Source organism: Schistocerca nitens, chromosome 5 (assembly GCF_023898315.1).
Source record: "Schistocerca nitens isolate TAMUIC-IGC-003100 chromosome 5, iqSchNite1.1, whole genome shotgun sequence".
NCBI lineage: Eukaryota > Metazoa > Arthropoda > Insecta > Orthoptera > Acrididae > Schistocerca > Schistocerca nitens.
In genome coordinates this window covers 599,779,827-600,933,259 of record NC_064618.1, presented here as the reverse complement: position 1 = coordinate 600,933,259, position 1,153,433 = coordinate 599,779,827, and the positions used below count along the sequence as shown (strand labels likewise).

The 1,153,433-nt window shown below is 42.7% G+C and overlaps 1 protein-coding gene, 1 non-coding gene and 2 pseudogenes across 2 annotated transcripts; 1 reads left to right on the top strand and 3 right to left on the bottom strand.

Annotated features, from left to right (window-relative positions):
- Window positions 1-56,491: 56,491 nt before the first annotated feature.
- LOC126261228 (5S ribosomal RNA) lies at window positions 56,492-56,610 on the bottom strand (annotated as a pseudogene).
- Window positions 56,611-157,242: 100,632 nt separating this feature from the next.
- On the bottom strand, window positions 157,243-157,317 carry Trnat-ugu (transfer RNA threonine (anticodon UGU)). The gene has a single exon. It is a non-coding gene; the product is annotated as a tRNA-Thr (tRNA).
- Window positions 157,318-352,499: 195,182 nt separating this feature from the next.
- On the top strand, window positions 352,500-1,122,220 carry LOC126260602 (nephrin-like). Its single transcript, XM_049957938.1, has 15 exons — window positions 352,500-353,307; window positions 818,092-818,224; window positions 832,436-832,641; window positions 852,476-852,589; window positions 854,558-854,761; window positions 971,144-971,295; window positions 984,558-984,702; window positions 1,033,249-1,033,379; window positions 1,044,366-1,044,525; window positions 1,053,771-1,054,067; window positions 1,066,518-1,066,814; window positions 1,075,321-1,075,614; window positions 1,086,089-1,086,219; window positions 1,109,565-1,109,858; window positions 1,121,878-1,122,220. Exons 1-15 carry the CDS (start codon window positions 353,082-353,084, stop codon window positions 1,121,956-1,121,958), a joined length of 2,865 nt encoding a protein of 954 aa, XP_049813895.1. The 5' UTR covers window positions 352,500-353,081; the 3' UTR covers window positions 1,121,959-1,122,220.
- Window positions 602,448-602,565, bottom strand: LOC126261340 (5S ribosomal RNA; annotated as a pseudogene).
- Window positions 1,122,221-1,153,433: the final 31,213 nt, after the last annotated feature.

The following is a 1,153,433-nucleotide window of genomic DNA, read 5'->3' as shown; positions in this document are numbered from 1 at the left end:
TCAATGGACATTAAACAGACATAAAAATCTACTGTCATTGTAGTGCTAAGCTTAAGGTACGATATATGTTTTAGTTATAATAAATATTTGTTTTGGGAATACTGAATCATTTAGCAGTGCTCATTCCTATTATCTCCTCAGTATTATTTTCATTTTAATTATGCATTTTGCTAATGTTACAGACACCAAGATCAGCAGTCCAATGTGCGTGTTACATTGATAAAAAGAAAACTGTTTTATCGTCTTCTTGCATCAGCTTTAATATTGAATTTCCCTTTTGTGTGATGTTACAGTTGTTTTTGCGCCCTTAAGAACTTTCTGGTCCCTTAGGAAATTGTTTTGTCATAACAATAACTTCACAACCGGGTATGATCGTATCTACGATCATGAAGTAATTAGAAAGACGATAATGCGATTTCTTAGTCAATAGCACGCTAGTTGTGACTGCCTCAAGCCACGCGAAACTGCAAGTAAAAACTATTCACATCTCATAATGCAATATTTTATGACAATGGTCAATCCATGATTCTCACGCCAATTGTGATTGATAAACCAGTAAGCTAAATCTCAATTTCCAACTTTCCACTGAATAACAACATCACTTTTATTTTGTAACACCACAGGTTTTACCCAAGATATGCCCAGTCAATGTTGCTCCCGTAAAACAATTATCTAGAGTAAATGTTTCTGGCTTTACCAGCAATATTGACTGCAAAGGTCTTCGCCGAATTTTTTCTGGGGTGGACTCGTCTGGGTCTCTTAATTTGTACACAATCAAATCAATGGCATAACTAGTTTCAGTTTCGCATATACAGAGTAAATATCACACTTTCCAGGGTTGCTTGGTACTTATAGCACAAATCCCCAACTGCAACCGACTGGAACTAGTTGTTCACCCACCGTAAAACTAATTTTAAGTATCATTATTTTCATGCATTGTCCTATGAACACTTCCGTGCGTAGAATATAGCAATAGCCTTATCAGTTTGCAACTAGCCTTTCTTATTCTTTTGTCATAATAAATCATCTAATTGCCTCGAATCGACTCACAGACATTGTAGATATGTATCATGGGTCGGAAAACTATTCCAGGAAAAGTTCCCCAGCTTTTATGTGGTTCAATACGATGCAAAATTCCATAGAATGCGAACATTTTGTGTCTAGTAGCCTTTAGTAGCCTCACACTAGTTGCTTAGTACACAAACTCTTCTTGCCTCTGTGTTTGTGCATCTCATAATTTCATCCACGATGGCTAGAGGAATAAATGAATACCAAGCATAATTAGGGTTGTAAGTGATTATGCCCCTTGGCAGTCCTGCTATAAATTTTCCCAAGTTGTGTACATGCTTTTTAATTTGCACAATGGGAGTTTACTCCATAGAATATTTGGAGTAATAAATAAGTTAGCAGTTTTATTGCTTATTTATCCTGAGGCATTATTGCGGTACATTGATAACCTTTACTTTTGGACCGTCTGAATACAACTGAATGAAACACAATTTTCGTGCCACAGGCGCTCCGCCTTTATCCTCTACAAGGCATTTTCAATGGCCTGGAATATGTACATATTTTTACTATTTTGTTTATGTTTTGGGGAAATATACCTATAGATTATAAACAGTTCTGGTGGTTGCTTTTTGCTATGATGTAGTAATATTTTAAATTCTACTAAAAAATTGCATGCACGCTTTTCTACGTATTATGTCCGCCCAACCTGTCAGTAGAATCTAAAATATTACTACATCATAGCAAAAACCAACCACCAGAACTGTTTATAACCTATAGGTAAATTGCCCCAGAATTGAAACTAATAGGGAATATATGTACATGTAGCGGGCTGTTGCAGATGCCTTGCGGAGAATAAAGGCGAGAAGCGTATGACACGAAAACTGTGTTTCATTCAGTTTTAGTCAGACGGTCCAAAAAGTAAAAATTATCGGAATACCGTAATATTACGTGCAGCTGAGGAAGACAGGACCTCAAAGGTGAAAATTAGGCATCATTACCTACATCACCATGATCGTCATCATCATCACCACCACCACCACCACCACTATTACGTTGTTCTTCAAGCAACGAGCTGCATGCTGCTGCCTGAAGAACAATTTCATGGCTTTCATCCGAAGCACTTATATCAGAAAACAAATAGCATTCAACAGTTTACCCTTAAGTAACAACTGATTCAATATTTGAGCCTGAGAATCATATGCTATTTTAGTTACTAATCCTTTTTTTAGATTTAGATTCTGACAACCTGTCTGGAAAAGAACAATATGAAGAAAAACCTAAGTACTGTCTTCTTCTATGGGCTTTAGGAATATAACTGCTGTTCATGATTGTTCCCATTACGAACAAAATTACTTTAGAACGAAATTTTGTTTTATATTGTCTTTAGACACAAAGGTCCTAAATTAGTGTAGTCCACACTATACGTATCCCTCTTTTACAACCTTAGCATTTCTTAGTATAACACCTTACAATGCTCCACGTTAATATCTAGACACTTTCTAGTGGACATTAATATTGGATGTCTCTTCTAGTCGAAGCGCAGATCGTAATAAAAAAAATCGCTATTGCCAAGGCTCGGACGTGTACGCAGGATTTTAGAGCGTGTGTTCGATCATATATGTATGCATCTACACTGTAAATCCAGGTCCCATCGAAGAGGAAATACATAAGGCTCGTGAAACTCTGCTAGGTAATTTTAGGTCACATGTGTTTGAGGTAGGCTGCATGATAAAGCTATCCCGGCATCGTATATCCCACACAAAAGCCCTGGGAGTGAGATAACAGAGATCTATAGACCGAAAACTAGATATAAAAATTGGAGGTCTCTAGTGATTAACAGTATTACATGTAGATCAGCTGGGTATGTAAAGATTTTGCGCATTGTTCGTTTTTCTCTCATGCTATTTGACAATAAATGACTTCGATATTGTATTTGGGGTGGAACATGTATCTCTTCTATCTGCAGCGGTAATCTCGAAGCAATTTCCTTAATAGCAATCTGCCTATCACCACATTTAGTTAAAACTTATGGAATAACAAATTGCACATCGACAGACACTGTAAATATTTTCTCTTTATGATACACAAACAGGCCTCTCGTAATATTATCAATAGAATATCTATAAGAAGTACTCGCTGTCCTATTGAACAATTGTCATATCAATTGTGACATAACAGTTGCAGGAACAGAACTGCTGACGACAATAATGTAGCCCGCATCTCGTGGTCGTGCGGTAGCATTCTCGCTTCCCACGCCCGGGTTCCCGGGTTCGATTCCCGGCGGGGTCAGGGATTTTCTCTGCCTCGTGATGGCTGGGTGTTGTGTGCTGTCCTTAGGTTAGTTAGGTTTAAGTAGTTCTAAGTTTTAGGGGACTGATGACCAATGATGTTAAGTCCCATAGTGCTCAGAGCCATTTTATTTGACAATAATGTAACTGAATTTCGAAATCAGAAAGACGCAATTTGCTATGTATTTCGAAGAGAATAGTTTCTGATTTGTGATAATATAAGCAGAGGTAGATTTTTCTGTTCTCCAGAACAGTGATCAGAGAAACTATTAATTTTAATTATATCACTCTTAGCGTAGTACCTGCATGGTATAAAATTTCGACTATAGCAGGAAATATCCAACTCCCACACGGACACTACACGAACTCATCCATTTTAACTCTCTAACAGTGCGCTGTGTGATTAATATGCCTTAGGAAACTACAGAGATTTAAAAAAAACAACTGCTTTCTGAGATGATCTTAGCGTCTGTACGGCGCTATCGAGAAAGCAGTTCGCAACACCTGCATACCCCCTTATGGTGTGTAGCAGATAGTGCATTAACACCTGTCCTGCTCCACTGGCATGGAAATAATGATTGTCAGCAAACATGTCATTCCTCGAAGTCATTTCGTTGGAGTTGCGTTGCGAGGAGGTAATATATCGCTGTACTATAATACCCAGGATATTTTCACAGCAGTTAACCTCTCAGTTATACACACTGCTTGTGACTCAACGTCCACCCCTCAGGTAGGATATTTAGAGGTACCAAAGCGTCGCTAAAATTGTAGTTTGACAGTTAAATTGGATCCTTTCAGAGTAAAATGATACATACTGCAAAAGCAAAATCCATACAAAATGTTCTCGACGACTGTGAGCCGACACAGGAATTATTGACTACATGGCAAAGTGTTTCGATGGCTGTTTAAAGAAGCATGCCCCAACCTAATCCACACTTCACAAAGAGCAGTTTCAGATAGGTCACTAGTTGTCCCTACATCTTCCCATGCTTGTGATGCATATAGCATACCAATATGGCTACCGTCCGAAAATGCCTTTTGTTCGTGACGATTGACCAAATCAGTGGCAGAAACCTCTGGGAAGGTGGAGCTGTTGTCAGTCCTAGTTGCAAGTACGTCACCGGAAATAAACATCATCCCAGTATCATCATCTTACCCAATCAATCAATATTTCGAACATTATTTCCATCTGTTATACATACGTTGTATCTTTAAAGTACATACGAAGGTTGGACTGGCATTATTGGACGGTATTCTTCGTTATTAATACACGAACAAATAGAAATGGATGGTATCATTATTGGAGTGATATTTTGTAAGATTCAGTATGCATAAAGATGTATAAATAGCTAACAGCACTCTACCTCCAGTGCAATCCTTGTGAGTTTTTGCGTTTATAAGGGTTGCTGTTGACAGTTAGTTTCGTGTATTGACAAATAGTTTCTTTCTCGGTTGATATTTGTAAGATGAAGGGGAACAAGTGATCTTGCAGACACTTCGTACATTCTCTCTGGCTTGGGCAATGAATCCATATCACAGTTATATGCTTAAGAAGGGTAGGATAAGAAATAAGATCACAAGTATTCTTGTACATTTACACACAAAATCCGAAAAAAAGTAAAAAAAAAATTGGAAAAATGGAAGGAAAACATAAATATGTAAGATGTGAAAAAATTCTGAAAAATGAGAATACAGGAAACTATATTACGAAGTGTTAATAATTGTAATTTGTGGGAAAAGCACTAGATATGTAGGGGAGGAATGACACCTCATATTTATGTGGTTTCGTAATGGAAAGAGAAAACCGTCACGTTCACCAACGCATTAGCAGTACTGCATCAGCAACAGACGTATCAAACAAATTTAGCAGAAAACGCTGGAAACCATTTCAAGAAATATAATAAAACTATAGCTATGAAATATGAAATGGGTTTGACCAAGGCGATATACACCTTCTAATGGATCCGGTGCCTAGACCATTGCAACACCTTTGTGGATATAAAGCAAGACTTTGCTGTGATTTTTAACAAAATGTAGATGTGCGAGTACCTAAACTCAAATCACGATTTCTGTGAGCAAGAGATGTGTAGAACTTACATCTCGGCTGGTACAGTACTAGATCACAAAGCAGGTTATCATCCTGGTAACCGGCTACATTGTAATAACCATTCATATTTAGTCTGCATGACTTACATTAGCAACTGTACTAGTACTTGGCCTTTGCCTGATTGTAAGTCAATTATCACAATTTTATTCTCTGTTCCCGGTATCAGTATATGCAAATTAACTTGATGGATACTTCAGAGATGAGGCACACAGATGACAACTTGATGTTTTGAATCTTCTGCCTAGTTTACATTGCATTAGCGATACACATTGGGAGATCCTCTGAGATGACCAAAGAGGTGTTCTGTGCAAATACCGTCCATTTACAACACTATGTGGTAGGCCACAGATGCTGCCGCTAAGTCGTCAGGGATGCTGTGTATCTGACAGTTTGTCTGCATCTTATGGTTTTAATGTTTAACAATCAGCCCACTCGCAACAAGTACAGTCTTGCTACAAAGTATAACTGGCCGAGGATTAGCTCCTTTGAGTACAAAAGACGTGTAGTTCTACTATTATTCTGTGGTGATAAGAGAACACGAAATTTGACTGGTGTAGAAATACAGACCTTCCAGACAATCATGACTGAGCAAAGGTTATAAACTATTGGCTGACTGCCTGTAGCTTTTAGTCATTTGCATGTAAACTACACGTGGAAATCTAGGTTACCCATCGAGTTCTGTTACTCGTCTGTACTTCTGGTTATTCTTCCCAAGCAATTTGTATTTCAAAATCAGGAAGTGGTGCATACAACTTAGAAGACTATAGTTATAATGGAACATTCGGTATTTTTTTCGGGGGAGGGGGGGGGGAGGGGAGTGGATAACACACAGAAATACTCCATTGAAAAGAGGGGCTTGTAGGGGAAATTTTGACTATCTCCTGATGGAATTCTATGTTATGTATTCGAGTCCATAGCTTTGCTGGTGTCAAGTTATTCTTCATACCTGTGAGTAAGCTGCATTTCAAAATCTGAATGAAGTATATATACCATAGAAGGCCAGTTTTAACGGAACATTTGGTAATGGTGGAAGGTCGTACCAAACAGTGATTATTAAGAGAAAGGACTGACAGGTGAACTGTAACTATTTCTTGATGGAATTCTATGTTATGCATACAGTTCCGTAGCTCTGCTGAAGTACAAGTTATTCTTTGTGAACAAATTGCATTTCAAAATCAGTATGGGACGTATATGTTGTAGTTCTAACCAAACTTTTGGTAATGATGCGAGGCAGAACCAAATGGTGGTACTTTACCACCGAAGAGGTAAACAATCGCTATTAACATAGTATCCAAGACTGAAGACATAGGTATTGTACTGCAGCTGGGGAAACATATTTTTTTCTCTGTCCAGGACTTTATTAAAGCTATCTTTAGACTAGTAATACCTAAATAAACCAATGTGTCTAGTGGATTTTAACTCTTCCCTTTCTGGCATAAAGTATGTATGCGATACCACAGTTGTTGCGAAATTTTGTGTACTTGGGAATTCTCTGTCTGCTCATAGTTATTGATTATATACATACAAACTGGGAGGTGCAGATTTTTAAGAAAGAGGAGATGGGTAACATATACTTATATGTGCTATACTAAATCTGGTAAACATATTTTTCTCAACCTAGGACTTTCTTCTCCATAAAACTGTGAACTACATCCAAGATTCACTCGTCATGGTGTACGATCCAATTAAGATGCAGGCGAACTATCAGGCTTTCTTTTTCACATGACAAAGTATTGCCAGATTGCTAGACAGCGGGAGATTACTTTAGGAGAATGTGGGGACGCAACTATTTGCTGACACACACACACACACACACTCACTCACACACACACACACACACACACATATATATATATATATATATATATATATATATATATATATATATATACAGGGTGAGTCACCTAACGTTACCGCTGGATATATTTCGTAAACCACAACAAATACTGACGAACCGATTCCACAGACCGAACGTGAGGAGAGGGGGTAGTGTAATTGTTTAATATAAACCATACAAAAATGCACGGAAGTATGTTTTTTAACACGAACCTACGTTTTTTTAAATGGACCCAAGTTACTTTTGTTAGCACATCTGAACATATAAACAAATACGTAATCCGTGCCGTTTGTTGCATTGTAAAATGTTAATTACATCCGGAGGTATTGTAACCTAAAGTTGACGCTTGAAACCTCCGACGTTCAGTTGCGTGTTGTAACAAACAGCTGCAACATAAATCGCGTTTCTACAGAATGACCTGCCAACGTTGCTCGAGAAATGTACCACTGGAAACGCGTCGACGTATGTGGTATCAGCATAATGGTGCACCTGCACATTCCACAATTAACACTAGGCTGACCCTTGACAGGATGTTCGATGGGCGTTTCATAGGACGTGGAATACGCATAAATTGGCCAGCCCGTTCTCCTGATCTTATACCTCTGGACTTCTTACTGTGGGGTACGTTAAAGGAGAATGTGTACCGTGATGTGCCTACAACCCCAGAGGATATGAAACAACGTATTTTGGCAGCCTGCGGCGACATTACACCAGATGTACTGCGGCGTGTACGACATTCATTACGCCAGAGATTGCAATTGTGTGCAGCAAATGATGGCCACCACATTGAAAATCTATTGGCCTGACATGTCGGGACACACTCTATTCCACTCCGTAATTGAAAACGGAAACCACGTGTGTACGTGTACCTCACCCCTCATGGTAATGTAGATGTGCGTCAGTGAAAAAGACCAATAAAAAGGTGTTAGCATGTGGACGTAATGTGCTGTTTCAGTCTCTTCTGTACCTAAGGTCCATCACCGTTCCCTTTGGATCCCTACGTAATTCGGTGCTCTCCGATACACACGATAGAACAGCAGAGGAGTGGTACTCAAGCGTCAACTTTAGGTTACAATATCTCCGGATGTAGCTAACATTTTACAATGCAACAAACGGCACTGATTACGTATTTGTTTATATGTTCAGATGTGCTAACAGAACTAACGGGGTTCCATTTTAAAAAAAACGTAGGTTTGTGTTAAAAAACATACTTCCCTGCATTTTTTTATGGTTTGTACTAACCAATTACACTAGCCCCTCTCCTAACGTTCGATCTGTGGAATCGATTCGTCAGTTTTTGATGTGGTTTACGAAATATATCCAGCGGTAATGTTAAGTGACTCACCCTATATATATATATATATATATATATATATATATATATATATATATATATATATATATATATATATATTTGAGTAGTAGTGGTACAGTGTTTAAGACTACTGCGAGATAGTTAAGTGACTTTCTTAGTAGTAATTTTATTTCATGTTAGAGCAAGTAGTTTATTCCAGGAAAACATAACTGCAAACTGAGTTATGGAACCCTGAAACTCTGAAAGTAAATCTCTGTCAGTGCTATCCCATCAGCTTGCTGTTACATAAAGTAAAAGTGCTGTATCGATAGAGAGGGGCGGCTATTTTTCTCAGCTCAGGGTCAGGACAAGGTAATAAATTATTTTGGAGTATTACGAGAATCGTAGGTAGCTGACACTATTGCTTGGCCATTGACAGCTTAATTCTTTATCTACTTGCAAAATCTTCCTTATAAATCGCTCACATCCGCCGCGTTACACTGCCTACCGATTCACTCCTTTCTCTAGATCGATGTTCTCCTGCGCTTTCGCCATCTCTTTCTTTCCACTTATGGATTTTCAGTCGGTCATAACAACAATAATTTGATCTCCATCAACAATCCGAATAATTTCATTAATATCATCAAACATTCCTTCAATGTATTCGTCATCTACGTAGCTAGTAGACATATAAAATTGTAGTATTGCTGTATGTGTTAACTCTGTATCGTCTTGACATCGATAGAGCGTTCACAATGCTTTTCATAGTGGCTCAGCTACTATTTTTTATTCATTATTAGATTTACTCCTACATCATCCTTACTTGATTTTGCACTGATAATGCAGTACCTAATGATAAAAACCGATATTATATTTTAACGAAAAAATGTAGTCGGAATGTGGTTCTTGCATCAGTAAGCATGAGACTAATTCCTGGCGATACACATTTGCCAGTACCAGGCGGTCTTTATAATTAGTGATTTTTTTTAGTCGCTGTCTGTGATGCATTCTCCTTCATTCTATAGGCAGAGCATGTTATTACTACGTATTATTGTCCTTGCTAGTTCTAATGTCCCATACACTCTGAAACATAATCTCATAAAACGTATTGCCTATCCAGACAAAGCGTTCAATTAGTTGATGCTTTTGGTTGTGTCTGTGTCACTATAGGACGGTTGTTGAACCATTAGAGATGACTGTAATGGATTAGCCGTAAAAAGGCACTTGATCCTGCACGCTCCTTGCCGACAGTTACTTCACAGAAACGACAGCTCTCGGAAAAATGCAATCGCGGGCGCAAGAGGCCGCCTAAAATTGGCCCTGTGTCCCCAGGCGCCCCGAGGACCTCACCTGAGCGCTCGACGGACGCTGCTTTACGCTCTGAGGATGCTCGTCGACTTGTTATTCTTTCACAAAGACGAGGGCCCTCCAGAATAAGGCTGGCGCTTTCATCTGGGGCAGTCATTTCTCCCTTCTTCCCACTCCTACCTCCACTCGTAGTCTCGGAAATTACTACGTCGTTTCTGAAAAACTTAACAGAAGAATTCATTGCTTTGTTCACGGGGATACTATAATTGTCTCCGGATTACACTGTAGCAGAAATGCTGTACTTGTCTACTTAAATACGTCTTACTTTTCCTTGAGTGTTAGTATCCCTCTACACCCAGACATCACAGGGCAACGAAACCTGGATTCGTTTGCGATGCGACAGCAACTAAACGCTTATGGACAAAAGTGAAAAACAGATAAACCACTAATGCTAATGTTAATATCTGTCTGATTTTTCCATATTTATTTTTCATTTAATGATAGTAGTTAAAAGTCACAGTTACGTTAGATAGTAAAAAAATTAAATGCAAAATGAAGATAATGAACTAATCATTAATAGCTGAAGCTTTCTACAAGAATGTTAATCTCACCACCGATCGTCTTGTCGCACATGAGAAACGTTAAAATAGTAGCATATCGCAACATCCTTCAAAACAGGGATCCTAATACAGGATGTATCAAAAAAGATCCAACGGGTTTCACAACACCTTATTGCACATGAATCAAGATAGAATTTTTTGTATCAGATTTAACTTGTGCACTGAGCTGCAACACCGTATTTTCGAAACCACTGTCCCATTTCAGAAGGATATGTCTGACGTGTGACGTCACAAGTACATACACCGTGACCCAGAAGTTCCGTACATAAATTACTGAGTGTGGATACGGTGCTCATTTGAATTGTGTTCTCTTATTTCCAACACGTCTTGTCTCTACTTATGTCGTGATTACTCAGGATTCCGGAGTTAACTGGACGGACATTAGGAAATCAAAGCTGATGCGTAGCTCATGGCCAGGATAGGACAGCTGCCAGGTTGGTTCCCAGTTTAGCAGGGCCTCACACCATAGCGTTCAGAACAGTGGGGTTTAGTGACCAAGGCGAACCCCAGTTTGGTAAAGTGGTGTATTTTCGCTGTTCGAAACAGCAAGAAATGTCACCTCACATCTAGTCTTAAAGTCCAATAGCCAATATGACAGCTAAAGCAGTACTAGACATGCAATGGGAGTAAAGAGTTGCGTGAGTTCGTTTGATAAGCTACCATTTTTACTACGTCGTCATGTAAAGAATCATTCACATAAGCTACATAAAGGCTTAGCTTTATGTACCGCCTGCTCTATTGCTGGCTGTCTCATGTAACCATAAAGAGATGCCCATAGGTTCGACTCCGCCACAGACGGCTACCAACGGAAACTTGTGACAGAGAGAATCTTCTCGATCGTCACGAAAAGAAACTCCTAGATATACGTCCCTGTACCCGTGGTCTAGGGGTAAGCCGGCACGGTAGCTCAGCGTGTGCGGTCAGAGGGTTAGCTGCCCTCTGTAATAAAAAAAAACTGAGTGAATGGATCAATAACTAACTTCAACGGGCGTCAGGTGACAATTGAAATGAACAATAACGAACAAAATGAGATTAAAAAAAAAGGGGGGTGGATCTTCGATTCATAATCAAAACGTCTTCGGTCCCTGGTTCGATCCCCGCCACTGCCTAAATTTTGATAAATAACCAGCACAGGCGGCCGAAGACTTGCGGCATAAGAAGTCAGCCTCATTCTGCCAACGGCCTTGTCAAAGAGGGCGGAGGAGCGGATAGAGGTTCAGGGCACTCTCTTGTCCTAGGGGTGGGAAATCGCCTCTAAAGGCGGAAGAATCAGCAATGATCAACGACATGAGGATGCAGAAGGCAATGGAAACCACTGCATTAAAGACACGTAACGTGTATCCACAGGACATGTCGCCTGTAATTGAAGAAGTGTCATGATGGTCTCTCCATTGGCAAAAGATTCCGGAATAGTCCCCCATTCGGATCTCCGGGAGGGGACTGCCAAGGGGGTGGTTACCATGAGAAAAAGATTGAATAATCAACGAAAGGATAACGTTCTACGAGTCGGGGCGTGGAATGTCAGAAGCTTGAACGTGGTAGGGAAACTAGAAAATCTGAAAAGGGAAATGCAAAGGCTCAATCTAGATATAGTAGGGGTCAGTGAAGTGAAGTGGAAGGAAGACAAGGATTTCTGGTCAGATGAGTATCGGGTACTATCAACAGCAGCAGAAAATGGTATAACAGGTGTAGGATTCGTTATGAATAGGAAGGTAGGGCAGAGGGTGTGTTACTGTGAACAGTTCAGTGACCGGGTTGTTCTAATCAGAATCCACAGCAGAACAACACCGACAATGATAGTTCAGGTATACATTCCGACGTCGCAAGCTGAAGATGAACAGATAGAGAAAGTGTGTGAGGATATTGAAAGGGTAATGCAGTATGTAAAGGGGGACGAAAATCTAATAGTCATGGGCGACTGGAATGCAGTTGTAGGGGAAGGAGTAGAAGGAAAGGTTACAGGAGAATATGGGCTTGGGACAAGGAATGAAAGAGGAGAGAGACTAATTGAGTTCTGTAACAAGTTTCAGCTAGTAATAGCGAATACCCTTTTCAAGAATCACAAGAGGAGGAGGTATACTTGGAAAAGGCCGGGAGATACGGGAAGATTTCAATTAGATTACATCATGGTCAGACAGAGATTCCGAAATCAGATACTGGACTGTAAGGCATATCCAGGAGCAGATATAGACTCAGATCACAATATAGTAGTGATGAAGAGTAGGCTGAAGTGCAAGACATTAGTCAGGAAGAATCAATACGCAAAGAAGTGGGATACGGAAGTACTAAGGAATGACGAGATACGTTTGAAGTTCTCTATCGCTATAGATACAGCAATAAGGAATAGCGCAGTAGGCAGTACAGTTGAAGAGGAATGGACATCTCTAAAAAGGGCCATCACAGAAGTTGGGAAGGAAAACATAGGTACAAAGAAGGTAGCTGCGAAGAAACCATGGGTAACAGAAGAAATACTTCAGTCGATTGATGAAAGGAGGAAGTACAAACATGTTCCGGGAAAATCAGGAATACAGAAATACAAGTCGCTGAGGAATGAAATAAATAGGAAGTGCAGGGAAGCTAAGACGAAATGGCTGCAGGAAAAATGTGAAGACATCGAAAAAGATATGATTGTCGGAAGGACAGACTCAGCATACAGGAAAGTGAAAACAACCTTTCGTGACATTAAAAGCAACGGTGGTAACATTAAGAGTGCAACGGGAATTCCACTGTTAAATGCAGAGGAGAGAGCAGATAGATGGAAAGAATACATTGAAAGTCTGTATGAGGGTGAAGATTTGTCTGATGTGATAGAAGAAGAAACAGGGGTCGATTTAGAAGAGATAGGGGATCCAGTATTAGAATCGGAATTTAAAAGAGCTCTGGAGGACTTACGGTCAAATAAGGCAGAAGGGATAGATAACATTCCATCAGAATTTCTAAAATCATTGGGGGAAGTGGCAACAAAACGACTATTCACGCTGATGTATATGAGTCTGGCGACATACCATCTGAATTTCGGAAAAGCATCATCCACACAATTCCGAAGACGGCAAGAGCTGACAAGTGCGAGAATTATCGCACAATCAGCTTAACAGCTCATGCATCGAAGCTGCTTACAAGAATAATATACAGAAGAATGGAAAAGAAAATTGAGAATGCGCTAGGTGACGATCAGTTTGGCTTTAGGAAAATTAAGGGACGAGAGAGGCAATTCTGACGTTACGGCTAATAATGGAAGCAAGGCTAAAGAAAAATCAAGACACTTTCATAGGATTTGTCGAACTGGAAAAAGTGTTCGACAGTATAAAATGGTGCAAGCTGTTCGAGATTCTGAAAAAAGTAGGGGTAAGCTATAGGGAGAGACGGGTCATATACAATATGTACAACAACCAAGAGGGAATAATAAGAGTGGACGATCAAGAACGAAGTGCTCGTATTAAGAAGGGTGTAAGACAAGGCTGTAGCCTTTCGCCCCTAATCTTCAATCTGTACATCGAGGAAGCAATGATGGAAATAAAAGAACGGTTCTGGAGTGGAATTAAAGTACAAGGTGAAAGGATATCAATGGTACGATTCGCTGATGACATTGCTATCCTGAGTGAAAGTGAAAAAGTATTAAATGATCTGCTGAACGGAATGAGCAGTCCAATGAGTACGCAGTATGGTTTGAGAGTAAATCGGAGAAAGACGAAGGTAATGAGAAGTAGTAGAAATGAGAACAGCGAGAAACTTAACATCAGGATTGATGGTCACGAAGTCAATGAAGTTAAGGAATTCTGCTACCTAGGCAGTAAAATAACCAATGACGGACGGAGCAAGGAGGACATCAAAAGCAGATTCGCTATGGCAAAAAAGGCATTTCTGGCCAAGAGAAGTCTACTAATATCAAATACCGGCCTTAATTTGAGGAAGAAAATTCTAAAGATGTACGTCGGGAGTACAGCATTGTATGGTAGTGAAACATGGACTGTGGGAAAACCGGAACAGAAGAGAATCGAAGCATTTGAGATGTGGTGCTATAGACGAATGCTGAAAATTAGGTGGACTGATAAGGTAAGGAATGAGGAGGTTCTATGCAGAATCGGAGAGGAAAGGAATATGTGGAAAACACTGATAAGGAGAAGGGACAGGATGATAGGACATCTGCTAAGAGATGAGGGAATGACTTCCATGGTACTAGAGGGAGCTGTAGAGGGCAAAAACTGTAGAGGAAGACAGAGATTGGAATACGTCAAGCAAATAATTGGGGACGTAGGTTGCAAGTGCTACTCTGAGATGAAGACGTTAGCACAGGAAAGGAATTCGTGACGAATTCGTGGCGAATCAGTAGACTGATGACCAAAAAAAAAAAAAAAAATGGAAAATATTTCAGGATAGTGGGGAGAAGATCAAATATGGGCTAAGAAACGACGACATATCTAAGATAACAACGGGTGAGTAACGACAAAGAAAAGGCGATCATCAATGATGTCACCTGCAGGAAACGATCAAATTCCCAAAGCGCTACAGTAGTACAGTGATTATATATTGATTTTGGAACTTAAGAAGATTTTAAGTCAGTAAATGAGAACAAAACCAACTGCAAATGGAAAATGTTCCGGCAACATTAACAATACTGTGACGACAGTGTAGATGTACGGGTTTGTGTATCTTCGGTGGCGTTAAATAAGCATCTCATCATACTGTGACCAAAAACAATTGTGCAGCTATTTTAAAACAACGCTGAAATCAAGTTGCTCAGAAATATGTCTCGATAGATTTTTCGATAACTTCCTGTGATTGATTAAGGTTGTCAGTTTTCCAAACTGTTCACATGATCGTCATTGATTTCCTCTCCAAGCCATTCTCTTCAACTTGCAGTAACTTACCGTAGCTTTTATTTTATTTGTGTCGTGTTGAGACAGGTGCTGATGTTCAGTGATAATGCAATGCACTATTTTTTCGATTTGTAAATAAAATTAAATGATACTTTGTTCGTCACGATAGAATTCATAATTTACATTAAATGTAACTAGTGCAGTACTATTAGATTTACACTTGAAGAATTTGGTAGCCCTCTGTGGCAGAGTCGAATGTATGGGCATCTCTTTATGGGTACATGAGACAGCCAGCGATAGAGCAGGCGGTACATGAAACTAAGCTTTTATGTAGCTTCTGTGACTGATCTATTACGTGACGACGTTGTAACCATGGTAGCTTATCAAACGAGCTCATGCAACTCTTTACTCCCATTGCATGTCTGGTACTGCTTTAGCAGTCATATTGGCTCTTCTCTCAGTTCTCCTATCTACTGCTCACTGTAGTGAAACGACTGCAGTTTCCAGAAATTTATACATCTTATACAGTGAGGTCAAAAAGGTCATGGAACAGCGATATGCATGTATACAGATGTCGGTAGTATCGCCTACACAAGGTATAAAAAGGCGGAGCTGCCATTTGCACTGAAGTGATTCACGACGAGTTTCACACGTCATTACGGCCGGACGACGGGAATTAACAGACTCTGAACGCGGAATGGTAGTTGCAGCTAGGGCATTACATTTCAGAAATCGTTAGGGAGTTCAATAGTCTGAGACCTACAGCGCCAACAGGTATTACCTCTCAGCACGAACAACGTAGTGGCCGACGGCCTTTACTTAACAACCGAGAGAATTGTCAGTGCTAATAGACAAGCAACGCTGCGTGAAATAATCTCAGAAATCAACGTGGACCGCACGATGCACGTATCAGTTCGGACAGTGCTGCGAAATTTTTGTGCTAACGGGCTATGGCAGCCGACGACAGACGCGAATGCCTTTTCTAACAGCACGATATCACCTGCAAGACCTCTCCTGGGCCCATGACCATATCGGCTGGACCCTGTAATATTGGAAAACCGTGGCCTGATCAGAAGATTCCCTATTCAGACCAGTGTTGTCAACAAGACATTGTGCAAGCTGGTGATGGCTCCACAATGATGTGGCCTGTGTTTACATGGAATGGACTGGGTCTTTTCGTCAAAGTGAATGAATCATTGACTCAAAATAGTTTTGTTCGGCTACTTGGAGACCGTTTCGTGGATTTCACGTTCCCAGACAATGAGGTAATTTTTATGGACGACAATGTACCGTGTCACCGAGCCACAATTGTTCCAGCTCGGTTTGAAGAACATTCTGGACAGTTCGAGCAAATGATTTGGCCACTCAGATCGCCCGGCGTGAAATTCGTCCAATATTTATGGGACATAATAGAAAGATCAGTTCGTGCACGAAATCCTGCACCGTAACGCTTTCGGCTATAGAGGCAGCGTGGCTCAATATTCCTGCAGGGCACTTCCCACGCCTTTGCTGAGTCCACGCCATGTCGAGAAGCTGCACTACGTCGAGCAAAAGGAAGTTCGACGCGATGTTAGGAGGTACCTCACGGCTTTTGTCACCTGAGTGAATTATCTTGTCCGTTCGTTTTGTTAATGTTCTCCAAATGTTCCTCTCATCGCAAAATCTGAGGAGGACTTCCTCAAGTCTTATTTTATCAGTGCGCTCAGTTCTCAGCAAACTACCATACCACCACATGTTAAAAGCTTCGACTCTCTTATTTTCCAGACGTCCCACACAATTCTGCGCTTCAGGAACATTTATAGAAATTTATTTCTCAGATATGTAGACATCACTTTGCGAGGAATGCTCTATGTGAATTTTCAAGCCTACATCATGCGCTTCATCCATCCAGCATTATTTTGCTTATGTGTAGCATTCCTGCTTCAATTCTTCTGCTTCGTGGCCCTAATTTTAACATTTTGTTCTTAATCTCATTTCTCCTTTCACTAAATTTTCTATTATTATTATTATTGCTTTCCTTTCTCAGACGTTATGTCTGGTCAAAAATGGAAAGTGACGCGGACCTTGATCAAGCGTGACTTCCTTTTAACTGTACGGTATATGTTACATTGCATTTAGGAACTTTCGGGTAATTGAACATATCAATAATTACGGATATCTGTAGTTGTATATATAAGTTTGGATGTAGCTCTATTGCATTGATGTACTGGTGGATATTGTGTGGTATGACTCCTGTAGTTGATAGTATAATTGGTATAATGTCAACTTTATCCTGATGCCACATGTCCTTGACTTCCTCAGCCAGTTGGATGTATTTTTCAATTTTTTTCTCCTGTTTTCTTTTGTATATTTGTTACATTGGGTATGGATATTTCGATTAGTTGTGTTAATTTCTTGTTTTTATTGGTGAGTATGATGTCAGGTTTGTTATGTGGTGTTGTTTTATCTGTTATAATGGATCTGTTCCAGAATAATTTGTATTCATCATTCTCCAGTACGTTTTTTGGTGCATACTTGTATGTGGGAACGTGTTGTTTTATAAGTTTATGTTGTAAGGCAAGCTACTGATGTATTATTTTTGCTACATTGTCATTTCTTCTGGGGTATTCTGTATTTGCTAGTATTCTACATCCGCTTGTGATGTGATCTACTGTTTCTATTTGTTGTTTGCAAAGTCTGCATTTAACTGTTGTGGTATTGGGATCTTTAATAATATGCTTGCTGTAATATCTGGTGTTTATTGTTTGATCCTGTATTGCAATCATGAATCCTTCCGTCTTACTGTATATATTGCCTTTTCTTAACCATGTGTTGGATGCGTCTTGATCGATGTGTGGCTGTGTTAGATGATACGGGTGCTTGCCATGTAGTGTTTGTTCTCTTTTTTCCACTTTACTTTCTTCGTATCTGTTGATGTTATGTGATGTAAAGGGTTGTAGAAGTGGTTATGAAATTGCAGTGGTTTAGCCGATGTATTGAGGGATTGCTTTGTGTATTTTGCTAGTTTCTGCTCGTTCTAGAAAGAATTTTCTTAAATTGTCTACCTGTCCATAATGTAGGTTTTTTTATATCGATAAATCCCCTTCCTCCTTCCTTTCTGCTTAATGTGAATCTTTCTGTTGCTGAATGTATGTGATGTATTCTATATTTGTGGCATTGTGATCGTGTAAGTGTATTGAGTGCTTCTAGGTTTGTGTTACTCCATTTCACTACTCCAAATGAGTAGGTCAATATTGGTATAGCATAAGTATTTATAGCTTTTGTCTTGTTTCTTGCTGTCAATTCTGTTTTCAGTATTTTTGTTAGTCTTTGTCTATATTTTTCTTTTAGTTCATCTTTAATATTTGTATTATCTATTCCTATTTTTTGTCTGTATCCTAGATATTTATAGGCATCTGCTTTTTCCATCGCTTCTGTGCAGTCACTGTGGTTATCCAATATTTAATGTTCTTGTTTAGTGTGTTTTCCCTTGACTATGCTATTTTTTCTTACATTTGTCTGTTCCTAAATCCATATTTATATCATTGCTGAATACTTCTTTTATCTTTAGTAATTGGTTGAGTTGTTGATTTGTTTCTGCCAGTAGTTTTAGATCATCCACGTATAGCAAATGTGTGATTTTGTGTTGGTATGTTCCAGTAACATTATATCCATAATTTGTATTACTTAGCATGTTGGATAGTTTGTTCAGAGCAAGGCAGAACCAGAAAGGACTTAATGAATCTCCTTGGTATATTCCACGCTTAATCTGTATTGGCTGTGATGTGATATTATTTGAATTTGTTTGGATATTAAGTGTGGTTTTCCAATTTTTCATTACTATGTTTACGAACTGTATCAATTTAGGATCTACTTTGTATATCTCCAGTATTTGTAGTAACCATGAATGGGGTACACTATCAAAAGTTTTTGGTAATCAATGTATGCGTAGTGTAGCAACCTTTGTTTAGTTTTAGCTTGATATGTCACCTCTGCATCAATTATCAGTTGCTCTTTACATCCTCGTGCTCCTTTGCAACAATCTTTTTGTTCTTCATTTATAATTTTGTTCTGTGTTGTATGTGTCATTAATTTCTGTGTAATTACTGAAGTTAATATTTTGTATATTGTTGGTAGGCATGTTATGGGGCGATATTTAGCTGCGTTTGCTGTGTCTGCTTGATCTTTAGGTTGAAGATCACTTATTCCATGTATAAGTGTATCAGGGAATGTGTATGGGTCTGCAGTGTAACTGTTAAATCATTTAGTTAGATGTGAATGTGTTGAGCTGAACTGCTTTAGCCAGAAATTTGCTATTTTATCTTTTCCAGTGGCTTTCCAATTGTGAGTAGAATTAATTGCTTGGGTGACTTCACGTTGCAAAATTATCTTCAGGTATTTGCGGTATCATCTTGTATGTGTCTGTTTCCGCTGGATAGGTCAGGAGTCCACTACACACAACAAGCGGCTACACGGGTAGCAGGGGTTGTGTGGCGTGGGCTGGGCGGTTTTTTAGGTTAGATGGCCTTGGGCAAGTACAGAAAGGGCAACAGCCTCAACGGGTGCGGGGCAAAGTCAGGACATGCGGGGACCAAGCAGCAATCGGTATTGTAATTGTAAACTGTCGAAGCTGCGTTGGTAAAGTACCGGAACTTCAGGCGCTGATAGAAAGCACCGAAGCTGAAATCGTTATAGGTACAGAAAGCTGGCTGAAGCCAGAGATAAATTCTGCCGGAATTTTTACAAAGGTACAGACGGTGTTTAGAAAGGATAGATTGCATGCAACCGGTGGTGGAGTGTTCGTCGCTGTTAGTAGTAGTTTATCCTGTAGTGAAGTAGAAGTAAATAGTTCCTGTGAATTATTATGGGTGGAGGTTACACTCAACAACCGAGCTAGGTTAATAATTGGCTCCTTTTACCGACCTCCCGACTCAGCAGCATTAGTGGCAGAACAGCTGAGAGAAAATTTGGAATACATTTCACATAAATTTTCGCAGCATGTTATAGTCTTAAGTGGAGATTTCAATTTACCAGATATAGACTGGGACACAGATATTTAGGACGGGTGGTAGTGACAGAGCATCGCGTGAAATTATACTGAGTGCACTATCCGAAAATTACCTCGAGCAATTAAACAGAGAACCGACTCGTGGAGATAACATCTTGGACCTACTGATAACAAACAGACCCGAACTTTTCGACTCTGTATGTGCAGAACAGGGAATCAGTGATCATAAGGCCGTTGCAGCATCCCTGAATATGGAAGTTAATAGGAATATAAAAAAAGGAAGGAAGTTTTATCTGTTTAGCAAGAATAATAGAAGGCAGATTTCAGACTACCTAACAGATCAAAACGAAAATTTCTGTTCCGACACTGACAATGTTGAGTGTTTATGGAAAAAGTTCAAGGCAATCTAAAATGCGTTTTAGATAGGTACGTGCCGAGTAAAACTGTGAGGGACGGGAAAAACCCACCGTGGTACAACAACAAAGTGAGGAAACTACTGCGAAAGCAAAGAGAGCTTCACTCCAAGTTTAAACGCAGCCAAAACCTCTCAGACAAACAGAAGCTAAACGATGTCAAAGTTAGCGTAAGGAGGGCTATGCGTGAAGCGTTCAGTGTATTCGAAAGTAATATTCTATGTACCGACTTGACAGAAAATCCTAGGAAGTTCTGGTCTTATGTTAAATCAGTAAGTGGCTCGAAACAGCATATCCAGACACTCCGGGATGATGATGGCATTGAAACAGAGGATGACACGCGTAAAGCTGAAATACTAAACACCTTTTTCCAAAGCTGTTTCACAGAGGAAGACCGCACTGCAGTTCCTTCTCTAAATCCTTGCACAAACGAAAAAATGGCTGACATCGAAATAAGTGTCCAAGGAATAGAAAAGCAACTAGAATCACTCAACAGAGGAAAGTCCACTGGACCTGACGGGATACCAATTCGATTCTACACAGAGTAAGCGAAAGAACTTGCCCTCCTTCTAACAGCCGTGTACCGCAAGTCTCTAGAGGAACGGAAGGTTCTAAATGATTGGAAAAGAGCACAGGTAGTCCCAGTCTTCAAGAATGGTCGTCGATCTGTTGTAGAATTTTAGAACATGTTTTTTCTCGAGTATCATGTCGTTTTTGGAAACCCAGAATCTACTATGTAGGAATCAACATGGATTCTGGAAACAGCGATCGTGTGAGACCCAACTCGCTTTATTTGTTCATGAGACCCAGAAAATATTAGATACAGGCTCCCAGGTAGATGCTATTTTTCTTGACTTCTGGAAGGCGTTCGATACAGTTCTGCACTGTCACCTGATAAACAAAGTAAGAGCCTACGGAATATCAGACCAGCTGTGTGACTGGATTGAAGAGTTTTTAGCAAACAGAACACAGCATGTTGTTATCAATGGAGAGACGTCTACAGACGTTACAGTAACCTCTGGCGTGCCACAGGGGAGTGTTATGGGACCATTGCTTTTCACAATATATATAAATGACCTAGTAGATAGTATCGGAAGTTCCATGCGGCTTTTCGCGGATGATGCTATAGTATACAGAGAAGTTGCAGCATTAGAAAATTGTAGCGAAATGCAGGAAGATCTGCAGCGGATAGGCACTTGGCGCAGGGAGTGGCAACTGACCCTTAACATAGACAAATGTAATGTATTGCGAATACATAGAAAGAAGGATCCTTTATTGTATGATTATATGATAGCGGAACAAACACTGGTAGCAGTTACTTCTGTAAAATACCTGGGAGTATGCGTGCGGAACGATTTGAAGTGGAATGATCATATAAAATTAATTGTTGGTAAGGTGGGTACCAGATTGAGATTCATTGGGAGAGTCCTTAGAAAATGTAGTCCATCAACAAAGGAGGTGGCTTACAAAACACTCGTTCGACCTATACTTGAGTATTGCTCATCAGTGTGGGATCCGTACCAGATCGGGTTGACGGAGGAGATAGAGAAGATCGGAAGAAGAGCGGCGCGTTTCGTCACAGGGTTATTTGGTAACCGTGATAGCGTTACGGAGATGTTTAACAAACTCAAGTGGCAGACTCTGCAAGAGAGGCGCTCTGCATCGCGGTGTAGCTTGCTCGCCAGGTTTCGAGAGGGTGCGTTTCTTGATGAGGTATCGAATATATTGCTTCCCCCTACTTATACCTCCCGAGGAGATCACGAATGTAAAATTAGAGAGATTAGAGCGCGCACGGAGGCTTTCAGACAGTCGTTCTTCCCGCGAACCATACGCGACTGGAACAGGAAAGGGAGGTAATGACAGTGGCACGTAAAGTGCCCTCCGCCACACACCGTTGGGTGGCTTGCGGAGTATAAATGTAGATGTAGATGTAGATGTATCCACGGTGCATGCCTGTTATTTTGTACCAGGTTTGACCATATGTTGCTCCAGAAGTGTTCCATGTCTGTTATGTTTGGTGGATTGTCTATTTTAATGTGTGTGTTATCTATTGTCTGGTAAAATTTCTTTTGGTTTGTGTTGAATGTTTGGTTTTGTTTCCTTCTATTTTCACTTTTTTTGTATCTTCTAAGTCGTTTGGCCAATGCTTGTAATTTCTGCTTCTTTTCATCTAATTGCTCTATCGCTCCTTGTTGTGAGATTTCTCCTAGCCTTTTTTTTTTTTTCTGACATTTCATTTCTTATAAATTGTGTTAGCTGTCCGATGTCTTTTCTCAGTTTCTCTATTCTGATCTGTAGCCTGTGTTGCCATGCTGGTTTTGTGGTTTCTTCTGTGTGTTGGTTGGTTCTGATCTCTTATTATTATTATTATTATTATTATTATTATTTGCTTTACTCTGAATCCATACTCTTCCATAATTTCATCCAATAAGTTCTGCAAACATTGCTCTGTTTCACACAGCATAGGAATGGCAGCAGAAAACTGTCTCATATTCTTTTACACTGAATTTTAATAATTGTTCATACCCTTTCTTTTATTTTCGTCATCGCTTCTTAAATATGTAGGTTGGACAACAAGGGGGAGAATTTTATCCCTGTCTCACACTCTTCACAAGCCGAGCGCTTACCTCTCGACCTTCCATTCTAATTACACCTTCTTCATTCTTCAACATATTGTATATTACCCTTCATTATCTGGAGCACATACCAAATTTTCTTAGCATTTCAGTCATGTAACAAACACCATTTTAAAAACTTGAAAACTTGTTTCTATGTAGAAACATTCTGTGAATGTATCTTCTTCCCGTTTCAAACGCAAAGTCAGAACTACTTGCTTAGTGGCAATGTCGTTCCTAAGGCCTAACTCATCATTTTGTAGCAGATTCTCTATTTGATTTTCATTAACTTCATGCATTATTATGAACGAGTAAGCTGATTCTATGGGATTTGTTGCATTTATCTCCGCTATTATCTATATGCTTGTGTGAGTGGTATTCTTACGAAAGCCCAATGGGATGTCTGCTGTCTCATAATTCCAGACACACTAACTTCAATAGTCATTGACCTGCCATACCCCCCCCCCCCCCCCCCAGTGATTTTAGGTATTCCGAACAAATTTTGCCTTGTTTCACAGGAGTCTTCCAACCCTCTGCCACCCATACTACTAAACGGCTTATTGAGATACACAGTTCTACTGGCAGGTCCCCTCTCTAAACGCTTCGACGGACAAAAAATTTTATTTACAGTATTTCATACAGTTATTGACCGAATTAAAAAAATGTAGACTGCCAATACTGAATCTTTTCTGAAGAATATATTAGTATTTTATTGAAAATTTAATACAAAATTCAAGTTGGAAACAGAGTATATGTCTTGAGGCAATGCAACTCACGGCATGCAGATTACCAAGAATATATTCATCTCTTATTTGAGAATGAAAGCACTTATCGACTTTCCGCTGACTTAACACATAGTGTCAAAACTTTATGAAACTTTTTTCGCTGATACCTCCCATAAAGTGATGAAACGAAAAAAAGGTTATCGGTTACTAGATTTTTATTTTTTATGCAGTTAAACTCTAATGTGAAGCATGTCTTGTTAATTTATTGCTTCTTTACTACTAACTCTATTCGCAACACACGTTTCCGACAATATCCACATATACCACTGAATGCACTAACAAAACTGTAAGACATATAGTTCCGGAGACATGGCGTTCTATTCATGGGAGTTCAATTATTCAAATAATCGGGGTGGAGAATTATTATTTTCTTCTAAAACGTTAGCAGGTAGATCATCACCCACTCTCCCCTACCCCAACCCCCATAAAGACCATTACAAACACTGTCCCTTTAATCGCTCTCTCCTCTACGTAGCATAGTGGATTCTCGTTTATGACCTTTTGCGTGTCTTTGTTTCTGAACTCTCTTAAAGTTATTTTGCACTCTCCCCTTCCCCAACCCCCATACAGACCATTATACACACTGTCCCTTTAATCGCTCTCTCCTCTACGTAGCATAGTGGATTCTCGTTTATGACCTTTTGCGTGTCTTTGTTTCTGAACTCTCTTAAAGTTATTTTGCACTCTCCCCTTCCCCAACCCCCATACAGACCATTATACACACTGTCCCTTTAATCGCTCTCTCCTCTACGTAGCATAGTGGATTCTCGTTTATGACCTTTTGCGTGTCTTTGTTTCTGAACTCTCTTAAAGTTATTTTGCACTCTCCCCTTCCCCAACCCCCATACAGACCATTATACACACTGTCCCTTTAATCGCTCTCTCCTCTACGTAGCATAGTGGATTCTCGTTTATGACCTTTTGCGTGTCTTTGTTTCTGAACTCTCTTAAAGTTATTTTGCACTCTCCCCTTCCCCAACCCCCATACAGACCATTATACACACTGTCCCTTTAATCGCTCTCTCCTCAGCATAGTGGATTCTCGTTTAAGACCTTTTGCGTGTCTTTGTTTCTGAACTCTCTTAAAGTTATTTTGCACTCTCCCCTTCCCCAACCCCCATACAGACCATTATACACACTGTCCCTTTAATCGCTCTCTCCTCTACGTAGCATAGTGGATTCTCGTTTATGACCTTTTGCGTGTCTTTGTTTCTGAACTCTCTTAAAGTTATTTTGCACTCTCCCCTTCCCCAACCCCCATACAGACCATTATAAACACTGTCACTTTAATCGCTCTCTCCTCTACGTAGCATAGTGGATTCTCGTTTATGACCTTTTGCGTGTCTTTGTTTCTGAACTCTCTTAAAGTTATTTTGCACTCTCCCCTTCCCCAACCCCCATACAGACCATTATACACACTGTCCCTTTAATCGCTCTCTCCTCTACGTAGCATAGTGGATTCTCGTTTATGACCTTTTGCGTGTCTTTGTTTCTGAACTCTCTTAAAGTTATTTTGCACTCTCCCCTTCCCCAACCCCCATACAGACCATTATAAACACTGTCACTTTAATCGCTCTCTCCTCTACGTAGCATAGTAAATTCTCGTTTATGACCTTTTGCGTGTCTTTGTTTCTGAACTCTCTTAAAGTTATTTTGCACTCTCCCCTTCCCCAACCCCCATACAGACCATTATACACACTGTCCCTTTAATCGCTCTCTCCTCTACGTAGCATAGTGGATTCTCGTTTATGACCTTTTGCGTGTCTTTGTTTCTGAACTCTCTTAAAGTTATTTTGCACTCTCCCCTTCCCCAACCCCCATACAGACCATTATACACACTGTCCCTTTAATCGCTCTCTCCTCTACGTAGCATAGTGGATTCTCGTTTATGACCTTTTGCGTGTCTTTGTTTCTGAACTCTCTTAAAGTTATTTTGCACTCTCCCCTTCCCCAACCCCCATACAGACCATTATAAACACTGTCCCTTTAATCGCTCTCTCCTCTACGTAGCATAGTGGATTCTCGTTTATGACCTTTTGCGTGTCTTTGGTTCTGAACTCTCTTAAAGTTATTTTGCACTCTCCCCTTCCCCAACCCCCATACAGACCATTATACACACTGTCCCTTTAATCGCTCTCTCCTCTACGTAGCATAGTGGATTCTCGTTTATGACCTTTTGCGTGTCTTTGTTTCTGAACTCTCTTAAAGTTATTTTGCACTCTCCCCTTCCCCAACCCCCATACAGACCATTATACACACTGTCCCTTTAATCACTCTCCCCTCTACGTAGCATAGTGGATTCTCTTTTATGACCTTTTACGTGTCTTTGTTTTTGAACTCTCTTAAAGTTATTTTGCACATCCTACTGAATTCGTTTCTGTGTTACATTTATTGCTTTATACCTTTCGGCAAGATAAAGATCGAAACATAAGGGGGCGTAGATAATTACAATTTTCCATTTTCATAAAGTTGTAGAAGAATTTCAGGTAATATTTCAATCCAGATGAGAACTGTATACGAACCATGGACACTAGGCGGAACAGTGTAAATTGCAAAAAGAAAGGTAGTGTAAATGGAGTTGGCTGATAATTGGTAACACTGAGTTCTGTGTTGAGTAACACCAGAATGTACATAAACAGATTTGACGTTGAGGCTAGTTAGATATTTCCCTTTTGTAATGTTTCTAAGATTTGTTAATACAAGTATACGTAATTTGATGATTTGTCTTTATGCTTTTTTCAGTGATGTTAGACAACACTTGATGTATAAATCTCATTGTTTGTGAATCAATTAGTAAGAAGCATATAGTTTTTCTCAGTAATATAATTTCAGTTCTCAGATGTTTTGAAAAGCCAAACTTAACTTCGAACACAGTTTCACTACTGAAAAGCCGGTGTTGGTAATTCACCCAAATTATTACCGCCTCCCTGTCCAGGTTATATGTTTCTCAGACACATAGAATTTTCCTTTAATATTTTCATTTATCAGCCAAAAGAATTTCATGTATACTTCAAAGTATTACGGCCAGCATTGCGCACCGCTGAGCCTGTAGCTAGTATATTCTATTCTTCCTCATGAGAGACCAGAATGTGTTGCGATCCACCGTTGCTGCCTTAGAGGTAAGACAATTTTATTCATTTGTTATGAGTACAGCGACCAAAGTTATCAGTTTTGAACAGGGCCAGAGGATTCAGTGCCTAAGGGGCTGACTGTATTATGCAGGGAGTGTATTTCTTTATTGGTATTGGAAGTTGCATAGCCCAAATAAGTTCTTATAATGTTTTTGCTAACAATAACACAGAGTAAGCACCCTACTTGCAGTTATAACACGTTACACGATAACTAAAGTTTTGTATGCATTCCCAGTTCAGGCATTCATTAAATGTATTCCAAAAGAAAATTTAGAAAGGAAGTTACAATTTTTTTCAGTAGTTAAGTTGTATTCGAAGTTAAGTTTGGCTTTTCAAAACATACGACAATTCAAAATACATTACTCAGAGAAATTATATCCTTTTCAATAATTGAGCCACAAACCATGAGATTATACAGGTAGTATTGTCTAACCTCACTAAAAATCATAAAGACAAATCATCAAATACGTATACCCGTCTAACAAATCTTAGCAACATTACAAAATGAAAATATCTGACTAGCCTATACATAAAACCTGCTTACATACATTCTGGAGTTACTCAACATAGAATTCACAGTTGCCAATTATCAGCCAACTGATTAACACTAACGCGCTGGCAAAACGAAAGTCATAAAAATTTAACTTCTTTACCTAATTTGCAAGAAGACTTCTGCTTCCACATTTACATTACCAATAATACATGTACTCTTAGTCCCTAAATCATAACCGAACACTTGGTGGCTTTACAGAGCACACCACAAAAACCGCCTACTCCATCGTGTTTCGCTCACAGACAGCTACCCACTGCTGCGCGCCATGAGCTCTCTTACTCTCATCACTGCCATATTTGGCTCTGCGGTCGAGTATAGTCTTCTATCGGCTTTATAGAGCCTATCAGAGACATACATCGTTTATATTATAATAGTTTCATTTTTTTTACATTAGTATCATTCCAATATTCGGGTGCCACATATAAGTGTACCCCAACAGAATCCATCCAATATAACATATTCAGTCTATACATCTTCCAGACTGCAACTTGCTTTGGTGTAGTCTGCGTCACGTTCTGCAAGAAATCATAATCGTAATCATCATGTAAGTCGTGTCAGTGTTAAGGATGTCTTTGGTTGAATTATGTGCTACGATCCTCGATATCTTAGCTTTCGAATCTACTAGAACAGTGATACCAGTACTCGTTAGAGTCCTTGTTCTGCAACTAACATTGACACTTTTCAATTTCTTTCTTAAATACTATGTGGGCGAAATAGACTTGCCGACATACACACACAAAAGTAACGCCTCAGTGCCTTATTTATACCGGTAATGGTTCATTTTCATAGTCACCGTCTTTACTTGATGGAAAACAGCCACGTCACTGAATCGTTATAGACGCGATGTCACGGCAGTCTGATTAACAACTGAGCCGCTCCTTCTCACCACCACCTTCCACAGGCTCGTGAAATGTTAAATTAATCATAGTGACGTATTCTGAAACGAGTTTTCAGTGGTCCTGCTGAATGATTAAGCTAAATACTTATCACAGCAAAGATTAACTTGTTAGTAATCGCACCACTGGATGATATCATGCCGATGCCATCCTTATTGTAGTAACAGAGGTCCAGTGTATCTTTTCCTTACACTGCTGCCGACGTTTTTCAAGAGCGCTTGGTCCAAAGAACGTCTCGCTGTATCTCTTTGATTAAACAGGCGGATTTAAAACGAAACCTGCACCTCAAAACTCCTCACAGAAAAATGTATTTACTTAAAACAAGCCTGCAGCGATTCCTTTTCAAGTTATTCAGATTAAAGGTTTACGTCCAGAATGTTATTAACTTGCCTATATGGAATTGAAAGTTGTTATGTTTGTTCCCGGTTTACAGTGAAACCAAATACGTTTGTGGTTGAGACATAGTATTAAGAAAGCAAAAGGCAGCGACAGAATTTTTTGTGACACATCTCATAATCAATATCTCTGCTGGAGAAACAAGAAAGTTACCGGAGATAGGCTTCGCCGAGAGTAGCATTATATGTTGTGACTGTGCACATACAACGATAGAGCTGCGATACTACTGCTTCGATGACATTAAAACACCTCTGTAGTATAAACTGTACTTTTTAATGTCTGCCTTCTGAAAAATATAATTTAAGCATTTTTTTCAGTTGTGCACTCAAACATGTTTCGATTACTATGAGATAATTTCAATAGCCTCCTTTTATTTCTACAGATATTATACAATGTCCATAGTTGGCTTACTGTCCATTCTGTTTTGATTGCTCACTTGAACTACATTAATTGTGAAGATGAAATTGGAAGATGTTGGTAGTTTCTGTCCCATGTTTAGGTCCCTCTACCTCAGTTTCATGCCAACTTCTCGCTTACCTCCCTCTTTATCTACCCCTCTCCCTCCTCGAATACAGCATTATCATATTTATAGCAAAAGAAGCAGAACATGACGGATCTAACCCGAATGTGCCACTTAAAATTCAAGACTGTGAATCAAGATAGCTGGTGTAAAAATCCAAGGTGTCAGATATAAGAGAATCAGCGTTTACACATAGATTGCTATAGAACGTTCTGGCAGATTACAATTATGTGCCAGATTGGGACTCAAAGTTGGTATATTTGCTTTCCCTGACGAAGTGCTCTACCACATGAGTTACCTGACTCGCAATCCATCCTCACAGCTTTACTCCATCCAGCACCTCACCTGTCACTATGCTGGGGACAGACCACTGTTGGTACTTAAGGATTCCAATAATTCCCCAGCTTTACTCCCTCCCCCGCTTCCCCCCCCTCCCTCTACCCAGTGACCATCTATTTAATCTCAACTCTTCCATCTCTGTCCTTGTGTACCTCAGGGTTTTAATTAAACGATATTGGCATTCTTCAGCTGTGCGCCCAGTTGTTATTATTTATTTATATAGAATTATGATGAAGCAGGCAGTTCTGTGAACAATGAAGCGATGCATGAGTGGTGGAGCAAGCAGCCCCTGACTACACAGAGACCACTATGAGAGATGGCTGTCAACTGTACCTGTGCTCAGGGCAAGTAAAGCCACCAACTGGGTGGCGGGGTGCAGAATTTTGCCACATGGGTGTGTCAGCTGGCTGGTTTAACCAGGCTCCCTGCATGTTTCAGCTTGTTCATTGTTCCCACAACTCCTCTACTGGCTGGTATGAACAAGCTTCCTGCAAGTTTCTACTTATTGTCTCCTTCCCAACACAACCACTATAGTCACTCGTCTAATGGCTAGTTGGAAAAAACCTCCCCGGAAGTTTCCATTTGTTAATCCCACCCCACCATCATCACTCCTCACATCAAGATGCAGTGTATGCATACACACACACACACACACACACACACACACACACACACACATATATATATATATATATATATATATATATATATATATATATATATATATATATATATATATATAGGCACGCACGCATACAATCATTCCACTGGAAGAAGAGATTTTGGTCGACCCGCGATGAGATAATGGCAGGGAAACTAAGTCTAATTGTAGGAGAGGATATATACAAGGCGTCTCTCTTAAGAATTTTTAGATGCATTTGATGTGATATTTCGGCAGATATTTACAATTTAGTTTTACATTTTGTAGGTGGAGTCAGTCCAAACAATTACTGCTCATCACATCTTCGATCCAACACCCGTGTCAACAGAAAGCGCTGGATTTGTTCCCCCTTACAAAAGAAATAATTTTTAAATCGGAATTTTTGGTGCCAGTTCGACAGAGCGCTCCCAAATTACTCTACTTCGAAAGTCGTTATATGAGAAACAGTGAAACACGAAATATAAGCAAAAATCCAGGAGCGACTCAGTCGCACTACATACTTGGCAGTAGCAGGCTGCACGGGGTCAGGGCAGTGCTGTCACTATTGGCGTATTGGTTATGCTTAGAATTTTACTGTGACTGACATAAAAATTTTCTTAATTCCGTACTGTGTCGTAATGTAAAAAAGCTATAATGGAGAAACTAACATTTCGGCCACTGTTACAGTGGCCTTCCTCTGGATCTGCTGATGTGCTGTAGGTGTGTGGAGTCGCTTTTATACAGGAAACATCAGATCCCCACTCCATCCACAGCAACTGTTATAAGAAAAGTTTCCACGCACTTCACGTCAAGTGACCAACCATAAAAACGACCTATTTAAAACTGTGATGTAAGTCATACTCTGTGAGCATCAGTGTGAGCATCTGTGACTCCACACAGCTAAAACAACTAGTCGACCAGAAGAAGGCTACTGTCACCGTGTACTATACGCTAGTTCCTCTGGTACAGTTGTTTCTCACATTGTGACTTGATATCAGAAAACTTTTCTATTGACTGTCTCTGGCCGCTGAAGCAGACATATTGTATTTGATTTCGCTGGTAATACGTTTTGATAAAACATATCGGGCTAGACGAATCTGGTACCAATCTATCGAATGAGCACCTAAAATTTCGTTTTAAAAATAATTTTTTGGTAACTGGTGACAAATCGACGCTTTCTGCCCACACCAGACATCGCTGACTTCGGCTACATCGTGCGAAAATGTCATTGCAAATACCTTCGGAAACACCAGAGAATATAAGCCTGACGCGTCTTAGGAGAAACACCTGGTATGTGTCTATGTATATGCCTATTTTCACCTGGGTTACAGTATCAACCACGTGTTCCTTAGGTGAAAAATAATCTGATGCACCACATTTGTGCAATCTTTACACCGCCATGCAAACATTCCCAGTAATCATCAACGGTAAGAGTGTGTGCACTGGCATGTTGAAACCTTTAGCTTGTCTAAAAGTGTCATTGGTTTCCATTGATTTTGGATTGCAAACCTGCAAGCTGTATAATCTGCTACTCACTCCCCTCATCTTTCAATAAACTGATAACCTTATTTTTGGCTCGTTTTTTGTACCCAGTTTTGTTGAACGTGGCAGATAGGCAGCCTGTCATCTCATACTGATCAGTCTTTCATCCAATAAGTTAAGCAGTCTGTATCCATATAAAGCTACTCTGGATCTTCATAATGAGTTTTTGTGAACTAATAATAAATACGATATGTGCAGATGTTTCATTGGTCTGCTACACACGTACCAGTATAATCCGATTTACGAATTGTATTGCAACCTCCACCATCTCCTGATTCCCAGTTTCTCTGTGTAAGATCGTAGCACACTTAAAATTTGGCTTGGCGATCAGGTGTGTCACCGCTCATGCCTTCCCAGTGATTGACCAATATGATGTCACGATGTTTTCGAATATTTTACTCTTTCTTTCTAAAAGTCGCGTTGTTTCTTAATTTATAAAAATCTTCCTTAAAGTCGCACAATGTGGATGAACTCTCAGCGGTGCCTAGATCAATGTATTCCTTCGACCAGGTGATCATGGTGAAATGGATAATGTTGGTGACTAATAACTTACATAACCAAACTGAGAATATGCCAGATGTTTCTATAATGTGATATACCTTTTTTCGTCCCCCAGGATTGTTATCGGCTTGGGGAGCAGAGCATGTCATGGAAATCGGTGCTGTGAACACAACAAATAGCTGTGCTCATCATATAAACTACTCGGGTATGCCAAGTCTACTTCCAATTCATATGCTACACCAGAACTACCTGCTACTGTTGAAAAGTCCATTCCATTGATTTCAGCACGAGTTAGCCACAGGATGTAACTTATATCGACAGAGTTGCTAAACAGTTTACATTTTCATGGGTTACTTGAGTTGGAGTGTCTATGAATTTGTTAGCGAAGTGTCCCAGAATTCCCAAGATCAAAGTAAAACAATACAGCCGTATGGGATTAGCCGAGCGGTCTAAGGCGCTGCAGTCATGGACTGTACGGCTGGTCCCGGTGGAGGTTCGAGTCCTCCCTCGGGCATGGGTGTGTGTGTGTTTGTCCTTAGGATAATTTAGGTTAAGTAGTGTGTAAGCTTAGGCACTGACGACCTTAGCAGTTAAGTCCCATAAAATTTCACACACATTTGAATATTTTGGAGATTTTTGAAAACAACACATCAACATTGGTTGGAGTTACATTCGACACATGTGGGAGTGAGCATTGCGTCCCACAATGGTGGTAAATCCACTGAATCCAGACATCCGTATTTGAGTTTCCATTTATTCATAAGAATGTCCTTTTCTAGAATGAAATTTTCACTCTGCATTGGTGTGTGCGCTGATATGTAACTTCATGTCAGATTATTTACCTTTCGCTGGCAAGTGTTCTGCTGCTCACACACACACACACACGTGTGTACATCCAACATCTTTCTGTACTTACGTGGACAGCAGTTTCCTGTCTTTGTCTCAGCAGCTGCAGTTGCAGGGGCGGCTGGATGTGGAGACCAACAGTGCCGCATCAACCTCTTTGTTCGTCATCCCTGCTGCAGCTTTTTCACTTCTTGACAGGGAACTATTGCTGAAATGGCTGTGAAATCCACCCTCTATATTAGCTCGACTGCAAATGGTTTTCATGGGAATTGAGGGCTGCGTTGTGGGATGTGAATGAACTGTGGTCACATTGGAGCTATCTCTAGTGATGTACATGCTGCACTGTCAGAGGAAAGATTATACAATACATTGTATTTTTAAGAAAATTAGTCACTTATTTTTCATTCTACTGCACAGGAGTTTTACTATGTCGCCCATACTCATTATGTATGAATCATAACCATTATCATTCTTCTTCTTCAGAAGGTGGAATGAGTGATGCTCATACTCCAACAAATTCCATATTGCGGTGTATTTGTAAATAACATGTAGCCACAAAACTTTTTCACGAACTTTTGTACAATTGTGACCATATGGACAAAGGTTCTCACCAATGTCATCATTCGCGCGTCAGACATCCCCAGGAAATTTCCAAGTATTCCATGACAAGTGTTAGCCGTAACATCATTATTTGCAATTTTCTGCCTTTCACATTTCTGAATGGTTTCTGTGATGGAACATTTATGACTGCAACAACTGTTACATCCTTAAATATGAACTGTCTGTGTTCATTGTTGAAAACTTGAGTATCAATAACAACGTCCGCAGTTAGGAGATAACATCGTGAAATGCTTTGTAAGTGTCACTAAATCTAAATGTTTACATAAGTCTTTGTACGGTTCCTGTGAGTGGTGTGTAATTCATTACACAGTCATGTAGCATTAAAACATATGTTGCTGTGTTTGCTGGGAGGTTTTCTGGAGCTGCAAGGTCTACAGAAACATCAATAGTATCTTACTTTACAGATTCATTCTGTTTTGAGCAATCTATAACGAAAATTGGTGAAAATTCCTTGATTTATTGTGGGCTGAGCATGCATCTGAATTCTTGCTTCATTTCCTCATAGTAAGAAAAGTGAAACAGCAAGCTGTAAAAATTATTACTCCTGTCCTGTTGAAAATAATCTTTTGTGTAGCACTCTGAATTAGGATAAGCTTTGGCGTTAATTTACGTTTACCAGATTCGCTCAAATCACATGTCTGTTTGCAGTGCGAATATCCATCCAGAGAGAGTACTCATCACACACACGCAAACCCACATAAACCACACACCACTAACACCAAATACAATTCAAACTCGCGCGCCTCACCCAGCAGAACACGCTACGAAACAAATGAACGCCACACAGCCACAACAACACGTAATGGCAGCGAAAACTCCGCCTATGTTTTGAGTAATCGAAAAACTGCATTGCCACGCGAACACAGGCAAAGAAGTAAGCCTATTTACTTCCCCAACAAAACAGGAAAACGTACCACAACTTCAAAACTGTAAGTTACAGAAAGAAAACGTGATACAGTCTTATTTCCGTTCGTATATACATAAAAAATAGAAAATAAATTACGTTGTGCTGTTTGCAGATGACATGTTGTATATTGTGTAGCATAACAGCTACCAAAACAAGAGGACAATAACATAATGTAAGGTATGTTACTTTTCGCCAATTAAGTTATAAATGCAACTTTTACATAATGTTGTAAACGACGCAAATGTTAATATGTTAACAACAAATTTACAGTTAAAAATAAAAATGGAACCCACTGATGATAGCACAAAAGTGCTGAAACATGTATGGGTGAAACAAAAGAAAAAAGGTGTCTTGCATAAGGCGGAACTTCTCATCCCATATGTGCATATAGCCTCAGTATCCAGACTATGCATCGTAAGAGCCGTTAGACGCATTTTAAATGGTATTTCGGGAGATATAATGCAACTTAGTTTTATGCGACATGTAGATGAAGTAAGCCAAAGCGAAAAGTATTCATCTGGTCTTTCATGTGACGCCCGGTTCGATGCAAAATGTCTAACTGTTTCCCATTACAGAGAAAATGATTTGTAAAGTAGAAACTTACGTGCACATTTGATATAGCAGTCCGAAATCAATGTAGTGCGGCACTCATTACATCGACGTGTGTTCACAGGGACAGCAGCAATAGCACAGTCCTGGCTTGCGCCGACTGCTACCGCCATGCCGGAGCGCTGCTAGTTCGCTGCCCGAGTGTTGATTACTTCTTGTGTTTTACTGTTCCTGTTAATGCATATCGATAAAAAGAATAATGCGCTGGATTAATCTGGGACAGCGCTGTCGAATAGATACGAAAATTTACGATTTGGAATTAATTTTATTGGTAACTGGAAACAAACTGAAGCTTTTCGTCGACACCGAGCGTCGCATGAAAGACGCGATGAGCAGTGCTGACCCCAGCAACATGTCGCACAGACTAAATCGCAAATATTTGCCGAAACGCCAGAGAAAATGCTCCTGACGAACTAAAGGCCAGACACAAGGACTGAGAGGGTCCGTGATGTTACACTCCTGGAAATGGAAAAAAGAACACATTGACACCGGTGTGTCAGACCCACCATACTTGCTCAGGACACTGCGAGAGGGCTGTACAAGCAATGATCACATGCACGGCACAGCGGACACACCAGGAACCGCGGTGTTGGCCGTCGAATGGCGCTAGCTGCGCAGCATTTGTGCACCGCCGCCGTCAGTGTCAGCCAGTTTGCCGTGGCATACGGAGCTCCATCGCAGTCTTTAACACGGGTAGCATGCCGCGACAGCGTGGACGTGAACCGTATGAGCAGTTGACGGACTCTGAGCGAGGGCGTATAGTGGGCATGCGGGAGGCCGGGTGGACGTACCGCCGAATTGCTCAACACGTGGGGCGTGAGGTCTCCACAGTACATCGATGTTGTCGCCAGTGGTCGGCGGAAGGTGCACGTGCCCGTCGACCTGGGACCGGACCGCAGCGACGCACGGATGCACGCCAAGACCATAGGATCCTACGCAGTGCCGTAGGGGACCGCACCGCCACTTCCCAGCAAATTAGGGACACTGTTGCTCCTGGGGTATCGGCGAGGACCATTCGCAACCGTCTCCATGAAGCTGGGCTACGGTCCCGCACACCGTTAGGCCGTCTTCCGCTCACGCCCCAACATCGTGCAGCCCGCCTCCAGTGGTGTCGCGACAGGCGTGAATGGAGGGACGAATGGAGACGTGTCGTCTTCAGCGATGAGAGTCGCTTCTGCCTTGGTGCCAATGATGGTCGTATGCGTGTTTGGCGCCGTGCAGGTGAGCGCCACAATCAGGACTGCATACGACCGAGGCACACAGGGCCAACACCCGGCATCATGGTGTGGGGAGCGATCTCCTACACTGGCCGTACACCACTGGTGATCGTCGAGGGGACACTGAATAGTGCACGGTACATCCAAACCGTCATCGAACCCATCGTTCTACCATTCCTAGACCGGCAAGAGAACTTGCTGTTCCAACAGGACAATGCACGTCCGCATGTATCCCGTGCCACCCAACGTGCTCTAGAAGGTGTAAGTCAGCTACCCTGGCCAGCAACATCTCCGGATCTGTTCCCCATTGAGCATGTTTGGGACTGGATGAAGCGTCGTCTCACGCGGTCTGCACGTCCAGCACGAACGCTGGTCCAACTGAGGCGCCAGGTGGAAATGGCATGGCAAGCCGTTCCACAGGACTACATCCAGCATCTCTACGATCGTCTCCATGGGCGAATAGCAGCCTGCATTGCTGCGAAAAGTGGATATACACTGTACTAGTGCCGACATTGTGCATGCTCTGTTGCCTGTGTCTATGTGCCTGTGGTTCTGTCAGTGTGATCATGTGATGTATCTGACCCTAAGAATGTGTCAATAAAGTTTCCCCTTCCTGGGACAATGAATTCACGGTGTTCTTATTTCAATTTCCAGGAGTTTATTTATATGGCCATAGGACCAGTCTTCTGAGTGATTCGCTTTCCTTGTCATTGTATTTACAGTCTACAAAAACATAAGGAAAAAAAACGATGCTACATGAAGGAATAATCCTGATGCGACGGAAATCGGTAGATGTGATCCACATTTACAGAGAAACTAATAATCACAATTTCATAAAATTGGATGGTTTATTCTAAAGAAAAATCTCCACAAAATGAGCAAGTCAATAACCCACTGATCTACCTCATGCCTTTGCGCGGTGGCGCGGATGACAACCAAAGGGGTTCTGCTATGAAATGAAATGAGGCTCCAGATCTTCACTCCTGGTAATCGGCCCGTATAGTTGGAGACACTCATATCCTACTGCTGTCCCGTGGGCCTCCCGATAAATGTTCGCACATCACTAGGGCTCAGTTCGAAATGGGGCTCATCACTGAAGACAAACTCCATTCAAAGAGACTGCAGTCCGATGACGTGTCTGGAGACGCCCCAGACACCGCTGGGATACCTACCTGACTGTCGCCCACCATACTGCCGACATCTAGGAGTGATGGTTTGAGGCGTCACTTCAGTTCATAGCAGAGTCCCTATGGTTGTCATCCGTGACACCCTTAAAGTACAGTGGTACGTCAGCGACGTTCTACTCTTCGCTTTTCTACCCTTCATGGCAAGCCACCCTGGGCTCACATTTCAGTAAGATAATGCCCGCCCGCACAAGGTGGGCGTTTCTTCTGATTGTTTTCGTGCATGCCACACCCCACGTTGCCCACCAATTCGTCGGATCTCTCCACAATTGAGACCGTTAGGAGCATTATAGGCAGGGCTCTACAACCATGTCAGGAAATGACGATCTAATGCGACAACTGGACAGAATTTGGGTAGATATACCTCAGGAGGCATCAATCAATGCAAGGCGTAATAACTGCATAAGTGCCAATATTGGACCAATGCATTATTGACTTGGTCAAATTAAGAAGCTTCTTCTGTTCAATAATTCATCCAATTTTTGTGAAATTATAATCATTTGGTTGTCTGTAGATGTACATCACATCCACAGATTCCCGTCCTCTTCTAATAATTCCTTCGTGCGAAGCTTCTTTTCCCCTTGGACTGTATATACTCTTCCTAACAAGGAAAGTGAAGTACTCAGAAGACAAGTATGGTTGGGACAGCACATTACTGTCCACCCCAATAGCACGATCGGGCTCACTAGATATCTCATAATTATGCACCCTGTACTGACGCTTCCAACGTGGTGAATATTAATTTCAGCTCTGGCAGGTGCACTTTGGTCATGACACAGTAATCATTTTTTGAATCATCAGTCTCCTGCCTGAGTTGCTGCAGCCCGCCATGAATTCTTCTCTTGCGCCTGCCTCCCCATCTCAAAGCAGCACTTGCCCGCTATGTCCTCAATTGCTTACTGGAAGTATTCCAATCTCAGTATTTCTGTACAGTTTTTGGCCTCTACAGATATTCCCTATAGCACCAAGCATCCCATGACGTCTTATCACATGTCATATAATTATGTCCCTTCCCCTTGTCAGTGTTTTCTTCACCGTTTCTGAGGAGAACTTCCTCAGTCCTTTCCAGCCCATCAGATTTTCAATATTCGTCTGTAGCACTACATCTCAAACGATTCATTTCCTTCTGTTCAGGTTTTCCCATTGTTCATGAGCCATCAACGTACAAAACTGTGCCCCAAACGTAGATTCTTAGAAATTTTTTCATCGAAGTGACGGCTATTTTTGATTCCCTAAGACTTCCCTTCACCAGGAAAGCGTTGTTTGTTTATAGTAGTCTGCTTTTCACGTGTTCCTTGGTTCGTCTGTCATGGGCTATTTTCAGTGTAGCAGAATTCGTTAACTTTGCGTAGTGCCTGTAAACATTCTGACTAGTTTTGTCTTCTTTCGGTTTACTTTCAGTCGATGATCAGTTCTCATTACACAGTTCGTTATATTTAATAGATCATGTGTCCACCACCGTAGCTGAGTGGACAGCTGGCCGGCTTTTCATGTTTGGGGGCAAAGGGTTCCATTGCGGGCTGGATTGGAAAGTTTCTCCGCTCAGGAACTGGGTGTTTGTGTCGTCCTTACCATTGTAATTTCGTCCTTACCAAGGCGCATGTCACCGAAGTGGCGTCACCTCAAAAGAATTGAAGCAGGTGATCACGTCTAGTCGACAGGAGGAACTCGCCACACCACATTTCATTGTCATCAGATCATGTAATTCTCCATTTTCACTGATGGTAGGAATATCATTGTGAAACTTATCACTGATATCATTTCCCATTCTTGAACCCATGTCTTTTTTCCACCGTGGCTTCATCGGTGTATAGATTGACCATTAGGGGGTGAAGACACCGTCCCCGTCTTAAACCCATTTTAATCAGAGCACCTTCTTCTTGGACTGTCGTTCATATTGCTCTCTCTTGCGCGTTGCTCATATTGTGTATCAGCCGTCTTTCCTATTGTGTACTCCTATTTTCTCAGAATTTCGAAGATCCATCATTATTTTATATTGTCAAAAGCTTTTTCGATAAATCTTATTATAGTGTTAGCAGTGTGCACTGTATGTTGTCGCAGAATGTGCTGACGCAGAAAGCATCAGCACCTTTTAATCTGTGGTGTCTAATTACAGCACGTGCCATATTTCACTGACAGCAGCATCAGTATCTCCTCATATCCAAGAGAATTCCAGAAATCATGACATCCAGACACATAGCACGGCTATGGAGGGGAGGAGAGGGGAGCAATCGGGCCCCCACACTTTCCCCTCACCCCCCCCCCTTTCCGCAGCTCTTCATTCGGGACATGACACCTGGATCTCTAGGTTCAAATCTATGGCTCAAGGGGTGTCCTGAATGCCTGACACCTAACATACGACACCTGACAAGTAACACGTGATGGCCGATGCCGGACGCCTGATGCCTGATGCCCGGTGCGTGATGTCTCATACCCTACGTCTGACGGCTTTGTGAAAAACTGGCAGACGCACACACACACACACACACACACACACACACACACACACACACACACACACACTAGAGCATTTGAGCTTGGGGTTGACAATTAGAATGGAAGAACCATCAAATGTAGAACGGACGAGCTGTAGATCAAGTGATAAGAGACTTGATAGTCTCAACCGAGTTCTCTTCTGTGGAAGTGGAAAATATCAACATGTTTTCCTCCAATTTGCTCAGCTATCAGGGAGGTAGACGAGAGAAACTGACGAAAGATTTGGTTTGTGGTTGTTATTGAAGAATCTGTAGAATCTTTTCACTAATATTGGTAATATAAGTTAAATCTAAAATGGTATGCTCCTTAGCAGGAAGAGATTAAGCTAGCTTACACCCATCACAGAACAGTTTCACGATAATATAATGGTTGTTAACATCTATGATGAAGTGCACTGAGATAAGCAGTTAGAAAAGCGACGGTCAGCAACTTTAAAGAAGGTGATGTGTTACATTGTACAAGTTCACCACTGTGAGACATGGTATCAAAGCGATGCTACCTTTTCTCCTACACGGGAACTACACTATGGTAACAACAGGAATACTAGGAAAAATTGCCAAGGAAGCACTGGAACCCAGATCGAGAAAATACAATGTCAAGTTCCTGTGAATATGACATGTAATGTGGAGTTGAACTGGATGTTGTAATGGCGGAGATACCTGGAGTATTGCAGCAGCTTTGTGTAGACGATTGTTACCTTTTGGCTCTAGACATAACGCAGGATTTTGCCGGAATTTTTAATGAAATGTAGACCTGAGACTACTTAACATCAAGCTACGACTTCTGCGTTGAAAGAGGCTGCCATGGAAACTTTGTGGACAATGACAAAAAGATTATGATTGACTGTTTAACGTGGATGACCTTCTATTGTTAAAATCTATAATAAACTAATGTGTCATATCAGAAACGCATAAGTGAATAAATTTATGGATAACTGCCTTGCAGATTTTATAACGTGTTCAGACATGTGACTACGAGAAATTTATACGTCGTCCTTGGCATGGTATCATCAGGCTGCAGGACACAATGTAGAACTACAGTATAAATCGTGTGTCTGACCCTGTATGAGTGTCTTAAAATGTAACAAACCGTATTTACGATGTGCTCCACTGTACTCTGTGCCAGTCTTGTCCATGTGTTGTCAGTTAACATATAACCTGCAAAACACCTGCTTTGTTGTGCTTAAAACGTTCTGCCGTTTGTCTGCTGGCATAATAAGAAAACATGAAAACTGTCATTTGTACAGATAACGCTTCCTGACACTAAAACAGAAAAAAAGCTTATAAATGATATTCTGTCTGCGTATTGTTCTAATTATCTGCCTGCAAACTAGATGGACATTCCTAACAATGATCCAACAATTACGACGTAAGTATTCAACAGAAGTAGTATATTACACCAAGAAAAACATACTTCTCTCTACGCAGGGCATTGTTCTCCACATTACCGTGAGACATAGATCCCGCCGAATTACGTGTGGTACCCGCAAACGATGTTTTCCCACAAGTCCTAAGAAACAGGAAAAACGTATCGCAGACTTCCCCATTCCACATCACAGGAATTACACCTTCAAGTGCAGTTACCGTGGTGTGTGTACAAAAAAGAGAACTAGAAATGAAAGAGACTGAAGCCAAAAATGAAAAATGGAGTATATTATGAAGACAACTGCCATAAACGAATAATACAGACGGCAGTTAGAATAAGAAGAAGTTACTGCACATGTACTGGCGAGGCTTGCATATTGCTTTACACACAGTGTATAGCGAATTCTGGTTACGACTTCACAATATAAAACATCTGCATTTACTTTTTATAGCGTTGCTAAGTAGTGTCATGTTGGAGTCCTAGACGAGAATGGTGGATTCGAAAACATTTACTAGAGTAAAGAACACACAAAAAATCTGTTTATAAAGCTGGATTCACACTTGTGTCCGCTTAAAAAGAGTGGTTACATTGTATCTAAATGTGATATTGTGCATTTAGCATCTCCAACCATTTGCAGAGCTCAAAACGAACGGAATAACAACAACTAATGAGCACTCATTTGCAAAAAATGTAATCATAAATATCTGTATGGACGTTCCACGAGAATGTGCAGCAGACACGCCCGCAGCATACGCCCAAGATGATGTAGCGTGCCGGCCGCGGTGGTCTCGCGGTTCTAGGCGCGCAGTCCGGAACCGTGCGACTGCTACGGTCGCAGGTTCGAATCCTGCCTCGGGCATGGCTGTGTGTGATGTCCTTAGGTTAGTTAGGTTTAAGTAGTTCTAAGTTCTAGGGGGCTGATGACCACAGCAGTTGAGTCCCATAGTGCTCAGAGCCATTTGAACCATTTTTTTGATGTAGCGTGTTACAACGGTAGTACTATGCAGGTAATAAGAGATAAAATTAAAATAGCACAATGCTCTTGCCTAGAAAAGCTCCTGAAAGGAATAGAGATAAGTATCAAAAAGTCACGAGATAGTCTACAGGAAAAAATTATATATGTATTATAATTCGAGAACATACCTTTTTTGTACCTGTCAAATTACTGTCTAAAGAAGGAACTAGAAAGGTCCACTGTAAGTTTAAATTATAAGATAAAAATTAAGCCATATGTTATTAAGATTGGACGACACGAAAATAAAGAAAGAGTTGTCTTCAGTGTGTGAATGTACATGCAACAATTAATTAAGTTTGAGAATATATTAAGCTTTTTTATTCGCTATCCTTTCAAATATACTAGAACGTCTGGAATTCACAACGATCAACGTGTCTGGGAGAGTGGTAATTGTACGATCCTGAAAAGTTGCTGAAACTAGGTAGGAGACGGCGTAGCGACTCTCTATGTGACTTCAAGTCCTACTTTTCCGGTTTTCTTTCCTTTCTTATAAGTAACACGCTAACGATACATAGAGGCTTATTACACCAGTATACAAACTGTAGCCCACTGCACATAGATTGACTTTATTTTTGTATGCAAAGAGGTTCACCATTGGAACACAACACCAGGCTGCAATGAAGTGCCGGCGGGGGCGGCCGAGCGGTTCTAGGCACTACAGTCTGGAACCACGCGACCGCTACGGTCGCAGGTTCGAATCCTGCCTCGGGCATGGATGTGTGTGATGTCCTTAGGTTAGTCAGGTTTAAGTAGTTCTAAGTTATATACGACTGATGACCTTAGAAGTTAAGTCCCATAGTGCTCAGAGCCATTTTGCAATGAAGTACTTTCAAATTACCATAGCAACCGGGTATTCCATCAGCCTTAAACTTTGTCGACAGTTACTATGTTATTATCACCATAAGTTTACTTGCAGCCCTTCTCTATTGGAAAAGAAACCACTGCATTCGAAATCCAAAGGGTAAAGTGAAGTCTTATAACTGGGATGGATTTTGTGCTTTCACCCTGTGTAAAAACCTACAGGAGTCTATTAAACACCATGCAACAGTATTTACCGTGAGCGTAAGTCTTCTCTGTTCCCAATGCTTCTGTGTGGGGTCAGTGAAACAGACGTTGTGTGGTGTTTAACAATGATTCTGCCGTTTGTCTGCCAGCGTACAGGTAGTAAATTCTGTCTCTATGATGCTATAATAAGCTAATCAGACTCTGAAAGCAATACTGTATTAAAACACAGGAAAACATTCTTCTCCACAATACTGTCATAAGCACAGTCCGTCTTCGAAATTTGGCTCTCTGTCACACAGACGTCGTGGAGCGTAAATTACCCCATTATCTTATTATTCAGTGCCTCTTCTTGTGGAATATGCCATGTTGTTGATGTTATTGTGGTCTTCAGTGTAGAGACTAGTTTGATGCACCTCTCCTTGCTACTCCATCCTGTGCAAGCTTCTTCATCTCTGAGTAACTACTGCAACCTACATCCTTCTGAATCTGGATAGTGTATTCATCTCTTGGCCTCCCTATACGATTTTTACTCTCCACGCTGCCCTCCAATACTAAACTGGTGATCCCTTGATGCCTCAGAACATGTCCTCTCAACCGATCCCTTCTTCTAGTCAAATTGTGCCGTAAATTTCTCTTCTCACCAATTCCATTCAGTACGTCCTCATTGGTTACGTGATCTATCCATGTAAGCTTTAGAATTCTTCTGTAGCACCACATTTCTAAAGCTTCTATTCTCTTCTTGTCTATACGTCTTTATGGTCAATGTTTCACATCCATGGGTGGCTACACTCCACACAAATACTTTCAGAAAAGACTAGTTGACACCTAAACCTATATTTCAAATTAACAAATTTCTCTTCTTAAGAAATGCTCTCCTTGCCATTGCCAGTCTACCGTTTATATCCTCTCTACTTCGGCCAACATCATTTATTTTACTCCCGAAATAGCAAAATCATCTACTACTTTAAGTGTCTCATTTAATAATCTAATTCCTTCAGCATCACCCGATTTAATTTGACTACATTCCATTATGCTCGTTTTGCTTCTGTTGGTGTTCATCTTATACCCTCTTTTCAAGACACTGTCAATTCCGTTCAACTGCTCTTCCAGGCCCTTTGCTGTCTCTGACAGAATCACAATGTCATCGGTGAACCTCAAAGTATCCACAAATATTATAAAAATGTATATATGTATGTTACACATCTCCTCCTAAACGACTGGACTGATTTCAACCAAACTTAGTACGCTTATGCATGACTATCAGGCAACAATCTCTGTGGCGTAAGAACGACCTACCTACGTTAGTTCAGGAGACATGACGGCATAAAAGATGAGATACGAGAAAAACTGCCAGATCATGCATAACGTTTAAATACACTGCTGACCACCGTAAATGCAACACCAAGAAAGACAAGAGGTAGCACAACAAGATTTATTTTGTAGATAACATGTTGACCAAGTATCAAATGATTACGTTTACAGACGTCTGTGACATGTGGTTCCTGCCAGAATCAGTAGCCAGAGTAGCCGCCATTGTTGGAGATCACCGCTGCCACACGTCTCGACATTGAGTCAAAGAGACGTTGGATGTGTTCCTGGGGTACAGCAGCCCAAGCAGCTTCCACACGTTGCCAAAGATCATCTGGTGTGGCAGCTGGGGATGTAATCTGGGTCACTCGTTGAGCAACCATGAACCACATGTTTTCTATCGGCGAAAGATCCGGAGAGCGAGCCGGCCAGGGAAGCAATTCAATCTGGTTATTGACGAAGAACCTTTGGACAATGCGTGCCACGTGTGGTCGCGCATTATCCTGTTGAAATATGGCTGTGGCCGAGCCCTGAAGGTAAGGAAGGACAACTGGCTCCAGCACCTCGGATATGTAGCGCCGGCTATTTAAAGTACCGGCCATGCGTACTAGAGGCGTGCGAGAGTAATATCCAATACCGCCCCATACCATAATACCCGGTGCAAGACCAGTATGGCGGTGCATAATGCAGCTGTCCAGCATCCTCCCTCCACGGTGTCTCCACATTCGAATCCGACCATCGTGGTGCTGCAGACAGAAGCGTGCCTCGTCAGTAAAGACAACGTCATTCCATTCTGCCGTCCACATCCGTCTGTCATCACACCATTGGCGACGGAGACGTCTGTGGTTCTGCGTCAATGGTAGACGAAGCAATGGACGTCTTGCGGACAGACCACTCTGCTGTAAACGGCGTCGAATGGTACGCGCAGACACTGGATGATGCGTTACAGACGCAATGTGCTGTGCTATGGTTCGGGATGTCACTGAGCGATCCGTCACTGCCATGCGCACAATTTGCCTATCAGCACGTGCAGTGGTGCACCGAGGTGAATGCGATCGACCACGTCGGTCCGTCGTACCCTCCTGCATCCAACGGTCACATATCCGCATTACAGTTGTTTGGTTTCGTCCAACACGACTAGCGATTTCTCTGTATGATAATCCACAATCTCGGTAAGCCACTATCCTTCCTCTGTCGAACTCGGATACTTGATCAAAAGATGTTCGCTGTTGTCTACGAGGCATAACTGATCGTCTTGTGAAACAACCACAAGGTAAACACACGTGCCGAACGTACACTCGTCGAAATCGCCAAGCCTTAAATGGCGCTATGAGGTGGCGCCACAGGCGCGCGTGATGTGCGTCTGCGCTGAAATTCTAATCAGTTGCATATCTCATCGCTGCAAACCCATGGTGTAAATTTCACTTGATTCGGATGCTTCCTTCAAGGTGTTGCATTTACGGTGGCCAGCAGTGTATATTCCATTACTGCTGATAGCTGTAGTCGCAATAAATTACGCAGGTAGTACCCACATATGCCGTTAAATGCATCTAAAAAGTATATCACGGTACGCCATAAACACAGAGATGAGTGAAAAACTGCAGCATTGTTAATGACGTTTAAATTTATTACTTCTTTTCTACTAACTCTATTCACAAAAAAATTGCAGACAGTATCCTCGTATGCCACCGAATGTACTTACGAAATTATATCAATGCACGACACACAGACCAAGAGATGTGACGTCGTAAACACTAAGATTCTAAAACTGCCGCATCATGCATGAAGTTTTAGTACTAAGATACTCCAGCTGTCGAGTCAACTTAACGAATACCTGACACCTGGCAGCGCTTTTCACAGCTTCCAACCTGGAAACTGTGTATAGACATATAAAGAAACGTTCCTATAAAGACATTTAGAAAATTGCGATGTAGAGATGCAAAAAAGCTGCACCCAGCGTTCAGAAACTGTCCGAGATCATGTGTCTTAATTTGGATGCTGCACTAATGCATTCGTATATTATATATTTCTTTGTACAACTGTTTCGCACTATCGAAGGTATTTTCAAAAATACGTGGAAATGATTTTTTTTTTGATACTTCACTACAAACACAGTCCTTTTCTTGTTTTAGTTTCTAATAGACAATTGCCAAAATGAATGCCCAGGCAATGCCGGTTTTTTCAGCTAGTGCAAATCTCCGGGCCGATTTGACCGGCACAGAAACGACTCAGTAATTGGTCAAGTATGGGGTAATGAAATGTCTTATCTCACCACTCGACAAACTCATTTTTGTATGAAGGCGTGTGCGGCAGATGTGAGATCGGTGTGAAGTAACGATAACCCCCCGTTGTTTATGTGAATGCAGGTTGACAGCCGGCAGTTTCATCTTACGTGTTTTGTGGCTTTGTGATGACGCCCTGGGCGGCTTTTCTACCACGCCGACTTAGTGCCTCAGGTATAGCCCGACCTAGGCCGCCGTCGTGGTGTTTGCGCTCGCGGCGAGTCCTGTGTGCGGTAATCATCTCGTAGTCGGCCGCGGTTCTAGGCGCTTCAGTCCGGAAACGCGCGACTGCTACGGTCTCAGGTTCGAATCCTGCCTCGGACATGGATGTGTTTGATGTACTTAGGTTAGTTAGGTTTAAATAGTCCTAATTTCTAGGGGACTAATGACCTCGATTGTTGTCCCATAGTACTGAGAGCCATTTGAACCAATCATCTCGCAGACGTAGCGTTAGCGTAGTGTTTGGAGGCCGGTGTCAGACGAGGAAATGCTATGGGATGCTTAAAAATTCCAGCACAATGGATATCCACACAAAACGGAGTGGAAACGAGTATACACAAAGTGGATTAACATCGGTTAACAGCGCTATTCTTTCTCCTAGTACCAACATCCTTATCAAACTTGTGTCTTTTTATTCCCCAGTACTTCAATGTTCTACTTCCTTACTAACTGGTTCTTCCGGACATTTCTCTTAAACATTAAACTACTCTTCAATAATGAGTTGCGATCCAAGTCTAAATCTGCTCCTGGGTATGCTTTACAATTCAATATCTGATTTCGATATCCGGTGTAATCTAGTTGAAATCTTCTCGCGTCTCTCGGTTTTTCAAGTATACTTTCTCCTGTTGTTATTCTAGAACAGAGTATTTGCTGGTTCCATTTGAAACGTACTGAAGAGTTCAATTAATCTTTCTCCTCTCTCTCATTCCTACTGCCAAGGCCTTATTCTCCCACAACCATTTATTCTACTGTTTTTCCTACAATAGCGTTTCAGTTCGTCACGATTACTAAATTTATATGTCCCTTTACGCACTAAATTGCCCTTTCAGTATCCTCATACACTTTTTCAATCTCTTCCCCGTTCGCTTGCGTCGTTGGCATCCCTCTTGAACTACAGAACCCACCGTTGGCATGCTTTCGAATCTGATGAGCAACCTTATCACGAACAGCTCGCAGTAGCTCATTCTCTGCCCAAAAATCTCTATATAAGGTAAACCTCCCCCCCCCCATGAACCATGGACCTTGCCGTTGGTGGGGAGGCTTGCGTGCCTCAGCGATACAGATGGCCGTGCCGTAGGTGCAACCACAACTGAGGGGTATCTGTTGAGAGGCCAGACAAACATGTGGTTCCTGAAGAGGGGCAGCAGCCTTTTCAGTAGTTGCAGGGGCAACAGTCTGGATGATGGACTGATCTGGACTTGTAACATTAACCAAAACGGCCTTGCTGTGCTGATATTGCGAACGGCTGAAAGCAAGGGAAACTACAGCCGTAATTTTTCCCAAGGACATGCAGCTTTACTGTATGATTAAATGATGATGGCGTCCTCTTAGGTAAAATATTCCGGAGGTAAAATAGTCCCCCATTCGGATCTCCGGGCGAGGACTACGTAAGAGGACGTCGTTATCAGGAGAAAGAAAACTGGCGTTCTACGGATCGGAGCGTGGAATGTCAGATCCCTTGATCGGGCAGGTAGGTTAGAAAATTTAAAAAGGGAAATGGATAGGTTAAAGTTAGATATAGTGGGAATTAGTGAAGTTCGGTGGCAGGAGGAACAAGACTTTTGGTCAGGTGAATACAGGGTTATAAATACAAAATCAAATAGGGGTAATGCACGAGTAGGTTTAATAATGAATAAAAAAATAGGAGTGCGGGTTAGCTACAACAAACAGCATAGTGAACGCATTATTGTGGCCAAGATAGACACAAAGCCCATGCCTACTACAGTAGTACAAGTTTATATGCCAACTAGCTCTGCAGATGATGAAGAAATAGATGAAACGTATGACGAGATAAAAGAAATTATTCAGGTAGTGAAGGGAGACGAAAATTTAATAGTCATGGGTGACTGGAATTCGTCAGTAGGAAAAGGGAGAGAAGGAAACATAGTAGGAGAATATGGATTCGGCGGAAGAAATGAAAGAGGGAGCCGCCTTGTACAATTCTGCACAGAGCATGACTTAATCATAGCTAACAAAAAAATGGTTCAAATGGCTCGGAGCACTATGGGACTCAACTGCTGTGGTCATAAGTCCCCTAGAACTTAGAACTACTTAAACCTAACTAACCTAAGGACAGCACACAACACCCAGCCATCACGAGGCAGAGAAAATCCCTGACCCCGCCGGGAATCGAACCCGGGAATCCGGGCGTGGGAAGCGAGAACGCTACCGCACTACCACGAGATGCGGGCCATAGCTAACACTTGGTTCAAGAATCATAAAAGAAGGTTGTATACCTGGAAGAATCCTGGAGATACTAAAAGGTATCAGATAGATTATATAGTGGTAAGACAGAGATTTAGGAACCAGGTTTTAAATTGTAAGACATTTCCAGGGGCAGATGTGGATTCTGACCACAATCTATTGGTTATGAACTGCAGATTGAAACTGAAGAAACTGCAAAAAGGTGGGAATTTAAGGAGTTGGGACCCGGATAAACTGAAAGAACCAGAGGTTGTAGAGAGTTTCAGGGAGAGCATAAGGGAACAATTTACAGGAATGGGGGAAAGAAATACAGTAGAAGAAGAATGGGTGGCTTTGAGGGATGAAGTAGTGAAGGCAGCACACGATCAAGTTGATGAAAAGACGAGGGCTAATAGAAATCCTTGGGTAACAGAAAAAATATTGAATTTAATTGATGAGAGGAGAAAATATAAAAATGCAGTAAATGAAGCAGGCAAAAAGGAATACAAACGTCTCAAAAATGAGATCGACAGGAAGTGCAAAATGGCTAAGCAGGGATGGCTAGAGGACAGGTGTAAGGATGTAGAGGCTTGTCTCACTAGGGGTAAGATAGATACTGCCTACAGGAAAATTAAAGAGACCTTTGGAGAGAAGAGAACCACTTGTATGAATATCAAGAACTCAGATGGAAACCCAGTTCGAAGCAAAGAAGGGAAGGCAGAAAGGTGGAAAGAGTATATAGAGGGTTTATACAAGGGCGATGTGCTTGAGGACAATATTATGGAAATGGAAGAGGATGTAGATGAAGACGAAATGGGAGATAAGATACTGCGTGAAGAGTTTGGCAGAGCACTGAAAGACCTGAATCGAAACAAGGCCCCGGGAGTAGACAACATTCCATTAGAACTATTGACGGCCTTGGGAGAGCCAGTCATGACAAAACTCTACCATCTGGTAAGCAAGATGTATGAGACAGGCGAAATACCCTCAGACTTCAAGAAGAATATAATAATTCCAATCCCAAACAAAGCAGGTGTTGACAGATGTGAAAATTACCGAACTGTCAGTTTAATAAGTCACAGCTGCAAAATACTAACGCGAATTCTTTACAGACGAATGGAATGACTGGTAGAAGCGGACCTCGGGGAAGATCAGTTTGGATTCCGTAGAAATGTTGGAACACGTGAGGCAATACTAACCTTACGACTTATCTTAGAAGAAAGATTAAGAAAAGGCAAACCTACGTTTCTAGCATTTGTAGACTTAGAGAAAGCTTTTTACAACGTTAACTGGAATACTCTCTTTCAAATTCTGAAGGTGGTAGAGGTAAAATACAGAGAGCGAAAGGCTATTTACAATTTGTACAGAAACCAGATGGCAGTTATAAGAGTCGAGGGGCATGAAAGGGAAGCAGTGGTTGGGAAAGGAGTGAGACAGGGTTGTAGCCTCTCCCCGATGTTATTCAATCTGTATATTGAGCAAGCAGTAAAGGAAGCAAAAGAAAAATTCCGAGTAGGTATTAAAATTCATGGAGAAGAAGTAAAAACTTTGAGGTTCGCCGATGACATTGTAATTCTGTCAGAGACAGCAAAGGACTTGGAAGAGCAGTTCAACGGAATGCACAGTGTCTTGAAAGGAGGATATAAGATGAACATCAACAAAAGCAAAACGAGGGTAATGGAATGTAGTCAAATTAAATCGGGTGATGCTGAGGGAAGTAGATTAGGAAATGAGACACTTAAAGTAGTAAAGGAGTGTTGCTATTTAGGGAGTAAAATAACTGATGATGGTCGAAGTAGAGAGGACATAAAATGTAGACTGGAATTGGCAAGGAAATCGTTTCTGAAGAAGAGAAATTTGTTAACGTCGAGTGTAGACTTAAGTGTCAGGAAGTCGTTTCTGAAAGTATTTGTGTGGAGTGTAGCCCTGTATGGAAGTGAAACATGGACGATAAATAGTTTGGACAAGAAGAGAATAGAAGCTTTCGAAATGTGGTGCTACAGAAGAATGCTGAAGATTAGATGGGTAGATCACATAACTAATGAGGAGGTGTTGAATACGATTGGGGAGAAGAGAAGTTTGTGGCACAACTTGACTAGAAGAAGGGATCGGTTGGTAGGACATGTTTTGAGGCATCAAGGGATCACAAATTTAGCCTTGGAGGGCAGCGTGGAGGGTAAAAATCGTAGAGGGAGACCAAGAGATGAATACACTAAGCAGATTCAGAAGGATGTAGGTTGCAGTAGGTACTGGGAGATGAAGAAGCTTGCACAGGGTAGAGTAGCATGGAGAGCTTCATCAAACCAGTCTCAGGACTGAAGACCACAACAACAACAACAAGGTAACCCTTCCCCGTAGTATCACTTTACGCTGCTGTCAACATTACTCTATATTTTTCTGGCCATAAATCCTTTTTTCTTTCCATTTCACTTCACTGATCCCCCGTATACCCAAATTGAGCCCTTGCGTTTCCCTTTCCCAGATTTTCTAGCTTTCCTACTGTATTCAAACTTCCTACATCTATTTTATTTGAAAAAGGGCCTCCAGTGTGTCGTTTCCGTTATTGAGAGATGCTGGAATAATTTTAATACTATCTGTTGGCGGTTTTCATACTCCCAATCCCGCGCACGCTGTCTTACCTACCCTAACTCAAGTGAAACTTCTGTAACAAGGTCCTTACATGAAAACTCCCAGAATTTGCTCCGCAGATAGTAAACTGAAATTGTCATATACTGGGCCCGGTGTTTGCATCTGGCAGCATGTTAAAATCACTTCTTGCCTATGCGAACCTAAAATTCTACTTCTGACTTGAAAGAATAGATATACATTTACAATTATGACGTTGTCTGCTAATTATTATCCAGTGCTAGTAGTTTGCCTGGAAGTTCGTCACGTATATTATAGAGAATTTAAGCACTCTCAATAAAATTATCTCATTTGTTCAAATTTCCGTTCATCGTTCGAGCACATTAAAACAGTTTATTCTTGTACCCAGCATTACTCAAGAAGAATGTGAAGAACAGGGAGAGTAATACAACAGCATTCAAGAAACGTGTAATATCTCATGGACGTCCTCTTAACGAAGTCAAAAAGCGTACACCTTGCTGTGTACTAGAAACGAAGTCAAAAAGCGTACACCTTGCTGTGTACTAGAAACCATAAATACATTTGCGGCAGGGAGCTGTCGGCGGCAAACTCCGCATGTTGCCGCAGTTTGCGTAGCTGCAGGAAACTGTGGTCTGCTGGACGCATATGCACGTGACAGCAACGTCATAGCACAGCGAATGATAGACTGCAGAGCAATAAATACACTTCTAAGTGACATAAGTAGCCATTACTCCACATGAAAAAGTGGTAGCAAAAGCTACATTACATACACAGTGTGAGGTAATGGAAGAATTTTTAATTTATCCCAGTTTTCAGTTAATCAAAATTTATTTTGCTTAATTTTGAGAAGAAGAATATAGTTCTGTTGTGACATTACGTGTTTTAGTTATCTGTTCGTGCCTCGCTTGGAGAAAATTGTAATTCCTTCGCAACTCAATAATCGCTGTTTTACCGTGTACTGCTGGAGAAATCATTTATTAACTGCTCTAGTTTAGTGGTACTCAATGTTTTTGAGACGATTCCCCTGAACGAGATGAGATGCCACCCAGAACCTCAGCTTTAGGTAAGTAGCAAACACAACTTTCGAACAAACAATGAAAAATCCAGGACGGAATATGTGACAATATTAGGAAAAGGAAAGCTTTTACTCACCATATAGCGGAAATGCTGAGTCGATGATAGGCACAACAAAACGACTGTTGCAAATAAAGCTTTCGGCCATTAAGGCAGCCGGCCAGTGTGGCCAAGCGGTTCTAGGCGCTTCAGTCTGTAACCGCGCGATCGCTACGGTCGCAGGTTCAAATCCTGCCTCGGGCATGGATGTGTGTGATGTCCTTAGGTTAGTTAGGTTTAACTTGTTCTAAGTTCTAGGGGACTAATGACGTCAGATGTTAAGTCCCATAGTGCTCAGAGCCATTGGAACCAATCATTAAGGCATTCGTCAACAGTAGACGTACACACACACACACACACACACACACACACACACACACATACATACACACACACGCAAACCCAAATCACACACACAATTGCAGTCTCAGGCAACTGAAACCACACTGCGAGCAGCAGCACCAATGCATGATGAGAGTGGTGACTGGGTGGGGGAAAGGAGGAGGCTGGGCTGTGGATGGGGAGGGATATTGTGGTGGGGGTGGCAGACAGTGAAGTGCTGCAGATTGCACAGAGGGCAGGAGAGACTTGGGGAGGGGGGTGAAGTAGCAGCAAAGAACAGAAGTAGAAGACAAGAGTGTGACGGCGGAATGACGGCTGTGCAGTGGTGGAATGGGAACAGGGAAGGGACTGGGTGAGTCAGGAGAGTGACTAACGAAGATTGAGGCCAGGAGGGTTACAGGAATGTAGGATGTGTTGCAGGGAGAGTTCCCACCTGCACAATTCGGAAAAGCTGGTGTTGGTGGGAAGGATCCATGTGGCACAGGCTGTGAAGCAGGCATTGAAATGAAGGATGTCATGTTTGGCAGCTTGTTCAGCAAAAGGATGGTCCACTTGTTTCTTGGCCACAGTTTATCAGTGGTGAATTATGCAGACAGACAGCTTCTAGGTTGTCATGCCCACAAAGAATGCAGTGCCGGGTTGCAGCTTAGCTTGTAGATCACATGACTGGTTTCACAGGTAGCCCTGCCTTTCATGGGATAGGTGATGTTCATGACCGGACCGGAGTAGGTGGTGGAGGGAGGATATATGGGACAGGTGTTCCATATAGGTATGTTACAGGGGTATGACCTATGAGGTAAGGGGTTGGAAGCAAGGGTTGTGCAAGGATGGGCGAGTATACTGTGTGGTTTGGTAGATGGCGGAAAACCACTGTGGGAGGCATGGGTAGGATAGTGGACAAGACATTTCTCATCTCAGGGCATGATGAAAGGTAGTCGAAACCCTAGTGGAGAATGTAATTCAGTTGCTCCAGTCCTGGATGGTACTGAGTTATGAGAGGAATGCTCCTCTGTCGCCACAGACTCCCACCATCTCCCAAAGTCCCACCATCCGGCCACAGATTCATATGAATCCTTCCCACTAACAACAGCTTTTCTGAATTGTGCAGGTGGGAACTCTCTGTGCAACACATCCCACAATCCTGTAACCCTCCTGGCCTCAACCTTCATTAGTCAGTGTCCTCGCCCATCCAGCCCCTTCCCTCTTCCCATTCCAACACTACACAACCATCATTCCACCTTCATACTCAGTTTATACTTCTTTTTCACACCATACACCCACTCCTCCCCCCATCTTACCTCTCCCCTGCTCTCTGCCTGACCAGCAGCGCTTCACTATCCACCACCCCTATCATACTATCCCTCCCTCTCCCCCGACCCAGCCTCCTCCTTACCCCCACCCCGTCGTCACTCCCATCAAGTAGTGTTGCTGCTGTGCTTGCAGTGTGGTTTCAGTTGCCTGAGACTGCAGTCGTGTGTGTGAGTTGTGTTTGAATGTGTATGTGTGTGTGTGTGTGTGTGTGTGTGTGTGTGTGTTTGTGTGTGTGTGTGTGCCTACATCTATTGTTGACGAAGGACTTAATGGCGGAAAGCTTTATTTGTGACAAGTTTCGATTCTACGCATTTTATTGTAAGCTCTCTTGTTGGTACTTTCCAAGAATGATTACCTATCGAATCCACGCACCCATAAGTCGTACGTGCCATTCGATTTCGACCACACGATTCAGATGGCGCGAATTATGACAAATGTGTAGTGTGTTGCCAGGAGAACATAATTTATCGTTTCTGGTTGTGAATAGCAATGAGCGAAAGCGTTATAGTTGCGAGTTCCAGTAGACTCACATGAGGAAATCTAGTTCCTCACTTATGTAGTGCGGAAAGTTGTTTGAAATTGTTGGGACTTCGATTTGCTTTCAAATGGGGACAGCAGGAATTGCATAGAATGCTATGGCCTCACCTTCGTGAAACTTCGTAAGAAAACTGCGGATGCTAATTTCCTTTGCAAGTGTACTGCGCTCAGTGTTACAAGAGAACATCTATAAGAAAGAAATCATCGTTTGGCAGCTCCAGGTTATCCACTGAGAAAAGCACCAATTTAATTTGTTATTGGATAAGGGACTATACGCTACAAGCGGCAGCTTCTGAAACACAACTGTCCACGAACACCATGTGCGATTGATACGGTTTCTGCCGAGACATCTATTACGTAATATTCCTGAACGACAGTATTCCAATCGGTGGATAGAACGAGGTTGCCGAAATAGAAGAATCAAGTATAGCTGTTAGGAAATACCCGGAAGGACGGCCGTTGAAAAATGAAGTTGGACGTATTTGGGTATCTGCCGCCACTGAAAGAGAATCTCGTAAGTGTTATTTAGTTCGAGTTTATGCAAGAAAAGGCTTTAAGTCATGCAACACCTTAAAGAAACAAGAACTTGTGAATCTAAAAACCAAAAAAAAACATCGTCCGAACACGCCTTGAAGGCCTAACGATACCGGCCGACCGCCTTGTGCTGCTACTTCTCAGTGAAGTAGCTCCACAATTGACCTCGCAATGTCTGAAGCGCACTCCGCTTGCCAACAGCACTCGGCAGTCCTCGGCAGTGACCCATCCAAGTGCTAGTCAAGCCCGACAGCGCTCAACTTCGGTGATCTGACGGGAACCGGTGTTATCACCGTGGCAAGGGCGTTGGCGAATCTGTGAGTTATTCTGTTGAATTGGTGTGATTGGACGATCCATATGTTCCCACAGGAGCCGGCCGCGGTGGTCGTGCGGTTCTAGGCGCTCCAGTCCGGAGCCGCGCTGCTGCTACGGTCGCAGGTTCGAATCCTGCCTCGGGCATGGATGTGTGTGATGTCCTTAGGTTAGTTAGGTTTAAGTAGTTCTAAGTTCTAGGGGACTGATGACCACAGCAGTTGAGTCCCATAGTGCTCAGAGCCATTTGAACCATTTTTTGTCACCACAGGGAATATCTAACGCTTGTGGGAATTTCTAAAATAGTCTATAAAAAGAAAAGGGCGTCCAGGAGATAAGGATGATCTCTGCCTCTACCAATACCCATGTTTCCCCACCTTGAGGTACTTTGGAAAAATTAACCCACCCTGATATTCTCCCGATATTTCCGACTGACAAAGCAAGAGTGTGCCCGAGTTATTGGAAAAAAGGATTCTTCAACATGAGGAATATTGTCTGACCAGTAAAGTAAATAAAGTTACTACTTTCATTAGTAATTAATTATAACTTAATAAACGTTCGACTTTTGTCTTTGCTCTAGTGAACGCTGTGAACAGTATCCATTATTCGCGCCATCAGAGTGGTCGACATAGAGATGCGCTTTCGATTTATGTCGTTAGGGACCCACTCGTTCGATAGCCAATCATTCTTGGAAATTACCCTCCTGTCCCTAAAATGATGGATAAATAATATTTAGTTAATGTTAGAATAAATAATAAATAATAATCTCACATTCTTAATGTGACCGTTCGTGCTGCTTATTTACTCAATTCTTGCTCAGCTACTGCCCGAGTACTTGTTTTCTTCATGTTTACTGTCCCTCTTAATACATATCGATAAAACAAATACGCACTTTACTAAACTAAGATCGCTCTATCAAATGGACAGGAAAAATTTCGGTTTAAAAAATCGTTTCATTTTCAATGGAAAATAGACTGACGCTTTCCGTCGATACTGGAGGTCGCATAAAGGACGTGATGATCAGCATTTATTTTTGCTGTCTCTAGCTACTCACTGCAAAAATTAAAGTGCACATAGCTGCAGAAACACCAAAGGAAATGGATCAGGCATTTCTTGGGAGGAACACGCTGTATTCCACAATTGGTGTTAGACTTGTAGGCGTTTTAGAGGGATTTAATATAGTTGTGATGAGAAACCAAGGTCCGGAAGTTTACGATTTGGATGTGAAGTAAGTTTGATTGTCGGATCATTTTCAAATCTACTCTTTCACTAATCCTCACACAGTGGAGATAATAAGCTCTGACCTTCGTGTTCTGCAGGAGCAAGTTCACGTGGTAACATAATTTGCGCACAATGTGTATCTGCGGCGCATGCTTTCATACATACAGGTAAACTTTCATACATACAGGTCATAAACTTCGCAGCGTGCCGGTGGAGCCACAGTCAACATTCCTAGTTGCGAGCGTGCCAGTTTCTCGCAGGCCTCGATATAGTTAGATGACAGTTACATGTGATGGACTGTAATCGTACTGTTGCGTTTCTAAACGCAGAGTCGGAGTTATGTCGAAGATATGACTGCTCCGTTCCTCAAATCCTTTTAAAAATGAAGCAAAATATTGTCGGACATTGGCGTTATATTGTCGGGCATGGGCGTCTTAACAAACGTTTGTGTGTGATGTTCATCCTGTGAGTAGTAAAACATATAATAGGAATTATGAAACACTCTATACATAAGAGGGGTGAAAACCATATACACAAAATTCACTTCCTGTGTCAAAATGTTTACAGTGCACTGCTCTCCCGCCAAAGGCCCATCAAGGTTTTGGCGCTATGGATGTTTAGAGACGGTGTTCAGGCTGCTGTGTGGCTAATATTGCTTCAGAGATGTTGCTAACATTCAAATTAATGCACATCTGTCACCTACGTGTTAATGTCGGGTTAAGAGGTTTAGAACATGCTGATGTCTCACGAATAATGGCTGCAGCTTTAGTGGAATAGGGAACCCTCTTCTCTGGTGTTCTATCAGTGTCTCGTACAGCAAACGCTTCATCTCCTCATAAAAATTGAAATTCATACGACAAAATTTTCACCAACATCTCTAAAATGGCATTAATCGCACCATACTTTGAACACTTTCCTTCAACATCGCTACCGTCAAAATCCTCACAAAACATAAATAGGATGTAACGGGTATAGGTGCCGGTATTTTTATATGTGGTGCCCTAATCTGTACACACATAAGTGTGGTGCTTGTCTTTGCGCTGTCTCGAACAGTCTTCCCACAAACACGTCACAAACCTACGCCTGTCAGTATAGAGTAACTGCTTGTGTTAACTTGTCCTCACATAAACACCTGACCTATTGCCTATGGGAAAATAAGCATTACTGACTTGCTCTTGCCACACATATTTTGAGATACAGGGCGTGCATACACTTTGTTCAACATGTAAACGTCAATACAGATATCTAGAGTTAGGTTATGACATGTTCGATGTGCCTGCCATCATTGGCGATGACGTAGCGGAGGCGAATAGCGAAATTCTGCATTACCCGCTGATGTGTCGGTACCTCGATGGTGTCGATGACCTCCTGAATGGCTGTCTTCAGCTCAGAAATAGTTTTGGGGTTATTGTTGTACACCTTGTCTTTAATATAGCCCCACAAGAAGGAGTCACATGTGTTCAGATCCGGAGAATACGGCGATCAATCAAGGCCCGTGCCAGTGGCCTCTGGGTACCCCAGAACCAGAATATGGTTCCCAAAGTGCTCTTCCAGGACAAAAAACACTCTCCTGCTTCGATGGAGTCAACTCTGTCTTGCATGCACAACGTCTTGTCGAAATCAGGATCATTTTGTATAATAGGGATAAAATCATCTTCCGAAACCTTCACATACCATTAGGTAGTCAACGTGCCATCAAGGCATATCGCATCGATTATTCCATGACTGGACATTGCACACCACCCAGTCACCCGCTGAGGGAGACAAGACTTCTTGATCGCGAAATGCGGATTCTCAGTCCCCTAAATGCGTCAATTTTGCTTACTGACGAACCCATCCAAATGAAAGTGGGCTTCGTCGCCAAACTAAACTATGCGCATGCGCGTACTAATTCCCATCATGACCTGCGGCCAACCGTGCAGTTTGAACGTCCTAAACCAAACCATTCAGAAGTTATGAAAATTTTGTTTCATATAGTCAATAATTATCACCCTGTACTAAAGAAACTAAAAAAAATTCAACTTGTTAACAGCTGTAATTATCACTCTGCAAATGGCGTAAATACTAATGTTACTAATATAATGTTGTTCATTGTACTTGCAAATGGCATAAATTCTAATGTTATGTTATTCAGTGCACCGTCCTCAATCATCAGTAGAAATATCTGCACTTATACCCGTTACGCCCTGTATATATCGTTAAGGTAAATATGTAACACTGTGCAACAATGAAAATGTAAATCGAATGAAAATAGCCAATTCCTATCGGTTCTAATGTGCTGATTGCGTATATCACAAAGACAATTCAAAAGTAGCTCTAGTTTTCATTTTACATTGTTTTATTACGGTGAGATAATTATATACGGATTTTTATGTTAAGTTTAAAATGAAATATTATAATCGTTTGTCAAAGTCATAATAGCTAGTAATAATGGATTATATTATTGTCCCTGGTCTTACTTGTGTGCAATATTTAGGATATCAACGTTTTGATACCAATGTTAGTTAGCTGATATTTTTGTCTCCCTCCACTTCAACTTCAGTGCATGTAATGCATGTAATAACTTTTGCACATTTGTTTCCAGATTAACTAGCAGTTGTTCAAGTTGACTGCTATTGAAGTGAATAAAAATGATACGAGTTTGTGTTAACATTGCTGACACATTTTGCTATGTGTGTGGAGAAGTGACATTTGCTTTACAAAAACAGGAAATAACTGTATTGATTAAAAAAGCTTACAGTTGTTATTTTGGGTGCAATGTAGGTGATCAGGGTAAACCCTGGGCTCCACATGTGATCTGAAACACTTGTGCTAGCAACCTCAGGAATTGGATGCATGGGAAAGAGCGTTCAATGCCCTTAGCAGTGCCCACGATCTGGCGTGAGCCAACTAACCATGTCAGTGACTGCTACTTTTGTATGGTTCCTCCTATCGCGACGGTAATATCTAAGAAGAAGCGGGCAGTGATCCATCCTAGCATTCGATCTGCCATACGTCGAGTTCTACATGGGGAAGGATTTCCAATACCCGAACCATTGACAGAGTACGAGATTACTTCTGATGATTCTGAATGTCCTAAACCGTGTACATCACAAGATCCAGAGTTTCTCTCTAAAGCCAAGGCTGAGATTTTCGCATTAAGATTGCAGCAGCGCAATTTTCTGGAAAGCATTGTGAATGTTTCAGTTTACTACAGAAGAGAGCAACAATTCACTCCTTTTTTTAACGTGCAAGTTAGCCTTGTGGCATGTGTAGACATAAATGGTCTAATTAAGGCTCTCAGAATTAATTACAACCCTTATGAGTGGAGACTCTTCACTGATTCGTCAGAGTTGAGCTTAAAAGCAGTGCTTTTACATATTGGTAATGAGCTTCCTTCTATTCCAGTTGGGCATAGTGTGTGTATGAAAGAGACATACCAAAACATGAAAATTTTACTAGAAGCCATCAAGTATAATGACTCTCAATGGCAGATGTGTGGTGATTTGATAGTGGTTGCACTGCTATTAGGTATGCAGTTAGGATGTACTAAATATTGCTGCTTTCTCTGTGAATGGGGTAGCTGTGCTCGTGCATCTCATTACAGTAAACATGAATGGCCAACCAGAAAATCTCTTCAGCCAGGTACAAAGAACATTAAGAGTGAAACTCTAGTAGACCATAAAAAGATTCTGTTAGCGCCCTTGCGCATCAAGTAGTGTCTCATGAAAAACTTTCTTAAAGGAATGAACAAAGATGGTGACGCGTTAAAAGTACCTAAGGCAAAAATTCCCTTACTGAAATAATGCCAAAGTAAAGGAGGGCATCTTTGTAGGCCCACAGATTCGTGAGCTTTTTGGAGACTATACATTTGATGAAATCATACAAGGTGATGGAAAGCTTGCATGGGAATGTTTTTAGACAGTCTGTTTACGGTTCTTAGGGACCCAACGAGCAATAAGTTACAAGGAGATCGTAGATAACATGTTGTCATCTTATCAATAACTTGGTTGCAACATGTCACTGAAAATGCATTTCTTACAAAGTCATCTTGACTTCTTCCCCGAAGATTGTGTTGCAATAAGTGATGAACACGGGGAGCGATTTCATCAAGATATTGGCACATTTGAGAAGACGTATGCAACTATTTTAGCATTTTACTGCTGGACTGTCATAAGGGATGTTCGCGTGTATGTGTATAAACGTCAAGCCAAGCGAAAACGGTCAACTTCCGAATTTATCTCTGAACAAAATATGTAATTGTATATATTGTACATATGGACATTTAAGATTTGTAATCCTTAATGTGGATTTGTGACCTGTTAATTTAAATATTTTCTTTTCTGCTTTACATAGTTCTGGGACAAAGTAAACTTACAATGTATTTCCATTCATCTAATATTATCTTCATTTTTTCTGAATATTTTACTTTTGTACTTCGAGAACGGCACTGAAATTTATCAGTGCATAACACATAAGTCAAGTAATTATTCACTTAAAATCTGTTATGCTGAATCTTGGAAAATGAATGCATATTTAATTAGCGAGTTATTCATACAAAAAGGTAGATTACTTTTTCAAATAAAAGTAGAGCTAAATATTTTGAAGATCGTGATTTTGCATCATTTTGTACTGAAATAAACATAACTAACACAAAATCATGCAATTTACACACTTTCACATCAAATTTGTTGTTCAGTGTCATCGGTGTTCTTCAGGCTTTTTCCGATTTTCTGATAATGGTGATTATTAATCACTAGACTACCGTCGAAATGTTGCCAGCTGTGTAGAAACCGATTTTCGTTAGATTGTCTTCGCGGTGTCTAAGAAATAGTACTTTTACCCAAATTCCCATGCCTGAAAATGTTTCATCAAACACTAAAAATTTTATATGAACTCTGGCAAATTGATGTCACTTTTCCGAATGAGAAAAATTGTGGCTAATATATTTTTACATGTGAATGAAGATGATTAAATTATTTAAAGTTTCCGTTATTATTATCAGATCTGGGTGAATTGAAACGTTAGCAACTTAGTCCCTGCACTGGCAAATAACCAAATTTGCAAGGAAAGTTATTATCCTTATATCTTTTTTATTTGAGTCGTCAGTATTCCGAATGGTTTGATGAGGTGCGCCAGAAATTCTTCTCTTGTGCCTATCTTTCATCTCACAGAGGCACTTGCAACCTACGTCCACAGTTATTTGCTGGATGTATCCCAATCCCCTTTTCACCTTCTACAGCTCCCTTTAGTACGATGTCGTACCATCCTGTCCATTTCTTCTTGCCAGTATTTTCCATATACTCCTATCCTCGCCGATTGACCGGAAAAGTTCCTCGTTTCTTACCTTAACAGTCCGTCTAATTTGCAACATTCTTCTGTAGCACATAATCTCAGATCCCTCCCTGTTCAGGTTTTCCCATAGTTCATGTTTCACTACCATACAACGCCGTGCAGTCTCAGAAATTTCTTCCTCACACTAAGGCCTACGTTTCATACTAGCTGACTTCTCGTGGGGAGGACTGCCATTTTGCTAGTCCTAGTCTGCTTTTTAAGTCTCCTTGTTCCGTCCGTATCGGCTATTTTGCTAACTAGGTAACAGAATTCCATAACTCCATCAATTTGATCACCAACCCTGATGTTAAATTGCTCTCTATTCTCAGTTCTGCTACTTCTCATTACTCTCTTCTTTCTTCGCTTTATTCTCAAATCATACCCTTTACTAATTAGGATGTTCATTCCATTCAGCATATCGTGTAATTCTTCTTCGCTTTCACTGAGGATAGCAATCAGCGGATCTCATAATTGATATCCTATCCCTTTGAATTCTAATTCCACTCTTGAACCTTCCTTTTATTTCCGTCATTACTTCTTGGAGGTATAGTAAGGAGGAAAGACTACATCCCTGTCTTACTGTCTTTTTAATCCGAGCGCTTCGTTCTTGATCTTCCACTTTTATGTTCGCTCTTTGTTGTTGTGTTTACTGTGTAATACCGTTATTTTCCTAAAGCTTGCCCCTGTTTTGCTCAGAATTTCGAACATCTCGCTTCATTTTACGTTGTCGAAGGCTATTTCTAGGTCTATAAATCATATGAACGTATTCTCAGTTTCCTTTTCCATTCTTCTGTTTACTATTCTTGTCAGAAACTTAGATTCATGAGCTGTTAAGCTGACTGTGCGATAATTCTAGTATTTTTTGTCTCATACAATTTTCGGAATTGTGTAGACGATGTTTCTCCAAAAGTCAGATGGTATATCTGCAGGCTCATACATTCTACACTCCAACGTGAACGGTCGTTTCGTTGCCCCTTCCCCAATAATTATAGAAATTCTGGTGGAGTGTTATCTATCCCTACTACGTTATCCGATCTTAAGTCTTCCAAAGCCCTTTTTAAATTCTAACACTGAATCCCCTTTCTCTTCTATATTAGCTCCTGTTTCTTCTTGCCTCACGTCTTCAGACAAGTCTTCGCTCCCATAAAGCCCTTCAATGTAGTCTCTCCTCCTCTCTGCTTTTTCCTCTGCAATTAACAATGAAATCCCCATTGTACTCTTAACGTTATCACCCTTGCTTTTAATTTCACCAAAGGTTCCTTTGATTTATCTATACCCTGAGTCATTCCTTTCGACAATCATTTCATTTTAGATACCTACACACCTGACGTGTAGCCATTTCGCTTTAGTTTCCCTGCAGTTCCTATTTATTTTATTCCTAAGTGAATTGTATTTCTGTATTCCCGAAGTTCCTGGAACATTTCTGTACTTCCTTCTTTCGTCGATCAACTGAAGTGTTTCTTGTTATTCAAACGTTCTTCGTAGTTACCTTCCTTGCACCTAGTTCTATTCTTTCCAACTTCTGTGATTGCCCTTGTTAGAAATAACCGTTTCTTTTCAACCGAAATACCCACTGAGCTGCTTATTATCGCAGTATCTACAGCTTCAGAGAAGCGCAACTCCTTGTTTTTCCGTATTCCACTTCTTCGCGTATTGATTCTTTCTGACTAATCTCTTAAACTTCAGCCTACTCTTCATCACTACTAAATTGTGATCTGATTCTGTATCCGCTCCAGAATACGCCTTACAATCCAGTACCTGATTTCCGGAATCTCTGCCTGACCATGATGTAATCTAACTGAAATCTTCCCGTGTTTTCCGGCCTTTTCCAAGTATACCTCCTCTTTCTGTGATACTTGAACAGAGTATACGCTGTTACCAACTGAAATTTATTGTAAAACTCAGTTAGTCTTTCCACTCTCTCATTCCTAGTACAAAGCCCATATTCTCCCGTAACCCTTTCTTCTTCTCCTTCACCTCCAACCGCATTCAAATCCCCCGCAACTATTAGATTTGCATCTCCCTTTACGTACTGAACTACTCGTTCAGTAACGTTATGTACTTTATCTCTTCATCTTCGGGTCGTGACGTCGGCATGTAAATCTGAACTGTCGTTGTCGGTGTTGGTATGCAAATTTTTGTGGTTAGTCCCTGTGGTACCAAACTGCTGAGGTCGTCAGTCCCTAGGCTTACACATTACTTAATCAAACTTAAACTAACTAACGCTAAGGACAGCAAATACACACACATGCCCGAGGGAGGACACGAACCTCCGACGGGGAAAGCCGCGCGAACCGTGGCAAGGCGCCCCAGACCGCGCGGCTACTCTACGCGGCAGGTGTTGGTTTAATTTTGATGAGAACAATCCTATCACTGAACTGCTCACAGTTAGCAAAAATCTCTGTCTTCTTTCCATTTCACTTCACTGATCCCCACCATATCTAGATTGAGCCTTAGCATTTCTCTTTTTTCGGATTTTCTAGCTTTCCTATGACATCCAAACTTCTGACGTTCCACACTCCGACTCGTAGAACGTTATCCTTCCGTTGATTATTCAGTATTTTTCTCGTGGTCTTCCCCACTGGCGGTCTCCTCCCTCACATCCGATTGGGGGATAGTGCAAAATCTTTAGCCAATGGGGAGATCATTATGACACTTCTTCAATTAAAGGCCACACGTCCTGTGGGTTCACATTATGTGCCTTTAATGGAGTTGTTTCCAATGCCTTGTGCATCCTCATACCGTTGATCATTGCTGATTCTTTCGCTTTTATAGAAAGTTTCCCACTCCACGTGCAAGAGAGTGCCCTGAACATTTGTCCGCTCCTCAACAACAACGTTGATTGGATGATAATCTTCTTCCGCTACTGCTGGTGATTTTTGTTCAAAACTGTATACTTGGCGGGATTCGACAGTGGGACCGAGGACGTTCTAGTTACTAATCAAAGATGCTATACCTAGACTATGGGTGCATACTTCATTCAGTGCACTCGAAAATATTCACTACTTCCTTACAAGGCGAAATGAAGTACGTGTCTTTTTCCAAAGAATTGCACAAGGCATGTCAGTTTGGAGATAAATATACTATTTACAATTTTTACTCATCTTCAGGCGAGCTCGTGACAAGTGAAACAATGAAGGAAAGTGAGGTGAGAACTAAACCACTGAGCACCCCGAGCGAGCAGTTTACCAGTTGTGGTCACTGCTGACTCAGCGCGAATTTCAAAGAACGGCCATCAATACCCCTTCCAGTTATTGATGGCGGGGACTGGCCGTAAATACTTACAAGTGATTCATTAAACGCAATGTGTTTCATAAATCAATGTGGTGGGTGCCCTCACACTTACATGTACCCCCAGTAAGAGATCGTCAATCTTATTTATGTTCCCGTCGGAGGTTCGAGTCCTCCCTCGGGCATGGGTGTGTGTGTGTTTGTCCTTAGGATAATTTAGGTTAAGTAGTGTGTAAACTTAGGGACTGATGACCTTAGCAGTTAAGTCCCATAAGATTTCACACACATTTGAACATTTTTTGAATCTTATTTATATTAATCTAGCAAATTGCTTAAGGTTTGCCTGACCGTAGAATTCACTTGCAGATAATTAATTATTCAGGATATGCAGACAAGTAACATATCCCATTCAAACTGACTCAACAGTTATATTAAATCCGATATATAAAACACAAGTTAATTAAATGATCAGGATAAATTAATACCTACGAAAGCGCAAACGGAGTAATCTTCTTCACACCTATATAAGACTGAACTCATAGATAATGAAATCACTGACATAATATTCTCAGAAATAATATATAGTACACATTTAACCTGTACTGATATCGGTTCTTCACGCCTTAGCTCTGCCCTGTTTAATGCACGCGATCTGTTAATACACACGGAATGACTGACATCACCACTGTGCGAAATATCAGTGCAATGCAATGAAACACGCAATCTTAAATCTCAGTGCAGAAAGAACAGTGCTTGTGATCTGAGCAATTTATCGTTAAGTCACAGCACTGCACTACTTGTCCATGTCAATCACACAGATGATCGAATAACGAATAGAACCTATCTGATGTGTCCTTGTAGTCATTTAACTGAGTAATACTGGTGGGAAGGGCTCCTTGTAAGGTGTATACATTCGTTTCGCATTATGTTGTTTCCACCACACTTCATCGCGCCTTGATGATGTATTTGAAATTTACGTTGTTATTGGTTTTTTATCTCATTAATTAATATTTATTACAGAAGTAACCAACAAATATACCAAAAGGGTAGTGATAAAATATAATTTTTAAAAAGAAGCGTTATTAATTATGGAACCATAATATAATTCTTTTTGTTTTGTTGCTTCTGAGCCGTGGCGGCTCTAGTTTCGGCGGCATGACATTTCGCTGCCGCCACTAACTACTTGTACTTAGGCTGCTGATATCGATTCGACCGCGTGTTGCGAGCTACGGTCTTTGGTCGAGGTGTGTGTGTGTGTGTGTGTGTGTGTGTGTGTGTGTGTGTGTGTGTGTGTGCGTGCGTGTGCGTGTGCGTGTGCGTGTGTGTGTGTGTGTGTGTGTGTGTTTTGTGGTTGGGAGAGCAGTTGGCCGGAGAACACGTGGGTGGCAAGTTGTTGCTTTTGGGGGACTCCGGATGTCCGGCGCCGGTTTCGAGAAATCCCGAAAGGTTAAATCTTCTGGGCAATACAGAGTGGCTCCCTTAAGGAATGGTAGCGCATCGGCGGACTGTGCGAAGATCTACGGATGTCGCGTGCAACCTGGTCGGCAGGTTCCTGACTTACTCTGCAAGCTGGAATCTTACGTCACCTCGGCGATCGCATGTAAGGACTAGAGGCAATGACATCCTGGCTGGAATCCTGCAAGTCACGGATCCTTCACACCTGAATGGTGTTAAGTGTTGTTTTCTTATTTTTGTGTACTTGATATTGTATGGCCTTATCTGTGTTATATGGAAGTGGACCTGTTAAATTATCGCGCCTACGAGTGATTTAGCGCATGATCCTCGGTCAGTGTGACTAGTTGCAATTGGTGTTCCAGGTCATATGTCGTACAAGTGTAAGAGTATTCCTTGTTGTAAGTCCCGTGAAGCGAATCAATTGTAACATGATTTGGGTGGGAGGCAAAATAATCTTGGTACATATGTATGCTTGAGCTATTGCATCAGCAGGCGCTGATATTTTCACTTCTGTATAATAGTAATTTTAACCTGTACCGGCAGCCGATTATGTCATTAGTTCACATTCTCTACTCCTTGGCCATTTGGTATGAAGCATTACTTGTTCAGATTCTGTTCCCTTTTGATGTGTGTTGGCAGGGTAGCTTTGGCGGCAAAGGACGCGCTCCTGTTTCCTGGGCCCTGAGGAGGGGAGTGTTTGCTTTTTGCAACGGTGGCACTGCCCTCTTCGCACGGCGTCTGGGTTGTCCTGAAGTGCGGTGCCTCTACCAGCCGCGTAGTGGTGGCTCAAGTTAAGTACAGGTGATCTTTTGATGAATGAACGGCGGAGTGCTGCCGTTTAAGTGGGAAACAGTGGTTTCCTGCCTTTGATGAATTTAATGAGCTCAAGACGTTAAAGCGTGTTTAACAAACCAGTGGATCTTCCTCATTATACCTCTGTAACTACTCGTTTAAACCTCGCACTCGTATTACTACTTCTCAGCGCGTGTTACTTATTAACGTAAACTGTCGAGCCTTACCTTGGTCCACAACCATTAGCCTACTCCACTTCTTGTAAAATTTGCTTACTCATTCCTTGCTGGCTGTGATCTCCGTCTCCTGTAGCTCTCAGATTATTTTGAATTTTGGGCAATTGTATATTTATTAAAGATTATGTCAACGTTTCTGCTGGTTTGCACTAGTTGTAAGTACATTTCAGTTGCATGTACGTCCATCTTCTTTTGAATTTTGGGCAACTGTATATTTATTAAAGACTGTTGTCCACGTTTCTGCTGGTTGATACCACTTGGAATTGCATTTAAATTGCATGTACTTCCACCCGATCTCGAATTTTTTACCAATAGTACATCTATTAAAGGTCACTTTTAACGTTTGTTTTGGAATATATCGGTTGAGATTTAAACTTAACTTTGATACCTTCCCAGTTTGTCTGTTTTGAGAGACTGTGTATTCTGTTGCTTAAGGGATATTTTGGTAAGTGTTATACATCGCGAAGGGGCCTTCCGGCAGCTACAGTCAGTGGGATAACTTTGGATCCTTCCTGTATTTGGGTGGCGAGGCCACTGTGGCCGAGCGGTTCTAGGCGCTTCAGTCCGGAACCGCGCTGCTGCTACGTTCGCAAGTTCGAATCCTGCCTCGGGCATGGATGTGTGTGATGTCCTTAGGTTAGTTAGGTATAAGTAGCTCTAACTCTAGGGGACTGATGACCTCAGATGTTAAGTCCTATAGTTCTTAGAGCCATTTGAATTTATTTTGTATTTGGATGAATGTTATCCAGTTGTGTGTAACGGTTACCTAGGCTAGCAAATTTTTATTACATTTCACGGTTGTCACTCCAGTCCATTTGGTTGATAAAATTGCTTGTTGAACCTGCTTGCAACCATACCCAGTTTGTGTGACCTTTCCTTTTTTTTTTTAGAAAAACTCTGAACTTCCGATTTCATGCCTTGCTCTTAATGGTACAATTGTTAAAATTTATTTTTAATGAGTTGAACCTGTTCAAGTTTTTATTGTAAGAATTATGAATCTTATAATAAGTGTTTAAATTGTAATGATAATATTGTTGTTAAGTAATAAAGTGTATTACATGAAACAACAAATGACGAAATATGTGGGTACACCGTGCATGTGTTTTCTTCAAAGTTATCCGAACCCTAGTTGTGAGGTATAAGCTTCAGAAAACTTCATTTTATCCATTAGGGTAGACACAGCTCTCCAAGGAGCACAGTAGTATTATTAAGTAGTATCACTGTAGATGCTATGCCTGTAAATCTTACAGAAGTTATATGTAAACTGAAGGAATGATTACGATTAAAACCTACACATGTCAAAAGAAAGACTATCATTTAAATTTATTTATCATTCAACGTATTTCTGTTTTAGAGCAACGGAAGTTTGTTCACCAGACGTTCAGTGAGTGGATTACTTCTCAGACCGCTGTTCTGGAATGTTTGCTGAATACCCATCTATGGCTGCCACAGTGCTTTTAGCCAGATATTTTTTTAGAAGTCGGAATTGAATACTAGATCTGGTGGGGTGAATTTTTCAACTGATCATTCTTTAAGTCCGTCAGTTTTCCCGTGGCCAAAACACTTTCATGGACAGTTACACTATACTCATGAAATATTTTTATTTTTCAATCCAGGTGTTTTATTTTTTATTTTTACAGACGGTTAGTACAGAGTACAGAATTATTGTTTCACCGTTTCCAAGGTAACTGCTGAGAACCATCGCCACTACGTCCTACCTTTCCGGTAGATGGTTCGAGTCCGCTTTTTTTTCGGTGCGGGTCAAAAATTTTCGATTACAACGGAACGTAAGCAATTAGCGGACTATAAAGTCGTGTTCTCTTCTTCATAAGTTCAGATCCCGTGCAAACAAATGAATTCTCAGCGACTGGTTGTCGGGCTCAGTGCTTATCCATTGGGTGTTGTAGCATCACAATAAACCGGCTGTACTCATATCCAGGACGTACCACTACCTTGTGAGGTCTCAATTTTAGTTTTTGGATGGCTCTGTAAATATAATTATCCTGCAGACTCATCAGTCTGACGTGATACATGATTTTCTCGAACTTCTTTCCGAGGCCAGTTGTAACTCGTCCGGTTTACTTCGAATCGTTACGCCACCTTAAAATTTCGTGCATGAGGCTGTAGTTAATGCGGCGAATAGCGCCCGCCTCCTCTGGCATCAATGCACACATAACACCGTCACAGCCCCTCCTGAGTGACATAGTGTAGACCACAGCACTATCTACTTCAGATCATCCATCGCAGTTGGTGTATGCCATCTTCAGATCTAAAAACTGGTCACAGCAATTGTTGGTGGTAACTGTTGCTGTGACTAATTTTAAGATCTGAAGAAATTTCTATATCTGAAGAAGGGCCATCTTGGCCGAAACCTGGTCATTGGAAATAAACAATATTGTGGTCTAGATTATGTTACTCAAACAATTTGATTAGGAAGATCACTTCAGTGTCCCCTCGACTCCACAACAGGGTCTTTGAGTAGCTTCCATCGTACTTGAAACATCCTGATTTCTAGTGGAAACCAAATACTGAGGTATGTTAAAGCACTAAACTTCTACAGCATTTTTAACCCATGTAGGTCTTGTTCAAACTCTGACTGAAAAATTGTTGTACACTGTCGTGGGAATTTGCCTTGACATTTGTGTACACTGTGAAAATGTTGAGCCCCTCCACTACAAAACGATTTTCAAATATTTTATTATATCTGTACATTACTTTTTGTAAATCGTATGCAATTTATACTTGGCACTGAATAGCGCCATTATCGCTGCATCAACGCCCTCTAGTGTTGAAAATGTATATTTCAGTATAGTTTATCAGTCCGCTTATGATCGTTACCACTACAGCATGTAACGTTTGTATCTGTGAGCAAGGCGATGTTCCGTGTTACGTATCTCTTAATGATTTATAATGATTTTGTGTATCCGATTATCCTGATTTTGTAACTAATTTTTTCTTTACATATAACCAAGTATTTTTATCTTGCTTTCTACAGATCTGTGACCACGTCAGTATCCGAAACGAGTAATAGTGGAGTGATAAAATCAGCTTGCTTCCAGTCAATGACTTTTTCCTCAGCGATCTATTTAGCATTTGGCAGACTGCACACGTCTTTCAGCTCTCTCAAATTTCAACCGCTGGCAAGATGCAGACACCTATGCACACATTTCCTGTGATACGAATAACACAGCCTTTGGCTGCATAAATAAGGTACTTTGGACCAATCCGCTGTCAGTCCAACAGAGTTTTCTGCAGCATTCCCAAGTAGAATGCAAGGCAAGACCCACTTGTATTTCTGGGTTTATTGAGGCATGTATGCGTTATCACGACACTGGCCACTCTTTACTACTTCTTTGATTTTGACGGTCATTTATATGCCACAGCTTACATGAATTTATGGTGACATTGCTACGTGCAAGCTGCATTGGCATAGTATTTCAATCGCACTTTTCAGCTTTCTTATTCATGAGGTTAAATCCACTATTCAAAGCGAGAGGTTTTATTTCTTGTTCCGTGACTGATATCAGTATTTTATCTATTTGTCCTTGAAAGTATGTCATAGCGTATGTTACTGTCTCACTTATTAAATATTATTACCGGAATTTATAAATATGGGGTTCCTTTTCGTTCTAGTTCAAATGTTTTGCAGAACTGTATTCGACGTAGCGCGTTAAAGGAGAAGAACCTTGTTACTCCAATTTCTCAATTTATGTGGAATAATAATACGAAGTCGTCTGTAGTTTTCTTTAACTTATATTTTTCTCCAGGTTACCTTCCATTAGAAAAGTGGGTGCACTCAGCGACTGTTACGTGATTTATCAATTATAGAGCGCAGCAGTCAGTCGTCTTTTTTTGCAGGTTTTATTATGCAAATTCAGATTTTTGCTAGATCCTAGCCGTTATCAGTGCACTATTTTCTAGTCTCTATGCATGTCAGTTCCCTGTTGTACGGAAGTCAGTCACAGTTCTTTGAATACTCATTCAACTGACATGTATAGAGACTAGAAAATAGTGCATTGATAATGGCTAGGCACTGGCCAAAATCTGGATTTGCATAATGAAACCTTCAAAGAAAGGACGACTGACTGCTGCGCTCTGTCGTTTTATCTGTTTTGTTACCATGTGCTCACTTCCGCTTGGCTCTGAGCACTATGGGACTTAACATCTGTGGTCATCAGTCCCCTAGAACTTAGAACTACTTAAACCTAACTAACCTAAGGACATCACACACATCCATGCCCGAGGCAGGATTCGAACCTGCGACCGGAGCGGTCACGCGGTTCCAGACTGAAGCGCCTTTAACCGCACGGCCACACCGGCCGGCGCTTCCGCTTGCTTTAATCAATAATTGATGCGAGATAAATTTACTAAGGTGTTCTTCCTTAAGCGAAATCGTTATTCACAGAAACTGCCAACTGCAAGGTTGTTGTTGTTGTGGTCTTCAGTCCTGAAACTGGTTTGATGCAGCTCTCCACGCTACTCTATCCTGTGCAAGCTTCTTCATCTCCCAGTACCTACTGCAACCTACATCCTTCTGAATCTGCTTAGTGTATTCATCTCTTGGTATCCCTCTACGATTTTTACCCTCCTCGCTTCCTCCAGTACTAAATTGGTGATCCCTTGATGCCTCAGAACATGTCCTACCAACCGATCCCTTCTTCTAGTCAATTGTTGTGCCACAAACTTCCTTTCTCCCCAATGCTATTCAATACCTCCTCATTAGTAATATGATCTACTCATCCAATCTTCAGAATTCTTCTGTAGCACCACATTTCGAAAGCTTCTATTCCCTTCTTGTCCAAACTACACTCCTGGAAATGGAAAAAAGAACACATTGACACCGGTGTGTCAGACCCACCATACTTGCTCCGGACACTGCGAGAGGGCTGTACAAGCAATGATCACACGCACGGCACAGCGGACACACCAGGACCCGCGGTGTTGGCCGTCGAATGGCGCTAGCTGCGCAGCATTTGTGCACCGCCGCCGTCAGTGTCAGCCAGTTTGCCGTGGCATACGGAGCTCCATCGCAGTCTTTAACACTGGTAGCATGCCGCGACAGCGTCGACGTGAACCGTATGTGCAGTTGACGGACTTTGAGCGAGGGCGTATAGTGGGCATGCGGGAGGCCGGGTGGACGTACCGCCGAATTGCTCAACACGTGGGGCGTGAGGTCTCCACAGTACATCGATGTTGTCGCCAGTGGTCGGCGGAAGGTGCACGTGCCCGTCGACCTGGAACCGGACCGCAGCGACGCACGGATGCACGCCAAGACCGTAGGATCCTACGCAGTGCCGTAGGGGACCGCACCGCCACTTCCCAGCAAATTAGGGACACTGTTGCTCCTGGGGTATCGGCGAGGACCATTCGCAACCGTCTCCATGAAGCTGGGCTACGGTCCCGCACACCGTTAGGCCGTCTTCCGCTCACGCCCCAACATCGTGCAGCCCGCCTCCAGTGGTGTCGCGACAGGCGTGAATGGAGGGACGAATGGAGACGTGTCGTCTTCAGCGATGAGAGTCGCTTCTGCCTTGGTGCCAATGATGGTCGTATGCGTGTTTGGCGCCGTGCAGGTGAGCGCCACAATCAGGACTGCATACGACCGAGGCACACAGAGCCAACACCCGCCATCATGGTGTGGGGAGCGATCTCCTTCACTGGCCGTACACCACTAGTGATCGTCGAGGGGACACTGAATAGTGCACGGTACATCCAAACCGTCATCGAACCCATCGTTCTACCATTCCTAGACCGGCAAGGGAACTTGCTGTTCCAACAGGACAATGCACGTCCGCATGTATCCCGTGCCACCCAACGTGCTCTAGAAGGTGTAAGTCAACTACCCTGGCCAGCAAGATCTCCGGATCTGTCCCCCATTGAGCATGTTTGGGACTGGATGAAGCGTCGTCTCACGCGGTCTGCACGTCCAGCACGAACGCTGGTCCAACTGAGGCGCCAGGTGGAAATGGCATGGCAAGCCGTTCCACAGGACTACATCCAGCATCTCTAGGATCGTCTCCATGGGAGAATAGCAGCCTGCATTGCTGCGAAAGGTGGATATACACTGTACTAGTGCCGACATTGTGCATGCTCTGTTGCCTGTGTCTATGTGCCTGTGGTTCTGTCAGTGTGATCATGTGATGTATCTGACCCCAGGAATGTGTCAATAAAGTTTCCCCTTCCTGGGACAATGAATTCACGGTGTTCTTATTTCAATTTCCAGGAGTGTATTTATCGTCCATGTTTCACTTCCATACACTCGATACAAATATCCTCCTTTCAAGACATTATCCATTCCGTTCAACTGTTCTTCCAGTCCTTTGCTGTCTCTGACAGAATTACGTCATCGGCGAACCTCAAAGTTTTTATTTCTTCTCCATGGATTGTAGTACCTACTCCGAATTTTTCTTTTTTCTTTCCTTCACTTCTTGCACAATATACAGATCGAATAACATCGGGGAGAGGCTACAATCCCGTCTCACTCCCTTCCCAACCACTGCTTCCCTTTCATGTCCCTCGACTCTTATAACTGCCATCTACTTTCTGTACAAATTGTAAATAGCCTTTCTCTCCCTGTATTTTACCCTTGCCACCTTCGGAATTTGAAAGAGAGTATTCCAGTCAACATTGTCAAAAGCTTTCTCTAAGTCTACAAATGCTAGAAACGTAGGTTTGCCTTTCCATAATCTATTTTCTAAGACAAGTCGTAGGGTCAGTATTGCCTCACATGTCCCAACATTTCTACGAAATCCAAACTGATCTTCCCCAAGGTCGGCTTCTACCAGTTTTTCCATCGTCTGTGAAGAATTCGCGTTAGTATTTTGCATCCGTGACTTATTAAACTGATAGTTCGGTAATTTTCACATCTGTCAACACCTGCTTTGTTTGGGATTGGAATTATTATATTCTTCTTGAAGTCTGTCTTCCTTCGTCTGTCTCATACATCTTGCTCACAAAATGGTAGAGTTTTGTCAGCACTGGCTCTCCCAAGGCCGTCAGCAGTTCTAATGGAATGTTGTCAACTCCCGGGGCTTTGTTTCGACTCCGGTCTCTCAGTGCTCTGTCAAACTCTTCGCGCAGTATCGTATCTCCCATTTTATCTTCATCTACATCCTCTTCCATTCCCATAATATTTTCCTCAAGTACGTCGCCCTTATATAGACCCACTATATACCCCTTCCACCTTTCTGCTTTCCCTTCTTTGCTTAGAACTGGGTTTCCATCAAAGCTCTTGATATTCATGCAAGTGGTTCTCTTTTCTCCAAAGGTCTCTTTAATTTTCCTGTAGGCAGTATCTATTTTACCCCTAGTGATATAAGCCTCTACATCTTTACATTTGTCTAGCCATCCCTGCTTAGCCATTTTGCACTTCCTGTCAATCTCATTTTTGAGACGTTTGTACTCCTTTTTGGCTGCTTCATTTACTGCATTTTTATATTTTCTCCTTTCATCAATTAAATTCAATATTTCTTCTGTTACCCAAGGAGTTCTATTAGCCCTCGTCTTTTTACCTACTTGATCCTCTGCTGCCTTCACTACTTCATCCCTCAGAGCTACCCATTCTTCTTCTACTGTACTTCTTTCCCCCATTCCTGTAAATTGTTCCCTTATGCTCTCGCTGAAACTCTGTACAACCTCTGGTTTAGTCAGTTTATCCAGGTCCCATCTCCTTATATTCCCACCTTTCTGCAGTTTCTTCAGTTTTAATCTACAGTTCATAACCAATAGATTGTGGTCAGAGTCCACATCTGCTGTCTTACAATTTAAAACCTGGTTCCTAAATCTCTGTCTTACCATTATATAATCTATCTGATACCTTCTAGTATCACCAGGATTCTTCCATGTATACAACCTTCTTTCATGATTCTTGAACCAAGAGTTAGCAATGATTATGTTATGCCTTGTGCAAACCTCTACGAGGCGGCTTCCTCTTTCATTTCTTAGCCCCAATCCTTATTCACCTACTATGTTTCCTTTTATCCCTTTTCCTACTCTCGAATGACAGTCACCCATGACTATTAAATTTTCGTCTCCCTTCACTACCTGAATAATTTCTTTTATCTCATTATACATTTCTTTAATTTCTTCATCATCTGCAGAGCTAGTTTGCATATAAACTTTTACTACTGTAGTAGGCGTGGGCTTCGTGTCTATCTTGGCCACAATAATGCGTTCACTATGCTGTTTGTAGTAGCTTACCCGCACTCCTATTTTGTTATTCATTATTAAACGGACTCCTGCATTACCCCTATTTGACTTTGTATTTATAACCCTATATTCACCTGATCAAAAGTCTTGTTCCTCCTGCCAGCGAACTTCACTAATTCCTACTATGTCTAACTTTAACTTATCCATTTCCCTTTTTAAATTTTCTAACCTACCTGCTCGATTAAGGGATCTGACATTCCACGCTCCGTTCCGTAGAACGCCAGTTTTCTTTCTCCTGATAACGACGTCCTCATGAGTAGTCCCCGCCCGGAGATCCGAATGGGGGACTATTTTACCTCCGGAATATTTTACCCAAGAGGACGCCATCATCATTCAACCATACAGTAAAGCTTCGTGCCCGCGGGAAAAATTACGGCTGTAGTTTCCCCTTGCTTTCAGCCGTTCGCAGTACCAGCACAGCAAGGCCGTTTTGGTTAGTGTTACAAGGCCAGATCAGTCAGTCATCCAGACTGTTGCCATTGCAACTACTGAAAAGGCTGCCCCTCTTCAGAACCACACGTTTGTCTGGCCTCTCAACGGATACCCCTCTGTTGTGGAAGCACCTACGGTACGGCTATTTGTATCGCTGAGGCACGCAAGCCTTCCCACCAACGGCAATGTCCATGGTTCTTTGGGGTGGGTGGGTGGGGGTGGGGGGGTGGGGGGTGCTATTTCATAACATAAAAAAAAATCAAACTCGGATCGCTGACTCGCTACTTCAGCTTTCGAACATAATCTGCGACATCACGCTACGATAATAAAACACGGGTAAAAGATTAACCGTGTCCTTATTTCACAGTTTAATCAAGGTCCATTCCTCAATTAATCTAGTTCTGCTTTTAAGACTGTGTGATATTTGCGTATTTAAGCGACGACTGCCAGTGCACGAGAGGTATTGTGTATTTTGTGAATCTATTTATGTGTTAATTCTAGTATTCTAGCTGACATTCGTAGATTGCAGACCTACATGTGTAGTAAAGGAAATAAAGTAATAAAAGAAATCCAAACAAAAAGCATATCATTAAAATATTTACTCGTTTTTTGTTGGTCGCCAGTTCCATTTAAATTATTAGAATATATATTTGTTCGAGGCATCATGTCGTTATAATATTTACTCATTTTTTATTCGTCAGCCCGTCCTGTTTAAATAATTAGATTATTTATTTATTAGAGGCATCAGATCATATTTACGTGGACGTTGACATCTGTTGACGCTGTTGGGATAGTATCATGTTGTATATGCAGCTTAATTCTCGTCTCGCACTTAACCAACGACTAATGGGATGGACAGTGCAGTTGCCAGAGAGGTGTTGTGCGAACGCCGAGGCTGGAGCACAAACATAGCCTAACAACCCCACGCGACTGTACGCGACAGTGCGTGATTTGCATTTTGTGGGAAGAAGAATGCAACGACATGGCAACAAAAACGGACACCATATCACAATGTTCAATTCCATCTTAACCTCCCCCGCAACTACACTACTGGCCATTAAAATTGCTACACCAAGAAGAAATGCAGATGATAAACGGGTATTCATTGGACTAGAACTGACATGTGATTACATTTTCACGAAATTTTGGTGCACAGATCCTGAGAAATCAGTACCCAGAACAATCACCTCTGGCCATAATAAAGGCCTTGATGCGCCTGGGCATTGAGTCAGAGCTTGGATGGCGTGTACAGGTACAGATGCCCATGCAGCTTCAACGCGACACCACAGTTCATCAAGAGTAGTGACTGGCGTATTTTGACGAGCCAGTTGCTCGGCCACCATTGACCAGATGTTTTCAATTGGTGAGAGATCTGGAGAATGAGCTGACCAGGGCAGCAATTGAACATATTCTGTATCCAGAAAGGCCCGTACAGGACCTACAACATGCGGTCGTACATTATCCTGCTGAAATGTAAGGTTTCGCAGGGATCGAATGAAGGACAGAGCCACGGGTCGTAACACATCTGAAATGTAACGTCCACCGTTCAAAGTGCCGTCAATGCGAACAAGAGGTGACGGAGACGTTAACCAATTGCACCCCTTACCATCACGCCGGGTGATATGCCAGTATGGCGATGACGAATACACGCTTCCATTGTGCGTTCACCGCGATGTCGCCAAACACGGATGCGGCCATCATGATGCTGTAAACAGAACCTGCATTCATCCGAAAAAATGACGTTTTGCCATTCGTGCAACCAGGTTCGTCGTTGAGTACACCATTGCAGGCGCTCCTGTCTGTGACGCAGCGTCAAGGGTAACCACAGCCATGGTCTCCTAGCTGATAGTCCATGCTGCTGCAAACGTCGTCGAACTGTTCGTGCAGATGGTTGTTGTCTTACAAACGTCCCCATCTGTTGACTCAGGGATCGGGACGTGGCTGCACGATCCGTTACAGCCATGCGGATAAGATGGCTGTCATCTCGACTGCTAGTGATACGAGGCCGTTCGGATCCAGAACGGCGTTCCGTATTACCCTCCTGAACCCACCGATTCCATATTCTGCTAACAGTCATTGGATCTCGACCAACGAGAGCAGCAATGTCGCGATACGATAAACCGCAATCGCGATAGGCTACAATCCGACCTTTATCAAAGTCGGAAACGTGATGGTACGCATTTCTCCTCGTTACACGAGGCATCACAACAACGTTTCACCATGCAACGCCGGTCAGCTGCTGTTTGTGTATGAGAAATCGGTTGGAAACTTTCCATTATGTCAGCAAGTTATAGGTGTCGCAACAGCATCTTCTTCCTGTCGGTTAAATCTCGCGTCTGCAGCAAGTCTTCTTCGTGGTGTAGCAATTTTAATGGCCAGTAGTGTAGATCAAAGTTCCTACAGAGTGCACGAGTCGCTTGTGAAGCTAGGGGAGAGGACCTGCTATGGGTATAAAGTCACTCAAGAATTAGTGATAATGAACAACTTGGTAGGCTGGCCAGGAGAAGAGCGACGACTCCAATTTTTGCAGCTGAACCTGTCTTAACCATCACCAAGACGATGGTAGAATTTAAATACGTACAATATAGAACTCAGATCAAAAAACAAAAATAGGGAAACTAACGAAGCCGAACTAACGTTTTAAGGAATATACTGCAATCCTGGGTTTGAAAAGGAGGCCGACTGAACTCGCAGTAGGGTCACGACTGGCCATAGGCACTTCAGGAAAGAAAGGCCTGCATACGACTTGTATGGAGAAATAAGCCGTTAACTGCAGAATCTGTGATTGTGTGGTGAAACTGTCCCAGTGCGTCACATTTGCGTTATTATAGGGTCTCCTGCTACTCTTCAGAGGTACTGGCTGGATTTACTAGAAATTGCGTAGTAAATTTCGTTTCAGTGTGGGCAGGAGAATGTTAAGGCCACTGCTGTTTTGTCTCCTTTGTTAATTCAAATCAAAACAAAATCTAATCGGTGTTAACCATACGATGAACAGATTATAGCACTTGATAAACTTTGACACCACAAATAAGCAAAATTTCATTGACGCGAATGCCATGTCATTGATGGCATAGAATTTCTAATCTTGCTTTCTCATAAAGATGTGAGACAAAGTCACATAGGAGGCTAGCGACCATTCTAGTGAATATGCGAAGAGTTGCAGTTAAGCCGGCTAGGTCGCACCAAAAGTCACACAGCAGATGGAGAATGACTTTATTGGTCATAAAGTATACGAGAAGCGTTTCAAAATCATTTCCATTTTCAGAACTATAAACTAGAACTGTAATAAACGAATTTGATAAGTGGTGGCGTTGACACCAGTCGCTTCTCTGTATTCAGTTAAGATCTCTGTGATCGACTCTGTACCGCATGGCCGCGGTTTCCCTCAGTGGTCGCTTTTCGGCTGTTTAAGTGCACGATACTGTGGGGAGACGACTGGTTTTGGTTTGTTGGTTGGCACTCCGGTGTGCAGTTTGATTGTCGGCGGTCGCTATTTGCACATGCTCTGCCTCTTCCTGTCACGTGGGCAGTGGGGCTGCGGACGGAGACTTGCGCGCTGCGTCTAGTGAGAGGGCGATGGTCTCGTCTGTGCTGCCACCAGTCTTACTGTTACCAGAAGAAGATAATCGTGGATTTGTATTGTGTTTCAATTAGCGACTCTTCTTCCTGATTAATTTCTGGTCCGTCAGTGATGGTATGGTGTGTCTGTTTCGTCGCATTGTTAAATAATGGCCATCGGAATTTCCTTCAGAAATAATGCTTATTCTCTCTTGGCAGTAGTTGTACATAGAGGAGGGACAGAATCAGTGGCATAATTATAAACATCACTATTTGCAAGCCGCGCGGGATTAGCCGAGCGGTCTGAGGCGCTGCAGTCATGGACTGTGCGGCTGATCCCGGCGGAGGTTGGAGTCCTCCCACGGCCATGGGTGTGTGTGTTTGTCCTTAGGATAATTTAGGTTAAGTAGTGTGGAAGCTTAGGAACTGATGACCTTAGCAGTTAAGTCCCATAAGATTTCACACACATTTGAACATTTTGAACTATTTGCAAAGTGATTATATTGTCAACATCTTAATTATTAATTGATAAAAGCGAATAGCGACGTGTTATGGAAAAATTTTGTGGATGTAATTTGTGTATATCACTATTTCTTGTTAGTAGGAAGTGCTGAATGTGAATGGCTTGTGGGTCCCTGGTGGCCATATTCCTATTTTGAAATGTTTCAAATGTTTTAAGGATTGTGTTACTCTGGATAATGCCCCGTTGCTGTGTGGTTTTATGTTGTTGTTTCAGTGGTACAATAAGTGGTGCGAGTCGTCCCATGTAGTTGTTCGTTTAACTGGGGACGATGCCTTGCCGGCGGCCAGTTTGAATTGTAACGGATAGCGCGGTCGCTGTGTTTATCAGTAGACTCAAGTTCTCCGGCAAATTTGAGTATTTTATTATTTGTTCCTGGCGACGCCGAGGCGTCCGTCTTTCCTTCTTCACCGTTCCTTTCAGCTTTAATTCAGGCTCGATCTGAGATTAGTTTCCTCGCACCCCTGAAGTGCCATTACTTCTCACTGGAATTGTGTAATACCTGAAAGATGCCTTTCATTGTACTGGATTTTTAATACTTATTCAGAAAGAGAAACTGTGAGTTGTTTCTGTTTAAAAGGGATCCTGCTTCTGGCGGACTTTTCTCAGTAAACCATTTATTGTTTGTGTGATTCTTAAGATTTGTATAAAGAGGGATTTAAACCGACCAAAGGGATTTATACCGACGAAAACTACCCCTCTCCCCACAGCGTCGTGCGCTTGAATAGCCGAAAAGCGACCAAAGAGGGAAACCGTGGCCACGCGATACAGAGTCGATCGCAGAGATCTTAAATAAATGCAGAGAGGCGATTGGTGCCAACACAGCCCCGTATCATCCTCTACCTCTCAATGGAGGTCACAACCTCCATCAAAACGGGCCCCAAGCTTACCCCTGCTCTCACCCGGGCTTCACTTGACTAAGATGAAGCTGGAATCGTCTGCCGGGGGACACCTCCTTAACCTCCAGATTAACCCGGCTAAGTATCTTAATGATACGATAGGGACCCCGGTAATGCGGCCTCATCTTTCTCTTAATATCCTGGCCCTTACGTGCGGAAATTTTTGTTATAAAGATGTGGTCACCAATTTTTCCATCAAAGAACGCCTTCCTCGATTATACCTGTCAGCCAGTCGATTGTGGGCCAAGCTGATATTTCGCCTTGCCGGCTCCCAGTTTTCCCGGAGGCTTGCCGGGGTAACTGTGGCAATTGCCGTACGAGTACCAAAACTGGCAGCATTAATGCCCAGAGTATGGGATGCATGATTTCCATGCGTCACAGCGCCACCGTCCAGTTCAAACTATGGCCACCAGGTGCTGTGGTCAGTCATCGTGAGTCATAGTCTCACACACTTGACCAGTCGCGGTGCACTTGTTGACGTGTTAACATGTGCTTGGACAAAAGGGAAAGGGCAATATTAATGAAGCTCTATTATCAAACCAGATGCATTTCTAGAATATAGCCGGATGAAAGGATCAGGAAACAGCCCTCTTTCTCCACCTACTGTTTGGAGCATGACGAAGAAATTCGAATCAACTAGAAAACTGGACGTCGCTCCGGGAAGAGGCGGACGACTGATTTCACCACAGGTGATTGATGAAATCGCTGTTGCTGTGGCAGGCAACTCTGCGCGCAATTCCCGATAGTCATGCATTGCGCGTGCTGTGTCTCAAATGGTATTCGTACAAAATCCATATCGTACAGCAGATTACACCACTGGACGCCCAGCGAAGTGTTGACTTCGCTCTTCACTTTCTCGCAAGGACTGAAGTTGACGAGGGCAGACGAAGCTCATTTTTCTCTGATGGATAAGGTGAACACATACAACTGCCGAGTGTGAGGATCTTCACCTCCAGTCACGGTGCATGAAGTTCCTCTGTATGATGAACGTATGTTCATCATTGTTCCATTCTTTTTTGAACAAGCTGGCGCTCAAGGACCAAAGACGTGCAGTGTGACTAGCCAGCGGGTATGACATGCTAGTGAAGCATGTCGTACCCGCCGTACAGGAGAGAGATGCATTGAACTCGACATCTTTCATGCAAGATGGGGCACCACCAAACAGCGCTTGGAAGTTCACCCGCGTCTCCGAAACACATGTAGAATCGATCGAATTATCAGCCGATAGTTTCCAAATGCTTGGAAGGTACAATCACCTGAATTCGCTCCCTGTGATTTCTGGTTGTGGAACTATCTGAACGGCAAGGTTAACCAGGGGAAACATTCAGACATGTGTTGATCTGAAGCGCAGCATATCAACAGACGTAGCCAGCATACCCACAGACATCCTTCTTTCTGCTGTGCAGAATGCAATCCTGGGCTTTCAGACTCTTCTGGACACTGATGGGCGCCATATTGAGCCTCTTTTGTAACAGTAATGGTACCGGTATGTAATGGTATGATGTACAATAGCAGCACATTAAAAGTGTTTCAGCTGAATTGATTCTGCATTATTTCTCTTCCCCATTTTCTTGACATTAATGCTACCAAGTTTGGTCCTCATACGATAGTCAGTTTCCATGTTATAACGTGTAAAATAGGGTAAAATTATTATAACCACCCGGTAATAAATTACATAAAATGAGTAAGTTAAAAATGTTAAAATACACATGGAAATAATACAATGTAATTAGCTACTTTAATAACATAATAAAGGAAACATTTAAAAACGTTTCATACAAATCATATGATCCAAGTACGTGGGTCTATGCGTCCAGACGTAGCTAGCTGATTGATCACTTCAAAAATGGTTCAAATGGCTCTGAGCACTATGGGACTCAACTGCTGTGGTTATCAGTCCCCTAGAACTTAGAACTACTTAAACCTAACTAAGGACATCACACACATCGATGCCCGCGGCAGGATTCGAACCTGCGACCGTTGCGGTCGCGCGGTTCCGGACTGAAGCGCCTAGAACCGCTCGGCCACACCGGCCGGTCAAGCCGTTTTGGTTCAACGTGCAACACAGTAAGAAAAGTGTCAATCGATTCTAAAACATGTTTATTTTCTGTAAGTTGACAACACATGGCTGTCGAATGTTTTGTTGGAATGTGCTTTAAAGCTACGTTGTGCAAGACGCGACAGTTGGCTGCGACTGCGACGCTGCCCCCTCCTCTTTTCCCACCCTGGCAGACGGCGATAAGGCCGCAACACGACAGGAGTCGTCGCTGTTGCCCAAGCTCTGGTCGGTGGCGGCGGATTCAAATACAAAAGAAAAATAAGAATTCCGATTTTCTTGCTGTAAAAAATACTGTATGTTAATGGAACAAAGTTACATCGGCTCCCAGAGTTAGTTTTTCGATACAGATTCTCCTTTTACTTTAAAAAACTGAAAAGTATCTCTTCCGGTTTTGCGTGTTTTTTTTTTCGCTGTATATTACTTCTCTATCGATTGTGAGGAAAGTAAAAGGTGCCGGCCGCTAGTGGCCGAGCGGTTCTGGCGCTACAGTCTGGAACCGCGCGACCGCTACGGTCGCAGGTTCGAATCCTGCCTCGGGCATGGATGTGTGTGTTGTCCTTAGGTTAGTTAGGTTTAAGTAGTTCTAAGTTCTAGGGGACTTATGACCTCAGCAGTTGAGTCCCATAGTACTCAGAGCCATTTGAAAGTAAAAGGCACAAAAAATTGATATTTTCGTATCTTACAGTTTCACATCACAGCTTGATAATGAGGTGTCTATTTTTCCGATATTCGTCACAGTTATTCCGATACTTAATTTACAAGTAACCTCCTGCATAAAATTTGAATTGTTTACAGTGAAAAATGTGGTCGCTGGCTACTTTGCGTATGGTTCACGTTAGGTCATACATCGTTGCCGATGAAACGAAGCTAACATATCGAAATTATTTTTAAAGTTGAGATCAGAATGATATCGATCTCCGTTTCCGAGATTTGGACTCATATATCTCCGGGAGGGTCGCGACTAGTCGCCAGTTCTGTCGCCGCGCAACGTGAATCATGTGGTCATCACACGATAGAGAATGCATTTGTTTTGTTTCGCTGACATATTTGGACCTAATGAAACCATTTTATGTCATATATTTCTCCGGTATGAGTTACTAATATTTCTCCATATGCTCTTGACAATTTAATTTAAAATGCCACGAAATGTAGGTTTCTTAAAAGTAAAGACATGCTGCCTTCAATATATTTTCTTCTCATTCTTGGGAAGATGATAAATTACTCACCTCTAGTATTTTCTTCTGAACCTGGACGAGGATACCCAAGTAGAAGTAGACGTCCTAACAAAACCAACAAATGTCAAAAATTTACGTTTTTCAACAGAGCGAAATTGATTGCAGAAAGCTGTACAACAATCTGCTGGTGGTTTTTCACAACTGGAAAGTATCATCAAGACACCAATCTACCGATTACTCTCAAAGTGAAGGTATTGTAAAATGTAACTTTCTCGTTGTACTTTAGATTGTTCATTTTATAATGTACTTGCCGTTTTCAATTTTTATCGTCAAAAAAAAAAAAGAGTAATGCGAAAATTGATCTGCAAGTTCATTTTCATCATTCTAATTCTACATCTGCATGAATTATACTGATTTTCATAACAGGACTGAAAAATTTTTGCCAGTTTCAACTGTGCACCAATTTCTTCCCAAATTCTGTCTTTGAACAAAGCGTCCCTATATTTGGGGTTCTTCAAATCGTAAAGGCAAGGATGTTGCGAGACCAGCTCACAGATCATCACATCCTGTGAGTGGCTCATTTCAGTTTTCCTTGACTGACTCGACATCTTTCTGGCAGCCGTACGTCTTTGTGTCCTCCGACTTCCGTCGCAACACTGCTCACTGGTGCAGTGCTGCGGCAGCTGCCGCAACAGTCGCGAGTCGCATCCCAAACTCGAACTGCGCATGCACCAGCAGGCAACTTCTGACGTCACGTAGCGACCCATCGCAGTCGCTAGTGTGCATCGCGTCTTGGACAACGTACCTTAAATCTGGTAGCAGGCACGTATCCTGCTTGTTCTATGCAAAAGCTGCCATATTGTGCACATCTGATTTGATAAACATCTGACTTTAAACATGTATTGAGTTTACCATCAACCGAAGTAAGTTAAGCAAATTTAAGTTTTATACGTGTACATTAGCGTTTTTAAAGGCATTAGCTGTCTGCTCGCTTAGTAATCTGTCATCTCATACTACGTACATAACTGATAACACTCTTGTCCTTGTGCCTCCTTTGCACTTGGTTGGGTAGTAATGTTTAGTGTTATTTAGTTATTACTATGTGAAAAGTTATTGTAACGTATTTCTGTATACCACTTCCTTTGTTATATTCCAGTTCTAGGTTACTGAAGATGGAATAAATTAAGAAGTGCCTCATGGATACTTTGAGATCAGAAAAGTCATTCTCCACCTGCTGTGTTACTTTATGTGACTACAGATCTACTCATATTTGCTCTCTTACGTGAAAGTTTCAAAATGTTTCTCATGGAGTTGGTCTGCATTCCTAGTGCAGCTGCAAGGGCAGCGCGGACAGGCAACCTGTAAGTGACACTGGCTGTCGGTGTTTGGGGAGGGATGTCGGTGTGTGTGGATCGGGTAGCAGACACAGGCGCCCCTGCCCTCAGAGGCAGGGGCGGTGGGCCACACACGGCCGGGCTTTTACCAAAGTTACTACTCGAGACGCTCGCGTCACGCAGCCGACTGCCGATCAAGCAAAGTGGCGCTGCTGCTGACTGCAACCCCTCCGCGCCGCGCCGAGCCGAGCCGCGACCCAATCTGATATAGGCGAGTGTTTTCCGCTGTCGCCGGCACGCGCGCCGCCTCGCGATGTCACCCGACTTCAGCGCTGCGTCCACCGCCCCGTACAGTGTGCGACGCGTCTTGTAGAATTGAGAAACCCCGGCAACGTGCACTTGTAAACAGAAGACACGAAGCCTCTGCCGTAGAGCAGTATCGCAAACCGGCTGTTCTCTTCACAGTATACTGTAATGCTTGTTCATGTTCCTCGTCTATTGCAGTACCTTAATCTGTCGGAACTGCTATTAACGATGTACTAAATACTAGATGACAAAGCTTGAACTTCCAGATATTCATTTTCCCAGTCTTGTATTAGAAACGAAACATTACATGTACTCATGCTGTAGACTCATTGAAAGATGATCCGGGACAGTTTCTGAACGTTAGTCATAGCTTCTTCGCCTATCTACAACCCTATTTGTAAACAATTCTATGGCAATGCCTATTCGTACTCTATAGACGGCTACTGTCTTTGCCTACAGCCGTTTGCGCTTCGCAGTTGAAAGCCCTCAAAGAGCTGCCGGCTGTCTCCGACTAAAGTGCTTTTTTTTTCTTTTTTTTTTTTGTTTCATGCGGCCCGCCACGAATTTCTCTCCTGTGACACCTACATCATCTCGAAGCAGCAGTTACAACCTACGTCCTCAATTATTTGCTGGATGTATTCCAACCTGTGCCTTCCTCTACGGTTTTTGCCCTGTACAGCTTCCTGTCATTCCCTGATATCTTAACAGATGTCGTATAAGCCTATCCGTTACCTTTTTCAATGTTTTCCACATATTCTTTTCCTCTCCGATTCTTCTCAGAACCTCCTCATTCCATAACTTACCAGTCCACCTACATTTTAACATTCGTCTGTAACACCACATCTCAAATGCTTCGATTCTCTTCTGTTCAGGTTTTCCCACAGTCCATGTTTCAGTACCATACAATGCAGTTTTCCAAACGTATATTCCCAGAAATTACTTCATCAAATTAAGGCCTATGTTTGATACTAGTAGACTTTTCTTTGCCAGGAATGCTCTTTTAGACTGTGCTAGTCTGCTTTTTATGTACACCTTGATCTATCGGTCACTGGTTATTTTGTTGACTAGGTAGCGGAATTCCTTAGCTTTATCTACATCGTGACCATCAGTCCTGATGTTAAATTTCTCGCTGCTCTCATTTCTGCCACTTCTTATTACTTTCGTTTTTCTCCAATTTACTCTCAGTCCATATTCTGTACTCATTAGATTGTTCATTCCTTTCAGTAGACCCTTTAATTCTTCTTCGCCTTCATTGAGGTTAACAATGTCAACAGCGAATCGTACCATTGATATCCTTTCACCTTCAATTTTAATTCCTCTCGTGAACCGTTCTTTTATTTCCATCATTGCTTCCTCGATGTACAAATTGAATATTAGGGGCGAAAGACTAATCACTGTCTTACACAATTTTTAACCCGAGCACTTGGTTCTTGGTCTGCCACTTTTATTCCTTCTTGTTTTTTGTGCATATTGTATATAATCCGTCTCTCCCTACAGATTCCCCTAGTTTTCTTGGAGTTTTGAACGTTCTTCACCATTTAACATTGTCCAGGTCGACCAATCCTATAAACGTTTCTTGGTTTTTCTTTATTCTTGTTTTCATTATCAACCGCAGCGTCAGAATTGCCTCTATCGTGCCTTTACCTTTCCTAGAGCCAAAGTGATCGTCATCTACCACATCCTCAATTTTCTTTACCATTCTTCTGCATATTATTCTTTTTAGCCACTTGGATGCATGAGCTGTTAAGCTTATTGTGCCATAATTCTCCCACTTGTCTTCGGAATTGTGTGGATGATATTTTTTCGTAGGTGAGATGGTACGTAGCCAGACTCATCCATCCTGCACACCAATGTGAATAACCTTTTGTTGCCACTTCCCCCGATGGTTTTAGAAATTATGATGGAAAGTTATCCATCAGTTCCGCATTATTTGATCTTAAATCCTCCAAAACTCTTTTAATTTCTGATTCTAATACTGTATTCAATATCTCTTCTAAATCGACTCCTGTTTCTTCTTCTATTACATCAGACTAATCTTCCCGGTCATAGAGGCCTACAAGGTAGTCTGTCCACCTATCCGCTCTCTCCTCTGCATTTAACAGTGGAATTCCGTGTGCACTCTTAATGTTACCACCCTTTCATTTAATTTCACCCAATGATGTTTTGACTTTCCTCTATGCTGAACCAGTCCTTCCGACAAACAGTTCTCTTTTGATTTCTTCACATTTTTCATGCAGGCATTTCGCCTTAGCTTCCCTGCATTTCCTATTTATTTCATTCCTTAGCGACTTGTATTTCGGTATTCCTGAATTTCCCTGAACATTTTTTTACTTCATTCATCGATTAGCTGACATATTTCATTTGTTGCCAATGGTTTCCACGCAGTTACCATCTTTGTACCTATGCTTTTCTTTGCAGCTTCTGTGTTTGCTGTATTTAGAGATGCCATTCCTCTTCAACTGTACTGCCTACTGAGCTATTCCTTATTGCTGTATCTACAACCTTAGAGAGCGTCAAGCGTATCTTGTCATTCCTTTGTACTTCAGCATCCCACCGCTTTGTGTATTGATTCTTCCTGACTAACTTAAACCTTAAACTTCACCATACTCTTCATCACTAATACATTGTGATCTGAGCCTGTATGTGTTTCTGGGTAATCTTCATAGCCCAGTATCTGATTCCGGAATCTCTCTGATCATGATGTAATCTAACTGAAACCTTCCCGTATCATCTTGCCTTCTACAAGTGTATCTCCTTCTCTTGTGATTCTTCAATCATGTATTCGCTATTACTAACTAAAATTTATTACAGAATTCAATTAGTCTTTCTCCTCCCTCATTCCTTGTCCCAAGCCCATATTCTCTTACAACCTCTTCTTCTACTCCTTCCCCTACAGCTGCATTCCAGCCTCCGTGACTATTAGATTTTTATCTCCCCTTACGTACTGTATTACCCTTTCAGTATTCTCGTATACTTTTCCTACCTCTTCATCTTCAGCTTGCGAAGTCGTCATGTATACCTGCACTACCGTTGTCGGTGTTGGTCTTCTGTCGATTCTGACAAGAACAACCCTGTCACTGAACTGTTCAGTCACACACTCTCTGCCCTAACTTCCTATTCATAACGAATCCTACGCCCGTTGTGCGATTTTTTCTACTGCTGATATTACCCTATACTCATCTGACTAGAAATCCTTGTGTTCTTTCCATTTCACTTCACTGACCCCTATTGTATCTATATTGAGCCTTTGAATTTCCCTTTTCAGATTTTCTAGCTTCCCTACCAGGTTCAAACTTCTGGCATTCCACACCCCGAGCCGTAGAACGTCTTACTTCCATTGGTTATTCAATCTTTTTCTCATCGTCATCTCCCCCTTGGCAGTTCCCTCCCGGATAGCCGAATGGGTGACTTTTGCCAATGGAGAGGTCATCATGACACTTTTCAATTACAGGCCACATGTACCGTGGATACACTTTACGTGTCTTTAATGCAGTGGTTTCCATTGCCTTGTGCATCCTCATGTCGTTGATCATTGCTGATTTCTCCGCCTTTAGGGGCAGTTCCCATCCCAGGGGCCAGAGAATGCCCTGAAACTCTTTCCGCTCCTCCGCCGTCTTTGACAACGCCGTTGGCAGAATGAGGGTGACTTCCCTAGTAGTAAAGAATAAATGTATTAAAACTTCATATGCGCGGCATTTTTTCACGTACCCCAGTGTTTATGATGTAATATCTCGAAATATCTGTGAAACCACGATATAATTGTGTAATTGCATATGTCATTGTTTATAACATGGTTATTAGATGGTTCTTACTCCCATGGTAATTGACAGTGAGGGATATGTGGACCATGTTTTGTTGAAACAAGTCCAGTTTTTTAGAAGGACATGTGGATCACAATTAGACATATACACCGATCATTTTTATAATATGTACAGATATAGTGGCGATCATAGGTGTCCGTTTCAGGGCTTTGATTCGACATATTTGCAACATAGCTCGAATTTGACGCGAGTATATAAGCACTGATGTGTAGGCAAGCGATTATTGTGGCATTCGTATCTTTCCGACGTGCGTACGGTAAATGTGGAAGCGTGACCTGCGGAGAAGTTATTACCAAATACGTCGAAACAGGACGAACGTGCTTTAATTTCTTTCTTGGCTGCTGTAGGACAAACATTGGTAGAAGAGAATGAAGAATCTGCATGGGGCAGCATGTCTGTCTAAAATCACCATTGCTAAATGGTGCGCCAGGGGGTGTTGGTGCTTCACGATCACCCACTTCCCCATATCGCAAATGTTGTAACGCAGGAGCTGCCCCAACTCAAGTGGGAGGCACTCGAGCATAGGGCCTATACTTCTGATCTGTCCCTATGATATTATCAAACCTTTGCTCCATTAAAATTGCCTTGAAGGTTCGACGATTCCCTTCGGACGAGGATGTGCAGCTGGCAGTTACGGACTTCTTCACGCAGAAGGACACCGTGTTTTACCAAACGGGTATCTTCACCAAGGTGCGTAGGTGGAATGATTGCCTCAATGTTCACGGTGAATTTGCCTCATTGGATGATCGACTGTGGACAGTACAGCTTTCGAACCGAGAAGAGAAGATGAGAGCATTTGATACATGGCACATCTCGGCTTAGAGAAGAAAGGGTGTATCACCTCTTCTGGTGACAGTGGCCAACTGCAGACAATGGAATTTTTAAGGAGCTTGTCCCAAAAAGTGGGCAATGTTATCACGCTTCTGGGATTTAAATTAATATCCTGTTCTGTTTTGACCGTGGAAGACATCGGCTTCTTACCCACTTGTTGGGTGTACCTGATTAATTATGAGGATGAGGGATGTAGATAGGGGGTACAACACGAATTGCTCCGAATGACCGTAACTGAAATACAATTTCGGATTTCAGCTCCTAAGCACTTCTAGCCCCTATTTCTGACTTCTTGTTGTTATGATTTTTACTAAGCGGTTATTCGCAACTGAAATATTAGAAACTCGGAAATAAATTTAATAACTCCAAAAAGAATTCACCCATTCGTTTTTCATTAGAAAAGGTCCCAAAGGTTCACGACGGATTATCATTACTGCATGATGACATACTGTTCTGTCTCGCCTTTTGGATCAAGTTCTACATGACCTTACGTTCAACTGCGTCTATAAATACCTCGATGATGTTTTCGTTCACAGCCGTTTATTTAACCAACATTTGTGTCATTTTGGGGACGTGTTGTTAGGCGTCGGGTGTCTGAAGCAACCGTTATGAAGTTGGCCTCCTTCAAGGAATCAGAAGCGGGTAACTAGAGATATTGGTATCAATTAATAGTATGCGTAAAAAGGCAGAGACCATTGTGTAACGGACAGCTAGCAGGCCGCTTTTGAGGTAAGTAAAACCGCCCTAAGTTATCCCTCAGTCTTAGCCACACCGGACTTCGAAAAAGGAATCATTGTCCAGACTGAGGCGCCTAATACTGACGTCGCGGCCGTGCTCTTGCAGCAATGTTCCATCGCTTACGCCTAGAGGAATTTAACTGCTGCTGAATTAAAGTATTCCGTTTAAGACTGTGAGGCCTTGGCCGTTCTCTTCGCTCTTGAGAAATTTAAATTCTATCGCGAGCACAGGGGGTTTGATTTGGAGACAGACAACTTAGCCTTAAGCTGAGTCTTAGTGCGACCTAGAAAGACAGGAAAGATCTTGAGATGGGCGGTACGGATATCCGCATTCCGCATCAGAGCTGGGCACATTGAAAGGTTTGAAATTAGTTGGCCGACGCACTTAGTTACATATTCGAGGAAGGCGCCGAGAAAGTAGGAAGGTCTCACTCTTCGTCCGTGAATCTTGTTTGTGGTGTCTTGCCCCATATACCGGAGCCGTTTACCAAACGTAGGTCTAAACAGCGCCAGGATCCCCTTTTGGAACCCATTAAACAACGCCTTTTAGCCGGAGAACATGTAACCGGTTAAAAATTGGTGGTGGTGAGATTTGCTGATGGTAGGGTTTGTTTGCCTGTGGAGCTCGTGTTTTCCATTTTTTAATACTTTCATGATCCTTTGCTTAAGGTGCGTTTGGGACTTCACGAGATCATCACTAAGGAGTTCCAAGGACATTTGCCGTCTAGTGGGGAAGTGCGAGCTATGTAAGATATGAAGACCTAATCACAACTCACGCAAGGGACTTTTGCAGTCTGAGAGAGAGGATCACCTAATTGATAAGTTGTTTATTGATTACCTGGAGCCTCTTCCTCGTACAAATTTTCAAATGTGTGTGAATTCCTAAGGGATCAAACTGCTGAGGTTATCGGTCTCTAGACTCACACACTACTTTAACTTATGCTAAGAACAACACACACTCCCATGCCCGAGGGAGGACTCGAACCTCCGGCGGGAGGAGCCGCACAATCTGTGACATGACGGCGTAGCTCCTCGCACAAAGGGTGGGGGTGAATCATTATGTGCTCGTTGTGGTAGATGCCTTTTACCATTTTGTTTGCGGAGGGGAGCTTTACTGCGGCGGTTACCACCCACCATCTCTCCGAGATATTTTCGTGTTAGGACCACCTAAAGCGCTGGTTAGTTGCAAGGTCCTTGCGTTTGTGTCGAAATGGTTTAAGCGTATATGCTCTGGCAACACCATCAACAATGTTACTACTAGCCCGTAATACCCTCAGCCCTCTTTCGTGTAAAGGATGAATAGAAACGTCAAGGCCACTCTAATCATCTACCATGACAGGTCACGGACCAAGTGCGACGACTCGTTCCCATGGATTGATTTCGCTTTTAAGTCTGCTCAACATGAAGCGGAGAAGGCAACCCCGGCGTGTCCATGATATTAATTGTCGATCATCACGAAGCATTTTGCAAACTTCAATGCAATCCCTTACTCCAAACTATGATTCCATTTCCCTCCAAAAAACTGATGGTGGTATTGAAGGATGTAATCTTTTCGAAATTAATTGCATTTTTATAGAAGTCCGTTTGGCCATTAACAAACACGCATCCACCATCAACAATGGTCATTTTCTCCAGATAATTTTAACTGCTTTCATTCCAGTGATTAATTTCTATTTATGTTTAAACTCAAATTATCATTCATTTTAGTACTCTTGTCTAAGCAGAAGCGTCAGATCCTGAGCGCAGTTAATAGTTGGGTCCTCTATTTTGCCACCGGTAGGGCTCCTTGTCTTCCCTTAACCCGTCCCCATGTTACCCATGCTATTGACATTAAAATGTGTGTGTTTGTGGGAGGGGGGGGGGGTGTTCTGGTTTCAGTGACGCAGGCTGTGTTGGCTTGTATCGATTGCGGTTTGTAGATCGTATCCTTGGTACATTTTCCCTCTGGTCACTGGGCGTCGCTCTTGCGCCACGTCTTCCGATGTGAAACTTTCTGAGAGGCTGGCGAGTTGTGGAAGTGGACGCAAGATTTAAAGCAGTCCTGACAGATTTAAAGCAAAATGTGACAACGACTAACACACATTTAGTAACAAGTAAAATGTTTAGAAAAATATAAATATTCCAAAGTAACAGAAAAACTTTCATTACAGACCATATTCTTCGAACGTCAAATGTAACAACGAAAAGCAGGAATTTAATAATAGATATAATGTTTAAATAGTTTAAATGTCCTAAGGTAGTAGAATGGTTTAAATTACAGACCAAAGCTTTTGGAGGTCAAATGCAACAACAAAAATCACAGATTTAGTAATAAGTAAAATTTTTAAACATTATAAACGTCTGAAGCTAACAGAATGGTTTTAAACTAAAAATTAAAACTTTGATCTGTAATTTAAAAAGATTTTGTTAGCTTGGGACGTTTGAAATGTTTAAATCTCTTACTTCTTAGTAAATTTCTGTTAGTCTTTGTTACTTCAAAAATTTTGCCTTCAATTTTTCAGGAGTGCTTTTAAATCTTGGGTCTGTAATTTAAGACCATTGTTAGCCTGGTGTCATTTGCTAATTTTAAAGGATTAATTCCTTTTGTTTTATTATTATTGCCTTTTTAAGAAAGAAAATTGTTTAATAAATTTGATTCACTTGGCAAAAAATGAATGATATTTTAACCTGGGACCTACCTATTCCATGAATTCCAGTTAACCGATTCGCTGGAGCACAATGGTCTTTGTGTCTGAGTTTTAGCTTCTTTGTAAGGTGAAAAGCATTCCTTTTGCACTGGCAGTTCGTCCATTGCCAATAACGGTGATAGCATTAAACGGGTTCTCTAAAATTGTTGTTCTCTTTTCCTCTCAATTTTAATTCTGCTTACTGCTCCACCCCGGAAACATAGAATCGTGACAACTGAATGTGCAGCAAAAAAATCTCGTTTGGGTTTTGTGTGTGGCCAGGAGGGGGCATTTTGCTAAAAGACCCAAGCCTCAAAGTATTAGTTGAGTAGTTGTTATCACAGCTTCAGGTAACAACTGCATCTGCATTTATATGTTTCTCCACTGACGGTTGTCTTTCGAAACTCACGCCACTAAGCAGAGCGACTCCGGAAGTTGTGCTGTATTGTCTGCAGAGAGTTTAAGGAGAAACACTGCCCACACTACTCTTCAAATTTTCTTTACTGGATGCAATATTTCTCTTGATGGCCAAACCATAGTAACAATACTATTGTACTATTTACCCAGCACCCACGATCTATTACTATCAGATACTTCATTTTCATGTTGTCCTTTAGTTTCGGTAGCCTTTCATTTTTTCAGTGATATTCACATTTCGAAGTTTATGTGTCTCTATGCGCTTTAGATTATTTTATTTTCATAAAAAATTCTGATTTTCCTTATGCAAGGTAAATGAAGTAGCTACTAAAATACCTGAGACTCCTGGAAAATTTGGAGCAGACCGTCCCCTACCATTCCACCACTGTAACACTCATGACTTGCCATGTTTAAAAGGTCGAACAAAGGCATTTAAAAGTTCAAGTTACGAAAAAGTAAACATGCATAGTTGAACGAAACATCTGATTCAAAAAGAATTTTAAAAAAAAATCGATCTTCTCAATCTTGTGCCCTAACTAATATAGTAAGTATTCGTAAATAAATCCATTTGTTTATTCGCCGTAGAAGCTCTCAATTGTTTGTTTTCTTTTCACTCCCTGAGATGAATGTATAGTGTTGTAGCACAATTTTGTATGGCGTTAATAACCTGTTTGCAGTTGAGCAGGTGTTCCACAGATTTTGATATTTCACCCCCACGTAATTTAAGAACATACATACGATGTTGTAAATGGACTTGTGAATTTCAGACTTTGTAATGTAAATACACTGTAGCAGGCAAGCTATTATAGTAAGTGTTATTGGCGGTTTAGACTACTTATATTTCCAAAGTTATAGACGGATTCGGTTTCACCGAATACTTTTCAGCTCTGAGTATGTCGGTTACAAGAACATCTCGTCAGTTTCAATAAGCAATGAGCATACCACATCGATCGTGTATTAATTGCTGTTGTAATAAAGTTTACTGCACCAAGAATGGATGAAACCCATTCTACGAGGTAGCTTACGTTTTGGTTACATAATTTAATGAGTTACTCTTGTAGCTGATATACCCATATCTGAAGATGGTTCGGCGCAACAGGGTCCATCCATTGCTTTACTGATATTTGCAATCTAGAGGGACAATAAAAGTTGTTGTACGATCATTGGTTCAGATTTTTCTCCAAAAAAGGCAAAATGTAAATTTTTTTGTAGCCAAGATTTTTCTTCAAAGACTCCACTATTTTTCGTTACATTGATATATGTTCTTCATAGTCAACTGTCAGTGAAATAGTTTTATATCTGTGGCTGTTTAAACTAGTCGTGTGGTTTTATGACAGACGTATAGAGAAACAGCTACACAATTGAAAGAATGAATACAAGAACTTTCCGAAAATAGCTCCTCAGTTCCTTGCAATTCCACATAAATTGTAACTTATTTGCCATATTAGACACGCGTTACCACGTCCAGGTTTCGTACCGAGCTGTTGTGCGCGCTAGACTGCAGCCCCTAACTGCTCGCTGCGTAAATACCTGAGTGTGCTTCAGGCTGAGCACCCCTCCAACCGCTTCCGCCCATTCACCCATTGACGGCGGTCGCCCCAGCCGACTTTCACTGGGGTTCAACGACACGGAACACAGTCAAAGGCCGCTGCACCGCGCAGAGGCGTTGTTATTAGCGGAATGTATTCACATATCGTGATTAAAAGATCGATCTGCCGTGCCACGTCGCGCCACCGCCGCCGCCACCGCCGGAAACAGGACTGCGCAAACAAAACGGGTCCGTTATTAATGGAAGTAATACTTCGACATGCTGCACAGGGCGCCTGAATATTAGGAATCATAATTAACAGGACTTCATTACACGCATTCTGAGCATGCGCGCTTCCACGTTAATTTGTTCGGAGCTCTTCGCTGTGACAGTGATGAGTTACTCTCTTTCTCTCACATTTAGTAGCTCGTACCAAGCGGTGAGCTCTTTTTGTGTTGCGTGGTTGCAAAGTACAGAAAAGATTTATTTTCTTCGAGAGCTCTACAGTTTCCTTAGCTAAGACATATGTTGTAATAATTACCTGACAGTAATTGTCAGGCTACAATCAATACGATATCCACTTATTTTCCACAAAATTAGCTAAACAGTAATAATAGAGTACATTCATCATTAGACATGATACGCGGCAGAAGCTGAAATATATCTAATAGTGAACTAAATGAGCAGTGACGTCGTTGACGGAACTATCTCGATTTGTAATTCAGGAAAATTGTGAAAAGCTCAAACCGCGATTCTGAAAGGTGATTTATGCCCTTTATGCCCCTGTTATGAATTGCTTTAAGCATCCCATTACTTCGCTTAGGAGCAAAATATTTACTGTGAAGTACGTTCATGATCATTCGTTTATTGTAAACTAATTAAGCAATTTGTTTAACATTTCAGACTGTCTTAATGATGAAACTACAGTGTTGTGAAACGCTAACTCCATTTTTTAAACCAAATTTGCCACGTTTTATTCCCATTTTATCCTACACTGAATACACTAATAAAAAGACAGCGCACATTAATACGTACATGATTTGGCACTACCATTGTACCGTAGTAGTCGTGCTAAGTCTCTGACATTCTGTCGTATATAATCGTGGAGCATTTTAGGTCTTCTCAGTTGTGACGAGGCAGAGCAGCTGATCCTGGTGGTAACAAAAGTCCTGCATTTTAGGTAACCTGGAGCATTAACGTATTTATATCTTTTACATATTATCATAAATGATGTAGAAGATAGGGATAACTAATATCATAATGTAAGTTTCAATCTGAATCTAGTGTATATCAGATGAAAGAGTCCACTACAGTTACACAAAACGTGATCTAGACTGCAGTTGAAGTGATAATATCAGGGTAAATTAAGCATAGTATGTGGTGACCATCATTCAACCTTCACCTATATCTGCACTCCACTAGTCACTGAATGGTACCTGGCAGAGGGCATTACCAATTGTCCGTCCTAGTTCATTTACTTATCGATAGTAGTAATTACAGACGTCTACATTCTGCGTTACATGCTCTAATTTCTCTTTTTATACTTTCGTTAGCCCTACGACATATAAACGACGGGACATCAGAGTTATCAGGCAGTCTTCTTCTCATATCTCGCTCTTTAAATGTAGCCAATGGAGTTTCGTCTTTATTCCAAAAATTCCAATTTATCTTCGCCAAACATCTCTGTTATAATTTTGTGTGAGTTACACCGACCTGTTACTATCTAAGAGAGCGATTCTAAACTAGTTGCATTTCTCCTGTCATGATTACTTGAAACGGAATCGTAGCACTGGAAAATTACTCTAGACTTGCTCACACTGGATTCCTGTGTGCGGTTTCCTTTAGAAATGCACTCTACCTTCCCGGAACCACGTCCAACTTGCCTTCCCATATTAGTCTTTAAAATAACTCCTACTACGTGTTTTAGATATTTACACAGTCGTTTATTCATCCATAGATAATTTCAAAATGTCAGTCATTTCATCTTAATTGAAAAAAAGATTAGTTTAAAAAGTAATTTTTATTAATTTTTGCATATGGCGATATTATTGAAGGCCCGCGTTCTGTCAGCCTGTAAACCCCTAACAATTCATCAGGACGCGGACCGAGGACCTATGCGATATATTTAGACGCAGTAAAAAAATATTCAAAATTATGGCACTTATTACTGAAAATACGTAAAAGTCGTTGCTGCTTCTTTTTTGCCGCCGAGTAGCTACGTAATCAAGTGAAGTACCCGCTGAATCCAGTAGTGGACTCACTGCTGCCGAGGGCGTTGCATCAGCTTAGACTGGAAGTTGATGACTGCCTGTTGTGGTAGTTTTTCCGTTCGCTGGCGAGAGAGACACACCCCTTCGGTAGCTCTGCTTTTGAAGATGGCAGTGACCACGACGTGTGTGCTTTCATTCACACGCCGTTTCCGGGCCTTCTCGATCCCTCATAGATCACTACCCGCATTGACCTCTCAAGTGGACGGAAATGTTGGATGCCGTGTAGTCGTGCTGAATGCTGGGCCTGACCTGCCGATACGATAGACCTTCAGACTCGGACGATGCTGGGGTTAATGACAGCTTGTGTTGGTACACCCTCGGTCGCTGTTCCGACGTCAGAACTGGATGCTGGACTCCATAAGCAGCGGCTTCGGATCGCTGATCATCTCGTAGGGCAGCAAGTGCAAGATCAAGACTAGAGGATGTTACCATACCATAAACAGAGAATCGAGTGTGAACGACATGAAGGCAATCGATCCTTTTGATCGACTGCCAACAGCCAGTGGTGGTAAAGTACTAACGTCACCAAGCGGAGACTCTGCTCTACAGCGTTAGTTTAATAGTTTGGTTTAGTTATGTCATGTTCCGTAGATCATTTTCACGATTATTTTGTAGATATGATGTGGAACAAGTCCGATTACAAGAAACATATACATATATGAATCGAGCTAACATTATTATTACTGAAATGCAGCTACATTTAGAGGTACATTTCTTTTTATATTTTTTACCAGTTCTGAAATTCGTAACAACGCAGTTGATTGTGCCCTTCCCAAATCGTCAGCAGTCGTAATTTCTGCTGTGTTAGCTTAACGACTTTGTTACAGAGTCTTTATTGCTTAGTCAACGTCTCGCTAGTCGTTTTTGCGTCCTACCAAAAGTCTCCTGTGTAACGTAACTGGAGCAACGAAGGCTGTTCGGTTTGCGCTGTCTCTAACCGTTTTGTTCTGAGTTGCTCGCAGTCTCTTTTCAGAGTGGGGAGGTGGCTGTTTTGCCTAACCTAGTAACGGCGTTGAAACGATCACGCTTCTTGCCTGCTGCCGGCGACACTTCCACATGACCGAGAAACGCCGGCTGTTTAATACGTTCCCTTACTAGATTTGTTACGTAATATTATCTTATCAGAGACCAATTTAACAAATTCGTTTGCCTCACGCCCCTGCTCACTGTGCACACTACATTGCAGCTACACTACACTCCACACACACACACACACACACACACACACACACACACACATACACTGCGCCGTGCGGTTACATTGCGGTATTTTACAAATCGTAGCCAGGACTACAATAAAACCAATTACTTATAATTATTAGCGTAACATGAGGTATCAATTAATCGCTGAATCTCCCGGCTAAAGATAGTTATTCTGTTAAGGAAATATCCGCCTGGGATCGTGTAGCAATGTTGTCTGTCAAGCAGTGTAAATGGCACTAAGTTCATGCACAAGAATCATCTCATACAATTTAGCGAACTGTTATTCAAGGTGGCAACTCTTGTCCTTAAGCAGAATGAAGAGATTTTACACACAATACCACACGCGCACCACACTAATGTATTCTTTCACGTCAAAAATCTTTCATAAAAGTTCTTACGAACTAATCAGAAATCGTAAATTAGCAGATAACAATTTTATCACGTAAAATGCTGTTTGCGCTATATTTAAAGATTATTCACAATCTATGTCAAATTTATTATTTCTGAGTGGGTTTTGCGCCACCAATACACAATTATCGTAAAAATTGACCATCAAGATTTTGGTCTGTTTAAAAGTTTCATTTAAAACTGCCGCTGCAATATTTCTCTAAGATGGCGGCTAACATAAGAGAATCGCTTACGAATCTGGTTCAGGCATTGTTTTACTACCTTTTCTGTACCTTTACTATATGCATTAACATTTAAAAGTATTTCTCCATCTTAATCACTTATTATTCAGCATTTACCAGTCATCCGCGCTGTAGATCAATAGCGCTAATTGCTGCGCTCCTTTGTAGCTGATCAGAAAACTTAACATTTATATCTGACGAGAATCACATTAGAAATAACGCTCAAACAAAGTAGATTATTTTTAGTGACACAAACTGTTTCTCAAACACTAAATTACCAATAAAATACAGTTTTTTACCCGCCTCAGTGCTACAAGCCATCAATCACGTCCGATCATTACAACAGTTCGAGCAAGAAGAAGGATTATTCTAGAAGAAACATACATAACAAAAGATGGAGATTTTCACTATCTTTTTTTTCATAGGTATTGTCTGTTATCACAAAATATTAAATTGTACTACTGACAATAATTATTTATAATTTTAGTAACGATGAAGTCCTTTTTTATTAATATCACGAGCATGCGCATTCATATTCCACACAATGATTTCGTATTTTCTGAATAAATACTGTATATGAGTGGATATTACAACACACACACACACACACACACACACACACACACACACACACACACACATGTCTGGGATCAGGTTCTTGACGAGATTTCCTACACACACACACACACACACATGTCTGGGATCAGGTTCTTGACGAGATTTCCTATATTCTCATGATTTCCTCGTGTTGAAAAGCTGTGTCAACATTCATCCGATGAGATGCTGAGCTGCAGGATATGGAAAAAGGTTATAATCGTCCTTTGCAGATCATAGGTATAGAATTTTACAGTAGGAGTAATTTTACTATCGTAGTTTACTGTAGAATGTTGTTCATTAATAAATAATATTTTTTATGAAACCTTTGTCTAAATAATCCTTAGCTTCGCAGTATGGAATATTTAAGGTTCTGTTTTCACTGACTTCGCAAACAAAAAAAGGATTGCTTTCATTGAAGCGTGTGCTCCCTCTGCATTTTGTACACCATTTTTCATATATGATTGGAACCACTCATTGGCAATTCTTCTCATTCTTAAGGATTCTAATTTTTCTAGTATGATACTGCATTAAAGGCCTTTGATAGATGTAAAAGTATACTTGTGACACATTCAGCCAAGTCAGATACATCAAATACCACTTTTGTAAACCTTGTCATGGATGATTTTGTACTTATTCTGCTCCAGCAACCGAAATGTGATTCATAGAGGAGGCTATATTTATTCAAGTAAATCGGAACGTACTCGATTATTTTGGAGAATGATGCAGCAAATAAAAGGTCCTATATTATGTATCTTCGGCATCATCTTTCGTTAATAGAGACACAACTGCAGCCTCTTTCAAATACTCCGGAAAGTTACTTGAGAAGACTCATTTATTATGTCAGTTGCTGGGGCTCGCAAACTGTCTATACATTCTTTGAGTATACAGATTGGCACTTCATCTACATTGCTGTCTTACTATTTTTTGAATTTGTTGTACCGTTTTCTTGACTTTATACTCTATGGTGAACAAGAACATCATAGTATTCGCCACATAATTTTTTACTATTTTTACTTATTCAGCTGTGAGTTCTTGCTGAAACGTATACTGTACTAACTGACCGAAGAACCTTTTTACCCTTGTTTCAAAAACTTATTATTACTGTAAAACCTAAGTTTCGGGTTATAAGCCCATTTTCAAGTATATAATGGCTCCCAAAGATGAGATCGAAGTTTAGACCTACGAATTCTAGCCACTAATGCGGTAACTGAATGCTACTCCGTTATTTTTCCTTACTGAGGATTTGCTTTAGCCTTTGTCCAAATTTAAAGAGACCTGCCACTTTTTACAGCAAATAGAATTTATTTGAAGTTTGTCAGTAGCTCCCTACAATTCTGCTTTCATGTAGACGACAGTCAGCGAACTAGTCCACAATGTTGCTGAGTGTGGCAAATGTTTTATGTATACGGAAAACGTTAGAAGTGCTATTATGCTTCTTAAGGGCTCTTGCAATGTTAATTTGGATTCTGTTGTTTGCTTTCCAGTTCAACTAACACCACTAATAGTCAAAAATTCTCAGATCCAATAATAGAATGTCTTTGAATATATTCGGTGGTATAGTATTGTGGTTATTAATCAACGACATGATTCTGCGTGGAACACGTACGGGAAAATGGAACAGATCTGGTCACTTTCATCTACTATTTACAATATACTGTGCATGAATAAAGTAACAACCTAACGTTTTAAGCTAATAAAACACTTAACAGTATGCCTTCACCAATCTGTCTGACATCCTTTACCTCAGTAACGCTGTGTGTACAGCTCCAGTGGGATTTGTGTCGAAAGATGAGTCGAGTCGCACTGGGAAGTTCCAAATCTGTCTCTAAGACGCGCTGGTATGGCTCCGTAGTAACATCACTGTCAGTGGAATTCAATTTTTCGTGTCCTAGTGCTATACTGGCACACATCTTTAACTTGTAACGTACCTTCAGTCCTCAGTTCCTTACATACAAACACATTCTCAAGAATGGGCAAAGGAGGCACTCACCCAACCCCCCCCCCCCAACCCCAGAAATCTGGAGCACAATTTTTTTTATTAAATACTGTATTCCCTAGAATCAGTCGATAAACATATAGTCTCTTGGATGTAATATGTTTTTTTTGTGTCACTTACAAAATTTAGTTCTTCTGGTACGTCGAAACTGACCAATTGATCTACGTGAAAACTAACAATTATTTTACAGCTTGCCCCCCACTGGCTGTATAAATTTCTGCGAGTGCCCATGCTTATTTAGAACTATATTTTTCATTACTTTGTCAACAGTCCGTTACTACATAAAAGTATGACCACATGAGGTATTTGTAACTTGTCCAGTTCTTTCACTGCGATTTTTAGGCGAGTTGTTTACTCTTTTTGGTCTCATACCATATGGTGATATACAACGTAAAGATATTTTCTGTAACAGTGGGCGCCTTATGTTAACAGCCACCGTTCTACACATTTCCCTCACTCTTATTCCGTCCTTTTCTGTAGAAAACAGTGTAGAAATTGTAGGTTAATGGTGTAGTACCACGTTATTCAGCTAACAATGGGATCAATAAAATTCTACGATAGTGACGTACAAAATTTCCTCTTGTATTTTGGGTAGCAAATAGACTCTAAAAAGCAGAAGAATCAGCAGCTGTTAGTAGCAAGAGGATGCAAACGGCAATAGAAACCACAGCGTTAAAGAAACATATGGTGTATTCACAGGACATGTTGCCAGTAAGTGAGAGCGTATCATCGCGATCTCTCTATTGGCAAAAGATTCCCGACTTGTTTGTCGCTTATTCGGATCTCCGGCCGGGGACTGAAAGTGAGGAGGTAACGATGAAACGATGAGAAAAAGACTGAATAACCGGTGGTAAAGTAACATTCTATGAGTCTGAGCGTGGAGCGTCAGAAGTCTGAATGTGTTAGTGGAGTTAGGAAATCTGAAAAAATGGAATGGTAAGAAGGCTCTCTCTTGATACAGTGCGGAATCGGTGGTGGGGGGGGGGGGACAAGTGCCTGCTCTTGCCCACTCTTGTGGATGTTTATTGACGAGACTCAAGGTACAAGTTAAAGGTAAGTATTCCTATAAGATGAACATAGCGTTATATAAGCACCAGCAGAGAATTATATTACGGGAGTGGGATTCGTCATCAATACAAAGGCAGTGGACAGAATGAATTAGTGTGAAAAATTTATTGATGAGCTTGTTCTCATCGGAATCAGCAGTAAACTAACGGTAGCAATAATAGCTCAGATATACATGCTAATTTAACAAGCAGAAGATACATAGATAGATAAAGTAAGGATTATGAACGGATAATTCAGTATATAATGGGTGTAAACAATGTAGTAATCATGGGGGACTTGAAGGCGGGGGAAGGGGAAGGAACAGAAGACAGAGTTAAGGAAGGATATAAGCTTGGAAGTAAGAATGATAAGGGTTAAAGACTAATTGAATTTCGCAGTAAATTTCAGATGGTAATAGCGAACACACTGTTCAGAAACCACTAAAGGAGCAGATATACTTCAAAAAGGCCTGAAGACACATGGTGGTCAGACAGAGACTCCGAAATCATATATTGGGCATACCGAATGACAACTATAGCCTCAGACCACAATTTAGTAATGATGAATAAAAGGCTAAGGTTTAAGGGGCTGAGCCAGTAGAATCAGTGGGGTGGGAAGTGGGTTGAAATTTTCTAAAGCTCCAGACAGTGTGATAATGAATACCGCAGTAGGCGACTAATTTGAAGAGGAATGAAAAAATTGCCCAGGTGCGAGGGCCTCGCGCTATGAGGGTTCTGTACAATCATAATTTTGTATACAGACAGATCATCCATCACGGAATGCACAATTTCGACTGTTTTTGCCTATTACCGATACTGATACTGGCATGACATCGGTAGCGGGAATTCAAAGATTTGCGAGAAAATTTTAATTTTAGTACATTTACGGTTTCTGTTCTTTCGAACTTGTGCGAAAGAAAGGAGAGCATTTTGATCCAGCAACAACAATGAATTAAGTCGCAAAGGAATTACAGATATTGGCTACGAGTCGGCCTGTAGATAATTCTTCAGAGCGGATGCATACCAGGCTCCAACTCTTCCGGGAATCAGCAAAATGTAGCGAGTAATGAGGATAATGGGGGGGGGGGGGCACTTCATTAGCAATTGTTCAAATGGTTCAAATGGGTCTGAGCAGTATGGGACTTAACATCTGAGGTCATCAGTCGCCTAGAAGTTAGAACTACTTAAACCTAACTAACCTAAGGCCATCACACACATCCATGCCCAAGGCAGGACTCGAACCTGCGACCGTAGCGGTCGCGCGGTTTCACACCGTAGCGCCTAGAACCGCTCGGCCACTGCGGCCGGCCATTAGCAATGTATGGGTAAGTTGAGAATATGGGTTCGACGGGAGGCGTGCTAGGGTAGTACGCGCAGTAGCGCTTAGTGCTGCGTGCAGATGGATGAAGTTGAACGGGTGTCATGTGACGTCCGCCTAGACCAAAGGCAACGAAATATAACGAAAAAATGGGAAAAAGTGGTCAGAGCATCTGCCTAGCAAGCAGGATACCCGGCGCGAATGCCGGACCAGCACAAATTTTCAACTTTCCCAGTTGACAGTTGATTTCATTCAATCCTCGCTCGCAGCCATTGTCTGTATTTTAATTTTGGTTTTGACTTCTGGTGAGAAAAGACAAGAATTAGAAATTACCACTTAAAAATTTCCTGTTTTTTTTTTCTTTCACTTATACTTATTCAATCTGTACATAGAGCAAGCAGTAAAGGAAACAAGACAAAAATTCGGAGCAGGAATTAAAATCCATGGAGAAGAAATAAAAACTTTGAGGTTCGCCGATGACATTGTAATTCTGTCAGAGACAGCGAGGGACCTGGAAGAGCAGCTGAACGGAATGAACAGTGTCTTGAAATGGGGATATAAGATGAACATCAACAAAAGCAAAACGAGGATAATGGAATGTAGTCGAATTAAATCAGGAATTAGATTAGGAAGTGAGACGCTTAAAGTAGTAAATGAGTTTTGCTATTTGGGGAGCAAAATACTGATGATGGTCGAAGTAGAGAGGACGTAAAATGTAGACTAGCAATGGCAAGGAAAGCGTTTCTGACGAAGAGAAATTTGTTAACATCGGGTATAGATTTAAGTGTTAGGAAGTCGTTTCTCGAAGTCTTTGTAGCCATGTATGGAAGTGAAACGTGGACGATAAATAGCTTAGACAAGAAGAGAATAGAAGCTTTCGAAATGTGGTCCTACAGAAGAATGCTGAAGATTAGATGGGTAGATCACATAACTGATGAGGAGGTATTGAATAGAATTGGAGAGAAGAGAAATTTGTGGCACAACTTGACTAGAAGAAGGGATCGGTTGGTAGGGCATATTCTGAGGCATCAATGGATCACTAATTTAGCATTGGAGGGCAGTGTGGAAGGTAAAAATCGTAGAGGGAGACTAAGAGATGAATACACTAAGCAGATTCAGAAGGATGTAGGTTGCAGGAGGTACTGGGAGATGAAGAAGCTTGCATAGGATAGAGTAGCATGGAGAGCTGCATCAAACCAGTCTCTGGACTGAAGACCACACACACACACACATACTTCGAAACCTTGCTTCCTGGGAACTATCATGATTCTTGGCAACGATAGGTACTCTGTAGGTTACAATGAGTAAGTTTGTGAGTATCAAGACATGTGATTAAATGGTCGTACCTTTTGATTGCATTGACTAAGAAGCAACAAGTTTTTACATTAACAAGTAACCATAGACAAACTTCAACTTGATACGATTATCTTTCGTGAGAAAAGGGTTCTTAATAGAGTGGCTGATAGACAGGTAGACAAAAAGACAAAAAGACAAAAAATAATTTTTTTGGGGCGAGTGGCAGGGAGGTATTACCACATATTAACAATTTTCGGATTTTTTTTCTTCAGTTTTACTGTGAAACCGCGTTTCTTGCAAAATTTCGTGATTCCAAGTTTCCTAGACGTTATGATTGTGGTGTCACCGCTAGACACCACACTTGCTAGGTGGTAACTTAAATCGGCCGCGGTCCTGTAGTACATGTCGGACCCGCGTGTCGCCACTGTGGGATCGCAAACCTAGCGCCACCACAAGGCAGGTCTAGAGAGACTGAGGAGACCTCGTCCCCAGTTGTACGGACAACATAGCTAGCGATTGGACGTGCTAAGCCTTGCTCTCATTTGCCGAGAGATAGACAGTAGAATAGCCCTCTGCTAAGTTAACTGGCGACCACCTAGCAAGGCGCCATTTGTATCAGTGCCTATAGCTTACTAATATTCAAGAGAGATGTATTCCAAGGACTAATTAAAAGTTAAGTAACAAGCATCTACGTACTTTTCTTCTTATTCATTTATAAGTTTCATGTTCCAGACTTCACGCCCGTCTGCGTTAGCATTGCGTGCCCTATGGGCTACAGCATTGTGTCTAGGCTGTATGGTCTAGACACAACATTATTGGCGACGAGAAAAAGAGTTTGTATTAATTCGTTTGTGTCATGGCTTCGCCACATTCTCCGGATGTACTGTCCGAATTTTATCGCTTGCAGAATCAGCAGACGCAGGCGTTATTGGATGCACTTGGACAGCTCGTCCAGGGTCAACGTGCGCTGCAACCCGATGCGGCAGCCGCCGCTTCATCGCTACCGCTGCCACAAAACGCTGTTGCACCGCAATTTAGACCGTTCGTGGCCTCCGATGAAACATGGCAAGAATGGTCCCGCCAGTTCCAGTTTCATCTAACAGCCTACAGAATTCAAGGTAACGAGCGGCAGCCGTTTTTGCTTTCTTGTGTCGGTGTGTCTACCTACCGTGTGATAGTGAAGTTGTTTCCCCGACGCGACGTAGCAACTCTGACCTACGAAGAAATTTTGTCTGCTTTAGATGCCTATTTCAAAGAAACAGTGAATGTCGTTGCAAAACGGTATACGTTCTTTCGTACAAAACGTACGGCCGGTCAGACTAATAGGGAGTGGGTTGCAACTTTGCAAGGACTTACTAGGGAGTGTGCATTTGAATGTGACTGTGGACTTCCTTACCAGATACAATGGTGCGTGATGCAATAGCACAGAACGTTTCTGATGTTCGCATAAGGGAACAGATTTTGAAACTCGTTAATCCCTCCCTTCAACAAGTGATAGACATATTGGATAGGCAAGACACACTTGACTTTGCTCAGGACTCATTTGAAACTTCGCCAGCAGTGTGTCACATTAACCGGCCCGCCGGGCCCGCTGCACGGGACGCTAAGCAGCCCTCGCGCCCGTTACCGCAGCGGCAGCCTACCTTGCAAACACGTGCGCCGCGTAAGCAAGCAACTGCAGTGAAATCATGCCCGCGGTGTGCCACTAGACATTCGCGTGAAAATTGCCCATCACGCCAAGCTATTTGCTTTTACTGTCAAAAGAAAGGACATGATCAAAGTGTTTGCCAGAAAAGGCTTAGATCAGACAATCACAATAATTCCAGGCCCTTTGCTTCGCGCCGGAATCGAACCCAGGACAATCAGGCTCGTGGACCTTCGCCCATGGACATTCATGTAGTTCATTCCCACCCGTCCAGTGACACTTTAGCTAACGGTGACTCTGTTCGTCCCACAAACAGTGTGCGTCGACGTCGCCGAAAATCCCGTGAAGTCGCAAGTGCTTCTGTATCTGTATCAGTTCAAATTGCACGTGACAGTCGCTCTTGTCGTCGGCAGGACAATAAACTTTTTGTGGACTTAGACTTTGAAGGCAAAGTGATACCATTCCAGCTCGATACCGGAGCTGCAGTTTCATTGCTCAATCATGACACGTACAAACAACTGGGCAAACCGCCATTGTGTGCCGCAAATGTTAAGTTACATAGTTACTCTGGACAGCATATACCTGTGTTAGGACAGTGCAGCCTTCTTGCCACATACAAGGGACAGACAAAACTTGTATCATTTTACGTTCTTCGTTCTACTTCTGCAGTGAACTTGTTTGGTTTAGATTTATTTCAGTTGTTTAATTTGTATATAGTAAATCAGGTCCTATCAGTGAATCAGACTGTGCCTTCCGCCGGTGTTTCTAGTCTTTGTGAAGAATTTGCAGACATTTTTGCACCGGGCCTTGGTTGCGCTAAGGACTATGAAGCGCATTTGGAACTGAAAGAAAACGCACAACCGAAATTTATCAGAGCGCGCAATGTTCCCCACGCATTGCGTGATGAGGTCGCAAGAACATTACACGATTTAGTATCACAAGGTGTAATTGAACGTGTGCAGGCTTCTCTCTGGGCCTCACCCTTAGAAATTTTACCAAAACCTTCCGGAAAATTGAGACTTTGTGTGGACTTCAAGGCAACTGTGAATCCTCAACTTGTGACTGCTCCTTTTCCTTTGCCCCGCCCGGAAGATCTTTTTGACAAACTGTGCCCGGGAAAATATTTTTCCAAATTGGACCTAGCAGATGCGTACTTGCAAATACCTGTGGACGAAGAATCCCAGCGCGTCTTAGTGGTTAACACGCATCTTGGCTTGTATTGCTTCAAAAGACTACCGTTCGGGTGTGCATCCGCCCCTGCTTTGTTTCAGCAATATTTACAAACTGTTTGTGCGTCGGTCCCTACTGCTGCGAACTATCTGGACGATATTGTGATCTCAGGAAAGACAGAAGCCGAACATTTGCAAAATCTCCGAACATTATTTCAGGTCTTGCGTCAGAATGGTCTTCGCTTGAGGAAGGACAAATGTGTGTTTTTTGCTCGGGACTTACCCTACCTGGCGCATGTCATAAATGCCCAAGGTATACATCCGAGTCCAGAGCACCTCCGTGCCATACAGGATTTACCGGCACTGCAGACCTTGAAACAGCTACAGAGTGTGTTGTGTAAAATTAATTATTATGCAAAGTTTGTGCGCAATGCTTCTTCCATTTCAGCTCCGCTTCATCGCTTACGCCGTCAAGGTGTTCCGTTCGTCTGGACGACGGAATGCGAACGCGCCTTTCGCCAGTTGAAGTCGGCGTTACTTTCAAATACTTGCCTTACTCCATTCGATCCCCGAAAACCCCTTTTGTTGATGGTAGATGCATCGGATTTCGGGATCGGTGCTGTGCTTGCGCACAAAGACGGCTCGCATGATCGCCCTATTGCCTTTGCGTCAAAATTGCTCTCATCTGCGCAAAGAAATTATTCACAGATCGAGAAAGAAGCTTTAGCTCTCGTGTTTGGTGTTACAAAGTTTCACGATTTCTTGTATGGTCGTCACTTTACCATCATCACGGACCACAAACCTTTGACATCGCTTTTTCATCCGACCAAGCCTGTACCTCCACGTACAGCGCGGAAATTCATTCGCTGGTCACTTTTTCTCTCGCAGTACCGCTACGATATCTTGTATCGGTCCACTGCTAAGCACGGAAACGCTGATGCGTTGTCCCGTTTGCCTGTTGCTGAGGATAAAGCATTCGATTCTTCCGACCTTGCTTGCATGTTCATTGATTCGGAAACCGATGACGTGGTCGAATCGTTTCCGATTGATTTTCGTCGTGTAGCTACAGCCACAGCTGCTGACCCTGTCCTTGCTACTGTTTTGTTGCTACGCAATGGCCCTTGTCAAAGTCACGGATCGAGGATCCTTTTGGTTCGCCGTTTTTTTGCTCACAAGGAGAGACTTTTTGTACGACGTGGTGTTTTGTTGTTGCGTTCCGATAATGATCAATCCAGAGTCGTGGTCCCACGTTCGTTACAGTCCTCTGTCTTAAAGCTTCTTCACCAAGGACATTGGGGTATAGTGCGTACGAAACAACTTGCTCGTCAGCACTGTACTTGGTTCGGAATCGATGCTGCGATTACGAATCTGTGCTCCTCTTGCGTGGCGTGTGCCGAACAGCAATCCGCACCGCCGCGGCAATTCTTTGCATGGCCGAAAGCCACTTCCCCTTGGCAACGCTTGCACATCGATTTTGCTGGTCCATTCTGGAATGCTCGATGGTTGGTTGTGGTCGATGCTTTCAGTAATTTTCCTTTTGTTGTCCGGATGTCTTCCACGACGTCTTCTGCCACAATCCAAGCCTTGTCTGCTATCTTTTGCATTGAAGGTCTTCCGCAGACTATTGTTTCCGACAATGGCCCGCAATTCATGTCCGCAGAATTTCAGTCCTTCTGCGAGGCCAATGGTATTCAACATCTGACATCCGCGCCGTTTTCGCCTCAGTCAAACGGTGCCGCTGAACGATTGGTCCGGACTTTCAAGTCACAGATGTTGAAATTGAAAGAGTCGCATTCTCGGGAGGACGCTTTGTTGCTCTTTTTGTCTTCGTATCGCTCTCAGCCCCGCGATGGTCGCTCGCCGGCTGAATTGCTCCATGGTCGTTCTCATCGCACCTTGATGTCTTTGCTGCATCCGCCACGTCAGGTTCCTGTGCAGCGGCAGACTCCTGCTTTTGCTCCTGGCGACGTTGTCTATTATCGCAACTATCGCGGTTCACAGCGTTGGCTCGCAGGGCGCATTCTTCGCTGCCTCGGCCGCGCGATGTATTTGGTTTTGGGGGCCTCTGGTGAGATGCGTCGGCATCTCAATCAGCTGCGCCTCTGTCGTCGCCTGAGTTCTGCCGCTCCCCGTCTGCTTTCAGCGACGGGGCCGTCCGGTCAGCGCCTTTGGGACCCATCTACTGGCTCGTCTCATCCCCAGGTGTTACCGACGCTGCCTTCCCTTTTGCCTCATGGCGTCGCGCCGCCGCCGCAGCCGCCGCCGGCGCCGCCCGCAGTGGACGCTTCGCTGCAACCGCCCGGCGCCTCCCAGGGTCACGCGCCGCCGCTCGCTTCCCGTGACCAGCCGTCCTCCGCCATGGACCTCTTGCCCGCTCCGGACCAGATGTCGTCATCGCGCGTCGGATTCCCCGACGCAATGGAGGTCGACCCTTCGGCCCCTCCTGTCTCATTACGTGCGCATACACCGCATGTTGACGTGCACCCTGGACTAGGTTTTCAGGCGTTTCCTAGCTCCCCTCGGACCGAATGGCCGGGTGCGGGTGGCACAGCCTCGCCTGTTGTTAGGCTCCCCACCTCATCGCATACGTCAACATGCGGTCCTCCCCACGGCGGGCGGAAGCCTTATCTCACGACCGTTCGCCGATTTGCGGGGGAGGAATGTGGTGTCACCGCTAGACACCACACTTGCTAGGTGGTAACTTAAATCGGCCGCGGTCCTGTAGTACATGTCGGACCCGCGTGTCGCCACTGTGGGATCGCAAACCTAGCGCCACCACAAGGCAGGTCTCGAGAGACTGAGGAGACCTCGTCCCCAGTTGTACGGACAACATAGCTAGCGATTGGACGTGCTAAGCCTTGCTCTCATAGACAGTAGAATAGCCCTCTGCTAAGTTAACTGGCGACCACCTAGCAAGGCGCCATTTGTATCAGTGCCTATAGCTTACTAATATTCAAGAGAGATGTATTCCAAGGACTAATTAAAAGTTAAGTAACAAGCATCTACGTACTTTTCTTCTTATTCATTTATAAGTTTCATGTTCCAGACTTCACGCCCGTCTGCGTTAGCATTGCGTGCCCTATCGGCTACAGCATTGTGTCTAGGCTGTATGGTCTAGACACAACAATGATGAATGTGTTTTCGTATATCTAAGTACGTGACATACAAGGCCGTATAATTTGACTGCACTAGCTTAGAAGCTTAAAATTATTTGCACTGGCAAGAAACCGTAGACTATAGTATTGGGCATAAATTTCAACTTGATACGTCTACCCGTGCTTGACAAAAGTGTTTTCTAACATTCTGACAAACAGTCAGACAGACAGACACGCGGACAAGAAAGTGATCCGACTGAGATAAGGAAGCCTAAAAAGAGCAGTCATGGAAGCTGGACAGTCAAATATAAGCACAAGGAAGGTAACTGCGAGTATACCTGGGGTAACGGCTGAAGTACTTTAATTGAACGACGAATGCACGAGGTACAAATATATTCAAGGAGGGACAGGAATGCTACAGTATATGTCACATAGGAATGAGATAAACAGGAAGTGCAGTGGCGTCAAGGCGACATGTTGCAGGGAATATGTGAAGAAAAAGAAAATAAATTCTTGTCGGGAGTTCCATGTTTGAAAGAAGTTAAAGTAGAAGGCGGAGATTGGCTCAAATGGCTCTGAGCACTATGGGACTTAACTACTGAGGTCATCAGTCCCCTAGAACTTAGAACTACTTAAACCTAACTAACCTAAGGACATCACACACATCCATGCCCGAGGCAGGATTCGAACCTGCAGCAGTCGCGTAGCAGTCGCGCGGTTCCGGACTGAGCACCTAGAACCGCTAGACCACCGCGGCCGGAGAAGGCGGAGATATTTTGAGTGCAACGACAATTCTACTTTAATGCGCAGGCAAGATAACAGATATTTGGAAAGAGTAAGAGAGAAGATATTTGGAAACAGTAAAGCTTCTAGGAGATGGGGGATGGACAGTTTGAAGGTGTAGCAGCACTTACGACACAAATCCTCAGTTATTCCCTGTATGTATGGTAATTTCTGTCTTCCCCTATAGTTTTTGAACTCTGTAGGTCCTTTTACTACCAAAGCTGTTATTCCCTGATGTCGTGAAGCACCTAATAATCATCTTCTCCTTTTTTGATTACAGAGCTTCCCAGAGGTCCCTTTCTCTGCCCTCCACAGAATCTACTTATTCCTTTTCTTATCACTCCATCAGATGTTCCACATTCTTCTGTAACACCACACCTCAATCGCTGCGATTCTCTTCTGTTTCGGTTTTCTTACTGTCCACAATTTCACTACCATACAATGCCATGCTCCGAACGTACATTCACAGAAATTTCTTCGTTTCAGTAATGCCTACTGTTTGATAACAGTAGAGTTCTCATTTCCAGAAATGGACCCTTTGCCGGTGCTAATCCCCTTTTTAAGTATTCCTTGCTTCGTCCGTCGTGGTTTGGTTTGCTTGGAAGGTAGCACACTTTACTAATTTTTGCCTACCAATTTTGGTGTTAAGTTTCTCGCTACTCTCATTTCTGTTACATATTGTTATCTTAGTCTTTTCCAGATTTACACTCAATCTATAGTCTGTATTCATTAGACCGACCATGCCGTTCAATAGATCGTGTAATTCTTCTTCACTTTCACTGAGAGGCACCCACTTGCCTTTCTCATACTGTGGCATCAAGCAGTCAGGCCTGCAAGATGAGTGGTTTGTCAAGCGAGTGGATTCTTCCTTAATTTATCGAGCAACATGAATTCTCGTATCTTACTATTTAGTTACAAATTATCCTCCTGCATGAATAATACGCAACGGAAACACGCATCTGACTATCAGTGATTTATAGAACTCTGACTGCACACTACGCACTGGCAATACCACATTTACTTTTTGTCTTTGATTTAACGGCTTTTATATAAATTCGGGACATTACGATAACATACAATTTAATGAAAAACGCCACCAATCTCTTTCTTTTCACTATTTGATTTATTCCTAAACACACAAATTCTACAACCTACAACAAAATCAAATGAGAAATTCCGCCCAGTGGGCATGGCTTTACGTTAGTGAATCTATATACTATGGTCTCGTAATCTATTTACCGCAACAGTGCACTCCCTGGATCGGATGGTGGATCTTTTATTATACCTCACACTTCGCCTCTCACAATCATCCTCACGAAACTTTCCTCCAGATCGAGCGATACAGAAGGAACAGGCATACCCACAAATCTTTCGAAACTACCTTGCTACCCCCATGCAAAACACACATACCCAAATTACATGACATATACAACACAACAATATGAAATACAACACCAAGAACTGTTACAACATCATCACTTTCCGCTTTCCCACTTCAATCAATATCTATCCCAGTTTCACACGCCACTGCCCCACTTTGTAATTCTACTTTCCTACTGTGAACTCTGGAGATAAACGCACGTCTTCCTGTGCAATGCAAGCCAAGTGGCGTTGCTGGAAAAACGGCCGACTCACCTTGATTCTCTCTCAGAGTTTAAATTTAGCGTCACACGGAATGATATTTCTTAAATACTTCAACTTATGATACACACGCTATTTCTTAAATATTTCAGCTTATTGTACACACGCTATTAATTCTTAAATATTTCAGCTTATTGTACACACGCTAGTATCTCAACTTATAACTACACGTGGGCTCATTGTGACCGTTGGTTTACTACAATCCCCTTAAAATTACCTGCCTCACTTTGTAATTTTCCCCACAAAAGTTCCTGGGAAAGAGAAATGATTAGTTCTAACTACTCTTAAATATTCCACATCCATACCATGCCTCCACACTTTCATTACGGAGCACAACAAAAAAACAGGTCTTTACAGCAGAAGGTTCAGCGCCAGAGTGCCGAAACATGGCCGTATTCCGGTTCTCTCGCACCTCTGTCGAAGTGGGAGAAGCACCTTGCTACCTTATTGGTCAGCCACCTTTCAGACGCTCAAAGCTCTGGTAACTTCCGTCTCTTTGGTCTCACCAAAGGTAGCCAAAGGATCGACTCAAAGATGATCATATATTCCGATTCACTATCTGTGGTTAGCAGACGACCATACATTCATTCATTTCACAGGTCTCACCAAACTGGATGTAGGGATTTATTTTGAGGGAGTGCACATGTGGTCAATTAAATAAATAGTCATTCTTTCACACACTGGTATCCGGCTTCGCTGTATTAATTGAAATTGAGTTACTTTTACACAAAAAATGTGTTGTTCTGACAAGAATTTCGTACCTATTTTCAATGTTGGGCGGTACTGTACCCTTTCATCACTAAGGACAGTAATGCCATTAGCGAATCTTATCATTCATATCCTTGCACCCAGACTATTAATCGCACTGTTGAACCTTCCCTCCCTTCCGTTATTGCTTCTTCGATGTATAGGTTGACCAGTAGGGACAAGAGATTTCATACCCGTCTCACACACATTTTAACTCCAGCACTTTGTTCTTGGGCATTCAGTCCTATCTTTCCCTCTTGGTTCTTGTAGATATTGCATATTACCCGGCTTTCCCTATTGCTTATTCCTATTTCCCTCAGAACTTCCAACATCTTGTACCATTTTATATTATCGAACGCGTTTTTTAGGTCGACAAATGTTTTCGACGTTTCTTGGTTTTTCTGAAGCCTTGCTTTCATTATCAAATGTAACGTCAGAACTGTCTCTCTGGTGCGTTTACCTTTCCGGAATCCAAACTGATCGTCATCTAACTCATCCTCAGTTTTCTATTTGTTTCTTCTGTATATTATTCTAATTAGCAGCTTGGATGCATGAGCTCTTACGCTGGTTGTGCTATAATTTTCAGTCTGATTTGCCATTGCTATCACGGGAATTGTGTGGTTGATTTTCCGGAAGTCTGATGGTACGTCACTAGTATCATAGATTCTAATTACCAACTTGAATAGTCATTTGGTTCCTACTTCCCCCAATGATTTTTGCAATTCTGATGAAACGTTATATATGCCTTCTGTCTTATTTGCTCGTAAGTCATACAGTGCCCATAGAAATTCTGACTCTAGTACCGGATCCCATATGTCATCCATAGCGATTCTTCTGTCACATCGTCAAACAAGTCCTCCCCCTCATAGCGACCTTCAGTATACTCTTTCCGCTAATTCGGTCTCTCCTCTGTGGTTAACAGTGAAATTACCATTGCACTCTTGATGCTACTACCATTGTTTTTAATTTTGTCTAAGATTGTTCTGATTTCTTTATATGCTGAGTTGGTCCTCCCGACTATCATTTCCTTTTCGTTACCTTCACATCATTCGAGCACCCATTTCGCCGTGACTGTCCTGCATTTCTTTTTTATTTCGTTCGTAAGTAATTTACACTCATATATGTCTTTGCCTTAATATTTTTGTATTTCCTTCTTTCTCAATCAATTGAAGTCCCTCCTCTGTTACCAAAGGTTTCTTCGCAGTTACCTTCCCTGTGAGACATGTCCATTCCTCTTCCTCTGAGCTGCCTACTCTCTTATTCTTTGTATCAGTAACCACACCCTTAATGAACTTCAAACGCGTCTCGTCATTGCTAAGTACTTCAGTATCCAACTTCCATCCACATTGATTCTTTCGGAAAATTCTCTAAATTTCATTCTACTCCTCATCATTACTAAATTGTGATCTGAGTCTACATTCTCACGTCGGTATGCCCTACAATCCAATATCTGATTTCGGAATCTCTTCTGGCCATGATATAATCTAGCTGGAAACTCACTGTGTCCCCAGGTCTTTTCCAACAACAGTGTACCTCCTCTTCTTATTATTCCTAAAGATAGTATTCGCTGTTACCATCTGAAATTTACTACAGAACTCAATTAGTATTTCTCTCCGCTCATTCGTACTACCTAGCCCATATCCTCTGCAATGCTTTCTTCTATTCCTTCCTCTAAAGGCTCTTTCAAATCTCCTGTGACTACTAGATTTTCATCTCCCTTGACGTAATGAATTACCCATTCAATACCCCATATAATTTCTCTCTCTCTTCATCTGCTGCTTGTGGCGTCAGAATATATTTCTGAACTATTTTCTTCCGTGTTGCATTGCTGTCGAATTTGTTAAGAAGAACCCTATAACTAAACTGTTGACGGTAACTCACTCTCTGCCCTACTTCCCTATTCAGAATGAATCCTGCTCTCGTTGTAAGACTCTCTGCTGCTGTTTATATCACCCTCTATTCATATGACCAGGCACCGTGATCTTTTTTCAGTTTCGCTTCTCTGACCCTACTACATCTATATGTTTAAACTTTCTTACTACGTTCACGCTTCTGACATTCCAAGCTCCATGTTATCCCGTCGTTGGCTGCGCCTTCTTTTTCTCGTGGTTACCTATCTCTTGGCAGCCCCATCCCTGAGTTCCGAACAGTTGCTAATCCGGAATTTTTTTCATTGAAGAGATCATCAAGACACTTTTTCAACTACAGTCCATATGTCTTTTGGTAACACGTTACGTACTTTTAAAGCAGTGGTTTCCGTTGCCTTCTGTATCCTCAAGGCGCTGATCATTGCGGATTCTTCCGTATTGTAGGGCACTTTCCCACCCCAAGGGCCAAAGAGCGCCCTGAGACTCCATCCCCTTCTCCGCCCTCTTTTACAGGGCCGTTGGCAGGAAGACGGTGACTTCTTATGCCGGAAGTCTTTTGATAAGTACAGAAAGACGAGACCCTTAGACATAGGGTGCGTACGACAAAAGGAAGTGAGAGATGATATGAAAGGTGTATGGGGTTCCGTACTAGAATCAGAATTCAACAGAATATAAGAAGCGATCAGCTAAGTCCGAAAGGACTGATAACTTTGTCTTGAAAGTCCTAAAATCGTAGGGGCAACCAAACGACTTTTTCAGTTAGTTTGTAAAATCTATTGACTGTAGTCATACCATCAGACATTCCCAAAAATATCATTCACACAGTCGCGATAGAATGGAAAAGTAAGTGCTTCAACTGTTGCATATCATCTCATGCATCCTAATTGCTGACAAATTACAACAGAAAAGCAAAGAAATTTGTGGATCTGTTGGATGTCGATCATTTTGGTATTCGAAGAGATAAAGTCACCAGAGGCAGCCCTCACGTTGTGATAGTGAAAGCAAGACAAGAGAAACCAAGACACCTTATAGGACCTGCTGAGTGAAATGAACAGTCTAATGAGTACCTTATATGGACTGGGAGTAAACTGAACAAAATCGCCTGTAATGGGGATTATTAGAAACGAGAGCAGCGATGAGCTTAATATCAGAATTTCTGCTATCAAGTAAAAAATCTAAGGAAGTCTATCTTGGAAGCAAAATGACACATGAAAACGAAGGTAGGAGGACATAGAAATCTGACTAACCTAGACGTAACGAAGAGGAAGCCTCCTATATTATGTCTTATTTATTTATTTATTTATTGTTCCGTAGGACCAAATTAAGGAGATGTCTTCATGGTCATGGAACGGGTCAATACATGAAATTATAACACGATAGTAGAAACAGATAAAATGAAATATAAAAAACATATTCAGGCGACAAGTCGTAATTAATTAAAGAAAATCAACAATGTAACACTGGAATTTGCTTAATCTTTTAGCTCTTCCAGGAGCTCCTCGACAGAATAGAAGGAGTGAGCCATGAGGAAACATTTCAGTTTAGATTTAAAAGAGTTTGGGCTACTGCTAAGATTTTTGAGTTCTTGTGATAGCTTATTGAAATTGGATGCAGCAGAATACTGCATTCCTTTCTGCACAAGAGTCAAGGAAATGCATTCCACATGCAGATTTGATTTCTGCCTAGTATTAACTGAGTGAAAGCTGCTAACTCTTGGGAATAGGCTAATATTGCTAACAACAAACGACATTAAAGAAAATATATACTGTGAGGGCAATGTCAGAATTCCCAGATTATTGAATAGGGGTCGACAAGAGGTTCTCGAACTCACACCACATATAGCGCGAACAGCCCGTTTTTGAGCCAATAATACCCTTTTTGAATCAGAAGAATTACCCCAAAAAATAATACCATATGACATAAGCGAATGAAAATATGCGAAGTAGACTACTTTTCGTGTTGAACTGTCACTTATTTCAGATACTGTTCTAACGGTAAATAGAGCAGCATTTAGTTTCTGAACAAGATCCTGGACATGGGCTTTCCATAACAGCTTACTATCTATCCGAACGCCTAGGAACTTGAACTGTTCCGTCTCGATTACAATATGCCCATTCTGTCTGATCAAAATATCGGTTCTCGTTGAATTGTGAGGTAGAAACTGTAAAAACTGAGTCGTACTGTGGTTTAGCATCAAATTATTTTCCACAAGCCATGAACTTATTTCATGAACTACATTATTTGATACTGTTTCAATATTACACACAAGATCCTTCACTACCGAGCTGGTGTCATCAGCAAACAGAAATATTTTTGGATCACCTGTAATACTAGAAAGCATATCATTTATATAAATAAGAAACAGCAGTGGCCCCAGCACCGATCCTTGGGGAACGCCCCACTTAACAGTGCCCCATTGGGACTGAACATCACTACCACTCTCAATATTGCGGAGAATTACCTTCTGCTTTCTGTTCTTAAAGTAAGAGGCGAACCAATTGAATCTACCAGAAATGATCGTGTTGATATAAAAACTTGCAAATTGAAATTGAATTTCACCCAAAAATAGTACAAGTAGAGAAAATCTGATACGTTTATAGTGAAAGAAATGTAAGATTCTGGTATATCATATTGAGAAAACTAAAACCATAAAATATTGACTGTTTCCAGAATTTATTTAATATTTCTCTCACTTTGGCTAAAATAATTACTAACGTTCACCGAAAAAGTATGCAAATTCCCACAATGGCTGTTGAATACTATAATACGACGTATTCTAAGACGTAAATTCAGGTACTGTTTTCTGATTGGTCGTGGGTAACTGACTGGCGGGCAAAATACGGCGCGCCTTTCTTACGTACATTTTATAAAACATCGCGTAAGTCGACAGGCGATTTGGATAAACATACTAAGGGAATGAGTAATACAAACGCTGCAAATAGGCATTTACATGGAGTAAAAAATGAAGAAAATAGTACATGACAAATTTTGCGTCATTTCAGATGAATGCACTAGGCAAACGCGAATGCTACGAGAATGAAAACAATGTTAAACGAGAAAGTAGCCGCAAATATACAGTATTTTTCCATGGAGAGACAGTTATTGAAATAGTTTCAGCTTGAACTTATCTGCGGCAGATGGAGTCTCTCTCAGATACGGATTGAGACGGGACTGATGCAGCCACGGTAGCATAACAGGGATCATCGCAAAGGAAAACCAAGGAAAGACAGGAAGGGAAGCTCAACCGGCTTTCACAAAACAGCATGAGGCATTACATAAAAAAATAGAACGCAGTTTTTTAAACATAAGAACGAGAAATATCGACGCGGGTGTGATGTCGGCTCTTAAGAAGGGTTTTAACATTGCAGCAACTCCAAGCAGTACCCATTTCGATGATATCGTAAGTGATGCGGAACAGGTAGTTCGCAAGATTCCCAATGAAATTGCAAACGGAATTCTTTGAGAAACCGGCCGCATTCTTTCAAAATCCAAGGCGCCAACATCGAATAAGACAAAAACTTATCGTAATGGTCTTCGAGAACTCTGAAACAATCATTGTATCGTAGTTTTGCCAGCAGACAATGGCAAAGCGGCTTTTATTATGGAAAGAGCTGACTATGACGCGATGATCCGGTTAACGCTGGAGGAGGAGACGTATAAAAAACTCTCAATGGAACCAACATCTATAATAATGAGAAAGAAGTCGGAGCTTCTCAACTGGTCTTACTGGAAGAGAATGCCGCTGAAAGAGTTCCTCCCTCAGGCAGCTCGACCACTGTACGGCCTTCGAAAGTTTAATAAGAGCACATCTCTATGACCCATCGTGAGCACCTATGGATCACCAGCTCGTAGACTTAAAAACACCTGTCCAGCCTCTTTACACGTTAGTCATTGTGTGCACCATATCAAGAATACGCTCAACTTCAAGGGTCCAATTAAATAATTTTCCTTGGAGATGTTGATATGATGGTTAGCTTTGATGTACTGTAATTATTCACGCGCGTTCCCGTCAAAGATCCTATAGATCTACTCTCACTGTTATTTAACGATATTGTTGTGGATTTATTTAAGCACATTCTGATGTTACCGATTTTTTTTTTTATGATGGAAAATATTTTAACCAGATGGACTGCATCGCGATGGGGGGCCCATTAGCTCCACTTACAGCCAACCTGTTTATGGAGTAATTTGTGACATCGCCCTGGACACTGCCCTGCAAGGCGCAGTCTCACTGTCGTGAAAAACTGGGAGATTCTTGGACCACTTAAACACCATCCATGAAAAGGTAGAGCCAGATGACGCCTTGCCTTTACTTGACGTCCTCATTCGTCGTAAAGAAAATGGGTGTCCCAGCCGAAGTGCTTACCAGAAACTCACCCACACCGATATATGCATGATATCAGGTATCAGAACCCTTCGCAGAAAAGTTCTATGCAGAGGACCTTGGCGAATGGACTGAAGCCGTTTCAGACGCTGAAATTGCTCCGAAGGAAATGAGACACTTAAGGAAAGCATTCAACGAAAACGGCTATAACAACTTCCTAATTTCACAAACCATCTTGCTGAAGAAGCGTAAGCTGAAAACCCTCGAAGAGGACACGAAGAAGCTTGTGCTTTCGCTATTCTGTGGCTCAATAACAGGGAAGATCAACTGGCTCTCAAAGTGACATAAAATCGATTCGGTCTTCAGAGCCTCCGAATGGCGATGCTGGTATCGGAGCACCAGGAGTAAATAAAGTACTGTGTGAATGTGGACAGTTTTATATCGAACAGACTGTACGTATTAATGAAGGGCGCCGTGTAGGACACAAGAAATGTTTTCGCCTACGATACACCGAGAAATCAGCGTTAGTGGAACATGCTGTAGAAAATGGACACCAAATTGCATTTGCCGAGCTCTTTGGGACAGCGACATAAAAAAGCGATCGAGATAAACATTTCTGGCAACACCCTCAGTTAGCTTCCAGCTAATAAATGCTTGGGACCCGGCCATCGAAAGTTGAAGTGGGCGCAACAAGCGCGCAACGAAATCATTACCATGTAAGGTGCTGTGGCGAGAACCAGTGACGTCATAGAAGGTAGCGCTGCTGTACTGCATAAGGACGGCAACGGCTTCTCTGTTTAAATATCGCAACTTCCAAATTACGTTTGGAGACGACAGTCAATTACAGCTAGCACTTTAATGTACTGTATGTATACGCACATTAATTTCACATTCTGTTACGTGCATCAAAAACAATTTGTGTTGTACACATAAAAACTGTCTAAAGCTGCTGCTATAAAGGTCCTCACTCACACACAACACTATTGTCGCCACTTCTTTCCAGACTCATTTATTACTGCTCCATATAGAGACCTATCAATTACGTTTCAAACCACATCTCACTCAGAGCATATTATGGAATTTTAGGTTACTACACAAGTTTACACACATAGACATTTTTAACAACACATTTATAAATTTTTAAGCGCGTAGGAGGAGAAAATGAAAAATTACAGTTCCGTTGACGGAAGTTACTGAGTACGTACAGAACCAAAAATAAAACTAGCATTAGTGAAATTCTTTTTTTGATGTGACAAAGAAATAAAAGGAATGAAAAAGAAAAAAATATGTATCTCAATAATTTAATAACATTATACTGCTGAAAGACGTCTATTAGTACCGAACATAGTCTACCTAACATAGTCCTTAATTTAAGGAAGAAGTTTCTAAGGACGTAAGTTTGGACAATGAAACTGTATGATAGAAAAGAAGAAAGTCACAATTTGTTATGGTCCTTTACAAGAATGTTAAAAATTAGGTGAACTGATTAGCAATGTGCGTTTGTCATCTCTTTGGTCAAGTTTAGTGGTATCTAAAGCATTCTCGGTTTTCTTGTCCCGTCAATTCGGAATAAAATCTCGAACTTTCGAAGATAACCTCCATCGTCATCGTCAGGAGCAACTCTCTGAGCAGACAGTTGCAGAAATTTCCTTTTCTTGTGTATTTCTTTTTTTTTTTTTTTTTTTGCATGCATAGTCTGTTTATTGCATTTGCCTCTACCAAAACGAGCAAACCGCATCACCCACTCCCTGATCAGGCGCCTCAGTTGCAAGTGAGAGATGCAGCGCAGCTAACATGGATGTTTCAGATCCAGCAGATATCCACTTCTATAAACACAGTACAGCAACTACTCGCCAATCAAACCACCAATACAGTACAACAGGCAGCACCTGTAGCTCCGAGTGCCATACTGCCTTTTCGCCAGTTTACCAAAAGGAAGAGAAATGCATCGAGTGGTTGTAACAGTATGAAGTCCACATCATTGCTCACAGTATACCAGGTACTGTGAAACTACATTGCTTTTGTCAACCGTAGGAGGTGCAGTTTTACGCCTCATTCTGAAATTATTCCCTTACGCCACGCTTAGTTAACTTTCCTATGATCACGTTGTAGATTCTCTATTATGACCAACAAGTGAATGTGGTGGCAACTAGTTTCATTGTAAGAAAAGTTCAAAACAAACTTATCGTGAGTGGGTAACAGATTTGCAGGGTATGACTAGAAAATGCTAATGTGGTTAAAAAATAGCTCCAAGCACCATGGGACTTAGCTTCTGAGGTCATCAACCCCTAGAGCTTAGAACTACTTAAACCTAACCAACCCAAGGACATCACACACATCCATGCCCGAGGCCGGATTGGAACCTACGACCGTAGCAGCAGCGCGGTTCCAGACTGTAGCGCCCAGAACCGCTCGGCCACCACGGTCGGCTGCTAATGTGATGCTTTATATTCAGACGTCATGTTGCTTGATGCGATCGTGTACAATGTAACTAATGACAAACTAAGAGAACAGGCTTAGAACCAGTGAGATCCGTCATTTCAACACATAGCGCAAATTTTCGATCAGTATCATTCAGGTTCCGTAGCGGGCGATAAATTTGAGCAGCCACCAATTTGTCGGGCTGATTCGCCCTTGCTTACAAGCGGCCCAATAGGCAAGAAAAGCCCGCGTATGCCACACCACGTTAACAGTCCTCTAAACAGGTGAACAGAATTAAGTCATGCTCTCAGTGCTCTTCACGGCACAAAAGCCAAGACTGCTGTCCTCACAAGCAGTGTTACGCGTGTGGGAAGAAAAGTCACGTACAATGCATATGTATGCATCGGAACAACCGTAAGAATACTGCCCACTCACAAAACTCTAGTCACAAGGCCCATGGAATCAATGCAATGTATTCAAAGCCTGCTACAAGCATTAGCAAATCTAGCAAGGGAACAGTTCCTTCAGTGCTATGCCAATCAAACAAACTTTTTGTTCATTTGTATCTTAGTGGAAAACGTGTGAAATTTCAATTGGACACGGGTGCCTCTGTCCGTTGCTGAATCGTAACACATATGAATTGTTAGGCTCCACACGCCTATCTAAAACTATCAAGCACCTGACGACTTATAATGGACAAGACTTTCCCGTTCTTGTAAAATGTACTTTGCCTGCCACGTATCACTCACATACACGAACTGTGACTTTCACTGTGCTACAATCACTCAATTGTGATAACATATTTGGCCCTGAATCGTTTGACTTGTTTGGCTTTCAAATTCAGGACAATGTGTTGTCAGTGACCGCATTCAATGCCGAAGACAGTGTAGCTAGCTTGCTGAAAGAATTTCTTGAACTCTTTTCTGAAGGTTGAGGCAAGGCTAACAAATTTGTGTGCATATTATTATGAAAGACAATACTCAGCCGAAAATTTCCCGGGCCAGAACTGCTCCCATGGCATTACTGCACAAAGTCATTATTGAATTTAAAGAACTGCAAGATAGCGGAGCTATTACACAAGTTAGTCAGTGGGCAAGTCCACAGGTTTTGCTCCCCAAACCTTCATGATGCATTCGCCTCTGTGTTGACTTTACGTCTACAGTCAACCCACAAACTGTTATTGATACTTATCCATTGTCACGCCCAGAGTATCTCATGGACAGATTAGGCACTGGTCACTAATTTTCAAAAATTGATTTGCGCAACGCATATCTTCAACTACCGCTCAATGAAGAATCTCAAAAAGTGTATGTTGTGAACACTCATTTGGGCTTTTTTAAATATTTGTGTTTGCCTTTTGGAAGTGCTTCCGCACTCGCCAATTTCCAGCGGTATTTGGAATAGCTGACTGCTCAAGTAACAAACTGTTCAAACTATTTGGACGGTATTGCTGTAGAAGGTCGTATACCTGAAGAACGCATTTCAAATCAGCGTGCTTTGTTTCGTGTGTTATCTGATGCAGGACTAAATTGTAGGCAGGACAAATGTGATTTTTTTTTATTGAGCTGCAGTATCTTGGTCATGTCGTAAACAGTCAAGGTGTACATCCTCTTCAGTCGCATTTGTTAGCAATACTATAATTGCCAGTTCCTCGCAATGTTACAAAATTTGCAGCCCATTTTAGGGAAAATGAACTATTATATTCAATTGATACCGAATGCTGCACAAATCACAGATCCACTGCATCGTTTGCGTCGCTATAACGTCCCCTTTGCTTGGACAGATGAGTGCCAAGAAGCTTTATAAAAATCTTAAAGACGCATTGCTCAGTGATTGATGCTTGGTTCACTTAGAGCCTGACAAACCAGTTTAGTTGGAACTTGAGGTTTCTAGTTAAGGGATCGGTGCAGCATTTTCGCACAGAGTTCGTGCCAGAGGCAGGCCTATTGCCTTCACATCGAAAGTGTTGTCTTAAGTTCAGTGTAACTATTGACAAACAGTGAAACAGGCCTTGGCTATTGTGTATGGTGTCACCAAATTCGACGACTATTTATATGGCAGAAAATTCTACTTAATAACGTATCACAAACCACTGCAGTCCCCGTTTCATCCGATGAAGCCGGTTCATCTACGAACTGCCCAAAAATTGGAAAGATGGGCTTTGTTATTCCCTCAATACCAATAAGAGATAGTGCATCGTCCGGCAGCTCAACATGGTAATGCGGACGCACTTTCAGGTCTTCCGAATGGCTCTGAAACAGACTGCACCTTTTTGTCTCATCGATGCCCAGAATTCTAACTTACTTCAATCCTTTCCTCTGAACTATAGGAAAACTGCACAGGCCACGGAAGCTGATTCAGATTTGAACATTTTGCTAATATACATTCGCACATCTTGGCCTCGCTCATTGGAAATTGGAAATTGGAAATTGTGGTAAGTACTATGGGACCAAACTGCTGAGGTCATCCGTCCCTAAGCTTGCACACTACTTAATTTAACTTAAACTACTTACAACTAAGGACAACACACACACACACACACACACACACACACACACACACACACACACGCCCATGCCCGAGGCAGGACTCGAACCTCTGACGGGAGGAGCCACGCGAACCGTGACAAGACGCCTGAGACCACGTGGCTACACCACGCGGTGCCTCGCTCATTGCATAGCATAAAGAGAAGTGTTGCAGTTACTTCACCAGGGACACTGGGGAATGTAAGTAAGAAACAGTTAGCGCGTCGGCACTGTACGTGGCAGGGTATGGATGCCCAAATAGAACAGATGACGTCACAGTGTCACGCATGTGCGGAACATCAGTCGCTCTGCCACAAAAATTATCTGCTTGCCCACAATCGTAATGACCATGGCAAATTATGCACATAGCCTTTGCGGGACCTTTTTGGAACACTCGTTGGTTGATTGTGGTAGACTCTTCTTGCAAGTTTCCTTTTGCTGTAACAATCAACTCGACAACGTCAAGGAAACCAGTTCACGCATTGTCCTCTATTTTTTGACTCGAAGGTTGGCCTGAAGTCATAATGTCGGGCCGGCCGCTGTGGCTGAGTGGTTCTAGGCGCTTCAGTCCGGAACCGCGCTGCAGCTACGGCCGCAGGTTCGAATCCTGCTTCGGGCATGGATGTGTGTCATGTCCTTCGTTACTTTTAAGTAGTTCTAGGTCTAGGGGACTGAAGATCTCGATGTTTAAGTCCCACAGTTCTTAGAACCATTTGAACCATAATGTCGGATAACGGCCCTGAGTTTATGTCAAATGTATTTGCAACATTCTGTGAACGCAATGGCATACAGCATCTATCTAGTGCGCCATTCCATCCACAGTCAAACGGCGAAGCAGAACTTTTTGTCAGAACTTTCAAGCAGCAGAAGGCCGCACACACCATGGATCAAGCACTGCAACTGTTTCTCGCCTCATATCATTCGCACCCGCGAGATGGACCATCGTCGGCGGAACTGCTTCACGGCCGCCACCATGGGGCACTGCTCCACCTGTTCCACCCTCCTCAGCGCCCGTCGCCGAAGCAAGGCTCGAAGGATCGCAAGTATTGTGTGTGTCAGTTTTTAGCGGCAGCAAACGGTGGCGCGAAGCGAGATCCTTCTTCGACTCTGCGCATACATGTATCTCATTTCACACCCAGACGCATAGCAGCGCCGACATCACAATCAAATTCGCCACTGTCATGTGCATGGTGGTCCTTCTGTATCTCTTCCCCTAGGTTCACGGATTCCAAGGACAGCTCGGCCACAGCAGCTGCCAGAGGATGTCATCACGACACCGTGGGACGACCCCATGGAGACGGAGCATTCGACTCCTCCGCCTCCTCTTGTCCTACCGATGGATGAGGACCCGCCCACACCGCGGCAACCGACGCCAGTCACATCTTCGTATGGCCTCACGAAATGGACACGTGCCCGCCGGTGTGGCCGTGCGGTTATAGGCGCTACAGTCTGGAACCGCGGGACCGCTACAGTCGCAGGTTCGAATCCTGCCTCGGGTATGGATGTGTGTGATGTCCTTAGGTTAGTTAGGTTCAAGTAGTTCTAAGTTCTAGGGGATTGATGACCACAGATGTTAAGTCCCGTATTGCTCACAGCCATTTGAATCATTTTTTGAACTGGTCGTGTACCCTTCTGGGCGTTTTCCGAGGGTCGTTTCGAAGGGAGCGAAGGCTGGATGGAAGTCTGACGTCCCCTGCAGCCACAGCTTCCAGTCTACGCTCCTGCTTCCCCCTCCATTGTCGCACTTCATAAAGGATGACGGTCCACTGCTTCGTGGGGTGGGATGGGGGTGGGAGGAGGAATGTTACGGTGTAAAAACAAGCGCCAGCACGCCAGTCGGGAATGATAGACAAGAGATGGCTGTGAGAAGACGTTAGCCAATCGTACAATGACCGACCCCTCTCCAGGATGACAGCAGCGGCCCCTATGCAAAGAGGACGTAAGTGCCGCTACTGACGACGCCCTAGTTGAACAGCAACTTCAATATTAGCCACTTGTATAGCAGCGACTTAAGATTGTCTATACTGAAGAAGATTGCTTATCTGGTGTGTCGCCCTTTCCTTGCGAGACATCTGTGTAATTGCGAAGGTAAGTATTGTATTTTTTCCTTTTGTAACAAAACTGATTAATACGATTTATTTGAGGGTTGCCTAGCGTTCCGAGAAAGCGGGTTCCCTAGAAAACCCATATTTGACAACGAGAATGGAGACATAGTAATTTCTATTGTTTCCATGGTTGGAATGGATGTGTGTATGTTTTTAACGTCAAATAATACCTTTCATGCTGATTGTGGTATCTCTATATTTTGTATGATTTCCATCAGGTCTCCTGTATTCTTCAGTATTGTACAATTGTCGCCTGCGTAATAATTTATAAGTACTTTCTGGGCATGCTTAGCCTTATGGTTTGCTGGTTTCATTGGTATATTGTGTTTGTTATTTTTTGTTGGTAGCAGAGTGAGCTTTTCCTATGTTCAAGGCTCTCTTGTATTTCTGTCTCTAAGCAGAAGTTCAGTGTTTTTAGGTATTGCTTCCATTTTTTCTGAACTCGAGCAGTGGGATCTGATTTCAGTGTCTGAACGGTGTTAGCAAATATGTGTTTCTTCCATTTTTATATACCTTTCCTTGTCTATGATAACTGTTTTGTTGACATTGGGCACTTTTGTTACAATAATCTTATTCCATTCTATGTTTCTTTTCAGTTCTTCATGGTGGCAGCTGCTTCTTGGTTGTTCTTATCAGATCCCTGGTGTGCCTGTTTTATTGTGTCTCTTATTTCTTTATTTATTAGTATTTGTCGTGCCCATTATTTTCTTTATTTCTTTCTTTTCTTCTTCTTGTGTTCGTTTCCTACTACTAGGTTTCTCTGTATAAATGAAGGTGAAACATGCCTCGAGAAACAAATATATCCTTTATTCAATAACATGCATGTTTTGACACTTCAATGCACAGTCAAAGTAAGGGTCGAGTAGGAATTAATAAGTAATCAATCAGATGACAGATGCAGACCCTTTGGTAATGAGCAACACACCACTGTATCCATAATTTCTCTGTCAATTTTATTTCAAGTTTCTTAAATATTCTGTAGCAATTTAAACAGGTAAGGAAACTTGTGAGAGAAAAAAAAACAATGGTTATAGTTTCTAATAAACCATGGAAACGAAATGTGGAAACAGATTTCTGTTGCTATCACTTTGATAGGAGTAGTTTTAATTGGTTGTTCTGGTTCCTCATGAAGATGTAGGGATACAGTAAGAACTGCATTTTCTACGCTTGTAACTTAGGCGGAATGAGAAACCTTTGTTGGTAAAACGACGTGGTCAGCTGCTGCATCGTAGGTAGGGCTTTGCACCTGCCCTCTAATGTGGCTGGAAATAGCTCTATTTTTCAGAGTTGGAGGAGTATAGTAGTGTGGCACTGTCAGTCATAAAAGTCTGCCCGTGACCGTGTCCTGTTCATACAGTTTGAGATTCGAGACAAACCAGCAGCAGCAGCTTCGTAACTACTGCAGAAGCATCTTGCTACAAACGTTCGTGGTCATGCAATCACTTGTAATTTAGCTGTTCATCTACCTGAAATGAGCACAACAATGTTGCTCGTGTACGCACGAGATTTCATTTGCTTAGTGAGGGCAAGTACCTTGAGTTACGACTGCAAGCAATGGCGCCTGCCATGTGCTAAAATTCACCAGGGTCTCTCCATACATCATCCTGATCTGTTCTCTGGCTTCTCTTCCTTCTCTCTCTCTCTCTCTCTCTCTCTCTCTCTCTCTCTTTATCTCTCACTGCCTCTGTCTCTCTCCCGAGATTAAACATTGTTCTTTGTACCTGGCTATTGTTTCAATACATGTGTTCTGCGTCTACTGTCGTTGTGTTGTAACATCAGTGAAGATTGCCGTTAGCTATATGTCGCGTTTTGTTTAATACTGATTTCTGGATCTATTGAAATTTCTGTTACTCCTGATTTCTTTCTTGTCAGGTTGATATTATCCCACCTTTTCAAGATCCAACAAAACAGATGGTCCTAACTTGTAAATCATTAATATAATATTACAAACAACTCAGAATTTACCGATCAGAAACATTAAGCATATTAGCAATAACATTAATATGAAGGAAAAGAAAAACCGTGGAAACCTACGTACAATCACGAAACAATGCGAAAACATGTTTGCCTAAAATTTATTAAAAATTTCTGAATTTAAATCGGAATTCTTCGATAGCATACATTTCAAATACTTTCAGTCTCTTCTATTCAGCGTTTCCGAAGGTGCGCTTTACACTTCCACATAACGCTCTGGCCCAGATATATACATTTATGGACATCTTCCGCATTTCCAAACTAATATTTCATAACAGTAGTGCTCTTTGCCTCAAGATAGCTATCTTTGCCTGTACCAGTCTACTTCTGACGTCCTTTTTGTCTTACCAAATTGTGTAATTTTGCTTACTAGATAGAATTCTTCCACTGTTTCATTAATATGACGTTCCCAATATTGCTGTTCAACAATTAGTTCTCTGATTTCTTATCTTTATCATCTTCCTATTTGCTTTGTCTACTGTTTAGCCATATTCTAGTTTAAGGTATTCTGTGCATTCAGCATGAAAAACTCGGTAAGAAGATCAAGGCGTCTGAGAACTATGGAAATTAATGTCTTCTCTTTTTATTTTTATTCACCTTGAGAATTTGTTCTTTTTTTTCTTCGATGTACTAGTTGAACAACAGTGGTGATACAGCGTGACCCTGCCTTACATCCTTCTTAATACGAATTTGTCTTCTCTTTCAGTTTTATTGCTTCTACTTAAGGAATACGAAAAGTGTATTACAAATACGGAATGTTCTACTGAACCTTTTTCGACAGGAAGTACGTGCCGAAAAAAGTCTGCCAGAAATACAAATTGTCCGCCACTGCCTTTCATTTATCTACATTTTTTTCCTTTCAGTCATTCACTAACTGCATCGACTCGTTGCGTATTGTGTACCCGTAATTACATTACGGCACACATTCCTGTGTGCAGTTGTATATTAATATTTGTTCAGTCTTTTGTCCTCTAAAGCAATATCTTGTTTCCTTGATTTTAATGAAAATATACTGTGTTATGATCGATAGTCTTCAAATTCTCTCTGCTCTCCGAATATGGTTTCCGGAAATAATGTGTCAGTGAATGTTACAGTCATAGCACTGTCAGCATAATTTATCACGTAGCGAAATTAATGACACGCACATCTATCGGGCAGACATTCCGCAAAATTTATTATTATTAGAAGTTCTGTTTTTTCTGCATAACAAAGGTTACTTCACGAGATTGTAATAATATGTATCTCCCGAATACTATCAGTCACAATCAATGTATCAGTGAGACAGAGTATTCGACACAGTGATTACAAGAAGCGTATGGCACTTCTGAACGAAACTGGTGTGGAGTGTCTGAATGCTAGGAACGGAAGACGAGAGTGCAGTGTGGTAGATCAGAGAGAAAGAAAATGAGAAGAAATGTTCAGATACTGTTCGCAGGGGGCGGGGGGGGGGGGGGGTGAAGACTTAAGATGTCAGTTTTCAATTTACTTTTTACTTATTAGTAGCAGTTATAGACAATAAATTTCCAGTGTTTCAAAGATAACATCACGTCCGGAGTGCCTGAAAAATGAGTGATAAGACCTCCTGCCACACCAACTTTGGTGTTACGTTTCTCGCTACTCTCGTTTCTGTTACATCTCGTTATCTTAGACTTTTACTGGTTTACTCTCAGCAATCCGGAACCACGGGGCAGCTACTGTCGCAGGTTCGAGTCCTGCCTTGGGCATGAATATGTGTGATGTCCTTAGGTTAGTTACGTTTAAGTAGTTCCAAGTCTATGGGGCTGATGACCTCAAATGTTAAGCCCCATAGTGCTTGGAGCCATTTGAATAATTTTTTCACTGAAGATAGTAATACCATAAGCGAATCTTATCAAATGGTTCAAATGACTCTGAGCACTATAGGACTAAACTTGTGAGGTCATCAGTCCCCTAGAACTTAGAACTACTTAAACCTAACTAAGGACATCAGACACATCCATGCCCGAGGCAGGATTCGAACCTGCGACCGTAGCGGTCGCGCGGTTCCTGACTGTAGCGCGTAGAACCGCTCGGCCACCCTGTCCGGCCAAATCTTATCGCTGATATCCTTTTACCCAGAATGTTAATCACATTCTTCAACGTTTCATGTCTTCATTTACTACCTGTTCGATGCATAGGTTGAACAGTAGGGATGAAAGAGTGTATTCATTTCTCACACCTATTTTAACTCGAGAACTTGGTTCTTGGTCTCCCAGTCCTATCATTCCCTCTTGGTTCTTATAGATATTGCACTTACACATCTTTCCCTATAGATTACTCCTGTTCTTCTCTCAGAACTTCGAACACATTGCACCATTTTACACTGTCGAACGCTGTTTCTAGGTCGACATATCAACGAGTCTTCAGTTTTCTTCAGTCTTGCTTTCATTATCAAATGCGTCAGGCCTGCCTCCCTAGTACCTTTACCTACCCCAAATCAAAACTGTTCCTCATGTAACTCATTCGCAGTTTTCTATTAATTTCTTCTGTATATTATTCTTGTAAGCAGCTTGTATGCAAGAGTTGCTACGCTGATTGTGCGATAAATTTCAGTCTGGTTTACCATTGGTATCACCGGAATTGTGTGGATGATATTTTTCCGAAAGTCTGATGGTACGTCGCTAGTCTCGTAGATTCTACATACTAACGTGAATAGTCGTTTGGTTACTACTCCCCCCAATGATTTTATCAATTCCTGTGGAACGTTATCTGCACATTCTGTCTTATTTGATCTTAAGTCACCTAGTGCTCTTTGAAATTCTGACTCTGATACTAGATGCTCCAAGTCAGCGACTCCGGTATCTTCTTCTGTCACGTCGTCAGACAAGTCCTCCCCCTCATGGCGGCCTTTAATGTACTCTCCCCACCTACTCGCTCTCTCATCTGTTTAAACAGTGGAATTACTGTTGCACTCTTCATGCTGCCACCATTGCTTTTAACTTTCGCTTCGTGGGGTAGCCGTGCGGTCTAGGGCGCCTTGCCACGGTACGCGCGGCTCCCTCCGTCGGAGTTTCGAGTCCTCTCTAGGGCATGGGTGTATGTGTGTTGTCCTTAGCGTAGGTTAGTTTAAGTTGGATTAAGTAGTGCGTAAGCTTACGCACCGATGACCTCAGCAGTTTCGTCCCATAAGACCTTACCACAATTTTTTTAACTTTCCCGAAGATTATTTAAAAAATGGCTCTAAGTACTAAGGGACTTAACATCTGAGGTCATCAGTCCCCTAGATTTAGAACTACTTAAAACTAACTAACCTAAGGATATGACACACATCCATTCCCAAGGAAGGATTCGAACCTCCGACCGTAGCAGCCGCCTGGTTCCGGACTGAACCACCTAGAACCGCTCGGCCACAGCAGCCGGCGAAGATTCTTTAGCTTTTTCTATGTATTTGGCTGGTTAATTTGGTTGATTTAGTGCATCCTTTTCACGTTGATTGCCCTGCACTTCCTATTTGTTTCATTCCTAAGTGATTTATACTGATGTATGTCTGTTCATGGACATTTCTGAATTTCCTACTTTCGTAAATCAACTGAAGTATTTCCTTGTTATCCAAGGTTAGGTTAGGTTATGTTAGGAGGTTTCTTCCCTGTACCTATGTTTGCCCGTCAACATCTGTGATGGACCTTCTGAGAGACGTCCACTCCTATTTACCTGAACTGCCTACTTTATTACTCATTGTCGCAGTAAGCATACACGTAACGAATTTCAAACGTGTCTCTTAATTTTCCAGTACTTCAGTATCTAGATTCCGACCACATTGATCCCTTCCGACGATTCTCTTAAACTTCATTCAACTCTTCATCATTACTGAGTCTATATTCTGACGTCTGTATGCCTAAGAATCCAACAATTGATTTCTGAATTCTGTCTGACCATGTTGTACGCAGCTAGAGTCTTCCCGTGTCTCCCGGTCTTTTCCAGGGACAGTACACGTCCTTTTCTTTTCATTCCTGAAGACAGTATCCGCTGTTACCATCTGAAATTTACTACAGAACTCTATTACTCTTTCTCCTCTATCGTTCCTACTAGGAAGCCCATATTCCAACGTAATCCTTTCTTCTACTTAACCTACAATTGTAAGATGGCTATAATTTGCACCTTACAAGAACCCACCCACATATTGTGCCGTGATCTACAAACACAATTAGGTATCATGTGATAGTTGTACATCGTATATATGAATATATAAAGGAGACTGACATTGTCACATACGCCTTGCCGTCCGATGTGGCGGAGCAGTTCTAGGTGCTTTATTCTGGAACCGCGTGACTGCTACAGTCGCAGGTTCGAATCCTGCCTCGGGCATGGATGTGTGTGATGTCCTTAGGTTAGTTAGGTTTTAGTAGTTCTAAGTTCTAGGGATTCCCCATGAACCATGGACCTTGCCGTTGGTGGGGAGGCTTGCGTGCCTCAGCGATACAGATGGCCGTACCGTAGGTGCAACCACAACGGAGGGGTATCTGTTGAGAGGCCAGACAAACGTGTGGTTCCTGAAGAGGGGCAGCAGCCTTTTCAGTAGTTGCAGGGGCAACTGACCTGGCATTGCAACATTAACCAAAACGGCCTTGCTGTGCTGGTACTGCGAACGGCTGAAAGCAAGGGGAAACTACGGCCGTAATTATTCCGGAGGGCATGCAGCTTTACTGTATGATTAAATGATGATGGCGTCCTATTGGGTAATATGTTCCGGAGGTAAAATAGTCCCCTATTCGGAGCTCCGGGCGGGGACTACTCAAGAGGACGTCGTTATCAGGAAAAAGAAAACTGGCGTTCTACGGATCGGAGCGTGGAATGTCAGATCCCTTAACAGGGCAGGTAGATTAGAAAATTTAAAAAGGGAAATGGATAGGTTAAAGTTAGATATAGTGGGAATTAGTGAAGTTCGGTGGCAGGAGGAACAAGACTTTTGGTCAGGTGAATACAGGATTATAAACACAAAATCAAATAGGGGTAATGCAGGAGTAGGTTTAATAATGAATAAAAAAATACGAGTGCGGGTAAGCTACTACAAACAGCATAGTGAACGCATTATTGTGGCCAAGATGGACACGAAGCCCACACCTACTACAGTAGTACAAGTTTATATGCCAACTAGCTCTACAGATGATGAAGAAATTGAAGAAATGTATAATGAGATTAAAGAAATTATTCAGGTAGTGAAGGGAGACGAAAATTTAATAGTCATGGGTGACTGTAATTCGAGAGTAGGAAAAGGGAGAAAAGGAAACATAGGTGGATATGGATTGGGGCTAAGAAATGAAAGAGGAAATCGCCTGGTAGAGTTTTGCACAGAGCATAACTTAATCATTGCTAACACTTGGTTCAAGAGTCATGAAAGAAGGTTGTATACATGGAAAAATCCTGGAGATAGTAGAAGGTATCAGATAGATTATATAATGGTAAGACAGAGAGTTAGCAACCAGGTTTTAAATTGTAAGACATTTCCAGGGGCAGATGCGGACTCTGACCACAATCTATTGGTTATGAGCTGTAGATTAAAACTGAAGAAACTGCAGAAAGGTGGGAATTTAAGGAGATGGGACCTGGATAAACTGACTAAACCAGAGGTTGTCCAGAGTTTCAGGGAGAGCATAAGGGAACAATTGACAGGAATGGGGGAAAGAAGTACAGTAGAGGAAGAATGGGTAGCTCTGAGGGATGAAGTAGTGAAGGCAGCAGAGGATCAAGTAGGTAAAAAGACGACGGCTAGTAGAAATCCTTGGGTAACAGAAGAAATATTGAACTTAATTGATGAAAGGAGAAAATATAAAAACGCAGTAAATGAATCAGGCAAAAGGAATACAGACGTCTCAAAAATGAGATCAACAGGAAGTGCAAAATGGCTAAGCAGGGATGGCTAGAGGACAAAAGTAAGGATGTAGAGGCTTATCTCACTATGGGTAAGATAGATACTGCCTACAGGAAAATTAAAGAGACCTTTGGAGAGAAGAGAACCACTTGTATGAATATCAAGAGCTTAGATGGAAACCCAGTTCTAAGCAAAGAAGGGAAAGCAGAAAGGTGGAAGGAGTATATAGAGGGTCTATACACGGGCGATGTACTTCAGGAGAATATTATGGAAACTGAAGAGGATGTAGATGCAGATGAAATGGGAGATATGATACTGCGTGAAGAGTTTGACAGAGCACTGAAAGACCTGAGTCGAAACAAGGACCTGGGGGTAGACAACATTCTATTAGAACTACTGATGGCCTTGGGAGAGCCAGTCCTGACAAAACACTACCATCTGGTGAGCAAGATGTATGAGACAGGCGAAATACCCTCAGACTTCAAGAAGAATATAATAATTCCAATACCAAAGAAAGCAGGTGTTGGACAGATGTGAAAGTTAGCGAACTATCACTTTAATAAGTCACAGCTGCAAAATACTAAAGCGAATTCTTTAGAGACGAATGGAAAAAGTAGTAGAAGCCGATCTCAAGGGAAGATCAGTTTGGATTCCGTAGAAATATTGGAACACGTGAGGCAATACTGACCTTACGACTTATCTTAGAAGAAAGATTAAGGAAAGGCAAACCTACGTTTCTAGCATTTGTAGACGTAGAGAAAGCTTTTGACAATGTTGACAGGAATACTCTCTTTCAAATTCTAAAGGTGGCAGGGGTAAAATACAGGGAGCGAAAGGCTATTTACAATTTGTACAGAAACCAGATGGCAGTCATAAGAGTCGAGGGTCATGAAAGGGAAGCAGCGGTAGGGAAGGGAGAGAGACAGGGTTGTAGCCTGTCCCCGATGTTATTCAATCTGTATATTGAGCATGCAGTAAAGGAAACGAAGGAAAAATTCGGAGTAGGTATTAAAGTCCATGGAGAAGAAATAAAAACGTTGAGGTTCGCCGATGACATTGTAATTCTGTCAGAGACAGCAAAGGACTTGCAAGAGCAGTTGAACGGAATGGACATTGTCTTGAAAGGAGGATATAAGATGAACATAACAAAAGCAAAACGATGATAATGGAATGTAGTCGAATTAAGTCGGGTGATGCTGAGGGAATTAGATTAGGAAATGAGACATTTAAAGTAGTAAAGGAGTTTTGCTATTTGGGGAACAAAATAACTGATGATGGTCGAAGTAGGGAAGATATAAAATGTAGACTGGCAATGGCAAGGAAAGCGTTTCTGAAGAAGAGAATTTTGTTAACATCGAGTTTAGATTTAAGTGTCAGGAAGTCGTTTCTGAAAGTATTTGTATGGAGTGTAGCCATGTATGGAAGTGAAACATGGACGATAAATAGTTTGGTCAAGAAGAGAATAGAAGCTTTCGAAATGTGGTGCTACAGAAGAATGCTGAAGATTAGATAGGTAGATCACATAACTAATGATGAAGTATTGAATAGAATTGGGGAGGAGTATGTGTCACAACTTCACAAAAAGCAGGGACCGGTTGGTAGGACATGTTCTGAGGCATCAAGGGATCACAAATTTAGCATTGGAGGGCAGCGTGGAGGGTAAAAATCGTAGAGGGAGACCAAGAGATGAATAGACTAAGCAGATTCAGAAGGATGTGGGTTGCAGTAAGTACTGAGAGATGAAGAAGCTTGCACAGGATAGCGTAGCATGGAGAGCTGCATCAAACCAGTCTCAGGTCTAACAACAAGTTCTAGGGGACTGATGACATCGGGGGGGGGGGGGGGGATGTTAAGTCCCATAGTGCTCAGAGCCATTTGAACAACTTTTTCATATACGCCTTCTAAATAATTGTTAATGCTTATTGCATGAAAGGTGACTGAGTGTCTTTATTATCATACTAGTAGAGCTTGGAACGACAGTGGAAATGAAACGTCTGGCAAAACTCAAGCCCTAGGGGGAAGGCCCACAAAGGTGTGTTCGTCCTGCTTAAACGCAGGAAGTAGCAAGACGGACATTGGTTGGTTGGCTGGTTTGGGGGATTAAAGGGACCAGACTGCGATGGTCATCGGTCCCTTTTTCCAAAAAATCTAAAATCACTCAAAGAGGTGAAAAACCGGACAACAGGAAAGACGGCAGACAACACAGGACGAGAAATACTTCGACAAAGAACATGCAAAACAAATTAAAATCACACCGAATGTGACGGTGGTTGACAGACCATAGAGAAAAAAGGGAAAAGCCAACCACCGAGAAACGCATTAAAAAAGCAGACGGACGTAGAGACACCTGAGCGCTGGGGCACAGCAGAGTCGCGACCGGCCAGTATTGTAAGAGGGTCCAGAAGGATAACCAGACAATACTTCAGCACGTTGGAAGTCTTGGACGCAGGTGAGAGGAACGAAGAAGCGGCTCCTTGAAAACCACGCAAGCTGAGTTATTTCCTAGGATTTTTACTCTAAAGTGTACCATTGTACGAGTATAGGTTTTTCCTCGAAAACTTTCCGCGCTGGACGATAAAAGACTAAAATATGGTTGTTCGGCGTTTGGAAGATTCTGTAAAGAGGGAGAATATTCCGTGGCTTCGGGAATATGATTCGTTTTCGGAATTACGATGGTGGAGAGCTGAGCGTTGCTGGGAGGCCAGCAGTGGAGACATGAGGTCTTCCGTTGTGAACGGTCGTGTGTGACGGTCGCTCGAAATCAGCTTTGTTGTTATAGACGGACTTGTTGTCTCTTCTCTCAGGAGAGGTTTTAGTTAGAACAGCTACACACAATATAACTTCCCAACAGATAAAATTCCGTAACCTCCCAATAAAAATGAGACTAATATGTAACCTTTCAAAGAAATCTGGTAATGTAAACTTTCAATAATTATCTGACTGTGAATCTAAACTGGTAAATCTGGACGTCTGAATAAACTGAAAATTCTTACCTCAATGATGTCGCCGGATAACGCATATATATCTGCTCCAACAGGAAATTTTTCTGGCACAGCCCAATGCAATACTGGCCACTAGATTTTGTTATGTATGAAAAGGAACTAATTTTCTTTACGGTAACCGGCATGACTATGGATAGGAGAAATTAATAAAATCTTTAAATTCAAATGAATGACTGTTAAAAGTTATCTTTATAAGAAAGATTATTATTGAAAGATTTTTCTGAAAAACATTTACATAGCACTTTGATATAAAAATAGTAGAAAAATCAGTCGTAGCATTTCACATATGTGTGCGTCAATAAATAACAATTTTTGCTGCTACTTCTATTGCTGAGGCACCGCCATCGTTCTCCACGACTACCCTACCCAACCACCCAACTGCGAGCTACTACTACTAGTACTACTACTACTGCTGCTGCCGACACTGCACTCTGGTCTGCGATTCTATTGTAGCTTAAATATAGCAGGCAGCACGTGAGCAATCCATCAAAGTTATATCTGCTCGACTGTGATATTAATAAATTCCTTAGTCATGGACATCTTACATAACCCTCCACTAGGGGGTAAAAATTCGGCAGCGATGGTGAGTCAATTGGACTTGCCATGAGCAACAAACTTTTCTATAACTTCTTTGGTTAAGTAAGTCTAGTCGGAAACGTGATGGTACGCATCTCTCCTCCTTACATGAGGCATCACAACAACGTTTCACCAGGCAACGCCGGTTAACTGCTGTTTGTGCATGAGAAACCATTGGAAACTTTCCTCAAGTCAGCATGTTGTAGGTGTCGTCACTGGCGCCAACCTTGTGTGAATGCTCTGAAAAGCTAATCATTTGCATATCACAGCATCTTCTTCCTGTCGGTTAAGTTTTGCGTCTGTAGCACGTCATCTTCGTGGTGTAGCAATTTTAATGGCCAGTAGTGTACATTTCAGTGTCTTGACTACACTGATAAATACTTCAGGGAAAAGAACTTCAGATTATCAAACTTGGTTTTGTGTTTCTGTGAAATGATGTGGACTTTTGTGCAGCGATGTGCAACCCACTGTGCTACAACCATGGTGCTATTCTTCCCATTCCTTTCCTAATTCTTGTAAAATTGGCAAAGACTGATATAATGCGTATGCACTCTATTTCATTTCTTAATATGTTTTGTACACAGTGCATATATATATATATATATATATATATATATATATATATATATATATATGAAACATTATGGATAAATAATATAAGTGCACATGCGTGTATTCGTCATCGCCATACTGGCGTATCACACGGCGTGATGGTATGGGGTGCCATTGGTTACACGTCTCGGTCATCTCTTGTTCGCATTGACGGCACTTTGAACAGTGGACGTTACATTTCAGATGTGTTACGATCCGTGGCTCTACCCTTCATTCGATCCATGCGAAACCCTACACTTCAGCAGGAGAATGCACAACCACATGTTGCAGGTCCTGTATAGGCCTTTCTGAATACAGAAAATGTTCGACTGTTGCCCTGGCCAGCACATTCTCCAGATCTCTCATCAATTGAAAACGTCTGGTCAATGGTGGCTGAGCAACTGGCTCGTCACCATATTTCAGTCACTACTCTTTATGAACTGTGGTATCGTGTTGAAGCTGCATCGGCAGCTGTACCTGTGCACGCCATCCAAGCCCTGTTTCACTTAATGCCCAGGCGTATCATGGCCGTTATTACGGCCAGAGGTGGTTGTTCAGGGTACTGATTTCTCAGGATCTATGCACCCAAATTGCGAGAAAATGTAATCATATGTCAGTTCTAGTATAATATATTTGTCCAATGAATACCCGTTTATCATCTGCATGTTTTCTTGGTGTAGCAATTTTAATTACTAGTAGTGTAGCATTAAGACTGCATGTTGTCCTTTTCGTAGTACAGTAGGTACGCCAAACAGTAGGACAATAACGACATCTCCGTCGGTCAGGGTGGTGGACAGCTTGATATGACAACACCACATTCTTGTGGAATCCATAATCTTAAATCAATGAAGCATTAGTGCAAAAACCAAATAGAGTGCTCCATGACCATGAACATGGACAGGAAATACTGATATCGCAGTAGGTGGTAAGTAGGTCAGAAGGTGAAGGATGCATTAAGTCTTATTCTAGTCATCATTCAGAACTACACTAGTGTATCATCCGATTTGAATAATTGTTCGTTCTCACTGGCCAGTTACAAATCATTTATGTAGTATTACAAAACATTATTCAGATGTCATCTCATTTCAATTATTATTGGCACTCGTTGACCAGTTACAAAGCATTTGTGTAATATCACAAAACATTATTTAGAAGTCACCCGATTTCAATAATTATTGGCACTCACTGGCAAGTTAAAAACCATTTATGTAGCATTACAGAACATTATTTAGATGTCATCTCATTGCAGTAATTATTGGCACTCTTTGGTCAGTTACAACGCATTTATGTAGCATTGCAGAACATTATTAAGCCTTAAAAATGACATAGAGGTCATTATTCAAAACAGGAGTTATTACATGTAGCAACAAGCTGCTAGTGAGTATATTTCGTATCATTAAAGTGACATAAGACGTAAGGACTAGCAATATATCTTGCGTTGGGATCAATAGTCAATTGCTGGCGCATCAAAATATTTGGTTTTGACTTATTGCTGGAAATAAGGATTACTAACTTCATTCGTCGTGAGTCAGCTGTATCAAGGTTATCAAACAAGTAGAGTATATGTGATCGCATTCATGAATGATAGAGACAACTGGGTAAAAAGTATGCAAGTAGTAGAACTGGTTTAATAACAAAGTGCTTGTAGCATATAACATAACGACATATTTCAGAAAGCATTTTAAAGTCATGAAAAGCTTCTCCTGGAAAAAATACAAAGTGGGTTATTGAGCTGAACGAAGAAATGTATATTATGCTGAAAGGTGGTAAACTTTTAATTAACAGGTAATGATACATCTGATTAACATGCATGTACTCTAATTGTCTCTTTCCAAAACATTCAATCATTATACTACGCGATATACGACTTACTATCAAATAGAACTACAACAAATACTTAAATAACTACATAATCATCATTATCCTCATCTGTAAAAAAGAAAAAAACTTCACTATTCATTACCATTTTCCTCATATAACTAGACACACTCATTTATTATCCTCTCCAAAAATAGTTCACTATTCATTATCTTATTTATCAGCATCATTCCTCAGCGACATCATTTCATATATTACTAATATTTCTAGCATGCGTCATCACTAAAATTAACATGCATAGCTCTGTTCGACGGTCTGCCGCAATTGCGTCATACTCTGAAAGAAAAGTAATGAGTCAAGGTTGCTATCATATGGTGCATATACTATATTTTGGTAATCTTTGTTAATTCTGATCCATTTACTCTTCATAACAAGGTATTGCATTTTCTTTCGTTCATTCCGATGGTGAAATTTCCATTTCATAGTAAACCACTGTGGTTTTTTAATTTATTTCTTTTACACGGTATTGCTTTCTGGAAACGATGAATATGGATTAATATCTTGCATTTAAATCATATACCCATTAAATGAAAATTTGTTTCTAGTGAAATGACTAAGCATACAGCATAGCGTGACAGAAAACCTATTAGGTCAAAACCATCGAGAATTTTCAAGTGCAGAAATGTACACACAATATTATAATGTAGCAACAAAAAAAATGTAGAATAGTCAGGATATTGGACTATCATAAGGCAAAATGTCAAAATCAACTGGTGTTTGCTGTATCTTAAAGATTTCATAGTGCATACAGAGAAAATTGTATTTTCAATAGGAAAACCATCATACATACATAAAAGAAATGGGAAATGTCCACGGTCTGATATGTAATGACAGGAAAAGCGACCTGCTAATCTTACCTTGCCGGACACTTGCCAAGAAAAAATATGATCATCATCAATAAGTGGTCATTTAAATATCTGGAAATAGCGTTACAGTGTGATAAATCATAAAGTATGTTCATTCAATAGTGGGTTTAATATTGGAAATATGGTGATTGCCCTTGGCTTTTCGACATGTATTACACTGGGGTGAGAAATGCTGCGAATTGTATATGGATTCTCATATAGAAGCTCGAATTTATTGTGCGTACTAATGTCTTCTGTCCTAAGTGAAATTCACGGCGTGTGCAAACCTGTTTTTGATGTCTTCTGCGGCGCTCTGCAGCACGTTTGATGTTGTTGAGCGCAATGTCAATTATTTCATGGTGGAGTAGTCGACGAGATGTAGGAAAAGATACTAATTCTGTAATTTTGTTGGATGGTTCAAGATTTTTCATTGCAACAGTTGGAGATAGCATAGTAGATTCATTTGGTACGGAGTTAATTACATCCTGGAATGAGAGTATGTGTCTGTTCCAATCAATATGACTTATGGCAGTATATTTACACAGTTTACCAATTTCTTTCATCAATCGTTCAGAAGGGTTCGAAGAAGCTTGATACCTGGATATATAGATCATTGAAAGGTTTCTAGCTCGTAACATACGTGCCCATATCGCAGATCGAAATTGTGGTCCATTGTCGGAAATTACTTCCAATACATGCCCTACATGAGATAGAAAATGCTTTAAAAATTCATTCGAAATAGATTTAGCAGTAGCTTTGCGTAACGGAGTGAAGGTAACAATACTCTGAGTTCAACAGCGACAAAGATGGAACAAAAACCTCTATTAGATCTGGGAATCGGTACAAAAATGTCTACAGCGGCCATATGTCTTAATTTAATGGGTACAATTGGATGTAACGGAGGAATATGTGAAGTCGTGTCTGATTTAGCTTTCTGGCAGATATTACACGACGCTAAATCTCGTCGAAACCGTTTCTCCATGTTGGCAAAATAACAGTTCTGTCTCAGTATAAGGAAACTTTTTCTAGCTCCATAATGTGCGTAACTTAAATGAGTACACCAAATTAATATGTCAACAAGCTTGTCAGGAATGCTTAATAACCGGTCGTTGCTGTCAGGGTGAGAGCGGCGGAACAGAATGTTGTTGCATACAGTATAATTGTTTCTAATCGTAACGTTATTCCTATCTTGTCAAAGGAGTTCAGTTTCTTTCCATTCATTGTCCTTGCTCTGTTCTTGTGCTACGTCTCGCAATAACGACGAAATGAAATTTTCAGATGCAACTTGTTGAATATACATGAGGCTAAAATTTGCTTGGCAGAAGTCGGTTGCGATGTCTTGCTGATTGTTGCTGAGAGAACGGGATAATGCGTCTGCTACAATATTTTGTGTACCGGGAATGTGAACAACTGTAAAAATTAAATTCCTGTAAATAAAGCTTCCATCTGCTTAACCTGTCATGTGTAAATTTAGCGGAAAGTAAATACTGAATAGCGCTATGATTGTATGAACAATAATACGAGTATGTCTTCCATAAAGAAAATGCCTAAATCTGGTAAATGCTCATACTACATATAATGTTTCAAGCTCTGTAACAGAATAATTGCGTTCAGCAGGTGACAGAATGCGACTTGCAAAGGCGATGTTTTTAATTACTGTAGTATCGTCTTCTTCAATTTCCTGAAGAATGTGTATGCCTAGAGCGGTGTTAGAAATATCAGTAGCAATGGAAAAATTACTGGTAGGATCTGGGTGGGATAAAAATCGTGCGTTCAAGGCCTGTTTCAGATTAACAAACTCAGACTGTGCTTGGCTATCCCAGGACCAAATAGCGTTTTTATCTGTCAACTGGCATAATCTAGGGGTGTCTAAAGCAGAGTAATGAATAAATTTACGGAAAAGTTAATAAATCCCAGAGAGCTGTATATTTGTTTGTAGGTCATTGGAACAATAATGTCACGTACAGCTTGAAGTTTGTCGGCGTCAGGCGCAATTCCTTCTGCTGAAATCACATGTCCAAGAAATTTTATGGAAGTTTTGCCAAAGTGCGATTTTGCTAAGATTAACTGTGAGTGCTTGTGTACAAAAAGACTGCAACAGTTGTTAAAGAATCAAACTGTGTTTAGAGCAGTTAGCTTCTGCGATAAGGATGTCGTCTACATACGTTGTGATTCTGTCTTTAAGTTCTGTCGAAAGTATAGTATTCAGACCGCGAATTAATGCTGCTGAAGAAATTGTTAGATCGAACGGTAATTTGAAAAATTGATAACTATCAACAAAACAGAGAAATTCTGTGTACTTTCTCCAGTTCGATGGAGCTGAATTTGCAAAATCCCGATTTTAAATCTAGTGTGGAATAAATAGCAGTACCATGAAGTTTCTGTAAAAGTTCTTCTAGTGTCTGTGGGCGATCTGTTTCATTAATAATGTCATTGACGTGAGGCGAATCAAGTACGAGGCCAAGTGAACCATCCTTTCTCGTAACAACATGGACAGGGTTTATCTACGGACTAACTGCCGGTTCAGTAATGTTGTGGATTGGCAGGAGCCAACCCACGGAGTTTGGAGGAAGCCGAAAGGCACGCGTTTAAGCTCCCGAAGGCTGGCATGAGGTCTGGAACAGGACAAGGAATGTAAACTAGAAAAAAAGGATGTAGCTGGTGGAATACTTAACTTTAATCCATTAATGTTGAACGTAGCTCTTGTATGTACATTCTTTACAATAACAATAGCAACTGATAATGCGCCTTGCTAGGTCGTAGCAAATGACGTAGCTGAAGGCTATGCTAACTATCGTCTCGACAAACGAGAGCGTATTTTGTCAGTGAACCATCCCTAGCAAAGTCGGTTGTACAACTGGGGCGAGTGCTAGGAAGTCTCTCTAGACCTGCCGTGTAGCGGCGCTCGGTCTGCAATCTCATAGTGGCGACACGTGGGTTCGACGTATACTAACGGACCGCGGCCGACTTAAAGGCTACCACCTAGCAAGTGTGGTGTCTGGCGGTCACACCACATTCCTCCCCCGCAAATCGGCGTACGGTTGTGTTATAAGGCTTCCGCCCGCCGTGGGGAGGACCCCATGTTGACGTATGCGACGAGGTGGGGAGCCTAACAACAGGCGAGGCTGTGCCACTCGCACCCTGCCATTAGGTCCGAGGGGAGCTAGGAAACGCCTGAAAACCTGCTCCAGGGTGCACGCCAACATGCGGTGTATGCGCCCGCAGAGAGACAGGAGGGGCCGAAGGGTCGACCTCCATAGGGCCGGGGCACCCGACGGGCGAAGACGACATCTGGTCCGGAACGGGCAAGAGTTCCATGGTTGAGGACAGCCGGTCACGGGAAGCGAGCGGCGGCGCGTGACCCAGGGAGGCGCCAGGCGGTTGCAGCGACGCGTCCACTGCGGGCGTCGCCGGCGGGAGAACAGGCGGCGGCGGCGACGTGTCACCATGGTGCAAAATTGAAGGCAGCGTCGGGAACACCTGAGGCTGAGGCGAGCCAGTAGATGGGTCCTCAGGGCACTGACCGGACGGCACCGTCGCTGAAAGCAGACGGCGAGCGGCAGATCCCATGCGACTACAGAGGCGCAGCTGGTTGAGATGCCGGCGCACCTCACCAGAGGCCCCCAAAACCAGATACATAGCGCGGCCGAGGCAGCGAAGGATGCGCCCTTCGAGCCAACGCCGTGAACCTCGATAGTGACGGTAGTAGACAACGTCGCCTGGGGCAAAAGCAGGCGTCTGCCGCTGCACAGGAACCTGATGCGGCGGATGTAGCAAAGACATCAAGGTTCGATGAGGATGACCGTGAAGCAACTCAGCCGGCGAGCGACCATCTCGGGGCTGAGAGCGATACGAGGACAAAAAGAGCAATAACGCGTCCTCCTGAGAATGCGACTCTTTTAACTTCAACGTCTGTGACTTGAAAGTCCGGACCAATCGTTCAGCGGCACCGTTTGAGTGTGGCGGAAACGGCGCGAACGTCAGATGTTGAATACCATTGGCCTTGCAGAATGACTGAAATTCTGCGGACATGAATTGTGGGCCATTGTCGGAAACAATAGTCAGTGGCAGACCTTCAATGCAAAAGATAGCAGATAACGCTTGGATGGTGGCAGATGTCGTGGAAGATATCCGGTCAACAAAAGGAAAATTACTGAATGAATCTACCACAACCAACCATCGAGCATTCCAGAATGGACCAGCAAAATCGATGTGCAAGCGTTGCCAAGGGGAAGTGGCTTTCGGCCATGCAAAGAATTTCCGCGGTGGTGCGGATTGTTGTTCGGCACACGCCATGCAAGAAGAGCACATATTCGTAATAGCAGCATCGATTCCGAACCAAGTACAGTGCTGACGAGCAAGTTGTTTCGTTCGCACTATAACCCAATGTCCTTGGTGGAGAAGCCGTAAGGCAGAGGACTGTAACGAACGTGGGACCACGACCCTGTACTGATCATTATCTGAACGCAACAGCAAAACACCAAGTCGTACGAAAAGTTTCTCCTTGTGTGCAAAAAATCGGCGAACCAACGGATCCTCGATCCGTGACTTTGACAAGGGCCATTGCGTGGCAACAAAACGCAGAACGGTAGCAAGGACAGGGTCGGCAGCTGTGGCTGTAGCTACACGACGAAAATCAATCGGAAACGATTCGACCACGTCATCGGTTTCCGCATCAATGAACACGAAAACAAGTTCGGAGGAATCGAATGCGCTATCCTCAGCAACAGGCAAACGGGACAACGCATCGGCGTTTCCGTGCTTAGCAGTGGACCGATACAAGATATCGTAGCGGTACTGCGAGAGGAAAATAGACCAGCGAATGAATTTCTGCGCTGTACGCGGAGGTACAGGCTTGTTCGGATGAAAAAGCGATGTCAAAGGTTTGTGGTCCGTGATGATGGTAAAGTGACGACCATACAAGAAATCATGAAACTTAGTAACACCAAATACGAGAGCCAATGCTTCTTTCTCGATCTGTGAATAATTTCTTTGCGCAGATGAGAGCAATTTGGACGCAAATGCAATAGCGCGATCGTGCGATCCATCTTTGTGCGCAAGCACAGCACCGATCCCGAAATCCGATGCATCCACCGTCAACAAAAGGGGTTTCTGGGGATCGAATGGCGTAAGGCAAGTATAGGGAAGCAACGCCGATTTCAACTGGCGAAAGGCGCGTTCGCATTCCGTCGTCCAGACGAACGGGACACCTTTACTGCGTAAGCGATGAAGCGGAGCTGAAATGGAAGAGGCGTGCGGCACATATTTGTTATAATAATTAATTTTTCCCAGCACACTCTGTAGCTGCTTCAAATTCTGCGGCGAAGGCAAGTCTTGTATGGCACGGAGGTGCTCGGGACTGGGATGTATGCCTTGGGCATTGAGTACATGTCCCAGGTAGGGTAAGTCACGAGCAAAAAACACACATTTGTCTTTCCGAAAGCGAAGACCATTTTGTCGCAAGACCTGAAATAATGTTCTGAGATTGGCTAAATGTTCTTCCACCGTCTTTCCGGAGATCACAATATCGTCCAGATAGTTTGCTGCAGTAGGGACCGACGCACAAACAGTTTGCAGATATTGCTGAAACAATGCAGGGGCGGAGGCACACCCGAATGGCAGTCGTTTGAATCGATACAAACCAAGATGCATGTTAACCACCAAAACGCGCTGGGATTCTTCGTCCACCGGTATTTGCAAGTACGCATCTGCTGGGTCCAACTTCGAAAAATATTTACCCGGGCACAGTTTGTCAAAAAGATCTTCCGGGCGGGGTAAAGGAAAAGTTGCAATCACTAGTTATGGATTCACTGTTGCCTTGAAGTCCACACAAAGTCTCAATTTTCCGGAAGGTTTTGGCAAAATTACTAACGGTGATGCCCAGAGAGAAGCCTGCACACGTTCAATCACACCTTGTGATTCCAAATCGTTTAATGTTCTTGCGACCTCATCACGCAGTGCGTGGGGAACATTGCGCGCTCTGAAAAATTTAGGTTGCACGTTTACTTTCAGTTCCAAATGTGCTTCATAGTTCTTAGCGCAACCATTGCCCGGTGCAAAAATGTCTGCAAACTCTTCACATAGACGAGAAACACTGTCTGAAGGCACAGTCTGGTTCACTGATAGGACCTGATTTACTGTAGACAAGTTAAACAACTGAAATAAATCGAAACCAAACAAGTTCACTGCAGAAGAAGAACGAAGGACGTACAATGACACAAGTTTTGTTTGTCCTTTGTATGTTGCAAGAAGGCTGCACTGTCCTAACACAGGGAGCCCGTGACCTGAATATGCAGTTAGCTTAACATTTGCGGCACGCAACGGAGGTGTGCCCAGCTGTTTGTACGTGTCTTGATTGATCAGTGAAACTGCAGCTCTGGTATCGAGCTGGAATGGTATCACTTTGCTGGTAATGTCCAAGTCTACAAAAAGTTTATTGTCCTGTTGACTAGAGCGACTGTCTTGTGCAACGCGAACTGACACTGATACAGAATCACTTGCGACTTGACGGGATTTCCGGCGATGTCGACGCACACTATTTGTGGGACGAACACAGTCACTGTTAGAGTGGCACTGGGCGGAATTGAATGAATTACATGAATTTCCATGGGCGGAGTTTCACAAGCCGGAGTATCCTTGGTTCGAATTCGGCGCGAAGCAAAGGGCCTGGAATGGTTGTGAGTGTCCGATCTGAGCTGTTTCTGGCAAACACTCTGAACATGTCCTTTTTTATAACAGAAAAAGCAAATAGCCTGGCGTGACAGGCAATTCTCACGCGAATGTCTAGTAGCACACCGCGGGCTTGATTTTAGCACTGCATTTGCCTGCCTGCGCTGCACACGTGGCTGAGAGCCTGGCGGCCGTTGCGCGGCCGGGGGCGGGGGCTGTTTACTGCTCTGTGCAGCTCGCCCGGCGGGCCTGTTAACCTGACACATGGGTGTCGAACTTACAAATGATTCCTGAGCAAAGTCAAGTGTGTCCTGCCGATCCAATATGTCCACCACTTGTAGAAGGGAGGGATTGACTAGTTTCAAAATCTGTTCCCTTATACGAACATCAGAAACGTTCTGTGCAATTGCATCATGTACCATAGTATCTGAATAAGGGAGTCCACATTGACACTCAAAAGCACAATCCCTAATAAGGCTTTGCAAGGTTGCAACCCATTCCCGATTAGTGTGACCGGCCGTACGTTTTGTACGAAAGAAGGTATACCTTTTTGTAACTACATTGACTGATTCTTTGAAATATGCATCTAATGCAGACAAAATTTCGTCGTAGGACAGAGTTGCTATTTCGCGTCGGCGAAATAATTTCACTATCACACGGTACGTTTGGACGCCTACGGAGGAAAGGAGAAAAGGCTGCCGCTCATTACCTTGAATTCTGTAGGCGGTGAGATGGAATCCAAATTGGCGTGACCACTATGTCCAGCTTTCCAGTGCAGCATCAAAAGGACGAAAAGTTGGTGCAACAGCGTGTTGTGGCTGCGGTAGCGGTGGAGCAGAGCTGCCGCATCGTTTTGCATTGCATGTTGACCCTGGACGAGCTGTCCAAGGACATCCAGTAAGGCCTGCGTTTGCTGATTCTGCAAGCGATAAAATTCGGACAGTACATCTGGAGATTGTGGCGCAGCCATTACACAAGTAAATCAGGGCAATATCGTTAAGAACGCAGAAAACCGCGTCGCCAAAATGTTGTGGATTGGCATGAGAGCCAACCCACTAATGGTAGAGGAAGCCGAAAGGCATGCGTTTAAGCTCCCGAAGGCTGGCGTGAGGTCTGGAACAGAACAAGGAATGTAGACTAGAAAAAAAGGATGTAGCTGGTGGAATACTTAACTTTAATCCATTAATGTTGAACGTAGCTCTTGTATGTACATTCTTTACAATAACAATAGCAACTGATAATGGCGCCTTGCTAGGTCGTAGCAAATGACGTAGCTGAAGGCTATGCTAACTATCGTCTCGGCAAATGAGAGCGTATTTTGTAAGTGAACCATCGCTAGCAAAGTCGGTTGTACAACTGGGGCGAGTGCTAGGAAGTCTCTTTAGACCTGCCGTGTGGCGGCGCTCGGTCTGCAATCTCTGATAGTGGCGACACGCGGGTCCGACGTATACTAACGGACCGCGGCCGATTTAAAGGCTACCACCTAGCAAGTGTGGTGTCTGGCGGTTACACCACAAATAATACCTTGGTCAAGCATAGCTTGCAATTCTTTCTTGACTTGTTCTCTGTGGATATATGGAATAGGATAATGTTTGGCTTTAAATGTGTCATATTGTATAACGTGAAATTCATACATAAAACCGGACATAGTACCAGGGATGTTGTCAAAAAGTGAAGCCTGCGTAGTTGAGTACGTTCGTCATCTGTATTTGCACTGCTCTGTTTTACTTTCTCAGAAATCATATGCACAACGTCATGTCGGCTTTCTCTTTGTTACATTCGTTGAAAGTTTCTTCATTTATAACTGACATAGGTGATCCAGAATCGATTACTGCTGAAAATATCGATGATCCACTCTTAACTTCTATAACAGGATGGGAAATGGTTTTTTTGTATAACTGGTTTTTCATGTAAAAGTGTGTCTTGGATGTCGCCAAAACTATTAACATTTTCGGGAACAACATTCTGTGTATCAAAAGTATTTCTTACGTTGCTGGAAGATGCAACCTCTACTGTAGTTTGTAAAATTCTTTCTGACGTGCTGTTATTTGCGGGGTGATGCTGTGGCGTTTCAATTATCTGTACTGGTCTGTTACTTCGTCCTGACGTATTATGTTGGGGATGATATCGACTGTCTGGTTCTTTCACGATAATCTGTGGTTGTGGATGATTCTGCTGCTGACAAAACCTGCTGTTATTAAATGTGCACTGAAAACTGTGCTCATTATTTTTACGTCTGTCATGATAGTCATTACTATACAGCACGTTGCTATAAGAGTTGAAATGATGTGTTTTCTGTACGTAGTGATTTCCTTGTTGCTGTGCGTTACTATTTGGCGGAGCCGACGCTATACAAGTAGGCGGCGAAACATTAAAGCTTGATTGACCTTGCACATTGCATTGTAGGTTAGGTATGCTAACCGGCTGGTTTTGTTGTTGTTGTGGGGAAAAGCCTCTATTGTTGCCAAAATGTGTTTTCTGTTGCTGATAATTTTGACGATACTGACGATTAAAATTTTGTCTCGTATTCTGATTTCTTGAGCGTCTAATGAAAACTGTCACTATCAGGAAATACTTGTCATATCAGGTTTTCTTTACTCATTCCTAATCCTACATAGATCGATAGCTGAAGAGTTGTTTTGATAGATATAAAGGATAGTAAAAGAGTAGGCAGCAGTGCAGAAAACTAAAGAAGAAATAGCACTACTACGGGTCGGGGCCCTGCACACGCTACGGCACATATTCATTGGAGTGTAATGAATACCCTGAGGTCAAAAGCTGCAAATAAATTTTAGTTTCTTCGTCACAGGCCAAGCCAGCGTAAATGCAAAAGCAAACTGTTGTATCCAGTCCCAAGGGTGTATTTGTGTTCTGTCATTTTTAAATACCTTAAATTTCCTAACCGATAGAACGTGCTTGTAATCAAAATTATCGTGTCTGAATGTCTGAGCAGGTGCAGCCTTGTATGAGAATCTGTTTGTCTGTGTCTGTTCGGAATCTAAGTCACGTACTCTCTGTAAATTACGTAAGTTATGCTGGCTGTGTGAGGGTGACAAATGTTCAGAATGTGGCGTATGCTGTGACGTGTTAAAGGCTGAAACATTTTTCATTTCTGTAACTTCTTGCTGTAAACATGACAATTTTCTACGTAACGTATTATTCGACATACCTATCTCACTGATTGTCTGCAGTATATTACGGAATTCGGGTGTTTGATTGAACGAATCTGGTGACGTATCGTCTGATTTGGTGTCATTGTTATTTTCGACGACGTCAATACGACTGGCCGATTCATCAAATTTTTCAGTCAGTGCTTTTACCTGATCGCCATTTTTTGTGTCACAGGTATAAATTTGTTTTTGCATTTTACGTGAGGTGTTGTTTAATTTCTTAATGTCTACTTTAATGGCATCGGGATCCTGTATTATTTCCAACTGTTCAAATCTGCTGGTCACTGTGCAAAAGGCTACTGTGTATTTATTTTCTTAGGTCTGAATATTAGTGCGTTTTTGTTTTTAGATCGGAGATGTCACCATGCAATTCAGTGTTCAACTGTTAGATAGTATTGATTTCGTCTGATACTGTAGCAACGTTAGTGTCTACGTATATTTCAGCTTTTGTAAACAACTTACGCTTGTCTTCCTGTCCCTGTGTAGTAATTGTTTCCATGGCTTGTTTCTTTACTTTGTTCTGTTCCTGTATGGATTTATGGTAACGCGTTTCACTCTTTTGTAGGTGGTGATTAAGACTTTCGTCAATTTGGCTGTTCTGTTGTTCAAATTTCTTGTTGACTTTCGCATCCAGAGTGCGTGAAAGTTCTGTGGACATTAATTTAAACTCGTCACGTAATTGTGTTGCATTTTCTGAACATTGTCTAGTGACTGCACTGATTTCATCTCTAAGTACTTTTGCTGTCGCTGCATGTATATTACGTATTTATTGTGCAACGGATCTAATTTCTTCACTACTGTTCCTAGCACAAGCCCTAATTTCCTCACGTAACTGTTCTTTAGTATCACGACATTGCAAGGCAACAGCTCTCATCTGTTCACTAAGTTGTCTAAAATAGTTGTCTTTAGAACAGTTAGGCACTGTACTGTTGCGAACCTATACAATTCTCAACTTCACCTCCAGGTTGGAAGTCGTTGTTGAGTACGCAGCGGTCTGTAATTGAGAGCACTTCCTCTGCCTATACTTACGTTGAGACGTATCTGAACTCCGTCCTTGTGGCTCGGAGTTCGCGTTTCTCGTCTGTAGAACACAGAGAGGAGAAAACAGTGTTAGAGTATAATAGTCAGAGGACCGCCTTCTGCTTCCTAGTGATTGAAAGAATTTATTTGTGGCTGTAGTTCTTCCATCGTCGCAGTCGAGTAGGAGAACCATCATTACGATGCACGGGACGCAGTACATACAGTGATATTGCAAATTGCTTCGGTTATTAGGGCTATAAACGCTAAACAGCTGTGATCACGTTAGTTTATATCCACTGAGGTTCTACACCACTGCAGATCACCTTTGAAAGTAGTGTCTTCTAGTGTTTGGTATGCAGATGATGGCAATCATTTCACGTTATTGATATTAGACAGCGCAGTCACAATAAGGGGCAGAGTTGGGCAATTGATTAGTAATTTTACTTAGGAAATTTAAACTTTGTAATCTACAGGTTTTTTCTTTAATCTGCAATAAATATATGTTACAAAAAGGTACGGCCAAACTTTCAGGAAGCATTCCTCACACACAAAGAAAGAAAATATGTTATGTGGACATGTGTCCGGAAACGGTTACTTTCCATGTTAGAGCTCATTTTACTACTTCTCTTCAAATCACATTAATTATGGAATGGAAACACACAGCAACAGAACGTATCAGCGTGACTTCAAACACTTTGTTACAGGAAATGTTCAAAATGTACTCCGTTAGCGAGGATACATGCATCCACCTCCGTCGCATGGAATCCCTGATGCGCTGATGCAGCCCTGGAGAATGGCGTATTGTATCACAGTCGTCCACAATACTAGCACGAAGAGTCTCTACATTTGGTACCGGAGTTGCGTAGACAAGAGCTTTCAAATGCCCTCATAAATGAAAGAGGGTTGAGGTCAGGAGAGCGTGGAGGCCATGGAATTGCTCCGCCTCTACCAATCCATCGGTCACCGAATCTGTTGTTGAGAAGCGTACGAGCACTTCGACTGAAATGTGCAGGAGCTCAATCGTGCATGAACCACATGTTGTGTCGTACTTGTAAAGGCACATGTTCTAGCAGCACAGGTAGAGTATCCCGTATGAAATCATGATAACGTGCTCCATTGAGCGTAGGTGGAAGAACATGGGGCCCAATCAAGACATCACCAACAATGCTTGCCCAAACGTTCACAGAAAATCTGTGTTGACGTGATTGCACAATTGCGTGCGGATTCTCGTCAGCACACACATGTTGATTCTGAAAATTTACAATTTGATCACGTTGGAATGAAGCCTCATCCGTAAAGAGAACATTTGCACTGAAATGAGGATTGACACATTGTTGGATGAACCATTCGCAGAAGTGTACCCGTGAAGGTCAATCGGCTGCTGATAGTGCCTGCACAAGCTGTACATGGTACGGAAACAACTGGTTCTCCCGTAGCACTCTCCATAGAGTGACGTGGTCAACGTTACCTTGTACAGCAGCAACTTCTCTGACGCTGACATTAGGGTTATCGTCAACTGCACGAAGAATTGCCTCGTCCATTGCAGGTGTCCTCATCGTTCTAGGTCTTCCCCAGTCCCGAGTCATAGGCTGGAATGATAAATGGACACCCTAGCTGCAAACAGGCGTTCATGTACTTCATTGGGGACATGTTGAAAATGTGTGCCCCGACCGGGACTCGAACCCGGGATCTCCTGCTTACATGGCAGACGCTCTATCCATCTGAGCCACCGTGGGCACAGAGGATAGTGCGTCTGCATGAACGCCTGCATGGTCATCCACGATAACTGTTCTTTCGGGAACAGATACTACCGTCATATATACATAGGCTGAAATGTTCCGTGCTCCCTAAGACACCGATCAATTGCTCCGAACGTCTTCCTGTCGGGACACCTTCGTTCTGGAAATATGTCTCGATACAAACGTACCGCGCCACGGCTATCACCCCGTGCTAATCCATACATCAAATGGGCATCTGCCAACTCCGCATTTGTAGCTGGCCGCGGTGGTCTAGCGGTTCTAGGCGCTCAGTCCGGAACCGCGCGACTGCTACGGTCGTAGGTTCGAATCCTGCCTCGGGCATGGATGTGTGTGATGTCCTTAGGTTAGTTAGGTTTAAGTAGTTCTAAGTTCTAGGGGACTGATGACCACAGATGTTAAGTCCCATGGTGCTCAGAGCCATTTGAACCATTTTTGAACCCCGCATTTGTAAACATTGCACTAACTGCAAAACCACGTTCGTGATGAACACTAACTTGTTGATGCTACGTACTGATGTGCTTGATGCTAGTACTGTAGAGCAATGAGTCGCATGTCAACACAAGCACCGAAGTCAACATTACCTTCCTTCAATTGGGCCAACTAGCGGTGAATCGAGGAAGTACAGTACATACTGACGAAACTAAAATGAGCTGTAACATGGAAATTAAGCGTTTCCGGACACATGTCCACATAACTTTTCTTTATTGGTGTGTGAGGAATGTTTCCTGAAAGTTTGGCCGTTCCTTTTTGTAACACCCTGTATAAGCAGGAACAACGTCTATCACGTATTAGGATTAGTTGCCTTCATTATTCATTTATGTTTAAATTGTAATTTATAGAATTAAGAGATCCTAATATCTGCTTCAGGGGGTAGTCAGACTGGGCCAAATATCCATTTAGCGTTTATTATTTTCCGTTGGGCACATTCATTTTACATTCACCTGGAGTAGCATCCTGGATATTGTTTACCCTGCCAGGATCCTACTTAGACCCTTCTGATAGTAGTCATAAAGTGGTTTGTAATGTCAGAAATTAAAAAAATTTTTTTTTTTTACCATTTAATGTTAAGGTGTTATTGATAGTGATCACCAGCTTACGTGTGTAGTTTGCAGTGGTAAAGTCACGCGATAACATAAAAAATAATATTTCTGTATTTTAAAATACTTCTTTTCAGAGGCGTTGCGCTTCAGCCCATAGGCTGCAATTTATTGATTGTTATTTATCATTGTATTTTGCTTGTATTGTAACGACAATGCTCGTTCACGACGTTGTCAACAGTTTAGCTTCATTTTTGTAGATATTTTATCTTACGTGCCCATTACATAATAAATGTGGGTAGTGTAGATTGTGTACCTTTAAGAGAGAGCTGTTATCAGGTATCAGTCTATGTTAACTAGGGCGAAAGTGCGCTTAGTAGCACAACAGAGCACTATTTGTAACAATACAGAAAAGGCAGATACAGAGCGTAGTGAAGAAAGCGTATGGGATGAGAAAGAGTTAGCTATGTTAGCAAGCAGCACAAGGCACTGGTGAGGAGAATACCGATACAAGGGAATTTTGTGAGGATGATAGACACAGTCAAGGCAGAGGTGGGCAATCTTATACCGAAGTTGGCGAACAGCGACACACTGAATCAATCGTAAAGATACGGGAATATAATGTAGGGAGTCAAAGTGAACGCAAAACAACTAAGAATTGTGGTAGATCGCCTTCAGTGGCATGGTCACGAGGCAGCATATTAGGGGCACGCGGTGAAGACTTTTTTCAAAACCAAAAATGGAAAGGGAAAAGGGGAGAAGATAACCTAAGAGTAGAGGAACAGAAAGGCACAATAGGAGAGAAGGTTTAGATAACATAGCTGTGTTGGACATCCTTGCATACCTGAAAGCAGTGGGAAGTGAAATGGGAAGTAAAATTCAAAGGGTCAGCTCTGAATTGGGAGAGAAAATAAAAAGGGGGAATGATGAAGTACGCTCTGAAATGGGAAGTAAAATTCAAAACGTTAGTGCTGAAATGCAGAAGGTCCGCTCAGAAATGGGAAGTAAAATTCAAAACGTTTGTGTCGAAATTTAGTCAATAAAACATGAAATGAGGGAAGTGAAAAATGAGGTAGTGATGCTCCGAACAAAACTATAACGTGAGATTGCGGAGGTCACAAGAACCGCGAACGAGGCTGTATTACAAGCGAGGAGGGCGAAGCAGATTACTCTTGAAACATCCGAGAAGACGGAAAACACGACGAAGATAGGTAGAGGTGAATTAACGAAGTTTCAGAGGCGTGTAAAACAAGTAGAAATAACGCAGCTACAAAAGACAGAAATAGCACCAAATAAGGCATTGACTGAGGAGCTCTCCCAATTTAAACAGTACATAGAAAGTGAAACTAAGCAATTATCTCAGGAAGTCAGGTCGCAATCAAGGCAAAAATCACCTCTCAGAAAAGAAATAGTATGCGATTTGAAACAACAGAAAACGAAAGAGCCAGTTCATACCCTTCACGATCACGTCCAAGCCCAGACGATATTAGAATGTGCTCGAATGTCAGAGTTGCTCGTCAACTAGAGACTGAAAGCGTAAGTGCAGAGCAACGAAATATCGCTAGATGTATGGTCCCCGCGTCTTCACAGGACAGGACTGGATCGCAAATTGCGAATACGGAGAACAGCTATAAAATATTTCATATGCAAAATTGTTAATCGATAATGCGACCCACGGAACATTTTTCCAGTGAGGAAAACTTGACAGGGAATAGAAGAATGGATGCCCAAGGTAACGGTAGGCAGGGAACGTTAGCACCAAGTGCGAATGTGATAGGCCGAGTGGAAAGAAGCTCTAAGTTTTCGATTATAAGCATTTTATCTCTGTACGAAAATTTCAGTATTACAAAGATGAAGGTAATGTTTTACACCCGAAAACCTTTATTGGTCAGTTTGATGGAAATACGGATGCGTCCGATCCCGCCCGTCTGCTTTGACCCATGACGTCACAAATATGGCGGAAACAAAAACACACACACACTTTCCACAAGAAGCCTAATGACACTAACGGGACAAGCGTGGGAAATGGGGTGTTTTGGGTGGGGGGGCAAACTTAATATAAACAAATTTAGACGCCTTGTGCAGCTACAACGTGTAAGTGAAGACAGCCATGCATGAATACCCACCCACCTCCCCAGGGGTCGTAACCCCTGCAACCCATAGAAGATAAAGATGCTTCAGTAGCTGATTGTTTTTTGTCTTTTTAAAAACAAATCTCACGGGATAGAACGAACAGATCACAAAAGTAAATAAAATAAGATAAAACAGAACTGGAGACAGCCACACTCAAACCAAACTCCGCGCCGTCATGACGTCACACACGACAACACCTTAAGTCACGGGTCAAAGCCGACGCGTGGGATCGGACGCTTCTGTCGACCCAGTTTGATTTATCATTACCGTCTCACTGGCCTCTGATGTAAAACTTGACCGTATATTCACATATCGCGGGAACAATGGCCGAATGCATGCGGAACATTGCAAAAACGTGCACATCATACATATTTTTAAACAAATACTGGTCCAGGGAGACACAGAACAGGATCAAGCAGGAAATAATGATGAGCAGAGACTTGGAGAGTTCAGGGTTCGGTAGTCCGGTGAAGGTTTTCGAAAACTTGACCAAGAAAAATCAGTATTTGGACGACCCATGCTCACCGGCTGAGATCATAAGATCATGTTACATGAAGTTACCAATTTCCTACCAGTAAACGCTCGTCGGCCGATGCGGAAGTGATGTAGAAGGATTCAAAGGTATCGTAATAGAGTGTGAGTTCGCTTCAACGAGCAGCAGGCGCGAGAAAAATGTAGGCAGAGAGACGTGAAAAGTGAAAAGGTAGAAAAATAGAGGGAATAATAGAGGCCATAATTGGCAAAACAGTGTTAATCGTCCGCCTCACAAAAACATGGACCAGAGAGATCGTAATGGGAATAATGGACAGTGGAGGAACTATGGCAGAGAATATAGGCAACAAAATGACCACAGATGGGAGCCACAAAATAATGGCGCATGATGGGGCGACAATTGAGAAACTCGTCAACAGTCGGATCAAGGATGGGGTGGAATGAATAGCAACAGGAATCGTGAACAATCAGTTGAAATTAGACCACCTAACCCTGGGAGAGTATGGCAAAATGACGTAGAATAAGTAGGAAGAATTAAAGTGAGCTTGTAAGGCAAAAGTATAGTATTGTATATAGTTAGCAATTAAGTTAAATATTACACTGAAGGAATCTATAGATTTATCAAATTTTCTATAATTTTATCATGTTAAAATGAGGTACTACAGTACACAAAAGAGCAGGATGCCATGGGTAAGAAAATTACATCATGCTTCTTTGTGTAGGCTATAACTATGTGCACAGCAAGCTGAGCGTACAATTTTAGAAGGTGTTTAGAGTTTGAGATGTGCTATCTGTCCATGAAGGAATAAAGTGAAATTGAGAGACATGTGGGACTGCAAAAATGTTGAAAATATGTGTGAATAGATAAAAATTGTTGATGTGGAACGTATTAGGAGAGAACAACAGTAAAAAAAAAAATTGAAATGAGGTCTATGTTAGATGTTTAGCAATAGGATCAAAAATGAGTGACTTGCTAATAAGGTTTGCGGTGACACGCAGGTGTGTCGTCCAAGTATAATTTGTCTCCATTCAGAGAAACGGGAGTTCAATAGGTGTCTACACGAGAGCGCACCGTTATTTGTATGGGAAAGTTGTGTTTATGCTGCCAAAGAGACGGAATAATTGTGTACATGGTGGCCAGTTCTGCGGAATTCCGTATGAGGGCACCGAAATATTGAGTGGGACATGAAATGGAAGTGTAATAAGGGGATATAGAAGGGTAAAAGGTAATAAAGGAAAAGTACGAAGCTGTACGTTCAAAGCACATGACACAGAGGGTAATACATAAGGACATGGCAGTCGTGTTGATGAGCAGTGATTTTATACAATGTACTAAAAATCTTTATATTTCCAGGTACCACTAATAAAATAAAATGTAACTTTGTTAAGATGAAAAGAAGAGACCACCAGAGAAAGGTAACAGCAGCAGATCCAAAAAAGGGGAACAGAGAAGCGAAGGTATTACTGAGTAAAACCACGAGAAAAGGTCCGTGAAAGCGTGATTAAAGTAAAAGATCAGTAATTGCACTAAACTTGATATGTAGTGTGATTGACCATAGGAAGCACGCCAAGAGCATGAAATAAAGAAGAAGCCCACCTAATCATTCATTCCATCGATAGCATGTGTAAGTTGTAGAAATTACTGCATAATTTCACTATTTCCAGACACCTATTTGCGGTAAAAACCGATCTTATCAGTGTTTTGTGAGAGGTTCACTCTACAGAAATCTCTACTGGTTTTGCAAAGGTTTTTACACTTCGCATTGTACGCTTAATAACAGAGAGCAAAGGAATTACCACTTTGAAGGACACAAATCCCCGATGAGCCCCCAATTGCGGGCTTTCAAAATAAAATAGTGTGATGTGATGGCCCTCAACTTCCTGCCCTCAGACCCAAAGTTGAAATATGAAAAGTTTTTTCTGGTTTCGTTGTATAGGGGCTGGGATACGTAGTTGCCGCATTGCAAGCCAAATACTGCTGTGTCTACAATATACAATATGAATAGACACATGAATCGAATGGTCGAAGGTTCATATCACTCGGAAATTGCGAATTTTTAATGAAACTTAGTGATCTATAAATGAAAGATTGCAATTAAAAAAATCTGTAGGTACTATCTTAACGACTTTAAATGATGAGTACGATAGCTGGAGTACCTTTTAGAATGCCGTTTAATACTGCAAAACACTTACTGGTGTCGATGGTCCAGCATTTAAATGAAATATAAGTTGAATAACAGGGAAACAATAGATTCCTACTGCACGTAATTAGGTATGAACAACAACACAGCTAGCGAGATAGCCACTTCTAAACGCATACTACGTCTTCACTGCAGAAGCCGCAGAAATCACACAAGAGCACAAGTCGACACTCCAGAAATATTTCTATCTCCCGCCACCACGTGCAAACTGCTCCACTCTCCAAGTCTTACCCGCGACTGTGTGTCGGTTGCGCCATACTGTCCAGCACTCTCTACCCGCGTCCTGTGCGACTGTGCATCCGTCGTACCGTACTGTCCAGGACTCTCTCGTGTCCTCTCCAGCACTGTAGAACTCCCCGTGTCCTGTGCGACTGTCCCTCGCGCCACACTGTTCAGAATTGCATCGTGTTCTCTCCCGTACTGTCCCTCGCGCCGCACTGTTCAGAACTCCCCCTCGACTCACTTTGGTAGTCGCCTCGCTTAGTAACGAGCGCCGTGATTGGCGATAGCGCTCCCGTCATGTCTCCAAGCCAACGCACACTCACAAACATAATGAAACACATTCTAAATATTGGAATTACATTTAAATAACTTGAAATTAATATATGTATTAATATGGCTGGACTATAAACACACTCTAACACACGTTATTATATACATAAACAAATCAAATAAACATATATCAAAGGAATAGAAGCAAAAGGTAGGCCAGTAGCCGAATGTCACTGTGCTTTCTAAAACACAGTAAATAATTGACCAATTTCTTCTTGAATAGTATAGATGGGATATAAACAATGACGAAGATGAATAATTATATTTATAAGCATGCTGCTACCATTTTTTCGTGTAACTTTGGAGTACTTATGGACTGACGCGATCGGTAGTAATCGGCCACTTTGACCTCCAATAACTCATGTACTGTTCAAGTTACATGTTTGTAATTTATACCAAATTAGGTTTACACTAACAGCTTGCTAAGGACGTGTCGACCGACGAAATCGGATGAACCGTTTAGATTTTGGAAATTCGTTGCTGGGTCTTACTTGTAAAATTTACAGATACTGAACTTTAAACTAATAAAGATATTAAAAATCTGATTACACCATCAGAATCGTTGTGCAAATAATGGTAACGTTTATGTTTCTTTTAAGGTATCACGATTCCTCTGGCTATTATTAATTTCTGTATGAAGTGCGAAATGCCTGCCATTATGGTTTCACAAAGTCCACCATCTTTGGCCCTTCTTCATTGAGACAGCGTCACCATGGAATTCCCAGCCACGCGGTCGGCCTGGACCGCAGCTAACGTTCGGCACCACGCATCCGCCAACGATCTGCACCCGCCAAGAGGCCCCAGTGGGGCCACGCCAACTCCGAACTTAGAATATTTTGAGGGCGCCACAAGTCGCCCGTTACCTCAAGAAACTTACCTGTCAGAGAACTGAAATTTTGGCGATATCACTTTGAGGTGCACCCATCTGCTGGTCTGACCAACCAATTTACTCACAGGCAAGACAGCGTGTGCTGGAATTGTCAAACGTCAGATGGCCGATTCAGGAAAAAATAAACTCACCTTCGTGACACACGCTACGTCTGCCATGATGTGCAGTTCCACTTTCAGTACTCTTAAAAATTTGCCACTCGCTCTTAGCCCACCACAGGATGCACATACCACAAGTCTCACACACTAATGAAAGACCTGAAGTTCTCCACCAAGAGAGGGCCAGAAGATGAAGATCGCAAACTACCACAATCACTTTCCACCAAGCCTCGTACAAGGGCCAAATTAATAGAAAAAAACGCCTGCACTCATTGCATCTCCCCTTTTGACTGTTGTGCTGGCCTGGTAGACAACCCAGACATGACACCGCAGTTCCCACGCAGGAGGAGTTACACTCTGCCTTGCATGTCCAGAGGGAAGCCAATCAGCGATTCAAAACCTCTCTTGTCTGGAAAAAGAAGATTTTACTCTAGGGAGGCGTCGTTCTCACGGTAAGCAGGCCATGTTTTGGCAAAAAAAGTCTAACTAGACGAGACCACAGTCCCTCTTTATGGTGGGATCTAATCTTTCCACGCCAACCTTTTCCAATTTCTGAATGAAGGCTGATAAGCTTTCTACACAGTCATGCCTGTGAAATATATGTTTTTCTTTTTTTTCCTCTTGCGAAAAGAACCTGGCGTCCTCCTGGAATCAGTGGAGCAACAGTCTTGTCTCCACTAAACATGTGCACCAGCCACTCTTTTCGTATCGCCCCAGGTTCTAATATGAGAACTCTTATAGTTTTATGACCGTCCCGAAATTTGCACTAAAGCACAGATTACATCAGTCTCTCTTAAAAGGCTTCCTCCAACCACATTCAGCCATGTGGCTGCCTTCGCGAAGGACTGTCGCCTGGCCCAGGTAAAATGTTTTGCAAGCTGGCGCCTTCCTAATGTGACCCTAAGTGGGAAGAGAGGAGTCCCACGACCCGAGGTCCTTCTGCAGATACCATTCACAGAGCGCTGCTTCCCCAATCACTCGCACAGCCACGTCACTGGACACTACAATTAAGGCCCACAATCCATCTTTCTCCCCGTTGCCCATCGCCTCCACTACACCCCTCGGATATATGCTCTCTAGAGGCTACACATGCAGTTATAAGGACGTTCTGTTCTAAATTTCCTCTTGCAAAAATGTAATAAGCCAACATACCAGCCGGCCGCTGTGGTCGAGCGGTTCTAGGCACTTCTGTCTGGAACCGCGCTGCTGCTACGGTCGCAGGTTCCAATCCTGCCTCGGGCATGGATGTGTGTGATGTCCTTAGCTTAGTTAGTTTTAAGTAGTTCTTAGTCTAGGGGACTGATGCCCTCAGATGTTATGTCCCATAGTGCTCAGAAACATTTGAATCAACATACCAAATGTAGTATTGGGGAACACAGAAATCATGACCTAAGATATGAATATTAATCTGACCTACAAGTGGTTAGGGTGAGAGAGTGACATAACTAATGAGGAGGTATTGAATAGAATTGGGGAGAAGAGGAGCTTGTGGCACAACTTGACAAGAAGAAGGGACTGGTTGGTAGGACATGTTCTGAGGCATCCAGGGATCACAAATCTAGCATTGGAGGGCAGAGTGGAGGGTAAAAATCGTAGAGGGAGACCAAGAGATGAATACACTAAGCAGGTTCAGAAGGATGTAGGTTGCAGTAAGTACTGGGAGATGAAGAAGCTCGCACAGGATAGAGTAGCATTGAGAGCTGCATCGAACCAGTCTCAGCACTGAAGACAACAACTACAACAACACAGTGGTTAGGGTGAGATAGTGACTAGCCACTTTCAGCCTTCCGTCACGTGAATCATTTATGATCAGGTGTTAGAAACAAACTGACCGTTGGGACAGTAGAAGGAGAATTGTGCAACTAACTCTGCAGATGATGAAGAAATTGATGAAATGTATGATGAGGTAAAAGAAATTATTCAAGTAGTGAAGGGAGACAAAAATTTAATATTCATGTGTGACTGGAAATCGAGAGTAGGAAAAGGGAGAGAAGGAAACATAGTGGGTGAATATGGATTGGGGAGAGAAATGAAAGAGGAAGCCGTCTGGTAGCATTTTGCACAGAGCATAACTTAATCATAGCTAACACTTGGTTCAAGAATCATAAAAGAAGGTTGTATACATGAAAGAATCCTGGAGATACTACAAGGTATCAGATAGATTACATAATGGTAAGACACAGATTTAGGAACCAGGTTTTAAATTGTAAGACATTTCCAGGGGCAGATGTGGACTCTGACCACAATCTATTGGTTATGAACTGTAGATTAAAACTGAAGAAACTGCAAAAAGGTGGGAATTTAAGGAAATGGGACCTGGATAAACTGAAAGAACCAGAGGTTGTACAGAGTTTCACGGAGAGCATAAGGGAACAATTGACAGGAATGGGGGAAAGAAGTACAGTAGAAGAAGAATGGGTAGCTCTGAGGGATGAAGTAGTGAAGGCAGCAGAGGATCAAGTACGTAAATAGACGACGGCTAGTAGAAATCCTTGGGTAACAGAAGAAATTTGAATTTAATTGATGAAAGGAGAAAATATAAAAATGCAGTAAATGAAGCAGGCAAAAGGGAATACAAACGTCTCAAAAATGAGATCAACAGGAAGTGCAAAATGGCTAAGCGGGGATGGCTAGAGGACAAATGTAGGGATGTAGAGGCTTGTCTCACGAGGGGTAAAATAGATACTGCTTACAGGAAAATTAAAGACCTTTGGAGAAAAGAGAGCCCCTTGTATGAATATCAAGAGCTCAGATGGAAACCCAGTTCTAAGCAAAGAAGGGAAAGCAGAAATGTGGAAGGAGTATATAGAGGGTCTATACAAGGGCGATGTACTTGAGGACATTATTATGGAAATGGAAGAGAATGTAGATGAAGATGAAATGGGAGATACGATACTGCGTGAAGAGTTTGACAGAGCACTGAAAGACCTGAGTCGAAACAAGGCCCCGGGAGTAGACAACATTATATTATAACTACTGACGGCCTTGGGAGAGCCAGTCCTGATAAAACTCTACCATCTGGTGAGCACGATGTATGAGACAGGCGAAATACCCTCAGACTTAAAGAACAATATAATAATTCCAATCCCAAAAAAAGCAGGTGTTGACAGATGTGAAAATTACCGAACTATCAGTTTAATAAGTCACAGCTGCAAAATACTAACGCGAATTCTTTACAGACGAATGGAAAAACTGGTAGAAACCGACCTCGGCGAAGATCAGTTTGGATTCCGCAGAAATGTTGGAACACGTGCGGCAATACTGACCCTACGACTTATCTTAGAAGAAAGATTAAGGAAAGGCAAACCTACATTTCTAGCAATTGTGGACTTAGAGAAAGCTTTTGACAATGTTGACTGGAATACTCTCTTTCAAATTCTAAAAGTGGCAGGGGTAAAATACAGGGAGCGAAAGGCTATTTACAATTTGTACAGAAACCAGATGGCAGTCTTAAGAGTCGAGGGACATGAAAGGGGAGCAGCGGTAGGGAAGGGAGTGAGACAGGGTTGTTGCCTGTCCCCGATGTTATTCAATCTGTATATTGAGCAAGCAGTAAAGGAAACAAAAGAAAAATTCGGAGTAGGTATTAAAGTCCATGGAGAAGAAATAAAAACCTTGAGGTTCGCCGATGACATTGTAATTCTGTCAGAGACAGCAAAGGACTTGCAAGAGCAGTTGAACGGAATGGACATTGTCTTTAAAGGAGGATATGAGATGAACATCAACAAAAGCAAAACGATGATAATGGAATGTAGTCGAATTAAGTCGGGTGATGCTGAGGGAATTAGATTAGGAAATGAGACATTTTAAGTAGTAAAGGAGTTTTGCTATTTGGGGAGCAAAATAACTGATGATGGTCGAAGTAGAGAGGATATAAAATGTAGACTGGCAATGGCAAGGAAAGCGTTTCTGAAGAAGAGAAATTTGTAAACATCGAGTATACATTTAAGTGTTAGGAAGTCGTTTCTGAAAGTATTTGTATGGAGTGTAGCCATGTATGGAAGTGAAACATGGCCGATAAATAGTTTGGACAAGAAGAGAATAGAAGCTTTCGAAATGTGGTGCTACAGAAGAATGTTGAAGATTAGATGGGTAGATCACATAACTAATGAGGAGGTATTGAATAGAATTGGGGAGAAGAGGAGTTTGTGGCACAACTTGACAAGAGGAAGGGACCGGTTGGTAAGACATGTTCTGAGGCGTCAAGGGTTCACAAATTTAGCATTGGAGGGCAGCGTGGAGGGTAAAAATCGTAGAGGGAGACCAAGAGGTGAATACACTAAGCAGATTCAGAAGGATGTAGGTTGCAGTAAGTACTGGGAGATGAAGAAGCTCGCACAGGATAGAGTAGCATGAAGAGCTGCATCAAACCAGTCTCAGGACTGAAGACAACAACAACAACAACAACACAGTGGTTAGGGAGAGAATGACTTGTCATCCTTCAGCCTTCCGTCACGTGAATCATTTATGATCTGGTGCTAGAAACAAACTGACCGTTGGTACAGTACAAGGAGAATTGTGCATTTGTTGTAATTAGAAATCTTCCAACATGCAACGAGTTTTACCAAAACACTGAAGGTAACAAAAATTTTTGGAAGATATACATAGCAACAATAAACATAAGTTTTGATATTTTGAGAATGTTTTCTTATGTTTACCTTCAGCCCTCACCTCACAGGCAATGTTCAGTTACTTTGTCAATTTCAGTGGCAGTCCTAGTTGAGGCTCACATTCCTCTGAAAACAAATCTTAAATAGTAACACTGTTGAGGCTGCGCACCGTTTAATATTTTCTATTCGCACTCCCAGACAGCATTATCAGTAGTGCCCACAAGAATAAAATATGCTGCATTTGTTTTGACTGTTGTACATAGTTATCTTTCTAATCCAGACAATTAAATGTGTGTTGCATTATTGATTGGCATTAGTGACTCAAGGAAAGAGCGAACTTCGTCTATGCTTAGATAACTGTTCAGTTCAGAATAAGAACCACCCTCTCGACAGATTTATATTGCATGCAATCGATTCCCGGAAATTCAAGAAAATTGAACATTTCATTTCGCGTAAGAGGACACAATTTGTTACTCTGTGAAGGCATTTCGACATTACAGAAAGGAAACTAAGAAAACAAGACAGATTTTTTACTATTCGTAGAAACTCAAAGTATTGGAAGACAAGGGAACGTGCCATTCCATATCAGAAATTCTCACGTTCTGTTTTTGAAGTATTGCAGCTTCTACAACGATCAATGGACTGATTAGTCACATTTTTCGTCTCGACCTCAACCGATATCCGCTGACAGGGAAAGATTCCAATGAGTCCAAGACAATCAACGACTTGCCTGATGAACAACTATCTTCCTATGAACAAATTTCGAAGTGATCTCTCCAGTTTGACCGAGTGAATGGATCGTCGAACACTGATAACGTGTGTACAGTAACGCATAAGTTTTGCGAAATGTCGAACTGTACACTGTATGAAATCAAGATAATGATGTAAATAGAAAGGAATGTTTGATTTTAATATCTTTACATGTATTGTTTTCAAAAAGGCATCACTTTCCAACTTATAGTGATTAATTATCGAGTTGGTGCATAAGTTCGACGCATTTTTCCAAAAGTTCAATAAACACAACAGATACACATAATACAGACTTCGTTATCAATAATATATTCTCCTTCACTATTTACGACAATCTTCCAACGCTGGGGTATCATTCGATTCCGTGATTGTAGAAACCACGTAGTTTTGAGGCGAAGAACTCATCGAGCCATGTTGGGAGCGCATTTTCATCCGGAAAGGAAGTTCCTTGAAAGTTGTTCTATAGAGAGAGGAAAAGGTGAAGATCTGAAGGCGCAAAATCAGATGAATAAGTTGGGGTTTGAATGACTTCCCAACCAACTGCTGCGTAGTGTTTTTGTCAGTGTAATAGAAAGCCAGTGGACTTTATCAAGGAGTAGCATCACTTAATGCAGTCTTCCTGGTCGTTGTTCTTCGACTGCGTCTGCAAGACGTCTGAGGTGTTGACAATAAATGCCTGAAATGATGGTTACACCCCAGGGAAGCAATTCACAGTACACCACACAGTCGCTGTTCCATCAGATGCATAACATTATCTTTTGTGGATGAGCGCAGATCTTTGTAAGGAGAGTTTCTGCTTTGTTTAGGCTAAATCATGCCTTTCTTCTACTTATGTTAGCATAAAGACACCTTTTCTTGTCACCAGTAACGGTACAGGCCAGAATAGCCGGTGCTGCTCCTGAAGCAACTGATGACGAGCAAACGTAGATGCACAACTGGCCACCGAGTGATTTTTGTGATTTTGGCTTATAACATGCCGTACCTATACACCCGATTTTTGGCCTTCCACAATGGAAGGAATGATTGCAGCTCATCACGTCTGTCAGTTTTCGAGTACACTGGGTTCGGTTGTTTGGGGAAGGAGACCAGAAAGCGAGGTCATAGGTCTCATCGTATTACGGAAGGACGGGGAAGGAAGTCGGCCATGCCCTTTCAAAGGAATCATCCCGGCATTTGCCTGAAGCGATTTAGGGAAACGGAAAACCAAATTCAGCATGGCCGGACGCGGGATTGAACCGTCGTCCTCCAGAATGAGAGTCCAGTGTGCTAGCCACTGCACCAACTCGCTCGCTTCGAGTACACTGACTTGGGTCATTGTGTATTAATGGGTTTAAAGGACCTTCATCAAACCCCGATGGTCTTCGCTGAACGTGGAGAGTCAAATAGTTCAAATGGCTCTGAGCACTATGGGACTTAACTTCTAAGGTCATCAATCCCCTAGAACTTAGAACTACTTAAACCTAACTATCCGAAGGACATCACACACATCCATGCCCGAGGCAGGATTCGAACTTGCGACCGTAGCTGTCGCGCGGCTCCAGACTGTAGCGCCTAGAACCGCTCGGCTACTCTAGCCGGCGTGGAGAGTCACTAAATCCAAAACGATGCAACTCAAAACGAGTAAACCATTTTATTGCCTTGTTCGTCCAATGGATGCCTCTGCTCCTGTCACCCCTCTACTGAGAACAAACAGAAGAATAAGTCGAAAACGTTTCCATTTCTCCACTTGGCACTATTTTCTGTCTACAGTTCCACTCATTAACTCCAAATGTCAAAATGACCATATGTAAACTCGATTAACAAGCCTACAGCAACCGAAATACGCTATGAACTTATGTACCTACCTAATACGTTACCAAAATAAAACACTAGAAATTTAGTCCCTTGTCTGGCAGTCACATTTGCACCATATTGAATAAAAATGTAAATAAATATCACCGTATAAAGTTATTATACAAAGTACACAGTTTTTCGCAGTTTCCCACTAATCTGTGTCGGCTGACTTGGGCCCTTTAAAAATATACGAATCAGTTATGAACCACCATGTGCATTCAGCACCAGTACTAATCGCGATCCAGTGCCGACCAAAGAATTTTGAGAGAAACGGCAGGGTAACTCCACTGTTTAGCTCGGCAGGAAATCCTGAAGAATAAGGAACACTGAAGTAGCAGATAATCCCAAGCGGAAAAAGAGAAAGAGATGGAGAGTGGATAGGATGCATAGTCCCGCACGTTTTTCCTTTACCGCCTCTAAGTAACACATCAGTCGTTCAATTTATTGCGAGCGCAGCCCGGGGCGGTCAGCATCGTTATTTCGGAGTTTGACTTTCTAAATAAAAAGGCACGTCGGAACGTCACCTTGCTCGTTAGGGGCGCCCGCTTTTTTTATTTATCGTCCCCATTAGAAGAATAAATCACGGACGGGTCTGCGCGGACGCCGATACTGGTGGTGTGGGTGTCGCTGGTCTGAGCTGTGGGCAGGCGGTCACTGGGAAGGGGAGAGGAGGTGGGTACAACGGCACCAACGGCCCTAGCCCCCCCCCCCCTCTTCACCCATCCTCCTCCCCCTACCACCGCCACAGCGCCACCCCACTAGCGCCAGGGACGCGGAGCTGGCCTTCATTCATTATTCGGCAGCAATCAATCACTTTATTAGGACAGCCGCATGGGGCCAACAGCTGCGCGCACCCGCTGCGACCAACTGCTTTGCATACCGCGGTTAGCTCGCCACATTCCGCCATTGCGAGGCAAGTGGCTCAAACTCTCTCGCCTACCCTGCTTCCAGTTCTCACCCGAGGCTATGTTCAAAGATGCTGTACAGTTACCTAATCTTCTACTCATTAGAACACGCGACTGCCTGACATTTATTTATGAGATCGAAGAGAATCGGGTGTGCAGTTTTACGTCCACACGTAAAGGGTTATTCAAAATAAAGTAGATACTTTCAAGAGAGTGAAAGCCACTTTTGTATTGAGGTAACATGACTATCCTTATGGAAACAGCAACAGAAGGAGCTTTTTAGTGACGGTGAAGATCAGAAACATGGATGTCAGACCAGCTGAGAAAGCGTTTTGAGTGAAGGAGTTCTGCAAGAGCGAGTCCACAACTGCAATTAGGCGGAAATTCAGCACCACATTTTGTGGTGAACTGAGATACCTCACAAGAAGAATGGGCAACAGCTGGTGCCAAAAGTACGATGGACGTCCGTCCGCAGCAGGGACATAGCTGCGTGCAAACCAATCATACTGTCCGCGTGATCCCCCGCCTCCCCCTCCCACCACCCCTGGAACGCAGGCGCCACCAGGAAGAGAGACACGTTTAAGTAACAGAAGTTGTGAGGTGCAAGTTGTAAGTCAGTCCGACTATTGTTAGGGAGTTCCTGCAGAACGTTCGTTGTGTCTTCAACTCTTCAAGTCGTCCAGTGCGACAGAAACAGTGGCTGACAGATAGACAGGGGTTATTCTTCAGTAGAAACAGAACAGTGAATAGAATTATCGTGTATGGACAGAGACAGACTGTTTAGAGATTTAACTGAATACTATTAATTTGGAACTTTTTTTCGAATAGTACATCAGGAGAGAAGATTGCTTTTCTTCCTACTTTAGACCGGAACTTTATTTAGTTTCTGTTCATAGAATTTTAATTATCCCAGGCTAAACCTGCTTAAACAGTTGCTGTGGCCAGCTTTATCGAGGTTGAGTACTGTATTTTACTGTTCGCTATTGTGGGTTACTGTCACTGTGCGTGAGCTGTCTTACAACCACGTCCTACCAGGACACCTTTACTACTCTTTTTCAGCGGCAGCGTTATTTTCATCCCAGTGGGCACCACCAGTTCACAAAATATTTAACATGGCTCCACCTTACAAAAATATCTCTTTATGATTCGGTACAGGTGTTTAAAGAAACAGGAAGTCAGTAAAGGCAAAAAGTGTGAGTAGCCGATAATATCCGAGGAACAGATGAACTGATCAATGAAGCAGTTCATCAGAAGTCCACAAAAATCTACGTCTCACGCGTCGCGAGCTACGACTTCCACAACCAACTGTTTGGAAACAGCTGAAAATTGGTTTGCGGGTTAAACAGTAGCAGATGGCTCCAAGCCATTACACAGCGACAAACGTTTGCAGAAACAGTTTTGTCAATGATATGCAGCACTAGGAGGAACATGACGATTTCACCCACAAATTGATGTTCGGCTATGAGGTTGCATTTCAGCTGAACGCTGTAGCAAAGCGGCACAACGTGCGAATATGGGCAGAAGAGAATCCTCCAATTGTTGTCGAACAATTGTTGTGAACAGTGTTTTCGGGTTTGTCAAAACAGAAAGATTATGGACCTCTCTTCTTTCCAGAGATGATGATCGATGGACATTTTTGCCTGGATGTACTTGAGCTGTGTCTCATGCTGGAATTGCAACAGTACAGTGATAATTGCATTTATCAATAGGACGGTAGCTCCCCACACTTCCATAACGACGCTCTTGAGTAGTCGGATACTGAGCGCTCCAGCCAGTAGTCTGCAGTTGCAGGCATGGAGCCCTTGCACATTGAACCTCACATCGTGTGACTTTTGCCTTCTCGAGTTACATGAAAGACACGGTTAAACGAAACACATCGCCCCCGCCCCTTCCCCATAACGTCGCTGACTTGTGCGGAAGTATCAGGAGCTGTGAGTGACGTCGAGGCGGACACTTTGGGGCCGAAGTGAGCCGAATCGGACTATACACTGGATTTGGTGGCGTGTGACTATAGGTTCACACACTGAATATTTATGAAAATGACGGAAAACTACTGCTTTATACATATTGTCATATAATATCTCATTCTTTCTCCACTCACATTCCTTGTCCCCAACCTATATTATTCTGCTCCTTCCCTGACAACTGCATTCAAGTTCATGGTGACTATTAGATTTTCATCTCCCTTTATGTACTATATTACCCTTTCAGTATCCTCATATACCTTCTGTATCTTTTCATGTGCCGCTTGCAGCGTCGGCATGAATACCTGAACTATCGTTTTTGGTTTGCTGTTGATTCTGAGACGAACAACCCTGTCACTGAATTGTTCACAATAACACATGCTTTACCCTACCTTCCTATTCATAACGAATCCTACTCCCGTTATACCTTTTTTCTGCTGCTGTTGATATCTTGTCGTATTTCCATTTCACTTCACTGACCCCTACTTTATCTATGCTGAGCCTTTACTTTCGCCTTTTCAGATTTCCTAGCTTCCCTTCTACATTCAGGCTACTGACTTTTCACGCCCCGACTCGTAGAACGTTATCCTTTTGTTGACTATAGTATCTTTTTATCATGGTTACCTCCCTCTTGGCAGTCCCCTCCCGGAAATCCGAATGGAGGACTATTCCGGAATCTTTTTCCAATGGAGAGATCATCATGACACTTCTGTAATTACAGGCCACATGTCCTGCGGATACACGTTACGTCTCTTTAATGCACCAGTTTGGATGGCCTTCTGCATCCTCATGCCGTTGATCATCGGTGATTTTTCCGCCATTAGTGGCAATTTTCCACCACTAGAACAAGAGAGTGCCCTGAATGTCTGTCCGCTCTTCTGCGTTCTTTGACAAGACCGTTGGCAGAATAAGGATGACATCTTATGCCAGAAGTCTTCGGCCGCCAATGCTGTTTGTTAATCAAAATCTAAGCTGTGGACTTTTCAGTACTGATCAGAGATGATAACGCTTGACCACGGGTCTTGTCCTAAACCAAACGTCTTATCAAAGTTTCAAATGGGTTGGGCATCACTTAGAGTTGATACATTCTACCAGTTGTAGTAATTGTTACGTGTTGTTGTCCCCGGCATGCTGACGCCAGCGTGGTTTCGCAGTGGGTTTACTGTTTGGCTGTCTGCTTCTAGGCAGTTATGTATCACGCATTTGGAAATTTGATTTGGCTCCCTTACCTTTGCGTAACGTCTTGCAGTTTTGGATTAGGCAAGTGGTATTTGTTTCGAATGCAACCCCTACGCAGGGCTACAGGGTCAGACAGTATTTGACGGTCGGAAGGTCTCTGCCACTGAGTGGGTGTGTTGTGGTTGGTATAGGCACCATGACTTGAGAAATTGTTTTGTTTCTCTTTGCGAGGTTTCGTCAATGACGTGCGGTTGCTAAGAGGTTCACTAAGCGAATGAAACGTCTAGAAGTCTGGGCCTCCATACTTAAGTGGAGATGCTTCGTTCGGTCATCTACATTCACTGATTTCTTCAGTTGCGCAATGTTAGTGTAATGCACTGCCTCTTGTAACACTGGCTGCCCATTGCTCAGTCAGCTTAGTGATATGTGCCGAAATCTGCAGTGTATTCTTGGAGTGGCAAACGCGTCTGTTTTGAATTTTCTCGGATGTCACAAGGCTGCAGGTGCTTGGCTGGGGGACAAGTCTGAGGGCTAATTAAATTTCGCTGAGGGCGTGGTCTTAATGTGTCCGTAGTTTTGACTGTCGGTTTATTCAGTGACTAGTTATGTTGGCAGTTCGAGCTGTTCTGTCTTGGTTCCAGAATTATTATGGAGTTCTGGAATCACTTGATGTTTTGTCTAGGAATCCTGCTACTCGGTTCGCTAGACAAACAACTCATATTAATGAGTTTTATTACATCTAATCAAATACAGTACTTTCACAATTACACAGATACGTCGCAAGGAAAGGTCGACATAGGAAATAATCAGTCTTTGCTGATCTTTTCTTTCGCTTACGCCATAGTGCCGCAGCGATCGCAGGGTCGGCGTGGTTACAACGGATTTGGCAATGTTAGCATTAGGGATGGCCGGATGCCCTTCCTGCTGCCACCCAGTACCCCCACAGGACGGAATCAGTGTACCCCAACTGTCTGCATCGAGTGTAAATCGTGAAATGTCTGCGACGCGTGGAACTGAGGCGAAACGTGGGGACCAGCCCGGTATTCACCTAGCGGGCTGTGGAAAACCACCTAAAAAGCACATCCAGGCTGGCCAGCACACCTGCCCACGTCGTTAATCCGCCGGATGGATTCGATCTGGGGCCGGCGCGTCCACCCGAGTCCAGGAAGCAGCGAGTAAGCGCTCTCGGGTACCCTGGCGGGTCAGTCTTTGCTGATTTCTAACTGACAAAAGTCTGTTCTGAACTGCTATCGAGGTGCCTAACGTGAGGCAGCCATCCAAGTGGCTAATCTTGAAGCTGCTGTCGTACTGGGGTGCCACCAGTCGGCGTGGCGCTTGCGTGCGCATCCTAGAGTCCGCTGTTGATGTGCTGTCGTCCTGGAAGGGAGGTCGGTCAGCGTGCGATTGGCTGACTTCTTCTCACAGCCTTCTCTTCCCCGTCGTTCCCGATTGGCTGGCTTCTTCTCACAGCCTTCTCTTCCCCGTCGTTCCCCATTGGCTGACTTCTTCTCACAGCCTTCTCTTCCCCGTCGTTCCCGACAGGCTTGCTGGCGCTTGACTTTACGCCATAACACTTGTGCACTGAATACACGGCTGCGCAGCTATTTTATGTTACCACGGTGTGTTACTCAGTTTGCGTTCAGTTTTATGTTGTATCCTGGTTGTAAGCAGCGACGTATATGTAGCCAGAGTTGTGAGAACTTTTCGTAATCTTGGCTACGTTTACTATGTGCCCATCTCCTTGATTTATTACGTTTCCTTGTGGTGTGTGTGCTACAGCAGACCGTTCGTTGTCAAGTTGTGTGCTATCGTCGTCGGCTATCCTGAGTTCCCACAGCAAAATCGTAGCGTGGCTTTAGCTCTCCTAGTATGAGTTAGCTAACGCCGATGTCTATTATGAAATGTACAGCTGTATGCTTGTGGTATAACGCAATTCACCGGGCTTCGGCCTGTTTAGTGATAGAGCTTGACTCGCTGCTGCAGTGTGTAAATTTAATCTACGATTTGTACCGAATAGTATAAGAACGTTACCACCCAATAATATTATTTTATAGCACATGTGTCTGGAATAGAGTGCCGCTAAGTTATTAGTGAGCGCTCTTGTCAAATAGCTTGTGTTTAGGTTAGAGTGGCCGCTACTGTTTATTACTACGTAGCCAGTGTAGTTCTGAGTGCACACGTCAAGTGGCTGCTGTGCATATGGCTATGTTTTTGGCAATGTACTTTTGTAATTGTAGTGCCTCTCCCATTTTTAAGAGTCCTGAGATTTTGAAGTCTTGATTAAACTACTGTATTTTTTTGTATTTATTAAAGTTGAATATTGTTCTAAGGGATGTTTTTATTTGTTAACCTTGTTCAGTGTGCTCAGCTAGTGCTGTTGATTGGTAGTTAAACAGATGTGTGTTCCAGCACATCTGCCTTACACTAGTCGGCTACTCTCAGAATATGAAGGACTCGCGCCGTCGTTGCTGCCGACGTCGCGCTGGGTAGAGGTAGGCGGCGCTTCTCATCTGGAGCCCGGCTCACGAGGAAGTCAGGTGCAGAGACGGGCTTCGAATCGCAGGAGTTGTTAATGAAAATGGAGCCGAACTGGAAAAAATCAATAAAAAGTAACTGAAAAATAAATTTTTCAACCCAACAACCCTCACTTGCAAACATCCTAATGCTCCAATCCACAACCCAGTTGCTCTGGTACACACTAGAACAAAAAAGGGCCTATCAATATTTATCAAAAAAATTTGTGATAATTTTTTCCTTACTTGTTAAATAACAAACTGTCATTGGTAGCCAAATGCATTTCCAGTGTAATCCAGAGTCTTTCCTTTTGGAACGCTTCTTCTATTCCACAGCTGAAATTTGATTTAAATAGGGTATCTCATAAGAAAATAACTCATTTATAAAAATTCAGATCCTGGTGGCATTTAGAACCTTGTAAATGGCCAGAACGTAGCCATCTCATAAAAATGAAATGTTTAACTATCCTGTCCATTTACATTACATCATTTCCGCAAATCATTTAAACGTTAGGGAATATTTTGTTAATTAAAATAAGACATTAAGTCAAGTCCCCTTCTTTGGAAAAGTTCCACATCCTTGTAATGATTTCTTCATCTGAGGAAAGAACTTCGTTACTAGGTGCCATTTCAGGAGAGTAAGGGCTTGAAGCAAAATTTGAAAGGTCAACGAAGTAAGAGTTGTTTATTGCATCTGTTCTGTCTCATGCGCACGTTGTAAGTTCGCTTTTACTCGTGTTCGGCTTCCGACGGCAAGTGGGTCTGGAAACAAGGTTTGTGTGTGTAAAACTGTGTGTATTACATATTGTGTATGTTTTAAATGCGAACATTTTAGGTTAAGCTTTACCGCGATCTTATTGACATTAACTGAAACAAGTTTACTGTTACCAGTAACTGTTTATTTATGTGCACGACGCGTTTCAAAGGGTCAATCCTCCGTCATCAGGCGGATTTACCTTTGTTAGTATGCCATTTGTATATGTTACGATTTTTTGAAGGAACGTGTGGCACTGGCTAGTGGAGATACAAAACACTATTTCAGAACATGATTTTGAGTTTCTTTTGACAAAAAATTGAACGTATATCTAACGGTAAACATCAAATAAGTATAACAGAGTATCTACAGTGGTCACAGGTTTCTTTCACTGTCGTAACGTATTACATGTAGACTGTCATATTTTTTAAACAAATATGGCGCCTGGAAACAATTGGGTGCAAGAATCGTATAGCAGAAGAGAAAACATTATCAGAAAATACAAAGAATATACACCATAAGAACATTATTATAGAATAAATTGAATAAAATTTAAAGGATTTGGCGATGTTTGTTTTGAGGTGTCGAATACATGCACTGGATTAATTACTTCAGGCGGTATATAAATCCCATTTTGAGAACTTACAATAGCTTAAACTTTCTACTCGTTTATACAATTAGGTGAAATGTTACAAACTTTAAGTTCAACAGTCATATTGGCTACAGTGGTAAGATTATACACAAATAAACGTTTTAGTTGGGATTCACAGATTGATATGAAAGGCTGGAGGCAGAGGGAGAGGAAGATAAAGAGGAAGTGAATAGGAGACAGAGGGTGGAAAGAGTGCGAGCAAACTTTACAAAGCAGGGGTCTTAAGATTATCTGTAACATGTAATAACTGCCTAATGGTTGGGTAATACTTTGGTTAGTGCTTTAAAATATGCCACAACACGAACATAATATTCACTGCAAACGAAGAGGCACCATGCTGTAAAGGTTAAAAACAGAATGTACAAGATCCACTGAACCAAAAGAAACAAGAAAAACTCGTCATTAGTGTCACACAGATCTGAACCACCGCCTTTAAGAAGCAGAATGACAGACAAGCAGCCTGCAACAAAATTATCGAGAGTTAAATTTCAAAACCATTCCCAGCATACAAGAGAAGAGAGAAGCCCTTACACGTACCATTAAGGCTAAATTAAACATGAATAATGCAATAATTGTAAAAGTTGACAATGGTAACACAACTGTTGTACTGGACAGAGCAACGTAGATAGAAAAAACTTTACACTTCCTCCAAGCCAACAACATAACAGAAATACATAAAGATCCAACAACCAGAATACAAAAAGAGATTAAACATATTTCAAATAACATCAATTTTCTACTCACTATCCAAGAAGCAAGGAACATTGTAACAATGAGCCCACAAGCACCTTGCCTTAGACCACAACCAAAGATACACAAAAATGGGACCCCCATCAGGCCTATAGTGAACTGTAGGAACAGCCCAACTTTCAAACTCAACAAAAATCTCAAAGAAGCGTACACATTCAATAATGAGAGAACACTTAAAAACACAACAGAATTAACACAACATGTCAAAAACATTGAAGTACCTGATGGAGCACACTTCCATCATTTGACATATAAAACCTTTATTCTTCTGTGCCAACAGATCCTACACTACAGATAATCAATGCCTACCTACAAAAGCACAAAAAAGTCGAACTCACATTACTGAACCAATGGACCTGCTTGAATTCACACTTTACTGGCCGCAGTGGCCGTGCAGTTCTAGGCGCTACAGTCTGGAGCCGAGCGATCACTACGGTCGCAGGTTCGACTCTTGCCTCGGGCAAGGATGTGTGTGATGTCCTTAGGTTAGTTAGGTTTAATTAGTACTAAGTTCTTAGCAAATGATGACCTCAGAAGTTAAGTCACATAGTGCTCAGAGCCCTTTTTGAATTCACACTTTCACACGACTATTTTAAATTTAAGAATAAAATCGACAAACAAACAGATGGTCGAGCAATGTGCTCAAATCTTTCCGGATTGCTAGCTGAAATATTTATAAGTAACTTAGAAAGCAAAATCCTGAATTGCATTCATCACTTCCACAAAAATATCATCTAGTACTAGTATTACAGATATGTAGATGATACCAGGGTTTTAAGCAAAGATACTAAAGATGACATCAGTCTAAAGATGAACCAGTCTCAAGATGAAGCAGTTTTTCAACAACTCCCATGAAAACATAAAATTCACAGTTGAAAACCAAACAGATGACGTATAATTTTTTTAGACCTTACAATTAGAATAAAGAGTGATAGAAATCAGTCTGAAATTTATCGGAAGCCTACCACAACACATACTAAAATCCACAACTTCTCTTGTCACCCCATAGCCCAAAAAATGGCAACATTCCGCAATATGATCAGTAGAGTTATCCAACTATTACTCTCTCAAGACGAATGTGAACAAGAAATTGAAATAATTAAACAAACATCTGTTGCAAGTGGTTATAACGACTCCATAGCAGACACCCTAAAACACTCAATAATGGCAAAACAATCACAACACAAAAAAAAAAAATAAAAAGAAAATAACATCTACCATGCAGTCCCCTATCTAGGTAACATTTCATGTCAGACTACCAATCTCTTCAAACTAAAATGCATAACCATATCTTTTACCACAGACAACAAGATTGTACAGAAATTACCCCATGACATAGGCACACAAAACCCACTTCATCACACAGGTGTGTACAACATTGAATGTTTGGACTGTGACTGCTTCTACATAGGCCAGCAGGCAGATCATTTGAGATTAGATTCAAAGAACACATGGCAGCAATAAAAAACAAAAAGCCGCACATCAGCAATAGCTACGCACGTGCTTTAAAAAAAAAAACACCTTGTTGACAACACAAGAATCAGCATCCTACACATTCATCCAACAGGCAGGAAACTAGACCTTGTTGAAACACTCGAAATATGCAAGCACCACACAAAGCAACCTGAATGCACCTTAAATGACAAAAATGACAATATTTACAATAGTATGATCTCTGTTTTCACCAACCGCCTACATCATTAAAATTGCAACACACACACACACACACACACACTCACACCTTAAATATTTACCATAAATATTTATTTATGTTACCATGACAGACGCCAAATGTACAAGAGATTGACCTCATTTACACATATATCATCACACCAGCAGATTGTAAACCCTTGTCAATTTGAAACTATATGTTCATCAACAACTGGCACAAATTGTACAGCCACCTGCATATTTTAAAATATTGACCAATGTATTACCCAACCTTTAGGCAGCTATCACATGTTACAGATAATCTTAAGACCACCTACTCTGTAAAGTTTGCTCTCATACAAGCACTCTTTCCGCCCTATCTCTCCTACTCACTTTCACTTTATCTTCCTTTCCCTCTGTCTCCAGCCTTTCATACCTATCTGTAAATCCAAAGGAAAATTTTTATTTCTTTATAGTTTCACCACTGCAGCCATTATGATTATTGAACTTAAAATTTGTAGTATTTCACCAGATTGTATAAACGAGTATGAAGTTTAAGCTTTTTTAAGTTGTCAAAACGGATTTATATATCACCCGAAGTATTTATTCCAACGCAAGTATTCGACACCTCAAAACAAACATCGTGAAATCCTTTAAAATTTCTTGTGTAATGATGTGGTTACGGTCTATATTATTTGTACTTTGTGATAAAGTTTTCTCTTCTGCTATGCGATTCTTGCACCCAACAGTTTCCAGACGCCATATTTGCTTACAAGGTAAGACAGTACACATGTGATGTGTTACGACAGGGAAAGGAACCTGTGTTCACTGTAGATACTCTATTTTAATTATTTTATGTTTACCGTTAGTAGTACATCTAATTTTTAGTGAAAATAAACCCAAAACCATGTTCTGAAATGGTGTTTAGTTTCTCCGCTAGACAGTACCACAAGTTCCTCCAAAAAGTCGTAACACAACACACACACAAATGTCATACTAACAAAAGTAAATCCACCTGATGATGGAGGTTTAAATCTTTGAAACGTGTCGTCGACATAGAAAAACAGTTCCTGGTAACAGTAAACTTGTTTCAGTCAACAACATCACGGTGAAGCCTAAACTAAAATGTTCGCATTTTCTAGTAACATCTGGGATGGCATCTTCTGCGTTGACTTATTGGTGCGGTCCTGACATCTTCTTCTGTCCAGCAGTATACCGATTAGGTCTTCTGTCGTTGATCACTGCTTCTCACTTTGGCAGAAACGTGTCTAAGGTCGACTCACGTCCCGGATTTCCACTGCTTTATCTCTATGCTGAGGCATGGTCGGGCATTGCCCTGTCGTCCTCCTCCACATCGCCAGATACGTCCCAACATGAGTTCAGTATGCTGACAGTTCCTGAAGCATTGACCACTGATGTGGAAGCATTGCTCATCTGCTCAGTCGTTGATATGTCGAAGTGCAGACCGCTGTTGTGGAAACTCCTCTGGTCATTCGCCTTCTCACTTTGGACAGAAACTTCACCAATGTCACACACATACTGGCTTCCCCTATTCTACTGCTACCGCTGCCGAATATTTTGGCTTAATATGTCAAAATCTCCAAAATGTTCTCTTAATCTATAATAAGTTTTTACGTGGTTTTCTGGCTTGAACAAGCGTAAATGGCACATAATTATTATACACAACCATTAATAACAAATAATTATAATATGCAACCATAAATAACACATAATCATTATCCATGTTTGTCATAGATAATTATTATACACCCTACACATAGACAAGGTATTGTTTCCTCTTTTGAACTGTGATAACTTCGAAAAGTTTTGCTTCATAACTATCGATTAATTTTGTATTAGATTTCCCATCATCATTTGGATAGTCATTACCATTGATATCAAAAATGGGTTGAACACAACCATCTCCAATATTTACAGTAATCTTTGTGTTCTTGTTCGGGAGATTTAGATTATTTTTGGTCTTCTCATTCACAAGAATTAGCATATTGATCTATCGACTGTTCATTATTTATTGAGCATAAAATTTATTTAGTAATTTCAAAACTAACTGACCAACCAACTAACTGACTAAGCACCTAATTTACTGACCAACCAAGTAACTGACCAACCAACTAACTGACCAACCAACTAACTGACTGACCAACTAATTGACTGGTCAAGTAACGGACCAAACATCTAACTGACTGACCAGCTAACTGACTGACCAACAAACTGACTGACCAACAAACTGACTGACCAACTAACTGACCATCCATCTAACTGACTGACCAACTAACTGATTGACCAACAAACTGACTGACCAATTAACTAACTGAACAACTAAAATATAGTTATACTACTGTTTTCCTTCCCCATTAGATGTTAGAAAAATACAACCAAAAATGTTGTGAAATAGGGTAAACGAAATTGAAAGGTAAAGCAACAAATAAAAGAAGAATTTTAAAAATGAAAAAAAAGGTTAGCTTATCAAAACATAAAAATGGAGATCAACCTCTTATTGATGCAGTCCAAAAAGTTAAAGAAGGAATCATAGGTTTAGGCGATAGGGGTTTGAAAGCGACTGTAAACAGCAGAGTGGTTGAAAAACAAATAGTTCCTTATAACCGATATACTGAATGATTTCATGACATACCTCTAATTAAACAAAGGAATAGAGATTACATGTTAAGTAACTCAGAAATACATCAGTTACTGAAAAAATATGAAGAAAAAATGGAGACATCAAAATAAAGGATAATTGTATTAAAGAAATAAATATAAGTGATGTATGTATGTATATAAGTGAAAGAATGCTAGAATATGTTAACAACAGTGAAGCTGATTTTGGATGAGGAGATGGTGTTGCCTTTAACTATATACACAAAGATTGCCAGTAACATTTGACAGATATAAATTAACTGTTCTACATCTTCATCTACATCAATACTCCGCAAGCCACCTGATGGTGAACAAATATATGAAGAAATAGATGGCTTAATGAATCTTTTAACTAAAATGTGGATTATTATGGAGGACATGGGTAAAAATTTTGATGGTGTTGATACTTCTAATTATGCTAATATGTTGTTTGATACAGGAAGATTATATACCAAAAGATCCAAATAGAATAAAGTGAGTGGAGGAATCAAAGATAAAGGTTTTGTAAATGAAATTGTTGATCTTTCAAAAAGAATCACCTTCAGATTTAGAATCAAGTGTAGACGAAAGTTGCTGAAGGCTTAATTAAAAAGTATACAAAAAAACTAGTTGAGTACCTACACATGATTGATGTCTGCCAATTAACTGATAGATTAGGTGTAATCCATGGAGAAGAATTGGCTGGAAATAAAAACTATTATAATGAAAAAGTATCATAATCAACAGTCCAAAAGGAATTCAAAACTTAATTAAATTTCTCAATAATCTTCCTAACAGAATAGGAGTAGTAAACTGGGCTTTAAATAATCTACCAATGCCATAGATGCAGTTTCCAGGCTACTCATATTGCACACCTTTTACTAAACTAAAAGATAGATTAGCACATGGTGATCCAGAAATTACGTGAAGAATGTGAACAATATGATATTGCTTATAGAGATTACAAAGATTTAGAGAAAAGAAACAAAGCAGATAAAGAACCTTAGCTTGCTGCAAAAGAGAGAATGCATGGAAGTGATGCTTCATTATGAGAAAAATTAGCTGCAACTACAGTTAGAGGAATAATGGATGGAAAGAGAAAAGTAGGTATGGCTTTAGGTGTGGATGACAATGGTTGGGGAGTGTAAAAATATTAATTCTTATCAATTTTTTGTCTATATAAATAAAGACTTTACTATTCAATATAGTTTGCTACCAAGTGGCAAAATTAAACCAAGAGGGTTAAAAATTAGAGCCAATAATAAAATGTTACATAGTATTGATCAGTATTTAACTGATGACAAAAAATTAAGAAAAGTGGTGTAAATTTGCTTATCACATTATGTATTTCCAATGTGAAAAATTATTGAATATCTACTAAAAATGGAAGAAGCTTCTAGACTTTTGTCTGCATTACCACTTATAGCAAACGTTTATTCACTAGCTGTTGGATATGCAGCAATTGCGAATGCTGTTATAAATAATAAGAAGGGTGGACTGGAAGAACAGAAAAGACCTAATTTAGACATGGAGCAGATAGGTAAAGGATAAAAAAATTTGGAAACATAATTCAAGTGTATCTTAATCCATTAATTAATTTTGATATAGAAAAAACTTAGAAAGCAACTAAAAATTAAATAGTTTAGAGGAGTTTTTATGATTGACTAGTTACTGAAGAAGCCAAAAACATTTAGATCAGGAATGGTAAATGTAGATACATCTGCCTCAAGAGGCTTTCATTGGATATGTTTCTCTTAAGGTAAAGACAAAAATATTTGTGTTTGATTCATTTGGACAAAACGTTCCCAAGGAATTGGTTAAATATCTGGCACAAACAGATTTTACTATAACAGACAATGAATTCAAAATGTTGATGTAAGATGTGGTAATTTCTGTCTATTTGTTTCAAAACTGATTTTCAGATAATTAGAAGTTTATGATATTATAAAATAATAATATTATGTAATAAATTTTAATCTTCATAAACAGACACTCATGCTTTACACTCATTCCTTAAGGTTGATCGGGTTTGGTGTTTGAAATGTAGGAAAAGAAAGAATTACTGAAACATATCTCCCTTATCAAACGATAGCTAAAATCTGAAGACAGGGAACTGAAGGCCTTTGCACAATATGCAAGGCTACAAAAAGAAAATTTGTTAAAAAACTTTTGTAGGTACACTATGTGATCAAAAGTATCGGGACACTAGCTAAAATGACTTTTAAGTTCGTGGCGCCATCCATCGGTAAAGCTGGAATGTAATATGGTGTTGGCCCACCTTTAGTCTTGAGGACACCTTCCACTCTCGCATGCATACGTTCAATCAGGTCCTGGAAGGTTTTTTAGGTCATGGGAGCCCATTGTTCACAGAGTGCTGTATTGGGAAGAGGTATCGATGTTGGCCAGTGAGGCCTGGCACGAAGTTGGCGTACCATAACAACCCACAGTTGTGCTATAGTATTCAGGTCAGGACTTTGTGCAGGCAATTCTATTACTGATAAGTTATTGTCGTGTAGCCACTCCGCCACAGGCCTTGAATTATGAACAGGTGCTCGATTGTGTTGAAAGATGCAATCGCCATCCCTGAATTGCTCTTCAACAGTCCTCCATGAAAAACACTACCACACCCTAACACGACTGTCTCCGAGTTTTACTGTTGGCACTACACACGTTGGCTGATAACTTTCACTGGCTATTTGCCTTACCACACCCTGCCATCGGATCGCCACATTTTGTACCGTGATACATCACTCCACACAACCTTTTTCCACTGTTCAAACGTCCAATGTTTACACTCATTACACCAAGCGAGGCGTCGTTTGGCATTTACCAGCGTGATGTGTGGCTTATGAGCAGCTGCTCGACCATCAAATACAAATTTCCTCACCTCCCACATAACTGTCATAGTACTTGCAGTGGATGCTAATGCAGTTTGGAATTCTTGTTTGATGGTCTGGATAGATGTCTGCTTATTGCACATTACGAGCATCTGTTGGCGGTCTCTGGCAGTCAACTGACGAGGTCAGCCTGTATGCTTTTATGCTGTATGTGTCCACTTCACTATCACATCAGAAACCGTGGACAGAGGGATGATTGGGATTGTGGAAATCTCGTGTACAGACTATGACACAAGTGACAGCCAATCACCTGACCATGTTCAAGTACATGAGTTCTGCAGAACGCACCATTCTGCTCTCTCACGATCTCTAATCACTACTGTGGTCGCTGATATGGAGTATGTGGCTGTAGGTGGCAGCACAGTGCACCTAATATGAAAAACGTATCTTTTTGATCACACAGTGTAGCTAAATATTTAGTCATCTGAAAATCTATATTTTCATAAGTGGCTAAATGTTTAACCACTTGGAAATCTTGATAAAATTTAAACTATATCTAATAGATAAACCTGTTGGTTCATGGTTTAGAGACATTAGGTTTCCATTATTTGAAAAAAAAGAATATGTTGATCACTAACAAAGTTGGTATTTCAGTAGCCCACATGGGCTGAAATGATTTTCAGGTACTAACTTAATGAAAAAATTATTCCAGTGGTCAGTACTTATGACTGCTGTGAACCTAATGGCTCACTATCTTTAATTTCTATCTATGGTATTGCATTTTCTTTGAGAAATCTGACTTTTATTTTTCAGTTATTGCAAAATTATAAGTACAGGATTTTCCCATGTGCGTACTGTTATACAGAAAAGATTAAATTAAATCATAATAGAAAGTTAATGGATTACTTTATTTTCTCTGTATATTGTAGATTTTAATTTGTTGAAGATTTAATGAAATTTAACTCATTTTGATTATTTATTTCAGGCCTTCTGTTCAGAATACCTGCAATATCATAACGAATATAGTTTAAAATATCATTTCTAATTAATACATTTTCTCTTAAAACAAGGGACCAAAATATCTTTAAACCATTTTACTAGATTAAATTGATAATCCTTTCTCATTGCATTTTAACATGTCAAAAATTTGATGGGTTTATTTTTTCTCATGTAATAGTATCTTAATCAATATTATGGATATCACTGTGATCAATGTCTAAGAAATATTTAAAATTATGCTTACCATCTATATCAACATTTTTAACACGAGCATCTCTACAGTTATAATATTCTAAAACATCACAAATATCTTTGGTTTTAAACCATGGGTTATTCTGATCATCCATATACATATAGACTTGCTACTGAGTATATGGAAGCTTGTTGTTGACTAGCTCCATTTAAGAAATTAGTATATGAATGTAAGTGTAGCTACTCACTACACTTCAATTATTTATACTTTTTGAGCATTTACTTTTCACATTGCTTTCAAAGCGTCTGTGGAATTAACATATTTTAAAATATCATGACAATTCTTAGCTTTAAACCATGGATTGTCATATTTAACTTCTAAATGTGGCATATTGTTATCTTTTAGAAATTTAACATGTTTTTTTTGTTTCAGTTAAAATCTTTAGTGGTAAAATAATTGACTCCTGGAATTCCATATACAAACATTAAAATATGAGTAGTAATTAATAAATAATTTTTGAAGACATCCTTTGAATTTCTTTAATTCTGGAATAATTTTCCACCAATGGAGCCACATTGAGGAAAAGCTGAATTTTTGTTTATAAAGTTACATTTTATAATACCCATATGGTAGTATATCTATTTTATTTTCAAACATGTATCTCTTGTTTTCATGTGGAGTCTATTCTTTCTACTGACTACAGCTGTGTAGATTTTGTGTTTCTTTACTATGAATAAGGTTCATCACTCTACATTTTTGAATATTGTTGAACAGACAGTCCTTGTAGTGTTGAAGGTGTATGTTACACCATATTACATATTCCTTGACACCATTCCATTTTTTCTTTCCTTCTCACCAACCTTATAGGAATACATTTTTGCTCTGAAACAGCAGAATTCGTCTATTACTTTTCCAATGCATTCATTTAGCCCTAAGCTTTGTTATTTATTTGTGAAATTTAGATACCATCGTTTGGATAGTCACTTGTATCAAAGTAATCAGTCGTCAACTTCCTCTCTTCATATTAATCTTCAGTTTTTATACTGTTGCATGGGGGCTTAATAAAAGTTGAATGCAGATAATTTTAATTTTTTTTTTTGCTTTAGTAGCTGTCTGTCCGATTACGAAGTCTCGTAACGGTTGGCCCTGACTATTATTATTACGCAATCTGACTGCTTAGAACAATAACAAGGAATGAAATGGAAATTTTCATTAACACAGTTAATTAATTAAGCCCCCAGCAACTATAAAACCAACGCAACAACAAGCACAAGAGTAACTGTTCTGTGTGTGGGAGTGTGACTCAACGTACGCATCTGGCACGGTTCTTCTTCAACAACACAACAATTTTTAAATAACATTATACTGAATTAATTAAAGAAAATACAAATACCATAATTACTCAAGAGAACCACAATTACACTCTAATCCAAGAACCCAAGCCAGATGCTTTGTTGACTGAACCTGTAATGACACATTATTTAAAACATGGAAATAATGAAAAATAAATCAAGTTTCGTTACCTTCATATATTGACCAAAATCACTCTCATAATTACAATATATCTCCACACCGCCTCGCTATTACCACATCTGAACAAGAACCTTTCAGTATCACATCTCAGCAAGCACTCCCTACTAGCACATCTGAACACCAACTGACTACCACGAGTCCTCGACAAGCACTGACTACTACGACATCTCAATAATCACTCTGCCAGTGGAGGCGGGCGAACAATGCTCTCTAGCGATCTCTGGCGCTGTGGCTCAGTGTAGCCACCTTTCATATGCCCTTCCTCCACGGCTAGAATTTGATGGTATTTTTGCCAGCATTGGTGGTGAAAATACCACCAAATTCGTCAAAAAAAATACAGACAAAAATAAAAGATAATATTAATACGTAAATATCATATAACTAGATAAAATTTTGGCTTTGCACTGACCTTTCAATAACCTATTATATAGAATACAGTAAGCAATACAAATTCTTTCATACATGTGACTTTACATAACAGTTTACACAAGTATTATGTGGTTAAACAATTCAATCAATAGCGTCAGCAATGACGAATATGTGCAGGTAAGAGTCTCATAACTTTTCACAAACAGTAATACACAAAAAATCAGTTTATACAAATATTCACATAAACGCTTTTCATAGCTCAAGAATAAGCAGTTGACAGTTCAGCAGTAGCACCAAGCCATGGTCAACAGGTGCAAAAACCAACAAGTGAAATTTTTTTCAGTAGAAACAGTCCATCAGTGGCACCCAGTACTGTTGAATAGGTGCAGACACCAACAAGTAACACCATTTCAGTAGAAGCAGTCCATTAGTGGCACCAGCAATGTTGATCAGGTGCACACAGCGACAGGTGACTTCATTTCAGTAGAAGCAGTCCATCAGTGGCACCCAGCAATGTTGAGCAGGTGCAGACATCAACAAGTAACACCATTTCAGTAGAAGCAGTCCATCAGTGGTACCCAGCAATGTTGAGCAGGTACACACAGCAACAGGTGACATCTTTTCAGTAGAAACAGTCCATCAGTGGTACCCAGCAATGTTGAGCAGGTACACACAGCAACAGGTGACATCTTTTCAGTAGAAACAGTCCATCAGTGGCACCCAGCAATGTTGAGTAGGTGCAGACACCAACAAGTAACACCATTTCAGTAGAAGCAGTCCATTAGTGGCACCAGCAATGTTGATCAAGTGCACACAGCGACAGGTGACTTCATTTCAGTAGAAGCAGTCCATCAGTGGCACCCAGCAATGTTGAGCAGGTGCAGACACCAACAAGTAACACCATTTCAGTAGAAGCAGTCCATTAGTGGCACCCAGCAATGTTGATCAGGTGCACACAGCAACAGGTGACTTCATTTCAGTAGAAGCAGTCCATCAGTGGTACCCCGCAATGTTGAGCAGGTGCAGACATCAACAAGTAACACCATTTCAGTAGAAGCAGTCCATCAGTGGTACCCAGCAATGTTGAGCAGGTACACACAGCAACAGGTGACATCTTTTCAGTAGAAACAGTCCATCAGTGGTACCCAGCAATGTTGAGCAGGTACACACAGCAACAAGTCACATTTCTCAGCAGAAGCAGTTCCATAAAATCTAGTATCACTGATCACACTGTTCATCAGAGTTTATAAGCAGAAATTAAACATGTCCTAGTGGCACCAATCATGTAGAGAAGGTACAAGTAACAGTCCATAATTTTTTTACAATCACTGATCACACAGTTCATCAGCAGAAATTAAACATATCCTTGTAGCACCAATCATGTAGAAAAAGTGCAAGTAACAGTCCATACTATTCACCATAACTACTGAGACAGTTCAGTCATGAATAATAGTTTGAATGCACATACAATTTCTTTAACAAATTATTATCAATGCTCTTACACTAAACATACAAATCATAATAAACACACAAATGATATCAGGTAATTGTCACATTAACTATTACAGTACACAATAACAGTTAATCTATAATATTTATGGGTGTCAGTGCAAGCCACAACAAACAAGTGAAATAATATTTAGGAGATAGGTTGGGATCACTTCTCTGGGATTATAAAAGGAAAACACACAAAACACACTCACTCATCTTTCATCCACATTAGTGCTACTGTGTAATTGAATAGTGTTAACTGTGTAAATGCAATTCTGTCGAAATTTTATGTTCATTATGTGTATCAAGTAGTAGTGGCAGCAATGTATAACAGTCAATAATAGTTAGTCAACGTCATAGTCATCATGTCTAGACCAATGTTTGCCAAGCCAGATCAAATTGTACTGTTGCTGAACAACTGTCAGTGAGCCAAGATATGCACATGCTTCCTCTCTCAAAAAAAAGTATATACTGCTTAGTGATTTAACAAGTGTGTGTATAGACAATCTTCCTTCCACTTTAGTGTTCTAGTCTGCCATCTTTATCCTCCTTGTTCCATATGGACCAACAAAAAAAAAAATATGCTCCTCATTTACTTTACCTCTTATCCACCAAAATCTCAATACTTCACTAATACCTTTTCAATACGTCGATCATCAATATCATTTATCTTACCTTTTGTCCACGAAAACTCCAATAATCATCTACTTCACCTAATCTCAATACCTCAATAATACGTCGATACATATAAACCTCAGCACCAATATCATTTCACTTCCATAACAACTCTTTCCTCTAGTCAGTCTCCTCGAACAAGTACAGACAAAATCCTAGTGCAACTTCAATTCATCATCCCATACAATCCGAAGACACAGTGTCCACACACAACCTCTGTGTAATCCATCTGATCCAAATTTTCTACTCATTATAAATTATAAGATACATTTTGGTTCCTTGTCCATCATTAAATAAAAGAAATGCATACATGACCTCTAACAGACCTTAGTTCGAATAACTCTCAGTAATTAAGTACGATTACGGAGTGTGAATGATCATAATATTTCACAGTGTGTACACCACTTCAAGAATCATAGCAGAAGCAAACATGTGGAGTATTTTTTGTGTCAAGTGTCACTTCCTATTTCAATTGCTCACGAAAATGCAGTGTAATACTGTCAATGGTCTAAACCTAGTTTTGGTATGTCATGTCGTTAGCTTCCTTCCTATTAGCATAAATTTATACAGATTCCATAAAACGTCCAACTCATGTGACTTCCATGAAGTTTTTTGTACTAATGTCGTTCGTCGGATTATAGCAGTTCATTTTCTTATCTTAAAAATATAAGGCACTGAGCGTAAGCAAAACATGCAATAGCGAGTAAATATAGCAGTAGAGAACAGAATGTCAACAAGTGGATGCAGCACAATCCCTACAACGAGGCTCTGCCAAGTGAACAATCTATAATTAATACCACAGTGTAACCTAAACTCTATATTTGTACACAGTATATCAGCATTTCTATATACTAGATTGAAGAGTAGTTATGACAACAAAACAGAAATGTGTAAATATGCAATCCATAAGCAAGGCAGCAAATATGTTATCTATCATAATAAACAGGTCATTAGCATCATATCAGCATAAGCAAATAAATGTTTATATGTAATCTTAATAAGTAAACATGAAGGCGCAAGCAGATAAATCACAAAGTATAACTTACATATCTAACCACATCAGCACAATTAATCAGGTGACAATTATAATTTAAATAAATAAGCACAGCAGGCACATAATAAAAAAAATATGACATCAGTGAAAAAGCATAGCAGCCAAGCGATGCATAATATATACAAATAACAACCCTGTTCATTAATTAATCATTGTCAAAATCAGTTAATATGCGTAAGCACGTCGCTTCACTAGTAAATTCATAGAACATGAAATTAGCACAAAGTATGAATCACGTAATCGCAAGCAGCAAATTACGTCTAAAGTACGTACCTAAGTGGAATTATGTTACCTGAAAAATAAACTCAATTAATAGTTACCCTTTTTAGTTTATTAGTTTCATCTTCGAAATGACCTTCTTCCTGAAAATTTTCTCCAAAGCAAGTCGTCTTAACGTCGGACACGCACAGAATTTACCTGAAGGTCTTAAATACTTTATACAACCGTATCCTGAAAAATACTGAACGTTAATAACATAATTTATGAAGTCCTTATAGCTTTATACAGAATTTAGTCGGAGAAATTAGACTGTGTATTTGTTTACGTCTGTCAGTGCATTCGCACTGAGCGCTCGATCAGCTGTAGGCGCGTGACGTAGGAAGGTAATTGTTTGCGGTCAACGACTGCCTTGTGCGGCACGCAGACTGACTGTTGCTTTGAGTATGTGCCGCCGCCAAACACAGCGCGGTATCCTTGTACTCTCTCCATGTTTACGTAAACTGTTGGTTTCTCACAAGTATGTCATTCCACAAAAATTTTTACGTTAGATATGTGATGTATTCCCTTAGAGCGTCGAGATTTAAGAGTTTCTACTTCAACAGTGTTATCATGTATAATTTTGCGAACTCTATATGGACCGTTATAAAGCAGAAAAAATTTGCGACACAAGCCTTTTCCTTTATGAGACAAACGGTGGGACTTAATTAACACCTTCTGGCCAACTGACAAGATTTTTAAACGACCAGGACGTTTCGCTGATTTCTCTCTTCTAGCAGCCGCCGATGCAATATTTTGTAGAGCCAGGTTGACAACTTCAGAATGCCGCAGTTTCCGTGAAGGCGGAAAAGGAACGATTTCAGAAATGCGATTTGTCGGTGCTTTATTCTTTAATATCAGTGTAGGCGGTAAAGAAGTTGAATCATTAGGAAGTTCATTCAGAATGTTTTGAAAAAGATGAAGATACTGATCCCACGTTCTGTGATTCTGATGACAATAAAGACGACACAATTTATTGATTTCCTTCATCCATCTCTCTGAAGGATTAGATTGAGGGTGAAAAAGTGAAATGAAAATTGGTTTAATTTTACGACGCCGTAGAGTACGAAGCCAAATTTTAGAGCGAAACTGTGATCCATTATCTGATATAACCTTATCAACATGACCAACTTCCTTAAGAAAATGTTTGATGAAAGCATTAGATACTGAACGAGCTGTTGCTTTGCGTAAAGGTGTAAAACACACATATTTTGATGTTAATTCCACTGCTACGAAAATATACGCAAAACCATTAGTAGAACGAACCACTGGACCGAACAAATCGACTGCAGCCATCTCCTTTAATTTCGCTGGAATGATAGGAAACAACGGTGCTCTGTGAGAAACTGTTGGCGGCTTAGCCTTTTGACATAATTTGCATTTGGCAAGAACAGATCGAATACGTTTTTCCATATTACTGAAGTAGCAATTTTCTCGTAATTTATGAAAGCATTTTCTGGGACCAAAGTGCGCATAACTGAAATGTGTGTACCAAATCAATTTATTGACCCACTCATCAGGAATACAAACTAACCAAACAGAGTTGTCGACCGATTTTCGTTTGAAAAGAATATCATTGCGAACTAAATAATACTGTCTGATCGCTACGCTTTCCTTTCTCCTCCACTTCTCCTTAATGTCCTTCCAGATTGGATCCTTATTTTGCTCCTTAGCGATGTCCTGGAGCGAAGACGAAATAAAGTTCTCAAACGCAACACCTTGAATGTACATCAAACAATAATGGTTTTCTTTGCCGTCCTCTTCGGCACTTTGTTTCAAACCCATAGGTGCACGTGATAAAGCATCAGCAACAATATTTGAAGATCCCTGTATGTAAACAATACTAAAATCAAATTCCTGTAGGTACAACGCCCATCGTGACAATCTGCCATGAGTTAATTTTGTCGACATAAGAAATTCCAGAGCTCGATGATCGGTGTAAACCTTAGTATGTCTGCCAAACAAAAATGTGCGAAATTTTGTGAAGGCCCATACAACAGCCAAAGCTTCAAGTTCCGTAATCGAATAATTCTTCTCTGATTTAGAGAGAACACGGCTTCCAAAGGCAACAGTTTTCTGTACTACAACGCCGTTTTCTTCTATCTCTTGAAATAAATGTGCACCTAGGCCTTTGTATGATGAGTCCGTCGCCAAACAAAAATCTTTAGATAAATCCGGATGTGAAAGAAGTGGGGCAGCAACTAAAGCATCACGAAGTTGTTCAAATTCTGACTGAGCTTCCTCATCCCAACACCAATTAGAATTTTTTCCAGATAATTCACATAAACGAGGTGTGGCCAAATTGTCCAATCTAACAAAGCGTCTAAGAAAATTACAGACACCAAGGAAACTACGAACATCACGTTTTGTGGTAGGAACAGCATAATTATGAATAGCGTCTAGTTTCTCTGGATCAGGGAGAATACCTTCTGTAGAAATAATGTGACCGAGAAATTTCACCTGAGAACGACCAAATTCAGATTTTTCCAAGTTCACTGTCATGCCAACTCGTGCAAAAATACGTAATAATGAATCCAAAATTTTGTTATGCTCACTCCAAGAACGTTTAGCAATAAGAATGTCGTCAACATAAGAAGTAATATTGTCACGAAGATAAACAGGTAAAATTTCATTTAAGCTACGAATGAATGCTGCTGAAGATACAGTAAGTCCAAACGGTAATTTCCGAAACTGGTAACAGTTACCAAAGGCTAAAAAAGCAGTATATTTTCTACAATCAGGGTGGAGTTCTATTTGCCAAAAACTTGCGCGCATATCAATCGTGGATAAAACTTTAATTCCATGGAAATGTTGAAGAAGTTCATCTAAATTTTGTGGACGGTCAGTTTCAGGAATAATAATATTATTTATCTGTCTGGAATCCAGAACCAAACGAATTGACCCATCCTTTTTAAGAACAACGTGTAATGGGCTGGTATAAGGACTGACTGCTGGCTCAACAATGCCCTGATCTAACATGTATTGAAGTTCATTCTTAACCTTGTCTCTGTAAGCCAAAGGAATAGCGTACGTTTTTCCGCGAAATGGTGTGTGTTCTTTTACTTTAAATAAATATTGTAAGCCTTGTATAGTTCCTGTGTGATGACTAAACACTGTAGCATGTGAAGTCAAAATATGGTGCAGCTCTTCTCTTGCAACGTCATCTGGCACTTCAGCTTTCTTAACCTTTTCATTAATTAATTCTTCGCTATTAATTACATCATCCATCGCGTCCCTGTATCTATTGTCATTGTCATGAATAAACACACTGTCGTCATAATGCTCAACAAAAGCATCAGAAGTAAGAAACCTTAAACATTTTGTATCTGATTCAGATCTTGCTAAACACTCGAAAAATTTCAAACATTTCAGCATTCCGGCAACAGTCAAATTCACACTTCCTTCTTTAAAGTTCAAAATTGCCTTATGTGCGTTAAGAAACTCCATACCTAAAATAATCTGTGTACTGAGTAATGGAACAATAATAAAATTAGCAGAAAATTCGTATCCTTGACAAATGAAATTTAGGTTGGTCTGTTGTTTAACTTCCACACCTTTTCCAGAAATCGCTCCTCGAATTGTAGTTTTAGAAATAGGTAACACGGGACAGGCAATAGTTCTTTCACATATACGAAAAACTGATTCACTAATGACGTTCAATGGGCTCCCAGAATCTAAAACTGCAGTGAACTTATTCTTACCCACACATACTTCAATAACAGGATGTAAAAATGCGTCTACATTAGTTTCCTTTTCGTCTAACAAAATGTCTCTCATGTCTTCCAGTCGTACGTAGTGTAAAGTCGAAGTGTCATTACTTTCTGAACCGTCTATATTGCTGCCAGAAGCCGAAGCTGCTAGTCATTGTCGATTGTTTGCGTCACGTCTTTGATTATTCGCGTCATTTCGCGGATCAATTTCTACTAATTGCACTTGTCTCTCTGAAGTCCTGTCACGTGGAGGATGCCAATTAGGTCCTTCTTGTCTGTTAGATGCAAATTCTTGGTTGTGTCTGTTATTAAAATTTCTGTTTTCCTGTCTGTCTGCATAACTACTTCTTGTGTAATTTCGACTGTCACTTCTGAAATTATTGTTGTATCTACTACCCTGGTTATTTCTGTAGTAAGAATTTCTGTTACTGTATGAATAATTTCTATCTTGATGATACCGATTACTGTTTCCGTATGGTTGATCATTCCGGTAGGAATTACCGTTATTATAATTGTCTGTGTAATTTCTGTTAGAACGTCTGTTATTGTCATAAGGCTGGTATCTATTGTCCTGTCTGTTACGTCTGTCATTCTCAAAGTTACCCAAATAACGTCCGTTCCGATCACTATCCCTTTTCTCTGAAAATGTATTGTAATTACTGCTACTGAAAAAATTACAAGAAGTCCCGTCGTCGTTGTCATACTCAAGTTCTTGTAGCAAAGTCTTAAAAGTCTCAATGTCGTCTTTACATCTTCCGGCTAAAGCAATTTGTCTTATGGATTGTGGCAGCTTAGTTAAACAAATGCGAATTAATTCAGTCGGACTGTAAGGGTTGGAAAGGAACTGATTCTTTCGAATCATGTCTTCAAAATATTCTGCTGGCGTGCGGAATTCAGACTGTTTGAAATTACGCTGCATAATAAGACTGTGTTTGACTCTGTCTTGCGTGTTTTCGGACCAATATGCCGATAGAAATGCATGATAAAAATCATTCAGATTATTACAATCTCTAATGAGTGCACGCATCCGCGTCGCCGGTTCGTTTTCTAAATATCCACACATAAATTCCAGTTTGTGACTTAGTGGCCAATTTGGTGGGAGTGCATACATAAATTGATCTAACCATGCACATGGATGTATGTCATTTTTAGAATTGCGGAAGATCTTAAATTTCCGAACAGTCAAAAAGTGTTTATAGTCAAAGTTTTCGCCTCGTGGCGACAAAGACCTACCGCGTCTGTCCCAGTTTGAATGTCGATTATTGTCAAGTTCGCGCGCCTGGCGCTCTCTTGTTGCGTCCCGTAAATGAAATAAATTACTTTCTTCAAACCCCTCTGCTATCTGTGATTCTAAATTTCTTCTGCTGTCTTTTCCTACGATTTCGCCTTCAATTTGTTTGACTTGCTTTCGTAATGCCTCAACTTCCCTTTTAACGCGTTCATTAAATTTTCCCTGATTTTCAACATGCTTATTTATGTTCTGGTACTCTTCAGTTTCCGCAAATGGCAATGGTACTGTATCATCTGAATCTCTATCCCCATTTAAACTAAGACTTGTCAATTTATCTGAAATCTCCTCAACTCTTTCCGATAAATCACCTATTTGTTCTTTCTGTCTATTTACGTCTTCCGTAAGTGTCGCGACTCGGGTTTCAGTATTAACACATTTGGTAGTTAACTGTTCATATTGTTGTGTTAGTTTATTTATTCTGTCATTTGGTACGGATTCCTCGATTCTCTCAAATATTTCTTCCTTATCGTGTGCACGTTGTAAATTTAACTCTGAAAATTTCTGTACTATCACGCGATCTCTCTCCTCCTGTTCTCTATCCTGTTCCCTTTGTCTAATCTCTACTGCAATTAATCTATTATTGTGAGCATTCAAAATCGGTTGTACTTCTTCTCTGATTTCTTTCTTTAATTCATCTTTCATATTTTTGAAACATGTCCCTATTCGTGAATCTAACCGTGTTTCCATTGTTTCCATCTCTGTTTTAATTGTGCCTATTTGTGATCCCAACTGTGATCCCAGTGAGTCTAACCGTGTTTCCATTGTTCCCATCTGTGTTTTAATTGTTCCTATTTGTGATCCCAAATTTAATATTGCACCCATCAACTGCTCCATATTAGCTTGTTCGCAATTCCTTTCGCCCCTAACATTTCCCGCAAAACCAGTTTCATTCGTCATAGCTGTAAAGCTATCTGTGTTTGATGCTATTCCAGAATTTTCTATCGTTAATCTCGTATTCTGTGAATTTTCTGATTGAGAAAAATTTTGAAATGGTTCCGGACTACTTTCCCGACTTATTACATTGTTTTCCACTTCATTATCCATCATACTGTTTTCCTCTGTTGGCGAGTTCGCCATGTTAACAATTTCGTTATTCTCACTATTCATCTTTTTTGCCTTTTTCATCGATCGCGTAATCATTTACAAAGCATACAAAACTCGTCACTGTACGGAAATTACACACAATGACTCTTTATCTCCAACAATACCATTCACTCGAAATGTTTCCCTCAAACACGATTAACGAACAATTGAAATAATTGCACTAAGTCGTCAAACGCGTATACAAGGCAATAAAAATTAAATTTTGAAAAATACCATTAGAAGAATGCTAATTACCAAATCTACACATGCAATATAGACTACAATTACTAACTACAAATTACTACAACAATCCTACTGTCTACTATTTCTACAATCAGAAGAATTCCAAGGGACGATCCGAAGCAGTGGACGCCACGTGCATGGGGGCTTAATAAAAATATTAATGCAAATAATTTTAATTTTTTTTTTTTTTTGCTTTAGTAGCTGTCTGTCCGATTACGAAGTCTCGTAACGGTTGGCCCTGACTATTATTATTACGCAATCTGACTGCTTAGAACAATAACAAGGAATGAAATGGAAATTTTCATTAACACAGTTAATTAATTAAGCCCCCAGCAACTATAAAACCAACGCAACAACAAGCACAAGAGTAACTGTTCTGTGTGTGGGAGTGTGACTCAACGTACGCATCTGGCACGGTTCTTCTTCAACAACACAACAATTTTTAAATAACATTATACTGAATTAATTAAAGAAAATACAAATACCATAATTACTCAAGAGAACCACAATTACACTCTAATCCAAGAACCCAAGCCAGATGCTTTGTTGACTGAACCTGTAATGACACATTATTTAAAACATGGAAATAATGAAAAATAAATCAAGTTTCGTTACCTTCATATATTGACCAAAATCACTCTCATAATTACAATATATCTCCACACCGCCTCGCTATTACCACATCTGAACAAGAACCTTTCAGTATCACATCTCAGCAAGCACTCCCTACTAGCACATCTGAACACCAACTGACTACCACGAGTCCTCGACAAGCACTGACTACTACGACATCTCAATAATCACTCTGCCAGTGGAGGCGGGCGAACAATGCTCTCTAGCGATCTCTGGCGCTGTGGCTCAGTGTAGCCACCTTTCACTGTACATCAATGCATTGGTATGTATATATGTAATTTCTATATTTTCTCCATAGTTTCGTTATTCTATAGTGAAAATTGTGCATCAGTTCTTGAGACAGATCGAGTATGCTCAAGCCAATAATATAAAGGTTTACTGAAAATAATTTTTGTCTTATTCATGGCAAACAAGTTTTCTTTAAATATTGTTACACCTTTAGAGATAGGTCTTTCAATGAGTTTTTCACATTTCTTTGCATCTGAGACTAATTTTTTATCCACTCTGTTTCTTATATTTTCCATTGCGTGGTCAAAGACTGAGTTATTCATCAACTTATGCAAATCTTTCTTGAAGTCTTTTGTAGGCTTCGTCCTCATCTGTGTGTTCATATCTATTGAGAGAGGACAAGTTACTCTCTCACCTATTTTTCATAAAGATTTTGTTGCAACGTTATGCGACTTGAGTCAGACTCTATGAAGTTAATGGCCTGAGCAGGCATTGATGGAGCCTGGTAGGGCGCTAAAAGCATGAAGTATTTTAATGGTTCTTAGTTCGTAGAAACAGCATGTTGGAAGTTGAAAGCAAGTGGCAGTATGCCCAACTCTCAGTAAATCTTGCCAGGCAGGCCCACGGCCATACAGCGCAGACAGAGCACCCCCTAGTCGAGACAGGTCTCCAACTGGGCATTGCTGAGCTATATCTGCATTGGCGCCAGCCAAAGGCTGGGCTGGCGGCGACGTCTGAAGGAAGGCATCTATACAGTGGAGTCATAGATGGGGCATTGTGTTTTGCACCACATCTAATGAAAGTTTACAAGTTTTCGGGTTCGCTGAAAGTGCATATAGGCCTGTCACTCACTTCCATCAGCAGCCTTGGTCATAGAAGAAACTCTGGCATCTGAGAAATGGTGAGAGATGGAATCCTTATTAGACCTCATAGCTAGGACTAACATGCTCCTAGTCACAGGTGATTTAGATAAAGATCTTTTTCGCAAGTTGGGGTGGGAAGCAATGCGACTTTGGAGAACGTCTTCTCCCTCCGCAAAAACTTAAAAAGACCAGTAATTGGTGGTTTATTTTTTTCCAGAGACACAGGTTTTTTAAATCTTACCCTGGTTCGACATGAGTGTGTGCTGTTGTGAAGGAGGGGAGATTTAGCGCCTCTAAAGCCCTGTGATTGGCTCAAGATGGGGTGAAGGCGGTGTCGTTCGTACACTTCGCGGGAAAACTGAATTTTTTTTATCTGGAGAGGTGCGAGGCTATCAGGTTCTGCACATCGGTCTGGAAGCAACTTCTGGTCGAAGCTCTGGCATGCATGGTTGGTCATTGGGACCTGTCCTAAGACTGACTTCACTTGCGATTACTTAGGCTGGGGAGCCTGTGGTGAAGTCCTTACTGTACTGACAGTGTGACTTCAAACGTCAAACGTCTCGGACTACTCGTTTATCAGTCTTGACATTTGGCATCCATGTGCGCTCTGTCGTATAAGTGAACCAAATTGGTCGTTGGTACGACCAGCGAACGGGTGTGTCGCACGCTGAAATCTAACGTTATTTGAGGGCTCTGGTAGAGAGTAAATTGCGATCAGTCTGCCTGATTGATAGTTCGTGACAGGTTGCATTTCTTTCGTGGCCGCGATCGATTTTCAGGTGCCACCTTACGAATCGCCTCTGCCGCACACGACTCGGCAGCTGCAAGTTACATTGCTGCACGAAGCAAACCGGGTAAAGTACTGCTCCTCTGACCTTGTCAGGACGTACAAATCCCAGTCGCCACTTGCTCTCACCTGCACCTATCGAGACTTCTGTAGATCATCGATCACAGTCTGCTCAGCATCAGAACAATTCAGACTGCGTTATACACATTTTTCGGGCCAGAGTACTTGACTTACTTTTGCCACCCAGGATCCTTGTCCATTGTGGTATTAAACCACCTGTTAGATGTTTACTGTATTCTATCAGAATATGTTTAACTATGTCTATCTTTGTTTTTATTTTTGGGAAAATAAATGTTGTCAGTAAACTCAATTTTGCTTACATTCTCAATCAAATCATCACTTTTATATAGTAACCACAAGTGTTAGCTTTTGTTGTGGCGCCCCACATGAGGATAACTTTCATTATGTACTATCCTGCCAGGATAACTTTCATTGTGTACGATCCTACCAAGATAACTTTCATCGTGTAGGACCCTGCAGGGTTCTCAGTCAATCAATTTTTATAGAGCCCACATCGGGTTAACTTTCACTATCTATTTCTTTAGCCACTCAGACTACTTAAGACAGTGTATTTTTACGAACTTCATTCCTAGAGAGAGGTACTGCTTGAGATTTCTATAGTGAACCACATATTTCTGTTTGTCATTAAGTGTTGTTGACAGTTTGCATTCCTTCGCTTCTTGCATAATTTTATTCTTCAGAGGTGCTGATGAATCTTTATGTAAATCACGAAGTTCCTTTGGATATTCTAGATCTACTTCAAATATGTATCCATCTTGAGAAGTGTTTGACATCTCACTTATTTTTCCATAGTGGAAGTTTCTTGGATCATCCCATTCAAACCCTGTATATAGGAAATAATGACTCATATCCCAGCCATACAGATTGTTTGCACCCAAATAAGCTAAATGAATTGATACCTTATTCACGTCAAAATACTTCTAATATTTGTTGTTTGCCTTCACATATCTCTTGCAACAATGGGATAGGCCTCCTCTTATACCTTTCTCGAACTTTAGAATAATATCATAATTATGTATTAAATTGAATGGTTGTCTAGTGATTTTTTGTATTGATTCCTATAATAATCTTGGTGCTGTGTAGTACCAAGACAATAACAGCACATATGTTTTCAAAGATAAATCATGATATTCACCAAGTTATTTGATATTAGATTTTTTCCATATACTGTTTTTATGTGCTTATTGTCTTCATGTTTTATGTCAGCATTATTGAGTCTGTCACAGAGTTCCTTCTTTGGCAGAAGTCGTGCTTGTTCAAATTTTGTCCAACCATCCAAATAATCATATGGATAAACACCTTTTCTGATCACTAAATCGACTAAAACTTCTGGAAAATTTTTTAAATATATCCCATTTGTTCCTTCTTCAGAGTTGATGAAAGATTATCAAGTGAGGAGGCCTTAAACCTAAATGTGTCAGTAAATCTCATCATCAGATTTTCTGTTTCCTTGCCTAAGCTTATGTATTTCTCTTGATTGCTGAGGATTAAATATATCTGTTTTTATTATAACCAATTTCATTCACAAGCAAATGAAAATCATATCCAGGTAAATTGTGGAAATAATTAGACACAAAGGTGTGATGCTTTACTTGCAAATTACAATTATTGCACAAAGGGGCAATGTGTTTCCCAGTTAGAGGATCGTGGTGATAGACCTTTTTGTTTGATGGCTTTTTTGTTCATTTTTTGAAAGAGACATCTGCTTAGGAGACAAATTTTTGCTCTTGCATGCCTTGTTCTTCAGGTGTAGGTGGTTTCATTTCTTCGATTTCAGAGTAAATACTTCTGATTTCTTCAAATTCTTCTTTCATACACTCAATAAATTTTTTTTTGAGAGTTTAGGTCTCTGTAAAAAACTGGGTCTTTATATTGCCCTTACATGCACTTGATATAATAAAAAAAAACCACTTAATTCACGTTTTTTATATTTCATAGTCTACGATTCTTCCAGGTTTGATCAACTGTTGTCCATCTTTCTGACTTTTCTTTCAAAATCTGCATAACAAACAAATGTTGATAGTTTTTGAAACCTACATATGTACCTTTTTTTGGTAGTTATACTTTTAAGGTTTGTTGACTAAGCAATTTGGTGAGTGATTAGCTAATTTTTCTTTTCTATTGAAGTGGGGAAGACACATGTACAGAAAAAATTTGATTGTTTATGCTTTGTTATCGCAACATCTCATTTATCCAGCAGTTGCGTGAATTTTCATCTTTTTTAAAATAAAGATAATTTATATGTTTCTCTTTCCTGTATTTCGTTATTTTTTATAGATATATTTCACATTTTTCATTAAAAGAATAGAGTTTGAAAGATACATTAATTCTGCTTTCAGTTTTTGGAATATTATCAACCACTACAGGAAAATCAACATTTTTGAATTTTTCATCCATTACAAGACCAGTGTCTTGACATTTGCTCACCCTTTACAGAACTTCCTTTGCAGGATATCATTCAGATTTTGTTTAACATAAGAAGTTATTTTGTTCATTATTTTCTCATTGTTGCAGGCTTTCTTGGCACTTATTTTTTCTGGCAGTTCCATTAAAGATGATCTTCTCAATGGAACATATCTATCAATTCCCAGTTGTAAACCAACGATTCCATTTAATGTCAGTTCTGATCCTTGAGCTTGGAAATTAGACATTTTTGCTAGACTATCTTGCTTCCTATCTTTGAATTATTTAATCAAATGCTCTCTGTAGTGATCATGTAGTATGGTGTTTGAAATATAAATGTAATTTTTCGATCTGTTTACATCTGGTAATCACAGAAGAGAATGAAATTAACCTTCACTCCCCTATGAATTTTTAGTTGACCTTTCATGGTTTTTATGATTTTTTGCTTCAATACAGTCAAGAAGCATTTTAGGTAAGCCAGTTTAAATGGTTGTCAAGATTTATTGTTTGCAAGCTCTCTGCAAGTGCTTTACTAACTAGATATTGGTTAACTGTTGTTCTTTCTCTTTGTCTCTTGAACACATTGGTAGACAATGGAAATATCTCCTTCATTTGTTTATTCTTGACACTTTAAAAAGTATCATCAGTACTTTCAATTTTAGAGAAAGGCAGTTTTCTTCAAAGCCTTCTGAGTCCTTTTTTGAGTGACCTGTTTAGTTATAAAATTAATTATCTTTGACTTTCTCATATTACTGTATCCTTTCCAATCATCTCCCTTACATAAGGAGCGAAGATCAATGACAGTAAATTGTTCAAGTTGACTACTCATTTATAAGGATAAAATGTTTTATGTTTTTTTTAAAAAAAACAGAAGACCAACAGTGAAGATTCTTTCAGTTGGCTACTTACTTATAAAGATTAATGTTTATTAAGATTTTTAAATATTAAATCAGTAGTGAAGATTGTTTGAGTGGCCTTCTTATTTATAGGGATACATTTTATTAAGTTTAAAACATTGAATTGTGCAGTATGAAATGAATTTTTGCAGACTTAATTATAGAAGAACAAATTTTATTTTGGATTTTTGCTTTGAAAATAAATAATAAAATTTTATTATTGAATTTTTTACATGACAGTTTCTAACACATTTCGATGTTTGTTCGAAAGTAGATACACTGTAAAACTGTGCTTATTTAATTCAGTTACACATTCACAAATCACTTTACTTTTTCTATATTCTGGTTCACAAGTTAAACATCTCCTTGCATATCTGTCCTTTGCAGACGAATTTGAAAGTCAGTATCTTTAATATCTTAGCACATGTTACCTTTTGTTGTTGTTTCATCAGTGTTCATGGATGACATTAATTTTTTGTTGGTATATATCTATTTATATAATATCTTATTGCACATTCTTTGCACATGGTGGAATGTTTATGTTTTTTAATCATTTGCATGCTTCTCGTCTCAACACATTACATGTGTCTTAAGTCACTTCCTTTCATGAGGGTAAATTTTATTTAGATTTTTGGAAATGTCAAAGTTTGTATTTCGGAGATGGAAATTGCTGTTCCATGTCGCACTCCCATGCAGCTGCTAGTTACCAAAGCACAATCTTCCTGCTGCAATTTTTATCCATTCAGTTTTGCAGGTTTGTGTTTAAGTATACGAAAAATTTGCCACCTTTTTAGCTGTGGGCGCTCATAAAAATGCAGATGATGACTATAAATTAAATATGAAAATATTTTTAACCCTGGCAATTTATTGGGATTAAGAGTGATTGAAAAATCATCAATATTTATCTACATTGTGGAATGCTAGAAGTAGTGTTCGAAAATTTCGAAAAATTTGTCATGTAACAAGGCTATCCTTTTTTATTATGGAATGATTTTGGGCTAGTTTGATTTATGATTTTTGAGCTGTGTCAGAAATCCCATTATGGAACTACTTAAGTGTATACTGGACTTGGACTCGAACTGGGAACCTTGTAAAGTATTGCTGAATAGCAACTTGTGCACTTCAAAAGTAATACAGAATAAAGTATTTTCACATAAAGTTTGTGTTCTGTCTCATCACTGTGGAGTAGAAATACGGAGAGGGCAGTGAGATCTCTGGTACTACACACTCCTAACTTAAATGTATCAGTGCAGGACCAGAGGCCTGCAAGTGAACTGTGTACATCACATTATAAAAGAATTCCATGCTAGCACACAAACTGAGAAGAGTTCAGGTATCAAAAATAAGATCATGTTGATGGGTTTAGTGATGGTATGACTGTCTTGAAGAATGTGAGTAAAACTGAAAGCGAGTGGAAGCGATTCGTACTGAGTGCTTCTGTAATGCTTCTTACAGTTCCACACTTTTTAACACCAATCGTCTCGCATTATTTTACAGATTGTCTCACCATTGAGCCTCGTAAAAATGTAAATATACACACACTCATACGTAATTTTAACAACAAGCTTTCTTCATTTCAGAGAAATTGTCTACTCTGTAATATATTTGCAAGTTTTCAAATTTGTCAAAGTATCATTGACGGCTGTAATCCACATTTCCTTTAGAGCAAAACACTCCTCCGCAGACTGCATCTTCTGCATAACTGGAATAGTATTTCATGCCCCTGAAAGGTTAGTGATAGTATGAAGCAGCATGTAACCAGAAACTTTTCCCTAAATAAAATGATACTACGTCATTGTTACTTTAAATATCGGTTTCTTTACTGTAGTATCACTCATGGGTCGAAACCCATTACGAACAGCAAAGTAGATTTACCAAGAAGACCAAACTTCTTTCTTAATTCCAGATACAGAGCTTTAATACACAGAGGATTGGAGCTTGCCTCCTTCACACTCATAGACGTGCCTTTCAGTTTACAGTTCAGCTCATTTCAGTGAAGTTGCTGAGGAAATAATTTGACATCATGGCTGCTACGAGTCGCCTTTACGCTTAAGAAGATGCTTTTGAGAAAAATTAATATAACTACAATCATATACGTAAGCAAATTCATTTTCTTGTAAAACACTTTCGATCATCATCGATTTGACATGTACTGCACGGTAAAGGCTAAAGCCTAGTCCATGCGTTATTGTCTTCCGCTAAACGAATCAATGGGCCTCCTGTGCATTAGCTACTCGTGATAGATCGTTGTGTGTTTCTTTATCTCTTGTAATCTATCAAAAAAATACCTTGCGTGATTAGACTGGTAACACGTTCCACCAACCTCCATCTCATTTTTATTACAGTCACAATAACGTCTTCCATTTCCGTCTGTTCACCAGCACAACTGTTTACGTTCCTGTCTCTGTGAGTAATTCCCATGATGCACATTTCAATGCTTATCTTAACTTTTTGAGTGATTTTCGCTTTAAAAAGTTCGTGCCCCTTGGCTTTAAGTCAATTCTAGTTATACAAATTCATGGTAAACTTTCCTTCTCAGACTTGTGGGGTCTTATGTATCAAAACCACATTTAAATTTACCGAAAGCACTCCTAGCGTCTGTGCTCTTCTGATTATTTCTTTCCCTGTTCATGTAGTCTTGAACTACATCTGCCTAAGTACAAAATTTTGTTAGTTTGTTGTGTGACTTCATTGATGTTTTCTACAACTTTCTTTCTAGCTTGATCACTGAATGTTATTTTAGATCTTATAATTCGGTTTCAGGCATACACGTTAACTATCTCTATTAAATTCTTCCATGTTGTGATGTTGGCCACTAGAGGTGGATGGTAGAATTTACGTGACAACGTTGGAAACGGTGTGGTGAGTTGTTTCTGAGAAGTTTAATGATGTCAAAGCACCAGGAAAGAGTGCCATGCAACGACCAGTCCGAAACTAGCTAAGACAGAATCTGCTTTGAGCAAGTCAATAAACATTCAGAAAGATGCCCACACAGAAGAAAGTGTGTCTACAAGTCACCAAAAATGATTCAGAACCCTACCAAATTAACCCCATGCCTGTCGCAAGAGGCTAGCTTATCGTGTCGATTATGTGGACGAATATGCCACCTGCTTCTTTTCCCCGGGCCCCATTTATTTGCTCCACCCTGTGGTTTAAGGATCTGAGAACTTTCCCTAGGACTTCTGAAAACAGGTTTGGTGGTATATATTCTCGTCGGGTAACTTCTCTCGTATTTCAGTATTTTTCACTGCCCTGTGACGAGTATATTCTTCGATACATAACTTGAATAAACGTTTCGTTGATTCTAGGTGTGTAAATTAATAGAAATGGCGCGATTAAGAAGAAAAATATTTGATATTTTAGTAAAAATTAATTGAGATAGCCATTTGCTTCTTCAAAAGTACCTACAGCTAATGTTATAAAAAGGAAAGCTTTCCGAAGACAAAGATTAATTTTACAGTCTCGTGATTGCGAAGAGTGAGGTGAAGAAAGAAAATATTGCTGGAATATTTACCTCCTCGATCTCAGTTTAGTCCCATGTGATTTTGCAGTGATAAAGAAGGTTTCATGCCCTCTTGACTGAATATATTTACTATATCAGTGTAACGAACAGATACGTAAAGCCACAAAGGCATCAACCGGTGTTGGAAGTAATGCCCTTATTCATTTAGGACTTAGGTAACTTCGAGACATGATGGAAAGATTGGAAAAATTTGTTTAAGAAAGCCATGAAACTTTGCTGAGCAAACATCTTTTACGGGTAAGCAATAGAAACAACAAATAACGAACGTGTTTGGCCACTTATCTCTACTTCAGACATAGTTTCCATAGTGATGACTTTAAGATTTCTGCCATGAGATGTTGTGGGCTACTTCCAGTGTGGGTAGAGGAAGTGACATAAACTTAGTATTACGGCTTTGTATTTTTTAAAACGTATTTTAATAAAATTTGTGTAACATTAGGACTTGTAAAATAATAGTTATATTTCGTGTATGTCTCGTGTTAATGAAGGTAATGCAGCACTATCATGATCCTGTATTTATATTTTTTTATACAACAAGTTCGTTCAACTGAATTTGCGAACAGAAAGATTGGGATATAGTCCTCTGTGTTTAGTGTTCAGGGTCTGTAAAATATTTCAGTACTACATGTATTATCAGTATTTCTTTAGTTACTTGGATTAATTTCCTTAGCTACTTGGATTAACTTTGTAACTGCACATTTCTGCTTTGGACTATGACATTGAAAGATAAACAGTTTCCTCGTTTTTCCCAAAGGATACGCTACATACAATATTTCCATTTTAACCTAATTGATTCAGTTATATAAGCACTATGAGTAATATTCATTATACAGCTTATTACGTAAAGGTTTCCTACGAAGTATAATTCCAAATTATACGTTTCATGAAAATATGTGTATTACTTAAATATCCGAAATCAGCTTATTATTTTTCGTATGAAAAATTGTTGATTACGCAACAGAACTTACAACGCACACTCTCGGGAAGTAAACAATAATAATTTCTTTGCCACGAATAACTAGAGACGGTTTACAAAGCACGTACTGTGCCTAATCCAGATAAGAGACCTGTGTTATTATCATTCCGCCCAATGTGTTTCATCAGACGAAATGTTTTTAGGTATTCGGCAGCACTACGCAGTTACAGTTTCCCGCTGTGGAACCACGCCAGAAGTCACCTAATTTACATGTCAAGCAGAGGCCGACGACAGCGGGTAATAAGTTGGAGCGGAAAAGAAAAAGACTGGAGGTACGAAAGTGAGATGTTTCTGTGTCGTATCCCATCCATCCCGCTCCTCCTTCGTCTGCACTTATCTTTGCGCTCTCTGTTGCAATTTCTCTCTTTTTTGCCACTCCCTCCATCCCTATACCTCCCCCAACCTCCCCCCTCCCCCCCTCTCTCTCACTCTGTGTGTGTGTGTGTGTGTGTTATCTCTGCGAACAGAGCCATCGCTCTATCCGAACAAGAGACTTTTCACGGGGACAGCTCGGAAAAGTTATATCTGAACTTTTCTCGTAAGTCAACATTCCAATTCTTTAAAGGGAGGAAAGTTTCATTGGTTCGTGTTGACTGATAAATTCGGCCAAGTGGAGAAACGCAAACTTCCATTCGGGTAGATAGGGTATTCGCCTCTCTCGATATTCAAAATTCAGATAAACTTTCTCATTTAATTCAGAGTGTTTGAATACCGACGGAGCAGCAGCGCACCGGCATTTTTTATCTCGCCCAGCTGCGGCCATGGAAAGAATCAAACCAAGTGTATAATATTTTCTTTGTCCGGCGAAATTGCAGATTTTAGCTTTCACAGAAGCGGAATAGAGACCAAATCCTCACTATTTCAAAGTGACTTCTCCATAAGAAGTCATTCCAAGATGCTTTGAAATTAATTTCAGCACTCGGATAAGGGAGAGGGTCGCATTTCATTGCATTGTCCGCTCCCAGTGAAGTCAGACCATTCCGCGCTTGATAGGAGGAAATATACTGGCCTGGAATGTATCCCTGAAAATACTTTCTCTCGCAATGGAAATGATTTAAAAATTTGCTTATCTTTCAGTTAATTGCTAGCTGGCGTTTTGTTTCGCCGTTAATAGGTCCCAGTAAAACCGCTTCAGCGTTTTGCAATTCTGTTTTCGATTCATTTCTATATATTCGTCTGACATTAAAAATCGCTTAAATGTTAGCATTGATAAGAGTTAATTGCCTCATCGTTTCTACGTTTATAGCTAATGCTTAATGCAGTCATTTCTTATCTACGAGCTGTGTCGGGAAAATAATTACTGTTTGTAAAGTCACAACCGAAACACAACAATAACAATATTTGAAAATAATCACTGGCTTCTTACTTGCGTCAAAGTGCTGCTGACAATTGTCGAGAGCGTAAAATAGGATGTCGTGGACGTTTTGTAGGCTTCTGAAGTGTCAAAGAGAACTTGTCGCCTTGCAGCCTGTACATCAAGATTGTTAATGGTTTCGTTAATGTAAGGAACATCAAACCGACTTACAGTTGTGACGTTTTTGGAAGGAAATGTGGAATGGTCAGGAAAGGAATATAAAAGTTTAGAGGATGTCGAAAAGCCAAGACGACAACGTTATACCACACGTATCAGAAAAAGAAAAATCATCGTTTGAGAGAGAAAAGGTTCTTCCTAAACCGTACTGTTCTGACCTGTCATAGATCTATTTTTGTATCTGTACTCTTGAGCTCGCCAACACTTCGCAATTGTTAAATGTATGGTAATTGTATATACGTCCTAATATCCTTTTCCCTCATCTATACCCCTTTTCTGGCCTTTCCTGTCCATCTCCTTTTCCCCCTCTGTCTGATCCTCAGCTTTGTTTATAGTTATTGCCAATGAATGGTTAATTTGGTATTTAGATCCCTTGAAATGAACGAGTAAATCAGTTGGGATCACTGATACACGGAGTACGAGGGACGTCTCATGATGCTGGACCTTTGAGAGTAATAGCTTCATTGACAGTATTTCGCAGAGTTTTAATCTGCAGACTGGTAGGATTACAAGATTTCGAAAGACTCAGATTCCATAGTAGTGTGCTAATCATAAGCCCATAAGCCATAAATATAACATATCTGTCTTTTGTGACAACCGCCTGAGAGGAAAAACCAAAACAGCACACTCTTGCGTTTATAATTTTAGTTTATGATTATACGCAAGAAGAAAGAATATATCTGGGAGAAACAATTTGTCTAGTGATTTAAATGCCCCGCTGTTATAGTTAAAAGTAACTGCGTGAAGTAAATTAAAAACACACATTTTCTCGCCATGTAAAGCTTTCAGGTAAACAGATCAAGAGCTCCACGAGATATTTCCTAAGAACGTTCCTTTTTAACATATTTACTTATATGCCATATATATTTAAAAAAGTAGCCTATGTCCATAATCACGTTTATAAGAGAACAGTATAAAAATTTACATTAAACCAGTCTAAAAGGTTGCGGGACTGTTACTGACAAATTTTTCCCTTAAAAGAAATGGGTTGTCAAAGTCCGTCCGAACGTTCACTGGAGTATTGGGTACAAATGTAAAGTAAAACGACCAACAAGTTGTCAAGATTTTTGGTATGAACTTTAAACAACGACCTGTCCTCATCTAGGGTGATTCTTACTTTTAAAAAAAACCCAAACGACGTATATGACACTGAGACAAGTATTTAACGTAAGACACATGGGACCGCAAACGTCGGGAAATACCCCAGAAGTTAATGAGAAATGTCGAGGATCTGACGTCAGCAGGTGACGTACCTCTCCGCACGTGTAGCGGGCTTGGGCGTGAAGGGCGATTGAGCGAAGCAATACTTGCATTGGGGCAAACGCTTCAAATTTCGAATACCTTTAGTGCATGCGATCTGTTGTGAACATATAAACTACAAAACTACTGTCTCCGGTGTAACCAAGGAAAAGCTGTTCTTATTTTGTGTTTCTTTCATTTTGATCTTCTTTTCTTGCTTACAGATATTGTCTAGCAAAGAAAACTTAGGTCCTTTACTGGTAACAACGCAATTCGGAAGCTTACATTCATTTAGTTGTGACACAATATGGTAGGCTTTTGTTGTGCTGTACTTTGCAGTAAATCAGCAGAAACCGTGAGATCGGTAAATAGAACAATAAATCATAGTCTAATGTAAACCCTTGACTGTCTAACTCCATGAAAAAATACTGTCTGCAGGACACAAGATTGGACCCTTAGTCCCATTACGGCAAAAAAGGAAGAATGAATTGATTGTTGGTATTAATAAAGATCATCCTCCCTTACCTCCTGTGCATTACTGAAGATGACGTGTCACTGAGCACATTGGTTCTGTGTATGCAGTACACGTAAGGCGCCTAGTTGTTTCCACTGCACTGTGTGGAATACGAAGGTTCTGTTATAGTTCACTAACCTGCTGTCTTCAATTTGATGTCCCCCGCGCAGAAAACAGCAATTAGGTCGTATGTTCTCTATCTTGAGTCTGGAACTGACTTTTAGCGAGGTTTTGTACTGAAATAATGTATCACTTCTTTGGGATGCCACTCGCCTATTTTAAAATAGCCACACGAGAATACTACATGATCTCAATACAACACGTTCTGATACAGCAAAGTGCATGACCAAACACAATGTTTACGAAAATGTATCTTTACAATATTTGTGGCACGTGTCTGTACCTCATGACTACCGGAGTGAATCTTTTAATAATGAATACTGGCAAACACATCCCGCCACAGACAACATGACTGTACCTCTCGACTGCCTAATCCACAGTGACGAACAGGAACTTAAATAAAAATTGGAAACACACCTACGACAGATAACATGTCTGTTCTTCTCGACTGCCTAATCTAGAGTGACGAACAGCCCGAAACACTTCGCACGCCATACCAGAAAAGGCCGGACCCGAACGCTTCCGAAGTGCTTCGTCTGCAATTTCGTCAGTCTTTTGTTTCTGATTTAAATTGTTTTTAATAATTCTAAAATGATTAATAGTCCTGTTGATAGAGATTTATATTAAAAAGTTAAGTCATTCCAATGAGTAGTTTAACTAACAATAATAACTACACTTTAACGTTTTAGCGTCCTTGCTCGGAACACAGCAGCCAATCACAGAGTAGTGGCATTTTGCAGGCGGTCTTTCTCACGGGAATGGTACCTAATCTAACATCTGTCACAGGTACCTCACACCTCGTCATCTATATACTTCTTCCATCTCCACTGCTCTGGGAACAGCTTCTTGGAGCCTAATATGATGGCTGACCAAGCCAGAAATATTACACCATGCACTAAAGACGTGCACGGGGGCCTGGAGCAAAACTGACTTGAAAACTTAAGTAGCGCTATGTCCATAGTCTCAGTGATTTTTAAACGTTAATAAGAATCACCGTGTATAGTCGTGCAGATTATTCACGTATTGCAAATTCTCCTTTCTCTTAAAATGTGTTGAGTGGTGTTTAACGTAGGTAAATAAATTAGTGAAATCAATGTGAAGCGAAGTAGAAATTAGAAAATAAATGAAAAACTTAGTTAATTTAGAAGAATTACACACTGACAAACCGCGGACAGAGCAGCATTGGCAACAGCCGGCACTTGCAAGTCAGCACGTTGAGGAAAAGCCATCGCCCTCCCCACATACGTGGAAGTTGTCGATTCAGTCGTCAGGGCATCGCCCGACCGGCTCACGTGTTTCTCAATTGTCACATGTGTCAAAGGCCCTCGCCTACATTCCAAGAGCCAATGACCGACGTTAAGAAGATTCTTCGGGAAGCTTTTCAACATGACAGAAGAGGCAATGACCGTGAAGTCGTTCACCTCCAGTGAACTGAAGTGAATAAATACACGAGACACAGTGGGCCCGACAGGAGTAGTTTTCAGTTCAGTCTCGGTTCGAGTTCAGTTCCAGTACAGTTCAGTCGGTACTGAAGACCGTCATGCAGGAAGAGACTACATTGCACACAGAAGCACCAAGTCCGCCGCTGTAATGGAATAGCAAGCATCAGCCTCGCCGCCAGAAGACAGAAGTTAGAAGGTATTTGACGACTGATTTTTACGTACCCGGGTGACTCGTGAGGACGGGAAGGAGACGGCGTCACATCAGCAGCCACCTGTCAGCTGGTGATGAAGATCTGAAAGCCGAAGACTGGCAAGCTGGATTCCTTTTTTTAGTCTGGGACACTGGCCTTCCCCCGCCACGCCGCTCCTCTGGCCGATGCACAACACAACACACGCGGCCGCTTAGAGAAGAGAAACACTGGGACGCCACACTCAAGGTATCACCATCTGATTCACGACTTCGTTCTCAATAATTAAACGGGCCACCTAATGATGCGCATCCCCAGTCAACTGGGCGAGACTGCGACACGAGATACAAACCGCCAGGCGTAATCAGACGCCGCCGCTCAAGCAGGAAGAAGCTTCGCAAACGACACAGCTGCCGCTCTCCCAGCCAGAACAATCCAGTAAGGCAACCAAAGTACAAATCTTTCAATAAAAGTTATGTAAAAATGCTGTTTCATTCTACCTCATACCCGAGCCAAGGAAGAACGCACCCTGCCCACATGTTGTTAAGAGAGAAAAGTAATTTATTTAGTGTTTTTCCATCCTGACGTAATGCTTTAGAATCAAATGCCCTTTGCAGTAATGCTCATCCTGACAATTGACTAGCGTCAAAAGAGGTTAACCAGATACGTTTGGTGTCTGAAAAAAATCCCTTGGCTCAATATGAGGTGTGAATGACAGTCACTAAAGGTCCACAGTTAGTATTGTTTAATGTGTGAAAGGATAGAGGTTTGCATAGCAGTCGTAATATTTTCTTCATTTAGAAGTGTATTCTCTCTCATAATCTTAAGAGTTTGTCGAAAATATTTAAACATCTTTTTCATTCAGTGTAGTAAGATTGTGTAACTAATCGTTTGTAAAATGATGACACTAAATCGCACAAAGTCAGAATCAGCACCACAAGCGGTTTCTACTGAGGAAGCTATTCAGAGCTTGTCCGCAGCTCGTGGTCGTGCGGTAGCGTTCTCGCTTCCCGCGCCCGGGTTCCCGGGTTCGATTCCCGGCGGGGTCAGGGATTTTCTCTGCCTCGTGATGACTGGGTGTTGTGTGCTGTCCTTAGGTTAGTTAGGTTTAAGTAGTTCTTAGTTCTAGGGGACTGATGACCATAGATGTTAAGTCCCATATTGCTCAGAGCCATTTGAGCCATTTATTCAGAGCTTAGTTAATCAAATAGCACAGCTTAAAAATTATAATAATGCATTATTTAGACAGCTGTGTGAGGTTAGGGAAACTGGTTCAATCCCTCCCACCCTAGATTCCTCAGCAGCAGCCTTGGTAACTCCTTATTCAGATAAACCTGGCGAGGACGTAACAGCCTTTTTTGATGATTTAGCAGCAGCTGCAAAGTTAGGATCATGGTCAGATGAACAGCTCTCACAAATGACAAAGTTAAAATTGATAGGAGACGCTAAAGCGCACGTATTATACCATGAAGAGTTACGGAATACTCCAACATTTGAGGAATTGAAAAAAGGATTACTTAAACGTTTTCAAAAACAGAACAGCTGTAGATTTTATAGGGAAAAATTAAACACTATGACTCAGAGGCAAAACGAGTCGTTAGAAATCTTTGTAGATAGGATCACTTGACAACTAGTAATGAAGCAAATAAAGCTATTTTACAGGAGGCAGAAGATAGAGCTCTGGATACGTTTTTACGTGGGTTTCCTCCTGAAACGTCCCGTCGTGTCACGGCAGAGATTCCGAAAAATATTGCGGAAGTTGTATCTGTGGCGACGGCATTCGAAGAAATAGACATTGGCACCAGATACAAGGAGAAGCGAAAAGTATTTTCAGCAGGTGTACTATGTTTTAGGTGTGATCGACAGGGACATACAGCAAAAAACTGCAGACAACCTCGATGCACTAATTGTCAAAGAATAGGTCACACATTCAAGGAATGCAGGTCTAAGAAAGTTTTTGGAAATAGAAATCAGTGAAACTCAAACGTGAACGTCGGAGCCACCGCCAGGCGTTCCCAAAAAGATTTCATGCCATTAAGGCGAATGTGAAGGCGGAAGGCTGGTTATCTGCTACCATACAGGATAAAGAGGCTAGGATACTGGTGGATACAGGGGCAAACGTATCAATAGTGAGCAATGAAAGTGTTGTGACTTGGCAAGACAGCCAAGCCACTATGAGGTGAAGCCGAAAGGCACGCGTTAAAGCTCACACAGGCTGGCGTGAGGTCTGGAAAATGACAAGGTCTTTATAGTAGCAAAAATAGTACGTAGCTTCTGGAATACTTAACTTTAATCCATAATTGGTGAACATCGGTCTGATGGTACATGCATCACAAGATAAATAGCAAATGGTAATGGCGCCTTGCTAGGTCGTAGCAAATGACGTAGCTGAAGGCTATGCTAACTATCGTCTTGGTAATTGAGAGCGTAATTTGTCAGCGAACCATCGCTAGCAAAGTCGGCTGTACAACTGGGGCGAGTGCTAGGACGTCTCTCTAGACCTGCCGTGTGGCGGCGCTCGGTCTGCAATCACTGAAAGTGGCGACACGTGGGTCCGACGCATACTAGCGGACCGCAGCCGATTTAAAGGCTACCACCTAGAAAGTGTGGTGTCTGGTGGTGACACCACGGAAAGCATTGGAGGAAAGAAATATGACCCTCCAAGGTATAGATTGAGTGGGGTAGGGAGAGGTACAGTGAAGTTATTAGGATGTACATAAGTGATTTTCTATATTCACGGTGTACAATTTCCAGAAAATGTAGAAGTGGTAACAAAGATAACTGACGGGTACGACACGATCCTATGACTGGATTTCCTGAATAAACATCACGCTAAAATCAACCTCAGACAACAAACTGTAGAACTTAGCGGAATAGTGTTTCAGCTAGGTGACACCACTGCATAGGGCCCACTACCGCAAGATTTCCCCAACCGGAAGGCGAAATCAACGTAACACCTTAGACAAGAAATACTGGCAGAGGCCCACGATCATATCCTTGCAGGACACGGTGGACATCGGACAACCGAAAGACGTGTAGCAGGGGGCGATTTTGGTGGTAAACCAGAAAGCAGTATGTTCGTAATTGCATTGCGTGCGCACAACGAGCTGAACTTTCTCGTTTAAAAATACCCTTACAGAGGCTCCCCGAGGCTTCATGACCACTTCAAATCTGTGGACTGGATCTTTATGGACCATTCCATAAAAGATCTGGTGGTAATAAGTATGTTCTTACGATTATAGATCACTTTTCACGCTGTCTAGCTATGGTGGGTCTCCCAGATCAGCAAGAAAATACAGTTGCCCAAGCTTTAGTTAACAACTGGATACTTAAATTTGGCGTACCTGAAGCTATTATTACAGATCAGGGATCTAATTTTATGTCTGAATTAATGAAACAGCTATGCCATTTACTAAAAATACGTAAATTACACACCACTCCGTTACACCCTCAGTGCAACGGACGCACAGAAAGAGTTCATCGGACAATTGGCAAGATGCTTAGTTATTATATTAACGAACAACACTCTAATTGGGATACGTATTAACCAATAATGATATCGGTATACAACGCCAAAACGCATGAAGCAAATGGCATGTCACCTTACAAAGTGGTCTATGGGAGAAAAATGCCGTCCCCTTTTGACGTAATCAGGCAGAAAAACGGAAAAGTCGGAGAAACAGTAAAAGATTTCAGTCGAATGATGAAGGATGTATAGACAAAGGTTCAAATATCTAATACAAAGGCTTTGGAACGACAGGAAAGATTAGGTAATGGTTCAAATGGCTCTGAGCACTATGCGACTCAACTTCTGAGGTCATCAGTCGCCTAGAACTTAGAACTAATTAAACCTAACTAACCTAAGGACATCACACACATCCATGCCCGAGGCAGGATTCGAACCTGCGACCGTAGCGGTCACGCGGTTCCAGACTGAAGCGCCTTTAACCGCACGGCCACACAGGCTGGCGATTAGGTAATGCCCAAACTAAATATCCAAATTACAATATCGGTCAGTGGGTGATGCTGTCAACCCCATACATTGCGAAAGGACAAACGAAGAAATTTGTAACAAACTACAGAAGTCCTTATCAAATTATTGAGATCACGTCACCAGTCAACGTTAAACTGCAACTGCCCACTCGAACTACTATTGTCCATGCAAGTCGTTTAAAACCTTTTAAGGGCGCTCCAGATGTAATTCCTTCAACAATAGTGTCTGCTTTTCCGAATGGTGGAGGAAGTTCCCGAAGAGGAAAAAGAGTGGCCACGCCAGCACAACATACAGACATGGCACCATACAATCTTCGACCAAGGGTGCGAATGTTCTAATTGAATCATAGTAGACTGTGGATAGTATACAAATGTTAATTCATCCTTCCCTCTAATTTAATGGCCAGAAAGCGCCATGAAAGCATTTCCTACACAAAACCTATCCTACCGCAATGACTCCCTTGACAGTTCCCTTCTGAAGTCATTAGATATGCTCATAAACTCACAGCAAGGCAAAATGGATGCCAATGTTACGATGGAACATGCCTTAAAGTTAAAAAGTGAACACAAAACTAAAATTATAATGCTAGGAACGGGTATATCTGGAACCTTTTTGTTGGTGTTTCTGCTTTGTACAGTTTTGTTTTATTTAAGACGAAAAAATAAGCCAAATAGTAATATACCACTTCATCAAATCCCTGTTAACTTGATACCACACGCTTAACTGGTGTACTTCAGTGGTTACTTTTGAGCATTAGTGTATTAATTTGGTTTATTGTACTTCAGTCTTTATTAAACAGTCTCATGTTAAAATAAACAATGCTGTAGAATAGATATTCTTGCCTTAATGTAGGGTAGATTAAACAGGTGTTTCTAGGTTTTTTCTAAGTGTAAAATCTACTTTTGTTTATTCATTGTCATGAAGATTTGTTACACTTACTACAACGATTTATGTGTGAACTATGTGATTCATGAGCGTACAGTGCTCTAGTAAAGTAATAAAGTATTTCAACATACTTAATGTGAAGCGTGTGTAAACAGCTAAGTCGAGAGTTTTCATTGCTTGTGTTAGTGCTTTTGCTGTGTGGAGAGTGGAGGAATGTCCAGTGGTAAATTCAGGGCGAATTTCTCCGAAGAGTGGAGGAATATTGAGTGGTACTTAAGATAGGTAAATAAATTAGTAAAATCAATATGAAGCGAAGTAGAATTAGAAAATAAATGAAAAACTTCGTTTAGTTTAGAAGAATTGCACACTGGCAAACAGCCGACAGAGCAGCAGTGGCAACGGTCGGCACTTGCAAGTCAGCACGTTGAGGAGAAGCCATCGCCCTCCCCACATAAGCGGAAGCTGTCGATTCAGCTGTCAGGGCATTGCCCTACTGGCTCACGTGTTTCTCAATTGTCACATGTGATGGTAGGCCTTCGCCTACATTCCAAGTGCCAATGACCGACGTTAAGAAGATTCTTCGAGAAGCTTTTCAACATGACAGAAGAGGCAATGACCGTGAAGTCGTTCACCTCCAGTGAACTGAAGTAAATAAATACACGAGACACAGCGGGCCTGACAGGAGTAGTTTTCAGTTCAGTCTCGGTTCGAGTTCAGTTCCAGTACAGTTCAGTCAGTGCTGAAGACCGTCATGCAGGAAGAGACTACATTGCACACAGAAGCACCAAGTCCGCCGCTGCAATGGAATAGCAAGCATCAGCCCCGCCGCCAGAAGACAGAAGTTAGAATGTATTTGATGACAGATTTTTACGTACCCGGGTGACTCGTGAGGATGGGAAGGAGACGGCCTCACATCAGCAGTCACGTGTGAGCTGGTGATGAAGATCTGACAGCCGAAGACTGGCAAGATGGAGTCCGTTGTTCGAGTCCGGGACACTGGCCTTCCCCCACCGCGCCGCTCCTCTGGCCGAGGCACAACACAACACACGCGGCCGCTTAGAGAAGAGAAACACTGGGACGCCACGTCCAAGGTATCGCCATCTGATTCACGACTTCGTTCTCAATAATTAAACGGTCCACCTAACGATGCGCATCTCCAGTCAACTGGGCAAGACGGCGACACAAGATACAAACCGCCAGGCGTAATCAGACGCCGCCGTTCACGCAGCAAAAGGCTTCGCAAACGACACAGCTACCGCTCTCCCAGTCAGAACAATCCAGTAAGGAAATCAATGCACAAATCTTTCAATAAAAGTTATGTAAAAATGCTGTTTCATTCTACCTCATACCCGAGCCAAGGAAGAACCCACCCTGCCCACATGTTGTTAAGAGAGAAAAGGAATTTATTTAGTGTTTTTCCATCCTGACATAATGCTTTACAATCAAATGTCTTTTGCTGTAATGCTCAACCTGACAATTGACTAGCATCAAAAGAGGTTAACCAGTTACAAATGCTCCTTTTTCTCAAACCGAATTAAATCATCTTTCACTGAGTAAAAAGTAACGGAAGACTACAGTCGTGAAATGTGGGAGGCAAATTTTACATGGACTGTCCACAAGTCAAGTAATATGTAACGATTAAATGCATGATGGCTGCTCAACTTACAGCCATGAAGAGAATAAAAATTTTAATCACCCCCATGACCCCAGGTAGGTTCTTTGTGGTTAGCATATCGAGGAATTTGAGGACATCAATGACTTCAATGTCACCATTATCATCATGTTCCAAAGATTTAATGATAACATACCAAACGTGATTCCCCCACAAGACAAGTGCTTCAACCGTGTCAGATACCACATACAATTTACCTCAGTTTTTGTGCAATACGATGAATAAAAGAACCCGATAAAAGAGTTACTGTCGAAAAAATACGAGGGGCGTTCAGTAATTAAGCAACTCATTTTATTTCCTCGGCGAATTTCGTTTGAGAAATGTGGAATTTGTGTTTGAAAATCGTGGAATATTCTCGCTTCAGCCTCTAAGTTACATAATGTTTCGATGGGTGGTGGCGCTATATGTAGCCCTCTAAAAGACGTATGCAACGGTGCAACGGAGGTGCGTTCCAGGCAGAGAGCTGTCACTCAGTTTTTTTTTTTTCTTTGCCGGAAAACTAGCGCACCACAGGTATTAATAGGCGCTTTCATAATGTCCATGGGGAGAAGTGGTTGTAAAGAAAATCATGGTGAGTTCTCTGGCGAGACACCTGTCACTATCGCAACAAGGTCACACACACCTGTCCGATCTCCTCCGTGCCAGCAGGCCACACCCTTCTGTCCCTGTAATGTTGGAACATGCGGACACCCTCATTCGAAGTGATCGACGGATCACAACCAAACAACTCGCTGCACAGCTGAAGATTTCAGTTGGTAGTGCTGACACATTCGTCGATCACCTGGGGTAATCAAATGTATTCGACCACTGGGTTCCTCGCCACCTAACAGAACATCAAAACGAACGATCAAGCACAAACTGTGCGGAATTACTTGCGCGTTGCGAGTTTGATCGTGACAATTTTTTGTCGAACTTCATTACAGGCGATGAAACGTGGCTTCATCTTTTCGAACCGGAAACAAAACGGCAATCGATGGAGCGCAGCCACACCACCTCTTCTCCGAAAAAGAAAAATTTCAAAGTCGCACCCTTAACCATTAAAGTCACTAGGATGGCCTTTTGGAACTCTGAAGAGGCTACTACTTTTGTTGTTCTCCATCATGGTGACAACATCAACTCAGAAATATTTTGTACTGCCCTCAGGAAAATGAAGAAAGACCTTCAACGTGCTCGTCCCCATAAAAATGCGAACTAACTTCTCCCTCTCCACACAAGTCTGCGTACCTGAGAGGAGCTCACAAAACTTCACTGTTCTTCATCCATCCCACAGCTCGGATCTCACAGCTCGCAGCTTCATCTTTTTGGACCAACAAAAGATGCAGTCAGGAGGGAGCAGTACCTGCATGATTGGAAGGTTACTGATGCAGCACGGCGTTGTTTCCGTCATCGACGATACGGGAATACAGACCCCCTCAGCGACGTGCCGTAAGGCCATCAAATTGAACGGAGATTATGTCGAAAAAAGTGCCTTTGTAACCAAAAGTGGGGATTAATGTGGTGTATTCTAATCCTAACAAAACCCAACCGGGTTTCAGAACAAAAGTGTTGCATTGCTTATTGAACACCTCTTGTGTGAAGACACTGTCCTAGCTTTTTCCGTACATAGGTGCGTATAATTTTTCTGGACCAGTCAAATACATCACTAGTTCTATTATTGCATGGTGTTTAATAGCATAGAAGTGTAAAACGTAGAAGCGTGAACTCTTATAAAATCAGTGTGAGGAGAGTAACTTGTGAGGGGCGTGGTAGAAGAAAAGAAGAAGTCGGAAGTATATTTTATGTCCAAGCACTGATGAGCCAAATTATTATGACAATTTCTTTCGTACTGTGTAGCTCCATATATGGAAAAGCACACAGCAGTAGTTTTGTTTGGAATGACCTTCAAGAGTGCGGAAGTATTTGACCCCAAATGACTACGCACAGGCCAAGCATTTACGGTAAATTACAAGCAGAGATTTGTGGGCACATCACTGGTTCCAAAAGGCATCCCACTTGTGTTCCATTTGGTTCAGGTCAGAAAATTTTGGTGTCGAAGATTTCATTATCTTCGGGGAAGACATGAAGCTTGAAAGGATGCAGGTAGTCTGTAGTAATTTTCACGTGGTCCGCAGCTCCCGCGGTGCCTTTGATTACTACCACAGGTCCCAGGAAGCCCAGATGAATATAGTCCGTGGCAAAATAATGCCGCCACTAGCCTACGTGGCGACCTGCATGTTTCGGGCTACCTGGACGATTGCGTATCCGGATACGAACAAGAATCGTGGTACATCCGTTCACGTGACACGTTTCAATTGGAACACGGTTTACTCTCGATTGTCCACCGCCAACTGCAAACTGTAATTGACGATGTCGTTAGGTCAACAGGCGAGCACGCGGGGGTGATCTGCTACGCATCCCCATGTTCAACAATGTACGCTGAACGGTGCGCGCCGAGAAAGATTTGTCTAACTAATACGTATATTAGTCTGCCACCATTTCCATGGTAGATGGCCGCCTATTCTGCTTTCCGTTCTCCACATTCTATGATGAATTATGGACATTCAACACCTTGTGGCCTACTCCTGGCGTCATCGTCTTCCAACCACATTCCATAGATGCTCACGAGAAGAGCATAAGAACAGCAGACCAGCTTCGCCTTTTCCAAGATTCTCGTTGTCAGATGCTGGGCACAGAAACACGCACATTGCCATACTTGCTTATGTCATTGGATGTCCTCGTCTGTGGGCCACATATTCTCGTTGGAATGAATTCCCATTCGTCTCTGCTCCACTTACACATTTTCCTTAGTATGTCACATGTCTGCATCACCACCATGTAACGTACGACCTCGTGGTGGGCAGTGGTCATAATATTTTGGCTCATCACTGAATATTCCACTATTACCTACTTTCTTTCTCACAGCACTGCCAATTACTCAGAATATTTGACCACACTGACCCTACTGAAATTTGCATTGGAAAATCGCTTGGATTACTTGCTAGGTTTACATGAGTGGAAATTGCAAATTTGTGGTAAGTTCCTACAGGACCAAACTGCTGAGGTCATCGATCCCAAGGGTACACACTACTTCATCTAATTTAAAGTAACTTACGCAAAGGACGACACACACACCCATGCGTGAGGGAGGATTCGAACCTCCAACGGGGTGAGCTGCGCAGACCATGGCTAGGCGTCACAGACTGCATGACTACCCCGCACGGCTGATGTGACTGGAAATTATTATTTAAAAAATATGACCTCGTACACTATCTACACCATGACAAGCATTCTGTGTCCAGAAGTTATCAGTAACACATATGGCTGTCCTGCCAATCATCAACCGGCTCATAGTATCACGCTCTGCTGCAAGCATGGATAGCGCCACCGTAGAGCCAGCTTAAGAAGACGCCATACCGACTCCAGCGAGTCTCATAGTAGAGCCCACTTGGAATCTTTGCAACGTTATTAGTTGTGACTGTTTATGACGAATATTCGTATGTAATGGACTTATGTGGAATACTATTTAGCCTTGTGGAAGAAAAGTAAAGGACGCTACATGCAATTTTATGTGGCTTCTGATTAATTTGCTCTCTGTCTCAGCACTCACCTATTTCTTGGCATCCACCCATGGACCAACCCAATAAAAAAAGACAGTTGTAAAACATATTGTCGACAGAAATCATTTTTGTTATCTGCATGCTATTTATGATAAAGGAAATAATATAGTAGTTTACATCGTCAACATTAAGATCAAATCAAACATCGAAGTCAGACAGCAGTAGCCAGCTGAGATACAAGCGGCAACAGGGCAGTAATCGATTTTGTGACATTGTACGAGTCCCTAACCAGGAAGTCCTAGCCCAAATCGATTGGCATTAGTCAACTGTGGGGCAGCAGCAGCTGGTCGAGACACAACAGCAACAGGGAGGTAACCAATTATGTTGCAGTTTATGAGTTCTTAACCAGGAGCGAATTATACAGTGTCGTATGTGTGCTTTGGTAGTTTACGTTCTTGAATTTCTTTCTGTTAATTTAATATCTAATAGACACAGTTCTCGTGTTTTCGTTGGTGTCTGAAAGTAAATCAGATTTGTGACATATTACAAGCTCCTAATCAATAGCGAATTTCTTACCCTCATCTGAGTGCTTCAGTAGTTTAGTTTTTGACTCTCTGAGTGTTAGTATGATATATTAGACACATGTTTTTGCATTTTCGTCAGTGTTTACAGTAAAGATCCCTAACGCACGTCGATGGTCCTTTGTCTCTTTGTATAGTGTAATTTCCACAGTCTTTAGTGTAGATTGGGACGGTGATTGCTATTTGTAGATGGGAGCCGAGTTGGTGACACTTCACTCTCCGCTCCAGGCTGTGATGGCTTCAGTTATACAGCTTCAGGTTGCAGTGAATGGTCATCACTACTGTGCTACTGTGAGGGGGGGGGGGGGGGGGAGGGCTGTGGGTATTCAACGGACGTCCAGCGCCACTCACGAGTCCGCCGATTGGTCTGCACTGGTGGTCAGCCAACCAGCCCAGTTATTTCATTTCTCGCAAATGCGGCTGACCGCTCGCCCATGATCAAGTGGGAGGTCGCCTAGGCACGTGGCAGGTGGCGAAGGGCTTCTCAGGGGGCCGAACGCAACGTCTCCCCAGTTAGGTTCTAGGTACTCTCTGTGGTTGTCCCTCAGCCTGATGCAGTGACTTATCCTGTTTCAGAGGAAAGCTTTCCACCTCCAAGATCCAGGCACCCACAGGGGGTTGGTTTATTGGCAGTTGAGAGCTACAATCTCTAGCGCATTATATGCCCCATTAGGGACATGACTGGCAAGGAGGGGAAGAGAGTCAGAGTGCATGGGCATACTGGGAAGAGTCGTTCCAGGCATGGAACGGGTACTTCCAGATGCTATAAAGAGCACAGGGTGCAGGAAACAGCAGGTGATGGCTCACATCAGCACCTGTGACTTGTGTCGCTTTGGACTGAAAGAGATTCTCTCTGGTTTCGAGCGGCTGTCAGAAGTGGTATAGGCTCCAGTCTTGCTTGTTAGATGACAGCAGAGCTCACCATTTGCAGCATAGTCGACAGGACTGAATGGAGGCTCTGAATCAGAGGCACAGACGGCTCTGCGACTGTGTAGGCTATAGATTCCTTGACTTGCACCATAGGGTGGTGTGATTTCGGGTTCAGCTAAATAGGTGAGCAGTCTACTACACGCAGGGGTGGACTACACTGGTATCAGGTGCTGTGTGGCATGGACTGAGTTGTTTTTACGTTACAGGATCTCGGGGAAACACAGAAAGGGCTTCAGTCTCAAAAGGTGAAAATCGAATACAGCAAGAACTTAGATATAGGAGCCATCAGTATTTCAGTTGTCAATTTTCGTAGCTGTCTTGTGAAAGTACCGGCACTCTAAGCGCTTGTAAAAGCATTTATGCTCAAATCGTTATAGATACCGAAAGCTGGCTAAAGCCGAAGTTAAGCCGTATTTTTTGCGAAGGATCTAATGGTGTTCAGAAAGGATAGGCTAAGAGTAGCTAGTGCCGGCATGTTTGTTGGTCTTAGCAGTAGTTCATCTTGAATCAAAATTGAAGTTGTTAGTTCAAATGGCTCTGAGCACTATGGGACTTAACATCTATGGTCATCAGACCCCTAGAACTTAGAACTACTTATATCTAACTAACCTAAGGACATCACATAACACCCAGTCATCACGAGGCAGAGAAAATCCCTGACCCCGCCGGGAATCGAACCCGGGAGAAGTTGTTAGTTCCTGTGATTTTGTATGAGTAGGGGGTCATTCTTCGCAACTGGAACAAAATAATAATTTTGTCGTTTTACCGTCCTCCCAAGTCAGGTCATACATCTGCTGAAAGGTTCAAACAAGACATGAGTGTAATTTCAAACATGTACCGGATTCATACAGTTATAGTTGGTAGTGACTTCAATTTATCCTCTACATGGTGGTGTAAACACGTGCTGGAATGCGGAGGTGCCCATAAAAATCATCCAAAATTGTGCTAACGCATTCACTGAAAATTATTTCGAGCGGCCCACTCGAGTAGTAAACGTTTGTGAAAACGCCCTTGACCTCTTAGCAACAAAATATCTTGAGCTAATAACGAGCGGATGTAAGATTAGTGAACACAGGGTTATCACAGTGTGACTGAATACCGTAACTTCCAAATCCTCCAAAAATAAGCTACAAATATACATAGTAAAAAAAAAAACAGACAAAAATTCCCTTGACGCCCTCCTGATAGACAACCTCCACTCCTTCCAAATTAACAGTGTTTTGCGTAGACCAGATGTGGTCTGAATTGAAAGAAATAATATCGACAGCAGTTGAGAGATTTACACCAAACAGATTAAAAACGACGGAGATGATCCTCCGTGGTACACAAAACGGGGCAGAACACTGTTGTAAAAATTACGAAGAAAGAGCTCCAAATTTAAACGAAGGTAAAATCCGCATCATTGGCGATCTCTTACAGAAGCTCGAAATTTAACGCGGTCTTCAATGTGAGATGTTTATAAGAGTTTCCACAACGGAACTTTGTCTCGAAACTTGGCAGAGAATCAAATGAGATTATGATCACATGTAAATTACGGTAGCGGCAAGGCAAAATAAATGCGTTCTCTCTGCGATAACAATGGAAATACTATCGATGACAATACTGTTTAAGCAGAGTTACTAAATACAGCCGTCCGAAGTGCCTTCACGAAAGAAGATGAAGTAAATACGCCAGAATTCGAATCAAGAACAACTTCCAACATGAGTAACTTAGTAGTAGATATTCTCGGAGTAGGGAAGCAACTTAAATCACTTAATAAAAGCAAGTCTTCCGGTCCAGACTGTATACCAATTAGGTTCCTTTCAAAGTATGCTGGTGCAATAGCTCCGTACTTAACAATCATACACAACCGCTCGCTCGACGAAAGATCCGTACCCAAAGACAGGAAAGTTGCACAGGTCACATCAATGTTCAAGTAAGGCACTAGGAGTAATCCACTAAATTACAGGTCCATATCATTAACGTCGATATGCGGCAGCATTTTGGAATATATACTGTGTTCGAACATCATGAATTGCCTTGAAGAGAACTGTCAATTGACACACAGGAAACATCGATTTAGAAATCATCGTTCTTTTGAAACACAGCAATCTCTATGTTACAAAATTGGTAAGGCTTTCGTGGCCACTTGTTGACGAACTGCCTGGTGCTTCTGTCCCTGGTTCTTTGGACGACGTTCGTCTGATGATTTTTCCGGAGTTTCGCCAGCACGTGTGGCTGGCATTGTCAAAGTTTTAAATGGTTTAAATGGCTCTGAGCACTATGCGACTTAACGTCTGAGGTCATCAGTTGCCTAGAACTTAGAACTAATTAAACCTAACTAACCTAATGACATCACACACATCCATGCCCGAGGCAGGATTCGAGCCTGCGACCGTAGCGGTGGCTCGGCTCCAGACTGTAGCGCCTAGAACCGCCCGGCCACAGCGGCCGGCGTCAAAGTTTTACCCTCCATTGCTGGTGGTGGACTGAAGCCGAACTCGCGGCCGCAGACGACATGCACCTGGCGTGCAAACGTCAGCGGGCTTCTTCGCGGTCACTTCCGGTGCGGTTTTCCTCTTTTTACTTGCGACGGTCGTTCACTGCAGCGCGGGAAGCCAGGATCCGTTTACCTCGAGGCCTTCCTCTTTCTTGTTGAAGCTGTTTTCGTATTTGTGTATTTCTACAGCTTTTCTGAACAAGCGGGTGTGATAGTTTTTCTCTACAGGCAGAACTTCCGTGTCAGCGAATTTTACTACGTGGTCGGTCGCACACAATGCGTGCTCTGCCACGGCCGATTTTCTCCACCTGCCCCAGCCTGCGATGTCGTTTATGTTCTGTAATCCTGGTGTTGATCGATCGTCGAGTCATTTCAACATAAACTTTTCCGCACCTGCATGGTATGCGTTATATTCCTGGCATTGCAAGTGGGTCCCTTTTCTCCTTTGTCGATTTGAGACACTGCTTGATTTTCTTTGTCGGTTTGTAAATAGTCTTTACGTCGTGTTTGCGCAATATACGGCCGATTCTGTCCGTCACTGGGGATGTGTGGCAGAAACGCCGTATCCGACATTCTTTTTCTGATTTCTCACTTCGCCTAGTGTTTGGCCCTGTTATGCTTCTAATATCACTTGTGGAGTACCCGTTGCTCCTCAAAACACACTCCAAGTGTTGTATTTCGCGTCTCAGGTGCTGTGGCTCACTTATTCGTCTTGCCCGCGATACTAGCGTCTTAATCATGCCTCTTTTCTGGGTCGGGTGGTGATTTGATAGTTTGTGCCGTTATCGGTCCTTGTGTGTCGGCCCTCTATACAAGCTATGTCCCAGGTTTTCACCATCCCTTGTGACCAGCAGATCTAGAAATGGCAGGTTCAAAAAATAGCAAAACTCATTTGCTACTTTAAGTGTCTCAGTTCCTGATCTAATTGCCTCAGCATCACTTGATTTAATTCGATAACATTCCATTATCCTCGTTTTGTTTTTGTTGCTAATTCCCTCAGCATCACCTGATTTAATTCGACAATATTCCATTGTCCTCGTTTTGCTTTTGTTGATGTTCATCTAATAACCTCCTTTCAAAACACTGTCTATTCCGTTCGACTCTTCTTGCAAGTCCTTTGCTGCCCTTGACACAATTACGATGTCATCGGCAAACGTTGAAGTTATTATTTCTTTTCCTTGGACTTTAATTCCTCCTCCAAATTTTTCTTTTCTTTCCTTTACTGCTTGAATAACATCGGGAATAGGCTACAACTCCATCTCACTCCCTTCCCAACCACTTCTTCCCTTTCGTGCCCTTCAACTCTTACAACTGTCGTGTTGTTTCTGTAAAAATTGTAAATACCCTTTTCATACTTGTATTTTACCCCTGCCACCTTTGGAATTTGAAAGAGAATGTTTCAATCAACATTGTCAAAAGCTTTGTCTAAGTCTACAAATTTTCTTTTAGATTTCCTGAAGGCTTTGGACACGGTACGACTCAAGTGGCTTGTAGAGACATTGCGTGGTTATGGATTATCGTTTCGCTTATGCGACTGGATTCGTGATTTCTTGTCAGAGAGGTCACAGTTCTTAACAACTGACGGAAAGTCATCGAGAAAAACAGAAGTGATTTCTCGCGTTTCCCACTGTAGCGTTATAGGCTCTCTGCTCTTCCTTATCTGTATTAACGGTTTGGGAGACTATGTGGACAGTCTTCTTAGGATTTTTGCAGATGATGCTGTCGTTTAACGTCTGGTTAAGTCATCAGGAGATAAAAACATATTGCAAAACGATTTAAAAAAGATATATGTATGGTGCGAAAATAGGAATTGGTTCTAAACAACGAAAAGTGTGAGACCATCCACATGAGTGATAAAAGGAATCCCTTAAACTTCTATTAAACGATAAATATTTCAGATCTAAAACCCTTAAATTCAACTAAATACCTAGCAATTACAATTACGAACAACTTAAATTGGAAAGAAACACACAGTTCTGCGGAAGGCGAACAAAAGACAGATTAATTGGCAGAACACTTAGAAGATGCAACAGATCTACTAAAAAGGTGGTCTGCACTACGCTGGTATAGGATTAACGGAGCACATCGAGGAAGTTCAAAGAAGAGCAGCACGTTTTGTACTATCGAGAAATATGGGAGAAAGTGTCACGGACCTGATACATGATTTGAGGTGAACATCGTCATAACAGAGGCGTTTCTTGTTGCGGCGGGATCTTCTCCCGAAATTTCAATCACAAACTTTCTCCTGCTAACGCAAAAATAATTTCTAGGTGTCGACCTACATAGGAGGAAACGTTTATATTAATAAAATAAGGGAAATCAGAGTTCTCAGGGGAAAATTTAAGTATTTTTGGTTTTCCCGAGAGCTGTTTAAGAGTGGAATAATGGAGAATTATTGTGAAGGTGGTTTTATGAACACTGTGTCAGACACTTATGCGTGGTTTTCAGAGTATCGATGTAGATAAAAGTGACGCCTGACAGTGGGTCTTCACTGTCGTTATTAGACACCGTATTTGAAACAGCTAATTTACATACACAAAAAACAATAATCCTATAACTCATTATACGTTATCCATCGACCAAAGGGAGCTCCTTCAGTAGTGATTGCCTTCTGGAAATGCGATGCGAAGTTCCAAATGTGGGAAGATAAGTTTCGAGTGTATTATTAGTCGTGAAACCAAGTCGGCGCCGAAGTCTGGGAAACGGGATGAGATTGTGTGTTTACTTTGTTTAATATGAATAATACGCTGGGAGGCAGACTGCGATTGAAAATTTATTAATATGAAGTTTAGTAAGTTAGGAATATTTTTATTATAAACACGCTGTCTCTAGTCTGAAGACTATTTTTTGTCTTTTATTCCAAAGTGTATCTGAGCTGCAACTTCAATCTCTAGGACCACATTGATTTTTGGAGCGTTAAATCCGCGTCAGCGTTTCATCTATTACTACATGAACGACATAGCTGTAAATTTTACGTACAAAAAAGTCTAGGAACGAGATAACATACTTCATTTCGCCTCGGCATGTTCATCTTCTGCATTGTGGCGAAATTAAGGTACTCATTAATATGAGGTTTTGTTATACGACAGATAGATTACAAATCTGATTTTCGAACGTAACTGGCAACACCATAGTACATTGTTTATTGAAGGCAGTCATTGACACCACTGCCGTACTTGTCACCAAATTACTAGAGATCTGAGAGCAGTATTACACAGTGTTCTTAATGTGGTAGCGCCCCAGAGTACCACACAGACGATTTGATTATTTTCTAGGTTGTTAATACACTCCTGGAAATTGAAATAAGAACACCGTGAATTCATTGTCCCAGGAAGGGGAAACTTTATTGACACATTCCTGGGGTCAGATACATCACATGATCACACTGACAGAACCACAGGCACATAGACACAGGCAACAGAGCATGCACAATGTCGGCACTACTACAGTGTATATCCACCTTTCGCAGCAATGCAGGCTGCTATTCTCCCATGGAGACGATCGTAGAGATGCTGGATGTAGTCCTGTGGATCGGCTTGCCATGCCATTTCCACCTGGCGCCTCAGTTGGACCAGCGTTCGTGCTGGACGTGCAGACCGCGTGAGACGACGCTTCATCCAGTCCCAAACATGCTCAATGGGGGACAGATCCGGAGATCTTGCTGGCCAGGGTAGTTGACTTACACCTTCTAGAGCACGTTGGGTGGCACGGGATACATGCGGACGTGCATTGTCCTGTTGTAACAGCAAGTTCCCTTGCCAGTCTAGGAATGGTAGAACGATGGGTTCGATGACGGTTTGGATGTACCGTGCACTATTCAGTGTCCCCTCGACGATCACCAGTGGTGTACGGCCAGTGTAGGAGATCGCTCCCCACACCATGATGCCGGGTGTTGGCCCTGTGTGCCTCGGTCGTATGCAGTCCTGATTGTGGCGCTCACCTGCACGGCGCCAAACACGCATACGACCATCATTGGCACCAAGGCAGAAGCGACTCTCGTCGCTGAAGACGACACGTCTCCATTCGTCCCTCCATTCACGCCTGTCGCGACACCACTGGAGGCGGGCTGCACGATGTTGGGGCGTGAGCGGAAGACGGCCTAACGGTGTGCGGGACCGTAGCCCAGCTTCATGGAGACGGTTGCGAATGGTCCTTGCCGATACCCCAGGAGCAACAGTGTCCCTAATTTGCTGGGAAGTGGCGGTGCGGTCCCCTACGGCACTGCGTAGGATCCTACGGTCTTGGCGTGCATCCGTGCGTCGCTGCGGTCCGGTCCCAGGTCGACGGGCACGTGCACCTTCCGCCGACCACTGGCGACAACATCGATGTACTGTGGAGACCTCACGCCCCACGTGTTGAGCAATTCGGCGGTACGTCCACCCGGCCTCCCGCATGCCCACTATACGCCTCGCTCAAAGTCCGTCAACTGCACATACGGTTCACGTCCACGCTGTCGCGGCATGCTACCAGTGTTAAAGACTGCGATGGAGCTCCGTATGCCACGGCAAACTGGCTGACACTGACGGTGGCGGTGCACAAATGCTGCGCAGCTAGCGCCATTCGACGGCCAACACCGCGGTTCCTGATGTGTCCGCTGTGCCGTGCGTGTGCTCATTGCTTGTACAGCCCTCTCGCAGTGTCCGGAGCAAGTATGGTGGGTCTGACACACCGGTGTCAATGTGTTCTTTTTTCCATTTCCAGGAGTGTAGTACCCCTTGTGAACAGAGATTGTAACGAAAAAATACTACTGCAAAATATTTTGCCGAATTAATACCTGCGCTTTGTTTGCACTTTTAACCCACCGTTTCACGCCATTGTCAGCTAAGATACAATTCTTACCCTCATTTAAATTTATACATTCCACATACTCAGGCCTTAAAATGTATTCCGTTAACATGTGCCATTACCTAATGTGTAAACTCGAGGCATCAGTGACTCTCGGATTACTGGATTGGAGTTAGATGTCGTCTTTCATGTCGAAACGAATCAATTGAGACACAGTTGCTTTCATCACTGCAGTTCAGCACGCCGCTACTACAGCCACTCTGCTAGTGAGCCTAAGCACTTATGCCTGATATACAGTGAAACCACAGTCTTCCGGTAATAGTTCATTTCGTGAAGCCACATACGCTCTAGAATTATCAAGATTATATGCAGTTATGATCTAGATAAAAATAATGTAAAGAAAAACAAAGTTAAAGTTAAAATGAGCACACCTATATTTACTATTACTGAATCTACAACCAGTATTTCTTATCATTTCTCCATGTTACGATCCACGTAGATCTAACGGGTGATAGTTCACATATTTGATGACAATAAATGGAAGAGGAAGAGATAAAAACAAGGAATACTGATCTGAGCTCTCGTAAAGGGTGTCGCTAATTCAGGCTGGGTTCAAAACATCAACAAAAACTTTCACTTATTGGGTACGACTCTCTTGCTAGGAGTGGTATCAAAGAAACCTGACACTTCGTTACCTAACATAATGTTGCGACAGAAAGAACAGTTAAAGAAAAGTCTGAAAACAGATCCATGGTTTTCGATGATTTGATGCTACTGTTGGACTAGACGTAAATGAAAATCTGTTCTTTAGCTGCCTCCAGTAAGACTAATTGGCCAATGGTAGAACGAATAACAATATCAAAATCAGAAGCAAAAGTTCACATTCCTGTCAAGTACGCACAACCCAATATAGCAACTAGGTGCGCTATTCTGAAGTTTTAGGATGACACTTTAAATACCTTCCTTCAATGAGCCAATAATTTCCTTTCAGAAAAAAGAAAGAAAGACAAGTTGTCACTGAAAATTACCGAGGAATCTGTGGCGAACATGTTTTGTTTCATGAACTCCAGCACGTTGCTGGTGAAAAGAACTCTCAGCAGCAACGCTCAGTAATCATTACGCTTCATACGAGTGGAATATTAGTTTCTGACTGGTAGTAAGTGTAACACTGACCTGATTATTCCGGAACTATGGCGAGTCTATTGGTTTCGTGTGAAGACTTCATTTTTTAATATAGAATAACTGATCCGTCTTTCACTAAAGTCCTTCTTATGTGCCCTACCAAAACACAGCGCTTGCGAAATAACACATGAGAGTGCTGCGAAACTGCAACTACGTACCTAAATTTCGAAAAATGTGTAAGAATAAATGGTTCAAATGGCTCTGAGCACTATGGGACTTAACTTCTAAGGTCATCAGTCCCCTAGAACTTAGAACTACTTAAACCTAACTAACCTAAGGACATCACACACATCCATGCCCGAGGCAGGATTCGAACCTGCGACCGTAGCGGTCACGCGGTGTAAGAATACCATGTGTGAAGGCATTGTTAGTTTGTAATGATTTTTTTTCGTCTTATTTTCACTTTATACAAATTTTTGCTGGTTCAGATAACTTTTTATATTGCAAAACGTCGCGTGTGTTAGTAAACCAGACTTGCAAAATTATTTAGGAGACAGACATACATTTAAGACCGAAGCTGAATTACTCTGCAGAAACAGATTAACTAACGGGATAAAATGTCCTATCTGTGGCTCCCTAAGTGGGGAATTGAGTAATAATGAAATATGGTTAATTAATGGTCAGCAAGATGCAAATTTTTAATGAAAACATTAATGTATTGAAAGAAAACGCAAACCTGAAATACTCTAAATATACGACCATACAAAAGAATAAAAAATTTAACAATGTAAATAACACAAAATGAACCTGCTGCTTCGCGGAGTTACTTCAAAGATTTGAGAACATGCCCTGTAGAAGAAACTGACAGTCTGAAACGACAGATGAGTCTCTAACTAAATGGGTATAATGACTGTGAAGATTGTTCTAAGATACTGGTGCTGCTAATTAAACTCGCCCTAAATTATCAACATGAGACGCACAGAGTATTGCCGTAACAATTCTCTCTGAAGTAGAGAGTGAAGAGCGTGCTCATACAGGCACGAACTCTTGAGTCCTAGTTGGCTGCTCGAATGGAGAGCGCAACTTAGAGAGTTGTTCACATCCAAGAGCCGTCTGTATTGACTATTTTCTGTCTGAATCACACAGCCCACTCTTTCCTTCCCGCCAGTTGCTGCTAAAGAACTCTCAGTTCGCATTGGCGTACTGGTAATTGCTTCTTCTGAAAAAACCTGCTGAGAAAAACCCTTTGTGTCAAAACTCCCACGACTATTCGATCCACCCTCTTTTCCATAAAACTTTTCCCCATGACCCATCCTCCTGACGTCACAAGTACTTTTACGCAACACTCATTTTCACATCCAGTAGCTAGCCTCGCATCGCATGTACTAAGAAAATAAAAAACCTGTGCTTGAGGCCAGGCTCTTAAACTATTGGCCATTAAAATTGCTACACCATGAAGATGACGTACTACACACGCGAAATTTAACCGACAGGAAGAAGATGCTGTGATATGCAAATGATCAGCCATTCAGAGCATTCACACAAGGTTGGCGCCGGTGGCGACACCTACAACGTGCTGACACGAGGAAAGTTGCCAACCGATTTCTTGTACACAAACAGCAGTTGACCGGCGTTGCCCGGTGAAACGTTGTTGTGATGCCTCGTGTAGGGAAGAGAAATGCGTACCATCACGTTTCCGACTTTGAAAAAGTGCGGATTGTAACCTATCGCGATTGCGGTTTATCCTATCGCGACATTGCTGCTCTCGTTGGTCGAGATCCAATGACTGTTAGCAGAACATGGAATCGGTGGGTTCAGGAGGGTAATACGGAACGCCGTGCTGGATCCCAACGGCCTCGTTTCACTAGCAGTCGAGATGACAGGCATCTTATCCGCGCGGCTGTAACGGATCGTGCAACCACGTCTCGATCCCTGAGTCAACAGATGGGGACGTTTGCAGTCAACAACCATCTGCATGAACAGTTGGACAACATTTCCAGTGGCATGGACTATCAGCTTGGAGACCATGGTTGCGGTTACCCTTGACGCTGCATCACAGACAGGAGCGTCAGCGACAGTGTACTCAACGAGGAACCTGGGTGCACGAATGGCAAAACGTCACTTTTTCGGATGAATCCAGGTCCTGTTTACAGCATCATGATGGTCGCATCCGTGTTTGGTGACATCGCGGTGAACGCACATTGGAAGCGTAAATTCGTCATCGCTATACTGGCGGTATCACCCGGCGTGATGGTATGGGTTGCCATCGGTTACACGTCTCTTGTTCGCATTGACGGCGCTTTAAACGGTGGACGTTACATTTCAGATGTGTTACGACCCATGGCTCTACCCTTCATTCGATCTCTGCGAAACCCAACATTTCAGCAGGATAATGCACGACCGCATGTTGCAGGTCCTGTACGGGCCTGTCTGGATACAGAAAATGTTCGACTGCTGCCCTGGTCAGCACATTCTCCAGATCTCTCTCCAATTGAAAACGTCTGGTCAACTGTGGTCTAGCAACTGGCTCGTCACAATACGGCAGTCACTACTCTTGATGAACTGTGGTATCATGTTGAAGCTGCGTGGGCAGCTGTACCTGTAACGCCATCCAAGCTCTGTTTGACTCAATGCCCAGGCGTATCAAGGCCGTTATTACGGCCAGATGTGGTTGTTCTGGGTACTGATTTATCAGGATCTATGCACCCAAATTGCGTGGGAATGTAATCACATGTCAGTTCTAGTATATTATATTTGTCCAAAGAATACCCGTTTATCATCTGCATTTCTTCTTGGTGTAGCAATTTTAATGGCCAGTAGTGTATCTTGCGGCACCCCATGTTTTTTTTGGAAAGCATGTGTGGTGTCACTTGCTTCGGACCAGTCTGTACACAGGAAGTCACAGAGGAAGAATAGTACTGCTCAGTGGACGATGCAGCAGGCAAGAAAGCTTTTTACAACTAAGGGATCTACTATGGTTCCGCCGCCAGCACACATCGCACACCTCCTCCCGCGCACAGATAAATGTTGACTTAGAGCATTCTCTCAGTGAAGATATGGAAAACAGTTGTAATCATATTCATGCAATTTCATTTGGGTATTTCCGTGAATAAAAGTAGTTTGATAATTAATGGATTCAAAACTTGGGCTGTATTTACTTATTACTGATCTGTCATTATTGTTTGCCAGTTTTGCCTTTTTTTTCCTTTTTTTTCTTTTTCTTTTTTTTTTTTTTGACTGCCATACTTTGTACCTTTTAGGGCAGTGGCTCCCAACCTTTCTTAAACCCCGAGTACAGTCAGACAGTAGCTAGTGACCTCCCCTCCCCCTCTCTCTCCCCCCTCTTCCTCATATTATTACCAACTTTAGCATCTAACTAAACTGTAGAATGAAAGACTTTTCTTGGAACACTTTTATTTTTAAAATGATGAAAGATGAATGATGTTTAGTTTGTGTGTGTGAGTGTTAGAAGGAATGACGATGGAATTCGTCGTGCATCGCTAGTACTGCTCCATTTAAAATCAAACAGGTTCAGGTGTATGCACATTGCTTACTTTTTGTAAATCATTTGATTGCTGCACTCCTTACTCCTGAACCGGCAGAATTGGGTGCCTTGAGTCTGTTAATGCCTTACGTCTAACCACTCTAATAATAATAATAATAATAACAGGAACACTATGTCCAGCACGGTAGTAGTCTTTATGTAGTTACTGCTTTGATATGGTGTCAATTGATGCATTTGTCTGTCTCTAAGCAGCAAATGAAGCAATTTCTGGACTACAGCAGTTATTTTCCACAACTTGGAGAAGATATTTTCTAGAGATAACCAGCTATTGTTATGTGCATGTCTCACTTTTATCATCAGCAATGTACGGGACAAAGCACAACATATATGTGTAGTGGGTAGACCATATGAGGAACCTAAAACCTCCACCACATTAATGGTACTAACTGATAAAAATTAATTATTGATAACTCATATAATCAATATTAAAGTCTAACAAAAATGTTATAATACTGATGATCTTTTGAAAATAATTTAGCTTCATGACTAAAGAGAAACAAATCCTTTATTTCATGTAAAATATTCTAATGAAGTGTTGTGAATTTAAATTTGTTGCCTCTGATTTATGTTCCTATGGACTCCAGAATTTGAGCTAAATTCTATCCTTTCTCTTGTGTTCATGTTCATGGCTAATCTTGGGCAAAATATAATTTTCGCACAAATTATATATGGCCCAGGATTGGTCATGAACACAAGAGAAAGGATAGAATTTAGCTCAAATTCTGAAATTCACAGGAACATAAATCACAGACAACAAATTTAAATTCACAACACTTCATTAGAATATTTTACATCAAATAAGTAACTGTGACCACAAAAACACGGTTAATTGCAAAAACTGTTACAAACGGGCACAACGTGCCCCGAGACCCTTCATTACGTCATGAGCTGCCGCCTGCCATATAATGATAATGATTACAGGTGGTACAGAAAACTTCTGAAACAAGAAACTATTATACATGTATCAACAACATAATGATTTCCCAAGCCCACAACGCGCTCCGAGCTCAGAATTTCACATTAAAGTGGCAATAGCTATAATTAGTAAAATATTTTCGAATATAAGAAAACTTATATAAATTATACACAGTGGCAGTTAACGGCGCAGCAAAATTGATCACCTGTTACTTTACTTGAAAAGATGACACACACTGCACCAATAACTGTCCAACAGCAAACAATTAATGAGCGGTTGGTGTGATAAACTAATAGGTCATTGATTACAAATTTAAGGTTATTAGACAAGAGTGGATTTTCGGGAAACTTGGTCCGCTTATAACAATCTATAAAACGGAAATTTAAAAAAAAAAAAAACTTTAAAAGGAACTTTACCCACTTATGAAAACAAATCACCTTTCTTTTATATAGCAACCAGCACATTAACATACAAATTAACATAAGGCCAATATAGTTAAGTGACGTTAGAAACAGAGCCCAACACAGTAAACACCCAAAGCACGGGCACTGAACAAAGATAACTGCAGATGCTCACCCATATCATGCCGAAGCAAAGCTGTATTCTGTTCAACTACATACAATAACTTTCCGTCAGCCCATAACGTCTCCGCAGTGTGACACCAACTAAAACGTTGATCATATTCCACTTTAGCGAACTACCAACTGCCGCCACCCAGCAGCGTTACAATGGCCAACCCAACCCGCTGCAGCATGGCACATCCTTCACACTGAGCGCCGCATTTTCATGTAGGACCGTTCACGACGGCTTAACGACCCGTCAAAACGTTACTCGGCTTCCTGTACTGTGTAATACAAGTTTTAAAGTATACTTCGGCACCGCACTACGTCGTGCCTGCCGTGATCAGAGCTTCGACAAAGAACTGCAATACCCTCAATTGCGCGTTCACAACTGTCTCCACCGCTCGCTTTCCTCCTCTAAGTTTCCACGCTGTAGGCTCCCCACCTCGTGGCGAGCGATACACCGCGGCCCGGTAGCAAGACCCTCTACAGTCGACTAACGAACCATCTCAAGCACCTAAATTAAAATACTAAAAACCACACCATCGTGGCCTATTCCTGTCGACAGTCAGCACCTACACCTCTTGTCGACATTAGTGGAGACCCAGTCCTGGCTCCTCAACATGCGACATCTGCAGTAGGCTTCATTGTGGCTTCACCGACTCACCACTAGTTGACTCGCTTCGACACTGTAGCTGCATCTTCGGCCATCGCGACGCCTTCGGCCTGCTACGCTGTTTCAAACGAGCGGCGCTAGGACATGACTCGTTAGCCTCCGGTAACATGGCGTCTGGCAGAGACACTCCCTGAGGTAGCCGTATCTCCCGCTCCACAGTCAACTCCCAAGCGCAGCCCGCTTCCACCAACCTAGGCCACTATCCTGAGGTTGCCCACGCCTCGTGTTCACTGCAGGCAGGCGACTTCGCAGGCTTACTGACAGCTCCACCAAGGACACGGCATACGCTTTCAAAGTGACGCTAGGTGCGACTGGAATGTTGCCGGCCACGCCCTCAAGCCAAACTGTAGTGCGAGAACAGCGGGGTCGGCTGTTTGGGACACAACGACCGATGTGCCACGAATTTAAAATTCACGGATCACTTTACACGAAGGTGTGAGCTGGCGTAGATAGTCAAGTAACTTGCACTGCTAAATCCAAATACGCCTTTAGGGTCGCCATTATCATATGATTATGGTAGGGATGATAAACATAACTGGCTACAAGTGTGGTGCTCAGATACGAGGGCTATCCACAAAGTACATTACGTTGTGGAATTAAAAATAAATAAAGTATTGGAATTTTTTTTATTATATATAGATGAAAGCCACACTTAACTACTACTTTTCTACATAGTTGCCATTTAAATTAAGGCACTTATCGTAGCGATGGACGAGCTTGGAAATTCCTTCGTCGTAAAATTCGGCCGCCTGCGCCTTCAACCACTTGGTTACCTCTTCTTGAAGCTGTGCGTCGTCATCAAAACGCAGCATAGCCAACCACTTCTTCATTGCTGGGAATAAGTGGAAGTCGCTCGGTGCCAGGTCGGGACTGTACGGCGGATGAGGAAACAACTCCCACTTAAAAGATTCGAGAACTTCACGAGTGGCATTTGCCGTGTGGGCCCGGGCGTTGTCGTGAATCAGCAAGATCTTTGAGCCCAACTTTCCCCTGCGCTTGTTTTGTATTGCTCTTCTGAGGTAGTGCAGAGTTTGGCAATACCTTTGAGAGTTTATTGTAGTGCCTCTTTCCAGGAAATCCACAAAAATCACACCTTTTCTGTCCCAAAAGACAGTCGCCACGTGGTTGAAGGCGCAGGCTGCCCAAGTTTACGACGAAGGAATTTCCAAGCTCGTCCATCGCTAGGATAAGTGCCTTAATTTAAATGGCAACTATGTAGAAAAGTAGTATTTAAGTGTGGCTTTCATCTGTATATAATAAAAAAATTCCAATACTTTATTTATTTTTAATTCCAAAACGTAATGTCCTTTGTAGATAGCCCTCGTATTTATAAGACTGGTTTCGCCTCTGGTGGTCTCAGCAGGGAGTACATACACTCCTCGCGCTAGTCAAGGGTGTCATGCATGGTGGTTTCTACGCTGTCCCTTGTTGGCGTCACCTTGTAAGTAGGCTGTTTAGGGTTTTTATGTTGGTAGCGCCACGTAGAACTCTGTATGAAAATCACTTGCTGTGCTGTTCGCAGTCTGTGGCTGGTTTGCATTGTTGGAATATTTGTTATTGTAGTGTTGGGCAGTTGGATGTGAACAGTGCGTAGCGTTGTGCAGTCGAAGGTGAGCCGCCAGCAGTGGTGGACGTGGTGAGAGAGATGCCACAGTTTTGAGAGCGGACGATCTGGACGTGAGTCCATCAGAAAAAGGAAATTTGTAACACTGGATGTCATGAACTGACTTTTGAACACTATTAAGGTAAATACATTGTTTATTCTCTACCAAACTCTTTCATTTGCAAACTATGCCTATCAGTAGTTAGAATCTTTTATTTAGATAGCAGTACTGGCGCTCGCTGTATTGCAGTAGTTAGAGTAACGAAGATTTTTGTGAGGTAAGTGATTCATGAAAGGTATAGGTTATTGTTAGTCAGGGCCATTCTTTTGTAGGGATTATTGAAAGTCAGATTGCGGTTGCGCTAAAAATATTGTGTGTCAGTTTAGTGATGATCAGAATAAGTAAATAGAGAAATGCCTGAGTACGTTCAGTTTTGCTCAGCTGTTTGAAAATCAAATAACACCACTAAGCTAAGGAACGAATATCGACGGTTGTGGTTGTCCGTTGGAAATGTCTGTTATGCGTGAGAGTGTGACCAAATATCATACAGATGGCGGATGAGGTCCTGACTGGCTGTTAGCGTAATTTTAAACAACGACGATATCAGAAAACCAATATGTGAACTCAGACATGAGAGCACATGCGATAATATGGGCTGATAAGTAGTATCTTCTGAATAATCGGACATATTATATTGGCAAGTACAGAATTTGGGAATGACCTGTACGGCCGAAATTCGAGAATCATAAGAAAATAAATGAAGTGAAGACATGCAAATTATACTGAGGTGCCAAGACGTCTGTGATATCCACAGAGAAAAAATATTTAAAAAATAGTAATTATAATGTTTATATTAAGTTACAATATGATACATATTAGACAGTAATACTATAATTCGGTTTCAGCTAGTTCATCTAATTACACTGTATTCAGAAATACGTACATTATTTACCTCTTTCACGCCTCAGAAACCATTCACGTTGAGACACGTGAAACACGATTGAAGAGATCTAATTTAAAAATAATAATGCCACGATATGTTTTCGTCTTCTGACGGCTTGATGGAAATCCACAGAGATTAGAGCGGAGGACGACTAATATGCTTTTAAAACTGTATTACTGATTCAGAGTACGTGAGGCGGTAGAGCGGTGGTTGGGTTTTACGTGACGCGTTCTTCTTTCATCTGAATCTTTGCATTTTTCCTACACGTTCCTGCTATATTCAGGCCTTAACATCTCACATGCAAATATATGTTTGTTATAGTTGAACTAAATCGATACCATTGTCTGGATTGTACCCTCTGCTTCAATTTTAAGTAGTTCACATTTTAAGTACCTTCCATGGTGGCCACTGAACATTACATAATCTAAAACTGTGGTTTAGGGGCAGAGTGGGATAGGGCACAACTGGGTACTGCCATACTAATAGCCCATAATGTTCCGTGTTAATTATTTCTGCGTTTTTCTTTTTTTTTTAATTTTGTACATATAAAACGTTTTGTTTTCTGTACAGAATGGTTCAGATATACAAGGAGAGAAAAAAATTCCGACAGTCAACGTTCGTCTTGTATTCCCTTACAAAAGGTTCTACAACCTGTAATAACAGAAAGAATGGACAAGAACTCAGCTCAACATCCCTTACACCACATTCATGAACATCTAAATCTACATGGATACTCTGCAGATGAACTTAAGGGCCTGGCAGAGGGTTCTCCGGGACACCTTCACAATATTATTCCAATCTCTAAGAGCGCGTGGAAAAAATGAACACCTACATCTTCCCGTGCGAACTCTGATTTCTCTCATTTTATTATTATGATCGTTTCTCCTTGTGTAGGTCCGGCTCAAGGAAATATTTTCGCATTCAGAAGAGAAAGCTGGTGATTGATATTACGTACGAACTACTTTGTTTTAATCCTATATCATGTCAGTGGCACTCTCTCCCCTATTTACGATAGTAAAAAAACGTGCTGCCCTTCTTTGCATTTCCTCGATGTACTTCATTATCTTTTCTGGTAAGATTCCTGCACAGGGCAGCAGTACTCCAATAAAGGACGGATAAGAGTAGTGTATGCAATCTCTTTAGTAGATCTGTTGCATCTTCTAAGCTTTTTGCCGATAAAACACAGTCTTTTGTTCGCCTTCTCCATAACACTTTCCATGTGTCCTTTCCAATTTAAGTCGTTCGTAATTGTAATTCCCAGATTGAACTTAATGCCTTTAGATCTGACTGATTTATCGTGTAACGGAAGTTTAACGGATTTTTTTTAGCGCTCATGTGGTTGACCTCACACCTTTCATTGTTTGGGGTCAGTTGCCAAATTTCGCTCCATACAGATATTTTTTCCGAATCGTATTGCAGCTTGTTTTGATCTTCTGATGCCTTTAACAGAAGATAAAGTGCTGCATCATCTGCAAACAACGTAAGGCGGCTGTTCAGATTGTCTCCTAAATCGTTTATATAGATAAAGAACAACGGAGGGCCTAACTTGGGGAACGCCAGTAATCACTCCTGTTTTACTCGATGACTTTCCCTCAATTACTACGAACTGTGATCTCTCTGACAGGAAATCGCGAAACCAATCGAGTAGCCGAGACAATACTCCAGTAATTTGACTACAAACCGCTTGTGAGGCACAGTGTCAAAAGCCTTCTGGAAATGGAAAAATAGAGAATCAATTTGTAATCTCTTGTCAACAGCACTGAACACTTCATGTGAACAAAGAGCTAGTTGTGTTTCGTAAGAACGAGACGACTATGAGTCAATAGATCGTCCTTTTCGAGGTAAGTCCTAATGTTCGAATACAATATATGTTTCAGAATCATTCTGCGTATCGACGTTGATATGGGCTGTAATAGCCGGCCGAAGTGGCCGTGCGGTTAAAGGCGCTGCAGTCTGGAACCGCAAGACCGCTACGGTCGCAGGTTCGAATCCTGCCTCGGGCATGGATGTTTGTGATGTCCTTAGGTTAGTTAGGTTTAACTAGTTCTAAGTTCTAGGGGACTAATGACCTCAGCAGTTGAGTCCCATTTTCTCAGAGCTATTTGAACCATTTGGGCTGTAATTCATTGGATTACTCCTGCTGCCTTTATTGAATATTAATGTGACCTGTGCAAGTTCCCAGTTTTGGGTATGGATCTTTCGTCGAGCGAGCCGTTGTATATGATTGTTAAGTACGGAGCTTTTGCATCAGCACACTGTGAAAGGAAACTAATTACTATACAGTCTGGACAGAAAGACTTGCTTTTATTGTGTGATTTAAGTTGCTTCAATACTCGCAGGATATTTATTTCTATGTCACTCATGATGGTAGCTGTTCTTAATCCCAATTCTGGAATATTTGCTTCATCTTATTTGGTCAAGAAAATTTCGGAACGCTGTGTTTAGTAGCTCTGCTGTGGCTTGTTATCGATAGCATTTCCATTGCTGTTGCGCACAGAAGGCATTTATTGTGTCTTGCCGCTGGTACACTTCACATACGACCAGAACCTCTTTGGAATTTCTGCTAATCTTCGACACAAAGTTTCGTTGTCACAACTACTCTAAGTGTCTCGAGCTAAATTTCGAGAATCTGTAAGAGACAGCTAGTCTTCGGAATTTTTCATTCCTTTATATTTAGCATGCTTTTGTTGTTGTTTCTGATCCGTTTTGTGAACCAACGGGAATCAGCTCCGTCGTTTGTTGATTTGGTATAACTCTCTCAACTGCTTTCGATACTATTTCTTTGAATTCAAGCCACATTCAGTCATGTGGAAGGAGGGGACATTGCCTCTTAGGAAGGCGTCAAGCTAATTTTTATCTGCTTTTTTGGGTAGGTATATTTTTCGATAATTTTTGGAGGATTTGAGAGTTGCGGTTTTCAGTCTCTCTACGACAACCCTTCGTTCACTTATCCCTGTATCCGTTTTTATGCTCGTTATTAGCTCAGGATTATTTTTTGCTAAGACGTCAAGTGTGTTTCCACAGTCCATTACTGTTTGAGTGGGCTCATGAGCTAACTGTCCGAAATAATTTTCAGAGAATGCGTTTCGCACAATTTCGGACGATGTTTAATGTGTGCCTCCTGATTTAAACATGTATATTCGCCAACACATCGAGAGTAAATTGAGTCACCACCTACTATAATTGTATGAGTCGGGTACGTTTCAAAATTTTACCCACGTTTTGTTTGAACCTTTCAGCAATTGCATCGCCTGAGTTGGGAGGTCAGAAAAAATATCCAGCTATCATTTTATTCCGGTTGCCAAGAATGATATCTAGCTATACTAATTCACAGGAAGTATCTACTTCCATTTCGTTGTAAGATAAACTACTTCCAGCAGCGGCACATACGCCACCGCCAACTGTCTTTAGCCTATTCTTTCTGAACACCGCTAGGTCCTTCGCAAAACTTTCGGCTGAACTTATCCCCGGATTTAGCAGACTTTCAGTGCCTATAACGATTTGAGCATCAGTACTTTTTATTTACGCTTGGAGCGACGGTACCTTCCCAACACAGTTACGTCGGTGTACAAGTGTTGTACGGATGGTTAGTGGATCTACGTTCTTCCTGTGTTTAACCTACACCCTTTGAGACTGAATCCATTTTTGTGTTTCCCCGAGACCCTCTAACATAAAAACAGCCCAGTCCATGTCACATAGCCCCTGATACCCGTGTAGCCACCTTCTGAGTGTAGTGGGCCCCTGAGTTATTTAGCAGAACGCGAAACCCAACCACCCTATGGCGCAATTCGTGGAACGTGCAGCTTACATGGTAGCAGAACCATCTGAGCCTCTGATTCAGACCTTCCACTCAGACCCTCAGCGCTTAATGCTTCTGACAGATACTGGAATCCTGAGAGAGTCTTTGCCAGCCGGCCGGTGTGGCCGAGCGGTTCTAGGCGCTACAGTCCGGAACCTCGCGACCGCTACGGTCGCAGGTTCGAATCCTGCCTTGGGCATGGATGTGTGTGATGTCCTTAGGTTAGTTAGGTTTAAGTAGTTGTAAGTTCTAGGGGACTGATGACCTCAGATGTTAAGTCCTTTAGTGCTCAGAGCCATTTGAACCCATCTGAAGAGAATTTTCCGGTCCAGAGTGACACATTTCATTGGTACCGACGCGAAACACCACCCGCATTTGGCTGCACTCTAAGCTCTTCATGGTATCCGGAAGGACCCTTCTACGTCTGGAATGCCTCCACTGGGAATGCACATGGAATATACAGTGGCTTTCTTCCTCTCTTTGGCATCTATGTCCCTAAGGGTCTTATAACGCTCCTAACATTGGAGCTCCCAATTACGAGTACTCACGCCCTATGTGACTGTGCGGATCTTGCAGGCTGAGAGGTTTCCTCTGAAACAGGAGAAGCGACTGCATGTGACTGTGGCACAGTGTCAGCCACAGAAAGCACTAGTTTGTCATACTAACTGGGGAGGCCTTACATTCAGAGGCAATCGCCTTGCCGCAGTGGATACACCGGTTCCCGTCAGATCACCGAAGTTAAGCACTGTCGGGCGCGACAGGCGCTTGGATAGGTGACCATCCGGGCCGCCGTCCGCTGTTTCCATTTTTCGGGGTACACTCAGTCTCGTGATGCCAATTGAGGAGAACTCGACCGAATAGTTGCGGCTCCGGTCACAGAAAACCATCATAACGACAGGGAGAGCGGTGTGCTGACCACACGCCCCTGCTATCCACGTCCTCATCTGAGGATGACACGGCGGTCGGATGGTCCCGACGGGCCACTTGTGGCTTGGAGACGGAGTGCTAAGTGATTACGTTCAGGACCCTGGGAGATCTTTCGCCGCCTGAAACGCCCCAACGCAATCTTCCAATCGATCATAGGCGAGTGGTCAACGAAAATGCGAACATTAACTGGGCTGGCCTCCAGTGCTGAGAGATCGGCGGACTCAGACGTCCTGGACGTCCGTTGGATCCCCATGACCTGCTCACAATAGTGATGGCCGTCTACTGCAGCCTCAAACAGTTTAACCGAAGCCTTCACAGCCTCGGTTTGAATTCGCACACAGGCATCGCAGTCCCCATCCATACTAAAGACTGTGGAAGACTACACTATATAGACGAACAAAGGACTATCGACACACACGCGAAACTCTACTGTAAATAGTGATGAAAGCGCAAGAACTGTGTCTAATAAATTAGATTAACACGCAGAGATTGAAAAGTTGATCTAGCAATGCACTCAACTGACACTAAATATTTCTCTCCTGATTAGGAACTTTTAATGTGTCAGAAAATTGATTTACTTTATGATACTAACGAAAACGCGAGAACTGTGACTGTTAAATATTAAATTAACATACAGATATTCAAGAAATTAAACTACCAAAGCTTACAGATGAAACTATACAACTTGTTCGTAGTTAGGAGCTCGTTAAATGTCAGGAAGTTGGTTACTTCCCCGCAGCTGCTTGTGTCTCGACCAGCTGCTGCTGCCTGGCATTAGAACGTATGTGAAGAAAAACTTCTCAACAAAGACTGTTGTATTAAATATGCAGTGGGTCATTTTAATTGTATCTTTACTGTACAAGAAGAGGCCAAAATAGTGGGATATTCGACTAAAATGTATGCTCAACTATCTTCAATAACAACTAATGAGCCTTGGGAGTCAGCATGTGAACTGTATAATCGTAGCAGTTTGCCTCATCCATTTGGCACTTATATAAAAGTACGAGAAGAGTGGACAGGATCTTTGAGTGAACATCAAATACTGAGTTTACGGAAACCAGAACCTAATTAAGCAGCTCGCGGTATGGGCTTTAATAATTCAGAAGTTGGCCACAACTTTGACTTGCTGAGTACTGTTGTCGACGGATACAAGCTTATTGGGAATATAACATTTAATTGTGTTGATGCTAGAATATCAGTAAAGCGTAAAGGCCACTCAAGAATATTTTCTCCGAAACGGCGCAGGCAAGTGGGAACTCTCTCCTCTGGTGAAAGGGGTGACACTGTGAGAAAAGGGATCTGATTTTCCGCATGTAATGTGTACGTCCCTGCAATGTTAATTTTCCCAAGGAAACGAAGGAGGCAGCAGTTTTATACTGGTCTCCCAGCCGGTGCACTCTCAGTAATTCACGAAACAGTCTGCATGACTAACGAGCTTTTTGTAGAATGGTTCTGACACTTCGTATCGTTCTCAGGGGTGAATGAACAAAATCCAGTTCTGATCGCAGCCGGACATTCGCCTCGAAGTCCAAGTTGGTAACTAATCGATCTACCTATTGATAACGGGTGTATATGGTTCAAATGACTCTGAGCACTATGGGACTCAACTGCTGTGGTCATCAGTCCCCTAGAACTTAGAAATACTTAAACCTAACTAACCTAAGGACATCACACACATCCATGCCCGAGACAGGATTCGAACCTGCGACCGTAGCAGTCGCACGGTTCCGGACTGCGCGCCTAGAACCGCGAGACCACCGCGGCCGGCACGGGTGTATAGTTCTCTGTTTGCCGTCCGCAGCTCGTGGTCTAGTGGCTGCCGGCAGGGATGCTCAGCGTGTTCTATCAGAGGGTTAGCTGCCCTCTGTAATAAAAAACTGAGTCAACGACTTAACACTGAACTTGAACGGGTGTCATGGGACATCCGCACCAAACAAATGCAACGAACAAAATCGAACAAATTCAGAACAATTATAAAAAAGTGGCTAACGTTGCAACCTATGAATCATAGGGTCCCGGGCTCGATTCCATACCGGGCTGGGAGTTTATTTGCCCGTGGGCTGGGTGTTTGTGCTGTCCTCATCATTTCATCATCATCATTCGTGGGAGTGCCTACACTGGACTGTATAACAATTGGAACTTTGTACGGTCGCGGATGACCGCGCAGTTGATCGCCCCACAAACCAAACATCACATCACATTCTTTGTTTGCCGTCACGCATATCTCACACGTTACAGCCACTGGATCAGCTTACATGAATCACCGTAGGAAGTGTTATGAGGTTGAAATTCGTAAATGTTTGAAATAAAATCCTGGAAAACTAATCATTCTGTTTCAAACTGCGACCTCGTTGAAAAAATTATGAGGATGAAATTAGTAAATGGCTGGTATTAAATCCCGGAGAAATGAACACACTGTTTCAAATTGCGACCTTGTTTGGCACTGCACATTTCCAGTCCGCATCGCTGTTGCATGCTGTTTATGGCTTTCGAAAATCTGAAATTTAGCTTGTTCAAAGACTGTCTTTAGATCTTAAGATTTCACACCATCATCAACCCTGATATTTAGCTTCAAACTCCGGAGAACACATTAACAGGGCCACGACATTCGTCTAGCACAGCAGAACTGGAAATTCCATCACAGGGGACAACTCCTACAACACATTCATCGAACATTCCTCCTGCAGAATGTAGCTGCCAGGTATCCTGACGAGACACAGTACGTTACCAATTCCGAAAGTAGCACAGAAAATCAAACGCTTGTCAAATAAAATTAAGAATTAAAAAAACCCCGACATTCGTCGTTTCGGGGGACCTCTAAGTAAATCTATCCTTTCTAGAACAGCATATTTTCATTGTTGCTTGGTATTGTAACTTCTTTTCGGCATCATATCTCCCACTCCCGCGTGTTCGCACCCACACCTCAAAATACCTAGTGAACGTATAATTACTTATTATATATAACATGACGACCAATCCGTTTTTAATTAGCATAACACTGCTAAAGACTAGACTTACCTATTTGTTTTGTATCATATTTTTACATAATTACGTACTTAGTTTCATGCATTAATCTACGTTATGGGGCATATGTTATGCAGTGGTTTGATGACAGCGTACTAACTCACGCTTCATTAAACCGCGAGCGCAAGGCACTTGATGTGCGGTACGCTGCACGCGGGGCGTGACCAAGTGCGGCGACCCCAACGGGCAGTCGCGCAACGGGCACGCGTCGTTGACGGTTGTGTCTATAATGCGAACTTTTTGGAGTAAATTAATTAACACTTAGACTCAACTATTAGCTATTATTTATTAATTTGATATTTACCCACGTTTCTTGGGTAGCTTAGTCACATTTAAATTTCATAATTCATCATTTTCAGAGGTATTACGTTCTAATTTTACTCCGCGGTCTCCAGACGCGACGACGCTTGGATCAAAATATTACTACTTATGCTAAACATAAAAGGGCAATAAATATTTTTTTTTCCTTTTTAGAGGTCTTTTGCGGTAGGGACTTTTAAATTCTCCAGACGCGACGACGCTTGGATCAAAATATTACTACTTATGCTAAACATAAAAGGGCAATAAATATTTTTTTCCTTTTTTAGAGGTCTTTTGCGGTAGGGACTTTTAAATTCTGAATGTAACTTTTATTTCACCGCTTTTGAACTTAGTATTATACTAGTAGACTCGGTACAATCGATACTCCATTCCCACATTCAGGCGGCCGGAGTGGCCGTGCGGTTCTAGGCGCTACAGTCCGGAACCGCTTGACCGCTACGGTCGCAGGTTCGAATCCTGCCTCGGGCATGGATGTGTGTGATGTCCTTAGCTTTAGTTAGGTTTAAGTAGTTCCAAGTTCTAGGGGACTGATGACCATAGCAGTTAAGTCCCATAGTGCTCAGAGCCATTTGAACCATCCCACATTCATACACATACTTCCAGGGACGATAACGAAATGGTTAAGTAAGGTCTTGACTCGCCGAAGTCTGTGTATTCTGACAATTGATGTATTTACATAAACATTACTACTTAAGGGGCTCCGGAAGGGTTCAAAATCATCAAATGTTCAATTTTTACTTTTTAAAAATCTACAGACTTTTCCCTTTCAATTGATATAAACTCCTGGAAATGGAAAAAAGAACACATTGACACCGGTGTGTCAGACCCACCATACTTGCTCCGGACACTGCGAGAGGGCTGTACAAGCACTGATCACACGCACGGCACAGCGGACACACCAGGAACCGCGGTGTTGGCCGTCGAATGGCGCTAGCTGCGCAGCATTTGTGCACCGCCGCCGTCAGTGTCAGCCAGTTTGCCGTGGCATACGGAGCTCCATCGCAGTCTTTAACACTGGTAGCATGCCGCGACAGCGTGGACGTGAACCGTATGTGCAGTTGACGGACTTTGAGCGAGGGCGTATAGTGGGCATGCGGGAGGCCGGGTGGACGTACCGCCGAATTGCTCAACACGTGGGGCGTGAGGTCTCCACAGTACATCGATGTTGTCGCCAGTGGTCGGCGGAAGGTGCACGTGCCCGTCGACCTGGGACCGGACCGCAGCGACGCACGGATGCACGCCAAGACCGTAGGATCCTACGCAGTGCCGTAGGGGACCGCACCGCCACTTCCCAGCAAATTAGGGACACTTGCTCCTGGGGTATCGGCGAGGACCATTCGCAACCGTCTCCGTGAAGCTGGGCTACGGTCCCGCACACCGTTAGGCCGTCTTCCGCGCACGCCCCAACATCGTGCAGCCCGCCTCCAGTGGTGAATGGAGGGACGAATGGAGACGTGTCGTCTTCAGCGATGAGAGTCGCTTCTGCCTCGGTGCCAATGATGGTCGTATGCGTGTTTGGCGCCGTGCAGGTGAGCGCCACAATCAGGACTGTATACGACCGAGGCACACAGGGCCAACACCCGGCATCATGGTGTGGGGAGCGATCTCCTACACTGGCCGTACACCACTGGTGATAGTCGAGGGGACACTGAATAGTGCACGGTACATCCAAACCGTTATCGAACCCATCGTTCTACCATTCCTAGACCGGCAAGGGAACTTGCTGTTCCAACAGGACAATGCACGTCCGCATGTATCCCGTGCCACCCAACGTGCTCTAGAAGGTGTAAGTCAACTACCCTGGCCAGCAAGATCTCCGGATCTGTCCCCCATTGAGCATGTTTGGGACTGGATGAAGCGTCGTCTCACGCGGTCTGCACGTCCAGCACGAACGCTGGTCCAACTGAGGCGCCAGGTGGAAATGGCATGGCAAGCCGTTCTACAGGACTACATCCAGCATCTCTACGATCGTCTCCATGGGAGAATAGCAGCCTGCATTGCTGCGAAAGGTGGATATACACTGTAGTAGTGCCGACATTGTGCATGCTCTGTTGCCTGTGTCTATGTGCCTGTGGTTCTGTCAGTGTGATCATGTGATGTATCTGACCCCAGGAATGTGTCAATAAAGTTTCCCCTTCCTGGGACAATGAATTCACGGTGTTCTTATTTCAATTTCCAGGAGTGTATAATGTATTCATTTAAGAAGACTACAACATTTTTTGAAATATGTTCTGCATGGACGTGACCGACTGTGGCGCTATTAAACTGCTGCCAAATGTTTTACTCAAGCATCTACGTGCTCATCTTGAACGGTTTAGTGATGTGAGAGAAAATACGTGTTAGAAGATAAGTATTGTGGCTAACCTGTAATAGTTCGGTATATATCGTTCGCTCGATTGTGGTGTGTCTCACCTTTAGTTACTCTTTTGTAATTCTGAAAATATTCACAGTGAATTCTGTTAATTGAAGTCCCTCTTTTATTGAAGGATAATCATAGGTAAACGTAAAGTGACTAGAAATGCTCTGAAGGCTTTTAAGAAAAGGAGAAATGGTGGAAAGTGTAGCATAACCTCCGCTATAAAAGGAATATAAATAGGGTATCGATACGCAACAATAGAGAAGCGTGATCAGCGCTCTCCGAATCGAAATAATTATGATCTTTCTCCATTTGTATAAAAAGAATGAGCGTTTTTTGATTCATTGTCTTCTAGATTCTGATGTTCTAGCTGACGGACGCTTATTGTTCACGGTCTGTAGTTCATACAATTTTCTGTAGCAATATTAGAATTTGCTTGAAAATATATGAAATTACTGCCTATAAAATGTTTAGTTCTCAGAAGTGAGTACCTTTCCTGAATACGATTTAATTACGTTATAGTTAAATGTTGCCTCTGACCATTTGTACATCTACATCTACATCTACATTTATACTTCGCAAGCCACCCAACGGTGTGTGGCGGAGGGCACTTTACGTGGCACTGTCATTACCTCCTTTTTCTCTTCCAGTCGCGTATGGTTCGCGGGAAGAACAACTGTCTGAAAGCCTCCGTGCGCGCTCGAATCTCTCTAATTATACATTTGTGATCTCCTCGGGAGGTATAAGTAGGGGGAAGCAATATATTCGATACCTCATCCAGAAACGCACCCTCTCGAAGCCTGGCGAGCAAGCTACATCGCGATGCAGAGCGCCTCTCTTGCAGAGTCTGCCACTTGAGTTTGCTAAACATCTCCGTAACGCTATCACGTTTACCAAATAGCCCTGTGACGAAACGCGCCGCTATTCTTTGGATCTTCTCTATCTCCTCCGTCAACTGATGTGTAGGCTCATTCATGTAGAGACGCCATGAATGATCAAAACGATATAAGCTCTTTTAATAGTTGTAGTAACCAAAACCATCTGCGGGAACGCCTTGGGCTGCGGATCGGAGCTGCCAGGCGGGGAAGCCGCCGGCGGTGGAGCACGCACCAAAGGGTAAACACAGGACGAGTCGGACGACAGACCAACGATAACTGACAACAACCGACCACGACCGACTATGACCGACACAACAAGGAAGAGATAAACAACGGAGGCTCGTGGAAACCACAACACCAAACACCAACAGTAAATCCACTCAGAACCAGAGCCAGGCAAATGTCAACAATGAGCAACGACCAGAACGCAGTACCGCCGAGATAGAAACGAAATACAGAGCGAGTACCAGACTGACTGGACTAGGTTTTTTTTTTCCTTTATTGATTTTCAATTCTCCACAAAGGGGGTGGGCTGGCAGCAGCTTAGTGCGCCGCTGTACAGCCTACAGACTTTTGTAAAAACGGAAGAAGAAAAGAAACAAGAAAAACAGGCGATAAAACGGTGACTTAAAGTGTAAAATGACGGAAAAATGCGGAAAGTTAAAACAGAAAGCAAAAGGGGTTGGCAATGTTAATAAAATACACAGGAATCAGACAAGTAACATAGTAGACACACAATTAAAAAACATGGCGACAGTCTGGTTTCTGTTCACAAGAGATAGAAAAATCACACCCAGCGACAATATGATGGCCGTTCGCAACACTTCCCAAAAGACACAACACGGAACACTCACTGTAAAACACTCACTGCACGAAAATGGCGGCACAAAGATGACACTCCCGAGCCAAAGGCAGATTGGTGGGGGGGGGGGAGACCTGGAGGAGGGGGAAAAACAAGGAGGGAGGAGAGGAAAAAACGAAAGGGGGGGAACCAAGGAAGGAGAGGACTCATAAGGGGGGAGAGGGGCAGGGCAGACGCGAGAGGGAATGAGAAGAGGCAGAGGAGGGAAATGCAAAAGGACTCAGGGGAGAGAAGGGGGCAGAGAGATGGGAGGTGGGGAAAAAAGAGGATGGAAGGGGGGAGAGGGAGCCTGGGAAAAGGACAGAGGAAAGGAGGGGGAGTGAGGATCAGAGTTCAGCTGGACTAGGGCAGAGTGGGTCCCTATATACGAAACCGGAGGGAGCGGCTGTTGGCCGCTATCTGCACGTGGCGTAGCGGTGGCGCCCTCACTGCGCGAGAGCCGCTGCGCGGAATAGCCGCCATGGAAGTGGAGCCCTCTATGGGCTGACCACGTCCATTTGTTCTGGCGCGTGTTCGACTTCTGCAGCGGAAGGTACTAGAATAGTGATTTCATGCTAAAAGTATTAAAAACAATAATCTCAATAAATGGAAAACGGCGTCTTGTAATATTTTCCAATTCATATTAGGCCCGAGGTACAGTTTTCTTATTAATAGGAATTTCTATAAATGCTTATGCTGCCATTTCACATAGGCAGCTATCCTGGAGCATCAAGCTTCACACAAAATAAATTAAGCATTGTGTTTAATGGATTATCGTGTAATATTAAAGAAACATTTGTAATCCATTGTGAGTAATATGGATATGTTGGTATCCATATGATATTACTGGCAATAGCGCCTTGATAAAATTTCGTCGTGGCTTTTAACAAACATAAAAGGGTATTTTGAAAACCACTTCATACAACACGAATAAAGGCACAGTTATCGTTGTATGAATTAACAGCATTTTGAAAAAGTTACACGATAAAAGCCAAAGGTAGATTTTTATTACCGTAAACAATAAAGACGATAACAAAGCCAAGTATGTTAATCTAACCTTACTGGTACACCTGGCCATTACAATGAAACTGAACATTAGATTTGTTCATGCGTTGCATGCAATTGGTAAGGGTGCTATTGCAGGTACAGTTTTCTATGGCCTGACGAGTCTTCTAAATACCCCAGCCGACTTTAACGAACTGTAACATGAAACTTCCTAGTAGATTAAAACTGTGTGCCCGACCGAGACTCGAACTCTGGACCTTTGCCTTTCGCGGGCAAGTGCTCTACCATCTAAGCTACAGAAGCACGACTCACACCTGGTCCTCAGAGCTTTACTTCTGCCAGTATCTCGTCTCCTACCTTCCAAACTTTACAGAAGCTCTTCTGCGAACCTTCCTTTCAGGAGTGCTAGTTCTGCAAGGTTCGCAGAAGAGCTTCTGTAAAGTTTGGAAGGTAGGAGACGAGATACTGGTAGAAGTAAAGCTGTGAGGACCGGGCCTGAGTCGTGCTTCGGTAGCTCAGATGGTAGAGCACTTGCCCGCGAAAGGAAAGGTCCCGAGTTCGAGTCTCAGTCGGGCACACATTTTTAATCTGCCAGGAAGTTTCATATCAGCGCACACTCCACAGCAGAGTGAAAATCTCATTATGGAACTGTAACATATTTAAAGGATCTAAAGTGAAGATGTCTGTATAGATTCTATGAAGAAAGCTGTGGAAGAACCAGTATTAGTGGTAACAGAGACTTGACCGCAGCATTAGATTTACCTGGCATAAACAGGGACACAGATCTCTTCACGGTGTAGTATCTGCCATCAGTATCTACTCATGCAAAGCTATAGATGTAACAGCAATAACTAAATATTGCACAAAATAAAAAGATACACATGAAAATAATTGCACGGCTAATTTAGTGGCAATAGTGCGTGAAAGAAAGTGGCTGGTGTTGCAAGTATATTTTTTAACGTTCAGTTGCCTGTGATAAAGTGCGATATGTGAATTACCTCGGTGACAGTGATTCTGAAAGTTTCAAACATATTCAAGAACTGTAGCCCTAAGTTGATGATTTTGTAGTATTGAAATCTGAGTGTACTGGACATGTACAGAAACGAATTGGATCAGGACTTCAGCGGCTGAAAACATTGTAAAAAAAACAGAAACACAGTAATGGCGGTGGGTTGGATGGGTAGGGAAGGTTAACTGATAGTGTAACTGACAAAATACAGAATTATTATGGAACGGGTATTAGGCAAAACATACTCAGTGTCGTTGAAATGAAGAGGGTTGTTTGTGTTCTTTTCTTCATACTTTTTCAACAGATGAAAGTCCCTACACTACTTGTGTCCCATGGGGGAAAACAGTTGGTGTAAGTACAACAAGGGATTGCTAATTAGTGATGTATAAGCTCATAAACACAGTCTGCCCGAAGTGTTAATGGAAGTGATACAATCTATTTTCAGAGACTTATCAGCACCTGAACTGTTGAATAAGTGTGTGCACAAACTCAAAACCACAAAGGCAAGTGTAAATAGTGTTATATGGTCAAGAAACTCCAAGACTGTGTTTGTTGGAATAGAGACACTTCAATTTGGCGTGTATGATGCTGTTCCCACTTTCAATGATGCCAACGTTGTAAAGTGCAAAGTATTTAGAAACATGGGAATGAAGATAGGTTTCTGGGTGGTACGAACGATGCTTGCTTTAAACAAGTAACGTCTTTGGGTTGCTGACAAAGCTGTAAAAAGTCCATAAATACAAGCCGGAGTAAACAAGAAGAGTACTTTATATCCGTTACTGATAGAATGAGACTTTCAGGATCAGTAAATAATGCCCTTCATTATCTGAAACTAGCCTTCACAAATAGCTTCAAGTACATGAATATATCACTCACTTCACCAAAAGAAATAACGTCCATAATAAAATCTTTAAAAACAAAGCATTCTAGTGGGTACAATGAAATATCAACAAAGTTAATTAAGGCATGTTCTTGTGAGTTTAGCACAATTCTAACTTACTTGTGTAACCAGTCAATTATAACTGGGACATTTCCTGATTGGCTAAAATATGCAGATGTTAAGCCTCTATTCAAGAAAGGGGATAAAGAGATACCATCAAACTACAGACCGATTTCACTTTTGCCAGCATTCTCAAAAATTTTAGAAAAAGCAGTGTACAGGCAGTTGCTCAACCATCTGACCACAAATAACATATTATCAAGAACACAGTTTGGATTTCTGAAGGGTTCTGATATCGAGAAGGCTATTTACACCTACAGTGAAAATGTACTTAATTCATTGAATAACAAATTACAAGCAGCAGGTATTTTCTGTGATTTGTCAAAGGCATTTGATTGTGTGAACCACAACATCCTTTTAAGTAAATTAGAATTCTATGGTGTCACGGGCAGTGCTGCAAAATGGTTCAAGTCATACCTCGCTAACAGGAAACAAAGGGTGTCAGTGCAAGGGACTAGTGAATTAAGTCATCAGTCATCATCAGAATGGGAAGAAATTACATGTGGTGTCCCACAGGGATCCATCTTAGGGCCATTGCTTTTTCTTGTATACATTAATGATCTCTCATCAGTTACACTGCCAGAAGCAGAGTTCGTTTTGTTTGCAGATGACACAAGTATTGCAATAAATAGTATGTCAAGTGTAGTTCTAGAAAGATCTGCTAATGATATTTTCATGGATATTAATAAATGGTTTAAAGCCAACTCACTGACATTAAACTTCGAAAAGACTCACTATATGCAATTCAGAACCTGTAAGAGGTTTCCACCCAGCATATGCATAAAATACAAAGAAGAGCAGATAGAAGAGGTTGACAGTCTTAAATTCCTGGGATTACAACTTGATAATAAATTCAGTTGGGAAGAGCATACCACAGCACTGCAGAAACGCCTTAACAAATCTGTATTTGCAATTCGAGTGTTAGCAGACATAGGTGACATAAAAATGAAAAGCTTGCATACTTTGCCTACTTTCATTCCATAATGTCATATGGTATAATATTTTGGGGTAACTCTTCAAGTCAAACAAAAGTTTTCAGAGTCCAAAAGCGTGTAATACGTATTATTTGTGGAGTAAATTCACGGACGTCCTGTAGAAACCTCTTCAAAAAACTAGGTATACTAACTACTGCCTCTCAGTATATTTACTCATTAATGAAATTTGTTCTAAATAATATATCTCTTTTTCCAACAAACAGCTCAGTTCATACATACAATACCAGGAACAAAAATGATCTGCACAAGGACTTAAAAGCACTTACTTTAGTTCAAAAAGGGGTCCACTACTCAGGAACACTCATCTTCAATAATTTGCCAGTAAACATAAAAACTTTAGTTACAAATAAAGATCAGTTTAAAAGGAGACTGAAAGTCTTACTAGTGGCCAACTCCTTCTACTCCATTGACGAATTTTTTAATAGAAACAAATAATGTATTGTATATATTCATACTATTAGTATTGTTATTTAAGCTTAAAAAAAATAAAAAAAATTGACATGTTCCACATCCACGAGGATCTCCTCAGCACGGATCTATAGAACAAAAACTAATCTAATCTAATCTAAAAAACAAAGTGGAAACTAGAAGAGGAGTTTGCAGAAGATGAAGATAATCCATCCTATGGACCCATAACGCACTAAAAAGGGAGTCTAAACTTTGTCGCTCGATTACCAAAAGCTTTATTTTTTCGTACAAATTACATGTTTTCTCAGGATGCACCAAATCAATTTGATTAAAATTTTCTGGAAATGTTACACTGTTCCTTCAACGTAACTAAACACAGTTTTTTCCCCAAAAACCTGTACACTGTTGAATTTATAAACAAAAAATGGCATAAAAGAGTAGTGAATTTTCATTATAGTAGAAAAATTAAACTCTAACAACTGATTCAAATTTTTAAAAAATCCTGTGTTGTAGCCAATACTCCAACGAATATTCTGTAAAAATTTCTACTTCCTAGCTCAAAAACAATCTGATAAAAGATGTAATTTGTGAGCACTATTTTAACATTGGAAAGATAGGACTTTTCGGAGACCTTTAAATCGATGGGAGGGAGTCTGAAAGACAAAACGGATGGCTTTCAATACAGCAACTGAGTCTGATGTTTCAAGGTTCTTAGAAAATATGTCAACATCGAAAGAATAATCTTCCCCCAAAGTTTAAGTTGGCCTGTTACAGTCGGAAGGTGCCTGGGATCTCTGTATAAAAGGTTTCATTTATTTAGGCAAAAGTACTTTTACAAAAAGCCACGCTTAGGTGGCCTTAAGTTGCTATTTATGAACTCAATCACGTAAAACTGTTCAGAAATTCTCACTACAGAATGGCTTTTGGAGAATTGGAGGGACTGAGAAGCAGTACTTCAGTACCTTAATTTTGTGCTAAGAGTAGCACTATATTTTTTAAAAATATTTTTACACTTAGAACATTTAGCAGTTCTCAATTGTAGCTAACATTAGAAGGAAAAGGTCTATTCTGACTTCTTTTCTTTATAGGACGGAGCTAATTAATACGGAGGAAGTAAAAAAAAAACAAAGAAGAAGGTAACCAAGCGATATAGGACAAAGTCTGCAAATAGGTGGCTTGAATTAGCCCAGGAGTCTAGCAAAAGTCTGATGTAACCAAAATACATGAAGCTATAACTGAATCGAAAATAGTTTCTGTGTGGGGGTGGACAGTGAGGACGAGTTTGTCCGTGTATTCACTCTAACCCCGCCTTCTAACAGCCGTGTACCGCAAGTCTCTAGAGAAACGGAAGGTTCCAAATGATTTTAAAACAGCGCAGGTAGTCCCAGTCTTCAAGAAGGGTCGTCGAGCAGATGCGCAAAACTATAGACCTATATCTCTGAAATCGATCTGTTGTAGAATATTAGAACATGTTTTTTGCTCGCGTCTAATGTCATTTCTCGAAAACCAGAATCTGCTCTGTAGGAATCAACATGGATTCCGGAAACAGCGATCGTGTGAGACCCAACTCGCTTTATTTGTTCATGAGACCCAGGAAATATTAGATACAGGCTCCCAGGTATATGCCATTTTCCTTGACTTCCGGAAGGCGTACGATAAAGTTCCGACCTGTCGCCTGATAAGCAAAGTAAGAGCCTACGGAATATCAGACCAGCTGTGTGGCTGGATTGAAGAGTTTTTTTCAAACAGAACACAGCATGTTGTTCTCAATGGAGAGACGTCTACAGACGTTAAAGTAGCCTCTGGCGTGCCACAGTGGACTGTTACGGGACCATTGCTTTTCACAATATACAGGGTGAATCACCTAACGTTACCGCTGGATATATTTCGTAAACCACATCAAATACTGACGAATCGATTCCACAGACCGAACGTGAGGAGAGGGGCTAGTGTAATTGGTTAATACAAACCATAAAAAATGCACGGAAGTATGTTTTTTAACACAAACCTACGTTCTTTTAAATGGAACCTCGTTAGTTTTGTTAGCACATCTGAATATATAAACAAATACGTAATCAGTGCCGTTTGTTGCATTGTAAAATGTTAATTACATCCAGAGATATTGTAACCTAAAGCTGACGCTTGAGTACCACTCCTCCGCTGTTCAATCGTGTGTATCGGAAAGCACCGAATTACGTAGGGATCCAAGGGGAACGGTGATGGACCTTAGGTACAGAAGAGACTGGAACAACACATTACGTCCACATGCTAACACCTTTTTATTGGTCTTTTTCACTGACGCACATGTACATTACCATGAGGGGTGAGGTACACGTACACACGTGGTTTCCGTTTTCAATTACGGAGTGGAATAGAGTGTGTCCCGACATGTCAGGCCAATAGATGTTCAATGTGGTGGCCATCATTTGCTGCACACAATTGCAATCTCTGGCGTAATGAATGTCGTACGCGCCGTAGTACATCTGGTGTAATGTCGCCGCAGGCTGCCACAATACGTTGTTTCATGGCCTCTGGGGTTGTAGGCACATCATGGTACACATTCTCCTTTAATGTAGCCCACAGCAAGAAGTCCAGAGGTGTAAGATCAGGAGAACGGGGTGGCCAATTTATGCGTCCTCCACGTCCTACGAAACGCCCGTCGAACGTGTACCTCACCCCTCATGGTAATGTACATGTGCGTCAGTGAAAAAGACCAATAAAAAGGTGTTAGCATGTGGACGTAATGTGCTGTTCCAGTCTCTTCTGTACCTAAGGTCCATCACCGTTCCCTTTGGATCCCTACGTAATTCGGTGCTCTCCGATACACACGATCGAACAGCGGAGGAGTGGTACTCAAGCGTCAAATTGAGGCTACAATGTCTCCGGATGTAATTAACATTTTACAGTTCAACAAACGGCACTTAATACGTATTTGTTTATATGTTCCATTTAAAAAAACGTAGGTTTGTATTAAAAAACGTACTGCCGTGCATTTTTTTATTGTTTGTATTAACCAATTACACTAGCCCCTCTCCTCACGCTCCGTCTGTGGAATCGATTTGTCAGTATTTGATGTGGTTTACGAAATATATCCAGCGGTAATGTTAGGTGACTCACCCTGTATATAAATGACCTAATAGATAGTGTCGGAAGTTCCATGCGTCAGTTCGCGGATGATGCTGTAGTATACAGAGAAGTTGCAGGATTAGAAAATTGCAGCGAAATGCAGGAAGATCTGCAGCGGATAGGCACTTGGTGCAGGGAGTGGCAACTGTCCCTTAACATAGACAAATGTAATGTATTGCGAATACATAGAAAGAAGGATTCTTTATTGTATGATTATATGATAGCGGAACAAACACTGGTAGCAGTTACTTCTGTAAAATATCTGGGAGAATGCGTGCGGAACGATTTGAAGTGAATGATCATATAAAGTCAATTGTTGGTAAGGCGGGAGCCAGGTTGAGATTCAATGGGAGAGTCCTTAGAATATGTAGTCCATCAACAAAGGAGGTGGCTTACAAAACACTCGGTCGACCTATACTTGAGTATTGCTCATCAGTGAGGGATCCGTACCAGGTCGGTTTGAGAGAGGAGATAGAGAAGATCCAAAGAAGAGCGACGCGTTTCGTCACAGGGTTGTTTGGTAAGCATGATAGCGTTAAGGAGATGTTTAGCAAACTCAAGTGGCAGACTCTGCAAGAGTAGTGCTCAGCATCGCGGTGTAGCTTGCTCGCCAGGTTTCGAGAGGGTGCGTTTCTGGATGAGGTATCGAATATATTGCTTCCCCCTACTTATACCTCCCGAGGAGATCACGAATGTAAAATTAGAGAGATTCGAGGGCGCACGGAGGGTTTCCGGCACTCGTTCTTCCCGCGAACCGTACACGACTGGAACAGGAAAGGGAGGTCTTGACAGTGGAACGTAAAGTGCCCTCCGCCACACACCGTTGGGGTTCTTGCGGAGTATAAATGTAGATGTAGATGTAGTTTGTATGCCATTTATAACTAATTTTTGTATGTGAAATATAGAAAAACTGTTAGGATTTATTTTTGCAAATATATATAAGTGTTCGGATTTATTTCTACCATCAGTTTTTATGTGAAATATTATTCCCACTATTGATCCACCGATGGGGCAAAACAGGCAGAATTATCATTTCCCATATTTTTCAATAAAAATGCAATGTTAGGTAATTAACTATTGATACAGTGCAATCTTCTGAAAGTTAATACTTACATAATATAATATATAAGTTAATCCTTATATAATAAAGAGGCCTAAACCAATTCAACAGCTTATAATTATCTTGTACTTCAAAAGGACTGTTGAACATTATTCCCCGTTCTGCCATATGTTTCCCTACTCTGAAATTTGTTTTGCCAACACAAGGCAGTTTCAGCAAACGAAGTCTTAACCTTCGATATTCATCCTAACGACTACTCAAGGTTTATACAAAACGACTAGATATCAAAATTTCACAGTATGTGATAGACAGACTTTTACAGTTTCTACATCTACACCTACGTGATTACTCTGCTATTCACAAAAAAGTGCCTGGCAGATGGTGCAATAAACCACCTTCAAGATGTCTCCCTATCGTTCCACTCTCGAACGGCGCGGGAAAAAACGAGCACTTCAATTGTTCTGTGCGAGCTCTGATTTCTCTTATTTTATCTCGATGATCATTGCTCCCTATGTAGGTGGGTGTCAACAGAATGTTTTCGCAATCGGAGGAGAAAATTGATGATTGAAATTTCATGAGAAGATCCCGTCGCAACGAAAAACGCCTTTGTTTCAATGATCGCCACTCCAATTCACGTATGGTTTCGGTGGCACTATCGTCCATACTTCACGATAATACAAAACGAGCTGCCCTTCATCGTACTTTTTCCATGTCATGCGTCAGTCCCACACCGCACAACAACACTCCAGGACATGGCGGACAAGCGTGGTGTAAGCAGTCTCTTTAGTAGACCTGTTGCACCTTGTAAGTGTTCTGTCAGTGAATCGCAATCTTTGGTTTGCTCTACCCACAACATCATCTACGTGATCCTTCCAGTTTAGGGTATTTGTAATTGTAATCCCTAAGTATTTAGATGAATTTACAGCCTTCAGATTTGTGTGACTTACAGCGTAATCAAAATTTAGCGGATTTCTTTTAGTACTCATCTGAATAACTTCACACTTTTCTTTATTCTGGGTCAACTGCCGCTTTCCGCATATTGCCACATTTAGATATCTTATCTAAAACATTTTGCAATTCGTTTTGGTCACAGATGACTTTACAAGACGGTAAATGACAGTATCATCTGCAAATAATCTAAGAGGGCTACTGATATTGTCTCCTATGTCGTTAATATATATCAGGAACAATATAGGGCCTATAACGCTTCTTTGGGGAACGCCGAATATTATTTCTGTTCTACGTCGTTCCGCCCATTTCGATGCTCCCCTGGTATCGCTAGCCATGAATCCAAACTATCGCTTCTCGGAGCGTGGCTCAGGACGCGAATCCCTTCCCCAATCCCGTAAAAGAAAGGTAACCAAGTAAATTGAAAGGCTCTGGGAGCGTATGTAACATACAACCTCAAACTGAGACGGCAACCGTTACACATCAGTACTAAAAAAAATGGTTTCTTAGTTCGATTTAACGTAAGTGGCCGAGATCAAAGCATTCCCTGAAATCATCTTCAAGAAGTATCAATTACCAGCCACTTTTAGCAGTTCGAAATTGTTAATAATTACGCCCTTACTGACTTTGAACAAAATACTTCAAAAGTACATCCGGAAGAACTAATTAATGAACAACATTGAGCTGAACAGAATAATTAGTACTCCCAAGAAATGCACACAGGCGAGCAGATGATATTAAAAACAAATATACCCAAAACAGTGAGAAACAAACATCACCACAATGCAGATTGCAGTAAGGTGGCACACAGAAATTAATGCACTCTGGTAATTATAATAACCGTCCCGTACCACTATGGAAACCTATGACTCACTTACTAGGCAGTTATGATGAACTTGTATTATCGCAAATGACATGCTAAATATTTACTTAACAGATCAGCGTGACAGATCTTAATTGAGCCGGCCGCTGTGGCCAAAGGGTTCTAGCCGCTTCAGTCCGGAACCCCGCTACTGCTGCGGTCGCAGGTTCGAATCCTGCCTCGGGCATGGATGTGTGTGATGTTCTTAGGTTAGTTAGTTTTAGGTAGTTGCAAGTCTAGGGGACTGATGACCTCAGATGTTAAATCCCATAGTTTTTAGAGCCATTTGAACCATTTGATCTTAACTGAGGATCTCTTCAGAAATACGACATACTAGCCAGTAAATAACCTCATAAATACGTACACAAAACCGCAAACAAACTGTGCATGATTCTCCACATAACAGGTCTCCTTACAACTGAACTTAAAATTCAAAGCGTGCATTGTCTTAGAAAACTTTCAATTAAGAAATGATATCCGGTGCGCAAGACACCACACAGTTCATCTAAAGCATCATAATGGCTAGAAGATCATCCCCATTATTCAATTTTTAACTTGGAGCTTAATGCTGTTTATAATTGCCAGCCTAAGCAATGGAAGTAAGGCTTAACATCAGCTAAATTCACAATCCAGCATGATTTACCAGCAGCACTTCTCTTGACCTCTCAAAGCTCAATAGAGTTACACAGAAGATTTCTCCTCAATCTTAGTGAAAATACACTGGGCTCACGCCCCCACTACTAAAGCCGTAATGCAACTGAGCGACACAACTGAAACACTAAGGACGCTCTTATACGAACAAATGAAAATTGAATCACCAGCACTTTTACCGAATTCTCGTTAATGAGCAGAGTTCAGATTCCCCGACAAGTTTTCCTGCGTTTACGGCCTCACGAATGAACGCCAATTGCCCGGCCGCAGATATACCACGCAGGAGCGCCTCCGTATTCCTCGCCAACCCGGCCTGCTCCGTGTAGACATCGTACCGCAGCGCTCTCCGTACACGAACCCAGCCAGCTATCATTTCCTGGGGTCGACATTCACCGCAGATCCAACTTTTTCCCTTCATTGTTTATTTCATTCCCCTCGCTCCATATGGGTGGGGGGTTGGTTACGATCATTACGACACGCTGCTGATAGGACAGGGAAAAGTTAAGTGTTCACTGTGCAGCAGTGTAACAATGTGGATCTTCCAGACAGATTAATACTGCGTGTTCCGCCGGTAGTCGAACCCAGTTCCACTCATTCACCGAACAATGTTGTTGCCGGTTTAGCAACGCTGCGTTCCTTACGTCTGTCAAGATTTTCTCTGCCAGTATCCACAGAGGCACTGTGCATAGACTGAGGAGGAAAACTACATGGCGTCGTTTGGATATTACAGTCGAAGAACGGCGTTATTGTGATTGAGGCGTATCCTTCTGTCACCATCATTCTAATAGGAATGACACCAACTTATCTCAGTATCCCAGAAGACGAGCAAAGAGTGTGCATGTCAGGGATTGTGGAATGTGTACAACTGCATGAATGAGAATAGGTCGTTTTTAAATTTGTAGTACAAGTTACTGTACGAAGTTAAATTTCTTATCCAGCAAGAATTTTTCATTCTGCAGCGAACAGTGCACTGATATGAAGCTGCCGCCCAGATTAGAACTCTGCTAGATAGGGACTCGATCCATGAACCTTCGCCTTTATTATATAATTCTTGCAACTAAATATTTCGGAGGATATTTCCGTTAGTCCTATAAGTTTGGAGACTGGATTATTAAAAGGTAGAAAAAGAGTTAAGAAGCTTTTAATGCATCCTGCGTTCTGCATTTTCTCCTTTCAAATAAATACAACGCACAGAACATTCGTACAGTGTTACATTGGTTTGAGTGTCGTTTCCGTCGGCAAAGCGTTGACCCTTCATGTGAAGTTCTGGACTTTCTCATTTTGTGACAGGTTCGTACTGATAACATAAGTCTCGGCATCAGTGATGTTTTCTTCCAGAAAAGAATTCACCGCATTTTGCATTTCAGGAAAATCGCAGCAAGCGTCCACGCGTCGTTGTTTTTGTTAGGGAGTCAACGTACGAATTTTCTTCGAAATAAAGTCTTGAAAACGTCTTGAACACTGTGACTAGAGATGCTGTTCCATTGCGATTTGTCACGCAACTTAGTTGCAGTACAGCCGCACATTCGCTACCTAACACTGCTTGCTCATCACTGACTGGTGCGATGCACGTACGTTGTTTACGATTATTGTTAGTTCAAGGTGCCACCTAAGTTACTACGATGACATTACTTCTGGCCCAGGAATAAATTCACTCTCGCGACGTTTTAGACAGATGGTGTATGCATCTCTCCTCGTGTGATTTATGTTAATTAATAAGGCCTGGATATATTAGATATACCACTATCGTGTAACCACTGGCATTAGCTGGATGCACAGCACACAGAGACCTATTTTAGAACTAACCTCAAAGTTATCTTTATATTTTGATTACACACACTTAAATTTTGGTGACGTACAAGGGTTCTTTTCTTCTACTGCCAGATAACAGCAGAGGTTATCAAAGAGTCGTACGTACAATGCAGCCGTGCCTTGTTCACGGAAATGAACCTGACGATGGAAGTATAATGTTTCAAAACGTTTAGTTAAATGTATACAGCCGGCTGCTGTGGCCGAGAGGTTCTAGGCCCTTCAATCCAGAATCACGCGTCTGCTCCCGTCGCAGGTTCGAATCCTGCCTCAGGCATGGATGTGTGTGATGTCCTTTAGTTTAAGTAGTTCTAAGTCTAGGGGTCTGATGACATCAGATTTGAAGTTCCATAGTGCTCAGAGCCATTTGAACCATTTTTAAAATGTATACACATCGAGAAACTTTTGCGGCAACTCGGTTCCGAGAGTTCCGGAACCTGTACAGAAAATTACAATAGAGATCAACATAACTGTGCCTGACACCTTCGTGATCTGGCCACATGGGATGGACAGGCTCGATGAGTTTCTTGAACATCTTAACTCATGCCACCCTAATATCAAGTTCACCATGGAACTGGAGAAGAATGGCCAGCTGCCATTTCTGGATGTACTAGTCCAGAGGAAAGCAGATGGATCAATTGGCCACAGTGGGTACCGAAAACCAACACACACTGATTTATATCTGCAGACCATCAGCTGTCACCACCCTTCACAGAAGAATGGGGTTCTGAAGACTTTGGTCCACAGAGCACGTGCCCTGTCAGACCAAGAGAATCTACCTATAGAGATAGAACGTCTCAAAACAGTTTTCTCCAAGAATGGATACACGGACAGACAAATTGAGAGGGCACTCCAACCAGCCACTATACCACAGGTTCCTGAAGAAGACCAAGATGAAGGAAAGAAGGTGGCATATCTGCCCTATGCTGGCTCTATTTCTGCGAGAATCAGTAGGATCCTCCGTAAACACAATATCAAGTGTGTTTTCTGTCCATCCAACAAGATCGGGGGACTGCTGGGGAGTGTCAAAGACGACCTGAGGTTACGAAAACCAGGGATTTACAATATACCTTGTCAATGTGGCATGTCCTACATTGGCCAGACGACAAGAACTGTGGAGATCAGGTGCAAAGAACATCAGACTCACACTAGATTAAGACAGGTGACTGAGTCAGCCATAGCTGAACACTGTCTAGAACTAGATCATGCCATGAAGTATGAGGATACCAAGATTCTAGCACAAACACCCAGATTTTGGGACAGTGTTATAAGAGAATCGATAGAAATAAAAATGGCTGACGATCTTATGAACCGTGACACAGGGTACCAGCTAAGCAGAGCCTGGAATCCGGCTCTGGAATTGTTAAAGGAGCAACGGGGCCAGCTGCAACACTACACAAACAGAAGAACCAGAGACATGGAGTTGGAAAACGAGCCCCTATCGGACTGCCAGGCGCACCAGACCGAAAATGGAACACCCAGAATTGGGACTGGTGTGCACGGACCGCAGAGGGAACATCCAGAGCCGCAGCGGACGAAAAACGGAGCGGCAACGCTCCAACAGGTCGTGGTGAGCGGGCACGGACCGCAGGCGGAACGCTTTGTACCCCATACCGTAGATGAAACTATCAGGAGCGGGTTTGGTGGGTGCGAACCGCAGAGGGAACACCTAGAACCGCAGCGGACGGAAAACGGAGCAGCAACGCTCCAGCAGGTCGCTGGGAATGGGCGCGGACCACAGAGGAAGCGCCTGCAGCCTTTGGTGGAGGGGGAAGGCCATAGGCATAAATACTGGACCAGGTCCACTCGAGGAGTAGTCTCAGGTCGCACCTGATGAAGGTTACGAGCTACGTGACCGAAATATCGTGCAAGTACGACGCTGATATCCGGCAGAACACCTGACAACCCAAGATGTCAACATAAACATCATTTCCGCCTTTTTATTGCTCATGAAAATCACACTTTGCCTGCTGTACCACCATAGAGCGAGACCTTCCGAGGTGGTGGTCCAGATTGCTACGCACACCAGTACCTCTAATAGCCAGTAGCACGCCCTCTTGCACTGATGCATGCCTGTATTCCTCATGGCATACTATACACAAACTCATAAAGGTCCTGTTTGTCCAGATTGTCCCACTCCTCACCGGCGATTCGGCGTAGATCCCACAGAGTGATTGGTGGGTCACATCGTCCATAAAGAGCCCTTTTCAATCTATCCCAGGCATGTTCGATAGTGTTCACGTCTGGAGAACATGCTGGCCACTCTAGTCGACCGATGTCGTTATCCTGAAGGAAGTCATTCACAAGATGTGCACGATGGGAGTGCAAATTGTCGTCCATGAATACGAGTGCCTCGCCAATGTGCTTCCGATATGGTTGCACTATCGCTCGGAGGATGGGATTCACGTATCGTATAGCTGGTACGGCGCCTTCCAGGACCACCAGCGGCGTACCTCGGCCCCACATAATACCATCCCAAAACAGCAGGGAACCTCCACCTCGCTGCACTCGCTGGACAGTGTGTCTAAGGCGTTCAGCCTGATCGGGTTGCCTCCAAACACGTCACCGGCGATTCTTTGGTTTAAGGCACATGCGACACTCATCGGTGAAGAGAACGTGATGGCAATTATGAGCATTCCATTCGGCGTGTTGTTGGGCCTACCTGTACCGCGCTGCATGGTGTCTTCGCCATGGACATCGGGAGTGAAGTTGAGCATCATGCAGTGCTCACAAGTTGAGTCGTGGTTCGAAAAGCATTATTCAACATGGTGGCGTTGCTGTCAGGGTTCCTCCGAGCCATAACCGTAGGTAGTGGTCATCCACTGCAGTAGTAGCCCTTGGGCGGCCTGAGCGAGGTATGTCATCGACAGTTTCTGGCTCTCTGTATCTCATCTATATCCGAACAACATCGCCTTGGTTCACTCCGAGACGCCTGGACACTTCCCTTGTTGACAGCCCTTCCTGGCACAAAGTAGCAATGCGGACACGATCGAACTGCGGTATCGACCCTTTAGGCATGGTTGAACTACAGACAACACTCCATCCTGGTGGAGTGGTTGGAACTGGACGGCTATCACACCCCCCCGTCTAATAGGTGCTGCTCATGCATGGTTGTTTACATCTTTGGGAGGCTTCAGTGACACCTCTGAACAGTCAAAGGAACTGTGTCTGTTTGATACATTATCCACATCAACATCTGTCTCCCAGAGTTCTGGGAACTAGGGTAGTGCAAAAAGTTTTTTGATGTGTGTGTAATACAATTCATGTAACTGGTTATAGCAAATTGTATTTTCAGTTGGCATTCACAACAGTCATAGTTAAGTAAAAATAAAAATTAGTTGCTTATAAACCGACTACGGCTCTCTGAGTGTTTCTGGCATCTATGATTCTCCTCGAAACGTTTTACAATTGTTTAATTTCCTCTGTCTCCTACCGCTACACGAAACTCAGAGTAGTGAATATTGTGACTGAAACAGCACCAGTAGATCAGTTCCAAAGTGGAACATCGGTCTAGATGCCAGCTTGTGTGGAAAGATAGAGACACACGTTACTATGTCAAAAGTAGTGGGATGTGACTATTACGGCGTACTCCTCGAAAACGGCTGTCATGGTCAATGCCAGACCACTGCGGAGGATTTGGTACTGACCCGTAATGACTACGTGTAACAAAAATATGGGCCATCGGACACGATATTAATGCCGCTCCCTTTACGGCGAGTCCACTGCCTCAGACACGGCGGAAGCATTTAGTACATTCCTGTTTGCTGTAGCCAATTACTGATCTAGTATATACACAAAAGGATGTTACTTTTTCTCATATTGCCTTGCTCTCAGAACATTTATTACTTGAGTAGCCGCCATTGTCCACGTATACATTTAATCAAATCTTGTTATAGCTCATCTCTCAGTCCATCGCCAGCTTCCTCCCTCACTATATATCTCTTCCACTATTTTTCTCTGCGATATGTTTTGTAAATATAGTTTGTAGCAAAGAATTTATAAATGGTGCGGCAATTCTGCACGCTTTGTTTATGACGTCGTATCTCCTGAACTCTGTGTCATACATCGATATAATTTTGCGAGTACATTCATTGTTATATTTGAATACTTCCTGCAAAATGTGCCATAAATACAGTTAGTAGCAAAGAAGTAATAAATTAAAACGTCGCACTTCCTGCGCCAGTTTTACTGCATATGCAGCGAAAATGCAGAACTGATAAAATTTTTCCTTTCATCATTTTGTGGACGTTGCCAGCGAGAAAAATTTTGTGAAGGTTTTTTATTACGTGTAATGCTCGTTACGAGTCATTAAGTGCTATCATTCTCAAATACCGGATGAATAAAGCACGGGCGTTTGGATGTTGGCATACACTGTTCCGCCCCCCCACCCCCCCCCCCCCCCACCCCCTTGGCAGGTAGGTGTGGTTCTTACCTCCACAGCGATTTTATCTAGGCACTAAATGATACGTGTACCATGTTTGGCTGCAATCGGTCCAGCGGTTTAAGAGGCGATGCATACATATACGTGCATAAATACGTGCATACATGCATAATACGTGTGGGTTCATTTGTTTCTGTTGACCCAAGACCATTGTATTTCCATGGTGATACATTTTCATAAAGCGAAGAAGATCACAAAGTTTCGTCATGGCTACCAGAATGTCAGTACAGAACCAGTAGCGATGCAATCTTCGGTACTGTCCACCCTACAGTTTCACCCCTTTCTCCACCCTTAACTTGCACTGTGCTGTTTGTATGTAGTAAATGTTGGCATAGGTGAGATTGTGAAAGCAGCAACCGGTTCAGTGCATCCTGACTGACGTGAACTTTGTGCTTGCACTTCGCTTATTCATGGAAATAGCGTAATAACCTGCCACCATAAGTGTGTGTGTGTGTGTGTGTGTGTGTGTGTGTGTGCGTGCGTGTGTGCCACGTGATGGAATCCACTTCAACCGCCCTTGCTCAGTCGGAAACGTAAGATATTATGTGGAAATAGTTCAATATTTTCTTTTAAGTCTTTAGCCTTAGTTGCGAAAACGGTTGTGACACATAATAGTTTACAACTACAAATTTGAACCCGAAAATGAAATAACATAATCTGTTCACCTTTTTCAACGAATAAATCCAGCATATGTGTGATTCAAATAACATTAAACAAATCAACCTGCTAATTATTTTAACGAGGCCAATTCCTCAATAACACCGCTCAACGGAGCGTAAGTTCCCCGAATTTAATTCAAAGTCTTATCACGTTGTTCTAATGATAAGTAGGAACTGACAATAGTGGGTTCCACAATTGCAATAACTTTTGGTTCGTTGTGAGCGGAGTCCTGTGTGCTGACAAAAGTGTTCTTCATGTCCTTTTCTTGCATTTGCATACTCCCTTTGTATGATTGGGGCCGAAGAACACCAAATTATATTGTTGTTTTCTATCTCCATTATAACAGTTATTTACTCCATTTATTTTAGTTCTGTAATTAATATTGTTCGTTATCCGTACATTTTGATGGTTTAGCTATCTTTCGGTGTGCGTCTAACTGACAGTTGTCGCCATTTCTGTGTAAATACTTCGCACATGTTCTGTTTGGTTTGGCTGGGAGGAGCAAGTGATTTACGCCTGGGTGGACATTGGTAGCAAGTTAGTAGAGTATTTAGAGATATGCCGAATGAGTCTGGTGCCGCAGTGGAGGGGATAAGAACCGCCTGGGCTCCTCATAGGGTTTACATTCCGAAAGCGAGAAGCATCCATCCGGCTGCGTCACCATCGTCATCTTGGCTGCCGGCAATCTGCTTCACACAAACATACCGCTTGCCCCACTGGTCATCGCCAGCCCGAGTCTTCATTGCCAGTTTTTGCCTCGACCTGCATGTCACCATCGTTTTATGGCCTGTTTGTCACCGCCACCAACTCCATCTATTCATTGATGCATCGTATCTCATCGGAGATAATCTCGTTGTTCCCTACTCCACCACAGTTTGTCACCGTTGTTCCAGCGCCGCTTCAATGGCCGCTCACCCCAGTCAACGCTACTCACCACAGTCAACGTCGCCCGTAACTCTCTGCCATCATGGTCCATACTATCTCTCCATCTACTGCTCCCACTGTCACTACACGGAACATATCCAACTCACTTCCCATATCTACCCCCACTTACCTCTGACATCCTGTGTCAACAATGCAACAACGCTTGCCTCTTCTCTTTCAGGCACGACTCACCAGCCATCTTCATCACTGCCACACACATCACCGCTCGCTGAGCAACAGTTGCAACAGATGATATCATAAGTATCACTCCACTGAGCCTCACTGCGCTGGCTGACAAGCTACGTTGAAGTGCCTCCACATCAGTGAGCTAACGATTACTAACATTATATCCCAAGGCCCCTGATCCCTTCCAACAGCCATTAAAAAACCTACAAACTGTCAGAGCATCAACATCTCTAACACTCTTATAACTAAAAAGCCGCAAGCTGAACCTGCAGACCGCATACAGTCGCTAGTCCTTTCCCTCCAGCTCCTTCCCTAGAATCCAAACTTTTATCCCCAGCAAACCAAACCCAAAGTTCCACAAACCCAAGTCCATCACTCAAGAAATAAAAAAAAATAATAATACCTACGAGGCCTTCACATCCAGCAAATTTTCCCATTTTACTAAGGTCCCTGAACTCCATCTTCCACTTGGACGTCCTCCCCAAAATTCCTCTCATTACCTTTCATCCGAAAGCCTTAACATCTCTCACCGCCACACCCAGTTCGAAAGAAGCCCTTCCTCCCTGTCACCTACCAGCCTCACTGTAGTGATCAGAAAAATATACCTTCAAGTCATGGAAGAAGAAGTGGCATCTGAATTTAACAACTGTTTTACAAGTCCAAAGGTCATTTGTATTATAAATTACATTAATCCAACTCACCTTGCCCATATCTTCTCTGAATCTGCCTGCACCATGGGGCTCTTTCAAAAGGGAGCTCTGATATACCACCACTTTTAGTCCTACAATTCCCAGGTATGTCTTTCTTACAATGATCACCTTACTACAGATTCGAGATCCACCTCCCTATCCACGTCACAAAGACTACCATTTTTTAATGTGCGCCCTAACCTTGCATCTCCTCCTACTTGCATCAACCGAAATTTCTAAAACCTCACCTACTCTGCGAAATGTAATCTACCAGAGCTCATTGTCCCAATACGTCCCACTGGCGCCCCATTCACCACAACAATCCACTCCATCCTATTGTCACTGCTAAGTAAATTATTAAATTTATTACCATTGTCCTCCAAAACATCTATCCACTCCAATATCCACGCACTCCAACAAATCTCCCTCACTGCCTGTACCATCTTCCATCTCAATGCCCAAGCTTTATTCTCCCACAAACAAATCTACTTCGTCTACACCCACTTTGATATTCTTTGCCTAAATTTCCTCATACCTTACTGACACAAACCGCATTTCTAATCTCTCCCTACATCCTCCACCACACACTCCCCTGGCCAGAGGTGAAGTTATATTTGATCACCAAAGGAAGCTCTTTGTTCGACCAAAATCATTATAATGTACTCCCACCAACCACCTTATCCTTAGCACCTTTTTCTAAATCCTAGACATTGCCTGAGTCAACATCTACATCTAATATAATCATCACATTCCCTGTGACTTTCTTAACCACGTATGTCAAACCTATATTACTGCTGCTGACCTTCATTCATAGATGATACTGTGCCTAGCAAAGTGAAACCACCCTCTACACCATCCAGGCATCTTCCAATATCTGAGAAGTCTCAATGCAGAAGTCGTAAATCTGACTGGAAGGGGTGACCTACCTGTGCTCCTCACCATCTCCTACACACAAACCCCTGCCCATCCCATCGCAATCTCCATCCAAAAGTTAACCAAGAATAGCCTTGTGCCAATTGGAATGCCTGTAGGGAATCCACTGGGAACCACTCCCTGACCATTTAGCAACCTGACAATATCCATCATACCACATAATTCCTACAGTAGACACATACTCCCAGCAAGACCATGTATTCTTACCACCCCACTCTTCCTTCACAATACTACTCCTCTGAGAAGCCCATCACATGTTCCACACTTTCTTGCAAACTTGTGACCAAAATACCCTCACATGCTACCAGCAAGTACAGAGACACATCAGAAACTTACTAAATGGAAAATAGCAACGCAGAGACTTATGCCACACGAGCACCAGATTCAACAATACATTTCACATCAGCTAGTCCAACTATTGGAAAGCATTTTATCGATTCACTGACGATAACCCCATACCTCACTACCTGCTTCCTCACAATAACCATCCATTATCTGACAACTTGATCAGAGCTAGCCATTTTGCATCCTCTCTCCCTAAAATCTTCTCATCCTGATGACCCACAATTCGATCGCTCAGTTTCCCTTCCATCCACGAATATCAAATACCTCTGTCCCACTCATGGTCCCAGCATCGAGGACTTGGACAACATAGCACAAACCAATCACAACAAGAGTACACTAAGGTTCCTCTAGTCACAACTGCATTACTTACGGACACTTTAAGGAATGACTACGTCCTTCCTCGTGATCCTTCCATTCCATTACTCCACCCTCTAAGCCATCTAGGCATCTTCCAATATCTTAGAAGTATCAATGCAGAAGTCCTAAATCTGTGCAAATTATCCTCAACAACGTAAACCATTCAAAATCTTACTGTCCCAAAACTGTACAAACCTCCTACTCGTACCTCCCACTACCGACCCATCTGCCTTACCTCAGTATTTGGCAAGGTTTTCTAATTCATATTCTCCCAACACACCCATCAACACATGACCCAACATTACCTCAATTTCGTTAATCAGTCTGGCTTCCGCCCCAGTTTCTCCTGTGAAGAACATGTCCTGCGCCTCACAAAGCTCCTAGCCCACCAACGCAAATCCTGTAAATCCTCTCTTTTCGTCTCCTTCGACACACAGAAAGCCATGATCATGTATAGCTTTCTCGTCTCCTTTTCAAACTGCAAACATACAACTTCTAATTAACTATGTGTCCTTATTATATCCTTCTTGTATTTCTGCCCCTTCTTTGTTACTATTAACAATACCAATTTTATTCTCATGCATCCCATCCAAGAAGCGCAGGAGTGCTGTGAGGCTTTGTCCTCTCTCCTGTAACGCTACTACACTGCCGATATGCCCCCCCCCCCCTCCAACACCCACTGTCTGCCTCCTTCAGTACGCTGATGTCGCCACTTTCCTTGCCCACTTAACTACACCCGATAAATGCCAACAAACACTTCAAATCCAACTCAATCAGTCTGCCTCCTTGTGTAAGCAATTTCTCCTAAAATCAAACCCCCAAAACCCCAAGTTATAATTGTAGGATGAATCTCCCATGATTTTTAGCTTACCATTTACAACCGTGGTATCCAGTTAACTAACACACTAAATTATCTTGGACTCGCCCTTGATTGACTAATGGGAAATGCTCAGCCACTAAACGTCCAACACAAACCCCACAATAGACTAAAATTACTAAACGTCTTAACTTGGGGTTAACACCTACATAAGCCTGAACCGACCTATCCTCTGCTATGCAAATGTTGCATGAAACCCCCATCCCACATAAACTAGACAGAATGTGTCTGTGAAATCCTGAGGGATCAAACTGCTGAGGTCATTGGTCCCTAGACTTAAATACTACTTAAACTAACTTCTGCTAAGAACAACCCACACGCCGAAGCTTCGTGTCCTCCCTCGGACATGGATGTGTGGGTTGTTCTTAGCAGAAGTTAGTTTGAGTAGTATTTAAGTCTAGGGACCGATGACCTCAGAATTTGGTCCCTCAGGAATTCACAGACACATACCGTAAAGCTTCTGTGGGATAGGGGTTCCATGCAACATTTGCATAGCAGAGGATGGATCGGTTCAGGCTTATTTAGGTGTTAACCCCAAGTTCCATCCCCATGAACCATGGACCTTGCCGTTGGTGGGGAGGCTTGCGTGCCTCAGCGATACAGATGGCGGTACCGCAGGTGCAACCACAACGGAGGGGTATCTGTTGAGAGGCCAGACAAACATGTGGTTCCTGAAGAGGGGCAGCAGCCTTTTCAGTAGTTGCAGGGGCAACAGTCTGGATGATTGACTGATCTGGCCTTGTAACATTAACCAAAACAGCCTTGCTGTGCTGGTACTGCGAACGGCTGAAAGCAAGGGGAACTACAGCCGTAAATTTTCCCGAGGACATGCAGCTTTACTGTATGATTAAATGAGGATGGCGTCCTCTTGGGTAAAATATTCCGGAGGTAAAATAGTCCCCCATTCGGATCTCCGGGCGGGGACTACTCAAGAGGACGTTGTTATCTGGTCTCGCGGTTCTAGGCGCGCAGTCCGGAACCGTGCGACTGCTGCGGTCGCAGGTTCGAATCCTGCCTCGGGCATGGATGTGTGTGATGTCCTTAGGTTAGTTAGGTTTAAGTAGTTCTAAGTTCTAGGGGACTGATGACCACAGCAGTTGAGTCCCATAGTGCTCAGAGCCATTTGAACCATTTTTTGACGTTGTTATCAGGAGAAAGAAAACTGGCGTTCTATGGATCAGACCGTGGAATGTCAGATCCCTTAATCGGGCAGGTAGGTTAGAAAATTAAAAAGGGAAATGGATAGGTTAACGTTAGATATAGTGGGAATTAGTGAAGTTCGGTGGCAGGAGGAACAAGACTTTTGGTCAGTGATTACAGGGTTATCAATACAAAACCAAATAGGGGTAATGCAGGAGTAGGTTTAATAATGAATAAAAAAATAGGAGTGCGGGTTAGCTACTACAAGCAGCATAGTGAACGCATTATTGTGGCCAAGATAGACACGAAGCCCACGCCTACTACAGTAGTACAAGTTTATATGCCAACTAGCTCTGCAGATGATGAAGAAATTGATGAAATGTATGACGAGATAAAAGAAATTATTCAAGTAGTGAAGGGAGACGAAAATTTAATAGTCATGGGTGACTGGAATTCGTCAGTAGGAAAAGGGAGAGAAGGAAACATAGTAGGTGAATTTGGATTGGGGGGAAGAAATGAAAGAGGAAGCCGCCTTATAGAATTTTGCACAGAGCATAACTTAATCATAGCTAACACTTGGATCAAGAATCATAAAAGAAGGTTGTGTACCTGGAAGAATCCTGGAGATACTAAAAGGTATCAGATAGATTATATAATGGTAAGACAGAGATTTAGGAACCAGGTTTTAAATTGTAAGACATTTCCAGGGGCAGATGTGGATTCTGACCACAATCTATTGGTCATGAACTGCAGATTGAAACTGAAGAAACTGGAAAAAGGTGGGAATTTAAGGAGATGGGACCTGGATAAACTGAAAAAACTAGAGTTTGTAGTGAGTTTCAGGAAGAGCATAAGGGAACAATTGACAGGAAAGGGGGAAAGAAATACAGTAGATTAAGAATGGGTAGCTCTGAGGGATGAAGTAGTGAAGGCAGCAGAGGATCAAGTAGGTAAAAAGACGAGGGCTAATAGAAATCCTTGGGTAACAGAAGAAATATTGAATTTAATTGATGAAAGGAGAAAATATAAAAATGCAGTAAATGAAGCAGGCAAATAGGAATACAAACGTCTCAAAAGTGAGATCGACAGGAAGTGCAAAATGGCTAAGCAGGGATGGCTAGAGGACAAATGTAAGGATGTAGAGGCTTGTCTCACTAGGGGTAAGATAGATACTGCTTACAGGAAAATTAAAGAGACCTTTGGAGAGAAGAGAACCACTTGTATGAATATCAAGAGCTCAGATGGCAACCCAGTTCTAAGCAAAGAAGGGAAGGCAGAAAGGTGGAAGGAGTATATAGAGGGTTTATACAAGGGCGATGTACTTGAGGACAATATTATGGAAATGGAAGAGGATGTAGATGAAGATGAAATGGGAGATAAGATACTGCGTGAAGAGTTTGACAGAGCACTGAAAGACCTGAGTCGAAACAAGGCCCCGGGAGTAGACAACATTCCATTAGAACTACTGATGGCCTTGGGAGAGCCAGTCATCACAAAACTCTACCATCTGGTGAGCAAGATGTATGAGACAGGCGAAATACCCACAGACTTCAAGAAGAATATAATAATTCCAATCTCAAAGAAAGCAGGTGTTGACAGATGTGAAAATTACCGAACTATCAGTTTAATAAGTCACAGCTGCAAAATACTAACGCGAATTCTTTACAGACGAATGGAAAAACTGGTAGAAGCGGACCTCGGGGAAGATCAGTTTGGAAAAAAAAAGTGGTTCAAATGGCTCTGAGCACTATGGGACTTAACATCTATGGTCATCAGTCCCCTAGAACTTAGAACTACTTAAACCTAACTAACCTAAGGACAGCACACAACACCCAGCCATCACGAGGCAGAGAAAATCCCTGATCCCGCCGGGAATCGAACCCGGGAACCCGGGCGTGGGAAGCGAGAACGCTACCGCACGACCACGAGATGCGGGCATCAGTTTGGATTCCGTAGAAATGTTGGAACACGTGAGGCAATACTAACCTTACGACTTATCTTAGAAGAAAGATTAAGAAAAGGCAAACCTACGTTTCTAGACTTGTAGACTTAGAGAAAGCTTTTGACAACGTTAACTGGAATACTCTCTTTCAAGTTCTGAAGGTGGCAGGGATAAAATACAGGGAGCGAAAGGTTATTTACAATTTGTACAGAAACCAGATGGCAGTTATAAGAGTCGAGGGGCATGAAAGGGAATCAGTGGTTGGGAAGGGAGTGAGACAGGGTTGTAGCCTCTCCCCGATGTTATTCAATCTGTATATTGAGCAAGCAGTAAAGGAAACAAAAGAAAAATTCGGAGTAGGTAATAAAATTCATGGAGAAGAAGTAAAAACTTTGAGGTTCGCCGATGACATTGTAATTCTGTCAGAGACAGCAAAGGACTTGGAAAAGCAGTTGAACGGAATAGACAGTGTCTTGAAAGGAGGATATAAGATGAACATCAACAAAAGCAAAACGAGGATAATGGAATGTAGTCAAATTAAATCAGGTGATGCTGAGGGGATTAGATTAGGAAATGAGACACTTAAAGTAGTAAAGAAGTTTTGCTATTTGGGGAGCAAAATAACTGATGACGCTCGAAGTAGAGAGGATGTAAAATGTAGACTGGCAATGGCAAGGAAATCGTTTCTGAAGAAGAGAAATTTGTTAACATCGAGTATAGATTTAAGTGTCAGGAAGTCGTTTCTGAAAGTATTTGTATGGAGTGTAGCCATGTATGGAAGTGAAACATGGACGATAACCAGTTTGGACAGGAAGAGAATAGAAGCTTTCGAAATGTGGTGTTACAGAAGAATGCTCAAGATAAGGTGGGTAGATCACGTAACTAATGAGGAGGTATTGAATAGGATTGGGGAGAAGAGAAGTTTGTGGCACAACTTGACTAGAAGAAGGGATCGGTCGGTAGGACATGTTTTGAGGCATCAAGGGATCACAAATTTAGCATTGGAGGGCAGCGTGGAGGGTAAAAATCGTAGAGGGAGACCAAGAGATGAATACACTAAGCAGATTCAGAAGGATGTAGGTTGCAGTAGGTACTGGGAGATGAAGAAGCTTGCACAGGATAGAGTAGCATGGAGAGCTGCATCAAACCAGTCTTAGGACTGAAGACCACAACAACAACAACCCCAAGTTCAGACGTTTAGTAATTATAGTCTATTGTGGGGTTTGTGTTGGACGTTTAGTAGCTGAGGATTTCCCATTAGTTGCCAGTCAAGGGCGAGTGCAAGATAATTTAGTGTGTTGGTGAACTGGATACCACGGTTTGTAAATGGCAAGCTAGAAATCATGGGAGATTCATCCTACAATTATTACCTGTTTTTTTTTTTTGTTTCTTTTTATTTTGGGGGGGGGGGGGTGATTTGAAGAGCAATTGCTTACACCAGCAGAAAGATGAGTGCAGGATTAATTGTCATGGAATGTGACCTTACTGACGGTTACCTTCGAGTTGTAGAGGTACTTCAGCGTGGCTTGTTTTGATCGATGCTGTGAGGCTCAGTTAAGTAATGCTTGTGAAGTCATCAGTCGCAACTGTTGCTTGGTGGGCTGTGATGCTTGTGACAGTGGTGGGGATGCGTGGGGGGTCAAGGGTGAAAGACAAGAGGTAGGAGGTGCTGCGGATAAAGATTCATGTGTTGCTGCTGTCGTGGGACACTATGTCATAAGCAAGTAGATGGGGAAGGGGTAGTAGTATGTAGTGAAAGTGCAAGCAGGAGACGGGGAGGTAGGATGGACCATGATGCCAGACAGTCATGAGCGCTGTCGACTGAGGGAGCTGCCGTCCAAATGGGTTGGGAGGACTATGGTAGAGTTGTGAACGATGAGAATGTCTCAGATGTGATGAGGTGGCGGCGCTAAAAAGACGGACTTAGCGGCGGTGAAAAAGAGGCCATGAAACGGATGTGACTGGCTAGTGAAGGCCAAGACTGGAAGTGAAGGTGATGGCTAGTATTGGCCAGTTGCGCGGGCGAGATCTGAATGCAGAGAAGATGTCTGGCAGTGAATACCATGACAGATACCGAGGACTGGAAGCGAAGAATGGCTGCGATGGTGACGACGATGAGATAGACGGCTCTAACCTTTACACCTTTTTTCAGTCATCAATCTTCTGAATTGTTTGATGCGACCTGCCATGAATTTCTCTCCTGTGTCGATCTCTTCATCTCAGAGTAGCCCTTGCAACCTACGTCCTCAATTATCAGCTGGACATATTCAAATCTCTGTCTTCATGTACAGTTTTTGCCCTCTACAGCTTCCTCTAATACCATGGAAGTCAGTCCCTTATGTCTTAACAGGTGTCTTATCAACCTGTTCTCTCTCCTTCTCTTTCTGCGCAGAACCTCCGCATTCCTTACCTTATCAGTCCACCTAATCATCAACATTACCCCTATTTTGTCAGAATTTCGAACATCTTGCACCATTTTACATTGTCGAACGCTTTTTCCAGATCGACAAATCCTATTAACATATCTTGATCTTTCTTTAGTCTTACTTCCATTATCAACCGCAACGTCAGATTTGCCTGTCTCGTGTTTTCACCTTTCCCGAAGCCAAACTGATCGTCATCTAACACTTCCTTAAATTTCTTTTCCATTCTTCTGTGTATTATTCTTGTCAGAAGCTAGGCTGCATGAGGTGTTAACCCGATTGTGCGATAGTTTACGCACTTGTCTGCTCTTGCAATTTTCGGAATTACGTGTATGATGTTTTTCCGAAAGTCAGACGGTATATTGCCAGACTCATATATTCTACACACCATCGTGAATAGTCGTCTTTTTGCCACTTCCCCTAATGATTTTAGAAATTCTGATGGAATGTTATCGATCCCTTCTGCCTTATTTGATCTTAAGCCCTTAAAAGCTCTTTAAATTGTGATTCTAATACTGGTTCCCCTGTCTCTTCTAAACTTACTCCCGTGTCTTCTTCTATCACCTCGGACCAAGCTTCCCCGTCATTGAGGCCTTCAGCGTACTCTTTCCGCCTATCCGCTCTCTCCGATACATTTAACAATGGAATTCCGTTTGCAGTCTTAATGTTACATCCCTTGCTTTTAATTTCATCGAAGGTTGTTTTGACTTTCGTGTATGCTGAGTCAGTCCTTCCGACTATCACTTCTTTTTTGATTCCTTTACATTTTTAATGCACCCATTTCGTCTTAGCTTCCCTGCACCTCCCATTTATTTAGTTCCTCAGCGACTTGTATTTCTGTATTCCTGAATTTCCCTGTACATTTTAGTACTTCCTCCTTTCATCCATCAGCTAAAGTATTTCTTCTGTTACCCACGGTTTTTTCACAATTACGTCTTGGCGCCTATGTTTTCTATCCAGCTTCTGTGATTACCCTCTGTAAAGGTGTCCACTCCTCTTCAACTGTACTTCCTACTAAACTATTCCTTATTGCTGTAAGCCTCAGAGAACTTCAACGATACCTCGTAATTCCTTAGTAATTGCGTATCCCACTTCTTGGCGTATTGATTCTTCCTGACAAATATCTTAAACTTCAGCCTACTCTTCAGCACAAACACATTGTGATCTGAGTCTATATCAGCTCCTAGAACGCCTAACGTTCAGAGTTGGATTTCGGTATCTGTGTCTGACCACGATATACTCTAACTGAAATCTTCCCATAGCATCCACCCTTTTACAGGTATACCTCGTCCTCTAGTCATTCTTCAGAGGAGTATTGCTAATACTAGCTGAACTTATTACAGAACTCAATTAGTATTTCTCCTCTCTCATTCCTTGTCCCAAGCTCACATTCTCCTGTAACCATCCCTTCTACTCCTTCTCCAACAAGTGCATTCCAATCCCCCATGACTATAAGATTTTCATCTCCATTTACGTACTGTGTCACCCTTTCAATATTCTCATATACCTTCTCCATCTCTTCATCTTCAGCTTGCGACGATGACAAGTGTAATTGAGCTATCGTTTCAGTGTTCGCTTGCTGTCTATTTTGATAAGAATAATCCTATCACTGATCTGTCCACAGTAATACACTTTTCTTCCTACCTACCTACTCATAACGGATCCTACTGCCGATATATCACTTTCTGCCACTGTTCATATTACACTATACGTATCTGACCACAAATCCTTGTCCGCTTTCCATTTCAGTACACTGACCCCTTCTATATGTAGATTGAGCATTTTCATTTCCCTTTTCCGATTTTCTAGTTTCCCTACCACCTTCAACTTTCTGACACTCCAGGCCCCAACTCATATAACGTTAACCTTTCGTTAATTATTCAACCTTTTTCTCATGGTCATCACCCCTTTGGCAGTCTGCTCCAGCAGAACCGAATGGGGGCTATTCTCGAATCTTTTGCCAATGGAGAGCTCATCATGACACATTTTCAAGTACGAGTGATTTGTCCTTTGGATACACGCTATGGTCTTTGCTGCAGTGGTTTCCATTGCCTTCTGGATCTTTATGTCGTTGATCATTGCTGATTGTTTTCACCCCAAGGGCAAGAGAGTGCTCTGTACCTGTGTCCGCTCCTCCACCCTCTTTGACAAGGTCGTTGGAAGAATGAGGGTGACTTCTTATGACGGAAGTCTTCGGCCGTCAGTGCTAATTATTAATCAAAATATAAGCGGTGGCGTGTTTCGAACCCGGGACCGAAGATGTTTTTAATATGAATCAGAGACGCTATTCCTAGAATACAGGTGATCCTCAACTCTTCCCTACCCGAATTTAAACCCTAATACCAACACAGGCAATTCTTATTCCCTCCAGTGTGGCTCTAGGCCCAGTCGGCATGCCTCTAAATACGCTACTCACTTGTCACCACTGTCCACTCAGGTGTAAATCACTTGCTCCTCCCAGCCAAAACAGACACAGTACATGTGCGAAGTGTTTATAACTAAACGGCGACAACTGGCAGTTATGCCCACGCTGAACCATAGCTAAACCATCAAGATGTATGTACGAGGAAGTACTAGGATCTGCGAAAAACAGACAATATTAATCACAAACTAAAATAAGCGGAACACATAACTATTATAATAGAAGTAGAAAACAACAATATAATTTGTTGCTATTCGGCCCCAAACATACAAAGAGTGTATGCAAATGCAAGACAAGAACATGAAGAACTCTTTTGCTCACAAAGGGCACAAAAGTTATTTTAATTGTGGGACCAACAACCGTCAGTAACTACTTATCATTAAGGCTTTGAATTAAATTCGGGGAACTTATGCTCCGTTGAGCGGTGTTATTGAGGTGTTGGTCTAGTTAAAATAATTGGTAGGATTAATTTGTTTAATGTTATTTGAATCACGCATATGCTGTTATCATTCCTCAGATTCCACCACGTGGCACACACACACACACACACACACACACACACACACACACACACACACACAGAAACATACAAACACACATGGTGGTAAGTTATTACGTTGTTTCCATGAAAACGCGAAGTGGAAGCAGGGGTAGCGTCAGCACACAGTCCACGTCAGTCAGGATTCACTGAAGCGGTTACTGCTTTCACAATCTCACCTGTGCCAACATTTACTGCATACAAACAGCACAGAGCGAGTCAGGGGCGGAGGAAGTGGAGACACTGTGGGCACAGTAGCATTAGAAAATTGTAGCGAAATGCAGGAAGATCTGCAGCGGATAGGCACTTGGTACAGGGAGTGGCAACTGTCCCTTAACATAGACAAATGTAATGTATTGCGAATACATAGAAAGAAGGATCCTTTATTGTATGATTATATGATAGCGGAACAAACACTGGTAGCAGTTACTTCTGTAAAATATCTGGGAGAATGCGTGCGGAACGATTTGAAGTGGAATGATCATATAAAATTAATTGTTGGTAAGGCGGGTACCGGGTTGAGATTCATTGGGAGAGTGCTTAGAAAATGTAGTCCATCAACAAAGGAGGTGGCTTACAAAACACTCGTTCGAGCTATACTTGAGTGTTGCTCATCAGTGTGGGATCCGTACCAGATCGGGTTGACGGAGGAGATAGAGAAGATCCAAAGAAGAGCGGCGCGTTTCGTCACAGGGTTATTTGGTAACCGTGATAGCGTTACGGAGATGTTTAATAAACTCAAGTGGCAGACTCTGCAAGAGAGGCGCTCTGCATCGCGGTATAGCTTGCTCGCCAGGTTTCGAGAGGGTGCGTTTCTGGATGAGGTATCGAATATATTGCTTCCCCCTACTTATACCTCCCGAGGAGATCACGAATGTAAAATTAGAGAGATTAGAGCGCGCACGGAGACTTTCAGACAGTCGTTCTTCCCGCAAACCATACGCGACTGGAACAGGAAAGGGAGGTGATGACAGTGGCACGTAAAGTGCCCTCCGCCACACTTGCGGAGTATAAATGTAGATGTAGATGTAGATGTAGATGTAGATGTAGAAGGGTGGACAGTACAGAAGACTGCATCTCTACTGGTTCTGTAGTGACTTTCAGGTAGCCATGACGATACTTTGTGATTTACTTCGCCTTATGAAAATGTATCGTCATGGAAACACAATAGTTCTTGGGAGAACAAAAAGAAATGAACCCACACATATTATGTATGTACATTGGTATGTATGTATCGCCTCTTAAACCACTGGACCGATTTCAACCAAACTTGGTGTACGTATCATTTATTGCCTATGTAGAATGGCTATGGGGGTAAGAACCACCTAGCTGTCAAGGGGCCGGGAGAGGAAAAACAGTGTAGCCAAACGCGTAAATGCCCGTGATTTATTCACCCGGTATTTGAGAATGAAGTCACTTAATGCCTTGAACGAACATTACACGTAATAAAAAGCCTCCACGAAAGTTTTCTCGCTGGCAACGCCCAAAAAATGATGAAAGGAAATGTTTTATCAGTTACTTCGTTTTCGCTGCATATGCAGCGAAACTGCCGCACGAAGTATGACATTTTAATCTATTACTTCTTTGCTACTGTGTTTACGGCACATGTTGTAAGTGGTATTCACATATAACAATGAATGGACCAGCGACATTACATCAACGTACGACACAGAGTTCAGGAGATATGACGTTATAAACAATGAGACGCGTGAAGAACGGCTGCATCATTTATTACTTCTTCACTGCAAACTCTGGTGGAGCAGATGAATAGAGAGGGGTTGATATATTGTCCGTTAGCACACATTTTTGTTACACGTAGTCATAACGGGTCAGTACCGTATCCTCCGCAGTGGTCTTACACTGATCATGACAGCCGTTATCGAGGATGATTGTGAGTAAGCCGTCCTTTTCACATGCCACTACTTTTTGACACAGTAACGTGTGTCTCTATCTTTCCACACAAGCTGGCATGTTAACCGAGGTTGCACCTACGAACAGATCTACTGTCGTTGTTTCAGTCACGATGTTCACTACTCCTGTGCAGTTTCACGTAACGGCAGGAGACAGAGGAAATGAAATTAGTGTCTGACATTTGTAGTAATCTAGGAGAAACGTAGATGGCAGAAACAATAAAAAAGCCTGTCAGTTTGTACGCAAACAACGGGCCTTTAACTTACAAATTTTTATTTGTGCTTGACTTAGACTGTTACGAATATCAAGTGAAAATAAATTTACTATAACAAGCTACTTATATTGTATTATAATTTTCCCTAAACCTTTCGAAGCACTGTACTTCCTTCGTCAAGTTCATTTCCGTGAACTGTACGTACGACTCTTGGATAACCTCTGCCGTTCTCTGGTAGCAGAGGAAAAAAAATGACTTTGGTTCGATACCAAATTTTAAGTGTGTGTAATCGAAATAGTGACATAACTTCGAGCTTTGTACTAATGTAGGTCTTCGTGTTGTGCATAAAGCCAATGCAAATGGTAACCCAAACGTCTTATGTATAATACACTCACGCCTTATTGAGTAACATAAATCGTACAATGAGATCTGCGAACACCATCTGTCCAAAAAGTTCCAAGACTGATTCTATTCCTGGAACGGATTTAATATCATCGCAGTAACTAAGGTGGCAGCTTTAACTAACAATAACCGTAAACAACGTATGTGCAACCCATCTCTCAGTGATGCTCATGCAGTTGTAGGCAGCGGATGTGCGGCTGTATTGCGCCAAAATTGTGTGACAAATCGCAATGGAGCAACATCTCTACATCTAGAGTTCAAGACGATTTCAAGGACTTCTCTGAAGAAATGAAAAGTGCGTGCCAAGCTTATCCCGCTGCTTTGACTCCGTAACAAAAACTACGACGCATGGATGCCCGCTGAGACTTTATCAACGTCAGTGTTATACATTATAGATTAACACTAATTCAATATGTATTCAATATTCAACTACGTGTCAGCTTCAATATTATGTATTTATAGTAAGGCTAAATTAATCACAGCGGTTCAGCTTAAATAACAAAATAACGAAATGTGTTTGCTCTCAACGCAGCAAACAAAATGTGTATAGTTTATCTTACGCTAGACAGCAGTTTACAAAATACTTGATGCCTTAATAAATGCAAGTTTTGTATTGTTGTATAGCTAAAATTATTTTGAAGTGCAGCAGTTCTACCATTTGACAAGTTGTGCTAGACTCTAAGTTAATTGATATTTGCGGACTGAGCACTGGTCATTTTTCTGTGTTTTACTGTAAGGTGTCAGGCAAATCCAACACCTTCCAAATCCAGTAGTATGTCACATAGCTCCAAATAAATCGTGACATTAAATTAACCAAAGTAATACGAGTAACGAGTGAGCAAATGAAATACCACAGACTAACACAAGAATGCCTAAATGCATGTCAGACCTTCCCACCGTGAGACAGACGCATTTCCGAGGGGAGAAACGAGAACAGAAGCCGAGAGCAGAACCGTGTTAAGCTAGAAGGACCTACGATAAGGGACAGACACCCACGTCGCCAGCTAACCGACAGGACCACCCCCCAGCCCATGTTAAAAGCTAGAGCCCTCCAGAAGAACAGTATAGATCTTACGATAACACTAAAAGGGCCACACCAGCCGCAAATTTTAGCGTGAGACTTTTTCGCGTCTCTGTTACGTTGCAAACTTTAAAAACATTGCCCCACCACGAAAAGTATAACGTTTCTCATTGGATAGAAAGAATTTTTGTAGGCGGAGCTTAAGGTTAACATTGAGACCCTTATTGGTCAGATGAAAACACAGCCAGATAGTTTCTTTTAAACCAACTTCGGTAAACTGTAGTAACGAGAAGTTAGGAGGGAGTTGCTTCAGAGACGGCGAGATGTGAGGAGCTGCGCAGCCCCGACGCTGCCTAAACACCGACAAGGTAATGAACGCACGCGATGCCGCATTTTTGAGCGCTTAAGGCTTCACTCGGAACTGCAAAAGTCTCATCTGTTACACCCCCTTTTTACATAATACTAGTGTCGATCGTCAATTGAAGCTCATGGTATTCACATTTGCTACGTAAGTTAAAATCTGAAACGCGATGATTTTTCCGTTGTATAATTATTGAGAAGCCACATCAGCCACTGTAATTTACGACAAGTTAGATAAGTAATTAAAGATAATTGAGGGTCACTGTAGACCATTTTGAGAGTTTTCTCTTTTGTGAAACTTAATTTAAACCTAGATTATAGATGTGATATGGCATAGGTCTTCCTTCGATCCATTGTAGAACTTGGAAACCCATTCAGGGAATATTCGTTCACATTTTTGTTGAACGCAGTTGGTTTTTATCATCCTATATTAAAACATTTCCTTTTATCAACAGTGCAATTTATAAACAATGTTTTGTGAGTAGAGTAAAATTTCCAATGGTAAACTTAACTGCCGGCCGTTGGTGGCCGAGCGGTTCTGGCGCTACAGTCTGGAACCGCGCGACCGCTACGGTCGCAGGTTCGAATCCTGCCTCGGGCATGGATGTGTGTGTTGTCCTTAGGTTAGTTAGGTTTAAGTAGTTCTAAGTTCTAGGGGACTTATGACCTCAGCAGTTGAGTCCCATAGTGCTCAGAGCCATTTGAACCATATTTTAAACTTAACTGCTTCGTCGACGTTATTTTTTCAGCTAACTAAAAATAGGAAAGCCTTGTACCCCTTCCACTAAATTTAGTTAGTATTAAGATTCTTTTACAGGGAGTGTAGTGGAGCTGACGCTGAAATCATTAAGTATTTGGTTATATCATCGCTAGTCTCACTGAACTCTTCTGAACTCTACATGTCATATGTGGTCTGGCGTCTCCTAACCAGCAACAGGTCCCAGGTTCAAACTAGTCAATTTCCTAAAAAACACGCTCAGAGCGTCGTTGCGCAAAAGTGGTAGGGAGACACGACTTAGAACAGACAGACACCACGCAGAATGTTATATTACTATCACTCGTATCTTCTCATTTATTGATTTCTGATGTTAATATGTTCGTTTAAGAGTTGTTAAGGATGCTGTAAGAGTCGGTGCATGGAATTTCAGCAGTCTGAACGCAGTAGGGAAGCTATAAAATCTGCACACAAAAATGCTATGGCTCAATCTAGATATGACTGGTGGTCGATGAAGTGAAAGCGTAGGATAACAGCAATTTCTGGTCAGATGAGTACAGGGTAATATCAACAACAGCGCAAAATGGTAAAACAGGAGTAGGATTCGATATGAACAGGAAGGTAGGGCAGAGAATGAGTTACTCTGAACAGTTCAGTAATAGTGCTGTTCTCGTCGAAATCGAGAGCAAACCAACAGCGAGGACGATAGTTCAGGTATACATGCCAGTGTCGCAAGCTGAAGATGAAATGATAGAAAATGTATATAAGGATATTGAAAGGGTAATTCATTGCTTATAGGGAGATGAAAATCTAATAGTCAGGGTGGACTGGATTGTGATTGTAGGAAAAGGAGTACAAGAAGGAGCTACGGGAGATATGTCCTTGATACAAGAAATGAGAAGGGAGAAAGACAAATTGAGCTCTGCAATAAACTTCGGTTAGTTATAGCGAATACTCTGTTCAAGAATCACAAGAGGACGTATACCTGCAAAAGCCATGAGAGATGGGAAGATGTTAGTGAGATTACATCATGGTTAGGTACTGGTTCCGAAATCAGCTACTGGATTGTAAGGCCTACCCAGGATCAGACATAGACTCAGATCACAGTTTAATAGTTTAAGGGTTTAATCAGGAAGAACCAGCGCGCAGAGAAGTGCGATACAGAAGTACTAAGGATTGAAGAGATACTCTTGAAGTTCTCTAACGCTATAGCTAGCAATAAGGAAGAGCTCAGCAGGCAGTACAGTTGAAGAGAAACGGTCATCTCTAAAAAGAGAAATCACGGAAGTTGGAAAGAAAAACGTAGGCACAGAGAACGTAACTGCGAAAAAACAATAGGTAACAGAAGAAGTACTTCAGTTGATCCAAAGGAAGGAAGTACAAAGATATTCAGGGAAATTAAGGAATACGGAATATAAGTTATTTACCAATTAAATAAACAGGAACTGCAGGGAAGCTAAAGCGAAATAGTGGCATGAAAAATGCGAAGAAATCGTAAAAAAATGACAGTCGGAAAGACTGGCTCCACTTACAGAAAACACAAAACAACCTTCGGTGAAATTAAAAGCAAGGGTGTTAACATTAAGAGTACAATTTGAATCGTACCGTTAAACGTAGGGGAGAGAGCGCGTAGATTGATAGAGTATAATGAAGACCTCTATGAGCCGACATTTTATCTGATGACGTGTCATAAGAAGAAACAGGAGTCGACATATAATAGATAGGGAATCAAGTAATAGAATCAGAATTTAAAAGAGCTTTGGACGACTTAAGATCAAATATGACTAAAGGAAGAGATAACATTCCATTGTGATTTTGTAAGTTATTGGGAAAGTGGAAACAAAACGAGTATTACGTTGGTATGTAGATGTATGAGATTAGCGATATACCGTCAGACTTTCGGAAAAACATCATTCACACAATTCCAAAGATTGCTAGTTCAGACAAGTGCGAAAATTGTTGCACAGTTAGCTTAAGAGCTCATGCATCCAAGTCGCTGGCAAGAATAATGGATATAAGAATGAAAGAAAACATTGAGAATATGTAGTATGGCGATCAGTTCGGCTTTAGGAAAGTTAAAGGCACCATAGAGGTAGTTCTGATCTTGTGATTGATAATGGAAGCAAGACTAAAGAAAAATCAAGACACGTTCATAGAATTTGTCCACCTGAAAAATGTCTGACAATATCAAATCGTGCAAAATGTTCGAAATTCTGAGAGAAATGGGAGTAAGTTATAGGGAAAGGCTGGTAATAGACATTATCTACAAGAGTCAAGACAGAACAGTGAGACTGGAAGAGCAAGAACGAAGTACTCGGATTAAAAGGTATGTAAGACAGGGATGTAGTCTTTCTCCCCTTTCTCCCCTCTCTACACCAGTGGCGGCTGCTGTGTAAGAGCACAAGAGCACATGAACACCCTACATTTCAAGACCTTGCAAGTTTATTGGTTATTTTTCTTTGGATATTGTTAAAAGTAATATAGACGGTGTAACCTGAAAGATACGACGCTTGAATCTACTGCCCTGCAGCTCCAGTAGACTCCGTGAAACTCGGCATCACATTCGTGAGCACACCTTCAGTTGTGCACGTCTTAAGGAGCTATTACACATGCGCAACTCGAGTGACGTAATTGCCTTATATGCCAAATAAATACGGATTTGATAAACAACGTGCACGGTTCACGATGTGCACAGCTAGCCCTTTCCAATCAACTAGAAATTTACGTCAGCTCAGTACCTCAGACTTGTATTCCTGTTCGCTCGGCATAAATCCCCTGCTAGATGATAGCACATTCCTCAGATACGCTAATTCACTCACTATGTAGCAAAATTAGATCGTACGTCACTATGTATTAATTTTGTACTGACAGAAAACCTATTTCGTGGGTTTCTGAATAAGTTACAGAATATTATGAATTTTATATTACAGTAGTCCATTTGAGGCGCTGAGAATCATAAGGGCCTAAAGTACATAACCGTCGATTGTGAGATAGTAGCATTTATTCACGTTCCTTAAATCTGTTGATCTTACGGTGAGTCAGGTTTATTTGTGCTGTAGGCCCACTTCATATATATGAAAATTCACAAAAAGCTGTATCACTGATTTCTCTGATACTCACTTAAATGTGGGGTGGACGGCGGTGTACTTTAGACCCTTATGGAACTCAGCGCCTTGTTTGTACTCCAGTCAAGTGACCATTTTAATCATTTTCACAAATGACAGTGTGTGTTTGGAATTGGTTGTTTACTGTACGGGAATCGGCTTTCGAGTGCAGTGTAAGCATGAACTACGTTGAAACTGTTTTAAATGCTAACAAAAAAGTAAAGCAGCGTGGCTGGTCGCGAGTCTTGCTTGGGTATCTCAATCGATGGAGCACTTTCCCGCGAAAGGCAAACGTCCCGAGTTCGAGTGTCGATCTGGGACACAGCTTTAATCTGCCAGGAAGTTTCGTATCAGCGCACACTCCGTTGCAGATTGAAAACCTTATTCTTAGCCGCAAAGGGACTAGGCCCTCAGAGAACAGATCCTTTCACTGAGAGAGTGACGAAATGAAATAAGCATGCGAGAAACTTAACGTTGTAATTATTGATGACGAAATATCTGAAGATAAGGAATTCTGCTGTCTATGCAGCAAAATAATCCATGACAGGTGGAGCAAGGAGGACATAAAAAGCAGATTAACAGTGGCAAGACGGGCATTCCTGGCCAAGAGAAGTCTTCTAGTATCAACCATAGGCCTTAACTTGAGGAAGAAGATTCTGAGAAGAGAATCGAAGCATTTGAGATGCGATATTACAGACAAGGAATGAGGGGGTTCTCCCAAGAATCGGCGAGGAGACGAGTATATGGAAAACGCTCACAAGGAGAAGGAACAGGATGGTAGGACATCTGTGAACATATCAGGAAATAACTTCCATTCTACTAGAGGAAGCTTCAGAGGGTAACAACATCTCTAGAGGAAGGCAGAGATTATTATACACCCAACACATCATTGATGACGTAGGTTGCAAGTGCTACTCTGAGACGAAGAGGTGGGAAAAGGATAGGAATTCGTGGCATGCCGCATCAAACCAGCCACTCCAGTCATAAATAAGATCTGACGATATGCCATCCACGGCCCAGCACCGAACATGGTCCTTTCCTCGAGCTGCTGTTCACGGTCTCCGACGCTGGCTCCCAAGAGTCGCTGCTTCCTTGCCTCACACCGTCAACAGCTACATCTACAGACACACTCCGCAAGCCACCATATGTTGCGTGACAAAGGGTACCCCGTAAAGCTAATTGTAGTGTCGGCAGACTTGCCAACACTACGCACACTAATTGAAAGAGGCGGCCAAGATGCACGCGCTAACTCACGAAGGATGGAGTGAGGTCTGAAACAGGAGACTTAATGAATGTGATAAAGAAAATACGGATCTTTGGAATATACTTAACTTTTAAAACATCCTTGTATACATCGTTCTTGATGAGACATCTGGAGATTGTGGCGATACAAGTGACTCTTTATATACAAGCTATTTAAGGCTAATGGCGCCTTGCTAAGTCGTAGCCATTAACTTAGCTGAAGGCTATTCTAACTGTCTCTAGGCAAATGAGAGAAATGGCTTCGTCCGTATAGTCGCTAGCAACGTCGTCGTACAACTGGGGCGAGTTCTCGTACGTCTCTCGAGACCTGCCGTGTGGTGGCGCTCGGTCTGCGATCACACAGTGGCGACACGCGGGTCCGACATGTACTAATGGACCGCGGCCGATTTAAGCTACCACCTAGCAAGTGTGGTGTCTGGCAGTGACACCACACTAATAGTCATTTCCCTTCCTGTTCCATTCGCAATAAGAGTGAGGGAAAAACAACTGTCCACATGTCTCCGTGCGAGCAGTAATCTCTCTCATTTTCATGGTCATTAAGCAAAAATGTACGTTGGCGTCAGTAGAATCGTTCTGTAGCCAACCTCAAATGCTGGTATCTAAATGTTCTCAATAGTGGTACTCGAAAAGAACGTCACATTCACTCCAGTGATTCACGATAGAGTTCCTCAAACACCTTCGCAATACCTACTGTTAACAAAGCTAGCAGCCCAGCTCTGACTTGCTTCGATATCTTCCTTTAATCCGACTTGGTATGAATGCCAAACACTTGAACAGTTCTCAGTGGGTCACAATACTGTCCTATACGTGGTCTCCTTCACAGATGAACCACATGTTCCTAAAGTTCTCTCAATAAACCAAAGTCGACCATTCACTTTACCTACTAAAGTCCTACACGCTCCTTCCATTTCATATTGCTTTGCAACGTTATACCTAGATACTTACTCGATATGAAAGTGTGAAGCAGCACACCACTAATGCTGCACTCGAGCATTATGGGGTTTGTTTTGTCTACTCATCTGCATGAACTTACATTTTTCTATATTTAACGCTACCTGCCATTCATTATCTAAGTCATCTTGTATCCTCCTACAGCTACTCAATGATGACGCCTTTCCATACACAACAGCACCATCAGCAAACAACCACATTCTGCTTCTCACCCTACCCGCCAGATCATTTATGTGCATAGTAAATAACAGCAGTCCTTCCTTGGGGCACACCTGACGATACCCTTGTCTCTGATGAACAATCGCTGTCGAGGACAACACACGAGGTGCATTCAAGTTCTAAGGCCTCCGATTTTTTTTCTCCGGACTGGAAAGAGATAGAAACATGCGCATTGTTTTAAAATGAGACCGCGTTCATTGTCAATACGTCCCAGCGATGGCAGCACCGTACGGCAGATGGAATTTTATCACCAGCGGCGAGAATGAGAACTGTTTTAAATACTTAAAATGGCGACGTTTTCCTTACTTGAACAGCATGCAATCATTCGTTTTCTGAATTTACGTGGTGTGAAACCAATTGAAATTCATCGACAGTTGAAGGAGACATGTGGTGATGGAGTTATGGATGTGTCGAAAGTGCGTTCGTGGGTGCGATAGTTTAATGAAGGCAGAACATCGTGTGACAACAAACCGTAATAACCTCGGGCTCGCACAAGCCGGTCTGACGACATGACCGAGAAAGTGGAGAGACTTGTTTTGGGGGATCGCCGAATGACTGTTGAACAGTTCACCTCCAGAGTTGGCATTTCTGTGGGTTCTGTGCACACAATCCTGCATGACGACCTGAAAATGCGAAAAGTGTCATCCAGGTGGGTGCCACGAATGCTGACAGACAATCACATGGCTGCCATAGTGTGCATGTTGCCAAGCAATGTTGACGCGCAACGACAGCACGAATGGGACTTTCTTTTCATCGGTTGTGACAATGGATGAAACGTGGATGCCATTTTTCAATCCAGAAACAAAGCGCCAGTCAGCTCAATGGAAGCACACTGATTCACCGCCACCAGAAAAATTTCGGGTGACCGCCAGTGCTGAAAAAATGATGGTGTCCATGTTCTGGGACAGCGAGGGCGTAGTCCTTACCCATTGCGTTCCAAAGGGCACTACGGTAACAGGTGCATCCTACGAAAATGTTTTGAACAACAAATTCCGTCCTGCACTGCAACAAAAACGTCCAGGAAGGGCTGCGCATGTGCTCTTTCACCAAGACAACGCACCCGCACATCGAGCTAACGTTACCCAACAGTTTATTCGTGATAACAACTTTGAAGTGATTCCTCATGCTTCCTACTCACCTGACCTGGCTCCTAGTGACTTTTGGCTTTTTCCAACAATGATAGACACTCTCCGTGGCCGCACATTCACCAGCCGTGCTGCTACTGCCTCAGCGATTTTCAGACTCCTAAAGAAGCCTTCGCCGCTGCCATGGAATCATGGCGTCAGTGTTGTGAAAAATGTGTACATCTGCAGGGCGATTACGTCGAGAAGTAACGCCAGTTTCATCGATTTCGAGTGAGTAGTTAATTAGAAAAAAAATCGGAGGCCTTAGAACTTGAATGCACCTCGTACTGGGTTCTGTTACTTAAGAAGTCTTCGAGCTACTCACATATCCGCGAACTTATTCCATATGCCTTCGTTAACACCCGGCAGTGTGGTACCATGTCAAATGCTTTACGGAAATCTAGGAACATGGAATCCAGCTGTTGCCCTTCATCCATGATACGTAGGCTATCACGTGAGAAAAGGGTAAGCTGAGTTTCGTACGCACAGTGCTTTCTAGAACCGTGCTGTTTGTGTACAGAAGCTTTTCCCTCGGACCTCCCTACCGTTACTTAGGGCTGCTCAGTGACCCGCCTTGGCACTCCACTCAGTTATTTTGCACGTTCATGCACTCTCTTCCACGGCAGGAGTTCATCACTCACTGTCAAGAGGAGTGAGACTTAAAGTGTGCAGTGGATCAGTAATTCACAGCGCAGCAGATGGAAGCACGCCAGAATGCTTGACTTATTACTTCTGTGATGGGGCGAGCCTTATACCTTTAACGTGTTGTCATCAGGGCGATCAACATCTCAGTACCCTCACATGAGATGAACGCAACTAGAGTGAAGTCATATAGCATGTGTGTGGTGGCTGATTCAGAATGACCACCGGATCCGCCACACACGATGCAAATTCGTCTATAAAATTTTCTGAGAATCTATGTCCTGTTGCTGCAGCCTCTTCGCTTCGAAGGTCTAAGGACTGACTCTTGCGATTTCCTGAATCCAGAAACAGCACTCACCATTTGTTAAACATTTCAGCTTCATAATTGCTGAACTTCTCGATGTCGTAAGTTCAGGAATCCTCCTGCCCATGAGGTGGGAAACAACCGCTAAAAGGCAGAAGGAGCAACAATGATCAACAACCTGAGGGTACAGAAGACAATTAAAACTACTGCATTAAAACACATGATGTATACCGACAGGACATGTGACCTGTACTTGAAAAAGTGTGATTATGATCTCTCCACCGACAAAAGATTCCGAATTAGTTCTCCATTCAGAAATCCTGTAGGGGACTGCAAAGGGGGAGGTAACCGTAAGAAGAAGATTAAATAACCAACGGAAGGTAACGTTCTATGAGTCGGAGCATGGGTTGTCAGAAGTTTGAATGTGGTAGGAAAGAAAGGTGGGAAACAACCGCTAAAAGGCAGAAGGAGCAACAATGATCAACAACGTGAGGGTACACAAGACAATTAAAACTACTGCGTTAAAACACATGATGTATACCGACAGGACATGTGACTTGTACTTGAAAAAGTGTGATTATGATCTCTCCACCGACAAAAGATTCCGAATTAGTTCTCCATTCAGAAGTCCTGTAGGGGACTGCAAAGGGGGAGGTAACCGTAAGAAGAAGATTAAATAACCAACGGAAGGTAACGTTCTATGAGTCGGAGCATGGGTTGTCAGAAGTTTGAATGTGGTAGGAAAGAAAGAAAGTACGTTGTGTTTAGGAAGGTAGATCAGAGAGTGGGCTACTCTTAATAGTTCAGCGATAGGATTAATATCATCATAATAAATAGCGAACCAACGCTGAAAGCGTCGACGTCACATGCAGAAGATGAAGAGATAGACCAAGTATACCAGGATACTCAACGGGTAGTTCCTTATGTAAAGGGAGATGAAAATCTTGTAATCATTAGGGGCTGGGACTTGGTTACAAGGGAGGAATAGAAGAAAGTGTTAGAGAGAACTGGAGCTTGGCAGTAAGAGTGAGAGAGGAGAAAGACTAATTCAATTCTGTAACAAATTTATGGCGGTAACAGTGAATATTCTTTTCAATAATCATAAGAAGAGGACGTATACTTAATGGTTCAAATGGCTCGGAGCACTATGGGACTCAACTGCTTTGGTCATTAGTCCCCTAGAACTTAGAACTAGTTAAACCTAACTAACCTAAGGACATCACAAACATCCATGCCCGAGGCAGGATTCGAACCTGCGACCGTAGCGGTCTTGCGGTTCCAGACTGCAGCGCCTTTAACCGCACGGCCACTTCGGCCGGCGGACGTATACTTAGAAAAGATCTTGAGACACGGGAAGATTCCAGGTGGATTATATCACGGTCAGGCAGCAAGTCGAATTTTTTTTTTTTCAGTTTCAACATTGTGTTGATAGAGAAGCAGCAGTCTTCTTTTTACGTACGGTAACTGTTAACAACATCAAGATATTCCGAAATCTGATTTTGAGTTGGAAGGCATACTCTTAAGCAGATACAGCCTCGGACCAGGACACTACAATTCCGTTATGATGAAAGAGGTTGAAGATTGAGATAATTATCTGGAAGAATCAACGTGGTTATAAGCAGAACACTGAAGTACTGAGAGATGATGATGTGTGTGCAAAGTTCTCTGAGGCATTATATACCACAGTATGCACATCAGTTGAAAAGGACTGGAGATCTCTAAATAGGTCAGTCACAGACAGACAAATGGAGATAGAGGAAAAGAAACCATGAGTAACGGAAGTGCTTCAGTTGAAAGTAAAAAAAATATGTGGGAGGAGACGGAAATACAGCAGTATGACACTTCGGAAAGAAATTAATAGGAAGTGCAGGAAAACAGTAAGCGAAATGGCTGCAGGAAAAACTTGATGAAATAGGTAAAGAAACAGTAGTTATAAGAATAGTCGCCACGTAGAAGAGTCAAAATACCTTTCCGTGAAATTAAAAGCAACGGCGTCGAAATGAGGAGTGTATGGTGGAAATCTGCTGATAAACGTGGAGGGGAGGTAGAACTGATGGAAGGAATACACTGAAGTTATCGTCAGCGGGAAAGAACCGTGTTATGACGCGACAGAGGAAAAAAATAGAAGTCAGTTTGGAACACATGGAGGATCCTTTGTTCCAGGCAGAGTTCGTCAGAGCTCTGGAAGACTTGGGGGCGAATAAGGCAGAACGCACAGTCAACATTCCTTTCGAATTTGTAAAATTATTGGACGAAATGGCAACAAAATGACTTTTCAAGTTCATTTGTAGAAACGATAAGACTGGAGTCATAAAATCCACTGTGGCCGAGTTCTTCTACGCGCTTCAGTCCGGAACCACGCGGCCGCTGCGGTCGCCGGTTCGAATCCTGCCTCGGGCATGGATGTGTGTGATGTCCTTAGATTAGTTAGGTTTAAGTAGTTCTACGTCTAGGGGACTGATGTCCTCAGATGTTAATTCCCATAATACTTAGAGCCATCATAAAATCCGCTTTTGGGGTAAATATCATTCCCAATATCCCGAAGATATCAAGCGCAGAAATCATAGCGCAACCAGCCTGACAGCTAATTCACTGAAGTTGCTTATAGGAAAAATGTACAGAAATTACGAAAAGAAAATTGTGGACATCTTAGGTGACGATACGTTTGGCTTCAGGAAAAGTAAAGGCACCAGAAAGGCATTTCTGACTTTGCACTTGATAAGGGAGCGACACTTAGGAGGACGTACGGGATTTGTCGACCTAGAAAACCTATCGACCATTTAAAAAAAATGATGCATAATGTTCGAAATTCCGAGAGATTAGTAAGCTAATCCCTGCAAACTGTAAAGCAAATCGAGGACCCAATTCCAACATCGCAACACAGAGCAATAACTTGCTGCATTACTGCAGTAATCAAATCAGATGTAATGCCCTTCAAGAGACGCTTCAATTTCAGAAAGGCTCATTGGGAACTTTTCACAGAGGACCTTGATAAGGAGATCTTGGAAATTAAACCAGAGATACAATCATATTTTATAGACCTTGTCAAGAAAATCTCTCGACGGCGCATACCTAGAGGGTGCCGTACCCAGTATATCGCTGGACTCAATGGTATCAGCAAGGAAGCTCTGAAAAAGTATGAATAACTGTACAATAAGGGCCCCCTCTCGGAGGAAACGATCCAGGCAGGTGAGGTACTGATGTCTGGTATCTCCGAAGCGTGAAAGGAAAAGTGGTGTAACCTCCTACAAGAGACGGACATGAAGCACAGCAGTAGGAAGGCATGGAAACTGGTCAAAAGTCTCAACAACGACCCAACAGAACCACAACCAAATTACAGTGAAGTTACACCTGATGAGATAGCTCACCAACTACTCATGAACGGAAAAACTAAAAGGAAGATCAGGAATGGCAAAATTAAAAGAAAACTGAACGAGGAGATTAGCTTCCTAGCTCGCCCGTTCTTCATTCGGGAGCTACAAGATGCTATCAACGATTTGAAAAACAATAAGTCCGCTGGCCTCGACGATCTGAGATCTGAGCAAATTAAACATTTTGGACCGGGAGTACAAGCATGGATCCTAGAGCTAATGAATAACTGTATCACAACAATGCAAATTCCTAAACTGTGGAGGAAAGCTCGGGTTATTGCGTTATTAAAACCAGGGAAAGACCCAGCTGAAGCTAAAAATTTCCGGCCTGTCTAACTGCTTTGTCATTTATTTAAAGTGCTGGAGCGAATGATCCTCAAACGCATAGCTGATTATGTGGACAAAGCCCTCATTAACGAACAAGCTGGATTTCGACCAGGAAAATCATGCTGTGGCCAAATCCTTAATCTCACACAGTACATCGAAGACGGCTATCAGAGAGGAGAAGTAACTGGGGTCGCATTCCTAGATCTCAGTGCTGCATATGACACAGTTAACCATAAGTTGCTTACCCAGAAAGTGTATAATGTCACTAAGGACTACACCGTTTCTATGTTCGTACAATGCATGCTACTATGTTACCTTACAATCTAAAAACAGCCGATGGAGGACACAGAAAAATGGACTTGCACAGGGTAGTGTCTTGGCTCCAATATTATTTAACATCTATACCAATGATCTTCCCATCAGCCACCAGACACGAATGTTCATATATGCTGATGATGCAGCAGTGGCCACTCAGGATACAACCTTTGAACAAGTGGAGGAGAATCTCACAGGAGCCTTAACAGAACTTGCTACCTATTACGACGGCAATAATCTCAAACCAAACCCTAGTAAATCTCAAGTATCCGCCTTCCATCTTAGGAACAAACAAGCCAAACGGAAACTCCGAGTCATGTGGCAAGGGGAAGAGCTGAAACATACAAACAGCCCAAAATACCTGGGAGTAACACTGGACAGAGCACTTACCTTTAAGCAGCACTGTCACAACACTAAAAAAAAAAAAAGGTCTGTGCCAGGAACAACATACTGCGGAAGCTAACAGCTTCATCGTGGGGAGCTCAACCACCTGTTTTGCGCACCACGGGTCTGGTGCTGAGTATCTCAGCAGCGGAATATGCGGCGCCAGTTTGGAGGAACTCTGCTTACACTAAGCAAGTTGACGTCGCCGTAAACGAAACTGTACGTATTGCCACAGGATGCCTCAAACCAACTCCCACAGACATCATTTATCCCATCATAGGCATAGCACCACCCACTATCCGCAGACAAGTAGCCGCCGAGATCGAAAGATCAAAACAAAAGAATGATCCTCGACACCCGATGCATATGCACCGAAAACAACGTGTCCCGCTGAAATCCCGCAGGAGTTTCATTGAAACTACTGAAGAGCTCGCCACCAAGCCCGTCGCAAGGCAGCTATCTCTTTGGGAAAAATGGTGCCACACTCCACAGTGGAACTACTTGAGGAGGGATCTACGGGATTTCAACTACCTTTTACAACTTGGAGGTCATTAAACCGGCTGCGCACTGGAGTAACTGTGTGCAGATCAAACCTATTTAAATGGGGTTACAGTGATAGCGATAGGTGTGAATGCGGAGCAATACAGGACTTGGACCACCTACCGATTTGCCCAGATATGTCTATAACATGCACTTAAGATGATATTTTGAAAGTCAATGACAAAGCAAACTACGTTGCTAAGTACTGGGAAGGGAAGATATAATTGGTGCATCCGGATACGGAAGAAGAAGAAGAATCTTGCTGAAATGTAAGCCTAGGATGGCTTGCTACGAAATTGACAAAACAAGGTGTACAATGACGCCGACATACCGCTATGGTTCTAGGGTGCCGTGGATGACAATCAAAGTGGACCTGCTATGAAATGAAATGATACCGTAGAGCAGTGGTTCCCAACAGGTTGCCCGCGGACCCACAGGGGTCCGCGAGCTATGCCAGAGGGGTCAGCAAGATGCTATTAGAATAAAAAATATATTAAATATATTCCGTATGGTAACAGATTTTTTGTTTTGGCCGCTTCCTGCATGAGCAGTTTTAAGCGTAATATTTTTTCAATAATGAATATGTCAATGTTTTTTGTAAGTACCAAAAATAGAAAACGTATAAGAAGAATCTTAATTTGACTTTTTTAGGTTCTTGATACTGTGATGTGGCAAGGTACCAATCATCCTCGATGAGGGAGTCCTCGAGAAAATTTTGTTGAAAACCCCTGCCGCAGAGCATCACTCCTGGCTGTCCTACGGTATGATGGGAGACAGTCGTGTTAGTATCCCAGTGCTGTCCTGGATGTTCCCAAATATGTCTTCGGTGGTCATCGGGGGTCAGTTCGAAGCAGGGCCTTTACTTAAGACGACTCCAGTCAATGAGCTTCCAGGCGGAAGCGCTTGGAGACGCCCTGGACTGTGGTAGGATATCAACTTGAATGTCGCCCGCCATACGGCCAAGGGTGCCAATTCTTTACACGACAGAACCCCTTTGGCTGTCGTCCGCTTCACCAATATAGCACAGCTGTACGTCGGCGTAGAATAACGCCGTTAACTTTCATGGCAAGTCATCCTCGGCTACATTTCAGCAAAATAATTCCAGCCTGGACGTGCCGAGAGTTTCTAAAGCTTACTTTCGTGGCTGGCAAAACCTACCTTGGCCAGTAAGGTTGCCGGATCTCTACCCAGTTGAGAAGGTTGGGAGTATTATGGGCAGGGCCCTCCAGCAGGCTCGGGATTTTAATTATCTAATGCGTCAATAGGACTGAATTCCTCGTGAGCACAGCAAACAACAATCAATCAATGCTTAGCCGAATAACTACTCGCATGAGGGCTAGAGGTGGACCAACATGTTACTGACTCGCCCAATTTGTGAAGCTTTTTCTCTCGAACAAATCATCCTATTTTTCTGAAATTGTATTTATTTATCTGTACATGTACGTCATTCTACCAATTCCTGTCCCAAGACGGTGCTGGCAGGAAATTAAAAAATGCTACATGGCACTGTTGGAAAATCCAAAATGCAAGGTGGCAGTTGTGAAAAATTTAAAAGTTGCAAAACGATAGTTGGCCCAGTTGAGCTTCTAATCTTGTCTTATTCCTCGATCATCCACCTTTCTCCCCTCCCTCTTTACGCCCTCCAGCCAATATAAGTGTAATATTTTAACAGACATTAAAATGAAACGGCGAGTTACAGAGAAGCCCCAGAGTTGACATCTTGGTTGTGCTGAAAAGTATCTGAAAGACCAATTTTTTGTGGTATGTTCAAAAGTGTCTGTTAGACAAATTACATGAAGAGTGCATCTTGCAGTACTTTCACATGTAAAATAAGTCATCCCCCCACCCCCAAACCTACACACACACACACACACACACACACAAACACTTTAAAAATATGTAAATTTCGCTTGAATTGCGTAAAATTGCATCCTGCAATAAAAGTTGCGAATTATGATTTCAGACTTCACTACATAAGTGTTTATGTGAAATAGTGTACCGTCTCGTCAATGAATGCCATCTCAGATCTGTAAATTTCATTGCAAAACTACTTAACATTCACTATGGAATAAGCAAATGAGTATAACACACACTCTCCTTAAGTAATTAAGAACTAATGTGCACCTATGGAATGTAACGAACGAATTAGAAATATGTAGTTACCAAGGATGAGTTTTACTTCAACTGCTATTCTGCATAACTTCAGAATCCATCATACAATCAACTGTTGCTTTACGTTCCTGCTGCATGTCTGATACCATTTGCAGGTACTAACAATTCGATTATAGTACCATGCTTGGTGTATGGCACAACACATCTTCACTTTAAGCATTTACCATATCCAAATTGTTCTACTATGCTTTTCAAGACTCATAATGATCTTTGTAAGTCAATAAATGTTCGAAAAATTATTAACACACACACACACACACACTCACGCACATATTCTTCAAAAGAAGTGCTTAATACAGGTTTGCGAATTCTCAAATTAAGTGCACCAATGTTGTTTCCATATCAAAACACACGTGCTAAAAACTGAAATATTAACAATGTAGGCGAACGTCACGTTTAGCTTAAAAGAGGTGGTGTGCAAACTAATCCGACTAAGCTTATAACTGCAAAAATGCAAGAATTGTCTAGAATACGATGCTAAGCAGACAAGAACACAAACCATAAGCAATCAGTCTTACAGCCAACTTCTGGGAGAATCTAAATAATTCCATTTTTTACGCCTACATAGGGTGTAAGGCACAAGAGACAATAAAATTCAATATTTTCACATCTAGATAGTTCTATGATGCTTGTCGAGTGTTACAATTACATCACCACGCCCAAAATACGTAAAGTTTGTTAGCATTTCAATCTGATGTATAGTCCAACTGTCATTGCAATATTCTTTCACTTTAACAATAGGTAGTATAGGGGGAGAGAGGGTAATGTATCGTCTCCTACTTTAGAAAAGTATTATATATGTGCTATTAAGACTATAAGATCGCTTTTTATTTGAATTTGAACTGGATGTAATTGAGTTTATTTATAAAAACAAATTTTGAGGATGGCTGCAATATGTTCTAACCGGAACTTTGCTGCCAAGACTCTCTAAAACGGTTTTTCTCATGATCAACTACTACATGATACCAAAATTCTAATCACGACTCAGTGTAAGAACATAAACACACAACGTAGCCAAAATACAAACAAATGGATAAAACATCATTTTAAGAAGAAAAGAAGACGTTTCGACAATATTTTCGCTGCGAAGTAGCTCTTAAACTATACGTTTTCGTAATACACAAGGTGGACTCCAAAATGCTGTAGCAGCACCCCAATTTCTTATAGGGAAGTCAGATTTGGTGCAATATTTCGGAGCGCACAAGTTACAGCCAGGTGTGGGCCGGATTGCAGTAAGTTACGCTGACCAGCAGTTTCAAAGTGGAATGGAGGCCACAGGGGCCATCGAACCGCTGAAAAGCCTAAACGTAGTGGTTTGCATGTCGCAAGTTACAGGAAGAAGGGGCCCACAGGTGCAACTGGGGTGTGGGGCGTACGTGACTCGGAGCGATGCGTTAGCGAAACAGAGGTGCGAAACCGAGTATAAATAGATGTTGTTTTCTAACGAGATTAATTGTGGCAGCTCTCCAGGATGGCGGGGCGTGTCACACTACCGGCGACACACAGCAACAGATGGGGCGACAGCGTCCCAGTCCACGGCGGGTCGTTGGTTCGACCCTCTGAGGCCGACGCTGGATCCGCAGCCAGCCAGCCACGGCAGGCCACTCTTCGGGTCGCTATCGTGGGCAGTCATCTCGTCTCCCGACACGCGCCGGAGATTTACAAGGCGAGGACCGCAGGTTCGGACGCCGGAACGGGGGTAGTTGTTGCTGCCGCGTTCCCAGCTACGCCAGATGAGGAAGAAGCAGCAGTGGGGCCGGCCTACGGCTCCCGGCGGAGCAGCGCGGAGTCAACGGGGACGGTGGCCACTGAGTCAGCTGCTGGCGCAGCCATCGTGACGTATTCGGAACACTAAAGCTGGCGAACAAGGCCTGCACGACACAGCGTTGAGTTGCACAGGTCGCTGGGACAGTGGCCACAGCATTGCGGGGCCGGTGACGCGGACCGAGGTGAAGGAAGCTCTGCAGTGGAAATGAATAAATCATTTGGAAAGTTCTTGCCGAGTTTTAATACGGCAACTGCTGGCACCCAGAATAGCTGACATCGTCTGTCCAGTACGAAGTTCGAGCGCACCATCTGCGGTACAGTCACAAGATGTGGTGAGTGATGTCAAAATTGTTCTTTTGAGTATTGGACGTTTTCTTTCTTTATTTTTTTATGTGTATGGCTCTTGGTAAGCCATATTTTAGATGTTTTGCGTGAGCATGTTATTTATTTTGTCAGAATAAGTGTTAGTGTATTTGGGACAGTAAGATGTTGTTTTTCGTGGCATTTAATTACTTTGTATTAGTTTATGGTGTTACTATGATGATACGGAGTTGTAGGAAGTCAGATTATTCTTGTACTTAGTCCCGAAACAAAACGACTAACTGAGAACGAAAGTAACACAATGGCAGAGTCAACGACGCAAGGTGTGTCGGAACCAGAGGCGGTACGAATTTTAATGGAAAAGTTAGCAGAATTGATAGCGGACAATAAGCAGCTGAGAAGTGAATTAACATCTAGAAGTGAGCGGGAAACCGCATCTGATCAGTCGTTGTTGCCTAGGGAACAAGAGATTGATCCAGCCGCCATGAGTTTGCGGACAGGATAAGGGAACTTAATGAGTTCACTTACGAGTTGCGTTAGAGCGATGAAGCGAATAGCGTTCTGTTGCAGGAGGCCGAGCAAAGGGCACTTGAAGTACTTTTGAGAGGGTTACCGGTGCATTTGTCACGGAAAGTGTATTCGGCCTTTCCGCTGCAATTCAATGCGAGGAAATTGACGTGGCAACAGGAGTATGCGAGAGGCAAACAGTATTTGCAGCGGGTATGAAACGCTATAAATGTGTTCGTATGGGACATGTTCAGAGTCAATGTACCCAGTTACCAAGGAATAGAAGAAGGGGTGGAAATCAGCAGTGCGGAGGATGTAGAAATGGAGATAGGAGAGATGGACGTTTAACGCAACGACAGAGGGCGCCCAAGACCCACCTAAAGGACCTCCAGTTTAATTTCAATGCTACGAATACGTATGCAGAGGTGGAATCTTCAGTGGTAGGATCCATAGGAACTAAAAAGTTTAAGATTTTGTTGGACACAGGGGCATAAGTGTCAGTGGCTACTAAGAATATAATGGGGCGAAGGAAGTTAGACCCACCACGTTATAGGTTGCGTGGAGTGGAGGATAAGGAGGTCAGCCTTTGGGGTGGGTGACAGTTGACTTTCGCATAGGGAAAGTCGGATTCAATGCATGCATGGAGGTGGTACCATGGGTGAGCGAGGGCTACGACATGATCCTAGGAGTAGATATCTTGCATCAAAATCATGCCAAAATTGGCCTTGGACAACGAACTGTGGAACTTGGTGGAATGTTACTTCCGGTAGGGGAAACTGCTATCAATGCAGAGCCGTTGCGAGGGCGTTTAACGTAATGAACAAACCAATTGAACCGCGTACCTTAGCATTAAGGCTTAATTCGCATGAATGTGAGTCTAGTGGCACCGGGAAGTCGCTTTCGGTAAGTGTGGAGTCGAATCTACCTGTGGGTACAGTATGTGTTATTGAACCATTGGAGGATAATGAAGATTTGGATTCATTGGGTTGTTTTGTGAAACGTAGTGCTTGTACGCGTACAAGAGGGGAGCAACGGACGAGTAGTTCCCGTGAACGTGGATAATTTTAGCGCTGTAGACGGAAATTTGAGGAAAGGAGTTTTTGTAGCAAATTTGGATGTGCCAGATGATGAAGACTGGTTTTCGAGAGGCAGGCGAAGCGATCAGCCACTAACTGCCGATAGAACTGCATTGCGTGACAAAACTAAGCATTTGAAAGGGGAAGAAAGGGAACAGATGGAAGAATTATTGAGGGAATTTAAGGATTTGTTTTTCCACAAGGGCCGTTACCAGCCACTCCATTACTTCAACATATGTTACCAACAGGGAATGATGCATCGGTTTATCGTAAACCATACAGAATACCGAGGTATTTGCAGCCGATTGTGGAGGATTTCATTGATCAGCAGCTTGCGGACGGTATTATAGAGCACAGTAATAGTTTCTGGGAAGCAGGCATTGTCGTTGTGCCTAAAAAATCTGCGGGTGGAACTAAGAAATACACGTTCTGTTGTGACTACCGATATCTCAATATTAAGACAGTAACGGACGCATACCCCATTCCAAACATATCGGAGACTTTGGATCACTTACGACAGAGCCAGTACTTTTCTACGATGGATTTGACAAGTGGTTATCATCTGTTAAAGGTGGCTCCAGAGGATCGTCCAAAAACTGCTTTCTCTACTCCTGGAGGCCATTACCAGTACAGTAGAATGCCATTCGGTTTGATTAACGCTTCGGCAACGCTTCAAAGGTTGCTAGACAGTGTCTTGAGGGGTTTGAAACCACGGCAATGTCTTGTCTACTTGAATGACATTATAGTGTTTTCAAGTAGTATGGAGCAACATAGACAGTGGTTGAGGGAAGTCTTTATGAGGTTAAGTGCAGCTCGTTGGACGTTGAGCCTGGAGAAGTGTCATTCCCCGTTAGAAGAAGTAAAATATTTGGGTCATATTATCTGTAAGGACGGAGTGCGAACAGATCCGAGGTTGGTACAGGCTGTAAGAGATTTTAGGGAACAGAAAACAGTTAAGGAAGTGCAGTTCGTGAAGGGTTTTGCAGATTTAGCACAGCCGTTGACGCGATTGTTACGGAAGGGTGTGAAATTTGAGTGGACAGAAGAGTGTCAGAAAGCGTTTGACAAACTGAAAGAAGTGTTAACATAAAGTCCGGTTCTTGTGTTTCCAGATTTTGGAAAGGATTTTATACTAGCATGCGATGCATCGAATCAAGCATTAGGGTGGAAACTGATGGGAAAGAACATCCTGTAGCCTATGCGTCTAGGCAGTTGAATAGAGCAGGGAGGAATTACTCAACAACAGAGAGGGAGATAGTAAGCGTAATCTATGGAATTACATATTTTAAATGTTATTTATATGGGAGACGATTTCGGGTAGTGACAGATCATGCTGCATTGAAGTGGTTGATGGAGTTGAAGGATCCATCTACTAGATTCGCTCGATGGGCTGTGAGGCTTAGTGAATTCGACTACGAGGTGGTGCACAAGCCTGGGAAGAAGCACGGTAATCCGGATGCACTAAGTAGGAATGTGGCAAAAGTAGAAGTCATAGGTTATGACCTAGCAGTATGGCAAAAATTACAGGACGCGGACAACGATTGTAAATTGTATCGGACACAGCCACAGTTTAATGTGTTCGACGGTCTTCTGTGCAGGGAAACTAAGTTGGGGCCAAGAGTAGTAGTTCCAGCGAAACTGAGGGATGAGGCTTTAAAGGAAGCACCCGGTCATGGAGGGTGTAGAGCGACGAACAGGAGAGTGGCGGAGAGGTATTGGTGGAGAGGTAGGAAAGGAGATGTGGATCAGCATGTCAAGAATTGTGTACCATGTGCACAGAGGGCAGATTTGAGTCAGAAACACATACAGCTACAACGATTACCGGAAGCAACATGTCCATTCTCTTTTCTGGGAATTGATGGCTTAGGACCTTTTAGGTGAACACCATCTGAGAAGAGATTCGTTCTGACGATAAGAGACCATTTTTCAAGGTATGTGGAGATGGTGGCTGTGCCAAATCAACAGGCAGCAATGGTCGCGCAAGCGTTAGCAGATAACTGGATTTTGAAGTTTGGTGTACCGGAAACAATAATTACTGACCAAGGGACCAACTTCATGTCGGATTTAATGAAGGAACTATGTAAATTGTTGAACATAAAGAAGTTGAGGACGAGCGCGTTGCATCCACAGGCGAACGGAAGGGCAGAACGGGTACACAGAACAATCGGGAAGATGCTGAGTTTTTATGTGGATTCTCATCACCATCAGTGGGACAAGTATTTGGAGCATATTGTATGCGAATATAATGCAAAAGTCCATACAAATACCGATTTGTCTCCATATGAGGTACTGTACGGGCGAAAAATGCCGTCACCGTTTAATTTAGTGAAGCTACAGAAAGGAAGGACTGGTGAATCTGTACGTCAATTCGCGAGAACAATTCGATATGTTTGGAAACGAGTACAAAAGGCGAATACAAAGGCTTTGGAAAGGCAGAAAGACGCAGTAAAGCGGAAAGTAAGTTTACCGCAGTATAAAGTGGGACAATGGGTAATGCTGTCCAGGCCCTATACGCAAAAAGAGTAAACGAAGAAGTTCCTCACGAGGTATCAAGGGCCATACCAAGTTGCTGAAACCACATCTCGCGTTAATGCTAAACTTCAGCTGTCAACTAGAACAATGGTAGTACACATTGGATGGTTACGGCGATTTAAGGGCTGTCGAGATGTGATTCCAGGGGTGTCACAGGAAGGAAAGAGGAAGAAAGAGAGAGTGAAGAGAGGTGCTAAGCGCAGAGAAAGCCAGGAAGATAGAGTAAGGCATGAAGTACCGTATGCTTTGCGTTCTATAAAGTAGTAGAGCATATTTTGTAGTTTTTTTTTTTTTGTTTCGTGTCATGTATCATTGGGTTTTTGTAGAGTAATTAGGCATTGTATTTTATATAGATTTTCGAGTATTGAAGGCCTGCTAGGGGCAGCAGTCTTTTTGAAGAGAGAGAAAGAGTGATGGTGATCCCTGTCCTCAGGTCACTGAAAAGGGAAGTTTAGCGTCTGATGTATGTGGAATGTTGTTAGAGGAGAAATCGAACGCAGTTCTGGAGAAATAAACGCGTCCGAGTAAATTTTTCGGCAAAGCCGTAATAAATATGTGTTGGACGGTGTCAGAGTCGTACGATTTCGCATTTAAATTTTTAGTTATCGACAGTGCTGCCTCAGAAAAGTCGTGTTAATTGCACAATTTCATATAGGGTAAATTTAGGGATGAAAGTAGTCACCCAATCGGCGTTAAGTTTGAATCAAAAATAGTGAATGTCGGAGGAAAATCTGTGAAGCTACAAATATGGGACACATGCACGGTGCAGTTATTTTTAGCTTAGGGGAAAGAAATAAACTGTCCAAGGGACATCGTGGAACCAAAATTGAACTTTCAACGAGTCGGGATGCTTGGATCTTCTCCATCTACGAGAATTTGATAGTAGTAGCAAGTTTTCTTGAGCAAGGAGTGTTTACGGAAGCGAAACGTGTAGAGCTCCAGAGGAGCGGAATTTTAATCAATGTAACATAACAGGACCAACCTTCCACCAGCCAGCGTCAATTTGAGGAGTCAGACAATCGAATGTTATGCAGCCACAGCTGTACTGGCCAGAAACCACTTTAGAGTTTTTGCCAAGGCAGAATCTGACGTTGTTAAATCAAACTCTGGAGCCAGGTCTGTTGAGATCCGTAAACCAGTTCGTTTTAGAGCAAGAGGGGCGCATATCAGCCGAACAGCTTGTTCAACATGTCGCCCAGTATAGGGAAAGGCAACGGCAAATAACGACCATTTTGAGCACCTCTGTGCCAAGTGTCATCGCAGCCTTAACTTTATTATGTGTTGTTTCCTTTCTGATCAGGCGACAGCTAATTCCAAAAGGGAACCAAGGGTAGTCCAAGTCCCAGTAGATTGGATACCGAGGGCGTGAGACGAGTAGGTAAGGGGTTGATCGAGCAGTGGTCGTCCAATAAGAAATTTTTACGTTTTGTTTCATGTCATGGTTTTAAGAAGGCGGCACACTCCATTTAAGTTTACTAATACTAAGTAAGTATGTCGTAAGTGCCACTCCAAACAAGTTTAAGAGCTAGTTAAATGACGACCCGGGGACCGGGTCTTTCCAAAGAGGGGAATAATGCAGCGGCACCACAGTTTAAGATAGGGAAGTTAGATTTGGTGCAATATTTCGGAGCGCACAAGTTACAGCCAGGTGTGGGCCGGATTGCAGTAAGTTACGCTGACCAGCAGTTGCGAAGTGGAATGGAGGCCACAGGGGCCATCGAACCACTGAAAAGCCTAAACGTAGCGGTTTGCATGTCGCAAGTTACAGGAAGAAGGGGCCCACTGGCGCAACTGGGGTGTGGGGCGTACGTGACTCGGAGCGAAGCGTTAGCGAAACAGGGGCGCGCAGCTGAGTATAAATAGGTGTTGTTTTCTAACGAGATTAACTCAATTGTGGCAGCTCTCCAGGATGGCGGGGCGTGTCACACTACCGGCGACACACAGCAACAGATGGGGCGACAGCGTCCTAGTCCAAGGCGGGCCTTGGTTGGACCCTCTGAGGCCGACGCGGGGTCCGCAGCCATCCAGCCACGGCGGGCCACTCTTTGGGTCGCTACCGGCGGCAGTCGTCTCGACTCCCGACACACTTCGGAGACGCGGCGAGGGCCGCAGGTTCGGACGCCGGAATGGGGGCGGTCGTTGCTGCCGCGTTCCCAGCTACGTCAGCCGAGGAAGAAGAAGCAGAGGGGCAAGCCTAGGCTCCCGGCGGAGCAGCGCGGAGTCAATGGGGACGGTGGACACTGACTTGGCTGCTTGCGCAGCCATCCTGACGTGATCGGAACTCTATACCACTGGCGAACAAGTGTTGCGTTGCATAGGTCGCTGGGGCAGTGGCTACAGTATTGCGGGACCGGTGACGCGGACCGAGGAGAACGAAGCTTTGTAGAGGAAATGAATAAATCATTTGGAAAATGAATAAATCATTTGGAAAGTTCTCGCTGAGTTTTAATACGGCAACTCCTGGCACCCTCCTACTACAATACGAAATGTTTACGAACTGCACAAAACGCCCGATAGGCTGGTGGAACAAGACCCAGATGAAACATGTGCAAAGATACCTGTGGAACAAGACAGTGATTAAAGGTCTATACCTCGAAAATAGGATCTTTGGCATCGAAAAATATTGTTTATCGTAATAAGTAACAGTTCCTCTACACGCACAGTGCACGCGCGCGCGCTCAGGGTTCTTATACTAATACACAGAAGTATAATTACATACATTTGACTGCAAAGGAAAATTCATACTTTGAACCAAATTAAAATTGTATTATATAAGGTTTCGAGGACAAAACGCATGTTGCACTATCGTCGTAAGTTAATTGTTCCATAAGATTTTAAAAACTGCTCATGGATTACGTATTGCACTACGGATAAAACTTATATGTTAAGCAATACCTGTTGATGATCAACGTTCATTTGTTGTGTCAGACACTGCAAGCACAGCAGACTTTCAAATTCAATATTTCCACACCTACATCGTATGTGTTACATATTAAGATACATGTATCTTGCTTACTGGCGCTGCTGAGATAAATTACAAGTTAGCAGACAAATGTAGTTAGAAAGTTGTACCGCGCAGTAAAATCCTCAAACAACGTGAAAATTCGTTCTATGGCACCACAAAACACACGTAACCACTACTGCTGCTCTAACAACTTAAGGTACAGTTGTTTACAAGGATTAGCAAAGCAAACAAAGTTATTCCCATGTCCAAATTCACCGAAATATCATCTCTAAAACCAATGTGATTTTACACTGAAAGGTATCGTGGTCGTTTGACTCTATCACAGTCTGTTTATGCAAACATTAAAAAATAATTTTGAGAAGCTGGAGCTCTCATGAATAAAATACATCACCGAAAAAGAGTAATAACTGAGGACAGAAATGCATCTGACATTTTAAAGCGGTGAAAGACAGCCCACATGTCACTACAACGCAAATTTATGGCATGATTGAGATGAGCCAAAGGAGTGTCCTTTCTCTCCATCATCAACTTCATGACGATAACCTACAAAATCGCTTACAGTTCACCGAATTGTGTCTGCAAACTGATGAGGCGTTTCCACGAAAAATTGTGTTTGTGCTAGAAACAGCGTTTGCAAACTATTGGCATACGTATCTTGGCAATATGCACTACCGAACTGTTGAAAATAAACGCCGTCTGAGAGAAACAAGATATGCTACGAAATATGTCGAAAACGCGTTAAGCGGGCTTACCCGATCACTTCTATACTTATTTTACAAGGTATTAACACGAACTGTTTGGAAACGGAACTCGGGTGCATGCAATTTACGCGAAGAAGAATCAAAGATTACACAATCGTATTCCTGTCAAAACTTGTAAATTCAGTGTTACTGTGTATATTACAAATGCCGTGAAATTTCTACGGCATTTTACACTTGTAATCACAGTTTGCGCTAGCAAATTGTAACATCCCCTTCTCCTTGTAGACTGATTGCATTTTCTCAGTATTCTACTCGGACAGTTAAGTCTGAACCTGGCTTACCTACGCCTTAGCCTAAGTGATCATTCCGTTTCATATCCACACAACTGAGGTATTTGTATGAGATAACTGAAACTGTAACTGATTGATGTTGTACGCACAACATACTTTTCGTGATTTGTGCACAGTTTTAAATTTTTGCCAGTCTTTGGACTACTACGAATATTGATCATGATCTGACAATATTTTTGTTGGTAATTATTCCATTGTCGATTATTGCATCCGCTACAAACACTATACATTATTCATAAGTTAAGCATTATGAACAATTGTTCTTTGTATATACGTTTTAACAAAAGATAGTATAGCAAAGAAAAGCCTAAATAACCAGTCAAGTCTCTCTCGCAACTATCGAACAGATACGACTGTACTTGTAGCAGCCGATACTTGTAGTTGGCACAATTGGGAATACGTTTTCTTGTGTGATCTGAAGCCTTACCGCCTTTAGCGGTCTGTGCTTCTGTGGTGTAAGTTTCACAAAAAATCTTTTTCTTTAGTGGGCAGTTTCATAGGAAGATGGACTCACAGAGGAGTCTTTTTGACCTCTGAGAACATGAATGTACAATGGGAAGGTTTTGTAGTTATCCTGCCTATGTGTAAGAGGACAAATGCTGCGTTAACCCAATGCAGGTCCAGTGCGCCTACCAGTCGGCAACCAGCTGACAGGCACTTTGTGTCGATGCCATCGTCTCAAGTGTTATGTTCAGACTTGTTACAGTTGTCGAACGACGTGCCGTAGGTCTTCAATCCTGGTAAAAATGGCAGTGGCCTGCTCACCAATGAGGCATCTGTTTTGTAGTGCTCTGTAGATTTTTCTCATACTTGTCAATTATAGAAGTCCTAAGCTCCATTTGAAGCATTGTTTATGGGTTCTGGAGTTACTTGAAATTTATACTGCAGGCCGTGCACCATTATAAGCTACCGTATAGTATGGTGGGTTGAACGGTTTCTTGGCATAGTCTAAGATTTGTTAATGAGCTGAGATTTTTACTGAGGGACGATGGCGTAATGGCCTGTATCATTTTAAGTGTCGTCTTCTTCTTCTCCTTGATGTGGTTTGCAAAAGTTAGTTCTTTATACAACTGGGCTCCAAGATGTTTGTAACTGCAAAGGTATCCAGCCATCCGATCTTCGCATGTTATTAATACTATGCCTAATCTCGTAGCACTGCAGCAGTGTTAAGGTAGTCTTATTCTGCAGCGCCCAATTTTCAAGACTGTCTAGTTGCCGCTGTGTATATCGCTGGCGTGTGTTGCGTCCCATGCTTAAGAATATCGTGTCAATGGCGTAAAGACTTGTAGAAACGTCGTTTTCCAACGGTAGATCGTTAATATACACACTAAAAATAAGGTAATAAGACGAAGCCGTGCAGGGTGCCTGCTGGCGATATTTCATTTCGGATTTCTTGCGTAGCTTTTTTTTTTTTGGTCATCAGTCTACTGACTGGTTTGATGCGGCCCGCCACGAATTCCTTTCCTGTGCTAACCTCTTCATCTCAGAGTAGCACTTGCAACCTACGTCCTTAATTATTTGCTTGGCGTATTCCAATCTCTGTCTTCCTCTACAGTTTTTGCCCTCTACAGCTCCCTCTAGTACCATGGAAGTCATTCCCTCATGTCTTAGCAGATGTCCTATCATCCTGTCCCTTCTCCTTATCAGTGTTTTCCACATATTCCTTTCCTCTCCGAATCTGCGTAGAACCTCCTCATTCCTTACCTTATCAGTCCACCTAATTTTCAACATTCGTCTATAGCAACACATCTCAAATGCTTCGATTCTCTTCTGTTCCGGTTTTCCCACAGTCCATGTTTCACTACCATACAATGCTGTACTCCAGACGTACATCCTCAGAAATTTCTTCCTCAAATTAAGGCCGGTATTTGATATTAGTAGACTTCTCTTGGCCAGAAATGCCTTTTTTGCCATAGCGAGTCTGCTTTTGATGTCCTCCTTGCTCCGTCCGTCATTGGTTATTTTACTGCCTAGGTAGCAGAATTCCTTAACTTCATTGACTTCGTGACCATCAATCCCGATGTTAAGTTTCTCGCTGTTCTCATTTCTACTACTTCTCATTACCTTCGTCTTTCTCCGATTTACTCTCAAACCATACTGCGTACTCATTAGACTGTTCATTCCGTTCAGCAGATCATTTAATTCTTCTTCACTTTCACTCAGGATAGCAATGTCATCAGCGAATCGTATCATTGATATCCTTTCACCTTGTAATTTAATTCCACTCATGAACCTTTCTTTTATTTCCATCATTGCTTCCTCGATGTACAGATTGAAGAGTAGGGGCGAAAGGCTACAGCCTTGTCTTACACCCTTCTTAATACGAGCACTTTGTTCTTAATCGTCCACTCTTATTATTCCCTCTTGGTTGTTGTACGTATTCTATATGGCCCGTCTCTCCCTATAGCTTACCCCTACTTTTTTTCAGAATCTCGAACAGCTTGCACCATTTTATATTGTCGAACGCTTTTTCCAGGTCGACAAATCCTATGAAAGTGTCTTGATTTTTCTTTAGCCTTGCTTCCATTACTAGCCGTAACGTCAGAATTGCCTCTCTCGTCCCTTTACTTTTCCTGAAGCCAAACTGATCGTCACCTAGCGCATTCTCAATTTTCTTTTCCATTCTTCTGTATATTATTCTTGTAAGCAGCTTCTATGCATGAGCTGTTAAGCTGATTGTGCGATAATTCTCGCACTTGTCAGCTCTTGCCGTCTTCGGAATTGTGTGAATGATGCTTTTCCGAAAGTCAGATGTTATGTCGCCAGACTCATATATTCTACACACCAACGTCAATAGTCGTTATGTTGCCATTTCCCCCAATGATTTTAGAAATTCTGATGGAATGTTATCTATCCCTTCTGCCTTCTTGTGTAGTACTTAAACAAAAAATTCTCTATCCTGCAGGTAATTCTCGAGGAATATTAATGTAATAGTCTTGAACTGGAGGGTTAATTAAAATATTCACTAGGAGATTTGGTCGCCATACTTCGTCGTACGCCTTTTTCCATGTCTTTAAAACACTTTAAGTTGATCTGGACCTGTTGAAGTCATCCGAAGTAGCAGGGCTTCCGGTGAATTCCTTGGAACGAAAACTGCAGTGTTTTTTGGTGACCACGTTCTTGGCTGCTATTATTTTAATATCCATGCAAGCTAATTTGGAAACCCTCTTCTTTCAACTAACGATCTTAGTGTCCAGGGCATCTGCCGCTTGATGTTGAAAAGACAGAATCCTAGTAGGTTGCGGTGGTCCGTATACAGTCGTTTCCCCGTCTTGTTCTAAATCATTCAGGATTCTACCTTTTGAAATGGTGTTCGTCAAATGTCATACTGTATTCTTCGCATAGTTCCCTCCAAATAGTATTTTGTCGTATGTTTGGAATATTTGGCTGTATTAGTCAGGAATACTGACCTATTATGAGGTAGTTATGCCACAAACAGCCGGCAGGAGTGGCCGTGCCGTTCTAGGCGCTACAGTCTGGAACCGTGTGACCGCGACGGTCGCAGGTTCAAATCCTGCTTTGGGATGTCCTTAGGTTAGTTAGGTTTAACTAGTTCTAAGTCCTAGGGGACTGATGACCTCAGAAGTTAAGTCCCATAGTGCTCAGAGCCATTTAAACCCATTTTTTATACTACAAACAAACTGCTGTTTGTTCTGTTACCGCCTCCACTTAAAAGGACGCCAAACGCTGTAATGCTTCAACAGATTGAATGAATGTTTCCTTAACACCGCAATGCCGCCACCTCTGCGTGCAACTCCGTCTGATAGACTTGGTCCGTGACGGGGTTGCTGTGGTAAGTTTTTGAATTCCTGGCGCCGCTAACTAGATCTGTCGCGTGATGTCCCTCTGGTTTCAGGCCACTAGCCACTAAGATCTTTGCTCGAGGTTGTTGATGGGGACGGGTAGTGTTATGGCGTGGCGAGTTGGGGAGTGATCACGGAGCGAGGACGACGGTGTAAGAGGTCCGCCCAGCGAGTAAGGCGAGCACCTGCGTAAGCGTCTTGGGCACGGAGTCCGGCGAGTGGTTGCTGGGCATATATGTGGGCGGATATGAATCCGTGGCTGACTTCGAGTTCCATTTCCGTGCGTAGCCAGGGCAGTAAGCTCTGGATCGTGGCACACCGATGAGAGAGTTGAAGCCAGTTTCGCTGTGCTGAATTCTGCGTACCCTTTGGATCCGGAAATCTTCAGCTTCGATGCGTGAACTTCAGTTAAGTTTTGGATTTTGAGATTGTAACTTATTTTCTTATTGAAACCTATAGGTCTGTTGCAATGACTGCGATTCCTTAGCTGATCTATTCCACCACCATTTGGTTCCTTGAACTGTGGATGTTTGCTTTTCCTGAGTCGATGCTGCCCTTGTTTGTTTATTAAGAGAATATCTTAAGCTGTGTGAGCCGCAGCCGGAGTGACAACATGTTTCTTCTACGCTGCGGCCGGATCCTCGCCTCCTCCCCCTCGTCTTCACGCCAGTACCTAGATTTTTAGCCAACCTCCCTGCCAAATTTCTTCCAGATAAGCACCTTTCTCTTGTAATACGTCCGGCTGCCGGTTTCGAGATGCCTTCGGGCATTGCAGACGTTATAGCTCTGTTGATTATTTAGGCTTAGGAGGTGCCTGGGCCTCAAACTCTGCAATTGCTGAGGCTATGTAATTGAGTTTGGCAGCCTAGTTTCCTTTCGGGCGTTTCGCCGTCGCGGTAGAGGCGGTATCTTGCAGTGACGCGGGTATATCGTTTGGCCAGTTATTGTTGCTTTCACGTAATTTACTTTGCTGTGTTAATATCTAATTTGCCGTTCTGTACCCAATGAAAAGAGCCTCGGAAGGCCGGTCCTCTCGTTGTATATAAACTTTCTGTTGCACTTCTTGTGAGGAGGGAATTAAAACTCTCGGTTACTTGACTGAAACACTTGTTCATGAAGGCCTACATGTTTTCTGTTTTTTAGTGTTACTCAGTTGAAGCTGTTATTAATTATAGTCTACACGTTTTCATTTTGGTAATTTTTCTTAACTGAATCTGTTATTATTGAAGGCCTGCATGTTTTCCATTTGGCATTTCTACAATGAGAGGGCCGGCCTTCCAAGGCCCTTTTCGTTGGGTACAGACCGGAAAAAGAAATATTAACACAGCAAGGTTAATTACGTGAAATCAACAATAACTGGCCAATTGGTATACCTCCGGCACTGTGAGACACCGCCTCTACAACGACGGCGAAACGCCCGAAATGAAACTAGACTGCCAAACTCAATTACATATCCTCAGCAATTGCACATTTTGAGACTCAGGCACATTCTAAGCCAATATAACTGACAGAGCGATAACGTCTGCAATGCGTAAAGGTATCTTGAAACCGGCATCCGGTCGTATTACAAGATAAAGGCGCTTATCTGGAAGAAATTTTACAGGAAAGTTAGCTAAAACATTTATGTACAGCGTGACGACGAGTGGTGGCGGCTAGGAGGGGGGGAGGGGGGGGGGTCCGGACACAGCATAGAAGGAACACGCTATCGCTCCGGCTCAGGAAACACCATCGGCTCACACAGGTTAAGGCATCCTTTTAACAAACAACCAAAACCTGTATCGACTCAGAAAAAGCGAACAACAGCCACAATTCATGGAATCAACTGGTGGCGAAATAGATCAGCAAAGAAATCGCAATGATCGACAAACCTAGACGTATCAATAAGAAACGAGAGTTAAACTCTCAAAATCGAAAACTTAACTGAAGTTCACGAATCGAAGATGAAGCTAGCTGGTTCCAAACGAGACCCAGAACTCATCACAGCGAAGCTGGTTTCAACTCTATCGGCATGTTACGTCGCAGAGCTAGTTGGCCAGGCTACGCACGAAAACAGCACTCAAAGTCAGACACGGATTCAAATCCACCCACAAATATGTCCCGCAATCTCTCCGGACTCCGTGAACAAGACGCTTGCGCAAGTGCTTACCTTACTCGCTGAGCGAACCTCTCACACCGTCCTCGTAGCACCGTTACCACTCCCCAGCTCGCCATGCCACAGCACACGCCGTCCCCATCAACAACCTCGAGCGGTGAGTGGCCTCAAACACGGCAGATCGAGCTAATGGCGCCGAGTACTGGAAAGGCGACGCCAATGACCCCAATACATAAATATTTCGGACTTTAAAAGGCTTTTTTTCCGTATGGGTCTCAGAAACTACGTCAGGCATCTCAGTCTTCAGTTCACTGTCGTTCCATATTCAGAGGTGGAGGTGAATAGTTTCCTGTCGATTAACCATTTTTAATAATTGACGATTGATTTCATTATACCTTCGACATGTGCGAGTAAACTAGTAATTATTACTGAAGTATTGCCAGCAGTTAGGGATGTCTGAAAGACGTGATGCAATAAGCTCTATTATGTTGTTGTTGCTCTGAATATGGTTCGCTGCAGATTAAAACTGTGTGCCGGACCGAGACTCGAACTCGGGACCTCTGCCTTTCGCGGGCAAGTGCTCTACCAACTAAGCTACCCAAGCACGACTCACGCCCACGCCCTCACAGTTTGGAAGGTAGGAGACCATGTACTGGCAGAAGTAAAGCTGTGAGGACGGCGCGTGAGTCGTGCTTGGGTAGCTCAGTTGATACAGCTGTAAGGTGTCAGGCAAATCCAACACCTTCCATGAAAACCCTGACATGATAAGCATATCCAGTAGTATGTCACATAGCTCCGAACAAATCGTGACATTAAATTAACCAAAGTAATACGAGTAACGAGTGAGCAAATGAAATACCACAGACTAACACGAGAATGCCTAAATGCATGTCATACCTTCCCACTGTGAGACAGACGCAGTTCCGAGGGGAGAAACGACAACAGAAGCCGAGAGCAGAACCGTTTTAAGCTGGAAGGCCCTACGATAAGGGACAGACGGACACCCACATCGCCAGCTAACCGCTAGGACTACACCACCCGCAAGTTTTAGCGTGAGACTTTTTCGCGTCTCTGTTACGTCAGGACCACACCCCAGCCAATGTTAAAAGCTAGAGCCCTCCAGAAGAACAGTATAGATCTTACGATAACACTAAAAGGGCCACACCACCCGCAAGTTTTAGCGTGAGACTTTTTCGCGTCTCTGTTACGTTAGGACCACCCCCCAGCCCATGTAAAAAGATAGAGCCCTCCAGAAGAACAGTATAGATCTTACGATAACACTAAAGGACCACACCAGCTGCAAGTTTTAGCGTGAGACTTTTTCGCGTCTCTGTTACGTTGCAAACTTTAAAAACATTGCCCCCCATGAAAAGTATAACGTTTCTCATTGGATAGACAGAATTTTTATAGGCGGAGCTTAAGGTTAACATTGAGACCCTGATTGGTCAGATGAAAACACAGCCATATAGTTTTTTTAAACCAACTTCGGTAAATTGTAGTAAGGATAAGTTAGGAGAGAGTTGCTTGGAGTTGCTACGGAGACGGCGAGGTGAGCGGAGCTGTGCTGCCCGCCCCCCTGTGACGAACACCGACAAGGTAATGAACGCACGCGACGCCGCATAACAGCGCGTAAAGCTTCACTCTGAACTGCAGAGGTCCCATCTGTTACACCCCCTTTTTGCGTAATACTAGTGTCGATCGTCAATTAAAGCTCATGGTGTTCACATTTGCCACTTGAAGTAAAAATCCGAAACGCGATGATTTTTCTGTTATACAGTTATTGAGAAGTCACATCAGCCACTGTAATTTACGACAAGTTAGATAAGTAATTAAAGGTAATTGAGGGTCACTGTAGACCATTTTGATAGTTTTCTCTTCTGTGAAACTTAAATTAAACCTAGATTATAGGTCCGCAGCTCGTGGTCGTGCGGTAGCGTTCTCGCTTCCCGCGCCCGGGTTCCCGGGTTCGACTCCCGGCGGGGTCAGGGATTTTCTCTGCCTCGTGATGACTGAGTGTTCTGTGATGTCCTTAGGTTAGTTAGGTTTAAGTAGTTATAAGTTCTAGGGGACTGATAACCATAGATGTTAAGTCACATAGTGCTCAGAGCCATTTGAACCATTTTGAACTAGATTATAGATGTGAAATGGCATAGGTCATCCTTCGATCCATTGTAGAACTCGGAAACCCATTCAGGGAACATTCGTTCACATTTTTGTTGAACGCAGTTGGTTTTTACCATCCTGTATTGAAACATTTCCTTTCATCAATAGTGCAATTTATAAACGATGTTTTGTGAGTAGAATAAAATTTCCAGTGGTAAAATTAACTGCTTTTTCGACGTTATTTTACCAGCTAACTAAAAATAGGAAATCCTTGAACCCCTTCTACTAAATTTAGTTAGTATTAAGATTCTTTTACAGGGAGTGCAGTGGAGCTGATGCTGTAATCATTAAGTATTTGGTTATATCATCGCTAGTCTCACTGAACTCTTCTGAATTCTACATGTCATGTGTGGTCTGGCGTCTCCTTACCAACAACAAATGGTTCAAATGGCTCTGAGCACTATGGGACTCAACTGCTGAGGTCATTAGTCCCCTAGAACTTAGAACTAGTTAAACCTAACTAACCTAAGGACATCACAAACATCCATGCCCGAGGCAGGATTCGAACCTGCGACCGTAGCGGTCTTGCGGTTCCAGACTGCAGCGCCTTTAACCGCACGGCCACTTCGGCCGGCTTACCAACAACAGGTCCCAGGTTCAAACTAGACAATTCCCTAAAAAAACACGCTCAGAGCGTCGTTGCGCGAAAGTGGTAGGGAGACACGATATAGATAAAACAGACACCACGCAGAATGATAGTGTCTGAAAGACGTGGTGCAATAAGCTCCATTTTGTTGTTGTCGCTCTGATTATGGTTCGCTGCAGATTAAAACTGTGTGCCGGACCGAGACTCGAACTCGGGACCTCTGCCTATCGCGGGCATGTGCTCTACCAACGGAGCTACTAAGGCACGACTCACGCCCACGTCCTCACAGTTTGGAAGGTGGGATACCAGGTACTGGCAGAAGTAAAGCTGTGAGGACGGGGCGTGAGTCGTGCTTGGGTAGCTCAGCTGGTAGAGCACTTTCCCGCGAAACGCGAAGGTCCCGAGTTCGAGTCTCGGTCCGGCACACAGTTTTAATCTGCCTGAAAGTTTCATGTCAGCGCACACTCCGCTGCAGAGTCAAAATCTCATTCTGGATACATCCCTTAGGCTGTGGCAAAGGAACGTCTCCGCAATATCTTTTCTATCGGGAGTGCTACTTCTGCGAGGTTTGCAAGGAGAGCTTCTGTATAGTTTGGAAGGGAGGAGAGCAAGTACTGGCAGAAGTAAAGCTGTGAGGACGGGGCGTGAGTCGTGCTTGGATAGCTCAGTTGGTAGAACACTTGCCCGCGAAAGGCAAAGGTCCAGAGTTCGAGTCTCGGTCCTGGCACACAGTTTTAATCTGCCAGGAAGTTTCATATTAGCGCTCACTCTGCTGCAGAGTGAAAATCTCATTCTGGAAACATCCCCCAGGCTGTGACAGAGCCATGTCTCCGCAATATCTTTTCTTTCAGGAGTGCTAGTTCTGCGACGTTCGAAAGGAGAGCTTCTGTAAAGTTTGGAAGGGAGGAGAGGAGGTACTGGCAGAAGTAAAGCTGTCAGGACAGGGCGTGAGAGGCGCTTGGGCAGTCAGCCTTCGGCGGCGCAGCGGTTCGGACTGTGTTTACTTCCCTGCTGCACGTCTGCGCGAGAGGTGTTTACGTTAAGTGTGTAGCGGTGTGTCGCGGTATACATAGAACGAATCATGGCCTTGTCATTCCGCAAATCGACACTGAAATTTAGTTTTGTTAACGAATATGCTCCACAGAAGGCTTATGAGATCGAACGTTATTTACGAGACGAGGTGAAAATCGAACCTGACGTTCTAGTTGGAATACACTTATCTATGGTCAGCGGAGTGGTCTATGTCGAGCTCATAACTGAAGCGGCATGTGACAAACTACTACTTCGACACCGACGAGGACTTCATTTCCGTCATTCGGACGGGAATGTTGGAGCGGTAACAGCTGAACACGCCAGCATTGGCCTCCAAACGATCCGCGTCTTTGAGCTTCCATTAGAAGTGCCAGAAGAATTGGTGACTGACGCCCTGCGTCCTTACGGAACGGTCCTATCCCACGTGGCTGAAAAATGGGCGAGTTTCAAGACGTATCCTGTCCTCAATGGCGTCAGACAAATACGGATCGAACTCCGAAAACACGTCCCGTAATACTTGTACATCGCCGTTTGTAGGGCGATTGTCATTTACGACGGACAACCAAGGACGTGCTCTGGATGTGGGAAGGAGGGACACATACGTCCTGAGTGTGCTCAACGAAGGTTATTACAGCTGCCACGGGATGATCCACCCCTCACGCCGCATCCGACTGTGCTCCCCATGACTTACGTCGCCGCTTTACGCGATGACGTGGGCCGCGAGACAGACGTGTACCAGAACACACAGACAGCGGCGGATCGTGGCGAGCCATAGAAAGACGACGTTGCGCTGGATCACCTGCAGCAGTCACAGGACGCCCTCTCTTCGGTTCCGCTTGCGCCCCCTTCGGATAAGGCACTTGGAGACGTCGATAATGCGGCGGCGCACGATTCTGACGCCCCCCACGAACAACTGGAGACCATGCTGACCTCTGATTCCGAGGCCCGGCAACGTAAACAGCGATCACCAAAACGCCGGAAGAAACGCCGCCTCACGGTGGAGAACGACCACTCTGATCTAGCAGACAATTCTGAGACGTTTACGGGTACAGGACAGACGACCGTGGATACAGAAGAACTGCCTAGCGTGGATGCAACGGTGGCCAGCGGGACGGCGGCACGACCTACCGCTGACGATGCTCCAGACACAGCGGAGCTCGATAGACGGCAACAGGCTTCTGAGGAGGCTACGGCGCCTGCACCGCACGACAACGATTGGACACTAGGGGACTGGTCAGAAGAGTCACCCCCGTGGGGAACAGATGATGCCGGAGGAACTGCTCCCACGCACTCTCCCGGTGTAAGACCGGCAGAGTGCACGGAATAATGGCAGACCATATGAGGGGACGGCGGGGGACGTTAGTCCGACAGCAGCCTATGTACGGCAAAATTAGCGACCGTACGGTACCTTATCTACGTTGACCGCTATGCAACAAGCTTATCGGATAAGGTCTGCTAACATCAATAGCATTGGGACGCCGGTAAAAATCAAGATGCTTAGTGACATGATAAAGGCTGCGGATTTAGACATAGCACTATTACAAGAAGTTCGGGTACTTCCCCCCTCGGATGGTTCAAATGGCTCTGAGCACTATGGGACTCAACTGCTGTGGTCATAAGTCCCCTAGAACTTAGAACTACTTAATCCTAACTAACCGAAGGACAGCACACAACACCCAGCCATCACGAGGCAGAGAAAATCCCTGACCCCGCCGGGAATCGAACCCGGGAACCCGGGCGTGGGAAGCGAGAACGCTACCGCACGACCACGAGATGCAGGCTCCCCCCTCGGACTTTTACGGTTACGGCATTTACTGTTCCCCGTGTGACGAGAGAGGCATTGGCACAGCTATACTATTAAAGGAAGGGATACGTGCAGACGAAGTAGAGTATTTGCCTTCTGCCCGTGGTACGGCCGTGACCATAGGTGGAATACGTTTGATCAACATATACGCACCGTCAGGCTCGGATAAGAGAAGGGACAGGGCAGATTTTTACGCACATGAGATTACACCGTTGTTCCAGGGACGATACGATGGTTGCATACTCGGCGGAGATTTTAATTGTGTGCTCGACAGAAAGGACCAACAACCTAACTATACTACTAGCCAAGAACTTAGGGAGCTGGTCAGCGGGATTGAATTAGTCGATACATGGGACCTGAAGTATCGCAACCAACCAGGATATACATTTTTTACTAGCCACTCCGCGGGCCGTTTGGACCGGATCTACGTTTCAAGGGCGTTAGCAATGTCGACGGTGGACGCAGAAATATGGCCGAAAGCGTTTACAGACCACGAGGCATACATTTCTACGGCTAACCTTGATAGACAGCAGGTATGGAGACGGAGGGGTAATTGGAAGATGAACGTCTCCCACCTGCGAGATGCAGAATGCCGACGCATGGTGGAGGACGCGTGGCATGGCTGCCTCCGTCGACGAAATTCTTTCGGTTCTGTCCTGCAGTGGTGGATCGAGTGCGCGAAGCCAGCTTTACGGAGGACGTTAATCGGTTACGGGAAGGAGGTTTGTCAATGGCAGCGCACGACCACTGAGTTTTACTTTACGGCTCTCCGGGAACTGTTAGCTCAACCACCTACACCAGAACGCCAGACGGCCGTCCACCGAGTTAAGGCGAAGCTGGTACAACTTGCGACGCAGAGGATGGCAGGTACGATGATACGCGCGACGTCGCAGGATTTCCTGCCCAACAAGTTCCCTCGATGCATTACGTGATAAAGGAAAGACGAAGAAGACGCAGGAATTTAATACATGAGATCGATCTCGGCGATGGCCGTCGTTTTACAACACAAAGGGGCATAGCACAGGCGTTCACGGATCATTTTAGCAGATTCTATGCGAGCAACGAGGAGGGTGAGAGGGAGCTGGGGAACGTCCTGGAAGAGATCCCAGACGCGACGAGTGTGAACGGGGAAGCGGACGGGTTATCTGAAATTACGTGTGAAGAGCTGGAGGAAGCGATTACACGAGATGCTTGCAACAGGTCCCCAGGTCCAGACGGATTCCCGTTGGAATTTTACCGTGCCTTTGTGACCATTATGACACCGATGTGGCTATGTATGTTTAATGAGTTTCTGCGGCAAGAAGTACCGGTTCACATTCAATTCACGGAAAGGCTCATGATACCGATACCGAAGCCCCGTGGTGGCAAAAGGCCTTGTGATTATCGCCCCTTGACCCTCCTTAATAGTGACTACAAGATCTTCATGCGCATCCTGGGAAGTCGTATCAAAAAGTCGCTGGAGAATCGAATACATGCCGATCAGACTTGTCTTGGCGGCATCAGTAATATCCACACAGCCTTGGGAGACTATCGTGACGTCGTCGCCCTCGCGGCTGCATGCCGCCTCCGGGGGGCGATGATTGCAGTAGATTTCGATCATGCTTTTGATCGCGTGGATCATGTGTACCTCGGGGCGGTGATGAACAGGATGGGTGTCTCGCCATTATTGACCAATGCTGTGACGCGGCTGTTGCACGGCGCCAGATCAGCGATGGTGGTCAACGGAGGGAGAACTGAGTATTTTAAGATCTTAAGATCAGTTAGACAGGGTTGCCCCTCGTCGATCCTCCTTTATGCGATCGCCTTAGAACCGTGCCTCGCAGGCCTTCGCCGTCGTCTTACCGGGATATCCCTACGGCATTTATCGTTCAAATGCAGAGCATACGCGGATGATATTGTGTTCCTCGTACGGAATGAGAGGAAGACTCAAACAGCACTGGATTGGCTACAGACGTATGGGATGGCAGCTGGAAGTGTGGTCAACTACCGAAAATCACACTTCATGCATGTGGGGGGGGGGGGGATGTTTAAGGGGGACTAAACAGCGAAGGTCATCAGTCCCATGCATGTGGAGCGTGGACTAGAACCAGGAACGGAAGGACCCTTACCTGCTTTGGAAACCCTCCGCTGTATGGGTATCACCTTCCATAAAGAGACAGCGAGAACGGCTGCGGACAACTACCGAAGACTGTTACTCAGAGTCCTCACGGCAGTACGACTAAACGCCCTACGGTCGATGGATATGCTGCAGCGAGTGTTACTCGTCAACCTTTATCTCGCGCCCATGATGTGCCACCTGACACACCTTCTCCCCTTGACGCGAACGATGGCTATGAGGATTCAGGCGGCTTTTGGGTACTATGTGTGCCTGGGACAACTCTTTAAGGTACAGTACAACACGCTTACCCTCCCAGCGCGAGAGGGGGACGATCATCGAAGAACTCGTACCAACATCGCATCTTTCTCCAGTCAGTGTCGGCCATATATCGCCCCCTTTAACGTATGCGCGCATGTTCATCGTGGAACACAGTTACGTTCGAGAGCGTTTACCGACGACCCGACAGTCGATATCGAAGGACGTGTACCATCTGCTTCTTCGAAAGTTCGCCCAGAATAGGGTGGAACGCTAACATCCAGCTGTTAATTGGCACTAGGTGTGGCGCACGGTCCACCACCCCCACCTACCTAAATCAGTCAGATCAACATGGTACATTGTCGTCAACCGAAAATACCCTACGAATGATAAAAAGAACGCAATACATTTGACGGATTCGCCCTTGTGCCAGCAATGCGGCGAGCTGGATACGGACGACCATCGGCTGGTCTGCGCCGAGGCATTGGCTGTCTGGACTCTCGCAAGAAAGATAATAGCGTTCATGCGGCGCACTATCTATACAGCAGTCTGTTCTGACATAGTATTTTTTTTTCCAGAGGAAACGTATTTTCCGCGTCATAAGACGAACGCAGTGGCGTGGATCACAGGTATGACGGTCCATTACATCTACACACACACGTACGAACTTACTGAACGTCCTGGATTACTGGCAATACTTGCAAGATGGACACACAAAACTATTACAGCTACAAAAGTACAATGATTGGTATGCCAATTTCCTAGTAACGGTTTTTGCGGACCCGCCATATACTCGGGGTGTGCCGGGTGCGCAAAGATGAGCGGCGGTGTTTTCGTTGTGAAACCGACCAAGTAATGCGATCGACTAAGAACACTATGCGAGTATGCGACCTACGAAAAACTCACGCTTGAACAGTTAGCAAATGGATGTACTTCAAATTTTGTTTTCATATCCATAAATACTTTTCCTTAGGGTGCCAGAGGTGGCCCTACTTTGATTTTGTTGTTATTTCATGCTGCATGGTAGGACAGCAGCGAGGTTCCTTCCAGGACAGTTATCATGTGTCAGGACGTACTATGTTTATTTTGTGAATAATAAAGGTTTCTGTTTCTCCTACCTTCCTTCATATAAAATAAATAAATAAATAAATAACCGCCCCCCCTCTCCAAGAAACTTAAAAAAAAAAAAGGTTGGTAGAGCACTTGCCCGAGAATGCAAAGGTCCCGAGTTCGAGTCACGGTCCGGCACACAGTTTTAATCCGCCAGAAAGTTTGATATCAGAGCACACTCCGGTGCAGAGTGAAAATCTCATTCTGAAAACATCCCCCAGGCTGTGGCAAAGCCATGTCTCCGCAATATCCTTTCTTTCAGGAGTGCTAGTTCTGCGAGGTTCGCAAGGAGAACTTCTGTATAGTTTGGAAGGGAGGAGAGCAGGTACTGGCAGAAGTAAAGCTGTGAGGACGTGGGCGTGAGTCGTGCTTGGGTTAGCTCAACACAGTCTGCCTTCGGCAGGGCAACAGATCGGACGCGTACGTGTTGACTTCGTGCGGCGCGCGAGCTCGCCTTGTTTACTTTCTGACGGCCGTTGCTTAAGTGCCGGCTTACCTTGTACGATCCATGGCGAACCGTTACCGTAAATCAACACTCCGATTTACTTTCTGCAAAGATTATGCCCGACCCAAAGCACTCGATGAGGAGCGTTTTCTGCGAGAGGAAGTGAAGATCCCGGCGACCGATATTATCGGCATACATTTGTCCATCGTGAGCAGCACGGTCTATGTGAAAATCATTAACGACGCGGCGTGCGAACGCATACTGCGTGAGACCAAACAGGGGCTCCGCTTCTGTCACGCTGATGGCAATGTGGGGGAGGTAACCGTCGACCACGCAGACTTAGGTATGCGAACGATACGCATTTTCGAACTGCCATTCGAACTTCCTGCTGAGGAAGTCGTCGCGGCACTACGCCCATACGGCACAGTCCATGGCCACACTGCGGAGAAGTGGACACAGTTTCGGACGTATCCTGTCCTAAACGGGGTCCGTCAGGTCACCATAGATCTCCGAAGCCACGTCCCGTCCTATTTACAGATTGGCGGATGCCGTGCAATAATTATATACGACGGCCAGCCTCGGACCTGTTCCGGGTGCGGTAAAGAAGGCCACCTTAGATCCGAATGCCTACAACGGCGTATTACGCAACTTCCAGCTGCCGAAGAACCACCCACGTCGCAACCTACGGTGCTACCGGTGACCTATGCCGCTGCTCTAGCTTCTCCTACCGCTTTGCAACGTCGCCCGGTCACCACAAACGACGCCACCAAGGAGCCCGACCCGACACCGACGGAGAGCGCCTCGGACGACCCGCCGCCTCGGCCGGCCGTCGACGCCGCTCCGAAGATGCCGGCGCAACCAGACGCTGACCCTGGCCTCGAAAACACGATGGAGATCGACTCGCTCATCGTTCCTACAGCGGCCTTTCTGCCAGAACGACGCGACTCCCTTGCGTCGTCTGACACGGAGGGTCGCACAAGGAAACAACGTTCCCCGAAACGTCGCAAGCGAAGACGTCGCACCGTTTCCGGCCAAGAGGAGACGTTACAAGTCGAGGAGGACGTAACCGTCGACCAGCACGAGGCCTCAGAACCCGCTACTGCTGACGAAGACGTTATGGGCGCGGAGACATCTATCGGTGTGCCTGCGCCCCGTGCTGACGCTGAACTAAATCATTAACGTAACACAGGCGATACTACACCACGCACAATTACAACATCTTCTGCAGACACAATGGACGATACACCAGTTTCCGCTTCCACGGCGTGGCACGAGGAGGAGGTCAAGGAGCAGGAGCCGTTACGGGACCCTGCGCCGTCACGACCGCACCACTAATCATACTCTCCCCAGACTCCCCTGCGGGCCAGCGGGATAATGTTCCGCTGCGACGCCCACACCCTTGCGCGGACAGCGGAGTGGACCAGCCTCCAGCAATCCGACACCAGGCCTACCGGATAGCAACCATCAACACCAACAACATCCGTTCCAGGGTGAAAATCCGCCTTATGCAGGAGATGTTCTGGGCTTCGGATATTGATTTCGCCCTTCTGCAGGAAGTTCACTTGGCTAGCCTCCCGGATATCAATGGCTATACCGCCCACGCCTCCGCGAGTGATCCTATGGGCCGCGGGGTGGCCATCTACGTCCGCCACGGGATTTCTGTGACCGATGTCGCCTTCCTCCCATCAGCTCGGGGCATGGCACTTACTGCCATGGGGACACGCATCATTAATGTCTACGCTCCCTCAGGCACCGACCGACGGCATGAAAGGGCCCAGTTTTATACCGAGGAAATCGCTCCCCTGTTTTTAGGGCGGTATGACCATTGCCTACTAGGAGGTGATTTTAACTGCGTTCTGCATCCTAAAGATCAGATTCCCCACTATACTACATGCCAAGAGCTACGTATAGTGGTGCGAGACCTCCTGCTTCACGATACCTGGGAAGTTCAACACGGCGACCTTTCTGGCCATACCTTTCTTACCAGTCATTCCGCAAGTCGACTAGACAGGATATATGTCTCACAAACTCTTAGATCTGCGATACGGGGCGCCGAACGATGGCCGCTGGCGTTTTCCGACCATTGCGCTTACATCTGTACGGTCCTCCTTCCGCCGCAACCAGTATGGCGCAGCCGTGCGCCATGGAAACTCAATACCTCACACTTGCATGACCTGGCGTGTCGCCAACAAGTCACTGAAACGTGGACAGCCTGCGAACGACGCCTTCCCCGCTACCACTCGACATTGACGTGGTGGTTGGATTGTGCCAAGCCGGCGATCCGGAGGACACTGATGAGATACGGGAAGGACATGGCCGACTGGCATCGCACCACTGTTGACTTCTATTACGCGATTCTCCGAGATCTGGATGCTCAACCGCCAACCCCGGACAACCAGTTGGAACGGCAACGAATTAAGGCGAAGATAATTGCGCTGGCACGCCGGAAACTGCAAGGGGTCGTGATAAGGACGCGGCGCCACGATCACGCGGATCTAGAAATTCCATCCATGCATGATATAGTGTCCGACAAACGAAGGCGTCGTCGGCAGATCATCAGCACTCTGACCACGCCTCATGGAACGCAGGTGACCACTCAGAATGACATCGTCCACGCATTCGTCGAGCACTACCGTCATACTTATAGTGATGAAGACGCTGGAACTGCAGCAGACGACTCCATTTTGCATTACGTCACGCGCACCCTCCCCCACACGGAGGCGGATGCTTTGACAGTGCCGGTCACGCTAGACGAAGTCAACCATGCCATCGCCAAGGGTGCAGTCAACAGATCGCCCGGCTTTGACGGCTTACCGATTGAGTTTTACCGTACCTTTCGGGACCTCATGGCACCACGGTGGACGACTATGTACCAAGAACTGATGACATCTGACCAAGCAATCCCACCCGCCTTTGCTGAGGGCATCATTATACCGGTCCACAAACCAGCCCGAGGTTCGATGGTCACGAGTTACAGACCGCTCACCCTACTCAATGCCGATTACAAGATTTTCGCGCGCTTACTGGCAATGCGGCTCCGAACTACACTCCCTCATATCCTCTCGCCAGAGCAAACGACGCCTGGCGGACAGGTTAACATACAGACTGCCACAGGGGAATGCCGCGACTTAATTGCGATAGCGGCGGCCTGCAGACTCCGGGCAGCGGTTGTCGCTATAGACTTCGACAGCGCCTTCGATAAAGTGCGTCATCGTTTCCTGTTTTCGGTGGCAGCCCGAATGGGCATCCCCCCTCCGTTTCTCGACGTCATCCGGCGTCTTTACGACAGTGCCAGTTCACGTGTCCAAGTCAATGGACGTTTAGCAGGGCCGGTACCTATCTGCCGTTCGATACGGCAGGGGTGCCCCCTCTCTACCCTCCTGTATGCCATTGCCCTTGAGCCCCTTCTTGGTGGCTTGACGGCCAAGCTCTCTGGCCTCACCCTACGCCAACACACTTTTCGCTGTCGGGCATATGCTGATGACCTCCTCCTCCTCATTCGCTCCGGCTCTGAGATTCGGGAAGTCCTCGAATTGATTACCCGTTATGGGGCTGTCGCTGGCAGTGCCATGAATGTCGCCAAATCTTCTGCAATGCACATTGGACGAGGCCTCCAGGAGGGTGAAGTTGCACCCCTGCCGCTTGTGCGGACTTTCCGGTACTTGGGCATTACCTTTACCCCCACGGTAACACGCACAGCGGCAACGAATTTCCGTCGCCTGTTACACGTCATCCGCAACGACGTCCGCCAGAACCTCTTGCGCCGCCAGGACACACTTCAACGGGTTGAGTTTATTAATCTTTATGTGGCATCAAAATTGGTTCACATCGCGCAAGTTCTCCCTCTGCCAACTGCAATTGGGCGCAACCTTCAGGCGGCTTTTGGCTATTATCTCACGGCTGGTTCGATGTTTAAAGTCCGTTATGAGACACTTACCCTGCCCTCACGGTATGGTGGCGTCGGGCTCGTCGATGTCCGTATGCGAGCTGCAGCCTTGTACATGAGTACCATGAGAAAACAGTGGATGGGCCAGGGTACATCTCTAACACGCAGCCTGCTTGAAGTCCTCCTACCTGCTTCCACCTCACCACCGGTGTCTGTCGGGCATATCGTGCCTTATTTGTCCCATATTTCGACCTTTTTCGTCGACTACAGTTACATACATACCAGTCTCCCAGATACACGCCCACCTCGGACTAAGGATTTTTACAGCCTGTTGCTGCGCTGTGTTCCCCGGAATGTGATGGAGACCAAACATCCCTCCATCCAGTGGCCCATAGTGTGGACTACCGTCCACCAGCCTTTCCTCCCTACGAACGTCCGGGCACTGTGGTATCACATAGTCAACAGGAAATTTGCCACGAAGCAGCGCCTGCACAACATTGGCTTGTCAGAATCCCCTCTTTGTCTCCTTTGCCAGCAACTGGACACTGATGAACACCGTCTGACATGCGCCTCGTCGCCAGATGTATGGCGCTTCGTGCAGCAAATCATTGCCTGCTATCTCCGGGTGCCACCCGACACAATCGAACCTCGAATGTTTCTATACCCGGAGGACCGACATTTTCCCGCCGCCAAATATCATGCTATTACGTGGGTCAAAGGATGGGCGGTCGCTTATCTCTTTCATGAGGGACCTAAATCCCGCCTCGACTTTTGGACCTATTTACGAACAGCCCATGCAGCTCTCGAAAACTCGCCACGATACCGAACAGTTTTTGCTAACTATCTTCGAGCGGTCTTTGTTAGACCTCCACTGAGTTGGGGGGTGCCTGGCTCCTCCCCTGGCGGTGTCTGAGTTTCAACCGCCTACGATCTATTCTACTTCTGACCTCCGCGGATGGGAGAGCGCGTCGCAGATTGCGCGGATTTTATTTCTTTTTGCTTTTCCTTTTTCCTTTCTTTTTCTTTAACCAGAATTTCTATTTCTTTTCTTTTTCGCCGATGTGTTCCCATAATTTCATGATATTAGTGAATCTTACAAAAACACATGCAAATAAATAAATAACAACGCCTTCCACTACTGTTGATTCCTGTGTCTCCTATTTCCCTAAACACCACAGGCTCGGTGGTGGTGGGGGGGACACTGTGGCCAGGCCTCAGGTTTCGACCCCTGCCCACTTTGCCCCCCGCGCCCCCACCGTCGCCTGTTCTGGCGCTACAGTCTGGAACCGCGCGACCATTAAAAAAAAAAAAAAAAAAAAAGTTGGTAGAGCACTTGCCCGCGAAAGGAAAGGTCCCGAGTTCGAGTCTCGGTCCTGGCACACAGTTTTAATCTGCCAGGAAGTTTCATATCAGAGCACACTCCGGTGCAGAGTGAAAATCTCATTCTGAAAACATCCCCCAGGCTGTGGCAAAGCCATGTCTCCGCAATATCCTTTCTTTCAGGAGTGCTAGTTCTGCGAGGTTCGCAAGGAGAACTTCTGTATAGTTTGGAAGGGAGGAGAGCAAGTACTGGCAGAAGTAAAGCTGTGAGGACGGGGCGTGAGTCGTGCTTGGATAGTTCAGTTGGTAGAGCACTTGCCCGCGAAAGGCAATGGTCCCGAGTTCGAGTCTCGGTCCTGGCACACAGTTTTAATCTGCCAGGAAGTTTCATACCAGCGCACACTCCGATGCAGAGTGAAAATCTCACTCTGGAAACATCCTCCAGGCTTTGGCAAAGCCATGTCTCCGCAATATCCTTTCTTTCAGGAGTGCTAGTTCTGGGAGGTTCGCAAGGAGAGCTTCTGTAAAGTTTGGAAGGGAGGAGAGCAGGTACTGGCAGAAGTAAAGCTGTGAGGACGTGGGCGTGAGTCGTGCTTGGGTTAGCTCAATTGGTAGAGCACTTGCCCGCGAAAGGAAAGGTCCCGAGTTCGAGTCTCGGTCCGGCACACAGTATTAATCTGCCAGGAAGTTTCACTAATCGCTTTATCTGACTTCATACACGTGAATCGAGGATACTGCACAAAATCTACACCACCATCAAGCTTCTGTACACTACTATTCCAAAAAGAAAAATATGGTTCTAGAGACCAGGGTGCTTAGAAGCATATATTGGAACCCTACGCCGTAGCAGCGAATACTTTACCCATCTGGTGATCGTTCCGCGACTGAAGTCATGGACGGCAGCAATCTGTTATTAATGGCGAGCGCCCGAAATATGCAAGTGCGCGGTGTGCCGTTCGGGTAATTCAGAACACAGGTACTTCCCTATGACCCTTTGGAACCCCGGTGTATTCCAGTTTGCAGGTGGATTCGATTGCTGGCCTGCCAAACCAATTTGACTCCGTCCCACAATTAAGCATGATGCAATATATGTATAGACAGCCGACTCATGAAAAATAAGTACATACACGTATCTCTCATGTGTATGTGATGCTAGAAGCAGTACCTATGACGGTTCAGAAGGTGACTGGCACAGGCTCTACGTGGCACACTAGCAAAGGACACGAGTCTCACCGTTTAGGAAGAGACCTGCAGTTCTTCACTAGCGAAGCGCCAGTACAAGAGTGTCAGCTTTTCTCGCCAGTTCGGTAGCAAAGCACACTTACATTGTAACGGCTCCATATAAGCCGCTACATGGCTCGACCCCACAACTAAAGACACCTGAGTGCCCTTCCGGCACTCAGGGAAGAGCCTGATGATAATTAGTAAGATAGGGTTATTTAAATATAGACGATCATTTTAATATTAGATATGGTAATTGTCTGCAAAGTGTGAATGCGAACGTATGATGAGGTATGCGTGAGATGTCGGCTGTGGATGTGCTATAGGCATAGTGGAAATATAGCCAACCTCGAATCTAGTAGAGTGCGACTGCACTGGACCAGAGAGGCATAAGCTCCACGCGCGTCATTAGCGCTCGTTAGGTTGGCAAATAACCGTGTGCGGCATCTCTGAGTCCTTGCGGCCACGATGTGTGGACCCAGACGAGGGAGACCGTATCGGGGTTGTTGCTGGGCAGACCTGGGTGAGTAAGCACGCTCTGCTCTATCGCTCCGATAGTTAGCGACGATTTAGAATTCCATGTTCACTTCTAACTTTGGAAGCAGCTTCCCTGCTGAGGATAGCCACTATGGTATTTCCTAGAATCATCTCGGTTAGGAGAGATAGGGAGATGATTTCTTTTGCCAAGTAATTTCATGGGAATTGTGTTCACTGCACTTGGGAGTGAACAGGCGTTCATTGCCGAGTAATACTCAGAATTGCTCAATTTGCATTTCGGTGTGAGTGTGAAGTATATATGCAAAGTGTATTTCATTTAAATGTGTTTATTGACCACTGATTGTGAAGAGATTGGTAACACATGATCCGCAGACCCCGTGCATTTCTTGGTGAGAAGCTTCAGCTCGACGTAATCACATTTCGTGATCGAGCTGGATCTTCTACGTAAATTCACGCGTGTGATTTAATTGTTCCTTCATAATATCCAGTAAAACTCGCGGAGTTAGTTAAACGTGAAGACGGGACTTGCCCGAATTAAAGTTACAGTTGGAACCATGTGCTCTCTCCCAATGTTGTCCCACTTGGTGTATGGGAACCTTCCTCTTTTATCTGTTAGATAAAATGAATAGAGTGAATGTTAGTGTGTGTGTGTGTGGCTAAATGATGATAGAAATGTGCAGGCGGTAGTCATTGTTGATTCACGGCACATCTTAGCCGGATGTTTAACTAAGTTTACTTAGATATTATACTATTTGTATCACGCCAGAATTCCGTGATAAGTGAGAGGAAATTTTTGAGATGGTAATGTTTATTGAATAAATGTGATTGTGTTATTATATAAATATGTTACAGTGACTTCTCGCAGTCACACCATATTCCCTTATCATTTCATAGAATATTTGGTATGCGTATTTCAGTTAATCACCTGTCTGTAAGGTGGTGTTAAAACTTCATTATAATAATATTCTAATTCTATCTTGATCAAAACCACCGAATAAAACTTCAGTTAGAGTATTGATGCTTGTTGCTGCAAATGGCCGCCGGCGTCTTCTATGGTACAGGTGCCATTTATAAAATTGAGGAGGCCTGCCGAGGGTGCGGAAAGCAAGTATCGTGCATAATGGCGACCCTTTAGCCTAGGATCTCGTTCAGTTTAGGAACCCTTTGTGATACCGGGAGATTGCTAGTATGTGCTAACAAAATTAAATTTCCACAGGATTCACAATTCCTATTTGTGAATAGAACCAGCGTTGAGAATACGGCGTTGAATATACTGCATTCCTTGTGATTTTATTTGTGTGATGTTGGGGGCAATTTTCTTGTGTGTATTTATCCATATATTTTGGGGGAATTTCAAACGTGTTAGGCTGCGTGTGACTAAATAAATGTGTTAGATTGCGTGTGACCAAATAAATGTACTAGGTTGCGTGTGAAATTAACTTACGTTAAGCTACGAGAATTTGTCGCGATTCGTGCAGCGAAAGTAGGAAGTCTGCTTTCCGCGAGCGAAGCCGTTATTTAGGCACTTAGCCGCAAACGTAAGCCTAGTGTCCAGAATGGAGACACCTGCTCGCTCGAGGAGCGGTGCTAGGGAAAACCGGCCGGGTGAGGAGGAAGTTATCCTCAATCAGGGATGATGGGAAAGAACGCGAGAACGATCTTAAGCGGAGTAAATTCCAGATTAAAAGAAAATAATAAAAGGCAGGAAGAATATAATAAAAGGCAGGAAGCGAAATTCGAAGGCATGATGTCCAAAATCGAAGAGGTTCGAAAGGACGTCAATGAGAAATTCGAAGTGGTTGGCAGTAAACTAAACGCCCTCGAAAAGGAACAAAAAAAAGTTAGGATCGAAATGAAAACCCGGGGAGAAAAATTAGAAAAGGGGCTCCAAACTTTAAGGGAATGATGCATTACCGAGAGGAAAAAGGTAATAGCGCGAGTAAAAGCAGTAGAAGCAACGCAAGAAAAGGTTCACGAAAACAATAGGGCAATTGTGAATCTCGAGGAAAAGATAGATACGGTTAAGACATTAAATAGCGAGGAGACAAAGAAAGTAAAGGAGGAGTTAGTAAAACTCGCGGAGAAGGTTGCGGACTTAACAATATCAGAGGGAAGCGAGAGTGCTGCAATTCTGAACTCGAGGGATAACGAGGAGATACAGGCATTGCGGAAATTTCAAGAAGGCCAATGCGAAGTCAATAGGCGGCAACGGATAGTTACCAATGACATATGTGAACGCATGGCCCACGTGGAAAATCTCCTCACTCGCGGTGACGAGATGGAGGACCATGTGCGCAAGGGCGCGTGCGAAAGCGAGGGACGCGATTCCGGACACGAGGATGATTACGAGGAGGCTAGCGAACGCAGAAATGTAGGGAGGTGTCGGGAACGACACCTAAAACCGTGCACAGATCCATACCGGAGGGAAGTGGAAAGCTTCGACTATAAGCACTTTCTCTCTGTACGGAAGTTCGAAGTCTTTAGAAATTCTGTGAACGGAATCCACCCACGGACTTTCTTGGAACAGTACCAATTCTGTCTTCCGCCCAGTTGGCCGGATGAGTATAAAATCGAGTTCATGTGCGGGCATCTTGAGGCTGAACCCGCAGTACGGATGAGAGCCATAGCGAGAAATTGTAAAACGGTGAAGGAATTTCAGAGTGAATTTCTCTCGGCATATTGGTCCGAAGCTGCGCAAGATCGGTTTCGCGAGTCCTGCAAGACTGTTTGAAAACATGTTGCAGAATAACCAATTCTTGTACAACCCTTACAGTCCGGGCGAATTGATAAGGCTGTGTATAATGAAGCTTCCAGCGCAGCTTCGCCATATCATATTAGCCGGGCGTTGTAAGGACGATTTAGAGTCGTTTAAATTACTCCTACAAGAATTGTAATATGATATAGGACAATGTATACCGGAAAGGGTACAGACCGCAGGAGGAGAGGACGTAGGAAGAAATAGGAGAGTGAGTCGCGGCCGCAGTAAAACGCGGAAGCGTACAGGCTCACATGTAGCGGAGCATGCGAATACCAGTTTCCAGCCATACAAGGCGAATTGGAAAAATGGTAACAAGCATGGCTACTACAAAGCCCTAACCCCTCTGAGAGAATAATGAAGGAGTTAGGGCGGCTGTGCAGGCTGTACTGTTATAGGAAGCATAACACGTGGGACATACACATAAAGGCGTTTCAGGAGATCTTAAATGAATTGCCAAATGCCTCCACGATGTTGCCACCAGTGTTAGTGCTAAAGAATAAGGAGCCCCCTAATCGAATCAGGGAAGTCATACCTTGGCCAAAGGAAAGACAACCAAGACACAAGAAGGTCGTTGATCTCGCGCTGGAAAATATCAAGAGTGCGACAGACCGGAGGCAAAAGGCGTACCAAAAGAAGACGAGAAAAATAAAATTCTTCATTGGACAGAAGGTGTGGGTTCGGTCACACAAACTGTCAAACAGAGGTAAGGGAATCTGCAAGAAGTTCCTAAGCCTGTACAATGGTCCTTACCGTGTGTGCTGTATCCCTCATCCGAACGCAATAGAAGTACAGACACTGAGGACGAGAAAATCGAGAGGGCTTCATCACGTATGAAACGTGAAACCCCTCATTGAATAAAAACTGTGGAACAATAGAATATAGGTAAAATAGATTTAGAGTATATTGTATATGTTGTGTGTAAAATGTATTAGGATAAATTGTATTCCGAGCAATAAGATGTACCATGTGATCAATGAGCAGACAAGTCGCACATGAAAGTAAGGAGAGTAAGGACGAAATTACTCCAGAAGGAGATAAATATGTAAGGAGAAACATTAATCCGTATCCAGAAGTTGTGTTACAGGAAGGAGCGGTAACCAAATGAAGAGGAACGATGCAAAAACCTCAAATGAGGTGTACAACGGAAAAAGGGTGTAAGTTATCGTAGAAACCGGTTGTAGTGGGTTTAGCGGTAATTGTGTGTGTAGGATTTTGTTACTATAAGGCATGTTTTGGTTGTTAATTATATGTGTCGTAGTTATTACGATAGTGCATGTTTTGTAGTTAATTCTCTGTTATACCTGTTACAGTAGCGCATGTACTGTAAACTAGAGGGGAAGGTTGCCCTAAATGAGAAATTGTGGATGCGAAATGTGTGACGTCACAAGGAATACTTGCTATGTAACTAGTAAAGAGTGCCTATGTGTGTATGTTGCATTTATGTGAGAAGAGTGAGAAATGAATGACTGAAGGACGTGGAAGTGTGATAAGTTAGTCTTAAGAATACTATAGATCATAACCTAAAACAAATGGAATTCTAGTTCCATCCATTTCTTGTCCATCACTAAAGAAAATATCGTAGAGTAATGTTGATTCAAATATCCCTATTATAAAGCCACTGAAGGGATCAAATAAGGAATAAAAATTTGTTGTGAATTGATAGGATAATGATTCATGTATGAAAAGGCGGCTAAATTAAAAGCCATGTTAAAATATCATTGGAAGGATAACGCCCATAAGGCACAGTAGGAGAAGGAGAGAGAGAAATAGAATCTGAGTAATGTAGGAAGACCTTATGGATTGCTGAGAACAGTCGGGGACTGTGATGGAAAATTTGTCTGAAATGTATCGGTATAGCCAAGCTTCACTGAGTTTAGATTAGCAACCAGGGGAGAATGCAGCCGAGGAGACCGGGTCGCCGATGCAAGCAATTAGCGGCTAGACGTCGGGCGAGTGCACGGCACTGGGGATTCCCTAAGTGACGGCCGTTGTCCGCGACTGTGTCAACACGCGCCGGAGGTGATTACCGGGCCTCCCACATGCAGGAACAAAGCGATGGCTACCCAGGTAGCCGGCCGCAATCACGAAACAGACGAACAGCGAGCGGCGGTGACCTACATATGCCGAGCGTTCGCGCCAGCAGGTGACACGCCCCCAACTCTGACGGCGCCGCACAGCAGCAGATGGTAACGGGCAGTACGTATGGACGACCCGTGAGGTGACGCGCTGCCACGCCTGGTAGACATCGTCACAAACAAACCCGGGATGGAAACTGCAGCACCCGCAAGAGGCGAGCTTGGCATATCCAGGTCAGGCGTCGCGGTGCAGCAGATCAAGGAAGGAGAACCGGTGCGCGCCAGGGGCGTGGCACCAGTGACGGCGTGTCAACAACGACACCACCACACCTACAACGTCCTCAGTACCGATTCAAGAAGCATGTCAAACTCACCGCTTGAGTCGGACATGCCGGGACTGCAGACGGAAGAGAGAGGCGAGTGACGTTACCGAGAGGGTGACGCCAGGAGTGTGGCTGTCGGCAATAATTGCGGATATGCTCACATATCGACGAGAGGTAGCCAGACGGGTCCGGGCGCTCACGATGCGGCACGCGGCGACGACTGCTAGGGGCATGCTATTCTGCCCTGGAGGTCGACGCCCACCTGACGCGGAAATGCGTGCCACCACGTCCTGAGGCAGCCATCAACGCGAGGCAACATGGGTCCTGCGGAGCTGACAAAGGTGAGGGAGCGGCCTGATGCAAGGAGGCGGCCGGCATGATCGACGGAGAGCCTGCAGTCGTTGACACCTGCAGAATAACTTCCTCCCCTGTCCTCCAAGTAGCCCAAAACTGTGGTCCTCCAAATACCCCGATCCCATAGTGAAGTGCAAGGTGTTTGAAAGTGCCACGTACATTCAGTATGTAGCGCGTGTGTTTACTTTTCAGCAGAACTGATTTTGCATATATTATGGCTAGTTACTAAAGTAAATAGGGAAAGAGATAAAGAAAAGACTTTAACACGTCAATCCAGAAGTGAAAGAACGAAACTGCCTAAAGATGTAATGTGATTTACTGAAAATTTCTCTAACTAATAGATTTTGTACGTTTTCTATGCTTCGCAAATGTTTCAAAGTGGGATACAAATGGGAAAAGACGCTAAGAATTTAAATGCCCACAAGCTTAATACCAACTTATCTATATGTTGTATGAAATTCAATTCATTATATAATTAGTTTAAATTGTGCAATTTCAAGAATTTATGTGTTTTGATAGAACTTGTGAAATATTTCAAAGTGGGACACACTGGCAACAGGACTTTAATAATTTAAGTGCCCACAAAGATTTAAATGTCTAGTATATAAGAACTGATTATGTTTGTCGAAAATTTAAAGTTTTCACTCATGTTACATTTGAAAAACGGATGCTTGGCCTAGATGATAGGTAAAATTTGTGTTAAATTGAAATATTAATGGTAAATTGTATATGTTTCAATGATGATGTTTAAGAGGAGCATAGACCCATATGTTTATGTGTTAATAGCTGCATAATGCTCTCAGAAGGAGATAACCATGTGTGAGGGTTTTGAATGTTAAATTTTGTAGTCTGAGTTTTGAATTTGAATACTATGTTCTACGGTACAGATGATGAGGATGTGTAATAAACTCAGTAAAGAATCAGATGGATAAATGATACACCTCCGACCATTAGGTTTAAAAAAAAAAAATGCTTGAAAGTGCCCTTCCAAAAGCAAGGACACTTGCTGCCCATTTTTTCGTCAGAAGGGGAGGGTTATGTAACGGCTCCATGTAAGCCGCTACATGGCTCGACCCCACGACTAAAGACACCTGAATGCCCTTCCGACACTCAGGGAAGAGCTTGATGATAATTAGTAAGATAGGGTTATTTAAATATAGACGATCATTTTAATATTAGATACGGTAATTGTCTGCAAAGTGTGAATGCGAACGTATGATAAGGTATGCGTGAGATGTCGGCTGTGGGTGTGCTATAGGCATAGTTGAAGTGTAGCCAACCTCGAATCTAGTAGAGCGCGACTGCACTGGACCAGAGAGGCATAAGCTCAACGCGCGTCATGAGCGCTCGTTAGGTTGGCAAATAACCGTGTGCGGTATCTCTTAGTCCTTGCGGCCACGATGTGTGGACCCGGGCGAGGGAGACCGTATCGGGGTTGTTGCTGGGAAGACCTGGGTGAGTAAGCACGCTCTGCTCTATCGCTCCGATAGTTAGCGAAGATTTAGAATTCCATGTTCACTTTGAACTTGGAAGCAGCTTCCCTGCTGAGGAAAGCCACTATGGTATCTCCTACAATCATCTCGGTTAGGAGAGATAGGGAGATGATTTCTTTCGCCAAGTAATTTCATGGGAATTGTGTTCACTGCACTTGGGAGTGAACAGGCGCTCATTGCCGAGTAATACTCAGAATTGCTCAATTTGCATTTCGGTGTGAGTGTGAAGTATATATGCAAAGTGTATTTTTTTTAAATGTGTTTCTTGACTACTGATTGTGGAGAGATTGGTAACACGTGGTCCGCAGACCCGTGCATTTCTTGGTGAGAAGCTTCAGCTCGACGTAATCACATTTCGTGATCGAGCTGGATCTTCTACGTAAATTCACGCGTGTGATTTAATTGTTCCTTCATAATATCCAGTAAAACTCGCGATGTTAGTTAAACGTGAAGACGGGACTTGCCCGAATTAAAGTTACAGTTGGAACCATGTGCTCTCTCCCAATGTTGTCCTACTTGGTGTATGGGAACCTTCCTCTTTTATCTATTAGATAAAATGAATAGAGTGAATGTTAGTGTGTGTGTGTGTGTGTGGCTAAATGATGATAGAAATGTGCAGGCGGTAGTCATTGTCGATTCACGGCACATCTTAGCCGGATGTTTAACTAAGTTTACTTAGATATTATACTATTTGTATCACGCCAGCATTCCGTGATAAGTGAGAGGAAATTTTTGAGATGGTAATGTTTATTGAATAAATGTGATTGTGTTATTATATAAATATGTTACAGTGACTTCTCGCAGCCACACCAAATTCCCTTATCATTTCACAGAATATTTGGTATGCGTATTTCAGTTAATCACCTGTCTATGTCCCACTCATGGGCATATTTCATTTAAGGGGCTCCGGAAAGGCTCAAAATCATGAATGTTCAATTTTTACTTTTTTGCGTTTTCTGAATCTGCAGACTATTACCTTTTAATAGATAAATAATTTATTCAATTCCGAAGACTACAACTATTTTTTAATTTTTTCTGAATTGTGTTCTACATGGGCATGATCCACTGTGGCGCTGTGAAACTGCTGTCAAATGGTGTTATTATTAACGTCCGTGTTCATCAGGTGCATTTTAGTGATGTGAGATAAAGTATGTGTTTTGGCTAACCTGTGATGGTTCAATATATATCGCTGGTGTGATTGTCGATTGTTTCATGTTTATTTACTCTGTCGTTATCTCGAAAATATTCGTAATTAATACTGTTTCTTGAGTCTCTGTTTTGTTGAAGTATAATAATGAGTAAAAGTAAAGTTATTAGAAATCCTCTGAAGGCTTTTAAGAAAAGGAGAAATGTTGGAAAGCCAAAGGTATTTAGAAATATGGGAATGAAGATAGGTTCTAACATGGTACGAGCGATGCTTGCTTTAGACAAGGAACGCCTTCGGGCTGCAGACAGGGCTGTAAAGAGTCTAGAAATACAAGCAAGAGTAAACAGGAGGAGGAACAAGAGGAAGCTGGAGGAGGAGTTAGCAGAGGATGAAGATAATCCATCCTATGGACCTGGAATGCACTAAAAAGTTAATCCAATCTTTGTCGTTCGATTCCCAAAACTTTTATTTTCTCATACTAATTACATGTTTTCTAAGGATCTTCCAAACATATTTGTTTCAAACTTTCAGTAAATGTTACACAGTACCTTCTGCATAATTTAACACAGCCTTTTTCCAAAAAACTGTATATTTTTGAATATATAAATAAAAAATTGCAAAAAACGTTGTGAATTTTCATTACAATTGAAAAAAAATCATCTTTAATAACTGAACTAAAATTTTGTAAAATCCCTGTGTTAAGTTGTAGCCCATATTCTAATAAATAATCTGTAAAAAGTTCAACTTCCTACCTCAAATACTTTGTGAGGAAAGATGTAATTTATAAGCGTTATTTTAACATTGCAAGTATAGGGCGTTCCGGAGCCTCTTAATAAACTCTGTAAGGTGGTATTAAAACTTCATTATAATAATATTCTAATTCTAACTTTATCAAAACCACCGAATAAAACTTTAGTTTGAGTATTGATGCTTGTTGCTGCATATGGCCGCCGGCGTCTTCTATAGTACAGGTGCCATTTATAAAATTGAGGAGGCCTGCCGAGGGTGCGGTAAGCAAGTATCGTGCAACATCTTAGACTACTCCCACTTTAGCACAAGCCAATCATGAGCTGGAGCTATGCATTCGTAGATGGGAGACTGCCCCTTGCTCTGCATACACAGATTTGACCAATCAGAGACTTTAAACTGGGAGAAAAGGAAAAAAGATTCAGCTTTATGGCCTCATTCCGACGCGTTCATGCCGTGTCTTTTGCTAACGACATGACCAGGATGTAACCACAGCCCTCCATAGAAAGACTGTTATCTTCCCTGTAGTGTCCATTTCGAAGTTTCTGAAGAATTTCCATAAACTGGCTAAACGCCTCGTTCCTTCACAAATACGTTTGTAACAAGAGTCTAGACGTCTGGGCGCCAGTGACCTGCCCCGCGGAAATTCGCAGAAGGCTCACAGTTGACTCATCGACTTCCTGCCTAACAAGGGACCATCCTCTGCTTTATTGCCAGTCTTCAATGTGCTGCCCTTTGCAGCGGCGACTTCTCAGCGCTAGTCAGCCTACCTGGACGCGACTGCCGACCGACCGGCGCTGTCCAACGTGTCTGCACTAGAGATCCTGTACAGGGAGAAAGTGGCCAACCGAACGATAGGGCGGCCATTTTTCTGCCAAACTGCGGGCGGGACTTTTGAACGGCCAGTAGTGGAGCACACACTCCGAATCAAAAGCACAAGACAATATGGCGAAATCATTCGTTAAATGACTTTCCTTACAGCTATAATATACTCATAGTAGCCTACCACGTACGGCACAGGAAAATTTGATACAGTGGCTGTAAAAATTATTCGTTACTTGCATTTATCTCCTTTAAATGGCTTCAAATGGCTCTGAGCACTATGGGACTCAACTGCTGTGGTCATAAGTCCCCTAGAACTTAGAACTACTTAAACCTAACTAACCTAAGGACAGCGCACAACACCCAGCCATCACGAGGCAGAGAAAATCCCTGACCCCGCCGGGAATCGAACCCGGGCGTGGGAAGCGAGAACGCTACCGCACGACCACGAGATGCGGGCTATCTCCTTTAAAGTTCGTTTACTAGACATATTGCAATGAAAGTAACGTAAATAAAAAAAATATAGTGTATAGCATTTGTTTTGTATCGGAAGTGCATATCGCTAAAGATTTAACGCACCTGTATTACGTCAGATTAATGAAAGTCGTAACGAAGTAAACAACTGCTTACGACTTTCTTTCATATATATACTGAATACCTCTCGTAGATAACAAACGAAAAGATCTCAAACGCTAATTACGTACTAAAAACGGTATACAACTAAATCGAACATGCATGCACAACGCATAACAAGTCTCTCATTTCAAATATCATTTAATCGTTTCCAAAAGTCATCTGAACTTCAACTCAAAAGCACGGCGAACACAGTAAGCGCGAGAGACGTTTGACAGAAAAATGGCGCCAAAGCTAATCAACCAATCACGGGCAACTTCACCTATGGCCACTCTCTCTGTGTACAGGCTCTCTAGTCTTCACAATGAGACAGTGGAACTCAGCAGTCCAGCCCATCCTCTGCTTTATTGCCGGCCGGCCGAAGTGGCCGCGCGGTTCTGGCGCTGCAGTCTGGAACCGCGAGACCGCTACGGTCGCAGGTTCGAATCCTGCCTCGGGCATGGATGTGTGTGATGTCCTTAGGTTAGTTAGGTTTAACTAGTTCTAAGTTCTAGGGGACTAATGACCTAAGCAGTTGAGTCCCATAGTGCTCAGAGCCATTTGAACCATTTGAACCTTTATTGCCGGTCTTCATTGTTTTGCCCATTGCAGCGGCGTCTACGCGGCGCTAATCAGCCTACCTGGACGCAGTCCCCGACCAACCGGCGTCATCCAACGTGTCTGCAAATGACACTGCGGAACTCGGCGGTCCACAAATGTTTTCACCCAGTTTCTGCAGAAAAAAAAAACGCTCCCCTGGCGCTCAGTCGCCTTACGTTTTTACTGCAGTCATTTAAAATGGCACCCTGTTCCCTTGAACGCAGCTAAAGCTTACCGCTATTCCATCACTAGAGCACACAAGCAAGAGCATTAACTACTTCCCACCATTCCATCATGTTGTATGAAGTCAGATCGTAATAAAGATCATCTTCCCTAACAACATTAAGTGGCATGACACCAAATAAGAAGTGAGAGTGCCGTGCTATCTCTTAGTTGTTGTTGTTGTTGTTGTGGCTGCTGGAGTTCTAGGCGCGTCAGTTTGGAACCGCGCGACCGCTACGGTCGCAGGTTCGAATCCTGCCTCGGGCATGGATGTGTGTGATGTCCTTAGGTTAGTTAGGTTTAAGTAGTTCTAAGTTCTATGGGACTGATGACCTCAGCAGTAGAGTCCCATAGTGCTCAGAGCCATTTGGCTGCTGGACTGGTCTGGTTGACGTGGTCTGTCCCTCTTAAAGTTGCTATGTTTCTTTTGACATTGGTCTAATCATCATTGTGCGCCTGGGCGTTAGTGAGTGGGCAGTGGCTTATCGTTGATATATGTGGAGCATTAGTTGGTACTTTGGACAAGGAGTCGTTTTCGGCACTGTAGAGTCCCGGGAGTGGTGATTACAAGCTCAATGCTGGAAGATGGCACTCATTTGTCATATGCTCGAAAAGCTAGCATGTCTCACATGGCTCTTCTTTTCGAAATGCAATCATCCACTGAATGTTTAGTGTAGAGTGTGCGTTGAAGAGTATTTATTCCGTCATTGATTTTACCCTTTGATAAGATGATGATGTAAATAAGTAGAAGTCGCAAATTTATAATTTGTTCTTTAAAAATGACAACGGCCATGGCTTTTGTCTAGTCGGTGCAGGAATCAAAAAAATGGTTCAAATGGCTCTGAGCGCTATGGGACTTAACATCTGAGGTCATCAGTCCCTAGAACTTAGAACTACTTAAACCTAACTAACCTACGGACATCACACACATCCATGCCCAAGGCAGGATTCGAACCTGCGACCGTAGCGGTCGCGCGGTTCCAGACTGAAGCGCCTAGAACCACTCGGCCAAACTGGCCGGCGGTGTAGGAATCAAGATGATATTTTGTTCTGTAGTCTTGGAGGATCTTAACGTCTCATTTCATGTGCGTTTGTTGTGGGGCGTTGAGCTCAAGAAACTTTTTTGCCTAATAAATGATTACGGGTAGTATTTTATCTGTTGGTCTCCGAGTGTCGTCCATTGTTGCCTCCTGATGTTACAATTAGGACTGTTGATGTTTGATGATACACCTTTGGGTCGTCTTCTTTGGGTCCTTGGCGGTATAATTAGAAGTTTCCAGTGTGTATAATGTTCGTTTACATGGATTAGAGTCTGTTGTCGATGGACGAGGTTTGTGTGGGCGTTTGCTTCAGTTGTGTGACAGCAGTCTTTTCTTTATTGAGAAGTAATTGGTGGGCGACCTTAAGCGGTTTCAGTCCCTTTTTCCACGTCGGACTTCCTAGTCTATCTGCTAAGGTCATCAGTCCCTAAGCTTACACACTACTTAACCTAAACCATCCTAAGTACAAACACACACACCCATGCCCGAGGGAGGACTCAAATCTCCGCCGGAACCAGCCGCTCAGTCGTTGACTGCAGCGCCCCAGACCGCTCGGCTAATACCGCGCGGCTCCTAGCCTATTCCTAGAAATCTCCGCCTGACTAGGGGAACGTGAGCTTGTACACACTGGTAGAGCCTGACTGCTCTTCGTGCCCTAACCAGCTGGCCAGCCCAGAATATCTCGCCTAGTCTTATTCGGCTATGGGGCAATTTTGTGAAAAACTAGGTATGTAATTAGATGTCCTTTGTTTCTCGGGCAGAAATTCTCTCCAAGTAGCAGTCCGTTGCCGAAGGCAGGTTGAACGTTAACTCTCTGATCGCGACGCGCTCGCGGCTCTCCGGATTCGGACTGGTGTGTGCAAACGTCAGCAATTGGCTCGGGCTGCTCGTAGCTAAATGAGGTCCAGGTCAGGACGCCTACTTCGGACGGTAAACAGCGGCGGTCACGATAGTTACAGATCGACACCTGGGTCGTACTAAAGAGACCCGTATGACGGTTAACGCTGGTCCTCCTCCATTGATTGCACCGGCGACACCCGGCGGCAGCGGTAGCGACGGCGACAGCGACGGAGAGCGGTTGTTGCTCCGCCGCCGGCCGAGTGCGCTCGGCCGTTTCCGGCAGCGTCCGGCGAATGGCGGGCGGCGACGGTGGCGCGCCCGCGGTGCGGTGGCGCAGTGGCCGCACTGGCGCGGCGCCGGGACCACGTGTTGGCGTCGCCAGGCCGCGCGCCGCTCGTAAACAACGTGACTGACGGACGCGCTCCGCCGTCTGACAGCCGCCGCTGCCGCGCGGACCAGCCCCACGCCTCTCGCGGAGCTTCCGCCCTCGTAGGCCTCGGCTGCGTAAATAACGCGCGTACAAGCGGCCATCCGCTGCTTCCAAACTATTAGGGATTACTGATCACTCGCAGATTTTTCAGCTTACGAATTTTTTTTTTTTACGCCACTCCTCTTTATAGGGTAGCGCAAGCGGAGTGACACTTGTCAGTTCTCGGATCAGTAGTGAAACCTGCCATCAGTATAAGCTGTAGCTATGTCATTTCGCTTCATTGCAGATGTTTCCATTTTCTTTATCTTCTATTATTAGCTTGCTTCGAACTTTCTTCCACAGACCCACAAGGTATTTCCGTTTGCGCTCTCGTTCTTCCAGTGACAATGAACTTCGTCAGAATAGCCAACGATACGAGCGCGTTTCACGTAGTTTCTACTGATGAGGTCCCACATACAGGATTGTGACATCTGTCAACTGCGACATGAGAAAGCTACTTTCATATGAATGTTTATGGGATTTATTTTCTGTCAGTATGGAAGCAAAATATTGATGCCTAAAATGAGGACACCACAATTTCTCTCTTCGAAGAGAGGAAGGAATTTCTCAGTGAAAGCCAAGACTAGGAACATCCACGTACAGATGACTTTCCTTGCGACAAACTGTGTGCTGTGTGGATTTATCCTTCTGCTACACGTCTGCTGCACTTCTTCCAAGCTGATGACCGAGGACGGTAAGTTATTGAAACATTTACTAATTCCTCTTTCGCTTTTCAGGCCGTTGAATATGCAGCGCACGCACGGGCTGGAATTTTCTTTTGAGACAAAACGCAAATGCCCCATGTCTTTTGCACTGGGATAAACGTTATCTTCCCGTGACATGCAGGTCATTGCGTGCAAACATTCTGATAAACGTAAAGGATTTGAAGATTGCAAAACAAGCGTTATTATGTGTAAGATTTCACTCTAAAATTATCCAGCTCACCGAATTTCGTGCAGGAAATGTGACACGGAAGGTCTTAATTTAACTATGTAGCCTGCCTGACGTGGTTTAGCGCGATTACGGTAATAGTGGCTTTTCGTTCCTAGGTTCTACACTACTTTTCTTCCTTTAATTATATCTGCAGCTGCTTGTAATAATGGAACGTAAGCTTCATGCAGGGCTGAGATAAAAACCAGAATTTCCCGACGTAACATTTCTGTTCAGCTATTAATGTTCCGTGCTTAATATAATATCAAATATCACCATGAAGAAGTAACATTACCGTACTACTTCAGCTTATGATGATTTAATATTGTCAGAATATACATTTACTCCAGGGAGGAATTTTTGAAAACATCAAACTTTCACCTTATGACGTCGATTCATCCGCTGTTCACAATGTATAAAAGATCGGAAGAAATACTCTGTCCTTCTCTTATCATAGTCACCGAACGCAGCCCTCCCGTCACGTTCTTCTCGGCTAGTCGAAAATCTTTTTAATGACAGCTACCATTCTAATCTTTCCTTCCACAAGCATTCAGAATTCTGTGATTACATGAAACAAGTTCTGTGTTTCCTGCCATGCTTTAGCATGACGAATAGTACTTAACACTTATTTATGAAAAACCTTCTATCAATATGAACATTAAAGTTTATTTCAATCAGTGCACTACGTATCAAAATTTATCTCATTTTAGTTGTACGTGGGTCCTTAGCCACTACAATTTTTTTGAAGAACAACATTTTTTCACAACTGGTTTTAAGTTTAACGTCTCTTTATTCCTACTTAACAGAGTTGTTTCGGCTATGAGTCAACAAGTTCTCTCATTTTATACCATCGTGAAAAATTCTCTAGGTCCTGTGCAAAATACACTTTAATACATTGTGAAAGTTAATGACGTGCCCCTATGAACTCAAGTCATAATTTTCGTTAATGTCTTCGTTGCACTGCATACTAAGGAGAGGTACAGGACTGTTACATTTTTTTCCAGATGTTGATAAATGTTGTCTTAAAAAACAATCAAACAAATAAAATGCTTATAACAAAGAAACTGTTCTGTCATCAAACAATGAAATAAATATTTGTTTCCTTGTAATAATGAGTAGACTGCACGGGTTGACCAAGGTGTTAAATTATGTTCACCTTCCAAGGTATGAATAATTGAACAAGTTGCTGTGTTTAAGAAAACACTTTCAAAACCGTACTGAAACACGTCCTTAAATAACGTCACAAAATTTTGGGCCCGGAGTGAAGTTAGACACACGAATAATTAGTCAGTCCAAGTAGATTTAACATCCAGATAAAAGTTACTGCATGCGGCGATGAGCACATTGTGAAGGTGTCCGTGACCAGAAGACAATACTTGGGATACACAGAAGAACAACGGACCGGCGCGACGCTCGAGGCATAGCAGACGGTTAGGTGTCGGTGCGGCCGCCCCCGCTACTGAGTACAACGGTATCAGATTACAACGTACGATGCCACCCGTAATTACCAGTCTTGCATGTAAAGGTTTCCTTTCTCCTTCAACAGGAGAGACGTAACGTGGCTACTGCTCATCGTTGAAACGACAGGACACACTTCTTCCACACAGCTTTAACATTTCACGAGCCTACTTCAGTATGACCACTTCAACGGACTCGCAGTCTAGCTCATCGGACAGGTAGCGGAAGACAAGAGCTAGGTACGCCTGTTGGGACACCACTGTAGATATCTCGAGAAGTGAAAAAGAAAACTAGACCGAAAGGACAGTGTAGCAATCCAGGTGCCGACTTGCTGCCAACAGTTTCGTGTTATCACCTCTTGATCTACATAATTGGTAGGAAGGCGAGACGTAGTTCCGCTCTGCTCATTAAACTGTCTGAGTCGGCCCGCTCCCAGCGGCTACGGCTTAGAACGACAATGGAAAACAGGGAACTGTATTTAATTCACCTTCTGTGAATTTACTGCCGGGCGTAATGTGCCTCGTGCAGCGTTTCTGTAATGTCAGTTTAATAATTCCCACAAAAGCAGGAGGGCATTTGTTTAATATTTCCTCATTTCATTAGCCAGCTACTTTGTATGAAAGCGGCGTTTAGATGTTGATGTTTAATACGTTCGTAATATAACATTGATTTTACGTTTCCATAGACCTGGTGTAAAATCTCGTGAGCTACATATTCGTTCGTGTTTCAACTGTGGACTGAGATAATTTCCGGTATCCAGTATGGTTTAGTGTATACCATAAATGTCGATGATCTTGTGCAGTATCTGGCAAAGGGTAATGTGGGAGAGTCGTTTGTGCAATTATGTGTAACTTCACAGATTGGAATCACACAATACCGTCGCACAATCTGCGTTTGGAAGTTCGTTTGTCCGTTTGAGTCATATGATCTACCAGAAAATAGGAGAGCGACCCAAACGGTAAATCATATAAGAGAAGAACCAAATCCGGACACTGTGTAAATAACTAATGGTCGGTTTGTGGACACAAACATTTGGTCTTAAGCCAACAATCAGAAGAAAAGGGAATAACTTCAATCCACTTTGCCATATGATGGATGTTGATAGGAATTCGCGAAACTGTCAAAGAGAAATTTAATGTGTCAACGTACTTAATATCTATGGGGTGCCATTGACTGGCAGTTTGCAACCATTCATTCAAAGGAAAACACGAATCAAAAGGCTAGCACCTCTTCAAACCTAAAACAGCTTCTCTAGGCCATGCTGAAATTACTAAAACGTAACGTTTTAAGGCTAGCACATTCATGTAACAGAGACAGACTGTCACATGATAGCTCTCAGTTGTAATACAACTCATTTAATGCTAAGATATTCATTGGAATTTATGACACTTCCGTATACGGCCTCAGTCTGTACAAGTATAAAGGAAGGTTTCGATCAATGTGACTATTCTTCATACAATAAGTGACTCACACACGAAAAGGCATTACACGCATAGGAATTTTACAAGCAGGACTGCGCATATCTCACGTCGAATGTGAAGAGATAGGTGTGTTAACATTTATTTTTGTGTCTGGGGAAGTTAAATTCACTCGATGTGAAGTCATTAGACAAATCAGACGTAGCTCTATGAACCCAGTGAAAGCCATTTGTCCATATCCTGTATCTCAAAATAGGTCACTACAGCAGGTGATCCAGTGGCGTATTATAGTTGCACGACTTGCGTGTAATGTAACGTATTTCCCAGACTTTACTTTTACGAAAGTGTACATTAATTTCGTTCGTTCAATTATTGCGCTATGCCATTCTTCTCAGTAATGGGACAGTAAATATAAAAGTAATTTGACAATAGTCCCACATGCGACTTGATTGCACTTGGCAGAAGGTAATTACAATTTGTGAGACCCATGTAAAGGAATCTGTAACATCGCTGATTTTGACAACGGCTTAACGGAAGACAGGGAATTATATCCCCTGTGTGAAATAATTGGAAATATCATGGAGAGTTAGCGCATGCTAAAGCGAGTACAGTGGTTTTTATGTAGATTTGGTTTTAATACAATACTTATGACATACGTTTTGGTGTTCACATTGCCGTTAACTTTTGTTCAACTTTTACAAGATTGCCGGCCGTTAATTTAGTCTCAGAAATATCTGAATAAATCGATTAGAATTATATTATACAAAAATAATTATGGAACTGTGTCAACAGTTACGTAGGGTATATTCAAATCGTATGGAGCTATAACGTTTTCTTTTTATTTTTTCACTTAAGGCACCGAATGTTGTTTAATATTAATCACCTCAGTTAACTTAGAAGTACTTTTTTGTTGATTATGTTTTAATAGTTACACTCGCATTATAAAGTTTTCAATTAATGAACTACAGTTTTTCAAGTGGCTATATATCACCATATCGGTTGTCAGTTCCGCGAAATGACGTCAGTTTTCTGAGATACAGGTATATCATAGCTCTGGACAGAGAATGTCAAGACCTCTGAATGAGAAGCATTCCTTACATTCATGTTGTTCCAGCAACTGTAGGCTAGAGCCAATGAGGCACTTCCAGCTGTTACATGTACGTACCGAATCGTGGTCTGAATCTGCAGCGAGGCATCGTTCCATAATTACGGACATGACCTAATCTCCCGTATCATAGTCTGCGACCAGTTGGCTTAAGACTACCGTTAACATGGTGCTATCACGAGCTGGCCTCTTACGTGACACGTGCAATCGGTGTAATGCATGATACGGAAATAAGGTGGCCTCATCCTGCGAAGAGAACAAAGCGACTAGCAGCGTCTAGGATTTGTTTCCAATATAATAGCTCATATTGTAGGTAACGGAAAACTGATTGACCTTCTAGTATTGTATAGTGGGCGAGTAGTTGTTCTATCCTAATGAGCGACATAAGTAAATACATTTGAAAATTTAACATTTCAAACATATTCAGTGCAGTCGTGGGTGTATCACACATCAGTTTCAAAAATTCAATTAAAAGAGAAGAGTATAGCAACAAATTTAAAATTCGTATTGTTTGTATATCCGAGCCGGAAGTATAAAGAGAGCTCAGATGGACGTTATTTCTTATGCCTCCATTAATTTTCATTTCAGCGTAATAGCTGGAACTATAGCTTTTGTTTCGTAGTCTTTAACTTTTATTGAGCACGGCATTAAGTACTTTTGGTCTAATTTTAGTCTAATAACACTGATCACAGTTGTTCTTTCCGGTTATTTTCCTCGGCACTGATACCTGTATTCTGTTTTCGCTGCGTTCGAGTCCGCTTAATAGCCCACGAATGTACATAAATTTTCATTAAACGCAAGGTACTAGGTGCGGGCTAAGCGCGCGTTCCCTCAGATATACGACCCTTTTCAGGGGGTTCCCGCACGTTCCCCGTGTTTGCCGTTTACTGTCGTCGGTCACGCTACGCGGGGCGAAATTTCTGTGGGGGAAGAGCCGGCAGTATTTCGTACAGTTGCAACAGGAGGGGTAGCGAGCTAATGTTATTAGAAACCTGGTCGCTAGGGAACCGTTGCTGGGGGTCCGTGTCGCGCATGTGTTGTTTGCCTTCGCGCAGGGCACTTCATAAGAGTTTAACGCTCTCCCGGCTGGCTCACAGTTTTTGTAAGCTGCGTAAGTTTTACGTGCATGTGAGGGAGGGGGGGGGGGTGAGAGGGCGCACCTACACACACACACACACACACACACACACACACACACGCTGAAAATCTGAAAGTGTATTATGAACAATGGACGTCTTGAAATCGCCTCTAATTTCTTCGACTGTTGTCTTTTGTACCACTATATTGTAACCACCAGCTGTCTTTGTTTTCTCTGACAAAATTGTGTCCAGTTTTGTAGGATAGTTACGCGACACAAAGTCTTCAAATAAATTTTATGAAGTAGAGTTGCTGATACTCGGAATACGTATTCTGCACTGGAATGGCTTTATTTATTGTAACTATAAAATACCTGAAAAATTGCTGTTCTTAAAGGCAGAAGCCACGAATCTAGTAACTTTGTATTTATCAAACATCGTCTCCAATGTTACTTTATATCTGCCCTCTCTTTTACCAGAATCATCAACTTCTGGAAATGACGCGCTAAACTAATGCAACAGCTACGTGCATCTCGACAGGTTCAGATTTATTTTTAAACGTTTTTGGGGGGATAATTCCACTTCTTCTTTTTAATTATCCTAAGGTGAGAGTGGAGTACTAATTTTTGAGAAAAGAACTACGTGATGGCCTTTTCTATGTGTATGCTTCGAAGTTTGAATCTGACATTGTCATATGTGACTACGTGTAATAAATGTATATTTATTGTATTTCGAATTAATTGCTTTGCAAAAGACTGACATATCGATAATCGATCTGGAAATTTTGGTGTGTACATAAACTTATTAATTCAGTGCTAATTTCCGCGTCTTGTCACTAGGAATAGGCATCAGAAACTTACTGCTCTCTGAGAATCTAATGACCATATAACGCTTAGAGACTATCATTTTGTTTAACAGATCTTGCTAGGTTTAAGAATCAAACGAACACTCCTTAATGTTAAATAAAAACTGCTTAGTTTACTTCCTCCAATGAAATTCAGACATGTGGATGAGGCGGAAACATGGGATATCCTATTCTTCAGGAATGAGATTCATGGTAATGTGATAGAAGATTCATAGCAATGTGATAGATGACATTATCACAACTACAAGACTAGTACGGAACTGTTTTAAAGACCGCTGATGCAGTAATGGCTTCTTCGACTGTTGCTAAAATATTGTTGAGGACACCTATTCTATCTAGTGAGTCGCTCGGATCTGTCCTAAGACCTTCCGCTGACAAATGTATTTCAGAACAGTAGTGAGCCCCTCCCAAAAATATGGCTGAGTGATTCAGAATGAAAACAGCAGTCAGAGTGGTCAAGCATTACTGGTAGTTGTGGACGTTATGTTACAAGTCCAAATCTTCTGTACTGACGAGTTCAGGTGCCCCACTCTCGACATCCATTTCTGTCGCAACTGTCGAGTACGACATCAAGCAGAGATACTGGGTGGTTATAATTAACGTGCAACTAGCCGCAAAGACCCAGTTTCAGCTGCAGTCATCGTACAGCAGTAAAAATTGGTACTTATGCTAATGCGTTAATGCGAAACGGATGTACGCTGGAAACAAATGAGTTCCAGTTTTGGCCACCAAGTGCAAGTGTCGTTCGTATTGAAAAACTATGTAAGCAGCATTTAATGATAAAATTAACATCAGGCCTTCCTGACTTGTTTGACCGTTTCTGCTCACGTCTTCTTACAAATTCACTACATACGGAAATATTTCTATACGTCTTTCTTGCATTCACTACACCAGATTTTCACCTGGAGGCCAAAATTGGAGCTAACTTTTTTACAGCGCAGTTCGGTTCCGCATTAATGAATCAGAATATTTACGAAGTTTCGCTGGCATACGATAATTAGAGCCCACACAGAACCGCTGTGAGTAGCTGCAATTTAATTAGAACCATCCGGTACCTCGGCTTAAATTCACACTTAACAGTCGCGACAGTATATGGTACGTGTGTTCCACATAACATCATCTGTAGATTCTCTTTACGTCCGCCCTACGTAGAGTCTGCGGCTCCTTGTAGAAATTCCTTGAATAATCGTGAATGATCCCCCCCGGGGAGTGTGGGGAGTGGCGGAAAGTACTTCGTACACCACTATCAGTTGCCCCTTTCCTATTCCATTTGAAATTGGTCGGCGGGAAGTAGGACTTCGTGTGAACAAGAATCTCATGGACTTTTAACGAGATATACATAAAATAAAGCAAAATATTTGGTGACTCCTCTCTGAATTTTAATAGTAAACCACACTGTGATGCACAATGCTTCTCATGCGTCTCTTACTGCAATAAGAATCACCTTCACGCATTCGGGCTACTAAATTATACTCGCTGCTCATCTTTCTATCTTCTTCATTTCCTCTGCCACGCCTGTCGGAATATTCAAGCATCGGTCAAATGAGGGTTAACCTATATGCTTTGTGGGAGGATTAAACCTTCTGCGGATTCTTCATTCAATCTCACTCTAGTATCTGCGATTAGTTTTATGTCTTCGCTCCACTTTTATCCGCAACGAATGCCTGCTCGTAGATATTCGATCTATTTAACTGCCACCATTTATTGTGCACAATTGTGTAATCATACGAGAATGAGTGTTTCCTGCGAAATTATGCGCAATGCGCTAAATTTGTTTATGTTGAGGCTCTACTGTCAATCCCTTTGACAAGCGTCGATCACCTGTAACTCCTCCTGCATTTCGCTGTACATTTCTAACAGTCGCGACGTCTCTGTACACAACACAGTCATCCGCGGAAAGCCTCATGACACTTCCGACGCTATCCAGTACGTCACCTATTATACTAAACGACTAACGTTTTGCAAAGTGCATGGTTCCCGGGGGTACCAAAAATTCGACTCTCGATGTTTCGTTTAATTATTGACTTAATTTAAGATATTAAATTATTGACTTAATTTAAGAAATTTAAAATGCTGACATAATCTACTCGTTAAAAGGTATAATGTTAAACACATTAATTGCGTCTGAACAGGCCTCGGAAGGCCCAACCGTACCGACCGACCGCCATCTTATCCTCAGCTGATAAGCCTCACTGGATGCAGATGATGTGGGGCATATGATCAGCACACCGCTCTCCCAGCCGTTACCAGTTTTCGTGACCGGAGCCGCTACCTCTCAAACAAGTAGCTCCTCAGCTGGCCTGACAAGAGCTGATTGTACCCCGCTTGCCAAAAACGCTCATCAGACTCAGACGGCCGCACACTCAAGCGTTAGCAAAGTCCGACAGACATGAACTTCGTTGATAACGAGAAGCAGTGTTACTAATGCGGTAAGCCTTTGGCTTAACCCAATTGGTCAAGTGTTAATGTTAGAAACATTATATAGGTCTTCAGACAGCGTAGCTTATGGCGCACAAATTACACAGACTTTATTCATCCAATATTTGAAAATGAGAGCAACTAGCAACATCCATGAAAGTTTCAAAAAATGTTCAAATGTGTATGAAATCTTATGGGACTTAACTGCTAAGCTCATCAGTTCCAAAGCAAACACACTACTTAAGCTAAATTATCCTAAGGACAAAAACACACACCCATGCCCGAGGGAGGACTCGAACCTCCGCCGGGACCAGCCGCACAGTCTATGACTGTAGCGCCCGAGACCGCTCGGCTAATCCCGCGCGGAATGAAAGTTTCCATACAATTTCAAGCAATAAAGGAATTTTTTATCGATGACACTCCCCAGCAAATAATTACTACATTTTTGCTCTTCATGCAGTAAAACTTAAGCATCAGGCATGATGTTTTAATTTAGTACTTGTTTACTATTAATTTTATTGATGTTTTGCAGAGAATATTTACTTACACCACTGAATTTACCTGCGAAGTTATCATTGTACTACACACAGTTCGTAAAGTATGACGCTGTTTTCACGCAGCTGCGTCGTCCATGGTGAGAGGTATTGCCTAAGATTTAGTATTCTCGGCACATCCTTGACGCTGTGGATCCCGGAATATTGATTTTCCTAACGATTTCCGAAATGAAATGTCGCATGCGTCTCGCTCCAATTACCATTCTATGTTCAAAGCCTGTTAATTCCGGTCGTACGACCACTAACTCGTCGGAAACTTTCCACATACCTAAGTACCTGACTAAAAATGGCAACTCCGCAGTTGTACAGCACTTTTATATTTTGTATACGCGATATTACTGCCGTGTCTGTATGTGCATATCCCTATCCCATGAACTTGGTCACCTCATTGTATATCCGGACCTACTGTGTACTGAATTTTAGTTTTGTCGTCAAGCGTTGTTTACTGTAATTGGTATTTGTACTTCTCTGAAGAAACTAAGAAGAATATATGATATTCGACAAATATAGCTGTTTTTTATGTATTTACTGAACATTCCAGAAACAGCAGTTTCACTCCTTATTGGAATGTTAAAATATTTACTGCTTCATATTTTAGTAGCAGTTTTATCCGAAGTCCGCAGCTCGTGGTCGTGTGGTAGCGTTCTTGCTTCCCGCGCCCGGGTTCCCGGGTTCGATTCCCGGCGGGGTCAGGTATTTTCTCTGCCTCGTGATGACTGGGTGTTGTGTGATGTCCTTAGGTTAGTTAGGTTTAAGTAATTCTAAATTCTAAGGGACTGATGACCATAGATGTTAAGTCCCATAGTGGTCAGAGCCATTTTTTTTATCCGAAGGATCTCATTTTTGTGGTCAGCTGGCCAGAGCTTTACTTAAATTAAAACCCTTCACACAGTAAAAAATTATGTTGAAATATCAGTGGACCAGATACCATATCAATCACAGCCTGGAGAGCTGGCTTTGATTCGTTTGCATACTTAATTTCAATGGATTAATCATCATGCTGTAAAAAGCGAAAATACGTAATATCAAAAGAGAGTATGTTAAAATCACATTGGTTTTCACTAGCAGTCATAATCCACCTCATCGGTAAATACACGATCTGTCGAGATTCGCAAGGTCCAGAGTGACTCCCTGGTCAACAAGGAAGTTGGTCGCCTGCCGAATCCTTCAGGCTCAGCAGCAGTTACTGACCGAAGGCTTTGCCCGTGGCTGGCGAATACAACGCCGCCTCTGACCAGAAGTTTCTAACCCGCTGTCAAAAAAGTGAGCATCTATTACAGGAGTGGTAAAAAAGTCCATAAAATTCTGTTTATGTGAAGTTACGATAAACTGAATATTTTCAATTTGAAACTCCCGCCACATGATGCTATTCTCTCGCTGGTCCATTCCTTTTCTTCCCCAGCAACTATTGTTGGTGTTAAGTATAATAAGCGGCCTTACAGTGCGGCCAAGGAATTAAAGGCTGAAAACTCCGTATCTAGAATGTCCCCATCCATCGAATATGGTGAGCCCTCCAAATCTAAAGGTCTTAATGTGAGTTAACGAGCATTTCGCTCTCATTTAAGTATATGACCGAAAGAGTCAGCCCAAAGGAATTGTGAAACGAACCCTGTCGTCCAGGACCGTGTACCACAAAGAGCGCAGTTTCGCCACGAGATGAGGAAAATCACAGATGTCTATTGTGCTGAGTGAGGCCTAAGCGCTGTAGTGTGCGAGTGAGACAGTCGAGAACCATGAGACGTAGCAGTGTTAAATACGGCGGACCTAAGATCGGCTATAAATAGGAACATTTATGAAAACTCTTTAATTCTGTAGTAATTCAGGTAAACAGGCCACAGGAATTTTAATCTGCCATCCTCCCTAAATTTTCATGGTGATCTCAATAACACTTGAATATTGATTATATCTATAATACTTTAGGATTTACTGTTAAAATGAAATTAACAAGTTCTGTAACAAAAACCTGAATGCTAAAGTCTAAACGGTTTGGTCATCTTAACGATAGATATTTCATATAGAAGAGGATCATTAAAATGACAAATGTTGTAGATATCAGCTCCCTAACTTCATTTGTTTAAAAGATATAATAAATTTAAATAATCAGTATTTTGAGTTAAGCATGAGGTCATCATTTCCTCCACACAAACACACTGAACGATGACAGCATGACACTTTATCGAATCATTAGGTAATAGAAGATTTGTTGTAAAATTTAGTGCATAATAGTTACTTTTGTTCTTTGTTTATCCGATAGCACATTGGTGCAAGGCTACTGACCGTGACATTCAAAGTTAAGAAGGAAACTGTATTGGTTTTATGCAAAAGAATTTAACAATGGATATTATTGTTACTTTATTTAGAACGTGAAAGTGGTCAAACGTTAACTATTTAAATATGTTAAATTGTAAAATAATGTAGAACAAGCTGTAGACAATCAGATGGACGGCCTCAGGAAAGGGAACTGCCCTAGTCACTTGAGCGAAGATGTTCGGCGTGGAAAACGCGCCCGGGGACGGGCAGAGGGACAGTGCTGGTGGGGACGCGAAAGCGAACGGTCGGTCTTTACATAGCTAGGAAGTGAAACGACTTAGAAAATTTCGCGTTGTGTGGTATGGCGGGACTTGTCTCTGAGCGGTGAGCAGCCACACGCCTGGTGTGAACTCTAACTTTTCGCGTGGATTACTTGTATTTCGCGATGAGATTGTGAAAGATCGAACTGTGTCAATTGGATATGGGCTCGAGTGTAACACTAACTCTAAATACGACCACTTTCGCTATTAGTTTGCTTTCTGAATACATATTATTCTAATCAAATCGCAACTGTGTGGCGTACATCATTTATGGGTCGTTAATTTTCCCGATATTATTATTCCTGTTATCATATGTTATATTAACTTTGCATTTCGCGAACTTGGCATCAGCCAGACAATTTAACCAAAGGGTAATAAGTGTCGAATTTAGGGAGTGTAATGCGGTTCAACCCCTACACGAGTTTGAGCCAAGACATTTCGACGAAGAGGAACCGCATGTGAGCCCCAACATCTATGGGATGTTAGCTCGCACTAACAAGGATATTAAAACTCTGTCTAGATGTACTGATTGCGTAATTCAAATATTTTTTATAGAAGTTTCTCTTCAACATTTCGGAATTTCCCTGATGTAGAACGGAGGCTGCTGTTGTGCACTGTCTTCGAACAAATTTAGATTGCTATTTCTCATCAATTACAGACACATAATGTGTTTCTTCTACTAAAATAAGGCTTATTCCGAAAAGTTGAAAACGTTCTTCCAATTCTGGATTGATCTGGGAAGATCCCTACGGTCTGTAATGACGTTTCACTGAAGTGATGCCTTGTTTTCCTCAGGAACTCCCTGTCAGAATGTCGGTGTCTTCTCGTGATCAAGTTTATCTGGGGCAACGTCTACTTCTACAAGTAGAAAACAGTATACCCCCTCATTATTAGCGGGCATCGCCAGACAACACTTTCTGAAGTACTTTCTCTGGTAAATCACACGCCTCTGGGATTAAAATTAACAACCTGCTCAGCATCGGCTCCTTACCTACTTGTAGTGTGGCCCTCATTAATTACGGGTCTCAGAGAGCTGGATAGTGGTTACAACTCGGATTAGAGTTAATAATTAGTTCCTTTTTGAGAATAGAGATACAAATATGCGCCCAGAGCAGCCCTCACTGCAAAAGCAACACAGGGTGTTTTAATGCATGGACTTGAGATAAAGAGTATTTCCATAAAAAGCTCAAAAGGGACATTTAGACGAAATCCACACTAACATTGGGCCTGTAATAGAGTATCCTGACAGGGCTAGATGTGGGAAAGCACAATGCACTCACAAACGTTATCAAACATGACCGTTTTAGTGGTCCAGCCTTTATGGTGTGGGAAGCATAAAGTTTCATGGGTGTATTGATCTCCAAATCTTTGAACGCGGGGCACTCTCCGGTCAACGTTATTGTGACACTGTACTTCTTCCCAATGTGCGTTCTTATTGCCTTTGAATAAATGTGTCTTTTTCTTTCGTCTCATTGAAAGTGTAAGCTACTTTCTGTAATACCATGTTGCAGCTGTTTCTATGTATAGTTCAAGTTTCCTCGAGTTATGTTTCATAGTGGTGACACATCATGCCAAAGTTACTTTCTTCCTTAAGTTTGGAGCGTCAGTGTATTTGTACGGCTCATTATTTGAACCTCAATTGCTGTAAGCCAAAGGGGCACGGAAAACACATCACGACGGCATGGAAGTAATGCCTGGTACGGCGTACAGCTCGGGCAGTTCATGCTTTCGTTATTAGGTGAAAGTTACACCGATTTTCAAAAACATTTGATTCGAGCTCACGTTATTTCGTGTCGCTACCGTCGTTCTCTGCTGTATTTTCGGCTATCGATTTGGCGTCGAGCTTACTTTCTACACGTCACGTGTTTCGTGCCACTGACCTGCCTATAGTATCAGGCTACGACACTTAACTACAGGTAATGTTGCTCCACGTCACGTCATTAAGTATGCCATACGTCATTAAGTACATACATAGTGGACGCTGGTACACTCATAGTTAAATACCGTGAGAGACCTAAGTGATTTACGCAACTCTCTAGTCCATCAGTTCCGATTCTTATGCGTATTGATTCAAATTTCTTACTATCTCCTGTGTCGTATGTCTAGTCGTCGACAGTAACAGCTGTAAATTTTGTTTTTGTTGTGTTCCGACACATTTTTCTACCCCTGCACCGAAAGGATTCAGAAGGATAAGAGGGAATAAGAGTATTCACTTAGCGGATTTTTTGTGATATGCTTTTCATTACCGACTACCGGTTTCCATCTGCGCAGCAGATCATCTTCAGGTCTGCCGCCGCAATGTTGGGTTTGTCCACTGTGGCGTTGTTACTTTACTTTCATACGGGAGATAATATTTTCATACAGTGCACTCTGCAGTCTGAGATTTTAAGTTCCAAAACTTGTGAATTCGAAATGAAGGCGAACAGACCTAAGGCAGTGTGGTTTCTCCAATTGCTGTTGCAGACACATTAAAACTTCACATAACACTCAATCACTGAAATTATGCTGCGTGCTTTTAACGACGTACCTACTCCTACTCTTCCTTATCTTGTAAGTTTTCTAAAAAAGACTAATATTCAGCGCCAGTTTTCTTTGTTGATACTCCGGTTCAGTTTTTAGATTTGTAAGTATCTAAGCGTACTTTTTTTCAGAAAAATTTGTTAGAATTACATCTCAGTAAAACCTTTAGACTGCAATTTGAATGAAGGTAATGTAATTTTATGCTCACTCGTGGCTGTATGTAACGTTATTTGCGTTGCATATGAGGCTTCTGTGTTTCAAGCTCCTATTGTTACATGCTCTGTATGCAGTCCTCATGGAAAATATGAGTCTGACCTATCACATGTAATAACTATATTGCTGTGTAAACTCTGCACTAATCTCAATACTTACACTTACACTTAAAAAGTAATACAAAACCACTGAACTACGTAACATCAGAATGTGAAAGTAATGTGCGTGATAATCACTGTTCCGCATGTACGAAACACAGTATTTGATTCTGTCCCTGATAATCTCTTTGGTTTACCTGTGTGACAGCAGATGAACAGCTTTGCCCAGAAATAAATGAGGCAGCTTTGTCATCATTTAATGAATCTTGCCATGTGCAGTGCAAGATATTGCCCAGCTTAACATGCAGTTAACTGTCGAAAACTGCGGGCCACAATACGAGTCCAAAATCTTTTTCTTTAAAACCTTTGAATAGCAAGTGGGATGTTGTGCCTCAATGTCAAATAACCTGAAGACTAATTTCACTTCAAATTTGTATTACTTAGGAGATATTAATGTTGTGTACGAACTCCTACACAACAGCAACGACAGGTGAGCTACTGATTGGTGCGGCAGCTGTCGTTGTGGGAAGCGTGGACGGGTGCGGAAATGATTAGCGAACAAGTTATCACGTTAAACAGGAGATTTAACTGACTTGAGTTTTTCCAAGCGAACGAAGACTCATTACAAATAATGCAGCAAGAAACAGTTATTACAATTGCAAGGAGAATGAGGCACCCTATAAGTGGTAATAACGATGATGTAGTAATGATGAAGCTCGAAGTGCAAGAGAGCCTGCGTGCTGCCGCTAACCATTCTATATCGTGGTAGCGGCAGTCGAGGCGTGACTCAGCGGGCTCGCACCATTGGGTCCACCACAACCCGTGCGACCGCTATAGGTATCAGACGGAAACTTGTAATTCCATTGCCAACACTGACGCCCATAGGGCTGTATCGATATGTCATTTCACGCAAAATATTAGTATACCTACATCAAAGGACATTGCTATTAATAAATAGATGATATTTGGAAATAAATCGTAAATCTACAAAGTTATCTCCTCGACAAAACTTTCGTGGAACTTAATTCATTAAACAAAATTTATATTCAGCACTTAAGAAAGAGAAGGGATGATGAGTGATATATTTACCTGAGTTTGTGAGTTTGAAAATGGCTCTGAGCACTATGGGGCTCAACATCTGGGGTCATAAGGCCTCTAGAACTTAGAACTACTTGAACCTAACTAACCTAAGGACATCACACACATCCATGCCCGAGGCAGGATTCGAACCTGCGACCGTAGCGGTCGCGCGGTTCCAGACTGAAGCGCCTAGAACCGCTCGGCCACACAGGCCGGCTTTGTGAGTTTATCAGATAAAACAACAGTACCATAATAGTCAAACAATGGAAATCAAATACAAATCAAAACTGTAAATGTTCCCAAAATGCTACATCCCACTTTTTGTAAATGTAGCTTACATAGCTGGATATTATCTTCTTTAATATATTCCAGATGACAGCAACAACATTCCGGAATTAGGACTCTGCACCAGTACACACGTCTGCTTCCAGTCACATTCGGCAACACTCTCAATAATCTATAATTTAATGGATTCTTAGGATATTCGTTTTGTGGGTTCTATTGGGAAGTTTATGCCTTTAAATTCTATTTGTTTTAATGTTTCTTTCACGCGAACTGGCTACTTGACATTCCTGGAATCCAGTGAGTCTCTTATATACACGTACGCAGGAAAAATGGTTACCTTCAGTGTTCCGATGAAGCCTCCTGTCGTTTCTTCCAGTATCCTGAGGAAGTCTCGCTGGACACTGGGTCGGTCTGCCACTCGCACTAGGTTGGCGGGCTAGGTTGTGCCCTAGATACAGAGGTGACCACGGTCCAGCTGCTACCATCCCAGAATTTCCGCCCAGCGACAGAACTCCGTACTTTGACCGGCTGAGACGAGAGCGCTTCTCTCCGCGTTTAAAACTGAGGCTCCAAGGCACCGGATGTACGCGAAACGAGCGCACAAGGAAACTGCGTTTTACGCCGGCTCGCTTTATTTAGCCACCGCGAAGGGGCAGTGTCCGTCCACGCCGCTATGTATGCATTAGGCTACACGACGTATAAAGTTCGTATTTATTTTGTTCTGCAGCTGTTACACTTGCATACTTTCACATGTACGTGTCAATAGAAAATTGTCTTCAAGACAATTTTCTAATACATTTCCGTGATGATTATACCATATAAAAGCTTCAGACTTAGGTATATGTATCAGCCGACTCACTGTATTGTGACTCATTAAGGGGATACTGAGATTTTCGTTTTGTGAAACGCCCAGTTATACATTCTTGAATTTTTAAAGCACCGTCACTTTGATATCTTATCAAGATTTCATTGAATATTTCTGCAGCTCTTGAATGAACTGCACTTTGTTATCTTCGAAATTTCTGAGGCTACTATGAATACTATCTACCTGGTCGTTAATCTACAACATGGACGGCGAAGATCCTAAGACACTTATGTGGTGCCCGCCTGAAGTTACTTCTACACCTGTTGACGACTATCTATGCATGACTACAAGAAGTGTACTTCCTTTCACGAAATTGTCAGTTGCGCAAGAAATTTCTTTTAATATTCCTATGATTTATGTACTTCAGTTTATAATGTAAGAAAAGTGCGAGCTGGGATTCGCATGACCGATGTTCCCGGTATGCATGCTGGTCGACATCAAGGAGATTATTCAGTTCAAGGTATCGCATTATATCCGGGTTCCAAACATGTTTTAGGATTCTACAGAAGACAAGCAAATGATACTGGACGGTATTTTAGTATATCCCTTCTGCTATCATTCTTGTAAACGTGTGTGTTATGTGCCTCCTTCCAAGCCTTGGCCACAGATTTTTTTATTCCAGCGATCTTTAGTACGATATGTTATGATTAAAAAAAGAGCTAATTCAACTGGGTATTTGGTATAGAATCTGATAGGGACCCCATTATCCTCTGGAGCTTTGTTCATTTCTTGCGAATTCAGCTGTTTCTCAATGCCACTAACACTAATATACGTATCACACACTTTTGCAATGGTGCGAGGATTAAAGTGGGGCACTATATCTGGATTTTCCTTTGTAATGAAACATTCGGAAACAAGGGTATGCTCACAAAGACTCAGTCGTTTGTATAGCATATAGCAGACTGCAGTTCATTGGTGGGAACTGGGAAAATGGGATCACTCTACAAAGGATTTTGTGAAGTTCGTAGGCGTTCACGACCAATGTTTTTTGAATTAAAACATTGTGAGTGTTAGGTCACGTCATTGTAAAGGACGAAAACAAATGTACAAACGGACTTTCGACCAGCTAGACCAGATTGTTAGGCCTGAAGAGGACCGTTACGATAATGATCGAAATATCGACTGTACCTTTGTTTTAATGTTTTATAACTGCGCGACCTACGACCGAAAACGCTTTATTCAAATTGACACTGTTTATTCAGATGCAAAGGATTGCTCACAAGACACTCATGTGCCAACCCTAGTCTTTCGCTTAAATTTTGGAAACTAGACGAAATGGTAATAACAGGTGACATAGAAGGAATACAGAGAAGGGCGAGACGAATGATCACAGGTTTGTTTGATGTATGAGAGGCGTCACGGAAATGCTGAACAAGCTCAAGTGGCATAAGCTTTAAGATGAGACACCAACTATGCCAAGAAAGCATTCTTAGTAAGTTCCACAAACCAACTCTAAGTGAGGATTCTAGGAAAGCCTACAACACTCTGCCTATTATTCCTGTAGGCACCGCAGTAAATATATTAGACAAATTACACGGTCCAGTGATATTGATGTGACCACCTCCTGTGTTCGACGTTAACGTGCTATAACCACTCACAGACGGCAGGTGGTAGAACCAGCAGTGGAGGGAATACAATGGCTGTTGCGGTGCGGCTGGGGGAGAGAAGGGGGGGGGGTGCAGGAAACGGTGCAGTCGTTGTTGTACTGCGCAAACAGAGCGGTTTATCTCACTGCTAGAAGGGAATGATCATTGGCTTTCGGGCCAAAAGTGGAATCATTTCCGAAACGACAAAGTCTGTAAACTAATTTCGTGCCGCAGTGGTTAAAGTGTCACGAGCATGACAAAATGGTGCTGTTCAAAACCGGCGCCTAGGCAACTGTGGTTCACTACGGACCGTGAATGAGAGGGGTGAATGACGGCTGTGGAGATGTATTCGAGCGAACAGACGTGCAACTGTTGAGCAACTGACCACCCAGATGAACCAAGAGGCCACCAACAGTCTCTCCTCAAGGACCGTACAGCGAACGTTGCTGCGTATGGGCATCTACAGCAGGCGCCTGGTTCCTCACCCATGCTCACTGCTCCTCACCGACGACGAAGGCTAGAACTTGCACGGAAATACTGCAACTGGACGTCCATTGAGTGGCGACATATGACTTTTGCAAATTAATCGCGTTTTAAGCTCCGTCGGACTGAAAGCAAACGCACTGCAACTATCTTCGGAAGGGTCCACGCGTGAGGAGGGAGCGTTGCGGTCTGGGGAACGCGTTCGTGGCATTCCGTGGATGAACTCGTCATTCTGGAGGGCACAATGAATGAACACAAGTATGCATCCTTGGTACCATTTCCACCCCTACATACAGTTTGTATTCTCCTCGGCATGATTGAGTCCACCTGCAGGACAATGCAACGTTTCACACAGCCTGCAGTATACGTGCATAGTACGAAGAGCATCAGGATGTGTTCACCGTACACCCCTAGCCACCAGATTCCTCAATTAAAACGTAATCAAGAATCTGTGGGACCACCTCGATCTGGATGTTCGCACCATGGATCCTCAACCGATTAATCTAGGTCAGCTTGCCACGGCACTGGAGTGGACACGGCTTCACATGCGTATCGGTACTTTCCAGAACCTCACTGGCTCTCATCCGCCATATCGCGGAACCGTCCGCGCTGCGAAACGTGATTGTTCAAGCTGTTAACAGGTGGTCACGTTAATGCGACTCGTCAGTGCAGAAGGCGAACACAGGCATTGAAGCTATTATTCCTTTCACGGTACATTTGTGAGGGGAATAGAAGAATCCCTAATACTTGGTGCAATTGTAAAAACCTCTGCTTTACACTTGATATTGATTTAAGAATGTAGATACTCTACAGATGTACTTGTATATGTCCATCTGCATTCTTATTTCAAAACGAGCCAAAAATATTTTTAATTTATTTTCATTTTTTGGACTATCGAATCGAGTGCAGATGGAAAGGAAACCTCATGAAGTACTGCAAACGGACTGGTGTTTTGGTACCGACATCAAGGTATTTTGCTAAGTGACAAGTAAGATCGAATAAACTGAAAAACATACCTCTATAAACCGACTGACTCAGCCTGTTCGAGAACGTTACTAGAATTTTTGATGAACTTTTATTTAAAAAGTAGGAAACTCTTTCATCAGTGCAGGGGAGCGGTGTATAACATTGACTATAGACCAATTGTGTCACTTCCTTTCAACATTTCTCATAAATAAACCGAAAAAATAAAGGAATTAGGACTCGTACATCGAGATTAGTATCTAACACATTGCAGTACTGTTTATGCGGGAGGGGCATGGTCCTCTGTTCTTTTCGTGATACGAGCAGATGAAGCCGTGATAAACTACGGAAGGGACTACTATCGGTCGGAGCACCGTCGTAGGCACCGGTGTAGATGCAGAGAGCAACGGCTAGCCAAATCATTCTTGGCACCACGCCAGCCCGACCACACATCGCCTATGTCGGTGTGTTCCGGAAATGCTTTCAATGGGTTCGTCATGCTGCCCAGCCCATCAGAAAATCGCAACATGTTTATTTGCACTGCCTGCTACGGTACGCATAGCTGTGGCTGCCTTGGACTTCGCGCACTTGTCCGACCAGTTCCTTATACGCTCTCCCCCCACCCCCTCCCCCCTTCTCTCTCTCTCTCTTTCTCTTTCTCTCTCTCTCTCCCTCTCTCTCTCATCCGATGTTGCGACGCTCAGTGTTCAATATAGTGTCGATAAGATCACGTATATTGTCAAAAGCTCACTTCCAGTTTCATCATCAGATAATGTTTCAAATAATCCATCATAAAATATGAATTACCTTCTTCCAGTAGCAGTTCGTAAACTACTTAATCAGAAATACGCGGTTAATGTGTAAGATCCGATGTATCAACATACCATTGGTGCCCGTGGCTGAGCCGGATGTTGTACCTTTCAATTTCAGTAAACTATATATGGAAACAATACATTGTACGACATTCTACCTACTGTATGTTTTATGCCATTGTTTCACAAAGCGTAAAACACAACACGATGCCAAAAGGGAGAAAAACCAAAAACTCGTCATTCTGTCACATGCTATAACAAACTGACTTGAAATATTTACATATTTATAAATTACCACATAGAATATATCTAACACTGCGTTAAATGCTATATTAGAGAACAATAAACAGCAATAGGGTATCTGTTTTAACTTGAGACAACTAAATATCTCGAAAACGACGCATCGTACCACAACAATTTTCTAAGTGAAAAGTAATCCATCTGTTCTCAACTGACCGTCTCCTAACCAATTCCATGCGTGGGCAGGGTATTGCATATTCGTATTCTACTCCAAAAAGTACGTACTGCTTGCTCAAGTCATTGTTTCCCATTCGTGGCAGACGGCGCTTCTTAATTGCAAAAACAGGCTCACTTGATATTTGTCAATTACATTGCCATCTGCCACAAATGGAAAACCATGGTTTGAGTAAACCGTACGTATTTTTTGGCGTAGTATCAGAATATGCAATAGCCGGCCGAAGTGGCCGTGCGGTTAAAGGCACTGCAGTCTGGAACCGCAAGACCGCTACGGTCGCAGGTTCGAATCCTGCCTCGGGCATGGATGTTTGTGATGTCCTTAGGTCCTTAGGTTAGTTAGGTTTAACTAGTTCTAAGTTCTAGGGGACTAATGACCTCAGCAGTTGAGTCCCATAGTGCTCAGAGCCAGAATATGCAATATACAATCGAAATATGCAATAACAGGGGGGGGATCCCTATTTGAAAATACAAAGTTGACCCCACCAACGCAGTAGGCCTAAGTGTGGTTAGGAGGTGCCAGTTCTAGGACAGACCGATGTTCGCTTTACTAATATTAACATTTCACCTAGAACATATTTTTCTAATGATGCATTGTTTTCGAGATATTTAGTTGTCCAAAGTTAAAACAAACACCGTGTATACTATTCTCCATATCCAGAAAAGTGACGAAGCTAAATGTGACACCAAGAGCTGCACCATTCTACAGGAATATGTACTCTGCCTCTGCCGGCCGCGGTGGTCTCGCGGTTCTAGGCGCGCAGTCCGGAACTGTGCGACTGCTACGGTCGCAGGTTCGAATCCTGCCTCGGGCATGGATGTGTGTGATGTCCTTAGGTTAGTTAGGTTTAAGTAGTTCTAAGTTCTAGGGGACTGATAACCACAGCAGTTGAGTCCCATAGTGCTCAGAGCCATTTTGTACTCTGCCTCTATTAGTTACTGGTTTTCTACGTTGTCGGGATAGTGAATGTAACGTGTATCTTTCTGGAATTCATGACACAATCTAAATTGCAGCTAAGTCTGAGTGAGACTATAGATATTCACAGATCTCTGTGGAGGACTGGAGAAAACAGAAGTTACATAATAAAATGAATTAGTGCCTTCACCTGTAACATAGAAATTAAATGTAGATTGTGTAAATATAAATCAGACACTTGTCTCTCCTGCATAGCGCAGTGATGTCTGCTCTGTTAACAGTTACCTGGATTGTGCACCGCTTGAGAAAAATAACGCTTTGTTTCAGATAGATACTTTGTGAGCAACTCTTTATTTTTCTAACAGACACTTTAGTTTGTCGTAGTTTACAGGCAAGAATTTATTGGTACCAATGGATAATAATTGAGAACATAACTGTGAGAGAAGTATAGCTGTTCAAAGCCATATAATTACATCTATATTTCGGACCATTCTTCATCAAGAAAATCCATTCGAGCGTGGCGTAACTGGTGCTATATCAATTAAATTCCCATACAGTTTCCACTCATGATTGAAAGTAAAGTATCGTTACTTTCACTACGTATCTGCAAATGTCTAGAACGAAGACACTGCATCGCGTTTGGGTAGCAGTGACACTTAAATAGAGCATTCGTCTGTTCGGTGGTTACAGCGAGGGTCAGAAATTTGAGATTTAAGTTCTGTAGGGACCAATATGTGAAACATATACTGGTGAACCAGCAAACCAGATTCAAAATATCGCGTAAAAGCTGTTAATTGGTATTTGTCCGATATATAGCATTTTCCTGAGTTAGAGGATGCACTGATTGCCGAAGGACAATATTTTCTAAGACTAAAACTCATATCTTTCGGATTATACTTTTCACATTACAAACTACGCCAGCGAAAGTAGTTAAATGTATGCTGATTACACGCCATTCACGAGTTCCATGAGGAAATATCCATGAGAAGACGTCTCTATGAACAGCGACTTCATCTGCAACGAGAAAGGACATATGTATATGCTGATGTGAAGGAAGGCAACGGCCTTGCCTCACCGGTTCCCGTGAGATCACTGAAGTTAAGCGCTGTTGGTCGTGGTCGGCACTTGGATGGGTGACCATCCAGGCCGACATGCGCTGTTGCCGTTTTTCAGGCTGCACTCAGCCTCGTGATGCCAATTGAGGAGCTACCCGACCGAACAGTAGTGGCTTCGGTCAAGAATACCATCATGACGACCGGGAGAGCGGTGTGCTGACTCCACGGCCCTCCTATCCGCATCCTCCGCTGAGGATGACATGGCGGTCGGATGGTCCCGGTACGCCACTCGTGGTCTGAAGATGGAGTGAGTGAGTGATGTGAATGAAACATTTTCCGAGAAATTTTTTTCTCTTGTTTCTCACAATCTCTCGCATGTAAGAACATCACCAATCTGTAAAATCCTGTGCACAGGAAAAGCATTATGGGTGATTCTGACATATGATACATACTGGACAGCAAGGCAGTTTGAAGCAGATTGTGAAGGTATCTTGAATCTGTAAAAATAGGCGGGAAGGCCAGAAGAATCTTTATTGGCTTATGGTGGTGTAAGAACATCATGAAAGCTTCATCTAAACTTACAATTTATGTTGACAAATACGCATACTTTTGCCAGGCGTGGTCAGCGGAAACACGTGATTTGGCTCTTTAGCTTGTATGTGTACTTTTTGTCAAAACATAATCGTACCCGTATATTGGATTTATCACTCACGTACCGTAGGTGGACGGTAATTAATTACAACAAAGTCGCAGGAAAAAGTCCATCCTTGCACAGTGCAATGACATTCGTTCAGCTCTGGGAACAAATCTGTCTGGTGAAATCCATTCCTACTGTTATTGTGCGCCGGCCGAAGTGGCCGTGCGGTTCTAGGCACTGCAGTCTGGAACCGCGAGACCGCTACGGTCGCAGGTTCGAATCCTGCCTCGGGTATGGATGTGTGTGATGTCCTTAGGTTAGTTAGGTTTAAGTAGTTCTAAGTTCTAGGGTACTAATGACCTCAGCAGTTGAGTCCCATAGTGCTCAGAGCCATTTGAACCATTTGTTATTGTGCATTATTGTGGTTCAAATGGCTCTGAGCACTATGGGACTTAACTTCTAAGGTGATCAGTGCTCTAGAACTTAGAACTACTTAAACCTAAGTAACCTAAGGACATCACACACATCTATGCCCGAGGCAGGATTCGAACCTGCGACCGTGGCGGTCGCGCGGTTCCAGACTGTAGCGCCTAGAACAGCTCGGCCACACGGCCGGCTATATTATTGTGTATGGAACAGAAAATCTTTCTGTAAAACAAATGATTATTTGCGGATAAGCAAACAACTAATCTAGTTGCTTACTGTTTAAAATATGAAAATACGTTCTCCATAGAAAGAGCTTCCGGTGCTCGTGAATGTAAGCGACATCAGTGCTACGTACAGTTCACGGACAGTTTTACATTCCGTTTGTGTTCGTAACTAGTGAAACATATTTAAATGTTGCAACAGTCCATTACTAGGTGCGAATATTCCACTCTGCGGAGACGAATAACCACTGTCGCAGGGGCACGGTAGCATTCCAGTCCTCCCTTCCCTGCTTTTGCCAAATAAAATAAACTATCAACTGATACCTTCGTCCTTAATGTCCTGGTGTTTTCTTCTCTGCCGGTGACAGAAGTTGGCCGTAATCTTTACGACGTTCATTTACTGATGTGAGCGCTATTGTGAAAATAAAGCTCGTCATTGAGTCAGCAGTGATTCATAGATTGTTCTCAACAATTACGTTAACTGCTTGAATGGCGGTTCTAGGAAGCAACGTGTGTCTGCAGATTCCTTCCAGGGAATAGTAAGGTCTTTAATAAGGGCTTTCTCCTACGCATTCAGTTAAACGGATTACTCACTCCGACAGTTAAGTGCCATAAATTGAGTATTGTGCTATTAGGTGGAGCAAGAGACTATACTTCCTTCGAAGGACTTATAATGTCCATAGTACAATGTGGTATGCTGCGGATCCACAAAAACATGTTTTTAATTTTCGCTGTTTTTAATGTCGCGAAATAGCATTTGGTCGTAGTTTCTGCTTGGATAGAGATTGTCAAGCGGTGTTTTAAAGATAGGCGAAAGCGTCAATGAGAACAGCTGACGAATAATTGAAACATTGTATTTTTCGTAGAATTTCCAAATTGGAGCGTTTAATATTATCACTTACACTGCTAGTTTATCCATCACCCCAGCATTCGCTTAACTAAACAACAGTTAACGCTTAATGTATTGTCTGTCAAGAAGATTGTTAATGCGACCGGAGAGTTGCCCATAAACTGACACAAAGCCAGTTACTTTAAACGAAAACAAAACGAATATCCATATACACATACAGTAAATTTTTTCATAAATATTTGGATCCAAGTCAAAACACTGTGCTACAGTAGAGATATTAAGTTTTAGTTGTACGATAAACAATACTTTCATTAAATCAAAACAAAGATTAGTGATACCCACACTCATTAGTCCTAATACAGAATGGAACAACCTTGTCTCTTAACGCAGTAATATCATTAATACTGCTACTAATCGGCATTTGGACACTTTATACCCATAAAAAGCTGCAGTCACGTGTATCAATCTGAGAAAGCGATGGATTTACTTAATTTAGAGTTATATCTGACGTGGAAAGGAAACTGACGTAAGCCTTTGTCTGGCTGCGTGTATCGGATGTTTTTAACGGAGAAATGATGCATGTATCCGCGTAAATAATGTCATGTTGGTGATTGTTTAATGCATTGCAGAACATGTAATCTGTGCGTTGTGGACTTAATGGTCCATGTATTATTAAACTCCATGAATTTGTAATGCCATCTACAACCATATTAATTCTAATACTCTAGCTAAAATTCTGCTTGTCGTCCCCGTAAGTCTGCAGCGAATATTATCTATATGAATGTGCCAAGTGTCCTGCTGAATCAGTCTTCGCGCTGTGCAACTCAAATCATTCCTTCCATCACAGACGTTACTCTTTCCAAAGACGTAACTTTGACGCTGGTCGGTGTTAAACGGGAGTGAATTACAGCTTGTTCTCATGAGAACTATCCATTTACTGTAAATTACCCCCAAGAAATAACACGGCAGTATGTGGTCCTGACATTGCTGACATTGTCAACAGGAGTGAGACCTCTGAATTTAAAAATATAATGTTTTTACTGGAGAAGTTCCGTTGTCCCAGATCGCAGTAAATACATGTATAAACGACTAGTTTCAGCTGTTTAAATTGGCGTCTTCAGCTCATCTACAAACATCAACCATTGTGCAATTGCATGTATTGCGCTGTTGCCTAGTCATGAACCATGTTTGGGAGCCACTCGTTGAAGAAGACGCACCTGTGTAGCGTCATACATAACAAAGCCATAGTTATGGTAAATAGTCACAAAGCTTTCAACATGTATTGCTTGCTGTGTTTGTATTGACAGACGGCGGCACACTAAAGAGTTTGGAAAGTAGGAGACGTGGTACTGGCAGAAGCACATCTCAGGACAGGTCTTCAGTCGTGCTTTTTAGTTCAGTCGGTAGAGCACTTGTCGGCGAAAGCCAAAGGTCATGGTTTCGAGTCTCTGTCCAGCATACAGTTTTAATTTGCCAGGAAGTTTCAAAATATATTTTACTTTCCGTAACATCGAAGCGCTAACCCTTTAGACAGAAGTCCACCTTAAATGCGGAATAGAGTATTGCAAAACCAAGACAATGTCTTTAAGAGGTAATAGGACCAGTAATTTTCTTCATAACATTTGAGCTTCTTAAAACGCTAAGGCTAGAAGCTATTAACTTTCCCTTTAGTGTCTCACCACACTGCTGGCAGCGCGGATCATGGTTTTCACACAGTGTAAATACTTTGAGAATATTGCAAGTTGACTAAACTGTTACACATTAACATACAGACTCATCTTATTTAACAATACCTCATCTTCTAAACGAAAGAAAATATAAACATTGTTTGAATTTTAACTTACGCAGTGAAACTAAATCACTACGTTGACGGCAGTTACAACCTGCGGGCTCATATGGTTGCCAGTACGGGCGCCCAGATACACCTAGACGGGTCGTTCCTTCCTTCGTCGCCCAAATGGGGTCAAATCGATGGCGATAACACAACAGTAATGGGGGTTTTGCGTTAAAATGTTGCAATTTAGATACAACTGGGTGGTGCGTTTTTCGTCGAGAGTACGGTCCCGTTGATGGATCGAGATCAGCCATAAGGGGTCTCTTATTGCACCAAAGTCGCCTGAACGCACGATGTGTTGCTGTAGTCCTCAGTCTGAAAAATGGTTTGATGCTGTTTCCCACCATACTTTCTCTTGAGCAAGCGTATTGATCTCTGCGTAACTGCTGCAATCTACTTTCATTTGAAGCACACTGCCTTAGCCAGGCCTAAGCCATAGTCTCCTACAAATTTTGCCATCCCACACTTCCTTCCTTCTTTTCAGTCTCAGAATGTACCCAATCAGCCGGTCCCTTCTTATAGTTACGTGGTGCACGAATTTATTTTTTCTCAGTTCGATTCCGTACCTACTCATTAGGTATCTTAGGCAGATCTCAAGTTATATATATATATATATATATATATATATATATATATATATATATATATATATTTGCGGTGAATATGTAAATGTAATACTGCACCTATATCCTCTCCCTTCAAACAACTATGAATGAACTACAACCGCACATAGCAAGAGCAGTGCAGAGAGACATACTCGATTAACTATGTGACGGCTCTGCTGTCTGGATGTTTGTCGTGCGTCTGCTGGCGGGCACATTGGACATATGCATATAAAAACTGAGATCTTAAAAATAATCGTAAAATGTGCGCCATGGCTTAATCTGAATATACACACCTGGCCAAAAAAATTAAGCACTCGGACGGGAAGGGGGAAATGAAATGGAACTTCACGTTTTGAGAGTCTGCGATTACAATATCGAGCCAAATTTACAAACTATTTGGCAGAAAGAGTCCACTCATCACCATGACGCTGCACCCTCTCTGGTCTGATTGCACGCAATGTTTCGGTTGAGGCGGATGTCACAGAGCCGTTGCATAATCTCCTGAGGCATGTTGGCCAATAGCTGTTAGAGCTGCTACTTGGTATTTTGGATACTTGCTCTATGACGGAGCTGGTCCAATAGAAGTCCTATCTGGAACAGATCTGGGGGTCTTTCTGGCAACGGGAGTACATTAACATCACGAAGACAGTTCACACGCGTGCCGTGTGTAGTCGAGCGTTATGCTGTTCAAATATTGTGCCATTCAAATATTGAACCACGTTACACTCGCATGGGCGGTGACACACGAGGACGCAGAATTTCCGTGTCGTGCCGTTGTGCTATCGTAGTTCCCTCATTGGTAACAGGTACGACCTCAAATCTTACACGAGGGTTCCCCACAGTGTGATGGCTGTGCTCATCTATATCTACATCATCTCATCTATATCTACATCATGGATCACACTAAGTGCGTGGCAGAGGGTTCGTCGAGCCACCTTCACGATCTGTATTATTCCAATCTCGAACAGCGAGCGGAATAAACGAACACTTCAAAACGAGATTTTCACTCTGCAGCGGTGTGTGCGCTGATATGAAACTTCCTGGCAGACCAAAACTGTGTGCCGGACCGAGTTTGGAAGGTAGGAGACGGGGTACTGGCAGAAGTAAAGCTGTGAGGACGGGGCGTGAGTTGTGCTTGGTTAGCTCAGTCGGCACGTGAAAGGAAAAGGTCCCGAGTTCGAGTCTCGGTCCGGCACACAGTTTTAGTCTGCCAGGAAGATTCAAACGAACACTTATATCTTTCCGTGCGAGATGTGATTCCCCTTATTTTGATGATCGTTTCTTCTTATGTAGGTCTGCCTCAACAAAATAATTTCGCTTTCGGAGGAGAAAGTTGGTGATTTAAATTTCGTGAGAAGATTCTGCAGCAACGAAAAACGCCTTTCTTTTGATGATAGCCACCCCAAATCCCGTATCATGTCAGTGACATTATCTCCCCTATTTCTCGATAATACAAAACGTGCTGTTCTCTTTGAACGTTCTCGTTGTACTGTGTTAATCCTGTCTGGTAAGGGTCCCACTCCGTGCAGCAGCAGACAGTCTCTTTAGTAGATTTGTTACATTTTTTAAATTTTCTAAGTCTTCCGCCAATAAAACGCAATCATTGATTTACCTTCCCCACAACATTTTCTGTGTGTTCTTTCCAGCTTTAACGCTGCGAGAATGGGACTTCTCGCCAGGTCGCTGTCATACTCATCATCCGGGTTAGGGCGGAACCGCGATTCTGTGTTGAAAGTAATGCGACGCTTTTCATCAGCAGTCCATCCTTCCTGGTCAAAGCATTACTCCAAACGCATCCGTTCTGTTCTTTAAGTTAACTGCAAGAACGATAATTCCACAGTCTATTTGCTATCTGTGTCCTAAGAATGGTACTGATTCTCAGATGGCAGGCGCAGATGTAGAGGGCTTACGGTGAGCTTATTGCAGAGTAGGATGATCCACAGTGGCGGCAGTCAGATATGGTCGACCCCAACTTTGACGACCGTACCTGTCCTCATGTTGCTATGCAGTTCATTGGGCCACTGTCACATCCGAATGTCCCCCCCCCCCCTCCCCTCTCTTCCCTCCTCTCAAATCTAGATACTGTATAGTTCGACCAGCCGACCAAGTGGACAGCTGCAATGAGGCTCCTTTCAAACTCTGCCAGGTGCTGATAACGCTGTCTCACACGCGTATGCGACATACCCGTCTCTTCACAGTAATTACTCGGCGATGCTGGTAGTGGCTTTTATATACCCTAAAAGGCCTGCCGGCCGCGGTGGCCGAGCGGTTCTAGGCGCTTCAGTCCGGAACCGCGCGACTGCTACGGTCGCAGGTTTGAATCCTGCCTCGGGCATGGATGTGTGTGATGTCCTTAGGTTAGTTAGGTTTAAGTAGTTTTAAGTTCTAGGAAACTGATGACCTCAGATGTTAAGTCCCTTAGTGCTCAGAGCCATTTGAACCATTTTGAACCTAACAGGCCTGAGAATTGCAGCTCTAATCATTTGCATAACAGCAGGTGGTGTGTAAGAAATTCGAAGTTACATTTACATCCACCCACGTCTTTTCAGTATTCCATTTTTTTCCGTCATAAATAAAGAAATCTGTAGTCCTCTGCCTGAGTTCAAATTAACCACAAGTTTCTGCATTTATTCATGTAAAAGACACAGCGTAATGAAATCGGTTGAATCTTTTTGAAACCCTTGCACATTGATGTGAGTACTATATTATACATCGCACATTCTTACCAAATTTTCGATGCATATTTACTGCATTGCCAGTTTAAGTATTTCATGCTGCAGATACGAAGATGATGATGAAAGATGTTACGAATCCATACACACTATGGAAGTATGTTCCACATCTCCTCCTAAAAGACTGGACTGATTTTAACCGAAAATGGCACATGTAGCCCTTACTGTCTGCTAGCAAAAAAATGGTTCAAATGGCTCTGAGCACTATGGGACTTAACATCTATGGTCATCAGTCCCCTAGAACCTAGAACTACTTAAACCTAACTAACCTAAGAACAGCACACAGCACCCAGTCATCACGAGGCAGAGAAAATCCCTGACCCCGCCGGGAATCGAACCCGGGAACCCGGGCGTGGGAAGCGAGAACGGTACCGCACGACCACGAGCTGCGGACTGTCTGCTATCAATTTCTGTCGTGTAATAACCACATACCTATCATAGTTTAGGAGACATGACATCATAAAGAATGAGATGCATGAAAAAGTATCGCATCTTGCGTGACGCGGAAATTCACTACTTCTGTGCTTCTAATATCATTCGCTGTAAAATTCGCAGACAGTATTCGCAAACACCGCTAAATGTACGAGTACTTACAAAATTATACCATAGTACCAGAGATGGTTCAAGAGATGTTACGTCATAAACACTGGAGTGCGTGAAAAACAGCCGCATTGTGCATGACTTTTAATTTATTACTTCTGTGCTTTTAACTCTTATTATCAACACATTTTGGAGCCAGTATTCATATATGCCGCTGAATGTACCTACAAAAGTATATTATTGTATGATACCGAAATCAGGAGGACGTCATAAACGTCGGTAGGCGTGAAAAAATACCTCATCATGCAGGAAGTTTTAATACATCCATTCTTTACTACTTAGACAGTCCTAGCGTCCAGTCAACTAAAGGAAATCAACATCTGACACCGCTTTTGACAGCTTTCAACTGCGAAGCGCTAACGGTTGTAGGCGAAACAGTAACCGTCAATAGAGCTGTGAAGAGGCTTTGACATAGAGGCGTTTACAAAATGGCATGTAGACCGCGAAGCAGTTGCGCCCAGCGTACTAGAAATATTAATTATAATCATTTTCTGAGATAAGTAAGCCGGCCGGAGTGGCTGAGCGGTTCTAGGCGCTTCAGTCTGGAACCGCGCTACCGCTACGGTCGCAGGTATGCCTCGGGTATGGATGTGTGTGGTATCCTTAGGTTAGTTGGGTTTAAGTAGTTCTAAGTTCTAGGGGACTGATGACCTCAGCAGTTAAGTCCCATAGTGCTCAGAGCCATTTAAGTAAACATTACAGAGAATTTGTATTTTGCATAGTATGTTTCTTAATTTGGATACTGTGTTTGTTGTATAATATCGAAAGAATTTCATTTCCCGTTTTCGTGGAGACACCTTTGAAGCTATGAAAGAGACTACATTACCTGTATTTCTTTTACAACTCTTCCATAACTTCAAGGGTATTTTCAATGTATTTTTTCCAGTATTGCACTACAAATGCAGTTCATGTTCCCTTTCGTTTCTAGTAGAAAAACAGCAAAGAAACGCCTGGCTTTTCAGCTAGCATGGAGTAAACAGATTAAGTCAGTCCAGCACATCATTGAGTGTAACCATTTTTTATTCCGTTTAAGATACCTTCTTGTCACAGCTCATGATCTCGTGGTATCAATTTTCTGCAAGACTGAGTCCAGAATCAGTCCAGTCACATTTCATTATCCAGCTTCCTCAGAAAGGAACGTAACGTAGATGGTCTTTTCGAAACGCAGAGTCTTGTGGAAGTGACAGTGCTGGGACAAGAAAGAGGGAAATGAATTATTGAGAGGCTGGCCGCCGTTATGAGGAGACGGAACCGCGCCACGCCGTGCCACGTCTCGTGACGTCACGTCCCATTGGGCGCGAGCGATATCGCGTGGGCGCAGCCTCCCCTTTCGTCCTCCGTGGCAGGCGGGCGACGCGTCCACCCTGCTCGGGACCAGCACCAGCCAGTTATCTGCCGCGAAGGCGGGGCAGCAGGAGGCAGTCCGACTGAGACGGGACTCACTCCGGCAGAGTTTGCGCCACTCGCGCTCTGCTTGACGGGTCGTAGTTTCTCGGAGGCCGGCCGAGTAACAGAGAAGTAAGTGCCTCGCGCTTCTCGGAGAAGCTTTAAGCGGCTGCCAGCACGGCTCTGAACTTCAAGTAAGAGGTAAATGTAATTCTGTGTCACCGAGAGTTGGGTGTGGCGGGCACAGACAGCATTATGCAAATCACACTCGAAGTCACTCCCATGCTCAGTTCTGAGCGACGGGGCAAGGTGCAAAACCTGCACTGTACTCTCCGTTGGGTCTTCAGATCAGTAAAGACTTCAGTACCTATGGATGGGTGCACAGACTGCTTGTGCAGGACAGCGTTAGGTGTAATATTATTAAGTGAAATCGGTTGCTGCCGCCCACTGTACAGGTTTGGAATGACACCAACGGGTCGTCGATCGTCCCCCATCCATATCACATGTATTCATGATACTTTCTTTTTCCTGAACTTTATCCTGTATCCCCAATGAGTCGGCATGTTAATTACTGGATCTGGCACTGTGAAACTAACTCTTTAATTATTTTTTTATTTAACACTGACCTACAGAATTTTCCATGACAAAGGCAACTCAAACTTAACATATTCATTTGTTACCCACAATATACAAGCCCAACGCAATCTGACTGCTATTCGTTGAAAGCATGACTTCCAATAATCAACACAAAAGAATGGCCCTGAATTGCAAAAAATCGTAAAAATAATACAAATACAAAAAATATGAACTTAAAGAAATTTGAAACTATCTCCAACTCTATTAATTGCCCACACTCATTTCAGTCACGAGTTCCAATAGTGGAAACCTCATTCTTGTTCATAAGTAACTTACCTCACAGAAAATTTTCATAGCACGAACTACAGCAACTACATACAATAAGTAGCAACAACAGCCAGCTAAATAAAACGATTGTAACTACAATAGACTCTAACTACCAGGAGGCATATGGTAAGCAAAAGAAAGATTTTTTTGTAGAGCAAGCAACGTATTTAGAAAATTGTACCCTATTTGTGTGACATCCAGTTTCAAAAATTATATAGTTGTCAATAACTCCACTACTCAACCACTATCAACTATACATCAATTATCATACCTTACTAGTATATTTTCTTATAAAAAATTTCATCTTACTTTACACCGCGTGTCCTACCAACACAGTCTCCCCTAAGAAAAACATGTACATACACTTTACTATCCACCCGCTAACTGCTAGTCCGTCCAAACATAGAGTCTCTTGCCGAGGGCTCAGAGCGCTGTCAGCGATATTAACACAGTCTGTAGTGCTGTCAACATACAAACAGGCTACTTACAACTGTTATTGGTAGAGGGTGGTCGAATGCTCTTTCCCACACTGGGGCGGAAATTGTGTACCCCAACTTCCTGAGTAAAATGTTATCTTACGTGAAAGTGTGCGAACGTTTTCTGAATGTTTGCGAATCGTGTAAATGAGACGGGATGTGGATACCAGCCCGATATCTACGTATTCGGATGTGGGAAACCACCTAAAAATCACATTCAGGCTTGCCGGTGCACCGGCGCTCTTCGTTGACCGCCGGAAGCATTCGATAGGGAGCTGGCAAATCTCCACGAATCCCAGAAGCGACCAGTAAACGCGCTTGACCATCAGGCCGGGTTCTTCAAGATATTTTGGAAAGAGGAGAGGATGCTGACGCAGATTCCACAGTCTATCTCCTGTGGATCATATTTTAACGATGTTAAAGCTGGATCCAGCATCACCTGCTAGCGAGCGTTGGTGATGTCGACTACGATCACCAGTATTACTCTGTGTGTCATCAATTTGCGGAAGTCTAATCCAAAATATGCCAGTGAGATGAATGTTGATGAGTTTAACACAATTTTCTCGCAGCCTAATCTTGTGAAATAAAGAGTGAAAATAGGTATTCTACTGCTCCATAAAAGTTTGCCCTGTACAATGGAGAGCAGACAACGAAACGTTGAAGTGTAAAATTAGGTGTTACTTCTAGATATCCCGGTATTTGTCTGGAAAGAATTGCGAATCAGTAATGCGTCGAATGTTATTGTCCGCTGTACTCCTTGGAATAAAGATTGAGAAGTGAAAATAAAATAAAGGTGCTCTCATACGAGCTCAAGCACAGCATTTGCCTACGATACACTTCGCATGTGGAGCAAGGCATTCACCATCTTCTGCAGAATAATGTTTCTACACCTTCGTAGTGGATACTGATTGAGGAAACCAATGAATGCTGGACATTAACACACAATCTAGAGTGAGCTCATGTCGATCTTGGCGTAAGCCACGGGTGGGCAACCGGGAACAGGGTTCAGCGCGATTGCCTTTAATCCGACCTACAGAAGAAATTCGTGGGAGAGAGACGGAGGTGATCGCATTGTCCTCCGCCCGAGAAGCATTTTTGGATGTTCCCGCCAACGTTTCTTGTATTAACATTCGGTAACTACTCGTAATTCTTGACCGTTGCAGACTTTTTAGAACACTAAAACTGTTGAGACTGAAGATAATCGTAGAATAGAAACCAGTAATGGATCAAGTGCCAAGTAACTAATTTCGAGTTATTCAATCTTTTTTGTTTTGACAAAAGTATTTTAACAACAAAAACCACAACAATATTTTTTTAATTTATTGTCTATAGTAAGAGACACTCAACTATTGTTGATGGTTTTTATCTTCTTTTTATCAATGAAAATAAATATTTTAGTCTGAAAAACGCAGAAGATGCTAAAATGCGATGCAGGATCGGGAAAAACTAGGTAAGTATTTATCAGTTTCTTTTAATAAGAAACATTTTACTGATTCATGTTGCAGATACACTATCCTGTGATTAAATTATTTTCATACTTCTTTTAATTGTAAAGTACAAGGAGCAAGTTTAGTTCATTAAATGTTAGAAAAATATTCTGTTAGCTACTTTCAGACACGGCAGCATATGCTGCAGATTCTTTTTCTTTTCAGCGGACAAGTTGTTCTTAAATTGTTTTGACGTTAACGTCAGTGGAAATCCTGTTCTTGAAAATCTTGTAGGTGCTCCAGTCTTCAAGTTCGTTAACCATTTTTCCTTTTCTTTAAAAAAAAAAGAAAAGTCCTTAAGCTGGAGCGTAGTAACCACAAACGGATTGTTAGGTCTAGTTTTTCAGTCTGGGCAAAATAGCAGTCACACGCTGCAAACAATTACAAAGCTTTGTGGCAATTAGCCCGCTTTAGCCCCACCAGTGGGCCGGTACATACCGCGCGTGTTATTTTTCGGGCCTTACATCCACAACTAGAAATGATGGTGGCGCTTAGCCCGCTTTTCAGTTTATTGGCAACGGCACTTAGCTTGGTTCTTAGGATCTAACTTGGGCCCTTAGTCCGTTATTGATCTCCACTCTACAATTTATAATGAACTAGCTGAAACAATTTGCTTTTGTAAGAGTGTTACTTTCCATGAGGACATTTGAAGATAATTGACATCCTATCTCCTTATGTTTACATTTACAACATTTACGTGTCATCAACGTTGTCTCTCCACTACGGCATTGCAGAATTTTGTAACGGCAGTTTAAGGCAGCTATTGTCAAACGTTGTAAGTAAAGGGACAATATTCATGACCCCTAAGTAAATGTAAACATCTGAAGATGGGATGCACATAAAATGAATGCCTTTTCAAAAAGGCGTGTTTTGAGGCATAATTTGTTGGCCTGGTGTGGCAAGATTGGATTGCCATTCACATCGGTGCGTTATGCCACAAACGTTAACATCTAATAGCGCGAGCTTAATTGTGTGAATCAGGTCCGCAGGTCACATAAGGTTGCACATGCCTGGTGTAAACCATACTTATTTGTATGATAATAGTTAGCGGGAGCACTTCTACATCAGACTGATGTAATGACGATACAGCCCGTGGGTAAACCAATTTTATGGGATAGTACTACACCTAGACAGACAACAGACTGAAACTTCCTGGCAGATTAAAACTGTGTGCCGGACCGAGACTCGACCTCGGGACCTTTGCCTTTCGCGGGCAAGTGCTCTACCAACTGAGCTACCCAAGTGCTTGGATAGCTCAGTTGGTAGAGCACTTGTCTGCGAAAGGCCAAGGTTCCGAGTTCGAGTCTCCACCCAGCACACAGTTTTAATCTGCCAGGAAGTTTCACATCAGCGCACACTCCGCTGTAGAGTGAAAATTTCATTCTAGACAACAGTTTGTTCGCGGCAAAAATACTATGTACGCGGCCCAGTCACTTTAATGTGACCACCGCCTATGTTCGACATCAACGTGCAGTAACCACTCACAGACAGCAAAAAATGGCTCTGAGTACTAAGGGACTTAACATCTGACGTCATCTCCCCTAGAATTTAGAACTACTTAAACCGAACTAACCGAAGGACATCACAGACACCCATGCCCGAGGCAGGATTCGAACCTGCGACCGTAGCGGTCGCGCGGTTCCAGACTGAAGAGCCTAGAACCGCTCGACCACTCCGGCCGGCTCACAGACGGCAGGTGGCAGCACTAGCAGTGAAGGGTATATGAAACGCGGAGGGGGTGGGGGGTTGCGTTGGGCCGTAACCAGTGTAATTGTTGTTCTAATGCGGAAACGGCGATATTTATCTAACATTCAAGAGGGCATGATCATTGCCTTACTTTGGATCAAGGATGGACTTATTTCGGAAATGGCTAATTTTGTAAACTGTTTACTTGCCGCCGTGGTTAAAGTATACCGTGAATGGCAAAATGCTGATATCAAAGACCGGCACACAGGCAACTGCGGTGCACCGCGGACCAAAATTGACAACGGTAAACGGCTGCTGCGAAGTCGTGTACCCTGCAACAATCGTCGGAAGGGCCCAGGCCGGAGAATGGAGCGTTGTGATTCGGAGAATCTTTTCGTGATTCAGAACGGGAGAACGATCAACGCATGTATGCATCTATACTTGGGGACCATTCCACCCGTACAAGCAGTATCCTTTTCCTCGGTACGATGGCGTTTACCAGCAGAACAATGCAACATGTCACACAGTTCGAAGTGTACATGTGTGATTCGAAGAGCACTAAGATGATTTACCGTATTACCCTGGTCAGCCAGGTTCCCCAAATTTAAATCCAATCGAGAATCTCAAGGACCACCTCGATCCGGCTATTCGCACCATGAATCTTCAGCTGGTACGCCTTCTCATCCCTGTCAGTACCTTCCAGTAACTCACTGATTCTCTTCCTGGATGTCTCGCAGCGATCAGCACTGTAAAAGGTGACATATGGTCTCATTAATGTGACTGGACAGTGTAAGATACCCGAAGAAGAAGTAGTTAGCCGGCGTTTGTTGCCGAGCGGTTCTAGGAGCTTCAGTCTGGAACCGAGCGACCGCTACGGTCGCAGGTTCGAATCCTGCCTCGGGCGTGGATGTGTGTGATGTCCTTAGGTTAGTTAGGTTTAAGTAGTTCTAAGTTCTAGGGGACTGATGACCTCAGATGTTAAGTCCCATAGTGCTCAGGGCCATTTGAACCAGTTGAAGAAGTAGTTAGAGGAAATATTTAGCTCACGTGCACGTAACTGCAGTGTAATAGAGAGTAGTCTTAATGCTCATACTTCATACGATTACATGCGATATGCCCATTTTCTGATTTCTAACCAAATTGTCTTGTGAGTAAATTGCACTTAGTGGGAGACAAAATTGAGTCCAGTGCGGGAACTGTACCCATTAAATTATAGCATTAAGCTTTTGTAAAAAAAAAAAAAGGGGCAACCACATATGTTTTTCGTTAGCCCGAACAATGATAACGGATTTGGCCAATAATTATTCCGGAATTGAGGGTGTTTAGGCGGCCACCTCAGATTCACGTTGTCTTCCAGAAGCGGATACCGAGTCATTCACTGCTGGGGTGGGCTTTCTTTCAGACGGCGAGAGGAAGGCTGTACCTGGCACTAAGTCTGGCAATGAAGTGGCCGCAGAGCAGCGGTAGCAGCGGTCCGACATCCGCTGTTTATTTTTTTCCATGGCCTCTTAATCGGGCTGCTCCTTTTGCATTCGCAGCTGGACCGGCTGGGTTGGTTAGCTCTGCATCCGGCCACTCATCGAGAAATACTGCAATTGCGAAGTCGCTGCCAGTCTCCTGTAACCGTACAGGAACGTGACAGCGAGAGCTTCTGGAGAAATTCTTCGTGCCTGTTGTTTCGACATAAATCACGTTAGAAACAGGAATTTCATCACTTTACAGCAGTAATATTTCAACAACTTCCTCTCCGTCTAGTTTAATATTTCGTCAGCGCTCTACAGAAATTTTGAATTGCGTCCGTTCATTCTGGTGTCCAGTACACCGAAATGTATAAGAGCAAATAGGAGTGCAAGAAAATGTACACATTACATACCGTCATACGGCATCATTTATTGCGGCAACCTGATGTTAAAGTTTTCTGATTTCAAAAGTGTGTAATACGAATTATTTGCGATATGAATTATACAACTTACTGCAGAGGCCTGTTCAAGGAACTAGGAATACTAAGTAGCAGTTCCTAATACATTTTTCCTTGATGAAATTTATACTATATATAATGTGTCTCGTTTACAAAGCAACAGGTAGAAACTAGCAACCTACGAATAATAAATAATTTACTTCTATCAAGGAACGTGACCGTCATTTAGAGGAACACATTTTCCATTAAAGCTGTGAGGACGGGGCCTGAGTACGTGCTTTGGTGGCTCATTTGGTAGAGCACTTGCCCGCGAAAGGCAAAGGTCCCGAGTTCGAGTCTCACTCCCGCACACAGTTTTAATCTGCCATGTAGTTTCATATCAGCGCACACTCCGCTGTAGAGTGAGAATTTCATTCCAGAAACATCTCCCTGGCTGTGGCTAAGCCATGTCTCCGCTGTATCCTTTCTTCCAGGAGTGCTAGTTCTGCAGGGTTCGCAGGAGAGCTTCTGTGAAGTTTGGAAGGTAGGAGACGAGGTACTGGCGGAATTAAAGCTGTGAGGAAGGGGCGTGAGTCGTGCTTGAGTAGCTCAGTTGGTAGAGCACTTGCCCGCGAAAGGCAAAGGTTCTGAGTTCGAGTCTCGCTCCGGCACACAGTTTTAATCTGCCAGAAAGTTTCACATTTTCCATACTTGCCAAGAGCCATAAGAAGTTTACCTCGTAATAAAGTACCATTTAAGAGGAGCCTAAAACACTGAGAAATTTCTTAGGAAAACCAGTCGACGCACGTACTATTAATTATACGAAAGGATAAGGCTATTACGTAAAAATCTTACATAACCACATCTACATGCAGTGATGGGAAATGAGTAAGTACTGTAAATGGCATTCTGTTTAATGACACGTGGCTATAATACCCTAAGAAGCAAGTTATGATCTTCGATGTATATTCTCGTACATTTACATATCTGTGCCCCGTTTGGTATTAACTTTTAAACGAAAATGTATTTCAGATTTCAACTTTTTCCACGTAGTGGACTACGTAGAAGAAACACTAACATATTTCTTTTATTGCTTAAATTGCTTTTGTGTAAGGTCCACCATGTTCTAGATCTACGGAACAAAAATTAAATTTATCTGTCTTTGAAGATTTTTAAAGTTAAAAGAAACCTAGGACGAAACATCAGTTTCGTAAGGCTCCACGAGAGGAACCAGCAGGGTGCGGGAACCACGCAGCTAACTGAATCACTGCTGCAGAGTTCGACCCAATTTCAAATGGTTCAAGTGGCTCTGAGCACTAAGGGACTTAACATCTATGGTCATCAGTCCCCTAGAACTTAGAACTACTTAAACCTAACTAACCTAAGGACAGCACACAACACCCAGTCATCACGAGGCAGAGAAAATCCCTGACCCCGCCGGGAATCGAACCCGGGAACACGGGCGCGGGAGCGGGAACGGCCCTATTTGATGTAACTAAATTTTATGTGATTCATTGGTCAGTGATTCCCGATTAAATTTATTACCTCGTAATTAAGAACAGAATCTAATAAGGAGCCTACTCAGGGTTCTCAGACAGGAGTTACATTGTACCATTAAAGGGAAACATAGTTAACTTTCGTAGCACACACGGTAATGATTGACAGATTTTAGTAAAGCTGTCTGCATTAATGCTATCGAAAAAGTGAAACACGGATGTAATCGTTTCATCCATTGTGTATATGCTAATTGAATACAAAGGTAATGTCGTTTTTTCCCATATTTCTGTGGTATGATATCATAATACTATTCAATTTTACATAACAAGGCGGAAGCTGTAGTCTGAAGGCCTGTCATAAGAAAAATGCCGTGTTACATGTTACCTATGACGTCTCTAAGTGCGTGATATAATACAGTACCGAAAACTTTTATTATGTACGTTCAGACTCATTTCTGATAAAGTTGTAGATGTCATGTTGCTTTTGATATTTTGTACTGTTACATTATCTGAGTAGTTTTATCATTTGTCGCAATAAAGTACCATAAATGTTGGTAACTTAAGATGATGGTACGAGGAATGAGAAATGCTCCCGTATTTAGGTTGATATGACGTACAGTTGGCCAGTTAGCGCAGCCTGTTGATCTTTTCGCATGAGGCTCTTTGAGCGGGACCGCTGCGCACATCCCAGGCCGCAGGAAAAGCCTAATGCGGGCAATTAAGCTCCGTGCGCTGAGGTCTTTCAATGAGGTATCAAACAGCGCTTAGCGGATACTCGGCACAGAAATTTCGCAGCGTGGCGCGCATAAATCGCCTTGCAGCGACCTGAATAAACAGGAAACGAGGTGAGAGGCCAATAAATCACCCTGTCGCTGAGCTAAATAAAGCGGCTGCAACACAGGGCGGGAGACTTTTAACCCGAAACGTCGCACCTTTGTTCAAGTGACGCATTCGGGGAAAAAATAGCACGTGATAAATGCTTTTGAAATAATAAAAAAAAATTCGCCCTAATCAAGTTTGTCTCTGGCAGTTTTCTGCCAGGAGAATTTTTCTGTTACTTTTAGACGCTGCTTGCAGGCTGCAGATAACCTGATTACTTAGCGAATCAATAGTTATTTACTTACTAGCAGGAAAGGAGTGGCCTATGGCACACAAGCACTGTTTTACAAGGAAGACATGTCATAAAAACAACGCATCGGGATCGTCCGACGCATTGTGACTTCTGTTTAGTCTAGAAGTCGACCTTCTATGGAGTATGCTGCTTTTAGGGTTCCATGCCTCAATCGGTAAAAACAGTATCCTTATAGGACCCCTTTGTTGTCTGTGTATCCGACTATTTTTCTCAGGAGTGAGTCGATGGCTGGTTCAAATGGCTCTGAGCACTATGGGACTCAACTGCCGAGGTCATTAGTCCCCTAGAACTTAGAACTAGTTAAACCTAACTAACCGAAGGACATCACAAACATCCATGCCCGAGGCAGGATTCGAAACTGCGACCGTAGCGGTCTTGCGGTTCAGGACTGCAGCGACTTTAACCGCACGGCCACTTCGGCCGGCGGAGTGAAAAAATGGTTCAAGTGGCTCTGAGCACTATGGGACTCAACATCTTAGGTCATAAGTCCCCTAGAACTTAGAACTACTTAAACCTAACTAACCTAAGGACATCACACACACCCATGCCCGAGGCAGGATTCGAACCTGCGACCGTAGCAGTCCCGCGGTTCCCGACTGCAGCGCCAGAACCGCACGGCGGCGGAGTGAGTCGACGTGTCAGTTTGAAACTTATGTCACATACTAAGGCCTACGGTCCCTTGGCGATGAAAAATTTAAAGGTTCAAATGGTTGAAATGGCTCTAATCACTATGGGACTTAACATCTGAGGTCATCAGTCCCCTAGACTCAGAACTACTTAAACCTAACTAAGGACATCACACACATCCATGCCCGAGGGAGGATTCGAACCTGTGATCGTAGTAGCAACGCGGTTCCAGACTGAAGCGCCTAGAACTGCTCGGTTGCACCGGCCAGCATTTGTAGGTTCAAAATCAACGCAACCAAAAGATATAGTCATTTAGGTCACATATTTTGATATTCCCACAAACCCATCAAAACTGATAGTGTGCTTCCCGTTGGCCTACAATCATGAAATGTGGCAAAAAAGAATGTTTCACAATACAACCAAAGCAAAAAAAATCCAAAAACTATAAACCTGTAATTATATCAGACGAAAAATGTATTTTTATCATTTGTTATCGGACTGTCTTTCTGTGCGACCGTCTGTTACAACCACTTTTTCTCAGAAACTGACAAACATATCAAGTTGAAACTTCCTGGCAGATTAAAACTGTGTGCCCGACCGAGACTCGAACTCGGGACCTTTGCCTTTCGCGGGCAAGTGCTCTACCAACTGAGCTACCGAAGCACGACTCACGCCCGGTACTCACAGCTTTACTTCTGCCAGTACCTCGTCTCCTACCTTCCAAACTTTACAGAAGCTCTCCTGCGAAACTTGCAGAACTAGCACTCCTGAAAGAAAGGATATTGCGGAGACATGGCTTAGCCACAGCCTGGGGGATGTTTCCAGAATGAGATTTTCACTCTGCAGCGGAGTGTGCGCTGATATGAAACTTCCTGGCAGATTAAAACTGTGTGCCCGACCGAGACTCGAACTCGGGACCTTTGCCTTTCGCGGGTAAGTGCTCTACCAACTGAAATTTATGTCACGTTCTAATGTCTATGGTCCATTAGTAGTATGATAAAAGTTATCTATCAAGTCAATGTAGTAACACGGTACGGCCATTTACGTCACATATTTTGACACACGGAAACTCACCCGTCAAAACGTACATGGTACTTCCCTTTGACTTACAGTCATGTAATTTGGCAAGAAGCAAGGGTTCACAGTACGAGTAAAAAAAGCACTCCGTCTTCAGGCCACGAGTGGCCTACCGGGACCATCCGCCCGCCGTGTCATTGGAGGATGCGGATAGGAGGGGCATGGGGTCAGCACACCGCTCTCCCGGTCGTTATGATGGTATTCTTGACCGAAGCCGCTACCTTTCGGTCGAGTAGCTCCTCAATTGGTATCACGAGGCTGAGTGCACCCCGAAAAATGGCAACAGCGCATTACGGCCTAGATGCTCACCCACCCAAGTGTCGACCACGCCCGACAGCGCTTAACTTCGGTGATCTCACGGGAACCGGTGTATCCACTGCTGCAACGCCATTACGAGTAAAGGGATAAAAATCAGAGAATCGTTAATCTGGAATTATATCACGGAAGAACACATTTCCTCTGTCAAACTCGAAATTACAACAGTCAATAGTTGTGTTTTCAGACTGACTGGGTCGCAAATGGTGAAAGTAAGACATCAGTCAACGAATGTCTTTATTGCTCATAGGACTCATTTTAGAATGTGTCCATCATAAGGTATCCAGGAGCAATTACTGCACGTTGATGGGAGTTTCAATTTGTATTTGAAATAAACATTCGCAGAGGAGTGTGTGCCTCATGCATGTGACGAAAACAGAAGGCAGCCAAGTTTGCCCACATGTTTCCTTAACGTTTTTTGAGGAGGAGGTTCAAATGTTCAGACGTGTGTGAGTTCCTTAAGGGACGAAACTGCTAAGGTCATCGGTCCCTAGACCTTCAGACTACTTATACTAACTTATGTCAAGAACAACACACACACCCATGCCCGAGGGAAGACTCGAACCTCAGGCGGGAAGGGCTGTGCAGTCCGTGATATGGCGCCCCAAACCGTGCGGTCACTCCGCTTGGCGAGGTGGAGGTCTTAATTGTCTGTAAGCGGGGGTGGTAAGGAGGAATGATAATTTCTGCAGTGCTCACAGACAGGCGACAGTCATACGACTGAACTATCCATGAAACTTAAGTTTTTTTACGAGCATGTGAGCAGGGGGACATTTATTCAAGTTAACCAGCTCTGTTTTTCTATGGCTGTAATAATTCCATTAACAATGAAAATTGTTGTACTTCATGTATATACTTGTTGATCCTCTGTATTTTAGATATTATTTTAATAAGTGTCGATCATTCTAAGCAAAAACACGACCCGATTCTGATAGGAATTTAACGACCTCTTGCAACTGCTGCTGCCGTTTTGAAGTTGTTCATAGTAGTATGGTGATATTGTACTACATGTAATAAAATTTTTTTTATAAGATTTTATTTCTTCTGCGCGACTCAGGCCTTACTTGTAGCCTAAATACGAAATTTCAAAGATCATTGAAGTTTCAAGACGTGCTGAAAGAGCGCTGTAATTGTTTCCAAAATTTAGAATTCCGGCGCGATGCGTCACATGGCGTGAAAAGTCAGTTACGCTCAGAGGAACTGAACGCTTTCATTCAGGGTCGTTCATAGACCCTCGCCGATTAAGCGCTGTACTTTCTCACACGCCAGACTTGCTGCTTCGCCGCCTGCTAGTTCGGGATCGGGGGCATTGAAAGCCGATGTGGTCGTAATTTGTGGCCGGCGTTCGGAGTTTGCATAATAAGACCCAACAAAGGCGCTCCCGAGAGACGCTACACAAAGGGGAGATTGTGTGTAGAGGAATTCAGGAAGGAGGGGATTTCTTCTCAGTGCGTGAACTATGCTCGAAGTAAATGCTCGCATGTTGCTTGCGTACACGAATGCGTGACCGCGTGTATGTGTGAATGAATATCAGTACGTTTACGTATGTGTGTGTGTGTGTGTGTGTGTGTGTGTGTGTGTGTTTGCATGCTTAAGCTGATGACGGAAGGGAGTCCCTTACCGCCACGATCAAAGTTGACGGAGGCTTGCAGAAGCGGATTTGTTGTTTAAGTTGCATTGTCTCGAGGTTCTCCCTCATGATTTATGTATAAAACCACAGGAAACCCGGATTTATCTGCGATCGACATTTGCGTAATCCGGATTTTCGTCGCAGTTGTAAGGAAACAAAGAGGCGTGTCGCCGTTATTTGAACGCGTCTCCCCAGAAGCGGGCAGTTGGCGGCTCTTCGGACGGAACAATTGGATTAAATCCCGTCTCAGCTCAGTGGAGGCGCCGCTTTGAATAGCGCTAATCTTATTTTGCAAGAGTACTTAATTTCTCTGAAGAGCTTTGTTTATCTACGGAGGGAGCATTTCACGCAGAGTAAACATATCGTACACGTGATAATTCGCGCTGACGCAAATTGTACCCGGAGCCGTAAAAGATGAAACGCTACGTTAATGGTACCATTTAAGGGAAACAGCTAAGTGACGGTGCAGATTATTGTTTAAGACATGGAACCTTGCGTAGTGGAAAGGGGATCCACTAAAGCCACAGTCTTAATCGTCAACTCAATGAAGAAAGCTCTTCGTGGCTGAAATCGTTTTCAGAGTAATGTCTCATTGAAGCAGCGCTCCCATTGATGCCAACAGTTTCAACGAAAGTGCCGATAAAAGAAGACACAGCAGTTGCAGATATCGAGATTTCAGCACGTTTTTACAGATCTCATGTACATAGTCACAGAAGGATTCACCGTAACATGGGATGTGGCGACCCTTCGCCTTTGTGATAACTTGAGCTCTCCCGAGGACGCTTTCAATGAAGTGTGTGAACGTTTCTGGAGGAATAGCAGCCAGGTCATCCTGTAAAGCAGAAACCAGAGAAGATGTTGATATTGGACGCTGGGATCTGTCTCATTCCTAAGGTGTTAAACTGGGTTGAAATAGGGGCCAGGCTATTGCAATGATGTTGTCCACAAACCATTGCCTCACAGAGACTATTTTAAGACAAGAGTATTGTATTGCTGATATGCTGATACAATAACCGTCTTCGAACTGTTCCTTTCCGCAATACACAATATCATAAAACCTGTTCATAGCCTTCCGCATTTTGTGTTATCTTAAACGCAATACGGAAACACATCCTAAATGTGAAAAATTCCCCAGTAGCATAACAGTACTTCCTCCGTAAGCACGGTTGGAACTAAAGGTGACGACAGGTAATATTGTCCCTTCCATCGGACTGTCACAAGACATCACCCAAAATTACTCGCCGTCAATCATCCAATGTTGCAGTGCTGCCGCTCATGCGTCACTTAGCTTCTACTACAGAAATTCGTAGCTTATGTGGTGTTGCTCGACCATTGCACTCCATTATCTTTAACCCCTTACGCACAGTCACTGAACAGGCTGGACTACTGGTAGCAATTTGGAGCTTTCTGCAGATTTCGTGCGACCTTTTTCAACCACCATCCGCAATGCCCCACGGTCCATGATCTTGGTTTAGCAATGGCTGTTCCTTCGCGTTTTCGCTTGACGGTCAGGTCATCAACAGTCGACTCGGGCAGATGCTGGAGGGTTGAAATGTCCTTGATGGATCTGTTATTTATGTGACGCCCGATGAATAGTCCACGTTCGGTCACTGAGCTTACCTGACCGACCCACTCTGCTGTTACCGCTTGTGTACTGACAACCGCTTCTGTACTGGCAATCCAGTACACTCCTCTCCTTTCTGTGCTGGCGGGTCTTCGTCTCACGACATCTACTGGGCAGTTCAATATTATGATACGTGTCCAGGTAACTGAAGAGGTAGTGTATACGCGACCCATAAGTTCGGTATAAATTTATTTTTCTTGGTCGCATTATAAAGGAAACATCGTTAGACAACGGTTTTCAGTTGCTTAAAAACAATCTTCACATCATATCTCCTAATGCGGCAGGTATTGTGGGGCTTAACCAGTAGGGAACGATTCCAAACAGTAAATTTCAAGGACTGGAGTCTCATAGTCGTTGTCTATCACGCTGCCTTCAGGCACATTCTGAGCGCCTTGACCGTTTGCTGATTGCAAGGCACTCGATGGTTCATTCGGCAAGTGCTACATTACAAGATCAAAAGCTTCAGGTTCAATCCCTGGTCATTCCCAGGACTTTTATCTGATACTTATTAAATCTTTTGCCTGTGGCAATGTTTGTTAATACGAAAAGTGCCGAGCTGCACCTTGGTTCGTAGTCCTCGTTAAACTGTAGAGTCCTCTCTAAATGTCTGGGTAAGTCTGTTCAAAGGTCAGAGAAAGAAAACGGTATACCACCTCAGCAGGACCATGCGTAGTATTTCACTCTCGTGTTGAAACTAACCATAGGCCAGATGACAGATTTACCTTTAATGCACCATTCTTGGTTATGTATCACAATTTGCTTGTGATACAACTTGTATTAGTTCTTACAGATCTTATAATTATATTTTGCCCCCAGAAAAATATAATCATAAGATCCGTAAGATTGCCTATGGTACAGGACTTTCCCATTATGTCCAATGCCGGAGAGCCCTGGCAGTATTGACAATGTAAGGGAAAAGGGAAAATAAGCTGAAGATATGAATTGAGGCTTGTGTTGGGGGGGGGGGGGGCACTCATCTTGGGTAGTTCGTGCAGAATTGTTAACCATAGTGCTGTGATGGTCTAATAGTCAGCATTTCTGGCTAGCAAGCAAGAAGACCTGGGTTTGAGTCCTGGTTGTAGCACATATTTAATTCATTTCTTCTGCTTCAATCATTATCGTAGCCTGTATTAGCTTTAGGAGCTACGACCTGAAGATGGATCTTCAACAACTGAAACTGGTTACCTTACTGTTTCTTGACACTGCGATCGAGATAGATTTATAGTGATTTTTGCAATTGAATTCAAACCAAGTATAATTACAGTACCGACATATTGTACTAAGAACGCCACTACGCTCTATTCTGTCGTTGTCGTCTGCAGCAGTTAATTAGCAATGCGCCAGTACTTCAGTGGAACAGTGAATCACATGAAATTCGTGTTAACTGTAATCAGGGCATTCAGCATACTGGCATTGTTTGCAGCTATGAAGCAATAATTCGGACTGCTGCACAGAAATGGCTAAAATGAGACTTTAACGCTTTTCCAGCCTTACATAATCCATCTCTAAACCGTTGTCCCGCTTCGCCTGATCTAGGAAGCCTTTTGTTTTGAACTTTGATCAACCAAAGCACTGTGCACGACATTGTTTGTGATGCCTGTTCATTTACTCGTAATTCATTAGTGGAAGTAGTTAAAACAAATACAAACCGCTTCTAGTTACCAGATATTAACTATCGTGGCTGCAGCAGTAGCTTTTCTGCGCAGTAATTTACAGCTTTTTAAATACGAGTGTAAGTCCATTAGAATTCAAGGATGAAATTTATTGCAGAGGTACGAAAACTGATCAGAATTTTCATTTTACCTAGTTTTTACTGCATTCCAGTGTGCGATTTGCAGGGGGGATGGGGGGGGGGGAATTCCCCCCCTCTGCATCGGATCATCCCCTCCTCTGGTTTTAGTTTATGCATCCCAACCTGGGATGTTTATTTCCCACGCACTGGAGTAATACTTTACACATAATTTAAATTTGGCGAGCCGAAAACTGAAAGTTTTTAATACAGTCTTACTATTAATACTATTAATATGTTTGCTTATTAACATTGAAAAAGTGTTATGTAGTAGGTAAGCATTTCAAAACATTTAGAACTAAATGACAAGACGACACACGCCACATTTCCGTAGCATGACATAATGTTGCAAGACGTCGTCCCAGCGTTAACGAGGCTTTAGAGCCAGGTCTGTATTGTATGGTGGATGTGATGTGTTGCGCACGAAACTAAAACCTGCAATCAAATCCAAACGTCGTGGAAAACTGTGAAGAGATGTCATCCTGCAGCAAGATAACGCTCGCCCACATTCTGCCAAACGGACAGCCAACACAATATAGGAGTTGAGATTCGAGGTGCTGGAACATCCACCATACAGTCCAGACCTGGCTCCAAGCGATTTTCACATGCTTGGACCCTTAACGGAAGCATTACAGGGAAGAAGATTTGAAAGTGATGAAGACGTCATTGCTGGTCAATTGGTTACAGATGGAACCGATAAACGTATTTTCTGATGAAATAAAAAAAAAAACTCGTAAAACGTCGGGAAAACTGCGCTGAAGTCGAAGGATGTTACGTAGAAAAATAACGCATGTTTCAGTTTTCTATCATCAGAATAAGTACAGCTTTTCACAAATGTACCTTTACTTTTTGAATTCCCCTCGTATACCTATATGTAGATGATTTTGTAAATAAGCTTTACCTATAATGTACTTTTAAAGATATAACAAGGAATGGCTTTTCTGATAGTGCATACGCGTGAATAGTGAGTTTCGGCATTAACATCTATTTATAAATAACTGTTTAATCATGGGTAACACCACGGTCCAAGCTAGTAACATATATAATTATACTAACCCCGTAGGACATCCCCCCCCCCCCCCCCCCCCGCTGGTAAAAGGTAAAAGCACAAATCGCACACTGCTGCATTCTACCCGTGCAATCTTATGTGGTACGTCCGTCATTAAATCACGGCTTTCTACCGATATTTTTCTATTCGGAAGGGGCAATGATCTACGCGTCGCGCTACAAATCTCCCGACATTCCGGTTCATTACTTGCAACATGTTTATTACAAGGTCTCACTTGAAATATCGATTTTTGTAAATTGTTGAGTCGTGAGTCAGAAACGTCTGAGAAAAAGGTCAAAGAATGACAAATATTACCAGCTGGATCATATACCTTCAAACTTTAATCCAGAAATAATACTGCTTCTTACCGTTGTCATCAAAGGATACCTTCAAGATCGGTTTTAGCTTCAAACAGTATCCAGTCTCGTAATCCTGTCTCAATCCTTAAACTGTTTACTCGTAAAAAAGATTAACACCTCAATAGAGAATGAGACTCCATAATGTAAATCATCTAGAAGGAAAGGGGAAAACTGAATGAAACTTCACATGAGGAGAAAGTATGTGATGTTGTTTCACTATATACAGTATTAGTAAAATTTAAAAACAACTTGGTAATATGAGCCCACCGATCGATACGACGATCCACTGCTTCTAGCTTCGATGCACACACAGGTTTGCATGTGCAGACTCGATGGCAGAGTGCCAAGGTGTCTTGCGTCAAGGTGTCTTTGTATCCCCTCCTGAGGCAAGCTGGTCCACAGCTGTTATAACTGGCCCTGATATCCTGAATACTGGCGCTGGAACGGTATTGGCGTCCGAACTGGATTACATTACATTACGTTAACACTTGTTCCATAGATCTCGAAAACGACACTGTGGAACGTGTCAGTTCAACCAAAGGATTCTTTACAAGCTATGATTAGTTTTCTTATTTTTATTTATCTATTTTTCTTCTACTATTACTAATTGATATCTAAAAATTCATCTGTTGTGTAGGAGCTGTCATTCAGAGATTCCTCTGTTTTTTTAATGTACGTTGGCTATCTTTCAGACTTTTAGTACTATTTGACAAGTGACAAAGAATTTTTGTGACAGCATACTTCACCTCCTTCTGTGCTAAATCTAGACTTAACCCAAAGTAGCCTTTCTCCTAATGCTGTAGCTTTGCACATTGCCATTTCTTTTGAGTTGGGATGGGTTATTAATTACAAATTTCTTGAGTGTCTATATTTAGAAGCTACTGTGAACATCCCTATCTCCTTAAACCCAAATAGCATAAGTTGCTGAACCCAAACGTTTCAACAGATAATCAAGGTGTTTCTTCCAATTCAATCTCTCATCAGTGCACACAACCATATATTTGGAATATTCTGCCTAAGCTTCACACTTCTGCTCAAACTTTGTACTTGTTAACTATGCTGTGCCATTTACTGTACAGAATTGTATATACTGTGTTTTATCAAAGTTTAACGAGAATCCTTTCAGAGAGAATCACTTATAATTTGCTGAAACACATTCCACAGCTAATTCTTGTTTTGTAGGTGAAATTATTATATTTGTATCATCAGAAAAAAGAACTAGCTTCGCATCTTCCTGAATACAGAGAGGTAAGTCATTATTATCTATTATGAACAATAAGGGACCCTACATTGAAACTTGTGGATCCCCATTAGTGGTACCTCCCCAGTTTGAGGAATCCCCTGATTTTTGCACATTATGTGAACTGGTTATTTCAACACTCTGTACACTTCCAGTTAAATATGACTAAACCATTTGTACACTGTTCCACTCATACCACAATACTTAAGCTTATCTAGAAGAGTTCAACGATCTACACAATCAAAAGCCTTTGAGAGGTTACAGAAAATCCCGCTTGATGATGTCAACTTATTCAAGGCATTTAACATTTCATCAGTGAAATCATATACAGCATTTTCTGTTGAAAAGCCTTTCTGAGAACCAAACTGGCATTTTTACAAATATATGATGCTACTCTTGAATACATTACTTTTTGAAGAATTTTGGGTAAAGATGTCAGGAATGAGAATAGGCAGTAGTTGGCAGGATACCTATCCCCCCTTTTATGCAATGGTTTAACTATAGACAATTCAATGTATCGGAAAAAATGTCCTCTTTCAGTGAGCTATTACATATGTGGCTGAGAATCCTACTTATCTGTTGGGAACAAGCTTTTATTCTTTGTTGGAGATGATATCAATTCCATACGAGCTTTTACTTTTGAGTGAGCTTATAATTTTCTAACGTCAGAATGGGATGTGAGTAAAATTTCAATTTTATCAAATTGCATAGGTATTGCCTCTTCCATCTATGGCTTTGTCTTTTCTAACGAAGATCTGAATCGTACTTTCTCCACAATATTTAAAAAATTGATTATTAAAAACACTTTTGTTATTAAAGTTTTCAGCCAGTCTGATAGTAATAATGTTGTTCTGTGCTGTTGGTTGCTATGTTTTCCTTTCAACAATGTTCCATATTGTTTTAATTTTATTATGAGAGTGATAATCTTAGACGTAATACACATATGTCTGGACTTCTTAAAGACTTTCCTGAATATGGCACAGCAGTTTTTATTATATTTGACTGTTTCAGGGTCATTACTCTTTCTTACTATTAGATACATTTTCCTTTTCCGGTTACAAGATATTTTTGTTTCTTTAGAAAGCTATGGTTTCCTACAATTGTGCTTCACTGTTGTGTCGGGGACAGATCTGGAAAACTTGCTGGCCACGGGACTACCTCAGCAACTCGCAGACAGTTCACAGAGAGCTGTGCCACGTGTGGACGAATGTTCTGTTGAGAAATAACAGCACGTTATTGTCACGTGACAGGTAACAAATATGGATACATAGTGTCCGTGTACTCCTGTGCCGTCAGAGTTCCCTTAGTCACTACCATCCGTGACATGTAGTCATACCCAGTCGCCACTCTCTCTCTCTCTCTCTCTCTCTCTCTCTCTCTCTCTCTCTCTCCCCCTCTATGGTGCCACGAGTAATATCGCGGTGCGTTTCCAAATCAGTAGAAAAGTGTTACCTTTCCACAGATTTCCGTTGCATTCACCGGCGATGGTTATTTGGAGTACTGCAGAACTGCGATTTATCGTTGATTACAGTGAGATACCATTCATGCTTCCTGGTCACGGAAAAACTCCAGACGTAGCCGTTCGTGTTGTGTTAACGGGAGCCTACACAAGACGGTGATTCCCAAGTCCGGTTGCTGCTTATCTCTGACCAGTGGTGGGGGATGTTGCATGGAGTCCAGTACTTGCCCTCGGGTGGCACAGGTAGCTGTGAAGGGGTTAAGATGTTGCTGGTGCTCAATACGGCGATCGTCCCATGTGGTGGACAGATGTAATCGACCGCAGCTTTGGCAGCGAGTATGCCTTCTGACGTTCCCGTGCGACCAGCAGACCAAATGGAGATCTACCATTAGGACTATTCCAAACTCTGCCAGGTGCTGGTGTGCGTTATCTCCTCGTCCTTTACAGTGAACGATAAACAACTGACGCTGCTCACATTCCTTGTAGGTCCTAACCAGGCCGAGTACCAAAAATAAATATAAACAAAATATGAGTAACACTGTTTTACTTTGGTGTTCGTTCTACATGTCACAGAGAATTGCAGCTTTTACCATTTAAACACCCACCGACGTTGATGGTACGTGTCGTGTGACATCCGACCACGTCTTCTGGATGTTTCTTCTTCTTTTTTTTCAAGCAATGTGTATCTGTCACAGTTAGGGAACAGTTGTTCGCAGCGGACGGTGTTCTTACCGCTGAACATGCTTCATGAAGTGGTACTATTACGACAGCGGCATGTTGATGAGATGTTTCGTTTGCAGGTGAAAAGGAAGGAAACATACACTGAGGTACACTCTTCCAAAGTTCGAGAACGACAAGAAGTTGAGGGTATCTGGTATTGGTTACGACACTGCTCGTTTAACGACCGTAAATGTTCAGTTTTAGTTTGCAGAGAGATTTGCGGTACGCTGCCTTGTGATGAGTATCGTCAGGGTCTATCCAAGCAGACACTTAGTCATTAGATGTGCTCTACAGATGTTGGAAGTTTGTGGTATGCCTCCTCTAGTACGTTGCGCTTTTCGGTTAATTTCGCATTGATCATTCCCATACACACTGTGTACTTCGAACACTTCTCATCCATGTGACACAGTCCTTAAGAGATTTAAGCCAGGAGAACTATCGAATCAAATAGAGGATGTGTAGCATATTTTCTTGCTTTCGCCTTTGACCAGTGGGAGGACTTACTGGAAAAATTTCAGGTATGGAGATGGAACAGTAGTGATGAGGCTACAGTTGTATGAATTAGTAATTGAATACCAAAGGAAATTTGCCTGCTTGCCTGCCAATCATATCTATTTTTTCGTGGTAAGTAGTCCCTGTAGGGTCACAAATGTCAGCTTGTCCAAGACAGTAAGTGATTGCTGGGTGTCAACAACTTCTAGTCGCTTCTCCAAATAACTGTTTCTTGATTCTGATGCAGAATTGTTACGGCTGGGTCAACGGTGGCAACGAGAACATAAATTTGAATAAAATTTGACAGACAAGATTGCATTCACTATTACTCGTACAGATGAGCGGTTTCAACAGTTAAGACTCTCATTTTCTTTTAAAATACTTGTTGTTATACGTCCTGTTCCACTGAACATCGCTTCTTCTTTTCTCGAACTGTTCTCAGGAAGTAATTGTAGGCTGCTCACGCCGACATTTGGAAGATCACCGTGGCTCTCGCTTCCCTGCCGGCCACCGATGTGATCATCAGAGGTGTCTTCAAGGCTGTGGTCAAGAGCGGGCTTCCCCCACACTGGCACGGTACGTCTGTCGTGGTAGCTCTCTGCCGCCCACCGTGTCACCTATACGTCAAGAGTCACGTGACTTGGAGTCGTGCGATCAAAAACTCTCCCGGATGCTTTTTATTCGCTCTTCCTCAACGTCAGTTAACGCAACAAAGTATCTTTTCTGACGCCTTCTATGCACTACACTCAGGCCCTGTAAATCACACAAAAAACAAATTTACACGTAACTACTGTGCTTGGGCAATGAGGCAACCTTGAACAAGTCGAGATACGGCCATTAATTTGCACACCACTTAGTTATTAATCCTGTGTCCTGTGACCATTATTAGTTAATCATTACCAGTTCTTCATACACAGGTTCTGTGTTGAGGAGTCCTTTAGGACTGAGCATATCAACAATGTAAAGCCTCTCAGTTTCCTGATGATGAACAAGCCATCGGTTTTTTTCCTGTTAATTCCGTTGCGTTTCTAAAGAATTAGTAGTCTGTTTCTATATCCCACGAGGAATTACACCGAGACGTGTGCATCACATATATCCTGAAACAATAGAAGATACAATGAAAGATGCAAGCAACTGAAACAAGACGGACGGAGGGGAAGCGTCTTCATTCTGGATCACCGGCTGCGCACTCTTATCTCAGCGGTGGCATTCACTTTGCGCTGCAACGGCAACTTCGCAGTGTATATATTCCCAATCTCATTTAGTGCCACTGTATTCGCGAGCGTTTCTGGTAAAGAGGTTCGATGTTAGCTAGACGGCATTCTTCGGGTAATGGAGAACGGAGGAGAAGACGAGCACGGGACGAGGAAGAGAGGAAGAACTGAAAAGGAGGAGGGAGCGGATAAAAGATGCGAAAAGGGAACGGTTGTTATGTCGGAGCTTGTAAGCAAGGCGAAAGGAAACACGGAGGCGATACGGCCGCTGGAATTCGAGTTAGGCGCACACACGCAGCGGGGCCAAAGTCGCCTCGGCGTTTTGCGAGACCATCAAAAAAATGAAGTGCCCGCCTCAACCGCGCGTGTGCCTGCGCGCGCATGTGCACTCGTGTGTGAGGAGTATGAAAACGGCTTGCGCCGAATCTTTATACACGTCAACACATCGGGTTGCCTTTGGCTTCGGAGTGCCTATAGACAAGAAAGCAGGCGATGTTTCCAAGCTATGCACCCATATTTACGTTTTGGGCTTCTGTCTTCACGAGAGAGGTAACTGTAAAATGGACTTCGGTAAAGTAACAGAAGCATTTAGTTGCAACATCACAGGTATCTACATCTGTACTCTCTGAACCACTGGAGGAGGTGGAGGAGGAGGAGGAGATTAGTGTTTAATGTCCCGTCCACGAGGTCATTAGAGACGGGGCACAAGCTCGGCTTAGGGACGGATGGGTCAAGAAATTGGTAGTGCCCTTTCAAAGGAGCAATCCCGGCTTTTGCCTGAAGCAGTTTAGGGAAGAACACGGAAAACCTAAGTCAGGCTGGCCGGACTAGGGTTTGAACCGTCGTTGTCTCGAATTTCAGTCTCGTTTGTAGCATATGGAGCAGAGGATACTTTTTCCCCATCATCTATTAAGGATGCTTTCCTGTTTCATTCACGGATCGGGGTTGGAATGAATGACTGTTGGTACGCTTGTGGGCGAGCTGTTATTTGTCTAATTTTGGATTCATCGGTGACGTAACTGTAAGAATGTTACCCATGGGGGGAGGTAGGGGGGGGCGTTAGTAAATGTACTCCATCCACTGAAGGTTCTCCTGATTAGATGTTTCTGATGATGAAATAACTTGCATTCAAAATGTATTAAATTATTCTTTTGCATGACCTGAATTTTAGTTTTCTTGCTGTCTAATTTCATCTGCACAACATCTATAGGACAGTTACGTGGGGACTGAAGAATATTAGTAGGATTTGGTCTTGGTGAAAGTTCTCACAGTTTCCTAAGTATGTTTTGAGGTATGGTGTCCTCCTTCAAGTGTCTAACAGTTAATACACTACTGGACATTAAAATTGCTACACCACGAAGATGACGTGTTTTTTTTTTTTTTTTTTTTTTTTTTTTTTTTTTTTTGTCATCAGTCTACTGACTGGTTTGATGCGGCCCGCCACGAATTCCTTTCCTGTGCTAACTTCTTCATCTCAGAGTAGCACTTGCAACCTACGTCCTCAATTATTTGCTTGACGTATTCCAGTCTCTGTCTTCCTCTACAGTTTTGCCCTCTACAGCTCCCTCTAGTACCATGGAAGTCATTCCCTCATGTCTTACCAGATGTCCTATCATCCTGTCCCTTCTCCTTATCAGTCTTTTCCACATATTCCTTTCCTCTCCGAATCTGCGTAGAACCTCCTCATTCCTTACCTTATCAGTCCACCTAATTTTTAACATTCGTCTATAGCAACACATCTCAAATGCTTCGATTCTCTTCTGTTCCGGTTTTCCCACAGTCCATGTTTCACTACCGTACAATGCTGTACTCCAGACGTACATCCTCAGAAATTTCTTCCTCAAATTAAGGCCGGTATTTGATATCAGTAGACTTCTCTTGGCCAGAAATGCCTTTTTTGCCATAGCGAGTCTGCTTTTGATGTCCTCCTTGCTCCGTCCGTCATTGGTTATTTTACTGCCTAGGTAGCAGAAACCCTTAACTTCATTGACTTCGTTACCATAAATCCTGATATTAAGTTTCTCGCTGTTCTCATTTCTACTACTTCTCATTGCCTTCGTCTTTCTCCGATTTACTCTCAAACCATACTGTGTACTTATTAGACTGTTCATTCCGTTCAGCAGATCATTTAATTCTTCTTCACTTTCACTCAGGATAGCGATGTCATCAGCGAATCGTATCATTGATATGCTTTCACCTTGTAATTTAATTCCACTCCTGAACCTTTCTTTTGTTTCCATCATTGCTTCCTCGATGTACAGATTGAAGAGTAGGGGCGAAAGGCTACTGCTTTGTCTTACACCCTTCTTAATACGAGCACTTTGTTCTTGATCGTCCACTCTTATTATTCCCTCTTGGTTGTTGTACGTATTCTATATGACCCGTCTCTCCCTATAGCTTACCCCTACTTTTTTCAGAATCTCGAACAGCTTGCACCATTTTATATTGTCGAACGCTTTTTCCAGGTCGACAAATCCTATGAAAGTGTCTTGATTTTTCTTTAGCCTTCCTTCCATTATTAGCCGTAACGTCAGAATTGCCTCTCTCGTCCCTTTACTTTTCCTAAAGCCAAACTGATCGTCACCTAGCGCATTCTCAATTTTCTTTTCCATTCTTCTGTATATTATTCTTGTAAGCAGCTTCGATGCATGAGCTGTTAAGCTGATTGTGCGATAATTCTCGCACTTGTCAGCTCTTGCCGTCATCGGAATTGTGTGAATGATGCTTTTCCGAAAGTCAGATGGTATGTCGCCAGTCTCATATATTCTACACACCAACGTGAATAGTCGTTTTGTTGCCACTTCCCCCAATGATTTTAGAAATTCTGATGGAATGTTATCTATCCCTTCTGCCTTATTTGACCGTAAGTCCTCCAAAGCTCTTTTAAATTCCGATTCTAATACTGGATCCCCTATCTCTTCTAAATCGACTCCTGTTTCTTCTTCTATCACATCAGACAAATCTTCACCCTCTTAGAGGCTTTCAATGTATTCTTTCCACCTATCTGCTCTCTCCTCTGCATTTAACAGTGGAATTCCCGTTGCACTCTTAATGTTACCACCGTTGCTTTTAATGTCACCAAAGGTTGTTTTGACTTTCCTGTATGCTGAGTCTGTCCTTCCGACAGTCACATCTTTTTCGATGTCTTCACATTTTTCCTGCAGCCATTTCGTCTTAGCTTCCCTGCACTTCCAATTTATTTCATTCCTCAGCGACTTGTATTTCTGTATTCCTGATTTTCCCGGAACATGTTTGTACTTCCTCCTTTCATCAATCAACTGAAGTATTTCTTCTGTTACCGATGGTTTCTTCGCAGCTACCTTCTTTGTACCAATGTTTTCTGTGGTGTCACCGCCAGACACCACACTTGCTACGTGGTAGCATTTAAATCGGCCGCGGTCCGTTAGTATACGTCGGACCCGCGAGTCGCGACTATCAGTGATTGCAGACCGAGCGCCGCCACACGGCAGGTCTAGAGCCGACTGCTAGCGATGGTTCACTGACAAAATACGCTCTCATTTGCCGAGACGATAGTTAGCATACCCTTCAGCTACGTCATTTGCTACGACCTAGCAAGGCGCCATGTTCAGTTACTATTGATATTGTAAATAATGTACAGACAAGAGCTACGTTCAACATTAATGGATTAAGTTGAGTATTCCACCATCTGCGTCCGTTTTTCTATGTTCTAATTTCCTTGTCCTGTTCCAGACCTCACGCCAGCCTGCGTGAGCTAAAACGCGTGCCTTTCGGCTTCCTCTATAATCTTGGGTTGGCTCTCCTGCCAATCCACAACATTTTCCTTCCCAACTTCTGTGATGGCCCTTTTTAGAGATGTCCATTCCTCTTCAACTGTACTGCCTACTGCGCTATTCCTTATTGCTCTATCTATAGCGTTAGAGAACTTCAGACGTATCTCGTCATTCCTTAGTAATTCCGTATCCCACTTCTTTGCGTATTGATTCTTCCTGACTAATGTCTTGAACTTCAGCCTACTCTTCATCACTACTATATTGTGATCTGAGTCTATATCTGCTCCTGGGTACGCCTTACAATCCAGTATCTGATTTCGGAATCTCTGTCTGACCATGATGTAATGTAATTGAAATCTTCCCGTATCTCCCGGCCTTTTCCAAGTATACCTCCTCCTCTTGTGATTCTTGAACAGGGTATTCGCTATTACTAGCTGAACTCAATTAGTCTTTCTCCTCTTTCATTCCTTGTCCCAAGCCCATATTCTCCTGTAACCTTTTCTTCTACTCCTTCCCCTACAACTGCATTCCAGTCGCCCATGACTATTAGATTTTCGTCCCCCTTTACATACTGCATTACCCTTTCAATATCCTCATACACTTTCTCTATCTGTTCATCTTCAGCTTGCGACGTCGGCATGTATACCTGAACTATCGTTGTCGGTGTTGGTCTGCTGTCGATTCTGATTAGAACAACCCGGTCTCTGAACTGTTCGCAGTAACACACCCTCTGCCCTACCTTCCTATTCATAACGAATCCTACACCTGTTATACCATTTTCTGCTGCTGTTGATATTACCCGATACTCATCTGACCAGAAATCCTTGTCTTCTTTCCGCTTCACTTCACTGACCCCTACTATATCTAGATTGAGCCTTTGCATTTCCCTTTTCAGATTGTCCAGTTTCCCTACCTCGTTCAAGCTTCTGACATTCCACGCCCCGACTCGTAGAACGTTACTTTCGTTGATTATTCAATCTTTTTCTCATGGTAACCTCCCCCTTGGCAGTCCCCTCCCGGAGATCAGAATGGGGGACTATTCCGGAATCTTTTGCCAATGGAGAGATCATCATGATACTTTTTCAATTACAGGCCACATGTCCTGTGGATACACGTTACGTGTCTTTAATGCAGTGGTTTCCATTGCCTTCTGCATCCTCATGTCGTTGATCATTGCTGATTCTTCCGCCTTTAGGGGCAGTTTCCCACCCCTAGGACAAGAGAGTGCCCTGAACCTCTATCCGCTCTTCCGCCCTCTTTGACAAGGCCGTTGGCAGAATGAGGCTGACTTCTTATGCCGGAAGTCTTCGGCCGCCAATGCTGATTATTTATCAAAATTTAGGCAGTGGCGAGGATCGAACCCGGGACCGAAGACGTTTTTATTATGAATCAAAGATGCTACCCCTCGACCACGGCTCTAGACGCGAAATTTAACCTACAGGAAGAGGATGCTGTGATATCCAAATGATTAGCTTTCTGAGCATTCACCGATGGCGACATGAGGAAAGTTTCCAACCGATTTCTCATACACAAACAGCAGTTGACCGGCGTTGCCTGGTGAAACGTTGTTGTGATGCCTCGTGTAAGGAGTAGAAATGCGTACCATCACGTTTCCGACTTTGATAAAGCTCGGATTGTAGCCTATCGCGATTGCGGTTTATCATATCACGATATTGCTGCTCGCGTTGGTCGAGATGCAATGACGGTTAGCAGAATATGCAATCGGTGGGTTCAGGAGGGTAATACGGAACGCCGTGCTGGATCCCAACGGCCTTGTATCACTAGCAGTCGAGATGACAGGCATCTTATCCGCATGGCTGTAACGGATCGTGTAGCCATGTCTCGATCCCTGAGTCAACATATGGGGACGTTTGCAAGACAACAACCATCAGCACGAACAGTTCGACGACGTTTGCAGCAGCGTGGACTATCAGCTCGGAGACCATGGCTGCGGTTAACCTTGGCGGTGCATCACAGAAAGGAGCGCCTGCGATGGTGTACTCAGCGACGAACCTGGGTGCACGAATGTCAAAACGTCATTTTTTCGGATGAATCCAGGTTCTGTTTACAGCATCATGATGGTCGCATCTGTGTTTGGCGACAATGAACGCACATTGGAAGCGTGTATTCATCGCCATACTGGCGTATCACCCGGCGTGACGTATGGGGTGCAATTGGTTACACGTCTCGGTCACCTCCTGTTCGCATTGACGGCACTTTGAACAGTGGACGCTACATTTCCGATGTGTTACGACCCGTGGCTCTAACCTTCGTTCGATCCCTGCGAAACCCTACATTTCCGCAGGATAATGCAAACCGCTTGTTGCTGATCCTGTACGGGTCAGCACATTCTCCAGATCTCTCACCAACTGAAAACGTCTGGTCAATGGTGGCCGAGCAACTGGCTCGTCACAATACGCCAGTCACTACTCTTGATGAACTGTGGTATCGTGTTGATGCTGCATGGGCAGCTGTACCTGTACACGTCATCCCAGCTCTGTTTGACTCAATGCCCTGCGTATCAAGGCCGTTATTACGGCCAGAGGTGGTTTTTCTGGGTACTGATTTCTCAGGATCTATGTACCCAATTTGCGTCAAAATGTAATCACATGTCAGTTCTAGTATAATGTATTTGTCCAATGAATACCTGTTTATCATCTGCATTTCTTCTTGCTGTAGCAATTTTAATGGCCAGTAGCGTATTTACTCATAGCTCTACGTGTTGGTCGCACATTGTTATGTAATTCACAGAGTGATCGCTGACGGCTTGCTGCAGTCTTCAGATATGTTAGAGTAAAATGGAAAAGGACACTAATGTAACTATAATTGACCAGTTACGTGGCAGCAAATTCTACAGGAAAAAATCTAACTGTACATAATAAGCACAACATCGCTGACAGCGCTATCATTAGGATATTCTCAAACTAGTCTCAACGCCAACTTCCTTGTGTACGCAGGTACATGAATAAGTGTTAGTGATGGCCTGAGAACGTCGTATACTTATGCGAACAGGAGCTATGGACAACAGAGGGTGCTAGCGACGAGGTAACGTAAGCATCCATCTTCATAGAAAATGGTTCAAATGGCTCTGAGCACTATGGGACTTAAATTCTGAGGTCATCAGTCCCCTATAACTTACAACTACTGAAACATAACTAACCTAAGGGCATCACACACGTCCATGCCCGAGGCAGGATTCGAACCTGCGACCGTAGCGGTCGCGCGGTTACAGAGTGTAGCGCCTAGAACCTCTCGGCCACTACAGGCCGGCATCGTCATAGAGTCAATACTTTAATTAAATTACATGGTTTGACGAGGCTTCAGTATGGTTCTAATATTGAAACATAATATAAAACGTATTTAGCAACAAAATGAATTCTCCAGGGCTATGACAGGAACAATCATTACAAGCGAAACTGTTTAGTAAACATAGGCTCTAAGACTTACACCTTAAGAGCCATGAGCAATTCATCTTCGATAACGTGAAAGAAATCAATTCTACTCTTAGCTCTTTGTTTCGATATTGTGGGAGGAGGTAGTGTAGACCAGAGCAAGAAAAAATCGTCTACCAAACAAAGGCTCTAAAATGCATACTTAAGAGCTGTGATGTGTTTCACAGTAGCGAAGGTGAAGTAGTAATCAAAGCGCCTCAAGTATGCGTTTTGGAGCCCATATTTACTAGACTTTTCTGTTTCTAATGATAGTTCCTGTAATGTCGAATATTGTCCATTTCTCCTGGTACACACTGTATTGCGTAAAAGAAGTATACAATCTACTTACAGAAAACTTTTAAGCATGGCAAAGTAGATAAGACAAGTCTTTGTGTGATAAATGATAGTGACTTTCAGCTAAATAGTTATTGTTTCTAAGCCGTACAATTTCAGTAATTTACGGAACATAACAGTTCGTGGAATTCATTATATTCCACTATCAAACGCTTATGTAGAGCTAGCTCACATTTACAAATTCGGGCTCCAAAATAAAAAAAAAAACAGTGCATCCCTGTTTTATTTTCAAGGGTTTCTTCGAAAGGGCGTCTGCCTCCGTCAATCAGTTGTGTGTCGCAGAATGGAGGATCACTTCGAGAACTTTTGTCGGGTACAGCATCTACGATTTACGTGTGTCTTCCTTTGCGAGACAAGCACATATTTTCGTGAAGAAGGTCTCCTTTTTTAGAATGTAAGTATCTACTGCGACCTTCAGAAATTAACCAGTATTCGTTATATTGAACAAAAAATGCAGTAGCAAGTGGGATCATATCAACTATTTATGAAAACAAGTCTGCCTAACGGTTACGGGTTTGTCTCTAGCGAGAGGATAAGAAGGGACGGATCTGAACTTTAAAAGCTGCTAGCGAGGTGCCTGGTGCGAAATTGTGAAGTTCCGGCAGCCGTTGTTATCGGAACGTTACTGCAGAAAAAAAAAATACTTGGTCGTCCGAATGGTGATTACTGCGAAGTGTTACATAGACCGTTTCATCGTACGCTCTCCGACGACGGTGATCGAAGTCTCAGACTCCATTTCTTGATTATCTCCTCGAGAATTTCACGAAAGTTCTGGGGCTGCACTATTCCGGCCGCGCATTCCTCATCCGAAACTTTCATTCTATCGATATCTTTGGATTGGAGCTGCCATTGTCTCCCACAGCTATTCACTGCTAGACGGAGATAACTTTCCGGCACTGGCCGGAGTTTTCCGGTCACTCCCTTTAGTCCGGTACCCTTTTGCTCCCTACTCCTTCCAACTTGTGGCAGAAATTCAGAGGGTATTCAACTATTCCGAACTGCATTCCGTTAAGCCTTCAACACAGTCCTATCACAGTCGTGATTTTGTCTGAAATATAGTATAACAAACTGCGGTAGAGCTGTATTTTCTTACATAAAAATGGGATCTCGTACATACTACTCTCAGAGGTTTGTGTGTGTCTAAGTTACAGTGATGTAGAGAAACTACGTAATTCAAAGTTATTCACACTTTGAGGCTTCTTTTACATGAAATAAGAACAATAGCGTTTGTGTGAAAAAAAGATATAAGTACCAAATTGTCTGTAACCTAAGGCTTCATAATTACACAAATTGATGAATTAAATTGTATTTACAGAAACAAGGCTGCTTGCTTTATTATTTATTTTAGCAGGACCAGTATCAGAATACATGCAAAAAAATCAGCGTTCTTTAACTTTTAGTTGACTTGTTAGTGCGTCATCTTAGTGTTACAGATTACGCAGTGTGCTATACGTTACCAACGATGTATTTTGTAATTTAATGTAACCACTGAAAACATAAACAACACTGCCTCATCTGCATCGCAGTGAGGACGTGCTAAAAGCTAAAGAGCACAGAAGATGGGCATGCAGCCTGACACAAGTCCGATCGATTTTTTTAAAAAAAAAAGCAATAAAACCAGCAGCCTTGTCATCAACTTCATACAGTCCGCAGGACACCGTGCACAGAAAAGAAGTAATAATGACCAAAACCCTTCCTAAAAAGTATGGTGTCAACAGGATATTTGAAGCTACTCGCTAAACAGTCCCAACGCAATAGCAGCACATTTGTCGAATATTAATAAGTGTATTTTCTTGTTAAAACAGTAGCATTAACCATCATTGTGAAAATTTATGAAAAACCTCTATTAGATATCTTTGTCAATTGGTTCAAATGGCTCTCAACACTATGGGACTTAACTTCTAAGGTCATCAGTCCCCTAGAACTTAGAACTACTTAAACCCAACCAACCTAAGGACATCACACACATCCATGCCCGAGGCAGGATTCGAACCTGTGACCGTAGCGTTCGCGCCATTCCAGACTGTAGCGCCTAGAACCACTCGGCCACCCCGGCCGGCTTTGTCAATTAATTACTAATATCTATGCATAATTACTACGAAGTGCAAGGAATATGTCGTCTTTAGTCAAGGAAGAATAGCCTGAAAAGGCGAGAGAAAGCATTTTCTTTTTCATTCCGCTGTGGCCAACAAGGGGTCACGTTGCAATTTCAGTTTCTTATCATTTATTTTTTCTTCCAATGTGAATTCATATTTTCACCCTTTGTCTTTCATCTTTCGTCGGATAACTTACTAATTGTTCTCTTATTCTTCATGTTTTTGGATCATTTTAAATTTAGCACTTTCCGCCCGAATATATGTCTGTCTGATACTCCTTCTTCTTTACATTGTGTTATTCAATTTTGTTTAACTTTTCGGATAAATTTTTTTGTTAATGTCGTTTCCCCATATATGCTTCAAGATCTGTTTTGTTGACGTATTGGCGTTCATCCTCTATAAGTGTCCACAATATGTATTTTATGTTATGGAACGTCAGAAGATCCTTCGGTAATGCAACGCAAGACAACGCTTATAGAAATGTGTGATACTGGTAATCGCTAGCGGCCTTGCCACAGTGGCAACACCGGTTTCCGCCAGATCATCGAAGTTAAGCTTTGTCGGACCTGTGTGGGTGAATGTCCGGGTCTGCCGAGTAGGAGTGCACTCAGGCCCCTTGAGCCACACGGAGGCGCTACTTGATTGAGAAGTAGCGGCTCCGGTCTCACAAACTGACAGTAGCCGGCAGAGCAGTGTACTGACCACATGCCCATCCAAATCCGCACCTAGTGACCCATGTGAGCTAAGGCTGACACTGCGGTCGATCGGCATCGTTGGGCCTTAAAAGGCCTGTCCGGACGGAGTTTTAAGGGGAGCCGGAGCTGCCTATGCTGCCCATGTTAAAATCACTAAGTTTGAGGAACATTTATGAATAAACTACCAAATAGTAAAAATTTGAATTTTTTTTACATATAGAGTGGTTTAGTATTGCAGTTATGACAGAGGGATTTTGGAGTATCTTTTCTAGTTTCCTTCCAATTATTTCTTTTATTAATGACTCAATTTTTTTTTACAAATAATTGCTTTATAATTAAACTGAAATGAAACTACTGAACATATTGCCAAATGGCTGCGTTCCAATGTAAGTTTGCACACTAGGAGTGCTGTATAAAAATTTCATCTCTCTAGCTTGACTGGATTTTGAGAAAATCTTCCTTATATTCGAAAAATTATGATTCGAAAAATCCCCCCCCCCCCATGAACCATGGACCATGCCGTTGGTGGGGAGGCTTGCGTGCCTCAGCGATACAGATAGCCGTACCGTAGGTACAACCACAACGGAGGGGTATCTGTTGAGAGGCCAGACAAACGTGTGGTTCCTGAAGAGGGGCAGCAGCCTTTTCAGTAGTTGCAAGGGCAACAGTCCGGATGATTGACTGATCTGGCCTTGTAACAATAACCAAAACGGCCTTGCTGTGCTGGTACTGCGAACGGCTGAAAGCAAGGGGAAACTACGGCCGTAATTTTTCCCGAGGGCATGCAGCTTTACTGTATGATTAAATGATGATGGCGTCCTCTTGGGTAAAATATTCCGGAGGTAAAATAGTCCCCCATTCGGATCTCCGGGCGGGAACTACTCAAGAGGATGTATTTATCAGGAGAAAGAAAACTGGCGTTCTACGGATCGGAGCGTGGACTGTCAGGTCCCTTAATCGGGCAGGTAGGTTAGAAAATTTGAAAAGGGAAATGGATAGGTTAAAGTTAGATATAGTGGGAATTAGTGAAGTTCGGTGGCAGGAGGAACAAGACTTCTGGTCAGGTGACTACAGGGTTATAAACACAGAGTCAAATAGGGGTAATGCAGGAGTAGGTTTAATAATGAATAGGAAAATAGGAACGAGGGTAAGCTACTACAAACAGCTTAGTGAACGCATTATTGTGGCCAAGATAGATACGAAGCCCACACCTACTACAGTAGTACAAGTTTATATGCCAACTAGCTCTGCAGATGACGAAGAAATTGAAGAAATGTATGATGAAATAAAAGAAATTATTCAGATAGTGAAGGGAGACGAAAATTTAATAGTCATGGGTGACTGGAATTCGAGTGTAGGAAAAGGGAGAGAAGGAAACGTAGTAGGTGAATATGGATTGGGGCTAAGAAATGAAAGAGGAAGCCGCCTGGTAGAATTTTGCACAGAGCACAACTTAATCATACCTAACACTTGGTTTAAGAATCATGAAAGAAGGTTGTATACATGGAAGAACCCTGGAGATACTAAAAGGTATCAGATAGATTATATAATGGTAAGACAGAGATTTAGGAACCAGGTTTTAAATTGTAAGACATTTCCAGGGGCAGATGTGGACTCTGACCACAATCTATGGGTTATGATCTGTAGATTAAAACTGAAGAAAGTGCAAAAAGGTGGGAATTTAAGGAGATGGGACCTGGATAAACTGAAAGAACCAGAGGATGTACAGAGTTTCAGGGAGAGCATAAGGGAACAATTGACAGGAATGGGGGAAAGAAATACAGTAGAAGAAGAATGGGTAGCTTTGAGGGATGAAGTAGTGAAGGCAGCAGAGGATCAAATAGGTAAAAAGACGAGGGCTAGTAGAAATCCTTGGGTAACAGAAGAAATATTGAATTTAATTGATGAAAGGAGAAAATATAAAAATGCAGTGGTTGGGAAGGGAGTAAGACAGGGTTGTAGCCTCTCCCCGATGTTATTCAATCTGTATATTGAGCAAGCAGTAAAGGAAACAAAAGAAAAATTCGGAGTAGGTATTAAAATCCATGGAGAAGAAATAAAAACTTTGAGGTTGCCGATGACATTGTAATTCTGTCAGAGACAGCAAAGGACTTGGAAGAGCAGTTGAACTGAATGAATGGTGTCTTGAAGGGAGGATATAAGATGAACATCAACAAAAGCAAAACGAGGATAATGAATGTAGTCGAATTAAGTCGGGTGATGTTGAGGGTATTAGATTAGGAAATGAGACACTTAAAGTAGTAAAGGAGTTTTGCTATTTGGGGAACAAAATAACTGATGATGGTCGAAGTAGAGAGGATATAAAATGTAGACTGGCAATGGCAAGGAAAGCGTTTCTGAAGAAGAGGAATTTGTTAACATCGAGTATAGATTTAAGTGTCAGGAAGTCATTTCTGAAAGTATTTGTATGGAGTGTAGCCATGTATGAAAGTGAAACATGGACAGTAAATAGTTTGGACAAGAAGAGAATAGAAGCTTTCGAAATGTGGTGCTACAGAAGAATGCTGAAGATTAGATGGGTAGATCACATAACTAATGAGGAGGTATTGAATAGGATTGGGGAGAAGAGGAGTTGGTGTCACAACTTGACCAGAAGAAGGGATCGGTTGGTAGGACATGTTCTGAGGCATCAAGGGATCACCAATTTAGTATTGGAGGGCAGCGTGGAGGGTAAAAATCGTAGGGGGAGACCAAGAGATGAATACACTAAGCAGATTCAGAAGGTTGTAGGTTGCAGTAGGTACTGGGAGATGAAGAAGCTTGCACAGGATAGAGTAGCATGGAGAGCTGCATCAAACCAGTCTCAGGACTGAAGACCACAACAACAACAACATTCGAAAAATTCTAATTTACGGGAAATGGCTATCAGAGTTTCTCAATACATTCCTTTACAATAGGATGGATTATCAGGGTCTTCTTCTTCATCCTCCAAAAGCTTCCTCTTCTGTCTTCTTTTCTGGCCTGTTGTTCCATCATACTTCAAATGCCTTTCTCTTCTTTCTGCTCCTCTTATCCTTTCTCTGTCAATATTTCTTAGTGCTCGTACAGTGTTAACCCGAGCTGTAAATCCTAATGCCTTCAGAACTTCACACTTCACACTGTTCCCTTGGTTGTAGGTTGCTATTGCATCATAAATGCCAAAGTGCAGTGTTTTTATGCTTACAAACACCCTTTTAGGAATTACTTTCCAAATGAAATTGTTTACGCTCTCATTATGATTCTGCGTCTTTCCGTGTAGACATTTGTGTAACAATTCTGGCTGTGCTAAGTCATGAAAAATTGGTTTTATTGTTCCCTCCTGATTCTTGTAGATACTGCATATTACCCGCTTTACACAAGAAGTATAACACTACCAACAACAGGCGCAACACTGAACTAATGCGAAACGGTAAACCGCAAAGAGACGATGTTCCGCGCTCTTATTCATTGTAGTATCGCAACTTGGTATTAGTGTTAATTTTCTTTTACCTACGTTCTTCCTCTTCTTATATACACGGTTACTAAAACGTGGCATCGTAACCAGAACCAAAGTGTACGACAATATTAAATGGAGCAAGATTTTCGAAATTCTGAGGAAAATAGGAGTAAGCTGTAAGGAAATACGGGTAATATTTGTCACAGATAACAATGTAGCCAACCCTTGCACACTCGCTGTATGCGTAACATAAGGCGCTGTATGCGTAACAGGCCGAGAAAATCCCAAGCAGTTCGCCAGGAAGTCACGAGAGGGTATTAGATGCATTCAGCGGCCGCCCATTTCCTCTGCAGGCGTGGGGGAAAATGGTAATAACTCCACTTCTAGGGCGAGTAGAACAATAATTCAAAGTTTACATTAAAGAGGAATGTCCCAATTAATTTTCGGTAGCAAAAAAAAATCGTAATTTTTTGGATTTGACCACCTCCGGCTCCCCTTAACCACGGTTTCACTCAGCTCCAAGGCGAATGAAAACATCTCTTCCCGATAAACAGCCTTCATGAGGGAGAATTACGTTGAGCAACAACATGCAGCCACATCACAGATATACTCTGTTTCATCTCTCGTGAGATGGAAGTAGACACAACATGCATGTAATTATTTACCGCTGAAGTCGCGTTTTCTAGCACCTTATCGTCTCACGTGATAAAATATCATCTGTTGCTCCTGGATGTGTACACTCGACATAGGAATCCACAATTCAGTTCTGCATTTTGAAATAAATCATTAATGAGGTCAACTGGATCACCACATCAGTAGTGCGTACCTGACCTAGTGCACTGGTCACAAAGAACCGTTCAGTTTACCAGGAGAGCTTTTAAACTCATTCAAACATTTGCCTCATTGTGTGTCTACTGATCTGTGCTTCACGTCCCCTCTGCAAGAGCTTACGCTAGCTTCTATAGCCAGTCAGCGATTGGTTTCAGTCTGGCCTTTGGAAGAAATTCATGGGAGAGACAGAGAGCGAGGCGCTCGCTTTGAACTCGACCCGTAAGCATTTTCGGATATTTCCATCGACGATTGGCTCGAGTTTGTAGCTCATCATGCAGACCACAGAAAAGTTTACTTACTCAGGGCATTTGTAGTGCCATTTCACTGACGCTGGATTTTAACAACGAAGAGCACCACCTTTTCAGTCTCAGCGGAAGTTATGAACCATGTGCTCGTGTGCCTGAGGAGACTGGGAAAAAATGCTGTCTTCCATGAAGGGCGTGTATTTTCGCCTCTGTAGCAGTGCTGCCAACATAAAAACTTTGTTTACTGATTACTGCCTACATCTGCGCTACGCACTGACAAATCACAAATTCTGGTAGGAGGCGATAATGGGAGAAACGTACAGATTTGAACAACGTCAGTAGGGGCGATAACTTGGTGAACAAATTAGGTTCTCGACTGGCTCTATTGGTAGACTTACTGGCACTGCGCAGAACTTTCTTGAATCCGTCGGACATCATCCTCTGACACATATGGTCGGCCTATATTTTTTTCTTTGAACACACTCCCAGTCTGTATAAACTGCTTAAGCCAACGGCTGATGCTTTAGCGAGTTGGAGGTTGAATACCGAATTTGATACGAAATGCCCGCTGCACAGCAATTTGCGACTCACTTTTCACAAATGCCGGCGGGTGTGACCGAGCGGTTCTAGGCGCTTCAGTCTGGAACCGCGCTACCCCTTCGGTCGCAGGTTCGAATCCTGCCTCGGGCATGGATGTGTGTGATGTCCTTAGGTTAGTTAGGTTTAAGTAGTTCTAAGTTCTAGGGGACTGATGACCTCAGAAGTTAAGTCGCATAGTGCTCAGAGCCATTTGAACCATTTGCCATTCCGCCGCCGCCCGCCAAAAACTTTGAAACTTTCTCCTCTCATTGGTATAAAGCTTGTTCATTTTGGATTTGTACTTGAATACATACGAATTTTTGAAAATGGGTCCATCATTTAGAATAACCCTGTGCAACACTAACGGCCACCTTTGGAGTCGTGTCGTGGCCGGGAAACATGGTCTGCTGATGAATGGTGTTGCATCGTGTTCTGCGATGGCTTGTGGTTCTGCACTATCGCGGATGATCATTGTCTATAAATACGGTGGGGACTGGTAAGTGGTCCCATTTATTTAAGGATGCAGAGTACTTATAAATGGTGGAAAAATCTAAATTATTTTATGACTTTTTAAATTCTACAGTCTTGACTGATTACATTATTACATTGATACCTGCATTATAGGGTCTCAAATGAAAAAAGACCTATATATACCAAATTTTAAAGTTAGAGTCATGTATGCCTCCACGCCCCCTTTATTTCTGTTACAGAAACTGGTAATATTTCGAAAAGAACTGTGAACTTTCTGTTTCCAGCGATTATACATATGATACATTGTAAATGTTGGTAACAGTGCAGGTTTTTAGTGTCTGTAAATGATTGTCTTTGGTGGTATTTACTTTTGTTTCCCTGAAGCAGTTTGTTCAAGCTTTGCTGAATGTTTGTTGCCCAAGTGCTACATATATTTGTGGAACTACATATCCTTTAGTTCGCAATAAATACGAACTATGCTACGCATCAAGAAATTCAATAAAAGGAAATTCTGTGGTAACCAGTTCACAAACAAAGCAAGCACACTGTTAGAAGTAAACTATGTATCAGTTCTTCAGGGATGAAACTCCCACATGGCCGCATGGCCGCCTCCTGGTGATCTGATTCAAGATTTTGTGTTAACAGTGCCACTGTTTGTAGTGGATTTGTTGTTGTTGATGTGATTATCTTATCTTCTTTGACAAAGGAAGTGGCGAAATGTAAGCAATATGATGGTGCAAGCTGTCTGGAAATAACTGAACAACAAAGTAGCAGGAAGGGTTTAGCGTCAAAATTAGTTTTCAGTGTAGATCCTGCAATAAATCTACCTCGAAAATGACTTCGAGCATTGTGTATAATTCATATGATGTGAATCTGAAGTTAGTGTATGGAATGCGAGCAATAGGAAAAAGAAAAAAGGCTGCTCAAACGTTTTGTGGTTTGATGGCCCTTCCTCCTCCTCCCAGTATTTTCAGCAAGTACATAAAAATACTTTTAGGTTTAAATGCGAACATTTTAGGTTAGGCTTTACCGTGACTGTTACTGACATTAAATGAAACAACAAGTTTACTGTTACCAGTCACCGTTTTATTTATTTCCACGACGCGTTTCGAAGGTTTAAACCTCCATCATCGGGTGGATTTACATTAGTAAGTTTTACATTTGTGTGTGTGTTGTGTTACGATTTTTGGAGGAACTTGTGGCACTGCCTTCAGTGATCACAGGTTCCTTTAGCTGTCGTAACACATCACATTTATACTGCCACATTTGTAAACAAGACGCCATATTTGTTTACAAATGTGGCAGTATAAATGTGATGTGTTACGACAGCTAAAGGAACCTGTGATCACTGAAGGCAGTGCCACAAGTTCCTCCAAAAATCGTAACACAACACACACACAAATGTAATACTTACTAATGTAAATCCACCCGATGATGGAGGTTTAAACCTTCGAAACGCGTCGTGGAAATAAATAAAACGGTGACTGGTAACAGTAAACTTGTTGTTTCATTTAATACTTTTAGGTGCCTTGACGGTTGTGTCTAAAGCATCTATGAAACGTGCAGTAGAAGAAACTGTAAATATTATTGGAACCAGGGACGTTGCTGTTGCACTTGATGGGCCATAGCAACGTCGAGGACATCGTTCCTTGAATGGTGTTGTAAGTGCTACATCTCTGGAGAATGGAAAAGTTGTTGATGTTGAGTGCTTATCTAAGCACTGCCACACCTGCCATGGTAACACTGAAGGACATATTGAACATCAGTGTTCTAAGAATTATGATAGTTACAGTGGAGGTATGGAGTGTGATGGAGCTCTATAGATATTTCAGAGGGCGGTGCACATTCATAACGTTAGGTATACGAAGTACCTAGGAGATGGGGACTCTAAGGCTTTCAATAAAAATAATGAGTTTAATGTTTATGGCAACAAAACAGGAGTGTTGTGGACATGTTAAAAAGAGGATGGTTGCTCGATTGAGAAAGCTACGAAGAGAAATGAAAGGAAAGTTGATATCTGATGGAAAATCTCTGTCTGGCCGAGGAAAATTAACAGAAACTGAAATAGACGTTCTTCAGAGTTGTCTTGGACTGGCCTTTAGACGAACTGCACATCTGAATGATGTTACAGCAATGAGAAAAGTTGTATGGGCGATCCACTTTCACAAATTGACCACTGATGACCACCCTGTTCACGGACTTTGCCATAAAGGAGCAGATTCTTGGTGTGGTTACCAAAAAGTAAAAGAAAGTGGTCAAATATACCGTCACAAACATTCTCTTCCTGAGTCTGTTATGAATGAAATGAAACCAATTTTTAGAGACCTGAGTGACCCTGATTTGCTTAGTAAATGTCTTCATGGCGGCACTCAGAATAGAAATAAAAGTTTCAACCATTGCATACGGGAAAGACTACCCAAGAATGTTTTTGTAGGACTACATACATTAATAGTTGGTGTACCCGATGCAGTGATATGTTTCAATGATGGAGTGATAGGAAGGTTGGAAGTCCTGAGAAATTTAGGGATAAAATACGGCTCTAATATGGAAGATCAATTGCTAGGGTGTGACAGACAGTGGGTGCATAAAGCTGAAAGATTCACTCTTCAAGTTACCAAATAAGCAAGAAGTGCTGAAAGGAATGCCAAGAGGAAGACTGAAGACAAAGAAATGCTGCAGGCTGAAGACTATGCTTCAGGAATGTTGTGATGTACAGTTTTATTGGAATCACACGTTCATTCACAATTTCCCGCAAGTTGTATTTTTCAGAATTCAAGTAAAAATATTTTGTAAAGTTTATAAAGAATTGCTCTAATTTTTTTCTGCAACTTGCAGTAGTCCATACTTATGTAGCAGACCTAAGCTTTATTGCAGAATCAACTAAATTATAGAAAAAATAAAATTTTTACTAGGAAAAAGCTATATGAAAATTAAAATTTAAGATGTGATATTTTTTATCCTTATAATATATAGAATATGGGGAATTAAATAGGTCTAGTACCTCAGACATCATGTTGTGCTTATCTGGTAAAAATTTGGTCTCCTTGAAATGTATGACATTGGAATAAATGGTACCTGAACTGGAGGAAGCATTTTGGAAACAAATTGCATCAATTTCTTTGTAATTTTTTAATAACCCCAAACAGGTTCAAAAATATTCAATATACGTCTAATTTGTTTAGAAAGTATGCTGCATTACCTGATATCAACATAAAATCTGTTAAACAGATACATTATAAACAGTGCCTGAAAGAAATCGGTGTTGATTTTTACATAATATTGAGCCGGAAAAGTACCCTGTATCCTTAACAGAGGCTTAGCGATGTTCCTCTTGGCGTCATTATTTGGAGATCCTTCGGGTATGACCTCAGGCCATGACTGGTACTGACTGAGGGAACATAGGGGTAAGTCGCGGACATATTGCGTCCTTATGTGTTACCTATCATGCGACGTATAGTAGTGCTATTTTTCTTCAGGACATTGCTGCTCGTCCACGGCGGGGCACGTCTCTAAGAACTTCCTGCGTGATGCTGAGGTGTTCCAAAAGCCAGCACGAAACCCAGCTCTGGCCCGGTAGAACTCGTGAGGGACCAGCTCGGACGTCTATTCCGTGCCACTGCCAGCATCCGGTGTGTAAAGGACCTGTTACAACAGTTGTGGGTCCACTTTCCTCAGGAGAGACTACAGTTCCCTTCGCAACACAATTTCCAATTGAGTGAGTGCATGCATTCAGGGTGAAGGGGTGGTGCAACGTCCTGTTGATAAGTTGGCTCATACTGAGTAGTTCTTTGTGTATTTGGCTCGACATTGTAACTACATGCCCCCTCAATCCGTGAAATTTTTTTCCGCTTCCTCCTCCCTTTCTGGACCCTCATTTTTTCTCAATTAATCCCTCAATCCAACAGCCAGATGACTTCATATAGTAACGTCCCAATGAGATAGTGGCTGTTTGCTTGATATTAGCATCCACATGATAATGATATCCATTGTGTTACGTTGTGTTTCACACGATGTGTATGAAATCGATCCATGATGAAAAAGTGGCTGTTTGCTTGATATTAGCATCCACATGATAATGATATCCATTGTGTTACGTTGTGTTTCACACGATGTGTATGAAATCGATCCATGATGAAAAAGGAATATGTAAAAGCATACATACTGCACATTCCCTTCCCTCAAAGCGAATGATATGTACTGAGAACTATTTGGTTTATTTCTATATAGCATAACGGAAACAATCTTAGTTTTCGCAAAGATACTGAAAATTGTCAGCCATAGTCTTTTGGAAAGAAATATTACGGGTTAATAAATTTTAATCTGACTACAAAAGACACGAAACAGTTACATTATGATGGGATTTTATCGTGGATATTCCTCAATACGAGCACTGATTTTAGCACTGTAAAAATTTAGCACTATAAAAATTATAAAGTCTTCTGCCTTACCTGAGGTAATATAAATTCAGAAAAACCTTAACGGACGCCAATCAAAACATCATATCTTGAATGTTCTACACTATAAAACTGGGTATTTAATCACGTTCAGAAACGTTGTAAAGGAGAAATTCTCTCCTCGAATGAAATCCCAAAACAGACGGAACAACCCACAATACGATATGAGGAAACAGGGACTCTCATATTACAGAATTTAATGTCTGGCCAAGTACTGTTGCAGCGAAATTTACGCTGACCTGCCTTACAAAGGGCTTACATAATGCCTGCCATTCTGTTTTACGACTTCCTTTGCTAAAACAGTTTTATGTGGACGCCATTTCACGATAGCTTAGCTCTTCATTAACATGCGCTACAGAACACTAAATCCTTAACGACTCTCTTCAAGACTGGAGGTCACAAGATCAAAACTGTTGTGTGTTCACTACTTGGCCGTTGCAACTTCTTTACTGTACGCAATCTTCACTCCCTATTGGGATCCAAGTGATAACGTGATCCGAAAAAAACCAGTTATTTATACTATCGTCTGCCTTGTAATCAGATTTTACTCCTCCGGACCAGATTAAGAAAACGTACTATGTGTTTATTTTCAAACTTTTCGCACTTGTAGTACTAGGTTTTGTGCAAATTTCCTCAAATAACGTACCTAGATTCCCTCAGTTTGGTGCTCACTTTTCAGTTAATTTTAAACCGCGCGTAGTGCTTAAAATGCTAACAATTTCTTCATTTCTTGTCTTTTTTTACCATTTCCGTCGTATCTTGTGCAACGGTGGGAACGGTACGTGAAACGTGCTCGTGTTCAAACTGGACATGAAATAAATAAAATTTATTATGCCAGACAATAAAAAAATGACACTTCGGAAACGGTTCATTCATTTCTTTTCCTTTTTCCTATTGTCTTCGTATTGTGTATAACGGTGGGGACCATGTGGTGGTACATGAAGCATGCTGGTGTTCAAATTGGACATATGACAAATAAAATTTATTACATCAAACAATCAAAAAATTACACTTCGTTGGAAAAATCAATCTGCAGTTCTCAAAAGTTCCCCAGTCTCTATCACTGTTCGAAAAAAAAAATCATCTTAAAAGACACTAAGGGCATTTACCAAGAACAGCAATAGATATGATATATTGTTTTGTTTCACACGAAAGCTTCAACTGATCCTGCAAGTTAGCAACAAGGAAACAGTCTTCATTTTCACAAAGATACTGAAAGTTGTCAGCCATAGTCTTTTGGAAAGACATATTACGGGTTATGGCTCTGAGCACTATGGGACTTAACATCTGTGGTCATCAGTCCCCTAGAACTTAGAACTACTTAAACCTAAGGCATCACACACATCCATGCCCGAGGCATGCCCGAGACTGAAGCGCCTAGAACCGCACGGCCACACCGGCCGGCTATTACGGGTTACCAAATTTTAATCTGACTACTAAACATTCAAAATACTTACGTTAAGATGGGATCAAAAATTTCTTTTTAACAAAACACTTGAAATAAAACGTACTTTGGGTACAATACTTCACTGCTTGTAGGTCGAAAGTAACAACCCATATGCCAAGTGTGCTGAACACTAAGCTTAATACTAATTCTAAAGTAATAGGAACAAGAAGAAATCTAGGATCAACACCATAAGAACACCCCTTCCTTATATTACACCAAAGTACACTAGCCTACACAGATTGACAATACTTATTCTAGGAGACAAAATGTAACAGAATCAAGTAACGACACAGCAAAGTACAAGACCACTGCTAAAAACAACTGTGTAAAAAGTGCAATATCTGCTGAACGACATCACTCATGTACCAATCAGCACCTACAGGGCCAACACAGTATCCATAAAACCACACTGAAAGCCTCTACCAGACAAAATGGTGCTCTTTAGCACCAGTTACTATTAACAAGTTCCATTTTGTTGTTGATTGCAACCTATGATCATTTGCAGTCAAAATAAGAATGATGTTATCATTCAAGCATTACTTCCCATATGTACTGAGGTGACGGGTATTGTGGGATACCTGCTAATATCGTTTCGGACCACCTTTTTCCAGGCGTAATGCAGCAGCTCGACATTGCGTGGCCTCCACAAGTCGTTGGTAATCTCCTGCAGAAATATTAATCCATACTGCTTCTATAGCCGTCAGTAATTCCGAAAATCTTGCAGGTGCAAGATTTTTTGTGCAAACTGACCACACAATTATTTCTCACGTTGGATGATCTGGTGGGCCAAATCATTGTCTCGAACTCTACAGAAAGTTCTTCAAACCACTCATGAACGATTGTGGGCTGGTGACATGGCGAATTGTCATTCATAATGATCCCATGGTTATTTGTGAAAATTAAGTTCATAAATGCCTGCAAATGGGCTCCAAGTAGCCGAACATAGCAATTGCCAGTCAATGATTAAGGAACCACCACCCGCTTCCACAGTACCTTGTTGATAACTTGGATTCATAGCTTCGCGGGGTCGACGCCACACTCGAACCCTACCATCGGCTCTTACCAACTGAATTCTGGACTCGTTTGATCAGGGAACGAATTTCCAGTCGCCTAGGATGTAACCGCTATGTATCGAGCCGAGGAGAGGCGCCGCAAGAGATGTCTTGCTGTAAACAAAGGCATTCCGCCTGCTGCTGCCATAGCCCATTAATGCCAAATTTTGCCACACTGTTATAACAGATACTTTCGTTATACGCCTCACACTGATTTCTGCGGTTATTTTACGTATTGTTGCTTGTCTATTGGCACTGACAAGTCTACGCAGATGCCGCTGCTTTAGGTCGTTACGTGAAGGCCGTAGGCCACTGCGTTGTCTGTGGTGCAAGATAACGCCTGAGATTTGGTACTTTCGGCAAACTCTTCACACTGTGAATCTCGGGATACTGAATTCCCTAACAATTTTCGGAATGGAACATCCCATGCTTCTAGCTCCAAGTAGCATTCCGCGTTCAAAGTCTGTTAACTTCCGTCGTGCGGCTATAATAACGGGAAACATCTTTATGTGTCTCACCTGAGTACAAATGACAGTTCCACCAAAACATTGCCCTTTTGCACCTTGTGTACTTGATGCCACCGCCATCTGCATGCCGTTTACTCTAGGCGCTCCGTAGTTGCAGCGCCTGCCTCGTTGTCGGCTGGCTAACTCGCTGCTAGCAGACCACACCAGTGCAAGATCGCTTCTTCGTCAAAGGGCTTTCTCAGCGAAAATAGTCCTTGCAGTGAGACTTCTCCGGAATCGATACATCCGAACGGCTGCAAGAATGGCTCATCGCATGTAAAAGCTGCTGCTGCTTAAGTGTATAGTTCCAGCATTTACTGCTTCAGTTTCAAGTTAATATTTTACACTGGCCGAGTATGTTGTTGTTGCTTGTAGCTTTTTTCGTTTATATATCATTACTTTCAAAGCCTTTGCCCACATAATTCTTACAAATCTACCTTGTTCTCAACCAGAAATGAAATTTGGCAGAGATACCCCTACTGGGGAGTTGGCCGCAGGATACAACTATTTCATTTGATGTCATTTCGGCTTATTGAGCTTAGATCATGATGTAATGATTATAAGAGGCTACACATACACACAGTCCGATCGGAGAAAATCCATGACCTAGCCATGAATCGAACTCGGAGCCACGTGAACGCTAACCAAAAGACGACGAGCTACTGAATTTCTACCATAAGGACAAAGGATGTCAGTGATGCATGTTCCCAAGGACTCGATATTTGTGGAAGTGTCTCTCACTCTCTGTGATGCCTCTTCAAGTTATGGTGAACGAAACAGACCGGCTCTATGCGTATGTCCCTTCGTATTACAGACATTTGAAATTTTTCGAAGTTCCGAGTCTCCACCAATAACGAATCGTTTGTGCCGCCATTCCCTATTCGTCTATTATCTAGAATGTGTTAAGCCGTCTTCATGTCCACAGATACCTTGTGACTTCCCCGCTCATTATTTGTAATGTTGTAACTAAGGGAAATGGAAGAAATAATTCGCTTTCACCTTAACATTTACGACGCCGGAGTGATTATGGAACGTCACATCTTCGACTCCCCGAGTCCCTTTCACCTTTTCTATAAACTCTTTAGTCAGGAGAGACATGCATCATACCCTTTCTAACACATTCTTTGCAAACGAGTGAACTTTCAGTAACCGTGGAGGTGTTGATGGAATTGTAACTGATATCTGTATATGCAGTTTCTAATCGATACACTGATACCGGAAGTAGCCCAGTGGCGTCTCGACGGAACCAAATGCCTTAATGTGCTCCTCTGATTTGCAGCAGCAATATTTCTACTGTTTCGTCTACATCTCTACATCAGGAGCACGTTTTGTCCAACTTGCGCACAATCTCCCTCCCTCTCCCTCTCCCTCTCCCTCCCTCCCTACCTCCCTCTCTCTCTCTCTCTCTCTCCTCCCCCTATCTTTCTCTCTCTCTCCTCCCCCTATCTTTCTCTCCTCCCCCTATCTTTATCTCTCTCTCCTCCCCCTATCTTTGTCTCTCTTTCCTCCCCCTATCTTTCTCTCCCTCCCTCCCTCGATCATAATTGCTTGTAAAAGCTGTGGAAGAATATAACATTGTAAGTTTTTATTTTAATATTATTTTCCATAACCGCTGACTTAAACTACTTTAAACCTCACATTCCAGAAAAATGCGTTGAACCCATGTATAAGCAGTGTTAATTATTTTCATAGCAAACTTGTTTCTTATTTTCTGAAAATTCACCTATTATGTTCTCTTAAATTTATTACCAAAGAGGAGAACACGGCGAATGCCATCACCGATTTCTCAGAAACTTCACTCAGTGGAATAGGGGTCAAAATAAATGAACACAGGTATCGGCTTACAGTACTCGACAGTTTATGAGGAAACGACGATCAAAGTTTTTGAGGTGCTGTTTGTGCCTTTTACCAAGAAAGCAGAGCAGTCGAAACGCTGGCAACGGTCAGCGACGTGGCTTCACACTTTTGCGACCCTTGTTTGAAACCCGATTATTATTATTATTTATTTTATTTTATTTTACTTCCCAAACAACCTTGTAGGTAGAGTAACCACAGATACGACTAGTCATCTTGGGTATTAATAAACCGCTTCAGATGTATTTAGTCCTTTATTTTTGAATCACTACCGGTTTCGTGGCACTGAAAACCACATCTTCAAGTTAACATCTGTGTAACAATAAATCCAGACGGAATAACTGTACTGAGATATCCACTGATACGGTAAATTTTCTAAAGTTGTCTAAAGATTTAGAAATTTTTTAAAAAGTATAAAAAACTTCCCCTTGAGCATATTAAAGTACGAGGGCAGTTCAATAAGTAATGCAACACATTTTTTTCTGAAACAGGGGTTGTTTTATTCAGCATTGAAATACACCAGGTTATTCCCCAATCTTTTAGCTACACAACACTATTTTTCAACGTAATCTCCATTCAATGCTAGGGCCTTACGCCACCTTGAAATGAGGGCCTGTATGCCTGTGCGGTACCATTCCACTGGTCGATGTCGGAGCCAACGTCGTACTGCATCAATAACTTCTTCATCATCCGCGTAGTGCGTCCCACGGATTGCGTCCTTCATTGGGCCAAACATGTGGAAATCCGACGGTGCGAGATCGGGGCTGTAGGGTGCATGAGGAAGAACAGTCCACTGAAATTTTGTGAGCTCCTCTCGGGTGCGAAGACTTGTGTGAGGTCTTGCGTTGTCATGAAGAAGGAGAAGTTCGTTCTGATTTTTGTGCCTACGAACACGCTGAAGTCGTTTCTTCAATTTCTGAAGAGTAGCACAATACACTTCAGAGTTGATCGTTTGACCATGGGGAAGGACATCGAACAGAATAACCCCTTCAGCGTCCCAGAACACTGTAACCATGACTTTACCGGCTGAGGGTATGGCTTTAAACTTTTTCTTGGTAGGGGAGTGGGTGTGGCGCCACTGCATTGATTGCCGTTTTGTTTCAGGTTCGAAGTGATGAACCCATGTTTCATCGCCTGTAACAATCTTTGACAAGAAATTGTCACCCTCAGCCACATGACGAGCAAGCAATTCCGCACAGATGGTTCTCCTTTGCTCTTTATGGTGTTCGGTTAGACAACGAGGGACTCAGCGGGAACAAACCTTTGAATATCCCAACTGGTGAACAATTGTGACAGCACTACCAACAGAGATGTCAAGTTGAGCACTGAGTTGTTTGATGGTGATCCGTCGATCATCTCGAACGAGTGTGTTCGCACGCTCCGCCATTGCAGGAGTCACAGCTGTGCACGGCCGGCCCGCACGCGGGAGATCAGACAGTCTTGCTTGACCTTGCGGCGATGATGACACACGCTTTGCCCAACGACTCACCGTGCTTTTGTCCACTGCCAGATCACCGTAGACATTCTGCAAGCGCCTATGAATATCTGAGATGCCCTGGTTTTCTGCCAAAAGAAACTCGATCACTGCCCGTTGTTTGCAACGCACATCCGTTACAGACGCCATTTTAACAGCTCCGTACAGCGCTGCCACCTGTCGGAAGTCAATGAAACTATACGAGACGAAGCGGGAATGTTTGAAAATATTCCACAAGAAATTTCCGGTTTTTTCAACCAAAATTGGCCGAGAAAAAAAAATGTGTTGCATTACTTATTGAACTGCCCTCGTATATGTACTCACATCTCAGTGGATGTATCAGGGTAGTTATTCCTTCTGGATTTATTCTCATACAGATGTTCACCTAAAGATGTGACTTCTAGTGTCAAGAAACCTGTAGTGATCTAGAAACAAAGGACTAAATCAGCTGAAGCGGTTTATTAATACCCAAGACTATTTTATTTATTTATTGTTTTTCGTTTATCTACCCACGTCCACTGAAAATTACTAAACGAATGTTTCCCCGTGTATATTGGAATAACTTTGTCCTTAATCGACTACTAGCTATATGGAGAATGAACTAAAAAGAAGAAAGACAATAAGTGAATCGAAAAATTATTTCTATTTGGTTTCGGTGAAATTCCTGCGGTGTATTTTGATTCATAATCAGCTGCAAGCGCCAGTTTTCGGAAAAGTTATCCATTATGCGTGATTTGGAGAGGAGTTATAGCCAACGTTGAAAAACTGTGCCGAATGAGATTCACACGAGGAAATGTCCCTGTCGGAAACCTACCTTCCCGCAATACTCACACTGTTTGGAATTTCTATGTTTCGAACGTTTCTACGATCGGTATCATTCAAGGGAATACACCAAATGTTCCTGCACAAAAAACATAAATATAAAGTAGAGGAAGAACAGATATAAGAATGAAATATTAAAAAGACTGTAATTTCAGAAAATACCATAGCATATGTAATAAACGTGTAATCAAAAGAGAACCACTTGCATGAATATCAAGTGCTCAGATGCAAAACCAGTCCTAAGCAAAGAAGGGAAAGCAGAAAGGTGGAAGGACTTTATAGAAGGTCTATACACGGGAGATGTACTTGAGGGCAATATTATGGAAATGGAAGAGGGGTAGATGAATATGAGAAGGGAGATATGATACTGCGTGAAGAAGTTGACAAAGCACTGAAAAACGTAAGTCAAAACAAGGCCCCAGGAGTAGACAACATTCCGTTAGAGCTCCTGATAGCCGTGGGAGAGCCAGTCATGACAAAACTCCTCCATCTGGCGAGCAAGATGTACGAGACAGGCGAAATACCCTCAGACTTAAAGACGAATACAATAATTCCAATTCGAAGCAGATGCTGACAGGTGTGAAAATTTGCGAACTGACAGTTTAATAAGTCACGATAGCAAAATGCTAAGACGAATCCTTTGCAGAAGAATGGAAAAACTGGCAGAATCTGGCTTCTGGGAAGATCTGACCCTACGACTTCTCATAGAAGATACATTAAGGGAAGACAAACCTGCTATGCTATATCATTTGTAGGCTTAGAGGAAACTTCCGTCTGCAGTGGCATTCTCGCTTCCCGCGCCCGGGTTCCCGGGTTCGATTCCCGGCGGGGTCAGGGATTTTCTCTGCCTCGTGATGACTGGGTGTTGTGTGATGACCTTAGGTAAGTTAGGTTTAAGTAGTTCTAAGTTCTAGGGGACTGATGACCATAGATGTTAAGTCCCATAGTGCTCAGAGCCATTTGAACCAAACTTTCGTCAATGCCCATTGCAATACTCTCTTTCAAATTCTAAAGGTGGCAGGGATAAATTACAAGGAGCGAAAGGCTAATTGCTATTTGCACAGAAACCAGATAGCAGTTTAAGAGTCGCGGGACACGAAAGGGAAGCAGTAGTTGAAAAGGAGTGAGACGGGGTTTAGCCTATCCACCAAGTTATTCAATCTGTCTATTGAGAAAATAGTAAAGGAAACAAAAGAAAAGTTTAGAGTACGAATTAAAGTCCAGAGAGAAGAAATAAATACTTTGAGGCTTGCCGATGACATTGAAATTCTGTCAGAGACAGCAAAGGACTTGGAAGAGCAGTTTAACGGAATGGACAGTGTCTTGAAAATGAGATATAAGGTGAACATGAATAAAAGCAGGATAATGGATTGTGGTCAAAGTAAATCAGGTGATTCTGAGAGAATTAGGCTAGGAGACGAGACACTTAAAATAGTAGATGAGTTTTGCTATTTGGGAAATAAAATAACTGATGACGGTCGAAGTAGGGAAGATATAAAATGTAGACTGGCAGTGGCCAGAAAGGCGTTTCTGAATATGAGAAATTTGTTAACATCGAGTAAGTGTCATAAACTGCTTTCTGAAAGTATTTTTATGGAGTGTAGCCATATACTGGAACATGAACAATAAAAAGTTTAGACAAGAAGAGAATAGAGGATTTCGAAAAGTGGTGCTACAGAAGAATGCTGAAGATTAGATGGGTACATCACGTAACTAACGAGGAGGTACTGATAAGAATTGGGAAAAACAGAAATTTGTGGCATAACCTGACTAGAAGAAGGGATCGGTTGGTAGGACACATTCTGAGGCATCACCAATGTATCTAGGCGCTACAGTCTGGAACCGCGCCTCGGGCATGGATGTGTGTAGATCAATACGTTATATAGCGTGATTCAGCAGTACATAATGCTTTCGTATTTTGCAACCCGCAATGTCGTTTCTGGCCTTCGTAAACCACGGCCGAGATTTTCATTTCGTCTCGCTTGCTACGCGTGTGTATTAGTTCTACAGAAAAAATGAACAAGGCTTTTTTATAGGAAATTTAATGTAATTAAATTTTCTAGAGGCCATAACTTTCGAGTTATTCAAGAAAAACTACATAAGTGATCTTCAAACGCACTTCGAACTCACATCATCCCTCACCAATCGGGACTTTAAGAAAGTTATTCATGACAGCTCCTCCTACCATTTTACACTACGCGAATATTCCCCGTATTCGACCTTTTCTGGTCTATTATCTACGCCGCTAAGCCACCAGCAAAGTCGAGTACTTTGTTGACATTAATTAATTAAACGTGGCCGTGTGGATAATGAACAAAAATGACTTCTGTAAACGGTACGCCAAAACTAAATACGTTAAAAATTCACTCCAAACTTAACCCGTACAAGTGGATTACTTCTGTAGTCAGAAGATCTGACGAAAACAGCGCTGTAAATGCTTATTTTATGCTGTTAAAAGTCAGAAGGTTGTTAGATAAAATTTACAAAAATGTCATCTTTAACATTTTTAAGTGCTCGACTAAGCCCGTGGTCTAATACTGCCCGTGAATGAAGAGCAAGAAAGATCAAAAAGTCACTTTTGTACGTTTTCCCTGACTAACTCTAAACCTACGACCTCTAACGAAAACATACCACAGTACAAAATTGAAATTTCCTAAAAAATTGTCCTCTTCATTTTTCTGTAGGACTGATAGTTTCTCTCATAGCGAGTGAGAGAATATGAAAATCTCGAGTGCGGTCTATGAAGGCCAACATAAAATTAAGGGTTGCATAAAACGACAGGAACAGCAAAGTTATCCCGTACATATATTTAAGTTAAAAGTAAAGTTCCAGTCTCTGTACCTAGTACAGGTTCTCACCGAGTCTTCCTTCATACCGCTAAAGTCTTGTGTCGTTTCCTCCTTTTCTATGTAAGACTGTCCGCAGCTCGTGGTCTCTCGGTAGATTTCTCGCTTCCCGAGCACAGGGTCCCGGGTTCGATTCAGGGTGGCGTTAGGGATTTTCACCTGCATCGAGATGAATGGGTGTTATTGTGTCGTCTCCATCATCATCATCATCACGCATCCCCATTACGGTCGTAGGAGGGCAATGGCAAACCAACTCCACTAGGACCTCGCCTAGTACGGTGGTGCGGGTCTCCCGAATCGTTCCCCTACGCTCTGTCAAGAAGCATGGGACTTCATCGTAATCATATACGACTCAACATCCGCGAACAAGCTCTCTAAACCACCAACTTTATGCGCCAGTTGAAAGATATATATTATGAACAATAACTCTCGTAAACACTACTCTGGTGTATCTCTGTGGATGATTTTTGAGCAGACTATTTGGCCCCCTGAAGAACAATGCATTCAAATTCCCCCACTGGAAAATCCGGAACTCTGTCAAAACCTCATCCCGTATTCTGTACTCTCGATTTTTGTCCTACTAGGTGGGAGTGCGGCACTCTATGACAACTTTCCGAAATATAAGAGCATCAATCAGGCTTGAATAACAGCGAAAATGTTGCATTAGCTACATATAGCCTTCAGGAACACACTGCAGATGTACTGTTGGATAAGCCGGCCGCTGGTGACCGAGCGGTTCTAGGCGCTTTAGTTCGGAACCGCGCGACTGCTACGGTCGCAGATTCGAATTCTGCCTCGGGCATGGACGTGTGTGATGTCCTTAGGTTAGTTCTGCTTAAGTAGTTCTATAGTTCTAAGTTGTAGGGGACTGATGACCTCAGATGTTAAGTCCCATAGTGCTCAGACCCATTTGAACCATTTTACTGTTGGATAATGTGCGAGGTACCGGGGCTAGCAGTGTATTTAACACTAAATTCTTCTAGAATCTTCATATGGAAATGATGCTCTAAGCCCCCTCTTTTTCTAACAACGACTTTTGCTGTTGCACATGGATTAAGAAGAAACGCGAACTGACTCTAATCGACCCTGCAAGTGGAGTAGAAAAGAGTGTGCCACCTGCAATAATTTAATTTGATAGAAATTAATTTGATAAAGGAGTTTCATAACGTGGTGAGAAATGAAAGGGTTGCTGTACCGATCTACAGAATGAAAGTTCTGTCCAAAATAACAATGTGATTTATTATGACTAAACTTAAAATAATAAACAGAACACATGAAACTTTTACAATACGTCAAATTAGATACTCAAATAAATGCTGCGAAGGTGAAGTTTTCCGTAAAATAGCTTGTGACATTTATGACCAAGTGGTATGCGGAGCCAATTCCTTGCAACTCAAATCTTAAGAGAAACACCCAGCGAACCCAACATTAATTGCTGTTACAGCAGTGAGAACTCAGACAATGAACACCCAAGATAGCAGCACGTAAGAAAAGACGGGAACAGGCGCGCTCTGCTGAGCTCTGATTACCACAGAGCAAAATTCCCTAATCTGCCGGTGCTGCGGACATACATTACCAGGCTGTCTTCTTAACTGCAAGGACACGATCTGGCGTACCGGAAGAGATGGCTGGTTGCTTCGACGTCCAGTCGTGGTGATGATAATGACACGAGTATAGCCCGAAACAAATTATCCTGGTCTGGTTGTTCCAGACTAAAGACTTCCTATCAATACAAATGCGCCCGGGTTCCCGGGTTCGATTCCCGGCGGGGTCAGGGATTTTCTCTGCCTCATGATGAGTGGGTGTTGTGTGATGTCCTTAGGTTAGTTAGGTTTAAGTAGTTCTAAGTTCTAGGGGACTGATGACCACAGCAGTTAAGTCCCATAGTGCTCAGAGCCATTTGAACAAATGCGCCTCTGAGGGAGACGAAGAAGGCTCGCCACACAATCACTGACGGTACAGTGATTGATTTTAACAAGCGAAGTCACACAGTAACTCCGATACAGTCAACTTTAGCCAGAACTGCTCAAGATGGACAACATAGGCCGCTTGTATGCAGAACGCTCAATTGCCAGTTGTACTCGCAAAGTTACGTTGAAGTCGAAACTTCAGCAACTTCGTCAGACAGTTACAATTAAATGAAAGTATATTAGACAGCCAACGGAAGGCAGGCTGTCCAGAGCAGCGAGAACTCAGCCTTGTAACCTATTAGGACCGAAAGGCGAGTGCCGACTCCCTCAAGAGCACCCGTACAAGCCGAACACAGAACATTCTCGCCCCCACGACAGTGGCCGTGGTTAAACGAGCCAATCAGCAACTCGAAAACCGGTGAAATATTCCACTCTATTGCCGAAGCACTACTATTCCACCAATGGAGATACTTGGCACCAATTCCTGCTCCGACTTTGCTACGTCACGGAGCTATTCCCTGAGCAGCCCAATCACAGTTACGATTTTGCAGAAAACGCGGGAATGTGCCCCCGCCAAGGCTGCCTGGGAACGCAAGTCATTTCCACGCCTTGCTGGTAGCCCGTCAGAAAGTGTTTTCACTAAGTTTCTGTGAAGTAACAGAACCTCTAGCCCAAGCCGCTCCTTCAGGCCGCTGTGGGCGTGTCGCCCCCGCTCTTATGACAATGTCGGCGTCTGAACAGCATCCACTCGACTCCCTCAAACCTGTCGGCATAACCCTTTCAAGATCAGCAGAACCCGCCTATCACCGGACCACCTGGGTGACGAGAGACACTGTGTGGGAAGTCCGCGTGTGAAGGAATAGCAACTTTTCACCGCATGCAATTAGATAGGAAAGTATTCATATCTTCTGAGTTCTCAATACTAGCCTTGTAATGACCATACTCGGCTATACTTCCCCAAATCGAATTACTCAGAGTAAGATAGAAATGTGAGAGGGGGCTCATGCCACCTCTCAAGTGCCTATCACCGGACCACCTGGGTGACGAGAGACACTGTGTGGGAAGTCCGCGTGTGAAGGAATAGCAACTTTTCACCGCATGCAATTAGATAGGAAAGTATTCATATCTTCTGAGTTCTCAATACTAGCCTTGTAATGACCATACTCGGCTATACTTCCCCAAATCGAATTACTCAGAGTAAGATAGAAATGTGAGAGGGGGCTCATGCCACCTCTCAAGTGCACCGTGAAGGGATTATCCGAATGGGAAGGAAATGGGCAGATAAGGCTCTGAGCACTATGGGACTTAACATGTGAGGTCATCAGTCCCCTAGAACTTATAACTACTTAAACCTAACTAACCTAAGGACATGACACACTTCTACGCCCAAGGCAAGATTCAAACATGCGACTGTAGCAGTCGCGCAGTTCCGGACTGCAGCGCCTAGAACCGCTCGGCCACCGCAGCCGGCTGGGCAGATGTGATGTACATGTACAGTCAAATGAATGATTAGTTTCAGAGAAACTGGATGATTTATTTAAGACAAAAAGCTTCACAAAATGAGCAAGTCAACAATGCGTTGATCTACTTCTGATCCTTAAGCAGTTTTTGGCTTTTACTGATAGACTTGCTGGATGTCCTCCTGGAGGACATCGTCCCAAGTTCCGTCCAATGGCGTGTTTGATCGTCGGAATCCCAGGCTGGATGGAGGGCCCTGCCCATAACGCACCAAACGTTCTCAACTCTGGAGAAATCCGATGATCTTATTGGCCGAGACAGGAATTGTCAGACACGACGACAAACAGTACAAACCCTCGTCGTGTGCGAGCGGCTATTATCTTGCTGAAATATAAGGCCAGGATGGCTTACCATCAACTGCAACGAAACTGGGCGTAGGATTTTGCCGACGTACTTCTGTGCTATGAGATTGCCAAGGATAAAAACAAAAAAATGTCCTGCTACAAAAAGAAATGGCACCCCAGACCATCACACCTGGATTTCGGGACGTATGGCAGGTGGCGGTCAGGTTGGTGTCCGTCTGCTGTCCGGAGCGTCTCCAGATACTCCTCTTGGTCCGAAAGAGCATACACCATGCTTTCATATAATTCATTTCCTCGTTGAGCATGAATCCACAACATGCAGTGCGGGTGCACAATATTGTTCGACCTCCAGTTGGAATCTAAAAGTAGCGAGCATGAAGGACATGGACAGGGACTGCGGATGGGTTGATTTGACTGGGCCGGAAAACGTGCCGGAATAGTCCATGAATTTACGATGAAGGCTCTGTCCGGATGGCGCAGTGGTTAACGCAACAGCCTCGTAAGTTGGAGGTCCCAGTTTCCAGTCCCACTTCAGTAAACATTTTTCACACTTCGCCGTCGATACTGCATAAAATCCTGATGCAGCTGATACCATAATTTCTTTCCTTTTCTTTCTCCTCCTCCTCCTTCGATTTAAATAATACGGACTAATGCTGTCTTCAGTCATGAGTCCTACATCGGAGTGAGCTCCGATGACTACGGGAGACGCCCCGAAGCAAAAATACGAAAAGAGGAAATATATTCATTTACTCATAAGCAGGTTACGTTTTCCAAAACTTTGTTTCACAGACACCACGGAAAGATCAGAGGTTTTGTTATCTTTATCACAGTGGGCCCATGTATGAGGCGTGTTTTCTTAAGTAAGTGCCGTTTTGAAATTAGAAAAAGACGTGCTAAGATATCTCAATAATTTTATTTTTACATGAAAGCCTGTACCTTAATCTACTTTCCTACATAATTTCCGTCAATATTGAGACACTTGTCATAACGTAGCAGGTTTTGAATACCCTCCTCATAGAAGTCTGTCGCCTGACTTGTTGACCACTGCATCACCATTGTTTTGACTTCGTCATCGTCTTGAAGACGCTAACTGGCCAGGAACATATGGTAGTCACCGGACGAAAGATCGGGGCTGTACGGAGGATGACCTAGTGTTTCCCATCGAAAAGATGTGATGAGAGCTTTGGTCTGATTCACCACATGCGGACGGGCATTGTCTTGTAGCAAAACGATCCCCTTGCTCAATTTCCGTGGACTGTTGCTTTGATTCTTGTGTGACGTAGGCCACCCATGTTTCATCGCCCGTAACAATTTGGCTTAAGAAATCATCACCGTCGTTGTGGTACCGCTCAACGAAAGTCAATGCACTGTCTAAACGTTTGGGTTTGTGCACATCCGTCACCATTTTCGGTACCCAAATTGCGCACAATTTTCGGTAATTAAAGTGCTCGGTCACAATGCCATACAAAACACTACCAGAAACATTGGCAAAGTCATCTCGCAAGGAGGAAATCGTAAAGCGTCTGTTTTCTCTCACATTATTGTCCACTTCCTGCACCAAACTTTCATTAACGACCGAAGGACGCCCACTCAGTTGTTCATTTTGCACATTTGTGCGGCCATCTTTAAATGCTCTCACCCACTTTCTTACCATTCCATCACTCATAATGTTTTCTCCATAAACTGCACAGATCTCACGATGAATATCGATCGCTTTTAGGCCTTTAGCACTAAGAAATCTTACAACAGCACGTACTTCACAGTCGGTGGGACTCACGATTATCGGAGGCATCTTAAACACTCAGTACACAACACAAACAAGGAAGAATCAGACTGTAATGGCGTCAGTGCGTAGATTAAAGTACAGGCTTTCATGTAAAAATAAAGTTATTGTCACATCTTAGAGCGTCTTTTTTTTAAATTTCGAAACGGTACTTAATTAACAAAACACGCCTCGAACATTCTCTTAGCCATTATCTCTTGCAGTTGAAGTCCCTGAGACGTCTCTACAATGTGTCGTAAATTTCCGTACATTCGCACAATTCGTACAATGATTATATAATGGTTAATTCAGTATAAATCATAAAGCGATAATTTCGTGCGAACGTTTTTCGCACCATGTGTTTGAGTGACGTCAATTACTTGAATAGAATTAAGTGCCAAAATTACGTAATAAAACTCGCAATTACAAATCTGGGTTGAATGATATCACTCTGAACAATGGCGCGGTCAATGTATAACACGCCGGCAATGCGTAAATTATTACTGTAAATTGGATGAAACTCTGGTGTGAAATCGAGCAAATCGAATTAACGCCCCATAATCAAACAAATCTGTCACAGAATTAAAAAAAAAAAAGTCTTACGTCATATGACCATGTCATGAGGTGAAACCAAACCAAGCGTCTCGATTTTTGATGCAGGCATGGTACGATGAAAAAACTAACTCACACTCTGTCTTGAGGATCTTAAAAAGCAAACTGCACGAACTTTTCTACTAAACAGTGTCGTGCTGCAGAATGCTACCCGTGTTTGTGTAACGCCACATTTTTTATCATTTATTTTTAAATGAAATCATTTAAGTTAGAATGAACATATCTATGTGAAATTTTGGTTACAGGACCACTACATACCCCTCAGGGTGCTGGTAAGTATAGTTATTCCGCAAGGCTCAGCAAACATGCTCTACATGTGAGTGCAGATCTCAATGTAGAAGTCAAACCAAATGCAAATATCTTAACTATAAATGGAAGTGAGGATTTTCAGTAAAATGCAGAAAGCAATATGAATGACTACAAAACGCACAGTGAAAAAATAAGAAGTTGATCACTTGTAGTAGTTGTACAATCTATAATATCTGTACTGAACGCCATGTCAACGACATATCTGAAGTTGTCATTAGTTCACCAATATCGTAGCCTGGCCTATATATTTCCAAATATAATTGATTATAAATAACAAAATGAATTTTCATGATACAAAATGTGTCAAGTAATTTTTGGGGCATGTACCTGAAACGCAGTTTCAGTAAGTCTGTTATTCTCTTGGCATATATTTTAGATTGCCTGAAGAAATACACCTCCAGAGGTTGTGCATATTTTTTAGTTTTAAGTAGAATGATGCCAGTAGCACTTATTCATCCGTATGCCCAGACTAGGGGCCACAAAGTACTAGTGACTTTGTTGGAAAATGTAGATTTAAAACGGACAGAAAAAACGCTTTCAAATGTTCATTCGTCTTCTACCCACTCAAGCTTACATCTACGAAGACATTCGGTGGGTAGCGTCTTTCTGTTTCCCTTGACACACGGGGTCCAACTTTACATTTCGTTCTTGGAATCATATATAGGGTTTTTCTGCCATTAGTCCGTCCATTGACATATCAATAAGGATCAAGTTGCTTCGTGTTGCACTGTTAACGTATTGCAACTTCGAAACAGTGTTTCTGTCCCCTTTCGTGGATAGCGTTATTTTGGAAGAAAACTCATAGTTTGAACTGACTCTGACCACAGTTCCATACAGAACGCCTTTTGATGTTTTCTGTAGTGATATGCGCAAGACTTAAGCAACATGTGTTTGAGCTCTCTGAATCATCCCTTCTTCGTCGCCCTTAGCTTTTCGTGCATGAGGCGTAACTATACGACAAGATTTTATCCTAAACTCGTTTTTCAAATTAGTAAAAAATCCCATTGACGCTGTAAAGTTTGTACATCCGAGATTTCTGTTATTCCGAATGTTAAATGTTGTAAATGCCAATTAGAAACGAAAGAACCCCATTCTCACGCATCTCAAACTTGCCCATTACACTCTGCTTGATCGTATTGAACATGATTGTACGATTTCCTTTCAAAACTGTGTTGCCTTCTCTTTTCTTTGCGATATGATCTGGTACCCTTCTAGTGTTTCTTTCAGCCTTCAGTTTAGGGTCTCTTTTTCAGGAGCATGTCACATGTGTTGAAACCTCTGGCGTAATAATCATCGTATATGTTCTCTAATGTGTTGTGACCAAACATCTTGACGCTCTCGAATTTAAACTGCGTATCAGGTGAAGGTCTGAATTTATTTTCACTGCTTTTACGGTTTCTTCTGGAACTTGCAGTGCCGGCCGGAGTGGCCGAGTGGTTCTAGGCGCTACAGTCTGGAACCGCGCGACCGCTACGGTGGCAGGTTCGAATCCTGCCTCGGGCATGGATGTGTGTGATGTCCTTAGGTTAGTTAGGTTTAAGTAGTTCTAAGTTCTAGGGGACTGATGACCTCAGAAGTAAAGTCCCTTAGTGCTCAGAGCCATTTGAACCATTTTTGGAACTTGCAGTGTAACTACCGCCTGCAGTGAGATGTTTGTCATTATCACGACTAGCATCATATTTATGTGTTAGTTGTACAACAGTTTCCGTTTCTAACGAGTGATAATACTTTTGCGCTATAATAGATACCAGAACACATGCAAGTGATCCATTTTTAAGACAAGTACCATCTTTACGAAGAAGAGTTCGTCGTACCTTCATCTCACAGCAGTCGCAATACATTAGGAGGGTTGATTACCAGTCGTCGACCCATGCGACGCTTTACTACACAAATGCAACTTCACATACAAACTGCACCATGTCTACTGGTCTCGACTGGCATAGCGGGAGGCAAAGGTCGAAATCGGCATGGCCTCTAATGGATGACTGCAGAGGTTTGCAGATAAACGAATATCACTGCGCAGTAAGAGATTTCTAAATGATCCCTCACGGGCTTGTGGAATAAATGTGTTTGTTCGAACCCAAGTACTTTCCTTGTCGGTAAGCGCAATGTATAACAATTACCAGACTTTTGCTGCATACAATATGCACCCACACCATAACTTCTGGACCATCAATAGGGTCACGTTCGACAATGTTCCTGGGCATTCAACCTGTTTCCACCTCTGGCCGTGCAATCAGGAACAATGTCGAACGTGATCATTTTAGTGGTCCACGTGTTACGGTTGTTGTTGTTGTTGTTGTGGTCTTCAGTCCTGAGACTGGTTTGATGCAGCTCTCCATGCTACTCTATCCTGTGCAAGCTTCTTCATCTCCCAGTACCTACTGCAACCTACATCCTTCTGAATTTGCTTAGTGTATTGATCTCTTGGTCTCCCTCTACGATTTTTACCCTCCACGCTGCCCTCCAATGCTAAATTTGTGATCCCTTGATGCCTCAAAACATGTCCTACCAACCGATCCCTTCTTCTAGTCAAGTTGTGCCACAAACTTCTTTTCTCCCCAATCCTATTCAATACCTCCTCATTAGTTACGTGATCTACCCACCTTATCTTCAGCATTCTTCTGTAGCACCACATTTCGAAAGCTTCTATTCTTTTCTTGTCCAAACTATTTATCGTCCATGTTTCACTTCCATACATGGCTACACTCCATACAAATACTTTCAAAAACGACTTCCTGACACTTAAATCTATACTCGATGTTAACAAATTTCTCTTCTTCAGAAACGATTTCCTTGCCATTGCCAGTCTACATTTTATATCCTCTCTACTTCGACCATCATCAGTTATTTTACTCCCTAAATAGCAAAACTCCTTTACGACTTTAAGTGTCTCATTTCCTAATCTAATCCCTGTGGGCAGGAATAATGCTGCGTGTCCGTACTGATCTCCGAGTCTTTGAACACGGTGCATTTTCCCATCGACGTTATTGTGACACGGTACTCCTTCCCCGTGTCCGTCTTTTCGGTGGTGCATTCGGCCCTGGCTTCATTTTTATGGATGACAATGGGCGATCGTATGGAACTGCGCAGGTGGAGGAGCGGTTGGAAAGAGAAGATGTTCGGCGAATGAACTGGCCTGCGTTTCCCCCGACTTAAATCCCATCGATCTCGTGTGTGATGCGTTGGAAGTACTTAGTGGCACGTCCACATGCACCAAGACCACCCAACAGTTACCGACCGAGCTGGTGTGGGAATGGACCACAAGAACTCCATATCAAAATTATGTCCAGCTTGAGAGCACGTTACAGTGCCTTCGTTAGTGATCACATAACTCATTAACAACTGTATATCGCAATGCCGGAACCATTATGAATCTTCGTACTTCGGCGTAGTTCTTGTCTTTGAATAAAAGTGTCATTTCTTTAAGATACCTTTTGTACTGTACTGTAGCAGTTGTTTCTGTGTATGGATCTAGTTTCATCGACCTATGTTAATTTGTAATGACACATCGTCCATAAGTTTATACAGCCACAGAGTTACAGCATCTCATCAAGATAAAAACAGTCAAGGAAATTAGCCGCGCAGTCCAAAACTGGGAAGGAGACTACTGCCAATACACCAACTGTGATACTACAAACATTTCTTTTGGGGATTAAGTAGCAAAATAAAATACAAACAAAACTCTGCACTTCATTTTCTGTGTCCCCAACACGAAATTGAAACATAGATTACATAAGTGTACCTCTGTACAGTGGTAATTTTGGGCCACTTTAATGTTAATGCAACTTTCAATGATGCTGGTGACCATGAGAGGGGTCTTTAATTTTGAAGAAGGGCGCCAGAAGCACAAGGAGCCCTTACTCTTTTTTTTATTTTATATTACTAATGCCGATCAGGTAATAGCAACCTAACAGATCTGGAAAGTTTGCTCAGAACTTGCTTGTAGAATGGGCGTAGCTTTTTGTTGGAATGGCCAGTTAGAGCGGCATAGAAGATAGTGCCTATCCTGACAATCTGCTGTTATTCTGCGGGGACAGAGTTTTTAAATAGGACCCAGAAGGGTCACTGAGCTTTGCCTTCTGTCAGTGCCCTGGAGTAGTCAACACTTAATATCCGCGTTGTCAAAGTCATAACATAGGACCTCGTGGTAGGCGCCATGTAGCCAAAAGTCTGGCTTTAAGGTTTCACGCACTTAGAGGAGTATCTCTACGTGTACATTTATTTTGAAAATACATATAAACGTAACAAGAAGCGCGACAGGAAAAGTGAGAGGTTTTGAAAATCGATAAGGACCTTTACTATTTGTGATATGTAAATGACATAGGTGATCCACCCGATAGGAATGAAACCGCCGGCGTAACACGGCGAGACGCTATGGGTCACAGCATTGGTAACACACCATCATGCCACAGTGTTTCTCCGTATTACTAATATCTCCCAGTTTTACTTGACGTAGTCAAATTTGAGGATCAGCGATCTGTTGTGGATTCAGAAATACCCTTAATAGTCAAGATCGCATCCACGATTTTATTAATCTCTAGTTTCGGCTTATCTCCAAGCCATCTTCGGATCATAACAAAATACATTGATTAGCGTGCATCTACCAAACGGCGGGACATATTGTCAAAATATAATCCAGTAAGACAATGATGTAAATTATCCTAACAGAATCAGTTTAGATTTGTGAAGACTAAAATAACGGTTGCTACATTAAGTTACTCTCGCTTATCACAACCCCATAATAGTTTTCGTTTCTAGTAGATAGATATGAGGTAACGGCGGAGTTAAAGCAGCGAAGGCGGCTCTGCAGTCGTCCAAGGATAGCTCAGTAGAACACCTGCCCGAGGAAGACAAAGGTCCTTGTTTCGAGTCAGATGCCACCCATCGATCTAATCTGCCAGGAAGTTTTTCACTCATGCCTGATTACATGTGAAACCTGATACTGAATGTGGTGTCACCGCTAGACACCACACTTGCTAGGTGGTAACTTAAATCGGCCGCGGTCCTGTAGTACATGTCGGACCCGCGTGTCGCCACTGTGTAATCGCAAACCTAGCGCCACCACATGGCAGGTCACAAGACACGGACTAGACCTCGCCCCAGTTGTACGGACGACATAGCTTGCGACCAGACCTACCAAGTCTTCCTCTCATTTGCCGAGAGACAGATCGAATAGCCTTCAGCTTAGTCCATAGCTACTACCTAGCAAGGCGCCATTTGTATCAGTGCTTATAGCTAACGAATATTCAAGAGAGATGTATTCCAAGGATTCATTAAAGTTAAGTATAAAAGAAGCTCCCTTCTTTTCTTTATAGTTTTCATCCAGTATCCTGTTTCAGACTTCACGCCCGTCTGCGTTAGTTTAGCGTGCACCTAGCTACCTCATTGTGTCTCGGCTGTAGAAATAGACACAACACTGAATACTAGAGCAGTGCTTACAACCGATGAAAGTGCTTAATATTTGTTTTTCTGCTTGTTTGTAAATATTAAAATCAAATGGTTCAAATGGCTCTGAGCACTATGGAACTTAACATCTTAGGTCATCAGTCCCCTATAACTTAGAAACCTAACTAACCTAAGGACATCACACACATCCATGCCCGAGGCAGGATTCGAACCTGCGACTGTCGCAGTCGCGCGGTTCCGGACTGAAGCGCCTAGAACCACTCGGCCACTGTGACCGGCTTTTAAAGTCAGAGTACTTTCCAGTTAATGAATCAGAATTGTACGTATCGTTGTAACGACTATGATAAGGCCTGTCTTCTGAATCGCTTGATGCGGCCCGTCACGAATTCCTATTCTGTGCCAACCTTTCACCTCAGAGTAGCAATTGCAACACACGTCCTCTATTATGTGCTGAATATATCCCAATCTCTAACGCTCCGTCTAGTACCATGCAAGTTATTCCCTGACGTCTTAACAAGTATCCTCTCATCCTGGCCCCTCGTCTTGTCTGTGTTTTGCATATATTCCTTTCCTCACCGATTCTGCGGAGGACCTCCTCATTGTTTACCTTATCGTTCCACCTAATTTTCAACATTCTTTTGTGGCACCACATGTCAAATCCTTTTATTCTATTCTGTTACGGTTCTCACACAGTCCGTTCTCGCCGTCATACACTGCTGTACTCCAAACTTACAACCTCAGAAACTTCTCTCTCAAATTCAGAACTATGTTTGATGGAAGTAGACTTTTCTTGGCTAGGAATGCCTTTTCTGCTAGTGCTAGTCTGCTTCTTTTATGTCTCCCTTACTCCGTCCGTCATGGGTTATTTTGTTGCCGAGGTAGCAGAATTCCTTAACTTCATCTACTTCGTGATCACGAATACTGTTGTTAAGTTCCTCGCTGTTTTCATTTCTGCTACTTCTCAATACTTTCGTCTTTCTTCGATTTACTGTCAGTCCATTTTCTGTGCTCTTTAGACTTTTCATTCCATTCAGCACATGCTTCAATTCTTCCAGTTTCATTGAGAATAGCAATGTCATCAGCGAATCTCATGACTGATATTATTCCACCTTGAATTTTAATTCCACTCTTGAAACTTCTTTTATTTCCGTCATCGCTTCTTCGATGTGTGTAGGTTGAACAGTAGGAGCGAAAGGCCACATCCCTGCATTACACCCTTTCTAATTCGAGCTCTTGGTTCTGGGTCTTCAACTATTATTGTTCCCTCTTGGCTTTTCTGCCGGCCGAAGTGGCCGTGCGGTTAAAGGCGCTGCAGTCTGGAACCGCAAGACCGCTACGGTCGCAGGTTCGAATCCTGCCTCGGGCATGGATGTTTGTGATGTCCTTAGGTTAGTTAGGTTTAACTAGTTCTAAGTTCTAGGGTACTAATAACCTCAGAAGTTGAGTCCCATAGTGCTCAGAGCCAATTTCTTGGCTTTTCTGCGTATTGTCTATTACCCGTCTTTCGCTCTAGTTTACCCCTATTTTCCTCAGAATTTCGAACTTCTTGCATCACTCGGCACTGCCGAACGCTTTTTCCAGTTCGATAAATAGTATGAATGTGTGTTGATTTTCCTTCAGTCTTGGTTCCGTTATCCCCCGCAGCGTAAGACTACCTTTCTGGTGCCTTTACATTTCCTAAAATCAAACAGATCGTTATCTAACAAATCAATTTCATTTTCCAGTCTTCCCTATATTATTCTTGTCAGCAACTTGGATGCATGAACTGTTAAGCGAATGGTGTGTTTTCCCACCTTTTGGCTCTTGCCATCTTCGAAACTGTGTGGGTAAAAGGTTTATCGGAAGTCTGATGTTATATCGCCAGTTTCACACATTCTACACACCAACGTGAATAATCGTTTCGTTGACACTTCCCCGAACGATTTTAGAAATTCCGATGGAATGTTAACTATCCCTTCTACCTTATCTGATTTTAGGTCTATCAATGCTCTTTTAAATTCTGACTCTGATAGCGCATCCCCTATCTCTGCTCTAACGACTCCTGTCTCTTCTTCTGTCGCGTTATCAGATAAGTCGCTGTCTCATAGAGGCTCTCAATGTACTCTTTCCATTTATCTGCTCTCTGTTCTGCATTTAACAGTGTCATTCCCAGTGATAAGCTTTGATTAATGGATATTCAAAATACAGCTTGATCACAGCTGTAAGTAGGGTCGAGGCAGACACACCCTAGGCTATTCGGTACGGATCACAATCTTTGGATTGTATTTGTAAGCGGAGAGCGTTGCAGGCGAGCTGTGCCGCCAAACAGTGGCTCGGCGCTGAGTTATCTTGCCTAGCACGGACTAGGTCCCATGACGTGGAGTAGGCCTGAGCAAGTGCACCGGCTCCTAATTAGTGGCTCACCACGGCATCACGTTGCGGGGACAGTTCCCATTGTTTTTCCTCCTCTGTCTCTCCGTTACTTCTCGAGTCAAATCCACCGTCCTCCGGACCCACACGCAAACAAATAATTAAACAAGGTCAAACGAGGAGGCGTCAGTTCTGATCCGGTGACTCTGTGGAGGAGTGGCCGTCGAGCACGCGACACTCTGAGGCCGTGCCCCGTCCCGAGCTGACAGCTGCTCTGCGTCGAGGGGGTGGGTGTGGGGTGGCGGTGAGCGCGGCCGCAGTCACGCGCGCCGTCGCGAGCCCCACCCTGTCCCCCCACCACCACGCCCCTACCCACGTGCCCTCTTCCACACGACGCAAACACACGCGGTCACGCACTCACGCTCGCTGGCGCCGGCGTCCCGGGCGAGGCAGGCGCTCTCGACGACGCACAAATTGGAGGGCGCGTTTTCGTTTGGCCGGTTACACCGAGAGCGGCCCGAGACAATGGCTAGGGTGCGCGGCGAGCCCCGCCACCCCTGCGCTAATTGGCGCAGCGCCGGCCGGCGCCTGCAGAAGCCGCCTCGCCCCGACACCCCCTGCAGCTGCTGCCGCTGCCGCTGCTGCTGGTCCTGCTGCTGCTAAAGGCGGACTGTGTCACTCCGCTCCTCGCTGGGGATGGCACCGGTGGCTTTAGTCGCGCATATCGACCACGAGACGTCTTGAACCACCATCAGCCGCTGAGTTCTTTTGTAGCTCCGCAAGACAGCTGTACTCGGTGATTGTTAGTTCTCACAATCTGTTTCGCTACAATGAAACAGCATCCTCAAGTGAACTACATACAAATCTTAAAAGATTCCTATAGTATTTTCGTCATGTGTATTACACGGAATTCTTTCCGTCTTGCATACTTCACCTGAGGATGCTGTTCTAACGCAGCGAAACCGGTTGTGATAGTAAAGGAATCACCACTTACAGCTGTCTTGCTATTAATTTTAGTTCGTTTCATTATAAAGTTAAACGGCTGTGAAAGCAAGCATTTCAAAGTTCTATGTGTCCATTTACCAATTGCCTCCTACTCTCCATTATTGTCTTTTTCGCAAGTTTTCTTAAAATTTTTGGATGGATGAATCTGATGAAAAGGGAAATTACTCTATAAATCTGCTACCAGATTGAAATTATTTGCTGGATCGAGACGTATATATTTCAGTCTGCATCTATACTCCTCGATCCATCTCGCGGTGAGTGTCGGGGGTACTTCTGGTGCCAGCATCTCCTCTCACTTCTTTTTCCATTCACCAAAGGTGCATGGAAAGAACTGTTGTTGGCTGACGTCCGTATTAGCTCCAATTTATCGTATCTTCTCGTCTTCATCGTTTCACTAAGCTCACACTGTCTGATCAAATGTACCCGGACACTCCCAAGTAATTCCGAACTGATCACTAGAAATCATGAGAAGCGGTTCTGCGCCGGCCGGAGTGCCCGAGCGGTTCTCGGCGCTTCAGTCTGGAACCGCGCGACCGCTACGATTGCAGGTTCGAATCCTGCCTCGGGCATGGATGTGTGTGATGTCCGTAGGTTAGTTGGGTTTAAGTAGTTCTAAGTTCTAGGGGACTGAAGACCTCAGAAGTTAAGTCCCATAGTGCTCAGAGCCATTTCAACCATTTTTTTGAAGCGGTTCTGCCAGCGTAAAGTGAGGGAGAGCTGCGCTGTCAGTACAGCAGAGTGGGCCGATCAGAAGTGTTCAGTGAGTTCGACGTACACTCGTTATTGGATGTCAGAAGGGCAACAAATCCTCCAGGAACAGTTCATTATTTCTAAACCGGAAACACACGTCTACTAGTGTCAAACATAGGCTATAACTTGAGGAAGAAATTTCTCAGCATGTACGTTTGGAGCACAGCATTGTATGTCAGTGAAACACGGACGGTGGGAAAACGGGAGCGGAAGTGAATCGACGCATTAGAGATGTGGTGGTAAACAAGAATGTAGAAAACTGCGTGGACCGATAAGGTTGTAAGGTGGCTATAATTTCGCATAAGAACTCATCCACATACTTTGCCGTGATCATGTGATAGGTTGTACATTGTATACAGGGTGGTTCATTGATTGTGACCGGGCCAAATATCTCACGAAATAAACATCAAACGAAAAAATTACAAGGAACGAAACTTGTCTAGCTTGAAGGGGGAAACCAGATGGCGCTATGGTTGGCCCGCTAGATGGCGCTGCCATAGGTCAGCCGGATATCAACTGTGTCTTTTTAAATAGGAACCCTCAGTTTTTATTACATATTCGTGTAGTACGTAAAGAAATATGAATGTTTTAGTTGGACAACTTTTTTCCTTTTGTGATAGATGGCGCTGTAATAGTCACCAACTTATGGCTCACAAATTTAGACAAACAGTTGGTAACAGATAGGCTTTTTAAATTAAAATACAGAACGTAGGTACGTTTGAACATTTTATTTCTAATGTTCCAATGTGATACGTGTACCTTTGTGAACTTATCATTTCTGAAAACGCATGCTGTTACAGCGTGATTACCTGTAACTACCACATAAATTAAATAAATGTTGAAAATGATGTCCGTCAACCTCAATGCATTTGGCATTACGTGTAACGACATTCCTCTCAACAGCGAGTAGTTCGCCTTCCGTAATGTTCGCACATGCATTGGCAATGCGCTGACGCATTTTTTCAGTCGTTGTCGGTGGGTCATGACAGCAAATATCCTTCCACTTTCCCCACAGAAAGAAATCCGGAAACGTGCGGGAAATGGTATGGTGCTTCGACGACCAATCCACCTGTCACGGAATATGCTTTTCAATACCGCTTCAACCGCTCGCGAGCTATGTGCCGGACATTCATCATGTTGGAAGTACATCGTCACTCTGTCATGCAGTGAAACATCTTATAGTAACATCGGTAGAACATTACGTAGGAAATAAGCATACATTGCACCATTTAGATTGGCATCGATAAAATGGGAACAATTATCCTTCCTCCCATAATGCCGCGCCCTACATTAACCCACCAAGGTCGCTGATGTCCCACTTGCCGCAGCCATCGTGGATTTTCCGTTGCCCAATAGTGCATATTATGCCGGTTTACGTTACAGCTGTTGGTGAATGATGCTTCGTCGCTAAATAGAACGCGTGCAAAAAATCTGTCATCGTCCCGTAATTTCTCTTTTTCCCAGTGGCAAAACTGGACATGACGTTCAAAGTAGTCGCCATGCAATTCCCGGTGCGTAGTAATATGGTACGGCTGCAATCGATGTTGCTGTAGCATTCTCAACACCGTCGTTTTTGAGATTCCCGATTCTCGCGCAATTTGTCTGCTACTGATGTGCGGATTAGCCGCGATATCAGCTATAACACCTACTTGGCATCATCATTTGTTGCAGGCCGTGGTTGACGTTTCACATCTGGCTGAACACTTCCTGTTTCCTTAAATAATGTAACTATCCGGCGAACGGTCCGGACACTTAGATGATGTCGTCCAGGATACCGAGCAGCATACATAGCACACGCCCGATGGGTGTTTTGATCACAATAGCCATACATCAACACGGTATCGACCTTTTCGGCAATTGGTAAACGGTCCATTTTAACACGGGTTATGTATCACGAAGCAAATACCGTCCGCATGGGCGGAATGTTACGTGATACCACGTACTTATACGTTTGTGACTATTGCAGCGCCATCTATCACAAAGCGAAAGAAGTTGTCCAACTAATACATTCATATTTCTTTTCGTACTACACGAATATGTAATAAAATATGCAGTTGATATCCGTTTGACCTATGGCAGCGCCCTCTAGCGGGCCAACCATAGCGCCATCTGTCTCCCCCTTGAAGCTAGACGAGTTTCGTTCTTTGTAGTTTTTTCGTTTGATGCTTATTTCGTGAGAAATTTGGCCCGGTCACTATAAATGAACCACCCTGTATATAGAGATTATAGTACTGGTAACTAAAATACTGAGAAACCACGGAGCAGTGCAAGAGGATCCCCACATCAGGTCCATCAGTAAAATGTTTCGCGCTAACTGTGCGGATACATCTGTTTGGATAGCTAGTTTCTCGTTCTCATCTGCTATTTCCTTAGCAACTTCCGCTGCTGTTGCAGAAAACCCTCTTTTCCCAGGCCAAAAGAAATACGGACTCTCTAAGTTTGCTCTTTTGTAGAAGTCTTCCTGCATAATAGTGAGTAGCTTCTAGTTTGAAGAGATCTGAATAACTCTGTTCTTATAGTGTCATCACTTTGTCAGGTGCCTTCGCTGTCTGCCTCCTCGAACAACAGGCGTGGCCACACAGTCGGCACCTACTTAATGCATCTGTGTACTAGTGTGTTCAAGAAGCACGGATATAACAGGAGCGATTACTCAGACAACAAGCCTAGTAGTCATGGGCCCTAAAAAGCATACCTTAAGGTCTATGGGCACTTCTTCGCCTTTGATACTGTAAGACAAACCTCTGCAAGCTCTTTGCTTTCTATACTTTGTGTGGTGGTAGTAAGGACCAAGGAAAGGGAAAGGCACAAGAGAGGGAGATCTGGCACTGCGCTTGATAGTGGAAGCACGCACGACTAAGATAAACCAAGAGACGCTCATAGGGTTTGACGATCTAAATAAAGCAATCGACTATGTAAAATAGTGCAAGATATTGGAAATTCTAAGAAAAATGGGAGTAAGTTATAGGAAAGATGAATAATACACAATATGTACAGAAAACAAGAGAAAACAATGAGAGTGGAAGATACAGAATGAAGTACTCGGATTAAAAATGTCGTAAGACGGGAGTATAGTCTTTCACATCTAGTGTTCGTTCTGTTCTTTACAAAATAAATGACTGAAATAAAAGAGAGGTTCAGCAGGGTGATTTAGATTCAGTGTGAAAGGATATCAATGACATGATCAGCTGATAACATTTTTGTTTTCAATAAAAGTGAAGAAGCATTAAAAGGTATGTAGAACGTGTGAGTTAACGAGCATTTCGCTCTCATTTAAACATAAGGCAGAAAGAGTCAGCCTACAGGAATTGTGAAACGAACCCTGTCAACCAGGACCGTTTGCCTCAAAGGGCGCAGATTCACGACGAGATGGGGAAACTCACAGGCGTCTTTTGTCTATTGAGGCCGAAGCGCTGTAGGATACCAGTGAGACAGACGAGAACCTATGTCATAGGGAAACACAGGAAAGGATAGCAGTGTTAATATGACGGACCTAAGATCGACCATAAAGGGAAACATTCATAAAACAATAAACTGGTAGCCAAGATCGCAGGAAATCTTTTTATTCCATGATTACCGGTTTCGGCGAAACTAAAGTCGCCATCATCAGATCTTAACACACATACAGGTTACAACTTCAAGGCAAACAATGGTAATCATGGAATAAAAAGAATTCCTGCGATCTTGGCTACCAGTTTGTTTTACAAGCCTCTAGATCGCTCCCCACATGAGCACAATGTGCTCCCTACAATACAGGAAACATTTATGAAAATTATTTAATTGTGTAGTAATGCAGGGAATTAAGCCACCGCTATTTTACTCTTAATCTACCATCCTTCTTAAATTTGCACGGTGATCCCAATAAAATTTAAGTAATGGTCATATCTATAATAGTTCAGGATTTACTGTTAAAGTTAAATTACCAAGTTTTGTCACAAAGACCTGAATGTTAAAATCGGAACGCTTTGGTCGACCTTAATGATAACATTTCATGTAGAAGCGCATCATTAAAATTATAAATGTTGTAAATATCAACTCTGTAACTGTATTTGTTTAAAACATATAGTAAATCTAATTTAACAATATTGTCAGTTAAGCATCAGATCATTTCCTCCACACAAAATACATGACAGCATGACACCTTATTGAATCATTAGGTAGTAGAATATTTGTTGTAAAATATAGTGCATAATAGTAACTTTTGTTGTTTATTTATTTATCAGAAAGCACATTGGTGCAAGGCTACTGGCTGTGACATTCAAAGTTAAGAAGGAAATAGTATTGGTTTTATGTAAAAGTATTTAACGTTTATTGTGTAATGGATATTATTGTTACTTTATTTAGAACGTGAAAGTGGTCAAGCTCTAATTATTTAAATATGTTAAAATGTAAAATAAGGTAGCATAAGGCGTAGCCAATCAGATGGACGGCTTCAGCAAAGGGAACTGCACTGATCAGTTGAGTGAAGATGTTCGGCGCGCGGGAAACGCGGCCGGGGACCGGCGGAGACAGTGCTGGTGGAGACGCAGAAGCAGGCGGTCGGTCTTTAGGCAGCTAGGAAGTGAAACGACGTAGAAAATTTCGCGTTATGTGGTATCGCGGGACTTAGTCTCTGAGCGGTGAGCAGCCGCGCGTCTGGTGTGAAGTTAACGAGGTGGAATATTAAACTTGTGTTTCGCAATGAGATTGTGAATGATCTAACTATGTCAAATGGATATGCGCTAGAGTGTAATAGTAAATATAAGTACGACCACTTTCGCTAATAGCTTGCTTTCTGAATAAACATTATTCTAACCAAATCGCAACCGAGTGGCCTAAATCGTTTATAGGGTGTTAATTTAATTCCCGATATTCCTATTACTGTTATTATATGTTCTGTTGCCATCAGCCAGACAATTCAACAAAAGGGTCACAGGTGTCTAATTTAGGGCCTGTAATGCGACACGTGCGGTTCAACCCCTAGACAAGTTCCAGCCAAGACATTTCGACGAAAAGGAACCGCATGTTAGCCCGAACAACTGTGGGATATTACCTCGCAAACGGAATGGTCGAATGACTACACAATATGGATTAAGGATAAACTGAGAAAAGACAAAAGCAATGAAAAGTAGCGGAAATAAGAATAGCGAGAAACTAAACATTGGAATTGATAGTAGCGATGTAAATGCAGTTAAAAAATCCTACCACTTTGGAAGCAAAGTAATCATAATGGGCAAAGAAAGGGGACGCGAAAAGCAGATTAGCACAGGAAAGAGGGCAGTTCTGGCCAGAGAAGTCTGATATCAAACATACACCTTAATTTCAGTAATAAATTCCTGGGACTGCACGTTTGGAGCATAACATTGTGTGTGTTGGTTGATTACGGAATGTGCGGAAACCGACACAGGAGAGATTCCAATCGTTTGACATGTCTTGCTACAGACTACTGCTGAAAATTAGGTGGATTGATGAGGTAATATATGAGGAGGTACTCCGCAGAATCGGCGAGGAAAGGAATATATGGAAAACACTGATAGGATAATAGGACGTATGCTATGACATTTCGAAACTACATCCATAGTACTAGAGAGAGAGCTGTAGAGGGTAAAAACTGTAGGGGAGGACAAATACTGGAATACGTTCAACAAGTAACTGATGAAGTAGTGTGGTGCAAGTGTTACTCTCAAATGAAGAGATTGGCGCAACAGAGGATTTAACGGGGATGGGGGGATTTAACGGGGAAGGGGGGGGGGGGAATTTAACGGGGGCTGCATCATGCCAGTGAGAAGACTGATGACTCAAAAAAGTACAGACCTAAACAGGGAAAAATGTCCAGTATACATGTGCTCTAAAGTGCATACCTTGAGGGTTACGAGCACTTGTTCATCTTTGCTACTGTGAAACATGTCTCTTCTAGTCGACAAGTGCGGATAGGTGTTAAGGTATGCATTTTAGAGCCCATATTTATAGTACTTTTCTGCTTCGAATTGTCGTTCGTCGCATTTCCATGCGTACTGACCATCCATCTTGGGACGTCATGTATGAGAGTGCTTGGGAGCCCTTTTACGACAGATTTATCCATATACGACATCATGCGGCCTAGCAGCCATGTTACAACAGTTGCCATTCGTGGTGCTCATATATGTTATTAATCTTATACACATGTAGCAAATAGATTGAAATACGTAAATATTAATAATTAACAGATGCGATAGAGAAAGGCGACACCTATGTCAGACACTTCTCGTACCAAGCTGTATTGTCCACTTTCACTATCACTACATAGTTACTTGAATACAGGTATTAAGCATCAGCAGGACCTGCATTACTCAGTCACCTTCAAGGACAAACTGATACTACTGTTTGATGTGCTGTATCGCAAGTTGCACTGCTGGCCAGTGTAACTGCAAAACCATGTAGATAGAGGGTAGCATACGTCAAATGGGAGTGAACGATACCACATGCATTTCAGCGTAAGGTCACAAATCAACTAGGAGGTACACTGTCTATGTCCCGTACACGAGGAAAGGTTGTGTAGCGGCTTTCCTATTCAGAAAGTATATTTTAATGTTAATTGTTTGCGAGAATACTGTGTTACGCTTCGTATAAGAAGCCGAAACATGTGCTAACAGGTGTCAGAAATCGATCGTTGCCTACGGAGGCTGAAATTTGTCGTTCCTTGACACAGGTCGGGCTCCCACAGCTGTCATGCGAACATGGAACCGATGAGATCAGGAGGGCCATATGCAATTATTTCGGGGTTCACTCTGGCCTTGTGAGGCCAACTGAGGAGCTACTTGACTGAGAAATAGCGGCTCGGGTCTCGTAAAGTGACATACGGCCGGGAGAGCGGTGTGCTGACCACATGCCCCTCCATATCAGCATCCAGTGACGCCTGTGGTCTGAGGATGACGCGGCGGCCGGTCGGTCCGTTGGGCCTTCATGGCCTGTTCGGGTGGAGTTAAGTTCTCTGCACGATTTCATCGGCTCCACTCGACTAGCGACCTGGAGGACAGACACATTGTTCGCTTTGCTGTGCAGGATAATAGTACTACGTCACGTACCTGGAGTCAGGAGATGGTTTTGTTCACAGCAAGAGTAGTATACACGTGAGCGGTGTGACGAACTCCTGAGCAGCATGCACTGCCAGCAGAGTGAAGGTTTTCTAGACGAGGTCCAGTTCTGCATACAGTATCACGATTAGTGTATCAGTTCGTGGAGTCTCGGAGGAGATCGTAAGGTTTTTGTATGTCCATCCGGAGGGACTAGAGCCGTTCACTTACGTAAGCTCTCATTTCGATGTTGTTTATTATACAGCTACCAGCTTTGGCTAATCAGTAGACAATCTTCAGGCCTTACCTGACGCTGAGAGGGTGAAGTCAGATTGCATACACGTTCCCATTAGTGGCCAACATCTAAGAACTGGTTTCCATAGACTTCTGTAACAGCGATATTGTGTCCTCAACCAGCAATTACCAACTACAACTAGTTGATGGTTGCAGACACAAATTCGCTCTGCAATATTTCGAACAGTAACCAATACATTTGGTTGCTACGCCCTGCTTCCGACGTCTTTCTTGTGTTATCTTTCAGCAAGATAGTAGAAGACTAAATCTACTCATACTGTCCTGATCTACCTTGACACACGGATTGGAATAGTCTTTCCCAAGCCAGCACATTATCCAGACCTCTCAGCCAATGAAAAAAATCTGATCTGGATTGTCGAGAGGATGGCAAGTGTCCGAGTGTCATGGAGAGACGTACCCATCTCCGACCTCCAAAACGAGTTGGAGTATTTTCCCAGCCAGGTTAGAGCCATTGGTGCTCTGAGGTGACAGCTCTATGTACTTTATTTTTCGTCCTGTGTACTCGCAAGGCATCTGCAAATTTAATCACGTGTTTTACTACTATACTAAATAAGAACAATTAGTAAAATTTTATTTGACTCGTACGCACGCTCTTGTGGACGAGCATTACACAGAGGGAACTATACTGTAGCGGCACGTGCCTGTGTGTTGTGGGGCGGTGTCTGCCGACCTCGGCAGCAACACGTGTCTGGGGGCGGAGGCGCAGCGTCCGCCGGCGGCACATTAAATCAGGAGCGAGGCCACCTGCCGGGAAACGACGCGCCGAGCGGAACGGGACGCGGCGGGCGCTGGCTGCGCGTGAAGATGCGCGCAGATTGTGCGCCAACACGCTCCGCCTCCCAGCCCCAGCCGTGGAGTCATTTGCCGCGGCCTCTAAACCGTGCGACACTACCTAGCCACAGCTTAATAACAGCTGTCTGCTCGCACCAACACCACGTCCTGAACCTCTCGCGGTACACGGCTTTGCTCAAGGAAATAATTCGGCCGACAAACAGGATACGTATACAGGGTGGTCCACGGATCGTGACCCGGACAAATATCTCACGAAATAAGCGTCAAACGAAAAAACTACAAAGATCGAAACTTGTCTAGCTTAAAGGGGGAAACGAGATGGCACTATGCTTGGTCCGCTAGATGGTGCTGCCATGGGTCAAAAGGATATCGATTGCGTTCCTTTTAAAATAGAAACCCCCATTTTTTATAACATATTTGTGGAGTACGTAAAGAAATATGAATGTTTTAGGTGGACCACTTTTTTCGCTTTGTGATAGATGGCGTTGTAATAGTCACAAACGTATAAGTACTCGGTATCACGTAACATTCCGCCATGCGCACGGTATTTACTTCGTGATACATTACCCGTGTTAAAATGGACCGTTTACCAATTGCCGAAAAGGTCGATATCGTGTTGATGTATGGCTATTGTGATCAAAACACCCATCGGGCGTGTGCTATGTATGCTGCTCGGTATCCTGGACGACATCATCCAAGTGTCCGGACCGTTCGCCGGATAGTTACATTATTTAAGGAAACAGGAAGTGTTCAGCCAGATGTGAAACGTCAACCACGGCCTGCAACAAATGATGATGCCAAGTAGGTGTTATAGCTGACATCGCGGCTAATCCGCACATCAGTAGCAGACATATTGCGCGAGAATCGGGAATCTCAAAAACGTCGGTGTTGAGAATGCTACAGCAACATCGATTGCAGCCGTACCATATTTCTACGCACCGGGAATTGCATGGCGACTACTTTGAACGTCATGTCCAGTTCTGCCACTGGGCAAAAGAGAAATTACGGGACGATGACAGATTTTTTGCGCGCGTTCTATTTAGCGACGAAGCGTCATTCACCAACAGCGGTAACGTAAACCGGCATAATATGCACTATTGGGCAACGGAAAATCCACGATGGCTGCGACATGTGGAACATCAGCGACCTTGGCGGGTTAATATATGGCGCGGCATTATGGGAGGAAGGATAATTGACTCCCATTTTATCAATGGCAATCTAACAAGGGAACCTCCCCATCGCACCCCCCTCAGATTTAGCTGTAAGTTGGAACAGTGGATAAGCCTTGAAAAACTGAACACAGATCAATCGAGAAAACAGGAAGAAGTTGTGTGGAACTATGAAAAAAATTAGCAAAATATACGAATTGAGTAGTCCACGTGCAACATATGCAACTTCAAGGGTGAAGTGCAGTCAGGAGCGCCATGGTCGTGTGGTTAGCGTGAGGAGCCGTGGAATGAGAGATCCATGGTTCAAGTGCTCCCCCGAGAGAAAAATTTATTTTCTTTATTTTCGCAAAGTTATGATCTGTCCGTTCGTTCACTGACGTCTCTGTTCACTGTAATAAGTTTAGAGTCTGTGTTTTGCGACCGCACCGCAAAACCGTGCGATTTTTTTTTTTAATCTCGTTTTGTTCGCTTTAGTTCGTTGCATCTGCTCGGCGCGGACGTCGTAAGACATCCGTTTCAGTTCTTTGTTGATCGATTAACACAGTTTTTTTTTTTTATTTTTTTTTATTGCAGAGGGCAGCTAACCCTCTGACCGAACACGCTGAGCTACCGTGCCGGCGTAAATTTTTCACTCGGAAAACATTTCATCGCAAGGTCATAGGTCAACCGATTCCTCCACAGGAAAACACGTCTGATATATTCCATACCATGCTGTTGACGGCATGTGCGTCACATGACAGTAATATGTTGTCGACCCACCTAACTTGTACATTTGACGAATGGGTAAAAAGATTATTCTACCTTGCACGATTTAGGTTTTCTTGTGAATGTGATTATCACTCCCAAAAAAAGTGATCGCATCGGACGGACAGATAATAATTGTCTGAAAACAAAAAATTAAAATTTTCAGTCGAGGAAAGACTTGAACCAAGGACCTCTCACCCCACAGCTGCTCACGCTAACCACATGACCACGGCACTCTTGGCTGCACATCACCCTTGAAGTTGCATATGTTACACGTGGACTACTCAGTTCGTATATTTTGCTAATTTTTTTCATAGTTCCACACAACTTCTTCCTGTTTTCTCGATTCATCTGTGTTCAGTTTTTCAAGGCCTGTCCACTCTGCCAACTTATAACTAAATCTGAGGTGGGTGCGATGGGGAGGTTCCCTTGTAAGTGGTGCAATGTATGCTGATTTCCTACGTAATGTTCTACCGCTGTCACTACAAGATGTTTCTCTGCATGACAGAATGGCGATGTACTCCAATATCGTGGATGTCCGGCACACAAGTCGCGTGCGGTTCAAGCGATGTTGAATAGCATATTCCGTGACAGGTGGATTGGTCGTCGAAGCACCGTACTATGGCACGCATGTTCACTGGATCTGACGTCCCCGGATTTCTTTCTGTGGGGAAAGTGGAAGGATATTTGTAATCGTGATCCAACGACAACCCCTGACAACATGCGTGAGCGTATTGTCAATGCATGTGCGAAAATTTCGGACGGCGAACTACTCGCTATTGAGAGGAATGTCGTTACACGTATTGTCAAATGCACTGAGATTGACGGACATCATTTTGAGCATTTATTGCATTAATGTGGTATTTACAGGTAATCACGCTGTAACAGCATGCGTCCTAAGAAATGATAAGTTCACAAAGGTACATGCATCACATTGGAACAACCGAAATAAAATGCTCAAACGTACTACGTTATGTACATTAATTTAAGAAACCTACCTGTTACCAACTGTTGGTCTAAAATTGTGAGCCACATGTTTGTGACTATTACAGCGCCATCTATCACATAGCGAAAAAAGTTGTCCAACTAAAACATTCATATTTCTTTACGTACTACACGAATTTGTAATAAAAAATGGGAGTTCCTATTTTTAAAAATGCTGTTGATATCCGTTTGAGCTATGGCAGCGCCATCTAGCGGACAAAGCATAGTGCCATCTGGTTTCCCACTTCAAGCTGGACAATTTTAGTTCCTTGTAGTTTTTTCGTTTGACGCTTATTTCGTGAGATATTTGGCCTGGTCACGATCAATGGACCACCCTGTCGACCATAGTATTATTACACCTGGAACTGAGGGCGGTACAGTCAGTTTAACGTGTCTAGCGTGATATTTCACGAAGAAATGCTGAACGACTTGATATTCTGTGCACATCTGTCTTGAAATCATTCACAATGCGATGGATTTTCCTTAGCCATTACTGCACTTGTTTATTGTAACATCTCCGCATGTTTCCATGCAGTAATACCGTGGTTGAGTTGTACTGTCTGACCACGATAGCATTTCCCTCTGCCTTCCGGAGCCATTATTAGAAACATGTGGTGAAGTTACAGTAAACAAATAAAGCGGTGACTAAGGAAAACGCTGCATATTGCGAATGATTTCGAGACAGGTACGCATGTACTGTCAAGTTGCCAAGCGTGTCCTCATGAAATATCGCGATAAAAGCTCATGATTACCTGACTGAAGCACAGTCACCCCCTGGTGCAATACTATCGTAGTTGTGCAATACAGACACTCACAGTCTAGTTGGATACATCAAAATGGTTCAAATGGCTCTGAGCACTATGGGACTTAACATCCATGGTCATCAGTCTCCTAGAACTTAGAACTACTTAAACCTAACTAACCTAAGGACATCACACAACACCCAGCCATCACGAGGCAGAGAAAATCCCTGACCCCGCCGGGAATCGAACCCGGGAACCCGGGCGTGGGAAGTGAGAACGCTACCGCACGACCACGAGATGCGGGCCTAGTCGGATACACTCATGCGCCGAAACATTACGACCACTGCTCACTGAGACAGTGAACGCAACCAGTTTCCATTGCTTGCACTTAATACAGCAAGGAAATTATGTAAGTGGAGGAGAGACGAAAACGGAACACGTAACCGACTCTAGAAAATGGCAGACTATTACTCAGTGTATCTCGTCGGCTGTTTACGTGCAACTGTTATGAGCACCTGTGAAAATTCGATGAAGGATGATGGAAAGATGAGTAAGTGACGAGATGTTGAAAAAAAAAATGTTTCAAATGGCTCTGAGCACTATGGGACTTAACATCTGAGGGTATCAGTCCCCTAGAACTTAGAACTACTTAAACCTAACTAAGCCAAGGACATGACACACATCCATGCCCGAGGCAGGATTCGAACCTGCGACCGTAGCAGAGGCGCGGTTCCAGACTGAAGCGCCTACAACCGCTCGGCCAGCGGCCGACTGTAAACCAGGGTAGGTGGCGATCTGCGGCAGGTCTGATGACATATTATAGTCCTGGTGCAGGCACAAGTGTTTCGTAACACAACGTTCAGCGCACATTGTTGAAAATCAGGCAGCAGACTACTCCTACAATTTCCCATATGGTAAAAGACGTTATTGTCCGTTACGACTTCAGTGGCTCCTGGAGCATCGAGATTCGACCCTAGAGGAAGAGAAGCTGACGGCGTTATGGAATCAATAAAGTTTCTTGAAGTACCATGTCGATGGTCGCCGTCACTCAGGCAAAAGACTGCTCGAAAAATACATTGAGCCGTGGAAGTAGGTCGCAGAAGTCAGTATTACGGTATGAAAGATATTCAGTTGGTCTACCGTAAGATTTGTCGTAATACTCGAAGGTTACCGTGATAGCTGTGAACTATTTGAATATGACTGCAGACCACATTTTTGGACACAGTTCTAGTTTTCCCCGACTGCGATGGCATCTCAAGCATGACAGCTATCCGTGTCACTAGTTCAGGATCATGCTACCATATGTTTCAGTAGCGTGACAGTGAACTCACATTATGCTTTGGCCCCCCAAATTTTCCTGATTTGAACGCGATTGGATGCATCTGGAACATAATAGCCAGTCATCGGCCTGTAATTTATGGGAAGTGCGAGACATGCACGTAGATGTCTGGTGCCACATACCTATGGAAAGCTAACAAGGACTTGATGAATATATGCTGAATTGAATCGCTGCTGAGTTGCTTTCCAAAGGTGCACCAAGTGACTATTAAACTGGAGCTTCTAATGTTTTGGTTCATCAGTGCAGCCCATCTGGGTTAATTATAAGAACGTAACTCAGTGTTGCCCTTTTAAATTACATCAGGACGGATAATAAATACTGACATTTTATATTTTGTGCATTTACGATATGATAGGAAGAATACATGATGGCATTCATTAATTATTCGGAGTTAAGGACGGTACAAAATTTAGTACATCGAGCTGTCACCTCTAGCAACACAAATGGTACCATCCGTGGCGTGCATCGTGTAGAACTGAAATTCTGAGAGATACGGGTACGTCGTTAATGGTGCTGGAACTCCGTAGCAGAGTTTATCAGTCATAATGGCCTTGTCACAGATAACCAACACTCAAAAACGCTTTCTGAATGGAACACTTGCTGCCAGCTAGTTACTTAAATTTTGTTGTACAGCAACACTGTTTGTAGGTGCACCAGTAAACTGTTCGACACTGACCGTGAAAGAACCCTACCGACTCAGACCTGCATCACAAACATAATCTAGAGCTCGTGAGAAGTGCCAGTTCTGCAAACGCAGGACGACTCCTGTAACTCATTGCCACGCAGCAATTTGAGATATAGCAAGAAGCGCAAACGGTGCAGTATTAAAGTACACGAAACGTTGTTCTGTAAACTCTACAGTTCGCAGTAACAAAATGCAACGTTCCAGCTCCGCTGCTAGTATTGACAATAAATGCGGAGGCAGGGAAAACCGTCCGTACTTGAAGCACCACCACGGGGACAGGACTACCGATACCTCTGTTTAAACGAGATCAAGTGGCCCTCTGGGTTTAAATACCCGTGTTTCAGAGAGCTCGGGCTCAGTTCCTTCTCTAGATTGTCGCACGGATGACAAAATGATAGATATCGAAATAGACGACAGAGGGATAGAGAAACAATTAAAATCGCTCAAAAGAGGAAAGGCCGCTGGACCTGATGGGATACCAGTTCTATTTTACACAGAGTACGCGAAGGAACTTGCCCCCCTTCTTGCAGCGGTGTACCGTAGGTCTCTAGAAGAGCGTAGCGTTCCAAAGGATTGGAAAAGGGCACAGGTCATCCCCGTTTTCAAGAAGGGACGTCGAACAGATGTGCAGAACTATAGACCTATATCTCTAACGTCGATCAGTTGTAGAATTTTGGAACACGTATAATGACTTTCCTGGAGACTAGAAATCTACTCTGTAGGAATCAGCATGGGTTTCGAAAAAGACGGTCGTGTGAAACCCAGCTCGCGCTATTCGTTCACGAGACTCAGAGGGCCATAGACACGGGTTCACAGGTAGATGCCGTGTTTCTTGACTTCCGCAAGGCGTTCGATACAGTTCCCCGCAGTCGTTTAATGAACAAAGTAAGAGCATATGGATTATCAGACTAATTGTGTGATTGGATTGAAGAGTTCCTAGATAACAGAACGCAGCATGTCATTCTCAACGGAGAGAAGTCTTCCGAAGTAAGAGTGATTTCAGGTGTGCCACAGGGGAGTGTCATGGGACCGTTGCTGTTCACAATATACTTAAATGACCTGGTGGATGACATCGGAAGTTCACTGAGACTTTTTGCAGATGATGCTGTGGTGTATCGAGAGGTTGTAACAATGGAAAATTGTACTGAAATGCAGAAGGATCTGCAGCGAATTGACGCATGGTGCAGGGAATGGCAATTGAATCTCAATGTAGACAAGTGTAATGTGCTGCGAATACATAGAAAGATAGATCCCTTATCATTTAGCTACAAAATAGCAGGCCAGCAACTGGAAGCAGTTAATTCCATAAATTATCTGGGAGTACGCATTAGGAGTGATTTAAAATGGAATGATCATATAAAGTTGATCGTCGGTAAAGCAGATGCCAGACTGAGATTCATTGGAAGAATCCTAAGGAAATGCAATCCGAAAGCAAAGGAAGTAGGGTACAGTACGCTTGTTCGCCCACTGCTTGAATACTGCTCAGCGGTGTTGGATCCGTACCAGATAGGGTTGATAGAAGAGATAGAGAAGATCCAACGGAGAGCAGCGCGCTTCGTTACAAGATCATTTAGTAATCGCGAAAGCGTTACGGAGATAATAGATAAACTCCAGTGGAAGACTCTGCAGGAGAGACGCTCAGTAGCTCGGTACGGGCTTTTGTTAAAGTTTCGAGAACATACCTTCACCGACGAGTCCAGCAGTATATTGCTCCCTCCTACGTATATCTCGCGAAGAGACCATGAGGATAAAATCAGAGAGATTAGAGCCCACACAGAAGCATACAGACAATCCTTCTTTCCACGAACAATACGAGACTGGAATAGAAGGGAGAACCGATAGAGGTACTCAGGGTACCCTCCGCCACACACCGTCAGGTGGTTTGCGGAGTATGGATGTAGATGTAGATGTAGTGTGTGTTCATTCCTTTTGCGTCACCGATCCAGACTTAAAGACGGTTTCGTTACTTACTGCTGGCGAACCATGATGTGCTGCTCTCTGAAGACTTCAACTACGAGACTGCAGCCTGCCGCTTACGGGTGGACTTGTTCGCTCCTGATAGGTTGCAGCCGTGACTGATGCAGGTCTACGGGCCCTGCCTCTGGTGAAAGACGTATCCCACTAACAGCGAGCTGCCATTTTCTGCTGCCTAGGTGAGCGCGTAAGAGCGGCATCCCAGGCTGTACGCTTTGCGCCTTCGTGGCTGTGCACAGTGTGTGTGCTGTAGGTACCCTGGGCTTCCACTTTCACGGCAACCACCATCCTCGGAAGATGTTGTGGGGAGGAGTCTAAGTGTGCCCCCCCTCCCCCCCCCCCCCTTCGAGCGCTTAGAGGAGTCATGGTGCCTGTCAGCTGCACGTTAGGCAAGCTGTTTGAGTGCAGTGTCCTGCGCTTAGCGCCGACGCCTGGGAGAGTAGCCCTGACTGTTTCCTGACCACCGAGAAAGACAGTATTCATTACAACGAACTTATTAATTGTCAGTGTGCGGTTGTTATGTTGACGACTTGCACAACGGATTGATCTGACAAGTACCCTTTGGCTCTAGCAAGAAGCGATTTCCAGCCCACACTTCTACAGAAGTCGGACTGACGCTCCTAACGTACCAATTAGAAATGCCTGAAAAACTTTCAGCAATAAATATCTTCTGCAGTTGTCTGCTGTAAGGAAAAGACACAAAAATATTCTATTTTCTTATGTAACTAGTGGGATACTTGGGTACTGGAGTATTGATAGATAGTGTAAGAAAAACATTAAACGAACGGAAAATATTATTTATTGCAAAATTTAAGAAAATCAAGTGAAAAGTTTATGTATAAACTGATACAAAAATTTCCGGGTTCTTTTCGGAACAGGAGGTTACCTCTTATGGATAGGAATCATGTTAATGACATTTGTAGACAAAGTGTGGGAAAGCTTTTTTATCCCTTTTCTTTACGAATGTTATTTACTCGGCAGAATGGCTGAGAGCCGCGCCTACTCAACTTGAATAAATATCCAATTGACTTTTTCCAAGTACGGTCGAGGCTGTCGCGTGAGAAATGTAATGGAGTGACGTGAATGAAATATGTTATTTCTAATGGAGTAAATATGGGGCTTGCCTACGCCGTAGCGCACGATACCGTGAGCAGCGACGACTGCTGCCTACGTCGATCGCCGCTGAAAAATAACAAAACTATCTGTTTCTATCTGGATTGACCTTCACCAATCGGACTGTCACTACACCTCGATGAAGTCAAGGACTCCCATCTGCCCCCAATCTAACTATTGGCATGGTACACCAGTCAGATAACCAGTCCACCACGATGTCACTCAATATAGAGTATCACTCCAATTTGCTAGCGACAGAGGTGCTCTCTCAATGCAGTACTGAATAGAGACTTTGTTCCTCGCTCTCTCTGTACACGCACGAGCGCACTCGCTCCCGCTACATGTTCCCGCTACAAGAGCGTCACTGTAACGACTTCCCTCCACGCAAAAAGTGAAAGGGTATATCATCCGCTGTCTTTCCCTCACTTCTCTGGCTCATTGTGTCAGAAATAGTCCACCAATCAGCATTACTCTTACAAACAGTGAAACGTCCCCTTAGAACAATTATACATGACTGTGTTTAAACTGACACACAATATTTTTATTTAGCGCAACGCAATCTGACTTTCAAAAATCCCTACAAAAGAATGGCCCTGACTAACATTAACCTATACCTTTCACAAATCACTTAGCTTACAAAAATCTTCGTTACTCGAACTACTGCAATACAGCGAGCGCCACTACTGCCAGCTAAATAAAAGATTCAAACTACAGAAGGCACTAACTACTGATAGGCATAGTTAGCAAATGAAAGATTTTAATAGAGAACAAACAATGTATTTACCTTAATAGTCATAATATATATAGCAGTTCATGACATCCAGTCTTACAAATTTCCAAACTCCGCCATTTCTCTCCCCACATCCACCACTGCTGGCGGCTCACCTCCAACTGCGCAACGCTACGCGCTGTTCGCATCCAGCTGCCCAACACTACAATGGCAGACAACAATGCAAACTAGCCACAGACTGCACACAGCACAGCCAGTGATTTTCATACAGAGCGCTACGTGGCGTTACCAATAAGAAAACCTAAACAGCCTACTTACAACAGGAGAATGGCTAAGCCGACAAATCCGGAAATATACAGCATCTGCATTAGGCGTTTACTGTCCACTTATGAGAACTCTGAAACTGCGCACTAGGTCCATCAAAAAAATGCGTATGCTGGCGCTCTCCCAAAAAATACAGCGGGTTTTGCTTTTAAGGTGAACATGCAGGCCATTATCCCTTTTCTCTGGCCAAAACTGTTTTGGTCAGTGGGTGGTCGGTCGGCTGGCACAGCTGCGTGCTAACTCACCCTCCTACGGATTTTCCAGCAGGCTTGTTGCCTCCGCAGAACAAAAACTGCTGTGGGTGTCATGTCTTGAATGTTCGTGTATGCCAACCTCGACTTTTTAATCTCGGTGCACATTTGCGGCTTATTTATTAGATTTGCATATCGATTAAATGGTAATATGTAATTGACTCTACCTTATCGAATTTGTGCTCGAATGAAACGTCTTGATACACAGAATACAATAGTGAGGTCGGAATATGTGAGAAATGGAGGTCAGGAGACCACGCCACCGTACATAATAAATATTGTTTCAGAAACCACTATTCTCTGGTGTCGTCAGTCATAAGACTGGAACACTCACCAGTCTTGAAACTCAGTTTTCGACGCTGTAACGTCACCACCTCACCTGTTCAAACGCAATGCCCACTGACCTGCTGACCCGAGGGTTGACCATTACAATATACACAAAATGTAGATTGCGTTATTCCTTTGTAACTTGTGGGGTTACAGTAAAGTATCAATAATGTGCATATCAAAGCATGTGGTATACTGCATGTCAGTTAAACGTTTGTGACATATCATCTTGATAGTGTAATCCCAGAGACCAGCAGTGTCATTGCAGCAAGTTTCTGGCTCCAACGCCAGATCAAGGACGTTCGTCGGTAATACCGTTTTGCTCAATATAGACATTCACTCGACACTTGGGAACAGTTTATACAGTCGCTTGCAGAAAGTTATGCAGCTGGGCTTTAAAATAAAATGGCTGTATTATTCCCATTTCGGATAGAACTGACTCTGCAAGCCGGACGTCTGTTATCAGAATAAACGTGTAGAGAATTAACATGACACCCTCCCATTTTTAGTTATAAAATTATTCTGCGGGTGAATGACAGAAAACTATACAATTTTTTTCTTAATATTATCATTTCCGGCGTGATCTCACATGGAATAATTTGACCAATGACTGTTCTATTCTAAAATGACGTTCTATACTGATGCTGTTCCATTCCAAGATAGAACCGCGCTTACTCTGGACTGGATTGGATTCAGGTTTACATTTTCGGTGCCTATCCTAAATAATTATAGCTAAGCAGTACTGATTTATTTCCTCCAGCCTTGTCCAGCTGCGCAGGAGTTCTATTTCTAATGATCACGTGGAGATGTAAACGTCCTCTTGTCTGTTTGTGTTTAAGAGATAACAGGATGAACGTTTACTTTACAGCTGGTACTGATAATCAGTTTGAAATTTTATGTAAAATAAGTGTAGTTTTGTGTGCCCAAGTAGTTCACCGCTTTGCTGGATACCGGATCTAGTTGGTGTTTGTCTTTTTTCTGTAGAAGTGATTCGTCTTTTTTAAGTAACAGGTCACGTACAGTAGACTGAGTCTGCTCTTCGTGTTCTACGCCAGATTCAAATACGAACCACGGCTGTAGTACCAGGAAAATTATATATTTAATTTGCTCATTTTCGGAGTATTGAAGGGTAGTCTGTTTTAATAGTCAAAAACCATTCAAAAACCAAGGTATCATAAAAATTTCTTTATTTAAGACGACCTGTTTCAATAGTCATTGCTGTCATTTTTTTATTTATTTAGTTTGCTGTAGAACATGTTCATTTTACGCTGAATCTCCCGTACGAGATGTCAAGTCGATAAAACTCAGCGCATTGTAACGTTATGACAAGCGTTTATAATGTGCTGAGTTTTATACACTTGACATCTTGTGTGTGTGTTTCAGCGTAAAACGAACATGTTACACAACAAGATGTAAAAGAACTGAAGATGGCAACAATGAATGTTGAAACCGGTTTGTCTTAAATGAAGAAAAATTTTTATGCATTATTGGCTTTCGAATTGTTTTTGATTTGCATATATCTAGCGATCACACGCCCTGCAGACCACGCATTGCTTCGCCAAACTGTCTTCAACCTTTATGTTTTGTGCTCGGTCCCTCCAGGTGTCTCAAATCCGCAGAGCTGCCAGGTTATTCGCTAGGTCTTCCATCCAGCGCTACCTCGGACATCTTATGGGGCGTCCGGTATTTGGTTTCCCCTCAAGTTCCTTCTTCACCCGTCTTCATTCTGCCGTACGGGTTATGTAGACCGCCCATTGGATTCTTATCCGCGTCAGCTTCTGAGAGAAATTCCTTGTGGAATTTCCGATTGTGAGGGCTGGGGGAAAACATCTGCTTGTTGACATTTTCAAGTCAGTCGAAAGATAGGGATAGGGTCAGAACGCTGGCAAGCGAAAAGTTTTAAGTAGTCAGTGATAACCAATTAAAAACAGCGGTTGTCACCATTTTCCTAGTGTAAGTGGATGTTCCATTTATTTCAGGTTTCCACTGACTTAAAGGACAAGTGCTATGCGATATTGCTTGTTTTGTATGCAATCCAACTAGGTTCAGTTATAGTGTTGTATCATAAGTAATATCGAAAACTGACACGAGCGTAAAGTACACGGTATTAGAACGTAAAACTATCGAGTAAAGACAGGTCTGCAAATGAGCAGTTAGGGACATAATTACGAATGTATCGTTGTACTAGCCACCACAGACTTCAGTACGAGCTATTGTCCTAGCTGGTGTTTCAAATGTAAGCTTCCTCATTAAGTTCCCATCTAGATCAATGGTTCCCCACCTTTTCTACCCGGCGTCCACCCCCCCCCCCCCACCCACCCCTTCTGCACTGATTAGTCACTGAGGGCATTGTGACTCACAACACACTGTGGCAGCTGGACAATGTCTTTCTCAATAATCGTGAATTCATATTTGATACAGTTTTCGTTGCCCAACCTTGTTTTAGTAAATATTTTCACTGTACTTCTACTCAGCACAACATGTGCAATACAGAATTAAGAACGCAGAGCGCAGACTGAAGATGTGTTGTGTCAGCAATAACTTGGTGGTGAGCGAGGCAAAGTTGATGCTGCCAACTCTACAAAAAAGGCACTCACTAACTGCAGTAAGAAAAGAATATAAAATTTTTGACATGTGTGGCGCAATTTCTCCATTCTTCTGAGCTGTCTCCGTTCCTACTCCCCGCCCCAGGGAGGTGCCCTCCCCCCACCCCCAATCCCACCCCGCCATCGCCTCCCCCCCCCCCCCTCCCCGCCAACGAACACACACAATCTCTCCCGCCAGTTTGGAAACCGCTGATGTAATTCAGACGGACTCAATTTCGTTTGTGGCCAGTGATGGGGAAGTGTAGTACGTTCATGACGGACCACCGACTGATCTAAGACGACATAAATCGTGCCAGTATAGTTTTCGTTAGATAGGTCGAGCAGGGCCTGTACTTCGGCCTCACCTGCCCTCACTCCTCTTCACTATTGTTTCTTAAATCTGGGGTCATCTCAAAAGTGAAGTTTACAGGAACCTCCCCCCCCCCCTCCCCGCACTGATAGAGTTGAGGATCTGTAGCAATGAACTGTAAAGTCGTACCATCCTTTACGAGATGATCCGCTGTCTTGGAAAGAATTTATTACTCACTGCAGGTAACAGTGTACCGTTCCTTCCACTGAAAATCCTCTTCAAAGAGTTCATGCGACGACCGCTGTTACTACGTCTTTAGTAGTGGGGATAATGCCTTAGGCTGTACTTGTAGGTCTCATTCGATTTCGGTGATACCTCACACCATCTTCTTGCCGTCCAATACTGTGAACATTGTTTTGTTATATCTACACAAAATGTAGTACCAAACTATTTGTAGCTATTTTTAAAATTGACAATAAAAAACTCTATAAATTAAAAAAATTCAAGTTTTCGTGCGTACGTATGACCAACAAAGTGTTTAAATCGATCTTCTGAAGACGCAACGTAGGCAACATTCAGACCCCAAGGAACACAAGTGTATAGATGGAATTAGGGATAACAGCCCAGGACATGTAACAAAGGACGTACGTGAAATGGTACCTCAGACAACAGACACAATATCTGAGGGCGTCCTTCCCGAGTCTCGAGCAACGACTTGAACAGAATCGGCCTGAAAATGACACTGCAGTCCGCAGCTCGTGGTCGTGCGGTAGCGTTCTCGCTTCCCGCGCCCGGATTCCCGGGTTCGATTCCCGGCGGGGTCAGGGATTTTCTCTGCCTCGTGATGACTGGGTGTTGTGTGATGTCCTTAGGTTAGTTAGGTTTAAGTAGTTTTAAGTTCTAGCGGACTGATGACCATAGATGTTAAGTCCCATAGTGCTCAGAGCCATTTGAACCATTTGACACTGCAGCCGCTCCTGGCGGACAAGAACTTCGGACGGAACGCCTAACACAGCACATCACGGTAACAGGTATAAATTCACAGAAGGAATCAGATGACGACAATCGGCAGATAAAACGTCTAGCACAGCTTGGACGCCATTCATAACTTAATTCAGCTATGAAATCAAATGAAATGATCGTATTGTATTGTTGGCAGGGAGACCCCATTCGGGGGAGTTTGGCCACCGTATTGAAAGTCCTTTTTAGGTGATACCACATCGGCGACTTACGAGTCAATGATGATGAAATTGATGATGGATATAACACCCAGTCCCCTGCTGGGAATCGAACCCGGGCCCCCTGCGTAGTAGGCGGTAACGCTACAGCTACGATACGGAGGCGAACAGTTCAGCTATCTTGACAACGGATAATAGCCACAAAGTACGCGCACAGCGTTCGGAACAGCCGCGGCTAGAAGGAAACGCTACAGGCGTTGCTATTGGTCGGCGCACACCACAAACAAGAGCGCCAGACGCGGCACAGACCGCAGAGGGAATGCCTAGCACAACGTAGGCATAAATACCGGACTCTTCCCACACTGGAATCAGTATCGGACAGCACCTGAAAAAGACTGTTAGTCATGCAGTTGAAATATCGTGCAGGAAAGACGCGAATAATCGGCAGAAACCCGATTAATCAACATGGCAACGCCTCTCCGGGAAAGCCTGAAGAATTACAAGTAATTTACTTGAATCGACAGAAAGATCGACTGCGGTAAACCCCTGTTCGTAGTAAAGTCAGTACAGATATCACACAAACGAGTTGCAATGTAAACTGGAGGCAAGGCTTTATGTTTGACAGCAGTGTGACAGCTACATCTACATCTTCATACATACTCTGCAATCCACCATACGGTGCGTGGCGGAGGGTACCTCGTACCACAACTAGCATCTTCTCTGCGTGTTCCACTCCCAAACAGAACGAGGGAAAATTGACTGCCTATATGCCTTTGTACGAGCTCTAATCTCTCTCTTATCTAATCTTTCTGGTCTTCCCGCGAAATGTAAGTTGGCGGCAGTAAAGTTGTACTGCAGTCAGCCTCAAATGCTGGTTCCCTAAATTTACTTAGTAGCCATTTACGAAAAGAATGCCTCCTTTCCTCTAGAGACTCCCACCCAAGTTCCTGAAATATTTCCGTAACACTCGTGTGATGATCAAACCTACCAGTAACAAATCTAGCAGCCCGCCTCTGAATTGCTTCTATGTCCTCCCTCAATCCGACCTGATATGGATCCCAAACGCTCGAACAGTACCCAAGAATTGGTCGTATTAGTATTTTATAAGAGGTCTCCTTTACAGATGAACCACATCTTCCCAAAATTATACCAATGAACCGAAGACGACTATCCGCCTTCCCCACAACTGCCATTACATGCTTGTCCCACTTCATATCGCTCTGCAATGTTACGCCCAAATATTTAATCGACGTGACTGTGTCAAGCGATACAGCAGTAATGGAGTATTCAAACATTACAGGATTCTTTTTCCTATTCATCTGCGTTAATTTACATTTATCTATATTTAGAGTTAGCTGCCATTCTTTACACCAATCACAAATCCTGTCAAAATCATCTTGTATCCTCCTACAGTCACTCAACGACGACACCTTCCCGTACACCACAGCATCATCAGCAAACAGCCGCACATTGCTAACCACCCTATCCAAAATATCATTTATGTAGATAGAAAACAACAGCGGACCTACCACACTTCCCTGGGGCACTCCAGATGATACCCTCACCTCCGATGAACACTCACCATCGAAGACAACGTACTGGGTTGTATTACTTAAGAAGTCAGCTAGGCATCACACTCCGCATCTGCCTTAGAGAGACATTTAAACACGAAATAATGCGGTACTACGTATAAAGTAGACATTTTATAAACTCGAAGAATGACAACGTTTTATTAAATAAAGATACTCCATTTTTTTTTTTTGGCCCTCCAGACGTCGAGGTTTACTTAATAGTATTCTTTTTCTTGATAAAGGTGTATCAGGGATGAAACTTAACCACAATTTGCACACGGTGGGCAGTATTTCTTGCTGAAGTCAGTTCCGGCTCTTTACCACGTAGTCAGTTTTGTCGCCAACGGCGTGTGTGCGAAGCCACGTTTACTAGAAAGCTTTCGCTTCTGTTGTGGTACCCTTTTACCTTTGGGCATATTGGGTGTTAATTATAATTACCGTCTATTTAGCATCAAACCGTAACTGTGGCAAACTCCTTGGAACTTTTTGGCCTAGGCTGGACTCTCAATAGCGACTGCAGCGGCACTCGCGTAGCAGACAGTAGGCGTGTCCCAGGCTGCAGCCGTCTTCCGGTCCAGCAACCCTTACCTCTCCTGGTGACCCCGTTTTCCTCCTCCCCCTCCTCCTCCCCCACCCACCGGCCTCGGTCGCCTGCCTGGGTAATGACCTATAATTGCGAGCGGCGCTCCTTCCCCCGCCGGTGGCGCGGCTCTGCCGGGTGCGTACGCTCGGAACCCGACTGGTGTCCGCGCCACTCCTGCAGCAGCTATTCAGTCTGAACCCTACACAAAGTTGCCCTTTCAGCCCCTCCCCCCTTACTGCCCCCTCCCCACCCACCCTGGTTTCTAAGAGAAGCGTGTTTCCTCAAAAGAGCACGCCAAACTTATTCGAGTAGAAAGTTACCCTTTTATCCAGCTTACTGCTTAGTGTCTGGCGAGTCATGAAATTTCTCAGCTGAGCTCCATCTGAGGATGTTTTTAAGGCACTCATTTTACGCAGACTGAACCGTTTCCAGCAAAGAGCCCGTGAACCCTATTAAACTGTGAAAAATATTTCACATAAAGGAGAAATATCTAGGTTTTCCTTTTCTGTAGGTACCTACGTTATTAAAGACGATTAAAACGTGCTTTCCATTTCGATGAATGACGACGTATGAACAAAAAGAATTCATCATTTCGAACTCTTGTAATCATTTTCGACACGCCCTTTAAGGATACGAAAGTCCGCATCTTGATTCGGAGCCATTCTTCCTTCTATAACACATCCCATAAAAATGACACATTTTCTCCGATAGTGATTACATTCTTATCAGCACATGGCACGTAATATTCGAAAGTAGTGCATTTAAAATGGCATATCCTCTACACTTGGCAGTGCAGTGCTGCATCACATCAGTGTGGTAGGGTTACAAATCTGTCATTACTGCGTCAATTAGACTGACGAAAAAGAAAAAAGGTCACAACACTAAAAATGGCAGCACAACAGGTCGAATCACAGATTGACGTACAAACTTGCAGTCAGCGTACGTGAGATAACCACGAGAGCGCTCCTGTTATACGACATCGTACCCAGGCTATAAAGCCGGGTGTAGTTCCAGTGTGTCTAGCTCGCATACAGGTAGGTTGCAGGGCCTTGACTGGCCTCCTTCTAACCAGCACATGGCCATCACTGGTACCGAGAGAGAACCAACATTCGTCAGAAAACATAGCAATCTCCATCTCTCGCTTCACAAGAGTGACTGTGGTTTGGTTCAAAAATGGCTCTGAGCACTGTGGAGCTCAACATCTGAGGTCATCAGTCCCCTAGAACTTAGAACTACTTAAACCTAACTAACCTAAGGACATCACACACATCCACGCCCGAGGCAGGATTCGAACCTACGGTCGTAGCAGTCGCGCGGTTCCGGAATGAGTGCCTAGAACTACTCGGCCACCGCGGCCGGCGGCTGTGGTTTAGGTTCAGTGGAATGCACGCTACAGTGTGTCTGGCTCGGAGCTGTCCTTGAAGTAACTGATTTTTAACAGTTCTTTGTGTCATGGTGGCGTCAAATTCTGCCCTGACTGCTGCTGCTGATACAGTATGACGCACCACAGCCATGCACAGAACACGTTGATCTTCCCTCTCCGTAGTTCCACGTGGCCGTCCGAAGCCCGGTCTTGTTATGAGCGTACATTCTCGTGACCACTGCTGCCAGAAATCGTATACGGTCGCTACGTTCCGGCAAGTCTTTCTGCAATATCACGAAAGGAATATCCAGCTTCTCATAGCCTTTTTACACAATCTCGTTCAAACTCAGTGAGGTGTTGATAATGACGTCTTTGGCGCCTTAAAGGCATTCCTGAGTAACATCTGTTCACCACATCCAGTATCAAAGATACGGCCGTTACAGTATGTTTTAAAACAAATCTGATTTGCATCCTCCTTGTGGCGCTACTAGGGCCACGCTTATGCGCCTGGCGCGAAATTTGAACAGACCACATCCTACAGATGTAGAAGCACTCTTACCAACTTTGGTTTATGTTGCACAACTACTTCTTGGTGTTGTAAATTCTTTTCCGTCAGCGTCTATCTTCTTCGCAGAAGTGTTTTCAAACTGTGCAGCAGTCTCTTTTGCAACAGCAATCCGGTCGCAGGTTCGAATCCTGCCTCGGGCATGGATGTGTGTGATTTCCTTAGGTTAGTTAGGTTTAAGTAGTTCTAAGTTCTGGGGGACTGATGACCACGTTTAAGTAGTTCTAAGTTCTGGGGGACTGATGACCACAGTTGTTAAGTCCCATAGTGCTCAGAGCCATTTTGCAACAGCAATCACAGAATTCCATCCTCAGCACCAGTAAGCTCTACGTAATGAAGACTCGACGAGATAAAATTCTGACCTCAAACGTTAAGAAACGCACAAAAATGTGCTTACAACATAAATCGCTCATCTCAAAAGCATTGATATGAGCCAATTTCATGAAAAACTGTGCTTCTTACCAAGAAAAACGCTTGAAAGATCACAGGTTAAAAGTGTAAGTAGCGTGGCGTTCGATTTTCTGCTGCTTATCTGCAGATGTAATGTTGAATGAAAAAAAAGTGGCTGTAGTCAAATGTGCGCTCTGTTTTGTTCCACTTCGCTTTGATCACTTCATAGGAAACCCACACCTATACTCTGAAGACTAAATAACTCTGCAACACTATCTGCTCCGTAGAAAAAGTCTGTTGTTCAGGCAGCGTTATTATTAATCAGAAGGAAATGCAGCAATAAGTCACGACTTTGAGATAAGGTTTTTTAACCTATTATTATTATTATTATTATTGGTGTTTTGCCCTTAAAGAACGCATTTGGACTAAACTACAAGGCCAGTTCCTTTTGCTGCCTTCCTTGCTGCCCAAACTTCCCTCATTCGTTCGCTGTGTTTCTGTTTCCGGTCCTCTGTCCATGCTCCTTGTCGGCTTTGTGTCTTCGGCTTCATCTTGATTGCCTTTTTGGTTGCCCATATTTCTTTCATCTTCCGGCTGTGATCTTGCTTGCGTTCTTCGGTCCATTTTACGCCTGTTCGTTTGTCACATTGTATCTCATGTACTTTACTTTTTTTAATGATGTTTCTGAATTTTATTCTGTCGTTTATTGTGTCTGCTGTTATGTTAAGTTGGTTCAGGTCGTTTTTTACCTCTAAAACCCATTTGTTGTTTCTAGTGGTTACCCAGTCAAAGATCTGTTTGGTCAGTCTGTGTGATGGCATTCTGTATAGGTGTCCATATAATTGTAGTCTGCGTTATCTAATCTTGTCTGTGATTGTCTCCCTATGTTTGTATAGTTCCTCTGTAGGTTTCTTGATCCTTTTCCTAAGTATTTTCCGTTCTACTTTTTCCAGTTGTCTGATACGTGTATGCCCTAGGATTAGTGTGGTCTCTGCTGCATACAGGGTGTTACAAAAAGGTACGGCCAAACTTTCAGGAAACATTCCTCACACACAAATAAGGAAAAGATGTTATGTGGACATGTGTCCGGAAACACTTAATTTCCATGTTAGAGCTCATTTTAGTTTCGTCAGTATGTACTGTACTTCCTCGATTCACCGCCAGTTGGCCCAATTGAAGGAAGGTAATGTTGACTTCGGTGCTTGTGTTGACATGCGACTCATTGCTCTACAGTAATAGCATCAAGCACATCAGACATCAGTACGTAGCATCAACTGGTTAGTGTTCATCACGAACGTGGTTTTGCAGTCAGTGCAATGTTTACAAATGCAGATGCCCATTTGATGTGTGGATTATCACGGGGCAATAGCCGTGGTGCGGTACGTTTGTATCGAGACAGATTTCCAGAACGAAGGTGTCTCGACAGGAAGACGTTCCAAGCAATTCATCGGCGTCTTAGGGAGCACGGAAAAATTCCAGCCTATGACTCGCGACTGGGGAAGACCTAGAACGACGAGGACACCTGCAATGGACGAGGCAATTCTTCGTGCAGTTGACGACAACCCTAATGTCAGCGTCAGTGAAGTTGCTGCTGTACAAGGTAACGTTGACCACGTCACTGTATGGAGAGTGCTACGGGAGAACCAGTTGTTTCCGTACCATGTACAGCGTGTGCAGGCACTATCAGCAGCTGATTGGCCTCCACGGGTACACTTCTGCGAATGGTTCATCCAACAATGTGTCAATCCTCATTTCAGTGCAAATGTTCTCTTTACGGATGAGGCTTCATTCCAACGTGATCAAATTGTAAATTTTCACAATCAACATGTGTGGGCTGACGAGAATCCGCACGAAATTGTGCAATCACGTCATCAACACAGATTTTCTGTGAACGTTTGGGCAGGCATTGTTGGTGATGTCTTGATTGGGCCCCATGTTCTTCCACCTACGCTCAATGGAGCACGTTATCATGATTTCATACAGGATACTCTACCTGTGCTGCTAGAACATGTGCCTTTACAAGTACGACACAACATGTGGTTCATGCACGATGGAGCTCCTGCACATTTCAGTCGAAGTGTTCGTACGCTTCTCAACAACAGATTCGGTGACCGATGGATTGGTAGAGGCGGACCAATTCCATGGCCTCCACGCTCTCCTGACCTCAACCCTCTTGACTTTCATTTATGGGGGCATTTGAAAGCTCTTGTCTACGCAACCACGGTACCAAGTGTAGAGACTGTTCGTGCTCGTATTGTGGACGGCTGTGATACAATACGCCATTCTCCAGGGCTGCATCAGCGTATCAGGGATTCCATGCGACGGAGGGTGGATGCATGTATCCTCGCTAACGGAGGACATTTTGAACATTTCCTGTAACAAAGTGTTTGAAGTCACGCTGGTACGTTCTGTTGCTGTGTGTTTCCATTCCATGATTAATGTGATTTGAAGAGAAGTAATAAAATGAGCTCTAACATGGAAAGTAAGCGTTTCCGGACACATGTCCACATAACGTATTTTCTTTCTTTGTGTGTGAGGAATGTTTCCTGAACGTTTGGCCGTACCTTTTTGTAACACCCTGTATAGTGCCTCGGGGAGCACCACCGTGTCGTAGTGGCGTATTTTGGCTTTTTGTGAGATTGACTTCTTGTTGTAATGATTCCACACTGTATGCCTTGTCCAGTTTAGTCATTCTTTCTTCGTTTGAGTCTCGCGAAAGGCAAAGGTCCCGAGTTCGAGTCTCGGTCCAGCACACAGTTTTAATCTGCCAGAAAGTTTCATATCAGCGCACACTCCACTGCAGAGTGAAAATCTCATTCTGAAAGTATTCCAAGGTATTTAGCAACATGCTAGTCTAGAAAGCTGCAGGCTTCAGTGGGAGAAACCGCCTATAAAGATTTGTGGGAACCTATAAGAGCAGCCGGTCTTGTCTGCCTCAAACCGCTAGAAAATTTCCATTGTCTCACCACTCATCATGTGCAGATGAATGCACCTGGAATCTATGCGAATGCCCTCGCTGAGTGAACAAGAGGCAGCAAAGTCGCTGTGAGTAACTCTTGATTAGCGAATAAATGTACTCGTATAAATTCCAGTCAGCGGTAGCGTCATAAGCCACGGTGCTGCAGAAGGAAGATGAAGGTGGTATACTTGAGATTTTAAAGCCTCGACACTTGAGCAGGATGTTGTTAATATATATATATATATATATTGACGTTCGAGGTCAAATTTATGGCGCTAATCCAGTTATTTGATATATACGTCTAAGTGAGATTATTATTCTGGTCAAGCTCATGGCTAAGATTTCAACAGAGTTCACAAGATTGTTGCCTCCTTCACAGTTTCACACTGGATGAATAAGAATACAGCTGGTTGACAGATCCGGTTATCTGGCGAGTAAAAGTAGGGACTTCTGGTAGGTCTGCTCCCTCTGATTATTTATGGTAGTATCGTAAATCTTCATTAGCCATCAGGGATGGCTTGACACAACTGCAAAATTTTCTGCTGCTGCCGAAAACAAATTACCACGCGAAACACCGCTTTATCACTGGGCTGTGCCATTTTGTTTTTGCTTCACTAGTGGTGAGTTAGGGTACCGAGGCACGGGATTTCGATGTGTACCACGGGTGCAGAAGAGTTTCATACAGACAGAAGTTACTCGGTTAATCCTCACAATACCACCATATTTTCGATGATGTCTACTACCAAGCGGGAAGGGGTGCCTTATGTCAAACGCGCCCTCCCCTCATTCCCAAAAAAATTACATAAATAAAATAAAATTCAAAATTTGTTAACTGTTGTATACTTATATTTACAAAGTGGTAGTCAACCTGGTCCCAATCGCCCTCTGGAAAGAGTTCCGGTTTTTATGATGGGCAGCAGCCAGTAGAGGTTTGAAAAATATTTTCATAAAATTTTGACAAAGCTTTTGGAAAGTGATTATTATTATATGCTTTAACTTGCTGTGACTTTACTTCATTCATTTTGAAAAGTTACTTCCATACTTGATAAATCACCATTACTAAGCGACCAGTGGACAATTAGAAAATTGTGCTTCTAACAGAGATGTAACGGTGTGCAATAGGTAAAAAATGTTGACTACTTTCCATTAACAACACACCTTTTAAAGAGGTACTGATGGATAAGTAAGGTCCAGAACTTGAAATAATCTTTTAGCATACTCTTAGCAATAGTAATGCACTTTTACTTACACATACTACCAAGGTCGGGGTGGGGTACTTTGAGAACATGATAAAAAAGTGAAAAATACAAATTTCGTTAATTATTGTTGACTTTTACTCACAACAAACTTTTTAGAGGAATTCTAATGTGTAAGAGGAGGTCCCCAGTCTCAAAATATTCAGTGTGACGTTTATTGTGAAAAATCGTATCCACCACTGAGATAGATAAAACGTTTATGGAATGTGGTAGAGGACACTTTTCTTCAAATTTTTAAGTATAAAACCCCTGAAGAAGATTGTGTGGATAAATAGTGTCACGCCGTGTTGTGGATTCGAATTAAGTGAGATGTAAATTGCGTTGGTCAGGGGGAAATATGTCGAGTGAAATATTTTGTCTCGAATGGTTATTAATTTGTAATTAATTTTTAAAATACACTACCAATTTTACCAATGGTTAATTACATGACAATGTAATGAAGTACGGACGATGTCACAAAATGCATTAAGAATAGCAGAATGCATAGAGAACCAAAATATTGCATAGCTGCTTTTTGAAAAAGGAGTTTGATGTCTTCATTTTTATGATAATATCACAATGGAAACATCCTGGTCAATATTGCCACAGTGTGACTTGCCTATTCGTCAAAGTGAGTAGAGTTTATCGGTACCTTTATCAAAAATAATGTACAAAGTGATCCCTCATTGTATATGTGGGATTTTATGAACCGAAACTACCCTAAGATCACGTAGACCGGATGATTGCAATTTCCTCGCTACTTATGCAACTGTAGGAAATAGTGAGAAAACTCTGGCTCTGGAATAACTGCTCCACGGGCAGGACCGAATGTGATGAAATCGATGAGTCAGTGGTTCTGCTGCAGGGGTAAGGACTCCTTTAAGCGACTGTTGATGACTGGGAGAGATTTTCCGTCGACAGCGTATCTCAATGTACGGCCCGTCTCTCGACGGCGGCAGCCCTCACTGATTGCTTCATCAGTCGAGATTACTGCTGCTCTATTCTGGCGAGGTAAGGCGACGCACGGGCCTCTGACAGCCGTCGCGTGTCTTTTAATGACGTGTCAGACGCGGCTGCCCTGGAGCCGTGTACCTGCTACCAAGAGAAGGCATCCACTCCAGCAAGCAACCCGCCTCCAGTGGCCGATACTCAGAGTATTACACCGAGCGAGGTGGCGCAGTGGTTAGCACACTGGACTCGCATTCGGGAGGACGACGGTTCAATCCCGTCTCCGGCCCTCCTGATTTAGGTTTTCCGTGATTTCCCTAAATCGCTTCAGGCAAATGCCGGGATGGTTCCTTCGAAAGGGCACGGCCGATTTCCTTCCCCATCCTTCCCTCACCCGAGCTTGCGTTCCGTCTCTAATGACCTCGTTGTCGACGGGACGTTAATTAAACACTACTCCCCCCCCCCCCCCCCTCAGAGTATTACCATCTCAACGTCGTGTTGATGAGATCTTGATTCCACTCATATTGCACCGATCACTTGCAAATGGTACATGCTTTCATTAGGCAAGCGATATTAGGGTTAACAAACAAAATTTGTGTCTGATACGTCACGATAGAATTTACAGCCATAATTTTTAAATCTATAGTTCAGTAAGATTTAAGATTACTTTAGGCAATTTCATAACATAGTTCTTGGAAGAGAGGCTTTAAAAACGAGCAGACGTTTAAATATGGGCATCTCTCCCGAAGGGAATATGGGCGATGCTGTAGGCGAGGCCATCACTGTGAACGTTGCCAGTCGATCACAGAAAATAACAGCGAGCAGTTGGAACCTTTCTTTCAAACAATATGCATGCAACATAGGTTACAGCGCAAATTAATCTTTGTTATGGAGTGCAAACCATTGGCAGGCATGTAAAATCGTCTGCTTTTCATGTACATACGAGTAGTATAAAGTAATTTCACAGTGATATCAGGAATCAGGAAAGTAGAAATCTAAGCTACTTTTATTTAGAAACTTTTCTTCCGTCACCGACGTCCTTTGGGTACACGTGATAGTGGCCACCTTACATACAGGGTTTGGACAAAAATACAGAAACACGAGAAACACAATATACTACCATACCTCGTATTAAGACGTAGGAAACCAGATACCATTCAAAACAGTTTCCAGTCGTTTCGGAATGGTCTTGTATGGTTTTCAAAGGACTTCCTGAAAAACATTGGCAAGCTCAGGTACCCTTCTCTCCAAAGTAGACCACAAAGGCCCAACAATACGTTAACAGGGGAGATGCGGAAGCTCGTCCTCGTGACCATAAATTGAATCCTTGATATGTGAGCTGTGTGAGTAGGGGCCCTGTTGTCTTGGAATACAGCGGCACCATCAGGAAAATACTGTATCGTGTTATGGACCTGATAAGACAAGATTGTCAGGTAATACGATCTTGCAGGGTAACAATGCGGCCCACGGCTGCCCAAATCACCACCGCCCCCCCCCCCCCACCCATACTCTCACACACTTCCGCTGTGTTTCCTATTCGGACGTATATTCGGTCAGCAGTTGGAAACAGTGTGAACCAAGGCCCACCCGGTCAAATAACTTTCTTCCATTGTTTCACAGTCCAGCTTTTATGGCTTCGAGACTATTCTTATTATGTGATTTGCATCGCTGATGAGTGGTTGCAGAATTATGGTTCGCCCTGCAATTCTAAGCTTCCGGAACTCCCTTCGTTCTGTTTTGCTGCTGACAGAGTTGACGAGTGCGGCATTCAATTCTACGATGACTTCCTCTTACTTCTCGTTGCAACCTCTTCAATTACCATTTGTTAAAATCACTCAACAGATAATTTCGTCCGCGGAGTGATTTAATGGATGATATTTTCCGCTTTTCCTGTATGCGGTGTAAATCTTCGATACAGTGTCTTTTGAAAGACCAAGCACCTCGGCTCTCTCGGTTACGGAAGCAACCATCGTACGAGCACCAACCATTTGCCCATGCTAGAATTCACTTAAGTCAGCATAAAACATTCACGACTACAAAAAGCACTGTTCTGACCACGATTGACAATTGCAACGTAGTGAGGACACTGCGCGGATGTCATTCGTGCTCAAGTACAGCAGCGCAACCTGCATGCTTGGCTCTTTTCTGTATCTACGTTCAGGCGTGCATTTCTGGTGGTGTTTCCATATTTGTGTCTATCATTTGGAGTTGTGAAAATAGCGGCCCCCATTTCACTACCGCAGTATCTCATGGAAAAAATGTAGTATTTCCTGCTAAATTCGGGTTATCCTTTCGGTGCATTTCCTCTCCCCAGCATTAAGAACAGAACCGCGGATGTTAAGAAGCCAAGAGAAAATAAATAGCTCTTACAGATACTAACCAAAATGAAGGTGGCAGCTGATCTTCTGGAATGGTCACTTTGCAAGTGTGGGTGTGAAGGGTAGTTTTCAGTTCTAAATGGCACTTACTTCCAGCGCTCGACCGAGCGAGGTGGCGCAGTGGTTAGCACACTGGACTCGCATTCGGGAGGACGACGGTTCAATCCCGTCTCCGGCCATCCTGATTTAGGTTTTCCGTGATTTCCCTAAATCGTTCCAGGCAAATGCCGGGATGGTTCCTTTGAAAGGGCACGGCCGATTTCCTTCCCAATCCCTCGTTAACCCGAGCTTACGCTCCGTCTCTAATGACCTCGTTGTCGACGGGACGTTAAACACTAACCACCACCACCAGCGCTCGGAATTTCCCCTACAGCGCTTGCCCGCAACCCCCAACAGTATTACTCTCCCCACGCGTCACCTACCGACCGCACGTATACCGGTAACCTTATTTTGCACGCACCCTCCTTGTTCGGATGGTAGGAACAGATGTGAATGGGCTACGACATGCGTGGTGCGCTGTACGGCAGTCCTCCAGTGTAGTGGTCAGACGTGATCGACCGAAACGATGACGACTAGTGTGCCTGCTCCAAGTTCTCATGCAGTCCAACGCAGAAACACAGTTACATTTGAATGCCCCATAAATCTGGATATTGCGCGATTCGACCAGCCTGCCAAATGGAGACCAATAATCAGTCTTCTTTCAAGCTGCCAGGTGTAGATAACTCTGTCACAGACGAGTACACTGCATCTCCATGTCCTACACAGTTATCACTGAAGATATGGCGCTGTTGGTTGATTGGCTGATTTGGGGGAGGGGACCAAACATCGAGGTCATGAGTGCCATCGGATTAGGGAAGGATGGGGAAGGAACTCAGACATGCCTCTTCAAAGGAACCATCCCAGCATTTGCCTCAAGAAATTTTAGGGAAATTACGGATAACGTAGATCAGGATGACTGGAAGCGGGTTTGAACCGTCTCCCCCCCCCCCGTCCTCCCCCTCCCGAATGCGAGTCCAATGTGCTAGCCACTGTGCCACCTCTTCGGTGGATGCTGTTCACACCCCTTGTATACCCTACCAGACCTGGTAACAAGAGCGAACACTAACAACATTAATGCATTCTTGTCTCAGAGAAGTTGCAAATCTAATCAATTTTATATCCGCTGTTGATGTGCAAGCGTACGAAGTTACTTTGGTACCCAACTATGTCTTCTAGGTACTTCACTTTTTGGTCAGGAAGTGCAGATGGAGGCCGGTCGGAGTGGTCGTTCGGTTCTAGGCGCTACAGTCTAGAACCGCGAGACCGCTACTGTCGCAGGTTCGAATCCTGACTCGAGCATGCATGTGTGTGATGTCCTTAGGTTAGTTAGGTTTAAGTAGTTCTAAGTTCTAGGGGACTGATGACCACAGAAGTTAAGTACCATAGTGCTGAGAGCCATTTGAACCATTTGCAGATGGAGGATCAGGGTTAAATATCCCGTTAGCGAAGAGGCGAATAGAGATGGAGCACAAGCTCCAATTTAGGCTGATTATGGAAGAAAGTCGTTAGTGTCCTGAGGTGCTTTAGGGGAACCACGGATGGGAAGACAGTGATATGAACCCGCATCTTCCCGATGGCGAGTGCACTGTCGTAACCACTTCATCGCTACGTTCTGTGAGAGGGACAGAGTAACACTGGTACTTAGTGCGTTCCGACATGCCTTGGGCACTGAGATACGGAATCTGTCCCTAGCTGTAGATGCTGAGTTGACCAGCCGTTTTCAGATATTGTTAACGTGACCTCCTAATTGCTGATTAGAAAAACCTCCTCCTGGGTGTAGCCGAGATTTTGCACCAAACAGCAGAGACCTAAGATGCTTTGATAACGGTACTAATCATCTATCTCTGTACTACCCGGATGGAGAACTTTCTAAACGTGCTTGCCAAAAGTTCTCGTCACTAGAACAGAAAAGAAAGTACTTTGGAATTCCAAGCCCACTTCAATCGGTTAAATCGCATGTTTCACCTTTTGAAGAGGTACAGACTGGACTGTTTCGAAAGTTGTGCACATAACAGTGATACATCTGCTTTACCATTCCGAAACTCATGCGTGATCTTAACACTGAAAAAGCCTCTTTATACCATTGACGAGATGATATACATCCGCTGAAATAGTTTAGTTGACTTCACGATATTCGAAGTGCCTAACTGTTTTTGTTACGTATCTGAAGGAAGAAAGCTTTGTAGTGGGTATTTCACATCTGAATATGACAGCTGTTTGCCGAAGCTGGTAATGAGAAAATTTAATATATCGTTTACGTAATAAGTTATTGTACAAAAAGGACTCTGTGACGATCGGCCGTGTATTTGAAACGCAGTTCACAACCACAGGATATTGTTGTTGCTCATTACATAACTCTCAGTGACGAAACCAGTTCTTGAATCTAGGACTGAATTGTTGGCAATGAACCGCCTTTCAACAGGACGATCTATTCTGCGAGAGAGAAATCATTGCTCACTTGAAACTAGAGTGTAAAAGTGGAGACTTAAAGTTGAGAGTAATTGACAACTGCCAGGCAATGTATAATCGTTTATCCGTTTTAGCTCTTTGAGTGTTTCACTACAGCCTTCTGACATTGCAGCTTACCTATAGAGTATAGGTCTCAAAGTGAGTTTTCGATACCACTTGTTGGCTTTCAGCAGGTGACGTCATACGTCTGGGGAGAGTTGGTTTTTTCCTGGTGCTTCACTTTTTTGTCAGGAAGTGCAGATGGAAGATCAGGGTTAAATATCCCGTCGGCGAAGAGGTCAATAGAGTTGGAGCACAAGCTCCAATTTAGGCCTCTCTGTTATTGTTGTGTTCGCAGCATGATTATGTGGTGAGCTTTGTGAATCGTGATACTGACAGCACGACATTAAATCTACAAGATTAGCTATGTGAACAGAAGATTGTAACTCATCAGCTTAAACATTGACTTTGGTTGTCCTGGTAACGAGCATAAACAGCGATTACAGTACGCATGGGATTTCTTTCGGCACTTATTTTTCGTCAGACGAGAATGAACCTGCAACTTGATGAAATTAATCTAATTCACTGAACAAAAACACTAGTGTTATTAGAATAAGAAGAGTTGATATCACGACGATTATGGAGTACGTAAGTCTGCAAAAGTTAACTGTATATGAAGACCTTTAACGTGGAGTATAAGGAAAGTAATATGAATAATTGAAAGTAATCTAGCGAAGTGGTCCATAATTTGTTGCTATAAGGTCGAGAAACTCGGTGCAGAGCGATAAGATAAAGCAAATCATCACCAATAGGCAAGTTTTAGTGTGTACCATCTCACATATAAGTTACATCAAATGTAATTAGTTTTCGTGATTTTGCCTTTCTATGCTGATATCGCACTTTTCAGTTGAAATATATTTGTCATTTAATGTTTATCGATACCGCGTTTCAGCAGCAGACGCGCTTTTGGTATCGATTTTTGCCTTTCCCTGTTGTTATCTGTTTTTGTCCTCTTGTATTGGTATCGGGCTTTTGACTTGAACAACATATGTCAAGTCATGTTTTAGATATCAGATACCGTCTTTGATAAGAATAGCTTTATCGTGTATCTGTATTTTAGTTTCCATATTTTAGTGTTTTCGTGTTTTTTGTTGTTGTTTTGGAGTTAAGACTGTCCTGGCCAAAATTCGCTATTACCCGCTGTTGTCCTGCAAGGTTTAGTATTTATTATTAGAATTTCGTATGTTTCTGTAACTGAAGTTTGTGTTGTCTATATTATAATTGTGATGTCATTTTTGTCATTTTAAAATGAAGCTGATTTTGCATTTCGGGGTTTGTGACGATGTCATTGATCAAAGACATCGGGTGATTCATCCGATAATACCATCATCGACAAACTGCCTCACGAAGGTTCTTAAGGTCCAGTTACATGGTATTTCATTGTTTTTCATTTTCGTAGAACATACACCACTTTTTATCTTGTTTAATTTACTGGGTATTCTTCAGCTTCGTTTTCATTGGAAACGATGTGTAACGCAGTGACTTTGTCCAGAACAGAGCATCTGCTGAGACGAGTCCTCTCCATGAAGGAAGAGAGAGTAATAAAATTAATCTTTTAATTCTGATGAAACATTCAAACACCAAATAAAATTGCGAGTAAACTGATATCTAACTCAGACCAGTCGATCAACTAATAACCAATTCATCAAACTTAACTACTGAAATGATACTGGTAAATTATTTTTCCCAGCTTCACAGACAGTACCGAGATACAACCTACATAGACCATCAGTTGGAGGGGACACGACAAATTTAACATTCCCCGTTTTATTAATACAGAAAAAGCTAAGATGGCGTAATCTAGTTTGGTTTTCTGGTCGTTATTTCGAATCGCAGTTGAAGCCACGCGGTGATGGAGGTAAAAACAGTTCTCCCGCGTTCTGAGAATTAGCCAATTCATGTCATCCAACATGTGGGCCGAAACTCGGCTACTGTGGGCGGCCAGGACAGCAGAAACGGTTCCACGTCTCGCCGCTGTTAGATCAGCTACAATGACCTTTCCGTGTGCCACGAAGGCGCATCGTAGCTCACGGACTGAGTCTTTAAACCATCTGTGGAACAGCTCTACAGCCCACTCCGTTGCAGTTTCCAGAGGCGTCAACATCGCGAAATTCACTACACGGCAGTTAAAGCCAGTTAGTGGCTGTTGGGAACAGCTTAGTCATCCGTGAACCACTCGCGATGTTCAGAGTTACAAAGCACATCGTAATTACAATGACTGCAACTGTACTGCTGTGCCGCAAGATCCTTGCGCTGCAGGTCGGCATATGGCTTGGTATTCTGTTTCGGCAAACCCCTTTTACTGTTACTGTACGCGTGACCCATGGTTAGTTTCTTGTGGTATGATCCTCGTTATTTTATTTCTGTGACCTCTCTGGGGAGTGATCTTTATTCTGGAGACTGTTTCAACTTGTCCTAATGATTGCCCAGTGGCTACATCCTGTGAGTGGTAATTTACGAAAATTTATCTCTCATTGTTCAAATGTGTGTGAAATCTTTTGGGACTTAACTGCTAAGGTCGTCAGTCCCTAAGCTTAGCCGGCCGTAGTGGCCGTGCGGTTCTAGGCGCTTCAATCTGGAACCGCGCGACCGCTACGGTCGCAGGTCCGAATCCTGCCTCGGGCATGGATGTGTGTGACGTCCCTAGGTTAGTTAGGATTAAGTAGTTCTAAGGGACTGATGACCTCAGATGTTAAGTCCCATAGTGCTCAGAGCCATTTGAATCCTAAGCTTACATACTACTTAACCTAAATTATCCTAAGGACAAAAACACACACCCTTGCCCGAGGGAGGATTCGAACCTCCGCCGGGACCAGCCACACAGTCCATGAGTGCAGCACCCTAGACCGCTCGGCTAATCCCGCGCGGCTATCTCTCATTTATGTTTTCATTTCTGAATATATGTTTCTCCTGATAATCCCCCTTCCTTTGCCTATAACTTCCCTACTGTTCCTTTTGTAAGTCCGTTCCTTGCTAGATGGTGAAACACTTACTGTAAGAAACAATGTCCGACGTCTATGGCACACGAGTTGGATTGTTTGGGGGAAGAGACCAAACACCGAGGTCGTCGGTCTCAGCGGATTAGGGAAGGAAGGGGAAGGAAGTCGGCCGTGCCCTTTCAAAGGAACCATCCCGGCATTTGCCTGGAACGATTTAGGGAAATCACGGAAAACCTAAATCAGGATGGTCGGACGCGGGATTGAACCGTCGTCCTCCCGAATGCGAGTCCAGTGTGCTAGCCACTGCGCCACCTCGGTCGGTCTATGGCACAAGATCCGCAGGCGACCATCTGATTGGGAACAACGATAGTCGGTGCTGCTAAAGTTGCGTCCACCAACACTCAAAGCCGAAAAATGACAATTTGTAACTTCCGCGTTGACAGCAGGTGCGCTGAGGCAAGTATTCCGACTGAGCGAAATACAGAAAATCGGCAAAGCAAGCTATGCAGTATTGTTTCCTCAGAGGCCTGTTGTAGGGTACTCAGAAACAAAATACCGAACAACAGTGCTGACGCACCGGCTCCGAATAGAGCGGAATGAGCTGCGGCGAGTAGCGCATCGGGTCGCGGAAAAGCCGTTGCCATGGTAACGCAGTGGCCGCAGGGCTGGCAAACCACAATGCGGAGCGGCAGCGCTAATGGAGGGCACTCGGCCTGGACCGACGCGGCCCGCAGCAGACCAGAGCCGAACAGCGGGCCAGCCGGTTTGTCTCCCGGGACACGCCGCGGGGACTGGGCACCGTGGGACACGAGCACAAGTGGGAGGGGCGCCTCAGCGTAAGGACGGCCGCTATGAATTGTCTTCTGATACGATTACTGCGACTTGTCGTGTTATTATCTGAGGTCATAGTCACTCAGCGGATACTCCAATTACATTGGTCCTGTAGATAAGAACTGTTCCCCTTTCCTCAACTGAATGTATTCAGCCATAGCTGTTTAGTTTACTTGTGTCGAATCATCAGTAATATATAAACAAAATATAATAATTTTACTATTCACATTTGACTGCCGGCTGTTAGAGAAATCCAAGGTAAGGGAACAGGTTCTCAGAAATGTGAGTGGCTCGAAGATTTTCCGACAGCGGACATACAGCCCGGAAGATTTATCAGCAACATGAGCAATAGCTGTGAATGTGTAACATCTGCATCTAAATGGTTACTCTGCAATTCACAATTAAGTGCCTGGCAGAGGGTTCATCGAATCATTTTCATACTACTTCTTTACCATTCCACTCTCGAATGCCGCGTGGGAAAAAGGGCCACATAAATTTTTCCGTTCGACCTCTGATTTCTCTTATTTTATTATGATGATCATTTCTCCCTACATAGGTGGGTGTCAACAAAATATTTTCTCATTCGAAAGAGAAAGTTGGTGATTGAAATTTTGTAAATGGATCTCGCCGCAAAGTAAACAGACTTTGTTTCAGTGTTTGCCACCCCAACTCGCGTATCATATCAGTGACACCGTCACCCTTATTGTGCGATAACACGAAACGAGTTGCCTTCTTTGCACTTTTTCGATGTCGTTGTTCTTGTGGTCTTCAGTCCTAGGACTGGTTTGATGCAGCTCTCCATGCTACTCTATCCTGTGCAAGCTTCTTCATCTCCCAGTACCTACTGCAACCTACATCCTTCTGAATCTGCTTAGTGTGTTCATCTCTTGGTCTCCCTCCACGATTTTTACCCTCCACGCTGCCGCTGCCCTCTAGTACTAAATTGGTGATCCCTTGATGCCTCAGAACATGTCCTACCAACCGGTCCCTTCTTATAGTCAAGTTGTGCCACAAACTCCCCTTCTCCCCAATTCGATTCAATACCTCCTCATTAGTTATGTGATCTACCCATCTAATCTTCAGCATTCTTCTGTAGCACCACATTTCGAAAGCTTCTATTCTCTTCTTGTTTAAACTATTTATCGCTCATGATTCACTTCCATACATGGCTACACTCCATACAAATACTTTCAGAAACGTCTTCCTGACACTTAAATCTATACTCGATGTTAACAAATTTCTCTTCTTCAGAAACGCATTCCTTGCCATTGCCAATCTACATTTTATATCCTCTCTACTTCGACCATCATCAGTTATTTTGCTCCCAAATAGCAAAATTCATTTACCACTTTAAGTGTCCCATTTCCTAATCTAATTCCCGCAGCATTACCTGACTTAATTCGCCTACATTCCATTATCCACGTTTTGCTTTTGTTGATGTTCATCTTATACCCTCCTTTCAAGGCACTGTCCATTCCGTTCAACAGCTCTTCCAAGTCCTTTGCTGTCTCTGACAGAATTACATTGTCATCGGCGAACCTCAAAGTTTTTATTTCTTCTCCATGGATTGTAATACCTACTCCGAACTTTTCTTTCGTTTCCTTACTGCTTGCTCAATATACAGATTGAATAGCATCGGGGAGAGGCTACAACCCTATCTCACTCCCTTCCCAACCCTTGCTTGCCTTTCATGTCCCTCGACTCTTATAACTGCCATCTGGTTTCTGTACAAATTGTAAATAGCCTTTCGCTCCCTGTATTTTACCCCTGCCACCTTCAGAATTTGAAAGAGAGTATTCCAGTCAACATTGTCAAAAGCTTTCTCTAAGTCTACAAATGCTAGAAACGTAGGTTTGCCTTTCCTTAAGCTTTCTTCTAAGATAAGTCGTAGGGTCAGTATTGCCTCACTTGTTCCAACATTTCTATGGAATCCAAACTGATCTTCCCCGAGATCGGCTTTTACAAGTTTTTCCATTCGTCTGTACTGAATTCGCGTTAGTATTTTGCAGCTGTGACTTATTAAACTGATAGTTCGGTAATTTTCACATCAGTCAACACCTGCTTTCTTTGGGATTGGAATTAGTATATTCTTCTTAAAGTCTGGGGGAATTTCACCTGTCTCATACATCTTACTCACCAGATGGTAGAGTATTGTCAGGACTGGCTCTCCCAAGGCTGTCAGTAGTTCTAATGGAATGTTGTCTACTCCGGGTGCCTTGTTTCGACTTAGGTCTTTCAGTGCTCTGTCAAACTCTTCACGCAGTATCGTATCTCCCATTTCATATTCATCTTCCTCCTCTTCCAGTTCCATAATATTGTGCTCAAGAACAACGCCCCTGTATAGACCCTCTATATACTCCTTCCACTTTTCTACTTTCCCTTCTTTGCTTAGAACTCGGTTTCCATCTGAGCTCTTGATATTCATGCAAGTGGTCTCTTTTCTCCAAAGGTCTCATTAATTTTCCTGTAAGCAGTATCTATCTTACCCCTCATGAGATAAACCTCTACATCCTTACATTTGTCCTCTAGCCATCCCTGCTTAGCCATTTTGCGCTTCCTGTCGATCTCATTTTTGAGACGTTTCTATTCCTTTTTGCCTGCTTCGCTTGCTGCATTTTTGTATTTTCTCCTTTCATCAATTAAATTTAGCATCTCTTCTGTTACCCAAGGATTTCTACTAGCCCACGTCTTTTTACCTATTTGATCCTCTGCTGCCTTCACTATTTCATTCCTCAAAGCTACCCATTCTTCATCTACTGTATTTCTTTCCCCCATTCCTGTCAATTGTCCCCTTATGCTCTCCCTGAAACTCTGTACAACCTCTGGTTCTTTCAGTTTATCCCGGTCCCATCTCCTTAAATTCCCACCTTTTTCCAGTTTCTTCAGTTTTAATCTACTGTTCATAACCAATAGATTGTGGTCAGCGTCCACATGTGCCCCTGGAAATGTCTTACAATTTAAAATATGGTTCCTAAATCTCTGTCTTACCATTATATAATCTATCTGAAACCTTTTAGTATCTCCAGGGTTCTTCCATGTATACAACCTTCTTTCATGATTCTTTCGATGTCCTCCGTCAATCCAGCCTAGTAAGGATCGCCCTCCGCTGAGCAGTATTCCAGCAGAGGACGGACAAGTGTGATGTAGGCTGTATCTTTAGTGGGTTTGTCGCATCTTCTAGGTGTTCTGCCAACAAAGCGCAGTCTTTGATTCGCCTTCCCCACAATATCATCTATGTGGTTTTTCCAATTTAAGTTGCTCGTAATTGTAATTCCTAGGTATTTAGTCGAATCGACAGCCCTTAGATTTGTGCGTTTTGTCGTATACCCAAAATTTATAAGAATTCTTTTAGTACCCATGTGGATGACCTCGCACTTTTCTTTGTTTAGTGCCTATTTTCACTTTTTGCACCATACAGATAGTCTCTCTAGATCATTTTGTAATTGGAATTGATCGTCTGGTGATTTCACTAGACGGTAAATTACAGCGTCATCTGCAAACAGTCTAAGGGGGCTGCTCAGATTATGACATAGATCATTTATGTAAATCAGGAACAGCAGAGTGCCTATGACACTACCTTGCGGAACGCCAGGTATCACTTCGTTCTACTCGATGATTTACCGTCGATCACTACGAACTGTGACCTCTCTGAGAGGAAATCACGATACCAGTCACACAAGTGCTCTGTACTTGGTCTCCTTTACAGATTGACAACATTTCCCTAAAATTCTCGCAATAAGTCAAAGTCAACATTTTGTCGTCTCCACAACCAACCCAAACGTGCGCGTTCCATCATATGACTACTTGTAGCAATGGTGCGAACCACCAGCCTCTGTGCTCCGTATGGTGAATAACGGATCATGTGTGTAGCTGTAGATGCCGCCTGATGTGTTTTTTGGCAGCACATTTGACTTTTCATACTATCTATAACCATAAAATTGGTCGCTTACTTTTATGTTTTCTTTTCGTGTGCCAGTTAGCTCTCCTTTTAGCACATAATGAGCATAATATTGCTTTCAAATCATCTGTGTGTCACGATCGGTCAATTCACTGGACATAACCTCGCTTTCTAAACACTGCACTTAACCTTGCTGCAGAGTTAACTCGACGGGTTCGTGTGTAATGTAGAGGGTAGCAGCGGAATGGGAACACACACACAAACAAAGTGCCCACACCACCGCACCATCCACAATTTCTCACCACTCAAACATCCCATTCAACTTCCACCCTCAGGAGTTCCTAAGATACCTCAGTCCTTCTTCCTATACTCTGCTGAACGGGACAAAGCCTTCATAACAGATACAACAAAAAGCATCTTCTGTCAGTCATTTAACAGCCATGTGTAGAACGCAGATGTATGAGAGCTGGTGAAAAACTAGTGAGACCGATTTCCTTCACAGATGTTTAGATGAACATTTCCATAGTACTCTCCTTCTGCTTGAACACACTTCGTGTAGCATCTCAGCCAGTCCCAAATCACACAGTACAGAACATTCTTTGTCAGGCCCTTGAGAATCGCCTCACTTTTCTTGAGAACTGCTTCACAGTTCGCAAACGGAAAGCCCCGAGGCTTTGCCTTTAGTGATTAGAATAAAAAAAAAAAAAAAAGATCGTGAGGTGCAGTTTTGAACTGAGCCAGAAACTCCATGACTTGGTAAATGAGAGCACCATCTGCAAACAATCTACGACGGTTACTCAGATTGTCTCCTTTGTCTTTAATATCCTTTGAGGAACACCGGACATTACTTCTGTTTTACTCGATGACTTTCCGTTAGCCTTGAGCAGCCGCTGGTGAATTATCAGTGCAGAAGTAGTGCAGCAGCAGTGCAGTAACGAGTCGCATATTTAGCTTTCATATTTGTTTTGTAGTTTGATTCTTAATTTGTTTCCGAGTGTTTGTGCGCTTGCATATTTAATTACATAAAATCATTGCGTATTCTCGTATTGGAGAGGAGTAATATTGCTTACTGATAGCTGTAAAGTATAAATTCGCGGAGTCGTTAGTCAGTTGTTTGTTTTGGACAGCCAGTGCTTTCTGTTTATTTCGTAGAGTCAGTTAGCAGCAGATAGAGGCCAGTGCAGTTTCATCTGTGCTTGCAGAGTGACGTGTGCGAGGAGCAGTAGCACAAACTAGTCGTCTGTTCAGTTTTTCGTATTAGTTCCGCAGGTTTAATTCAAATAATTTTGTGTGTTTGTGTGCTTGTGTGGTGAAATTTTTCGGATCTTTGCGTATTTTCGAATTAGAAAGGGGTAGTGCCAAATTTTAATAACGGTAGAGTGTAACATCGCGTAAGCGGTGGTCATTTGTACTAAGACAGGGGTTGGATCGCATTGTAATATCTGTATACTGGCGTAGTCGTGGTCATTTGATTGCTTAGTTCGTAAGTAATTGTTCATATATCGCATCTCAATCTGGCGCTGGTGACGCAACTGCGCAGTCGCATATTGCTGTTTTATTTGTCGCAACTCTATACGTCCAGATATTAGCATTAGGATGGATAGGGTGTGTGCGTGCTGTGTGCGGGCGCAGGAGGAACTGGCCCCTGTTCGCGAGCAGCTGAGGGTGCTGTTGGCCGCGTTCGGCCGCCTTCAGGCTGCTGCCTCGAGGTGCAGCGACGGCGGAGGGTCTGGCGCGTCGCTTGAGACACCCCAGGAGTCGCTTACTGCATCCGCTGACTCAGCCACCGAGGCACCTTCTAGTGTACCCGGCGCGTTGGGGCCGCTCTCACCTCAGGGTGAGTGGCGGACTGCAACATGTTCGCTTTTCTCGAGGCGGAGGGTCAATGTGGAGGCTGGCCGACTGGCCTCGCCCGTTTATCCTGTCAGTGGGCAGGTGGCCGCTCCTGCAGCAAGGCCCGAGCAGGCACACGGAGACAAAGGCTTGCTGGTTATTGGGAGCTCCAACGTTAGGCGGGTGATGGACCCCCTTAAGGAAACAGCGTACAGGGCTGGAAAGAATTCTAAAGTGCACTGGGTTTGTCTGCCGAGGAGCCTCATCCAAGATGTGGAGGCGGCCTTGCCTGCTGCTATCGAGCGTACGGGGTGCAGTCGTCTGCAAGTAGTTGCTCACGTCGGCACCAATGATGCTTGTCGCTTGGGTTCTGAGGCAATCCTCAGTTCGTACGGACGGCTGGCGGATTTGGTGAAGACCGCTGGCCTCACACGCGGGGTGCAAGCAGACCTCTCTATTTGCAGCATCGTTCCCAGAGTGGATCGGGGTCCGTTGGTTTGGAGTCGAGTGGAGGGTCTCAACCAGAGACTTCGTCGACTCTGTGACTGTCTTGGCTGCAGATTTCTAGACTTGCGCTATTGGGTGGGGAATTGTAGGAATCTCCTAGATAGGTCAGGAGTGCACTACATAAAGGAAGCGGCTACTCGGGTAGCAGAGTACTTCTGGTGTGCACATGGGTTTTTTTAGGCTAGACAGTAGTGCGAGGTGTCCTGATGAACACTCACCAGTCGACGTGCAGGCAGGGAAACCAGAACGCGCTCAGTGTAAAGACACTTCAGCTATCAAGACATTAGCAGTAAATTCTCACACTGTTCCGAATAAAGTTTCTGAATTTACTGCCCTCCAGGAAGCGTGTGGCGCGCAAATTATTCTCGGGACTGAGACCTGGCTGAACCTTGAGATAGGAAGTTCTGAAATATTTAGTGAGGGTTGGAACGTGTATTCGAAAGACAGATTAGACACCGTAGGAGTTGGTGTCTTCATTGCAGTTGACAAAAATATTGTGTCTACTGAGGTCGAAGTAGAGTGTGATTGTGAAGTTATCTCGACATGTTTAACAGGGCTAGGAGAAATAAAGTTAATTGTTGGGGGTTATTACCGGTCACCAGGTTCCACCGTGGCAGTTCTAGAATCAATCAAAGGGAGTCTACACTCTGTATCGCAGAAGTACCCTGATCATACTATATTAATCGGAGGTGACTTCAACCTACCTAGTACAGACTGGGATGTCTATGGATTCATTACAGGTGGTACAGACAAGCCGTCGTGTGAATTACGTTTGAACACATTATCCGAAAACTGTCTTGAGCAGCTAAATCGACAGCCAACGCGTAATGGAAATGTTTTAGATCTGGTAGCCACGAACAGACCAGACCTAATAGACGGTGTCAGTGTTGAGACAGGGATTAGTGATTATGATGTTGTCATTACGACTATGGTTACGAAAGTTAAAAAGTCGGTCAAGAAGGCTAGGAGAGTATTCTTACTAGAAAGAGCAGATAAGCAGTTGTTAGCATCCCACTTAGTAAATGAATCGACTACATTTACTTCCGGTACGATGGACGTGGAAGAATTATGGGCAAATTTTAAACACATTGTAAATCACGCATTGGAGAAGTATGTGCCGAAAAAGTGGGTTATGGACAGAAAAGACCCACCGTGGTTTAACAGCGCAATTAGGAGAATGTTCCGGAAGCAAAGACAGTTGCACTCGCGGTACAAGAAAGATCGGGAAAATGAGGACAGGCAAAAGCTAGTACAGATGCGTGCTGCTGTAAAAAGAACGATGCGCGAAGCGTACAACCACTACCAACGTCACACCTTAGCAAAAGATCTTGCTGAAAACCCAAGGAAATTCTGGTGTTACTTAAAATCGGTGAGCGGGTCGAAGGCTTCCAAACAATCACTCACTGATCAGTCTGGCCTGGCACCGGAAGACAGCAAAACGAAAGCTGAAATTTTAAATTTAGCATTTGAGAAATCTTTCACGCAGGAGGATCGTACAAACATACCGCCGTTTGAGTCTCGCACAGATTCCCGTATGGAGGACATAGTGATAGACAACCCGTGAGTTGTGAAGCAGCTGAATGGGCTGAAAATAAATAAATCGCCACGTCCTGATGGGATTCCCATTCGGTTTTACAGAGAGTACTCTACTGCATTGGCTCCTTACTTAGCTTGCATTTATCCCGAATCTCTTGCCCAACGTAAAGTCCCGAGCGACCGGAAAAAAAGCGCAGGTGACGCCTGTTATAAGAAGGGTAGAATGTCGGATCCTCAAAATTACAGACCAATATCCTTAACATCGGTTTGTTGCAGGATTCTCGAACATATTCTCAGTCCTTGAGACAGAGAAGTTGCTGTCCATGCATCAGCACGGATTTAGAAACCATCGCTCCTGCGAAACGCAACTCGCCCTTTTTTCACTTGATATCTTGCGAACCATGGATGAAGGGTATCAGACGGATGCAATATTCCTTGACTTCCGGAAAGCGTTTGAATCGGTGTCCCACTGCACTCCTAACTAAGGTACAAGCATATGGGATTGGTTCCCAAATACGTGAGTGGCTCGAAGACTACTTAAGTAGTAGAACGCAGTACGTTGTCCTCGATGGTGAGTGTTCATCGGAGGTGAGGGTATCATCTGGAGTGCCCCAGGGAAGTGTGGTATGTCCGATGTTGCTTTCTATCTACATAAATGATCTTTTGGATAGGGTGGATAGCAATGTGTGGCTGTTTGCTGATGATGCTGTGGTGTACGTGAAGGTATCGCCGTTGAGTAACTGTAGGAGGATACAAGATGACTTGCACAGGATTTGTGAGTGGTGTAAAGAATGGCAGCTAACTCTAAATATAGATAAATGTAAATTAATGCAGACGAATAGGAAAAAGAATCCCGTAATGTTTGAATACTCCATTACTGCTGTATCGCTTGACACAGTCACGTCGATTAAATATTTGGGCGTAACATTGCAGAGCGATATGAAGTGGGACAAGCATGTAATGGCAGTTGTGGGGAAGGCGGATAGTCGTCTTCGGTTCATTGGTATAATTTTGGGAAGATGTGGTTCATCTGTAAAGGAGACCTCTTATAAAACACTAATACGACCTATTCTTGAGTACTGCTCGAGCGTTTGGGATACCTATTAGGTCGGATTGAGGGAGGACATATAAGCAATTCAGAGGCGAGCTGCTAGATTTGTTATTGGTAGGTTTGATCATCACGCGAGTGTTACGGAAATGCTTCAGGAACTCGGGTAGGAGTCTCAGAGGAAAGGAGACGTTCTTTTCGTTAATCGCTACTGAGGAAATTTAGAGAACCAGCATTTGACGCTGACTGCAGTACAATTTTACTGCTCCAACTTACACTTCGCGGAAAGACCACAAAGATAAGAGAGATTAGGGCTCGTACAGAGGCATATCGGCAGTCAATTTTCCCTCGTTCTGTTTGGGAGTGGAATAGGGAGAGAAGAGGTAGTTGTGGTACGAGGTACTCTCCAAAATGGCTCTGAGCACTATGGGACTTAACAGCTATGGTCATCAGTCCCCTAGAACTTATAACTACTGAAACCTAACTAACCTAAGGACATCACACAACACCCAGCCATCACGAGGCAGAGAAAATCCCTGACCCCGCCGGGAATCGAACCCGGGAACCCGGGCGTGGGAAGCGAGAACGCTACCGCACGACCACGAGATGCGGGCAGGTACTCTCCGCCACGCACCCTTTGGTGGATTGCGGAGTATGTATGTAGATGTAGATGTAGACGTTGCTCAACAGAGGCAAGTGGATGTTTTTTGTAGTCCTCCAACCACCCACACACTTTTGCACGCCGTAGTGCATCTTCACCGTACGCTTCCTGCAGCTTTTCGTTAGTGTCTGTGGGTGTATGGGTTACACGAACACAATTTTACTGCGCAGCGCTGCTTCTCTAGTGTCGCCTTCATTGTTTGGTCGGCGGAATGCAAAGAGTATCTACAAACAGAGCATTATTACCAACCTACCGATACGAGAGTGCTGCCGCTCATTTCAAATACTCATGGTGCAGACAGGAAACTATGATGAAAGCTACAGGAGAAAACAGTCGGAGTCTTTGTTGTAGATTAGACACGGCGAAGTGCAAGGGGCGCTTGTCAAGTGTCCATATTGCATAAAAATAGAATCTGAAAGTATTATCTGACTTCTTTTTGTGGAAAAAGTTTGTAGGATTTCGGAAGAAGCAGTTTCAACGAGCGCGGCTTGTACTTGAAGATAACCGTTCCCTGAGATAGGTGTGACAAACAGCCAGAGATAAAAGGCTATCCTCGGATTTCATGGGACATTAGGAAGTCGGGAACAAAGGCGGCCAGTAGCCACGAGAGATGAATGCAGAGGTCACACACTAGTGTGAAACTGGGTCATGTGGTGACTGCAGGACTGGGGAGCTACGGGTCTTCTACAGTGGAGTACTAGAGAGGTTGATATACAAGCAACTGCCATATTTTACGAAGTGTTTCTGCCAGTAACTCTCTATGGGGTGTAATCCGTGGTCATTTGCACTAATATCTACCTCATTCAGCCAAAGCAAAGACCATGACATTGTATTTTTAATGCGATATTCTAGCTCTCACAATCGTCAGCAGACATTCGAAGTCAGCAGTAAATTACCGTCGTCAGGGATCAGGTAGTAGCTCCATTAATGATAGCCTCTGGTCCGCAGCAGGAACATCATACATCCGGAGCTCCTTACATATAGAAAACACAATAATAGCAAATGATTAAATGAGGTGATCATACGTCTCTGCGCGCCTCCGGATACACTACCAAGATTCGACGAGACCTCCGAGAAAGTAATCGTTGAAGTATCTATTTCAGGAGAGGTATTGTTCGTAAGTAATGCCTCCAAAAATCTCTACATGCAGTAAAGTCCCACCGTTTCACGTCCTTCTATGAAATGTATGCACATTCTGCCAGTTTCGACACTAACTTAAAATATTTTTCATGAATGATCCGACAGGATTGAACTTGTACTTGAAGATAACGGTTCCCTGAGATAGGGGTGATAGGGGTGAATACTTGTGGTAGGCATGCACCAGGTTTCTCTTGGTTTCTTTGGGCAAAGAGCTGTTACACCGTTGCTTGGCACTAGTTTTGACACGCTCTCGTAATCTACGATAAACTCTGTTGTTAATGACAGTTGTAACTCTGCAGTTTTCACGATGGACACCTGCGTCACGGATGCGTTTTAAGGGTTCACGAACTGTTCTGTCTCTGAAATAGAGTTCGCCACAGCCACGACGATATTTAGCAAACGCTGTGTATTATTCTCCTTGTATACCTCGAGATGATTGGATTAGGAGTTAATATCCCGTCGACGACGAGGTAATTAGATTGCTTGGGTTTCGGGAGATCAGCAGCTACGTTATTAGTGCGTTGGCCGTTAGATGAGAAGCGAGAGTAATTGGCGTCTTTTCAGGTGGAGCCTACCGGTAGCTTCCTCAATCGATTAGAGAAAACGCGGAAGAAACCTGAACCTGGATAGAAGGACAGGGATCTGAACACCGAACCCCACTTGTCCGAGACGTCCGAATGCAGTACTGTATCACGAAGCTCAGTCCGTGTGCACCACGTTCGAAAGTACTTTCCGGTATATAAATGTTCTTTTCGAACTACTCTCCGTTTAAGTAGCTCTAAGTCTAGGGGACTGATGACCAGAGATGTTAAGTCCCATAATTCTTAGAGCCATTTGAACTATTTGAACTACTCTCTACACATTAAGTTGTTCTGAAAGCGGTGCTGATATTCAAGACAATAAAAGCAGGTTAAAAGCTGTGAGCTATCTGGGGAAGTTAACCTTGCATTACTTAGCAACTGTTTCACCAGGTATCCAGTCTAGCTTACCAAATTCCCAACCAGACTAACATTAATTATAATCTTCTAATAGCCATCTTACGACAACCGGTGATATATATATATATATATATATATATATATATATATATATATATATATATATATATATATAAAGAGAGTTTAAATAAAAAGAAATAAATCAGTTTATATTTGGACATTTATTTTAACATTGATCATTGTTCCGTTAAAATTTCAGCATATTAAACTTTATTCATAACTAAACTGGTGCCTTATTTAGGATTGTGGAAATGTGAGTTTGTAATCTTATGGAACACATCAAATATGGAGCCAAGATTGGGAGACTGCATACAATACTGCATTCATAAAGTAACACACAAAGAACTTTGAAACAATTGCAAGAGGAAATTAACCACAACCAACCGATTCAATTTTCACCCAAAGAAGTAACGTTCATAGCGCAATCCTGACCGTCATGAAATTACCACACACTGGTATACTAAATTCATACTAACTCTCTGTGAAATCTTCCCAAAAAGAATAGCTGAGGGCTACTTTGATGATTACACCACATGCTTCACGTGGTCAACTTGGTTTACACATGAGTGTAACTCCACAATAATTTTGATAATTAAAATAAATTACATCGAAACGCAATTTACAAAAGAAGAACTTCGAACTGGTTACTATCGTCTTACTATTCACCTGATGGGTCAAACAATTGTAAAGCACCTGGTACTGGTCTCACAAAGTACACCCCACATGGGTTGAACATAAAGAAATGTTGGTACATTGAAAAATATTGTCAAGACGAGACGTTATAATCTCACGCACATTCGCATTTAAGATTGATGATCTTAGTTAGAGTTATGGATCATCAACATGTGGTTCCACTTTACTCACAAAGTAGTGACAAAGCAACTACTGGAAGATATTCTGAACTTCACACTCGAATTACACTGCGTTGCAATTTAAGATAACATAAGATATTTTCGATCTAAACCTGAAATAAAGGTGATTAAATTTTCAGTTAGGCTGAACTTAAGAAATCCATTGTCCTACAGACTTAGATGAGACGCGCTTAGCCGGAGATCTTGTCACTTCAGGCGCTTGCCGCGGACAGACTGGCCTGGGCCCCTACCGAGGGTGCTTCACAGATACAAACAGAAGTGACCAGAGAGGCAGCTTCCTACACCAACATGACAAGGGACGGACAGGACCATACCAAGAATAGAACCTCTTTACCTTAGAAAGCATAGCTACCTGTTCCGACGTTGGTCCTACTGTTCTCTACCAGACAGGCTTGTCTGCTACCATCAAGCATGCAACTAGAAATACATTTGCTCATTCATCATTTCATACAGAAGGGAAGGGGGATGACAGTATCTTATCATATACACTACATAAAAGAAGTGCATGTAGGTTCCGTATGAGACTGTGTGACATGAATTACATATAAACTGTGTTTTACAAAGTGTAGTAGTGTGACAGATCGTTCTTGTTTATGTGTAAAAGTAACACATTCCACTGCTCATTCTCCTCCCACATGGAGTCAGAAACGCCACAGTAAATTCAGAAGTGGAATGTATGCCGTGTATGACAACAGATTTAAGAAATTAACATGAAAGGAATCCAACAGACACCTTTCAACATTTATCTAGAGGGCGATCCTAATTATATAACGCACCACACGTTTATAGTCCTCGTTTCGACTGTCGATGGATAATCAGAGTCGAATTAATTTCATGCAGATTATAAAAACATAAAGATGACAGTTCCTGATTTGTCGTAACGGGAGTCGGCCACTTACTGCAGTTAACAGCTCTGTAATGCAAGCTTCACAACCGACACAATTATTGAGTGATAACAGTTGAAATAAGAAAACAGCATTTTTTCATATGATTCCAAATACTTAGGTTTCTTGCTGTACGCTTTGTACGACATAATTCCGCAGGAAAATTGAATTTTACATAGTTTTTCCTGGTATCAACTCAAAGACTTAATATCAGAAGATAGCAGAAAACCTCTCCCTGTGATATTTTGCTCTTTACATTTCCATATTCATGCTACTCTTTATTATTCCTAATAGCCTGTGCTACGTATTTTAATTTCCGATTCCCTTACAAAAACTGTCGTCTTGTATTACCCGGTTAACCAAGACAGTTTTCTCGTGGATAATCTCCTCTAGGAATTTTGGCAACCATTTAGCAGACACTTCTTCATCTACATCATTAACTTAATTTTCTATTTTAACTGTTCACGTAAATATGACTTGATTCCAGAGTATCATTCGAGAGAATATTTTTAGGGCTTTGATGGGCCGGAGAATTCCTTATATCTGCGGGACGTACCCTACTTCGTAATAACTTTCTGTCTTCGTCCACCGTTTATTGTATTATTTACCTCGTTGAAGGGTTACGTCAATACATTGATCCATTACCTTTCTTATATTAGTTCACGCTCATTCCCTATCATGACGATTCCAGTTGTTTCATATCGTTTCTTTTCGCTAAATTGTATTTTTTTACCCACAGCCTTGGAGGTCTATCTAATATTTTTATTCGGAAAGTAGGAGAATATAATTCCCGGACCGTTTATTGTATTATTTACCTCGTTGAAGGGTTACGTCAATACATTGATCTATTACCTTTCTTATATTAGTTCACGCTCATTCCCTATCATGACGATTCCAGTTGTTTCATATCGTTTCTTTTCGCTAAATTGTATTTTTTTACCCACAGCCTTGGAGGTCTATCTAATATTTTTATTCGGAAAGTAGGAGAATATAATTCCCGGACCGCAGCACTGTTTTCATTTCTTACTTTGGAGCTACGAAATGTAAGGTTTCGAGTTAGAATATTGACGTGCTTCATCAAAGATGGTTTCCGAGTAGAAGAAGGTAACTGAATCCTCAAGTTATGTGCAGTCAAAGAAGTCAACGAAAATAAAACTTCATACGCGGCGAAGTTGCCGAAATGGCTTGCGAACGCTTGTCACGGTTGCACCAGAATTCTGGCTTGATAGCACAGTGGATGTCGTTGCTATCATATAGTTCACAGAATTATTACAACATTGAGGCACTGCTACATGGGTATGTGTATGTGTGTGTGTGTGTGTGTGTGTGTGTGTGTGTGTGTAAAACACGCAGCAAAAATATGTGCCTGATTGCAATGCAATATTGCAACCAGTGTAACAAAATTACTTAGGTATTGTGAAGCTTGTACTGGCCTAAAAATAAGTAAGTATTCCATTGAACACAAGTAAGAACTCTACCGTTATTCTGTAAGTATGCTATGAAATTCTAAGACTATAACGAACTGGTCGAAACGTAACAGTGCTTCGTGATAGTAAACATCTTAGTCTAAATCAGTTTGAATAAAGTTTTCGTGCATCTTTCTTGTAACACTCGCATCAGTAAAAAAATTTTATTTTTTGATCTTTTTTTTTACCATCTGTGGATCAGGTTTATTGCTATCAGTTTCTTTTCTCTCAGTCTTCATTGTTCCGTTCTCACATTCCTCAGCCTTGGACAGAGAAGCCATAGTCCGTCCAAGATATTTTCGACCTGGTCTACATCTACCGAGGAAACGCATGGCATCTCAATTTTCAAGTTATCCCGTTGTAAATAATATAGACTTGCTCTTTTCGCATTGTTTCCTAAAAACTGTTGGAGGTGTAAGCTTACAAACATTCAAAATGATGAGCAACACATAAACTACCAACAGCTTCCCTCGTTGCTGGTCTTAAAATGGTTCAAATGGCTCTGAGCACTATGGGACTCAACTGCTGTGGTTATCAGTCCCCTAGAACTTAGAACTACTTAAACCTAACTAACCTAAGGACGTTACACACACCCATGCCCGAGGCGGGATTCGAACCTGCGACCGTAGCAGCAGCGCGGCTCCGGACTGGAGCGCCTAGAACCGCACGGCCACCGCGGCCGGCAATTTTTCAATGGTCGGTTCTTCCAAGGATGAGAAAAGGTCTGAGAGAGTGTCCCCTGCTGCAGATGCCTTGTTTGGATTTGAGCCTTCGGGGCTCTGTCAAATCGTTCTCGCTATATAACATCTTCAACTATCTCCTCTTCCCTTCCTGCAGTACTGTCTACAAGTTCTTTACTTTGTATATTTTACATCTTACGGTCTCCCTTGCTTAGTACCAGCTACTACAGTGGCTGGTCAAAAAGATGAGAACTAAAATGTACACTTCCACGGCCGGAAATGTCATGTCAATTATAATTATGCGGGCTGCTATGCCGTGGTCGGTTGATGAATTGTGTGTCAATTCCCAACGTTTCGTCCCCGTCTGCGGAGGACATCTTCAAGGGGGTCTGTAGCTCGATGCAAGGTCCAACACACCGACTTTACAGACGAATGGAAATACTAGTAGAAGCCGACCTAGGGAAAGATCAATTATGATTCCGTAGAAATGTTGGAACACGTGAGGCCATACTGACCCTACGACTTATCTTAAAAGATAGATTAAGGATAGGCAAACCTACGTTTATAGCATTCGTAGACTTAGAGAAAGCTTTTAACAATGTTGACTGGAACCCTCTCTTTCAAATTTTGAGGGTGGCAGGGGTAAAATACGGGGACCGAAAGGTTATTTACAACTTGTACAGAAAGCAGATGGCAGTTATAAGAGTCGAGGGGCATGAAAGTTAAGCAGTGGTTGGGAAGGGAGTGAGACAGGGTTGTAGCCTATCCCCGAAGTTATTCAATCCGTACTTTGAGCAAGCAGTAAAGGAAACAAAAGAAAAATCCGGAGTAGGAATTAAAATCCATGGAGAAGAAATAAAAACTTTGAGGTTCGCCGATGACATTGCGATTTTGTCAGAGACAGCAAAGGATCAGTAAGAGCAGTTGAACGGAATGGACAGTGTCTTGAAAGGAGGCTATACGATGAACATCAACAAAAGCAAAACGAGGATAATGGAATGTAGTTGAATTAAGTCGGGTGATGCTGATGAATTAGATTAGGAAATGAGACACTTAAAGTTGTGAATTAGTTTTGCTATTTGGGGAACAAAATAACTAATGATGGTCGAAGTATAGGGGATAAAAAATGTAGACTGGCAATGGCAAGGAAAGCATTTCTGAAGAAGAGAAATTTGTCAACATCGAGTATAAATGGCTCCAAGCACTATGGGACTTAACATCTGAGGTTATCAGTCCCCTAGACTTAGAACTACTTAAACCTAGCACATCACACACATCCATCAACATCGAGTATTCATTTAAGTGTCAGGAAGTCGTTTCTGAATGTATTTGTGTCGAGTGTAGCCATATATGAAAGTGAAACATGGACGATAAATAGTTTGGACAAGAAGAGAATAGAAGGTTTCGAAATGTGGCACTACAGAAGAATACTGAAGATTCGATGGGTAGATCACGTAACTAATGAGCAGCTATTGAATAGAATTGGGTGGAACAGAAATTTGTGTCCCAGCTTGACTAGAAAAAGGGATGGGTTGGCAGGACATCTTCTGAGGCATCAAGGGATCACCAATTTAGTATTGGAGGACAGAGTGGAGGGTAAAAATCGTAGAGGGAGACCAAGAGATGAATACAATAAGCACATTCGGAAGGATGTGGGTTGCAGTATGTACTCGAATATGAAGAGGTTTGCACAGGATAGAGCAGCATGGAGAGCTGCATCAAACCAATCTCTGGACTGAAGACCACAACAACAACATGCTGTTAGAACCATAAATGGTCACAATAGCGCACATGAAAGTTTAAACCAGTTTAATAAAAGTTCAAAGAGATATTTCGGAAGCAAGCGGCATTCAAGAAATAAAATTTAGAGTGCACGTGTTCGGGTAGGCCTGTGGCTGCCTCCGTTCCACATATATGTCACATATGAATAACGAGAAGGAAATAAGAGATATTAGGAGACGCATAGGCAATCACATTTTATTCGTACCATATTTGAGCAGGACACGTTAAAAATCAGGTGGTACTGTTACAAAGTACACACCGCTGTGAACTATGATATGGCTTGCAGTGTGTATATGCAAATAAACTTTTTGTCCTGCATTTGAAGCATTGTGGGGCAGGTTCCACAACTGCAGTATTGATTTGCAATCAGACAAACGAACCAGTTGCCCTTTTTTCTTTTTGTTTTAATTGAAACGACCGGCTTCTGACCCCCCCCCCACCCTCCCCTCAAAAGGCCAATTTCCAATGGCAATCAAGAAAAAAATAAAAGTACAGCTGGTGCGTTTGCCTGATTACAACCTATATGTATATATTAATGCAGACACTATGGAGACATGATAATTAGTAATTCGCCTTCCAATATTTACTATTTAATATTTTCTAACTCCCCTGTCTTACAAGAAAACATTGTTGTTACATGGCCTAGTAATTATTATTATTACCAGGTAATGTAACACTGACGTTTTCTGTTCCTATACATCAAACTCCTCTGCTAGTATTCCTGAACAACGTGGCAGTATTAGTTTGCAGTGTCCGCGTTCACATTAGTAAGGCTTTCAGGTTTTGCCGGCTGGAGTGGCCGTGCGGTTCTAGGCGCTACAGTCTGGAACCGAGCGACCGCTACGGTCGCAGGTTCGAATCCTGCCTCGGGCGTGGATGTGTGTGATGTCCTTGGGTTAGTTAGGTTTAATTAGTTCTAAGTTCTAGGCGACTGATGAACTTAGAAGTTAAGTCGCGTAGTTCTCAAAGCCATTTGAACCATTTTGAGCTTTCAGGTTGGCAGTTTGCTGTAGTTTTGTAGGAAACAGCCGTGGCACTGTCCGTGTCTCCTATTCTTTGAGTAGTGCATGTTAACAATATGTCGGAAGGAAGTTTGCGCTGCACCATTTTCAGCTTCCTCTCTTACGAGGCAGACTCATTTCTTTTACGCGACTTGAGAGCGTCTGCCCACGGCGTCCTCATTAGAACTCCATTGTCCTCGCCCCTAGGTCGTGTAAACAGACTTAAAAATGGATGCCACAGGCGCCTGGCTGAGACACTTCTCAAGGTTTCATTCTTCTTTGAAGTGCTGGCAAGTACGTTGCGAATTTCCGCCTCGTTAAGCGAATGCTGGCCTCGAGAGCGTACGAGCAAATTTTTGCACGGCAGCAGTACGGAATCACCGCACCTCCCTATAAAGCTGTTTAATAGTTACTTAACACCCATCAAGTAAGCCTGTTACGCCAGATTAGTGGAGCAACACTGGTGCGCGATAAAAGTGTTGCAACAAGAACTTTACATTTTGTGTGTACTTTTGTTATTATGCGGCACTGCTGATTCGATATTGGCAGTGGAAACGTGTGATCACGCGGTACTTGATCTCACACTCTACTGCTCACCGTATTACAGAAAAAGGATTGTTTAACGTCCGGTCGACAAGGAAGCCATTAGAGATGGACCACTAGCTCAGGCAGAAGGAAGGGAAAGGAAATTAGGGGGATTATGGAAAACCTAAATGTGTATGGCCGGACGGGGATTTGATCCGTTGTCATCCTGAATGCGAGTCCAATGTAGAGTCACTTTATTGCAACGTATGTGTTTGATAAGAAAGTTTTTCCACGCATGCGAAGCCCACAAATTTCCCGTATACGTTTATTAGTGCGAAACTGTATATTGGAGAAGGTAAAACAACAAACACTCAATGTTGCAAACCTGGAATTATTTATCCTCGTGACCCACAAATTTCCCGTGTACGTTTATTTGTGTGAAACTGCATATTGGAGAAGGTGAAAGAACGAACACTGTATGTTGCAAAACTGGAATTTTTTATCCTCATGTTACGCGTTTCGCCTTATACAGGGTATCTTCAGATTGGCGTAAGACAAACAAAGGAAAAAAAAATGCCTTTGATGTAAATGGCATGAGCAAGAAAAATTAAAATAACATACGAGCAAAGTGTTGTGTTAAGTACATAGAACGCCCCACAAACAAATTTCCCAGCAGTAAACCACCGTGGTCACAACTTGGAAGATCATTATGCGGTAAGAGTGAAACATATGGGAATACGGCCGACAAAATGTTCAGAAGCCAGTAAACAGACTAATGCATTAATGTCCAAAATAGAATCAAACAAGATTTGAAAATAATGTAAAGAAACAGCTTACTGAAAGAGAAGTTGTTAAATACCTAAAACCACATGAAAGCCCCAGCGTACAGTTAGCCTAGTCAATATTTTTAAAAAAGTTCTCGCCTCGAGAATAGTCAAGAATTATTAAAAAACGAGTAACCGGCATGGTCTCGCAAGGAGGACGTGTTTCTGTATAAATAGGCAACAGATTACCTTTTCATGCAAGCGGCGCTGCCCACATCCACTAAAGCGGGATCAAGCTCACATAGTTGCATCTCAAATCAAAGCGTAGGTGGCACAGTTGCTCATGCTCCCGCCTGTGCACGAAGTACTAAGCATAGAAACATACAAGAAGTAAACGGCTAGCATACGCAGCCCACTGCAGATGGAGTATGCACGAGTAGCCATGAATTTCGATAGCTATTAAATTTGCAGATATCACAAAGAGACACATGACAAACAGTAAAGGCATATAAAATATCTTGCTTAAAACTGTATTTACGACTTTTATACAAGTGTGTCATAATAAAAAGGAGTAAATATAGTTTTAAAACATCAAGAAGTATAAAAGTATTCTACAAACTTCTGTGGTGTAAACGAATAATACCTGCACGTAGGCCAGTCTGAATAAATCAGTTTTACGAGCAAGACTGTTTGTTCTTTGACACTATTATTACTGGTGGCTGTACCACCATGTAATGGACTGGAAAACTAGTGGAGAAGAGTTTGCAGCACTGTAGCGTTATTCGTCTAGCCACACGAAGTAGCCTCCTTATTGCACTTAATATTCTGTAGGTATAGCATGTCATAGGTGTGTCATAGTTGGTATAACCATCATTCTAAAAGTAAGACTATTGCATATTGGATGCTCCGCAGTTTATACTTATTTGATAAAGGACATCTTGTTGTGTCTCACGAGCTGCAGTTTGAAATATTTTGTTGCCAGATGAATAATCGGGCATATCTCACAGAGACTCACAGCACTTTTAATAGTTGGCCTATACTTAAAAGACACTTCATTTAACGTAGATGTGCACAGTATATGCCACTGATATTGGGCTACATTCCCGAATATCGGTATGGCAAATAAATACGTTTGAAGGGCAGCTCACGATGTACGACAACATGTCCTTTCGTATGAAGGGTGTAGCAGTAGACACTAAACTGAACGTGCAGTTCTGATTTTCAGATAAGTGGTTAGGTAGTTCAGGCATAAAACAGTGCTCGTCTGAAAATACGTACTGACGGAAAAAATTGCAAAACAAAATATTAATTAATGTAGGGTAATGAAATTTCGGAATACATTTGTTCCGGTGACTTATTTAAGTGACTAACATTCCAAGAACGCAGATTAATGTAAGCGTGAGATAAACCGTTGCAAACGTGAAACGCTGCTGCATTAATAACCGGTCTAACCGCCAGAATACTGAATGCCAGTTCATGGGATGGATCTCCACGCCTGTTACACTTGGTTGATCAATACAGGGACGGTAAATGCTAGGTGTGATGACGCTGGAGTTGACGTCCGATAATGTCCCAAATGTGCTCCATTGGAGACACTTCTGGGGATCGGGCAGGCCAGGGCAACATGTCGACAGTCTGTAGAGCGTCATGTGTTACAACAGCTGTATGTGGACGAGCGTTACCCTGTTGGAAAACACCCCTGGAATGACAGGCAGAGCAATAGGTCGAATCAACAGACTGACATTTCAAATTTCCAATCAGGGACGTGGGACAGCAACGAGAATAACCCTGCAGTGATACGAAATCGCGCCCCAGACCATTATTCCAGCTGTCGCTCCAGTGTGTCTAGCACCCAGACAAGTTGAATGCAGGTTCTCCTACCCAACACACGGCCAGCACTGATACCGAGGCAGAACCTGCCTTCATCAGAAAACACGACAGACCTCCACCCTTTCCTCCAACAAGCTCTCGCTTGACACCACTGAACTTGCAAACGGCGGTGTTTTGGGGTCAGTGGAATCCACGTTACAGAGCGTCTGATTCGGAGCTATCATTGAAGTAACAAATTTGTAACAGTTCATTATTCGTTGTTATCACTGACCAATTGAGTCATTTAATAAAGTCAGTCGATATTGCATCGACCCAAGCACAGCGTAATTAGCAGGGAGAACAGCTGAGGCGTGGTGATCGTAGGTGGATAAAGCTATGTGTGTTGTGTAGCACACACTGGCTGCAAACCTAGTTAACATCAATAAAGAATGGCTTGTGATCAAAGACATGAACAAGTGTTGGTAGTCTTGGGAAGCAAGTCTATTACTCATACTGCCTCGAAAATGTGGCAGAGGTACGTTGAGAGTGACGTAATGTTATATTAATTAGTGCCAGTTAGGGTTAGACAGAAAACAATCAGGACAGAATCTGATAGATGGCTTGCCTCATAGCCTTCTAGAATTAATGCTTGGTTCTTAATACCGGTGCTCCAGTGGTAAATAACGGTACGAGCGGCTGTGATTAGTAACATAAGTTTTTGTAACACATAAAATCTTGCCGGCCGCTGTGACAGAGCGGTTCTAGGCGCTTAAGTATTGAACCGCGCGACCGCTACGGTCGCAGGTTCCAATCCTGCCTCGGGTATGGATGTGTGTGATTGGTTAGTTAGGTTTAAGTCGTTCTAAGTTATAGGGGACTGATCACCTCCGATTTTAAGTCTCATAGTGCTCAGAGCCATTTGAACCATATGAACATAAAATCTTAATCATGTTGTATTGCAGTAGTTGTTTTGCTAACCTCCTCTTAAGAGGGCTTGATAAGATGCGGGAATATGTGCAAGAGTTGATACGTTAACCAGCTAATCTGTCTATCAGCTGTAATTGTTAAATATTAGTTGTAACAATGGTTTAGTGGAGGACTATTCTTTCTTAATCTAGATAACAGATCAACAATGTAAAAAAAAAGAAAAACAAGGGGGGGGGGGTGTCCTCCAAGTAACCGTAACAGTTCGTTGTGTCACTGTGGTGCTAACTGCTGCCCAGATTGGTGCTGCAGATGTGCTAACTGCTGCCCAGATTGGTGCTGCAGATGCAGTACAATGCGCCAGACCCGTAAGCAGAACACGATGATCTTCCCTTTCGGTAGTGGCACTTGGCCGTCCGGAGCCCAGTCTTCTTTCGATCGTACCTGTGTGTGACCACCGCTGCCGGTAGCCCTGTACAGTGGCTCCATTCCAGCCAAGTTTTTCTGCAGTATCGCAGAAGGGACATCCAGCTTCTCGTAGCCTTGTAGCATGACCTCGTTCAAACGCAGTGAAGTGTTGATAATGTCGTCTTTGTCGCCTCAAAGGCATTCTCGACTAACATCAGATAACCACGTGCCGTCTCAAAGGTAACTAACGCTCACGACCGTCACATCGTGTATTTAAAGCAACTCTGACTTGCTACTAGCGCCACTCTTCTGCGTCTGGCTTGGTACTTTAATAATCATCTTTCAGATTTAGAAACACGTCTACCTTATGTCGTATAACTCTTTCATGGTGTTGTGATTCTTTTTCTGTTAGTGTGTGTCCTTCTTCACGACATTTACTTGTAACCTGGCTACTGCACAATTTTCCTTTAATAGTCACGGACACTTTTCGTATAGCTTCTTCCCCTGGAACTTCTTTGATGCTTTCGCACAAACTATAAAATTTGTAGCAAATCGCTTAACTCTGCTCAAATTTCCTCTTGCGTTTTCATTAATCCTTTTTCAAATGGACCAGACTAGCGATAAATATTCGCACAGACGAAAATTTAGTAAGCGACCACTCACCTTCCTTCCGGCGATTCCAATGTGCCTCAGTTTAGAGACCCAGTGACATGGGACAATAGTTAAGGCACGAGATTTGCATTCATGAGTAGAGGCACGCGAATCTCCGTCCCACCATCAGGAGTTACGTTTTCAGTGGTTCCCGTAAACTAGTTCTTGCGTGGACTCCATGAGACTTCAAAAGCCTTACGGAACTATTTTAATCCATAACTGCTCAGTCGGTACTTGCCACTCGCGGTAGTTGATTGACCTTGGACCAAGTCAAGGACACCTGGCTCGATGGGGTCGCAGATTTCCTTAGAGCGAGGTCACGTTATCTGGAAGGCCTCAAAACAGGGCGAGCTAACTTGATAGAGTATCGTCACGAGAGTTGCATAAGTACTTTATTTTTATCCACTTCATCGGATATGAAAATAACTAGTCCACCGTATCTCCAGCTTATAACAATAAGTAGCTGACACGAAAAGGTGGTAGCTGAAAAGTTGTATTATCAGCCACATGCAACTTTGATGGGGAATTGTGCCAGAAGAAGATATTCTTTTCGGATCCTTGGTTTGCATGGTGTTATCACTTACAAGATACGTCTAACAATAACGAGGATTGATCCGAACAATATTGCTGTTCGTTAATGGAAGATGTACCAAGAATTCATAACACAATTAAAAGATAGGATATTGTCTGTTACCACGTCAGGCACATTCCGATAATCTTTAGTAAATTGCAAAATCTATTTCTGAATATCACTTAAATATTTTACTACATTATCTCTATTCCTTTGGCAAGTACCGTTCGAGTGAGAAGATTGTTCAATTTCGCAGTGTTTTAATCATGTAACTTTCTGATTCATATGAACAGAAAAGCTTCTGCTAATGTCGAGAGCACTGAGAGAGAGAGCTGAAGAGATATGCCGTCGATTTTTGAACGCGATTTCTGAAATTATTTGTAAAACGACTGCAATCCACTTAATGAGTTGTGATTACTATCTAAAAATGGAACTAACGTATCTGCCTTAGTTGAAGTACAGGTTTGATTTGTTTTTTCAGCTGCGTAGAGTTGAGTCGTTTTGAGATAAACTTTCGTAAGAAAGCAATAAATCAAAGCATGTAATGGAGTATGCGCGCAATCCAATTTCGGCCACACGTCATCTGTTAATGGAACAGAACGGAAATTGGTATCACGCATACTCAGCAGCGTGTCAGACACTAGATGGCGGAATACAGATTAGATGCATATGCAAATACTGACGGTACCCGGCCGGCATACAAAACATTAATTCAAATACTATAAATATTCATTTGATTCCTTTACATTTTTCATATTGTTATATCAGTTACACTCTCTTTGTCGAACATTGAAATAATTTGTTTTTGGGATGGTTAGAGACGCTGAAGCAACGAGAACCCTCTCTTGCTGATACGTAAATCCAGTGTGGGATATCTTCAGCACAAATGAAAATATAGCTTAATTAAAACTTCATGTAGATTATGTGAAGGATTCTTACGGTCGTGCCATCTCATTTCAGATTGAAGAGCTTTAGCTTACAGGGGACGCTTTAATTTTGAACATATTTCAGATCTACACACCTCTATTTTTTCTTCCTGAAATCTTGCTCCACCATGAATACTTTTCTTTCCTTTTTAGGGGCCTTGTGAATGGTTCTTCGAAAAGCATTGTTGTTTAGCGAACACTTTGGACAAATTATCAGAAGGAAAAAGAAACATTAAATCTTGTGTCGGCATTTTACAGTAATAATTTAGCGACACATATTCTCATTTAGTTAAAAATATGCAGGCATTGATCTAAACTTCACTTGCCTCGCTTATATAAACAATGCTTCGTGAGTCAATTGATTTGTTCAAAAAATGGTTCAAATGGCTCTGAGCACTATGGGACTTAACATATGAGGTCATCAGTCCCCTGGAACTTAGAACTACTTAAACCTAACTAACCCTAAGGACATCACACACATCCATGCCCGAGGCAATATTCGAACCTGCGACCGTAGCGGTAGCGCGGTTCCAGACTGAAGCGCCTAGAACTGCTCGGCCACACAGGCCGGCAATCGATATGTTCGCTTTCCATATTAAATTTAGAGGGTTCTTTGGTCGATTTAACCTAGATGCCAGTAATCAGCTCACAGGCATACTGCATTGATGGTCAGATGGCAATAATCATCCAAACAAAACATTTAGGTGAAGGAGAATTAATTCTCACAATTGATGGCAACTGTGCTGAAAACCACACAAAACAATAAGTAGAGAATTTGTCCTCATGGTCGTCTGTCAGTTACTATGGCTAATCCTTTCTTCTGTAACGAGCTAATAAACGTCAAAAACTATCCAAAATACCTTGACCGATCCCTCGCGCACAATTTTTACAGCTAATTGCTCAAAAAAAAAAAAAAAAAAACGAAAGATCAAAATCAGAATAATAATGAAACTAGCAGAAACACTCTGGTGAAGAAAATTAGTTATTCATCAGACCATCACACAATCCCTGATGTTCTCTACCGCAGAGAATCGTGCAGGAAGACCATAAAAGGGAATGAATTTATCCTTAAATGATCCAGTGCGTGACATAATTTTCAGACTTCGACACTTCATTCCGACGGGTCTGGGCAACAACAGACCACCGTTGGGGAACGGACGGGCGTCGTTCCGCCATACTACTAAGAACATTTACAATCTAGAAACCACTCAAGATGTTCCCTCCGGTTTGCCCTGGTGTAAATATATGTAGGAAGATGATATCCTGTAGCAACAGCAATCGTTTGTGCTGGAGAAAGCACGGGAAGATAGACAAAAGTCGAAAAAATGTTTGCAGTGTAATAGCGACGAAGACCTCACTATACGACTTCCTATATCTGAACTATCTATTAATATTTGACGGAGACTGACGGGAATGCGTACACCCCAAACCAGGGCTGCCGTACATATATGGGATATTGTTGTCAGCCCTGAGTGAGACTATGGAACAGCAGAGCAAAGTGTGGAGCACATCCTACAGGCGAAGATGATCTAGAAAATGGATGAAGGTCCTGGTATCTACATCTGAAACTATTAACTGACGGAGATTTGAGATAGTGGAAAGCTGCATGTGGTGATTTGTAACTTTTTTTAGAATTTTGAATTTGGATCTTGTAGATCAGTGGTAAGCAAGGGTGACTGGCATGTGTGTGTGTGTGTGTGTGTGTGTGTGTGTGTGTGTGTGTGTGTGTGTGTGTGTGAGTGAGTGAGACGGGGAAAGGGGGAGGGGGGAGGGGGTGTGATTCCCAGTACTTCCAGGAATTTTTCCTTGGCGTGAGTCCGAGATGCATTCAGCCACGTGAGGTCAACTGGAGAGCGCCTCCAGCTCACGTAAACTGACAATGGCTGTGGGAGCACAGTGCTGACTCAACGCCCCTCCGTACCATATCCAATGGAGCCATCGGCTGAGGAGGATGAATCGGTGGGCGAGCGGTAAGGACGGGCTCATCATGGCGTGTGAATGGAGTTAACGTATACGATATTGAAGTTTAACTAAACAAGTCAATAAGTTGTGTGCACTGAGGGTGAAATTTGAGATAAGTTACATTAAATTTGAAGATTTGCTTGATAAAAGTCAGTTTGACTTTAGGAACGATAAAGGAACAATAGAGGCTCATATGACGTTACGCTTGATAACAGAAGCAAGAAACATCAAGACACTTTCCTAGGATTAGTACACCTACAAATATCCTTCACCATTGCAAAGTTGTGAAAGAAGCTTGAAAACTTTTGAAAAATAAAAACACGTTTCAGAGGAAGACAAATACAACATAATATTTACAAGAACCCATTTGGGAAAACAAGAAAGACCAAAAGAGACTTGCGAAAGGGCGAAATTTTTCAGTCTGTATAGCAAAGAAGTAACTAATAAAGTGAAAGAATATTTGAAAAATTTGATTAATATTCTGTGCGGAAGGAGATCAGTAATGAAATTGTTGTACTCTGCGAAAGAGAGGGACTGAATGGGGTGAACACTCTGATAAGCACAGAACGTAGGTTGAAAATACATGAAACCGAGACGAAAGTATTAAGGATCAGCAGAAATGACATCTTTGGCAGACCGAACACTAGAACTGGGGACCATGTGTTGCACAAAGTGAAGTAATTCAGCTACCTTTGAAACAAAATAATCCATCAAAGGCAAAGCCAGGATGTTAGAATCATTATAGCCCATGCAAATAGGGCATTCGACGGGTAGAGAAGTCTAGTAGTTTCATAGACTTTAACTTGAAAATCAATTATTTTGAGAATGTGCGCCGGGAGTACTGTATTGTATGGCAGTGGATCCCAGACTGTGGGAAAAACAGAAAAGAAGAGAACTGAAGAGTTTTAGACGTGGTGTTACAGCAGGATCCTGCCAGTTAAGAGGAGTGGTAACATAAATGTCAGTATAGGTGAGGAAAGGAATACAGGATGAACCCTAACTCCACCGACAAAATTTCGCTGGTTGCTTGGGAATATTTTATTAGTGTTTTGATTTGAGGGACACTTGGCCCACAACAAGTCATCCCAGAGTAGTAATATAATTGTGAATTATTTCCATTGCTATCCCTGTTATCTTTACCTCTGTTCGACTAATTTCAGAATAGTGGAATAACCCGAAATATGCAATCATCAATGCGTACAACACAAAACATAGACTAATATAACAAGCCCCGTTCGCCAAAGTGCTGAGATGATGTTGCTGTCGCTGCCGGAACAGTTCAGTATGGTACCTCTGAGTCACACTTCCAATGTTTTCAGTACACTCACGCACGAGGTGTACGAAAATAAATAATAAATAAATAAACCTAGAGACAGAGGCGAGCAGTACTGAACGCGAGCTTGAATATGAGGACTAAAGTGGGATTTACTGTTGTCAACAGCAAACAAGACACAGTGCATACTGTGGTGTGTTGGCGGCTGTGCTGTTCCGCATACCTTTACAATGCTATAGTCTGATCTCTGGTGACCTACAGCGCAGGGAACCATTGCATATGATCATTAATTAAAGGAAATGATAATGTCGAGCAACCGAAACGTCTTATTAAATAATATTTAATAGGATAGGGCTGGCCCAGTCAGGCACGATAATGTGGGTACAAAACCATGCACATAGACGTGTTAATGCAACAAGGGATCATCTAAACTATGACAGAAACAACAGATCACAATGTCAATCAGGTTTATTATCTAAAAGCAAAATACATGAGATACCAGCTGAGATGAACAATTAATAACTGGACAACGGGCTCTTACCGAGCGAGATGGCGCAGTGGTTAGCACACTGGACTCGCATTCGGGAGGAAACGGTTCAGACCCGCGTCCGGCCATCCTGATTTAGGTTTCACGTGATTTCCTTAAATCGGTTCAGACGAATGCCGGGATGGTTCCTTTGAAAGGGCATGATTGACTTCCTTCGCCATCTTTCCCTAATCCGATGGGACCGATGACTCCCTGTTTGGTCCCATCCTCCAAATCAACCAAGAAACCAACCAACCAAGGGGCTCATATGTTGACCCCTAATCTTGGTACAGGTTGGTGAGATCGATGAAAGCAAAGCGATGCAAATAATACAAGAATATGACCAATGACTGTATGCATGGTTAGTAAATTACGGGAAGAACATAAAAAATAGGGTTGAACACCAGTGAGATCGCCAAATTGCATAATGGAAACAAGTAGCTGGCTGCAAAGCATTAAAACCGAATTACCAGCTTCTGAAGAGAATGAACTAATATCGTGTCCCTACGAATCGGTGATCACAGTGCTAGCTCATGTTACCAAAGATATAGCGTAACACAGGAGGCAGTGACGACAGTTGATAGATATTCTGAGTTCTCTGTACTCAGCAATAAAGCGGAAACACGCTTCCGTGCGACTGCGCGGCTTACCTAATCAGTCACACGGCAACAAGTCTTCACTCCAACGTCTCCTAGAAGCCATTGTCTTCAAAGTTAACGCTCTGAGTCGGAAACTCGTCGGCCATTAGTGGAAGACATTCCGACTTCTGTCCAGTGAAACTTAAAAGATGTTACATAACCCATGGGACAGCACGTACTCTACGGAAAATAGCAGTAAGAAACAATCAGAAGGGTGGCTTCTGAAATTAATTTAAACCGTGTGTTGTATTATGGCGTCGCTTCTGAGGTAACGGATATTCACAAACTAGTCTCTGGAAAGCACCACCTGGCTGGATGCTTTATCTTTTTCTTTATATCCTTAAAATTCTTCTTTTAACAATGCTGGGGTTTTGAAGGATGTAGGTTGCAGCAGGTACTGGGAGATGAAGAAGCTTGCACAGGATAGAGTAGCATGGAGAGCTGCATCAAACCAGTCTCAGGACTGAAGACCACAACAACAACGGGGTTTTCTCTGGGAAACAGCTGTTCCGTCCATCCCTGAACTACAGGGGTGGGGGTTGGGGAACTGAATGCTGTGTCGTTACCTGAGCTGAGTCCCAGCCTTTGACTCTGAACATTTTTATGATAACCAGATCATAGTCTCTCAACTCTCCAGTCCCGAAGACAAGAGTAGTGGATGGAAGGCGATAAATGGGACAATCATTTGTGTTATTGAATCATGATTGCAATTAGTATGCAGCGTTATAAGTCAACTACTTCATCAAGGTAATGAGCGTAGAATATTCTGAAATACGTTGCGTGACAGTTTCAGAGAAAACTGGCCACATAACAATATCATCGACATTTCCATTATTTTGTTGGTGTTTTCATTATATAGCAGATAAAATAGTAAATGAGTGTGAGAAACCAAACAAAATGCAGTTACGCTGCCACAAGCCACTAGATACCATGGGTCCCTCGCAGCCAAATACTCTGAATATCCCTGAACAACACTAGAAATTTTGTCGGTGGAGCTTGGGCTCACCATCTTCATGGAAATCACCAACACTAGGTGGTATGATAATGATATCACGGAATTTTTACATTGTGTTTATTTACATATTTTTTCTTTCTTCTCCTGTAATTAGTATGTTACCTAATATATGTAAGCTTGTGTGTATCTGAGTGTTGTATCTGTATATTGGCAGTTTGCATCTGATAGCCAGTATTAGAACTAATTTTTTCCATCTTAAGTCGGTCCCACATTAACGCATTACGATATCTACCAAGTTTCGCTGTCAAACGATGATTAAGGCCGACACTGGACCTCCGTGAGTCTTTGAGTGGTTAATTATAATCACGCTGATCGTTTGGTGAAGGGTGCTCAAGGTTTGTGAGTAACGCTGGTCATTCACTGTTGTCCCGTGCTGAAGGAAGTGAATCAGAAGATTACACCATTTATGGTCCCCTTAAATAAGGCTCTGAGGGTCAAAAGATTCACCTCGGACGACGACGTCTAGCTGTACGTGCGGAACTAGTTAACATCGCAGCCCCAGGAATTTTATGAGACAGCCATTCACCGCCCTGTGCCACAGTGTGACAATTGTCTCAACAGCCAGGGTCAATACTTCTGACATACAGGTACTGGTTTCTGTAACTTTGCCTCCAGCTCGTTGATTTTTAAACGCCCCTTATATTTTCAACGTGCAACCGATATTTATATTGGCCGGCAGGTGGATATATTTTTTTGCTGTTATATCGATTCTCTTTCTGATATATCGATGAGATAGGGCGATCTCTATAAATATCAATATGTTGGTTTCCGGATGTTTTTAAAAATATTAAGAGTCCTACATCGAGAAGCCATCTAGCAGAGTTGAAAGCTGTACATTACTGGTAAAACTTATCTTAATAATTAAGATTTCGCAGCCAGAAAAATCTTTATTTACGATGTGAAGAACATCAGTTCCATTGAGCTGTTAGTCCGAGTCGTCAATATGGTGTTGAGTGGTACATAAGATAGGTAAATAAATTAGTGAAATCAATGTGAAGTGAAGTAGAAATTAGAAAATAAATGAAAAACTTAGTTTAGTTTAGAAGAATTACGCACTGGCAAACAGCGGACAGAGCAGCAGTGGCAACATTCGGCGCTTGCAAGTCAGCACGTTCAAGAGAAGCCATCGCCCTCCCCACATAAGTGGACGCTGTCGATTCAGCCGTCAGGGCATCGCCCGACCGGCTCACATGTTTCTCAATGGTCACATGTAATCACAGGCCCTCGCCTACATTTCAAGAGCCAATTACCGACGTTAAGAAGATTCTTTTAGAAGCTTTACAACGTGACAGAAAAGGCAATGACTGTGAAGTCGTTCACCTCCAGTGAACTGAAGGGAATAAATACGCGAGACGCAGTGGGCCCGAGAGTAGTTTTCAGTTCCAGTACAGTGCAGTCGGTGCTGAAGACCGTCATGCAGGAAGAGACTACATCGTACGCAGAAGCGCCAAGTCCGCCGCTGTAATGGAATAGCAAGCAGCAGCCTCGCCGCCAGAAGACAGAAGTCAGAAGGTATTTGAAGACTGATTTTTACGTACCCGGGTGACTCGTGAGGACGGGAGGGAAACGCCCTCACATCAGCAGTCACCTGTGAACTGGTGATGGAGATCTGACAGCCGAAGACTGGCAAGCTGGAGTCCGTTGTGGGAGTCCGGGACACTGGCCTTCCCCCGCCACGCCGCTAGGCTGCCTGACGCACAACACTGACATACGCGGCCGCATAGAGAAGAGGAACACTGGGACGCCACATCCAAGGTATCACCATCCGATTCACGACTTCGTTCTCAATAATTAAATGGGCCGCTTCGCGATGCACGTCTCCAGTCATCTGGGCGAAACAACGACACGAGATACACACCGCCAGGCGTAATCAGACGGCGCCGCTCACGCAGCAAGGCTTCGCAAACGACACAGCTACCGCTCTTCCGGCCAGAACAATCCAGTAAGGAAACCGTTGTACAAAACTTTCAGTAAAAGTTATCTTATGTAAAAATGCTGTTTCATTCTACCCCATACCCGAGCCAAGGAAGAACCCACCCTGCCCACATGTTGTTAAGAGAGAAAAAGTAATTTATTTAGTGTTTTTCACCCTGACATAATGCTTTAGAATCAAATGCCCTTTGCAGTAATGCTCATACTGACAATTGACTAACATCTAAAAGAGAAAACCCAGTTACAATGGTATCTTAGGCCTGCTGGTACAATCACATGCAGGAATGCAGATGAAATATCTTCATGAGGAATAAAACTGTTTTTTGTGAACATGTAAGGAAAGAACTATTTCGGTACAAGGTGCTGGGATGACAAGGGAGTGATTGGGAACAGTGCTGCTCTCAGTCGCAGTACGGCAAGAGCCGGAGGTGGCGCAGCGCTGGGCCTGTGGGGTGCGATGGGAGCGGCAGAGGGACGGAGTGCGGTTACGTCGAGGTGCCTGCAGCGCGCCGTGAGTTATGGCGCGTCGTCCGCGGCTGCAGCGCGGCCGCGACCCTGATGCCGAGATTACGCGGACCGCAGGGGAGCGATCAGCCGCGGGCGGGTGCGACGCGTGCAGCGGGGTGGGGCGGGGGACGGGCGCTGATTATGCAAGCCGCCGGGGAGCAGGTGAGCAGCGGCCGGAGGCGGCCGGCCTGCCGGGTGAACCACGGCTTCCGGCATGGAGCTGGTCGCCAATGGAACCGCACCATTCCACACGCCCCGATAAGGTACAAAATACACTGACGAAGAAAAATTGCAACAGCAAGAAAGAGTTGTGTGACGTAAACGGAAGTTGGCAGGCGTGTTCCTACATGTGAGAGATGATCCCTATTCAAATTTCGCGCCAGTCGCATAAGAGTGGCGCTATTGACGATACACTGGGGATGCAAATTAGGTTTGTTTAAATACATGCCGTATGGTGGCAAGCGTTGGTTACCCTCTAGATGGACGTAGTGAGTTGATGTTACTCAAGAATGCCTTTAATATGACAAGAACACCATTATCAAATTCTCACTTAATCTGAATGAGGTTGTTCAATAGGGCTCCCGGAAGCTGGATGTTAGTTCCGCTGTATTCCAGAAAGACTTAACAGGATTGTACCCACTGTACGTGATTGCTGGCAGCGGTGGTCGCAGAAACGTAGGGTGGCAAGAAGACCGCGCTCTACACGGCCAGATGGCACTACCGAGAAGGAAGACCATCGTAATAACGGCCTTGATACGCAGGGCATTGAGTCAAACAGAGCTGGGATGACGTGTACAGGTACAGCTGCCCATGCAGCATCAACACGATACCACAGTTCATCAAGAGTAGTTACAGGCGTATTGTGACGAGACAGTTGCTCGGCCACCGTTGATCAGACGTTTTCAGTTGGTGAGAGATCTGGAGAATGTGCTGGCCAGGGCAGCAGTCGATGTATCCAGAAAGGCCCGTACAGGACCTACAACATGCGGTCGTGCATTATCCTGCTGAAATGTAGGGTTTCGCTGGGATCGAATGAAGGGTAGAAACACGGGTCATAACACGTCTGAAAAGTAACGTCCAAATTTCAAAGTGCCGTCAATGCGAACAAGAGGTGACCCATACCATCACGCCGGGTGATACGCCAGTATGATGATGACGACTACACGCTTCCAATGTGCATTCACCCCGATATCGCCAAACACGGATGCGACCATCATGATGCTGTAAACAGAACCTGGATTCATCCGAAAAAATGACGTTTTGCCATTCGTGCACCCAGGTTCGTCGTTGAGTACACAATCGCAGGCGCTCCTGTCTGTGATGCAGCGTCAAGGGTAACAGCAGCCATGGTCTCTGAGCTGATAGTCCATGCTGCTGCAATCGTCGTCGAACTATTCGTGCAGATGGTTGTTGTCTTGCAAACGTCCCCATCTGTTGACTCAGGGATCGAGACGTGGCTGCATGATCCGTTATAGCCATGCGGATAAGATGCCTGTCATCTCGACTGATAATGATACGAGTCTGATGGGATCCAGCACGGCGTGCCGTATGCCCTCCTGAACCCACCATTTCCATATTCTGCTAACAGTCATTGAATCTCGACCAACGCGAGCAGCAATGTCTCTTGATACGATAAACCGCAATCGCGATAGGCTACAATCCGACCTTCATCAAAGTCGGAAACGTCATGGTACGAATTTCTCCTCCTTACACGAGGCATCACAACAACGTTTCACCAGGCAACGCCGGGCAACTGCTGTTTGTGTATGAGAAATCGGTTGGAAACTTTCCCCATGTCAGCACGTTGTAGGTGGCGTCACCGGCGCCAAACTGTGTGAATGCTCTGAGAAGCTAATCATTTGCATTCACAGCATCTTCTTCCTGTCTGTTAAATTTCGCGTCTGTAGTACGTCATCTTCGTGGTGTAGCAATTTTAATGGCCAGTAGTGTATTACAAATCGGTTGCTTCAAGGACAGCTCCGAACCAGACGCCCTGTAGCTTACAGTTCACTGACCCCAAACGACCACCATTTGTGACTGTAGTGGTGTCAAACGGAAACTCTTTAGAGTGCAGAGTAAGGATCAACTGTGTTTTCTGATGAATGCCGGTTTTTCATCGGTACCAGTGATGGCCATGTGTCGGTTAGGAGGAAGCCAGTTGAGAGCCTGCAGGTAACCTGTCTGCGACCTAGACACACTGCACCTACACCTGAAATTACGGTCTGGGGTGCAATTCAGTATAACAGCAGGAATACTCGTGGGTATCCCACGCAGCCTGACTACCAAATTGTATTGTGAATCCGGTCATTCGACCTGTTGTGCTACCATTCATGAAAAGCGTTCCAGGGGTGCTGCCCAAAAGGATAAAGCTCGCCCATGTAACGCTGTTGTAGCCTAACATGCTCTACAGAGTGTCAACATGTCGGCTTGGCCTGTTCGGTCACCAGATCTGTATCCAGTCGTGCACATACGGGACATCATCGAACGACAACTCCGGTGTCATCCACAAACGGCATTAACCGTCTCTGTTTTAACCGAAAATGTGCAACAGACATGGAATTCAATTCCATGAAGTGAGATCTGGCACCTGTACAGCACAAAGCATGTATGTGTGCTTGCATTCAACATCCTTTCGGGCCGGCCGGTGTGGCTGAGCGGTTCTAGGCGCTTCAGTCTGGAACCGCGCGACAGCTACTGTCGCAGGTTCGAATCCTGCCTCGGGCATGGATGTGTGGGATGTCCTTAGGTTAGTTAGGTTTAAGTAGCTCTAAGTTCTAAAGGACTGACGACCTCAGATCTCAGATGTTAAGTGCCATAGTGCTTAGAGCCATTTGAACCATCCTTTCGGTTACACCAGTTATTAATGTACCAGCATTTCACATTTTCAATGGCTTATCTGTGGCTTACATTAACCTCTATCTTGGAACCTTAATCACTTAAATATGTTTCCTAGATAAATAGGTTTCCGAAATTTCGTGACTCTATATTAATTATTTTTTGCGATTTTTCTTCTTCAGTGTATTATTTTAGAAAGCAATTTCGACGGTTTGTAAATTTGATTTTAAGCATAAAATTAGTAAGAAATGTAAATATATAAAAAATACATATGCAGGATGCTTGACTATTACAGGTGTGAACGAAAGGGGTGAATAGAAGACAATGAAACAAGCATTACGTATACCTAAGTGTTGGTAAATACCGGTCGTGGCTCGCCATTACCGTGGCCTTCCACGTTCCTCGACTTGAACGGTAGCATTTCTTTTTCTTTTTCTTTTTTTTTCTTTTTTTTTTTTTTTTTTTGCACGTGGTGATGTTTAAAAGCTTTGGTTCAATCCAGTCCTGTTGACAGGTTTGATGATCGCCTCCTCAGATCCTCTACCCTCTACCCTCCAAATTTAATATTACTAAAAAAATTGAGTTTTATTTGATGTTATGGTAAACATTAGTAAGGAAACATTGTTCTTTAAAAACTTTTTTGATTCGTTTTTGAGAATCTGATGTGTCATATACGACACACTGGTACTGAAGGCTGACAATTGTGGAATGAATGTATGTGACTCCGTAGGTTATAATATCGAAGTTTAATACAGGAAAAAATTTCATTGTACAACATCAAAGTATTAATATTTTTAAATTACATTATTTTAACATACGCTGATTTTACTCAGTGAGTTCAGTTAGTGTGAAAATCTCGAAAATAATTTCTACCCTTCATGAGGCACAAATTAATCTTGCATTCTGTGCAGAAAACTCGTGCTCTTACACTTTTACATCCTGGTCTTCTACAACGACGAGTCTTTTCATCATTCGTGACCTCCGGCATGTGAATAGCACTGCTCTTTCGTTTAGCATCACTCGGAATTGGCGCTGGAAGACTTTTTCTTTTCAAGGAGCTGGAAGCAGTATCCACTTCTTTATCTTCATCTGCAGGTTCGTCATTAATATCAGATGTATCATTTCCTGAATGGATAAGCCACTCTGATACCTCAATTTTTAATTGTAGGTAGTCCATCGTATTTTTCCTTCTTTTCTTCAGTGCATTACAGTCTCTCATGTACTCTATCCATGCTGCAGCACAAGCAAAATCAAAGAGATGCAGGATCTTTCGCACTGGCCACTTTCGTGTTCTTGCACTTTGTCTGTAAACAGCAATGATACGATCCAAGATGTCGACCCCACACATATTTTCATTATATTTTTCGATTGCAAGAGGCCTGCTGTGAGTTACATATTGTTTGTCTTGCTTTGACCAACGCTTGCACCGTCCTAGAGACAATTTTACTTCTGCAGATGAGGCAAAAATTACAGATTTGTTGTCATACCATTTAATAATGGCAATTTGCCCACCACCACGAACAGACTGATCAACTGCACCCCAACCTGCCTTTTTCATTTCTGCATCCGACTGAAGATCGCTCGCACTTGGAACTTTAGAAGACTGTATTGTCCCTGTAGCCTGACAGCCCCTGTCTGAGTGTAGACAGTCTAGGAGCTCAACTGACGTAAAGTATCGGTCCATATAAATTACAGACCCTTCAGGTAGCGTAGTTGCCAATCTCATTACTATCTTTCCACCAAGGTTCAAGCAATCATAGCCTTCCAGTATACTGTCACCTTTCCCTTCATACATGAAAAAGTCCAGTAGTAATCCATCTGGAGATGTGGAAACGAAATTCTTGAGACCACACGGATTAGGCTTTCCACGAATGTTTTGCCGCATCATTGTCTTACCCCAGAAAAGAATCATCTGTACATCAATGGACACCTTCTGTGTCCTAGGATTTTGTAAACAGCCTGCTCTGACAGTGTTTAGCAAAGGACGAATTTTCCGATATTTATCTTTTGCTCTCACATCACTAGCCACATCATTGTCTGTAGCTAGTTTCAGTGCACTTCTGATTGCAAAAAACCGCTTCCTTGACATTTTCCCTGCTACATCAGTCACTCTCGTCCCGAAAGCCCAATACATATTTAATCTTGGGTAGCCAAGGCATGGCATCTTGACTGAAATGCCAAAAAATGTGATAATCTCTTGAGGAGTTGTATTTAGTGATTTCCCTGTGCGTGAAAAAGATGACTGATTGCTACAGGATGACAACAGCTCAAAAACCCTGTAAGGAATATATTTAAGAAAATATTCTCTTGTCTCACAGTGTTTCCCCTGCCAAACAGTTTCTTCAAATACTGGTGCAGGTGGTAACGGCCCAAGACGTCTGTATCGCGCCAAGGGGGGACATTTCTGGATTTCTGTCTGTAAACTGATCAGTCACAGTATCTGAGACAACTTCACATGAATCGTCATCATTTTCCACTTCTGGTGCTAAAACAGTATCTTCATTGCATTCTTCATCACTGGATAAACATTAAAGTTCTGAGATGTCTCCATCGAACTCCAGAGGTCTGTCCAACTCATCAAGGATCTGTGCATCTGACACTAAAGAAGTCAAGAAAGGTTTAATTACTTTAAATGAAACAAAAATCCGTAATTATAATTACAGCATCAAACAATTAATGTAACATTTGTAAAATAAGACTAAGGATAATGACTGACTATTGCTCAGTAATTTTTAGGACATGTATTGTGGTGTACACAGTAATACACCTTCAGTGCCAATGTGTCCTATCCGACACATGTTTACAAAGCCTTTTGTAGCACAGTGAAAAATATTATTTCATGGTTTTAAAATGCTCACATACCGAGCAGTAGTATTTGCCTCAAACATTATGGTAACACAAAATATAAATAACTTTACATAAATGGGTACTTACAATATCGCGACATCATTTTGTCCGCCTTTTCTCGCATGCACTCAGGAAACAAAGCTTACACTCGTCACTTTGCGCGCCATGCCGCTGAATCTCACAGGAATCCATGCTGACATCTCGCGGACATCTGGGAAACTACTTAGATATGTGTCTCTGGTGTTACATCGGAGCTGTGGCTAAACAAAGTTCACCAAATTGGTGTGTCGTATACGACACACAGGATCTGAGGAGGATGTGGTTGTCAGCGCACTCGGGCGCATAAGGCGACATCCTCAAGCCTGCCTTCATATGGTCAGAGGCCATGTGGAACACTTGTTGTGTGTGTGTGTGTGTCCTCAAATGCAGTATACAGGAACACTTTGATCACATTCCACAGGAACGTCTCCAAACTACTGTTGTCTACGTCGTCATACGGATGCAGAAACTCGAAGTCGTCTCCAGTGCTCATACTGATGAAAATGTTTAGGCGGCAGTTAGTAACAAACTCATTATGCCTTTCCTGCTTATTTGACATTTTTTTGTGCATATCCCGTTCCTAATGCATTACATTGGTAAACATTACTAAACGTGTTTCTTGCATTCACAGCGCCGGATTTGCACTGGTAGCCAAACCTTTCCCAGCGTAGATCTGTTCCGCATTAAGGCATTAGAATATCTGAAACAAGTCTTGCTGTGATACGATAGTTACAGCCCACATAGGACCTCTGTGAGTAGCAGTACTGTAATCATAAAAACTTGGTATAACAAAATGGTTCAAATAGCTCTGAGCACTATGGGACTTAACATCTATGGTCATCAGTCCCCTAGAACTTAGAACTACTTAAACCTAACCAACCTAAGGTAATCACACACATCCATGCCAGAGGCAGTATTTGAACCTGCGACCGTAGCAGTCGCGCGGTTCCAGACTGAAGCGCCTAGAACCTGGTATAACACGTTGGTGAAAGCTGTTGGTGCCAGCCTTGAAGCCAACGTGTTATTTTTACAGTTAAAGAAATTGGTAGATAGTTACAAACAATTTATTTAAGAATAAGGAAGGGTGTGCCAAAAACTACGTTTTCTTGACATGAATACATGCTGTCAAAGGTTATAAGTATCCCCGTTCCTTTTGCAACTGATTATGATGCTTAATTAACTGTAATGTGGTAAGGTAGTATTAGTGTGTACTCATATGGTGAGAATAAATTGGTTCAAATGGCTCTGAGCACTATGGGACTTAACATCTATGGTCATCAGTCCCCTAGAACTTAGAACTACTTCAACCTAACTAACCTAAGGACAGCACACAACACCCAGTCATCACGAGGCAGAGAAACATGGTGAGAATAATGTAGCTTTATTATGAAGTTGCAAGCTGACCGTGAAAGTTTATTCTGTATTTTTAATTGCATATATGTGAAGTTTAATGTAAAAGGTTTAGAACGATGTTAATTTTACAAAGGCGTATGTCGAGCAGCGCAATGGTCAAGTGACCGAGATTTCAAACAAATTGCAGAGATCAGCTCAACGTCTTTCGGCCGGTGTTCGTCAGTTCTGTAAGACCCCTGTCGGGTTAGGTAGCCAGAGCCCTACTGAGGCATTAGACTGTGATAGTAGAACTTCAAATATTTTTTTGTAAACACTTAGACATTTTTAGGGCCTCTGCATTCCGGTTGGACATAGAAATTTCAACTCGCTCTCGGTGATTAACTCTCTTGCAATCACGAGAAAATTCTCGCTGTTAAATCGCTTTTTAACTATTTGTAAGCAGCTGTAAAGTCATTTAATTTTGCTGCATATAATTTTGATTTAAATTTTGTAACGAACCTATTCTGGTTTACTCGCAATCATCTTGACAAAAGTGGACGATAGATTTCGCTGTAAATTCGACTGAATTTCTGCCGTCGAACTTTAATATCTTGCTAATGATTCTTCGTGCATTAATGAGTGACTTTATGCACTTATTCTGCATCTATTATTGTCTGTAAGTGCTCCGTTGGTACTACATAATCATATTTTACATTGTGAACTTTAACATTATTCTGTTGTGATGTGAGGCCACAATTGGCATACGACTGTGTGATTATTATTAACTGCCTGTACGATCACGAACTTTGTGGTGTAGACAGCATCACTATCCTACGGGGTCCCTTCTTGTTTTCTATGCCGCCATTGTCTGTACTAGTAAATGGCCTTAAGGTTAAATATATATTATAATTTGGGCTTAAAAGCAACGCTCTGGCGAGACGAAACTACAATAATCCGGCTACAACTGTGGGTTCTTTGACTGCTTTGGGAGATGTCTCATCTTAGTTACAACATACGAAATATTAGATAATTTTATTACATCAGTGAAGAAAAAGATTTACTTAACTTCATACGATCCCTTACCGCAGGAGTGCTTGATAATTTACAGCTGTCATTGACTATTAAAAAAATCACCTGATGCTCTAAATAATAAACTGTTCTTTTGATGTACAATGTTCAGCATTTACTAAAGTGCATTTCCATCTGAGAACTGATAACTCTTTAGGCCTGTTCGATGGTTCTGACTGCACGAACTGATGAGAGTGCTTCCGTATTCAGCTCTACATTGATCTCTGTGTCAGAGCGCTTCCGCGCTGGGAGTGAGGGCTCGTCTTCCTTAGCATCTTAAACTCTTTGTTTAGGATTGCAGCGAGGCATCATTAACATCTGTGGTCTCGATCTCTATTGCCAACTTTAGTGTGTTACTGCTGTCTCTGGTTGCTACGGTCGCTGGTTCGAATCCTGCCTCTGGTATGACTGTGTGTGATGACCTAAGGTTAGATAGGTTTAAGTAGTTCTAAGTCTAGGGGGCTGATGACCTCAGATGTTAAGTCCCATAGTGCTTAGAGCCATTCGAACCATTTTTGCAGTCTCTGGACGATACCACAGCAATGGTGTACTACCAACCGCGCAAGCTATTTTACCCCTGCATTGATGCGTCTTCTGCTAGTGTCGCCGAAGTTGTCAGTCACCTAAGACATAAAGTTGTGAGTACCACCTGTGAATCCTGTAGATTTCGTTCTGTGTGTGGCCATCTGTTAACTGTTTCTATATATTTCCTGAGACGGAAAGCATTTGCCTGAGCGAGCGTTGAAAATTGCCTAAAAGCCACATTTGCTGGGATTTGATCCGTGTCTTCCTCACCTTCCTGAATCGTAATATAGCATGTGCTGTGCTGTACGAGCGGATAACACAGATCTTCTTCAAATGAAAAGAATAAAGCACCCCACGAGAATCGACTTGACAACTACCTGCGCCATTTTACTGTCTGTGGCTCGCCTATCGGTGTTCTACAGTACTGTGGCGCGGGGATTTCGTTGTCGACCAGGACTGTGGACACGTACCTGCAAACAGACGAAAAATTAAATTCATAAATTAAGGTTTCTTAGATAACAGTTAAACGTTATAATTCAAATGGTTCAAATGGCTCTGAGCACTATGTGACTTTACATCCATGGTCATCAGTCCCCTAGAACTTAGAATTACTTAAACCTAACTAACCTAAGGACATCACACACATCCATGCCCAAGGCAGGATTCGAACCTGCGACCGTAGCAGTCGCGCGGCTCCGGACTGAGCGCCTAGAACCGCGCTAGACCACCGCGGCCGGCAAACGTTATAATTACCCACGTACATTCTAATAACTGCAAAAAAAAAAGCTACGGCATGCATTTAAACATACCAAATGCTGTGGCACGTACTACGAATATTAAGTGTATAAAATCGACCGATGCAATTTCATGATATCCTAGTAATCGACGGTTTCCTATATTGTCATTTCATTCTCCCACCTGAAAGTGCGCTAGCAACGGTGATACTGTTCTTTTCTAATCATACGAAGGTAATAGGTCACCTTCATGAAAATACATTTTTAAAACGACATGTGATATACTGGTGTATTCCATATTTACATGACCATACTAATGCAGAGGTCGCAAGCGAACAGGATGAACCAGCGATGCAGTGTTATCTTTATATAATGTTTTCAAGGAAGTTGATATTGTTTAATAGGAGCATGCGATATAGTTTGGAAAATACTTTCATAGTCACAGTTTTCTTTACCACATAGTATGCAATTTACGTAATTTCATGTAGTGAATGGAGGGGCCTCTCTCTCTCTCTCTCTCTCTCTCTCTCTCTCTCTCTCTCTCTCCGGGCGGGATTAGCCGAGCGGTCTGGGGCGCTGCAGTCATGGACGGTGCGGCTGATCCCGGCGGAGGTTCTAGTCCTCCCTCGGGCATGGGGGTGTGTGTCCATAGGATAATTTAGGTTAAGTAGTGTGTAAGCTTAGGGATTGATGACCTTAGCAGTTAAGTCCCATAAGATTTCACACACATTTGAACATATTTTTTCTCTCTCTCTTACTCTCACTTCTTAACAAATACACTTATTTCTACATTACCTATCATGAACTATGTAGTTAAATAATATACAGTGTTTCACAATTTCTGCTGCAGGCTCCTAGGAGTCTTAGAGGGGATTTATTAGATAAAGCTCTCAAAAACAACCTATGTCTGGATATTTACCGTTTGGATATAAGTTTAAACTTCGAATGATTTTCAATTCTTCCACTTCGCGGTACGCACAAAGAATGGGGCACCGTCAGCAGTCCCTGTTATGATTATGACGTCACATATCATCTTCGACTAATTACGAGAAAGTGCACAAGAAACTGGTTCATTCGCATTTTAGGCCATTGGAAAAAGCAACACGATAATCCATAGTGCTACATACTTTGAAGATCTAAAGCTTTTTTGGAGATAAGAATGAAGCATCCCGAACTTGGAAAATCATACAGCGTGTTTTCGAATCCAATGATTGTAGTTACGGATGCAAACATTAAACTTCTTCGTCCTAAATTTTTACAGTCCATAACGGTAGACGTAATAGCGGACATCTGGAAAGGCGCCAGTGAAGTCGAGCCTTTGACCGCTCGTGATCTGTACGGCACCGCTGGGGATGTCCGTTCTGTAGATTAAATTATCTACGGACACGTCGGCCACGGGTTTTAACCAGATTCCGTCTGCCCTGGCGAAATTTAAATGGAATTAGCGCCGGCTTTGCCATAACCGCGTTAATGACAGGCGAACCTGGCCGGCGACGGTCGTGATCAAAGCAGTCCCAAATGAGCTATGATCACGTTTTCACCAGGCGACGGCGAAAATCGCATTTAAAGCCAATCTCACAGGGAAATACCCGCATATGCGTCTGTTTATCTATGTGATTACCAATCTGTCACGTGGAACGCAGCTCGAGGAATAATATCGTTATAGGTTTCGCCAGGGCGGAAATGACACGTACGGCGTCCGTTTCAGCAGTGTGGCACGATTTACACTTCGATCCGCAGTCTGCTTTAATGAGGACGACAGTGTTTCGGCGACGATCAGTGCTACTATATTATCGCCATCTGCAAATTTGAGTCATGTTCGGCTGTAAAACCAGAAAGAAAATATTCACACGGGTGAAGTGACGGAAAAAGCGAACTGAAATGACACTGATTCACGTCCATGTCTCATTTCAGCGAAATTTTTTTCGTGGTGATGTATTGACGTCCATTGTATTCACAGAATGCTTCACTCCATGTTTCGCTCAATTTGATCACATTGTATTCTGAAGTAATGGTATTGAAGCTTCCACCCAGCCATCAAGACTCACATGTCCTTAAAACTCTACAGGCGAATGTCGAAAAGGTTCCTAATACAGTGTTACGCCTCGTTTCCTTTCCATAATAAATAAACGCCTGAGACAGTTTTTAGTATGGTAACATCTCGATAGTCTGAGTTCACTTCAAATAATTCACTGATAAAAAGTACTCATATCATGTCGTGAGAAACCGAAGAGCAAAAGCGTGTTATAGACCTGCGAACAAATGAAGCTTGTCCATCGGACTCTTGTTGTTGTCGTTTTCCGTCCCAAGACTGGTTTGATGCACCTCTCCATCTACTCTACCTTATACAAGCTTCCTCATATCCGAGTAGCTTCTGCAGCCTACATCCTTCCTGAATACTGTATTCACCTCTTGGTCTCCCTCTACGATTTTTAACCGCCGCGCTTCCCTTCAGTACGAAATTGGACATCCCATGATGTCTCAGAACGTGTCCTTCCAACAGATCCATTTTTCTAGTCAGGTTGTCGCACAAATTTCTTTTCTCCTCATTTTATTGAGTACCTTCTGTTTAGTCACGTGATCCACCCATATGCTGTAGCACCACATTTCAAAAGCTTCAATTCCCCTTTCTTCCTCAAACTACGAGTATTTATCAACCACGTTTCTCTTCCACACATGGCTACACTCCATACAAATACTTTCAGAAAAGACTTGCTGAGATTTGAATGAATACTCGACGTTAACAAATTTCTCTTATTCAGGAAAGCTTTTCGTGCTATTGACAGTTACATTTTATAGCCTCTCGATTTCGGCCATCATCAGTTATTTTGCTGTCCAAATAACAAAACTCATCTGCTACTTTAAGTGTCTCATTTCCTAACCTAAGGCCCTCAGCACCACCTGATTTAATTCCTCTACATTCCATTACCCTCATTTAGCTTTGGCTAGTGCCCATCTTATATCCTCTTTTCAAGACACTGCACATTATGTTCAGCTGCTCTTCCAAGCCCTTTGCAATCTCTGACTAAATTACAGTGTCATCGGAAAACCTCAAAGTTTTCATTTTCTCCCTGGAATTTAATTTCTACCCCAACCAAAATCAACAAACGAATGGAAACGAATTTTCTCCTTTCTCCTCTAAAAATCTTCTTGCTAGTTGCTGCGGCCTTCTGACTTCACTTCTGTCTCACTAATCGTTGCTCCACCAGTTAGGCTCACATTACAGGTCCACGAAATGATAAAAAAAACGAGTCGTGAGTCTAGTTGATAACTCTGCTGCAACTTTTGAACCTTACGTATGTCAAAGCTGATTTGTCAAGTTTTTAGGAAACCTAGGAGATATTTATCCGCTCAAGTATTTGGTTTAATATGCTCATAGCGCCTACCACCTGCTGACAGAGTTCCGTCGTCTGGAACAGAAGCGTTTTTCTTGGCTCTCCCACAGGCTATGAAATGAAATGCCCAGCCGCCTCTCCATCTTCTCACCATTACGCAAAAGACTTTCATATTCTGGATGAGGAGGCAGCTATACCTGCTCTGTCCTCACTATAGTTCTGCAAAAGAAGGCGTGCACATGGTTCTCCATGGCTCTCGTTTCGTCAGGCCTCACAAAAGTCGCCTGTCTCTTACTCACAGCACTCCTCATTCCGAAGCTCGCCCATAAAGCAAATTGACATACTGAGCATCATGTTAGAGTACAGAATATTGAGAAGAGGGCATCTGCTCATATAATCACGGCGATCTCCTGTCTCCCATTAAAGTAATTCAACTCTCCTCCGGGTGCATTTTTAAATATTGGTAAGGGCAAGCCACCTTTCACAATATCTGGTCTTTTGATTTACGCCTTTTTATATTGATTTTTTTATATTGATGGACCACTTCCAGTCTTGTAGTCACTCTGGACTCAACAGAATACCTACTGGTGTCCCCGCCCTGAGACATCTGTGCCGTGTGCAAATAGTCGCAGAACTTCAAAGTGCCTGATGACCTTTACTTCTTCTTTTGAGTGTGTAATAATTATCATATTTTAGCTACATTTACAGGAATATTAGAGTACATTTACACATATTTTATACGAATATTCGATGTCCAGTGCTGACCCGGCAGGTTAGCCGATGGCGCTAATGCGCTGCTTCCTGGACTTGGGCAGGTGCGCCGGCCCCGGATCGAATCGGCCCAGCGGGTTAACGACACGGGCCATGTGCCAGTCAGCCTGGATGTGGTTTTTAGGCGGTTTTCTACATTTCACTACGTGAATACTGGGCTGGTCCCCACGTCCCTCTTCAGTTACACGAATCCCAGACATTTGAAAACGTTTGCACTATTTCATGGCTTACACTAGGCACTGACAGATAGGGTACACTAATTCCGTCCCTGGGGTAGAGGGTGGCGACAGGAAGGGCATCTGGCCACCCTCTGACACTAACATCGCCAAATCCATAGTAACTAGGCCAACCCCATGTTGAAGTGGGACAAAGGCCCAAAGAAAGTGTTGGTGATGATGATGATGATGACGACGATTCGATTTCCAGTGCAGAGTTTCTAGTGGAACACTTAACAGGCTGATTTCTTAGTTACGTACACATCTCATCAGAAATATACAGACTTTCCTATGTGACACTAGCTGTCATAAGAGGTTGTATAAAGTAGGTGCACAATATTGTGTTGTCAGTAGAGAAGCAGTAAAAGGAGAATGGGTTGATCAGGAGAGCTCAGTGACTTCGAACTTGGGTGTCGCCTGGGTAACAAATCTATTGGAACATTTCAAATCTTCTAAAGCTGCCCAGGTCGACGGCGGTTGGACTGTGAACTAACAATGCGAAACAACATCCACAGCTAAATAAAGACCTTTAAGACTTTATGTACTGATGGAAGGGGGCCGTCGAGCACTGTGCAAGGTGGTTGAAAAAATCGCATGAAATCTGCGAAAGAAATCGTGAATTCGTAAGAGCTACCAGTAGACCACCTAATACAATGACTGTGTGCAGAAAGTTAAAAAGATTGGGATACAATGATCGAGCAGCTCCTCATAAGCCACACGTTTCTGTAGTTAACGCTAAGTGTCACTTAAGGTGGTGCAAAGGGCGACACCACTAGACAGTGAATGGAAACGAATGATTTGGTTTGATGAATCACGCTGTATCCTATGGCATTCCGATGGAAGGGTTTGGCTTTGGGAGATCTTGGAGAACGTTACTGTCATCGCGCGTAGTATCAATGTTGTTGTTGTTGTTGTGGTCTTCAGTCCTGAGACTGGTTTGATGCAGCTCTCCATGCTACTCTATCCTGTGCAAGCTTCTTCATCTCCCAGTACCTACTGCAACCTACATCCTTCTGAATCTGCTTAGTGTATTGATCTCTTGGTCTCCCTCTACGATTTTTACCCTCCACGCTGCCCTCCAATGCTAAATTTGTGATCCCTTGATGCCTCAAAACATGTCCTACCAACCGATCCCTTCTTCTAGTCAAGTTGTGCCACAAACTTCTCTTCTCCCCAATCCTATTCAATACCTCCTCATTAGTTACGTGATCTACCCAACTTATCTTCAGCATTCTTCTGTAGCACCACATTTCGAAAGCTTCTATTCTCTTCTTGTCCAAACTGGTTATCGTCCATGTTTCACTTCCATACATGGCTACACTCCATACAAATACTTTCAGAAACGACTTCCTGACACTTAAATCTATACTCGATGTTAACAAATTTCTCTTCTTCAGAAACGATTTCCTTGCCATTGCCAGTCTACATTTTATATCCTCTCTACTTCGACCATCATCAGTTATTTTACTCCCTAAATAGCAAAACTCCTTTACTACTTTAAGTGTCTCATTTCCTAATCTAATCCCCTCAGCATCACCCGATTTAATTTGACTACATTCCATTATCCTTGTTTTGCTTTTGTTGATGTTCATCTTATATCCTCCTTTCAAGACACTGTCCATTCCGTTCAACTGTTCTTCCAAGTCCTTTGCTGTCTCTGACAGAATTACAATGTCATCGGCGAACCTCAAAGTTTTTACTTCTTCTCCATGAATTTTAATACCTACTCCGAATTTTTCTTTTGTTTCCTTTACTGCTTGCACAATATACAGATTGAATAACTTCGGGGAGAGGCTACAACCCTGTCTCACTCCTTTCCCAACCACTGCTTCCCTATCATGCCCCTCGACTCTTATAACTGCCATCTGGTTCCTGTACAAATTGTAAATAGCCTTTCGCTCCTTGCATTTTACCCCTGCCACCTTTAGAATGTCAAAGAGAGTATTCCAGTTAACGTTGTCCAAAGCTTTCTCTAAGTCTACAAATGCTAGAAACGTAGGTTTGCCTTTTCTTAATCTTTCTTCTAAGATAAGTCGTAAGGTTAGTATTGCCTCACGTGTTCCAACATTTCTACGGAATCCAAACTGATCTTCCCCGAGGTCCGCTTCTACCAGTTTTTCCATTTGTCTGTAAAGAATTCGCGTTAGTATTTTGCAGCTGTGACTTATTAAACTGATAGTTCGGTAATTTTCACATCTGTCAACACCTGCTTTCTTTGGTATTGGAATTATTATATTCTTCTTGAAGTCTGTGGGTATGTAGTATCAATAGTGGATTACAAAGGATGGGGTGTTGCGGTATGACGGCATTTTCGTGGTTAGTTTGTGGTTCACTCACTCCACTTAAGAAAACGCTAAACAAGGAAGCAGATGAACAGATTTTACAGCATTGTGTACTGCGTAAAATAGAGGAACATTTCCGGAACGATTATTGTCATAAAGGATTATCTGTGAGGCACTGGTTTGTGGATAAAAACCTTCCTGAAATGGACTGGTTTGTTCAGAGTAACTGCCTGAAACCAGTGAAATACCTTTGAAATGGGCTAGGACGTTGACTTTGGCTCACACAGTAGTGTCCAACAGCACTGCCTTGTCTGTTTTCGGCTTTTGAGGAATAACAGGACGGCATTTCTCCGGACACGTCACTGAAAGCGCCCCAGCAGAGTTCAAGCTGTCATAAAGGCGGAGCGGTCGACCCTACCCATTTTACTGTCCACTAAAAGGTGTCGAGACACTTTTGATCAGATAGTGTCTGTGGAGCACGTACTAACGATTCGTTTACTTTGCCAAACATATTGCTCAACCACACTGCTTTAAACAACGGGCACCAAAATTCCTTCCAAACATTTATAATATATCAGACCTTCTCTAAACATGTCTGCAGATAAATCAATAGGTGGACGTAAGTTTTTCAGAGGCGTTTTCGCACACAGCTTTGTGTTCTGCCATTTTGAAGTTGGTGAGTTTTGTTTTTTCCAGTTTCGAGGCGTCTCTTGTCCCCACGTGACAGTCGTTATCTAGTGGTGTGGGATGAGCTTCAGGCGGGCCTCTGCAACCAGCCAAAGCTTCTGAGGGCCATTAATTTACAGCCAGGCACAGCGTTGTTCTATCATTGGTGGAATGGACTGCTACGTGCTCTAGCATAATGTGGCGTTTCTACAGGCAGCTACACGATGCTATCATAACGGTTCAAATGGCTCTGAGCACTATGGGACTCAACTGCTGAGGTCATTAGTCCCCTAGAACTTAGAACTAGTTAAACCTAACTAACCTAAGGACATCACAAACATCCATGCCCGAGGCAGGATTCGAACCTGCGACCGTAGCGGTCTTGCGGTTCCAGACTACAGCGCCTTTAACCGCACGACCACTTCGGCCGGCCTATCATAACGCACCCAGTCAGAACGAGTGACATGCTCCCAGCTCAGCGAGTATCAGCACTAATTCGGTGCCAAACATTGGCCGTCGAATGTGCTACTGCAACATCGAACGGCATCACCAGCTAGGCAAAATCACTGCGCTAGGTGCTATCAGCTAGTTCTGATGATGTCAGATTTCGAACTTTATTTGATGAAGCAAGGTAGGGGTGTGGTTGCCATCGCCTGACACTACAGACAGTTCCGAGGTTTAGCTCGGATTCTTGCAAATTCCTGTCAGCCGTCTCGGCCAACTGTGTTGTACACTAGCCCACTGACATGTGCATGCAAGGACACTATCCTTTGCCAATCACTGTTGTGCTGCCGCAGCATTCTGCTGCCTCAGCATTTCATTCGCTGCATTTTCTACGTAGGGCATCTGGGTCCCTATCGTGTAAATACTGTATGAAAGGCTACTGATAATTAATAGCTTCTCATGTTACTGAAATGTTTGTGATTATGTATTTTCCGCTAGCAAGCGTCTCGTATTAAATGGTTCAAATGGCCCTGAGCACTATTGGAGTTAACTTCTGAGGTCATCAGTCCCCTAGAACTTAGAACTACTTAGACCTAACTAACCTAAGGACATCACACACATCCATGCCCGAGGCAGGATTCGAACCTGCGATTGTAGCGGTAGCGCGGTTACAGACTGTAGCGTCTCGTATCAGTTTGTATTCACAAGATATGAGTGTTGTGTGAAGTAATTCATAAATAGTTTGAGAGGTAGAAAGAAGGTTTGCCACAGAATAAAACGTAAAAAAGAGGCATTTCGCGATTTGTTATGTACTTGAATGATTTTTGCATACCTATATGTAAAAGGAACCACTACATTTAATTAGTACAGTGGACTTTTTAAGTTAAATTTGTAAAATCTTGAAATGTACACTAGACGAGTAATTGCTCGTAGTAATACTGTTAAAAGACCCTGCAAAATATGTACCATTTTGCTATTTTTAAATGAAAACGAAGATACAAATGCTCTCTATCAGCAGCCTAATCCACATTTAGCACGTTAACAACCCTCTGCACAGAATTGTTTCCCGGTCTGATGTCTTTGAACCCTTTGTCACATGGCTGTACAGAAGCTGCTGACAAAGTTTAAAATTCTATTAGGAAAATATTCTTGTATCAGAATTGTTACTATTGTCGTTATTCCTGATGATGTGGTTTTCAGTCCTAAAACTGGTTTGATACAGCTGTTCATGTTAGTATATCTTGTGCAAGCCTCATCATCTGTGCTTAAGTACTGTAATCTACATCAGTTTTAACCTCCTTAGTTCATTCAAACATTGGAATCTCTCAACAGTTTTAATTCTAATACTTCCTTCCGTAACCAATTTAGCTACACCTTGATACCTCAGCGTGTGTTCTACCAACCAATTACGTATTTTTGACAGATTTTGTCATTACTATATACTTCCCAGTTGGACTCAGTGCCTGTTACTTTGTTACCCGATCTGCTCAAATAACTTCAGCTATCATCTTCAGCACCATAATTCAAAAGCTTCTGTTCTTCTCGGAGCTGCTCACTATTGACATTTTATTTTCGTAGAAGTATACACTCCATAAAACTACCGTCAGAAAAGACTTGCTGGCATTTAAGCTGATACTCGATGTTAACAAATTTATCGTTCCCATCAATTCTTTTCTTGCTGTTGGCTGTTGCATTTTATATCCTCTGTATTTCTGCCTTAGTCGCTTTTGTAGCCTAATAATAGAACTCATTTACTACTTTTAGTGTCTCAGTTCCTAACCTAATTCCCTCAACATTCCCTGATTGAGATTAGTTATTTTCCGTTCCCTTTGTGTTAGGCTTTTTTTTCACTTATATTGTAAGGTGTTTTCAAGACACTATTCATTTCTTTCAAATTATCTTCCAACTTCACTCACCGCAGCCTGTGAGGCCCGTGGTGGGGAAACCACTATACGCCACATTTAAACTGTGTACGTTTCTTATTTTGATACGCGGGCAGAAGCAAATTTAGGTGGGATGTGTCCTCTACTTAAGCAGATAAAAAACGGTACAAATGGCTCTGAGCACTATGGGACTTAACAGCTATGGTCATCAGTCCCCTAGAACTTAGAACTACTTAAACCTAACTAACCTAAGGGCATCACAAAACACCCAGTCAACACGAGGCAGAGAAAATCCCTGACCCCGCCGGGAATCGAACCCGGGAACCCGGGCGTGGGAAGCGAGAACGCTACCTCACGACCACGAGCTGCGGACACTTAAGCAGATGATGGGACGAGTGTGGTTAAGGTATTAAAGGCTTGGGAAGTGTCTGGACTCTAGCCTAAGCATGTAGGCTGGAGATCTGTGTGTAAGGGAAAGTGCCTGACTCACACACATTCATCCCGGTGTTTTATCCCTTCTACTTTCAGAATTTCAAAGAGTGAACATTGCAGAAACATGTTCCAATATGGTACTCACAAATGCGTTACAAGTATTAGTTAGAAATTAATATACTCGCCCCGTTACGACACCTGCTGTCTATCGACGGAAACCTTTCTTTCCCTACTGGAATTATTTATTCAGTATTTGGTCGCCATATACTCGGCGTCATGTGTATTCGTTCGCTTGAAGAGTGAATGAGAAAGCAAGAAATGTGTAAACGAGCAGAACTATCCAACAGATTGGTAAGACGCCCTGGGAGGAAACGCCTAGCAAGCATCATCGAGTCGGCTCTGTAGTAGTTGCAAACGCGGGGAGTTGGGGCCACGCCATGTTGGATGCAGACGGCGGCAACGCAGCCCGCAGCAGGCAGTTACGTTGTGTCAACATGCGCCGCCGATGAAGATGGCCCTCTTAATTAAGCGCCTGTTGACGGAGCGCGCGCCGCTATCTGGGCGGCATCGCCGACACTGCCACGCCCAGCACGGCTCAGCCGGCCGGATAACAGCCTGGCCCGGGGACTGTGACGTCACGCACAGTAGGCGCGCTGCCCTGCGCTGCGTTGCGCGGGGCCGCGAGTCGCAGAGCACAACGGCGCTCGGTGAGGGTACTGCTCCACTAGTACGTGGAAAATGTGGTGACCTTAAGTTAAGAGATACGTACATACCAGTACCCTTAATTTTTCTTCCGCCGTGCATCTCACTGACAATCTGAGCAAAAGACATGAGTCATGACTGTGGCACAGTTGCTTATACTACGTGTTGTATAGATCAAAAGTGCCCTAAATTTTCAAATTAATCATTCCCTCCTTTTTTTTCAATGAGGGCATTCTGTCCCGAAGGTGTACTCAGGAAATTCATCAAAATAGCGAACTACTATTGCCAAAATCTCTTCATTAGAGCCAAAACGTTCTACGGTCGCATATTTTTTGAGATTGGTGTTTCATTTCCGGCGTGTACAGATGTGTGTTCTATAGTAATGCGTCAACACACAAAACAGGCTGCATTCTACCTAACTCAGTCAAACGTTGCATTGGATTTATTTTTGAAATTTCCTTTTCCCGCTCCTCCTACAAATAGTGCAGACCTTGCACAAAGCCTTCTCATAGTTAACCAATTGACTTACTGCTATTTTTCCCCTCTTCGACCGATTTTTGTTATTTAAACTTACGAAAATTAGAATTATTGTGGTACACGCTTTTCTCAAAATTACATAATTGTTTTGATAGAATTCTTTATAAATCTCCCCTTGCTGTGTATTGAAATGACCAGGAGCGAAGATAACATTGTTTCAGAAGTTTTTGTTGGTGTGGTATACCCGAAAAAATATAGGCATGTGCAACGCCACTAGACATTTCTTGTACTCATACCGTGTATCACTTTTCGTATTCCTTGTTTTCCAAGCTAATCAATTTCTGAAGAGTGTTTTTTTTTTGGGTGTATTGAGAGCAAATAAACTTAACAAAACCTGAAAACTTTTGCTTATGATTCATAAAATACCGAAGAAGTTGAGGCAGCCGTTGTGACCGAGCGGTTCTAGGCGCTTCAGTCCGGAACCGCGCTGCTGCTGCGGTTGCAGGTTCGAATCCTGCCTCGGGCATGGATGTGTGTGATGTCCTTAGGTTAGTTAGGTTTAAGTAGTTCTAATTCTAGGGGACTGATGGCCTCAGATGTTAAGTCCCATAGTGCTCAGAGCCATTTGAACCATTTTTTGATGAAGTTTAGTGTGTTATGAACCTCTATATACACTCCTGGAAATTGAAATAAGAACACCGTGAATTCATTGTCCCAGGAAGGGGAAACTTTATTGACACATTCCTGGGGTCAGATACATCACATGATCACACTGACAGAACCACAGACACATAGACACAGGCAACAGAGCATGCACAATGTCGGCACTAGTACAGTGTATATCCACCTTTCCAGCAATGCAGGCTGCTATTCTCCCATGGAGACGATCTTAGAGATGCTGGATGTAGTCCTGTGGAACGGCTTGCCATGCCATTTCCACCTGGCGCCTCAGTTGGACCAGCGTTCGTGCTGGACGTGCAGACCGCGTGAGACGACGCTTCATCCAGTCCCAAACATGCTCAATGGGGGACAGATCCGGAGATCTTGCTGGCCAGGGTAGTTGACTTACACCTTCTAGAGCACGTTGGGTGGCACGGGATACATGCGGACGTGCATTGTCCTGTTGGAACAGCAAGTTCCCTTGCCGGTCTAGGAATGGTAGAACGATAGGTTCGATGACGGTTTGGATGTACCGTGCACTATTCAGTGTCCCCTCGACGATCACCAGTGGTGTACGGCCAGTGTAGGAGATCGCTCCCCACACCATGATGCCGGGTGTTGGCCCTGTGTGCCTCGGTCGTATGCAGTCCTGATTGTGGCGCTCACCTGCACGGCGCCAAACACGCATACGACCATCATTGGCACCAAGGCAGAAGCGACTCTCATCGCTGAAGACGACACGTCTCCATTCGTCCCTCCATTCACGCCTGTCGCGACACCACTGGAGGCGGGCTGCACGATGTTGGGGCGTGAGCGGAAGACGGGCTAACGGTGTGCGGGACCGTAGCACAGCTTCATGGAGACGGTTGCGAATGGTCCTCGCCGATACCGCAGGAGCAACAGTGTCCCTAATTTGCTGGGAAGTGGCGGTGCGGTCCCCTACGGCACTGCTTAGGATCCTACGGTCTTGGCGTGCATCCGTGCGTCGCTGCGGTCCGGTCCCAGGTCGACGGGCACGTGCACCTTCCGCCGACCACTGGCGACAACATCGATGTACTGTGGAGACCTCACGCCCCACGTGTTGAGCAATTCGGCGGTACGTCCACCCGGCCTCCCGCATGCCCACTATACGCCCTCGCTCAAAGTCCGTCAACTGCACATACGGTTCACGTCCACGCTGTCGCGGCATGCTACCAGTGTTAAAGACTGCGATGGAGCTCCGTATGCCACGGCAAACTGGCTGACACTGACGGCGGCGGTGCACAAATGCTGCGCAGCTAGCGCCATTCGACGGCCAACACCGCGGTTCCTGGTGTGTCCGCTGTGCCGTGCGTGTGATCATTGCTTGTACAGCCCTCTCGCAGTGTCCGGAGCAAGTATGGTGGGTCTGACACACCGGTGTCAATGTGTTCTTTTTTCCATTTCCAGGAGTGTAGATCGATTTCTCAGATTTCCAATGGTATGTAACATGTCGTGCCATCTGTTAACAGAGAAGAAACACTAAGAAGGTGCTATAACTGCTCTGCCTGACTCTCAGCCGGCAATATAATAACGGATTGAAATCTCCGGCCGGCTGTAAACCGGCTGTATAAGTCGATGAGTTGGTTAATAATATACAGAGTGAACCGAAATTCGTTCACTTAGGCACCATGATGCTATCTTTTGCATACTAGCAGCACAAAAAACGTCTTTAACAAAACTTCTTGCTATGCGAATTTTCGGTAGAGAATGGACGTCAAAGAAAGGTAATTAGACGACACTGCCGTCAAATGTACATCAAGTGTCTTCGTTCAGTGTCTCTATCTCAGGTAGTCTGTCTGAGTTAACGTATTGGATAGAGTTTTGCATTAGAAAACTCGAGTTCAGTAGTTCGATTTCTTGTCGTAGTGCTTTTGTTTACAATTTTCTAGTTTTAGGCTGCATGGTATGGTATCTGGTTTCTTAACCGTTATTCAGCAATTGCAGTAGATCTTGTGCATAACATGTGCAATTATCTAAAGGCAGCATAAAAGAGAATGCTATGCTTTCCAAAAATTCCCATTTTAGGGCGTATTTTACTTTTAAACGTTTAATCGTCCTCTTTCACACTACACTCCCATATGCTTTCCGGTTTCTTTTAACAACTGCCTTTTCTTTGTTCAGTTGCACGCCATAATTACCCCCTCAAAAAAACAGCCCGACTGAATGAAGGTACATTTATTTACCACAAACAATTTGGTTGAATGATCAGAAGACTTTCCACTTTGCGGCAGAGGTTGTGATTCCAACTTGACGGCCGGCCGTGTTGGCCGAGCGGTTCTAGGCGCTTTAGTCCGGAACCGCCCGACTGCTACGATCGCAGGTTCGAATCCTGCCTCGGGCATGGATGTGCGTGATGTCCTTAGGTTATTTAGGTTTAAGTAGTTCTAAGTTCTAGGGGACTGATGACCTCAGACGTTAAGTCCCATAGTGCTCAGAGCCATTTGAGCCATTTTTTCCAATTTTGTGACTGCACACTGCGGAATAAATGTGAGATAGTTCTGGTGCGTAGCCTTTCTCATGAAATGAACCGGTCAAGGAGGTTCTGCCTCATGGCCCGCTCCAGGTTTCCTGATCTAAATCCCTTCAATTTCTTCCTGAGGGACATCTAAGGGAGCATTCAGGCGATGAATATGGAGGAGCTGATAGCACACTTCCAAACTTCTCTTCTAACTGTTGATTTAGCTGTACGGCGAAGAGTTCACAGATGCATGGTATAGACAGTCGCTAAATTTTTTGAGAGGTCGCTTTGACATCTGTGACGAGTATTGTGTATTTGTGGAAGATCTCCTGTCACTGATAGTATATTTAAAATGCTACAGTTGGCCGCTCTTACTCTTTTTTGTCTCTAATGGTCTCGTTGTCGACGGGAGGTTAAACGTCCGTCTCCTCCTCCTCTTTGTATTTTTGCTTAATATCTCGACACTGATAACTTTCTTAGGTCTCTCTTCAGGTAGGAGATTGAAGGGAAAAAACTAAACAGAGTGTAAATCGTGCTCTGGACAAGTAAATGCCTAGTACGTGGACTAAGGCGGTAAAGACCTTCCACGGCTTCTCTACGAAATTCGGAAAATGTTGAGGGTAAAAGGCTGTTGAACTCTCTTTTCAAAACAGAAAGCGCAAATGATGACAGGCAAAGGTTGGTAGAGATTCATGAGTCTATGAAAAGATCTATTTTTGAAGCATACAACAACTCATTTTCATACCTTAGCAAAAGAATACAAGGCGTACTTAGCTTGCATTTACCGCGAATCTTTCACCCAGCAGCAAGTCCCAGGTGACTGGAAAACAGCGCAGTTATATAAGAACGGCAAGAGAACGGACCCGTTAAATGACAAACCACTGCCCTTAACATCCTTTTCCTGCAGAATTGTAGAGCATACGAAACGTCCCCTTTGAACAATTATACATGACTGTGCTTAAACTGACGCACAATATTTTTTTAGCGCAACGCAATCTGACTTTAAATAATCTCTACAAGAGAATGGCCCTGCCTAACATTTACCTGTACTTTTCAAAAATCACTTACCTCACAAAAATCTTGGTTACTCCCACTACTGCAATACAGCAAGCGCCACTGCTGCCAGCTAAATAAAAGATTCAAACTATGGAAGGCACTAACTACTGATAGGGATAGTTAGCAAATGAAAGATATTAATAGAGAACAAACAATGTATTTACCTCAATAGTCATAATATATGTAGCAGTTCATGACACATTTCAAAACTCCGCAATCTCTCTCCCCACATCCACCACTGCTGGCGGCTCACCTCCCACTGCGCAACGCTACGCGCTGTTCACAGCCAGCTGCCTAACACTACAATGGCGAGTATTACAACAATGCAAAGCAGCCACAGACTGCACACAGCACAGCCAGTGATTTTCATACAGAGGTGGCGTTACCAATAAAAAAACCTAAACAGCCTACTTACACATATTCTGAATTGGAATACACCAAATTTCCTAGAAGCTGAGAAGCTATTGTCCTCGAATCAATACGGTTTTAGAATGAACCGTTCATGGGAAGCTCAAATTGCCGTTTTCTCGCGTGTTGTACAGCGAACTGTGGGATGATGGGCAAACGGCAGATTCGATACTCCTGCATTTCCGAAAAGTATTTGACATACGAACTTACGAGCATACGGTATAGGTTCCTTGATATATGAGTGGCTCGAAGGCCTCTTAAGTAAAAGAACCCAATATGTTGTCCTCGCAGGTGAGTGCTCATCAGAGACAAGGGATCGTCAAAAGTGCCCCAGAGAAGTGTGATAGGATCGTTGTTATTTACTGTATTTTGCGGACGGTGCTGTGGTGTACGGGGAAAAGACAGAGACGAGTAACTGTCGGATGACAGAAGATGACATAGACAAAATTTCTAGTTGGTGTGATGATTGGCAGGTGGCTCCAAATGTAAAAAAATGTAAGTTAATGCGCATGAGTAGTAACAGCAAATCCGTAATGTTCGGATACAGGACTAGTAGCGTCCTGTTTAGTTGAGTCATGTCGTTTAAATATCTGGGCGTCACGTTACAGAGCGATGTTAATTGGAACCAACATATGGGGATCGTGATAGGGAAGGAGAATGGTCGACTTCGGTTTGTTGGGAGGAAAGAGTGGTTCATCTGTAAAGGAGGCCGCACATAGGACGCAAGTGCGACCTCTTCTTGAGTACTGCTCCAGTGTTTGGATCCCTCACGAGGTGGTGTTGAAGGAAGACGTTGACCGCTATCCAGAAGTTGGCAGCGAGATTTATTAACGTTAAGTTCGAACAACACGCAATATTGCGGAGATGCTTCGGAACTCAAATCGGAATCCATGGAGGTTGGCGACGTCCCTTGCAAGTAACACTACTGAAAAAATTTACAGAACCTGTATTTGAAGCTGCTTACAGAACGATCCTAATGCCGCCAAGATACATTTGACATAAGAATCACGAAGATAAGATACAATAAATTAGGGCTCATTATGAGGCACATAGACAGTCATTTTTCCCTCGCTCTCTCTGCGAGTGGAACAGGAAAGGAAACGACTAATAGCGGTACAGAGTACCCTCCGCCACGCGCCGTACGATGGCTAACGAAGTATATGTGTAGGGGTAGTTAAAAATATTTTTAAATGATTATTACTCTTTCTTAGTATTTCTAGTATGTCTTACTAATGACAGTTACTATGAACGTTAAAAATCTGCAGTTGTAAGAACGTATCGTGTAAAAAACAATGTTTACTTCAGGAACATTGGGAAGATCCACAATAGAGGATTAAAGAAGAATTACACCAAGCGCAGAATCAGTTTCTCGAATTCAAGTATCCTATTCCTTCTACTAACCAGAAGCAGAGCTGCCGAGTACAGAAGGAAGATACTTCTCACACATCTGAATAGTGTTGCCAAATTTCCTTTTTGGATGTTCGTTTTCTACTGAAACAGTAACGGAACAAAATTTTACTACGGACATTGTTGAACTGTTAGTAGGCAAGGAATCGCACTATAATGTCTGAGAGCACGAATTTTTGTTCATCCTGTATAAGGTCTTTCTTCAAACAGACCTATGGGATAAGATAGTGGATACATATTTAATGGCGAAGGCTATTACAGTAGCTCATAGCGTCCCAATAAAGCTTAATGATTACATATAAACATGAAAAATATAATCGATTAGCCATGTTAGATATTAGTACAGCCCTACATCGCGATAATGAGTACAATGAATCATTTGCTTGAGCATAGTATTTGAAATTACATAGTAAGTGTACGTTGTCCTTTTTAAAAAATGAAGAGACACGATTTTTAATTACTGAAGGTAAATAAATTTTTTACACCGATCTCTCGAGTAATTTATGTTCGTTTTGCCCTATACACGGAATTCTTTTTTGGAAAACTTTTCTGTAAATGACAGACGTATACTTGCGCCTAAATATAATCAGTTATATATCAACAAAGGCCTATAACAGAAGTAACGAGTTAATTGTTAGAAAAGGATGAATCATCCTGAATGAAACGCTTGGAGACGGAACTGAAAACCTAAATACTAACCAGAACAAAATATTTTAATTTCGAATGAAACAGCTAAAGTTTATTTCTTTGTTATCACTGGTGAAATTCTTCTCTAAGAGAGTGTGCCAGAGACCGAGTGGGGCATCGATTAGTGCAGTGACTCGCATTCAAGAATAACGCGATAGGAATTTCCTTTGTTCAGTTGCATGTGTTCCTAAAACGATATGACCACATGCTTGACGACGTGCTGGTCCACCTTTAGAACATCGTATATCAGTGTCTCTCTGTGGCAGGGATACGACAAATCTTTTGCAGGTTTCCGGTGGTATGCGATCTCCGCACAAATCACGCAATTATGGGCCGGTGGCTTTTGGGCGATTAGCTGACATTCGAAAGCGTCCCAGCTGTGTTCACCTGGGACAAGTTCGGTGAGAATCGTGTACCTGTACCTCCACGATTTTAGCATTGTGACTGTTATGGAAACGGAAAATGAGCGTTTTGTGTCATTGGTCGGGAGGCCTCTTGCGGGGCAGGTCCGGCCGCCTTGGTGCAGGTTTTATTACATTCGACGCCACATTGGGCGACCTGCTGGCCGGGTGGGAATGAAATGAGGATGAAGACAACACAACGCCCAGTCCCTGAGCGGAGAAAATCTCCGACCCAGCCAGGAATAGACCCGGGCCCGTAGGACAGCAATCCGTCACGCTGACCACTCAGCTATCGGTGCGGACTGTGACTGTTACGACCAGACCTGACTACAATCGTCCGACCATACCTGCGGGTTCGTTATTTGCTCCGGGTGCTTGCCCATTGGAACTACAACACATGAAATATTAATTTACATTGTTAGGTGAATGATAAAAAGAATTACTTAACTTGCTACTGTCCTTGGCCACAGGACTGCTTGATAATATGCAACTGTCATTCACTATTAAAGCCTCTCTTGATGCACTAATTAACCAACTGTTCTCTTGAAGAGCAATGTTCAACATTTACAAAAGTTCATTTTCATCCGAAACAAGAATAAATTTTTAGTCCCACTCGCTGATGTTGACTGAGATCACGAATTCGGAAGAGCACTTCAATGCATGGCTGTATATTCACGTCCGTGCGATGGTGCTGCTGTGCTGAGAGAGAGGGCATGTCTTCTTCAGCCTTTCCCATTCGTTGTTACGCATTGCAGCGAGACATCGCTAATGTTGCGCCGCAATCTTTGGACGATACTAAAGTGACAGGACAGTTACCCTGCTAGAAGAGGCCATTGGAAAGACATGTAGCACAAAGGGATGTGCATAGGGTGCAGTAATGTTCACGTAGTCAACAGCTAGCACTCGATTATTTCAACATTTCCTACGGAATCCCAGGTGAACGTCCACAATTGGATAATTAACCCCCATCCCCTACGTCCTTAGCACTGTGCATGTTTCGAGAAGTTGTTGGCCTGGGTGATGGCAAATCCGTACGCGGTTGTAATTGGGAACGTTATTCGTTCAATCAAGCCACACATTTCATTTCATCAACGGTCTAATAGCGATGATCCCATACCCAATGTAATCGTAACTGACGTTGTTGGATTAACATGGGAACACGTAGGGGTCTTCTGCTGAGGAGCCCATGTTCAAAAATGTGCGTTGAATGATGGGTTGCGAAACAGTTGTGCTTTCACCAGCCTCGTACTCTGTCATCAAATCTGCTACAGATCGCCACCTACGCTGCTTTACAAAGTAGGCAAGCCTGCGAACTTCCCGTCCTGTGACGAGGCGTGTACATAAAACACCTTGTCACCCACTAGTGGGTTAGCTGACCTTCAACCACTTTGGATGGACGCTCATGACAGTAGCATGAGAGCACCGTTTCCGAGACGCTAGTTCTCAGGCGTCGAGTGAAATAACAATCTGCCACTTGTCGAAGTCGCATTCTCAATAAATGCTCCTTTCTGCAGCTCGTACAGCCGCTCGAATGCCCCGTTCGTCTCTGCTCCACTTTTATGCTCTCCTTACGGTTTCTCTATCCTGTAAGACCATCAGGCTGCAGTAAATCTTCAGACGAGCCGATTTCATAATTTTTGGGCCAATCAGTGTGGCATTCGTAAACAAAGTACTTCAAAACAGTGAGAAAGAGTTTAACATGAGGGGAACCGTCTTTCCAATTTGATGACTGAAGGAAGTACCACTAATATTGACCTTAGACACCAGAACATACTGGGCGTAATTTTCTAGCAATATTTTGGTTTCCAATTTCACAGTATAAGAGGAAAAATCGACAGATTTAGTCGCGTCTGCCCTTAGTTCCCTTCAGCAATCCGGCCCTTTTGCACTGTGGCAACTATCGCGTGATCCTATTGTCGACGCATTCATATTTTAGGGGTTAAGACTGCTCTTGATTCTTTTAAGTCAAATTTTCTTGAAGTACAGCCCATAAGCATTCCAGGTTTCATCACAGCGTGGGCTGAGTGGTGTGGAGGTTGTGTACAGTTTCCCTTGAGATGGGTGCGGAGTCCGCAGCTCGTGGTCGTGCGGTAGCGTTCTCGCTTCCCACGCCCGGGTTCCCGGGTTCGATTCTCGGCGGGGTCAGGGATTTTCTCTGCCTCGTGATGAATGGGTGTTGTGTGCTGTCGTTAGGTTTGTTAGGTTTAAGTAGTTCTAAGTTCTAGGGGACTGATGACCATAGATGTTAAGTCCCATAGTGCTCAGAGCCATTTGAACCATTTGAACTACGGGTGCGGAGACCGTTTCCTCCAACACCTCCAATTACGCACCATACTTCCAGCGCCGCCAAAGGAAAGTAAATAGTATATTCTTCGCTTAAACAATAATCTTGAGAACGCAAAATGAAAAATATGTTTCCTTTAACTTACGTCAATGGTCACAACCTTTTTGTTAACAGATTACCGGTTTCGGTCTATAGTGACCATCATCAGATCTGTTTTATAAAAACAAAATGCAAGATAAGGAGTGGACGTGAAAAATGGAGTGTCTGAGTTCTATTTATGATTCAGGAGCTATGGATAGCCATGTTACTTAAAGACTATGCTCTGTGTTCTAAATGTTTTACTTTCTCATGGATGTTATCGCACAGAAAACTAAGAACTTCATTGACGAATTTTGTGATCTAAATACAACAGACAATATCGTTTAATAATATATCTTCAAATGGTTCAAATGGCTCTGAGCACTATGGGACTCAACATCTTAGGTCATAAGTCCCCTAGAACTTAGAACTACTTAAACCTAACTAACCTAAGGACATCACACACACCCATGCCCGAGGCAGGATTCGAACCTGCGACCGTAGCAGTCCCGCGGTTCCGGACTGCAGCGCCAGAACCGCACGGCCACCGCGGCCGGCAATAATATATCTGTTTAGGAGCATTTATGGAACACCAGGTGGTGGCTGTACTACTACTACTAGTAGCAGTAGTAGTAGTAGTAGTAGTAGCAGTAGTAGTAGCCTTTTGCGACTTACTGTTTTATTTCTATATGGTCACGTATGCTACTTCTATTTCTAGACAATATTTTAGCTTTTACCTGCTACAAAAAAACTTCATTGACGAATTTTGTGATCTAAATACAACAGACAATATCGTTTAATAATATATCTTCAAATGGTTCAAATGGCTCTGAGCACTATGGGACTCAACATCTTAGGTCATAAGTCCCCTAGAACTTAGAACTACTTAAACCTAACTAACCTAAGGACATCACACACACCCATGCCCGAGGCAGGATTCGAACCTGCGACCGTAGCAGTCCCGCGGTTCCGGACTGCAGCGCCAGAACCGCACGGCCACCGCGGCCGGCAATAATATATCTGTTTAGGAGCATTTATGGAACACCAGGTGGTGGCTGTACTACTACTACTAGTAGCAGTAGTAGTAGTAGTAGTAGTAGCAGTAGTAGTAGCCTTTTGCGACTTACTGTTTTATTTCTATATGGTCACGTATGCTACTTCTATTTCTAGACAATATTTTAGCTTTTACCTGCTACAAAAAAATATAATTTTCTACTAGTTTCCTCATTTTATTAAGAATACATACTTGTATTTGCAATTGACGTTGACATGAGAACACAAGAGGCCTCTAGCGACACTAAATGTCCGCACGTTCTCTAGTAACTTTCAAATGTTCAGATGTGTGTGAAACCTTATGGGACTTAACTGCTAAGGTCATCAGTCCCTTCGCTTACATACTACTTAACGTAAATTATCCGAGGGACAAACACACACACCCATGCCCGAGGGAGGAGTCGAACCTCCACCGGGACCAGCCGCAGAGTCCATGACTCTAGTAACTTCCTCTGTGTTTAGTTCAGCGGATTTCTTGTATCAGTGATATGTTCTGTGATTCCGTCTATGGACGCACTTATGAAACGTTTAAATACTGGTTTTTAACTTTGACATGCCAATGCATCTTAAGCCAAAATGTCTGGCTAATTAAGGTGTGGACTGTATTTAGAGCACTAGTTGGGCACTTGAGTTAACCTGTACCTAGGTACGAGCAATAATAATTCATTCTCCGCATTACATTTTTGACATTGTTCGCCATTTTTCATAATTTAGTATGCTTTACACCTTATGTACACTATTAACAGATCAGATGATGGTACCTCTGTTCTACCGCAACAGGTCTTACAAATAAAATGTTGGCTGAGAAGTTGCCTTCCTTCAACTGAAAAAATACTTGAAGAATCAAGAAGGAAATTTGATGAAAGGGATGAAAACGAAGGAAACATGTAACAACAAAAAAGTCATGCCAATTATAATGATCCGGGCTGTTATGCCGTGGTCGGTTGATGAATTCTGTGTCAATTCTCAACGTTTCGTCCCCGTCTGCGGAGGACATCTTCAAGGGGGTCTGTAGCGAGCCAGTGGGTGTGTTGAACCTTCCATCGAGCTACAGACCCCTTGAAGAAGTCCTCCGCAGACGGGGACGAAACGTTGAGAATTGACACAGAATTCATCAACCGACTACGGCATAACAGCCCGGATAATTATAATGGACATGACATTTCCGGCAGTGAAAGTCTACATTTTAGTAACAAAAAAGTGTTAACTGTAATTAATAACGTAAAAAATTGACCGTATGTATAAATGAACCTTTTTGCTTCATTGTAAGTTCTCTATCCTTTCCCCAGACGTTTACTTCGTATTAGTTAACTGCCTGTATGTGTATGTAAATACAAAGTCTCGAATGTTGGCCGGCCGTTAAACTCTACCTCTCGGTGGCTAAATACTGTCGTAAACTCCACAAAAGAAGATACGAAGAGAATGCGTCACTAATTATTGACAGCCATGCCCATTATTCCGACGCCCGGTTCTCGTTCCCATACTCCTGAAGAGGCTCCGGTGGCCGGCGGCCACTGAAGCTAACGAGGCAATGCGACGTAATCACGTCGTCCTCTCCTGCGACACAGCACAGCAAGCGACGAGAACAAAAGCGGCGTTTTGGGGGCCGGGGGCGGCCTTCCGCCGGCAGCCATCGATCCCGGGGGCAGGCGTCGCGTCGCGGGCGGTATCTGGCGCCTGCAGCGGCGATGATCGCGCGCGGCCGTCTCATTATGCCTCGCCTAACGACGTCACTTAACGGCCGCGATCCGTTTAATGGCGGTCCTGGCGTGCGATTCAGGACCTCCTGTAAACAGGCGCACGTCGCCCAGCGGCCTCCTGATAGCAGGCCCGCTCGCGTTACTGCGCCGGCAACGTTCGCGGAACGTCCACATCTCTCACGGAAGGGGTTGCATTGTAACGGATTATATGCAGCTGCGCAACCTCTGAGCCTCAAATCTAGCTCACACGTGCTCAGTAGTACAGGAGTGTCTCTTTGCCAGCGTTGTGCTCGTTTTTGGAAACAGAGTTAATTTTTCTCAACTATTTTTTATCATTAAGAGCCACAGCAATAAAATTTGCTTAATAATGATACAAAAAAGAAGCACAGAAAAATCACATCGAAATGGATGCAGGAAAAAATGTGAAGAAACTGAGCATAAATTTCCGTCGGAAGGACTGATGCAGCATATCTGTCTAGTAAAAATAACCTTCGGTGCGTTAAAAGCAAAGGTGTCAACATTAAGGCTTCCGGAGAAATTCCGCTGTTGAGTGTAGACCTCAGAGCGGATCGGTGGAAGGTTGTTGTTTGGGGGAAGGAGACCAGAAAGCGAGGTCATCGGTCTCATCGGATTAGGGAAGGACGGGGAAGGAAGTCGGCCGTGCCCTTTCAAAGGAACCATCCCGGCATTTGCCTGGAGCGATTTAGGGAAATCACGGAAAACCTACATCAGGATGGCTGGACGCGGGATTGAACCGTCGTCCTCCCGAATGCGAGTCCAGTGTCTAACCACTACGCCACCTCGCTCGGATCGGTGGAAGGAATACAATGAAGTCGTTTACAAGATGGAAGAACTGTCCCGTGGAGTGATAGAAGAAGAAATGGAGGTAATCAATAGAAGACATAAAGTCTGAAAAATGAGTCGGTGATCATACTGTGACACTTTATTTTACAGGTCCGTCTCGATCACACAAACTTTTACACTTCACTATTACCGGTTTCGGTTTCTGTCACGTTCAGATCATAAAATATTGTCATGTAGGTATCAAAGTCAAACGTTACCTCCATCATAATATATAATAATATAATAAAGTGACAGTAGTAGAAACCGGTAATAGTGAAGTGTGAAAATCTGTGTGATCAAGACGATCCTGTAAAATAAAATTGAGGTAAATTTGGAAGACACAGGGGGTTTAGTAATTTAGTCAGTGTTTCACGGACTTTTGTGAGACTGGGATCCAATGTGATGAAAGACGTTGACAACATTCTTCTAGAATTTCTGAAATCATTACGGGAACTGGCGACTAAACGATTATTCAAACTCGTTTCGAAAAAATATCATCCATGCAGTTTTGACGACAGCAGAGACTGAGAACTATGATAATTATCACAGAATCAGCTTAACAGCCCATGCAACCAAACTGCTGACACGAATGTGCAGGGTGTGTCAGGAGGAAATGTACAGGGTTTGAGGGGTGATAGTTCAAATGGCTCTGAGCACTATGGGACTCAACTGCTGTGGTCATAAATCCCCTAGAACTTAGAACTACTTAAACCTAACTAACCTAAGGACACCACACAACACCCAGCCATCACGAGGCAGAGAAAATCCCTGACCCCGCCGGGAATCGAACCCGGGAACCCGGGCGTGGGAAGCGAGAACGCTACCGCACGGGGGTGATAGTATGCCGGCCGGTGTGGCCGAGCGATTCCAGGCGCTTTAGTCTGGAACTGCGCAACCTCTACGGTCGCAGGTTCAATTCCTGCCTCGGGGATGGATGTGTGTGATGTCCTTAGGTTAGTTAGGTTTAAGTAGTTCTAAGTTCTATTGGACTGATGACCTCAGATGTTAAGTCCCATAGTGCTCAGAGCCATTGGTGATATTATAAGTGATTCTGAACAAAAAACGTCATAAGGACATACGCCCTATTGCGAATGGTTTCCGAGATAGAACGTAAGTAATAATACTTTGTTAGCTATTTTCTGTGTTATTCAAACATCGTTATTGTTCACAACGTACGACGGTAGTGTAGAGGAAACTGAGATGAACAGTGTGACACTTGTGTTCCATCAGGTCGGGAAACTACTTCAAATTGGGCTACAAAGAGTACCTAAGCTACAGCGCACGCCCGTCGCGCCCGGTTTTCAGTATCCTCACGCTGCCTTTGGGAAAACTGTAAGTCTTAGAGAATCACGAATCAGTCCTTTTTTGTAGTAAACTGAATGTAATTTTGTAATGCGACATGTTTTCGCTGGAGGGCGCGGGTTTCGAGTGATTCAAGAAATCATAGAAAAGTAATGTTACATGCATTCTATCTCCGAAATCATTCGGAACATAGCATTTGCCAATATGGAAATTTATATTCAGAATCACTAGTGCTGTCATCCGTCAATGAATGCCTTTGCTCCTGACTCGCCCTGTTTACAGAAGAATCGAAAGAAAATTTGAAAGTTATACGAACGCATATTGTCCGAAAGAACAGACACGACGCATTCATATAGCTGATTCACCTCGATGGGCAATGGATCTAATACGTTCAGTGCGGAAGCCATATTACGTCCGACCTCCTACGGAAATCTCAACGCAGATAGCATGGACGACATGGACAGTGACTGCAGATAGGTAGAGCTAGGTGGGAATGTGGACTGGGCAAGAGGCGTGCCGAGATAGTACGCGTAGATGCGAAGGATACTCTGTACGGGTGGCGAAGTGGTTGACGCAGCTGCCTAGTAATCAGGAGACTCTGGGTTTGAATCCCGGTTTGGCACACATTTTCACTTGTCGCCGCTGATGCATCACGAAATCCTGAGGCAGCCGATATCAATAATCCCTTCCCTTTCTCACTCTTCCTCCATAAATTTACGAAACTGAGAAGTCCTTAGGTGACCAGCACTTTGGATTTCGGAAAAGTAAAGCCAGCAGAGAGGCAGTATTGACGATGTGTTTGGTAATGGAAGCTGTAAAAGTCAAAATACGTTCACCCTAATTACTAACGTGGAGAAAGCTATTCGACAATGTAAGATATTATAACAAGTTCGAAATTCCCTGATAAATAGATGTAAGGCTACGAAAGATTGGTAATGTACAATACACACTGATGGGGGCTAAAATCCCAATACCGAAAAATAATTAATGATATTTCGAGGATACATTTGTCTGGTTAACGTTTTAAAAGCATAAAGATGCAAGATCACAGGTTAATGTAAGCTAGAAGTAAACTATTGCAAATGTAAAATGCTGGTACATTAACAACCGGTGTAACCGCCAGAATGCTGAATACAAGCATGCAAACGTGCGTACGGTGTGTTGCACAGCGGTCAGATGTAAGTTTGTGGCATTGAGTGCCATCCCAGTTTCACTTCGCCAATCAGTGCAGGGACGGTTAATGCTGTTGGTCGATAACTCTGGAGCTGTCGTCCGATGATGTCCCGTATGTGACCGATTGGAGACAGATCTGGTGATCAATCAGGCTCAAGCAACGTGACACTGTATGGAGGACGCTGGGTTCTGTGACGCCTCCTATTGTTGCCTACTGGCACTTCCACGATCAGCGAAAGTGTAAGGTACTTTATCTACGCCCAGCCAGTATTCTTCAGCTCGTCGAGATATGTGAAAGCGAGGTAACACAACATTATCTGTTATTGCAGTCGATATTTGTTGATAATGTCCGCTCTTTGCACTAATTTGAGTTTATATTTTGATCTACACAAACCTCTTAAAGTCGCCTTCGTTAACAAGTTAACTAATTACGAGTACTACTATCGTCTAGCTGCGTTGTTTAGCGGTTGCCACCAAAGATGCTCATTAACAATTACTAGTCGACCGATTCGTGTTTCATTTGATTAGCGTAGCACATGTACACGGAATTAACGCCTTCAAAAGACACAGAATTTATTTAACACAGAACGATGTTATGTCTCTTGAAAATTATTCTTTTAATATTAATGTGGACTAAAGTACTATTATTATTATTATTTCTATACTTTCTCAGACGTTAAGTCTGGTTGAGAATGGAAAGTGACGCGGACCTTGATCAAGCGTCACTTCCTATTAACTGTACGGTATGTGTTATATTGCATTTAGGAACTTTCGGGTAATTGAACATGTATCAATAATTACGGATTTCTGTAGTTGTATATATGTGTTTGGATGTAGCTGTATTGCATTGATGTACTGGTGGATATTGTGTGGTATGACTCCTGTAGTTGATACTATAATTGGTATGATGTCAACTTTATCCTGATGCCACATGTCTTTGACTTCCTCAGCCAGTTGGATGTATTTTTCAATTTTTTCTCCTGTTTTCTTTTGTATATTTGTTGTATTGGGTATGGATATTTCGATTAGTTGTGTTAATTTCTTCTTTTTATTGGTGAGTATGATGTCAGGTTTGTTATGTGGCGTTGTTTTATCTGTTATAATGGTTCTGTTCCAGTATAATTTGTATTCATCATTCTCCAGTACATTTTGTGGTGCATACTTGTATGTAGGAACTTGTTGTTTTAAAAGTTTATGTTGTAAGGCAAGCTGTTGATGTATTATTTTTGCGACATTGTCATGTCTTCTGGGGTATTCTGTATTTGCTAGTATTGTACATCCGCTTGTGATGTGATCTACTGTTTCTATTTGTTGTTTACAAAGTCTGCATTTATCTGTTGTGATATTGGGATCTTTAATAATATGCTTGCTGTAATACCTGGTGTTTATTGTTTGATCCTGTATTGCAATCATGAATCCTTCTGTCTCACTGTATATATTGCCTTTTCTTAGCCATGTGTTGGATGCGTCTTGATCGATGTGTGGCTGTGTTAGATGATACGGGTGCTTGCCATGAAGTGTTTTCTTTTTCCAATTTACTTTCTTCGTATCTGTTGATGTTATGTGGTCTAAAGGGTTGTAGAGGTGGTTATGAAATTGTAGTGGTGTAGCCGATGTATTTATATGAGTGATTGCTTTGTGTATTTTGCTAGTTTCTGCTCGTTCTAGAAAGAATTTTCTTAAATTGTCTACCTGTCCATAATGTAGGTTTTTTATATCGATAAATCCCCTTCCTCCTTCCTTTCTGCTTAATGTGAATCTTTCTGTTGCTGAATGTATGTGATGTATTCTATATTTATGGCATTGTGATCGTGTAAGTGTATTAAGTGCTTCTAGGTCTGTGTTACTCCATTTCACTACTCCAAATGAGTAGGTCAATATTGGTATGGCATAAGTATTTATAGCTTTGGTCTTGTTTCTTGCTGTCAATTCTGTTTTCAGTATTTTATTATTATTATTATTATTTTCGATTATTCCCATTTAAGAGAGCGTTTGAACTTGAATTCCTTTATGATGATTGTTTATGTTTTTTTCTGAGCCCAAATTTTCTTCATGTGTTCACTGTGTTGTTTCTTTCGCTCCGCTGTCCATTTGCATCCTGTTCTCTTCTGTGTTGTGGTGTCAAATTTATGTTTTTTGATGATGTTCCTGAATTCAGTTCTATTTTCTGCATAATTTACTGTTATGTGTGCTTGTCTGAGGTCCTCTTCAACTTCTTTTATCCATTTTGTTTTTCCCCTGCCTGAGTTGATGACTTTATGAATTCGCTTTGAAATTCTGTTTTCATTCATCCTGTGGATATGTCCGTAGAACTGCATTCTTCTTTTCCTTATTGTATCTGTAATCTTGTCTGTGTATTTATATAATTCTGATGTTGGTCTCTTCTTCCAGATTCCTTGCTCTTGTATTGGGCCAAAAATTTTCCTGAGAATTTTCCTTTCTTGTTTCTCTATTTCTTTGATTTTAGTTTGCCCACCTATTTGTGTTGTTTCAGATGCATACAGTGCCTTGTTCTATCTCATCTAGTCGCCGTTTGTCATAATTTCTTTTTTCCCTCCGAATAGTTTTCGATGTTTGTTTTCGGATTACTAGAAATTGTTGCCATTTTTCTGATGTTTTGTGACTATTGAAGTTTTTCCAGGCATTGGTCCTTTCTTCTATTGCTTGGTCACATATTATATTCCACCACCTGTGTTTTCTCCTTCTCGGGGGTTGACCCAATTTCATCGTGGATTTGAGGACGTCCACAAGTTCAGTATTTTATTATTATTATTATTATTATTTCTTTACTTTCTCAGACGTTAAGTCTGGTTGAGAATGGAAAGTGACGCGGACCTTGATCAAGCGTCACTTCCTATTAACTGTACGGTATGTGTTATATTGCATTTAGGAACTTTCGGGTAATTGAACATGTATCAATAATTACGGATTTCTGTAGTTGTATATATGTGTTTGGATGTAGCTGTATTGCATTGATGTACTGGTGGATATTGTGTGGTATGACTCCTGTAGTTGATACTATAATTGGTATGATGTCAATTTTATCCTGATGCCACATGTCTTTGACTTCCTCAGCCAGTTGGATGTATTTTTCAATTTTTTCTCCTGTTTTCTTTTGTATATTTGTTGTATTGGGTATGGATATTTCGATTAGTTGTGTTAATTTCTTCTTTTTATTGGTGAGTATGATGTCAGGTTTGTTATGTGGCGTTGTTTTATCTGTTATAATGGTTCTGTTCCAGTATAATTTGTATTCATCATTCTCCAGTACATTTTGTGGTGCATACTTGTATGTAGGAACTTGTTGTTTTAAAAGTTTATGTTGTAAGGCAAGCTGTTGATGTATTATTTTTGCGACATTGTCATGTCTTCTGGGGTATTCTGTATTTGCTAGTATTGTACATCCGCTTGTGATGTGATCTACTGTTTCTATTTGTTGTTTACAAAGTCTGCATTTATCTGTTGTGGTATTGGGATCTTTAATAATATGCTTGCTGTAATACCTGGTGTTTATTGTTTGATTCTGTATTGCAATCATGAATCCTTCTGTCTCACTGTATATATTGCCTTTTCTTAGCCATGTGTTGGATGCGTCTTGATCGATGTGTGGCTGTGTTAGATGATACGGGTGCTTGCCATGAAGTGTTTTCTTTTTCCAATTTACTTTCTTCGTATCTGTTGATGTTATGTGGTCTAAAGGGTTGTAGAGGTGGTTATGAAATTGTAGTGGTGTAGCCGATGTATTTATATGAGTGATTGCTTTGTGTATTTTGCTAGTTTCTGCTCGTTCTAGAAAGAATTTTCTTAAATTGTCTACCTGTCCATAATGTAGGTTTTTTATATCGATAAATCCCCTTCCTCCTTCCTTTCTGCTTAATGTGAATCTTTCTGTTGCTGAATGTATGTGATGTATTCTATATTTATGGCATTGTGATCGTGTAAGTGTATTGAGTGCTTCTAGGTCTGTGTTACTCCATTTCACTACTCCAAATGAGTAGGTCAATATTGGTATAGCATAGGTATTTATAGCTTTGGTCTTGTTTCTTGCTGTCAATTCTGTTTTCAGTATTTTTGTTAGTCTTTGTCTATATTTTTCTTTTAGTTCTTCTTTAATATTTGTATTATCTATTCCTATTTTTTGTCTGTATCCTAGATATTTATAGGCATCCGTTTTTTCCATCGCTTCTATGCAGTCGCTGTGGTTATCAAATATGTAATCTTCTTGTTTAGTGTGTTTTCCCTTGACTATGCTATTTTTCTTACATTTGTCTGTTCCAAAAGCCATACTTATATCATTGCTGAATACTTCTGTTATCTTTAGTAATTGGTTGAGTTGTTGATTTGTTGCTGCCAGTAGTTTTAGATCATCCATGTATAGCAAATGTGTGATTTTGTGTGGGTATGTTCCAGTAATATTGTATCCATAATTTGTATTATTTAGCATGTTGGATAGTGGGTTCAGAGCAAGGCAGAACCAGAAAGGACTTAATGAGTCTCCTTGGTATATTCCACGCTTAATCTGTATTGGCTGTGATGTGATATTATTTGAATTTGTTTGGATATTAAGTGTGGTTTTCCAATTTTTCATTACTATGTTTAGGAACTGTATCAATTTAGGATCTACTTTGTATATTTCCAATATTTGTAGTAACCATGAGTGGGGTACACTATCAAAAGCTTTTTGGTAATCAATGTATGCGTAGTGTAGCGACCTTTGTTTAGTTTTAGCTTGATATGTCACCTCTGCATCTATTATCAGTTGCTCTTTACATCCTCGTGCTCCTTTGCAACAGCCTTTTTGTTCTTCATTTATAATTTTGTTCTGTGTTGTATGTGTCATTAATTTCTGTTTAATGATTGAAGTTAATATTTTGTATATTGTTGGTAGGCATGTTATGGGGCGATATTTAGCTGGGTTCGCTGTGTCTGCTTGATCTTTAGGTTTCAGATAAGTTATTCCATGTGTAAGTGTATCAGGGAATGTGTATTATTATTATTATTATTATTATTATTATAATTATTATTATTTATTATTGTGATCTTCAGTCCAAAGATTGGTTTGATGCAGCTCTCAGTGCTACTCTATTGTGTGCAAGCCTCTTCATCCTCTGAGTAACTACTGCAACCTACATCCTTTTGAGTCTGTTTAATGTATTCATCTCTTATTCTCCCTCTACAGTTTTTACCCTGGCGCTTCCCTCAAGTACTGAATCGGGGATCCGTTGATGCCTTCTTCTGGTCAGGTTGTGCCACAAATTCCTCTTCTTCCCAATGCTGTTTAGTACCTCTTCACTAGTTACATGATCTACCCATCTAATCTTGAGCATCCTTCAGTTGCAGTACATTTCAAAAGCTTCTATTCTCTTCCTGTCTACAATGTTTGCCGTCCATGTTTCACTTCCGTAAATGGCTACACACTGAGCCGTGGCCAGCTCGCCCTAATGCCTTTTCTCCTGTGGCATTTTGTCGCAATCGAGAGGCGTCTTATTTCTCCCTGAGCTACTACCATAACGAGTTGCTGACTTGCCTCTGTCAGTGGCAGCAGCAGCGCTTATCGATACTAGTACTGCTGTACCATCTTTGGTGTGACCACTATATTACCGTGTGGTGGTGGTGGTGGTGGTGTGTGTGTGTGTGTGTGTGTGTGTGTGTGTGGCAGTCGGTCGGTTGGGACAGAGCAGGGAGGAAGTCTTTGCGGCGCGATGTCAGGCCGGGACTGCTGGCAGCGTGCACGCGAGGCCAGATTCTAAGGTGCTAGCTGCGAGAACTACAAAGTTCGTTGCCCACCGAAACTGGACACTGAAACTGAGTGATCAGTTAACCTGTTATTAAACCTCAACTGTTGTGACATCTCTTCCTTCATTGCCAGTTGTTGCTTACTGGGCTGTTCCCGTTAGCAGTAACATACGATGTGCAGGAGTTGGCGAAATTTTGCAGCCGTCTTACTGTATGGTCTTTAACTATTAAACTGGTTGTTACTTATTAGTTAAGTGCACCAGCGGTATTTTATGCCTAGTGACCGTTAACACCGCACTTACCTGCCCTGGTCGTTAGCGGTGTTTTCCAGCAGTGTGTGTTTCCTTGCCATGTTGATGCTGTCAGTCAGGACATGTAGTTCGACAGCCTTTTTGTTGTTTGTTCATATTTTTTTTCTTAAGAGTGGTTATTGTAACTTGGCTGTTTTTATATGCCAAATTCTAAGACGTAGTGCGGCTGGTATCTTCGTCCTCGGCTGATATTTTCCGTTGTCGTACCGTTGGTCAGGCGGAAGGGAATTGATTAGGTTGTTGGTAGGTCCTTCAGCCGTCCGTGGGCCGGGTTGCCAACCGATTATTTAATCTCACACTTGGCTGCCTGTCTCACCTCACCTTATGTTAGAGCTACCTCCTCAGGCCAACCCTTGGAACACTTCTGAGCACCATTGTTCTGTTAGTTTTAGATTGTGATTTTCATTTTAGTCGGTTGCGCTGTGTGACGCCTTCAGCCGTTTATTAATTTAGTTTGTTTTTATTTGAAAATAAGGTCTTCAGCTGTCTTAAATTAAAATTGTTTTAATTTGATCCTTTTAAGGCAATATGAAATTAAGTTGTTGTTAGGAAAATAAAAGTGTGTCTGTTTTTGTGTAACTAACAGCAACTGTTTATGGTCGCCTCCACAACCATAACCTGATCCACTCTATCCTGCGAAACCACATTTCATACTCCATACAAATTCTTTCAGAAAGGATTTCCTGACACTTAAATCTATACTCACCGTTAACAAATTTTTCTTCTTCAGAAATGCTTTCCTTGCTATTGGCAGTCTCCATTTTATATCCTCCCTACTTAGACCATCCTCAGTTACTTTGCTTCCGAAATTGCAAACTCCATCTACTACTTTAAGTGTCTCATTTCCTAATCTAATTCCCTCAGCATCACCCGATTTGATTCGACGATATTGCGTTAATCTCGTTTTGTTATTATTATTATTTTTATTTTTGTTATTATTATTATTGTCGTCTTTGTGGTGGCGCACCGCGATACGTTAGAACGTGCACTACGTGTAGCAACTTCCTGAAAGGAAATCTGAGAGTGACAGGTAACGGTTTGTTTGTATTTGTGGCAGATGGGTCGTGCAGTATTGTGTGTTGTCCGAAATCTGAATGAGAAGTCATAATTGTGTCTCCGGGGGTGTGATAAAGCAAATTAAATGCGAGTTAATTGTTCCTCGTTACGACTGTGAATCAACTATTCGTGCAGTGGTTTTACGAATTCATTGCGAATTAAGTATTGGTTCAAATGGCTCTAAGCACTATGGGACGCAACATCTGAGGTCATCAGTCCCCTAGACTTAGGACTGCTTAAACCTAACTAACCTAAGGACATCACACACGTCCATGCCCGAGGCAGGATTCGAACCTGCGACAGCAGCAGCCGTGTGGTTTCAGACTGAAGCGCCTAGAACCGCTCGTCCACCGCGGCCGGCAATTAAGTATTGGGACTAAACCAGCGGCTGAGTCATTTTTAATAAGAATCTGTTTTCCATTATCTTATGTAAATGGTTAGTAACACCAGAAATTAACAGAAAAGGAAAAAAGAGGCTTCAGTCTTAATTATTTTTTAAATATTACATATCTTTCATAAACTGTGTAGATCGTAATCAATATAAACATTAAATTTGGGAACTAGTTTCGGTTGTTCATACAACAGTCCTCAAATCATTCATGGTAAAGGCTTAGTCTATACAGTGAGGTTAGACTGCATTGCCTGCACATTTTGGTACATTCTCATATGAGAGACAACTAGGTTACTTCGTTGGTGAATCCAGCACTTCACTGAAATTATCTCTCATACCGGAAATTTACCAAGATATAGTGATAATGCCGTCCAGTCTCGCTGTATACACTGACGCTGTGACTTTACCGTGATTGATGTGAGGGTGGATGTACGAAGAACCCAAACTAACTAGTGTAAATTACTTTGCGAACTTCTCCTAAGAAAGATTTTGATTGACAGTATGTGAACGAATTGTCATGCGGTCATGCATGCAACTGGTTAACTATTTGTTTAGGCATACGTGCAGATAGCTAGACAGTGTTGATGATAGTTATCTGACTTCTTCAGCTTTTAGTTTTCGTGTATGATGAAGGCAGAGTGCCTGACGTTTTGTTGTGTTGTTGCAAGGTTGACCGTTGTACGCGCTGCTTAAATTTGTTCCACGCTTGACATTGTTGTGTTGCTGTTAAACGATATTTTGTGTTCGAATATTCTAGCCCTGTTTAAGTTCTTTTGGACTAAAGAAAGTTACATTGCACCGTGACGGCTGTACGATACGTGAATGCCATCCTCACCAATAGTGCAACCATATCGGCAGCATATTGGCGAGGCATTCGTCTTCATGGACGACAATTCGCGCCCCCATCGTGCACACCTTGTGAATGACATCCTTCAGGATAACGATGTCGTTCGACTAGAGTGGCCAGCATGTTCTGTAGACATAACTACTATCGAACGTGTCTGGGATAGATTGAAAAGGGCTGTTTATAGACGACGTGACACACCAACCACTCTGAGGGATCTACGCCGAATCGCTGGTGAGGAGTGGGGCAATATGGACCAACAGTTCCTTGATGAACTTGAGGATAGTATGCCACGACGAATACAAAAAAAAGGGTTCAAATGGATCTGAGCACTATGCGACTTAACATCTGAGGTCATTAGTCCCCTAGAACTTAGAACTACTTAAACCTAATTAACCCAAGGACATCACACACACCCATGCCCGAGGCAGGATTCGAACCTGCGACCGTAGCGACGAATAGTGCAACCATATCGGCAGCATATTGGCGAGGCATTCGTCTTCATGGACGACAATTCGCGCTCCCATCGTGCACACCTTGTGAATGACATCCTTCAGGATAACGATGTCGTTCGACTAGAGTGGCCAGCATGTTCTGTAGACATAACTCCTATCGAACGTGCCTGGGATAGATTGAAAAGGGCTGTTTATAGACGACGTGACACACCAACCACTCTGAGGGATCTACGCCGAATCGCTGGTGAGGAGTGGGGCAATATGGACCAACAGTTCCTTGATGAACTTGAGGATAGTATGCCACGACGAATACAAAAAAAGGGTCAAATGGATCTGAGCACTATGCGACTTAACATCTGAGGTCATTAGTCCCCTAGAACTTAGAACTACTTAAACCTAATCAACCCAAGGACATCACACACACCCATGCCCGAGGCAGGATTCGAACCTGCGACCGTAGCGACGACGAATACAGGCATGCATCAGTGTAAGAGGACGTGCTGCTGGCTATTAGAGGTACCGGTGTGTACAGGAATCTGGACCACAACCTGTGAAGATCTCGCTACATGGTGATACAACATGCAATGTGTGGTTTTCATGAACAATAAAGAGTGCGGAAATGATGTTTATGTTAATCTCTATTCCAATTATCTGCACAGGTTCCGGAACTTTCGGAACCGAGGTGATGGAAATGTTTTTGATATGTGTATAAGTGGTTTCCGTTTTGGTAATTGATGTTTTTGGTGCTAAATAAATTGTTGTTAAATTGAGCCCCATGTCAGCAAACTCTCCAGCCCGAGCCCCACGCCACAGTGGGCTACATTACATGTTATGGACTTGAGTAAGCCGAAGCTAGACGACAGTAGTGAGGAGCAGCAGATAGGAGATATGGGAGAACTTAATATGAAAACTGGTGTCAGTTTGGAGCGGGGTGTCTCGTGGAGAACGCACTTGTCGAAGCAGTCAGACCTTGCTCACATCCTTGGACAAATTCCACGATTACTTTCAACAACTTGTAAAACTTCTGGGAATTCCCATTTCTGAAGGGACGTATGGTATCTCCACTAATTTATAATCACCTCATTCTGTCACATTATTTTGTAAAATACAGCATCTACTTATTAAGGCAGTTGGAAATTCTTCACGAATATATAGTTAGCGAAGAAAACTGCGCCATTCTTCATTTATCTGCTAGAATGCCAGAAGTGCATCCTATAAACCGCCTAGTCCGAGGCAGGCGGCAATTAAAGCTTCTTTTATTATTCGTTAAACTCCTTCCTCCGTAAGGACGCATTGAAGTGCACTTATTATCCCCAGCACATAAAGCGAATAAAACGACGGAAAAATAATTTCTATAATTAAAATTCGTTTGTTATGAGAAATACGGCATAACATATTCCACGGCCACGTGGCTCGGGTGATCGCTCACGACTGACTGTCAGCTGTCTGACCAAACTGGCTACTCAGCATTGTGGCTACCTGCTGCTTTATAGCCGAAGCTTGTGAGGCCGTCCGCCTATAAATATTTTTATGTTTCATTTGTTACCCTGTAAATCAAATAAATCTAGGCTAGACTCGAAGAGTGATTTCAGCGTGATGTTGTGGCTTTGACTTCCTCCCATCTCGGAACGAACTTATACAACCAATTAGCGGTGGATCTGCATTTCAAAAGATACTCCGGAATGCGGTGCCACTTGACATTGTATTATTTTCATTGTTATAGGTGAATGAAGCGTTTAATAACAAAGAAACTCATAGGATCAAGCGGAGATCGCACCCAAACCCCTCAGTTTTTCTCTTCTTTTTTTAACCTTCCTGGTGCTCAAAAAAGTGAGGTGTCGCTAGGAGGAGGGCGCAGCACGACGTCAGACTCATTGATACTATCGACGTATAGTTTTTCTGAGGATAAACTTTTCGATGACCAGAGAAATAATCGGTTCTAAGTGTGAAAGAGGCGGGGATAAGCTGTTCATTATAGGAACTCCCCAGCTCTGAGATGAATTCAGGAAGACACTGCAAAGGAAACTGTAGAAATATTGTCTGTACTTTGGATTGCGGACAACCACACAATGGCGTTCATTAAGGACTGCCAAAAATCAGTGCTCAGAGCCATTTGAACCATTTGATTCCATATTCTGCTAACAGTCATTGGATCTCGACCAACGTGAGCAGCAATGTCGTGATACGATAAACCGCAATCGTGACAGGCTACAATCCGACCTTTATCAAAGTCGGAAACGTGATGGTACACATTTCTCCTCCTTACACTTACGGGAAGTATCACGCGTCCAGAAAGAGGAGCAGTGGGATAGGTATCTGATGAGGAGTGTTATGGGTAATTAGGGCTACACATGTAGCACCAAAAACCAGACACCTCTAGCCGATCTGCGACGCTCGTCTGTGTCCAAAACATCACATCCGACACAACGGGGTGTCCGCGAGGCGAATCTCGAGAAGGCGTGACAGGCGCACTTGCTTCCGATCGATAGTAAGGTATCATGCAGACTGGATGTTAGCGTCAATATAAGAAGCGCACAGTCGACTTGGGGATGCTTCCCCACAACCACATTCGGTGACCTGCTGCCGAAGAAGCTCGTAAATTGCCTTCGTGGATGTCAGGTGCGCTGGTAAGACTCTTAGGACAACGGCGCCACAGCAAAATTTGAGAGCCAATGAAAAGAACTACAGCTCTGTCACACACATGATACAGACCTAAACCACCCCTGCACCTCGGGAGGGTGAGGGTCTCGTACCTTAATTTGAACAGCAAGTCGTCGCAAACAAATAAATGCAATGCCACTAGCATGCGGCGGGTCATGGATGGCGGCATAGGAAGTGTCTGTGAAACGTGGAGGATACATGACGCCATAAATACATTTACATATTGTGTCCGCTGCATTCGAGCGCTCGTAAATGGTGATCTAAGAGCCCAGCTCGTAAGCACCTGCAGTTGAGGGCAGTCGTACGCCGCAGATCGCATGCGAAATCGAGTCCTGTGCATCGCATAGTAACAGCTACAGGCAAGAGAGCAGCACTGTCCGCAAGAGACCCGCACCTATAGCCGTGGCGCTCGATTTGAGGACGTTATGGCAGCTACCAGAAGCTGCGCCCTAGGTGGTAATCCGTGCCAGTGATCCCCTGACCTCAGCACCAATATGAAGAAAGGTGAATAGATCATCTGCATAAGCAGTGCAGCTGAATACACAGTCATCGAGAGACATGACAGAGAGGCATTGACGGAGGCTGCATAGCAACGGTTCCCTGACGAAAGCGTACTACAGTGCAGAGATCGGGCAGCTTTGAAGCACTGATCAACGGAAGGAGATGGGACGAGTGAGACGGCCAATGTAGAGTACACGAGTGGTAGCTGTACCAAGGAGACGCATTACTAATAACGACGTCGGCGGTAGTATCCTATACTGCGGAGTGCACTTTACAGATAGTCGTGATCGATCCGATAGAACGCCTGGCTGAAGTCAAGAGCTGCCAAAAAGTCCAGGTATACATTGAGCGTGAGCAAGAGCATTATGTCCCGATAATGACAGAGGGCAGTGCGGATGTTATTGACAACTCCAAAAGAAGTCTGATAGGAGGAAACCACGTACCGAGTCGTCCGTTTAAGCCGCGCAGCCAACAACCTGGTTAATATCTTTGTGTTTCCATTGAGTAACGTCAAATGGCGGTAATCGCATACACGTGAGGTTCCCCGAGGCTTGTCGATGGAAATGATAAAACTATCGAGGAAACCATCTGGAATCGGCACGAAAGGTGCCATAAGGTCCTGACAAATTTGTGTCCACACTGGCACTAGAAGGGTACAAAATGTTCGATAAAACTCCAGTGGGAGGCCGCAGGGCCAGGCGACCTGTTCGTTTAAGCCGCCAGGATAGCTTCAAGGACTTCGTCCCCTGCGACGTTAGTAAGCAGACCCACCCTCGCATCAACGGGAATCGTGCCAAAGGATAGTCTGAAGAGTGCCCTATGGTGGTGAAGTTTTGAGGGTACAGCACAAAATAATCTGCATAGAGGGCAGACGCTCCATCCCGTTGGGTATCAAAACGCCACACATCATCGATCGTAAAAACATCAATCAAAGTCCTCCGACGGTGGCGTCGTTCTGCTACAACATGATACATAGATGAACGCTCCTGTACTGACCTGACGTGTGCGCACCCCGACCGTAGCTCCTTCAAGGTGGCGACGAGGAAGGGGTCTGAGTTGTGCCTTGGCAGGCACAATTTGCCATCACCTGGCAATCTAAAAAAATGGTTCAAACGGCTCGCACCTGGCAATCTGCCGAATACGGCGTCATAGTACATTTCTGGAGAATGGTGAAATAGAATTACTGAGTTCGTCGCCGCAACGCCACAATCTCCCCTTCGTAACTAATCAAGGCCTTGCGCAGCACAACCGCACTGAGTGGCCGCGTGGTTTGAGGCGCCATGTCACGGATTGTGCGAGCCCCTACCGCCGGAGGTTTGAGTCCTGCCTTGGGCATGGATTTGTGTGTTGTTCTTAGCGTAAGTTAGTTTAAGTAGTGACCTGAGCAGTTTGGTCCCTTAGGAATTCACCCACTCGCACACACACACACACACACACACACACACACACACACACACACACACACATCGTTGCGAAGCGCAGGCTTTGCAAAGAGCATCCACCAAGACGGGGCAGCCTGACAGGCATCGCGACGTCAACGACAAGCCGTCCACGTGGTCTCGATGAGCTGCCGTCAGTCGGATCAAGAAAAGTGGCTCAGGTTCAGTTACTATGGTCCACAACTGCGCCACATCCTTTGGCGACAGAGTCTGATGGAGCAAATACATGCGTCGTGATTAGAGAAAGCAACAGGCCAGACTTCAGCAACCTGCCCTCACTGACAATATCGTGGGAGATGTAAACACGATAGGGGCGGCTGGAAGAATAGCTAATAAAATTCGTAAACTCCAGACGACCGCCGCGAACATGCTCCCAAGAATCCACAGGGCTGAGGTGCTGGAGAATTGTTGCTAGTGCCGCGCACGGAATTGGTAGTTAGACTTTTGGTGCCTGGATGCAGTTGAAATCGCCTCCCATTTTCAATGCATCCTGCCAACACAGGAAAAGAGGCGCGGCTGTCGCTGAGAAGGAGGTGAAACATTCACGGTGACGACTCGAGCCACATGGCGCACAGACATTGACGATCCTGACGCCACAAAAAAATAAAAGTGAGAGGCGTACCTCGGCATCAGGGAGACAGGAATCTGCATTAGCGAAGATACCGTCACGTAAGAGGATCGCCACCCCGCTACAAGTAGGGAAAGAGTGAGGGACTTGGGGAGCACAAAAAGGGACTTGGGGAGCACAAAAAGTTGCAATGTGCACCTCCTGAAGGAGAGCAGCGTCAACGTCTGCAGTATACACCATGTAAAGGAGTAAAACCAGTGTGTGGCGTATGCGAATGGCATTGACTTTGACCGTGGCTGTGTGATAAGCCTGGAAACCTGCGTTCACCAGGAGAACAGGTGATTCAAACACGAGGGAAGCACAGGGAACTCTCTGTTAGGCCCCTGGGGAAGGGCACATCACTGTGATGGGGAGGGAGCTGATCCCTCCAAGGAGGTTTCCATCGTTCTGTACACCTCCAGATTGTCTATCCTCATCATTGACGACGTCCGTCCAGGAGACAGACGTGTTCCTGGGCCAGTTCAGTGGAACACTGTCAGAGGTACATCCACAAGTAGCGTCAGACACAGAAAGGAAAACAACCGCATCAGACACAGGTGCGGGAACGTTGGTGTCCGGAGATGGCCGCTAACTGAAGATCGAGGCGGGGAAGATTTCGCGTCTTCAGGTGTCAGGGTATCAGAGGATCGCGCACCATCAGAAGCTGGGTAATCATATTGTGCACACATCCGATGGAGGCGTTCGTCAGAACGGTACGGTGCTGTTTCTTCCGTTTCCTCGGCGACCGTTACTTTCTAACATGCTGTTCCGCGTCAGATGGCGAGTGGCTATGTACGACATGTGGCCAGACGGCAGAAAAGCAGGGCTCAGTACTACTTCATGATCAACAACCAAGGGGTCGTGACTGACAGCTTATGCCTGCTGACGGTCATCGTTCATTTGTATTACCTCCGGCAGGAGTGTAGAACAGTGAGGCAAAACGTCCATCGCGTCGTCGAGAGGAGTCGACGCCGGTACCGACTGATTCAGAGAGGGGCAGCAGGCAGCACCGCCGCAGACGTGTAAGACATAGAACAGCGACGTCTCCGATCAGTGTCTGAACCAGTCTTTGTTGGAGACATCCAGAACGGACGTGAACTTCCAGGCCATAACCAAGTAGGAGCCGCGTGGAGTAGCCGCGCGATCATGGGCGTCTTGTCACGGTCCACGTGGCTTCCCCCGTCGGAGGTTTGAATCTTTCCTCGGGCATTGGTGTGTGTGTTGTCCATAGCGTAAGTTAGTTTAAGTTTGAATAAGTAGTGTGTAAGCTTAGGGACCGATGACCTAAGCAGTTTGGTCCCACACGATCTTACCACCACCAAGTAGGAAGGCACGTGTTTCCTTTTATCTGACGGATGCCACTGAGGACACGATGTGTTTCGAATGTCTGCCACGTTTGAGCAACGTGACTGACGACATTTCCGTAAGGTTTAAAGGGGGCCACCACAACGTCCGACGGTACCTCAAACGGGAGATCGAAAACTCGCAGGCCGGCCGGTGTGGCCGTGCGGTTCTAGACGCTTCAGTCTGGAACCGCGTGCCCGCTACGGTCGCAGGTTCGAATCCTGCCTCGGGCATGGATGTGTGTGATGTCCTTAGGTTAGTTAGGCTTAAGTAGTTCTAAGTTCTAGGGGACTGATGACCACAGATGTTAAGTCCCATAGTGCTCAGAGCCATTTGAACCTTTTTTTTTTTTTTGAAAACTCGCAACGTTCTGTGGCCAAATCCAGCGTGATCAACCACGACAGCCCCTATATGTCCGTCAGAGTATCGGAACTTGAGAGCGTTAGCGTGGCGCCGCACAACGTCGGCACGCAGTTTGTCATTCGCCAGCTTCATGTACACAGTATTTGTACTGAGGATCGAAAAACGAATGCCGACAATATCTTATGGCGGCAGACGAATTTAATCCCGTATAAAACGTTCTACTTCGTAAGCCTTTCGTTAGTTCGTGATCCAGTAGCAAAGTGAATTGCGGTTTGGGTAAGAATACGCCACGACAGTTGATGAAGTCGGACTCTGAGACAAGCCACTACGTGGAAGTAAAGAAACGCGCGCTCGCTCGCAAGCAGCAGAACAGGCGAGACGCAAACAAGGCGTGCGCCCGTCATCACTGCCGAAGGCAGACTAAAGCCACTGATCCACTAAGGTACATTTCTGAACAAGCCATTAATAAGTTACTTATCAAACAGGAACTACACTAAAATAAGTGAACAAATACTAATTCAGTAGAAGAGGTAAACAAAGAAATCAGTTGCATATGTGTTATTCGTTATGTAATTTACAAATAATTTATTGAGAACACATTTGTTCGAATGATCTTATTTGGCTGATTATCCAGATATGGATCTATTTGCATAACACCCATTTCTTTTCACCAATACACCTTACGTTTCCTTTCTCTTTCTATTCATATTACCAACTGTAACGAGTCTTGAGCCATGGCGGGGGTGCTGGCGTCGCCTTTCGAATCACTGGCGCCAGTAGCTCGATGTGTCGTGTGATGTCCCTCTGGTTTGAGGCCACTAAGATCTTTGCTCGAGGTTGTTGATGGGGGACGGGGCGTATTGTGGCATGGCGAGTTGGGGAGCTGACAACGAGGGGACAGCTCACCTTCTTCCGGCTGCAGTCTGGTGACTTACCTCTCCCGCTGCTAAGCGGCAGGAAGGCTGCTGCTGCAGCAAGTCTTCCGTATTTCCTCAGAGGGCCGAGCCACGTGTCGCATCCCTGTGTTTTCAACGGAGCTGTTAGAACGATCTGTTAGAAGGGGAGAGTTTCTGCTCCCCGGTACTGCTAAACACTGATTGCTAGTGAGAGGGGGTGCAAGCGACGTAGTTGTTTGTTCAGTGTAACGCAGTGAATTTTGTGCTTTAGTGGAAATATCTTGGCGATGGAATGCAGGACCGTTAGTATGAATATTAGGTATTTGGTCGTGAGTTCCTGTTCGGCATAATGGAATACAGTTTTGGCGACAGTGACTTGTACATAACTCCTGATTATGTGCTGTCGCAATAATGAAGACTGAACGTCAGTTGATTTTATTATAAGGCCCGGTGACAGTACGTTCTAGTAAATATCTAGCTGACATGTATTAATTTGGAGCATTTAACCCGTGACTAATTCAACTATGTTATGCAAGAGCAAACTACATTGACTTACGTAATGTGTCAAAGCAAGTGTAATATCATTCCTACCATTTGATATCATTTGAAGGGGCTGTTCGTACTTGGCGTCAACTTTATTCCGACAAGGACTTCCTGTACACAACCGTTAGTCGACTGGCTGCTGTCCAGTTTGGCTCTGCCGCTCTCAGTGTAGCTAACGAAGATCGGCCTGTCGCATGGTGACACGTACGACTTAAGGACCAGGGTTGCTGTGTTGGACTTCGGGGTAACGTGCCGCCGCTACTGACGCTTGTGTGCGATTAGTTCCCGGACTACTAAAGCATCGACAGGAAACAGTATCAGAGTGTTATTCACGTATTTAGAGTACTATTACACTTCCTGGGGCATTCCTGAAGATACTTTTGCATTTTTATTACATAAAAGATCACAGAGCCTAACAAATATCTGAGAACCTTTTAAGTACGTTATGATCTTCGGTAACAGTCTACAGTGGGGCAATGTGTCTTAACACTTTTCGGTCTCTCGGCATGTTTTGTTGCGATCTCAAGAACATTAGAAACATCCAATACTCTCCATGTAATTACATCATTCGTCGTCTGCAGGGGCAATGAAAATAGTGAAAATAACCTCATGTAAAGATTAAATTTTAATCAAGAAAAGCCACATTAATGGGAATAATGGAGTATCACTTCTGTAATGTCCGATCAAGGTATCATAATTTCAAATTCCATCAGTGTGTAACCACTTCACTCTGTTGAAAGCCAGAGAGAATTTTATTAAGTCATATGACCGTTAGGTCCTGCATCCATACAAATATCGCCAGTTTTTGAACAACACACCTCAGTTACTATGCTTGTGAAGTCTATCTAGGGCGACACTACATGCATTTTGTGCAGCGATGTGGGGCGCTGGTCCGCATGAGCGGCCTGGCCTCTGCCCCGCCGCGCCACTCCGTGCTGCGCTGGCGCCGGCCGTCGACATCCGACCAAAAGCGGCCCGATGCCAGTCTCCTCCCTCGCGCCACCAGCCCGGCCGTATCTGTCTGCCGAGACACGCCCTGTCTCGTATCGACGTTTCTCTACCGCCTGTTTTCGCAGCCGCGCAAGTGCTCCCGAATCGCCGGGCTTAGGACTGACGGAATTTAGATAGGCGTCTTCTCTTCTCGCAATTTATCCGCAGCATCCGGTGTCACTGGAAACGGGACGGAAGCGCCTGCGCGCTTGGATTTCGCCTCGCGAAGCGATACTGCGGACGCCTGGACCAATTGAACAGATGCGACCGGTGGTGAACTCTCCTCTCCGTGAAGGGAGAAACTTTATCTTTTCTCCTTCGCGCAGCCAACTGATGCAGTGAGATTGGAGAAATTTATTTGAAGACGTATCTGCGTCTCTTTAATTACACAAACGTTGTTGAAAAACGTGTTTCCGTACTTTGAAAACTGTCGATGATAATTAACCACTTTAATCATAGAACTGTCCAAACAATGATGACGCTTGACCCGACTGTAATGTAATTACAACTAGCTGAGTATGCGTCGTTGCCCTGGTATGTACTTATAACAATCTTCTGTTAGTACATCTCCTTCGTTCCCCTCTCTTTGTCTATGCACTCCTACACACCCTCTCTCTCCGTCACCTCTGTAACTTCTCTCTGTATACCTCTTTCACCCCCTCCACCTTACTGACCATCCCCTCCTCTCCCTCTTCTTGTCCATCTGCACCTCCCCCCCACCCCCCCCTTTGACCATCAGCTCTAATTCCAGCTCCCCGTCTCCTTCTCTCTGTCCATTTCCTCACCCTCTCCCAGCTCATCTATATGTCTTTGTTTTCACTGTCCATTTCCATCTCTTCCCTCTCTGTCCAATCTCCTCGTCTTCCCTTCCTCTGTCCCATTCCTCCTCTCCCGCTCTCTCTTCGTCTACATGTACCCCTTCTCTCTGCTCCCTGACCGTATCCTTTCCTTTCTCTGTCCATCGCATCCTCACCGTCTCTCTTTCATTTCCCCTCCAATCTCTCTGTCAGTCTCATTCATCTCCCTTTTCTCTCCATATTATCACATTCCACCAATAAAACGCTTATAGTACTTACACCGGCAATATTGCTTTCCAGATCGTAGCTAGCATCTGTACCAAATGCGGTTGAAATTGTTACAGGAGTTGAGGTTTCCCTGCTTACTCCCATGCCACATATTTTTCGCATATATTTAATACATTTCACAAGTATTTGTACACGTGTTTCACCTGTATCCCTAGAGAATTTCTCCCTGCAGTTTCATTTTACGCAGTTGAACGTTTATGACTTCGTATCTTCTGAACTATATTCTCTACAACGGTATAATTTTGCGGGTCGGCTACATCTAATGATGCATGTGGCAAATGTCTACGAAATGTATTGTGAATAGAGTTAATAGTAAAGAAATAATAATTTAAAACGTAATACATGATGATGCAGGTTTGCACGCGTTTAAGTATTTATGACTTTACGATTTCAAGTCTTCTGAACTATATGTCGTAGAGTGACATAAGTTTGCTGGTACATTCGGTTTCTTTTCTTTTTCCTTTCTTTTGGAAGAGGGTGTTGTCGCCGAGAACTACTTTCATAAGGATTTGAAGTTATGTGTAAGGTTTGTTGCTCGCCAATAAGTTCTCTCTTTCTCAAACACTGGATCACTAAAATATGGGTAGTCATACGTCGTGCACTTCACTGCTTTTTCAACCCCGCCCCACTCACTTGATAAGTAGGTGGTTCATATCGCCACAGCGATTCTTTGGAGACAGTAAGTGATTTGTGCACCAAGATTGGTTGATATCGTTCAAGTGGCTTAGGAGAGAAGTTGAACATACATACATACACTATGTGATCAAAAGTATCCGGATACTTCGCTGAAAACGCCTTACACGTTAGTGGCGCACTCCATCGGTAACGGCGCAATTCAATATGGTGTTGGTCCACCCTTAGCCTTGATAACAGCTTCCACTCTCGCAGGCATACGTTCAATAAGGTGCTGGAAGGTTTCTTGGGAAATGGCAGCCCATTCTTCACAGAGTGCTGCAATGAGCAGAGGTATCGATGTCGGTCAGTGAGGCCTGGCACGAAGTCGGCGTTCCAAAACATCCCAACAGTGTTCTATAGGATTCAGGTCAGGATTCTGTGCTGGCCAGTCCATCACAGAGACGTTATTGTCGTGTAACTACTCTGCCACAGGCCATGCATTACGAACAGGGGCTAAATTGTCTTGAAAGATGCAATCGCCATCCCCAAATTTCTCTTCAACAGGGGGAAGCAAGAAGGTGCTTAAAACATCAGTATAGGCCTGTGCAGTGATAATGACACGCAAAACAACAAGAGATGCCAGCCCACTCCCTCAAAAACGCGACCACAGCATAACACCTTCGCTTCCGAATTTTACTGCTGGCACTACACACGCTGGCGCAGACGTTCATCGGGCATTCGCCATACCCACACCCTATCATCGGATCGCCACATTGTGTATCATGATTCGTCACTCCACACAAAGTTTTTTCACTGTTCAATCGTCCGATGTTTACGCTCCTTACACCGAGTGAGGCGTCCTTCTGCATTTACCGGCGTGATGTGTGGCTTACGAGCGGCCGCTCGACCATGGAATCCAAGTTTTCACCTCCCGCCTAACTGTACTCGTAGTGGATCCTGATGTACTTTGGAATTTCGGTGTGATGGTCTGGATCGACGCCTCCCTATTAGACATTACGACCCTCAACTGCCGGCGGTCTCTGTCAGTCAACAGACGAGGTCGGCCAGTACGCTTTTGTGCTGTACGTGTCCCTTCAAGTTTCCGCTTCACTGTCACTTCGGAAACAGTGGACCTAGGTGCCGTGGCGCGCACAGCCACACAAACGGAACGGTCGGGTACCACAGCAGAGTTAAGCGGCGCCTGCAACTTACAAGGGAACCTCCCCATCGCACCCCCCTCAGAATTAGTTATAAGTTGGTACAGTGGATAGGCCTTGAAAAACTGAACACAGATCAATCGAGAAAACAGGAAGAAGTTGTGTGGAACTATGAAAAAATAAACATAATATACAAACTGAGTAGTCCATGTGTAAGATAGGCAACATCCAGGTGGGTGTAAACCCATGAGCGCAGTGTTCCCGTGGTTAGTGTGTGCAGCTGCGGAACGATAGGTCCTTGGTTCAATTCTTCCCTCGGGAGAAAATTTTTATTTTTATTTTCAGACAGTTATCAAAGTTCAGGCACTCACGTATACAACTTCGCTCTCCAAAATTCCAGGACATGTTCAGATTTGCTTGGACATATGCAGGATTTGACGGTCTACACACGGAAAAATTTGAAAACGTTAAAAACATATGTTTTGACAGAGCACAGGGAAAACTGTGCGACTGTGAAACTGTTGCATTCATTTGTTGCAGTTTATGTAACAAACTCTTATGTTTTCACACTTTTTTGGGAGTGATTATCACATCCACAAGAAAACCTAAATTGGGCAAGGTAGAAGAATCTTTTTACCCATTCACCAAGTGTACAAGTTAGGTGGGTCGACAACATATTCCTGTCATGTGACGCACCTGCCGTCACCAGTGTCGTATAGAATATATCAGACGTGTTTTCCTGTGGAGTTATCGGTTGACCTACGACCTTGCAATCAAATGTTTTCGGTTTCCATTGGACAGGCACGTCCTTTCGGCTACTAATCGCACGGTTTTGCGGTGCGGTTGCAAAACACAGACACTAAACTTATTGGACTGAACAGAGACATCAATGAACGAACGGACAGATCATAACTGCAAAAATAAAGAAAGTAAACTTTACACTCAAAGGAAGATTTGAATCAAGTACCTCTCGTTCCGCAGTTGCTCACGCTAACCACGGGACCACGGCGCTCCTGAACTCGAACTCTCCTAGATGTTGCGTATCTTGCACATGGACTACTCAGTTTGTATATTTTGCTTAGTTTTTACATAGTTCCACACAACTTCTTCCTGTTTTCTCGATTGATCTGTGTTCAGTTTTTCAAGGCCTATCCAATGTGCCAACTTATAACTAAATCTGAGGGGGGTGCGATGGGGAGGTTCCCTTGTTAGTACCGACGCGTTCCGCCAGCCGGCGCTACAGGCGTTCCGGCCAAAGATTCAATCAGCCGCGAACTATGCAAGCGCACGAGCCTTTTTCCGGCGCGGATGGTCACACTCTGATATCATCATCCGCCAATCAGCGATCGCCAATCATCACTCCGGAATCAGCGGAGGAAGACTCGAGCCGCCGGGTTAAATAGCCGGAAGAAAGGAAAGCAGGCGTCTTTCGACCTGCCGCGGACTGCCGCCCGGAAGAGACTTCCACGCAGCCGGAACGTCCAGGTGCCACGTCTTCGCTACGCCGGCCAACGATCCCGGACTCTGCGCCCGTCTACTTCCTCGGCATCCGCCGGAAAGCGTCGAGAGAAAACCAGACAAAGGAACGTAATTTCAGTTCAGTTGCTAATATTTCAATTCAATAAGGTGGCATAATTCTTTGGTTTGTTATAAAATTTTGGCTGAAGAAGAAGCTTTTTGTTTTCGAAGGAAGTTTATCTTTTTGTTAAATCAAGCGGTGGCCTTGCTCCACCTAATAAAAATTTGTTGTTCGCAAATGTGTGTTGATTTGTGGATATAACACTATGGATGTTTAAGAGTACGGAAATCTCGCATACAGATCTCTGACACAAGTGACACCCAATCACCTGACCACGGTCGAAGTCCGTGAGTTCCGCGGAGCGCCCCATTCTGCCTCTCACGATGACTAATGACTGAGGTCGCTGATATGGAGTACCTGGCAGTATATGACAGCACAATGCACCTAATACGAAAAACGGGGGTTTTCGGATACTTTTGATCACATAGTGTACATACATGCATAAATATACAGGCTGAACATTAACAAAACCCACAGACTGCAAGGAGGATTATTGGAAGAAAGGTTCTATAAAAATGTATCCGGAAACGCATCTTTGCCACGGTAGATGACACTGACGAGTGACAATTCCTCTGACCAGGTGCCATATGTTCCTTGTGTGCTGCAGGCTATGTGATTAACGCAGCGTCCTGTAAGCTGCAAAATGGTCTTGTATTCTTGTTGGGAATAAGCCGAGATGTTGTTAGTGTACGGCCAAGCACACAGAAATGGCCGAGAGGCAGCTCGGCTGTACTAAAACAAGTACCCTCACAGAAGCCAGTCACATCACACAACATTACAGGCCCATTTTGGGCCTTTTTGTGATCATGGGTCGTTTCAGACATACGAGCGTGCTGGGCGGCTGTGGACTGTTCGTACACCAGATTTGGAGGTTCTGGTTCTACAGGATATTCAGAGGAACCGTAGTACAAGCTGCAGGCAAACGGCCTGCCCTAACAGTGTAAACCAAAGTACGATTTAATGTATCCTGCATGGCAAACGCTACTACCCCTATCACCTGCAATCCCATGGAGGCCTCTTTGACATCTACTGTGACGTGGATGTGACACAGCTCTGCACTGTGTTACGGGATGATTTGGAGTAGTTACACGTACACCGTCTATTTCCGGACCCAAGTTCGTGGGACCCTTTTCCTCCAAATGGCTCTGAGCACTATGGGACTCAACTGCTGAGGTCATTAGTCCCCTAGAACTTAGAACTAGTTAAACCTAACTAACCTAAGGACATCACAAACATCCATGCCCGAGGCAGGATTCGAACCTGCGACCGTAGCGGTCCTGCGGTTCCAGACTGCAGCGCCTTTAACCGCACGGCCACTTCGGCCGGCCCTTTTCCTCCATTTCCAGTCAACAATTGGTTCCTGTATTTCGTCATTTTTATTAATGTTCAACCTGTATACATACATACAGGGTGACAACTATCGAAAAATACGAAAAAAGGCGCCGGCCGCGGTGGTCTCGCGGTTCTAGGCGCGCAGTCCGGAACCGTGCGACTGCTACGGTCGCAGGTTCGAATCCTGCCTCGGGAATGGATGTGTGTGATGTCCTTAGGTTAGTTAGGTTTAAGTAGTTCTAAGTTCTAGGGGACTTATGACCACAGCAGTTGAGTCCCATAGTGCTCAGAGCCATTTGAACCATTTTTTTTGAACGAAAAAAGGAAATTAGTTACAAAATACGAAAGGCACACAGTTTATTCAACATGTGTACGTCACTACAGATATTCGAATTTAGGTTATGCCATCTTAGATATGCCTGCCATCATTGGCGATGATGTGGCGCAGACGAATGGCGTAATTATGCTTGACCCGCTGAAGTGTCGGGATATCGATGCAGTCGATGACCTCCTGAATGGCTGTTTTTTTTTATCCGCAATGGTTTTGGGATTCTTTCTGTCCACCTCGCCTTTAATACAGAAACACAAAAAGGAATCTCATGTGTTCAGATCCGGAGAATGTGGCGGCCAATCGAGGCCCATGACAGTGGCCTGTAGGTACCCTAGAGCCAGAATGCGGTCCCCAAAGTGCTCTTCCAGGGCATCAAATACTTTCTTGCTTCGATGGGATCGAGCTCCGTCTTGCATGAACCACATCTTGTCGAAATCAGGGTCACTTTGGATAGTTAGGATGAAATCACCTTTCCTAACGTTCACGTACCGTTCGGTAGTCACCGTAACATCAAAGGATAGCACACCGATTATTCCATGACTGGACACTGTAAACCAAACAGTCACCCTTTGATCGTGAAGAGGCTTCTCGATCGCGAAATAGGATTCTCAGTCCCCCAGTAGCACCAGTTTTCCTTACTGACGAATCGCTTAAAATGGAAGTGGGCTTCGCCGCTAAACCAAACCACATAGCGTATACGAATTCCCACAATGCCCTTGCGGCCAACAGCGCAGTTCGAACATCCTAACGCAAAACGTTCAAAAGTTATGACGATTTTATTTCATATAGTTCAATAATTGTCACTCTGTACAAATATACATACATATATACGTACATCAATTTTTATAAGATGTATAAATTGTATGATGTGAAAAAAAATAATACATTATGTATTTCAGTTGAAAATAATCTTTAGCAGAGTATTTTATCACATGTAGTATTCAGTAACTGGAATGACGTCAAAAGCCTGACATGTTGAATATACCGGTTCTCGTCAGATCACTGAACTTAAGCAACGTCGGGCTTGGTCAATACTTGGACGAGTACCAGGCTGATACGCCAAGTGCTGTTGACTGCTTTCCCTGTGCTTTTACGGCAAATGAGATGGCTATCAGTGGCGTTCCTGATTCCTTGACTTTGTACCAGTGTCCTGAATGGAATTCTCAACTTTTCAGCTGTGCCCCTTGAAGTGAGGACATGTGACACTCTTGATGACGATCCGACCATCACATGCAGACATTAAGCTCGGCGGCTCCCCTGCTGCTATTCTAAGAGGAGCAGACTACGTGCCGGCACAGAGTTTCGCCCCCTGCTCTCATCATCATCCAACACAAACACTACACCACACTACATACGTCTATGACAATCGGCTACACTTACCAATACACTTAAACACAGAACTCTCACTCCTCACGAAGAAAAAGTGCCACTGTGAGCGAAGGACAGAAATACCTTTCCTAATTAGGTGACTGACTCTGCAGGTCCGGGTGCTATACGAAGATGAAATTGAAATTCTAACATTAGTCGTGATGGGGCATTGAAATAAATTCAGAGGTCATAAGAAAAAATTTGTGCCGGACCGGGACTCGAAACCTAATTTCCCGCTTTACGCTAGGGGTTGCCTTAACCGCTTTGGCTATCCGAACACGTCCCAGGTTTACGCACACTACATATGTAGCGTCCCCTGTCCATTACCCTCTTTGGTCGCAGCCTCATGCAGATTTCCTCGAGAGGTCGGAAGAAGAGTACATCCGTACTGAATGCTCGGTAATTACCGTCAAGGCAATTATATGTGTGATGTCTGTTATTTCGGACATGTACGAAAGAACAGACACCACGTACATAAGTAAATGCTATATAACATAAATAGAATATGCTGTTCTAGATATTTGGTACATGCTGTACTCAGGGCCAACCCGAACTGCAGCTACAAAATTTCGGAAGCTGTTTAAGTGTATTTCGATATCGGGGACTCATGTTTTGCTGTAGCTAATTACGGAGTACTCACAAGGGAACCTCCCCATCGCACCCCCCTCAGATTTAGTTATAAGTTGGCACAGGGATAGGCCATGAAAAACTGAACACAGATCAATCGAGAAAACAGGAAGAAGTTGTATGGAACTATGAAAAAATAAGCAAAATATACAAACTGAGTAGTTCGTGTGCAAGATAAGCCACATCAAGGTACGCGTGCACTGAGGAGCATCGTGGTCCCGTGGTTACCGTGAGCAGCTGCGGAACGGAAGGTCCCTGGTTCAATCCTCCCTCGAGTGGAAAGTTTTAATTTTTTATTTTCAGACAATTATCAAAGTTCATGCACTCAGACATGATCAACTTCGCTCTCCAACATTCCAGGACATGTTCAGATTTGCTTGGACACATGCAGGATTTGACGGTCTACACACAGAAAAACTTGAAAACGTTAAAAACGTATGTTTTGACAGAGCACAGGGAAAACTGTGCGACTGTGAAACTGTTGCATTCATTTGTTACCGTTTATGTGACAAACTCTTATGTTTTCATCACTTTTTTGGGAGTGATTATCACATCCACAAGAAAACCTAAATCGGGCAAGGTAGAAGAATCTTTTTACCCATTCGCCATGTGTGCAAGTTAGGTGGGTCGACAACATATTCCTGTAATGTGACGCACATGCCGTCACCAGTGTCGTATAGAATATTTCAGACGTGTTTTCCTGTGGAGGAATCGATTGACTTATGAATTTGCGATCAAATGTTTTCGGTTCCTATTGGAGAGGCACGTCCTTTCGTCTACTAATCGCACGGTTTTGCAGTGCGGTCGCAAAACACAGACACTAAACTTATTACAGTGAACAGAGACGTCAATGAATGAACGGTCAGATCGTAACTTTGCGAAAATAAAGTAAGTAAAATTTTCACTCGAGGGAGGGACTCGAACCAAGGACCTCCCGGCCCGCAGTTAGTCACCCTAACCACGGGACCATTTTTTTGTTTTTTTTTTGTTTTTTTTTCTTTTTTTTTGTTTTTTTTTTTCTGTTATGATCGCGGCGCAGCCACGAGCTGTCCTGCGGAATTGTTTCTGGAATACTTGCTATTGCTGGTGGGTAGAATGTTTAGCGAATTATCTTCGATGTTCAGTCAGACTCATAACTTTAGACCGACTGTGGTAAAAAAAAAAAAAAAAAAATACAGTTGGACACGAACAGGCGACTATAAGTTTAGAACGCACGACGCTTGCCACTTTTTTTTTTTTAAAGAAAACAAATACTCCATTTATACTGGTTTCTCCTTCCAGTTAACAAAAATGAGTCTCCTTCGTCTTGTTGGCGAAGAAGCAATCTTTTGGAACAAAAAAAAAAGTTTCTCAAAGCCAAAATCAAATTTCTTTTTCCTTTAAGAACAAATTATGAGGAATAAATAAGGAAAGCTTTTTAAGTCGTCGTGCGACTTGTAGTTAAAGTCCAGTTCTTACAGGAGCTCTTGAAGTGTATCCGTCTACAGCATGCCAGCTCGTCCAAACGTGTCTTCTCATGGCGTAGGAGTGGGTTCTGGGTAGCAGATCTATTCAGTTCGGTTCGGTTTATACAGTTTTCAGCTTCTCAGGGCTTGGACGTTCCAGCTACTAGGTGGGTCATCGAAAGTGCTCCGTAAGAAATTGGAAAAATATTGTTTATAGCGTGGGTTGCGTATCGGGACGCAGTGTCGTTCGTTGAGATAAGTCCAATATCCTAGCGTAGACTTGTCGCCAGAAGTAAAAAGATAGCGGATCGTGTGGCCACAGATCCAATTCACAGAGTTAGTTTTGGCGGAGGGGTAGAAAGTCTTATCGGGGTACAAAAGCATGTGGACGTCGATCTGAGCCGGTGTCTGGCGAGTAAGAAACGCCAAAATTCGCCGCGCAAGTGTCCAGACGTCTAGCGCTGTGCCACAGTGGAACCGGTGGACATCCGTGTCATCCACCCCACAGTGGGTGCAGAGGGATGAATCGGCGAGATGGATGCGGTGCAGACGATCTCGGTTAACTTGTTTGCCATTCACGGTGATGTACCACGCTGATTGAACGTCTGATTCAAGAAAACGCGCATGTATCGCCTTCCATATGTGTCGCCACACGTACTGTGGATACTTACGTTCGATGGGGTTGGACGGGCGGCACTGTTGTAACAATTCGGAGACTGTTTTCGTGAGGTACAAACGGGCATGTGGTAAGGACCGGTAGATATAACTGAACTCCAGGAAAAATCGTTGGATGTAATAAAAGGGTGTTGGAATGGTCGATACCAGTACTGGGGCAGACAAGGAGGCCGGTGCAAAGTTGTGAAGCAGGAGGCTAGTAAGGCTCTGTGGGCAACGATACCAAAGTTTTAGTTGGGAGCTAACGTATAGTGCCTTGACACGAGTCGGCACGTGGATGAGTCCCACCCCGCCACGATCTCGTGGCAGTGCAAGGGATTCATACTGCACCTTGAATAACATCCCCGAGCTGACGAAGGAGCCGAAAGCCATCAACAGTTGTCGCGCCAGGAGATTTGGGACTGGTAGTACTTGAGCCACGTGTGGTATACGGGAAGCATGATACATGTTCAAGTATTGCGCGCGTTGGATAACGTCGAGAGCTCGTAGCCGGTGATCTGCGAGAGTTGCTCTGATTGTCTGTAGCAAGCGTCTACCATTGATTGTCGCTGAGCGGCGCAGGTCTGCTGTGAAATCAAGTCCAAGACACCGTATGGTGGCGGCGACACTAAGGGGGGCAACGCATCTCTCCGGCAAGCCCTCACCAATGAGCAGGACCTTGGATTTTGACACGTTGAGGCAGCTCCCCGACGTTTCGCCGCAAGTCGCCACCCATGTCAGTGCAGCTCTTACTTCATCTTCACTGCGCAGATATAGTACTATGTCGTCTGCGTAGGCTGTACAACAAAAACGGTGGCCTTGCACAGCCATGCCTTCCAAACGTTGGCGCATGCCCTGGAGCAGGGGTTCCAAGGCGAAAGCATACAAAATCGTGGAAAGAGGGCATCCTTGTCGTACAGATCGTGCGATGACCAGGGACGGTGTAAGACGACCATTGTACATGATTTTAGAGGTTGCACTACTCAACAGGCGCATAACCGCTGTGACAATACCGCCAGGAAAACCCATATGCTGAAGAACTGTCCGTAAATAGAAGTGGTCAACACGGTCGAAAGCCTGGCTGAAGTCCAGTGAAGCCAAGGCGCCAGGGAGACGCTGATGATGCGCTAATGCTATCATGTCTCTGTAACGGCAAAGGGCCGTACGGATGTTGTTGTCGCCTCCTAAGGAAGTCTGGTCGCAGGATGTGACATAACGTGCGACCTTCTTGAGTCGCGATGCCAGTAGCCGTGTGAATATTTTCATGTCGCTGTTGAGCAAAGTAATTGGTCGATAGTCCTGGAACCTCGACAACCCGCGCGGTTTATGTACGGGGATAATAATTCCTTCTAGAAAGGCGCTCGGGACCACTGTCATCGGTGACATCATCTCTTGTGCGATTGCCGTCCACGTGGAAGCCAACAAATAGTGAAAACTTTTATAAAATTCGATGGGTATACCGTCAGGTCCAGGAGATCTGTTATCGGAACCCGCCTTGATAGCGTCTACCACTTCATCTGTGGTGACGTCGTCTTGGAGGTCATGCACTGCATCCTCCGGAAGAGTGTTCGTAGTAAGCTGAGCGACTTCTGTGATCAGTGCTGCAGAATGCGTTACGGCTGCGTATAGCCCGGCAAAATGAGCATGGAGAGCACGACCGATGCTTTGTTGGGTGTCGTGCCGGCGCCCTTCCACATCAGTGAGGACTTGGATCAGAGCTCGTCGTCGTCGTTGTCTTTCCTGAAGGAGGTGGTACATCGACGGACGTTCTTGAGGGATTCGATTAGAAGCTCGAGAACGGACTACAGTGCCTTCCAAGTTACGCCGCATGATCAAGGAGATCTGCGCCTTCGTGCGATGGACCATCGACTGCCGGGCTGGCGAGAAAGGCATCGTCGCACAGTCACGTAGAATGGTGTAGTAGAAGTGCAGGGTATTAGTTTGCCACGCCTTTTAATTCCTTCCCATAACTCATCAGAGTCTTCCTGAGGGTCGGCTTTGCACAGGAGAGCCACCATGATAAGGTGGAGTCATAGGCTTCTCGACGATGGTGGCAGCGTGCCCACGCTTCTTCGACCATACGGCGACAGTCTGAGGAGGTCAGGTGAGCGACGTTGAGTTTCCACAGACCACGACTATGCCACACGTGCTGTCGGGCGAGAGTGACGTCACAGAGGTACGCATCATGGTCTGAAAAGGCGAAGGGCCAGACTTCCGCATGACGTGTGCCATCAGCAAGGGAGCGGGTAACGTAGATGCGATCTATGCGGCTTGACGAGTGAGAGGTGTAGAATGTATATCCCGGTTGAATTCCGCGGAGCTTCTTCCATGTGTCAACAAGTCGGAGACGATATTGCTGTGTACGGCCATCCTCAGTATTTGCAAAACGTGCGGTAGAAGTAGTCGGCAGGTGGAGACCCGCCGGTGGTCCCACCGTGGTGATAATTACTTGCGGGGCGCCAGCCCCAGTGTCGCCGAGGTGGACTCCTGTGCAGACACGCCGGCAGTCTGTTCCACTTCTTCTTCAACGTCATCGGCCCAGGAAGCTGACGACGTGGACATGTGACGATCACGTACTTCCGGAACGGGTGTTGTGGATTCCGCAACATGAGTGGCAGGGGGACCGCCGTCATCATTCGTTGACAACGGCGAGGACACGTCCCTGGCTGGGAGAGTAGGCGTCACAGGAGGGGCGCCTGTTGCTGCCACTTCGCGTGACTGGACGCAATGTGGGAGATCACCGTCAGACATCAGGTCGACATCTCGTGGGGCCGTCTTAGAAAGGGCGTCATCGGAAGGCGTTCGTCGTCGTTTCCTGTGTTTGCGAGGAGACCGCTGTTTTCTGATGTGGCCTTCTGAATCAGAATGTGGTCGCCCGTCGTCTGACGCCGAACCCGTCTGGACAAAGGCAGACGTTGGCACGACACCCAGGTCGACGTCCATGGTTCCAACAGGAACATCGGTTTCGGTCTGCAAACCGGATGGTCCTGAAGCGAGCACTGGAAGCGACACCGTGCTTGTGTCCTCGGCGCGTTGTGCTGCGGCGGGCGGCGTTGACGATGCTGCTGGCGCAATCGAGATTGGTACGACGGGGTCCTGTGCAACCTTGGCGTAGGTGATGGGTAAGGACGTGACCGTCGAAGCCTGGGTCTCATCACGTAACGGCGTCTGAATTAAACGGCGGTGTAAGCATTCGGAACGTACATGTCCCTCCTGGCCACATCCTGCGCACGTTCGTGGCTGTCCGTCATACATGACGATGGCCCTCACACCGCCAATCAGCAGGTACGATGGGACATGTTTCGTCAGCTCAATTTTTTATTTGCCGGACACCATTTAATACGGGGTAGGTCGTAAATGTTTGCCACTTCTCCGCGATGTGACCCAAGACGGTGCCATATGGTTGAAAAGCGGCAATGACCACATCCTGAGGCACCTCGAACGGGAGCTCAAACACCCGCAATGTCCGGAGACCGAATCCAGCATGGGCGACTGTCACAGCACCCATATGTCCATAAGAGTGTTTAAATTTCAGTCCGTTGGCATGACGGTGAATTATGTCATTGCAAATTTCCTCCGTCGACATCTTGATGTAGACAACACTTCCAGTGATGGAAAAATGTATGCCGATTACGTCCTGGGGGTTCAAACGTAGATCCTCGCGTATGAACTGTTCAACTTCGAAAGCTCTGGGTCGTGGATGTTCGGCCTGAAACGTTACTTTGATCGTTGCACGGCGGTACGAGTGCGCCATGGTGTACGTTAGTACTGGACTCAATAGACACAAACACCGCGACGCGGAAGTAAACACCGCCGAGAGCGGAGCGTCGGACGGCGCGCGGAGCATCTCCGCACGCTAGCACGGCTGCGAGCCGACTGTCACAGACCACGGCGCTCTTCAGCGTACATAGTCCTTGTGTTGCATATCTTACACTTGGACTACTCAGTTTGTATATTTTGCTTATTTTTTCATAGTTCCACACAACTTCTTCCTGTTTTCTCGATTGATCTGTGTTCAGTTTTTCAAGGCCTATCCACTGTGTCAATTTATAACTAAATCTGAGCGGGGGTGCGATGGGGAGGTTCCCTTGTGAGAAGAGTGGGAGAGAAAAGACAGTTGCTAGATGTAATAAAGAGAAGAAAAAGAAATTGGATTGGGAATATATTAAGAAAGAATGACGGACTGATAAAAACAGTTTTAGAAGGTTATGTAGAAGGGAAAAGGAAGCGAGGAAGGAAGAGATTCCAGATACTGGATGACATGTTGGACGGTACAACATACAGCAGCCTTAAGAAGGAAGCAATGGATCGCAGAAAATGGAGAGGCGAAGGACCTGCTAATATAGCAGATAACTGATGATGATGAGTTACGGAGTAATAACGTTGTTCTTATGTATTCGGTTTATTACCCAGTTACCTTTTAATCTGTTGGAATAGGATAACAACAAAAAAAAATGTCTCTGAGCGCTATGGGACTTAACATCTATGGTCATCAGTCCCCTAGAACTTATAACTACTTAAACCTACCTAACCTAAGGACAGCATACAACACCCAGTCATCACGAGGCAGAGAAAACACCTGAAATCGACGGGAATCGAACCCGGGAACCCAGGCGCGGGAAGCGAGAACGCTACCGCACGACCATGAGCTCCGGACATGATAACAACAAGCTTGTAATATGCAGGTACCAAAACGCACAAGTACTGTGAAGCACCGGTCGCAGTGGCCGAGCGGTTCTAGGCGCTACAGTATGGAACCGCGCGAGCGCTACAGTTGCAGGTTCGAATCTTTCCTCGGGCATTGATGTGTGTGATGTCCTTAGGTTAGTAAGGTTTAAGTAGTTCTAAGCTCTAGAGGATTGATGATCTCAGATGTTAAGTCCCATAGTGCTCAGAGCCTACTGTGAAGCGGCTGTCATCCCTGTGGGATCATAGTGTTGTCGTGCCGTTCATCCATTTCAATCAATTAATGTATTTAGAAGGTGCACATTGCGCAATTATTCATCAGCAAACCTATCAGTACTGCTGCGTATCACTGTTAACGTACAAATAAAACTGCCATGAAAACAAACTCGAAACAGAACCGAGTAGTACTGAATGCGGAAAATAAAGTGGGCGTAAATATTGACAATAACAAGTACCGTATGTGAATGGAACAAATTTGTTTCCAATGCGGACACACAGCGAATACTATCGACATATGCACTGTTGTGCAGATATTTTCAGTGCTTGTCTGGTATAAAGTTAAACGCGGGTAAGCAATTAAACGAAATCCAATTACTATGTAACGAGCTGCCGCTGTCAACGGATCCCTCATACCAAAACGCTGTAGTCTTGCGGTGGTCTCGTGGTTCTAGGCGCGCAGTCCGGAACCGTGGGACTGCTACGGTCGCAGGTTCGAATCCTGCCTCGGGCATGGATGTGTGTGATGTCCTTAGGTTAGTTAGGTTTAAGTAGTTCTAAGTTCTAGGGGACTGATACCCACAGCAGTTGAGTCCCATAGTGCTCAGAGCCAAAACGCTGGCCGGAGTGGCCTTGCGGTTCTAGGCGCTGCTGTCTGGAACTGAGCAACTGCTACGGTCGGAGGTTCGAATCCTGCCTCGGGCATGGATGTGTGTGATGACCTTAGGTTAGTTAGCTTTAAGTAGTTCTAAGTCTAGTGGACTGATGGCCTCAGATGTTAAGTCCCATAGAGCTCAGAGCCATTTGAACCATTTTTTGAAGAAGTTTAGTGTGTTTTGAACCATACCAAAACACTCAGAGAGTATCCATGAATATCCTCCACAATACCGTCAGCGGTGTCCGCGTTGCCTTACACCGTTTGATTTTCAAGCGGACATAATCTATATTAACATCTCTCCGTGATTATTCTGCTATTCACAGTAAAGTGACTGGCAGAGGCTTCAATGAACCACCTTCGAGCTGTCTCTACCGTTCCACTCTCGAAAACCGCGCGGGACAAACGAACTCTAAAATTTTTCTCTGCGAGTTCTGATTTCTCTTATTTTATCGTGATGATTATTCCTCACTATGTAGGTGGGTGGCTACAGAATGTTTTTGCAATCGGAGGAGAAAATTGTTGATTAAAATTTTATGCGAAGCTCCCGTCTCTACTAAAAACTCCTTTGTTTTAATGATTGCCACTCCAATTCAGGTATTATGTCTGTGGCACTATCTCCCCTATTTCACAATAATACAAATGAGTTGCCCTTCTTTGAACTTTTTCGATGCCATCCGCCAGCCGGCGATTCGGCATTGATCCCTCAGAGTGGTTGGTGGGTCACGTCGTCCATTAACAGCCCTTTTAAATCTATCCGAGGCGTGTTCGATAGGGTTCATGTCTGGAGAACATGCTGGCCACTCTAGTCGAGCGATGTCGTTGTCCTGAAGGAAGTCATTCACAAGATGTGCACGATCGGGCCGCGAATTGTCGTCCATGAAGACGAATACCTCGCCAACATGCTGCCGAAATGGTATCACTATCGGTTAGCGGATGGCATTCACGTAGCCGTCCATGACCTCCAGAGGGGGGAGGGGGGGTATTGTTAGTTACAGCATATCCAAAGCACTACCTTCCTTGAGGCAGGACATACCAAAAAAAAGGTTCAAATAGCTCTGAGTACTATGGAACTTAACTTCTGAGGTCATCAGTCCTCTAGAACTTAGAACTACTTAAATCTAACTAACCTAAGAACATCACACACATCCATGCCCGAGGCTGGATTCGAACCTGCGACAGTCGCGGTCGCGCGGTTCCAGACTGTAGCGCTTAGAACCGCTCGGCCACCCCGGCCGGCAGGACTTACAGGGTGGTGATGTACAATGTCATCTTCATTGAATGGTAAGGAGGGGCTTGGGCTTGAAGTCATTAGACCATGCTGAGACGGTGGTTCATGAGGTTAACCTGTTATTGAGTAGCCTCCACAGTGGTGCAATTCACTTTTATCCGGTGCCACCTTTCTGGAGATACAGAACTGGTGTATTGAGTGTTTGGCCGTAGTGCATCAGCTTTGTCCAAGAGTTTCCGCGTTCTGTCTTTCATTTAATCAGTGATCGTTAGCATTTGAAGTTCCGCATGTAGGTCTGCGATTCGCATGCATTATGGAGCACCTAGGACAAGACTTAAGCATCTACTCTGAATCGTCTGAAGGGGTTTAGGGCTAGTGAGGCTAGTGATCTCCAGTGAGCAGACATGCAATTACGCAAGGCGATTGGCGACCAGATAATAGTACGGGAATATGCCCCTTGAGGCAGCTGCGCTAACGCCCGATCTGGACGATACCGCCACCTTATTATATTCCCCATACTCGTAAAATTTCCTTACATCTAAGTATGTAGCAATGTCGTATGACGGTTGCATCATATCGATTACTTGATAGATGAATGTAAGGCAGTACATCACCTCTGACGTGCCTACCGCTGTGGCCGAGCAGTTCTAGGCGCTTCGGTCTGGAACCGCGCTGCTGCTACGGTCGCAGGTTCGAATCCTGCCTCGGGCGTGGATGTGTGTGATGCCCTTAGGTTAGTTAGGTTTAAGTAGTTCTAAGTCTAAGGGACTGATGACCTCAGGTGTTAAGTCCCATAGTGCTTAGAGCCATTTGAACCAGTTTTGAACCCCCGAAGTACTCTGTGCCCTCAAGTGTGCCTTCTTTGAACTTGTTGTTTCGGGCTACCGGGGCAACGGGCAGGTGTTTATCTTAACACGAGAAGTAACACTCGCAAATCAAGTTGGTTTTAATCCTCACGAGTAGGCTAAACTCGAGTGCCCAACACTTGAAAATTAAATAAACTGCGCAGTGCTCACCAAGGTGACCCGAACCAGGTGTGCGAAGGAGTCGCGACGAGGAACAATCCGCAGCGGAACAAAGTGAGAGAGTCGTTGCAGTATTTAGCACGGAGACCTCAAACGGGAGGCTGAATGCGGTGGCCCCGGCATAACGCGCTCGCCGGGGGGAACGCGACAACCGGACCCTGGAGGACTTCCCGTCTATTGAGGACGTGTTATTCGCAGTCACGGGCGGCCATTGTCCGCGCGTACGCTGTGGTTAAGTTGACACGCGTGCACCGCGGCGCGCCGTGGCCGCCTGCAAAGCGCTATTCAGCGCGGCCGCGCCGTCTGCGCGCTGCGTACGTGATGCCGGCAGACAGCCTGCCGCCTGCGCGCGCTGTGGGAAGCCCTGTTCCTGCCCAGTCGGGCCCATAATGAGCCCGCGGGAGCTCCACACGTGCACAGAACTCCTGCTCCACGGGGCGCGCCTGTTTGTTTTCCTTTACGGGGGCCAGCGCGCACCTCTGTCTGCTGTAACGAGGAGCTCATTGGTGAACGTGGGTCATAGCTAAACCTCAAACTGCGAGTCACATGAGTACGGGAAATATTATTCGTGTGACTGATGATGGCCGAAGTAGAGAGGATGTAGGATACAGAATGACTATAGCACAAACAGCGTTTCAGGAGAAGGTTAATCCGTTAACATAGAATGTAAATATCAGGGTTAGGAAGGCTCTTTGAAGGTTTTTGTTTGGAGTGTGGCCTTGTACTCAGACAATAAGGGAATAGAAGATTTTGAAATGTGTGATAGAGAAGATTACAGGCGTAGTAAGTCACGTGCTGGATCCAAATGGCGGAAAAAATAATACCAGATGTAAAGAAGAATGGTTCAGATAGCTCGGAGCACTATGGAACTTAACATCTGAGGTCATCAGTCCCCTAGAACTTAGAACTACTTAAACCTATCTAACCTAAGGACATCACACACATCCATGCCCAAGGCAGGATTGGAACCTGCGACCGCAGCTTTCTCGCAATTCCAGAGTGAAGCGCCTAGAACCGCTCTGCCACAGCGGCCGGCAGGTAAAGAAGAAATCGCATGATTATACACATACTGGGACACGAACGATAAGGAAATAATAGTAGGAAGAGGCTGGTGGGCGGGGGGTGGGCGCAGGAGTTGAAATTGTAGAGGGATAGCAAGGGATGAATACAATTAGTAGATTCAAACAGTTGTAGATATTCGCAGATGAAGAAACTTGCACTGGATACAGTAGCGTCGAGAGATATATCAAACCAGTTTTCGGACAGAAAAACTACTACGACTATTATTTTGCTGAAACTGACGGCAGCTCAGACATCAGGCTGTATTTCCCTGTTAGCATTCATTGTTATTTATCAAGGCCTTTAAGCAGCTAATGGTCTGGATTTCTTTGTAATTTCATTGTTAATGCTGCGGAATATGTAGGTTTCTCTGGCCTTCAGGTGCAAGATCGTTGCTTTCTTCTCATAAATTGTCATACTCACATTTCTTTCTGCAACCATTTTGCCTTGGTGTCCATAAAATCTAAAACTAGACTCCTCCCGAACAGGCCATGAAGGCCCAACGGTACCGACCGGCCGCCTTTCCATCCTCAGCCCATAGGTACCACTGGATGCGGATGTGGAGGGGCATGTGGTCATCACACCGCTCTCCCCCGCCAGCCTGTGTGGCCGATCGGTTCTAGGCGCTTCAGTCTGGAACAGCGCGACCGCTACGGTCGCAGGTTCGAATCCTGCCTCGAGCATGGATGTGTGTGATGTCCTTAGGTTAGTTAGGTTTAAGTAGTTCTAAGTTCTAGGGGACTGATGACCTCAGATGTTAAGTCCCATAGTGCTCAGAGCCATTTGAACCATTTAAAAACACCGCTCTCCCGCCCGTATGTCAGTTTCCGAGACCGGAGCCGCTACTTCTCAGTCACGTAGCTCCTCAGTTTGCCTCACAAGGTCTGAGTGCACCCCTCTTGCCAACAGCAATCGGCAGACCGGATGGTCACCCATCCAAGTGCTAGCCCAGCCCGACAGCGCTTAACTTTGGTGGTCTGACGGGAACCGGTGTTACCACTGCAGCAAGGCCGTTGGCCTTGGTGACCATGCAATTCCTATTTACCTCAGTCCGGATTTACATCTCTGTATTCCTGTCTTTACCTGAAAGTTTTTGTATTTCCTTCTTTGTCGACCAATTGATGTATTTCTTCACAGATACGTTCGCTGTACCTATCTTTGACTGTCAAACATCTGTTACTGCGCTTTTGGTGATGTTCGTTCCACTTAAAATGAAATACCTACTGTGGTATTCCTTATTACTGTTTCTACAACCTCATACAGCTTTGAAAGCATCTCATCATTCCTCAGTATCTTAGTGTCTCATTTCTCTTCACATCGTTTCTTCCGGACGACTACTTTAAACTTTCGCCTACTCTTGATCGTTGTTAAATTACTCCTGGGTACGTCTTACACACCATTATCTGATTTCGAAATCTCTGCTTGACCTTGATGAAATCCAGCTGTAATATTTCTGTATCTCCTTCTTTTGCCCGAGTACCTTATCCTCTTAGGATTTTTGAACAGTCTATTCGCTAATACTAGCTGAAATTTATTGTAGAGCTCGTCTCTTTCCTTTCTCATTTCTACCAACACCTATAACCATATTCCAATCCGCCATGATTGTTAGACCAGATTACTGACAATATGAACCAAATGTAGTGTTGTGCACACCCACTGCAATCCATACCGCCACAGCAGATGCTGTACCCATACGACGATGACCACTGCAGTCTGGAAAAATTCGTCTTGCTCAGAGACTCCACACGCGGGTACTTTCATTGTGTGATGTACACATAATTAACACTCGCTGAAAAGACGATCTTGTGCCAGTATTGTGATAAATGTCGGCGATGGGCGGGTATAATCGACTACTCTCTCTTTGCTGCCATGTCAAGAGAAGTGTCAGCAGTGACCGCCATAGTAAAAGGCCTGGTGCTCCAGACGTAGCAGCAACCTCAATGGCAGCACATCTGACAAAGAAATCCTGACAGATGGTGTTCAAAAAATCAAATGGCTCTGAGCACTATGGGACATGACTTCTGAGGTCATCAGTCCCCTAGAACTTAGAAATACTTAAACCTAACTAACCTAAGGATATCACACACATCCATGGCCATGGCAAGATTCGAACCTGCGACCGTAGCGGTCGCGCGGTTCCAGACTGTAGCGCCAAAACCGCTCGGCCACTCCGGCCGGCTCATTTTTACATCCCCGGATCTAATAAAGGTTATGGAAAATTGACTTTCGTTGCATATTACCTTTGTGGCCAGCAGTCTGTAACGGCCAGCAGCAGTGTGCGATTTTCAGGGGGGATGGGGGGGGATTTCCCTCCCTCTGCATCAGACCATTCCCTCCTCTGGTTTTAGTTCATGCTTCCCAACCTGGGATGTTTATTTCCCACGCACTGGAGTAAAACTTTATATATAATTTAAAGTTGTGGAGCCGAACACTGAAAGTTTTTAATAAGTCTTACTATTAATAGTATTAATATGTTTCAGTTTTCTATCATCAGAATAAGTACAGCTTTTCACAAATGTACCTCTACTTTTTGAATTCCCCTCGTATACCTGTATGTAGATGATTTTGTAAATAAGCTTTACCTATAATGTACTTCTAAAGATATAACAAGGAATGGCTTTTCTGATTGTGCATACGCGTGAATAGTGAGTTTCGGGATTCACATCTATTTATAAATAGCTTTTTAACCATGCGTAACGCCAAGGTTCAAGCAAATAACATATATAATTGTACTAACCCATTAAGGCATCCCCCCCACTGGTAAAAGCACAAATCGTACCCCGGCCAGCAGTTTATAATCCTTCCCACAAGATAATCCGTGGTCCATAACCAAGTACATTTGGCAGAACTGCTATTAGTCCAGTAGGGCTAAACCGAAAAATTAGACAAATCGGAAATAATTGGCATAGAGGATTTTATTGTTTTAATGGCTTCATTTGTGGCCCAATATGACTATCCTAGGTTTTCCCCCTCGGCTGTGGAAAAGTGGTGGGGGCAAAAATGTACCCGGAAAACGGGCATTTTTTTCGGTTTTGTGATTATATCTCGTAAATGACTCGCAATATAGAGAACATAGTAAAATTAAAAATTGTATGGCATGAAATTCTGCATTGAATGAGACCATCCGCATATTTTGTGGACCATCCGTTTCAATATTAGTGCTCTTCAAAATTGGACCAATTTTACATGTTAATGAAAAATTTTCGTTTTAACCTCTGTTTTTTGGTAATAACGTTGAAGCTAACCCATCTATCAATACAGTGGTTATTACAAACGATATACAGGAATAACTTCTGCGTTTGATGAGGCCAAAAGTGAAATGAACTATCCGTTTCTGTACGGCTAAGTTTGCACTTTCATTGCTATGCATGTAAGGTACTTCACATTTATAAAGCTATGTCTCAAGATCAGTTTTATTCAGAGAACTCAATAATAACATTATCATGAGTAAAGGCTGAAAAAAAAATTTACAAACTGTTCAAAGTCGGGGGTAAATTCCGTGACAAGAAATTTAAGGTCAACTTTGGCAATCCATTATGAAACTGTAAAACCTTTTTGCACCTTGTTATTCTGCCTTGGTGTATACGTTCTGCCTGGCAAGTCAGTGTAATAATGACAAAAGGGTATCTTTTGTAATTCATAAGGTAATCGTCCATAAAGTTATCTTCAAAAAATCATAAACCTACATTTGACCAAATTTGGAGGCAAATATATTTATATAGGACACCTCTGATTTTAATTTAAAATGCACCATTTGGAAGAGCAGCTTTTCATTTACTAGAATATTGTGCATAATGTGGGTGTGCAGTTACCAGGCGGCAGCATCCTGCTTCCTCCCGCTAGGCGACACAGTTTATTGCTCTCTAGTGGCGCCTGGTGCTACCCGTGCACAAAAGGACAGGTGCAGCCAAGGTAAAAGCTTTTTCTGGCCGGGTCTCGCCAGTGCCCACCTTTCTTCCGGGTTGGACGCACGCCAAACGACACAGTTATTTACCCATAGAGAGCGACACGCCACACGGCGATAAGTGCCTGTTTCGTGCGACCGCGACGTGCTACGTGCCACGACGCGTTTTCCTCGTGCCGCCTCCGACGCATTTACGGATCACGCATCACCTCGCCGCCCTTGTGCCATCGTCACTGCCACCGTAAGTAACAGCACCATGTTTTTGCATACCAATACATACAATGCATATGACAAGTTGCGACATTTTTCAAGTTCTATAACCATTCATTTCTTGAAACCTGGAAGAGGAAAGACCTCATCAAAAGTATTTGATTCCAGCAGTTTCAAACTGGAAAACATCATCGGAAGCCCACTTACATTTCTCCACGCCATAAGTGGATGCGACACAACTTTAGCACTCTTCGGTCAGGGCAAAAATAAATGTCTTCTGGAAGATATCAAACCTTTCTTACAGCATGACACTCAAGCTGAAGCTCTAGTCGAAGCTGGCCTCCAATTTTTAGCAAACTTCTATGGAGGTACGGCAGGAGACACTTTAGTCAATTTGCGATTCGACCTGTTTTCCAAAGCGATTGTGAAATCCAGATTCACCCTAGCATCCCTACCACCAACATCGGAAACAGCTCGTCAGCATTGCTTGATGACCTACTTATAAGTACAAATGTGGATAGGACACGAGATGGATCCGCTCCTCTGGGGATGGCAGGCTTCGGAGTTTGGTCTTGGCCCCGTACCTACCTCCAAAGAACCAGCTCCACAGTCTCTTCTCTCAACACTTTCCTGCGAATGCAACAAGGGCTGTGCAGGTAGGTGTGGGTGTCGGAAGGCTGATTAATTTGTGCTAACTGCAAGGGGAACTCATGCACTAACTCCCTCCAATCAGACGAAACTGACGAAGCAGATTTTGACGAAGACCTGGACTGTATATATGACGTGACGAAAATTACTGACTTTGAGGAGCCGAGTGACGGGGCGTCGGACTCGGAAATTACAGACTTTGAGGATCCGGGTGGTGCAATGACAGTCAAACTTCGACGTATGTGAAATTTGTGTACATATCTACTTTTACCCTTTTCATCGCATACATTTCTGTAAAATTTTGTAATTACGAAATATAATAACCACTACTTAATTTCATGGAGTGTCTCTCTCTTCCTGCCTCCTTCATATCAGTTGAATGGGTATCATTATATTATTTCGAGGGTTAAGATCGGAGACCATGTATCTGACAAAAGCCGAATTTTACAGGGGAGTTAAAAAACAAAACTTTTTAACAAAAATTTTGACTGATTTATTTTTTTTATTTAGAGTATAATCATTTATTATTCTCAGGTTGTGCATTGTCTTTTTTGCATCATTTTGTTGTAACATATATTTTTTCACTTACGCGTTTTTTTGAGCCAGGATTTTTTCTGACATCTGTCAGATACTAGGTCTCGATATATGAGGAAAAAAATTAATATTATTTTTCAAATTTTACAAAATTTTAATGTTTTATTCTAATACTATATTACGTAACTACAAGACCATAGATTGCTATAATTCTGTATTTAAAAGAGTGTACATAAGAATTACTGAAGAACTACATTTGAAATCGTCTTCACTGATGATGAGAAATGGTCCAACTGTAATGAGGAACTGAACACAAATGGGTGGTCCAATAAATTCACTTTTGGTTTCATCGAATTCAGATATTTGTCTCTCCATATCTTTTTTATGAACGACATTATTGATAGGTGGGTTAGTTTCAACGATATTACCAAAAAACAGAGGTTAAAAAGAAAATTTTTCATGAATATGTAAAACTGGTCCAATTTTGAAGAGCACTAATATTGAAACGGGTGGTTCACAAAATATGCGGATGATGTCATTCAATGCAGAATTTCATGCCCTACAATTTTTAACCCCACTATGTTTTCGATATTGTGAGTCCTTTACGAGATATAATCACAAAACCGAAAAATGCACCTTTTTCGGGTACATTTTTGCCCCCACCACTTTTCCACAACTCCGCCGAGGGGGAAAACCTAGGATAGTCGTACTGGAACACAAAGGAAGCCATTAAAACAGTAACACCTTTTGTATTAATTATTTCCGATTTGAATGCTAATTCTACTGGAATATGTTCCATCTCCCTCGTGAGGGAAACTGCAGTGTTCGGATGTCATAGGTGGATCAATCAATGACAATGTAAGTTTGTGTCAAGCCTAAAAAGGTGTCAGGTATTCTAATGATTGAGGCGACATCTCACTAAACGTATTAAATCTAAGTTCGAGCCCCGTCCAGGCAACAGTTTTCAGCTGTCACGATGTAACTGTTCCTTTCAAAGATGTTTTTGCTGTTTTTTTAGTAGAAGGACTTGTCAATATCTTTTATAAGCTGATTCTAATGGAAACCTGCAGGGTGTCCAACCATCCGTATAATTTTGAATTTAGATAGTTTAGGAGACCGTAAGCCGCAAATTTCGAAGTAAGACCCGGTTGTCGGAAGTGATTATCTGGGGTGGAGAGGACTTGAAAGACTGGTGTGTGTGATGCTCATATTTATAAACTCCTTATATTTAGAAACAAACGTCTACCTACCGCACTGACATTGCTAGCACTGTCTCAGAAACAATCAACAATCCTTCGTGATGAGCCCAATTTTAACTCTTTGTGACTGATTGTCGAAGATGTAAATTTACCTGTTACTCCATGTTTCAGAGGTGCATTTGAGGTGTATCGCTGCAGGACATACATTGAGGTGAAAAAAGTCATACCATAACGATATACAGATGGTGGTAGTATTGAGTACACAAGGTATAAAAGGACGGTGTATTGGCGGAGTTGTCATTTGGACTCAGATGAATCACGTGAAAAGGTTATGGTCGCACGACAGGAATTACCATACCTTAGACGCGGAATGATAGTTGGACCAAGACACATGGAACATTCCATTTCGGAAATCGCTAGGACATTCAATACTCCGAGATCCACAATGTCAAGAGTGTGCCTAGAATTCCAAATTTCTCGCTTTACCACTCTCCACGGACAACGCAGTGGTCGACGGCCTTCTCTTAACGACCGAGAGCAGTGGCGTTTGCGTAAAGTTGTCAGTACTAACAGACAACCAATACTGCGTGAAATAATCTGAGAAACCGATGTTACGACAGCGTGGCGAAATTTGGCGCTAACGGGCTACGGCAAAGACGACTGATGCGAGTGCCTTTTCTAACAGCACGAAATCGCCTGCAGCGCCCCTCTTGGGTTCGTGACCATGCTAGTTGGACCCTAGATGGCTGGAAAACCGTGGCCTGGTCGGATGAATCTTGATTTCAGTTGGTAAGAGCTGAGTGTAGGGTTAGAGTGTGGCGCAGACCCCAGGAAGCCGTGGACCCTAATTAAGGCACTGTGCAAGCTGGTGGTGGCTCCATAATCGTATATGATGCGCTTACATGGAATGGAACCGATCATTGACTGAAAATGGTTACGATGGGCTACTTGGAGCCATTCATGAAGTTCATGTTTCCAAACAACGACGGGATTTTTATAGATGACAATGCTCCTGTCACCAGGTCACAGATGTTCGCGATTGCTTTGAAGACTTTTCTGGGCAATTTGAGCGAAAGATTCGGCCACCCCGATCGCCTAACACGAATCCCATCGGCAATGTATGGGACATAATCGAGAGATCAGTTCGTGTACAAACTCCTGCACTGGCAACACTGTCACATTTGTGGACAGCTATAGTGGCAACATGGCTCAGTATTTCTGCAGTTGACTTTCAACAACTTGTTGGGTCATGTCACGTAGAGTTGCTACACCTTGACATGCAAAAGGGAGTCCGACACGATATATGAAGATATCCCACGACTTTTGTCACCTCAGTGTATAGGGCACCGAAAGCCGAATAAAGACAGAAACGAATATTCTAACATGCGTTCCCATAACTGGAAGTAATTTATCATCGTGCATGGGAAATTACGAGAAACTCTGTCGTTTACGCCTCAAGGATCTGACCTAGGTTCTCGACAAAGAATTGCCGAACCTTTTTATTTAATTTTATATGCGATATTTACGTTTGACCTGCTACCTTGATTCTAAAACAGCTCATTTTTTCACAGTGTTAAATTGTACATCTGTTTAAAATGAAACTTATTTTGTTTCACAGTGTTTTAACAAAGTTGCTGTTTGGAATACTTGAAAACATATAACTAATTATGAAACGGAATTCCTTGAAATCAATAATTTATATGTTAATAAGATACGAAAATAGGAAGATAAGAAACAGTTTATATTGACAGGATACCACCACCAAAATTGCCTAGGAAGTCCTTGACTAAGAAAAATATCGACCTTTCGCCCTAGGGCAGCCATCACCCGATCTACTACTGTTCGCCACTGGAGAGCGAGGACCTCAGCAACACTTTATCGCCCTCACATGGCGTGATCCTACATCTAGTTTAGATTCTGTTTCTCATGACTACACACCACAGCATGTGATGTCCTACATTTCTACTTTCATAATCTAATGTTACAGTCTGATGAGCTCTTGTTTCCGCGATACTCTTGCGACTGTCATTAGTCACGGTTACTTTTTATCATGTTTATAACTGGACACCTCAATAAGATTTTCGTTCGACTGGCAGAACAGGAGCGTTTGCTGGGCCTCACTCTTATGGAGATTTCTTACTGTGTCATATAAGATCAGTGTATGAAACCCTTGTACAAACTACAGAGGAAAACGTTAACACCGTACTAGTTGCTTGCCGCACTGCGAACAATTGCTTAAATTAATGCTATAACTTCTAAGTAGTTTAAATTTAAAAAATACTTACATTCATTTCTGATTAATAGTGCCACAACTGAAAGTGCTGAGATAAAGTAACATTTCTATTCTTCTGGCGAATGGTATTTTCATGAATTAAGCTCCATGTAGCAATCCGTAATCAGGGAAAGAAATAGATTTTGTCTTTTACTAGAAGAAAAAAGTTGTATTTCTTGTGAATGTTTTCTCAACTTTTCTACTCATAACATAATCACCTTCGATTCGATAAAATGTGGATTTACGGCGTATTAAGATACATTGTCTGTGTTTCCTGAGATTTCTGGAACTTATACGTAAGGACCAAAAGTGACCCTCAATAACCCTTTAAATAGTGTTACGAGATAGTATGATTTTGTACCTAAAGAAAACTTCTCGGCGTTCGAGCAGTCATGTTGGAGAACAACTAGAAACAGTATAGGAATAACAAAGCCAGAACTTCAGTCACATTTATTGTGATTATGACTCCAGTGCCTTGACATTAGGGTGTCTGATTAACACAGCAAATGTAAAGAAAGAAGGCTAAATTTATTCCCATCAGAAAAAAGTATGTAACTTGCTATCCTGTGGCTATCCTATTTTTTTCCTTTTTTCCGTATTTTTAAATATTTATGCAACTCATTGATTGTGGAAAATTTACATGTAATTACGATAATATTAGCCGCCGTCCTATTACTTAATCAAGATAATAAAAAAAATCATGTAAGGACATTTCACAATATCTAGTATGATATTTCACATTATCTAGTTTCTCCTGTTTTGAGTAGGTTTAGAGCAGAACGTGAAATATCTCCTGTTTTCCCCTGTCTGAAAACTTTTTTCTTTTGTTGACTATCTTCACTTTCCAATCAATAACGCGGTACTGATGTTAAAACTCACTTCATTGTGAGCGGCTATTTCTTTGTGGGCGGCTACACACTGGTTCCTTCGCAGAACATATTCCACTTCAGAGGACGTGAAATTACGTCGAAACCTGATCGTGTCATCTGATAAGTGTGTAGCAGCGTTTTACTACATGCAGTGGAATGTGTGTTTTGTATCTGTTAAAAACCCTTACTAAATTTCCGCGAATAACAAGTGTGTCTCGAACCTATAACGCTAAATCGAATATATCTAGAAATCACTCTAGACAGGCCCTTGACATTCATACAGTAGCGCTTCAAATCATCTAAACTTGTCTTAAGAGTCAATCTACTTCGCACGAATACCGAATGCGGCTGGGGTGCAGACGCCAATACTCTATGCTCTGCTACACTTGATCTTGTCTATTCTACTAGGGAAATTGCCCTCCTGTGTGGGGAAAAATGAGGACACAATAAATCTTATGTGAAGCTTAGTGAATACATGAGAGTTAATACTGGTCCTGTTAGATCTACTCCCATCCAGTGGTTACCTGTTCTAATATTACTCCGAAATACGTAAGGAGAGCACCTAAGGTAAACCTGCCGAAGAAGATTACTTCTCCTAAGAACTCTCTCTTGTACAGTTCCTGAAAAGTTACACTAACAACTCGTCTAAAATCATGCTGCCGGCCGCGGTGGCCGTGCGGTTCTAGGCGCTCCAGTCCGGAGCCGCGCTGCTGCTACGGTCGCAGGTTCGAATCCTGATTCGGGCATGGGTGTGTGTGATGTCCTTAGGTTAGTTAGGTTTAAGTAGTTCTAAGTTCTAGGGGACTAATGACCACAGCAGTTGAGTCCCATAGTGCTCAGAGCCATTTGAACCATTTTTTTAAAATCATGCAAACAACTCCGGAATGATTCACAAAGTATCAGACAATACTGGAACGCACGTCGACCCAAAAATGCTCTCTTGGTTAAAGATCCCACAAAGAAGGTTGAGGGATTCAAACTATCACGCCAAACCTGGTCGAAGCTGAACCGTATCAGGGCAAGTCAAGGGAGATGTGACTACAACTTGAAGAAGTGGGGTTGTCAGGGAGTATCTCCCTCGAGCATTTGACGGTCATCTGAGGATTCCACACTGATTCATGATGCTTGCCGGCCGCGGTGGTCTCGCGGTTCTGGCGCGCAGTCCGGAACCGTGCGACTGCTACGGTCGCAGGTTCGAATCCTGCCTCGGGCATGGATGTGTGTGATGTCCTTAGGTTAATTAGGTTTAAGTAGTTCTAAGTTCTAGGGGACTGATGACCACAGCAGTTGAGTCCCATAGTGCTCAGAGCCATTTGAACCATTTTTGAACCATGATGCTGTGGAGTGGTTGTGGAAATGAATCTTTCCAATTATTGTAGATACTTCTGCGTACCTATAAAATCACACGATATGTATATATACATCCGAATTCAGAAGAAAGACAGTCTTCTTCATTGAAACTCTTGTGGCAGTTCATGATCTCTTTCAATAAGATTCAAGTCTATAGTGGGCATTTTTACAGAGTTAAAAAAATACCTTCTTTGCACAATTGTGGGTACCACGAGTTCAGTAGGCGACACTGCAGTTTATTTTTTTTATAGCAAGCACTTGTATTTTTCTAACTTCACGTACGCAGTTAGATACCCAGTAACTGGACTAACACGTAGTGTTCACTTTGTACAAGATAAAATACAGCCACAAAGCTACAGTGTTGCAGTGTTTTTTCAGCAGTGCCGATCTAAGCTTAATATGTCAACAACTGAAATGTTTGAGGCACTAATATGCATTGTCATTTATTGGTATAGCACTTCTTTTAGCCTCAGAAATTTCATATATTTTACTTTTATTATACTTTGGGTTGTAATCACAGTTGTAAGAGGCCTTAACTTAACTCCCAGCACTCATAACTTAGCCTCTTTTGCGACGTATTTTTTGTTTCACTTTTTCAAGAAACGGCCTTAGTATCTTACATCACAATTCTTCATAATACTTCTTTTAATTTACAAGTATGTCCTCATCTAGTGCCTCATTTAATTTCTTTTGTTTCTCTTAGTTGTTCTCAATGTTTATCTTTCGCTTTATATGTTTTGAATGGCATCATTTCTTTAATTTTTCCCTTACATTTGCCTTACTGCAGACTCAGATTTAAAACGATCTATAGCGCTTTTCGTGTGTTATGTATCAGCATCATGGATGAACGAACATAAATACTAATATGTAAGGTAGGGAATCTATGCGAAACCTACACGTTCTTAATAATTAGCACACCGTACACTGTGCCAACTCTTAATGTCAGATTGATGGGAGAAGAAAGATGTCAGGTTTACACCAGGTGCAGTGTAGTTTGAAGATTACACTGTCAAAATATATCTTCTTGATCCATAAAATCCTAGACGCGTGTCTAACTTTCCGTCAGCTCCTAGAGCGTTAAATACTGAACACAAGCTCCGATAGCAAAGGACGTGAACAGAAAACGGATACGTTTTTACCTCTTTTCCAAGGCCGTACACCGACCTTCACTGTCACCTTTTTAGTAAATCGATGGAATTCGTCAACAAGAATGACCGACGATTTTTTGAACTCATATCCGACTGAGTGCGAGTCGAGTTGTTTTATTACTTCTCCATGTCTTTCGGTACTATGCTTCGTATGAAACATTCTACTATTCTTTTTCGTACATGCGCCATCAGTGGCGTTGAATCTATATTCGTGTCATATGTCACTGTGTGTCCACTTTACCAGTTATCTCGTATTCGCACGTATACCTTCACCAACATTTCAGCATTCCCCATTCTTTTCCAGGCTACCTTCACGTACCATTTTAATATATATACCCGTAACTTCTTATAAGAAAGACCTATTAGGAACTCTAATCCGTGTCGTGTATTGATTTATTTATTGGTAGAAATCAAAGTAAGAAAATACTGTGTCCCGAAACCAGAATTTCATAACAAAAACTCTGACGTAATTGTTTATTTTTCCCTTTTTCAACTTCTTTTATGTCGAGAAATATCTACTTCTCATCTTCTTGCCTGCCTCCCACGGACGCGCCTGCGTGCAATCCAGATTACAGATTTCCTTGTCGACGTCGGGGACTGTACGCAGCGACGGACCAGTAATCACGGGAGGTACCCAGCATGAATGCTAATCGGCTGATCAGTATGCAGCGGTTATGAGAGGACAGGAGGGCGCCGTAGCGCGACATTGTCCTTCCTCCCCCACAACAACAGCGGTAAAAACAGACCCTCCCTTCCCCTTCTCTCATCACCCCCGCTACATCCCTTCTTGTAGTCGCTGGTCTCTGCACCTGCCGTTACAGAGCGCAGTTCCCAGACAGAGTCCACAGGCGGGCTGATGATACACGTCCGGAGGGGATGCAGATTCTCAAGCCCTTCAGGAAGGCTTCTAGTTTTTCTACTCCTTCCCACGTTCGGATAACGGTTCAGGCAACGTATCTAAAAGAAGAAATACGAGAGATCAGTATAATGGCCATCTGCACTTCCTTACAGATCGCATATGTACTATTTGTATAGTAGAGAGTAATTTCGGCTTCGAAAAGGTACCTACTAAACGGAAACCAGAAAAAAGTTAGTCAGACCTATAATAGTTAAAATTTTCTCTGTTGTTACGCCGCGTCATATTTCCTTCTGAAATAATCGAAGTGTCGACCCCCTGCTGGGATGTTCTTCAGGATCATATGGTGTCCACTACTGCTAGAGTATTCTAGCAATAGTGGCCACTGTATGGTCCTGAAGAAGATCCCAGCAGAGGGTCGACTCGTCGATTATTTTAGAAGGAAATGTGACGCAGCCTAGCAACCCAGAATATTTTAACTTTATTTACAACGACCACGAAAGCCTGCAGACTTACAGACCTATAATGTCGGAGCTGTGGCATTTTTATCGTGAGTACAGTCTCCCTCTAAAGCGTACAGCGTTAACCTTACTACCACCAGAACAACACATCTGGTTTTGCAATGTTCATCATTTGGAGCCTTGTAAGAAGCCAGCTACAGACCCTCTGAATGTGCCACGAAGTATCACATAAAAAGCTTTCGCGATGGTTCGTAAACACAAATAATGTTCATCATACAACTGTCCATTCTCAAAAAGGAGGAACCACCGCATAAGGTGACAGACCTGGTATTAACTGTACGAAGTAATATAATAACGTGCACAAAGCCCACATAGAGTCTCCAGTTTGCAAATCTCTCGCCAAAATATATCACAGGTTTAGAGCACTGAGTATGTAGCTCATATGCTTGGCAGTGAAGAGATTTATCCGTTAACTTACTCATCGACATTGAAATTAAATTGAGAGTAAATTAACCAGTGGTAAATTCCCATTTACGGATGAACTGCAATTCACTTTCCAGAAGCGTAGGGAGCAAAAATGATAATAAATAGCCGCGCGGGATTAGCCGAGCGGTCTTAGGCGCTGCAGTCATGGACTGTGCGGCTGGTCCCGGCGGAGGTTAGAGTCCTCCCTCGGGCATGGGTGTGTGTGTTTGTCCTTAGGGTAACTTAGGTTAAGTAGTGTGTAAGCTTAATGACAGATGACCTTAGCAGTTAAGTCCCACAAGATTTGACACACACTTGAACATTTTTTGATAACAAATACAACAACAGAAATGTCGAAGGAAGCGACTAATTTTGTCGTCGTTTGTTTTATGTATGATGAGGTATTGTTTTGTAGGCACATACGTATACTGTTAATTCCCAGAAGTACATGGAAAGGTACAGCAGTCATATATGTACGAGGTCCAACTCGAGGCCCAACGGATTCCAACTTCCTCTCCACCAATACTAAATTTCTTTGTATGATATCATCCATGGCATGAACTGACTATCTAGTTCACCAGATGTGATCCACTGCCACCCACTGGTGCTGACTGACATGAACCGAGCCCAAGAATGAACCAGAGTTTCATTAGCTCACGTAGCGCATTAGAAAATCACTAAAACTGTAAATAATAACTATACAACCTATAGAGCAAAGACGGGCCATTTGTTCCATTACAGGGTACATTACCCCTTCCGCAGTCAACGGTTGAACCAAACAATTAAACGAAATGATACAAGGGGGGTAAGCTACACAAAACAATTTATGTATTACTCGAAGGAACAGTACAAAGTAATCCAACCATAAAACTACAGTACATTACTATAAGCAGACAAAGGAAAACACGATATCTTGGTGTGAAACTCGACGAACGATAGTCCTTTGACGAACACATCAGAACAACGACTGACAGGGCTGCCAGGATCATGCACAATTTGGCCAGTCTCAACACAACACACTTCAGGGTACCATTACACAAATTGAAAATTTACCATTGTGCGCTCTTTGTGTCTGTAGTTTGTTTCGCAGCCAGTGCATGGGCCCACCGAGTACGTCTGGTGACGAATCGGAACATCTAGTGGCGAGGCAGAGAAGTGCCCTGGTAAGGAGCTTTCAACACCAAGTCAGTGGAATCTCTCTCCGTCGTGCTTGGATCCTTCCCTATCAACTTAAACATTCGGTTTCTGGCTGCAATCTACTGGCCGGGGAGGGGGACACAGGAGAAGATAATCGAGATGACCGGACAGATTACGGAGAAGTACTAGCTTGTTAAATGGCGACTGGATAGCTGTTGAAGGGAGCGAAAGTTAAGCGATAAGGACCGCAGGCTATATAAATTCTTCCCGGACATCAGGGAACGTCTGAGACAGAGCCATATTAATCCCAGCAGGGGAATGGTTAACTTTCTGATGGGTGACGGCCCTTACCCTGCGCACTTATACCGCGTAGGCCGCAGCCAGAGTGCCACTTGTACCTGTGGGGAACATGGATACTCAGAACACATACATTTTCACTGCCACCGATACAGAGCAACACATCAAACAATAACGCAGTACAACAATGACATGATACGGGCAGCAAGAGACAATGACGAGTAGCAAATAGTGAATAAAATGGCTGATGTTATTTCAAGGACATTACATGACGAATTCAGACAGACATGGCCGTATAACAAAACACAGCAACACACACGAAGCGCGTGAGATTCAAAAAAATGGCTCAAATGGCTCTGAGCACTATGAGACTTACGATCTATGGTCATCAGTCCCCTAGAACTTAGATATACTTAAACCTAACTAACCTAAGGACAGCACACAACATCCAGTCATCACGAGGCAGAGAAAATCCCTGACCCCGCCGGGAATCGAACCCGGGAACCCGGGCGTGGGAAGCGAGAACGCTACCGCACGACCACTTTTTTTTTCTTATCCACTTTTTTTCTCATCTTTTTTACAGCAATCCAATTTTTATTAACCACTTTTATTTTATTTTTATTTTTTATTTATTTATTTATTTATTTATTTATTTGTATTTTTAGGATGGGCAGGGCGTGGTACACGCCGCACTAGCAGTGGGGTCTGTTCACGGCACTGCCAGTGCGTCGAGGCCCGAACCCCTCCCACCCCTTTTTCATGTTCCCTGTTGGGTCATAGCACTAAGAGTGCAGAAATCTTAACATAATATTCCTATTCTCCGATGTAAGAAAGACAAAGAAACCTCTTCTCTGAGTAGAAACTGAACACTGATAAAAAAACTTAACAATTCTTCTCGAATCACCCAAATACTTTGGAAGTAGAACACGAGTAATTTTGAAAAAAAAAAACAAAAAAAAACAAAAATAATGTTCCGGAAGCAAGGTAATAGTAAATAATAATAAGAAACCAAGAGACTTTTAATTTTCTTCTGTTCGTTCTCGTTCAAAGTGTTGTAGTGGTTCCACATATTTAACCAACACCCATGCTTTCAAAAATGATCTTCAGCATGTTGCCGTAGTGCTTCTTGTGGTTGCGATACGTGCTGATTTTTGCATATTCACACTTCATGTAAACGCGGAATTCTATCTCGTTGTCCGACCCAAGTGTGTGGATGACATAACTATCATACACTCCTGGAAATGGAAAAAAGAACACATTGACACCGGTGTGTCAGACCCACCACACTTGCTCCGGACACTGCGAGAGGGCTGTACAAGCAATGATCACACGCACGGCACAGCGGACACACCAGGAACCGCGGTGTTGGCCGTCGAATGGCGCCAGCTGCGCAGCATTTGTGCACCGCCGCCGTCAGTGTCAGCCAGTTTGCCGTGGCATACGGAGCTCCATCGCAGTCTTTAACACTGGTAGCATGCCGCGACAGCGTGGACGTGAACCGTATGTGCAGTTGACGGACTTTGAGCGAGGGCGTATAGTGGGCATGCGGGAGGCCGGGTGGACGTACCGCCGAATTGCTCAACACGTGGGGCGTGAGGTCTCCACAGTACATCGATGTTGTCGCCAGTGGTCGGCGGAAGGTGCACGTGCCCGTCGACCTGGGACCGGACCGCAGCGACGCACGGATGCACGCCAAGACCGTAGGATCCTACGCAGTGCCGTAGGGGACCGCACCGCCACTTCCCAGCAAATTAGGGACACTGTTGCTCCTGGGGTATCGGCGAGGACCATTCGCAACCGTCTCCATGAAGCTGGGCTACGGTCCCGCACACCGTTAGGCCGTCTTCCGCTCACGCCCCAACATCGTGCAGCCCGCCTCCAGTGGTGTCGCGACAGGCGTGAATGGAGGGACGAATGGAGACGTGTCGTCTTCAGCGATGAGAGTCGCTTCTGCCTTGGTGCCAATGATGGTCGTATGCGTGTTTGGCGCCGTGCAGGTGAGCGCCACAATCAGGACTGCATACGACCGAGGCACACAGGGCCAACACCCGGCATCATGGTGTGGGGAGCGATCTCCTACACTGACCGTACACCACTGGTGATCGTCGAGGGGACACTGAATAGTGCACGGTACATCCAAACCGTCATCGAACCCATCGTTCTACCATTCCTAGACCGGCAAGGGAACTTGCTGTTCCAACAGGACAATGCACGTCCGCATGTATCCCGTGCCACCCAACGTGCTCTAGAAGGTGTAAGTCAACTACCCTGGCCAGCAGGATCTCCGGATCTGTCCCCCATTGAGCATGTTTGGGACTGGATGAAGCGTCGTCTCACGCGGTCTGCACGTCCAGCACGAACGCTGGTCCAACTGAGGCGCCAGGTGCAAATGGCATGGCAAGCCGTTCCACACGACTACATCCAGCATCTCTACGATCGTCTCCATGGGAGAATAGCAGCCTGCATTGCTGCGAAAGGTGGATATACACTGTACTAGTGCCGACATTGTGCATGCTCTGTTGCCTGTGTCTATGTGCCTGTGGGTCTGTCAGTGTGATCATGTGATGTATCTGACCCCAGGAATGTGTCAATAAAGTTTCCCCTTCCTGGGACAATGAATTCACGGTGTTCTTATTTCAATTTCCAGGAGTGTATTTTCCCAGTAACCAGCTAATGGCGTTGGTTTTTAATTTCGGAAAGTATGTCATGTCAGGTCTCAGGAGGAGCCATGGCGTTATATATTCCGTAGAGGATCTGGTGAGAAAGGCGATTTGTAGCCTGATCCAATTCCAGTTATGCATATTGCCACCACAGGTGAATCTGTGGCTGAGTGTATCCACCAGATTGCATTTTCCACAAAGGTGTGTCTGGTCTAAACCGATCCCATATAGTCTCTCGTTGGTGCTAATGACATTATTAACTGTTTTGTACCATGCGGAAATAGCGTCTGTAGATAGCCCGGCATAGTTGATGTTCCGCCATACAGCTTTCCAGTCACAATTTGGGAATTTCGTTTCAATTTTGTTTCTACCCTCATTTAACTTCCTTTCAAGTATGATGTCGCGCGCTGTGATACGTGTGTTGCTTCTGATTTCGTCACTAAGAGAACTTGCTTCGAGGAAAAAGTTCCTCACATACTGCAGACGGGCATTAATCCTTCGCACATCAATCGGTGCTTGCAGGCTATGGGGTGTCACAGCCTCAAAGAGCTTTGCGGTTATACATTGTGGAAGTTCTCTATGGAAAGTCCGTTAGAGGAACAGAGCAGATGCTTTATTGCGAATATCCACCAAACCGAGGTCCCCGTTTCTAACATCCAGTATAACGGTAGTCGCACCAACCCTGAAAATGTCTCCTCGCCATAAATAATTGGTAACAGTGGACATGATCCCTTTCGCTACTAGTTTAGGGATTGGAAATACCTGCGCAGTGAAATACGCTTTAGACAAAACGCAGGAGTTGATGAATCTGACTTCTTGCACCAGGTCCATAGTTCGATGGATGTTCTCCATTACAGCACCATGAACTTTCCTCCTAGTTTCCGTCCAGTTAAAAGCAGCCATCCTCATCGGACATGCCATTAAGGTTATTCCGAAAGTTTTATGTTTGTGGTCTTGTTTTGCCCATGCCAGTCGAAGGTGATCTAGGCCCCGTAGATTCAATATTTTACTTTTGTTTTCATTTACTGTCGCTACCGACGCTAGACAATACCTTTGGATTTCTCTTTCCAGTGTAACTGTCTCCTCCTTATTCCTTATTACAACGCCCACGTCATCAGCATAAGCTCGTATGACAGTTTTCTCACCACTCAATGTTATGCCTGTTAATCTTGCGTGGACAGTGAGGAGGAAGGTCTCTAAAGATACGGAAAATAAAAACATAGATAAGGGACTGCCCTGTGGAACCCCTCGCCTTATCTGTAAGGGTTTAGATGTTTGGCTATTGATTGCTATTTTCGCATTTATACCTGTTGCAATATTCCTTAGCATGTTCACAATCTGGGGGTGGAAAGCCATTCTTGACAGCGTCGCAAAGAGGTATCTATGACTAATGCGGTCAAAAGCTTTGTTGAAATCTATAAAGATTAACGCACATTTTATACTTGTCACTGAGGTAATTGCAATGACGTCTCTGTATGCAGATAGACTTTCGAATATCGTTCTGGTCGGAGAACAAGACTGATGATGACTCAATATTTTGTTGGAAAAGGCAGAGAGTCTTTTGTTGATAATACGCGAAATTATTTTGTAATCAGAATTTAGTAGCGAAAGAGGCCGAAAATTGTTTAAGTTGGTTTTGCCTTTACTCTTAGGAATCAGTAATATTTTACTTTCCTTAAACTCTGCAGGGACCGGTTTTCCGTTCAGGACCTCATTTGCCATGGAAGTGATCTTGTCCCCAATTATAGACCAGTAGCGGACATAAAACTCCACAGGGAGGCCATCAAGTCCCGGAGATTTTTAGAGTGGTGAGTTACGCACTGCCTCATGCACTTCATCTTTAGTAATAGGTGACAGGATGTCAGCGTTGTCTGTTCCCGACAATTGTGGACCTAAAATAGTGAGAAAGTCCTCGAGAGCTGCATCTTCCACTGTGGTAGGGGCATATAAGGTTTCATAGTACCTGTGGACTTCGTCCAGTATTTCTTTCTGGCATGTGAGCCTCGTACCAGTGTGCGTCTGGACTTCATCAATTAAAATTAGACGTCTGTTTTTAGCATGCCGCACCAAGTGATACAGAGAAGCTGTTTCATCTGCTACGACTGATGTTGCTGTCGATTTAATTTTGAGTCCCTCCATCTGTTGCCGTTTAATGCTTAATAACTTGGCTTTTATTTTTTTTATATCATTCAGACGAATTACGTCATCATGGGCCTGTTGATATAAGTCTCTTAAATAATAATAAAACTCCATTGTATTCCTCAACTCCCTGTGCCTCGCTGCACTATACTGCATGACAACTTTCCGCAGCCTTGGTTTAGCCCTCCTAGTCCACCAGTCAATGACTGTTGGGTGCTTGTCTACTGTGCGGAGGCACATAGTCCACGCTACTCTTATTTCCTGTTCCAGTTCTTCGCCAGTTAAAACAGAGATATTTAAATTCCATTGGCCTCTGAATCGACGGGTTGACTGTACACTTACATTAAAGCAAGTTAAAAGTGTACTGTGATTGCTAAAATACACGGGAATAGTTTCAACGTTTAATAAATAATTTTGCAAATTTGGTGACACGTAAATTCTATCTAGTCTGCTGCGGGAGTGGCTGGTTATATACGTGAACCCGACTGACGTTGGGTGCTGAAGTTCCCACACTTCCTTAAGGTGTAGATCACTTATTAACTTTTTTAACTGTGGCGAGTAGTTGAAGTTGGGTTGTTGATCTTTCTGGTTTAAAACACAGTTAAAATCTCCACCTAGTATAAGAGAACACGGATTTTCCCTCAATAAATAAATCATTTCATCTTGAAAAAACTTCGCACGATCCAATTTGTGGGAATTTCCTGATGGGGCGTATAGGTTAAGCACTGTCACATCGAAAATTTTTATGCCTATGGCTCTTCCTGATTCTAGTCGTTCGATTTCAGTCACCAGAATGCCTTCCCTTATAAGAATGGCTGTACCGATATTGGCTTTCGTAGAAACATTAACAATTTCAAAAAAGCCTGGGATCCGAAATTCCGTTATCGCAACTTCTTGTAGCAACGCGATATCTGTTCCGGACTGGTACAAGAATTCTTTTAGTGCTGCCAATTTCAAGGGTGACTGTATGTTATTAATGTTAATAGTAGTAATGCTATAAGCTTGCATCACAGACATACCAGAAGAAGCTATTTGGGATGAGGATCGGTATGATTATAGCAGCAACGTGCTTCCCTACAAGGCACGACCTTTACAAGCTGTGTGCCCATTACATGTACTAACTTCCTAGAAAAATTTGCACTGCTTTTAAACAAACAGCTTGAGAAGAAAAGTATCCTGAAATCCTGACAATGCATTGCTATAACTCACTGTGGCCATTCTCTTTCTCCTCGTCAGTGTTGGCCCTGATGACTTCATATTTAATATTCTTTTTCTTGATGTCTTTCTTCTCTGGTGTGGCTTTCGCTTGATGACGCGTGACACCAAGACCCGGTGTCCGTCGCTGCCGTCGGCGGTGGCTGAATGGGGCAACGACCGTGGCTTGCGAGTCGTCAATATTTGGTTCCGGCGTCGTGTCTGTTGTGTTCTCTTGCTGGCGAGGCGGTGATGCTTGTTTATTTCCTCCTTCGGCGCGGCGTTACGCTTCGGACTCAGCAGGTTGTTTACTTGGTACTTCCTCGTTCGCACTGTATGGGCTGTGCACTTGATGCGGTTATTTCAGCCGTGACCTCAGGCTCAGGGTCACATTTCGGTGAAAGGTCACTACCAGCTGCGTCACTATCTGTTCGTGGCGGTATAAGTCCTTGTGCGTAAGTGGGAGCCACATCGACCTGCATTCCATCTCCTTTTTCCACTTCCAACAGATCTTCAGGACTGGGCTTCGGCCTCTTGGCAACGGGTGTTTCACAGGAAGAGTCCTCATCAACATTTTTTTCAGTGTCCTCTAGAGGACGCTTTTTAGTGGAAAACTCGCTGTCACGGGACGGAATTTCAGCAGTTAATGCAGGTTGTAAAGACGGAAAGTCATTAACATTAAGTGCAACATTTTCAGAGGTAGTAACAGGATCCACGACTGCCGCCGGCTCTGTTGTATTGCTGGCTGGCAACAAATCGTTGAGTGTTAATTTCCGGCGTTGCGTAAGGTTATTTGTTAGCACAAAAACACGGCGAGGGCAATCCTGACGGAGGTGACCAGACTCGTTACATACATGACATGTAGGGGTTTGCCCTGAGTACATAACATGCGCCTTGTGCCCGTCAACAAAGATGTGGGAGGGAATGTTTGCCTTCACTTCCATCTCCACGGAGCGAATGCCGTTAAAGCGCTGCAGCTTGAAATGGGAAGCCCACCTTTCGTTGACTATTTGCCTGACAACCCCATACTTTGAAAGGACATCTTTAATTTTCGAGTTGTCTACATCTATGGGAATATTCAAAACCCTAACATTCCTAATTACAGACTCGGAATTCCGGAGTTTGACAGTACTTTTAGTACCATCACGGTGTATAAATTCCGTTTCATAACCAAATTTTGCCAGAAAGCGTTCTACACTCACGGAATCGTTAAACTTTACAAAAATGCAGTATTCATCTGAGTCTAGCTGCATGGTATGAACCTATTCAGAATGAAGGCCAATTACCTCGGTAATCCAGTCGTGTATTTCAAGTACAGAGGGCTGTACTCGACGGGTGTACTTGTCAAAGGTGAAAATCACGGTGTTTTTTCTCGCGGAGTTTGCCATGGTGTTCTGCAGCGAAGAAATCTCGGACAAAGCCGAAATCCCAACGGCACTACGTAGAACGATGACACGAACGAAGACCAAATGCTCAATTGATAACGCTTAATTCACGTGCAAAACGTCAATAAACGAGCACGAAACACGAAAACACTGGCGTAAACACTGAACGTTCGCGGAGCAAACTGGAGGAGCGTGCGACCGCTGCGACAGCTAAAGCCAGACTGACACAGTCACTCAAATAGCAAACACTTTCACCAACACATACCACACACAACCTCACACAACATCTACAATAATTAAACCGTATCGTAATAAACAGTCTAATGTAATAAGTCCTGTAAAACTGTTCTAGCTTAAGTACAAACAACAGGTATATCCATGCCGCGGGCATTAGACCGCCTAATTCCCTCAGCATCACCCGACTTAATTCGACTACATTCCATTATCCTCGTTTTGCTTTTGTTGATGTTCATCTTATACCCTCCTTTCAAGACACTGTCCATTCCGTTCAACTGCTCTTCCAAGTCCTTTGCTGTCTCTGACAGAATTACAATATCATTGGCGAACCTCAAATTTTTATTTCTTCTCCATGGATTTTAATACCTACTCCGAACTTTTCTTTTGTTTCCTTTACTGCTTGCTCAATATACAGATTGAATAGCATCGGAGAGAGGCTACAACCCTGTCTCACACCCTTCCCAACCACTGCTTCCCTTTCATATCCCTCGAATCTTATAATTGCCATTTGCTTTCTGTACAAATTGTAAATAGCGTTTCGTTCCCCATATTTTACTCCTGCCACCTTCAGAATTTGAAAGAATTCCAGTCAACATTGCCAAAAGCTTTCTCTTAGTCTACAAATGCTAGAAACGTAGGTTTGCCTTTTCTTAATCTTTCTTCTAAGATAAGTCGTAGGGTCAGTATTGCCTCACTTGTTCCAATATTTCTACGGAATCCAAACTGATCTTCCCCGAGGTCGGCTTCTACCAGTTTTCCCATTCGTCTGTAAAAAATTCGCGTTAGTATTTTGCAGCTGTGACTTATTAAACTGGTAGTTCGGTGATATTCACATCTGTCAACACCTGCTTTCTTTGGGATTGGAATTATTATATTCTTCTTGAAGTCTGAGGGTATTTCGCCTGTCTCATACATCTTGCTCACCAGATGGTAGAGTTTTGTCATGACTGGCTCTCCCAAGGCCATCAGTAGTTCTAATGGAATGTTGTCTACTCCCGGGGCCTTGTTTCGACTCAGGTCTTTCAGTGCTCTGTCGAACTCTTCACGCAGTATCTTATCTCCCATTTCGTCTTAGTCTACATCCTCTTCCATTTCCATAATATTGTCCTCAAGTACATCGCCCTTGTATAAACCCTCTATATACTCCTTCCACCTTTCTGCCTTCCCTTCTTTGCTTAGAACTGGGTTGCCATCTGAGCTCTTCATATTCATGCAAGTGCTCCTCTTTTCTCCAAAGGTCTCTTTAATTTTCCTGTAGGCAATATCTATCTTTCCCCTCGTGAGATAAGCGTCTACATCCTTACATTTGTCCTCTAGCCATCCCTGCTTAGCCATTTTGCACTTCTTGTCGATCTCATTTTTGAGACGTTTGTATTCCTTTTTGCCTGCTTCATTTACTGAATTTTTGTATTTTCTCCTTTCATCAATTAAATTCAGTATCTCTTCTGTTACCCATGGATTTCTACTAGTCCTCGTCTTTTTACCTACTTGATCCTCTGCTGCCTTCACTATTTCATCTTTCAAAGCTACCCATTTTTCTTCTACTGTATTTCTTTCCCCCATTCCTGTCAATTGTTCCCTTATGCTCTCCCTGAAACTCTGTACAACCTCTGGTTCTTTCAGTTTATCCAGGTCCCATCTCCTTAAATTCCCACCTTTTTGCACTTTCTTCAGTTTTAATCTACAGTTCATAACCAATAGATTGTGGTCAGAGTCCACATCTGCCCCTGGAAATGCCTTACAATTAAAAACCCGGTTCCTACATCTCTGTCTTACCGTTGTATAATCTATCTGAAACCTTCTAGTATCTGCCGGGTCCTTCCATGTATACAACCTTCTTTCATGATCCTTGAACCAAGTGTAAGCTATGATTAAGTTATGCTCTGTGCAAAATTCTACCAGGCGGCTTCCTCTTTCATTTCTTAGTCATAATCCATATTCACCTACTACGTTTCCTTCTCTTCCTTTTCCTACTGTCGAAATCCAGTCACCCATGACTATTAAATTTTCGTCTCCCTTCACTACCTGAATAATTTCTTTTATCTCATCATACATTTCATCAGTTTCTTCATCTGCAGAGCTAGTTGGCATATAATCTTGTACTACTATAGTAGGCGTAGGCTTTGTGCCTATCTTGGCCACAATAATGCGGTCACTACGCTGTTTTTAGTAGCTTACCGGCACTCCTATTTTCCTATTCATTATTAAAGCTACTCCTGCATTACCACTATTTGATTTTGTATTTATAACCCTGTATTCACCTGCACAAAAGTCTTGTTCCTCCTGCCACCGAACTTCACTAATTCCCACTATATCTAACTTTAACCTATCCATTTCCCTTTTTAAATTTTCTAACCTACCTGCCCTATTAAGGGATCTGACATTCCACGCTCCGATCCGTAGAACGCCAGTTTTCTTCCTCCTGATAACGACATCCTCTTGAGTAGTCCCCGCTCGGAGATCCGAATGGGAGACTATTTTACCTTTGGAATATTATACCCTAGAGGACGCCATCATCATTTAATCATACAGTAAAGATGCACAAGTAAATTAACAGGTAAAATTCAAGACACATAATATAGGAACGGAAGGTGAATTAATAACCCCAAGAAATAACATACCTTACACTCACAAATCACTACGCTTTCTACAATCTAGATGATAGTTATATTGTTCTTGTAAGTAGTGTTTAGAAATATTCATCCATAAATTAAACTATAGCGAACCGGGACTACAAGACTCGAAGTAGATTAGATGCGTCCAGACCAGGCTGGCTCAGATAGAGTAACATATTTCTCTCTCTCTCTCTCTTTCTCTACTATCCAAGTCTTTCCTATCATGTATCATCATATTGTTTTTTTTTATTTGCATTTCTGACGTATATTTAATTTATTATTAGTTGCATTGTAATTGCTGAAAACAATAATTGCTCTTTGTAGTATGTGATGTGGTTATAATCTACACAAAAAGCTGTAAAATAAACGACCTGTTTTAAAACGTAAGGCAATAGGTCTCTAAATGAGCAATAAATCAAATCAAATGAAATAATCTGATGAAAATGAGATACATGGAAAAAAAAGTAGGTGAACTGTTATCTGGTGATTTCCAGGCGTATATGCTGCTTCCAAGGTACTCGGGTGTACTGCTATATCCAATCGTTGAAAGTCCACAATAATTCGGGGAATTATCGTTCCGCCGTCGTTAGGTGATGCTGATGAGTCTGCTGCGTGCTGACTGTATTTATGCCTGCCTGTCCAGAGTTCAGGCCTCACGGGGTCCGCGCAGTGCTTAGTCTGTGTTCAAATGTTCAAATGTGTGTGAAATCTTATGGGACTTAACTGCTAAGGTCATCAGTCCCTAAGCTTACACACTACTTAACCTAAATTATCCTAAGGACAAACACACACACCCATGCCCGAGGGAGGACTCGAACCTCCGCCGTGACCAGCCGCACAGTCCATGACTGCAGCGCCATAGACCGCACGGCTAATCCCGTGCGGCTTAGTCTGTGTGTGTGTGTGTGTGTGTGTGTATGTGTGTGTGTATGTGTGTGTGTATGCGAGGACTTTGGGGGGGGGGGGGGGGGGACAGAAGAGCTGGAGTGTCTTTCACATTTCCACAATTTGAAATCAGCGCTCACTCCGCTGTTGCTGGAAAATTCATTCTGGAAACCATCATCCAGGCTGTGACTAAGCCGTGTCCCCTAATCCCACAAGATGAAGGTATGAAGGAGAAAGTCTGTGAAGTTCGGAAGGTGGGAGATGGGGTACTGGCATAAGTAAAGCTGTGAGAGGAGGATCCTGAGATGTGCTCCTATAGCTCAGTCGGCAGAGAACTTGTCCCCCGACAGGCGAGTTCTGGTCCAGCACACAGTTTTGATCTCCTGAGAAGTTTCGAATCAGTTCACACCCCACTGCAGAGAAAAAATTCTTTCAACCAGTCTGCAAATGATGGTCTTTCGAAAATAATGCGCATGGTATACACTTATTACTTTGTACCGGTTGGTTATGTTTGTCGGTAGAGAGAGGTATAATTCTGGTTCCGATTCAAGTAAAATGGTAGATTATCAGTATGCATGAACAGTAATGAGGCCTTAGTGGAACCCTCAGGACCGTGAATTCCCTCCTTTGAAGAAAATTTGGTATCTCTGTTTGTGTTTATCTAAGATGGCAATGTAATTTGTAACATTCTGCTTCTTACTCGTAAAGCGTGTGACGTACCATGAAACTTTAATTTATCAGAGGCTGCCGGAATTGACGCGATAGAAAAATCATAAATCATCGTAAACTACGGTTCCTACGGGGATGTTCCTGCATTTAGCGTATGTTTACCCTCAATAATAATCAGCGGGCGCTTAGCCGCGTCTGTGCGCTTTGCTTCTAAGGCAATAACAAGCGTCGTCTGCCCGCTATTGTCTGCTTTCCTACCCTGCTTCTTCTCTTACCTTATGCCCCCCGCAGGACCTGAACCACTACCCCAGACCGGAGGCTGCAACCGCAGTGCGGTGCGAGCAATAAGCCGGCTGCTCGCCTCCCTCCCCCTCCCCCTTCCTCATTCCCGCATCCTCCCCAGTTCGCCAATATATTCTTCCTGCTCTGCCTATTGTCGCCGCGACACGCCTCGTCTCGCCTCCCTCCCTCGTACCGGCAAAATTAACTGAATTAATTAAGCTTCTTTGTGTACATTTAATCTTTTGATCTCTCATGTGTTAGGCAATCTATATGCAAATAGAAATTATGTTGATCGCCGAACCCCTCGCTGCTGATACATACCGTCGTCCGTCGCTTTCAACTTCGAGTCGCGATGCACCGCTATTAATGCGCTCCTCGGATTTGTCTTTCGGCTTCTCCCGCAGTGCCGCAGAATCCGGTTGTGTATGGGATGCTCTCACCACAGTTTATGTCACTTCGTTTTGCCACTCTGAGCACAAGACCGGTAACAACGCCACTCTCAGGATACTGGTTGAATGTCGCTCTGTTTTCATCTTCAATCCACAAAGGAGGTTGCGCACTCAGAACATCATATACCATTGCACCTATAAAAAATGGCAATATTTTTCGGAAACGTTCACTTTTCACGTTGGCTGTATTTATAACATTCTACACTAATTCACTGAATAGGAACCCCGTGACATCAGCTGTATTAGGTACAGATCTACAACCCAGTAATACAGAAATTTGTGCCGAACCAGGACTCAAACCCGGATCTGCCTTTCTATCGGTCCGGGGACCTTCCAAGGATAGCCGAAGCAGTTAAGGCGACCGATCGCGATAAGGAGGAAATCCGTTTGAATCCCGGTTCGGTACAAATTTCCGTATGTTGATGTTGGATAGTAGATCTGTACCCAATACAGCTGATTTCAAAGAATTGGCATTCAGCGAATTAATTAAGAATTATTTGGTAGAGCTGTAGATCGCGAGTATCTTTTGTTTCAGACGTGCATGTAACATAACATTGTTAGAATGCTGGTGGTTGTATGGCTGTGTAATCAATACGCTATATTGTAGACAATGTATCCGCGAATGTACTAACTATATTTCTGGAGGGAGAAATGCTTATGCGGAAATAAGTACACTGTGCTTTGCGACTATTGTTAGCTTACTTTTGAGTCAGATATATATAGTGTAGAATAAAATTATTAAAATATACTACCGCTTAGGACGTTCAGTGATCCAGTAGAACGCCATGTAGGAGCTATCACTCACATTGTTCAAAGTAACTAGATGTGGAGGTATTGTGTCATTGCTCCCAGTTACCCGGCTTCTAATAGGGCAGAACTACACGATGGTTCTAAATGGTTCAAATAGCTCTAAGCACAATGGGACTTAACATCTGAGGTCATCAGTCCCCTAGACTTAGGACTACTTAAACCTAACTAACCTAAGGACATCACACACATCCATGCCCGAGGCAGGATTCGAATCTGCGACCGTAGCAGCAGCGCGGTTCCGGACGGAAGCGCCTAGAACCGCTCGACCACACCAGCCGGCACAGAACTACACGCCATCCCTGCAACAACCTGTACTGAGAGATGTGGCATGCTGGTTGGCACACTAGACTCGGATTCGGGACAACAACGGTTCAAATCCGCATCCTACCATTCAGATTTCGGTTTTCCGTGATTTCCTTAAATGTCCTAAGTCCAATGCCGGGGTAGTTCGTTTGAAAGGGTAAGGCCTATTTCTTTCCCCGTTCTTTCTCAATACAAGCTTGTGCTCTGATTCCAGTGACCTCGTTGTCGACGGGACGTTTACCACTAAACATCCTTCCTTCCCCCCTCCCTCCCTCCCTCCCGCCCTTCCTCCCTCCCTCCCTCCCTTCCAGCAAAAAGTATCTCAGGTTGGGACCTGTGCTTTCAAAGTGTGACCGTAAAGGTAGTCAGTTTGTAAAAGTGCAGGTCTCTTTCACCAACAGCGTGTTTAATTGCTTATATTTAAAAGTGGTTGTAGATATGTTCGGTTTTATTTAGGATTCGCCTAAAAAGGAACAAAAACTGTAAAAACTCTAAGAGCATTTTACTCGGCAACTGATAGATTTTTTAGTAAATCGGTATATTTGGCCACTGCGATGTGTTGTTGGCGTTAACGTAGCTGCAAGGAGGCATTGTAACCGGGTTGACAATACCAAATATATAAGGTCATATTAATTTTACATTAATCTTTTCCAAAGTAATAGCTATTCAGCATATATAGCAACTGTTTTCCTTATTTTGTAAGAGACTGCGGTAGGTGGATCGTATTAGCTTGTTTTATACATTGTGCTTGGAGGTCAACTCTCTCGCCAATGGGTACTCGAAACGGTAATTCCAGTGGTACAGTGTAGTAGCGAAACACATCATTCATTTACTAAACTCGTGGAATAAATGTTAAAATCTTGTTTATTTCTATGAATTCAAACCAGAAATAAAAACGTGTGAGGGTACGATCAATTTTACAGACATGGTCCAATCATCGTCCTCAACTCGTGATTTTTGCATACTTTTAAATCAAAGGTCCCAATCAGACAATCCTGTTGTTAGTATAAGAAATCATTATAGTGGCGGGTGAAGCCGACGTGACGAATTTAATGCGTCTCGTGTTACTCAACCGCCGTAATATCACCTTCTTAGCTGAACTGATTCACAAAAATTAAGCACGTCTCCTATAATGGGCATATAGGACCGATTGCCTTTGTCCCTTTGGTGTAGAGACTGGGGCAGGGGTGCTGTCGTCAGGACCGTAAAGCGCCACAACTTTTCTGCCTACGTCTCTCTACAGTGATAAGCCAAAACATTATGATCACTGCACACCCAAGACTAAACACCGTTTGGTAACGTTGTGGGAACGTGATGGTACAAGGAACGTAAATATGCGGAGTAGTGACTGAGTCTAGCAGCGATAAGGTGCGCAAACGGAGAAATCGACCGTTCAGTGGATGATGATGAATATGCGGTACTGCTGTAAGCGACAACTACGTGTTCCACGACGCGACCTCATCAAGTTAGGTTACAGTGGGCACGAAACCAACGAGATCTGATCGTGTATCAGCAGAAACGTGTCGCCTGGTCCGATGAATCAAGTTTCATGTTAAACCACGTGTTTTGACGGTGATGCTTTAGTCATCATACTCTCCTAAACTGAGGCCGATATAACTCGTTTGGGCCACTATCAGGCAGCAGCTCGTTGGTGCACCCAGTCCGCAGCATTCGGGAATCGTGTGACCCGCGTAGACATTTGCTGCCATATACCTCCGGAGATAGCCGGCCGGAGTGGCCGTGCGGTTGTAGGCGCTACAGTCTGGAGCCGAGCGACCGCTACGGTCGCAGGTTCGAATCCTGCCTCGGGAATGGATGTGTGTGATGTCCTTAGGTTAGTTAGGTTTAATTAGTTCTAAGTTCCAGGCGACTGATGACCTCAGAAGTTAAGTCGCATAGTGCTCAGAGCCATTTTGAGTCTCCGGAGATATACTAAGGACTTGATGTCCATGTTTTCAAACCACATTAATTGATCCATAAAATTACGAGAATTCGGGTATCCGACTTGCTGCTATGATGGTTGGAAGTTTTACAGCTGAAGGATTAGCAACAGTTGCTGAATTCCCGTAATGTGTATAACAGATCTATGGAAGGCGTGGTCGAATTCAAGCCACGCAGAATCGCTGCTGTAATGTTTTCCAAAAGTGCATCAGCCCGCCATTGAGCAGGGGTGCTTAACGTTCTGACCTCACAGCGTAAATCGCAGGCGTTTGCAGTTAGCGAAATCTGCTGATCCTGCTAGGCGTTAATGGCCTTCGGAGAGTAAAACCGTCGGCAGACGGACCGAGCATCCGAACGTTGAGCGTTGAGCGTGCCGAGTTTTTGACGTCATAGCGTGGAATAACACGTTCGGGAGTCTTTCCGAACGTGCAGAGCAATATCTGACATGTCAGATATTCTGAGCGTCCGTCTGACCGTTGACCACAGAGATGGCACAGCGCCACCTACGTCACACGCACGGCGTCTCCCTTGAGTACAGAGTTGTGAGGCGCCATATTGGCATTCATTTCAAGCCTATATGTATATATGCTGTTTCTGAGCACCAGAAAATTGAGAATCACTGGAAACCCCGTTGTTAACTGTTTGATTCGTTCCAATAAAATAATGAGAAACATCATATTTGTGGCAAAAGAATTATTGTAACTTGCGTATTATGAGAGTAGGGTATTTGAAGGCAGCGTCGCACTGAAGATCCACCCAAAACGCATTGTTCTTGGTACAATTTGTTATAATTAAATTTCAATTAGTAACAGATGTACGATTAAGTTTTTAAGCAAGGGGTAACATAATATGATTAGATTGAAAAATTGTGTTGTTGGTTTAGCGTAATGAGTAGCGTCAGTGTCATTTATTGAGTTGTTTATTGGGGCGGTGGTTCGTGTCCTGACACTTCCAATTTTTTTTCTTAACATTCTCGTTTTTATTAGGTGCTGTTTATTTATTATTAGCTTAATATAAGTACATACTATAATATTTGATGTTATGTAAACCTTTTTTTTAAGGGTGTGTTTGTTCGATTGGCTTAATCTACAGGACAGATCGCGCTACTTGTGTAAATATATTTCGCTCCTTTTTCTTTTATGCTTCGTAATTCACATGTTGCAAAGATTATGCTACTTTTTTTTTGTAAATCTCATTTTGTTCGTTTTCGTTCGTTGTATCTGCTCGGGGCGGACGTCGCAAGACACCCATTTCAGTTCGTCGTTGTTCCATTGACTCAGCTTTATTATTACAGAGGGCAGCTAATCCTTTGACCGAACGCGCTGAGGTACCGTGCCGGCATGACTACTGGGTAGGAACAGTGATCAAGTAAGACTGGCCTTGGAGTTTTACTAAAATGTGGGAATGATGAAATAATGTTTATCTTATGCGGAGGACTATTCCAAATTAGTACCGCACTGTTTGTAATGGAACTTTTATTAGCCTGTGTCCTTCTTGATAGGAAATGATACTTTGCTTTCGTGGACGATGGAGGAAATGTGCGTTTTAATAGAGCTAACGTGGGAATTTTACGCGCACCCGCTGAGTAAACAGTGTGATTTACGCAATAGAAACATCCCTCAACTGCCGCTGGAGTGCGTTGCGATCGCGTATGTCACGTTGGGGCCCACGTACCGTATGCACAAGTCGCATCGTTCCTGAGCGTTCAGCAGCACGTTGAACTTGGCACGCTCACCATCAACGTTCGACAGCACGGTCCGTGTATCAACGTCTTAAGGCCTCTGTTGTTCCTGTGGTGATGCTTCACCCCCGGCCGCCCCCCCCCCCCCCCAATCCCAAGGCTGTGGTGTCTGTCCTGTAGCGATCAACTGCGACGAATGAGAGCAAAATTATTTGGAGCTTGCAGCAATGTGACGACAAGAAAAATTAATACCCTTTTTGTATTTACCTTCAATTGAGAATAACCGATGGTGGGGAGGAAATGGAGAATTGTGAAACTGTGTTCAGCAACAACTGAATGAGCTGACGCGGTGACTGAGACAACTGGACTAATTTTCTGGAAGACGGTGGTTTATAAGCCGTGCAGCCATTCACACCAACTTAAAAATGCTCTTGTGGCAGCATAAAAGGGCGAAAATTCCTCTATTCGAAAGACTGTGATAGAAAAGTGGGAAACCATATGTCTGTCTCATTCCGCCTTGCACCAAAAATTTTGGCATGTGAACATGTTTGCGCTCTTTTAACACGGAACATTCTAAACGCTTTCACCGAGTATCTCACTGTAGTACTCAGCTTCGATGGTTTACAGTGAATAGGAACTATGGAAGTGGCCATCCCCACAACTGGTGCTTTTGGTAGCCGAAAATCATGGTATACCTAATGCAAAACGATCAACAGATTTGCTCAATTTGCCTGGGCTGGAAGAAGCGTGTAATGTTGAAATGTTTACCCTTCCCTGCAGCACAGCTACAGTATGACCGTTCTTCCGACCGGCATACAAATGGTCGCTAGGCCAAGGACTGTCAAAAATACTCGACGCTTTATATTTATGATTAATAGAATTTTGGCGCGCAGCTTTTTGGAATATAAACCGTTCCTACAGATTTTCCGTTGTAAATACAGTATGTGGAAATAAGACTAGCTATAAATTATAGATGGCGTGGATCGAGATTCTAAGCATTAATCAATAAACAAAAGTACCAAAATCAACTTTTCCGTCCTTCCCAAATCCGAACTTAAGCTGGGAGCCCAGTGATTCCGACATTGTCGACAGGACGTTAAAATATAAGTATCCTGGTGTGCTATGAAAAGTTTATGAGGGTTGTCGCGACCTGGATGGTATTCCGTAATTAAGTAGGTTATGCTTTTTCGTTGCACACTCTGAGCTTGAACCTATGTTCTACAGTTTTTTCACGTATACTGACTAGTTGAACAAGTTTTTGAACTTTCCAACCATAGAAATAATCTAACCTTCCTCGCAGGCTGTAACTGCGAGCCCCACTGAGCCTCGAACTGGGTACCTTTGCCCTTCACGGGCAAGCGCTCTACGGACTAAGTTACGGAAGCACGACTCACGACCCACCCTACAGCTTTACTTCCGCCAGTACCTCATCTCCTACCTTCCGAACTAACTTCACAGAAGTTTTTCTGCGAAACTTGCAGGACTAGTACTTAAGGAAGAAAGGATATTGCATAGACATGACTTATCCACAGCTTGCGGGTTGTTCCCAGAATGCATTTTTCATGTTGATGCAGAGTGCTCGAGTCCGCAAAAGGCAAAGGTCTCGTGTTCGAGAGTCTGACCGGGACGCAGTTTTAATCTGCCAGGAACTTTCATTATAGGGTGACTTCGCTGCAGAGTGAGAAGTTCGTTCTGGAAACATATTACTCGTCTTTTACTATACATTCATCTAACAATTTTTTCACCTTCCGGACCCTTACTACGAAGCTGTGAAAAACGTGTGAAATCTTATCTTGGTGCAGGTAAAAAGCAAATGAAGTATGCAACGCCACTGGTAAAAGGAAATGTGTGACTCACATTCGATCTTAGAATGTAAATAGTGAATCATAAAACCTCTTTCATACTGTTGTGTGGTAACATCTATAAAAACTGAGTCACAGAAAAGAGAAGAGGTCCTGAAGTATTTAGACACTACTGTATACAAATACTAAGAGAGAGCTCTATGTCCACAAAAATAAGGTTTATTATTTGTTGTGGATTGGCAGGAGCCAACCCACGGGGTTTGGAGGAAGCCGAAAGGCACGCGTTTAAGCTCACGCAGGCTGGCGTGAGGTCTGGAACAGGACAAGGTATTTAGACTTCAGAAAAAAGGTGGTACTTGGTGGAATACTTAACTTTAATTCATTAATGTTGAACGTAGCTCTTGTCTGTACATTCTTTACAATATCAATATTAACTGAACATGGCGCCTTGCTAGGTCGTAGCAAATGACGTAGCAGAAGGCTATGCTACCTATCGTCTCGGAAAATGAGAACGTATTTTGTCAGTGAACCATCGCTAGCAAAGTCGGTTGTACAACTGGGGCGAGTGCTAGGAAATCTCTCTAGACCTGCCGTGTGGCGGCGCTCGGTCTGCAATCACTGATAGTGGCGACACGCGGGTCCGACGTATACTAACGGACCGCGGCCGATTTAAAGGCTACCAGCTAGCAAGTGTGGTGTCCGGCGGTGACACCACATTATTTATAGTATTCAGTCATAAATAATAAACGTGCCCTGGAACGAGAAACTCTTGCGTGCAGAGTCGTGTTTAAACGTTGTTTTAATCGAAAGGCTTACGTAATGATACTAATTTGGTCGTAATGGGACACTTATTTAGAATGGGAACTATATAACTGTATTACACGCCATTGCCAGAGTATTCGTGAGCGATAACTAACTCATATTCTATTCAGATGTTCCATGTAATTATATTTCACTCAGTGTTGGCTACATCTTTGCGAGAATTTCTATCAGAGCTACAGAAATATTTTAAGTTTTTTCGATTTACTGTGGTGGCCGTTGTAGGGGACTGTGTCACAGTCACAGTAGAAATTATAATGCACTCGATAATTAATGTGCCGCTATTTTCGTTGAACTCACGAAGCATTATTTTGAACTGCACGATGAACTGAACAGCTTTCGTCATAAGTGAAATGAAAAAACTTTCTGAATTCAGAATCGGTTCTTTTTGTGTAATGAAAATGGGAACTCCGTTCCTTTGTCGAATGGGAAGGATGCGCCAAAGATCCAGTTGTGTAGACCTTCTTTTAAAATTCTGAAAATTATTCTAACAACTAAAGTCACATGTACTGATAGTATCGGAGACCACAAGCTTAAAGGGATATTCGAAATCTAGGGTACTGCCGTGACTGACGAGAAACTTTTTCCACAATTTTACCAGAATATCGAAACACGATTTCGAATATCTCGTACAAGTAATTGGACCGAGAACTGCTAAAAACGTTGCGATGAATTTCCCTTACTATACGTCTATGATCAGAATTTTTTTTATCATCAGAATATCGGTTTTGGTCTATAATGACCATCTTCAGACCTGTTTTATAGAAACGTGTCCTTATACACTGGAGCCACAGTGGCTCATATATATATATATATATATATATATATATATATATATATATATATATATACGAGTCATCTTGTCAGCAGCACTGCTGGGTTTGTGTTTAGCATTTGACAGTGCCACAATGCCTCCAGTATATTAAGACATGTTTTTATAAAACAGATCTGAAGATGGTCGTTTGATATACCTCTTTAAAATGTACTACCCATTAACACGCCTCTTCGTACCAGCAACATGCAGTTCATTGGCGAAAGGACTGAATGGTTTCATAAAGTAAGTTTGAAATAAGAATAAAACTTCTATTTCTATTTTGTGTCCACCAGCACACGAAAACAGACATGACAAAGCGCACAAGTGAATCAAGTGTGATATCGACTTCAAAAGCCACAGCTCGTTAGCTGTCCGCGATCATTGTATAAATTACTCTAGTCGTAGATGAATCGCATTTGTGAAATTCATAGTTCTGTCTTTTGTCCTCTCCTGTATTGCTATATACAACGAACAATTAACAAAACAGGTGTACGCGGGTAACTTTCGAACAAAAGCGTAACGATATTGTTTTTCACTCAGCGACGTGACGGCAACGCTGTCGGAGAGAGAAGTAGGAAACATAAGGTGCGAGCGAGAGGGAAGCATTGACAGACGAGAACAGAGATAAATATTACCATGCAGTACGCAATATTCACCGTCATTGGTGGATAACACCGACAAGCTCGCGGCAATACGTCAGCAGCTACCTGCAACCAAACCGCATAATTGTTCTGTTTGGTGGCGGCATTGCAGCTCTATAGACAGCAACGCTACTTCTGTCATATATTGCCGTACACTAATCTACATTCAAACGCACCTTAAAACCCACACGTATACTCACTCTTGAGAACCTTGGCATGCTGAGGCAGCACCTTAGACTTTAGTTTTATCTCTAAACACTTCCCACAGCAGTTTTAACCATTTCCTCTCCCCAATCTGCTCGACATATCTACTGTAACCAACCCATCGCAATTGAAAACACCAACCCACTCTCCCTCTGCCTTACTGAAATCCTATTCACCTTCTAAATGTTAAAAAGTCGTCTCCTTTATCACCTAATTCCTACATCCCAAATATCAGTCCGTTAGCCATAAACATCCATCATACATACCAAACACATTGCACTATGAAGGGCTATTCTTAGTAACGTTTAAAAAACCCTGAAGTGACGTAGATGACGCTAAGACAAGTAATTTAATGTAAGACACATGTCGGGAAATGCTCCAGAAATGGATGACAGACGTTGAGCTTGTGACGTCAGAAGATGACGTATCTCGGTGCACGTGCAGCGACGGTGCCTACCGGTCTGCGCACCTGATCGTCACACACCAAGTATTCACGGCGGTGTGGCTTCGGGCCTACGTGCTCCCCTTTACCTCTTAGTGGTCAGGTTCGAGTCTTACGTCTGGTAGGTAGTATCTTATTTTTGCATTGCTTTAGGCAATAATGATTTTACGATGAGCGAATATTTATTATTCTTTTTACCGATCTGGCGGTCCGCTGGTTAATTGCAAAGTACAGTAAAACAAAAACAACGCTACTGCGTCGCAAGTAAACAATTGTATCGCTAGCAGTAAACTCCCAAAGTGTTCTTTGTTAAATAAAATCAGTAAACAAAAAAGAACGGACAAAAGGAAAGAAAAATATAATCAGAACAACGTTTGTTACAGTGGGGACAATAATTTTGTAACTTTTACGTTTACAACAGATGATAGTTACAAAAGGCGTTTCAGAATAGAGTAGCCTAGCGGAACGACTTGTAGTACTACCCTCTACTGCGGGGAGGGGGGTTAGGATCGACAAACCCAGCCACTACACGTGCGGCGGGACCAAAGTGATATACGCAACGAACTTGTGACGTCACAATAGTCGGCTTCGGAACCAACAAAATGTACGGGATAAGCAACGACCTTGAGACGTCACACTAGTCGGTTTTTCCGCCAAACATGGCGAACACTCGGATCTGTGCAGCGCTCAGGGGAAATCAATATTCAACCGAAAACGTACCTAGTAAAAGTATAAATTTTGTCGCGTGCTATCGAGAAATTGCATGCATTTAAACACACGAACAAGAATTATTTAACTAGTCTGAGATAGTTACTTGCTCCGGGCATGACATTGCTGCTGGCACTAGTAAGACATGGAGTGCCACGTGCTCTGACGTATGCTCCAAGGCCTGTCTTTCTCGTGGGTCTCAACGTGCGGCGAAGAACGTCATCTTGTAACGCCACGTGTTCAACAATTGTCATCCACTTTTCGGCTATGTCCCGAAATTTGTGGATCCTTGTGTCCTACAATGTATTAAATTACTTGTCGTAGCGTCGTATACATCGCTTCGGATTTCTTTTTTTTTTTTTATATTTACGTAAACCTAAGGTTACAGAGCGACAGTGAGATCTTTTGCAGCTATCTCCTAAAGAGGGTATTTGAGGAGGATACACATCTGCATCTTCATCTACATGAAGACTCAGCAGAGTACACTGAAGTGCCTGGCAGAAAGTTCATCGTACCACCTTCACAATAATTCTCTATTATTCCACTCTCAAACAATGCGCAGAAAAAATGAACACCTATAACTTCCGTGCGAGCTCTGATTTTCCTTATTTTATTACGATGATCGTTTCTCCCGACGTAGGTTGGCGCCTGCAAAATATTCACGCATTCGGTGGAAAAGTTGATGTTGACATTTCATGAGACGATTCCGCCGCAACGAGAAACGCCTATGATTTAATGATGTCGGTAAAGCAGTTACAGGACTGAAATCCATTGGAAGAATCCTAAGGAAATGCAGTCCGAAAACAAAGGAAGTAGGTTACAGTACACTTGTTCGCCCACTGCTTGAATACTGCTCACCGGTGTGGGCTCCGTACCAGATGGGGTTGATTGAAGAGATAGAGAAGATCCAACGGAGAGCAGCGTGCTTCGTTACAGGTTCATCTAGTAATCGCGAAAGCGTTACGGAGACGAGAGATAAACTCCATGGAAGACTCTGCAAGAAAGACGCTCAGTAGCTATGTACGGGCTTTTGTTGAAGTTTCGAGAACATACCTTCACCGAAGAGTCAAGCAGTACATTGCTCTCTCCTGCGTATATCTCGCGAAGAGACCATGAGGATAAAATCAGAGAGATTATAGCCCACACAGAGGTACACCGACAATCTTTCTTTCCACGAACAATGCGAGACTGGAATATAAGGGAGAACCAATAGAGGTACTCAAGGTACACTCCGCTATACACCATCAGGTGGCTTGTGGAGTATGGATGTAGATGTAGATCCCAATTCCTGTATCATGTCAGTGACACTCTCTGCCCTACTTCGCGATAAAAAATGTGCTGCTCTACTTTGAACTTTCTCGATGTACTCCGTTAATCCTATCCAGTAAGGATCCCAGACCGCACAGCAGTACTCCAAAACAGGACAGACAAGCGTAGTGTAGGCAGTCTCTTTAGTAGATCTGATACATTTTCTAGGTGTTCTACCAATAAAACGCGGTTTCTTGATAGCTTTCAAAATAAAATGTTCTGTGAGGCTCTTTCCAGTGTAAGTTGTTTCTAATTGTACTTCCTATGTCTTTAGTTGAATGTACGACCTTTACGTTTGACTGATTTATCGTGTAACCGCAATTCAGCGGATTCCTTTCAGCAACATGTGGATGACCTCACCCTTTTCGTTATTTAGGTTCAATTGCCAATTTGTGCACCATACAGATATCTTTTCTAAATGGTTTTTCAATTTGTTTTGATCTTCTGATGACTTTACTACACGATAAACGACAGCATCATCTGCAAACAACGTAAGACGGATGCTCAGATTGTGTCCAAAATCGCTCATATAGATAAGGAACAACAAAGGCCCTATAACACTGCCTTTGATAAACACCAGAAATCACTTCTGTTTTATTGGCTGGCTGCGCTCTGAGCACTATGCGACTTAACTTTTGAGGTCATCAGTCGCCTAGAACTTAGAACTAATTAAACATATCTAACCTAAGGACATCACACACATGCATGCCCGAGGCAGGATTCGAACCTACGACCGTAGCGGTCGCTCGGCTCCAGACTGTAGCGCCTAGAACCTCACGTCCACTCCGGCCGGCACTTCTGTTTTATTCGATGATTTTCTGTCACTTACTGACTGTCACCTCACTGACAGGAAATTACGAATCCAGTCACGTAAATGAAACAATACTCCATAAGCACACAATTTCATTACAAGCCGCTTGTGTGGTACACTGTGAAAAGCCTTAGGGAAATCTAAAAATATCTGATCAATTTTAAATCCTTCGTCAATAGTACTCAACACTTCGTATGGGTAAAGAGCTAGTTGTGTTTCACAAGAACGTTGCGTTCTATATCAGTGTTGACTGTGTGTCAATAGACCGTTCTCCTCGAGGTAATTCATAATATTCGAACAAATCCTGCTGCATATCGACATTAATGGTGTGGACCTTTTATTTAGTGGATTACTGCTGCTACCTTTTTTGAATATTGGTGTGATCTGTGCAACTTTCACGTCTTTGCGTACGCATCTTTCGTCGAGCGAGCGGTTGTATATGATTGTTAAGAACGGAGCTATTGCACCAGCATACTCTGAAAGGAACCTAATATACAGTCTGGACCGGGAGACTTGCTTTTATTAAGTGATTTAAGTTGCTTCACTACTCCGAGAATTTCTATTACTAAGTGACTCATGTTGGCAGTTGTTCTTCATTCGATTTCTGGAATATTTACTTCGTCTTCTTTGGTGAAGAAACTTCGGAAGGCTGTGTTCAGGAACTCTGCCTTAGCAACAATGTTGTCGACAGTATTTCCATTGCATTAGCGCAGGGAAGGCACTGATTGTGTCGTACCACAACCATGCTTCACTGACGACCAGAATCTCTTTGGATTTTCTGCCAAGTTACGAACAAAGTTTCGTTGTGGAAACGTATTATAAGCATCTCGCATTGAAGTACGCACTGGATTTCGAGCTTCTGTTAAAAATCGCCAACCTTGGAGAGTTTGTGTTCGTTTAACCTTGTCTTGCTTTCGTCGTTGTTTCTGCAGCAGTGTTCTGACACGTTTTGTGTTCCAAGGGGAACCAGCTCCGTCGTTTGTTACTTTATTTGGTATAAATTTCTCAATTGCTGTCGATACTATTTCTTTGAATTCAAACCACAGCAGGAAAACAGAAGATGGTGTCAGTTATATCAATGACACTATTTTTGTCTATACGACTATGTGCTACCGAGTGTGGTGGCTCAGTAGTAAGACAATGGATTCATATTCTGGAGGACAAGGGTTCAGTTCTCATCTGGCCAACCAGGTTTTGTTCCCTCTGATTGGGTGCGGCAGATTTCCTACCACGTTCTTAACGTGTACGAGTTTGTACTCGGAGTGTAACTATCTCGTTGTCGACAGACCATTAAATCCTAATATTCCGTGCCGCTCTCCTTGCAACTATGTGCTGTTGTGTACTGCTGAGTGCTGCTACTTCATAATGACGCTGTCGTTGAAACTAGACAGCAGCAAATGACACGGTATAAAATTTGAGGCTGCAAGCGAAAACTGATAGCTTTTACATGTCTGTCAAAGATATGAACACATAGTATAAGAAATCTTAATAGCAATATATTTCTATGGAGTTTGAATACACCTTCTTTAATGGTACGCTTCCCCGGGTCAGTATACTGTTTGCCATTCCACCTGCCTTCTTGTAATTAATATATTATACAGTTACGACACTAAGCGTTGGAGCTGTTGTGCAAAATGTTACGTTACATTTATGCTGAACAACAAATTGGGTAGCCTACAGGAGACACCGTACTTTTTTCGTGTACCAACACGAGATGCCTCGTCATTGATATTGCTGCACAGTTATGTTGGTAATGCTGACAGTAAAAGGCTTACTGTTCACTGGGCTCCGAAAATGAAATGTTGTACAGATAATGCTGAAAAAGTCAATAAGTTATCCAACGTGTATCATTTTTTACACAATCCGCTGTCCAGTGCGCTTTCACTATTTTTCTTCGTTTCATAAACGACAAATGATAATAACATTTAACTAATTGTTTCATATGTAAAATGATTATATTCTTAAGGTCACATGGGGCTTCTTCATTTAAGCGCGTTTTTCACATAAAAAGGGGAAACATTTCAATAGTTTGCCAGAGATACGTGTCACAGACGGACATAGTAGAGCGGAAAGCTTCCAATATCTCAGACAACACGGATATAAGGCTAGCGTCCAGAGAGGATACCACACAGCAAAAACTATTTTGTGATTCTGCCATAGGACACTCTAATGATGCTCAAGAGGACATTCCTCCACCAGATACAAATAAAAGTGGACACATGGCTCCTCTCAAATCAGTATCGTCAACAGTATATGCAACAGTATCAACAGTAGAATCAACAGTACGTTAGCACTGCATCAGGAACCGGCCACCGCCAAGACTAGCCAAACGTTTATATAAGTGGTTGTAGTTACTGTTCATTGGATTCAGAGGTAGAACTCAAGTGAATATTAAGCTACTGCCCTACACCAGCTTCATCTGTATCACGGGGTCCCAGTTTCGATTCCCGGCCGGGTTGGAGATTTTCTCTATCTGGGGACTGGGTGTTTGTGTTGCCCTCATCATTCCATCATCATTAATTAAGGTAGCTAGACTGGACCGTGTACGGATAGGGAATGTGTACAGGCGCTGATAACCGCGCAGTTGAGCGCTCCACAAACCAATACAACAACATCAAAACAAGCTTCATACTAAAGTTCAGTAATGTAACGTTGCTTTCAATAAATTGTAAATTGTTGCTAATTTGCATTGCCGTATATTTTAGTTTAGCTGTGCCTAACGCTATTGGGCCCTGTGATGAGGCTTAGTTACTGCGTGCAGTCAAGCCACTTTCGGTGGTGAAGTCTAAGGTGGCAACATTCTGTCACCATACGTTTAATACTTTGTGAATTCTTTTTGATATATGACTTTATTAGAGCACTGTTTACAATGCACAATCAGATTATTAATCATTTCAGTGGCTGATACTGGCTAGCATCATATACTAAGTAGTTCTGTAGTACTGTAGTACTGCATGTTAGAACTGAGCACTGACAGAAAAGACGAAATGGGTTGTGCATTCCTCAGAGGCTGCTATCAGCTAAAGAGGGACTGGGAAGAGTGTCGTCGTTTCCTGCAGGGGCGGACATCTACTTCCCGGGCAGAGCGAGGAGGCGGCAGTTTAGAATGCAGGAGGCCGCAAAACCCGTGTAGCGCAGACAGTGGAGGGGGAAGTTGCACTCTGGGCCAAGTAACATTATGGGTCGATCAAAGCGAAAATACATCCTTGAAGTGCAAAGGAATCTGTGGGGTTGCAAACAATTGTCACGATCTGCCCTTCAAGGGCACGCTTCCTGCCAAAAGGCAGGAGGGGAAATGGAACATCCAGAAAATCTTCAGAAAGGAGTATGAGATTGAGGTGATTAGCTGTCAGATTCATGACCCATTTAGTGGGAGGTAAATTTTTGCAATGGCTACTGGAATTCGTCGCCTGATTGCAAACATAGACTTCTCATGTCCAGGAGTGAGTAGGGTGTGGTGCGGAGAGGGTATTTTCTAGCGGGGATCGATCGAACGCACTTCCCTCCAGGGATCCACCAGAGACTTCAATGACGAGAGCCAAAGTGGAGAATCTGTTAGATTTTATGAAGTGTTGCTTTCCACATAAAAAGCAAGTGAAGTCGTTCCTCTGTAAACATAGTTATTATTCTATTTATTCGAGTGATGATTCATAAGCTCTCTGTGGAGTCTGACACATATTGATGTGATTCTTTATGGAGGAATACTCGAGTAAAATTTCTGTTCTTGGCTAATGAGCAAAGAGAAATCATAACGAGAGCTGTATCTTATTTTTGTAATTTCATCCCTAGGAGATGGGGATGGCATATTACGTCCACTGTGTAGGCAGAGAATTTCAGGTACATCATGTACATGGTCTGCATAGCGGCCAGCGCCCTAACGAGTAGATCATCGGTGCAATGCAACAACTGTCCCTCCTTCAGTAGGTGGATGCGAGCACTCTGGTTCAACAAATAGGGAAACACTTGCAGTAAATGTGCTGAGTTTCATTTGCTGCCCCACTGAGTTTATTATGAAAGTGCCAGTCAGAGTGTAAGTCTTCCGTTACTCACTCATAATCAGTATCAGCCTAAAGGAAGACAAGTATATGTTCTGCCACTCTCGACATTATATTTAGGGTAGAATCCGATGTCATGTTCTTCATATTTACTAAATTTTTTGCACTTTACATATTTTCTGAGAATAAATCGTTTGCGGTATAAAAGTTGTGACTCATTCTAGTAGCATCGCGACAGTAATGATAGGTCTGATGTGCTAAACTGAAGTAAAATAAACCCAGAACACGATACTTCGGTTTGTTGAAGTCCCTAAGTATAGTCTGTCAATGGCAGGATCGTTTTAATCACTTCTAACGGTGGAAATTCCAGTGCAGAGACAAAATTAGACAAACTCACTTTCACATGCTGTATGTTGCAAACACCATGGGGGTGTATAGCGGTTCTCTTCCTGCCGCTCATTTACGTTTGACGCCAAATACGTTTGCAAATTATCTGTAGTTTCTGCAGGTCACTTTCCCGTATGCATCGAAAGGTCACGCTGCGTAATTCTTAACGCATATCTATGATAAATCTCCATGTATATTCCAACTCAAAATGATATCGAATGAATGCTTACACGTAATACATTTAGTGTTATCATAGCTGCACGCGCCCTGCCGACACGCGGGAAATCGTACAGGTTTGTACGACCTTGCTGCAGTAATGATAGATGCGTCACCCAAAGGGTCATTGTACTTTTGTTCACTGCCGGGTCACCGTATATATTCTGCAAGCCCCTATTGATATTAGCGAAACTGTTGTTTTCCGTCAAAAGAAACTCAATGACGGATATCTGCTTATAACGCACCTCCGTTACAGACGCCATTTTGAAGGCTGCGCACAGCGTCGCGACCTGTCGAAACTTCACCAAACTGCAAGTGCTGAATCGGGAATATTACAGAAGATCTACAACAAATTCCGCATTCTTTCAAACGAAACTGGCCGGGAAATAAATCTGTTGTATTACTTATGAATGCGTCCGCAGCTCCTGGTCTTGCGGTAGCGTTGTCGCTTCTCGCGCACGAGGTCCCGGGTTCGATTCCTGGCGGGATCAGGGATTTTCCCTGCCTCGAGAGACTGGGTGTTATTGTGTCGTCTTCGTCATCATCATTCATCACAATTTCGGTCGGAGGAAGGCAACCTCCGCTAGGACCTTGCCTAGTACAGCCGTGCGGGTGTCCAGCATTGTCCCCTACGCTCCTCGGGGTATGGGACCTCTTCATCTTCATCACTTATGAATGCCTCACGTAGGTAGCCTACATTTGCATCACATACTATAGAGTGCAATGATTAATTGTTCTTGTAGAGAAGCAAAAGGCATGTAGAAAATATGAGAATTTTCTGTTGCGATCTACTGCATTTGTCTGTGTCGTTGTTATTGCGGTTTTTGTTGTTGTTTTCAGTCCAAAGATTAGTTTGATGCAGTTCTCCATGCTACTCTATCCTGTGCAAGCCTTTTCATCTCCGAGTAACTACTGCAACTTACATAGTTCTGAATGTGCTTACTGTATACATCTTTTTGTCTCCCTCTACGAGTTTTACCCTCCACGCTTCCCACCAATACTATATTGTAGATACCGTGATGCCTCATAACGTGTCCTACCAACCGATCCATTCTTCTAGTTATGTTGTGCCACAAATTCCTCTTCTCCCCAATTCTATTCAGTACCTCCTCATTAGTTACGTGATCCATCCGTCTAATCTTCAGCATTCTTTCGTAGCACCGTACTTCAAAAGCTTCTATTCTCTTCTTGTCTAAACTATTTATCATCCATGTTTCACATCGATACATGGATACACACCATAAAAATACTTTCAGAAAAGACTTCCTGACACTTGAATCTATATACAATGTTAACAAATTTCTCTTCTTCAGAAACACTTTCCTTACCATTGCAAGTCTACATTTTATTTCCTCTTTACTTCGACCATCCTCAGTTATTTTTCTGCACAAACAGAAAGACTCAGCTACTACTTTAAGTATGAAATGGTTCAAAAAGCTCTGAGCACTATGGGACTTAACATCTGAGGTCATCAATTCCCTAGAACTTAGAACTACTTAAACCTAACTAACCTAAGGACATTACACACATCCATGACCGAGGCAGGATTCGAACCTGCAACCGTAGCTGTCGCGCGGTTCCAGACTGAAGCGCCTAGAATCGCTCGGCCACTCCGGCCCGCTTTAAAGTATCTCATTTGCTAATCTAATTCCCTCAGCATCACCTTATTTAATCACACTTCATTTTATTACCCACGATTTGCTTTTGTTGATGTTCATCTTGTATCCTCTTGAAGACACTGCCTATTCCGTTTACATGTTCTTCAAAATAATTTGGTGCATCTGACAGAATGCAATGTCATCGGCAAACCTCTAGGTGTTTACTTCCTCTCCCTGGATTTTAATTCCTACTACAAATTTTTCTTTAGCTTCCTTTAGTTCTTGTTCAATGTGCACATGCCGGCCGCGGTGGCCGAGCGGTTCTAGGCGCTTCAGTGCGGAACCGCGCAACTGTTACGGTCTCAGGTTCGAATCCTGCCTCGGGAATGGATGTGTGTGATGTCCTTAGGTTAGTTAGGTTTAAGTGGTCGTAAGTTCAACGGGACTGATGACCTCACATGTTAAGTCCCATGGTGCTCAGAGCCATTTGAACCATTTTCAATGTACAGATTGAATAACATCGGGGATAGGCTACAACCATTGCTTCCCTTTTGTGCCCCTCGACTCTTATAACTGCCTTCAGGTTTCTGTACAAGTTGTAAATATGCCTTCGCTCCCTGTATTTTACCCCTGCCACTTTCATCGCTTTATTAATCTGTCAGAAATACGCAATGCACGGCGAGCGGGTACCAGGCAGTGGAAGCGTGGGGCGGCGTCGTTCAACTCGGATCGAGAGAGCATTTAATGCAGAGCGTTTAAGTCCGCTTAAGGCGACAGCTGTGAGGACAGGGACGGGAGGGGACGGAACAGTACGGAACGAAACGAAAAGAAAAGGAGGGTCGGTAGGGCGCGGGTGCCTGGAGCGACAATCTTTGTTAATTCGAGGGAGCTCGGAATAACACAGGCGCGAGCCGGCTGAAGGGGGAAAATTAACCGCTGTCAGAGTTCATGGCCCATTACTAATTGCGGCTTAAATGTGGCTTTGCCGGTCCGGCGCACACCGCGACGCCCACCGCTGGCGCCGAAAACCGAGAAGATATTTAATTAAAGAGGAGAAAGTTTCGGGGCCTGTTGTGGGACATGACGGCGGCAGAGACGGTAGCGTCGGGCTCGCGCGCCTTGAGAGGGCACGTGGTTTGGTCGGACGCGCAGTGGCCGCTTGCGGGGGAAGGGGCTTCCGCGTGGGAGGAGTCACGACCCCCGCGTGCCGCAGCCACTTGCGTGCGGGCCGTGGGGCGGGCCGTGTGGTAATTGCCGACGAAATTAACGCAGTTTTCCGTGTCGCGTGACGGCCGTAAACGTATCCGTGCACCTAGGGCGGTGCACGCGAGTTTCCGTCTGCCGTTGCGAATGCGCTAAGCGCCGACTAGGTGGCCGGGCGCTGGCTGCGTTCCCGCGTGTAACGACAGCCTGCACGTGCCACGTGACAACTTGCTCTCCCTTGTCAGTGTTTTCAGTCCGCACTGTATCCACTGAATGCCTGTCTTCGTGAAACAAGCAGCATTGAGGAACCGACGAGAAGCGCATTTGGTGTAGATGGACTTACTACTCGAGTCCTTTCCTCGTCGTCGTCGCTAACGAGTGATAACCCGCTGATAACAAGTTGCAGATAAAAGCGAGAATTGTGTGACATTCTTCAGTGGGAAATGCCGAAGTGTAGGTTCAGCCGCCTAATAGGAAAGGTTTCTCTACCTCCACGTACAATGCCTCCTTACCTCAAGGCGTGTGAGGAGGTGGATTTTTTTTTTTTTTTTTTTTTTTTTTGAAACTACACGTTCAGTCACGTAAGAAGTAACACCCCGTTTTATTTCGTGAGTAATTTTAGATATCGAAACGATGTTATTGGCAAATGATGGTCCGCTAAGGGGCACCTACTTCCGTATGGATCAAAGAATATCAACTCCTGTATCGATCGAGATATTGAAACAAGTACGATTTTTTGGAACAGAATGATATACTTTTTAACGGCATCCGATAACGCTTGGAAAGACGAGTACAGTGATATAATGCTTGTTCATATGGAGGATGAAACTCTTCGCATAGGAAAGCGAGAAATAATCTGCAATTGAGAAACAAGTCGGTTCAAAATGGCTCTGAGCACTATGGGACTCAACTGCCGTGGTCATAAGTCCCCTACAACTTAGAACTACTTAAACCTAACTAACCTAAGGACAGCACGCAACACCCAGCCATCACGAGGCAGAGAAAATCCCTGACCCCGCCGGGAATCGAACCCGGTAACCCGGGCGTGGGAAGCGAGAACGCTACCGCACGACCACGAGACGCAGGCAAACAAGTCGGCCGAAATCGGCTATTGCTTTGTAAACATGCTCATGCCAGACTACGTCGTTCTATCGACGATTTCGACTGTTCATGTATCAGCAACACACAACTAGCAGATTCAAAACGGTCTGAGCACTATGGGACTTAACTGCTGAGGACATCAGTCCCCTAGAACTTAGAACTACTTAAACCTAACTAACCTAAGGACATCACACACATCCAAGCCCGTGGCAGGATTCGAACCTGCGACCGTAGCGGTCGCGCGGTTCGAGACTGAATCGCCTAGAACCGCTCGGCCACTCCGGCCGGCCAACTAGCAGAAACGGTGCTGTCTATCGGCAGGTCATTTCTTCTTGGACACTTCTTGCATGCAGACATGTGCACTTATGACGATAACTTAACTATACTACTTTTATATGTCGAATGTCAAAAAATACTGTCCAAATGGCAATGGAAAATTCCCTGACGAAACTGTCGTGGCTTCACAAAAACCTGGTAACACACGCGCAATCGAGATAGTACTCATAAACACATAGAAAGCCACAGTAGCAATTATATGCCGTAGCTCCACACACACAAATCATAGCTAACCCTATATCCACATCGTATTGGGCATTAGGCATTATGTTAGTTGCATAGGCCTATCCTGCTCCGTCGACCTATAACGACGCAACCTGGAATTAGAGCTCTGCTTGGCATTGTTTACACCGCAATTGCCGACTCTGCTCATATTGCTTTCCAATTGTAGTGCAGTCTCGGACTTTTTTGAAATAGGTTTCAACGACAATACTAACAAGCTCTCTGTCACTGTAGTTGTCTTTTCAAAAGTAATTGAAGGCGATTATCAAATGTACCACGCAGTGGCCGGGTTGGAGATTCTCTGCTCTCATAGACTGGGTGTTGTGTTTCTCCTAACCGTCATTTCATACTCATCACCGGCTCGCGAGTCACCCAATGTGGCGTCGACTTCGCACTCGGCGGCCTAACTTTCCCGGATGGGGCCTCCCGGCGAGCAATGCCATACGATCATTCCATTTTATCAAATGTATACGGGTGCGTTGCAAAAATCATACTCGTCTCAATATTTCGGTTGATACCAGGGTTCATAACATTACCAATACAAAACACTACGGGCCCCTCAGCATAATATCTAATGTAGCAAACCTCGTTTCGGTATATGAAACTTTTCAGAAAATAAGATTTGTGTTACGTCTTACGTGACTCAGCAATTATAGCTATGTCATCAGGGTGTCTATTAAGCGCAGGTCCGTAGTTTACATATATAGCGTTGTGTCATATGTTTGTTGTGTGATATCAGGCGCCGGGTGGTGGGGCCGAGCGGTTCTGGCGCTACAGTCTGGAACCGCGCGACCGCTACGGTCGCAGGTTCGAATCCTGCCTCGGGCATAGGTGTGTGTGATCTCCTTAGGTTAGTTAGGTTTAAGAAGTTCTAAGTTCTAGGGGACTGATGACTTCAACAATTAAGTCTCATAGTGCTCAGAGCCATTTTTATGATATCAGGCGAAGGAACAGAGAGAAGCCCGATTCTGACAGCTTGCTCCGCTCGAATAACGCCATTGGCGTCACTGTGATTAACGATCCCTTTGTGACGATCGTCTGTCACCATCAACAGTATCATACGCCCTTACTTCAAGATAACAAGAAACAGTTGTACGTAATCCATTCAGATGTTTTGCTGGTGATATTTAATTCACATAATCAGTTTCGAAATTCTACACTTGTGCAGAGCTTAAGGAGGGAAGTAATTCTCGCATGATGCGTTACTCTCAAGTAACGTAGCTTTACGAAACTTCGATCATACATACGTACTCTCATATGGCTAGAGATGGGAACACGTAATATGCCGCATAGATGTGCCGACATTCAAATCTTTAAACACGGTACACTCACCAGGCACAGTTATATTGACTTTGAACTCCACCCAAATTTGCATCCTTTTGTGGATGCGTTCGGCACTGACTTAATTTTTCTGGGTGTCAATGCGCGACCGCATCGAACGTCGCAGGTGGAGCAGCTCTTGAGCGAGAGGATATCCGGCGAATGAACAGTCCTGCTTGTTTCCCCCACTTAAACACGATCGAAAACGTGTGGGATGCGTTAGGGAGACATACTGCAGCACGTCCAAATGCAGCGACAACCATCCAGCAGTATATACTTACATGGTTATGGTGTCTGTTCTTTCGGACATGTCAAAAAGAATAGACACCATATCCATAAAAGTATATAGTTCTGGCAATACCGGCCATGACCTTCCTCTTCTGTGCGGATGCACACATATTTCCCGAACTCTTACGGGACTTGGTAAGATTGTCTTCCTCGAGTAATGAGTATGTTGGGTAGGGACACTACGAACGTAATGTGTGGACGTATACATATGGTGGGAATGTGAGTCTCGCGGGAAGCGTAAGCAATTGCACTATGTGCCTTCGGTGGCTCAGATGGATTGAGCGTCGGCGACGTCATTAGGAGACCCCGAGTTCGAGTCCTGGTCGAGGCACACATTTTCACCTGTCCCCATTGATATATATCAACGCCCGTCAGCAGCTGAAAGTATTAATATATCATTCTAACCATCCAGCAGTTGTCAACCGCCGGCCGGAGTGGCCGAGCGGTCCTAGGCGCTACAGTCTGGAACCGCGTTACCGCTACGGTCGCAGGTTCGAATCCTGCCTCGGACATGGATGTGTGTGATGTCCTTAGGTTAGTTAGGTTTAAGTAGTTCTAAGTTCTAGGGGACTGATGACCTCAGAGGTTAAGTCCCATAGTGCTCAGAGCCATTTGAACCAAGTTGTCAACCACGCTAGTAGAGGAATGGAACGCCCTCCCACGACAAATTCTTACCAACCCAGCAGCCGGCATGGAAGGACGCTGCGAAACATGCATTGCTATCCGTGGTGTTCTTACACTCTATTAAAAACCACGTCCTGCCTTTCGTGATGTCCACAGGACCGTCTTAATCGCGGTGACGTCAGTGTTATCACTGTATTTGAATAAAAGTTTCATTTCTGTTCGTCTCATTGCCTACTTCTGTCAGTTACCTCCCATACTATACCATGCTACACCATACCGTAGCAATTCATTCTATGTATGGTCCAAGTTTAATCCAGCGATGTTACTTCTGTGACACAGCATGTGAAAGTTACTTCCGTTCTTTGGTTTTGCACACCCGTGCCCGGATCATCTCAGACGTGCTTAGGGCAGTCGAGTTCAGCTGAATCATCGAATTTCATTAAGTGATGCAAAACGTAGCAGCAGCAGTACTCCGTCTGCAGGCCACAAGTGGCCCATCGAGACCACCCGACCGCCGTGTCATCCTCAGCTGAGGATGCGGATTGGAGGGGCGTGTGGTCAGCACAACGGTCTCCCGGTCGTTATGATGGTTTTCTTTGACCGGAGCCGTTACTGTTCGGTCAAGTAGCTCCTCAATAGGCATAACGAGGCTGAGTGCACCTCGAAAAATGGCAACAGTGCATGGCGGCCTGGACGGTCACCCATCCAAGCGCCGGCCACGCCGGATAGCGCTTAACTTCGGTGGTATCACGGGAACCGGTGTGTCCACTGCGGCAAGGCCGTTGCCTACGCAAAACGTAGCCTTATCGAAAATTTGTAGAACTACTCTAAGCATAAAATGTGCAAGTCCCTGTGTGTGTCTATCATGAAAAGAGAACACTTGGATTTGATCAAAAGCATTGGTTCGAATTAGGTTGATATGGAGGGTTACGCTGTTAACTCTTCTGCCCTTCTGGCCAAATTCTGACGGTAAAAATTAGTTCTACCATCAGACTTCGAACAGAGTACCTCCAAATCGAGTGCCATCGCAATGGCACAGGCATGCGCTAGCATCTTCATCTACGATTATCGCCGGATACAAATTCTGATAGTAGTTGAGAAAATAGCAAACATAGCCATTCAGTAATTGGAAAACATGTTTATTCAATAGTCTTGATCATTCCTGACTTTCGTAGTTACCGACATCTTAAAAAACTACTGAGGTATCGTTACCACACTAATAATCTTAAATTCGAGACTCGAACTCGGGACGTCTGCCTTTCGCAGGCAAGTGCTCTACCAACTGAGCTAACCAAGCACGACTCACGACCCGTCCTCACAGGTTCACTTCTGCCAGTACCTCGTCTCCTACCTTCCAAACTTTACAGAAGCTCTCCTGCGAACCTTGCAGAACTAGCACTCCTGAAAGAAAGGATATTGCGGAGACATGGCTTAGCCACAGCCTGGGGGATGTGCTTCTGTAAAGTTTGGAAGGTAGGAGACGAGGTACTGGCAGAAGTGAAGCTGTGAGGACGGGGCGTGAATCGTGCTTGGGTAGCTCAGTTGGTAGAGCACTTGGCCGCGAAAGGCAAAGGTCCCGAGTTCGAGTCTCGGTCTGGCACACACGCACCCTACGCTGCAGAGTGAAAATCCCATTCTGGAATCTTAAATTCATTCACAACCGTAGAGGGTCGAAAATATCGATTCAGCGTTAATGCTGATACTATAGCAGACAAATATGTCGGCGCCAGAAAACGTAAAAAAGAGTTCGTAGCGGCTTCTGAATCCTCACAGCCTTGTAATCTTCAGGCGCGTATGAACTGTAGTCCGGATGTGCCCTGTGAGCATTAACGTAAGTACGGGTAGGCATGACACCTTGTTTCCTCAAAGTATTACAGTAATTTCTTTCTATGTAAACGTTAGAATGAGGAAAGAAATCGGCTGTGTCCTTTCGAAGTAATCATCCCGGAACTGGCCTGAAGCGAATTGGGGAAATAATAGAACCTTTTAATCTAAATCATAAAGACAAAGAAGCATCAAAGATAAACCACGTAGCAAATAAGTTCGCCTTAAATGCCGTGTTATAACATTTGTGACGCATGAGGAGGAGCAGGAAATAAAACCAGTCAGTTTTAAAAGCAGTATTTCACTTATAACGACAATTCCTGAAACATTCCGACTTCATGCTCCAGCGACCTCGGTGTCGACGGGACGTTAAACCCTAATCTTCCTTCCTTACTTCAAAGGACCAGTAACTTCCGCGACCACAGTGAGTCGGCAACAACGAATCCTACTGACGTAACACCATTTTGTGTTGCTGCTGATAATACCCTATACTCTTATGACCAGAAATCCTTTCTATTTCACATAGCTGACGACTACTACTATACATATACTATAGTTTTACTACAGCTTTCTACTCTGTTTTATTACTCAGGTTACAGAATTCCTTAACACTGTGTCCCTGTGGTTTCGTATTCTGTCCGGTCGCAAATTGATAACTTTCTATCTTACTTCTAGAGTGCAAACGTGCATTTGGAAAATCTTACAGCCTCTCTATTATACGTTTCACTACTGTACCTAGCCTGAGTCTTTCCATTTCCCTTTTCAGATTTTCTGGCTTCCCTACCACGTTCAAGCTTCAGACATTCCACGCCCCGACTTGTAGAACTTTCTTTGGTTAGTCAATCTTCTTCTCACGGTCACCTCCCCCTTGGCAGTCCCCTCCCGGAGATCCGAATGGGGGACTAATCCGGAATCTTTCGCCAATGGGACGATCATCATGACACTTTTTCAACTGCAGGCTGTGGTTTCCATTGCATTGTGGATCTTCATTGCTAATTCTTCCTCCTTTAGAGGCAGTTTCCACCCCAGAGACAAGATAGTGTCCTTAACCTCTGTCCACTCCTTCGCCCTCTTTGACAAGGTCGTTGGCAGAATGAGGGTGACTCCTTACGCTGGAAGTGTTCCGCCGTCAATGCTGATTATTAATCAAAATTTAAGCTGTGGCGGGTTTCGAACTTAGGGACCGAGGACGTTTTGATTACCCATCATAGACGCTACCACGGTGGAAATTAGTTTTGCATTATCTCAGTTTCACATTAATAAACATCCAAGTTTTACTGATCAGTAAATTTCTTTCCATGTTGAGTTAAATAACCTTCAGGGAAAAGAAAGGATCCAGCGGAAAATGCTCCATCGGAGCACAAAAATCGTGTATGTGTTCCTTCTTTTTTAAAAAAACACGCATTGTGGTACCATCTGCCTTATTCTACCTTCTTCAGAACCTTCAAAATTTTCCCACAGGTTTTGGCATCCGAATTTATTCGTGCTTCTTTATGCTGAGAGGTAAAAAGGGGCTGTGGTAAAAAGACGGAAAAGTAATAAATACTGGAAGATAGTAGGCAGGGGTTGTGTTACAGAAAGAGCGAAGGAGACAGTGGCAGTGTGAGAGAAAGAGAATGACACAGAGACTGTGGAATATAGTTGACAGTGAAAGAACAGTGCTAAGGAAAAAGGAGACAATACCAGTGGGTCCGGATGGGGGCAGGGGGACATGAGGTGGGATGGAGGAATAAAGCGAAATAGGAAGTGGAAGTGGGTGAGGACCAGTGGTAATAGGGACAGAGGATATGACAAAGATAACGAGGAAGAGAGATATAGGGACAGTAATAAGAGACATAAGCAATATGAAGGAAGGAATGAGATATTAACAAGAAGGAGTCAGTGACAATGAGAGGAGACTGTAGTGGTAGGAAAGACAGTGACAATGAGAGGAGACTGTAGTGGTAGGAAAGAAAGAAGGGGACTGTGGCTATGATACAGACGACAATGACAGAAGGACACAAAGAGATAATGAGTTGGATTGAATGAGTGAGTGAGAACGAAAGATTGGGAGTAGATGGGCATGAGCGACTTACAACGCTGGGGTTGTGGGTGTGAGTGAGTTACAGTTACGAGAATTTGTGGAAGTCTGAGGTGAGTTGCTTATTAAAAAAAGCACGAATATGTTCGTATGCCAAAACTTTTGAGAAAATCTGTAAATGTGCTTTGGAAGGCACTTTTCAGTCTTTTAAACAGGAAAATGTTAGCATTTTCCGTGTTCCGATAGGAGCATTTTTCCGCTAGTGGTATCTTACAACATCATAGCTACTATGCTGCAGCAATCATACTGACGTTCACAAGAACATTTTACTAGTCCATGCGAAGAACATTGCTGTCAGTTGCGTCCTTGACACTTCCTATGCGTGGTTCCTCTGAAAGATTTCTCTCTCGGCACTGAATATTACACGTTGATGATGGTGGGCAGGTCTTCTCTTCTTCGGAATTTTTGTACCTTCTCCGTGATTGGCCAGCACTCTTTCTGGTGTTATAATTTTTAAACTAGTCATAATATGCTAAACTGTGTTTCTGATTCGTATTCCGAGCTTTATCTCCTTCAAGATCAACTGATTAGTTGCACTAGAAATAGTACTTATACATATTCACATTTCGTCCATCAGCAGCACAATTCCAAGTCATCGATAATGTTTCTGTTCTGCTTCTTCAAAATCAATCTCTGACATTAGTAACGGACTGCAGGGCATGCAATGCCTAATAAAAGTCTCATATTCATCTCTGGACATACACTGTGTCTCCTCTTTCTCAACGTCTTTCTGCAGCAGAGAAAAAATCATCGCTTAAAGGTTTTAAAAGTTTGTGGCAGGTTTTCGTTAGACGAGGATAATCAAAAGTTTGCATACGCAGTTTAATATTAGCCATTACGGATGATAGGTACGGGTTGTTAAGTTTTAATAATTTGCAGCATTCGGTGGATATCTGCCCTGCATGCAGCTCAACAACGCGTTGGAGAACACCTGCATAAGCTAAATTTTACAACCTGATGATGACAGTATTGTCTCTCGAAACGTGCTGTTGAACTGCGTGTAGGACAGAAATACGGTAGAATGGTACTAGTTATCAGTGTCACATACACAGTTACATAACTGTTCAATACCTACAGCTTAGAATGTTGTGGTTGAAACACGTATTACCTACTTTATTTCGGAAGAGTTATGGCTGATTACTGGCCATGGAACGAATGGAGTGAAATGACCTGACCTGTGTGCAGTGCGAAATATTAAAGCAGTTTGTTTATCGAACTTTCCAACATTATTGGACAATTGCTGGGGCCGTTAAGTGTTCTCCTTATTCACGCTGCCGTTACCACATGTTAGTATACCTCTGTCAAGCAAAATTCGTTAGCAGTTTAATCAGCGCACAAAATGTCGTTCATTTACCAATCAAATCAGCATGTTTATAGGTTGTGTGAGCTACTCTGATTTACAAACAAATTGGGAAACAGCGGACGTGGTTCATGAGGACTGGCTGTTAAACAATCAAAACCATTCCGTTATTTCATTTTCTTCCGAAACAGCAAAAGTTGGTACGTGTAACCCATTACGTATTTATGTTTCAGTAAACAAATATTAGCTTGATATTTCTTGCTGCTAACTGAAAAATATCACTGCTGTGTGACAAAGAAGGCATCAAGTACAACGAATTAACACATAACAGAAATGTTTCGTATTTCATTCTTCGTCCTACAAGTATTTGTAGACGCGCGTCTTCTGTAGAGTGAATTAGTGACATACGTTTTAAATGCCTGGAAGCACATTTGCCAGTGGATTAGAGATCTTTTGACAATCTTCGTGATCAGTTTTATGTAGAAAACAGCGAAAGTTGCGAAATGCAGTCCTTTTTATTAAATGGTCCAGCTTTCGGCCATCAGAACCCGTTCTCAAATCGCAATTCTGTTTGGATGATTTCAGAATGTGTTCTCACACCAGAAACCCGTTATTAATTAAATAAAAATAATGGAATATCGTAACTTCCTTTTTTACATCAAAAGATTAAAGTAAGTTGCTGTCCTGTTATTAAACCAGCATGCTGGAAATCCAAAAAAATTCATAATCTATCCAGGCTAAACGAGGACGTTCATAATTTCGTATCTTTAAACAGAAATATGTCTTGAAACAGACGTAACTGTTAGATCTTCATTAAATTATTTCTGCTCTCTTTGTGAAGTGGAGGTTCTATATATACACGGCGTCACACACACTTTCGAAATTACTTTTTAATAGTGTGCAGAAACTTATCTTGTGGTACATATTACGACTCTTAGATTTACTTTTTGACTGCTTCATGAGAGATACGCAAACAGCTTAAGAATATTTTTAAATTCCACCCTCAAAACGGGATTTTCTAATTTTATAATTGAAGACCTGAACGGAAAATCACCCTAAGTCCATTGAACAAAATATGAGACCCGGCAAAAAAAATTGGGCTGGTTTGGCTGTATCGGCGTAATTTTTAGTCATCACTTTTGATTTTCTCACTTTTATATTCCCTGCAAGTTTCAGTCACTTGGAGTGCACACATCAAGAGAAAATTATTAATATATAGTCATGGGCTTGGGATGTTTTCCAATGCATGGTAAAATGATAGACATTGATGAACGAAAAATTATTTTTAATTATATTAATTAACCATATTTTATCACATCCTAAGACGGTTTATGACACTGAATATATGGATATAACATCATAATATTTGGAAATAAAAAAATAAAATGTTTGAAGTATTTTCTGTGATACAAGTTTTTTCTATAATGAAAAGTAAGTTATTTTTTCCTTCTCTACGTTGTTTCTTCTTCTTCTCCCGATTCCATAGCTGTTACTTCGGGGTAGAAATATCCTGTGACAGAAGAATAAAAGGCTGTACCCTCTGGCGATAAGTGCTTACAGGACGTTTCAGATTTTCCAGCTTTCCTGTTTTTATGGTATACAATGGCAGAGTGCTGAAAGTGACCTGCTGGGACGGATCTTTCATCAAGGGATTTATTATGAAGTCTGTTGCTCCAACTGTTCCTGCAATTGCAACTTTTCCTGGATATTTGTGTGTATATTTAAATATTTTATGTATATTTATATTTTAACAGAAAATTTCTGACCTCTGCTTCTTACTGACATTTTGTAATATTGACTTAAACGTCGTTTTTATTCCTGGAAATCACCACTTGTCATCTGTACAACGTTGAAATTTGCCTCATTCTTGACAGTATGTCCCAAATGTCTAGGAGTTTCCACCTTTTCTTTCTCTTTTAATTTCTTGTATTTTTGCAAAGTTGGCCGTCACATGGAGAAAAGCTATGGCCTCTCATGTGAAAGTATTGACTGATGTACTTGAATCTTCCAGAAGCAACAAAAGTTGTTAGATAATGAACCGTTGCCATATTTTTGTTCTGGCAAACGCAGCCATCGGAGAACAACTAAAGTGCGTACCGGTAAACTTGCGGTGATAATGTACTTGTAATGCAGCTGTTTAGGCATGAAATAACTTCATTAACACCCTTATGACTCTGTTTTTTGTCCCACATAAACATTGTTTTTTTGTGTTTTCTCACTGTGAATACAAAAGCTGAATTATCAAAGCTAACGGAGGTAGAATATTTCATTTTCGGGGAATAAAGGGCATGGCAGATTCTGTTGGAAGTCAAAACTAAGAATATTCACATTTTCCTTTCCTCTGACAAGATCTGTGAAGTTTTTCTTTCTGTCGTAGAAGACAGAAGCTTTTCGTTAATGAATTACTAATTTTAGTGTCATCTGTCTCTTTAATCCATCGTTCGCGCAAAATTTCAACTTTTTCTCTACCCCGGCGCATGAATTACATATGACTGTAGGAGGACCACCAAACCCGTAATTAAAATTGTCTGCGCAGTAATTATGAAATCATTGGTATTTAATTTCTTCATCTGCTTTTTCGGGTGAAGTACTACTTTTGATTTTTATGTAGTTTTCTGGCCCATGTTTCCCCAGATGCAGAGTGTAAATTTTCATAATACTCAGTTCTGATGACAAATATCGCTTCTTATTATTATTCCTCCCATAGTGGCTCACTTTATAAGGAAAATATCGTATGTGCTCATCAACGTGTTAGATTCTATAAGGAAAAACAATTACCACATGCGGACCTCCACTAACTACATGATGAAATCATGAAAATTAATAATCCGAAGTAAAAAGACGTATTACCTTACTTATGATTTCCGAAGATCTTTTGTGGTGTCTGTTAGTATGTACACATCTTTTCTCAGTAGGATATTCCCCAATTGCGGTTAGTGTTGCTAGACATTTCACTCTCCCTTCTCCGGTGCCACGAGAGACTGTAAAATGCCATGCACCATACAAAATGATTAGATGTTGCAATGGTTACCTAAAACAGTATATAGTATTATATGCCTAATAATGATTAATTTTACAGGAAAAAATCTGGCTCAGAATACGAGAGATAGAAAAAGAGAAAGAGAGACGTCGGGGGGGGGGGGGGGGGGAGAGAGAAATTATTATGAGTTTTCTATATAAGAGTTGAGTTGAGAAATTCAGAAAGAGGGAATTATGTTTGATAATGGACTTAAATATAAAAAAGCACTAACATTTTGCTTACCTATAGCCCATTGTAAAGGCTTTCTGGGAACGTTCGTCTGTGCGGAGTCTTCGACGAGAAACAACCGTAGGAGACATCAGCCCACAGAGATAAACATCTTGGTTATTTTTCACAGCTAAACCATTAAAGTTACGTAAACTGACTGACTTTTCGTCTTCAGTGAACAGATGACAACATTTTCTTCAGCACTTGCATTTAGGACCTGTTTCTCGACCCAGATGTATTTCTCCTGTATGTTTGATATATTCTTCCCCCACAGCACGTTTTTGTTTCACCGTATTTTTTTACTACTTGTTAGGAGTTTTACGTTTTATCCACAAACTTCTGAATCGCCATCACTTGAAACCACCTCTATATTAGAATGAAAAAAAAAAATCAACTTTCACAAATGGTTCGTTCGCTACACAGGCTTCATGGGAACTGACTCGTAGTGAAATACATAAAATGTCAACAATGCAATATGTATAAGCCGGTCCATCGTCGTGAAAAAATAGTTTTACTGATTGTTGTAGCTGCCGCTAGGTGCTGAAAACTGAATGTGGCTTCCAAGGTTTTACTGAATGGAAAAGCTGCCCAAGTCGATCGACTTGGGATGTTATTTCATTCATTTGAAAGTGTATTGAGTCATTTTAAGGGGAGAGATCTTTACTTGGAAAGTCCTTCTCGGCAGGGACGCAGTTCTAGGCATGTACATTCAGTTTCATATTAAAAGTGAAAATTGACCAAAGGTGGATTTGGGATGTTTTTCCATTCAGGACTTCAATCAGTGCTTCGAAATATCAGCTTTCCATATATATCTGCGTGTTTCTCAGCAATATTTTTACAATCTTTCGTCAGCCAAACAAGCATTTTCTGTTTGTTCTGGGGTTATTTGTATAAACTCAGTACACCCCCAGTGGTTAGCGTTTCTGGTTGCTATACAAAAGATCCAGGTTCGATTCCCGGACTTCCAGGTGTTCTTTTTTTTTTTTTACGGGATGAACTCAGCTTCGTTATGCCAGCTGAAGAGCTAGTTGATGGGGAAGTAGCAGCCGGGAGAACGGTGTGCTGCCCCCATGCCCCTCCGTACCACATCCGAACGACGCCCTTGTCAGAGGATGGCATAGCGGTCGGGTGATACCCATTTGTTCGTCTGGGCCACAACGCGGAGGAGTAAAGCCCATTAATTTAAACTTACATGAAGCAGTATTACTGTATAGGGAGTGCAGATAATTTAGAATGGATCTTTACCTTAGAAGAACGACATGATCATTGTCTTCGATAGTTAATCACGCCGAGTGATGAAGCATATTACTATACATTTGTGCATTGCATTATATATTCATCATATTGATCTTGATAACTATACAATAATTAACTCCCATCATCTGGTTGCTGTAGTGTGCGTAATTTAATATAAGCATTTAAATGTTCAAGATCTGTAGAAGGAAGAAATTGAAGACAGAGTCTATGGCTTGTAACAATGCTGATAAATCATTACATGGCCAGTTGGTGGGGAGGAACAAGCAATCCGTGAATGGGTTTCCTCCGTCAAAAATGAATATTAGTCACAAAGTTGTACAGTGTTCAGTTCGGAATTTATTGGCCTGGTGTAAAAGTTAGTAGCGTTTCTCTTTTGTATGTCTTCAGTTGCTATGGGTTTATTTCTGCTGTCATGTTTCACATGTACTTCATATTGCTATTTGAGTTTACCTACTGTCGTTTCATTATTTGGAGATAGCGAGTGGAGCTGTGGACGCTATAAAATGGAGTGCCAAGTGGAGAAACAGGAATATTACATACATATTCTTCTTTTGAAGTTCTATTGAGGGGTGGCCGCAGCGGAAGGAGCCACAAACTTTTGCTTCGTGTATGGGGATAATACCATTGGGCAGACCACGGCAAGAAAATAGTTTGCTCGATTTAAGGAGGATAGTTTTGATTTTAGAGACTCTCCACTTTTAAGAAGATGCTAGAGGGTTGATCAAGTTCGTGTAAGTGCATTAATCCTCGATGATCCACGTTAGTGTAATCGAGAACTGTCAAATATGATCAACTGAGTTTATTCCACTATCATGAGACATTCGAATGCCTGAAAAATGTTTGAAAATCGCGTGTATGGGTTCCGTGTGCTCTAATCTGATATCACAAAAATCAGCGGGTCAACCTCGGTTTGCTCGTCGTCAATTGGATCGTGAACAACACCTATCATTCCTATCCCATATCCAGCAGTATCACGTAATGGTATTGCAATATACAAGTGCTGTCTTTATGCTAACACAAGAGAGAGAAAAGAATGACTGAACCCAAACAAAGCAGCAACTCCCATTACAAAGACTCGCCCGCATCCACAAAAGACAATTACATGCATCTGGTGGGACAGCGACGGTGTTGTGTACTAAGAATTGCTTCCTCGATGTGTAACCATCACTGCTGATATTATTTTAAGACAGTGAGTCTTTTGAAGATGCAATCGAAGAACAACGAGCTGGAAGAGTTCGTGAAATTAGGTTACTCCACGATAACGCCCGCCCACGTTGTGCTAGATTGGCAAAAAACGCTATACAGGAGCTGGATTGGGAAGTCACTCCGCACCCAACTTATTCGCCTGATGTTGCGTCCTCAGATTTTCACCTTTTCCGTTCTCTATCGAACAACTTTCAAGGACCTTCCTTTCTATATGAAAGGGCACTCCGAACATGGCTCGACGAATTCTTCGCTTCAAAATTACAGGATTCCTACAGTCTCGGAATAGAAAAGTTACCCCAGCGCTGGCAGATTGCTGTAAATAGTGAAAGAGAATATACCGGGTGATCAAAAAGTCAGTATAAATTTGAAAACTTAATAAACCACGGAATAATGTAGATAGAGAGGTAAAAATTGACACACATGCTTGGAATGACAGGGGTTTTATTAGAACCACCCCATATTGGTCTTTGACACGTGAACGATCTCTTGGGCGCGTCGTTTGGTGATGATCATGTGATCAGCCGCCACTTTCGCCATGCATGGCCTCCCAGGTCCCCAGACGTCAGTCCGTGCGATTATTGGCTTTGGGGTTACCTGAAGTCGCAAGTGTATCGTGATCGACCGACATCTCTACGGATGCTGAAAGACAACATCCGACGCAAATGCCTCACCGTAACTCCGGACATGCTTTACACTGCTGTTCACAACATTATTCCTCGACTACAGCTTTTGTTGAGGAATGATGATTGACATATTGAGCATTTCCTGTAAAGAACGTCATCTTTGCTTTGTCTTACTTTGTTATGCTAATTATTGCTATTCTGATCAAATGAAGCACCAGCTGTCGGACATTTTCTGAACTTTTGTATTTCTTTGGTTCTAATAAAACCCCATGTCATTCCAAGCATGTGTGTCAATTTGTAACTCTCTACTTACATTATTTCGTGATTTACTCAGTTTTCAAATTTATACTGACTTTTTGATCACCCTGTGTTGTTTATGACTAAAGTCTCTGTTATGTGTATCTGTAGGGTTTATTAAACTTATGGGAACTACGAACTTATGCGCCTTAACCAAGTAGTATCATTTAATGGTATTGCAATATACAAAGTACTATAATATTTCCTTCCAGACAAAACGATTTATGTTCACACCTACAGTATTTGGCATTATCCTTTGTGTTTATCTCCACGTCATCTTCCTTCTGTTGCGAACAATTCGTACATGCAAATACAGTCCAAACGCCGTACGTTGGATCTATATAACTGACAAATGAATAGAATCTAACGGCTCGACTAGATGGAGGTCTCTCGATAGCCAAATAAAGGTCAACAGTACTCTCGAAAGGAGCAGAAATAGCGGTGGATTCTGCCTTAATCCTCGGGGACCTGCAGTATGTAGGACGCAATTAACAGGGCAGTGCGACAGACACCTACCGCTTCCCCTCTCAAGTTGATACGCCTGGGACAGCTGAAGAGCGGTTGTAACGGCTGAAGCCACTGACGGGCTCCGTTTGACCAGATTGTCCGAGGAAACATGGACCTAATATTGCCGTTTAGTTGTTCTGCAACGGAGAACCTCTGTAGTGAGTATTTTGGGAAATTTAAAAGAATTCATGAATCTGTTGGCAGTTTTATTTGCCTACAAAGTTACGCTTGCACACATGCTGACAGATAATGTCACTTTATACTTCCTGCTAATGGTTTCCCAAGTTGTTGTTGGAGGTGGAAGTAGGTTGCAAGTGCTAATCTGAAATGAAAAAGTCCGCACAGAAGAGAAATTCGTATTTAGATGTCGAGATCAATCAAACCAATCAGATGATAGACGACTCAAAAAAAAAAAAGAAGTGTATGTGATTTGGCTGTACTGCTCCGTACGTCCGAGCGAACACTCTCCGCTTTCCAGCGCTTGTCTCAAGAGTTTCATTGAGATTCTGAAAGGCGTTGAGTACAGCCTCCTGATACCATCGATTCCATATTCACACAACATCTGTTAAATCCCAGTCATCGCCTTCAGAACTTTTACCTAACGATAAACGGCAGTCTCGATAGACCATGGCCCTGCTGCCGTCGAATCCCAGCACGAGCTGCTTGACTTTTTCCATTTACAATATTCAAATGCGATTTCTGACTGAGAAATGCACTGAGTAATCTTACCTTGTATGAAAAATGTGGATAGCGTTACTCTTCCTTACTTTGTACGGTTGCGCCGAAATGCTACATTTTGCGTATCGAAGAGTGGCAGTTTGACGTATACGCATTATTGTTATAATGGTGCTGCAACTGTAAAGCTGTTTACAATTTGGTGCCTATAATGCTTATAATTAAAAGAATGCGTAATACACCGGTTTCCGTCAGATCACCGAAGTTAAGCGCTGTCGGGCGTGGTCGGTACTTATATGGGTGACCATACGGGCCGCTATACGCTGTTGCCATTTTTCTGGGTGCACTCATCCTCGTGATGCCAATTGAGGAGCTACTCGATCGATTAGTAGCGGCTCCGGCCAAAGAAAACCATCGTAACGACCGGGAGAGCGGTGTGCTATCCGCATCCTTAGCTGAGGATGACCCGGCGGTCGGATGGTCCCGATGTGCCACTTAGGGCCTGAAAACGGAGTGCTTTAATGCACCGTGGTGACAAAAGTCGTGGGATACGCCTCAAGAGCGTGTCCGACCTCCTTTCACCCGGTGTAACGCAGCAACTTGACCTGGCATGGACTCAGGAAGTCGTTGAAAGCCCCTGCAGAAATATTGAACCATGCTGCCTTTGTAGCTGTCCATAATACAGAATGTATTGCTGGTGCAGGATTTTGTGCACGAACTGACGTCACTATTATGTCCCACAAATGAAGGATGGGGTTTATGTCGGACGATCTGCGTGGACTCGAACTGTCCAGAACGTACTCAAAACAGTCGTGAACACATGTGGCCCTGTAACAAGGCGCACTGTTATGCATAAGAATTCAATGGTTGTTTGGGAATGTTAAGTCCATAAATGGCTGCAAATGGTCTCTAAGTAGCAGAACAATGATCGGTTCAATTGGGCCAGAAGACGCAGTCCATCCTTTGTAAACACAGCCCACGCCATTGTGGAGCCACCACCAGCTTACACAGTGTCTTTTGAAAACTTGGGTGTATGGCTTCGAGGGGTCTGCGCCACATTCGAACCATACCACCAGCTCTTACCAAACGAAACTGGAACTCATGTGACCAGGCCAGGGTTTACCAGACTTCTAGGGTCCTACCGATGTGGTCACGAGCCCAGGAGAGGCACTGCAGGCGATGCCGTGCTGTTAGCAAAGGCGCTCGCGTTGGTCGACTACTGCCGTAGCCCATTAACTTCATATTTCACTTCACTGTCGTAACAGAGACGTTCGTCGTAAGTCCTACATTGGTTCCCGCGGTTATTTCACGCCGCATTGCTTGTCTACTATCACTGACAACTGTACGCAAATGCCGCCGCCGTCGGTAGTTAAGTGAAGGCCGTCAGTCGCTGTGTTGTCCGTGTTGAGAGGTAAAGTCAGAAATGTTGGGTTCTCGGCACAATCTTGAATCTGTGGATCTCGGAATACTGAATTCCTCATCGATTTTCTATACGTAATATCCAATGCGTTTAGCTCCAGATACCATTCGGAGACCATAATCACGTCGGAAACCTTTTCACATGATTCATTTTAGTACAAATAAGAGCTCCGCCAATGCACGGCCCTTTTATAACTTGTATACGCGATTCTGCCGCGATCTGTGTATGTGCATATCACAGTCCTTCACTTTTGGCACCTCATTTTACATTTGTTCTTACGTTAAGCAGCACCGAAGTGTCGAAATTTTGTTGTCAAATGATGGCGAGGCGCTACACAAAATTTTATCCTTTGAATCCTTACGTGCTGGAAATATAATGATAAAATATGATATAGAAAAGCGTGTTCTCCGAGAAATATCTAGTCTTTCATTGCAGGTTTCCATCACTTAAGCGAAGCGGGTGGAGTTGTTGGCCTGTTTGCAGCAGAAAATAAGTGACTCGCCTAATGGCCGCTAAGCTGCGGGACTGCCCGTCCGAAGTGAGCGATGAAGTCACTAAGTGCTTCTGACAGACGCTGCACTATTTATGGGCGGCTAAGTACCTTTAACTGCGCCGGCGCTCATACAGAATACAGAGCAGCAAACAGGGGACGATTGTCGGAAGCTCTTTATTAATTGGCTGTCCAGTATTAAACAGGATTTACCTTGTTGACGAGGTGCCTGTGCGTTGCCAGCAGTGTGTCGTGGACCAACGACTCCCTAATCGTGTCGCTTGGACAACCAAGTGCCCATTTCCTGGGACTGCCAAGCTTTTTTAAACATCTACATGCGTTTCACTGTTTGTAAGTCAGAGTTAGCAGCATAGGGAAGCTTAGGTTTCATAAAGTTTCCTGATGATTACGGGAGTGTTCAAGTCCGTAAGATTCGTGAAATCATCGCATGGCTTCTAACACAAAACTGATGTATTAACTTAACTTCCTGTCGGTACTTGGCAGCACACGACAAGAAAGTAAATAGGAAATGCTTTCCTAATGTTCTGCAAAATATTAATTATTAGATCACGAACCGGGCTTCGGACACTTAGGCCGATTTTCGAGCAAATAATTTTTTTTTCTAGGAAAATGTTTCCTATTTAACAAGTGAATAATTTATAAGTTTCGTAATGCCAATACAGATGCAAGTTTGATCGCAGGGTGTATCACATGATGTACAGTATCACCAATAGACATTACCTTGCGACAGAAGAAACTAAGAAACTATTTGACGTGATACGTTGGCAGTGAAGCCTATGTGTGGGTTGAAGACGTTGAACTGTGTCCACATGCGGTGTCTTGGTTCATCGAGATTGATTAACTCAGTGATAGTGAACAAGCAGGCTTCTACACTCTCGTCCTGTGCTCCACGGGAAGTGAAAAACGCGTCTGATTTTCCATGCATCCGCGAGACAAACGATATGCTGACATATTTCTAACAGTCCATGCGGCGCATGCAGACTGTCTGGACTCAAAAGGTTGGTACTATGAAAGCGACGGCCACTAGCTGAACACACTCAGCAGTACATGAGAAAACCAGCGTTGCCTAGGTATTTATCTGCAGATGTTTCCGAGACTTGGAGGCATGAAATTCATTTTTAACTTAAACGTCTTCGTATACAAAGTTTGAATTAGTATTATTGCGTACTTGAATGATTTTGTTTCCTTCATTAACATGGGAGAAAGCCACACAGAGTCGGCCGTGCGAAAAGCAACTGACAATAAGGTCCACGTCCGGAACAGGCAGCGTCTGGTCTTGTGCTTCGTTTATAATCATAGCATAGCATAAGCATACCAGGAATTGCAGACGTTCAAAGGACAATGGTAAATTACAAGAAATAAATGGAATCTGCGCTGCAAAAGCTCACTCGCCTTTGCCACCCCCCGCTTCTATGACGTTGCGTTGTAGAGAAATAACTTTAAGTATCAGGGAGTGAAAGATTCTGAGAAGCGAAATAATTTATGACCCTCCTCATGAGAGATCGCGTCTTGTTTTCAGAAGCAGTTTTCAAAGAATGAAACCAAACGTTCTCTAGCCACAACAAGTCTCGCCTCTAGATCTTGATTGGACTCTTGATACTGCGTAGTCCTCAGTCCTTTAGCCGTTCTGGTGTATTCGGAAAGACTAGACCATTTTCGCATTTTTGTTCGAAAACAAAACGAAATCAAAGTGTAATGAATAGGCACCCAAATGAAAAAGCAATCTTAATACAAGAGGCAATCAAAACATTTCAGTTCGAATGACAAACTAATTCTTTGCTTACATGTCTGTGCTTATATCCCTCATCGGAATCGCACTGGATTGCATATAGACCGCAGCAACGCCAACAAACGGAACCTTTCTTATCATCCCTTATAAATTCGTTTTTCCTAGGAAAGAATGTAAATGAAACCCATCGAAAAAGAAAAAATCAGTAAATCCGCATATACTATCCAAGTAAACTCACCGGTAGTTTACATTCGTAATAACATCGTGGCGCTTCATTCTGACGTAAAATTTCGAAAATACGTCTGTAACTAATTTAAAAAAAGAAGGTAGCAGTGCCATCTACTGGTTCTTAGGTGTACTACGAAACTAACAGTTGCGTCTGATTGGTTCTTTGGTGTCCTACACCATGAAGATTAAACATCCGGGCTACTAAGACGAGCAGATTATTTTAAATAATAATTTAAATTACGATATCTTTTTTTTTCAATGTTCCGGTTTCAATTAAATAATTGACTTATGACAGCGAACCGAGTGTTCTGTACGGACAAGTTACTCTGTAAGTACAATATATGATCTGAAGATGGGCAGCTAGCCCGAAACCGGTAATTGAAAATAAAGTATAGCGATCGAAGACTGAAACGCCATATTTTATTTAATTAAATAAAGCCCATACGTTTTCCCAAACTACGCTCAACTTAGCTCCGAAAATCCCATGAAAATTCGTCAAGTAGTTTGGCGATCAGTGTGTTCAAACAGACAAACAAAAAGACACGACAGTTTTAAAATTTTGCACATTCCGGTGCCATTAATCTGACCACCACCATCTTCGACGTCAAGTGCAACAACAGGTGGGAACACCAGCGGGGGTGGGGCGGTAGGGGGAGGGGGAAGCACATGAAGCGTGTCTGAGGACAAGGAAACTAGTCGCTGTCTTAATGTGGAAACAGAGCGATATTACTGATATTCAGATGGGCATGATTGATGGCTTTCGGACCAATGGTGGAAGCATTTCCGGAAACGGATTAGTTCGTAAATGTTTACGTGATGCAGTGGTTGAAGCATTCTCTGCAAGGGCAAAGTGGCGCTATTCAAAACCGGCGCCGAGTTAACTGTGATGGACGAATCGTCATAGATGACAGGTGTGTACGGGCGAATAGACGTGAACGAGGTGAACGCCCAGATGAAACAAGGGGCTACCAGCAGTGTTGTCAGCGACCGTTCAGCGAACGTTGCTGCATATGGGCCTTCGCAGCGGGCGCTTGGTTCATGCACCCATGATAAAAACTGTTCTTCGGCGAAAAAGGTTGGAAGTTTCGCACCAGTACCGCAGCTGAACGTCCACTGAGTGGCGACATGTGGCCTTTTTTAGATAAATCACGTTTTATACTTCATCGGACACAAGGCCGTTAGCGAGTATGGCATTTGGAAATTTGTGGTAAGTCCCATGGAACGCAACTGCTAAGGTCATCGGCCTCTAGGCTTACACACTACTTAATCCAACCTTAACTTGTGCTAACGGCAAGACGCACACCCATGCCCAATGGAGGACTCGAACCTCCGACGGGGGGAGTCACGCGAACCGTGGCAAGGCGCCCTAGACTGCACGACTTCCCCGCGCTGCGTGTATGGCACGAAACGTCTAAAAGCAAACAGCCTGCAACAATCTTCGCAAGGGTCCAGGCCGAAGAGGACTCTCTGGGTGACAACGCCATTATGGAAGGCAGAATGGATCAACCCAAATGTTCATGTATCTTTGGGAACCATGTCCCCCCCCCCCCCCCTACTTTGAGTTTGTTTTTCCTTGGCACGATGGCATGTACTAACAGGACACCGCAACGTGTCACGCATCACGCAGTGTACGTGGATGTTAGAAGAACACCAGGAAGAAATTGCCGTGCTGCGCTAGCCACCAAACTGTCCGGATGTAAACCTAATCTCAAGTCTGTGGGGCTACCGGGCTGATCGTTAACCGAGAAACTCAGCACAGCTGCCTATAACACTGGAGTTGGCATGGCTCCATATCTCTATTTGTACCTTCCAGAACCTCTTTGCCTCTATTCTAGCACGTCCAGCAGCGGTCCGCGTTGCGAAAAGTGGCTATTGATGGATTCGACAGGCAGTCACATTAATGTTACTGGACCGCGTGTTATTAGTACAGATACATATGTATACAAAGATACTGCATGTGCACTACATTTTACGACGGAGTGCTATAGCAAGTTTCTATTTAACGACGGTAGACAGCTCAGAATAATGACTGCAAAGAATGAGGCAGGGTGCAAGGAAACAGTCATAGCCCCACATTCCCTTCCATCTCGCAGTTGCCTACGGACATCATTACTGTTCGTCCTAGAAATACTAGCTTAGTAGTACAGAATTGCCGTACAGTATAGTGTTCGGTAGTTCACGGAATAATTCAAGTAGTGCGATACAGAATACGAACAATGCAGAGCCCCTGCTTGAATTGTAGCTAGATTCATTACCTACGTTCCTAGCACATATTCATCTAGAATTGCTTGCGCTGAAAAATCCTCTTGTGTGATTATAAACGAGAGCCGGTGACTCCTCTTTACGAAAGGCGTAGGAAACCCGATGCACAGAACTATAGACCAATATAGATGACGTCCGTTGCAGGGTCCTAGAGCGTTGTCTAAACTCATGATTTCGCAAGAATTAGCAAGAATTCAGAAAAAACTAATAGTAGGAAATACAGCTTGCTATATTCTTACAAGACATCTGGCAAACAAATGATGCAGGTGAACTGCTTACTTCCGCTTTCTATATATGCGTAAAGCATTCGACATTTGTACCACAGGGTCGACTGCTACGATATCATCACTTAATCTTCACAAATAAGTGATTGGCTGCAGGAGCATTTGACTTATAGTATTGAACAACGAATGTACATCTACGTCCATATTGTGTACACCAGTGTGAAGTGCATGGTAAAGCATTCATCCCAAAGTACGGGTCATTAGGGATTTCTCGCTTTCTGGTCACGTATGTATCGTGGGCAGAATGTTTAAGTGTCTCTGTGCAAGATAACATCTATAGTTCAGAGAAAGAACTGTACGGTATCTTATCGCAATATTAGTGGTGAACACGTTGCGCACGTTAAATCATACAAGTGTTTAGATGTGAAAATAAGGTCATTCATACTACTCATGGAACTTATCCGCTTTGCTGTCGCAAGTTTCAACCCTCCGCCACAAGAGGTCTCCGAATTCTAGCTTGTAAAATGCGCTGTAAAACGTAACTGTGGCGGTACGGGAGGAACAGCGTGCTTTAGTCGAGTTTCTAGTCCTACCCTCGCCTTCAGCAACACAGTGCGAGACCACACACAAGTGCTGCAACATGCGCAACAATCCACCGCCTTGGTTTCACTCTCATCCATCATCCTCTATAGAATCCAGCCCTGATACCAACCGATTTTCGTCTGTTTGCAAAACGTAAATATCACGTTCGAGTGCTTCCCTTTGGTAGTGATGAAGTGGTGCAAGCAGAGGCGAGACTGTGCCTCAGACACCGAAGTCCAACACCCTATAGTGACGGTATTAGTAACTGGTCTCTCGTTAACAGAAGTGTGATCGTCGCCATTATGTAGACATGAAGAATAAAAATGTAGCACATTAACAACGTCACCTATATTTATAAAGCTTTTAGAGTTTTCACTTAAATAATTCAGAGACACGAGATTTCAGCACTCATTTTATGTATATAGAGCTTTCTCAGCATAGTTTACGTCTATCGTCAAGAGTAAGTGGTTCGGTTCTTCCCTCATCTCCACAGAAACGAAAGTAATAGGGGGTGTACCCCGAAGAAGAACGATAGGCCCTGTGTTGTTTTCAGTGTACACTAATCTGCAAAATTTAAGAGCGCAGTGGCACCATCAAGAAATACATTCGACGAAACTTGGACCATACATCAAAAGAAATGCTACTGTATAGTAGAGAAGGTAAATGAATGAAATACGCCATTCAGAAATACGCCGTTTTATTCAAGGAGTATAAATGGTTCAAATGGCTCTGAGCACTATGCGACTTAACATCTGAGGTCATCAGTCGCCTAGAACTTAAAACTAATTAAACTTAACTAACCTAAGCACATCACACACATCCATGCCCGAGGCAGGATTTGAACCTGCGACCGTAGCGGTCGCTCGGTTCCAGACTGTAGCGCCTAGAACCGCATGGCCACTCCAGCCGGCTCAATGAGTATACATGACGTGAAGTTAAAAAACGCTCGACATGTGTATTAATGATGTTCGTGATTACCACCGACTGCAGAGCATGCCCTGAAGCGTGCCCCCACCCTGGCCACGAGGTTGGTGAGGAGTTCCTGCTGTATGTTGTTCCGTTCCTCCACGGCCGCTATTGACCACTGTAGGATGGTCTTTGTGCATGTGGCCGTGTTGCATTACGTTTCCCAAAAGCATTCCGCAAGTGCTCGATAGGATTTCCGTCAGGAGAACTGGTAGGCCATTCCAGCACTAAATATCCTCTCGCCCATGAAAGTCGTCCACCGGCGCATTTCGATGCGGTCGCTCATTGCCATCCATAAAAATGAGGCCAGGGACGAACTCATTTCTGAAAAGGCGCACAAGTAGAGAGTCACAATAGCATTGACCCCTGAGACTACTGTGTTCTACGGTTAGGGAATGAGTACGTCCATGCGACATACGATAACACCTGCATTACGAAAAAGATCACGTTCGACAGTGTTCCTGAATGCAATACATGTTTCCACCTTACGCCATATGTGGGTACGTTTAGCACTGTAAGGAGTGATAGAAAGAATTGAGTAAAATTTCTGCTTGTTATGATGTGGATAAATGTAGGACAACGCCTTTTGTATAAAGAAAAAACTGTAAAAAAATCTGCTAGCAAAATCGGCGGTGAACACAGTGCGAAACTTAATCACACAAGAACTAAGAATAAGAACAGGTATGAAACGGATCTTGTAAAATCGTTGTTAGGGAAAGCAGAGGACAGGATTCTGGGAATGTGCAGTGCACTTGAAATGGGAGTTGCGTACGAGACTGTACGCGACCAATCCTATGGCTGTGTTCCACGTTTTTGGAGTTGCTATCAGGCAGACAGGACATCTGCCATCGAACAGGATTGTAACAGATCTGTAAATACCACACGAAAATGTAATAGAAGTGATCGGGGACCTTCCGTTGGGCTCCCTGGAAGGAAGAGGACATAGTTTACGAAAAAACATAGCGGCTGAATTTATGGAAGTTGTACTTGAAGAAGACTGAGCGACGAATTGCTGACACTAGCATACATCTAGAGTAGAGAGGACGATAACAAGGTTAGGCGTCCACGTACAGAGCCAGTAATTTTCTATACCCACGCGAGTTCGCGGGTAGAACACGGAAGAATATGAATAACTTTGGTTCGATGTATCCTCCGCCATGCACTGTAAAGTAGCCTTTGGAGTTTGTAGCTATGAAAGTGCGGACATCCTCTAATTAATCGTGTCCCTTGTTGCTTTGACATCTTGTTCTTCTCATTATTGAAGAAAAGTGCTTGAAGCAATTACTTGTGAGTCAGTCGACACTGAGATCATTTCTGCTGCCTCAATTATGTCTGGAGTTCGTAAGAATGGGCAGAAGATACATAACGATTGTAGGGATACAATAATGTATATTATAAAATCACACAATCAGAACAATTTAAATATCTAGCTAAATAAATCACTTCGGTTACTGTCATTTATCCTGGAACGAAATTCGAAAATAGGGTTACTTCTTCTGGTAAATGGCCTTGAAAAAACGCGTCCAAAATATGAAGAAAATAAAGTTTCTCTGTGCTAATTTCGGCAAGAATGTGATAAGAAAAACTGTAAGATATTTCTGTTTAGTGCAGAGCAGTGTCCCTACTGTGCCTAACCTTCTCAAGGCAGTTAGTAATATATTAAGAGGTGAATATTCTTGTGAGACGTGCAAGCAGGCGCAAATCGTCCTTTTTAATAAGAAACAACGAGTAAAAATAAATGCATATCGTGTCGAAAATATGCTTTTCAGTACTTGTATGCACAGTAGAAACATCAAACAAATTATCCAGCAGCTGTGAATTTAATGGTCACACAAATCGAAGATTTGACTGATATTCCTTTCAGTAGATATCAAGAAGCTGGAAAAGTGCAACGACTTAATATATTCACATAGAGAGAGTATTACCGTTGTTCTTTAATATTTCATAAGAACTGGCTCGTACCAAATTTGGTTAGCAGTTCAAACATTCGCCAGTAGAAGGCATTCTTTCTGATGTTGACTACATTTAACAATTCAGTTTTCATACACAACGTCCAGACGACTCACATAGTTGTTTTCGTGGGCTTTTGCAATCGGTGGTACTATAAATGCTCGCTTCGTAGACTACAGCAATACAAAATGCCACGCATGGTAAGGAGACCCTCAGTTTACTAGCACACTTGAAGGCACACGCCAAAAAACACACAGATCACATCGCATGGAGACACTATTCACCCCTTCGTGTAGCTATTTTACTTTACTCCGGTTTTTACAGTTTTAAGTTTCTTAGTCAAACGTATTTCGCAGTGACACGTGATTATTGTATCTAAAATGGTTTTTATCTCATTAGTCAAACTTAATTTTCTCTTAAGATTTGCTGCTTGACAACATAGATAATTTAGAAAGGTGAAGTAAAAGAATGACTGTTGTGTATCGTAATCCATGTTCAGTTATTTCTGACGTTTGAAGTAAGTAGTTCTCCGATGTAGGACTATATTGGACATAATGAACATCAAGACACGGTCTGGGGATGGGCGAGTCAACTTCTGCGCTTTCTGACTTGTTTGAAGGAGAGTACAGATGCGCACTTAGCTTAAGTTGGTGCCGTTCGCGAAGTTAGGAGGTAACCTGGTTCTACGCTCCACTTCAGAGGACGTGCCGTCAGCCCAAGCAAGTATGAAATTACACTTTAAACTTCGGCAGAGATCTCACAGTCCACGGCACCTCTAATCGCTCAAGCTGTCTTAAAATGTGCTTCTAAAGACAAACTCATTAAATCTGTTTCTAAGCATTCACCTTCAAAATAGAATAAAATAAGTGCTAAGAGGCTAAGAAATAGTTGTACAACTTAAAACCTAGATACAGCGATTGATAATCATGTCTCCTGAAATGTTACTGATAAACTCATCCATTTCATTTTCTATGGGTGACACACTAATTCATAGTTGTATTCATTTCTTAATGTATTTACCAGAGACATTCTCTTGAGAATACGGTATTTCTACATCTTCAGCCTCGTTTATGTCGTAAAAGCATGTCTACTCAACTTTACTTCCTCACAACTCATTCAAGAATTCATAGCTTCCTTAAACACGTCAAACGGAACGTCAAATCTTACTTCAGAATTCCAGTTAATTATGTAAAAGTTTTTGACTTCCAAATTCCTATTAATGCATTACAAACTGTAAGGTGCAGATGCCCAATGATACAGACCAATCAATCGTTATCATATGATTTGAAGGAAAAAGAGGCAAGTGTTGAGATATTAAATAAGAAATATTTATATAGAGGAATCGTAGCCATGGTATCGCATATAACCTAAATGACCATGAAGTCATGTCATGGGTTAATTTCCAGATAAAATATCAGCAATAAAATGTATATATGCTGGAAGGTTTCTTCGGGAATGGCAGCCCATTCTTCACGGAGTGCTGCACTGAGGAGAGGTATCGACGTCGGTTGGTGAGGCCTGGCAAGAAGTCGGCGTTCCAAAACATCCCAAAGGTGCTCGATAGGATTCTGGTCAGGACTCTTTGCAGGCCAGTCCACTACAGGGAGGTTACTGTCGAGTAACCATTCGGCCATACGCCGTGCATTATGAACAGGTGCTCGATCGTGTTGAAAGATGCAGTCACCATTCCCGAATTGCTTCAACAGTGGGAAGCAAGAAAGTGCTTAAAACATGACTGTAGACTAGTGCTGTGATAGTGCCACGCAAAACAACAAGGGGTGCAAGCCCCCTCCATGACGAACACGACCACTTATTATGGATGAGACATGATTTTAGTGATGTAATTGATGTGCAGATTGTATATGCGGAAAAACCTGAGTTAATTCCAAACATTCTGTTTCATTGTCGTATACAACGTGGTAACGTAGATGTTATTACTTTACTCTGAAGTCTCAGCTATTAACATCCTCGTCACAAAATGTTTTTGAGGAGGATTTCCGGAATTGTGGAATAGTGGTGCCGATTGCACTTGTTGCACCATGTGTTATTCAATAATGTGAAGACTGTTCAAGTCTCTATAACGATTCAAGTGACTTCTAGCAGTCCCCCTAAGTGGAATACTGGATACAGATATTAAACTGTGAAAATGTCAGCGAGGTAAGAAGTGGAGTGTAAGTCATAACGGATGAAATTTGTACTTCTTAAGACATATGCAGTACCTGTACAGCCATCATAATTTAGATTCTTCTTGGTTTAACTAATTCTAAATGGAGGTACGTTCCACATGACATCGACCATTTTCGTTGACCAGTCTGCTCCACTACTTTTGCCCCAGTGAGGCTTGTCTCTAATGGGTTGCAAGCTGCGGAAATTAGGTTTTAAAGGGTAGAAAATCGGACAAGGACTTAAAAGTGTAAAAGAACAGGCCAAGCAGTGAGTGATCATATCGCAAGAACGAATAAAAAGGGAATGCCTAAAGTACTGACGAATTATCAACCAGTAGTGCAAATATCAACAGGTATAGCAAGCAAGAGATGGGAAGATCAAATAGTAACTAGCCACAGATAATAAAGGTATTGAACAAGAGGCCACTTAATAAAAAGGCCTAACATGTGAGAAAAAAAGAAGAATCTGAATTCTGTGATTCCATAAAAACCATTTTTTATTCACCTTCTGATTTCAGTGCAATGATACATAAGAAAGATATTAATTTATTTAATTTATTTTTAAGCCATTATGGTTGGTAAGTGTGATTATTCTTAGGATGGCATAAAGTATTTGAACAATACAAAGCGTACAGTTCATTGTTGACAGCCGTCTCAATTGATCAGTGTGTCGACTGCGACTTAAATGGACAAAAACCGAGTTTCGTGATGTTATTAAACAGTTTCATCTGAATGGTTGTTCTGCGCAAATATCAAAATAGAATTGGATGACGTTCACGCGGACCTTGCACCACCATTGAGAACCGGTTACTTTTGGATTAATGGATTTAATTGTGGTCGGACAAGCACCGGAGATTAAGCGTGCTCCGGCCTTCAGTTGAGGTTACCGAGTAGGAAACTATTGACAAAATCCATGATATGGTAATGTAAGACCACCGAATAAAATTTCGTGAGGTTGCTGGCACAGTAGACATCTCAGCTGAGTGAGTGCATAATATGCAGCTCGGAAAACTGGCTGTGTTCAGGGTGGATGCCGCGATTGCTCACAGTCGAACAAAAGCGCATCCGGCACAAAATTTCAGCACAGTGTCTGGCAATGTTCAGTTACAGTTCACAAAAGTTTTTGCTCCGATCTGTGACTGTTCCTTGAAACTTGGATCATTTATTACACACTAGACACAAAGGGTAGTGAAAGTGCACCAAAGACGGCAAAGACCATTTTGCTGGTTGGCAAAATGATGGCCACTGCTTTCTGGATTTCCGAGGAATAATACTGAAAGAATACTTGTAAAAAGGCAGAACCATAAATGAACCCTGTTATGCTTCATTGTACGATCGATTGAAACTTGCGTTGGCTGAAAAAGACCGAGGTTCACACGCAAAAACGTGTCCTTTCACCATGATAATGCTCCATCCAACACGTCAACGATATCAATGCCGTACGTGCTTGACTGAGTTTTGAATTGATTTCTCGCTCACCCTGTTCACCAGTCTTAATCCCCACTGGCTTGCTCCTGTTCCCTAAATTGAAATTTTGGCTGAAGAAGTTTTCGTGAAATGAGGAAGTGATAGTCGCAGTGAACGAGTATTTATCAAAACCTGTTTTTCCGATGGGAAGAAAAAGTTGGAGGGGCGCTGAACCAAGTGCATACCCCCCCCCCCCCCACCAAGGGAGACTATCGAGAATTAAGGCGAGCTGTATACGAAACAAAAAAATTTCCTAACTTTTGTAGCAGACTCAGTAAACCACCCTCTAGGGGAACTCGTAGTACGATTTCCTCAGTGAGCTTCGGTAACAGGCAGTCAGTATTTCGTCTTTGTCTTTCTCAACCTCCGTTTAGAGACCATTGTGAGCACAGGTATCTGGACAGGTGGTTTTTATCGGTTTACCGATATGGTATAATGCCGAAATGTAAATTGATTTAAGTGTAAGAGACAGCGGAAATACGTTAATAACGAGCTATAAGACATTAGGCGTTGAAAGTAATTTTATAACCATTACGCCCCGGGAAACTTCATCTAGTTAAGATTTGGAGGGCGGGGGGACAACCCCTAAGTGAGCTGGAAGTCAGCTCACGGGCACTGCGGTGCCGCCAGAACTGCCGCTGCTTTGCGGGGGCCGACGGCTGCGCGGGCGACGGCGGTGCGGCCTCATCTAAGCGTTCCATAATGACTCCTTAACTTCCTCGAATTAACCTCGCCTTGAACCGTCTCTTTTTCTTACTCTCTTCTCTACTTTCCAGACTTCATCCTTTTCTGAGAACAAGTGGACTTGGTGTATTTGTGGCAGTAGGAGGCAGATGTTCAGAAAACTAAGCGAAGTGTCCACTACTTAGTATTCAGACGTTCGAGTTTCTAAGATGTGATCGTACTGATGATAAGAAAGCCAAGAACTTCGTATAATGAGTGCTCCTTCTTTTTGTGATAGACTGTTGCTAGTTAGAGCTTCTCTACGGTAAACAGAAGTTTACTTCACTCGTTGTAATACTTCAGTAGTTTTTTTTTTTTTTTTTTAAGTTTCTGAACAGAATATAGTACTCAACTGAGAAACGGTAAAATCGTTTTTGGCCTTCTTGCTTCCTTGGAATTTTTATAACAGAGCTAGAAAGTATCGTGCCCAAAAAAGAAATATATTGCATTGCCTGTTGGCTTTTTAATCGGGGTCTTCGGCCGACATTATATATATATAGAACGAGTGGATGAAGTTGTCAAAGGTTCACCTTTCCATATTGGAATGACTGGACGATCAGTCATTACCAGAGGTCGTTGAAAACGAACTACACTCTAAGACAAAAAAAGAGACGCATTACAAAGGAATTATCCGCAAGGAATGAAAATGGGTAGATGTGATGTACATGTACAGGCAAAAAGTGATTGCAGTTTCAGATAAACTTAATTATTTGTTCAAGAGAAACAGCTTCACAAATGGAACAATTCAATAACGCATTGGCCCACCTATGTCCGCCATGGAAGCAGTTATTTAGCTTTACATCGATTGACTGGTTGAGCTTTTAGGTGTCCTGCTGAGGAATATCATATTTTGTCCAACTGTGGCTTTAGATTATCCAAACCCCATTGGTGGTTGGAAGGCCCTGCACATAATCCCCCGTAACATTCTCAATTGGGGAGATATCTGAGGACCTTGCTGGCCATCATAGGGTGCGGCAAGCACGAAGACAAGCAGTAGCCGTGTGCGAGCGGGCATTATCTTGCTGAAATGTATGCCGAGGATGGCTCGACACGAAGGACAACATAGCGTAAAATATCGTCGACGTAGCATGCTGTAAGCGTGTCGCGGATGTTAAGCAAAGCGATTGTGCTATTAAAAGAAATGGCAACCCAGATCATCGCTCTTGATTGTCGGCGACAATCACGTTGCTATCCCGGGGTGTCTCCAGTCACGTATTCGCTGGTCATTGGCGCTGAGTTCGAAGCGGGAACAATCACTAAAGTCATTTCTACTCCAGTCAGTGAGGGTATAGACTGAAGACGTGTGTGGAGATGTTCCAGACAGCGGTTGGACACCGAGTGTCGGGCGGCATACTGTCCGACACCCAGGTGTTACGATCGGGGTTGACATTTCACTTCATACCAAGACCCCTACGGTTGTCATCCGCGGCACCCATTCAGCACAGCAATACGTTGACGATATTCTATGCCCCTTCTTTTTTCCCTTTGAGACAAGGCATCAGAATTCTAACATGGACTGATCTGGCGATATTAATGGCAACAGGATTATATCAGAAAGCCGTAAAGACAAGTGTCGTGTCTGGACGAGCATTGTCCTGTTGGAAAGTGGTACAACAATACCGTCCCATGAGAGGTAACGCATGCGGTGGTAGACGTCCGTGACGTACCGTTGTTTCATCGATCTCTATCAACCGTGATCTGAGGGCTCCGCAACTTGACGTCGGAAGTAACATCGCTGTTCCTCTCGAAAACGTAAGAGGAATAGAACCTCTTGCAGCCACAATCGCCGGCGATAATCATACCGGGTAATGCAGAATCCTGATTCATTGCTGAACACATAGCGACGATATTCAGTAGCAGCCCACGCTTACAGGTCGTGGTACCACTCCAGACGCAATCGTTTGTGTTGTGGTGTTATAACATCTCTCGAGACGTCTGAATGACCTGAATAGGGTGAGATACCTTCAGTTTTTAGTGCCAGTATCGTTGAAATTATTAACAGAATGGGTAGGAGGAAGCAAATTATTATATAATTGGAAGGAGAAACAGCATTGGTCGTATTTTTTTGTTTTATTATCCGCAAAATTCGGTCACTTAGTGACCATCCTCAGTGCTGTAATATACAATTAAAATTGGTAGGCACTGTTATAACAAGCTTGTTGATACCAGTGCCTACCAATTTTAATTGTATATTACAGCACTGAGAATGTCACTAAGTGGCCGAAAATCGATTTTGCGGATAATAAAACAAAAAAACAAAAAATACGACCAATGCTGTTTCTCTTTCCAATTACATCCATTATCTGGTCGTAGTGCACAGAACACTCCATGGCGTCGCCAATCAATCAAGCAAATTATTAGCTTGTATTCTTACTATTTATTACATCTTAAGACTGAACATTAAAGCAGTACAAGGGTTGGCAAGTGAAGGAAAACACAGTCATTAATCCGTTGTTCTTATGGGCCTTATGAGCACAATACATCGAAATTTGTAGGAGCAGAAAACGTGGGAAAAAAATGTTATGGCATCACCTCTAATAATGTCCGCGGCTCGTGGTCTTGCGGTAGCGTTCTCGCTTCCCGCGCACGGGGTCCCGGGTTCGATTCGCGGCGGGGTCAGGGATTTTCTCTGCCTCGAGATGACTGGGTGTTGTGTGTCCTTCATCATAATTTCATCCTCATTCACTCGCAAGTCGCCGTAGTGGCGTCAAAGAAGTTGTGGAGCGGCGGCCGAACCGCCCCGCGAGGGGTCTCCCGGCCAGTAATGCCATACGCTCATTATCAAAGTCACAAAGTTTGGTACATGTAAAACAATTAGTACTGCTATTGAGACATGCATTAATTGGATATGTGAAAAGAGCCAATGTCACCTAGTCTACATTAGGTGAGCAGTTATGTCGAAGTAAGCATAAGCGAGCGATCAGTTGGGCAGTGTTCCATTCACGAGCACCGCGTACAGAATGTAGTGGCTTCAGCTGAACGTGATATGAATAAAACACTCGTCTGTGGCTTGCTGTCTCAGTCAGAAAATAATCCAGCGGACTCTATTATCTCACTTTGCAAAGCAGTGCTTACGCTCTGAAGAGTTGAAGCTACAGCTGAAGTCTAGATCTGGCTCCTTCCGGATTGGATACTACAAATCTTCACGTCTGCTTCCTTCCACGGCCATTATCGAAATGATTCACGCCTGTTTCCCTCTACAACTGACATCAGAATGATTCTTAGAGTACCTCTCTTTTGAGCACTACTTGGCTCTGCATAAAACCGTATAGGCTAAACTCTAGGCAGGACGTTGTAGCAACCCGTCGGTTAGGTGAGTTACATTATGTACGCAATATCCACTCTCTGTGGAGTTTTCGGCCAGTGGAACATAAAGAAGCCGACCTTCCATTCCCCATTACTAAACTCGAATGGAAAATTTCCATGCAAGACAAGAGTGAACGAATGACAAGGTGTTAGGGAGACATAGTGTGTTTGTACAACCAACTCCTTGGCGCCTCCGTGGATCCGATTTTTAGAACCTTTCAGAAAATATGTTGTTAGGCTTGCAACAGAACCTACGAAGAACTCTTTCCCTTCCTTTATCTGACCCGAGACTATTCCGAACGTCTGAGAAGAGGTATTCATTATGCCTCGCTTCCAAAGGCGCCGCCGAACCATGCCGTGCATGGTTGTGCACACATTGTTATAAAATAGCTAGGTGCTAAACTGCAGTCTGGCACCCCACCATTGTGATGCCAACCTCACAGTGAGCGGTTGAAGTACTCGTCTTCCCTACTCACTTTACACCTCCTACGTAGGACGTGCAGCTACCTGCTGTTGTCACGGAGAGACGTCCCTCGAAGTGCCGCAGCCGAAACGGTTTACAGAGTGTGCAGGTGGGAGGTCACTTGTCTCTCTGGATGGATGAGTTTCCTCTACAGCGAGGGGCCCCCGGCTGTTACTTAATTCAGTGCTGATGTCCTATAAGTGAAATTATATCACCGTTTAAAAATTTAACCTCTTACACAGTGCGACCATAACTGCTCATTCTCCGCTAGCACTATAAGCTACAACTACTTTACAATTGTAAGGTGGGAAAAGAGAGTTGTTATTTATTGTCCTTACGCAGTTGTTTTTGCTATAGGTTATTACCTTGCTTGCTCCCTCCCAGCCTATTTGAGGAGGAGGGGGCGGTAATCAAATAATAAGCAGAGACAGATATTGATTTTAATGAAACAATGCAGCCAGCAAATGACAGCGACAGTTTCAGGGACGGCTGTTGTTGTCTCTGACCAGTGGTCAGAGCGGGATGCTGCAGGTAGCCAATAGTTGCTCTCGGATGTCAGACACAGATGGGAAGGGGTTTCTATGTGTTTGGCGGACAATATGGCAATCCTCACGTGTGTTTGTGAAGCATGGATGACCGTGATGTTGCTGGCCCTAACAATCCCAGGCAGTCCAACGTCAGGCTACTGACACATGCTACTCTCACATCCAAATGCCACACAAATCTGCATATGTATTATTCGACCTAAATGAACACCCACACTGAGGCCCTGTTCAAACTCTCGCAGGTGCTGACAACGCTTGCTCACACGTGTGCATATCATCTCCATGTCCTTCACTGTCACCACTCAACAACTGAAAATGTTCACGAACCTTGTATACTCTAAAAGGCTTGGTAACAGCTCTGCACACGAACAACAATAATACACTCTGGAGGCCTCGCTACCAATCGCAGCTCTACATGTACGTATCCACCAATGGTGTATATGTATAGGAAGTGATACTGACGTATGGCCATGTCTTCTGGATACTTAACAATTTTGGCCAGAGGAAAAATGTACATAAGAATTTAGATGTATCACTGTGACAAATAAATTACAAATTTTATAAATTTTAAAGAATTTAAAGCGAAATAAAATCTATGCTTATTTCTTATGACACCTACTAAATATTGGTCTTAGTATTATATATACCGGTAATGAAGAACAGATTTTATTTATTCATTATGAAATGTTGATAGGCCTCTGTTGCCATAAATTGAAAGTCTTCGGTCAAACTACAAATTTGGTCCAGCACCTGGTCGCTAACATTTGATATCCTGCACTAAAGTAATGAAGTGGCAGTAAGAACCACATTGCTGAACAAGAGCAAGCGGTGTACATGGCGGCTGTGCGAACCAAGAACGCTTTAGTGGCACAGACAACGTTTTCAGTAGATGTCTGTTCGCAAGCAGTCGTTTCCTTATAGCGCTACATGGATGAAATACCACCGCAGGAATGACATGTTTAAGGTCACAGGCCGAGGGAAAGGCAGCTTCACGTAGGTATAAAATAAAACACGTGGGAAAGGAGAACTTAAACACATTTTCTGGTTAATTCTTAAACCGTTTTTATTTCTCTTATTTTTTCGGCCACATTCAGTGCCACTGTCTTTGCAAGGACCTATCTCGCCACCCGCTTGGAACGGCTCTGATGATAACAGCCGAGTCCTATGTGTCAATCAGTGACGCTGACGAGAGACCGATGGTATCCTGATAACAACACGCGCTTAAGTACTGTCCTATCATAGTAACCAGCACAAAAGGCCTTAGTAATAGACGTGAGTGGTTTTCATTCTTATAATGAGACTATTATTATCTTATTATTCCAGTAGCAGAGACGGAAATATGAATTTTGCTTTTTATCTGTTTTTTTGTAGAGGGTGACTGGGATTCCATAACGGTGGTCCAGAAACAACAATGTGTGAAAAATAAATCATGATAGCATGAGCTCTTCCAATTCTGTTTGGCGCTGCTAATTGTGTACTTTTTAATGTGCGAAAGCCGCATTCGAGTGCTATTATATTATAATTAATAAACGTAACCATTTTCTTCTTATTGGAAGTTAAGGACTTGGTGGCACCACGGCTCCTGTTATACTTAATTCGGAATCACTTTTATTTACTGCAGTTTACACGTATGCCAAATTTAAGCATTACAGGGCATTCTCTAGTTCTATAATATCAAGACACCAGCAGCATGCAGACATAATCATATCTTAGATCAAGGCAGGTAGGGGCTAGCAGAGCAATGTATCTGACTTAACAGTGACAGATATTTTCCGTTCCTATAGCAAAATCATGTAACCTTCAAACTAAAAAAAGAAAAAAAAATTACTCTATTAAGATACCATTTTTTTAAAAATTTAACACATGTACGATTATGCTCTCGCCTTTGAAACGGCGATATATGTGTGTGAATTATTTATAATCTTATACATTACTGTTCGTGCTTCCTCTTGCCATTGAGGGCACTGGATATATCAATATCAGTATGGCTACATGTTGTTCGGTCTTTTGATACATACAGTAACTCAAAAGAATCACAGTTGCTTCACTCACCAGTTTAATATCACAAATATTTCTCATGTCTTTGTAATTTAGGAGCACGTATTAATAACAAGATTACTTTTATTCAGCCAGATCTTTGGATTATGTCACAAGAGTTTATTTTTCAATTATTTTCTTCTATGTACAACTGTTGTAATTTGTCCGTAGCTTTTTAGTTAATGTGTGACATATTTTATCTTAGTTAAAAAATGTTACAGCACATTTTCACTGAAGTAATCCCTCGTCTGTTATTTGTAATTCTATGATTTTCATTTTCATCTCCAGAAATGTAAATACTCTGTAGATGAACTAGATTAAAACGTTTGATCCAACAAAATTTCACTGCACCACGTACTTATCTTTGCACCTGATGATGGCGTAACATCCGAAAACGGGTTAATGTAAAAACAATAAATATTGTAGAATAGCACACCAGTATTGTGTGTGTTTCATTTATAATGAAAATGGACTGTAAGTCATCAATTAGCCAGTCGTATTAAGTGTAGTATATGAAATATTTAAAAATCAAGCGGTAATTGCTGATGCGAGATTATATCTCTAACCTTGAAAAGCAACCGAATTTCAGCACTACAGAATTGGACCTGAATGTATGGCCTAAAAATACCACTGTTACGAACATTTCTCTAAAACGTATTACACTCCTGGAAATTGAAATAAGAACACCGTGAATTCATTGTCCCAGGAAGGGGAAACTTTATTGACACATTCCTGGGGTCAGATACATCACATGATCACACTGACAGAACCACAGGCACATAGACACAGGCAACAGAGCATGCACAATGTCGGCACTAGTACAGTGTATATCCACCTTTCGCAGCAATGCAGGCTGCTATTCTCCCATGGAGACGATCGTAGAGATGCTGGATGTAGTCCTGTGGAACGGCTTGCCATGCCATTTCCACCTGGCGCCTCAGTTGGACCAGCGTTCGTGCTGGACGTGCAGACCGCGTGAGACGACGCTTCATCCAGTCCCAAACATGCTCAATGGGGGACAGATCCGGAGATATTGCTGGCCAGGGTAGTTGACTTACACCTTCTAGAGCACGTTGGGTGGCACGGGATACATGCGGACGTGCATTGCCCTGTTGGAACAGCAAGTTCCCTTGCCGGTCTAGGAATGGTAGAACGATGGGTTCGATGACGGTTTGGATGTACCGTGCACTATTCAGTGTCCCCTCGACGATCACCAGTGGTGTACGGCCAGTGTAGGAGATCGCTCCCCACACAATGATGCCGGGTGTTGGCCCTGTGTGCCTCGGTCGTATGCAGTCCTGATTGTGGCGCTCACCTGCACGGCGCCAAACACGCATACGACCATCATTGGCACCAAGGCAGAAGCGACTCTCATCGCTGAAGACGACACGTCTCCATTCGTCCCTCCATTCACGCCTGTCGCGACACCACTGGAGGCGGGCTGCACGATGTTGGGGCGTGAGTGGAAGACGGCCTAACGGTGTGCGGGACCGTAGCCCAGCTTCATGGAGACGGTTGCGAATGGTCCTCGCCGATACCCCAGGAGCAACAGTGTCCCGAATTTGCTGGGAAGTGGCGGTGCGGTCCCCTACGGCACTGCGTAGGATCCTACGGTCTTGGCGTGCATCCGTGCGTCGCTGCGGTCCGGTCCCAGGTCGACGGGCACGTGCACCTTCCGCCGACCACTGGCGACAACATCGATGTACTGTGGAGACCTCACGCCCCACGTGTTGAGCAATTCGGCGGTACGTCCACCCGGCCTCCCGCATGCCCACTATACGCCCTCGCTCAAAGTCCGTCAACTGCACATACGGTTCACGTCAACGCTGTCGCGGCATGCTACCAGTGTTAAAGACTGTGATGGAGCTCCGTATGCCACGGCAAACTGGCTGACACTGACGGCGGCGGTGCACAAATGCTGCGCAGCTAGCGCCATTCTACGGCCAACACTGCGGTTCCTGGTGTGTCCGCTGTGCCGTGCGTGTGATCATTGCTTGTACAGCCCTCTCGCAGTGTCCGGAGCAAGTATGGTGGGTCTGACACACCGGTGTCAATGTGTTCTTTTTTCCATTTCCAGGAGTGTATATTGTGTGAAAATACCCTTTGATGAACCAGGATTTGAGAGGTTGGTCTCAAGTTGATAAGAGTTTCTAGGACGACTGGTAGTTATATTAAATTCTATTGTACATCTATTTATTACATTTTCCTTTTGCGAGCTAAGGTGACGTACATGATTTGACACAGGACCCTAAGAACATAGCTCAATTCCGAAATAGAAGCGTTTCTGTATAAATCTGTGTGTTAAACTTGCACAAAGCACTACAGAAATTCACCAGATGTTGAAGCAACCAAAGCTTGAGGTCATGCGAAGAACTGCGACTGGCATAAGCGATCGAATAACACACGAACATTGACTGCCGTTGACGATCGTTACATTTGGTCGTCAATTAACATCACAAAAATATGGTTCAAATGGCTCAGAGCGCTATGGGACTTAACATCTGAGTTCATCAGTCCCCTAGAACTTAGAACTACTTAAACCTAAAATAAGGATATCACACACATGCATGCCCGAGGCAGGATCCGAACCTGCGACCGTACCAGTCGCGTGGTTCCCGAGTGAAGCGCCTAGAACCGCTCGGCCACTAAGGCCGGCAACATCACAAAAGAAAATATTCAGAAAATGACGCATCTGCCTCTGAATGGCTTTAGCCACACCACCCAATATTTGTACAACACCTTGGGAATAAATTATGCTACATGACAACATGTTCTTTCAGAATAGTTGAGAAGGATTACAGAGAAGTTTGTACCATGATTGCTTCAAGACTACAAGAAGGAATATTAAGTGCTAATCTGCAGAGAACTTAAACAATTGATTCAAGACGATTCAGATACTCTGTCAAAGGGGTTATCACTCTTGAGAAATGTTGAGTAAGTGACGATGACACTGATTATTAACAACAAATACCGCAGCAGAAGACTCCTTCGTCTCGGACAAGAAAAGCTTTACAAAAATAACATCAAGTCATTGCTGATCTATTTCCTGTTCTGTTACAGTGCATAAACGGGAGTATTTATTAATACTTTCTCCAAGCGAAAAGGTAAATAAGGGGTACTTCCGCAATGCTGTAAGATGTTTGATGGAGAAAACGAGGAGAAAATGTCCACAGTGACGTACAAGCGACCGGGTACTCCTCCACGATAACGCATGACCGCCTATACATTATCACAAATTTTCGACCAAAAATAAGATGACTGTTGTTTGTTACTCATGGTGCTGACCAGATTAAGCTTCGTGTGATTTGTCTTTACGTATGATCAATATCAACGGCGAAGATGTGACACAGTGAAGAAGATTCAAGCAGAAACGCAGAGAGTACTAAACACAGAGAAACCTCCAGGATGCATTTCAAATGTGGCTGACGATGCAGAATGAAATATGAATGAGATGTAATCATTTTAAATCATATATTTCGGAAACATTTAGTTACCACCTCTTACATAGTTCCGTCAATAACCTAAGACAAAGTATTTGGCTAGACGCAGGTCCCTCAGTACTTGGTTCAATCATTAGAGTACTATGTTAGGCCATTGTTAACGTGGGTTTTACCATCTTGATCTGTTTCACCTGGTAATAATTAACTCTTCCTCCATCTGCTCAACGTGACGTAAATTATAGCGTTCGAAGAAATATGTTACAGGTGTTTGGTTAGAGAAAAAATGGAAGTGTTTGAAATTTTATCGATGAATAATATATAACGCTTCCATATTATTTTGGTTCCCTTTCACAGATTCTCTTTACCTACCTTAACAAGATGGTGTACAATTTTGCTCTTACTTATTATGTGCAGGTTATGCCACTATCCTTTAAAGGTTCGCACCTGAGCTCACTTCCTTTAGAAGAGCACAGTTCTAAGTTACTGGGCGGCACTACTAGCGATAGAAATTTCTCTAGTTCCTCTTTCATGACCGACAGGTCCTACATACAGGTTGATCCGTGGTGAGGTTACAAACTTTCGTGGATGATGAAGACGGACAAATGTATAAATTTTAGGTAAGGCACACTGTTCCCGAAATGAGCGAGTCGAAAGTTGTAAGCGAAAATCATCCTGGTATCTCTGGCAGTGGGATTCATGTTCCGATGCTAAGAGTGTAGGGTAGGCACCACCGACGAGCACTTAGGTGTAAAGGTTGGCATAATAACACATCCAATGCAGATGGCGTACTGTGAACTGTCATGAGCAATCCTGGTACACAAGTTCTTTTCTGTAGTAGATTGCAGTCTGTGTTTAAAAGTTGAAATTGCCACGTCTATCAGCCCTAAGCAAACCGTGTTTTAACAGGTGACGGAACTTGCAGAGATAATTTTCGTGGATGGGCAAGCAAATGGAAACAGCAAAGAAGCGAAACGGTTGCAGAGGACCAAATAACCTCGTAGAAAACATCAGAATCACACCACGTTTTCAAGACTGTTGAAGCGATTAAGTGAAACAGGGAACTGTTACCACACTAAATCGACCGAGGAGGACGATGAACTACACGAACTCCCGACTTACAAGATCCGGTCCATTCTCGAGTGGATGAGGTGCCTTAATCAGCACTCGATGATCTGCGTGTGAAATACATGTTTCGCAGAGTGCTGTGTGGTGAGTATTGCGGGAAATGCAGCTACACCGCTACCATCCACAGAAAATACATGCGTTGATACCTGTTGACTTCGGTCCTTGCGTTCAGCTGATGGATCCTCAATTTCTTGCTACGTACTTTTCACGGATGAAACCCATTTCATCAGAAATTGAGAGCTACATAGTCGCAATCTTCATGTTTGGGCCTATTAGAACCTGCACGCTACAGTCGTGAAGAGCCGTCAACACAGTGTGTCAGTCGATGTGTGGGCAGGGATAGTCAATGATTACGTGCAGGTCCATTCCTTTTTTCTCTCTACTTAAATGCACGAGTTTATACCGTGTTTATCAGGGACGCACTACCCAGGTTCCTAGAACATATCCCACTTATAAGTTAACGGATGTGGTTCCAACATGCTGGAGCGCCACTTCTCTTTAGACTGAGTGTTCGCGAACACCTGGATCAGATATTGCGTGAAAAGTGGATAGCAAGAGGAGGTCATGTTTCGTGGCCAGAAAATTCACCTGCTTGATTGCGTCTTGTGGGACCATGCCATGTGAAAATTGACGGCTGTCGAGACTGAAGAGGACTCCTGGCAAGAATGTTCGCTGTCTGCGATACTCTTCAGACGGCAGCGAGGACCTCAGAACGGGTCCAGCGGAACTCTGTGGGACGATTGAATATCTGCATTGACGCTGGGGAACTCCGTTTTGAACGTCTGTAGCAGCCTGTGAAACTTGCGAAGATAAATGAAATTTATTATTTCTGTACGCGTCATTTAGTAGTCTCGGTCTCTCTTACTTAAGATCACGTGCTCCGTTTCTAGTCCATCAACAAGGCCAATTATCGAAGGGTACTGGGGAGCACATACCGGGAATTCTGTACGTTATGATAGAGGTTCAGAAGCCGAGGCAGTCAGTTTGTGCACTGTGGGAGGCTATGGTAGATCTTGAGCGGAGTTCGCTTACACCTTTCTACTTAGTATTTTCCGTACTAGGATTCATTACACCAAAATGATACATCATGCATGAAAGTTTTGTAAGAGCCCTGTATTTTGTAAAGACGCGCGTTATTGCCCGCAGAACCAAGAGATTTTCTGTCGATGGTTGAGAGTCACCACAAATTTCCATGGACTTTCGCACTGTTTACGGCACACTCAGTATTTTTCAATGGCAGGTCCTTTACCGTGCAGGTCACTAATCATTTGAGTCCCAACGGTATTAAAAGAAATATAATTCTAACATTTGTCACAACAATAACCTTTATTATCACAGTAAGCAGCGAATACAAGAAGAAATTTCTGAAAAGTAATCTCTGAACTATTTTAAGAAGGTGGTTTCACTTTAGAATACACTTTTAAAATTCTTCACAAAATTAACCTTTATCGTCATAGTACGCAACGAGTGCAAGAAAAAATTGGCAGAGTAGACAAAATGGCTCTGAGCACTATGGGACTTAACTTCTGAGGTCATCAGTCCCCTAGAACTTATAACTATTTAAACCTAACTAACCTAAGGACATCACTCACATCCATGCCCGAGGCAGGATTCGAACCTGCGACCGTAGCGGTCCCGCGGTTCAGGACAAAGAGTAGACAGTCAATGGTTTTAGGGAGGTAGTTTCACATTGTAACCACTAGGGCGTGCAATTTCCAGCCATCCATCATTTCATGTGATGTATTTGAATATATATTCGCATCCTCCAGGTTAGCCGAGAGCGCTGATACGCTGCTTCGTGGATGTGCGCTGGCCTCGGATCGAATCCGCCCGGCGGATTACCGCCGAAGGCCGGTGTGCCAGCCAGCCAACCTGGATGTGGTTTTTAGGCGGTTTTCCACATCCCACTAGGTGAATACTGCGCTGGTCCCCACATTCCTCCTCAGTTACATGACTCGCAGACATCTGAACATGTTCTTACTATTCCATGGAATACACTAGACACAGACAGCTGGGGTACACTGATTCCGGCCTGGGGGATATAGGGTGGCGACAGGAAGGGCATCCGGCCACCCCTTAAAATTAACCTTTCCAAATCCAACCCTAATCATGCAGATCCTGCGAAACTGCAGAACAAAGGCACAGGCAAAAGAAAAGGAGATTTGAAGATATATTCGCAATTTTTATATGTGACGTCATAACAGCTAAAACAAAATACAGTCCTAAATAAGAAACAAAATCAGGGGCAGAGATAAAGAATGTTTAAATCAAAACTATATACTGTCCCTGTAGTTTCACTTCGAATCACACATAAAAGCATTAGTACAGTCTGAAATTTAATTTATAATAACTTTCGATATAAGTACTTTCACTGTCATTGATCTCTTTAATATGACCACTACAAAAAATTGCATGTCACTATCTCCAACATTCACGTAGCACTATGTCCGTTCCGAATGTTTCTTTCAACTCTAAAGTGACTACTTCGATGCACGACATTCGTAGGAGTACCTCAGTGTACCACTAGATGTCTCTGACTTACAACAGCATAGGTTGTTTGATGCTAAAGGCACTGATACTTCAAAAACAAACCAGCACAATGGCGGTGTCAGACGGAGACCACTCGTATTTTAAGGGTTTAGCGGAAGTTTTCTACAGTGACCACAGTGCGACCTAGATATTTTTCAGTCCGTGATTTGTTAATGATATCGTAGACTTCATTTTCTGAACACTAATAGACACCTTCACCCTTTCCCTACTTTTTTCCTTGACCAGAAATCACTAGTAATATCAGTTATAGAAGTCGTGTAATTACGCCAGAGGAGAGGAGCAGTTCAATTTTCGTCTGTTTGTCTTAGTTAAGATGGCCCAAAGAATAACTTACTGCTTCAGGCATGATTCTCAGCTTGCGAACCGAAACTGGTGCAACTGTGGCAAACACTAACATTGAAAGGCAGCTGCCACACACAAGTAAGCCGGGACGCTGTAACTCGGGTCACTGGCTGTAATCGTGATGGCGAAAGAACTTTTCATTTCAGTATTCGGCCGACCAGAGGAGCATAGGTGGAGGTAGAGTCGATAATGGAATGTTACTGACCACCAGATATTGCACCAGCGTTGAAAATAAGTGCAGATTTTCAAGAGTTGAAACATAATCACAACAAAATTCATAGTGATTCGGGAAAAGTTTTTATATTGTTCAACTTACATATTACAATAGTTTATTACGGGTAATTGATTTAGGCCTTCGATAACCATCTTTAAGACCTGAAAAAATTGTGTTTCAGTCACATTTGTTCAGCATGTTAAGGGCTCAATATGGAACAGTAGAAAGTAATCTAACCCAAAAAAGCTTCGCCGTTTCGTGTAAAAATTTATGTACCAAATACAAACTAGCCGAAATTGGGTGTAGATTTCACATGTTTTAGCATACTGTATTAAGGTCTAGAAGATGGTCATCAGAAACCGAAAATAATTACCTGATGTAAAATATTGTGATCAATAACTGGGAGAAAAATGAAAATAAATTAAAAAGCTTAAGTAATGTCTAACGGAACGTAGGTTATCGTCCATGTGATGCCGTCGTTAAACTGAGCGCTTCCCTTAACTCTATACGAGAGATGCAAGCTGTGTGTCGACACAGGGTTCCACCCTCTCATTTCTATGTTACGTGAAAAACACGGGGAAAGCATTGTACTCCACATGCAATGATCAATCACACCACATATGGAATGCTGAAACCGGATTGAAGAGACCAGAGATGAAAATACAGCTGTTGATTTATTTATTGCTGCTTGTATCTATTTCGGTTATCTTCCTGTTGTCCTTCATAGTAAGGATGGTGACGCTTTAACAATTCAGAAACAACTGACGCGAAAGCCGCCGAAATGACGATCTGTTTTAAGAAAACGCTTTAAACGAAAAGGAACACTAATTTCGCCTTTCGTTGAATACAAGCAAGATATCTCCTACGGTCATAAAGTTATCTATTAGTGAATATGAACCACCTCAAGAATTGACGTTGCTCACACTTTTTGGTACCATGAAGAAGACGAAGCGAAACTTATAACGCGGTCCTTGGGATTTACTGTTTAATCATCCTACTTAATCAAATGTGACCGTGAGTGCAACGGACCCAACGCCGTGTTAAAACGGATATACCGCAAGCACATGCTGCTACAAAATTTTACTCTTCCGTGTATCTGCAAAACTTTGAAATTATAATTTTAAAAGGGAAAGGAAACATTGTCCATAATTGGAAACCTGACGGAGTGTATTGCTAATAACATAATATACAGTACCACTGAGTCACATAATATGGCATCGTAATAAGAGTAATCAGAACACGTTCATGCAAATTACACTACCAGTCATGTACTAAGCAGAATTAATGTTAATACACCAGATACCCTGCAGTTTACCAAACCTACTATTTGTCAGCAATGCCTATAATATTTTCATGAAGCATCTTTAATCATCTTTAAGTGGCAAAATTACTTCTGTGCTACAGTGGTAGGTCGTGGAATGAAAGTAAAGCGAGTTCATCGCACCGGTTTACATTTACATAGAAAGGAACATCAAAATATTTACTGCGAAGCTGTACTCTATTATATGTCATTGCAAACTCAGCTCGTTTCGTGCATGGTTGAAGTGGACGTTGCCATTAAAACGCGCATCTCAGTGTCACGTTAAGTCTCGTCATCCAGAGCAATAAATGTCTTCTTCTTTCATTAATATATTTCTTTCTTTCTTTCTTCCTTTTGCTACTGCCTTCATCCCGCATTGTGCGCAGGGTCGGCAGTGTTAAGTACGGATTTGGCATGGTTAATTTGTTAAGGGGTGGCCGGGTACCCTTCCTGCCGCCACCCTATACCCCTGGGATGGAATTAGTGTACCCCAGCTGTGTGCATCTAGTGTCAATCGTGAAATAGAGTGAATGTGTTTCAGACGTCTGCCAGTCGTATAACTGAGGCGGGACGTGAGGACTAGCCCGGTATTCACCCAGTAGGATGTGGAAAACCGCCTAAAAACCACATTCAGGCTGGCCGGCACACCGGCCGTCATCGTTAATCCGCTGGGCGGAGTCGATCCGGGGCCGGCGCGCCCACCCGAGTCCAGGAAGCAGCGCGTTAGCGCTCTCGGCTATCTTGGATGGTTCTTTCATTAATATATCTCCTTTGCAAATATGACAAACATTCTTCTCTTCCGTACAATACAGGCTCGAGCAAATTAAATTGGCCTGGACTAGTGGATACGATTTGACGTGAATTTGTGGCAGCGTTAAAGGAGAAAGAAGGGACCTGGAGCTACTACCAACACGATGGAGTAACAGCCCATACAACCGGACGAACCTTGGACCATATTTACATCATCTTCATGCCAGCCAGAGTAGCCGAGGCCGAGCTGGCTACCCAAGTCACCTGATCTGTCAGTGTGCGATTACTTTGTGTGTGTGTGGGGGGGGGGGGGGGAGGGGCTCAAGGTTAAGTTGTATCCCAACAACCCTCATAGTCTTCTAGAATTACGGCAGAACATTTCTGATGAGAGTGAGGCAGTTCCAGCTCTTCAACTTCGATCCGCCTTCAGCAACTTACTGACCAGGGCCCAAAAGTGCCAACAGTTGAATGGTGGTCACTTTCAGTATGTGCTACAGTCAGATTAGTACTGTAGTTCCTTTCCTCTGCTTCCTTTCTTTGTTCTCTTGAGCTATGTTCTCCGGGCCATTTTTATTTACCCCACAATGTACTTTTAATCCCACTGCACTTCAAGCAACATTCACCATCACATTCTTAGCCGGCAACAGATTACTACGATCGATAAATAATTAATGTTTGTGCCTAACCAGTGCAGTTCACTTACACGCTTAATAAAATGTTTCACATACTTTCACTTTTTGTCTTTTGTGTAACTGTTGAGAGAATGAATCCCAAAATTAATAATATATGCAATTACTAAGTTTTTCAGACAGAAAAGTGACAGCATTTATGCAAAAACTTCTCTACGTTACTGACAGATGGCCTTTCTTTTTATATTTACACAACTTAGGCACACACATCAAAGTACCTGATACTGCAGTACTATTTGAAATTAACACGTAAACGAACCAATATTATGCTGGAACTACATGTTTTGAAAGTGTGTATCTTGAATGTATGTTGATGTCTCTATTTAACTGTATCATTACATTCTATTGTAGGAACTTGTTGCTTTATGCGTTCTGAAATTGCTATTCATCTGCACATTTTTCCAATTACCAAATAATGCTCTTTAGATGCTTAACGCCCACCAATTCCTCCGCAGGAAGCTACTCTTCCCAGATTAATCGACAAACTGTGTTACGCGGTATTCCGTTGCTAGGTGAATATCGTATGACTACGTACATCCATCTCTGCTGAAAATTTCTGTATTCCCAAGATTACTTGATATTGAACTATGATATAATATTTCATGAATAGTAATAACTTCTAGTAGTTTGTATTTCGTTAAGCAGAGCTAATAACGATTGGTTCGGAAACAGTACTATGGAGAGAGCACGCTGGCAGTAATACCAGTGTTATCGCCATCAAGTTCCCGCGTATGCATGATGCTGCATTCACATTGACTGCATACATTAATCAGTTGTGAGAACAGCACGTTCTGGTCACTCGACGGTGTTGTGTAAAACAGGTACCAGAGGAAAACATATTGGGTCGAATGGGAAGAGCTACTAAAAGCTTTGGCAGGGTTTGACTGTCATGGAAGCCAAGCGGCCTGTCAAATAGTCACATGGTGCCACAGTTCCTATAGTCGTAGGAGTGAGGAGGAAGTGGTAAATTGTAGGGCCGAAATTACTTTATACACTTTACCAAAAAAATAATTTACTACACGAGGATTGCATTTGAATATTAAAGCTCAAAACTTAGTTATCCTTCACAATTAAGCGTGACCTACACTTGCTTCATATTACAGTTTCTAATGACACAATGCTACAAGAATAGCAGCTTGACAGTGATACGGCACCGCACTTAAAATCAAACTCAGATTACAAGCTAACACACCGATTGTAGCTTAGGAAAATAAAGTTTCAAAACTGACATCAGTTTCACAAAGCTTAGTTAACAAATATAGAAGTTAAAGCCTGAGTTAGAAAACATAGCAGCGCATTCGCAAATTTTGACGTAATCCAGTTCAAGAAGAAATTATTAACACTTGTAAATGTCCTCAAAGTAAAGTTATTTCCAAAAGGGTTACAATAATTACATAACTTCAGTTATCGAACACTTTAAAATTGAAGCTTGCATATGCAAATACCAAATAACATGAATCTCAGGCTCACAGCCTCTTCATACAGTATCTACCAAGCATCCCATTAGAAACAGTGATAGTTCCAAGGAAACGGTAGTGACAATTTGGAGGTAAAGAGCGATTTCCTGTAAGTAACACTAAGTAGTAATTACCACTGACTACTTTACAGCATAACAGATTAAAGCGTTGGCTAGCTTACAACATGACAAATTGAAACCTAAATAACTTACCTTAAAAACCTGGCTCCGAATAATAACAAGCTCCGCTGTCAGATGGCTGCTTCCTGGGTTTTTAACAAAAGATCAGTCATCAAGGTGGCCTTTACAATGCGTTAGCAAAGAATAACATTTGGGCAGAAATACCTGAAACACAGATTTGCTACCACAAGCAATCAATATAGCTAAAACATAAGTGATGTTACTTCTATAATTACTACGAGCTGGAACTGTGTAAATTGCACAAAAACTCTGACCGCTTTCTGGAGGACTCTGTAGTAGAAAATCACCGGCACCTAGCCTTTCTCTCTAGACCAGGCGTGGCCAAGATTTCAAGTCGCAAGTCATGCCCGGGCCCGAGTGCCAAAACTCTCAGCTTCTCATTAAATTTACCCCCACCGGCATCAGCTCGGAGCGCGAGGAGGGAGAAGGGGGGAAAACATGATGCGCGCTGCATTTAAATGGCAGTACAATGGTACTGCATATACGTGGTCTTATTATTCACATTTCTCAACAACCTAGATCACAAACAACACAAGTGATCAATATTAATTAATTATTTTTGGTGCACTGAAAACATAATATAATTTTCATCTGGTACAAACTGTTGGTGTACAGACAGACGAAGAAAATTTCACAGACTTCCACACTTAAATTCCCACGTAATGGTGATTTATTTAGTTCTACAGTCGATAAAACGTGTTTCACACAAGAATGTCGATCACAATATTGTAGCACTTTTGCAGCCTCATTATCGATACTTGGAAAATTTACTTGAGAAAAGCAATGTGGACGCTTTGAGTAGTTTTAAAGCAAAAAGATTTGCAATAAAAACTGGAATTACCTTTGGGTTAATTAGTTACATCTGCACATGCTCATGGGCGCTTTCAATTGAAACGGCAAACGGTCTAGAAAACAGCTCGAAAACACATGAAAGATTAACACTGTCCTCAAAATCTTTACAAAACTATTGTTGTAATTCTTGAAAGGCCACAATGAATTATTCAGACCTTGCTCTTCATTTAACGTCAGAGAACTTAGGGAACCAGAATGTCTCTGTCAGAATTTTTCCCTTTTATAACGCGATTTTCTTTTTAAATGCATCCCCACCAAATCAGAAAGATGTTACCTTGGAATGGGCAGTTTGCAGTCAAGTCCAGTTAAAATGCGAAGTCCGCAGTCCATTCCAGATTTTCCGGTTTTCGCCCCTGAACTAATTTTTTCGTTCATAAATTCAACAATAGCGAGATTTAAATCGAAAAATCGATGCAGGTATGCCTCTTCACTTAACCATCGCACTCTGCAGTAATATATGAAGCTTCGTTCATTTCCATTGAGTACTGCTGCAGCTGAAAATGTAATAATGGGTGCAACATCAGAAATTGTACTATTTGTATAACAAATTTCTTCTTGTGTTCTGTGCCTGCAAATTTAGCACATAGTCCTTCCTCATGTACAGTACAGATAATCCCATCTGTCGATGATTGTAATTTTTATATTCTGATATTGCCATCTAAAAGTTTAAATTATTTCTGTCAGGTACTATAACGTAGTTTTGCAGCAAATAAGTAGTACCCGTACATCTGTGATGTTGCGGGTTCGAGGGAGTCGAATCCGAGACTCTAGATGGCGGAGCTGAAGCTGGGACCCATCGCGCCATATTTCGTCAGGATGCCGAGCAAGTTCAAGAGCGTCAAGGGGCAGTGCAGAGTGATACAGCAATATCCGGTAGCATTTCTTTATTCAGCTAAATTACAGTATTTGATGGGTGCAGCGTAGTGTTGGTATGCCGCCCGCAGCATTGTTCTGCGAGTCCAGCCAGCTCAGCAACTCCTGGTATACCGACACTGCTGCTGCTGTCATCAAGGCCGCTCAGCAGGAAGTCGGCCACGCTCTCCCTGGTCGCCGCTATTCCGGAGACTGCTACAGTCCCTGGTCTGGTCCTCGCCGCCCTTTGCCCTCTTTGGTCTGCTCTGTCCGACCACGGGACGAAGGTGGATGTACTGGTCGCCCATGGCCCTTGGGCTGCCGCTACTCCCAGGACAGGACCGGACTCGAACCCGCGCCCTCCTGGACACTGTACGCACTTGCCGCTAGTGGTACTTGCCGAATGGTATCATCTGCCGCTGTCTATGGCGCTGTCGCAGCGTTGCTGTGCCTCCCGCACCGTACGCCTCGCCCGAACCCTGGTACACCAGTTGGGAAGCGAACATGGCCCATAGACTGGAGTGGAACCGATCCCCTCCTGGACCTGCTGCAGACCGCTGTCACTGCCCCCTTTAAGGCAGACCGTGCAATCTCCAAGTTTCAGTCTGCCATTCCGTCCAGCTCCGGTGTTGTATCCCCGGGGGCGGAATATAGCCCGAACATCGAAGCAAAGTACAAGTTTATGCCTAGTACTTATAACATTGCTGCCCTATAAGCGTAGACCATCACAGGTCTGTCCTGGCGCTCGAATGAACTGGCACACTCTGACCCAAGCTAAAATTGTCCGTCTATTTATACTGGTTTTTCCCTCGCTTCTGAAGCAGTGTCAGAGAGAGACAGAAACTGTGGCAGGGATAAATTCCCACACGTCAGCCGTTTACAAATCGCCACCCCTGGTTCTGGCCTAGCGTCCTGCCTCATACATCGCAGTAACTTAAATTGATGCTGCAGTTTCCTGCCTCGTTGTTGCTCCATTCGAAAAAAATCGTGTGTGCAATACAGCCGTCGCAGCTCCGATCCTGCGAGTGCCATATCTGCCTTGCCTGACCTGCTGGCTGTCGTCTGTTACCACACTCTGCCAGCGGCCCCAGATTTCATCGGCCAACCGCGCCTTCATTGAATTTTGATAAAATTTCCATTTCCCTCGACTAGGACTGACATTAGTACAGCAGCGAATTGAGAATTCTCATGCCTCTCTTCTGTCGTTCCCTTTCATTTTTAAGGAGTGTTGCGATAGATCTATAGACTTTCTCTTTTTGTGCAAGCAGCTACTGGAGCTGTGAACGTCTTTTGTACCACGAACAAGGAGCAAAGGGTAAACTACACTGACATCACGATTCTGCCAAACCCAGAGAACTGTGCCGACGGCAAAATTCCGCGCCGCTATGCTAAATGGAATGTCGCGCTTCTCCAGGAACTTCCGAGAAGGACAAAGCAAAGCCGAGTGACAGGTCAGGCCAAGTGCATGCGGCCTGCATGCAGTGTGCACATGCTGCACGCGTGAAGTTCGGCATTCCGTGATCTGCCTGCTATAGACCACCTAGAATCAACACAGAAACTACAGGATACCAAAGTAAAATAATGGACAAGAACCCCACAATTTATGGATGACCATCTATTGTCCACCTTAATCAGCTGATATATATGATAAAAAGTACCACCACAGCTGTACCATGAGAATGTCTTTATTCTAGCCTTGTCGGAATATTACCGCCATTCTCAAGCTCCATCACTGAAAAACGAGTATTTGATTTCCTTTGCACATTTCCTGTGGCATCCTTGTTACTAGCACAAGTGGGCTAGCTTTCATCAGGAGTCTATACTCGATATCTTGTTGTCTCGAGGCAACAAAGTGTCGAAGTATAGACTTCTGACGAAAGTTAGCCCACTTGTGCTTGTAACAAGGATCCCACAGGAAATGGGCCAAGCAAATCAAATACACTTTAGGCTGTGGTGGGGCCTGAGGATGGCAGTAATGTGCCGCCAAAACTAGGCGTGTGATAGAATAAAGACATTCTGGAGATATAGCTACAGTGGTACTTTTTCTCATATACCACCGCAATTATCTGCCGACAATGTCAGCAACTCATTGCGGGCTTCACAAGGATCACCTACATAGAATGCCAAAATAGTGCAGAGTCTCCTGATATACTCATAAGAATGTTAATAGAGTCCTATACACACTGCCTCTAACAATAGCGAGGCCTACCAAGCTATTACACCAAGTATCAGCCACCTTGGACATACTGCAGCTCACTGACCCGGCGCCTGTTGTCACAGTCCGCGTCACTCACGGCACCTCTCGGGGAGCCACCACACAACACACGGCGCTACTTTCGAAGTGAAAATATGCCAACGCGCTAGAGCCCTAAAAGCCAACAGCTCGCTGTACAACAAATCCTCTTATGGAAAAATTTCGAGAGAACATTCGATTTATTCAAGAAATTAGAAACCACACCAAAACTATAGCAGCCGGCCGGTGTGGCCGTGCAGTTCTAGGCGCTTCAGTCTGGAACCGCGTGACCGCTACGGTCGCAGGTTCGAATCCTGCCTCGGTCATGGATGTGTGTGATGTCCTTAGGTTACTTAGGTTTAAGTAGTTCTAAGTTCTAGGGGATTGATGACCTTAGACGTTAAGTCCCATAGTGCTCAGAGCCATTTGAACCATTTGAAAACTATCGCAAAAGTATTTATGGGATTGCACAATTACACTATGTGATAAAAAGTATCCCGACACATGGCTGAAAATGCGCTTACAAGTTTGTGGCGCCCTCAATCGGTAATGCTGTTGGCCCACCCTTAGTCTTGATGACAACTTCCACAGGCATACGTTCAGTCAGGTGCTGGAAGTTTTCTCGGGGAATAGCATCCCATTCTTCACGGATTGCTCCACTGAGGAGAGGTATCGATGTCGCTTGGTGAGGCCTGCCACGAAGTCGGCATTCCAAAACATTAGAAAGGTGTTCTATAGTAATCAAGCCAGGACTTGTGCAGTCCAGTGCATCACATGGATGTTACTGTCGTGTAACCACTCCGCCATAGACCGTGCATTATGAGCAGCCGTTCAAACGTGTTGAAAGATGCAATCGCCAACCCCGAATTGCTCTTCAACAGTGGGAAGCAAGAAGGTGCTTGAAACATCAGTGTAGGCCTGTGCTGTGATAGTGCCACGCATAACAACAAGGGGTGCAAGCCCCTCCACATAATACACGACCACACCACTGCAACCGAATATTACTGTTGGCGCTACACACGCTGGCTGATGATGTTCACCGGACATTCGCCATACCCACACCATGTCATCGCATCGCCAAATTGTTTACTGTGATTCGTCACTCCACAGAACGTTTTTTCATTGTTCAATCGTCCAATGTTTACGCTTCATTCACCAAGCGAGGCGTCCTTTGACATTTACCGGCGTGACGTGTGACTTATGAGCGGTCGCTGGACCATGAAATCCAAGTTTTCTCACCTCCAACCTATCATAGTACTCGTAGTGGACCCTGAATCACTTTGGAATTCCTGTGTGATGGTCTGCATAGATGTCTGCCTATTACACCTTACGACCCTCTTCAACAGTCGGCGGTCTCTGTCAGACAACAGACGAGATCGGCCCGTATGCCTTTGTGCTCTACCAGTCCCTTCATCTTTCCATTTCAGTATCACATCAGAAACAGTGGACCTAGGGATGCTTAGGAGTGTGGAAATCTCGCGTACAGACGTATGACACAAGTGACACCCAATCATCTGACCACGTTGGAAGTCCTAGGGTTCTGCGGAGCACCCCATTCTGCTCTCTCACGATGTCTAATGACTATTAAAATTGCTGGTATGGAGTACCTGGCAGTAAGTCGCTGCACAATGCACCTAAAATGAAAAACGAATTTTTTGGGGAGTTGTCCGGATACTTTTGATCACACAGTGTACGTTCGGCCTTCCGTAGGAATCTGAAGCTAGCGATCTGGAGGGAACGGACGCTGACTTCCGATAGGTGGCGCCAAATGGGAATGTGGGCCCGCCGAGAGGCGCCCCGAGATAGTCCGCTTGCGATAAACAATGTGTCCGGATGGTGCAGGTGTTAACACACAGCCTACTAAGCATGAGATCCCAGGTTCAAATCCCGGTCCGGTGCACATTGTCACTCGTCGCCGCTGATTCTGCATGAAGTCCTGATGAGACTGACATCAACAGTTCCTTTCCTTTCTACCCCATCCATCTTCAGTTTACATAATAGTACTAAATGGAGTGTTCAGTTTCTCTAATGCTTTTTGCCACAAATACGCCACGTTTCGAGTCACACCTGTCAGATATAACATCTCTTAAATTTGATTCCATAACGCTACATTACTGGTTAAAAAATGTTTCTTTTATTTTTTTCTTTTCAGTTGAAATTTTTTCGGATGGTAAGGGGTTAACTACGTTAATAATAACTGCAGCGGTCTTCTGCATAACAAGCTAAAATTTGTAACTACACTGTGCTTAAAAATAGTTTCCGATAAGACTGCAGTCTCTGGTCCTTGTGTAGTCTTTCTGAAAGCCAAAACTTCTTTGTCGGGTAATGATCTTGCGATTTCGACAGTTACGTAAATTTCGATGATTTCAATACTTTTACACTTACTTCACATTCCAATAGTTCCACTATGGATCGCCATCAGCTTCGTACCTCGTCTGGCAAGGTGGTTGTCTACACGATCCGTCCGCAGCTCGTTGTCTTGCGGTCGCGTTCTCGCTTCCCGAGCACGGGGTCGGGGTTCGATTCCTGGCGGGGTCAGGAATTTTCACCTGCCTCGAGATGACTGGGTGTTTGTGTTATCCTCATCATTAATGAATGTGGCGAGTTTGAACTGACCAAAGGTTGGGAATTTGTATGGGCGATGATAACCACGCAGTTGAGGACCGCGCAAACCAAACACCATCATCATCATCATCATCATCACTACCACCACCTACACGATCCCAGGAAGGACGCAAGCTATATCACAACGAGCGTCCATTCAGTCAACCCGGGGTCCACATAAGCTACAACTCTTGGCCCTCCCAACGTCTATGACTGCACCAAATGCGGTCCAATACATGTCTTCGCCGTGGTCTTCACTTATGTTCACTAATATAACTTCGTGACAGTGACTCTGACATTGTCCATTTTTCGTTAACGCTAGTTTCTGCCTGAAACCGCCCTAGTATTAGTTTTTTGAAAGTACCGGTACCTTTTGCATGAAACCACCGATGCTTTTGCATGACATAGACATAAATAATCAAAACGTGATACTTCTGTGAATGTAATGCAGTATAGCAGTCACTCAACAGCGTTCAAAGGAACATCCGCCGCTCAGTGTAAGCTAACACCCCATATGTGTTCGGGCTTTCATATTGTTCCTCTTCGTGGAAATGTCTCGGCTCAAACTCGTCTAGGGGTTGAACCGCACGTGTCGCATTACACGCTCTAAATTAGACACTTGTTACCCTTTGATTAAATTGACTGAAGCGTAATAATAATATCGGGAACTAAATTAACGACCTATATATGATGTAGGCCACACAGTTGCGATTCGGTTAGAATAATGTTTATTCAGAAAGCAAAGTAACAGTGAATGTGGTCGTATTTAGATTTCCTGCTACACTCTAGCGCATATCCATTTGACACAGTTCGATCATTCAGAATCCCATCGCAAAATACAAGTTATCTACGCGAAAAGTTAAGAGTTCACACCAGGCGTGCGGCTGCTCACCGCTCAGAGACCAAGTCCCGCGATACCACACAACGCGAAATTTTCTAAGTGGTTTAACTTTCTAGTTACCTAAAGACCGATCGTCCGCTTTCGCGTACCCACGAGCATTGTACCCTTTGGTGTCTAGACCAAAACTGTTCGCTTTCGCATCTGCACCAGCTCTGACTCTCTGCCCGTCCCCGGCGGCGCTTGGAGCGTGCCCAAAATACTAGCTCAACTGACTAGTGCAGATCCCTTACCTGAAGCCGTCCATCTGATTGGCTACAGTTTATTCTATAATATCTTACATTTTAACATATTTAAATAATCAAAGCTTGACCACTTTCACGTTCTAAATAAAGTAACAATAACATCCATTGCTAAATTCTTTTACATAAAACCAATACAATTTCCTTCTTAACTTTGAATGTCACGGCCAGTAGCCTTGCACCAGTGTGCTTTCTGGTAAAATAAATAAAGAACAAAAGTAACTATTATGCACTAAACTTTACAACAAATATACTATTACCTAAAGATTCAATAAGGGGTCATGCTATCATCGTTCAACGTGTTTTGTGTGGAGGAAATGATGATCTGATGCTTAGCTGAAAATACTGATAATTTAAATTTACTATATCTTTTAAACAAGAAAAGTTACAGAGTTGATATTTACAACGTTTGTCATTTACTAAGTTCTATATGAAATGTGGATCGTGAAGATTGACCAAAGTGTTCAGACTTTAGCATTCAGGTCTTTGTTACAAAACTTGTTAATTTCACTTTAACAGTTAATCCTGAACTATTATAGATATGATCACTGTTCAAGTTTTATTGGGTTCCTTGAATTACTATAGAATGAAATAGTTTTCATTAATGTTTCCCTTTATGGCCTATTTAGGTCCGCCATATTTAACATTGCTATGCCTCTCTCCGTTTCCCTATGACGTACGTTGTCGTCTGTCACACTCGCACACTAAAACGCTTTGGCCTCAGTAGACAATAGACGTCTGTGAGTTACCCCATCTCGCAGTCAATCTGTGCCCTTTGTGGCACCCAGTCCTGGACGACAGGGTTCGTTTTACAGTTCCTGAAGCCTGACTCTTTCGGCCATATACTTATATGAGAGCGAAATGCTCGTTAACTCACAGCAGGTTGTGCTATGTGATTGTAGGAGATTTTGACATGTACCTTATTTTGTAGTGACCGTAATGAGGAGTGAAAGTATATCTAAGGTTATTGCAAAGTAAATTTGAGATTTGCTACGGATTTTAGAAAACACTAATTCTAAAATTTTTTACAAAATTGACCTTTGTCACAGTAAGCAACGAATGTAAGAAGAAATTGGCAAAAGAAAATAATCAATTATTTGAAGGAGGTGATTTTACTTTGGAGCTTCTGGGACATGGAGTTTTCAACCACCCACCATTTCAAGAGATAAATATCATGTACCTTATTTTGTAGTTACCGTAATGAGGAGTGAAAGTATATCTAAAGTTATTGCAAAGTAAATTTGAGATTTGCTACGGATTTTATGAGTTGTTTGGAAATTAAAATATCGAATATGTATGTTCTTTTGATATAGATTAAGCAAGGATTAGGCCTATTTTTGCTTGTTATTTGAGACTATAATGCCTTTTAGACCTTATGAGTTCATGGAAGTTTCGAGATGGCAGATGGTGTTTAATGTGATATTTATCTCTTGAAATGGTGGGTGGTTGAAAACTCCATGTCCCACAAGTGCCAAAGTAAAATCACCTCCTTCAAATAATTGATTATTTTCTTTTGCCAATTTCTTCTTACATTCGTTGCTTACTGCGATAAAGGTCAATTTTGTGAAAAATTTTAGAATTAGTGTTTTCTTTATTATTGGATTCAAAGGGTTAAAGGTACATGTTCATCTATCTATACTGAATAATATCTACGTCTTTTGTGTAAATTATGGCATAACGATTCGTTGCGTCTGGCGCTGTATGTTGTTTCATTCGTCTTTTCAACTCTTTCGGATTCGGCAATGTCGCAGAAATGATTGTAGCATCGGACAACTTCGCCAGGTGTTTCAAATTCTCAAGTGTCACAGGTACCTATATGTCACCGACCTATTTTGTTTTAGCAATACAGCCATGTAAATATAAATTTACTGTTGGATGCGGGTCCGTTGGTATGCCACGTCAACTTTCACATTAACGGTGAAGTGACAGTGGTTGTAATCACTGATCGTGGAATAGGAAATCAACTAAGAACGCTCAGCAGACGATACCCGACTAAATATAAACGAACTGCAATACTTAACTCTTGAGTTGTTGAAGGAAGCGCTTTTTACGAGGTTTCCAAGTCAGAAACACTCAAGAAAAAATCAAAATATCCTTCACTTATCTATACATGCATGCATCGGCAAGTTTACGGAACATTGCAGCCTTTATAGCAATCAGCGGAGGGTATTAACTGGCTTCCTAGCCTCAAGTGATATGTTGTGTAGCTTCTCTAATTAAGACTGTCTGCTGCATAAATAACTTATTTTCGATGGTCCTACAGATAATAAAGCGTAGGGTGTAGAGGGAATGTGTTGGCCGTAAAACCGGCCCTTCCTTACTGGTTAGTGATATAGTACTATGTTCCATAGATCATATTCATGATAAATATTATAGTGTGTAACTTGTCACCGTCAGCGTTTCGGTAGTTCGTAAATTCGATACTAGTAAAGTACGACTGTCATTTGGAAACGAACTTGACCAAACGGATACAAAAACTGGGAGCAGTGCAGACACAAGGTTCTCCAAACTGTGCAGAACCCAATTCCTTTACAAAAGCGGAAAAACATTCTTTAAATGCCTCATTGGCAAGCGGTGTGTGACATCCCCAAACTTATGTCCTGCACTTTCGTAATAGTAAAATCAGAGAAATTCAAGAACTTGCGAAGTCTTATAAACTGATATTTCTCCACATCATTTACGAAACCAGCAGGAAACGAGAAACTCACAGTAATGTACAAATTTCACTCTACCACAACCATAAGGTTGCCTGCAAAATGCAGACTAGAGAGCTTCTAGTTTCAGAAAACTGGTACGGCATTTTGTGCTGTGTCATCGGTTTGTAAGCTTTGAATGTTAAGCTTCTTGGTGCCAATGTAAGTAAATTAGAAGGCTGGTAGCATTTTCTCTGTTATGTGGGTGTAATTGTCCACGTAAAATTCCTGAAGATAGTAATCAATACTCGAAAACTGGTAGCATCTAATAACGACATTCGGACAGACGCAACTCTTTATTTACTGTAACATACAGAGAGGCCTTTGATAGTTAATATCTTTGAAACAATGTGATATATCGTTGCAATTTTGCGCGGTAGCGTAGTCCATTGTTTTCTCAGCAGATCTTGCGCGCATTTTTTAGCAGACAGCGCAGCATTGAATGAAGTAAGACAGCCGTCGGTGCAACGCAAGGCCGTATTGAAACGATTCTCGAAGGACGAAAACATGATGGAGGTGCAACGGCAGTGGCGTAATGTGTATGGAACTCAGCCACCAATACGCACAACAACTTATTGTATTCAGGATGGATTTGAAGCTGACGGTACCGTTCAGGATGTGCATAAGGAAAGCACTGACCGACCAAAAAGATCAACAAGTCTAGCTTCCAACGCCACTGTGTTGCAACGTTTCACTAGCTCACCTCAAAAACCTGTCAAGCAATGTGCACATGAAAGCGGAGTAAGTCGATCAAGCGTACCACCAATTCTGTAGGCTGCAAAATGGAAAACGCACATTCCAAGATCGCTGCACGCTATGAACGAGGACGATCCGGATCGAATGATGGAGAACTGCAAATGGTTCGAAGACGTGCTTCGCGAGGATAAACGGCTTGCAGGGATGGTTATCTGGTCTGACGAGATGCAGCTCAAACTCAATGACACTGTAAACTGCCACAGCTGCGTGTCCTGGGCTCCTGAAAACTCCCACGCTCACGAGGATAGACATGTTACTCTACAGGGTGTTAATGTGTGGTGTGGTTTGTCATCTTCCGGTTTGATTGGCCATTCATCTTTGAAGGTTCCGTAACTGACGAGTTGTATCTTCATATGCCGCAAACATCGATTTTACCTGTAATCCGAGAGGTGTTTGGAAATGAAGGATCTAACCTACAATAAGATGGCGTTCCACCTCACTACCACAGAGATGTCAGAGCCTATTTGGATGAAAAACTACCTGGACGGTGGAGAGGTCGAAGAGAAGGCGCTGAGTACCAACCAAGGTCCCCAGACCTTGCACCTCTTGACTTCTACCTGTTGGGGACCATGAAAAGTGAAGTTCGTCAACAGAGGCCAGCTACACTGAACGGGCTACGAGAAACCATCGAGGCGTCCTGTACGGCTATCAAACCGGCCAGAGGCCTCGACATCATATGGCTCACAATGTGATCATTTTGAACACACAAAATGACCTTCACTCCGAGAAGGAATAGTAACGGTAGGTCATTTTGTTCCATTAATATTGACTATCAAAAGAATGCCTACATATTTTGGATCTCCCTGTAGATGTAGAAACGGCTCGTTTTTCAGTATACCTACTCTGCATTACTCACTGGCACGTTGATATTCTGGAGCCCTAAATTTACTCTGTTTTTGGGGAGTATCTAACATATTAGTCTCCATTTATCTATATGTTCTGAATACAATAAATGAGTTTATATACCCTCAGCACTCTTCCACAGGCCTGTGTCATCCTGTCGAGGATAGATCACAGGGGCACTGAAATATTAACAGAAATACTCGAGAAAATGATTTGTGTACACTGTATTGTGATCTGAACGGGTAGTACCGTTTTGTTCTTTTGCATCAGAAAGCTTTCATTTGGGATGCATCCTTTCTTGCGTCATTGCATGACGGTCCAAACATCTAGGAATGAATTCTCTTTCAGAGAGAAAATATGACTAATCAGCTTCAGTTGATAAATAGAACTGACGCACAGGCATCTAATCAGCTGAAAAATGAAAACTCAAAATACTACTGGCGACATCATTCTCTCATAGATGTTTTCGAAGCAATGATTCGTACAGGTTGCTTTCACACTCCGCTGCAGAATGAAAATCTCATTTTGGAAACGTCCCCCAGGCTGTGGCTAAGCCATGTCTCCGCAGTATCCTTTCTTTCAGGGGTGCTAGTTCTGCAAGGTTCGCAGGAGAGCTTCTGTAAAGTTTGGAAGGTAGGAGACGAGATACTGGCAGAAGTAAAGCTGTGACGACCGGGCGTGATTCGTGCTTCGGTAGCTCAGATGGTAGAGCACTTTCCCGCGAATGGCAAAGGTCCCTAGTTCGAGTCTCGGTCGGGCACAGAGATTTAATCTGCCAGGAAGTTTCAATGGAGAGATTATCTATAGGTTTGCTTTCCATATTCTGTGTCTTCTCAATGGAGATTTGCAGCCTAGTTTTCTGTGATTTTTTCGTGTAGTTTTTGCAATCAAGTTTGGCTTCCTCTCTACTGTTCGTTAGAATTGCAAAATCGTCCCCGAAAGCCAGACACTTCACACTGATTCTCTGCCTTTTTTTAATCCCAAGCTGAATTCCTTTTATTTCCTTTTCCCATGTCCTCACAATTTTTTCCGGAACCATGTTAAATAGAAGGGGGGACATTCCATCTCCTTGGCGAACACCAGTATGGATATGAAATGCTTCTGATATTTCTACAATGAATTTAACTTTGGTTTTTGTATCTGTTAACGCCTGATGAATAATTGACCTTGTTTTCCTGTCAATCCTGAGCACCTATATAGTGTGGAACAATGTTTGTCTATCTATTGAATCTTAAACCTTTTTAAAGTTGACAAAAGTTACCACAGTATTTCTACGAATTCTCATTTTCAGAACTGCTTTTCAGTTCCATATCGTTTCGATGCAAGATCGACCTTTGCGTAACCCTGCCTGATACTCATTGACTGCTTCGCTTGTTCTAGTCTGTTTAAAAGGACCTTTCAAAGAATTTTGTATATTAAAGGGAGCAGTGAAATTCCCCTGTAATTATTTGGATCGGTTTTTGCACCTTTTTGTGAAGAGGGTGAATTAATGCACATTTCCACTCTGCAGGTATTTGTTCAGTTTCCCAAATGTTTGATATAATTCTCTGGGTTGCTTGTGTGAGATTATTGTCATTTAATTTCCGTACTTCTGCTATGATACCGTCTTCCCCTGGAGACTGGTTGTTCTTCAAAGAAGTGATTCTTTCCTTTACCTCTTTAAGTGATGGTGGATTTGAATCGGGATTGGATGTGGGCTTTTCGAAATCTAGTTGTTCTGTCGGTGGCTCGCAGTTGAGAAGTGAGTGAAAATATTTAGCTAGAATCTGACAATTATTTTTAGCGTTGCTTTCCAGTGATCCATCGGGCCGTCGAAAGCACAGATTAGGTGGTCGATACCCTGTTAAGTTTCCTTTGAAAATTTTGAAAAATTTTCCCTTGTTCTTGATAAATTCTTTTTCAGTTCTTTAAGCCGGCTCATGTCATATCTACGTTTTCCTCTTCGTATTGCCTTGGACGAACTTTTCCGTATTCTCAAAATTCCTGCCATTTTGCCATTTTTCTGTACTTTTGTTGCTACTGAAAGTTTCCCAACTTGTATTCTTCTTCTACTGCTTCATCACATACGCAATTTCACCATCTGTGGTTTCTCTTTCTTGGGGGTTTGCCAAATTTCATAGTGTTTTTCAGTACTTCTGCAAACTTCCTTCCAGTTCGTTGCGTTTGATTGCCCAATTCAATGGAAAATTTCCGTCTTGTTATGTTTGAGGTATTCTGGATCAATTCTAACTGTTTTGTGCATTGGTGTTTTCTTGCTGTTGAAATCTAATATTTATTTACAGTAGATGATGGTGTAACTCAAAAAATCCCTTTCTTGTCCGTACGTTGAGTATTTATTTGTTATTATTAGATATGGCAACATGGTCTATCTCAAATTCACCCAAAGTTGAATTTGGTGATTTCCATGTTGTAAGTTTGTTTACAGGTTTCAGGAATTGTGTGGACATGATTTTAAGATCAAAATTTTATCAGTCTCTCGCCGTTTTTGCTTACTAATGAGCCGTATGAATTCCTGTTGTTTTCCTGAATTTTTTCTCTTTCCCGAGTTGTCCATTGAAATCACCTAACATAATTTTCATGTGATGAGAGGGGATTGTATTTAACGTTTCGTCCTATAGTTCCCACAAATCATCTATTACCTGTGGATCTTTTCTATTGTAATCATTTGTTGGGGCATGTGCTTTGACCAGTGTGTATGCCTTGTTTCCAGATTTTACTGAGATTGCGGATATTGTTTCTGACGTTTAATGGAAATTTATAATAGAACCTATAATTGATTTGTGCACGACAAAATCTGTGCCAAATTGTTTGGGTCCCTTCTTCAGCTGGAATGCATGTTTTCCTTTGTAGATTCTGAAGTTTCCTGAATCAAAATGATTTTCGTCAGTAAGTCGTGTTTCTTGAATCGCAAGGATTTTCATGTGGAATTTTTCCATAGTATTTGTGAGTTGTTTCAGTTTATCCACTTTGAAGAGTGTGTTTGTGTTGAGAGTTTGCATGAAGTTTTCCTGTTTTGGTCTTAGAGATTTTGAGAAGCTCCGACCACTGCGCACGACGTTCCTCATCTTAAAAATGGATATGAATTTCTAAGGGACCAAACTGCTGAGGTCATCGGTCCCCAGACTTACGCACTACTTAAACTAACTGATGCCAAGAAGAACAAGAAGAACTCGTACCTCCGACGGGAGTGGCCGCGCGGTCAGTGATATGGCGCCTCTAACCACGCGGCCACTCCGCGCACGTTCCTGTCACCCAGAATCCGATGACCAGGAAAATTCAGTCTCGAGGCTGATGCCTGGAGTAGTGGATTTCTTTCCTTTTGTTCCATCACACTTATTCAAGTTGAAACTTGTTTTGTGGTGATTTTCTATGAAGATCATGTTGACGACTTGATTGTTGAGATCAAGAAGAGCATGGAGCACCCGCACCAACTAGGCGAACAGACGCTGACCACTAACCGCTAGATTACAGAACAGACGCTGGTGGATTTGGGTTACCTCTTCCACCAGTTCCGCCTTACCGATGATCTTCATCCCTGCCTTCACTGCCATTGACGTCTTCACGGTATCCCTAGCACGGGGCCCTCACAAGGTACTATCATCACCCGGGCCAGGTGAACCTTGGTTTTTAACAAGGCTTTACACCTCGTTTTTCAACCAAGCTTGGGACCGGCTTTGGCCGTGTATTACATGACAGTGCATAAACACAGACATTGTATAAACCATTGTTTTCATTATTTCTTCATACACACCATTGTTACACATGAATATACTGCACTAGCCAGTATGGAATGACAAACACATTTGAACTCACTCAGAAATTAACACTGTGCCCTTTCACCCCGAAGGGGCGTTAGTTCGCTTGCTTCCACGTTCGACAAATCTGATCTTGCTGCAGCACTGACGTGACGCGTCTGGACCAGTCTGTACGCCATTTTTCCTCAGTAGTAATCGCTTGTTACTACACTGTTGTATTTATTCTCAGAGTCGGGAGTCATTCGTTATTTCTTTTCAAAACTAACAAATATTAAAAATATTTAGTGTTCTACAATAATAACGACTGAGCAAGATCATTACTAGTGGTGCGTACCCTTAGCTGAAAGTAATTTGTGAATCTTCTTCGGAAATTTGTTAGTTACTAGAATTCATTCTCGCCCTTGTGTGGCAGAACTACCATTACCATTCACTCAAAAAACAGCGAAACATCTTCCATTTACACAAGGCGAAAATCTGTCGTAAGAAGGTAGTTAACGATGACGTTCACCAGATGCTAAATCTGATGATATCTTTGTTTTTCATGGTCAGGTGGGAGTCCACACCATCGTACTCGATACTCAACAATAGAAAATACTTAATTCCCCACTCCTATGCCTGGCTGAAGAATTTCCTGTCTAAAGTTATCGAAAAAACTCGACGGGCGACAAGACAAATTTCTGGGAAATGTTTTGAAGTGAACCTCTGAAGTAGTGTCACTAGACATAATATTAGTACAAGAAGTACATAATTGCCCCTACAGATTTCTTGTATAGTGAGCACGGAACAAAATAAGTTCGGAGAATCGCTTCAGGCTTTATGGTAGTTCTCGAAAGCATATCCTACGGGCCGTTATAACTAAATTGGCCTCGCAGCAAATTAAGTGGAATGAAGCTGGCGAGCCCCGATTTTAGAGAGGTGAGAGTTTGCATGAGGCGCCGGTGTAATGAACAGTCTGCGGCGAGCACCTCCTCGTTTCCATGGCGAAATTCTAAATTAAAAGTAATAAAGTGATATTGTTCTTTTGCTAAGCGAATAGCTAACAAAAGACCGAGAAATAACTACAGGCCATTACAAAAAAGTCTTGTAATTTTGTGTGACGAACTAGGTGCAGAGCCTTTATTTTATTTTATGAAACATAATATAATAAAAAGAATGAGTAGGACATTGTGGACCAGTAAAAGCCATTTTGGCTTGTTTCAGGTGAGATTTGTTTAATTACATTTCCCAAGTGATTGCTTAGGCTCACAAAATTGCCAGCTCGCAGTGACTGCATAGATTTCTCTTTGGGGTAGCTAATGTATCAGGAACATGGTGACACAGATGGATGAGTGAATGAGATGGATTACTCTTTGCCAATACAATATCGGAATTCAATTAGCTACAGGAGCCCTGACAAGTTTGGTCCTCAGGTTTGAGAGATGTAAAGAGATTTTAAAAATGAAACAAAAGAGTGCTGTTGTTTCTTGATCTGAACAGCTGTATAGGCGTAAACCGACAGATGTAATAGAATTACAGAAAATAGCGTGTTGCTAAATGTACAGTACTTCTTTCAGGCGCTTTAAGAAAACGAATAATTAAGAGACTGGGTACATGTATTTGAATTGATGAATCTTTTAGATACCTGCAACTTATATCACGGATGAGTCTGTATATACGTAATATTTAACATTTACCTCTCCCGAACCCTCCCACTCCTCCCATAACAACCAATACTGTGCCTCTCTCTCTCTCTCTCTCTCTCTCTCTCTCTCTCTTGACCCCTTTCCCCCCCCCCCCACCCCACCCCACACACACACACACACACACACACACACACACACAATTTTATGTACTTGAAAAATAAAGTGGTATCACATTCTGCAGGAGCAAGATTCAAATCCTTTCTCGCCGATCAGAATAGGTTTTTACGCAGTTCCTCTAAAAAGATCAAAGTAAATGCTGACTTCTAAAAGGATACATGCGATCTACTGTCCCGCCTGTGTCCTGTCCAAACATGTACTACATTTCTGGTGCACTCAATATCGTAGGAACATTTAACTGTGACCACTCGTTTCACTGCTTCAAAAGCCCAAACGCCAATAACATGTATTCCTTATGCTTGTATCCACAATTGAGAAACATAGATCAAATGAAGTCATGCATCCGCTCAGCCTGCATATTAATTTGTATAAGATGTATCGGTCACTTTCAACCAAATGGACTTTTTCAAGTATGCGTTTACATACCTTATCATTGATGAATTATCTTTAACAAATATCGGTAACAATGATAGTAATTATCGCCAAACACTACATACAAACTGCTGGCCATTAAAGTGGCAAAACCAGGAATTTGTTCACATTGGCCGGCCGCGGTGGCCGTGCGGTTCTACGCGCTACAGCCCGGAACCGCGGGATAGCTACGGTCGCAGGTTAGAATCCTGCCTCGGGCATGGATGTGTGTGGTGTCCTTAGGTTAGTTAGGTTTAAGTAGTTCTAAGTTCTAGGGGACTGATGACCTAAGATGTTAAGTCCCATAGTGCTCAGAGCCATTTGAACCATTTGTTCACATTGTGGATCCATGACCTCAGATAATCTTAGGAGCAACCACTTTTTGCAGATGTGTGAGGTGTCGACCTGGCTAGGGCCGCCTTCTCCCAACTGAATTTCCGGTTGAGGAGAGAATACACTACTGTTAGGTAAAGCTGAAACACTATGGCCGAGATATTTAACTACAATGAAATTTATGTCGCCGATTAGGGACATGTCACTACAAAAATGGTTAGCGTCACAGACTTGTACATGCAATGTGACTGTAGAAATTCAGTAGGGACACCACCTGTTCCAATCACAGCCGAAAGACGTGGCATGGAATCAAAGAACGCCTGAATATGCTGCTGTGGAATACAGGGGGTTTATAAATGAATATATGGGTTTTAACGCTTTATAATATTTGTTACATTAAACTTACAGCTATAAATGATATGTCAAATAAAAGAGCAACTGAAACAGTTGTGTTTGACACCAGTGCGCATGTGCAACGCGCAATGTTTCCGCCGCAGTCCGCTACACAGCCGTAGCAGCGAAGACGGCGACTAGTGAACAGAAAGGGTTTTGTGTTTTGCAGTTTGCAAAGACCGAATCTGTAGTTACTGTGCGACGTGTGTTTCGGCTGATGTTCGGTTGTGATACTCCAAGTGATAATAACATTCGTAGATGGTATCATCAATTTGAAGATACCAGCAGCCTTTGTAAAGGGAAGAGCACAAGACGCCCAAGAGTTAGTAAAGATACTATTGAGCGAGTGAAAGAGTCGTTCACTCGTAGCCCAAAGAAATAAGTTCGGAAGGCTAGTCGTGAATTACAACTTCCCGTGTCGACTGTTTAGAAAGTTTTAAGAAAATACGTACAACTACGTCCTTACCATTTACAGTTATTACAGGCTCTAAAGCCGGCAGACCATGGATTACATGCCAACTTCGCAAACGAAATGTTGTTTCATGACGATGGAGATTTTCTGGTTTTCAGTGATGAATCGACCTTTCACCTTAGTGTGGACATGTTAACACTCACAATGTGCGCATCTGGGGCTCACGAAATCCTCACGAGGTGGTACAAATGCAACGAAATTCTCCTAAATTGACTGTTTTTTGCGTCATATCCCCGAGGAAGGATTATGGGTCTTTCTTTTTTGGTGAACCTACTGTAACTGGCACTTTTTACCTTGATACACTAGAGCAATGGCTCTTCCCTCGATTGGAAGAAGATGAGCCAGAGAACTTTATTTTCCAGCAAGATGGTGCGCCATGTCACTGGCAAAGCGCAGTACGCGATTGGTTGAACTTCACTGTACCCAAGTGCTGAATAGGCTGCAAGGGGCCCAATGACAGGGTTTGCTTTGCATGGCTTCCACGTTCACCCTACCTAACGCCATGCGATTGTTTTCTTTGGGGCTTCATCAAGGATCGTGTGTACGTCCCTCCGCTACCAGCAGACCTCCCTGAATTAAGAAACCAAGTAGAAGCAGCTGTTACTACAATCACTGAATACACAATTATCAACCTTTGGGAAGAACTCGGCTATAGACTTGATGCGTGCCGTGTGACAAATTGTGCTCATACTGAACATTTATAAGGTTCTTGGCAAACCTCTTTGAGTTGCACTTTCATTTGACATATCATTTATAACTGTAAGTTTAATGTAATAAATATTATAAAGCGTTAAAACCCCGATATTCATTTATAAACACCCTATTCTCTGCCAAGTGGATTGCAGGTGCGTCCACAAAGCATCAACTGCGGCTGAAGGAGGAGCTGAAGTAACAAACTGCCGACCGAACATATCCCAGAAGTGTTCGCTGAGCAACATTTCAGGCGAACGGTCAGGCAGGGAAGCAGTGGTACACGTCGTTCTTCGAAGAAGGCTTGGACATCCTTCGCCACATGCGGCCGGACGTTTTTCTGCTGAAAGATAGCATGTGGAACGGCTTGCAGGAGGGGCAGTGCCTCAGGCTGTAGCGGTAGCAGCTGGGACTGCCCTAAATTCGTAGCAGGCAATATCGTGTGTTGGAGGCAATGGCGCCCCAACCAACCGCTGTGCTGCTCAACGATACAGTCTCCCCGATTGCGTTCACCGTCGGAGCGTAGAACGAGCATGCGGCCATCACTGTAGGACAGAAGCGGGACTGTTTCAAAAATGTATCATTTTGTCACTCAGCGTGCCAGTGACGACTTTCACATGCCCGTTTCAATCTGCGTGGTCAGTGGGTTCTGCTCAGTGGAAGCCGACGCAGTGGCATGTGTGCCAACAGCCCAATCCGCAGAAGAGGCATCGAAATGTCTTCTCATACATGTCTACACACTTTGCAGTGCTCCGGAGTGGCGTCCATTCGTGGACGAAGATGCTCTGCCCGTTACGGCCAGGCGGACAAGATGGCGGTCATCTCGCACTGTGGTCACAGTGTGTCGTCCAGTGCCCCTGTGGGCGCCGTGTATGGCTCTGTTCTCTCCTCTGGTCCCACAAACGCTCCACTGTTGAAGCACCGTGCCCTGTATGGGCCGCAACATCCCAGAGCGGCAGACTGGCTTCCTGTAGACCAATCATTCTGCCCTGCTCGAATACACTCATATGTCGATATTCCACCCTACGATGCTGTCGAGGCATAGTGGCACTCCGTTACATGTTGCCAGTTCGTATGACGACTGAGCGATGCCTGGTACTGACCCGCCCCTGACGCAAAAGAGGGCATGCACGCCACCTCTCCGCCATTTAAATCTCTTAGTGTCGTTCTGCTGTTCTATACGTTATCTTGTCTTGACGTGTTGCAGACCATTCCTTCCGAGCTTTTCGCTTTTTAAAAACGGTAGTGTAAATTCGAGTTTTCGCGACTTTACTTCCTTCTCTGTCTATAAATGAGTAGGCCACAAGATTCAGACCGAACGTTTTTATAGTTAATTTCATTTCGTAATTTTATGGTACAGTTGCGAACGATATCTGAGTAGTAGTTTTATGGCCAAAGTTCCGTTCACTCGCCTGTGTTGTGCGAAACAAATTGGTAAGTAAGTCCCTGTCTGGCAGCTGGCGGACAGGATGGTACTGCACAAGACGGCACCTGAAGCGTCGTAAGGGCCGTTCCAGAAACAGTGTTGCGGCCAATTGCGGCCCGCGAACAGCAGAAGTCGCTTGGTTTGTACCCGGCAAGGCAGGCAGTGCCGCCTTCCTTTCGGACGCAACACGGACAATACAGAGGAGAAACACTAGGACATTATCTCCAGCTCTTAATTGCGGAGGCTGAGTGAGTGGCAACGAGATAAAGCTGTTTCTGAGCAAGCCAGAGACGGAAGAACGCAGGCAGCAGACCGTTCGGGTCTGATATCATGTTCTCCGGACTCTTCAGATCAGTTAAGCTCTGAGAATTACACGATTTATATTTGGCCAAATTCTTTTGGCAGAGGAAACCCGTGTGCTTCTTACCATAGGTGAGGGTGAGTCTGATTGATCCCTTCCTGTTGGCGATGTTGGCGGGAAAATAAACTTTATTGTAAATTATTTTGAATGGGAACTGCGTCTCGCGACTGCCCAACGACTGGTCAGGCAGAGGGAATGACGCACTGCTCCGAGGCTACGTGGAGAGCTACTGGCTTCTACAGAGAAATTTCTCAATATATGTAACTTGAGAAGTTTTCGACAAGTTGTAGCTTGCCATAATTGGAGCCAAACATTAGCCATTTGCACTGAGTAATATCGCAGACTTCACACCGGGCAATCGATGGACAATAGTGGCAGATAGTAGAAGCATTGTGTTAGTATCCGCTGTTGGCATACTAGGCGAGGGCATGTCTTGCACCTGCACCATGCTGCCTGTTGCCATAACCAAAGAGTCAGGCACAGTAAGATCTACTCAACGCGAAGTATGGAGTTCACGTAGGAAGGAAGTTAGATAATTTTCGACTCAATTAACAGTAATATGGGTACAGTGGAGAACAGAGCTTGGACAAAAGATACTAATCTTTTACCTTTCGTTTCTTATTCTGACATGTTGGTCAACGATTTTCATCAAGTTTGACAAAGAAGTTTTATCTTTAAAACAAAGAGACGCGTGTTTCGGCTTTTTTACAGACAATTCCTATTTTTGAAAAAATCAAGGTCAGAGTTTATGAGGCAAAATTGACTTTCAGTGCTATACAACGAAAGATGGTCTAAAAAAATTTATCAAAATAATTTGAGATCCTACGTTAATAATGCTGTTCTTTGCTGCTCTAGATGGGTACCCGTCATTCAGCGTGTCTAGCAGAGCGTGGTGGGCAGTCGAGCGGGCCCAGTAACTATTGGCGAGGTGATCCCATGTCTCCCGCATGGAGCGACGTACCGAGTGCTGTGTAATGGTAGACTCACACAACCGACACTGATCAGGCGCCCAGTGTGACAAGGATGCCCCCTGTCGGCGCTGCAGTACACCTTCGCCCTATAATCATTGTTATGTGGCCTGCGACGACGACCGAGGAGCGTGTCGCTAGGTGAACATCGATTTTCTGCACCGCCTATGCGGACAATTTGGTGCTCTGCCTACGAGGTGCCTATAGTATCCGGGCACCGCTCGCGAGGGTAGCGGCCTGGCGAGGCATGGGGCAGCTCCCTTAATGCACATAAATCGCGGACAATGTCTATCGGTACAGGCCTGTCTGAGGGGACTGTTGATCCGCTCGGCGTGACTGATGCCTTACGTTGGCATCGGTTTTACGGTCGACCTGGTGCGTATTGCGGGACTCAACTGCAAAACGACTGCCGCAACAGATCAGGTTTGGACTCACTTACATCGCCTCCGCTGCTATGACCTCCTGCAACGTACGCGCTATCTCAACATTCCCATAGCGTCGCGAATCCCTCAAGTGCTGCAAACACTTCCGGTCCCGCACACCCACGCTCTTTACTTCGGATAGAACAGAAGCGTAGCGTAAGAACTTGATGGTACCAAACTGCTGGTGCGTGTTCGATTCTTGATCGTGGCATTCTTTTCAGTCCATACGTTTTTCGTCTGTCTGATATGACTCTGATAATCAGAACAATTTTCTTGGCCTTTTTTAAGTAACATATCGGAAAGTATGATTCGAAATCAAAACAGTTTATATTATAATGTATTTAATGCTCTTTGAATCGTGACACACAATACAAAACTACACCTAAGGTATATTACTGCTTAGCCGCAATCGATCTTCGGTGTAATTTATTATAGTCACAACATAAATATTTCTCCCAACTTACGGAACACACGAGCGAAATGTCGCTGCATTGATGTGTCTTTCCGGTGCATTGTTCGTGCGAAACATAACTGATTCATAATACTAAAAACAGATCCCTCAGCTATCAGTTTGGATGTGTACCAAGTGTATAACAGCAGGACTTGAAAGACAGGTGCGGACAACTGGTTGGGACCAACGGATGAATTTGTTAGGTCGGATGTTATCCTGTAATTCTCTTCTCTGCTGTTACGTCGCATGATTTTGAAGTCGTGCAATGACTTACCTTACTCGTCGAAAATAGTAGATTTCACACGGTTCACAAAGTGAGGAATATTTCGGTGGCATCACATCCACGGTGCACGTCGGCTGAATATCATCATTCGCGAAAGTGCTATCGTAAGCGTATGCATTACGATGAAAACAACTGTCTACACATTATATACATTTATACATTTATACATCTACTTAAAAAAGGAAAGAAAGATATTCCCAATACCAAAATATTTTCAGATAAACCGAAAAAATTAATGAAAAAATCTACTATCAAGAATCGAACACGGACCAGGACTCTGGTACTGTTATCCTTTCACCGCTCGACCGCCGACCTCGCTCTGCTACATACGTTGAACGGCGGATACCCTAGCTACATCATGAAGACACAACAACGTTAATAACTCGAACAATATTAATGTTGGACCCTCATATTATGCTAATAAAAAGTTTCCTTTTAGATGATCTTTCGATATATAGCACTGAAAATACAATTTTCTGTCACCATCTTTGACCTCGATTATTTCCAAAACTAGAAAGTGTGTCGGAAAATGGTGAAACATGTGCGTCTTTATTTTCAATATAGCAAATCCTTGCAGAACTTCACCTCAGGAGAGCTTCACAGAAAAGCTGAGAAAACCTGAATTGGAAATCTTTTCATTGTAAGAAACAAACTGTCTTGAGAAAACCAACTTACAAAATTTCAAGGATCAGTATTGAGTCATGAAACGAGGGCTGTCGACTAAGAAGACGACAGCTACGAAAGTCATTGCAGAGCTGAATGTTACCGCCGCTAACGCTCCAGGCATCAAAACAACACGAAGGGAGCTCCAGAAGACAGAATTTCAGGGCGAGATACGAATTCTAAAACACTCGTCAATGGTGCAAATTCCAATAACCGGAAAACGTTTTCCCCGAAATCACAAAATCTGAACTGTGAAGCAATAAAAAAATGCAATTTGGTCGAATGAGCCCTGTTTCACACTGTTAATAACTCGTGTCAGAGTTTACGCCCCAAGAGTGAAACATGGCGGAGGATCGGTGATGATATGGACAACAATATCGTGATATTCTATGGGTTCTATTACTGCCAAGTATTATGTGCCCATTTTAACTTAGAAGGTCGACTCTATGGTACTATGTTACCCCCACTGGCAATGCCCTAATCCAATACGATAGAGCCAATGTTCATACAGCTCGCATCGTCTGGACTGGTTTTGTGAGCACGAGGATGAACTGTCGCATCTCCGTTACCCCTCTATTATTCAGGATTTGTGGTCTACTTCGGAGAAAATTATGTGTGATCGCTGTTCACCTTCATCATCATTACCTGAACTCGTCAATATTTTGCAGCAAGAATGGCATAAGATTCACTTAGAAACCACACAGGACCTATATTTATCCACTGTGATTCGACTGGAAGCTCATTTTCATGCCAATGGTTTTCCTACACCTCATTTGGCGTAGTAATGTTTCGTATTTTTGGTGTTTCCATATTTTGGTCCACCGGTTGTACATGTAGATGGGGAGATAAGCACTCCATACATTATCAACTTTCGAGAACATTTCTTCACTTCGGATATGCTGGTTTCATTGAAGTCTTACTTCTCTGTGATCTATACAAACTGTTGAAATGGATGTTCATGAAGCACATCTCGGGACGTTTAGGGAGATTGTTACTAAACAGCAGGCAGGTTTACGCCCGGTATATTAAATTGTGGTCAGATTCTCTACTTAGCATATAGGGAACGGATACGAGAGAGAGCAGATTACAGGCTTGGCATTCGTGGACCTGAATGCGGCTGTGACCCAATAAATCATAACAAATTGGCACAGAATGTTTTTGCAATCACCAAGGACTACCGATTATTGTAGTCCTTCCATAGCTTGCTACACAACAGACAGCTCCTCGTCACCATGAACAACAAGAAAAGCCGTTGGAGAACCCGTAGGAACGGTCTTCTTCCAGGAAGTGCGTTGGCACCACTGCTGTACAATGTCTCCATCAAAGCCCAACGTGTCGGAAGAGACATAAGATCTTCCATTTATGCCAACGACACTGTATTTGTAGTCCAAGAAAGTACTTTTGAGGAGGCACAAGTAAAACTGACCACAGCGCTCAATGATATGGCACAATGCTATGACAATAACCACCTAAAGCCTAACTCATCCAAGACACAGGCATGTGCGTTTCAGTTCAGAGACAGAGAAGCCAGAAAAATACAAGTAGCGACTTGGAGGGGAAGGAACTACAATAGTGGGACACCCCTACTTACGTAAGAGTAAAGCTCAACCACTTACTTACTTCCAAAGACCATTGGGAGAACATGAAGCTTAAAGTCTGCAGCCGAAATAATAATATAAGCAAGCTCACTAACAGCACATGGAAGGCTCAGCCAAATGTTCTACGTACGTCTGCTCTAGCCCTCTGTTTCTTTACGGCAGAATACGATTCAGAACTCAACACACACCAGGTACGTTGACACCGCTCTTAACGAGACTGGCTGGATTATAACTTGTTGCCTACTGCCAGTTCCAGTTGACAAAATATACCACCTTAAAAGCATAAGACCCCAGATATTAGACGAATAAACAGCAGCATAAGTTGAGAACAAGAAACATGGAAACGATTCCAGGCACTCCATGTTTGTAAGCAAAACATCAAGCTATAGGCTGAGTCGAGAAAGAGCTTTCTTCGAACAATTGAAACCACTACGTCTCCACCTTCCGTTCGCAAAATAGAACTGTGGCGAAACAAGGCACCTGGAAGTAATAACCGAAACTTAAAGGAAGAGACCGCTGCTGGTCTCTAACAACCTTGCTGGACGTGGATGTCTTTGAACAGTCTGCGAATTGAATGACGCGGTGCAGACAAAACTTGAAAAGTCTACATTACTGGAGCTGCAACCTGCGAATATGGAGAACTTCAAGACACTGAACAATTCTTGGTCTGCCTGGAGTTGTCTGAAGCCTGCACGCTTGTGGACATAGTTTCAGAAAATTATCCAGCAATCAAGAATGCCGAATTTTGAACCTCAGAATCAATTTGAAATGCATAAAGTCTTGTGCGTATAATGAATTGGCAGATTACTGTACCGTACTGTTCTGGATACGATAATAATAATAATAATAAAAGCTGAAGTCTTTTATTTGTGTAATTTGAGAAGCTTATTTTCCTTGTGACTTTCTCCTAATCTGTTCTGTGACTTATTTAAAGGTTGCACTGGCTTCAGATCACTTTGTTTTATGATTACATGAAATGGTTTCGGGAATGGCTGTCATAATACAGTGTTTATGTAGTTGAACGTACTATCTATATTCAGTGGTATTCCTTGTCAAAAAAACCTACGATGAATTTAAATATTGGGTACATCTATTTCATCCTTCTTATTTTCACGTTCCACAATAACAGTCTACTTTTCTCCACTTCGGAAACAGTGATATTATTTATGTTGCTGAAGATCTGTCCTATTAATGTGCTCGTGCAAGTTGAGTCGAGAAAAATCAATGCCTCGGCTTTCATCTGAAAGCTTGTGAAGTTCGTTCAAGCACATTTAGGAACATTAAATTGAGACGCTCACCAGGATGGAATAGATCCGCCATCTAGCTTTTCTCCACTACGGAATTAAATCCGACATGGGCGATGTTAATTCGCTTGATGCCTCACAGTCCTAATTACCTAGCTGTAACTGGGAATTCATATAATGCGAAGCAGTGCGCTGCATCAAAGGGCGAAGGTCGCAGGTGCAGTTCGTGAAGAGACTTCGGCAGATTTAAGGGCCAGGCAGGTGAAGAAATACCAGCAGAACAAATATATAGACAATTTCTTGCAAACAATTCTATTAAGTGATCCATGCAATTATACCTCATCATCTTTCTATACCTCTTGCCATAGCGTCGGAAGTTAATAAATAACGTATTTAACTTTGGGCATAGTATACAAGAAACTATATGCCAACTGCAATAGCGCCGTGTTGTTTCATCATTTCTCGAAATAGATTAAGATCCATTCAGCAAATGTGCCCTACTTCACATACCGTAAGAGAACAGCGATGCCTATTTTGGTTACGAATCTTTAATTACAGATAGACGCGCACATGAAAAAGCTGCAGGAAAGTTGTCATTAACAATACTTATAAGTAATTAATAAAGTAATAATTGAAATTTCAGCCAGGAAAGGGTTTCGTTGGCGGAGCCACTCTTGATACCCATTGTATTCGTGTAAACACTTAATCTGAAGCCGATTACGAAACCGTAGGTCGGGTTATAAATCATAAAAGAGGTGAACCGTCCTTGTTTATGCAGATTAGCTTCGCTGTAACGATACTCACGTACTCCCTAATATCTGCAGCTTTCGTTAACAGCACACAGTAAGTAATTTTTATTACAATGGTAAATTGATTGTTGATCATTCTATTAAAGATCACGTTGCTCATATGGAAGTGGAAGAGGTTTCTTTTTGCCACATACCACTGTTTCGATAGAATTACAAGATCAATAATCTATGTTGACGGTCGGTCTTTCTCATGCAAATAAACTATTTCTCGTTGTTGCTGTTACCTATCAGCGTAGTATGGGCCACTTTCCCACTGCTGCGGACTGTCTACTACTAATTTCCTTGATAATGTATTCTGTGTACGTCATTCTTTTCCCTAACAATCAACCCTCCGACACACCAGATTCAATACACCCCTTTGGTAAAACACCGCGTTGTGCTGTGTGAAGAAGTGCATAACTGCCTGCTGCACGTCCTCGTCCGACAGGAATCATACACCCTTCAAAACCTTCTTTAAGGGACCGAAAGAATGATTATCGCATTGTAGAGAGATCCAGACTATAGGGCGGGTTCTCAAATGTCATGCCTGGGGCTGGCCTCCCAGATCGACCGGCGTCTTGTGTCGAATCGCGATCAGCATGGAATTTGGCGCACAATTCCACAGTTGTGGTTTCTGACACGCATGCTGCCCCATACACATTCTTGCCGGCCGCGGTGGTCTAGCGGTTCTAGGCGCTCAGTCCGGAACCGCGCGACTGCTACGGTCGCAGGTTCGAATCCTGCCTCGGGCATGGATGTGTGTGATGTCCTTAGGTTAGTTAGGTTTAACTAGTTCTAAGTTCTAGGGGACTAATGACCTCAGAAGTTGAGTCCCATAGTGCTCAGAGCCATTTCAACCATTTTGCCATACACATTCTTCGGTCACCTCTGGACGTCTACCGGTTTTTCTCCTTCGACAGCCAAGAAAATGGTCCTGTTTGGAAGTATTTGGTAATGACGTCACCATAGTTCACGTTTCCTTATTTCCCAAATGGACGTCAGAAATACATGAAGGCCACACTAATACCTTGTGAAATGCCGGTGCTTATATACCTGCATAGGAGGCGCACTACGTTGTATGTACCCTGCAGCAACACCCTCAAATGGAAATTTTTTTTTATCACCCTTATGTTTCCTAGTCCTTTGCTTTCTCAAGATATAACATGAATAGATATTATGATAAACTACAATGTATTTACGCACAAGGTTCTGCATTTTTATTCTCACCTTATTATAACCACTTCAGATATTGCAAACCAACCATCTGTTCCAGTACTTTGCTATCGGTAGTTCATACTGTCGGCGACTAGACTCACATATGCTTGAAACCATTGTATTCACATCTGCCTTCGATTACAAACGAAATGACAGGACATTTTATGCACGTAGATTCCATTTCTGGAACTCATCTGAAGGTCCTTTGTATCAGATACAATTTTCAATTCACTATCTGATTCATTCGAATAATTTATAAAGATGGAATCTCAAGCTGACCTTGTGATAACCGTCAAATGTACATACGTTGTAGCGCAGCATTTGGGTAGAATGGGGCTAGGGCTGGGGGTTGTGCAGTCGTGGGCAACATTGTTAACAACATGCATAATAAGACACAAACCCAATGACGTCATTAAAAATGACTGTCAGTTAATAAAAAAGAGCAGTATTTTGGCCAGGAATAGCTCTTATGTTAAGTGGATGTGCACAGTCTTAAATAACAGTACAAGAAACTTGTCCTAAGCAAATTTATTAATACATACAACTCTGATTCAGGCTCTGTGATATACAAGTGACCAACAACCAAGAACAACAGGATAAACCACAATTTTCACAGTTTCAGTCCGTATTACGTTATAATCGAGCAAACATACGTTGCAGTAACACAGTATAATAAATGAATAAAATCACAACAGCTTTTACCTTTACCACCAACCAACTCCACTAGCTACTCTGTATCGAAAAAATAGACTACGCCAGACCGAGTGTTCTACTGACTACAAAAATCCACATAAAATGCAGCAAACCTACTATGTAGTTATGTACAAAAATCCACATAAAATGCAGCAAACCTACTATGTAGTTATGTAGAATAGTTGATTGTGCGTCAAGGTTACTGAGTAACATACTGCAGAACTGTCTCTTGTACGCAGCTGAACATGTCCTCAGCGTGAAAATAGCACACAATACTGAATGCACACTCTTTTATCCTCGCAGCTACACTGTACAATATAACAGTTGTAACGAATGCGCCGTACTCAAACACACACACCAGCCACTGGCTGTCATCATTGTGCTTATTACCCTACCTAACACTTACCAGCTGCCCACCAGTCACTGTGGACAATCAACGCACACTCATAGTGCTCTCTACATCACAGCAATAACACGTCCACTGTTTTCCATCTCTGGTTGTGGTTCCCACCTACCCTGGGAATTAGAAAATAGACACGGTTTAACCTACAGGAAGGTGATGACATCTTGGCAAAGCCTACACTGAAAGTTACGACTGTACAGGCAGCTCGGCTCCATGGCACACGACGTTGCAGACTGGAGCCATCGGCTGATAGCCACCTACAAATCATATGGCCTGCTTCTTTACGGTCTACGACAAGTTGGGCCTTTCATACCATAAAGGAAACTGGTCTCGACAGCATCCCAATGCACAACCGGCGCTTCCACATGAATCATCAACGACTAGGAACGGTGGATTTAGCTGCTGGCTGAAGTTGTAGTCCCCAGATCTTCCTGTCCCACTGACCAACTGACAGATACATCTAGGCCTAGTCTGCCGATACAGACAAACTCGGTTGCTGCACTCATCCAGTGACACGCCGCTGGTTCATCCACCGCTTCCACGGTGGCGTCCTGATGGCATTCTCGTTACCACTTTGTGCAAATGACTAACGTCTTCCATTCTGGACCGTACCACATAATCCCAGTGTGGCACTGCTGTGGCTCAGGACACTGCCAGCCATGTCTTGTTGCCGAACTATGAGTGCCAGAGCATCTCTGCCTCCCACATAATGTCAGAGTGGCAGTTCTGCTGACCACTAACCAAGCATCTGGCCTGCTCCAACTCTGGTCCATGCTAACGACTTGGGCCCACGATGTTGCACTAAAAACAAGTCCTCTAGTTGGGCCCTGTTTTCGAACGTACTGCATTGAACGAACAGCCTCCCCTCTTAGCAGAAGATGGAATAAAAATATTGGGAACATGACAAGGTTGCTGAAAGACGCAGAATCGTGGCATGCTTTTCTGTCCAGAGCAGCGACCAGGCAATACCCCATGCTGTGCCCAACTGAGAGAAAGAGAACCCACCTGGTAAAGAACCAAATAGCCTACTAGCGTTTATCCTGGGGCCATCGGTGTAACAGTACCCTAATAGCACTAGTGCCTCTTCTGGTATCCGGTGTGGCTGATCCAGACAAGCAACTCACTAATCCGGGCGTATGCTCGCGCTGCCCGATCTTGTAATTCATTTGCAGCCTGCCTACCATATCCTTCCTTCATTAACAGTAGCAAGTCATTAACCCACATTACCTAATGCGTGTAATCTACACAACGGAACACAAGGAGGAGTCACATATCCCAAAAAAAATTCTATATTAGTTCTTTGTGAGAACCAACATGATATTGTTGCCTGATGTCACTGCTCACATAAATCCACTCACACACCGTGAACTGCAATGGCGCACCCATAACCTGCTGTAGCTGCTGGTTTAGCTCAGCCACAGTGCTGACAGAGGCCCATACTTGAATGGATATAGGCCAATTCCTCCTTGTGCATTCGTGGTTTACCTGGCATCTCACCAGAAATCTTACTGTAACACCACAAAGAAAACAGCAAGGAGCCGGCCGGTATGGACGAGCGGTTCTGGGCGATTCAGTCTGGAACCGCGCGACCGCTACGGTTGCAGGTTCGAATCCTGCCTCGGGCATTGATGTATGTGATGTCCTTAGGTTTGTTAGGTTTAAGTATTTCTAGGTTCTAGGAGACTGATGACCTCAGTTGTTAAGTCCCATAGTGCTCAGAGCCATTTGGAGAAACAGGTCACCAGTTCTTAACAATCTAAACTTGAGGCAACACGCACCAAACAAGTACAATGCACAGCGACATATGTTACGAACTATAGCACAGGATTTGGGTGGAGCAGGTTTTGAGCTGGGAACAGTGCAACCTTGGTCGTAGTTTACAACAGCAGTTGCTAAACGACATACGTATTGGGTGTTACGCGCATAAGTGCAGATATATTTATTGGTGGCTGATGCCAGTGTACTGAACAAGATTACGTCAATATTTACTTCATTTGCAGACTAATAACTACAGCTATTAGGAGTAGTATATTTTTAGGTTTGTTGGTACTTCTAAGAGCATGGGGCAAGAGCAAGCCATTAATACTTATTTCCCCTTGGACAGCAGTTCAGGTGTTGTAGTGGGAACACGTAGATGCAAAACGGGAAGTCTATACTGACAGGCATAGTCCTCTTATTCATACAGTTACGACTACCCAGAAGACAACAGGAGAAAAATCATGTGACGAGTTTGCGGAAACATTGTGAGGCACAGGACGAAAAAACGTCACACACTGAAGTGGGTCATATTAAGGTACCAACGATCGCAATATCTGCACTTATACCCCTAAAACCCTGTATATTAACACGTAGATACAACGATATCAAGAGAAACGATTGACATTTAATAAAAAGTCGACAATATTATGCCCAGAAATAGTTATCATGTAAAAGTGGGTGTCTCGCAATAATGAATAACGCAGAAGTAAGCACCGCAGCTCCTCACAGTAGTTGCAGCGAACGAGTATGTTTCTACGGCAGCACTCACAGGCCGCGCCAGAGCACTTTGGCAGGTGTAAAAATCTGCACGGTAGCGTGAAGGAAATGAACTTCACAAGTGTGATGGTAGGCTACTCCTTCAGGTCTTATCTCGTATCACAGACCTCAGATACGGCGGTGAAGAATTTTCTACCCGCTAAATCCTTCACTATTGTTTCCTAGAAGCTATGAGCACAGCATTGTATGGTAGTGAAACATGGACTGAGGGTAAAACCGGAACAGAAGAGAATCGGAGCATTTGAGATGTGGTGCTAAAGAAAAATGTTGAAAATTATGTGGACTGATAAGGTAAAGAACGAGGAGGTTCTGCGCAGAACCGGAGAGGACAGGAATATGTGGAAAACACTGACAAGGAGAAGGGACAAGATGATATGACATCTGTTGAGACATCAGGGCATGACTTCCATGGAACTAGAGGAAAGTGTAGAGGGAAAAAACTGCAGAGGAAGACAGAGATTGGAATAAAGCCAGCAAATAATTGAGGATCGCCAGTGATACTCTGAGATGAAGAGGTTGGCACAGGAGTTTGCGAGGGGCCGCACCAAACCAGTGAGAAGGATGAGGGCGCAAAAAAAAAAAAAAAAAAAAAAAGTCAACACTAGCTACACTACGTCAGTGCAAAATTGAAGTATGTCAGAACACCACTACTTCTTTCTCCTCCGCATTTCCCCATTTTTGAAAATGCCCTTGGAATTGCTTGGATTGTTCTGCTCCCTGCTCCCTGCTGAAACGATTTCTGTATTTAGTCTGCTCTTTTTTCTATGCTTAGTTGTTTCTTTTGCCAGGCAATGTTAATATTTCTGCATTCATTTTCAGACCTCTTGTCCAATAACGGTGACATCTTTTTCGTGTAGTTTTCCTTAACAGTATTCGCTACTGATTTTCCTTTGCGCCAAGGACATCCTTCAAGCATAGTACTTCACTGTTAATTCTGAGTCATGATGCCATCAGCAACAATTATCTTTCGAAGAGTCAAGTGTTGTGTCCTCACAGATAATGTTAATTGGGTGGAAGTTGGTCACAGGGATCTGTCGCCGTAACAAACTGTACAGGTAGGCAAAAGATTACTTGGCACAAGTTACTGAAGAACTGCTACTCTGTTGGCAAATTGTGGCACCCATGGCTATAGCTGGGTCTGGCACGGGCATGCGTCTGTTTACACTGAACGTTTGCCAGTAGAGCTAGCTATCAAACACGGAACTAATATCGACCTAGAAGAATATGCCCATGTGCCCGCCGCTTGCAACGCTATCCTGGCGGTCGCCATTATTCTACGGCCTGGAGATTCTTCATTGGTCAGGTCATCCTGCTGGTGGCGATGTTCGAAGCGCCGCTCGCAGCTCACGCACGAATCTTCATCGAGGCGCCGACTCCAACAGTATCGATAAACTACGACACTACATTATGAATAACTTTTTCTGTTTTGTCTATAATTTTTCCAACACATGTCTTGTACCCATACCTGTTTACTGAGCGCTAGTTATGTTGATTTTCGTTGTGTTCCATTCGTAGATTATTGAATAACACTCGGTGATTTCGACAGTAGATGCTGAATAAAGAACACAGGCCATGAACTATACGTTACTATTTTCTGATCTACGAGGTGCAACAATAAAGTAGGCCTAATGAGACTGATGTAAAAAAATGTAGCTTACCGTTTTAGTCAAGTTTAGTGTTGTCTGCTTCAAAGTAGTTCCCTTCTGATTGCACACACTTTTCAGCGCTTTTGCTATTGATGGTAACATTTCTGGAAATCATCTTGTGTAATATCTCCAAGACCCTCGTCACAGCTTTTTGGACATCTTGTATTGTTTCAATAATGGTGTCCCTTGACCGCCGTTTTGACTCTTGGAAATAGAAAAAGTCGCACGGAGCGATATCTGGTGAATAAGGTGGCTATGGTAGTACTGAAATTAGTTTTGAGGCTAAAAATTAATGTACTGACAGAGCAGTATGGGACGGCGCAGAATCCAGGTATCAACAATGTTGGCATGGACACGAGGAACTCATTTACGCAGTCTTTCTAAAGTTTCTTTGTAGTAATATTGGTTAACTGTTTGTCCAGGAGGCACCCACTCTTTATGAACAATTCCCTTGGAATCAAAGAAGCACAGAAGTGTGGATTTCACTTTTGACTTTGACATACGCGCATTTATGGGCTGGGTGATCCCTTTGAGCACCATTGCAAACTTTGTCGTTTTTTCTCTCGATCGTACTGAAAGAAACAATTTTCATCACCAGTGATAACACAGCTCAAAAATTCCGGATTGATTTCCGTTTGGTCTAACAGATCGGCTGCCACATTTTTCTGTGTTTCTCGCTGTTGTGGTGTGAGATTTTTGGGGACAATTTTTGCGCAAATCCGTCTCATACCAAGATCTTCAGTTATTAGTAGACGAACCGTTTCTCGATTGATGTTCAGTTCTTCTGCAATCATTTCCATGCATAATCTTCGATCAGATCGTACAAGATCACGCACCCTGGCCAAGTTGACATCTGTCCATGAGGTTGATGGTCGTCCACTGCGGTCTTCATCTTCAACATTCGTTCTGCCTTCACTAAATATTTTATGCCAACGAAAACATAAGCTCTTGACATAACCTCCTCTCCAAAAGCCTTCTGAAGCTTGCCGTAAGTTGTCGTCGCGTTTTCACCCAATTTAACGCAAAAAGAAATCGCATACCGTCGCGCAATACTATGCGTTTCCATTTCCGTGACGAGAGGCACAAACACGTGGTAACTAATTACAGCACAACTCACGACTGAGCAGCTGCATCGATGTGCTGCTTGGACTAGAAGCAACTTGTAGACCAACGTCAAAGATATTGTGCCTACGCAAGCCTACAGGGTTGCCACATCTTGCAAAGAAAATCTCTCTCATTACTTTGTCACAACTCGTATGTTCTCTGTACCTTACAATGAGCAGATCGGCAATATTTACGCCTTGAAAGTAATATGCAGACTAAATGACAGCAACTTCCACCATCTGAAAATGGTCCTTTCTGAATGAGTTAAAGTTCTTCATGAGGCTGAGAGATCAAGGCAGACAATTATCGCCATAGTCGTAATAGGAGAAAAGGTGAATCATATTGCATACCGATTAGCTTCTCCAATATTCGATCGTGAACAGTGAAAACCAAGCAATCCTATGATGCGAAGAGAAACTATATGATGTGTGTGGTTACTGAAATTCAAAATGTGTAAGAGGAGAAGAAGGTAGCATTATATGTAAAGTGTCGAATATTCCATTTCTTTAGAATTGTTGACAATTGGCTAAACATTCTTTAACGTCTGAACGCCCTTCGCATAAGCAAATAAGGCTGACAGTGTTACCTGCCTGTTTTAATACAGTCATTTACAGGCGCAAATCATTTTCAAACCTTTCTCACCAGCAGTGGCATCAGTTAGGTTCTTACAAAAGTCCCTGAGAGTTGTTGTGTTGTTGATGCTATTAATACCCTTGTTATTAAATGGTCATATGCACTACGAGTTCGATTACCAACAGATAAGTTCATGGTGGGGGAGAAACTTCCTTCGGTATGCTACTGAGGGAAGTTGGAGATTTTTGGTAGGTTGAGACAAGACCTAAAGGAAATCCACATAATTATTCTCAGACTCTTATGCAGGAATCGACCAGTCAACGACAAACGGTGATATAGTGCAGAAAATTACTTGCAGCGCATCATTTTGCCACGAATTATGAGGTGTCATACGTACCTTTGACTGATACGCATCTTGGACCACACTGATACGGGGCTATACTAGGTGTGACTGGGTTTTTCAGATAACGCGTACGAGTTTTAATTGTGCGACGGCGGTCTGTCATCGAATAAAATTGACGTCTCAGGCAAGCGAGTGGCAAATGATAATAGTGGCAACTTTGACGCTAAATCTGTACCATAGCGGGTGACATGATGCGATGTTTTGAGGACAAACCTTTGTAAACATTCTAAATAAATATCGTCCTGCAATTCCTTGTCCGTAATTTTGTAACCTCCTTCAATGCTGACTTCACGTTTTTTCCTCACTCGCCTACACATATGCCGCGCGTGCCTTCGGCTTAGATTATATGGATCATTGAGAGTGCGAAATTGGCCCCATAAATTTCTGTATTTGTGGCAATAAAAATGTGAAGTTGGATGATCGGTGGTTGCTGGACAATAATATTTCCGGTTTGAGGCCTTTGCTAGAGTTACCTAGAGTTGGAAACTATGGCGAAACCCATTTTCTGTCACATCGTGATCATGAACCTGAAAAAGGAAGAGAACGCCGTGTACACCTTGTGTGTGCTAACGAAATTCAATTCCATTGTCTTCGTGTTTCTGTTTGTTTCTGTGTTGCGTTAATGTGACGGAAATATGGAGAAAACGGGGTTTTCAAGACTCTTAGTATTTTTGTGCCAGTGACGTAGAAATAAATGGCTGCGGTAAATCTGTCAATATGTTGTCACTGAATGTTTTTATTGTTACTTATACAATTTAATCTGTATCTGTACTGCGTCCTTTGAAGAGACTTCGAATCCAGCAATTAAGAACAATTTGTTTCTACGTGTTTCATTAAGTACCAAGACTGAAGAGGTGCAAGCAGTAAATCTGTGCACGGGAATGCAGCGAGTTATGGCTAATTGTGAAAGGCTACGTAGTTTTTTTCACATAACTGGAAATTTGGCATGAATGAAATTCATGTCGGATATCGTAGACGGCTGGTCTCCTGAGTATTATTATTTCTGCCGATCATAGACCATTCGTTTTCTGCCCAAATTGAGGTTTCTGTAATGGACTCTGCATTGGTTAAAAAGGGCAAGTACTCCAAATAGCTGACCGAGCACGAGCAGGTGATGTTACGAGCGACCGATGTATTGACCGGTAGTTGTTAACTCGCAGTCACGATTCAATCTACTTCTGGTTCCATGCCCTGTCTTCCCCGCTGATACATCTCGGTTAAATACAGTATTTGTGCTTTCTTTTGTCACTCTTCATACAGGCTGCATATATATTGGGTGATCAAAAAGTCAGTATAAATTTGAAAACTGAATAAATCACGGAATAATGTAGATAGAGAGGTATAAATTGACACACATGCTTGGAATGACATGGGGTTTTGTTAGAACCAAAAAAGACAAAAGTTCAAAAAATGTCCAACGGATGGCGCTTCCTCTGATCAGAATAGCAATAATTGGCATAGCAAAGTAAGACAAAGCAAAGATGATGTTCTTTACAGGAAATGCTCAATATGTCCACCATCATTCCTCAACAATAGCTGTAGTCGAGGAATAATGTTGTGTACAGCACATTAAAGCGTATCCGGAGTAATGGTGAGGCATTGGCGTCGGATGTTGTCTTTCAGCATCCCTAGAGATGTCGGTCGATCACGATACACTTGCGACTTCAGGTAACCCCAAAGCCAATAATCGCACAGACTGAGGTCTGGGGGCCTGGGTGGCCATGCTTGACGAAAGTGGCGGCTGAGCACACGATCATCACCAAACGACGCGCGCAAGAGACCTTTCACGCGTCTAGCAATATAGGGTGTTTTTTTTTTTTGTTCTAATAAAACCCCATGTCATTCCAAGCATATGTGTCAATTTTTACCTCTCTATCTACATTATTCCGTGGTTTATTAAGTTTTCAAATTTATACTGACTTTTTGATCACCCGGTATATACACAAGGGTTAGAACTTTAATAGTGGAAACTAGGCAACTATTTATTTACAGCTCTTACAAAATAGATGAAATAGATACGAGTTTCAAAGTCTTACTGACCTTCAAAGTAATCACCAGCGTTGTGTATAACCCGTTGCCAGCGATGTGGAAGTCGTAGGATACTCTTAGCAGTGCCAGTTGTGTTGACAGTCCGAGCGGCGCAGTCTGTTGCCCGACGAATTTGTAGCAGCTCTGAAGCGAATGCCGTGAAGTGTTTCCTTCAGTTTAAAAATCGAGTTGAACTTACGAGGGCTTAAGTCAGGGGAGTGCAGTAGGTGGTATAGCACTTGGCAGCCTCATCAGTCAAACAACTCGGTAACAGCTTGCACTGTACGTGCTTGAGCATTGTCCTGCAAAATGATAGTCAAGTCCTGCAGAATGTGTCATCACTTCTGTCTCTAACCTGGTCGTGGTTGTGTTCCAAAAATGACCAGTATAGAGACAGAGGTGATGCCACATTCTGCAGGACTTGACTATCATTTTGAAGGACAATGCTCAAGCACGTACAGTGCAAGCTGTTACTGATTTGTTTGACTGATGGGGCTGCTAAGTGCTATACAACCTACTGCACTCCCATGACTTAAGCCCTCGTAAGTTCAACTCGATTTCTAAACTGAAGGAGTGAGTGACTGTAGGAGAATACAAGATGACTTAGACAAAATTTCTTGTCGCTATGACGAATGGCACCTAGCTCTAAATGTATAAAAATTCAAGTTAATGCAGATGAGTTGCAAAAACAAACCCATACTGTTCGAATACAGCATCAGTAAGGAGCCTGCTTGACACAGGTACGTCGATTAAATATCTTGGCTTAACATGGAAGCAACTCAGAGGCGGGCTGCTAGATTTGTAACCGTTAGGCTCGAACAACACACAGGCATTACGGAGATGCTTCTGGAATTAAAATGGGGACCACTGGAGGGAAGGCGACGTTCTTTTCGATTACAGATACTGAGATAATTTAGAGAACTGGCGTTGTGGCTCACTGCAAAGCATTTCTTCTGCCGCCAACGTACATCTCGCGTAAGGACCACGAAGATAAGGCTATAGATATTAGCATTAGCACGTAGGCATACAATCATGTTTCCTTCGCTCTGTTTGCGAGCGGAACACTAAAGCCGTCGGTACACGGACCGTGCATCCGAACGTTGAGCGTTGAGCGTGCCGAGTTTCTGACGTCATACCGTGGAACAGCACGTTCGGTAGTCTTTCCGAACGTGCAGTGCAATATCTGGCATGTCAGATATTCTGAGCGTGCGTCTGAGCGTTGACCAATGAGATGGCACAAGGCCAGATACGTCACACGCACACCGTCTCCCTTCAGTACAGAGTTGTGAGACGCCATATTGGCATTCATTTCAAGCCTACATGCATATACGTCGTTTCTGAGCATCAGCAAATTGAGAATCACTGGAAAACCCGTTGTTAACTGTGTGATTCGTTCCAATAAAATAATGAGAAACACGATAATCCTGGCAAAAGAATTATTGTAACTTGCGTATTATGAGAGCAGGCTCTTTGAAGGCAGCGACACACTGAAGATCCACCCAAACCGCATTGTACTCGGTACAATTTGTTATAATTAAATTTCAATTAGTAACATATCTACCATTAAGATTTTCAGCAAGGGGTAACACACTATGTTCTATGTTCCGGGGTGCGGTTGGTTTAGCGTAATGAGTAGCGTCACTGTCCTGTATAGAGTTGTTTGTTGGGGTGGTGGTTCACGTCATGACACTCAAACTGTTTTTTCCTGACAGTCGCGTTTTTATTAGGTTCTGATACTTTATTATTAGTTTAATATAAGTATATACTATGATATTTGATGCTATGTAAATATAAATTCACCTTTTTGTCAGGGGTGACTTTGTTCGATTGGCTTACTCTACAGGACTGCTTGCGCTACTTGTATAAATATATTTTGCTCCTTTTTCTTTTACGCTTCGTAATTCACGTGTTGCAAAGATTCTGCTACTGGGTAGGAACAGTGATCAAGTAAGACTGACCTTGGGGCTTTACTAAAATGTGGGAATGATGAAATAATGTTTGTCTTAGGCAGAGAAGTATTCTAAATTTGTACCGCACTGTTTGTAATGGAACTTTTATAAGCCTGTGTCCTTATTGATTGGACATGGTACTTTCCTTTTCATGGACGATGGAGCAAATGTGCGTTTTAATAGACATAACGTGGGAATTTTAAGCGCGCCCGTTGAGTAAAGAGTGTGATTTCCGAACTAGAAACATCCCTCAACTGCCCCTGGAGTGCGTTGCGATCGCGTATACCACGTCGGGGCCCACGTACCGTAGGCACAAGTCGCATCGTTCCTGAGCGTTCAGCAGCACGTTGAACTTGACACGCTCAACGTTGACTTTCGACAGCACGGTCCGTGTGCCGACGGCTTAAAGGAAATGACTATTAGTTGTACAAAGTACTGTGCGCCAAACACCATACGGTAACTTGTGGTCGAAGGGCTTGAAAGTGGGATAATTTCGTGGAGCGTCGGAAGGTTGTGAAAATCGGGCAGTCGGCGGTCAATCCTCATGGTGTGAAGCAGACGGGTGCTCGTGGGGACGGAGGAGATATTGTAGTAATGTTTATTTTTTTAAATAGAGGTGGAGCCCCTCCACGCCCACACCGGCATGATGGCCAACACAAAAGGTCTACTGCCATCTCTGCATAAGGGTTAGTATTCACTAAAGTGAGGTGTCGCAGGATGTGGGTACTGCGATGTTTGCGTACGTCTGGTTACGATTAACCATTAATACGCGCTCATCTGGAGATAGATTGGTCGAAATCTGACGAAGGGTAGCGGTTTGAAGGGCAGAGGGAAAAAAGTGCCAAGGCAAGGGCCAAGGGAAAAAGCCTCTGCGAAAGTTAGGTCGGGCGGCAAGAGCAGTAGCGGTTGTCTTGCTTCCTGCGATAGGTTGTGTAAGGATAGGCTTTGTTAGTAGTGGGTATCATGCATGTCGATACCTTGACTTTGTGCGTTTGTGCTGCTCGGCGGTTGGCGCTGGGTGCTGGTACAGAGTCCTCGTTCAGCGTCAGCAACCTGCAACAGTTAGGTTTGTTATCGACCTTGTGTCCGATAGGTCATATACCGGAGGCAAAGTGTGAGGGAATGTTGGCAGATTGTTTGTGCGTCTGTGGGCGAGCTCGTCGGTGTCCCTGCTGTGGCCTGTTGGTCGGCACTAATAGCAGCTGGTAGTTGCCAGTCAGTGTTGCTGATATGCAGGGGCTTGCCGACGTATGTCGCTGTTTGCGTATGTTAGTTAACCATAGGTGGCTATGCCCTAGCTAGCAGTGTCTTTGGCCGCTAGTGTTTCCACCTGTGGTTGTGATCGTAGTTTCCCAGAGTGAGGATAAAAGGATTGTTCGAGTGTCTCGAGTTCCTGTATAGTTGTGTGGCGTGTTTTTTGAATACTTTCTCGAGGGTATCAAGGCGTTATTCATGGTGAAGATCCACGGTGCGTGTGTAGCGTGGAGCATTGCTAATGATTCGTAGCACCTTGTTCTGTATGGTCTGCAGGCGGCGCAGTCGTGTGGGAGCTGCATATCCCCAGACGGGAGCTGCGTACGTCATCAGAGGTCTAATCAGTGTCATGTATAAGGACCTCGACACCCTCCTATTCAGTGTGCTTTCCCTGTTGAGCATTGGGTAGAGCTGTTTGAGCCTTGCGTGCGCTCGGTTGGAAACGTATTCGATGTGGTCCCCCCCCCCATGTAAGTTTCCGGTCCAGCCAGACACCAAGGTATCTGAATTTCTCTCGGAAACGTATTGGGCGTGTATGTAGTGTTATTGGTCTACAGTGTTGGTGTTTGCACAGTAGTTTCGGTCTGCGTGTGAACAGAACTGCTTCGCACTTGTCGACGTTTACTTTAATACGCCATCGCTCCAACCAAGGCTCAGCTGTTCTGAGTGCTGTCTGTATTCGTGAATTGATGTTCGACGGTTTCCAGTCTTGCGCGAGGATGGCCGTGTCATCCGCGTAGACGGACGGCTAACGTCGTGTTTTGTGTCGCTGGGAAGTCATTAATGTACAGGTTAAACAAGATGGGCCCTAGGATGCTCCCTTGGGTTGTAGTAATGTAGGGAGGGATTATCTTTTATAGTGCGGGACGTTGTGAGGTGCTGAAAGTGTGTTTCCGTGCTCCGTCGTGGATTTCAACATCAGCTGTAGTGATGCCCTAAAAAGTGAGCGCACACGTGTCCATACGGTAAAAGAACAGACCCGAAAAATTTCAGCCCCATATCCCTTACATCAGTATGATACAGAATTCTAATTTCGAATATAATAAATTCTTTCAGACAAAAAAATTCAGTCCACAAATAAGTATGGATGCGGAAAGCATCGCTCGCGAAATTCTGCTTGTTCTTTACTCGCATGATATTCTCCGAACCGAGGATGAAGGACTACAGGAAGATTCCATATTCCCAGATTTCCGGAAAGCGTTTCACATGATGTCACACTGGCGAGTTTTAACGAATGCCCTGGCTCACGGACTAGATTGTCAGATATGTGAGTTTCTCGAGCACGGCTGTTGATATACTTTCCGGGATGTGAGGTCGTGGTCCAAGAACTTTTCTGCTCCTTACGTTTCGTCCAGAACTGCGCTGGACTTCCTCAGAGCACCTTTTATGTGATGGTACCCAGTGCGTTATCCTCGACGGCGAGTGTTCAGCAGCGACAAGTCTACCGTCAGCAGTACCACAGGGAACTGTCACAGGACCGGTCTTGTTTTGAATTTACTTAACTAACCTGAATGCTAGAGTGACAAGCCATACTTCACAAAAGACGCCTACAGAAATATCCTATTGCAGGGCACTTGGGTTCATCGATGAAACTAGATCACGTTTTCTACGATTTGTGGCCGAACGGTTCTAGGCGCTACAGTCTGGAACTGCGCGACCGCTACGGTCGCAGGTTCGAATCCTGCCGCGGGCATGGATGTGTGTGAGATGTCCTTAGGTTAGGTTTAGGTAGTTCTAAGTTCTAGGGGACTGATGACCTCAGAAGTTAAGTCCCGTAGTGCTGAGAGCCATTTGACCCATTTTTTTCTACGATTTAATATCTTACTGTTATTTTGTTTAGTGTTATATTGATTATTTGTACGCGGGGTTTGTTTTTCACAACGATTTTTCTAACTCACTAAGTGTAAGGTTTTCTTGAAAATAACTTTTGATGATACTTTCTAAAAGTAAAATGCAGACTGTGCAGAACGGTATAACATAAATGATACATGACTTTAAAACATAAATTTTTTATTATTTCCAATTTTTAAAAATAAAATAGTAAGTGGGGGTCCGCTTTTGGGCACTTTCCTCTACCTCTGCTTGGCGAAATGCTGCGCTAGCTGTTTACTGCAAGCAGTGCGATTACCGCCACTCCCACGCCGCTACAGCGACTTCGATACTTCGCACACAGCAGTGAGCTACTGCAGGCATTGAAGTGAAATCATGGCCCGTCCTTCTCCTCTGCAGATGACCTTACAGACAAAATGTTGGGTGTTCCACAATAATCCACTCCACGACGGCACAATAGGCTGAAAAATTTTAATACTTGGACACCGTATTATTCGAAAGACATCTCTGACAGAAATATTGGTGCGAACGCGCTTTTGTGTGAGCACGTGCCGACGCGTAGAGGTCGCCGGCACCCTCCAGCAATAATTCGAGAATGATTGCCCCGGGGAAGCGCTGGCGGGGGAGAGGATGCTTGACCCCCGGCTTGTGAGTCACGACCCCTGTATATGGCGGCCGTCTCGCCGCCGGAGTGCCGACAGGCATAAGGCTGAGTTACCGCGGGTAAACGACGCGGGCACAGCTGGCTACGGCCGGCACCCCTAATAACTGTTGTGCCCGCACAATTGTGCGCGGCCGCAGAGCTCCTCGGCCGACCCTCTCACTGTGCGTTCTCTCTCTCTCTCTCTCTCTCACACACACACACACACACACACACGCGCACACACACACACAGAAGAGAGAGAGAGAGAGAGAGAGAGAGAGAGAGAGAGAGAGTCTCCTAGCCGCTTTGATGCATGGCCGCCCCGCTCCGGCTGCAGTAAACTGCATTATCGGATTATGAAGCTTGTATGGCAGTTCCTCCTCCAATTATTCCCATCTCATTTCATCCCCACCCCGCCTACCCCGCGCCTCTTTCTGGTAGCCTCTCTTCTCTCTTTTGACAACTGCGTGCTGTAGGGAACGGGAGACGGAAGAACGCGAGGACCGCGCTGGCACAGTGAAAGGGGACGGGGAACGGCCGTCATGTTGTCGCATAGGGGCGACTGACGTGAGTCACGGCGCGCGAGGGGCGCAGTTCTACGCCACGCCATGCCGGCTGAGAGGCGTCGAGGGCGGCGCTGGCTTCAGCCGCCTCTTATTGCTTTCAGGGCTGACGCCGAGCATAATAAAGGCGGCCCACAGCACGCGGAAACTCGGCGTCTGCAAACAGATACGCGACGCTTGGTTCAACTCACAAATCAAAGGTTCTGAAAGCTGGGACATGGACAACCGAAGTGGAAACTACGGGGTGACCCTAAAGATCCGTTAAGGAGGTAAACCATATTAGCAGGCTGTTTGGCACTGATATTTTGGGATATTTTTGGGTGGCAAGAATTAATTAGAATTTAATCAAATTTTGACAACATTTAATTCATATTTCGAACAGTTTTTGTGAATGTTTTTGAATAATTTCAGCCAAAAATAACAACGTTACGGTGTTATGTCCACTGAAGGCTGTGAATATAGTTCTCCAGTTGCGTGCAGTGTCGCCATTCCGATTTTCATCTGAAATTCAAATGATCAAATGTTTGTGAAATCTTATGGGACTTAACTGCTAAGGTCATCAGTCCCTAAGCTTACACACTACTTAACCTAAACTATCCTAAGCACAAACACACACACCCATGCTCGAGGGAGGACTCGAACCTCCGCCGGGACCAGCCGCACAGCATCTGAAATTAAAAACTTATTTTCTAAGAATATGAGCCACCATGCTGATGAAAATAATGATGATGAAAAATTTTGCAGTCTTTGGAACAATTTACTTCGATTTTCAAAATTTTTTTCTCTAATTATCCAAAGAAAATCACAATATCATCTCACAAGTTGGTTCATATAATTTGTATTTTATAAAGAAACATACTATAAATTTTCATAATGATCGGTTATATAGTTTTTGAGTTAGACTGCATGCAAATGTGAGAAAAGTCATTTCGAGATAAACGCGTTGGAAAACAAATCCTCGGAAACTAGAAATTCAAGGAAGTTAACAAATATGTAAAATGCTTATCGATTAATCTGCTATCCCAGTACCATATAGTAATCCTTCTTCTTTCTCATAGGCTTCGTTTTGCGCTTGCAGCGGTGCATTCCGAATTTGCCGACCTTTCTTCGATTCCAATGAACTACTATGATTCTGCCGGCTCACGCGCTGGTCATCCATTTGTTCGGCATAATTGAAGCTTTGATTCGCTAGTACAATTCATGTCTCCTTCACTGAATAAGCCCGCTGCTGAAAACGATGTCAGTTCAACGACTTTTATTGCGGAGTGCAAGTGTTTAGGAGCTATTCGCCAAATAGCGGAATTAAAACTTTCATTCGCATTTTGTGTGTGGCCACCTAAACATCTCTCCAGTAATTAATCCTTTGATAGATCTTCATATATCAGAAGAATTTCCTTCTGTACGTCGGGGTGCAATGGAGGCACGGGATGTTCGTTTCTGCCACTCGCACCAGCTGTCTTATCCCTCTGGGCAACACTCGTGTCGAGGATTTTCATCCTTGGAAATCATGATAGTATGTCACCATAATTGCTTTTTTCACGTCTTGCACACTATCTGTAGGTCTTCGAATCGCTAGTCCATAATAAATACTGAGTTTTTTCACAAATGACTCTGTGAGTTAACCTTTTCCACCAAGCTTTAGTTTTTCGAATGTTCGGAGTCGAGTCCCCATGAGGTAGTGCTCCATCTCATCTCCACTCGAGCCTGTACCCGATGTGCACTCCGTTTTATGCTTATTAAATCTAAACGAGTGCGAATTTCGCTTTGAAATTTTGTCAGCGTAACCATTTATTTAATAAAAAATCGTATTTTTTGAATCTCCTAGTGTTGTTTCCCACCTTAACATTACAAAAACCAGTACTTCACGAAATAATGTACGCGCGTGACTTTCTTTTATTTTCTTCTTTTTTTTATCAGTCTTCTGATTGGTTTGATGCCGCCTGCCGCGAATGCTCTGTAAACTTAATTACGTATTCACATAGTTAATCCATCCTGGAAATCAAGAATCTCAACAATTTTTGCTTACTGTCGATATCGATACTGGCAAGATATTGGTTTGGGGAATTGTAAAATCGTACCCGAATCTCTACAGTTGTTCGACTAGTCCTCACGTACAAAAAGAAGATAGCAAAGGACTTAAGCTTATATATGTAGTGAGAGAAGCTCCAGCAAAAACCTTTTTATTTACATACGAAAACATGACCACAACGTTTATTTTACGTTTGTGTGCACTAAGGTTCGTCTGATCTGCCTGTGACACATGATAAATATAATGTACGTTCAAATGGCGAAAATATATTTTTTTACGTGATGTAATTACAATTTAATGTCAACTACATTGGCTGACTGGGTCAGCGCGTCTGACTGCCATGTGCAGAGCCCTGTTGGTTTCCCGGCCGGGTCGGAGATTTTCTCCTCTCGGGGATTGGGTGTTGCACTCTTCTCATCCTCATTTCATCATCATCGACATGCGAGTCTCCCAATGTGGTGTCAACTGAAAAGACTTGCAACTCGGCACCCAGATTCCTCCGGGTGGGAACTCACAGTCATCATTGCTGTACGATCAAAAAAATGGCTCTGAGCACTATGGGACTTAACTGCTGAGGTCATCAGTCCCCTAGAACTTAGAACTACTTAAACCTAACCAACCTAAGGACATTACCCACACCCATGCCCGAGGCAGGATTCGTACCTGCGACCGTAGCGGTCGCGCGGTTCCAGACTGTAGCGCCTATAACCGCTCGGCCACCTCGGCCGGCGCTGTACGATCATTTCAATATTTTTCATTTAATTACAGTTTAACATGTTCCATACATTTCACTTTAATTTTGCTGCAAGGCATTGCTTCTTGCCGGATTTCATGATACTACGTCAGCGGAAATTACCCTGTAAGGTTTCATGAATGAGTTTCCGAGTATCGAAATACCTCGTATGAGACATAAATGTCCCAATCTTTTGATTTCATTGACTTAGGGGCTTTACTTGTTACACGACAGAGGGATGATATACCTGGATATGTGACATAAATAAGAACTTGAGACATCAAAATGTTCCAGAGAAAGAGGATGTTAATATATGTCTAAAAAGTTTACAAAAATATTTTTTCTTGTTATAGAATTACAAATTAACAATCTTCTGATTTTTCTTTAACTTACATTCTGAAACCTTGCTTAGTGCGAAATATCATGATTCTCGATCAACGGGAAGCATCTCTCACGTTTTGATGAGTGAGTTTTCATCAAAATGTGTGACATATGACCTTATCGTTTGATTTCACTGACCTAGAAGGTTAAAATTTGTCCAACACCGACGGACTATAGACCTTAATATGTGATAAAAATTTTAACTTGATAAGTTTACCCGTTTCTGAGATAAAAAATTCTTAACAATCGGACTGCCTGACAGATCGACAACAAAACGTCCCTATAAGAGTTCCGTTTTTACAGATTCAGGTACGAAACCCTACAAACGGGTGCAAAAACAGGACAACAGATGGCATTGTACAGCAACTTGTCAGTGTCGCTCCGCATGAGAATACCCACAACTGCAGAATTTGAGCTACGGAAAATCCTAAAACTGTCATGGCGTGACGAGAAGGACACGGTATGGTGTGGCGCGAACCCTTTTGCTTTGAGGAAATGCAGGGTACTGGTGTTTTTCAAACTGTCAGCGTGACGGGTGCGAGATATACCGCTATGTTACAGAATCGCATCATCCCTAGCCTGGCTGATAAACATCTGCTGGAAAGTTTGACTTTTATGCTGGATAGAAAAAATGACTCTGAGCACTATGGGACTTAACTTCTAAGGTCATTAGTCCCCTAGAACTTAAAACTACGTAAATCTAACTAAGACATCACACACATCCATGCCCGAGGCACGATTCGAACCTGCGACCGTAGCGGTCGCGCGATTCCAGACTGTAGCGCCTAGAACCGCTCGGCCACAACGGCCGGCGCTGGATAGAGCTCTACTGTTTATTGCTTCAGGTATAAAAGATCTCTTGCGCACATCGTTTGACGAGGATTGAGTGCTGAGCCGCACTTCCATCATGGTAGGCCTAACCGGTCTCCAGACCTCAATCCGTGTGGTCATTGAATGTGAGGTTACCTGGAGTCTATCACAAGTATCTGGTCTTATTAGAGATGCTAGATGACGACTTCCAAAGGCAGTTTTCCAACATTTCTACTGATATGTTGTGCTGTACTGTTCACAGCATTGTTCTCAATTACATGCCAATGAATGACTGCCATCATAGTATTCGTTACAAAAAACGTTCACTTTGCTAAAAATCAGTTGCTGTGCTAATTACTGCTTCTGTAATATATGAACCTCCAACTGTTGCCCATTTTGTGCATTATTTTTTGTTTGTTTAAATAAAACTGCATGTCATTTCAAACGTATGACAATTCTTACCTCTTTACCTACATTATTTCGTCAAGTAATGAATTTTCAGATGTTGACGAACTTTTTGGGTCACCGTTTGTACAGTGTGGTCCATTGATAGTACCGAGCGAGGTGGCGCAGTGGTTAGACACTGGACTCGCATTCGGGAGGACGACGGTTCAATCCCGCGTCCGGCCATCCCGATTTAGGTTTTCCGTGATTTCCCTAAATCACTCCAGGCAAATGCCGGGATGGTTCCTCTGAAAGGGTACGGCCGACTTCCTTCTCTAATCCGATGAGACCGATGACCTCGCTGTCTGGTCTCCAACCCCAAACAACGCAACGCAAATCCATTGATAGTGACCAGGCCAAATATCTCACGAAATAAAGCATCAAACGAAAAAACTACAAATAACGAAACTCGTCTAGCTTGAAGGGGGAAACCAGATGGCGCTATGGTTGGCCCGCTAGATGGCGCTGCCATAGGTCAAACGGATATGAACTGCGTTTTTTTTTATGGGAACCACCATATTTATTACATATTCGTGTAGTACGTAAAGAGATATGAATGTTTTAGTTGGACCACTTTTATCGCTTTCTGATAGATGACGCTGTAATAGTCATAAACGTATAAGTACGTGGTATTACGTAACACTCCGCCAGTGCGGTCAGTATTTGCTTCGTGATACATTACCCGTGTTAAAATGGACCGTTTACCGACTGCGGAAAAGGTCAATATCGCGTTGATGTACGGCTATTGTGATCAAAATGCCCAACGGGCGTGTTTTATGTATGCTGCTCGGTATCCTGGACGACATCATCCAAGAGACCGGACCGTTCGCCGGATAGTTACGTTATTTAAGGAAACAGGAAGTGTTCAGCCACATGCGAAACGTCAACCACGATCTGCAACAAACGATGATGCCCAAGTAGGTGTTTTAGCTGCTGTCGTTGCTAGTCCACACATCAGTAGCAGACAAATTGCGCGACAATCGGGAATCTCAAAAACGTCAGTGTTGAGAACGTTACATGAACATCGATTGTACCCGTACCATATTTCTATGCACCAGGAATTGCACGGCGACGACTTTGAACATCGTGTACAGTTCTGCCACTGGGCACAAGAGAAATTATGGGACGTAGACAGATTCTTTGCACGCGTTCTATTTAGCGACGAAGCCACATTCACCAACAGCGGTAACGTAAACCGAAATAATATGCACTATTGGGCAAAGGAAAACCCACGATACCTGCGACAAGTGGAACATCAGCGACCTTGGCGGGTTAATGTATGGTGCGGCATTATGGGAGGAAGGATGATTGGCCCCCATTTTGTCGATGGCAATCTAAATGTTGCATGATCTCCTAAGTAATGTTCTACCGATGTTAATAGAAGATGTTTCACTTGATGACAGAATGCCAATGTACTTCCAACATGACTGATGTCCAGCACATAGCTCACCTGCGGTTGAAGCGGTATTGAATAGCGTATTTCATGACAAGTGGATAAGAAGTCGAAGCACCATACCATGGCCCGCACGTTCACCGGATCTGACGTCTCCATTTGAACCATTTCAAACTGAATTTCGATGGGTGGTCAAGGGATTGGACGTCCGTCCTCCCGTATCTCAAGCCCTGTGTCTTCTCTCTCTGTTAACAGAAAACTGAGAATTATAGAAATCAGACAATTAGACTGCACATCACAAAAATTCAGCAACCATAGAGGAAATTTTTCTTTCCATAAAGGGAGAACGGAGAGTGAGTACGTGGCGTAGATAAACTTCAACATAGTGCAGCAAGCAGAGCCTTCTGTACCCTGTTTTTAAATTTCTACTCTTTACTATATTTATCCTCCACTGCTGTTTCCAGTGCCTAGTTAACTGGTTTTTAGATGCCGTAGCAGACGTCCCATTAACCCGACCCAGCTTGTGGTAAGTGTCTTCTATATACTTATTTCTTCCCCACTGTTCCTCCCAATTAACAGTCTTTCATTCTTCTCTTCCAATCAAGCTGTCTCCAGACTTTTACTTTCAGGAACTTCTTCCTTATTTCCTTAACAATCTGTGAAATCTGTGGACCTCTTCCATTGAACAATCGTTTATTCGACTGTCCCCGTCAACTTCCTGTGCCTTCTTAGCTTCTGCTCTCCTGTATCATTTTCGAACGTGTCTTTCTCAATTTTATATTAAATTCTTATTCTTCATCGTTTTATTTTTAGTCACCTGCTTTGATTTTTTTTATCCATAATGAATTTAGTGCTAAGTATGCAATCAGTTCCTTTCATCCGGCCAGAAGAGGTATTATCTACAGACATTAGCATTGCTGTCTGTAGCCCTTATACTTTTACTAGTCTTTGGAAATTCTCATTATCAACATTCATTTCTTCTTCGAACTATAAGGTGAATTACAATGTCTGTCTACAATCACGCTTCACACATCTTTGGTAGCGAAGATTGCTATTTCTTGATGTCTTAGGTTTCTTACTGCAACCTCAGTTTTGTAGAAGTTGTAGATCATTCTCCTCTGTAGATTAGACCCTACTCGTCCCAGAATTGACAAAATCAGACTCACACTACATTGTTTAACACTTTCTCTGGGTGCATAAATGCTTGTATACATCATGATTTCCTTTAGTCCCTCTTCCACAACTAAGAGCAATCTCGAAATTATTTCTCCAGTACATTTCGCTTTCCTGAAGCCAAACTGACAGTAAGTCTTAGGTATATAATCGACATTACAGAAAATATCATACAGTGACACTAACGCAGAATACCTTCGCATTCGTATGTCTCTTAAAGATCTCACTAATTTCTCTGTTTCCTCATATAATCTCTTTCTTTCCTTAACATCGTAACGGTGATGTTGAGTACATCATGCACAGTATTTTTCGAAATGTATAATCTGCATTTTATATATGACTACTTGTTTATGAGCTTCCTTGCTTTATACACATTACTGAAAGGCTAAAACCGTGCACCGTTTCAGTTGCATGTTGTCTGTCTAATGTCTATCAGGGACAACACAAATTTGATTTTCAATGTATCATGTACGAGTAATTGCTGACAGAAATTAAAAAATATGTAAAGCTTTCCCCTAAGAGTTAATATAAGAAGACAAATGTTAATCTTAGAAACTGTTACTAAACGGCTGAAATGCTGCTCTTTGCCACTGGCAAATTACCTCTCTAATGGCTTGCACAGACAAAAAATGACTTTCAATATTTCATATGATTTTTGACCGAATTAAAAAAAATATAATACCGTCATAACTTACTCATTAAAGGTTCAACGACTGAACAAGTATTGATCTTAGAAAAGGCGTGTATCTCTTGAGGCTGTATAGCTCGCGGTGCGCAACTTATCCAGATTAGATTCATCTAGTATTTTAGGATAATTCAAAATTTTTTCCAGACCTTTTTCTCGTTAACACTCCCCACAAAGTAATAAAAGAGGAGAAGGTTACCGCTTACTGTATTTCCACTATTCATGCAATGAAAGTTCAACATAAAACACGTTATTTTAGTTCTTTCTTTTGTATTAGTAACTCTATTTGTAATACGTTTCTCAAACAGTGTCAAGATATGCAATTGAATGCACCTGCTAAATTATATCATTGTACGAAACATAGTTCACGAGATACAACGTCATAAAAACTGAGATGTATGTTAAACTAGCTTTTCTTAAAACGGAACCGAAATTATCCAGACTGTACTCACCCACTGTTTGATATTGACGACACTTAGTGACTTCCAACAAATCCAAAACAAATGAAATCAATATCACTGGGCATTTGTGTCTTAAACCACGAAGTTTTAACATGCGCAACATTGAATATTTAATATATTAACGTATTTGTAAAGTAATCAGGCACTTGAAGTTGGTTTAAATATAGGGATTAGTTCTTAATGAACCTGGGGTGGGTTACTGGCTATTTACTAACACACAAGTCGGGGTCAAATTGAACTGAAAATATCCAGCCGACCTGATAATGCTACTGTTACGTCTGAGGGTAACAATGAAACAAGTTAACAGCGACGCAATATATTTGCTTCCTATTGTTTGGCCTGTTGTGGTTTGAATAGCATCGTTGTAGACAGCAGAATGTTTCGGAGACGATTTATAGTTTGAGCAGAAACGTTCGGGGCGGTGGCAATGGGAGGGGGGGTCGTAAACTATGGGTCTGTACAGTGGACCGCTGGTGTAATGGGAGTATGGGGGGGAGGAGGGAGAGAGATGTGAAGGGGAGGGAAGGGTCTGGGCAACGGGCAAAAGAAAGAGTATAATACGCCACACAGAAACTAGACAGCCGTTTCGATTCAGTAGGAAAGCAGACAGGCGAACTGCTCGACAGACACCACCAGCCCCTTCTGCCAGGACTGCTGCTGTTTGCGCATCATGCGAGTCAGTACCGTGGACAGACGGCCGCATGTAGGTGAACAACCAGTGCGTGGAGCGTTACGGCGACCACCATTCAACTGCAGCAGCGTCACCTCAAATTACGTCGATTTTATCAGTCACCATCAAAGACCCATACACAATAGCAGCCGACGCAAGTTCTTTCTAGTGTCTATGATCACCCAGTCCAGTGTAGTATGAATGCAGCAGTCCTTCGGCCTATGATTAATGACAATTTACGGCTATATAAACCATTCTTTGTCAACGTGACTGATGATCGTGTGACACCAGAGTGATATGCGAATTACTGAGATCCGTGACTGTCTTGGTGCTTTAGACTTCAGTTTATTCGAGATATGAGACTTGTGTGAGAAAAGGACTGAAGACGGTTCATAAGATAAATGAAATGATTTCAGTTACATCTTAGATGATGAAGGTTATGCGGGAACTTTGTGAGTTGTCACACGATATGCATGGTTGACGATAATCAGATACGGAAAGGGAGACTGAGTGAATGTCTTGAATAAAATGTTATAGATCAGGTTACCTTCCATTCGGAAAGCGGTTGCACTCAGCGACTGTTTTATCGACTTGTAAATTATAGATTGCAGAAATCAGTCGTCCTTTTTAAAGTTTACTATGCAGATCTAGATTTCGGCTAGAAGCTAGCCATTCTCAGTGCTAAGAATACAGTAAGTACATAGTCAGATGATGTCATAAGAAGTTACAAGTAATGGCTTAGCTCATATGGTTTGCATATTACATACCACTATTATTTTCGCTCAAAACATGTAAGTCCCTGTTGATCGGGCTTCACCCACAGTTCATGGAATCCTACTGTTTGCGGAAGGCAGGATGTATGGAGAACACATCGGTTGGTTACATGGCGCCATCTACATGAACTACGGATATAAAATTAAAGGGAAGTGAACCACTTCAAATTTGCGTGAGAATTACGTAGAATGAAACATAAGTAAAATTCTTTACATTGTAATCAGACTTATTTCATATTTGCCGGCAAGTGATAAAATTTCCATGTTCACTCTTTGTGAATCCGGTATTATTATTAAAATATCTAAATTACGTTAGATAGGTAAACCATTTTGAATTTTTTAAAAATTTATAAGACACAAGAAGACACGTGCTGTATACACCTATTAGTTGATGTAGCTTACATATTTTTATCTTTATATTATATCTCCCTTTATTAAAACATAATAAGTATACTATTCATCATATTTACTAAATAGTTCATAGATGGCGTCAAATGTCAGTCAGATGCATGGTTGGTGCAATTTGCAATTCCGCTATAGATTTAGAGAGTACTAACCTCATTATCCCTTAAAACTTTTTTTTTTTTTTTTTTTTTTTTTTGTAAATCGCAAAACAACAAATATACTGAATTGCTGTTAATAATGCTCTATATGCATCTCAGCTAACTTATCAAGGAAGAAATTCTGTTGGTTCAGAATGTAGCAGCCATTTGCATAATACTGTACGAGTACGATGATTATAATTCTTTCTCAAAGAGGTATCAAAACTTTCTTTTCGAAACCTTCACAATGTACATGTATGCTGTCATGGACCATCCAAAATCCAAACAGCAATGTAAGCATAATTAGTTGTCTCTATAAGGCAATTTAGTACAGAGTTCCCTCACTCTCAACCCCTCTCATAAGTAGTTAGTAGCTAAATCAGGCAGAACGCAGCGGGATCTACGCCCTAACAAGTGTCAATCGGCTTCGCAAAACGTTAGGCTATCTAATGCCACTCCTAAATAAACAACACATGTAATCTTGTACTTGCTGCCAATAGAGATTTGACTGTCTGCTGGTCTCTGGAAGGGAATATCGCAGAAATAGTTTTCCGTGGTCTGCTCACTCGCCACCTTAGATACACCATTTTCGGTTTTAGCCAGAACATTAATGTTTATACTATGGTTTTCACAGCTTTTGTTCAGTTAAAATTTCTAGCCTGTCAAGCCATGCTCAATTAACCGAAGTTTCGTCGCTATGTGTAGGAGACCTTTCCCGAGACAAATCATCATTCCCGATTTCTTTCTGAAGATGTCTGTCACACATGGGGACGAAGTGTAAATGAATAGCTTTATTTGACAGTAAAATCAAAACGTGGCATATGGAAAAAGTAAGTATACTCTTTGTTATTTGAAAAATAATCTGTTTATACGTCTATCCCACTATGGGACAAGACGGTCAAAGCCAGCATAGAAAAATGTTGTGCTGTTGCCTATGGAACCATGATTGTACCAAGGTATACACCTCTTCGTTCGAAGGAAGTCGACGGCCATTAATATCTTTCTTCAGGGTTCCAACAGCACGGAAACCGCATGACGAAAGATCGGGACAGTATGGAGGACGTGTAAGGGCTTCCCAGCAGAACGTCTGCAGCGTAGTTGGAACAACCTAGCCAACATGGAGACAGGCATTATTCTGCAACAGAATGACATCGTCTGTCAACATTCCTGGGCGTTTATGTTGTGCTGTTGCCTATGGAACCATGATTGTACCAAGGTATACACCTCTTCGTTCGAAGAGCTTCTGCAAAGTGTCCACCTACTGCTTGCGTTACTTCGTCAATGAGCAGCGGGTCCTTGCAGTCTAAGAAAAAGATCATCATGACTTTGAGGGAGCTCGTGTGCTTGTTGTTTTGACTACGCTGCAGAAGTTTCGCTGTGAAATATTTACACGTCCTCCATAAAGTTCCGCCACGGGATTACCGTAGTTTGGGAGTCCTGAAGAAGGACATTTGCGGCCGTAGATATGCTTCAGACGAAGAACTACAAGCGTGGGTACAATCATAGTGCCGCACCGCAAACACTTTTTCGTGAAGGCACTGACCATGTTGTCTCACATTGAGTAAATGTATTTCCAATTATAGCAATTACTTCTGAAATAATAAACAGTTTTCTCACATTTTTTCCATCTGTCTTGTTTTTATTTGATTTCGCCTTATACATCGACGAAGGCGTTTCATGCCGGAAGTGCCAGCTGAAAATTTGTGCTCATGCTAACGTATCTGTTGCACCCCACAGAGGACTGTCTTCCCACGAGGAACGAATCATCCTTGTTGTTTGTCTGTCTCGGGGCGGCCTGACCCAGTTTATATACGTGGAAAGTGAGACGATCAAGCTGACGTATCAACTAAGGACACCTGTTAGGGTTACAGTGTTGAACATGTATCATTCCCCTAAGCTGTTGCTGTAACGGCGACCGGAACGGTCGCGGTGTAGTAGTGACGGAAACGCGGCGGGACCCGCGGAGCGGCCCGCGAACAACAACACAACGGGAGAGGACAGACACGACCAACGGAGGACCTTACGACACAACAAGAACAGACAACAGAGTAACGAACCAAACAAGATAACCACGTCCACTGGAATAGAAACACGAAGTCAACACGCTGTCTGAGACTATATGTCCTGAGACGCAACGCGATGTTAGACTGCTGGCTGAGCTTTTATTTTCCAGCCTAGTACGCTGCTCTACAGCCTACAGACTTTTTTAAAAACGGAAGAAGAAAATAAACAAGAAAAACAGGCGATAAAACGGGGACTTACAGAGTAAAATGGTGGAAAAATGCGGAAAGTTAAAACAGAAAGCAAAAGGGGTTGGCAATGTTAATAAAAGACACAGGAATCAGACAAGTAACATAGTACACACACAATTAAAAAACATGGCGACACTCTGATTCCTGTTCGCACCCAGCGACAATATGATGGCCGTTCGCAACACTTCCCAAAAGACACAACCCGGAACACACACTGTAAAACACTCACTGTAAAACACTGCACGAAAATGGCGGCACAAAGATGACAGTCCCGAGCCAAAGGCAGATGGGGGGGGGGGGACCTGGATGAGGAGAAAAAACAAGGAGGGAGGAAGGAAAAAACGAAAAGGGGGGGGGGAACCAAGGAGGGAGAGAACTCATATGGGGGGAGAGGGACAGGGCAGACGCGAGAGGTAATGAGAAGAGGCAGAGGAGGGAAATGCAAAAGGACTCGGGGGAGAGAAGGGGGCAGAGAGAGGGGAGGTGGGGAAAAAAGAGGATGGAAGGGAGGGGGAGAGGGAGCCCGGGAAAAGGACAGAGAAAAGGAGGGGGAGTGAGGATCAGAGTTGATAGGAGGGATAAATGGAGGGAGAGAGGGCATCATCCGGGAGGGGGAGTTGATGGAAGCCACCTTTGGAAAGGAGATGAAGGGTGTAGAGATGGAGGGTAGGGGGGGGGGGACAACAGTAAAGACATTGCAGGGGGCAGGGATGGGAGAGGAGAGGAGCAACTAGGGGGTGAGGGGGATCAAGGCGGCGGGAGGTGTAGAGGATGCGGATATGTTCGAGGAATAGGAGCAGATGGGGGAAAGGAATAAGATCATAGAGGATCCGCATGGGGGATGGGATGCGTATACGAAAGGCGAGGTGGAGTGCATGACGCTCAAAGATATGGAGGGAATTTGGGGGGGGGGACAGGTATCCAGGCGGGACTGACATAACAGAGGATGGGACAGATTAAGGATTTGTAGGTGTGGAGGATGGTAGAGGGGTGCAACCCCCATGTCCAGCCAGAGAGGAGTTTGAGGAGTCGGAGGCGGTTGAGGGCTTTGGATTGGATGGAGCGGAGAGGAGGGATTCAGGTGAGGTGACGGTCATTGGTGATGCCAAGGTAGGTGAGGGTGGGGGTGAGGCGGACAGGACAGATGCAGACAGTAAGGGAGAAATCCAGGAGCCGGAAGGAGCGAGTGGTACGACCTACAATTTTTTTTTTTTTGTGGTTTTAGGGTGCACAACTTCAACGGTCATTAGCGCCCAGACTACGTTAGGAATGCACCGCGAGTCACAAGTTTAAAACAGGAGCCACTGGTTACACCATGCAGCAAAAAGGTCAACGTGATTCTGGAGAATGCGTTGGGACTGTTGGAGGGTAGGAGCAGGGGCGAGGAATGCGGTGTCATCAGCATATTAAAAGAGGTGTACTGGGGTGGGGGGGGGGGGGTTGGGGCATATCTGCCATGTACAGTAGATAGAGGAGAGGTGAGAGGACAGAGCCCTGGAGCACACCTGCAGAGGGGTAGAAGGTGTGGGAATTGGCATTATGGATGGTAACATAGGAAGGGTGGCGGGAGAGGAAAGAGGCCATCAGATGGATGTAGTTGATAGGAAGGGCATAGGTTTGGAGTTTAAACAGGAGACCGGGATGCCAGACATGGTCGTAGGCCTTTTTGAGGTCGAGAGAGACAAAAATGGTGGAGCAATGGGAGTTAAGCTGGAGGGAGAGGAGATGAGTGAGGCGGAGGAGTTGGTCATCGGCAGAGAAGGAAAGTCGAAAGCCACATTGCGTGTTGTGGAGGAGGTGTACTGGCTGACCTTTTTTTTTCTTTTTCTTTATTGTGTTTCATTCCTGTGCCCCATATGGGTTGGGCAGGGCTGTCAGCGGCACAATACGCCGCTCTTCAGCCGAGTGACATAACAACTTAAAATAAGAAGAAAATGTTACATATATAAGGCGAGAAAGGGGAACTTAAAACAGAATAATGGGAGAAAATGGAGGTAAAAAAATAGACTAACAGGGAGACGTTCATGGAGGACAGTTAAAAGTCACCAGAAAGTTAAAAAAGCAGAAAAAACCACACTTGGTGAGTCTTCAAAACTCAGAGAAGACACTGAATGGACATGCACACATTAAAAGTCGGCCACAGTAGTAAAAACACTCCGGAAGAACACACTTCAAACCCACTTGGAGCACACACGATGAAGAATAAAACTGCGGGCGGGACCTGCCGAGGGAAAGGGCAGAGAGGATGGAAAAGGAGGGGAGAGCATGGGGTAGCAGGGGAAGCGGCGGGATGAAGAGAGGAGGGGCATCAGTGGGTTCACGAGGGGGCAGGAGACACATGGGGCGGGAGAGGAAGAGGGAAGACAGGGCAGGAGGGAGTGCAGAGACACTGAAAAGAGGCACAAGAGATGGAGGGGGAGTAGGAGGGGGAAGCCGATCAGGAGGAGGGAGGGGGAGGAGAGGGAGCCCTGAGGAGGAGGCAGGAAGATGGGGTTAGAGTTGGTAGGAAGGGTAGATGTCAGGGCGAAGCTCATCATCCGGGAGGGGTAGATGGTGGAAGTCATGTCAGGAAAGGAGTTGGAGGGTGTGGAGATGGAGAGAGGGTGGGACACAACGGTAAAGGCGCGGCAACTGGTTGGGGGTGGAGAGGAAGGGAGACATCAGGGGGTGAGGGGGATCAAGGCGGCGGACAGTATATAGTCTGCAGATGTGTTCAAGGAAAAAGAGAAGGTGGGGGAAGGAGACGAGGTCGTAGAGGATGTGCGTGGGGGACGGAAGGCAGATGTGGAAGGTGAGGCAGAGTGCATGGCGTTCGAGGATTTGGAGGGCGATATAGAACCGGGGGGGGGGCGGAAATCCAAGCGATGCTGGCATAACAGAGGATGGTGCGGATCAAGGATCTGTAGATGTGAAGGATGGTGGAAGGATGCAGACCCCATTTCCGGCCGGACAGGAGTTTCAGGAGGTGGAGGCGGTTGTGAGCTTTGTTTTGGATGGTAAGGAGATGGGGAGTCCAGGTGAGATGGCGGTCGAGTGTGAGGCCAAGGTATTTGAGGGTAAGAGTGAGGTGGATAAGACGGCCATAAATGGTGAGGTAGAAATCATGGAGGTGGAAGGAGCGGGTGGTGCGGCTTATGATGATCGCCTGGGTCTTTGAGGGATTAACACAGAGGAACCACTGATTGCACCAACTGAGAATTGGTCAAGGTGGGTTTGGAGGGTACGTTGGGACCGTTGAAGGGTAGGATAAAGGGCTAGGAAGGCGGTGTCATCAGCGAACTGGAGACGATGAACAGGAGGGGGAGGTTTGGGCATATCATCAGTGTACAGGAGATAGAGGGGAAAGGACAGAACCTTGGGGCACGCTGGCAGAGGGATAGAAAGTACGGGAGTTGGAATTGTGGATAGTCACATAGGAGGGACGATGGGAGAGAAAGGAAGCAACGAGATGGACGAAGTTGATGGGGAGAGCATAGGTCGGGAGTGTGATCGGGCTGAGCGTGAGGCAGGCGCTTAAGTATGCTATCGGGGGCGCCGCTATTGGCCGCTGGGATCACGTGTTTAACTGTAGCGCCCTCACACTAAAAGCGGGCCAGGAGGCGCGCGCCGCCATAGCTTACGGCGCGATGGCGCAGAGACCTCTATGGGTCTTCGACGTCCATGACGTCTGGCGCGGATTCAAATTCCGTGGCGCGCGGTACCAGAGTTGTTACGTAAAGGCATGCATGAATTTGGGAGGGGGGGGGGGGGCGGCGGCGAATGCCTGAAGGTGAGAGACAATATATCAAAACTCTGAATTCGTAAAACGTCATCCAGTGCCAGTATCAATAAGAAATAAGAACGAGAGTGGCAAGTTCTAAGTTTTGATCTGGTTACCGCAGTAGCTTAAACGACCTTACAAATAAAAAATATATTAAGCGATTTAATCCGATTTATTCTCATAATGTCCACAGTGATCGGAAACTCATTCACGAGATTTATTTCTTTTGTTAATGAGAGACAGCAAGCTGCGGGCTATGAAACCCATTGTGCGACCGTGGCATTCGTCCTTCCGATCACACATGCGGGATGAGGTCATCGTCAATCGACTTTGTATTCCGCAGGACGTAGCCTCCATATGCACGATTTTTTACAGTTGTGGGAAGTGAGCCAGCGTTATCAGCACCTCACAGATTTTGAGAATGGCCTCATTGTAACCTCACTTGACCGGCTCCTCGAATCGTGCAATATCTAGATTCGTGAAACAACCGGATGTGACAACAGCCCGATGTTGGCATGTCCGTGAACGTGCGGGCAAATGTACTGGTCGTCAAGTTTCCGGTAGACCATGTGTGGCCACCACAAGAGAGCATCGCCGAGTTGTTCACCAAGCTCACATCTGCGCCCACCATGCGAGAACGAGTAATTGACTCCCTGCTGCATTCTGTGCCACCTCGCACCACTGGTCGGAGACTATCAGCAGCCAGGATAGGGATTTAATGTACAATGCGTAGGCTGTCATTAAAATCAAAATATAAACGACGTCTTTTGTGATGGAGCCGTGGCTAGAGAGCGTAGACTGCTGGTGACTGGCGTCACATTGCGTTGAGCGATAAATCAGTGTTCTATACTGTCCTGAGAAAGGAAGGAAGATTGGGTTTAACGTCCCGTCGACATAGAGGTCATTAAAGACGCAGCACGAGCTCGGACAGTGTCGAAGATTGCGACAGAAATCGGTCGTGCTCTTTCAAAGGAACTGTCCTGGCATTTGCCTTGGAGTGATTTAGGGAAATTATGCAAGAACTAAATCTGGAAGGCTGGAGGCAGGTTTGAATGGTCGTTCCCGCGAATGCAATTGCAGTGTGCTAACCACTGCGCCAGCTCATTCGGTACCGTCCTGAGTGACCATCATCGTCAAGTATGGAGGTGACTTGGAAAAAGTTCCAATGTTTCAGTGATTCGAAGAGACGCAGCAGCGGTGCTTATTGCGTCTTGGTATGGGGAACCATCGGTTATGAATTCAGGTTACGTGTGGTGATAATTGAGATAACTCTTATGCCACAATGGTATTGATGGACGTCTCAAACCACAGTATCGTGATGACACACTACTGGCCATTAAAATTGCTACACTAAGAAGAAATGCAGATGATAAACGGGTATTCATTGGACAAATATATTATACTAGAAATTACATGTGATTACATTTTCACGCAATTATGGTGCATAGATCCTGAGAAATCAGTACCCAGAGAAACTACCTCTGGCCGTAATAACGGCCTTGATATGCCTGGGCAGTCAAACAGAACTTGGATGGCGTGTACAGGTACAGCTGCCCATGCAGCTTCAACACGATACCACAGTTCATCGAAAGTAGTGACTGGCGTATTGTGACGAGCCAGTTGCTTGGCCACCATTGACCACACGTTTTCAGTTGGTGAAAGATCTGGAGAATGTGCTGGCCAGGGCAGCAGTCGAACATTTTCTGTATCTAGAAAGGCCCGTACAGGACCTGCAACATGCGGTCCTGCATTATCCTGCTGAAATGTGACGTCCACTGTTCAGAGTGCCGTCAATGCGAACAAGAGGAGACCGAGACGTGTAACCAATGGCACCCCATAACATCACACCGGGTGATACGCTTGTATGGCTATGGCGAATACACGCTTCCAATCTGCGTTCATCGCAATGTCGCGAAACACGGTTGCGACCATGACGATGCTGTAAATAGAAGCTGGATTCATCCGAAAAAAATTACGTTTTTCCATTCGTGCACCCAGGCTCGTCGTTGAGTACACCAATGCAGGCGCTCCTGTCTGTGATGCAGCGTCAAGGGTAACCGCAGCCACGGTCTCCGAGCTGATAGTCCATGCTGCTGCAAACGTCGTCGAACTGTTCGTGCAGATTGTTGTTGTCTTGCAAACGTCCCCATATGTTGACTCAGGGATCGAGACGTGGCTGCACGATCCATTACAGCCATGCTGATAAGATGTCTGTCATCTCGACTGCTAGTGTTACGAGGCCGTTGAGATCCAGCACGGCGTTCCGTATTACCCTCCTGAACCCACCGATTCCATATTCTGTTGACGGTCATTGGATCTCGATCAACGCGAGCAGCAATGTCGCAATACGATAAACCGCAATCGCAATAGGCTACAATCCGACCTTTATCAAAGTCGGAAACGTGATGGTACGCATTGCTCCTCCTTACACGAGGCATCACAACAACGTTTCACCAGGCAACGCCGGTCAACTGCTGTTTGTGTATGAGAAATCGGTTGGAAACTTTCCTCATGTCATCACGTTGTAGATGTCGCCACCGGCGCCAGTCTTGTGTGAATGCTCTGAAAACTAATCATTTGCATATCACAGCATCTTCTTCCTGTCGGTAAAATTTCGCGTGTGTAGCACGTAATGTTCATTTTAATGGTCATTAGTGTATTTTTCAGCAGGCCAATCCTCGTACACACATAGCATTTGCATCTGTGAAATGCCGGCCGCGGTGGCCGTGCGGTTCTAGTCGCTGCAGGCCGGGACCGTGGGCTGCTGCGGTCGCAGGTTCGAATCCTACCTCGGGCATGGATGTGTGTGATGTCCTTAGATTAGTTAGGTTTAACTAGTTCTAAGTTGTAGGGGACTAATGACCTCAGAAGTTGAGTCCCATAGTGCTCAGAGCCATTTGAACCATTTGAGCCATCTGTGAAATGTCTAGGTGATGGTGAGGTGACCCCACCTCCCCCCCCCCCCCCCCCGCCCCCTAGTTTCATCTCCGACAGTACATGTATGAGACCAACAGGGATGACAGCTGCGTCCCATTGTCATTATGCACGTTTTGTAGGACCAGTTACCACAGTTATGGGATCAGTTCGCCGCGGGAAAGGATTCTAAGGCTTTAGGACTCTCTCCTCAACCGAACAGTTGCCTGCATACGGACCAGAGGGTGTTCGACGTCATGTCGATAAGTGGGCTCATGCTATAACCTTCTTCGTAAATGAACTTTTCACTGTTTCCCATCGCACTGGCTTAACAACCACAATCGACTGTCATTTGCAAGGAAATGAAAATACGTTTCCTGAATGTATCCTCTCAGAAGCGGAGGAAAATTGTTCTGGGGAGAATGAGTGCGCTGGCGACATATTGGTGCGAAAAGTCACAAATTTTCTACGCTTTCATAATGGAAGTATTCAGTGCATGTCATCGGTCATAAAACGTGTCGATAGTAGTAAAAAAATGAAAAAGAGTGTAGCGTCGTGTGAGTACTAGCATCGAGTCGGTGAGGTGGAACAGAGGAGTGAGAGGCGACGGCTGGCGGCAGCGTTTGTTTGCCGCGGCACGAGGGCGCGGATTACGGCGGGCGGCGAGTTACTGCCTGAGCCCTCTGGCTCAGCCGCGTTCCAAGACAAAGAGCGCTGCGCTGCGGCCATTCGGTTTATAAAGCGGCCATCCTGGCTCGCGAGATCTGCCGCCAAGACAAACACGGATGTGATTCTCTTTTTCCCTCCATTTCATTTCTCAGTGGTGGTATTTCCTCTGTTATTTCCTCTTCGTTTCAAAAACAACAGCTGACAGTTACACTCCATGCTGTTTTACAGGGTTGGGATTAACCGTCCTGCCCTGCCACTGTTGACAAGTTGAACCAGTTCTCCTTTTGCAGTTGCTAAGCTGAGCCTGCTGACATGTGCTCTCACCTGTTACGACAGTTCTCCAGCATGTGGTAAGCCAGTAAGCTAATCACTGACCTCACACACCCACCCACCCACCCACCCACCCACACACACACACACACACACGAAACACATGTTAGGAGTAAAAGAAACCGAATGCAAAAGGTTGTGCTGAATACTTCAGACAATGTCGGAAACGTGCAATATTTTAGTGACAGGAGAAAAAAAATCACAAAGGGAGTCTCACAGTCTTCAATTTTGGATCTAGTCCCATTCTTATACTGCGCTTGTAAATGTGAATGATCTTCCACGTAATATTCAAGAAGCAAAATAGTTACTTAGATGATAATGGTGATTTAATAAAACCCATTAGACAGAAAGCGAAAGAAGAGTTGGTAGATAATGTCTTCCAAAGGGTTATTGGTCTACGTAATGGATTGACAATTCGTAGAGTGAACAGTTGTCTAAAACTATTGAAACATAAAACTGAATGAGAAGTAGTCCGCTGTAGCTGCATTTATATAAGTCGATCAGAGAACCACACAACCAGATGCGGTGTTATGCAGTGTATGGAGTGGTTACAGAATACCACACAGTAACACGTTGCGTGGCTAGGCAAAGTTATCAGCCCCATCTTCAATTGATAAAAACAATTATCAGCTATGAATTTTATCTCTGTGTTAAAATCACGATCTGTCATAACTTCACTTATTAAAATGTGTCCCTGTTGGCCTCAATGTTGTCCATGTTGTCCAGACATGGACAACATGTTGTCCAGACATGGGTCGGAAACGCTACACGCTCATGTGTGCTTGTCACTAACGTAGCAGCTGAGAACACAAGCTACGAAGGTCCAGGTTGTAGTCGAAGCGTGTGCATGTGTATATATACCAGAAGCTCTATTCGACTTAACTTAATAGAGCTACAGCGGACTACTGGACTTTTCATTCCGTTTTATATTTCAGTTGTTGTACCACTTGTATCTGAACAACTGTTTACTGTATGAGTCTGCCCCGATAGCTGAGTGGTCAGCGTGGCGGTCTGTTACGTCAAGAGGCCCGGGTTCGATTCCCGTTTGGTTCGGGGATTTTCTCCGCTCAGGAACTGGGCGTTGTGTTGTTCTCATTATCATTTCATCATCAGTGGAAGGCAACGGGAAACCACCACTGAAATCACTTCCCTAGACGCTCATGCGGTTGACCTCTCTGACGAGGCTTTCCCCATGACAAGACCTGCCGTAAGGCAGAATACGAAATTTAAGTTACTGCATGAATTGTCAATCATTCATGTATAACTATTGTAGCTGTGATTACCCCAGTTTTAAAATCATCTTTAATTACTAAGCGATTGTCTGGAAGTGGAGTCTCCCTACATTCCGTTCTTTGCAAGAAACAGAATCATACCGATTGGTGATGTAGCACATGAGTAGGTGTCAGTAAATAGGGTAAAATGTTCTGATAAGAACTTGAACTGGAAATGAATATTACTGAGATTCTCATACAGTTAAGTTCAGCTACCTTTTGTTCAAAATGGTTCAAATGGCTCTGAGCACTATGGGACTCAACTGCTGAGGTCATTAGTCCCCTAGAACTTAGAACTAGTTAAACCTAACTAACCTAAGGACATCACAAACATCCATGCCCGAGGCAGGATTCGAACCTGCGACCGTAGCGGTCTTGCGGTTCCAGACTGCAGCGCCTTTAACCGCACGGCCACTTCGGCCGGCAGCTACCTTTTGTCTTCGTATAATTGCTAACCTCGGAAACAAATGTACAATCTCCTGACATATTTTGCTTATTTACCCTCAATAATGTCTTACGGAATAATTTTCTGGAGTAACTCAAGACAAAGACAGAAAGTTCTGTGTGCATGAAAGCGAGCAGTAAGAATAACATGTAGTGGTCGCTGACGGAAGTCATCTAGGCACCTCTTCAAGGAACTAGTTACTTTAACTGCGCAGTCACAATACATTTATTCCATAATGAAATTCGTCATAATATTCCATCAGAATTTGAGAAGAACAGTGATGTCCGTATCTAAAGCAATAGAGGGAAAATGACCTTTAATACCGTTCGTCAGAGATGTCAGTGGCTCAGAATGGAGCCCAATATGCAGCAACAAGGCATTTGATCGTTTGTCCAATAATACAAAATCTCGAACGTGTAGAAAAGCTAGTTTGAATGTAATTTAAAACAATTTCTCCTGGACAACAACTTCTATTCCATTGACGAATTTCTGCTTAAATACTGGTTGCCAGAAAAAGAAAAAAAATTGTAGTTGCATAAATAGGACTAAAAATAGCAAATATGTTCACTAATGTATAATCGTGTATACATAGGCGTAAATTGACCTAAGGAATATGTAATTAACTTAGTAAAGTAATCAGCAGATTAAAACTGTGTGTCGGACCAGGAATCGACGAGGACCCTTTTCCTTCACGGGTAATGCTCTAAAGATCTGAGGCATTCAGGCCCGCCCTCACAGTTCTGCTTCTGCCGTTACATATCTCCTAGCTTCCAAACTACACAGTCGCATAGCTTCGGGGAAGATAGTATTTTGCGAAGAAATGGTTGGACCGCTGTCCTGGGGATACTTTGCAGAGGAGCTCTAGTGCAGCAAAGTGTTCCGGAGAACTTCGATGAAGAATGTAAGGTAGGGGAGCGGTACTGGTGGCTATGAAGTTTCGGAGACGAAACGCGAATCATGCTTGGATAGCTCAGTTAATAAGTGCGTTGCGTACGACTAGGCAGAATCAGCGGCTCAACTCCCGGTCCGCGACACAGTTTTAATCTGCTGCCAAGAAGTTTCAAACTGCGCTTGGATCGTTGCAGATTTACATGTTCATTCTGAGGACAAGGACTCCAAACACCAGACTTTGTGGACAACACTTACATCCAACATCTGTAATTGACAGACCACTGTATTCTTTATGGGTGCTTTATCTTGTCCTTCCCTGACCTCTCCTGTTCCCAGTAGCGTGAAGAACGTCTGTTGGGAAGCTTCCCACGGCCTTTTCTTGCCACTCATAGAGGACGAAGTAGCATTTTGGTTGAATCTTCTTGGAAATAATGCCCTAATAATTTCAACAGTAAATCTCTCGGCGACAAAAAACGCCTCTGATGTAGTGTCTGTCAGTTCTGTTGGATGGATATCACCGCACTTACTAAATGAACATTACATGGTAAAGGCTCTACCATGGAAGGGTTCTGTAAGTTAACTATTTCGCACATGAGCTACATTTGGATAGAATTCTTCTAATAAAACACAGCCTGGCCACCGTATTTTCTACGACTGGTTACACGTCGTTGTTCCACTCAGAGCTGCCGTAGACGCATTACATATTCTGCATGTTGCTAGTGGGCCGACCGGTGTGGCCGTGCGGTTCTAGGCACTTCAGTCTGGAACCGCGTGACCGCTACGGTCGCTGGTTCGAATCCTGCCTCGGACATGGATGTGTGTGATGTCCTTAGGTTAGTTAGGTTTAAGTAGTTCTAAGTTCTAGGGGACTGATGACCACAGATATTAAGTCCCATAGTGCTCAGAGCCATATGAACCGGTATTTTTTTTTTTTTTTTTTTTTTTTTTTTTTGCTAGTGATTCTTCGATGATCAGGTAATCGAATAATTTTTTTCTGCCTATTTGTACGCAACGAGCTCTGCTTTTTAATTTTACGCTTGGCTACCAGGCCTTACATCGACCGTCTATCCTCTATCCTGTGTATGTCTTCCTCTGCCTGATTTCAAGTTCCTGGCACTGCGAATTCCCTATACACACTGTGATCATACAGAGAGAGCATTTCTGAGCTTCCGACATTATCCACATCACCACATCTCATGTGATCAAAAGTATCCGGATACCCCCAAAAACATACATTTTTCATACTAGGGGCATTGTGCTGCCACCTACTGCCAGGTAGACTATATCAGTGACCTCAGTAGTCATTAGACATGGTGAGAGAGGAAAATGGGGCACTCCGCGGACCACACGGACTTCGAACGTTGTCAGGTGATTGGGTGTCACTTGCGTCACATGTCTATATGCGAGATTTTCACACTCCTAAACATCCCTAGGTATACTGTTTCCGATGTGATAGTGAAGTGGAAACTTGAAAGGACACGTACAGCACAAAAGCGTACATGCCGACTTCGTCTGTTGACTGACAGAGACCGCCGACAGTTGTCCCTGTTAATACACGTCGATAAAAGAAATTTGATAAAAGAAAATTGGGACCGCTCTATGGAATTAACAGTTAAAGTTAAGTGGTTGAAATTAATTTTGTCACCAACTGGAAACACACCGTCGCTTTTCGTCTACACTGAGCGTCGTATGAAAGACGTTTTGAACAGTATTTGTTTGGGCTGACTCCAGCTACACACAGCAAAAATGAAATTCTAAAGCCGGCCGAAGTGGCCGTGCGGTGAAAGGCGCTGCAGTCTGGAACCGCAAGACCGCTACGGTCGCAGGTTCGAATCCTGCCTCGGGCATGGATGTTTGTGATGTCCTTAGGTTAGTTAGGTTTAACTAGTTCTCAGTTCTAGGGGACTAATGACCTCAGCGGTTGAGTCCCATAGTGCTCAGAGCCATTTGAACCATTTTGAAATTCTAAATATCTGTCGAAAGACCAGAGAAAATGCGCCTGACATTTCTTAGGAGGAGCACCTTGTATATATAGAGAAAGGTATTGGACGAGCTATCTGTTAAAATTAGTTCCTAACCATCGCCATCGGTTTCACCCATTATCTCTTGCTCCTTTCTCTTCCTTATTCCAACTCAGGACACTTCTTGAGAAAATTAACAGAGGTCTAGATCAGTCCGTGCAGCGAACTTGAGAACGGAAAGCAAGTCAAAACAGCAAAACAGACAGGGCCATTTCTTGAGTCTTATTGAGACCAAAGAAAACAAATACGAGGACTCGAAGTTTTTCAGTGATTCTCCTTTTCTTTTGACTTCTCTCTCTGTTACAGGATTGTTTTTCGGGCATCCATGGGACATCTAACTTCGATCTGATTCTCTGTTATACCTTATGCACCAATTTTTCATATTCACTGGAATGGCGTTACTTGGCATCAACATTCGTCTATATTTATGCAATAAAATTGTACTTTTTATACAATTCTCAATGCCTCCTACTTGAATCAAATTCAAATGGTTCAAATGGCTCTGAGCACTATGGGACTTAACATCTGAGTTCATCAGTCCCCTAGAACTTAGATCCACTTATACCTAACTAACCTAAGAACATCACACACATCTATGCCCGAGGCAGGAGTCGAACCTGCGACCGTAGCAGTCGCGCGGTTCCGGACTGAAGCGCCTAGAACCGTTCGGCCACAGCGGCTGGCCTACTTCAATCCCATCGTTTAATCACACAAGGTGTAAGAGGTAGAGAAACTATGACTTTCAACCTTTACGAACGTAAAGGCAGGTTATGTTCCAGGAATGCATAAAATAACAGTAGTTGAGGCTGTAATTAACGTCGCTTAAGGTAATGACCATTTTCAGAATCTCTTTGAATATGGTACACTCACTTGTCAACTTTATTATGACATTTTACTCCTTCTCGATATGCATTCGGCCCTGACATCATCCTTTTGATGGCAATGCGCCACAATCTCGAACAGCACTGGTGGAGGAGCTCTTGGAGTGAGAAGATTTTCAGCGAATGGAATGCCCCCCCTCGTTCTAGCGACTGAAATTCCACCGCGCTCTGAGTAATGCTTTTGGGAGCCGAACTGCAGTACGTTAACATGCACCAACGACTGTCCAATAACTGTCAACCGCGCTAGTGGAGAAAAGGAACGCACTACTACAATAACTGCTTGTGACCATCATGGGAGCACTTCACATAGCCTGAAGTATTATCCGTGGTGGTCACACACATCCTTACGAATCATTTCCCGTCTTTCGTAATATCCAGCGCACCATCATGAATCGCGACGAGTTTAGTGTAATTATTATATTTGAATAGAAAGATCATTTCCGACCGTCTAGTTGTGTATTTCACTTTCCTTCTACACTTTACTGTGGCGGTTCGTAGAATGTATGGTCCAAGTTCTATCGAGCTATGTTACTTGCAAGTGTCAAACCATGCGAAAGATAATTTCCTCATTAAGTTTCGCACACTAGTGTATTATGTCTTTTAAATAGTCTTCCTATCTTTGAAGACACGCCCCAGCGTACGGTAAGAAAACAGCCTATCTACATACACCTTATTGGTTCGGAAGAAGGTACGAACTCGAAGGCGCGACGGATCTGTTTGTAAGTGTAGCGATTCCGCTTCAACACGTGCTTGGATTGTTCTAGCACTTGCGTCAAGCTGTCCGTGACCGAGCTGGCGTAAGATTTTCTTGCCAATGTCTGCAGAGTCCCCTTGCATTGGTACAGTACATGACAAATCATTGCATTAATTTGTGGTCCGTATGCGTTAGTGGTCTGTAAATCACAAAACGAGAAATTTATTTACATACGTGTTCAGGGACATTTACAAACATGATACTTCCTGCCTGTCATTCTGTTACGTCTGCATGACGACTCATCTTCCTACACTGACTCCATGCAGGTAACTGGCACATACTTAACACTTCGCTGCTGTGACGTGCGTCAGCAGTGGGGGTCACATGACTACCTTCTGCAGTCTACATCACCTGCGGCGCACCAAATTAACCAGTGTGCTGTTTCGAAGGGGTGACCAATATTCTATCAGGTGAACTTGTTTATGATCTCATTAGACCTGCAAGAAAATGAACTTCATTTTATCCGTCAGAAACATTCGGTGGTGTATAGCATACGTATTTATTTTACACGTAATAATAATATTCCGTATTTATTCTAACATCATACACATTCGGGTAAATAGTCAGTGCATGTTGAGAGTTTCTCCACGACTTTACAACCAATTATGTATAACCATCAGAGACGTATCTGTATTGCATATATGAACATCAGCAGTTTGTTTAGCATGGAATTTGCGTAGCTACTTTGTAGCTAGGAGCATCTCTGCTCTTAACGAGAACCTCCAACAAAAATTCTGACACAGTAGTTAAGGCACTCGTATTCAGAAATAGCATTGTGCTAATCCCTTTAGCTCTTTTGGTCCTTCGTCGTTTAACAAAATTACTGCATATGACTTGAAAACTTCTTCATTACAAAACTAAAATTTGTGTCTACATACTAAAACCGTGATGACACAGCAGTTGTATTTCGTTATAATGTCTACTAAACAACAGTTACAAACCTTTCTTTTTAAAGATCGGTATCATAAAACGGCCTAAAGCTGTTGTATTTACTCACCGTCAACTGGTTTCGGCCAAGCAACCATATTTGAGTCGTGAACACTATGTGAAGTTCAAGAAAATTTTAGTGACGCCAAATACATTATGTTATTGTAATTAAACAGGTGTTTGTGGCTGCATCCTTCAACCTTACTCCTATAGCAGCAGTACTCGTTTGTTAGCAGTTATGTCTACTAAACGTTTGTTACAAACCATTCCTGTTAAAGAACGATACAATGGAACCACCTAAAATAATTATATTTATTCACAGCCACCTGGTCTCGATCAAGCTACTCTCTTAAAATTACAGACGCTACATCAAGTTTAAGAAACGATCGTTGACGTCCAATACAGTATATTATTGCTGTTCCAGCATTTGTCACGTACTTGTACGCTCAATGGCACAAAAAGCGGGCCATCCTTGATTTCGAATGTGTAAGCTGTATATGATGTATGCAAACAACACTGCATGGCTGTGTTGTAGATTCTCTAAACCTTCCGCAGTACGGACGTATGACCGTCCACAATGGGTACCACAAGAGACTACTAGACAACACTGCTCTTCTTGGCAGTCCAGATGCAAACCAATACTGTTGTACAACAAAATTAGAAAACACCTTTTTAGAGATGAGAAACTCCCTAACACTTGTAAACTAAACTTCATTACAGTAAGTGACACTTCAGAAGTCTTATCACACTCATTAAATGACATGATGAGCTGTAGTTTGCGGTACGAATTTTAAACAAGTGAACCAAACGTATCTTGCATGTCTGATCGAGACTCAACTAGACATAAAGATAATTAAAAATCGAAGTGATCACCAGTATCAGCTTACAAGGCCTGATGTCCGAACTTGGAAGTATATGACAGTATACTTAGCAATGATGCTTATATTGCCCTGAGAAGTAACCACGGAAGTTACGAAATAAAGAGCAAAGCACAAGTGTGAAACGACATAAGGTAAATCTGAGGTGATGGACTTGGAGTAGAACGCGACACCTGTATGAATAGTTAACTAATCACACTCAGATGTGAGATAGTAAATATGTCCACCAATAGCGTGATATTGGAACCTGAAACGACGACGCAAATGATTTGTGTTTGGCAAGGATTCGAACCCAGCACCTTTCGCTATTTTCTTACAGCTACGAATAGACACGAATTTTTTGTTGTTTCTTCATCAGTAGCGAGAAATGCACATGTTCGGCTACAGGTAACGCAAGGAATAATACCGTGCTGCCTGGGACTCCAACACTGTGCATATTGTTGTTGTTGACAGCACACAAAGAGGTGTCAGCTATTAAACTCTTTCACTAATAGTTAGAGTTGCGTCTTTCGTAGAGACCTGGAAGAGTTTGCCATCGTGAGGAAACAACGAAATGATAGAACAGTATCACCTCGAAGGGTTCAAATGCCGAGAAAAAATGGGATCGGAGCTCAAATCCCAGTCCAGAGCCAACATTTTCCAAATCTCAAGGTCACAGGCGCAGGAGCATTGACTCTGTCTGCCTTTTCCTGTTCATGTTCTGTAATGATTTTGCTAGGCAGTGCCCTCTCTGTTAGCAATTGCACGCAGTTCTAGGTCACGGTCAATCTGTGAGACATCAATACTAGATCGAGCCAGAGACCGCGAGACTAAATTTTTAAAATATTATAAACATAGAGTGAAAATATGCACCGACACTAGTTTTTAGACAAAATACGCAATAACCGGTGAAAAGGAGCCGAAGAAGAAAATGCATAAACAACATGCAAGTGCATATAATCCGATCTCTAGTGATGACCAATTAACCTTCGTGCGACACTTGCCTTCAATAGACATATTGAGGTTAAAAGAAAGAAAGAGGGATTGCGGTAAAACGTCTTGTTGTAAACGAGATTAGACACGAAGCAGAGTCTTAAACTGATAAGGATGGGGAAGGAAGCCGTCTGTGCCCTTTCAAAGGATTGTCGTTTGCCATAATAGATTTAAGGAAATCACCGCAAATCAGTGCGGTTTGATGCCGATTTGAAGTATTAGATGGTAACTTCATAATGAGGAAATAGTGGGTAATCCATAGCAAACGTTATCTCAAAGGGATGCCTGCATATATCCAAAAAAATGTTATTGATATGGATCTGGTGGCACAAGAAAGCGTTTTGTGTTACGAAATGTTTCACGGTGATGTGTTCTTCGCCACTGGCTTTTTATTGACAGCAAATGAGATGTCTTGCAATTGCAAAGCAACAAGAGCAACCTGAAAGCTTGGTTGATCTCTCCCAGCCGTGCGGGATTAGCCGAGCGGTCTGAGGCGCTGCAGTCATGGACTGTGCGGCTGGTCCCGGCGGAGGTTCGACTCCTCTCCCGGGCATGGGTGTATGTGTTTGTCCTCAGGATAATTTAGGTTAAGTAGTGTGTAAGCTTAGGGACTGATGACCTTAGCAGTTAAGTCCCTTAAGATTTCACACACATTTGAACATTTGATCTCTCCCAGTGTGCCACTGCAACAAATGGCCTGATGTGTATTTCCCCTTGCCGCTCTTATGCTGATTACAGGAGAGGAAGCAAACATGTTTACGTCAAAAGCAACGGCAGAGGCAGAGCGATGTGTGGTGGCCGTGCTAGTTTATCCCTATATCGCTGAGTGTGTGAGGGGGTGGGGATGGGGAGGGGGCGCTGCTTGCCTGCCACTGGCAGCTCACTTGCTTCGGTCTTGTCTAGTCACCAGCCCATCAGCTGTCCAGCCTGGCTAGCCCTTAGCCCTTAGCTCTTGAGCCACGGCCAGTACAGGCACAGTACACAAAGCCATGCTCACCCCGTGAAGGATCAGACATGTCATCTACCATAACCAAGTCTGTAGTACAAACTAATGCAGCTAGAGCTATTTTGCTATAACGTAATTTATATTTTTCATTCAGATACTTAACGAAAGTTAAGTTAAAGAATGCGTTCATAATAAACACAGCTACCACAAAATATTTCAACGACCCAGCAATTGCATGCTGTAGGAAACGATTATCTACATTTAATAAATAGAGATAATGGTTTTAATTTGGACAAAGCATGGAATTCGGCTCTTGGGGTAATTAAACTGCAGAGAAGTCGTCATGGTGTCACCGCTGCCGATCATACATCGATAAGCGAATCGAATGCCTGTACGCCTTTGCCACAGCCGGCATCTTGTCGTCAGACTTGTGACTCACTCTGAGGATTGCCGGACGATACGCGACCGAAATATAAGTGGAGGAAATTTTATTTGCGCGGCTGCATGCCCGAAATTTAATGGACTAGTCACTTAATATATTTGGGGTTCAAATGGTTCAAATGGCTCTAAGAATTATGGGACTTAACATCTGAAGTCATCAGTCCCCTAGACGTAGAACTACGTAACCCTAACTAACCTAAGGACATCACACACGTCCATGCCAGAGGCAGGATTCGAACCTGCGACCGTAGCAGCCGCGTGGTTCCGAACTAAAGGGCCTAGAACCGGACATATCTGAGGCAACCAATAGAAGACTCTTAATGAATTCTGCTCTGGTGTGTCATCGACTTGTCAAATATATGTTTACAGACAGAGGAGCTTAGATCCAAACTTCCAGGAGAGTAACATTTTACTTCCTCTGTGCTATATGGAACTGAGAACGACATCATTAGAAATTTTATTATCATAAGGCTTCTCGATATGTTCAGTAGCCAGTAGATCTAGAGGTAAGAAACTTAAAATACTGTGGAACGGCAGCTGAAAATACACTCATCTGTTAATGATATAGTATCACAGAATACTCTGTTAAATTTGTTTCATTCAGTATCTACTCTCACAGGTACATTATAATATTTACATTGTCGTCCGGTAAAGCTACTTCAGTATAACAAAGACTTCATGCTTAATGCCATTCGTTGTATGTAATTATGATCAGGCAACAGTTGTATCGTCCGCTAGGTTACTGAAAACAATATCATAGAAGGCATCTCACTGGTTGATAACAAATGTAAGCTGCGAAGGACACATCCCTGTGAAGCAGATCGTAACACAAAACACTTCCTTTGTGCCACCCAATGCATATAAATAACAAAACATTTTTGAACATAAACAGGCATTCGTTTGAGATAACATTTGTTATGGCTTACCCACTATTTTCTCCTTATGAAATTTGCATACAGTACTTCAAATCTCCACAGGCCGCAATGATCTACGGTGACAACCGCAAATCCAATATGGCAAACACCAGGGTCAATCCTCTGAAAGGGCACCAACGACTTACTTCCCCATCCTTCCCACAACCAAATTTTGTTTCACATCTAATCTCGTTTTCGATCAGACACTGTACCATAACCCTCCTCCCTTTCTTTTTAATCGGTCACCACACTTGCCACTTACCGGACAGACTATCGTTGATCGTTGTAGTAAATCACAGAACCGTCCCTCATCAACACCTTTTTGTCTTCCTTAATGTAATGATCAGTTCATCTCAAAATTATCGTCCTTCAAACGATATAACTTGATTTTCTCATAGCACTCACTCAATACAGGTGTTTCGAGCTGCCTCAAATGCTTTCACGCTTTTATTAAACACAATGTCAAAAATGTTTGACTTTCCTCCTTTGTAGACTCCGTTTTCTAATGCGTAAACGACACTCCTCCTAACGTCAAAAATGAGAAATATTCAAGTTGTCGTGGCGCGAGCTATACCACAAACTTGAAAACAAAGCCTTATGTAAATACTCTAATAACAACATGCCATACCGAATCTTCACTGAGAATGGCGAAACATAGTATTATATCATACGCAATGTTACATAATGTTATACTTGCTAATTCTTATGTAGAAAACTCCGCTAGTGAACATAGCCTCTGTGCCCTATGCGTCGCGGTCAGCTGGGCGGACGGCAGTTTGTATCAAGCGGTCGCTGGCTGATGGCACTAAAATTGGTCTAACCATGACAGGCGCCCATGAGCCCATTCGAAAACATGTTTCCACGAGATTTTTGTATTACTGTCTGGTTAGAAAATGAACGAAACTCTCTGACCTTCTGTCAGACTGATGCTCTTACGAGACAGACGGAACAAATCTTAAAAAGAAAAGAAAAAAGTGGGTTCGATAACACAGCTTTGCGTTCGCACTGCATGACGTTGACTACATATACAGTACTACGAATAGGTTATTCACAACAGCTCAAGTAGAAACTAATACTTCTCTTACCGTGCGCTGCGTAGCCCACTATGACAAAAACATGATGGTAACACATGAGAAATCCGGCGGTTGGTTGGACTGATGCTAGCCTGTAACGGCTAAGGTATGTTCGATTCCCGCTGGGGTAACAGTTTTTAACAGCCACACACATACCCCCTTCGCCTCTAGCAACGCCAAGTAAGGAACGGAGGATTGTGCCGTGGTTCCAAATCAACATTTAACACATCCATTCACTAGTGACTGGAAGAGAACTGGACTAATTTTGGCTGTCACTGACGAAAGTCGCTGCTTCCTGAAACTTTGTCTCTAGTAAGCTTCTTTATACTAATCATAGTATTTTAGTTCACACGCTAGTCGTCATGTAAGGTAACAGCAGCCTCATTTCTCATTTTAAGTGACCTTGAGGTTTGGAAAATACTGGGAGTGGACTGGGATTCGAGCTCCGATTCAAGATTTTTTTCTGGATTTGAATCCGTCGAGAAGATTCTGTCTCATCATTACGTTCTTTCTCATGATGCCAAACTCCTCCAGGTCTTTACGAACAGCGCGATCCTACTAGTGAAAGACAATGATAGTGGACACCTTTGTGTGGAGTCAACAACGAAGGTATGCATGGGGTTGGAATCCCAGGAAACACAAAACCATTCGTTGAGTTACATCTAGCCAACATGTGCACGTGTTACTACTGATGAAAAAGTAATAAATACTTCACGTCTATTCATAGCTGTAAGACAATAACGAAAGGCGCTGGCTTCGAAGACCTGTCAGGCAAAAATCATTTGTATTGTCGTTTCAGGTTCCAGGACCAAGCTATTGGTGAACATATTTATTATCTAACATCTGATTGTGCTTAGTTAACAACTGATTCAGGCACCGGGTTCTGTTTCCAATCCATCACCTCAACTTTACTTTACGTCGTTTCACATTTGTGCGTTGCACTTTATTACGTACCTTTCGTGGTTACTTCTCAGATGCAACATAAGCTTCACGGGGTTCGCGGTGCAGTGCTAAACGTATCGTCATTTATTTACATTTCGGACATTCGGCCTTGTAAACTGATATTAGTGAACACATTGATATTTTACGGCTCTCTATGCCTAGTCGATTCTCGATCAGACAAGGAAGCTTTGTTTGGTTAGCAGTGGGTTGAAATGCTGATTACGAACAACAACTTGTCATATAATTTAACGGGTGTGATAATAGCTCTGAACTGCCACTTATTGTAATGAAGTTTAATTTACAGGCGGTACAGACTGTCTCATCGCTAATAACGTGTTTTCTAATATTCGTTGTATTGCGGTATTGAGTTACATCTTGACTGACTGTAATAAAGAGCAGTATTCTCGCAGTAGTCACGTGGAGTAACCATTGTGTATATTAAAACGACTGTACCTTGACAGGTGTCGGTGTTTACAGGACTTGCGAGACAGCTTTTTTTGTAGCTTGCATTCAGAAGCGGCCCACTTTTTTTTCGTACACAAATCGATATTCCATTACAATGTTAAATTTTCTGTCTGACCAAAACCGTACCATGAACTACCTTGACAACATTTGATTTTAAGAACTGTTACAGTCAAAATTTAAAAAGTAAGTGATAAATTGAAGTCTTCGTATTCATAAACGTCAACGCGAAATGCCCAGTGGATATTGAGAACGCATGTCTTCAAGTTCTATGGGTCTGTAGCATTAATTAGGCCCATATGGTCCATTAGAAAATCACACGGGAATAAGTCTGGTGATGTGAGTTCAGCCGATCGTGGCGGCCAACGAATCGGACCATCTCTTACAGTTCACCTGCCTGGAAACTTCACATCTAAAAGTGGACGGTTATTTATGGACCAGTACGATGTTGCCCCCTTCTGTTGGAATATAAGGTCAGATTTCTGATGTTCCAAGTATGTCACAGCAAATTCTTGTAAATATGAAACTGGGCATCACTGTTAACTCTGGAGTAGCTGAAAAAGAAAGCTGCAGTTCTGCACATATGTACCCGACACGCTGACCTCTGCGCTCTGCCTTTCATTCCCCGTGTAGGCCCAACACAAAGAGGCTCTGATCCCGATAAGTGAACTCTATAAAGCTTCTGTTTGCCATATACATGGAAACTGACTCATCTGTGAAAGAAATCTTGTACGGAATGTCATAGTTTGCGTCAGTCTTGGGTGTTGAATGACGCGGCACCTGCTTGTGGACAATATTAGATTATGTATGCCAAGTGGTTCGGAACTGAGGTTCCCTTCCGTATTGTGTCCGAAAGTTTCGTTGCACTTGGATATTAGCTTTTTCCAAATGTTCTATGCTGTATACTGACTTTTACCCTGTGCCGTCTAAATCAAACCTGTGTCACCATGGATACGAAAAGGTTAATCTTCGGGATTTATCTTGTCACGTGTCGGAACCAGCTGTTATTATCTAGTATTGTTTGAAAGATATTTAACTCTGGAGCTGTAACGATAATTTATGTACACGCTGTATATTAAAGTTGCCTACTGAATCACGGCACTTACGCTAACAATCAGTCTGCAGATCAACAAGTACACGATGCCACCTCACTTCTTCGTGGATGTTTAGCTACGTCATTCATGGCAGTATCAGTGAACTAACTCAAATGCGTTCGCGCATGGGTGGATACTGTCAGAAATGTTTCACTTTTTGCCACGTAATAATTACATCCCCGTGGCGATATGAGACAGCATCGAGCGGCAACCCAGTGCCACGGCGCACATCCATCACAGCAGGCGCCAGGCGTCTCGAGCGGCCCCATCAGGGGGCGCGGGCGGCGACAGTAGATGAGCGGAGGAGGCCCACTCATTAGGGGCACGGCCCGCTCTGAGCTCATTAGCGCCGCTCACGGCGCTGTGCAGACAGCCAATCTAAAAACAAAGGCCCGCCACAAAAAGACATACGGCGCCCTATTCACCGTACACCGCACTTAATTTGAATAACGGCGATTATAGTCTAAACTCAATGTGAAATACGAATTACAGCAATGGATTTCGCTAAGAAGATGTGAACTGACAATTTTTTCCACAATTTTAGCATTTACTGAGCCATTAGAGGCGACTATTTGCGTGATTCCAGTGCGTGCTAAGTACGTGTTTCTGGAAATGTTAACAGCTTAACAGCTTACCTTTCGACTTCTGTGCCGGCCGGTGTGGCCGTGCGGTTAAAGGCGCTTCAGTCTGGAACCGCGAGATCGCTACGGTCGCAGGTTCGAATCCTGCCTCGGGCATGGATATGTGTGATGTCCTTAGGTTAGTTAGGTTTAATTAGTTCTAAGTTCTAGGCGACTGATGACCTCAGAAGTTAAGTCGCATAGTGCTCAGAGCCATTTGAACCATTTTTCGACTTGTGTATTAATTCATTACGTAACCGATCACTTAGATGTACAAAAAAAAAAAAAAAAATTAGGTTAACAGTTTCGGCAAATAGTTGCCGTCTTTCGATGGTATAGATACACAAATATAGTTAGGCCCTTTGAACATCTTAGAGTCATTTAACAATTCAGTGATTGCATATAATATTGTCTTATCGCCACGTTTATCGTGTTTATGCTCCACAAGTCCCCGTCCCTGTTCAGTTCATGAATGGTGTGTGGAAAGAATGATTGACGGCAGACATTACACCTTCTGTGATTTTCTTGTAGTGGTTACTTAGCGAGGTGTGTGTGTGTGTGTGTGTGTGTGTGTGTGTGTGTGTGTGCGTGCGCGCGCGCGCGCATGTGTGTGTGTATTTGTGTGTGTGTGTAGAGGCCGTTTCTTCCTGGAACGTAAACTCTCTGAATTTCAACAGTAATCCCCTCCGTGATGCGTAACAACTCCGTATCGCTCTCGCCCCGGCTAAGCGATCCCTTGACGAAGCTCTTCGCTCTTCTTTGGATTTTTCTCTATCTCTTTTTTTAAAGCCAACTGATAAGAGTCCCATACCGATGAGAAATGCTCAAGAATAGGTCTTAACGAATTTTTTTGCGACTTTTTATCTGGGGGAATTACAGTTTCTTAAGATTCGGCCAATGAATCTCAGCTTGTCATCTGCTTTTCCTAGAATTAGTCATGTTTTCGTTGGTTATCCTTAACCAGCAACAAAGCATTTCTTCGCTTATTAGTGCGAAAAGCGTCACATTTAATTACGCTCAAGTACAACTGACAGTCCTTGCAGCAACTTTCAACGTTGTACAGGTCCCCCCTGAATTTCGCTATATTCTTCTCGCTTTGCAACCTTCGTATAAACAACAACATTGTCTAAGAACAGATTCACGAAACCTATAACGCTAGATGAGTAACATATATTTCGAACATTAACGGTGCTCTTACAGTTTCTTTGGATGCGCCTGATCGTTCCTTTACATTTTCCAAGTTTGTTCCATTAAAAACGACATGCTGAATTATATCAGCAACTAAGTCCTGAATCAGATAAAAAATCTGATCTTAGGCTCGGTATTCTTGTGTTTTGTTCCCCAATCGAATGTGTGGAACTGTATCGACTGCCTGCTTGAAGTTGAGGAATACAGCATGAACATGGTTTCCATTGTCTACGGTGCTGTGGATAAAAGGCGGAAATAGAACTCTGTTTGGCGAATCAATGTTGATTTATATGTATGAGATTGTCTTGCTCAAGAAATGTCATGATAGATGAGCATAATGACCATTAAATTTACAATAGATGTACGTCATATATACAGACCTAGATTATATCCAAATTTCTGACGACTCATGTTTAGAAACGCCAATTGGTTTCAGCGTGTATTGAACAGCGAGGGCCGACTATTTACATAGTCAGTGCATGCTGCGTACGAGTTAACTTCCTGTCTCCAAAATTGGTTCTGTCACTTTACCAGCGGCATCCCTATGTACATAGACCTAATGGTTTGCATTGCTAGTTGTTTTATTAGTTTTAGATACTGGCGTACGATGTAAGCGCAGTAGTCAGTAACTCCTGCATTTCACTGTTTTACCGAAGAGCCCTCAAATGGCCACATATTTTCACGTGTCCTCACCTGTTTCGTGATCAAGCAGTGAATAATCCTCTACGTATCGGAGTTATATTTGGTTCGACTCTTATTAATTACTTTGACCCGATGATAAACCCACTTTTGACCCCCATACAGCAACAATGATCTGGCACCGACGAGACGGCGCGTTGTGCCGCCCTCTTTTCAGTGGCGTCATCTGATGGGGTATGGAGAGGCTTGTAGTCAGCACACTGCTCTCCCAGTCGCTGTACGTTTTGTTGACCTTGTAACCACCACTAATCGGTCCAGTAGCTCCTCAGTAGACCTCACGAGGCCAGTCCTCCCATCAAGGAAAAGTCCCAGACAATATCGGAAATCGAACCCGGATCTCCCTCATGGCAGTCAGCCGCGCTACCCACTCTGCTGCGGAGGCGGGCAACAACAATGGTAGCCCAGTCATGTGAGGTTAAGAAGACTTCTTCGCTTTGTGCTCCGCGTTCATTGCTCTGTTCCCATGAAGTGTCTAGATCTGTGAATTACGATGTAGCATTCCCATTTATGATGGTCCTTACTCCATCAATATTCTCTGGTAACCCAGTTTAAATTATACGGTGCCTCTTGTATTTCGTCTTTGAAATTATCTGTAACTAGATGATTAGTAAGGTCGTGTCTGGAGACGCCACTGTTGGTGAGATACCAACGTGACTGGCGCCCGCCATAAGGCCCGACAACCAGAAGCGACGATGTGGTGTACCATTTCCTTTCACAGCAGGACCCTTTGGTTGTCATCCGTGAAACCCTTAAAGCACAACTGAATTTCGGCGATATTCTGCACCTCCTTTTGTTGCCTTTCATGGCAAGCCATCGTCGATTTACGTTTCAGCAAGATAATGCCAGTCCTCACTGGGTGAGAGTTTCTAATTCTTGTCTTCGCGCTTGCCAAAGCCTACCTGGGCTAGCAAGGTCGCCGGATCTCCCCACAATTCAGAAGGTTCGGAGCAATATGGGTAGGTGCCTCCAAGTACCTCGGGATTCTTAGGATCTTATGCGCCAATTGGACAGAATTTCTTACTATATCCCTCAGGAGGGCATCCACCAATTTTGTCAATCAATGCTAAGCCGAATAACTGCTTGCGTAAGGGTCAGAGACGGACCAACGCATTGACTTGCTCAATTTGTGAAGCACTTACTCACGAAAAACATCATTAGATTTTTCTGAAATAGTAGGCCAAAACATTTGTTTGTCGGTACACGTACATCACACCTACCGATTTCCATGCCATTCGGATAATTCCAACGTCATGGATTTGTTTATTCTCTCTTTCTCTCTCTCTCTCTCTCCCCCTGTGTGTGTGTGTGTGTGTGTGTGTGTGTGTGTGTCTGTCTGTCTGTCTGTCTGTCTTATCGTGTATTTAAATTACAGTTGCAATAACCTTTTCTCACTGACTGTTAATTTCTCCGAGTCACCCTTAGCAGCCCGGCGAAATGGACGAGAAGTTCTAGGCGCTACAGTCTGGAACCGCACGACCGCTACGGTCGCAGGTTCGAATCCTGCCTCGGGCATGGATGTTTGTGATGTCCTTAGGTTAGTTAGGTTTAAGTAGTTTTAAGTTCGAGGGGACTGATGACCTCAGAAGTTAAGTCCCATAGTGCTCAGAGCCATTTTTTTCACCCTTAGCACTCATACTGTCATCCATTGTAGCATCTTGTAACTGCAAAGGTCAACCTGTCATATCGCACGTGCTCTCTGTCAGAAACTTCGTTAGTATATTTGTGTGCGGATACCTACAGCGTTCATTAACTTTGTCCATGGCGGGACGGTAGCTTGGAGATACCACAACGAGCGGGCGCTTCTTTTCAAAAAATGTTGAAATGTGTGTGAAATCTTATGGGACTTAACTGCTAAGGTCATCAGTCCCTAAGCTTACATACTACTTATCTTAAATTACCCTAGTGACAAACACACACAGCCATGCCCGAGGGAGGACTCGAACATCCGCCGGGGCTTCTTTTCAGCTTGGGAAGTATTGCAGTGAGGAGAACACATCAAGTATCTATGGATTGTTTATGAGAATGAAAGAGCAGTGATTTATGTATCAAAAAACGTTTCTGTCTAATACGTTTGAGTGGACTTAAGACGACCCCTCTCGTACCATAAATACAGAAGTTAAAGTACTGGAGTACAGCAGCCAGACGCCAGAAAGTGAGATGCAGTCGAAATTTGTCGTCAGTGTTTTCCTGTCACCCGAGGAAGATGGAGTGGCTTTACTTTTTAATCTCTTTGTTATCTGGGTCTCCAAGTTGGTTTGAGAAACGAGTAGAGTAATACGTTGCTGAACTTCTTGTGTCATAATTGGAATATAGGTTCACAGTTAGTACCGCCGTCGCTGGTCATGCGCCTACGTTCGTAATTAATGTATTTTCTGAGACTTCTATCGCAAATTGAAGAATGTTGTCGAAACGGAAGCACCGCACAGAAAAACTGAAAATCTTTTACCACTGTCAAAAGTAAAAAAAATGGTTCAAATGTCTCTGAGCACTATGGGACTCAACTGCTGAGGTCATTAGTCCCCTAGAACTTAGAACTAGTTAAACCTAACTAACCTAAGGACATCACAAACATCCATGCCCGAGGCAGGATTCGAACCTGCGACCGTAGTGGTCTTGCGGTTCCAGACTGCAGCGCCTTTAACCGCACGGCCACTTCGGCCGGCTGTCAAAAGTAAAAAGAAAAATTACTGTATTTAGTACGAAAATGAAATACTACTGTTTCATTTTGTCAGCTCATTAGAAAACGCAACCAAGTATCAGTATATGACATCGGAAATAATACCACATGACCAGCTCATGATATCTCTCTGTATTTGAGTTATTCCGTAATTAGACTGCATTGAATTCTGTATAATTCATATATGTATCAAGCGTGAATATACGCATCGCTGTTTTTCCAGTGACACTACGGGAAAAAAAAATACATACGCTGTAGATGCGTAAATACGGTATTCGTTTCCTCGAAAAATAGGACTCGCTTCCAGGAGACTCCGCATATGGATATTCTGTTATCTTTATCGGAAAACTTCTGGCATGGGGAGCGGCACTGCGCATTTTTTTTTTTTTTCCGAGTTCGGACAAACCGAAAAAAATGCTGGAAATAATGACAGCCGGGATTGTGCGCTCTGCAGCGGGCTCCTCATTTAACGATTGCGCCGCTCCTTTTATGCAGTTTTTTATGTAACAGCCATTAGCGTGCGCTTCGGCTGGCCAGGCAGTGCCCGCGTCCATTACGACTATGCGGCCCGGATCGCGTCGGCAGAGGTCAAACCGAGGTCATTAAGGTCCAGAATGGTGGTTGCCCATTGTACAATACGCGCCACAGAGGGATTGGTGCGCGCGTGTTTTGAAATCCTGTGGCACTGCCTCATAGAGACAGACGGTCCGCGCCCGCCTGCAAGAGCCGCTACGCGCTCGCCACACACGGTCACACACACACACTGCACGTCCGCCGACGCACGCGAGCACTTGCCGCCGAGTACAGCAGGACGCGGCGTCGGAGTGTGTGCGTCGCGCTGTCTCCCACTCGCGCACGTCCGTCAGCCCTCGCGCGCGCGCTCTCGCAGCACGACTCTGAACCTCTCACGCATCCCCTTGTTAATTGCGTTCTGAAGAGCGGGTTAATTTGCCGCGGCCGTGGCCCACAGCTCTAGGGGGGGAGGGAAGGCGCACGCGGAGGCAGCCGCCTGGTGGCACAGACGGAGAAGGCACCGCAATGAATTACGACGACGCTGACACGGAAATTCGCTCCGGCTTCACACAGGCGCGTTCTTCGGCGCCAGCCCTGCTAGCTGGTGATAATAATTAGCAGGAAAGGGGATGGCGCCGGCGCAAGCGAGAGCACTTCGCGTACCCCACCCCCGCTCTCCTTCCCCTCTCTACCATCCTTGCTTTGTACTGCACCCGCCCCTTAAAGTGACCTACGAGTGTCCTTCTCACGACCCCTGCCGCTTTGGTTAGATCTCGAAACGTTGCAAGTATTAATAAGTTGGCTACTTGCTGGAAATGTTTCGACTAAGTGAAGTATATCCCTGGTGACGAGAACAGGACTATCATTGTTCCTTGTATAGGAAACGAAAGGTGTTCAGTGGAAATTATGAATTACTTAATAAGTCACACACATTATTGTTTTCTCTACCCGTTTTGGAGGAGTGTAAGAGGCGTATAATAAGTAAATGTAACACATTTTTTTCTCAGATAATTTCCTTTGAAAAAATGAAGGATTTGTTAAGGCATATCGCCCTTCCTACCGAGCGAAGTGGCGCAGTGGCTAGCAAACTGGACTCGCATTCGCGAGGACGACGGTTCAATCCCACGTCCGGCCATCCTGATTTAGGATTTCCGTGATTTCCCTAAATCGGTCGAGGTAAATGCCGGGATGGTTCCTTTGAAAGGGCACGGTCGACTTCCTTCCCCATCCTTCCCTAATCCGACGAGACCGATGACCTCGCTAACTGGTCTCCTTCCCCATAAAATAACCCCAACCCCTTCAGCCCCTCCAGTTTCTTGAAACTCTGACAGGTGACGCAGATTTTCGTAGCCTTCAAAGTGGCATCTGTAACTGTGGTGTGTGCCGAGCAGAGCGCTGTCATTGAGTTGCTTTTGGCTGAAAACCAGAGTATCGCAGATATTCATAAGCTCTTGCAGAATGTCTACGGAGGCTGGCAGTGAACAAAAGCAAAGTGAGCCTTTGGGAGAGACGTCTGTCATCTTTACAATAAGGTTGCGCAAACCAATCCTGTGTCTCGCGCGCCGGCGGGCCGCACACGGCGTTGGCTCCTGCAGTGTCAAAATGGTTCAAATGGATCTGAGAACTATGGGACTTAGCTGCTGAGGTCATCAGTCCCCTACAACTGAGAACTACTTAAACCTAACTAACCTAAGGACGCCACAAACATCCATGCCCGAGGCAGGATTCGAACCTGTGACCGTGGCGGTCACGCGGTTCCAGTCTGAAGCGCCTAGAACCGCACGGACATACTGGCCGGCTCCTGCAGTGTTAGAACGTGCTGACATTCATTAGAGGTGATCGGCGGATAACAGTCAAATACTAACAGCACAACTGGACGTCTTCTGTGGGTTGTGCTGACACAGTGTTGCACCAGTTGGAGTACCCAAGGTGTGTGTACGCGCCGGGCTCCTCGTCGCCTAACAGAAGATTCTAAACAGCAACGAAGGACTATCTGTGAGGAGGTGCTTGCGCGTTACGAGGCTGTTCGTGAACATTTTTTGTCGAACTTCGTCACAGATAGTGAAACATGGGTTGATCAGTATGAACCGGAGACAAAGAGGCAATCCATATAGAGGCGCTACACCACCTCTTCTCCGAAAAAAGTGTCAGAAGCCTCACCTTCAGTCGGAAATGTGTTGGCGACGGTCTTCTGGGACACTGAAAAGGTTATTCTGTGCGATGTCCTCACTCGTAGTGCTACGATCAATTCTGTGGCGTATTGTACTACCCTCAGGAAACTGAAGAAACTTCAGCGTGTTCGTCGCCAAAAATATTCAAACGAACTTCTCCTTCCCCATGACAATGCAAGGCCTCGTAGAAGTCAGCGTACCCGAAAGGAGTTCATAAAACTGCATCTCATTGCTCTTCCTCATACGCTCTACAGCTCGGATCTCGGATGTTCCATTTCATTGGCCCAATAAAGGAGGCACTCCTCGGGAAGTAGTCCTTCGATAATGGGGAGGTTTCTGATGCAGCAAGACATTGGTTCCGACGTCGGCCTGTAGAGTGGTACGATACGGGCATACAGGCTGTACTAAGGTGGCGTAAGGCCGTCACATTTAGTGGAGATTGTGTTGAAAGAAAGAGTTTTGTAGGCAATATGATATTGATATTCCGTGACAGAGCATATGGGAACAATGCGGAAGACCCGCACCGCCGTACTAGGCAACGTCCTAGTGGAGGTCATTTGCCATTGCCTTCCTCCGACCGTAATGGGGAAGAATGATGGTGATGAAGACGACACAACAACACCAGTCATCTCGAGACAGGGAAAATCCCTCACCCCCGCTGGGAATCGAACCCGGCACCACGTGCTCGGGAAGCGAGAACGCTACCGCGAGACCACGAGCAGCTAACAATATGATGTATTGGAATCCTGAATAAAAGCAACCCTTTTCAGAAAGAAGATGTATTGCATTACATAATGAACGAGCCTCGTAGTTACGTAAAGGTAGACATTTAAGCCACACTTCGTCTGTCGTGCACCATCCTGTACCCTGAAACGGAAGAACGTCTTCTACCATGGAATAGGCGATATTTGCAAACGAACTGATTTTGTTTGATGTTTTGATAACTTTCTATGTCTTCGAAATGAAAATTCGAGTTAGGTACCAATAGTTTCCGTTTCAAAATATTTTTTCCTTGTAACTGGTTTTTGGTAAAATTTCTTTTTAATTTGATTTCATTTGCTGATTATGGTTATGTAATAGAGTAATAACTTAATACATACACTATTAAATATTGTAGTGATAAAATTTTCTAGAGTGTAACACTTTTAAATTGGAACGCAACGTTTGTTCCAAATATACGGCCGCGCAGTACCTTGGAACAGTTTCTCACATTTAGAAAAACCTAATTTTTACGGAGTAAATTTTGTAGATTGGAAAATATGCAGCAGCAGAGAGTAAGTGAAAGCTGTCATCTCAGAATGGAGTACGAAAACACGTTAAGCTTGAAGTCAAGTGGCATATTTGATAACATCAATGAACGGAAATACAACGTGGGGCAAATAAGTGTCCCAGAGAACAGAGTTCCAGAGTACAAAGAAACACAACAAAGGAAAGGAAATACGTTACTAACCTGACTATAGCTGATGCTGAAAGTGACCACCATTTATCTCTTGGTACCTTTGGGCCCAGGTCAGCAAGTTGCTGAAAGCGGATATAAGCTGGATTTCTGGAATTGCTGCAGTCTCATCCGAACTGTTCTTCTACAGTTCTTGAAGACTATGAGGGTTGTTGCGATACACCATAGACTTCAGGGCTCGCCACACAAAGTAATCGCACACAGACAGATCAAATGACCTGGCTGGGCATCCAGGGCAGCGACCAGACTGACCTCTGCTAACGACTCTGTCAGCCGTGAAGACTGCATAAATGTGCTCCAAAATTCAGCCTGCTGTCCTGTTGGAAGAAAGTGTAGGTTTTTTCCTCCTCCGTTAATGCTGTCAAAGATGGTTTCAAAATGTTGTCAACGGAACGCGGTAAAAATCAGCGTCTGATCAAAGAAAATGGGAACATTAATGCGGCATGCAGCTTCTGCACACCAAACCCCAACTTTCAGATCATGCAGTGGTGTTTAGAGGAAATTATATTGATTCTCTGCTGGCAAAAAACTTGTGATTCTGTGAGCTGACATAACAACTCAAGTGAAACCAGGCTTCAACAGACACAAAGAACAAATCCATGTCCAAGCCGTCCTTTGTTATCTCGGTGAACAGCCACTCATATTAAAACTGGAGATGCTGAAGAGCATCTGCTAGTTTCAATGTGTGAACAACAGACACCCGTTAGTGATGCACGTGCAGGTCCAGGTGGAGTATTGGCCCAGATTATTGACGTGACGGCCTCACGCAACAGGGGTTGATTTGATTTGGTAGGAATCTGAAGCGTTTTCTTGTGAACAGCAGCATCATTTTCTGTTATGCGCCATTTTCGGACTAAGCGTTGCTGGCACAATGACACCACTGAAATTCTCAGCAAACAACTGACCACACCGTTTCCACGGCTTTGTTGCCACGTAACTTTCCACAACGAACACCCGCTGCTCCGCTGTGAGCACCGTCGCCCCCTTTGGATCGCTCCAGTCACACTGACAAGGCTCACACCATGCTCTGAACCGGTGGCGGGCGTACACTTGATGTGCGCCTTGCTGGGTGTGGTTATATGCTTACATTTCCGCCCAATCGTATCCAGTCGTCCTGACCAATTTCATTTGCTCCATCATGTATATCAGATTTATATTACTGTTCCCATTTGTGGTACAAATCTTCCACAAGACTGTGAGCTATGCAGCAAATAATTTTAATTTTTTTATTTTGCTGAGAATGCCGCAGGCTACCCAAAACTCGTACATTCAATACACCCACGCATTATTAACTGACATAAATGTACCTGAGGGAGGTACCATTTTCGGAAACATTTAGTGGAAAGTACAATAAATTTGATGGTGACGGTAGTTTCAAGTTTCATTTGATGTTAAAAATAACGGTCACGTTGAAACGAACACGCTTCGGTCGCATGAAAACAGAATAGGACATTTGTGTTTCTAGAGGAGTTCATATTAAACAGGCTATCATATATAACCACAATATGTTTTATTATTATATTGTAATAAGTCTGGAATAAGGTCAAAAGATACGACTTAGGTCTTCCATGATTTTTCTAAATGCCGGGATAGTTCGTTTGAAAAGAACGATTTTCCAGATAACTGGCTTTTCCGTACATTTGCAATCCAGCCAGAGGTCCATCCTTAGTGCTTCCTCATCCCGAATATCTCTGCCCTCCATACTATTTGCTTCTAGCATCTTGCACTTCGAGTTCCCGTAAATTCAACTAAATACCTAGGTATTACAATTACGAACTACTTAAATAGGAAAGAACACATAGAAAATGTTGTTGAGAAGGCTAACCAAAGGCTGCGTTTTATTTGTAGGACACTTAGTAAATGTAACAGACCTACTAAGGAGACTGCCTACACTACGCTTGTCCGTCCTCTTTTAGAATACTGCTGCGCGGTGTGGGATCCTTACCAGGTAGGACTGACGGAGTACATCGAAAAAGTTCAAAGAAAGGCAGCACGTTTTGTACTATCGCGAAATATGGGAGAGAGTGTCACAGAAATGATACAAAAAAATGGCTCTGAGCACTATGGGACTTAACATCTATGGTCATCAGTCCCCTAGAACTTAGAACTACTTAAACCTAACTAACCTAAGGACAGCACACAACACCCAGCCATCACGAGGCAGAGAAAATCCCTGACCCCGCCGGGAATCGAACCCGGGAACCCGGGCGTGGGAAGCGAGAACGCTACCGCACGACCACGAGATGCGGGCAAATGATACAAGATTTGGGCTGTAATTCATTAAAGGAAAGGCGTTTTTCGTTGCGACGGAATCTTCTCACGAAATTCCTATCACCAACTTTCTCCTCCGAATGCGAAAGTATTTTGTTGACACCGACCTACATAGGGCGGAACGATCACCACGATAATGTAAGGGAAATCAGAGCTCGTACGGAAAGATATAGGTGTTCACTCTTTCCGCGCGCTATATGAGATTGGAATAATAGAGAATTGTTAAGGTGGTTCGATGAACCCTCTGCCAGGCACTTTGATCTGCAGAGTATCCATGTAGATGTAGAGTTCCAAATCACCCAGTCGTTCATCCAGGCACATTTTTCCGTGAATTGGGCTGTATATTATGCGCTTGTTGGTAGTAAACAACAGTATTTTTTGGTGTGGCAATATAGAGATCTACGGTCCAGTCACATTAATGCGGCCACCCTCTATGTTCTACGTCTGCGGGCAGTAACTACTCACAGGCGCCGAGTGGCAGCACTAGGATTGGAGGGTATATAAAGCGCTTCGAGGGTAAGGGGAAAACGTTGCATTCGTTGTCGCAATGCGGAAACGGAGCAATTTCTGTGACGTCCAAATGGGCACCATTATCGGCCTTCGAAACAAGGGTAAAAGCATTTCCGAAACGGCTACGTTTGTAAACTGTTTACTTGCCGCCGTGGTTTAAGTTTACTTCGCAAGACAAAATGGCGCTATTCAAAACCGGCGCCAAGACGACTGTGTTGCACCACGGGCCATAGATGACAGGAGTAAACAACGGCCGCCGAAATTTGCTTGTGCAAATAGACGTGCAACTCTTGAGCAACTGTCCTTCGGGAAGTCTCCTGGACCGTTCAACAAACGTTCCTGCGTATCGTTTTCTGCAGTAGGCTGTTCATCAGTGGCGAAGGCTAAAATTTGCACGCCTGCACCGCAACTGGTAACTTCTGAGGTCATCAGTCGCCTAGAACTTAGAACTAATTAAACCTAACTAACCTAAGGACATCACACACATCCATGCCCAAGACAGGATTCGAACCTGCCATCGTAGCGGTCGCTCGGCTCCAGACTGTAGCGCCTAGAACCGCATGGCCACTCAAACACCCTGCAAAAATCCCTGGATGGTCTCGTCACTCTGGAAGGTACAATGTATCAACATCAATATTTATCTGTAATTAGGGACCATGTGTATCCCTAAATGCTATTTGTTTTTTATCGGCACGATGGCATCTATATGCAGGACAACGCAAAGTGGTACAAGGTTCGCACTGTACATTCATGGTTCAAAGAGCACCAGCATGAGTTTCTCGTACTCCCCTGGACACCAAACTTCACGGATTTAAACCTAATAGAGAATCTGTTGACCACCTTGATCGGTCTGTTCTCAAGGAGCATCAACCGAAAAACCTTGCGCAGTACAAATTTTCTTGAAGGCAGACCTAAACTGCTGTGTTTGGGATGTCTAACTTGCCTTCAAATACGCGAGTCACATTTTTCCCATTTTATTTAATGAGATGTAGTCGATTTCCCGTTAATGTCGACCAACCGCTGACTTCAATTTTCCACAGTGTTCATGGTTCTAGCGAAAGCGTTTGTGCCACTCGAAATCCAGTTGAGAGATTAGACTTGGCGTACCTTTATGAAAGTATCTGTCGTCCCTCGGTTGTCTCCCACACCTCCTACAAACTCTCTCTCTCTCTCTCTTCACTCCCCTCCCCCCCATTCTCCCTCCCTCTCCCTCTCTCTCTCTCTCTCTCTCTCTTTCACTCCCCTCCCCCCACTCTCCCTCCCTCCCCCCCTCTCTCTCTCTCACACACACACACACACATACACACACACACACACACACACAGACAAAAACAACAACAATGGCACAACATTGCTACAGATGACCACGCACTTCGAGAAAAGATACTTCGTCATGTAGTTATCTAATACACTGTGTATCTTATGAAACAAAACAATGTTGTCAGATGGAGAACAGTTAGAAGAAAACGGCAACTTTCCAATCAAACGACATATCACTTCAAATATGGGGAAACGAAAGTAAAAAACGAATACGCTTACAGGATGATAGCAGGTGCTCGTGCTGCCAGCAGCCGCTGAATGGCTGCGCAACGTGTGTGCACATAATGGGCTGCAGAGAAGTATAGGACGCCGTGTTTCGTTGTTTGCGAGCGGCAAACGTAGTCTGAGAGATTACAGTAGACCGCACCCGCCAAATGAATGGGCGTGATCGATCGACCATCGTGAATACGGTTTGTAGTCTCATTGAACAGCTGTCCGTACTGGGACGTAGTACTTGCGCAGGAGGTGTGTAGCACACAGAACTGGGATCTGGAATCTGAGATCCACGGGTGGTGACAGTCACCAGAACCACACAGGACAGACAAACCACCACTGTCTTACGATATTTGCAACAGAGGAGTAATTTCTTAAATAAACTGGAAGCAGTCTTGATCGCTTAACTTTTTTAATGGTGACCGGTTTCGATCATTTTATCAGCTCATCTTCGGACCATGAATGTCCGCCGGAGGCGGTGGCGCAAGGCACCACCAGCCACCAACAAGAGCATTGCCAAGCGCCACCGCCTCCGGCGGACATTCATGGTCCGAAGATGAGCTGATAAAATGATCGAAACCGGTCACCATTAAAAAAGTTAAGCGATCAAAACTGTTTCCAGTTTATTTTTAATAATTACAGACCGCTGTTTTCCTATATAAGAACTACGTTCTTTAAAATGTTAAAAGTAATTTCGTAGCCTCATATTTATGTGCATCCCCAGTATTTGTGTAAACAAGTCAAGGGCTTTGCCGAAAATACGGTAATGCCGCGATAAATGTATGTGTTTGTACATAAATGTAAATATTAGCCAATCCTGCAGGTTGCCCTTTTGAACAGCATCTGTTCAAGGTCCTCAATAAGTTGCATGTGTCAGTCGTGGTCATAACTGACTTCTGTGCAGTTATGAGTGCACTACGTCGGAGCTCAGTGACTTCGAAACCAGGCAGACTGTTCGAACTCGGATACTGGGTGCTTCCGTATCCAAGGCAGGAGTAGTGTTCGGTGTTTTAAGAGGCCCCGTATCGAAAATTTATACCGTATATAGGAAGAGTGGAAATACATCAACCGCTAAGTGAAAACGCGGACGAAAGTCTGTGTTGAGTGACCGTGACGGACGGTCATTGAAGAGGACGGTAAAGAAAAATAAGTAGAAGTCATTGCGGAACTGAATGCTGCACTCGCGATGCCTTTCAGCACCAAAAGAAAAAACAACAAAAAAAAACACGAAGCGAGCTTTATAAGCTGGGAACTGAAGAGTGACGTGGAATTCCAAACTACTCATCAATTATGCAACTTCCCGTAATAGGAGAACGTGGTGCCGATGCCATAAAACCTTTGAGGTGCAGCAGTGGAAGACTGTCATGAGTGTTGTTCCACACTGTTTCCAACTTCTCGCAGAGTTTTCGTCCCACGAGTACAACGTGGAATGGGTTCAGTGATGATTTGAGCATCCCATGGGTACTACGCAATGTCACCTTACCGCCAAGGATTATGCGGCTGTTTTGGCTGATCAGGTCCAACCCATAGTACAGTTATTGTTCTTGAATGAAAATGCTGTGTACCAAGACGACAGGGCTGCTGTTCACACAGCTCGCATCGTTCAGGACTGGTTTTGTAAGTACGGAGGAGAATTGTAGCATCCCCCCATCACTATGGTCTACTTTTAAGGGATGCGTGCCTGATCGCTCTACACCTCTATCATCGTTAGGATTCCCTTGAAAACCGTACACGTCCCATATTTGTCAATTCTGAGACGACTAAAGCTGTTTTTAATAACAACGTGTTCCCTACGCCATATCATGCTTGGTAATGTGTTGTGTTTTTGCTGTTTCCATATTTTTGTCCAACCCTTGTGAGTCACGCTACTGTTGTAATACTACAGTATTACAAATTATACCTATAAATACTTCATTCACGCTTTAATCATTTGTTTCAAGGCCAGATAATTAATTTCTAACTAAGATTTTTTCCCTAATTTTGACTGTTTTACGCAGGCTGTGTGTGACGTGCATAGTTGTAACGAATACACTACTGCCCATTAAAATTGCTACACCAAGAAGAAATGCAGATGATAAACGGGTATTCATTGCTCAAATATATTATACTAGAACTGACATGTGATTACATTTTCACGCAATTTGGGTGGATAGATCCTGTGAAATCAGTACCCAGAACAACCACCTCTGGCCATAATAACGGCCGTGATACGCCTGGTCATTGTCAAACAGAGCTTGGATGGCGTGTACAGGTACAGCTGAACATGCAGCTTCGACATGATACCACAGTTCATCAAGAGTAGTGATGGCGTATTGTTAAGAGCCAGTTGCTCGGCCACCATTGACCAGACGTTTTCAATTGGTGAGAGATCTGGAGAATGTGCTGGCCACGGCAGCAGTCGAACATTTTCTGTATCCAGAAAGGCCCGTACATGACCTGCAACGTGCGGTCGTGCATTATCCTGCTGAAACGTAGAGTTTCGCGGGGATCTAATGAAGGGAAGAGCCACGGGTCGTAACACATCTGAAATGTAACATCCACTGTTCAATGTGCCGTGAATACGAACAAGAGGTGACCGAGACGTGTAACCAATGACACCCCATACCATCACGCCGCGTGATACGCCAGTATGGCGATGACGAATACACGCTTCCAATGTGCGTTCACCGCGATGACGACAAACACGGATGCGTCCATCATGATGCTGTAAACAGAACCTGAATTCATCCGAAAAAATGACGTTTTGCCATTCGTGCACACAGGTTCGTTGTTGAGTACACCATAGCAGGTGCTGCTGTCTGTGATGCAGCGTCAAGGGTAACCGCAGCCATGGTCTCCGAGCTGATAGTCCATGCTGCTGCAAACGTCGTCGAACTGTTCGTGCAGATGGTTGTTGTCTTGCAAACGTCCCCTCTGTTGACTCAGGGATCGAGAAGTGGCTGCGCCATCCGTTACAGCCATGCGGATAAGATGCCTGTCATCTCTACTGCTAGTGATATGAGGCCTTTGGGATCCAGCACGGCGTTCCGTATTACCCTCCTGAACTCACCGATTCCATATTCTGCTAACAGTCATTGGATCGCGACCTACGCGAGCGATACGATAAACCGCAATAGCGATAGGATTCAATCCGACCTTTATCAAAGTCGGAAACGTGATGGTACGCATTTCTCCTCCTTACACGAGTCATAAAAACCACGTTTCACCATGCAACGCCGGTCAACTGCTGTTTGTGTATGAGAAATCGGTTGGAAACTTTCCTCATGTCAGCACGTTGTAGGTGTCGCCACCGGCGCCAACCTTGTGTGAATGCTCTGAAAAGCTAATCATTTGCATATCACAGCATCTTCTTCCTGTCGGTTAAATTTCGCGTATGTAGCACGTCATCTTCGTGGTGTAGCAATTTTAATGGCCAGTATTGTAAATACATAAATGAATTTGTTCAAATAAAGCTCTCTTTATCCGGTAAGACCCTTTTCCTTTATTGGCCATAGGAGGGTTGGAATGCGACATTGAGGCCAGGCCTCGTGAGGTGACCCCTACCCTATCCTCCTCTTGGGCTTCTTATTATATGATAACATGTTTGCCTACCATGCAGCGGGCAAAGATTCGGTTCCCGCCCGGGATGGATATTTTTTCTGCTCGTGGACTGGGTGTTGCGTTGTTATACTCGAGTCATCATCATCATAACCGTCGCTCAAGTCGCCGAATGTAGCGTCGCCTGAAATAATACTTGCAAACCGGTGGCAAATTTTCCCGGTTGGGGTCTCCCAGCCATCAATGCCACATGACCATTTCATTCCTTTTACCTTTCCATCACATGTCCATTTGCGGCTAGGAAATGTGACTTCTTGTAATTTTATTAACATTTCCTATTCTCAATATGAGGCTTAAATTTTGGAAAATAGTGCAGTTCATAACACACAGATTATGTCACTGCATATTTAGCTTCAATTATCTGCAGCAGGGCTCCAAACTTTTCAAACAATGAACGCCAACATACTATCAGGATCTGTTGCTTTAACTTTTTATGAAGCAATAAAAATATGATTTGGCCCTTATACAAAAATGATGTCAATAAGAAATACTGAAAAGAACTAGATGAATTCGCGGAACAAGTCAAAGAACTAATGACTGTGAAAACTATTTGTTGCAGTGCCTTTTCGTATATTCTGTCTTAAAGTAAACTACGCCTTTGAGGATGACTTGGTGACTTCAGTCGGAAGTGCCTACAGTACATCCAAAACTTTGTGTTGGAGTCCATAGGCATTTTTGTTGCACGAGACACATTGCTGTAAGGAAAGGAAAAAAAACGATGAAAATTGGAGAAAATACGCGAAAATTGTTTCCAGGCGTAATAGCGGAGACTAGCAATGAAAAGAAGCCCCTAAGGCGAAGTTTTCGTAATCATCTCGGAATGAGAAAAGTTTGTTGGAGAATTTCACTTCCACGACAGTGCAGCATTATATTTTCCCTCTCTCCTCAGAAGTCTTTATCTGAGAAAAGGCTCCTACTCTAGACATGTCACCGTATTTGTCAGCTAAGAGGCCCTGAGACAGTCCCTATATTCATGAATTAACGCTTGTCACGATATGTTCATCCTTGAACTGCCACGATTTTAAGAACGAAAATTTCGTAGAAATGAGTTACGTAACACTTCGCCTGACCATACCTTTTCAAGATCCGAGTGCGTAGGCTTTCACTGCTTGTAATTTGTGGTAAGTTTGTTAGGTTTGCAGCAAATCTAACATTTCGGTGTTTTAACTGCCCGCCTACTTCAAACGCAAAGTTGATCTCCGGCTCAGCTTTGCATCTGAAGATTGTGGCCAAGTGCAATGCTGAGACATATGTCAGTTTGGCATGACGACACGGTAACAAAACCGACAACCACTGGTTGACTTCTTCTCTTTACTGATTTATTTCCCCTCCACCATTCCGCGCTCTGGAATCCATAAACTTTACTTTCGATCTTTACAACACATTTTTGTTTGCTTCTTAATCATTTAGTCTACAAAACGTATACAATCTATCATCTCAATAAATATACCTTAGGAAAGCATGTTCCATTCCCAAACTTTTTTAAAAAAACATTTTCTGCATTTAATTACCATTCACTCTGTATTCCTTTAGATTTATTTTTTCTTTCTTATGCGTCATAGATTATGCAATCGGACTTGTACAAAAAACAGTTCTGGCTAGCTGCCAAAGACTTTGTGTTTGCCATAGATAAATTTTCAAAAACCTGAAATAATGGAAGGACTTATTTCTTCGCGCGTCGACATATAGGTCTATCGATAATTAGTTCTATATCTCCCGGAACAAGTTCTTTAACATTTGTGTTATTCTTAGGTTTTCATGGACTTTATTACTCACATTCCCTTACAAATGGTCAGTAGTTTCTTAATTTCTTAATTATGCTTATCTTTCGTAAGTTCTTAACAGACTCCTGTAAACATTTCCAAAGCTTGTAAGTCTCTTTTCAGGTTTTCATTGTCGGTACAGATCCATGTTGTTGGCGGTCCTGTATTATGTAAAACTGGCAAAATATTCTGTTTTAAGGCTTTGGGTACGCTTGCTATCAAGGATATGGGATAGAAGATGAAACTTCGTCGATCTGGCACAGCAAGGACAGTCATATAAATGAAATTTTCTTTTTGCCATGTTTCAACATTATGTCCAGTTACATAAATAAAGTGTCAATATTAAAACTTGCTGTGCAGAATAGCTTTAATTTACACATTTTTGAAGTCGTCCTGCTGCATGTGTTTCCTTCAGCTCCTTAAACTGGAATAACGTACAGTCATAAGATTGGAAAGAAAAATTCAGCTTCAGTTACTGAGGATTCGTAAGGATTACTTCTTTTCATTTTCAACATTTTGAAATGGCCTCGGTTCTCCTGGAAGTGATCCACTTGAAAGACGTCAGATTAACTTACACGTTGATGAACAAGTTGAGATAGGGCCCACATTAAATGAAGGGCAATTGAAAGCGTGTAAAATACTTTACGTCATACATGTATTACTAACACGAGTGCGGTAAATTTTACATGACTAATACACCAAGTTACAGCCTTGTGCAAGGTTGATGTTTGCAAAGTCCACATTTCAACTGTTGCTGTTGATCGCAATAAATTATGGACAGTAGCCTCTAAAATCTTTTTTAAAAGAATCATTCCTATGTTGTGCGCAGATTTGTTAGTATGAAGGAGTCGGTGTCTGCTAAGAAATGCGAAGACAGCAATAGACACAGCGCAGCCCTGGACGGAACCTCTTGACCAATGCCATTTCATTTTTTCATGGTGTAGTTCCTATGGACATTCACCAATATAAAATAACCATGGGTAAAGAATAGTATACTTAACTGCTAGACTACTGAAGAAAGTTATTTTGCCTATGCGTCTACATTTTTCTAAGAAGAAAGTTATTTTTCGTCACGATAACACGTACTAACAAGTCTTGAATCGTAATCTTTAAGCTACATTATTTTCTCTTCTAAGCGCACCGAAACATATAAGATGTGGTAGAAGGACCAAGACAGTCATATACGAGGGACAGTAATAAGATTTTGATTTATCACTCGCAAAAATTGGAGCAGCGATTATGAAATTTGGTGGTGACGATTCTTTTGTACATATTCGCGTTTCAATGCATCACACTTTTGCGACAAAGGACTGGCAGAGATATTGCCATAGAAGTCCCTGCTTTGAATTTATAGGAAACATTTCACCTCGAAAACTTCTGAATATTCCTGCAGAACAGAAGAATAAGTCACAGGGTATCATGTCAGACGTGGTGTCGTCGGCCGCGGTGGCCGTGCGGTTCTAGGCGCTGCAGTCCGGAACCGCTGGACTGCTACGGTCGCAGGTTCGAATCCTGCCTCGCGCATGGATGTGTGTGATGTTCTTAGGTTTAAGTAGTTCTAAGTTCTAGGGGACTGATGACCAAAGATGTTAAGTCCCATAGTGCTCAGAGCCATTTGAACCATTTGAACCAGACGTGGTGTCATCCGAAGGAAGAGGTACCATGTAGGAGCTGGTAGCTCATGACGGAACCACAGTTGAGGACAGTCGCTGGCTGACGCAGCAACGAATGAGAGATGTCGGAGTAGACATATTCTCTAGAGGTTCCTTACGCCACTGCTGGCGGAAGATTGGTTGCGTCAGAGCACAGAGCCGCTCACCCCACTCTGCAACCACAGCGTACGACGACAGTATCTTCTTAGATCCAACAGCAACGCGAGCTGTATCAGAAATCAGAATCGTATATGGAAGTTAATAGTCATATGTTCGTTGAGGAGAGACTGTTATCCTGTATTGTATCAAGTAACGAGTTGTAGAGTGCAGCAGCAGTAACAAACACAAGGACACTCCAGTGGACATGGATTGTTTCCAAGTTAAGTCTTTGAGAATGTTCAAGTTTTAATAACGTCTTCTAATATTTTGTGTTCGCTGTAGCATCTGCTGGACCATCTCCAGAAATAAATCTACGTTTGCGAGGGCCCCATACAGTGCCGACGCCAATGTCTCAAGCACTTTTAGTTCCGGTGTACATCAGAGGAATACGGAGGATGCAAACGTTGATATCCCCGAAGGACAATCGCATATGACTGTGTCAGGTGGAGAATGAGCTGGAGCAAAACCGGATCCCTTGGACAGGTTCCCGTGAAGCTTCATTTTCACATCGTCGCGTAAACTTGTCAGGATATTTCGATAGCATACTTGGAAATTTGTGGTAAATTTCTGTGGGACCAAACTGCTGAGGTCATCGGTCCCTAGGCTTACACACTACTTAATCTAACTTACACTAAGGACAACACACATACATACACCCATGCCCCAGGGAGGACTCGAACCTCCAACGGGGGGAGCCACGCGAACCATGGCAAGGCGCCTAAGACCACGCGACTACCACGCGTGGCAATAGATACTTCTGTGACGGTCTGCCTCCTTACGAAGGTAAACTCTTGGCTAAAACACTGTAGAAGTTCCACTCCCCCCTCCCCCAAATACAAAAGAGAAAAAAATCACTCAGAATCAATTTTTCCAATGATAGTACGGTCTTCACCTGTTCGCCGGTGCTGAGTCGACATTCTTTCGCTATTTGTATTGTTTCTTTTTCTTTGGGGTAAAGGGATACATCCAGCGCTCTCCCATGCTGACTGTCCGGCAGAACAGACACAACTGAAATATATACATTTCTTTAATAGTGCAACGGCAGCTTGCCGTTTGTTTCAGTGCGGGTGCCCAAATACAGTCCTAACCTTACGGGAGTTAATTATTTACGAGTAGGGGATTAATGGACGCGGTAAGCTGGAAATTTGAATTCTCCAGGAACCATGTCCAGATTACCAAAGTGGTTAAGGCAACCACTAATGAGAAGTTGTAAATCCGCGTTCGAGTTTCAGTCCGGCACAAATTTTCGAATTTCGCCTTTGCATTACCACTGTGCCCTGCGTTGCTGGAAGTCACGAATTACCACCCACGCTTTCCCTTTCCTTCCTCCTTCTGTATTTCATGTAACTACAAATAGTATTATGTGCCTAGACAGGCTACGACAATAATAGCCATTGCAGTGCTTGTGTTGTGAATAAATATGATGCAACATACCTCCGGGCGTGCGTGTAAGTCGGAAGACTCATTCCATGGTAATTCCTCACAATGCAGCCACTGCAATTTCTTAATAATCGGGCGACACACACTGGACTCGCAATCGGGAGGACGACGGTTAAAACCACCGTCGAGCCAACCTGATTTAGGTTTTCCGTTGGTTCCCTAAATCGCTTCAGGCAAATTCCGGGATGATTACTTTGAAAAGATACGGTCGATTTCCTTCCACACCCTTCCCTAATCCGATGGAACGATTACCTCTCCCGAATCAACCGCCCAACCAATCGGCCGACACCGAGTCTGCCATAAAATGTATCCCCTGTATGGAAAAAAAAAAAACATTAATGGTGTGTACTACACTCATGCTCATAAATTAAGAATAATGCTGATACATGGTGAAACAACACTCTGGTGGGCGGTTTGCGGGTTTACATCACATCGGGATATGACCATGTGGTTCATTTGACCTAAGGTCGTCGCACGGTGTCGCTGGCAGCAGTCTACATACGCAGAGGTGTGATGGTGCATGTCAGAGTACGGTGCAGCGAATAAGTGTGGAGATGTTATCAGACGTGCTAATGGTGACTGTGTGTTGAAAATGGCTCAAAGAACACATATTGATGACGTTATGAAGGGTAGAATACTGGGGCGACTGGAGGCTGGTCAAACACAGCAGGTCGTAGCACAGGCCCTCCTTGTGCCACCAAGTGTGATCTCAGGATTATGGCAATGACTCCAGAAGACAGGAAACGTGTCCAGGCGCTACAGTATTGGACGTCCACAGTGTAAAACAGCACAAGAGGACCGATATCTCACCATCAGTGCCCGCACACGGCCCCGGAGTACTGCAGGTAGCCTTGCTCGGGACCTTACCGCAGCCACTGGAACAGTTGTCTCCAGACACACAGTCTACAGACGACTGAACAGACATGGTTTATTCGCCCGGAGACCTGCAATGTGCATTCCACTGACCCCTGGCCACAGGAGAGCCCGTTAAGCCTGGTGTCAAGAACACAGTACACGGTCATTGGAACATTGGTCACAGGTTATGTTCACAGACGAGTCCAGGTATAGTCTGAACAGTGATTCTCGCATGGTTTTTATCTGGCGTGAAGCAGGAACCAGATACCAATCCCTTAATGTCCTTGAAAGGGACCTGTATGGAGGTCGTGGTCTGATGGTGTCGGGGTGGGATTATGATTGGTGATGTACACCCCTGCATATCTTTGACGTGTATCGGGACTTCATTTTGCACCAGTATGTCCGCCTTTTCAGGGGTGCAGTGGGTCCCACTTTCCTCCTGATGGATGATAACGCACGATCCCACATAGCTGCCATCGTGGAGAAGTACCTTGAAACAGAAGATATCAGACGAATGGAGTGGCCTGCCTGTTCTCCAGACCTAAAACCCATCGAGCACGTCTGGGATGCCCTCGGCCGACATATCACTGCACATCTTCAAACCCTTAGGACGCTTCAGGATGTCCGACAGACACTGGTGCAAGAATGGGAGGCTAGACCCCAGCAGCTGCTCGACCACCTGATCCAGAGTATGCCAACCAGTTGTGCGGCCTGTATACGTGTCCATGGTGATCATATCCCACATTGATGTCAGGGTACATGCGCTGGACACAGTGGCGTTTTCTAACACCTGCGTTTCGGGACGGTTTTCTCAACTTATCACCAATACCGTGGACTTACAGACCTGCGTCGTGTGTGTTCCCTATGTGCCTATGCTATTAACGCCAGTTTTGTGTAGTGCCGCGTTGTATGGCCCCACATTCTGCAATTATCCTTCATTTATGAGCATGAGTGTAGTACATGCCAATGGCCTTGCCGCAGTGGGAAGGCCGGTTCCCGTCTGATCACAGAAGATAACAGCTGTCGGGCTTGGCTAGCACTTGGATGGGTCACCATCCGTGTCAGCCGAGTGCTGTTGGCATAGGGGTGCACTTAGCTCTTGTAAGGCCAATTGAAGAGCTAAGTGTTTAAGAAGCAGCGACACCAGTCACGAAAATGACAACGGTCGGGAGAGTGGTGTGCTGCCCACATGCCTCACCGTATCAGCATCCGGTGACGCCTAAGGGCGGAGCAAGACACGGCGGCCGGTCGGTACCGCTGGGCCTTCAAGGCCTGTTTCGGACGGTGTTTCTCTTTTGTTTGTTTGTACCAGTACAGGTACGACACATGGATGACGACATATGGAAGTTTCAGTCTAGTCCTCAGTCGAGTTCGGGAAGTCGAAGCGGTTTAGGAGACAGCTTGCGAAAAGCAGGGAATGCAGATTCGAGTGCCTGTCTGGCGCAAATTTTCATTTGTCACTAATAAATAGCGCAGCTGAAGGCTAATGGTACTCAAAATTCCTAATGCATTTCTTAGAACCCATATTAATGTCCACTAATAGCGTCAGGATAATTTTGATCACATGTGTATAATGATGATTGCCATTTATCCACATGGAAACCAGATATCAGAAACCGGCTTGAGGTCGGTGTAATAGAACGGCGAAATCGATTGTAAATAAAGTACAAGCAATAAATACAGCTAAATGTGTCACCCGTGCAACATAATGAATTATATTTCACTGTGGTTTTAAAAAAATGCCAAGTAATAGGACTGAGAGCACCATTCAAGATTAAGAAGACTATTCTCTCTTAACGTTTGTTTCCCTTCCGGGATTTGTTTATTTTATTTATTTATTTATTTATTGTTCCGTGGGACAAAATTAAGGAGAAGTCTCCATGGTCATGTAACGAGTCAATACATGAAATTGTAACACGATAGTAGAAACAGATAAAATGAAATACAAGAAACGTATTCAGGCGACAATTCGTAAATTTAAATAAAGAAAATCAACAATGTAACACTGGAATTTGCTTAATTTTTCAGCTCTTCCAGGAGCTCCTCGACAGAATAGAAGGAGTGAGCCATGAGGAAACTCTTCAGTTTAGACTTAAAAGCGTTTGGGCTACTGCTAAGATTTTTGAGTTCTTGTGGTAGCTTATTGAAAATGGATGCAGCAGAATAGTGCACTCATTTCTGCACAAGAGTCAATGAAGTGCATTCCACATGCAGATTTGATTTCTGCCTACTATTAACTGAGCGAAAGCTGCTAACTCTTGGGAATAAGCTAATATTGCTAGCAACAAACGACATTAAAGAAAATACATACTGTGAGGGCAATGTCAGAATTCCCAGACTACTGAATAGGGGTCGACAAGAGGTTCTCGAACTTACACCACATATAGCTCGAACAGCCCGTTTTTGAGCCAAAAATACCCTTTTTGAATCAGAAGAATTACCCCAAAAAATAATACCATATGACATAAGCGTATGAAAATATGCGAAGTAGACTACTTTTCGTGTTTAACTGTCACTTATTTCAGATACTGTCCTAACAGTAAATAAAGCAACATTTAGTTTCTGAACAAGATCCTGAACATGGGCTTTCCACAACAGCTTACTATCTATCCGAAGGTCTAGTAACTTCAACTGTTCCGTCTCGCTTATAATGTGCCCATTCTGTCTGATCAAAATATCAGTTCTTGTTGAATTGTGAGTTAAAAACTGTAAAAATTGAGTCTTACTGTGATTTAGCATCAAATTACTTTCCACAAGCCACGAACTTATTTCATGAACTACGTTATTTGATAATGTTTCAATATTACACACAAGATCCTTCAATACCAAGCTGGTGTCATCAGCAAACAGAAATATTTTTGAATCATCTGTAATACTAGAAGGCATATCATTTATATAAATAAGAAACAGCAGTGGCCCCAGCACCGACCCTTGGGGAACGCCCCACTTAACAGTGCCCCATTGGGACTGAACATCACTACCACTCTCAATACTGCAGAGAATTACCTTCTGCTTTCTGTTCTTTAAGTAAGAGCCGAACCAATTGTAAGCTACTCCCCTTACTCCATAATGGTCCAACTTCCACAGTAATATTTTGTGGTCAACACAATCAAAAGCCTTCGTTAAATCAAAGAAAACACCTAGCGTTCGCAACCTTTTATTTAATCCGTCCAAAACCTCACAGAGAAAAGAGAATATAGCATTTTCAGTTGTTAAACCATTTCTAAAACCAAACTGTACGTTTGACAGCAAATTATGTGAATTTAAATGCTCCAGTAACCTTGTATATACAACCTTCTCGATAACTTTAGCAAACACCGATAGCATAGAGATAGGTCTATAATTGTCAACATTAGCCCTGTCTCCCATTTTATAAAGTGGCTTCACTACTGAGTACTTTAATCGGTCAGGAAACCGACCACTCCTAAAGGAAAAGTTACAGATATGGCTAAGTACTGGGCTAACATACATAGAACAATACTTCAGTATTCCTCTAGATACCCCGTCATATCCATGAGAGTTCTTGGTCTTTAGTGATTTTATTATTAACTCAATCTCCCTCTTGTCAGTGTCATGGAGGAGCATTTCAGGTAAGAGTCTCGGAACACATTTTTCTACGAGCGCTATATGATTCCCTGTTGGGACTAGGTTTCTATTTAGTTCACCTGCTATATTCAGAAAGTGATTATTAAATACTGTACACATATGTGACTTATCAGTAACACGGACATTCGCACTACGCACTGATTCTATATCCTCGACCTGTCTCTGCAAACCAGCCACTTCCTTTACGACTGACCATATGGTTTTAATTTTATCCTGAGACGTGGCTATTCTACCTGCATACCACATACTTTTTGCCTTCCTAATAACTTTTTTAAGCACCTTACAACACTGTTTGTAATGGGCTGCTGCATTTAGATTTTGACTGTTTGTAACGTTTTGATATAATTGCCACTTTGTTCTTCAGGATATTCTTATGCCTCTAGTCAGCCACTCAGGCTGCCTGTTTGTGCTAGTACCCTGTTTTGAACGTTCTAACGGAAAGCAACTTTCAAAGAGCACGAGAAAAGTCTTGACGAAAGCATTGTATTTATCGTCTACTGTATCAGCACTATAAACATCTTGCCACTCTTGTTCCTTGATAAGGTTTACAAAGGTCTCTACAGCAACTGGATCAGCTTTCCTAAAAAGTTGATAACTATATTTAACATGATTTGCAGCACGTTTGCACGTCCGTCGTAAGTGCGAAAGTAGATCGCACTGCGCCGTCCGTTGTAGCGTCGACGTTCACGGGGACAGTGAGGTCCTAGACGCCTGCTGGCAACCTATTGAGTGCGACGACGCCCGGCGTCGGGACGCCGTGGACAAAAGACGCCGGCTGGCGCAGCCAGGGAATCAGACGCGCAGACACTTTCTCCCTCCTAGTCTCTGGCCCCCTCTTTCCTGTCGGGGAATTAAGAAGCGGCCGGCCTGCGTTAACTACTGCGCCCGCGGAAGCCGGGATTACATTTCACCGGCGCCTCCGCGGCACGGCGGTTTCTTTTACCGCTTCCTTCCTGCTCGCGCTGTTCAGCGGCGCTCTTTGCAGACGCCCTAGCTTCGTCTAGGTGGCGGAGTCGGGGGGGGGGGGGGGCGGCTGGGTGGAACGGGGGCGGGGACGTGCTGAAAGAGGGCCGCGCTTGTAAAATGGCAGCCACTTCATTCTGCACGCCAGCCGTCTTTGTGTTCACCGCTACTGAGAATGAGAAGCCGAGGCCACAACACGCGGGGATTACAGCGCTGAAGGGAAAAGGCGAGCGACTGTAGATGGCAAACTGTTACATTAAGGAACGACTGCCACACACTAGGTTAAGTAGTCTAGCAATGTTTACAACTTCTCTTCTAAATTTGGAATTCCTCGGGATTATTGCTCATTTAAAGGATGTGTTTCGAAGCGGAATAATTTTATGATCGTTTCTCAGCGTGCAAGCTACGTTAGATGACATCTAATGCACCACATTTACAGAGTAATCTCAGTTCTCTTTAGCAAGACTGAAACTGTCTTGAACTTTTGTCTTGTCGTGTGTCGCAAAGTTCTTCTGCTCGTTTAGCTTTCTGAATGCATTGACTATTGAATGGACTCTTAACGATAAGGGTTGGAGTCACTTCTGTTTTTGACTCCTTAAATAATCAGTAAGACCGCTGTTTTTGGCTAAAAACGTTCATCAAAGCAACTATAACATCCTCTTGAACGAGAGGGTGTCATTTGTGAATTCACTATGCACAAACAGCATGGAGGTTAGCTTCAAACAATCAAGTTTTGATTCAGATTGGACCAAAAACAAAAGAATGGCTGACGACATTCTACTCCCACATACTCCAGTCAAGGTTTTTGCCAAAAGAATTCAAGAGGGCACAGATCATTGCCATCCTCAAGCCAGGAAGGCCAGACAATAAACCACAAAGCTATGGACCGATCGCTCTCTTAAGTGTAGCATATAAACTGCTCCAGCGTCTGCTTTACAACAGACTAATCCCAATCATACTGAAATCTCTGCCTATCGACCAAGCCGGCTTCAGACCCAATCGAAACTGTGAGGATCAGGTCCTCACATTAACAATGTTCATTGAGTGGGGCTATGAACAACGCCTGAAAACTGGTGCGGTTGTCGTCGATTTGACAGCCCCATGTGATACTGTCTGAAGAGAGGGAATAACATATAAGTTCCTAAAAAAAACTACATGTAAAACGATGATGTCTCTTTTAGAGAACATGTTGTCAAATAGGATCTTGCAAATCTCAACGGTTGACTGTTTCAGCAAATCAGAACTTCTGAGTAATGGTCTCCCCCAAGCATCAGTGCTTGCGCCTCTGCCGTTCTATCTTTCTGTAGCCGATCCATCGTCAACCGCATCCAGAAAATTTATTATCGCAGATGACACCACTCTTGCATGCCAACATACTCTTGAACAGACTCTCATCTAAGATCTGGATCTGATGGCTGAATACTTCAGGAAATGGCGACTAATCCCAAGTGCACTAAAAACGGAGACCTCATGCTTCCACCTAAATAATAGGCTGACAGGAACACCTCAGCAGATATCTCTGAATGGCACTGCGCTTCATTACAATTCCCATCGAAAATATCTGGGCGTAACATTGGATCGAACTCTCTCTTATAAAAAAAACTATCAAACGCAACAAAACTGAAATCCCGAAACAACATCCGCCACAAATTAACGGGAACGACCTGGGGAGCTGGTGCAGAGACAGTCCGTACCACCGCTCTAAGCCTGGTCTACTCAACAGCTGAATACTGCGCATTGGTGTGGCTAAGCAGCCTGCACGTGGGAAAAGTGGATGTGGTGCTACATCAGACGATGTGAATAATAGCTAGAGTATTAAAGCCACTCCACTCTACTGGCTACCAGTTCTCAGTAACATCGAACCTCCTCATATATGACGATGCTACTTACTCATAAGACAGTTTCAAAAGATCTCCAATAACACATCCCTGCCAATCCACCAGGATCTTACTGTATTTAGAAGACTCAAATCCAGAAATCCTCCTGTGAAGACTGCAGAGCAACTTCTGAGCCAAAACTACAATGGCGTTGAAATCTGGCGAACGGACTAGAGAAACAGAGCCAATCCAAGATGGCATACATTATTTGAGACCCCCAACCATGCAGAGGGCTTTCACCTCCCAATGAAAACTTGGGTAACACTCAACAGAATACGGACAGGTTATGGCCGATACGGATCCTTGATGAACAGTTGAACTTGAGACCTGACCCTGGGTGCACAAGCTGTTGAGTGTTTGCAGAATCTCAGTGTGGAATTTTTATTGCTGAAAATACTGGAATCTGAACTTCATGCAATCTTATTGTTTTGTAATTTAGTTATACTTTTATTGTTATGTGCCAATGTTCAGTTTACTTTATTTTATTACGTATGTATCCTATATTTAACAATATATGTTGTTTTTTATGCTGTTTCCAGTGTAGTGTGTCATGATATAAGCTAAATAAATTGGTGCAGCTTGCAGACGGAGAATGTGTTACACAGTTCCTGCTTATTGGTGTCTATAAAGGGTGACTCTGTGATATGACAAACCTTCAGGGATGATGGAGAAAGATAAATTTAGTAATCTGAGTTAAGGGACCCTGATTTGCAAACATCCGAGCTCAAATTTATATGTAAAAACAGTAGAATACATTGCTAAAATTGTAGGGTAGCAACTTTCAGAGGTAGTAGTATCGAACAAAACAAGAAAAAAATGTCTAGTAAACTTATGGACACTGTGCGGCTACTCCCAGCGGAGGTTGGGATTCTCTCTCGGGCATGTGTGTGTGTGTTTGTCCTTAGGATAATTTAGGTTAGGCAGTGTGTAAGCTCATTGACTGATGACCTTAGCAGTTAAGTCCTATAAGATTTCGCACACACACACTTGAAACTTATGCACACTTGTTCAACTTCGACGCCGTGAAAAATGTATACAACTGAACAAGTGCCGGTAGTTTTTAAGGTATGCTTTTGGAAACCATGCCTACTGGCAGGTTTTTTCTTGTTTTATTCCATACAAGTTGCTACAAAAATATAGAAACTAAAAAGTTTACAGTAGAGATATGTGTTTCACAGTGTCGAAGATCAACAAATGCGCATATCTCTTAAGTTATGCATTTTAGGGCCTATGCATACGAGATATATTTCTCTTTTGTTTTAGTTCATACTACCACCTTTGAAAGTTGCCAACCCTACAGTCTTAGCATCAACAGTCCTGGTACATGTTTTCCACTTTAAGAGAAATCAGAACGACTTTCTCATGGAACTTTCCAGGTCAAGGTTTTCTGACCTGGATCAGTTACCTGAAATTGATACATTTGCCCTTTTCCATAATCTCTGAATGTTTGTAACATCATGAAGGAATCATTCTGTAGATGCAGCTCTAGAAAATACATGGTTTAAATAACTCCTCCCGCTGTAAAACGGGCTTACAGTTGAATGACGTCGACGTCTTGCCACGATATTTCAGGCGACTGTTATCTGACCGTCTTCATGTAAGTTTTACGCAGTGTCAACCGAAATTGCGTGAAAGAAGACGACGTCATCCGTCTGCACGCCCGAAATCATATGGAAAACAACCAACTTGTCAAAATGGAAATAGCAAGACAAGTGATCTTGAAAAGTATTTTTTTTAAGGTCTAATATAAATTTAACTGCCAGGGAATCTTTTTTGAAGGTTTTTCTATGGAGCTTAGGCATGTACGACTGTGAAAGTGGACGATATCAGTTCAGACGAGAAGAAAAAAGAAACTTTAGAAGTGTATTGCTACAGAAGAAAGTTTAAAAATGAAATGGGTTGTTCGAATAACTAATGAGGTACTAAACGGAACTGCGTTTAAAAGAAATTGACTAAAAGGAGGAATAGACTGATAGTGACACATCAGGAGGCAGTTTGGTAACGGAAGGACGTGTGGGGATAAAAGTTGTAGAAGGAGACCAAGATTTGAACTTCAATAAGCTGGGTCAAGTTATTGTAAGTTGCAGTAGTTAAGCTGAGATGAAGAGGTTTGGACAGGATAGGCTAACGCAGGTAATTGCATCAAACAACAACAACATTTCGCAACATACATCTGTATTTCTATCTGACTTCCGTGCATTAGTCTGTCGAATAAGCAGCAGAGGGTTGTTATTGCTACGTTTACACATTAGATTATGTCTGACCACAAGGTATTGTTACAGGAAATACAGTTTCGCGAGATATCATATCAACACATTCGTAACAACATCATATTGGGAATCATCATGTACAAGCAATCGGTCGCTAGAGACTCTAAACATTCATAACTCTAACGTTAGTAAGGCGTGTGATAACGATCTCTTGCTCAGGTACTCTCCTATAGAGGACTTCTGATCTATCATGACCAGATGCTGCTTACATAAAAATTCCATACGCAGAGCGAAAATGCTGCGTTGCTTTATTAGCATTGCCTTCCCTAACATGTTGGAGGTGTGTTTCCAAACATGCTTCTGACAGCATGGACAAACCCATAACGAGGGCCGAAATTAGAAAGTACGTTTTACTTACTAGGTAAATATTGCGGTACTTACTATTATCTGCATAATAAAATGACAACTCTTTTTACATACTTTTGAAGCAATATGTCTGCAAAACCGCGAAAGTTTAGTTTGTTATTAGCAGCAGCAGTTTCGTCCTGCAGAATGCGTTGCAGACCGACTAACTAATCACTCGTTAACTAGAAATATGGCAGGGAATTTTATGGAATGTGTGATTAAAAGCACTCTTTATACCGGATAATTTGTACTGTTTGCTAGCCAATCCCCCATTCTAATCTCCGGCCGGGGAATATTCAGGACGACGTCCTTATCAGGAGAAACAAAACTGCTGTTCTACGGACTGGAGCGGGGAATCTCAGATCCTTAATCGGGCAGGTAGGTTAGAAAATTTAGAAAAGGAAATTGATAGATTACAGTTATAGTGGGAATTAGTGAAGTTGGGTAGCGGGAGGGACAGGACTTCTGGTCAGGAGAATACAAGGTTATAAATACAAAACCTAATAGGGGTAATGCAAGAGTAGGTTTACTAATGAATGAAGAATAGAAACGCGGATAAACTAGAACGAACAGCATAGGGAACGCATTATTGTAACCAAAATAGACACGAAGTTTAATCCCAACTAGCTCCGCAGATGATGAAGAGACTGAAGAAATTTATGATGAGATAAATGAAATTATTCAGATAGTTAAGTGAGATGAAGATTAGATGGGTAGAGTACATAACTAATGAGGAGGTACTGAACAGAACTGGGGATAAGAGGAATTTGTGGCACAACTTGGCTAGAAGAAGGAATCGATTGGAAGAACAAGTTCTGAGGTATCAAGGGATCACCCATTTAATATTGGAGGGTAAGAATACTAGAAGGAGACCAAGAGATGAATACACTAACCAGATTCAGAAGGATGTAGGTTACAGTAATTACTCGGAGATGAATAGGCTTGGCCAGGAAGGAGTAGCATGGAGAGCTGCATCAAACCAGTCTTGGCACTGAAGACCACAAAAACAGCTAGCCAATCGTTTAGGAGAATCGTATTCGATCTTACAAAACAACATTGTTGATATTTCTGGTAAATCAGTACTACGTTAGGATATGCTAACGTTCCATCAACGATGAGTTCAAAGAAGATCAGTTGGATTTGAAAGATTGTGTAAAGTAATTGGCATTTTCAAGGGTGCTACAGTGGTATTCGCCGTAATAAATTCAGAAAAACATGGTGAGTCTTAATGTTGTTGGCCAGAGGCGGGTTAGAACTCATTTTATCTATAGCAGGAATTCAGTACTAAGCTATTAAGACAACCAGATCGGCCGGGAGGACATTGACTGGAAGAACATCAATAGTTTGTGGTCACGTCGTTAACAATTCAAGTAAGGTGGAACGTACGTTCTCGAGACCGGTAGGACAAGAAATGAAGGAAACTTGCTGAGCTGCACATCCTGTATGTCTATAATAAAATGAAATAATGTTCATGACACAGACTTTATGTAGTATGTTGGTGGCGGCAGGAAACAAACTTCTGCATCTACATCTACGTAGATACCCCGCAAGTCACAGTAGGGCGCGTGGGGGAGGGTACTCTGTACCACTATTAGCCATTTCCTTTCCTGTTCCACTCGAAAATAGAGCGAGTGGAAAACGACTGTGTATATACCTTCATAAGAACCCTAATTTCTCGTATCTTATTTCCGGGGACCTTATGCGCAATGTATGTAGGCGGCAGTAGAATCGTTTGGCAGTCAGCTTCAAATGCCGGTTCTCTATGCTTTCTAAATAGTGTTTCTCGAAAAGAACATCACCTTTCCTCAAATGTTTCCCATCTGTGTTTCCGAAGCATTCCGTTGCACGTACATGGTATTCGAACCTAACGGTAGCAACTCTAGCAGCCCGCCTCTGAACTTCTTCGATGTCTTCCTTCAAACCGAACTGGTACGGATCCTAAAAACTCGAGCAGCACTCAAGAATAGGTCGCACAAGCGTCCTATATGCGGTCCCGCTTAAGGCGAGCCACTTTTTCCTAAAATTCTCCCAATTAACCGAAGTCAACAATTCATCTTCCCTACCACCGTTCTCACATATTCGTTTCATTTAGTATCGCTTTGAAACGTTTTTTGCTCAGATATTTAAACGACTAGTCTGTGTCAAGCAGGACACTAGCAATAGTGTATCTGAACATTACAGGCCTCTTCTTCCTACTCATGAGCATTAACTTACATTTTTCCACATTTAGGGCCAGCTGCCATTCATCACACCAACCAGAAATTTCGGCTAAGTCGTCCTGTACCTTCTTACAGTCATTCAACTTCGACACCTTACTGTACACGAGATCATTATCAACGAACAGCCGCAGATTGCTGCGCACCCCGTCCGCCAACCATTTACGTATATAGAAACATCAGCGGTCCTATAACACTTCATGGGGCACTTCTGACGATACTTTTGTCTCTGATGACTCTTCACCGTCGAGGACATAGTACTTGGTTCTACTACTCAAGAAGTCTTCGAGTCATTCAGACATCTGTGAACTTACTCCATATGCTCGTACCTTCGTTAACAGCCTGCAATGGGCACCATGTTAAATGCTTTCCGGAAACCTGTTGTTGTTGTTGTGGTCTTCAGTCCTGAGACTGGTTTGATGCAGCTCTCCATGCTACTCTATCCTGTGCAAGCTTCTTCATCTCCCAGTACCTACTGCAACCTACATCCTTCTGAATCTCCTTAGTGTATTGATCTCTTGGTCTCCCTCTACGATTTTTACCCTCCACGCTGCCCTCCAATGCTAAATTTGTGATCCCTTGATGCCTCAAAACATGTCCTACCAACCGATCCCTTCTTCTAGTCAAGTTGTGCCACAAACTTCTCTTCTCCCCAATCCTATTCAATACCTCCTCATTAGTTACGTGATCTACCCAACTTCTCTTCAGCATTCTTCTGTAGCACCACATTTCGAAAGCTTCTATTCTCTTCTTGTCCAAACTGGTTATCGTCCATGTTTCACTTCCATACATGGCTACACTCCATACAAATACTTTCAGAAACGACTTCCTGACACTTAAATCGATACTCGATGTTAACAAATTTCTCTTCTTCAGAAACGTTTTCCTTGCCATTGCCAGTCTACATTTTATATCCTCTCTACTTCGACCATCATCAGTTATTTTGCTCCCTAAATAGCAGAACTCCTTTACTACTTTAAATGTCTCATTTCCTAATCTAATCCCCTTAGCATCACCCGATTCAATTTGACTACATTCCATTATCCTCGTTTTGCTTTTGTTGATGTTCATCTTATATCCTCCTTTCAAGACACTGTCCATTCCGTTCAACTGCTCTTCCAAGTCCTTTGCTGTCTCTGACAGAATTACAATGTCATCGGCGAACCTCAAAGTTTTTACTTCTTCTCCATGAATTTTAATACCTACTCCGAATTTTTCTTTTGTTTCCCTTACTGCTTGCTCAATAAAGCTGCATGTCCTCGGGAAAAATTACGGCTGTAGTTTCCCCTTGCTTTCAGCCGTTTGCAGTACCAGCACAGCAAGGCCGTTTTGGTTAATGTTACAAGGCCAGATCAGTCAATCATCCAGACTGTTGCCCCTGCAACTACTGAAAAGGCTGCTGCCCCTCTTCAGGAACCACATGTTTGTCTGGCCTCTCAACAGATACCCCTCCGTTGTGGTTGCACCTACGGTACGGCCATCTGTATTGCTGAGGCACGCAAGCCTCCCCACCAACGGCAAGGTCCATGGTTCATGGGGGGTCTGGAAACCTAGAACGATTGAATCTGCCTATCGCCCTTCATCCATACTTCGCAGTACATCATGTAAAAAAAGGGCAAGCTGTGTTTCGCAAGAACGATGCTCATTTGTGGACATAAACTTCTCAGTCTCAAGAAAGATATTGGAACCGAGACTATGTAAAAAGAATCTACAACAGACCGAAGTTAGGGATGTTGGTCTGCAATTTTGCAGGTCCGTTCTTTTACCATTCTTATATTTTGCAGTCGCCTGAGCCTTTCTTCAGTCACTTGCAACTTTGCACTGGGCGACAAATTCACGATAAATGCATGCTAGGCAAGGGGCCAATGCCTTAGCATACTCTTTGTAAAACGGAATTCGGTTTCCATCCGGGCGTGGGGATTCATTTGTTTTCAAATTTTTCAATTGTTTTTCAACGCCAGGAATGCTTATTACTTAGTCGTCCGTACGGAATTCTGCCCGATGGTCAATGTCATAATGCTCCTGTTGCACGATTTCTTGAACGTGAAATTTAAAACTTCGGCTTTCGTTTTGCTACCTTCAGCTGCCACGCCAGACTGGCCAACAGGGGACTGAATGGAAGCTTAGCGATTTTTCATAGTACCAGAACTTTCTCGGGCTGTCTGCTAGATCTTTCTCTACGATGTGACGGTGGTAGTTGCAAGCTTCATGCATAGATCTTCTCACAGAAGCACGAATCTCTAGTACTCTTCACATCTCGTCATTCTTGCGTTCTCTTTTGTACCGAGGGTGCAAGAGCCTCCGCTTCATCAGCATCTTCCAAATTTCGTTAATTCACCACGGTGGATCTTTTCCATAATTTATCCATTAACTAGGCACATAACTCACCTGGCCATTATTTATAATCTGCTTAAACACTGCCCGTAACTCCTCTACATTCATCTTACTCGAACTAAGTGGTTTTAGTTCACTGTCTAAGTGAGATTCTAAGAACTGCTTATCTGCTCCATCCAGCAGAGACACTGACCTAGCCTTCTTGACTAATAAACGTTCGTAATCATGATTGCTATACCGACACCTTGATCGCTAATTCCCGTTACTATACTGACATTGTCGATATTGTCCGGGTTGTTTTTAACTACAAGGTCTAGTAAATGTTGTGTGGGCTGCCTAGCTAGCTGCTGAAGACAATTTCTAGAAAACGTGTTCAAAGTATTTCACATGACTGTCTGTCTTTACCCCGCACAATGAATCCGTGGACATCTCCGTCTATGCTCGGTAGGTTCAAGTCGCCTCCAACTAGTACTGCATGATCTGGATATTTACGCGCTACTGATCGTAGACTTTGTTTGAATGACTCTAGAACTTTCACAACGGAATCAGGCGACCTGTAAAAATATCCACCAATTAACTTGGCTCCAACTTCATCTGGTACACGCGATCACATAACTTTATTGTCATACTTTACATCGACATCAATTGAGACAATATTTTTGTCTACTGCAATAAACACTCCCCAGCCTATAGCCTGTAATCTGTGTTTCCGATAGTCGTTCCATGACTTGCTAAATTCCTCATAGATTTCCACCTGTGGTTTCTGCCAGCTCTCGATCCCTAGAATAATTTGAGATCGATACGTTTCCTGAATGGCAATAAACTGTGGAATTTTAATACAAATATTCGACAGTAATTCACCTGTCCCTACCTCTTTTTTTCATACAGCCTGAAACACCTTCAAATGTCACACTCAATATTTTCGCTATTAGTCCTCTAGCTAAATAATGTACTGGAATGCGATTTCCATAGAGACTTCAGTTTTCTAATTATTCAATAACAGGTACAAAAGTGACCTTTAAGCGCATTTTTCTTGAATGACTCGAAAACCATGCCTTCAGCGATAGCGAACCCAGTAAAAAATGTAAGTGCTTTACACTTCCTACAAAAAGGTCCTGTTAATTATTTCGTAGGACAGAGAGTTTCCGCATAGCAAGCGAAAGAATATTACCATCTTGCGAGTGGTATCTGAAGGCACTACGGATTGCATAAAACCGAGTAAGAGGGGCAGCCGAATCACCCTGTATAAATATATTGCGAGAACGATCCGGAATTGTTCAGTAAACAGCTGGGTTGAAACGGAAGGGGAAACACTGAGAAAATATACTGCCGATTACTGTACAAAACAAGTACCGAATTTTAAGGAGTCATAAGAATAGTTTAACAGACAAATAAACTCGAATGGAAAATTGGAACTACCCTCCTGCGAGCAAGGTAGTTGACAGCAACAATGATCGTTCCTGGCAGTAGCCCGTCTCTGGTATGGTATGAAAACTTGAGCACAATGAAATAATGAGTCACAAAGGTCGAATTGTATTTTAAGTGTTGGAAAGAAGAAGGGTATGTCTAGCGAGGACGAGAATTTGCAAGGAGGATGAACTCCCAGCGTACGTTTGTTACCTAGCTTCGCCGTGAGGTCTGCGGTGTAAAGGGCAGCGCGACAGAGTTACGCTTTGCGGTGGCTTAGACTCGCTGAACGACTAGAAAAATCTTGACGCTTTTGTTAACGCTCCATTGGTATGGCTTAATGGCAGAGAAATGCTTGACTTTTTTTGCTAACCCATACTTGGCACACATGTACGTGTGTCTACATCAGAAGATAAACCAAGATGGTCGCTCTAGGATAATAATTCATCTAATGACGATTTATCTTCTTCGTCCTAGTCAGGACGGCACTAATTGACTCTAAGATCAACGACGAACAGACACAGAGGGGCGTTGTGGGTGTGTAAGCTCACAGGTTTATTAGTTCATTTCCCAGTGAACTCGAGACTGTCTCAGGAGGCTAACGAACGCGCACGCTATCAACCCACCGGGATCTTCAGTCTCTTGCTGGACTGTGGAGAGACCGTTATAACAGCATCTGGTTCGCACCTATTGTAAATGGAGGAGAGAAGCCTCAACGAGATAGTGACGTTCAGACGAACAAAGACTGCTTCTCATTAGCCGGCATTTTGAATTAGCGAGGAATGCCATCAAATGAACTCATCGGGTACAGCGACTCCTATACCTGAGTCTGTTACTGACGTTTCTCCTTGCTCATACTAACGAGATTAAACATGTTAAATTAAGCCATAAAGTTTCACTGAATGTAAAATCATTACCATATCAAAATTTAAATTTGTCACTATATTCCGTTAATTTTTTATAATTAAAGGATACTATTATTTAAAGGAACTCTATTGATATTTGAGGAGCTACTTTGGGGATGAGTAGCATTTTATTTTCGTTTAGGTGTCACAGGGAGCTGAAGAAGATTTCAACGTACAACTGTTAATAGTCCCATTGTCAATACTACCCTCGCATGAGGCATAAATTTAAACGACGTTTTGAGTGGTATTGAAGTAAAGACAAGTTTCTGTATACAGCTATTTACCTTGCCTTGCAATGAACATGTTCCAATAGGTGAATTGCAACTCATTCGACGATCCACGCCACAACCACGAACTTGTCGTGCAAGTGACTGTGTACCGCGTAAAAAGAGAAGCAGAAGTCCCAACTGCCAGCATCAGATTGGAAAAAAAATCACACGACGTAGATGGTCACATTTAGCAGAGACGTAGAATGGGACCCTGTTCAACAGCATTATTCAGACAAGTTTATGGTGATTTTGGCCCAGAAACATACAATTACAATAATGTACAATTAGAGCACTGTGTGTTGGATGTTTTGCACCTTATGTGACGCGCTTGTGTGTTCTCGTGTTACAGTGCCGACGACGAATGTGCAGGCGGCGGAAGGGGGCGTGGCTCGGCTGCCGTGTGACATCACGCCCGCCGTGGCAGAAGACAAGCCGCTGCTGGTCATCTGGTACCGCGAGGATCTCAAAGCACCCATCTACAGGTCAGCATTAAATCCACACATTACTTGTCGTTCCGTATACGATTTTCCCTTCGTCGTAAAGATCCATTACGAAAGTTTCACAGTTGAAGGTACCTTTCTCAATGCGTTGATTCGTGATACGACCTAAATGAAGTAGCTGTTATGGCGCTAGCACCACTTGCTGGATGGAGACCATCCTTATTTAGGCCTTCCATAGTTTCCCCAAATTACTTTAGGCAGAACTGGTGATCATTCATTTCAAAGGGACTTGACCGATATCTTTCCCCAATCAGAACTTGTGCTCTATCCCGTAATATACTTGTCGCCACATACGAGGTCGCACATGAGACACAAATCACAGTGAAACTTCGGGGAAGCTTTTCACAGATATGTGGGGCAGTGTCTCTGGTATGCCCGTCAATCGAGTCACGTCGCTCTTTTCAGTTCTGAGCACGCAGTGAGCACATAATATAGCCTAGATAATAGTATCTACCGCCAACTATGAAGGCTTCGTGAGAGATTTCTCCTGAGTTTATGAAGCTCTTATAACATAACTTTCATTTGCTTCCTTCTTCACGAGAGTACTCGGCCGCAATAAGCGGGGGAATTTAAGGTACTCCGATGGAAAATTTTGATAACCTATAGTACATCCCATAATTGGTTCCCCCAGAGTTCCATCTCTGTTCACATGAATCGCTGGTTATAAAGGCAACATTTTGGCACAGAGAACTAGCTGTAGATCATCTTAGAGAATTGGTGGAAAGCACAGACCGTTGCCTTCTATGAAGAGGGTGTTACAATGTTGGTACAACGCTACGCCATATGTTCGGTGCGGCAACTATGTAGAGAAGTAGCTGGAAGGTCTAGCTAACAGTTGTTAATAAAATATTTTTGTTTTTCACAGTGGTTTCAATTCCGCGAGTGATCGGTTGTTACTAAGCGAACAGTTCTCGTACACCTACATCAGGGCTTCGCAGCAAGCAAGCGGTGAGCACAAGCCCGCAACGAGCGAGTACTGTACCCTCTCCAGTGTCACCGGAAGGAGATCGTCGCACTATAGATCAGTTACTTAAAGCTGCTAATCATCCTGTCTTGGGTGCTGGAAGCTTTCTCAGTTTCTCATTCAGTTGCGCTTCGAAGCCGGATTTACTTCCCATCATGACTAACGCTCCAACTGCAGGCACACAAACTAATAATCGCCCTGACCAACCTACGTTTTATACATGTTCTCCAGAGCTACTAAGAAGGTCACATTCGGCTGTGTGCTTGTGATATCTACAGTTTTATACAGGGTTAAATTTTTTACAGAAATATTATAAGCCCACTCTGAACGTTACTTTCCATAACAAATGTGAGATGCACGATTGTCATGTTTTATAAGACACCACGTGGAAGTGCTTTACCTGAAGTGGACGTAAATGTTCAGCTGCAACAGCCTAGTATACTTCGATTAAATATCAAAATTTGGAAATTTGTGGTATGTTCCTATGGGACCAAACTGCTAAGGTCATCGGTCCCTAGACTAACACACCACTTAATCTAACTTAAAATAACTTATGCTAAGGACAACACATACACCCATGCGCGAGGGAGGACTCGAACCTCCGACGGGGGTAGCCGCGCGAAATGTGGCAAGGCGTCTTAGTCCGCACGGCTACCTCGCGCGGCCATTAAATATCATCCGTGAAATTTTCCAAGGACTTCATTAAAAGTAATGCTGTTTTCTTCCTTCAGATGGCTCCCTTTTGATTTTCAAAACCTCTTGTACCTTATCAGGTCCTTCACATTTTCAGTTTTCTATTCTTTGAAGTGCTATGACAAGCAATACCCATCTCCTCGCACAGCAGGTAGAGAAGCGAAGACATTGCCGGTATTACACAATGCTTACTCGACGTTAGATGAAACCGCTACCAAAACTGACCCTCCGAAATTTCACATTTTAGCTCTTCTACCGTGCTGTCGCGATCACATACTGCGCGCGCATCTCTCTCACTCGCTACCACGCCGCAACAGGTCTGCTCGCAGGTAAGAGCGTGAGCGGAATTGAGTGCTCGCGCTCAGAATTAGCGAGTTGTTAAGCCTTGACCTATATTTACATCTGTAGTCTGCAAAACATTGTGAAGTCCGCGGCCGAGACTGCTTCCCATCATACCTCTTCTTCTTAGCTTTAGTCCCGTCTAGTAACTGGTCCACCCCACTCAGGATTTGGAAAATATTATAATTTTTTTCCTTTCTTTAATATTGCGGGCAGCTGCCCTTCCTGTTGCTACACTCGTTAGTTGCCTAAGGGAGGGAAGTCGTCTCTGCATTGTGTAAACATTGTTCCGTTTGTAAGCGTTGTTTCAACGGTTTTGTATCGTATTTTATGGGAACCAGCCCAGCATCTCCATAAAGGAAAGTGGCAAACCACCAAAACGCTACACTGATTTTGGCTGGAGCTCCAGCCACCTTCGTTGACCCACAGCACGGGTTCGATCCTGGTCTGAGTCACTATTCCGTCCTACAACCTTACGTGCTGTGCGTTACACTATAGCAGGTATTCAGGGGTTGTATCGCATATCATGGTGTGGAAATTACATCATGTAACACTATAATCTGCTGTCTGATCTATGAGTCACTAACTATTGCCACCAAGAATAGCTCCGAAACTATGATAGCATCTCAAAAGTTTGTCGAGTAAATGTTGCATGGGACAATAGGGGCCATAATATACCGTTGGTTCGAAGTTATGACCACTGGTATCAATGCAGTGAAGCAATCTTCTCGTTATGGATTGAGTGGTATTCCTTATGACATCGGCACTTATCCAAGCACATGCTCTGACAATTCTCTCTTGAGTATCTTCAGGTATAGTTGGAACGTCTCTATAGACGATGTCTTTTACGAATCCCCACAAGGAAAAATCCAGAGGCGTCAAGTCTGGCGAACGAGCCACGACACATCTCCCTCGCGTCCAATCCAATGATTTGGGAATTGTCTCTGTAACTCATTTCTGGCCATCAGCAAAAAATGTGCCGGTGCCGAACACCCATCGTGTTGATACCACATTCTGTTCTTTTTTCCTAAAGGTATTTCTTCCAGTAACAGGCCTAACGTTTCTTCCAGGAATGTGGTGTACTTCCTATCATTAAGATTTCCTTCGACGAAATAGGGGCCTATAATTCCGTCTCCAGAATACCACACCATACATTTACCGACCACGGTTTCTGGTGCGCAATTTGCCGCAGCCAACATGGATTTTCAGTTGCCCAATAATGTCTGTTATGCAAATTAACATTTCCATGAGTCGTGCATGTAGCCTCGTCAGTAAATAAAATGAAATTAAGAAATGTGTCATCCCTCTGAATCTGAACTTGAACCCATCGGTACCAGTTAATTCTTGGTGGAGACTGATATGGTAAGCACGATATTTATGGCGGCGCAGAACACGAACAACACTACTTTGGCTTATGCCTGATTCCCTTGCGATGTGATGCAAACTAACATAAGGATCTCGAACCACAATGGCAAGAGTACCAATTTCCGTTTCTTCGTTAGTAACTTTCCTTTGCCGGATATGTTTCCGATGCGTTAAAGATCCAGTTGTTGTCAACTTATCATACGCGTATTTAAATGTACGACGCGTAGGGTGAATCGTTGAGGATATCTTTCAGCGTATAAGTCTGTAGTTCTCAATGAATTTCGTTGGCATTTTCCGTAAATGAGAAACATATCGACTCGTTCTTCGAAGGAGTACATCATTCACATTCGCCTGATTCGTTGATACTAAGTCTTACCGTTCCTATTAGAGTTGCATTGCGAAACCATCGAATGGTGTTGATACGTCAATGGCACGTTGGATGGATACGCCGTATTCGGCGAATATTTACTATTTGCACGATATACGAGAGAGAATTGTCAGAGCATATGTTTCGGTAAGTGCCGAAGTGATAAGGAATACCTTAGATCCACGATAAGAAGATTGCAGCACTGCATTGATACCAATGATCATCACTTTGAACTCCTTCTGTAAATGGACGTTCATGCCACCTTTGTGAGCTTCGTTGGCATTCAAAGACCTTACTTTTACGTATCATTGAATTCGTCTCAATAGCGGCTATCAGAAAACCATAGCATCCCATATAAAAAAAAGTTGACCATATCTCTGACGTGATCCCACCTAGCAACAAAAAGCAACGTCATCAAATAAATAATTTTCAGGCTCCTGATTTTTAGCCTGTCTTGCATTACAACTGTGCTCTTATAGTAGTGTCGGTCTGCTTTATTGAACTGTATTTCAAGGCTAGATGTGTCGATGAACATGGCTGGGGCACGTTGAAATGGACAGAGCAGGGAATGGACAGATTTAGGGGAAGAGTAAACTCATGGAGAAAAGATACAAGTGGGAGATGCGGATGATGTAGAAGGGTAGTATGCAGATGGAAAAGGAATTGGGGGAGGCAGAGATGGAAAGAGTGGGGGAGAAGGAGGTGGGTGGATGGAGGGGAGAAGAAGATATGTTGAGAGAGAGGAGGCAATGACGAAACAGATAGGGGAGAATGAGCTGGACAGATAGAGGCAGGAGAATTAAATGGACAGATGAAGGAAGAGGGGGAGAGAGAAAGGGAGGAAGAGGTGGACACAGGAGGAGGTGTATTCAATATTTGTGTCGAATGCATACAGAGGGCGAAGCTGAGGGGAGAAGTCTAGTTTATACTTAATCACTTTCTTGCTGTTCAGAAAAAGTGTGACCAGTAATGCTCTTTGACCAAAAAACCGGTCGCACATTAAAGAATGAATTGAACAGAAGCTTATAGTGTTAAATGATGTCATTTATACTGTTTGTCCGAGTTGTAGGAAACTTTAAACTAAAAATATTTATTAGGGGATCTTATCACTCCATTCGCGTATGTGCTGTAGAAAAAATGAAGGTACAGAGATCTCTGTGTGCACTGCAATTACTCTACTTTATTTCTTCACTTTCCACACGGGATCGACACATAAAGGGTTGTGGTATGTTTCTAGAGTCCTCAATGCTGGTTTTTGAAATATTTTTAGATGGTTAATACACGTAAACATGGTTCGCAGTAGGCTGTAACATGATGTTTATTTAATCGTTCGATTATCTAATTTCGACTAAGCGTCATTGTCAAGTACATTTGTAACATCTATGTTTCATGTGCTTGATAATGACGTTTATTCGAAATTAATAAATCGCACAATTAAATGAACGTCGTATTACAGCCTGTGTACGAATCATGTCTACGTTTATTAAGCATCTGGAAGCTGTGTATCTCCATAAACGTAACATTTTTAGATAGGCTTTCGTGGGATACATGGCGTCTACCTTCATGCATCTCCTAGTTCAAACTCTTCAACTTCTCCATGGTGCTCTGTCACGGAGCAAACAAGCCTGTCACCATATCCATTGCCCTTCTCTACATACGTTCTCTATCCTCTGATTGTCTTATTTGTTATGGGTCACACACATTTGCATAATATTCTAGATGTTCCCACAACTGCTTTTGTAGTCCTAGCAACCAACGAAGTCTTCTACCCAGATTACCTATGACCAGTCCTAAGATTTTCTTTCATTTCATTACAAATCATAGTACCTAGGCATTTGTAGGAGTTCAGCGTAAATCGTAAGTTCATGCCTTAAAGGAACGAGTGCTGCCTTGTTGCACATACCTTAATTCGCAGTTGTTCGATGGAATATTGTATCGAATAAGTATTTATTCAGCAAAACGATCATTAATGGCTCAGCACAATGAATGTAGTGTATGTCTTTTACCTCGACCACCTAAAATATATTTTTATTCAGAAGGAAAATAAAAAATATATGTTAACCAAATGTTGTTTAGCGACCTGCAGGACATTAACAAAATGACCGATTTTCTTATAACTTGTTCGTTACAAAAACATGAACTACAATACTTCTTTCTTTAAACAGTGCACTAATTTTTTATTAGTAATCTACCATCTCTCCTTATGATCTATTCAAAAATGTATCGCAGTGTACCATTCACTTAGACATGGCGTTATTGGAAACTTAACACAACACTGACATTTGTTCCGGACCGACACTCCAACACAGATTTCCCACTTATTGCGAACGGTCGCCTTACTATTTAGCGTTATACTGCAGTGGTTGTTATATTCGCAACTGCAAATGCATTTTTTGTATTTCATAACGGCTGTAGTCACCGCACTGCCTGTTCCTCCAGACATGCATGCTTGTGCATATGAACTTGGCATCGTAATTCGGAATAACACAGGCACTGCAATATCGAATGAAAGTATTTCACGCGAAGTAAGAGCGTTTCCGACTCTAGCAGGCTTGATTTCTGCATCATTCTACATTAGATTTAACTAATACTTACAGAAGCCCGCCCGGCTAGCCGCGTGGACTAACGCGCTACTTCCCGAGCGGGAAGGCGTGCCGGTCCACGGCAAGAATCCGTCCGGTGGATTAGTCTCGAGGTCCGGTGTGCCGGCCGACCTGTGGATGGTTTTTAAGGCGGTTTTCCATCTCCCTCGGCTAATGCGGGCTGGTTCCTCTTATTCCACCGCAGTTACACTATGTCGGCGATTGCTGCGCAAGCACTGCCTCCACGTACGCGTGCACAATAATTACTCCAACACGCAAACATAGGGTTACACACATTTGGTATGAGACGTTTCCGGGAGAGTCCTCTTGGGCCGAGCCGCACAATAACCCTGGGTTCAGTGTGGGCGGCGATGGGATGGGTGGACTGCTGTGGCCTGTTGTGGGGTAGCGAACCACTGAGGGCTCGGCGGGACGGAGACGCAATACATGCAGAGGATATGAACTTGAAGTTATCTGCAAAAACAGTAACCGGTATTAGGAGAGCTATTTGTAACACTTTATTATTGACAGATTATTCCTGTCAGATCGGTGCTACAGAGTACGCGCATAGTATACTTTGCATTGCTCCAAAACGTTATTACACAAAGGAAAGTAAAATGAAAAAGTTTGTAATCTGATTACGTATTTGTAGCCATAGTCTCACTGTAAGAGGACCGTTTTAGAGGCAGACATAAAGTGTAAGGTATTCATAAATTATTACAAATAAACAAAAGCTAGTAGCTTATTGACAATTGAAATGACCGGAGTTGCTGCGTCACCCGTCAGTTTTGAGGTATGTTCCGTCATTAGTTTTCTACCAGCAGAAGGAGTCACCGCCGCCAGGATTCATTGTCATTTATTTCATGTGTATGAGGATTGGGCTATGAGTGATGACGTTGCAGGGAGTGGTGCAGAAAACTCATGGTTGATTGTAAAGATGTGCGGCCTTGACATTTCTTCAGCTTTACTATGGAGGTTGGGAGGAATTTTCGAAGAATAGTGACTAAAGACGATACGTAGAGTTCAGTACGTCAACCCGAGAATTAAGGAACAGTGTAAATACTGGAATCTCACTCATTCTCCCAATAAGTCTAAAAAATTTCAAGCAGAAATTCTCAAACCGTAAAATGTCGTTTACATCTTTTATGTTCGTAAAGGAATTTTGACAAGTGATTTCGTGAGATTAACGCCTCAGAATACTGTGATATCGAAGATTAATTTTGAGGCTTTTTCGAATCTCCGAAGGACAATATACGACAAACGGCGCAGAATGATTGCCGAAGGAATCATTCTTCTTCAGGACAATGCCCTTCTCCTTACTCGAATCGAACATTTGAAAATCTCAGACTTTTAGGGTGGAAGATTTTTCAGCATTCTTCCTAAAGTCCGGAATTTGCACGAAGCGACTTTTATCGCTTCCTCATGAAGGAGGTCTGGCTGACAACTCAGCACTTCACGGCCGACGGTGAGCTTAAGGATTCTGTCAGCTAATGGCTGAGGCACCGGGCGACACCATTCTTCGATCAAGGAACAAAGAAGCTGGTATCACTGGGCGACAAAATTTCTCAATTTTTATGTATATTTCCTTCTTGTAGCAAGTATTCGCAGGTTAATTTAGGAACAACTCTTGCACAAATGGCAACATTTGCTTACTTTATCATCAGCAGATAAAGAAAAATACATTTTACATTTGAGGTGTCGTTCACAACTTTTATATCGCATCCGTTTGAGCAAGGAGAAAAATAATGGTACACGTCTCAGAACACATTACTTACACTTTCTTAGAAAGAGTACAAAACATTGAGGTTCAGCAACCGAGCACCTGCTCTGAGTTTTACTTCCTTATAGACAAGATAGAGGAATTCTGACTTTTAGACCAGAGCCCTTTTCATGCTAGAAAGTGTTAATGTTGTTGAGAGACGATTTTAATTGTTTTGTACGTCATTAACGCGTAATTTGGAAATTATAGGAGGTGGAGTAGTTAATGACTCATGAGAGACGCGTATTCCACAGTTCCCCATTCTAAAGTAAGTTTAATTTTTGTACCAGAGGTTATCAAATAGAACTACAGCATTGTGATACTCCGAAAAGAATGTGATCTCATGAAAATTCATGTGTAAATTAACTACAGCCTTCTTTTCTGATAATTGTATAATGTTTATGATCAATCATTTACTAATCAGACCTAAAATTTGCTTAAATATCTCCTTTGAGCAACAGTTACACATTTTATAATGAAAGGAGGCATGCAGATGCGTATTTTTTCTTAGTTAATTCGTTTTTTCTTGATTCAAGCACTATTTTACAGTAATATGAAACACGTCAGCTTTTTACAACAACAAAATAGAAAGGAAAGTCTACATTTAATCTTATTTATAAGCTCAAGTTTTATACCTGTACGCATTTATTTATCCTCAGGTCTGGTTTAAGGGGGATTTGTATACTTTGTATAATACTTTTTTATGTACAGACAATCATGTGACAGCTTATTGGGGACTCCCCATTCAGAATAACGTTCCATTTCTGCACAACACATTATTGCATGCAAATTAGTTGATAATGACGAAACTAATGTTATGGTATTCACTTACACCTCATTACTAATAACGGCAGACACTGCACATAGTCCGTACGCTACACATACGGACACAAACTGGCAGAGGGTCCATGACAATAACATTTCCTGTTATTGCATTACTTCTACTTCCTCATTTGTCTGTCTGAGAAGTTGAATTAATGGCTTCTACTGAATCCACTATTTCAAAAACTCATCTGCAAACAGAAATAGTCGGGAAGAGACAAATATATTTTGCTTGTGAATAAAGACACAAGCTCTCTACAAGTACAACATTTTAGCTACTTATTAATTACACAAAAGAACTTGTAACTACAAAATACTGTAGCCTTCAAATACCTCCATCACCACGATTTGCGAGCCCACAAACATCGCATAGAGTGTTATGCGCATAAAATCGTCTTTTCAGAACCTTCGTTCCTACCTTTAGCATCTGTCCTAATGCTGTGCTGTGGGCTACTCTTTATTTGTTCAATTTGGCCAATTCTTGTCAGCAATGGTGGGAGCAGAGCATATAGGAGAATCTGCTCGATTGTCTTGTCTCCTTGTTGTACTGTGTGGTAAATCTTGTAACGTTCATAGCTGCTAGGGGTACTGTACATACCGACTTGTTCGTATCGAAAATTACTTCAGGACGAACATGCTTGAATAGTTTCCACAACGAAATTTTTCTCTAAATCTAACTGATAATCCAAAGAGATTCTTGTTCCATGTGATGTGCACTAGCGGTAAGATACAACCAATACTTTCACTCCTTGATGACAGTTGTAAAGTTACGAACGAAAGTGCCACTAATGGAGAGTTACTGAAGATGGTTTTCCGAAATACCTGCAGTGAAGAATTTATAGTAAATATCCCGGAATTCGTATCAAGAACGGAAGAGAATGTGAGTAACATTGAAGCAGAGACCATCTCTGTAGCGAAGCAGTATAAGTCAATTAGTAAAAGGAAGTCTTCCGATCAAGATTGTACACCAGTTCGGTTTAGAAGTACACTGATGAAATAGCTTTATTTTCTTGCAAACATATTCAGCTGTTTGCTCGACGAAAGATCCGTACCTTTAAAATCGAAAGTTTCAAGGATCACAACAACGCACAAGAAAGTAAATGGCAACAATCCGCCGAATTACGGACCCACGTTTTTGACATCGATTCTCGGTGGGACTTTGGAACATATTCTGTGTTGCAGCATTATGAAATATCTCAAAGAAAGCACTGATTCAGAAAGCATTATTCTTGTGAAACACAACTGGAACGTTATTCTCATGAAGCAATGGTTCACGTCTGTGGAATACCGTCTTAGCTGTGCGAGTGAATTCGTGACTTCATGTTAGAAGCGTCACAGTTCGTAGTAAATGACGGGAGGGCATCTACTGAAGACGAAGTTATATATGGCGTTCCCCAGAGAACTGTTATAGCTTCTCTGCTGTTCTTAATCTATAGACACGATTTACGAGACAATCTAAGCAGTCATATGACACAGTTTGCAGATGATGCAGTCGCTTACCGTCTAGTGGAGACATCAAAAAATCAAACCGAATTGCAGAATGATTTAGACATCTATAAACTGTTTACCCTAAATAATAAAAAGTGTTAGGTCCTCCTGATAAGCTGTAAAACAAATTCCGTTAAATTTGGGTTACAGGATAAATCACACAAATTTAAAAGTTACCGATGTTAAATGCCTACGGTTTGCCATTACGAACAACTCCCGCTAGAAGCGTCATATAAGAACTGTTGTAAGAAACCGTTTTATCGCCATAATACTTGTAATATACAATATTCTAATGAAGAGACAATGTCCGTTCTCTTCTGGAGCATTGCTTAGCAGTATGGGACCGTTAGCAGATGGGACTGAGAAAGGACATCGAAATAAAGTTAGAGGGGTAGGTCGTTTTTTACTATCGCGAATAGGTGAGCGAATGTCACGGATATAATAAGCAAGTTGTGGTTGCAATCAGTAAAACCAAGGCATTTTTCGTTGCAGCGAGATCTTTCCACGAAATGTCAATCGCTAACTACACACTAAGGCAAAAAAAGAAACAGTTCACCACGAGCGAATTATTCGGCGGAGATCGGTAGATCTGATGTACGTATACAGAGAAACTAGTGTTTACAATTTCAGAAAAATTGGATGACGCCTTAAAGAGAAAGAGCTTCGCAAATTGAGCATGTCAGTAACGCCTTGCTCCACCTCTGGCGGTTATGCAAACACTTACTCGGCTTGGCATTGATTGACATAGTTGTTGGATGCCCTCATGAGGGATATCGTGCCAAATCTTGTCCATTTGGCGCGTTAGGTTGTAAAAATCCTCAGCTGGTTGGAGGGCTGGGGCCATAATGCTCCAAAAGTTCTAAACTGGGGAGAGACCTGAAGATCTTGATGGCAAGATAGGCTTTGGCAAGCACGAATAGCTGGAACTTTTGCTGAGTGCGGGCAGCCATTATCTTGCTGGAGTATAAGCCTAGATGGCTTACCATGAAGGACAACGAAACGGGGCGGAGAATACCGACGACATAGCCTTGTGCTTTTAGGGTGCCGCTGGCGACATCTAAAGGGTTCCAGCTACGAAAAGAAATGGCGCCACAGAGCATCACTCCTAGTAGTCGGGCTGCATGGCGGACGACAGTCAGGGTGGTATCCCATGACTGTGCGGGGCGTCCCCAGGAACATCCTCTCTGGTCATTGGGGCAGCTCAGTTCGTATCAGGACTCATCACTGACGACAGTGCTACTCCAGTAAGTGACGTTCCAGGACGAAGACTGTCAGGAGACGCTGGGGACAGTGGCGGGATACCAACCTACCTGTCGTTCGCCATATGTCCTGACAACCAGGACCCCTTTGGTTGTCATCTGCGGGACTCTTACAGCGCAGCAGTAGCCCTTCGTGGCAAGCCGTCCTGCGCTTACATTTCAGCTAGATAAAGCCCACCGAGGCAAAGGAGAGTTTCTACTGCTTGTCCTCGTGCTTGGCCAATCCTATCTTGGCCAGTAAGGTCGCCAGATCTCTTCTCAACTGAGAACGTTTGGGGAATAATGGGCAGGGTCGGGATTCTGACGATCTAACGCGCCCATTGCACAGAATCTGGCATGATATCCCTCAGGAGGTCATTCAACAACTCTATAAATATTAATTCCAAGGGTAATATCTGCTTGCTTAAGGTCTAGAGACAGACCAACGTGTTATTCACTTGTTCAGTTTTTTAAGCTCTTTGTTTTGAATAAATCATACAATTTTTCGGAAGCTGCAATAAATTTTTATGAGTTCCTCCATTACGTCTGGGAAGAAAAATTTCATGTTTGTGGTTGAATAATAAGTGCACCGTTTCTGTTCTACCGATTTTTGTTTATTTCAAATTAGTTCTCGGCCTATTAGGGCATCTTCAGACGGTAGCCAGTTGTTACCCGATGATGGTCTAGTAAGCCGAAACTTGTCTGAAGTAAACAAAAGTCAGTAAAATAAAAAAAATGTGCACTTGTCACTCAACATTAAGAAAATGTCATTATTTGTTCGTCCGTACATATGCATCACATCTACCGGTTTCCCTGCTGTTCGAATAATTTCTTCGTGGTGCGTCGTTTCTTTTTTTCTAGGGCGTATTTCCTGCGAAGGCCAAAACATCTTGTCGTCTCCCATTGCGGCGGCGCGGTTCTTTCCGTCCCTTTACGGCGGACCTGTACCTACCTGTGAACATTGTCTCAGCAAATCATCAGTAGGAAAGCTGAGTGAACCAGGCTGCTATTTAAGTCAGTCATCTAAGTTTCGGGAGAAAGTTTTCACACAAATGAAAGTTTGCAAATTTTGTCCTCAATTAATATATTCTGAAATTTAGGTGAACAAGTATCACTGCCAAGCTCGTGCTAGTCTTAACACAGTCACTCACAATCCCTTTCACTCGCGTTAGCAAGTTTATTGTGTTGCATTTCCCGAAAACGTAATAGCTACAAAATTACTGATTGTTTTCGATTGATAATGCTCGCCAAATATTAAGTCTGTCAGTACCAAATGCAGTCACAGTTTTTAGCCACCGACCTGCTCAATACGCCACGCGGAATATATGTCTTTTCTCGTCACAAAATTCACTTAAAAATTCCGAAATTTCTACACACCCATCGGAATTATTATGCCGTCACTTTACAACACTTTTGATGTATGGAACACTGCTGGATCCAGCAACTTCTCATTTCTATCGGCACTACTACTACACACGTCCGAACTGTTTCATTGCTAGGCTCCGACTCTCCTCTAGAATACTCCAAGTCTTCTCTACTAGCAGAGAAAGGCGAGCGAAGAATATTGCTTTACCATTGGTCAGTTAACTCAACAGCCAATAGCAAAACAACATTCCCCCGCGTCAGTCCGCGCTTTTCATCAATAACCAATCGCAAAATAGTAAACCTAACGACTGCACTTCTTACCGACGTAATTATCTAGTATGCTGAAGTTTTGTTTATGCATAAAGTTATTTACTATTGTTATTTATACCTGAATTAACTTTCCCTTTACCATAAACTTACTTTACAAATATATTCTAAAAAAAGTCCCCTTCGTCCACATCCATACTTCTTCGAAATGTTCCCACAGTAAATCCCACTACATAACTCGGTAAACAATTATCTGCATATTAACCTTAAACCACACTGAGGCATCATTCATACTGCTAAAACACATTTATAACATTTTGCATACAGAAAAAGACATAATAGCACTTTATGAAAATAGTAGAACAGTTTATGAAAAACATTCTATTACTTTAGTGCACTCTAGTGGGCACAATCGAAACTAAAATCACTGTCACCCTATCCAATATTGTCCTCTATCGGCTGATACATAAACTACGTGCGCGTCCAGTCTCGCGTCACCATCTGTCACTATCCAGCTCTGAGACACATCTCCCACTTAACCGCCTCCAAGGCAGGATCGTTATATGGCGCTACGCCTCACCATCTACACAAGAAGAAACGTCCATCGTAATAAAATAAATCAGAGCTCAGGCACAAGGGTTTAGGTGTTCCTATTTCTTATGCGTTGTACGAGAGCGGAACGGTCGTGAGGTTCTATGAATCGTCTGACACTTATGTACCTATTGCAATGTAATCGTGCAGATGTAGACGCATGCACGTACGTCGCTGCTGCTGTCGCTGGTCTACTGGTGGGACTCCTACGTTATCGCGCCCTTTGTTCACCCTGTGCGGCTGTTGTCGGCGCATTCACAGGAGCAGCGACGTACTCTCGCGGCGCCTTCCGTGGTGTATTAACTGTACTGTACTGTGCTGTACTCTGCCTTGACGCTGTGCTGTGCCCGCAGCTTTGACGCGCGCACGTCACCTCTGGCGGGCGCGGTGCGCTGGCAGGACGAGCGCGCGCTCAGCCAGCGCGCCGTCTTCCTCTACAAGCGGCCGTCGGCGCTCGTCATAGAGAACGTGCGCGAGGCGGACGCCGCCGTCTACCGCTGCCGCGTCGACTTCCGCCGATCGCCTACCAGGAACTACAAGGTCAACTTCACCGTCATCGGTAAGCCTTCCTCCAACGCTCAGTTTCTTCCGTACGGCAAACAGGAAATATTTATGTTGTTGTTGTGGCTTTCAGTCCAGAGACTGGTTTGATGCAGCTCTCCATGCTACTCTATCCTGTGCAAGCTTCTTCGTCTCCCAGTACCTTTTGCAACCTACATCATTCTGAATCTGTTTAGTGTATTCATCTCTTAGTCTCCCTCTACGATTTTTACCCTCAACACTGCCCTCCAATACTAAATTGGTGATCCCTTAATGCCTCATAATATGCCCTACCAATCGATCCCTTCTTCTAGACAAGTTGTGCCACAAACTCCTCTTCTCCCCAATTCTATTCAATACCTCCTCATCAGTTACGTGGACTACCCATCTAATCTTCAGCATTCTTCTGTAGCACCACATTTCGAAAGCTTCTATTCTCTTCTTGTCTAAACTATTTATCGTCCACGTTTCACTTCCATACATGGCTACACTCCATACAAATACTTTCAGAAAAGAAGAAATGGCTGTGAGCAGTATGGGACTTAACTTCTGAGGTCGTCAGTCCCATAGAACTTAGAACTACCTAAACCTAACTAACCTAAGGACATCACATACATCCATGCCCGAGGCAGGATTCGAACCTGCGACCGTAGAGGTCGCGCGGTTCCAGACTGTAGCGCCTAGAACCACTCGGCCACTCCGGCCGGCTTTCAGAAAAGACTTACTGACACTTAAATCTATACTCGATATTAACAAATTTCTCTTATTCATTATTAAAACTACTCCTGCATTACCCCTATTTAATTTTGTATTTATAACCCTGTATTCATCTGACCAGAAGTCTTGTTCCTCCTGCCACCGAACTTCACTAATTAGCACTATATCTAACTGTACCTTATCCATTTCCCTTTTTAAATTTTCTAACCTACCTGCCCGGTTAATGGATCTGACATTCCACGCTCCGATACGCAGAACGCCAGTTTTCTTTCTCCTGATAACAACGTCGTCCTGAGTAGTCCCCACCCGGAGATCCGAATGGGAGACTATTTTACCTCCGGAATATTTTACCCAAGAGGAAGCCACCATCATTTAACCATACATTAAAGATGCACGCCCACTGGAAAAATTACGGCCGTAGTTTCCCCTTGCTTTCATCCGTTCGCAGTACCAGCACAGCAAGGCTGTTTCGGTTAGTGTTACAAGGCCAAATCATTCAATCATCCAGACTGTTGCGCCTGCAACTACTGAAAAGGCTGCTGCCCCTCTTCAGGAACCACTCATTTGTCTCTCCTCTCAATAGATACCCCTCCGTTTAGATTAGATTAGATTAGTACTTGTTCCATAGATCATGAATACGACACTTCGTAATGATATGGAACGTGTCAGGTTAATAAAAGGTGTCTATACAAGATATTACATTAGACAAAATATTACATGACGCACAACGCCGTTGTGGTTGCACCTACGGTACGGCTATCTGTATCGCTGAGGCACGCAAGCCTCCCCACCAATGGCAAGATCCATGGTTCACGGGGGGGGTTATGTTGTTAAGTACATGAAAAATTTAGAGGACATCGTAAGGTCGTATCTTCAACACACTGATTTAATTTCGTTTGAAATTTGCTACTTTTATTATAGTCTTCAATAATACACGCACACAGATTATTATATTATGTAAGGTTACACTAATGTATTGGTGGTCTACAGAGATAATAGTGAAAACTCGCAATGAATACCTCTAACATTTGTTATTAAAATAAAAAAGAATGTCAGTTTGAGTAAAAACTAACAAAGAACATTATTACAGTCTCCGTTAATTGTCAGGAAGTCTGTCAATGAAGGAACTTTCCTCTGGGTCACAAAATGATCTAAAGCAGTGTTTTCCAACCTTTCTTAGACCATTACCTGTGAATGCAACCAGGTCTTACGACAGTACCCCCCACCTTCCCCCTACCATCAATCTTCCCACCGTCACTGTTTTTGCACCTAAATAAACATCGCAATGAAAAAGAACTTCCTTTGAACACTTTTGTTTTAAAAATAGTAGAGGATGAATGATATTTTGTTTTGAGGGTGTTTTATTGCTTCACAAACTAATGATTCAGTGAGACAACTGGTAATGCTTATGTCTGACAACCATTTTCGTATCTGAGTTATTTTCAGTAAGTGCTCTAGATCTACTCAGCTACTTCTCTTAACAATACTATTGTTATCAGTCCTGTACTTTGCCATTACTTGTTTTAATTTTCATTGCTATTACACCCAAAAATCTACTCACACATCTATACATCATAAATCCCACATTTCTTTCCCACGTGACATTTGTTGTGTGTCGGGGTAGAAGAGATGGACTGACAGACAGACAGAGAGAATATGATGAAGCAATTCCCACTGCATTTCGGGTAATAACCACTTTTTCTTCTCAGGTAAGAAAGCTACCAGCAACAGTGAGGATAAGCACTTGTTACAATGCATGCTTCTAGTGCGCTACTACTTTCCCTAGTGACACTTGGTTCACTTGCGCCTCCATTTAAAATGAACCAAGTTAACATGTGTGAGCTATAGTTACTGTTCGTATATCATGTGATTGCTGGATATCTTAATTCTGAACTAGCAGAAATTGGAAGACTTCAGGCTGTTAACGATTTGTGTCTGTCTACCCTAGTAATAATAACAACAATAATAATGTTTACAGCACCAGAAAAGACTTGTAAACATGGCCTTTACCTTAAGAGCAATAACCACTTCTTCATCTTAGATATTATGAAACAAATCTCCTCTACTGCAACCTCCTTGCTTTCCGTGTTTTGGGAGGAGACAATATGGTCCAAAATAAGAATCAACTGTTTAGCACACATGGCCTACAGAATGCGTAACTTAAGCAATATGGGCACTTGTTCAGTAGGAGAGATGTGTTTCAGACTGGCAATGAAGAACCAGTGCTCATAGTTTATACAGTATGCACTTTTCAGCCCTCCTTTTCTGGACATTTTTCTTGTTTTGATCCATACTGTCACCTCTGAAAACATGGAAAGGAAAGAGCTTGCAGTAGAAGAAATGGGTTTCACAGTATCGAAGATGAAGAAGTACTGATAGGTTTTAAGCTATGCATTTTACAACCTATGTTTACAACGCATTTTTGCTTCAAATTATTGTTTCTGTCATATTCCTGAATACTGAGCATTCCTCCTGGGACAACCTGCATACCGTTGTGCTTTCAATTAGTTTATTTATCTGTTCAGAAGTGAGCAACGAATCAGTTTCTGATCTATTGAAGAAAATGCTTACAAAAGGGAGGTATTCATGAGGTACTTAGCATTTGTTACATATATGTCTTAGAATGATTACTGTATCGGACAAAGCACACAATATTTGTGTAGTAGGTTGGACAATGCGAGAAACCTGTAATCTCCATAACACTAGTAACTGAGAAAAAATTATTATTTATGACTTATAGTCAACATTAGTCTTAGAAAATTGTGACAGTAGTAAAGAACTTCTAAAACTAATTTGGATTCATGACTGAATCACAACCAAACTATTTTGCTTTTATCCATTAAATCGTTTGATTTTACTCTTCACGAGTAGTTACCCCCAGCTCGGGAATCGCGGATCTAAAGGTATGTAGATCAGTAAATTTTACTTCAGAGATTGGATGCAAAACTGATATAGACATTACAAATTTAAAACCTCCACATTCCCAGCATATTTGGGAATGTTGAGCACCTTCATGTACACTAACTTTTGCGCTTACTTTTATAAGATGTCTCTGGAAGAACAAACTCACTAACTGCTATTTCTGGTAAGTGTAGAGTTTGTCTTGGAACATTTACAACAGATCTTCCCCAATGGCCACTGTAACAGTCTCTGTGTTCCATGAATCGTTGATGTTCAGTGGAGACGACGGGTTCCCTTATAGGTCTAGTTTTAAAAGGGCAAGATTTTCTAACAAGAGAGTCAAAAACTTGACCCATTGACGAATCACTGGTTGGTCGATTTCGATTACATGGAAAGGGAAAGGCTTGTTTCAGGCACTCGTTAAATGGTCTGGCGTTTTAGCTGCAAATTTCTCATTAATGATTTCCCACAACTGGAAATACTACTTTCACACAATCTAGCCGTTTGGCATGATGTACTACAAAGCGGAGATATCTGAAAGCAGTCCTTTTCTTGTTCTGTCCACGTGCAGAATCACAGAACGTTGTCAACTGTTTCACCTCTTCGCCAAGCTCACAGAATGTAAAATGATGTGAAATAGAACACCCTTCATACGCCCGTGGCTTTATGTGGAGCCGTCTCTGGGTATGTATAGAATACCTATTATCCACTAGACAAAATTTATGTATTGAAGGAGAAGAGTGAAAGCAGTCTGCGATAACATGCGTCTTTAGTCGATAATTTAGTTGTGGATAAATTCTTTTGTACATTCATGATCACTGCATCCTCATCAAAATCTTTCTTGGAAATGAGCCTCGCAAATTGTTTATGTGCGTAAAACCTTTCACCGTTCTTATTATGCAGTTTGCTTTGAATGTCTAAGTAAACCACCGAGCTTCAGTTTCCTTTCTCTCTGCACAATCTTTGCTAAGTGAATTTACTTTTACATTCTATCCCAAACTCAGCTACATAAGTGTCGCATGTACTGCAAGTATCCGTGCAAGGATATCAAAAACTTACATTCCATTTGTAACACAATATTTCCTGTAGCTTTCATACGATCCTAGTCTACTGGGAGTATCCATAAAAATAGCATGCATTTTCTTAACTAATAACCTACCTGGCAAGTACATTTTTAGTGAATCATGTATACTACAACAGCTCTGCGTTATTTTACAGGAATGTTTTAAAAGTAGGGCAATTTGGAGATATGCGGGACAATAAAAAAATGTAAAGAATGGTTCACTACACGACAGGATTTTCATATGGTTCAGTACAAAGAGGGAGAGTGGTGATCTTGTTTCAGGACTGAGATTGCAGGAAAAAACCACAAATTTGAAGAAGAAAAAGCAGAAAATACTTCACTATAGCTACTAACTGAATCATCTGGAAAATGTCTGTAGTAACTATCAATATTGTCTGAAAAGTCACTAATAAACAACACGTACAACAAGTATCCGAAACATCAGGCGTTATTTCTACATATGTTGATAACTCTCCTTCAAGAAAAGATGTTAGTCCCTTCCGACCAAGAAATCCACAGCCCAGACACAAATTTGCTTGGCATACCATAGGATCGTATTTTCGACAACAAGAGTAGGTGTGGTATTCAATCAAACACTTCCTGGACTGTATCTACCTGACTGCCTTCATCCATAGCTTTCAAGATTTCGTGTGAGAAAACTGCAAGTTGAGTTTCACATAATCCATGTTATCGAAATCCATACTGCTTGACATGGAAAAGGTCATTCTGGCCGAGGTCCTTCATTACTGGATGTAACGTGCGACTTCTTCCAACCGTTGAAACACAGCATTTGTGGAGGGATTTTCAGTTTTGTGTGGTTAAAAGAGTGGTTAGCTCAGCGGCTAATTCGGTACAGAAGGTGATGGGAATTCATCAGCTCTTTCGCAACACCAGTGGCACTAATATCCATTTTACTCATCTTTGCAGTGGTACGAGAATTAAATTGAGTTAATACTCTGTGTTTTTCTTTGTACAGGAACATTTGGTAACGGAGTTAAGCTTTTTTAGAATGAGATTTTCACTCAGCAGCGGAGTGTGTTCTGATATGAAACTTCCTGGCAGATTAAAACTGTGTGCCGGAGCGAGACTCAAACTTGGGACTTTTGCCTTCCGCGGTCAAGTGCTTTACCATCTTAGTTACCCAAGCACGACTCACGCCCCGTCCCCACAACTTCAGTTCTGCCACTACCCCGTCTCCTACCTTCCAAACTTGAGGAGAGTTTCTGTGCCTGAATAGGATGTTGAATGAGGCCCCCAGGGCATTCACATTGAGTGCACTTGTGTTCCTTCCGATCCCTTGTAGCCATTTCCTCAAGGCCCACCATTATTTACTACATGTCTGAACTACCACCTACATTATTAAGTTTGTCTTCATTTGACCTGGGCATGAAACGTTTCCTAACAAGTGACCTTAGTTCAAAATGGTTCAAATGGCTCTGAGCACTGTGGGACTTAACAGCTGAGGTCATCAGTCCCCTAGAACTTAGAACTACTTAACCTAACTAACCTAAGGACATCAGACACACTCATGCCCGAGACAGGATTCGAACCTGCGACCGCAGCGGTCGCGCGGTTCCAGACTGTAGCGCCTACAACCGCTCAGCCACTCCGGCCGGCCTTCTGACCTTAGTCTCACTGGCTCAGTTCCAGTATTAGCGGGAGACAGCACATCGAATTTGTAGGGTGCCTGGACCTACTATTGACACGCCGCTCATAGTCAAGTGGACGAGTAATGAAGACAACATACAAAGGAGAGGATAGTACATGTATGCCGGCCGCGGTGGCCGAGCGGTTCTAGACACTTCAATCTGGAACCACGCGACTGCTACGGTCGCAGGTTCGAATTCTGCCTCGGGCATGGATGTGTGTGATGTCCTTAGGTTAGTAAGGTTTAAGTAGTTCTAAGTTCTAGGGAACTGATGACCTCAGATGTTAAGTCCCATAGTGCTCAGAGCCATTTGAACCATTTGATAGTACATATAGTAGCTGTATTGTCTCTAGTACACCCATCCGTAAAAGCTACCAATGCAGACTGACATCAGCAAGAAAAACGTATCTGAAATTGAGAAAGTTGTTAACATATAATGTAACTTTAAATACTAGGAAACATTTCAGAAAGCATTTTCCTGGAGTATAGGCATGTACTGAAGTGAAACGTGGGCGATTAACGGGTCAGAGTAGAAGAGAATAAAGGATTTTGAAATAGGGTCCTACAGGAGAATTCAGGTTTACTGAATAGAGTTAAGGAGAAAGGAAAATTACGGCACAATTGGACAAAAATAAATACATTTCCTTTGTCGTGAACACATCCTGAGGCAATAAGGAATCGTCAAATAGGGAGGACGCATGATAGCTAAAAATTTTATGGGGCTTAGTTGTAGTAAGTTGATTCAAATTGATGTAGGTTGCACATGTTATACAGTGATGAAGAGGCTTTCACTGAATGGATTAACGTGGGGAGCTCCATCATACCACACTTCGGACTGAAGTCCACAACAGCCCCATAAGACTGTTCGCATCAGTCCCCTCGATCATATTCAGATCTGTCGACGTCGCAAACTGGTCTGTTACAGTAAAACCGTTCTCTGACGACCACATATCTGACGTATTTGTCAAGGAAAGTTGCCAAACAGATTTTTTAAGAAATTGTTTTGTTTTATTTTGACAACTAGCATCGGCATTTCAATATGCCATCCTCAGGCCCTGCATATTAAAGTTGGTATACATGTAGTGTGTAAGAAGGTATACCACAATTAATTTGGCAGAAAAGTAAGCGTAATAATAAACGTTCTTAAAACCTATAAAATGAAATTAGCAACGTTAAGACAAGTACTTGTGAACATACAGCACGAGAACGTAGAATATGTACACATACTGATTAGCACTAAAACTGCTTTAACATCATTTCAGAAGACCAAAAACAGGCAGTAGAGGTAATAGTAGGTTCTACATGTTGCGACAGAAAATTAGTAGGACAGAAATTTGTAGTAAATGTAACATACATTGTTTATCATTAATTGTAACTAATGTAAGGAAATAAAGAAAGGCGGTGGATCATAAAAATATTACGGAACATGTATTCTGTTGGAATTTGTGAAAGACAAAAAATACGTGTAACATAATTATTATAAATTTCGTAATAGACAAGTAATAAGATATAGTATCACATACGAGTACGTGGCTATTGTGACAGTGTGTACTGTATTAACATCTTGACACCTTATTGAAAGTCCAAAGTAATTTAGCCACTGTATTAACTCGTGGAAAATAGGTTACTTGATTTAGTAGGTGTTACACTTTAGGACCCTGACACGACTGTCTGAATTTTATTATTGCTAATACCGACTGTGCGAATATTGGTTTAAGCTAAGAGAGGAAATCATTTGTGTAGATAAATTAATTTGCTAAAATCTGAAAACAGAAGAGTATAATTCGAGAAGTGTTACCCCCCGATGCCGCACCAACTCGTAACAAGAGAAACCTCTACTCTCTGAGAGTAAAAAACTGAACTTGAGCCAAATGGGTGCCTCTAATTGGAAGAAAGCCGGAAACATTAGTAGCATCCTGTTCCGGTGTTCTTAACGCTATTTATATAGAATTCAGACAGCTTACATGACATCTTCTTCCTACACCAGTGGTGAAGGATTTAAGGCGCCTAAATATACTCGGCACATGACTGCGCAGTCGCTCTAATACTGTGTCTTGTGTAATTTGGCAGACACTCAAAGGGTTCATTACGTACGTTAGGCCTGTGTAGCAGGTGAGGTAATTGGCCTTCTAAATTCTGTACTTATCAGTGCAAATAGAGAAATGTATCTTTGTGGTTGGCGAAATCCAGAAATTACACAGTGACACATACTAGGAACTGTGTTGTCGCGAGTATAAAGTTTTAATGTTAAAGGGGTACTCTCGGACGTTGGTTATCGTGTGTTATAGGTCACCGCCTTCCGAAACACACTTCCGCTGTTCCTTCTTCGCCATTAGTTGTATTTTATAATGTCTCTCTTTGGTATATCTTGCCAAATAAAATTTGGGCAATTCCAAATTTAGTGATGAAAAGAAATACGTTTAATCACATTCATCGTCAGGGGATTTATTTCAAAGATTATACCAGTTCGTTCACAAGATAAATGCAATCTACTTCACCAGTAATAAATCTTTCTGGCAAATTTTTATTCGGTTCGTCGGTGGCCTACAGCTGTATATAAGAGAGGGTTATAAGCTTAGTAATAAAAATAAGTGCCGAACTTGGGTGTAACCAGTTTTATAAGCATCACAACTTGTCAGAGAAAACTGTTGCCGCAGGCGGAAAGGCTTCCCCTTGTCTCTATGCCCTACTAAAGTGTCGTGCAGTCATTTGTTCTACCGAACCTTCATCACTACGATGTAACCTAAAATGGCACAAGTAGTGAGAATGTTATATGGTTACAATTAACCTAGGCTGCTTGTGTGTATTATATCTGCAATATCCGTCTATACGACCATCAGCACTTCATTCACCATGTTACGTTAGTTGTAGCCAGGCATCTTACCACACGCTGTGTTTTCTTCATCGGCTTGTCAGTGCACAAGCAACCCTGTACCTTGCGTCAGAGATTAAATACCGGTTACCTATAGCCGACACGGCATAAGAAAACCACTGAGAGTTGCAGCGGGCTGGGCGCAGCTGGTTCGCGCACCTATCACAATGCGTCATGTAACGCGAGTCTGTAAACCTCTCTACGGTAACACCTCAGTATTGTCACAGCTCTACAGGCGGCTGTTGTTTCGTCTACGGATGTTTGCGATCCGCAGCTGGAAGCTGGAAGAAGCCCTCCTAGCTGTCAGATATTCTCTCAACGTCTTCGTTTCTACAGGGTGTTACAAAAAGGTACGGCCAAACTTTCAGGAAAAATTCCTCACACACAAATAAAGAAAAGATGTTATGTCGACATGTGTCCGGAAACACTTAATTTCCATGTTAGAGCTCATTTTAGTTTCGTCAGTATGTACTGTACTTCCTCGATTCATCGCCAGTTCGCCCAATTGAAGGAAGGTAATGTTGACTTCGGTGCTTGTGTCGACATGCGACTCATTGCTCTACAGTACTAGCATCAACCACATCAGTACGTAGCATCAACAGGTTAGTGTTCATCACGAACGTGGTTTTGCAGTCAGTGCAATGTTTACAAATGCGGGTTGGCAGATGCCCATTTGATGTATGGATTATCACGGGGCAATTGACGTGGCGCGGTACGTTTGTATCGAGACAGATTTCCAGAACGAAGGTGTCCCGACAGGAAGACGTTCGAAGCAATTGACCGGCCTCTTAAGGAGCACGGAACATTCCAGCCTATGACTCGCGACTGGGGAAGACCTAGAACGACTAGGACACCAGCAATGGACGAGGCAATTCTTCGTGCAGTTGACGATAACCCTAATGTCAGCGTCAGAGAAGTTGCTGCTGTACAAGGTAACGTTGACCACGTCACTGTATGGAGAGTGCTACGGGAGAAACAGTTGTTTCCGTACCATGTACAGCGTGTGCAGACACTATCAGCAGCTGATTGGCCTCCACGGGTACACTTCTGCGAATGGTTTATCCAACAATGTGTCAATCCTCATTTCAGTGCAAATGTTCTCTTTACGGATGAGGCTTCATTCCAACGTGATCAAATTGTAAATTTTCAGAATCAACATGTGTGTGCTGACGAGAATCCGCACGCAATTGTGCAATCACGTCATCAACATAGATTTTCTGTGAACGTTTGGGCAGGCATTGTTGGTGATGTCTTGATAGGGCCCCATGTTCTGCCAACTACGCTCAATGGAGCAAGTTATCATGATTTCATACGGGATACTCTACCTGTGCTGCTAGAACATGTGCCTTTACAAGTACGACACAACATGTGGTTCATGCACGATGGAGCTCCTGCACATTTCAGTCGAAATGTTCGTACGCTTCTCAACAACAGATTCGGTGACCGATGGATTGGTAGATGCGGACCAATTCCATGGCCTCCACGCTCTCCTGACCTCAACGCTCTTGACTTTCATTTATGGGGGCATTTGAAAGCTCTTGTCTACGCAACCCCGGTACCAAATGTAGAGACTCTTCGTGCTCGTATTGTGGACGGCTGTGATACAATACGCCATTCTCCAGGGCTGCATCAGCGCATCAGGGATTCCATGCGACGGAGGGTGGATGCATGTATCCTCGCTAACGGAGGACATTTTGAAAATTTCCTGTAACAAAGTGTTTGAAGTCACGCTGGTACGTTCTGTTGCTGTGTGTTTCCATTCCATGATTAATGTGATTTGAAGAGAAGTAATAAAATGAGCTCTAACATTGAAAGTAAGTGTTTCCGGACACATGTCCACAAAACATATTTTCTTTCTTTGTGTGTGAGGAATGTTTCCTGAAAGTTTGGCCGTACCTTTTTGTAACACCCTGTATAGTACTCTGCCTGCGTCCATCTATAGAAGAAAACCGTTCCCATACTCTTTCATTATTGCTACGGTCCACCTCTGGAATTAGCTAACGGCACCCTGAGCAAAATTATATCTCTAGTTTTTAAGAAGAAGGAATTCCTTCTGCCACTGTCATAACATTTCCAAACAAATTAACGTATATGACCAGTTTTCCCTCAGTGAGACAGTAAAGTAAATGCTTCCAAGTACTCCCATTTACGTTTCTTCCTCTTTTGATTTATCGGTAAGTCGCACGACTATTTTCCCTGCCATAATTAATTGTGTTTTTCTAAATTCCTTTCTCCTCCCTTCTTCCACCCAATCTGTTATGACCATTGTTGCTAGCTCTCCTAGTTTAAATCTACTTTTCTGCAAGCTTTTTTATTCTGTTGTAGTCATGAATGAACGTAAACTGTTTTCTTCTCTTTCTACACTGTAGTAAGTAGTAAGATGTAACTTACAACATACTTAACGTAATCAAAGTAATGGAAAAAAGTAGACTGCCTGGTTAAGCGGATCTGGTGGCCCTAATCGCGCCAGGTTAAATAAATAAACAAATAAATAAAACTAATTTTCAGCATCCTCCTTTTACTCCAGATCTCAAACTCTTAGATTCTCTTCTTTTTCAGTTTTCCCACAGTGGACTGTAGTTCACTTCCATAAAATGTTGTGCTCCAAATGTACATTTTCACGAATATCGTCCTCGAATTGAGGTCTATTTTTGACCTAGGAGACTTATTTAAGCGAGGAATGCTCTCTTTACCGATGCTAGTGTGTTCTTTATATCCTTCTCACTTCGTCCATAAGAGTTATTTTCTGTCCAAGGTAGCAGAAACCCTCAGTTCGCGGTCCACAATTTTCATGTTAAATTTATCGCCAAACTCATTTCAGCCACTACTAATTATTGTATTTTCAACATTACAGCACGGTCTGCAATCGTGATAATCTAATATATAAGATACAACCAGCCTCGATTGCGGTAACGAAACCTACCTTTACCTAGGTTTCAGCCCAAGTAATTGAGCCTTCTTCAGAAGATATAACTGAATGTATAATATGTCTAAGAGGGCATAATCTGGATATAATCTATTTTAGTTTTATTTCCAGACTATGCCCTCTTAGACATATTATAGATTCAGGTGTATCTTCTGAAGAAGGCTCAATTACTTGGGCTGAAACCTAGGTAAAGGTTGGTTTAATTACCGAAATCGAGGCTGAGAGTTTATTATATATTACTACTCATTACTTCCACTTTTCTTACTTTTGTCTCAGTCCATATTATGCCCTCATTTGACTGTCTTTTCCAACCAAGAGTCCCGTTACTTCCGTCTCACTCTCACTGAAGGTAGTGGTGCCATCAGCAGTCTGGTTATTGGTATACTTCCACCCCAAATTTTAAACCCACTCCGGTAAGGAGAAGTGAGCTACAGACTGGTGCAGCAACTGTCATTATAGAAATTCTGGACAAGAGCCGGAATGATTAGCGAAGAAGTTAACACAGTAAATATTAGATTTACTTGTATCTCTCCGAGTGTACAAATGCTCATTGCAAATAATGCAGTAAAAAATAAGACTGAAGATCATACAATAGCAACAAGGATGAGGCTCTGTGAAGTAAGCACAAACGATCGTTTCTTGAATGCATGGTGTCTGTTCCTTTGAAAGAACACTGCAGCTGATAGCACTGACAAACGATGGTATTGGACCTGTGACCAGGTGACGTTTGCATAGCGTCACATATCGTAGTGGCTCCAACTGCGAGTGCCCTGTATGGCTGCCGCCGGACGTCCTACATTGCGACAGCAGAGGGCGCTCGCTATCCTCCGAGCCGCTGGGGGCATGGATGAGCAGGCATGCTGCACTGGGTCCGATGGATGTTGCACAACCAATGTCGGCATGTGACGGAAACTTGCAATTCCGCTGCCAACTTCATGACGCCTGTAGGGTGGTATCGATATGTCATACCACAGTTTCAACGATAGGGGAAAGAGATTCCTTCGTTTTCTTAGATCCTATTTAATACGAACACTTCTCTTATTATCTTCTATTCTCATTGACTCCTTTTGGTATTTACACATGTTTTGAGTCCCCCATCTTCCCACATAGCTTTATACGACTGCTCTACAGAGTATAAAACATTTTTACCCATTTTATCTTCTTCTGAGTCGAGAAGTCCTGTGAAGGGATCTACATTAATTGCAAGTCTTCCCTCCATTACCAAGTGCAATATCAGAACCCTCAGGTACTTTTATCTGTCCTAAAACCAAACTAATCATCTTGTAACAGATCCTCCATTTTCTTTTTCACTTTTCTGCACATTAGTTTTACTATAGGGTGCATGAACTGTCAAGCTGCTTATGCTGTTTAACTCATCTGTTTGTCATACTTTTCTTGAGTTCGTGAGTGATATTCATCGGAAAGTTCTATAGTATGTCAAATATTAGTCAATATTTTGTGAAGAATCGTATAAAATTTTGACTCAGTAACCCTTGTAGGTCACTATTTTTATGCGATGTAAATGTATGGGAAATTCAGATTTGCCGCGGGGCAGATGCGGCGGATACATTCCAATGTGACTGGCCAGTGTAGACGTCAACAGTTTGTGTGGTTCACGAATGGAATCACACGGACGCAGGGGACAGCTGGGTTCGCCTCGCTGCACAGGCGACAGCACCGCCGCGTGTATCTATCGCCTCCAGTTGCTTTCTCCGGGCTCGGCTCACATGTCGCTGCTCGTTTGTTATTCCGCGGTAATGAATGCTTCCCAGGACGCTGATGAACGTGCCCGTCATTGTTCGCCTTAATCTGCGCGGACAGCCTGAAATACCTTCCGATCCAATAAACAGCTGACGCTGTTTCGCTCGTTAGCTCATACCACACGGTCAGAATTTAGGATGCCGCTTTTTTACCGGGTCCCTGCTGGAATGTGTCCAGTGATGAACGACGACTGGTTCTTCGGTTCCGCTCTCCATTCAGAAAATAAGTTCGTCAGCCGTTGCAACTGTTGGCCCGATAAAGGAATGAGAAGTATCACACAAAGGCATTTCTTCTTTACTGCGTTGTAGCCAAAGTCATGGTACGTGTTCAACTGATTACTTCTTTTCTATGTAGTATACACTTCTTTTTGCTACATCTCTTAGCGGAATTCCTAAGAACGAAACCCGATCCATAATGAATGAATTTCTGAGAGCACTTTGCGGGACACGCATAATACTTATGAAATATATGTCTTGATTAGGTCAATTTCTATGACCAAGATAAGAGCATTTCTCTCACTTGCAACTGCTGCAGCGTGAAAAATTAACTCATAAATGTTTGTTATTAAAGATATCATTAAATGTACTTTTCTCTTTTTCTTCTTCTTCTTCTTCTTCTTCTTCTTTAGCGTATCCCATTCCAGTGGAGTATTTTCACATCGTTCCCACCTTCCAAACATCTTCATTTCTGAGCCATCTGGTACCATCGTGTTCAGGCTACCAGCTTCGCGTCTTCAAGCCGCCTCTTTGATGCTCTCCCAATGTCTTTCTTGGGCTCCCATGGTCTCCACTGTACAAACCACGGCGTTACGGATGCAAGGAATCAGGCTCAAGGATAGCGTCAGATCAGTGGGGATTAGAAGGAGAACAAAGGTAACAGAAGTGAGAATGTAATCAGCTATCATCTCAGTTCACGGAACTGATACTAGAGGTAAGAATAATCTTCACAAAGGTTAAAAAACTCTTAATTTGGTCCAGAAAGATTTCCGTTATTCAGGGACGTATATTTTTAACAATATGCCACCAGCACCGAAAAGTGAAGCTACTAATAATGCTCAGGTTAAGAGAATTGTATTGGTAGCCAACTCCTACCCTGTTTCTGACTTTCGTAAAATAACCAGCTGATGCTTATATATTAATGGTATTATCAAACGTAATGAGTAGTACATAAAATCTGAACTCTGTACATCTTCAGTGCAGTAAAGTAGCCATTGCACGTAAATGTTGTAAACAGAGTTTCTATTTGATGATGTGTGGCTACATTAGCCCAAAGATTATCATATGTACTTGTAATCACTTTACTTATGTCTTGACCACGCTTCTCTCTTTCATCAATCTTACGAGTTTCGACCTTTCGTCATTTTCAAAGGCTACCAAAATTGAACACAAAACTGGTATCCGACGATATGAAAATATGATACGTTCCACCATTGACAAGAGACGTACTACGACTACTACAATATGACTTTCTAGCTTACCAGTGCTATGCCGGTCATATAAAAACATTAGATACATTGCATCGCGTCTACATCCTCGAGCACGAGATAAGTTCAAAATGCTACCAAGTGAAAATTTTGGAAGACATGTGGATTAAACCGCTGGGTACGTGCTACATGTTGCGATTTGTTTCTGTTTACAACTCCAATTTTCATCGACACAACGTATAAAATGATTTCAAATCTACTACCTTATTTACAGTGTGTCTTTATATGGCTGACATCGCACTGGTAAGCTGGGTAGCCATATTCTAATCGTCGTAGTATGTCTCTTGTCATTGGTGAAATGTATCATATTTTGATATCGTCTGATATCAGTATTGTGTAATATTTTTGCAGACTTTGAAACTGACGGAAAGTCGAAACGCGTACGGTTGATGAACATAAAGGTATAGTAATTTAAAGTGCACCCAGGTTGTCGCATAGGCTCACAGCATTTTCATGCAAATTGCAGAATAATCATATGTACCTCAGCTTATTGTACATTTACATCTTTTGCGACAAGTTTGTTCCTATCTTTTGAATGAAAATAAGACATTATACCATCTCTTTATCGTTGTAAATACTTACTGGATATCCTACATTCTTGGGAATCTCTTCACGGTGGACCTGACTAACTAAGGCGTACATTTTATGTAATCCATTCTAATAATGTGTGTGAGTAGACCAAATATTAATGTGAATTATATGTACACGCCATCGATTAAGCAAATCACATTCTGAACATGAATCAGCAAACCCTTTAAGAAACTAAACTACTGCATAATAGCGAGAATAACAACATCCGATGTAAACATAAAATATGATGGGCATTCAAAAGACACCCAGTCACTAATGTAAAATAACGGTAACGATTTTATTAACTCAAAAATGTAGTTATACACAGTAGACGTACTAAAAAATAGTCGCCAAAACTGTTGGCACGTTTATCCCATTGAGACCCCAGCCGGTCGATTCCATCCTTTAAGAAGCTAGTAGCTGCTGTCGGATTCAGGCCTGGACCCAGTCACACACTGCGTCATCCATCGCGAATCGATGTCCGCGAATAGCTTCTTTTAGAGGTCTAAACACATGAAAGTCACACGGTGAAAGGTCGGGACTGTACGGTGGGTGTTCCAGCGCTTCCCACCAACACTGTTGCAATGTCGTCACCGCATTGGTTGTGTGTGGGCGGGCATTATCATGAAGGACGACAACGCCACTGGACAACAAGCTTCGCCGTTTCGACTTGATGGTTCGTCTAATGTTCTGTAAAGTAACTTGATAACACTGGCCATTGATGGTGGTTCCCCGTTCCAGGAACTCGACATGCAGTGGGCCCTTGTGGTCAGAAAAGATCATATTGACCTTAGCAGAACTGGTGTGCACGGTTTTTGTTCTCTTTGGAGGTGGTGAAGTCGCTTGTTTCCACTGTTTGCTCTTACGCTTGCTTTCTGGTTCAAAATGGTGACACGATGTTTCGTCACCTGTGACAATACGCGACAGATAGCCTTTTTCCTCCTCATGATAACGTTGCAGATGACCCCCCACTGCTTACAGATTTTTCGAAAGTTCAAATGTTGATGCACTATGGTGTGTTCTGTACCCACGCTAATACCCAGTAACTGATGGATCTCGTCGTCTGTGATTCTGTGGTGGTCCAATACTAAGCATACACTTCCGGAACCATTACCGGCGTGATGACACAATGAGCCTGTCCAGGACGAGCATCGTCTTTCAGTGACTCGCGCTCCTCAAGGAATCGTTTGCGCTATTCCACAACACTTGAACGACTCAGACTGTACTCACCATACACAGCCTTCATCCGTCGATACATTTCAAAGCCTCCAACTTCCTCCACCGTCAGAAATCGAATCACGCCTAGTTGGTCCTGCTTACTGGCCTGCATGTTCGGTAGTGGACGATAAATTTTGTGACCACCTTCTCTTTGGCTTGAAATTACACTGGCGCTATGCAACATCAAACGGTGCGCACATGTCAGTACCTCTATCAATAGGTGGCGCCAACATACCCGCAGTTACGTGGTGCCACCTAACAAGTAAGGCAAAGATAGACGCATTGGCCAGGTTTCATTTCAGTGAACCTCATAGCAAAGGACAGTAATGAAATACTTACACACAATATCAAAAATCAGTCCGAAAATAAGACCGACTGAAGCCAAGATAATGATCTAGCCTTCTTGTCCTTATTTATGTATTTTAACACTTGGTCATATTGACCATACAGCTATCTATATATTTCAAGATTTCATAACACAAATCTGTGTCCGTTTCCTGTTTTGCTAGACCACCCACATGCTCATAGAATATGGTTCGTCTGTGCCCCCCCCCCTCCCCTCCCGTCTAAATAGTACAAGTTGGCCAATTGTATTGCTTTTTTTCTCCTTTTGCTCGATAACCAGAATATGAGGTACTTGCTTCGTGCTAACGCACTTCTTAGTTGAGACTATTGTACCATATAGCACTGTTTCTTTAATGGAACACGCTTCTGCGGCGAAGCGGATGTTTCTTTGGGCTACCGAGTGCTTCGGCAAAAAAAGAAAGCATAATCTAAATTGTTTCTGTCATGAGATTTGGTTCCATCGGTATAAATTTAGTAGGATTCGTGCAACTTTTCGTTAAATTCATTTCGAATTTGCATTTCTGTATCGCCTACTCTGTTACGCAGCAGGTATATACCGCTCAGCAGACGTTTAGCGTTGAGCTCAGATGTTATCACATCATATTTCGGCCAGTATGTGGCAAGTCATTAACCAGACATACGATAATGACACATAACGTGTGAGAATAGCTATCTTTTGGTGGAAAAGAAGGGAGTATCTATGTTCTTGAACTGTGAGAAGATGGTGACAGTCTTGAAGAAAACCACGAAAGGAACAGAGAGCTCTCAGCAGTACAGAATATTTGCGGTAAAGCGTGTGGAAACATCAAAGGTGCAAAATGAATTTTCACTTTGCAGCTGAATGTGCACTGTTATAAAATTCACTGTCAGGTTGAAACTGTATACCGTTTCAAGACTCGAAACAGAAACCTTACCTTTCGTGAACAGTATTTACCATATCAGCTATCCACGCTTTCCTTCGACACAACACAAAATCTGCCAATACCTCCTCACACATATTAAACTTCAAGGGCGAAACGTCGGTTATTTTAGTATTTTAGACTTCATCTATTTTATAAGATGACAAAGGAATACAATCAGATGGATTGTAATAATATTTCTCTGGAAAAGTGTACTGGGTTAGTACTTCTAGAAGAAACAGAGTTGCGGAGAAGCATAGGAGTGGTTCCAGCCATAATTTTTCATTCTGCAGAGGAGTCGCGCTTTTATTCCACGACGCTTTCTATGTGGGAGATTGGGACAGGCAAAAAGAAAACTGAGGGAGTGGCTCATAAGCCGTCCCTAGATAAAACAAAGGTGATGAAATAAATAGCTTGACATACTCAGATAATTTTCTCATGCTTTCTGAAAACGCATATCCAGTATATGTTGTTTGAAGATCTTACACATGGCTGCGAAACAGCAACTGTGTAATTCAGAATAGGCTGAAAACTCAGCCTACCAGTTGCAACTATAGGTTTATTATCCCTTGACTATGGTTTCGATATCTAATAAAAATCTTTTTCAGAAGTGTTGACCTTATTTCATCATATGATGCCACAATAGATTAGAAGAAGCCGAATGGCTCTTGTCATAAACGAAATTGATGAGATAAAGAGTTATTGCAGTCCATGGCTTTAGATATCACCAGATTACATATATCGTATTTCAGAAAGACTACTCAGTAGTAAAAGTCCACAGGTAGAAGCTCTTGTCAACATATAAATGTAATAGGCGACATAAGATAAAATATTTGACTAAGTTACATGTATCTCATGTCAGTTTTTAAAGATATTGCACAAAAAATTGTAGCAAATATTTGAAGAAGCTAAATGAAAACGGTAAGTTGATATTTGGGAGAAATAATTGTTGAGTTCAGGATGAGAACTGCCTATGGGATTCTAGGAACAGAAGTCGTACGACTAAAGACCCAACATTTCAACTGTGGTAAATCTTCAGCAGTTAGATGCGCACTTACAATCGTTTCTATATAACAGTTCAAAAGTATGCGTATGACGTGTAGCTGCGACCGTAAACGTCTTCAACCTATTAGCTTTAAAGTCTAATTCAGCAAATAAGAATTTGGTTAGTATTGTGGATGTGGCGGTAAGAAAATTGGACGACCAGAAAGTACCTTTTCTATCGACTGGTCTTAGATATCAGGCAACCAGTAACGGTCTTTTCTATCGACAGGTCTTAGACGACAGGCTTGAATGGAGATTCTGCATTACTACAGTCTGGATATGTGTTAATTCAATAGACATATCCACGAATTCATACTTATCGTACTTTGATCTAAAAAACAGTTTCATTGTTTCAGTTTCTTTTATGAGTTTAACTGTTTCTAAGAGTGGACTATTATTATTTCAGTGCCACCAAAGCGGATAATCTTTCTGGATGGAAACGGAGAAACCATACCTCACTACACTGTTGGTCCTTACAACGAGGGATCCACAGTGGAAATTACCTGCATTGCTGTCGGAGGTACGTTGAACTAAGAGACAGTTTCATTCAAATTTAAAGTTCAAAATTATTGCAAGAGTGTATTATGCAGATGTGCGTTTAGGGTTCCTGCATGTTAATCTATGACAACGTTCTTTTGACACCAACACCGCTAAGTGTCCATATACGAGGTTTAAGTTAAAGTAGCATATTACTGAAATTGAAATCATTTTAAAAATATATATACACACACACACACACAAAACTTTCGTTACGATTGGTGGTGGTGTTTAGTGTTTAACGTCCCGTCGACAACGAGGTCATTAGAGACGGAGCGCAAGCTCGGGTCAGGGAAGGATTGGGAAGGAAATCGGCCGTGCCCTTTCAAAGGAACCATCCCGGCATTTGCCTGAAACGATTTAGGGAAATCACGAAAAACCTAAATCAGGATGGCCGGAGACGGGATTGAACCGTCGTCCTCCCGAATGCGAGTCCAGTGTGCTAACCACTGCGCCACCTCGCTCGGTTCGTTACGATTGTCTGTGACACATTTCTGAGTGATTATGCCCTGAGTACAGGAGAAGGGGCATTCAAGAATGGCACAAGTCCCTTAAACAGCATCCTTTTATAGGTTGTACAGACTGTACCCAATACTCAAGTTTCGCTAAGCAAGTTTTACCATCAAAACTGTAAAACAAAAAACAGCTGAAAAATACGGTTGTTGGAAAAATTGTTTTCAGAGGGGAAGCTTCCTTTAGTCCTTTTTTGGTCATTCTTTTTAATTTAGAACCTGGTGTGATACGTTTGAAGTAAGTTATTATTTTGTTGCGCTATACTAGGGTCAGTATTCAAAGAACCACCTATGTCATGTTTCAAAAGTCACTTATGAAGATATCCTTCTCACGAATCACCTGTGAAATGAAACAGCCAATTAGCATAGCAATAATGTTACACTATGTATCCAAACACAGTCACAAGATGTTTTCCAACGGCTTATGGTGAACCAATGAAGATATTCGCTTGAGAGTGATTGCAGGTCAGGGGATACTCTTGACGTTAAAGTCACATACTTTCTTTAATGCATTCCTGTATTTGCAGTTTTACTGGGAATCATGAATACTAAGACAGCTGTGATACAACTTCAGTAGCTAGCTGGATACTGAATCTGGGCGGGAACTACTTGGTCAAGAACTACTGATGAAAATTCCAGATCCTGAAACATGCTGTGGCAGCAGCTGTTACCATAGCGAACACCAACTTTACCTGATAGTAACTTCATTCATATGGTTTTTTTTTACCATTATGCGATTGTGTCAATCTGTCATTTTCATCTTATTACACTAGTAAACCATTGCCAAGGAACAAAAAGAAATTGAGACAGGTGAGATCATTCAAGATGAAATACCATATCAAGCTGAGGAAAGAGGGGAATGATATTGGCTGTTCCATTTCAAAGGAACCATTCTGGCATTTACCTTCAGTGATGTAGCGAAATCTTAAAACTGATATCTGGGCGTGAACTTGAACCACTGCCCTCCTGAATGCCACGAGTCCAGTGTCTTACCACTCGGGACAGTGATACAGAAGAGCAGCCTGCAGCCGTCACTTGCACGTAATCTTGCAAGAGTCCATGCACCACATACTGCCAACAACAAAACAGTGATATTTTTATACTGGTCGTCTGCTGACCAATTTGACCTTGTGGGAGAACAGTGCGCGTCTGACAGATCACTGAGAGGTGAAGTCAGGGGAATGTATGTGCAGCCACATGTTAGTAATAGAGTTGAGGTCTTAGTATACAGTTCAGCACCACCACATGTGGTGTGATCCCAGGAAAACACACTGCTGAAGAATCGCAAGATAGCGATCTGGCAGGAACACATCTGCAACAAGCTGTCAACTGCAGAGGTCTGAGACCATCATGCTGGTGTCGAACCACCCGGAGGTGACTTCCCAACAGCGCGTGCGCAACTCACTACGCGTGGTAAGAGCTGTGATGTGGTTGTGCAGGCCGGCCACCGCCGCGGGTGACTTGGTGGCAGGACAACACGCTGCTGACGGACCGCTGGGAGGTGATCTCGCACGAGCGCGTGCGCAACAAGCTGCGCCTGCAGCAGCTGTCGCGCCGCCAGCTGCACGCCGTGCTCACCTGCCAGGCCGAGAGCAGCCCGCTGGCCGCGCCCGTCGCGGGCTCCATCACGCTGGACCTCAACCGTGAGTATCGGCACCTTACCTTGCCTCAAACTCATAAATTACCGGGATTTATACAGTGAAATCTACATATCATTTATTTTTAAGTGGCATTAATATGATCCTCATTAAATACGAATATTCCTAGATTTACAACTCACATAGATAGACTTATCTTGTAGCCGACTGTTTTCAGATTTACAGATATTCATATGTTGATTGAAGTATTGTTTTAAATTTATAAATAATGAACAAGAACTTAGCATAACATATGTTTACTTCGCTTCCAAAATAAAAACAATACCAGTGAGATGCAGGCAATCATCTCCCTGGGTTGCCACCTTCAAACTAGCCAAAAGCAGTACAGAGCCATACTGAAAAAGGACACATATGTGTTGCTGTCAAGGAGTCTTCTAAATACACCAGTCGGTAGCGAGTCAAGACCGTCATCACTACGGTCCAAGTGCCAATTCCACCTGAGGCTGATGGTTTTATTCTAGTGTTTTTGACGTCATTCCCATGACGTCGACAGAGCATACGCCACAATTATAGCATGTCTCATGAATCAAATCAAGTTTAGTGTCATTTTAAGCTATACTGACAGCCAATTATACAGATAAATCACTGCATCAAAATGGTTCAAATGGCTCTGAGCACTATGGGACTTAACATCTGAGGTCATCAGTCTCCTAGAACTTAGAACTACTTAAACCTAACTAACCTAAGGACATCACACACATCCATGCCCGAGGCAGGATTCGAACCTGCGACCGTAGCGGTCGCGCGGTTCCAGACTGAAGCGCCTAGAACCGCTCAGCCACAACGGCCGGCAAATCACTGCATCCAAATGAAATTTGTTGTCCATTACAAATTGTCACTTTCATCACATATAAAGTGTATTCACAATACATAGGTTGAACCGGGTCAAAGAGAGTGGTAGGGCTAGAAACGTACAGACACAAAAATAACTAGATAAATACCAAAATAAAAATCAATCAGAATGTTATCCTGAAGGATATCAAACGATTCTGTTTGATAGGAGGTTTAGGAAACTGAATTTTGTCTAGAGAAAGCAGTAACTAAACTTGTCACTGCTTTAATTAATTAATAGCAGTTGACCTCCTGCTCTGAATGAAATAGATCAGTTGCTTCAAAACGCTTTTTAAAAAATCTCAAAATTAAAGTGAACGGTGTGCGGGATTAGTTGGTGGGATCTATGCTCTACAAAACATATTATCTCATTCCGTATAAATGATTGATTGATTTGCTATAATGTGGATAATTTCTAAAAGAGAAACCTAATAGAAAACTCGACCCCGTAACGGAAGGCGATACAGTAAATAAAAATAAAAAGACTGATGTGGAAAGGAACAGATAATTTCAAGCAGTTTTATACAGTAGCCGAAAGTGACTGTAATGGTACATCAAAATGAGATTTTTTTCACAGAATTTAGATTAAGACGAAAAAAGTGGTTTTCGTCTGCAGCAATCGATATGGATTTGAACGAGTGTTTGCAATCGATCTCGGATTTCTGAAAAGTGACACTAGCTGAATATAATTGTATAACAACACTGTGTTTAACAATACACATACTTTCTTTTATACACAATCTTTATCCTAGGAACGTGATCAAAGTGAAGTTCTGACGTAAAAGCATTTACCACATTGCGTATGACAGAATTTGCTGCACGAAGTATTGTGTGTGATCAGAAATATGTGGTCCTGAGGAACATTTAACTTTGTGATCCATTGAAGAAATAATGCAGTTCTCCACAATGGATTGACTGATGGAAACGGAATTATGAGCGGTAATATTTCTAATATACTGATGTTTTCAAAGACCTGATGAAGTATCGGAAGTTAGCAATCTGCTACATGGATCCTGACACAGATCTCGCTGACGAACATTAAGAACGCCAAATGACATCCTAAATTCATACAGTTCGCCAGTCAAAGAAGCCGAGGATTAACTAAAGGATCTGAACCTGAAGATTCGGCAAAAAATTTCGTTGTAGGGTTTCAGAAGCAGATGATGGAAAAGATTTAGTCTCCTGCTTTTCGGTGATCGATAGGCTTCTCCTGTGCGTCACGTTTTAGTGTTGTAGGAAGTGCCTGTGAAAGAAAAGTTCGAGATCAACTCTACAACAAAGACTGAAAAACACAGTAGCGTCGACAGTAGTACTGTTGTCCCGCTTTGCCTGTAGAGCCATTAGGAAGTGTCTCTTGAGCCTATCCTCAGATCACGCTCACTGATTCACACATTGCTCATTGTCACTAAATGACCAGTTCTATGAGGTATCAGATGGAGCTGCATGGGGAGCCCTCTGTCACCAGTATTGCGATTACGTTTATGTAACATTTTAGGAATGTACCGTGGTGTCGACGAGTTTCAAACGTGAATGCCATTTTAGGTATGAAGGCAACATTTTTGTTGTCAGGCATCTTCTTTTTTTTTCTCGCTTCGTGGATTAGGTTATTTCATCAATTCCGTTCAACAAGGTCTAGCCTTCTCTTTCGTGGAGTTCCCCTCGTGGTTTGTAGTCAAGAATTAGTTTTGGAAGTCCACTTTAAGGCAGTCTGTCTGCATATTCCACCCGCTGTTTCTATTTAAATCTATTTTCTTGTGTATTAAATCAACATGTAATTTATTTCAAATGTCCATGTTTGAAGTGGTCTTCTCTGAGGCATTTCCGCAGCCTGGATCCTGCTCATATCCTTTTGTGTTGGAATCCACGATTCACAAGCTCTTCAGAATATCTGAATCCAATCCACCCAAATACTTGCTTTACTACTGAAGCGGGAAAATATGGTTGTCTTTCCCTCCTTGATTTAATGGTTGGGATGAAAGCAGATGGTACAATGGGGAATGCCGTTTCTAGGAACCCATTTCTCACTGGTTTGTATCTCATGGATGATCGTTGTCACCATCCGGCTCAGCATGTAGTCGTACCTCGTACCTGTGTTCATAGGACCCTGATGATTTGAAACCCTGAAGGTCTTTCAGCTGAGTTAGCCTCACCTCGAATTCATCTTCCGCCGCAATAAGTTATAGCGTAAGACAGTTCAAACACTTGTTGTGTTATCGACCAACCGTGAATTAACTGAGCGATCAAAACGAAGAGGTGGATCCTAAGTATATGACCTTTTCTACCTTCCGTAGGTAGCATTACTAACGAGACTGGATGTGCTCTGTGGGAAAGCGGTGAGAAGTAGGCTTTTTAACCATCTTAGGGTTAGATCTCTTTTAAGATCTGTGAAAGATGATCTTGGTTTATGTAAGATGGACATTTACCGTATCTCTTGTTGCTTTCTTGTGTCATACATTGGTCAAACTGCCAGGATCATGGAGGAATGGAGTACAGACAATAAGTATGACACATTCTTACAAGAGCCGAGCAAGTTTGCTAATGCAGAAGATTCTCCTCTTAGTGATAATCCTGTGAAATGTAAGTACACAAAGATTCTGGCGGGCACTTCCACCGTTTAGAACAGTGTTAATAAGGAACTAGGTCAAACTAACTCAGCAAGTAATCTTACAAACACAAACGAAGATTTTTCCCATAATTCTGTTTTGAATCCTGTTCACTCTCTGATCAAATAACAGAGGAACAGATTTACGTAGTCACTGCTACCTGAGGTGTAAATTTCCTTGCTCAGCGCTCTCTCGTTACCTCTGTGGCTTGAGAATGAGGGGATGTTCAACTGCCGAAACGTCTGCGGTTGCCGAGGACGTCACCTGTTTCATTCCCGTAAGTGGTTTGGAGATTTTATGCACCAGGAGGAATTTCAGTTTCACGTGGCTTATTATTGTTGTTATTAGGATTAGAGCCTTTTTTCGCTTTGTAGTTAGCAATACCTAATACATGGCACTAGAATTCCTGATGAAGAATGAGATTTTCTAGAAAGATAATGCTCCTCACTAAATGGCTACAGATTTCCGGACAAAACCCTCGTGGAACCCAGTTACGAATTTTCCGACTCAAAAATAACTTACAAACTTTCTGATAAATTTTGAGAAACGGCAGATTACAATTTACGCTGTAGTTATCAAGTGTAATTGCTATGTACACGACAAGGTGAAAACGTCAATACACGTTATGTATATAGTCTATAAAGCTATGAACTGGATAAGCTGATCAATACTCTTTAAAATGTCTTTTCTAAATAACACCTGAAACCAAATTGCACTCCGAATGAAGTTTCACTATCAGAGTACAGGATGCCAAACAACAAAGAGACTGCTTCAGTAAAATTACAGGTACATGTGAACTGTTAAATAGTTCCGGAAAACTGGTGGCAGAATATACAGGGAGAAGAAAAATTCACGCACTTGTACTTCGTAGGGCGATTCTTCACATACTAGCAGTACAAAAACGCCTTTCACATAATTTCGTCCAGTGCATATTTCGGGCAGTAAATGGATGTTAAAGATTGGCAGCCTGGCAACACTGTAATCACATTTACGGTAACTACCTCTGTTAGCAGTCGACGGTTTTGTGCAGTTCTGGGGTAAGTATGCGGGATGCTGAGGGTTCTAGGATGAGGCGTGTTTGTTTTTATTTGCTGAATATACTCGCATAGTATCTGGTGTCTTAATTGCCATACAGCCATTACAGTGGGTCTTCTGCAAAACGTACTACAACATAGAAATCGAAGTACAGTCGTTTTCATTAGTCAGCTGTTAAAGAACCCTTTCTCACGTCATGGACGTGAATTGTTTCGCACCACTGCATCTCCTAGATTCCAAACCTGCTTTCTGTTATCCACCACCTATGGACCCATCGATTATTAACCACTATCATTCTTGCCACGTTCAGATCCTTTACATTTTGTTCAAACCTTTCTAGAAAGATAATGCTCCGCACTAAATGGCTACAGATTTCCGGACAAAACCCTCGTGGAACCCAGTTAGGAATTTTTCGACTCAAAAATAACTTACAAACTTTCTGATAAATTTTGAGAAACGGCAGATTACAATTTACGCTGGCAACATATTCTGCAAATAATTTCCAAACTCGTTTACCATCTGAGTGTCTTATCCCCATATGAACACTAATTATGCCTTGCAACATTGAGTGTGATCAGTTCGTGCTGTTTAGTAAGTATCTCCATGCGTTGCCTTATTATTACTATTATTACTATTATTATTGTCATCATCGATGGAAATATGGAAACATCACGTCCATTACCGATAGAAAAATGGTGTGAATGTCGAATACGAGTGGCTTATGAAACGGTGTATATTACAGTATAATATGGCAGGACGAAATTGACAAACAGAACAAATACTCCTCGAACCAGAATCGATCCCTGGATCTCCTGCAAGCTTACACAAAATGCTGTCCACTGTACCAACTGCACGGCTCTACTACTTTACCCCGACAGAAGTGGTTACCGACATGTGATTACAGAGTTGTTAGATTGCCAATCTTTAACATCCATTTACTGCCGGAAATATGAGCAGGGTGAAATTTCGTGAGAGGTGTTCTTGTATTGCTAGTGTGTGAGCAATCGCTCTGCGAAATCCGAGTACGCAATTGTTTTCCTTCACCCTGTATACACAAAAGAAAAATAACTTGAGATTACTTCAGTAGTATTTATTACTTTTAGATTTTAAGATTTAACATCTTTACCAAGTGAATTAATTCTTGAGCTAGTTAAATGACATAAAGATATTGACGGAAATTACTGAAATACTACAGTTGCGTTTGCAGAACTGTGCTATCACAATGTATCCAGCACATACGGTCCACTTGCCTGTCATATGGCTAACAGTCTAAGCCAGTGGTTATCAAACTTGCGTCCGGGGTCATGTATTCGTGTGGCCCACGGTCCTCAGCCGTAATTTGCAATAATAGGCATCTAACAACAAGTAGAAGAATCCAGAATGTCAAACAACGTTAAGAGGTTCTTGAGAGTGTTTTCCTGCGCAGTAACGAAAATATTTAGAGGAGCAGTAATATTTTAAGATGTGCGTAATACTGATTGACGTTGGTGATCTTTGTCGCGAACTAAGTAGAGTGGGCCGCCTGCCTCAGCGGTAGAGCGCACTTTCTGTTTCGTTATTACACGTGGGACTCTTGCCACTACAGGGTTAGAGAACGTGAGAGGGTGATTGTTTTATTGTTTGTCTTCTGTCAACTCACGACCGTGCGCGACTCGTACCGATCGCTTGCTATGGTATAAATTTCAAATGGGAATAACACGGATTTGTGAATGTGCATTACAGAGATGGTAGATATTTGTAGCAAAAAATTGGAAATCTGTGGTAATGACTATGGGATCAGACTGCTGAGGTCATCGGTCGCCAGGCTTACGCACTACTTCATGTAACTTAAACTAACTTACGCTAAGGACAACACACACATCCATTCCCGAAGGAGGACTCGAAACTCCGACGGGGGCAGTCGCGCACTAGTAGCACTCAATAGGAAATTAAATAACGCAATGAGTAGAAGAAAAATGATGTTCAAAACATTTAGTAAGCATTTGTGATTGTGTCACATATTGCATAATGTATTTAAATGTAACTACAATTACTACTGTTATAAATCATTAAATCATCCGCTCACAGACAACACGACACTTCGTCAGGTAATTACGAGGTCAGCAATTTATAGTTATTGAGGATGGCAGCAGTCTGAAACAGAACCGTCGACACGGAGAGTTCCGGATGCCACCGACTTTCAACCGACAGTACTTACGAGCAAGTGGACAACTTATCGCATCCTTACTACAGCTAGTCTGTAGGGGCTCGCAACATACTAATTTATGTAGGTTATTGGTTACTAACAAGACCGGTAGGTTTGCAGCCCGAGGTACCTTCCTACAAACTTAGTACTCTCTCTTCGCTAAAACCGTTTCACGACCACTGGTCTCGGTGATGTTTGTTAGAAACTGCCAGCATCGATTGATGAACATCTCGAATCATCCATCTGGATTCCGAGTGCATCTCTCTGCCTCAGAGCACGTGATGTGTGGTTAATTCCATCTGGAACTCTTGCCAGACGACTGTTGGCTCGCTGATGTCCACGGAAATGTAGAATATGGAGAATATTAACTGATTTTCGAACATTCCATGGCACCTCATGGTCTGTATCTGCATCTACATACAAATGAAAACTCACGCTTACGTGCTTGTCAAATGGTTCGTAGAATCACATTCAGATTATTTCTTGACCGTAGCGCTCTCGCGCATCACATGGAAAAAAATGAACACCTAAATCTTTTCGCCCGAGCTCTGGTCTCTGTTATGATAATCGTTTCTCCCCACGTAGGTGGGAGTCAACAAAATATTTTCGCATTCGGAGGAGAAAATTGGTGCTTGAAATTTCGTGGAAAGATCTCGCTGCGACTCAAGACACCTTTGTTTTAGTTATTTCTGTGGCAGACCCACTTCTAGTGAATCAAGAATGGAAGGCCACTGGAATAAGTCGCCCGGAGCTTTTTTTCTGGCTTTCACTAACTTTAGAAAAGTGCCTATTCCTAACACTGATGTTTTACTATTTTGTAACCTTACAAGTTTCAGTGCATACACATTTTAAATATTCTGAACAAAGCATAAATTAAAATTAAAAATTAGTTTTGCAAAATTAGTATAAAACATTTGTTACACACAGCAGATATTTTAAGACAAAATTAAAAAAAAATAAGAAGTTGGGTTTTACGTTGGTACGTCGCAAGTATGGCATGTGCTCCCTTGACTATTGCAGTACGATCGAAATCTATTCTCTTGTAGCACTGAAGTGAGTGAAAGGACTGTTTTACAGCAAGGTTTGTAGCATATTTCCTAGATAGTTTCAGTTGTAGATGACAACTGACGTAAGGAAGTTTCGGGTAAAGAAAAATCGCAGATATCTGTCGAATCTTTCACTGTAATTTATTTATACAACAATCTGTCTTTTGAGTATCTACGTATTAATAATTAACAAGTAAATCCGTTTCCCTCTTAACAAAGCGACATTAAGAACGACAGTACAAAAGCATTAACTATGCTCACTTGCCCTCACAAGCGGATAAGAGCACACAGTCAGTCGATCAAGAGTTCTTACTTGAAACTCATCAGCAATGGTCATAGTGTCATCGTCATGAACCTTCATATTCCATACGATTAAAATAGCATCATTCTGCACATTTACCGTACTGTATCAAGTCGTGTGCAAAATTACATCAGCACCCCGGGAAAACGCAATTATCGGCGGGATTAATTTTCTGAGGTGCCATGAGCTGCTGCTTTCCTGCAGAACGACATTTTCTCTGTTCTCGTAAATCCTGCTTTTTTTTCTCTCTCTTCTCTTCCATTGTCCTTTTCCTCCTTAGCCTTCTGATTCTGTTCGAGAACGTTTCTTACCGGTGGCAGGATTTACGACTTTTGTGCCCTCCGCTCCCTTCCGTCAAGTGACTATTCTAGCAGACAACATGTCAGGAATGGACATGTGCGCTCGCACACTGCAACACTTAATTCTAGCACTGCTTTAAACAAAAAGACCTGGATGAATATTCTTCGCTGTACCCTTGTCTACGCTCTTGTTTTACGCAACCATCCGAACTGCAGCTTTGTTGCTTGCCGTTAAAGGAGAAGGAAAATATGCTCCCCCGAATAAACATTACGAATGTATGGACACATTTGCTATTTCTCGACACTTCTGAATGAACAGCCACAGTGGTGAGTAGCCTTTCTCAAAGCTTCAGAAGCTGACAATAACGTTTTCGGATCCCACCATAAGCAAAACGAACAGCTGCTACTCAAAGGACAGGGAGGAGGAGGAGCAGGAGATTGGTGTTTAAGGTCCCGTCGACAATGAGGTCGTTAGAGAGGGAGCGCCAGCTCGGATAGGGAAGAATAGGAAAGGAAATCGGCCGTGCCCTTTCAAAGGAATCACCTCGCCACTTGCCTGAAGCGATTTAGGGAAATCACGGAACAACTAAATCGCGATGGCCGGAGGCGGGTTTGAGTCGTCGTCCTCCCGAATGCGAGTGCAGTGTGCTCACCATTGTTCCACTTCCCTCAGTGCAAGGACAAGGACACATTCCATGTAGACGTAATTGATAATGTAAAGAATTAAGCTGCAGTGACTGTTTGTTTAAATCCAATTTCAGTACGAGACCCATATGTTACTTTCGATCCTAACAAAAACGCTTTCCTACAGGAAGTGCAAAATGGCTAAGCAGGGATGGCTAGAGGACAAATGTAAGGATGTAGAGGCTTGTCTCACCAGGAGTAAGATAGATACTGCCTACAGGAAAATTAAAGAGACCTTTGGAGAAAAGAGAACCACTTGTATGAATATCAAGAGCTAAGATGGAAAACCAGTTCTAAGCAAAGAAGGGAAAGCAGAAAGGTGGAAGGAGTATATAGAGGGTCTATACAAGGGCGATGTACTTGAGGACAATATTGTGGAAATGGAAGAGGATGTAGATGAAGACGAAATGGGAGATATGATACTGCGTGAAGAGTTTGACAGCGCATTCAGAGACCTGAGTCGAAACAAGGCCCCGGGAGTAGACAACATGCCATTAGAAATACTGACAGCCTTGGGAGAGCCAGTCCTGACAAAACTCTACCAACTGGTGAGCAAGATATATGAGACAGTCGAAATACCCTCAGACTTCAAGAAGAATATAATAATTCCAATCCCAAAGAAAGCAAGTGTTGACAGATGTGAAAATTACCGAACTATTAGTTTAATAAGTCACGGCTGCAAAATACTAACACGAATTCTTTACAGACGAATGGAAAAACTAGTAGAAGCCGACCTCGGGGAAGATCAGTTTGGATTCCGCAGAAGTATTGGAACACATGAGGCAATACTGACCCTACGACTTATCTTAGAAGAAAGATTAAGGAAAGGCAAACCTACGTTTCTAGCATGTGTAGACTTGGAGAAAGGTTTTGGCTATGTTGACTGGAATACTCTCTTTCAAATTCTAAAGGTCGCAGGGGTAAAATACAGTGAGCGAAAGGCTATTCACAATTTGTACAGAAACCAAGTGGCAGTTATAAGAGTCGATAGACATGAAAGGGAAGCAGTAGTTGGGAACGGTGTGAGACGGGGTTGTAGCCTATCCCCGATGTTATTCAATCTGTATATTGAGCAAGCAGTAAAGGAAACAAAAGAAAAATTGGGAGTGGGTATTAAAATCCATGGAGAAGAAATGAAAACTTTGAGTTTCACCGATGACATTGTAATTGTGTCAGAGACAGCAATGGACGTGGAAGAGCAGTTGAACGAAATGGACAGTGTCTTGAAAGGAGGATATAAGATGAACATCAACAATATGAAAACGAGGATAATGGAATGTAGTCGAGTAAATCGGGTGATTCTGAGGAAATTAGATTCGGAAATGAGACACTTAAAGTAGTTTTGCTATTTGGGGAACAAAATAACTGATGATGGTCGAAGTAGAGAGGATATAAAATGTAGACTGGCAGCGGCAAGGAAAGCGTTTCTGAAGAAGAGAAATTTGTTAACACCGTGTATAGATTTAAGTGTCAGGAAGTCGTTTCTGAAAGTATTTGTATGGAGTGTAGCCATGTATGGAAGTGAAACATGGTCGGTAAATAGTTTAGACAAGAAGAAAATAGAAGCTTTCGAAATGTGGTGCTACAGAAGAATGCTGAAGATTAGATGGGTAGATCACATAACTAATGAGGAGGTATTGAATAGGATTGGGGAGAAGAGAAATTTGTGGCACAACTTGACTAGTAGAAGGGATCGGTTGGTAGGACATGTTCTGAGGCATCAAGGGATCACCAATTTAGTATTGGAGGGCAGCGTGGAGGGTAAAAATTGTAGAGGGAGACCAAGAGACGATTACATTAAGCAGTTTCAGAAGGATTTAGGTTGCTGTAGTTACTGGGAGATGAAGCAGCTTGCACAGGATAGAGTAGCATGGAGAGCTGCATCAAACCAGTCTCAGGACTGAAGACCACAACAACAACAACATGTATGTCAAGGAAGAACAGAGAAGCAAGAGTTAATGTCTGGTTTTTGTGTCACTACGCAGTGCTACAAGGACTAGCCAGTTCCAATTAAATGCCAAGTGTACTCAACACATTATAGTATAAAGTGCTGCGATATCATTAAATTGAACTCACAGCTATTTTCATAAATGCGAGATACATAGCAACCACTCCGACTATTCCAAGAGTACTACTTCAAACTAAAACTGTTTTGTTCGTTTTAATCTAAGTACTGCGAATTGAGAGTTAGTTGTGATGTAACAACCAACACAGTTTCGTCCACTTTGTAAAATTAAATGCGTTTGTATAATTAACAAACAAAGAAACAACGACTAGTTGTTTCAAATTCATGGTTGCACGCAGCGGTAATAACCAATTTATTACACGAGTAGTTTCAGTCGTTAACGGACCATTTTAAGGTCTATTGTAAGATCGTAATCAGATATGAGACAACTCATAACGACTATCATCGATCATGGCACAAGTTTGAAGTTAAATGGAAATTTTGGCTTGTGCCACGACGGTTGTTAATGGTTATAAGTTATCTCACAAGTGATTAAGATTGCACACAATACATGAAGACGGTCTATTAATGGCTGAAACTGGTCGCGTAATAAACTGATTAATACTGTTGTGTGCAACAATCATTTTCCAACAATTACTCAAAGTTCTTGAAAGAAAGAACTTTGAGTAATTGTTGGAAAATCTGAGATCACGTCAGTATACACTGAAGAACCAAGGAAACTGGTACACTGGCCTAATACCGTGTAGAGCCCCCGCGTGTATCCAGAAGTGCCGCAACACGATGTGGCATGGACACTAATAATATCCGAAGTAGTGCTGGAGAGAATTAACGCCATGAATAGTGTGAGCTGTCCATAAATACGTAAAGTGGAGGCCTCTTCCGAACAGCATGTTGCAAGGCATTCCAGATATGCTTAATAATGTCCATCTCTGGATTTTTTGGTGGCCAGCGGAGGTGTTTAGTCAGAAGAGTGTTCCCTGAGCCACTCTGTAGCAATTCTGGACGTGTGGTGTGTCGCATTATCCTGCTGAAATTGTCCAAGTCCGTCGAAATGCACAATATACATCAATGGATGCAGGTGATCAGACAGGATGCTTACGTACGTGCCACCTGTCAGGGCCGTATCTAGAAGTACTAGGGGTCCCATATCACTTCAACAGCACACGCGCCGCACCATTACGGAGCTTCTACCAGCTTGAAAAGTCTCCTGCTGACATGCAGGGTCCATGGATTCGTGAGGTTGACTCCATACCCGTACACGTCCACCCGCTCGATACTATATGAAACGAGACTCGTTCGACCAGGCAACATGTTTCCAGTCAACAGTCCAATGAAGCTTTGTATCGTGCAGTCATCAAGGCTACACGAGTGGGCCTTAGGCTCCGAAATCCCATATCGGTGATGTTTCGTTGAATCGTTCGCACGTTGACACTTGTTGATGTCCCAGCACTGAAATCTGCAGCGATTTGCGGAAGGGTTGCATTTCTGTCACGTTGAACGATTTTCTTCTGTCGTCTTTGATTCCGTTCTTGCAGGATCTTTTTCCGGCCGCAGCGCTGTCGGAGATTTGATGTTTTACCTTATTCCTGGAATTCGCGGTACGCTCGTCAAATGGTCGTACGGGAAACTCCCCACTTCATCGCTACCTCTGAGGTGCTGTGTCCTACCACTCGTGGGCCGACTATAGCACCACGTACAAACTCACTTAAATATTGATAACCTGCGATTGTAGCAGCAGTAAACGATGTAATAATTGCGCCAGACTCTTGTTGACTTGATAGGCGTTACCGACCGCAGCGCCGAATTCTGCCTGTTAACGTATCTCTGTGTTTGCATACGCATGCCTATACCAGTTTCTTTGGCGCTTCATTATGTTGACTGGCAACTGTGGACAACAAACGACCGCGACGTAAGTATGCCCACTCTTCGACAATGTGTAATATGAAGCGAACTTCGCTTAACATTACTATGTTGTACGTCAAATAGTATTCTGTTCGGTCTAGGCGCTGCAGTCATGGACTGTGTGGCTGGTCCAGGCGGAGGTTCGAGTCATCCCTCGGGCATGGGTGTGTGTGTGTCCTTAGGATAATTTAGGTTAAGTAGTGTGTGAGCTTAGGGAGTGATGACCTTATCAGTTAAGTCCCATAAGATTTTTTTTAAAAAAAGTATTCTGTTGAAGATGGTACTTCAGTGAACCCACCTGTACACGTCGCTTCAGGGATTGGCGCCGGGACCGGATCGATCCATTCGATGGATTAACAGCGAGGACAGTGTGTCGGCTAGCCTGAATATTGTTTTTAGACGGTTCAAGTGGTTCAAATGGCTCTGAGCACTATGGGACTTAACTTCTTAGGTCATCAGTCCCCTAGAACTTAGAACTACTTAAACCTAACTAACCTAAGGACATCACACACACACACATGCCCGAGGCAGGATTCGAACCTGCGACCATAGCGGTCGCGAGGTTGCAGACTGTGGCGCCTAGAACAACTCGGCCAGCCAGCCCGGATTTTTAGACGGTTTTCGACACCCGACTAGGTGAATACGTGATGGTTACTACGTTCCGTCTCAGCTACGCGTTCGCACACTTTCACGTGGATTAGCACATGACTAGGAGTCGGGGTACATTAATTCCGTCACAGGGGAAGGGATAGTGACAGGACGGACACTCCGTGAAGACACGTGATAAGATCAGAAAAAAGAGGGAGGCAGTACTCGAACGAGATACAGGGCTATGTGACAGTAGCTTTTCAACAGAATTTCGTCGTAATTACAGTAACAGGTTGCAAATGGTGTAATAGAACGGCGTTGAAACTTCGCACTATTAGATTCCATATCCTTCAGCGGACGGCTGACTACTGGGTAGCCTCGCCGGCACAGCGACCGGCGGTGGATTGCCCGGTCGTGTGTCCGGCTCGGTAGTCGTTTTGTAGCCGCGCGGACCGGTCCGGCTTGGAGGGCTGCCCGCCTCCCCGCCTGCCTGTTACTGCTGTCGTGTGGCGGCCACGCGACCGCCGCGCTGCCGGCCACGGCCTGGTCTGGTCTGACCTGGCCTGGCGCCACGCCCACCGCCCTTGTGTGTGTGTGTGTGTGTGTGTGTGTGTGAGAGAGAGAGAGAGAGAGAGAGAGAGAGAGAGAGACACAGCTCCACCCACGGCCCGGCACACTCCTTGGTTACGTCTTAAGCCGTCGGCACACAGACCGTGCATCGGAACGTTGAGCATTGAGCGTGCCGAGTTTCTGACGTCATAGTGTGGAGTAGCACGTTCGGGAGTAGCACGTGCGTCTGAGCGTTGACCAATGAGATGGCACAAGGCCAGATACGTCACACACACGCCGTATCCCTTCAGTACAGAGTTGTGAGGCGCCATATTAGCATTCATTGGGGTTGGGTTGTTTGGGGAAAGAGACAAAACAGCTAGGTCATAGGTCTCATCGGATTAGGGAAGGAAGTCGGCCGTGCCATTTCAGAGGAACCATACCAGCAGCATTTGCCTGAAACGATTTAGGGAAATCACGGAAAACCTAAATCTCGATGGCCGGACGCGGGATTGAAGCGTCGTCCTCCCGAATGCGAGTCCAGTGTGCTACCACTGCGCCACCTCGCTCGGTATTGGCATTCATTTCAAGCTTATACGCATATATGCCGTTTCTGAGCACCAGAAAATAGAGAATCACTGGAAAACCCGTTGTTAACTGTGTGATTCGTTCCAATAAAATAATGAGAAATATCATATTCGTGGCAAAAGAATTATTGTAACGTATTACGAGAGCAAGCTATTTGAAGGCAGCCACACACTGAAGATCCACCCAAAACGCATTGTTCTTGGTACAATTTGTTATAATTAAATTTCAATTAGTAACATAGCCACGATTAAATTTTCCAGCAAGTGTAAGATAATACGATTAGTTGCTAAGGGTGTGATGTTGGTTTAGCGTAGTAAGCAGCGTCACTGTCCCTTAATAAATGTTTGATAGGGCGGTGGTTCGAGTCTTGATATTGCCAATATTTTTCCCTAAAATGGTTCAAATAGCTCTGAGCACTATGGGACTTAACAGCTATGGTCATCAGTCCCCTAGAACTTAGAACTACTTAAACCTAACTAACCTAAGGACAACACACAACACCCAGTCATCACGAGGCAGAGAAAATCCCTGACCCCGCCGGGAATCGAACCCGGGACCCCATGATTTTTCCCTAACATTGGCGTTTTCATTAGGTTCTGATACTTTATTATTAGTTTAATGTAAGTATATACTATAATATTTGATTTTATGTGTAATATAAGTTCACCTCTTTTTGAGGGGTGACATTGTTCGATTGGCTTAATTTAAAAGACAGCTTGCGCTATTTGTATAAAGATATTTTGCCGTCCGGTGTGCCCGTGAGTTTCTAGGCGCTTCGGTCTGGAACCGCGTGACCGCTACGGTCGCAGGTTCGAATGCTGCCTCGGGCATGGATGTGTGTGATTTCCTTAGGTTAGTTAGGTTTAAGTAGTTCTAAGTTCTAGGGGATTGATGACCACGGATGTTAAGTCGCATAGTGCTCAGAGCCATTATCAAGATATTTTGCTGCTTTTTCTTTTACGCTTCGTAATTCACATGTTGCAAAGATTATGCTACAGGGCAGGAACAGTTATCACGTAAGACTGACCTTGGGGTTTTACTAAAATGTGGGAAATGATGAAAAAATCTTTATCTTATGCGGAGAAGTATTCCACATTTGTACCGCACTGTGTGTAATGGAACTTTTATAAGCCTGTGTCCTTATTGATTGGACATGGTACTTTCCTTTTCGTGGACGATGGAGGAAATGTGCGTTTTAATAGAGATAATGTGGGAATTTTACGCTCGCCCGTTGAGTAAACAGTGTGATTTACGAACTAGAAACATCTCTCAACTGCCGCTGGAGTGCACTGCTATCGCGTATACCACGTCGGGGCCCACGTACCGTATGCACAAGTCGCATCGTTCCTGAGCGTTCAGCAGCACGTTGAACTTGGCACGCTCAAAGTTAACGTTCGACAGCACGGTCCGTGTGCCGACGACTTCACAAAGCCTCCAGTGGCGTGTGACAACCAGTCCGGGCATACTGTTGTCTGCTGTTTGTTATCACTGATCGGAAAGAGGCTACGGAAATGCAGAGCACGTTCACTACTGCCAAGAGCATTGGACCAGCATGTAAATGTGGACACATGGATCGGTTTTAATTGTTGGTCGGGGGGTGGGGGTGGGGGGAGAGCACGAGTTGGGGGAGGCGATTACAGTTTGTTACAATTTTTGCCTCCTCACCCCGCTAAAAAAATGTAACTTCCCACTCCACAAATCTTAATTTGACTCAGGTAGGGCCAGTTTCAATAGGAATAAAACATATAAAATGTTTCAAGTGTTAATAATAAAACGTTTAACTATCACAAAATATAAAATATATTCGAATATAATAATAATTATAAAATAATGATAGCAGTATTAAGTTGCTTATACAAATGAATGGATATTGCTTTAGCATAGCGCCGAAGAAACTGTATTTGAGAAGACTACATGATTTGGAAAGCATATGTCAAAAAGTTAGAGTAGTGGGCTACATTTGCTACGGAATTTACGAACTACACTTGCATCCGACTCTCAGAACTTTGATAACGCCGTAATTTAAACGGTGTAAAGTCGTTCTATCATATTTCGTTAAGGAATACGACCGTAAACTCTTGTTGGTAGCCTATAACTATACGAGAGCGGAAGTGACGGGAATGCGGTTTCTTCATACCAGTAAGACTGCGTCTCCAGGACTTGGTTGGCCCATCGGCACCGAGCGACCGCCGTCTCATCCTCTGCCAATGGCGTCACTGAATGTGGTAGGAATGGGCGTTGTCAGCATAACACTCTAACCGTTGTCACTTCTTGTGACCTGGAGCCGCTTCTCGTCGGTGAAGTAGCTCCTCAGTGGGCATCAAGAGGCTGAGTGCACACCGTACCACTCCTCTCACCGAGGAAAAAGTCCCTGGCGGTATCGGATAGCGAATTCGGATCCTCTACATCGCAGGCGGGTGACGAGGCTATGGTTGTGTATGGAGTACCACTCAGCTGTGCCCGTCTGACTACAGAATGCGCTAGTTGAAGGATGAGGGTTGCGTGCGTGCTTTCTGTTTGTAAGCTTGTGTGAGGAGTGTGAGGGTTAATTTTGGGCGTTTGTGGGCAGATTCTGGTGGTTGATTTCCTAAGTTTTGTATGAGAAAGTGGGTCGAAGTTTGTGCTGTTTCGTAAAATTTTGTGGATTTTTCTTGAATAAGGGTGTAAATGGTGAGTTGGCCGAGGAAGTGTCTTATGTGCGTGTTGGGGACGTATCTGCCAGCGGCTGAGATGACACGGAAAACTTTGTTCTGGAGACGTGTCAGTCAGGATGGTGCTGTGTCTGGCACGATAGTCCATACCTCCAAGCCGAACAGGATGACTGGAAGTATGAGTTGGCGCCAGGGAAGGAGTTTGCACTGGTCATCGGTTTGCAGCCAGGCGCGTCAACCCGTCAGCGGCGGAGGTGGACTCTACCTTTTAGTAAGAGAATTAAATTTCCTGTGTGAGTTTGTGATCATTCTGAATGTTTTGTGAATTTAGCTGTCTAGGTAGTTTAATAAAGTCCTTTTTTCATTATGCCGTTCTGGCTACTGCGGTCGTCGTATGCTAATTTAAGACTTGCACACTTAGAATTGGTAATCCTAAGTTTTGATCTGATGATGGTTGTAGCTTTAAGGGCTTGCCAAATAACGAAATACATTAAGTGATCTAGACGGTTTTATTCACAGAAATTTTCTGCTATATTGGCAACGTCAGCTTTACTTTTTCTTCGGCTCATTTTTTTTCGTGATTTGGGGACATGATTCATGCTAAACCTGCCCGCATCCCGCGTCCACCTACCCCCCCCCCCCCCCCCCCCCGACCACCCACCCTTGGATCTGCGCATGCGAACATGTTTCTGGGATGAGAAGGCAAACTGACATCAGTGTTACGTGATCCCGAGCCTTACCCGCAGTTCCACCCACGGAACAACTGAGTAGTTCACCATGACGATTCTACTCTGAGCGAACAGTCCAAATGAACTATCTGTTGGACCACTCTGGCAGATAAAAGCTGTGTTCCAGACCGCGACTTGATGCTGGGACGTTTTTCCTTCCTTGAGCAAGTACTCTAACTACTGAGCTATCAAATCATGGCTCACGAACAAGCGTCACAGCTTTACCACCTGTTCTACCTGAAGGAATACAGTTAATAAACTTGAGATGAATTATAAAATACGCGTAGGTCCCTAAAGGCTTTACGTACAAACACACCTGCCGATTTTACAACGGTACCCATATTTTTCACATGTCTGCACATAGGACCTTGGATACTTTGTACAAGTAGCTGTAGGATTAAAGTTTTCATTTACCTATCTTAAAAGCGCAAAGTGTTCTCCACCGATAACACGACAAACTTCCAGTCGACGGTTCACCTCATCGCATCTTATGCGATCACCTCTGGAATTAATGAATTCATTGCTGTGGCTTCGCAGTGTCGGAACTCACTCAAAGTTGTTGGAAGAGGAGGCAGATAGACTGAGTCTTTCACACACACACACACACACACACACACACACACACACACACACAAAATCAGAAATCACATACCTTGAGATCGGGCGAGATCCGAACGACCCTCACGGTTGATCAGTCATTAGGTAACTCATGGAGTCTCTTCAGTGCAGTATCAGTGCTGCATGTTCATGCAATTGTTGAGAAATACAGCCCTCCACCATATTCAGATATTTGATACTGTAACCACCTTTTCTGCAAAAAAAGAAAGGGACATAAATCCTTTCTCGGGAAATGGCACAAAAGACATTAATCTGTGTAGGGTCCCTCTCGAGTTTCACAATGCTACTTGTTTGCTGTATTTTCCAACATTGTAACGATTCACATTTTCCATTATATGGACTGTATCCTCATCATTGAACACGAATCGTGAAAGGAAATTATTTTCCATCTCCACACCCATGAATTCAGAAAATTCTACGCGTTGTTGTTTATCGGAGTGAAGAAGGAATTTTAACAACTGAATCCTCAATGTCCTGAAGCACAAACACTGCCCCACACCAGACAGATACATGAAGAATTACTTACAATCGACTTATTTGACAAGTAGACTTCAATGAACTACGTGTAAAAACTGTTGAACGAGCACGCAGTGGCTACTTGAGGATTTCCACCTACATAAACAACTTTGCGTCATCGTACTCCAGATGAAAATCATGCGTCACAGATGTAACTGAATTTCACATATTAAAATGAAGAACAAGAAAAGCCTATTGTTGCTGCTTTACAACATCTCTACTGTGTGATAGCGTAACGTTTGTGTTTTTCATGCAGTAAGGGCGTGAGACGCCACTGATGGTGATCCGTCCGGCGGACGAGGACGGTAAGCTCAGCGGCCTCCTTTGTGTTATTCGAGAGGAGTAGGCAATGAGCCGTCACCAGGTTTCACGCTCTCCATCCTCTTATAATCGTATAACACAAACATGTCACCACACTACACAAATGCTATTACCTTCACCTTTCGCAAAGAGAATGTGGCATTGTGCCTAAGTAGGCTTGCCCTTCTGTTCTCCCAGCCTGCAATGCCACAGCACTTTATTTTTGTCCCAAGTTTCTCTCTTTATTCGTGTGTAAGAAGCAGACATGTGAAGTAGGATGAAAATTTTTGAAGCACGCTGCAGTTTTACAGTTTTTACGCCGCTGTTGCTGCTGCGGCAGACGTGTGGTACAGACGTGTTTCAGAGAAGCTTATTAGAAATTTTTAATCATAATTAGTAAATAATATGGAGCTAGTCGAACTCAGCCACTTTATTTATGATTCCACAGCCGTTAGAAATTTGTTAAAGTTTAATACTATGGTATCCTTGAACACTAAGCTCTTACCAGGATTTATGTTTGCAGCTTGTTGACATTAAATGAAAATGGGCCCTAAGAGATAAAGTAACCCGATGTAAACTACAAGTAATTTTTAACTTTTGGCAGAGCTTACTGCCATGGTGGAACCTCAGTGTTAAACTTAAAGAGGGTAGTGACATCATTGTCGTTCAGTAATTTATTCTTTCATGGGTCTTACTTGCTAGTCTATCCAATGATGACAGCACTAGAAGTACCGAAGTACCGTAATAAATCAGTATCAATTTGAGGAGAATTAAACAAGAAATAGGGAGGAGGACGAAGAGATTAGTGTTTAACATCCTGTCGACAACGAGGACATTAGAGGTTGAGCCCAAATTCGGATAAGCGAAAGATGGAGACGAAAAGCGACCGTGCCCTTTTGAAGGAACCATCCCGCCATTTGTCTTAAGCTACTTATGAATATCGACGAAAATCTAAACCAGGATGACCAAACGCAGGTTTGAGCCATCGTCCTGCCAAATCCGAGTCCAGTGTGCTAACCAGAGCGCCACACCACCCACCCGATCAAGAAATAGATACAAAAAATGGTTCAAATGGCTCTGAGCACTATGGGACTTAACATATGTGGTCATCAGTCCCCTAGAACTTAGAACTACTTAAACCTAACTAACCTAAGGACATCACACACGTCCATGCCCGAGGCAGGATTCGAACCTGCGACCGTAGCAGTCGCGCGGTTCCGGACTGAGCGCCTAGAACCGCTAGACCACCGCGGCCGGCAAATAGATACAAATAATGACCACAATTTCATAATGAATAGACAAAGAGGAACAACATTAAAGTATATCCATGATGGTTTTATTGTCTTCTGGTGAAAACAATTCTTCAATCTCACACATCTGTCCATATCTGTACGTATAGTGAAAATGGATCTACTCTCATACACAAAAGTATCAGAACGACATGAGTTGCGTTTAACCTGATTTGCATGCATCCCACTTAACGTACCTGTTTTGCAATGATTAGAATTTGATTTAACTAACTGTGTCACATAATTCATTCCAGTAATCTTTATGCAAATTTAAATATTACAGTTTTGAACATGCCTGATACTCAGCAACCGTATACTAGAATAAAATTTTCGCTCTGCAGCGGAGTGTGCGCTGATATGAAACTTCCTGGCAGATTAAAACTTTGTGCCGCACCGAGACTCGATCTCGGGATCTTTGCCTTACGCGGGAAAGCGCTCTACCATCTGAGCTACCCAAGCTATTTGGCTATGCTCAAGTCAAAAGTAAAAAAAAAGTTCTAGCCTTTGCCACGTGTGCCCAGCTGGGAATAACATCAGTCTGATGTTGTTTCCAGCTGGGCACACATGGCAAAGGCTAGACAGTTTTATTTCACTTTCGAATTGAGCGTAGGTGTTCCAAATTCTGAGTACTGCTTCTTAGCAGTGTTATTTTGCAATGTAGCAATATTTCATTCTGATGAAGACAGCCTTGGTAAGTGTCGAAACCTAGGTCAATGCGTCTGATGCTTGTGCAACGGATTAGCTGTTTAATCCTATGTAGAAAATTAAATATTTTTGTGACCTAGATAATTTGAGACAGCATCTTGACAATTCAAAGTAGTTTTGCCCTTCAAAATGTTTTCCTACACCATTGTGAGGGCGTTTCCGATACGAGTAATTTGTCATACAGTATGTTGAACTAATCGGTTAAAAGGAACGCGATTAACAGAAGCAAGCGTTCTACAGAACTCTCAAAATTAACTTCATATCACCAGTAATTTCTCTGTACTCATGACTGAGCAATTATTTGTCCACATGTTTGTACTTCAAACGATTCGACGAACTTTTCTTTCTGGAACCATATTGAAAACAAGCACCTATAGCCATTGTAACCAAGCAAAGTTTTCGTGCATGACCAAAATTCGATCACACAAATATTCGTGACTGGTGACCAGGAGTAAAGAATGTGAAATATCGAAGGTTTAACGAGTATCAGTCAGCAAATCCGAACTTGATAATTTTTTTTCCTTACCTGGATTCTTATCAAGACCATTATTCACTGTTAATTAAACACGGAAAACGTTTAATGTAATTTCAAGTAACAAATTTTGCACGTGTTTAAAACGAAGTGCCGTGATGTAAAGTTTTGTAACGGGGACTCGAACCTAGCACATAATAAAACTGTTAACTAATTAATACCAAATATTAGATATCGAATTTATCCATCATCAGCAAGATGTTTGAACTTGAAATGTGGATCAGTTTGTTTGCCGGACAGGTAACCGAATCCGTCACCTACCACAGTTGCTTTCTATCTACGATTTGTTTGTTCACGGGTAATGAGATGTAAGCATGCTTGCCTAGGAATAAGGGTACCTGTCATTATTGGTGACAAACATGAAGATACTTTAAAAATGAAAATTATTCATCAATAGTAGTTCGGTATGCACAAGATAATGCCTGAAATGAAACCAAGGATATTATTGTGCTAAACCAGGATTCAAACCAACATACGTGCCCTTCGTGGAGACCTAGAGGAGTTTGCAATCTTGGGGAAAACAATGAAATAGTCGAAACGTATGGTTCTGTGTGGGTCAGATTTCACGAAAGACGAAATTAGAATTCGAATCCCAGCCCAGAACCCACTTTTTCAACTTATGAAGTCCAAATGAAGCAAGAATCGTTTGACCTTAAATGACCATTGGCTCATTAAATGAAAAAACTTTCCTCTCTAATGATACTCACTAACGAGAGAGTTTCTGTTTGCCGGCCGCGGTGGACGAGCGATTCTAGGCGCTCCAGTCGAGAGCCGCGCTGCTGCTACGGTCGCAGGTTCGAATCCTGCCTCGGGCACGGATGTTTGTGATGTCCTTAGGTTCAAGTAGTTCTAAGTCTAGGGGACTGATGACTTCAGAAGTTGAGTCCCATAGTGCTCAGAACCATATGAAGTTTCTGTTTGCTGCATTTTCCGCCTCTGCTATGGCCCAACATAAACCGTCTCTGTCCCACGTGGCAGCGAAGGGAAGTGATGTTTATAATACCGACTCTTAACTATGGTGCAACATGACGCTATTGACCTGGCGTTGCCAGATGTAAGTGTTTAACACATAACGGAACTGAGAATCGAATCCATACCTCTCAACTACGAAACTAGGATCAGTCCACGAGACCACTGAAGCCCACATTTGCCTCATTCATGATTGTCACACACCGTATGATGCGCTTAGCTTAAAAATTAGGCAAAGTGGAAAAACTTCAGCTCTCTATTAGCTGGCTACTTCATAACAGAAATTGTGTTACATTATTCCATTTACCTTAGCAACGACGCTTGTAAAATGCTAAAACCGGCGGTGAACAGAACTTTAAAAGCCACAGAATGTTAATGTATTCTGTTAAATGGTTGGTTCTGAGCACTATGGGACTTAACATCTGTGGTCATCAGTCCCCTAGAACTTAGAACTACTTAAACCTAACTAACCTAAGGACATCACACACATCCATGCCCGAGGCAGGATTCGAATCTGCGACCGTAGCAGTCGCGCGGTTCCGGACTGCGCGCCTAGAACCGCTAGACCACCGCGGCCGGCTCTGTTAAATGTCACAATCATTCTGTGCAGATTATTTCGTTGACATCACCAGTTTCAGTTACTATAAGGAGGAAGATGTTTCACAAGAGAAATTGTTTTTGTTGCAGCAAACTCATTTTATATCGCCCAAGTTTAAATTTTCGCGGAATTTGACTGTAGTATCCACTTCAACAATGTAGAAAAATATTTCGACGGTGCAGGACTGACACGCAACTCAGACGTCTTACACTTAGTTGGCAAACAGTAATTCTGTCTTCGTAGGACACCTGTTTTAGTAAGCTCATGTAGCGTAGACTGTTTACCATTGCTCTTCCTCATCGGAAAATACACAGCTGACTTATTTGGCTCTTTAATTATACTGCAACAGTAATTTCGTGTGAAAGCAACGCATACAAAATGCAAAATTTAGTATTGAGGAGCCTTCCAGTTTTGTATATTCTTGATCTAAACCGGGTTTGATTAATTTTAGGACCGAGATAGTGCAACGTCATACTGACACCAACAGTGTGCTCGTACTGTCAACTTCACTGTTCGTTTCATGTAACTTTGTAGCCACTTAAAATTGAAGTCATTTGACCTCTCAATATTAGATGTTTCATTTCGATCCTCCTTTTCCTCTGGGAGATTAGTTTTCTGTTCAGTAATGCGGCAGAAAGTGGCCGGTAATCGCTTCACAAACAGCTATTTAGTGCTGTTAAGAATATTGTTATTAACGTAGTCCTAGGTGCAGGAATTTAGTGTTTTGAACATATTAAGTAGCAACATTCACAGATTTACGAAAGTGTTGATCTTATTGTCCAGGTAGGGAAAGATTCAAAAACAAAGTCTGCAGAATCTGGGGATGTCAAACTTTTCGTCCTGTAGCACAGGGTTGTAGATTGCCAACGAAGTATCACACGTTGTATTCCTAAAGCTGTGGAAATCGTTAGTTGAATCAGAGTTTAACATCTAAGGGCATGGTACTGCTAAAAATACAAAACGATTAACAACCGAGTACTGAGTTCATTCTCAAAAAATGACACTGAGCACTATGAGACTCTCCTTCTGAGGTCATCAGTCCCCTAGAACTTAGAACTACTTAAACCTAACCAACCTAAGGACATCACACACATCCATGCCCGAAGCAGGATTCGAACCTGCGACCGTAGCGGTCACGCGATTCCAAACTGTAGCGCCTAGAACCGCTCGGCCACTCCCGCCGGCGAGTTCATTCTCAGTCTGAGGTCTGTTTATAATAGCGAGTGTAGAGGAGATCTTTTGTCCTCGCCTTCCTCCAGTGAGCACTGGAAGCCACATATATACTCGTACATGTTTACAACACTACGAGTACTTTGAACATTATAACTGATATTGCCCTCCTAAACTAAGAGTTCTTTGTTTACAACGAATTAAAATTTGTAGAAACGGTAGAATTCTAAACCGATAACAGAAGATTACAAACTGTAATGTTGTAATGTTGTTACTTTAATTTGCTATGAAAGCGGTGCTGATAGCCAATAAAAGCGGGTTAAAAGCTGTGAGCTGTCTGGGGAAGTTAATCTTGCATTACTGAGCAACTGTTTCACCAGGTATCCTGTCTAGCTTACCAAATTCCCAACCAGACCAACATTAATTATAATCTTTTAATAGTCATACGACAACCCGTGATATATATATATATATCATATCGGACGGACAATATTCTTAACAGCACTAAATAGCTGTTTGTGAAGCGATTACCGGCCACTTTCTGCCGCATATATATATATATATATATATATATATATATATATATATATATATATATATATATATATATATATATAAGGGAATTTAAATAAAAAGAAATAAATCAGTTTACATTTGGAAATTTATTTTAACATTGATCATTGAAATTTCAGCATATTAAACGTGAGTCATAACTAAGCTGGTGCCTTATTTAGGACTGTGAAAATGTGAGTTTGTAATCTTACGGAACACGTCAAATAGGGAACCAAGATTGGGAGACTGCATACAACACTGCATTCATAAAACAACACACAAAGTACGTTGAAACATATGCAAGAGAAAATTAACCACTATCAACCGATTCAGTTTTCACCCAAAGAAGTTACGTTCGTAGCACAATCCTGTCCGTCATGTAATTACCACACACTGGTATACTAAATTCATATTAACTCTTTGTGAAATCTTCCCGAAAAGAATAGCTGAGGGCTACTTTGATGATTACACCACATGCTTCACGTGGTCAACTTGGTTTACACAAAGAGTGTAACTCCACAATAATTTTGATAATTAAAATAAATTAGATCGAAAAGCAATTTACAAAAGAAAAACCTCGAACTGGTTACTATCGTCTTACTATTAACCTGATGGGTCAAACAATTGTATAAGCACGTGGTACTGGTTTCACAAAGTACACCCCACGTGGGTTGAACATAAAGAAAAGTTGCTATATTGAAAATTATTGTCAAGACGAGACGTTATAATCTCACGCACATTCGCATTTAAGATTGATGAACTTAGTTAGAGTTACTGATCAACACGTGGTTCCACTTTACTCACAAAGTAGTGACAAAGCAACTACCGGAATATATTCTGAACTTCACACGAGAATTACACTGCGTTGCAATTTAAGATAACATTAGATATTTTAGAGATAAACCTGAAATAAAGGTGATTAAATTTTCAGTTAGGCTGAACTTAAGAAATCCATTGTCCTGCGGACTTAGCAGACACGTGCTTAGCCGGAGATCTTACCACTTCAGACGCTTGCTGCGGACAGACTGACCTGGGCTCCTACCTGAGAGGTGGCTCACAAATACAAACGGAAGTGGCCAGAGGGGCAGCTTCCTATACCAACATGACAACGGACGGACAGGACCATACTGAGGATAGAAACCTATTTGCTTTTAGCAAGCGTAGCTACCTGTTCCGACGTTGGTCCTACTGTTCTCTAGCAGACAGCCTTGTCTGCTACCCTCAAGCATGCAACTAGAAATACATTTGCTCATTCATCCTCTCACACAGAAGGGAAAGGGGATGACAGTATCTTATCATATACAGTATATAAAAGAAAGCGGATGTAGGTTCCGTATGAGACTGTGTGACATGAATTACATATAACCTGTGTTTTAAAGTGTAGTAGTGTGACAGATCGTTCTTGTTTATGTGTAAAAGTAACACGTTCCACTACTCAGTCTCCTCCCAGATAGTCAGAAACGCCACAGTAAATTAAGAAGAGGAATTTATGCCGTAAATGACAACAGATTTAAGAAATTAAACATGAAAGGAATCCAACAGAGACCTTTCAATGTAATTATGAGGTAGCACAGTTGACTAAAATACGATAGCCATAACAACATGATCTACATGACCACAAGAATCTATATATTACCTTAAATCTTAATTTTATTACTATGTATGATGTTTAGAGACAAAATATATTCACACGACGCTGTCAACAATACTCATTAGGAAGTAAAGCATTAAATCTTTTTCCAAGGCAAAAAATCACGATGGAACTTGACCTCTAAGGCGAAGGAAGTGCCGTCCACATTGTAACGCTCTCCGTTTTTCTTCCTGCCTTGTCAGTAGGTCCTTACCTGAGAAAAGTCATAGCTCAAGAAATTGGATAAAGGTCGCATACTTGCACTTTATGAACATAGATATTTTATCCGCGTCGTTTCCCGTGCGTTAGGATACAGAAAATCTACGTTACATGTCTAGCTTGAGAGGATGACTGAGGAAGACCACGAGGACCGTCGTCGTAGCCCTGGATGTCCATGAACTAACACTGCAGTGATGAAGAACATTTCTGGGCTAGCACAGAAATTAGGAAGATCCTCCAGGTACGTTAAACAGGTCTACTAATCGTCGTCGTCTCACAGAGAAAGGAAGGTGTGGATGAAAACCAGTGGATAAGGAAATATCGAAGGAGCATTATAAGGCTGCCAAATTAAACTTTGCATTGGCGTACTGAAGGAAACCGTTTTCGTATTGAGAGCAAGTTGTATTCACGGCTGTTAACGTGTTTTCTACTGTACTAATTACATTAATTAGCCCACGTATATCGACCAAGTGAAGCGAGATTCGACAGAAAACATGTCCATCTGAGGCTAAGGTGTGACCAAAGTCGTGTCACAGTTGGGGAATTGATATCAGCAAGTGGTTGCGGCTTTCTATGACAACTGACCCGTCCGTATTCTAGTCTACTACGAAACACTGGGGAACATAATGCCTCATTTGTTTCTCTGAGATTTTTCGGGATGTAGAATAATCATCAAATATGGCCGTTCTCCTGTACACATAGCGAACTGTGTTAAACACTTGTTTCAAATGAATGGAGATTTCAAGCCGTTGGACTGGTGTCCCAAAAATGCTGACCGCAGACCCATACAGCATGTATGAGTAGAGACGGAGAAAATAATAAGCCGAGGAGGACAAGCACCCATAACTAAACTACCGCTGTACCAAGCACTTCGTGGCACTTGGGAAGAGTTGTCAGAGAATAACAGTTTCATCCTGAAACTTGTTGCCTCTATTCCCCGGCGGATAAATGTAGTTGTAGAAGAAGATGGATACTGGACGCGTTACTGAATTATTGTGTTGTTAGGGAGAAGCTTTTGTTTATGACAAGTGAACTTTTTGTTTTCTATCGAAGATGAGGTATATATTTTGGTCTTGACGCTTTTTCGCTTTTAAAAAAAAAATCTGAGAACCGGTTTCACAAACGTAGGCTGTCTATTTCACTCTTTTCAGTCGTTAAATAGTTTTTAAATTATTTTGCGACCATCCATTAGAATCACTAGGACAAACTTGAAGCTATTTTTATATTTTGTCATGAAGCTCATGAAGGTAGTGCTGACGAAAGCACCAAGGAGATAGTATTCAGTCTTTTTAAGCCGAGAGAGAGCATCATATCAGTTAATGTTCTCTTTAGTTACATACAAGGAGGACGTCAGTACTGACGAAAAGACAAATCAGATATCATTTCCTTTAAATGCCAAACAGAAATCACAATGAATAAAGAGAAAAAGTGCCGAAAGTGATGCACATCCTCAGCTATGAACACTTTAAAGTTGTAAATACTTAATAATTCTCGTTGTCTTCCTAAACTAATAGAGCTTACCACGAATTAAATTTCAGCAGAAATCAGGGCGCGACGTAACTCTGATTGAGTCATGCAGTATCCACCAGGCCTCCACCCACTACCACCACTACGTATTATAAATAAGTCGTCCAGGCGCGATGGGTCGTTAGACCAGAACAAATCGTGCAACAAGTAACAGAATTAAATAAGTCTGCAGAGCATTAGCAGTGTTTTCAAGAACTCTTTTCGAGCTATTTTCGTCGATCATAGATAGCGCTGAAACACCGCCAAAAACTAAAAAATAGCCTGGTCTGTGTTCCAGGAATGTATCGAATACCGATGCGGAAATTAAACATAGAATGCACCCAAATACAGTGAAAGTGTCGACATCACTAACGAAGTGGTTGCAGAAAATGCCCGCTTCACTCTTACCACATTCAGTAGTCAACAAAGAAGCGGCGAGGACTCTATTGAATTTAGAGGAAGGATTCCGTGCGCCGAATGGAATTCTGCGGTGGCAGGCGGGGCAGGGATCGGCCTCCGGCGTTTTATTGGGGCCGATGAATGGGTGTGATGCCGCGGAACACGGCACCTGGCAGTCGATACACGGCCTCTAATTAACACGATCGGCCGTCTGGCAGAGACTCGCGTCCCGGCGGGAGCGTCCCGGGCGCGGGGGCCGCGTCCTGCTCTCCGGAACAGATTCCGCGGACCGCTGTGTTTGTCACGAAGCGCACGCACCCGCACCGTCGTGCTGGGACAAAGTAGACCTCTGCTCAACTGCACACAGTTGGGTGTTGTACGTTTCGCAGCCCTTCCCCGACCACAGAAAAATCTTTGTGATGGGACCGTGAACCTGAAATTAATTAGGATTTTCATTTTCACTTCATTGCTTGAGGTCTCATCCTCATTTTGGTATATTGGGAAACAAATTACAAAATTCGGCGAATTTATTGGTATCCAACGCTTATTCTAAGACGAGAGAAACATGCTGATTCAAAATCTACAAAGCACTTGTCTCTATCACCCATGATTTTAGGGTTCCCTTGGAACTACTGAGGGCGTTGGGAGAGCCAGTCCTGACAAAACTCTATCATCTGGTGAGCAAGATGTATGAGACAGGCGAAATACTCTCAGGCTTCAAGAAGGATATAGTAATTCCAATCTCAAAGAAAGCAGGTATTGACAGATGTGAAAATTAACGTACTATCAGTTTAATAAGTCACAGCTGCAAAATACTAACGCGTATCTTTACAGACTAATGGAAAAACTGGTAGAAGCCGACCTCGGCGAAGATCAGTTTGGATTCCGTGGAAATGTTGGAACACGTGAGGCAATACTGACCCTACGACTTATCTTAGAAAATAAATTAAGGAAAGGCAAACCTACATTTCTAGCATTTGTAGACTTAGAGAAAGCATTTGACAATGTTGACTGGAATACTCTCTTTCAAATTCTGAAGGTGCCAAGGGTTAAATACAGGCGAAAGGCTATTTACAATTTGTACAGAAACCAGATGGCACTTACAAGAGTCGAGGGGCATGAAAGGGAAGCAGCGGTTGGCAAGGGCGTGAGTTAGGGTTGTAGCCTGTCGCCGATGTTATTCAATCTGCATATTGAGCAAGCAGTAAAGGAAACAAAAGATAAATTGGGAGTGGGTATTAAAGTCCACGGAGAAGAAATAAAAACATTGCGGTTCGCCGATGACATTGTAATTCTGTTAGAGACAACAAAGGACTTGGAAGAGCAGTTGAACGGAATGGACAGTATCTTGAAAGGAGGATATAAGATGAACATCAACAAAAGCAAAACGAGGATAATGGAATGTAGTCTAATTAAGTCGGGTGATGCTGAGGGAATTAGATTAGGAAATGAGACGCTTAAAGTAGTAAAGGAGTTTTGCTATTTGGGAAGCAAAATAACTGATGACGGTTGAAGTAGAGAGGATATAAAATGTAGACTGGCAACGGGAAGGAAAGCGTTTCTGAAGAAGAGAAATTTGTTAACATCTAGTATTGATTTAAGTGTCAGGAAGTCGTTTCTGAAAGTATGTGTATGGAGTGTAGCCATGTATGGAAGTGAAACATGGACGATAAATAGTTTGGACAAGAAGAGAATAGAAGCTTTCGAAACGTAGTGCTACAGAAGAATGCTGAAGATTAGATGGGTAGATCACATAACTAATGAGGAGGTATTGAATAGAATTGGGGAGAAGGGGAGTTTGTGGCACAACTTGACAAGAAGAATGGACCGGTTGGTAGGACATGTTCTGAGACATGAAGGGATCAGAAATTTAGCATTGTAGGGCAGCGTGGAGGGTAAAAATCGTAGAGGGAGACCAAGAAATGAATACACTAAGCAGATTCAGAAGGATGTAGGTTGCAGTAAGTACTGGGAGATGAAGAACCTTGCACAGGATAGAGTAACATGGAGAGCTGCATCAAACTAGTCTCAGGACTGAAGACAACAACAACAACCTCAGTCAATAAAAATGGAACCCTTACAGGACCACTTTGTTGTGAGTCTACCTGACAGTCCGCCTGTTAATATCCCTTTTTCCAAAGAACGAGTTAAAATTATCAAGTTGAAATTTATGTCATGTACTAAGGTCTATGGTGTCTTGGCGCTGTAATACACAGTTTCCAACTCAGTGCAACGAAAATATAGGGCCATTTGTCTCATATATTTTGATATTCGCAAAGTCACTCACCAACACGTAAAGGGAACCTCCCGTTGACTCGGAGTCGTTAAATTTGACAACAAGCAACGTTTCAAAGACTCCTTTTTCTCAGGAACAGTCAGACGTAACAAGTCGAAAGATATGTAACATGTTGAGGTTTTGTTTTTCTAGGTGATGTAATGAGTGTAAGCTTCTAAGTCAGTGCAAATATAAAGATACAGCCATTTATGCCACATGTTTAGATTTATGCAAACTCACATATTATAACCTGTTGCGTATTTCCCGTTGACACTTAATCATGAAATTTGGCAGAAACATGGTCTCATAATACAAGTAAAGGGAAAAGAAATCAAAATTCTTAATTTGCAATTATATCACACGAAAAAGTTTCTTTTGACATGTGTTTTCCAAGTTCAAACTTGAAATTAAAACAGTGTCAAAAGTCTTAATCCCGGGTCCGATATCTTGCTATTATGAATGTCGATAACAGACAAAAATCGTCGATGTTCCCGATTTCCTAGTTAAGAAAATTGTGAGACTTAGTCGCATGACACATATACCATTCGGTAATATCGAGTTCAAGATATAATGTACCCGTAACATCCATACTCGCTGAAATATTTCCTTAATTTAAAGTTCGTTTGTTTTGAATTACTTGGCTGTAGATTTGCGTTTGTGCTGAGCACTGGGCATATCACACTGAGGTATCCAGCAGTAGACACACAATTTTCTGCATGCCGTCGACCTGATACCGCGACCTCATCATCAAAACGATCTGCTGAAAATGTTCATCATGTTCGTTACTGACTGAACCTAGGTTTCCGGGATAGAAGTCAAGATGTGAAACGGGAAATTTAGTTTTGAAGGAAATGTCGTGTTCATCGCCAAGGTGACTATGTTGAGAGATAAATATGTCCACATGAGTAATAAAGATTTAAAGCAGCGGATGTCAAACTTCGGCCGGCGGGCGGGATGCGGCCAGAATCAAGTAATCGTACAGCCCGCCGTTCTCAGCCGTATTTTGTAATAATACGCATCTAGCAACTAACATCCGAATCCAAAATGTCTGCTAAGATCATCTTCAGAGTGCAGTTTTCCTGCTTGGAAACGTACAGAGGGATTAATATTTCAACATGCGCTTATTGTAATGGACGTTGATGAGTTTGGGCGAGATCTTACTGAAGTTAGTCGCTTATCTCCGGAGCAGACGGGAAAGTAGCGTGGCTTCTGCGGGGCAAGATGTTGTGAGACGGGACATGTTTTCTTGTTTGTCTAACAACCTACAGCGATGTCTCCCTTGCGCTGGTCAACTTCCGTGGCATAAATTTAAAACGGAAGTAACCTGCCTATTACCGGTCAGAATGGGAGAAAAATTTTAATGGCCTGCTAACTAAAGAAAGGACAGACTACAAAAAAATAAAGAGGGATCTAGAGAACCAGTGTGGGGAAAAAGTAGAGAAAATGAGAACGAAAGAGGTATATAAGGCGGTTACGAAAATTAAAGTGGGGAAATCATCAGTGCCTGTCAATGTACCAATAAAGTTACCGAGTTGTGGAGAAAGCATTCTGTACGAATATCTGAGCAAGATATTTAATAAATGTGTGTGGTATGGGGAGGAAATTCCAGCAGAATGGAACTTAATATATCTAAGCTCCCTTCATAAAAAAGAAACAAAGTTTCTAGCACTTATTGCGGTATAAGTATCACAAGTTCAATTATTAGATTATAATGGAGAATTTACAATCAAAATTGGGAAGATTATATTTATAGACAAATTCCACTTCAGCTACTGGTAATTTTCTTGATTTTTCCCACGGCCGGTGTCGAAGCTTCAAGTTCCATCTTCAGGTGCCAACAAATAATGATGGAAACATGAATGAGAGGAGGTCGGGCAAGTCAGTCACACTCACGTCAAAAATACGCGTGCAAGATTAGGACCAGCAGCCATAGCGCCCATCTGGACATCGCAACATGGAAGTGGAAGAACAAAGTCGCTTCTGAAGAGGCAGGTCATGTGTAGATCATAGGAGGAGGTTGGAAAGGACCTATTCAGTCATTTGACCTTCGTAGATACTGAGAATATATATGATACAATGCTACTAAAGAAACTGTTCGAGGTGTTGTGTAATAGCCGAAAACTAACACAAAAAAATACCATAAACCTCTACAAATCGGCTGCATGTGTCGTTAAAATGGGGCGGAAATTTCTAGAGAGGCCTTCAAAATAAACAGAGGAGTGAAACAAGGGCGCTGTAACTCACACCTTTAACAAGTACTGTATGTGCAGAAGACAGTGGATCTCTGGTGTAGAAAGTTTATGGCCTTGGGGAATTAAGTAGGTAGCCAGTTTATGTACAAACTTCTCTTAGCTGATGATCAGGTCTTTGCAGCAAAAAAATGGAGAGTACATGTTTTACACGCTTAGGAAGTTGTTAGAAGAATATAAAAATGATATTCGAATTTTGAGAAAATGGAATATTTGTGTTGTGGAGCGGAGAGGAGCACATTAAATTACAACATGTGAAGAGTTTTAATGCTTGGATAACATCCTACCAAGTGATGGAAGATACGAAAGAGATATTGAACGACTTATCAGGAAGGAAGGGTGGATATCCAGAAATTAAATCCTGTACTACGGCTCTCAAAAAAGAGTTTGAAGGTTAGTTTAGCTTATACAAATTCATCTTGGAACCAATAACAAGTTATGGGTGTGCATGTTGGGAACTGACACTTAAAAAATTAAAAAGATACTCTGAGCTTTAGAAGCAGACAATTGAGAACCACATGTGGAATTTGCCGACTTCACCATGTAAGAAATAAGGAAATAAGAGAAAGGACGCAGACCCTAGTATTGCGAATGAAATAGAAGAAAAGAAACTAGGAAGGTTAGGCCATGACAAAATAATAGAACAATAGTGGTGGCCAAAGTGAACACTTTCATGGCAACCACCTGGAAGGAGAAGAAGAAGAAGCAGAAGAAGAAGAATGACGAGATCAGGGCTTAGACAATAGATATATGGGATGCTTGGACAGATGTAGGACCCTCGCTACACGGAGAGAATTAACGTGCATTCGTGAATACACATTGTAGAGAGGGTTATCTTCAAATGCGGTACATATTTGTAGCAAGGAAAACGAAATTAAATTAAGGCAGTTCAATACAACTCAGTGAGTACAAGAAAATGACATTCAAAACATTTAGTAAACATTTCTGAGCATGTCTCATACGGAATAATGCATTTCATTATACGTACAATTATAGTTTTTAATGAAGTAGCTGATAAACCCGATAATGTCCGAGAATTCATTTTGTCCAAATTTCTATTAGAAAGGAAAACAAAAAAAGAATCTTGTTTGTAGTGAAGTATCTAAAGAAATTCATTTTCATATAGGTGTGAAAAAAACATCTTTGAAATTATAAACAGTCGTGGAACGAAATATGCATGATGTATAAATTTACAGGTACGGTATCCAGGTTGAGAAACACTATTGCGGACCGCTTATGTAAGGTGGGAGCAGCTGCTTCCCATCTATACAAAGTGGTTTTGTAAACGTCTCTATGGCAATTCCCCTTCATAGCTCTATAGACGGCTATTGTTTTCGCCTACAGCCGTCGGCGCTTCGCAGTTGAAAGCTGGCAAATGCTCTGCCAGGTGTCAGGGATTTACTCGACTGTTGGAGTGTCTTCAGCTATGAGTCGTACATTGATACGTGTATGTAGATACATTCAGTGGCATATGCGGGTACTGTCGATGAAATGTGTTAAGAATAGAGTTCGTAGAACAGAAGTAATAAATTTAAACATCATGCACAATGCGGTAGTTTTTGACGGATCTCAGTGTTTATGGCGTCATGTCTCCTGAACTGTGATAGGTAGCTGGTTCTTACCTCCATAGCGATAATTGCTGACAGTAAGGGATATGTTTACGAAGTTTGGCTAAAATCGGTCTGCTGGTGGTTTAGGAGGAAATGTGGGATATAAACACACAATATGTATCATTCGCCCACATAGACAACACAACAGCACGAAGTCAGTCAATTGCAGTGTCACATGTCTGGTGTTACTGAGGGTGGCAGCAATTTAAACCAGTCAAAAGCCGACACGAAGTTTTCCGTATGATGCCGCTTTTTAATGACATTATTTCGGGGCCGACGGCCAGCTTATCACGCCCGTAATACAGCTTGTTTATTGGTGGCTCAGAACATACTAATTTATGTAGGTTGTCAACTAATAATAAGAATAATGTTAATAACGTTTGTTATATTTAAAGAGTTTTAAGAGGTTTCAGCACGCCCTGCTGAGAATGATCGTTTTCACAGAAGGTGCGAGGGAAGGCAGCTACAAAATCGACCGAGTTGGTGTGGTTGCCTTCCTTCCAGGCGTCATGGCTCATCTCGCCAGGTCCTGATGCCTGAATGTATCGCAAATAGTTTCGGTACTGCTATGAGGCAAATACCAAACCGAAGATAGTGAGTCTTTTTAAAAGTGGTATATAACATACAGGTTAAGTTATATGTGGTCTATTTTAACAATAAGGTGGAACACACACATATTAATTACACGTGTGCAACATGTTCGAATCATCTGCCTTCATTTTTCCTGTTTCCATGTAGAATATGTTATAGACTACAGGGTTATATATATCCACCCTCAGATACACATATGTTTTCCTGTCAATGAGTGGATGTCTGAAGCTGTTGTTATCTAACTCTGAAATCGAGAAGATACAGTACATACAAACAGAAAAAGTTGAGACGAGTGACTGGGGAGTAACACAAACGCCAATAAATACGGATGAATGCAGAAGTAATTCACATTCATAAACGAATCACACAGACAATATATGTAGAGTTGTATATTACCAAAAACCTGAGAAAAAATATCTGTCTATTCAGCCGATCAATGAAAGAATTTGGTTAGACTGCATAACGACATAGTAAGTAACAATTCTTTGTGCCCTCGAATATGAAATGAAATTGAGGATGTACAACATGCAGCTTCACTATATGGTTAAATGATGATGGCGTCCTCTTGGGTAAAATATTTCGGACGTAAAATAGTCCCCTATTCGGATCTCCGGGCGGAACTACTCAAGAGGACGTCGTTATCAGGAGAAAGAAAACTGGCGTTCTACGGATCGGAGCGTGGAATGTCAGATCCTTTAATCGGGCAGGTAGGTTAGAAAATCTAAAAAGGGAAATGGATAGGTTAAAGTTAGATATAGTGGGAATTAGCGAAGTTCGGTGGTAGGAGGAACAAGATTTCTGATCAGGTGAATACAGGGTTATAAATACAAAATCAAATAGAGGTAATGCAGGAGTAGGTTTAATAATGAATCAAAAAATAGGAGTGCGGGTTAGCTACTACAAACAGCATAGTGAACGCATTATTATGGCCAAGATAGACACAAAGCCAACGCCTATTACAGTAGTACAAATTTATATGCCAACTAGCTCTGCAGATGACGAAGAAATTGAAGAAATGTATGATGAAATAAAAGAAATTATTCAGATAGTGAAGGGAGACGAAAATTTAATAGTCATGGGTGACTGGAATTCGAGTGTAGGAAAAGGGAGAGAAGGAAACGTAGTAGGTGATATGGATTGGGGCTAAGAAATGAAAGAAGAAGCCGCCTAGTAGAATTTTGCACAGAGCTAACTTAATCATAGCTAACACTTGGTTCAAGAATCATAAAAGAAGGTTGTATACATGGAAGAAACCTGGAGATACAGACAGGTTCCAGAAAGATTATTTAATGGTAAGACAGAGGTTTAGGAACCAGGTTTTAAATTGTAAGACATTTCCAAGGGTGGATGTGAACTCTGACCACAATCTATTGGTTATTAAAATTGAAGAAACAGGAAAAACGTGGCAATATAAGGAGATGGGACATGGATAAACTGACTAAACCAGAGGTTGTACAGAGTTTCAGGGAGAGTATAAGGGAACAATTGACTAGAATGGGGGAAGAAATACAGTAGACGAAGAAAGGGTAGCTTTGAGGGATGAAGTAGTGAAGGCAGCAGAGGATCAAGTAGGTAAAAAGACGAGGGCTAGTACAAATCCTTGGGTAACAGAAGAAATATTGAATTTAATTGATGAAAGGAGAAAATATAAAAATTCAGTAAATTAAGCAGACAAAAAGGAATACAAAGGTCTCAAAAATGAGATCGACAGGAAGTGCAAAATGGCTAAGCAAGGATGGCTAGAGGACAAATGTAAGGATGTAGAGGCTTATCTCACTAGGGGTAAGATAGATACTGCCTACAGAAAAATTAAAGAGACCTTTGGAGAAAAGAGAACCACTTGTATGAAGATCAAGAGCTCAGACGGAAACTCAGTTCTAAGGAAAGAAGGGAAAGCAGAAAGGTGGAAGGAGTATATAGAGGGTCTATACAAGGGCGATGTACTTGTGGACAATATTATGGAAATGGAAGAGGATGTAGATGATGAAATGGGAGATATGATACTGCGTGAAGAGTTTGACAGAGCACTGAAAGACCTAAGTCGAAACAAGGGCCTCGGAGTAGACAACATTCCATTAGAACTACTGACAGCCTTGGGAGAACCAGCCCTGACAAAACTCTACCATCTGGTGAGCAAAATGGATGAGACAGGCGAAATACCCTGAGACTTCAAGGAGAATATAATAATTCCAATCCCAAAGAAAGCATGTGTTGACAGATGTGAAAATTACCGAACTATAAGTCACGGCTGCAAAAAAATGGCTCTGAGCACTATGGGACTTAACATCTATGGTCACCAGTCCCCTAGAACTTAGAACTACTTAAACCTAACTAACCTAAGGACATCACACAACTCCCAGCCATCACGAGGCAGAGAAAATCCCTGACCCCGCCGGGAATCGAACCCGGGATCCCGGGCGTGGGAAGCGAGAACGCTACCGCACGACCACGAGATGCGGGCTCACGGCTGCAAAATACTAACGCGAATTCCTTACAGACGAATGAAAAAACTGGTAGACGGCCGAACTCGGGGAAGATCAGTTTGGATTCTGTAGAAATATGGGAACACGTGAGGCAATACTGACCCTACGACTTATCTTAGAACCTAGATTAAGAAAAAGGCAAACCTACGTTTCTAGCATTTGTAGACTTAGAAAAAGCTTTTGACAATGTTGACCGTAATACTCTCTTTCAAATCCTGAAGGTGGAAGCGGTAAAATACAAGGAGCGAAAGGCTATTTACAATATGTACACTAACCAGATGGCAGTTATAAGAGTCCGATGACATGAAAGAGGAGCAGTGGTTGGGAAGGGAGTGAGACAGGGTTGTAGCGTCTCCCCGATGTTATTCAATCTGTATATTGAGCAAGCAGTAAAGGAAACAAAAGAAAAATTCGGAGTAGGTATAAAAATCCATGGAGAAGAAATAAAAACTTTGAGGTTCGCCGATGACATTGTAATTCTGTCAGAGACAGCAAAGGACTTGGAAGAGCAGTTGAACGGAATGGACAGTGTCTTGAAAGGAGGATATAAGATGAACATCAACAAAAGCAAAACGAGGATAATGGAATGTAGTCAAATTAAATCGAGTGATGCTGAGGGGATTAGATTAGGAAATGAGACGCTTAAAGTAGTAAAGGAGTTTTGCTATTTAGGGAGTAAAATATCTGATGATGGTCGAAGTAGAGAGGATATAAAATGTAGACTGGCAATGGCAAGGAAATCGTTTCTGAAGAAGAGAAATTTGTTAACATCGAGTATAGATTTAAGTGTCAGGTAGTCGTTTCTGAAAGTATTTGTATGGAGTACAGCCGGGTATGGAAGTGAAACATGGATGATAAATAGTTTGGACAAGAAGAGAATAGAAGGTATTGAAATGTGATGCTACAGAAGAATGCTGAAGATTAAATGGGTAGATCACATAACTAATGAGGAGATATTGAATAGAATTGCGGAGAAGAGGAGTTTGTGGCACAACTTGACTAGAAGAAGGGATTGGTTGGTGGGACATGTTCTGAGGCATCAAGGGATCACCAATTTAGTATTGGAGGACAGTGTTGAAGGTAAAAATCCTAGAGGGAGACTAAGAGATGAATACACTAAGCAGATTCAGAATGATGTAGGCTGAGGTACGTACTGGGAGATGAAGCAGCTTGCACAGATTATAGTAGCATGGAGAGCTGCATCAAACCAGTCTCAGGACTGAAGGCCACAACAACAACAACACATTTTATTTAACTACGAGGGGCGTTAAGTATGTAATGCAACACAGTTTCTTGCTGAAAGCAGGTGATTTTTATTCAGGATTCCAGTACACCATATTATGCACCACTGGTATGTCAACAAAATCCTATTTATCTCCACTGTCTCCGTTCAATGCGATGACATTACGCCATCGTACCGGGAGGGCCTGTATTGCCACATAGTACCTCTCTATGTTCGACGTCGGAACTAACGGCTTGCTGCATCAATAACTTCCCCAGCATCCACGTACTGCTTCCCGTGGAGTGCAGTCTTCATCAAACCAGACAGATGGAAGATTCGAGATCCTTCCTGTGTGGTGAATGAGGAAGAACGATCCATTTAAATTTTCTGAGTTCCTCTAGGGTGTGCAGACATCTCTGAGGTCTTGCATTATAATGGAAGTGTTTGATCCTGTTCCGTCAATAACCTCGAATGAGAGTGTTCGGACGTTCCAAAATTGCAGGGGTCAAAGGTGTGTGCGGCCGACGGGCATGCGGGAAACTGGACAGATTTGCAGGACTGCAACGATGACAGACACCTCGTCCAGTGAATCACCATGCTTACGTTTACTGGCAGGCGTCCCTAGACATTCTGCAAGCACCTAAGAATATCGACGATTCTCTGGTTTTCGATGACAGCGTTCTGCTCGAAAACGCACTTCCGTTACACACGTAGCCGACCGGGGAGGCCGAGCGGTTCTAGGCGCTACAGTCTGGAACCACGCGACCGCTACGGTCGCAGGTTCGAATCCTGCCTCGGGCATGGATGTGTCTGATGTCCTTAGGTTAGTTGAGTTTAATTAGTTCTAAGTTCTAGGGGACTGATTACCTTAGAAGTTAAGCCCCATAGTGCTCAGAGCCATTTGAGTTGAACAACTACCGTAACTTCGTAAATTTACACAAGCTGAAGCAGGAATAGTAAACAATGTCCCACAACAAATTCGGCACTTTTTAAACCGAAACTGCCCCAGAAAAGAATTTTTTGGGGTACTTACTGAACGCCCCTCGTACAATACCACGTGGTTATTCACATCAAAAAATTTTACCGTACAATAATGGAAAAGTTAATTTCAGAATAACCGAAAACATGGATATTAAGATTTTCTGTGAAGGGACTCTTCTGTGTGGTAGAAGTAGTTTCATTCAATGTCAAGCTACACTAGCTTAGTCTGATCTGGTATGTTAATGAGTACATTGGTACTAGTACCTCTAACTACCTTTCAGAATAATGTTAACTTCAAGACACGCTTCCAGAGGGCCGTTTTGTCTCTGATATTACATTTATAAAACGTTTTGGAAAGAAAAATGTAGGTAACGTCGAAGAATTTTAATAAATCCATGTCCTGTAATCAGTTTTCAGTTTACAGAATTAACACCACACACAGGGCAAGCATTTTTCTTGAGATAACGAGATACCTCAAAAATTACACATTGCATTAAAAACCAAAAAGTTGTATTAAAATTTTTTAAAAATGTTTCCTGGCGGTACCAATGTTGACTCCGGGGGGGTGGAGCGGTAACTTTGATGTCATTATTAAGAAAACCAATTTTTAATGTAAAATCGGGTTCTACGATAAAAAGTATGTGACTTCTGTATGTAACACTTCTGTTGTTGCGTGATAGATGGCACTATAATCGATAAACAACACAATGGGGTTCCGAAACGCTATTATCTCGAGAAAATCTACTGGACCAAAATTATAAAACAGACTGCATGGCAAACAATACAGCGTTTTGCAGCTTTCTCCTAGTAGCAGATTGAAACATTCATTCATTCATTTATTATCTAACTTCTCATACTGCGTACACGTCGTTGCACATTTCTCAAATACGCTCTTTCATAACCTGTGTTTTAGTGAAAATTCTGGCCGTTACTTTAAAAGAGAAAACTGAAATGGTTTAAGTTTATGAAGAAAGGAGCAGGAATGTCGAAATCGATGTAACTCTTTACGCTCGACTTTTCCAAACAGGATGCGATTACGCGTGTCTTTCTGCTGGCTTATTTGTCAGATCTCGACCGAAGGAGCTTTACAGTCACGAAAAAGGGACCGTCGACGAAGAGTTGCTGAAGAGAATAATGGAACTACAATAGTAACAGCATTGAATTATAACACCATATTAGCACTTGGCAGTTAAGTCGAAAACTGGGAATTAATATTCTCAAGCGTAGAAAATATCATCCATGTCATATTTCCCTCGATCAGGATTTCCAGAACAGATTAACATTTTGCCAGTGGTCGCTTCAGTAGACACAAAGTGGTCCCAATATACACTCCTGGAAATTGAAATAAGAACACCGTGAATTCATTGTCCCAGGAAGGGGAAACTTTATTGACACATTCCTGGGGTCAGATACATCACATGATCACACTGACAGAACCACAGGCACATAGACACAGGCAACAGAGCATGCACAATGTCGGCACTAGTACAGTGTATATCCACCTTTCGCAGCAATGCAGGCTGCTATTCTCCCATGGAGACGATCGTAGAGATGCTGGATGTAGTCCTGTGGAACGGCTTGCCATGCCATTTCCACCTGGCGCCTTAGTTGGACCAGCGTTCGTGCTGGACGTGCAGACCGCGTGAGACGACGCTTCATCCAGTCCCAAACATGCTCAATGGGGGACAGATCCGGAGATCTTGCTGGCCAGGGTAGTTGACTTACACCTTCTAGAGCACGTTGGGTGGCACGGGATACATGCGGACGTGCATTGTCCTGTTGGAACAGCAAGTTCCCTTGCCGGTCTAGGAATGGTAGAACGATGGGTTCGATGACGGTTTGGATGTACCGTGCACTATTCAGTGTCCCCTCGACGATCACCAGTGGTGTACGCCCAGTGTAGGAGATCGCTCCCCACACCATGATGCCGGGTGTTGGCCCTGTGTGCCTCGGTCGTATGCAGTCCTGATTGTGGCGCTCACCTGCACGGCGCCAAACACGCAGACGACCATCATTGGCACCAAGGCAGAAGCGACTCTCATCGCTGAAGACGACACGTCTCCATTCGTCCCTCCATTCACGCCTGTCGCGACACCACTGGAGGCGGGCTGAACGATGTTGGGGCGTGAGCGGAAGACGGCCTAACGGTGTGCGGGACCGTAGCCCAGCTTCATGGAGACGGTTGCGAATGGTCCTCGCCGATACCCCAGGAGCAACAGTGTCCCTAATTTGCTGGGAAGTGGCGGTGCGGTCCCCTACGGCACTGCGTAGGATCCTACGGTCTTGGCGTGCATCCGTGCGTCGCTGCGGTCCGGTCCCAGGTCGACGGGCACGTGCACCTTCCGCCGACCACTGGCGACAACATCGATGTACTGTGGAGACCTCACGCCCCAGGTGTTGAGCAATTCTGCGGTACGTCCACCCGGCCTCCCGCATGCCCACTATACGCCCTCGCTCAAAGTCCGTCAACTGCACAAACGGTTCACGTCCACGCTGTCGCGGCATGCTACCAGTGTTAAAGACTGCGATGGAGCTCCGTATGCCACGGCAAACTGGCTGACACTGACGGCGGCGGTGCACAAATGCTGCGCAGCTAGCGCCATTCGACGGCCAACACCGCGGTTCCTGGTGTGTCCGCTGTGCCGTGCGTGTGATCATTGCTTGTACAGCCCTCTCGCAGTGTCCGGAGCAAGTATGGTGGGTCTGACACACCGGTGTCAATGTGTTCTTTTTTCCATTTCCAGGAGTGTAGATAGGTTGAGGAGGGTGAAGGGTGGTGGGGAATGGGAACTGGCATTTGGCAAGAAGGTATTTGGACGAGTATTGCTCGCTGACGAGACGGCTTCACGTACGGCGCTACGATTAATTGAAACAATATCCATTATTAGAATGTGAAAGACCCATATAAGTTACGCCAAACTGAACATGACGTCCGCGGAATGTGAATATTTGCTGTGAAATAATTGGTGACAAACTTATTGGTCCAGTCCTTATCGATAGCACCTACTACGATAATAAATGCGGAACATTCTTGGAGGACGGCCTTCCAGCACTGCTTACAGGCCTTTCCTTGACCTTGGCGACAAACAATGTGGTTTCAATACGATGGTTGGCGGAAAGCACATGGGGCTGCCTTCTATGACGGGGATATTAGAATGTTGGTACAACGGTACAACAAATGCTTAAGTCGGAGTGGTGACTATCTAGGGAAGCAGTCAGAAGGAGTGGCTAACTGCTGAAAATAAAACCTTTCCGATTAACCCAGTGGTTTCCAGTTTTCGACGGATCAGACCTTATTCTCCGAATAGTACTTGTATACTAGCACAGGAAGCATTAGATCCTGTGTATAATCGTCGGTGGATAGGAAGCGGTAGCCCAGTGCTTGGCCTGCGAGATCGCCGGATCTTACTTCGCCTGACTTTTGTTTGTGAGGTTACTTGAAGAGGAAAGTTTATGACAAAGTAACAACAACGCGCATTAACGTCGTCCAGCGTACCACCAATGCATGTTATTAGAAGATTACATCAAAACACTTCACAAGTGTGAAGAATCATCCAGTGTTCGAATAAATAGGTGAATAGTTACTGTGAAAGATCTCTTAAAGTCAAGCGCCCATTTGGTGAAAGGTGAGAGGACACATCTAAAAAAAAAAATGGTTCAAATGGCTCTGAGCACTATGGGACTTAACATCTATGGTCATCAGTCCCCTAGAACTTAGAACTACTTAAACCTAACTAACCTAAGGATAGCATACAACACCCAGTCATCACGAGGCAGAGAAAATCCCTGACCCCGCCGGGAATGGAACCCGGGCGTGGGAAGCGAGAACGCCACCGCACGACCACGAGCAGCGGACGGACACATCTCAAACAAGCTTTTTTCACAGTTACTGATCAGGTCTGATCCCTGATATGTTTCTCAAGATATTATTGTTTTCGAACTAAATTTCATTTTTCTTTATCGCCTACAGCGCCATATATCACTCAACGAAAAATGTGTTACTTGCAGAAGTTACATATTTATTGGTTGACGTATTACATGACGTGCACATTACTCAGTCGATTTACCTGTTTCGCTGAGGGAAGTTGCACCCTCTGCTGATAGGGAGCTCCAAACTATAGTGTGTAACATGGTGATATGTAATGTAGTAACGCCGGTGTGTGATAATGAGCTCAGAAAATTAAAAGCATGAATTCGATGAATTCACCCACACATGAAGCATCGTCTCGGTCAGCATGCCAATGCGAGACCACACACGAGGGCTGGGACATCCGAAGCAATCTGTCGCCTTGGGTTCGCTGTCATCGATAATACTCTGTACAGTCTCGACTTGGTCCCATCTGATATTCATCTGATCCCAAAACTTACAGAGCACCCTCGAAGACTTCACTTTGATAGTGATGTATCGGTGCAAGCAGAGATGAAGTTGTGGCTCCGTCACTGACATCAAACATTCTACAGCGACGACCTCAATACACTGCTCTCTCTTTAGAAAAAATATGTTCGTCGACAAGATGACTATGTTGAAAAATAAATATGTAGACATGGTAAATAAAGATGTAGAATTTAAATAGAAGTTGTTTTATTTAAAAAGCTTTACGAGTTTCCTCATAAAGAAATTCAGAGGTATCACTTTTCAGTGCGCTAGTACATAAAAATGTGATATTACTATTTAAGGTTGGAAAGTTACCCAACAGTGGTAATACTGGATCTTCTTAAAAATATTGAACACGCATTTTTCGGTTTTTAATCTCACGTGCAGTTTTTGAGGCGTTTCTTCGTCTCAAAATATAAATACTGACGTCACATAACTTTTGTAATACGTTTATAATCAGAAAATACTGTCACTATAAGTTGAATATCATCAAAATGCAAGTATGCAAAATTAAACTAACTTCTTTACGTTTAAATTATGAGTAACGGATATCATGCACGCTGGAAAGGTAAGGCACGTTCCTAATTCTAGGGCGTGGAATTTCGAGTTTAGATTGATGATGCATGTGTAGTCTTCAAATTTTTATGTTATCTGATCTTACATTTTATTCTTTGTGTAGACTGTCTCATAGCTTGAAAAGCTCTGGTAAGATATAATGAAATGTGTCTACTGTCTCCTACAAAAATTTGAAATTCTGTTGACCTTGAACGAGCTGTTGATGTATTTAGTTAGCTGCCTTTCCAGTGCACATAAAGGAAGAAATTTCTAATCCTGAGTTTATTAAAGGTGTATAGCCTCGTTGTAGATCACATCACAAACGCAGTGAGATATGTCGACATAAATATTACTTCCGTTAATAAAAAATCACTAGTATCACGCCTCCATTGTTACGGTTTTCACTCTTCATCTAAAATGAATCTTAGCTACTTGGTTGCTTCTATATTCTCCTTTTTGATCTGTAACACAAGCAAAAATAAAAGTTTTAATTACCGTCGAATTGCCAAACTATCAGTGAATATTAGTTGAAAATTCACTTACCTGTTAGCGTCTCTGCAACCAGTTAATGTCATCCCTCTCTCCATTTTCCCCACAATCAGACGAAAAACATCATTTCAGATAACAGGAAATTTGGCTAATTTTTATGTTATGTGTGAAAAAATCTCCTTATGCTGATCACTGGATAGCTTCAACTAGAATAGCTATGAGCATGCTGGAACACTTTAATCTACAGATTTCTGCTAAAGTTCCTGATGGACATACATGCGTCTGTCATGGGGCACACACAGATAATGTCACAAGCCCTGCCCACCTTATTAAAGACGTTAACATCATCATGTAACAGGACTCCCCCTTTTCAGTGATGTCCTCGTGCTCCTCCCCTCTGCCCTCTCCAGTCAATAACCGAGTTGTATTAGAACAAAAAAGTCAGTGTAGTATTTTACTAATCATAAAAATGAAACAGCCAATCACAATGATGGCCCAGAGCAGCAATTTTGGCCACGTTAAAAAATATCCAAATCAGCTGGTATTTTTGTTTCATGCGCAATATTTAACGGAAAAATTACATAAAATGTGCATCTTGCAGTATTTCTACATCTAAAATACGTCAGCAACAAACACTCGCTCCCTCCCTAACATATTTGTTACTAACATATTGCCGTTTAGATATCTCATTCCCTCCTTGTTATCAGAGCACACAGTTTATGTAAAGCAGACTCGATAAAATGTAAATTGCTCACTTCATTTACTGTAGCATTTATTCTGATTCAAATGAAATAAGAAGACAAACGTCCTGTCAATGAAGAAATTGGTAGCTGGCACGAAACACAAGCCTTCCTAACATTACTTCTACCGGAAATGGCTATATTCATATAAAAAGTTAATAATAATAATAATAACAATATTCAATGAAAATCCAACTATTCTTTCCCGACTGCTCGTAGCCAGCTGGTGTAATGGAAGACATACATGTTTTACAAGCAAGTCAGTAAACAACACCTAATTCATCATGCAGTTTGGATGAAAGTACAAAAAAGAAAGAAGTAAGATTCTTATCACTGCAAACACAAGTTTACTTGTGGGTAATAAAAACAAAAAAATGTGGAGAAAACATTAAAACAGGAAGTATTCGCAAATACTCGTACTTATTTCGCTATGCAAAGTAAATTAGTTGCAGTTTAACCTTTTTAAATTACTCAATGTATGACTTAAAGTGCCTGGGAATTAGGTTACGTGAGATAGGTAATAACAATGAGCAGTAACATCAGCAATCGTAATTATCTGCTAGCCATGCCGGCTGTCTCGATATCGACCCTTGCCGTCTGTTTTGATCTTTGGTCGTGGGTTGTGTGACCCTAGGGCGAGGTGGCACGCTCTGGCAAAGAGGAAAGCGAGCGGTGGAGAGAGGTGATGGAAATGGGAAACTAGCAAGCGGTCGTCGGTTTGGCCAGCGTCGACAGTACGTGCGTTGTATTGTGGACTAGCCGGGGCAGCCTAGGTGCCTGAGGGGGCCGTTGATGTTGGACAAGATTCACTTACCTGCCAGCTGCCGGTCGGTGGCCGTGCGGCTATAGTCTGGAACCGCGTGACCGCTACGGTCGCAGGTTCGAGTCCTGCCTCTTGCATGGATGTGTGTGATGTCTTTAGGTTAGTTAGGTTTAAGTAGTTCTAAGTTCTAGGGGACTGATGACCTCAGAAGTTAAGTCCCATAGTGCTCAGAGTCATTTGAACCATTTTTTTACCTGCCAACTGCAGAATTTAAACAGTCACATGTAGACTCTTGGATATGTTTGATTTCTCTGTACATACGTCGTTTTATGTGAAGGTGATTTCTGACATCTTTATCCGCAGGTGTATTTACTCTGAAGTTCCTTGAAGTGCAATTTGCTGTTTTCTCCTGAGCTCTCAATTCATATTCATGATTTATTGCACGGGTCAGTGCTACGATTCGTTAAGTTCAGAGAGGTGGTGAGTAGTAATTCAGTTTATCTACACCAGGGTTTGAGTTGTTCCACTGACATTATAACCTCGAAAATCTGTGAACATTTAGTATTTGTTGCATTACCATATATCAGTTTTCGCATTTAGCGTGTTCCAGGAGGCTGTGTGTATTGCCGAGCAGAGGTCATTTTCGACAGGCTTCTTATTCATCGAATAATTTCTGGGGAATTTTGGATATTGCCTCTGCACCGGATAAGCTATGACTGTAAAGCAGGCTTATAATTGGATATTTTAAGGATTAGGATTATGGCAATTTTCATGCGATTTTGATCCGAACTTTTAAGATTTAAATTTCTTGCTCACTTGACTTGGCTGTAGCTCTTTATGTCTTCATAATTGATATTTTTTATTCTCAACTAAAACTGTGTCATCGCATAAGTTCACAGTTTATAGCACGGACTAAGGACTATGAAATATAAATGTGCTGAACAGCTTATCGCCGTAAATTAATATTTAAAAAATATATATTACCACAACAAAGCTCGAAAGGTAGTGAAGAACGTTTAATAAGTGTTGTGACGTGGGTAGACATTACCTTTTCGCGAGTGAAGTGTCTGGCGCACATCACCTTCTACAGTCCTCCTAGGGGAAAATTATTATTAGTGTGATTGCGTCCCCTGGGCGATGTTATCTGTTGTAAATAAATTTCACGAATTGCCATTATTCGTTGGACCCTTCGTTAATTTGCCCACTATGAGGTTGGTGTTATTGGCGTGTTCTGAGGCTTAGTTGTGTTGATATGAATTGGTGTGCGCGCACTTGGGGTGTCCGTAATTTAATGTTTATCAGCGCATGCTCTGTACTCCAGGTATTTATGCGAGACGTGATTGCTTGTGGGCCTTGTACTGCTATGTAGGGGCGTTAGTGTTTATGCCAGGTTGGAAGTTGTGATCCTTGTTTCGCACGTCCGTAGTCAATCGGTACACTGTTCATCTCCACGACAGCTGTCGAGTGGTCGCGTGATCGAGGCATTAACTATGCCCAACGTTGTGTGCGACAGTGTTATCGGAGACCACTCTCTCCACTGATTTCGTATATAAGCTGTTTCCGTTTTGTACCACGCTTCAATGTCTTTAACACAATTTGGTGTGTTTCCTTTACTAGCTTGTGCTTTTCAAGGGGTCACTAAAGTTTATGTTACAGGAAAGGGTTCTAATTTCGTATATTTCCGTACCTCGTGATTGTATATTGAGATTGATATTTTATTTTACTGTTGTTGAATTTTTATACCTTTGAAGGAGACCAGGTATATATGTTAATGCTTTCCTAACGAGGGACTTGAAAAATTCCACCCTTGATATTCACTGAGACCCTGGGGGTCTCTTGTCCGCACTAACACCAATTATCATGTATTGTTCAAATTTATTTTAATAAGCAGGGGTTATGATACCCTCATTTTCGTGAATCGAGTTACTGTCCTTTATTGTCATTATCTTGGTCCTTCTAGGGGAAAATTATTATTAGTATGATTGCGTCCCCTGGGCGTTGTTATCTGTTGCAAATAAATGTCACGAATTGCCATTATTCGTTCGACCCTTTGTTATTTGCCCACTATGAGGTTGTCGTTATTCAAACATATTTTGAAGTTCCTTTAAATTTAATTATTGTTTTCCTACCTGAAAGCTTTATATTGTCTAAATGCTGTTTTAAAATTGTAAACATTGTTTAGATATACAGAACCTTTATATTTTCATTTAAAGTTCATTGTTTGTTTTAATTCTGAAGCTTTTGCTAATAAATCATTTTGTGTGAAATAAATGTTGAACGAATATCCAAAAGCCTGGAGTCCAGTCCTCCCACTAAAACCCTTATTGAGGATTTAGGAGCTCCGAGCTTTCCTCATTATATCTATAAACCCTTTTCAAACCAGTTTACTAGAGGAGAGCTCCTGAGAATCAAAGTCTAACGAAGTATAAGTTAACTGTGAGAAAGGGCCTGTGGTCACCATAGGCTAGCCATGAACCAAACAGAGCACTCCTTATTAACAACTGTTGCTGTAACTGCCCTCTTGAGAAAGGCCGCCTCCTCGAGCGGAAATATCTGTAGTCGGTGACGTGCGCCAGACACTTCACTCGGAAAAAAAGGTTATATCTACCCACGTCACAACACCTATTAAACATTTTTCGCTACTTTTCAAGCTTTGTTGTGGTAATATTAGTTCTTTAAATATTAATTTAGGACTAGAAGCCGTTCAGTACATTTATATTTCATAATACTCAGTCCGTACTATAAACTGGGAACTGTCCACTGGGCAGTCCACCGTGAGCATTGACAACAGTTCAGTTGGTAAACATGTCTCTTCACCGTTCCGATGTTTTAGTTTTTGCATTTTTATTTTATGATACAATAATTTATAACCAGAATAACATTGATCTACGCGTCAGTCAGGTTTACAATATGCGGCATACGCCGAAAACCGTGTACGCTAAACGCCGAAAACGCAGTGCGCAGTGAATGAAGCTGCTGCTATGCTTGCACGCAACAATAATGTCTTCACTTATATTCAGACTCCTTTGTTACAACTCCACATCGCGACGTGTCGATTGGTGTTCAAAATGCCTCTTTATAGTAACATATTGCATTAACTACAATTTTACAGTAATATATGATTTTATGCACCTAGCAATATTTTTAACGATTCTTAAAGAAATGAATGTATGAATATACAACATAATAAAATTAAAATAAATTGGAATTATGTTCAAGGCCGTTATAGAACGTACATAGGAAGACTCACAAAACCTGCACTACTGTAATTATCTTTGATGTGACAAGAAAAGAGAAAATAATGAAAGGGAAAACAATGTATTAGACTACAGATCTTGGGATAACGACAGAGGATGAACATGAATTGGACGATGATGAGCAAGTGTGGTGGCCATAACTACGACCGAGAAATTATTTACACGTTCATCTCAGATGATTGGTAAAAACGTACGTCAAAATACCAGGACTGGATTTTAAAACGAGCGATTGCAGATTGTTAATTTGATCTTTTAAACACGATTTAGTTATATTTTATGCTAGTTTCTTTAAGTTTCATTCTTTGTTGGATTCTACGTGTGAGATAATAAACATATAAGAAAGAAAATAATGCGTCCATAATTGTTGTTTAAAGCCTGTGGTACTTTGTAAGGGTAAGGCTTCAGATGCGTTTTTATTGAAGTGGTGCAGCTGTGTAATTGAGATACTCTGGTATGTCTTTCAACCTAAAACACAGGAAATAACATCATGTACAATACTGTAGCTCCATATTCTTATTTCTTTGGTTATGTACTGAGTAGCAACGGTGGTGCTTTAATATTTTCTTTAAAACTTTTTCCCCTTGATACACGCTGTTAGCTGTTGGCGTCCAAGTTGTTCTATAGCCCGAGGGTAACACTCTTACTTTTTCATTTAAATGTGAATTTTCCTCTGCTTTTAAAACCTTTCCATATTAAGAGAAGCTCCCTCTAAATCTATTTTTATGTTTACCCATTCCTTCTTTCTTTTGTTATTCAATGTTTTTCTCTATGCACCAATCACTACGCTTTCCACTTCTCAGTAGAATTTGCTGAAGGTAAAGAGAAATTGATCAGTTTTGCAGAAGCAAATAAGAAATGTGCAACGTTTATATGAAAATTAAAATCAAATAATAAATAGAAAACATTCGACAATTCCCCGTAAATTTGGTATGCGTCTCTGAAAAGCTGAAAATTGTATAATTTCCATGTTTACTGCAGCTGCCATAATGAAAAGCATTTCTTTCTGTTACCTTCAGCTTATCAATTTAGAATTGATTTGAAGAATTTCATAACCTCACTTCGTTACCCAATCATTACTTTAAGTACATACATTACTCATTTATTGCTTAATTTATTTTTGTTGACGTCAATAATCTATCACTATTATTTATAAACATAAGACCACCGATTAATGACCTACTACATCATATGAAGGCTGGAAACGTCGAATATTCTAAGTGGTAAATTTATCAGGTAGACCAGAAAGTAATATATCTCTTTTTGTGAGTGATTTAGTCGTATCCAAAGAAATTGAGGTGGTTTCCTGATACCAAAGAACTACGCTGCCCAGTTCATCACTGCAAAACATTGTGAGACAGATCAGAAAATAAATGATTTATGAAGAGCTTTCTATGCGTCATACCAAGGAACTGGTTCTAAATCTAAGTGCCAATCAAAAAGTTATTGTGCAAGCGCCATTAATAATGAGCTACTACATTGGTGATAATAAAAGAACAGAAATACAACAGTAATGTTTTAAATAGTGGAATATTAACTAATAGAGATGTAATAAAAAAACCTTTTCTTATCTTTTGTGTGTTTTAGAAGATAATAATAAAATTAAATTCAAGGAAAATCACTAACTATTGATTTGCACTTGATACACAGGTCTATTCTCGGAATCAGACGTTCACAAGTTTGCTGTAAGACTCCCTGCACTGTTGAGGAGGTAATGCCAACGACGTCGACAAATGTTTTTGTGATGCATCTAATAAACATGGCTGGTCTTTCAGAAGTGTTCAGTGGCATACCTCAGACATGATCTTTCCACGTTCAAATAAAATGACGTTTCTCCACGCTTCTGTTTCAGAGTTAGAATTTTTCAGAGCTATTTGAGATGGGTCGTCTTACACGGTTTACTCATACTGCATTTGAAGAACTTGTACACCTCCGTTGACAACAATATTTCTACAGCGTCTTCAAAATCAAATAAGTCCGTTATATACAGTAGAATCACATGGAATGCGGTCGTAGCTTTAGCCAACTCAACAATCTCATGAGAATCTTTAGCAACAGAGGATACCTAGACGGATGGCGCCTGGAACTCCAGAAGGAGGTACTGTTTGACACAAAGACCTTGCACTAGCTGTCAATGAATGTTTAAAACATTTTGTTTTTGAGTTGTTACTTGGGACAAGGCTAGGGGCATGCAACAGAGCACCGAGTGCACAAAAGCACTGGAAACGTTTTTTACGAAAAATGTCTCTCAGAGAATTGGCCATATCCGCTCTTCGTATGATATGTGAAACTCTTTCATCATTTGTTCTCTCACACTAAATTCTCCGTAAATCATGTATATGACTATTTCTTAGGATTAACTGCTCCTTAGCAATGTAGATAAACGTCTTAAGAGAACTTTTGCGTAGTGAAATGGTGGTGTTCTTTGGAGACTGGAACTGTGTACTGGAGGAGAGGGTCCCAGTTTCTTATCCAGCCCTTCTAATTTACTGAGGAGAATACTGAGACGGGTCTTTCAATAGGGCTGCTGCCAATTTCCTTTAGTTTATTTTCTGTATTTGCTGGTGTTCCCAATTTAATGTCGAAATGGTGGATAGGTCACGTCCCTGTAACAATCGTTTCTTATTGCTTTCCTTTCGTACCCTTCGAATCTAGGAACTGCAGTATCGTTTCTGTATAAATTGTGATAAGGTAACGCTTCGTTTATTTTATCGAAGACAACTTTACGAATCCAAGGAGTACGTTACAGTCGTCCTGCGAATACTAGGTGAGATTCATCAACAAACTGCATCATAAGACTGCACTGAAATATGACACGAAGGATTGGAAAAAGTGGTTATTATAATAATGAATATGACCACATATGCGTCTTGGGAATGGGGAGGGTAAGGGATTCTAAATACGAATATTTATGATAAACACCTGATTTGTATAATTAAAGAAATTTATGGTTAATGAACAGTTTGATTTCAATGAAGATAACACAGTGGACGAAGATAAGTATATGCAGATCTTCAGCCGGCCGCGGTGGTCTCGCGGTTCTAGGCGCGCAGTCCGGAACCGCGCGACTGCTACGGTCGCAGGTTCGAATCCTGCCTCGGGCATGGATGTGTGTGATGTCCTTAGGTTAGTTAGGTTTAACTAGTTCTAAGTTCTAGGGGACTGATGACCTAAGATGTTAAGTCCCATAGTGCTCAGAGCCATTTGAACCATTTTTTTTGCAGATCTTCCGCGTACTAACATGGTGGAAGGAATTGAGTTCTAGGAAAAGACGTTGCCTAAGTCAACATTACGTCGAATGATAAATGCATTTTTCACCTAGCACATACATTCTTTCAAGGCCCAGTCGCTATAGTATCTAAATGCATTCATAAGTCATTTTTGGGGTCATCCTTGTACTCTTATCAAGCAAAGTAGTTATCGCTTTAAAGTCGCTTGTGCTTTCCACCTGTCTCTTCCATTCCATTATACCTCTCTCGTTCTGTTCTGATCCTCCTACTCCCTTTGCGCTTTCTACTTTACCTTCCTCCCGCCTTTATGCCCCTCACCACTCTCCCCTTCTTCTAAGTACGCTCGGGGCATTTAAAAGTACATCCACATGGGTCCTATCAAGTGTATACACGAACACACACACACACACACACACACACACACACATGTACTCCTGTTCACGCGACAATGCAGCCGAATGCATAATTCAGGAAATGACCACTCTGGTTAAACCCGTTTGCTGTCGAGGAGTTTCTTCAGGGTCACTCGCAGCCGCCAGGGACGGTGTGGTCGCTGGGAGCAGAGCAGACATGACAGTGATAAAGATCCCCGGCAAAACCGTCACACAAAGCCGTGTCAGCAGGAGACACACACACGCTACCTGTGTCGCCAAAATGAGCACGGGACAAGCGGAGCATCGTCATTCAAACTGTCCCAACAGCGGATACCCGTTTTGGTGCAGGCTCTGTCTCGGTTAGTAAATGTAAATATTTATAGTCGGACAGAACAGACTTGACGACAGAAGAACAAGGCGAAGGACAAGGGGAAGCGCTTTTTATCTGTTCTGATTAAATGACGAATTCTGCGGCCAACTCCGGATATCACATTGTTTTTCGTGTGAAGACGGCAGCATTCAGAAACTGTTTTAGCCACTGTTTTAGATTTTATTATTCAGGGGAAGGCTTGTTTCAGTGACATAGAAATTTGTTTCAGTTCGTCATGAAGCACGATGAGTCGATAATGCCAAGTTTTTCGCTATCAGCAGTCTAGTTAATTCATTGGCCGGGGCTTGAAGCTGGTCTATCTCGTTAAGGCAACGCTGCAGCGTTATCATGCCTACACAGCAATGGAGCGGTTTCAAACCACTGCCGGATGTTGTCATATTCTCGTCAAGCACTACACGGAACAAACAGCCTCAAACTGGCACACTGTCTGTTCTGAACTCCATGATTGCCACAAAATGTCAGGTAGATACCGTCCACCGGACACCTACAAAGTCTACAAATTCTCACGTTATGACAGTGGAACCCATCTCCTGTCAATCCATCGTTCTGACAAAGAAATTTGAATCAATGTTTTAAAGGAATTGGTTTATAGTAGGCAACACCTACACAGAGCGTTTCGTATAACGTGTTTTCCCTGTACCTTACAAAATAATAATTGAAAATTGTATTTGGTTAATTAAGTAAACGTAAGATGAGTTACTTTTCGGCGGGGTTATGAATATAGCTTATTCAATTATTTTCAGAGGGTTAAAGCAAAGAGTTGTAAATGTTTTTAATTGGACATTACTGTTTCCAAACATGTAGTTTCTGTATTTAAACCAGCTGTGGACAAAGTAGTTAAGTAATTTTCTGTTAAAACTTTAAAGAGGTGGTTGAAACATCCTGCACATAACTGGCTGAGTTGAGATAGGTGTTCTAATGTTGTAATGTTCACTTTCCTGACTCCGTAACTCAACGGCTGTCCAAAACAACCAAAGGACGATAGTAATGTTGCTTGGCCTGCAGGATTTCGAATGAGAAAACTGCCACGGGTGACCGATGTTTTCGTACTCCACCCTGGTTGTCATGGAAGAGGTTATTGTGTTTAAGATACTACTTTATGAAAAAGAACGTCATTCCACCAGGCTGTGCTTTATACACCATTACTATAAGGGGTGGACAGAAAGTTTCCGTTTGAGGGCGTTGCGGCAACGTATATGCAACTTAGAACGACTCAGATGCGGTTGTATAACTACTGACATATCGGCAATGTATTAGTGTGGTCCGGCCGCGGTTGTCTCGCGGTTCTAGGCGCGCAGTCCGGAAACGTGCGACTGCTACGGTCGCAGGTTCGAATCCTGCCTCGGGCATGGATGTGTGTGAAGTCCTTAGGTTAGTTAGGTTTAAGTAGTTCTAAGTTCTAAGAGACTAATGACCACAGCAGTTGAGTCCCATAGTGCTCAGAGCCATTTGAACCATTAGTGTTGAATTCGTGTCTACCCGATGTGCCTACAGTAAACGGGGAAACGTGAATTGAGGCGACGCTATTACAAAATCCGTCCAAGCAGGAAAGCCGTACTGTTTTACACTGAAGAGCCAAAGAAACCGGTACACTTACCCAATGTTATTTAGGGGCCCCACGAGCACGCAGAATTTCCGCAACTCGATGTGACATGAACTCGACTAATGTCTGAGGTAGTGTTGCAGGGAACTGACACCATGAATCCTACAAGGGTGTCCATAAATCCGTAAGCACCCTAGATTTGCACAATAATGTTTATGTCTGGGTAGTCTGGTGGCCATCGAAAGTGTTTAAACTCAGATGAGCCACTCTCTAGCAATTCTGAATATGTGAGATCACGCATTACGCAAGTCCGTCGGAATGCACAGTGGACATGAGTGGCAGGTGATCAGACAGGATGGTTACGTACGTGTCAAATGTCAGAGTCGTAAATAGACGTATCAGAGGTCCCATATCACTCAAGCTGCACACGCCCCACACCATTACAGAGCAGCTATCAACTTGAACAGTCCCCAGCTGTCATGCAGAGTCCATGAATTCATTTAGCTGTCTCCATACCAGTACACGTCCATCCACTCGATACAATCTGAAACGAGACTCGTCCGACCAGACAACATATTTCCAGTCATCAATAGTCCATTGTCGGTGTTGACGGGCCCAGGCGAGGCATAAGGATTTGTGTCGTGCAGTCATAAATGATGAGTGGACCTTCGCCTTCGAAAGCCAATATCGATGTTGTTCCGTTGAATTGTTCGCACTCTGACACTTGTTGATGGCCCAGCATTGAAATAAGCAGCAATTTTCGCAAGGTTTGCTCTTCTGTCACGGTTAACGATGTTCATCAGTTGTCATTGGCACCGTTCTTCCAGGATCTTTTTCCAGCGGCAGCGATGTCAGAGATTTGATGTTTTACTGGATACCTGATATTCACGGTACACTTGTCAAATGGTCGTACGGGAAAATCCCCACTTCATCGCTACCTCGGTGATGCTGTGTCCCATCGCTCGTGCGCCGACTATAACACCACGTTCAAACTCACTTGCATCTTGATTATCTGCGATTGTAGCAGCAGTAACCGATCCAACAACCGCACCAGACACTTGCTGTCTAATACAGGCGTTGTCAACCGCAGCACCGTGTTCTGCCTGTTTACGTACCTCTGTATTTGAATACGCATGCTTATACCAGTGTCTTTGGCGCTTCAGTGTAATTTCGTGGCTGCCGAAGGGCAAACACCGGTAAACACTGGTCGAAGTATGAAGAATGTGTATGAGGAAGCATATCCGTCGAAAACCACCGCTGTGGAATGGTGCGACAAGGGGTGCTGCTGTTTCATGATAACACACGTCCACAGATAGCAAATGTCGTAACGCTGATGTTATGCCAGCTCAAGTGGGAGACGCCTGAGCACCAGCCCTATAGTTCTGATTTCTGCCCACGCTATTTTCGCGCCTTCAAACCCTTAAGAAAGGGGTCGACGATTCCTCTTGAACGAGGATCAGGAAGCAGTTACGACCCTCTTCACGGTGTTTTGCCAAACGGATATCTTCATCCTGGTGCGTCGATGGGATGATTGCCTCAGCGTTCACAACGGTTTTACCTGATTGGCTTACTGATTTTAGACTGTATGTCCTTCCAACGGAAGTTTTTTCATTCCCCCGCCCCCGATAGGGTAGATTTTTGAACACATTAAAAGAAAAGTGAAAACAAAAGCATCAGAAATTACGTGCAAGTAAAACAGTATGTTCATAGGCATCATAAATTACAATATCCCAATACAGAAAACAACTGAGGTAAAATATAGCAGCGGAACAAGGATAAAGATAATAAGTGTAAGATATAAGTGTATTAACAATTACGTAGGTGATATATGCTTATAAGGCATAAATATATGTTTATGGATATATTTGTGTCACTGTCAGTAGTCGTTAATAGTACAGTAAAAACTATCTTATACAGCTGACGCGTTGTTTATAAAACTGTTGAAAATGAAAATCTGCTATTCCCTGTGATGACGATGATGATGAGGTCTCACTTTCCGAGGAACCTAGAGGACGGTGATGGAGACCTCCACCGACTACTATGCAAGATCCTAGCGGAGGTGGTTTGCCATTGCCTTCCTTCGACCGTAATGGGGATGAATGATGATGATGACACAACAACACCCAGTTATCTCGCTGGTAATCAAACCGGGGATCCCGTTCGCGGGAAGCGATGCTGCTACCGCAAGATCGCGAGCTGCGGACAAAATTTTATTATATTACCTGTAGTCGCATAAAATTATACGCTTTGTAAGAAGATGGTCACCTGGCAAATACATTTCACTGAAGTAATTAAATTTTGTTTCGTTCAACGTAGTAGAATCATGCTGGTATAAGAGCGAAAGAATAAAATATAATATGCGGCATGAGTGTCAAACACAGCGTACGAGATCAAAACTACAAAACACTCATCACCTTCGGCGAGGAGCGCAAAGCACAACCAGAAGCAACAGATACTGGGTTCAATGTATTTGATCTAAGTTATCTAAAAAAAGTCTTTGTTCTTTAACTCTGTTTCATTATTGAGAATATTTTTGGGATGTTCATACAAATGAATGTATATCTCAAATCGTCCAAGAATGCTTATAACTCTGCCCTTGCCTCTTTCGTGTAAAACCCGAAGCACCTGATGCACTAGTATGAATAGCTGTATATGTCATTAAAAATTCCTTCCTTTCAAATTTTCGTAATATGAGCAATAAACGAGGTAATCGGTTTATCACGATATTTCGATGGATGAACAAAGATACACAGGGATATCTAGTGTAGTTATTTTAAATAATTGTTGCTGAATGGTAAAAAGAGACATTCTCGTAACACAGTACTGTGGCAGGTCAAAATTGGAAGACCTTAAATATTTAATTCTTTCACCTTTCCTTGTAAGATAAAGCAAATGAACATTGTTGCCTTAAAGTGAACAACTATTAAGGACGACCCCTTTTCGGCTTCTATAAAAATAAAAAAACAGAAAGAAATCATAGTCTATTCACTGTAACATTCAGTTCACAAAATTTGTGGAACACTATCTTTTGACTTTCAGGGTGATGTTCCTGAACAGGCAAGTCTTTTTTTCAAACTTCTAAAAACCTGTAGCATTACTTTGATGCATGGTATCAATGAGTATCTCCAAGAATGAGGCGTCCGAGGCGATCTGTCAGCATTCTTGTGGTTTCTCTTTTCCTCGCGTTGCTTCAGCTGCTGCGTTGACAATATTTAGTCCAATCATTTTGGACAAAGTAGTGTTTTAAGTGTGACAAAGTTTGCAGTTAGCAATATTTCGTCCACGGTAAGAGTACCTTCCTACTCATGGCTGACTTTTTCCAATTTTCTGATCCTCCTTCAGCACCGCATGCAGCACACGACAGCTGCAGCTGACAGAAGGCGAGATGAGTGGGAAAATAAACGTATTCAACTGAGATACCTCTCTCTGTCCGTTTTAACCGCTCGTGCTCTGTTTTTAATTTGCCTGAATTGAATATGAGGGACAGCAATTTAAATTACAATTCGGTGAGAATTCTGGTCTTCATTTCCACTCACTTAGCTGCCAAACTCGAAAGATCTGAAAGCAAAGTTTCTCAGACCACCAGACATTTAGAAACATGTTAGCTACAGGATTCAGGTGCAGGTACAGCGTCTCTGTGTCAGTTTTTTGAATGTTCGTAAGGCTTCAGCTCGACTATGCGTGATGTATGAGTCAGCCAGACAATCGTACTTAAAATATTACATTAACCAGGCCGGCCAGTAGGGTACTTACTGTTCATCTGCTGAGGCTGGTGAGCCGCCATTCGACATCAGAAAACAATTCCTCGTAACGTGACAAGCATACAAAATTTATTCCTTTTCGTATTCGACAACATACCACTCACTTGCAGAAGTGCCTTTTGAAATTCCTTTGGCAGGTATAAAGGTGAGGTGAGCATATAATTTCGCCACGTTTCTTCTCACGCTTTCGTCACCCATGTTAATGAGCATTCGCAACTTGCAGGGAGGAATTTTTGAACAGTGGTCTAGTGGCCAGAGACAGCAGCTTCGGATCGAGCCCTGTTAGTCGGAAATTTTAAGTACCATGCCTTGCACAACGAGCGGTCTTCCATCCATCTGTAATTCTGTGAGATCTGTACTTATGGTTAAACCTAACACGGGTAAACTGTGAGCATTTTGCAGCTGGAGAGAGCCAAACAGACACGCCCAGCGTATCAAGTGAGATAAGGACTTAAATTTAACCATAATCAATGTAAAAGAGTATATTTAAAGCTTAGTAATTATGTTACTCCCTTTATAGAGATTCAGAGTTTTGAGTAGTTATTATTATTAACTAACGGAGATTTATGTATAATAGTTAAAGGATAGGATAATTTTGTCGAAGCTTATAATACGCTCCCTTACTGGCAATATGAATCATCAGTGAGATATGACTATTAAAAGCTCGCGGACTTTACAAAAGGGTGAAATTAATTATTAATCGTTAATGCCGCGCTTTTGCAATGATAATGGTTATATTTAAGTCTTTGTCTAACTTGATATGGTGGATGGGTCTGTTGGCCATTCCCCAGCAAGCAGCAAATCGCTCCAAGTTTGTTATCAATATGAGGTTCATCCGTAAGCACAGATGTCACAGAATTATGGTTGGTAGATAAACCAGACGTTGCGCAAGGCACGGTAGTGTTGTTCTCTGATGGCCAGTAACCGTTATATTCTATTTTGAAAGATGAAATGAACTTTTCCTCAAACAGGGCTCCACCAGAAGCTGCCGGCGCTGACCACTAGACCACTGTACAATAATTCCTCCGGACCGCAAGCTGCGTGTGCTCATTACCGTGGCTAAGGAAATCGTTAGAAGAAACGTTGCGAAATTATATGCACACCTCACGTTCATTCCCACCAAAAATCAATAGCGTTCCCTGGCCTTGTTTTATCACGAATGAAACTAATGTGGTCCACGACTCTGATACCTTTTAAGTAATTGCAGCTCCTTTTATCGAATTATCAAGAGAGGAATTATAGATCACGTCTTATATTTGAATTTTATATTTGAAAATGAGACCATTTCGGATACATGAAGGGAGTTAGCTTTTCATTACTGGGGTAGCGGATACGAAATTTTTGCTCCGAGGCTTAGGTGCATATCTTCATTTGATGCACAAAATTATTTTAGACGTATACTGAAAAATGAGTGCACTCCACAGTTAACCATTTATTTCTTGTGTTTACACGAGTAAAAATTAGTCGCCTCAGCGAGACATCATGCTAATACTGGGTAACAACATATTGATAATCTTCTCTGTTCATAAGGACAGGCCACCGACATCCCCTGGTGTCCCCTATTCAGCAAAAGCGACCCCGTGATTGTTACATTCCGTAGAGCTGCCAAACTGCGGGCATGTTGATTGTTCAGTGAGTCCAAACGCACATTTTCTATGAACAGAGGTGGGATAGGGCCTGAGCGTTCGTCAAACGAGGAACGTATGCGTGCAGCCCTGCGAACACAGCTGTTGCATTGCGGGACAGGCATGTCTATAGCGTACTCATATGCAGATAAAGAACAAAGGGCAAAAAGTGATCACCGAAATGTTGAAATAAACATCCTGAATTATGTTCACGGTAACCTAGAACAGTGGTCACAAGTCGTAGTATGGAAACGACCTCCTAAACATCACTACACTTCCATGCACAGCGGCTTCAACGCCTCATTTGCCATTTGATGACTTTAATCAGCTGAGAAGAGGCAAAATGTTAAAACCTGACTCCTCCAGTGACCGACTGTCCAGTTTTCGTACTGTTTGGCTCATTCACGCTATGAGTAATAGCCTTTCCCGTGGTACTTAACTCAGAGTGTCCATTGCACGCAGTTCCCTTCGCAGTGTCTGATTTACAATTGGTTGAAATGAACGTGCGTATACTGAGAGCATCAGTTCATTTCGGATTTGGAACCGATGTCATTGCCAAGGCGTGACGTATTATCTCCGGTTTCTGTTGGTTAGGATCTACCTACGATCACTAATCCTACATCATTCTTTGGAGGCATGTTGAAAAGTCTACGTTGACACATCAACAAAGCGTGCCAGTTCACCCATGGCGTGAGCACGGGATCGTCTAAATTCGATAGCTTCTTTCTGACATTATCCCACGTCTCCACATCGACCCATGGTACCGCTTCGACCCAATAAAAGCGAATGGTACATATACTCCACTTCGCTACCACCGTACGTTAGCTGTACAGGTAGTACGCCATCTGCATCGCTCCAAGGACTACTGTGTTCTTTTAAAAGAGTAACTCATAAAACATCCGCTGAGATTGTATGTATCTTTGTCCTGCGGATAAATGTCAAGTCGTTTTGCACAATCGAATATTGACAAGATTTGCCTAGATTAATGTGTGTCGTCAGGTTTATGGATCACTGTAGAATGAAATTTGTCGTTACTTCATGAGAGATTTAGTCGCATAAAACTAGCGCATGGAGTAGAAATGAGGATCAATCTTTTTTCGCTTACGGTTTTGTTATCACTACTGTGAAGTTTTTCCTCCATCGGATTTCGAACAGCGCTCTTCCAAGCACAAAGTTAAGCGCAGGTGACGTCGCCTGTAGAGACGACTGTTTGTACGAGTAAATTACGTCTCAGAGGCATTTTTGAAACTGGCTGGCCAGTACGTACCTAATTAAATATCAACACATTGTAAAGTTTTTAACTATTAATTATACCAGAGGAAAAAGAAGGGTTAATATGCTTTTGTTTAGAAGATTGTGACCGAAAAGAGGGATATCAGCTGCCTCACGAATCCTTCCTCACTACCTTTAAAATTTTTGAAATGGGAACATATTCGCACTTTTTTTAACATGCAACTCACCTCTCACCCCCACAACCTCCCCTAATTGCAACTAGCTCACAGCCACTAGACCGCTGCTGTAAGTCCCACTTTTACCATTCTCACTCACTCAACCAGCTCAGCTTATTGTCGTTATCTATTTGTGCCTCTCTAACTGTCACTCTGTCTTGTCTCACAGCCTCAGTCACCTTCGTTCAGTCCTACTACTACCGTCCCCTCTCATTGCCACTGCCTACCCCTCCCTCTCTGTTACTGCCACTATCTCATTCATTCCTACCCACTGCTGCTGTCCTTTCTCACTGTCACAATCTCTCTCTTCCTCACTATCATAGTCATAGACTCTCTCTCATTATCGCTGTCTCTCACCCACTTCCTCTTTCTCCTTCTCTTTCTCCGCAGCTCGTGGTCGTGCGGTAGCGTTCTCGCTTCCCGCGCCCGGGTTCCCGGTTCGATTCCCGGCGGGGTCAGGGATTTTCTCTGCCTCGTGATGACTGGGTGTTGTGTGATGTCCTTAGATTAGTTAGGTTTAAGTAGTTCTAAGTTCTAGGGGACTGATGACCATAGATGTTAAGTCCCATAGCGCTCAGAGCCATTTGAACCATCTCCTTCTCTTTATTCCTCTCCTACTGACAATGTGTTGTGTACATAGTTCCGCGTAGTCAGCGCGTACACAACTTTCCCACTGGAGCGCGCCCCGTTAAGCACAACAGCGCAGGCGCAGCGCTCGTCCGTCTCCGAACTACGAGATTGCGCTGACATAGAGACGGACCAAATTCGGCTTCCGCAGATCCGCGTATTAAAATGTAACGCAGCCAATGAGATTGCTGCTTACGTAGAACCTTTTTTCCTCGCAGATCACACTCGCACAGTGATACATGAACGCGCGAGGTATTATAACGAATGTACAGACCTCCGATTAGTCAGTCTGCATTTGTCTGCACCAGTCTGCATTAGTCTGTACCAGTCTGTACGAGTTCTACATTTGTCTGTACCAGTCTATAGTCAAGTTTCAGTCTGCACCTAATAAGATTAGCATATTCATGTAGATAGCCATGAAGATAAATGTATAGACACTTTTGACAAGTATCAGAGATATATGTGGGAATAAGATTAACGTACCAATACCAAAGGAACTTCAGATTGTCAATTGTAAATAGCATCCAGAAGAAAGTTAAGTAATTTTTATGCTTGTAATTATTTTAATAAATGTATGTGAAAAAAAATCAAGTTCTGTTTAAAGTTGGTCACTGTCAGTCTGCTACTCTAAGCGTGCAAGTGGCATTTCTATCGTTTGACCTAACGGCAGAAGATAAACACGCAAAGATAAGACCAAGAGACATATTGCTGACACTCGCCTACTTCGTTAGAGCGACAAGTCAAATAATCTGATGGTGTGTGTACCGAAGGTCTTACAGTACGCACACCACACAATGTCTGCTTCACTCTTTCCGTAGCTCTTTTGTATCACAATCAACTATAATCGACTACCACTGTGTCCTTCCCTTTGTCTCACAATATCATTATCTGCTTCGCTCTTTCTACACCACAACTACTGTTTACTATCTTCCAGTGCTTACTACTTTTTTGTCTCACTCACACTGCCACTGTCTACTTCTCTCTCGGCATAAAAAAGTGCGAATATGTTCGCATGCCAAAATTTTTGGTATAATTTTTAACAGTCCTGAGGACGGTAGAATGATGAATCACCTGGTACCCTGCTTTTTCTTCAATGTCTTTTAAGCCTATTCGCCTCCTTTGAGCTCCGATAGCAGCATTATTCCACTGGTTCTCTTATTTCTCCCGCTACAGCAGGGCATGTCAATCATATGAAACGAAATTTGGGGGTCAATAAAATATTGATTGTATAAGTATATGAAATTTAAATAATGCAAAACTGAATTTTACTCTTTATGAATTACATGTGGTCTACGGTGCACGTCAAAGAGCTTATGGAGGCATCCTTTAGTTCATGGGCGTGTCCCGAGAAAACCGGAAAAAACTTCTTTTTTGCCAGTATTTCGCTATAACTTGCGAATATCTAAATAAATAACAGCAGCAAATTTCTCAAATTTTAAAGGCGCATTCTCTAGACATTTATCCGGAAGTGATGACTTCCCGTTTTCAATAATCGTTACCCGTTACAGACAAAGCTTGGGTTTGGTTACCAAAATGGCGATGTACAGCAATTTGCTGTAATTCTTACGTTATAGTACTAAGGTCCCAAAGCCGGCCGTGGTGCCCGAGCGCTTCTAGGAGCTTCAGTCTGGAACCGCGCGACCGCTACGGTCGCAGGTTCGAATCCAGCCTCGGGCATGGACATGCGTGATGTCCTTAGGTTAGTTAGGTTTAAGTAGTTCTAAGTTCTAGGGGACTGATGACCTCAGCTGTTAAGTCCCATAGCGCTCAGAGCCATTTGAACCATTTTTGAACTAAGGTCCCAATCTCGAACAAATTTGAAATTCCGTTTGCTTTGTATAGAGGTTCAAAGTTACCTCATTTGCACACGTAATATACGCACGTAAAATCCAGTTGCTTAAGCTGGACGAAGTGTATAATATTCAATTTTGGACTCTGTACTGAGTAATAGTTACAGTAAGACGATCCTTCAATTGAGGAAGCAAATGGTCCAACCACTAGGGCTGTCCAAAACACTCGACCCTTCCTTCCTATCACCAACATTACCAGAGGTATAAGTCCGGAAAAAATGTGTTGCGCTTTGGAATATATGTTGTCATATGTGTACTTTCAGCTCCGTGGAACTACAAAAAGTTGTTGGGTATGTGAGTGTTGAGCTACACAGGTGACTGACAATAGCTTACGGGAAAGGTCTTCCAGAATGTGTTCGATAATTTGTCATATTTCTGTTGGAATTCAGTATTCTAGGATTTACGGAGCTGTCGATTAAGTTGTTTACAGCGGACATGTTGCCACAGCTCATCCTAAATCGACAGGATCAAACGAAGCGGCCGCCTTTGCCGCTGGAGCAGACGGTTAGCCCCATTACTTAGTAATTAAATTTTACGGGCCAATGAACATTTACGGAGGAGGTCAAGCTGTTTTAATTTAATTCCACGGGATGATACTGAGACGATGAACGCCTGTTATTAAACACAAATGGGCCGAAAAATCCACACATCTATTTACGTGCTGCTGTGCTTCCTAATTTCGGTCTCACTACAAACTGTCAGCACATTAAAGGATTGTCGCTAATCATTTTTCTCGATTTCCCTGCATGAGTTCTAGCTGCATGTGGAAGTATTACATACCATATTTTCAATAACTAGATGCTTCCTATTGTTCGTGTTATTTGTAAGTGATTAGCATCATTTGGAACAGGTATTTTTTCTTTATATCCACGTATCTCACGCTTGGTTACATGAGGTAACTACAGAGTGCTCCCTACAATTAATAGATCTGCATACTTTAATTATAAACAAATATGCACCTATGGAAGACATTGCTAGAATTTTAAGCCTTCTATCAGCAAACATGATAAGGATATTAGCTTTTGAACAGTGTTCGTATTATTATTATTATTATTATTATTATTATTATTATCATTACTATTTTAGTACCATTATTATTTCAATGAATGCGCAAATACATCAATGCATGAAAACACAATACAAACCAACAGCAAATAATAGGCTTAGAATCAACAGAACGAGGCCGAAGGTACACAATGACACACCACACAAATATATACAGGTAGCAACATTCTAAAAATGCAAGAGAAAGAAATAATACGGAAAATCAACAACACATCACAGAAAGGACCAAAAACAGTAGCAGAACAGGAAGGTAAGTACTCCAACTCTGGAATGAACCAGAGACACTGCAGTGTGTGCTTCCGCCTCCGTAATTCAGTGGCGCCTCCAGAAACGGGAAGTTTTGCTCCTCATCCAACGCATCGTGTGCCGTTGCCCCTGCGTCCCGCCACGACGGCTGTCTCGGATTCCCTGCTGTTGCCCCAAACCTCACACTGCCCCCTGGCAAAACATCACGCACTCACATGGTTTCGAGGACAGGCTTTAAGATACCTCTTTCATAACGATCCACATACAGTCCTCGACTACTGGAATCTGGTTGTGATCAGGCGCTGTATCCTCATCCAGTCGTCCCATTACCGACGAACCTTCGCAGGATATAGCTGCAGCGTCTTTCTTGATACTCCACCCCCCTTAGTTGGGGTGTAGCCCATCACTCCACTTCATGACGCATCCTGATCACCATTCGAGGTTCGGTGCATTAACATGTACAGACCAACGAACAGATATAATACGAGATAAATAAATACGTAAATAAATGAAAAATAAATATATAAAAATTTTTTTCTGCTTATTGGGATCCCCTATCCCCCATTCCTATCGCCTTTAAGAATTATCGCTCGAACAACGTCCAGTTTCAGTTCCCGTAGGTGAGAGGAGAGCTATATATTATGTTTAAAAAAAGAAGAAAAATAGTTGATCAACGCTGTTGTCTGCTTCTCTGAGGATCCGGGTTCTGTTGCCAGTGCTGCCAATGATGTTTCCTTGGGAGACCAGGATCGAGACGCATTCAGCCACGTGAAATCAACTGAGCAGCTACTTGACCAATTAGTAGCAGCTCAAGGTCACGAAAACCGACAACGGTCGGCAGAGTCACGTGCTGATCCCACGTCCCTGGATACCGCATTCTACCACAGCACTGGCAGAGGGTGACACGGCGATCGGTCGGTACATGGGCCTGCAAGGGCTTGTGGGTGGAGCTTAGAGTGTGAAATACTTGCGAATCAATGTACAGAGTGATCTGCAACAGTCTGAACAGGTCGTAAGGATGTTGCAGTGGTGGTTGTGCTGAGAAATAATTGTTAATAAACGAATTCGGTATGTTGCTCCGAGTTATTTAGCACAATTTAGCCAACCAGGCCGTCGCACGCCCAAATTCAAGCAGCGTGCCAGAGGCGGTGTCGCCGAACGTGTTCTTCGTTTGGTTTCCTCAAACCGAAGAAATTTAGCTTCTGCTCGCCTAACTTAAAAGCAGTTGATCCCACAGCGCTGCAGAATGGGTAGAGTGGTGGTGTGAAAACATGCAGCGAAATTAATAAACTACAATTTAATAATGATGAAAAGTAGGAAGAAGTTCAAGGAACTAGTCAGGCATAATCCATGTGCAAAAATGTAGGATATGGAAGGACAAAAGAATGAAGAGATACGGTTGAAGTTCTCCAAGGCTCTAGGTATTGCGTTGATGTATGGCACAGAAGACAGCTGAGTCGAAGAGAAACTGACATCTCTACAAAAACCGGAATGACAGAAATTGGAAGGAAACACTTAAGCACTTGAAAGGTAAAGAAAGAAGTACAAAGATTCACGGAATATCGAAAATACAGAAACACAAGGCACTTAGGAATGAAAGCCACGCGGGGTAGCCGCACGGTCTGGGCGCCTTGTCCCGGTCCGTGCGGCTGCCCCCGCCGGAGGTTCGAATCCTCCTTCGGGCATGGGTGTGTGTGTTGTCCTTAGCGTAAGTTAAAGTTAGATTAAGTAGTGTGCAGACTGAGGGAACGATGACCTCAGCATAAGACCTTATCGCAAATTTCCAAATTTAGGAATGAATGAAACAGAAACTGAAAAGAAGCCAAGGGTCAATGGCTACATGAATAATGTGAAGAAATAGGAAACGAAATTACTGTCGGAAGTACTGACTCGGCACACAAGAGTCAGAATAACGTTTGGTGAAATTAAAAGCGTACGTAGTACCATTAACAGTGCAATGGCAACTCCAATGTTAAATGCAGAGTATAGAGTACATAGGTGGAAACAGTACACTGAGGTCCTCTATGACGAGGAGGACTTGTATCATGACGTGATAAAAGAAGAAACAGGAGCCGACAGTGAAGTGACAGGTGATTCAGTATTAGAGTCGGAATTTAAAAGAGCTTTGGAAGACTTATGTCAAATAAGACAGAAAGGATAGATAACATTCTACTGCAATTTATGAAGTCTGTAGGGGAAGCGGCAACAAAGTTACTAATCACGCTGATGTGTAGAATATATGATTGCGACGATATATCATCAGACTTTCGGAAAAACATCATCCACACAATTCCGAAGATAGTAGGAGCCGATATGTGCGAGAATTATTGCACAATCAGCTTCACAACTCATGCATCCCAGCTGCTGACAGGAATAATATACAGAAGAATGCAAAAGAAAACTGAGGATGTGGTAGATAACGATCGATTTGGCTTTAGGGAAGATAAAGGCACCAGAGAGGTTGTTCTGACGTTACACTTGATAAGAGAAGCAACATTAAAGCAATGTTCAGACGATCTGTCTACCTGCCAAAAGTGTTGGACTATGTCGTATAGTGCAAGATGTTCGTAATTCTGAGAAAAATTAGAGTAAGCTATAGGGAAATACGGGTAACGTACAATATGTACAAGAATTATAAGGGAACTATACAACTCGAATATCAAGAACGAAGTGCTCTAGTTAAAAAGGGTGTAAGACGGAGTTGTAGTCTTCCGCTCCTACTGTTCAATCTATACATCGAAGAAGCAATGACGGAAATAAAAGAAGGTCTCTGAAGTGGAATTAAAATTCAACGTAAAAGTATATGAGTGACAAGATTCGCTGACGACACTGCCATCCTCAGTGAACTTGAATAAGAGTTGCAGAATCAGTTCGATTGAGTGAATAGTCTGATGAGAACAGTATACGGATTAAAAGAGAATCGGAGAAAGACGAAATAAATGAGAAGAAGCAGAAACGATAAGAGGAAACTCAACTCTTAGGCAGTTAAACCACTCGTGTTTGATGGGGCGAGGAGGACATAAAAAGGCAGACCAGCACTGGCAAAAAGGGAAGACTACTAGTAAATTCTGAAAATATACGTTTGGAGTGCAGCGTTTTATGGCAGTGCAGCAAAGACTATGGGAAAATTAGAACAGAATATAATCCAAGCGATTTAGATGGGATGCCATAGATAAATGCTGAAAATTAGGCGGACTGAGAAGGTAAGGAATCAGGAAGTTCTCTGCAGAATGGGTAAGGAAAGGAATAGATGGGAAACACTGACAAGAGGAAGGGGTAGGATGATAGGACATCTGTTAAGACGATAGCGAATATCTTCCACGGTACTAGAGTTAGCTGTAGAGGGTAAAAACTGCAAAATGAAGGCACTGGAATACAGCAAATAACTGAGGACGTAAGCTGCAAATGCTACTCTGAGATGAAAAGGTTGGCACAAGAAAGGAAAATCTATATCAGATTTGATTTCAGGAGAAGAAATGGTAATGAAATAACAAATTGCACGTTCTGAGTCAAAAACGTGTAACGTGGTTAATTTGTTGTAGATATCTCTCACGACGAGACAAATCGTATTTGATTTACAAAAAATTTTAAAGCAGTAAGTCAAATTGTACTTCGGAATTACCACGAAATTAACTACGGTATTCCCCATAGTTTGTCTCTTCGTTTTATGACATCGGTAATATAATCAGACTGGAATAAAAGTTTTCATTTGAATGACTATTGGTCTGGTTTAGACTGACTGTCAGAAGATGTTTAGGCTAAATGCCTATTCATTCTTAATGTCCCGTTTCACGTAACCAAGTATAAACACTTAATCACATACACGAAATAGTGAATACACGTTTTGCCATTTTTTACCTTTCCAGAAGCGTTGAAGTTACACGAACGTAGCTGTATACAGAAAGAAAAGGGTGTGTATATATCCAATGCGAGAATTGCGGTATTCTCCTTATGATACAGATTATGTATTTCCGTGAAACTGAAAACTGAACTTCGAAACTCCTGCTTGTTAACTGTTGACAGCTTGTTGACCGTAGTCGCCAAATATACGACATAAGAACGATGATACCCACCGACATATTCAAAACTGTCTTCAGAAAATTTTTACAGAAAACTCCAACTTTCTTGTACTATAAGTTATTCACCACTACAGTTTGCCACTTTTGATGCTCTTAAGATTAACATATCTGGAAATTTTTTGTAATGTGCTCAGGTGCAGATTAGGTTTCACGCTGCTTTAGTAACAACAGGTGTGCCGTGTTAGCTGCCGATGGGTAAATAGGTTAACAGTAACGAATACAGAACGTTGTTTCAGATAATGAATCACGCTGCAGCATGTTTACTGGTCCCAGTAATCATTTGCTTGAGCCAATGACATATTTATAGATGAAGGTGACGTCTTCGTTCTATCTTCCTGTAAAGGAAGATTAGTTTCGTTCAAAAAATGGTTCAAATGGCTCTGAGCACTATGGGACTCAACTGCTGTGGTCATAAGTCCCCTAGAACTTAGAACTACTTAAACCTAACTAACCTAAGGACATCACACACATCCATGCCCGAGGCAGGATTCGAACCTGCGACCGTAGCAGCCTCACGGTTCCGGACTGCGCGCCTAGAAACGCGAGACCACCGCGGCCGGCTTAGTTTCGTTACCACCTCACGCCTCCAAGAGAGGTAAAAAACGCACTGTACTCATCCTGTCGTTATTTATATGCCGACTCAAATCAAACGTTATGGAATAATGTAAAATAGACTCGTGTGCGAAACTAAAGGATGAAAGTAACTTCCGCATGATTTGCCACTGCCGAGCAATATAGCTCGATGAAATTTGGGCCGCACATTGAAAGAGCTGCTACGGTAGAGCACAGAAGACAGCTCAAGGAATTGTACAAACAGACGAACAGAAATAATACTTTTATTGAAAGAAAGTAATCACACTGACGTCAGCGCGATTCTTGGTTGTTCGCTAGTACCAGCAAAACATAGGGAATGATGTTTAACAGGATGTGTGGTGATGATGGATTGACAATATGTGTTCTGCAAATACTACAAATACTGCAAATAGAGTTGGTAAGCTAAAATTGTGTAGGATGTTGATTCCCTGGATGCACGTTGCGGCATCTGAATGTGATGCAGTATGCCTCCCCAATGCATCTCACACATTCTCGACTGGATTTGAGTCCGGCGAACGGGCAGGCCGGTTCCATTCGCCGAATATCCTCTCGTTCCATGAGTCCCCCACTAGCGTTTGCGTATTATCGTCCATGAAAATTAAGTATCATGTTCAAAGATTTAGAGGTCAGTACGCCCAAGCAGCATTATGTCTCTCCACACAATAACAACTGAGCCACCAATAGGATCATGTTCGACAACGCTGGAAGTACCCTCATATGGCGACAGGTGGTAACCGATAATGCACCCAGTAACAATGACGAACATGATCGTGTAGGTGGCCCAGGTGTTACTGTACGGGATGTCATGGTGCTGCATGGGACTGCTGACGTCCATATCTTCGAACACGGTACACTCACCAGTCAACGTTCTTTTGACAGTGTACTCCTTTCCCATGTGTGTCGCTTCAAGGTTGAATTTGGTCATGACCACCTTTTTTATGGATGACAACGCGAGAGCGCATCCAACAGTGCAGGTTGGGGAGGGCTTGCAACGAGAGGATATTCGGTGTATGGACTGGCTTGCCCATTCCATCGACTTCAGTCCCATCGAGCATGAGTGGGAGAAAAGTAATGCAGCACCCTCACACGCACCAATGAAGGTCCAGCTGTTGTCAATGGCGCTAGTGGAGGAATGAGTCACTCTGCCGCACGAAACCATTACCAACCTTGTGGTTAGTCTCAGAGTACAGTGCAGAGCATGCATTGCCTGATGGCACACCCTATTAAGAACCATGTCACACCGTTTACAAAGCCAACGAAACCATCATGAATCACGGTGAACTTGCTGTAACTAGTGTCTCAGAACATAAATATTTCCGTTCTACCAATTTCGTATTTCTTTCTGTTACCTTCTATACTATAGTGTTTCAGTTCTTTCTACACCGAAGAGCCAAAGAAACTGGTACACCTTACACCTGCATAATATCGTGTAGCGGCTCCCCGAGCACGTAGAAGTGGAGCAACACGACATGGCATGGACTCCTCTAATGTGTGAAGTAGTTCTGGGAGTAACTAACACCATGCATCCTGCAGGTCTGTCCATAAATCCGTAACAGAACGAGGGGGTGGAGATCTGTTCTCAACAGCACGTTGCAATGCATCCCAGATATGCTCAATAATCTTCATGTCTGAGGGGTTTGGTGGTCAGCGAAGTGTTCCAACACAGACGAGTGAACCTGGAGCCACTCTGTACCAAATCTGGACGTGTGGAGTATCTCATTGTTCTGCTGGAATTCCCCAAGTCCATCGGAATTCACAATGGACATGAATGGTTGCAGATGATCAGACAGGATGCTTACGTACGTCTCACCTGTCAAATGTCTCTGAGCACTATGGGACTCAACATCTGAGGTCATCAGTCCCCTAGACTTAGAATTACTTAAACCTAAGGACATCACCCACATCCATGCCCGAGGCAGGATTCGAACCTGCGACCGTAGCAGCAGCGCGGTTCCGGACTGCAGCGCCTAGAACCGCTTAGCCACCTCGGCCGGCCTCACCTGTCAGAGTCATATCTAGACGTATCAAGGGTCCCATATCCCTCCAACTGCATACGTCCGACATCATTACAGAGCCTCTACCAGTTTTAACAATCCCCTGCTGACATGCAGAGTCTATGGATTTATGAAGTTTCTATATCCCCACACGTCCATCCGCTCGATACAATTTCAATCGAGACTCGTCCAGCCAGGCAACATGTTTCCAGTCATCAACAGTCCAGTGTCGGTGTTGAAGGGCCCAGGCAAGGCGTAAAGCGTTGTGTCATGCAGTTATCAAGAGTACACGAATGAGCCAACGGCTCCGAAAGCCCATATTGATGTTTCGTTGAATTGTTCGCACGCTAACACTCGTTGATGGCCCAGCATTTATATCTGCTGAAATTTGCGGAAGGGTTGAATTTCTGTCACGTTGAACGATACTCTTCAGTCGTCGTTGGTCCCGTTCTTGCAGGATCTTTTTGCGGCCGCAGCGATGTCGGAGATTTGATGTTTACCAGACTCCTGATATTCACGGAACACTCGTGAAATGGTCGTACGGGAAAATCCCCACTTCATCGCTTCCTCGGAGATGCTGTGTTCCATCGCTCGCGAGCCGACTATATAACCATGTCCAGACTCACTTAAATCTTGATAACCTGCAATTGCAACAGCAGTAAGCGATCTAACAGCTGCGCCAGATAGTTGTGTTATATTGTAGTTGCCGACTGCAGTACCGTTTTTTGACTGTTTACATATCTCTGTATGAATACGCATACCTTTTACCAGTTTTTTTGGTGCTTCAGTGTATCTACTGTCCCGGTTTTATCGAACAATGTTGCTTGCCAGTGACACGTCATGTGAAAGTGGCTTTCGTTTTAACTGGGCCAACGGCCTTGCCGCAGTGGCAACACCGGTTCCCGTCAGATCACCGAAGTTAAGCGCTGTCGGGCTGCGCTAGCTCTTGGATGGGTGAACATCCGGTCTACCGAGCGCTGTTGGCAAGCGGGGCGCACTCAGCCCTTGTGAGGCAAACTGAGGAGCTAATTGATTGAGAAGTAGCGGCTCCGGTCTCGGAAACTGAGATACGGCCGGGAGAGCGTTATGCTGACCACATGCCCCTCTATATCCGCATGCGGTGATGCCTGTGGGCTGAGGATGACACGGAGGCCGGTCGGTACCTTTGGGTTCAAAAATGGTTCAAATGGCTCTGAGCACTATGGGACTCAACTGCGGAGGTCATTAGTCCCCTAGAACTTAGAACTAGTTAAACCTAACTAACCTAAGGACATCACAAACATCCATGCCCGAGGCAGGATTCGAACCTGCGACCGTAGCGGTCTTGCGGTTCCAGACTGCAGCGCCTTTAACCGCACGGCCACTTCGGCCGGCGGTACCTTTGGGCCTTCATGGCCTGTGCGAGAAGAGTTTGGTTTAGTTTAGTTTTTCCTTAACTCGAGAATCGGGATAAATTGAGATAAACAAAGCGTGCCATTTAGACTGATGCGCTGAGAAGGGGAAAGCTCATGATATGGAAAACGATGTAGAACCTGAGGGTTCCTACAGCGATTACAGGCAATACCACAGACGTAGCTACATAGCAAAACGTGTAGCAAAGTAATTTGTGTGTGTGTTGGGGGGGGGGGGGGGGGGGGTTGAGACAAAGAAAAAAGAATCTGTGCTCCTTATATGCTACCGTTTTCTGGAGCCGCTGGAATGACCTAACTATAAAATACAGAGCACATGTTGTTGGTGCGGAAAGGTATAGTAAGCCGAGCGGTCTGAGGCGCTGCAGTAATGGATTGCGTGGCTGGTCCCGGCGGAGTTTCGAGTCCTCCCTCGGGCGTGTGTGTGTGTGTGTTTGTCCTTAGGGTAAGTTAGGTTAAGTAGTGTGTAAGCTTAGGGACTGATGACCTTAGCAGTTAGGTCCCATAAGATTCCACACACACACACACACACACACACACACACACACACACACACAGATATACACAAAGGCATAGTAAATACAGCTTTTCTCCCTATGAGTTAAGGCAATACTGGAGCGAATTAAGGAAGAGCTGTAAGTACGACTACCGTGCAGATGTGGCAGTGCTGTGTAAAGCGAGAGAAAACTCCTACTTTTTGTTAAACATTCTCAGAGCATACTCGCTCGGCGGGTACTAATTACTTAGGCTGCATCTTCTTGACATCTCAGAGCACCCGGGTGGTCCTCAGATATCGTTATTAAATGCGAGAAACGAACCGTGTCCTATTAGAGCCCCCCAGAAGAATGGACAAACAATGTCATTTGTTCGCAGACATAATTAAAGTTTCATCTGTCCTCATTGTCGGCCACAATAAACTTGCAAATGGGCTCCTCGCAAGTCGCGGCGTCACCGCACGCACAGCCGCAAGGTCGGGATATCGATTCGCCGGTTTATATTTATTAGCTGGGAATGGAGGAGTCAGATTTATTTTGTGGGTCAGGAGCGCTCAATTTATACAACAGGTAGCCGTGGAAACGGGGCGCAGCGCCGTGGGGGGCCGCTGCCTCCCATTACGGACCTAATTAGGACCATAAATCCCATAAATAAGGCGGGACCTCCAGCACCAGGCGCCACGCCGCTTTCAGGAATCGTATTTTATGCCTCGAGGGGCGCGCCGCGGCGCGCTTCCTCAGACAGGATCATGGGACTTCCGCGCGCCCCACGCCGCCGCCGCAGCACCTCGCGTACCGTTATCCAGTCCCCCCTGCAGCTGCCGGGCCAGCTCGTCCTTTGTCACTGTGGATAATCTTTGAAGACACCAAGAGAGAGAGAATGAAAAAGCCGTCCACGCTGGACTGTGATTTGCAAACTGCTGCTGTTTATTTATTTATTTATTTATTTATTTATTTACATGTCAAGTTCCGTAGGACCAAATTGAGGAGCAAATCTCCAAGGTCATGGAACGTATCAGTACATGAACTTACAACATAAAAGTAATAACAGATAAATGTTCATGAACCTGAAAGAAAATCAGTCCATATGTTTAAGCAAACGCTATCAGCAATACAATGAGAATCATCTTAATTTTCAAGGAACTCCTCGACAGAATAGAAGGCGTGACCCATGAGGAAACTCTTCAGTTTCGATTTGAAAGCGCGTGGATAACTGCTAAGATTTTTGAATTCGAGTGGCAGCTTTGCACAAGAGTTAAGGAAGTCCGATCCAAATGAAGTTTTGATTTCTGCCGAGTATTAACCGAGTGAAAGCTGCTTATTGTTGGAAATAAACTAATATTGGTAACAAGAAATGACAATAAGGAATATACATATTGAGAGGCCAATGTCAAAATACCCAGACGTGAACAGAGGCCGACAAGAGGTTAGTGAACTCACACCACTTATTGCCCGAACCGGCCGTTTCTGAGCCAAAAATATCCTCCTAGAATGGGAAGAGTTACCCCAAAACATAATACCATACGACATAAGTGAATGAAAATAAGCAAAGTAGACTAATTTACGTGTCGAAATATCACTCACTTTCGATACCGTTCGAATAGTGAAAATGGCAGTATTAAGTCTTTGAACAAGATTCTGAACGTGTGCTTTCCACGACAGCTTACTATCTATCTGAACACCTAGGAATTTGAACTGTTCAGTTTCACTAATCATACGCCCGTTCTGTGAGATTAAACGTCAGATTTTGTTAAATTGTGTGTTAGAAACTGTAAAAACTGAGTCTTACTGTGATTTAACGTTAGTTTATTTTCTATAAGCCATGAACTGAGGTCATGTACTGCACTACTTGAAACCGAGTCAATGTTGCACACAACATCCTTTACTACCAAGCTAGTGTCATCAGCAAACAGAAATATTTTAGAGTTACCCATAATACTAGAGGGCATATCATTTATATAAATAAGGAACAGGAGTGGCCCCAACACTGATCCCTGGGGCACCCCCCATTTGACAGTACCCCACTCAGATCCCACATCACCGCCGTTATCAACATTGTGAATAATGACCTTTTGTTGCCGGTTGCTAAAGTAAGAGGTGAACCAATTGTGAGCTACTCCCCTTATTCCGTAATGGTCCAACTTCTGGAACAATATTGTGAGATCAACACAGTCAAATGCTTTGTTAAATCAAAAAATACGTCAAGCGCTCGAAACTTTTTGTTTAGCCCATCCAGTACCTCACAGAGAAAAGAGAATATAGCATTTTCAGTTGTCAAACGACTTCTAAAGCCGAACTGTACATTTGATAGCAAATCGTGTGATATAAAATGATCAATTAACCTTACATGCACAGCCTTTTCGATAACTTTTGCAAACACTGATAGCATAGAAATAGGTCGAAATTATCCACATTATCCCTTTCTCCCTTTTATAAAGCGGCTTTACTACTGAGTACTTTAATCGCTCGGGAAGCTGACCATTCCTAAAGGAAAAATTACAAATATGGCTAAATACAGGGCTAACATGTGCAGCACGGTACTTTAATATTCTACTAGACACTCCATCATAACCATGAGAGTCCTTAGTCTTCAGTGATTTAATTATTGACTCAATCTCCCTCTCGTCTGTATCACAGAGGAGTATTTGAGACGTCAATCTCGGGAAGGCATTTGCTAAGAAATTTATATGATTTCCTGTAGAAACTAAATTTTTATTTAATTCACCAGCAATGCTCAGAAAATGGTTGTTAAATACTGTACATATATCTGATCTATCAGTAACAGAAATATTATTACTGCAAACTGACTTTATACCATCAACCTTGTGCTGCTGACCACACACTTCCTTCACAAGTGAACATATGGATTTAATTTTATCCTGTGAATTAGCTATTCTATTTACATACCACATACTTTTTGCCTTGCTAATAACATTTTTAAGCACCTTGCAATACTGTTTGTAATGGGCTACTGTAGCTTGATTGTGACTACTTCTAACTTTTTGATATAATTCCCGCTTTGTTCTACAAGATATCCTTATCCCACTAGTCAGCCAACCGGGCTATCTATTACTGCTAGTACCCCGTTTAGAATGTTCTAATGGAAAGCAACTTTGAAAGAGCATGAGAAATGTGTTATGGAAAGCGTTGTATTTATCATCTATATTATCGGCACTATAAACATCTTGCCACTCTTGTTCCTTGACAAGTTTTGAAAAACTCTCTATTGCTGTTGGATTAGCTTTCCTACGTAGTATGTAATTAAATATGACATTGGTTTGAGTACAAAAACCTTTTAATGTTAAAATTTGTGCATCATGATCTGAAAGGCCATTCATCCTTTCACTAACAGAATGCCCATCTAGTAATGAAGAATGAATAAAAATATTGTCTATGACTGTGCTACTGTTCCCCTGCACCCTAATTGGAAAAAACACAGTTTGCATCAGATCATATGAATTTAGGAGGTCTACCAACATCCTTTTTCTTGCACAATCATGTACAAAATTAATATTGAAGTCACCACATATAACTACTTTCTGGTACTTCCTACAAAGTGAATCAAGAACCCCCTCTAGCGTAAGCAAAAATGCTCTGAAGTCGAAGTTAGGGGACCTATAAACAACAGCAATTAGAGGTTTAGTTGCACTAAATTCAAGTAATGCTGCACAACTTTCAAATATCTGTTCAGTGCAGTTTCGTGATACATCTATGGACTATCCCGCGTCCGGCCATCCTGATTTAGGTTTTCCGTGATTTCCCTAAGTCACTTCAGGCAAATGCCGGGATGGTTCCTCTGAAAGGGCACGGCCGACTTCCTTCCCCATCCTTCCCTAATCCGATGAGACCAATGACCACGCAGTCTGGTCTCCTGCCCCAAAAACAACCAACAACAACCAACAACCATCTATGGACTGAAATGAAATACTGTTTTTTACGTACAGAGCCACTCCCCCACCCCGCAAGGAGCTCCTTGAGAAACAGCCAGCTAATGTGTAGCCTGGTAAAGGAAGCCTCTGAATCATCAAAAAAAAAATGGTTCAAATGGCTCTGAGCACTATGGGACTTAACTTCTGAGGTCATCAGTCCCCTAGAACTTAGAACTACTTAAACCTAACTAACCTAAGGACATCACACACATCCATGCCCAAGGCAGGATTCGAACCTGCGACCGTAGCTGTAGCGCGGTTCCAGACTGTAGCGCGTAGAACCGCTCGGCCACTCCGGCCGGCCTCTGAATTATCAAATTATTTAAGTGGTGCTCTGATGTACCAGTAATTTCAGAGTTAACATCTATTAGCAGTTCACTAACTTTATCTCTAATACCTCTTTTATTTTGATGAAATATGCTAATTCCTTCTCTAATTGGAAACATTACATCCTCTGGAGGTGAGCCCTTAGTTAGAGGCACTTCCTTTAAGCAGGTATACCTATCAGATGACTTCAGTCTAAAAAAGGTGCAGCTCTAACACCAACTACTATAGGAATTTTTCCATGAGTGATACCACTACCACCACCACCCCCCACTACACTGTCACCTATAAGCTTAGCCAGCCTCCCCTTCCCATACCTACTGAGGTGCAGGCCATGCCTAGTGAAACCCCATCTACTGAGAGACCCAACTGGCACCACTGAGATGTGATCCATGCCCTCCGCCATCAGTGCCCTCCCCAGCCCCACGTTAACGCGCCTAACAGCTGCATTAAGGTGAGGCCGATCATGACGGTGAAACAGTTGCACGAAATGCACATTAGTGCCACCAGTTTGAGTAGCTACCTTAACCAAGTCACCACTGACATCATATTCCCCGACCCTATCGAGACTGTTCCCTGCTCCACCCACTATCACTACCTGATCCTCTTTCGTAAAATTCTTACGTAACTCCCCTATGGTTTCAGTCACCTGAGCCGACGCTGCACTAGGCTTCACAATGCTGGTGACCTGGTACTTACACCCGAACACTTCCTGCAACTTCTGGCCCACACCTCTACCGTGGGAACTACCTAGCAGCAGAACCTTCTTTCTGCTAGACTTTGCAACTAACCTAGACCTCCTAATTGCTGAGGACTGGTGCAAGTTACCTACATCTACGGCTACACGAGGCTCCTCTCCACTCAACTCTGTCAGTTGGTCGTATCTTTTGCATGTATGCAAAGTAAAACTGTCTGAATACCTCCTCTTCCTAGCTACCTTCTTGCCAACTTCCAGTTACCATTCCCCACCACCCTTCACCCTCCTCAGCCTATCTATTTCCTCCTTTGCGCATTGTAACTGCATCTGAAGGGCACAGATCTTACGCTCCTTTTCCTCTAATAACTTGTTTCTACTACAGATTCTACATTCCCAGGAGAGGATCTCCTTAAAATGACCACTGGCTTCCCCACTGCATTCCCCCCAATGAAAATATTTTGAACAAATCCCACACCGTAAAGCACTAGTCACAAACCTACGACAGAGCCCACACTTTTCACTCATGGTAAATTTTACAGTTTACAGTTTATTAAGTAAATTGAAACATTTATCTATGTTCCGTCGTCTTTATTAAATTTAGATGAAATCGGCTTCCGTAGACAAAAATCGACATTAGACGCAGTTTTTTTGATGAGATTGCTGAAAAATTTCAGAATTTAATCGAAGTACACATTTAGCTAAAACTTTCATTAGTGTTGATCTCAATAAAACTTTCGTTGTTCAAAATCGTATGTGTCCGAAAGGTCTTCACCGATTACTTGGAAAAGTGGACACAACGTTGCGTTCGAATACGTAAGCGAAGATGCTAATTTTTCTAAAAAAGTATCCTCTTTATATACAATATATTTATTTATATATACCATGTAAGGCTTCAGTAGCTAAATAAAAACACAAACGTTTTCGAACGCAATGTTTTGCTAAAATTTCAAAGTATGCGGTGAAGAACTTTCAGAGATTTTTCGATTTTGTACGAACGTACATTTACATCTCCATAAACAAAATTGTAAATGTCAGCGTTATTTCTGTGTTCAAAATCTGGTAAGTTCTTCAACGATTGCTTTGAAATTTCGGCAACGTTGCGTCTGAATACGTGCGTGTTTTTCTATATCTAATTTTAATATGTTTTATATATAAATAAAGAGGTAATGTAGAAAGGGGAAACGTTATTAACAAAAACCTCCACAAGTTGTTGACCCATTCATTTTAAATTTTTACACAATTTCCTAATGAACACTGGGATAGACAGATGCCATATATGACATAATCTTCAATGATAATAAAAGGGCTCAAGGCTCAAGTTCAGAGAGAGGATGAAGAGGAGGTAGACACAGGGGCGGGAGGAAATGGAGATACAAAGCGGAAGCAAAAGACGAATAGAGAGAGGGTTCACGAGAGGCTGGAGAGAGATGGGGAGGGGAAGATGATGTAAAAATGGGGGAGCAGGTGATGGACAGAGTTAGAAGGAGAAAGGAAGACAGGAGGAAATTGAGATAGGTAGAGGAGGGAAACATGGAGTGAGAGAGGTGGAAAATATGGAAATTAGTAGTAAGGTCTTATGGGACCAAACTGCTGTGGTCATCGGTCCCTAAGCTTACGCACTACTTAATCTAACTTAAACTAACTTACACTAAGGAAAACACACACTCCCATGCCCGAGGGAGGACTCGAACCTCCGACGGGTGGGAGCCGCGCGGACCGTGACAAGCCGCCCTAGAGCACGCGACGGCTACCGCGCGCGGCGAGAGAGGAAAAGGAGGTGATGAACAGAGGAGGAAGGAGGAGGAGGTGGACCACTAACGGGTAGTCGTAGATGGACAGAGGCGGGGGACAAAAAAGGATTAGGACGTATATCCAATTCCGATACACATTTGAAACTAATCCTTTCACTTTTCTTTCATTTCCATTTAACACGACAGAGCCACGATAATGCGTGGCCGGAAACAGCTAGTAAAACAAAAAATTACAACTTGGTCTCGGTTGACTGATAACTATCTCCACATCATGCACACTAAAGAATCAGTAGCCAAGAAACAAAGTTGGGTACACCACCATCACTGCTGAGTGTAAGTCAGATAATGCTTACTAAGGAATCACTAACAAAGTACAATGTTTTCCATATCTTAGTTGCAAAGTGTAACTCGTCAATAGTAACGAGTTGGTCAAAGCATGCGTGTTTACTCGTTTGACATTAAGAAGTCTGCTCTCTGCGCGGGCTTGGTTGCGCCCACTCTGCCAAACACCCTCCTTAGGTACAGATTCCTTAGTAAGCGTGATCCCAGCTGCACTTAAGCGATTGTGTTGTGGCCAACACTGCACATCGGCACTCATTCTTCGCTTACCATGATCTGAGAATGGCTGTTAGTAAACCGAAACCGGTAATCAGTAAGTTGTATTTTTTTTTTTTTAGCACTCAAGACTTTAACGGTTTTTTTAAAAAAACTTTAGAGATCGCAGTATTTCTTTCAGCCGACTATGTCAGATCTTATAGGGCGACCTAGAACTGTGACAGGCGTTAGCTGAGATAGATACAGGGTAAAACATCAGACAACGTAGGAAGACCAATGCTTTGAATACGTGGAAGCTGTGGATGCACCGTTTCTCAAATAAAAGCCTTTTTATCTTTAAAATTTTACAACTTTATTACCTTGATTTTAAAATAGTAAGTGAACATTCGTTATCATGAACAGCAAGATCCTCAATACAGTTGTTTAATGAAAGTTCCTGACGTATTATTTTAACAGATCAAGAACAGTCTCAGAATCAATTTTCAACGCTTAAAACTCAAAATCCAGTTTTGAGCAAAGAAAAAATACAAACTGCATAATGCAAGGTTAAATATTATGGAAATACCAAAATTTTCCTAGATTTAACCTATGAACTGTAAAGGCAATAAAATATTGATCACAAAATTTTAATTAAAACAACAACTTAAATGCAATAAAATCTGATTACTATCAACGTTCACTCAAACCCCGTAGTCTCTACGATGCGCACCGTATCACAAGATATTTTCCTTCCCTTTAATCACTTTATACCATAAAGCGCTTTGCGTGAGATGCATACTACACCCAACGAATTATGACAAATAATTAAGCATGTATGTTACAATTAACCAGGTATATAAATCTTTCCCTTTCAGAAAAATCAGAAAACACACAAATCGGCCGGCCCTGGTGGCCGAGCGGTTCAAGGCGCTCAGTCCGGAACCGCTCGACTCCTACGGTCGCAGGTTCGAATCCAGCCTCGGGCATGGATGTGTGTGATGTACTTAGGTTAGTTAGGTTTAAGTAGTTCTAAGTTCTAGGGGACTGATGACCACAGCTGTTAAGTCCCATAGTGCTCAGAGCCATTTGAACCAGCGAAACACACAAATCAACTCTTAAGCTCAGTGGTTACATCCCTTAAAAAAAATACAATACATATCTTTTGATTTCGTCGTGGTCATGCGCTGTTGTGCACCGTGCTCTCCTTCAGGATGGCATGCAGCACGGTAAAGATTTTCCACAATGTACAAAACGTTAACAGCGCGCAACCAACTTACAAAAATTGCATGTTGAGATTATACGTCGATATGATTGCGGTTCAAAAATCTTAAAAGGGGCGAGGGAGTGGATGCGGAACTAGTGAATACTTCGACTATACCGCACCGCACCACACAAAGCAGCCGTACGGGTGGGCTAGACAAAAGGCAAATCAACAACTGTTGGAAGGAAACCCCAGCAAAGGCAGTAAGAATAAATTGGGGCTTTAAACTCTTGGGAGGACCACATAAAACCACGGAATGACGTCCCAAGCTAAATTATGAAAATACAATCGGTGATTTCGTCACGGAAAGCAGAACCGTAAAATACCAGTACCTCCAAACTTCAATCGCGACACTACCAGAGTGTTAAACTACTCTTTATAACTGTAGATAACAGAGTTTAACACGCTGGGGGCAGACTTAGGTTTCTTAATAAGACAAGCAATGACTCGGTCCCTCACTTGGATCCACCTTCGATCCAAGACAGCAGATAAATAGATGACAACGCCGACATCAACGCTCTCCTCCCAAGCTGCACTCTAACTGGAGAAAGCAATACCGAAGCAAAGCTTACACCACGTACTAGTCTGATATACGCTCCACCACCGTGCACCATTTTAGAATTCTTATGTTCACCTAATCTACCACACTTGCCATAACTCTTCGTAGGAATCCAGGAGCAATTGCATCAGTGTAACATTGCATACTCGTCGCAAAACAGCATCTGTGAGGGGGTGGTTTGTTTACAGTTACACTCCGGAAATGGACTGGCCTACCTGGAGTACCGAACAGAACCCAGCGGAACACTTACGGGTGAGTTAGACCACAGCGTCGAACATCGCCATCTTCTCCGGTTTTGGCAGCTGACGAACAAGGAGCTGCAATTTCTTCACAGGCATTCAGACAGCTTAATGAATGTGTCCCCAACAGAGTTCAAGCCATAATAAAGGCAAAGGGTGGACATAGCCCTTTTTATTGTCTACTGATAGCTGTGCGGATAGTTTTGATCTTGGACACATATTGCGTTAAAGGTTTATGAGACGTGGTGGTCATATTCTGCACTTATCATAAAATTCTGGTCTTCACCATATCATTTTCTTCATTTCTTTCTTCCCTATGCTTTTCGGCATTACGCCATTTTCAAAGGTACGAAATGTTGTTGATGCAAAGCATCGCGTCCAAATTAACTGTTTTAAGTGAAAGTGTAAACTTATGAGTATTTGGGCTACAACTTAGCTTCCACGGTTTTTTCCCGAAGTTCAAGGCTTTATTGTACATAATCTTAAGAAATTTACGATTCAAAGTATAGGCTATAGCTGGCCACGGGTTTCTCCCTTCCTTCGGGCGGCATACGAATCCCGCTGCATCTCATGAGGGGATCTGAGAATCAATTCAATTTTGCGCAAGTGTATATGACCGGAAGTGCTGCTCAGCCAGGCAGGATGCCATTGGTATCCAGAGGGAGCAATGTCTGGAAAATACGGCGGGTGTGGTACGACTTCCCGTTTCAACGTTTCCGTGCACGTTTTGATGGGTTTTGCGACATGGGTTCCAGTATTGTCATGCTGAAAAATCACCTTTTCATGTCTATCGGTGTACTGTGGTCGTTTGTCTCTCAGTGTTCGACTCAAACGCAACAGTTGCCTTCGATAATGATCTCCTGTGATTGAGATCATAGGTAATGGCGTAATTTAGGAATACACAATATAAAGTATATGTGTGCAGCTACAATTATCAATATTTCACTAAGCTCTACGCCTGCGAACACTGTTCTGCAGACTATGGCTATATGAACGGTTATAAGAGGGAATGATTTATCCTAATATACCCTGATTTTTAAAACTATGCCCTTTCGTATAAGAAAGTTACCTGGGAAGTTGTCATATCTTCAAGAGCGTGACGGATAATAGCAGATATTGCAGTAAGGAAGTAGACTTAATTGGACATGGAATATCTTCTCCAGTATCTCAGCAATAATGCATGGTTTTAGCAACGTGGTGTTCATTTCACTGCCGTGCGAAATGTATGTCAGCCCCCGTCTGTAATTATAATAGTTAAACATGGTGCAGCAAATATTTATAAACTACCAAGTATAACATCTCTCCAAGTTGTACCTGCGTCGCAACTTATATTATGTACAAAAGTGCAAGCGGAGAAAGAGGTACGTGTATGTATTCAGAATAGTGGATACTACATTTTATTTTAAATATCTGATGAAAATCGTCAAATGTATGAATTACTGCGGATAATGGTACAGTTCTACAGTCGCGATTACATAACGGCTACAAACTGGAAATCACGGCAAACTTTTGAAAAAATGAGTAAGTGACCAGGTCAATGGGAATGAGAGAAATTATTTGGAACCACTTCATATAACTGACTTCAGAAAAAACAAATCAATACGATAGTAAACGTCCTGTCAGTGCACACGCAACACGTGGATTTATCCAAATAGTTGATTACTACATAAAACGAAATTCCATACAAATCACAGAATACTCAGGGAGCTAAACTGAAGGGAGAAGTGACTGAATTGACTGCAAAACTATTCGGATTCGTTAACTTTGAACAGATTCTGTATCATGCTTCAAAGCTACAACTCTCACAAAGCAGGAAAGGTCGGCAAAGCCACGTGGAGTTGAAGACCGTTGGCGCTAACTGTAGCAATTTCGCAACATAACGTTAAAATCACTCTACTCTCTAACTACTGCGGTGGGACTGGTACAGCAACCATAATAGATCTTTCTAACAGATAGGTTTATTTAATCTTCATATATGACGCGTTTCGACTGTTCTAGGGATCATCAGGCGGTCTCAGGAAATTACAAACCGGTATAATCTAAAATTGCTATTAAAGATAACAATAATAAATAAATAAATTAAAAATGACAGAAGGAGGATAAACATCGACTGAACTATGGAGAACAGGGCCAAATCTATGTTTCTAGGAGTGGCGAGGGATATAAATTTCAACTCACAAAACTTTGCACCATAATTGATATTCTACAGTCTGGAACCGAGCGACCGCTACGGTCGCAGGTTCGAATCTTGCCTCGGGCATGGATGTGTGTGATGTCCTTAGGTTAGTTAGGTTTACGTAGCTCTAAGTTCTAGGGGCCTGATGCCCTCAGCAGTTAAGTCCCATGATTGATATTAGCGATAATAATTGTCCCTACTCGTAACCGAGTCGTCAAAAGCGATTAAGGGTCCCTAAGACCTGGGAGGAAACAGGCAGATAGCCACTGTCAATGCTTCAATACATCACCTAAAGCAACACGGAAAAAAGGTAATCACAATAGCAAAACGAAACCTACTAAAATGTGCAGGAGGTACGTACCTTAGGCAAATAGGCAAATTCAGTGAGCTGAAAAAAACCCACGATTGCAAAATACACCCAAATAATGGCTAGGCTAACACACTTTTGGCAGATGAATGGGCACTAACAAAAATAAGCTAACGGTTACAAATTTTTAGTAAAAATATGAAGCAAGGAAGGCATAAGCATCGGTAAACCAGAAAACTGAATGTAATGTAACTTACCTATGAAGAAACCGCCCCATGAACACAAATTGTTTACGACACTATGAGCTGTCATACCGCCGACGAGACTGTCAAGCAAGTGTCAAGGCCCGTGGAGCCTTAGTGAGAAAAGGCTCTCAAGGTGGCGCTCTAGAACTTAACTGATTGCTAAAGCTTAAAAGATATTCAATAAGTAATTTAGGTGGCAAATATCATTTAAAGATAAGCATTCATTTGCCAAAGGTGTAGTAACCTAATCAGTATATGAGTGTATTTCACACTCGTGTGTTTTTTCTGCTAAGTGAGTTTCCTTGTCTGCCTAAGTTTGGTAACCCTTCAACACTTTAATAGCTTTCTTTTTGCTACTGTTATTACCTTTCCTCTGTGTTGCGTTTAGGTAATGTAATGAAGCATTGACAGTCGCTATCTGGTTGTTACTTCCGAGATCTTTGCTACTCTTAATCACGTTCGGCATCTCGGTTACGAATAGGAAGACTTTTATCAGTGATTTAATGAAGCATTGACAGTGGCCATCTGGCTGTTCTATGGGAATCTTCGACACTTCAGTAATGATTAGCAAGAATTTTCATCGATAAGACCAGCTATGGGGCAATATTGTATGACCCTTGGAGTCATCTGCAGTGGCACGACTCAATAATTTATTCTTGGTTTTCAAGTTGCGTCAGTTCGAATAAATTCTCGAGCTTTCAGTGGCTGACACTGCTATCGTCGTCAGGAGTAAAACTACTGACTGCTGGGGCTGGTTTTCTTCCACTTTATTGTTATATCACACCCCTGCCCCATGTGGGCAGGGGTGGGCTGGAGGTGGCACAATTCGCCGCTCTTCAACCAAGATCATATAAAATAAAACGTTACATCCATAGAAGACAGGGATGAAAGATAACAGTTACACGTGAGAACAGGGAAACAATGGGAGTAAAAATATATAAACGAGGTACGTTTACATAAAATCCATATATAATTAAAATGACACTGGACAAAGGACATAGCACATAAACAGTGGTGGCATGAAGAGTACAAGTAAAAACGGCAGTCACACTAATGAGAGCCACTCGAGACGATGACACTGAACACACACTGTACTCATGTTACATTAATAGTGAACACCAAAAGACGACATAGTAACTGAATTAAAATTGGAAGGACGTACCAAGGCACAGAACGTGAGACATGAGAGAGAGAGGAAAGATTGAAGGTGGGTCAGCGGAGGGGGGGAGGACTAGGAATGGGTGGAGGGGGGGAGCCAATAATACGTGAAGGGACAGGAGATATGGATGGTGGAGAGGGAGCAGTCAAGGAGGGAGTGCAAGGACTGGGAAAGGAGAAGTGAGAAGGACATGGGCTAAGAGGGAAGAAACATTAGAGGTGGGACAGGAAGGAGAGAGGCGAAGAGTATCATCTGGGATGGTTCAACGTTGTAAGTTCTTTTGAGACAGGAGATGGAGGGTGTGCAGATGGAGAGAGGGTGAGATACATCAGTAAAGGTGTGGTGCAGATAAGTAGTGGTGACGAAAGGAGACACCAGGGGGTGAGAGGAATCAAGACAGTGGTTGGTATAGAGCATACAGATGTGTTCAAGGAAAAGGAGGAGATGTGGGAAGGGGATGGGAGATGGATATGGAAAGTCAGGTGGGGCACATGGCGTTCAAGGATTTGGAGGGCTTTATAGAATTTAGGACAGTAGAGATTCAGGCAATACTGGCGTAACAAAGGATGGAAGGGATCAAGGATTTGTAGGTGTGAAGGATGGTGGAAGGATGCAGTTCCCATGTCTGGCTGGCATGAGTTTCAGGAGACCAAGTCTACTTTGGGCTTTGCATTTGGAAAGCAGGTGGGTAGTCCAGGTGAGGTGATGGTCAAGGGCGAGGTCAAGGTATTTCAAGGTTGGGACAGATTGGATAGGATGGTCATAGATGGTGGGGGGGGGGAGGGGGGAATCACTGAGCTGGAAGGATGGGTTAGTACACCTTATAATGATTACCTGAGGTTTGGAAGGATTGATTCGAAGCAGCCAGTGGTTGCACCAAGCGTTATACTGATTTACGTGAGTTTGGTGGGAGAGCTGTTACTATTGAAGGATAGCATACAGGGCAAGGAAGGCTATGGCATCAGTATATTGAAGGAGGTGGACGGATGGGGGTGTTTTGGGCATATCAGTGGTGTGCAGGAGACATAGGGGAGGAGAAAGGACGGAGCCCTGGGAAACACCTAGAGTACAGTAGAAGGTATGGGAACTAGTATTATGAATGGTGACATAGGAAAGACGGTGTAAGAGGAAGAATTTAATGAGACGGCTGAAGTTGATAGGAAGTGCGTTGGTGTGGGACTTGAAAGATGCTCGGAATGCCATACACGGTCATAGGCGTTCTGGAGGTCGAGGGAAGCAAAAATAGCAGAGCGACAAGAATTAATTTAGAGGGAGAGGAGGAGGGTATGGTTAGGGAGCTGGTCGTTGGTGGAGGAGGGGTGGCCAGAAACCACACTGGGTGGGAGGAAGGAGATATTGTTGAGTTAGGTGGTTATGAATACAGTGTGAGAGAACGGACTCTAAGACTTTACTGAACACAGAGGTGATACATATGGGCTGATAGGATGAATTGTCTGAAAAGAGCTTATTAGTTTAAGGAACAAAACGATGCAGCAGGCCTTCCACAGTTCCATATAACAGCCAGTGGAGAGGATGGTTTTGTACAGTGTGGCATGGGTGTCGAGGAAGGAGAGAGGACATTTCTTGAGGTGATGGTAGGTGATACAATTGTTAGCAGGGGTGGTGCTGCGTCTGGAGTGAAGGACGAGTTTAATGTCTTATGCTGTCATAGGAGTGTTCAATTCTGAGGGTGGTAACTGGTCCAAGTACTGGAAGCTGCGAGGAAGCTGTGGGACAGTTTTATTGGTGCGATCAAGGACATCAGGGAAGGGTAACAAAAGTAAAGGTCATCGGGTTTGGAGAAGACTTTGGAGAGGTGGGAAGCAATATGGTTATGTTTACTGAGGTTGTCAAGGAAGGGGTTTTAGTCATGGAGAAGACGGTGATTTTAGGGTGGGATGGCAACCCGTAAGGTGGTGAAAGACGGACCAGTGCATGGAGGAGTTGACAGGGAAGTTGGCATTGAGTCGTGTGCATGTACGGCGACTGTTCCAGTGTTTCTTTGGTGTCAGGAAGTTTCGAACATGTCTTTGTAATTGCCGGTCTCGGAGAAGTGTGTCCCGGTCACGATTCCGGAGCTTGCACTACTTCTCGCTTATATAGTTATGATTACGGCCGCTGTCACCAATCAGATATGGCCGAGACGATGCGTGTGTGGAAAGAAAGTTGGGCAGCTCACAGCAGCTCCGGCCCGCCGCGGGACAGAGTGGCGTCAGGTGGCGCGAAGGGCCAGCGCCACGTTTGGAACTGCCACTCCCGCCTCCGTACCAGTGTTAAGCATCGGTCGATGCTTCCTTTAGATATAAAAAACCCGTCTTACTCAGTGTGTACCCCTGGTCTCTGTTGAAATTGTTGCTGTTCATTCTCATCTCAGCAGCCTCTTTTGTAACGTACTCCCAGTATGTTAATGTAAGAGCCAAGACTCTCGTGTTATCAAACTGTATTTTGTGTCCGTTTTCGAGGCTATGCCCACCTATGGCCTTGTCAGGCTTCCTTTGCTTAGTATGTGTCTTGTGCTCGGTACAACGTTTTGTAACTGTGCGAATTTTCTGGCCTGTACAGAAGCTGCCACATTCGCAAGGGACACACGAAGAGCTATGTCGTCTTTAACAGGGCACAATATACCTCGTATCTTGGGGGTGGGCTGGAACACTGGTCTCAATCCATCTCTTTGCAGTACACGTTCTAGCTGGCATCTATTTGCCTCACAACATGGCAGGAAAGCTGCCAGATTGGCTTCTTCTGCCGATTCACGAGGTGTCCTTCTTCGGTGACACCTCAAACCGTTTGAACGTCTCTTTTGCTGTAGCAATTCTTCCTAAACACGTGCTGCAATTCAGAATGTTGGTGGTCGTCGTCAGAAATAACTGTGTCCCTGTGTATTAACGTGTTCAGGACTGCTTTCTTATGTACAGGTTGGTGGAAACTACCGGCTTTCAAATATCGATCAGTGTTCTTCGGTTTCCAATAAATCGAATTACCAAGGCTGGCTCCTGCCTTCCGCTCAACTAAAACATCTAAGAACGGTAGCTTGCCACCCTTCTCCATCTCGATGGTAAATTTAATGTTGGGATGAACACCGTTCATGTGATCCACGAACTGCTGCAGTGTAATTTCACTGTGAGGTCATATCAGGAAGGTGTCATCGATTTTCCTCAGGAAGCAAGATGGACGCAATATCGCAGAGCTCTGAGCCTGCTCTTCAAAGTGCTAAATGAAGAAATTCGTGACTGTAGGAGACAGTGGTGAGCCCATTTCTGTGCCATTAATATTCGTTGCTGTACAAAAAATACGTTATCATTAGAATATGACGGAATAACTTGACGACTCAAGGTAGAAACTGTTGTGCTAAAAGATCCGGTGTGTCTTGTACTGACACCTGCGTATAAGGTGACACCATGTCCAGACTAATCATGACGTCGTTTCGACCTGTTTTCGTTTTCATGTTCTTGAGAGTTTCAGGAAAAGTCTTCGAGTTTACAACATGGTGCTCACAGTGACCCAGATTTGACGCTAAAAATCCTGCAAGATGTTTTGTCAGACTGTAGGTGCGCGAGCTGATTGCACTAACAATGAGCATAAGAGGAACATATACCTACGGCAGTCCATAAAGCCTGGGATGTTTGGCAGCACGAGCCCTTAATTTCTTTACCACTTCATCTGGTAAACCAGATTGCTTTATTGACTTCCCTGTCTTCCTAACTATGGCCTATGTCGGATACCGAATAATCTTCCGGTACGCGTCATCTAATATACGCAGACCTTCAGATGGTAGTCTACAGTGTTTAGAACCAAGGCGGCATTTCCGTTGTCAGCTGGCAAGACAACCATGTCCTTGTGCAATAAACATAGGCCTCCCTTCCTCCTCTCTAATATTCGATGTCTGTGACTTAGCTTCCGACAGTATATGGATGGTGGCTAGTTTGACGCCTTCAGCTGCGTCGTCCGAGAAATGGGGAATGCACTGCTCTTTTCCATTGATAATCTCCAAAATTGGCAGACGTCGCGGGACTGGTGAAAAATTAAGGCTTTTATTCAGCATTGCCACAGGACTATCGTCGAGTTCTTGTTTGGAGGGATTAACAACTGTTCTGTGGACCTTATCATTCTCCACATCAAGTCCTCCATGAGTTAAGTGGTCAAACTTGTTACATTACTTAGACGTTGTCTTGCACAAACTGTCACGCTGTTATGCTGCCGTGGCTGTGTCCACCCACTCACAACTGAATGGCGACGAAGTTGATGCCAAAATTTGATGATATTCAAATGGGTTTCTGGCATTAATATCAAGCTTATAGCTTGTCTCCAGAATGTTCCCTCCAAAATTCTGCTCACTGCAGCAGTTCTGATATGGTGCTCAACTATAGGGAATTGAGGAATTACTTGCTTCTCTGGCAGGGTTGCCAAAATGCTAAAGCACTCAGCAGAAGTTATACCTCTTTGCGCAATTTTTTCAGCAGTCTGACACTGCGCAATACATTCTCATTGTACAGGAAATATGTGTGTCCTCGGAGTCTTTCGCAGGAGTAACACTGAATAAAATCTTCTGGGTTTTCCAGCCACATCAGTTCGGATAAAATTCTCGAGCTTTCGATGGGTAGCTCCACCCTCGTCGTCTGGTGTAAAACTGCTGACTGCTGGGGATGGATTTTTCCCTTTCTTATTATTTCATACCCTTGCCCTATGTGGGATAAAAGATAGAGTTACACATGAGAAGGGGAAACAATAGGAGTTCAAATATACAAAAAAGGGGCAGTTTCACGAGGCACGTTTACATAATATACACATATAATAAGAGGAATCTCAACAACAGGAGTAGTACATAAACACTGGTGGCATGAAGAGCACAACTAAAAACGTCAGTCACACTAATGAGAGCCGCATGGGATGAAGCATTGAACACACAGTGTACTTACAAAATGATAAAGTAATTGGATTAAAATTGGAAGGACCTGTCAAGGACAGGGAAATCAGAGGAGAGGGAAAGAGTAAAGAGAGCAGTCAACGGAGGAGTGGGGGCAGGAAAGGGTGGAGGGGGGAGCCAATAATATGTCAAGGGGAAGGAGATGGGGAGGACGTGGAGGGAACAGCCCAGGAAGGAGCGCTAGGACTGGGAAAAGAGAAGTGACAAGGACAGGGGGATATGAGGGAAGAAACAGTAGAGGAAGAGGTGAAGGAGACGGAGCCTTAGGGAGGAGGGGAGGACTATAGGAGTGCCAGTATTGGAAGGAACAATAAATATGGGTGCGAAGCATATCACAGAAGATGGGGAGATGTTGGAAGTTTGCTTTGGGAGAGATGGTGGAGGGTGTGCAGATGCAGAGAGGGTGGGACACTTCGGTAAAGGTGCAGTGGCAGGCTGGAATTGGAGTGGGAAGGAGGTACTGGGGGTCAGAGTCATAAGGGCAGCAGTTGATGTAGAGGATACGAATGTGTTCCAGGAAAGCAAAAGGAGGATATGTGGGAAGGGCATGAGGTCATAGAGGATCCGTGTGGGAATGGGAGAAAGATACAGAAAGCAAGGTGGGGCGCATGGCATTCAAGGATTTGGAGTCTTCATAGAATTTAGGAGTGGCAGATATACAGGTGACACTTACACGACAAAGGATGGGGTGTATAAAGGATTTATAGATATGAAAGATGGTGGAAGGATGCAATCCCCATGTCTGGCTGGACAGGAGTGTACTGTGGGCTTTGCATTGGATAAGAAGATGGGGAGTGGAGATGAGGTGGCGGTCAGGGGTGAGGCCAATATATTACACCCTATAATCATTGCCTGGGTTTTGGAGGTATTGATTCGAAGGAGCCCCCTTTTGCACCAAGTTGTAACGTGGTTTAGGCGGGTTCAGAGGGAGTGCTGGGACTGTTGATAGGTAGGATAGAGGACAAGGAACGCAGTGTTATTTGCGTATTGAAGGACATGGATGGGTGGGTGTGATTTGGGTATATCAGTGTTGTACATAGGTTTTTTTTTTTGTCGTCAATCTTCTGACTGCTTTGATGCGGCCCCCCACAAATTCGTCTCCTGTGCTAACCTCTTCATGTTAGAGTAGCACTCGCAACCTAAGTCCTCTATTATTTGCTGGATGTATTCCAATCTCTGTCTCCTTCTACGGTTTTGCACTCTACAGCTCCCTCTACTACCATGGAAGTCACTCCCTCTTGTCTAAACAGATTTCCAATTAACCTGTCCCATGCCCTTATCAGTGTTTTCCACATATTCCTTTCCTCTGCAATTCTGTGTAGAACCTCCTCATTCCTAACCTTATCAGTTCAAACAATGGGTTTGAGCACTATGGGACTTAACTGCTGAGGTCATCAGTCCCATAGAACTTAGAACTACTTAAACCTAACTAACCTAAGAACATCACACACATTCCTGCCCGTGGCAGGATTCGAACCTGCGACCGCAGCGGTCGCGCGGTTCCAGACTGTAGCGCCTAGAAGCGCTAAGCCACTCCGGCCGGCAACCTTATCAGTCCACCTAATTTTCAATATTCGTCTGTAGCGCCACATCTCCAATGTTTCGATTCTCTTCTGTTCCGGTTTTCCCACATACCACGTTTTACTACCATACAATGCTGTACTCCAGACGTACATCCTCAGAAATTCCTTCCTCAAATGAAGGCCGATATTTGACCAGGCATGCCCTTTTTCCCATTGCTAGTCACTTTTGATGTCCTCATTGCTCCATCTGTCATTGTATATTATACTGCGTAAGCAACACAATTCCTTATCTGCTTCGTGATCATCAACCCTGATGTTACGGTTCTCGCTGTTCTCATTTGTACTACTACTCATTACCTTCGTCTTTCTTCGATTTACTCTGAATCCAAACTCTTTACTCATTACGCTGTTCAATCCGTTCAGCAGATCATGTAATTCTTCTTCACTTTCACTCAGGATAGCCATGTCATCAGCTAATTGTATCATTGATATCCTTTCACCTTGAATTTTAATTCCACTCCTGAACCTTTCTATCATTTCCATCATTGCTTCATCGATGTACAGATTGAACAGAAGGGGCGAAAGGCTGCATTCTTGTCTTACACCCCTTTTAATATAAGCACTCCATTCTTGGTCGCGGTGAGATAACGGGAGAGTTTTGGCGTCCTGAAAATATTCTAAGTCAAGAGCTGGCATGGCCGCACGGGCCGCTCAGCAAGCCGTGGCCCGTCAGCAACCGCGTGGTGCCGAACATTATCCGGAGCAAGAGGGGTAGCCCCAGCGCGTGGTCCAGTCCGAACGCGTGGCTGGGAATTCTATGCTGACACTGTGTCGAGGACTGTGCTTTGTGCCGATGAAGGATATTTGTTTGCCGGTATTGCCAAAGCGGGCAGACCTTGTGAAACCATAATGGCAGACATTTCACAGTTTATGTAGAAATTGATAATAGCCAGAGGAATTATGATACATTAAAAAAACATTTGCATTGCCATAATTTGCGTAAATATTCTGACGGTGTTTCATGTTTTCAATATCTTTATTAGTTTAAAGTTTAGTGTCTGACTGTAAAATTTACAAGTAACATCCAGCAACTAATTTCCAAAATCCAAACGGTTCCTCTTTAGAAAGCTATTGGTGTGAAATAGTAACTGCAGATTTTATTTAATTGCAAATCTTTCATTTATAAATTTCTATGTTATATTCAAAATTCTCAATTGCCGAGTAATAGGAACCTTCAACGATTCGATTCATGTGTGTATTCATATTGTATACTGTAGACTCAGCAGCATTTGGCATGTAATGCGGCAACTACGTATCCCAGCCCCTTGACAACGAAACAAGCCAAAACTTTTAATATTTCAACTCTGAGTCTGAGGGTACATAGTTGAGGGCCACAATTTTTTTCTTTTGAAAACCGATATCGTCCACACTTATTATTCCCTTTTGGCCATTATACATATTGTACACGCATCAAAAAAGGTTTTGTATCACGTCGGTTCCGAGAGTTCCGAAACTTGTCTTGTACAGAAAATTGGAACAGAGATCAGCAAAAGCATCATTTTCGCCCTTTTTATTGCTCATGAAGAGCAGGTATTGCAAGTTGTACCACCATACAGCGACACCTTCAAAGGTGGTGGTTCAGATTGCTGTACACACCAGTATCTCTAATACTCAGTAGCAAGTCCTCTTTCATTGATGTATGCCTGTATTCATCGTGGCATACTATCCATAAGTTCAGCAAGGCACTGTTGGTCCAGATTGACCCACTCCTCAACGGCGATTCGGCGTAGATCCGTCAGAGTGATTGGTGCGTCACGTCGTCCATAAACAGCCCTTTTCAATCTATCCCAGGCAGGTTCGATAGGGTTCATGTCTGGAGAACATGCTGGGCACTGTAGTCGAGCACTGTCGTTATCCCAAAGGAAGTCATTCACAAGATGTGCACGATGGCCGCACGAATTGTCGTTCATGAAGACGAATGCCTCGCCAAAATGCTGCCGATATGGTTGAACTATCGGCTGGAAAATAGCATTCACGTATCGTACAGCCGTTACGGCGTCTTCCATGACCAACAGCGGCGTACGTTGGCCCCACATGATGCCACCTCAAAACAACAGGGAACCTCCAGCTTGCTGCACTCGCTGAACAATGTGTCTAAGGCGTTCAACCTGACCGGGTTGCCTCCAAACACGCCTTCGACGATTTTCTGGTTGAAGGCATATGTGAGACTTATCGGTGAAAACAACGTGATGCCAATCCTGAGCGGTCCATTCGGCATGTTTTTGGGCCCATCTGTACCGCGCTGCACGCTGTCGTGGTTGCAAAGATGGACCTCGCCATGGACGTCGAGAGTGAAATTGCGCATAATGCAGCCTATTGCGCACAGTTTGAGTCCTAATATGACATCCTGTGGCTGCACGACAAGCATTATTCATAATGGTGGCATTGCTGTCAGAATTCCTCCTAACCATAATCGGTAGGGAGCGGTCATCCACTGCAGGAGTAGCCCATAGGCTGCCTGAGTGATGCATATCATCGACAGTTCATGTCTCTCTGTATCTTATCCATGTCCGAACAACATCGAGACGCCAGAACATTTCCCGTGTTGAGAGCCCTTCCTTGTAAAAAGTAACAATGCAGACGCAGTCGAACCGCGGTATTGACCGTCTAGGCATGGTTGGACTACAGACAACACGAGCCGTGTACCTCATTCCTGGTGGAATGACTGGAACTGATGGGCTATCGGATCCCCTCCGTCTAATAGGCGCTGCTCATGATTGGTTGTTTACCTCTTTGGTCGGGTTTAGTGACATCTCTGAACAGTCAACGTCTACCTTCAGGAGTTCTGGGAACTGGGGTGATGGAAAACTTTTTCTGATGTGTGTATATGAGCCATCTCTCCGTATAGGTTACCCCTGCATTTTTCAGTATCTCTAACATCTTGCACAATTTTACATTATCGAACCTTTTTTCCGGGTCGACACATTCTATGAACGTGTCTTGGTTTTTCTGCAGTCTTGATTCCATTATTAACCACAATGTCAGAATTGTCTCTCTCGTGCCTTTACCTTTCCTAAAGCCAAACTGATCGTCATCTAGAGCATCCTTAATTTTCTTTCCCATTCTTCGGTATATTATTCTTGTAAGCAACTTGGATGCATGAGCTTTAGAGCTGATTGTGCGATAATTCTCGCACTTGTCAGCTCTTTCCGTCTTCGGAATTGTGTGAATGATGCTTTACCGAAAGTCAGATGGTATGTCACGAGACTCATACATTCTACACACCAACGTGAATAGTCGTTTGTTGCTACTTCCCCCCATTTTTTTAGAAATTCTGATGGAATGTTGTCTATCCCTTCTTCCTAATTTGATTTTAAGTCCTCCAAAGCTCTTTTAAATTCTGATCCTAATACTGGATCCCCTAGCTCCTCTAAATCGACTCCTATTCCTTCGTCTATCCCATCAGACAAATTTTCCCTCTCATAGAGGCTTTCAATGTATTCTTTCCACCTATCCGCTCTCTCCTCTGCATTTAACAGTGGAATTCCCGTTGCACTCTTAATGTTACCACCATTACTTTTAATCTCACCGAAGGTTGTTTTGACTTCCTGTGTGCTGAGTCTGTCCTCCCGACAATCATTTCTTTTTCGATGCCTTCACATTTTTCCTGCAGCCATTTCGTCTTAGAATCCCTGAACCTCCTATTTATTTCAATCTTCAGCGACTTGTATTTCTGTATTCCTGAGTTTCCTGCAACATTTTAGTACTTCCTCCTTTCATAGATCAATTGAAGTATTACCTCTGTTACCCGTGGTTTCTTCGATGTTACCTTCTTTGTACCCATGTTTTCCTCCCCAACCTCTGTGATGATCCTTTTTAGAGGTGTCCACTCTTCTTGAACTGTACTGCTTACTTAACTAGTCCTCATTTCTGTATATAGTACCTTAGAGTACTTAAACCGTACCGCATGATTCCTTCGTACTTCCGTATCCCACTTCCTTACTTCAAAATGGTTCAAATGGCTCTGAGCACTATGGGACTTAACTTCTAAGGTCATCAGTCCCCTAGAACTTAGAACTACTTAAACCTAACTAACCTAAGGACATCACACACATCCATGCCCGAGGCAGGATTCGAACCTGCGACCGTAGCGGTCGCGCGGTTCCAGACTGTAGCGCTTTTAACCGCTTGGCCACCACGGCCGGCCCACTTCCTTACTAATGCCTTAAACTTCAGCCTACTCTTCATCACTACTGTATTGTGATCTGTGTCTATATCTACTCCTGGGTACGCCTTACAATCGAGTATCTTATTGCGGAATCTTTGTCTGACCGCGATGTAATCTAACTGAAATACACTCCTGGAAATTGAAATATGAACACCGTGAATTCATTGTCCCAGGAAGGGGAAACTTTATTGACACATTCCTGGGGTCAGATACATCACATGATCACACTGACAGAACCACAGGCACATAGACACAGGCAACAGAGCATGCACAATGTCGGCACTAGTACAGTGTATATCCACCTTTCGCAGCAATGCAGGCTGCTATTCTCCCATGGAGACGATCGTAGAGATGCTGGATGTAGTCCTGTGGAACGGCTTGCCATGCCATTTCCACCTGGCGCCTCAGTTGGACCAGCGTTCGTGCTGGACGTGCAGACCGCGTGAGACGACGCTTCATCCAGTCCCAAACATGCTCAATGGGGGACAGATCCGGAGATCTTGCTGGCCAGGGTAGTTGACTTACACCTTCTAGAGCACGTTGGGTGGCACGGGATACATGCGGACGTACATTGTCCTGTTGGAACAGCAAGTTCCCTTGCCGGTCTAGGAATGGTAGAACGATGGGTTCGATGACGGTTTGGATGTACCGTGCACTATTCAGTGTCCCCTCGACGATCACCAGTGGTGTACGGCCAGTGTAGGAGATCGCTCCCCACACCATGATGCCGGGTGTTGGCCCTGTGTGCCTCGGTCGTATGCAGTCCTGATTGTGGCGCTCACCTGCACGGCGCCAAACACGCATACGACCATCATTGGCACCAAGGCAGAAGCGACTCTCATCGCTGAAGACGACACGTCTCCATTCGTCCCTCCATTCACGCCTGTCGCGACACCACTGGAGGCGGGCTGCGCGATGTTGGGGCGTGAGCGGAAGACGGCCTAACGGTGTGCGGGACCGTAGCCCAGCTTCATGGAGACGGTTGCGAATGGTCCTCGCCGATACCCCAGGAGCAACAGTGTCTCTAATTTGCTGGGAAGTGGCGGTGCGGTCCCCTACGGCACTGCGTAGGATCCTACGGTCTTGGCGTGCATCCGTGCGTCGCTGCGGTCCGGTCCCAGGTCGACGGGCACGTGCACCTTCCGCCGACCACTGGCGACAACATCGATGTACTGTGGAGACCTCACGCCCCACGTGTTGAGCAATTCGGCGGTACGTCCACCCGGCCTCCCGCATGCCCACTATACGCCCTCGTTCAAAGTCCGTCAACTGCACATACGGTTCACGTCCACGCTGTCGCGGCATGCTACCAGTGTTAAAGACTGCGATGGAGCTCCGTATGCCGCGGCAAACTGGCTGACACTGACGGCGGCGGTGCACAAATGCTGCGCAGCTAGCGCCATTCGACGGCCAACACCGCGGTTCCTGGTGTGTCCGCTGTGCCGTGCGTGTGATCATTGCTTGTACAGCCCTCTCGCAGTGTCCGGAGCAAGTATGGTGGGTCTGACACACCGGTGTCAATGTGTTCTTTTTTCCATTTCCAGGAGTGTATTTCCGTATCACCCGGCCTTTTCCAAGTATACCTGATTCTGTTGTTATTCCTGAACAGAGTATTCGCTATTACGAGCTGAAATTTATTACAGAACTCAATTAGTCTTTCTCCTCTCTCATTCCTTGGGCCAAGCTCATATTCTCCTGTAACCTTTTCTCTACTCCTTCCCCCACAAGAGCATTCCAGTCTCCCATGACTATTAGACTTTCATTTCACTTTACATACTGTATTACCCTTTCAATATCTTCATGCACTTTCTTTCTCTTCATCTTCGGCTTCCGACGTCGGCTTGTATAATTGAACTATCGTTGTCGGTGTTGGTTTGCTGTCTATTCTGATAAGAAAAACCTTACCATTGAACTGTTCACAGTAACACACTCTGTGCCCTACCTTCCTATTCATAACGAATCCTACGCCCGTTATACTATTTTCTGCTGCTGTTGATATTACCCTGTACTCATCTGATAAGATGTCCTTGTCTTCTTTATACATCACGTCACTGTACCCTACTATATCTAGATTGAGCCTTTGCATTTCCTTTTTCGGATTTTCTAGTTTCCCTACCACGTTCAAGCTTCTGACATTCCACGCCCGGCCTCGTCGAAACGTTATTAATTCTTTGATTATTCAACCTTTCCTCATGGTAACCTCCCTCTGGGCTTTATAGTCCTGGAGATCCCAATTGGGGGGGGGGGGAGGGGGACTATTACGGAATCTTTTGCCAATGGAGAGAACATCATGACACATTTTCAATTACAGGCCTCATGTCCTGTGGAAACATGTTACATGTCTTGAATGCAGTGGTTTCCATTACCTTCTGCATCCCCACGATCTTCCGCCTTTAGGGTCAGTTTCCCATCCCTAGAACAAGACAGTGCCTTGAAGCTCTGTCCACTCCTCTGCCCCCTTTGACAAGGCCGTTGGCAGAACAGAATTAGTGTGATTTCTTATCCCAGAAGTCTTCGGCTGCCAGTGCTGACTATTAACAAAAATTTAAGCAGCGGCGGGATTCGAAACCGGGGCTGAAGACGTTTTGAATACCAATCAAAGACGCTATCCCTAGACCATGGATACAGAAGGTATAGGAGTGGAAAAAGGACAGAGCTATGGGGCATATCTGTGGTAGGGTAGAAGGTACAGGAATTGGAATTATGAATGATGACGGATGGTGGGAGAGCCAGGAAGCAACGAGATAGATGAACCTGAAGGGAAGGGCATAGGACTGGAGCTTGAAAGTGAGCCTAGTATGCAATACATGATCGTAGGCATTCTGGGGGTCAAGGGAAACAAGAATAGCAGAGCAATGGGAGTAAGTTGGAGGGAGAGCAGATGGGTAAGATTAAGAAGCTTGTCACTGGCAGAGAAAGAGGTCTGGAAACCACAGTAGGTAAGAGGGTGGAAATGATGTTGAATTAGGTGGTGAGGGATACGGTTGGAGAGGATGGGCTTGAAGATCTTACTCAACACAAAGGTGAGGCTGGAGCTGGCACTCTTTCCTGCTTATATACCTATGATTACAGCCAGTGGTACCAATCAGAGAGGGCTGAAGAGATGTGGGTGCCGAAGGTGAGTTGGTCAGCTCTTAGCAGCTCCAGCCTGCCATGGGACTGAGTGACGTTAGGTAGAGCCAGGTATTGACAATACATTTGAAACTGTCGCTCCCACCTTTCTACAAGTGATAAGCATCCATCGTTGCTTCTTTTCGATATTCAGATTGATGTGGATTGAAAACTAAGAAGATTTTATTTAGTCAGGCCATTGCGAAAGAGTCCAAGGACACATATATTTCCTCAACGGTGAGGACAATACTGCACAGAATATGACTGCTGAGGAAACTGCGCATTAACATACCACATCTGCTGAGTTCTTCCTCTCACCTCTCCTTATGATCCAACACAAAGCCCAAAACAGACTCCAACTCACGAAAGTGACGTACAGCCAGACTTGGAGTTGCATCCTTCCACGATCATTCACACCTACAAACACTTGATCTATCCCAATCTTTGCTATGCCACCATCGCCTAATTCCCATCCCATCCAGAGTCGATAAAACCCTCCAAACCCTTGAAGGCTATGCCCTCCATCTCGTTTTCGCTATTTGCCTTCCATCACCCAACCAGATCCTATATGATCTCATCTCCTTCCCAAATATTCTCCATTCCCCTTGAGGACATCCCAACCCTGGACATCATCTGCAGACTCAATTTCCCTCACCCCCTGGTTTCTCCTATCCTCTCTACTCCTGCCTGTTACCACGCTTTTTCCATTGTCCCACCCCTCACTCCATCTCTGGACTCTCCACCTCCATTACCAATGTACCGTCCAGCACTTACCCCTCCCAGATGGTGAGCTTTCACCCTGATATCCACCACCTCCTACCAACTCCTGCTCCACTTTTCCTCTCCCGCTCCTCAGGGTTCGCTCTCCCTTCCTTTACCATTCCCCTGTGTTGTTTCTCCTCTCTCCTGTGCCCCCTTCTTTTCCAGCGGATCCCCTTTCACGTCTCTGCACTTCATCCTGGCTTGCCTTCCCTCTCCCAACCCACTAACCTCCTGCTCCTTGGTGCATCACCTGCCTCTTTTTTTTTATACCCCCCACTCTCCTGCACCCACTCCCTCGCTGCCCCCTCCTCTCCCCTCTATTCTCTTCTGTCAGGCCTCCGATCCCTTGGCTGGTCCCACCTGGCAGTTTTTTCTCATTGTTGTGTGTGCTCTGTGTCGTGCAGTGGAGTGTTTTTAATACCATAGACGTCATTTATGTTTGGCACATGACTTTGGTGTATTTTATGCGCTACGAAATCACCAACTCTGTTTTTTTATCTTTATGTGGACTTTTTTAACTATGTCCCACAACGAGTGACTTCCTGTAAGCGTACGTTTCAACCCCCATTGTCCCCTCCCTTACCAAGTTCTTGTATTCTCCTTTCTCATGCCTTTTTATCTTACGTTTCATCTTTTTATCGCTATTTTGTCTTGGCTGAAGAGTGGTGGACTGTACCACTGTCAGCCCTCCACTACCCATATGGGGCCAGGGAATGAAATTACAATAAAGAAAAAAAAACAACCTTGCCAGTCAGTAGTTTTACTGATGGTGGTGCTAGCCATCGAAGGCTCGACAATTCTATTCGAACTGACATGGCTTCAATACTGAGAAGATTTTATTTAGTATTTTATGACTTGAAATTTATACCCCTCACCACACTGTGGAACACAAATGTGGCCTTGTGCTCCGTAGTACAATCAATATGTCATCGTTTTTTATTTGTAATCTATTTATTTATTATTGGCTTTAACATTAATTTATACTTAAACGAGTTTGTAGTTTTCCCAGATTTTATGATGATGCAGAGAACAGGCGAAACGTCTCACATGTGAAGTTTAAATAAACCTATCTTGTGCAACGAAGATAGATTTTTCTCTTCTAATGAAGAATTAACCAAGAAATGCAAGTGCATCATGAATGATTAAAACAATAGTATTGCAGATTTTTATTTGCCTACGCGGAACGCAAATGCGTGAATCTATCTCATCAAAAGCATCTCAGCAACATGTCTCATTCAGCACCGACTCTTGTCTGCGCCGTGGAGCATACAAGAACAGAATCTAAAAGGAATTATTTTTATCGGGCAGTCGCGAATGTATAAGTCCATTTTATGCGGTTTCTTCATTTCACAGAACCGAATGTATTTGAAAACAAGGGCGAGCAATGCTCCCATTGAGCTGTAAAACTAGAAGCGGCCAGTGCATGCTTTGTTCAATATTCAGAGTTCAAACTTCCAAAGATATGAGTGTTCATAGTCGGTATTGGGTATAGAATCATGTTTCATTAGTACAGCAACAACTGTTTCTCGAAGTATAATGAGATACTGAAACAAATTGAATACTGATAGCGGCTACCTAGCAGGCAACCTTCAAATTTCCCAGCCCTTTTTGCTTCTTTTCCTGCTTTGTAGCCAATCGGGACGCAAGCCCGTCCATGTCAGCAGATTCTTACATAAGCAACTGAAAAGTGTCCTCAACCACTGGACCAATTTCACCCAAACTTGATGCACATATCTCTTATTGTCTGGAAACTATCACTGTGGGGGTAACAACCACCTGCCGATCAAGGGTGAAGAAACAGTGCAGCCCACGACGCACGAATATCCCCATTTTAGTCATCCAGTGTTTGATAATGAGAACACTTCGAGACTTTGTAGATTAATTGAAACCTTTACGAAAGTTTTTCTAGCTGACAACCCCCACAAAATGATGAAAGGAAAAATGTTTATCGCTTACTACATTTAGCTATTCATGCAGTAAAACTCCTGCATGAAGCGTGACGTTTTAATTGCTTCTTCACTACAAACTGTGTCGCAGGTTCGAATCCTGCCCCGGGCATGGATGTGTGTGATGTCATTAGGTTAGTTAGGTTTAAGTAGTTCTAAGTTCTAGGGGACTGATGACCTCAGATGTTAAGTCCCATAGTGCTCAGAGCCATGAACAACATTTTGAACAAACTTCGTGTGCCTCACGTTTTGCAGGTGGTATTAACATATACCACTGCACGCAGCAGAAAAATTATACCATTGTACTTCGCATATTTTAGGAGATATGACGCTATAAACATTGAGATCAGTGAGAAACCGCCGCATCATGCATGATTTTAAATTTAATTTACTACTGAACCACACACATTTTGCAGATAGTAGCCGTACAGAGAGTAGCTGTATGTACCACTGGATGTACCTGCGAGATTGTACCAGTGTATAGCACATAGTTTACGAGATATGACGTCATAAACACTCAGCTGTGTGAAAATGCAACTGTAGGGAGAAATTCACAGGTTAATAATGTGTGCTAATACGTGTGATATAAGTTAAATCAATGTGCACATGTGTATACGTGGGAAAAGCTACGGGTTAAAAGCTCATCATGGACCCCTGGAACAATTTCAATCAAATTTCTATACATATTAGTTAAACTGTAGAGAGAACGACCAGTCTCCTATTGGGATGAGCGTGACAACGTGGATAGAAAAGTGGGAGGAGGAGATGGAGAGACAATGAGGGTGAAGGAGGCGATGGACACAGATAGGAGGAGGAGGACAGAGCGAGGGGTGGGAAAATGGACAGAGCGAGGGGAGGGGAGGAGATGGAGAGAGAAAGGAAGGAAATGGACAGAGACAGGGAGAGAAAGAGATAGGCAGAAAGAGGGGGAGGAGGAGATGAACAAACGCGGGTGAAAAGGAAATGTACAGAGAAGGGAAGAGAATTAGATGGAGAGAGAGGGGAGGGGAGATATGGCCAGAGGGTGGGGCAGGAGGTGTTGGACAGAGAGAAGGAGGAAGAGAAGATGGGCAAAGAGAGGAGGAGGAGGAGGAAATGGAATTAGAGACAGGAGGAGAAGAAGAACAGAGGGGGAAGGAACTAGAGGACGGGGAGGGAGGAGCAGACTGACACAAAGAGGGGGAAGGAGCAGATGGACAAAGTGGGGTGAGGGAGGAGATGAGCAGAGAGAGGGAGAAGAAGAAGATGGACTAAAGGAAGAGGGGAGTAAATAAATACCAGGAAATCTCGGGTACTCACTGGTAAAAATACAAATCTACAGCATTCTACGCGGATTTTCACCCCTCCTACAAACTGATCCATGCCTGGATGCTTACCTGCTACCCTGATCTACTCGTACAGATTAACGCGCTATGAGGTCGCAAACGAATTACGCAGGTCAGCCACAACCGGATCCAATCCGTGTTGGTCACAGAGCGCCCGTTCCTAAATCAATCGACAAGTTTCACACGAGACAGAGAATCCAGTTACCAACTGGACTGAGGTCTGCATTAACTTCACGATCAATGTTTAGAGGGGAGCAGGATTATCAGGGCGAAGCAGCGCACCTGGAGTGCAGTTTCGCGATCCCTGTTTCGCGCAACGCGGCAGGGCCACACCGCAGACGGCGGCCGTTTCGCCAGAAGAGACTCGCCGCTCTAATCGAGTCACATTACGAATATTAGCGTAGCTCAGCGTTATCCGCGGTCCGGCCGCGCGCGACTGTTACCGCTCTTCACAATTACTGCACGCATCTGCTCCAGGCACGCTAACCCCCTGCGCGCTCGTTGTTCATGCCGCTAACTGCTTATGGGGTTCGGCGGTCCCCGGGCGTCGCACAGCCCTCGAACGACAGCGATCGCTTAATTGAGATACGGTGCACTCGTGCTCCGACCCGTCCGCCACTTGTTCGACCGATACCACAGGCGAGAACGGAGCGACGTGTAGCACTCGGCGTGTGAGGGAGAGGTCATTTCGTAGGTACCCAGCTCCTGCAGCCAATACGTGAACTGCTCCCTTGGCCTAGAACTCTACACAGCGGAAACCTCATTGTTACCTGATTACACGTGGCTCCTGCACGATTCAGTTCTATCTAATCGGTAAGTACTACCTCGTAGTACTGGCACTACGGTACACGCTTACGTTGTGACAATGCACAGGGTGACAATTATTGAACTACATGAAAATAAATCGTCATAACTTCTTAGCGGTTTGTGTTAGGACGTCCAAACTGCACGTTTGGCCGCGGAGCCTGATGGGAATTAGTATGCCATGCATTCTTTGGTTTAGCGATGAAGCCCACTTTCATTTGGATGGTCTCGACAATGAGCATAATTGGCGCATTTGGGAGACTGAGAATCCGAATTTCGCGATCGAGAAGTCTCTTCGCCCTCAACGGATGACTGTGTGGTGTGCGATGACCAATTACAGAATAATTGGTGTGGCACGGTGCCTACCGAACGGTACGGAAGGTTCTGGAAGATGATTTCATCGCCATTATTCAAGGTGACACTGATTTCGACAAGATATGGTTCATGCAAGACTGAGCTCGAACCCATCGAAGCACGAGAATATTTGATATCCTGGAGGAACACTTTGGGGACTGCATTCTGGATCTGGGTTTTTCTTTCTTCATAAAGTTCAGTAATTCTCATCCTGTACTTGTAGCACAGATTTCGTGATAAAATAGGAGTGCGGGTTAGCTACTACAAACAGCATAGTGAACGCATTATTTTGGCCAAGATAGACACAAAGCCCATGCCTACTACAGTAGTACAAGTTTATACGCCAACTAGCTCTGCAGATGATGAAGAAATTGATGAAATGTATGACGAGATAAAAGAGATTATTCAGGTAGTGAAGGGAGACGAAAATTTAATAGTCATGGGTGACTGGAATTCGTCGGTAGGAAAAGGGAGACAAGGAAACATAGTAGGTGAATATGGATTGGGGGGAAGAAATGAAAGAGGAAGCCGCCTTGTAGAATTTTGCACAGAGCATGACTTAATCATAGCTAACACTTGGTTCAAGAATCATAAAAGAAGGTTGTATACCTGGAAGAATCCTGGAGATACTAAAAAGTATCAGATAGATTATATAATGGTAAGACAGAGATTTAGGAACCAGCTTTTTAAATTGTAAGACATTTCCAGGGGCAGATGTGGACTCTGACCACAATCTGTTGGTTATGAACTGCAAATTGAAACTGAAGAAATTGCAAAAAGGTGGCAATATAAGGAGATGGGACCTGGATAATCTGACTAAACCAGAGGTTGTAGAGAGTTTCATGGAGAGCATAATGGAACAATTGACAGGAATGGGGGAAAGAAATACAGTAGAAGAAGAATGAGTAGCTCTGAGGGATGAAGTAGTGAAGGCAGCAGAGGATCAAGTAGGTAAAAAGACCAGGGCTAATAGAAATCCTTGGGTAACAGAAGAAATATTGAATTTAATTGATGAAAGGAGAAAATATAAAAATGCAGTAAATGAAGCAGGCAAAAAGGAATACAAACGTCTCAAAAATGAGATCGACAGGAAGTGCAAAATGGCTAAGCAGGGGTGGCTAGAGGACAAATGTAAGGATGTAGAGGCTTGTCTCACTAGGGGTAAGATAGATACTGCCTACAGGAAAATTAAAGAGACCTTTGGAGAGAAGAGAACCACTTGTATGAATATCAAGAGCTCAGATGGCAACCCAGTTCTAAACAAAGATGGGAAGGCAGAAAGGTGGAAGGAGTATATAGAGGGTTTATACAAGGGCGATGTACTTGAGGACAATATTATGGAAAGCTAAGAGGATGTAGATGAAGACGAAATGGGAGATAAGATACTGCGTGAAGAGTTTGACGGAGCACTGAAAGACCTGAGTCGAAACAAGGCCCCGGGAGTAGACAACATTCCATTAGAACTACTGATGGTCTTGGGAGAGCCAGTCATGACAAAACTCTACCATCTGGTGAGCAAGATGTATGAGACAGGCGAAATACCCTCAGACTTCAAGAAGAATATAATAATTCCAATCCCAAAGAAAGCAGGTGTTGACAGATGTGAAAATTACCGAAATATCAGTTTAATAAGTCAAGGCTGCAAAATACTAACGCGAATTCTTTACAGACGATTGGAAAAACTGGTAGAAGCGGACCTCGGGGAAGATCAGTTTGGATTCGGGAGCGAAAGGGTATTTACAATTTGTACAGAAACCAGGTGGCAGTTATAAGAGTCGAGGGGCATGAAAGTGAAGCAGTAGTTGGGAAATGAGTGAGACAGGGTTGTGGCCTCTCCCCGATGTTATTCAATCTGTATATTGAGCAAGCAGTAAAGGAAACAAAAGAAAAATTTTGAGTAAGTATTAAAATTCATTGAGGAGAAGTAAAAACTTTGAGGTTCGCCGATGACATTGTAATTCTGTCAGAAGACAGCAAAGGACTTGGAAGAGCAGTTGAACGGAATGGACAGTGTCTTGAAAGGAGGATATAAGATGAACATCAACAAAAGCAAAACGAGGATAATGGAATGTAGTCAAATTAAATCGGGTGATGCTGAGGGAATTAAATTAGGAAATGAGACACTTAAAGTAGTAAAGGAGTTTTGCTATTTAGGGAGTAAAATAACTGGTGATGGTCGAAGTAGAGAGGATATAAAATGTAGACTGGCAATGGCAAGGAAATCGTTTCTGAAGAAGAGAAATATGTTAATGTCGAGTATAGATTTAAGTGTCAGGAAGTCGTTTCTGAAAGTATTTGTATGGAGTGTAGCGATGTATGGAAGTGAAACATGGGCGATAACTAGTTTGGACAAGAAGAGAATAGAAGCTTTCGAAATGTGGTGCTACAGAAGAATGCTGAAGATAAGGTGGGTAGATCACGTAACTAATGAGGAGGTATTGAATAGGATTGGGAAGAAGAGAAGTTTGTGGCACAACTTGACTAGAAGAAGGGATCGGTTGGTAGGACATGTTTCGAGGCATCAAGGGATCACAAATTTAGCATTGGAGGGCAGCGTGGAGGGTAAAAATCGTAGAGGGAGACCAAGAGATGAATACACTAAGCAGATTCAGAAGGATGTAGGTTGCAGTAGGTACTGGGAGATGAAGAAGCTTGGACAGGATAGAGTAGCATGGAGAGCTGCATCAAACCAGTCTCAGGACTGAAGACCACAACAACAACAACAACAACATTATCTGAACGGGATTATCGTCAAGTTTTCCACATGCCTTTAACCTGCCGTGTTGTCTGTAAGGGCTGTATGACAATGCAGTTTGTTTCATCTCGAACTTCACTTAACTGACGGTAAAGTATTTTTATTCAACCGTCTTATAGAAGAAGTTGAAGTGAAACGACATCTACAACAAACTATGTGACACAGCTTCCTGACACTACATCCAAAAACCCAAGTACGTAACATTACCATATTTTGGTGTCATATCAGACAAAGTAGCCAAGCTGTTTAAAAAAAAACAGACATCAGGATCACCTTTGCCACCAACGACAAATTAAAATAGAAACTGATACAAGACATCTCACATCCTGCAGAGAAACTTAACAAAGCAGGAATTTATAAAATTACATGCAGTCATTGCAACAAATATTCCATTGGCCATACGGGAAGAAATTTTAAAACCCGCTTTAAAGAACGCACTGACTGTTTCAGACTTGGCAAACCGAATAAATCAGCTATAGCGAAACATATAAATGAAACAGGACACAGTGTTACAATAGACAACGATCTCAAAGTACTACATAACTTAGAAAAGAGCTGGAAAATGGACATCTTGGAAGAAATGGAAATATTCATCCATGACCACATGCGGAATGACGAGATCCTGAATGAAATGAAAAACTTAAAAAATTCACATTTCTTTTCCAATTTCACTACAGTACTCCTAGAACAAAAAAATACATAACATGACAGTCGTTTCACTCTAGCCCCAGCAATAGTTTAGAAATATGTAAAATAAATTAGTTTATTTCATGATGTGTTCAATAATATTGTAATAGGTGCTCAATTTGTAATGTATTTTGTCAACCTACAGCTGTAATATGATAACAAGACGTGCAGAAGACAGGTAAACATCTGACACCACATAGATCGACAAATCGATAGTCAAATCAAAACCAGCTGTATTTCGTCCGCCATCTTGTCAACTGCACTACAGAACTGTCTGTGATCGTTTCCCAAGTTACTGCCTCGGCAAAATAAAAAAGTGAGTGACCGCTACAAAACATTTTCGTGCAAACTTCAGTCCAGCCTCCAAAGTGACATCACCTCTTACTAAGTTTTCTCGTCTTCCACAGGATGATCACAGCATTTACGAAAAGACTATGTAACGTCAGTATAGACTTATTGTAAAGTTGATTTTGTAATGCCATTTAGCCTGAAGTTGAGGTATTACCTCGAAACATGTAGCTAAATAAGTAATTATTACAATAGTTCACGAAGTTTGTGGCTGGTAGCGGTAATTTAAAAAAAAAAAAAAAAACCTTACATATTTCTTGTGACAGTCACGGTCGCAAAATAGTCAAAATGGCTTCAAATTCTTACAAATATTCCCTCATCTTTCTGGCACGTATCCGGGACAGGAAGATTTCTTCTTCTGATATTCGGGCTCATAACCGGACAGCCGTCTCCCAGTTAAGTCGGTGACTGAATTAAAAACCACTTCGCACAATGATGTACTGTGTAGTAAACGCACGCCCATCATAGATAAGACGTCAGTACAATAATGTCAGTCACACATAAAACACTATCAATCTAAGATCAAAATACAACAAGCAGCATCGGAAAATCCAACAAACTGATGGTATGTTTGTTATCTGCACCTGCAAATTATGCTACGGCAATGGAGGACGCGGAAGCAACGACGTTGGCAGCCAGTGAACAGGTTACGACGGCAACCGACTGTGGGCCCTCATGCCGTGCGTACTGGAGAGAGTGTCTGGAGCAGATATTCGGTCGCTTAGACGCGTGTTAGTTGACCACAGTACTTCAGTACTGGGCGTAAGCGTATATCGGTCGTCTTATCGCGAGTCAGCACGTTATCAAGATTGATAGTATATCAACAACCGACCTGAAGGCATCGACAATGCAATGCATTTTTCTGAGTGAGCACTGTGCTTGTTTACTGTAACGTCACCACGTGTTTCCGATAACGGCCAATGGCAATAATGTCGTGGTTCAGTAGTACGTGTTCATGGGAATCTCTCCTTGTTTGATGTGTTGATTAGGTGCGTGATTGACGTTCTCACTTGTGTTCTGGCCGCGACTGGTTTTTGCCCTTCGAACATTGTAGTTCTTGCTACTAAAAACTTGGTGCGACTAGGATATAGCAGCATGTGTTGTAATGCAAACAGAGAAGACTGAGAACACTACTTTTTCGGAACTCGGAAGTGAATTGAGCAATTTCCATGATTTGTTGAGTTGGATCTTATTTCGACGGCTTCCTTGACCACTCAGTTCCTGTATTACGATGATGTTGCCAGTATCACGACATTCCAGTAATCTATGGAATGACCTGCAGAAATGTAATGCTCAGTCAAGGCAGATTTGTTGGGCAGGAGAAGGCGTCGTCGGCGTTCGGTGCACGCTCTTATACCGTGCGTATTGTTTGTCCTATGTAAACGTTACCACAATGTACGAGAATTAATCACAACGTGTCAGGATTCGGTGACTAAGGAAGCCGTGTAAATACTAACTGCTAAACCGAGGAAAGGGTTTCCAGCTCGATCGCGTTCTCATAGGAATTCTTGTTGTGAGTTTTGAGTGCACAGTCGATTTGCTGAATTTGAGCATTGATCCTGCGCTGTTTATGACCGACGTTCCTGTTCTGACTGTGTCCTAACTCTGATCTGCGATCATTTACCTGACTGTATGTGATTGTGTAAAGTGGTTTTAACTCAGTGACCGACTGGCTTTGATGACGCCTGTACGTATCAACCTAAGTACTACAAAAAGAAATATTTCCTTCGATTATTACTACAGATCCCACGGAAATCCAAGCGAAAATCAACCGTGGCATAATACTGTTCCAACAGACCTGTGTCCGTGGTGTTGTACATACGTTGAGCAGTCATTTTCCTGGATGACAACGTATTCGGACATTCGGACATGACCACTGGCCCAGTGTAATAATAAATTTGATTCTTTCAACCAGGCGACGTGTTTTCATTGCTCCACAGTCCAATCTGGATGATCCTGGTGCTGCTGCAGTCTTACCTGATTATGTGGCTCAGCATCACAACCATTTTTCATTGATCCGGGTCCAATCTTGATGGTCCCGTGCCTATTGCAGTCTTAAGCGACAAAGTATTAGGTCACTATGGCAACTCGTAAGGATCATTTGCAGCGGCAGCCCACGTTCAACACTTGTGCTGAACGATGTGCTCCGAAACACTTTCACCTGCTCCAGCATTGTACACTGTCATCAGATCTTCCACAGGTCACCGCCTAACCCACTTTACATAGCGGGCAAGCCTTGGACCTCCACTTTCTATGACGTGGCATGACGATCCAGTACCTTGTCGCGTACTCCTCCAATCACATTCCACAGATGTTCATGACAGCAGCACACGGACCAGCTTCACTGTCTCAGAAATGCTCGTTCCCTGGTGCCGAGCCATAACAGCCTTCCCTTCGTGAAAGTCGCTCACGTCAGTTGGTTTTCCCCATTGCGACTCTCATCGTCGCTAGAATGATCCCCCTTTGGTCTCTGTTCCCTTTTGCAGACCTACTCTCCTTAAAGCGTCACATACCAACTCGCGGCATTCAGTCTAGAGTGGGCAGAGATCATAATGTTCACAGACTGACAAAATCCTTGTCCTCTCTAGTAAAGACAAAAAAAAGTTGTGGAGGTAAACAGTCCCATCTGACCACAATCGCCATCTACAAGGGGCACTACTGGTCAGACATAGAAGAAAACTTCCTGCAGTGATGTGTCCGGAAAGCAATACCTGTTCTTGTATGAAACAATCTGTGTTCTCATTACCATCTATATTTTACTTAGAAGGGGACACTACAACAATGTTGCTTGTGGTATGGTGACCCATTAATTACGAAGGACCCCCCCCCCCTCCCGTTCCTCTCTATCCCTTTGTGCGATGTGGGAGGCCTCCTTCAGCTTACGTTAAATTTACCCGGTAATTGTTAAACAGATTTATTTGAAGCGTTCATGTTTCAGTTTCATACGACTAAAAATATCTTTCAGCTTACTCTGAATTATTTTTATGAAACAAAACGTTATCCATTATCATAATGGACATCCTGTCCATATTCACTGCTATTTGACAAGTTTCAAGATAAGCAATTTAATTAAACTAGTTATAGTGCACCTTAAAAGTAGTAATCATTTTCACCTCTGTTTTACCCAGAAGTGTAGTACATAGATTTAGAAAGTGTACTACACTTTGCTTATAATGCGGGATGAAAAACATTTTATTTTAAACATGTCAACCTCAAATAGTATCTGTATCGACAAACAGAGAGGAAGACGAAGAAAAAGGCTCCTCGAAAATAGTATTAACCGTGTCGACTGATCCTCAAAAAAAAAAAAAAAAAAAAAAATTACGATTTATTGATGTACATATTCAGTGTTACTGAACCTCTACTTATTTTCTCTGATGAAAGACAACAATCTTTGTATCTTACTTTGAACGCTATGATCACGTGCTTTTCAGTCTCTTGATTTATGTGGTATCTGAGAGAACTCTTATAAGTGAACTTCAGCTTAGCTTACTCCTACAACGATTAACTGCTTATACGAACTTGTGTTTCAACCTGACGGCAGGCCATTTAACATATGCATTGTAAAAGTTTCGAGGCTAGTTCGTGTTTAACATAGTAACATCGGTGTTCTATGCTTTGCAGAATATCAGAACTGACTGACACGCACTGATTGCAACCGATGGCGGCAGGGAATTACCAGAAATAAATCGAACACTTGTGCGGCACTTCTTTCTAATTGGAGAATCCCGGGCATGCAAATGTGTAAAGTATTCAGTTCAGTGCAGAGAAGCCATAAATACTGGTGTGCACTTCAATAATTTCTGTACTCGAGATTAATAAAAAACAAAATGTTATCCACTATTATAACGTATATTCTCGGAATTAAAATCTGATACGAGATTTTCATTGCCACCCATCCTCTCCCTCAAACCTCTCTTAAAATGAAATTTGCTGAAGTTTTGTCGGACCTATCCCCCTCGTTTTGAGCTCACATAATTACCATACATCATGGCAAAGGCTTCAGCCCTTCTTCATAGTGGATCATGTACTATTTCAAGAATACTCGGTCCATTAGAATCGCGTCCTATGGATTGGACACTGGCTTCTGTAACGTCAGCACATCGTCGATGGGTTGGGAATACATTAATGCATTTTAATGTCGCCATAGCCACAATTCAAACAGATTTTGGGGTGATGAGTGGGGAGGCCATCCAACTCGTCTTCTTCGACAAATCCATTTGCTCATGAAACGTCGCTGTGAGGCACTTCCGCACGATCCATAGCAAAACTGTGCGGTGGCAAGTAGTTATGTTTCAGCCAGGGTAACGTTCTCAAATAGCGCTGGTAATTCATCGTGCAGAGTTCGATGATACACGCCTGTTACTCTTCTTGGCAAAGTGTATGGTACTATGCCAAAGGCCTTGTCGCAGTGGTAACATCTGTTCGCGTCAGATCACCTAAGTTCAGCACTGTCGGGCAGGGATAGCACTTGGATGGGTGACCGTCCGGTCTTCCGAGAGGTGTTAGTAAGTGGGCTGTCCTCAGCCACTGAGAGGTCAGTTGAGGAGCTACTTGACTGAGAAGCAGCGGCTCCGGTTATGAAAACAGAAAACGGCCGGGAGAGCGGTGTGCTGATCATGTGCCCCTCTGTATCCGCATCCAGTGACACCTATCGGGAGAATGACACTGTGATCGGTCGGTAGCGTTGGGTCTGACGGCGCCTTTCGGACGGAGTTACATTCGTTGTAGTAGGGTTCTGTCTGTGGTTCACTGGCAATTCCTGTTCATACATTGATCCTGATGTCTCATCTACGAGATTGCTCAATCATTTTCACCTGCCGAAACATGCGTGTAGTAGCGATTTGTTATGCCATCTGTTGTGAATTCTTCTTCGTCTGCAAAGAATACGCAGTAAAATGTTAAGCGGCTCACATTTTAGCAGGTTCTTGGTTTCCGGAACTTTTCTTCTAGTTTTGACCTACCATGTCCTGTAGGAATAAGAAACACTTTTGTTAAACACCCTATACAGTACCACAATGAGAAGTGGTGAAGACGTTAGGGCTTCCGCCCAGTGGTGATAAAGAAAAGATGAGCTCATGCAGTCATGGGTAAGTAAGTGTTAATGTCTTCTTGCAAGAACGGTCGGGCGTGTGTTTTGCAGTTCGGCCGCTGTCGGTGCGCATCCGCGGCCGCAACCGGCCACTGTCAGCAGACGCCCCGGTGGAGGTGGACTGCGAGGCGGTGGGCACGCGGCCGCCGCCTGTCTTCTCCTGGTGGAAGGCCGGCGTCCAGCTGCGCAACACCAGGGAGACGGTGAGTCACACCACACTTTCTCCTCTTCAACAGAACTCACTGTGCACAGCAATCCACTACGTACGTTGGACAAAATAATCGCCGCATTTCGACGAGACGTTCAGAAATTTCTTAATGTACACCATATCAAGCTGAAGACAGTCGTGCTTAGATGCCGTACGTGGAGTTGCTAACACGTGAGACGTTGTTTGGTATGTTTCACCCACTGTTCCAAACAGTCCCGGACATTTTATACGAGATTAAACTCGAGAGATTCAGCAGGCCTATCGAGATGTGAAATGGTACCTGAGTGTCATGCAGACAAGAAAATTGATCAGCATTTTAGATGGTTATAATGTCGTGTCTATACAGTGTCTGCATCTTCACAATTAGTGTCCTTCAGAAATGCATGCATTGGCAGGCTAAAATGACGAATATTTGTCTCCCTGGGAGAGTGTCAGGAATTGTGCAAGCATATGGACACTCATGACTGAGGGCGCTGGGGTAGCCGAAGAGATTAAGGCGACCGCTCGCGATGAGCGGGAAATCCGGGTTCGCTTGCCAGTCCAGCTCAAATTTTCAAGTGCCGCAAAGAGCTGATAACAATGTACAGTCGCAGAATGCGGATGTACTGGGTAATTTACGAACAGTGTTGTTATCTTGCAACATAGGAATTTCCACAGTGTACTCAACATTAAGATGTAGACGTAAGTCCAACTCTTAGTCACCGAGAATGTTGAAATGAATATCTTAGTTTATGTTTACGGTTCCCTAAAACCGCGGACTCATATTATTTTAAGAAAAACGCTCCCAAAGTATCACAGCACTACCTAAAGACTAGAGATGCACTGTCCATACACTGCTATTATTAAGTAGTCTTTGGCTTGGGTTTATTGAACGATATTGCAAGCAGCTTCGTACAAATATAAAAATCACATACGGTATACAGAAAAATCACAACATAAATAATTTGGACAATGATTTAAAATTATTTTAGAGTGGATAAATATGAGGAAACCCAAAAAACACATTAACATATCTAATACGGTGTGGGAGACCCGTTGGCCTTGAAAACAGCTTCCAATTGTCTCAAATGGATAAAATATTTCCTGTGTGGTTTTCAGGGAAATCTTATATCATACTTCATACAAAATAGTGGCAAGGGCCGGTAGCGATGATGGAGTTGGATAGCAATCACTCACCCTTCTCTCCAAATTAGACCACAAAGGCTCTACAGTATCTAGATCTGATTGTTATGGTAGCCAGAAGGGCAACAATTCATCCTCGCGTCTCACAGAACTACTTCTGGACATTTTGCGCTGTCTGAATAGGGTTCCTGTCGTCGCAGAAGATAGCATCACCATTGGGGAACAAATATTGTACCAAGGGATGTATCTGATTAGCCAAAATGATCCTATAAAGTTTGATGGTAATGTGCCGAGTAATCATGCAGCCTATGGAATACCACGGTATCACTGCTCCAATCCTCATCGAACTCCGGCAGTGTTTCTCCCTTAGGACATAAAGTCGGCCAGAAATTTGAAACAGTGTGCAACAAGAGTAATCCTACCATGTTACTTACTTCAATTGCTCCGTAATCTTTCTTTTGTTGCTTCGGCAAGTTTTCCTATTACGGGCATTCGAATCACTGATCTGTTGGTGATGGTTCAAATGGCTCTGAGCACTATGGGACTTAACATCCATGGTCATCAGTCCCCTAGAACTTAGAACTACTTAAACCTAACTAGCCTAAGGACATCACACAACACCCAGTCATCACGAGGCAGAGAAAATCCCTGTCCCCGCCGCGAATCGAACCCGGGAACCCGGGCGCGGGAAGCGAGAACGCTACCGCACGACCACGAGCTGCGGACTGTTGTTGTTGTTTTGGTGCTTACAGAGTTGGCAGTGCGATGTTAAGTTCTGCAGTGAATTTTGTAGCTGTCATCCTCTTATGTTTCTAAACACTCCTCTTCAATGACAATCTATCGCGATCACACTGTCATCCATATTGTGACTAAGCGAGTGTTTTCCCGTTTTTCTTGTATGTGGTATAAACCTTCGATACGGTGTGTCTTGAATTTCCAATCACGTCCATTAGTTTGGTTACGGAAGCAGCCGGCTGCTGTGATGCCCTTAGGTTAGGTTTAAGTAGTTCTAAGTCCAGGGGACTGATCACCTCAGATGTTAAGTCCCCTAGTGCTCAGAGCCATTTGAACCACTTTGTTGCGGAATCATCCACCATACGAGCACCAACAATTTGGCCACGTTAGAATTCATTTAGTTCCGACATAATGCACACACAACTACACAGAGCACTGCTCTCACTACACCTAAGAGCTGTAAGTATTGAGGACTTTGCACAGGTGCTGCTAGTGGCCAAATGCAACAGCAGGACCTGCAGGCTGGTCCAGAATCGGCATTTCTGTTAAATAACGCATTTCTCGAGTTGTTTCCACATTTTTGTCCAATCCCTACAGGTATAATACTTACAGATAAGATAACTGGACGTAGCAACCATAGACAAATCTGTGAGATTACAGATGCAACCACAGATAACACACCAAACATCATGTACACTCATTATTATTTCGTTTAGAAAAAAAGGCCTTTCTCATATTTGAGATGTTCATGACGCAATAAAACTACAGCACTTGCGGAAGGAGAACCTTCAATTTCAGAAAATTTTGAGGAAACTGTTTTATTGTGTTTCGAGGAAACTGCAGAAAAGCAGCAAGTGGTTTACATCACGTTCATCTGTATGCTGACATTCGTGGTGAGGTTTATTCTTCATGCCACACAGATATAAGAGGGACACAGTGCGGGTTGGACACCTTATTGAGCCGTCTGTGCACTCAGCACATTGCGTTATTTGAAAAGAAGCAAAACCACTTCTCCACAGGCCCTACTACACGCCTCCAGTCAGCTAGTTTCAAGTTTACGCGTTGTCTGGCCCGTCAAAGACGGGCATCTTTATGTGACACTTTGAGAGAGGTCCTCTACCAGGTGCCTAATTCCCAATCCCCATTGTATGAATTTCCCCTCCCAATGTTTTCCCAGCGCCGGCCGAAGTGGCCGTGCGGTTAAAGGCGCTGCAGTCTGGAACCGCAAGACCGCTACGGTCGCAGGTTCGAATCCTGCCTCGGGCATGGATGTTTGTGATGTCCTTAGGTTTAACTAGTTCTAAGTTCTAGGGGACTAATGACCTCAGAAGTTGAGTCCCATAGTGCTCAGAGCCATTTGAACCATTTTGTTTTCCCGGAAATTGGGTGAGATAGACCTGCCATTCTGTCACGTCTCCACGTCGACCCATTTTATTATGTTCATTCTATGTAGCATGCTGACGCAGACACGCACCACTTCACTGCCATGACCTAGGTCAGCGGTGGCGGGTCACATGACATCCTTCAAATGGCTCTGAGCACTATGTAACTTAACTTCTGAGGTCATCAGTCGCCTAGAACTTAGAACTAATTAAACCTAACTAGCCTAAGGACATAACATACATTCATGCCCGAGGCAGGATTCGAACCTGCGACCGTAATGGTCGCTCGGCTCCAGACTGTAGCGCCTAGAACCGCACGGCCACTCCGGCCGGCTGACCTCCTTCCACCAAATATACAATGTTTGCAGAGCTCCAAAGCAGCCAGTGTTCTCTTTTCCAGGGCGACTAGTAATTCATTTAGGGGACGTACTAAATGGACATTCGACAAACCCGTCTACTTTCGCTGTTCTCAAATTCGTTTATTTTATTCAAGTGACCATGTTCTGATTGCACGCTGCCCGGTTACGAGTCAAAATCATAGAACATAAATTACAGTTTTCTATGAGTATGTGTAGATGGATTCTTTCGCAGGTAATGTCAATAATGACTAAAGGGCTTCAGCTGTCGTTCAACATGTCTACAAATCTTACATTTTGTCTAGAGAGTTGCTGCTTACCCACATCTGTGAAGATGCTCCTAGCAACTCATAGTTAAATATTACGGACTTTAACCGAAATTTTGTTTCTATTGTCATGCGTTAACAGTAGTAAGGAGCTGGCGGCAACAGGACACTTCTGCTATGAATCTGATATGCAAATTAAATTAAATTGATCAAATAAACTCCACCACCCCCGATCACACCCACCCCCACTCCAGGATAATATCATGTGTTTTTCTCAGCCTGCAGGTGGGCCCCAGCCCCCGTCCCTCCTCTCCACCCTCCCCCACCCCCTGTTGGCGTGAGAATTTCGAATTTTGCTGGGAATTTAGTTGTCCCAGGACTGTGCTGAATTCCCTCCCCCCCCCCCCCCCCTCCAACCGGGAATCGGTGCGAAATTAAAACTGGCAGTGTTCTTTCCGGGACACGACCCCTGGTCCCTGTGGACAGACAGCCCAAGAGCGCCCAACTAACACAATTATACCACCCGCGAGGCACCTGGAATTGGCGGGGAAATAAAAATGACAGTGATATTTCTAGTACTTAAACCATAGTTCTACTGGATGGGACCGAGCGAGGTGGCGCAGTGGTTAGCACACTGGACTCGCATTCGGGAGGACGACGGTTCAATCCCGTCTCCAGCCATCCTGATTTAGGTTTTCCGTGATTTCCCTAAATCGTTTCAGGCAAATGCCGGGATGGTTCCTTTGAAAGGGCACGGCCGATTTCCTTCCCCATCCTTCCCTAACCCGAGCTTGCGCTCCGTCTCTAATGACCTCGTTGTCGACGGGACGTTAACAACACTAACCTAACCTAACCTACTGGATGGAAAGCCCAAGTGCTCACCTCAGCACAAGGTAACTGTTTAGATGCAGAAGAGGAAAGTTACGTTAGTGTACTTTATTTTGGTCTGGACATTTGTCATAAGTTTTTCCTTGTGCATGGTTCCACTATGTCTTAGAAAGAGAGTCGTAATCCTTCTACCAGCAGCCAGATGTTAAAAACACAGCGACTTTATCACGAGCTAGCACCGTCGGCAGCATCTAACAGCACAGTTGGTCTATTGATACGCACTCCACCGATGAAGGTCTATATTCAATGACGAGGTATTTGTGTGGAAAAACCACTTCATTCGGAGATAATGCCATACCTCGATTTATAAGGCTTGTATAGATTTTAATATGGATATCGTTAGCGATACTAGTGAGCACCTGTAGAACCAAGACTGCACGTGACAGTAACATAGACGTTACGATCGTGTTTTTAACATCTGGCGGCTCTTAGGTCGATTACGTCTCTCTTTCCAGGACACAGTCGTACCACGTGAAAGGAAAAACTTATGAGAAATGTCCACCCACCCTTGATTTTCGCTCAGTACTCATTCGTATTGCCAGCATGCAGTTATTGGTGAAGTAATATACTACTTAGTAGTAGTGGGGGAAATGTGATGGAAAGAGTGCTATAACAGGTTAAAGTCTGGATGCTTATAGTTCCCTCAAAACTACATCGATTTTGCTCATAAAATTAATCGGAAGCAGCTGTCTCTACTCTCGTGGACTCATCACTGTTTTTTTTTTATTATTATGGCCACGATTGCGTGTTAAAAAAATAGACGTTATTTCATACTTCATAACTTCCAATTATAAAGTAGACACCACTTGAATTATAGCTCATTGTGCAATCTAGAAATGGTGGCGGATTGTTTCTCAGACATACGAGATGATGGCGAGAAACAGGTAGTGAAGATCATTTGGCTTACAAAACTAGAACGCAAGAACCTGCTGTTGTATGACAGAAATTTTACAGGCATGTCGTTAGAGGTGAGTTTTGCATCAAAAATGTCAAGTGTGAGCATGCAGATGGTAACTGTTATTGATGTAATGGAAGAGGTGCGTGGTAAAATCTTCTGAGCTTCTATTACAAGACAGACGATCACGATTTGTTTCATGAACGCCTGTATGATGTAACATTGCAACTGTAAAATGACGACTGCCATAGTATACAAAACCGTTACGTCCTTTTGAATTATAGCTTCTTATTGTCGAACGTGAAACGGTTGTGTCTTTTTCAGATGTGTGAGCTAATGGCGTGAAAGATTGTGTTGACTACTGTTATTTTACGTGTCTGAAATGTTTGTAACACATGTGATCATGTGTAATGGGCAGCAATGCACTTCACTGGATGTCGCAAAATAATGAGATGTAATTGTATCCTGCAGTTGAACATAAAAACTATATCATTTGATCATAAAACTAAAAGGAAATGGACTGTGCATATTTTCGTGGAAAGAGGACATTTATTACTGTCGTGATATAGTTGCTTTATTATAGGAGTCACTTTGTTGTGCAATACAAATGTCACCGTCCAGTGCTCGGAAAAGCGTGGTGGATGAGTTCCTTAAGAGGTCGCAGGTGACCCTTTGGACAAACAATCAACAGTTGGGATAGTCTCCATTTATCGTGGTTTCAGTATGAGGGATGCCAGCATCGCACTCTACTGTATATGTAGCCTTTGTCGGCGCCGATAGCACTGGACGCCCAGTAGTGCGCTGGCTGGAGCTGGCTGTACTGAAGACACTGTGGTGTGAGGCTTTGGTCACTTCAGGCGGAAGGCTTCCAGTTTCCATAGCACCCGGCTTTTGAAAAACTCATCTGGAGCGTTATTCGGAATTTTGTTGTTGTTCTGGAGGGGTCCAATCTTTCCTAGAAATACGTTTAATTGATTGCAAGAAAGAATTTCTTTGACGGTAAGTACAAATCTTCTCCATCGCAGAAAGGTGGGCTGTTGGGGGAGAAAGGGGGGGGGGCTGTCTACTGTGGGTCGTCGCCAGCCACAGCCACACTCTGACTGTGGTGTCACCGCTAGACACCACACTTGCTAGGTGGTAACTTAAATCGGCCGCGGTCCTGTAGTACATGTCGGACCCGCGTGTCGCCACTGTGTATTCGCAAACGTAGCGCCACCACAGGGCAGGTCACAAGACACGGACATGACCTCGCCCCAGTTGTACGGACGACATAGCTTGCGACAAGACGTATCACGTCTTCCTCTCATTTGCCGAGAGACAGATTAAATAGCCTTCAGCTAGTCCATCGCTACTACCTAGCAAGGCGCCATGTGTATCATTGCTAATTGCTTACTACTATGCAAGAGATGTATTTCAACAAGAACAAGACTACATTAAAGTTAAGTATATTAACATCTCTCTTCTTTTCTTTATAGTTTTCATCCAGTCTCCTGTTTCAGAATTTACGCCCGTCTGCGTTAGTTTCGCGTGCACCTAGCCACTCATTGTGTCGAGACCTTAGGGAATCGACACAACACTGACCACGGAGTGGCATGTGGGAGACGTGTCGCTTTATTTTAGATGTACAAATTTCACATGAGTCTGTCATCCTTTTATCTCCTATTGTTTACTCCACCACACACGCTTTTGTGTTGGCTAAGGACCATCGCCTCAATGTGGACAGCGGGCAGCTCGTGCCACGAGGCATTCGGTGGAGCAGCTCGTCGTTTGAAAAAGCCTGTGTCGTCCATGTAGGAGGATGGATGGAGGGAGGGGAGGATGTGAGAGGGTCTCTATTTCCAGCAGTTTGTTGACGCTTCTCAAGGAGCCGGCACTATCCACTACCTCCCCCTCTGCTGTTTTCTAGGATGACGATTTTCCCCAGTACATGTGTTGCATTATGACACATTCATTACAAGTGCTGGTTTTTTCACGACAATTTTGAAGTGTAATTAGTACTGTGATGCATCTTTTCCATCAGTTCTGGAAGTGTATATAGGCTTCGATTGCCTTGGCTGCGCCGGCCGGGCTGGCCGAGTGGTTCTAGGCGCTACAGTCTGGAACCCCGCGAACACTACGGTCACAGGTTCGAATCCTGCCTCGGGCATGGATGTGTGTGATGTCCTTAGGCTAGTTAGGTTTAAGTAGTTCTAAGTTCTAGAGGACTGATGACCTCAGCTGATAAGTCCCATAGTGCTCAGAGCCATTTGAACCATTTTTTTATTTGCCTGGGCTGCAGGGTGATTTCTGAGCAGGAGTGTGTAGCGAACTCTGATGTTAAGTAACGATAGATACTGTACTCAGCAGTATGCTTATAGGTAGTAAAATCATCAGACTCTTCTTTCTCCAACACCAGCATCTCGTCACTTGAACCTATTTCCCACCAAAGAGAATAAAGATAGTACTTTACATCCCAGCCTTTTTTCGCACCAGCTTGTACGTGAAGGATAGAATTCGAATGTGTCTGTCACTAGTTTCGCATGGTATTGCGAAATTTTTTCCCTGCAGGATAACACCAGTTTATGGTATCGTAAGTTTTGAGTTGTATTTCGATTTTAGGTCGTCACTGAGTAGCGCTACGCATACAGTTGTGTGATTAATTATGTAATTAGGACATCTTTACTTCATTTTTCCTCCCAAATTAATTAAGTACACTAACCTTCTTCTGCATCTATACAGTTTCCATGTGTTTGGGGGCGATAACTTGGGCCTTCTATCTAGTAGAATCGGGTTTGAGTCTTGGAAGGGCCAATTCCCAGGGGGGGATGGGGGGAGGGACGTCAGTACATTACTTGGACAATTAAATTACTACCAAAATTGTAAATTTGCGCCTAAATTCGATATTCCTGCCTATGGGTGCGGTGGAGGGGTGGGAAAGGGGGATGGGCTATGTCCCACGTACAGGCTGAGAGAAACAACGACGTCATCTGGTGCTGGGGGTGGGCGTCATTGGGGTCGAGGGTGGGTGTGTAGGACTGGGGTGGATTGATTGCTCAGTTTGACGAATTTGCAGATCAATTTGATATCAGAAGTGTTCGGTAGCCAATATCTCCCTACTACTCTTAATAAAGTTATCCAGTTACCGTGTTTTTGCTTTTGTTTCCACCTCTTTCATGAAAAATGGTATCATATCTCATTATTTATCCATCAAATATTAGCCTGCACAGCTTAAAAATGGTTCACATGACTGACCTTTCCACAAATAATTCGTCAATTCTTAACTATGATAACATTGTTGTAGAACATTGCTAAATCTCATGAAATGATGATGTGCTTTTCATTATAAACTGTTACTTCGTTAACATCCATTATCAACATCTCAGTTTTATATCTCTCTGCAGCATCATGGAAATAATTTCTTATTAGAAAAAGATTACGATTTGTAGTTCGCGTAGTTTAATTTCGAAGTATGCGTTTTCATTCCGTAAAAAGGTTCCTCCCACTTGAATACATGACATAAAAATGCCTTGTTTGCTGGAATTTCGTTCATTAAGTGTTTAAAATTCCTTTGGGCAGGAATATACACTCCTGGAAATGGAAAAAAGAACACATTGACACCGGTGTGTCAGACCCACCATACTTGCTCCGGACACTGCGAGAGGGCTGTACAAGCAATGATCACACGCACGGCACAGCGGACACACCAGGAACCGCGGTGTTGGCCGTCGAATGGCGCTAGCTGCGCAGCATTTGTGCACCGCCGCCGTCAGTGTCAGCCAGTTTGCCGTGGCATACGGAGCTCCATCGCAGTCTTTAACACTGGTAGCATGCCGCGACAGCGTGGACGTGAACCGTATGTGCAGTTGACGGACTTGGAGCGAGGGCGTATAGTGGGCATGCGGGAGGCCGGGTGGACGTACCGCCGAATTGCTCAACACGTGGGGCGTGAGGTCTCCACAGTACATCGATGTTGTCGCCAGTGGTCGGCGGAAGGTGCACGTGCCCGTCGACCTGGGACCGGACCGCAGCGACGCACGGATGCACGCCAAGACCGTAGGATCCTACGCAGTGCCGTAGGGGACCGCACCGCCACTTCCCAGCAAATTAGGGACACTGTTGCTCCTGGGGTATCGCCGAGGACCATTCGCAACCGTCTCCATGAAGCTGGGCTACGGTCCCGCACACCGTTAGGCCGTCTTCCGCTCACGCCCCAACATCGTGCAGCCCGCCTCCAGCGGTGTCGCGACAGGCGTGAATGGAGGGACGAATGGAGACGTGTCGTCTTCGGCGATGAGAGTCGCTTCTGCCTTGGTGCCAATGATGGTCGTATGCGTGTTTGGCGCCGTGCAGGTGAGCGCCACAATCAGGACTGCATACGACCGAGGCACACAGGGCCAACACCCGGCATCATGGTGTGGGGAGCGATCTCCTACACTGGCCGTACACCACTGGTGATCGTCGAGGGGACACTGAATAGTGCACGGTACATCCAAACCGTCATCGAACCCATCGTTCTACCATTCCTAGACCGGCAAGGGAACTTGCTGTTCCAACAGGACAATGCACGTCCGCATGTATCCCGTGCCACCCAACGTGCTCTAGAAGGTGTAAGTCAACTACCCTGGCCAGCAAGATCTCCGGATCTGTCCCCCATTGAGCATGTTTGGGACTGGATGAAGCGTCGTCTCACGCGGTCTGCACGTCCAGCGCGAACGCTGGTCCAACTGAGGTGCCAGGTGCAAATGGCATGGCAAGCCGTTCCACAGGACTACATCCAGCATCTCTACGATCGTCTCCATGGGAGAATAGCAGCCTGCATTGCTGCGAAAGGTGGATATACACTGTACTAGTGCCGACATTGTGCATGCTCTGTTGCCTGTGTCTATGTGCCTGTGGTTCTGTCAGTGTGATCATGTGATGTATCTGACCCCAGGAATGTGTCAATAAAGTTTCCCCTTCCTGGGACAATGAATTCACGGTGTTCATATTTCAATTTCCAGGAGTGTAGATCATGAAGTGGGCTCTCATCTTTCGAGACGTAATTGTACGATGAATATAAATGTAGTCATGCAGATATTCGGCTGTGAGTAAGATTAAATGGCAGCAATTGACTGTAACTGAATAAGTGGAAGTTTTGTACAGTTAGCGGCTTTCCTGCAAAGTTTTCGATTGTAAATTTTGCCTGAATACACAAAAACCGTTTTTAGTAGTTTTCAGATAGTGCAGATTGGAACAACTGTTTGTATTTGTAAATGTATTCAATAATTCTCTCCAAGTCCATGGAAATTTTCCTTTGTCACAACACACAAGGAACGCCATAAATCAATGAAAGGATAAATAATTGCTGGTCAGTTCTGGCAGAGGGCGATAACTTTTTCTAACAACCATGCCAATACCCTGATTAAATTTCAAACGCTTCTTATAAAGCAAAAGCTCAGTAAAATAAATCGTATGTGCCCCATTGTTGATTCCAATACAAAGCCCTCTTCTTATTATCCTGGGGAAACAGGTGGTGCTATTGCCACACTTAAGATTGACGGAAAATAGGGTACTACATATATCTGATTTTTTTCCTCTTCGGAGAAAGAATAAAAAACATACAGGACGAATTACGATACTTCAGTTTAAGTGGCTTCAGAAAGTTTCATTCGCAGTTCATTTGTCGTTAGGTTGTGTAAATCTCTGGTGTCACCTTGGTGATAGAACACCTGTTTACTCCATCCCCTTACTCCGAAGTTTGGAACAACTACATAAAAGTGTAAGAAACGAGTATGTTGAGGAACCCGCCGACTTCACTAAGCTATGTACGTAAACAGATACTCAAACAAGCACTTAGCCTTCACTTTTTTGTCTGGAACGTGTTGTCCCGAAAATACACCAAAGGAAACAAATACCAACACCACGAAGGAGTTGTGCGACATAAACGAACGCTAATAGTTGTATTTATAGGTATGAAAGATGATGTCTACTGAAATTTCTGGCCAGTCACGTAAGAGCTGTGCTGGTATCACCACTATGAGGATTCAAATGTGGTTTGCTTTAAATACATGCTGTAACGATCGTGAGGGTTAGTTACCTTTGAGATTAGGCATGGTGAGTTGAAGTTGGTCAAGAATGACTTTAAGGCGACAATGACGTCAATATCAACACCCCATTGAGTTTCATCGAGGTCGTGTAATAGGGCTACGAGATGCTAATGATACTTCTACGATAGTGCAGAAAGACTAGAAAAGAATGTAGCCTCTACTGCTGACGCGGTGGTCACGAGAAGGTACAGTCGCAAGAGGACCAGGCTCCGGACGGCCTCATGGCAATCGGAGAGGGCGACCATCCCGTTCGGCTTACGGCTCTGGCACATCGTAACTGCATCTGCAGCTGGAATTTCAGCAGCAGGTGGTACCACCGAAACATAAAGAACGGTAACAAATCGGTTACTTCAAGAACAACTCCGAGCCAAGCGCCATGTAGCGTGCGTTCCATTGACATCAAACAACAGCCATTTGCGTCATCAGTGATGTCAAGCGAGAGCTAACTGAAGGTCAGAGTGGAGGTCTGTTGCGTTTTCTGATAAAACTGGTTCTGCCTCGGTGCCAACCAAGGCCGTGTGTCGCTTAGGAGGAGGAGGCAAGTTGAACACCTGAAACCAACCTGTATGTGCGCCAAACACACTGGAACTGCACGTGGAGTTATGGTCTGGGATGCGATTTCGTATGACGGCAGGATCAGTCTTGTGGTTATCCCACGCACCCCGACTGAAAAACCGTAAGTCAGTCTAATGATTCAACGTGTTGTGCTGTCATTCGTGAAAAGTATTCCAGGGTGTGTTTTCTAACAGAATAACGTTGCCACATACCATTGTTGTAGCCCAACATGTTCTTTAAAGTGTCGACATGTTGTATTGGCCTGCTCGATCGCCAGATCTGTCTGCAATCAAGCACATATGGGATTTCATCGGACGAAAACTCCAGTGTCATTATTGCATTGATCGACCAACAGCAATAGGTGTGGTACTCCTTGCAACAATCTGATATCTGGCATCTGTACAACACAATGCATGTACGTTCTTGTAGTGCTAATCTATTAAATATTTTACCTTCAGAAATGTACTTCCAGAATTTCATTATTTACATTAATCAAATTTTGGAGGGTAATAAATAGTCATAAATTCCCCGTTTCCGACCAAGCTTCCCGAGAAGTTTTTCTTTGGAAATAAAGCAGAAACGATGTCTGCAAACACCAACTAAAAACATTCCAAAAGGAATCCTTTCTGCCCCAATACCAACTCTCCTTGTATTTGGCCGAACAGAACTCGGCTCGATAGTGGATAAGAACTCGAATATCCTGTGCTAACTTCTGAGTTTTGATATAAAAGATATACATAGGAAAAAAAGCGTCCAGTGGTCAAAGAAAACCAAAACCAAAACCAAAATTCCTTTTTTTACTCACCATAACCGTCCCTTTGGTCCGTCTCCCCCCCCTCCCCCTCCACCACCCAAACCCCACCAATCAAAATTGCTTTACAGCATATATTTAATGGGTTGATATTTCAACACACACAGTTTAATACACTGAAATCAAGTGGGGCAGTACTCGACGGTAAAGCATGATTGGAACCTCGGCGGCGCCTGTTGCAGTCGAGTCCGGACGGCAACGTGACCACCAGTACGCTGACGTTCGTGCCGACCATGGAGGACAGCGGGAAGCTGCTGACGTGCCGCGCCAGCACGCCCCTCATCCCGGACAGCTCGCTGGAGGACTCATGGAAACTCGACATCTACCGTGAGTAGCCCAGTACTCTGGCAGCTGCAGCCTTCATTCTGTGCCTTCGAGCAGTATTAACGCGTTCACAAACGGTTAGTCAATTGCGCGTAACAACACAGCTCAAAGGGAAATACAGCCGCGGTTCATAGCAGCCTACGTCTCCTGTAATTTCCAAAGGCTATCTTACGTTAAACAACCATAGAGATTTAAATGCCGTATTTAGCTTACGTGACCATCATCTCATAGTCGCATTTCGCTCCTTACTTAGTAGTTTCTCTTTCAAAAAGCAGGGTTGCGTACATCGAGACTGGCTTGCCAGAGGCTGTTAGACACATTTCTGCACTTAAACTGTCTTTCTCAAATGTTTACCCAACTTTTATTTTCTTCTTTATTCTGTAAAGAAACTACTCACAAGTACTCATACAACTTTCCGGTACTTCCAAAATTATTCATTTATGAAATTTCTTACTTTCTGAATTTTATCCTATCTTCTATGCACTGACTTGCTACCTCATGTTAGTATTCATTAGGTATAGACTCTCTATGACCTGTATGTTTGATTGGATGACCACGTTTCCAGTTCTGTATGCGTGCGCACCACTTAAATTTTGATTAATTATCGCCACTGGGGGCGAAGGCTTCCGGCATAAGAAGTCATCCTCATTCTGCAACGGCCTTGTCAAAGAGAGCGGAGGAGCGGACAGAGGTTCAGGGCACTCTCTTGTCTATAGGGTAGGAAACTTCCCCTAAAGGCGGAAGTGTCAGCAACGATCAACGGCATGAGAACGCAAAAGACAATGGAAACCACTGCAGTAAAGGCACATAACGTGCATCCATAGGACATGTGGCCTGTAATTGAAAAAGTATCATGATGGTCTCTCCATTGGCAAAACATTCCGGATCAGTCCTACATTCGGATCTCCGGGAGAGGCCTGCCAAGGGGGAGGTAACCATGAGAAAGAGATTGAAAAATCAACGAAAGAATAATGTTCTACGAGTCGTGGCATGGAATTCCCGAAGCTTGAAAGTAGTAGGGAAGCTAGATAATCTGTAAAGGGTAATGCAAAGGCTCAATCTAGATATAGTAAGGGTCAGTGAAGTGAAATGGAAAGAGGCCAAAGATTTCCGTCAGAAGAGTATAATATCAACAGCAGTGGAAAATGGTACAACGGGAGTAGGATTCGTTATGAATAGGAAAGTAGCGCAAAGAGTGTGTTACTGTGAACAGTTCCACAGAAATTGAGGATGTATTAAATGAGGATCGGTTTGGGCATAGAAAATGTAAAGGCACCAGAGAGGCAATTCTGACGTTGCGGTTGATAATGGAGGAAAGACTAAAGGAAAATCAAGATAAGTTCATAGGATTTATCGACCTGGAACAAGCATTAGATAATCTAAAGTGGTGCAAGGACAATGGAATTGAAAGGAAGATTCCGGAGTGGAATTAAAATTCAACGTGGAAGGATATCAACGTACGGTTCGCAGATGACGTTGCTATCCTGAGTGAAATTGAAGAAAAATTGTGTGATATGCTGAATGAACTGAACAATTTCCTGAGTACATAATATGGATTGAGAGTAAATCGAAGAAAGACGCAAGTAATGAAAATAGAAGAAATGAGAACAGTGAGAAACTTAACATCTGGATTGATGGTCAAGAAGTATATGAAGTCAATGAATTCTAATATCTAGGCAGAAAACTAACGACTGATGGACGGACAAGGAGGATATCAAGATCAGATTACCACTGTCCGAAAGGACGTTCCTGGCCAAGAGAAGTCTACTAGTATCAAACATAGGCCTTACTTAGAGGAAGAAATTTCTAAGAATGTACGTTTGGAGCACAGCATTGTATGGTAGTGAAACATGAACTGTGGGAAAACCGGAACGGAAAGAAATCGAAGCATTTGCGAAGTGGTGCTACAGAGGAATGCTAAAAATTAGGTGGACTGGTAAATTGAGGAACGAGGAGGTTCTGTGCAGAATCGGAGAGGATAGGAATGTATGGGAAACACTAACAAGGACAAGAGACTGGACGATAGGACACCTGTTAAGACATCAGGGAATGACTTCAATGGTGCTAGACGGAGCTGTAGAAGTTAAAAATTGTAGAGGAAGACAGAGATGGAATATATCCAGAAAATACTTGAGGACGTAGATTGCAAGTGGTACTCTGAGATGAAGAGGTCGGCACAAGAGAGGTAATATATATACTACTGGCCATTAAAGTTGCTACACCACGAACATGACGTGCTAGAGACGCGAAATATAACCGACAGGAAGAAGATGCTGTGATATGCAAATGATTACCTTTTCAGAGCATTCACACAAGGTTGGCGCCGGTGGCGACACCTAAAACGTGCTGACATGAGGAGAGTTTCCTACCGATTTATCATACACAAACAGCAGTTAATCGGCGTTGCCTGGTTAAACGTTGTTGTGATGCCTCGTATAAGAAGGAGAAATGCGTACCATCACGTTTCCGACTTTGATAAAAGTCGGATTGTAACCTATCGCGATTGCGGTTTATCGTATCGCGACATTGCTGCTCGCGTTGGTCGAGATCCAATGACTGTTAGCAGAAAATGGAATCGGTGGGTTCATGAGGGTAAACGGAACGCCGTGCTCGATCCCAACGGCCTCGTGTCCCCAGCAGTCGAGAAGATAGGCATCTTATCCGCATGGCTGTATCGGATCGTGCAGCCACGTCTCGATCCCTGAGTCAACAGATAGGACCGTTTGCAAGACAACTACCATCTGCACGAACAGTTCGACGACGTTTGCAGCAGCATGGACTATCAGCTTGGAGATCATGGCTGCGGTTACCCTTGACGCTGCATCACAGACAGGAGCGCCTGCGATGGTGTACTCAACGACGAACCTGGGTGCACGAATGGCAAAACGTCATTTTTTCGGATGAATCCAGGTTCTATTTACAGCATCCGTGTTTGGCGACATCGCGGTGAACGCAGATTGGAAGCGTGTATTCGTCATCGCCATACTGGCGTATCACCCGGCGTGACGGTATGGGGTGCCATTGGTTACACATCTCGGTCACCTCTTGTTCACGTTGACGGCACTTTGAACAGTGGACGTTACATTTCAGATGTGTTACGACCCGTGGCTCTACCCTTCATTCGATCCCTGCGAAACCCTACATTTCTGCAGTAAAATGCACGACCGCATGTTGCAGGTCCTGTACGGGCCTTTCTGGATACAGAAAATGTTCGATTGCTGCCCTCTCCAGCACATTCTCCAGATCTCTGACCAATTGAAAACGTCTGGTCAATGGTGGCCGAGCAACTGGCTCGTCACAATATGGCAGTCACTACTCTTGATGAACTGTTGAATCGTGTTGAAGCTGCATGGGCAGCTGTACCTGTACACGCCATTCAAGCTCTGTGTGTGTGTGTGTGTGTGTGTGTGTGTGTGTGTTTGTGTGCCCCGTAACATTTAGTTTCCTTAAGGGTTGGTAAATGTCAGGTTTCTCTGCCGTTCCTACTTTTTGTCTTCTGTTTTAGTTTGCCTGCTATGCGGTCCATTTCCATTTGCTATCGTTACTAAATTATTCTTCATGATTCACTTATGTAAGTGATACTGCTCCATAAGTAGTAAAATTCACTTGGTTGTTTCTTAGCTTTCCGTTTCTTTTTTTTTTTTTTTGTTTGTTGTTTGTGGTTATCTTTGTTTCATAAGCTTGAAATGGAAATCAGTTCCTGCGTAATGCTGGGTATATTTGTTGTATGACACCACTGTACTCTTACTGTATTTGTGGAACGAAAAGATTCTATAGCGCTAACAAAATATTACATACTTCACTAAGAGAATAGGAGTGCATGTGTAAAACGAGCTGAAAAGTAGAAGCAAAGCCAACGACGTCATTAAATTAATCAGTGATTAAAATTGTCTTTCCACAACTAATTCAAAATCTAGAACTCGCCGCTCACTTTTTTTTGTGGAAGGTAAAATCAAAACATACATTACTGACCGCAATTACAGAAATATTAAAAGCGTCAACCAGTCGTCAAACGGGTCGCTGTCTCGATATTACACAGTGCTTTAACGTGTCAGAAGTGTTCAGTATGTCTCCACCATCAAGTTACTATAACGGGTACCTTACGTTATGGCTACATAGCGTAAGTGCAAAATGAGATGAGGCTGAGTTGCACTTATTTAAGTTAACTTTGTCTGTATTGGCTACAAATATCATATCAATTTTCCTGACGCGTTTCAGTCATTAGTCACTTTCAAAAGGACACGGAATAGCTTAACAGGAAGTACCTCGCCAATGCTATTGGCACAGGTCACAAGCGCAAATCTCATACCGTGTAAAATTGCTTATGAACCACACTGTTGTACCAGATCAACAGTCACTAATATGCTGCAAAAGTGCAACATAGGCGTGGCTCACCTCCCTCTCTTGCGAGCTAGTGTACTGCGTGTTAATACTTAGCGGTAAGTGTGCCCCTTGAAAATGGACAATAGCCAAAACTAGTAACGAGGTAAATACACTAACGGACAACACTCTGCAGGAGAAGTGCTTGTATCCAGTTCCAGAATTCCGTTAGAGCTCAAACTAGGTAATTGCGGCTGTATTACTAAATACCTAAAAACGTTCACCCCTTCATTCAGTCCATTAAGCAGGTTGGCTATCTATCAGCTTCTAAGGGCAACAAGAATGTGATTTCCTCTATTTCATATAATTACTGACTAAATTTAATAATCTAAAGTACTGTCATAATCTACTTATCAACAGGTACAATCTTACGTAAAGGTTTAATCCAATACGACAAGTATTAGAGTTAGAAACTGTGTAATCTATGTGCCTTGAGGAAGTGTGTAAGACATGGCGAACAAATTACCCCGACTATATTCGTCCAGTGTTTGAGGGTGAGAGCACTTGTCTTCCAACAAACATTATGCATAATTCCCAACATTTTCGAAAGTTTTTCTTCGTGACACCGCTAAACAAAATAATGAAGAGAACAAAATTTATTGTTTACTATAGTTTCGTTCTTCATACAGAACTTCAGCATCAGACATGACGTTTTAATTTATTACTTCTTTACTACTAACTGCAATAACAATACATTTTGTAGGCAGTATGCACATATGCTACTAAATGTAACAACAAAGTTACCGGGTTTTCCAGGAGGGATTCTCAATATTCTGGGATATGACAGGAACGATTACTCGAAGCAAGTATCTCTAGTAAACATGTGGTCTAAAACGCATACCATAAGAGCCAGGAGCATTTCTTCATTCTCCATACATTGAAACCCTCTTCTACCGCAAGCTCTTTGGCTTTTGTATTTGAGAGGTGGTGCTATGTACGAAAACAAGAACCAAGTCCAGTAACCATGGGCTCTGAAGCGCATGCCTCAAGAGCTATGAGCATCTTGTTCATCTCGCTTTTGCGAAACACAGCACTTCCACCAAACGAGTGCTCATGGCTGTTGAGGTACGCATTTTAGAGCTCATGTTTACTGGATACTTTTGCTTCAAATGACCATTACTGTCATATCCCAGCATATTGACCATTCTTCCACGACTCAAAAACGTTTGTGAATTTCTAAGGGACCAAACTGCTGAGTTTATCGGTCCCTAGACTTACACACTACTTAAACTAACTTAACGCTAAGGACAACACTCACACCCATCCCCGAACTTCCACGACTCCCTGCAATGATCGTTTTCAGTCAGTACTGTTTGAAAATCCAATTTAGAATTGTGAATAATGTGAACAGTATCGCATGCTATCCGGTTATAAAATCGACAATCACTTGTTAATGGGTTTACATAGTTCCCGACAGAATGACAGAAATTTATGGAAAAAGAGGCCTTCGACTATCTGGATTGTAAAATATGTGAGTAGGCACCGTGCGCCTTAGATTCTTTGCAAAAGCGTAGCGTTCTTTGCAGACTTACCTATTTGCTCCTGAAATGCATCTAATCTCTATCTCTAGTCAGGTCATCGTAAGTGCAACACAGATTCTGGCAAGGCATTAGCGTTTCAGCGCAATCGCACGGAGCAGGTAGGAGTAACCCCATCTACATTCCGATGATAAGGAAACATTACGCATAGTTTTCTCATTCGAAAACCCCATTTTAATATTATTTGTCGTCTGAGACGCTCGTGTCGTGCTTCGCGAAAGAACAAGTAACGCCTGTCAGCATGTGTCATAACTCGACAGCGGTGGGATCATCGTCCATCGAGAGTGCGGTTTATCGTTACGTGATATTGATGCTCGCACTGTTACAGATCCAAATACGCTCAGGTGAATACAGAATCTATGGGTTCAGCAGCGCCACACGGAACGCTGTACAGGATGCCAAAGACCAAACGCTACTAATACGCAAGAGCACAGGCATTCTGTTCACTCGGCTCACTTTGGCACGCACCTTGAATTAGAAAATGGGCGTTATATACATCCACACGGACAGGACGACGACGTCAGAAGCATCACGGCGACCATTTCCTGCTTCCAAGTAGTGTGAGACTTGGGAACAGTGATGCACCCGTCGACGGCCTGGACACATGATTGGCATCACGTCGTCCTTTCAGCCTATTCCCGGTTTTTCATCTTGCTGAACATATCGGTCTGTGGAGGCTCCGACGAGAATGAGCCGTACTAGGTTACACTCGTCATCGAGATATGCGTCTACCTAGAGAACACATCACAATGACCTCTGTTTCGCATAGGTGCCCTTCTGTTCGCTACGCTGGTCATTTGGATGGCAGCCGTTACATTTCTGACTAGTTAAAGTCGGTGACTTTGTCCGATTCTTGGAATAAAAAAAAGAAGGAAGATGGCGTCTATCATGCAGTTGACGTCGATGTCATTAGAGACGGGGCACAAGGTCGCATGGTGTCAAGGATGGGGAAGGAAATCGACTGTGCACTTTAAAGGAACCATCCCGGAATTTGCCTGGAACGATTTCGGGAAATCACGGAAAACCTAAATGGATGGCCGGACACGGGTGTGAGCCGTCGTCCTCACGAATGCAAGTCCAGTTTGGTAACCGCGGCGCCACCTCGCTCGGTCCCTACTTTGATGTCTCCTTGACATCACTGGTCAACAACACGCGTTAGCTTATTGTTCATACCGTCGTGAGATACCTCGATGTATGACTGCTGCCCTGGCCAATGACTTATCATCTGGTAATGGTTATCGAAGAGGCTGGCCCGCAAGCACTCGCCAGCCACTACGATGATCTATGACAAAGAGTTGAAGCAGCTTGAAATGACGTGTGTCATTCATGCTCAGTTCGCTTATAGCAATTGTTATTGTGATAGGCGGAAGCTCTATGTACTGATTTTTGCACACTGCTCACAAACCATCCACAAATATGATAATTTATTATCCTATTGCACCGTATACCCTCAGTAAGTAAAATTTCGTCATTTACATCTCACTGGGGTTGCTGTCTTAATTGCCAGTTCAGCAATTTCTGATTGTTTCCCTAAATTGCTTAAAGCAAGCACTAGGATACTTCCTCTAACAACACGTCCAGTTAGTTTCTTTCCCCTTAAGTTTGCAGTCCGAGCATAATCTTTGTCTCTGATGAGCAAGACGTTGACTAGGATATGAAACAATCATCTTCCTTTTCCTTTTCTAGCAAATATTTATTATGCAGCTTTGCTATCGGTCTGTCTGTTCCGTACATGTTTTGCAGTTGATTTTAAACTAACTACCCGATCAGCTAGAGACTTAAATTTTCAATGTTGTAAGGTGTATGCTTCGCCGGCGATGGGCGAGGCATGACAGAATCTCTGACCAGAGAGTAGTTTATTGTTAGTTGTTGCTTGTCGTGAGTCTGCGCTTGTCTGCGCGAGTCAGCAGTAGTAGTCAGTCGGATACAGTAGCAGTCGCTCGGCTTTAGTAGCGAGTGGACAGTAGTAGTCTGCGGGAGTCGTCATGCGTCGGCTGTGTGCTCTGCTCGCGACTCTGGTCAGGATTCTGGACGATGAGTATTGTTGTAGAAGGTAAAGAAGCAGCTTTGCGCACATTTAGTAATGTATGTTAATTGTAATCTAATTTCTTCAAAAAAAATGCCCCAATAATAATTTTTATAATATAAAGTAACTCTTTTGAAGAAAAAGCATTCATTTCAATTTAAAGAATTTTTCCAATGCATTATCATTACTTCCAAGAATCAAAAAAATATATATATATATATACGCCAGCATTGCACGAAGCTGTGTCGATAAATAAGAGCAGAAATAGTTGCAGTTTTTATTGAGGTAAGAATATTTGCTTTTGTTATTCAGAATACAGGGCCGAAGGTCAGCGCTGCTGTCCTTATAAAATTTACCAGATATCATTATTTCTGTATGCTGGCCTATATATATATTTGATTCTTGGAAGCAATGATAATGCATTGGAAAAATTCTTTAAATTGAAATGAATGCTTTTTCTTCAAAAGAGTTACTTTATATTATAAAAATTGTTATTGGGGCATTTATTTGAACAAATTAAATTACAATTAACACACATTACTAAATATGCGCAAAGCTGCTTCTTCACCTTCTATAACAATACTCATCGTCCAGAATCCTGACCAGAGTCGTGACCAGAGCACACAGCCGACGCATGCCGACTCCCGCAGACTACTACAGTCCACTCGATACTAAAGCCGACCGACTACTACTGTATCCGACTGACTACTACTGCAGACTCGCGCAGACAAGCGCAGACTCACGACAAGCAACAACTAACAATAAACTACTCTCTGGTCAGAGATTCTGTCATGCCTCGCCCATCGTCGGCGAAGCATACACCTTAGATAACCCTCCACTGCGGGGGCAAAAATTTGGCAGCGATGATGAGTCAATTGGACTTGTCATGAGCAACAAATTTTTCTTAATTAATTAACTTTACAATCACAGAATATTTACAGATATATAAGTGCAGAACATGAAATAAAATATAGTGCACACGCACTGAGTACAGACATATCAAGCAATGGCAAAATGTATACACAATGAGTACAAAACATATTAACAAATGGCAAAAGTGCACACGCACTGTAGTAGTGAGCATATCAGGAAATCACAAAAATGTATAGGCAACGAGTACAAATCATATTGAGAAATGACAAAAGTGCACACGCACTGTAGTTCAAAACATATCAGCAAATCACAAAATGTATACGGAATGAGTAGAAATCACATTAACAAATGGCATAAAGTGCACACGTACTGTAGTACAGAACATATCCGGAAATCACAAAATGTATATGCAATGAATACAAATCATGTTAACAAAATGACGAAAGTGCACACGCACTGTAATACAGAACATATCTGGGAATCACAAAATGTATACGTAATGAGTACAAATGGCATAAAGTGCACACGCACTGTAAAACTCTCTAATATTTTTACAACAAGTAAACATATCAAGGAGTGAAATAAAGTGCACACGCACTATAGAAGTCTTTAGTATTTTTAGGACAACTGACCTTGTTAACAAATGAAAGGAAGTGCACACGCACAGTATATGTCTTTATCATTTTACAAGAATTAGGAAAGGAATGGGAAGGATTGCGTCATGGTTGTAGCACTTTAGGTTGTACGCAGATGCACTGAAAGTCCATATCTTTCTACAGAAACACAACACCAAGTGAGACAATCTGAAGCTCTTTTCCTGGAAGTATTAATCAGTGTAGCCAAGACACTGAAATGTCGTAATAATATTCCATGCTATCATTTTGGTAGTACACTAGGTACACCAAACAGTGGGACCATAATAACATCTCCATCGCTCAAGGTGGTGGACAGCATGTCGTGTCAACACCATGTTCTTGTAAAGTAGACCAACGTACAATTAGTGCAAAAACCAAATATAGTGCTCCACGATCATGAGGATAGACAGGACAAATGGATATTGCAGTAATTTCTGGTAATTAGGTCAGAAGGTGAAGGACATTAACTCACATAGTAGTCTTCATTGAGAATTACACTAGCCTAACAACTGATTTGAGTAATTGGTGGCACTCATCGCCCAGTTACTGAACATTTCTGTACCATGTATGTAGTATTACAGAATAATGTTCATAAAATTATTTGTATATAGTAATTATTGGCACTCATTGCCCAGTTACAAACCATCAGAAGTCACCATTCAAAACAGAAGCTAATGAATGGCATAGTATTAACATAATTCACTTAATTATAGTAATCATTGGCATCATAGGTAATCTTATTACAATAAACAGTGGCATTCATTGGCCATTTACAAAGCATTTTTTTTTATTATTCATAAGTCATTATTGAAGTGACATACTATTCAGAACTGATCAGTATTATTCAGAACTCTCTTAAACTAGTAGCATTATTTGGGACTGGTAATTACTTTGTTTGCTTTTGAGTTATTGCTGCAAATGAAGATGTGTAACGTCATTCGTCATGAGTCAGCTGTAGCAAGGTTATGAAACAAGTAGAGTATATGTGATCACACTCATAAACGACATAGGTTTAATTAACAACTATTTATACCACATTAATTTCATGAATAATTTCTCCTGCAAAATATAAAAAAAAATGGTTCAAATGGCTCTGAGCACTATGGGACTCAACTGCTGAGGTCATAAGTCCCCTAGAACTTAGAACTACTTAAACCTAACTAACCTAAGGACAACACACACATCCATGCCCGAGGCAGGATTCGAACCTGCGACCGTAGCGATCGCGCGGTTCCAGACTGTAGCGCCAGAACCGCTCGGCCACCAGCGGCCGGCTGCAAAATATACAAAATGGATTATGAAACTGAAAGAAGAAACGCATATTATGCTGAAAAGTAGTGAACTTCGAATTAACAGGTAGTGAAATGTGTATAAAAATATATATGTTCTCTAGCTGTCCTTTCCAAAACCTTCAGTCATCATACCATGCGATATAAGACATACTGTCAAAACGAACTGCAACTAATACTTAAATAACTACATAGCATCTCTTAACTAACAGTAAATATATAAACTTCATCATTATTTTCATCTGCAAGGGAAAAACTTCATTATCCATATCACCATAACTCCATTATTATCACCACCTGTAAAGAAAAACTTCATTATCCATAGTAGCATATTCTTCATCATTATTCATCACCATTCATTATCATCTGCAAAAGAGTCACTTCATTATTCATTATACATCTATTCCTCATTTCTATCATATTTCATCACTAAAACTAAGATGTGTAGTTCTGTCTGACAGCCTGCATCAATCGCCTCGTATTCTGAAAGAAAAAATTAGTTAAGACTGCTATTCTACGATGTGTATAGTATATTCTTATTAATGCTTGTTAATTCTGATCCATTTACTCTTCATCACGAGGTATTGCCTCCTCTTTCGTTTATTCCGAAGGTGAAATTCCCATTTCTGTTTAATTTATTTCGTTTACACGTTATTTCTTCCTGAAAATGATGAACAAAGATGAATGTCTTGCATTTAATTCATATACCCATTATATAAAAACTGGTTTATAGTAACATAATTGAGCATACAGCATAGCATGACAGAAAACGTAATATGTCAAAAACGTTGACAGTGTTCAGAAGCATAAATGTACACAGTGTATCACAATGTAGCAGCAAAAAAAGTAAAGTAGTCACGATGTTTAGCTATCATAAGGCAAAATGTTAAAGTCAACTGGTGTTTGTTATATCTTAAATATTTCGTAGTACATACAAACAAAACAGGAAAACAATTATACATACATAAAAATGGAAAATATGCACGGTCTAGGGTGTATAACGACAAGAAATGTGATCTTGTTTGTGTACAGCTTGTATGTTGTGTAGTTAATAGAGGCGAGAATTGAAGACTTTAATAGAGAGAAAATTTGATAAAATTAATATATCACTAGATAGAATTGCATAATTATTCGTAAGATACGTAATTTTATCTGGAAAATGTGCACTGTCTAATGTGTAACGACAAGAAAAGCGACCTGCTAACCTTACCGTGCCGGGCACTTGCCAAGAAAAAAATGCGATAATCATCAGTAAGTAGTCACATAAATATAATTGCATAAGTGGTCATAAAATGTGTAAGTTCATCTGGAAAAATATGCACGATCTGGTGTGTAACGACAAGAAAAGCGACCTGCTAACCTTACCTTGCTGGGCACTTGCCAAGAAAGAATTACGATAATCATCTGTAGGTGTTCATGTGAATATAATTGCATAAGCGGTCAATAAAAATGAGGAAATGGCATTACAGTGTGATAAATCATAAAGTATTTTCATTCAATAAAAGGTTTGACATTGTAACACCTCCGTTTATTTATCCCGACCTGATCTGATCGAATAGCAGCCCAATAATTTATTATTAATGTGACCGTGTACCTAATGGGGCTGGCAATTGGAATTGACTGCTACGGAAGTTGTTACTTTCCAGTTCGTCCTTACATCCCCGCCCTCGAAAACTTCTTTGGAGCCTCTGGCGTAAAAGAATCGGCAAGTAATTAGATATCATTACATCTGAACAAAACACATAGTGTAAATAATTAATGAAATTACAATTCACCAAATAATCCCTCGACTCCGGTAGTGAGCTGCCTCCACAATAATATCCTACAAAAGGTTATTACATCTCACAAACATGGCATTGTCCAAATCACAATTTTTTATCAAGCAGCAATAATCCTCTATAGTCATTATTGAATGTAACACACAACATACAATCAAAAATTACTACGTGAACACATGACATATGAGTTATTATATTACAAATTAGCTGTTACAGGTTTTTTACCCATTCTCAGGTAATCGTCGATAGGAAATATGAAGTTCTAGTTATAATACATCAGAAAATACAATGCAAATAAACATTCCCCTTTTTCAAATGTCCGTTTAACAACTAAATGTTCTAAACATGTCTTAGTAGGTTTATTCTGGTCCTTGTCGCTCTCACTCCTGACCAGACCTCATCTCAAGTGTCATTCAGTTTTCCGGTCTCTCCGCCTCTTCCATATGCACTGTGTCATTCATTCGCCTATCCCTTCCTCTCTCATGATCTCTTGGTTCTTCACTCCTTCTCCAATCATTTCTCCATTGCCATTCACCACCATGGTTCCTATACTTATGGCCACCACCTCTTCCTCTATAATCAGACGAATTATTAAAATGATTCCTTTGGTCACCACTTCCCTCTCGGTTTTGATCATTAGCTTGATTGTGTTCCTGTGATCGAACAGATTCCAACTGTTCCAGTATCTCCATCAAGGCCTCCCTATCTTTAATTAGACTCCCGGATACAGTTTCTTGCATTCTCCAGCTCAATCTTCTTTTTATCGCTGATATCATTATGTCATCACTCAGGGGTTGTGCCAAGGTCTCGTTCAATTCCCACAAATGTTCGGCAAACTCTCTCAACGTTCCTCTCCATGTATTAAGTGACTTGCGGTGTAGTAGGTCCTCAAGTGCTCCACACTGATGACTTTTGGACCAGTATTTCTTCAAGAATTCCCCTTCAAACTGATCATAACTAGTAGTCCCTTCCTTCTTCCTCACTCCCCAAGTGAAGGCCTCACCTTCCATTCTATCTATTGCAAATTGAATCTTGTCTGCGTCTTTGAAATGTGCTGGGAAAACTCCTTTTAACCATTTCATAAATATCATTTGGTGCAACCCTCCTTTCGGTTTAAACTTCTGCCCTGTATTATTCTGGACGTACCGATTATCACTGCTCATCAAGGCAACGACTCTACCTTCCCCAACGGTTAAAGTGGCATTGCTAATTCGTTTATCAATTTCTTCTGTCTTGCTCTCCAATTGTTGCACTCCCTGTTGTAATTGCCTGACCTCCATTGCAACCCTCTTGTTATCCTCTTCTCGTTCCACGGCTATAGCATTTCTCAGATTGACGGCCAGTTGGTTTTGCTTATCTCCTATCCCCTTAACCGCATCATTGCATTGTTTCTGCATCTGCGTCACCTCGGCGATTCAATGATTGCAATTTGTTTCCACTTTGGTGATCCTTTCTCCCAATTCGGCTTTAGTTTCTTCAATATTGTCTTCCATCTTTTTCATTAACTTTCCTTCCATCTTCTCCACGTCTCCCTGGACTTGGTCTATGCTCTTCTGTAGCTTACTCTCTCTCTCGTTGAAGTCCATCTTCAGTCGTTCTTGTAACTCCTGCATTTCCTTCTTCAGATTATATTCTATCTTCATTTGCGATGTTTTGATCTCTTGTGCTATAGTTTCCTTAAATGACTTTTCTAAGCTTTCTTTGGTTTCTTGTAAATCTTCCTTTAATGATTTGCGGAATATTTCTTCCCTTTCTCTAGTTTCTTGTAAATCTTCCTTTAGTGATTCTCTAGTTTCTTGTAAACCTTTCTCTATTGATTTGCGGAATATTTCTTCCCTCACTTTTGTTGCCTTGATTTCCTTTAACAAGTCTGCTAACATGGACCGTATATCCTCACCCTCTGAAACTGGCTTATCTCTCGTCGTTTGCCCCGGTGTCTCGGGGTAACTAGTTGAATGTGCTAATGGGCTTTCTAATGACAATCCATAATCACTGATTCCTGAATCATCTCTGTCTTTCTGTCTTAGCCCTTTCCTTTCAACTACTGCCTCACAAACCTGCTGCTTATCTTTGGTAGACATGTTTCGTTTATTTTTAATGCACAGGCAAGTAATATAAAATAACCTCTAGTAACCCAAAACACTCCTAATTACCGCTAAACTAATCAAACAGTAACTGTAGTATTTTCAGTTAATCCCAAAATTGATACAATACGTATTAATATTGAACATAACGACTCCCAAAACCTAATAATTTCAAATATCAATTTTCATATACACAGTTTATGTAAAATGTTTTAAATAAGACAAATCACACCATTCATTAAATCTATAAATGCAAAATCTCCAAAAACAATGAGCATATCTGTATAATCACCATTTAGACAGCGCAATATGCATCAATAAGTATGCTATATTTCAGAGTATGTTTCACAAACTTTTCGGAAATTACTGTAATTGGGCACTTCTCCTAAGGTGAAACACAGTTTAAAACTGTTTATTTATCGTGAAGACAGTATACTGCAATTTAATGTTATGCTAACCAATTTGTCTTCACTCACCAACTGACGTTACCACGAGTCGCGATATTTTGACGTTTGAAATGGGCGTGGCGCTGTACTGCCGCCGGAGCCGCGTGAAGTCACGCTGAAGATCTGTGGCAAGTCATCGTAGTTCTCAGTCAGCTGCTCCGTGGCGCTGCAGGCGTGCGTAGTTTGTAATTTGGCCGCTAGATGCCGGGTTGGCGCTCAGTGTCTCGAAGTCGTGCTGATCGCTGTCAGTGTAGTGCGTCTACGCCTGACCTACTCCTTGCACAGGTAGTTGGGATGACGTGTGAAATCACCTCGCGGATTGAAGCTCTTTGGCGCAGCTGCTGCACGGGTCTGAGTGACGTCATTCAACAATTGCGTCGCCACATAATTTGTCGCCTGCGTAACAGTTTATGGGTCCACATGAATTTGCTCGATTTTCATTATTCAAACAGCAATTTCGATCATAACATTACTACTAAACACTTCTTTAAAGCTTTCGTGACGAATTCTTGGTTCGTTTTATTGTGGGAATGTTCACACGTGTCTTTCTTTTGTGTTCACTTTTCACAGCTTTTCGCGCGGATTTACGCGTTTGCACATTATAACACAGTTTATCGACACTATTACTCTTATCTAATATGGCGGAAAAACAGTTTATTCACAATCATAAGATGCTATTACTTCGTATTGTTCAAAACGCACTGTTTCTTGTCGCGATTTTAAAGTTTATACTCTGTCTTCATCCGAAATTGAAAAATATTTTCTCGCGTTAAGCAAGATAAAATTACCTATTGTTCTTTCTATTCGTCCGAAGATTGCACTTGTTCTTTCACGGTAAGCCAAGGTGTAACACCTCCGTTTATTTATCCTGACCTGATCTGATCGAATAGCAGCCCAATAATTTATTATTAATGTGACCGTGTACCTAATGGGGCTGGCAATCGGAATTGACTGCTACGGAAGTTGTTACTTTCCAGTTCGTCCTTCTCAATACTGTAATAATGAAATGTCCGGTAACAAGAAAAACACCAACACAGTTTCACTAATCACGAACATATATTCGTCTCAAAAACACAAAAAGGAGGAGACAGCCACTACCTTCGTCATACATATCTAATTACGGCTAATCTCAGCACAGGCTTCTTCATTTTCTATTATTGTCACACGCTAATCCATCACTGCATCCAACACTGCAATCCAAGGTGATGCCGGCGCGGTAGACGCAAAACCAAAATATCGGCACTAGAAATGTCACTGACCACTTCCGTAATTATACTTCTTCACTTTCCCGGTATTATTTCTAGTACAATGGGGTTTAACCACGGCGATGGCAACTCCCTTTGTCGTTAAAGCCTTGCATTACAACAACTGGCCTCCACACACCTCTACCCGCAACATGGCACTGACTCAACTCCACACTCGCTCTCGCAACACGACACTATCGATTGTTCGCCCTATCGACCTGTGCCGAGTGCAAATTTATAGTAAGGGCCTACAGTCCCCTTACAACGTTCGACACGTGTGGTTCCCTTTGGTTTTTCTGGTTCTCAAAGTTTCGACGTGTACTACATTGGGGTGAGCAATGCTGCAAATCCGATATGGACCTGCGTATAGAAGTTCAAATTTACTACACCTACCTTTTCCTCTATTCGATAAATAGTGTGTACGTACTAATATCTTCTGTCCAATGTGAAAGTCACGGCGTGTAGAAACCTGTGTTTGCTGTCTTCTCCGGCGCTCTGCGGCACGTTTGATGTTGTTCAGCGCTATGTCAATTATTTCATGATGTCGAAGTCGATGAGATATAGGAAAGGTTACTAATTCTTTAATTTTGTTAGGTGGTTCAACATTTTTCAGTATAACAGACGGATATAGCATAGTAGATTCATTCGGTATGGAATTAATTACATCTTGGAATGAGAGTATGTGTGTGTCCCAATGAATATGCTTTTATGACAGTAAATTCTACACAGTTTACCAATTTCTTTCATTAATCGTTCACAAGAGTTCGAAGAAGCATGGTACCTGGATATATATATATATATATCGGAGAAATGTTTCTAGCTCGTAACATACGTGTCCATATAGCAGATCGAAACTGTGGTCCATTGTCGGAAATTACTTTCAACACATGCCCTACATGAAATAGAAAATGTTTTACAAATGCTTTCGAAACAGTTTTAGCAGTAGCTTTGCGTAACGGAGTGAAGGTAACAAATTTTGAAGTGAGTTCAACAGCGACAAAGATGTAGCAAAAACCTCTATTAGTTCTGGGAATCGGACCAAAAATATCTACAGCGGCCATATGTCTCACTTTAACAGGTACAATGGGATGTAATGGAGGAATATGTGAAATCGTATCTGATTTAGCTTTCTGGCAGATTTTACATGACGCTAAAACTCGTCGAATACGCTTCTCCATGTTGGTAAAATAACAGTTCGGTCTTAGTATAAGAAAACATTTTCTAGCTTCGTAATGTGCGTAACTTAAATGAGTATACCAGATTAATTTGTTAACAAGTTCGTCAGGAATGCATAATAACCAATTGTTGCTGTCAGGATGAGAGCGGCGAAACAGAATGTCATTGCGTACAGTGTAATGGTTTCTAATGGTAACATTATTCCTAACTTGCCAAAGGTGTTTAATCTCTTTCCATACTGTCTTTATTCTGCTCTTGTGCTATGTCTTGTAATGACGACGAAATGAAATTTTCAAATGCAACTTGTTGAATGTACATGACGCTGAAATTTGCTTTGCAGAAGTTGGTTGCGATGTCTTGCTGACTGTTGCTGAGAGAACGGGATAGTGCGTGTGCTACAATATTTTGTGTACCGGGAATGATAACAATTGTAAAAATTAAATTCCTGTAGATAAAGTTTCCAGCTGCTTAATCTGTCGTGTGTAAATTTAGCGGAAAGTAAAAATTGTATCGCTCTAAGGTCTGTGTAAACTGTAGTGTGTCTTCCATAAAGAAAATGCCTAAATCTGGTAAAAGCCCATACAACACATAATGTTTCACGTTCTGTAACAGAATAATTTCGTTCAGCAGGTGACAGAATGCGACTCGCAAAGGCGATGTTTTTAATTACTGTACAACCATCTTCTTCAATTTCCTGAAAAATATGTACGCCTAAAGCGGTGTTAGAACTGTCGGTGGCAATGGAAAAATTTCTAGTAAGATCTGGGTGCGATAAAAGTGGTGCATTCAACAAAGAATGTTTCAAATAACGTTCTCGTGAACAAGATTCTGCGTGTCAAAAGTATTGCTTGCGTTACTGGAATATGCAACCTGTACTGTATCTGGTCAAATTCTATCTGACGTGTTATTATTTTCGGGAGGATGCTGTGGCATTTCGACTATTTGAACTGTTCTGTTATTTCTTCCTGACGTCTTACGTTCTCGATGATACCTACTGTCTGGTTCATTCATCATAATATGTTGTTGCTGATCTTCTTGCTGCTGATAAGATCGACTGTTATTAAATGTACGCTGAAAATTGTGCTCATTATTTTTACGTCTGTCATGATAGTCATTTCTATACGGTGCATTGCTATAGGAATTGAAATAGTGTGTTTTCTGTACGTAGTTATTTCCTTGTTGCTGTGCCTTACTATATTTGTTGGAGCCGACGCTATACGCGTACGCGGCGAAACATTAAAGCCTGGTTGACCTTGTACATTACATTGTTAGTTAGGTATGCTAACCGGCTGGTTTTGTTGCTATTGCGGAGAAAAACCTCTATTGCTACCAAAATGTGTTCGCTATTACTGATAATTTTACACATACTGATGATTAAAATTTTCTCTGACATTAAAGTTCTCGTGGTTATCATTTCTTGAGCGTCTAATAAAAAATTGTCACTTTCGGTAAAACTTGTCTTATCAGGTTTTCTTTACACGTTTCTTAATCCTAGGAAGAGCAATAGTTGAAGAGCTGCTTTGATAGATATAAAGGATAGTAAAAGAGAAGGCAGCAGTGCAGAAAACTAAAGATGAAACAGCACTACTACGGCTCAGGGCCCTGTGCACGTTACGGTACATACTCATTAAAGCGTAATGAATCCCCTCAGGTCTTTACGCGCTGCAAATAAATTTTAGCTTTTGCGTTACAGGCAATGCCATTGAAAATTCAAAAACAAATTGCTGTATCCATGCTAATTGCAGTTTCTGCATTACAGGCAATGCTGATGAAAGTACAAAAATAAATCGACGTATCCAGTTCAAAGCGTGTACCTGTGCTCTGTCATTTTTAAATACTTTAAATTTTCTTACAAATACAAATTGCTTATAATCAACGTTCTCGTCCCTGAATGTGTGAACAGGTTCACGATTACATAAGAATCTGTTTGTCTGTATCTTTTCGGATTTTAACTCCCGTAGCTTTTCGGATTTTAAGTCGCGTAGTCTCTGTGAATTGCTTAAGTTATACTGGCTGTGTGAGTATAACAAATGATCGGAATGTGTCGTATGCTGTCACGTGTTAGTGACTAAAACATTTTTCATTTCTGTCACTTTAATACGTTCGTCAAATTGGCTGTTTTGCTGTTCACATTTCTTATCGACTTCCGTATCCACAGTATGTGAAAGTCCTGGTGACTTTAAATTAAACTCGTCGCGTAACTGTGTTGCGTTTTCAGAACATTGTTCAGCGACCGCACTAATTTCATCTCTAACTGCTTGTGTTGTCGCTGCATCTGTATTACTTAATTCACGTGCAACAGATCTAATTTCTTCACTACTGTTACACGTTTGAAACTTTCATTAATTAGTTCGATCGACCTGTCATATTTTCATTGAGTTGTTTGCACGATTCATTAAGTTGTTTGAAGTAGTTGTCTTGTTTTTTATACGTTTGTGGTAATAATGCCATAATTTGATCCAAGCTAATATTACCTACTCTATTCTCTGTGCTGTTTGATGGCGTATCTGCAATTGTCACGTTTTCTGTAACCATTTGGTTATTCTGTGATTCTTGAAAATGTTTGCTAATCAGATGTGCACTGTTAGTCACTACACCGGAATTAAATAAATCTGTTGTACTCTGAGTATACTGTTCATTTTCGTTGAAAACAATTATATGTTCGCTACGCAAATTTTGCAAGTCGGGCGTGTCGAACTGGGCAGCGTTCATTGTAACAGAACGTCCCGCGTCATCAATTGTCGTTAAATTAACAGAGGACATAATTGAATTCGTCTGTTCATCACTAGGATCAAAATCAACATTAGTGGTCGGTACACACTGATTGTAAATAGAGGACTGTCATTAAGACACTGAGTGTCGCAAGTACTATCGGTCAAGTTATTTGAGTCGGCTATTTCACTCATTATACATCGCGATTTACTATTAACAGTTTTTCGCGGCATTTTTACACAAATCAGAATTATTCACAAATGAAACAAAGACAATGCAAAATGCAACAAACACAAATACAACAAATAGCAACAAATTGCCGATGATCTGTGAAAGAAAGAGTGACAAATTAGAAAGTGCGTTGCGCCAGATGCAAACTACGTTTAAGTAATTAAGAGCAGATATATGACTACTTATCAGAAGATTCCCAAAGAAATACGATCCTGGCCGGATGTCGCCAAGTGTAACCTCCCCGCAGAAATTTAAAAATGAAAAATGTGAAATTGAGCCAAGCGTAACCTCCCCACAAAAATTAAGGAATGAAAATTGACCATAAACCAACAACAATATTAATTAAATAATGAACCATGAACGAAATGTAACCTCCTAACAGAAATAATAATATCTGGTAAATTTTATAAGGACAGCAGCGCTGACCTTCGGCCCTGTATTCTGAATAACAAATGCAAATATTCTTACCTCAATAAAAACTGCAACTATTTCTGCTCTTATTTATCGACACAGCTTCGTGCAATGCTGGCGTATATTTTTTTTTTTTTTTTGATTCTTGGAAGCAATGATAATGCATTGGAAAAATTCTTTAAATTGAAATGAATGCTTTTTCTTCAAAAGAGTTACTTTATATTATAAAAATTATTATTGGGGCATTTTTTTGAAGAAATTAGATTACAATTAACATACATTACTAAATATGCGCAAAGCTGCTTCTTTACCTTCTACAACAATACTCATCGTCCAGAATCCTGACAAGAGTCGCGAGCAGAGCACACAGCCGACGCATGACGACTCCCGCAGACTACTACTGTCCACTCGCTACTAAAGCCGAGCGACTGCTACTGTATCCGACTGACTACTACTGCTGACTCGCGCAGACAAGCGCAGACTCACGACAAGCAACAACTAACAATAAACTACTCTCTGGTCAGAGATTCTGTCATGCCTCGCCCATCGCCGGCGAAGCATACACCTTACAATGTGACTCAGTTCTGGATGACAATACAATATTATCTTCCTTTCTTGTATGGTGTGTGGCTATGGTACTTCGTGTACCACTACCATGCCCTCTTTATCCTGTGCCAATCGGGAGTCGTTCACAGGAAAAGCGATTGCATGTAAAATTTGGTTAAAGTAGAATATTTCCAAGTTTTACATTCACGGTCTTTTTGCAAGATATGTGGAGGAGGAAGCACTATTTCGGTTCAGTCTGATAAAAAAAGCGACATAAAACCGAAATTTATCACATGTGTTTGTTGTAATCTCATCAAAGTGCTTAAAATCGACTAAAAATGTCACATATATTACACTTAAAAACAGAAAATATTTTCTAAAAATGAAAATGAATTATTATTACAACATGATTCAAATATGACTAAGAAACATAAAATAATTTCTCCTAGCCCCATAAAAATTCCTAATCCCATAGAGATTGTCTTGAAAATATTTGGTTAGGCTATAAAATTTTTATAGCTATAAAAATATTTGTAAGACTTAAAACGAAAAACATGAGGCGCACGGATTAGACTGAAAAATGTGATATATTAAAAATTCGTTTTAGTTAAATAATTATTGAAACCAGCGAATGGCTTCAATACGGTCCGCAAAAGGAATTCATGGGACAGCATGTACTCCTCCCGTGGTGCATTTTCGGATATTCACCATTCCGTTGTTCGCAATTTTTCAGTTAGCTTCTGTATACTTTTCTTAGTGTCCCAGAATCAGTCCATGCCTCTGTGATGTTACATCGAAAGAATTTTGGGACAAATATTTAAAAAATTCTTGCTCATAGTGGGTGTATATTAAGACACTAAGCCGGCCGCGGTGGTCTCGCGGTTAAGGCGCTCAGTCCGGAACCGCGCGACTGCTACGGTCGCAGGTTCGAATCCTGCCTCGGGCATGGATGTGTGTGATGTCCTTAGGTTAGTTAGGTTTAAGTAGTTCTAAGTTCTAGGGGACTGATGACCACAGATGTTAAGTCCCATAGTGCTCAGAGCCATTTGAACCATTTGCCATTAAGACACTAAAGTTCAAACAGGTTAATGAGCTGCCTGTTGCCAAAAACTGAAAGTTACTCCTTACTGCTTGTCAACGGAGATTGCAAGTCTCATTGTGGTATTTTGGTTTTCTATTCCTTCTCGTATTGACAGTAGTTACATAATTCTTGTCCTTTGTGGACGTATTAGAACACTGAAACTGTTGAAACTGTAATTTATAATGAATTAACTGCAAACAGTTGCTTTTATAGGCGTCTGTTCTTCTATGATAACATATCAAGATGCTTGGCAACCCGTCATGAGATATTTAAATTTTTTTACGTGTCACGAAAATCGTTTATTTGCTAATGGCGTTGCAGAATTATGCAGTGGAACTTTTTAAGACAACTATTGTAAAATGTCGTAAGTAAATAAACAATATTTACGACAGGTAAATAAATTTAAACATCTGAAGATGGGGAGAACATTAAATGAAAGTATTCCTAAAAACGCGAGTTTTGAGGCGTAATTTGTTGGCGTGGCGTGTTGAAAACCTGGTGCCATTAATGCTATTTGTATCGGCGAATCACCTCATAGAAAATTAACGTCACGAACTCAGTTGTTTCGACTTTATGCAATAGAGTACTGCTTTAGTGTCAGGTGGCGAGCCGGCCAGCGAGGTGAAGGGGACAGACTGGGGTGACGCCCGATTTTCGAACCGACATTCTAGATTTTTTTATCAATAAACTAACATACAAATTACAAAATTGACTTTAGAACTTTATTACACAACCTTAAGATGGAATTTTGTTTTTTTTAAATAAAAAACTTGAACCCAGAGAACATTACATAGCTTCGACGAGAGACCTTTATGGAGTGTGAAGGTGGGTGGTGGGAGCCCTGAACTCAACAACTTTCGACCTAGAACAAAATTTCAAAAACTGCTTTGAAACTGACGATATTGCCTAACATAGTATCTGGTGTAATTTAAAAAAAAATGCCAGCACCGTGCAGTTGACCTTTTCCTCGCCGATGTCTATTTTCATTTCCAAGAAATTACGACAATTAACTGGCGTCTGGTTACCAATCGAACCGTTTTTTATATAATTGCTATTACTTTTCGAACCTCTTCTATCCGTATAAATACGTTTGTCATTTTCAAAAATTCAATTTTAACTTGTATAAAAAAGATGTGAAATGACTAACTAAGCAGACGCGAGGCAACCACGCGCTTTCAGACTGTTTACCGTAAACGAATCATGTTACGAAGAGAAATCTTGTTGAGAATAGTATGTTACAATGAAATGAATACCCTTAGCAGCATACAGGCGTTGATATAAGTCAACGGGGAGAGTTGGAAATGTGTGCACCGACCAAGACTCGAACCCGGGATCTCCTGCTTACATGGCAGGCACTCTATCCAACTCAGCCACAGAGGATACAGAGGATAGAGCGACTGCAGGGACTTATCTCTGGCACACATCCCGTGACACCCACATTCCGAACCTATTGTCCCGCACTATATTCGTAGTGATCCTGCCCATTATACTCATTACTCGTGGCTTTACTGCCGATTTCCGTAAGAGTTCGGGCACTTTTTGCACATCTGCACAGAAGAAGATGGTCAAATGGCAGGTGAGCCTTAAATATATATATATTTATACATATAATGAAGATGCTATCTGTCTTTTCGGACATGTCACAGTACACCTGTCCCGTCACTAATTATGTAACCATTGGTTGTATTCGAGCTCTTCGGATGAGCCTGACCCCCATGCAGTAAATCGCGGTTTTAACATATTTTAACAGTTGTGGTGCGCTTGATATGAATGAATCCTAAAAACAGACACTCCAAGGAACATCATAAACCACTAAAAAAATTAGGCTAAAAAAATTTCTGCCCTAGTCTACCTCATTAAATAAGTATGTGAATCAGGCCTGCGGATCCCCAAGGTTGCCCATGGCTAAGGTAGATGGTATTAAACGACACAAGCAATGTAGACTACAAGCAAATCAAAAACGCCCGATATCACGACGAGGAATGTTAGCTCACTAACTCCATAATGCAACATCAGTTTTTTATTCGAGGCTCTATTTCTCTAGGGTTTTTTTTATTGTAGAGCCGACTAACGCTCGTTATGGAATGGAAAATTTACTCGGTAGCTGCACATGGAATTTTTCACGTGATCATAATTGGGCAGTGGCCTCAATTTCGCCATTAGGACGAGCGGGTGGTTTCTTCCGGGCGGAGCGCGTGGCGCGCGGCGAGCGGACGCCCTGATTGGCAAACTGGCCGCTGTGGCGATGCGGCGCTGTCGGCGCATTATTTACGGCTTCCCGCGGCGGCCATGCGGCGTGTTGATGTATAATTTGCATTGAGTGGGAGCCGCTCATAGTAATCTGGCGCGGCGCGTTTTGCCCGCAGCCCAGTGAATGGCGGCGCCGTTACTGGGCCGCTGTAATCCGCTTCCTCTCAATAATGAATCGCCGCGCCAGCTGCTGCCCGTGGTCCCCGATGAACAGCGGCCCGTCGCTCGTCGTTTACTTATTCCGCCATTTCGAAGCTGCAGAGGCATTATTGTTTTATTCTCTAAAGATATTATTTTTCTTGGTCGGAATGCGTCGTTTAAATGGGCCCTCTCGTCTCCCACCAGTACCTTCCTCCGTTACCAGCATCAACACCGACTTGAAAGGAGTCATATATCTACATCTAGATCAACATACATACTCCGCGAACCACCGTACGCTGCATGGCGGAGGTATCTTGTACCACTTCTAGTCATTTCCTTACCTGTTCCACACGGAAATCGAGCAAGCAAAAAACGACTGTCCAAAAGCCCCGTACGAGCATTAATTTCTCGCATCTTATGTTATAGTCGTTACGTGAAGTACACGTAGGCGGCAGTAGAATTGTTCCGCAGTCGGCCCCAGATGTTTATTATCTACCTTTACGCAACAGTCTCTTACAAAAAGAGCTTCGTCTTTTCCCAGGGATTCCCATTTGAATTTGTGAAGGACATCCGTAATACTTGGGTGCTGATCGAACCTTAATCAGACAAGATGGGTTACCCAAACACTTTAACAGTAGTCAGAATGTGTGCCACTAGCACTAGGCCTCTATACCCCGTATTCTATGTGGGTGACCTACAGCCGATGTACTGTCAAACTGATGTGCTCATTCCATTTCATATCATTTGCGAGCGTAATGCCTAGTTATTTAATCAATGTGACTGTCTTTAGAGCTAGCTATCAGTATCACAGGAACTAAGAATTTTGTCAGAGTCGTCTTCTATTTTCCTACAGACACTCAACCACACCTTTCTGTGCACCACAACGTCATCAGCAAACAGCAATAAATTGCTGTTGAACCTGCCCGTCAGGTCATTTATATACACAGAGAATGGAAGCGATCGATCACACTTCCCTGGCTCACTACTGACGATAACCTTGTCTCTGATGAAAACTCACCGTCGAGGACAACATACTGCGTTTTATTACTTAAAAGTTCTTCGAGCCACTCACTCATCTGGGAACCTATACCGTCGGATTGGATCTTCCTCCACAGTCTGCAGTGGGGCACCCTGTTGCACGCTTCCCGGAAATCTAGGGATACAGGATGTGGCTTTTGCGCTCTATTCATGATATGCAGAGTATCGGGTGAGAAAAGGGCAATCTGAGATTTGCATGAGAGATGCGTTGTAAATCAGTGCTGATTTGTGGACAGAAACTTTTCTGTACTAAGTAATTTCTGATATTCGAACTTAGAATATGTTCAAGAACTCTTTAGCAAACTGATGTTAAGGATATTACTTTCATCCTTTACAATACAGATCACGAGGGCGATTCAAATGAAGACCTCAACAGAAGAATAAAATTCCTACATGGTGCAGTACTGATATGGCAGTTGGCAGGGGCTATCATTGCGTTACGACAAAGAGAAGGGCTTATTTCAATAGTGGTACAAGTTCATTACCTCCACTTTTCTAAAAATTGGCTCTGAGCACTATGGGACTCAACTGCTGTGGTCATTAGTCCCCTAGAACTTAGAACTACTTAAACCTAACTAACCTAAGGACATCACACACATCCATGCCCGAGGCAGGATTCGAACCTGCGACCGTAGCAGTCGCACGGTTCCGGACTGCGCGCCTAGAACCGCGAGACCACCGCGGCCGGCTCCACTTTTCTGTTTATAATGCTTCTGACATTAATGGTCCAAACAAACAGAAAGAAAGATTCATCTCTAGCAAGCAGCCATATGCTTGAATATTTCTGGTAACTCAACTGCAGATTATTTCAGCGCTCATTTTACTTTAGGACTCTGTATCTCAGAATGAACAAAAGTGGACTTGTACCACTACTGAAATAAGCCCTTCAAATGACTAACAGTTGTAATCTCTTGTTGCATCACAAAAAAAGGAAACTGTGTCAGTGCAAAGATGGCCGCTCTAGTTTCGACTTGCATGTTATTTGAGTTGCGAAGCCGGCCGCTGTGGTCCAGCGATTCTAGGCGCTTCAGTCCGGAACCGCGCGACTGCTACAGTCGCAGGTTGGAGTCCTGCCTCGGGCATGGGTGTGTGTGGTGTACTTAGGTTACTTCGGTTTAAGTAGTTCCAAGGTCTAGGGGACTGATGACCTTAGATGTTAAGTCCCATAATGCTCAGACCGATTTGAACCATTTTTGAGGTGCGATCTGTAATATGTTTTATGAGTTTTGAAGCTGCTGAGCCTCTGGATATGTATCATAGGATGACAGCACAGTATGGTGATTTGTGCCTGTTCTTGCAGCGCATATGCAAGTAGTGCAGAAAATTTAAAAGAGATGTAACTTTTGTGGAAGACGCTCTGCGTCCAGACAAGGCACGCCGCTTACTGACGGAGAAAACATTGCAGCTGTGGAAAAGCTTGTTAAGTAAAACCAGACGTGTTACTGTAAACTACTTTGGATATTAGCGTTTTTTTAGTGCACCATGTTGTCCATGATGTGCTGCGAATCAGTGAATTGCCAGCAAGATGGTTGCCATGTCAGTTGACTGCAGAATTGATAGATAATCGCGTCGATGGCTGTGAGGCACCTTTACGATATTTCCTGGTTGAAGGTAATGGACTTCTGGGTAGAGGTGTTGCAAGAGATGAAACCTGGCTGCACTATCATCAACCTGAAATGAAACAAAAGGGCGAGCAAGAAATTGCACTGTAGTTCTGTGACAAAACCAAAACGCAGCACGCTGAAACATCGGCAAAAATAGTCATTCTCACTCCCTATTGGGATGCAGATGGAGTAACTTTGGAGCATTGCTTCGAAACGGGATTAACGATGACCATTAATTCATACTGAAATATGGATTATAGCTTTTATCACAGACTGACAGTATCAAAAGCCGCTGTAGATCACCTTCAGATATGGTGCCGTGATGTGCTGCTTGTCAGTAGTGCTGTAAAACGATTGTAACACCAATATCGACTGTAAGTAGTTTACACTGTAGTTATGTGTATGTGACAATGAAGTGTTTGTGCTTTACTAATGAAGGTCACTGAAATGTCAGAAGAGGAAGTTGAAGTTTGTAATGTATATATTATGAAAACTAAAATAATATTTAAAAATAATGAAACTTTATAAAATATGTAAGTTCAGTAAGGGAAATAGTACTTTTAATGCTGGTTCATGCTTACTTAACTTGTGTGGTGTAGTATAAAAGATGTAGGGAACCCCCTCAGCTACGGAAGTGGCCTGGCGTGCGTTAAAAGATGGATTTGGTGGTCGATCTGGGCAGCTACAGGGTGAGCACGCTACACAGTCAGTTACTAGCAATTGTATGGTTAACATCGAGGTTGCCAAGTGAGGCATTTGAAAGCCAATTTATATTGAAATTGCCTCGGATGTGGTTTCGTATGTCGTATGGTGCTCTTGTTTTTATGGAATGGTTCTAAAACAAGGATAATACGCCGCCAAGAAGAATTTATAAAGAGGATTCAACAGCAAGAGTGTGAGACCAGATAGCCACCACGTGCTTGCCACCACTATTGCGCCACTGGTCCGCCTGCTTGGGGAACTCAGATATGAATCATAGTATGGACCAGTATTGTTGTGTGAGTGGTTTTCAACAATAATTCCAGTGATATAAACGTGTGTGTGAACCTTAAAATTGTCCTTATCGTGAAACCAATGTACGGTCCCAACCTAAACGTGCAGAAGACCGAGTATCCTGTTTCTGAATAACTATTGATTTGTGTCTGCATTAAGTGTGCCAAAGTTCAGTGCCAAAGTGTATAAATGTTGCCAATACTTTACCTGCTTCACAGGCAGTGAGAAAGGCACACAAATTGAACTTATGCGAAAGTGATTTTGCTTTAATTATTACTATGAACTATTTTCTGAAGTTAATTGAACTTAATATTTGAATTACTTGCTTTAAAGTATGAACATATCAATTGTTTGAAGTGGGGTTAGAAATCAATATTGGGAAATTGCATGTTTGTTTCTGAAATAGTTACAGAATTTTCCTGTAAAGACAGTTTTAGTTTATGGTATCTCACTACATTCTTTTCTATTATAAGAGAGATAAACGGAATATTGCAGTTGCTAAAGAAATCTGACACATTTCCATAATAGTGACAGTACAAAAAGTGTTTATGTAGCGTTTCTTAACTTCATTTATGGTGTTTGTATGTTAGTTAAACCAGGGCTCTTATCATGCCCAATTTTAGTCTCGTGATGTCTTGAGTAACATCTTGGTGCTGAATTGGTTAATGATTGAGATAGTAACTATTATTGCTACGAGTGTAATATCATTTAACTTCCTATGATTGCTGGTTCGTGGAAATCGTAACCACTGCTACCCATTACTCAGTTCGGCTGGTAGTCGTGTGTATTCATTGCACTATTTAAAAGCAGTATTAATGAAAATCACTTTAGCAACCCAGTTTCATTTTTCTTTAAACTTAATGTTTCAAATTATTGTGCCTAATTAGGCTATCTTTGTTGTTTCATTCACGTGAACTTCACTACTTTCATTACTTCCAAAATAAAGTCTTTCAGTTTCCTATTAATTGCCATAGATACGAAATTACTGTTTCGATGCCCCCTGTCTATTAGGTATACAAACGGTCGAATAAGCACGAAAATCGTCACAGAGGGTAACACTAAACTGCGAGCATAGCGTTATACTCGTTGCAGATTTGCAGCACGAGTGTTAAACGATGGTTGTTCGTTTATTATAGCAAATGAGATCACGGTTCCTAAAACATTGTTTCAGTTATAAGCTTTAAAACAAAATCACCTTCGTCCTCCAATCAGGAGGTAACGACGACTTCCGAATCCAGGTACTCGTATTTCGTTGCAACATGACAGTGCTCGTCTGCATGCTGCCTTTTCAACCATACAGGGTGAGTCACCTAACGTTACCGCTGGATATATTTCGTAAACCACATCAAATACTGACGAACCGATTCCACAGATCGAACTTGAGGAGAGGGGCTAGTGTAATTGTTTAATACAAACCATACAAAAATGCACGGAAGTATGTTTTTTTACATAAACCTACGTTTTTTTAAATGGAACCACGTTAGTTTTGTTAGCGCATATGAACATATAAGCAAATACGTAATCAGTGCCGTTTGTTGCATTGTAAAATGTTAATTACATCCGGAGATATTGTAACCTAAAGATGACGCTTCAGTACCACTCCTCCGCTGTTCGATCGTGTGTATCGGAGAGCACTGCAACATACATCGCGTTTCTACAGAATGATTTGCCAACGTTGCTCGCAAATGTCCCATTGAAAACGCGTCGACGTATGTGGTATCAGCATGATGGTGCACCTGCACATTCCGCAATTAACGCTAGGCTGACCCTTGACAGGATGTTCGACGGGCGTTTCATAGGACGTGGAGGGCGCATAAATTGGCCAGCCCGTTCTCCTGATCTTACACCTCTGGACTTCTTTCTGTGGGGTACGTTAAAGGAGAATGTGTACCGTGATGTGCCTACATCCCCAGAGGATATGAAACAACGTATTGTGGCAGCCTGCGGCGACATTACACCAGATGTACTGCGGCGTGTACGACATTCATTACGCCTGAGATTGCAATTGTGTGCAGCAAATGATGGCCACCACATTGAACATCTATTGGCCTGACATGTCGGGACACACTCTATTCCACTCAGTAATTGAAAACGGAAACCACGTGTGTACGTGTACCTCACCCTTCATGGTAATGTAGATGTGCGTCAGTGAAAAAGACCAATAAAAAAGTGTTAGCATGTGGACGTAATGTGCTGTTCCAGTCTCTTCTGTACCTAAGGTCCATCACCGTTCCCTTTGGATCCCTACGTAATTCGGTGCTCTCCGATACACACGATCGAACAGCGGAGGAGTGGTACTCAAGCGTCATCTTTAGGTTACAATATCTCCGGATGTAATTAACATTTTACAATGCAACAAACGGCACAGGTTACGTATTTGTTTATATGTTCAGATGTGCTAACAAAACTAACGTGGTTCCATTTAAAAAAACGTAGGTTTGTGTTAAAAAACATACTTCCGTGCATTTTTGTATGGTTTGTATTAACCAATTACACTAGCCCCTCTCCTCACGTTCGGTCTGTGGAATCGGTTCGTCAGTATTTGATGTGGTTTACGAAATATATCCAGCGGTAACGTTAAGTGACTCACCCTGTATACACGGTACAGGATATGACTGTCAAGGTCTCGAAAACCCACCTCGTTCATAAGACCTCGCCCCAGAGTAATTTTCATGAATTCAAACGGCTGAAATACTCACTGAGAGCGGTGAGGAGGTGAAACGCGCAGGGCGTGAGTGGCTACACCTCCACCCAGGAAGGATTCTTCTCACGAGGTATCAATGCGTTTAGGAGACGGAAGGATGCATGTATTACTAGTCATTGGGACTACTTCTAAATACGACGTTTCTGCAATTCTTCGATATCTGCGTACCAATAAAAAAAAGTTATCTTTTGAATCACCGCCGTATAAAAACCGGAAAGCTGAAAAGTTCACTACGCTTGCTCGTTGACATCAGATACTGAACCAATCACAGTAAAAAAGAAGTTACCTTTGAAACGTCCCCTTAGAAAAATTATACACGACTGTGCTTAACCTGACACACAATATTTTTAGCGCAACGCAATCTGACTTTCAAAAATCCCTACAAAAGAATGGCCCTGACTAACATTAACCTGTACTTTTCACAAATCACTTACCTCACAAAAATCTTGGTTACTCCCACTACTGCAATACACCAAGCGCCACTACTGCCAGCTAAATAAAAGATTCAAACTATGGAAGGCACTAACTACTGATAGGGATAGTTAGCAAATGAAAGATATTAATAGAGAACAAACGTTGTATTTACCTTAATAGTCATCATATATATATACATATATATATATATATATATATATATATATATATATATATATATATATATAGCAGTTCATGACAAATTTCAAAACTCCGCCATCTCTCTCCCCACATCCACCACTGCTGGCGGCTCACCTCCAACTGCGCAACGCTACGCGCTGTTCACAGCCAGCTGCCTAACACTACAATGGCGAGTATTACAACAATGCAAAGCACCCACAGGCTGCACACAGCACAGCCAGTGATTTTCATACAGAGGTGGCGTTACCAATAAAAAAACCTAAACAGCCTACTAACACCTTGCCCTTTCGCATAGTCTGCGGGTACTGTGAGAGCAGCCAACAGTGCAACGTAGGCACCCACACAAGTGTCGAAGATGGGACGTTACCTATGATCTGTTAAGAAAGTTTTCGCCTTAAAAATAGGAATTTGCTGGTGGAACACTGTCTCTATTTTACTCACTTCAAGTAATCAACGTTGCACAGTAGTGTACAGGACTTGCTAAGTCGTGAGGAGCGTGGTTCAAATTTCCATCTGGTTATTCTTATTTAAGTTTCCTGGAGGCCAGGATGACGAGGTGGTTGCTTTGGAAAACACAGTACCTATTTGGATCCCAAATTTCCTTCTTAATGTGGCTGCATCTAATGATCAGCTCTTAAGGTAAAAGCTAAATCCTGATCTTCCTTACTTTCACATTCAATTGTTATAATTTTCATTGGAATCTTTTACATTCAGTTACCAGCATATGGAGTCACAATTACACATTGTGATTACATAAACAGGATACAAATTCTTAAAATATCACTAGGCATCTTCGTCATCACGACCACCACCCAGATGACATACGCCACTGGATAAAAGAACCCTACAGACTTTTCAGGGCCTTATGGTCTTCAGGTATGCAATCGAAGTTATTCATGTATGATTTTTAAGACAAAAATGTATTTCCTAAAAGCTGTGGAGCGCGCCATGGTGAAGATTTTCTAATATCTCCCACCCACTTTCCATTACATCCTCGATTCAGTCTTGTGTTATGTTTTGAACGTCAGTAACGCACGTTCCTGGTTCATCTATCATTCATTCATCTGGTTAAGCTTCATGGCCCCTCCATTTCAATTATATTACGATTTACACCTCAGGCTGTGTCCGGGTCCACTTGTTTGGTTTCCTGTCCCTCCTAATAGTTGTCCTTGTTGTTGTTGTTCCGACCATCAGTCTAAAAACTGGTTTAATACAGTTCTCCTCACCAGTCTGTTCCACTCAACTCTCTTCATCTCTGAGTAACTACTACAACGTACTTCAAGCTTAACTTGCTTACTGTATATCACCCGTGCTCTCTCTCTACAATTATCCTCCCCCTCCCCCCACGCCCTTGACGATTCTTTAATACCTTAGGGTGTGGCATGTAAGTAAATCACATTTTTGGTCACGTTTTGACATAAATTTCTTTTTTTCCACATTCCGATTCAGTACCTCTTCCTCAGCTACTCGATTCGCCAACCTAATATTCAGCGTTCTTCAGTATCACCACATTTCAAAAGCTCCTGTCTCTGCTAGTCTGAACTGGTTATCGCCCACAATAAACATCTTCTATCGCCCTATTGGTTCCTGTAGTGTACTCAGTGAATTTTCGACTCGTGGTCTAAGAGCTTAGTGAAAAATCACAGAATTATATATATATATATATATATATATATATATATATATATATATATATATATATATATATATAGGTAATAAAACGAGAATTAAACCACACAAAGGATTCACAGATGAAATTATACTAAATAAAGAGATGGGACAATGAGACTCTCTAAGCCCACTCCTACCTAAAACTGGGCTACATCACTGATGCCGTTTTCTAGTAAGACGAATATAGGGTAACATCAACAGCAGCAGAAAATGGGACCATGGTGCTTGGATATGGTATGGATAGGAAGGTAGGATAGAGAGTGAGCCACTCTGAACAGTTCAGCGATAGCGTTGTGTTCTTAAGATTCGACAACAAACCAGTTCAACGACGGTACAGCTGTACATTCCAACGTTACGGACAGACGAGCGAAGAGAGAGAGAAAGCGTATGAGGATATTCAACGGGTAATTCAGTGTGTAAAGGGAGATGAGAAACTAATAGCCATGAGCAATTGGAACTCTATTTCAAGAGAAAGTGAAGAAGAGAGGTTTACGAGAGAATATGGGCTTGGCAGTGTGGATGATAGAGGAGAAAGACCAATTCAGTTCTGCAAGAGATTTTAAAAGTTAATAGCGAATATTCTGTTCAAGAACCATAGGAGGAGAAGGTGATTTGGAAGAGACCAGGAGACGCGGGAGGTTCCAGCTGGGTTACATAATGGTCAGACACAGTTTCTGAAATCAGATATTGAATGATCGGATATTGGATGGCAAGACGTAATCAGATGCAGATTTATACTCAGACCGCAATTTAATAATGATGAAGAATAGACTTAATTACAATAAAATATATAAATAAAATAGGTAGTGGGCTACCGGAGTATTGAGAAATGGCGAGACGCGTTTGAAGTTCGCTACGGATGTGGATACTGCGATTAGGAACACCAGAATAGGCAGCTTAGTTGAAGAGGAGTGGACAACTCTACAAATGGTAACCACAGATGTTGGACAAACTTAGGTACAAGGAAGGTAAATGCGAAGAAACCTTGGAAGCAGATGACAGAAGCAAATACAAAAACGTTCAGGGAAAGTCAGGAATACGCAATGTAAAACCCTTAGAAATGAGATGAATAGGGAAAGCAGGGCAGTGTAAGCAAATGGCTTCAGGAAAGACGCAAAGAAATCGAAAATGATAGTCAGGAGGGCTGACCACCATATCGCCAAAGAAGAAATCAGTCAAAACCTGCGCCATAAGCGCCCGAGAATTTTCCTACAAAATGGCGGGCGAGTATTGAAGAAATTGCCGCCACCTCTTTGTCTAAGCTAGTCGTATGCTGTGCCCCAAAAATGAATAGCTTATAATAAGAAGGGACGATAATTTTTGCAGAAACTGCCCTTCATTATGCGTATGTGTGACTGATTTGTTCGGTCGGTGGGGCTGGGAAGTGCTTTACCACCCACCACATTCCCCGAACTTATGTCCTTGTGGCTTCAACTTGTTTGCTAAATTGAAGGAAGAAATTAATGACATTCGCTTCAGAACTTTTACAGATATTGTTAGGGCAATCCACGGCTCCATTCAAACTGTCAACACAACTGGCGTTGCTAATTGCATCCGACGTCCCCCATATAGGTGACGACGGTGCTGGTGACTACTTTTGAAGCATAATAAAATTGTGAAAAATTTTAGTATCACATGACATTGATCTCTATGGGCGAAATTCCCCAATTATGATGTGAAAATTAATTATAAACTTTTAACAAATGCGAAGGATCCCGGAGGAACCTTAAATTCAATCTTTAACAAATAACGAAGTTCCTGAAATCATCAGCGGGTCATTTCATTACTGTACATCCCGGTATAAAACGCTTCTGAAATCACGTAGATTTACACAACAAAAGATGTGATTCTAATCTTATTTTGTTCACCGAACAGACTTTTTTATCACAAGATCTGGATAAAATAAACACGCATCTCTGCTACCATCTGACGAGTTATTGTATTGTGAAATTATTATCATTATGGGCCGATGAAAAAAAAACCATAGATTCACTAGCACCCAGTTATTTTACTTTACTCCATTAAATGTTACGTAACTATCCGTAAATCTGCGATCGAGTACTTTCGAAGCTTGAAGCACACTTTGCGTCACTAAAGTGCGCGTCATATATCTTGGCGGCCGAGTTTAGGTTCTTTCTGCGCATCTGACGTCACAAAACACAGTCAGCCAATGAACAGAGAACGACGTTGCCAGATCTCGACAGCAGTGCAGACCACGGACGAGTGTCTTCAGTTTTAGAAACGTTCAGTCATAAATAAAGTAATAGAACAAAAGCAATGTCTTGATAGCAGATTTTCTTTTACAGAAAGTTTGGAAAAAGCATTCTTTATACCAATTGCTTCATATTCTATTAATTAATTAAACCAAACAAGCAATAAGACTCCTAATTCAGGCGATAGCAAGGAAAGATGTTTGTTTCAATCTCACGAACTGCTTTTTCGCAATAAAGAACAGCGGTAATTGTTTATTTCCTATTGAACTTCGACGAAGCGTGAGTAATTCATAGTCATACCAACAGTGTTTATAAGTAGTTGCGTGAGGTGTTAGAGTCCTTATGGAGTTACGCTATTCGAGGAGGTGAGGTAGCGTAACGCTTAGGGTGTTCGGCTGCCAAGGGAAAGGATATGAATTCAAACCCTGTGCGGTGCTTAATATTTTCTTTATTTAAAAACAATATTGGAGTGCCGTACTTCACGAATTTTATTCGTTTGAATGAAATTTCTAGTGCTTTGCCTCTTCATTAACTTTTTCGATGCTGCAGACACGTGCTCCCCGCATTCCGCGCTGTGCGCGATTTTGTCATCACTGCACTTCTCGCCTGTGCAGACACATGGTGTTCCCACTGCTTTGACACACTTATCATTCGATTTCACAAAAACTATTTGGCCAAAAAATTTGATTTTTACACGTCTTCTTGCCTGATACCTTCCCCCCATAAATGACTTTATTTTGTTTCGATGTTCAACCCAGTTATTGTGCAGCATTAAATGTAGTAAACCATTGCACGAAATTTTGAAGAGTTTGCAGAGGTAGAAGTCCATAGCGTATACTTTCCGTATGGTCGATTTTAGTTGCCACAATGTTGAGAATGAAATGTGGACAAGATACCTAAATTTCATACAATATTTACTGTATAACAATATCTCATTTAATTTAAGTACCACATAGGTGTCGTATGTAATAAGAGAGAAATATTCCGTCTTTCGCGACTGTAATAAAAGTTTTATATACACACGGCGCGTTTGGCTTTATTTTAAAGCACTTCCATCGGTGAAAGGTATGGCACATACACAATGGTATTCATGTTCTATTTCTTGTTTTTGTTCCATAGTCGCAGTTTTACCAGTGATATTGAAATATATCCCTCTTCTGCAACTGTAATAAGCGACTTATTTAGACCAGACGCGTTTCTCTCTTTTCAAGCATCAAAGAGGACTGTATTTTGTGTCCTCCATTGCCAAGTCACCTTTCGTAGTTTTGTGCTGCGGTAGTACAACATTCAACGTTTGTATTGGCTCGTCTGTGTTTTAGCAAATAAATTATATTCGACATAGCTCTGAGCACTTCACTGACAGACGGTATATTCAAGTCCTAATGTTTTTGTAAGTCCACAGTTTTGTTTAATGTATTTTGTCTACTTCCTTTTGATTGATTGAAGTGCTTTAAAATAAAGCCAAACGTGCCCAGTGTAAGTAAAACTTTTGTTACAGTCACGAAAGGTGGAATATTTCTCAATATTACATACGACACTTATGTGGTACTTAAATTAAATGAAATATATAGGTTTCTCGTCCACATTTCATTCTCAACATTGTGGCAACTAAAATCGACCATACGGAAAGTATACTCTATGGACTTTTACCTCTGCAAACTCTTCAAAATTTCGTGCAGAGGTTTACTATATTTAATGCTGCATAATAACTGCGTTGAACATCGAAACAAAATTAAGTCATTTATGGGGGGAAGGTATCAGTCATGAAGATAGGTAAAAGTCTAATTTTTGAGCCAAATAGTTTTTGTGGAATCGAATGATAAAGTGTGTCAAAGCAGTCGGAACACAATGTGTCTGCACAGGCGAGCAGTGCAGTGACAAAATCGCCCACAGCGCGGAATGCAGGGAGCACGTCTTTGTAGCAGCGAAAGGGTTAATGCGGCCGTGGTGGCTTTATTTCATGAACTGCGCGCTCCCCCCTACACGTAAGCTTGCGAACTATGCAATACTATGGCGCTGCTTCTATTGGCGCGTGCGTCGTGTGCAACTGGCAACGCAGCAATCTCCAGCGTCTGGGCGGGCATGCGCGAGCCGCCAAGATAAAAGAATTGAACTATAGCATCTAAACAGAGCATTGCCTTCCGCTAGATCTCTGTATCACGCTCTGTCTGTAGCGTCAATAAAAATCAATATTAGGGAGTCACATGGCTGAACACCGCTCTCTCCCTCACAAATGTCGGACCAACACTGTACTTGCTCTTAACGTAGCCTTTTGTAAAGGTAACAGAGGCCCTAATTGTTGTCGCTTGCTCTCTTCCCCATTTCTCTTAAAGGAAACTTCCTTAGGGGATAGGTGGGGTTAGCAGGTACCGGATGTCTTCGCCTGCAGTATAGATGTGAATATCACATATTCGTTCTTCAAAGTAGATATTTTGTACAACAGAATCTGAGGGACCGGGACGTTCTTAACCATCATTCCGTTTCCTATATTAGTTAATTTTTCGCAATTGTATACGTCATTGCACAAAAGAGATTTACATTGTGTTACGTAAGAAGGGAATATGCAATAGATATCTTTGCTTTACGCGTCGCGTCATCGGCTAATGACATCTAAGCACTTTTGGAAGGCAGATGATATTTTCAGACTTAAGGGTACATTTTTCTAAGGAAAGAAATTGTGTTTGAAAATGTAATTATTACATTATTTCCCTTATTATTTTATAAGATATTCTTTTTATTATGTGAAATCTGCAAACGATCAGTATGGAGCAATGTCTAAATACAAATTAATTTAATAACCAGTAAATTCACTCGTTCCACGTCATTACGATATATTGCACAAGTGAGGTAAGGGACGCGCAACCAATCACATTACTGTTGTTGTTGTGGTCTTCAGTCCTGAGACTGGTTTGATGCAGCTCTCCATGCTACTCTATCCTGTGCAAGCTTCTTCATCTCCCAGTACCTACTGCAACCTACATCCTTCTGAATCTGCTTAGTGTATACATCTCTTGGTCTCCCTCTACGATTTTTACCCTCCACGCTGCCCTCCAATGCTAAATTTGTGATGCCTTGATGCCTCAAAACATGTCCTACCAACCGATCCCTTCTTCTAGTCAAGTTGTGCCACAAACTTCTCTTCTCCCCAATCCTATTCAATACCTCCTCATTAGTTACGTGATCTACCCACCTTATCTTCAGCATTCTTCTGTAGCACCACATTTCGAAAGCTTCTATTCTCTTCTTGTCCAAACTAGTTATCGTCCATGTCTCACTTCCATACATGGCTACACTCCATACAAATACTTTCAGAAACGACTTCCTGACACTTAAATCTATACTCGATGTTAACAAATTTCTCTTCTTGAGAAACGCTTTCCTTGCCATTGCCAGTCTACATTTTATATCCTCTCTACTTCGACCATCATCGGTTATTTTACTCCCTAAATAGCAAAACTCCTTTACTACTTTAAGTGTCTCATTTCCTAATCTAATTCCCTCAGCATCACCCGACTTAATTCGACCACATTCCATTATCTTTGTTTTGCTTTTGTTGATGTTCATCTTATATCCTCCTTTCAAGACACTGTCCATTCCGTTCAACTGCTCTTCCAAGTCCTTTGCTGTCTCTGACAGAATTACAATGTCATCGGCGAACCTCAAAGTTTTTACTTCTTCTCCATGAATTTTAATACCTACTCCGAAATTTTCTTTTGTTTCCTTTAATGCTTGCTCAATATACAGATTGAATAACATCGGGGAGAGGCTACAACCCTGTCTCACTCCTTTCCCAACCACTGCTTCCCTTTCATTCCCCTCGACTCTTATAACTGCCATCTGGTTTCTGTACAAATTGTAAATAGCCTTTCGCTCCCTGTATTTTACCCCTGCCACCTTCAGAATTTGAAAGAGAGTATTCCAGTCGACATTGTCAAAAGCTTTCTCTAAGTCTACAAATGCTAGAAACGTAGGTTTGCCTTTTCTTAATCTTTCTTCCAAGATAAGTCGTAAGGTCAGTATTGCCTCACGTGTTCCAACATTTCTACGGAATCCAAACTGATCTTCCCCGAGGTCCGCTTCTACCAGTTTTTCCATTCGTCTGTAAAGAATTCGCGTCAGTATTTTGCAGCTGTGACTTATTAAACTGATAGTTCGGTAATTTTCACATCTGTCAACACCTGCTTTCTTTGGGATTGGAATTATTATATTCTTCTTGAAGTCTGAGGGTATTTCGCCTGTCTCATACATCGTGCTCACCAGATGGTAGAGTTTTGTCATGACTGGCTCTCCCGAGGCTATCAGTAGTTCTAATGGAATGTTGTCTACTCCCGGGGCCTTGTTTCGACTCAGGTCTTTCAGTGCTCTGTCAAACTCTTCACGCAGTATCTTATCTCCCATTTCGTCTTCATCTACATCCTCTTCCATTTCCATAATATTGTCCTCAAGTACATCGCCCTTGTATAAACCCTCTATATACTCCTTCCACCTTTCTGCCTTCCCTTCTTTGCTTAGAACTGGGTTGCCATCTGAGCTCTTGATATTCATACAAGTGGTTCTCTTCTCTCCAAATGTCTCTTTAATTTTCCTGTAGGCAGTATCTATCTTACCCCTAGTGAGACAAGCCTCTACATCCTTACATTTGTCCTCTAGCCATCCCTGCTTAGCCATTTTGCACTTCCTGTCGATTTCATTTTTGAGACGTTTGTATTCCTTTTTGCCTGCTTCATTTACTGCATTTTTATATTTTCTCCTTTCATCAATTAAATTCAATATTTCTTCTGTTAACCAAGGATTTCTATTAGCCCTCGTCTTTTTACCTACTTGATCCTCTGCTGCCTTCACTACCTCATCCCTCAAAGCTACCCATTCTTCTTCTACTGTATTTCTTTCCCCCGTTCCTGTCAATTGTTCCCTTATGCTCTCCCTGAAACTCTCTACAACCTCTGGTTCTTTCAGTTTATCCAGGTCCCATCTCCTTAAATTCCCACCTTTTTGCAGTTTCTTCAGTTTCAATCTGCAGTTCATAACCAATAGATTGTGGTCAGAATCCACATCTGCCCCAGGAAATGTCTTACAATTTAAAACCTGGTTCCTAAATCTCTGCCTTACCATTATATAATCTATCTGAAACCTGTCAGTATCTCCAGGCTTCTTCCATGTATACAGCCTCCTTTCATGATTCTTGAACCAAGTGTTAGCTATGATTAAGCTATGCTCTGTGCAAAATTCTACAAGGCGGCTTCCTCTTTCATTCCTTCCCCCCAATCCATATTCACCTACTATGTTTCCTTCTCTCCCTTTTCCTACTGATGAATTCCAGTCACCCATGACTATTAAATTTTCGTCTCCCTTCACTACCTGAATAATTTCTTTTATCTCGTCATACATTTCATCTATTTCTTCATCATCTGCAGAGCTAGTTGGCATATAAACTTGTACTACTGTAGTAGGCATGGGCTTTGTGTCTATCTTGGCCACAATAATGCGTTCACTATGCTGTTTGTAGTAGCTAACCCGCACTCCTATTTTTTTATTCATTATTAATCCTACTCCTGCATTACCCCTATTTGATTTTGTATTTATAACCCTGTAATCACCTGACCAAAAGTCTTGTTCCTCCTGCCACCGAACTTCACTAATTCCCACTATATCTAACTTTAACCTATCCATTTCCCTTTTCAAATTTTCTAACCTACCTGCCCGATTAAGTGATCTGACATTCCACGCTCCGATCCGCAGAACGCCAGTTTTCTTTCTCCTGATAACGACGTCCTCTTGAGTAGTCCCCGCCCGGAGATCCGAATGGGGGACTATTTTACCTCCGGAATATTTTACCCAAGAGGACGCCATCATCATTTAATCATACAGTAGAGCTGCATGACCTCGGGAAAAATTACGGCTGTAGTTTCCCCTTGCTTTCAGCCGTTCGCAGTACCAGCACAGCAAGGCCGTTTTGGTTAATGTTACAAGGCCAGATCAGTCAGTCATCCAGACTGTTGCCCCTGCAACTACTGAAAAGGCTGCTGCCCCTCTTCAGGAACCACATGTTTGTCTGGCCTCTCAACAGATACCCCTCCGTTGTGGTTGCACCTACGGTACGGCCATCTGTATCGCTGAGGCACGCAAGCCTCCCCACCAACGGCAAGGTCCATGGTTCATGGGGGGGATCACATTACTAAACAGGTGAAATCATTGTGAAATTTTAACATTATTTTTATAAATGTACTGAATTAGACGCGCGGGGACTCATCTGTCAAATGACGTGATTATTTTGAAAATACATTGCTGTTGTGTATTTCATTATATAGCGTGAACTGAGGTGGGTTCTCTCAGCTCAATTCTGTAGTGGAAGATATCTGAACAAATAATAATTTGTTTCTATGTTGGCCAGGTAATCCAGCGGTCACCGGCACGGTAACTGAGCGTGTTCGGTCAGAGGGAGGGCTGCCTTCTATAATGAAAAAAATAAATAAAAATAAAAAATGAGAGAACTGTCTAAAGATAAAGTTGAAGGGGTGTCATGTGACGTCTGCCCAGACAAAATACGGTTAACAATGGCGAATGAAATGAAGAGAAAGGGGGAGTGGGCAAGAAAGAAATGCGACAAAGTACTCGAATGTAAATCAAGAAGTTGCAGGATCAGATCCCGATCCTACCGATGATTTTTAAGTCTTTGTTTTAACTTAGCCTTTTGCTGTCAACGCTGTGAGGTGTCACCAGATGCGACACGTTGTTCGGATTCCATGTGAAACAGTAGGTCGCCTTTCCTCGATTGGATAACTGAGGTAGGTTAGGGGTACTGAAGTCGCCGAAATAGCGTCCAGTAGAATGACCCACACCACGCCTGTGAACCGCGCATATATATTATTATTATTATTATAGTTATTATTAAATGAGATGTATGAGTCTGTCGACGGGGTAATCTATGTTACGAAGTGACTGTTCCGGAATCCAATACGACTTGAAGATTTCCTATCTAACTGCTTCGATGCCAAATACAAATTTGATTTCAAATTATCATGTCATTATTGATCGAAACTAACAATTTAAAATGCTATTTTAAGCTACTCATTAAAAGGTAAAACCTAATGTGAAGTTTAACACAGCGAGGCAAGTATCACTATTAGAAACTGTGGATTCTTCTTGATGCAGTATAACTGACGACATGCAAATACCCGGGCATTATTCATCCAGTATTTGATGCCGGTAGTGACTTACAACAAACTTTAGGTATAATATAAAAAAAAATAAAAGAAAATTTTTCTAGCTGACATCTCCACAAAATAATGAGAGGAAATAAGTTAATTAGTTACTACACATTCGCTGTCACGCCGTCAGATACCAGGTAGAGACATAAAGTTTTAATCTGTAATTTCGTTACTAGTAACTCTGTTCATAATAGTTTGTAGACAAATTAGATCATTGTAAGAGACGTAGTTCAGGAGCTGTGACATCATAAACATTTAGACGCACGAAAAACTAGCTTCTGTTTAAGTAGGAGCGCAGTGAAACTTTAGTGTCAGGCATGACGATTTAATTCATTACTTCGTTACAGCTACCTCTGTTGTCGAGACACTTTTAGACAGTGTTTACATATATCAATGAATGCACCTGTATAATTATATCATTGTACGACTCATAACTCAGAAGACACTACGTCATAAACAATGAGACGCCTGAAAAACTTCGTTTTTCCTACAATGGACTACACACATGTAGTATATCATAATTAGTGGACCTACTGGCTTCCAACAAACTTCAAGCATAATTTCAAACCTTAAAGTACTTTTTCAATTGCACGCTTAACGTCGAATATTTAACATGTTAACTCATTTATAAAGCATTAAGGCGTTTGAAGCTGTTATATACGAGCACATGGGAGTTCGATTCTTTACATGATCGGGGATTTACTGCTTGTATCTGAAAGAAAATAAATTTAGTTATACGTTTCCAAGCCACAAAAAGTCTTGCTTTACAAACCTATCGCTTTGCGTTCGACATCTAAGACACCTTGCGGCTTATTGTCATCATCACTAGTCAGACTGAATACTCTTCTTCACCGTCTGCCATTTGATACAGACCCACAGCAGAATAATTTACAATACGAATAATTTATCACCACGCCATCTAGACTATGTGACAAGAATGAGCACTCTGCATAAAATTCTCTCACTTTTCAAACGGCGTCATTTCCAATAAAATTCTCGAATGTTTGGTCGCTGTAACTGTCACAATCGTTGTAAGCTAAAAAACTGCTGACTGTCTGTAATTTTTCGGTGATCTTGTTGGTGTTTCCTTTTCCTACTGCATATTCACATCATCATATGCTTATGAATCATTCTTTTCATCACGTTACCTCTTCTACCCACTTTAAAGTTGTGGAAATTTAAAAATATTTTTAGTTTTTTGGATTTTTAAACAAGTATGTTTGTTCTATTACTCAGATGAATGTACCTATGAAATTTGTCGAAATAGCTATTCCTTTCGCGAATGTACTGTAGGTATGTATTTATAGACAAAGTAAAGATTTCACTCCTAAAATATATAAAATCTTGTCATCTGCCTAATGTGTCTATACTTACGTTGACAACGTAAGGGGAACCTTAAATTACGAGTGGCTGCAAGTGATTATAACTATTATTTTATTCTTCTTGTATCGTTTTGGAGATAGTTAGTTGGCATATTTTACAGAATATGCAAACGTTCTTTGACATCGCTTCTTTATCTACTAACAGCAAGATGAGGAATGCTGGCTCAATGGAACAGTTTTCTGCACTGTGGAGTGCTTTTGTAATTGTGTTGCAAGAAATTCCTCTAGTTTCGTTCTTGCTCTCGGTATACTGCATTCAAAGTTAAATCAACCTAAGTTGAGAATAGCGAATTCATCTACTTGGATGATACTGTGACGTAAGAATTCACTGAGAGAGTTGTCGGCAAATAACTGGGACGTCACTAATTGTTACGCTATACGATGTTGCGGTGCCTGTGTTATTTCGAATTACGATGCAAAGTTCCTTCGGATATGCATGCATGTTCGAAGGACTTTCCATTATACAGCTAATGGTTGTCCACATTCCAACGGCGAATACATTTCATGTATTTCATAACGATTGCAGTCGCCGCAGTGCCTGATCCTTCGGACATGCATGCGTGTCCGACGGAACTTTGCATCGTAATACGGAATAACACAGGTACTGCAATATCGCATTTATCCGCCAACGTATGGCAAGCGGCTTTCAAGTAAAATGTCTCCCCTGTACTGGTATACTGTCACCGTACGGGTTGCATGGGAGTGTGCATGAGGCGCGGATAACGGTATAAAATACAATCTCTCACAACATCAACTCGCCAAAAATCAAAATTTTAACTGTTCACAAGTTCTATATGAGCTCGCAGTCCCCACGTGCTACTGCACGAAATGATTCACTCAAACATTACACAACACAAACCCTTCAATGGGCCCTCGCAAATGTGGTCGGTCGTACATGTTTGGCTACATTTCGTCTATGGGGCGCCAACTCTCATTCATCGCAACGTACCCAATATCCCACGAAAGTATTTATTATATATGCCGGCAGGATTTGTTACGAAAAAATCATCGACACTCTCACGTATTTTTTATAAAGTTTCACGAACCCACAGAAAAATCTGAAGTCGCACGGTCCACAAGAATTCCAGAGCCTGGCCGAGTTTCTTAAGACCTTGGAGGCGGTTGAATAAACCAAGATAAATTGCGTGAATTACCTTAGAAAACTGGTAAAGTTCTACAGAATATCAAACTATAAATGCCACAATGGCTAGACGCTGAAACCTTATTAGTGAGGTTTGCATTAGACGCAGCTCGAAAAGTAACAAGTTCATCAGATGCCGAATAATATCTATCCCCGGAAGCAGAAAGTCTGAATAAGTCACACGTGTGAACTGGCGGATATTTCACCGCTCATCAGACAGAACTTTCTCCTAACACAACCTGACCGCTTCCAACGGCGTCCGAAGCTAAACTCCCCTCCAAAGAGCTGCTGTTCACCCAGGAAATCTTGGTCAAACATCACTGAAGTCAGTTAAACTACTGGAAATGAAAATAGCTGAAATTCTTAATTTTAATATTTTATACACATATGACATATCTAATCACACGAAAATTTTCAGAGAAATATTTTGCTGTTATCAGTTTTCTTTTATCTACCATAGTTTATTTATAAACAATAATTTCTATTGTTTTCCTCCGTTTTCTGATTTTTAAGTTTAAATATTAATAAATGTTTTAAATTAATAATTAAATAATAGTAAATAATGAATAAATAAATAAATTAAATTAATAATTAATAATAATAAATTCAATAATTTCCTATATATCTAACTTTTACTGTACCGCCACTACTTTCAATATTTCTCCATTTATTTCGTAAGAAAAGCTGCTTTTTAATTTCGCCAAATGCAGTTTTCTGCCTCTCATTTAAATGTGTGGATAATCTCAGTAAATCTACTACTACAGTCCAGGCTGTATTCGTACACACCTCATTTGCTTCAATCGGATAATGCGTTGCCGAGATATTCACTTTCACAGTTCAGGAATTATTTATAACATTTAACTTACAATAACTTATAAACTAATACGGATACGAAAGGGGCGTCTCCACACGCTTAATCGTCCCTCTTTTCATTTCCAATGTGCCTATGGCTCTTCAGTGACACATATGCCTCACTATTTATTGATTTTGAGGTAATCCTTAATTTTGCACTGAACGCGAAAAGCGGCTATCAGAAATAAGCAGCCATTGTGCTGCCCAACGGACGGGTTTCCCGGTAACGCGGTCACCTTATCGGCCGTTGGAAGTCCAGAGGCAACACTATGTGCGGAGCATAGTGTGAAACTCTCCCTCCATGTGCTCTTTTAAAGCTGATTTCAGCTGTCAACACGAATATGGCCCGATCTGCCGCCGCCTTTGTGTCCGCGGTCTCGTGTTTGTGATCGAATAAAGTGTCTCCTCCCTTTACAATAGGCTATCGTGATACAATATACATCATAGATGTACAAACACAGGTTGTTAGACACCTGATTAGCCGGCACGGTAGTTCAGCGCGTTAGGTCAGAGAGCTGGTTACTCTCCGTAATAAAAAAACTGAGTGAAACGATCAACAAAGAACTTCAACGTATGTCATATGACGTCCGCTTGCATCAAACACAACGAAAAATAACAGGCAAAATGAAAAGAAAAAAGTATGTTAGGGCTACGGCTCGCAATAAGCGGGAAATCCAGGCTCGAGATCCGATTCGTCATTCCATTTGTATGATTTCCTACTGACTGGATCTAAATATTTTTTTGAGTTTCCTCTACATTCCCATTCATATGTATGTGATCAGCTGCACATATTTCTTTGGTTATCTAATGCTCTTCTTTTGAATCGAAAATCAAAAGTATGACAAATTTTCAACGTATAAATTCGTAATGTGGACGTCCCGTCCGATGCTAATTTCACTACATCTTCCTTTCATATGTGATGCATGTTACTATCTACACTGTCGAGTCACCTTAATGTGACCACCTTTCAAATGCCTCAATGAGCACCTTTTGCTGCACCGACCGCTGCGAGACGTGCAGAAAGAGAGTAATGAAGTTCTGGAAGGTAACGACGGGAATATGGAGGCATGCAGATTAAAGTGGTGTGGCTATCAGCGCCAGGTTTCTCTGTTCAGGATCCATTTCACCAACAGCTCAGTTGAGGTGATCCCACGGACTATCGATTAGGCTTGAAGCCCGTTCACATCTCCGCAGCCGCCGTTTACTCCTGTCATCTATAGCCCGTGGTGCACCAGTCACCTCTGCGTCTGTTTCGGCTAGCGCTAATTTTGCCATGCACAGTATGCTTTAACCACGGTGGCACGCGAGCAGTTTACAAACTTAGCAGTTTCGGAAATAGTTCCACGCTTGGCCAAAAAGCCAATGATCATGCCCTGTTGGACTTCCGATAATCGTTCCATTACCGCTTTACGACCACGACTACATTGTTTTCCGAAAGAAAACTTCAAATATTTACCTAAAATTGTGAAAAGAAATAATATAAAATAAAAATATCGGCTCACGATATTGCTATTTTGATATCGATACATCGGTGGAAGAAATATCGTCCATATATATTGCTTGTTTTTGGAAACAACATCGAAGTATCGACATATCGGTAATTTATCAAGAGCCGTGGTTCAGACCTGACAATTGAAGTTGAGCAAATGGCTGTAACTCCCCCATAATTCATCCAATTACCAACGCCACCCTAAGGCATGCTGATAAATTCTTATTGTCTCCATAATAAATACAAAATTTAACCTGGGATATTTGGAATACTAGCCACAGAATCAATTTAAAAACGAACACGGAATCTACGTCTAAGCAAGATAAAGACAAACTGAAACCGTATACTCGCGTGAGCTGTAGAATGACACATTGGCACAGTAAAACTTCAGTTGTACGTATCCATATGCAAGTTAAGTATTGCTGTGCCAATGTGTCATCCTACAGCTCGCTAGACGTAGTGATGATGATGATAGTGAAGGCACTTATATATAAGTACGTTTCTAGAAACTTTTATTTGAAGATTTTTCATTAGCTAGAGCAGGCTGTTTCGTCTGTAATATTAAGAGTTATCAGCTGTACGTTCTCAAATAATCGCTACTGGTGAAGATATGTAATATCGGTTTATGTTAAAATAAATAATAAAAGCTACCAGTTAGTTTTATTTAAGGAACAGTGCATCCTACTACTTTATTCTTTTCGAATATTTCTCAAAGGTAAATGCATGTCATATGCTGATTATGCGAAGGGTTGACGGTCTGTCCGTTCAATTAATATACGTGTTTTCCTCTGTCCACAGATGTTCCAGTTGTGTCTCTTGAGATAGGAAGCAAACTAGACCCCAGCAACATTCGGGAGGGGCAAGACGTGTACTTCGAATGCAACATCAAGTCCAATCCTTGGGTGTACAAAGTCAGCTGGAGGCATAATGTGAGTATTCACAGAATAATTCCTAATACGTACTGCATCCGAAAATGTAATGAGCTTCATAAAATGGAATCAAGAACTTAGATGAACACCTGAAGAGATACCATTAGTCAGTCACGTCAATAAAACCTGAGATTAATCTGTCCTACTCTTAAACCCCTTCTTGAATACGGCACAAATGACTTTCCTGGGGATGAAAACAGAACTGTGTCGTTTATGCTTCATGGAGAACATTCTAAATCTACATCTATACTCAAAACGCCACCTTATTATGTTTGGTATATGGTCCTTGGCATACCACTGAAACTCCTCCGTACCTCAGTCGGTAGAAACGGTACCTTTATGGGATCACTTTGTTGCCCGTCTGTCTGTCTGACGGTCTGTTCGACTGTTTAAATGGTTAGACATATGAAACAGAAACATACGACGTATATTAAGGCCTACAGCTCCTTGAAGCTTCTAACAAGGAAAATTCCCCATTGCACCAACTCAGATTTTGTGGCAAGACGGCCCATTGTATAGCCCATCAAAAACTGGACACAGATTAAGTATGAAAACAGGAGGAATTTGTACTGAACGGTGGAAAAAGAAGAAAAATAGACACACTGAACAGTCAGAGCTAAAGATGCGCAATACTGACCGAATTTCAAGAACAACGGAGTCGTGGTTGTGTGGTAACGTTGCTGGTCTGAAAAGTAGAAGATCTGCATTCAAATCTACTTTGTGCCCATATATCTTTTTCCCACAAAACTTTGAACTGTCCGTGCGGTTATTGACATGTCTGTTCGTGGTGTTCACATTTGTGTGTGTGTTGTCTATGTCGTTGTATGACGTCCGTTTGCAACAACGAGGTGAGAGGAAGGGACCTCCTGACGTACGTACCTCCTGTTTGATCTAAGCAAATACCACATGTTATGACTCTCTCGCCCCCTTTCGGAAGTGTTTACTGTTGAATTTTTTTTGTTGTAACTAAGTTAACATCTGTTTATTTGTTGTTTACATTTCAGTGAGAGGTCTAGGCAGCATCTCACCTGCTCTCGCTATTTATAACATTTACTTGCGACGGTAATAAGTTCTTATTCATATTGTATAACCAATATATAATACTACAGTTGTGAAGACTGCAGAAAGAGAACACACAAATAAAACTACCGTGCGGAAAGTTCATAATTTCTTGAAAAAAAAGGGGGTGGGGGACATGAGAGAGATCTGAACCCGGATTTCCCGCTTTGCAGTAAAACACCGTGATCACACAACCACATTGCCGTGGTTCTTACAGTTCGCTCGATGTTGCATACCTTGAGCTTGAAACGTTCACTACTTCTACTTTTCTTCACTTTTGACATTTCAGTACACGTTCTTCCTGTTTTCATGGCTTTATCTCTGTTCAGTTTTTGACGGGCTATCCACTGGGCCATCTCATGACAAAATCTGAGCGGAGTGCGATGGGCAGTTTCCCTTGAAACTCAATGGGATCATGTCACGTTTTGATACGATCAAACTCATCCATCAGAACCTGTAGAGTACTTCCCGTTGATCAGGAATCATGACATTTGGCAGTAACCAAGGTTTTAAAGTTCAAGCACAGGAAAAAATCAGAAAACTGTTGATCTGTAATTACAACATAGGGAAAATAAGTTTTTGGTCATTTGTTATCGGACTCTGTCCGTCCATCTATTAAAACCACTTTTCTTCAGGAACGAGTAGACTTAGGTTGAAATCTATGTTGCATATTAAAGTTTATGTGTCTTTTATTTAGATAATTACTGAGCTCACCAGTTTATAATCCACAATAGTGTCATCTTCAGGCCTAGTAGCATGAACAGCGATAAGCATCCAGCCTTGCATGTATATAACAGGGAACCAATATTTGCGCCCGGTTTCCATAGAATACTCCACGAGCAGTGTATTTTCTTCGCACATGTAACAAAAGCAGCACATGTGGTGAGGTCCCATACTTCCGGTGATGGAGTGGCACAGTGGTTTTACACCTGGAGTCATGGTGTGGACAGCCGTGGGGGTATGACTTCAGATTACAGGCTGCTGGTGCAGAGGGAACTTTGAAGACACAATGGTACGTCACGAAAATCCTTCTTTCCCAATTGTTATCTCCCATCTGACAGTATTATGGTGCCATTATTCGACAGGACAAGGATCATCTACACATGGCACATGCCTTTCCGAACTGTCTGCGTGATGCTGAGGAACTACCGTGGCCAACAGTACCCTACGCCTCTTCCCGAAAACACGTATGTGACACGTATGTGACACCATCTGACATCATCTCCGACCCGGTGGCAATATCCAAGATATAATGTGTCAGTTAAGAACACTTGTGGGCCAGCTTGCCTCAGAAGAGGCTACAACAGATATAAGACACTTCCCGCCGTATCAGTCAGGCAACTTGAATGTCGTCAGTGCAATACGTAACGAAATGCAGTAACTTTCTTTAGAAATGTTTCGGTAGTTGCATGCATTCGACTGTCAATGATTTATAGTTATATAATAGGCTATATCAGTGCACCAAACACTGAGTTAATAACGGAGGGTTTTAAAATGAAAAAAAAAAAAGATATCCTTTTGAGTACCAGGACAACTGGTGCATAATATTAGAGCTTGTCGTACAATAAACGAGTCGTGATCTGAAGCGGAAATAAGAACGTGCTGTGGCACCGCCCGACACTGAATTAGGGTTGGTGGGGGTCCTTTGTCGTAGGGCTGGGACAGATGGCAGCGTGATGCCCCATAATTCAGCAGTTTAGGCGTGAAGCATGCGGGCCCCTACACAATGCGACACTCCACTCGCGCTTATGGAGCACGTGCCGCTAGATTAGTTTCCTATGGGCGAGCAGCAGGCGGCAGTGCATATTGCGGTCATTCGCTGTGTACTGGTGGGTCGCTGCTCATATCAGTCATTTGAGGACTATTAAGGAACAATTTTAGTTGGCTTCCCGCAGGTATACACGTCTTTCTTCGGCGGGTGTAAATCAACAATTGAATGGTCTATGCATGACGATCGTGTGCACACAACAATGCACACAAGGCAAGGAATGTTGGATCAGCAGCGATTTTCAGCAGTATATTGTTTCATAAAAATTGAAAAACAATAATTACGAAATTTATGAGTCATAGATTCCTGTGATTAGATTACCACAGTTACGTCTTTCAACAGAAAATGATAAAATACCGCAGGTGCATATTGTTACCTTATAACGCAATTTCTTTTGAGCCTTTGAAATTTCGCACCCACTAAGCATTGTTTTCTTTTAATAAGAGAAAAATGAAGTATTAGAATGATGTATATAATTAGTATGAAAGACAGTCAGCTTACTTCTCCCCAAGGCAGGATGTCGTGACATTGAATGTCTTATGAGAATAAACAAACAATCGACACGAAAAAACCGAAGATACCTAGTCAGTACACAACTATCGTTGTCAATAATGAAATGATTTGGCCCAGTCTCACTGTTCAGTAATAACACTGACTGGCGACAATTATATCGCAATAGGATAGTGGCATAAAGTGATGTTGGGAAGAATTCTGCTAACGGCTGGGAAAATTGGCATGTACTGCAACTTGTTTCACGGCCTAAAGCCGCATCATCAGGTACAACTTATATGGAAAAGAGCAACGTAAAGTGTCATCACTTTGTAGATATTAAAATTAATAAACGAATATCTTAAATACACTGACAACGTTAAAAGTTCATAGGCCTACTCATCGCGCCTACTCAAAATTTGCTATCCAGTGAATATTGTGAACCCTATGACGAATGATAGGCAATGAAGCTGTGCTCAGTTCATTTAAGACAAATTGCTGATAGGTGAAACACGCAGCTACACAGCCATGTTTTAAAGTCTGCCTGCGTCTAAAAAGAAAAATATTTAATAGTGAACAGACGATGGATATATTTTTAGAAAAGGGCCAGATTGGCGACAATTAGCCGCGACACTACTCTGTGGACTGCACCACGTGGCAACGTCTTAGGGCGGTGTGACGGCAGGGCAAAAAAAAAAAAAAAAAAAAAAAAAAAACCGGACCACGCGAACAACTTGGAGTGACTAGCTGATAGGCGGAACGCAAGCTATCCATGTGGACAATGTGATGACTGGGAGTTCTGGGTCGCCACCTTTACAGGCGAGATAATACAGAATTTTATTACGTACTAATACTTAACCGTATAAACAATCAAATTTAGCCACAAAGTTGTAGTGCTTTAATTCTAATTAGCTATTCAACGGTCACTGTGTATTTTCTTATGTCTAAAAATTTCTACTTCCTCTACTGTTTTAAAAACATAGCTTTTTTTCCTTTTTTATGAAGCATTTTTAAAATTTATGAAGGGGTTGTGATATGCCCCTCTTCTCATCGCTGTTAATGCAGATTGGGGATTATCTAAGTTAGAGTGTTCCTAAAATCTCATTCGAAATAACCTAATGGTTTGTCTTATACATTTCTTAGGGAAATCGTTGCATGTAATGGAGTATACACCCGCTTCATTACATTTATTTCCCAGTGCTCCATCCCTGTGTCTGAGATTTCCACCTAGATCCGAAAAATTAAAATACGCTGGAATAATGTACTTACGTCTCATACATCTGGCTATTTATTCGGATACTGCACCCAGATATGGCATTACAAAAAATAGAGCGGTCCTTTCTGTGGTCGGCTGGTCCACCCTTTATAAAATCTGCCTCTGATCCGCTAATGGAAAGAGGATTTTCCTTTATTTTAACATACTTCTATTAACTACATTAACAAATCCTGGATCATAACCATTTCGATACGCTGCATACTGTATAATCCTATATTTAGCCATTTGAGCTTCGCTGGTAAGCGACACAACATACATACTGTTTAACTTGGTTCGGAATGCCACGGGTTTATATTTCGTTGGGTGACATGAGTGCCTGTGTATAACAAGATCTGTCGTGGTTTGCTTTCTGTACATATCGAAGCCAGTAATTCCACTTTTACAGATAGTTGCAGGTCCATAAACGATAAAGTGTCATTCTCACCGCACTTCTCAGTACACTGTATACATCCCATATAGTAATTTTCATAGTGCTGCGACGAATTATGTTAGCAGTGACAATAATTTTTAACACTAATCCGGCCTTTTTTAATAAATATTTGTATCGTCCTCTCACTACAAAATATATCTCCTTTTTGTTCTTTGGTGCGGGTAAATTTTATAACAAGGCTCTGTAACTGCAAGTTTCACCTATCAGCAATTTGTCCTAAATGGTTCAAATGGCTCTGAGCACTATTGGACTTAAAATCTGAGGTCATCAGTTCCCTAGAATTTAGAACTACTTAAACCTAACTAACCTAAGGACATCACACACATCCATACTCGAGGCAGGATTCGAACCTGCGACCGTAGCGGTCGCACGGTTCCACACTGAAGAGCCTAGAACCGCTCGGCCACTGCGGCCGGCAATTTGTCCTAAAGGAACGTCTTCGTTACCTTTCGTTCGACATAGAACTGACAAAATTCACTGAATAGCAAATTTTGTCTAGGATCGATTGGTATGGCTATGAACATTTAACGTTGCGAGTATATTTTACAATTTTTTCATTAATTTTAATATCTACAAAGAGGTGACAGTGTACACTGCCCTTTACCATCTAGGTTGCACCAGATGATGCGGCTTTAGGCCGTGAAACCTGTTGAGTATCAATAAACAAAAACTTCACCAGCTGCTAGCGGAATTCTTTCTAGCTTGATACCTTTCAACAGATGCAGGTGCCCAGAGTATAAAAAGCCACAAATATTTGATTTATATTAATACTAAACTTAAGAGAATTTAATAGATAATCGAAAGATCTCTTGGGCAAAAAATAATTTTCAGCAACAATTCCGACGGATACATAAAGCAGTCAAAAATTCTGGGCACCGTAATGACAGAGTTCGGTGTGACGTATGGCTCTCCTTCGAATAGTAATCAACTGCAACGATAAAGTTCCATCATCGTAATGGAAATACTATCAGCAATATTCAGTCAGCAGATAGAATTGGATGAGCTGAATCTCCGAGGTCGTACATCTCGCCAGAGAATTTAAGGTAGTTAAAAGTGCCGCTGGCCGTTCTTTCACACATTATTGGGAAATGTTAACATTCAATGATAATACAGACAGGCCTCAGAGGACAGCTTGTCGGAACAACTGAACTGTAAGGCCCACAGAACGAGCTGACGAAGTGACTGAGGCACTGAGCTAGTATGCGGAAGGAGCGCTTAGATTCCCGTCCCTCATTCACATTTATTTTTGCCCTGCTTTTCCTTAATCGATTTATGTGAAAAGCAGGTATAATTCATTTCAAAAAACATAGCCAGAATTCTTCTCTAACCTTCTTCTGTCCGGTCTTCTGCTCCGTTTCCAATGATTCCGTTGAACAGAGAACGCTTCCAACCTCCTTTGTACTAACCCATACATCTTTATATTAATCTATGTACGTATCTTCGCTACTACGAAACACATCTCTTCTGCCGAACAATTGCTCACAGCTCTTAACGTAAGTAGTTTAGGATCCATGGCATTCACTTCAGTGAAGATGCAATAATGTCGTCAAAATTCCTACGTAATCAATAATTTGCGTATAGGGCGTAATGGATAAGGGACGCTGCAGTGCAGGGTGCGATAATTTGGAAATTATGGTCGGTCAGGGACCGTAGGTGGAGGGCTGAAGCGGCTACGGCAACTGCTCACGGAAAAGCGTTTAATCTGGGTTTGAGTCCCGGTTCGGCACGAATTTTCAAGTTTCGCCATTGCATTTTCACAATGCCCTGTGTGGCTGGAAATCCCTAGTCTCCCACACATCCCTTCCCTTTCCTTACTTTTCCTCCATTTCATATAAAGCTTTAGAGTGTATGTTTACTAGACTTGTTTGCTTCCCGGAAAACTGACTGTTCCTCCAGGGACATACTGTTTATTTACCTCGTTTTCCTTTGTTGTCAACAAGATTGTCCTCTCGCTGCTAATCTTTACTTCAGTGCAAAACGGAATTTGGGATGGATACAAACTTATTAAAAACACACATTAGCACCGGTAAAATTTTCAAGGTTGTAAATATGTTTCTATTACTTGTCTTGTTATGCTACATGTCGTAAATAAATTTGTTGTTGGTATCGCAGTCGTATTGATTTACCACCAGCTACAAGGTTAAAAATCAGAGTAGAACAAACCGAATTTCATGTTGCATTGTATACTTTTTTCCAATGAGGGGAGCTGGCTGTTCGGGATCCAGCTCATTAATGAGGCGCGTTCCTATTTCGCTTATTAACATACAAGCTGATAACGGGTCAGTTGGGGGATCCCAACTGGAAAAAAAATAGGACGGGTTTACCCGTTCTAGTCATTCGTCTTAGAACGAAGAGAAGTGGAACCATACAAACTTATTTCTGGGATATCGTCCTTCATTGATGAGTTGTCCCAGCCAACAGTTCAGATGTTGCGTATGTGCAAAGTGAATATATGTTGTATTTGTGTGTGTATATAGAAGTTATTAATAGAGTGAATTTATGTGTTACAGATAGACTGTAAGGTATACCAAACCAATAAGTCCACGAACTTTGGCCTGCGATAATGCTCCTAAAATGATCTATTTCATAAATCATAAGAGGGAAAATTTAAATTGCAGTATGAACGCACACGTGACTGTTTATTTGTGATACGCTTCTACTGTTTGTATTTTTTTTTTTCTGTTATCGAAGATGTGTGATAGCAAGCTGCGCTTAACTCGTTACAGTCGTATAAATAAACAAAAGATCATATATGCTTTTATTATTACAACAAAAGTTAATATTTCTTTACCGCACTATCTGTGGACAGTAAATATAGCGACCGAGGAAACACAGAACTCTCTGTTGTCTTACGTCGAGAACATGGCAAGTGTCATAACCCAATTTTCCAGAAACTTTGCTCTGTGGAAGAGGTGTTAAAATAAGCGAACATGTGTCTCAGCTTATACGCGGATGCTCGACCATTTCTCAGAAAATCAGGGTTAAGATTTTAGACATATTTACGATAGCGTACAGGGCACGATAACTTCAGCCGAAGTGAGGGCACAATGACTAGCGTCATGGCTTCATACTTGTGTGCCCCATATTCGAAACTCAGTTACTGTCTTCACATGGTTTTCATTTATATGCCCGTCTTAGTATAAGGCGGCTATACGAATGTGTAAAGTGATAAATGAGTGAGACAATTATTTGAAATTTTTGCAGCGAAATTCCTGTAATGTGCCTAGTCAATAAAATTGGTGGTGCTACGTTGTTGTTCCGGAGAAGTAGTGGCTTCTATACAACCGAATCTGACCTTCCCAGCAGGTTTTGCCCTCTTGAGGAAATAAGTAAGGCAAAAACATAGTTTCCGAGTTAGTTCACAAAGAGAACAGACTGTAATGGAGCCTCTAGCAAAATGAAAACAAAATTTAAAAAATAGGACCACGCAAATCGATCTTCAGGCTACGTGTTATACGGAACGTCGGTGGATACTCTATATAAGAGGGACGCTGCGAGCACTGAAACAAGAGAAGGAATGACTGGTGCAGTATAGTACTGTATTGAATTGAAATATGGTAGCCAGTAAAGTACAAACATCAAAAATCCAACCGATCAAAAATCCAGGTTAAAGAAATGGAGGGAAGAAAATCATCACTCTTACACTGCGGGTTGTTTGCTGATTGAAACAGTACTCTTGGCTGTAGAGGAAAGTTTTGGGGGAAACCGATGAAGGGCATACTGCACATACCATCGTCGATGAAAATCCTTCCAGTTCACCAGAAGAAAGTGAAGCGAAGCCAAACATCGACTCAGTTCACTACAACTGAACGAAAATTGAAATCTTCATTTTTTTTTATAAATGCATTCACAGGAATATCATGCAGTGTTAAAATTTTGGACAGGAAGTATATGAGAGAAAAGAGCAACCTTTCATTTTTGACTGCAGGTAAAATCAGTAAGAGTCACTGCCCTCCATCTCGGTGAGCCTGCCTTGCTTAGGCGTTTTAGGGTGCTTGTCGATCCCAGCTGTAGCCACAGGATCTCTCTGACATCGAATGCTGTAGCCATCACAGTAAAGGCTTAAAACCAATGAGCTTTCGACAGGGGCGCCAAATTGTAAAGCATTGTAAAGAACTGATTTTAATTTACATGTACATGTATATGAACATGCACATGTACATATAAATTTGCATCTAGATTCCTTGTGCGCATACAGCCAGATATTTACTGTATATAACTGCTTCCATAATTGATGTGGCAACTGAAGAGAGGAAATGTAAAACGTTGTAAGTGTCATGTTTTCACAAAAGGCTTATTACTGCTGTTGTGCTCTCAGCATATTACTGCATGTCCCCAGACATGATCCAGGTGAAAAACCACGGAGAAAGTGTTCCAAAATGCTCTAGCTGATGTCGCATGGTCTTTCTGTCACGTTATTCTTCCTTTTGGGTTTCCAATATTTAAAAGCTATGACAAATCGTTTTGCTGACTACAGATCTACTAGTTGGTATATTTCTATACTAGTATCATCATAGATAAAACGTATCTCAGTATTAATGGGGCATGGAACAAAAACATTCGTCCTGCAGTTTTGTGTAAAACTAACGTATTGGAGACAGTGACTACGTAGAAAAAAAAATTGCTTCTTGCATAGAAGAAAACGACAACCCTCCACTCTTAATAATGCTATTTATTTACACAAGTATCGTTGTTACCTGTTTTGTGCCGAAATTAGCTGTTGGAAAGAAAGTCTACAATTAATGTAAACAACAACTTCAATATAAACGATGTAAAGATGAACCTGACACTTTTAAACTTGTAAGGACGCTATTTGTGTAAATTCCTAGCATTATTAAGAATGATTGGTTGCTGTTTTCACCTTCCAAGAATCAATTGTTAAAACATTCGTATCGGTACTTAAAAAAGTCATTTTCCTGCAGTGACCTATAGAAAGTTCTTAATGAAGTATTTAGTTTCTAATTTGTATGATTTTTTTTTCAGCAACACGATAAGCAGCATAATTCTGCGTTATCAGAGTATCACCACAAGTTTTTGGATACGAATCAGTTTTGTACGAAAGAAAGGTACATCATTTTTTTATTATTGTGACAAATGACGGAGATGTCAGAAAATTTCCTCTTTACGCTCTTCCGTTGTGTAATCATTCAGTAGCGGGTCTTATATTTGTTTACGTTCTAGATCAGCTGCCAATCCCTGCAGCAAACTTCGATCCACTATAGGTTCTTCCTATATTTCGCTACAATTTTATAGCGTTGCGTCTAATCTGTGTATAATATCAGCATCCGGATAAGCCTCTAGGAACTTTTGCCGTTATTCTATAAATATCTTTTGAAAAGTAATGGTCCTACAACACTTCCTTGGGTATGCCCAAAGGTACTTTTACGTCTGAAGATATCTTTCCAGTAGGGACAACATACTGTATTCTGTTAGCTAGGAACTCCTAAATCCAACCATAAAGATGGTCTGACATTCCACGCCGTTGTATTTTGTTCTGTAGGTGACAGAGAACCACTCTATGGAACGCCTTCTCAAAATCAAGGAAAGTGCCATAGACCTAAACACCAACCATCTACTGTTTTCTGTGTCTCGTCTACGAGACACAGAATATCTTTAGACAAATAACACCATGAAACTTCTCAAATGCAACTTGTTTCAAAATCAGATAGTGGAAAGGAGCACTGGTACCGTGTTAAATTTCTATTCCTGTAATTACACCACCAGACAAAGCGAGGTTCAATACGGTGCTTCCCTTGCAGGGCAGCCGGCCGCGGTGGCCGTATGGTTCTAGGCCCTCCAGTCTGGAGCCGCGCTGCTGCTACGGTCGCAGGTTCGAATCCTGCCTCGGGCATGGCTGTGTGTGATGTCCTTAGGTTAGTTAGATTTAAGTACTTCTAAGTTCTAGGGGACTGATGACCACAGCAGTTGAGTCCCGTAGTGCTCAGAGCCTTTTGAACCTTGCAGGGCAAGCCGCTGCACAACAACGCTTCCACGGGAACCATCCTGGCCAACCAGAGCCTCGTGCTGCAGGCTGTGACGCGTGATCGCGCCGGCATCTATACCTGCGTCGGCAGCAACCATGAGGGCGACGGCGAGAGCAACCCCGTCTACCTCAACGTGACCTGTGAGTACACAACAATGCCATCTTCAACCAGACATTCTGTTTCTCGGCTCTCGTACAATGAGCCGAAACAGTTGGCACAAGTAGTAAGTGTCCCATCCACCATAAGGATACAAGGTTGTAGCAATCTCAGCTTGATTATTATGAGCTAGTGTTCTCTTGTTGTATTGATGTCTAATTTAAACCCCTGGATGTTCGCCTATGGTAGGACAACAAAGCACCAACTGAAACAGTGTTAGTTACAAGGGGGAAATGGTGTGGTAGGTTTGAGTAATTTTCATACAGGTTACACTATCGTAACACATTTATTTACTTATTTACTTTTTTATACTTTTGACAAAAATTGTTGGAGATTTGTAAATAATAGATTTCAGCTATTAGTCGTCCTTTGGAATTTTTATTGGCAGATCTAGATTTCAGCTAGAAACTAGCCATTCTCAATGTACTATCATTTTTGGTCAATGCATGTAAAGCCTGTTGGTCTGCCTTTGTCCACAGTTCACTGAACTGTTCAATGAACTGTGGAGAAAGCCCGACCAACATGCATTACATGCATTGATCAAAAATGGCAGTGCATTGAGAATGGCTAGTTTCTAGCTGAACTCTAGATCTGACAAAAAAATTCCAAAGGACGACAGATAGCTGAAATCTATTATTTACAAATCAAAATAATGTTCGCTACGTGCAACAGCCTCTGAATGGAGGATAACCTGTTGTTGTTGATTACATAGGTTCACGTCAAGCTTGTTTCGGCATATGTGACAGTTTCAAGTGCTCCTGTTGACAGTGCATTTACGTATCATTTTATTCTACGTCACCACAACAGTACAATGAGATTTTATCTTATATTATATTTAGGTGTATGTGGAGTGACGTCCATAAATAGCCTTGCGATGTAAGTTCTTTTATGTACTAAATTGTTAACACAAGTCACGTATTTATTTTCTACAGAAATTTTGTGTTATCTTTTAACAGTTTTAAAATGACAGATCGTTTCAACGATGCTTTCTGTTCACGAGGAAATTATGACTTAGGTAGTCAGAGATATATATTGCCAGAGATATTGTGCATTATGTGTATCTGTGATTTAAAGTTTTCTGTTGTTTTTGTTTAACGTGGTGGGTTCACTCCTTTTCTTTTTCTATGATGTCAGTAAAGTTATCCTGATAATTTTTATGTTTGAGGAGCGTTTATTCGTTTAGGATGTCATTCGGATATCTATTTGTGTGTGCATATGTGTCCAGTTCTTCCAATATGTTCATGGTTTGACCTTTTATGCACACATAAAAAGATATCCGAATGACATCCTGAATGAAGAAACAGACCTCAAACATAAAAATTGTGTGGAAATCGTATTTGACGTTATAGAAACAGAAAATGAATGAACACAACACGATAAACAAAAAAAAAAATACACAGCAATATGATCGCACATCTACATAATGTACAATATCTCTGGTAAATATGTCTCTGACTACCTAAGATATAAATTCGGGAGGACGACGGTTCAATCCCGCGTCCGGCCATCCAGATTTAGGTTTTCCGTGATTTCCCTAAATCACTCCAGGTAAATGCCGGGATGGTTCCTCTGAAAGGGCACGGCCGACTTCCTTCCCCATCCTTCCCTAATCCGATGAGACCGATGACCACGCTGTCTGGTCTCCTTCCCCAAACCAACCAACCAACCAACCTAAGATATAATTTATTTGTAAACATTAATACTCATTAAACCATCTGTCGTCTTACAACTGTCAAAAACAACACGAAATTTCAAACGAAAGTAACAACAGATTACATAAAAGACTTATCGTTCTAAGATTTAATGACGTCACTCTATCTTGATCTAAGTGTAATACAAGGTGAAATCTCATAATGCTATTACATTGACATTGGAATGATCCATAATTTTAAAAGTGTCTCATTTTTCTGTAAAAAGTAAATACGTGACCTGTGTTAACAACGTGGTACATACAAGAAATTACTTTCGAAAATGTTTGTGGACGTCACTCCATGTATAGGTAACATAGACCTACAATAAAATGATATATAAATATAATGTCAACAGGTACACTTGAAAATGGGACACATGCCAAAAAACAGCTTGTCGCGAAACTACGTAATTAACAAGAAGTAAAAAGTTGAAGTTAATTCTGTCAAAAGTATAAAGAATATGTCATATTGACTTCGTACAAGATGGGGGCGCAGCAGAGAAGAAGTGTGCGGGAAGGTGTCGAAGTTGAGTTGCTGCAGAGAATGCAAAATGACTTAGACAAAATTTCTAGTTGGTATGTTGAATGGCAGCTAGCTCTAAATCTGGAAAAAAGTAATTTAATGCGGATGAGTAGGAAAAACAAACCCGTTCGGATGCAGCAAAACTCCTGCTTGTAACAGTAACGTCGTTTAAATATGTTGATTTAATAATGCAAAACGATATGAAGAGGGACGAAAATGTGAGGATCGCGAGGGAAGGCGAATGATCGACTTTGGTTTTTTGGGAGAATTTTTCGAAAGTGTGGTTCATCTGCAAAGGGCGCCGCATATAGGACGCTAGCCGACCTATTCTTGAGTACTGCTCGAGTGTTTGGAGTCATTACCATGTCGGATTAAAGGAAACTGAAGCATTTCCGAGGTGGGTTGCTAGATTTGTTGCCGATAGATTCGATCAACACTCAAGTGTTGCGGAGATGCTTGGGGAACTCAAATGGGACTCCCTGGAGAAAACTCGAAGTCCTTGTCGAGGAATATTGTTGCGAAAACTTAGAGAACCGGCATTTGAAGCTGACTGCAGAACGATCCTACTGACGCCAGCATACATTTCACGCAAGGACCACGAAGATAAGATACGCGAAATTATGGCTCATACGGAGGCATATAGATCGTCGATTCCCCTCGCTGTGTTTGCGAGTGGAACAGGAAAGAAAATTACTAGCGGTGTTACTGGGTACCCAACCGTACCGTACGGTAGCTTGCAGGGTACGTATGTAGGTATAGATGACATTGCATTTACTTTCGAATATGATCACAGTGCAATAATTTAAATAGTATTACACTTATTACACAAGCTCATGTCCGTATGTTATCAGAATTCTGAGATTCTCAAGTAAACTTCAGAGACGTTAGAAGCAGTCACCAAGTGAAACTGTGGTAGAAGCAGCAACTGTGGTAGAAGCAACATACGCTGAGGTATATAAAATATAAAGACAAACCAACGATCCAAGAATTTTACACCTTAGGCATGTAATAAAAAATAATACAAATCAGAGTAACTTACTTTTAAAATAATAAATTAATAGTATACAAAATAATAGGAAGCACGGTACTTCAAGTGTGTCATTTAATACCGAAGTAGTGAAGTCAGTCATATACCATGTTCGTATTACACAAAAAAAGTAAAAATACAAATGTCATAAAATGCAGGGAGCACAAAACCTCGACAACCATACACTGTGTTCGCTGCCTCGGTGTGGTTAAGCAAACGCGAAGAAACTGCAAAGGAAACATTAAGTGCTCCACTCACAAACAACCAAATACACCTCATCCCAGATACAGAAACTACGCTACCAACATGTAGCTAGACATTTAGGAACTATGAGTGCCTTCACTACTTGTGTATTAAACATTACAGTGAAGCTATAGTGTTTCCTGCTCTGTTTTTTAAAGTGGTTTTAAATTTTATTTAATATTAATTTTTATTTTTATAACAAACTAAGGGTAACGTACTCTGATTTCGATTATTTATTTATTGTATGTCTGCACTGTAACCTTCTTGGATCGTTCGTTTTTCTTCATATTTTAAATGACACGTCTCATTTTTCTTAGTAAATTCTTCCACAGTGCCGTCTGGTGGCTGAGAATCTCAGTCTTCATTGTGCAAATGTACGAAAATAAGCTTGTGTAATCAGTTTCATACGCACGTTTCTCATGTAACAGCTGTTTCATGCTTCACAAGAATAGAAATGGCTTTAATGTGGCCTGTTGGTTGCGAAATAAGTCACAGAGTATTTCTGGACCCTTTTCTGTTCATTACGCGTTTCGGGCTCTGCCCACCTTCAAATGACCTGGTGACAAATACGTTTCTTTACAATGTTACACTCGCGTATAAGTGGAGCCCCTACACTAAACCAACATATTACAGTAAGACATTTAAGACGTAATAATACCCTTTGATACAAAGTGAACATACAACTTTGACAAAGTTGTCGAAGAACGTCAAAATCGACGTAGCATTTACAATTCCACAAAGCAAAGTAAGATTTCACCCAAACATATGTGCTACTAACAGCCGAATGAAGTGACTGGCGTCCGTTACCGCTTAAGAAAATTACTCGGCGCTAGGTGACACCAGTCACTTTACTAGGCTGTTAGGAGCACACATCTTTAGGTAAAATTTGCTCTGTGTAATTTTGCAATATTGTAGGTGGTGGTGGTTAGTGTTTAACGTCCCGTCGACAACGAGGTCATTAGACACGGAGCGCAAGCTTGGGTTAGGGAAGGATTGGGAAGGAAATCGGCCGCGCCCTTTCAAAGTAACCATCCCGGCATTTGCCTGAAACGATTTAGGGAAATCACGGAAAACCTAAATCAGGATGGGTGGAGACGGGATTGAACCGTCGTCCTCCCGAATGCGAGTCCAGTGTGCTAACCACTGCGCCACCTCGCTCGGTGCGATATTGTAAAGAAATATATTTGTCACCTGGTCGTCTGAGGATGGGCAGAGCAGAAATGCGTTTCAGAAATATCCTGTTACTATTACTTCTCGCTCTTTCTGTTCTTGTGATTGTATTGGTCGTATGCCTCGACAACGACTTTGTCACTTCTACGTTATTTTATGCTTGGCTTGTTGATATACTGTCGTATCCATGTTCATGAAATATCGTCCTATGATATGATTCGATATAAGATTCATTTGGTCTAGATTAAGCGAAATGTACTGTAGAAGGTATGTTATATTCAGTGGTATGGTCTATGTTTATGTTAAGTTGTATTACACCCCTTTACATCTGATTCCAGTCTGCTTCAAGATGTTGATTTATGATTTATAGATCTGGTGACTAAAGTACAAAACATCTGGAATTGAAACTAACCCGGGGAATAACCCAACTCCCTTTTTTTTTAAAAAAATTTCGGAAACGGATTCGCTAAATATGGAGGGAGCAATAACCATTCACACAGAAAACTAATAGGAAATAAAAGTTTTGCAGCAAATCACTTCAGTGGCTCATGTGTCCCGGAAGGGAATGCAACCAGAAAAGTCCCAACAACACACTGTAATGCTGTCTCTAATACGTTTCGCTACCAGTAATACGAATCTTCAAACCTTTAATCACTGTCGTCAACATCCATAACTCGGAAAAGAATTGCAAACAAAGTTTCGACTGAAGGCAGCAGGGTGCAATCAGAGTTCAATTCCAGGTAATTTACTTTTATTATTTGTTCATTACAGACCATTGTCTTGATTACAACAAAGGGCCATTACACACAAAATTACATGTGCATGTATTTTCAAGATAATTTTATTTTCCTATCTCCTTTTTCTGTTCTGAACGTCACTAAGTTTACATTGTCTACAACACTATTACTTCTTGTCTTTATTTTGTCTGCTACTTTTATCACTGTAACGTTTAGATTGCTATCTATCGTTTTCCTTGGCGAATTTTTCGTCGTCCAGAGAACGAAAGCTTTCAGACTAGCAACATCATCTGGTGGATCTTTAGCCAGTATATTCCCTCACTAAGTCGTACAGCACATCAACACAACTTTTGGTAACATTATAATTCATGTTGACTTCTGGTCTGGCGTCACTTGCTTCTTTAGGACCTGAATCATAATGATCTTGGGATGAGAGAAGTAGTACCGCTCTATTATTTGCTGGCGCATAAGTCGCCAACGTTAATTCATTGGTAAATGAAGCGTGTACCACCCTGTGTTTGTTTTTGAGAATAGAAATTCTGGGAACTCTGACTTCTTATGCCGCAATGTGCTTTCCAGCATCATATTCTGTGCTAGAAGGAACTCTCCTAGCTCACAGAATGTAAAACAACTGTTAGCTGTGACGGCCCTGCCGGTCCCATATAAATTACTGATCAAATGCTTGGCTTCACGAAGACTTTAGGTCTTTTCTCTTTCCTCGTTATTTTTTACTGTTTACACTTCTATACCGTGTGCGTAGAAAGCTTGGGCGTCTACTGCAATCCAAACTTTCATTCAATATTCGCTTGTTTATCTTCTCATGAACATAAGAAATGGACATGTTCCCATAAATGCAAACCAACTGTTCATTAGAAATCTGCTGGTAGCATTGTCAAAAATTTTTCTAATTGGAGCTAATGTGTCTGATATTCTAGGTTCAGGTCGTGTCATTTTATCATCAAAACGAAGGAGATGTAAAATTTGAACAAATCTGTCTCTTCCCAATTTTTCAGTAAATACTGACCTCGGGGCCATGAATTTACTACTGATTCTTTCTTCACTCTCATAAGACTCGCAAGAATACGCAATCCACAAAATACTATCAATTCTTGATGGTGTTAGGACAGCAACCAGTCGCACGTTTACTTTCAGTTCCTTTATTCATAGGCTACCGTTACCGGTTTCGAATCGTTGTGATTCATCCTCAGACGGTTTACATAAAGAAAGCATGTAAACCGTCTGAGGATGAATCACAACGATTCGAAACCGGTAACGGTAGTCTTTGAATACAGGAACTGAAAGTAAATTTGTGGCTGGTTGCTGTCCTAACACCATCAACATTTGTCTTCAAACAACAGCTACGGTCTCCATCATGTCATCATATGACAAAATTGCACTGTCAATTCCTCTGCAGTAATACCGTTCAACGAACTTGGGTGTTTAGAAGTGCCCTCAGAATTAGTTTGGAGGCAAATTTCATTCAGCATATCACCATTAAAAAAGTTTCTTGGTTTGACATAATTCTGAAACGTTTTCACTGTAAGCTGTCAACTCTGGCTTACCTGTAACCATGCTGCCTGCAACGACTTTGAGGAGGAAATAACTTTTTCCATAATTTACCTTTCTCCTGTGATTTTTCGACCATTTCGTTGTCACCAGAGTCTACATTTTCATCACCTGCGTCAAAATTGTCTTCATTTTCAGAGAGATTCACTTCGTTTACGTCCGGATGTTCACTCGGTCCATCGTTAGCAATGTCATAAGTACGAGCAGAAAATATATATATATATATATATATATATATATATATATATATATATATATATATCACTGTAGTCATCTGAACTTGCATCCAGTACCTGTTGTAGTACTTTTTCCAATGCTTACGTAAGTCCTTTATAGGAAGCCATTTTCGCCAGGTAAATGTCTGCAGCTATGAGTTTGTTGCTTGTCAACAATCACTTGAATGTTTGTTTTTAAAAAAATGGTTCAAATGGCTCTGAGCACTATGGGACTTAATATCTGTGGTCATCAGTCCCCTAGAACTTAGAACTACTTAAACCTAACTAACCTAAGGACATCATACACATCCATGCCCCAGTTAGGATTCGAACCTGCGACTGTAGCGGCCACGCGGTTCCAGACTGAAGCGCCTAGAACCGCACGGCCACACCGGCTGGCGTTTATTTTTAAATGATGAGGTTTGCCAACAGTGTAATTAGAACAAGCAGAACTTAAAATAAAAGTTACCCACATCAACCACTAATTTCGGACACTTGACCTCGACAATTTCGCCAGTTTCCTTAATCGAACTTGTTTCCACATATAATTCTACAATTTCAGTTCATTCCTCTGTGGAGCAAGTCACTTTGCAGACCGCGAAGAGAAACTTCTATCTTCCCTGATTGAATGATCTGACATGCTGACTGAAGAACGATAACAATTTATTATTGCGGAAAACGGCCGTTTTAGCTGTTTATTTATTTTATTTATATAAACATTTATTTTACCTGGCAAGATTAGGGCCTTGAGGCCCTCTCTTACACCTAATTAGGCATACTCAGATTGAACCAATTTCAGTATGTACAGAACATTATGGACATACCACGTGTTATACAGTATTAATTTAAAGAAAAAATAGAGATTATAATAGTAGTACAAAGATAATTATAACAATCAAAAAATTAATTATAACAATCAATAATAATAATAATAATAATACTGACTATGTATATGAAAGTAAACATATTTTTCTTTAATGAATGTCAGTCCTAATGCTAGTTGGGAATCTTCTCGTTATGTTCTTGGAGCTTGTGAGTTATTGACATCGAGCAGAGACATAAGACAATAGAATGGGGTGAAAGAGATTTAGAGGAGGTAGCTAGGTAAGAGGAAGAGAAATGGAATGGTAAAATTCGAAGCTGTGATGGAGAGGAGAAAGAAAGAGATGAGAGGGGCACAACAATGGTGGCTATACCGTCTCTAATATGAAAGTTTTGAGTTCCCTCTTGAATGTTGAGTGGTTCTGGATAGGACGCAGATCACAGGGGAGAGCGTTCCATAGTCGTATGGCTGAGATGGAGAATGACACGGAGAATGATTTTGTGTTATGTAAAGGTACAGCCAAGATGCTAGACGTATCCGATCTGGTATAGCGGTTGTGGAATGATGATAGGTGTTTAATGTGAGAAGATAAGTATTGGGGGCACCAGTCACTAAGAAATCGATGAAGTAAGCACATCGTGTGGAGATCGCGTACCTTATGTGGGCGTATCCAAAGCGCAAGCATTCATCACTAGCTCGAGGCATCTCGAATTTTCACTATTAGTGCCGTGTTGAACTACATCACAGTAGTAAAGGTTAGGCAAGACTAGTGTTTGGAGTCATTTTTGTTTAACATGGGTTGGATATATTTTTGTAAGTTTTTGGATTGCATGTGGGGGGGAGAGCGATTTCGGGCAAGCTGTGACTGTTTGTTCTTCCCAGTTTAGGTGTTCATCCAAGATTATTCCAAGGTCCTTTACAGTTTTGTGGTACGGTCGTTGGGTACTATTGAGGAGTATTTGAGGGACTGTTTCGAGAAAGTACCGGTACCGGCTGATTATCTTTGGATGAGATATAAGAATGATCTGGGACTTCTTGCGGTTTAATTTCAGACCTAGGTTCTGCGCCCATAGAGAAACAGAGAAAAGATCTCTTTACTCTGTTTCAGGAGTCGAGGTACTGCTTTCACATTCAGAGGGGAACGTGCTACTTGAAAAGTGCACCACCCGTTAGTTTGGCATACAGTATCTGTAAGAGCTACGCGCCTAACTTACCGCTGCTGGACTGGTGCGCAGACCGGCCGCTGTGCTCGGAGAACCAGCAGCTGACGTACGGCGTGGCGCGGCGCGAGGCGGTGCGCGTGTCGTGCGAGGTGGACGCGAACCCCAGCCACGGGCTGTCGTTCAGCTGGAGCTTCAACGGCAGCGCGGACGAGCGCGAGCTGCCGGCCGCCGCGTGGTCGGTGGAGCGCGGCCGCAGCCTGCTGCTGTACACGCCGCGCGCCGAGGCCGACTACGGGCAGCTGCTGTGCCGCGCCAGGAACGCCGTCGGCACGCAGCGCGCGCCCTGCGTCTTCCAGGTCGTGCCCGCAGGTCAGTAGCCGCACGCCTGCAGGCCGGATGGAAATCAGGCGTACTCAAATATTTACTCCATCACTAGTTACTGTTACTGTGGCTCAGTTTGCTTAAATGGAAAGGAGAGGAAAGAGAAAGGACACGTTTTCAGCGAAAGACTTTTTTGTTTCGTTATTGAGTTTCGATTCCCCCCGAAGGGGGCGGGCTCGCAGCAGCTTAGTACGCCGCTCTTCAGCCTACAGAGTTTGTTTTAAAAAGCTGAAGATAATAAATAATAAAAGCAGGCGATAAAATCGGTGACTTAAATGGTAAAATGGCGGAAAATCGTGCAACTTAAAAGATAAAACAAAGGGTTGATGATGCTAATAAAGTACATATGAAGCAGACAGGTAAAATAATAGACAGACAATTAAAAAACACGGCGATAGTCTGGTTTCTGTTAGCAAGAAATATAAAATTCACATCAGCGACAGAATGATTTCTGTTCGTAACACTTTGAAAAGACGAACAACACTGAACATTTACTTGAGCACTGCACTTAAAAGTTGGCACAGATGTGACATATCACAGCCGAAGGCAGACGGGGGAAACTGGACAGATGATGGGAAAGAAAAAGGGGGGGGGGAAGGAGAGGAAAAACGAAGTAGGGAGGGGGGGGAAGGAGCCGATGGAAGACGAGGACCATAAGGAGGGGGGTGCTGGGCAGACAGGGAGTGGAGAAAGGCAGAGGAGGGGAATACGACAGGACTCGGTGAGGGGGGGGGGGAGAAGGGAGGCAGAGAGAGGTTACGTGCGGTTAAAGGCGCTGCAGTCTGGAACCGCAAGACCGCTACGGTCGCAGGTTCGAATCCTGCCTCGGGCATGGATGTTTGTGATGTCCTTAGGTTAGTTAGGTTTAACTAGTTCTAAGTTCTAGGGGACTAATGACCTCAGCAGTTGAGTCCCATAGTGCTCAGAGCCATTTGAACCATTTTTAGAGAGAGGTTAGGCAGAGAGAAAACAGGATGGAAGGGGGGGAACAGGGAGCCCAGGGAAAGGACAGAGGAAATGTAGGGGGGGTGAGGAACAGAGTTGATAGGAGGGATAAATGGAGGGAGAGAGTGCATCATCCGGGAGGGGGAGTTGACGGAAGCCACCTTGGGAAAGGAGATGAAGGGTGCGGAGATGGAGGGTAGGGGAACACAACAGTAAAGGCGTGGCAGAGGGTGGGGATTGGAGAGGAGAGGAGCAACCAGTGGGTGAGGGGGATCAAGGCGTCGGGAGGTGTAGAGTATGCGGAGTTGTTCGAAGAATAGGAGCAGATGGGGGAAAGGAATGAGGTCGTAGAGGATGCGCGTGCGGACTGGAGGTTTAAGATTTGGAGCAAACCAACATAAACACTTTCCTTTATGTGTATGTAGATGTTCGTTTTGTCAAAATCTTAAATCTCCGTAGGATCTTCGACGATTGCGTTTGTTTGTGTACCAATTGGAGCCCCACGTGGTGTATATACAGTGAACGTTGATACAATAGACAAAATGCATGAATGGAGATGGAGGGAAAAAGCTCCTATGAATCTGTGTCCTGAAATGCATCGTTACCACAACAGATGGCGCGGACAGGCGGCTGTTCCTCTGACCACGAGCCGTGTGTTCCTTGTGTGTTGCAGGATGTGCAATTGGCGCAGCGTTTATGCAACAGGAAAGTTCGGCACTCATGAAATAGCCTACAGGCAGCACAGTTGTATCAAAATTAGTACCCTCACAGACACAAACCACATCAGACAACATTTCAAGACCTTCTTGGGCGTTTGTATGATCATGGGTTCTTTCAGAGAGGCGGCGTACTTTGCGTAGATCACATTTGGAGTACATACCAGATTCTACAGAGTATTGAGATGGACCCTACTACAAGCTCCCGGCAGGTTGCCCACCAACATGGAGTGAGCGAAAGTACTATTACCTGTTCCCTTGAAATGAAACGCATCTATGCAAAAACAAAAATTATTAATTAATTACTTGCTCTTTGACTTTTGTCTTTGACGAAGATAAGGCAGGTGCTGCATTGGAAACAGTCTCTTTTGAATTTTTTTTTTTGCCAACATGCATAAATTATAAAATTTTTACCTGTCTAATACAAACAGTCTGTGAAAAAATTTGACTATAGATGAATGTGTTTTCTTCGTGGTTGCTGTAAAGAGGGAATGGGTTAGGTACAGGATGAGTTGGCGGTCGGAGGTTTCTGCTTCTCCGGTTCTCAGAGAACGCCAGGCAAAGTCGGGAAAAACTGCTACAACTCGCGATGAGGACACCGTCTTCCTTAGGAGCTACAATATTCACAGTCGCCCTAAGATTTTCTTTTCTGGTAACACTTTCAGAATGATAAGGTTGAACAACAGTGGCAGTATGATATCTTCTGACTAACAAACTGGTCGCTTAGGGAACGTCTTGAGCATACAAGCTGACGGCGATGTAATTGCGCGTCGTAGCAGATAGTAGCAGATTCACCCAGTATTGTTAATTCGCTAAGAAATCACTATCCACGTTGTAGCTAAACACATTAATAGTATTATGAAGGTCCGAGGATCAAACATCGAGCAAAGGTTCGTAAAGATATTTACCTTCCTTTTCCACAAATTCAGTTTTTATTCTTGATAATCGCGATTACATGTTGACCTCTGCATTTCAAGTTACTTCTATACGCAAACTTATCTCCAACAATTACAAGAAAAACATAGATGCTCCTCTTTTTTCAGCAAAGAGAGTTGTCGTTAGAGCAAAGAGTGTTGTCGTATCATATTACGCATCATCGCTGGTACTCGCAGCCGGAATATTACAATTATGTAGAGACATTACACCTTGTGTAACGGCTGCCGTGATTAGATTTGAATTGCCATGAAGGCTAATTTGATAAACTTTTGCGATGTGGATGCGGTACAGCTGCGTATTACATCCTGGAAAGATTCTATCTCGTCGCACGCACACAGTGGATGTCCATAGCGCGTGCACACAGTAGATGTCCATAGTACGTGTTTAGATCTTGTCCAATCAGAAATATAGTCTTGCATCTTGTCGGTTTATTAGTGTTCAACCTGTGTACCTGGCACTGCAGGTGCCTGTAACTGTGTGTTTCATGCAACCCGCAACATATTCAAATACTATGTGCAAGGCTTTCATGTTCTCTCGGTCGCTATTCGCAAGCTACTAGTCTTAAAAAAAATAGTTAAGGGGACCTCTTCGTAGGAAATTTAATGTAGTTGAATATCGTACTGGAATATGGTTTCGCTAGAGGCCGCAGTTTTCGAACTATCCAAGAAAAAGTGACGTTCAAATGCGATTTTCTTGTATAACTCGAAAACTGTCACCTCCAGCAAAATCGTATCCTAGTATGAAATTTTAAATAAACTAGCCCACAAAAGGTTCCTCTTTATGTTTGCTGTTGGACTAATAGTTTGTGTGTAGCGACAAAGAGAAATGAAAATCTCACGTGATCTAAAGATACTGCAGGTTGTAAGAACGCCACATGTAGGAGAAGCTGAATCTTCCTTACATATGTGTATTACATTTTTATTTATTATTTATACAATACATACATTTTACACATCATACGGCACTCCAGTGGGTGAATAAAACATGTATGTATTCAAATGAAATCTTGTGTGAAAATTTGAAAGCAGTTGGTGAACAGATTTTAAATTGTGGACAAGCAAACATTAATAGTTTTATTTACAATTATTTCAGGCATGCCTCCAGGACAACTATACTTCCCCTGCTTATATTATTTCTGTTACTCTCACAACCATTTTCGACACCAGTTAGTAATTATTGGCACTCGGTTACTGTAGTTGTTGCTGCTGGAGCAAACAGGTTTCTGTTTCTCAGGTAAATGGAAAAGTATGCAAAGCTTTCTCCAGTTAAAAAACAAAAATTTAAAACGATTGGAACATCACCGTAAAAGACACAGGGTTGAACACTCAGCAGCTGAAGAGTATTGCGAAATTTGCTGAGGATTAGGAGATCGGTGTTTAACGTCCCATCGACAATTAGGTCATTAGAGACGGAACACAAGCTTGGATTAGGGAAGGATGGAGAAGGAAAGTGGCTGTCCCCTGTCCAAGCAACTATCCTAGCATTTCCCGTAAGACATTTGGGGAAATCATGGAAAACCTAGATCGGGATGGTCGGACGCGGGTTTGAACCATAGTCCACCCAAATGCGAGTCCAGTGTTCTAACCAGTGACCTATCCCTCTCGGTGACATTTGCACAATCACTTGAAACACCGATCTCATATAACTGGATGAATAAGGTGTGAAACTCGGGCCAAACAAGCAGCAGAATGTCCAGTGGTGCCGACCGTTCGATCACCGTGTCACTCTCACCCCGCATGCGTTATCGTTTGCAGGTACGGAGGGACAAGAGGTCATCACGCCGCTCGCCTGGCTTGGGTTCTAGTCAAGCAGCTCCTCAATTGGCCACAAGCGCACAATGCACCCCACCGCGAATAGCAGGCGGCAGGTCCTGACGGTCACCCACTGAAGTGCCGGCCACATCCGATGAAGCTTAAGTTTGGTGAACTGAGGGGAAATAGTGTAGCCAACGCAGTAAGGCCTTGCTATGAATAAGATTTAGCAACAAAAAAGTTGAAGAACAGGAAAGCAACATTCACAGACGGAATAAATTCCGAATTGCTTTAATACGGAAGTCTGTAACTGAAGGAATATGTGCCACATCTCATTAATATATATTCAGCTGCAGGTAAGTAACCTGATGAGTGTGATTTGGCAAAAATATTCTCCATATCCAAGAAAGGCGACATAACCTACCTAAACAACTGTAGAGAAATTAGCCTCGTTAACAGAGGCTATAACGTCTATAACACTACGTTAAATAGTGAATTGCGCCATCTCAACAATCTTTTTAGGATAGTGGATATAATTTATCAAAGAACGATGCTGCATTTCCCGCTTTCTTTTTTGTCTTAAACAACGGGCACACAAAAGGAATGAAGTTTACTTAGAGCATTTTCAGGTTATGGAAAAGACTTTAACGAAATTAATTGGCACCTATTGTGACGGGTTATGGAAGAAAGAGGCGTCCAACACATCTAATTACCTCTCTTAGAACTCCTTAAAAAGAGACAAAAATTACAATCAAAGATGGAGATAATATATATAAACAAATATTAACACCACTTGGAGTTAGGTTACGATGTGACCTGTCCCCAACTCCATTCAACGTCCACACAGATGACCTAGTCAGGGCCTTGAAACAAGGTATAGCATAGAGAACGACAAGGAGAAATATTTGAATACTCTGCTATTGATATATAATCAAATAACAATGCAAGAAAATGAAAATAATCGTCAAAGAGCAGTTCATAGCTTAATTGGTCAGCATCTAAAGCTAACATGGATATCTTCTCTAGTAAACAAAGATTATTGCATTCAAGAGAAAATCACCTACATGAACTAAAACAGTAATAAATAATCTAGCACTTTCCATCCTCTCCTTCTCTTTTGTCTCTCTCTACTAATTTCAGCTAGGGCCACTTACGTGTCCACGAACCATCACGGATTTGTCTACGATAATCAAGCGATATGGCGCGGATTTCTAATGCCATACGTAGGTTACATGGTATGGCGATCTGAAGCTTCTACCAGAACTGTAGATACACTAACACGTTACTATTTTCGGAAGTCATGGTGTTGCTGCTCACCAGCGTGTCACTTAGCGTAATGATACTGAGAGAAATAAAAAATATGATTTCTTTGTAAGTTAAATAATTCCGGAATTGGAGAAGCGTGGGCGTAAGGGCCATTGCGGGCGTAGCGGCCATTTCGATTTGTTAGTCCATATAGAGCTGCAGTCGTACGAAAACTGCACACTTGTGTTACTCGAAACACATTCATTTTCGCTTATCGATTTGAAAGAGACAGGACGTCGCGTTTCTCGTAGTCACGTTGTGTGTGGTCTTGAGACTCTGTCATGTAAGTTAAGTGCGGATTTAATGTAATTATTATGGTGGTTCTGAGCACTATGGGACTTAACATCTGTGGTCATCAGTCCCCTAGAACTTAGAACTACTTAAACCTAACTAACCTAACGACATCAAACACATCCGTGCCCGAGGCAGGATTCGAACCTGCGACCGTAGCAGTCGCGCGGTTCCGGACTGCGCGCCTAGAACCGCTAGACCACCGCGGCCGGCTGTAATTATTAAAAAATTACTTAACAGGTTCGAACATAATTGTGTTGTAAAAGTCGTTACTTAGCAACCAATTCTCGTGTCGGCCATTGCTTCACCGGTGGCCTTCGCCAGCTGAAAACACCTTCTGTGAAAAGGCGTCTAGGAGGACACACTGGACAGCCAGTAGCCACTACACCCGCCGTGAAGCATAAATTTTCCTTCTGTTCCTACTGTTATTAATGTGAACAAAAGTTGAATACTGGCAAGAAAAAGGTGTCCGGAGAGTTTCAGTCATTTTTACATCAAAAGAAAGAAGGCAAATTTACGACCATCTGTTGTTGTACAAGATTTCTCTGTATGTGAGGTAAAGATCTACTATACACAGCATTTTAACTGCCCGAAAGGAATATTTTTTCTCATAATTTTCTCATAATTTTAATAAGGAAACCTGAATGACTGGAAATGGGTTGACTGCTGGTTTCCTGAAACGGTTTGCTACATTGAGAGTGGCCTAGGATAAGCAATGTAGGACCACGAACAGAGTGCTCTTACTGGTGAGGATGGAAATGACTGTGAGGAAACTGTGCCTAAAATATCTGGAAATATTTCACCTTACTTTTTTCCGGTAACAATAAATAATTGTTTTTGAAAAAAATAATTATAACGTATAGTTAACGTGTGGTTTTTGCACAAATAACTTATTTTGTCTGTCAGTACAAATTTTCAAAGTTAAAACTGTTTTTCTCTATTTATTTAGGCCTATTTACCATTGTGGCTATTGTGCGCTATTCCGTTGGGGTAGTTTCTAAGGTGATTGCCACTCAGCTAGAGAAATCATCAAACCTTTGGCTTGGTGTTACGTCTGCTCTTACCCTATAGTGCTATGGTCTATGCAGAAAACTACATATAATAACTGAAAGATATGTCGCTATCTCTATCTACACATCTGTTGCATCTATTTTGACACTTTACTGCCACTGAATTGTGTTTCAGTGGATATAACACACTGTTTAAACAGCGGACTCCAGTATTTTAGTTCAGTGGGCTCCAAAGCTGAAATAGACTTTCAGAATTATAACAAACTGCGGCACCAAGTGTCACCGGTTTGATTAAAATATCCTTTACTTTTGGATTATCTTCTTCTTTGAGCGTACTTTTTGTGTTGTGGTTGTTTCTACTGAGTCTGAGACAGCACCTACGTCATCCACAAACGCTAAACGTTCTATTTGTGGGTTGTTCCTTTTAGATCTTTTCAGGTACGTTATTACTGACGTTAGGATGTCCCTTTGTCATACTATTATTATTATCCTACTCTAACTCCCACATTGGTTTCGCTTTCTCCTAATGATATTGTCCATTCCCTATGAGTTTATCTGGAATACGCCTCTACATTTTACTTTGAAAGGGGTGTTATGTAGCCTCTGTATTTTGTCACTTAGCATTTGCGAAACAATTTCAGAGCGCTTATTTGTCTAGATTTGTCTGCTTCTGTTGTCCGCCTGCAACGCCCACACACTCGGTTTGGTTAAGTCGCATTACCCACAAATCTCGGATGCACAGCCATCGGTTACTAATTCTGCCAAATCGAAGTGCAACATATAAAACACAGAAGGACAATGACAACTCACCCGACTACAATCTCCTTAATGACGAATTATTGGTGAATAAAGGGATTAAATTTGGCCCTGACTTTTCAAGGAAATACATATTTACAACTGGGTGAATAATTTAGCTGCTTGAAATGAACTTGTACAGTTTTGCAATAACACGGTCACCAGTCGATGTGGACAAACTTAACTGCAATATCAGTTAATTACAGAAATGCTGTGCGTAACTAACGCTGAGCGTACAGCTCGATTATGCAATTTTGTAACGTGCTTGCTGATGCAAATATTCCCTGCGATTACTGTACTGAATTTAGCATGCCTGAATCACTTTGCTCGATAATAACTGAAGTTTATTAGTTTTGTGAAACGTGCTGTGAACACTGTAACATTGAAATGAACTTGAGCACAAGCATACATAGACGTCGTAGCACACTACTATATATGCTCACATATTTATTCTCAGACGATGTAAGTAGAACAGAGAAATAAAATAACCTCTTCTCTGATGGACCCTCAGCTTCCATAAGGTCATAATATGACATCATCTTTACACTTTACACTGACAAAATTATCTGCAAATTGTTTATCTCCTGATGATTACATAAGTTCACGACAAGCTTTTTTCGGCATATGTCATATTAGCATGTGTACCTGTTGACATAACATTCACAAATCACTTTATTCTACGCCCGTGTAACGGAAATATGAGATTTTGTCTTATATTATTCTTATGTTCAGTGGAGTGGCTTCCTCAAATCATCTTTGGACTTAAGTTATTTTATTCACTATATTGTTAACATAGGTCATATATTTACTTCAATAATAATAGTGAAATTTCGCATCATTTTGTAACAGTTGTAGAATGAGAGATGGTTCATCTGTGAATGTAATAGAACGGTGAGATTTTATGTCATCTTGTACTTACGTTTAGCAGGAATGACATCCATAAATAATCTTAGAAGTGTTCTTTTGTATAGTGTGCCGAAAGTAAGTATGTGATATATGTCAGCAACATAGTACATAAAAGAACTTAAGTTCCAAGATGATTTATGGACCTCACTCCATCTAGACGAGAATATAATATAAGATAAAATCTCATATTACTTGTACATAGAGATGGAATAAAATGAAAAATAAATATAATGTCAACAGGAACACTTGCTAATATGCCGAAACAACCTTGCCGGAACTTACGCAATCAACATGAAATAAACAATTTGCAGCTAATTTTGTTAAAAGTACAAAGAAGAAAAATAAAACTTTAAAACCACTGTAAATCACTATGAAATAGCAACTGCTGGAACAGCGTTGAACTGCTGACACATTGAGATCAATATACAACAACATAAAATTAAAAGCAGTTTTCCTTCAATAGTTAACTTATTTAGTGCCACCATTCAAATTAAATAATGACTTGCAACTATAAGAATACCCAACTGAAGGTCTATTACCATGCAAGGTGGCTTTTTTTTAACCTACAAATACTCCTAAATTTTCCAAAGGAATGAAATTTGATATAAATCTGTTAAATTCTGTATCTCACTCATGTTACTCGAGCATGCTAATATAAATCTATCCCTGGTAATAACAACCTCGGTCAGTAATTTAGTCTAACGTATAGAATCTACAGGGTTCCAGAAGTGACTCAGGGATTTAAAATTTAAATTGAAGATCAGTCTGCACATCAGTGTTACAGCCTCTCGTGATGCTGGCGTCGGCGAACAACGTAAACTTGAAACTAGGTTGGTCGCTAGCATCAATGGTCCAGAACTGATGCATTCCTGAATTTTGCGACAAGTCAATTACATTGTGATGTAGAACAATCTGTTGTCAGTTTTTTCTTCTCTGTCCACTGGAACCCATGACTGTCAGATCGCGAGAAAGCTACATACGGTCAACTTGCGCCTCACAGAGTGCACACGAGTGCTGCCTGCACGTTACGAGCCCTCCTCGAGTCTCAAACGTCTGTTATACGACAAGGCCGAATTCCTTCTTCTGCCGACCATCGCGCTCACCCACGCACGCCAAGATTGAGGGTCACTGCCAGGAAGGTGTACCAGTCCTAACCTTTGCACCTATACTAATACTATAGGCACTAATATTATAAGCACTATTATAAGTGTGCTTCATCCAAAATACAAAAAAAAACGATAAGTCTAAGTTACTTCATATTTGAGAAAGTAAACAAACTATGCGTTACTATTACTGTCGAGACATTAATGCTCAACTTTCAAATAATTTCTTAGAACAACAGTCACGTAAGGTGACATTAATCTCACTCCACTGTTATTTAGATAGTATTCTCCTTGAAAGTTCCAATGCAATTAGTGTCAATTATGCTTTTCCTAACTGAAATGGGTTGACGAAGCTTACAGAATGAATTGTTAGTGCAGGACTCTTATTATAATGTTCTTTCCATCGTCAGCTGTCACAACTATTCAGTTCTCTCCATAAACCTCTGGCACTCGCTGAGTTTCCCTCTGTTTGGGTAGCGCAGCTGATCTCCAACTATGTAATGACTACAGGAGTATGCACTCCCCTGATATCCCCTTCCGAGAAATTTCCTTTGTCCACGACTAGAGGAGGCTGTTATATTGAGGCCATATTGTAGTGGAATAATGTGGTGAAGCAAATATTCCAGAACGAGTCGTATCCTTCACTAGTTTCTAAACTATCTCCTGGCAGTGATCAGCTGCGAGATGTATCCCTCCTTAATAAAGTTATGTCACAATGTTACATGGAATATAAAGCTGAAATTTTGTCGGCCTTCAAACGTTTGTCCCTTAAAGTTTCCATAAACAGAAAACGTTTCACGAAGAAAAAACTATATGGACGAATGTCATCCGGCTTCCACAGACCTGCATGCCAATCACTTTCCTACCACTTCGCCGAATCCTGTGCCAATTTCACTGCTTGTATCGAGCAGTTTTCCATTTCACTGTAGACGTTGAATGTTCCAGTTGAAGACATGTTGCGATACTATTTCTTAATCGGCTATAAAGCAAATTGCTGACGAAATCACCAAGTTAGATTTGTGTCATGCTGCATTCAGTGGGGGCTCAGATTTTATTTTTACCGACCCCGGGCATGGGTACCATCACAGCGTGCACCTCAGAAAAACATTAGGTAATCGCAAGGAATCGAATCCGAGAATCCCTTGTGAGCAGCCGTCAGCCTTAACGACATGACGCAATCTGATCACGTCACTTGTACCATATTACCATAGGAATGACGTAACCCTGACGCACAAGAGTTTCACCACTGTGTGTTGCAGCTACATGCAAATCATTCATGAAGCAGATTATTGTAGCTATGTAGTACGTACAAAGTGTAGTTAGTTTGTCATATTTATTTCAAGTTGGAAGTTGTTGCCTGACGTCTTAACACGTATCCCCCCCCCCCCCCCCCCCATCCTTCCTCTTGTCAATGTTTTCCACATGTTCTCTCCTCACCGAATTTGCAGAGAACCCCCTCATTCGCTATCGTGTTAGCCCAGCTAATTTTCAACATGTTTCTGTAGCAGCACATCTCGAAAACTTCGACCTTCTCTTCCGACCCCTTCACAGTCCGTGATTCACTTCCATAGAATGGGGTGCTCGAAACTTACCTCCTCAGAATCTTCTTCCTCTAGTTAACGTCGATATTTGATACTACTAAGCTTCTTTTGGACCGTTATGCCCTTAGGGCCAGTGCTAGACTGCTTTTCGTTTCTTTCTTGCCTCGCCTATCATGGGTTATTCTACTTCCAAAGTAGCAGATTTCCTTCAACTTGTCTTCCTCGTGGTTCCTACTAGTGGTGGTCTCTCACTGTCTTATTTCTAGCGCTGCCCGTTAATATCGTCTTTCTTCGGTTTACCGTCAGTCTATATCCTCTGCTCGCTAGATTATTCTTTCTACTTAGTATTCCTTTTAGCTCATCCTCACTTTCAGTGACGATAGCTGTGTCACAGCAACTCCTCTCATTGATACCATTTCTACCTGAATTTCAGTGCCAGTTCTAAACTTCTCTTTTATTTCCGTCATTAATAAAATAAGTTGTGATTTAAACAGTTTTGTTTATTTGCTACAAGAAGAAAGAGCTTGCATTAAGAAGGGCTTTAGACACTGATGCAGCCTTTCTCCGCTTCTATCCAGCACCTAAGTAGAAAAAGCAGTAGCTTCTCAGAGTGGAGGTTGTGATTGTTTATCTACTGCAAGAGAATTGACCACCGTTTCTAAGACATAGTGTCAATTGTGAGACTTGGTCATGTTTTCTTATTATTCCTTTTTAATTCTTATACAAATTGTGTATTACCTGTCTTTCCCTACAGATTAAGCCGATTTATATGATAATTTCGAACAACTTGCACCATGTAACATTGTCGAACACTTTTTTCTAGGTGGACACATCGTATTAACGTGTCCGAGAGAGCTTAAATTTCTGTGATTTTCGCACTACAATCCGTGGAAGTAATTTATGAGTCTGAGTCTTCTTGGAACGTGCCGAATATGCTGAAGTGCTCAAAGAAACTTTTGTTTCATAACATTTGTACTCGGAAACAATAAGTAGCTACAATGGGTGAGGACAGTTAACCAACCAATAACTGCGAATCACCGCTGCTCCCATTTTCCTCTTTCCATCTAATTACTAACAAGACACGTTCTCAGAGCGTGGTTACAAGTATAACACTCTGTGCATGCTACGTTTGTGGCCAGGTCGTCCCGACCCGCCGCACAACTGCAGCATCGTGAACCAGACGGCGGACTCGCTGCACGTCGAGTGCTCGGAGGGCTTCGACGGCGGGCTGCCGCAGGAGTTCGTGATGGAGGTGTACGACGCGGCGTCGCAGGCGCTCGTCGGCAACGTGAGCTCGCGCGCGCCCGCCTTCACCGTCAGCGGCCTGCAGCCGGGGCTCGGCTTCGACGTGGCGCTGCTCGCCGCCAACAGCAAGGGCCGCAGCCGCGCCGTCACCCTGCACGCCTACACGCTGCAGCCCCCAGAGCGGCGAGCAGGTACTCTCCCAGAAACTTTTTTTTAAGGTGGCTTTCGGTACGTGTCCACGCAGTTACACTATGCGATCAAAAGTATCCGGACACCTGGCTGAAACTAGCTTACAAATTCGATGCGCTCTCCATCGGTAATACTGGAATTCAGTATGGTGTTGGCCCACCCTTAGCCTTGATGACAACTTCCACTCTAGCAGGCATACGTTCAATCAGGTGCTGGAAGGTTTCTTGGGGAATGCCAGCCCATTCTTCACGGAGTGCTCCACTGACGAGAGGTATCTATGTCGGTCGGTGAAGCCTGGCACGAAGTCGACGTTCCATAACATCCCAAAGGTGTTTTATAGGATTCAGGCAGGACTCTGTACAGGCCAGTCGAGTTCAGGGATATTATTGTCGTGTAGCCACATCCCCACACGCCTTGCATTATGAACAAGTGCTCGATCGTTTTGAAAGATGCAATCACCATCCCCGAATTGCTCGTCAACAGTGGAAAGCAAGAAGCAATGCAGGCCTGCCCTGTGATAGTGCCACGCAAACCAACAATGGGCGCATGCCCCCTCCATAAAAAATACGACCACCCCGTCACACCACTGCCTCCGAATTTTACTGTTGGTACTACACACGCTGGCAGTTGACGTTCACCGGGCATTCGCCTTAGCCACACCCTGCCACCGGATCGCCACATTGTGTTCCGTGATTCGTCACTACACACAACGTTTTCCACTCTTCAGTCGTCCAATGTTTACGCTCCGTACAGCAAGCGAGGCGTGACGTGTGACTTATGAGCAGCGGCTCGACAATGAAATCGAAGTTTTCTCACCTCCCCCCTAACTGTCATAGTACTTGCAGTGGATCCTGATGCAGTTTGGAATTCCTGTGTGATGTTCAGGATAGATATCTGCCTATTACACATTACGATCCTCTTCAATGGTCAGCGGTCTCTGTCAGTCAACAGACGAGATCGGCCTGTACACATTCGTGCTGTACGTGTTGCTTCACATTTCCACTTCACTATCACATCGGAAACAGTGGACCTTGCAATGTTTGTGAGAGTGGAAATCTCGCGCACAGACATATGAGACAAGTGACACCCAATCACCAAACGACTTTCGAAGTCCGTGAGTTCCGCGGAGCGCCCTATTCTGCTCTCCCACGAAGTCTAATGACCGCTGAGTCGCTGAAATTGTGTACCTGGCAACAGGTGGCAGCACAATGCAACTAATATGAAAAACGTATTTTTTTGGGGATGTCCGGATACTTTTGGTCACATAGTGTATTCCAATTGTGGAATGGCAGTTGTGACGATAACAACACAATACCCAGTCACCAAGCGGAAAAAAAATTTCCGACCTGGCCGGAAATCGAACAGAGGCCCCTTCAGTCAGTAACCTTCCTTTCTGAGCGGGCAGCTACCGAACCAGACCCACAAACACTCTCACATACCATTTGCGAAGGGATGTTTTATCTGCGAAGGAAGAAAATGCATTCTGATAAGGAAGCTGTCTCAGCAGCCCCGTACGAATGTTAGTTTCTTAGCATCCCATCTGGTCCACTGGCGAAAAAAGAAAATGCGCTTTTCTAGGGACAAATATCACAGCTTTTCCATCTGTAACAACTGATATGTGGAGTCCAACTGAGTCAGTAGTGGTAAAACTACTTGAAAAAGAGAGGAAGAAGTGTGTTTGTGGCAGTACTCATTGATAGCTAAGCGTCTTTTGAAGAGCAGATTCACGAACAGTGTACACTACCATCTTACGTTGTTATGTTCCGCTAGTGTCATCTCGGGGCGTGCCATACTGCTGGCCACTTCCTGGAAGATTCAGACTGTGTGCCGGACTGAGACTGGAACTCGAGACCTTTGCCTTTCGCTCGCAAGCTACTCAGGCACAGCAGACAACCTGTCCCCACAGGTTTACTTCCGTCAGTATCTCGTCTCCTACTTTCCAGACTTCACAGAAATTCTCCAGCGAAACTTGTAAGACTAGCACTCCTGAAAGAAAGGAGAAGAGCGATGTCCGCGAAAGGCAAAGGTCCCGAATTCGAGTCTCGGTCCGGAACATATTTTTAATCTGCAAGGAAGTTTCGTATCAGCTCACACCCTGCTACAGAGTAAACGTTTCATTTTATAACCTATTATGCCGATCATTCCTGGTTCTCTAGTATCTTTATACTTTATACAAAGTGCGTGTGAAAAATAAAGGACAGAATAGTTACAAACAAAATAGATTAGCTCGCCTTCAAAACAATCACGATCAGTGATAACAAACTTCTTCTGAATTCGCTCGAATTATCGTGGTAACGCGTTGTAGGATATACACAACGTCAGCGAATTTTCATGAATAATTATGCTTACATTGTCTTTGATTATCTTCAACCCATGTGCTCTCACTCTAAAATACAGCTGCTGTTCATCCGCAAGAGTCCGTGCTGATAGTGTCATTGCAAAATGGAGCACAAAATGGGGTAATGTGTTAACGGGAAGCTTGGTTTAAAATTAGGGAAATGGCAACGGAGACTCATGTAAAGTTAGTGCAAGCGCACGCTGCTAAAGCAGTGAGTTAAAAGTGTGTGAGTTGCTTAAAGGCTTTAGAGAGGGAAAGGTTGGTGTCGAGTATGAGCCGCGTTTGGATCAACGCGTGCAGTCCAAGGCAACGTCAAGAAAGTGCGACGGGTGCTCGAGCATGATCGATGGCTGTCTTTGATAACGAGATCAGAAGAGGTGAAGATAACAAAAGAGTGTGTAAGCGCAATTGATCAAGAGGATGAGCAGACGTTGCGGATATCTAACACACCTGACCACACTGCTTCGGCCTATTTCACGAGATGAGTCTGGTGACGATTTCCTACAGGTTAACAAACAATATCAGAAGTTTATTGTGCGTAATGATGCTTACTTTTAAGACCAATAAAAACGCAACTCATGTTTCATTCATTTTTGACACTATTCACCGATATTTTCAGACGCATCTTGTGTTCGTAAAACAGAACATCTAGCGCGCAAACTTTCGAATCACGAAAATGAGCGACAGGGATCGACTCCGTATATCGTATTAACGATGTGGGCTAGTACGCCGGTCAGCCTGAGTGAGGTACTTAGGTTGTTTGCCACGCTCGTTTAACCAGATATTCTGTATTGTTCCCAGAATCCGCCACAGAGAACACACAAATAGTTAAAATGCATTAAAAGGCAGAACAATTTAGTAAAAGGTACAGCAACCAGTCCCAGATAACGTTTTCTGTATGTCATTGTTTCTGTCACTGAGTGGCCATCTTCAGTGTAGCAAATGTAAGTTAAAATATTGCATCCTACACATATAGTCTAGTTGGGACTGTGTGCATGTATGTGGTTTTAATGTTTTAACTTATATCAACTGCACTGTAGATGGCAACACAATGACCGAAATCTGGTTATGCAATGGACATTATTTGCGACTGATTGCTGTACCCGTTACTTCTTTAAAAATAGGCTAAAGTCGCTGTACACAACTATTTCTCAATGGAATCAAACCTGGTAACACAGAAGAAAGTTACCAAGCTCTACAGATTACACATACTCGTTCCCTCCCGTATGTAACTTTGGCGACTGTAGAGTCACAACGTTAAATAATAAATGGAAAGTTTGGGAAATGCTGAAAAAAGCAGTACCGTACTAGATGGGATGAGCGCTAGGGAAAAGAGAAGATGAAAGAAAGCGTAGTCTACGAGTGTTAACTATTAAATGACGAGTGAGCAGTACAGAAGAGGGAAGGATTTGCAGGAAATTCGTAATACAAATTGGAAGCAATTGTTAAATCATAGAGGTATTCAACTCTAGCTAAACTGAAAACAAAAATTACTTAGAACGGCAAAAGTTCTTAGAAAGTCTAACACTAAAATACATACCATACTTTGGCGATAAATACGAGTACTTTGAGGAATAGAAAAACCTTGTGTTGACATAATAACCGACTGCAGATTTGCTCCAGATCTTAGGTACGCGTCTCAAATGTGAGAAGACTTCTAAAAGTAAGTTACATGCATCGTCCCGCTCTACGACCATTTTTCGGAAGAGATAACCTATTCTGGATTTTTCGTAGACACAGTTATTTTGTGGTAGGGATGACAAATACATCACATTGTAGAACTGAAACTGTGCGGCAACTGCAAACGCACTCTGAAGTTGTGCGCAAGTCTCCATTGCACACGTATTCAACGTATTATTCTGGCGGTATATCTATCAGGTGAAATGTCGTGTCCAGCTTTATTGAAATGGTGCCGTCGGTTTCAACAAGTCCGCGTAGACATCGATGATCTCGATCGGGGCGTAAGGCCATTGACATCGACCACACTCGCCACGCAAGTTTCTGATGATGTTGACAGACTCGTTCTTGAATGACTCCGTTACCAAGGCGTGGGAGGGGGGGGGAGGGGGGAAGAGGAGGGAGGGGTATTTCTTCTGTAGAGGAGTTGAACTGTTCCTAGAATGTTGCGACCGTTGTTTACAGAGTTTTGGTGACTGTTGAAGTGGAAAAAGATTTGCATATCTGTGTCACTTTTGAAGTGTAATGCTGCACTGACAAAAGTTATTTGTTCTGTAATTATAATGCGTAACTTACTGTTTGAAGTCCCATTCGTTTATTTCCTGAAAAATAAGAGCTTATCATTAGAATGTGAAACTAAGGCCCTGTTTCACTTATTGTAATTTAATATAATTTCTTTAAAGGAGGAAACTTTCGTTTTTCTCTCTTTTTCATTCTCCATCGGCTACTGCACGCATTATATCATCCAGTTTTATAATAATTTCGCCATGAATTTTACAACAGTGAAACTTTTTCGTAATGAGATGCGTGCATTACAGCGTTAAAAATGAAATACACGGAGTGATTCTAAACGTTGCGCACATACTGGAGGCACTGACAGAGTTGTCGAAATATGACAACTTTGGAACATGAAATTATAGGCTTCGAAGTGATCCTTACGCAATGAAATCTTTGGATCCTCAGAAACAGCGAGGAAAATTAATGTTCATGCACCTTAATGTTGGCTAAGGTAGTGTATTGCTTACTCAACAATGTTGTATGTTACAGAAGGTGTTTAAAATAGCGACCAAAACATCTTCGTATACAATTATCGCACATCTACAAACTACTCAAGGCATCCCACGAACCTTATTGGACGTTGCAAGTGTTCTAGCTAGAACAGTCTGAGGATGTACCATTTAACATGCATTATTAGGTGTGAATGTAACTAGACTCAATGCAACAGACGATGGATGGAGAAGTCCAATTACATGCCCACATCGCTCTGCTGATCTGACACCTCATGACCCTTCGGGTTGTATTTGTGAGGGCAAGCATCGTGTACGTGATACCAATGTCAGAAAAAGACACACTTCTCACCAGGGTATGAGGAGAGTCTGATGAGGTTCATGCGACACCTAGTGCACCTAGTAGAGAGAGTCAGAATATTCTACGGGGATTTTATACCTGTACTGAATGTACTGATTGCCGTTTTCAGCAACTTCTGTAATGTAGAACATTTTTCAGTAAAGACTATGTTACCTTTGTTAAGCATAAAGTTCATGTGTATTGACTGTCCTCGGTGCTCCTGACTTTCCAAAGCTTTCAGTGACTCAGTATTACTTCCAAGACAGTACTTTCCTGTTGTTGCACGTTGTAAGATAAAAAAAAGACGTACCACAAAGGAATTATCCGAATGGGACGGAAATTGGTAGATGTGATGTGCCTGTGCAGGCAAGCAAACGATTATAATTTCAGAAAACTTGGATGATTTTGTCAAGAGGAAGAGCTTCTCAGACTGAGCAAGTCAGAAACGCGTTGGTCCATCAGTGGCCCCCATGCAGCCAAATACTCGGCTTGGCATTGATTGACAGAGATACTGGACGTCCTCCTGAGGGATATCGTGCCAGATTCTGTCCGGTCTACACATTGAAACGTGAAAATGCAGAGCTGCTTGGAGGGCCCTTTCCGCAATGCTGCAAACATTCTCAGTTTGGGAGAGATCCGGTGACACGGCCAAGGCAGGATTGGCAAACATGTAGAGAATTAGTGGAAACTCTCGCCGTGTGGATGTGGGTCATTGTCGCTCTGAAACGTAAGGCCGGGATAGGTTACCATGAATGGCAAGAAAATGAGGCGTAGAATACCGTCGAAGTACCGCTGTGCTGTAAGTGTGTCACGAATGACAACCAAAGATGTTCTGCTATGAAAAGAAATGGCACACGGGACCACCACTCACGGTTGTCGGACCATATGGCGGGCGACAGTCAGGCTGGTATCCCACTACTGCCGAAATGTCTCCAGGCACGTCTTCGCTGATTATCGGGGCTCAGTTCGATGCAGGACTCATCAGTAAAGACAATTCTGCTCCAGTCAGTGGGCATATAGACTGAAGATGCGTCTGAAGACGCCCCGGAGAGTGTTGGCATACCGTCCTGGCAGTTTGGGGGTGCCTTTCTTTTCATTGCAGTACTCCTTTGTTATCATCCGCAGCAGCCCTACGACACAGGGGTACGTCGACGTTATTCTACGCCACGTTTTGTTTCCATTCAAGGCAAGCCATACTGAGATAAAATTTCGGCAGCGACAGATTTTACTACTTGTCGGTCTCCTTGTCAAACCCCTACCTTGGTCAGCGAGGTCGCCAGACCTCTCCCCAACTGAGAACGCTCGGAACATTATGGGCAGGACTTTCCAACCAGCTAAGCTCGGGATTTTGGTCATTTAACGCAACAGTCGGACCGAATTTATCACGATATGCGTCAGGGGGACACCCAATAACTTTGTCAATCAATGCCAAGCCGAAGAACCGCGTCCATAAGGGTCAGAGCTGGACTAAAGCGTTATTGACGTGCTCAATGTGTGCAATTTGTGAAGTTGATTCTCTTGAATAAATCATTCAGTTTCTCTGAGATTGTAATCATCTACATCTACATCTACATCTATACTCCGCGAGCCACCTTACGGTGTGTGGCGGAGGGTACTTATTGTACCACTATCTGATCCCCCCTTCCCTGTTCCATTCACGAATTGTGCGTGGGAAGAACGACTGCTTGTAAGTCTCCGTATTTGCTCTAATTTCTCGGATCTTTTCGTTGTGATCATTACGCGAGATATATGTGGGCGGTAGTAATATGTTGCCCATCTCTTCCCGGAATGTGCTCTCTCGTAATTTCGATAATAAACCTCTCCGTACTGCGTAACGCCTTTCTTGAAGTGTCCGCCACTGGAGCTTGTTCAGCATCTCCGTAACGCTCTCGCGCTGACTAAATGTCCCCATGACGAATCGCGCTGCTTTTCGCTGGATCATGTCTATCTCTTCTATTAATCCAACCTGGTAAGGGTCCCGTACTGATGAGCAATACTCAAGAATCGGACGAACAAGCGTTTTGTAAGCTACTTCTTTCGTCGATGAGTCACATTTTCTTAGAATTCTTCCTATGAATCTCAACCTGGCGCCTGCTTTTCCCACTATTTGTTTTATGTGATCATTCCACTTCAGATCGCTCCGGATAGTAACTCCTAAGTATTTTACGGTCGTTACCGCTTCCAATGATTTACCACCTATGGCATAATCGTACTGGAATGGATTTCTGCCCCTATGTATGCGCATTATATTACATTTATCTACGTTTAGGGAAAGCTGCCAGCTGTCGCACCATTCATTAATCCTCTGCAGGTCTTCCTGGAGTACGTACGAGTCTTCTGATGTTGCTACTTTCTTGTAGACAACCGTGTCATCTGCAAATAGCCTCACGGAGCTACCGATGTTGTCAACTAAGTCATTTATGTATATTGTAAACAATAAAGGTCCTATCACGCTTCCTTGCGGTACTCCCGAAATTACCTCTACATCTGCAGATTTTGAACCGTTAAGAATGACATGTTGTGTTCTTTCTTCTAGGAAATCCTGAATCCAATCACAAACCTGGTCCGATATTCCGTAAGCTCGTATTTTTTTCACTAACCGTAAGTGCGGAACCGTATCAAATGCCTTCCTGAAGTCCAGGAATACGGCATCAATCTGCTCGCCAGTGTCTACGGCACTGTGAATTTCTTGGACAAATAGGGCGAGCTGAGTTTCACATGATCTCTGTTTGCGGAATCCATGTTGGTTATGATGAAGGAGATTTGTATTATCTAAGAACGTCATAATACGAGAACATAAAACATGTTCCATTATTCTACAACAGATTGACGTAAGCGAAATAGGCCTATAATTTGTTTGTCCGTACATGTACATCATATCTACCGGTGCTTTTTCATTTTTATTACTTCTCTTTACACTTCTCTACCAGCTCTTCCAATTGATGCTCAATCTTTCGTATAATCCTGTTCTTACCATCGGAGTAGAGATACCTGCAACGATCCAGCTGCGACAGTTTTACATCGACGGTATAGCGTCGGCTTTACGTGGTTCTTAGTTTTCTGCTCGTGCTGATGAGTACGCTACAGAAAATAGTGCGGTGGCACGGAAGTGGCGAGGTGACGCGGCAGCGCGTGTGTGCCGGCAGCGTCGGCGGGCGTGGGCCGGCTGGCGCCGCTGCTGGGCGTGGTGGCGGGCTGCGCCGTGCTGGCCGTGCTGCTGGCCGCCGCCGTCGCGACGCTCATCGTGCGCACGCGGCGCCGCCGCCGGCTGCGCGGCTACGACAAGGCCGCCAACTGCGACTCGGGGCTCACCGACGCCTACAGCTCCGGCAAGGAGGCGGCCGAGGCGGCGGCCGTCGCGGCGGCGGCGGGGGCTGGCGTCGCGGGCAGCCGCGACAGCATCGACGACAAGAACCCAGACGTCGTGCCGCACAACAGCGGTGAGTCCACTTCTGGCGAAGAACAGCGTTACTCATTCGAATGAGGAGGATTGCATTATAGATGTTTATTCAGCTACCCCCCACTGATGTTTTTCTATGCAACCCGCAGTGTTGTAACTGGCCTTCGAAAACCACACGTGAGATGCCGGCCTGGTGTGGCCGAGCGGTTCTAGGCGCTTCAGTCTGGAACCGCGCTACCACTACGGTCGCAGGTTCGAATGCTGTTCTAAGTTCTAGGGGACTGATGACCTCAGATGTCCCATAGTGCTCAGAGCCATTTGAACCAATCTTTTGAACACGTGAGATATTCATATTCTCTCTCTCGCTAAGCAGTGTTAGTACTACAGAAAAAATGAACAAGCCTTATTTCTCAGAAATGTAATGTAGTAAAATTTTTCTCTGGAATACGTTTTCGCTGGAGCCGATGGTTTTCGAACTGTTCAAGAAAAATGCACAAAAGTGATCAGCAAACGCACACCAACCCCACAGTGACCCTTCACCAATAAAGATTTCCAGGATGCTGCACGTGGTATCCCTCCTACCACTGTACGAACATTCCAGACTACTCGATCTACCCACAATATTCAACGTTTTTGGTCTGTATTGACAGGGCTAATAGTCCACTACCATACTCGGATATTTCGTTAACATCGTTACTGTAGATTTGACAGTGAGATTAGTGAAATAAAAAACCAATTTTTTAAACGTAACGATAGCACTATTCGCGTTGACATTTCGATCCAAACTCGACGCTAACAAGCACCACAGTTTCGAAGTAAAAAATCCATATGAATACAGCAGTGCAATTGTTTATTTTAAGCAGTTAAAATTCACAAAATTGTAAGCAGTTAAAATTCACAAAATTGTTAGATAAAATTTTCACAATGATCAGTTTTGTAATTTTTAAGTCCTCGAATAAGCCGGTGGCGTAATAAGACCCGTCAATGAAGATCGAAAATTTCGTATGTGAGAAATAATTAGTGACGTCGCAAATTTTTGTACAGTGCTAGCAGCGAGTGCCGTGAACAATATACCAGAAATCCTGAACTGTGGAGGCCGAGTGTCACAGTGGGGGTGAGTTTGAAGCATTTGGAGTTTTTTGCTGATAACTCGAAAAGTATGGTCTGTACAGAAAGCGTTAAATTTCCTATAAATAGATCCTACTCTAGTTTCTGTAGGACCGTTAGTTTGTACGTACTGTGCAAGAGAATAAAAATATCTCACGTGTTTTTAAGGCCAGGTATAATATTGGGGATGCATAAAACAACATCGGCAGGGGCAGCTGACTCACCCTGTATAGTACAAGCAGATATGTTCACTGGTGTTACTATGTGAAGTTTTGCCTGAACAATTTGTTATCGTATTTATTGTTAAGTGAGCTGAGATTTTTATTCACACTTTCTGTGCTGTTAGAATGCTACAATCATTTTTTTGAATAATGCAGTAGTTTCATTTACATCTATAAGGTCACCTGGATAGACTTTAGAATGAACTCACTTTATCTGAATACAGTATCTGCAGTAAATGTCTATGTTAGCACAATATCTAATAAGCTACGCAAAGATGCTGTTCACCATTCGTAAATTAATAATAATAAAATCTACATCTGAAGACACAGTGACACACTGAACAAGACAGTTAAATTTTTTGCCCGGTCCACCGCTTACGTTACATGTCAACGTGCAGTAACCAAACACAGGTGGGAGCACTATCAGCAAAGGGTACAAAAAGCGTGTCGCGGGGATATGGAAAACAGTGCAGTTGCTATGGTAATTCGGAATCGCAGTCCTTTGTCCCGTCAAAAAGAGCATAGTGACTGGCTTTCAGCCCAAGGGCGGAAGCATTTCCGAAACGGCTAAGATTTCCCTCCTCCCAATAGCATCTAGCACCAGGACAATGCAATGTATTGCACAGCTCGTAGTGTACGTACGTAGTTCGAGGAGCACCACGTTCCGAACTCACCTGATTTTTGCAGATCGCAGATGCATTGGAAATAATTCCAACAACACCACTGAATGTTGGAACAATGCATGGCTGAAGCTCTCACTTAATAGGAGCAATAAAACACTGAAACTTAGTTAATGTGCACCTCGCAACTGTGAATCAACACTACTAATCTAGCAGTTCTGCGTACCAATGCTCAATGGATTTTGTTCATACATAAAAAAATACACATTAGAACTCTACTATAGTTTAGAGTTTTGGTCGTTACATGTTATTTGTTTTAGAAAAGAAACACTAATCTTCCAAAGTTACAAAAATTAATTTACACAGATATCAGCTTTCGCTTGTTGTGAACGATGATAGTGAGACTGATCCTCTGTTGGTAAGTGCTCAGACATGTTTACATCATTTTGTACAGCTCAGTTACCATTTGAAAGTTCTTCTTTCGTGTAAGTATTTTTATAGTCAATGTTTGTTACTACAGCTGTACTTATTATGTAACATGTCCAAAGTCACGAAGGCTATTTGGAAAGTGAGAAACGATCGGTCGCAAAATGGAAACCACTGTGAAAATCCGACGAGGCTTTTCACAGACGTTTTGGGCAGTGTCTCTAGTACGCCAGTCGATCGCATCAAGAATCATTCATCGTGACATAAGTGCAACCCTTCCACAAATTGCTGCAGATTTCATTTCTAAGCTATCAACAAGTGTCAGCGCGCGAACCATTCAACGAAATATGATAGATATGTGCTTTCGGAGCGGAAGGCCCACTCATGTACCCTTGACTGCACGACGCAAAGCTTTACCCTAAAACCAGGGCCGTCAATATTGGCATTAGACTGTTGATGACTGGAAACATGTTACGTGGTCGGACGAGTCCCGTTACAAATTGTATCGAGTGAATGGACATGTCTATCTCGTGGGCCCCTACCACCACGGCACAACGCGTCCCCAGGTTGCGGATAGGGGATACGGCCTTTAGATATGAAGGGTAGCTGCGAATACAAAAAAATAAGCAGTTGCGGACAGCCGGTGGGGAGCAGGCGATGGCGTGATGAACCATCCCTGTTTCTTCTCCTCTTACTATCAAATCTATTCATCAAGAATCAGCAACATTAATGGGAATGGGTCCCTTTGAAGTAAAATATTCCGGAGGTAAACTAGGTTCCCATTCGGATCTCCGGGCGGAACCTACTTAAGTTTGAACAGGCCATGAACGTTCCAGACATTGTTAGACGAATTAGATAGATGCGATGTAGACATTGAAGCTATTCAAGAAACTCAGTGGCAAGGGGAGGGTAGCATACAGAGGGGTAACTATAAATTTTTCTGTGGAGATGCGGAAGCTCATAGTTTCGGAACAGATTTCGCAGTACAGACAAAAGTGCTACACGCAATCAGAGATTTGAGGTTCATTGGCGACCGACTATCAGTTATAGTGTTGTCCGTCTGGTGGAATAGTAATTAATGGACACGCACCAACTGAGGACACTGAAGAGGTTGTTAAAGACGGATTTTATGAAGAACTAGATCAACTTTTGGATGAGTTCTCCTCGTGCAATATAAAATTAATCATAGGTGATTTTAATGCGAAGATAGGGAAGGAGGAAGCATTCCGGCCTACAATTAGGAAAGAAAGTTTGCATAACATTTCGAATGGTAATGGCACAGGGGTGGTTAATTTTGCTGTTTTAAAAGACATGATTGTTGAGAGCACATATTTCAAAAGGAAGGACATTCATAAACCAACTTGGGTCTCTCCGGATGGACACACCCGAAACCAAATTGATCATGTTCTTGTAGATAGGAGATGGCACACTAGTATAGAAAATGTTAGGACTTTCAGGTGAGCAGACTGCGATTCTCATCACTTTCTTGTAGTTGCCAAAGTTCACCAACGGCTATCTACTGTAACATCAAGGTGTCACAATGCAGAACTTGTTAGGTTCGACACTGACAGGCTAAATGATGAAAACTTTAGAAAAAGGTACATGATAGAAATTTCAAATAGGTTTGATGCTCTCAGTACACACGAAGATCAAGAGAGGATGTAAATAAACAGTGGATCACTTTGAGGAATAATATCAAAGAGGCAGCGAAGGTCACAATAGGTATAATTAAGAAGAATAGGAGGAACCCGTGGTTTGATGATTAATGCAAGAAATTGGTAGAGGAAAGGAGAAAAGCGCGATTAGATTGGGATAGAATGGGAGACACAAAACGAGAGCAGTTCTTAAACATGAGAAAGGAAGTTGGTCGTAGGCTACGGGCAAAGAAGAGGGATTATTTGAGTAATCAAATCAAAAAGTGGAAACAAACAGTAAAACAAAAATCATTAGGGAACTTTACCTAGACATAAATGGTTATAGGAAGGGGTTCAAGGCTAGGACAAATGCACTTCGACGGGATGCCGGGGGAATACTGACAGACCCCAGTGCTATATTAACCAAACGGAGGGCGTATTCTGAGCATCTATTAAATGTACACCAGGAAGCAGGAAATGAGCAGGCGTACGAAATACATACAGAAGAACTCCAGATACCTGAGCCAACGTTAAAGGAAGTAAGAGATGCAATCAAGAAATTGATAAACCATAAAGCACCAGGATCAGATTGCATAACTGCATAATTAGTTAAAAATGGGGGACAGAAATTGGTGGAAGTAGTTCACAAAGTGATAACTAAAATATGGAACAAAGAGATGGTACCTGAAGAGTGGCAGAAATCGATGTTGATCCCAATTTTTGAGAAGGGCGACAAAATGGATTGTAGTAATTATAGAGGGATATCGCTATTACCAGTATGTTCTAAAATTTTCTCGAATATTCTGCTAAGCAGGCTTACACCATATGCAGATCAAATTGTGGGGGATTACCAAGATGGCTTTCGGAGGAACAGATCAACTATAGACCAAATATTACCCTGCGTCTAATTTTGGAAAAGAAATGGGAATACAATTAACCAGTTCATAATCTTTTCATAGATTTTACAAAAGCATATGATTCAGTATTGCAATCAAAATTGTACAGATTTCTTTTGGAACTTGGAATACCAAAGAAGTATGTTAGACTTACAGAAGCGAGTTTGAAAAACACAAAAGGTAGATTACGCGTGGGGAAATTGGAGTCAGAAGAATTTGTAATAAAGAACGGACTTAAGTAGGGAGATGCCCTGTCTCCGCTACTTTTTAATTTAGCCCTAGAATATACTGTACGAATGGCAGCAGATAATTCAGAGGGTGTGGAGTTAAATGGAAATATTAAGATATTAGGGTATGCAGATGATCTAAAAATCTTTAGCGATAGGAAAGGATCTGTAACAGCAAATGCGAATGCGTTAATCAAAGCTAGTGAAGATGTAAGTCTAACGATAAGTGAGGACAAAACTAAATACCTGGTTACTACTCGAATGCCAACAGCAGTAGATCAGGAAATGTTAAGAGATGGAGACATGCAGTTTGAAAAAGTAAACACATTTAAGTATCTAGTCGCGGAAATCACTTCGAGAAATGAGATTGAATCCGAAGTGAAGCAGAGAGTACGGGCGGGAAATGCGTGCTACTTCTCACTGAATAGATTACTTTCATCACGGATATTGTCAAGGAATTTAAAAATTAGAATATACAACATTATTATTCTACCAGTTATGCTGTATGAGTGGGAGACCTGGTCTCTCACTACGCAAAATGAAAAGCCCTTTCGAGTATTTGAAAACAAAATTTTTAGGAAAATTTTCGGAGCAAAAAGGGATGACAATAGCGGAGAGTGGCGAAAACTGCATAAAGAAGAGGTTCACGAACTCTATTCAAGCCCTGACATAATCAATATTATTAAATCACATAGGCTGCGATGGGCGGGTCACGTAACTCGAATGGATGAGGACAGGGCAGCGCGCAGAGTACTGGTAGGGCACTAAGAGGGTAAACGTCCTGTGGGGAGACCGAGGCGTAAATGGGGGGACAATGTGAAGAATGATTTGAGGAGCCTAGGTATTGAAGGTGAATGGAAGGAAATAGCCCAAGATAGGGACAGATGGCGAAAATACGTTGCTGCGGTAATGGACTCTCGAGTCCGGTATGACCAGTGAGTGTGTGAGTGAATGGACATGTACGGGTATGGAGACAATCTCATGAATCCTTGAACCCTGAATGTCAGCAAGGGCTGTTCAAGTTGGTGGAGGCTCTTTAATGGTGTGGGGCGTGTGCTGTTGGGGTGATTTGTGACCCCTGATACGTCTAGATATGACTCTGGTAGGTGACACGTACGTAAGCGTCCTGTCTGATCACCTCCATCCATTCGTGTCCGTTGTGCCTTCGGACGGAATTGGGCAATTCCAGCAGGACAATGCGATATCTCACACGTCCAAAAATGCTACAGAGTGGCTACAGAAACACTCTTCTGAGTTTAAACACTTCCGCTGGCCACCAAACTCCCCAGACTGAACTTTACTGAGCATATCTGGGATGTCTTTCAACGTGCTGTTCAGAATAGATCTCAAGCCCTCGTACTCTTACGGATTTATGGACAGCCCGAGCAGGATTCATGGTATCAGTTCCCTCCAGCACTACTTCAGACATTAGTCGAGTCGATGTCACGTCGTGTTGTGGCACTTCTGCATGCTCGCTGGGGCCCTACACGATATTAGGCATGTGTATGAGTTTCTTAGGCTCTTCAGTACATTTAAAGTTCGAAAGACTAACATCGTCACTGGTACGTAGTGATCGCAATACTTTAGTAATACAAAAATTAATTTCCATCTCCATTGCTGACGTGCTACTCGAAACTACACTTTTAATAACTGATTATGTTGCGCAAGGCATTGCAACAGGTCGCAGGTTAAGAAAACTAATTTGTGGTCGAGATGGAAATTAATTTTGGATGTAACTTCATCGTTTTCAGCAAATACTATTGAATTGTAATGTATCATCTTTCTTCCAAAGTATCGGTTTGTTCCATGAGAATAGAATGTTATTGAAGAAGGGGTAGCCGCGCGGGATTAGCCGAGCGGTCTCAGGCGCTGCAGTCATGGACTATGCGGCTGGTGCCGGCAGAGGTTCGAGTCCTCCCTTGGGCATGGGTGTGTGTGTTTGTCATTAGGATAATTTGGGTTAAGTAGTGTGTAAGGTTAGGGACTGATGACCTTAGTAGTCAACTCAAATAAGATTTCATACACATTTGAACATTTTTTTTTTGAAGAAAGGTTACATCACTTTGCCAACAACAAGGGAAAACATTTGATCATTAAAATTAGAGCCGGTCGCGGTGGCCGTGCGGTTCTGGCGCTGCAGTCCGGAACCGCGGGGCTGCTACGGTTGCAGGTTCGAATCCTGCCTCGGGCATGGGTGTGTGTGATGTCCTTAGGTTAGTTAGGTTTAAGTAGTTCTAAGTTCTAGGGGACTTATGACCTAAGATGTTGAGTCCCATAGTGCTCAGAGCCATTAAAATTAGAGGAAAGTACTGGTTCTTTTACTCTTTCCTTGCTGCCTAAGAGATTCAGTAAGAGATTGCGAATTTTATTTCATTGTCATGTAACATATGCTGCAGGCCAGGATGTCGTCGTTACAATACAGCGAGCTTAGTGTCTAGAAAACGTGTTGCTGTTAACTGCGAATACATATGAAATTGCTTATATAACAATAATCATACTTCGTATAGAAACACAGAATGCAGGTTCGACATACAAATGTTAAAATGAGAAGACGATAGGGTGCTTACAACGCGCAATCGTCGGGTCGTTAAACGGAGTACGTCCAACTAATTTAAAAGGCCAAAAAATATGCAAAAAGCTTCATTAGTCCAGGACTGCACCATTATGTACTATGCTACAAAATAAAAACTAAATAATTCATGCAGCATTATTACTTCACAACAGAACTCAAGATACCGGAATAACACAACACTCTATCCCGTGGCTTAGCAAGAAAGGATGAAAATAATTACTACATTTTATTATCTTAACTAAAAGTATCAGAAGACTTTCACAGACATGACGTTTATCATCAACAATTTAATCTCATTTTCCCTTGGAAGATTGTATGAAATTCTGTCAGGTAGATGCTTGTAATTAAACCATTTGCTACAATGTGTATACATAGCGTAAAAGCTCTAAAATTCTATGCTATGGACATTGTTGTTAACTGAAATTGATATACTCGAGCTCCACTTACAGAGTTTTTAGTAAGGTACTCTATTACTTTGTATTTGAACCTCTGAGTATTTCCTAAGCAAGTGCTCACTACACTGCAGTCATGTGACGACAAAAAAAAAGTTTCACCGGGAATACAATGTAATATGAGTGCAACGTCCTAAACATTGTACACTTTTGCCCGCTCATGACACTGGCGTACTTCACTCTCTGCATTGGTAAAAATCTGTGTGACTATGCGATGTTGTAGTCATTCTCATGCAAATATCTCACCATTCTATGGAGCTGCCGATTTCCCAACACTGGAGTTGTATCTTCGGGAGGCTAAACAACGAAACTTGCAAACAGTTATCGACCTGACAGAAAATGCTAAGAATTTTCGAAGTCTCGTTAAATCAGTAAACTGATCAAAATCATTTGACCATACACTCAGCGACATTGTGGCGTCGAAACAAAGGATGAAAGAGAGAAGCCTTTTCGCAAAATTGGTTCACAAAGTTATAGTATCTACTGGTCAACAAACATTAATGCAAGTTAAACCACTGGATACTTGCATATCACAATATATTTTAAAATGTACGTACATGTAAATGAACAACTGCACCGATTTAAACCAAACGTGGTACACATATTACTTGCTATCTGGAAAGAAGTACTGTGGGGTTAAAGACCATCTACATCTGATTGGGATGGGAATGAAAAGGGGGTGACATAGAAGCATAACTCATTGACATCTGGAGCAATTTCAGCCAAATTTGTTCGGTACAGGACTCGTAACTTGTATATTGATACTGTGAGATTAAGATGCCCCATTACCAATAGGGGTGCCGATGTGAATGAGAATCGGTGACATGAAAATATTCGAAAACGGCCTATTGATATTTATTTCCCGTATTTCCATGAGATACTTTTAAAAATACGAAGTTCAATGTGTCTATGTTCGACGTGTCAACCAGGTCACCAGAACGCGAGCTACAGCGAGCCAATAATTTTGTCACAGTATTTCAGGACCTACGATCGAGCTACACGGCTGAATACACACCATTTCTGGAATCTTACAGTGTAAAATAGCAGAGATTCAGACATGTATATGTGTGCTATATGTGTCAGATACGTATGTGTTCGACATCTTCTCCCAAGCCCTTGGTTCGATTTGAACTAATCTAATTACACATATTGCTTACTGTCTGGAAAGAAATACTTTGTGGGTGAAAACTACAAATACCCACTTGAGTGGCGTTGCTGGTGATGGACAGAGAAGGATGGGAGGAGAAGGTAGATAGATAGAGAGAGAGGATGATGAGATGCTTAGGCATATAGGGTCAAGCAAATGGGCACAGAGAGAGGAGGACGAGGTGGTCAGAGGCAGAGGAGGAGATGGACAAAGGGGGGTGGAGGAGGAGATGAATGGGAGAGGGGAAGGAGGAGATGGACTGAGAGAGGGTTACGAAGTGGTGCAGAGAGACAGGGAGGGGATGAAGAGATGAATAGAGACGTGAGGGATGGATGGAAAAGGGGTAGGAGGGGGAGGAGGAGAAGGAGGAGGAGGGCGTGGACAGAAAGAGGGGGGAACAGGACATGGACAGAGAGAGGAGGAAAGAGATGAACTAACAGAAGACTGCAATAAATAAATACCAGGCAATGCTGGATTTCTCAGCTAGTACATATTTGAAAAAGATGTTCTGCAAGTAATTGAACGAAGTGGAAGTAACTGAAACTTAAAGTTACCGAAGTTCATCGGCTATCACAGGAGGAAGTCATTGGAATTTATAATAACGTGAGGATGTACCAATAGCGTTCAACACAACATGGACCACGCTAGAACACACATTCGAAGGAAATATTTCCATCAACAGCAGTTGGGAGCAGCGAACAGAATCTGAGGTTGTGGTGGAGTCGCTAAACCTACGATACCCATGGTCTCTGTCACTGATGCGTTGATAGCAAAGATGTAAGAGTACATGGAAGACAGTGTCAAAAAGAATGAAATCAAGTAGTTTTTGCGTGTACTTTTATCAACAGTTTCCTTCAGTTAACGTCAACGAAGCTTGTGAGAGATGCAGTCGTAATACACTGCTGTGTTTATACTTCCATGGGCACCTGGAGTATTTCAATGCTTTCTGGTCATTTATAAGGAAGATGTTTACTATAATGCACGATTGTGTAGTTAGTAGCCATAATAATAAGGTATGCCTGTAATAAAAGCAGGCGCACTGTTAACTTCATCTACATCGCGATATGGTTACACACTCAAAAGCATTTATTCAAAATAGCTAATACTGCCTGTTTAAGCCCTTGTACTTACAACTAAATTCTCTAACTACAGCCAGGTAGCCGTGTGTATGCGACTGCGCAGTGAGCCCGATGTTTTGCCCTTTGCCCGCAGACGCCGACGTGCAGGACGATGACGACGACGACACCGGCGGCGTGGGTGGCGGCCGGCACGGGCGGCATCCGAGTGGTGGCGGAGGCGTCGGGGGTGGTCCGGCCAGCCACGTGCGCTACGTCACCAGGAACGTGAGTACCGCCACACGCCCAGCCTCTGCTCACACCGCCCACCATCGGGGATGCCTCAACTGCCACTGCCAGTGTCACCCTCGCACAGCCACCTGTCTCACATACTTACGCGTCAGAGAGATTAGTGGACAGGCTTCCAGAAGTTTACCGTAGGATGTTTTGTCTACAGGAGAATTCACACATAAACTCACATCTACACACCCACCCACCCACCGACACACAAACACACACACACACACACACACACACACACACACGCTCAAACCCACACAAACATACACAAATCGATTTTACAACGATAGCGGAATTTCTAACACAGAGAGAAATGTGCATTCTTTTATGTAAATGAAACATACACGAAAAGTTGGGTTCTAGCCAGGACACCAAGTGTTGCTCATGGCGATAGAGTCATGAGTCAACATCGTAACAGCCCTAGACAAAGCTTCGCCATTTCAATTGAGCAGCTTCTCCTCATTCCCTTCACCTTTATATGGCACAAACCCCAGCCACCCTCCTGATTATATTACTCTGTGGCAAATACCTCTGATTTATACGCCAACTATGCTCACATAATATGCACTAACAGTCGCATTTAATGACACATTTGCGGACTTTCAGTTGCCACTACCAGCAATGGAAGTGAATTTCGCCAATAGATATTTGTAACTGAGAAATTGAGCCATGGATGCTGCGGTTTTAATGGTATTCCATTGTGTTGCAACACAATGGAAGTAGATATAAAACACTCAGGAAAAAGCAGAATATTAAGTAAGTTAATATACTCAGTATGCTCGCATTCTCATGTGTTTCAGCGGATATTGAACACTCCTCTACTCTGTGAGAGTACCATCTTCGATTGGTATACGAAACAAATCGTAAATTTTAGTAGTTGTGTTAAGCTCCAAAAATTCTCAGACAAATATCTTTCAAACAATGATTTTCTATAATTATAAATGCAAGCAATCATGTCCTCTGTGGGCAAAAGATTTTGTGGCACCTCAAAATAATATGTATCACTGATCATGTGAATACTTCTGTGGCTTTAAGTAAGCGTTCTACACCAGCATACTACATTTCATCGTATGGAGAGAGGTGTAAACTATGTACTATACCTTTCATTTAGTTTCATAACTATTACATTCATATATTATGCATGGCAATAACGAGTGTCGGTAATTCTTCCATGCCTGCTCGATTTTCTCTATTCTATTTCTTTAGTGTAAGCCGTAAGACGAGATACTTGGTAAAGTATGAAATGGGTTCTATGTCTACTTTTATAGCACTTACTCTCAAATATTTAATTGTAATCCCTTGAGTGATATTCAATATCAGTCACATAGCTTCTCCCAACCGAGTTATCTATTCATTTCTGCGACTTACGCAGACTGGAGAAACCCACGACGAAATGTGCAGTTCTGGACCCGGTACACTGACACAAGCTGCAAAACTCCGTCATCGATATTCGTCGGACAACCTTCACGTACTTGGATACACTTACTATTATTCCCATGAGTCTCTGCTCTGCCATTGTCTTGTTTACTTTGGCTGCCAGACTTGCACCAAGCGTTGATGATTGGTTGGGTAGGTTTCCTGCAATTATATAATTATGATCCCTCCTTGTGTCTAATGGTGTCGTACGTGAACAGCCTCACAGAATTGCCAATATAATACTGTAAGTTTCTTAAGTCGGAACATAAACGTTCAGATCACACGTCCTTATGGACCCGTACAAACTGTTGACGCTCCTTCCCTCGAAAACAACGCACACAGGTTTTCTCTCGAAGAGGTTTTATGTCCAATCATGGAGTTCGTATAATACTGAGGTCCACTAACATTTGCGGGGCAATAGTGAGGAAATCAGTGAGACGATTTCTGCCTGTAAAGATAGACAATGTGTCCCTATTCATCACACAGTTTCTTATCCAGAAACTGAGACCGCTCTTCTGACTCGTTTGGTGCTGTCATCCACGAGTTCCTCTCCTGTGCCAAAGTCTTCATCTTCAGTAGCACTTGCACCCTACGTTCTCAGTTCGCTCGATGTATTCCAATCTCTGCCTTCTCTTACATTTTTTACCCTCTTCATTTCTCTCTAGTACCACGGAGATTATTCCCAAATGCCTTAACGCATGTACCATCATCTTGTTCCTCCTTCTTGTCAGTGTTTTCCAAGTGTTTCTTCTGCGGTTTGGTTTAGAACTTCCTCATTCCTCATCTTATCAGTTCACCTTACTTTCGACATTATTATCACCACATCCCAAACGCTTCGATTCTCTTCTGTTTCGGTCTTCCCACTATCCATGATTCACTACCGTACAATTCTGTGCTCCAAACGGATATTCTCAGAAGTTTCTTCCTCGAATTAAGGCCTATGTTTGATACTAGTAGACTTCTCTTGGGCGGGAGTGGCCTTTTTTTCGTTGTTGGTTTTTTTCTTATGTCCAACTTCCGTCGTCCACCATGGGTTATTTTGCTTCCAAGGAAACAGAATTTCTTATCTTCGTGTACCTCATGACCACCAATGTTGATGCTAAATTTCTTGCTGTTCTCATTTCTGCTACTTCTCGTTACTTTTGTCTTTTCCCAGAATACTCTCACTCCATATCCTGTACTCATTAGATCATTTCATTCAGTAGATCCCGTGATTCCTCTTCACTTTCACTGAGGATACCACTGTCTTCAGCGAATCGTATCATTGATACGCTTTTATGCTGAAGTCTAATCTCAGCCTTGATCCTTTCTTTTATTTGCGGCATTGTTTCTTCACTGTATCGGTTGAACAGTCGGAAAGAAAGACTACATCCCTGTGTTGCACTCTTTTCCATCCGAGCACTTCACATTCGGTCTCCGAGTCTCATTGCTCCCTCTTGCTTTCTGTACAAATTGTAGAAGAGACGCCTTTCCTACTGTTCTTAGAATTTCGAACATTTTGCACCATTTCTCACTCTCCAAACCTTTTTCTAGATCATCAAATTTTATCTTGATTTTGCTTCCTCTAACAAACACAAAATCGGAGCTGCCTCTCTGTTGCCCTTACCTCTTCCAAAGCCTCTATTTTCTTTTTCTGTATATTAATCTTGTCAGCAGCGTGGACGTATGAGATGTCAAGCTGATTGTGTAGCAGTTGTCGCAAATATCTTCCCTTGCTATTTTCGAAACTTTGCGGATGATATTTTTCCAAGAGTCTGACGGTACATCAACAGTCTCATAAACAGGTGTTTGGTTGCAATTATGCCCCCCCCCCCTTTCCCAAATGATTTTTGAAATTCCATGTCATCTACCCCTTTGCTTTATTTGATCTCAAGTCTTCCAGAGCTCTTTCACATTCTAATACTGGATCGCCCATGTCTCCCTTACAGACTCCACTTTCTTCGTCTATAAAGTCATCCGACAACTCCTCCACGTCATAGAGGCCTTCAGTGTACCCTTTCCACCTATACGCTCTTTCCTCTGCGTTAAAAAGTGAAATTCCACATTGCACTCCTAATGTTACCCCCATCAGTTTCCACATTACCGAAGGTCGTTTTGACATATCCATGTGCTGAGTCAGTCTTATCGTCTGTGAAAATTTCTTCACATTTTTTCTGTAGCTATTTCGCCTTGGCTGTCATGCAGATCCTGTTTATTTCATTCATAAGTGATTTGTATTGCCTTATTCCCGTCTTATTTTTGTACCTCCTCCTTTCGTCGATCAGTTTCCTATGTTATCGAAGGATTCTACAGTTACCTTCCATGTACTGTCTAACTCCTGTAAGTGATTTTTTAGAGTTGTCCACTCCTCTTAAACTGGCTAGCCTACTGTAATATTACTTAACGTCGTATCCATATCCTTTGTTAAATTCACACATCTTATCATTCTTCAGTGCTTCAGTATCACATTTCCTTCCACACTGATTCGTCCGTACAACTTCTTAAACTTCTGTTGCTCTTCATCATTTCTAAATTTCGATCTGAGAGTATCCTTGCTCATGGGTACGCCTTAAAAACCAGTATCTTATGTCGGAAACTCTGTCTGACCGTGGTGTAATTGAGCTGGAACATCCTTGTATCTTTTCTAAGTATATCTCCTCCTCTTGTGATTGTTGAACTGTTTTCGCTATTACATGTGAAACTTATTGCAGAACGTAACTAGTCTTTCTCTTCGCCCATTCCTTCTTCCAAACACTTATTGTCCAACAACCATTTCATCTTCTTCCTGTTCCCCCGAGTTCCAGTCCCCCATGATTATTAGATTTTCATCTCCCTTTACATACTGAAATATCCGATCCATAGCCTCATATATTTCCATATCTGTCTCTTATGCTTGGACGACTGCATGTATACCTGAACTATAATCGATGGCGTTGGTTTGCTGTTGAATCTGATGATAACAACCCGATCATTGAAGAGTTCACAGTAACTCACTCTCTGACCTACGTATTCCCTTGCACATAACGAATACTTCTCCCGTTATACCATTTTCTGCTATTTTTGATGGTTCCCTAAATTTTTCTCATCAGAAATCCTTATCTTCTTTCCATTTCACTTCACTGGCCTCAACTGTATCTAGAATGTGCCCGCCTTTCCCTCTTCAGATTTTCTAGTTTTCCTACTACGTTCAAACTTTTGACATTCAATTAATTCTTCGGCTCGTAGAACGTTATCCCTTCGTTGGTTGTTCATTCTTTGTCTAATGTTCAGCTGCCCCTTGAAGGTTTAAGGTTTTCCCGTAATAAACACTGAATGAGTTCAGGATAGTCCTCCTTGGGTTTGCTTAAGCTGTTAAGAGTGTCTAAATCACGTTACACAGTTAGCTCCTGACCAAGGCAGCATCTCAGGTACTACATCCCGTCACTATCATATATTCTACAATTGGCTTTACCCTTTACTAGACTGTCGCACCATGGAATTGCTGATTCAACCATCATTTAAGAGGGTCTCATCTCAGTTGATTTTATCAATTCACTAGTAAAACCATCCTTTTATTTTGTCCTCGGACATAATCGTCTAAAGTCTCACTCTCGGTTGCCGCCGGAGTACACGCGCTCTTGTCACGTGAAACATATTGTGCGACGCATATCCCCGATGATTAACCAGCAAACGTTTATTTGCGAGCCCGAATCTGTTTTCTTCACTGAAACACAACATATTCTTATGTCTCACAAGATTCACTTTCCGCAATTACGCTGAAACTAATTGTTGAAAACTAATTGTTGATGCCCTGTAGCTACATAAGAAATTCCACGAAATTTTATAATATTCAAAAGTTGAAGCCAGTAAGCCACAAGGTCAGAATGCAAGCACTATAACTCTTCATTTCCAGCTTCCCCGCACTCCACAGCAATCTGCTACTTTCAGACAGGCCTTGTCGGAGGTTTATTTCCAAGTGTTATTTCCAACAGCTTCTAGAAAACATCTACCTTCAGGAGAAACTCACTAGCCATCAAGACAGCCTTGCACGTACCGAAAAACAATTAATTCAATTGAATTAACCCTGCTTACTTTCTTTAAAATAAGCTAGACCTGTATGCTCTTTAGAGGCATAGCGACCGGAGTAGTTTATAAGGACACAATACTCATAAATTATTTACCGCTATTACCATTTTAAACCTAAGTTCTATTTTCCCATAGCCGGTTACATTTGTGCCAGGGTTATATGATTCCAAAACTAGGTGCATCGCGAATGAATTATTTGAATGGCAAATGCTTGATAGAATCATCCTAGGAAACCAGCCACATATTTGTCTAACTTCGATTAAAAATTGTAGCACCAAACTGGTGATATTCGACAACGTGCGAAGTATCGGAACTACACTGTCCTGACGACTTTGGCTCTGGAAATAACAGTATCTATAGTATTCCTATGACTGGAAGTGGTTTTTCACATAAAAGCTTTCATCTCTATTATGGCTTATGATGCGCTGAAATTGCAGTTTTCCAGGCCAGATCTATACCTCCCTTACGACGGACATAGAGTTTTTTTTTTTTTTTTTGCACACACTGGAACACACGCCACAGTAACTTTACATGCCAGTCACCTTATAAGTCTGCTGATTACAGGGAACTTATCACACATCCCCTACTAAATACAATACTTCACCAGTAACTGAATGCTGGTGACACCAAAGAATACTGAGCGAAAATCTGCGATTGATTGACATGCTCCACTTGTCACTTGTAGTTCATATGATGGCACCAGTGTGTGTTAGGAAGAAAAATGTAATCATCTTATAAATGACCAGCTATTAACAACACGATCGCAGCGATTATGTTACTGTCACCCTGCATAAAAATCAGTCTTGGTTCCACAGGCACACACAATTGTCGCTTACGATCTGTATGTTAAAGACTATGTATGTTTTTGTAAATCAAGAGGTTCAGCCACCCATCCGTGGGTTATAGTCGAGGGAGGAAGATGGTCAATTGAGAATAATCATATACAGTAGATGGTGTGCTGTGTGAGGAGCCATTTAAAAAATGCAGTGCTAAATTGAAGTCATAAGAAATGTACAAGATCTTAATACTAATAACTGGCTTTTCAGATCTACGTTGATACACTTCCTTGTAGAAATACCATCTGCAATTGGAATAAAGTATCTCCATTCAAACACATTCTTTTGTTGGATCCTATGGAGATGTCTTTTAATGATGAATCACAGTCATGGCACTCTCATATCACGAAACAAGACACCTTTTTCGAACTTGTCTCCTGAGGTCACCATACAGCAAACTCCTGAATGATTTTAGACATTCTGTCTACATCTTGTAAGTGTTCCTCACTCACTGCCTCATCCTCCCTACAGCTTTGTCTATGTGATCATACCAAATTTAAGTTGGAACTGAGCAGATGTCGGAGAGCGCTGTATCCAGCGTATTCTGCATCCCATGGGGAAACAGGACAGGACAGGACAGGACAGGACAGGACCATGTTCTGACCATTAGGTGGAAATGGGAACATGTTGTAGTAGCTCCGCCAGCTGTGTACAGTATGCAAGGCCAGTGCCAAACGAAGATTTCTCTTACTGGAAGAAGTAGTAGAAAAGGCAGTACGAGCAGTTAGATCGGTGCTTCCTATTGGGAAAACTTGGAAGACTCCACATCATATGGGAACTGCAAGAAGGACAAGGGTTTTGCTACCACATTGCTGTGCATTTCTAAACTACATACAGATACTGTAGTCTGAAGGAGATCTGCATCCCTCAGGGCCCATTCTTGTACGCCACCCAAAAATTCTCTATATCATCATTATTCTGTACCGTCCAAAAGAGGAAAAACTACAAATGGAAAACTTGGCTAACGTCACCTGGTAGATAATTTGCTAAGGTATCACTGCATTCCTCTCTTCTGATATGTCTAAAACAATACCGCCAGTGTCCTGAGATAAAGAACATGTGGCAATGCTATTAAATATACAGGCACTGGTCCAGTGGAGCAGGTAGGTAGTGATTGAGGTCTCGTGCACAGGCCAGCGTGACGTTTCTTGGCCTGTACTGTAGGAGGATGATACACCACAGACCTCCAATCACAAGCAGAGGGTTCTTGTGTTGTTGTCTCATAAGCAGTTTGATGCATTGTTTTTCTACTGTAACACGCAGAAGCAGTGCATGACTACAGTTTTGTACATCATCACACATTTTGTTTTCTCACCATGACTTCGAGGGTTGTGTCAGGTGCTAAACCGGCTTTAACACTTTTCAGTCGATTGACTCTCACAGAAACTTGGACATCACGTGATGTAAATTATGATGTTCTCGAAATCCACAAGATGGTTCAAATGAAACAGAGAGGTGGTGTTTCTTACTTACAAAAGTATGGAGGACATCCAACAAGTGGAAACTGGAAGAGTTTGCGACATTGTGGAGCATTTCCAAACAGCTGCCTGAAGGTGATAACCTCCACTTTTAATTTCATCTTCCACAGTGACGGGATAGCAAATGTCTAGGTTGTTCATTTTGAAGAGACCAACACCACTCATTCCTCAAGTTGCATACACGTACGAGGTCACTGTTTTGGTGCTGGCCATACTCATAAGGTCTTGCCTCCAGCAAGACTCTCTCCATCCCAAACAAGTGGTGTTAGTCAATCATTATGTGGTAATCAACAGTGTACCAGTGGACAGATGGGATGGAAAAGATACAGCTGATATGGACAATGTACTTTAATAAGCACCACAATCCATAGCGCTATCAATTTTAGCAATTTTAGCAGTTTTTGATTTATTGCAATGCTGAGCAATGAGACGGCAGCATGCTTCCCAATTTCTGTACCTCAATAAACCACCCCTCCAGTGCTCAGTGGGTACTATATAATAGATTGCGAATGTAGATAGATAATTGTGCAGTACGTCCATTCATAGTTAATTCTCGAACATATACACCAAAGTATACCAGGCAGCGAGTCATACCAAAGTGGTTATATTTCTAGCACTTCGATCATAGTGTGTAATTTACATTTACGATTGCCCATTTTCCCTATGTGGATGGGAGTCATGGATTATTCTACCATTCATTCAATAAAGCTGCAGATTGAAATATCTTCCTGCACTGTCTTTGACCAACTGTCCATGCAACATTGTCCCCTATTTAATTTGCAGCTGACCAGAAATAGCATTGTACTATGCCCACTAGAGCCCATGTCTCGTGAAGGAACAGATTGAGCTGGTCGATAACTCCTATTCAGCGAAGACTGTTCCAGACTAATCTTACGGCTGCCACACAAGAGCACAAGATCTTTCCAGATGAGTGCATTCAAGGAGATTAGCATACCTTATACAGTAGGTATGAAAGTGTTTTGATGATACACCAGGCGAATAAGAAGAAACGTGTGGTTTATGCATGATAGAGCTCCAGACGGAAGGAGTTTGAAGCATGTAATCTAAACCAACTATACTGTAAATTCTAATGAATTGTTCTAGTGTCTGGGGCCAGTACCAAGAAGATATCGTAAAGTGAGAAACCATTATAGAACATAAACACATGCACTTCTAAGTTTACATGGTTGTGCACTTAAAAACCCTACAATGTTAAAACGGAGAGAAGCGGGAGAGTTGGGTCATGTGAAGCCTCCACAACACGTGGACAGTCACTGACGATACAGAAAACAGAGACAATGGACTGTAGCTGTAGAATATGTCCTTAGAAGTGAGTGGATGCATTCGAACATAGCGCTCTACAATACCATCCCACCGCAAAACAGTTCATTTGCGCTAGGCGTTGACAATTCTACTACATTTAGAAGCAATTTTAGAATACGTTTCGAGAAGAGATTTCATGATCGCATGGGCAAAAGTGACAATTACGAAAATTGAAGGTAAATAAGTATCAGTTTAGGTAAAATACACCAAAATGCAGGGAAATTGAGGGAGGAAGAGGTAGTTCTTGCATGTCCTCTGCCTGGAAATATTCACGCACATGTGAACGAGTATATGACACCAAGAGAAATACGAGAAAAGAGTGATGTGGGAGCAACTGGAGCCAGGGAAACAGTCATTTGTTATCGACAGCGATAAAACGACTGTAATACAATTTTTTACGTATTTTACCACCAAATGTAGAGTTATAGCTATTGGCTATCATCTTAAGGATTTCTGTAAGGTGTCCTCAGCTAAAGAGTGTCGTATTATCAGCGTTCTATTTCTGGTCAGATTAATTAGGGTAATATCAACAGCAGCACAAAATGGCGTAACAGCAGTAGAATTCGTTATGAGTAGGAAGGCAGCGCAGAGAGTGTGCTACTGCAGACAGTTCAGTTACATGGTTCTTCTTATCAGAATCGACAGCAAACCAACACCAACAACGATACTTAAGGTACACATGTCGACGTCGCAAGTTGAAGATGAACATATAAAGAAAGTATATATGGATACTGAAAGGGTAATACCATACGTAAAGGGAAATGAAAATATAGTAATCATGGGGTACTGGAATGCAGTTGCAGGGGAAGGAGTAGAAGAAACTGTTACAGGAGAATATGGGCTTGGGACAAGGAATTAGAGACGAGAAATATTAATTGAGTTCCATAATAAATTTCAGCTGGTAATGACAACTATTCCTTTCAAGAATTGCAACAAGACGAAGTATACTAGGAAACGGTAGGGTGATACGGGAAGATTTCAGTTAGACTGTAACATGGTCAGACAGTGATTCCGAAATCAGATATTAGATTGTAAGGTGTCCAGAGATGCAGATAAAGACTCAGATATCGGTGTAATTGCGATGAAGACTAGGCTGAAGTTTAAGAGACAAGTCAGGGGGAATCAATACACAAACATGTAGGATACGGAAGTACTAAGGTATGACGAGAAATGCTTGAAGTCCCTATGGCTGTAGATACATAAATAAGGAATAGTTCAGTAGGCAGTACTGTTGAAGATGAATGGACATCTCTAGAAAGGGAAATCACAGAAGTTGAAAAGATAAGTGCGAAAAAATCATGGGTAGCAGAAGAAATACCTTAGTTGATCGATGAAAGACGGGGGTACAAAAATGTTCAGGGAAGTTCAGGAGTACAATAATACAAGTCGCTGAGGAATGAAATAAATAGGAAGTGCAGGGAAGCTAAGACGAAATGGATGCATGAAAAATGTGAAGAAGTCAAATAAGAAATGATGTCGAAAAGACTGACTCTGTTTATAAGAAAGTCAAAACAACCATTGGGGAATTAAACGCAAGGGTGGTAACATTACGACTGCGACAGGAAATCCACTGTTCAATACAGAGGAGAGAGCGGATAGATAGAAAGAGTACAGTGAAGGCATCTATGCGGGAAAATTTGTCTGATATGCCGATTTAAAAGAGATGGAATATCCAGCATTAGAATCAGAATTTAAGAGGTCTTTGGAGGACTTAATATCAAATAAGGCAGGAGGGATAGGTAAAATTTCATCAGAATTTCTAAAATCATTGGTGTAAGTGGTAGCAAAACGATTATTCCCGTTGGTGTGTAGAATGTATGAACCTAGCGCCATACCGTCTGAGTTAAGGAAAAATATCATCCACACAATTCTGAAGACTGCAAGAGCTGACAAGTGCGAGTTTTATCGCACAATCAGCTTAACAACTCGTGCATCCAAGTTGCTGACAAGAATAACATACAGAAGAATTGCGGATGTATTAGATGGCGATTAATTTGGTTTAAGGAAAGGTTAAGACACACAAGAGGCAATTCTAGCGTTGCGGTTGATATTTGAAAAATCAAGACACATTCATAGCATTTGTAGACTTAGAAAAATCGTTCGATAATGTTAAACGGTGCAAGGTGTTCAGAATTCTGAGAAAAATAGGGGAAGGGTGAGGTGCGTAATACACGACACGTACAACACCCAAAAGGGAATAATAAGTGTGGACGATTAAGAACAAAGTGCACAGATTAAGAAGGGTCTAAGAGAGGGTCTTTCGTCCCTTCTGTTCAGTCTGTACATCGAAGAAGCAAGGATGGAAATAAAAGAAAGGTTCAAGAGTGGAATTAAATATCAATATGAAAGTATATCAATGATACAATTCACTGATGACATTGCTGTTCTGAGTCAAAGTGAAGGAGACTTTATCATCTGCTGAATGGGACGAAGAGTCTGATGGGTAGAGGATATGGATTGAGAGTGAATCGAAGAAAGACGAAAGTAACGTGAAGTAGCAGAAATGATAACAGCGAGAGATTTAACATCAGGATTGATGGTCGCAAAGTAGATTGAGTCAAGAATTCTGCTAACTAGGCAACAAAATGACCAATGACGGATCGTGCTAGGAGAACATCAAAAGTAGACTAGCACTTTCAAAGAGGACACTCCTGGCAAATGGAAGTCTAGTAGTATCAAACATAGGCCTTAATTTGAGGAAGAAATTTCTGAGAATGTACGTTTGGAGCCCAGCAGTGTGTGGTAGTTAAACATGAACGGAGGGGGGGGGAAGTGGAACAGAATAAAATCGAAGCACTTGGGATGTGGGGCTACAGACGATTGTTGAATATTAGGTGGACTGATAAGGTGAGAAAATGAGGAGGTGATGCACAGTATCAGAGAGGAAAGGAATATGTTGAAAACTCTGATAAGGAGAAAGGGCAGGATGGTAGAGTATCTGTTAAGATATCAGGGAATGACCTCCATGGTACTAGAAGGAGCGGTAGAGTACAAAATATGTAGAGGCAGACGTAGATTGGAAAACATCCAGCAAATAACTGAGGGCGTAGGTTGCAAGTGCTACACTGAGATGAAGAGGGTGGCACAGGAGTGGAATTTGTGGTGCACCGCATAAAATGAGTCAGAAGCCTAGAAGAAAAAAATACCTGTGGAGGAACTGCAGTATACAACTACAGAATGTATTGCGTGTTTGGCCCTCACTAACAAACAGTATTGACAATGTGCTTCCCTGTACTGTCCAGTCACAACCATGCGGCATCATCTAACAGTTATCCTACAAAATAGTTGCTGCATGGCTTTTAACAACATTCCACTGTATATGTGTTGAGTTATTAGTGATACATGCCAGCTGACTGTTGTCTTCGATGCTTTCCTGGAAAGGAGAACCCTCAGCCTCTAAATTGACATGGATCTGCATTAAATAATTATAGAAAGTAGATGGAGTGATCAGTTGAGACAGGTTGTAATGAAGAATGATATAATGTAGACAGATTATCCATTATAGATAGATAGATAGATAGAGAGAGAGAGAGAGAGAGAGAGAGATGCAGCAGCATCTCCCTCTCATGCTGCTGCATGGCCTTTATCGCGCATTTAACAGTTTTCTCCCTTTGTTCTCTTGGGTTGCATTAGTTGCGTAGTATTGACTCATTTACGGATGATTGTTCTGTGTGACTTAGAGCGCTATCTACCTGCTGTCTTTAATAGGAAACATGTCCATACCACAGTCAACAGAGGACTTCTGACACTTGTCTGGTGAATCATGTCCATCCATGAAAAACCTATTGCAGCACACTCCTCTAGACGAACGATGTTTATGCTAAATACTCCATTTCTCTGCCACATTTGAATCACAGAAATCGAGTGTTCATTTTCATAACTGCAGCGATTCTAAGTTAGTGACAGATGTTTCTGAGGTACTTCAAATGCACTGTATTCATTTTATTCATGATTTTCCTGGTTAAAGTGCTACTGTGGTATAGCGTCTAATTTCACGTGTCAAAGGCCACGGCTACGAGTTTGTCTGTTTCCTTGTAAGATGCATTTTCTATCGTTGACGATCATTTTGTAGGACTGATGTGAGCATAGTACAAATTCTGAACCGTAATCGTATGTGAACAATGGGTGTTATACACCTCTCTAAAGCTGTATTGTACATGTATCACAAAGAATCGTGTTTTCTTTGATGAAGAAGAAAGTAGTTTCATCATCTTAAAATTTGTCACCATGGTGAATGGGATAGAAATCTTCCAAGGTGAACGTATGGTAGACGTTGGACGTACATGTCGTGTATTAGTGTGTTAAGAGCGTTGCAGCCTACATGACTAGTATTTCGGAAACCACGTGACTTTAATATTATAGCGTGTTTAAGTGCAGAACCGTGTAGCTTTAGCAGTGTGTCGATCATTTCTCTCTTGACGATATCTTCTTGGTATTGGTCCCAGACACTAGAAAAATCGTTTGGAATTGATAGCGGAGATGTTTTAGGTAAAATGCTTCACACTTCGTCCATTTGGAGCTCCATCATGCAAAAACCACACGTTTCTTCTTCTCAGTCTTTTATATCATTACAACACTCTCATATCTGCTATACCCAGATAAGCGGTGCTAACCTCCTCAACTTGCACGAGTCTGGAAAGATGTTGTTCACTTGAATGGGTGCTGTGAGTCAGATTGGCATTGAGCAGCCTTTGCTGAGTAGCAGTTATAGATTCATCTCGATCTATTTCCTTATGAGACATGGAATGTAGCAGGTGAAGTACCCACCAACTTATGGTCAACTGCAAATTAAATCGGTGACTGTGCTGCATACACAGTTGGTCAAAGACAATGCAGGAAGATCTTTCAATTTCAAACTTTATCATATGAGTGAAAGAGTACTCTGTGACTCTCATCTACATAATGAAATACAGGCAATCGTAATCTTAAATGACACACTTTGATCGAAGTGCTAGAACTATATAGATAACTTAACATCATTGGTATAGGACGCTGTCTGGAATAATTTGGTGTATATGTTCTAGAATTAACCGTGAATGGAAGTACTGCACTGTCAACCATCTACATTATCAATCTTCTATATGGTACACCTCGAATTAATGGAGGGGTTGTTTGGTGATGATACAGAAAATAGGAAGCATGTTGTCATGTCATTGACTGGCGCTGAAAGTGTGGAAAAAGTGGTAAAATTGCTAAATTAGAGAGCACTATTAACTATGGTGCTTATTACAGTACATTGTCGCAACGGATCAAAACGTGTTAAAGACGGTTCAGCACTTGACATAGAGCTCGAAGTCGTGGTGAAGAAACTAAATGTAGGATAGTGTACAAAACTGTAGTCATACACTGATTCTATGTGTTACAGCTGGAATACAACAGCTTATGAAGTAAGAACATAAGGAGCCCGTCCTTGTGGTTGTTAGAGTATGGGATATGGTACTCCTATATTATGGGCGATGGAACTATACACTTTCGTGCGAGTTACTTCGATCACTATCTATCAGCTCCATTGGACCAATGCGTGTATATATAATAGGATCGCCCGATATTCTTGGTGTGAGCACAGTATATGTTTTCGATATATCGAAAGAGAGGAAGGCCAGTTTTGTAATGGATTATATTAGCAAAGTTTTTGTAGTTTGTAGTTTTTCTCTGCTGGTTGGAATAAAATAACTGGGATAGATATAATGTCTGAGTAACATACGTGAATGCACCCTGAGGGATGCAGATCTGCTTTGGACTTATGTATCAATATTCAGTTAGGAAACACACCACAGTGTGGTAGCAAATTCATTGTCCATCTTCCAGTCCCCATATGATGTGCATTCCTCCTAGCTTTCCCAGTACGAAACACCAGTGTAACTGCTTGTACTTTCTGTTCTGCTATGTCGTGTTGCAGGAGAATAATTCGTTTGGCGCTGTCTTTACACACTGAACATAGATGGCATAGCTACGACAATTTGTTCCCATTTCCACCGAGTGGTCAAAACATGACCTGTCACATTAACCCAGCTCACCCAGTTTCTCCATGAGATACAGATTGTGGTATATATGGTGCTCTCTGACTTCAGCTCAGTTACCACTTAAACCGGAACGTTCATGTGGACAAAACTGCAGGTTGTTAGGAGCAATGACTGAGAAACACTTACAATTTGTAGAGATACAGTCTAAAACCACTTGGGAAGTCTGCTGTATGGTGTACTCAGCAGATAGGTTCGAGAAAGGTGACTCGTTCCGGGATATAAGAGTGCCACAAATATGTTTCACTATTGGCTCTGATCACTAAAACATATCCCCTTAACATCCAACGCAAGCGTGTGGTTGAATGGAAAAACTTTATTCCAAATCGGAATTTCTACCAGAAAGTTTAGTGCTATGGATCTGACAGCCAGCATATTGATCATAGAATGTTGTACTTTCCTTACGACTTCATTCTAGAACTGCGTTTTGTAAATGATTCCTCGCACAGCGCAGCATCTTCTTTAGGTCCAGAATGAGATTTTCACTTTGCAGCGGTGTGTGGACTGACATGAAACTTCTTGACAGATTGAAACGTGTGCCGGACCGACACTCGGTCCGGCTTTAATCTGGTAGAAAGTTTCATCTTCTTTAGGTGAATGTTCTCAATCAACCATCATCTTCCCTCGCCTATAGCCTTGCAGATATATCGCAGTACGTCTGTTGCACTGTCTACATGTTATCCAGATAGAATGCGTTACAGATTGTGTTCGTTAGCGTAAGAAATACCTAGGAGCGGCATGAAGGTATTGCAAATTTCGGCTTAGTACCACGTTTCTCAGCCGAATTGCTTTCTAAATAAGAAGGGTGATTTTTTGAAGATGTTACACGGCTGGCAACGTGTACCCACACTTTCGGCCAGTTAATACAAGCCTCGCTATAACCGCCTATATTTAATATCGTGCATTTGTGTGGAGGACCACTTCATTAGGAAGCAGTAGCATACATCGATTTATAAAGCATCTATAGTTCTTAACATGGATATCATTACTGATTCTTGTGTGTGCCTTTGAGACGAAGACCACTTTTTCATGCAGGGTAGCAATAGCATGGTCTTTTCCAGCGTGTTTTTTATAGCAGGTAGTTTATAAGACGATTACGATAGCCACTCTCTTCCTAAGACACACTGGAGCCACTGCCAAGAAAAACAAATGGAGCATGTCCATCGATCGTAGATTTACGCCCAATATTGTTTGGTGTCACCAGCATTCAGTTATAGGCGAAGTGTTGTGCTTAGTAGTGGATGTGTGATAGATTCTCTGTGATCAGCACTCTTATAAAGTGACCGGGATGTAAAATTACTGTGGTATTTGTTCTGACTTACGTGAAGGAGATGACTGTGAGGTCATAAGGGAGGTATGGATTTGATGTGGAAAACAGCGATTTCAGTGAATCGATAGCATAATGGGAATGAAAGAATATCGTCAAAAATTATTTCAAGTCATAAGAATGGTACAAATATTTATATTTCCAGAGCCACAGTCACCAGGAGGAGACATTTCAGATGCTTTGCTATTGTCGATTGTCACCAGATTGGTGCAACGAAAGTAATATTTAATTGGAATTACACTGATAAATACGTGGCTTGTTTCCTCGCACGATTTGGCCTGGCATGTGGGTGCTTGGCAGGGGTACCCAGTGACCAGAGCGAATTGACATTTCCAGCGTAAGGCGCGAGCCATCGCTAAGCCTCAGGAACTGGTCAGCTGGGTGAATAGCGAACTAATACTCACCTTGGGTTTGGCTGCCTCTGCGATCGTGTGTGTTGAAAGTCTTCTCCGATTTTTATGTCGACATTTGAGGCGATCCAGCATGGTGAGTATTGGCACCGGATGTGTTGATTACATCCAAATTCGAGCCATTCCGGTCATCCAGGACACCAACTATGAGCAAGTGATCTTTTCCAGTGGGCACAGTCTGACTAAAATCGGGCGCTATCGCCAAGGCATTGGGACACGAGCGTGTGTTATGTCAGAGCATTTCAGGGATCTCCAATGTCTAGCCATGACAACTATTACTACGGACTGGATTGTGGTTTAAGTGTGTCATGTTTAGTGCTTCTCAATACATCGCAGACAACTCTGTTTTGCTGTGATATTTGTTGCTGTTGTCTTAATCCTACTCCATAGTAGGCCCTTCCTCCTCCTTCTGAATGTAGCAGAGAGAAATAATTTAAGAATCCTATAGTCCTTAAAAAAAACAGTCACAACGTAAAAATCCCGATTGATCAACTTGTTGTTTCCGATAGCGGTACTGTGAGCACGCAACTCTCCAGCCCCTCCCACACATTGTGTAAGAACATACCATGCAGATGAGCTGAGTTCCATATTTTCAACTGCCCCCAACGTAATGGACTCCTGCCACATGACCTAACTGTGCTAGTATCCCCAATAGGAGGAAAGGGGAAAAATCTGGAAGGTGGAAGAGAAGGGTTTGGAAACTAAACAGTTGGTGGATCGAATATCGCCAAACATACCGTTTCTAGTATCCACAAATAGAATTCAAGGAAAAACTGGCTGCACACAAAGTAATTGACTTAATTAACTATTCAGTCAAGCTGATTGAGTGAGGGAGAGTTTACTACCAGATGTCTACTACTTTGTTCAGGATAAAGGTAGTGTTAGTGAGGCACATGACAGATGCTACCTACTTCTTCTTGAATGTCTTTGTTCCATTCGCTACTGGTTTCCATAGCAGTTTAAATGTGAGAACTAAGAAATGATGAGTGTCGAGGGGGCAGGGGACAGCTATGGCAGAGAGAAGGTGTGGGGGATGCGTCTTGGTCTGTGTGTTTTTGGCGTACATTGGTTCATACAAACAGGAAGCAGCCACTTGAGGCAGAGAGGGACAGAGAGAGAGAGAGAGAGAGAGAGAGAGAGAGAGAAAGAGAGCAAGTGTATCGATAGTAATATCTTGGGTATCAAAAATCGAAGGGTTGCTCCCACCTGAAGCATTTGTTTAGTGTGACATCCAGTCTGCATGCCCCAAAAGTCGGCTGGCGTGTGGTGCAGCTAACAGTGGTTGCGGGCCCTGAGCATGAGGGAATACGCAAGGTTGCTGGCACGTGGTCAGGCTGGTGTACAGCGGACAGCACATGCTTCATCATCGAAAGATTTTTAACGGGGTAGTTATGTGTGGCTAGTTATGTTGATGGTATTCCTTGTGCGATCAGAATAGGAAAGAAACGATCGATTTAATTACTTCTCTTTTATGTATTCTACAAGATCTACATCTTGCCAAACAGGAGAGAATGATGAGCAAGAGAGATCCATCCTCTGCAAATTGAATTTTATAAATAAATAGTATATTTTTAACTGAATTTCCTGTCATGGGGTCCCTCCTGTCAAGCACAGAGACACCAATTTCCAGCTGTGGGGTAAGGGGGGCTCTGTGATTTCTCTGAGAGGAAAGGGTTAATTGATCGATTTAGTTATTAGCCAATCAAATTGATAGATTGGATGATGGCTATTTAAATAACTCTGGCCTCAAAGTATACTTGTTTTGGCGAGGGGGAAGTACTGGGTTGGAAGTTTCCAGAGGGCTGGGGGAGGAGCAGTGGGAGGGGAGGATTGTGATTGGTTTCTCAGAAGGACAGATTATCTCAAGGGGTTCGTAAATCCACCCCCAAGTGTTCATAAACCACTTGACAGCACAGTATGTTAAGCGGACAGGGAGAGAGGTCATAAATCAATTACTTTTTCCTATGAATATATGCAGCCCACTCCAACGAATGTCCTTGTAGTCGACTTGCTCCACTGCTCACGACGATAGGCAGTAGAAAGCTTTTTTACCCCCAGCATTACTCGTTCCAGCAGCATGTTCTTTATTATCATCATTCATAAGATCTTCATAATATGATTTTTTTTCCTGTAAAATGCATACACAATATCTTGTTTTACAACGAGCCTGTTTTATAACATTTTCAGTAGACATTCTTCCAGTTTGTGGAAAACATCCTAGGGTTGTACATGATAAATAGACTTTTGGCTGAAGCACCTGGACCGTTTACACATTGCCATATGTTGTATCACTGTCAGAAATGTCTTTCGATTCAGATGCACGATGAAACTATTCTCATGATTGTCAGATGCTTTTATTAATGCTTCCAAATGACAGTCGGAAGGAAGTCATCTTGTAAGAGGAATTGTATACATGAACTGCACCCTGCCAAACAGTTGATGAAACGGTATTGGTAGCTTTAGTGCTTTCATAATTTGGCCATAACAAGAGACCTCCATTGCTGTGTACCTTTACACATTTAAACAATAAACAAGCAAAGACCATCATTCTTATAATAAACGGCTGTACGTGTATCTCAGACACATAGACACAAAATTTTACAACCGTTATTTGTAAGGATGGTGAATTTTTAAACAAACATGCCATACACTGCCAAGGGACACAACTGTAACAAATTAAGCTATAACAAGAAGAGAGAATTTTTTTGAGCCTTGAATAAGTTGAATGTATAAAAAACCAAAGTTATAATGCTTCTTGCGCTAGTGTTTAATATCAATTATGGCGTCCAGTCTAGTGAAACCCACACTTTTATTGCATCTAATTAATCAAAAACTCGATTTTTTTGAAGTTGTGGGCTATAAAAGAATCCTTGAACTTTTAACATATTTTAGTATCGAGACAAATACTGAGAACTGGCTTCTACAAAATGCTAAATAATGGTGTGAAAGCTGGACTATTTACACAAACTTCTTTCTTCACTACAGCCGACATATTCGTCTTAAGAGATTCAGCAACTGTATTGATAGTTGACATAATTCTCATTTGTTGTTATGCCTCAGCTGCACATTTTTAAGTAGACACATGTTTCTATTACTCAGAATCATCTTCAAATTTAAGTATTTGTGACAGAAACCTGTCTTTCCAGTTCAGAACGATATACACTGAAGGGCTGGTGCTCGGGCGTCTCCCACTTGAGTTGGCGTAACTTCAGCGTTACGACATTTGCGATCTGTGGACGTGTGTTACCATGAAGCGGCAGCACAATTCGTCGCACCATCCCACAGCGGAGGTTGTAGACAGATATGCTATCTCATACACATTCTTCATACTTCGACCGCTATTGACCGGTGTTTGCCCTTCGGCAGCCACGAAAATAGACTGAAGCCCCAAAGAAACTGGTACAGGCATGCGTATTCAGATACAGAGATTTGTAAACAGGCAGAATACGGTCCTGCGGTCGGCAACGCTTATGTGAGAAAGAAAGTCTCTGGTGCAGTTGTTAGTCGGTTATTGCTGTTTCAATGGCAAGCTATCAAGATTTAAGTGAATTTGAGCGTGGTGTTATAGTCGGCGCACGAGCGATCGGCCACAGCATCTTCAAGTTAGCGATGAAGTGGGGATTTTCCCATATGACCATTTCACGAGTGTACCGTGAATATCAGGTATCCGGTAAAACATCAAATCTCGGACCGTTGCGGCCGGGAAAAGATCCTGCAAGAACGGGACCGACGACGACTGGAGAAAATAGCTCAAAGTAAAATGAAGTTCTATGTACTGACTTGGCAGAAAATCCTAAGAAATTTTGGTCTTACGTCAAAGCGGTAGGTGGACCAAAACAAAATATCCAGACTCTCTGTGACCAAAATGGTACTGAAACAGAGGATGACAGACTAAAGGCCGAAATACTAAATGTCTTTTTCCAAAGCTGTTTCACAGAGAAAGACTGCACTGTAGTTACTTCTCTAGATTGTCGTACAGATGACAAAATGGTAGATATCGAAATAGACGACAGAGGGATAGAGAAACAATTAAAATCGCTCAAAAGAGGAAAGGCCGCTGGACCTGATGAGATACCAGTTCGATTTTACACAGAGTACGCGAAGGAACTTGCCCCCCTTCTTGCAGCGGTGTACCGTAGGTCTCTACAAGAGTGTAGCGTTACAAAGGATTGGAAAGGGGCACAGGCCACCCCCGTTTTCAAGAAGGGACGTCGAACAGATGTGCAGAATTATAGACCTATATCTCTAACGTCGATCAGTTGTAGAATTTTGGAACACGTATTATGTTCGAGTATAATGACTTTTCTGGAGACTAGAAATCATCTCTGTAGGAATCAGCATGAGTTTCGATAAAGACGATCGTGTGAAACCCAGCTCGCGCTATTCGTCCACGAGACTCAGAGGGCCATAGACACGGCTTCTCAGGTAGATGCCGTGTTTCTTGACTTCCGCAAGGCGTTCGATACAGTTCCCCACAGTCATTTAATGAACAAAGTAATAGCATATGGACTATCAGACCAATTGTGTGATTGGATTGAAGAGTTCCTAGATAACAGAACGCAGCATATCATTCTCAATGGAGAGAAGTCATCCGAAGTAAGAGATTTCAGGTGTGCCGCAGGGGAGTGTCATAGGACCGTTGCTATTCACAATATACATAAATGACTTAGTGGATGACATCGGAAGTTCACTGAGGCTTTTTGCAGATGATGCTGTAGTGTATCGAGAAGTTGTACAAAGGAAAATTGTACTGAAATGCAGGAGGATCTGCAGCGAATTGATGCATGGTGCAGGGAATGGCAATAAAATCTAAATGTAGACAAGTGTAATGTGCTGCGAATACATAGAAAGATAGATCCCTTATCATTTAGCTAAAAAATAGCAGGTCAGCAACTGGAAGCAGTTAATTCCATAAATTATCTGGTAGTACGCATTAGGAGTGATTTAAAATGGAATGATCATATAACGCTGATCGTCGGTAAAGCAGATGCCAGACTGAGATTCATTGGAAGAATCCTAAGGAAATGCAATCCGAAAACAAAGGAAGTAGGTTACAGTACGCTTGTTCGCCCACTGCTTGAATACTGCTCAGCAGTGTGGGATCCGTACCAGATAGGGTTGATAGAAGAGATAGAGAATATCCAACGGAGAGCAGCGCGTTTCGTTACAGGATCATATACGTAGTAATCGCGAAAGTGTTACGGAGATGATAGATAAACTCCAGTGGAAGACTCTGCAGGAGAGACGCTCAGTAGCTCGGTACGGGCTTTTGTTAAAGTTTCGAGAACATACCTTCACCGAAGAGTCAAGCAGTATATTGCTCCCTCCTACATATATCTCGCGAAGAGACCATGAGGATAAAATCAGAGAGATTAGAGCCCACACAGAAGCATACCGACAATCCTTCTTTCCACGAACAATACTAGACTGGATAAGAAGGGAGAACCGATAGACGTACTCAGGGTACCATCCGCCACACACCGTCAGGTGGCTTGCGGAGTATGGATGTAGATGTAGATGTAGAAGTGCAACCCTTCCGCAAACTACTTCAGATTTCAGTGCTAGACCATCAACAAGTGTCAGTGTGCGAACCATTCAACGAAACTTCATTGATATGGGCTTTTGGAGATGAAGGCCCTCTAGTGTACCCTTGATGACTGTACGACAGAAGACTCTACGCCTCACCTGCGACCGTCAATACCACCATTGGACTGTTGACGACTGGAAACATGTTGTCTGGTCGGGCGAGTCTAATTTCAAGTTGTATCGAGTGGATGGACGTGTACGGGTATAGAGACAACCTCATGAATCCATGAGCACTGCAAGTCAGCAGGTGGCGGCTCTGTAACGGCGTGGAGCGTGTGCAGTTGGAGTGGTATGGGATTCCTAATACGTCTAGATACGACTCTGACAGGTGACACGTAGGTAAGCATCTTGTCTGATCACCTGCGTCCATTCAGGTCCACTGTGCATTCCGATGAACTTGGACAATTCCAACAGGACAATGCGTCACTCCACACGTCCAGATTTGCTACGGAGTGGCTTCAGAAACACTTCTGAGTTTGAACACTTCCACTGGCAACCAAATTCCACATACATGAAGATTATTGAGCATATCTGGGATGCCTTGCAACGTGGAGTTCCGAAGAAACCTCCACCGCCTCGACCTCCTACGGAGTTATTCTGAGCCCGAGCCGGATTCATGGTCTAGTTCCCTCCAGCACTACTTCAGCTATTAGCTGAGTCCATGCCACGTCGTGTTCCGGCACTTCTGCGTTCTCGCTGGGGCCCTACATGATATTTACAGGTGTACCAGTTTCTTTGGCACTTCAGTGCATATGAGTGTGGTACTATGATATCTGTTTCTGAACAGGCGAGACGGGTTGCAGAGGTTTTGTAAGTGATATTGTGTATGCTTTTTCTGGAAACGCGAAGATTCACACAATACGAAATAGAACTGTAACGCTCGGTGTCGGCAGGGAGACGAAGTGACGTACATCGAGCTTCCGGCGCCGCGGGCGCCACAGGCTGTGGCAGTGACGGCGCCGCCGACGCCGGCGCCGCGACCGACGGTGCGCTTCCAGGACGAGGTGGTGGCGCTGGAGCCGGGCGAGGTGGGCCCGTACGGCGCGCGGCCCGGCTACAGCTCGCTGCAGCGCCACGGCCACCGCCCCCACCCCCACCACCAGCCCCAGCAGGCCCGCCCCCACGCCGTCCGCAGGCCCTCCGCCGAGGGGCTGCACCTGGGTCGCCCGCTGCACCTCCACCAGCCGGTACGGTAACAACGTGTCCGCCCTCTCCTTTACCGCTACACTGATGTGTGCGCTTACGTTGTCTAGCACAAATGTAAACCGTTCTCTAAAACAACGCAACACTGACCGTAGGACAATCGCAGCTTATAACGTACCCATACTCCATCGTGTATGTAAGGAGTTCCTGTGATACCTGTACCGATCAATGCTAGCCTATGGAATGCAGATAGTTTCAACCCGATCGCTATCGCACTAGTGTTTGTTACTGCGTACATCAACGATCGAAATGTAAAAGACAATGGTAATAAATGAAAATCTCACTCTAGCTAGCCGTCGTTCTGAATGCCAGAATTTAGTCTTAGCGCATTCAGATTGCGGAATAAAACGGTCAAGAACTCCAAAAAACGGGCAAAAGTTAAATTCGATAAATGGTTGTAATAACTTTGAAATCGCCGGAATATCGTGTGGCAAAGACAAAGCAGCAACTGGACAAAATGTACACGCGCTAACTTACAAGTAAAATACACAATTGATCTGAACACAAAAGACCTTAACAATGCAATGATGTTAGTTACCATAACGATCACTTATAATAACCAACGACTGACAACACTTTATGGAAAGTAGTATCTACGTAACTCACGATAATGCTGTCTGTTAGAAAAAAAGCCTAAATCTGACAAAAACAGTTTATCGTACTTTACTTACTGTTTTCCAAGCAACTGCGTCTCAGTCATTGTGAAGTTGAAAAAAAAAAAAATGCAGCGAAACGTTTTTCCTGCGGTTGTTACACATTTTCGTTAGAACTTCAGGCCAGCTGCACAGATCGAAATTGGAGAAGTTCGTGGGAACTCTGGGCTGGTACATTATGTGAAAATTTCATGTCTTCGTTTGAAACTTGGGTACGTAATCACAAACCAGATTCCAAGAAACAAACCAAATAATGAATTAAGGCTAATACTAAAGCTCCATGGTGCTGGAAAAGCAACGTCTATTGTTCAGTTTATAGCCCCGTCAAAGACAGAACAAAAAGTAGACTCACTACAATTTATTATTGGATGGCATGGAACGAGATATGGTTCAAAAAACTACGATGATTAATGCATAATAATGTGATATCTCACCAACAATACGTTCAACAATTTCAACATGAAACACTAATGAATAAATTATGGTTGGTCTTCTTATCTTCAAGAAACTCATAGAAAAGAATACGAGTATTTTTCATCGGAACATTCTTGTCAGAAGACAAAGGCAATCACTTTAGGGATTAGAAAGGAAAACAAGTATTTTTCCCTTGGCGTCGATTTTTTACTATTCGCAGTTGAAGTTCTTTCTCATTTAAATACAGCATGTGTTTCTACAGTTATCAACTGTCCTTCCTTACGCTGTGAATGCCATTTTCCAAGACTAATAGCACAATCATTGTCCCATATTTTCCTTAATTATGCGCTTTTTGCTATGCGTAAAATCAGGCTTCCTTGACCTCTTTGTAAGTTTATTTCAGTCCACGAACAGAAGTGATACATGATGTTTGTCGCAGCCATCTTAAATATTAATGTCCGTATCCTGTGAAGTTCCTTCGTATTATGTGTTCTCCCGTAGTAATTATTCGTTTCAATACTAGCCACTTTAAATATTCGAGGCTGCGGTTGTTACATTTTAACAGTAACAGCTGATTACCGTTGTATACCGTTTTATGTCCTACACTCAAGTCAAGAATGCGTTTTGGATGACAATGCTGTGGTCACGATATTTTCAAACTCAGCTCATGAAATTGGTAGACGTTTGCGTCTGAGAATGACAACCAAGAGTGGTCAATGAAAGTGAAAGGCCAGAACTAAGTACTTAGATTAAAAAGGGAGTGAGATAGGGATGTAGTCTTTTGCCACTACTGTTAAATCTATACATCGAAGAAGCAATCACAGGAAAAAAAGGTTCAAGAGTGGAATTAAAAATTCACGGTGAAACGATATCAATGATAGGATTCATTGGTAGCATTGCTATCTTCAGTGAAAATAATTACAGGGTATGTTGAATGGAATGGACAGTCTAATGAGTACAGAATACGGACGGAGAGTAAGTCGAAGAAAGACGAAAGTAATGAGAAGTAGCAGAAGTGAGGACAGTGAGATCCTTAACATTATAACCGGTGACTACGAAGTAGAAGTAGTTAAGGAATTCTGCTACCTAGGTAGCATGACGGACAGAGAAATGAGGACACCAAAAGCAGACTAGCATTTGCGGAAATGGCATTTCTGGCCAAGAGATGTCTACTAGCATCAAACGTAGGGCTTAATTTGAGGAAGAAATATCTGAGAATGTGTGTTTCGAGAACTTCATTACATGGTAACGATGGACAGTGAGAAAACCGGAAAAGAAGAGAGTTTAAGCGTTTGATACCTGGTGCCGCAGAAGAAAGTTGAGAATTAGGTGGACAGATAGGGTAAGTAATGTGCAATTTCTCCGGAGAACCGGCGAGTAAAGGAATGTATGGAAAACACAGAAGAAGGGGGGACCAGATGGTAGGACATGTGTTAAGACATCAGGGAATAACTTCCATGATAACAGAGGGGGCTGCAGACGGTAAAAACTGTAGATGAATACATAGATTGGAAGACATCCAGCAAATAATTGAGGTAATCGGTTGCAAGCGCTTCCCTGAGATGCAGAGGTCGGCAAACTATAGGAATTCGTGGTGGGCCGCATCAAACCAGTCAGAAGATAGCTGAGTAAAAAGAAGGAAAAAGACTGTTTTCATGACGAGAGCATTGTCACTCGAAGCGGGAGATGAGTTGTGTCTAAGACATTAAACGGTTGAATACTACCAATTATTACTGTTAATTCTTCGATTTCTCTGTCTTCAGTCGTTCTGTGGATGTAATTCACAGTTCTTTTTTCGAAAATTGTGTCGTAGCTAAGGAAAAGGATGGTTTTATTGAGGTTTGTCTTGTACTTTCCTGAATTATTATGACTCACAAATTCACTCATCGTTAAAAAAAAAAAAACGGTATTTTCAGCGTCACAACATCGATATATAATCAAATGGACACTCACATTTTCAGCTGTCGCATAGAACTTTTCGGCGAGCTGAGATAGCCGCTGTGTGCCGGAGGAAAGCAGTTACCTTTTTCCAATTGCTGGCCAGAGCGCACTCTCCAGCCGAGGAACGGTTAGTTTTTCCTGTAGACTTGCGAGCCAGCTCTGGCGACAGGGCGACGGAGCAATTTTGTGAGCCAACACTTTTAATTTCAGTAATGAAGGGAAGAGCGCGGCGTGTTTACACAGGGTGGCGGCCTGGGAGGCTAGCGGCCGCCCACCGCACGCTTCGTCTCCTCGAGCCGCGGCGGCGCCGGTCTGTGTGACGAAAGAGCCGTCTGGGACAGAGGCAGGCGGGACACACGCCGGTTTCCACATTGGCACTGTGTGCGAGTGCGTCCTCGGCGTGTTATCAGCGCTTCCAGAGTCCGCGCGTCTGCAGACGCAACTGTAGAAGCTTTCACCGCAGCAAGTAGTTTCACGTTTGCTGTTAGTGTGGGCTTTGTGGAAAAAGTATATACTGAAGACATCGTTGGGTTAACAAGATAGCATGTTTACATACTTTCTAATAAAGAGCAAAAACTGTCAAGAAATTGGAAACTTTATTAATCGGTCTCGACTTTTCCAAACCTTTATTTAGACAACCAACGAACTGTGAGAGCTTATTACATATATTTAACAGACTTAAAGTTGCTTCGCTCTTACACGAAACAACATTGTTTTTAAGGTTCCGTGCCTCAATCTGTAGAAATACACTACTGGCCATTAAAATTGCTACACCACGAAGATGACGTGCTACAGACACGAAATTTAACCGACAGGAAGAAGGTACTGTGATATGCAAATGATTAGATTTTCAGAGCATTCACACAAGCTTGGCGCCGGTGGCGACACCTACAACGTGCTGCCATGAGGAAAGTTTCCAACCGATTTCTCATATACAAACACCAGTTGACCGGCGTTGCCCGGTGAAACGTTGTGGTGATGCCTCGTGTTAGGAGGAGCAATGCGTACCATCACGTTTCCAACTTTGAAAAAGGTCGGATTGTAGCCTATCGCGATTGCGGTTTACCGTATCGCGACATTGCTGCTCGCGTTGGTCGAGATCCAATGACTGTTAGCAGAATATGCGATCGGTGGGTTCAGGAGGGTAATATCGAACGCCGTGCTGGATCCCAACGGCCTAATATCACTAGCAGTCGAGATGACAGGCATCTTATCCGCACGGTTGTAACGGATCGTGCAGCCACGTCTCGATCCCTGAGTCAACAGATTGGGACGTTTGCAAGACGACAACCATCTGCACTAACAGTCCGACGACGTTTGCAGCAGCATGGGCTATCAGCTCGGGGACCATGGCTGCGGTTACCCTTGACGCTGCATCACAGACAGGAGCGCCTGCGATGGTGTACTCAACGACGAATCTGGTTGCACGAATGGCAAAACGTCATTTTTTCGGATGAATCCAGGTTCTGTTTACAGCATCCGTGTTTTGCGACATGGCGGTGAACGCACATTGGAAGGGTGTATTCGCTATCGCCATACTGGCGTATCACCTGGCGTGATGGTATGTGGTGCCATTGGTTACACGTCTCGGTCACCTCTTGTTCGCACTGACGGCACTCTAAACAGTGGACGTTACATTCCAGATGTGTTACGACCCGTGGCTCTACCCTTCATTCGATCTCTGCGAAACCCTACATTTCAGCAGGATAATGCACGACCGCATGTTGCAGTTCCTATACGGACCTTTCTGAATACAGAAAATGTTCGACTGCTGCCCTGGCCAGCACATTCTCCAGATCTCTCATCAATTGAAAACGTCTGGTCAATGGTGGCCGAGCAACTGGCTCGTCACAGTACGCCAGTCACTACTCTTGATGACCTGTGGTATCGTGTTGAAGCTGAATGGGCAACTGTTCCTGTACACGGCATCCAAGATCTGTTTGAGTCAATGCCCAGGCGTATCAAGGCCGTTTTTACAGGCAGAGGTGGTTCTGGGTACTTATTTCTTAGGATCAATGCACCCAAATTGCGTGAAAATGTAATCACATGTCAGTTCCAGTACAATATATTTGTCCAATGAATACCCGTTTATCATCCGCATTTCTTCTTGATGTAGCAAATTTTAATGTCCAGTAGTGTAGAACTCTTGCAGGGTCGCTTTATTGTCTGTCAGTCTGTTTGCCTGCCTGTGAAGAACCTTTATTCTCAGGAAGTAGTAGACGTACCAAGTTGAAATTTGTGGCTTTTATGAAGGTCTATAGTCCCTAGGCGATGTTAAAAATTTAAAATCCTAAGTCAGTTCAAAAGATAAGGCATGTGTTATGATACAGTAAAATTCACCCATCAGTACCTGTAGCGTACTTCCAGTTGACCTAGAAACATAAAATTTTTGCAAGAAACCAACGTTTCATAGTACAAGTACAGGAAAAAGATACGAAAATTCTTAATTTATAATTACATATTCTAATAAAGGCTATTTTTCCCATTTTTTATCCGTCTATATGTTTGGCTGTCCGCCTGTGCTTCTTCTCTGGAATAGTTTAGAGTACCAGGTTAAAATTTATATCATGTATTAACGTCCGTGGTCTCTTGGCTGTGTAAAAATTGTAGTCTTCTGTTTCAATTCAGTTAGTACATATGGCTATTTATGTCACGTATTTTGATACTGTAAAACTCAACAAAACCTTACCGTTGGCCTATTCCGTGAAATTTTCCATAGAGCAAAGTTTGACAGTTCGAATACAGGGAAAAATCCGAAATTGTTAATTTGTAATTGTATCACACGAAAAATTATTTCTATTGTCATTTGTTATCTGACTTCTAACTTGAAATTAAAACATTGTCGAAGCTTTCGGGTTCCCTGGGAGCGTCATCTCGCCAATGGCAATGTCGACAACAGGCAAAAGTTGTCAATATCTTCAGCTCCCGGAATGGATAAACTGTCTGTAATTAAATTCGTAGGAAAGCCTCAGTGTGCGAATCCTACTTGCGCCTGAACAGTTTTTTGAATATGTTATCAAAAATAAAGAAGAAACTAAAGCAACAACTATTGTCTATTTACAGGTTATTGAATATTACGAAGAGTCTAAGAATTAAAAAAAAAAGTGGATACTACAACAAAAGTCAAAGGTGTTGAAGGTTAATAAACAGCTGATTGTGCTCCTTTTAATGAACTGTATACAACATCCGTAAGAGTTCCTCCACAAGCATTTATTTTGAACTTCCATGTCTGAGATAGGCACATACTTCTTGGGAAGCTTCATGATATCTTAAAATTTCTCAGATTTAACTGCCAGAAGTATTTCATACAGTTTTTCTTGGGAAGCTTCATGATATCTTAAAATTTCTCAGATTTAACTGCCAGAAGTATTTCATACAGTTTTTCTCAGTTAAAGTCAGTGTTCTGACGCTTTCTGAATGACGAAATCATGATCGGTAAGTTGTGATAATCATGCACTACTGCTAACTATATGCTTGTGTGCAGTGGACTGCTCAAAGAAACTGTCCTTTAAAACTTCTCGTCATCCGACGTAGCCTTTCTGGGTGAAAGAAGAGGCCTAATAGTAGGACTTGTCTAATATCAACCATAATGAACTTTTTGGATTTATTTCACATGTCAGAATATGACTAAACTTTGGTTCAATGACAAAACAAGCCCTGGTCATATTTGGTTTTTGCCCCAAACACACGGCGTCGACAAATCCAATCCCTATATACTTCTGCCTCGAGATGACTGGGTGTTTGTGTTGTCCTCATCATTTCATCATCATTCATGAAAGTGGCGAGATTGGGCTGAGAAAAGGTTGGGAATTTGGATGGGCGCTGATAACCGCGCAGTTGAGCGCCCCACAAAACCAAACATCATCATCCTATATATTTCTGCTTTTGGCCCATAAATACAGATAGGTCTCATTCTTGCACCACACCGTAGAGAAATTTTCAAACTATGCAGTGGTAGTGAAACCTCATTTTCGGCCAAAAGTAGACATACCTCGTTATTGCACCGATCTCTTAACTTGTTATGAATTTCACTTTTTCCCTTATATTTTCTTCCTAATCCACCAAGTAACTTTACATCGATCTCACGGATGAACAGAGCGATAACTACTGAAATCTTCGAACGATGCACTGAAATATATTGAGCTGTAATGTGACGAGCTGTATATTGACGCATACATTCCAAATATGGTATTGCATTACTGATGCACAAGTGTTCGACCGCTAGATCCCCAGGGAGGCGATTTTAAAGTGGCACTGAAAACAAGAAAGTATTATAATAGGCCACAAAAATCAGTGAAAGTAACAAATAAATCATGTAATTGCGTAGGCTTCCGCGGCCAGAGTCAGTCGACATAAAAGTTTTCCGGGTATGGTGTCGCGTCGTAATGTATAAAACTACTGCTGCTGGAGAAAAACGAACGTTTCGGCCACAGTTGGAGCAGCTTTCTTCTGGGTCTACTGGCAGATGTAAGAGATCTAATGAAACAAGTGACCATCATTGCTCTATTATATTATGGAACTCTGTCACCATTCCACATTAAAAAATAGGTTTGTCAAAAAAATTTCAGTTTGAAAATCTGGTTAGAAGAACCAGTGTATACCAAACAAGTGGGTGGTGTTGTTTAAAATAGTGAACTTACACTCACTATTACTGAGTTCCAAATCCTAGTCCGGCTATACAGATATAGTTTCCCCGTGATGTCTTTAAGCCGCTGAAATCTATTGCTGGGCCTGTGACTGGAAAAATGTCCAATTTACATTTGCCATTCGAATATTGTCTTGTGTATTAAATTATGGTGGGTCTCGTAGAATAATACAGTGTTCTATAACGTTTGGAAACGGCGTAATAACGTATGTAATTAGTGGGGATAACGTTTTCGTTAGATGTGGCGTATTTCACGTTCAACACAGGGGACGGCATTTAGTATGAAATAGAATGCGCTCAGTTGTTATAAACCAGAAATTAGTGGTTGGTATAGCTAGACCCCTTCTGTCGTAATTGCATCTTTCTGTCCGAAAAGATATGAAGTTGCCTAGTACAGCAGAATATATTAGGCATAAATTCATCACCACCTCCCCAATTTTCACACTTACTAAAAATGCGAGATTGTTTTTCCATGGGGATGGCACACCATCGTATTACCTCCACGGCGCAAAATATTTCATCGATGATTTACTTTTATCGTTATGATGAAGTGACAAATCTGTGACGTGCACGTTCTTCATACTAAACACCACTGTACTTCTGCCTACGGTGAACCCCTAACAACACTGTATGCCACAGATAAACAGCTCCACTTCTGACTTCCAAAAGAATTTGTAACATAATGTTCAGAAATCATAGCGATAACATTAACGAATGTTGGTCAGTTCATTGTAACTGGAAACCCCTGGGATCTGATGGTGATAAATTGGAATAACTACAGTAATTCTTGAGTTTAAGAACTGTGGTGTATGAATTTATTATTTAGAGTAATCCGTTTGTAAATGCTATACTTTTTTCTATAGCTCATATATGTATAAATTTGTTTACCATCCGAAATTAATGAAGCTCTTATTAGGTAGTGGCAATCTAGGATTTTACAAAAAGAGCTAAAACCTAAACTCCAGTATAGCTATCCTTCTTGACTGAAAATCATTTATTATACTATTGTGTGGAAAACTTACTTAATATCAGGCCATCTGTTATAGCTACCACTGTATGCGTAGAATATTTGTTACTTACTATAGTAGAGATCGTAAACAAATAATTAAATGCAGTCAAACGTTTGAAACTTGTCAAATGGCTGGTTCAAATGGCTCTGAGCACTATGGGACTCAACTGCTGAGGTCATTAGTCCCCTAGAACTTAGAACTAGTTAAACCTAACTAACCTAAGGACATCACAAACATCCATGCCCGAGGCAGGATTCGAACCTGCGACCGTAGCGGTCTTGCGGTTCCAGACTGCAGCGCCTTTAACCGCACGGCCACTTCGGCCGGCTGAAACTTGTCATCTTACCCGACATTCTTTCCACTTTTTCTGCTTTCTGATTTTTATCCATTTAAATTTACAAATGTTCTTTACGTTGGCGGAAACTTGAAAGTTTGCTCAATCGAGAAATAGCTAGGATTACAGTGAATTTAAGTTCCCCCTGAAGCTTTAATTGCTAATAGATTCAAGACAATAACCGAGTCAGTGATTGTTGAGAGACATATAGAACGTGCTCACGTTGTTGTGAGAAAACCTTGAAGATCAAGTAAGCACCGACCTTCTGGTTACAGTTAAGCCGATCGGGCCATGCTGACCGCCGTGGCAACGGCACCATGTGAATTCAGTGTGGAGGCGTGATGTCAGCACGCCCCATTTCCAGCCATTGTCGCTTTAGAAGACCTGGTGCTGCTGCTACTCTGTGAAGTAGCTCGTCAAGTGGCTTCACAAGGCTGACTGTACCCCAATACAGTCCTGCCACCAAGGAAAAATCAGTGGTTGTACCAGGAATCGAACCTGGGCCATCTGCATGTCAGTCAACCACACTGATCACTCACATACGGAGGCAGATAAAGATAATGGACCTTAATCAAATGAAATTATATGGTTACAGTGACCTTTGAAGACTCAAATCTCTATGTTGTATGTGTACAGTCTGAAGCGATGAATGAAAGTTTGTACGAAGGCTAGGATTCGAACATATGTCTCCCACTCACAAGGGAATAGGGCAAACCACTACTCCACCTTGGACAGTGCGGTGGTTTTGCGCAACTGCTAATACTATCCCAGCATGCCACCCCCCTCCCCCTCCTAAGCACTAATTCCCATTCACATCTCAGGCCATTTTGTATAACCCTGAAACTTGAACACTATTGGAGAGGCTTTCCAACAGAATTGGAATAGTATCTGGGCATCGAACGAAACGGGGAGTCCTGACTCAAACACAGGCATGGTACTTTAATAGAATGAAATCGTATAGTTCCAGAGATCAAGTCTCAAAGATATGTGATGTGTATAAGCAGAATGAAGAGACGAATGAAAATTTGTACAAAATCTGCGTTTCAAACCAGGTCTCCTGCTCACTAGGCAGCTGCACTAACCACTACACCCCCGCGGCACAGTGGCTTCCAGTAACTCCCATCAATCCGAATTCTCATTCACGTCTCTGCCTACTTGGTATTCGCCCTAAATTCGAATAGCATTGCAGAGACTCTCCAACTCTAATGGAGTAGTACGTTAACATCTAACGGAACGGGGCGGTCATATAGTTCCTTTATAAAAGCACTTATGCCTGGGTTTCAGGCAAGATCCTCCATTTCGTTCGATGCTGAAGTGCTACAACATAGACTTAAGTTGCGCTAGTGATCCTCTTTAATGAAATGGCAAAGTGACTGTTTCTTCCAATAACTGAAGGTATCTTAGATCCTCTTGTTTCAATGTTTGAGCAGTTCACGATGACAACAGAAAAGTCGAGAGGTAACTTCAACCTTGTCCTAGACGTAGAACTCAGTTTGAACTCGATTTCGATGATAAATTGGAAGAAGCATATTACTGTGGGTTTCACAAACGCAACTTCAATAACATTGGCTGTTCGCATAATTGCTAGGTTTGAAAACGAAGAAATTAGCATCGGAAAATTATTTTTATGGGTCTATTCATTTATGTCTTGTGGCAAAAGGTGTAGAGGGGACTTAGTTGGATGTTCTAGAGGGCACTTAACTGATCAAGTTTTACATAGGAGCACATGACCGGAAACGTCATCCAATGACGCTACAGAGCGTCAAAGTTAGAGCAGCCAGTGCCTATAAATATGTGTATATACAGGGTAATTCCCAGATGATGTAACAAACTTTCTAATATGATGGGGAAGGATAAATGCATGAATTTGAGGTAAGGTCTCTGGGTCGGAAACAAACGAGTCAAAAACTACAAGCGAAAACCTTTCTGATACCTCTGACAGTGGGAAACGTGTACTGGTATTGTTGTTGCTAAGATTTTAGGGAAGCAACTTTCACAGGTGATCGTTTGGACCAAAATAAGGAAAAAATGTCTGGAAACATGGACTCTAAATTGCAGAGCTATAAGAGCTTTAGCACCTATGAGCTTTCGACTCGTTTGTGTCCAGTCCAGGGACCTTACCTCAAATTGATGCATTTCTCCTTCTCCATCATCCTACAAAGTTTGTAACGTCATCACGGAATCACTCTTTATATACATATAACTTTGTCGCTCTGTAGCGTCGTTGGATGATGTTTCCAAACACGGATTCCTATGTAAAACTTGATCTACTAAGTCACTTTTGCTACCTCTTGAAGTTTGTAACATGAATTGTGAAACACCTTGAAGAAGGTATTGAATATACAAAAGAGAGCAATAAGAATAGAACGATCATCCACTAATTACTAAAACTATCAGGGTGGTTAAACTGAGTTCAGTATGGTAGAAAAATTCGTTTATTATTTTCCCAATAACATAAAACGTATGAAAAATAGCGAACTATTTTAAATTTTATGAAAGGATTTATTCTGAACAGTTTCTATTCTGTTGTTGTTGTTGTTGTTGTTCTTGATCTTGTGGGCGTGTCTGTCTGCAGACGGTTTGACGCTGCTCTTGACGTTGCTTTTACCAGTGGAAACTTTGCACAAGGGGTATCCGATTACACGCTGGTGCCATGTGTAATATAGCAGAAAAATTGTTTACGTGTTTGTTAAATTGGTGTTCCGTTTAAAATCTGAAAATAAAAATGTGTTCTATTAATTTAAACTCCCATGCTACTTGGAAATCTGCAGGTGACCAAGATACAGATTCTGCACACAAATAGATCATGAATTACACCGTGTCTAAGGTGCCTTTCTACATTTCGATATAAATCATGCAAATTTTATTTACAACGTGTAAATGTCTAACCAAAACACCAGAAGCGTGTACAACATCTTTGCGAATGAGATCAGTATTTCTTATCTAATGGCGTCTTGTAAAAGATAACTTCTGTAACAGCCGTAACCCGTTTGCCATGTTTTCCAGGTGTTGACGGCACAGGAAGCGACAGTTGGGGCGCCTGGGCTGCTGCAGGTGCCCATCAGAGGGGGAGCCACCAGATTCTGAGGCCTGTCCTGCGAATTCGCAACCTCTGCGCGTCTGTACGAAGTGCACAACAAGCCAGGGAAGCATCCAAAGAGACTACTCACGCCAAACAAAGAAGTTCACTCTTGTCACGTTTGTTTATTTCTAATGAAATGCTCTGAATACATTATTCTCTTACGTATATTTTACTGTGATAAAGTACAATATTCGGTATACGTTTGTATGTGAGCCAAATGATGATACCAAATTTGTGTAAATAATAAAGTGATTATTTAATTCCTTATTGAGAATTCCCCCCTTCAGATTACAATGATTAAAAACATTACTTACTTCTGACCGGACATTCTTCTAACAAGCTTTACCACAGTCTTCTACGCTATAAGTAATACGAATGCAAAACTTAAAGAAATAGAATAACATTTCATCAGTACAACTTCCCACTGCAGACATAAAGCTCTTCTGTCCCGGACTATCATGTTTGATCGCTCATGCGGTATAAACGTTGATGAAACTGTTTTTTCCCCAGCTGCCTCTATAGCTTCACCCATGAAGTACCATTTGATCCAGACATTGCTAGTTCGAAGCAGTATGTACCGGTGCCCAAGATAAATGTGAATAATCTTACCCAATAGCTCATGAAGCAATGGTAACTGAAACTGATGGTTGTACGACTGGTTAATGGAAACGTTGTAGTATGAGACCTCTTAGCAGCTGTGTGTTCACAACGCTCCCACCTAATCCTTTTCGATACCACATTCCCTCGTAGCTAACACAGAATGCAAATAACACACACTGCAAATAATTGTCTAAGGAAAACGAATACTCAACGAATGTTTTTCGCTAGGAAATATGAAGGTTATACACCGGTATTTCCTAGCAGTGGCCATGCAGTTTGATCATAATTAAATTGAATGTGGGTTTTGCAGAAGGCTTCTAATGGCGTAAAAAATTACTGTCACGAACTGCTACTCTTGAGATACTAACACATGTGAAATCGTGTACAAAATGATATTCTCCTCATATACTGACGGGCAAAAATCGCATCAAAAGCAGGAGTTGAATGATGTGAGCTACAGCTGGTAGGCGTGTTTCCTCAAATGAAGCATGATGCCTACTCAAATTTCGCACCCGCCGGATAAGAGTGGCGCGAATAGTTCTAATGGTTCTAATGGCTCTCAGCTCTATGGGACTTAACTTCTGAGGTCATCAGTCCCCTAGAACTTAGAACTACTTAAACCTAACTAGCCTAAGGGTATCACATACATCCATGCCCAAGGCAGGATTCGAACCTGCAACCATAGCGACTATAGCGGTCTATAGCGCCTAGAACCGCTCGGCCATTTCGGCCGGCGGCGCGAATAGTGCCGCTATGAGGATGAACCTCAGGTATTCTTTAAACACACTCTTTAACGGCCGTGAGCGTTAGTTACCTTTGATATTGGACGTGGTGAGCTGAAGTTTGTCAACAATGCCTTATAGGCGACAAAGATGCCATTTTAACCTCTCACTGACTTTGAACGAGGTCGTGTAATAGGCCTACGAGAAGCTTGATGTTCCTTTTGTAATATTGCAGAAAGGCTTGACAGGAATGTAGCCCCTGTACGTGATTGTCGGCACCGGTGGGCACAAAATCTAAATCTTGATTCGCAAGAAGACCGGACTCCAGATGGTCATGTGGTACTACCGAGAGGGAAGACCATCGTGTTTGAAAAATGGCTCTGACGCATCGCACTGCATCGGCAGTAGCAATTTGAGCAACAGTAGGCACCACAGTCACACAACGAACTGTTACCGATTGGTTACTTCGCGGACAGCTCTAAGCCAGACACTCTGTAGCGACTCCAAACCATCGTCATTTGTGTCCTCAATGGCGTCAAGCGAGAGCTCATTGGAGGGCAGAGTGAAGATCTATTGTGTTTCCTGATAAAAGTTGGTTCTGTCTTGACGCCAGTGATGACCGTGTCTTGGTTACAACGAGGTCAGTTGAGTATCTGAAACCAACCTGTCTGCGTGGTAGACATACTGCACCTGCACCTGAGTTGTTATCTGGGGCGTGACTTCGTATGACAGCGGAACACTCTCTTTGTTATACAACGCACCATGTCTGCAAAACTATACGCCAGTCTGTTAATCTGACCTGTTGTAGTGCCTTCCATTCATGCACATCATTCCAGGAAGTGCTTTCCAATAGGATAACGCTCGTCGACATACAGCTGTTTTTGCCCAAACTGCTCTACAGAGGGTCGACGTGTTGTGCTGGCCTGCTGGAACACGAGATCTATCTCCATTCGAGCACTTGTGGGACATTACCGGACGACAACTCCAGGGTCAATCACAAACAGAACTAACCGGCTCTGTATTGGACGATCAAGAGCAACAGGCATGGAACTCCCCAGAAAGTAACATCCGGCTCTTACATGCAAGTTTGAATGCTTTCTTTCAACAGTCTGGCGGTTACACAGGTTATTAACGTACCAGCATTTCACATTTGCCATGGCTTGCATAGCACTTACATTAACCTTTGATCTTGCAAATTTACCTATGCATTTGTATTCCCAAATTTCATTACTCTACATTAATTATTTTTGGTGTTGCGATTTTCATTCAGTCAGTGTATTTTAGCATGAAACAAGGAAAATTAAGCAAAGTACTCCGTTATGACCTACGTTAACAGATAGATTAAACTTATTTCTAATCACGTTACCTTCCATTCAGAAGGCTGTTGCACTCAGCGACTGCTATATTGACTTGTAAATATTAGACTTCACCTATCAGTCGTCCTTTTTAAACTTTATTGGCAGATCTGGAATTCAGCTAGAAACTAGCCATTCTCAATGCTCTATCATTTTCGGTCAATGCATGTAATGCCTGTTGGTTGGGCTTCATACACAGTTCATTGAATACTACATACGACCAACAGGCATTACGTTCATTGATCAAAAATGATAGTGCATTGAGAATGGATAGTTTCTTGCTGAAATCTAGATCTGCCAATAAAATTTAAAAATGAATACTGATAGCAAACAATAAATACTCGTCCATTTTGAATACTCGGGGTACAGTTTGTTTATTTCTTATTCGTCATTAGCTATGTTTATCCTTTTGGAATCGAATGATCAGTCCTGGATGCTCAGATCGCGCTGACCTGTGATTGCTGAAACGGGTGTTTCGGTTCGTAAAAGTGCTGTGGTGTCACATGTCTTGCTAACTTTATTGTTACGTGCGAGCATCTAGAGTTCGGCGATCGCTAAGGGTTCAGATTTCACTGCTGCTGTTCACTGTTCACTTATATTCTCATTAAAAGAGTAGTAAATGCCGTCCTTAGTTTCAAGGACTTTGTTAACTCGATGTTGTAGTGTGACATAGGCTGTCATGCTGACAAGAACAAGTTGATTTCAGCACATTTCAGCCGTTTTCAAGTCGTTTACGGCGGCACCATCTGCACAAGCCGACAACAGCCCCGCCTATGTACGCTTCAGAGGCCCATGCCAACAAGTTATGCCACTACTTACTGAAGCTATTCAGTTGGAGAAGGCCAACATTAGGTGAAGATGCAGGGAGAGGCCTCTGTTGACAACTGATCAGAAGACTAGACAAATAGGAAATTAGAGCATGAGACCCTTTTGTTTTGGTTTCCCGTCATCTGTAGCTTGTGAGAGACAAGTGTTCGGTCAAATGCAATTTGTTTTCCGCAAATTGTCGAGGTCATTACTGACCGCTCTAGGTTCTTACGTCCTCTCAATTCATTGGGAAGTCATTTTTTCATTCTCTCAGATCGTCAGAATCGATCCGCCATCATGTAGTGTCATATATCTCCTAATATTAATAATATCTCGTAAGATAACATAATGCTACACACAACATACACTCCTGGAAATGGAAAAAAGAACACATTGACACCGGTGTGTCAGACCCACCATACTTGCTCCGGACACTGCGAGAGGGCTGTACAAGCACTGATCACACGCACGGCACAGCGGACACACCAGGAACCGCGGTGTTGGCCGTCGAATGGCGCTAGCTGCGCAGCATTTGTGCACCGCCGCCGTCAGTGTCAGCCAGTTTGCCGTGGCATACGGAGCTCCATCGCAGTCTTTAACACTGGTAGCATGCCGCGACAGCGTGGACGTGAACCGTATGTGCAGTTGACGGACTTTGAGCGAGGGCGTATAGTGGGCATGCGGGAGGCCGGGTGGACGTACCGCCGAATTGCTCAACACGTGGGGCGTGAGGTCTCCACAGTACATCGATGTTGTCGCCAGTGGTCGGCGGAAGGTGCACGTGCCCGTCGACCTGGGACCGGACCGCAGCGACGCACGGATGCACGCCAAGACCGTAGGATCCTACGGAGTGCCGTAGGGGACCGCACCGCCACTTCCCAGCAAATTAGGGACACTGTTGCTCCTGGGGTATCGGCGAGGACCATTCGCAACCGTCTCCATGAAGCTGGGCTACGGTCCCGCACACCGTTAGGCCGTCTTCCGCTCACGCCCCAACATCGTGCAGCCCGCCTCCAGTGGTGTCGCGACAGGCGTGAATGGAGGGACGAATGGAGACGTGTCGTCTTCAGCGATGAGAGTCGCTTCTGCCTTGGTGCCAATGATGGTTGTATGCGTGTTTGGCGCCGTGCAGGTGAGCGCCACAATCAGGACTGCATACGACCGAGGCACACAGGGCCAACACCCGGCATCATGGTGTGGGGAGCGATCTCCTACACTGGCCGTACACCACTGGTGATCGTCGAGGGGACACTGAATAGTGCACGGTACATCCAAACCGTCATCGAACCCATCGTTCTACCATTCCTAGACCGGCAAGGGAACTTGCTGTTCCAACAGGACAGTGCACGTCCGCATGTATCCCGTGCCACCCAACGTGCTCTAGAAGGTGTAAGTCAACTACCCTGGCCAGCAAGATCTCCGGATCTGTCCCCCATTGAGCATGTTTGGGACTGGATGAAGCGTCGTCTCACGCGGTCTGCACGTCCAGCACGAACGCTGGTCCAACTGAGGCGCCAGGTGGAAATGGCATGGCAAGCCGTTCCACAGGACTACATCCAGCATCTCTACGATCGTCTCCATGGGAGAATAGCAGCCTGCATTGCTGCGAAAGGTGGATATACACTGTACTAGTGCCGACATTGTGCATGCTCTGTTGCCTGTGTCTATGTGCCTGTGGTTCTGTCAGTGTGATCATGTGGTGTATCTGACCCCAGGAATGTGTCAATAAAGTTTCCCCTTCCTGGGACAATGAATTCACGGTGGTCTTATTTCAATTTCCAGGAGTGTATATGTTAATTATCCTCGGTTTATCGGAGAATACCACTGCTTAATGCTTCAATAACTGAGCGAGTTGATGCCGCTGTTTACCATCGAGACCTCACTTTTGCCCTTTTCAGTTAGACACGGGTAGCTTTCCCGAGTATAGTCACTGGCTATGTGCAGTAGCTTAGATTTCTTATAGGTTAACTCCAACCTTCTGCAATGCTATTCATGTAAGGCAGTTGTTTTTATCATTGCCAGTTCGACTAACTATCCTTCATTAATAAGTGAGCAGACAGCGCGAGAGAGGTAGATCCTTGCGTCCCTTCTCTTAAAAATCGTCAGCCTAGAATACAGGGAATCGCAAATTTTTTCACGACGAGGAATGAGCAATTTATTGCCTCATTTCCCACTTGAATGACGGCCTGTACCTTGCTCTCAATTCGCTGGATACGTCCACGTATGGCTCCTACAATTCTACAATTTAGCGCTGACCTTGTTGGCAACTTATTCACTTGACTGGTGCAGTTGAATAGGTCGTATCCCATAACGAATACACTTGCACCTGTATCAATAGTTACATTCACAGGCATTCCTCGTATTTTTGCCTTGATTGCGGCTTGTACCAACTCAGTATTTCGCTGTACGCATTTTTTCGCCTGAGCACAGAGTTCTTTCAGATCCAACTCTTCTTTGTATCTAAGCATGGATATATTTACATATCGACTACCACGCATTCGTGTTCCCACGAACACATGCGGAAGGCTTATATTAGTCGTGTCGAGTGACACTTGCGGTGTACGTAGTTGTGTGTCACCTACCATTTTTATTATTCTGACGCTATGAGATTACTGCATCTATTGCAGTATGTCATTGTTTGGGGGTAACCGCTGTGGCTGTTGGCTATGGGCTGGTTCAAAATGAGCACTATGGGACTTAACTTCTGAGGTCATCAGTCCCCTAGAAGTTAGAACTACTTAAACCTAACTAACCTAAGGACATCACACACATCCATGCCCTAGGCAGGATTCGAACCTGCGACCGCAGCGGTCACGCGGTTCCAGACACTATGAGCTGCGATTCCAATGTTATTCACAGGATGGTGCTTACTCCGCGGTGTTTGGTTTGAATGCCAGTTTACTGGTTCTATCTTTTGTACTTGTTCATTCGCCTCCCTCATACTTTCGGTTTGAAGCGCGGCATTGTAGCCTTCATTTCTCCTCTTTCTTTAATTGTTATTGCTACCCCCATAATTGTCTTGACTTCCGTACCCGTTTTGGTGGTTGCCATTGGTTCTGGTACATAAATCATTGTCTCTTTGGTGTCCATTTTTCTTCGGACTGTTTCCATTCTGTTTTCCATTTTTGTAAAAATTATTATGGCCCATGCCACTGTTCCCTTTCTCACTTTGCTTTGCATTTTTCTGTAGGAGGTCAAGTGAGTCAGCAGTGGCCATAAACTGGCCCAGGTCCGTTTAAGGGCATGGAAAGTTTTTTTTTTTTTTTTTTTTTTTTTTCTAAAGACAGTTGGTAATCTGCCTATCAGTATGCGCAGTACATCTCTTGGAGACATTGGTTCATCCCAGTAGGAATTTTTTTAAGTACTTTACAAAGTATTTTCGCAGGTTTCCCTGTCTAGGATTATATGGTTCGCTATTGTTAACCTGTTTCGTTCAGCGTTCTTGAACACACTTCGACCAGAAAAGTGATATAAAACACTTCTCAAATTCCGAAAGGTTCTGACAGGTGTCAGTGATTTCCATCGCCTTCAATGCTACATCGTGAATTATGAAAGGAGTAACAAACTGAACCCATTGTCTCTCTGACCAAGAAGTAATCAGTACATTCCTAAAACTCTTGATGAAAATTACTGGATGCACCGTCTTTTTCTCTTTCGAGAACGTCTGGAATTGTCTATGTTTTATAAGCGACTCTTTGTGCTTTAAATTCTCCAAGGTTGGCACAGCAACGGCAGTGGCTGTCGCGCCAACAATGCACCCGTCGCTGTTCGGGCTGCTTGACCGCCGTTTAAAATCTCGCAACGTGCAGTGTTATTGTTGCTGTTACCGTATCGATTACTAGTATTTAAGGTTTCGTTAGGTTCTCTAATCCTTTTGTCGATAGTTTCACGGCCTGTCACAACCTTGCGCTTCTGTATTTCACGTACATCCTGTGGCGTCGTTTATTAAAGTCGTCTTTCTCACGATTTACTGCACTGTTCAAACGTTGCAATGTCGCAGTAGCTTGGGCTGCTAGTAATCTTTTTTACCTGGCCTTGAGGTGTCTGGTGAGTTTTTTCTACTCTGTTTACTAGTGAATCCAGTTCACCCACTTTACAAGTCATATCCTTATTTTGAGTAACTAGTTCTTCCATTTGTGCTCATATACTATCCATTTCCCCCTCCATTTGGAACAGGATACACTGACTGCCAGAGTCGGGAATCTTACAAAGTTGTTCGGTCAGCCTATTATCTCTTTCGAATTCACGAATTCTTTCCCTTCCTCACGTTCCATTTCCTAAAACCTTTCTTTTTCTCCTTTTGGTCTCGGTCCTTTTCCTCCATCGTTTCTCTTCCTTCCCGTTCCATTTCCTATCTCGTTCTTTCCCTTCATCCTTTCTATTTCATCCCGTTCCCTTTGCTTTACTCCTTCCCTTTCTTCTAGTTCCCCTCGTTCTTTCCCAACAGAGAAATGAAATCGTTTTCTGTCGCCGTAAGCAACAACTCATCTGTCGTTACGGCTTGTACGGTACTTGCAGCAGCGTCAGCAGATGTGGCGCTTGTCTGTTGTTCCAGCGTTCCCACGCTAGAACCAGACATCTGACTACCTATATTGGTTTCCAAATTCTGGAATTCCGAGCAATTACCCTCTATTTCGGTACAAGCAAACTCGCGAATGTTATCAGTTTCCTCTAACTCTGTCACGTTATCTCCCTGTAACCTTTCTTTTCTCTTGGGTCTACCAATATTCAGTACCACAGTACACTAAGCGCAACATTCAAACGAAAAGACAAGATACAACAAATATTAACTCGCTAGAAACACACAATAATCTAAATAAAAAACCATTCCCAGTACTGTTTCCCACTCTATGACGCTAGATTACAAAAGTAACTTTCCTGCACAGTACTGCGAATTGAATAGCACCAAGAAGCAGTACTGAGAATGCAAAATGAATTTCACCTATTGCATGCCCCAAAGGACACTTATTCCATTTATTCTTAAAACTCGATATTGTATGCCACCGTATCCTTACCATGGATGTTATGCAGTTTTATAGTGTTGCTCGGGGTCTTTAGCATATTGTTTTGCCAATCAATTTGTACCCTCGTAGGTGATGGCGTACATGAAAGAAAATACAACATAAATTACAACACAAATGTTCTGCCTTGCACCATGCATGTATTACTGAACCCACGCTGGGCACCATTGTAATGATTTTTTTTTATGTTTGCGTGTTGTATGTAAATGTGTGTATACTTATGATATTAACAATATCTCCTAAGATCACATAAGGCTACACTCAACATATTCACTACAACTACGTATCACGTGCGATTACTATTATTTTTATGTTGCTAAATATTTCTATATTCAAGTACCCGATAAATAAATCTTGGAATGTCGGTATATATCTGAAATAAATTAGAATCAGATCGGTGTGAAGCCCCTTAATTGTGAAAATCTCATAACCTGAAAAAAAAGATAGCCGTGAAGCGGCAACCACAAAAAAATGTTTAATATCGATATGACTTTTTGCAAAATGAATGAAATTAACTTCACTTTATTATGTTTACAAAAGAATTGCTTGCAACCCCTCTCCATTTTGCTTTACGCCACTTAACACTGGATTAATTTGAACAAGAATCTGTCGTCTTGCAAATGGCGGCCGGTAGTGCAATTATAATTCGCACTGTATCGCACGTTATTAATCTCTAAAAAACGTACCACATGTAGGGATGCTACTCCTACTGAAATAAGTGATCTAGGTATAAATAACGTCATATATATACCAGAAGTGCGTTACAAGGTACATACGTCTCCAACCACGTGTTTTAACACATGAACATTCGAAAAATGTAGTGTAATTCAGAAAATCTATTTCTATCGTTTAATTGTTCTAAAACCACCGATTATCCTGAAGTATTGTTTTTGTCGTATTCTATTGAACATAAAATTAACAGTTCTTTTAAACATACCAAGTCAATCATAAGTAAATATTTCTCGTTCCCAGAGTACCAGTACATGGTGTCCTTGTATCTGCTCGCAGTGCAGCATTTGTGGCAGCTGAGGTAGAAGAAGCAGAAAGGAAGATTGGGATTTGACATCTAGGCGAAGTCGTGGTCATCAGAGCTGGAGCAGAAGCACGTAAGAGAAAGGCTATATTCTCTTCAGCGGAACCATCCCAATTTTTGGTGTAAGGGATCTAGGAAAACCACAGAAAATCTAATTCTCCATTGCTGGATGATGATTTCAATAACCGTTTTCCCTGTTGCTACTTCAGTGTCTAACCACTGCGTGACGTTATTCAGTGAAGGAAAAAGAAGGTATATAATGTCGTAATCCTCCTTGTTTCTAGCAAAAAAGATGGAATGGGCACATATTCTTGGACATCTATTGCTAGAATCTACGCATATGTGATTGTTTTCCACATAATTTGAAGTAGTCTTAGTTCAGGCATAATTCTATGTGCTAAGGAAAATGAGTATTAAATCGAAACCTGCTTTTTCGTTAAAATATTTTATGCAAGTATTTGACAGCAATGATTTTTATTGTTAAAAGCAACGTGCTCACTATAGGTTACAGCCAGTAACATGTGAAATACAAAAAAAGGCCGTCGAATAAATCCAGGAAACGGAATAGAAACTTCACAGAAATGCAGTCAATTGAATCATTACGTTGATAATTGAGACCGGCAATACATCATATATTCAATATATAAAACTCAACGAGCCTCAATGATACAAAAGACACACTGCGCCCTGACTATATAAGGTGGATGAAAATGGACGCAACGAAAATGCTGCTATGCGTACTGGGTTTTAAGGGTTAACACAACTAAATTGATGAATATGTGGGTTAGCAGTGTTATAAAGTTAAGTGCTCGTAGTTTATAGACTCCATAATGAATAATTTTTGTAGCACCTCATAAAAGGTGTAACTTGTAATATTGCCACTGTTAGTCAGAGATTGCTGTCGTTGTTGAAGACAGTACAGTCTTTTAAATGTACTAATAGTATCACATAGTAAGTGACGATAAGCAAGCTCCAGAGTAAATCAAGAAATTAACTGTGACCAATGCCAAAGCAACAGTGCAGGAAAACAGACTCTGACGTAAAATGAAAGAGTTCGTTAAAGGTAAATACGTGACACAGTTGGATAAATATGCGCACTGCATTTGGGTATACTACCAGTTTACATACCTGGAACACTCACAGCAAACATAAATCACCTTCACGGTGGAGAAACAGAACTTCTTTCTTCTAGAATATCAATTAGGATCTTAATCACAGATAAATATCTTCTCGTTTAAAGAACATAGCGTAATTGACCGAAGTGGTACCCGTAACACAATTAATTATCTAATATAATAGCCGAAATATAGTAAACTTAAAATTAAAAGCATATTTGCACAAAGAACCATAACCCTGTACCGTGTCGATCTGTTACAGTACTAAAACTTTGCAAATGTATGCTATGCGGTCAAAATTATTCGGACATCGGTATGTAATGAGGAATTAACCAGTAGATCTCACGAGAGGTGGAGTGGTCACGAGAGGACGGTATAGAAGGAGACAGGGAGTGTTGCTCTGACGGTAGAGAAGCAACAACCGAATAGGTCAGTCAGGAAACATCTGTGACTTCGAACGAGGACAAGCCATTTGATGTCACCTCAGTGAGAAACCCTTCCGGGAGATTTCAAGTCTTCTACAGCTTCCGAAGCTCGCTGTTGATTAAGTGGCTGTGGAGTTTAACCGCGAACGAACAAGCACAGCTCAGAAAAGAGCAGAGAGACCTTACGTACTGATGGACAGGGTCGGTCTAGCATTGCAGAGTGTCGTTAAAAAATCACATGAAATCGTACGTGAGTTAGAAAGTGGTATCAGCAGTCCAATCACCACAGTGACTGTACGTGAGGAGTTAAAATGATGGATGAATAATGGTCTAGCCAGTGCTCATAAGTCACCTATTTCCGTAGCTAATGCTATGTGACGGTTATTGTGGCATATAGGGCGATACGATTGGACAATAGATGATTGTAATGAGTGATTTGGAGTGATGACTCACGCTGTACCGTGAGGCAGTCCGAGGGAAGGGTTTTGATTTGGCGAATGCTGGAAGGATGTTACCTGCCATCATGTTTAGTGCCATCAGTGAACTACAGATGAGGTGGTGTTACAGTATCGAAGCGTTTATGGTTTGCATTTAGGATTTTCCCCCTCATTTCGCTTAAGAAAACACTAAATGCGGAATGATATGAACACATTTTACAGGCCATCCTGTGTGGCCGAGCGGTTCTAGGCGCTTCAGTCTGGAACCGCGCGACCGCTACGGTCGCAGGTTCGAATCCTGCCTCGGGCATGGATGTGTGTGATGTCCTTAGGTTAGTTAGGTTTAAGTAGTTCTAAGTTCTAGGGGACTGATGACCTCAGAAGTTAAGTCCCATAGTGCTCAGAGCCATTTGAACCATTTTTTGAACATTTTACAGCATTGTGTATTTCGTACAGTAGAAGAACAGTTCGGAGACGATTAGTCTTTAAAACAACATGTAAATTCACACGAAGCAGCCTATGTGAGGCAGTATGAGGAGGCATAGGTGGACAATAACATCCCTGAGATGGACTGGCTTGCCCACAGTGCTGACCCTGATGCAATGGAACACCTTTTGGATGCGTCAGAACATCGACTTCGCTCCAGGCCCCAGCGTCGGAAATGGCTACCTTTCCTGGTTTCGGGGTTTCAGAAGGAACGGGCTACCATCCTTCCGCCCTTCCACAGGCATTCAGATACCTCGCTGAAAGTTCATGCAGTCATAAAGCCTACACCATATTAATGTCCAGAGACTTTCGATCAGAAAAAGTACACTAATATTTGGTAAAAATTACTATACTCAAAATTTTTTATTTAAGTGAATCTGAATTAGAAGTCAGCGAAGAACGGTTAACCAGCAGAACATGACAAAGGCTCAACAACATTTTTTGATTTGTGGTTGGAAAGATCAACATAACACTACACCTGCAATCACCAAAGTGAACAATATCAGCACGTAAATTCCAGTGAGGGACAATTATTCGTTGTCAGCAAACTGGTTCATCATGTAGTAAAACAGTGCGTCGAAAGTGGAGTGTGCTCAGAATTACTGAATAGAAGAAGGTTCACACACAGGAACGGGCAAATACTGAACCACGCAGTCTTGTTACAGCACCTGATGACAGCTGTCGGCTCTGTGGCTCTGGTTAGAGCACTTGGTTTCTCACCGTAAGCAACTCTCAAAAAAAGTGATAGTAAATAATTAATAGTTGCTCATATCTGTGTGACATCTGCACAGCTTTTAAAAGGTGTTCGAGGATGTGCAGGTACGGGGATTTGTGGACACTGGAGTGAGACGTCCCGCTAAACCCGCAGGACAGCACAGGTAGTTTAAATTGTGTAAAGGGGCCAAAATAAGTGGCTGTCAGTTACACTCGAACATACAACTTTATTGTTTGGTCAAACATTACAAGAGGCCAAAACAAAATATTTTTAATACTCAGCTTTAATCTTTAGGACTTAATTATCAGTTGAAAGCCATTTTAATTTAAAAACGGCGGAGGGTCAATAACTTAAAGCACAAGCATAATCAGAAATTTAAAAGGCATGCCTTATCTTACAACAGTTCTTTATTTAGGCTGAAGGCCAAAAGAATCTGAGATTTTCAGAGCAAATCCAAAAATCCAAAAATCGGCTGGATGCCCAACACTTAAAGCTAAACAACATTACACTTAAAAAAAATAAGGCCTTATATAAAACAGTTCTTAATTAGGCAAAACTCAACCAAAACAGAAATTTAAAGGCAAAGCCTTATCTTAAAACAATTCTTTAGTTAGGCTGAAGGCCCAAAGAATCAGACACTTCAAGAGCAAACAAGTTAAATTCAAATCGGTTGAAGGCCTAACACATAAACCGCCATAACATTATTTTTTTAAATACCAAAGGCCTCACATGAAACAGTTCTTTAATTTAGGCTGAAGCCCTTAAGAGCAATACAACTCAAACTCAAAATCGGGTCAAGGCCCACACTTAAAATTCAACAACACTAAAACCTTTAAAATGCCAAAGGTCTTACAAGAAACAGTTCTTTAAATTAGGTTGAAGGCCTGAAGAAATCTTATACCCTAAGGGCAAAATAAACTTAATTTATTTTAAAATTGGCTAGAAGCCATACAATTACAAACAACAAGAACAAATAAGAAAACGGCAGTACACCCAAGGGCGCTCAGATGTTCGAAGGTCGGCCTGGAATTCAAACACTAACGCTCGCTTAGGTGAGACAGGCAGTCGGGCCAACCATTCACGATCCGACGACAACCCATCGGACCGACAGTCAACGGACCCACCGAAAAGATAACTTCCACTTCAGCCGACCAGGGCACAACAGGGAGTTCAACGGAACAAAGTAGAACATATTGGCGCCCACAACCAATCATACATGGAGCTGTCAAACTACACACCGTGCTGGACAGCAACAACACGATGAGGAAACTACACTGCCTGAAATTTAGGTCAACGGCCAAGGCAGGTAACCGGAACGTTAACGGCCACAAGGCTGAAGATTCCGCTGGTACAATTCAATTCAAACAACCAAATATAGTGAAACTGCACCGGAGGGTGGCTAGAATTTTCCAACTTGAAAACCACGTTGTTGCTCGCGGGAATATCCCAACAGTGGACAACAAACTCCAAACGATACAATGTGAACAGTCTTGACTTGCCGGTAGATTAAATCAAAACTCAACTTTCGTGTCCAGGGTCGGTGAGCCACGGACCTCGTAGCAATGGGAACAGCCCCACACACTCCGACACCGCGTAGAGAGCGCCAATGGCCCCGGCGAAACTACGTCCCACGGAGAATTCCTCGACGCTCCACGCAAACTGACCGACTGGTCGTACACCGCCCAGCCGGAAACTATAAGCGCCAGGTCAAAGATATTACAAGATGCGAATATCGATACACAAAGCTACTGCCACCCGCGGAAGGAGAGGATAACAGCATAATCGCTATAATCGCGGGAGACTAAACACAGATTCGCAACGAAGGTTTAATCCAGCGCGTAGCATGAGCCAGCCACGGCTCACGGAGATTTTCGGACACAACCAGCTCACGGAAAGATCTACCGGGTCTGTCCATCATACCACGCCTCCCAGGCGACACTTTTCTCGCTGTCGTGCCCCTCGAGAGCTCTGACAACATTGCACTGGTCGAACACAATGTCTGTGCTTATTTTGCTTCCGAAGCAAGGACAGGACATCGTGGTGTTTAACATGAAAAGACAAATTGTTCAAATAATAATCCATCTTTTCTAGTCTAGTAGAAAGCGCTTTTCGGCCTCAAAACACGTATAAAACAGTAGTATATGTATTCATGCATGTCTTTGTACTACACATTTAAAACAAAACAAAACTAAGTTCTTCAATTCGAATTTTTTAAATAAATTTTAATACAGAATTCATAGATAGCATACGTTTACGCAATAATAATTGTTTTCAACGCATTCAGAATGTCGTTTATTAAAGATTCTTCGCGACATTGTTTTCATCTGAAATATTAAAACACAGTAGTATTCCACACAGCAACTACGAAAATATGCTTCCACTAGAACATTCATGCAATGAGTGGTAATCTGTAAACTGCATGTTAGTGTCATGAAATTGTCAAAAATAATTAACGACTGCGAACTCCAGCTATTACTGTAACTAGTTACGTGCCGATCAAAATCTTTATTAGTATTTATCAGACATTCACCCCAACTTCTCTACATTTTCATGTCGTCCTACAGTAGGATAGATCTTCATATTGTAGGAAGTAATAATCAGAAAACACAAAAAATTGTATCATTAATTATCTGTAAACATTATTTCGTTATTGATATAATTGCTTTCCAACTTTTACTTTATTATATTACTTGCGTTTGTTGATATCAGAACGCCAACCATCGCTCAAATGTCCTTCCTCTCCCTAGGAATTTCAGTTGCTCCAAATCCTGGTCCTCCAGGTTGGGGGTTCGGCATGGGGCTAATAACGCCATACTGTAAAAAAAAGAATATTACGGAAATTCAACAGAAGCCTCGGAAACTGGATGGAAAGAATGTAACACGACCCCGGCAAAGGAAACGGATAAAGGATATAACAGTAGCATCATGGAGTGTGAGGACAATGCTTCAGCCTGGAAAAATGAAAGAAATAGCCAATGAAATTTTAAAATACAAATATGATATTGTAGGGCTACAGGAAATAAGATGGCAGGGGAATGGGCAGATAGGTAAACCTGTGTACTCATTTGTATATAGTGGACCAGAAGAAAGAACAGGCCAAATTGGAAAAGGGTTTATAATAACTAGGAAAGTTAGGAAAAGCCTTATAGAATTTGAACCCATAAATGAAAGGATGTGCAGACTCAGACTAAAAGGTAAATTTAGGAATATATCAATAGTTAATGCACATGCATCAACAGAGGTAAAAGAGGATATAATTAAAGAACAGTTCTACGAAGACTTGGAAAAAGTATGCTGTGCAGTACCTAAATATGAGCTGATGCTAGTAATAGGAGATTTTAATGCAAAAATAGGGAGGAATGAACATCCATATGGAGTTTCTTTGACAGCAAAATCGGCAAGAACTATACAGAGTACTGAAAGAAGTTGGTATATGTGCTAAATTAATAAGGCTAATCAGAATGACAATGACAGAGACAAGACCAAAAGTAAAGGTCCTAAGCAGAACAAGTGAAAGCTTTGACTAAAATAAAGGTGTGAAACAAGGGGATAGTCTCTCCACTGTCCTATTCAATATAGCCCTGAATAGTGTATTAAATAAAATCAGCAAAAGAGACACCATATTTATGAAAACTAGCCAGATATGTGCATACGCTGATGACATTGCTATAGTAGGAAGAAATACCAATACACGCCTAGAAACATACCGGGCAATGGAAACAGAAGCCTTAAAAATTGGCCTCATAGTAAATGAAAACAAAACAAAATATATGGTAATGTCACAATCTGAGGCCAGAAGAACCCCTAAAAACCTAAACATCAATGGGAAATGCGTCAATGGAGTGTCCTCTTTTAACTATTTGGGAGCCCTAATAACAAATGATAACAGTATTGGAAAGGCTATAAGGGAAAGAATAGAAGCAGGAAACAGAGCTTACTTTGCAAATTTGCAGCTTTTCAAAAATAGCCTTGTTACAAGAAAAACTAAACTGCTAATATATAATTCCCTAGTCCGCCCAGTTATCACATACGGCTTAGAGGTATGGACGTTGACAGAACACGATAAAAATGCACTAAGAAGCATTGAGCGGAAACTACTACGCAAAATCTATGGGCCAATAAGGGAGGAAGAAGGCTGGAGAATACGTTACAATGCCGAATTACAAGAGTTAATACAAGGCAGGGACATAGTAAAATTTGTGAAATCACAGCGAATACGATGGCTAGGACACTTGGAGAGAATGGCAGAGGATAGAATTCCAAAGAAAATGATGAAAGGTACTATCCATTCAGTTAGGCGAAAAGGGAGACCTACAAGAAGATGGATCGACGAGGTAATAATGAATATCACCAATAAGGGAGTCCGGGGGTGGAAAAGAGCAGCAAATAACCGAGAAGTGTGGAGGAAGATTGTGGAAGAAGCCAAGGCTCACCAAGGGCTGTAGCGCTACTGAAGAAGAAGAAGAAAAATTACTTGCGTGTGTTGATATCAGAACGCCAACCATCGCTCAAATGACCTTCCTCTCCTGGAAATTTCAGTTGCTCCAAATCTTCTTTCAGCTACCATTTCCTCTTTAATCACCACGTTCTTTTCTTTATTCTGTCCTATGACCTCATTAATAATTTTTCATAGACAGCAAGTTATCGGATTTCTCAACCTTCATGTATCCATTTTCTTCTTTCGTTTGGTTTTCCTTGACAGTCATAATCAGTAAAATAGCAACAAATGCTTAATCGTTTTTTTGTGATCCTGGCTTCTTGTAATCGCATCTTACCAGCATTCGATTACACTATCCTACATTTTACTAATCTACAATGCCGTTCTTAGATTTCTGCTTTATCCGTGTCATGAACCTATGAAACATATCATGTGCTCCCTCTCTAGATTGACTAGCGTTCTGCATCTACCCATATCTTATACTATCGGGGGCGTAAAAAAAAATTTGTGAGTCAGTGTATCTGTAGTTTTGTAAGTGGTGAAAAGTGTTAGGAAATTTAATAGTGAAACTTATTTGGAAACATCAAGGTGACATGGTTGGTACAATACTACATATCGGATAGACACCCAAAGAAGAATCGACATATCACCGGACTTAATGAGTGTATCTAAATTGCAATGATCATCACCAGGTGTACTACTGGCGACTGTTACACCAGCAACAGGTCACATAGTGAGTGAGCTCACATGGACGACAGTACGTTATTAATTGGCGTCTTTCGTATATGCGTCGTGATTTTGGCTTTATATCTTGGTTTCTGTCCTCAATAAATGTTTATTGTAACTTTGTAAAGTATGTATGACGTGGTGACGACTTGTACTACTCTGTGAAATCTCTGACTTCGGACATGTCTCAAGGCAATGTTATCTCTTCGTTAACAGCGTCACGTTATAATATGGATTATAAATCTTGTCTTGTTCGAGGAACTTGTACACCCGTCTGCATTTAACTCCATAAATTTGCTGAAATGCTAAACAAAATCCATGGAGAACAGAGGTCCAGTATACGTTACAAAATTAATAATTTATTTTGTAGGGGCGATGAAAAATTTTCCGTTTGAAGGCAGCACAGTCGACGATCGGCAAGCCAGTCAGGCGAAATCACCGTGAGCATTGAGGCAATCATTGCAAGCCAGTCAGGCAAAATCACCGTCTGCATTGAGGCTATCATCCCACTGACGAAGCAGGTTTAAGATTCCTTTTGATAAGACATCATGTCCCGCTGTGTGAAGAAGTCTGTAATTGCTGCTGCACATCTGCGTGCGACAGGACCAGCTGACCCTTCAGGGCCTTTGCTAAGGGACAAGTCGTGATAATCGCATGGTGTGACCCCGGGGATGTAGGGCTGGTGCTCCAGTGTCTCTCACTAGAGTTGACGTAACTTCTGCGTTGCGACATTTGGCGTATTGGGAAGTGCGTCATCTTGAAGCAGCAGCACCCCTTGTCGCACCATTCCACAACGGTGCTTTTAGAGAGACATACTGCCTCAGATAGATTCTTCATTGTTCGATGGAAATCTACCGGTGTTTGTCCCTCGTTAGCCAAGAAAAGAATAACAGCCCGATGGACCACTTTCGGTACATTTGGTAATAACGTCGCAGTACTTCACGTTATTGGTTTTATCATACGCACGTCGGTATGTTTTCTTTTTCTTTTAATTTCCTTTTCTGTAGCCTTTACGAAAACTTAACGAGTATTGCAAGCTGTGCCTGTAGTATGAACTTGCCGAGAGATTCCTATCCATACTGGGTTCTGTGTCTATTTTAATGAAAGAGAAGACGAGAATATTTATGTTCGAGATTGGCGTAGAGTCTTTGGTTTGGTCAGGAAAGGTGAAAAATGGATCTTGTTCGATGTTTAGTACAATTACTTATAGTTAAGAAAGAAGACACTATGAAAAAACACGTTGCAAACAATTCTTCGATCTAGAACTCCAGAACGGTCTGACTTGCGAGTTGACCGCTACCTGTGAAGACGGAAGATAATAGAAGTAAAGAATAAAGCCACCTCAGAAGTCAAGCAACTTAATTTTCTGGAGAAAACCTCGCTCCACGATGAATGTTACTCGCAAAGAGTGCCGATGATGACCACTGTAGTTTACCTCAGACATACAGTGGAAGGATTCTCTAAGTTACAGGCGTGGACTGTCGTAATCTCGAAAAGTATATTCTTGACGCCGCAAATCTATAGCCTCATGCTGCACAAATTCAATCGGAAGTCGGACTTCGTGTCCGTAAGACTGCGAGTGTTTTACCGCACGATAAAAGAAAAAGATCTGGTAAATTGGCATTTCGTATTATGCTAATGGTGGACTGGCCTCACGCCTGAAATTTTGTGTCTCCTTTCACGTAATAGCTGTAAATGAAAAGCTGATAACTACATAGCATTAAACCACCATAAAATTGTCTGGCTTTGAAATAAATATGTTAGATAAACGTTTAACGAATTCTGTATATTCATAAATACTGGGAGACTAATCTATTGATGCTTACATGATGGCAACTGTAACAAGAAAAATAGCGCGAAATAGCAAGAGTTCTCCTCGTTGCTCGCAGAAAAAAGTGGTTTGCGGCTTCCTATATTTATAAGCGATGTTATTACAATAAGTTAAATATCACTACGGTTCTCATTAGTCCTGTTTCTCATGATACACCTTGTAAACTTTACATATTGAATACATAAAAAGAAAATAGGATATGGGATCTTATGTTTTCCCCCTTGACTGACTACGATACAGGCTATCTAAATACTGTGAGGGATCATTCAACTAAAGATGATAATATTAACATACATGAGGAATCGTAATATACACATTATTTAATGATAGGATAGAGGTTTACATTGACATTTGCAATTCATTAAATAGTTTGAAGATGAGCGTCTTCTCATCATGTGACATTGATGTAGGATTAGAGTATTTCATGAACATTTATTAGGGTGTGCTTGCCTCAGTAGTTAATTACTTACGTTTGGGAAAACTTTCATTTTAAGCACTAGTAGCAGGAGGATTCACATACGTTGCGTTAGCATAATCTTTTTGGTTGTTTTATAGATGTGATGAACGGTTAGTAGTTTCAAGTAGTTGAGCACGAAAAACTGCGCTGTGGCTCACACACAGTGGCTGGTGTGACGTCAGGCAGAATGCTGATGACGTTGACTGGTCGTCAGCCTCTGGGTGGGCACGTCATCTACGTATTTGTTATTTCTTCAGTCGGCAACAGCAGTTCAGGTTTTCAGTCTTTCATCTCCACATCTTCTTATTAACTCTCCAGAGCAGTCATCCCAAGATTCATGCCACAAGCGTAGTATAACATTACTTAAAAAAAAAATAGCTGTACCAACATGGCACAGACAGCAAGAAAATACATACGTACGTACACATGCAGTAAACAAAAACTCGATTTTGATAACAGAACGAACAGAAATTTAATTTCCCACTCTATGTAGTATAAGTTTTGTGCATAATTTAATTTTTATTTGGACTGAATTATATACGGACTTGGACTTTGCACAGTGCAGAGTTTTGAAACTCAGTCAAGTATAAAATTGCGTTACTATATACTGAACCACAATCACCTTTCTGTAAGAGTCGCATATCTCTCGGTTTTCCACAGTATATAGTTTTATTTTATTATTTTAAAGTATTTATTTTATTTTGGTAACTGCTCTGTCACGCTTATGTTTGAACACTCAATAATGAGTTCCACAACGTAGTTCCGCAACAATCAGTTTAACTGTTGGCGAGGCTGCAGATCATTCCACAAGTAGTCGCTGTACGCCACACAGTATGGATGTTTCCAAAACACCTTAGTCAATATCTTGTTTTGGAAACGTGTTTTAAAGAGCCTTGTGCCATGGGTAGAATCGGGTATCCTCCTGCGTCACCCTTCCTGGAGAGGGCAGTTTCACTCGTCACAAGGTAAGTGCACATTCGTTTGCACGGCAGAAATGCCGTCTTCTCGTCCCAGTGTTTCCAGCATTCGCCCAGGAACCGAGAGCACACGAGCAGCATTTTAATACTACTCCTACCCACCCGTGAGTCACTCAGAGTCTTAACATTTTGACGTTATTCGATTCGTGTTCATTCACTTAAAATTTCAGTTACACGTGTACCTATTCTTAGTATTTTTCAATGAGCTTCAATTTTCGTATATCCTACACCCAAGTTATTTACGTTTACTCTTCTTAGTTGGCTAGGTTTTTTCCACAGACAGTGCAGCAAGGATAGAATCCCAATGGGTGTGGGTGGTGCTGGACTGAAATGGAATACACCAAAATTTAGACATTATTAAAAATATTTATTAAATTCCGACCATTAGTACATCCCAGAGCGGTTGATTACCTTAGCTGCTCCCCTAAATGAATTTTAATTCATAAAATACCAAAGCTTCCTTAGTACAAACAAAACACTGAACTAAGCCAAACACAAATGATTATATGAGTAACGCTTCCTGTTTCATTTATCTAGACATTTACTCAAACGGAATATACGTAAAGTTCCAATAACAGGCCTGCTACGTTAGTCTATTTATTACCATATCTCGTTAGTTATACGTTCATGAAGTCCGCCCCGATAGCTGAGTGATCAACGTGACGGATTGCTGTTCTACGGGCCTGGGTTCGACTCCCGGCTGGTTCGCGTTTTTTCTCCTCTCAGGGACTAGGTATTGTGTTTACTTCATCATCATTTCATCCTCATCCAGCGCGCAGGTCGCCCAAGGTGGCGTCGAATGTAATAAGACCTGCACCAAGGCGGCCGGGCCTGCCCCATAAGGGGCCTCCCGGCCAAACGCTAATTTCCATTTTCCATACGTTAAAGCAGAAATCTCACCAATTCCCAAATTCCTAAGCCGCAGCTTGTTACAGTACACAGTCTCTTCTTTACTCCGGCCAATTGTCAGCTAATACATGAACACATCCTCTCCACTCGGTAGTCAAATCTAAAGACCAAGGGACTTCTTCCTGTCCACGTCGAGTCCGCCGTGGGCCACCGCGAAGCCCTCGTTCAGGTGCGGACTCATACAGCAGACGTGCGATACTGCGCAATTGGCCACTGCGGCAGGAAATTTAAGCGATGACGTTGACAACGGCACGTTAGAACGTTAGGTTATCAGCTTTTTAAAATTTTAATAGTTTTCAGAGCCTGGGTAAAAGATTTGTACCTTACAAGAACTAGAATTACGGAGTCGTACTGCTTAAAAGGCAGGCGAGAGAAATGTTGCTACTACACACCATTAACCAAAGTATATGAGTGCGACTTAGCAAAACTCCTACTAAAGAGACCAATTAAGCATAAAACAGATATAATGACTTCATTAACGTGAGAGTGACAAACCCTTAAGTCACAACTCTCACGTCAGCAGTACACTGCTATTTTTGGTACTTACTATTTATCTTGTTAGTGTACTACATGACTCTACTTAGTGAACAAGCTACTAGATTCAGTATTTGCTTGTTCTTTCAGTGACATGTTGTCATTCTATAAAATTCTAACGTTCAATCATAACTTCTTGCGATCATCCTACCTCAGTACGAAGTGAGTATCATATTATTACGTTGTCTTACCTAGGTTGCTACGTTACCTACGTTCAGCAATTCTTTGATCTGAAGTACATCCTAAACCTATACAAGTGAAAATATTTACAGCACAGAAGAGAATCATAATCAAAATAGGCTGGTGCTATTGCTCTTCCTGCTTTTTCTACTATTTAGACACATAATATTTCGGTAATTATTTTTTCTAAGTATTGGTATCAGAGTTCACTCTTCAAGCAATGTCAAATCATTTTTTGTTTTACTTTACTTACTCTTTAGATATAGTCGACAAATTTGTAGTTTCATGAAATTAGTACGGTGATTCTTGTATGTCGATTCAAGTTTTACATTTTGTGGTACCAATGTGAGTTCTCTATACATGAGAATTTCTTTGAATCTTTAGCGAATTTTCGCTTCCTCGTGCACTTGGGACAGGCATTGTCCTCTATTCATGTCCATTTCTTGGGGCAAGCTTCCAGAAAAGTTTTTCTGTGTCATAGTGATGGCATGCTTTCATAGTCTTGCCGCTAACATGTGTTCGTCTGTGTGTTAAAGGCAACATCCATTATGTTGGCACTTTAGTTAACCATTCGTTTATTTCATACTTTATCATTGTTTGTGTATATCGTGGGATGGAATGCGTTTCTTCATACAGTACATTGCTAAGGAACTAACTGCCATATAAAGTGTATACTGAGACGACAGTGACTTATTCTCGCTTGTGGGATAGGTGTAAGTATAACAGGTGCTGTCGTTATTACCTGGCATGAGGTGTTTCACTGATCGCAGTCGAGTTGAATGTACTATTTACATTCAGTTTCTTCAGGTCAAGTATCGGGGTTATACACGGGTGAGCGATGATTGTATGTGCGTCACTTACAGGTATTAATCGTGAACTTGCATTCTGCGTCAGCTACCATCGTATGGTTGGCTACCAACCCTCGCTATCAGCAGTCGAGTAGCAAATTCTGTAGACGAGAAGTCATCTGTTGCGTCCTTGCCTCTATTTATAAATCAGTTAATATTCAGGTACTAGGAACGTGCATTTTACGCCATTTTCCCGGTAACTGTTCACTAAAACTATACCCTATAGATGTGCAACTAGAACCTAATAGTGCAGAGATATCAGTGTTCCAGATAACGTTATCTTAGTAACGGTATTAATCCTGAATCGCATCACGAAAATGTGCAATAGAATACAATATAACACATTGCCAACGCTTATAAAACTATTTCTCTAAATTTACATAATGCTGCTGGTGTCATGGCTTAAAACGCTTTACTTGAAAGTCCACGACACGTTGTGTTTTCCTTAGTTAAGATATGATGAAGATCCGTGTCATAGTTTTAGCTTAGTGTAGGGTGACCAAATTATGTTCGGTGAAAACCGGGACACATTCACCCGGGTGCCAATGGACACCTCATTCCACATGTACCCAGGTTTCTTAATTTTAAATATTAATGTTTTGTTGATACATTTTGTTAACCCGATTATTATAACTAATAAGAGGATACAAAAGATTGATATAATCTAGATTATCTGTATAATTAATGACATTTAATAAACGTATACAGTAATAAAGATTTTACAAAATTTTACAGCCATTCAACTTTTAATCAGTTAATATTAATATGAGCTTTAATATTACTGAGCACTTGTAGATGGAATTGACTGTCCTTGGTGAAAAGGGTATTTTTCACTGCCTCCAACCTTCTTGATCATGTCTTTGTTCTTTGAGACACAGTGATAAAACTCGGCACAATCCATTTTGTAGTTGTAGAGGATCTGCAGGATTGCTTCAAGAGAGTCCACCTCCATTCTGTTTCTTTCATCAGTCCACTGGATATTCATGAACGAAAATATTCTTTCCACATTGGCATTATGGGCTGGGATTGCAAATAAATACCTTGCAATTATTACCAACTCAGAGTAATTCTCAAGACAATCACAGCTTTTAAAAAAACTCACCCACTTCTCATGACATTCCAATGGTGTGTTTTTTCATCATTCCACTTGTGAAGACTTTTTTCAGCAAAATTTGTCAGTATGCCGAACTGGTCAAAGAGGATGGAATCATCGATTTCAATCTCTTTACTCTCCAAATAAGAAACTGTCTCTCCAACACTTTCCAATTTTGGCACTCTCTTCAGTAACATCCAATCAAACACCGGCGATGAGGGTAAATAAGAACCGCTCCACTTGCTGAGATATTCTACACAAGTACCATAAAACTTGTTAACTTCTTCTCTAAAACTCCTTTCCACTGCTTCTGATACTTCTGCACTTTTAAGGACAGATTTAACTATAAAAGAAATGAACTGCTGTTCTCTCCTCTTAGTAACAGTTTCCAGAATATTTTTCAAAACATCATTTACCTCTATTACACTTTTGGTGCTTCCCTCAATTTCCCTTATCCCATGCTGCAAAGTGCTAAGCTGACTGTGAATGAACCATAAGTAGGCTTCACTTAAAGGGTTACTGAAAAACTGAACCAATATTTTGGGGGCTTTGTCTTCATTTAGGAAAAAATCTTTTAACGGTTGAAACAGGCGGATCACTCTTTCAACTGCTGGAAACAGTGATAACCAGCGAGTTTTCAAGTGCGCATTACATTCATATATTCAGTTCCCACATAATCACAGAACTCCTTAAGTCTCTCTGTTCTAACAGTATATATGTAAAAGTGTGAGTATACCCATCATGACGATAGTTTCAACATCACAGCTTAAGCTGTCAGCAGATGTCTGCACGCTATTGTGTAAAATATGTGCAGGGCACCCTATGCCTTTAATGTTTTCATGCAATGTTGCCTTTAATTTGGTAAATACGTTTCATTTGCCTTGTCTTTTTAAACCACCAAAGTTTGTGTTGGTGTTGCCTCCACAAAATGCCACACATTTATTTTTCTTAAGATCAAACATTTCGATAGTATTCATACAAAATCTTGAAATTTCGTCAGATGTTCCATTAGGTAGGTAACTCACCTTCAAAAGTTTGGTCTGAACTCCCTGATTAATATCGAAAAACTGAACAACAAACGGAAATATTTTAGTGGCCTTATGATTGCTGGCATCAGTGGATATCCCGTAGAAAGAAGACTTCTTGATCTATTCTAGGCTTTCCTTTACACTCTGGGGAGCAATAACTCCTTTCACTGAGGCTGACACTTTGGTTCTTGCTGAACTAAACTTTTTTCCAATGGAATAATCATCAAACATAATGCTGTTAAGCTTATTAGTACAATCACTAGATCTATAAGTTTGGTGATGTTTTACCGTGTGGTAGGCTAGTGTAAGCTCGGCTGCTCGAACTTTCGTCTCTTCACTTGACTGATGTTTCACAAAATAATTTTGTAGAGTTTTACTGCAGCTCGGTGCACTGTATCTGTTAATGTGTTTCTTTGACCTGATGTGATCAGCTATGTCGAAACGTCCACCATGGCTTATGCTAACAAAACAGTTACATACGGAACACTCTGCTTCGTAATGGAAACGACCTTTCTTAATGAAATTCCATTCCTTGGAATAACAGTCACTGAACTTGCATGCACGTTTCGGCATTGCGTTTCACAGTACTGCAGCAATAATACCACTAATATGAGAAAAAAACTGTTGCAATTTGTCTAACAAAACATCAACTACTACACTGTTCTGACAATGAGTGTGTAAGTGGCGCGACAATCGGGCGGTTTCATAGCTGTGTTACAATAATACAACTTACTACTTGTTGGCCAAAGTACCGCTCAAAGTAAATTATTGCTGAGTGTATCAATACTGATACTGTGATTACTAGTATGGGACAATGGAGGTTTTAGACAAATAAGCTAAAATATATTAATTTCTTGTGTTGTACTTCCTTTAATATAGCAAAATCCCAAAAATTTTAGAAAGTTTCACGAAATGTATTTAAAAACTGAATTCCGGGACTTTTGAGCGTCCCGTAACAAATTTTCGGGACACCGGAACACAGGGATGAAAACCGGGACAATCCTGGTTTTCCGGGACGTTTGGTCACCCTAGCTTAGTGTACTTACTTACCTTACTAGATCATGTTTTTAGTTTCTTTGACTTCAGTAATTTGAAATATGTTGTTGCCTCCGTCCAGTTAAGTTTATAGTGTGTCATACTGCATCCTTTTTGTGGTGTCTGTTTGTTACTAGGCATAGATTGGCAACACTGGTGCAGATCGGAATATAGCATGAAGTATCGTTTGGCTACTGTTTTTTATTTATACGTTACCTAAAACCTGTCCAACTTGTCGTAATGCAAGTGGCAGTTCGGATGATCCGGGCTACTATTTCTTTCTAGTTTTGTAGCCGTACTGATTACTAATTAGTTTCCGTACGACTGCAGGATCACTAGTAGTAAAATTCTTTGAACGTCAGTGTAGTTAACTGTTTGTGTTTGAAAAAAAAATTGCGGAACATGACAACATGTGATAATTTCATGACAGCCCCCAGATTATATGTCTTGTCAGGCTTTTTGTCATGCGTGCTACTAGGCTAGCTGATGTCACGTGCAACGTTATGAGAGCATAAAATTATTGAAAAAGACCTATATCACAGGGCAGGTTGTGAAAAGATAGATTTCTGTGTAGCCTATTAGTATAGTGCTTGGTTTCAAAATAGTCCATGACAAATTTATTTTGTAGTAGCCCCTCACTTGCATCCTCTTTGACTACTGATATTGAGTCAACACTTCCACATTCACTGAGAAAATCGTAGTCGCAAAAGGCAAAACTGAAAGGCAGTTCCCGATTTTTGTGTGTTCTTGCAATCATCTGTTAATTCAAGCGTGGCAAATGGTGGAGAAGTAATTTACATTATTTTTTACACATCTTCAACCAGTAAGCCAGCATTTTCAAGAGGTAATAGAAATCATGCATAGCTTTTTCTACATGGTAAATCACCATTTGAGAAGAGTAACAGAGAGAAACCGTGTTCTGCATATTGTACCTGTTTCCGTATGTTTACTAGTTGAACATTTATTTGTTCTGAAACGTTTGTGTATATTCTACTGACATGTTCTCCAAGTTAAGCTGCCAGTTCATCAAACTTAGATAATACTTTCTCTGATACCTCATTGCCAATTGGATTCGATAATATTTTTGATGGGTTGACTACTTCGTTACATGATAGACTCTGGGAAACGTTAGTTAAGTTCGATGCATTTCTGTACAGCGTGTCCTGTTTTCTTAAATCCTTATTTTGTTCAGATAATGTATCATTAGATTGTATGTTAAGACACGGTAATTTTATGCTAGACTTTGACGATGATAAATCAGAAATATGTGTTAATATTGTTTGTCACTTCGTCAGTTGTTGATATCATAGCAAGTGTAACAAGTTTGGCGTTCACATTATTCATATTGCCTACGGTTTCTTGCATCATTCTCTGTATAATAAGTTCACTAGATTTCTGGGCTGTCTGTCGTTTGAATATGTGGCTGAGCTATGTTATTGACAGTTGGTGTACTCATTTTGCATGCTGTACCATTAATGTTTTTCACAATACTACTGTTTTCTACTTCACCGGTTTCTTCGTCTGAAAGTATGTTATGGCTTCGCCCATTATTTGTTTCTTTACGATCTTTACCATAATATTCAGAAATTATCAAATCGCTGTGGAGCGTGTTTTTCTATTTTTATTTTTTTATAACGTTAACTCGCAGCTGAAATTATCAATACTTAAGTTGCAGAATGACAACACAGATAGCTTATACTTCAGTAATGGAACACGGTATTACGTACGACAGGGCCGGCCAAACGCTGCACAGTGTGCCGACGTGCGGAAGTGCTGCACATGTGCGCACGTATGCGACAGCGACATCTGTTATTAGACATGTGTCCTAAATGAACGGCGGCGGCTCTACTTCCCTGTGGTAGAAGCAAGAGCGCAACATATCCAGTCTCGTTTACTCCTGTTGGCCGTAAGCTAAACAGAGAAGTACTGAGAAATGGCAAGTACTGTGAAAAAGCAAAGGACGGGAGTTCTTTGTTCTCAGTCGTTTAAAAATGACTGGGAACTGCAATTCTTTTTTGTAGCCGTTGGTGAAAACTCATAGTGTTTGCTGTGCCGCCGAATAATAGGCGTCCAGCATAAGTTTTCAATTGAAAGACAATACATATCACAAAGACGAGTGTAGTGTACTCAACAGTGAAGAACGGCAAGCAAAAATTAAATGTCCTTCAGAAAATGGATGAGACACATCAGCTCGATTTTACTGTACGTCAGAGTAACTGATACTTCTTGAACTCTTAGTTTCTTGTGTTACATTTATGTCTGTTTTACTGTACGCTGTACAATGTACTGTTTTCAATTTTCCAGAATGACAACCACACTAAATCTTCACTGCGAGCAAGTTTTAAAATCGCATTAAGAATTGCACAATCTGGGAAACCCTTTACCGAAGGGGAGTTTGTGAAAGGGTGTCTGATTGATGCTGCAGAACTTGTGTGTCCCTCGAACGTTATCAGGTTTCAAGAAATCGGTCTATCCAAACAAACAGTGACAAGACATTTCAGTGCTATGGCCGGCGATCTGCACAGGCAGCTAATAAATAAGGGTAAATACTTTGTTGCTTTCTCTGTTGCGCTCGATGAAGCAACAGATTTTGCAGTTACAGCCCAGGTTGTGATATACATATGAGGTGTCGATAACGCAATTTGTGTAACAGAGGAGCGACATCTGTGCGTAGAAACATGCACTACATGAACGCTGACGGCTGCGGCGTGCACGCTGTGACCCGGAAGTTGAACACGTGCAAGAGCACCGCACGAGTGCAGAATTTCAGGCCGGCCCTGACGTACGATATGAGTAAAAATCGTCCCTCTTAGAGCATCTAAATTACGTATGATTGTGTTGGCTACTGTTATCTGTAAACTGTATGATATGCAAGCATGTAGCTATCCGAGACAGAAAGAATAAAGTACTACTGAATTTGTAGATAAAGCGTATTTTAAGCAATGAAGCGCAATAGTAATGCTTCTCTTAACTGAATTATTTCTGTACTGCTTTGGCATCTATTTATGTTATAACTTCTCCAGATTGTTTTATACCATATTTTTTCAACATTAGAGCTGCACGTCCATATCCATTCACCAGTTAGATATAGTGTCCACACTGCAGTGTTTCAACAGTACGTAGATCATACAATAAACTACATTTAACAAATATTACTGTTTTTTCTCAACTGTGCAGGCGCCGTTATCAGTGTGAGTAGACCTCTAGCTGTGAAGATGCGAGAAAGTCAAAGGAAGTAATAAATAAAGCTTGTAAATAATTTCGCCACCTCAGAGATCAACCAAATTAATTTTCTGGAAAAACCTTCTCTACACTAACAATGTTACTCGCAAAGAATACTGATGCTTATCACTGTAGTTTCCCTCAGTCTTACAGTGAAAGGATTCCGTTAGTTAAGGCTGTGGACCGTCGTAATTTGGAAAAGTATATGCATAACACGGCCAGTCAATCGCTTTACGCTGTACAAAATAAATTGGAAGTCAACTTCGTGTCCGTAAAACTACAGGTGCTTCACTACAGGGTAGAACAAAATTTTGTGTCTCCTTTCACGTAATAGCTATAAATGAAAGCCTGATAATTTCATAGCGTTAATACACAAGGAAATTATCTGGATTTGAAGTAAGTGGGTCAGCTAACGTTAAACGATTTAAATACATTCACAGTTAATGGCAGATTAAAATATTGATGGTTAAACGGTAGTAACTGAAACAAGAAAAAGGGAGAAACTGCAAATGTTCTCCTCGCTGCTCGCAGCGAAAAAGGGAAAACTGCCATTTCCTCTGTTTATAAGCGATATTATTACGATAAGTTAAATATCACTAGCTATCTCTTTAGTCCTGTTTCTCATGACATTCATATTAAGCTTTACACACAAAAGACAGAAAGAAAACTTGATACGAATCATGCAATTTGCCAACTGTCTAAGTTTTGCTCGATCATTTGCCAGCGGAAATAGTGCGAAGGTGAGATTTTCTGTATGTGTCACAGATACTCTGCGACTGAGGTCGGTGACGCAAAACATTGGTTCGTGAGTCGGGGGAAGGTGTTTAGAGATCTGAATGCACAAAAGAATTATGTGAGGAATACATAATGTCAACGGGAGGAAACTGACGAAATATAGTTCACACCAGTGCAATTTGTTAATTCCTAACATCAAGATTCGGCCCGGGAAAGCGTTTGCCACAGACAGGGCACGAGACACAGTCGGTTAGTGTGATGTTACGATCGTATGTGAACATTTAGCTGGACGGAGAAAGTTCTGTGACCATATTATACCTTCATTTCATTCCTATAAAACTGTATATCGTACAAACTCATCAGAGATATCTATACGCCACAGAAACTCATTTATGGTAAAATCTCTCTCTCTCTCTCTCTCTCTCTCTCTCTCTCTCTCTATCTCTCTCTCTCACACACACACACACGCGCAAGTGACCTACCTGTCACTGTTTTCCAACTCCATTCTGATGTTCGAATACTAACTTCGCAAAGAGGGCTCATATTGAGCTGAGACTAATTTTCTCAGTAGCTCTCTCTCACCGACAAGCTCACGACGTATCAACAGTTTTCTGTTGCATACTCTGATTTTCTGTAGCTTGTTACAGTTTATACTGCTGATTGGAAGATACTGTTTAACGATATTCTTTCCAGTAAAAGAAAATATAACACTACTCCCTGTCTTGGAATTTTTGGAAAATCATTTTGATGT

What these genes read in the sequence shown, in the direction of transcription:
- LOC126260602 (XM_049957938.1), top strand. Translation starts at nt 353,082, where the DNA reads ATGTTTATGGGATTTATTTTCTGTCAGTATGGAAGCAAAATATTGATG. An exon ending in TACCTGCATTGCTGTCGGAG is followed by an intron (nt 852,590 to 854,557) that starts GTACGTTGAACT and finishes GTGGTTGTGCAG; the next exon opens with GCCGGCCACCGCCGCGGGTG. An exon ending in CGCTGCACCTCCACCAGCCG is followed by an intron (nt 1,109,859 to 1,121,877) that starts GTACGGTAACAA and finishes CATGTTTTCCAG; the next exon opens with GTGTTGACGGCACAGGAAGC.